The following is a 1,153,433-nucleotide window of genomic DNA, read 5'->3' on the forward strand; positions in this document are numbered from 1 at the left end:
GTCATCCTAGGAGCCAAGATGAGCATGGTCTCTGGGTGGATTTTATGTTCAGACATGTTCAGTTTCATGGTGGGGTTGATGAGGGGGCCATGATGAAGATGTGGTCCAGTTGTGAAGAGCTGAGTAGATGGGGGGGATAAGAGAGGGAGATATAAGAAAGAGATCAAGGAGATTGCCATTGTTGAGGGTGAGGTAGCTATTGGGGTGGGAGTGATTAGAAAGAAACTGGATGAAATTGATCCGGTGCTGGGGGTTTCTGAGGTCGAGGCCTCCAAGCATTCATATTAGGAGGGTATCAGAGAAGGGGTATAGGACAATGTCAACTTCCTCAATGACAGAACTATAAAACAAAGGCTTGAGTCCTGTCTCTATCTGGCCTGGAACACACTAGTAGCACAAACAAGTAAGTGACCAGATAAGTTCTTTCGAAATTACTCCAATGTGCCTAGACGATCAGTTCTAGGTATAAGTGATTTATTTCACATTCAATTGAACCATTTATCACATTTTATAAGAACAAACATTCCATCATGGCATGGAGGGATACACCCAATGTTTCCATGTGACCTTTATACATATAAAAAATAATAATAATAAAAAAAAATACATTACATACAAATCCCAAAACCATAATCGTGAAAAAAACTTGAATGTCAAAATATTTACAAAAGAAAACACCATTCATATTCTCATTGTCCTCTTATCATTTGGAGGGAACCAGTCCATATATACAAAACAGAGAACAGGCGGACTTTACTGCATTCGAATATCCTGCCTGTATGCTAGACTAAAGATGACTAAATAATCTGATGGGTCATATCACAACTGAAGATTAATGTCTTTGGTTGTTTCCCAAGTGTTGCCCAAACAAAGCCAATTGGCTTCAGCCGTAGTGCCAACGCGTTTCAAACCCTACGATATTCTCGGGTTATCCTCAGGGCGTGGACTGGAGATTTCTGAACTGATTATCAAGATGACTCACATACACTGAGTTAAAATGGATGGGGCGACCAGATGCAGAAGTGAATCAGGCTTAGAATGCTGGTTGTTTGCCAAGTCTGTTGGTCTGGGTCTCAATAATGTCATTGTGAAGGTGTAGAGATTGAATTAATCGAATCCTGGTGCATTTTTCACGTTTGCACCAGCTCCATGGGTCTGCGTTTCTTCTGTGAAGTAGGGACTATCGTAGGGTTTGTAACGCGTTGGCACTACAGCTGAAGTCCATTGGCTTTGTTTGGGCAACACATGGGAAACCACCATAGACATTAATCCCCAGTTGTGATATGACCCATCAGATTATTTAGTCATCTTCAGTTTAGCATACAGGCAGGATATTAGAATGCAGTAAGGTCCGCCTGTTCTCTGTTTTGTATATATGGACTGGTTCCCTCCAAATGATAAGAGGACAATGAGAATAGGAATGGTGTTTTCTTTTGTAAATATTTTGATATTCAAGTTTTTTGACGATTATAGTTTTGTGATTTGTATGTAATGTATGTTTTTATTTATTTATTTTTTATATGTATTAAGGTCACATGGAAACATTGGGTGTATCCCTCCAAGCCATGATGGAATGTTTGTTCTTATAAAATGTGATAAATGGTTCAATTGCATGTGAAATAAATCACTTGTACCTAGAACTGATCATCTAGGCACATTGGAGTAACTTCCTCAATGAAGCATTCGATGCCCCAAGCAGGTGGTTGAGTGCTCCGATAGGCGCAAGTGGAGCATAGTGTGATGTGTTAAAGAATGGAGGGATGAAGGTAACACTGGTCAAATGAAAACGGATGTAGCAAGAGGCCACTCCTATATGGGGAGAGGACGCGTGGTGGGAGGCACAGACATCACCGAGTGGGACATGGCGGGCTGTGGAGGAGAGAAAGCAGGAGAAGGCGATGAGTCCTGCTAGGTAGTGAAATACTAAGTAGGATGATAATTAAGGTTGTTGGGGATACATTTTAGATACGGCCTTTAGATATACCATGTATGCAGTTACTTTGTGCAAGTTTGTTGAATGCGCAAATAGGTACAGCCATAATCTCAAAACCAGTGATGCACCCACCACAAACCAACCCATGTCAGTCACAATATTTTGGCTGTTCAGTCAATATGCAATGCAAAGAGTTCCCTAAAATACTAAAGAACACAATGGTGTCTCAACTCAACTCTATTCAAACAATACTCAAATGTAGGGTTGATGCGAGGAATACACTTGACCTTAGTGGTCGGCCTGAGTCATGGCCAAACTAAAGGCTATGGTGATGATGAGAGAAGGGCATGAACATCCAATCAGAAACATATCCCCCTAAGCCAATAACCCACACAAATCCCCAAAAAGATGGATTCTGTGAGGTGCATGCCATCTTCTCCAAGTGGAAACCCAACTGAAGGGAATCCTAAGAGTGTCTCTGTCTGTCAAAATAAGCACCTTTCAGAAACACCAAATGGTAACCTACAGATGCCAGGAGACATACCCAAACAACGATAAACAAAGACAACAGATAAACCTCTCTCTGTCACATGGTTGGATAGGTTTATACGTAGGCGTTCTGCAAGAGGCCTGTAATGCATCGCGCGCCTGCCGCACTACGTCCCATGTGCCCTTTGAGTGCTTGGACCAATATACTCGCCATCTTTGCATTGCATACTTCATAAGTCATTGCATTGACTTCCTTTCACTGTTCCTTCTTTGGTCTACAGAGACCTTGGTCTTTTATCAATGTTCTTCAGAAAGATCAGCAGCCTCCCGCTCAGTCGATGACGCACCACGTGATGTGGTCCGCTCAGTAACTGACGCACCACGTGCTCTAAGGCTCTTATCGCGTGAACCCCTTGAGGTAGCATCCTTCGTAGAAGAGCAAATGTGACCTTGGAATAATAGGAGTACAAGAGAAGAATGTACTGCTGCGGCTTGTGTTCTAGTCTCATTATTGTCAACAGGAAGCGCTGAGGCGAGGCGCGCGCACTGATTTCCTGTTCGTGTTGTTCTTAATATGGGCTCACGTTGATGGTGTTAAGGGGTAGTGGAAGTGCTGAAATGACATTGATGGGGGCTGTGGTGAGCAGCTCTTTGAGATTTAGGGCCAGATGTAGGTAATCCCAATTTACCTACCTTAAATACCGAATTGTACCGATTCGGTATTTAAGAATAGGTAAATGGGATGTAGATAAATTTTAGGTAAAAATTACCGAATCGGTATTTACCTATTCGGTAATTGCCATTCATTCCTATGGGCCTGGAGGCCCATAGGAATGAATGGCAATTACCGAATCGGGAAATACTGATTCGGTAAAATGGGGGAAACATTTAAGGGAGCCAGGGTGTCACTTTGACACCCTGTTGCACCCCTGTATCATGTTTGTGTGCAGATGTGGCACAGATAAGGGCATGTATGTCTGGCACATGGCACAGTTGAAAATGCACAGATTTGCATTTTCAAAGGTATTCCTTATTTACCACCAACTTATAGTTGGTGGTAAATACCAAATCCTAAAATGGGAAAAGCAGTCATTTGAGTGCTCTTTACATTACACATTCGGTAATTTACTGATTCGGTATTTTAAGGAATCAGTAATTTACCGATTCCTTAAAATACTGAACCGGTAAATTACAGATTTTGCAATTTAGGCCACCTACATCCCAAAGGCCCAATACCGGTCGGTAACGGCCGAAATTCGGTAATTTCGGCCGTTACCGACCGGTATTGGGCCACCTACATCTGGCCCTTAGTCGGTTAGTAGTGTCTCTACTTGATGGTGACAAGGACACTGAGTGAGTTACCGGTGTTAATGGTAATTGCCATGGAGATGGTGAGAGTGACTGTAACTGAGAGTCAGCCATCAATGCTACAGACTTCACCATCATCACATACTATATACTATCATACCTTGTACACCATGCATCATACCTTGTACACCATGTACCATACCTTGTACAGCATACATCATACCCTGTACACCATGCATTAAACCTTGTACACCATGAATCATACCTTGTACACCATGAATCATACCTTGTGCACCATGAATCATACCTTGTACACCATGCATCATACCTTGTACACCATGCATCATACCTTGTGCACCATGAACCATACCTTGTACAGCATACATCATACCCTGTACACCATGCATTAAACCTTGTACACCATGAATCATACCTTGTACACCATGAATCATACCTTGTGCACCATGAATCATACCTTGTACACCATGCATCATACCTTGTACACCAAGAATCATACCTTGTACAGCATACATCATACCCTGTACACCATGCATTAAGCCTTGTACACCATGAATCATACCTTGTACACCATGAATCATACCTTGTGCACCATGAATCATACCTTGTACACCATGCATCATACCTTGTACACCATGCATCATACCTTGTACACCATGAACCATACCCTGTACAGCATACATCATACCTTGTGCACCATGAATCATACCTTGTACACCATGCATCATACCTTGTACACCATGCATCATACCTTGTACACCATGCATCATACCTTGTGCACCATGAATAATACCTTGTGCACCATGAATCATACCTTGTACACCATGCATCATACCTTGTACACCATGCATTAAACCTTGTACGCCATGAATCATACCTTGTACACCATGAATCATACCTTGTGCACCATGAATCATACCTTGTACACCATGCATCATACCTTGTACACCATGCATCATACCTTGTGCACCATGAATAATACCTTGTACACCATGCATCATACCTTGTACACCATGCATCATACCTTATACACCATGCATCATACTGTGTACACCATGCATCAAACCTTGTACACCATGCATCATACTGTGTACACCATGCATCATACCTTGTAACCCATGCATCATACCTTGTACACCATGCATCATACCCAGTATATAATGCATCATACCTTGTCCACCATACATCCCAATGTTGTCATCCACCCAGTGTTGGGTCCTGTTATTTTATAAATCTTCATAGATACAATTTTGTACCACTAGATGGCGTGTCCTATGGACATTCGAACCAGGAACCAGAAAGGTTGAAGATAGGATGGGAGTGCAATACGCCATCTAATGGTACAAAATTGTATCTATGAGGATTTATGAGATAACAGGAACCAACACTGGGTGGATGACAACATTGGGATATTGATCAAGCCCTGATGAAGTCCCACAGGGACGAAACCCATTGGCTGGGATGAATGGATTGCTTCTGTCAAATTGCCATTTTTTTAAATAAAATTGGAATCAAAGCAACTCACAAGACTCCTGAATTACTTTTATTTGTCACATCATGACTACTTGATCTATTGCTGGAGAACAGTTTAACCATCTGTTGATTTTGTAACAGATAATCCTGTATAGAATTAAACGCTCCTTTTCATTTGTTATTTCTTACCCTTGTGTTGGGTGGCCTCTTGGCAATGGGGTCACAAAAGTAGAGAGTTGAAGGAAACAGAATTGGTATTAGTTACACACCAGTGCGCCATTTGGAGCCCACATTGCCAATGTGCTTTTTTCTAGTATTTACAATGCATCATACCTTGTACGACACATAATACCAAATACGCCATGCATCATACATTGCACACTGTGTATGATACCTTACCTTGAACACCATGCATCATACCTTGTTTACAATGCATCATACCTTGTACACCATGCAATATACCTTGTACACCACAACCCTTGGCCCTGAATTGAGAGGCATATGTTACATATAAGTCACATATAAAATATTGGTAATATACTTACTAATCTATTGTGCTTTGTTTTTACTATTAGGAAAAGTGGCTCATCCAAGGCCACAAGAAGCCATGCTTTGGGTAATGGCTCTCAAAAAAAAGAAAAGGCAAAGAAGGAGACAGTACTTCGCAGAAAATAAGTGACCTGATCGTTTCAGTGGGGTCTATGTTGGGCGCCACTAATCTAGAATCTAATATGGATGTTCTATCTGCTCTCTCACTGCGGGTTTCCCACCATAATTGCCAAAAACCACACAGTACATTTTCTGGTTTCTTTGAAACCAACAAAATTATGCTTGGACAAATAACTTACATCCGAATAAAAACGTATTATAGGTACCCACTAACTAATGCAGTTGCCGATGGTGCCAACAGGCCACGGACACATGACAACAGAATTGTAAACAATGTGAAACGTAATAAGTAAGGAAATGCCGCAGTGTGCACCATTATACAGGATCAGGGTTATCTAGCTCCTTCAGGTGGTCGCCTAGCTCTTTCAGGGGTCACCTAGCTCCTTCAGGCGGTCAGCTAACTCCTTCAAGGACCGGCTAGCTTCTTTAGGGCATCAGTTAGCTCCTTTAAAGGGTCAGCTAGCTCTTTCAGGGGGTCCCCTGGCTCCTTCATGGGGTAGGCTAGCTCCTTCAGGGGGCCAGTTAGCTACTTCAAGGGGTCAGCTATCTCCTTCAAGGTGTCAGATGGATCCTTCAGGGGTCAGCTCCCTTCTTCAAAGGGTCAGCTAGCTCCTTAAGAATGTCAGCTAGCTCCTTCAAGGGTCAGCTAGCTCCATCGGGGAGTCAGCTAGATCCTTCAGGGGTCACCCATCTCCTTCAGGGGTCAGCTAGCTCTTTCAAGGGGTCAGCTAGCTCCTTTAGGGGGTCACCTGGCTCCTTCAAGGGTCAGCTCTCTCCTTCAGGGGGTTACCTAGCTCCTTCAGGGGTCAGCCATCTCCTTCAGGGGGTCAGCTAGCTCCTTAAGAAGGTCACCTAGCTAAAATCCTGCAGGGTATTATAAGGAGTTATCACAAACTGCCAGTTCATGTATCAAGAATCTAGCAGATGTAGACATGTTGTTTGGGAATGTTGTTCCACAGCCTTTATGGGGAAAGATTCGTCATGCAGATCATGATCAAGAATTAGGTGACACATGGGTTAATATTGCTGCTGCTGATGCTAGACAAGGTGGTGGCTCTAAGCCAGAGCCTTTAGTAGCAGAACTTCCTGGTAGAATTATTGCATACATGAAGACTTTAATGCCCGAATTGCGTGTGAATTGGGACAAGTTGTCTGCGTGCAAACAGAAAAAAGATGAGAATGTGTCTGACTTTTTCACGCGGTTTGAAGAAACATTCGTCGTACATAGTGGTCAGGATATGGCTACTGAGGGTGGCCAAAGATTGTTTGTAGACAAATTTGTACATAATTTGCTTACTGAGCTATGTAATAAGTTGAAGGATTCAGAGAGTGCTTGGGCTGTTTCCACGTCAGCGCAGATTCTAGCTGCGGCCCAGTACTATGAGAATAAATGTAAAGATGAGCTAGAGAAGGCAGACAAAAAGACTAAAGAATTGAAAACTAAAGTCCTTCTACAGCAAGCGTATCCACCTCGTACTGCTAGTCAGCACGATTATCAGCAACCACAGCAGTATTCGAGAAACTCGCAAAGAAACGAGTCTTCTCAACAGCGTTTACCGTATGGTCCGAATCAGTGTGCGTATTGCAAGGAAGAGGGTCATTTCAAGAATAGTTGTCCGGCTTTGTTACGGCGTTTGAATGGTGTTTCTGGTACAAGAGGTAGAGGTGTTCAGCAGGCCCCTAGAGGTAGGGGTCATGGAAATTTCCCCCAGAATGCTCATTCTTTCCCGCCTCAGAATTCCATGAACAGCTTTGACCAACAGAATAATGCGTCTTCTAGGACGGCACAGTACTATGCTGATGACTACTATGCAGAAAACGAGAATGAGGGTAATGATTGCTAGGACAGCCATGGACAAAGAGAGGGAGTTGTTTCAGTTCCAGTAGATCAGAATGGACCTTATGTTGAGGTGACTACATCAGGTGTATCAGAGCCTTTTCTGCTGGATACTGGTGCTACAAAGAGTTCTATCATGCACTCAAAACTTCCTGGCGCACCTTTGTCTGGCGAAATGAATGTCTCAGTAGGTTTTTCTGGTGCCCCTGTTAGGAACCCGATCTCTAGTCCTATGTCCCTTTCTGTTGGGCCATGTGAATTAGAAGCACCCCTCATTCTTACAACAGGTTGTGGTGAAAACTTGTTAGGATTGGATCTGTTAAAGAGACTATATGCGACTTTGTACTATTCTCCTTCAGGAGTACAACTTACCCTAGGTAAGAAAGTGGTTTCTCCAATGTATTTGTCAAGGGAAAAGCTTCCAACAGAATTATCTTGTCTTCCAGATATGCTTTGGGCTACTGGTTCTAATGATGTGGGTCTTTTAGAGATAGCGCCATATGTTGTAACATTGAAAGCCAATGTTAGGTTGCCACGTATTTCCCAATACAAGATCTCTAGCGAAGGTGAAAAGGCGTTGTTAGCAATCATTTACGATCTGATTGAGAAAGATGTCATTGAAGAGACAACAGGGAACATTTGTAACAGTCCTGTTCTGCCGGTTTTAAAGCGTACTGATCCTTCCCAACCGCCTGTCTATAGGTTCGTGATTGATCTTAGAGAAGTGAATAAGATTGTTGTGCCACAGTTTCCAGTTGTTCCCGATATCACTGCCCTATTGACTATGGTTCCAGCTTCATCCACTTGGTTCACAGTGATTGACTTGAAGAACGTTTTCTTCAGCATCCCTATTGCCGAGGAGAGCAGAGATATTTTTGGCTTCAATTTAGGAGGCCGAAGCTTCCGCTTCAGACGCGCTCCTCAGGGCTACTGTGAAAGTCCATCTATATTCAGTCAGGCTCTGAAATCACAACTTGACACGATTGTTCTACCTGATGGCGCGACTCTTATTCAGTACGTTGACGATTTGCTGGTCGCTGCAGATACTGAGGAGATTTGCATGCAAGCCACTTTGTCATTGTTGCGTCATTTATGTGATATGAAGCACAAAGTCTCTCTTTCAAAACTGCAATTTTGTCGACAAGAAGTGACCTACTTAGGTCACATCTTATCGAAGGAGGGAAGGAAGCTGACCCCAGAGAGAATACAGGCAATTGCAAAATTGAGTGTCCCACGGACACAGAGAGAAGTGCGTGCTTTCTTGGGTATTACATCATATTGCACGCAATGGATACCGAATTTCTCCTTATTGGCCAAACCTTTGGTGGCACTAACTTGCAAAGATACACCGAAACCCATTCCATGGTCTGAAGAGTGTCAGAAAAGTTTTCACGAATTGCGTGATGCATTGTGTTCGCTCCTGTGTTGGGTACCCCCGACTACAGTAAACCTTTTACGTTGTATGTCCACGAGAAGGAAGGTTGTGCATTATCAGTCCTGACACAGTCTTTTGGGTGCAAACAGCATCCATGCGCATACTTTTCAGCAACTCTAGATCCAGTAGCTAAGGCATGCCAAGTTGCCTGAGAGCCACTGCGGCAGCAGCTGTCTGTATTCGACAGTCTGCTGGGATAGTAATGAATAATGTACTGATTGTTATGGTCCCACATGCAGTAGACATTTTGCTGAACAGAACTAAGACACAGCACTTAACTAGTGCTCGATTGTCAAGTTATGAGCTGACCCTATTAGCGAGCCATGTCCACATAAAGAGGTGTGACACACTAAACCCAGCCACGTTACTGCCCATTCCAGTAGAGACAGATGAGAGCGAACAACATGACTGCTGCTTTAGGACAGAAGAAGAGACAAAAGGGAGAGTAGACTTGCAGGACACTCCTCTTCCTGAATGTAATGATACCTTATGGGTTGATGGTTCATGTTTCAAGTTGCCAAATGGTGATACGACTGCAGCATATGCTGTGACAACATTGCACGCGATTGTTGAAGCTGCACATATCCCACACAATTCTGCGCAAGCAGCAGAGTTGATTGCACTTACAAGAGCATGTGTGTTGGCAAAAGGAAAGTGAGTGAATGTGTACACAGACAGCCAATACGCCTTTGGCTTAGCTCACCGTTTTGGACGATTGTGGCGTGAACGTGGGTTCCTGACACCGCATGGTACAAAGATCCAGCATGGTCAGTTAGTAAATGAGCTTCTCGAGTCACTGACCTTGCCACTACAAGTTGCGATTGTGAAATGCTGTGCACACAAAAAGATTCAAGATGATGTTGGTCGTGGGAATGCGTTTGCGGATGAAGTCGCAAAAGAAACTGCAAGGAACGTGATGAGTCGAATGTATGTTGCAGGCCCTGCGAGATGGATTGGTGATGTTGGTATGTGCGAAGACACGACTGAGAGTGTGAAGTCTATCCAATCCGAAGCAACAGAGAAAGAGGTGAATGAATGGAGAGAAAGTAAGGGTAGATTGGATGCGAATGGTTGTTGGGTCGAGCTGTCAGAGCATCAGAGATGGCTGCTACCTGATGCGTATGTGCTTGCAGTGGTGACAATGGCTCATGGAATGGCTCACATCAGTGTGAAAGGGATCTGTAAGTTGTTGGCTCCGGTATGGCAGAATAGTGGAATCCCTAAATGTGCAGAGAATGTGGTCAAGAACTGTTTGGTGTGTCTGAAGTACAATCCTGGTAGGGGAACCCCAACCCCAGCTGGTCATTTTGCGCCTCCAACGTATCCGTTCGAGGTTTTGCAGCTAGATTTCATCCACATGGAAAGGTGCAACAATCTGAAATACGTACTCGTTGTTGTTTGTGCCTTTTCCAGGTGGGTGGAGGCGTATCCCCTTAAGGACAATACTGCCTTGTCCACAGCCAAAGCCCTTGTCAAAGAATTCTTCCCCAGATTTGGAATGCCTAGAATGGTCTGGAGCGATAATGGGAGTGAATTTATGGGACGAGTGATGAAGAGAGTGTGTGAGGGGCTAGGCATACAGCAGAAGTTCCACGCTGCAAATCACCCCCAATCAGCTGGACTAGTAGAGTGCTATAATGGCACTCTAAAATTGAAACTGGCCAAGATCCAAGCAAGCACCAGCCTTAAATGGCCTGATGCCCTGCCTTTGGCACTCTTATCGACAAGAATGACTGTCCACTCTAGAGTGGGACTTAGTCCATATGAAATTGTGTTCGGCCGCCCGGCCAACATATGGGGAGTGCCAAGGCCCACAAGGTTCAGTGAGATAGAGCATCCTGTACTGCTTGACTATTTGCACGAATTAACGACTAAATTGCGTGTTTTACACCAACAGGTCCACAGCTTTTCCCCGCCAGCGTCTGATGATCCAGGCCACGCAATTGAACCTGGCACCTGGGTCCTGGTGCGCAACTTCCAGCGAACCAAGAACGAGCAGCCTCGCTGGTCCGGACCATTCCAAGTTTTGCTGGCCACCCGCTCTGCAGTACGTGTCCACGGCAAGAAGAACTGGGTGCACGGCGCCCATTGTAAACGGGTCCCGCTGCCCCTTCCATTTGACCGGTGGGTCCAGGAAGGAATTGCTGACTCTGAGACTGAGACTGTGCCTCGCTTCTAACCCTTCAGTGATGCACGTTTGAAAGGAACTACTTCAGAAAAGGAAAGTGACAACATTCTGCAAGGATCTGTGCCACCGTCAATGCAGTTGGACACTACTGAGCCTGAACCCCTGTTTCTAGACCACACAGCACCTGGTCGGAACCGCTATAACCTGAGGCCAAGACCTATGACTATGGACAAATAAAAACGATTTTTCTTTTGATTGTGCAGCTCTCTCATCTAGGATACTTGCTCATTTTTGATTTTCGAACCGCCATCCGGTTCTGCTGCTAGGGTCGCAGTTGCCACAGTCTTTGGAGTGCAGCTGGAGATGGTTAGGTCGACAGTTCTGGTTGGTCTAAGGGAGTTACCCTGGACTGAACAGAAGCACTCCTTAGCAGAATCAATCTCCCACCGCGGGCAGCAACTTAGAGGATGGAGTTTCCCAAGATAGAGAGACCTGCCAAATCAGCGAACTTTGAAACAAGAATATGCACTGTGATGGCGAAAAAACAATTTTTACTAACATGCATTTTCATGTTGTGCAGTATAATGATGTTTTTGATTGGCTATGCTTTATACACCTTTCGAGTTTCATTTACACACACCACACAGCCCACACCTCCTCCTACTGTTTCCACACACTCCTTTCACCCTCTACCTGAACACGAGTCTGCCAGAAGGTTAGAATTTGTAAATAACTCATTCGTTCAACTCCTAAACCAGCACCAGTCTGTAATGAACACAACAAATTGTTGGGTGTGTGGACTTATGCCACACACGACAGATAAGGGTATCCCGTATTTTGTCCTGCCATTTAGCTACTATGGTTCTCTGTGGGCATTTCAAACCATGTTCCTATTAGCCATCAAACCATATCCCCCGCGTCCCACAGGAAGAGATTCAAGCAACAAGGCACTAGTGGCAGGAATCAGAAATATGAGCAGAGATATTGACACATATAGGACGATTCCCAGAGATGAATTGGAGCCTTACAGTAGATGGAATATCACGAAATATGGAATTTCCTTGAGTGAGAGCCAGCAAGCAAAGAAATCCTCCCCAATCTGGATAGTACCCCATCAAGGTCACCTATGTCTGCAGGGAAATGGCAACAACCCTGGAGCTCAGTTAGGGAAGAGTGTCTGTACTGAAACGTACGTTTTCCGCCTCAGACCTCCCCTTCGTTCCTTGCAGCTAAGGGTACCTACTTCGTCTGCCATGATAGAGCATATACATGGTTGCCCCCTGACTTTTCGGGCACATGTTTTATCTCGTTCCTGTTGCCACCCACCTACACGGCCGAGGCAGATTACCATCGGACAAGGACAGTTAGGGGTGTCGTGAGTAAAGACGACACCGCGGAACAGGAGTTTGGAGATTTCGCAAAAGGTTTTCTGCCGTTTTGGGGGCCTATGGTGAACAGCAGGAACATTCGCCAATTGATGAGCGTAGTTGAATCCGCCGTGATTGAAACGGCTGGTGCCCTTAGTAACTTGACTGCGGAGCTCCAGTCGGACCGCCTTATGACTCTTCAGAACAGGGTTGCCCTAGATGTCATACTTGCAGACCGTGGTGGGGTATGTAAAGTGATCCAATCCAGTTGCTGCATTTTCATCCCTGATAATGCTCCGACAGTATACCAGGCCACAGGGGTGCCGCTCATACTGAGGATTCCCTTGTCAGAACTTTGCTCGTTGCTACAGGAGTAGCCATCCAGTGTTCCAGCCATCCTTGACTCCGGTGTGTGGAGGTAACCACCAGCGAGGCCGCAGAGGAGGTGAGAGGCGCGGCCCCGGGACTGCGAGGACCAGCATTCAACACCAACAGCTGTGTCCTCTTCCCGCGTGAGCCGCGCCCCCTCCCAGTGCCAGGCCCCCACCAAAGCGCTCTTCACCTCTCGCGGCCCCCGCTTCGCGGGGGCCGCTCGTACTGAGGATTCCCTTGTCAGAACTTTGCTCGTTGCTACAGGAGTAGCCATCCAGTGTTCCAGCCATCCTTGACTCCGGTGTGTGGAGGTAACCACCAGCGAGGCCGCAGAGGAGGTGAGAGGCGCGGCCCCGGGACTGCGAGGACCAGCATTCAACACCAACAGCTGTGTCCTCTTCCCGCGTGAGCCGCGCCCCCTCCCAGTGCCACGCCCCCACCAAAGCGCTCTTCACCTCTCGCGGCCCCCGCTTCGCGGGGGCCGCTCATACTGAGGATTTCCTTGTCAGAACTTTGCTCGTTGCTACAGGAGTAGCCATCCAGTGTTCCAGCCATCCTTGACTCCGGTGTGTGGAGGTAACCACCAGCGAGGCCGCAGAGGAGGTGAGAGGCGCGGCCCCGGGACTACGAGGACCAGCATTCAACACCAACAGCTGTGTCCTCTTCCCGTGTGAGCCGCGCCCCCTCCCAGTGCCACGCCCCCTCTTACCCAACAGGAACTTAAGCAAGTTCACTAACGCGCATCGCGGGACGCGCGCGGGTCGCAGCCCGGGGCGAAGCCCGGGCAAAGGGCGGGCCCGTTTAAGCCTGTTCAAGCCTGAGCAACACTGGTCTGGGCCTACCCTTTACATTTTGCTCTTTGATATACCTTTTACACCCTGGTAGCTGTTTTTCAGTGAATTACTTCATCTCCGCCTGTTAATGTGCTACTACAGCGATATCATGTCCACAAGGGGTAGCAGGAGCAAGACGGCTCAGGGCTTGGGCCAGGTCACCGGTCCAATTGATCAATTCATCACCAAAGCTAATGACGCAATCAACCAGGGGATTGTACTTCTAGAAAGACGCGTTACGCGGGACCTTGCTGCGGCGCGAAGATCTTCAATAGGCCTCCTGGCTCTAGCTACAACACCTATTCAGTCAGGAACAAATCTCCCATTATTGCATGAAGCTCGTGTAGACATACATACCATTCCAATGAGTGTTGACTTATCTGCCACATGTCTCTCTCTGGGCGAAGTCACCATGGAAGACCTGGAGAAAACACCGATCATGGTGATAAGCCCCACTCAAATGGTCCCGCAAACCTTGGTAGATCCGCAAACCTTAGTAGATCCCCCGATTATAACAGATAAGGGGTCAAGGGAGGGAGCAATCCCTAAACAAAATGGCGCCAGGCCAAAAGATAAAAATAAACAAAACTGCCCTCCAAAGCATAAAAGATCTAGAAAATCTCCCGGTACCTCTCCAAATAATAATTCTACAAACTCCTTACCTGTAAATATGGACGAACTCCCTGCAGCAGCTGCATTTACGGACGCTGTGGAGAGGGGGTCCGCTGCTGGTCATAAAAACTACTTTGAACTAAACGCGCAAGTGTTAGCCACTATTAAGGATCTTATAAAGACCCAATTAATACCAATTGAACGATCCTTAATTAACATCGAGAAACAAATCGCTAGGCTTATTAACCTCTCAAGTCACCAAAAACCTATCAGCAGTACATTAGCTCCTCCAGCACCTACTAATGTAAACACCACCAAGGCAGCCACCGCACAGAAATCTGCACCCCCATCACTAACTTCTAAAACTTCTAAAATTCCCACAATCCCTACCAACCTGCAAGAGAATCCAAAAGAGACCAAGGGCACTACACAGCAAGTACAGGGGAAGACGGGAATACCCGCCGACCTTCAAAAACACCAAATCCAAGCCTTTCCCCCCCAAAACCCTAGATCTCCAGCAGGGTGGAGATACTACCAAAAAACCAGCAAGACCTAAGAGGCCTATCCACCTCCCCCCCAGAGGCAAGCCCCTATACTGTGATCCAGAATTAAAGGAAAACATGAGAGAATCTACCTGGTCTTTAACAAACAAAGTAATGCAATGGCTTAACATCAACAGACCCCTTCCTTCAAATTGTAACAGTAGATTCTCCATGGTACGTAGGGTATCTTGGATTGGGGACACAAGAAAAAGAACACAGGGGGACTGCATCATCATTAACTTTGATGATCCAGATACAGTAAGATATATATGTTCTTGGACAACTTTGGAGAAAAAGGGAGGTATAGACGCTAATCGTCTGTCCTTTTTTTACCCTCCGAGGTTTCCTTATGAACAAGATTCACCCTTTTAGCTGGAACCAATCCCCTGGGTGGAGCTGGTCCCGAGTAGATACACGCAGTAGAAGAAGGGAATGGGAACCTTACCCTTGGAATCCTAGAAGAGAGCAACCATATACAGAGGGTTGGAGAGGGGCACCGACCAGTAATCACTTTTCAGTTCTAGAAATGGTGGATTGACCATCACGTAATCAAACATCTTCTAAGAACGAGACAAAAATTCCTCTGCCATCTGTAAGCCCAGGGTTATCCCTAAGTCAAGCCAGTGAACCTTCTGCGGAATTTTCCACTGTGGGCCTTCCTAACATGTTCATTTCTGGGTGCTCGAACGTTTTATCTGATGGATTTTCAGCCCTCCCTCCGAACTCAGTCTCTGGTCAAACTCAGTCCAACTTCCCATCAAACAATCCTGATTCTAATCAAAACATGTCACTTTTAACTTGGAACATCGCTGGACTCTCAAAAAAAGCAAGCGACCCAATCTTCCTGAATTTTATAAACACTTTCGATATAATAGCGCTCCAGGAATGTTGGGATCTGTCACCTACCAATCTAGATGGCTTTAGTACACATTTTACTCCAGCCATTCAGCCCAGTAAAGGCAGACCTTCGGGAGGACTTTGTCTATATGTCTCAAATAGGTTCAATGTCTCTCTAGAAAGTGTAGACCTCCCCTCATCTGACCCCAGCACCAACAAAACTGGTCCCTCCCTACAGGCTTTTCGACTGACTGGGAAAGAGGTTGTTAGTTCCCTCATTATCAACTTATATAACAATGTATCGAGAGATGACCAACCCCAATTTATAGAGCATTTGTTTAAACTTTAAAAAAAGGGAACGGGAGGGGTCGGATCGGATAGTCGTATAGTGATTCTAGGAGACTTTAATTGCCATCTATGCCCATACAGCGGAACAAGGGTCTGTGATCTAAGAGCCCCTAATGGCGACTATATCACCCACTTCGAGCACACAACTGTTGGGAATCAATTGAACAACCTATTACACGAGTGGGATTTGGGCTTCTTCAATGATCTTACTGTGCCCTCGACTGACTTTTTACCTACATTTCACGGAAGGGGGTCGTTCACGACAATAGACTTCATCCTAATGTCCAATAGTCACCATGGCGACGCCCTAGAAGCTAGGAGAGAAGACTTAGTTATGAGCAACCACTATCCGATTAGTGCTAAAATATACACTCCATCCAGTGGGAACAAATCCGGGGGCATAACAGAAAATCTTTATTCCCATTCTATATATTTATCATCCAGAAACGGCTACACCATAAAATGGGCTAAAGTTGACACGATTAAGTTCCTGGAAAAACTGATAATGTCTGACCCTGATCTCTTTCAGACTTGTCTTGAACACCCTCCTAATCCACGAGCAATCATACTTGCCTTTGATCAAATTGCAATACAAATCAGGAATAATCTAACCAGAAAACACAAAGAAAATACTGTGACTAAGAGCCCAGGCTGGTTTGACCATGAATATTCAAAAACTCACAACATCTTAAAGGTCATACTTAAAAAATCTCCTAAAAACTTACCGGAAATAAGATCTGCACGTGCCGCTTACAGACAGGCAATCAAAAACAGGAAAAGGGAACTGAAAGATGCCGCCTGGGAGGCATTGATAAAAGCAAGCACCCTAAGGGACCATACGGCCTTTTGGAGGGAGGTCAACGCCCCCTTTTTTAAGGACAGGTCGTCTGACCTGATAGAAATCGCCATCACTGAGGAAGCCTGGACAAACTATTTCACTGAACTGTATAAACTAGATGAGTAGATTGAACCACTGTCAGTGGAGAGAAACGACTCGTACAGAAGCCAGACAGAGTCTTTTCCGCTTCTCACCCATTTTAACTATCCAGAGGTGGAATTGGCTATACTTGAAAGCTCCAATGCCAAAGCACCAGGTCCGGATGGAATTCCCATTGACTTATTCAAAGACAATATTCAACTCTGGGCACCAATTATCACAAACGTCCTTAATTCTTATGCTCTCGAAGGCTTCCCTGTAACATGGCAGGAAGCAATAATAATACCTATCTTTAAAAAAGGTGAAAGAATGGACCCAAAATGTTATAGACCGATCTCTTTACTGGACTCTATGATGAAGGTGGCTTGGAGAGTCTTGTTGAATCAACTACAAACATGGGCCCAGGAAAATGACGTTTTGTCCAAATTTCAATATGGTTTTGTTTCTGGCCTTGGGACAGTGGAGCAATGTCTTAATTTAGCCCTGATTACTGACAAATATTTAATGGCGAAGAAGAGCAATATATATATGACCTTTGTAGACTTAAGCTCTGCTTTTGACTGTCTTAATCACAGCATACTTTGGTCTACCCTCACAGACCTGGGAGTCGATCCAAATATACTTGCCTTCATCATGGAACTGTATCGAGGAGCCGGGGCCAAGGTCCGTTATGGAAAGGACGGAACCTGCACACAAAAATTTCCCATTAGAAAGGGGGTCAGGCAGGGTTGCATCCTCGCCCCTTTTCTTTTTAATCTTTATATTAATAGTGTTGCTGATTGTCTGGCGAAATTGGACGTCGACTATCCTAAAATAAATGGCCATGCAGTCCCAATCCTTTTATACGCGGACGACGCCGTCATTATGTCCAGGACTCAACTAGGATTACAAAAAGCGTTGTCAGCCTTTTCCACATTCATGGGCTCGAGAGGCCTTAAGATCAATGTGAGCAAAACCTTCACTATGTGCTGCAGTAACAAAAAGAACATTTCATGTAACACCTTTATAAATGCAACAAAGATAAGCCTCACGAAAACTTTTAGCTATTTGGGTGTATATTTTAATAATAAAGGGACATGGAACGCAGCCATTCACACTCGCAATCTGGCTTTCATCAGACAAATTGGAGCCCTAAAGACATTTACAACAAAACTAGGTGGGAAACCGGTTGGGATTTTGCTGAACATTTATGCAGCCAAATGCGTCTCCACAGCAATATACGGTGCTGGAATCTGGGGCGTGGCGGACTGCCGAGAGATACAAACCAGCGAGAACGCATTCCTGAGATATCTGCTGGCTGTCCCTCGTTCCATCTCTACCACAGTCTGCCACAACGAGCTTGCCCGGGCACACATTTCTGACATAATCAAGTCCACACCAATCCTGCTATGGCACAAAATATGGTCCTCGGAAAAGACAGTCCTCAATCGAGATGTAATCAAGGACTGCATGGCTTTAACAGACTCAAGGAAAATACCCTGGCTTGTCTACGTCAAGAAATTTTTAACTTCACTTGGTCTAGCTGATCTGTATGATAATCCTACTTCGTGCCTAACAATCTCGAAAAAGGACCTTAAGGCCCGTTGTCTAGGCCTGCTCGAGGATAGGCGTTCCTACCTTGAAGGAAACAAATCAACGATTGTCCACCATAATCTTTTACTCCATGATGCAGGCATTCCCCTTTATCTTTCCCCGACTCTTTCGACCTACACGAGAATGCTGTTAACAAGGATGAGGACGGACTGCTTATACCGTCTGTTAACATTTCCTACCATAAATGATTGGTCTGCCGACTTGGTGGTTTGTCCTTGCGACAACGTTTCTAAGCAGTCCAACATACACGTTGTTTTGTTCTGCAAATTTTATGACTGGGGAAGAAAGAAACATCTACTCCCACTCCTGAAGTTATGGGGCTTAAGACAATGCAGGCCAGCCTTACTCAAACTATACATGCTTGAGGATGAACTCACGATTACTGCAGCTGCCAGTTTCTTGAAATTTGTAGTAAGGTGCAGAGCGTCCATGAACTGATTTATTTTCTGTAAGCTACTCTCGATCAGTATAAACACTTTCGTAACTTATCCTTTTATGTTTTATACCTGAGTTTTTAATCTAATTTTATGTTGTATTAAATTGTGCTTTTATGATTTTCATGTGTAAAAATCGAATAAAGCTATTTTGATTTGATTTGATTTGAGTATACCAAGCCATCTCCAAACTGCATAAGATCTCTGAGTCCATTCATGTGGACAAAGGAGACTGGTCCTTGCTGGGGTGGTTCTGGGAACTGATATCTGCCTGGGGATGGAAAACTCTGATATTCATTGGTTGGTCTTAGCCATTCTGTTCATGTTCTGCTTGTGTGTACAGTGCGCTCCTGCAATATGTGGCCTCTGTGCTACATCATGTGTAAGGAAGCCTGTGTCAAGAGACGAACTAAGCAACAGGATGATGCTACAGCAGCATCTCCATGACTTCAGGAATACAGATTTGGTCTCAGATTAGCATGAGTTATTGCCTATATAAGGCCAAAAGGAGGGTCTGTGGTCCTGAATTTTGGACCCGACTATGGTATGGTACCGAAGCTCTACACTCGTGTCAAAAATATCATCATACCATGACGAATTTGGTATCGGCAGACCGGTAATGATGAGGACACTATACCTATGCATTTGCGTCATGATCGAGTGATGCAATCACCTTAAAATCGTAGTTTCTGTCTTGAACCCTCGGGTTCCATTTTGTGAGCTGCATCCATCTTGTGGTTGCCCTTACATAGTCAATTGTCCAAGGCCGAATTCGATCCAAAAGGACACGCACACCTTTCCTGACTCCTCTTTGACCTGGGCGAGCTGACTCCACTGCCTCAAGCCAAACCTGTTCGGGCAGTCCTCATCCCAATGGCCGAGCGAGATTAGCATCAAAGCACAACATGCCATAAACCGTTCATCGCATACAAGCCATGTTTTATCACACACACACCTGTCCCTGTTTCTTCTTTATGGTCTGTTTTACAATGAGGAGGTGCCCGATTTTATTGGGGGTTCGTCGATATCTGATGGAAGTTTGATACATTGGACAAAGTATGCGCATGATAAAACTCATTTCATTCATTCATTCAAGTTCTGGGCCTTGCTGGGTAATCTATTGCGAACTGGACAAACTGAAATGTGGGATTGTCATCATGACTTTGCTTTCTCTTTGTAATAGAAATATTTATATGACCAAACTGTAAAACTAGGAATTCTTGCCTGAAGCCGATATTTTTGTATAAAAGGCGAAGGCTGGTTCTGTAAAAACGAACAGTCTCCTGAGAATATACACACCGTGCTGTTGTACTTCTAGGACGCTTTTACTTGGTTGCAGCCAATAAAACTCGATCCTTGACATCACCTAGAAGACTCTGTGTTTCTGTGGTCCAAAACAGGAAGGACTCAAGAGGTCTCTGGGTGTTCCCCCTGGCACCGCCGGGTCCCTAAAAACCCGGTACCTCAGCTCCTTCAAGGGTCAGCTGTCTCCTTCAGGGAGTCAACTAGCTGCTTCAAGGGGCCAGCTAGCTCCTTTAGGGGTCACCTGGCTCCTTCAGGGGGTCAGCTAGTTCCTGCAGGGAGTCAGCTAGTGCCTTCAGGGGTCAGCTAGCTCCTTCAGGGTTCACCTGACTCCTTCAGGGGGCAGCTCCCTCGTTCAGGGGTCAGCTAGCTCTCTCAGGGGGTCAGCTAGCTCCTTCAGGGGTTCAGCTAGCTCCTGCAGGGAGTCAGCTAGCTCCTTCAGGGGGTCACCTGAATCCTTCAGGGGCCAGCTCCCTCCTTCAGGGGGCCAGCTAGCTCCTTTAGGGGATCACTTGGCTTCTTCAGGGGGTCAGCTAGCTCCTTCAGGGGTTCAGCTAGCTCCTGCGGGGAGTCAGCTAGCTCCTTCAGGGGGTCAGCTAGCTCCTTCAGGGGGTCACTTGAATCCTTCAGGGGGCAGCTCCCTCCTTCAGGGGGCCAGCTAGCTCCTTTGGGGGGTCACTTGGCTTCTTCAGGGGGTCAGCTAGCTCCTGCTGGGGGTCAGCTAGCTCCTTCAGGGGGTCACCTGACTCCTTCAGGGGCCAGCTCCCTCCTTCAGGGGGTCAGCTAGCTCATTCAGCGGTTCAGCTAGGCTCCTTCAGGGGGTCAGCTAGCTTCTTCCGCAAGTGGCATGTTTCCTGCCCCCAATGAGACTTCATAGTCATTCATATCCATAGGGGCACCAGACTTCAAAATCATCAATGGAAGCAGGACCTGCATTCAAAGTGTGATTCAAAGGGCTTCAGCACAGAATATGTAAACTATATACAGTAATAATACTACAAGCCCTCACTCCACTATTAGGAAAATGAATTGTGAAGCCGCCGATCAACAAAAGATTAGCCATACAACGTGTTTTATTCCTGCCAGCTGTCAGCTAATGATGATTTGCAGGCCTTTGATTTTACAGATCAGTGGAGGATGAAATCCAAGGATTCATGTTTAAAATCAGCAGACACATTCGGTAGACAGTCTGAAGTGCTACAAAAGTTATTTTGGGCGATATGTATCAAAATAGCATTTTGCGATTCTCAAGTAGCGATTTTTTGCTAATCGCTATTTGAGAATCGCAAAATGGTATGTATGTAGAAATCAGCATCTTTTTAGCGATTTCTTAAGATTCCTTAATTGCGATTAGCAAATTGCTAATCGCAATTAAGGAATCATTTCCCATTCATTTCTATGGGCCAGGAGGCCCATAGGAATGAAGGGGAAATTTGCGATTAGCAATTTGCTAATCGCAAATTGAGAATATTCGCAAGGGTGCAGGGGTGTCCAAAGGACACCCTGCGGCACCCCTGAAAATGACATGTGTGCGGATATGGCGCACATACATGCCCTAAGGGCATGTATGAGCGTCACATGGCACCTTTTGTTTTTAAAACAATTGCTTTTTGAAAGGAATTCGCAACTTACCACCAACTTGAAGTTGGTGGTAATTTGCGATTCCTTAGGTACAATTAGCAATATTTTTTTGCATGATACATTGCATTTAAGGAATCGCACATTGTGCGATTCCTTACATGCAATCACAAAATAAGGAATCGCAAATTGTGCGATTCCTTATTTTGAACCACATTTGCTTAATACATACCATATTGAGAATTCGCATTCGCAAAGGCCGAAATTCGGCGAATTTCGGCCTTTGCGAATGCGAATTTCAATGATACATATGCCCCTTTGTTTCTTATCCACGTCTTGTGCGAGCCGGTCTACAAGCGGATAGATGGCTTCTTGTTATGGGAGGCTTGAATACCCTCTTGGACCATGTCTTTGCTTTATTTAAGGACATGTTCGAAAGTGACACTATTATAAACGAAGCTGAATATGCAAGTATGCAGGGGAACCCATTTTTAGACTTACTGGTAAAACAAGGTCTGAGGACTGCTGCCTTCGGCCGGCAGATTCCCTTCGGATGCACCAGCACACGGTACTTTCCACCGAGGAGCAAAATCAATAGATGAGATTACACCAGGGTCCAGGAACGAAATTGTCTAAGATTATTAGATCTAAAAAAGGGCGGAAGTGATCACGATGAATAAGTATTAACTCTTCGTGCTGAATGCAACTTTGAGAACTGCTTGAAGGAGCCAGAAATATGTTAAATGTCTGCTATACAAGTGCTCGAATAACCAAAGCAAATAAAATGGGATGCAAAAACCATGGTTCTTCAAATACCCTTTAATTATGCATCATAATCCCTATTTCTTGAAGATTTAGAAGAACCTCTCTGGATACAGAGATTGCAGCCCCTTCCAGTGAATTCTTTCCAGTATGATACCCAAGTTAGGTTACGGGTTCTCTAAACATGTCAAAGTCTCGAAAAGAGAAGCTACAGGCTGGTTCGATGTTGTGTGTTGTGGGGCAAAGAGTAATCAGGCACATCTGCTAAGACTGAAAAATGATATTCCAGGCGAACATGGGGGCATATTAACAATGGCTTTATATCCGCTTTTTTGGCTTTAAAAGCCAAAGAAGCTGAGATAAAAATATTGCCCTATCAACAACAGGGTGCTAAATGCAAAATCGCATGTTAGCACCCTTTTTCACTACGCTTCCCTTTGCATCTCTAATGAGATGCAAAGTGGGCGTTCCAGAGCAAAATAATAGGAGAAATGTTGCTAAACGACATTTCTCCTATTATCAAGCTCCACGCTAACCCTGTTAGAGACAAAAAAAGCAGCGCTAACCACAGTTAACGCTGCTTTTTTATGTCTGCTAATTTTCAAACGTAGCCATGTAATCCAATGGGAGGTGGATAAAATGGCTAAGTCCACCATGGGCTATCAACAAGGATATCCCTATCCTTGTAGTTTTATTGCTGCATTACCAGCGATAACCTCCCAAAATGCCGCTATCGCTGGATTTTTTATCACCTAGGCGGTTAGCGTTGTTAATAACGCGATAACCAGGCGATATTATCCAGCGATAGCGGGCATTAAAAAAATTAAAGCTAAGCGCCCTTAGCATTAATTTTCCCTGTTCCTTGTTAATATGCCCCCTGGTTTCCTGGTTGCAGGGCTGCATACAAAATAGGGAGCAGAGAAATAAACTCCAGTTTGCCTCATCCAGGTAGTAAACTATTACGGTACACAGACAAAATATCGAGTTGGAAATATTGACCTACCATAAAATCGAGTCAGAAATATCGAAGGAGCATAATATCGAAGTCAAGAAAATCGTTGGACAGAATATCGACCCTAAGGTAAGTGATATCGAAATTCTTAATATCGATGTAAGTAATATCGAAGTTAGTAATATCGATAGCATATATATCGATGTTACTAATTTCGATGACACTAATATCGATATTTGTATTATTTTATAGTTTTTTATTATGTATGTGTTATATGTTTAACTTAAGTATTTAAAATAATTGCTATTATATGTGTATTAATTTTATATAATAATAAATTAATTTATAAGAAAATTGTATGTTTTAGTACCGGAGCGGGTTGTGGGTTTATAGGGGAATAGGGTGGGAAGTAATTTAATTATGGTAAATTGATTATTAATTAGTAGGATTTATTAATAAATTATAATTAATTGGTAATTATTTGAAAATAATAGGAAAATAATTTTAATTAATTTATTAATTGATATATATGTTCAGTAGCGGGTTGTGGGTTTATAGAGGAATAGGGTGTGAAGAAATGTAATTATGTTAAGTTGATTAATCATTAGTAGGATTTATTAATTAATTATAATTAATTGCTAATTATTATTAATTAATTGGAAAAAAAATTAAATTAATTGATTAATTGATATATATGTTGTGTAGCGGGATGTGGGTTTATAGGGGAATAGGGTGGGAAGTAATTTAATTATGGTTATTTATTTAATAATTAGTAGGAATTATAAAATAAATTTAATTAATTGGTAATTAATTTTAATTAATAGTTAATTAATTTTAATTATTTGCTAATTATTTTTCTTTACTTCATAAATGGATAAATGTGTTATGTTGTGGGTAGTGGTTTTATAGGGAAATATGGTGGGAAGAAATGTAAATTTAATTAATTAATAATGTATTAAAACTAATTGTATTGTTAATAATATAATTGTTAATTAATTATTAATTGGCAATTAAATATTAATAAATGGTATTATTTTTAATTTATTTTAGGTTAAATATACTTTGCTAAGCATGTATTTTATAATTATGTATAGGTATTGTATATGGTTTATATTTATTTATTTGTTTATTTTTTTATAATTACAAAAATCGTTTATTTATAAGTATGCTATTTTAACCCTTATACTATCCAACGCTTTCCCTACTGTTGCACTCTCTGGAGTGGGAATAGTAATTTTTACCCCTACGCTATCCAACGCTTTCCCTACTGTTGCACTCTCTGGAGTGGGAATAGTAATTTTTACCCCTACGCTATCCAACGCTTTCCCTACTGTTGCACTCTCTGGAGTGGGAATAGTAATTTTTACTCCTACGCTATCCAACGCTTTCCCTACTGTTGCACTCTCTGGAGTGGGAATAGTAATTTTTACCCCTACGCTATCCAACGCTTTCCCTACTGTTGCACTCTCTGGAGTGGGAATAGTAATTTTTACTCCTACGCTATCCAACGCTTTCCTTACTGTTGCACTCTCTGGAGTGGGAATAGTAATGTTTACCCCTACGCTATCCAATGCTTTCCCTACTGTTGCACTCTCTGGAGTGGGAATAGTAATTTTTACCCCTACGCTATCCAACGCTTTGCCTACTGTTGCACTCTCTGGAGTGGGAATAGTAATTTTTACCCCTATGCTATCCAACGTTTTCCCTACTCTTGCACTCTCTGGAGTGGGAATAGTAATTTTTACCCGTACGCTATCCAACGCTTTACCTACTGTTGCACTCTCTGGAGTTGGAATAGTAATTTTACCCGTACGCTATCAAACGCTTTCCCTACTGTTGCACTCTCTGGAGTGGGAATAGTAATTTTTACCCTTACGCTATCCAACGTTTTATATAATTAATTGTAAAAAAATTAAATGTTTATTTTATTTTTTATATTAGTTACATTTTATTTATGTAATTTTTTTATATTTGTAAATGTATTAGTAATTTAGAATATATTTTATTAATTTATAAATTATTAAAATAATTATTAATACTTATTGTTCAGTACATATATATTATATATTTACTGTATATAGTTAATTAATGTATTATTAATATATATGTATTATTTATTAATTTAAAACATTATTAGATACTTTTAAATATGTAGATTTAATTTATTAGTGTTATATACTTAATTTTACATTTATATATTAAAAGAAAAAAAAACGATATTTTTAACATCAATATTTTTTACATCTATATTATTTTTTCGATATTTTTGTACTTACCATGTTGTAGATAGGATGTCGATATTCTGGCCCTCGATATTGTTGACTCGATATTTGAGTAGGTCGATATTTATGAGGTCGAAATTCTGTCAGTGATCCCTGTAAAGATGCGACTAGCAGGAATAACCGTGCGCCACCACGGATGTGTTGCATTTACAATGCGGCGCACCGTGGCGCAAGGATAGCCAGATGCGTGTTGCATCTTCTGCCGTAAAGGATGCGCATTGCTGGAGTCTTGTTGCAAGCGCGACGTAACTCCAGCAATGCTAATTCAATAGATGATTGTTCCTCGGCACTCTAACAATTTAAGTACATATATTTTTTCCCAAGTCTTGGGCTTATGGCCTAAATACACTAGTAGAGTATCACCAACTACCAACTCACCGAAAATATAAATTAGAAAGCATAGATAGCACAGAAATCTGTGTTTAATGCAAGATGACATTATATGATGTGTTTCACTGCTAAATGACAATCGTAAATAAAAAATTCAGATCAAAGATACTTAACAATGTTCTTAAGCAACTGAAATGTAATTAATACAACAAAGGTACAGTCGCCATGTGGAGGGTCTGTTCCTAGAACCTCCCAAGTGATGACAATAGATGGCAGCCGACACGTGTTTCATTACTTGCTGTAACTTTCTCAAGGTTTGATCTGAAAAAATGCACTTGTTTCAGTCGCAGTGGATTCCTTATAATTGATGAATCTGTAGTTTACTGGACGAGGAGACAAATAAGGCCCTTGATATGGTGCCTGTCTGAGAGAGAATTGACTGAAGGGAATGAACCAGCCTGTGGCATTAGTTCCCAAGATCCTTAATATAACTTGGTGCTTGGACCACCACTAACTTGTTTAGTTATTGTAACTCCAGCAATGCTCAGGGGAACCCTATACCTAACATGCTGCATCACTCTTTATGCCTGCTTCAAGCAGGTTTTGACGCAGCATGGACGTAAAAGTGACTCAGTGAAATGTTGTAGATTTCACTGAGTCACTTTTACAGGGCTTCCTTGCAACGGAACGCCTACCCTGCATACATTATACCTGACGCAGGTGTAATGTAGCACAGGGCTTTACAACGTGATGCATCTCACTAGATGCGTCACCTTGTAAATCTGTCACTTAGTGGTGCATAGTTTCACAGAAGTGACGCAACAGTGTCATAAGCATGTTGCAAGGGGCTCGTAAATCTGCCCCAGAGTCTGGGGGGATTCTTGAGTTGAAGTAGAGACATAAATGTCTTAGAAGTAGGTACAACTTTGCACAAATGGCAAGACACTATATTATCCATGTGCCTGATTTTAAACAGTGTGAGAATCTACTACCCATATGCAAAATTTATTAATAGTGTGAAACATCCTACTAACTCAAGCACATGAGTTTACATCACATAGGGAAACTGCACAATCTCGTGCTAATCTGCATAAAACAAATATGACATTGAATGGAAACTACACTTACTACAGCTCTTTTACTTAACTAACCACTAACACTGGGCTTCCCTGGAGTCTTGTGCTATTTATTTATTTAATTTATTTATTGGTTTTGTAGAGTGCCTGAATCACCCCCGGAGGGGTATCTCTGTATTTTGGTTGGAGCTGCTGGCAGGCTGAGGAAGATGTTAAAACAAGGAGGCCTTGAGAAGTTTCCTGAAGCGCAGATAATCAGGCCATTGCCTCAGGTGTATGGGGAGCAGGGTCCAGTACAGGGGAGCGAGGTAGGAGAAAGATTTCCCACCTAGACCGGCTTTCCTAACTCTGGGGACATGAAGACGTGATTTGCTCCAAGACCTGAGAGTCCTAGAGGGGGTATAAGTGTTGATCTTACTAGAGATATAGGAAGAGACAATTTTGTACAAGGCTTTGTAGACTGTGCAACAAACCTTGAACTGGACACAACTGCAAATAGGGAGCCAGTGGAGTTTTTGTAGCAAGGGAAAGGAAGGGGTTTAGGACTGAGAGTTTGTGATGAGTCTCGCAGTAGTGTTCTGAATCACCTGTAACCTGCTTAGAGATGACTCATTCGTAGAGACCAGGAGAACATTACAATAGTCAAGAGGGCTCATGAACATGGTCTGAATGAGAGTTTTCCGAGTATAGTCTGGCAAAAGAAGGGAAAACTTGTTGTAGCAGGCCCAGCACATTGAAGCAAGTGCTAGCAGTGTGGGCAGCATGCTCCTTTAGTGTTAAGGCATGATCAAGGTGAATGCCTAGGTTTTTGACTAGGGCTTTGGGTTTAGGGGAAGGGCCAAGGGCTACCGGCCACCAATCCGGGGACGAGAGAAGAGAGGAATCTCCAAAAAGCATTATCTCAGTTTTTCCTGCGTTAAGTTGTATAAAATTGCTTTTCATCCAATCTGCAATAGTAGTCACTCCTTCAGAGAAAATGGAAAAAGCTGATGAGAAAGATTTATTGAAGGAGAAAAGAAGCTGGGTGTCATCAGCATAGGATATAGGCAGGAAACCACAGGGTCTTAGAAGGTTGTCCAAGGGTGCAATGTAGATGTTGAACAAAGTAGGGCTCAAACAAGAGCCCTGAGGGACACCCTTGGTCAGTTCCGTTGTCTTAGAACGGAAGGGTCCTAAATTGATGGTCTGAGTGCGGTCGGACAGGAAGCTGGTCATCCACTGTAATGCAATTCTGCTAAATCCAATCTCCTTCAATCTCCTAAGCATAATCTGGTGTGAAACCGTGTCGAATGCTGCAGAGAGGTCCACCAGAACAAGGATGGTCACTATCTACGGTCATTCTGATGTTATCCATGACCTCTAGTAGGGTCAGGTCCGTGCTGTAGTTGGGCCTAAAACCAGATTGAGAGAGGTCCAGACAGTTGTTGTTTTCAACATGGGTGGAAAGATGTTGATTAATATATTTTTCTGAGATTTTTGCTTAAATGGGGTAAGAGGGAGATAGACCGGAGATTGGAAAGTTCTTCCATGGAAGCCTTAGTATTTTTCCGAATGGGGATGACCTGTGCCGCCTTCCAATCATGTGGAAGATGGCCCTCTTTCATGGAAAGGTTGAGGATAGTACTTACAGAAGCTGAGAGTTCGCTGGAGATTGAGGGGCTACTTTTGCTGGGATAACATCCAGGGGAGAGATAGATTTAACCGAATGGAGTAAAGCTGCTGCCACCTCATTTGCCATAGGGGGAAAGCTTTCTAGCAATTGAGGAGAGGTATAAGCATAAGGGAAAGGATGGGGTGGGATCAGTAGTTGCCCTCCAGAGGGAGCGATCTTATCATAGATAAGGTCAATTTTATTTATTATTTAGTGTATTTATTGAGCGCAAACCTGTCACCCGAAGGGCATCCTGGCGCTTTGATCAAGAACCATAGACTTTAGCAACTCAGGGCAATTTTGGAAATAGGTGGGTTTTTAGCGCTTTTCGGAAAGGAAGGTAGTCCTTGTGGCTTCTCAGAGAGAGTGGCAGGGAGTTCCAGAATTTGGCCGCTGCGACACTAAAGGAGCGGCCACCCATCCTCACTAGGTGAAACCTCGTAACCACAAGAAGATGCGCGGAGGAGGAGCGGAGGGGACGCGATGCAGAGTACCATGCAAACATTTTTTGCAGAGGGATAGGGCCCTGTTGGTGAACAGCTTTAAACACAAGGCAAGCAGCCTTGTATTGTACCCGCAGATGAACCGGGAGCCAATGGAGGTCTCTTAAGGCAAGAGTGGAGGAACTGGACCTAGGGCGGGAGAGAGCCAGCTTGGCGGCCATGTTCTACACCCGCTGTAGCTTACCGGTCAGATTTTTTGGGGCCTCCAAAAGAAGCCCATTACAGTAGTCGAGGCGACTTAATATAGTTCCACAAACTACTTCCGGCCTTGCTTAGGCAGGGAGAAGGGGCAGAACCTTGCGCAACATGCGCAGCAGCATCATACAGGTAGAGGTGGTTTTATTAACATGTATGTCAAGCTGTAGGTTAGAGCCAAAAATCACCCCTAAATTACGGGCTGATTCCGCCGCCAGTACTGGCTCAAGAAAGGTACTGGGCCAAAAGTTGTCTGGGAGTGCCCGCGGAACCCTGTCGGTGGAGCAATGGAGTACCTCCGTCTTGGAGCTATTAAATTGCAGGGAATTAGCTCGTAGCCAGTCTGCTGTGGCTGCCATGCAACGATGGAAAGTGTCCAGCGAGACCGCATTGTGCCCCTCCAGTGAAAAGACCAACTGGGTGTCGTCGGCATAATTGAATGCCGAGACACCAAAAGATTTTATTAGCTGGACTAAGGGACGGAGGTACAAGTTAAAAAGTATAGGGCTGATGGCCGAGCCCTGTGGGGCCCCCTGTCCTACCCTCCTTGGCTCAGAGGTAAATGGTGGAAGTGAAACCAACTGCTGCCTGCCCTCAAGATAGGATGTCAGCCAGTCTCTTGCCCCCTCAGTGACCCCACACTCCTCCAGTCTCCTGACAAGGGTACGATGGCAGACCGTGTCGAACGCGGCCGACATGTCGAGCAGCACTAAAAAGGCTGCCCGACCACTGTCGACACGCGAACGAAGATTGTCCAGCACGGTCACCAGCGCGGACTCCGTCCCGTGACCGGGGCGGAAGCCAAACTGGTCCTCATCGAGCCAGCAGATGTTTTCCAGGAAACCTGAGAGAGAACGAGTCACCCACTTTTCCAGGATCTTGATAGGAAAAGGGAGCAAGGATATAGGCCTGTAGTTAGAGAGACAGGCAGGGTCCAAGGTGGGCTTTTTAAGCAGAGGGGACACTACTGCTAATTTCCAGCATTCTCGCACCGATGCCGATTCCAAGGATTGGAGACAGATCAAAAACAAAGGCCGGAAAAGGTCTGCGTGGAAAGCCTTCCAGAATTTAGGGGGCAGTGGATCAAGCGGGGACCCCGAGGACACCAAATGTGTCACCTTACAAAATTCCTCAAAGGAGGGGGCAGGAAAAAACCTTAGTTGGGGTCGACTGGGGGGGGTAACCGGAGCTCCCAAACTAAGGTCAGGGGCGTCGAGCTGGGGTCGACTGGAAGGGCTGCCCGGAGCTCCCAGACACAGGTCATCACCACCCGTCTGGGGTCGACTGGGCAGGCCCACCGGAGCTCCCACGCCCAGGGGTCCCAGGGTGCAAACAGAGCCAGTCGGCTGGGGTCAGCTGGGTGAGCTGCCCGGAGCTCCCAGATTCAAGCCGGAGGCATCATTCCGGGGTCGACTGGGCAGGTCAGACAGGGCTGCCAATTCCGACCCTCTTGGGGAAAGGGCACACGCCCGGGGTCGACTGGATGGCACGATCGGAGCTCCCAGACCAGTGCTAGAATGAATTGGCTGGGGTCGACTGAGCGAGCCAACCGGAGCTCCCGAGCCGCAGGTAGTGGGTGAAGGGTGCATAAGGCCCTTCAAGATCTTAGCAGTCTTCTCCTCAAAGGCCATAACCAGTGAGTCGCAGAGTGCCTGCGATGCGCGAACCGTATTGGCCGCACAGACAGGATGGGACAAGTCCCTGACAATTTTGAACAGGGCTTGGGATTTATTAGACGCCTGCGTCAAGGAAGCTTCGAAGAAGGTCGTTTTGGCCCTTTTGATCTGGGCCTTGTAGTCGCGCAAAGCGAGCCTATACAAGTTTTTTGCCGAGGCGGAGTACTGCTTCCTCCACACTCTCTCGGCGCGTTTACAATTCAACTTCAATTGTCGTAGCTCTTACGTGTACCACGGAAAAGCCCTGTTCACTCTCCCTCTGGATTTACGGAGGGGCACAACCTTGTCAAGCGTGTCAGTAATCGACCGGCAAAACGAGGAATAGCTTTCCTCCACCGAGTTACTCAGGCGGAAGTTAGCAGGTATTAGGGAGGGCCTAGGAGATGAGCTGAGCAGTCGGGACCAAGATCTGCCCCATTTCGCGAGTCCTACCCCAGCGCCGTCAGAGGAGTAGTCCCCGAGGCATAGAGAAAACGCCACAAGCGCGTGATCGGTCCAGCATTGGTCTAAGATATCATTGATCACTGCCGAATCGCCGTCAGCGAAGATCAAATCCAAAACGTGACCGCCCCTATGTGTCGCCGAGCAGACCAGTTTCTGTAGTTGGATATCAGCAAGAGTCTGGCAGAGAGACGAGAATGCTCCGTCTGCAGGACCCCCCTGCCATAGGTTGAAGTCACCCAGGACTAGCAACTTGGAGTGGGTGTTGGATAAGTCATATTTAAGACAGACATATTTGTGAAGTACTTGGCGATGTCGTCACAAAGGGCTTGAGAAGAGGTCTCAGGATTTTCACAGGCCCTAGGGCTGGTGAAAGATTTCAGTATCTGAAATAGGGTTTTTGGCTACCCATTTGCAAAGTGCTTCAGCACCTAATCAGGGATAGTAAGCGATATATAAACACTTATACCAAGTGATACCTTGATTATCCTGGCATATATGCGCTTTTACTGAGTGTATCAATGTCTTAAACCATTCACATTTACTGAACTCCCATCAGCGACTGTGCAAAGTTAATGAAAACCAAAAGCAGTAGTAAACACAATAACCAGAAACATTGATAGACATTTTTTAACACGAAAGAAGACACCGGCGGGTGCACATGCACATGAAAATGATGCTGCAAGGGTTTATTTTTCAAACATACTAAATCGAGATAGTGAGACCCCACTGTGCGGAGTACTGCACTTATTTCCTCATTTGCAGATAGTGTTTTTTTTAGCATTATTGTTTGAGACACTATATGTTCACCATATTCAATCCATCTAGAAAATAACTGATGTGCCAACATGAACCTGCCATTTATTGAACCCAAAAGATTATTATTGACGGTATTATTATGGTTCTTGCATGATGGCACACTAGCGCTGAAAGGTTCCTAGGCACTGAATAACAACCTACATGGACCTTAATAGGTTAAGAGGAGAACAGTAATGTTTGAAGATTTTTCCTAAACTTCAGGAAAGTAGGTTCACTTAGTAATTTCTGCAGGATTGAGTTTCACCAAGAAGCAGCTAGTACTGAGATGGGAAAAATGTGATAAGCATTAATCTACCAATACTGGGCCCGATTCACAAAGGTAAACTGAGATGAAAGTCTAACTTTACGACTTTCTGTATTCACAAATGGCATTTATAAGTAGTAAAGTTAGACTTTTGTCTCAGTTAAACTTAAGTTTTTTGTCTTAAGTTTTACTGAGACCTAAAATCTTGGGGCCCAATTTACAAAGGTAAACTGAGACAAAAGTCTAACTTTACGACTTTTAGTATACACAAAGGGCATTTACGAGTAGTAATGTTACACTTTTGTGTCAGTCCAACTTAAGTTTTGTTCTTAAGTTTAACGGAGCCCAAAAGTGTAGTGTCTTGACTTATACCGGGTGCTCCCTTGTTTCGGGACAAAGCTATACCTCCCTGATGAGCTCTAATGAGAGTGAAACACATGTGTCAGGGGTAGCTTTTATTCATTCCAGGTTGGTTTGGGTGGTATTTTGCCAATCCAAAGCTGTAATACTGTGCTCGGAGTGGTAAAAGGCTTTTGCACTTTTCAGCTTGGCATGGATAGCAGTAGCTAATCATATGCTTAAAGACTGAGCTGTAGAAATGACAAAAGACTTTGGCACTTTCTAGCTTGGCATGGATGGCACTGTGCTAATCCTATGCTTAAAAACTCTGCTAGAAAAATAGACATTTGTGGTGAGCTGATTCAGAGTGTTGATGTAGTTGTAGGGTGTTCCATATAAGTGAGCTGCTCTCCACCTGAACTTGGAAACTACCCATATTTCCCTGCTTCATTTTTTTTTTCACAACAAGTTTATTGATAAAGATGAGCACATGAAATAGAGTGGCAGCCCACAATCAGGACTATACCACCAGACATTTTGATACAATCGCAACATTCAACTGAGTGTCCAAGCAAGGAGGTAATGCAATCAAGGAAATCAGGAAACAGTTACTCCACCTTCATCTTATTCCGCTATCTACCTACCCAACTCCCCGATCCCACCCAGGAACCCACCCTAACCCCATGCATGTGCGTACTAACTGCATTGACGTAAACTTTTGACGTGGTTAACGTGTGTGTGGGTATTGGGTTTTGCCAGACCATACGGGGCTAAAGATCTTCCTCTTGCTCCGCTGGGGGGTCTAGTGTCAGACCTCTGTAGTCTGCCCACCTCTTCCATATTTTAAAGTGCTTGCGGGGGCATCCTCGCGCCTCAAATATAGGTCTCTCCAGGCCCATACAGAAGTCTATACCAGCCTTCCATGCATTCAGGGGGGGGGGCCTCACATTCTTCCATGCTCGGGCCAGGTCTCTTTTGGCTACCACTAGCCCCAGGAGGAGCAAGTGCCGCTTATAGATATTACCACCAACCCCTTCCAGGACATGCAACAGACCCAGACGGTGAGTACGGGGGAGGGTCCAGCCCAGCACCTCAGACAGACATCCCCAAACACCCCTCCAGAAGCCAACCAACCTAGGGCACGACCACATTGTGTGAAGTAACGTACCCACCTCAGCCCCACACCGCAGACACTCCGGGGACCCAATCAGGCCTGCCTTCCACAGACGCTCTAGGGTATAGTATGCTCTATGGAGAATCTTGAATTGTATGAGTCGAAATCGCATTGCGATAGCCGCTCCCCTCGGGGATTCTAAGGCCTCTCGCCAGTCATCCTCGTCCAAGGGGCCGATATCAGCCTCCCAGGTCGTCTTCAGCGGAAGAAGAGTGGAGGAGCAGTGGGTGACCATTGTTTGGTAAATGCGCGATACTTTTTTGTCCCCAAGATCACCCATGAAGACCTTCGCTTCGATCGGGCTAAAGTCAGGGAGTGAGTCAAGGTCAGCGAGACTGGGCATTAGCGCATGTCGGAATTGTAGGTATCGGAAAAACTGAGATTGGGGCATATCGAATTCGGTACTAAGGGTCTGAAAGGATTTGAGCGTCGTTCCAGACATCACCTGACCCAACTGCGAGATACCTATTGCATCCCAGCCATCGAAGCCCGATAATTTAGAGAGTTCAGGTAGCATACCGTTCCGCCATAAAGGCGTTTCTGCGGTCAATCTGCCCCACCAGCCCACGCGACGCAAGGCCTGTCGCCATATAGCAAATACAAGTTTAGTAACCCTCGGCAGCGAACTACGCAGTCGGGGTGAGTATAAGATGGTGTGGAGCGAGTTATCGCCCATCAAGGCACGCTCTAGGGCATAGGCCGGATCCCCACCGTCACCATACCACCATTCGTTCAGAATGAGGAGATGAGCAGCCTGGTAATACGACAGCAGATCTGAGGTGGCCAGGCCTCCACAGTAGGTGGACAAAAAACATGTGCGCAGCGCCACCCTGGCGGCACCTCCCGCCCAAAGAAAGCGACCCAGCACTGAGTTAACCTGTTTAAACCACCGAGGTGGGATAGGATACGGATGGTTCTGCAACTGGTAGAGTAGGCGCGGGAGCGCCACCATCTTAAAGATGGCAGAGCGGCCAAAGATTGTCAGGGGCATTCGAGACCAAGTTTTGACGTCTGTCTGAACTCGTTCCCAGACGGGCAGCAGGTTATGCTCCCAAGCAGTGTCAACCGAGTTCGAGAGAAACACCCCAAGGTATTTCAGCCCAATTGTGGCCACTCGTAGTCCCGAGGACCAGGGGTCTATCACCGGGTCTCCTGACAGCACCCACAGGGTGGACTTATGTAGGTTGAGATATAAGCCCGAGGCCTCCCCAAACAGGTGCATGATCTCCAAGACACGAGGGCCCGAGCGCTGCAAATCTGTAAGGAAAAAGAGGACATCATCCGCGTATAACGCAATCTTATCCGACAGAGTAGCATTCCATACAAAGCCTCGTACCTGTGCATCCCGGCGCACTCTCGCCGCCAGGGGCTCCATGGCCAGTGCAAATAGATAGGGGGAGAGAGGGCAGCCCTGCCTGGTCCCTCGGCCTATGCAGAATGACTCTGATACCGCCCCGGCGACCCGCACCGAGGCTGTGATATCAGTGTAGAGGAGCCTTATATAAGACAGGAAGACCGGGCCAAGGTTGAGCCAAGATAGTTATGTAAATAGGTACGACCAGCCAACCGAGTCAAAGGCCTTGTTGATATCTGCCAGCAACAACGCCGCCTGGTCCCCCAAGGCCCCAACCGCGTCGATCGCCGCCTGTGCGCGTCGGATATTATGTCGCGTTGCCCTGTGGGGCATAAAGCCTGCCTGAGTGGACTAAATCCGTAATATGCGGAGCCAGACGGTTCGCCAGAGCCTTGGCCAATATCTTAGCCTCAATATTAATTAAGGAGATGGGTCTTATACGAATCATGGCTATTTGGGGGTCTACCAGGCTTCTGAAAGACCACTATTTCCGCATGGCACCAGTCTGGGGGCAGCATACCCCGTGTGCGGGCCGCTTCCAGCACTCGGCGATAGTGTGGTCCCAACTGCACATGAAATTTCTTAAAAAATTCACACGGGTAGCCATTTGGTCCAGGGGCCTTACCGGCATTGAGTTGCCCCAATGCGTCTCCCAGTTCCTCCGCCGTGAGGGGTGCATCCAGGGCCTCCCTGGTCTCGTCCGACACTGGTACTGGCGGGAACTCCGCGAAGAAGCGGGCCAAGTCGCCCTCAGGCAATTGGTCGCACGGGGCATACTGATCTGCAAAGTATGTGGCGAAGCTCGCCGCCAACTCGTTCGGGTCGGTCATGACTTCCCCGTTGTCGTTCGTGAGACCCGGCAGCACGAGGGGCTGGAAGTTGTGCTGGCATAATCTATGGAGCATTGAGCACGACTTGTCCCCCCATTGATACACTCTACTCCTTGTGGCCAGCCACGCCTGTTTGGCCTCATCCAGCAACAGGGACGCGTACGATTGCTGTGCCTGCAGGAGCAGCCGCAGACCCACCTCATCACCTCCAGCGCTGTGTTCATGTTCCAGGGTCGCCACTCGGGCAGCCGCCTCTGTAGTATGTTCTCGACGCTGCCGGCGGGCCGCTGAGCACCATGTGATATCGACTCCCCGTATGGTAGGTTTCATGGCCTCCCACACCACACCTATGTCGGCACCCTCCACTAGGTTCTCCCGCCAGTAATGGTCTATGGTTTCTCGCAAATGCTTAGTATATGCCGGTTTCAGGAGATGCCACGCGGACATCCTCCATCTAAACGGCTGCCGTCTCTGAAGTAGATCTATTTTAACTGAAACTGGGGAGTGGTCGGACAGGCCCCTCGGCAAGATGTCTGCGCCCTTCACCCTGCACAAGTATTCTCTAGGTAGAAACATACAATCCAATCGCGAGAACGAGCCATGTACTGCTGAGACATACGTATATTCACGGGTCACAGGGTGTATATGTCGCCAAGCATCCACCCAGCCTAGCCCCTCACTCATTGCATGCAATCTGGTGGGTGGAAGGGAGGGGGGGGTGGTCTCGGTCACTTCTTGACGTCTCCGGCGATCCACACTCACGTCCATCACGTCATTCCAATCACCCCCAATCACTGCCAGTGATCCAGAGACATCTTCCCACACTGCAAACAGCCGCTCGGCCAGGGCCCACTGCAGGGGAGGGGGGGCGTATATACTCCCAAACACCACGGGCTCCGTGCCCACCATACCCTTAACAAACAAGTACCGGCCCTGAGGATCCACCCACTGCTTCTCGTGTACATATGCCATCCTGCGGTGTATCAATATGGCCACCCCCCTGGATCCCCTGGAGAACCCTGCATGGAAGATCTGCTGATAACCAAACCTCTGCAGACCCAGCGCCTTTGTGCCCATCATGTGCGTTTCTTGGAGCAATAATACATCTGCAGCTTCTCTTTTCCCCTATCGTAACACCGCCCCACGTTTAATCTTGTCTAGCAACCCCCTGACATTCCACGTAATCACCCGCATAGAGTCTACTGGGAGTCGATGAGTCGATTCAGCCATAGTCAATTGAAGTCCACCATGAAAGCCCCTTAGGTCCGCTCCACCCACCGCACACCACACAAAGCATCATCTCGGTACACACATGCATTTCACGAACTACCCCAAGAATAACTACCAACCCCTTCGTCCCACAATCTACAACAGTCCCCTTCCCCAACTCAGCAGTCACCCCCCCGTCTGCCCATCTCCCGCCACCCCCCACCCTATACCTCAATGAACCATGAAGTACCTGTCGCGGCATGGGTAGTCTCGAGACCAAAACAGAGGGCCCGGGCCTACCCATACCAATGGATCCCAACATCCCAAAAAGAGAAAACAGTAAACACACCCCCCTCCCCTTGACGTCCCACTCACAACTGGGAGAGTGGTAGCCCCTATCTCGTAGTCCCCAAGTCCCCCACTCCACCAAAACTCTTCCCACAATTAGGAAACCGAAGCAGTATTATCTCAGAGCTGCAATATAGTCAGCGAGTCAAAGGTCTCAAGCAACTCGGCGCACTCAGCCAGGAGTCACAGCATTGCTAGCAAGAAATGGAGCCAAGGCTCCGAAGACTTCAGTGATCCATTCCAGACTGCTCTGAATCTTCGGTTCTCCCAGTGTCATGTGCGCCATCCATCGAGGCCGCACGCCTGCGTGATTTGGAGCGTTTGGATCGCCCGTTCCTTGCCATTTGGTCTCTTTGCACCCGTGGTGAACCCTCTGGGGTGCCCGGATGTAGTCCTGGCTGAGAATTCGGTCTGACCTGCACCGTTTCATCCGTCCACTTAAAGAGGTCTTCCGGGGTATCAAAGAACAATGTCCGTGATTGGAATATCACTCTCAGGCGCGCTGGGTACAGCAGGGAGTATTGTAGCTTAAGACCTCTCAACTTAGCTTTAGCCGCCACGAAAGAATGGCGCTGTTGCTGCACGAGTCTAGTATAGTCAGGGAAAATCATGATTTTTTGGTTTTCATACAGGAGGGTTTCCTTAGTTCTGGCTTCCCTCAGTATAGCGTCCCTGTCGTGGTAATTCAACAGCCTAGCGATTACCGCCCTAGGCCGCTCGCCCTCAGGCGGCCTTTGCGTCAGGGCACGGTGCGCTCTTTCGACAATAAAACAGGCAGATAGCGACCCTGGGGGCATCCATGACTCCAGCCACCGTGTGAGAAATTGTTCCATATTGCCCTTGGCACAGCGCTCCGGAAAGCCAAGAAAACGGAGGTTATTACGCCGTGCCCGCCCTTCAGCATCCTCTACACGGAGCGCCGTGGTCCGCTGCGCGGTTTCCATCGCCGCCATTCTCTTCTTAAGGGCATTTACATCCTCTTCCACCACCGATACCCTGGACTCGGCTTCTGTGATCCGTGCCACTGCGTTTCTAAGATCCTGGCGCAACAGGGTCACATCTGCACCAACTGCCACTATCTTGGCGTCCAGCATGTCTCTGGACTGGGTTATGGCCGCCATTAGGGCTGCATTGTCCGGCCCTCCTCCAGATGGACCACTCCCCGACGATCCAGGGCCCCCACCGGGACCAGTAAATTTGTCGATGGTCACCTGCTTGGTGGAGCCGCTACCTCCCCTGGTCATGATTGTCTGGGTGTATCAGGGCCACTAGGGTCGCCGGCCCCCAGGAAAGGAGTCCCGAAGGAAATCTCTCCGGTAGGATCTAGCGGCAGATGAAAAAATAGGGACAGACTTCAGCCACTACCCCCAGGAACAGCCCCCCCAGCCTCCGCCGACCAGGGTCTCCTGTGAACCCGCGTTGCCCCTCTAGGAGGCGCGAGGACCCACAGCGTCCTGCGCCACCGCACCGGTATTGTCACTGATCAGCGGGCCCGGGGGGGGGGGGGGGGGGGGCGGGGAGGGCCACTACTCACAGTTGCTGCCAGCCCGGCCACGGGCGCCCTCCGTCCGTCTGCCTCCGATCAGGGTCGCCGGGGGGGTGCGAGTCCCCTGCTTCATTTTTCATACAATGTATGCAGCACTCTAAGCCTGAGAGGTTATTGTCTTGATCTATATCCCTTATAATAAGGCACATGGTGTATCTGTCACTTTTGTGACTAAGGGCCCGATTCACAGAATGAACTTAAGACTCAATCCTAAACTTACTACTATTTTGGTATTCACAGAATGCACTTACTACTTTTGGTATTCACAGAATGAACTTAGGGGCATATTACCAACAACTAGCGATAATTTTTGTCTCTAACTTGTTTAGAGACAAAACTTATCGCCGCAAATCGGCGATTTTTATCGCAGATAAACCTTGCTATTAGCAAGGTTTATCGCAAATGCGATAAAAAAAACGGCCGCAATGCATGAATATCGCTGAAAAGTCAGCGATATTCATGCATTATCGAGCAAATGCTCTTAGCCATGTTATCCACCTCCCATTGGATAACATGGCTAAGAACTGCTCAGGGCAGGTGTTAGCTTTTGGAGATATTCGCGCTTAGCGCGGATATCTCCAAAAGTTGGTAATAGGAGATAGCGATGTTAGGGACTGTTTCCAGTCGCTAACATCTTGGCACGCCCACTTTGCATGTCATTAGTGATAAATATCACTGACATGCAAAGCGGGGCCCAAGATGGTCGCTATCTTTTATTAGCTGTCACTAACTGGTGTTAGCGACAGCTTGGTAATAGGGAGATAATTTTATCTCCGCTTTCTTGGCTTTTAAAGCCAAAAAAGCGGAGATAAACCCCCTTGATAATATGCCCCTTACTACTTTTGGTATTCACAGAAGTTAGGATTTTGTCTCAAGTTTGTCTTAAGACAAACTTAAGACAGACTTAAGACAGACTTAAGACAGACTTAAGTTAGGAATTTGTCTTAAGTCTGTCTTAAGTCTGTTTTAAGTTTGTCTTAAGTCTGTCTTAAGTGTGTCTTAAGTTTGTCTTAAGACAAACTTTTTTTTTATATTTCTTTTTATTAACAAAAGGCATCATCAAATTACATCAGTGCATATGGTAGAGGAGGGTCATTCACAAGTACAGTACCAGTACCAACATTACGGTGATAGGGGGAAGGGGGGGAAAGAGCACGAGGTACAATTAAAAGGCAGTTTTCCACGTAGGGATCAGGGGGAAAGAGTAGAATCCAGCTCAACGATTGCAGGTGGTGTACAAATGTTTCCTCTATATTGGTTCCAAGGTCCCCAAATACTGTTCCATTTTCGAGGGCGGCCTCGATCCAGATAGACAGTTTTTTCACGGAACATACACCAGTCCATACTTTCTTTCCACTTGTCAATAGTAGGAGGCCTCGCAGACCCCCATAACTGAGCAATATTACGCTTTGCAAACATATTCCCAAGAGTAACCCATTGAGTTTGCGCAACGTTGAGGTCTGTGGGCTCCCAAACATTCAATAAACATCTCCTAGCTTCTGGTAAGAGCCGCACATTTGTTACCTCATGCATTGCATCATGTACCCCGTTCCAGTACTCCACCATATCTCGACATTCCCACAGTATATGGAAAAACGTTCCCACCCTGCCGCATCCGCGCTTACACAAGCCATCTTGCGAGAACCCCATTGCAACCATACGGGGACCGGTGACATAGATCCTATGCAAAATTTTCAATTGGACAAGTCTCAATCTGGCCGGAATAGCGACTTCCTTCGGGGAAGATATCGCCGACTGCCAGTCTTCATCGTCTAGTTCAATACCCTCCTGCATCCACTTATTCCTTAAATCTGTCAGGAGGTCAATTCTATGATTTACCATTTTTTTTATAAATGAGTGAGATGGTCCTATCTGGTAAGTACCCATCTTATATTCGATCTTCTAATGGGGATGACTCAGGTATAACCTCCCCTTCAGGGGATATTGATTTCAGGGAATGGTGCACCTGCACACAGCGGAAATATTCGGTTCCATTCAAATCATACTCGGTTTGTAGTTCCACAAATGACTTCATTTTACCCTTCGCCCAAACATCGCCCACAGTAGAGATCCCTATCAAGTCCCATTTGTCAAACCCTTTTGTGTTCCACAACAGACCTAGCATTTCCGAACCAAATAACGGAGTAGCCAACGTCAAACGATTCCTCCATCCCAAAGAACAGGTAACATGATGCTATATACGTACTGCTACTCTAGTTGGGCCCGTTAAACTTTTCTCCACAGATCTAGTATAAAGCGCTCTGTTGTAATCACCACCAGGGAGTAGCCATCTATCCATTGCATAGCCTGGATCCGTATTAGACCCATAAGTGCCATGATTTATAGCTCGCAATTGCGCCACCCAATAGTATCTTTTAATGTCAGGGAGAGCAATTCCCCCATCATACAATGGGAGAGTCAACTTAGCCAGTGCTATACGTGATCGACCGTTCCAAAGCAGACTACGCTGCAATCCCTCCACCTCCCGAAAGTATCTAGCCGGTACCACATCCATAGTATTTTGAAGAGCATAAATGAACCGTGGCAAATACATCATTTTAATTAGGGCAGCACGTCCTAATAGCGAAAGTGGGAGTTTCTTCCAGCTCGTAACATCACTTTTCAAGCGAGTCAGCGGAGGAAGAAGGTTCTTAGCATGTCGAACCTTGGGATCAAGAGTAATATAGTTTCCAAGATATTTAAATCTGTCTCTAGCTCTCTGTATAGGACAATTACACGGCAGGTCGAGAACCTCGCCGTATAACACGTAGAGATAGGATTTCGTCCAATTTATTATCAACCCAGAGTTTCTACCATAGGAGGCTAAAACATCACAGACAACGTTAAGGGATTTCCTGGGGGAAGTCAAATAAAGTAGTATGTCGTCGGCAGATAAAGAAATTTGATCCTCAAATTGCGGGGACCAACGGATACCCTTTATCGAGGGCTCCCAGCAGATCCAAGCCGCCTGGGGCTCTAATGCCAATGAGAACAGAAGGGGAGATAGCGGACATCCCTATCTAGTGCCCCGCCCAAGACAAAATAGCGCTGAGACCCGATTGTTTACGACAACCTGGGCAAGAGGATCTGTATACAGGAGTTTCACCCAGCCAATAAACTCAGGACCAAAGCCAAACTTACCCAAAACAGCCCACAAATATGGCCACTCCACCGTGTCAAAAGCCATTGTAGCGTCAAGTGACGCTAGTACTGCTGGTTCTCGTAAGGTGTGTGCCCTAGGAAGAACTCTGTGCAATCTATGCAGATTTAATGCAGTATTCCTATGGGGAATAAAGCCAGACTGATCGGGTTGTACCAGTTCACTAATAACCTTGATCAACCTATTGGACAACACTTTAGCCAATATCTTAGGCTCCGCATTTAGTAACGAAATCGGCCTGTATAAAACACAACAAGATCTAGGCTTCCCGTCCTTGGGTATAACCACTATCGAGGCCACACTCTGGTCTAGAGGCAGGACCCCGCATTCTCGAGCTTCCAAAAACATATCTCTCAGAAACGGGGCAATCCTGTCTGGTCGCAGCTTATATAACTCAATCAGAAGACCATTGGGACCCATTGCTTTCCCAGAGTTCAAAGAGCGCACCGCCAAAGCTATCTCATCCACGGTAAGCTTGCTAGCCATAAAATCGCGATCCTCTTCAGCCAGACAGGGAAGTTGAATATCCCTGAGCAACTAGCACGAATCTGCCTCTGACCTATCTGAGACGGAAGTATACACATCACGGAAATAATCTGCAAAGCCTACCACTATCCCTTGTGGATCAACTATACGATCACCCCCTGCATTTTCAATCTCAGGAACAACCCGATCTGCGCCATCTCTCTTTTCTAGCCAAGCAATCAGTTTACCCGCTTTATCACCTACATCATATAGACGTCCCTGTTGTTCTCGGCTTAGGGTCTTAGCACTTTCAGTAACCAACGCTCTGTACTCTAGCAGTTTAAGTTGCAGAGCATGTAGTGTAGCGCAAGTGACCTCCTGTTCCAGTTCCAATTCGATATTTGCTATGTCCTGAAGGACTGGGTTATTTAGGACCCAGCGGTGCCAGGGGACAACACCTGAAACCTTCGTGGGTTACCTGTTCCGGCGTACAAATGACAGAGACACGGGACACTTCCTTCGGCGTCAAAGATTCGGGGTTTATTTACTGCAGGGAACACAGAAATCACGTGAAGTACACAGTCGGTATGTTCGCGGGATCTGATTCCATTCGCTACTGTGGATCGCTCCTTTTTATACACATTTCTCTCATAGGTTAACATGGTACACAAAGGTTTACAACTTGGTTCCCATAATTATCCCCGAGAGGGGTCACTTTGATGTATTCGAGGTCCGGAACATAAGTACAGAAACATTTGGTGGTTCCCAACTGTAAAAACCCATCTTCCCACCATTAGTACATTCCAATCGGCAGTAAACAGATCGAAGAAGGAACAGAGACAGGTGCAGAGGAAGGCAGAAACAGCGGGGAAATCGGAAAGGGTGTAAAAGGGGTGGCATCGGGAAACACGAGCTACAGGCATCAAAGGGACGTGCCTAATGAGATGCTCAGCTGAGACAATAGTCCGGCACGGCAAGATGAGCCTCGAGCGGGGCCATCTGCCTTACAGTATCATCCCCCTCGTCATAAAGACACTTTCAAAAGAAATGTGTCTTCCGCAAGAGTCTTGGGAATCCCAGGGTCGCGAAGCGGACAGCGTCCGTTCGCTGGCTACTTGAGGGCAAGAGACGAAATGGATGCCGTATCTAAGATAGAACCCGTGGGTACAGATAGAAACCCACGAAACAAACAAACGGTTTAGGTTAGCACAGCGAAACTGCGCACACCCACTAAACTCGTCATTTGTGGTTCATAGATACCAGACTCGACCATATTCGTGCGAGTCGAAAACACCACTTACGATCGTCACGGAACCTCAGATGCTCCTTTTGCCCTCATGTAGGCAAGCACTAGTCAGAATCATACTTGATATTCATCAGACCATCTAGATGTTGCTGTAACATAGCTCTGTCCAACCGAGCTCCTTTGGTAACAGGCGGCTGTCCTATACACGTCGTAGCACAGAGGCCACATAAGGCAGGACCACACTGCACACAAAGGCAACACGTGAACAGGAACGCCACAACAACTCCGATGATCATCAGAATCTTCCAACCCCAAGTCGACATCAGGCCCCAAAACCACCCAAGCAGCGTCCAATCCCCTACGTCCACGTGTATGGACTCAGAGATTTTATGCAACTTTGAGATGGCTTGATAAACAGTCGGAGCGTTATCCGGAATGAAAATGCAGCAGCTCGAATGAATCACCTTACATACTCCACCTCGATCTGCTAAGACCACGTCTAAAACCATACGGTTTTGTAACGTCATAAGCCTATCCGCCTGAAGTTCTGTGGTGATATTACCAAGGGCACTGGCAGTGATATTAGCTGTCGATTCCACCACTCGAGTCAATTGTCCTAGGTTCCTACTATTGACCATAGGTCCCCAAAACGGGAGGAAACCCTTGAAAAAGTCTCCTGCCTCTTGACCGGCAGTGTCCTCTTCGCTAATCACGCCTCTCACAACTCTAGTCTTGTGATAGTCTGCATCTACAGTGAACGTCGGAGGCAACAGATTTGCGATGAAACATGAGCCCACAAAGTCGGAGGGCAACCATGTTTACGCACGATCATGGCAAACAAAGTATGTACCCTTGGCAGCCAGAAACACAGGGGACGAGACCATCGGCAGGATATAAGTCTCGGAGCAAGCACTCTCTCCAAGACGAACTTTCGCTCTTCGGCCACGACCCATTAGACAGAAATTACCAAGGTGGGGTACGACCCATATCGGAGGCGAGCTTCTAAGCTGCTTTTCACCCACAAGCGCACTATACTCAGCCTCACTCAGATCCCTATAGGCTCGCACCTCTTCCTCTGGGATGAGCGACGGCTCATAGATATCCCTATCTAAATCGGCAATCGCTATAGCCAAAGGCTTGTGGTACGGACCGGGACCAAAGTGCGGAGGACGTGGCCCTCGATTGGGGTAGGAATCTAGTGCGCTTCGAAACATTGTTTGGAATGCTCGAGCTGAACCCTGGGAACTATAAGGTAGGACCAGATATGGAATTCCCTTATCCGTGGTATGTGGCATTAATCCACACACCCAACAATTAGTAGTGTTAACCACCAACTGGTGCTGATGAAGGAGCTGGATAAAGGAATTATTTCTGAATTCTGCACGTCTAGCCTGTTCGTGTTCGGGTAAGATATGGAAAGAATGAGGGGATGCAGTGGAGGTAGGTTTAGGTTCAGAAGTAGGAGTAGGTATGGCAGAAGGTAAAAAGTACGGTATCATATAATACACCCCACCCGCCAATAGTGAAGAAACAGTCAAAAACAGTAGGAATACTTGAAACATAAAACATTTGGTACGAATAATTTGTTGCAGTTTGAATCTTTGCGCCTGAGCTTCTTCCAAGTCCATCAGCTTCGAAAACGCCATCCCCTGAGACCGTCCGCAACGTTTCTTGACGCACTCCGTTCTGTGTAGCAGTAGTCAATTCCTAGGAGTTCCCAGGAATCGACGGCCTTTAACCTAGTGTCAAGACCTACTAACCAGAAGGAAGTACACGCGCGGCCCTACGGTACACCTGGATGCAAGGTATCTTACTTACAAATATGTATATACAGAAAGTCTCTTAGCTGTGGAAGGAAAAACACATGTGGAACGAAACTCAATATTTACAAAAATAATCACAATGATACGAGTGTTCAGACTGATCGTGGCTAACGGGATAATGCAGTTGTCAAGGGACAGAACAGGAATTTTTATTAGTCTCTGGTGCTGGATCGCAAAAAGTATTGAGTTTTCCCAGGATGTGTCTGTTCATCAAACAAAGAATCCGATGAGGGAACAGAGTTCTGCTGATCAGTCGATTGTTCAGATCTTGAGTCTTGTGATGGCAAATGTTCAACAATGTCTTTCTGCTGCACTGAGGATTCTCCAGCAGGTTCAGCGTCGCTAAAAGGTACAAAGGTCTGTAGTCCTTCGGTTTCAGATGAAGCAATGCCCTTCCTCACCCACGAGTCTGTCGGTAAAGGTATAGGAACCTTCTTCGTATGGGTGGCGTGCACCCAATTTTTGCGCCCTTCCAAACGGACGGCAGTTCTCGTGGCAAGGAGGACCTGGAAGGGTCCAGTAAAGCGGGGTTCCAAATTCTTTTTTCGAGCAAAGTTGCGAGTAACCACCCAGTCTCCAGGTTGGAGCTGGTGGCCTGGACCCTCCGTCTGCGTCGGCAGTGCTTCGTAAACCTGTTGGTGAATTAACCTCAGTTTAGCAGTCAGATCATGAAGATAATCAATCAACATTGGATACTCAAGATTGGAAAATACACTCGGTCTAGGGACCCCCCAAACATTCGCAGGACGGCCGAACACTATTTCATAGGGACTGAGCCCTACTCGGGAGTGTACGGTCGCCCTTGTTGACAACAAAGCTAAGGGCAAAGCGTCAGGCCACGAAAAACCAGTCGTAGCCTGAATCTTAGCCAGTTTGAGTTTAAGGGTGCCATTATACCCCTCAACCAAACCTGCCGACTGGGGATGGTTGGCACTATGGAATTTTTGATTAATTCCAAGGCCCTTACACACACTCTTCATCACACTCCCTACAAACTCACTTCCGTTATCAGACCATACAATTCGGGGCATTCCAAACCGAGGAAAATATTCCTTCAGCAGGATTTTCGCAGTCGACAAGGCTGTATTGTCTTTAAGAGGATAGGCTTCAATCCATCGGGAGAATGCGCAAACCACAACTAAAACGTATTTCAGATTATTGCATCGCTCCATATGGATGAAGTCTAGCTGGATTACTTCAAAAGGATATGAAGGGGGAGCAAAATGGCCAGGAGGTGTAGGGGTCCCCTTACCAGGATTGTACAACATACATATCATGCAATTCTTCACCAATCTCTCAGCACATTTCGTAATACCGTCATTCTTCCACACAGGAGACAACAACTTACAAATACCTTTCGCACTAATATGTGCTAAACCGTGTGCCATTGTCACAACAGCCAGCACATACGCATCTGGTAACATCCATCTCTTGTGCTCCGACAAATCGACCCAACAACCATTCGCATCCAAATTTCCCGTACTCTCTTTCCACTTCGTCTTTTCAGTCTCAGTGGCCTCGTTCTGTATCATTCTCACACTCTCGATGGTATCCTCACACATACTAGTCTCTGTAGGCCACCTAACCGAACTCGTCACATACATTCTAGTGCTAAGGTTCCGGGCAGTCTCCTTAGCAGTCTCATCCGCAAACGCATTACCACGGCCAACATCATCCGTCACCTTACGATGCGCACTACATTTAACAATCGCTACCTGCTTAGGCAACGTAAGTGCCTCCAAAAGATCATTCACAAGCTGTCCATGCTGGATCTTAGTACCATGCGACGTCATAAAACCTCTCTCTCTCCACAACCGTCCAAAGCAATGAGCGACGCCAAAAGCATATTGGCTGTCGGTAAACACATTCACACGTTTCCCTTTCGCCAAAACACACGCTCTAGTTAAAGCGATCAGCTCTGCAGCCTGGGCAGAGTTCTGATTCAATCTCGCAGCTTCCACAACAGTATTCAACGTTACCACAGCATACGCAGTAGTCACATCACCATTTGGCAATTTAAAACATGAACCATCCACATACAAAGTTCCATCGGGATCTTCCAAAGGAGTGTTTTTAAGGTCCACTCGACCTTTTGTTTCCTCCTCAGTCCTTAAGTAACAGTCATGAGCTGCTACTTCATCTGACTCTGTACTAATTGGCAATAAAGTCGCCGGGTTCAGAACATTACAACGTTTTATCTGAATATGACTTGCCAAAAGCGTCAACTCGTACCCAGACAACCTCGCACTCGTCAAGTGCTGAGTCTTCGTACGATTCAAAAGAGTGTCAACTGCATGCGGAACCATCACCGTAAGCATATTATCCATGACCAATCCTGCTGATTGTCGGATGGACACCGCAGCTGCCGCTGTTGCTCTTAAACAACTCGGTAATGCTCTAGCTACTAGGTCCAAGGTCGAGGAAAAATATGCACATGGACGCTGCTTATCACCGAAGGGTTGCGTTAAGACACTCAACGCACAACCTTCCCTCTCGTGAACGTATAGTGTAAACGGCTTGCTGTAGTCAGGAGTACCTAACACAGGAGCCGAACACAATGCGTCACGCAGTTCAGAAAAACTTTTCTGACATTCTTCCGTCCATGGTAAAGGAGTTGGAACATCCTTGCACGTAAGAGCCACCAATGGTTTCGCTAACAGTGAAAAATTTGGAATCCACTGTCTGCAGTATGACGTGATACCTAGAAAGGCACGCACATCTCTTTGGGTTGTTGGCACAGTCATTCGCGCAATTGCTGCAATTCTTTCTGGGGTCAACCTTCTTCCCTCCTTTGACAATAAGTGACTTCTTGACAACAATATTGAAGCTTAGAAGGTGACACCTTGTGATGTAAGTCACAGAGATGTTGCAACAACGACACCGTAGCAAGTTTACAAATGTCCTGAGTATCTGCAGCCACCAATAAGTCATCAACGTATTGGATTAAGGCCGCACCAGCCGGCAACACAAACGCATCCAGTTGACCCTTCAAGGCTTGACTGTAAATAGATGGACTTTCACAGTAGCCCTGAGGAGCACGTTTAAACCGGAAGCTGCGACCACCAAGAGAGAAACCGAAAAGGTCTCTGCTTTCTTCGGCAATCGGAATGCTAAAGAAAGCATTCTTCAGATCGATCACCGAGAACCATGATGCAGAAGCTGGAATCAGAGTCAGTAGCGCCGTGATGTCAGGCACAACAGGGAACTGAGGAATCACAATTTTATTTACCTCCCGTAAATCGATAACAAAACGATAAACAGGTGGTTTAGATAGATCTGTGCGTTTCAAGATAGGCAATACAGGACTGTTGCACACGTTTCCCCGAGTCTCCTCGATAACATCTTTCTCGATTAAATCATAGATGATCGCTAACAGCGCTCGCTCACCATCAAGGGAGATTCAGTACTGGGGAATACGTGGCAATCGCACATTAGATTTCAAATGGACAACATAAGGGGAGATATGAATCAGGCCCACGTCATTGGGACCTGTTGCCCACAAAGATGCAGGAAGAGAACTCAATTCACCCAAAGTAAGCTTTACTCCCGCAGGAGAACAGTACAAAGTCGCATACAAACGTTTTAGCAAATCCAGGCCCAAAAGATTTTCACCACAACCAGTGGTCAAAAGCAACGGAGCTTTCAGCTCACGAGGCCCAATTGTAAGTGGCAAAGGGCGCGAAACCGGATTGCTAACAGGGGCGCCAGAGAATCCAACGGAAACATTTGTTAAGCCAGACAAAGGTGCGCCAGGGAGTTTCGAATGCATGATGGAACTTTTCGCTGCACCAGTGTCCAACAGAAAAGGCTCAACGACGCCCGATGTGGCAACTGCGACGTAAGGCCCTCTCTGATCAACCGGAACTGATACTACTCCCTCTCCTTGTCTACGGCTATCCTAGTAATTACTGTCGTCAGTTCCCTGATCGACGTAATAATCATCTACATTGTACTGCGCAGATCGTCCTTGCGATGATCCACGTTGATCAAAACAATTGTTGGAATTTGACGAATTGTCTGAATGATCATTGGGAGCACCACGACCTCTACCACGTGATGTCTGCTGAGAACCACCACGACCTCCCCTAGATGTGTTACCACTATTACGCTCATTGAGAACTGGACAATCGAATTTCAAATGACCCTCCTGTCTACAATAGGCACACTGATTGTACCCTAACGATGATCTCTGCGAAGAGGAGTCATTTCGAGATTGCGACCTATTAGATTGCGGCTGCGATCGATTACGTTGTTGCGAATCATTCTGATTCGAACGCGGAGGATATGCCTGCTGCAACAACACTTTAGTCTTAAGCTCCTTCGTCTTTTTATCAGCGCGGTCAGTCTCTTCTTTCTCCCTATTCTCATAATATAGCGCCGTAGCCAATATTTGAGCAGATGTAGAGACAGCCCATGCACTCTCAGAATTTTTTAATTTATTGCTCAAGTCGGGCAATAGGTTTGAGACAAATGTATCCACAAACAACCGCTGACCACCCTCGGTACTCATATCCTGACCACTGTGGTCGATAAATGCCTCCTCAAATCTCGTAAAGAAGTCGGAGACACTCTCGTCTTTCTTCTGTCTACAGGCTGACAATTTGTCCCAGTTCACCCTCATAGCTGGCATAAGCGGTTTCATGAGGGTAATAATTCTCTGAGGGAGAGCAGTAATAAGTTGGTCAGGCTTAGCCCCGCCAATTTGTCGTGTATCCGCCGCAGTAAGAGCAGCCCAATCACCGCCTAATTCGTTAGCATGATCTTCCTGACGAATCTTAGCCCACACCGGTTGCGGTACAACATTGCCAAACAGCATATCGATATCGGCAAGATTCATTATCGTAGCGTCTACGAGCTGCGACAATTCCTTATAGTACCCTGCAGGATTTTTGCGAGGGTCAGGCAAAGATTGCTTCACCTGCAAAACCTCTGAGCGTTTCCATGGGAGATGTATCCATACTCTCTGGAAATGTGGCAGAATCGGCGGAACTTGAGCGGCATCACCTGGCATCCACACTGGCGGAACTTCACGCATGGGAAACTGACCAGACGTATCTAACTGTCTCTCAACATCCTCAACGAACAATGCTTGAGGTATCGGAGAGGGACAAAGAGATAACAATTGCTCAACAGCGCGTCGAACATTAGTATCCACTATCATTCCGCTCGAGAACTGAAGCTGTAGATTAGTCAAAGCGGTCAATACATCTTCCGATGCATCAGCCGATATTTGGTCACGCAGAACTTTACACATTTCTTCGAAGACATATCTTTGTGTCGGTATATTGAATTGACAGAACGTATCAAGCACAGCACGTGGAGGATTTCTAAAAGGGTGTGTCATCCACCCCATCGCCTTATTATACAGCGCAGCACGTTCCCTATTACCGGGAAGTTGACTACGTCTTTTAGGACCGTCCGAACCAGCGGACTCAAGAATTGGTCCAAGAGAATTAAAGAAGTTAGCAGCAACAGAAGGGGTACGACGTCGAGTAGTTGGAGAAGTATACGATAGAGTAGAAACAAGAGAAGGAGTAGAAACAGAAGAAACAGTAGGAGTAAGTAGAACAGGAGCAGTAGCGGGAGCAGGAGTATGTGGAAGTACAAGCGAAGGAGCAGTAGGAACAGCAATAGGCAAGGGAGCAGGAACAGTCGGAAGAACGGGTACAGGTTGAGGAACAGGTTGGAGAATAGGCACAGGAGCAGGGGCAGGGGGAACCACAGGAGCTGCGGTACCCTGTGCATACGGAGGTGGTGACTTCATAAGATAGGACATTAAGGGATCCTCAACTAATTCTTCCTTCTTATCCGACTCCGTTGGCAAAGCAGGATAACATTTATCTATAGTCATACGCTGAAGCCTCTCAAAAACTTCCTTTTCCTTTTCCTCCTTTTCACGCTGAAACTGCTCTGCTTTCTTTACAATGGTAGCAACACCGTCTCTCTGATTTCGTTTTGTCTGTCTGATCTCTTTCTGTCTGGCTTCTTTGCGCCATAACCGAAAGGCATCAAACATGGCCGGCCTTGACTTTTTCTTGAACAATTTAGCCTCGAGGTTATCCAAAATCGGGGTCTCAAAACTACCATGAGGTGGCCAACTAAGGACACCATCTTTTTTGGTGTAACGAATCCAATATTCATTAAAGGTAATCGGACCTAACCCGTGCTTACTATAGAGCTCATAAGTGGGAGTTCCAACCGGAGGTATCGGACACGAGTCCTCCAGTCGGGAATCCGTACCACAACGGCTGAAACAACTGAACAAAGTACTACAACCAGGCATCTCGCACGCTAGTCGAGTTTCACAAACTTCAAGGGTTACGGGATTTACCAAGTCCCAGCAAAAGAGCAAAAACCCTCGGTTTTTGGTGGCTGCAGTCGTCAAATATCACAACAAAGAACCAAGTACGAAGAACCACAAATGCAATGGAACCATGCAACAACTAAGCAACCACAACCAAGGACTCTGGGAGCGACCCACAAATACTTAACTCAAAGATCGATGGCGTCACCAGGAAGGCCCGTCAATCGTCTCTCTGTACCAAGGTCTACGCCAGGCACCAAAACAGCAGTCCGTCGCAGCCGTCAGGAGGCGGGAATCTTCGCGGGAAAAGTCGTCGGGCCACTTATTTCGACAACAGGATCGATGAAGCGGGGTGCACCTTCCCTCGGAGATTTCACACGAAGTTCCTCACGATCGCCGGGCTTGGACCGGTACCACTGATGCAGCCCCACTTTGGGCGCCAACTGAAGGACTGGGTTATTTAGGACCCAGCGGTGCCAGGGGACAACACCTGAAACCTTCGTGGGTTACCTGTTCCGGCGTACAAATGACAGAGACACGGGACACTTCCTTCGGCGTCAAAGATTCGGGGTTTATTTACTGCAGGGAACACAGAAATCACGTGAAGTACACAGTCGGTATGTTCGCGGGATCTGATTCCATTCGCTACTGTGGATCGCTCCTTTTTATACACATTTCTCTCATAGGTTAACATGGTACACAAAGGTTTACAACTTGGTTCCCATAATTATCCCCGAGAGGGGTCACTTTGATGTATTCGAGGTCCGGAACATAAGTACAGAAACATTTGGTGGTTCCCAACTGTAAAAACCCATCTTCCCACCATTAGTACATTCCAATCGGCAGTAAACAGATCGAAGAAGGAACAGAGACAGGTGCAGAGGAAGGCAGAAACAGCGGGGAAATCGGAAAGGGTGTAAAAGGGGTGGCATCGGGAAACACGAGCTACAGGCATCAAAGGGACGTGCCTAATGAGATGCTCGGCTGAGACAATAGTCCGGCACGGCAAGATGAGCCTCGAGCGGGGCCATCTGCCTTACAGTATCATCCCCCTCGTCATAAAGACACTTTCAAAAGAAATGTGTCTTCCGCAAGAGTCTTGGGAATCCCAGGGTCGCGAAGCGGACAGCGTCCGTTCGCTGGCTACTTGAGGGCAAGAGACTAAATGGATGCCGTATCTAAGATGGAACCCGTGAGTACAGATAGAAACCCACGAAACAAACGAACGGTTTAGGTTAGCACAGCGAAACTGCGCACACCCACTAAACTCGTCATTTGCGGTTCATAGATACCAGACTCGACCATATTCGTGCGAGTCGAAAACACCACTTACGATCGTCACGGAACCTCAGTCCGATTCAATCCCCACTACCTCTTCCTCCTTCTGCTTTTTAACTCCCGAAATCAGGGACAAGGCTTGTCCTCGGATCACTGTTTTAAAGGCCTCCCACAACGAGACCGACGTAGGGACAGAACCCACATTTTCTTGGAAGTAGTGTTTCATCGCCTTCAAGAGTTCCCTGCGGACCTTCGGATTACGTAAATACCAGGGATTTATAGGGGCAATCCTCCCACTAGTGCCCGGGGGTCATTTCAAATCTTATCCAAAGCGGCAAGTGATTTGAAATTCCTCTAGCAAGATGTCTCACCTCAGCAACGTACGATGCCTGAGCAGCCGGTATCAAACCATAGTCAATACGCGAGAGACTACCATGAACGCCGGAGTGGAAAGTAAACTGTCGCTGATTTGGATGGAACAGTCTCCAGCTATCAATCAAGCCGAAAGCCTCTAGAAAATCAGGGAGCCATCTGTGTGTCCGTCCCATGTCACGGGGCGGGGATCTATCCATGATGCCAGAGACTACAACATTAAAGTCCCCACCCAAAATTAGTACACCTCTAGGGAGATCTAAAACAAGTTTCCCCAGCTCAACATAGGTAGTGTTTTGTAAACCCGGGGGGAAATAAATAGAAACGAGGGAGAGAGTGTATCCCTCCCAATGTCCTGATACTGCTACATATTGACCCCAATCATCTGTTATAACGGAGTCAACCACAAACGGAAATGATTTCCTGAGGAGGATCCCAACACCCCTAGATCCCGAGGTAAATCCGGCATGCGCCACCAAACGGTAGCCTTTTCTATGCATAGCATTACAAGTATTCCCCACCAAATGAGTTTCCTGAAGTAGAACTACATCCGGTGAGTGTCTCTTAAGGAATTGTAGAACCACACTGCGCTTGATTTTATCCCCCGGTCCATTCACGTTCCAACTCAATACTCTCAGCCCTCTACCCCCCATCATAAAGCTTGAAAGAGACCCAACCCTCCTCCAGTTCTAGCACCATAATGCAACAATTCTGGTTTAAAATGCCTTGGAAGAACACAAAAAACACAAATACAGAACCAAAAAACAACATTGCCCCCCATCCCCAAAACAAACTAACAGTTACTCCACCCCCCACCCTGCACCCCTGCTCACGACTTTCCAGCCACCCCAACTCGCAGTGTGCCTATCGCCCCAACATCTAAACTACACTACACAAAAGCTAAAGATGAGGAGGAATATGACCCACGGACAGCCCGGTAAGTCCCCCCAATTACTGTGGCAAAGCATAGTATTGTAAAAAGTAGAACCATAGTCCATTCCCCAAATTTCGGAGTTCTAATGGCAACAGTACTTATTCTTGATCCTGCGCGCCATCTTCTTCATCTCCACTCTGTCAGAGAGGATCTTCATGATTTACTAGCGTGTCCAACCAGTCTGCCGCAACTTCGGGCTTATCAAAAAAATAGACCTTCTCGCCATGCTCGACTCTCAGCTTGGCAGGGTACATCATCGCGTATTTAAGTCCCTTGTCACAAAGCTTTCGTTTGACCCCCATGAAACTCATTCTCTGCTTTTGGACTGCCTGTGTGAAGTCCGGAAAGAAACTAATCAGTGAGTTTTCATATTGCAAGGGGCCTTTCGATCTAGAGGCCTGGAGGATCGCATCTCTGTCCCTAAAATTGAAGATTCTCGCTATCAAGGGTCGAGGCGGTACACCAACACGAGGCCTACCGCCGGGAATCCTATGCGCTCTTTCAACAGTAAAAAAGTTCCCAAGACCCTTTGGCAGGAGATGCTTGTGTACCAAATCTTCAACAAAAAGGTCTACTGACTGCCCTTCTGCTTTTTCCGGTACACCAATAATACGTACATTGTTCCTTCGAGCTCGCCCTTCAAACTCCTCCAGTCTACGGAGCGCCAGGTCATTCGAAGCCGACAGATTCCGGACTTCTGTTTGCAAGTCTGTGACATCCGTTGTAAGACTGGCAGTTTTTATGTCCAGAGACTTCACCCTTTAACTAGTTTTCGTAAGGTCAGTCCGAATCAAATTCACTTCAATGGAAACAGTGTCCAATTTATGCGCAAGAGTCTCCATCTTTGATCCGAGAGTGGACTTGATCCCATCAATGGCGGCCATAATATCTTGCAGCGTCAGCTCCGGCTCCAGGACAGAGGTGTCCTTAAGTCCCTCCTGAGATTTACCCTGTCCACTCGGCGACCCCTTCGATTGGGCGTACCGGTCCATATTGTTAGATTGGGTATACCTTCCTCCTCTGACGGTTTTCGATTGTCGTTTCTCTCCCTCCGGTTTGGTCGCCATTGGAAGACAACTCAGTGCTCACCGTCTTGCTCAAGGGTAATAGTGACCAAAACTCCCAATCTCCAGAGCTGCAATACGTCCTTGCTATGTCAGGGTGCTGTAAGGTGTCGCCAGTAAGGGTTTGGAGCAATTGGAAGCGGACTCAGAAGCGTCTCAGGAGAAATCGAAAGTGAAACTCAGACGTGAAGTGGAGCCGGGCCAGTCATTTCCGGTGCCAGAGGCTGATGTTGTTGCATTGCCACTCGGGTACAGTGCCAACTAAATCACCGATCATCCGAGGGGAGCAGGCCTCAAACTTCGTGGTCTCGTAACTCCAGTTTCCGGGGAACGTTCGAGACGCGGTTTGCAGCTTCCGAGTCTCCTTCGGTTCCTCTCCAGAATACAATCCACAGTAGTCAGGATAAAGGACAGGATATATTCGAGGGGCTACGGGGGTCTCGGGAGCCCCAAGCTCACACGGCCATCTTGGATGCGCGCAAAGCTCCTCCTCTTAAGACAAACTTAAGACAAAATCCTAACTTCTGTGAATACCAAAAGTAGTAAGTTTATTCTGTAATTGCCAAAAGTAGGAAGTGCATTCTGTGAATACCAAAATAGTAGTAAGTTTAGGATTGAGTCTTAAGTTCATTCTGTGAATTGGTTCCTGAGTACCCATCTCCAAATCTGTAAATTCAGCATAATATCTGCTAATGTTCTAATGTAAAGCAAAGCTAACATTTACTAAGTATGCAACATTTATTTAACATTCTAAAACACTGTCATTGCAACAAAGTTGATGGATGGAACACTACGTCACAAATGTGACATAAGTTTTGGCCAGCATATTATAAGTGACATACACTTTAATGCACTTGCATGACTGCACTGCTATGTTTGTGAAAGAGTATCCCAGTGTTCAAACTCAAAACCAGGCACATATTGTAATCTTTATTTTTGTTTACATTTTTGACAACAATGGGGCATATTACCAAGGGCCCGTATCGCCGCTTTAGCGGGTCTTTTTGCCGCTAAAGCGGCGATAATTTGATCGCCCTATTACCAAGCTGTCGCTAACACCAGTTAGCGACAGCTAATAGGCGATAGCGAGCATCTAGGGGCCCGCTTTGCATGTCAGCGATATTTATCGCTAATGACATGCAAAGTGGGCGTGCCAAGATGTTAGTGACTGAAAACAGTTGCAAACATCGCTATCTCCTATTACCTACAAAAGCGTAGTTTTGGAAATATTCACGCTAAGCGAATATCTCCAAAAGCTAACACCTGCCCAGAGCAGTTCTTAGCCATGTTATCCAATGGGAGGTGGATAACATGGCTAAGAGCATTGTCACGATAATGTGTGAATATTGATGTATTTCCAGCGATATTCACGCATTTAGAATGATTTTTATCGTTTCTGAGATAAACCTTGATGATAGCAAGGTATCTCAGCGATAAAAATCGTCGTAGCGCGGCGATAAAATTATTCCCGCTAACCCTGCTTAGCGATAAATATTGCTATTTCTAGGTAATATGCCCCCGATGTTCCCTGCATAGTGTAGATAATGCCTGGCATTCACAATTGCGGCTACTTGCTATCTATGCTGTTCTATATAGACCTAACCTTAAACTACTATCACATGAGAGAGAGAGAGAGAGAGAGAGACTGTGTGTGTGTGCGTGTGCGTGTGTGTCACAGAGAGGAACCTACCTTTATGACAATAGTCTGTTCATACACTTGCCCAACCCCTGAGTGTCCACTACAAACTTCGCCTTTAAATAATGGCCAAGGAATACTGTACATGTAGAGTATTTTTTTATTAGCACAGTAGTACCAGCGGGTCATTTTTAATAGCGACCTGAGCATGGTCAACACTTTTTACCTGAACTATATGAGTGTGTGCTTCATCAGCCACTTGATGAAGGGCCTGGTTTAAATTTTATCGGGTTGTGCTCCATCAATACAGTGTCAGATAGATATTCCATCTGCAATGTTACAATTACGTCACTGTCGATGTTACTTGTAAGACAGAAGATGGGATGTCCTCTATGTTTGGAATGGAGGATCACAGCCTCAAAATATATGAAATCATTATTATTTTCTTTAAGTCATGCTTAGTTAGCCTACTCCTACATATGTTATTACCCGTATTTATGCACATAATTGTTAGAATACAGAGTTGCAGACACAAATTCAGTAAAGCGTTAGTAGTATTGACACTGACACCATTGTGGAGACACATAGGGCTTGACGTATAGGAGTTTTTGGGGGTTACTCAGTAACTCAGTCTCTTTTGTGTCATACTGTTACAACCTTCAAACTGTATAAAGGGTTAGGAGCAACATACATATTTTCTCCAGTCATTTAACTTACCCCTTGTCACTGCTGCATGGCCTTCAGCTCCCTATCCAAGTTGTGGTATGCCTCTCCCAGAGCGTGATGCGCTCTGGGGGTCAGCGACCACCACACTGACTTTTTCTACGCGGATCACCTTCCCAATTGATTTAAAACAATGAGGTGGTCTACTGCCAATGGTCCTCCCAATGTTTGCAGCCGTGGATTCTGTAGCACCTGAAGACTCCCTATGGTGCACTCTTCTTGCAATGGGCAGCAAGATCTTCTTTTGATGGGTCTGACTTACACATAGGGAGATAAGAAAACAAAATAAAATGCTATCAATGCCCATGAAATGGTAAACCTCACAATTAATTTGTAGGTATTAGGTAGATATGATCAGAATTTGACTTAACATACATTGGGCCTGATATATAGTTTGGCGGGTGTGCTACTCCATCACAAAGGTCACTGACCGTCAGGGTTATTACAAGTGCACTATATGCCGTGCCACTTGTAACATGGTGTACGGGATATCCATCACCTTATGACAGGATAAGATGTCCACAGAATCTAAATCCGGCCCATTGATTTGATTTAATATTGTTGATGAATGTTTCTTTAATTTTGAGATGAGCTTCACTCAGTGATGTGTGATGCCCTTAAGTACCATCCTCGGAGACGTGTTTTATAGTTTGGACAATTTATTCCATCACAGCATGACAGATAGCAAGTCCACCTTATTAGAGATGCATTAGCCTTAGATCCATGAATACGGGTCTCATCTGAATCTCTAAAATTCGCAGAGTCGGATGGGAAGGCAGGAGTCTATCACACTGTGCAGCCAAGCTATGGAACCAGCTGCCCATCACCATGAGGTTACTATCGAATAGGCAACTTTTCAGGAAATTGCTAAAGACATGGCTGTTCTCCGCGATCTAAGGTCCCGGATAGCCGTTGCAGTCCCGCTTTCTCACCTCTCAGCGCCAAGACGCCTTGGCATTTGTGCGCTTGAAAAAACTCTATCCTATCCTATTATGTAATATGGGACATGTAATTATGTGTATGGGAGATCTGTTGCAATGTTGGGAAGGAGTAACCCCTGTGCCAAACTGAAACTCTGGGCATTTGTATTTTATAGAGAGGGTACTCCATTCAACAAGTGATGATACAAAAGTGACTGTATCAATGTTATTTCTAGAGTCAAGCACACTGTGATATTTCCAATGCTGGTGTCCCCATTGGCTTGGCTGTCGGAAGACTTACTTCCACATCCAGCGCCACCCTTGGATAATATAGTGCCATGTTCTAAATCACTAATGCAATTCCTACATCATTCAAGGCAAAACATGACATACTTTGTGACAGGCATTGAGCAGTCTCTGACAGGTTACAGTTTTTTTTATCATACCTGGCAGGGAAATTACTGTAGGCCTGAATTGTAGTTTTGTGCCTGTTTTTCAATCAGTAATTGTTGGAGACTCCATTGAGTCACACATCCTGTCATACAACTGTCCAAACAATTCAACAACAGACCAGAGTACTGTCACAGGCAGGTCTGTATGAAATAAATAATTATCCGTGCATCTTTGGTCAGGTATAGCTTTTCACATGTGAAAGTTGGGCGTTCGCCCAGGGCACTGTGTTTTGAATATTTAAGGTAAACCTAAAATGAATGAAAGTGACCAAACTGCGGGGCCTGCTGAGTAACAGAAGCAGGGAGGAGGGTGGCCTGCCAGGGCAGTTCAAAGTGTGCGTGTCACTTTGGCCGGCCGTCTTGTTATGGTCAGCCAAACATGCGCACTTTGAATCTCTAACACAGCTGTCTTGAAACAGCTGGGTTAGACCAAGCCCAGCCTCCAATGCCATCAGGAGCGCCGAGAGAGGCTGCTCCCTCCAATCCTGGTGCGTCTCTCATGGTGATTAACAGCATGAGAGCAGGGCCAGGATTGATTAGAGGAGTTGTTGAGGGTCCCGCCCTGGAGGCAGAGACGAGAAGATGAAAACCGGACTGGAGCGCAGAGGCCCTTCGTGCAGGTAGGTATGCTTTTATGTATTTTATATATTTAACGTGTCCCGCACCCACCACCCATTTGCCCACCCACCACTCTCTAGTGCTGCCAGCCGTGACTGGAAACTATCATGGCTGTTAGGGCAGGTGATAGGTCTTTAGGGGACCTGTCTCCTGCACTTTCTGCCATGGGTGGACCCAGCAGAGGTTATTGAACAGCAACAGTAGAGGATGCCTCCTACAGATGATTGTTAGTAAGAATGGGACCGCATAGGCTTCAAAAAACATATCTACCAGCGTGACAGATATTCTGTCTATGGAAGCTTACACAACGAACAGTAACCCTGGGCAGGTAACTCCGCTCCGCCAGCGGAGTTTGCGGAGATTTGCCTACTCCACGCTCCGTGGTGAACGTGAAGTCAGCAGAAACTCCGCCTCCGTGGCCGAGCGGAGTTTGCCACTCCCTCCTCCTCTCAAATGCTTTAAAAAGATATAAAGAAGGCACTTATCTGTGTTTGTTCCGCCTCCATTGCCTGGCCGCTCTCCTTTCTGCTCCTCCTCTTGGGTCCTTGTCGTTCTTCATTAAAAAAAAACACTACATTGTACTTCTTGCGAGTGCGCATGCACTCGCGCAAGACTTACAATGTAGTGTTTTTTTTAAGAAGAAGGACGTCTAGGACGCGAGAGGAGCAGGAAGGAAAGCAGCCAGGCAGGGAAGGCGGCAGAAACATAGGTAAGGGCCTTCTTTATGTCTTTTTAAAGCATTTGGGAGTGGGGAGGTGGCGGGAGGGAGTGGAGGGGAGCTACGCGTAACTCCGCTGAGTTTTTTTCAAACTCCATGGAGCTTTGCGTAGAGGGGCTAGGCCAGCTCTGCCCAGGCCTAGCGAACAGCAGATTCCATCAATCATGGGTCATGTTTACCATATGGGACCATGGGTACTAGCAAAAGTATGTGCAGCTAGTCTGTTATCCATGACAAATTCTTCATGCCTCCGCCATGTTTGGTCCACCATCAAAAACAACCATTGTCATCACAGCGTATGACTGACAATATGGCGGACCAGTAATGCATTATTCACAGAAGCATCTGTCAACAGCCAATAACTACTAGAGTGTCCCCAATACAAACATTACATATACACCATACACGTTGGAATATCTGCCAAATATGATGGATTTCTCCCAAAAATGTAAATAAAAGAAAATAAAAAGCCTGAAATTGAATATTTGGCAATAGCTACGTATTTTTGTTGAGAAATTAATGTAATTGGTTAAATGTAATCTTTATTAATAAAAAAATAAAACCCAGTGAAGTGTTTTTGTGTGTGTATTTTGGTTGAGTTTTGAGATCATTTATTAGGTGAAATACATTTATGCAAGTGACTTTTTTGGATTTGATCTAAATTATTCACCTTGTTGCCATGTTATAGGTATCTGTCTTTACATATGTGGCGAATTTTAATTTTATTGAAATGTGTCCATTGAATATGTCTATACTGATATTACATTGTGCTCATAGTTTGCCAATATGTCTATTATCCGACCTTAGCAAGACGGAGAAACATATGTCAAGTTAATTAATGTTTTTACAAACTGCGGACGGATCTAGAGACAGTGCAAGAAATACACATCATTGAGAAGTACAGTCTGAACCTTAATATTAATTTCAATCTGACCTTTTGCGAGACATCAGATTTCAGACATCCTTCCCACTTATTCTGAATATGATGTCAGTGTTACATGTCTATGCTACTGGGTCCTTCCAGTACTCACTCACCGAATCCCATCAGCATTCCCCAGCCAGTAAATGAAAGCAGATCACTGCAAGCAACCCGAGCAGCACTCTGAATGAATGTATGAACTACTGAGGTTAATTAAAACCATTGTGTGCATAACTCATCTACCAATTGGCATTTAGTGAAACGGCCTGTCCTGGTCCCTATATATTAACCAAAACAGTTGTTAGTCAGTTGTTCTAACCTGTATTGTGAAACAATGTCCTCTGTGTAAGTCTCATAAAATGTACAAAACTTGGCAGGGAACTGGTACAAGATGGCAAAGCAAGGGCTTCAGACTGAAAGCAGTAGCATGATTGCAGCAACCATGACTCGTACCCTCTACAGTGTATCTTCAAGAGACTGCGGCTTGAGGCTGCTGTTTGCTTATGCTATTCCTTTGCAACGATCATTAGTTTCGGCTCTGTTGCCCTGCGGAGTTGCAAGAGGTCTTCTTCACGAACACCGGGGCATATTACCAATAACTAGCGATATTTTTCGCGAAATGGGCTTAGCGAATTTTTTTTATCGCCAAGCATTGCTGGATATTATTGCAGAGATAACGTGCTAATAGCAAAGTTTATCTCTAAAGCGATAAAATATCCGGTGATGGCGGCGTAATGAGTGAATATCGCTGAGAATACAGCGATATTCATCCATTAAAACCAATAGGGTCTTAGCCATAATATCCACCTCCCATTGGATATAATGGCTAAGAACTGGTCTGAGCAGGCGTTAGCTTTTGGAGATATTCGCGCTTAGCGCACATATTTCCATCGCTACGCCTACGTTGATAATAGGCGATAGCGATGTTAGCGACTGCTTTCAGTCGCTAACAGGTTGGGTACGCCCACTTTGTATGTCAATAGCGATAAATATCGCTGACATGAAAAGCGGGTCCCAAACCGCTTGTTATCACCTAAAAGCTGTCGCTAACTGATGTTAGCGACAGCTTGCTAATAGGGCGATGAAATTATCGCTGCTTAGCGGCCGAAAACGGCCGCTAAAGCGGCAATAATTTCATTTCGCCCGCCTTGATAGTATGCCCCACCATTTGTTGAATAACATCGGCTAGAAACCTCAATGTTAACTCTTTATGTATTTAGTGCGTAAACGCTATTTTCATGTTTGGGGTTTGCTATTCGGCTAGGAAGACGCTAGAAACATCAGTTTTTCTTTGCCTAGCAAACTTTTATGCTCAGTATACACCCCACTGGTATAATAAGTAAATTCCTCTTTAAAGTAAATCACTGGCTAGAAGTTAGCCTTATTGACTGGTATTACTGTGTTAAAGGCGCACAGCTTGAGTAAACCTTGGACTAGTTAACTATGTTATCTTGAGTGAGCCATATACTAAGTGGAGTACAGATGAATTTATGGTCATCAATACCGAGTTGTCACAACTGAGAACCTTTAAGCCTCTATTGGCCTGACACCCCAGAAAACGTTCTTACGTCCATTTACCGGGTCCTTGTTGGAGTATACACTAAACTTAATTCCAAACTTCTGGGGCTTGTTTCACTCAAGAAATCGGATCCCCAATGGTCCTCCATGAACCTAAAACTTTAGACTTCCTTCTAAGGGGTCAGCAAATGGGGCAGGAATTCTATCAGAGTGCAAAAATTGAACGATTGAACTAAAAATCCATTTCCAGGCCTACAAACTTCCACCTGTCCACCAGCCTTCAAGCCCATCAGAAGCAATGGCTCTGGCTTTAAGGTCCTGGATTAAGGCTTTGTGCTCATTAGCTCCATGATACCCTGTTAATGGTTTTACTCTGTTTTTTAGGGCTCGCCTGCTGTGCGCATGCGCATAGCTGGCGAAGCTCTATAGGGGCTTAAATAAGCTTTACCTAGACTGGCGATTGGATGCTGTGCCCGTGCGCTTTTAGGTCAATGCGCAAGCGCATTGACCTAAAATGCGCGTGCACATCATCAAATCGCCAGTCAATCGCCAGCAGCACTCCTCCCCTGCTGCTTCACACCCTCATGCCGCTCTCCCCGCTCCGCCCCCTCCCCTGCCCGCCGTGTCGCATTTCTCATCCCCCCACCCCACAGCAATGCCCTCAGCCGGCCGTACTTTCACTTTGACGGCCGCTGGCCGTCTCTCGTGTTTCTCCTTGTTTCGCTCTGTCCAATCAATCTCGCGCACTCTCTCACATTCACTAATTCTCACTCGTTTGCACTCTTGCTCATTCATATTCTGACTCACTCATACTTTCTCACTCACACGAATTCTTACTCATTCTCAATCACAGATAAACTCACTGTCATTTGTTCAGTCTCACTCACACTCCCCAGACTTGTTACTCATTCATTCTCCGACACCCACCTTCTTCACTTGCAGTCACTCTTTCATTCTGATTCACATAGACTCAGTCCCACTCATTTTCACAAACTACTTGCCAATTAATTTCACCCCCCTGCACTCACACGCATGCTCACACATCCACTCACAAGCACGCACATGACATACATTTAAAATTGAGCACTTTTTATTTTTCTTACTCCGCTGCCAGTGACGGTCTCATTCTAGTCCCTGGCGCTCAATTTTCTATTACAGTAACAGTTAATAATCGAACAATATTTAACTTGCTAGTGTAATAATCAACGGGTAGAAAACCAGGTGATAAGAGCCCATAGTTCTGCGTTCCTGGCACCGATTTTGCCACCTCGGAGGCCAGGAGTTGGAAACACAGCCGGTACCAGGAATTGCAAGGGGGAAGCCAGAGGTTGCAGCTGGGATGCGAAGGGTTGCAGCTGTGACCCCTAAATGATGTCTGTGTTGAAATTATTTTGCCCGCATATTAGGTCTTGCTATACAATAAGGTTGTCCACAGGACCTATTGTTACAATTTCCTAGAAATGTATGTCCAGTGGGTTTTAGCTCTATTCAGCGGTGTATTTCTCTCTCAACTCATACGATTAGATTCTTGAGGTATAATGTCACTGCCTAAGGACTACTCGTATTGCAAAGACAAGTTTAAATATCTAAAGGAGTACACTGAATCATTACATTCTTAATATCATACCTACACAGTATACTCAAAGCAATCCATTTTTGTTTTTTCACAGAGAAAGACTTTTTTAATGTTTAGTCAGGAACTGTGTTCGAGTTATGCCCACATGTACACATTTATGTTTACACGGACAGATGTACAAGCCCGCTGCTTGTAACAAACAAACATTAACAAAAACAATGGGTTTCGATTTAGTGTAATAATGCATTAAGGCATTTCACAATCAAAACTGCAGTCTGCATAGATTAGTACCTCGATGCCAAACCCATTAGCTTTATCAATGCTTGTTTTTATTTAAGAATACAATTTACTTCCAAAATGTAAAACATGTTAGAATTTAGTCTTCCGTAAAAAAGAAAAATTAAAAAAAAAAGCAAATGACTTTCAGGCAAGAAAGGTTAGGTCTCCATGTCACATGTGAATAGCAGCAGACCTCACATTTATGGGAACGTTTTTGTTGCACTTTGCATTTCGAGACAGCTTTAGCTTGTCCGATTTCCTCAGTGAGGGTTTTAACACTGTTTTTAGTTCTGGTCACCCCTGACCTTGGACATTTAATCCACTTTTGCGCACAATGTTCCCAACCAACCTTCTGTTGGCATGCTTCCAAGTAGAAGTGCTGATGCAGCGACCCATAAAAACGTCTCTTAGCCCCTTTTGAATAACCTTAGTTGCCTGCTGGGGTTCTCCATGCCCTTCTTTGAATCCGGCTGGGAGTCTGTCCGATCTTGCTCTGAGGCTTGCTATTAGCTCAGACGGCTATCAACTTCAAACAAAATATACAATCTAGGAATTCCAGCGTCTGAGCGGGAGAGGGACAGCACTGCATGATATTTTTGCTTATGAGGAAAAAGTAAGCAATTCAGGTGTGGGCCAAACGTGCTCAACAATAATTACAGGAGCCTGCGCGCTGTTTAACTATCGGCATTACACTTACCACAGTGAGAAGAGTCGGTGTCAGACAAGGTAATATTTTCATGTTGGAAATTGGCTTTTGAAATAATCGAAGTTCATATGTCTGTTGTTCTAAACCACAAGTACTAGCTGTGTGACGGGTTGGAACGCCGCATCCACCACCACCACCGCATCCACCATCACCACATCCACCGCATCCACCACCACCGCATCCACCATCACCACCACATCCACCACCACATCCACCACCACATCCACCATCACATCCACCTCCACATCCACCATCACATCCACAGCCACATCCACCACCACATCCACCACCACCACATCCACCACCACCGCATCCACCACCACCACCACCCCATCCACCACCACCGCCCCATCCACCACCACCACATCCACCACCACCGCATCCACCACCACCACCGCATCCACCACCACCACCACATCCACCATCACCACATCCACCGCATCCACCACCACCGCATCCACCACCACATCCACCATCAACACCACATCCACCACCACATCCACCACCACATCCACCACCACATCCACCATCACCACCACATCCACCATCACATCCACCATCAAATCCACCACCACATCCACCACCACATCCACCATCACATCCACCATGACATCCACCGCCACATCCACCACCACATCCACCACATCCACCACCACTTCACCACCGCATCCACCACCACATCCACCACCACCTCCACATCCACCGCATCCACCACCACATCCACCACTTCCACCACCACCACATCCACCACCACCACATCCACCACTGCATCCACCACCACCACATCCACCACCACATCCACCACCACATCCACCACCACATCCACCATCACCACCACATCCACCATCACATCCACCATCAAATCCACCACCACTACCACATCCACCACCACATCCACCACCACATCCACCATCACATCCACCATGACATCCACCACCACCAAATCCACCACCACATCCACCACCACTTCACCACCGCATCCACCACCACCACATCCACCACCACCACCACATCCACCGCATCCACCACCACATCCACCACCACATCCACCACTTCCACTGCATCCACCACATCCACCACCACCGCATCCACCACCACCTCATCCACCACCTCATCCACCACCTCATCCACCACCTCATCCACCAACGCATCCACCACAACCACCACATCCACAACCACCACATCCACAACCACCACATCCACCACCACCACATCCACCACAACACCACCACATGCACCATCACCACCACATTCACCATCACATCCACCACCACCACAACCACCACATCCACCATCACATCCATCACCTTCACATCCACCATGACATCCACCACCACATCCACCACCACATCCACCACTTCCACCGCATCCACCACCACCGCATCCACCACCACATCCACCACCACCACCACATCCACCACCACCACCACAACCACATCCACCACCACATCCACCACCACCACATCCACCACCACCACCACCACATCCATCACCGCATCCACCACCACCTCATCCACCACCTCATCCACCACCGCATCCACCACCAACACATCCACCACCGCATCCACCACCGCATCCGCCACACCCACCACCATCACTTCCACCACCACATCCACCACCACTTTCACCACATCCACAACCACCACCACCACATCCACCACATCAACACCACATCGACCACCTCCACCACCACCACCACATCCACCACCACCACCACCTCCACCACCACCACCACCTCCACCACCACCACCACATCCACCACCACCCCCACATCCACCCCCACATCCACCACCATCACCACCACATCCACCACCACATCCACCACCACCACCACCACATCCACCACCACCATATCCCCCAGATCCACCACCACCACATCTACATGTGTGTGGCTCTGTGTGTGTAGGTGCAAATGCAATGTTCTTGGATTGTCGTCACAATAAAATACACTGAACATAATCTTCACAAAAGTTATTTACAAACGTTTAAGCTATTGCCATTATAAATTACAATAACTTTTATTTAAGTATTAATTATTTACAAAATTAAAAGCCATTGTTATTTGTAATATCAATACATCTAAGTCACGTAAATACAACACACATTGCATTACAAATGCTATAGGTGTCACATTTGCAAAAGTTAAAACTATTGACATTGTAACTGACAAAGCTATTAATTTTGCTACTTTCAAAACCAACACGTAAATAAAAAAAAGTGTCATTTACAATACCAATAGCTCAAACTTTCCTAATGCGAGACCTATTGCATTTCCAATGCTTGTCATCCTTTGTCTCTTCCTGTTGATGGGCTCCACTGCACAACCAATGCTCTCCCCCAGAAATCCTTTCTTAAATCTCCTGTCTGCATTTTAAGCTGATTTGAATGTTCATTTACGAGATCTGAAGCCAGATGCACAAAACAATATTGATGGCACAAAGCGGGTTTCAGGGAATGTGCCTGTGTTTGTGAAGTGACATATTTAAGGGGTGACTGCGATTCATGATGCGTATGTGAACCGCGAGGCCAGATGTGTTACTGGCACTGTCGCGCTGCAGCACTGTTTGCAGCAGTGTCTGTGATGCCACATGGCCAATTCATGACGAAATTAGAAACCGCTGGTGTGCATTGCAGATGGGCACAGCACAAAGAAGCTGTCGCAAGGATTCACAGAAATGCAGCATCATCAATGTTCAAGAGGGAGGATTCCTTCTGTGAATCCTTGCGATCACATGCAAAGCACACATGTAGGGTATCAGGGGCTATTGCACCACAATTTCTACCTTCGTACTTGAAAAGTGCCATTACTCCAACCACTGTTCTATAAAAGTACATGTGTTGCAATGTCTAACAAGCATTGACAAAGCCAAGAGGTCTGGCCTATATTTGTGAAACTTTACAATTGGGTAGATTCTAGCCTCTTGTCAATAAATATGGGATAAGGTAACCCCTGACGTACATTATAAGGATATCGCAAGTCACTGAGGAGTTCCATGGCCATATAGAGGAACTAGGGCCAAGGGTCGAGTTTCTATATACGCTTATGGAACTCTGAGGTGACTTGCAATATCCTTATCATGTATGGCAAGGGGTACTTTATCCCTTGTAATACATGGTCCTACCATCACCTTTCACACAAATCAACTTGGTGCTTAGCTCTTTCATATACAAAAGAGAACATGTTTGCAAAAATAAAACTATAATCATTAGTGCAAAATTAAAAACATCAAAAAAGTTGTTAGCTAGTTATTGAAAAAAGATATTAGAAGCAGTTGAATAGAAGTCCGTTTTGTTTGCTTAAAACAAAAGGTGCAGCAGAAACGTGCAGAAAGATTCTAACGTTTTATAATTCCCCAAGGGGTGCAAAAAATAAACGTTGCCATAAATATCTCCTTTCTGCTTGGCACTGCAGAATTATCAAAAAAAGAGCAGAAGAAAGAAAAGCAACAATGTATTTTAATGCTTTAAACAGCTGCTTGAATTATGCTAGTGACCTTACCTGCCTTTCCCCTTGGAAATTGTTTTTTTGTGGTTTTTTTGCTTAAGAAGTTTTATTAAGTTTTAGGAATAACAAGAAAGAAAAAGAAATAACAAACAACAGCATACCCTGAATAATAAACATATTACAACTGATATAAGAACATAGAATATATAACTATGAGGAGAGAAAAAGCTATCAAGAGAGAAAAAGAAACAGAAAGAAAGAGAAGAAAAGAAAAGGAAAAGAGAACTTATAAGAACTTATAAGAAAAGAAAATTAGGAGAAAGGGGGCGGGCAGAGTGTCTCCTAGGGCGGGGCAGGGCGGGCAGGAAGCGGGCGCAAAAAAAAAAAAGATGTAGGTGCATGTGAAGTAAGATAAGATGTAAAAGGCAGCCGAAGAAGATCTGATTTAATTTTCTGAGATAAAGTGGAATAAAAGACTGCAGCAATTCTATGTTCATCACAAATAAAATTCCACCAAATAACAGAAGAAAGTTTAGAATTATCTTTCCAGTATGACATAATAACTTTAAAAGCTAATGCAATAAATAGGTCGAACAATAAAGATATAGGATTACCAACATCTAAATCGGGTGAGGATGAACCAAAAAACAATTTTTTTAGCGATAGTGTTAAATCACAATTAAAAACTTTCAGACATATAGACCAAATAGAGTGCCAAAAGGCCAAAACATTAGAACATTCATAAATTTGATGTATTAAAGTTCCAGTAACTTCAGAACAGGACCAGCAAAGGGGAGATGAGGAAGGGGAGAACTTTGGTATACAAACAGGAGTAATCACTGCTCTGTTATAAATAAAGAATAACAACTGAGTTATACGAGCAGCAGCTGAAGTTTTGAATGACTTAGAACATAATATATCCCAATCAGAAATAGATAGTGCAAGAGATAGATCAGTTTCCCATGCCAATTCTGTAGGGGATTTAGGCCTTTCAGTAACATGGAATGATAGTAATTTATAGATATGGGCTGCTTTAGGCTTATGTTCAAGAGAAATATTATTCAACGGTGTAGATAGTGTAAGTGAAGTAGAAATATTAGAAAAATCAAAAGTAGCTAAATGAGACTGTAATGCTGTTGAAATTAATGTATATTTGTGAAGGAATGTGTCGGGTAAATGATATTGGGATTGTAGGTGAGAAAAGGGAATAACAGAGTTTTGGTGAATGAATTGATTAACAAAGATAATTCCCTTCTCTTTCCAATGTTTGTAGTAAATAATAAAATGATTTACCTTTATATTTAATGTATTTACTGTATCAAATAGTAGAGGATATGAAACATTGAAAAGGGTCAAGGCCATCCACACATATGTTATGTAGTAGGTTTTGGGAGTATTTTAAAATGGGATGATTAGATATGAAGGTTCAATTAGACATGAAAATTACATTACGAAACGAAAAATCTTTTAATAGGGAGCGTTCAAAAGAAATCCATCTTGGTACAGGGGTGTCAACAACTTCATGAGATAGGGCAAAGAATTGTCTAATTAAGAAGGCAGAGTGATAGGTTTTGAAGTCAGAAAATCACACAGCTCCCTCATATTTAGGGCATTGAAGTTTTGAAAGGGATATACAAGGATGTTTTTTATTCCATAGGAATTTTATACAGATGGAATTAATTCGTGAAAAATAGGAAAGAGAAATTCGAAAGGGCAACATAGATAATGAATAAAGGATAGGAGGAACAATCATCATTTTGATGGTGTCAAGCCTACCCCACCATGACAAATGGAGAGGTGACCAGGAAAGTAATATAGATTGAATCTTAGTGAGTAATGCATGGAACGTGTGTTTAATTGTGACATGAAAGGTATCGGAGAGCCATATCCCAAGGTATTTGATTTTAGTGGGGCATCAAGTGAAGTTAGTATCCTTAAACATATATTGATAACATAAGGAGTTCAATGGCAGTACCTCTGTTTTTGAGAAGTTCAATTTATATCCAGAAATACTGGAATACAGGTGAACCTCATCCAAAAAGGGAGGGAGGGATGTAGGGGGATTAGACATATATATTAATATATCATCAGCATATGCTGACATCTTAGTTTCTAAATAGTTATATGTAAGACCAGAGATAAGCTTATTGACACGAATGCGTTCAAGGAAGGGTTCAAGGCATAAAACAAATAATAAGGGAGAATATGGACAACCCTGACGTGTACCTCTAGATAGGGAAAAAGAATTTGAGGAACGATTATTTACAAAAATACTAGCACAGGGCTGAGAGTATAATATTTTAATATAGGAAATGAAGGTTGGGCCAAATCCAAACATGAATTGCCAATTAATACGGTCAAAAGCCTCATCGGCATCTAGGGAGAGTGCTGCCAAAGGGGATTTAATTTTTTTGCCTAGGGAGATGACATTTGCAAACATTCGAGCATTGTCAGCAGACAGTCGACCTGTAATAAAACCTGATTGATCGGTTTTAACCAATAGTGGGATGATGGTTTCAAGACGAGTGGCAAGAATTTTAGCAAATACCTTACAATCATAATTAATTATTGATATTGGGCGGTAGTTCTTCATAGGGAATGATCCTTATCAGATCATTCCATAAAGGAGCCAGAAGCTTTAGAGTCAGCAATAAAATAATTAAAAAGAGCTAAGAGTTTGGGAGTAAAGATGGCAGAAAAGGCAGAATAAAATTCAACAGAGAGGCCGTCAGGCCCAGGAGCTTTTGACTTTTTGCAGAGACTTAATAGCATCAGTTATCTCCTGTAAAGTAACATCTCTCTCCAATAGACCAAATTCTTCAGATAGGTAGGAGGAGTGGGGAGACCAGAAAAGAAGGTATCTACATTTTGAGAAGGATGTGTATCATCGGAATATAAGGGGTGATAATATTCATGAAACACACTAGCAATATCATCATCCGATGAGGCAAGGACATTGGTAGATTAATTTAAAATAGGTCCAATATTTTTGCGTTCAGATTTAATTTTTAGGTAATTGGCCAACATCCTACCAGCTTTATTTTGACTCCCATGATATTTAAATTTAATTTTAAGAAGGACATTGCAAGCTTCAACAGTAGCCAATTTATTAAGTTCAGACTTGGCCTTAATCAATTCATGAAGGGCAGAAGGGGATTTAGAGGTAAAAAATGTATGTTCCAATAGTTTTAGGTGTTGTAATAATGCTCTGTACGTATTTCGATTAGTTTTCTTTTTTGTATGAAATAGTAAAAGCACGAAAAGAGGCCTTGAAGGCATCCCAATTATTGGAAATAGAGGTGTCAGATGGGTTATTAAGCATGGAAAATTCATTAATAAACTTTGTAGTCTCAGAAATGAAAAGGGTATCAGACAACAAATAATTGTTAAACTTCCAGCGACTAAATTTAGGGGAACTTAAGGAAAGATCTAAAACAGAGAGAACGGGTGCATGGTCAGAGATGAAAATAGATCTGATCGAGGAGGAGCTACGCGGGCATCCAAGATGGTCGCGTGAGCAGAGAGCTCCCGAGACCCTCGCCGCCCTTCTTGATCTATCCTTCTGCTATCCTGGTTACTTCGATGGGCTTTTGAAGTACAACTCATCCTGATGCGGCTACACTTTTCCGGGCCGAGATCGGACTTCCAGAACCCATTTTACGCCGTCCTAAGTTTTCAGGCCTAGCCCCGGACGGGACCGGGGACTCTGCTGCTTAGAATTGGGAGGGAGGGTTGGGGGGGGGGGGGGGGGGAAGGGGGGTGAGCAGACCACCAGACAAACTGAGAGTGTGAAAAAGGCCGCTTTATTGAAACAGGTGCATATTTACAACAATACAACCCTGGCCAACGCCTTACAAAACTAAACCTCACTAATTAATTAATTAACTGCAAACCCCAAACGTCAGGCCCTCCCCTAATACGTCACAGTCCCCGCCCCCACCCTGTACAACAAAATTACAATACAAACCAATACAAAACCTGCATAATCATTTAAACACCATCCCAACCCAAAAGCATAACATCACATTCCCCAATTGCCCACCAAGAGCTTACGTTAACCAAAACAGTGTAACCACCCCACGAAACATTTATTTCAACTTCTCCAACCATAGCCCCATTTTAACAAAAACCCAACAACCTTCATGTTCCTGCTGGCAAAAAAACCCCAAAATCCGCACGGCACCTGTTCCAAGCGACAATGTACAACGTAAAAACCCATATCCACCTGTTCCGACAAACGACCAAATAAATAATAAAATAAATATAAAACCCCAAATAGGAAATAAATAAATAAAGGCTAGAAAAAAGGGGATCGAAAGATAAAGGGGGGGGGGGGGGGGAGGAGGGAAAAATTTTATTAAGCTAATTGAGCTCCCGGCCACCAGGTCACCTAGCCTAAAATGGTGGCCGGGAGGAGGAGCCAACAGAATTTATAGTTGGGCTCCCTCAGTAGAAATTATAAGAGCCCAAAACCAGCCCAAAAGAAGCCCAAAGTGAGCCTGCTCTCAAACCCCCCCCACTTGCCCCTCCCAAACAGCCCGGGGGGGGGGACATCCCTCCGGTCGGCTGCCCCCCCCCAAACCCCCCTTGCCGGGCAGTAGTTCAACAACAACGGTCGCCTGGCATCTGCTCTGCCGATGGTGTCGCCACTTTCACTTTCGGTTTCTATTTCCCTGTCGAACTGACTGCCGAGGATCTACATTGCATTCCTGACTCCGATGGTCCGACCAGCTATAAGTCTGACCAAGCCTTGGGCCGGCAATCTGTGACTTTTCCACGAAAGTGTGACTTCGGAGTCCAGAGAGTCGCTGCCATCTTCTCGCGACCAGGAAGACCCGACGAGGTGACGATTCCAACATGGCGATGAAGCCAGAGCTAGAGAAGCGCAGGAAATTCACCAACCGTGGGGGATCGGTCCAGACTAACGTGATAGACCGTTATACTCAGCCAAGAGGCTCCCCCAGCGCTGCTAGCCGCGGTACTGAGGACATGAGGACGGACCCGGTGGCTGCCTCGGAGGTGTCCCTTCAAGATCTAATGACCGCCATTTCAGGACTCAAGGCGGATATGGGTCAACAATATGAGGCCATTGTGTCCAAGATAGACACGGTGGCGGTCGATGTCACCCTTATTCGAGCCGACCTGGCTAAAACTAATGAGAGGGTCAAGGAATTGGACCTTAAGGCTACCAGTCTGGTTACCGATATGGCGGAAGCACAATCAGAGATCGGGAATCTCCGGTCATCGCATGATCTCTTGACCAGACGAATGGAGGAGTACGATAACCGGGCCCGACGGAACAACATTCGCCTGGTCGGGGTGCCGGAGGACAGTGGTGCAGCCTCGATCGATTTACTGGTCGAGGAATTGATTGTTGCCAAACTTGCTCCCGCAGGCCTTAGTAAATTTTTTGCGGTGGAGCGTGCATACCGCTTCCCAGGTGGACAGGTCAAACCGGGGGCCCCCCGAGGCCTATTATTGCTAGGCTATTTCACTTTCGTGCCAGGGATGCCATTCTCCAGGCCTCTCGTAGGCACGGCCCGCTGAAATTTGAGAACAGCTCCATTTCCATCTACCCTGACTTTACCCCTCAGGTGCAGCGGCAGCGATCTGGATTCCTGGGAGTGAAACGCCGCCTGAGAGACATGGGACTCAAATATGCGATGTTGTTCCCCGCTCGTCTTCGTATTGAGTACAGAGAACGTGCTTATTTTTTTGATCAACCGGACAGTGTTAGTGACTGGCTGGATTCATTGCCGAAGGACGACGCCGAGAGCAGAGGCCCCGGAGGCGCGGACGGAGGTGCATCGGCGCAAGAATGACTTTGGGTCCTGAGGTCCGATTCTGGGTCGTAATTATCTGCAGATTATTTTTATGTGCTTTCACTCTTAGGCCCGAGGGTGAGGCGGGTTGGATAGTCTCTCCCTTCCTCCTCAGGGGTTCTGTGTGTAGATTTTTGGAAGGGGCGACAGGCACACTGCAGTTTGGGGTGGCTTATGAGTCAGCAGGGGTGCAGGGTGGGGGGTGTTGTAACGGGTTTTTGGTTGGGAGGTGGGGGGAGGGGTTTTGGTTGTTTTTGTGTTCTATGTTCTTTCTCACATGGTACTTTATTGCTTACACGTATCCTTGCTCTGAGGTTTTGGGTGGTGGTGGTGTGGGAGTCACATTGGAATGCGGGGGGGGTGACATGAAAGTGCTATCTTGGAACGTCAATGGTTTGGGAGAAAGGATTAAACGTGGTATCGTGCTTCAACTCATTAGATGCCATTCCCCAGATGTTGTTTTCCTCCAAGAGACCCACTTGATAGGGAATGCTTGCAAAGCCCTTGACCGCCGAGGCTATCGTCTTGTGGCTCACGCTGGCTTTACATCCGGTTCCCGGGGGTTGGCATAATGGTGAAATCCTCTTTGGCCCTTACAATTGATGATGTCACCCTCGACGATCGGGCCGATATGCCGCTGTTTCCGGAAGGTGGGAGGGGAGGGTGGTTGTACTTGTTGCTGTTTATATTCCCCCGGGATTGCAGGTCACCACTTATGCTGACCTTGGTAGGACTCTTCTAGGGCTTCCAGATGGTCTCCTGATTATGGGTGGGGATTTCAATTCTGTAGTATCTGGCGAGTGTGACCGGCTGCCCCCCCAGGGTTCTCCCATTGTCCCAGATGTGGCTGACTGACTTTCTTGAAACCTTTGGGCTGACGGATGTTTGGCGGATGTTGCACCCCACACAAACTCAGTACACATTTCACTCCGGTGCCCATGGTAGCCTCTCGAGAATTGATTACTTTTTGATGTTAACTGCCAATTCCTCCTTGGTTAGTGGGATCCGACATCTCCCTAGGGGTACTTCTGACCATTCCCCTCTGTTACTTGAGGTCTCGGTGGGCGGCTTTTCTGGCTGTAGGGTCCCTCCTATTCCTCCCTGGCATTTTAGGAATCCTCAGCTTCGTTCGAACTTGGATAAGTCGATTGATTGTTATTTTGATGAAAATGTGGGATCGGTCAGTTCCCCTATGACTCTGTGGGAGGCCTTCAAAACTGTCATACGGGGCTCCGCGTTGTCCCTTATCGCTGCCGATAGGAGGGCGAGGAGGGAAGCTGTGTTTGCTCTTGAGGCCGAAATAACAGAACTCGAAACTGAGTTGGGTAGAGATGATACACCTGCGCTCTTGCATTCCCTGGAGCTGAAACAGGCGGATTATAGAGCCCTGGTCACTGACGCTGCTAAGGTGATGCGTATGAATCAGTTGGGTCGTTTATATGACGTAGGTGATAAGGCTAGCAAGCTCCTAGCGTGGTTGGACAAAGCTGATAGACTGAATCGTGTGGTGCCAGAAATAATCCGTGAAACGGGTGAGAGTGTGACTGACCCGGGCGAGATTGTTGAATGTTTTGTGGACCATTTCCGAATAGTATACAGCTCTGTGAGTGATCGTGATGAGGCTGACTCCTGTTTGCTTTTGCGCGACATTGCACTGCCTTGTGTGTCTGAGGAGGATAGATTGGCTTTAGAGGCGCCGTTCACTGTGGATGAGATTGCCATTGCCATTAGGTCCTTGCGGTCGGGCAAAGCAATGGGGCCCAACGGTTTGCCTTTCGAACTTTACAAACTGCGACAGGACAAAATGGCCGCCCATCTGCGTACTATGTTTCTTGATGCGTTCGAAGAGGGCCTCCTTCCCCTCGAACAGCGCCTGGCTACCATAGTGGTCATTCACAAGGACGGCAAACCTCGTGATCGTTGTGCCTCGTATCGCCCCATTTCATTGCTTAACGCTGAGCCTAAGATCCTGGCCAAAGTTCTGGCTAATCGTTTATTATCAGTGATTTGTGACTTGATCCATCCAGGTCAGTCCGGTTTTATCCCCCACAGGAATACGGCTCTCAATCTCCGCAGGCTTCATAGTGTCCTCGCGAGAGCTGAGACTCTCTCTGAACCCGCAGTGGTGGCGTCCTTGGACGCCACGATGGCTTTTGACACCATTGAGTGGCCGTACTTATGGGCTGCACTTTCTAAGTTTGGTTTCGGTCCTGGTTTCATTTCATGGGTGCAGCTCCTGTATGAGCAGCCATTAGCCCAGGTTGTGGTAAACGGCAGAGCTTCTGCATCGTTTCCGCTGGGACGTGGCACCCATCAGGGGGGCCCACTCTCTCCACTTCTTTTCGCATTGGCGTTGGAATCCCTCGCAGCGTGGCTCCGTTGGGAGCCCTCGATAAAAGGGATCCAGTGGACACCGGATCTCGAGGATCGTGTCTCGTTATACGCAGACGACATTCTTCTTTATTTCACGTCACCTCAGAAGTCTCTCAACGTGCTGTTTGATGTTCTCACCTCCTTTGGGAAGAACTCCGGGCTTGTCATTAACTGGACCAAATCATGTGTCTATGTTATAGCGGAGGTGCTGCCTCCGCTGCCCCGTAGATTCCCGATTCAAGTGGCTGCGGATGGCTTTAAATATTTGGGGATTTTTATTACTATGGACTCCTCCGTTCGCTATGACCGCAATCTCTATGCTCCTCTTCGTCGCCTCAAGCAGGATGTTCGAAGGTGGCGTGAGTTGCCTTTATCCCCGCTGGGACGAGCGGCACTTTTTAAAATGATGTCCCTTCCCAGATTTTTATATGCCTTACAGAAATTTTTCGATCCTGTTCCCTCCCGTTATTTCCGTGAGGTGGAGGGCCTTCAGAGGCAGTTAATTTGGGACGGACGGGCCCGTATTTCCCTATCAAAACTCACGCTTCCATGGTATGATGGCGGTATAGCTTTGCCTGATATCAGGCGTTATTATTGGGCCTCACAATTGAGTGCGATCAACCATGTCACATATTCTCCAGGGCCCACTCCCGCTTTCGCCATGGATAAATTCCTGCTGCCGGGCGGCAACTTTAACAGAGCCTTATATTCGAAGCCACCACTCCGGCTTCTGACTGGCCCGACGAGGTGTGCCGTGCGTGCCTGGAAGGACGCAACTGGGTTGGAGTGACAGATTGACGCGCATGACCCCGCTATATGATTCTGAACGGCTGGGTAACCTGTGGCGTACGAAAGGGTTCGATAGATGGGATATGATTGGTATTAGCAAGGTGGAGGATCTTTGGGCCAAAGGCACAGTCAAGTCCTTTGAGGCCCTGAAGTTAGAATATCAACTGGATGACAAGGAATATTTTCGCTACCTCCAGGTACGGCACGCCCTGCTTTCAACCTTCCCCCCAGGGACGGACATTCCCCAGTCGTCCCCGCTGGAAGACCGTATTCTGGATGGCCATGTCCCGGAAAGTACGATTTCTTTAATCTACAAAAAGCTTATTAACACCAGGGCGGACCTTCTAGTGAAACTTCGGACCTCCAGGGTGGCGGATGGCCTCGAATTAGACGATGAAGACTGGCAAATGGCGATTTCCTCTCCCAAGGAGGTGGCCATTCCAGCTCGGCTGCGATTTATACAGCTGAAGATCCTCCACCGAGTGTATGTGACTGGTGTGCGTCTGGTACGGATGGGCCTCGCAACTGACGGACTGTGTAGGCGTGGCTGTGGAATGAATGGTACTTTTCTTCATATTTTGTGGGAATGTCCGGTTATTTCCGCTTTTTGGTCTAGGGTGCATGATGTGATGGGGCGAGTTACTGGTGTCCCCCTCCTTCCTGAGGCGAGACGCTGCCTGCTTAATGTGTGGGAACCCACAGATTGTACGACCGCCCAGGCCTTCTGGGTCACCCTAGGCAACATGATTGCTAAAAGAGACATTGCACAACTTTGGGGCTCCCACAGACCACCGGGAGTAAATGCATGGAAAGATAACATGGACTGGTGCATGTTTCGGGAAAAGACAGTCTATGAGGCTCAAGGTCGTCCTAAGAAATGGGGTAGAATCTGGGCACAGTGGAATGAATACCGGGGAGACATTTGTACCCCACCACTTGATTATACTGAGACTACTCCCTCATCCCCGTAATTGATGTTCCCTTTGATTAGCATCCATTTCCTCAACATTCCTTTCACTGTCTCCCCGCCCCCTACAGACTTGGTTCCATTCTCATATATTGATTTCCCCCGTCCCTAACCCCCCCATGAACTAGATATAGTTGCCACCATGTGAGTGTCTTTGTTGTTTGTTTGAATTTCAACAAAATTATAAAATTGAACCTTCCTTATCCTTTATATGATGTCTATACCATTGAACCGTAATGCATCGACTTTTGGCTTTTCCGCAATTTATTGTAGTTCATGATTCACTTTGATGTCATAGCGGCCGGCCCGTTCGGGTTGTAGGCAGACGCTGTGTACTGTGCATTCGTTAAATAAAGGTTTTCCAAAAAGAAAAAAAAAGAAAATAGATCTGATCTCTGAAGACAAAAGTGAAGGGAGAAGGGATTTGCCAACCAAAATATTGTCAATCCTGGTATTGGTTTGATGAAAATTTGAAAAAAAAGAAAATTCAAGAGAGTCAGGGTTACACGTTTTCCAAGTATCATATAATGAACTAGAGGCAATGGCAGATTGAAAGGCTTTGCGGGATTTTTCTGGATTCAATTTACACTTGGATAGTCTGTCAGAAAAAGGTTCTATCCATTGATTAAAGTCACCAGCAATAATAATGTTTGGCCAATTAACAGGAGAGAGTAAAATCTTAATAGAATTCCAAAAATCAGGGTCAGGTCTGCACGGTGTCAGAACCACAAATCTAAGTACAGGAATTTGTGGAGTATGTTCCTTGATAAAAGAGCAGGAGTTCCCTGGCAGCAGTGCATGGACCGGTCTGGTCCGCAGTTGGCGATATAAGATGGCACCTAAGATGGCCACCGATGCTAGAGCTGAGGTGAGCGTTCTAGTCTATGTGCCCACGGCTGCAGGAGAGTAGAGAAGCAGCGCGGGCGCCTCTGTGACGATGTACTTCACAGAAGATTTTCAGTCAGGAGGGTCGTCTTTTCAGCGCTACGCTTCCAGACCTTCTCAGTCCCGTTTATAGTAATTATTTTTTCCCCAGTTGTATCGGAATAGGAGAAGGTGTGAATTTCAGAATAACTTGGCATCTAGTGTCCGGTGTGAGTCACTTCAGGAGCGGAATTTCAGAGGAGTGTCGAAAGCGACTCAGTTTTCGTCAGCAGAAGGAGTCTTCAGTAAAACGTTTGAGCAGTTTAAAGAAGCCACATCTGAACACAGAGCTAAGTGCAACTCATCTCAGTTATGAATAGTTTGTAAACAAACTTACCAGGATTAAAGTCCAGTTGTTGTAGAATCTGAAAACGGAAAGGACATAATTAGTTCAAAGGCATTGAAACAATGAAAGGAATTAGACGTCACTTGTAATTATGTAAATACTTACCTGAATTGAACTCGGGGTCATTTGTTAAACCTGTGATAGGAAGAAAAGGAAGTAGTTCGTTTTCTTAGAGTCCTCCGAATTTAAATTAATGTAAACTGTAAATAATCACAGAACTGAAGTCGAGCACTTAAGAAGACCTGTGAGAGAAAGAACAGGTTTTCATGGGAAGACATGAAAAGACATCAGTTTAAGGAACAGAGAGAAAAAACACAGACACCCATTTAAAGAAGTACCCAACAGTTAGTGAAGTAACTGCACTTACAACAAAATTAATAAGACTAATAGGATAAAAGGAAGACAAGAGGAACTAATGTTTGTTTTCTTTATCAGTATAAGCTAAATGTCCAGGAAGGAATCATTCAGGAATCTATTTATCAATTTCTTAGTGTCACATCCGTGAACACTTAATTCAGTAAGGCGACCAGAGGGTTTCACAAGAAACACTAGCAGTTGTATCAAAAAAATATAATCTTTTTAATATTTTCTTTTGGTATATAAATAACCAATTATTGGACAATCAAAGTCTGGCAACAAAAGTACTACCAGTCTGTATAGCAAAGTAATTTTGTAGTACAGCAACACCTTCAGCAGAATAATGTGGATACAAACAAAAGACCACATATAAATCAAATATACACAGTACAATTCACACATTAAGTTTTAAATGAATTGAACGTTATATTGCGTGACAGGTGTTAGGCGTCGACGTTTCGGTCCTTGTCGGTCACAAAGATCCATAGGACCATCTTCAGGACAACAGAGTTGCACAGGAGAATCTAATAATAAAACATATATATACATGTATGTACATAAAAAACCCTAAGGTACAAGGAGTTGTATACTCAGCTCAAAAAAACAATAAAGTGACAAGACAAGTGCCACATCACTTAGCTACATGCACAAAACCAACATGACTAAATGCACACACCCAGAAGTATCCACGAAGCCAAAAGTGCAAAATTGCAGACCAAAACACGCGAAAATGACCAATCACCACACCACTAAGTAGTGAAAGTGAGAATAATCTGCCAATAGTAGGCCGAGCATAAGAACCAAACAAGCCCAGTGACGCCCTAAATATCATTAAAAATAGGTACAAAGTACAAGCACTGTATGATACTCACGTCGATCATACGCCAGATAGGTCGTTCTAAAAAGTAACATTATAATGCGGTGTGATTAATCTGACTGGTGCCTTCTTTTATAAGTTTGTAATAATCAACACCCGTACACCGAAACACCCAAACATAATGTAACAGCCAACTTACAAGTCTGCTAGGCCACCTGATGCCCTGTAGATATTAAAGAAAGGACATACTAGTCGCGATGCACATAAGGCCCGATGTTGGGAAAATCAATGTCATCACAATGGGGTAGAGTCTAGGGGCTTAAGGTACTTACTAGTACGAGTCTGCAGCTACGGCTAAACAGTCCGTGTCTCAGCAATCAGTCGGAGCAACAATCTGATCGAATGCCTTTTCCGACTAAAGACGCCAAGAACCAATGACGTCATACCGCTCCGAAACGTGGCGGCCATCTTAGAACGGTAAAATTATATATAGTAAAGCGTGTAAGTGACTGCTCAAACAATAAAATAAAAGACAAGACAAAGGAAACAGAATAGTATTCAGTGTTCCTAGAGCGATGTACGAAATTACGACTTGAAACTCGCTCGAAAGGAAATTCAGAAGAAAAATTCAGAAGAAAAATCCCTCAGGTCTGAACAAGACTGATACATAAGTGACACACAGCCGTGTGTACAAGTAAGGACTCAGCAAATCTACAGGGACTATAGTCACTACTGAGTAATCAGCGAAGAGTAGCCAGAGTATGCCATTCTATTAAAGAATTAAGGCCATTTTCCACAGTGTTACAGAGCCAAATCAATTTATTCTCTCTTTGAGCCAGTATTTTATCAACATTGGGTCTTCTCCTTGTACCTTTTACAACGTCGATCACATACCATTTCATATCCTCTGGTTTGTGTGACATGCTGGTGTAATGTTCTACTAAAGGAGCAGTACTGACATTGCACCTAATGCGCAACTGATGTTGTGAGATGCGTTTCCTAATCTCCTGTGTTGTCTTACCAATGTAATTCAATGAAATGGTATGTGATCGACGTTGTAAAAGGTACAAGGAGAAGACCCAATGTTGATAAAATACTGGCTCAAAGAGAGAATAAATTGATTTGGCTCTGTAACACTGTGGAAAATGGCCTTAATTCTTTAATAGAATGGCATACTCTGGCTACTCTTCGCTGATTACTCAGTAGTGACTATAGTCCCTGTAGATTTGCTGAGTCCTTACTTGTACACACGGCTGTGTGTCACTTATGTATCAGTCTTGTTCAGACCTGAGGGATTTTTCTTCTGAATTTTTCTTCTGAATTTCCTTTCGAGCGAGTTTCAAGTCGTAATTTCGTACATCGCTCTAGGAACACTGAATTCTATTCTGTTTCCTTTGTCTTGTCTTTTATTTTATTGTTTGAGCAGTCACTTACACGCTTTACTATATATAATTTTACCGTTCTAAGATGGCCGCCACGTTTCGGAGCGGTATGACGTCATTGGTTCTTGGCGTCTTTAGTCGGAAAAGGCATTCGATCAGATTGTTGCTCCGACTGATTGCTGAGACACGGACTGTTTAGCCGTAGCTGCAGACTCGTACTAGTAAGTACCTTAAGCCCCTAGACTCTACCCCATTGTGATGACATTGATTTTCCCGACATCGGGCCTTATGTGCATCGCGACTAGTATGTCCTTTCTTTAATATCTACAGGGCATCAGGTGGCCTAGCAGACTTGTAAGTTGGCTGTTACATTATGTTTGGGTGTTTCGGTGTACGGGTGTTGATTATTACAAACTTATAAAAGAAGGCACCAGTCAGATTAATCACACCGCATTATAATGTTACTTTTTAGAACGACCTATCTGGCGTATGATCGACGTGAGTATCATACAGTGCTTGTACTTTGTACCTATTTTTAATGATATTTAGGGCGTCACTGGGCTTGTTTGGTTCTTATGCTCGGCCTACTATTGGCAGATTATTCTCACTTTCACTACTTAGTGGTGTGGTGATTGGTCATTTTCGCGTGTTTTGGTCTGCAATTTTGCACTTTTGGCTTCGTGGATACTTCTGGGTGTGTGCATTTAGTCATGTTGGTTTTGTGCATGTAGCTAAGTGATGTGGCACTTGTCTTGTCACTTTATTGTTTTTTTGAGCTGAGTATACAACTCCTTGTACCTTAGGGTTTTTTATGTACATACATGTATATATATGTTTTATTATTAGATTCTCCTGTGCAACTCTGTTGTCCTGAAGATGGTCCTATGGATCTTTGTGACCGACAAGGACCGAAACGTCGACGCCTAACACCTGTCACGCAATATAACGTTCAATTCATTTAAAACTTAATGTGTGAATTGTACTGTGTATATTTGATTTATATGTGGTCTTTTGTTTGTATCCACATTATTCTGCTGAAGGTGTTGCTGTACTACAAAATTACTTTGCTATACAGACTGGTAGTACTTTTGTTGCCAGACTTTGATTGTCCAATAATTGGTTATTTATATACCAAAAGAAAATATTAAAAAGATTATATTTTTTTAATACAACTGCTAGTGTTTCTTGTGAAACCCTCTGGTCGCCTTACTGAATTAAGTGTTCACGGATGTGACACTAAGAAATTGATAAATAGATTCCTGAATGATTCCTTCCTGGACATTTAGCTTATACTGTTAACCTAACCCAGTCCCGGGGGGATTAGTGGGTGGCTCTGTTCTAATACTGTTTTCTTTATCAGTCACAACTAACTGGCGAGGAAGGCAGATTCACACAAATAACCAGAGGAGAAGCAAGGTCCAGGAGAACTAGGGTGAGTGAGATATACAGTAGAGTAATACTAGGATAGAGTAGAAACAAAGGTAGTAATGTTGCATTAATTTTCAGGTTCCACTGAAAGAAACAGAAGGTGTCTGCAGATAGCTGACTGAAGGAACCTTTCCGGACCAGTCTCTTCTTTGTTTATTATTTTATTCAATTCCCCCGTCCCCCAAGGTAATGGTTTGGAGGTTCTGAGTAAAGACCTGCTAACATTGCTGAGTGGGACTAGGGACCTAGCATCTCCGTTCCCGTGCAAGAACTGGTAAGACATTAAAGTGTATAAACTTGAGTTCTGACAGAGTGAAATGCCCACGATGCCTTCGCACCTGAACAGAGATGGCGGAGGGAATTGACATACAGTCCCTAGGAACAATTCTTGATGCGATACAAAAAGAATTAGGAGCAGTCAGAGAAGAAAATCGAAACCTTAGGCAAGAGGTAGTTAGTGCCAGGAAGAAAACTGCAGAATTAGCACAAAGACTTTGGACCTCCAGTTGTTAGAAAGGGAAGCTATGAATCCAGTATTAGAAGCCACCAATAGATCAACCACCCAGGTAATTCATTCCCTATCCCCTGTCATTCCACTAGCAGCTCCCGAAAGATTTAACGGGGATCCCCAGAAGGCGCAAATCTTTCTTTCACAATGCTCCTTGCACTTTATGTGCCGCCCTTAGATCTCCCCTGATGCGCAGTCCAAGGTAGCTTTCATACTCTCGTATTTAAGTGGAGACGCAGCTTCATGGTCAATGCCCTTAGTCTCCCGGGATGACCCTCTACTTAGGAACTTTGAAGAATTCAAACAGGAATTCCTTCGAATTTTTGACAGGCGGCGGATATCCCAGGAGGTGGATAACGAACTACTTGACTTGCGACAAGGAAATCGCGATCTAATAGCGTACCTGGCCCAGGTCAACAAGCTGGTGGTCGAGACTGATTGGCCAGAAAGCAAAGGAGCTGCAGGGTTTTATCGTGGGATGAGAGATGAATTAAAGGATACTTTGGCCCAAATTCCCAATCGACCCACAGAGATTTCGGCATTAATAGACTTAGTTTTGGAAATAGACTTTTGTCAGGGAGAAAGAAGAGGAGAAAAGAAGAAAGATTTTAGAACCATTACTCCAAGATTCGACAGAGCTCGATTTGATGGCACAAGAAGTACTGAGACCCAACAAGGAACCGAACCAATGCAGATTGGAACAATTAGAGGCCTTCTATCTAAGGAGGAGAAGGACAAAAGAAGAGTTGGTAATTTATGTATGTACTGTGGATCCGGAGGGCATTTAGTTAGAAATTGTCAGAAGAAGCCCAAGAACACCTACAAGCCGAAGGAAAACTAATGGCACCACCTGTGGGAGGAGTTGAACGGGTGGATACGAATCAAGAAATAACTCCGACAGAACACCGAGTTGCGAACACATTACAATCGACGGCTCCACATTTGAACCTGTCCATGGAAGCAAGATTCAGGGAGACCATTCTGACAGAGGTGTCGGTTATGATCGATTCCAGAGCTACAGGAAACTTTTGCGACTTAAGGTCTGCGGCTAAGGTGGGCATTCAAGCGATTAAGAAGAGTAAAAGTGAGCCCGTCCGAGCTGTGGATGGAACCAACATTTCGTCAGGACCAATCATAAGTCACACAGAGGCAATCCTATCCAATTGATTTCAGGTGATGGGCATAAGGAAAGGATTCAGTTTAATCTAATAGATGCGCCACAATTTCAATTGATTCTAGGTCTTCCGTGGCTTACCGAACAAAATCCTACGATCGATTGGAGTTCCAGAACAATTGAGATGAACTCGACGTATTGCCATGAGAATTGTTTTGGTGCTGAGGAGAAAACCTTGGAAAGTAATCCGGCATTATCACTGTGTTCCACTGGGCATTCCATGTGTGTGATAAATATTACTGAAGTCCCTGAAGAATACCAGGAGTTCCAAGACGTGTTTAATGAAGTGGAGGCCGAGCAGCTACCCCCACATCGAGTGTATGACTGCAAGATAGATCTGGAACCGGGTTTAAACTTGCCATGCAGTCGTGTCTACGCACTGACTGAAAAGGAAAACCAACATTTAAAAGAGTACTTGGATAAGTATCTTGCAAATGGATTTATTTGGCCTTCCCAGTCTCCCGTCTCGTCTCCATTATTTTTCGTGCCAAAGAAGGAAGGCGATTTAAGGATGTGTATTGACTACAGGGCAATCAACAAGATCACTAAAAAAAATAGATACCCCCTGCCATTGATCTCCGTACTCTCGGACCAAGTTAAAGGAGCCAAAATTTATACCAAATTAGACCTGAGGGGCGCCTATCATCTAGTCCGAATGCGCGAAGTTGACGAGTGGAAGACGGCATTTCGGACTAGGTTTGGGCTTTTGAATATCAGGTAATGCCCTATGGGTTGTGTAATGCCCCGGCTGCCTTTCAGCACTTCATTAATGAAATCTTGAAGGAATTCATAGACCAATGTGCAATTGTGTACATAGATGACATTTTAATATACTCATCTGATGTGTCAAGAAACCACGAGCAAGTAAGAGGGGTTTTGAGAAAACTACAAGAGCACAAATTATTTGTGAAATTGGAAAAATGCGCCTTTGATGTGTCACGAGTGGAGTTTTTGGGATTTGTCCTTTCGCCTTCCGGGATATTGATGGATCAGAGGAAGGTGGAAGCAGTAATGAGCTGGGAGTCTCCTACGAGCGTAAAAGAAGTCCAGAGTTTCATTGGCTTTGCCAATTTCTACCGGAGATTTATTAGTGAATTTCCCAGGAAGATTCTCCCCCTTACCAAATTACTGAGAAAAGTAATCAAGTTCGAATGGACAATGGAAGCCGAAGAAGCCTTTTAATCTTTGAAGACGGATTTCACCACAGCACCAGTCTTGTTGCATGCTGATCCTATGGAAACCTTCTATGTTGAGACGGATGTATCTGATCAAGCTGTAGGTGGAGTATTATCCCAACGACACAAAACCACAGGTCAGTTACACCCTGTCGCCTATCGCTCCAGAAAATTAACCTCGGCCGAGATTAATTACACCATCACAGAGAACGAGTTGTTAGCCATTAAGGATGCCTTTAAGGAGTGGCAACATTACCTGATGGGGGCCCAACATCTAGTGACTGTGTTTACAGACCATCGTAATCTAAAATTCTTAAATACTGCCAGAACCCTTACACCAAGACAGTTGAGATGGTCCCTATATTTTGCAGACTACGATTTCGTGATCACGTATCGTCCTGGGGCCCAAAATGGAAAGGCGGATGCGCTGTCCAGAATCGGCACAGAAGCACAGAAGACCCTTACAGGGAATCAACCAATCATTCTGAGTACAAAGATTATTGGGGCTATCACCTCAATCAGTTTAGAGAAAGATGTCGCCAAGGTCATGAGTCCAGAAGCTATGCAGGATTGGGCAAAAGAAGATCCAAATAGAGAGATCATCCAGCAACTTCCCTACCATCGGAAGACATTGTATATCCCCACTGTTGAATTGCAACAACAAATAATGCAAGAATGCCATGATGATAAATTAGCTGGTCACAAAGGAGAAGCCAAAACCAAAGAGTTGATAAGGAGACACTATTGGTGGCCGAAGATGGCTTCTGACATCGAGAGGTATGTTAAGTCCTGTGAGATCTGCGCTCAGGGAAAGTCGGAACGGCAGGCCCCAAGAGGTCTTTTGCAACCTCTGCCCACTCCTCCGTACCCATGGCATACAGTCACATTAGATCTTATTACAGACTTACAAAATAGTCAGGGATTTGATACAATCCTAGTAGTGGTGGACACTTTTTCCAAGATGGCCCATTTTACTGCCTTAAAGGGGGTTCCCTCTGCCAAACAGTTAGCCGCCCATTTCAGCTCTCAGATTGTAAGGATACATGGAGTACCGAAGATAGTGATTTCAGACAGAGGTTCTCAGTTTGTGTCTCACTTCTGGAGGGCCTTTATGGAAGGGTTAGAAATGGAAGTTAGATTTTCCACTAGTTATCATCCAGAAACTGATGGGCAGACAGATAGGTTGAACCAAGAATTAGAACAGTATCTGCGACTGTTCCTTTTAAAGGAGGAGGGAGATTGGTCAGATTATTTGTGGACAGCAGAATTTGCCCACAATAATGCAAAGAACAGCTCGACAGGTTACTCCCCCTTTTACCTAAATTATGGCAGGCATCCACATGCAACAATTTGGCAAACTGATATCTCAGTTCCAGCAGTTAAAGAAGCAGTATCGCATTTGCACCAAATACAGCTAAGGGCAGTAGACAATTTTACGAGGGCTAAGGAAAAATATAAGGGCTATGCTGATAGGAAAAGGAGAGAAGGGCCAACTCTGAATATAGGAGATCCAGTCTGGTTAAGCACTAGGAACTTGGGATTAAAAGGTAATCGGAAATTTCAGCCCCGATTCATTGGCCCCTATCTGGTGGAGAAAAAAATCAATCAGGTCATCTACCGAGTAAAATTACCACCTAAGCTAAAGATTCACCCAGTTTTCCATGTTTCATTGTTAAAGAAAGCTTACGCAGACCTTAGAGCCAAAACCCCTCCAAAACCAATTCAGTTAGAGACTGGAACTGAGTTCGAAGTGAAAGAAATTTTAGACTCCAAAAGGTCCAAGGGGAAACTGTACTACTTAATTGACTGGAAAGGTTATGGTCCAGAGGAGCTGACTTGGGAGCTGGAAGAGGATGTCCATGCCCCTAGGTTAATTAGATCTTTTCATCAACGATTCCCCACAAAACCGAGAAGGAAAGGAGCTACCTTGTTGGGGGGTACTGTCAGAACCGCAAATCGAAGTACAGGAATTTGTGGAGTATGTTCCTTGATAAAAGAGCAGGAGTTCCCTAGCAGCAGTGCATGGACCGGTCTGGTCCGCAGTTGGAGATATAAGATGGCACCTAAGATGGCCACCGATGCTAGAGCTGAGGTGAGCGGTCTAGTCTATGTGCCCACAGCTGCAGGAGAGTAGAGAAGCAGCGCGAGCGCCTCTGTGACGATGCACTTCACCGAAGATTTTCAGTCAGGAGGGTCATCTTTTCAGCGCTACATTTCCAGAGCTTCTCAGTCCCGTTTATAGTAAATATTTTTCCCCAGTTATATCGGAATAGGAGAAGGTGTGAATTTCAGAATAACTCGGCATCTAGTGTCCGGTGTGAGTCACTTCTTTTTTTTTTTTTTTTTTTTAAACTGTTTATTTGCAGGATAGTAAAATTGCACAATCATTACAGTACATGCAGTCACTTGTCTTACATCCCATTGAAATACATCAGTTGTACCGTACTCGCTCATGTTGCCTTTTCCTATTTTCAACCTGTTACACTATTCCCAACTCAACCCCCCAACCCCCCCTCCCAATATCCCTCCCCCGGCACTCCTATTCAGGCATAGTATGGGTTCAGACATGACGGTACAGTATGTACCCTATTCCTTGTTAATCCACCCCTTTGTCGCTATGCCATGCAGGTCCATATAAAGGGCATCACAGCCCAATTTGAGTTCTTCCTGTGCAGTGCACCTGTGTCCTTGTGTGGGTCACTGTCACATGACATTCGGGTACTCAGGGGAATGCAATGAAGCGGTGACCCCAAAGCAATCAGCTCATTTCAATCACTCAAGGACGACCCCACAGAGTTAGCATCCTCATCCAACAGTTCAAAAGATAACATAATAGTGTTCCATTCGAGGGATATAGGAATCCTTCTCAAGCCTTTACGCTCTTCGGTCTGTATTGCCATTCCCTCCGCCTTGCCCCACCTCACCACCTCCGCCTTCCACATCTCCGGGTCAGGGGGCCTGCTCGACTTCCACCTCATAGTAATGGTACGTTTTGCCAGTAGCATTGCTAGGTCAACAAACCTTGTGGCCACACTTTTCTTGCGTTCTGCAGGTCCCAGTCCCAGTAAGCTAGAGGATATAGTGTTGTGTTGTCTGTTGGGGGACACCCTGTGTAAGGCAGTGTGTACCGTTGCCCAAAAATAACCTAATTTCGGGCACTCCTATAACATGTGTATTATCCTCGCATCTTCCATGCCACACCGGGGGCATGAATCCAGTGTGTTGGGGAACATTACGTGCAATCGGTGGGGTGTGAGGTATGCGCGGTGTAGGATCATGAGTTGGATGAATTTAAATTTTGGGTTCTGCGAGACTTTCCTGGGGAATGCAAGGGCCCGCTCCCACTCTTTATCTCGAAACACTCGACCTGCATCCCTCTCCCACGCCTCGCGCAGTGGCTGCAACGACACCGCCCTCCCTTCACATATACCACTTGTAATCCATTTTGTTAAATGGCTCCCTGTACCCATCAGGTATTGCATCGTGTGTAGTGGATTTGTATTTGGTTCTATGCCGTCCGGTGCCCAGTGCCGTGTGATGTAGTCGCGCACCCCTGCATGTAGTAAGAACATTCCCCCAGGCGGATGGTGCACCGTGCAAAAGTCCTCACAGGACATCATATGTCCATCACTAAATAGGTCGCCCACCTGTGCTACCCCGGCATCAGTCCACGTAGCGAGTGCCCTGGTAGACAATATGCTTGTCCCCAGCGGGATCCCCAGCAGTGGTATCGTTGGGGCATAGGAAGAGGCCGGGGACGAGTATCGTACGGCCCGCCTCCAGCAGGTAATGGCCAACTTGAGCAGGGGGGGAGATTGCCCAGGGATCGCAGCGTTAGGCAGCAACAGGGTGTGTATGACTCCTCTTTCCCTATCTGCTTCGGACATGCCTATTTCGTGCAGGTTGCGACCCGCTAGCCAATAGGCCAGCCATTGTAATTGGCATGCGTAGTAATATGCCAGGAAGTCCGGGACTCCCATCCCGCCAGCCGTTGTAGGCAGCTGTAGTTTCACCAGGCTTATGCGCCGTCTGCCCCGTCCCCAGACCAGCTCCGTTAGCATGGTGTTCAAGGTTCGGAATACAGCAGCTGTCGCCAAGAAGGGCAAGTTCGTAAAGTAGTAAAGAAGTCTTGGGAGCACTACCATCTTAGAGATGGCCACCCTGCCCGCCACCGATAATGGCAGCGTGGTCCAGAATTGTACCTGCGACCTCAGAGCTGCCACAGCGCGGCCCAGATTACCGTCAAGCATATCTGCCGCCGTCCTATAGATCTGTATCCCCAGGTTGCGAAAGGTTGTTTCCGCCATTTCAAAACTGTGGGGCGGAAATGGTAGGGGGGCGCTCGTGTCGAGGGCATTAAAGCAGTACCCATACGACTTAGATTCGCTTATCGTGAGGCCGAAGAGTGCACTGAAGTCTTCAAAGAGCCCAGGGATGGGGTCCAGATCACCGTGCAGGTCTCTTAAATAAAGGATGATGTCGTCGGCGTAGGCCGACACCACATGAGTTACGCCTCCCCTCGTGATGCCCCTGTGTTGCGCTCGAAGCCGAAGCTTGCACAGCAGTGGCTCTAGCGCTAGTATAAACAATAGCGGGGATAGAGGGCAACCCTGCCTCGTACCCCTCGCTATGTCCAACTGTGGCGATATGCATCTGTTCGTGCGGACCCTAGCAGTGGGGTGAGTGTACAGTAATCGGATCCAATCAATAAAGCCAGCCGGGAGCCCAAACCGTGCCAGTGCTGCAAACATATAATCCCACCGGAGTGAGTCAAATGCCTGACGCAAGTCCAATGAAATACAGCCATCAGCTGACGTAGGTAAACGCTCGTGTAACATGAGCTGACTGAGCCTCCTCAGATTCATCGCAGTGCTTCGACCGGGCACGAAATCGCACTGGTCCGGGTGGATCAGGCCCGGAATATGTTGTGCCAGTCTCAGTGCCAACACCTTGCTCAGCACCTTGTGATCGGTGTTTAATAGGGATAGCGGTCTATAATTAGCTGGCCGTAAACAGTCCCTGCCCGGCTTAGGCAACGAGACAATCAGGGCCTGCAGCGCGGACTGCGGTAACCCTTTGGTTTTCTTTGCTTCGTTAAACACCTCATATAGCCGCGGGGCCAACAGGTCAATAAACGCCCCGTAAAATTCTGCCGGTAGGCCATCGGTACCCGGGGTTTTGTTTCTCGGGAGTGCCCGTATTGCCTGCCTGATTTCCGCAACCGTTATGGGCCGCGCTAAGTCCTCACTCTGGGCCTGTTCTAGTCGCGGTAGTTCCAGTCCCGTCATGAACTCTTCGAATGCCTCGTCCGACATGTGTCGATGTGGACCATACAGTGACTCGTAATAGTCACGAAAGGCGGTATTTATACCGATCTGTGTCACAGCCAGCCTCCCAGTTTGGTCCAGAACCTCCAGTATTGGAGTGGGGGCAGGGCTATCTCGCAGCAATCGGGCCAGCAAGGGCCCAGATTTGTCAGCGTGGGCATGTTGCCTACATGTATATTCCTTGTAGTCCAGGACACGCAGTTCCTCCAACAGCTCGGCGTGTTGAATGTGCGCCTCCTGCAAAGGTGTAAAAGGTAAGTTCGTGCCCGCAGCCTCCCTCTCCAGCATGGCCAGGCTGCCCTCCACTTTATTAAGCTTCTCTAAGACCAGGCGTCTCATGCCCGAGCGTGTGTTCATTGCATCCCCCCTTATGGTCACCTTAAAGGCATCCCATTCGATCTGACGCGTACTAGCCGTGCCGCCATTAAAATGGAAATGTTGCGTGATTGCCTCTGCTATAGTTGCCTTAAAAACAGTGTCTTCAAGCAGTTCCGGGGACATACGCCATGTCGGTATCGGTGTGGGTATCGTGCCCCATCTCAGCGTGACTTCCACTGGGTTGTGGTCCGAAAGGGTCTTGCCCATGTGTTCTGAGGCCACTACCCCCCCCCAGCAATGTTGTGCTACAGAACATATGATCTATTCTCATGTGTAGACCATGGGGAGGGGAGAAGTAGGTGTACTCTCTATCCGTCAAGTGCGTGCATTGCCAAGTATCCGCCAGCCCCCAGCCCATTGCCCACTGCGAGAGTGCTTCAGCCTGACTTCTACTTTCAGTAGCCTGCAGTGGTGGGTGAGATCTGTCCAGTGATACGTCTAGAACTGCATTAAAGTCCCCTCCAATAATCCACACACTCTCCGACCATTCAGTTAATACTCTGTTAAACGCGGTCAAGAAAACCGGCTGACCCGTATTTGGCGCATACACGCTACCAAGCACAACAGGGGAACCATCCAACAACCCCCTTATAAGCACATACCTTCCCTCTGGGTCGATCCTTTCTTCCAGTATCTTAAAAGGGACAGAGTTCCTGATCCATATCGCCGCCCCCCGGGAGAACACTGAGTAAGTAGTAGCAAACAGCTGCCCCTTCCATTTCTTTAGCAGTTTCATCTCTATTCAAATGCGTCTCCTGTAAGTATGCCACAGCAACACGCCTCCTATTGAGCTGTGCCAGCACCCTATGCCTTTTTTGGATTGAGCCCATGCCTCTTACATTCCAGGTGCACATTTTGTATTCACTAAGGGACCCCATGACTGTTAGCGACAATTATATTCAGCGTGTCCCACCCTATTCCAATTAGTCTTGCGAAGGTTTCCATGAGTGCCCTAATTACAAACAATCCCAAAACATCAAGGTCCCCATTCAAAGAACTGTGAGGTCCAAACACTTGCACCCAACTGGGGTGCCAATTGAACAGAACCATTGCTGCGCCCTGGGGGGTGTGGGCCCGCTCTCCCTTGTCTGGGCCCCGCCGGAATCCCTGCGGCGTGCCCTGACAGGTGTTCGTACCCCCAGCCCCAGTTGACCCGCCCAGAGTCTCACATGCAGTCTGTACATTACCAGTCGGAGTCTTCCGAAGTCTCTTTAAAGATCATTAGCTTCCTGTGCGGTTATTTTCGGAAACAGTTGCAGGCTGTCCGCAGAACCAGACACCTCTGTCCGGGAATCGGAGGCGCTATCCAGCACCGTCTCACCATCCGCGTTGTGTGCAGCCAAAGCGGCCTCTGTCAGCTGGGACCTCTCCTGTGATACCCGCATCCCAGCCAAGGGATCCGGACCGCTCGTGCCCACCTCCTCCTCGTGTGTGGCACTCGCTCCGGGCTGCCGCTCCTCGCCATTCGAGCGTCCTTCCCTCTGTCTACCCTCCTCAAATGGATCTTGCGAGTTGGGCGGCGTCAGCGTCACTTCCATCCATTCCGCCGCCTCCTCAGCCGTGTCAAAGAAGAGTGATTTGTTGTTATGAATTATTTTCAAGCGGGCTGGAAACAGCAGGGCATATTTAAGATTCCTGTCGCGCAGGCGTCTCTTCACACCCATAAACGTTGACCTGGCCTGGCCCTTTGCACCGTCGGGGTGAAGTCTGGGTAGATCAAGATAGTTTTGTCCTCAAAGCGTATCGGCGCTTTCTCTCGTGCCACTCTCAAGACTATGTCCCTGTCTTTGTAGTTAAGCAGGCAGGCTATTAAGGGGCGAGGTGGTGCTCCCGGCTTTGGTGGTCTAGACGGTATCCTATGCGCCCTCTCCACACTGTAGAGTGGCGTAAGTTCTTCAGCCAATCCTCAACAAACTGGGTTGGGTTCCTCCCCTTGCTGCGCTCCGGAATTCCTAGGATGCGCACGTTGTTGCGGCGAGCCCGCCCTTCCGCTTCGTCCATCCTCTCCCATACCAGCTTCATCTGCTTCTCCATGTTTTCCATTTTCGTGGATTGCTCCGTTTGCTGCGGTATCAGGTCGTCCAGAGCCAGTTTGTGTTCCGTGACCTTCTCCGCCAGCTTGTTATGGTCGGCGCGTAGTAGAGACATACCCGTCGCCATACTGTCCATGCGCGTTTCAAGCGCTTCTCTTGAAGCCCTTATCTCAGACAGAATAAGGTCCAGTTTGGCCTCCTGTGAAGTCTTGCCCGTCGGAGGCACCATCTCGATGTTTGAGGAGGCCAGTGGGTCTTTCGAGCCTGTAGACTGCAGAGTCTGGTCGGCGCCCCTCTCAGGCATCTTGGTCCTGTTCCTGCCCATGTTTCTGGACGACAGTGCGGCGGTGGTTCTGTCCCCAGGGGGTCCCCTTCCCTGCGTACAGTAGGTCAGCCTCAGGTATCCAACGTGCACTGGGCTCGACTCTTCAATCACCAGTGACTCCGTGCGGAAGCGAAGTGGCGTATTCCCTCCTTGTCGCACCTGCCCCCCCGAAGGTATCGCCTATCCCTGCTCGGGGGGGGTGCACTCCAGGCCACTGTGTTATTCAGCTGCTCGGCGTCCAGTGAGGTATGCTAAGCAAGGTCCGTTCCCTTATCAGGGTACTGCTCCGAAGAGGGTCGGCGGGCCCAGTGTGTCCTCGTTAGCGCTTCCTCAGGCGTGTCCGTGCAGACTGACTGCACCCCTGTGGTGTCCACCCCCTGCCAGAGTCTCTCCGTTAGGCGCTCAGGGGAACTTACGCCAGTGTGTGTGGGTCCTCCGCCCGCAGATCCTGCAGCTCCCCACAGCCGTATCGAGCGGCTCCCTTGTTCCAGTGACCCCTGCAATGTGCAGTACTCCCGGCGTCAGTGGTGTGAGCTGCGCTGCCGCCAGAGTCACCAGGGTAGTGCTCCAGGTGCTGCGTCGCAGTGAAGGTCCCCCGCCGGTAGGCAATATGGCCGCCTTACCGCCGGATGCCTCCGCAGTGGCTGGGCCCCCTTTCCGACAGTGTGACGTTCCCAGCAAGTTCGAGGCTCTGCTCGTCTGCGGCGGCTTCCCTATTCCTCCAGTGTGGGCCGTGCACAACACCGGGCCGTCTCCTGCACCTCGGGGCCCACAGCGTGTGACAGCGGTACTGCAGGATGCCCCAGCCTTCTTCGTCCAGGCCGCCGCAAGTCGGGTATGGCGCGGGCCTCAGTTGTGGCCGCTGGGCCTCAGTTGTGGCCGCCGGGCCTCTCCGCCTTCCCGCTGCACTTCGTCCCCGGCCAGGCCGCCTCTCTCCGCTGCGTGTCTGGCAGGTCCGCGGTTTCCCTTCCTCCAGTGGGCCCTAAGCGGCAGAGGAGCTCCCGGCGTCTCTCCGGCCAGTTGCACCAGGGGGGCTCATCAAGTGTGCCTCCGTACGGGCTCACTCTCCACTTGAGGCCGCGGCTCCCGTCTTCCCAGCAGGCCTCCCCCGCGTCGGATGTGTCGGCGACGTGCGAAGTGTCACCTCGGTCACCAGACTCCGACCGGTCCGCTCAGCAGTGCCTCCGCAGTTTTCTGACCCGGGCGGGTCGTCAGGGCCGTCAGGGTATCAGGATGTTATGCTTGTTTTACCGGGCAGAGGACGGAGCTAACTCAGCAAGCGTCCGCCATGCTCGGCTCTCGGCCACGCCCCCCGGTGTGAGTCACTTCAGGAGCGGAATTTCAGAGGAGTGTCAAGAGCGACTCAGTTTTCGTCAGCAGAAGGAGTCTTCAGTAAAACGTTCGAGCAGTTTAAAGAAGCCACATCTGAACACAGAGCTAAGTGCAACTCATCTCAGTTATGAATAGTTTGTAAACGAACTTACCAGGATTAATGTCCAGTTGTTGTAGAATCTGAAAACGGAAAGGACATAATCAGTTCAAAGGCATTGAAACAATGAAAGGAATTAGACGTCACTTGTAATTATGTAAATACTTACCTGAATTGAACTCGGGGTCATTTGTAAAACCTGTGATAGGAAGAAAAGGAAGTAGTTAGTTTTCTTAGAGTCCTCCGAATTTAAATTAATGTAAACTGTAAATAATCACAGAACTGAAGTCGAGCACTTGAGAAGACCTGTGAGAGAAAAAACAGGTTTTCATGGGAAGACATAAAAAGACATCAGTTTAAGGAACAGAGAGAAAAAACACTGAAACCCATTTAAAGAAGTACCCAACAGTTAGTGAAGTAAGTGCACTTACAACAAAATTAATAAGACTAATAGGATAAAAGGAAGACAAGAGGAACTAATGTTTGTTTTCTTTATCAGTCACAACTAACTGGTGAGGAAGGCAGAATCACACAAATAACCAGAGGAGAAGCATGGTCCAGGAGAACTAGGGTGGGTGAGATGTACAGTAGAGTAATACTAGGATAGAGTAGAAACAAAGGTAGTAATGTTGCATTAATTTTCAGGTTCCACTGAAAGAAACAGAAGGCGTCTGCAGATAGCTGACTGAAGGAACCTTTCCGGACCAGTCTCTTCTTTGTTTATTATTTTATCCATTTCCCCTGTCCCCCAAGGTAATGGTTTGGAGGTTCTGAGTAAAGACCTAAAAACATTGCTGAGTGGGACTCGGGACCTAGCATCTCTGTTCCCGTGCAAGAACTGGTAAGACATTCAAGTGTATAAACTTGAGTTCTGACACACGGCCATAAATATTCAAGAGAACTTACTCTTTATTTTGTATAATTTCTTTAGCCATTACCCATCGTCCATCAGTATCCTTTTGTGTAGACACAATATGCACATGTAATGATTTATGAAACAATATCGCTACACCCCCCTTACTTCCAGATGAAGGAGAAAACACAACCTGACCCACCTACTGACGTTTAAACTTAAGCGATTCTGTTTCATTAGAATGCGTTTCCTGAATAAAAGAAACCTGAGCATTCAATTTTGATAAATGAGAAAGTACCTTCTGTCTCTTGATGGGGTGTCCAAGACCACGAACATTCCATGTGACAAAATTGCACATAATGGAGAATTGGGAGGGTATTACACGGAAGGAGATGACACAATGCAAGGGAACAGCTGAAAGGAGATAAACACCATATATGATCGGAGAATAGAAAAAACATCAGCAAACTTAAAAAATATGGTATATTACAATATACAACACTTCTGGACACATGCAACAAATGGAATAACGTCAAAGATAGAGAACAAACAAAAAGAGAACAAAAAAGAAAAAGAAAAGGGAAGAAGAATAGAAGTAAAAGAAGGTAGATCAAGGAAAATAATCCAGATCTAAGAAGAAACAGCAAAGACTGAAGCATGAGATGCAGCTGTACCGACAAAAGATGAAACGAGAACGAAGGAGAGAAAAAGAACAGAGTTCTGAACAGTCATAATGGGAAAGGAAGAAAACAGATACAAGAAGCTTAGAAATATTGAGAAAAACCAGCGGCAGAGCACGAAGACAGATTATGCAGAAAAGACCTCAATTTAATAGGATCATCAAATGAATGCATGGAGCCTTCATGTGTAATTTTACAGAGGCAAGGGTGAAGAATCCCATAATGAATGTTTAATTGTCTCATCTGTCGGCGAAGACATAGAAATTCCTTTCTTCTTGCATTAGTAGCATTAGAGAGATCTTGTGACAAATAGATAGTATGACCAGACCATATGAGACAACGTTTTGCTTTAGCTGCTGAGAGGACACGCATAAGATCAGTAAATTCCAAAAATAACATAATGATTCCTCTAGGTCTAGAAGCATTAGGTTGAAGATGTCCAAGCCGATGCACGCACTGAATCTTTAAGGATGGTTCTGATAGGATCTCCAAAAGTTCTGACAAGAATTGTTTGAGGAAAAGGAGTATATACGGACCTTCAAGATTTTCTGGTAAGCCATAAAGACGTAGATTATTGTGTCTATTATGATTTTCAAGGTCCTCGGTATGGAGTTTGAGACGATGGATTTCCTGTTCCAAAACTGTGCTCTTAGTAGATACATCATGTAAGTCACTAATGCGTTGCTCCATATGAAGAACGTTAGCCTCCATGCTAATCCATCTATCCTCAATTTGCTGAAGTTTGTCATTTGTCGTGGACATAAAGGATTTTAAACCCCTCCCCTCATCCCAAAAGATGATGTCAAGAACAGGGTTTTGAGATGATAAAATGGGAGAGGGGGTGGGGTCATTTTTAGCTCTCGTGGGGTTAGTCCCAGATAATGAGGCTTTAACCGAGAGCGAAGATTCATTGGCCATCTTGAAATGTCGTGAAGAAGGAAATGGAACTTTTAGTGAAGATTTCCGTCTGCCCATAAGATTAATAAAAACACAGTTCAAGCAGAAAAAGGCCAGAAATATCAGAGATACCAAAAAAAGAGAGTTATGACAACCTCTGTCAGCACTCAAGCATATGCCAAAAAAAGGCAAAGAGGGAACCAGTCCTGATAAGCATTTAGTGAATCAAATGCCTTCAAAAAAGTAGGTGCTAGGAAGTATGACATGTAGACGAAAACCTCCGTAACCATTTGTATAGTTAAGAAGAGGCCAAAAATTCAAATATGAGGCAGATAATAAACATTGTGAGAAAGTTCCATTTAAAAGAGAAACTGGTACTTTTGCTTAGAAAATGCAGTAAAAGGAGCGTCTGCACAAGTAATGCATCATACTTGAGGAGAGCCTTGTATATTGGTAATGAAGCGATTGTTATATTATTGAAAAAAAGTGAAAGTCATGTTGCCAAGATAAACAGCAGGAGATGTTGAGAGATAAAGGCAGATATAACGTTGACGCGCGTTTAAATATCAAGAAACGCCAGTTTACCTGAGTAGAAATTATCGAACGCCTGCCTATTAAAAATGGCGGCTGCTTGCGGTAGAAATGAGGAGAAAGTGTTATCTTTGCCGCTGGCTCGACCAGGGTTCCAAAATGCGACCAGAAGGGCTCCATCAGCCGCTCCGATCCTTCATAAAGCCGAGCCCTGCATCCGTTTGCAGTGAAACCTGATTTGGACGGCTGTAATCGAAAGAAGAACTCCGCAGTCGAGCAGAGCTCAGGTCGGAGACCACGCCTCCCTCCCCTTGGAAATTGTGATGTGAGAACTCAACTGTAATAAGCTATTTCACTTGAGATCGGATGTAATTTCTTTATAATGCATGGGATTCTGTAATCCCTGTATAAATGCCGGTCTCTAGTTTCTTTATAATCTATGACTTGTGATGCACCCAGTCGCCAATTATAAAGAAAAGACATCAGAACTTGACTATTATAATAAGTTATTACAGTCAAGTTCTGAAGTTCCAATGCCTACAACCAGAGCCAGCAGCCAAGGTGAAAGGCAGGGCACGAAGCACAATTGAAGCAGCTGTTTAAAGCAACAAAAACTGAATGTTGCTTTTTTATCTTCTGTTCTATTTTCTAGCTTACACTGAAAAGCAGAGACAACATGTTTATTTTTTTGTACTCCTTAGATATATAGAGAAAAGCTAAAATCTTTCTGCATGTTTCTACACTGTCCGAGCTCTGCAGATTTATTTTATTTTTTTAACAACCTGACTTGTATTGATTTGATTTTATATATGTTTGCAACAAATATCCAACAGGTTTTTTATGTGTTTAATTTTGCACTTGAGGTTTTATTTTTATTCTGCATGTTTGCAAACATGCTCGCTCTTTCATTTGAAAGAGCTATGCAGCAAGGTTTTAAGGGCCCGATTCACAGAATGAACTTAAGACTCAATCCTAAACTTACTACTGTTTTGGTATTCACAGATTGCACTTACTACTTTTGGTATTCACAGAATGAACTTACTACTTTTGGCATTCACAGAATGCACTTACTACTTTTGGTATTCACAGAATGAACTTACTCATTTCGGTATTCACAGAAGTTAGGACTCCTAAATGCCTTCTGTGAATACCGAAAGCCTTAAAATTAGGATTTTTCTCAATTTAGTAGTAGTAAAGTTAGGACTCCTAACTTTAGGACTCCTAAATGCCTTCTGTGAATACCGAAAGTCCTAAAATTACGATTTTTCTCAATTTAGTAGTAGTAAAGTTAGGACTACTAACTTTAGGACTCCTAAATGCCTTCTGTGCATACCGAAAGTCTTAAAATTAGGATTTTTATCAATTTAGTAGTAGTAAAGTTAGGACTACTAACTTTAGGACTCCTAAATGCCTTCTGTGAATACCGAAAGTCTTAAAATTAGGATTTTTCTCAATTTAGTAGTAGTAAAGTTAGGAGTCCTAACTTTACTACTACTAAATTGAGAAAAATCCTAATTTTAAGACTTTCGGTATTCACAGAAGACATTTAGGAGTCCTAAAGTTAGGAGTCCTAACTTCTGTCAATACCGAAATGAGTAAGTTCATTCTGTGAATACCAAAAGTAGTAAGTGCATTCTGTGAATGCCAAAAGTAGTAAGTGCAATCTGTGAATACCAAAACAGTAGTAAGTTTAGGATTGAGTCTTAAATTCATTCTGTGAATCGGGCCCATAGTGAGTTAATGGGAATGTCTAGAAACATTCAGAAAGATTCTAGCTTTTCTCTATGTAAAGGGTGCAAAACATAAACATTTTCTCTGCTTGTTATTGTAAGCTATTAAAATAGAACATAAGAAAGAAAAGCAACATTCTGGGTAAAAATAGCTGCTTCAAACATGCTTCGTGACCTGACCTGCCTTTCACCTTGGCTGCTGGCTCTGGCATCAGGCATTGTGACTTCATAACACAACTGTAATAACTTATAAAAGTCGAGTTCTGACGTCCTTTTTTATAATCAGTGACTGAGTGCATCACCAGTTGCCAATTATACAGAATTTAGAGGCATGTATTTATACAGGTGATACAGGATCCCATGTATAAAAGAAAAATAACATTGGCTAAAGATAAAAATATTTTTAGTCACAATAAACACACATTACTACAGTAGTCCCTAGAACTGAAGGGAACTATTTATGAGCGATGGCCCTTGTGAAAAACAGAGAATACCTTTACTCACAGTGAGGTTAGCCAATGGCTGCAGTGGGGGGTCAGCTTGCCCCATGCTTTATTGTATAGTGGGAGGAAGAGATAAAATGATTAACAGAACAGTAAATAATGAATTAAGAGAAAGCCCATGCAGCTGTGCTCTCAGGGCAGCTCTTTCTGCCATTCAAAATTAAGACTTTTCAACCATTCCAAACATAGTTTGGGAATTTATAACTTTCCCCAAAAATATTCCAGGGCTGTAATAATAGGAGGAAAGCTGCTTTTCCCCCAAACTTTCTAGGACTGGAGTTAGAATAGTAATTTTGATCTTCCAGTGTCCGCTACGTCCACAGCTGCCCTGAGGGCTCAGTCAGGAGATACTGACTGAGACAGACCGTCCGTAACATTTCAAAGTTTTGTATATGCATGAGCAGCCACAAAGCATTGGGCGTTTCTATGTAAATAGCAAGAAACAGGAGAACGCTTCTTTACCACCTCCTTTGACAAACTCTTTTTACTACCATGATCTCCCTAGTCCATTTCTAATGACTCTTTCCTCTTCCATCTCTCCTTTACTCATCTCAAAACTCCACCTGCTTCTATGATCTCCCAATAAACACTTTCTAGACTCTTTCCTCTTCTATCCCTCCATTATCCTTTTCAATGAAACTAACAGCCACATGTCCACTGCTCAAATTAACTCCTATTTCTCTATACTAATTCACCAATAATCTATGAGGGTTCTGGAGCAGCGTACTACTCTCCAAAAAAGCATTTTGATGCCTTGTCAAGGGTAGTAAATGCTATATAAATACAATTACAATTGTGGCTTGCAATATCAGTTTAGTACATTGCGTCAAAGAGAGACGTAATACGGTCAAAATGTGTCTTTAAGTTAATAGGGACCCATTGTACCAGTCATGAGATTATATCTAACAAGCAAATGCATTCTGGGAGTTGTAGTACTCGTTCACATCAATGGAACTAGTTAGAATAAATAAAAAATAGTTTGGTATACGTAAAAACAGACTGGCATCCCTGATGGCATGAATTTATCTGGTAACTTGATATAGTAATCAGCTATTTCTTGGGCAGCTTACCACCACGGTACTTTTTAAGAATGCCACTTGTATTGAGACAAGCCATGTCCTTTTTACCTTTTTAGTAAGAGTACCAAAACTCTCAGTTCATCAGGGGCACCATTTTCACCATCCAGTAAATTCTGGTAGTTGTAGTCCTGTTTCATTTGAATTACACTTACACACATGAAAACAACGATTTGTAAAAGGAAAGTCCAGGAAGTTGTTAACATTACTTTTAAGGAGAGCAGAGCAATGTGGAGTAAGCAAAGACACAGACTGAAATGGACCCCATCATAAATCCAAAAGAGAAGGAAAAGAGACAGGCAATAACAACATTATGTGAGGGTCAGGATGGTAAATGGACAAACAAACGGTCCCTGGATGATTGTGATGGCAAAGAGCCAGTGGCGGCTGCTGACAATCTGACAAGGGGGTTGGGGGCAGCGCAGGAAAACATAATAAAATAATTAATGTATGCTTACCTTTTGCTGCCGGCCACTGCTTTAGTATTCTTACGGTTCCGCGCCACACCTCACTGCTTCTAAGCTCATGGCACTGCAATCCCCCTGAGCACAGGCACCCAGACTCCCCACGTAATCCCAATGCTGTTCTTATGCTATTACCCAACATGAGAGAAGAGCTGGGATTGGGCCAGTTTCACACTACAGCGAGACTGGGATCCTGTGCTCCTTGGCACCTACAAAGCAAAACCAAAGGGGATGATGGACGGAGTGTTGAACATTGCAAGCACTCAACCCCAGTCAACTGATCTGGGTTTAATCCGTCATCATTCTTTAGCTCATTCCGCCACCCCAGTTCAGACATGGCCATATGCAAATCAGTCTGACCCTGTGCCTCATGGGAACAGTCCAGCCCGAACTGCCAAGCCATGTCTTCCCTGTACCGGAAACAATCCTCCTGGGACCGGTTTCTGGCTAATCAGCCGTCATCAGCCAGGCTAGCTTGAATCCAGTGGCAAAGTGAGCAAGGGAACAACGTCTGGGCATACCCCGCCACCTTAGGGCGAGCAAAGCAAAACCAAAGGAGATGATGGACGGATTGTTGAACATTGCAAGCACTCACCCTCAGTCACAGATCTGGGTTGAATCCATCATTATTCCTTAGCTCCCTACGCCACCTCGTTTCAGTGGCTTGGCAGTTCTGGCTGGACTGTTCCCATGAGGCACAGGGTAAAGACTGATTTGCATATAGCTGGGTCTGAACTGAGGTGGTGAAGTGATCATAAGAATGATGACGGATTCAACCCAGATCTGTGACTGGCGGTGAGTGTCTGGAAAGTTTCAGCGCACCGTCCATCATCTCTTTATATTTAATTTAGAGATGACCACAACAACAGTTAATAATACATTTAATATACATTAAAAAGGACTATTACCTACCCCCCAAGATAATCTTATAGATATAGGGGTATGGAATAGTCTGAAATGTCACACTTGTAGGACTATGATGGTTAGTAGTTGTGTTGTTGTTTTCATTGCCAGTATGGCAAGGACAATGTGTGGTGCTAACTAAAGTGGCATCCTGACGAGTGCCCTGGCATGTATGTTTTTTTAACAAACTAAGCACTGCAGCACTTTGAGGCGCAAAATCACCCTAAGTGCATCATCAACATGAGTGCGGAAAACTTTTAGGAGCACAAATCAAGTTTATGTACAAAATCACATATAAGTGTGAAATCACCCTTGGTACAAAGTAAGCTTTATTCTGGAATCACAATTGAGAACAAATTCATATTTAGGTGCAAAATCAGTAGTGGTGTTTCCACAATTTAGGAGCACAAGTTACTTGTAGGAGAAATACACATTTAGGTGCAGACCCACATTTAGGCCATTATTATTAGGCACTGGGTGGCTATTAACCACACCCAGTAAATATCATTACCCCAGAGTGGGATACTTACCGGGTACAGTAAATACCTCCTATTCCCCGAACTTGTGGGGTCATTATGAAAAGCAGTACATTCAACTTGTCTTTCCTTTCCTTTTTCTAATAATTATCACACAACACAGAATTATGTCTTCTAAAGGCCTTATATGAAAATTCCATTTAGGTGAAGAATTGACAGGAGGGCGGAAACCCTGTTTGGAAATCAAATTACATGTAGGAGCAAAAACACAGTTAGGTGCAAAATCAGATTTAGGTGCAAAATCACCTTTGATGCAACATAAATAAGAATGTGGAAACACTTTTCAGCGCAAATACCCAGGGGCATATTAGCAAGGGCCATATCGCCGCTTTAGCGGCACTTTTTGCCGCTAAAGCGGGGATTAATTTTATCACCCTATCAGCAAGCTGTCGCTAACAGCAGTTAGCGACAGCTTTTAGGCGATAGCGACCGGTTGGGGACCGCTTTGCATGTCAGCGGTATTTATCGCTAATGACATGCAAAGTGGGCGTACCCAAACTGTTAGCGACTGAAAGTCGCTAACACAGCTATCGCCTATTAGCAAGGCAGGCAAAATTATTTAAAAAATCACGCTAAGTGCGATTATCTCTATAATCTAACCCCTGCTAAAAATATTTTACCTGTTTATCCAATGGGAGGTGGATTTTCAGGTTAAGTCCCCATTGTCGTTAATGCGTGAATATTGCTGGATTTCCAGCGATATTCACGCATTTCGCCGCTATCGCTGGATATTTTAGCACAATGGAGGAAAACGTTGCTGATAGCATGTTTTATCCGCTACAATATCCAGCGAAAGGCAGCGATATAAAAAAATGCGCTAAGGGCATTTTGCGATAAATATCGCTGTTCCTTGCTAATATGACCCCCAGTTGGATGCAAAATCTCCCTTGGTGCACCATCAGCAGAAGTTTAGGAACACTTGCAGGGTCAAAAAAAGAGACCTAACAAAACAAGGTCTGGGAAAATGCAATCGCAAGGGCCGATGGTGATACTGTGAAAGGCAGCGAGTGTTCTAAGACCCTCAATGCTGACCGGTGCAGGGTTCCACCTCTAATTCACTTTGGGTTCGCTATCAAAATAATGAGGCAAGCGCTGGAAACTGGAAGGCAAGAAAAAGGTTTATTTCTCATGAGGATACCACGTCAACTGCAGACACCGCGATGTCTGAGGGAGGTGTTTTGCCGATAACTCCTTTGGCTCTTCCTTTTATACAGGTTTGACACAATGCATTTATTTCAGACAATCTTATCTTGCAGCTAGACCTTGCTTCAGGGTCTAAAACATGCGAGACCGGCCAGATCTAAGAGTCCGTTCTGTTGATAAAAACAGGTCCCATTGTTGGTAACAACAAGTCTTGCTGTTTGCAGTGCAATAAATCATGTTGCAAGATTCTTTTTTGTGTATGGAACCTGTTTGTGTAACTAGGTGCAGTGAGGGGTAGAGTGTCCAAAGGTTTGCCTGTAAACAGAGACGAGAGGAAAAACAAGTTTGTGGCAGCAAGTGGCGCTGAGGTTTGTTGCGACAATAGAGTTTAAAGCCCCCAGCACACATACCAGGTTGGTCAGAGGGTCAGAGGGATGCTAGTAAGAGCAGGGTGAAACAAAGGTGACCAACAGAGTAAAAAATGGCTGTGATAGATTAAAATGACTGCAAGTTATGTGCACATAGAAATTTCCACCAGACAAGATGGCGCAGGAAATGTTCATGATTGTCGTTTTGCTTTCTACAGTACAGGAAAGAAAAATACTACAAAAGTTCCCCACATAGTAGGAGACAACTCCAGCGCATGGGATACATTAACTCTGTGATTCCTGAAGTTGTACCAACATTTTGCACGTCCATGTTCAAGAAACACAGTACTGATGACTTGGATTTTGCACCATTGATTATTTTCCACTGAGGGAGTTCCCTCCATGGACATGGGAGAAGTTTCAGGTGCAAAATGTCTGCCAGCACTACTGACAGGTTTAAATTAGATGGCCATGCCCCTGCTCCAATGGAAGAGGTGAGCTGCTTCCGCAAAATCAGGTGGACAGTGGTCTGGCCACCAAACTTTAAATGACCTCCTTAGCCTCATCTCTGCTTCACTATGAGTACAGAGTTTTCCCCATGGGATAGCATTTAGGGCCTAAATATGAGCTCCTTGTAAAATTTCGACCCATTTGTTAACTTCTGTTTATGCACGGGTCAAAATTACGAGTTTGACGGTATTTAACGCATTTGATAGTTATCAGATGCATTAAATGACTTAATATTCGCTATATTTCGACCGGTCAAGCCTGCCAAAATTTAACAGTGAAAAACATACGGTATTTACTGGATCATGCAGATTTTATACCAAAATAAACATGTTATGTCCCATGAACTCATAATAGGTGTTATCTGTCACACCCAATTAATAAGGTACACCTTGGTATTGTTATTTATATGGGGGAATGAATAATGTCTTAGCTTGTAATCAGGCCCCTTGTAAATCATGTCAAATCTTGTGTTACTGCACGGAGGACATTTTTGTGAGTTCCTTGTTCTCAACTCTCACCCCAGAGAGGTGTTTGTCTCTCACTGTGCTTTTTACTATCAGTGAAAACGTGTGTACGGTTCATCTACCTACCCCATGTAACCTATGGGAAGAAAATAATATACATTTGGTTTGCATATGTACATCAGTGATGGTTGAAAGAAAGAGGTATTTAAAAACCTGTTTTAATTAAAGAGGGATACGATCATGCAGACAAGCTCTGTTAGCTTGTTTTAAGCCAATGGATATAGTAATGATTGCAAACTACTAAATTTATGACTCTTGTAAAAAAGAAGTTGGATGTTAATGATTCGAGCATATTAGGAATGGAAGATGCTGAAAGTTAGAGCAACATTTGCACATGAGATATTGCACAAAAGTAAAGAACTTATACCTGTAAATGATTGTTATTTTAATATTTGTAATAATGGATCGTAATAATTATGAATTGAATTTGCGTATTTAATGTAATTTTATGAACTTTCTTGTGTAGATACGTTTTAATGATTGAGTATTTGTGGTTTTCGAATTGTAAGATTTTAATTAATCACGCAATAAATAAATATTATTTTATTTTTATTACCCCAAGTGCCTGAATTCCTGACAATCCCAGTCCATTGTGTGGACAGAATTCTTGGAGCCCGCCCTCCTGTCCAAGATCTGTCCATCCTGGCCTAAGCCCCAATTTGACATCTGTATTAACAAACTTGGATGTGTTGGAGGACTCCAGCCAACACAGAAGAAATGTTCTCTCTCTCTCTCTCCAAAGGCCTCTTGTGCACAAAAAGCCCAGTAGAAGCTGAACAGAACTGTTGGACAGGCCACATGACGGGCCGCTCTCCCCCGGCTCGACCAAGCCCGAGCCAGTCACACAAGCACCACACACCACCATTGCACGTCCTACGTCCCCTCAGGGACACCTGCCCTCGAGCATGATAACCTCGTGGGTCCGATCCACGGCCGACCCATGCGCCCAGCCAGGGCCGCCATCTTGGACACTTCGCCACGAGGCCGCCTGGCCCCCGATCGACCTCAACCCTGGGCCTAGCCCGGCCTCAGACATTCCGGCACCACCCTCCACCCAGGAGGTGAGCGAGCTACTTGGCCAGTCAATGGGAGAAAGAGGTGTCGATGGTTCTCCCCCGGCCAGTGCCGCTCGCCCATCGCCTCCCCGGGCGCTGGCTCCACCCCCCTGCTGGGTGTCTGGACTCCCTCATCCCGGACCTCCCGACCTCCAAGTGCGAGGGTCCGGACATCAAAGCACGCCAGCCCTATAACTGGGGCAGCTCCAGAACAGGAAGGCAGTTGTATCTTGGAGTCGAGAGACGAAAGAAGAACTCATCCTGGACGGACTACTGGCGCTGCCGTAGCTCTGTCCTGTGCACCATCATCCTGCCTGTTGGCGCTGCCACAGCCGTCGTAACCTTCATCCTTCACCGTCGTCCGGATCTGCTGGCGAGGCCGCGGACCGTTGTAACCGTCATCTGCATCGGGACCTGCTTGGCTTCTCCACGGCCCGTCGACCATCCTTCATCCATCTCGGGACCTGCTTGGCTCCTCCACGGCCCGATCAGCAAACACGCCGAGCTCGAGGATTGAGAGCTATTGAACTCATTGGTAACTAAGACTGTCCCGCTACCCTTTTCCTCATCCAGAGATCAGAACCGAGGGGACCCCTGAGTCCAGACCTCCTTGTAGTATATCAACGTAACCTAAGAATTGCATATAAAGTCTCGTTAACCTTCAATCTTGTGTGGTGTCCGTCTGTGGGGGGGAAGTTACTTATCTGTACAGTCGTTGGAGACGGCTCTCCCTGGAGACCTCTCCCCGTAAACTCGGCCGACCCTCCCGGTCCGTCTAACATTGGTGGCCAGCGGCGGGATCCGAATCACCGCATAACGTACAGAGAGTAGCTCACCCCACAACGAACAACAATGTCGACTAAAGAGAGCGGATCAACTGAGAAGTTCCAAATGGAAAAACTAGAGGAATACAGCCATCGTGAACTAAAGCAGTTCTGCATCGAACTAGGTATCGCTACCACCGGACTAAGTACCAAGGACGATTTTAAGCATGCCCTAAAATCTTGGGCAGAGACCGGGGATGTCGAAGCCCCTGAGCAAAGCACCGCGAAAAAAACCGTCACAGCCCCAGTGGTCGGCAGGGCCCTGATGGGGATCTTCTCCCGTGTGGGGTTCCCCCGAGAAGTCGTCAGTGACAGAGGCACGAACTTTATTTCCAAATATATGAAGTCCCTCTGGCAACAGTGTGGGGTCACCTACCGCTTCACGACCCCCTATCACCCCCAAGGAAACGGACTTGTTGAGCGGTTCAATCGCACACTAAAAGGGATGATCGGGGGATTGGAAGAACCCCTCCGTCGCCAGTGGGACGTGCTGCTGCCGTGCCTCCTCTTCGCCTACCGGGAGGTCCCACAGAAGTCCCTAGGCTTCAGCCCATTCGAGCTGCTCTATGGGCACCCAGTACGGGGGCCACTCAGCCTGATCAAAGAAGGCTGGGAGTTGCCTCCGGCCAAGAGTCCTCCAGATGTCTTCCGGTACCTCCTCACCCTCCGCAATCAGTCCCAGCGGTTCAGAGACCTAGCGAAAGCCAACCTAGAGGCCAGTCAAGAGGACATGAAGAAATGGTATGACCAGAACGCCTCATCTATTGAATTCGAGCCGGGGCAACAGGTCTGGGTAATGTCCCCCACAGAACCGTGCGCTCTCCAAGACAAATGGACGGGACCCTTCAAGGTGATCGAGCGCAAGGGACCTGCCACCTATCTGATCGATATGGAGTCCGCCCGGAATCCGCTCCGAGTCCTCCACACCAACAGACTGAAACCCCACTTTGCACGAACAGAACTCAGCCTCTTGATGGCCACAGACAACGGGGTTGAAGACGACTCCGAGCCTCTCCCTGACCTCTTGCGGACCCAGGAGCAAGACGGCTCCGTGGATGGGGTCCGACTCTCGGAGACCCTCACCCAGGAACAACGCCAAGAGTGCCAAGCCCTCCTATCACGATTTGCCAGCCTGTTCTCCCTCACCCCAGGTGTCACTTCCTGGTGTGTGCACGATGTGGACACCGGAGACAGCCCTCCTATCCGCCACCGGGCCTACCGCGTACCTGATCGGGTACGGGCCTGCATCCAGGCGGAAGTAACTAAGATGCTCACGCTCGGGGTCATCGAGCCCTCCGACAGTCCATGGGCCAGCCCGGTCGTACTGGTCCCCAAAGCAGCCGCCCCCGGAACCACACCCGAACTCCGGTTCTGTGTCGACTACCGGGGCCTGAATGAAGTCACCAGAACGGACGCACACCCCATCCCCCGGGCAGATGAACTGGTCGACCGAATGGGCGCTGCCCGCTACCTCAGCATCTTCGATCTAACGGCAGGCTATTGGCAGATCGGCCTCACACCCCGAGCACAAGAACGTTCTGCCTTCTCCACCCCCGATGGCCACTATCATTTCACGGTCATGCCCTTCGGCATGAAAAATGCCCCAGCGACTTTCCAACGGCTCGTCAATCAGGTCCTGGCGGGGCTCGAAGAGTTCAGCGCCGCCTACCTGGACGACATCGCTGTGTACAGCCACCACTGGACCGAGCACCTCCACCACCTCCAAGCAGTGTTGCAAGCCCTTCAGCGAGCTGGCCTCACGATCAAGGCCAGCAAATGTCAAATTGGACAAGGGTCAGTGACCTACCTCGGACACCAGGTGGGAAGCGGTCTAGTGGCCCCTCTACAACTGAAAATTGCCGCCATCCAGAACTGGCAACCCCCTATCACTCAAACTGAGGTGCGAGCCTTCCTGGGCCTCACGGGCTACTACCGAAGGTTCGTGAAAGACTATGGTACCATCGTGGGGCCTCTCACCGAACTCACGTCGAAAAATCAGCCCAAGAAGGTGAACTGGACCCCAGAGTGTCAAGCGGCCTTCGAACAGCTAAAGGCCGCCATGTGTTCCGCTCCTGTGCTCCAGGCCCCAGACTACAGCCGGGAGTTCGTCGTCCAGACGGACGCCTCCGACCAGGGCATTGGGGCGGTCCTGTCCCAGGTGAACACCGAAGGCCTTGATCAACCGGTGGCCTTCATCAGCCGGAGACTCCTACCACGGGAACAACGCTGGAGCACCATAGAGAGGGAAGCCTTCGCTGTGGTATGGGCCCTCAAGAAGCTCCGACCCTACCTTTTTGGCACCCACTTTCGGGTGCAGACTGACCACCGACCCCTGCAGTGGTTGATGCATATGCGGGGGGAAAACCCAAAACTGCTACGCTGGTCCATCTCCTTGCAAGGTATGGACTTTACCGTTGAACACCGGCCTGGGTCTGACCACGCCAACGCGGATGGCCTGTCCCGGTTTTTCCGCCTCGACGAAGAGAGTCCCCAAGAGGATGGGTAACTCTCCCCGCCTTCAGCTGGGGGGGACGCATGTTGGACAGGCCACATGACGGGCCGCTCTCCCCCGGCTCGACCAAGCCCGAGCCAGTCACACAAGCACCACACACCACCATTGCACGTCCTACGTCCCCTCAGGGACACCTGCCCTCGAGCATGATAACCTCGTGGGTCCGATCCACGGCCGACCCATGCGCCCAGCCAGGGCCGCCATCTTGGACACTTCGCCACGAGGCCGCCTGGCCCCCGATCGACCTCAACCCTGGGCCTAGCCCGGCCTCAGACATTCCGGCACCACCCTCCACCCAGGAGGTGAGCGAGCTACTTGGCCAGTCAATGGGAGAAAGAGGTGTCGATGGTTCTCCCCCGGCCAGTGCCGCTCGCCCATCGCCTCCCCGGGCGCTGGCTCCACCCCCCTGCTGGGTGTCTGGACTCCCTCATCCCGGACCTCCCGACCTCCAAGTGCGAGGGTCCGGACATCAAAGCACGCCAGCCCTATAACTGGGGCAGCTCCAGAACAGGAAGGCAGTTGTATCTTGGAGTCGAGAGACGAAAGAAGAACTCATCCTGGACGGACTACTGGCGCTGCCGTAGCTCTGTCCTGTGCACCATCATCCTGCCTGTTGGCGCTGCCACAGCCGTCGTAACCTTCATCCTTCACCGTCGTCCGGATCTGCTGGCGAGGCCGCGGACCGTTGTAACCGTCATCTGCATCGGGACCTGCTTGGCTTCTCCACGGCCCGTCGACCATCCTTCATCCATCTCGGGACCTGCTTGGCTCCTCCACGGCCCGATCAGCAAACACGCCGAGCTCGAGGATTGAGAGCTATTGAACTCATTGGTAACTAAGACTGTCCCGCTACCCTTTTCCTCATCCAGAGATCAGAACCGAGGGGACCCCTGAGTCCAGACCTCCTTGTAGTATATCAACGTAACCTAAGAATTGCATATAAAGTCTCGTTAACCTTCAATCTTGTGTGGTGTCCGTCTGTGGGGGGGAAGTTACTTATCTGTACAGTCGTTGGAGACGGCTCTCCCTGGAGACCTCTCCCCGTAAACTCGGCCGACCCTCCCGGTCCGTCTAACAAGAACTAACAATAAAAGCCACTACAGTGCCCATGGGTACCAGCTACTATAGACAACAGCAGGCAGAGCGATGGATTGTTTCTGGGCATGAACCTCTTGTTTGAGAACCTGGACAAAGGTGAACCCAACACAACATCTGGGGTAAAATGAATGAAGCCCTTTTGTGTTTACAAAGGGTCTGATTTCCAGAATTGGTCCGTTTGCAACAACAAAAAGGCCTTTTCTTATTACAAAAATTAATTTGTGTTTCGGTAACACGTTACCAAATCCCAGGAAACAGGCTTTACAACTCGGGCAGAGCCACGTGTGCCAATTCTCCGCAAGCGCAAACACGTTTGCCTTAACCATGCATATGCCTTAACCACGCATATGCGTGTTTAAGGCAGTACGCGGTCTAGCTGCGTGGATGGGTGGGCACAGGATGAGGAAGGATCGGGAGAGGACGCGGACTTTTAAGTGGGGCTGGGTTTTGGGAGGTGGGGGTAGTTTTTATGGGTGGGGGTAGTTTTTAGGGCTCGAGGTTGGGGTTGTTTACATGGCAGGGGGCTGGGTTTTTGGCCTCAGGGCGGGGGGTATGGGTCGTTTTAGGTTTTAGGGATGGGGTCGTTTTTAGGGCTCGTGGGGTCAGGTTGTTTATAGGGCAGAGGCCAGGGTTTTAGGGCTCAGGGTGGGGAGGCGAGGTAGTTTGGCATTTTAGGAATGGGGGGTCATTATTAGGACTCAAGGGGGTTGGGTTGCTAACGGGTTGCTTATAGGGCAGGGGGCAGGGTTATATGGCTCAGGGCAGGGGCAGGGTCGGGGTAATTTTAGGTTTTAGTGGTGGGGGTCTTTTTTAGGACTTGGGGGGGTTGGATTGTTTATAGGGCAGGGACCAGAGTTTTAGGGCTCAGGGTAGAGTGTTTGGGGTGTGATCTTTACCGCACATCGCTTTACCAATCATGCCTTTACCACAAAATTGCGTGGTAAAGGCATGTGGGGTACGGGGATGTGTTGTTCGAGCTGCTTTGTAGAGGTACGCATGGTTTAGCCATGTGTGCCTCTGTCATACAACTGTAATTTAGGCTTGCGACCACATACCAATTCAGTATTTGAAAGGGACGTGTTTTGGCAAACCTTCCAAAATGAATTGATATCCATTAATGTTAAGCGACCAAAACCCGGTCGCAAAATATTAGTACTTCACAGGCTACAAACAGAGCCGGACTGGAAACCCAAAGCAGCCATGGCAATTTTTACAGACCATTCCCTCAGGGGGAGAGTAAGGGGTGGGGGAGTTGAAAGTGGGAAGCACTGCTGCTTTTGTTACTGGAGGCCAATGTTGCAGCACCACTGCAAAACGGGCCCCCAGTAACAAAAACTGCCCCCACAGCTGCAAAACTGACGCCCCACCCTTCCAGCCTCCTTGGGAAACACCTGATGCTCTCGACGGCGAGTCCGGCCCGACTACAAACATGCAGTAGTAGGTCCTTCCCAAATAGGAAGGGGTTCCAAAGGGATCACTTCCCGTTTGAGAGGACTATTGCCTACGACCTAATTTTAGTGATATATTTATATCTTTTTTTAAACGGATCCTGTTTTCTTTTAAAGATAGCGGGCTGCATTTTTAAAATTGCTATATTTAAAAGCAATCACAGGCATGGTGATGTACTGACCTCAGCAGGCTACCATCCCTGTGATGGCAACGATTCCCAGTGGGTTGCAATTTAAGACCTACCTCATTAATATTCATGATGTAGGTTGATTTGCGAACCACTAGGAATCAGAATTTTGTGACCCGATTTTATTCGTACATAGGTCGGTTTGCAAAATATCACATGGTTGCAAAAATACTAGTTGCAGATTGCAACCAGGATTTTGCTGCCAGTTTTGAGTGTGACATACCGTATGAGCCTCATTTAACGATATGAGGCAATGGAGAATCGCGGGGCATATTACCAAGGGTGGCGATATTGAATTATCACCGGTTTAGCTGCCGTTTTCGAAGCAGCGATAATTCTATCAATTTATTACCAAGCTGTCGCTAACTGATGTTAGCGACAGTTTTAGGCGATAGCGAGCGGTTTGGGGCCCGCTTTGCATGTCAGCGATATTTATCGCTAATGACATGGAAAGTGGGCGTTCCCAACCTGTTAGCGACTGAAACAGTTGCTAACCTCACTATCTCCTATTACCAACACAGGCGTAGCGATGGAAATATTCCAGCTATCGCCAAAAACTAACACCCACGCTGACCAGTTCTTAGCCATGTTATCCAATGGGAGGTGGATAACATGGCTAAAAGCATTTGCTCGCTAATGCATGAATATCGCTGATTTTTCAGCGATATTCATGCATTTCGCATGATTTTTATCGCTTTTGAGATAAACCTTGTTAATAGCAAGGTATCTCAGCGATAAAAATCGCCGGAGCGCGGCGATAAAATTATTGCCGCGGGGCGTGGTCAAGATGGAGGCGGAGTAGGACGTGTTTCTAAGTCCCTCCGGCGTCGAATCATTCAAGCTTTGTTTAGCACCCTCCTGGACGGTTTGGACCCGAGTCCCTCTGTCGCCATGTTCCCCCCGGGGCCGAAAACGGGACCTTCCGGGGTGCCGACAGCAGTGTGGGACGGGTGGGAAGCGAGCCCGGAGCCGACGCAGCCCTCGCCTGGTGTTGGGGCTGGGCCGTCCGGTGCGGAGTCTGACGGAGCCTGAACCCTGCTTTCCTGCCCCGGGCCGGCTCGAAACAGACCCCAGACGCCATCGACTTACTACCTCCTGGCGTTGGCGCAGCGGAACCGCTGATTGAGGTGAGCGCGTTGGGCTGCAGGAAGCAAGGGGACTGTGCAGTGGCCCGGAGGCGCGAAAATCTAGCCCGGGGATCTCCGGCCTACTTTGCCGATCGATGGCGGCCCGGTCGGCCCTCCTGATGTGAACCCCGCTTCCCTGCCTGTAATCGGATTGGGGCGGTCTGTGGGGAATATCGGGACAGTGCATTCCCCCAGCGACGCTGCGGCGGCGCCTCTGGGCTTGTGGGAACCCTGAGTTGAGGAGCCGCTGGTGCAAAAATCGAGCCCGGGGATCGCGGGCCTACAACACCTAAGGGCCTTAGGGGTGGACCTCTGTCCCGGCTCCTGCGGCAGGCTCCCTGGGGCAAGCTTATAGATGCTTGGAATGCGGCTGTAGGAACACCTGGACCATAAGGGAGCAGTGAAGTGCCCAGTGGACAGCTGGGGCCTGGTGGTCAGCCTGGCTGGTGAAGCGACCGGGCTCGTCCGCAGCCCCCCATACATACAAGCAAGCTCCAGTTCGCACAGAAGGGCGCCAGCAACTTACGAAGCGAGCCACTTTAATGCACCCCCTCTTCCGGCTTGAATGACCAACCTGTGTCATGGGATGCGACTGAGTGGTGTTGAGTGACCGGGGCACTCAGGAGGGGGCCCAGCCAACCCTATCCCCCTGCGAAGAAGGGTGCGACGCTGCCCCAGCCACCAGTGGCGGAGTGGCCTCTGTGGACTAGAGCTGACCCTCAGAGCCAGACACGCTAGACGGGGCCCACCATAGGCTCAGGGGCGGGTGTCTGGCGGAGGGAGCGCTGAACCCAACGGGCAAAAAGCCTGAACCACAAACTGACCAACGTTGGATTGGCTGGATTCATCCCCTGCCCCTGGACCGGGAGCTTGCCTCAGAGTGATCCTAGGGACGCGGCCCAACAACCATGGCGTCTAACAGAACGAAAAAGGAAAAGCCTGGGAAGGAGGGGATCCTGAAAGGAACGGCGCCATCTCCCTCGCCCACCCTGGACAAAACCCCTCCCAAAAAATCTGAAACCGAGGAACCTGCCACCAAGAGAGAACTCTTTGCAGCAATTAAAGAAGACATAGCTGAGCTACGCTCGCAACTGGCTTCTGACCTTCGTGAAGTGCGAAGGGATGTGGACGAGGTGGGGGAGCGGGTAGCAACATTGGAAGAGCACGATATAAGTACAGCGGAAGACATCCACCAACTCCAGCAGGATGTGCTCCGCTTAACGAAACAAAACTTAGACCTGCAAGCGCACGCAGAAGACCTAGAAAATAGGTCCCGGCGCAATAATATCCGCATCCGCGCGGTCCCCTGGAAGGGTGAGGGAGCGGATTTGAGAGACTACGTTGAAATGCTCTTCAAACGCATCCTGGCGGAGGAGCACATCCAGACCATTCGCATGGACCGTGTGCACAGGGTGGAACTGCCATGCGGAGCTCAGGCACCACCCCCTGACATCCTAGTATGTGTCCATGACTTTCAACTGAAGGAACGGATCCTTTGCAAAGCACAGGATATGGCTCCCCTCCACTTTCCGAGACCATCGCCCCCAACTTTATCAGGACCTGGCAGCTTCCACCTTGCAGAAACGCAGGACCTTCAGACCTGTGACCACCTTTCTTCAAGAACAGAAAGTGCCCTATTCCTGGGGGCACCCGTTCCGCCTCATCTTCCGCTGGCAGAATAAGCTAATCCAAGTGCGTTCTCTGGAAGCGGCGATGACCCTTTTGGGCCTAGATCACTCTGAACCGGCGCCTGGGGGTGATGGCTCGTCCAGTAGACGGCGACGACGATCGACGGAGTGGCAGAGAGTGGGCAAGCAACAGCGAAATGGGGGTCCGGACCTCCCCGCAAGGCTACATGAACGAGGGGCAGCAGTTGCTTCGGTGGCCCAGGTCACCGATGCAGGAGTGGAGCAGAATGCAGAAGCTTCGTGAGTCCGAGGAGGCCAACAGCAGGTGCTGGGGGGGGCTTCCACCGTGAGGTAACTTTTGTGCGTTCTCTCCATGACCATGAGGGAGCCCTACGTCAAGTTCTGGAGGTTCGGGCCTGGCCCCATGTTCCCTTATTCCTCAGACTCTTTCTATCTTGTTTTTAGTATTTTGTTCTTTTTGGGGGTTTGTTAGGGAGGGATGGAATAGTGGTGGTAGCAGGGGTAGGTTTATAGCGTCTGACCTAGGAGCTCTTATGGTAGCACGGGCTGGGCAGGGAGGGAGGGAATGTTGGACCTGGACGATGCGTGTGGACTGGATTGCTTTGGACATGGGCGGGGAAATGAGTGCCGAATTGGGTCTAAGGGGCTGGGATGGGAGGGGGATGTTTGCCCCTTTGATTCCACACCAGGATACCCGGGGACTCCCGCCTTCTGTAATACTGATTGGTAGACCCTCCTAATGACACCCTTGACTTTAGGAACCTGGAACGTGAAGGGGCTTAACTCCCCACAGAAACGCCAGAAGGTCTGGAGGTATATCATGGACCACCGCCTCGATATAGTGGGACTCCAAGAGACTCACCTGCCCAAAAAAGAGGAATCTCACCTTAGACACAAGATGTTTCCATTAATCTATAGATCCTCCGCACCTACGAAACACAGAGGGGTGGCCCTTATGTTCCGCTCGGCCCTGCAATTTCAGCCTATGGGGGTACAGGGTGACAAGGAGGGTCGTTGGATCATGGTTAAAGGCCTTCTGAGGGGTAGGCTCTGCACTTTTTTAGTTTTATATGCACATAACACTGGGCAAAATACCTTTCTGCACACATTACTGAAAGCTGCGGTGGATTTCGTAGAGGGGCCTTTGATTGCTATGGGGGACTTCAAAATGGTCTGGCTACCAGAATTAGATTGCACACACTCCCACAGATCAGCGACAGGTGTGTTCTCCCCCGACACGCAACAGCAAATCTCTGACCTGGGCCTTATTGATGTCTGGCGCTCCCTCTACCCTCAGTCTAAAGATTTCACTTTCTACTCACACGTCCACCACACCTACTCTCGGATAGATCACTTCTTCGTGAGTCAGTCATTGAGGGGGATTTGAGAGAAGCCAAGATCTACCCGCTCTCTGTCTCAGATCACAGCCTGCTTGCGATGGGACTCCGGTGGGGAGCGCGACCTGTGGGCGGCTCTAAGTGGTACTTCTCTCCCCCCCTGGTTAGGGATAAACCCTCCTGCACCTCCTTACGGGAGCTTATCAATGAATACTTCTCACTTAATGCCCCCGAGGAGACCTCCATATACAACACCTGGGATGCCTTCAAGGCATATCTTCGTGGGCACTGCATTGCGTTAAACGCCACTCTTAACCGGCAGCGGGGTCGGGAACGGGAGAACCTGGAAGCGGAGCTCTCGACCTTAGAGCAGGCCCATAAGGAAAAGCCCTCCAAGATCGGGCTCCGGCAACTGACGGCCATCAAGGGTAAACTCAAAGCCCACTATGACAATAGAGCTGAATATACCCTACTAAAACTTTGACGGCTGTCCTACTCACAGGGCAATAAGGTGGGGCGTCACCTTGCCAGGCAACTACGGGATAAGAGGGAACGTGAATATATTGGGGGAATTCAGGATACTCGAGGTGAGGTGACATACCAGGATGGGGCGAAGGCAGAGCTCTGCGGAAACTTCTACAAGTCCCTTTATACAGGGGAATGCTTGGATGACACTTCCCAAGACGAGTATCTTCAGGGGCTAACACTACCCCAGGTATCGCCAGAATGGAATGAGACGTTATCCGCTCCCTTCACCAGAAAAGACGTGATGACGGCGATTAAGGCCCTGATGCCCCACAAGGCGCCGGGTGTGGATGGGTATACGGCCATCTTCTATAAAACCTTTGCGTCCGAACTTTGCCCACATCTGGTGCAACTATTTAATCAAATGGCTGAGGAGGGTGGGTCGTTGGGCGGAGGCACTTATCTCCGTCATCCCTAAACCCGGTAAGAATCCTAGTCAATGCGCATCCTACAGACCGATTGCCCTCCTGAACCTAGACGCAAAGCTTTATTCTTCTATCATCGCACACCGACTTAACGACCTCATGCCGGCTCTTATAGATCCGGATCAGTCGGGGTTCATCAAGGGCGCCAGGCTCACAATAATACCCGGAGGGTGATCCATCTTATCGAAAAAACTACCAAATTCCATATCCCCGCGGTCGTGGTGGGACTGGACACCGAAAAGGCGTTCGACAGGGTGGACTGGGGGTTCCTCTTTGAGACTCTGACTGCATTCGGCTTCTCCTCTAAATTCATAACGATGATTCGGGCGAGCTATCTCTCCCCCCCGATCCCGTGTAGCGGTGAATGGTCGATTCTCACAATTCTTTGATCACTCTAGGGGCACTAGACAGGGTTGCCCTCTTTTGCCGCTGCTCTTCGCCCTTAGCATTGAACCCCTGGCTGTTGCGATACGAGCCAACCCTGACATCCGCGGGATACCCTCACGGGGGAATCCCACAAAATCACACTCTTTGCGGATGATGTCCTGCTGTCCCTTTCGGAGCCGGCCCATTCTCTCCCGCAGGTACAGACAGCACTACAACGCTTAGAAGCAGTAGCAGGCTTCAAGGACAACTATGAAAAGTCCTACGTCCTCAACCTCACGATTCCACAAGCAGAGATTCCTAACCTCCAGTCGCTCACCCCCTTGCCATGGACGGACTCCTCCAGTCAATACCTCGGCGTCCACTTGACCCCCACACCAGAGAAATTATACGCTGCCAACTTCCCCCCGCTACTAACTAGGATCCAGTCAGAATTGGCCAGATGGAAACTCATGTTCATCTCCTGGCTAGGGAGGATACACGCAATCAAAATGACCCTCCTCCCCAAGCTCCTGTACCTCTTTCAAGCCCTTCCCATAGATCTAGATGCAGAATTTTTTCGGCGCATACGGTCGATGCTGCTGCGCTTTATTTGGCAGGGAGGACGTGCGCGGCTATCTTTTACCACCCTGCGCAGACCGAGGGGGGAGGGAGGAGTGGGACTGCCAGACATGCATCTGTATTACAAAGCTGCACAACTCCTCATTATAGTCGAATGGTCACAACAAGAGTCAGAAAAGCACTGGTTACATATGGATAGGAGCGGGGCGGGGAGGTCGATCTGGGATTTGGTGTGGAGGCCCAAGTGTGACCGACCAAAGAATGTCTACCTCAGCACCCCTACTAGCACAGTATTGAAGGTCTGGGACTCTGTCTCCGCTGACAATCGATGGACCACCTTTCCCTCCCCCTTCACGCCCATTCACTTCAACCCTGCCTTTCCGCCGGCATCCCACGAGGGGCCTTTCACGGCATGGAGGGACGGAGGTTGTCGAGCTTTAACCCACCTGTTCCACACTTATGATCCACTTACTTTTGAAAACTGCAAGAGGGACTATGGGATATTAGAGACTGAACGATACTACCATGCCCAGCTACTCCACTGGGCTCTTTCGCCACAAGTACGGGAGGCGGCTACCCGACCCCTCACACCATTCGAGAACTTTCTGACCAAGACAGTGTCTATGAAAGGGGCGATCACTTTCATCTATCGACACCTCCTAACTACGACCACTTCCCCTAGGCCCAGGTACATGCACACGTGGGAGGGGATCCTCCAACGTGACATTGCTGATAATGAATCGTCTCACCTATGGTCCGACATTGCTAAATTCAACCACTCGGTGGTGCTTACGGAGGCACATATGAAAACAGTGATGGACTGGTACTTATACCCAGCGAAATTGAAACTGATCTTCCCGGGTACTTCCAATAGGTGTTGGAGGGGTTGTGGGTTGCTAGGGGACTTCCAGCATATTTGGTGAGACTGCCCCATTATACGCCCATTCTGGGAGGAGATCCTGGCACAAATGAAAGATGTTCTGGGGTACCCCATCCCTACCACAATGGCTGCCACCCTACTGGGCCTTCGGGTCCCCAAGCTCGAACACCAGACGTGGGCAGATAAGAGAATACTGTTGCTCTGTATTGGGGCAGCTAAAATCACTTTAGCGGCAGCCTGGAAAAACAAAGAGGCCCCGGCCATCTCGCTCTGGCATTCGAGGTAGTGGGAGCTACTCAGTTTGGAAAGAATGGCCGATATCTTTCTAGATGACTTCAAAAATGTTGAATTTCGCTGGGGGGCGCTGGTGAGGTTCCTCTCCAAGGGCCTGCCATCTGCAGTCTGCCCGCCCAGCGTCCGTAAGCTCCACTTGTTCCAGGTTTAAACCCCTGTCACTACTTAACTAATTCTTTGCCTACGTTATATTGCTACCACCACTAAAGGAGGGAGGGGGGAGGGTGAGGGAGGGAAGGGGGTAGTTCTTTGTGTGGTCTTTGTTGACTATTTCATCCCACTAAGTGCACTGTTGCACTGAAAGCATAGAGCCCTAAATCCACAGCAAGATTCCTTGAATTCTCACATGCCAAGGGTCCCACCTTGATGGAGGGCTGATTACGGCGCCCTGTTGAAAGCTTCTGGCGCACTTTTGACTCTCAGTGTACCGCCTAGGGGGTCAATGACTTATATCTCATATGCTAGCAGCGTAGCACTACCCTGGGCGTCCAGTTGATGACACTGCCTTCTATGCGACAGCCAGACCTGACTCAGCTGGGTCGCTCCTGGACTCATGAACTGCATAACCCTGCATGGGTTGAGTTGCGGGATTGTCGCATGTTCTTTCCATGATTCCCCTTCCCCTTTATCTCATTGATCAATAAAAATACTTTTGACAAAAAAATGATTGCCGCTAACCCTTTCTTGGTAATATGCCTCTGCGTTTGTCGAGCGAGTGCTAAACCTATTGGAGAATCCTCATTAGGAATCCAGTCGGTGTATCTGTCTCCAGGTGCAGCCCTTCCTCCAGAAATTAGAACATTCTCCACCAGCACCATCTTTAAACCAGGCAGCCTGGCCGGAGGAGGGCGCTTCACACGGTCCATGGGGACCCGAGTGCCTGCAGGTGACTAATCTTCACGTATTAATGACATGTAGTGCTAACTCCGCTCAACTTAAGAGGAAATCAAAGCAATTTGCAAGAAAGGCATCTCATTAACATTTAAAGCAGTTATTAATCTTGCAGGCTAACCCAGCTCTCGGCTCTCGATGAGCCGACGGGACTGCTTTACATATCAATCACAGAGAGCAGCAAAGCTCGCCCGGCTTCAAAGCAACACAAAACGACGCAATTGGAACGGAAACTCATTAAAAAAAAAAAAAAAATAGACAAAGGCATTTTTAAAAGTCAGAAACAAGCCCTAAAAGGTTTAGGGAGACATAAGTCAGGAGGAGTGCTCGGGCTGCTGCACAATGTCACAAGAATGGCCGTGGACAGGAAGCCGGCAGTAAAAGTGGCCTCTATTCTATTGATGTGGGAGAAAAGAGTCCGCAGATTCATAGCCCCGCTCTGCCCCTGGTTATGTTATGTTGCATGTTTTATTTTTCACCATTTGCCAAATACTTGTATCTTTATTTGTTATGTATTTATTTACTATGGTGTTTTATATAGTGTCGCCCTTTGATTTGTCTCATTTGAATGCGTTAAAAATGCAACCAAATTGATTTCAGTTTATGGTCCTACTTATCTCCGATTTGAGAAGTTCTTAAAGCCTGGGTGGTTTGATTTTGCCCTTAATGCTGATTTCATGGAATTCTACAGTTTTGGGACATACCCCCTACCCCCTACCCCCCCCCCCCCCCCCCCCCAAAGCTTCTGGGCAATTTTCTTTACCCGTTTGCAGGATTGTTAATGGAGACAATGTGCTAAAGATAATGTGTTGGGTGGCTTTGTCCAGGTAGTTTAGTGCCGGTTTTGCAGCTATCAAGGACTTCTTAGCACAGATGCAGTGTTTTTAAACGCTGTCCTCAATTCCATCGCTAGGTGGTGCTAATCCTTCAGAGCTGATTCTTAACGTGATCCTGTTTCGACAGATCCAGGCCAGAAGTTGATGTCTGTTCAATCAATCTCTCTGAGTATTTCACTTTACAGTACTCGGGGTGCGCCAGCACCAAGGGGCATATTACCAAGCAATAGCGATAATTATCGCTATTGCTTGGTTAGAGACAAAAATTTACCGCAGCGCTGCGGCGATTTTTACCGCAAATAAACCTAGGTATTACCAAGGTTTAACGCAAATGCGGTAAAAATCGCCGCAAAGCATGAATATCGCTGAAAAGTCAGCGATATTCATGCATTAGCGAGCTAATGCTCTTAGCCATGTTATCCACCTCCCATTGGATAACATGGCTAAGAACTGCTCAGGGCAGGTGTTAGCTTTTGGAGATATTCCCGCTTAGCGTGAATATCTCCAAACGTTGGTAATAGGAGATAGCGATGTTAGCGACTGTTTCCAGTCGCTAACATCTTGGCACGCCCACTTTGCATGTCATTAGTGATAAATATCACTGACATACAAAGTGGGGCCCAAGATGGTCGCTATCTCCTACTAGCTGTCGCTAACTGGTGTTAGCGACAGCTAGGTAATAGGGAGATAATTTTATCTCCGCTTTCTTGGCTTTTAAAGCTAAAAAAGCGGAGATAAACCCCCTTGATAATATGCCCCCAACTTTGCTGGCAGCCCAGTTTGCCGTGAGGTCTGCGAGACCGGAATATGCTCTTAATCACAAACAGTGGCACTTCTGACGCCCAAGACCCGTGTTTATAGTACGAGTTTTCCATCGCAAACCATCCCCAGATGTTTCACCTTCTTTCAAACAGCCAGTGCTTGGAAGAGAGATGAATGAAAGTAAGGTAGAGGCTCCCCATTTTTGAAAAGAAAAATGTTAGCTTTTTTTATTTTTATAGAACATACAATAAAATAGCTGACAGTTCAGAAATATTTACATCAACCCAGGTGAGATATGCAGATAATGTGTCTAATATAAACTATCGGCAGTTCTTAGAAAATAATAAGGTCAGACCTGCCAACTCACACGGTACCACCGTGTGTCACACGATTTCGGCTCCCTTCACACGGTCACCCGGCGAGAAGCCGAAATCACACTATGGCAGGAAGAATGAGCTGAAAACCACTGTAAACAGTAGATTTCAGCTCGTTTCCGGAGGTAGTAATCAGCCAATGTCCTTTAAGAGGTGTTAAAACACATCAGGACAACGGAGACAGCCTCAATGTCCCTTTGTTTTAATAGTTTTTTGGGGAGGTGCGTGGGAGACTTGGTAGAGGGCAGAGTGCCTCTTAGGTATTATTATTTTTCTTATTGTAAAATTTATACAACGCACACAGCTAATTCCAACGGAGGTGTCCCGGCGCTGGGTTGCAGATTCACAGTGAGCAAAGTTAAAGAGGGAGGTACGGAAGGTTAAAAAGCTAGGGGGCATATTACCTAGAAATAGCTATATTTATCGCTAAGCAGGGTTAGGGGGAATAATTTTATCGCCGCGCTACAACGATTTTTATCGCTGAGATACCTTGCTATTATCAAGGTTTATCTCGGAAACAATAAAAATCATTCAAAATGCGTGAATATCGCTGTCAATACAGCGATATTCAGGCATTACAGTGACAATGCTCTTAGCCATGTTATCCACCTCTCATTGGATAACATGGCTAAGAACTGGTCAGGGCAGGCATTTGCTTTTGGAGATATTCGCGCTTAGCGTGAATATTTCCAAAACTAAGCCATTGTTGGTAATAGGAGATAGCGATATTAGCGACTGTTTCCAGTCGTTAACATCTTGGCACGCCCACTTTGCATGTCATTAGCAATAACTCGGGCCCCAAGATGATCGCTATCTCCTACTAGCTGTCGCTAACTGGTGTTAGCGACAGCTAGGTTATAGGGCGATAAAATTATCGCTGCTGTAGCGGGAAAAAGTCCTGATAAAGCGGCGATAATGGCCCTTGATAATATGCCCCTAGGTTTTCTATGTTCTTCTGAAGGCCGGTTCTGACTCAATCATGGGAGGTGGAGAGGGATAGCATTCCAGAGCGACGCTGCTCTCACTGAGAATTCTCTGCCTCCTATCCTAGCCCTAAGGAAGCGAGGAACCCTGATCAGTTTGAGGTGCTTAGGTTTTAGGTAGCTCTCGGCACGAGGCCCCGTCCCTCCTCACACAGTGGCATTAATTTGTAAGTTGGCAGGTATGCAGGGTCAAACTTCATGAAATGGATTCTTCCAAGACCACAATGGTTTCCAGCGTCTTTTGGGCATACTCTGGCCTCCTGTGTCACTCATTCCAGGTACAGCAATGGTCCATCCCTCTCAGTGCAGCGTCCCGTGGGCAGCCACGGACCGTGGAGGGAGTTTCGGTGGGGCGGAGAGGCGGGGCGGCGGAGGGGCAGGGTGGGGGGGTGCTAAAAACTGGATAATTGAAGGTAAGTAAACAATTTAATAAATAAAACGAATTTCATAGCGCACCGCATCGCATTTTGCGATGCAGGATCCATACTCCAGGTTTTAGCACCCCCCACCCTGCCCCTCCCCCGCCTCGCCTCTCCGCCTCACCAAAACTCCCTCCACGGGCCGTGGCTGCCTGTGGGATGCTACAGCTGAACGCCAATGTCTTACACGATCTCTCTTCGCAAAGCTGTACCCAATTCCAGCAGACAGCGTCATCCCCTTGCGCCCCCAGATCGTCCATGATCTGAAGAACTCCTGACTTTGGTTCCAGTACCACTGGCCACCCCAGCACCGCCAACGGGTCCTGATTAACCCCATCTCAACAAATACAGATTATATTGGGCATTCCCAGTGCATGTGGAAGAAGGTCGCTATTGTATCCAACTCCAGAACGATGCTACGATTACTAGTATGGTTGGGCTAAAATGTGCAATGTACAACACAGGGTAGCAAAATGGCAGTTATTTTAAAATATGTGAAAATGTGCAGTAATGCTAAGGCTCTAATGAGCATCAAACAGGTAAAAAATCGAAACCACAATTCATATAAACGGAATGATGTATAAACAGAGTATATATATATATGATTCCTATGTTCTCAAAGCGTCAGTCTGGATCCATAGTTTTGGTTGCCAGTGCGCAGCCGCTGCATCTGCCTGAACTGGTATAAGGACAGATTTGTCTCAATTGGTTACCGGTCCAAATGTCTCTCACAGCTATTCACTATGTCCATTTATCTCTAAAATAGGCCTTGGCAAAATGTAAATTACACTTGCGTAATTCACATAATTTCAGGATTTTCAAGTTACGATTGTTATGCAAAATTCTTGAAATTACGCCATTATATCACATCGCATAATTAAGTGCCATTCACTGTAAAAATGTACAGCAAATTGTGCAAATTGCGGTAATTTGAGGAAATAATTTACTGAGAACACTGTACCTCATGCCAAAAAATTACTCAAGGATGCGTCTCATGCTAAAATATAGTGCAAAATGACAGATTTGTATTTTTAGCATGATAATGAGTGATTTCACATATTTTAGCTGTAATTATAAAAAAGTTAATTACAGTAATTTCGTAGTCCTCTGCCTCTGATCTGTCCTCCGGGGTCTTAAAACATCTCATGCCTCTACCTGGCATAAAACTGTTATCATCTAAATAAACTAATGAGTGATCACCCGAATAAGCCTATTCACCAGTATTTTAGTAAGCAAATGTGACGTCATATTAATGAGGAAGATGGGATGGTAAGATTGACACTGGCCATGCATAGGTCACAAAAAGAAAACCGATGTGAGTGGCCGCATAAAACAAATTTTGAACATGGGCTACAAGAATGGAGATATATTTTTCGTAGAGTTACAATAGGAAATTCGGTTGGCAATAGTTTCACCCAACTGCAACCAGGGGATTGCCTCAGGCACTTCATCTAGAGTTTTGAGGTAGTCTAAACAAAATGATATTGAGGTTTCAAAGACCCAACCAATAGATCCCAGATCAGAGGGCCAAATTCCTGCAGGACAATTGGGCCTTGTATAAAAGTGTATCATAGTTTTTGTCTTTGTAAATCACTTTCAGTTTACCATGGGGCAGCAGCATATAAGTGCAGCCCAATGCCTTGAGTTTCTGCTTTAAATCTATGAACCATTTCCATTGCTGCTGCACCTGCTTTGTGTAATCTAGAACGTTGGACAAATTGAACAGTGCATCCTGTTTAAGAGTGGCGGAGGAGGATATCATATTGCCACTCTCTGCATAGTTAAGGACTCTCTCTGTTAGGGGTGTAGGTAAGTCTCCAGCCGAAGGTAGGACTTGAAGACACAGTGCGCCTGTGATATTACAAAACAAGCAGAGAGCACTTTTTTGGTACCCAGGAAAACAACCAGTTGAAGAGGAATTGGTCTGGTTTCAGGCCATCAGCAGCCTCTGTCATCACTGCAATGCACATGTTATTACATGGAGATCTGTCATCGTCATCCTCTGTCCTCTGCTCCACCCACCTCTGCAATGCTATAGGTTGGCTGGCTGTGCCTTGGAGAGCATAGATTATGTCATAAGAAGATGATAGTCAACCTTTGGCCACAGTGACCTGATCTCTCACATTGCGTAGGTCCTAGTAGAGCAAGGCTACTTTTCCAATCTTGCTTTCAAGTGAAGACCTTGTTTCCTGGATTGACTGAAGGATTTGAGTCAAGAAGGCAGCGCTGCTCTCAGTTGCATTCCCAGATGCTGCAGGAGCGTCTTAACACACTACACTTATAGATTTCGTATATTTGTTGAACTTGCCGTATTGCTTAGTCATGCATCTCCAATGCTTCACCAGCTGCCCACAACATCAATAAAGAGAGCAGTGAACAAAATATCCTCAGAACTCCTCCTGTCCTCCCCAGAAGCACCCCCGGAGCAGATCTGTATCCTAGATGCCCAGAAGACTGCTCTCCAATCAAACTATCTCCTGTGGTCTCAACTGAGCAGCCTCAATAACTGTGAGATGATGCAGTTGATCTCCCAGGGCAGAACACCCCAGTTGGGATAAGAATGTCCACTGCCCTGCGTGCCCGAACTGCCTACCTGTGATCCTATTTTTGTTCTTTTGGTCATGCCACACACTAATCCACTGTGCACGCATGGACCTAGGCACAGTCTTTTAACAATGATAGGTTCTCAAATGTCCCCTTAGCCCCTGAGTCCAGCTGATTTAGTTATACGCAATGTCCTGTCTCCTCCCTCCCTTCGATACCCAAGCATGTGACCTGTTCAAGTATCCTATTCCATATATAGGCCCATCCTGCCCTGAAGTAGGGCGATGCCATACTCATTTCCTTTGCCTTGCCTTTTGCACCGTTATAGGTGCTTTTTCCGTTGTTATACTGTTTCCTTTCTTTTCATATTATAAAATAAACCTCATGTGATTCTGTATTGTATTCTGTGTGCACCACTTTACACTGCATAAAGTCTTGCTGCCAAGCCTTCGGGATGTATGGCTGAATAGCTGTGTACTACTGTGTTGTAAATAAAGGTTTCCCAAAAAACAAAAAACAATGATAGGTTCTAGACCTAGTCCTGAACTAGGATGGGTGCACCAAGTGCACCTTCACAGTGACAGAGGACTATAGTTCCAGTCGCAGGTTTATGAGAAGAGCACGTGGTGGCAGTGTACCTTGGTAGGTAAATTACAGTGACAGGCTTTTACCTCCGCGACATGAATGCACTCTTAGAGGCCAATACATAAAAGGTTACACTACTCAAGATGGCCCCAGAATCCTGTATGCAACATCCACTGCATTGTATATGTGCATGTGTGCTAGCTGTGATAGTGTGACATGCACAAGTGATAAATGCCACCAGGTCCCATTGTGGAAGCCTATAGTCTGGACGAGAGAACGGGACAGAGGAGAGGTTGCTTTCTGCAGACAGCAGATGTGTATTCCTGGCATCTCCTAGATGGGAGGTGGAAGCACCTGATGCTTTGCTGAGGAAAGAGGAGTTAGACTTCCCTTAGAATCACCAGAGCCCTTTCTGAAACATTGGGCTGCAAATTATGACAGCTGCCATTTGGTAAATGGCCAGGGGGTATAGGGTGAGGACTGGCATGTTTTTTCATCTAGGAAGAGAGCCCTGTGAAGGAGCACAAACTCTTGTCTCTCTTCCTGATCTCTGTGAGGAGGGGTTGTAAACAGCTGGGTGCAGTCTGCTCTCACCTCTTTGTACTGCTGTGGTGGGCACTTTACCCTGAAGCAGTCTGCTGGGTAGAGCATCCCTGCAGACAGAGGCCAGGTGTGGAAAGTGGCCTGGCCATGACACAGGAGAGGGGAACTGACTCAAACCAATTTCAAGGAAGCAGACCTGGAATATGCATCCTTCGTCTGCGAAAAAGGTATAAAGATGGAAACTCAAGACCCATTGCTGTTCTTTGTTGTGGTCTCTTCTCCCAAGGATGAGGTGCTCTGCAGAATACGCAACGACTACTATGGAATCCAAGAGTAGATGTCACACTGATAGCTAAATCCCCAGACGCGAGTGAACATCGCCTGGAATTCGATCTGAAGGAGGAATTAGTCAACAGTCCTGAGTGGACATGTTCCCTTTTAGCAAGGGAAGGAAAGATGTGGAAGGGGTTGCTGTAATTGAACCTGGAATAGGGTCTGTCTGACAAAGACTAGCTAAGCAAGTGTGTCATGTCGCCTCGCCTGACCCTAGAATTGGTACAGGGCAGGCGGAGGCGGAAGGGGAGGAGTTGGAGGCGGTAGAGGGGAAGTCAGTATCGAGCATGTAGGGAGGAATAAAGAGCTTTGCAATCGAGCTCCGTGTGCGACTCTCTTTGGGGCCCAAAACTGTGAAATTGGCGACGAGGATGGGATCCTTGTGACCCCCCGCTTGGGCCTCCCCCCGATGCTGCGCCACCTGTCGAGCACGCAGCCGAAGACCGGCTTGCCCAGCGCTCCGATGCTGGGAAAGAGCGGGAGAAGCGACCTGAGTCGCTGAGAAGCCCGCGCGTCAACAGAGTGCCTCAGGAGGACTGGAGCCTAGGCTAGGGGTGAGTCTAGGGCAGTGACTACCCTTTCTAGAAGCAACAGAAAATATTAGAGCAAATACCATATGAAGACCCCGTCTTCTCGGCGGCCATCTTTGAGTCAGGCCCCGTGCATAGAGTAATATCACGGTGGCCATTTTGAAGTCAGACAATCACAGGAAACTTCACAAATCTGCCAATTTTTGCAAATAAAGCCGCGTACGGCCAGCTAAGCCTGCTTCCTTTCCCAAGATGTCAGTGGAAGCCGACTCCTCATGCCTATCCGCCACCGGATCCACCCAACAAGCCCCGCAACTGCGTCCAATGCTATTGGTAGTGTCATACCTGCGCCCTCCGGAGCCTCTAGAAATGACGTCAGGGAACAGCATGGGGCCTAAATGGAAGAGCTGGGCTGAAGACTTCAAGGACTTCATGACGGTGTCTCAAGTGCAAGACTCTAAGCAGAAGCTGATAGCTCTGAGAAACTTGATTGGAAAGGACATTGCGCAGATCATCAAAGAACTGCCCGCTGCCCACGCCACCTCATATGAAGACGTGAAAGGAGCCCTAGACTGGAAGTTTCTTCACAAACGAAACTTAGACTACGAGCGGTATACTTTCAACTTTGCTTCGCAAGGAAAGGGCGAGCCAATGTGTGAATTCATTGCTCTCATCCGGCGTCTAGCCCGACACTGTGAGTTCGGCACTTTCAATACTGAAGATGCGCTTCGACTGCGCATTATTGAAGGATGCCAGTCGGAATCACTACGCCGCCGATTGTTGAAGAAACACTATACGCTGGAAGAAATAGAGGAACTTACTCGCATCAATGATCAAGCAGAGGACCACGCCAAGAAGATGGAGGCCTGGTACACAAAGGAGTTAGGTCCTTGTCGGGACTTAGGGCGGGCAGGACCGTTATACTAGAAAGAACAAGAAAGGTGCCCAAACCCTCGTATCTTAATGGAACAACTATTTCATAAAGACCAAATGCGAATTCATTAGACCTGGTCCGGTACTTTTATTTATACCCATCACTCATATTTTGTAATACTTTTTGTGAAGAACTTATTCTTTTCAGGCAAAAAGAGATATACAGTTATAACATTACAAAACTAAACAATTTTGACAAAAAGACATAAATCAAGAATACATCCAATTAACACAGAACATTCAACATTAAAAATTCATTTCCTCAATGTTTACAAATCAATTTCTTATTAAACACAAACAAAGCGACGTTAAATCAAGAGTAAAATAGTGTATATTTGTTTTCAGTATATCACTCAATGATATAGTTAACTCTTGTAGAGTTTGTCTTTAATAAAGAAAGAAAGGACAAGACAACAAAGTACGCCTGTGTGTGGATATGCGTGCCCCGAATACAGCTATTGAAAGGGAACAACACCCCGGACCCCACATCAGTGACATGATTGCACGTCTCAATGGGGCAACCGTCTTTTCAAAGCTAGATCTCAACAAGGGATACCTCCAGCTGGAATTACATGAAAAATCCTGCTACATTACCACCTTTACAACTCATAAAAGCCTGTTCCGCTATAAGTGCTTAAACTTCAGAATATCTTCTGCGGCTGAGATCTTTCAAGAAGCTATCCGGCGGGTAATCCAGGGTATCCCAAACGCTTTCAACTATAGCGACGACATTCTGGTCTTTGGGGAAAATCTAGCGGAACACGACAAAGCCTTGGACCGAGTGTGCCACGCCCTACTCAACGCTAACCTCACACTCAACCCAGATAAATGTGAGTTCCACAAGTTCACGCTAAAATTCTATGGACATATCTTTTCCAAAGACGGCATGAAACCGGACCCTGAGAAAGTGTCGTCTCTTGCGGACACTCCACAGCCAAAGGACATCAGTGACCTACGCTCTTTCCTGGGGATGGCAAGTAACTGTGCCCGCTACATTAAGGACTATGCCACCATCAGCTACCCGCTCAGAGAGCTCACTCGCCAAGGTCAGCAGTTCCTGTGGTCACCCACGTGTGAACATGCGTTCAACAAAATCAAAAAGGCAATGAGCACTGCTATCAACTTAGCATCCTTCAACACTAAAAGAAAGACCGAAATCACCATGGAAGCCAGTCATGTAGGCCTGGGTGCCATCCTGGCCCAATATGACAATGAAGCAGACCAACGTCATGTCTTTGCTTATGCCAGTCGCAGTCTCACTGATACAGAGAAGGCTTACTCACAGCCTGAGAAAGATAGCCTCGTGGTTGTGTGGGCCTGTGAACATTTTCACCTGTTTGTATATGGGAAGCATTTCACACTCATCACGGACCACCAAGCGCTCATCACCATCTTCGGTAACCCGAGGGCGAAGATGCCCCCACGGATAGAAAGATGGGGTCTTCACTTGCAGGACAATGTCTACACTATTGTCCACAAACCCGGGAAAGCAGAAAACCCAGCGGACTACATGTCACGGCACCCACAATCTCAAACACTAGAGCGATGCTCTGTAGCAGAGGAATACATCCACTTCGTCATTGACAATCATGTCCCCCGGCAGTGCCACTAGAGGCCATTCGTGAAGCGTCTGCTCAAGACTCCACCACCCAAGCCATCATGGTCCGAATACGCACCAACTCATGGAGGCACCTGGGCAACAGTCACCAAGACGCAACCGTCGACACTTAAGAACTCGCTGCATTCAAACACGTCCAAGAAGAACTATCGATCAGTATGGACGGCTTGTTACTGAGAGGCAGGAGGATAGTCATTCCTCAGCGATTGTGACAGGGAGTCATCAACTTAGCCCATGAAGGGCACAGAGGAGTTGTAGCCACAAAATAAGCACTCCGGGAACGTGTCTGGTTCCCATCACTTGACCAGTTGGTGGAGGCCACACTCAGAGACTGTGCCTCATGCCAGTTAGTGGGTCGAGACGAACCGCCAGCCCCATTGCAAATGTCTGAGCTACCAGATGGAGTGTGGCAACAAGTTGCTATTGACTTTTTTGGTCCGTTAAAATCAGGCAAATATATCATTGTCATCATGGAGGAATACTCTCGATTCCCCATTGCGCATCAAGTATCCTCCACCAAGGCGACGGCTGTCATCCCTGTCATCGATGAAACATTTGCAGCCTGGGGAATTCTCATGGTGGCGAAAACAGATAACTTACCACCGTTCAACAGCCATGAATTTGCTGAGTTTGCAAAACATCTCAATTTCAAACATCGGAAGATCACCCCCTTATGGCCTCAAGCTAACAGGATGGTTGAACGGTTTATGGGGACCCTCAAGAAGACTGTTCAGCAAGCAGAACTCGCACACCGCGACATTCAGCAAGTGCTAAATGAAGTGCTCCGAGCATACCGGACCACGCCACACAGTACCACAAACCAATGCCCTGCCACCCTGATGCTTGGGCGAATTCCCCGCACTCGGCTACCTGCATCAGACACTGTCATACAATCTCAAGCCGTGACCACTTATCATGACACTCTGGTGAAACTTGATCATGAGAAGAAATCAAAGATGAAAGATTATGCTGACCAACGCAGACATGCGCGACTGACAGACATTTGTGTAGGAGACTGGGTACTGGTGAAATGCGACCGAAGAACAAAAGCAGACAGTCGCTACCTGACACACCCACTGCGAGTCTCCAATCGGAAAGGGACAATGATCACGGCTGATTCTGAAGGGAAACGGATAACACAGAATATATCTTATTTCAAAAGATGTAACCCCTCTGTCTACACTCGAGTTCAGGACCGAGACTCAGGTACGTACTCGTCAAGTCAAGGAAGAAACAGTGACGGAGCGTGTCCCAGCTCCATAATGCCTGAAAACACAAGGGACAGCCGTGCTACGGACAGGCGCGAACCAGCCGTCCACGAAGAACAAACAGACGACCTGTTCGACTCATTGAAGAGCTCTGAGAGACAGTACGCACTATTGTACAAAAGGGGGAGGTGTCATATCGCCTCGCCTGACCCTAGAATTGGTACAGGGCAGGCGGAAGGGGAGGAGTTGGAGGCGGTAGAGGGGAAGTCAGTATTGTGCATGTAGGGAGGAATAAAGAACTTTGCCATCGAACTCCGTGTGCGACTCTCTTTGGGGCCCAAAGCTGTGAAAGTGTGCAAAAGGAATCATGGTACTGCCAGATTGGGCAGTACAATCTTCGTCATTTAATACGGTCATAGCAACCAGGAACCGGGAGCAGTGTGCCTGTGGTCTAGGCCCATTTGAAGCCGGTATAAGTGCCTGATGGCAGCCCGTGTGCGCCTCAAGTGGACTGCATGAACACAGCACTGCCAAGTGTGTTGTTGGGTCAGAACCAGTCCAGAACATTAAGTGGCCCGAGAGGTGCCCTTGGGGTGTCTTCTGAAGAATTGAGGAAATTGCTTCAAGGCACTGGGTGCCAAAGATAGCACCTGGTGTCTGCTGCGCTGAAAGACCATAATCTGCGGGTGTGTGTAGTGGCGCACTAGTCGTTGCACGTCACGTCATTACGTGACGTGCGGGCGAGCATTTTGGGCGGTATGCGCGCGCATCTCATTAGGAGGCGCGAACGCATCCGTAGACCAGCGCCGGCTCGGCGCTCTTTAGGAAACCACAATATATTAATAAATAAGCGTTCATCAACAACCATAGTGCAGCGTTTCATTGGCTATTAGCTTCATTACAGTGGCGACGAGGTCGGGAAGCCACCACCAGGCACCCTAGAGGAAAAAAAAACGGACCCACCACGAGGGAACACTGAGGGAGACAGCAGCACACCAGTGAGCCCAGACCCTGACAGAGGTCTGTTCAGCACGGACAAGCGGCCAAGACGAGCACAAGGTGGAGAGAGCTCGCACAGAAGCCTCTATTTAAGGTACTGGACCCTAAAGAGCGCAGCAGAGCCCATAGACACCCTGAGAGGGAAAGCTGCAGGCTAGGAGGCATAAGGCCCAAGAGGAGTCAGGAAACAAAAGCGTGCCAAAACAAATCCGACCACACCAAAGCGAGAACTAGCGCTGGCTACCACAAAGGAGGGGGAGGGGGCTGACTCTGAGAGTCCCCAATTGCAACCAGGGAAAGAAGAAACGGACAGCACTCCAGGTAGCCCCAGTAACAAAGGGAGCACAACACCCACAGTTAAGGAGGAGAGAATGAGCACACCAGCAGGATACGCAATTGCGCCAGTCCAATTCCTGCCCAAGCCAGGGGAACCACTAATGAAGTGGGAAGACTGGAGAGAATATATAGACAATTTCATTGGGGTTCTGGAAGACGAGAGTGAGGAACAATTTAACCCTAAAAGGAAAAAGCGCATACTACTACTCAATCTGGGACCAGAAGGACTCAGAATATACAAAAGCCTGGTACCCAAACAAAGAGGAAGCACAGACGATGATGTATATCCCCATGCCATTGATGACCTGAACGAACACTACCGGCCCACGGTATGCATGTCAGTCGACAGATTCAACTTCCAGCAGAGGAGACAACGGCCGGGAGAGTCGGTAGAAGAGTATGTGGCGGCCCTGAAGAAGCTGGCGACCACGTGCAGGTACGGAGCATGGGAGGAGGAGTTCATTAAAGACCAGATAGTAATGCACACTACCAGCACGAACGTTCAGGACAAGCTGTGGGCAAGTGGGGACACCACACTCAAGGACGCAACCAAGAAAGAAACAACGCCTAATACCATGGTAAACAGGGTATACAACGAGGAACCGCGTAGAGACCATAAGTACAAGGGTTCCACCCCAAAGGGACCCAACAAATGGCAAGGCAACACCGGACCCCCAGGGAGACAAGCAAGCAACGACAACAAGAAAACGTGCTACAGATGTGGAAGTTGGTCCCATGAGGCACACAACAGGAAATGCCCAGCGTTCCGGGCCAAATGCCTGTACTGTGGTATCATCGGCCACTATGAGAAAGTGTGCCGGAAGAAATCGTCCAAGAGCGTGGTGAAATACATCGACCAGGGCGAGGAAGACCAGGAAGAAAACGCAGAAGAAGAGGTAGTCACAGTTCTGTGCATTTACGACCAGGTGCTGTGTGTGGATGGAAAAAGGACAACCAAACCTGTTCTGGAAATGGCGATTGACGGAATACCCATAAGTGTAGTAGCGGATACTGGCTCTCCCTACACCATCGTCCAGAGAGCAGTGTGGGACGAAACTTTCAGACCACACCTGGGGCCAGAACTAGAGAAACTGGACATCCGACCAGTCACATATAATGGCGACCGCATTCCAATGGCGGGATTCCGACCCTTGAAGTTCGAGTTCAGAGGCCGCTCAGCGTTCTGCAAGCTATATATCTCAGAGAAGGGACCGTCAGTCTTGGGATGGCTGGACCAGGGTGTCCTGGGAATCAAATTGGGCCCAGGAGGAAAGGAACAGATACTGCTCACGGAATCAGAAGCGTGGCCAAACCTGGCCAAGTGGAAAGAAGACTACCCAAAGGTGTTCGGAGGCACAGTGGGTAAACTGGAGAGATTCCTACACAAGATAATACTTAAGGACGGAGCAATTCCAATCGCCCACAAAGTAAGAAACGTGCCCATAGCGGTGAAAGATGCGGTTCAAATGGAACTACAAGACTTGGAGAAAAAAGGGATAATTGAACCCATCACGTGTGCAGAGTGGCTCGCGCCATTGGTGGTAGTCATGAAGCCAAATGGGAAGGTCAGGCTCTGTGTTGACCTGAGAGAACTAAATAGGAACATAGTAGTGGAGAAATTCTCTCTCCCAAGGATTGACGAAATGTTGGCGAAAACCCGGGGAGTCAAGTGGCACTCCACCATCGACTTAACCTCCGCCTACCACCAAATAGTCTTGCACCCGGACAGCAGAAAACTCACGTCATTCATCACCCCATTCGGATGCTATCAGTTCTGCCGAATGCCGTTTGGACTGGCCTTGGCAGCCGCAGTATTCCAGAAGCTAATGCACCAGCTGTTTAGGAACATGGAAGGCGTCCAATACTTCCAGGACGACATCATGGTAATGGGTCGTGACAAAATAGACCACGACTTGAAGCTTGGCAAAGTTCTGGAAACCCTGGAGGTCAAGGGCCTCACGGCAGAATGGACAAAGTGCAGACTGGGCCTGGAGTCGGTGACTTACCTAGGCCACGAGATAGGGGTGCAAGGAATCACACTCAAGGCAGAAAATGTGAAGGCAATATCTGAAGCTCCGCCCCCCACCAACAAGGAGGAGGTCAGGTCATTTTTGGGCATGGCGGAGTACTACAGCAAATTTGTGGTACACTTTGCCTCAAAAACACACCATATGAGGATGCTGACCAGGGAGAGCACCACCTTCCAGTGGACACCAGAGACTCAAAGTGAATTCGAGACAATCAAGAAAGATGTCGCAGGAGCGGTACCGCTCCAAGGATATGACCCACAGGGCACAACGGTGCTCACCACCGACGCCAGCGACAAGGGGCTAGGTGCGGTGCTCATGCAAGATCGGGGGCAAGGGAAGATGGAGACGATCAGTTTTGCCTCCCGTGCATTGAACGACACCAAAAGAAAATACAGTGTGATCAAAAAGGAAATGTTGGCTGTAGTGTGGGCCATGACCAGATTTCGACAATTTCTGTGGGGAACCCGATTCCAACTAAGGACAGATCACAAGCCCTTGGTGAAGGTGCTAACGTCCAGCGGACATGCCAACGCCACCCCCAGAATATCCAAAATGACTCTGAAGTTACTCGAGTTCAGGTACGACATAGAGTACATTCAAGGAAATCGGAACAGAGTAGCAGACTACCTGAGCAGAGCGGCAGCCATGGAGCCAGGAGAGGAAGACCCAACGGGTAAGGAGGAGATGGTAGCTCTCATGGAAGACCAAGAAAGAGCCATCAGCTACCAAGAGTGGACAGAGGCATACGAACAGGACAGCGTCATGCAGGAAGTGAAGATGCACATTGTCAAGGGTTGGCCAGACAAAAGACAACTGAGTGAAAACCTCAAGCCCTACTATGAGGTTAGGGAAGAATTATCGTTAGGTGACAAGGGAGTATTTACGTACAGAGGAGACAAAGTTGTCCCACCAAGAAGCATCATCCCCAAGCTACTAGACATCCTACAGGAGGGCCACCTGGGTATAGGAAAAATGAAGCTAAGAACGAAACAGAACTACTGGTGGCCAGGTATGGATATACGGGCAGAGAGACATGTCAGAGATTGTCCACAGCGCCAAGGAGCCGACAAGACACTCAAACCCTTGCGCCCGGCTCTGGGAAAATTTGACCCCCCGCGGAACCCGTGGGAAGAACTGTCAATAGGCATTCTGGGGCCAATCCTTGATGGCCAAGGTATCCAGAAGTACGTATGTGTCCTCATGGATAGATACTCCAAATGGCCGGAGGTAAAAGTAGATGAGGCCATGGACGCTGAAAACAAATTGAAATTTCTGTCGGACACATTCGTAAGAGAAGGCATCCCCAAGTCCATCCTGAGTGATAATGGACCCCAATTTACATCTGAAAGATGGAACAGATTCATGCAGAGGAATGGTATCACAGTCAAACATACGTCGGTCTACCATCCAGCTGGCAACGGCTTAGTGGAACGATTTAATACGGTTGTGATGGGAGCTGTACAAGCGGCGATCTCTAGCAACAAGGACTGGGAAAGGGCAATATGGAACATGGTATGAGCGTACAGAATTACCCCCACCGGAACCGGATACAGCCCATTCCAGATATTGAGAGGCCGTGAACCGTTCACGCACGACAACCGTGTTTGGAAAGAAAAAATCATTACTAGTGAATGGTCTCCCACAGTAGTACAAGCCAACTTGGAAAGGGCACAGTCCCTCTATGCCACCCACTACAACAAACGCAGGAACGTGAAAGGGACAGAGCTGGAAAAAGGCGAGTGGGTACGAGTAAAACTGGCCACACTACAGAAGAAAGGAGACAGTAAATATAGTAAACCCATGCAAGTTAAGGAAGTGTACGACCGAGCGGCCTTGCTGAGTGATGTGAACGTGTGGTCCCAAGATCGCATGGCCAGATGCAACAAAGTCTTGCGATGGCAGCAAGATGGAACTGAATGGGAGGACATGGAGGAACCCAATGTGGACTTGGAACATCCGGCAGGAGAGCTGCAAGAAGAGAGAAGCGAGAGAAGTGAACAATCGGAGGAGATAAGTGCAGACAGAGACCAAGGACCTGAAATGGACATGCGAAGGAGGAGCACTGATGAGAGCGCGGCTGCGCTGAGAGAGGGAAGAAGCACAGAGACACGGAGCAGGGGGGCCCCGGTGACCCCGACCAGGGTAACCCGGAGTGGAAGGACTGTGGTGAGACCCTCTAGGTTTCGAGATTACGATATGGACAGCGAACTGTAAGTGACTTATCCATTGTTTGGAAAAAAGGGAGATATGTAGTGGCCCACTAGTCGTTGCACGTCACGTCATTACGTGACGTGCGGGCGGCCATTTTGGGCGGTATGCACGCGCATCTCATTAGGAGGCGCGAACGCATCCGGAGACCAGCGCCGGCTCGGCGCTCTTTAGGAAACCACAATATATTAATAAATAAGCGTTCATCAACAACCATAGTGCAGCGTTTCATTGGCTATTAGCTTCATTACAGTGTGTAGCCGTCGCACTAAAGAATAAGTACCAAGTACTCTCCAAAGTATTTGAGTGAGTCACGTCGCAAATTAAGTACCCACCAGAGCTCCAGAGTGAGCTGCAATTTGCTGCTGCCATCCAGAAGAAGGCTCCCGTCAGAAGCCTCTGCCCCTGACGAGACCCGCTAAGCAATGCTTTGCATGGCTGGCTGCCACATGGCTCCTGAGACGACTCCTATGTGCCACCTGGAGTCTCTTTTTGCCAGTGAGATCCCACTGACGTGGGAGGGCTGAATGAAACCCGCGTTTCTACCAGGAAATTGGTGAGAGACCTAGGTCTGACAGACTGAGTGCCAAGGAGGAGCTCTTCATCTTTAGAGCACTTTTTCAAACAATTGAGAGGCACGAGAAAATCACATGCATTATCCAGTGTGCACTGTGTAGAGTAATATAAGGATATTGCAAGTGATATTCCATGACCGTATAAAGCAGGGTTCTCTGAAGTCAGTCCGGGAGGGCAAGATTTTTAAGATAACTACATTTATCTAAATGGGAATATGCTAAAAATCTGGTATGGATCCAGCCCTCCAGGACCGATTTTGGAGAATCTTGATATAGAGGAATGAGGTCAAATGCTGAGTTCCTATCAAAGGTTACGCATCTGTGAGGTGAGTTGTAATATTCTTATCATGTACTTCAGCGGGTAGTTTATTCCTTATAATACATGGTCACACCGTCACCTTCCGCAGAAACCACTTAAATCCTTGGTGCAAAGCTCTTCTCATACGAAAGAGGGCATGTTTGCAAACAAGAAGAATTAAAATAGACTCTCTGGTGCAAACTTAAACATTTTGAGAAATCTGATAAATATTTGTTCCAAAAAGCTACTGGACTCAGATCAAAATCTTTTTTTTTTTAAAAGTCGTAGTAACTCAGAATGTGTAGAAACTTTCAGAAATACTCTAACTTTTGAAGAATGACTTAAGGAATGCAAAAAATAAACATGTTGCCATAAATATTTCCTTTCTGCATTTCATTCTACAGCTAGAAAAACAGAGCAAAAGAGAGAAAAGAAATATGTAGTTTTCGTAATCGCTGATTTAATTATAATCCGGGTCTTGACCTGCCTTTACCCTCGGCTGCTGGACCTTGCAGAAGGCATTGTGACATCAGAACTCAACTATAATAAATTCAGACAGTTGAGGTCTGACGTCATTGTGACTAAGTGCGTCACAAGTCGCCGATTATAAAGAAATTAGAGACAAGTTATTACTACAGGGATTGCAAAATTGGATGTATTATAATTCAATAAAGAACTCGAGTGTTTGCTGTGATAAAACCTGCAGGAGCCGCAAGTCATCTTAAGCAAAGAAACCTCTCTGCATAAAAGGAAAGCAATGTGTTTCACATTCCCTTAATCTGTGCGCCATCTAGTGGACAACATGGGGGATAACTGAAGCGGAGAAAACCCAATTATATATACCTAATACACATCTATCACAGGATAAATACCACAAACTTTACAAACTTGATATTGGTTCAATACTTTGACTGGAGGGACCTCCATGCTTGGTAGTTTTATTTCACTTTAGCAAAAAGTCCAATAATGTCCTCTCCACTCAGTTTTTACAGTTTCCAAGATCACCAGAATCTCAGTGGGAAGAATGGGTCGATGCGTTTATTTATTTATTTATTTATAAAGTTTTATATAGCGCGGACTAGATCCCGAAGGATATCAGAGCGCTTTACAGTTGTAGGGAAGGTAACAATCTGATCATGAGTCAAAACATGGATAGTAAAATAAACATCAATATTCAATAGTTCACGCATAACAAATCAATTATAGTCCAGAGAGGATGAAGGGGGCTATATAGCGTAACAATCTATATACTTGCCTCAGGATGTGAAAAGCATGCTGATGCTAGGAAACAAGCAACCCTGTTACATTCGTTGGGTAAGGAAAGATGAATAATATATTGGAGTCTTCCTGATTTACAAAATCAAGAAGGGAATAATAACATGTCCATGTATGCTAAAGCATTAGAACTGTTGAAATTGTGCTTTGGGGAAAAGGCTAATGTAATATTAGAATGTTACAGATTCTTTCCAAGAGTTCAGTCTGAGAACGAATCTATTGATAATTTTGTTACAAGCCTTAAGGCCTTATTAGTGAGTTGTGCATTTACTGGTAACCAAGATGAATACATAGGTGATCAAATGGGGTTGTATGATGTTACAACGGGATCTTTTAGATCGCGGTACATCACAACACATCTTTTACAACGCAAGTCGTTACCACGACTTGCGCTGTAGGGTGCTGGACTTAGGAATAGTAAGATTTACAATTCCAACTCCAGCCTACGTACAGTAGGAAAGGTGTTGGAATAGTAAATCTACTATTCCTTAGTCTACAGCGCCAGTCGTGGTAACGACTTGCATTGTAAAAGACGCATGGTAATGGCAGCGTGGTGTTTTGCCCGCTTTGTTATGGATGTTCCTTCCTGAACGGTCGCTCCCCCACGCTCCCTTGCTCGAATTATTTGCAGCACCCACAGCCCGCAGCTGAAGCCCCTTGCACCCGCGACCTCCTGACAGCGTCTGGTATTGTAGCTTCACACAGAATTATCGCGCTTTGAAGCTCATTTTCGTGTACCGCTTTGGAAACTTAATTTTGCTCATTTGCATCGCGCTCTGTGTTTTATTCACTGTGCAATTAACAGCGTGTACCGTAGCTTCTCCTACTATAATAGCGCTTTGAAGCTCATTATCGTGTAGCGCTTTGGAAGCCTAATTCTGCTCATTTGCATTGCGCTCTGTGTTTCATTCATTGGGCAATTGACGGTATTTATCGAAGCTTCTCCTGGCATAATCGCTTTAACATCATTGTTGTGTAACGCTTTGAAGGTTGGCTGTTTATTTGAATAGCGCTTTAGGTGTAATTAATTTTTTTATTTTTATTTTTATTAAAAAGATCTTTATTGATAGCAAAGCCATTGACAACACCAAATGTAACACTTGAGCATAGTGCATCTCCACATAAAGTATGAGCATCACATGAGCAGCAAAGGATTATTACGAACACAGCCTTATTGCCGGCATCCCGGGGGCCCGGCGGCGAGGTAATGCATCGATTGTGTAACTGTGCCAGTAGAAGCGTTTTGTGGTAGGCCTCGTGTTGATTCGGTGTGACAACTGGCAATCTACTACTGCAATCGCGGTTAACAGATCTAATACTGAGACAAGGTCAAAAAACTACCCCAACTAAACTCCCACCCCGCCCTCTAGAGTGTGTCTGTGTGTCCGCCAGCCCTGCCCTAACTAACATGTCTCCCTGTGTACCTACGTGTACCTACTCTGTATCCAGTGTCTAACCTCCCTCAGTGAACAGTCCCCCCCCGGCAGCCCCCAGTCTCAACATCCCCCGCCTAACTCGGAGCCCTCTCAGCTTTCCCCCCTCCAGTATAGTGGAGAACACAGTCAGAGCCTACTCCTCCACCCCATCCTGGAGTTCAACCGCCTCGGATGTGTCAGAGCCTTCCTCCTCCCCCTTCTGCAGGTATTCTTTATAAAGATCCCAGAAATTTTTGGGCCTACTTCTGGGCGGTAACAGGTCGCTGTATAGTTCTGTCTGGGTGCAGCAATACTGTAGGTCTCGCATCCATCTTGTTTTGGTTGGCAGGGGCCCTCGCATTCAGCAAGCCGCCACCACTCTCCTCGCCAATAACAGTGCCATGTCCACCAGCCGACGCAGAGAAGGGGCCAGTGGCTTAGAATAACCAATAAGCGCCAGCGCCGGTGTGCGGGGCAGGGTCTCCCCCAGAATCTGGTCCAGTTCGGCAAAGACCTCCCCCCAGAATGCATGCACCCCAGGGCATAACCATGCCAAATGGAAAAAATCTGCCACCATTGTCCGGCAGCGCTCGCATTCAGCTGTGGGGCGAAGGCCATAACGGTGCAAACGCTCAGGTGTATAGTACACCCGCTGTAGATATTTAAAATGCACCAACCGGTGCCTGCCATTCAATGAGATCTTACGCGTGCTAGAGCAGCAGTATCGCCACATAAGATCATCTATTGGGGATTGGAAATCAGCCTGCCAGGCCTCCCTGGCCTTAGAGGGTTGCAATCGCTGATGCGCTACACCCAACTTGTTAACCTGCGAAACGAGCTTCGCCGGCGAGGTAGATTTGATAACATAGGTCAGTTCCGGGACCTCCTCCGGTTCCTCCAAGTCTGGGCCCAGTGTTTCACGGAACGCAGAGCGGAGTCTATGATATTGGAATTTCTGTAGCAGGGTGTGGCCTGGCTCCGTGGGAGTCAGCTGGTCCCAGGTTTTAAGCGTGCCATCCGCGAATAGGTCCTCCATTCTCTCCACGCCAAGGGTCCGCAGGGCTTTAATCACTCCTTTTTCACCCAACGGGTCGAGCCAAAGGGCCCACTCGACGGGCATCAGTGGGGAGTATAGCAATGTGCTGCCACGAGAACTCACCAAATGGTTCCAGGCATGGTTGGTCGCCTTAAGTGAGTCCATTTGTCCAACCATGCGGTCCGTGGGCAGGCAGACAGTGGCAGGCAGAGGGAGCGGATCCGCAAATAGCCGCTCCAGTATAAGGTGCGGAGTCCGAGCATCACCATGAATCCATGAGTGTAAATGCGATGCCTGTGCTACCCTATAATAGCGTTCTAGGTCCGGTGCTCCCAGTCCTCCCATCTCGCAAGGGAGTATCAGGGTCGTCCATCGAACTCTGGGCTGTTTGCCCCCCCAGGCCAGTCTTATCATGACTCTGGTAAGCTGTTTAAAGAAGACCTTCGACAATACCACAGGCAAATTCAGGAAGAGGAACAGGAATCGGGGTAGCACCACCATTTTCATTAAAGCGATTCTACCCGAAAGGGAGAGCGGAAGCCTGATCCAGGTATCGACGTCATCGACCAATTTGCTATATGCCACCCCGTAATTGTCCCGAATGAGAATCTCGGGATCTGTATGAAGGCGAATGCCCATTAGGTGTAATTAATTTGTAGGATTTAGAAGCCTTTGATTGCTTGCTGGCGAGCATTGTACTGTGCCCTCGCTGTTTTCACTTTCATTTCAGCCCTCCATTTTGCTGTTGTGCTATCCCCTGGCCCGCCTCCCCGCTCCCGCCTCCCAGCTGACCCTCCCACGCTCCGCCCCCTCCACTATCCATTTAAAGCAGATGTCCCAACGCGCAGCGTCCACGCGCTACGGCCGCGCCGGAGGTGCGCCAAAGGTAAGCCCGTCTATGCCCGTCCGTGCCTGGACCGCGCCCATCGCCAGACCCCCTGGCCCTCGTCCCACCCACCCCACCCGCATTACATATGCCGCCTCCACCCTCCTGACCCTTAACCCCGGCCGACTCTCCAACTGCGCCCAAGCCGCCCCTGGACACACCCATGGACCCTTCACATGCAACTCCTGCAAGTTTGACTGCACCAAGACCAACTCCTCATCCACTAACACCAAACAGAGACCTGACACCAACCACCTAAAATGCATCCTGCTCAACACCCGATCGGTCCACAGCCACGCCATCAACCTTTGGAATCTACTAGACACCATCTCTCCAGACGTCGCATTCCTAACAGAAACTTGGATGAACGCCTCCTCAGCCCCAGACATCACCATTGCCATCCCGGAAGGCTACAAGATCATCCGAAAAGACCGCAACAAGCAAACAGGAGGAGGCATCGCTATCGTCCACAAGAACTCCATCCGCAACTCAACCAGCTCAGACATCAACCTCGCTAGCGCCGAACACCTTCACTTCCAGATCCACACCGACCCCAAGACCACACTCAGAGGCACCCTCCTCTACAGGCCACCAGGACCCCGAGCACAATTCAGTGAAGACATCACTGACTTTATCACCCCACACGCCCTCCCCTCCAAGGACTACATTCTTTTGGGAGACCTCAATTTTCACCCCGAAAAAAGCAACGACAGCAACACCACCGCCCTTCTGGACAATCTCGCCAACCTCGGACTCAAACAACTTGTTAATACCCCCACTCACTACGCAGGTCACACACTAGACCCTATCTTCACCTCCAGCAAACATATCTCCTTCAGTCACACCACAGCTCTCCATTGGACGACCACAGCTGCGTTCACTTTATCTACAATAAGACCACAAACCACAACCTTCCTCAACCTACTCTGCGAAGAAACTGGAACAAAATCACCATCGACCAGATCTCCTCATCGCTCCTTCAAAACCCCCCTGCCCACTCTTCGAACCCCAACCAAGCAGCCATTAACCTCACTCAATGGCTAACCAACAGCGCCGATAACCTAGCACCCCTGAAAAAACGTCAAATCAAACAAGGCAACAAAAACGCCCCTGGTTCAACGATGATCTTAAGAAATCCAAGAAACTCTGTCGCTCCCTTGAGAAGGCCTAGAAAAAAGACCCAAACACCAGCACCAGAGACGCCTTCAAAACGCCACCCGCATGCACCACCAACTGATCCGAACTGCCAAGAAAGCCGCTTTCAAAGACCGACTTGACAACAACGCCCACAACAGCAAGGAATTATTCAACATCGTCAAAGAGTTCACCAACCCCACTGCCAACTCCAACGACATAACTCCCTCTCAAGACCTCTGCAACTCCCTAGCCTCGTTTTTCCACGACAAAATCGCAGACATCCACAACAGCTTCGACAACCAACCCGGAAACCAACCCACACAACCTTCTGCTGTACCTTCACCCCCCTTGAGCATCCTTAATGACTGGAACCCAATCTCCACTGATGACACCATCCGCCTGATGAACTCCATCCACTCAGGATCCCCCACAGACCCATGCCCTCACCACATCTTCAACAAAGCAGATTCCATCATCGCACCCCACCTCCGAGATGTCATCAACTGCTCCCTCAACACCGCCACATTCCCAGATAGCTGGAAACACGCCGAACTCAGCGCCCTTCTGAAAAAACCCACAGCTGACCCCACCGAACTCAAAAACTACCGCCCCATATCACTCCTTCCATTCCCGGCCAAAGTCATCGAGAAAGCTGTCAACAACCAGCTCGCCGCCTTCCTAGAAACCAACAAATCCTTCGACTCCTCACAGTCCGGCTTCCGAGCCAAACACAGCACTGAAACCGCACTCATCGCAGCAACAGACGACATTCGAACTCTACTGGACAATGGTGACACAGTCGCCCTCATCCTCCTCGACCTCTCCGCAGCCTTCGACACAGTCTGTCATATCACCCTATTACAACGCCTCAGAAACATCGGAATTCAAGGAAAAGCACTGGAGTGGATCACCTCGTTCCTTGCCGGAAGAACTCAGAGAGTCCGCCTCCCACCATTCAAATCAGAGGCCACTGAAGTCATTTGCGGCGTGCCACAAGGATCTTCACTCAGCCCCACCCTCTTCAACGTATACATGAGCCCCCTCGCGGCTATCGCACGTCAACACAACCTCAACATCATCTCCTACGCTGACGACACTCAACTGATCCTCTCACTCACCAAAGACCCAACACCGCCAAAACCAACCTACATAAAGAAATGAGAGAAGTAACCGAGTGGATGAAGCACAGCCGCCTGAAACTGAATTCCGACAAAACAGAAGTCCTTATCTTATGTACCTCCCCCTCCGCCTGGGACGACTCGTGGTGGCCAGAGTCCCTTGGACAAGCACCCATCCCAACAGACCACGCACGAAACCTGGGCGTCATTCTGGACTCCTCACTCTCGATGACCAGACAAGTCAACGCCGTTTCATCATCTTGCTTCAACATTCTTCGCATGCTCAAAAAAACATTTCGATGGATCCCCACTGAAACTAGAAAAACGGTCACCCACGCACTGGTTACAAGCCGCCTGGACTACGGAAACACCCTATACGCCGGTACCACCGCAAAACTTCAGAAAAAACTCCAACGCATCCAGAACACATCAGCCAGACTCATTCTAGACATTCCGCGTAAAGATCACATTTCGGGTCACCTGAAAAACCTCCACTGGCTCCCCATCAATAAGAGGATAACATTCCGCCTTCTAACCCACGCACACAAAGCACTTTACGAACTTGGACCCGAATGCCTCAACACACGACTTTCCTTCCACACCCCCTCCCGCCAGCTATGCTCCTCCCACCAAGCCCTAGCTGCTGTACCTCGCATCAACAAAACCACCATGGGAGGAAGATCCTTCTCCTACCTGGCGGCTAAAACCTGGAACTCACTCCCCATTCACCTTCACCTCACTCAGAACCACCTAGCATTCAGAAAGCAACTTAAAACCTGGATATTCGACAAGTAATTCCCCACCCTTCTCCAAGCGCCTTGAGACCCTCTGGGTATGTAGCGCACTATATAAATTACTGAATTGAATTGAATTGAATGCACACGTCAAATAACTATTCAAAAGAATTGTGGAGTGCCCGTAATCCTACATTACTGGAGGCTCTTGACATAGCGAGAGGAGAAGAGTTAACATCAAAGTGTGTGAAGATAGCGAATGAGAATAAGAAACCAGTGGAACATTGATAACGCGATTGTTATCTTCACAAAACGAGCCTAATCTAACAACATCAAACAGAAAATAATGATATAAGCAAGTTTACACTGTTAAATCTAAGTTGAATGTAGGAAAAGGTAACACTAGTAACCTTAATAAAGCTAACACTAAGGATAAGACTAAGTCCATGACATCATCTAAAAACTTTTGTATAAGATGTGACAGTGTGAATCATTGGGCTAATGATGATTCACGCCCAGCAAGAAGTGTAACTTGTATAAAATGCTTAAAACTCAGCCTTTATGCATGGATGTTTTCAACAACTGGCACGGGACAGTGGACCACTTATGCACCTTCAATGCACCAACCCATATATCACCAATAAGTAAATACGAATTTCTTGTAAGTAGCGTGCAATTTCAAATACTCCCTGTCCCAGGAGTATATCCCAGAGACACCCTAGGAAAAAAGACAATTTTCAAACAAGTTTTGAAATGCACCACCCAAATGAAGTAAATTGCCACTAGGCTTGATTGGTAAGGTTCATAAGCAAATAGTAGTTCCAGATGAAAAACGCTGAATCCGTGGTTGCAAAAGAGTTCTTTTAATATGCCAAGAAAAACCAGCCAACGCGTTTCGTTCTGTCAAGCAGAACTTCTTCAGGGCTGTAAATCATAAAGTGAAACATACAAAAACCCGTGTAAGTCATTTCTAGCCAACGGTTGTAAACCACAATAAAAGTGTGTGCACAGACATTACATTTAACAAAAGAAAAATACATACAAACCACAATTTCTAAAAACATGTCTCAATTTTAAAATAGCAGCATTCTCCTCACAGCAATACAGTTTATGTATATTTACCAAAGTACCTATGCTGCAAACGCATTGTCTAACACAGATTTCATTATGAACCCACCTACTGTTAGTTGTATACGGGTACATCATTCCTAGAGTATTGTATGTGCAATTACAAGCAGCAGAAACAGCGTAGTCCTTAATATTGGTCATAACACATTTTGAGATTTAAAATCATGCACATGATTCCGCACCAAAAACCTTTTCTGTTAAATACAAAAGCAAACATTCTACCCTCCATTGTCACAGCTTTTTGTGTGTGTCACCTCTTTTATCAAGATCGCAAATTCATGCCATACTATAGAACGACAGCAAACAATCTCCAGATTTGGATACAATAACATAACACGCAGCTACCCTTAGTAATGGATAAATAAATATAATTCCTACCGCAGTGGTGTAACAAGAAGACGGGGATATATTCCGATTCAAAGTATCTGTATTGAAACAAGGAGCCAAATCCTTCAATGTGGATATCTAATAGGCCGTGTTGAATTCCGACAGTATTTCAAACAAAATCTTCACCTAAGGTTGCCTGCAACAAGTGCATACATAAGAGAAACACAAATGCTGAGAATACCATAATATATTTATATACCGACTAAGTAGTTGCTTCTACACCTTAATTGGAAGAAAGTAATAAATATGTACCTTATATATTCAAGGGAAGTAATTCTAAAAGGGGACGCTCAATTTGCATCATATAAATTTTTCAGCGTATTACGCGCTCCACTGGGCCCAAGTATTGGCCTGCAACAATAGTGAAAATTGAAAAACAAACCATTAATCGTGGAGATACTTAAGATCTATATTGTTAAACTATTGTCACTCTTAGGGGGGAAAGTTAGGTCCATCGCTATATATAATGGCCTACCTTCAAGTGGTGTGACGTGCACTTTGTTTGCACCGTCAAGTTTTTCAATTCCTGCAGTCCATAGTTGGCTCCAAAATATGTAATCAAATGAAGGTAGTTGCCTGTAAATTAACGTGAAAATATATATATTTGTTTATACCGTGAGGGTTGCATGGTCCTTAGTGCTATACAAATGTCTTTAACCCTATTTCTACCCTTAAAGAGGTGGAATATCTGTTCCCCAAATATTGGCTTAAATGTCCCTTCGGCACATAATAATTAAGGCGGGAAATCGCATTGCACCACACTTCGGTAGCACCCGTTTCTGTTATTGTAGCCAGTTCTAATGGGCCCGATATGATGGTCACCTGGTCTTAGCGACATGGAATCATGACGCAAATACTTATTGCACTGTGTGTTAATCAATAATGACAATGCCTTGGCACTTGTCCCAAAGCGAACTATTTGGCTCCATAGTGAAAACGACCTCAACGCCGTTTTTAGTAAAAAATGCGTAAACAATGTTAAAGTACGGCTCTTTCGGAATATGGACCCCTATCGTACAGGGGTTCTATAATTTATACTGTAAGCCGAACGAAGAGGTCTGAAATTAATGAAAGAAAGAGTCTCCTGTATATCCTACCTTAAGGGGTCGTATTATTCCCCCAGTTGGCGTGTCCACGGTCCGCGCGCCAAACCCTTCCCGGCAAGTTGTGGGAAACGTCCACCTGCGCGCTGGCTGTGATATAACCACACCCTCCTCACGTGTGGACGGCGGAAATTCATGCACCTCGAACCACTACTTGCCGGTCCAAAGTAGCCGCCATATTAAGCTAGTCAAATATGAGCTTATCTCGATGTTAGATTCTGTCAGGTCAGGGCGTGAGACGGGAGTAAGCAAAACAGTAGTGGCTTGACATTTGTTTCGCTCAATTCCTGTACATACGAGGATTGTACTAATATATAATCCAAATCAATCATTAGTATATAGAAAAAACTATTATGTGCCATTACGTATGTAGACCAGTATTCAGACTTTTTAAGCATATGTATAAAGTTTGAGAGTATTATATAAAATACATTTATTAAAAAATGTTTTTCATTGTAGCATTAACAACAGTAGTTCATCTAATTCGGTAGGATACAGTGTATCAAATGAGAGGAGATTGTTACTGTCGCCCCACGTGCGGCTCGAAAATGACGTCAAGACAACAGGATACACATAACGTAATATGTTGTTATAATGTTGCTCACAACTCAATCGAGGGGGTAGGGGAGACAAAGTGTTTGTTTGCTGTTAAAAATTTGTTGTGAGACTAGGAGGATTGCATATGTATCAAGCAAAAAGAATAAATCAGTGGGATGTACAGTTCAACATAGTGATAGTTAATGAGGGGAGCACAGATCACACTTTTGGCAACACAAATAGGCAGTCAGGAGTAAATAAGGCGAAAAACCAATTTAATAGTGGTCCGTCCTAAATAAGCCAACACCAGTTTTTACAAAGTCCATTTTCAGAATGTCAATGATTTATAGATTCTTAGGAAACACACCAGCACTGTTATTTCAAACAAGGTGATAGTGCATTTCATCCTCGGTGTTGTGTCCCCATTCGACACACCTTAAGCGACATATCCAAGACGCTTCCCTTTTCCTGAGGGTGAGTTCGCGATTCCCCCCTCTGGGATGTGGCGGTATGTGATCAATACCATGAAACCATATTTTCCTGTCGTCTTTATGGTGTTCCTGCATGATAGGTCATGGGGTACTTCAGGTCATAGTTTTTCATGGCCCGAGTGTGTTCCTGAATCCTGATTTTTAAAGGACGCACAGTGCTCCCGACATATATCTTATTGCAACCACAGCCTATGACGTAAATCACATGGCTAGTGTTGCAATTGCAACACTAGCCATGTGATTTACGTCATAGGCTGTGGGCTGTGGTTGCAATAAGATATATGTCGGGAGCACTGTGCGTCCTTTAAAAATCAGGATTCAGGAACACACTCGGGCCATGAAAAACTATGACCTGAAGTACCCCATGACCTATCACATGCAGGAACACCATAAAGACGACAGGAAAATATGGTTTCATGGTATTGATCACATACCGCCACATCCCAGAGGGGGGAATCGCGAACTCACCCTCAGGAAAAGGGAAGCGTCTTGGATATGTCGCTTAAGGTGTGTCGAATGGGGACACAACACCGAGGATGAAAAGCACTATCACCTTGTTTGAAATAACAGTGCTGGTGTGTTTCCTAAGAATCTATAAATCATTGACATTCTGAAAATGGACTTTGTAAAAACTGGTGTTGGCTTATTTAGGACGGACCACTATTAAATTGGTTTTTCGCCTTATTTACTCCTGACTGCCTATTTGTGTTGCCAAAAGTGTGATCTGTGCTCCCCTCATTAACTATCACTATGTTGAACTGTACATCCCACTGATTTATTCTTTTTGCTTGATACATATGCAATCCTCCTAGTCTCACAACAAATTTTTAACAGCAAACAAACACTTTGTCTCCCCTACCCCCTCGATTGAGTTGTGAGCAACATTATAACAACATATTACGTTATGTGTATCCTGTTGTCTTGACGTCATTTTCGAGCCGCACGTGGGGCGACAGTAACAATCTCCTCTCATTTGATACACTGTATCCTACCGAATTAGATGAACTACTGTTGTTAATGCTACAATGAAAAACATTTTTTAATAAATGTATTTTATATAATACTCTCAAACTTTATACATATGCTTAAAAAGTCTGAATACTGGTCTACATACGTAATGGCACATAATAGTTTTTTCTATATACTAATGATTGATTTGGATTATATATTAGTACAATCCTCGTATGTACAGGAATTGAGCGAAACAAATGTCAAGCCACTACTGATTTGCTTACTCCCGTCTCACGCCCTGACCTGACAGAATCTAACATCGAGATAAGCTCATATTTGACTAGCTTAATATGGCGGCTACTTTGGACCGGCAAGTAGTGGTTCGAGGTGCATGAATTTCCGCCGTCCACACGTGAGGAGGGTGTGGTTATATCACAGCCAGCGCGCAGGTGGACGTTTCCCACAACTTGCCGGGAAGGGTTTGGCGCGCGGACCGTGGACACGCCAACTGGGGGAATAATACGACCCCTTAAGGTAGGATATACAGGAGACTGTTTCTTTCATTAACTTCAGACCTCTTCGTTCGGCTTACAGTATAAATTATAGAACCCCTGTACGATAGGGGTCCATATTCCGAAAGAGCCGTACTTTAACATTGTTTACGCATTTTTTACTAAAAACGGCGTTGAGGTCGTTTTCACTATGGAGCCAAATAGTTCGCTTTGGGACAAGTGCCAAGGCATTGTCATTATTGATTAACACACAGTGCAATAAGTATTTGCGTCATGATTCCATGTCGCTAAGACCAGGTGACCATCATATCGGGCCCATTAGAACTGGGTACAATAACAGAAACGGGTGCTACCGAAGTGTGGTGCAATGCGATTTCCCGCCTTAATTATTATGTGCCGAAGGGACATTTAAGCCAATATTTGGGGAACAGATATTCCGCCTCTTTAAGGGTAGAAATAGGGTTAAAGACATTTGTATAGCACTAAGGACCATGCAACCCTCACGGTATAAACAAATATATATATTTTCACGTTAATTTACAGGCAACTACCTTCATTTGATTACATATTTTGGAGCCAACTATGGACTGCAGGAATTGAAAAACTTGACGGTGCAAACAAAGTGCACGTCACACCACTTGAAGGTAGGCCATTATATATAGCGATGGACCTAACTTTCCCCCCTAAGAGTGACAATAGTTTAACAATATAGATCTTAAGTATCTCCACGATTAATGGTTTGTTTTTCAATTTTCACTATTGTTGCAGGCCAATACTTGGGCCCAGTGGAGCGCGTAATACGCTGAAAAATTTATATGATGCAAATTGAGCGTCCCCTTTTAGAATTACTTCCCTTGAATATATAAGGTACATATTTATTACTTTCTTCCAATTAAGGTGTAGAAGCAACTACTTAGTCGGTATATAAATATATTATGGTATTCTCAGCATTTGTGTTTCTCTTATGTATGCACTTGTTGCAGGCAACCTTAGGTGAAGATTTTGTTTGAAATACTGTCGGAATTCAACACGGCCTATTAGATATCCACATTGAAGGATTTGGCTCCTTGTTTCAATACAGATACTTTGAATCGGAATATATCCCCGTCTTCTTGTTACACCACTGCGGTAGGAATTATATTTATTTATCCATTACTAAGGGTAGCTGCGTGTTATGTTATTGTATCCAAATCTGGAGATTGTTTGCTGTCGTTCTATAGTATGGCATGAATTTGCGATCTTGATAAAAGAGGTGACACACACAAAAAGCTGTGACAATGGAGGGTAGAATGTTTGCTTTTGTATTTAACAGAAAAGGTTTTTGGTGCGGAATCATGTGCATGATTTTAAATCTCAAAATGTGTTATGACCAATATTAAGGACTACGCTGTTTCTGCTGCTTGTAATTGCACATACAATACTCTAGGAATGATGTACCCGTATACAACTAACAGTAGGTGGGTTCATAATGAAATCTGTGTTAGACAATGCGTTTGCAGCATAGGTACTTTGGTAAATATACATAAACTGTATTGCTGTGAGGAGAATGCTGCTATTTTAAAATTGAGACATGTTTTTAGAAATTGTGGTTTGTATGTATTTTTCTTTTGTTAAATGTAATGTCTGTGCACACACTTTTATTGTGGTTTACAACCGTTGGCTAGAAATGACTTACACGGGTTTTTGTATGTTTCACTTTATGATTTACAGCCCTGAAGAAGTTCTGCTTGACAGAACGAAACGCGTTGGCTGGTTTTTCTTGGCATATTAAAAGAACTCTTTTGCAACCACGGATTCAGCGTTTTTCATCTGGAACTACTATTTGCTTATGAACCTTACCAATCAAGCCTAGTGGCAATTTACTTCATTTGGGTGGTGCATTTCAAAACTTGTTTGGAAATTTATGCATGGATGTGTAAGATTCCAGTTCTAAGAATAGAGGTATCTGAAGGTAAAATACATTCAGAGGATTGTGATTATTCATATTTACTTAGGTTAGTTGATGAAGATATACAAGAAAAAAAATTAAGCTGAACATTTACACCATAATGGATTATGACATGGACAGATAGATGAAGATAAAGGACCCTAAAGGTCAAATTGATGGTAAAGGATTCCAGATGTTGGAAGATTTTAAAAGATTCTGGACATTAGAATCTAAGGGCCTCATTTGCTAGATTTTAATGCACAGCCGCACAGCCAGCCTGCCTGCTGCACTGCTGTGCGTCAAAATAAAAGGGCTGGAATGTGTTGTCGGCGCATTCCAGTATTTCTCCCCTGCTCCGGGAGCACAAACAGTATTGGCGCACAAACAGTAGCTGTGCGCCAATGCTGACACCCTTACGCCATGTAGCAAGGGTGCCTGCATTGCGCGGATGATTGTTTTTGTGCAAGAAGGGACACTTTCCTGCACAAAAACAACCATTAATGGCATTTTCCTCTTTCTGTGTGTGCTGCAGAATGCAGTACATATAGAAAGAGGCAAAAAGGAGGAGAATTAAAAGTATTTCTCCTCGTTGCACCACTCCCACGCCTCCTCTGGGGAGGCGCAGGACTCTGACGCATTCCCAGCTTTACAAAACGTTGTAAATCTGGGAATGTCTCAGGGTCCATGAATGTTCTGTGGGAACACTCACAGCAACCCCCATGGAACGCCCCTTTCACGCAGAGCAATGTGTGAAAGGGGCTGTATTTACAAAGCTGTAAATAGCCTTGGGGGGTGACTTTAGGTGGCCTTGTAAATATGGGCAAGCCCATTGCTCTGCTGGTGCGTCACAAAAAGGGAAGCACCGACGGAGTGATGGTCTTGTAAATGAGGCCCCATATGTTTAAATGAGCCAAATTAAGACATATGGGGGAGGTTATCTTTGATTTTTTTATTGCTGGTATTGCGTATATAAATAGAAAGATTATTAGTAGGGTGCATGAAGTGAAGAACGGTGCCCCTTTATTCGTTTTTATTCATCAAACTGCCATGGGCATCTGTCTCCTTATATGACATGCATATTCATTTGATCTTCTCAAACAAATGTTGAACCCCCTGCCAGCTTAATTTCCAGGTTTCATGCCCAATCTAGTATCAGGGTTAACATTGCAAGAAAGTGTATCTTTCCTCCACAACAGGAGGTAATTCCACGTCTGCTTGCACTGGTATCGGATCCCATTCAGTGGGCAACACCTCATTTGAATATCCAGGCATTAAAATCTTCAACACCCGAAACAAAATATTGGATTGTACTTAGGTACCGTGGCACGGGCGATCCGGGCCCAGGTCGACTTCTGGCGAGCCACTAAAGTTTTTGGGGAGTCAGGGCCGGACTGGCTATAGCGGGCACAGGGCAATCCCCCGGCGCGCTGCACGGGTGGGGGCCGGCTTTGGGCCCCTGGGGGCGTTTTCTGTTACAGGGCCGTTTTCGCAGCATCGGCCCGTACCAAAATCGGCTGAAAACGGGCCCCGGCAAAGAGCTCGGCGGCACCTCCAACCCCCGAGTGGGGAAGGGGAGGGGGGGCGAGCACTTTGCCAGGGCCGGTCGTGGTTCACAGTCCGGCCCTGTGGGGAGGGCACCCCGTTCTAAAACAGTGGTCCTGCCAAGCTTTTCCATTATTTTGTAAATCTTCCAATGACGATCCAAGGGGAGGTCTTTAGGGATCTCAACGTTACATTGCACAACATATATATGAGGCACTATGAAATGGCAGATCGTACTGACCAAACTCCACGCCACACTCGAAGTGTTCTATACTATTAGAGTTAGCGCGCACCTACCTGCACAGTGCCCTGAAATATACTAATATACACAACAAAAACAATGCCAATGCTGATAACTATTTGACTAATCACTTGCCTCAATCACACGTGCCACTCATAGTGATTGGAAAACAAATTGATTTTTAATTTGTAAATAGGAATTTTAGTTTCGAAATTTGGGCAGTTCATGGTATTAATTCAATGAACATAATCAATAATCATCGGACCACATGAAAAAATACAAACTTACAACAGATTAATTTTTTGATTACATTTCACATTTAAAGATAGTAGAGAAAGCTCAAGTTCCAAAGAAAAAATACAGAAAGAATATGAAGAAAGACTCGAAACAAAAAAAAGAGATGAAAAATAAGCCCAGGGTAGGGTTAAGAAATATTAGTGCTATTTTTATGAAATATACTAAGACTGCATCCATGTATTCAATTGGAAGGTAATCAAACTCGACTAGCACAGATTTCCTGGGGTGTCTTGTTGGGCTGGGAACCTGCAGTCCTGTGCACCATAGGAGACATATTCGAGGGTGGCTTCCTCCTCGATTTTGAGGCCCTGAACAGCCACAGGACGCTCCCAGCAGGGAACTTCCTTACAACAGAATTTGGCTTGCACTGCATTGGACATGGCAGGCGATTCGACAGGAACTGCCCACACACACAGCATTACAGCCATTATACACTATGGGGCACGGGCAGGTTGGTGTCTGGGCTGTAAAAGGGATTCAGACTCCCCCTACTCACACTCAGGTCAGCCGGGGAAGATGAGCTCCATATAGCCTTTAGTGATAAGGAATGGCAAGTCGTAATTCAATAACCCTCACATATTGCTCACAATGGGCCGGATTCACAGAACTTACTTAAGACAAAATCCTAAACTTACTACTTTAGTATTCACAGAAGTTAGGATTTTGTCTTAAGTTTGTCTTAAGACAGACTTAAGACAGAATCCTAACTTAAGTCTGTCTTAAGACAAAATCCTAACTTCTGTGAATACCAAAAGTAGTAAGTTTAGGATTTTGTCTTAAGTTAGTTCTGTGAATCGGGCCCAATATGCGTTTGAAATTTAGACAAACATATCCTCCACAGAACATATTTACCCTTCAAAAATTGTAGGTACACTTTCCCTCGACCTCCCCGAATTGTTCTCAATGTCAACAGGCGATAGCTCACTAGGGCCACATGTTGTGGGACTGTATTAAAGGACATCCATTTTGCTCCATGGTCCTCTCCTCTGTAACACAGCTCATGGACAGACCATTCCAACACTCTTCGATATCGACCCTCTAGAGGGGGCTAACTCCAGCCGGAGGGAGCTAAGCTTACCACCAGAATTCTGGATCTTGCTCTCCTTCTGGCACGCCGAGCCATTCCTCGGCGATGGAAAGCAACGATCCCTCCCACCTTGTCCTCCTGGCATCGGGACCTTTAACACCGGCCACAAGTGGAAGCCTTATCCTGATGTGTTTTATCTAGGACCCCGATCAATATTGTGACCTCATACCCCTATACGGCTATGATCAATACATATCCCTATAATGGAATAATAATCAGAGCCATATTTCAGTAACTCGCCTCTGCAGTCCATGACACAGCAGAAGCCACTTCCTTAGATTCCTAGATAGCACAACGAGTTCTTTCAACATACCAAACCCTCAGCAACGTAGGAAAGCCCCGCTTGCTTTGTTTTGATTAGTAATAGAACTCCTGCGAGCACTGTAAGAACGACCAGTTCTTAGTGACATCTTTATTGACGTCTTATGTCCAAAAACTTACGTCAAACTCGGCACCTTTCAGGTATAAATATACCAATGTTGCCTTAAGCAAGCACACAGTGATGGTGAATACAGGAGCAGAACAGTTGTCCCCTTGCAGAGAGCCCAGCAGATGCGAGAAGCCCACGGACGCTGCCCCTCCTCCTTGACGCGCTGAGAAAGACGCTGTCTTTTCTCCTGCCGAGAAAATCCAGCTCTGGCATTTCCAGCCTACCCTTGCGGGGGACTGGGATATTGGGTCCTGAGAGGGAGATACCAGACCTCCTACATTCTATTCCAGAGGTACGGTGCTGACTAAACCCTTAGAGAGAATTCTTGAATCAAACTCTTGGCAAAACCAACTTAACTTAAACTGCTACTTACTTACTCCCTCCCTCGTATTAGGCTTAGGTCAGGTACACCGGGGTAGGCGTAGTTAGAAGCACCAGTTGAGGTTGTTAGTCAATGTATACATGAATGTATATATTTTATTCATTTTAACTATCTTATGGCTAAGAAACCATATCAATGCTTTTACAGTATTATTTCGTAATACTCCTTTTACTGTTCGCACTTTTTATAATAACAAGTCTTGCAATTGTGGCAATTCATTTCTCTTGCATGAGAAAGAAGACTGCTCAATAAATAATATCTTTTATTGAAAACGCCCGTTTCTCTATTCTCTGCACCCTGGTGAAACTAAGAACGCACGTCTGACTGAGTGAAATAGCTGTCTACTGTTTCACACGACTCTAGAGATTGACTCTTATTCTGAGGAGCAAAGTTGTCATGTTTATGCGGTTGTCGGAAGCTGAATCCCTTCTTGTAGGAAAGACTCAGGGTCACAGGAAGCTTGTAGAAGGAAGAGTTTATTGAAGCACGTCTGGATTAAGTCCAGTCAAAGCAGTTATGATAACATCATTCTAAACCACATCTAACTCACACCTTCAAAAGATGCAGTGGCATGTGCACAGAACAATAAACGACTGACACGAGATAGACACGAGTCATACCTCATGCTATCTCGTGTTAGATACAGGATACAACACACCTCCCTTCCTGTAAAAAAAATTAAAAAAAATAAATAAAGTCAGATAGAGTGAAAAATAAAGAAAACAAATAATATAACAATATAACACATATGGGTGTTAATATCATGAACATTCTAACATGGAACAATCAAGCATGTAAAGTTCATAATGATGCTAATTCATGACAAAATCCTTGTACCTTCCAGGAAGGCGATGAATCCTAGAGCAATTTTTTGAAGACACAATAAGAGGAGTGGCATTCCTATGCGTGACGTTCTCACCCAGAGGACTCCCAGCAGAGAATCCTTCATTGCCAGAACCCTTATTGCCAGATTCAAAATCAAGAAATACATTGCTGTCATCATCTAACTTAACAGCATCCTTGCCTTTAAATATGGAAACCCTGTTCAAATTCCAAACACTGCCATCATCAATTCTAACAGCATGCTTGAAAACTTCAATGACTTCCTTGGGACGTGACCAGATCTGACCTCCTTTTAACACACCTTCCTTTCTCTTAATACGAACAAGATCACCAACAGAAATCACATGTTTACTCACTGACCCTTGTTTTTCCTCCATCCTTTTCTTCATCTCATCCTTATATGCACTAACTCTATTGCGGACCAAATCATAATCAACCTTTGAAAAACCACAATGGTCACTCAGATTTCTCTTCAACCACCACGGAGTCAATCGAGTACTGGGTTTCCGACCCCTTAGAAGTTCAAATGGGCTGACCAATGTAACAGAATTAGGTGATGTTCTGTAAGACAGTAACATAGACTGAAGAGCATTACGCCAGTTCAGGTTACCTTTAACAGAAAGTTGGATAGCCTCCTTGACAACTCTGTTGAATCTTTCAACCTGGCCATTGGCCTCGGGATGGAACACAGCAATTTTATTGTGTATTATTCCACATTTAGTGATAAAACATTCAAAATCCTTGCTAGTAAATTGTGGTCCATTGTCAGTCACTAACTCTTCTGGGATTCCTTCCCTACAAAAGGTCTCATCTAAAAACTCTATCACATTTTTAGTTGTTATATCTCTGACCATTTTGACTTCTGGCCATTTTGAGAAGTAGTCTATCAGAACCATGCCAAATCTTCCTTGCTCAGGTAAGACAGAAAATGGACCAATAAAATCAAGGCCTAACTTCCGCCAAGGACCAAAAGGATATTCCACAGGACAAGGTTCAGAACGCAAAGGAACAGCAGACTTGTCACTATTGGCACACTCTGAACATTTTTGGACATAGTGTTCCACACAACCATCTACACCTGGCCACCAAAAGAAATCTTTTATCCGTCTCCTAGTAAACGAAATTCCTAAATGTCCTTCATGAGCAATGCCAATAATAGTGTTCCTCAAGGAAAAAGGCGGAATAAATTTATCACCTCTCATGAGAACCCCATTTTCAATTGCTAATTCATCCTGAACCTTAGCATAACTCATCATCTCGCCTGAAAACTTCCTTTGTTCTGGCCACCCTTGTAAAATGTAATTCTTAACTTCAGTCAATTCAATGATCTTTTCCATTTCTCTCGCCCAAGATTCCTTACTTAAATCAAATTTCTCCCCATACACCAACATAACGTCTTGGGAAGTAAAAGCTACCTCACACTCATCATCATCACAAGGGACATCATACGAAGTGTGCAATCTGGACATGCAATCAGCATGAATATTAGTTTTCCCTTTTACATAAACCATTTCAAAATGGAATGATTGTAGTCTAGAGGCTAATCTGGCAAGACGAGCTGATAAGGTGCGACCTCCACCCGGTGCCATCATGTAAATAAGAGGCTTATGGTCAGTTTTAATGGTGAATTTTGTACCCCATAAGAAAGTTTTAAAATGTTCAGCTGCCCAAACCGAAGCTAATAACTCTCTTTCAATAACTGAATAATGTTTTTCAGCATCCCTTAATGCCTTTGAAGCATAAGCAATTATCCATTCCTTTCCACAATCATTTTGCATGAGGACAGCACCTAACCCCGTGCTACTTGCGTCAACCATGATGGTACACTTTTTCCCCACAACAAAAGGTTTCAAACAAGGTGCATTCACAACAAAAGCTTTGAGATTTTGAAATGCTTCCGTCATTACATCAGACCATAAGAACTTTGCATTTTTCTTTAAAAGTGGTCTAAAGTGATCTACTTTAGATGAAACATTTGGAATGAATTTGGCATAAAATTCCATTAGTCCTAAAAAAGCTACCAATTGTTCTTTTGAAACAGGTACAGGAGCCTTAATAATGCTTTCAATGTGTTTCTGCTTAGGTCTAATGCCGGCACCACTGATGGAGTGCCCTAGGTATTCCACTTCTTTTTCTCTAATCTGACACTTATCAAGGTGAAGGGTAAGACCCTTAGTAGACAATGCAGATATAACTTTTCTTAAATTATCATCATGCTCCTCAACATTTTTTCCAAATACTAGTATATCGTCTTGAAAAGCGATTGCCCCTGTCAACCCTTCAAGTGTCTCTTTCATTAGCCTTTGAAAGACGGAAGCGGCACTAGCCAATCCAAAAGGCATACGTTTATACCTGAAGAGACCTTCAGGCATAATGAAGGCTGTCAAATTTTTGGATTCATCATCTAAAACAACCTGAATAAGCACTTGCCAAATCAATGCACGAGAAGACCTCAGCACCTCCTAATGTCGAGACCATCTCATGAAGATTCGGCAAGGGATGAGCATCCACCCAGATTGAATTATTTAAGCTGCGAAGATCTACACAAAGCCTCAATTCGCCGTTGGATTTAACCGAAATCACAATCGGAGAAACCCAAGGCGATGACTCAATGGGCTCAATAATATCTTTGTCACACAAATCCTTGAGCAAAACTTTAAGCTTATCCCTATATGTAAGAGGAACATTCCTAACTCTATGCCGAACAGGAACAACACCATCATTGAGTTTAATAGTATGTTTAAAACCCTGGTACTGACCAAGTTTCCCGCTGAAAACATTTGAAAATTCAGATTTCAATTTACTAAGCATGAGATTTCCATCAGAATCATTTGTTTTTGCAATAGAATAGACTGGAGGATTGGCTCTAGGATCTATCTTAATGCCCAATTGATCTTGGTGTGGCCACCCTAACAACGATTGCCCAGATTTTGCAACATAGATCTTTCCATATGTAGATTCACTAGCAAATGTAATTTTCCCCCCAAAAAAACCTACCAATTCAATTTTATGTCCTGTGTAACCCCCTGGAGAGATATCAGATTCAAGTAAATTTTTGTTTGGCCAATTCTTTTCTACGACATCCAAACCTAGTAAAGTATACCATGCACAAGTGTCAACAAATACATTTATCGTCTTTCCATCTATAATCACATCGCAAGATGGAAATTTACTTACACCCTCACTACCACAAATATTGATAACAGTATTAATATCATTTTCATTTAGTGAATCATAATCATCAACATCTTGAACAATATTCACTTTCCTGGTAGTAGATTTGCAAAACTTAGTTAAATGCCCTTTCTTATTACATTTTAAACATATTTTATCAAGGGCAGGGCAAGCTTTAGAGTTTGCTAAGTGATTTGAACTTCCACATCTGAAGCAAATCCATTGAGTGTTGTTCTTCTTCTCATTTTTAGTATATTTAAATTTCGAATCACTCTTATTGTTAGAAAAATCATTTTTAAAAATAAAGGGTTTCTTAGATTTCTCTCCTTCTTTAGAAACACTAAAAACATCTCCTTTTTCACTTCCTCTTATTTCCTTCACAAACTTCTCAGAATGCTCAATTGACCTTGCAATATCAATAGCTGCATTTAAGGACATATCTGAAGGTGTCCAAAGTCTTTCCTGGACTTTTTTATTATTTGTTCTCATCAGTATTTGATCTCTTAATACTTGTTCATAAGTTATGTGTTCAAAATCACAAGTGACGGCAAGTGATCTGAGAGAAGATACAAAGTCATCAATTGGTTCATCTGCAGATTGTTTACGGGAATAAAAAATAAATCTCTCCATAACAATGTTCTTTTTTTTTCCAAATCTTATTTTTAATTGTTCCGCTGCACATTCATAAACATCCTTCTCACCGGGATTGGTTAAGGCTGGAAGGGTAAGGAATTCTTTTAATCCAATTCCGCCAAGACAATGTTTTAAAAGTGAAAATTTCCTCTCAGGTTCACATTCTGTACTTTCCATGACTTCAACATAAGCCAAGAAAACTGGTTCCCATATTTCCCAGTCCATGGGAGGATCACCTTTATTTGGCAAGAACGAAGGAGGAGGAACAATGCCACTCATTGTAGAATATAATAAGTTAGTATAGTTAGTTTTTTTTTTTTTTAACAATATGTTTTCTTTAACTAAAACAAAACAAGAATCCAAAATAGTACCTTAAGCCAGAGTTCAGTCGTGAAACGAATCATGTTCTGAGGATTCCACGATCATGAAATTGAAAAAAAAACTATGAAAATCACTAAGAAAATAAAGTTCAGCTATTTAAAATGGGCGCCGTAGAAATCACTTTCTTTCTGAAGGCATTGGACCTTGTAAATCACTGAGAAAACGAAGTTCACCTATTTAAAATAGCCGCCGTGGAAATTACTTTTCTTTCTGAAGGCATTGGACCTTGTTCCGAAAGCGTATGACGTCAAGCGTAGGCTGTGAGGAAACCTCGCGTTGCATTCATGTTCGCGCTGGAGCTCGCACTGGAGAAGACTCGCGCTGGTGAGGACTCGCGCTGAAGGCAACGCGCGCTAAGGAAATTTTCGAGGTAAAGCGATAATTTGAAATAAATACCTCAGAAGATGAAAGCAAGTCTCCTCTAGAGTCGAATCCACAAGAATACGCAGTCGAATCCGTTTCCAAACTCCGAATTCGGTATCTCTTTTTTTTTTATATTTCGATGAAATTAAAAATCGATGAAATCCTTTTTTATGGATAAAGTAGGAAATATGAAGTTCTTTTCCCCTCGTCGCCAGTGTAGGAAAGACTCAGGGTCACAGGAAGCTTGTAGAAGGAAGAGTTTATTGAAGCACGTCTGGATTAAGTCCAGTCAAAGCCGTTATGATAACATCATTCTAAACCACATCTAACTCACACCTTCAAAAGATGCAGTGGCATGTGCACAGAACAATAAACGACTGACACGAGATAGACACGAGTCATACCTCGTGCTATCTCGTGTTAGATACAGTATACAACACTTCTTATCTGAGCCAGGGAAGCTGATCACTTCCTATTCAGTCAAGAAAGTTTCCAGTGACCTCTGAGCTAGCTGGCGCAAACCTAAATTAAGTATAACATAGTCAGTAGAGACCTAGAAGACCACAGTCCTACGTCTACACTGCTGTTTATGTTATTCCAATGCGCAGGGCCTATAGGGAAAATAGGAACTACACTACATGGCGCCCAACGTTTGCTAAGGCGATAAAACATACGCAAGACGTTAGATTAACTCAGTCGTGCTTTTTCACACAGACCCTTTTGCGGTAAATACTCCAATAGACGTCTGGAGTGGGTGTAAGGTTAAAATCCGCCGGAACTTAGTAGGAAGAGATTCCTATGTAGAGTTTCTGGTTTAGTCAACGTTGAAGGATACAGTGTTCCAAAATATTGTGCACCTAATCTTTGTTTCCTTGAAAACCTTTCTGACAGTAAAATGCCAGATAATGATGAGGAAAGGGATGCTGCTATATTAGCAAATCAACTGCAGAATGACCAGAATGCAATCCTCATTCCGGCAAACATAAGAAAAACTATAACTTCAAAACTTATAGAAAACGGACTGACAGCACGAGGTGGTACAGTCATTTTCGTGATAGAGGCACACGAATATCGGCAGACAGAGGTATTCTATTCTTGGATAAACTTTCCAGCGGCAAACGCTACAACACACGAGTTTCACTATTACAAAATAGAGGAACCACCGGAAGAGTACGCTCCTTTCGAGGAGATTGAAATCCCATTAAAATACCAAGAGCACCTGCTCTGGTTTAAAGGCGCCCTAAAACATAATGATCACATTACCAAGCTCGGTCCACTAGGTAGACCAGGAGCAACGTGGCCGGTTCTAGCCAGCTACACACCACATCCAGACATTGAAAAAATGTCAAAAGAAGAACTTTTAGCACAGCTAAAACTATTAATTATAATACACAGACAGTTAGTCCAATATGTAATGTGGACTGCAACAGTCCAAACAGCTGTTAATATTCCACAGCTACCCCCTAATCAGGGGAACACAAATAAAATAACACCACAGAACATACAATCATGTCTTGGAAAAACTCCAGCAAAACGGGAACAAATCCCTTTCTGGTTAGCACAGAATATTACTCAAATAGAGGCAGTATTCCCGAATACTACCCCTATTGAGAAACACAGAATTCTGACTATCTGCCTTCCAATGGGGGTCGCACCACATGTGGAGGACTGTGACACTTGGGGTACAGTCTTTGCTTCCATTTACACAAAAACGCATGGTGGTCCATCCATGGCGGTAATACCAGATGTGCTAAAACAAATTCAGAATGAATACGGTCCAGAACCTGCTTTAACTCTTGGTATGAAATTACTGAAAGACTTCAAGCAGGTCTCGGCTATATTACCGGCCAACATAAAAGGAGAAGCAGCATCTGTGGTGATCCGCCAGAAATTGAAAGAAACAGATATAACAGATCAACCAATTGAGCTTGCCAGAATAATAGAAAAATGCTATGAAGAATTAGGTAGAGATAGTTTGGGTGGGAAACCAGTAAAACCCCAACTACTTGAAAATCCTGAAAAAATATTTATTAAAAATAATCTAAACACTCCTAAAAAGAGCTGGGATGGAAATAAACAATCCACTCCCAAAGAAAAAGTTTTCCAGTCCAGAGGAAGGTCTCCTCGGCGGAGAGAAAGAACTCCGAATCGAGAACACCAGTCTCCCCAGAGGGAGCACTCTGAGAAAAGATATAACCTATATCAGCGCTGGTTTACCGATCAACTGAAGGCTGGCAAACTCCTTCTTAGACAGGCTGAGCGCCGCTGGAGGCGTAACTATGATCCTCTATTAAAATCTATTTATATTGATTTACTAAAATCCTATAAAAAATCTATTATTTTGGCCAAATCTTCCCACTATTCTCAGAAAGTTATTAATTCTGCATCCAGAACAAAAGAAATTTTCTCAATTGTAGCTGAACTCTCCCTACCTGACCGTGTTACACCTCAGCCTCAACCCTCGCAAGCTCTGTGTGACTTCCTTAATGCTTTTTTTCTGATAAAATCTCCATGATTAAAAACAATATCCCGCCTACTACCATGTCTCAGGCCAGCGCCCTCCCTTCTCCGAATCCTCACTCCCTGCATGAATTCCCCCCTATCTCCCTGGATACTTTTCGCTCACTACTCCAGGCTGTTGGCTCCGGTTCCCCTAATGACTGTTGCCCTCCTCAAATCCTAAGAGATGCCTTTATGGCCTGTCCCGGCCCTCCCCTTGACCTTCTAAATCGCTCACTCTCCACAGGCTCTGTCCCCACCGCTTTCAAAAGCGCTGTGGTGGTACCTATTTTAAAAAAACCCGGTTCTGACCCTGCGGTCCTGGGCAACTACCGACCTATTTCCCTCCTCCCCTATTTGGGGAAGGTCTTGGAAACCTACGTCACCCGCTGCCTGAGTACTTTTATCGAGGAAACTCATTTCCTCGATGATCAACAGGCAGGTTTTAGACCGTTCCATTCTACGGAGGCAGTGGTGGTGGCGGTTATGGACACGCTGAGACAGGGGGCTGACAAGAACATGGCCCAGGCCCTAGTGTTACTTGATCTCTCGGCCGCTTTTGACACGGTCGACCATGACATCTTGGTCGACCGTGTCAGAAATGCTGGCATCTCCGGCCTGGCCCTGTCTTGGATTGTGTCCTTTCTCCAACTACGCTCCCAATCGGTACATCTGTCTTCCTTTTCTGCTCCCCGTATTTCACTTTCCTGTTGTGTTCCCCAGGGCTCTGCCTTGTCCCCTCTCTTGTTTAATCTTTATATGCAGCCCCTCCTTGTCTCTCTTCGTCATTCTTCTGTTACCACTTTTAACTATGCAGATGATCTGCAACTTATCTTTCCCATCGACCCCTCCCCTCTTTCCTGCTCTAATTTCCAAACCACAATGCTTACCATCTATGAGTGGATGAACTTCAGCCAGCTGAAGCTCAATCCGAGCAAGACAGAGCTGGTCCTGATTGGCGGGCACCCACATCCTTGGACTTCCAATTTTAGGCCCCCTGCTCTTGGTCCCCCTCCCTGCCCAGTTAACTCTGTGAAGAGCCTTGGTGTTACCATCTCTAGCGACCTTTCGATGCGGCCGCACATCAACGCTGTTACCTCGGCCTGCTTTTACCATCTCCGCAGAATCGGGAAGATCCGAAGGTTCCTATCATCAGAGGCTCTCACCCTTGTTATCATGGCCCTGGTCACCTCACGTTTAGACTATGCCAACTGTCTATACGTGGGGATTCCGGCATACCATCTCCAACGCCTCCAACTGGTGCAAAACCAGGCAGCCAGATTAATTTTTCAGCAGCCCAAACACCAACATGTCACCCCGTTGCTAAAAACCCTACACTGGCTCCCTGTTGCGCAACGTTGCATCTTCAAACTGGGATGTACTATTTTCAAATCTCTTTTTGCCTCTGCTCCTGTCTTTATCTCCCTCTGTTTGCACCCCTATGTTCCTTCTCGACACCTCAGATCCTCTGCTTACAATCTTTTGATCACTCCTAAGTTCAAACGCAAGAAGCACGGTGGTGCCTGTTTCTCTTTTCTTGCCCCGTCCACTTGGAATTCCCTCCCTCTCTCCATCCGGCTCAGCCCCGACTATTCTACCTTTCGCAAATCCCTGAAAACATATCTGTTCCCCCTTGCCCATGGCTAGCTGCAACCACCCCCTTGTGCCCTCATCCACTGGTCTTTGAGCGCCAAGAAACCAATTGGTGTATATGCGCGATACCAAATTTCTTTAACATAACATAACATAACATAACCTTAGAAATAGGGATAAAAAACCTGATAGATATCAAAGTATTGATACATGTCCCTCTTGATCTTTTTCGCAGAAATCAGAAAGAAGAGGACGGTCAGATCCAAGGGAAGAGCACACCAAGTCCAAAGACAAGGAACCTGCTCAAAGTAAAAAATTACAATTTCCAAAAAAGAAGGTAGCCAGTATTAGAGTAATCGAACATGCCGAGAATACTGAGGACACATCTGCAAAACGGAGAGTGGGCACAGACAATACTAGACAGTGCAGCAGAAATCAGCATAGCTCGCAAGCTTCTGATGAGTCATCTGGAGACAGTGGACACGAATGAATACATTCAAGTAGAAACTGCAGACACCAGAGTTAGCGAGCCTCATAAGATATACGAAATAACACTGCGTATAGATGGAGATAAGACTAGGAAAATAAGGGGTTTATTTTGGGATAACCTCTCAAAAGGCTATGACATCCTGTTAGCCGAGAAAGATTGGCCCCCAGAGTTTGTCAAGGAGTGCCCTCATGGCGAAGAAATGATTATGCCTGCCTTCTCAAATCACATTCCAATTCACACTAAATATATATATGCAAGGAAATGGGCAGTAGCCCAGGCACCTGCATTATATAAGAATCATGTAGGATGGGATGAGGACTCTCCTCCTCACAAAATCCAGTTAAAATGTCAACCAACTGCACAAAGGCAGTACCCAATTAAGCAAGAAGCTAAAAAACAGGTCAGGGAGATTTTAGATCAACTTGAATACCAAGGGGTAATTGAAACATGCACCTCTCAAATGAACAATCCTTTGTTTCCTGTCTCCAAACCGGACGATTCGTATCGTCTAGTCTTGGACTACAGACACCTTAACTCATGTTGCAAAACATTTGCGGTACAAAATTCGCACAGTGCGGCACTAATGAATAACATAGTTCGCAAAAAATACAAAACAACTTTAGACATATCTAATGGGTTCTTTTGCCAAAATATTGCACCAGAAAGCAGGCACTTGACCGCTTTCTCAATAATGGGGTCACAAAAAAAATTCTGTAGGCTCCCACAGGGATACAAGAACAGCCCAGGACTATTCTCAGCCAGAGTAACAGAGTTACTACAAATGTATGATGATGAGGCATTATCTTATGTCGATGACATCTATCTCACTGACGACGACTTGGATACTCACTTGAAAAGAGTGAACACCATAATACTTGGGTTCGCAGCAGAGGGTTACAAATTCAACTTTAAAAAGTCAAGAATTGCCCATCTAACAGTCTTATTCTTAGGATAACAATTATCAAGTGAAGGGAAAAGCCTAGCAGACAACTTCTTAGAGAAATGCGCTGTACTCCAAGCACCAAAAACGCTAAAGAACTTACAATCGATTCTAGGCTTCCTGAATTTCGGAAGAACTTACATTCTAAACTATGCAGAGAGGGTTAAACCTCTCTACGAATTAATAAAACCTGATTTTAAACCAATCAACTGGACTCAAAAACACACAGAAATTTTGAGATCACTACAAACAGACATGTTAGCTAAAACAAAATTAGAAACACGTGACAATACACGCAACCTTGTAATCCGGATCATCCCAGGATACCGTACCTGACCTCTAATGAGGGAGAAACTGTACCAATAGCTTACAAATCACATTTGTACACACAAGCAGAAAAAACATTCAGTCTCACAGAAAATACTGTAAAGGTAGTTCAAACTGCTATAGCAAGAGAACGAGCCCAAGCCCAAGGCAAAAGAACAACTGTTTACACAGCAGAATCAGCCTTCAAGGCGCTATTCAGCCCAGTAAATCTAAAAACAGTGGCACTAGATCCGAAATGGATACAGTGGGAAAATTCTCTTGCTGCAGAAGACGTGACATACTATTTTGTCCCGAACATGAAAAAATTGAATGATTTAAAATATGAAAAAGAATATCCTCTGCCAATCGAAATTCTGCCCCTTGAACAGTACTCTTGTATAATCTATACAGACAGATTTGTACAGCATTACAATGTAGATGATAAAACCTACAATGCAGCCTGCGCAATTGTTAAAGTTCGCTGGCTCTGAGGTAAATTCAGACCGAAAATAACAAAAACTGAATCACTGAGAAAATGTTCGGCTCAGCGAGCTGAAATCAGGTCTTTAAAGATGGCGCTTGAAAATGCCGAACGTGAATTCCCGACACTAATCGTGTGCGATTCGCATTTTTGCATCAATTCTTACAATAATGATTTGCAGAACTGGGTTCAAAATGATTACAAAGATGACACAGGTGCCACAATCAAGCATAAAATGCTTTGGAAACAAGTAGTTCTTTTACAGAAAGAACTACAAAAGACTCACGTGATACACACTCTGAGTCATCAACGTGATGGCGTTCACGTTGCAGGGAATTCATTGGCTAATTCAGCCACAGCGGAAGCAACTAAACCGGCTTTCGTAGCCACAAAAAAGCGTTCAGAAAAAAACATAGACAGGGAAACCATGCTGGCGGAAAAAAGTCTTCAAAAGACAACTGTGCAGCACTACCTGTGAACTATCCACTCAATTATACATACGTAATTGATGCAAGCTCCGTTCCTTTTGCTCGAATCCCTGGAGTAGGGGATAGGGTAATCCCAAACACGAACCGGAGAATCTTATTAATAGCAGACGCACACATGGGTGAAGGTCCGAGGCACAAACAGATGAAGGAATCTCTGACAGAATTACAATCAGAATATTGGTGGCCGGGGATGAGCCTGCACCTTTATAAATTTATAAAGAGCTGTCCAGACTGCGACAGAGACCGCAGTAACAAGTCAACCGGAGTAATGCCATGGCCATGAAATCCAGCGTCCTATTAATTTCTCTTTTAAGACTACATTCACTTAAAAATGTGGCCCCAGCGCTCGGCTGACGCCAGAACTGTTATAAAAGATTTGCGAGTCTTTATCGGCACATACGCAATTGCCATAATTCATTCTGACCAGGGTCCTGCTTTTAGCTCTCGAGCTTACAAGGAGGCCATGACCAGCATGGGCATTGGATTGCGGTTCTCTTGTCCCTTCCATCGTGAGGGAAACGGGGTAGTGGAAAGAAAAAACCGAGACATAAAGCAATCTATAATGGCAAAGGTATTAGGTTCGGGTGATGGGTGGGTCCAGCATTTAACAAGTGTCCAACGTAGTCTTAACAACTTGCCAAGAAATTCTTTAAAAGGTTTCAGCCCGTACGAACTATTGTTCGGAACTAGAATGTATGTTCAGGACTTAGATGGTCTTGCTTCAGTGGTAGAAGATAAGAAAAAAGACTTTGACATCAAAGATCGTTTGGCTGTTTTACAGGACTTAAATGAAACAAGAAAAGCCCTGAGCAACATAAAGTTAAAGCAACAGCCAAGCACCACTGAAGACACACCACCTGTCCCAGCAAGACCTGTCTGGATTCCAAAGATTGGGGATCTGGTTAGAGAGAAAATAGCGGTGAAGAAGGAATTTGGGCCTTCTTACAGAAAAGCAGTACCTGTCTTAGCAATCAACGGAACAAGATCAGTAGTACTACCGCCCCTTGCTGGTAAAAAGGAGAACAGAGTTCTATCCATCGACCTGGTAAAACCACAATCATGTGGCCTATAATAAATAGTAGGCCCAGTGGACTCCCAAGAAATAACAGAATACCCAAATTTGCTAGTATCCAAGAGGTTCAAACTGAAAGACTAATCACATTTGATAAACCTGCAGTGAATAAAAAAGGACTATGCAGAAATGCCATGGAACATGTGCCTCTTGAAACCCAAATTGAAACAGTTTGTCATGAAACACCAGTCTACAATGATGTAGCATCAGAATGTGCTAATGAAAGGCAAATTGAGAAAACAATTCCAACAATCAACAGAACTGCATCTGGCTACTTCATCAATTTCGGTAACTTTTCTGAAGATCAAAGCGAACCTGAAGTGATGCCAGCAACAAAGACTTTTAAAGAAAAAGCAACAGAACTCTTTCATCAACTCGAAGAAACCTATCTTATTTCTCCATGGTTAGAATTTTGGATTGGGCTAGGTGTATTTTTCCTCCTGCTTTGGCTCATCATGGTACTTTGCTTGGGAAAATTCATTGAGGGAAAATACAGTACAATGGACACAGCAAGTCAGATCATCAACTTAGTTCTGAAGCCTCACAAATCATCTCACATCGAGAAAAGAGAACTATCATCACTGAATGTCACAGCCATTCCAATACCCGGCGGGGTAGTTTGGGACAAAACTGACTACGAAATATATGGCCCGGTCGAGCTCTTGAAATATCCTCATCAGTTTAAGGTTTCATTAAGTGACTTTGTAAAACCAAGTACATTCTCTGATGATTGGGATTTTGAAAGTATAAATAATATGATGTCAGATTTAGTTTTGTCAGCAAAAATTTACAGAACATGATTATTTGCAAGGTTCATCTAATTATGAACAGATGTACTGTTTTACCCATTATGCAGACCACTATTTACATTAATCTGCTCAACCTAGAAATGTTTTAGATATAACCAATGGGAACATTGTGCTACTCCACCTAAAAGCAGTTCAAAAAAATGATATGAGAAATTCCAATACTTCTCAGGGTTTAACACAAGTAATGCAGAAACATTTTATTATAAACTGTTAGATAAAACAGGGACAAAAACCATGCTGACAAATACTACATTGATCTATTCAGAAGCATTTTATGAAAAAATGATTAAATTTGGCTTTGATTTCTGGAAGAATAACATTGAAACAAAAACCATCTGGGGTACAAAAGATTGGCAGGTACAAGGCCTAGAAGCATTATTTCGAGCCTGCATGATCCCAGAACAAATAATGTTCTTGAATGACACAATTCAACAAACAACCTGTCTTGGTCTAGCCAAGATTAAAGACCTTAACAAACCGTCTATTCCAAAGCCAATACCTGATAATGCAACCACAGATATTGAAGTAGACGTATCCCATATCTTAAAGGAAAACAGAACACATCCAGATTGGAAAAAGTGGTTAACCTGGCCTACAGACACGAATAACTGTCAAGACAGATTCCTGAACAAATTAAAGGGGTTAAAAATTACCAGACCAGACCCTAGATACTCCCAAAAACAACATCCAGGGATAGTAACATCATACAGTGTAGGGAAACTATGCCTTGAATGGCTACAAACATCCACACTGGCACAAATTAAGCAACACTTGTCTTTACTTAAAGATGGTGCTGACTTGCGAGATTTCATAATGGGACCACGCAAACAGCGTCAAAAACGTTTCATAGCGGCCAGTATATATGCTGCTTACAACGAGGCATGGAAAGAGACTCAAAATGAAACAGCAGAGAAAATACAAGAAATTGATCGTATTAATTTGGAAAAATCACTTTCTGTTGTGGACAATGGGTTAATGACTCTGTCCTCCAGAATATATTCACTGGACAGTATTGTATCATCTACTATTGATATAATAGACCAGGACATGCTAATGTTACAACATGGCCAGTCCCAATTACGTTATATTGTACAGCTAGGCTGGACGTTGCAAAACCTCCGTTCAGGCTATGTGCCATGGCGTTTAATCAACACAACGTCATTGTTCTCTATCTTTAACCTTACTGATAAACAAATCAGTTTGGCACAAAATGGAGCAGACTATACAATCCTGAGCATCGAAAAACTTGAGAGATTACCATTGACAATGTCAAAAAGACCTGTCATTGAATGGATAATACACGGGATTATCACAATTCCGATAACAACTTTCCAGTTTAAAAATTGCCTTGAGAATATACCGGCAGGCCAGTATGAAAGGTTGGGTAAAGGATACATTAAGTCATCATGGAAATTACCTTATACACATACATGTTATAGTGACAACAACAAAAATGTATTTCTTAGTGGTAATGAGTGTAAACAATCACTAAGCGGTATACTTTTGTGCCAAGGTATTAACTTGCATGGGGCCTGTGAGGGTACTTCGAATAACCTTTCATGCCACCAGCACGGCACACCTGCAACACAGATAGAGCCATTCTTTAGGCAACTTTCTAACGGGAGTTACGTTCTACTAACGGATCACAGCTGTTGTGGCTTGGTGCCAGGGAAAGCATATCTCTTAAGCGTCAGCTCCATGGTCACTTGCTGTATGCAGGCATTGTATCCAAATGGCCCTGGAGACTCAGTGGCTCCGATTTGGCCTCCTTTGAATATCTCTTCTATACGAATTGATACTTTAAGCAGAATGAAGTCTGTGCTTTTGCAGACAACAGTGCCCATCACGTCATCAAAAGAGACGTATGATCTCCAAGTTGCAAGGACTGCAGAGATACATACACTTTTATCAACAAATTGCCGGGTGCCTTTCACAGAAATGCTCAGCCAAATCCTAAATAGGTCGAATGCCAGTGGTATCTCGAATGTATTTAAGACAATTTTTTCAGGACTGTTAACACCATTCGAAGCAGTCCTGGGCATCTTTCCCAATTTTGTCCATTCGATCTTTGGCGGCCTACCACTACTTTTGGGACTCGTAGCAGGTATTTTATTTTTGACCCTCCTGCTCCGATATGGCAAACCAAAACGCAGACATAACTCCGGCAAGGATGGAAGAAACGATCCTAGCAATACGCTACCGGGACCGCATAACTAATGACCTTGGACTAGCCCGGCTAAGAGATCTGAATGTGACCTGGTTTCTTTCATTCAGACCTCTATGGCAGACCTGCATCTTACCTGTGCTTCGATGTATGCTATGTGGAGAGGAATGCGTGTTAGACACCTGTCTTGTACTACAATTAGCAGTACCAATGGATGTCGATACTTTGCTAAGTCCAGTAACGGCTCACGCATTGTGTTGTCCCCAGCGGTTACCAATCCTGATGACGGCATTCGTTGAGACTCCTGCACTACGATTAGGTGGTGGCAGTGAAGCAAGAAATGAAAGCAACATCACCCAGGTACGACCTTCTGTGAGCATTGCTGATCCTGAAATCGATGATAGCAATCATTCTCACAACTGCCAAGTTACAGCATTATTGAACTTGGTCGAACTGTCACCTGAATATGTAGACCAATTCTTTGCGAGCCTGTCTGAAATGATGTTCTCCCCTGAACAGAAACAATAACTTTTTGGCAAAAAATCCAGCACACAGCATTCTCATGAACTCTGAATTCGGCCTTCAGCTTTGATAAACAAAAGCTACTGAAAAGTGTTTGGAACTATTTTTGCCCCGCTCACCATGAATTTTTTTTTTCCAAAATATTTACCTTTTTTCTGGCACAGGTACTTTGCTTAAAGTAGAACTATTCATAAAGAACAGCGCTTCTATTTTTATTAGATCTAGAGACAAAATATTACCTCAGCCTCTAGCACATTTTACAGCAATTGTATTTATATGTGATGAAATAGTCTCGCCCTTCTTTTCTGTATTGAGAGACGTTTCATGTGTAATTTTTCGCAAAATCGTTCAACTGAATATATATGCAAAATGTTTTTTAATGATTACTCTGCTTAAAAACGTACAGTACCTATTATCATTTTCATGTATTTCATGTACACCATTTCAAATGCAAAATGTATTTTGGGGTGGGTAGGAATGCACGTGCATCTTATTGCTTAAGTTTTTAGTAATTGATGGACATAAATTCGTGGAGTGGGTGATGTGTTTTATCTAGGACCCCGATCAATATTGTGACCTCATGCCCCTATATGGCTATGATCAATACATATCCCTATAATGGCATAATAATCAGAGCCATATTTCAGTAACTCGCCTCTGCAGTCCATGACACAGCAGAAGCCACTTCCTTAGATTCCTAAATAGCACACCGAGTTCTTTCGACATACCAAACCCCCAGCAACCTGGGAAAGCCCCGCTTGCTTTGTTTTGATTGGTAATAGAACTCCTGCGAGCACTGTAAGAATGACCAGTTCTTAGTGACATCTTTATTGACGTTTTATGTCCAAAAACTTACGTCAAACTCGGCACCTTTCAGGTATAAATATACCAACGTTGCCTTAAGCAAGCACACGGTGGTCGTGAATACAGGAGCAGAACAGCTGTCCCCTTGCAGAGAGCCCAGCAGATGCGAGAAGCCCACGAACGGTGCCCCTCCTCCTTGACGCGCTGAGAAAGATGCTGTCTTTTCTCCTGCCGAGAAGATCCAGCTCCGGCGTTTCCAGCCTACCCTTGCGGGTGACTGAGATATTGGGTCCTGAGAGGGAGATACCAGACCTCCTACATTCTATTCCAGAGTACGGTGCTGACTAAACCCTTAAAGAGAATTCTTGAATCAAACTCTTGGCAAAACCAACTTAACTTAAACTGCTACTTACTTACTCGCTCCCACGTATTAGGCTTAGGTCAGGTACACCGGGGTAGGCGTAGTTAGAAGCACCAGTTGAGGTCGTTAGCCAATGTATATATGAATGTATATATTTTATTCATTTTAACTATCTTATGGCTAAGAAACCATATCAATGCTTTTACAGTATTATTTCGTAATACTCCTTTTACTGTACGCACTTTTTATAATAACAAGTCTTGCAATTGTGGCAATTCATTTCTCTTGCATGAGAAAGAAGACTGCTCAATAAATAATATCTTTTATTGAAAACGCCCGTCTCTCTATTCTCTGCACCCTGGTGAAACTAAGAACGCTTGTCTGACTGAGTGAAATAGCTGTCTATTGTTTCACACGACTCTAGAGATTGACTCTTATTCTGAGGAGCAAAGTTGTCATGTTTATGCGGTTGTCGGAAGCTGAATCCCTTCTTGTCTGAGCTAGGGAAGCTGATCACTTCCTATTCAGTCAAGAAAGTTTCCAGTGACCTCTGAGCTAGCTGGCGCAAACCTAAATTAAGTCTAACATCGTTAGTAGAGACCTAGAAGACCACAGTCCTACGTCTACACTACTGTTTATATTATTCCAATGCGCAGGGCCTATAGGGAAAATAGGAACTACACTACAATCCCTGATCAGAGAGGAAAAGCGAGGACTCTGTTGAATACCTAGCAGACCTTTGGGATGCCCTGGTCCATGCCCATGAAGCAAGGATCTCCAATGATGACCTACCACCGGCATTTTGCGAATTGACGCCCATGTGATTAAGTGTATAACTTCCATAGTGTATCACTCAATGAACCAAGCAGATTAGCAGAGTGCTGGTACTGGCAGGCGTCAGCAACAAGCCGCTGTTAAGAGAGATGTCCGGAGGGCGGTTTGGTGGACGGCAAAGCTGGAGCCTTAGTCTGAACTAAGCCTGGGCAGTGAACTCCACTTTGTTCACGTAGTTTGTGGAGTTTTAACTCCACAGAGTTCGCGGAGTTCCAAAAAACTCTGCTTCGCATAGCTGAGCGGGATTTTTTCCTCGCTTGCATTTGCCTACGGTAAGTTGGCAAGCGATGAAAATCCAACGCTAGACCACTAACCTGCGATATTTCTCAACACGGACGGTAGCGGATGGCAGCTACAGGTTGTGTTGAGAAATCTTCTGTACACGTTGAGGAAGCTACTGCTCGAGTATAACTTCTACTCGAGCACCAGAAAGAAGCAGCGACCTCTTGCACTGTGCGAGATGCAGTTCGCGCTGATTTTAAACCACAGGACAAACACCCGGCACCAAAATCAGTGTGAACAATGCAAGGTAACCCACTCCACCGCTCGCTGAACTCTGTGTAGCTTGGCGGGGTTTTTTGTCACTTTGCGGAGTTCCACATAACTCTGCGAACTCTGCCCAGGCTTCGTATGAACATGCCCCTATACTTTTGTTCCTGTCGGCACAACTTGCGGTTGCTTGGTTTGGCTTACTGCAGCAACGCTTAGCACCCAGCTCTTGCTATCTTGCAGAGGGCCGCAGGGGGATTGCGGCTGAGGAAGGCTGGGTAAGTCGCAGACACGAGAGGAGTACCACCAAGAGAAGCTCAAAGAGCAATCTGAGTGGGATGACTACAATATAAAAAGAAGAAAATCCTTCTTTTGAGTATAAACTCCTCACTCACCAACCTGGTTGGTGAGTGAGGGGTTTATAAACAAAAGAAGGATTTTCTTCTTTTTCTATTGTGGTCATCCCACTCAGATTGCTCTTTGAGCTTCTCTTGGTGGTACTCCTCTCATGTTTTTTGTAGATATTTAGTCCAGGGGACTAGGAGTACTCTCCATTCACTCTTGTGAATAGATTTCCTTACTCTCTCCTTTGTTTATACATAAGTTGCACACACCCCACGCCTCCTTGCTGCGATTTGGGACACCACATAACCACGTTGCTCCCTGCCATAGTAGCTCCCGAGAGGTAGAGACAGCGCAAACGTTCACTGACACCACCTTGAGGAAACCGACTGCCCATTACCCATTTGTACGGCAATGACAGCTGCTCTCTCACCCAGTTCCTCGAGTAATAGCTGACCTCGGGAGCAGATGGGGGTAGTAGGCTGCAATTAAGAGTCCAGATCGACCAGGGTGAAGGAGCAGAGGGGCGTGAACGAAGGCATGCCTCGGGGCTGCGGTCTGTCGGCAGGCATGGAGGCACGTGAGGGTGAGGGGAGAGCTGCGGATAGTGCTGCGGCATAGGTTGAGCCCAGAGAACCGCTGAAGCGGCACGACCTAAGATTGGGTGCAGCTTGCTGTCTCTGGTGGGCCCCCAACCCCTCCTTTCCACCTGGCTGAGACGGAAGTAAAGACAAAGCAAAGACAAATGAACTCAACTGTGTGTGACTTACCAGATACTGTGACTGGGAACAACTCTATAACAACTCTGTAAGTACCCCGCAGATTCCATAGGGGCTGCAAGTGATGCAAACCCAAGTGTCAGATTCGTGTTAGGCAGGTGGCAAGCAATGGCAGGTTGTGCTGTTGGCCTGAGTCTGATATAAGGTCGAGAAAGGCCTGGACCAGTCTACAATCTAGACACAAGACAAGAAAGCAGAGGGCTCCTGCTCTTGAGACGCCACAATCAAATAACATGAAGCGAAACATGCCAGCTAAGTCTCCGGGTGAGGTCAGTTTGCGGCAGAGGGTGAAGAATTGCGTGAGAATGCCTGGGGTAAGATGGGTGAAGAACTCTCTTGTCCAGCGACCTACACAGAGAAAGGGAGGTCATAGAAAGGCCATAAAAAACCAAAGTTATCAAGAAGTTCAGATCATTTTTTGCCTCTGAATGAGGAGGACGATCACAACCACCCCGTATCCCTGGTCGCGGGTTTGTCGTTTTAGAGGGTAGTGTCATAGATACGGGCCAGGAGCAATATACTCATCTATTGTCACCTCTACAGTCACCTACTCCAAGCCTGATCCCAGAGATTATAATTTCAAAACAGGTCAAACCTCACTCGAATTTAACTTCCAGACCCAATCCCAGTGCCAACTTCACCAGTTTGACATAGCACAAGTCCATTGCATGGGCTCTCGGTGACACAGCACATAGGGCTGGAGGACACTAACACAGATGTTACCCCTCAAACGTTTTAGAAAAAGAGATAGTGGGGGCTCTCAATCGAATTTATATTCAATTTTTAATCCATTCCCAGAGAGGTCATCAGCACTCCGCATGTTCCAGTGAAGGGGCTAGTAGAGAGGCAGTTTGAGGCCTTTCAGGCAAATTAGGGTGCTCATTTCAAGTGGAGTAGGCGAAGTAGAGCCGCCAGCTGATCCATGTGCAGCGGGTCCGAGAGCAGAGGGCACAGTGAGCCATGACTAGCCCGTTGGCGGACCGTGGCAGTCCCTGCGTTTGCGGCAGCCGCATTGAAGAGCGGGGTGAGGGGTTGCTGCCAGAGACAGCAGGTAAGAGTGGGAGGAGGCCGCCACCCCCCTTGTTACCCCACTGCAGAGAGCATAAAAGATACCTCAGAAGCCACTGACAGGTCTTGGGGGGCTGTATTAAATACAATGGCAAAAGCATTGAATGTCCATGCCAATAAGATGGACATACTAGTAGATTTGGTAAATACGCGTACAGTCTTTGTGTCAGGCATAGATGGAAAGTTAGATAATCTAAATGGCCTGATCAAAAGAGTCCAATCCAGGAAAGACGATGATTTTACAATGTGCTTGTGCAAGGAAGTAATCGCCAAACTGGTGCAACCACCTGCTCTCTTAGATGAAATGGTTGGAGAACTAAGGAATGTAGCAAACGCAGCAAAAATTAACAATGAGCAACCACCCAAGGAGGCGATTGGGGATACAAGGAAAGCATCCAGCATCTGGAAAGGAACATATATCCGAGATGGTGCAGAATTTGGCATCGACCATTCCAGCCGATCATGGGAAAATAAAAAATGAAAGGAGACTCTGTAGTTGAGGAATTTGGGTCCGGTGTTTTGGGGGGATTTGTAGTTACAGGGGCCGGTAGAGTTCAGGTAGGCCCACTGACGACCTCGCGGTTGGTGACACAACACTGGAATTACCAAGTGTCTTTACCTACCGGGAGTCGATGGTTTGAGTCACCAATCTAACTTGGGTTGGCCATCATACTCACAGGTACCACATTTAGGGTGTTGCTTGTAGTTTATCATGGTTATGTAACTAGAAAACCACAACTATTGCAGATAGACTGTTTTTAGGTCCTGATGAATTGTCATCAGATCTTAAGACACTAAGGCAAGATGCATGTCGACCACATTGTAGAGTGCCTGACCCATCTTATCAACAGTGCACCACATCTATATTTTTTAACCAGGTTGGAAGCCAGCAAAATTGTTTCGGTGGACTTCCATTTCCTGTTTTAACCCTTGCACGGTCCATTGACCCACACTTCACACATCTACACCTTTAGGTCCCTCACACCCGCGGCACCAAACGGCATGGAATAAAAGATCTCTGCCAAAGAGCCCCTCATAGGGTGCCCGTCAGATATTGCAGCGCCGACCTGACGAGGAGCAAGGCCTATGAGGAGGCATGACACCCAGCTGGCTGGGTGTGTGAGGGCCCTAATTCCGCAAGGAGGAATCCCCCTCTCCTCCTGCTGTTAAGTGAGGATATTTCCACACTTAGCTAACCTCATTCCCCTTGCCTTTCAGGAACTGCATACCTATTTTGTTTGAATACGTTTTATTCTTAACAACTGAGAATATGGAAGATGCCGCTTCAATGAATACTGCTGAAGTGTAACTAGTTGTTCTGATCCTTAGTTATATGTTGGTTTCCAAAATATGATCCTTCATGGTAACCTCCATGTCTAAGAATGTGATGTGGCTCTCACTGATCGTGTTATTATTATTATTATTATTATTATTGCATTTATTGAGCGCACAGCTACCCGGAGGTTTCCCGGCGCTTGCCTTGGGAACCCGTCCTGGCTTTTCCCTGTGAGATAGCCCCTACAGGGCATCCACAAGGTGAAAGCCAGGCATCCCGCCGCAGGGGGCCGTTGTGGAGATTAGGCAAGCTTAATGCCCAGAGTTGCAGAGTGTGAACCCATGATTAGAGCAGGCACTGAAGCGAGAATTATCGAGTCTGTGGACATTTGAGCTCAAGACCCTGCCGCGTCGGGAATTGAACCCTGGTCCCGGGTCTGACCTCAGCTTCCGGGTCTGCCTGCTCTACACCGTGAGCCACACTTCTCCACACACCGTGAGCCACACTTCTCCACTTCTCTGACACCTATTCAGCCTTCAATGGTGTTGAGCTTTTCTGTGACTGTGATGAATCCCAGTTTTGATCCCTTCCTTATTAAGAATATATTGTCTATATACCTCCCATATGTAAGTAAATTCTTCTGCCACTCCTCATCACTGAGGATGTTGTCAAGCTCAAATCTGTATATGGAAAGGTTAGCGTAACAAGGGGGGCACAATTCTCCATGAGTGTTCCTGCCTTTTGTAGGTAATATTGATTTTTCCAAGTAAAATAACTATGATACAGGATAGTGTAACAGAGCAAGTAAGAACATGTTAAGACCTTCATCCATGTGAGAGGTCAACAAAAATGACTCCACTGCCTATAACCCTAAGTTGTGCAGGATAGAAGTATAAAGAGATTTGACATCAATTGTGCATAGAATAGGGTTGCTGTTGATTTCAAGGTGGATGTTCTCAATCTTGTTCAGGAAGACAGTGGTATCTTTCAAATAGGTCCTCATATTTTGGGCCATTTGTTGAAAATGATGATCCATATAATTTCCAGCTGGCTCATGCGTGGAATTTCATGTGTATATGATAGGTCTGAATGCGGCTATGTGAGGTTCTTATGTATCTTAGGTAACATTCGTATGCTGGGAGTCCTCTGGTTACTTTGTGTGAGATATCTTCTATCTTCCTCTGTGATGGCACCAAGGGTGATGGCTCTGTTTCAGATGTTATATATAATTGTGGAAAACTCCTTGGTGGGATTGGACTCTAACTTCGTGTATGTGGAGTTGTCGAGAACGTGGTCATTGACATTTTTAATGTAAAATGAGGTATTCATGATGGCTAAAGGGCCACCTTTATATGCTTTGCAATATACTATTTTTGGCTTGTTGGCAATGTGTTAGATGATTTCTTTTTCTTTCATACTTACATTTGAAATCTTAGGATAGTGGTATCTTTCAAATAGGTCCTCATATTTTGGGCCATTTGTTGAAAATGATGATCCATATAATTTCCAGCTGGCTCATGCGTGGAATTTCATGTGTATATGATAGGTCTGAATGCGGCTATGTGAGGTTCTTATGTATCTTAGGTAACATTCGTATGCTGGGAGTCCTCTGGTTACTTTGTGTGAGATATCTTCTATCTTCCTCTGTGATGGCACCAAGGGTGATGGCTCTGTTTCAGATGTTATATATAATTGTGGAAAACTCCTTGGTGGGATTGGACTCTAACTTCGTGTATGTGGAGTTGTCGAGAACGTGGTCATTGACATTTTTAATGTAAAATGAGGTATTCATGATGGCTAAAGTGCCACCTTTATATGCTTTGCAATATACTATTTTTGGCTTGTTGGCAATGTGTTAGATGATTTCTTTTTCTTTCATACTTACATTTGAAATCTTAGGAGTCTTGGATTTAAAAGCATTCTTAAACGTTTATTTGAATAATCACTTCAAAAGAATCCAGTACTTTGTGACTAACAGGTGCTAGAAAGGTGCTTTTGTTTTTTAACCCATTAAAGTCCCCTCTTCTTTGCGATCTCATTCTTTAGCAACATTCTCAAAATAATTATGTAACCTTACATTTCTCATGAATTTAAAGAAGCTTATCTGTTGTTCAAATGTGGTAGAATGGTACGTAGGAACAAAAGATGTGCCCTTAAAAAATGAAATTGAGCCCCCTTCTAAAAAGCACTGCTGTTCTTCACCTCTTTTAACAAAGTCCATTGGTGCATGACAAATGAAATTTTTAATTGCATCAAGTGACCAGTTTTTCCATCTGTCATCTTTAATAGGCTCATAGCCCTATGGCCGTGCTCTTGGATCCCTTCATGTCACAAAACATTTCTCGTTTTGGAGCCTCTACAGCCCCTTTTTACAAATAATTAACACCAAAAACATTTTTGATATGCACTAATTTCTCTCTGACTGCAGGACTTGTTCTCCTTGAAGCGATTACTCTAAACCCTGCTGATAGCTTGGGGGTAGGTTACAAGGGTGAGGTGCTTGAAAACTGCAGATGGTAGGTGACCGAATATAGTGGGCCCCCACACAGTACATTGCAGGGGGCCCCCCAAAGGTTTTGTTACATCACTGTCACAAGGGTCGATTAATAAAATAAGTCCCTATAGGAGGCTGAGACTACCCGAAAAATCTCTGGCCTCGCTAGACTTCAGGCATCACCAGAAGCTCTCCAGTGGAATGTACAGCAGACAGGGGCACCTGGGCTCTGGAACTGACATTTATAGAACGTGTACTGAGCCCTCTAGCTGTCCTTAAGTAGTGTCCCTTGGGCCATGCAACTTACCTCTCTACAGTATCTGAGCGCTCTTGGGCTTCAAGCCACTGCTCTGCTGCCTACCTGCCTGCCGCTGCCTGGCGCCTGCTTACCGCTGTGACTGCTGAGTGACGCCACCTCCCTCCTCCACGACACTGCCTTCTGCCTACTGCCTGCTGCCTCGTAGGTACCGCCTGCCGCTCTTTGCCTGCCGCTGCTGCCCCTTCCTCGCCCGCTGACCGCCGCCGCTGTCCCGATCACTTCCCCCCCCCGTTCTCCCGCCGCCGCTGCCCCAGTCTCCTCCTTCCTGCTCCCGCCTCCGCCTGCAGTCCCGCCTCCCCCCCTGCCCATTGGCCACCCAGCTCCCGCCTCCCAGCTGACCCTCCCTCCCGGCTCCTTATTTATGACGCTGGGGGAGCGCCGTTTGTGCGCCGAAGGTGCGCCAAAGGTAAGCCCGTCTGCGCTCATCCGCGCCTGGACCGCGCCCAGCGCCAGACCCCCCGCAGGACCTACAACTTCGCCACGCTCATCGCACTCAACACCGCCCGAGCCCCCGGCTGCTACCGAGCATTCCCGCGACACACCCATGGACCCTTCGTCTGCCGATCCTGCAACTTCTCCTGCCTCCGAACCTGCAACGCACCTGCCAAGACTGGAAGCAACAACCACCTCATGTGCATCATGCTCAACACCCGCTCCATCCACCGCCACGTCATGGAACTCTGGAACCTCCTCGACACCGCATCTCCAGACGTCGCCTTCCTCACGGAAACCTGGATGAACGCCTCCTCAGCCCCCGACATCGCCATAGCCATCCCGGACGGCTACAAGATCATCAGGAGGGACCGCATCAACCAGACCGGAGGAGGCATCGCCATCGTACACAAGAGCACCATTCGCATCTCGACTGACTCCATCAACACATTCAGCGCCGCCGAATACCTCCACTTCCAGATCCACACCGACCCCAAGACGACCCTCAGAGGCACCCTCATCTACAGACCCCCGGGATCGTGTGCACAGTTCTGCGATGACATCACAGACTTCATCAGCCCACACTCCCTCCCCTCCACCGACTACATCCTCCTCGGGGACCTCAACTTCGACCCGGAGAACAACATCGACCGCAACACCACCACCCTGCTGGACAACCTCGCCAACCTCGGACTCAAGCAGCTGGTCAACACCCCCACCCACTACTCCGGCCACACGCTCGATCCTATCTTCTCCTCCAGCAAGCACGTCTCCTTCAGTCACTCCACCGGACTCAACTGGACCGACCACAGATGCGTCCATTTCAGCTTCGCAAAGAACACGGTCCACCACCACCCGAAGCAGGTTCCCCACAGGAACTGGAGCAAGATCACCGCCGACCAGCTCCCCACCTCCCTCAGCCAGAACCCACCCGTCAGGACAACGGACCCTAACACAGCAGCCAGCAACCTCACGCAGTGGCTGACCACAAGTGCTGACGACCTCGCCCCACTGAAGGACCCACTCACCAGGCCCAGAAGCAAGAAGGCTCCCTGGTTCAATGACGAACTCAAGGACTCCAAGAAGGCCTGCCGCACCCTCGAGAAGACCTGGCTCCTCGACAAGACCACCGACAACATGACCGCCCTCAAAATCGCCACCCGCAGACATCACCAGCTCATCCGCACCACAAAGAAAAAATCTCTGAAGGAACGACTGGACAAGAACGCCCATGACAGCAAGGAGCTCTTCAACATCGTCAAGGAATTCTCCAACCCCAGCACCGGCAACAACGACATCACCCCCTCACAGGACCTCTGCGACTCCCTCGCCTCGTACTTCCACCGCAAGATCTCCGACATCCACAACAGTTTCGGCGCTCAACCCCCGCACCCATCGATCGAACCTACGCACCCAGCCGCCATCCTCCAGACATGGACCGAGGTGACCCCCGAAGACACGACAAGCATGATGAACACCATCCACTCCAGATCGCCGACCGACCCGTGCCCCCACCACGTCTTCAACAAAGTGGCCCCCACCATCGCACCCTATCTCCGAGACATCATCAACACCTCCTTCAACACAGCCACCTTCCCTGAGAGCTGGAAGCACGCAGAGCTCAGCGCACTACTGAAGAAACCAACAGCGGACCCAACCAACCTCAAGAACTTCCGCCCCATCTCGCTCCTTCCCTTCCCGGCCAAAGTCATCGAAAAGGTCATCAACAAGCAACTGGCCGCCTTCCTCGAGACGAACGGATCCCTCGACCCATCGCAGTCCGGATTCAGAGCCAATCACAGCACCGAGACCGCCCTCATCGCAGCCACTGACGACATCCGAGCCCTGCTCGACAACTGTGAAACAGCGGCACTCATCCTCCTAGACCTCTCCGCTGCATTCGATACTGTTTGCCACCGCACCCTAGTCCAACGCCTCAACGACACCGGCATCCAGGGGAAGGCCCTGGACTGGATCACCTCATACCTCTCCGGAAGAACACAGAGAGTACGCCTCCCGCCGTTCCGCTCGGAGGGCACCGAAGTCATCTGCGGCGTCCCGCAAGGATCTTCGCTCAGCCCCACTCTCTTCAACATCTACATGAAACCACTAGCTGCCATCGCTCGCAATCACAACCTGAACATCATTTCCTACGCCGATGACACCCAGCTGATCCTCTCCCTCACCAAAGACCCCGACACCGCCAAAGCGAGCCTCCACGAAGGGATGAAAGACGTCGCCGAATGGATGAACAACAGCCGCCTAAAGTTGAACACGGACAAGACAGAAGTCCTCATCCTGGGACCATCGCCCTCCGCATTGGACGACTCCTGGTGGCCCCCAGCCCTAGGCGCCGCACCCAAGCCAACAGACCATGCACGCAACTTGGGCGTCATCCTGGACTCCTCCCTATCGATGACCAGACAAGTCAACGCCCTCTCCTCATCTTGCTTCCACACACTCCGCATGCTCCACAAGATCTTCCAATGGATTCCGACCGAGACAAGGAAGACGGTCACCCAGGCCCTCATCACCAGCAGACTGGACTATGGAAACACCCTTTACGCCGGAACAACAGCCAAGCTTCAGAAGAGACTCCAGCGCATCCAGAACGCCTCCGCCCGACTCATCCTGGACGTCCCCCGACGCAGCCACATCTCAGGCCACCTGAGAGACCTACACTGGCTCCCTGTCAACAAGAGGATCACGTTCAGACTCCTCACCCACGCACACAAATCCCTCCACGACCTGGGCCCTAGGTACCTCAACGACCGCCTGACCTTCTACACGCCCACCCGCCAGCTGCGATCGGCGAACCTCGCCCTCGCCGTCGTGCCTCGCATCCAGAGAGCCACCGCCGGAGGAAGATCCTTCTCCTACCTAGTGGCTAAGACATGGAACTCCCTTCCCGTCCACCTGCGGCTGACCCAGGACCACCTCGCCTTCAGGAAACAGCTCAAGACCTGGCTGTTCGAGCAGTAGCAGACCCCCCCTCCCCACGTGCCTTGAGACCCTTCCGGGTGAGTAGTGCGCGATATAAATGCCATGATTGATTGATTGATTGATTGAAAGAAAGGCAGGGTATGGGGCAATTGTGACAGCACCTATCATACAATTGGGTTGTAGTTAGTCTTGCTCTCAGGGTGCCAGGGATCTGAGGCTCAATACCCATAAGCCTCTTTGGAAACAACATCCTACAATTCTTAACAATACAATATGAACCAGCACTCCAATCAATGTCCATCAACTTAATATTAGATGAAACAAAATTTCATATCCATTCCAAATCACACACAACGAATGGACCACGCGTCGGGAGCACATGGACACCGATCACAAATTGCGATAGGTTAACACCTATAACCTCTCTACCCTGAATGACTATGCCCCCCCCCCCCCCCCCTTGTCCGCAGGTTTTATCACTATCTCATGGTTTGTGTTTAGGTTATGTAATGCCTGTCGTTCAGTTTTAGAGATGTTATATTTGACATACTTTCTGTCCGTAAGTAATTTAGTAATGTCTCCCATTACCATTTGTTCGTAAGCTAGAATCCTAGGTGGCATCATGTGTGTTGGAGGGGTGAAGGTCGAGGGTGGTCTTAGGCCTGTGTTACTGTTCAAGTTGGTGTTGGGTAACCTATTGAAATGGTATTTTAGGCGAACCTTGCGAAAGAACTGAAAAAGTTCTAATTTTAAGTTGAAGCTATTGGGTAAGCTAGTTGGAACAAAGGATAATCCTTTTTCCAACACTTGTTGTTCCTCGCATGTCAGATTGTAATTAGATAGATTGATCAAGGGGCTGTTTTGTTTGAGTACTGTGGTTGTGTCTACCATCTGTAGTGTTGCGAGCGTGTCCGTATGTCGCCATGGGATTCCTGTCTGAAGTGTACTTGTTTCCCGGGTTTGTCTCTCCCTTGATTCCAAGTCTGCTGTCCCCTGTTCTGTTTCCAAGACACTTGACCACGCCCCCTGGGTCATCCCCAGGGGCGTCCCCGCCCACGTTGGTCCACCCATGGGTCCTGTTCTAAAAAATTCTGGTCCCCTTCTTGTCCCGCAGTACTAGTGGACGGTTGGTCTGATTCTGAACCACTACTGACTGAGGAGTTGGAGAAAGTATTGTACCTACGGTATCCTCCCCTACCTCTGGTTGTGTATGTTCCTCTTGATTCTTGGTTATAGTATCCTTCAGCCAGATAGGGGTATACCTTCTTTTTATCAAAGCATTTTATGTCATTGGCTAGTTTGTCCAATTTGGAAGCTTGTGTGAAAATGTCAAATTCTTTTAATGTTTTCTCAAGTCTGTCTAAGGCTTCCTTAGCGTTCTTCAACGCTGCGTCATCTACAATCTCCCTTCTCAAATCTGCTATTTCTTTGGTTAAACAAGTGACTTCTTCCAAAGCTGTTTCAACCCCAAGCACCATCCAGTGCCTGGAGCAGTTGTTGGATATGAAGCTGAATTTGCCTTTGAATACTGGGTTATCTACAAATATGGCTGGTTCGTTGCGAACCTGCAGACCCACTGGGATCACGTTGGCTTGAAGATATTGAGCCACTGCGTGTCCGTGGAGTCTGGTTCTTATGAGCTTTTTTTCCAGTCGTTCTAACTTGTTGATTTTGTCACTTAGTGTGGGGTCTACTGTGCTGACTGTTCTTCCTAAAAAGCTGCCTCCTCCTTGTTCACCAATCAGGTTTTTAATATAGTCTTCACTATATGTTAAGATTTCATTGTCAACCATGTCTATGGATTTTGATGTGGGTTTATACACTCTCAAACACTCTATTACATATACTAGACATTAAAACATAAAACAATTAACAACAAACAATTACAACCCTCGCAGGAATCCCTGCGCAAGAGACCATTAAATCAATGGGGTTCACCCACAGAATCAAAGAACCTGGGTATGAATAGTATAAACAAGCATTGGAAATGCAATAGGTCTCGGATTTATTTGAGTTAGAGCTAATGGCATTGTAAATGGCAATGCCTTTTAGCCATGTGTTATGGAGTGTATGCATGTGGTGTGTAATGGAATTATGTGGTATGGATTGGAATTGTTCACCCTGCGCACTCACTGCTCTGGACTCACTGCTCTGGACTCACTGCTCTGCACTCACTGCTCTGCACTCACTGCTCTGCACTCACTGCTCTGCACTCACTACTCACTACTCTGCACTCACTACTCACTACTCTGCACTCACTACTCACTACTCTGCACTCACTACTCTATACTCACTACTGTGCACTCACTACTGTGCACTCACTACTCACTACTGTGCACTCACTACTCACTACTGTGCACTCACTACTCACTACTGTGCACTCACTACTGTGCACTCACTACTCACTACTGTGCACTCACTACTCACTGCACTCACTACTCTTCACTCACTACTCTGCACTCACTACTCTGCACTCACTACTCTGCACTCACTACTCTGCACTCACTACTCTGCACTCACTACTCTGCACTCACTACTCTGCACTCACTACTCTGCACTCACCACTCACTACTCTGCACTCACTACTCACTACTCTGTACTCACAACTCACTACTCTGCACTCACTACTCTGTACTCACAACTCACTACTCTGCACTCACTACTCTGCACTCACTACTCTGTACTCACTACTCTGCACTCACTACTCACTACTCTGCACTCACTACTCTGCACTCACTACTCTGCACTCACTACTCTGCACTCACTACTCTGCACTCACTACTGTGCACTCACTACTTTGCACTCACTAGTCTGCACTCACTACTCACTACTGTGCACTCACTACTCTGCACTCACTACTCACTACTCTGCACTCACTACTCTGCACTCACTACTCTGCACTCACTACTCTGCACTCACTACTCTGCACTCACTACTCTGCACTCACTACTCACTACTGTGCACTCGCTACTCTGCACTCACTAGTCTGCACTCACTACTCACTACTGTGCACTCACTACTCTGCACTCACTACTCACTACTCTGCACTCACTACTCTGCACTCACTACTCTGCACTCACTACTCTGCACTCACTACTGTGCACTCACTACTGTGCACTCACTAGTCTGCACTCACTAGTCTGCACTCACTACTCACTACTGTGCACTCACTACTCTGCACTCACTACTCACTACTCTGCACTCACTACTCTGCACTCACTACTCTGCACTCACTACTCTGCACTCACTACTCTGCACTCACTACTCTGCACTCACTACTCTGCACTCACTACTCTGCACTCACTACTCACTACTGTGCACTCACTACTCTGCACTCACTAGTCTGCACTCACTACTCACTACTGTGCACTCACTACTCTGCACTCACTACTCACTACTCTGCACTCACTACTCTGCACTCACTACTCTGCACTCACTACTCTGCACTCACTACTCTGCACTCACTACTCTGCACTCTGCACTCACTACTCTGCACTCACTACTCTGCACTCTGCACTCACTACTCTGCACTCACTACTCTGCACTCACTACTCTGCACTCACTACTCTGCACTCACTACTCACTACTCACTACTCTGCACTCACTACTCTGCACTCACTACTCACTACTCACTACTCTGCACTCACCACTCACTACTCTGCACTCACTACTCACTACTCTGCACTCACTACTCTGGACTCACTACTCACTACTCTGCACTCACTACTCTGCACTCACTACTCTGCACTCACTACTCTGGACTCACTACTCACTACTCTGCACTCACTACTCTGCACTCACTACTCTGCACTCACTACTCTGCACTCACTACTGTGCACTCACTACTCTGCACTCACTACTCTGCACTCACTACTCTGCACTCTGGAAACTCACTACTCACTACTGTGCACTCACTACTCTGCACTCACTACTCACTACTGTGCACTCACTACTGTGCACTCACTACTCACTACTCTGCACTCACTACTCACTAGTCTGCACTCACTACTCACTAGTCTGCACTCACTACTCACTACTGTGCACTCACTACTGTGCACTCACTACTCTGGACTCACTACTCTGGACTCACTACTCACTGCTCTGCACTCACTACTCACTGCTCTGCACTCACTACTCACTACTCTGCACTCACTACTCTACACTCACTACTCTGCACTCACTACTCTGCACTCACTACTCTGCACTCACTACTCTGCACTCACTACTCTGCACTCACTACTCTGCACTCACTACTCAGCACTCACTACTCACCACTCACTACTCTGCACTCACTACTCTGCACTCACTACTCTGCACTCATTACTCTGCACTCACTACTCACTACTCTGCACTCACTACTCTGCACTCACTACTCACTACTCTGTACTCACTACTCTGTACTCACTACTCTGCACTCACTACTCACTACTCTGTACTCACTACTCTGTACTCACTACTCTGCACTCACTACTCTGCACTCACTACTCACTACTCTGCACTCACTACTCACTACTCTGTACTCACTACTCTGCACTCACTACTCACTACTCTGTACTCACTACTCTGTACTCACTACTCTGTACTCACTACTCTGTACTCACTACTCTGCACTCACTACGCACTACTCTGCACTCACTACTCTGCACTCACTACTCTGCACTCACTACTCACTACTCTGCACTCACTACTCACTACTTTGCACTCACTACTCTATACTCACTACTGTGCACTCACTACTGTGCACTCACTACTGTGCACTCACTACTCACTACTGTGCACTCACTACTGTGCACTCACTACTCTGCACTCACTACTCTGCACTCACTACTCTGCACTCACTACTCACTAGTCTGCACTCACTACTCACTACTGTGCACTCACTACTCTGCACTCACTACTCACTACTCTGCACTCACTACTCTGCACTCACTACTCTGGACTCAGGACTCACTACTCACTACTCTGGACTCTGTACTCACTACTCTGTACTCACTACTCTGTACTCACTACTCTGCACTCACTACTCTGCACTCACTACTCACTACTCTGCACTCACTACTCTGCACTCACTACTCTGCACTCACTACTCTGCACTCACTACTCTGCACTCACTACTCACTACTCTGCACTCACTACTCTGCACTCACTACTCACTACTCTGCACTCACTACTCTGCACTCACTACTCTGCACTCACTACTCTGCACTCACTACTCTGCACTCACTACTCACTACTCTGCACTCACTACTCACTACTCTGCACTCACTACTCTGCACTCACTACTCTGCACTCACTACTCTGCACTCACCACTCACTACTCTGCACTCACTACTCACTACTCTGTACTCACAACTCACTACTCTGCACTCACTACTCTGCACTCACTACTCTGCACTCACTACTCACTACTCTGCACTCACTACTCTGCACTCACCACTCACTACTCTGCACTCACTACTCTGCACTCACTACTCTGCACTCTGCACTCACTACTCTGCACTCTGCACTCACTACTCTGCACTCACTACTGTGCACTCACTACTCTGCACTCACTACTCACTACTGTGCACTCACTACTGTGCACTCACTACTGTGCACTCACTACTCTGCACTCACTACTCACTACTGTGCACTCACTACTGTGCACTCACTACTCTGCACTCACTACTCTGCACTCACTACTCTGCACTCACTACTCTGCACTCACTACTCTGCACTCACCACTCACTACTCTGCACTCACCACTCACTACTCTGCACTCACCATTCACTACTCTGCACTCACCACTCACTACTCTGCACTCACTACTCTGCACTCACTACTCTGCACTCACTACTCTGCACTCACTACTCTGCACTCACCACTCACTACTCTGCACTCACCACTCACTACTCTGCACTCACTACTCACTACTCTGCACTCACTACTCTGCACTCACCACTCACTACTCTGCACTCACTACTCTGCACTCACCACTCACTACTCTGCACTCACTACTCTGCACTCACTACTCTGCACTCACTACTCTGCACTCACTACTCTGCACTCACTACTCACTACTCTGCACTCACTACTCTGGACTCACTACTCACTACTCTGCACTCACTACTCTGCACTCACTACTCACTACTCTGCACTCACTACTCTGCACTCACCACTCACTACTCTGCACTCACTACTCTGCACTCACTACTCTGCACTCACTACTCTGCACTCACTACTCTGCACTCACTACTCTGCACTCACTACTCTGCCCTCTGGAAACTCACTACTCACTACTGTGCACTCACTACTCTGCACTCACTACTCACTACTCTGCACTCACTACTCTGCACTCACTACTCACTACTCTGCACTCACTACTCACTACTCTGCACTCGCTACTCACTAGTCTGCACTCACTACTTACTAGTCTGCACTCACTACTCACTACTGTGCACTCACTACTGTGCACTCACTACTCTGGACTCACTACTCTGGACTCACTACTCACTACTCTGGACTCACTACTCACTACTCTGCACTCACTACTCTGCACTCACTACTCTGCACTCACTACTCTGCACTCACTACTCACCACTCACTACTCTGCACTCACCACTCTGCACTCACTACTCTGCACTCACCACTCTGCACTCACTACTCTGCACTCACTACTCACTACTCTGCACTCACTACTCTGCACTCACTACTCACTCCTCTGTACTCACTACTCTGCACTCACTACTCTGTACTCACTACTCTGTACTCACTACTCTGTACTCACTACGCACTACTCTGCACTCACTACTCTGCACTCACTACTCTGCACTCACTACTCTGCACTCACTACTCTGCACTCACTACTCTGCACTCACTACTCAGCACTCTGCACTCACCACTCTGCACTCACCACTCTGCACTCACTACTCTGCACTCACCACTCTGCACTCACTACTCTGCACTCACTACTCACTACTCTGCACTCACTACTGTGCACTCACTACTGTGCACTCACTACTCACTACTGTGCACTCACTACTCACTACTCTGCACCCACTACTCTGCACTCACTACTCACTACTGTGCACTCACTACTCTGCACTCACTACTGTGCACTCACTACTGTGCACTCACTACTGTGCACTCACTACTCACTACTCTGCACTCACTACTCTGCACTCACTACTGTGCACTCATTACTCACTACTCTGCACTCACTACTGTGCACTCACTACTCTGCACTCACTACTGTGCACTCACTAGTCACTACTCTGCACTCACTACTCACTACTCTGCACTCACTACTCTGCACTCACTACTCACTACTATGCACTCACTACTCTGCACTCACTACTCTGCACTCACTACTCTGCACTCACTACTGTGCACTCACTACTCACTACTTTGCACTCACTACTCACTACTCTGCACTCACTACTCTGCACTCACTACTCTGCACTCACTACTCTGCACTCACTACTCACTACTCTGCACTCACTACTGTGCACTCACTACTCTGCGCTCACTACTCTGCACTCACTACTCTGCACTCACTACTCACTACTCTGCACTCACTACTCTGCACTCACTACTCTGCACTCACTACTCTGCACTCACTACTCACTACTGTGCACTCACTACTCTGCACTCACTACTCTGCACTCACTACTCACTACTCTGCACTCACTACTCTGCACTCACTACTCTGCACTCTGCAAACTCACTACTCACTACTGTGCACTCACTACTCTGCACTCACTACTCTGCACTCACTACTCTGCACTCACTACTCTGCACTCTGGAAACTCACTACTCACTACTCAGCACTCTGCACTCAGCTGGTGGTGTCTGTGTGTGCATGGCAGTGGTGGTGTGCGTGTGTGCATGGCAGTGGTGGTGTGCGTGTGTGCATGGCAGTGGTGGTGTGCGTGTGTGCATGGCAGTGGTGGTGTCTGTGTGTGCATGGCAGTGGTGGTGTCCGTGTGTGCATGGCAGTTGTGGTGTGCGTGTGTGCATGGCAGTGGTGGTGTGCGTGTGTGCATGGCAGTGGTGGTGTGCGTGTGTGCATGGCAGTGGTGGTGTCTGTGTGTGCATGGCAGTGGTGGTGTCCGTGTGTGCATGGCAGTTGTGGTGTGCGTGTGTGCATGGCAGTGGTGGTGTGCGTGTGTGCATGGCAGTGGTGGTGTGCGTGTGTGCATGGCAGTGGTGGTGTCTGTGTGTGCATGGCAGTGGTGGTGTACGTGTGTGCATGGCAGTTGTGGTGTGCGTGTGTGCATGGCAGTGGTGGTGTCCGTGTGTGCATGGCAGTTGTGGTGTGCGTGTGTGCATGGCAGTGGTGGTGTGCGTGTGTGCATGGCAGTGGTGGTGTGCGTGTGTGCATGGCAGTGGTGGTGTCTGTGTGTGCATGGCAGTGGTGGTGTCCGTGTGTGCATGGCAGTTGTGGTGTGCGTGTGTGCATGGCAGTGGTGGTGTGCGTGTGTGCATGGCAGTGGTGGTGTCCGTGTGTGCATGGCAGTGGTGGTGTGCATGTGTGCATGGCAGTGGTGGTGTGCGTGTGTGCATGGCAGTGGTGGTGTGCGTGTGTGCATGGCAGTGGTGGTGTCTGTGTGTGCATGGCAGTGGTGGTGTCCGTGTGTGCATGGCAGTTGTGGTGTGCGTGTGTGCATGGCAGTGGTGGTGTGCGTGTGTGCATGGCAGTGGTGGTGTACGTGTGCATGGAACCTACTTGCAATCAGACGTGTTGGTTGTCACCAGAATGCTTCGTTACTGCTGCCGGTAATGCTGCTGGATGCTAGGACGTGAAGAGCACACCACTCACTTGAGTCGGGTCCAGCAACTTTTTGAATATCCGACCTCACTTCCTTCCAGAGGAGGATGCGAGGTCACAGCCACGACACACATAACCACTGCCCGGGTCTCCATACTATTGGGCAGAGAGTCAGTGTTCATCTTTCTTTTAAAGCTCGCCAGCAGTTAAGTCACCCGTGTTTCAGCTCAGTTTGATTCTGGTGGTTAAGTGACACCGCGGGAGCATTTCTTCATCGCTCCAGCGGTACTTAGTAATCGTCTCGGGCGGCATCAATGCTGTAGCGGCTGGGAGCCGACAGAGGGCGCACTAACAGCGACAGTCAGTGAGGTAATAAATAGCATGTGAATAAATGTGACATGCAGTAGACACGGCCCTGATAGGTAAGTGCCGGTGCTAAGCATCAGAAAGCACCGGCACAATTAGCAAAGCAACCCGCTTCTCCCTATGTACTGGCGACCTTAGGCCTGCTGCTTCAGCTGCGGCGGCTGCGCGCGAGCACTAGCACGCAATCTGAGAGGCAGGGACGGCACGCGACTGGGGCAAGCCGGTGTGTCCTGTTGAAAGAGGGTACCCCTCCTTAGGTGCTCGGTGACTTGTTGGGGGCCTGTTGACGACTGTGCACCTGCCCGTCCTTGTGCAAGACAGTCTGTCCAGTGCTCACCCTCATTTGGCGAACGTCACCATGGAGCGCAAAGACACGCCGAGACGAGGTAGGAAGGGGGGGGGGGGTGTCTCTGTGTGTGCTTGCGCATGCGCTGCGGCGAGTGGGGGATGTTCTGTATGTGTGTGTGTGAGTGTGTGTGGGTGAGTGTGTGTATGTGCGGCGAGGGGGGAGGGGGGATCTGTATGTGTGTGCGTGCGTGTGAGTCTGCTTCCAAGGAGCCATGGGAGACAGGAAGCGCGCGCGACCTGATCCCAGTTCCAAGGTAGCGCGTGCACCTCGCTTGTCTGTCTCCCTTGACTCCTCGAAAGCCAGAATGATTACAAAAGAGTCTCGGAACGACAGATTGCTTCGCAATCTGTTCGCAGTTCCGAGACCTAAAAAGGGGGGTGGTCCTTGACTATGAATTGGTACAAAACTTATATAGTTATCATTTGTTTCTTGGTGGTGCGATTAGATCTGCATATGTTGATTAAAGCAACATGGGGGAGATGTATTCAAGTGGTATTGGTTGTATGCACATTAACTGCAAGAATAGACAGTACCCAAAATATAGCAAAATCAATTTGTGAAAAGAAACATTGATTATAACCACACTCTAATTTCTCGTTATATCAAAATTCACGTATTTATTTACAATTTTATAAAACAATTTTAAACGGCGCAAAAGACTATCAATAAAATAAAATGCACAGGAATCCGACCTAGATCATTAGCATGGTGGCAATGACAACGCTGGTCTTCCCGGCAGAACTGACGTGAAAGCATGAAGCATTGTTGACAATCACCAATGCAACAGGAGACTGAGACATGCATACATTGGCGTGTGAATGCCCTTCGTGGTACGTGCGCATGCCCTGGTTCGATGCCCTCATGGTATGTACGCATGCAATGGCTCGTGAGTGCCCTCGTGGTACATGCGCATGCACAGGCTCGTGAAGAACACGGATGTATGACGTTACAAAGCATGCTTTTACCGCGCATGCTGTTACAACGCAGTTTTTACAACGCATGCTGTTACAACGCATAGCGCTTTGGGGTGCTGGATAGTGAATAGTTTAATTTACTATTCCAACTCCAGTCCCCGTGGATAGTAGGGAAGGTGTTGGATAGTAAATTAAAACTATTCCCTATCCTAGAGCGCCCCCCAGTGCAATGCGTTGTAATGGTTTTCGTTGTAAAACCTGCGTTGTAATAGCACTGCGTTGTAAAAGTTTCGTTGTAAAGGATGTTTCCCGAAGAACACTGCTAGTTTATGCCGGTGAAATGCACGCGAGGAGAGAAAAACCGTGAAAAGCAGCAAAAAATAAAGGAAACACACCCACCGGCAAGTTGAGACAGCTCAGGCTGGAACATGACTCACGCACATCTGAAAGTACAGAAGGCGGAGACAAGCCACTTGTCAGCGATGGCTCAGTGAGAAAGCAGCGATCACTTGAACAGCCCCCGCTTTGGAAACAAAGATGATTTTTGCAGCAGCGATCACCTTAACAACCTCCGCTTTACAAACGAAGATAATTTTTGGAGCAGAGCTGCTGGGAGAACAATTCTGACATGCTGGAGGCAACAGGTAATAAAGTATAAGTCTATAACAGCAAAAGTATTTACGTAGGTAGGCGAGTCGGTAGAAGGATGAGGATTGATAACTGCAGAAACTGTAGTTGTTGAGCGTCGAAAAGAAGATTTGGTTGAATTGAAACCTTGGTCGAAGTGCAGACAGATTACTTGATGAGCTGGATAGTTAGGATGAGAAGAAGCCGGGTTTAAAAGTTGAATACACTCAGTGGGTTCTGCTATGTAGTCATATCGTCGCCAGAAAATTGTAGAAATTCACTCCAAGGCAGTTTCTTTGAAGGATGAATTTATTGATGATGAAACTACACAGCTGAAGGTTGTCACCTGCCCACAGCGCACTGGGAGCAGCCAGAAAACAGTTACAGAAAGCAACCTTTGAATGACAACATTCTCAACATGCATCAGACACTATGACATCACTGCTTCAGCACAGCAGAGACCTAGAATACAACACCCATCCAGCCAGGATGTCAGGATCCATCATTGAGCCAGAATCTTTAACCTGGATCACCATTTCCATGATCTTGCAGAGGGGGCCTGTCAGGTCTAGAACTTTGTCTTGACAGGCATTCCATGATCTGTCTATCCCCTTTATTAGGTACTTTGTGGAGTGCTTGAGAAATCCAGATTTGATACCTGTATAATGAAATTGACAAATGTTTAACATGTAATAAGTGAGTTCCTTTGTATTAATTACAGACCTGAAGAGTCAGAGATCATTGTATCTCAGACGAAACACGTGTCGGCTGGCTGTTCTCTGTACCTACGCAATATTAAAGGAACAATAAAAGAAAAAGCAACACAAGATTTGTTTTGATAACAAATGTACATTGTTTATTATCTAGTGTATGTGTGCACTGGAGCTTTTTTCAATTGTTTCATGTGGTTGGCCTACAATCACATCTAAGGGGTTAGTAGGGTCACCCCTTTACTGTTAGCACCATCTATAAATAGAACGCTGTCCAACAGACCACCATAAATGTATGCAGAGCGCCTTAATCCTCTATACAAAAACCCTAGCATCTAGCAACAGTGTGGTGAGGTATTGGAGCTGGCCCAGGGCACGCGAGCCCGGCTCCTTTTATTGGCAAGCCCCTTTTATTGGCATGGTCACCTGACTGGTGACACCTGTGATGGGTGGGTGTGCAGTGTAGGTTAGCACTAGGCAAAACACTAGAACATGTCTAGCAGGACATTACAATGATGTCAAAACAAAGATTAATGGGAAATGTAGTTTATTTTATAAGTTTAATTTTAAGTATGAGCTTAAAATCCGTTCCGCTCGCGGATTTTGCGAATTTTCGGTAAATTCGCAATCCGCGAACTACCGCGAATTTACCGAGAATTCGCAAATCCGCGAGCGGCGGATCCGGGGGCAAAAGTTGAAGCCTGGCCTGTTGTAACTATTTTACGATGGCGCCGGCAAGCTGCCAGCGCCATCCTAAAATAGTTACTAAGTTAGCTTCAACAGGAAGCTCTAATAGATAAAATAAAGCAGGTGCTCGATTTTATCTATTAGAGCTTCCTGTTGAAGCTAATTTAGTAACTATTTTAGGATGGCGCTGGCAGCTTGCCGGCGCCATCGTAAAATAGTTACAACAGGCCAGGCTGGTGTGCTTTCTTTTCCCAAATGTACCGTGGAAAATCAGCTGTGATGCTGGATAGAGGCTTTTGCATCCTTGACTTTCACGAGCGCAATACCCGTGCTGTTCTTGTGACCAGGGGCTTCTTTCTCTTCATCTGCTGAACTGATCTTTCTCTGACCTTTTATGCACACAAGAGGCATGTGAACTCGCATGGAAGCCCCGCACGTTTGGCCCCGCCCACACACTCGCGGTTTGCACCGTCTTCCCGCCATTCACCCACTATGATGGACAGCTCACTCAAGGGACCCCTGCGCCCTTCGGGGCGATTGCATAGTAACACACACATGGTCGCTCGAACTAGTTGATACTCAAATTCAGTGACTCATTCATTAGCCCAAAAACAATCGTGAGCGTTGTCGAGGCTGGACAGGTGTGCCTTCTTCCCAACTCTACCGTGGAAAATCAGCTGTGATGCTGGATAGAGGCTTTTGCATCCTTGACTTTCACGAGCACAATACCCGTGCTGTTCTTGTGACCAGGGGCTTCTTTCTCTTCATCTGCTGAACTGATCTTTCTCTGACCTTTTATGCACACAAGAGGCATGTGAACTCGCATGGAAGCCCCGCACGTTTGGCCCCGCCCACACACTCGCGGTTTGCACCGTCTTCCCGCCATTCACCCACTATGATGGACAGCTCACTCAAGGGACCCCTGCGCCCTTCGGGGCGATTGCATAGTAACACACACATGGTCGCTCGAACTAGTTGATGCTCAAATTCAGTGACTCATTCATTAGCCCAAAAACAATCGTGAGCGTCGTCGAGGCTGGACAGGTGTGCCTTCTTCCCAACTCTACTGTGGAAAATCAGCTGTGATGCTGGATAGAGGCTTTTGCATCCTTGACTTTCACAAGCACAATACCCGTGCTGTTCCTGTGACCAGGGGCTTCTTTCTCTTCATATGCTGAACTGATCTTTCTCTGACCTTTTATGCACACAAGAGGCATGTGAACTTGCATGGAAGCCCCGCACGTTTGGCCCCGCCCACACACTCGCGGTTTGCACCGTCTTCCCGCCATTCACCCACTATGATGGACAGCTCACTCAAGGGACCCCTGCACCCTTCGGGCGATTGCATAGTAACACACACATGGTCGCTCGAACTAGTTGATGCTCAAATTCAGTGACTCATTCATTAGCCCAAAAACAATCGTGAGCGTCGTCGAGGCTGGACAGGTGTGCCTTCTTCCCAACTCTACCGTGGAAAATCAGCTGTGATGCTGTATAGAGGCCTTTGCATCCTTAACTTTCACGAGCACAATACCCGTGCTGTTCTTGTGACCAGGGGCTTCTTTCTCTTCATCTGCTGAACTGATCTTTCTCTGACCTTTTATGCACACAAGAGGCATGTGCACTCGCATGGAAGCCCCGCCCCAAATCCGCGGATCTGCAAATCCGCAAAATCCGCGGATCCACGATCCGCAAATCCGCAAAATCCGCGGATCGTGGATCCGCAAAATCCGCCCATGCTTATTTAATTTAATTTGATTGGCTGCTGTAAATATTTTCATGAAAACAAAGAAGAAAAGCATATTCCGAAGCCTCTGGTCCGGACCTAGACTCCAGGATTCTTTGCTTTGAACTTTGGGACTTGAAGTTTTTACAGTTAGATAACCAGGACTACCAATCCAAAGATACAAATAAAAAACCTAGCAGGGACCTAAGAAAATGCAAACCTCTGCTGCTCCATGTAATTATGGACACAGCTTCAGTCCTAAACGTTTCCCCTGCAATGCATTGCTATTAAGTGTGTTGGTATAAATAGTTCTACTGAATCAAACCAAGACAACAAAGTAAGGAATGCTTTACCCTGTCACAGTAAAGTCTGTCAAGTTTCTTTTTTCAATGTGTAATTAGCATCCACTCCAGATTTCTTTTCTTGGCATTCTGGGACTAGCAGTTGGGACTGTATATTGGACAGGACCGCATAATGGTAAGAAAAAGCCTGCACTGTGTGTCCTCGCACATGGAGGGATTCCCTCCATGTGAGAGAGCATTGAAATGTTTTACCTCCAGTAAGTAGAGTGATTGGTGTCAGGTGTTGTTATTACTACCCTTGAAAAAGGTTTGAGGTTCTTGTGACTTGTCCGCTTTAATTCTATGTCAGGAAGCGGAGGCGAGGATTATGCAGAATCCAACAAAACATCAGAGGAATTATCATCATCATCTTCAAAAACATCATCATCCTCTCCGCCATCGGGAAACCCTTCTTCAGGGTCAAAATCTGGGGTGGTATCGCCACCAGTATACCCGGGTAAGTCTTCCTCCCGGTAGGGTGCGCTTCTCAGCGTGCGCACACTCTTATGGAAGACTTCAGCTAGTTCACTGAAGCCCTCGAGGTGCCACGTGTCACACTTAACGGCCTTGCATGGCACCACAGAGTGAATGCCACTAGGCCCAGCCCCTCCGTCCCCCAGGATACCAGCACCAGTTTTAAAAACATGAGCAGACAATTTATTAACCCTATCCTGCAGAGGAGCAAGCGCCTGGGCAATTGCCGAAGAAAGGAGCTTGTCAACCTCTGCAGGAGAGCGTTTCTGGGAGGGCTGTTCCTCATTAGAGGGTAATGCCACATAGGCATGTTCATTACGTGACTGCATTGCCAAAGAGGGTCGGGCACCCATAAACTTCAAACACCCTAATGAAATATAAAGGGTACCCCCAACACCAGTGCCCTGTAAGAATAATATTCAGTAGGAAATACCGAAAAGTGTTGGCAGAAATTCTATAATTCCTGTAAAAATGGGCAAAGCCCATCAATCTTACCGCAAACGCGGTGTCCTGTGAAGGGCTAGAGGCCAAAACAGTGCTGAAGTGAAGCGCTAATGTCTCAGAGCGCTCCTGCCACACGGGCGCAAATGTCGCTGTGGAGGAGACAAGAAACGACTGCGACGTGAGCCAGCACTGCACAGCTCGCGCACGAAGCCTACCGCGCCACCACCAACGCGGGAGAGAGCCCACAAAAGCAAACACTCAATAACACTTTTTAAACAATATTGTCAACTAACTACCCCACGCAGAAAATCCCAAAGACAAAGATATGTGAAGGGACTTAACTGACGGGGCAGCAATGAAGAAAGAGGAAGGACTACGTCGAGGGAGTCTCTATATGGACTTGGCTGGACTATGATTGGTTGACCGGTTCCCATGGCTACCGCTGTGCCTCATGGGTTGTGTAGTTCATGGACTGTGTTTTTAGGTCTCCCCTGTCAATGCGCATGCGCATTGAGCTTGCGAGACTATGGGGGCTTAAACAGACTTTAACCAACTTGCGATTCCATGGCGATTCCTTGCAGTGCCCGTCAAATTGAAGCTCAATGCGCAAGCGCATTGACATTAAAAGCGCGTGCACATGAAAGCGACAAGGCTCCCTCCCACGGCAATCCCCACCCCCAGCCGCCAGCACCTCCCCTCTCTCTCCCCGCACACAGCCAGGCTCGCATTTCTCCTCCCCCTCCCCAGCCGCCAGCACCTCCCGTCTCTCTCCCAGCACACAGCCAGGCTCGCATTTCTCCACAGCCAGGCTGGCATTTCTCCTCCCCCTCCCCAGCCACCAGCTCCTCCCCTCTCTCTCCCTGCAGTTTCACGGCCGTGTCTCGTCTTAAACCCTTAAACATGCACAACTAATTTTTTACACACTGAAACAGACTATTTTTTAAACAAAATTCGGCAGCCTTCGACATCTGTTCCCCAGCCGCCAGCACCTCCCCTCTCTCTCCCGGGACACAGCCAGGCTCGCAATTCTCCTCCCCCTCCCCAGACGCCAGCACCTCCCCTCTCTCTCCCTGCAGGCTCGCATTTCTCCTCCCCCTCCCCATCCGCCAGCACCTCCCCTCTCTCTCCCTGCAGTATCACGGCCGTGTCTCGTCTTAAACCCGCATTTGACATCTTCGCATTGAATAATAAAACATGTTGGAAGCATCATGTTCTTAAAAGAATTTGTATTAACTAACACACATTAATTAGGCTTGTACCGAAAACAAAAAATACACTATCTAGATGTGTGGTAGTGAACGGCAGCGTTCAAATGCTGGTTGCAAGTTGCAGCCCGTTCCTTTCTGCTGCTACTCCGTTTGTATCGAGTGCCGAGGCTGCATACTTAAGACCAGGGCTTCAAACTGAGCCTGCAAAGGGAAGCCGCATTGAAAGCCCCCTCAGCCCCCACCCCATCAAGGCACACGAAACAGATAGAGGGCTGCCATTGTATTTTGATTTTATTGGGCTCACCAGCATTTGAACGCTGGCTATTGGCATTGTAATTATTTGTTAATTATCTAAATAGATATGTCACCCTCATCCCCTCACCCTCAATCACCCTCAGTCACCCTCACACACCCTAACTCTCATACTCACCCACTCACACACCCTCACACTCCCTAACTCACCTTCACAGACCCTCACCCTCACACCGTAACACACCCACACACACACACACTCCCTCACTCACCATCAAACACACTCACTCACGCTCACACACCCTCACACACCGTCACACACCCTCAGCTTCACACACCCTCACTCACCCTCACACACACACACACACACTCACACCCACTCACCCTCAAAACACCTCACACACCCTCGCTCCCCACACACCCTCACATCCCTGACAAGACTCTCACACGCAATATACCGCACACCCTCACCCTCACACACTCACCCCCCTCACCCTCTCTCACCATCAACACCGCTCAGCCTCACACACCCTTACCCTCATCCACTCACCCTCACACACCCACAGTCACCCTCACACACTCACCCTCAAACACTCTAACTCTCACCCTCACCCACTCACACGCCCTCACCCTCCCGCCCCCTCACCCTCACACACCCTCGCTCCACTCACACCCCTCACAACACTCTCACACTCACTACACCTCACACACTCTCAGCCGCACACCCCCTCACTCACCCTCACACACACTCACACATCATCACCCTCACACCCCTAACACTCACACACCCTCACTCCCCTCACACCCTCACAACACTCTAACACTCACTACACCTCACTCCCTCACCCTCAAACACCCTCAAACACACTCAGCCACACTCAGCCTCGCTACCTCTCACCATCAACACCCCTCACCCTCACACACCCTTAACCTCATCACCTCACCCTCATTCACCCTCACTCAGCCTCACACCCCCTAACTCTCAGACTCACCCACTCACACACCCTCACAATCCCTAACTCACCCTCACACATCCTCACCCTCACAACATCACACCCCCACACACTCACATGCCCTCACTCAACATCAAACACCCTCACTCACCCTCACACACCCTCACCATCACACACCATCACACACACTCAACTTCACAACACCTCACTCAACCTCACCATCACACACACTCAGACCCCATGACCCTCACATCCACTCACAATCACACCGTCCAACTCCACCCTCCAACTCCGCCCTCCAATATGACTGCGCATCACAACAACTCACACTCACACCCACTCACACCCTCACCCACCCTCACCCTCACACACCCTCACTCATCCTCACCCTCCCTCAAACACCATCACTCACCAACACACCCTCACCCACAACCTCAACACTCTCACCCTCACACACACTCAATCACCCTCATCCACTCACCATCACACACCATCACTCAACAACACCCCGTCACCCTCCCACTCCCTCACACACCCTCACCCTCACCCACAGTCACACACTCAACCTTCAAACTCGCACACCCTCACTCACCTTCACACCCTCACAACACTCACCCTCAAACTCTCACCTTCACTCACCCACACCTATCATCACACACTCTCACATCCCATTACCCTCACCCCCTCATCTTCACACACCCTCACACCATCACCCTCACACCCACACTCATACTCACACTGTCACCCTCACTCACCCTCACACACCATCACACACCCTGAACCTCACATCCAATCACCCTCACACCGTCCAAGTCCACCCTCACAACCCTCACTCACACTTACACCGACACCCTCACTCACCCTCACACACCATCACACACCCTCACACCCCCTGACCCTCACATCCACTCACCCTCACACTCACACCGTCCAAGTCCACCCTCCAAATCCACCCTACTACACCACCCTACAACTCCAACTCCACCCTCCAAAATGACTGCGCATCTATGTTAATGCAAGCAAAGCTTTTGCAGTGCGGCTTGATGTGGCTTGATGTGTACCTTACAAAAAAAATGAAAACATTTTACATGTATAATATAAAAAAAAAACTGATGTCTTTTGTAAGAAATGGGGGTTACCCAAATCTCCAAGGGGGTAGCATGGCATCAAGCGGGCAGGCCAAACTTCGAGGACATGTGAAGCATTCACGCAGCACCCACAGACGACACACCAGGCACACTACAAAAGAGACGCAACTCCACCTTTGGTTGGAAAAAGATTAAGTTTAGTTATGTCTCCAACCTGCAAGGTAAAAAGGAACAAAATAGTGGTAGTCACAACAAGGCGCCAACTGGCACCAGAGCCAAGTACTTCAGTGGGGGATTATTTACATGGGACAAAAAGGGTTGAGTCCAAAGTCCATGCTGAAAGGGAAAAGGATGGTTAATTAAACGCTAGACCTGGGCCAATCTGGCGGGGCCAACTCAGGCTCTCATCCTCGGGGGTAGGCTGTAATTGCAAACTCTAACATTATGCATAAATACACCTCATGCGTTATAACGCCAAACCCCACCCCTGTAAGGGAAGTACAACAGAGCATCACAGCACATATTAGACAGGAGCACCTGTAAGAAATCAGTACTGCAGCTCACACACTTGGGGCGTAGCCAGGGGCCTGGAATAACTCGTCAGGCCAGCATAGGGCACACCTGTAATAAAAGGGCACAACCCGGTTTACTCCATCATGCCTGTGGGTCTAACACATCAGCTTAACAGCATTTACCATTCGGCACACACCTTAACAGGGATCCGCAGGGCATTGAATGAGAATAAACATTTCAATACATGTAGATCACTTCCTTAAATGTAAGACATTTCATTAGCCGTTGGAACCTTTCCCTTAGGGGTAAACACTGCCTCAGCAACAAAAGATACTCCTAAGATTGATCAGGCCGATATCACCTTTAACCTGGGGCCTGAATATTTAGCAACCCAGCAGTAACCTCAGGGGGCAGAACACACCTGACTAGTCCCCTAGGCACAAAAGTTACGTCGCCCTCTAAGCCTCCATAGCTCCTAGGGTGACCCTATGGGCTAAATATGGGTCCCTCTACCACTGGCACAGTCTGTTGGGGCCCAACGTTGCAGGTGCCCACTGCCAGACGGGGCACCTGGAAAGTTAATCTGGTCCTTGGAGCGGGCACCGACCCTGTGCCCCGACTCCAGCCCCCCAACCACCACGCAGCCGAGGCCCCACTCACCGGGCTCCTTGGGAGCTCCAGGCTCTCACCCCACTGCAGTGCTTGCCCCTTTGAAAAAGGGGGGGGGGGGCGATCCAGAGGCTCCTCGCGGTCCAGTTCCGGGGGCTCTGACACACTTTTGCGGAGTCCTCGAGGATCTTCACGCTAGTTGGGGGGAGGGGCAGGCACCGACCCGTGCCTCGATGCCTCCTCCCTCTCAGTCCAAAGCGGTGGCACCGCAGGGCTTCCCTCTCCCTTGTGGGAGCCCGCCACAGCTTAGCTCCTCACTCTCTGGGGCACAGACCGGCGGGGTGGCCTCCCGCTCCGGTCGCTTCTCTCGGGGCTCCCTCCTTGTCACGGGGGCCCCGCAACGGAGCTTCACCCGGGTCCCCCCCTTCCTCACAGGGACCCGGGGCTTGGGAACAGCTCCTCTCCTCTGGCTCAGACCGGCGGGGTAGGCTCCCGCTCTGGTCGCTCTTGCTTCGGGGCTCCCTCTCGACCACGGGGGCCCCGCTCCAGTGATTCACCCGGGTCCCCCTCCTACCTCACGGGGACCCGGGGCTCCGATTCCGCTTCCTCTGGCCTTCCCGGCCGTCCACCAATCCCTGCGCGGCCTTCTCGGGGGCTCGGCCGCGCAGCCAATCCGTGCGCGGCGTGGCGGGGGCGTGGCCAATGACGCCACCAGGCGCCCCCGTCACATGACACGGGCCTGGACGGCTTCCAGGCCTAGCGCGGCCCTCACTCTACTTCGGCGGCCCCCTCCTGGCATCGGGGGCTGCCGCAACGATGCACACCCCAGCAGGGGGGTCTCCTCACGGCAGTGCCGGGCGGCGGCGGTAATTTTCGGCGCTGCCACACAGCGCGAGGACAGGACAAGGGGTAGGCTCCCTTTCTTGTTATAAAGTCCCTTCACAGTCTCCTCAGCACCTGGGCTGCGACGGTGATCTCCGGCTGTGATAAGGGGTAGGCTCCCTTTTATTATTTAATTATATGGCAGACAGCGTGCTGACACGAGGGTAGGCTCCTCCAGCGTGATTCTCCTCAGGAGAATGGCGCTATTCACAGCGCACTACTCCTCCCTCTGCCCACACAGTCCTCAGGGCCAACAGCACTTCGGGGGCCACACCAATCACAGGGCACAGTCCCTTGGGGGCACAATCCTCCCCAGGCAGCTCCACAGGCAGTATCAGTCTTTGGACTCCCAGCGCTTAGGGGGCGATACTGCAGTTTACACCAGTAAGCTGTCCACAGCCCTTCACCATAGGTACCTCACAGCCCAGAGCTTCCAAAGGGGCCACAGCTTCCTTGGGGGCATCAACCTCCCGAAAACAGCGCTATTGCAGCACAGCACCTGGCAGCACACCTCACAGGGGGGGGGGGGGGGAACAGTCCCACAGTCCTCCTCAGGGGCACACTCCTCACCTCCTGGGCGCTTCTTCACGCAGTGCTGGCGTGGTACCCGGTCCAAACAACGTCAGTGACCTGGGTAGGGGCCCTCCCTTGTCAGGGGCCCATGGGGACAGCAGCGGGGGGGTTTATAGGGGTGCAGGGCCCAGCTCACAGGCCCATGTGGCGGTAGCACCTCACAGCAGGTCCCCTCCCTTCTTTGTCCCAGCGCTGACTGACTTTCTGGTGACACTTCCCCCTTACTTATACCCTCCTCCCAGGCAGTGCCAGGACCTTCTAGAATGTTGGCAAATCTGGCCTAAACTGGCTCAAGGGGAGGGGGTGAGCACCCTGGGTGCCAGGCTTTCCCTCCAAAAGCTAGGGGTAGCTGGGTAATATTATCTAGACCGCTGACCTAACGCAGTCAGGTGGCACTACCCAGGGCCATGGCATCCATTTTAAGACTCAGTACATTTTAGTCAGGTACATTTTTAAAATGGGGGATATTTTCTGTACACCATTTAACAACATGTAATTTTACATTTTCAACAAAGTGTCTCACACCACTCATGGCCTATACAGGTTTAATCCCATGGGGGAGACATCCTAGGTAAGGGGGTCAAAAGCGAAAAATTTTGGGGGAAAAAGGCCAAGTCCAACACAACTCCCCCCCAGCCAAAAGCCAGGGTAGGCCAATCATTGCCTTGATGGACTTCCCTGCTTGGGGCGGAAAAAGGTGGACGCAGGCCTGCAACTACAGGAGCACCTGCAGTTTCTCCTCCACTCTGGAACCCAATGGTTCTCTCTCGCAACCCTCCCTTCACTAACAAAACCACCCCACTGGTGTTCCCTAGTGGGATGTTTCTCCTTCCTAGAGTGGGAGGCTCTAGCCTCAGGCTTGTAATACTCTTGAACCACTCTCCTCTCTCCAAATTTCCACTGGTCCACCCACCTGGGGTCTACACCCTCAAACTGACCAGCCCTTAGGGGCGAGGCTCCCCTCCCCCTACTTCTCCTCCTAGGGTTCCTCCATCTCCTACGCCTGGGGACACCCTCACACAACCACTCTCTCCCCAACCTGGAGTCGAAACCCTCAGGTTGACCTGGTGACAGGGGCGAGTCCTCCCTCCCCCTGCACCCCCTCCCAGAGTTCCGCACCCTCCTACCCGGAGAAGTACCCCTGGGAGTCACTTCCAGGGGGACTCTGGTTACAGAGGTCCCTCCCACCAGGGCAGGCAACTCCTGTCCCTGGCCACCCAACCCGGGGTCTGCGCCCTGTGGCTGAGCTGGTGACAGAGAGGAGACCTTCCTCCCTCTGCACCCCCTCCCAGAGTTCCGCACCCTCCCACTGGAAGTGGTACCCCTGGGAGTCAATTTGGTAGGAACCTGCTTTACAGGAACCCCACCCTCCAGGCCAGGCAACCCCTGAACCTGGAACCCCAGTCCAGGATCTAAACCCTGTGACTGGTCAGACCCCCGAACCACTGGAGCTCTGATTATTGATGCTCCGGGTTCTCCTGACATAAGGGGATCCCTCCCTCTGGATGACACATCGGGGTAGCCTAGCCTCCCAAGCTGGGGTTCTCTTAAAGAACACTCCAGGCCCGGTGGCCGCAGCTGGGGCACCTTGGGACACCTCCCCGTCTCACTCCCTTCAGGATCACTCCCCTCAGCCTTCCCAGACGCTCTGGCACTTACCCAGAGGTCTGCCTCCCGTGCAAGTTCCCTGGGGTCTGAGAACCCGCACTGCAACAGATGGTGACGCAGTCTTGGGAAACAACTCCTCAGCATGTGCTCCCGGATAACGGCATGGCACAGCCCTTCCCAATCCTCCACTGCTCGCCTCACCACCCAATCCTCCAGTACAGTCCAACACTCCTCCTCAAACTCTCCCCAGGACTGATGGGACAGCTTTCCCCTGCCCCTGAACACTAACCCGTCCTCCTCTTCCGGGGAATCAGGCACAGTCTCCTGGGCTTCGGGAGTGGGACTCCTTGCACTGGACCTACACTCGCTGCCACCACTGGATCCCACCCACCTCAGTGAATCCAGACTCCTAAAACCACTCTCAGGGGACAAACTACCCACCTGAGCTGATCTCTCCCTGGCGAAGGCCCTCTCCGCCTCCGCCATCCTCTCCAGCGCTAGGACTTTTTCAGTCTCTAGTCGCTGCTCTTCTACCCTCAGCTGCGCTAAGCCCTCGGCATGCCTGAGCTTTGCCAGCGCCAGCTGATACTCCCTCTCTTCTCTCCTATCTACCCACTCTTCTGGGGACAGGGAAAGGGATGGGGCAGTGCCCCCGGGACTGGACCCAGTGCGAGACTCCCTATCTTCGGTGTCCTCCACAGCTACTGGCATCTCCGCCCTCTCAAATTCTTCCTCCTCCTCATTGAAGTAATTACCTCCCAGGGTTCTGGATGGGGAGCCCTCTCTCTGGTCTCTAACCCACTGACCCTTTAAAACCTCGGGGGGGGGGGTAGTCAGACAAGTCCCCATCAATCTCTAAGGGCTCTCCCCTCTTGAGGGCCTCATAGAGAAACAAATTCCTCCTAATGTTCCCTACTGGGGGTATCCCTCTCTCCAGGAGGAAGTCTATCACCTCCTGTTCGGTGTACTCCATTAGTTCCACCTCCTCATAAACCAACCCCATCGTGGCGAGGACTCTCGGGACCCACCCACAGTGGACCAAGGGGACACAGTTGACAAACACTTTCAGGAGGAAGCAATTTAGCAAACAACAATAATCCCCACAACAAGGCTCGGATTACATCCAAACTCTATTTGCAGTGTAACCCGTGACCGCTGTGGTACTGCGCAAACACAAGTCCTATCCCACCACTTGCCACCAATGTAAGAAATGGGGGTTACCCAAATCTCCAAGGGGGTAGCATGGCATCAAGCGGGCCGGCCAAACTTCGAGGACATGTGAAGCATTCACGCAGCACCCACAGACGACACACCAGGCACACTACAAAAGAGACGCAACTCCACCTTTGGTTGGAAAAAGATTAAGTTTAGTTATGTCTCCAACCTGCAAGGTAAAAAGGAACAAAATAGTGGTAGTCACAACAAGGCGCCAACTGGCACCAGAGCCAAGTACTTCAGTGGGGGATTATTTACATGGGACAAAAAGGGTTGAGTCCAAAGTCCATGCTGAAAGGGAAAAGGATGGTTAATTAAACGCTAGACCTGGGGCCAATCTGGCGGGGCCAACTCAGGCTCTCATCCTCGGGGGTAGGCTGTAATTGCAAACTCTAACATTATGCATAAATACACCTCATGCGTTATAACGCCAAACCCCACCCCTGTAAGGGAAGTACAACAGAGCATCACAGCACACATTAGACAGGAGCACCTGTAAGAAATCAGTACTGCAGCTCACACACTTGGGGCGTAGCCAGGGGCCTGGAATAACTCGTCAGGCCAGCATAGGGCACACCTGTAATAAAAGGGCACAACCCGGTTTACTCCATCATGCCTGTGGGTCTAACACATCAGCTTAACAGTATTTACCATTCGGCACACACCTTAACAGGGATCCGCAGGGCATTGAATGAGAATAAACATTTCAATACATGTAGATCACTTCCTTAAATGTAAGACATTTCATTAGCTGTTGGAACCTTTCCCTTAGGGGTAAACACTGCCTCAGCAACAAAAGATACTCCTAAAATTGATCAGGCCGGTATCACCTTTAACCTGGGGCCTGAATATTTAGCAACCCAGCAGTAACCTCAGGGGGCAGAACACACCTGACTAGTCCCCTAGGCACAAAAGTTACGTCGCCCTCTAAGCCTCCATAGCTCATAGGGTGACCCTATGGGCTAAATATGGGTCCCTCTACCACTGGCACAGTCTGTTGGGCCCAACGTTGCAGGTGCCCACTGCCAGACGAGGCACCTGGAAAGTTAATCTGGTCCTTGGGGCGGGCACCGACCATGTGCCCCGACTCCAGCCCCCCAACCACCACGCAGCCGAGGCCCCACTCACCGGGCTCCTTGGGAGGTCCTGGCTCCAGGCTCTCACCCCACTGCAGTGCTTGCCCCTTTGAAAAAGGGGGGGCGATCCAGAGGCTCCTCGCAGTCCAGTTCCGGGGGCTCTGACACACTTTTGCGGAGTCCTCGAGGATCTTCACGCTAGTTGGGGGGAGGGGCAGGCACCGACCCGTGCCTCGATGCCTCCTCCCTCTCAGTCCAAAGCGGTGGCACCGCAGGGCTTCCCTCTCCCTTGTGGGAGCCCGCCACAGCTTAGCTCCTCACTCTCTGGGGCACAGACCTGCGGGGTGGCCTCCCGCTCCGGTCGCTTCTCTCGGGGCTCCCTCCTTGTCACGGGGGCCCCGCAACGGAGCTTCACCCGGGTCCCCCCCTTCCTCACAGGGACCCGGGGCATGGGAACGGCTCCTCTCCTCTGGCTCAGACCGGCGGGGTAGGCTCCCGCTCTGGTCGCTCTTGCTTCGGGGCTCCCTCTCGACCACGGGGGCCCCGCTCCAGTGATTCACCCGGGTCCCCCTCCTACCTCACGGGGACCCGGGGCTCCGATTCCGCTTCCTCTGGCCTTCCCGGCCGTCCACCAATCCCTGCGCGGCCTTCTCGGGGGCTCGGCCGCGCAGCCAATCCGTGCGCGGCGTGGCGGGGGCGTGGCTAATGACGCCACCAGGCGCCCCTGTCACATGACACGGGCCTGGACGGCTTCCAGGCCTAGCGCGGCCCTCACTCTACTTCGGCGGCCCCCTCCTGGCATCGGGGGCTGCCGCAACGATGCACACCCCAGCAGGGGGGTCTCCTCACGGCGGCGCCGGGCGGCGGCGGTGATTTTCGGCGCTGCCACACAGCGCGAGGACAGGACAAGGGGTAGGCTCCCTTTCTTGTTATAAAGTCCCTTCACAGTCTCCTCAGCACCCGGGCTGCGACGGTGATCTCCGGCTGTGATAAGGGGTAGGCTCCCTTTTATTATTTAATTATATGGCAGACAGCGCGCTGACACAAGGGTAGGCTCCTCCAGCGTGATTCTCCTCAGGAGAATGGCGCTATTCACAGCGCACTACTCCTCCCTCTGCCCACACAGTCCTCAGGGCCAACAGCACTTCGGGGGCCACACCAATCACAGGGCACAGTCCCTTGGGGGCACAATCCTCCCCAGGCAGCTCCACAGGCAGTATCAGTCTTTGGACTCCCAGCGCTTAGGGGGCGATACTGCAGTTTACGCCAGTCAGCTGTCCACAGCCCTTCACCATAGGTACCTCACAGCCCAGAGCTTCCAAAGGGGCCACAGCTTCCTTGGGGGCATCAACCTCCCCAAAACAGCGCTATTGCAGCACAGCACCTGGCAGCACACCTCACAGGGGGGGGGGGGTGAACAGTCCCACAGTCCTCCTCAGGGGCACACTCCTCACCTCCTGGGCGCTTCTTCACGCAGTGCTGGCGTGGTACCCGGTCCAAACAACGTCAGTGACCTGGGTAGGGGCCCTCCCTTGTCAGGGGCCCATGGGGACAGCAGCGGGGGGGTTTATAGGGGTGCAGGGCCCAGCTCACAGGCCCATGTGGCGGTAGCACCTCACAGCAGGTCCCCTCCCTTCTTTGTCCCAGCACTGACTGACTTTCTGGTGACACTTCCCCCTTACTTATACCCTCCTCCCAGGCAGTGCCAGGACTTTCTAGAATGTTGGCAAATCTGGCCTAAACTGGCTCAAGGGGAGGGGGTGAGCACCCTGGGTGCCAGGCTTTCCCTCCAAAAGCTAGGGGTAGCTGGGTAATATTATCTAGACCGCTGACCTAACGCAGTCAGGTGGCACTACCCAGGACCATGGCATCCATTTTAAGACTCAGTACATTTTAGTCAGGTACATTTTTAAAATGGGGGATATTTTCTGTACACCATTTAACAACATGTAATTTTACATTTTCAACAAAGTGTCTCACACCACTCATGGCCTATACAGGTTTAATCCCATGGGGGAGACATCCTAGGTAAGGGGGTCAAAAGCGAAAAAATTTTGGGGGAAAAAGGCCAAGTCCAACATCTTTGTTTTTGGATACAGCGCTAACAACAGCATCAATCAACATTACATAGGTCTCTTAGCTTCAGAAACAACGCTTCACAACATTAATACATTTGAAGTGTACAATATTCACGGAGAAAAAATAAACACTTATAGCCATCATCACAACAACTCTCACTCACACCCACTCATACTCTCACCCACCCTCACCCTCAGCCTCACACACCCTCACTCATCCTCAAACTCCCTCACACACAATCACTCACCAACACACCCTCACCCTCAACACCCTCACCCTCACACACCCTCACTCACCCTCACCCACTCACCCTCACACACCATCACTCAACATCACCCCCTCACCCTCACACCCCCTCACACACCCTCACCCACCCTCACCCACAGTCACACACTCAACCTTAAAACTCGCACACCCTCACTCACCTTCACACACTCACACCCTCACAACACTCGCCCTCACTCACCCACACCTAGCATCACACACACTCACACCCCATTACCCTCACCCCCTCATCTTCAGACACCCTCACCCCCTCACCCTCACAACCCTCACACCCTCACTCATACTCACACAGTCACCCTCACTCGCCCTTACACACCATCACACACCCACACCCCCCCTGACCCTCACATCCACTCACCCTCACACTCACACCGTCCAAGTCCACCCTCCAACTCAACCCTACAACACCACCCTACAACTCCACCCTACAACTACTACTCCACCCTCCAACTACTAATCCACCCTCCAACTACTAATCCGCCCTCCAACTCCAAACGTAAATAGCATTAGGCAACATTTAATTCAATAACAAAACATTGGATTACACACTTGTAGGTATTCAAAAATGAAAACTTAATGCATCGTGAGGACAGTGCACCAATTAATACATAAAAACGCAGAAAAGGATTGTTAAATATATTTTTTACGAAAAAAAATAAATCCAAAGAAAAAAGGGAAACATCTGAATACACAGCGAGTAATACACCAATTTAAAAGGGGACAAAGACATCTAAAGGACACAAATTCACAACATAAAGCAGTTACTAAAGTAAGGGGAAATAAATAAACCATTAAACAATGGTGGAAAGAATCCACAAAACAAAGAAAGTGCGTAATCACAAGAGCACGAGACCTCACATCCTAATTGCAATTCTTCCATAAGTACAATAAAGTATTCCACTCAAACTACACAACAAAAACAATACAATTTTTAAAGGTGGCTTCATACTTATACTTTGCCACAATTAATGCGCATCTGTAGTCGGAAATTTAAAAGGAGGTAAACATTGTCTCTAATGAGCAAACACAGACAAAATCAATGCGCATCTATGTTAATGCAAGCCAAGCTTTTGCAGTGCAAATTGATGTGTACCTTACAAAAAAATGATAACTTTTTACATGCATTATATAAAAAACGTTACTGATGTGTTTGTTTTTTGATTCAGCGTTAACAACAGCATCAATCAACATTACATAGGTCTTGATTAGCTTCTAAAACAACGCTTCACAACATTAATACATTTGATGTGTACAATATTCACGGAGAAAAAATGATCACTTATAGGCATCATCACAACCACTCACACCCTCACCCACCCTCACCCTCAGCCTCACACACCCTCACTCATCCTCACCCTACATCACACCCTCACACTCTCACAACCTCAATCACACTCATACCCTCACACACCATCACTCACCAACACACGCTCAGCCTCACTCACAACCTCAAACCCCTAGACACTCACATCCACTCCCCCTCACACTCACACCGTCCAAGTCCACCCTCCAACTACACCCTAAAACTACAATACCACACTACAACTCTACCCTCCAACTACAACTCCACCCTCCAACTCCACACATAAATAGAGTTAGGCAACATTTACCCTCACCCCCTCATCCTCACACACACACTCACAACACTCACACCCTCACTCATACTAAAACAGTCACCCTCAATCACTCTCACACACCATCACACACCCTCAAACACCCAAACACTCACATCCACTCACCCTCACACTCACACCGTCCAAGTCCACCCTCCAAGTACACCCTATAACTACTATACCACCCTACAACTCTACCCTCCAACTACAACTCCACCCTCCAACTCCACACATAAATAACGTTAGGCAACATTTATTTTAATAAGTAAAAATCGGATTACACACTTGTAGCTATTCAAAAATTAAAACTTAATGCAACGCAAGGACAGTGCAGCAATTAATACACAAAAAAGAATAAAGGGATTGTAAAATAAAACATTTCTTTCACAAAGATCATAAATGCACGCAAAATAGGCAAACATCTGAATACACAGCAAATAATACAACAATTTACAAGTGGACAAAGCGAGCTAAAGGAAACAAATTCACAACATAAAGCACTTACTAAAGTAAGGGAAAATAAACCATTAAACAATGCCAGAAAAAAATCAAAAACGCAAACAAAGTGCGTAATCACAAAAGCACGAGACTCTGGTGTTGCTCTGACTCATGCTGCTGTTGCACGAAGTGTTTTGGTGGTGCTAAGTGCACAACCACAGGAACACCGTACACCGAAACAGCATCAAACAGCATCAAAAGAGCACAACTCAACAACACAACAGCACTACTAACCACCACCCCAACACCACGAATCAACACAACATTATCACTCAGCAACAACACATTAACACAATGCACCAACACAACAACACTCAGCACATTAACATTGTCACACTGCAACACTACAACATCGCTCAGCAACACCAGAACAACACCCAATAACACCACAACATCACTCTCAAGGACCACATCATCACTGGCAAACACCACATTAACACTACACAGCACCACACCAACACTCCAAAATACAACAGTACTCAGCACCATCACAACACCACTCTGCATCACCACATGGACAAAACAACAACACCACAATGATACTATTGTTTAATAATTAATGCGGCTGTGTTGGTAAGTGTTGCTAGGCTGCTGGAAAGTGATGCTGCATGTGTTGTTAGCTATCGCCCTCAATATACCTATCTAACTATCTATATAGATCACAAATTAACAACAACATCTATACAATAGAGATTTCGTTCCCATATTCATGTATTGAGCATTAAAAAATAAACTTACCTGTCAAACGACGAGGCAACAAGACAAGGAGAACAATGCCCCTTGCCCACGCAGCTGTTCACAAACATCTAGGGAAGTACAGAAAATACAAAAACATCCAAAGACGTCTCCCCTTATGCCCATAAATTGGAAGCAACACCCTTATTCTCACTGTTGCATACATCAAAGATAGTTCACATACACATTCTGATCTAACACATAGAAAGCTAAAAAAACACAAAACATGTTTGGGAAAGAAAATAGACTGCATACACTACTACAAAGTCACACATACTGTGGCAAACTCCAAAACGCTCACATGCACTCACCCTCACACTCACACCGTCAAAGTCCAGCCTCCAACTACACCCTATAACTACAATACCACTCTACAACTCTACCCTCCAAATACAACTCCAGCCTCCAACTGTACACATAAATAGCGTTAAGCAACTATTTGATATATACGTAAAACGCGGATTACACACTTGCAGCTATTCCAAAATGCAAACTTAAAGCAACGCAAGGAGAGTGCAGCTATTAATACACAAATATGCAAACAGGGATTGGAAAATAAAACATTTCTTTCACAAAACGCATAAAATACACACATTACATCACTGTGCATCCTCTTAATACATTGATAGCGAAAATAAATTCAGCAAATACAAAAAGTTTCCTTTAATACATCGATTAGCTCAATAACATATAATCCGGCTACTTCAGCATCACAGGAAAAAAACAATGCAAACACAACATACATAAATATAATAGAAACTAAATAGCACTTCTTCAAAGTTCAAACAACAGCTCTTGTACGTCAAATAACAAACACCAGCTAAAAATACATTATATTACAGTTTTCGAAAACATATACCGTACATTACATATCGACGATTAAAAACAAGACTTTAATTTACATTACATAATAAACATTTACAAATAGTAGGAACGAAAACAAACAATGTCAACAGTTATAAAAATACACTCCTATTCATTCGTTAAGTTAAACATACTATAGATACTACATTACATTACATAAAAAAACACTTTGGAATAAATTCTTACCTGTCAAACGACGCAGCAACAGCACAGGAACAAGAACACGCCTTCCGCACACCAACATTCTCGATCTTCTGGGGAATTCCACCGTTGACGTAAGCAAATCGGAACGCAATGTCAAAAACGTCGCGCCCCGATTGGCTACAAATAAACGTCAAGGAAACGTAAACACTCACAACACAAAAAAAAACTAGAACGCTAACGTAGGGAACGTCAAGGTGACGCATTGCGTCTGCCATTTTAAAATTAATACAATTAATACGGGACTCCACAGACACCAAAAACACACATAACACCACACATTAATTAAAACACACACACAGTTACATTACATAAAAAAATACACATAAGGCAGGACAATTACAAAGGGAAGCTCTATCACGTTTTTTTTTACACGACACATATAATAAAAAAAAATAAAAAAAATTAACATACACACACTCATAACATCACCCTCACACCCCAAAACTCTCACACACCTTCACACACCCTCAATCACCCTCACACAACATCACCCTCACACACCATCACACACCTTCAGCCTCACACCCACTCACTCACCCTCACCCTCACACACACTCACACCCCCTCACACTCACACACCCTCACTCCCCTCAAAAACTCACACCCCTCACAACAATCTCACACTCACTAAACCGGACAGCCTCACCCTCACACACTCACCCCCTCACACTCTATCACCATCAACACCCCTCAGCCTCACACACCCTTACCCTCATCCCCTCACCCTCACACACCCTCAATCACCCTCACACCATCACCCTCACACACCCTAACTCTCACCCTCAACCACTCACACACACTCACACTCCCTCGCTCACCCTCACCCTCACACACACTCACACCCCCTCACCCTCACACCCCATCACCCTCACACACCCTTACTCCCCTCACAACCACACAACACTCTCACACTCACTACACCTCACACACTCACCCTCAAACACCCTCACACACACTCACCCACCCTCAGCCTTGCAAAATCTCAACATCAACACCCCTCGCCCTCACACACCCTTACCCTCATCCCCTCAACCACATTCACCCTCAGTCACCCTCAAACACCCTAACTCTCAAACTCACCCACACTCACACTCCGTAACTCACCCTCGCACACCCTCACCCTCACACACCCACACACTCACACTCAATCATTCACCATCAAACACACACACTCACCCTCACACACCGTCACACAACCTCATCCTCACACCACCTCACTCACCCTCACCCACACTCACACCCCCTCACCCTCACACCCCCTCACACCCCCTCGCTACACTCACAACCTCACACCCCTCACAACACTCTCACACTCACTACACCGCACACCCTCACCCTCACAGACTCACCCCACTCACCCTCTCTCAACATCAACCCCCTCAGACTCACACACCCTTACACTCATTCTCTCACCCTCACACACCCTCAGTCACCCTGACACCCTCACCCTCACACACCCTCACTCCCACCGTCACCCACTCACACAACCTCACACTCCCTCACTCACCCTCAGACACACTCACACGTCACACAACCACACCCTCTCACCCCCTCACTCACTCACAATGACTCACACTCACCCTCACACACCCTCACCCTCACACACCGTCACACACCCTCTGCCTAACAACACCTCTCTCACCCTCACTCACCCTCACAAACACTCACACACCGTCACACACCCGAAGCCTCACACCCCCTCACTCACCCTCACACACACACACCCTCACCCTCAAACACCTTACACTCACACACCCACGCTCCCCTCACACCCATCACAACACTCACTACACCTCACACACTCTCAGCCACAAACAACCTCACTCACCCTCACCCTCACACATACTCACACCCCCTCACCCTCACACCCCATCACCCTCACACACGCTCACTCCCCTCACACGCCTCACAACACTCTCACACTCAATACACCTCACACCCTCACCATCAAACACCCTCCCACACACTCACCCACCCTCAGCCTTGCAACTTGTCACAATCAACACGCCTCACCCTCACACACCCTTACCATCATCCCCTCACCCTCATTCACACTCAATCAACATCACAACACCTAACTCTCAGACTCACCCACAATCACACTCCCTAACTCACCCTCACACCGGCACACACCCACACACTCACACTCCCTCAATCAACATCAATCACCATCACTCACCCTCACACACCCTCACCAACACACACCGTCACACACACTCAGCCTCACAAACACTCACTCAACTTCACCATCACACACACTCACACCCCCTCACACTCACACTCCCTCACACTCACAACCCTCACGCTCACACCCCTCACCCTCACATCCCTCACTCTCACACCCCTCACCCTCACACCCCTCACCCTCACACCCCTCACCCTCACACCACTCAAGCCACAGATGGGTGTGCGATGGGAGGACGCTCAGCTTGCAGGGCTGTGCTTCTATCCCCTGCTGCACTCTCCTGCTCTCTAGAAATGTGGCATAACAACAAAAGCTGCCATCAAAGTCATGTCAATACAAAACATGTGGCATTCCAAATGCTATAGGTGTCACATTCACAAAAATGTAAACTATTGGCATTGTAAATGACAAATCTATCAATGTAGCTATTTGGAAAAACTACACACACAAAAAAAATTCATTTACAAGACCAATAGCTCCTACTTTTCTAATGCGAGACCTATTGCATTTCCAATGCTTGTTTCTGTTATCTTTTAACTTGCTGTCAATAAAATGAAGAAAGGATATGCATAATCCTCGCCTCTGCGTCCTTAATAGAATTAAAACTTTCCTTTGTGCTAACCAGGAAATTTCTCAGTAACACTGATAAATAATGTATGTACCTCAGTTGTAACTGTGTGAGTGAAACTTCATCCAAATAATAGAAAATTTACATTCAAGAAAAGTCACGATATTTGGGCTTGTTTCGAATTTTTTGTAGAGACTTGCAATGTCAACACAAATAATGAAGTGTGACTGGCTGTTTTTTCATATGTCACGCATACCCCAAAAAACAAAGCTCATTTCAGTGTAATTCCCTAGTTTTCTGGTACCAGCACAATCGAGCACACGTATTCATTTTATTTAGCAAGGGTTTTAAAAGTCTAAACTCAAAGGTTCCACATTGAAACGGTCTTACAGGTGCAACCGATTAACTCAGCTGTGAGTCAAAGAGTCAACGGAAGTTACGTATGATAGTCCTTCCGTTTTAAACGCACTATTCGGTTCCTGACTTCGTGTTTGTACACTCACGGTTTCAATATGGTGAAGTTTAAATCCAGGTAAATTTTCCGCGTTTAATTTCAGAAGGGAAGACTACGATGCTGTTATGGAAGCGACCATACTGGGCGTACGGAGAATTAAATAAGGGAACACGCTCGGGCTGTATATTCTCGTTTTACATAAACATAGAAGACATATTGGCGTGGGCATCGTGTGCCCATTTTGTCCGCCATGTTGGATTGGTAGCAATCTGGTGAAGTATAATGAGAAGTCGAGGAATCGCCGAGGAATGTTCGGGGAAAACAGCTTGGCGACTCCTATAATTTAAAGTCTATGTCAGGGAAACCCAAACTCAGATGGGATCTCTCGGCATCGAACCGTTTTCTGTGATAAAGTTCCGACTGGAAGCAGTTAATTTTAGATAAAACTGTTTTAAAATGTTTCGCATCGTCATCGTGCACGGGTCTTATTGAAATATATTATAATTTCACTGTTTATTAAACTTAGCATGTAGTGTTAAACAGTATTAATTTTGCATCTGCCACCGCAAATGATTTCTTTAGGAATACATATAAAATGGGACCCCCAGAAATGTTCTGACCAGTATTGCACATTATGTTTTAGATATGGCTTTATATATGGTCATTGGTCTGTTGAAGCGTGATTCACATTTTGCTACCACCCTCCTCCAGAGCATGATTCACTATGCCAGCCCTGTATATCCTTTGGCTGTTTTGCACTTACAATGGCAGAAATTGGTCTAATCGCATGTGCACATCCTGAAAAGGAGTGCACGTCACTGCCAGGGCTGGTGTGCACAGGCTGCGGAGACACTTCTTTATTTGTATTTCACATGTTTACAATAAAGTAAATATGAAAAACATTGCATGCTTGCCAAGAACAGACCTTTTGACTTTGCCAACGCTTGTTATTCAAAGAGGATACATCCGGTGCCTCTGGGCTCAAACAACTCCCTCCTTTCCGCGCTATTGCTGAATGAACAAAAGGCGGTTTAGCTGTAAGTAGAGCAAACGAGTGACTCACCTGGCCAAAGTGTTGTGGCTACCACCCTTTCCCAGTGGCTAACCTAAGCTCAGGTAATGGCAGGGGCGGAGCTTGACACAGGGCTGCCTCGTTTATTTAAATTATCAGCACCACACGTGAAATAGTGAGATGCCCACATATACAGGAGAATGCATCCAGCCATTTGTGCCAATTTTTACCCTGTAGCTGTTACAGTGGTCTTGCTTGTGAGCAGCATTGTGATGATATTATTACCCCACTCTACAGTACTTATTTCATCAAACGAAGAATGAAAAGCTGAGTTGGTGACAGCTATATTTTAGCCTGTGAACTTGGAAGTTGCCCTCACAGTTCCACAGGAGCATTAACCCACTGACTTTCCCTAAAGATTAGAACTGCTGGCCAAAAATATTTGCTGATCAGCAACATCAGCAGGGTAAAACAACCTCCGCAGAATTTTGTGTATACTGAGCAGGCCCTACCTTCCAATACTGATGAAATGTCTCTAGTGGTTAATATTCTGCCGACCACAGTTTTTGCAATCTGTAGGTCACATACACCGCTCGCTGTTATTGTATCAATCAATCACAGCATTTGTATAGCGCGCTACTCACCCGGAAGGGTCTCAAGGCGCTTGTGGAAAGGGGTCCGCTACTGCTCTAACAGCCAGGTCTTGAGTTGTCTCCTGAAGGCGAGGTGGTCCTGGGTCAGCCGGAGGTGGATGGGGAGGGAGTTCCATGTCTTGGCCGCCAGGTAGGAGAAGGATCTGCCTCCGGAGGTGGCTCTTCGGATGCGTGGTACGGTTGCGAGGGCGAGGCTGGTAGACCGTAGCTGGCGGGTGGGCGTGTAGAAGGTCAGGCGGTCGTTGAGGTACTTGGGGCCCAGGTCATGGAGAGACTTGTGTGCGTGGGTGAGGAGCCTGAACGTGATCCTCTTGTCAACGTGGAGCCAGTGCAGGTCCCTCAGGTGGCCGGAGATTTGTCTGCGTCGGGGGATGTCCAGAATGAGTCAGGCGGAGGTGTTCTGGATGCGTTGGAGTCTTTTCTGTAGCTTGGCTTTGGTTCCGGCGTAGAGGGTGTTTCCTTAGTCCAGTCGGCTGGTGACGAGGGCCTGGGTGACCGTCTTCCTGGTTTCGGTCGGAATCCATCGGAAGATCTTGCGAAGCATGCGAAGGGTGTGAAAGCATGATGAGGATATGGCGTTGACTTGTCTGGTCATCGAGAGGGAGGAGTCCAGGATGAAGCCCAGGTTGCATGCGTGGTCTGTTGGCTTGGGGGCGGTGCCCAGGGCTGGGGGCCACCAGGAGTCGTTCCAGGCGGAGGGTGATGGTCCCAGGATGAGAACTTCCGTCTTGTCTGAGTTCAGTTTTAGGCGGCTGTTCTTCATCCACTCAGCGACATCTTTCATCCCTTCGTGTAGGCTGGTTCTGGCGGTGTCGGGGTCTCTGGTGAGGGAGAGGATCAGCTGGGTGTCGTCGGCGTAGGAGATGATGTTGAGGTTGTGTTGGCGTGCGATGGCGGCTAGAGGTCTCATGTAGATGTTGAAGAGGGTGGGGCTGAGTGATGATCCTTGCGGGACGCCGCAGATGACTTCGGTGGCCTCGGATCGAAACGGGGGGAGGCGGACTCTCTGTGTTCTTCCGGCGAGGAATGAGATGATCCACTTCCGTGCCTTCTCTTGGATGCCGGTGTTGTCGAGTTGTTGGACTAGGGTGCGGTGGCAGACAGTGTCGATTGCTGCGGAGAGGTCCAGGAAGATGAGTGCCGCTGTTTCCCCGTTGTCGAGCAGGGCTCGGATGTCGTCGGTGGCTGCGATGAGGGCGGTCTCGGTGCTGTGGTTGGCTCTGAAACCGGACTGCGAGGGGTCGAGGGATCCGTTCGTCTCGAGGAAGGCGGCAAGCTGTTTGTTGACGATCTTCTCGATGACTTTGGCGGGAAAAGGGAGGAGCGAGATGGGTCGGAAGTTTTTGAGGTCTGTGGGGTCCGCTGTTGGTTTCTTTAGTAGGGCGCTGAGCTCGGCATGCTTCCAGCTCTCCGGGAAGGTGGCGGTGTTGAAGGAGGTGTTGATGATGTCCCGGAGTTGGGGTGCGATGGTGGAGTCGGGCCTGTTGAAGACGTGGTGGGGGCAGGGGTCGGTTGGGGAGCCGGAGTGGATGGTGTTCATCGTGCGGGCTGTGTCTTCGGTGGTCCAGGTGCGGAGTGGCGGTAACCTATAGGCCACACTTGACTCTCCTGCTTATAGTGATATGGGTGCATGTAGTGCTTGGGACACACATTTCAATGTGGCAGGCAGGATGGCACAGTGAGCTGATTGACACAGACAGTGGTCTTTAGTCTGTAAGTTCAAACCCCAGCAAGCAGCTGTCAGTCTTCGATCAGCTTGGAAATTAAAAATCATTAACTTGGATAATACCAACCCTGGTATTTACAGTGCTGCTGAAACGCAGCATTGAGCGCTATATCCAGATGAGATTGGTTGCCATTAACACCTTTTATAATAACCCAGAAAAAAATGTGTTATTTATATATTTAGTAGAAGCATCATTGACTTAAATGTTCAATACATGTGTATGTATGTGGGCACTCGAGAATCATTATTTTGTTTCTTTCCCTTGAGCATTGTTAGCTGTCTCTCATTGCTCTACACACATTTTGTTAACTTTAGTTGTTAAATAATTGGCGTTTTCAGACGACTTAAAAATGTCCTGTGCCTTCAAAACTGTCCATACAGTTATTCAGCTGTGAATTGGAGCAGCTTGTAATCTAGGACTGATGACAAAGGATATTAATGGACTGTTATGAAGTCAGCTGCTACAGAGGGGGACCGCTCTGTCTCTTTCTTTCACTGTTAACTCTCTGTGAAATCTAGACACCCTTACATGGAAGATAACGAGAACTTGATACTAATAGGATGAAGTGGAACTACACGCTCCAACATACTTTGGTGTTTGTTAAAAAAGCAGGACTGGCTGAAGTTGTTCCTTATGCTATGGTGCTAGTTATTATGTAGGTGATTTGAGCCAGGTGCAGGTCGATACTGCCTAGGTTTGCCCTTGCCTTGTAACCAGTCTTAGTAGCTGCCAGGATGAGCAGTGTGATTTGCTTTGAAACCACCAGTTGCTTAAGAGGGGTGGTCCAAAGAGTCTGCTTCAGATTTTTGCATTGACGTTGAGATCTTTATAGCTATCCAGTTAAATGAGCAAAATGTCAGCTTGGTAAGGTGTTGGTGTCTTTTTCATTGTTCTCACTCCTTCATTACAGGTATCTTCTTTGTGAGGTTGTTCTGGCAGATCCCTTGGAGCGGAAGAACATCACCCAGGAGCTGGTCCTGTACAACTTGAAAGACGCTTTAATTCGGCTGCATGGAGACTTTGGTTGGGCCGCTTGTACCATCTCTCTCTCAGGTACTGAGCCATGTCGTTAGAATAAGTGTTCTGTGGTAGCAAGAGTGGCTGTGATGAACAGTACTTGAGCGTTATTGGGGGAGGTGAAGATTAAGGAAGTGTCACATGAATTCCCTGTATGCTATCCTGCTATATGTTAGGGAAAATGAAAGTTTAGGCAAGTTGCCATTGTTATGTTAATATAACTTAAGAGCACGAATACCCAGTGGTGTCTTGGCGCTAAGTCTTAACGTCAGCCCGGGGATATGAAGGACCTAGTTTTGGAATACTAGATAAGCCAATGAGGGAAGGCAGCAGCTGACCCAAACCTCCTGGAACCTCAGAGACAGAGCTGGCTTCAGGTGTGTGTTTTCTTTTAAATTTATGTTTGGTGCATGCGTGTATGAATGTTTGGTAAAGAGTGTTGTGAATGGATGTGTTTGTGTGCGCAGAGGTGTGAATTCATGGCTGTGAGTGTTGTGTATGTGTGCCTGTGTCCCGTCCGTCTGCCCCCCTCCCCTCCCTCCAAAACTTACTGGCCGCCACTTCCAAGTCCAAAGGTAAGCAGAGACTGGGGCCCAATCCACCTTGTGTATTCAAACTATGCTCCATGGTGGTCGCCCATAACTTTTAACTTTGCCGTGGTTGATGCTTTGATCTTTTGATCTTTTAGGCACTATTTTTCACATAGAACTTTAAAAATGCATAACCACGGTTCTACTGATTGGGCATATTTCGTTTTGGTGTCCTTTATAACAATTTTCTCTATTTCTAAATTGGTGTGGGATTTTTCTCGTGCTGTATTTCCACTTTATTGCTATTCTTGTGCTGCATAAATACTTAACACTGTGCCTCTAAGTTAGGCCGTACTACTTTAGTATCCAAAAACAACAAAACCCCAGTGTCAATCACCCCAGTAGTCTTTCTAATAATCACATCTAACCAGAGCCTTAAGTGTGTAATCTTAAAGCAACACGGTATGGTGCCAGTGGGCCCTACATCAATGGATATGAATTAAAAAATATAGGAAGTGCCTCACGTAAGCGACCACCGTGAGCCTGATGGCTAATGTTGATCAACTGGCTCACTGCATCATCCCTTGCACTTTCCCATTTAGCAGGAGGAGAAAACACGGCGAGTGTTTCTACCTATGCTGGGTATATGTAAAGACTGATCAATTACTCAAAATTACGTTACACTACTTCATCCTTTTTTAGGTCTCGTAGCGAAAACACAGCGCGTCAGCGCTGTGTCTCGCCAGAGATCTTTTGTTGCTGACTGTGCTTCCCAGGAGACAGTGCCGGCCGCGCGCATCTCGCAAAAGGCGATCGGTGCAGGCCACGCGCGCGCGAACATGCTGGCCGTGGCTGTCTCCTGGGAAGCATACATACACAGGCACACCCCCCCTGCACGCATGCGCACACAGCACCACACACATACACAAGCGCACATACACGCACGGGGAGACGTCCCCCCCCCCACCCCTCCGCCGTCGCATACACACACGCACACATACAGGCATTCCCCCCTTCCCCTGAGGGGGTCACATAGCTCCCCACGCTGGAATAAATATGAAAAGTGCTCTGACGCCTGGCATGGTTCCTGCTTTACACAGTCATAAAATAAATACCTTAAATTATGGCCCCGCGCGCTGCCGCAGCTCACCCCGGCTGTCTCCCATCCCGGGGGGGAGGGGGGGGGGGGTCGCTCGCTGGTGCCGGGTGCCCCCCTCCCCGGTGTGAGCCGCTCCTTGCGGGCTACCGCCGGGTCCTCCGCAGTCCTTTCCACCTACTATCTCCCGGGCCCGCAGCCGCCCCCGCGATCCCAGCCTGCACCGCGCGCGGCCGGAGGGAGGACCTCCAGCGATCCCACCGACCAGCGTGCAGCGGGGACTCCGCCTATTACTTCCTGCTTTCCTCTATCATTCCCATACATAGCAGCCGGGCCGGCATGAACATAGAAAACGGAGCGGGGTTCTGCGTGTCCTGCGGAGGCAGCCGCCGTCTTTGAAAACTATGCGTTTGGTGTGTGCTCTGGTGGTATAAAAACTTCCAGTGGTGCAGCGAGTGCCCTCTCCGTGGGCACTCACAAGCCTGTATACTGTTTGGCAAAGTCAGGCGTCCCTCGGAAAATTGAGCCAGCAGACGTAGGCTCTCTCCCCTCAAGCCATGCTACCGGCTTGTCCCACCGTTCGGATGACCTCTCCTCAAAGATAAGGTATGTCACTCTTTCCCTTAAGGGCGAATTCGATCCTCTGGCTCCTGAACGGAGCCCAGCAAGGGTGCAACGTCTCAGGCAGACCCCTTCCCGATCCTGGTGGTTCAGTCAGGTGCCGCCAGCCCCTTCTGGCATATGGGGTTGATGCAATATTCTTTGCTGAAGCTCACACTTTTCTGTTGCAGTCGCCTTCAGCACGACAGCCGCTCCTGGCATATGGGGTAGCCTATTAAGGACATTACAAGTCTTGACACTCCTGGCAACAAATAACTCAGAGGTGGCACCGTCTGGTATACCGGGTGACGGCAACGCGGCGATGTGGACCTGGTGCTTCCCACATGGTACTCGCAATACAGTTCAAGTCACAACGGCCCTCTCGTTGCATATGGGGGAAGCCGTATTGCTTATGCACACCGGCAATGACCCAATCGGTACACAGCTGTTTCCTCACACGTTACTCAGGGAGTATCGGTAGGGCTCTCCACTAGACCTTGCTCCTTCCAACGCATTCCTCTTCCTCATAGGGTGGCACAGACTGAGTCTTTGGGCTCTGTGGTATCCTCAGCCTTATTAGGATTAGGTGCATCATCAGAGCTTTTTGTAAGTCTGTTAAAGGCGATTTGAAACGCGCACGCGATCACGTTTGCTGTACAGTACTTCGCGCCTCCTCCCCCAGGAAATGTTGGCGAGTACCCATGATTTAGTCCATGGTGTAATATTCCTTTTTTGTAAGTCTGTTAAACTCTCCAAACCCCTCTATCTGGCGTATTGTATGTAGACATTACTCCGCTTAGCATGCATTGCCCCTTTCTCGGCCCCTAGAGTTTTTGTTTCCCACACTTATGCTTGGTGTTGTCACGCACTTTCTGGAATCACTCGCTTCTCTCTCTCTCTCTGTGGCTGAAGTTGTGACCCCTCCCCCTGCAGTTGTTGTTACCCATGTTTCCTGCCTCCCAGAAGTTGTAGCACACTTCCCCTCCCCTCTCCCTCGTTCCCTCTCTCTCGGCACAGGATCCTCTGGGCTTTGCACATCCCATAGCAGGCGGGGCTGGCGCAGCAGCGCGGCCACCTGAAGAGAGCTGCTCTGCTGGGACTGTCACTCTTCGCGCCACTCTTGCAGAAGGGCCAGCCCGAGAGCGTCCCCTCTCCGCGTGACGAGAGCAGTGACCCCTCCGCGTCACTCTGTCATCAGGGCCCCCTCTGCCAGCACTGCCCCCCTCTTTCTCACTCCCTTGTCTGTGGCCCTCCTTCCCTCCTCAGCAGTGCCCCCCTCTCAGCCCCCCTCCACGGAGAGCTGCCGTTCATGGATCCGGACAATGCCCACATTTCTGGTGAACTTGTCTCTCCTGACTGAAGCTCTCGTCGCGGCAGGTAAGAGAGGACGTGTGTGGGCGTGGAATCGGAGAGGTGAAGGGGCCAGGAGCTGTGAAAAGATCTGAGGGGCTACCGGGGATGACGGAGTAGAGTTGAGGGAATGTGTGCAGGGCTTGAGCCGGGGTACCACGCGGGTGGACGGCGTCCCCCACTTATTTTACCAGGAGCTCGATTACTGGAGCAAAAGGAGCTACACATTCACTCTTGGCCTCTCTGGGGCGAGATCGAATCCCAGACAGAACGCTGCTCATGCACTGGCTTCTCTGAGGCAGTCGCATCTAAGGGGTGAGCGAGGGGAGGCAATGAGTCAGATGGTGCAAGCCACCTTTCATGAGGTCACGTCCTGTGACGTGTGCCATGGATGTGTGGATATTGTTGTAGGTCCAGCACTTTGATGGGCTGAGGGGTCCAGGGGATTTCCTACGTCAGCAGGAGGCTGGCGTGTCGAGGGGCTTCCAGAGGACAAGAGGGGGCGAGAAACTGCTGTGAATTCCCAAGTTCTGGGGCTGGTAGAATAGCGACAAATGAGTGTTAAAGAGCGTAGAGGCTTTGCAGGGATCCGCAAGAGTGTGGGTGCAGTTCGGGTCTTTAAGAGTCGAGGGTCTGTGGCCGCCATTTCTCAAGTGCTAGGAAAGATTTAGTCATTTTCCTTTCAAAGTCACACTGTGGACTGGCGGTACGAGAAGGGGGTTTGGAGGGGTGGGACATGTAGTGGTAAAAGAAGGACCCGGGAGGCGGGATGCTCTGCCTCCAGAGCCAGAGGTTTGTTGTCGGGTTTTGAAACACTGCAACAAGTGTTCCCTCAGCCCTTAATTTTCCTCACCGCGCCCCCTCCCCTTGCTGTGCAGCTCGGATCGATGTCTGCCAGCTTTGTCTGCTTCTCTCTCTGCTGCTACGAACCGGCCTGTGTTTCCAAGTGTTGGAAGTTGCCTTCGTCTTACTTTTCGATGAGTCTTAAGTTAGATATCATCGGCGAAAAGGATTTTTTTTACTCTGCCAAGGACAGCATGCCTGGCAGCATTGTAGATGAGTTAAGTGGGAGATTTGAAAAATAAAGAAAACATATTTGAGAGAAAGTATTTCCCCAATTTATTTCTACTGAAGAAGAGACAATTTCAGAAGGAAACAGCCAATCGACGTGTCTTCAGTTATGATAACATCTGTGAAAAGGAGAATTTTTAACTCTGCCAAGGAGACAGCAACATTTTTGAAGAGTAAAGTTGGAGATAAAAAAAATTGGGAGAATGTATTGCCCATATTGACTTCTACTGAAGAAGTGACAATTTCAATTTCAGGCATGAAACTGCCAAAATAAAGCCATTTTTGGCTTAAAAAAATCCGGAGTCTGCAGCCTGAATCGCGTCTATTAGCATGCATGGGACAGACTCAGGTTTTGGGATTGGTTATCGTCCACGAATACATATCTCTAAACTCACCCACATGTGGAGGTGTGTGTGGGTGGGAGGGTGTCACCTTCCTTGGACCCATCTAACCTGCAACCAATTGAAATGCATCCCATAGTCAGTGTTTAATTTGTAAAATAATGAGTGCCGGTGCTGAAGCACTGCTCAGAAGTCCGCGGTCAGTGCAATTCAGTGTTGGCGTGCCAGATACCAAGGCTTCATAGTCTTGAATTTACCACACGCCTCTTTGAGCCACTCTCTGCCCCTTTGTTTCACTCTTGCAGGTTCTTGCTTTCTTCCTTTTTTGCCGTTTTTTCAGTCTTTCCCATCCTTTTCTGTGTTTCCCCTCTCAGGCTCCTGGTCAGTACCTAATGAGGGAAGATAAGTTCTGGAGCCCATAAATGAGTGCTGGTGGGCTCCACTACCACTGGCTCAAATTAAGCACTGGGACTCCCAGACTTTAACACCATCATACCTTCCCAAAAAAAACCTGATCACCATTGATTTCAGTGGTCTCACCGGTCAAGCTACCTGACCTACATGCTGATGTGAATATAGTGACTATCCCTACCCTACCTTCTGACCCTACTGTTGACAATAGTATATATATACATTTGTGCAATACGCAGATAAAGACTAAAAGAATTTAATTATTTGGAGTGCTGTAATTAGAACCTCACCTATACAAAGCATTATTTTTGGCTGTACATTCTTGTACATCAATATAGCGCCTCTAGGTAGTAGGCGCCTTGAGTTTCTAGAGCACCCAGTATATACCATTTTAGAATTTGACTTTGTCTATTTATATAACGCGTTTCCATCTTTATGACTATCTAAAATATTCCAATGAATGTTGCGGACTTTTCCATTTTGGACACTACTACCTTTTCTTGTTTAACGGAAAAATTATTTAGGAGTACTACAATAGATTGTGAAAAACAATATCAAAAGCAATACCAAAAGCTCTAACTTACATACTGCGAGACCTATTGCATTGCAAATGCTTGTAATTAATATCCCTTAATGTAGGGTCCACTGGCACCACACCATGTTGCTTTAGGATTACACCCCGATATATGACGTGGCTTTTAGTTGCACCACTGTGTCCTAAAACGGACGTGTGTCTTAAGGATCATGTTAGAAGTAATTAACAGAAAGACTACTGAGGTGATTGACATTGGGGCATTGTTGTTTTTGATCCGGTTTTGAGTGGAGGGTGCCCTTTTGTCTGTCCCTCTCCAGCTCCTGTTTTTGTGTTTCTGACTGCTTTTGTGCCAACCTACCATAGGTTTAAGCACAGGTTAATTTAGTGACTTTTGTGGTTCACCCTTACAAGGATTGAGGATGTTTCTTAAGAAAGGTTTTCACCCCCCTCAATTTCTTAAAGTGTCTGTTAAATGAGAACGTACAAGTAACTCGATGTAATAACTATGGTACTTTCAGGCATTTAGCATTTGAAGTCATGTGCATGCGGTCCTAAAAGAAAATCATTGGCCTGTGTTTCAGCAAGTGCCTTAAACCTTAAAGAAAAAGTAGTAGTCACATACTCTCTTTGCCTCCTGCAAATTTGCCTTTTTGAAAACTATTTTACAAATAGTTCGAGTAGGTAAGAGAAAGATAAATGATTATTATGGCTGAAGAATGCGTGTAATATAGTTACTGTACAGTTATTACGTTTTTGTATAGAGTAGGCCTGCCCACAGGAGCAACAGTGCACTTCATAAGTAACAGAGAAAACATTAGTGCAGTAACAATATAGTTATGGGGAGAGAAGAACAATATTTACGTTTCTAGGCACATTAAGAACAATATTTACGTTTCTAGGCACATTTTGAAAAGGTGAGTTTGTAGTGGTACGAAAATGCCAGTAGATTTGGGTTGAGTCTGAGGCGACTTGGTTGTTGGTTCCTATTTCTCAGTACTTGGTGTACCTGACCTGTTTACATGTCTTGGTCATTTGGGAATCTGGAGTAAGAGGGTAGATTTGCCTATAGTGTCAATGTGTCTTTTTCTCTTCCTAGGATACACAGTATTTCTTCAAGGAGCTGGCAAAGCAACAATATATTGCACTGATGAATCCATCTGTTTACACTAGTGTTCCTGTCGTTTCAGCCCCATAGATAAAACTATCTCTAAAAATGCATTGTGGTGCACATGTCTAGTAGCAGTCTTGCTAAAGCTAGATTTTCAGCACAGTGTTCCCAAGTCACTTTCTATCCAGTACTGGCCCTGAATTTTCAGAATTTCCCCGCTAAGGTCAACACCCCAGTCAAGTCTTTTCTGCTCATTCGCACCCGAGTAGTTGGTGGGGACGAGAAGTCCTTCGTATTACGTTTTGGAGCTTTATAACACAGAAGGAGCCAGCAAATTATGCCAAATCTTTGAATGCATCTTGTGGAATTCAGAGCGTTTCAGTGCTTCATCCATTGACATCTCCCATATTTGGACAATACAGCTTATAATAAATAAATGTAAATTGCATTGCACTAGAACCAAGTTTTCCAAGAAAAATCAAGAAATTTACATGTTTTGGTCCCCAGACATAGCTGGATGGTTTAAGGTAGTTCCCCGCTTGCCACGCACAGCGATTGACATGTCAGGAGTGAGCTGGAAGACGGATAGATAAGTCCATACGACCTGTAAATATATTTTTTTAATCAAGGAACTGCAGGATTTAGTAAATTTCTTTTTTTAAATCATGGACATTGAAAAAATTCAAGTTAAACTATTTTCCTTACTTCTTTAATACTGAAGGAAAGAATGCTGTCCCTGATGGACACAATAGACGTTTGAGCAAGTAAGATTCTGTACTTGCAAACCCAGGCGCCACAGGCCTTTTCCAAGTTCATGCACTGGACTCCCTGGTAGGGCACAGGCCATTATTTGTCGACATTAGGCTAGGTACTGGTGTGTTGGGGCTGGTGCTGGAATCTGTGCTGTTGTCATGGTTAGAAAAAAAGCTACAAACATCTGTGTCATGGGTGAGAGTCCGGTATCAGTTATCTGGGATCCTGCAAGGTCTGAAGTGATGCAGTTTCAGAGGACTCGGAGATGTTGGGATTTCTGCAGACGTTTTCAGTGCTGGAAGTCCTGGAGTCAGTTCCAGTGCATGCCTCAGGATCCTGCTGTCTAAAACCTCTTGTGCTACAGTAGCTTGAACCTAAGATTGTTAAAGTGCAGCAAGAAAGGTCTCCCCTTCAGGGCTCCTGTTTAATGCGACTCGTCCCTACCTTTTCAGATTTTTACTGGTTGAAGAGGAACAAATCAAAGACCTAATTTTAATTTAACAATAATAAAATGTCTCAACATACACTTTCTCGCTTGACAGTTGTTTATATCAAACGCGGCCACTCATAATGATGAAGGCAGTCCAGCCCAAAATCCCCCTCATGGAAAGAAGGGCCCTAAGGTAGCCACTAAAAAACGGAGCTGTGTTGTCTATTTACAAATCACTCAAACAACACCCCTGTCTGACTGGGTGGCCTTGGCGACAAATGGGAAATGGATGTAGATCCACTCGAAGACCTAGATTGGGAAGTGGCATTGGTGCGCCCTAGCGAGGTGGCCATAAAACGTCGTCTGAGGTTTATCCTGTTGAAAATCCTGCAGATTACATTTTAAATATGTTGAATAGAAGAGTTTGTGGTCGACCCGAGTCTGAATGGGTGATAATGCTGAACGATTTTCAAATGGATTGTTGGGTGTCACCATGGAGTGTCTTTTAGGAGAGGCAGAGGGCCTTGTACCGCATTCTTTTCATTTTAACAGCACGTTATACAAGATGGTTGGCCGCTGTAGGAAACGTGGGAGGGGAACAAGCACTCTCATCCCCACCTTGTGGAACTGCAGTGCTGTGCATATATTCTGAGTGGAGGCCAGACACTCTGATGGCAGTGCTGGAAGTTGTGGTCTCTGCTTCAATTTATGGTGCTGGTCACTCCGAATGTGGTAAACGTGACGAAAAGTAAGTTGATCCTCTCCTCCATCGGATGAATGACCTAGCAGTGGTATGGGTGAGCGCTCACTGGCCCATTTGAGAAAGACATGCAAAGGAGTGGACCAACCCAGAGAGGAATACTTAAAAGCAAGGGTTGGCCCTGTAAATTCCAGAAAATATGCGGCTCACCGATGACATACTTTTAGCTTGAGTGAAGTGGACGATACACACCTGGTAACAGGTGCCAGCAGAGGAGGGACTACAGAGTTGGGGTGCAGATTAATGCAAGCATGAGTTTGACTAAATGATAAAATGTTGCTGCTCCTTTTCTCCCCCTCCCATTGATGAACTGACCAACAAACAAATACGTAAAACAATCTCGCTGAAATGTGCGGCGAAGGGAGCTAGAGACCCCGGCATGTTTTCTGCATGGTTTTATGGGACTGTAATTTTATCTCTGCTAAATTAATTTAATAAAAATAAATCCCTTATTAAACCTGTATCAATTTGATTTCACAGTGAAATACCTAAATGCCTACACAGGAGTTGTTCTAATTCGATGTCGGAAGGAGTTCTTTCAGTTGCTGTGGTCCACGTTACCCTTTATCACCTGCCTTGTAGGCAGAAACCGGCAGTACCCCTGTTTCTTCAATACCCTGCATGTCGGAGGTGAGTCGCTGCTTTTGATCTTCATTGACTCTAGGAAATGAGTGAGAGGCGGCCACTGAATTGATAACAAGGTTGTGTCATTGGTTCTGTAGATCTGATAGCAGGACAAGCTGCCATGACGCGGACATTTAAAACAAATAACGTTTCTTTGAAGCGCAGAGTTCTCACAGCCTGCTGGCAAGGCAGTGAATATTTCTGGAATTTTAGAACGTTGGCAGTATCCTCTTGTAAGGCGATTCTACTAAAGAACATTTTTTTGAAGGGGTGATCTTCTGATGACCGTATTACCCGAGGATAATTTCACTTGGCCGTTGTTCACAGGACAAGAGGCTTTATCTGTATGGTTAATGTGGTACTCTTCGTTCTTGGTCACCCTTCTTTCCAGCTAGTGAAGAATTAGTCAGGTATGTTTTGTGGACGGTTGTCAATCCAGGTGTGGGGGAAACCATATTTGGGTAGGACGTTGGGTCGTGGAGATTCTGCTAGAGGCACCCCACCTCTCCAACTCCCTCGGAGCAAGTCTTAGGGACCTAGTGACAAAATTGCATTTTGTAGTACATTTAGTAGTACAACAAAAAGTATTACTAATGAACGATAAAATGGCATTCGTAAACCTACATGGGGAGATCTATGCCTCTCCTATCTTTTGTGTATGAAGATCTCCGCATACATCAGCCTAAGTTTTAGTAGTGATGTGAGTGGTAGGCTTGAAAATGGGAAATACTTACCACTAAAGGGGAGGGGTTAAGTGAGAAGTAAGGAGGGGTTTAGGGATGGACATGCACCCACCTACAAAAGAGCAATCCCCATGCTATTCACAAACAGCACTTCTATAGTTACTGCAGCCAAAAAGAACCGAAAACAGTAGAAATGTACTCCAGCTCTGAACTGGAGTAAGTCCAGCACCGCGCCTGGCCCACCACTAGTATTGCGCCACCTTTAGAAAATAATAGAGGCCGGGACTCGAAATCAAATCCCATAGTAATGAATGTCAAATTACCTTATTTTAACTTTTAAAAATATGAATAATTTTTATTGAATAATTACATACACATAAAACAATTATACAATGCTAACACTTAATAAATATAAAAATAGAAGTAACTATTTTTTTTAAGTTATTTATGTTAAATTCATTCTAAACATAACTTAAATTTTTACAACATAATATGTATACTTTTTTACCTTGAGTGGAAATTTGTTTTTCATTTAATTCATAAGCGAAATAATTTTGCTTGAATGAATTCAAAATAATTACATATTTAAATCAAAAGTAAGTTAGCAATGTAGCATTTTGTGTAATCTACATTTATTTTAAATTTCATGTATATTTATCTTAAACGTATTTTCACTTAATTTTTATAAAACCTTAATAAACTTTTAAACCTTTATCCTATGCTTTGCCATAGGGAGATCTCTGCCCAGTGGCCGAGATCTCCACCTACAGGTGAGAAGTTACATAAATTACTTTATAATCTTAAATTAGGCTGCGCCCCCTGAATTACAGGGGGTGAGGTGAGGGGAGACATGTAAGACTACATTTTGTTAGAAATATTACACTCCTGAATGATGAATAACCTGAAGTAGTACACCAAGTGTAAGGTTGAAATGAAATGAAATGAAATGAAAAAGAAATTTCTAAAGCGCACTGCGGCCAAGCGGCTTCCTGGCGCTGAGGAACACAACAGATGCTACAGAGGGTCCCATGAGAGGTTAGTCGGGAAAAGCCTGAAGAAAAAGAAAAGTTTTAAGGGCTATGCGGAAGTGGGAAAAAATGGGGATAGAGCGGATGGAGAGAGGGAGATTGTTCCAGATCTGGGGGGCCAGGACAGAGAATCGGGTGCCCCCGGTTCGGGTTTTGCGGAAGCGGGGAACATGAAGAAGAGAAAGAGAAGAAGAACGGAGAGAGCGGCTGGGAGCATGGGAGGAGATAAGAGAGTTAATGAAAAGCGGGGCAGAACGAGCGTGCGCTCGGAAAGCCAGGCATGCTAATTTAAACCGGGACCTGAAAAGAACCGGGAGCCAATGAAGGGATTTGAGGGCTGGGGTGATGTGGGAGAATTTGGGAAGACAAAGGATAAGACGGGCCGCCTGGTTTTGGATGGCCTGGAGACGGTGAGTTTCGTAGGCAGGGATGCCTACGTACAGGCCGTTGCCATAATCCAGGCGGGATGTAATAAGGGCCGTGATGATGGTTTTGAGGGCATCAACAGAAAAAAACCGGGAAATCTTGCGAATGAGGCGGAGGGAAGAAAAACAGGAGGATACAACGGAACTGATTTGGGCGTGGATGGATAGATCATTGCTGATCTTGATGCCCAAAGTCCGGACTGAGGGGACAGGAGAGGGGGGGGACCAAAGGAAAGGGGCCAATGAGCAGAGGACCAGGGATTAGATGAACCGCCGGTAAGGACAAGCTCTGTTTTATCGGGATTGAGCTTCAAATGATTGAAGCTCATCCACTGGGAAATGAAAAGAAGAGTAGAACAGAACTTAGGAAGAGAGTCAGCTGGGGAAGAAAGATCGAAGACGAGCTGGAGGTCATCAGCGTAATTATACACAGAGACCCCCAGCTCGAGAAGAGAGGAGATGAGGGGACGGATGTAAAGATTGAAGAGGAGAGGGGAAAGGGAAGAACCTTGAGGGACCCCACAAGTGACCGGGAGTGGGGGAGCAGAGAAATCAGAAAGGTGGACTGCCTGTGACCTGCCTTGGAGGAAGGACGCGATCCAGGAGAAGGCGGTACCTTGGATGCCCGCTGCGCTGACACGGTCGAGAAGGATGGCATGATCGACAGTATCAAACGCAGCGGACAAGTCCAAAAGGACCAAGGCCTGGGGGAGGTTGCTATCGGCCTTGCCCTTAAGTTCATCGAGGACCGCGAGAACCACTCCCTCAGTGGAGTGGCCACGACGAAAACCCGCCTGGTGGGAGGCCAGAAGATGATTCTCCTCAATGTAGGCGGAAAGGCAGGATGTTACGTAGCTTTCAAGAATCTTCCCTAGGTAGGGGAGAAGAGAAATCGGCCTGAAGTTAGATGGAAGGGAGGGATCGAGGCCAGCCTTTTTCAAAATAGGAAAAACAATAGCAGATTTAAAGGAGGGGGGAACACAGCCCGAGACCAAAGAAGTGTTAAGAAAAGTGAGGGGGGGGCCGGACAGCTAGTGTAAAGAGTTCTAAGGATCCGTGCAGGGGCACAATCTGCAGGAGAACCCGACTTGACCTTGACAAGCAGGTCAAGGAAAAGCTCAGGAGAGATGGGTTCAAGATGATCCAAAACAGAAGAAGATAGATAAGAATGATCAGGCAGAGCAGGAGGGGACACGATGGGAATATTAGCTTTAATGGTGATAATTTTATTGATAAAATAATCGTTCAAAGAATGACAGAGGGATTGAGAAGGAGCAGGGGAGAGACAGGCACGATGGGAGGTAGCAAGACTGTGAACAAGTGAGAAAATCTCACGGGACTTGTTGGCTGACAGGGCCACGCGCTCATTAAAGTATTTGGATTTGGCCGCTAAAATGGCTTTTTTGTAGGTATTAAGGAGGGCTTTATATTTGAGACGGAGGGTAGGGCAGTAGTTGCGACGCCAATGACGCTCCGAGCGCCTGAGCTCTAATTTCAGGGATTTAAGGTCACTCGAAAACCACTTGTGAGCGTCATGGGGGCGGGCCGATTTAATTTTTTTGAGAGGAGCGACCTGGTCGCAAGCAGAAGAAAGCCAGGTGTTAATGGCGTGCGCCTGACTTTCCAGAGATAGGTGGGTCAGGGTGGGAGCGGATGAAGACAATAAAGATGAAAGATTATTAAGATCAGTCTTATTCCAGCTTCGGGCCAAGATGTTTTTAGGCAGGGGAGCTTTCTCCACATGACCTAGATGAATAGAAAAGGAGATCATGGAGTGGTCCGACCAAACACAAGGTAAAATAGAAGTGGGCGAGAGTTGACAGCGTAAGGACCAAATTTGGTCTAAAATGTGACCATGAATGTGGGTAGGGGCCAAAACATGAGGTAGGAAATTGAAGCACTGAAGTGTGGCAGAGAAATCTTTGGAAGAGGAATCTTCCCTCGGATCACCCGGCCAAAAATTGAAGTCACCGAGCAGGAGCAGCGAGGAATTATTTACCGCCAAAGTGGCCAGAAGATCCTGCAGGGTGGACACGAATGAAGGCATGCTTTGGGGTGGGCGGTACACGAGGACCACCGTGAGGGGTACCGGAAGATTGAGAGAACGTGCCACCAGGAAGTCAACACTGGATATGCGGGGTGCGGAAGCAGCTGAAACTTCATAGAAGAACGAATTATCATCGCCACACCCCCTCCAGTTTTTCCGTCAGGGCGGTCAGCACGAAGAGCATAGTGGGTACTAGGAAGAATAGCAAGAAGGTCGGGGAGTGAGTCGGAGGAAAACCAGGTTTCGGTGAGGAAAAGAAAATCCGGGGAATCAGTGTCCAAGAGATTGAAAAGGGCAGTTTGATTTTTGGTGGCGGAACGGGTATTAAGAAGGATAGCAGAGGCGGCTGGGGGACCAGAAATGATGCCAGTAGCAGAGGGCATAGAAGGGGTGAAGGGTGAGGAAATGGGAGAAGCCGGGGAAGGACAGGGAAAGTGGGGAGCATAAATACCATGCGAGGATAGGTGTTGAACTGCAGAAGGAGAGAGAGGAGCAGAGACAGAGAGGGACAGTAGCTGGGCAGAGGAGTACGACAAAGGAAGGGCAGGGTCTATGGCCCTTGGTCCCGGCCAGTCGCTGACGGGCGCAGACGGGCTTAACTTAGGCGCAACTTCGGCGCGCCTTCGTCGCGCCCGCTGCGCTCGTCCGCTGCGCTGCCGGGACTGGCCCGCCATTATGTAGGGACACATGAGAGGGAGTGGCTAGGGGGGAGGGGCCCAAACGCTGCAACGCTGACCCAGAGCCGCCCAAGATGGAAGCTCGCCCGTCTCAGGAGACGATCAGCGGGAGGCGCTCTGGGTGGCGTGCAGAAGGGAAAGAATGGAGGCTGCTAAGAAGGGTTTGCTGCCGTGCGCGGAAGTCCAGAGCGCAGCTGGTGGCAGAACAAGCGCTGACCAGGTCGGTAAGGGCTTTAAAAGAAACGTTGCTCCCGGCGAAGCCTCGGGAGTTCTGAAGGCTGATGTGTGTAAGGCGCGATGACCAGCGAGCGCCTGAAGTACTTGTCTTGGGGGGAGGGGCCCAAACGCTGCAACGCTGACCCAGAGCCGCCCAAGATGGAAGCTCGCCCGTCTCAGGAGACGATCAGCGGGAGGCGCTCTGGGTGGCGTGCAGAAGGGAAAGAATGGAGGCTGCTAAGAAGGGTTTGCTGCCGTGCGCGGAAGTCCAGAGCGCAGCTGGTGGCAGAACAAGCGCTGACCAGGTCGGTAAGGGCTTTAAAAGAAACGTTGCTCCCGGCGAAGCCTCGGGAGTTCTGAAGGCTGATGTGTGTAAGGCGCGATGACCAGCGAGCGCCTGAAGTACTTGTCTTGGGGGGAGGGGCCCAAACGCTGCAACGCTGACCCAGAGCCGCCCAAGATGGAAGCTCGCCCGTCTCAGGAGACGATCAGCGGGAGGCGCTCTGGGTGGCGTGCAGAAGGGAAAGAATGGAGGCTGCTAAGAAGGGTTTGCTGCCGTGCGCGGAAGTCCAGAGCGCAGCTGGTGGCAGAACAAGCGCTGACCAGGTCGGTAAGGGCTTTAAAAGAAACGTTGCTCCCGGCGAAGCCTCGGGAGTTCTGAAGGCTGATGTGTGTAAGGCGCGATGACCAGCGAGCGCCTGAAGTACTTGTCTTGGGGGGAGGGGCCCAAACGCTGCAACGCTGACCCAGAGCCGCCCAAGATGGAAGCTCGCCCGTCTCAGGAGACGATCAGCGGGAGGCGCTCTGGGTGGCGTGCAGAAGGGAAAGAATGGAGGCTGCTAAGAAGGGTTTGCTGCCGTGCGCGGAAGGCCAGAGCGCAGCTGGTGGCAGAACAAGCGCTGACCAGGTCGGTAAGGGCTTTAAAAGAAACGTTGCTCCCGGCGAAGCCTCGGGAGTTCTGAAGGCTGATGTGTGTAAGGCGCGATGACCAGCGAGCGCCTGAAGTACTTGTCTTGGGGGGAGGGGCCCAAACGCTGCAACGCTGACCCAGAGCCGCCCAAGATGGAAGCTCCCCGTCTCAGGAGATGATCAGCGGGAGGCGCTCTGGGTGGCGTGCAGAAGGGAAAGAATGGAGGCTGCTAAGAAGGGTTTGCTGCCGTGCGTGGAAGTCCAGAGCGCAGCTGGTGGCAGAACAAGCGCTGACCAGGTCGGTAAGGGCTTTAAAAGAAACGTTGCTCCCGGCGAAGCCTCGGGAGTTCTGAAGGCTGAAGGCTGATGTGTTAAGTTTACCTTTGTGACTATCCCTCCCTAGTATCTCCTTTCCTTATGCAACTAACTTACATCTCAAGCAAGCTGTAGTGAAACTCTACCAATGTGAATTGGAGGACCTAAGGAATCCCTTAAAATCTGATCAGCTGCAGGGATTGAGTAATTCGCTCCTCAGGTCAACTGCAGTGATGGTAAAGGCCCACAGATTTGCTCTTTTCTTATTACTACTGTGTGGCCTCTAGTGGTTGGGAATGCCTGACTTTGAGGCACTGTGTTATGCTCATGACAATCCTTAAAGAAATGGCTGATGGCCCCTGCCTTTGAGCTTGTTTAGGAGATGGCCTTTCTGTCCATCAAAATACCCTGTTGTGCGGCTAAAATCACTAACAAGGGACATAACCAGTGAAGGATGAAAGGAAACCCTATACAAGATCAAATTGAAAATATGCTTCGAACAGATACATTTCTCCCACACATTACTCCTCAATTGTAGACTGGCTATGGAGAACTTTGCATAGCCACCAGGGGCTATTCAAGTGGCTCCATATATATTTATTTCATTTTATTTTTAGCGCTGCATACACTACAAGTTGCATCAAAGCTGTTAATGTGGAAAGGGATGCTGGATGGAAATACAACTAAGGGAGCAGTGACTTTGACAATAATGAGGGTCCAGGTTTGCCACTGGAAGTAGGTAGAGTTACTTTGTATTGGCCTGAATCGCCAAAGTGGAGATCTGACCAGGTGGTCTGACTGGGCTAGGTAGAGTTCAGATTGAATCATCACGAGAACACCTGTAAAAGGGCAATATGATGGAAAAGTATTGGTGGAGAACATGGACAATTGAAGTGTTAGCATGATTCTGTCTTTGAGATGAATCTGTTAAGATGAGACTGCTGTGCCAGGAATCTGGATTCATCAGCACAGCATCGAGTCGACAAAAAAGGTAATCCAAGGAATCTATTTTGAGTCCCTTGGGGTATACCAGCACCTGCAGATAGCACCATGAAGATAGAGGCCCGCTGCATTTTAGGTTTAAAGTATTTTATTAAGGCATAAAAAAAAACACGGGGAGGGGAACAGGAGGTCAGGTAAGCATACAGTACAAGAAGCAAAACGTTGCAGCGAGGCAGGAGAAAAAGAGGGAGGCAGGATGCCCCAGAGGGTAACAAGGCAAAAACATAGGCAAGAAGGCACTGTGAACAACCCCCCTGTAGGCCCCCACTCCCTAGGCAAGGCCAAGCCGGAGTAGCACTCTGCGACACAGCAAAGGAGAAGCATACCGTTCCACCAGCCCCTCGACCCCAGAAAAGAAGGAGAAAGAAAAGCAAAGGAGGAAAGAAAAGGAAACAATACCCCAACATCCCCGTCCGAAAGTCAGCATTAGAAGCATATAACTCCACTTCCCACCCCCAACCCCCGGTCCCCAATCCGCACAATCATTCCGCCGCTGGCGCCGGCGGTGTCAGCCTAAGGAGGCGCAAGTACCGTGGACACATTAGCTCGCGAAATTCCGTGGACAGCAGTGCCAAAAAGGGATGCCAGAGCTCCTCAAACTGGTCACCATTCCCAGCCACCGTTAGCGATATCTTCTCCATGCCCAGTACCTGCCAGAGCCTATGCAACCAACCAGTGATAGAGGGGGCAGTGGGGGTGCGCCAAAGGACAAGTATGTTCTGAACGGCGGAGCCTAGCGCAATCGCAATCTGCCTGCCCCTGCGGGATTTCAGCGAGTACATCAAGTCATTGGGGAGGCCAAGCAAGACATACGCGGGGAAGCGCGGAAGCTCAATCTCAAAGTGCCTATCCACCTCATCTAAGACTTCCTTCCAGTAGGCCGACAGCACCGGGCACTCCCAGAGAATGTGCGTGAGGGTGCCCTCCTGTCCGCAGCCGCGCCAACAACCCTTATCGCCTAGTTTGCGCATCTCGTAGAGCCGCTCCGGGGTGTAGTACCAATAGGTGGACACTTTAGTGAAGGTTTCCGTCAGCCCAGTGTGGTACGCAGAGTGCCTCGCCCGATACGCAATTTTGTCCCATTCCTTGTGGCTCAGGGTCCTGCCCAGTTCCCTGTGCCAGCGCTCCCTCCCTGGGTTATGGTAGTGAAACGGCGGGGGTTGGAGAAATTTATACAAATCAGTGATGAGTTTGGCGTCCGAGGTCCGGGTCACCAACCATCGCTCATAGGGTGTGATCGTACGGGCGGCGACGTCACGCACTGGGGGTTGAAGAGCCCAGTGGCGGACTTGCATGTAGCGCAGTCTGTCCCCTTCCGTCAGGCCAAACTCCTGTCGGAGCTGCTGGAAGGGGAGCACGCCCTCCGGCCCGTAGATCTGAAAAAGCGCCCTGCATCCCGCACTCACCCAGTGGGAAAAGGTCCCCGGCTCCAGACCCGGAGTGAAATCCGGGTTGCCAGCAATGGGAGTGAACGGCGACGGAAAAGTGGTGAGCTCCCGAAGCTCACACACCGCGTCCCACACTCTTAGCGGGACCCGGGTGATAAAGGAGGCGTAGAGATTAGGCGGGCGATGAACGCGCCGTAGGAACGGGACCTCCTGGAGGGTACGGCCCGCAACTGCCTGGTCTTGAAAGAGCCAGTGTTTGTCCGATTCCCACCGGCTCCACTCCACCAGGTACCGGAGCTGAGCCGCCTGAAAGTACTTCCGGAGGTCCGGGACTCCGAGACCTCCCGCCTCCGGGGCAAGCATGGAGAGGACCCGCTTCATCCGAGGCTTACGGCCCTGCCACACAAAGCGGGAGATGTCTGCCTGTGTCTGCCGTATCCAACCCACGGGGGGCTGAAGAGGTAGAGCGCGAAAAAGATACAGGATCTGGGGCAGTATCGTCCTCTTCACCGCCGCAATACGGCCCAGCCACGAGAGTAGGCCCTTGTTCCATCGGCCAAGTTCCTCCTTTATCTTTTTGCCCAGTGAGGAATAGTTAGCCGCGACCATGGCAGGCAGGGTGGGAGCAAGTAAAATGCCCAGGTAAGGCACCGTGGAGGAGGACCACTGCAAAGGGAAGAGACTTTGAAGGTCCCGTCTGGTGTCGGCAGAGAGCGACACATCCAGTGCAGCCGACTTGGCCATGTTCATTTTGAAGCCCGCAACGCGAGCAAAAGCGTTCAGCTCCTGGACGCAGGCAGGGAGTGACCGCCTGGGGTCATCTAGGGTCAGCAAGACATCGTCAGCGTATAAGCTGACAGTGTGCGTGTATTGCCCCATCTTCACCCCAATAGCGTCCGGGTTGTCGCGGATCCTCTGCGCAAACGGCTCCATATAAAGGGCGAAGAGGAGCGGCGAGAGGGGGCAACCCTGTCTCGTGCCGCGCTCAATGGCGAAGTTGCTGGAGCTGTGTCCATTGACACGCACTGACGCCGACGGTCTCCTATAGCAGTTAAAGACCATAGTGCGGAACTTCTCGCCGATCCCCAGTTTCTCAAGGACCAGCTCGAGGTATGGCCAATGAACCCTATCAAAGGCCTTCTCCGCGTCGACCGATAGCAGCATCCGCTCCCCCGGGATGCGTGAGGCCTTTTCCAGCACGTGCGTCACCCTCTTCGTGTTGTCGATCGTCTGCCTACCGGGTACGAAACCGGCCTGATCCGCCTCCACCAAACCTGGTAAGTGTAGACCCAGTCTGGCCGCCAAGATCCCGGTGTAAAGCTTGAGGTCCACATTTAGGAGCGAAATGGGCCGGTACGAGCCGCACAAGGTCCGGTCCTTCCCCGGCTTGGGGATAACCGACACAGTCGCCGAGAGGAGGTCCGGTGGGATGGCACCCGGTTCGGAGAAGGAGTTGAACAAGCGAGCCAGGAGAGGGGCGACAGTGGGACAGAAGGTCTTGTAGAACAAGGCTGTGTAGCCATCCGGGCCCGGGGCTTTACCATGCTTCAGCCGTGCGATCGCGGAGATGACCTCCTCCACGTGAATGTCCCTCTCTAGGTGATCCGTCTGGGAGGGGTCCAAGGCCGGGAGGGTCACGGACTCCAGATAGGCCTCCGCCTCTCCCGGTGGGGAAGGTTCTGAAGCGTACAGTGCCTCATAAAAGGATCGAAAGGTATCTGCCACCTCCGCGTCACCGGAAACCGGGATCCCATCCACTCCCACCAGCTCCTTCACCACATTGCGTTGCTGCGCAGCCCTGAGCCTATGGGCCAGGAGCTTACCGCACCTGTCTCCGCCGGTGTAAAAGGCATGTTTCAGGCGCAGCGCTGCGTACTCCGCCCGATCTAGATCCAGCGCAGAGAGGAGTTTCCGTGCCGCCTTCAGTTGCTTCCAAACACGAGGAGCCCCCGTTCGGCGGTGGACCTGCTCAAGCTCCCTAACCTGCGCCGTCAGTTCCTCCCTCTTGCGCTGGCGTTCCTTGTTTTCCGCCGAGGAAATGGAGATAAATTCTCCCCTGACGACTGTTTTCAAAGCCGCCCACTGCGTAGCCAGGGACGTGTCAGAGTTGTTATTGTGGGACAGGTAGTCCTGGATGACCTCCTCCACTCGCTTCACTACCGATTTCTTATGGAGAAGCGTGTCCCGAAGCCGCCACATCCCTCTCGAGGGGGGGGCCGCCGGCCACGCAAAGACTCCGGAAACCGGCGCATGATCGGACAGGGACAGGACCCCGATGTCCGCCGCCGTGGCGGCTGAGCAAAGCGGGCCGCTCACCAAGAGGTAGTCCAACCGCGAATAAGTGCGGTGTGCGTGGGAAAAGTAGGAGTAGTCCCTATCGGTGGGATGCATGGTGCGCCAGAGGTCATGCAGGTCCATCTCCGCAATCTGGTCCTGTACTGCCTTAGAAAGCTCCCCTGTCTGCGGAAAGCGCTGGGCAGACCTGTCTAGAGTGGAGTCGAAGACCATATTCAGGTCTCCCCCCAGGATGATATGGCGATCGGGCGAGGCAGTAACGTCCACCAACACCGAGTCCAGGAAACGATCCTGGTGGTCGTTTGGGCTGTAAACCGAACCAACCGTAAAGGCAACACCTCCTAAGCGCATGCGATATACTAAGAGCCTCCCCTTCTGCTCAGCATGTTTATACAGCACCTCCCCCCTAAAGGAGCTAGCCAGAAGAATGGCCACCCCAGCGGTCTTAGTCGCAGCAGAGGAAAAGAGTTGCGTGGGGAACTTGGCAGAGCGCAACCTATGGCAATCTCTGGAAAGTAAATGGGTCTCCTGCAGGAGGCAGATATCCGCCTGCGACCCCTCTAACAGGGAGAGGATCGCCCTACGCTTCACGGGGTTATTCAGACCCTTGACATTAAGGGTCACTACTTTCAGGGGTGGCATCGCCTCCAGGGAAACAACGCGCTATGCAGCAGGCGGGGGATCAGCGGAGGGGGCGCGCGGGGCAGGGGCGCAGGGAAGGCCGAAAGCGGCATCGCACGTGTTCGGACAGCTTCGGACGGGACCCCCCCCACAACAAACCAACAATGAAACCCCCCCAAAACCCACTTATGGCAACCGGCCAAAATAAAAAGCAGAAAACAACACCCCATAGTCTCAGTCTAGCCCAAATGGGCGAGTCTGCAGAAAACAGTCAAGTGGACGTCCAGCCACACACCACCCCCCCGCCCCCCCAGCCCCTAGCCCAGCATCGTTAAAGCTAAGAGCCTCTCCCCCCGGAGAAAAGTTAGGCCGTCAAGGCCACACCAGTAGATTCAGGCAAGTTCCTGGCCGCAGTCCTCAGGGCCTCCGCCATTTCAGCTCTGATGGTGGGCGAGTCTGGGCGACTCGCTGGCGCTGACGATGGGCGCCTTCTCGAACTCCGTCGGCCCCGCCGCTCGGGGCGCCTCCATGCGGGTGTAGCGCCTTCCTCCTCCGCAGCAGTAAGACCCAGCACTCCGCAGACATCTTGCAAGGAGCGCAGCTGATGCAGTACCCCATTCCATCGAAAGATAAGACGGAAGGGGTGACCCCAGGAATGGGCTGTCTCGTGCTCTCGCAGAAAGTCCGTAGCGATGCGGAAAGACCTGCGCTTTTGCAGTGTGATGGCGGACAGGTCCTGATAGAGCGCCACAGGTCTTTCGCGGAAGGTCAGTGGTTGCTTCCTACGGGCCTCCGTCATGATGCGCTCCTTTAGGGGGAAATCCGGCAAGAACGCCAGGATATCAGGCGGCGGTGCCGATGACTGGCGCTGGCGGCCCACCCTGTGTGCTCTGTCAATGCGGATGGGGAAATCCGCTCCTTCCTCCAAGATATCGCGGAACAGGTCCTGCAGATAAGCCACTAGGTCCGCACCTTCATCGGCGGATGAAACACCCCGCACCCGGATGTTATTCCGCCTGGACCTGTTCTCGAGGTCCTCCGAGTGGGCCTGGAGCTCGACACATTGCTCCCGGAGGCGGAGGACGTCCTGTTGGAGATGGGTTATCTCCTCATCGCGACGTTGAGCCGCCGTCACCACAGTATCGACCCGTTCGCCCAGGCCCTCGACTTCCCTGCGCACCTCCCGGACCTCTCCAGCCACCTCGGTCTTAAGAGTCTGAAATTCTTCCTTGAGGGAGCTGAATAAGTCCTCCATAAAGGACCGCGTGACCGGCGGCTCGCCCACAGTTGCATCCGTCGATGCCCGGGAGGCCCCCGGGGACGGCTGCGTCCTGTCGCGTAGTTGCTGGGACCTGCCGAGCATTTCCGGCAAGGTGCGATCTCCCCGTGCCGGGCCACGTCTTCCAGTCATCTTGGGGCCCGGCAAAGCCCAGGGTCAGTTGCTGTAGGCGAGCGCCGCCGCTCGTGGGCACCAGATGTGAGGCCCTCGCCGAGGACAAGGGTAGTGCGTCACAGGCGACAAAATGGCGGTCCGGGCATGGGCAAGACGGCCCCCGGGCCAGTAGGGCAGGCAGCAATGTCCGAAGTGTAGGCCTCCCGCCTCGCGCTCCCAGGGAGGGCAGCAGATGAGTCGGTGCCAAAACGAGTCGAGGCCTCCGTGTGAGAAGGGCGCGGGCAGGGGTCACCGGGCTCAGCCACACAAAGACAAGATGGCGGGAGGGTGAAACCCAAGAAGGCAGCCCGGGCCAGCAAGTCCGTGGGCAACTCTCAAATGATAACGGGTCCGGAAAGCATGAAACCGGTGCCTCCCTCCATCACCAGTTGATTGCCCGGCTCGGGCACTGCTCGAACTCCGCCATCCAGCGCCTCCAGGCGCGGAGTTCGCAAGGCGTCACCCTTCGAGACCCCGGGTAGGGGGGGGATCGCCGGTGCAGGGCTAAGGTCCTTCGCCCAGCAATGGTGTCTGCCACCAGGGCACCGGCCAGGAAGCCACCTCACTCCGCGGAGTCTGTCTAGTCCGCTCCCTCGGGATCTCCGGCGTTCCGCTTTTCAGCACTCGGGCCAGCCAAGGCGCGCGGACAGCGCCGCACTACGCTCCGCCTCCAGGCTCTTCTCCTCGGGGCGACCCGGGCTCTACTCCTCGGAGCGATCTCCGAATAAACTTTTCGGGAACTTCCCCCGGGGCCCCAGAAGTCAAAGTGGCACCAAAATGTGCCCCAGGAACTCCGGCACAGTTCTCGCGCCCGCAGTGCAGCCGCGGGGGGAGAGAAGCGCAGGAATCGGGGCTCGAGCTGAGCCGGGCCGGAGGAGCTACGGGAGGAAGCGTCCGCTCACCCCGCCATCTTGGCCACGCCCCCCCCGCTGCATTTTAAATAGAATTGAATAGACAAGTTTGTTTTCTGTGGTCAACTTGAGTGTGGATGGCTTATGCAGCCGAAAGATTTTCAAAAGGGATATTTGGGTGCCACCATGGAGTGTCTTGTAGGTGAGGCAGAGGGCCTTGTACCGCATTCTTTTAATGATATCATAAGTTCACAGTGAATGTTCTTCTAGGCTGCTGTGATGTGGCCCAGTGTCTGACTAAAGATGAAACTAGATGCCTTTGTTTGCACTTTTTGAGCCTAGATGAACCTGTTTGTCAGGAGACTCGTATAATCAATCAATCAATCAATCAATAGCATTTGTAAAGCGCCCTACTCACCCGCCTGGGTCTCAAGGCGCTGGGGTGGTCGGGTGGCTGCTACTGCTCGAAAAGCCAGGTCTTGTATTGCTTCCTGAAGGAGAGATGGTCCTGGGTGAGTCGTAGGTGGGTGGGGAGGGTGTTCCAGGTCTTGGCCGCCAGGTAGGTGAAGGATCTTCCTCTGGTGGTGGTTCTGCGGATCCGTGGGACGGTGGCAAGGGCGAGGCTGGCGGAGCGGAGCTGGCGGGTAGGTGTGTAGAACGTGAGGCGGTTGTTGAGGTATTCGAGGCCTAAGTCGTGGAGAGACTTGTGTGCGTGGGTGAGGAGTCTGAACGTGATCCTCTTGCTGACGGGGAGCCAGTGCAGGTCCCTCAGGTGGGAGGAGATGTGGCTGTGTCGGGGGATGTCCAGGACGAGTCGTGCTGAGGCGTTCTGGATGCACTGGAGTCTTTTCTGTAGTTTGGCAGTGGTCCCAGCGTAGAGGGCGTTCTCGTAGTCCAGACGGCTGGTGACTAGGGCCTGGGTGACCGTCTTCCTGGTTGCAGTGGGGATCCAGCGGAAGATCTTACGGAGCATGCGGAGGGTGTTAAAGCAAGGAGTAAGTAACGGCGTTAACTTGCCTGGTCATCGTGAGGGAGGAGTCGAGGATGAAGCCCTGGTTGCGTGTGTGGGCTTGGGAGGGGAGCCCAGAGCAGGGGGCCACCAGGAGTCGTCCCAGGCGGAGATGGATGGGCTGAGGATGAGGACTTCTGTCTTGTCTGAGTTTAGTTTCAGGCGGCTGAGCTTCATCCAGTTCGCGATGTCTTTCATTCCGTCCTGGAAGATGGCTTTGGCGGAGGCGGGGTCGTTGGTGAGGGAGAGGATCAGTTGGGTGTCGTCGGCGTAGGAGATGATGTTGAGGTTGTGCTTGCGTGCGATGGCTGCGAGGGGGCTCATGTAGACATTGAAGAGGGTGGGGTTGAGTGAGGAGCCTTGAAGTACGCCGCAGATGATCTTGGTGGCTTCTGCGAGGAAGGGCGGGAGACTGACTCTTTGGGTTCTGTCGGAGAGGAAGGAGGTGATCCATTCCAGGGGCCTTTCCTTGGATCCCAATGTGATGGAGGCGGGTTGGCAGGGTGCGATGGCAGACCGTGTCGAACGCAGCCGAGAGGTTGAGCAGGATGAGGGAGGCGGTTTCTCCGTTGTCAAGCAGGGTCCTGATGTCGTCGGTGGCTGCGATGAGGGCGGTCTTGGTACTGTGGTTTGCTCGGAATCCGGACTGCGATGGGTCGAGGGAGCCGTTCGTCTCGAGAAAGGCTGTCAGCTGTTTGTTGACGGTTTTCTCGATGACTTTTGCGGGGAAGGGGAGGAGCGAGATGGGGGGGAAGTTCTTGAGGTCTGAGGGGTCTGCGGTGGGTTTCTTCAGGAGGGCGCTGATCTCTGCTTGCTTCCAGCTCTCCGGGAAGGTGGCGGATGTGAAGGAGTTGTTGATGTCCCGAAGTTTGGGTGCGATGATGGAGTTGGCTTTGTTGAAGATGTGGTGTGGGCAGGGATCCGCTGGGGAGCCCGAGTGGATGGTGTTCATCGTGTGGGTGGTGTCTTCCGTGCTGACAGGGGTCCAGGCGCACAGGGTGGTGATGGGGGGTGTGGGTTCGGCGGTGGGGTACGAGTTCTGAGCGCCGATGCTGTCGTGTATGTCGACGATCTTACGTTGAAAAAAGGTGGCGAGAGAGTTGCAGAGGATAGAGGTATAGCTAACATTGCAAAAATCAAGTCTGGAATTTGGAAGTGTGATTATCAATAGGGTTACTGTTTATATGACAAAAGCACTGACCGTTGTCAGAAGATGCTCTCATCATATTTGACGAGCTACATATGCATTGATGCTTTTGTACCACAGATGCCACTTGTTCAAACTTGTCACTCGTTAGCTTTATTCTCTTTCTTGGCTTCTACTTCCAAAGCCTTGTAAAGCTCTAAAAAGCCCATGATAGCGACTGATGCAAACTGGTGATGCCTGGGGCATAGAGTACACATTATCTTGTCCCTACGCTCAAAGGCCTTCTGAATGAGTGGCCAAGGTCTTTACTGCCTTCAATAAGCAGCACCAGGAGGCCACAATTCATCCTCAGACTTGTGGCAGTCCAACCCCCAAGTATGCTAGTCTTTCTGAACGTTTGATAGGCAATGCTGGTAATTTTCAAAGGCTTACCCTCCTATGCACTATGTTGGTCCTGTGTGGGGCGGTCTATCAGGGTCCTTCTAAATTAAGTTCCACTGTTGTCCTCCACTGGATTCCTAATGATCCAGTATGTGAGCCTCTACCTCCTGCAGTAGCGAAGCTGCTACCTTGACTAAATTCACATCTAGTCTATACTACTCCAATGACATACCATGGCTGTATTTACTAAAGGCTCAGGTTTGACACACCATACCTCCCTTCAAATTTGGCAGTATTGCCATAGCTGTGTGAAGGATCAAGAAAAGACAAATGTGATGTTATGGTGTTATTCCAGTGTAACTGCCCCTTCTTCACAACTGATACTATCCTTTTGCTACAGGCATGACCTGAAAAAGAATGATGGTGCTTGCATCAAGATAACACACAGCCACGGACTTTATCCTTCAACCATGTATTGGAGCCACACTGAGGTAGTCCAAAAGAGAACCGATCTCCGCCTTTAACAGGTTTCTTCTCCACTAGAAGACACAACTTAAAAGGAACTTGAGCTGTGACGACCGACCTCCACTCCACCCTGAAAAGAGGTTTGGCCTGCCGAAAACAAGTTCCAGTATCTTTGAAAATAGTATTGGCATTATTAAGAACTTACTAAGTAAATAGAAATCACATCCACAAAATAACAAGCTGACGGCATATCAGCCAGTCTTGACTAGAAAGGGCATCATACAAAGGAATATGCATACAAACCCTGAGACCAGCCACGTTGTGATGCTCTTTCCACATAGATTTCTATAGCGTCCTACTGAGCAGCAAGAGAAAAATGTCAACTTACATTTCAGGTAATTTCCCGTCCCTGAAAATCCCAAGACAGTGGTGACAGTTCTGCCTGCCACAGTTTCATTGCCTTTGGCACCACCTCCAACAGACTGAGGGGGTGAGGAAGAAGAAATATGAATAACGGATGGATGCTCGGAATATTTATCACATCGATTCCACAGATGAGAAGTGTTTGAATTCTTATATCATTAAAGTAACACCAGAGAGAGACTTCTTTTTACCATGCCATTAGAGGACTGTATCCACCATGTTACTGCCATGCAGGCAGAGAAGAAAAAATATTTGTATCTAGATTCCAGCAAGAACGGAGAAGACTAATCGATCTTCCAATGTTGGAGACTGCATTAAAATCAACTCCAGGAAATTTCTTTGGGAATGTGATCACTTTCTCCTTGTGTAGAGAGCAATGCATGGATGCTCAACAGGACCTAATCTATTAAGGAGTATGTGCAAGCTGACTGTATGATTTTCAATATACTTCAAAACAGGGCTTTTACTCCTTGTACTGCATTTGGTCCTCCACGCGAAATGGAGAGCAAGAGATTGGATAAAGCGGGCCGGAGGGTAGCATCAGGCGCTACAAACTCTTACACACTGTTTAGAAGCTATACCGAACATCAGGTGGAGGATGATTAGCGGTTATACCAAACGGGTAGCTGTCCCCTTAGTCAAGACAGTCAACTGGGGTGGACGTAGTTTCACCTGGGGAGCTGCAAAGGCATGGAACAATCTGCCATTTCAGCTCAGAAACTCCTCTGATCTCCTCACCTTCAGAAGAGGATTGAAAACTTTACTGTTCTTGGATTAGGTGGGTTGCAGTTTTAGGATGACAGTTGCTTCAGCGCCAAGACACCCAAGGGTAACCGTGCGCTCTACAAACTCTATTAACATAACATAACATTATCTATCTAAAAACAGGCGTAGCCTTCCAGGCAAGGAAAACTTTTTCCAGTGGAGGAATTTACTTTCTTTAAAGCAGGCACAGCTTAAAGTCCGATTACATTTGGGGTGTGGGGGGGTTTAAATAGCCTGAACTTGACCCTTTACCTGAAGGTATCCTAGCACTTTATATGAGCACCAGGTGAGTTACTGACAAACACATCACATTCATTTTTTTTGTTCGGCAGGGGGAGATTGGGATATGCCCAAAATCACAGGATGTTGAGCATCCCTGCAGAGACTCTAACTTCCAAAGCTTTGAGTTCGACTGATCTAGCCGTTCGGCAACATTCTCTCCGCTACCCAATCAACCCAGTCTACTCCTTAGACATTAGCCCTGCCTTGGATCTCAGGATTCAGGCCAAAAGCTCAGCAGTATCTCCTAAATATACTATTTGATGGAGAGTGTGAGAAGTTGGCCTGATATATGATGTTTCCAATTCTGGAACCACCTTGTATCAGTCCTAACAATCCCTTATGGTGTCTGGTTGTAAGTCAACCTTGTTAGACAAGCTATCCTAGGGGTAGCATGGACTAAGCAGCCTAAAGGCTTAACTTGAGAGGTCGTGTTAAGCGAGCTGTTTTACCACATACAATCCTGTAATATCAAATGAAAGGACACCACACAAGTATATATTATAAAAATGTGTGTTTATTTCTAAAATAATCCCCAGTACTCTTTATGAGCAAAGGGGCACAAGCGTTAAATCAAAAGCACAGTATAACATACAAAGTTGCACAATTATGGATGAGGGCGGGTGGCCACTCAAACCATATATTAAAAAAGTGGTATAAGAGATACCAATCGAACAGTGGTTAGGCGTAGGGCCTAGGGAATCGCTGGGAGCAGTCTGGACTAGCAATGCTGAAGTCGGGAAAAGCCCGCGGGATTCGTGTGCAGCACGTAAAGTGCGGCTTGCACCAATGCAATGTCAATGGTGCGTAAAAGTTACACAAATAGAGTTTAAAGATACTTCCGCTGAACCTAGAGGAATAAAACTTAAGACACAGACCCTAGAGGTGTGTACCAGTGTGGGAACACCGGCGTTGCAATGTTACCTCACCCACAGGAAGCGGGTGCATAGGGTCGAAGTGGCGTCGGGTTTTGACACACAGGCTCTTGGTGCTTGGAGCTGAAGATGCTGCAGGCGATGGGAAGCAGAAGTGTCCGGTGTGATCCAAGGGTGGATCGGAGTCGAGAAGTATCTGAAAGCAGAGGGGACAGTCTGGGTCACTCCGCAGTGACCAGGGTGGAACCAGGACGGAACCAGGCAATGTCGGGCGCAATCAGATGGTTGTCGAGGAGCTTCTCTCCGCTGTCACGTGGGCTCTGGGGCATCTGCGACGTCCAGGAGCAGGTCACGATCTGTCCCACGCAGGCTCTCGCCGTCAGCGCCGTTGGCTTCAAGATTGGAGCAAACAACACTTGGCAAAAGCAATCCACGCGGAACTGGGAGATTGCTTCTCACTCGGACCAGGAGGGTCAGAGCGGGGGCTCCTTTTCACAGGAGCTGGTGCAAATCTGGAGCAACCAGAAAAGCAAGTCGGTTTAAGGTTTTCGTCGGCACAGGGGCCACAAGCCAGCTTGCAAGTGACCGGGCCAACGCGTCGAGCCAACACAAGCAGAAGGGCCCAACGCAGCACTCGTCGAGTGTGGAGGGGTGAGCTTCGGTGCAAGAGTAGCTCAGGGTTGGTGCTTCTCAAACCCCGGTGTACAGCTTAGAGGGTCACTCGTGGGCTGCACGGTCAGCGTCTCGTGGCCTTTTCAAGATGGCGTGCCCCACGCTTCCGGTCGCCTCCACGGGTCTCAGCTCTGCAGGGACTGTGGATCGGGCTGGAGGAAGGCAGGCAAGCTTGATCTTGTCGATCTCTGTCGTTCGAGTTCCGGCGGGAACTGCAACAAAGCTAGGGTCGAGGTGCTGGATGGGGCCTGTTTGCACAGGGTGGTCACTCCTTGACCACAAGGGAGATTCTTCAGTCTTCTACGTTGAGTAGGATGTCGAAGGATCTAGAGTTTCGTTTCTTATGTTTCTTCAGGATAATCTGAGTTGCATTGGCACTGCTCCCACTCTTATTCGAATCTGGTGGGCTGGATTACCTGCTAGGTCCCCTCCTATGGGTGGGACCCAGGAAGGGGGTGGACACACCCCTTTCCTTTGATCCAGGCTGCGCTGGGACTGGGGCTGGTGTGCCCCAGAACCGGTTTGGCCGGATTATGCAAGGGGCAGCCTTGTGCTCCCCAGGCAGTGTCTGGTTTCTTTCAAACCTCCTTGCTACAATCCACTATCTCCTGTCTGGGGTGGTGTAACACCGCCCTGTGACAGGAAACCCTTTGTCCAGGCCCCCATCTGCTGGGTTTCGGTCAGCAGCAGGAAGTCAGACCCGTGTCTGTGGCAGAGGCATCCATTTTGTGGATCTGAGGCTCTTTTAAAATCAACCGCGTTTCAGCAAAGTAACATGTCTTCTCCCTCTAGAGGGGTGGAATGCTACCCCCGTCGCCAGAACGAACTGGCGAGGGGGTAGTATTCCAATTCGTATGACACCTTACACGACATGTTTTGATAAAGCCAAACCAAAGTTGCTATATAACCGCGAGGATTATAAGGCACTTATTAGTATATGGTATGGCATTATCCCGGAACAGCTCAGGGAGTTGTTCCCGACAGCTGCAGACAGGCTCAGCCACTCACACATGCAACGCCACGCAACTACGCAACGCCACGCAACTACGCAACGCCACGCAACTACGCAACGCCACTCAACTACGCAACGCCACTCAACTACGCAACGCCACTCAACTACGCAACGCCACTCAACTACGCAACGCCACGCAACGCCACTCAGCCACGCAACGCCACTTTCACACAAACTGTGCAGTGCACAATAGGTCTCGCAGTAGGAAAGTTGGAGATATTGGTTTTTTAAATGACAAAGCCCTTTATGTTTTTAACATGCAAAATAAAAGGCATTGTTATTTGCAATTGTAATAGCTCCAACTTTCCTACTGCGAGACCTATTGGCAACGCCAGTGCTTGTTTTAAATAAGAGTTAGTGATATATAAACACGCCACATGCTTGTATCTTTGTGCGCGTTCGGCTGTTTGATGTCTGTGATCTTGGAAGAAATGTTTTTTTTTACATTTCATTAATCACCTCCACCCTCTTTCGGAAAGGCCCTGCAGTGGGGCTGTTTGTGAGAGGGTGTTACACATAAAGTGATTTATGGCCTCACGAAGTTTTGTTTACATGAATTAACTCCTAATTGCAAGTGCTCTTTTTTACTTGGAAAACACGATAAAATACAAAGCTCTTCCTGGGGCACTGGTGTGTTTCTTTCTTTCTTTCTTTCTTTCTTTCTTTCTTTCAGTTCATCTGGGTTCATAGCCCATTATAAATTTTCACTATGCACCCATCTCCTTTGTCAGCCATGCTTTTTTAGTTCAAAGAAAATGCTGGTTCCTTTTTAAATACTGACAACGCTTTAAAAGTGCATCCTCAATGGAAGAGTGGGGTAGAGGGGTGGGTGGGGGTGCTGGGGGGAGAGTCAGAACCAAATGATGCGTCTATGCCCAAATGTTGGCTGCACACAGAATTGAAAACGGTACCTTCACAGGGCCACACTTGAGACTGAAGTCTGCCTTTTCATGCCTCCTGATTTGGTTTCGATGCATTGCTTTATGTTATGAGTGGCAAAGGTGAACCGCAGACGCATTTTGTTTCTCAGGTCCTGGAACCCCCGCTCCTATGTTTCACTGTCCTGATGAACTCTCCTATGGACTCCACTTGGGACATATTTGCCACCCAGCGGTTTAGCATCCAATAATGTTTTTCACCAGGGAAAAATAGGAGCTCAGCATTTAACGGTAAAGATTAATGGCTCTTTTGTAGATGTATATTTTCCAAACCGAAGAGATCTTCCTAGACATGACACAAAGTGTACATTTAAAAGTGGATTTACTGCAGCAAGCTGAGATTTCGGATCAGAACCGTGTGTCTCTCCAAGTCAGGGGATGGGGCAGCCCTTTAATGAGGTAGGAGAGATGAACTTTTCCAATCACCAAAATAGAGAAAACGATAATAGCGGTTTCGTTTTTACACACACAACACACACTTATTTGCTAGTGTATTTATTTCCGTCCCTTTAGCAATTCATACCAAATCTATTTGTGAGACCGTGTCATGGGAATTACTCCCATGTGACAATGCGTCTTTGGTTTGTGGAATGGCAAGGCTTTGACCAATTGCATCTCATTTCCTGAGGCGAACAGCTATATATATTGCAAGAGAGTCTAGCGGGATGCGTCTGGATGCTGCCTGCGGCCCTGTCTCCCAGAGTGGGTCCTCTCTCCTCTCTCTTTCTTTTCGAGCTGCCTCCGAACTGTGAAACCAAAGCCGGCCCCTGCCTGCAGAGGGACTGCCCTCCACAGCAGCCAGGGCTCGGCCTTCATCCAAAAGCCCTTCTGCAGGAGATTAGACGGTGGTCGGACACGGTCCTGGCCCTCGCAGGGCAGTGGGCTCCTGTTTTATGCTCGAGGTGGACCAGAGGCCGGCGGAACACAACAGGGTCTCTTTGCTTCCAGATGGCCCCCCAAAATAATGCTTGTGATTATGCAAACACGTGACCGACCGATGTCAGGGTTTCTCTGGTTCACAGTGGATCTGTTCATCAGGAACTTATTTGGCCTCCAGCCATCCTACTTCTGGCTACGAAGATAAACTCTCAGATTTGGCCAACTCAACCCAAAAGGGAAAGAAATCATCCGGCTCGCCGTTCGGGTGCCCTCCAATGAGAAGGAGAGCTGTGTTTTGGCGCTTCCAGGCGGCGGAGGAGCAGGTGGCTGCCCTTGGCACAGAGGCGAGGTCTGGAGACCCCAAGCTAGGGGCAGCTCACATGCTGTTGCAAGTCCAGGGAGGAGCTGGGAGAAGCAGCAAGGCCTGCGAGGACCGTCTCCCCTCTCTCTGGGGCCGATAACCTGAGCTTGCACTTTGCTGGCGAGGGCGGTGTTTCTCTTTTAGCCCCGTCCCTTACAGACTTGGTGGCCCAGACTTACTGCTGTGGTAAAAGGTTCCTTATCTTCTTTATGGGGCCATCTGGACCCATAAAGAGGATGAGGAACCTTTTACTTCAGCAGTAAGTAAAGGAACCCAATCTGAAAAGGACAGGGCTAAAAGAGAGAAGAAAGTTACTAGGACCTCTTCTCCAATGGCTGGCCACAGTTTACGATGCCAGGCAATGGAGAAGAGGGGCGGGCTTAACCCTCACTAGTGAAGTTCTCCCTAAAACATAAAATCTCACAAGCTCGACTGTGCATGTTCGCAGTACGCCACACAAGACCTAACAATTTAACAATGGAGTAGAAGCCCATGCGCAATATTACTGAGAGGACTTGTAAGTCTTCTTCGAAGAAAAACAACTTGCACAACTCCAGACCCAACACTAGATGGCAGGAGTAAGCAGAGCATGTGTATCTATAGCCCCACATACCATCGAACACCTGCTTTCTGCTAATCAGCCATTCTTGACACGCCTTTGTCTGGCCGCTTTCTAACTCTTCAGCATTCACTTACACCTGGGCAGTACAGACATAACTGTCCAATTTACAAAGTCTAAAGGCAGTCAGAGAGCCAGAAAACCTGTTCATTTCTTGAACTCTTCAGATGTTCGTTGCATTTTTATCACCAGATCCCTGGTGATAGTTTTATCACGTGTCCTTTGTTTCCCATGAATCTCCCTGCACAGCCCAGGCCATTAATGTACTCACAAAATTGACTGTTCCTTGTTCACAGAACTGATACTTGTTTTTCAAAAAGGGTTTCGAAAAGATATTACATGAAAATATTGAATTGTTTAATGTGGCATTTTTGGGGGGGGATTTGCACTATAGAGGTATTTCAATGAAAAGGAGTGGTTGGAGTTGAATAAAATAGACTTTCGAATAGGCTTAGCAGCTGGAGATGTGCATCATTCTTCATCCTTACTGTGAGTGACCAACATCAACCAGTTTCCTATTCAACATAAGCAACTGCATCCGCTTTAAACTGAATTCCTGATAGATAAATCTGCCAGTGGATTCCTCACCTTGTGAATATCCCCCTGCGTCAGCAGCATTCGGAAATTCTTTTTGTAGCTTCGCGCCGACATGGACCGACGTCACAGAGGCACGGCATCTTGCGCGACTCTGCTGACGTCACCGACACCATATGAGGCCCGCGCCGGCGTGATGACATCAGCTCCCTTTTTTCCGCGTCATCGACGCTAACGGTTTTCTGGGATCGTACAGTAGCTTTGTAGTAACTTTGTTACTCAGTGATTATTTTCACTGTATCTTAGTCTTCTGTTAAAATGTCTTCGAAGAAGACTGGTTTTAAGGCTTGCGGGGAATGTGGCAAGACTATGTCCATAACTGACCCGCATGAGTGCTGTGTCTGGTGTCTAAGCTCCGACCATGACGTCGAGGATTGCCCATCATGCAAGAAAATGACTCTAAAGGCCCTTCGGGAGAGGGAGACAAAGCTCCTCGTTGCGAAGCTTAAAAATAAGAAAGAAAAGAAGACTTCGAAGTCTCGGTATCGGCGTTTGAGGTAGAGGTCTCGATCGAGGTCGCGATCGGAGTCGTCATCTGCTCATGCTTCAAAGTCTTCTAGGAAGAAGCATAAGAAGAGGAGTCATGAGTCACGTCATCACTCAGGAAAGGACTCCAGTTCGCCACCGAAGTCGCAAGTGAGGCTTCTTCGTAAGGAAGTGGAGGTTTCGGCGTCGGAAGCTCAGGACACTGATGGTAAAGCTTCTCGTCCGAATTCGTCAGGATCACCGAAGCAGCAAGCGAACCCTTCTCCGGATCCGTCTAATCCTCTGGTCGGGAGGATGAAGGTGAGGTGGAGGAGGTTGGTGATGATGAGGTTCAAGTGCCTGCGGGTTCGTCGACCCCGGTGCTACAGGCAGAGGAGGAGGTCGACGTTGTGACGACTCCACCACCTCGAGAGCAACCAGGGGGCCCTTATCCAGCCTTTCTGGCTCCAGGTCAGGATCCATCCCAGTTCCTGAATGCAATGTTCGGAGTTTACTCCAGGGCGATGTACCCCTCTGGTGCACCTGTTCGTCCCGCGGGTCCTATGGCATTTAACTTTGGCGTTCCCCAGGCTTATGCTCCTGAGCCCTTCATGCTTTTCATGCCGGCTCTAACACCACAATGGCATTTTCCGACGCCGGTGAAGCCTTCGAAGCCGTCGCCCCAATCGACGCCGAATCCATCGACGCCGGTGCCCACGACTCAGAAGCAGGATTCTGTTCGACATCGGGTGAAACTACATCGCACGACTTCGGGTTCGACGCCGGCTCCGGCCTCGACAGAGTCGGTTCTGGATCCTTCGGCTTCGTTTACTAAGGAAAGGTTAAGGCGTGAAGCCCAGAGACTTCTGGAGGAAGAAAGGTATCAGTTTGCAGATGTTGAGGAAGGGGAGTTACAGGATTCTGATGATCCTTTTGATGACCTGAGAGGGGCCAGTGGGCTTGAACTGTCTCCTGAGTGGGATTTGGCTCCTATGTCAGATGTGCCTTCCAAAGATGTGATGCCATATCACTTTGTTATTAAAAAGGCAGCAAGCGTGTTGAATATCACTCTGCCCACTGCTGAGTATAAGTCTAATCTTCTCACAGAGGTCCTTCACTCACCTTCTTCAGTCATTGAGCCAATGCTGCCGTTTAATGATGCTTTGGCTGAACCCATCTATGAAGTCTGGAAGAAGCCTTTGACAGCTCCAGCTGTTTCAAGGTCTGTGGCGAGGAGGTATAGGGTTGTACCTAATGGCCCGGACTTTTTATCAACACACCCTCTGCCTGAGAGTCTGGTTGTGCAGGCTGCCTGCTCAAAGAAATCTGTGGGGGCTTTTCCGCAGGTTCCTGGTGAAAAGGAGTCCAGAAAGCAAGATCAGGCGGCCAAGAAGGTCTTCTCTTCAGCCAGTATGGCGTTAAAATCTACCAACGCAACTTGTCTAATGGGACGGTACATCCATGCCTTAATGGATTCCGTAAAGCAGTTAGTGCCGAAAATTCCTGAGGTGGACAGAAAGGATTTTCAGGAAGTAATTTCGGACACTCAGGCTGCTGCGAGACAAGTGATAGAGTGGGCTGGACACTGCTGATTCGGTGGCAAGAGTCATTGGCTCTTCGGTGGCCACTAGAAGAGCTGCGTGGCTAAAAACATCGGAGTTTTCAGCAAATGTTCAATCTGCTTTGATGGACTTGCCATTTGATGGCTCAGGATTGTTTGGCAAGAAGGCTGATGCTGCCTTGGACCGTTTCAAAGATAGTAGGGCCACAGCAAAATCTTTGGGACTTCAAACCAGGGGTACTACTGGAAGGCGCTTCAGAGGATTTGGCAGATCTTCCTTTCGTTCCTATAAAACATCGCAGCAGCAGGCACAACAACAGCAAAATACGCTGTATAAGTCCTATAGAGGAAGACAACGAGCTCGTCCTAGAGATCGTCAAGCCTCCTCCTCCTCCTCTTCCCCTTCCCAGCCCCCTGCCACCGAAGCAAAGCAGCCCTAGATCCGCCATTCCGGATCATGTGGGCCCAGTTGGGGGCCGTCTTACCCATTTTCTACGAGATTGGGAATTGATTACATCAAATCTTTGGGTTCTCAATCTCGTGGAGAATGGGTATGCTCTTCCCTTTCGGGAATTTCCCCCAAATTACCCTCCTTGCCAGGGTTATTGTTCGGAGGACCATCTGCTACTCCTGCAGGAAGAAGTCCTGGCTCTGTTCAGAAAGGGTGCGATAGAGGTGGTTTCAGAGCAGGAGAGGGGTCAGGGATGCTACTCCCGGTATTTTCTGATCCCCAAGAAGGATGGCAGACTTTTTCCAATCCTGGATCTCAGGATCTTGAACCTTTACCTGAAGCAGGAGAAGTTCAAGATGCTCACCCTTGCACAGGTTCTTCAAGCGCTGCTGGAAGAAGACTGGATGGTGTTGATCGACTTGCAGGATGCTTATTTTCATATCCCAATCCTGAAGTCGCACAGAAAGTATCTCCGTTTCACGGTGGTTCGCAACACTACCAGTTTGCGGTCCTTCCGTTTGGTCTTACTACTGCGCCTCGAGTCTTCACCAAGGTAATGGCAGTGGTGGCTGCGCATCTCAGAAGGTCGGGGATACCTGTATTCCCGTATCTGGACGATTGGCTGATCAAAGCAGAATCTCCAGAGATAGTGCTGCATCATCTGCAGGAGACAACTCAGTTGTTGCACAGGTTGGGTTTTTTGATAAATGTACTGGTGCCCTCCCAGCGCAACCTGTTCATAGGTGCGGTACTGGACACTACTGTCTGTCGTGCATGCCCTCCTCCTCAAAGGATTCGCGACATACAGGAAATGTAAATTGATACTTGTATTGCGCACTACTCACCCGCAAGGGTCTCAAGGCGCTTGTACGAATACCGCTGTGGAACCCATCCTGGCTATTCCTGTGAGGCGTCCACTCCTGGGCACCCCCAAGGTGGAGGCCAGGCATCCTTAGCGTTGTGGGGGCCGTTGTGGAGATTAAGCAAGCTATTGCCCAGAGTTGCAGAGTGGGACTCCATGATTGGAATAGGCACCGATGCGAGAATTATCAGGTCCGTGGAATTTTTTAGCCCAAGACCCGCCGAGGCAAGGAATTGAACCCTGGTCCCGGGCTAGACCTCTGCATCAGGGTCTGCCGCTCTAATCATTGAGCCACACTTCTCCACCAAGTCCATTTATTCTTATAGATGGTCTAGGTTTATTGCTTGGTGCGGGGAGAAGTCCGTTGACCCTTTAAGGTCTCGTTTGTCCAATATACTTGATTCCTTTGTTTTTCAATGGAGCGGTCGTTCCAGTCCTGAAGGTCCTTCGCTTGCTCGGTCTGATGGCTTCTTGCATTCTGTTGGTCAACCATGCACGCTGGCACATGAGGGCACTCCAGTGGTGCCTCCGCAGGCAGTGGTATCAACAGAACGGAGATCTCAGGGAGTCAGTGAAGATCTCCAGAGAAACTGCAGCGGATCGGACTTGGTGGAGCGTGGAAGGCAATCTGTCACAAGGAAAGCCTTTTCATCTACCTCCACCTGTGGCCACAGTGATAACGGATGCATCCACTCTAGGGTGGGGTGCTCATCTTGGGGACCTGGAGATAAAAGGTCTTTGGGCTCCAGAGGAAAGGTTGCTTCACATCAACCTTCTAGAGTTGCGGGAGATACGTCTGGCACTCAAGGCCTTCCTCCCTTCCCTTCGCGGTCAGTCAGTTCAAGTCCTGACGGACAACACGACCGCAATGTGGTATGTCAACAAGCAGGGAGGAGTGGAGTCGCGGTTTCTCTGCAGAGAGGCTCTGCGTCTCTGGTCCTGGGTTCAGGACCATCAGATTTGTCCGATGGCAAATCATCTGGCCGGAGTTCTGAACGTTCGTGCAGACAGTCTCAGTCGGCAGTTCTCCGCCGACCACGAGTGGAGGCACCATCCAGAGGTAGTTCATCAGGTCTTTCGGACTTGGGGGACTCCTCTGGTGGATCTGTTCGCCACTCACGAGAATGCTCACTGCCCTTCATTCTGCAGCCTCCAGTATCCAATGCAGGGAGCCTTGGGGGATGCGTTTCAGTTGAGTTGGGACTCGCAACTCCTTTACGCGTTTCCTCCCATACCCTTGATTCCTCAGGTTCTGAGGAAGATTCGCCAAGACCGGGCCCAAGTTATATTGATCGCCCCGGATTGGCCAAGAAGGGTGTGGTATACAGATCTTCTCCATCTCTCCTCGTGCCCTCCGCTCCGTCTCCCTCACAGGGCAGTTCTCCTCTCCCAGATGGAGGGGCAGGTTCTACACCCCCACCTCCAGACCTTACACCTTCCTGCCTGGAGATTGAACGGGGCAACCTGATTTCCTTTTCTGTTCCGCACGATGTGGTGGATGACATCATGTCAGCCAGGCGTGACTCCACTAAGTCCATTTATTCTTATAGATGGTCTAAGTTTGTTGCTTGGTGCGGGGAGAAGTCCGCTGACCCTTTAAGGGCTCCTTTGTCCAATATACTTCAATTCGCACTTTATTTGGCCCAGCAGGGTTTTGCGGTGGCAACTATCAAAGGGTATTTGTCGGCTTTCCTTTGCTTGCCAGACCAGCCCTCTTTGTTTAAATCTCCCATTGTTTTACGTTTCATTAAGGGCCTTACCAATAAATTTCCTCCTATACCTTTTATTGTACCTCAATGGGACTTGAACCTTGTTCTTACGTTTTTAATGGGTTCACCTTTTGAGCCTTTACACACATGTCCCTTAAGACTTTTGTCTTTCAAGACTGTTTTTCTGGTGGCAATTACCTCGGCAAGGAGGGTAAGTGAGCTTCAAGATCTTAGTTCTAAGCCCCCGTTTTTATCCATTCATGCTGAAAGAATGGTTCTAAGGACCAGGGCTGCTTTTCTGCCTAAGGTGGTTACTCCTTTCCATTTGGGGCAGTCCGTTACCCTCCCTACCTTTTATCCTCCCCCTCCCCTTCCAAGGAGGAGGAGAGACTTCACCGCTTGGACCCTAAGAGGGTGGTGAGCTTTTACCTGGACAGGACACAGGAGTTCAGGTTGGATGATCAGCTGTTCCTAGGCTTTGCTGGCTGCAAGACGGGGAAGGCGGTGCACAAGCGCACGCTCTCGAGGTGGATCATCCTCTGCATTAAGATTTGCTACGCCCTGGCGGGTAAGGACCCTCCAGAGGGTATAAGAGCTCACTCTACTAGAGCAAAGTCATCAACATCTGCTTTGTTTAGGGGTGTTCCAGTTGAGGACATTTGTAAAGCGGCGACTTGGGCCTCGCTCCATACTTTCGCGAAGCATTACTGCTTAGATGCCGAAGTGAGGAGGGAGGGCTACTTTGCGCGTGCTGTCCTCCAGGATTTTCTGATATAGGAGAGGGGACACCCTCCTCCGGGAGTGGGGACTGCTGTGGGACTCTTATTCACAAGGTGAGGAATCCAGATGTATCTATCAGAAGAACAAGTTACTTACCTTCGGTAACACATTTTCTGGTAGATACAGTATCTGCCTGTGGATTTCTCACTGACCCACTTGCCTCCCCGTTGTCCACTCTTCTATACCTGAGTAACTGTAATGTATTTACTTTATTGTCAAGAAATTGTTTATTTCAAATGTTTGATTGCATTTGTTTCACACTGTTTGTGTTACCTTAATATTTGTGTATATTTCTACTGTCATTGGTCAGTCCGTGTACCTCGAAGGCACGGAAAAAAGGGCGGAACTGATGTCATCACGCCGGCGTGGGCCTAATATGGTGTCAGTGGAGTCGCGTGCGATGCTGTGCCTCTGTGACGTCGGTCCACGTTGGCGCGAAGCTACAAAATGAATTTCCGAATGCTGCTGGCGAAGGGGGATATTCACAAGGTGAGGAATCCACAGGCAGATACTGTATCTACCAGAAAAAGCGTTACCGAAGGTAAGTAACTTGTTCTTTACTGACAATATGAGCTGCAGCTCGGGATCGAATTATATTTTTGAAGTATTATGCTATTTAAAAGATCCCCGAGTAGTCTTGTAAGTGGCATAACATGCCTCATGCAGTCTTCAACTGTATCGGTTTTTGTAAGTATTGTGCTGCATCAGAAGTAGTGCATGGAGCAAACACACCATTCTATGCTCACAATCCTATTTGTATCTTCTTAGGGTACAGTGTTTTAATGGCCTGCTCTGTAAAATCACAATGTAAAGGTGTTCAAAATACATAACGGGACTACAGCTTAATACAATTTCTAATTGCCTGATGGGAGGCCTGCATTAAAAGAGGAAAAACCACATGCCCTGGAACACTTTCCATCACAAGCCTGATTTACATTATTGCTGAAGCGGACTACATTAATCGCACATTAATACATGTTGTCTGCAACAGGTCGAACCATCAGAAGGTTAGGCACGTGATGGCGAAAACATATGAGGCTGCCACAGCTATTTAATCAGCCGTTTTACAAATAGCACAAGAGCAAAATAAAAATCCCACAATATGGTTGTAGGTCAATTTGGATAAGTACATCTAAGATGTATACTTTTTTGCCTTTTTGTGTCACGTATATACAACTCCTTTAAGAAATAAATAAATACTCCCATTTTAAATCAACTCTTATGAACACACATCGTTAGCATTCCTGTAACCCTGCCAAATGTGCTTAATTTTTTTTGGTTACGACATGTACGTTTTCTAAGACTGGGTATTACAAAATCTGGTTTATTTGTACTGCGTTTTTAAAAAATGAATTGCAGATGTGTTTTGTTGGCCCAAACAGACTTTCCCATTTTTGGGTCTGGCCTACATGTAAAGATATACAGAGTGGCTTTGGGGGCTGACCTCTGCTTTTTAAGTCGTCGGGTCCGTTTGCATTACTGCTGGTCAGGTGGTATAGAATAGTAGTGGAGTCTTGCGTGATCATTTAAAACTAGTCCTGGTTTTGTAAGCTTCAAGTGGTCAGATCTGCAGGGCGATAGTTTTCTTGATGTAGGATGCTAATCAGACAAGCTGCCTAATGAACTGTGAAGATTTTGATGGTTAGCAGCAGGAATGTCTTATTTTATTTTCAAAAGCAACATTGAAGCAGTGTAGTAGGCTCCATTCAGTTGGTATAGTTAGCAATTTACAAATCCTCATTTAACAGACACACTGGACAGGATCACGGTATGTGCACCTGACATGTAACAGTTCAGTTTAGGTGGTAATCGCAGGACTAACATGGTCAGGTGGTTACTACTCATTTATGATCCCACTCCATCATCATTCCTAAAAGCACCTCAAACGTCATGTTGGAGTTCCATGGATTTGACAAACAACCTGTCGAATTCCTCACGGATGCGTAATTCAGAACTCCCTACTCTGTACAATAAGCAAGTAAGTGATTTGCACACAGCAAACTGCACTGCTTTGCAGGGACTGTGTATAGGTTTTCACATCTGTTGGGGGTAATTTTCCCAGCTTTGACAATAAAATAAGTTTAGGCTTCTGATAGTTGACCCCTTTCTTACAAAATTCACCAGTGGAAGGAATTCCCACTGCAAATGCACACTTGGCTCACTAACTAGGGGATTTTTGTTTTTTAAATCCATCTGCTCCTTTTGGAGTTCAGTAAGCTTTGGAAAGATGAATGGCCTTCATCAGTTGGAGTTCCATATTTATGTATGCTTAACGGGTGTTTTTATGGGACATGTTTAAGGGCAAAAGTCCCATGCCCAATCACTTTGTGGCTTCCTGCTCTTCGTTACAACATGTCTGACTAACTGGATAGATTTTGATTTGCTGGAGGCATATCTGCTCTATATGATTTCTGGTACAAGTTGCTCCCTGAATGGCGTATTGGTCTCAGGTATGAATGGAGTCACCAACAGTGAATTACCTTTTATCATTAGTGGTAACTTAGTTTGTTAGTCATGGGGTACATGTTTGCCTTGCACTTTTGATTGAAAAGGATGCTTACCGGACATTTCTGGTAAAGTCTTTTATTCTTAGCAGGAGCCCTCTTTTTTTGGAGGAAAAGAGCTGTGTGGCATCTGCAGAGGCAGCAGAGGGAAAGGCACACAGGAGTCCTGTACTCCTCTCCAGCCAGAGTGAGTCTCCAAGAGATAGCCTTCTTGGGAACTCTAGCACACAAAAATTGACTCACTTCTCAGCGGTGGCCAATAAGTCTAGCCAACTGCTAACGTCAGTTGCTTTCTAGACTTTCTAAGCTTTCAGACATAGTGCCCATCAGCAGACTAGCAGGACCATTGTGCAAATCCCTAAATTGGCACTATATCAGAACAAGGAGGTGGGAGGATCAGTTAGGAATCTGCGGTTAGATAGTGCCAGTAGGTGGCTTTGTGGCTCGGCTCCATCATTTATCTCCGGATGTGACGAAAGGAACTGCATATACACACACCACCCATATATGCTGATGCCATTTGCTTTATAGACTTTTCGAGCCTTCACACTCCGTGGCAGCTGGCACAGAGTGGCAGAGGGGAGAGGGGGTTTAAAAAAAAGTCACTCCCGGCACGGGAACAAAGCACCCAGGCTCCCCTAAGGCAATCACAATGCTGCGTTGTGATTGGTCTGAGTGCTGTGATTCAGCACTCAGGCAGGGTGCAGCCTGGGTAGAGAACATACAAAGTGTGCATTACTGTTTGGCCCAAGAATGCTGGCCAAACATTCTTGCGCACTTACACAGTGCCTCCACTCCTCCTGCTGCTCTGAGAGCAGAGCAGCCTGCCCGCAAAGCTGCAGCAGCTGGAACAAATAGATTGATAAACCAGTTATTTTATTTTTCCTTTATTCACTCTGCTGCAAAGTAGTGGGGCGAAGCTCCCCTGCTTTAGTGGAGGAGCCATACTGCTCACATGGTGCTCATCAGCAGACTAGCAGAACCATTGTGCAGATCACTAAATTGGCACTTTCAAGTTCACAGAACAGGGAGGTTCAGTGAGGAATCTGCACTTAGATTATCCACCAGAAAGACAGTTACCAAAGGTAAGAGACTTGTTCTGTTGGATACTTCAAATCGCAGATTCCTCACCTTGGGCCCGATTCACAGAACTAACTTAAGACAAAATCCTAAACTTACTACCATTTTGGTATTCACAGAAGGCACTTACTCATTTCGGTATTCACAGAAGGCACTTACTCATTTCGGTATTCACAGAAGTTAGGAGTCCTAACTTTATGACTCCTAAATGCCTTCTGTGAATACCGAAAGTCTACAAATTGGATTTTTCTCAGTTTAGAAGTAGTAACGTTAGGACTCCTAACTTTAGGACTCCTAAACTGAGAAAAATACAATTTTTAAGACTTTCAGTATTCACAGAAGGCATTTAAGAATCCTAAGTTAGGAGTCCTAACTTTACTACTGCTAAACTGGGGAAAAATCAAATTTTTAAGACTTACCTTTGAGTCAAAGAGAGCCCCAAGACACCGCAGTAAGCGGCCTCTGACTCTGAAGCGGAGGTGCTCACTGACAATCCTCCCACCCTGGAATCTACATTGGTGGCTATGCAGCGCACATTACAGTCCATTGAGGGAGCGATGGCGGCGGTCAATCATCGACTCGATCACATGTCCTCTCAATTAGAGAAGCAGAATGCGCGTATCGGGAAGATGGAACAAAGGGTCTCTGCGACTGAAGATGGATTGACGAATGTATCAGACAGAACCGCAGGCATGGAGAAGGTCCTCTCAGTAATCCAAGCTAAAAATGAGGATTTAGAAGTGGTCCAGGCGCAATAATATACGCATTACCAGGCTGCCGGAGTCGACCAATGTGGGCCGAATGGAAACCTTTATTGAGCACCTGATCACAGATATTTTTGGAACAGAACACTTGTCCGGTTTATTAATCGTGGAGCGTGCCCATCGCTCCCTGGCTGCACAGCCGGTTCTGGGGCCCCACCCACGGCCCATCATTGCCAAAATTCTGTATTATAGGGACACTATCTTGCGCCTGGCTAGGGAGAAAGGCAGTATCATGCATCAGGGCAATGCTTTGGCCTTTTTTCCTGACTTTACGATTGCTGTACAAGCTGCGAGAAGGGAATTTGGTGCCGTGAAACAGTTCCTGAGGGCAGAGGGGGTCCCATATGCCATTATACCCAGCCCGGCTCAGAGTGGGCATGATGAATGGTGGCAAGGTTTTCAGCTCTCCTAAGGCCGCAATGGACCATGCTAAAGCACTGAAGCGTAGGAAGCGGGACTCTTTGGCAGGGTCTGAAGATGTTGAGTAGGGGGGACTCAGTTCTGTTATACCATTGTTGGCATTTTTACCCTCTCTTTTTTTGACTCCATACTTATAAAATGCTACCTGTAGGGTCACACTGTTAGTATGCTCTCTTAATGTTAGCATTATGATGCCCGAACTGAGGACATTAAATGTTCACCTGAGCACTTGTAGCCAAATCAGTTATGTAGCCTTTGAGGCTGTGGATTCTGCTCACTTTAAAGCACAGGGCTCGGTTCTCCTTCTGGATCTGAGTTTTACCTATCTTGCACTCCACTTAGTGCTATTGCCTATTCTTAAGGCAAGACAGCCACCATATTATTACTGTAAGTGGGACAATGGTTTTGCGATGTGTTGTTGTAAATAGTGCTTGGTCAACTCCTACTATGTGGGAGTGTCTTGGCTCTGCGCCCCCCACATATGGGTGTACCCCAAATATGTCTGGTTATGCTAGGGTGGGTGGGGGGGATGTTTGGATGGGTGTTGGGATGACTTTGGCATGGTTGGGGTGCTAAAGTGGGAGGGGCGGGATGGGGGTGTTTGAGGAGGGGAGGGGGACAGTTCTTGGGATTTGTTGAGGGGTACAATTGGACTGTCTGGCAGCAAAAAATGTCTGGTGCTACTCAGTATGCAACCTTTCGTGAGGTATTCTAGCATGTCCGGGTTGGGGGGAGGGGAGATCATGGAGGTCATTGGTAAGGTTGTGGGGAGGGGGTGGGAGAGGGGGGTATGTTGTGGTGGTGTTTTTATTTTACAGCAGTGTGAACTATGTTGGCATTACAAGGTTGCTTACATTTGACAGGAAAAATGTTGGTCAGCTGCATTGGGTGTTGCCTCAATCTGGCACATGATGGAGTGGGCAGGTAAACTTAAGTGTATCACATGGAACGTCAGGGGGTTAAATAACCCAAAGAAAAAAACTAGACAGGTGCTGGCGTACTTGGACTGCACAATGTTCAAGTTGCTGCCCTACAAGAGACGCATCTTATTGAACGTACTGCGTCAATCATAGCCAAAAAATTGGCTGGCATTCGCCTCATCCTATGTGAGGAGGGTGATGGTACTAATTAAAAAAGGTATCCCATTTGAGAGCACGCATGAAGAGGTTGATACAGACGGACGGTATATTATAGTGCAGGGAAGGCTCTGTGGTACCTTGATCATGGTGGTGAATGTCTATGGCCCGAACATAGATGATCCAGAGTTTTATAAACTGCTGTGGATAAAGTTTATAGGCTGCCAGTTTATGCTATAATCTGTGGAAGGGATTTCAACGTGGTGTTGGATCATGACAAGGACAGGCATTCGAACATGAGCCCTACAGTTGAAAGGCTGCACATGATGGAATGTCAGATTTGGGGCTTGATGATGTTTGGAGGCTACGACATCCTGGGTTGCGGGAGGGAACATGCTACTTGTACACACATAACACATGGTCATGGTTGGACTATTGGTTGGCGACGCACTATGTCAACGCTTGGGTGTCTCGGGTGTCATATCTTCCCCGCACGTTGTCAGATCATGCACCGGTACTGCTTGAGGTGCAACTGCCTACCTATACGCCAGCCCCGTTTACATGGAAGCTGCAGCCATCAGATTTATTGGACCCCGTTTTTAAGGAAGATCTAAGAGAGGCTATTTAAAATTATTTTGCGGACAATCTCGAATCGATGCAAAGTATGGGGACCATCTGGGAAGCATTTAAAGTGACTATTCGAAGGGCTTGTATTGGCCTCCAGGAAGGAGTGCTTAAATCTCTGCGCGACTCAATGGGAAAAATAGAGCGTGAATTGGTGCGGCTGGAATGGCAATATGAGGAAGCACCTGATGCGGCTACACTAGCTGCTATAAGAACACAGGTGACGGAGTAAAATGAGCTGGCAGATCAGGAAGTACAGCATCTGGTGCGTAGATGCAGGGCCTGATACTATGGTGAGGGTTAGAGGCCAGGGCGGGCGTTAGCTGAGAGAATTGCGGAACAGTAGGCTAAGTATTGTAATGTGCAGCACATTACGGAGGGGGGCAAGACTATTTCTGACACTGCTGGGATTCTGGAGCAATTTGTCAAGCATTATAAGGAGATGTATGGGAGTAGGCGGATGGCTAATGAGGAAGAAATAGCACAGTATTTGGATGATGTGGCCCTAGTGTGGTTGGCTAAGGGACAACAGGATTTTTTGATGCACTCGCTCACTGCTGAGATCAAGGATCCCATTGCTGCACTGCCTAACGGAAAAGCAGCGGGTTCAGACGGGCTTCCACCTGAATTTTATAAAGAATACGCTGATATGTTACTGCCTCATTTAACAGTCATGTATGTGGAGGCGTTTGAGCAGCAGCGTCTGCCTGACTCCCTTAGAGAAGTATTGATCGTCGCACTATTGTAACCGGGCAAGCCGCCGGATCGATGTGAATCGTATAGGCCGTTCTCAGTTATGAACACCGATGTTAAGATTTTGGCGCAAGTCATAGTGACACGATTACGCCTACTGTTAAATGTGATGGTACTCCCAGATCAATCGGGATTTATCCCTACTCGCTCCACGGCGCACAATCTGAGGACCTTGTTTGCAGTCCTGCATCTTTTAAAGCCAGAATTGCCAGCAGTTGCGGTTCTGTTAGACATCGCTAAGGCGTTCGATTCGATTGCATGGACTTATATGTTTACTGTACTCCATCGTATGGGGGTGCCGTTCTTTTTTTCACAAATTGGATCAAGTTGTTGTACACTGATCCGGTGGCTAGGGTGCGTGTGAATGGACACGTCTCACATCTGTTACCGATTAAGCAGGGTACACGACAAGGCGGTCCGCTGGAGCACCTGGCGTGTGTGCTGAGGCAGAGGCATGCTAGCTCAGCCTTGAGGTTCTATCAAAGGCCATTAGCAGTGTCCATATACGCCGATGACCTGGTCCTGTATGTGAGGGAACCAGTACAGTATCTAGAGCAGGTTATTCGGGAATACATCAGTTTCAAATGGTATTCGGGGTTAGCTATTAATTGGAGGAAATCTGTCATACTTACGCAGAACACAGAGCCATTTGAGTTAAACTACCCTTTGGAGTCGGCTACGGATCCTATAAAGTATCTTAGTATATGGATACATGGGGAACCGCAGGAGGTTATCAGGGCCAATTACGGAGTGGCAATCTTGAAGCTTGAAGACCAGGTGGCTTGGTGGATTCGGTTACCACTGACCTTTGCGGACAGGGTTGCGCTAATCAAAATGGTGGTGCTTCAGAAATTCTTGTATTTGCTTGTCAATGTGCCTGTCAAGCTGAGGCACAAGTTACTTACCTTCGGTAACGATATATCTGTAAGAAACAGTAGTTAGTGTTAGATTCCTTACCTTAGAATAGATACCTTAGAATATCCCCAGGCGTCAGACTTGATCCGGAAAGTTTTGCGTAGCAGTACCCCTGCACGTCGGTAGGCGTCGTCTGTGGCTCTGCGTCCGGCGTCGTGATCGCCGGGATGACGTTGTCGGAGTACTTAGACGCCGCCCTCGCGTGCTGACATCAGTTCTGGTACATAGCTTTCCACGCCAGGAACGCAGAGCCATGCCAGAGACCGACACTGGTGCCATAAAACTAGGGCCCTCAAAGGGAAATACCTTAACCCTAGATATCGGTTCACAGAACGGGAAGGATGGGTGGGGCGTAAGGAATATAACACTAACTACTGTTTCTTACAGATATATTGTTACCGAAGGTAAGTAACTAGTGCATCTGAAAGAAACAGGTTAGTGTTAGATTCTTTAACCTAGAATAGATACCCCAGCAATACCAACCCTGGTGGTGGGTCTGCGAACCAATATCACACCAGAAAGTTCGAGAAAATGTAAAGGCCGAAAAAGCCATCTCTCCGGGCTTGGCTTTCCAGGCAGTAGTGCCTTGCAAACTTGTGCAGCTAGGCCCACGTAGCTGCCTGACAGATGTCCTGCAAACGGGACTCCCCTGCTCAGGGCAGTAGTAGCCCGAGTAGAATGGGCTTTCAGCCCAACAAGAGGCTCCTTTCTAGCCAAAGAGTAGCAGACCTTAATGCACAACACGACCCACCGAGAGATGGTCCATTTGTGCACCGCCCGTCCCTTCTGAGCGCCCATGTAACCAACAAAGAGCTAGTCATCCACCCGGAACTGGCGTGTGCGGTCTAGATAGAAAGAGAGCGCACATTTTGGTCCAGACGGTGGAGCCTCTCTTCCTCTTTCGAGGGATGCAGAGGCGGAAAGAAGGTGGGCAAGGTGATGGACTGCCTTATATGAAAGGCTGTAACCACCTTGGGCAGGACAGAAGGACGAGTCCTCAAGACAACCTTGTCCGGATGGACAGAAAGGAAAGGAGGCTTAGAAGATAGAGCCTGGAGCTCACTCACTCTCCTGGCAGAGGTGATGGCAACCAGGAATGCAGTCTTAAGAGCCAGAAGACCAAGAGGGCAATTGTGAACTGCCTCGAAAGGAGCGCACATCAAATAGGTAAGAACAAGGTTCAAGTCCCACTGAGGCATCACGAAAGGAACAGGACGAAACATGTGAGTGATGCCTTTCAAGAATCTATTGACAACAGGGGATTTGAAAAGAGAAGGCTGATCAGGAAGCCTCAACAAGGCGGACATGAGAGGTAGCCTTTGAGAGTGCCCAGAGCAGAGCCCTGCTGGGCAAGAGAAAGAAGAAAGATGAGAACCTCTGAAAGGGGGGCAGAAAGCAGATCCACAGCCTTTGCTGTGCACCTTGCCCCAAATTTGTTCCACCAGCAGGCGTGTACCGATTTTTGTGGAGGGAAGCCTGGCTGCCAGAATCAAATTACAGATTTCAGGAGGCAAGTCAAATGGCCTCAACTGTCGCCACTCAATCTCCACGCATGGAGGTGGAGACTGGACAGGTTCGGGTGGAGTACTGTCCCCTGCTGCTGCGACAGAAGGTATCTTCGTGCCCAGTCCGGAGCCACAAGGATGACTTGGGCCGGGTCGCGTCTGATCTTCCTCAGCACTCTGGGCAGAAGTGGTATAGGCGGAAAGGCGTACAACAGACCGCAGCTCCACTTGCGGCGAAAAGCTTCTCCGAGCGAGTGTGCCTTGGAAATTCTAACGCGCAGAACTGATGACATTGCGCTTTCTCTTCTGTGGCGAATAGATCTAACCAAGGCTCTCCCCACTGCTGAAGAGGCCTTGCGCCACTTCCCGAGTTCAGACGCCATTCGTAATCCATCATGCACCAACGGCTGAGTTTGTCCGCCCTGGCGTTCAGTGAACATGCCAGGTGTTGAACCACCTGGTGTTCCAGCCATTGCCAGAGGCGCAGAGCCTCCTGACAAAGGGTCCACGACCCCACCCCGCCCCGCCCTGTTTGTTGCAGTACCACATGGCAGTGGTGTTGTCCGTGAACACCTGCACTACACTGCCCCGGACAGAGGGGAGGAATGCTTTCAGTGCAAGCCGGATCGCCCGCAGCTCCAGAAGGTTGATGTGGAGCCGGGACTCCGCCGGAGACCAGAGGCCTCTGATCTCCGCTTCTCCCATGTGGCCCCCCATCCCAGGAGGGACGCATCCGTCACTACATGCTCCGGTTGGGGTAGGGAGAGGGATCTGCCGCTGACCCAATCGTGGTCCGTGAGCCATCACTGCAACTGTCTCGCAGTGCCCTCTGAGATCAAGACGTGGTCAGACAGGTTGCCCTGATGCTGGGCCCACTGAAACTTCAGGTCCCACTGCAGAGCCCACATCCGCCATCTGGCGTGATGCACAAGAAAGATGCAGGAGGCCATCAGCCCCAGAAGCCGCAGCGTCAACCTGACCGAGACTCGGGATAAAGGCTGAAATATCGGAATCGGAGCCTGAATATCCAGAACCCGCTATAGGAGAGGATAAACCCGAAACTGTGCCGAGTCCAAAACTGCTCCGATGAAGAGGAGCTTCTGAGAGGGGCACAGGTGTGACTTCGGCACATTGATGGAGAACCCCAGCAGGTCGGCTGTAGTGTGGAGGTGGCGGACTACTGTCTGGGGTGAGCCCGCCTTCAACAACCAGTCGTCGAGATAGGGGAGGACTGACACCCCTGATCTGCGCAGATGAGCTGCGACGACCGTCCTCATTTTCGTGAACACCCGAGGAGTGCTGGTAAGGCCAATGGGGAGCACGGTAAACTAAAAGTGCTCGTGGTCTACCGTGAACCGCAGGTAACTCCGGTGGGTCGGCAGGACGGGGATATGGAAATATGCGTCCTGCAAGTCCAAGTCCAATGCTACCATCCAATCTCCAGGGTCCAGAGCAGCTAGGACCTAAGCTAAAGCATCTTGAACTTCTCCTTCCGGAGGAAGCCGTGGACCCTCCGGAGGTCCAAGATAGGGCGTAGGCCTCCTTTGCCCTTCTTGGGTACCAGAAAGTAGTGGGAGTAGCAACCATGTCCTACTTCTGGCCCAGGAACGTGCTATATGGCCCCCTTGGCCAAGAGGGCCGTAACTTCCTCCTGCAGAAGTTGCAAGTGATCCCCCGACATGCATTGGCACTGCAGTGGCAGGGCTGGCGGGGTTGCCTCGAAGGGGAGGGAGTAGCCACTTCGGACGATTTGCAGTACCCACCTGTCCGAAGTGATGGTACGCCAGTAGAGGAGGTGATTGCGAACCCTGCCCCCTACTGGCGTCGAATGGGCCTGAAAGCTCAGACTAGGAAGGCTTTGAGGCAGATGCTGCGGGGGCGGATGTGGACTGACCTTGCCGTTGTCCACCGGCACCGCCACGGCGGTTACCACGTCCGCATTGAGGTTGGTTCTGCGGCCAGCTGGACGTGTGGGGGCGCCCTTTCCTTGGCCACGAAAGGGGCGAAAAGCGGTAGTTTGCTGGTATTACCTGAGGCCCAAGGACTTGGCCGTAGCTCTGGAGTCCTTGAAACGCTCCAGCGCACTGTCCGCTTTGTCGCCAAAGAGGCGACGGCCATCAAAAGGCATGTCCATAAGGGTGGCCTGGACATCCCTAGAAAAGTTGGCGGACCTCAGCCAGGCATGGCGGCGAACCGCCACTGTCGTTGCAATCACACATACCCAGCGAGTCCGTGGTATCCAGTCCACACCGTAAGGAATAGCGTGCTGCATCCCGCCCTTCCGCTAGGGCTTGAGTAAGCTTTGCCTGGACCTCCACCGGGCACTGCTGCAGCACATCCGCAACCGTATCCCACAGAGTGGGTGTAACGGCCCAAAAGGCAGGCGGTGTTGACAGACCGCAGACCCACAATCCGTGAGAACAGTTTCTTTCCAAACTGATCGTACCTTTTGGATTCCCGATCCAGAGGAGCGGTCGGGAATGCGGCCTATGATGTAGAGCAGCGTTTCCCAAACTGTGGTCCGCGGACCCCCAGGGGTCCGTGACACATTCCCAGGGGGTCCGCAAGAGGCAGTTTTAAAAGCACTGCAAAGCTCCTCGTCTAATTACCAGTTTTAGAGCAACAATAAAAGTGTCAAAATAACGCCAGTGATTAATGCACCTGCTGGAGAGATGAGTTTTGTCCAGTTGCAGCTTTGAGATATCTAACGTAGCACAGAACAGAGGGTGCAAAGAACGTGTACCATGCATTTGAGAAAAAAAACAGTGTTTTATGTGCATTGGTCAGTGGGTTGCTGCTTTTGTCACAGATTTTTTTGTTAATCTACAGTTCATAAGTGACAATTGTAATCTAGCACACTGACCTATAAACTGTCATCAAAGAACTGCTTGCAAACTGCATGGTACAAGTTAGTAACTTATGTTTTTTCCAAGTCTTTCATTATCCTGATGCTGCTAAAAAGGTTTATATGGGCGGAAATATATATATTTTTTTTAAAGTCAATACTAACCACTAGCTGATGTTCTGAGTCCCAAGTTTGCGCTTCTCCGGATCAAGCACTCTTTAAAAATGCCTACTAGTATGAATGACATTTGAATCCTACACATTGTAGTACCCTTTGCCTTATGTAACATTTTCTATACACTGATTTACACATGTGATTCATTGTCTCTATATGTATGTGATGTAAAGTGCTCCGACTTCCTACAATGGTATGAGAGATACTATAAAACAAAGGAAATACATGTGACAGAGGCTATGGAGAGATGCAGCACACATTGAAAAAACAAAAACCAGGAGAAATAAAGGATTTCTCCTCGGTTTCCCAAGTTAAGACCTGATTTTCCCTGGCTTAATTTTGGCACTACCTCCTATTTATGCTGCCCTTGTAAATAGGGGGCAGCGTCAAAATGAATGGGTGTTGCGGTGGAACGCCCACCGCAACACCCACCCCCACCCCTTTCAGGCATTGTGTGATAGGGGACCTTATTAACAAGGCAGCGTTAAGTCATGTTAAGTGGCTTAACGCTGCCTTGTAAATAAGGCAAAGCCTCTATTGCCATGGGAACGTTGCAAAAAGTGATGTTCCCATGGAGATACGGGCTACTAAGTATGCCCCTAAAATCCTTAGTAATTTGAGTATTTGTTTTGTGTGCACGCGTGTTTATTTTTTCTGAATTACTGTTTTAATGTTTGAAATTTAAATCATAGAAATTGCTTGGGGGTCCCCGGCTTCCAGCAGTGACTCAGTGGGGGTCCTCACGAGTCAAAAGTTTGGGAACCACTGATGTAAGGCCTGGGTAACCAGACTCTCGGGGTGGGGTGGGTGGACAGAAAGCAGGGGTCGCCCGGAGCCGGGCGGTGGCGTCGGGCCACGTTCCGATCCACAGGAAGACCTGAGGAGGGCTTGGACCAGGTGCCCATCAGAACGTCATAGAGGGCTTCATTAAACGGCAGGAGAGGCTCAGAGGAGCTTGCCTGCGGTTTGAGCACCTCAGTGAGGAGGTTAGTTCTCTCGGCCACGACTGGGAGCTCAAGAGCCAAGGCCTTGGCTGCCCTAGTCAACACCACGCTGTAAGCAGCCCCCCGCTCCGTAGCCACGGTAGGAGGGGAGACAAATCCAGTGTTGGGCAAAGTGTCCAGACCACTGGCCTCCCCCAGCTCATCTGCCCAGTCCTGGCTCGACTGGCACTGCAGTGCCAGAGGGTCCTCAGACCCCTCCCAGTCGCCCTCGTCATCCATCTCCTGATAGGAAAAAATTATGGAGCCGAGTCGTTGGTGAAGGGTTCACCCATCGGCGTCGAAGCCGGTGCTGGTCAGATGCCGGATCCGGACCGGGGACAGCGTTGGGGGCGTCACCCTTTGGGACGGCGCCAGCTGAGGGGTCGTAAGGTCGACTGGCGACGGCCCAGACCCAAGCCTGGATCCTGTGGAACCCTGCGGCGTCGGGACCGAAGTAGTCGACGGCACCGGGGCCGAAGCACCAGACGGACCCGCGGTCCCAAGGCGCCTCGGCTGGGCCCGACTGAGGGAAGTGCGACCTCATGGCCGTGAGGAAAGCACTTTCATCTCCTCCGGCGTCACGTTCCACCCAGGGACCGGCGGGTATGGAGCTGGACGCGGCGCCTGCGGCACCGACGGAGCCGCAGGGGCAGTGTCGTGTGAACATCGGGAGGAGTCGGAAGAGCGATGACGCTTCTTCGACTTCTTCTTAGAGTGCCTCGACTTACCTGAGGACTTTGAGCCAGACGAGTGGTGGTGACTCGTCGAACGGCGATGACTGTGGCCGCACGACCGGTCCCTCGACCTCCTCCTCGACCGGGACCTCTAACAGCGCGGGCCGACTGCCGGAGCTCGAGGCGCTTACGGGACCGCTCCCGCCTAGGTTTTGAGGTCAAAGCCCGGCAGTCGGGGGGGCACGCTTGTCATAGTGGTCGGCTCAGAGACAGTAAAGACGCAGACTGTGCGGGTCGGTCACCGACATCAAGCGGTGACCGTCCTCACCGGGCTTAAACCCAGGCATCCCTTCCGGCACCGTGAGTTGAGTGGACTAGAGAAACTATCTAAAACAGATCAAAAAGTTAGTCAAAAATTGACTAGGAGTACTGCTCTTCCCGGATCTGCGCTTGCTGGCGTGGAAAAAAGAAGAACTGACGTCAGCGCGCGAGAGCGAGAGTACTCAGACTACGTCATCCCGGCGATCACGACGCAAATGACGGACGCGGAGCCGCAGACGACGCCTACCGACGCGCAGAGGTACTGCTACGCAAAACTCTCCGGATCCAGTCTGACGCCTGGGGATATTCTAAGGTATCTCTTCTAAGGTAAAGAATCTAAGATGCAGCACTTTTTTAATATGCTACGCTCCTTGTTAATCACACCTACTTGGGGGGAGGGCACGAAATACCTAATAGGTTGGGAGACTCTGACTAAGCCTTATGCGATGGGTGGATTTTCGTTACCCGACATGCACTTATACTATTTGTGCGCTCAGGCACCGTTTGCTTATTATTGGCAGAATGCGCCGGCGTTCACGCCACATGTGGCAGTTGAGGCTGGTGCATTTCACCCTTTGCCGCTGAAGGCGATGATTGTTAATCCATATTCGGTATACGAACGAGGAGAGGTAGATTCGGTCAGATGTAAGGCTCGAGCCTGGGAGGAACTGGGGAGGCGGGCGGGACGTCTCCACTGTATGCACCGGCCATGCTTTACTGCACCATACTGCGATATCTGTGACAAGGGAAACTGGGGCACTTAACGTTTTGCAGGCCGCTGGGGTCCACACAATGGGTGATGCTTATGTGGATGGGACATTTATCCCAGTGAAGGAGTTTGTGAAGGAGGGGTCGAACAGGGCGATGTCCACATTCATATTTACTAGACTCCGCTCGGCCATGCGCAGTTTGTTCTCGGTCTTTCCTGAGGATCCTCCCACATTGGGGGCTCTGCAGCTGCTATATACCGCACAGAATAAGGTCAAATTAGTTTTGCGACTGTATTATGCCTCACAACTGGATGAAGGTGCGGCGCCAAGCAGTTCTAGGGCCAAATGGGATGTATGTCTGATGCAACCACTCACAGACGAGGAGTGGGAGGAAAGCTGTTGCATGACTGGGAGCTTTGTGTTAAATGGCAATTTTAAACTTATTCATTATAAGTACATTCACCAAATGTATTATACCCCTGCCCAATTGCATAAATATGGCCTGCGGGACTCCCATTTTTGTAGGAGGTGTGGCGTCGACAACGCAGAGTTTATCCATTTGGCCTGGGCTTGTCCCAAAGTATCTGCCTTCCGGGCTGATGTGACTACAGCATTGACGGAAATGACAGATGTGCAAATCACGAGAGATTTAAGTATATGCATATTAAGTATTGTTTCTAAAGTTCCAGCTGGTGTTCGTAAACTGGTGGTGTTGGCTATGCAGTTGGCCAAACGCAGAGTCGCTTTATGTTTAGATGGCAGGCCAGCGCCATTTTTGAGGCAATGGCTACAAGATCTTGCTTACTGCAGGGATCAACTCACCGGTTACGCGGAGGAGTTACCGAGGGCATCTAGACCACAAGATATATGGGGCCCCTACACAGCATATATGTTAGCCCATTCAGTGGATGAATAAGCGCGTATTGATTGATCAAATTGTTAAGGAATTTTTGCTATGTTACCCGTAGCAATTTTCTTATGCACTGATATATGTATTGTGGCAATTTCACACTGGATGTATTATGTGGGATATTGATTGTATGCACCTATGACTGCTTTTCTTTGTTTCTGATTGCAAAATGATAAATAAAATAAATTTAAATACAACCTTGCCCTTCCTTGCTCTGGAAACCCCCCACAAAAAGCTGATAGTCCCCAAATTTTCTTTGGTGCAGTCAATATCAAAGTTTACTGCCCTCATGGGTGGCCAAACGATGGAGTCTATTCCTCCTTAGAGGAATGAGGTGGAGCAAGGAATGCTGCAAGGATATGAAAGAGTGACCCGTTTTAGTAGAAAGAAACCTTGGGTCCTCACCCCCAACTTTCCCTCAATGCGTCAATAAGGGCCTGCAGCTCGCTCACATGCATAACAGATGTTATGGCGATGAGAAAGATAATCTTCAACATCAGTCGTCTCAATGGACAACTGTGCTGCAATTCCAAAGGGGTGCACATTGAAAAAGTGAGGCCTAAGTATTGGTCTCACTGTGGCATCACAAATGGTTTTTGCAGAAATAATTTTGCAATCCAATTAACATTTTTTTTTTACAACAAGTGATTTAAGTAGCAAAGGCTGATCTGGCAACCACAAAAAACCTAAGAGGATAGGGACGTTATGGAGGCAGACCTATCAATGGAAGAAATAAGCAAGGCTCTGGGGCAACTTAAATCGGGGAAGGCGATGGGGCCCAATGGAGTCCCGGTGGAGTTTCTGAAGGTTACAGCCTCTTTGACTATGCCACATCTGAAAGCCATGTATGAGGAGAGCTTGGAAGAGGGTCGGCTACCCCTAGATCAGCGCAAAGCCACTATTGCAGTTAGCTATAAACAAGGTAAACCGAAGGACAATTGCAGCTCCTATAGGCAGATTTCACTGATAAATGGGGAGACTAAGATATTAGCAAAAGTCTTGGCGAATAGGTTGGCAACAGTTATTACCTCATTAGTCCACTAGGACAAGTCTGGCTTTATGCCAGGGCGAAACACTGCCCTTAACTTACGTCGTGTACACAACGTAATGGCTAGAAGGCAATACATAGAAGACGTGGCGATACTGTCCCTTGATGCCTCCATGGCGTTCGACTCCATAGAATGGCCATACCTATTCGAGGTCCTGCAAAGGGCAGGGCTAGGCCCCAAATATGTGGCCTGGGTGAGAGGGTTAACGGTTTTACCTCCCGGACGTTTGAACTCCGCAGGGATGCCTGCTGTCCCCGCTGATCTTTGCCCTTGTACTGGAGCCACTCGTGGCCTGGATACGAAGAGACGTGATGGTACGTGGCATGTGCTGGGCGAATGATTTAGAAGACCGCATATCGCTCTACGCAGATGATATCCTACTTTATTTGGCATCCCCATATAAATCGATTAGTGTTGTTTTAGACACTCACAAACTTTGGTAAATATTCAGGCTATGCAATTAATTGGCGCAAATCAGTCTTGTTCATGCTGAAAGGAGAGGTGCCACGTCTCCCGTCACAGTATGCGATAACGGTAGCAGCTGACTGTTTTCAATACTTGGGGATCTTTGTCACCTCGGACCCAGCCTGTTTTTTTACGACTCAAATTTGGCCCGCCTCTGGCCAGACTGCGTGCAGATGTGAAGCATTGGAGAGCCCTGCCCTTAACGCTGGTGGGAGGGCAGCGCTTTTCAAGATGCTGGCCCTTCCTTTCTTTCTCTATGTTCTGCATAACTGTCCCTTCAAAGTCCCAGATTCGTACTTCAGAGCGGTTGAGGGTGAGATTACAATGCTGCTATGGGACGGAAAGGGCCCTAGAATTGCTAGGCAGAAAGTGACAAAAAGTTGGTATGATGGAGGCATAGCCCTCCCAGACCTGCAACGATACTACTGGGCGGAGCAACTGTTAATCATTGGATATATTACCCTCCAGACGACCCAGCGTATACCCTCGATAGATACTGGACTGACTGCTCGGTTTATCTGGGGGCTCTATACACCACTGATAAGAAAAATAAGGGGAAGTTCTTCGGACCGACCAAACATACACTGGAGGGGAAGTTCTTGGGACCGACCAAACATACACTGGAAATTTGCCGTATAGTCACGTCTCGACTAGGTTGGACAGGCACTCTATCGCTGGACACACCATTGTGGTTCGCTCAGAAACTTGGAAGGCTAGGATATCAGCCTGGATTTGATAAATGGGACCGCATCGGGTTATCCATTGTGGGAGATCTGGTCAAAAAGGGGGAGATATTGACCTTTAGTGAGCTCAAAGAAAAATATCAGATGGCTCAGGGAGAAATATACAGATACTTACAAATCAGACACGCGTTACAGGCAGCTTTTCAGTCTCTTACAGACATACCGGGTCGTCACCTCTGGAAGATCGCCTGCTTTTTGGACCTCTCAGGTCAAAGGCGATATCCTTAACTTATAAGAAACTGAGCAACAACCTTCCAGATACCTTCCCGAAGCTCAGGGAGCGCTGGTAAAATGATATGGGCCGTATAGAGGACGAAGACTGGCAGTCGGCACTAATGTCCCCACGTGAAGCGGCTATCACTCAGAGGTTTCGCCTGATCCAACTTGGAATACTCCACCGCTCATCTCTAACAAAGACAGTTTGGGCCAAAATAGGGGCCAAATCTGATGTCAGGTGTGTAAGGGGGTGTGGCCAGTAGGCCACATTTTACCATACTTTACCATACTTTATGGACCTGCCCCAAGGTACGCCCCGCCCTCTCTGGGAGGGAGCCACAACTCACATGTCCACTGCCGTAGGAAAAGAAATAGCACTAACGCACAAGTTACTACTTGTGTAACGATATATCTGTAAGAGACATTAGTTAGTGATAGATTCCGTACCTTAGAATATCCCCAGGCGTCAGACTGGATCTGGAAAATTTTGCGTAGCAGTACCCTTGCGCGTCGGTAGGCGTCGTCTGCGGCTCCGCGTCCGTCGTGGGCGCCGTGATAACGTCATCGGAGTACTTAGACGCCGCCTCCGCGTGCTGACGTCAGTACTTAGCCACAGCTTTTCCGCGCCAGAAGCGCAGAGCCATGACAAAAACCGACACTGGTGCCAAGAAACTAGGGCCCTGAAAGGGGATGACCTTAACCCTAGATATCGGTTCGCAGAACGGGGAGGATGGGTGGGTCGGTAAGGAATCTATCACTAACTAATGTCTCTTACAGATATATCGTTACACAAGTAGTAACTTGTGCATCTGAAAGAGACACGTTAGTGATAGATCCCTTACCTTAGAATAGATACCCCAGCAATACCATCCCCGTGGTGGTGGGTCTGCGAACCAATATTCACACCAGAAAGTCCTGGAGAACGGAACGGCCGAAGTAACCATCCATCCGGACTTGACTGTCCAGGCAGTAGTGCCTCGCAAACGTGTGCAACGAAGCCCACGTAGCAGCCTGGCAAATGTCTTGCAAGGGCACACCTCGGCCCAAGGCAGTTGTAGTGGCCGTGGCTCGAGTGGAATGAGCCCGCAGCCCAACAGGTGGTTCCCTCTTAGCCAAGGAGTAACACGCCTGGATGCACATGATAATCCATCGAGAAATGGTCCTCTTGTGCACCGCTTTCCCTTTCTTAGCGCCCGCGTACCCAACAAAGAGTTGATCATCCACTCGGAACTGGCGTGTGCGATCCAGATAGAACGAGAGCACACGTTTTGGGTCCAGACGGTGGAGCCTCTCCTCCTCTCTCGAGGGGTGCGGAGGCGGAAAGAAGGTGGGCAATGTGATGGACTGCCCAATGTGGAAGGCCGTGACCACCTTTGGCAAGAAGGAGGGCCTAGTCCTCAAAACAACCTTGTCCGGATGGACTGAAAGGAAAGGAGGCTTACAAGAGAGGGCCTGGAGCTCACTCACTCTCCTGGCAGAGGTGATGGCTACCAGGAAGGCAGTCTTCAAAGAAAGAAGGCGAAGTGGACAGTTAAGAAGTGGCTCAAAGGGAGCGCACATCAGAAAGGTCAGAACCAGGTTCAAGTCCCACTGAGGCATCACGAAAGGAACAGGAGGAAAGGTATGAGTGATGCCCTTCAGAAATCTGTTAACTATAGGGGACTTGAACAAAGAAGATTGGTCAGGCAGCCTCAGAAAGGCTGAAAGAGCCGAAAGATAGCCCTTGATAGTGCCCAGAGCAGAGCCCTGCTGGCCAAGAGAAAGAAGGAAGAGAAGAATCTCAGAGAGAGGGGCATTGAGAGGATCCACAGCCTTTGCTGTGCACCATGCCACAAATCTGTTCCACCTGCAGGCGTATACCGTTTTTGTGGAGGGACGCCTGGCTGCCAGAATGATGTTGCAAACTTCAGGAGGCAAGTCAAATGGCCTCAACTGTCGCCGCTCAATCTCCATGCATGGAGGTGGAGACTGGACAGGTTCGGGTGGAGGACCGTCCCCTGCTGCTGCGACAGAAGGTCCTCCTGAAGAGGCAGACGAACCGGGGGATCGACTGACATACTGAGTAGCTCGGGATACCAGTACCTTCGTGCCCAGTCCGGAGCCACAAGGATGACTTGTGCTCGGTCGCGCTTGATCTTCTTCAGCACTCTGGGCAGAAGAGGTATAGGCGGAAAGGCGTACAACAGACCGCAGCTCCACTCGCGACGAAAAGCGTCTTCGAGCGAGTGCCGCCTTGGAAATTCCAACGCGCAGAACTGATGACATTGCGCGTTCTCTTCGGTGGCGAATAGATATAACCAAGGCTCTCCCCAACGTAGAAAGAGGCCTTGCGCCACGTCCGAGTTCAGACGCCATTCGTGATACATCGAGCACCGACGGCTGAGTTCGTCCGCCCTGGCGTTCAGAGAACCTGCCAGGTGTTGAACCACCAGAGTCACGCCCTGATGTTCCAGCCATTGCCAGAGGCGCAGAGCCTCCTGGCATAGGGTCCACGACCCCACCCCGCCCTGTTTGTTGCAGTACCACATGGCGGTGGTGTTGTCCGTGAACACCTGCACTGCACTCCCTCGGACAGACGGGAGGAATGCTTTCAGTGCCAGACGAATCGCCCGCAGCTCCAACAGATTGATATGGAGCCGGGACTCCGCCGGAGACCAGAGTCCTCTGATCTCCGCCTCTCCCAAGTGGCCACCCCAGCCCTGGAGGGACGCGTCCGTCACAACTACGTGCTCCGGGTGGGGAAGGGAGAGGGATCTGCCGTTGACCCAATCGCGGTCCGTGAGCCACCACTGCAGCTGTCTCGCAGTGCCCTCCGAGATCAGGACATGGTTGGAAAGGTTGCCCCTGTGCTGGGCCCACAAACTTCAGGTCCCACTGCAGAGCCCGCATCCGCCACCGTGCGTGATGCACCAGAAGGATGCAGGAGGCCATCAGCCCCAGAAGCCGCAGCGTCAGCCTGACCGAAACCCGGGATAACGGCCTGAAGATCGGAATCAGGGCCTGAATATCCCGGACTCGCTGTTCGGGCGGGTAAACCCGAAACTGCGCCGAGTCGAGAACCGCTCCGATGAAAAGGAGCTTCTGAGAGGGGCACAGGTGTGACTTCGGCACATTGATGGAAAATCCCAGCCTGTGCAGGAGATCCGCCGTAGTCTGGAGGTGGTTGACGACTGCCTGGGGCGAGCCCGCCTTCAACAACCAGTCGTCTAGGTAGGGAAGACTGAAACCCCTAACCTGCGCAGGTGAGCTGCGACCACCGCCATCACCTTCGTGAACACCCGTGGGGCGCTGGTAAGGCCGAAGGGGAGCACGGTAAAATGAAAGTGCTCGAGGCCTACCGTGAACCACAGGTAACGCCGGTGGGCCGGCAGGACGGGGATGTGGAAATACGCATCCTGCAAGTCCAACGCTACCATCCAGTCTCCTGGGTCTAGGGCAGCCAAGACCTGAGCCAGTGTCAGCATTTTGAACTTCTCCTTCCGGAGGAAGCCGTTGACGTTCCTCAGATCCAAGATAGGGCGTAGGCCCCCTTTGCCCTTCTTGGGTACCAGAAAGTAGTGGGAGTAGCAACCACAACCTACTTCTGGCCCAGGAACGCGCTCGATGGCCCCCTTGGCCAAGAGGGCCGAAACTTCCTCCTGCAGGAGCCGCAAATGATCCCCCGATACGCGGTGGTGTTGCGGTGGCATGGCTTGAGGGGTCGTCTCGAAGGGGAGGGAGTAGCCCCTTCGGACGATCTGCAGCACCCACCTGTCTGAAGTGATTGTGCGCCAGTGAGAGTGGTGATGGCGAACCCTGCCCCCCACTGGCGTCACATGGGCCGAAAAGCACGGACTAGGAGGGTTTAGAGGCGGATGCTGCGGGGGCAGGTGTGGACTGGCTCCGCTTGCCTCCCCGACCGCCTCCACGGCGGTTTCCACGGCCGCCGCCGCGCTGGACGACAGTTTGCGGCGAGTGGCTGGCGGCACGCGTGGGGACGCCCCTTCCTTGGCCACGAAAGGAGCGAAAGGCACCCACTTGCTGGCGCGGGGCCGAGAGGCCCAAGGACTTGGCCGTAGCCCTGGAGTCCTTAAAGCGCTCAAGCGCGTGGTCTGCCTTGTCGCCAAAGAGGCGACGGCCATCGAACGGCATGTCCATGAGGGTATTCTGGACATCAGCCGAGAAGTTGGCGGATCTGAGCCAGGCGTGGCGTCGAATCGCCACCGTCGTAGCCATCGCTCTGCCCAGCGAGTCAGTTGTATCCAGTCCGCACCTGATCGAGTACTTCGCTGCGTCCCGGCCCTCCACTAGGGCTTGGCCGAGTTTGGCCCGTACCTCCAACGGACACTCTGGCAGCACTTCCGCCACCGTTTCCCATATAGAATGGTTGTAACGGCCCAAGAGGCATGCGGTGTTGGAAGACCGCAGTCCTAAGCTAAGGGACGAGAATACCTTTTTGCCAAAGGCCTCGTACCTCTTGGATTCCCGGTCAGGGGGAGCCGACGGGAAGGCGGTCTGGGAGTTAGAGGCCTGGATAACCAGACTCTCGGGGGTGGGGTGGGTGGACAGGAAACATGGGTCGCCCGGAGCCGGGCCGTGGCGTCTGGCCACGTTCCTATCTACAGGCGAACCTGTAGCGGGCCTGGACCAAGTGCCCAAAAGAACGTCCGACAAGGCCTCATTAAACGGCAGCAGAGGCTCCATGGAGCATGACTGCGGCTTAAGGACCTCAGTGAGGAGGTTAGTCCTCACGGCCGCGACGGGGAGCTCAAGGCCCAATGCCTTAGCAGCCCTCATCAACACCACACTATATGTCGCGCCCTCCTCCGAAGCCACGGAAGGAGGAGAGACGAATCCAGTGTCTGGAGAGGTGTCCAGGCCACTGGCCTCCCCAAGGTCTCCTGACCAGTCCATTGTAGACTGACATTCCCTTGTCAGAGGGTCCTCGGACCCCTCCCAATCCTCCTCTTCCCCCATCTCCTGAGACTCAGGGTCGTAAGTGAATGAGGATGGTTCATAGGGATGGAAATCCCCGTACGGCGTCGAGATCGGCGCCAACAGGCGCCGTCCCGACGCCGGAACCCCTAGAGAGGAGGCATTGGGGACGGCCTCGGCCGACGCCGGAGGGGACACCACACGGACCGACCCCGGGGGGGGTCGTAAGGTCCACCGGGGACGTTCCAGCGCCCGACGAGGGCCGAACGGCACCCTGCGGCGCCGGGCCCGAAGGCACCGACGACGCTGGAACCGTCGAACCCTGCGGCGCCGAGCCCAAGGGCAGTGGCGGCGTCGGGATCGTGGAGCCCTGCGACGCCGGCGTCGGGGCCGAAGCACCCGACGGCGTCGGGGTCGCATCCCCCGACCCACTAGGGCCCCCAGACGGGTTCACTGGGCCCGAAGGCGCCGCGGAACCAGTCGGAGAAGACGGGGACCTCATGGCCATGAGGAAGCGCTCTATCTCCTCCGGCGTCGCGTTCAGCCCAGGGACCGGGGGGTATTGAGCCGGACGCGGCGCCCGCGACTCCTGAGGAGCCGCGTGGGCGGTGTCACCCGAACCCCCGGCCGCATCGCACGAGCGTCGGGGGGAGTCGGAAGAGCGATGATGTCTCTTCGACTTCTTATGCTTCTTACCTGACGACTTGGACCCGGAGGAGTGGCGCCGACTCCCGGAGCTGTGACGGTTCCGCCCCCGCGACCTGTCCCTTGACCTCCCGTGGGACCGGGACCTCACACGGCGCGGGGCCGACTGGCGGATCTCGAGTCGCCTGCGGGACCGCTCCTGCCTGGCCTTCCTCGAGAGGGCCCGACAGTCGGAGCAGGCCTCGTCGTCATGGTCGACGCCCAAACACGTCAGGCACAGGCGGTGCGGATCCGTAACCGACATGAGGCGTTCGCAACCGCCGCAGTGCTTGAAGCCAGGCATCCCTAATGGCACCGTCGGAGTCGTGAAGACTTCGAAATAGATCAAAAAGATCCAAAAAGTTAGTCAAAAAATGACTAGGGAACTGCTTCTTCCAGATCTGCGCTGGCTGGCGTGGAAAAAAGAAGAACTGACGTCAGCACGCGGAGGCGGCGTCTAAGTACTCCGACGTCATCACGGCGCCCACGACGCCGGACGCGGAGCCGCAGACGACGCCTACCGACGCGCAAGGGTACTGCTACGCAAAATTTTCCGGATCCAGTCTGACGCCTGGGGATATTCTAAGGTAAGGAATCTATCACTAACGTGTCTCTTTCAGATACCACAACTCGTACTATTGAACATTTGGGAGGCCAAAGACTTAACGAAAATCGAACAACAGTTCACAACACTGGTGAAAAGAGAAGTGGCTAGGGGTTGGGGGGGGTCAAAACGCACCTTGTGGGTCAAAGAAATGGACAGGTGTATGCTGGCAGAGACAGAGGTTTATAAGGCGAGAGGATGCCCTAAGAAATGGGACAAGAAGTGGTCACAGTGGAACAAACAGATGAGATCTAGGTGTATCGCCCACGATCGAAATGGAAATGCGCAGACAAGAGAGACTAGTAGGAGATCTGTCCTGAGTAATCTTGATTGATGTTGAACTGGAATATTTTGATGGTAACATGCAATATATCATTCAATCATGTAATGTACTACTGTGATTTCAATCAAACAAAGTTTTATAAAAACTAAGAGCCAAGATGTTGCCCTAAACACTGCCTAAAGCAAGTTCTTCCTGAGCCAGAAATCGAACAAAAATTCAGACAAGCTCATTTGAAATGGGTCAATTTCTCAAGTGCAAGCAAACATTGCAATTGACATGCACGGATTTTGTGGAAGGACACCTCGCTGCCACGATGATTCTAACAAACTGAGGGAAGGTAGTCGGAGATCAACTACGCTGCTCAATCTCCCAGCATGGAAATGCAAATTGTGCAGGCATGGGTGCAGTTCACTGATCTGCAACAGAAGATTCTTGCGAAACGGCAGCTTGAACGGAGGACAGATGCCCATGCCCAGGAGTTCCAGATAGTACACTCCTGGTGAATGTGATGCAACTGATATGACTAGGGCCTTTTGGTTCCTGATCTTCAGAACTTTGGGCAGAATAGGATGTGGCAGGAAGGTATACAGGAGCCCCAAGCTCCACTCTAGACAGAAAAAGGCATGAATGATGGGCAGGGAAGCAGGACAAATCAAACATTCACCCCCAGCCAAGAGATCTGAGTTAAAGTCATTGTCCTTTTGCGCACCAAGCCACCCCGGTTTAGACACAGCATTATGCAAATCTGTCTGGACTCTGCTCCTCATGGATCAGTCCAGCCCGAACTGCCAAGCCAGGTCCTCCCTAGGCGGGGAGTCCACAACCCATCTCCTCTTTAGCTATATGGTAGCCAGGCGCGGTACGTCCATTGGGGTGTGGGGGCGTAGCCCCCCCACCTGCCCGGCTCAGCGCTGGCGTCTTTGAACTTAAGTAAACTGAATCAGTTTACTTAAGTTCAAAGACGCCGGCCCGAGGGAGAACGAACTGACAATCATGTCAGTCAGCATGACGTCGGACCCCCACCGGTCCGACGTCATGTTGACTGACATGATGGTCACACCAGGAGTAACAGGCAGCAGCACAAGTGCGCATGAGTGGGGACGGAGGGCACCCTGCCCACTCATGCGCACTACTGTCTGCTCTGCTGGCGCATGCCCATTCGGAGAGCGAAGTTTGAGCAAAGGCTCAAACCTCGGTCTCCTAATGGGCAGGCGGGCGAGTAGTAACTGTGCCCGGCCCTCAGGTAGGTTTTGATTTGTGTTTGTTGTTTTATTTCCCCTCCCTCGAGCATGCAGGCCGCCGCTGGGAAGGAAAGCAGTGCTTCGAAAAGTAAGAATGTGTTCTGCATGAGTTTGTTTGAATTCTTGCCGTGCCTGCAGGTTGAGGAGGAAACTGTATAAATATATTTCTCCAAGCAGGGAATGCTTTCTGTTTGCAGAAAAAGGGTGCTTAGTAATGTTTAATGTAATAACTTCACTTTCACAATTGCTTTATTACCTTCTTGCTTTCTCAAATTTTCTTGAAAATGCACCCTTTGCCCACTCTTTTGTCAAAGTTTTCTCAGGGGGAAAGGTTGTTTGAGCTCGCTCGCTACGCTCGCTTGCCGCAGTCCACTCAGACACTAATTTCACGCCCCACCACTTTCAAATGTCACCAGCCACCACTGATGGTAGCTCCACCGGGAATCAGCCGAATCACTTGGTCTCTACAGTCTGGGGTAAGTTCAACAGTTTCCAAGTCCTGATGTGTAAGCAGGTTAGGGGATAGGTTCAAGGTCGGATCAATTTCCAATTGTTGTATATGGAATCACCATACGAGTGATAGAGGAACAACACGTATGAAGCACCCAAGAGCGAGTGGGGTGAGGACCGGAGACAGAATTTGGGACCAAGGTTCTTTCCAGGCACCAGCCCCAAACAGGGAAGATGCCATTGGAAGACTCCCTTAACCTCTCACTCTCTCTGCACAGGCTGGGCACCCATAGATTAACGGTTATAAAGAGTGAAGCCATGAAGAGGATGCACAACAAACGATGGTGCAGTGGAAGGAGGGAAGACAAGGGGTACATGGAGGGGAAGGAGAAGTAATGTTCAGATCACATATAGATGACAGATTGCTGTGGGAATTTAAACAGCGCCAAGCCTTCTGTTAAACTACAAACTGGCAAAAAACGCTCCAACATTACAAATACAGTCCATGGAGGGTCTTTAAGAAAAAAAAACAAAAGCCTGCCTGGAGCTTATAAGACAATGTCCACATTTCTTAAGGTGGCTTTATATGAGGCCAATATTAATCCGGATGGGTATGCACTGAAAAATTCAAACGTTGTTTTGAGTCCGAGACTGTATTCAATAGACAACGTTGCAAACAGTTAATATTCTTAGCAGATCGAGCCCAAAAGCAAGGTTTAAAGATTAGATTAGACGTAAACCATCCTAAACAGTTATTATGCACTATGAAACAAGAGGCGAGAGTCAATATCCAAAGATGTTGGTAATGTTAGTGGCATAAGATTGGGCTCAATGTGAACGCCCACACTAAGGTATGTAAGGTGCAAGGGTGTAGTGCTGCCATGATCAAATTCAAGAAAGAATTGGAATGTGTACGGACAGGATCATCGAGGGAACAGTCTTAAGAGAGGCTAATAGCAGTAGTTGTCAGGTAAACCCAATGACACCTTTAGAACATGTATGGACTTGAGGGACTTTAATACTAGCATGTGAGTGGATTGTCATGACACCCAGTATTCATGGATGTGTGCTGGGTTCAGCAAACGTGTTTACCACCATGGATGCATCATATCAGAGTGTATTGCATAACATGTACAATTAACATGTTTCACACAATAAGGAACATATGAATTCAGACAGATGCATTCTGGATTTTCATCAGCAGCGGCTGTCTTTCAAAGAGCAATGCACCAGCTGTTCAGTGGCAGTGCCAGACTGTTACTAGCAAAACACTATATAGATGTATAATGCAAGTGTGGAGAAGCATGTTCAACTGTTGCATGCTGCACTCACAATATTACAGAAAAGCATGTTGACCAAAAGTTTGACTATCAGAAGGGACAAGCGGCATACAAGTGGTGATTATATGTTATCACATATCTATGAAAGATGTGTTTTCTAAGGAGATTTTGGTAGAGGCTACAAGCATGGCTTCCAGTTCTAACAACAAAGAGCTACATTTGTTCTGGAGGATGGCACAGTACTATGCGAACTGTATTTCTGAGTTTGTTTTAAACAATGTGCAAAGAACATTGAGGGTATAACATGCGAAGACGCAAGAGCTTCAGGGATGAAATCATATGGTACATGAGACCGGTCCTTAACAGTAACAGTTGGCTTTAGTTATGTCCTAAAGTCGTACCAGAGCAACAAGGGGTTCTGTACATGTAATAAATGATGTGGGGGGGGGGGGGGGTCATACTAACCCATTCAGTAATTGGAAATAAAACTCTTGGATGTGGTGGATTGTGATGCAGTGTAGGTCACACACCAGATTTGTTTATTTCCCTTAATGTGGCACAGGATTTGATAGACGGCAACTGAGATTTGGGTGTGGATCCTTGGTGGTATATTAGGAAGCAACAGAACTCATTTCATGATTCACTCATGGGGACGTATTGTGTAAATAAGCGCAAAGAAAAAACGGTGGGTGGCCAAGACCCAATATACCAGAGGGGCATAGGGGGCGCAATGGTGTAGTGTGTTTCATATCAGTAACAGGTCCCAAAGAATGGCAAAATATGGTGTCTTGTCTATCGAGATGCCTGACAAACCCAGTGTGAAGGGGAGAGAAAGAATAAGTGGAACAGGACGAGGATGTACATAGAATGTAAGTAAGGCAAGGTGTGTATGGGGTAAGATCAGATAAATCTGGAAAAATAAAATGCAGCCTGACTTGGCTGTCATACTATGCACTATAATCAGCACTAAATGTTTGTTTTTATGGAAAAGGGTGAGAGTATGGAATTCTTGTTGTAGTGGGGAACTGTTATAAAGAGGGAGGATCTGGTGAGTTTCTAACCTTCTGGTCAGATAATATGGATATAGAAAGTGCACCCTGCATTGAGTAACCTGTTCTACTCAAACCGGTTTCTGTGATGTCTTCACTTAGCAATACTTTTCTAGATTGTCTGCCTCAGCTTGGTTAAAGAAGGATTATGTGCGTGCTTAGAATGACCATTTAGGCGCAAAGAAGGAGATCAGACCTATTCAGTAAACTCAAAACAAAATGATGGCGTCAAGGAAAAAGCAACTGGAGCTTAGCTGGACCAGTAAAAAGATTAGTACAGAACTGCAGGTGCGACCGATGCGCGCTGTAGGCTTTCTGGATTGTATATCATATGGCTGACCTTGGTTTCACATCAACGCTGGGAGTAGGTATGAAGACGTTGGTTGAATAGATAGGAGAGTATAGGGCCTCTGGGAAGCTTGTTTCCGGTCCAGGAAAGGCATGGCTTGGCAGTTCGGGCTGGACTGTTCCCATGAGGCACAGGGTCAGACTGATTTGCATCTGGCCATGTCTGAACTGGGGTGGCAGATTGGGATAACAAACTGTGATGGATTAAACCCAGATCTGTTGACTGGGTGCGAGTGTTTGATTGGTTCAGATGCTCCGTCAATCACCACCCCCTTTTGTACCGCATCCTGAACAGCAGCTGGCAGAACAAATCAAACATTCACCCTCGTTCAAAAAGAAATGGTGGATTTAGGCCCAGATCTCTGTACTGGGGTGAATGTTTGACATTGTTCAGCATTCTGTACATCAATTGTTCTTTTTCGCACCACTGCAGAGAGAAGGCATCTCATAGAGAACGGTTTCGGAAACTCCAATGCACAAGGGTGCTGAGATTGGGCATTCTCAGCAGTGCCAAAAAGACAGAACCAGGGTTTCCCCCCATTGCTGAAAGATGTCCTGACCCACCTCTGGGTACAAATGCCATGTGATTCACTAAGCATCAGTGGCTGCGTTACTCTGCCCTGGTTTTTAGAGATCCCACCAGTTTGTTTACCAACAGATTCCTTGGCTGTTTATGCACTTCCAGGGGTGCAGAGCATCCGGACAGGTCCCAACTTCTCGCTGTACTGCATAGATGTTGTTCATAAGCACCTGCACTAGCCTTCTACTGATAGTGTTGAAAGCCTTCCAGCCCACCAAGTGAATCTCCCTCGACTGCCATAACTGATGAAGTGGTCTCCACTGGAGAACAAAGGCCTCTGATCTCCACCACAGATAGCCTCCCTAACCCAGTAATGATGCATCCGTGTCAACTCTGGGCGAGGTAGTGAGAGAGGTCTGCCACAGATCAGTAACCATCACTGCAGATATTTTGCAGTCTGATCTGAAATCCGGATATAATCAAACTCCCCTGATGCTGAGCCTTCTGGATTTTAGGTCACCTGGTATGGTTGGCCAGCAGGATGCAGGAGGTTAGAAACACCAGGAGCCTCCGAGTCCTCACACTGAGATCAAGGACCAAGGCTGAAACATCAGGATCATAGCATAAATATTCTGAAATCTCCACTTAGGGGGAAGGCACAAAACTGTACCATATCCAGAATAGCTCAGATGAACGGTGGCATCTGCGGAGTCAGGCGAGATTCTGGCACATTAATCGTGAACCCCAAAGATGTTCTGAGGTTCGCTGTCTGGAGATGGACTTCTGCTTGGGGCAAGCCCACCTTCTACAGTCAGTTGTCAAGGTAAGGGAAGACTAGTGCAGCCTTGACATCAAAAGGTATGCTATAACCATCAGCACCATCTTCTTGAACACCAGAGGGACACTGGTGAGACCACAAGAAGGCACAGTAAACTGAAAATGCTCCTGGTCCACCCTGAACCGCAGGTAGCGCCTGCAGGACAGGGGATACAGAAGTAAGGGTCTTGCAGGCCAGTGCCAACATCCACAGGGTCCAGGGCCGATAGGACCAGGGCTAGTGTGAGAATCTTTAATTTGTCCTTTGACAGGAAAGCATTGAGAGGGCAAAGATCCAAAACAGGATGAAGGTCCCTGTCACAAGGAAGTAACCAGAGTAACAACCAATTCAGACTTCAAAGTCCAGAACCCTCTATGGCTGCTTTGGTCAAAAGAGCCTGCACTTCCTGCAAGATGGACATGTCCTCCATCGGCTACCCTTATGGTGGTGGAGGTGAGGTAGCAAAGAAAAGTGGGGGTGTAGCCTTGGTTGGCAATTTGGAGGACCCACTTATCTGAAGTGATGGCCTACCACCCCAGAGGAAATATCTTATCCTGCCTCCTACAGAATGCTGTGCCCGGCAGGGGCACACCAAAGTAGATTTACAGATACTGGGGATAAGCTGCACTTAGTCCCCACTGTCCCTGGTGTTATTCTTTGAACTGCAGCCTCGGCCAAGAAAGGGCTAAAAGACCTGCTGGGCAGGTCTGATGTTGGCAGAACTGAAAACCCCAACCTTGCTTTTTTACCAATCAGGCGAGAGCTGCCCAACGGCATGGCCATCAAAAGTGCTTAGACATCTCCAGAGAAGCCCATAGATCTCAACCAGGTGTGTTGCTGCAGTACCACACTGGTGCCTGTTGCTCAGCCCAAGGACTTGGTAATGTCCAAAATAGCACATGAATTTTGCAGCATTCCTACCATCCTGGAGGGCTCGAGTAAGGGTCACCCCTGAAGGTCATTCAGAAAAGCTGGTAAAATTGTGCCACTGTCTCCCAAAGGGCATGGGACTACCGGCTGAGAAACCGGCTCATATTTACTGACCTCAAAGCAAGGCTAATAGACACATTTGAAAAGCAGGTTCTATCATCAGTTTTGATTCACGATCAGGCGGAGTGGTAAGGAAGGCTTTACTTTGCTGGTGAACAACTGTTCAAAGGCATCTGATGTCTCTGACTTCAGATATCCGGGTGCGGGATGATGGCGACAAGCAACCTGCCTGTTAAAAAGTAAACCTGAACATTGTTTCGTGTTTATGAAGGAATTGTTAAGTGGTAGTAAGGGTTCTGTAATGGCCTGACACGGATGAAGTACCTCAGTTAAAACAGTCTTGACCTTCATAATGGGGAGTTGTGGATCTAAGACTTTTGCCACACACTGCATAGCCACAAAGGAGGTATTTTGCTTTGTAGCAGGACCAAGGAGGATACCAGGTTCTTCCATCAGTTTTGAATTCACGATCAGGTGGAGTGGTAAGGAAGGCTTTACTAAGTCTCACATCCAAAATGACACTTCTATTTCAGATTCCTCCCCCCTAGAAGACAGGGTCCTCGCTGAACCACTACCCAAAAAATGGTATCACTCATCTACAAAAAACAAACAACTCACCCAATACCCTCACCGCACTCAGGACTAAATGAGAGGGAGCTGTTGGAGACTGATAACAGGGAATGGGAAGAGGCGCTGAGAACTTTTCATGAAGTGGCCATACATACATGGTTTCAATTGCACTATGTACATATGCTGCACAACACTTTCTACTTATGCACTGCGATCCGAGCCATGTGCCGCTTTCAAACAGATCTTTGCTTCCTGGGCTGTGGGGAAAGAGGCACTTTCATTATATGGTCATGCCCAATTGTACAAACCTTTAGGACATAACTACAGAGAATCATGGGAGAAGTAAGTGCAAAACACGGCAAAAGGAAAATGCTACTTACCAGTATGCATCTGTTTTTGGCATGTAGAGCTGCAGATCCACACATGCATAGATCGCCATCTGGTGTTGGCCACGGATGTTTGCACTTGTTTTAGTCTTGGAAAATTCTTTGGAAGTCACAAGATAGGGGACTCCTCCATTGGATCATAGTGCACATGGCCATCAGCTCCATCTTCAGATGTTTTTTTGCCAGCAGGGAAATGGAGTTTTGTGAGGAACAAAAAAGATGCCCATGTATGCTGTATCTAAATAAGATAAGACTGGAACAGATGAACAAGTTACTTACCTTCGGTAACGATATATCTGTAAGAAACATTAGTTAGTGTTAGATTCCTTACCTTAGAATCTCCCCAGGCGTCAGTCTGGATCCAGAAACTTTTGCGTAGCAGTACCCCTGCGCGTCGGTAGGCGTCGTCTGCAGGCGTCCCCTGCGGCTCCGCGTCCGTCGTCGGCGTCGTGATGACGTCGCTGGAGTATATAGACGCCACCTCCGCGCGCTGACGTCAGTTCTTTGCACACAGCTTTTCCGCACCAGGAGACGCAGAGCCATGAGAGAACCAACACTGGTGCCATGTAAAACTAGGGCCCTGAAAGGGATAACCTTAACCCTAGGTATCAGTTCGCAGAACGGGGAGGATGGGTGGGTTCGGTAAGGAATCTAACACTAACTAATGTTTCTTACAGATATATCGTTACCGAAGGTAAGTAACTTGTTCATCTGAAAGAAACACGTTAGTGTTAGATTCCTTACCTTAGAATACATACCCCAGCAATACCAACCCCGGTGGTGGGTCTGCGAACCAATACAAAACTACACCAGAAAGTCCTGGAGGACAGAACGGCCAAAGAAGCCATCCCTCCGGACTTGACTGTCCAGGCAGTAGTGCCTCGCAAAGGTGTGCAGCGAGGCCCACGTAGCCGCTTGGCAAATGTCCTGCAAGGGGACTCCCCGGCCCAGGGCAGTAGTAGCCGCGGTGGCCCGAGTGGAATGGGCCCTCAGCCCAACAGGAGGCTCCTTCCGAGCCAAAGAGTAGCACGCTTTGATGCAGAGGACGACCCATCGAGAGATGGTTCGTTTACAAACCACCCGTCCCTTCTTCGCACCCACGTAGCCAACAAACAGTTGGTCATCCACCCGGAACTGGCGAGTGCGATCCATGTAAAATGAAAGCGCACGTTTTGGGTCCAGACGATGGAGCCGCTCTTCATCCTTTGAAGGATGCGGAGGCGGGAAGAAGGAAGGGAGGGTGATGGACTGCCCGATGTGAAAGGCCGAAACAACCTTGGGCAGGAAAGAAGGTCTAGTCCTCAGAACCACCTTGTCAGGATGAATGGACAGGAAAGGAGGTTGGACAGAAAGAGCCTGGAGCTCACTCACCCTCCTGGCAGAGGTGATGGCAACCAGGAAAGCCGTCTTTAAAGTCAGGAGACGGAGAGGGCAAGAATGAAGGGGCTCAAAGGGAGCACACATCAGGAAAGTTAGAACCAGGTTCAAATCCCACTGAGGCATCACAAACGGAACAGGTGGAAACATGTGAGTGATGCCTTTCAAGAATCGAGTTACAATCGGGGATTTGAACAAAGAAGGCTGATCAGGAAGCCTCAAAAAGGCTGAAAGGGCAGAAAGGTAGCCCTTGATAGTGCCCAGAGCAGAGCCCTGCTGGGCGAGAGAAAGAAGAAACAGAAGAACCTCGGAAAGAGGGGCAGAAAGAGGATCCACAGCCTTTGCTGTGCACCATGCCACAAATCTGTTCCACCGACAGGCGTATACCGACTTTGTGGAGGGACGCCTGGCTGCCAGAATAACATCACAGACTTCAGGAGGCAAGTCAAATGGCCTCAACTGCCGCCGCTCAATCTCCAAGCATGGAGGTGGAGACTGGACAGGTTCGGGTGGAGGACCGTCCCCTGTTGCTGCGACAGAAGGTCCTCCTGAAGGGGCAGGCGGATCGGGGGACCGACTGACATGCTGAGTAGCTCGGGATACCAGTATCTTCGAGCCCAGTCCGGAGCCACAAGGATAACTTGGGCCCGGTCGCGCCTGATCTTCTTCAGCACTCTGGGCAGAAGTGGTATAGGCGGAAAGGCGTATAACAGACCGCAACTCCACTCGCGCCGAAAGGCGTCGCCGTGCGAGTGCCGTCTTGGAAACTCCAACGCGCAGAACTGATGACATTGCGCGTTCTCTTCTGTGGCGAATAGATCTAACCAAGGCTCTCCCCATTGCAGAAAGATGCCTTGCGCCACGTCCAAATTCAGACGCCATTCGTGATCCATCGAGCACCGACGGCTGAGTTCGTCCGCCCTGGCGTTCAGGGAACCTGCCAGGTGTTGAACCGTCAGAGTCACGCCCTGACGTTCCAGCCATTGCCAGAGGCGCAGAGCCTCCTGGCAAAGGGTCCACGACCCCACTCCGCCCTGTTTGTTGCAGTACCACATGGCGGTGGTGTTGTCGGTGAACACCTGCCCTACACTCCCGTTGACAAAGGGGAGGAATGCCTTCAGTGCCAGACGAATCGCCCGCAGCTCCAACAGGTTGATATGGAGCCAGGACTCCGCCGGAGACCAGATGCCTCTGATCTCTGCCTCTCCCAAGTGGCCACCCCAGCCCTGGAGGGACGCGTCCGTCACGACAACGTGCTCCGGTTGGGGAAGGGAGAGGGACTTGCCCCTGACCCAATCGCGGTCCGTAAGCCACCACTGCAGTTGTCTCGCAGTGCCCTCCGAGATCAAGACGTGGTCGGACAAGTTGCCCTGATGCTGTGCCCACTGAAACTTCAGGTCCCACTGCAGAGCCCGCATCCGCCACCGGGCGTGATGCACCAGAAGGATGCAGGAAGCCATCAGTCCCAGCAGCCGCAGCGTCAACCTGACCGAAACTCGGGATAGCGGCTGAAAGATGGGAATCAAAGCCTGAATATCCCGAACCCGCCGTTCCGGAGGATAAACCCGAAACTGCGCCGAGTCCAGAACCGCTCCGATGAAAAGGAGCTTTTGAGAGGGACACAGGTGTGATTTCGGCACATTGATGGAGAACCCCAGGTCGTGCAAGAGGTCTGCCGTCATCTGAAGGTGGTGGACGACTGTCTGGGGCGAGCCCGCCTTCAACAACCAGTCGTCTAGGTAGGGGAAGACTGAAACCCCCAACCTGCGCAGATGGGCTGCGACCACCGCCATCACCTTTGTGAACACCCGTGGGGCGCTGGTAAGGCCGAAGGGGAGCACGATAAACTGAAAGTGCTCCAGGCCTACCGTGAACCGCAGGTAACGCCGGTGGGCCGGCAGGACGGGAATGTGAAAATAGGCGTCCTGCAAGTCCAACGCTACCATCCAGTCTTGTGGGTCTAGAGCAGCCAAGACCTGAGCTAACGTCAACATCTTGAACTTCTCCTTCCGGAGGAAGCCTTTGACGTTCCTTAGATCCAAGATAGGACGTAGGCCCCCCTTGTCCTTCTTGGGCACCAGAAAGTAGTGGGAATAGCAACCACGCCCTACTTCTGGCCCAGGAACGCGCTCGATGGCCCCCTTGGCCAAGAGGGCCGTAACTTCCTCCTGCAGAAGTGTCAAGTGGTCCCCCGACACACGGTGGTTCCGCGGTGGCATGGCTGGAGGAGAGGTCTCGAAGGGGAGGGAGTAGCCCCTTCGGACGATTTGCAGCACCCACCTGTCCGAAGTGATCGTGCGCCAGTGAGCGTGGTGATGGCGAACCCTGCCACCCACTGGCGTCACATGGGGCCGAAAGCAAGGACTAGGAGGATTTAGGGGTAGATGCTGCGGGGGGGAGGTGTGGTCTGACCCCGCCGTTGTCCCCGACCGCCACCACGGCGGTTTCCACGGCCGCCACCGCGTTGGAAGGATTGTTGCGGCGCGTGGCTGGCAGCACGTGTGGGGGCGCCCCTTCCTTGGCCACGAAAGGGACGAAACGAACCAGTTTGCTGACGCTGGGTCGAGAGACCCAAGGACTTGGCCGTGACCCTGGAGTCCTTGAAGCGTTCCAGCGCGTGGTCCGCCTTGTCACCGAACAGGTGACAGCCATCAAACGGCATGTCCATCAAAGTATTCTGGACATCAGCCGAAAAATTGGCGGATCTCAGCCAGGCGTGGCGACGAATCGCCACTGTCGTTGACATAGCCCTGCCCAGCGAGTCGGTCGTATCAAGACCACACCGTATCGAATATTTCGCTGCATCCCGGCCCTCAGCCACAGCTTGACCGAGTTTTGCCCGCACCTCCATGGGGCATTCTGGCAGCAGTTCCGCGACCGTATCCCACACAGAGTGGGTGTAGCGGCCCAAGAGGCAGGCGGTGTTGCAAGACCGCAGGCCCAAACTAATGGACGAGAAGACCTTCTTGCCAAATTGATCATACCTCTTGGATTCCCGGTCGGGCGGGGCCGACGGGAATGCGGACTGGGAGGTCGAGGCCTGGATCACCAGACTCTCAGGGGTGGGGTGGGTAGACAGGAACTTGGGGTCGTCCGGACAAGGACGGTGGCGCCTGGCCACGTTCCGATCAACAGGCGCACCTGAAGCGGGCCTGGACCACGTGCCCAACAGAACGTCTGACAAGGCTTCATTAAACGGCAGCAGTGGCTCCTGTGGGCATGACTGCGGTTTGAAGACCTCGGTGAGGATGTTAGGCCTCACGGCCGCGACGGGGAGCTCAAGGTGTAAGGCCTTGGCAGCCCTCATCAGCACCACAGAATAGGCAGCTCCCTCCACCGATGCCACGGAAGGAGGAGAGATCAAACCAGGGTTAGGAGAGTCGTCCAGACCACTGGCATCCCCCAAGTCACCTGTCCAGTCCGGGTCATACTGGCACTCGCGTGACAGAGGGTCCTCGGACCCCTCCCAACCTTCACCGAACTCTTCATCTTCTCCGTATTCGGAGTCAACGATGTAGACCGGCTCCTCGGGGTTCATGGGCCCCATCGGCGCCGGGACCGGCGTCGAGCGACGCCCGTCCGGCGCCGCGTCCGGCGTCGGTGAAGGTAAGGGGACGGCGCCGCCCGGAGCCGGCGCCGGAACCCTGCCGCCGGCCGGAGCCGGCACCGGAGAACCGGCGCCGCGCGGGGGCGGCGTCGGGGGTAACCCCGATGGCAACGGCGCCGGGGAGGCCGGAAGACCAGCCGGCGCCGATCCAGAAGGCCCTTGCGGCGCCGGGGTCGGAGCCGTCGGCGGCGCCGGGGCCGGAGCACCCGACGGCGCCGAGGCAGGGACACCCGAACCGCCAGGGCCCCCAGACGGTAGCACTGGGCCCGAAGGCGCCGTAGGCCCCGTCGGAGAAGCGAGCGCCCTCATGGCCATGAGGAACGCCTCGATCTCCTCAGGCGTCGCGCCATGCCCAGGGACCGGAGGGTATGAGGCAGGCCGCGCCGGCGACTCTCGCAGAGCCGCGGGGTTGGGGTCACCCGAGCCCCCGGCCGCATCGCGCGAGCGTCGGGGGGAGTCGGGGGTACGATGACGACGCCCCGACTTCTTGTGCTTCTTACCTGAGGAGCCTGACGAGTGGTGTCGACTTCCGGAACGCTCGGCGCGGCTCCGCGACCGCTCCCTCGAACGCTCTCTCGACCTCCGGCCGGACCGGGACCGCTCCCGGTCCCGACGTGGGGCCGACACCCGGAGCTCCAGCAGCTTGCGGGACCGCTCCCGCCTAGCCTTGTTGGTGAGGGCCCGGCAGTCGACACAGGAGTCCACGTCGTGGTCGGGGCCCAGACACCGGAGACAGAGGCGGTGATGGTCTGTGACCGACATTGTGCGCTCACAGTCATCACAGTGCTTGAACCAGGCATCCTATCAGGCACAATTAGAGATATAACAACGAAAAACTTGGTCAAAAGACCGGAGTACTGCTCTTCAGATCTGCGTCCACTGGCGCGGAAAAAAGAAGAACTGACGTCAGTGCGCGGAGGCGGCGTCTATATACTCCAGCGACGTCATCACGGCGCACGACGCCGACGACGGACGCGGAGCCGCAGGGGACGCCTGCAGACGACGCCTACCGACGCGCAGGGGTACTGCTACGCAAAAGTTTCCGGATCCAGACTGACGCCTGGGGAGATTCTAAGGTAAGGAATCTAACACTAACGTGTTTCTTTCAGATAAGGTAGCCGGGGAGGTGGGTTGGCGTGTGTGGATCTGCAGCTCTACATGCCAAGAACAGATGCATACTGGTAAGTAGCATTTTCCGTTTGAGGCATATGAGCTGCAGATCATACACTATATGCATGGATTGAATAGTAGTACCCCTCCTTAGCGGCAACCACCAGTATCTGTTGCAGTACTTTGAAATAGTGTTTGGAGTACAGCTTGGCCTACAGTAGCTTGTTTTGTTTGCACATCTACACAAAAGTGCTTTGTGAATGTGTGCGGTGTAGACCATGTAGCTGCTTTGCTGATGTCATCCAAGGGAATGTTCTCTAGAAATGCCATTGAAGCCCCTACCTTGCGGGTAGAGTGGGCTTTACGAGGAATAGATAGTGTACGTTTTGCTTTGTGATAGCAAATTTGTATGCATTTGACAATCCACCGTGCAATTCCAGATTTTGATATGAGGTTGCGTTTATGTGGTGTTAAGAAGGACACGAAAAGTTTTGTTTAGCGAAAAGGTTTTGTTCTTTCAATGGAATAAAGGAGTGCTCTTTTTAAGTCTAGCGTATGAAGAGCTCTTTCTGCGACTGTTTGTGGTTGCGAGAACACTGGCAACTCCACAGACTGATTGAGGTGAAACTGAGAAATAACCTTAGGGAGGAATTTTGGATTGGTTTTGAGATTCATTTTGTTATGATGGAGTTGTAAAAATGGTTCTTGAATAGTGAGTGTTTGTAGCTCACTGACTAAGGGAAGTAATGGACACAAGGAAAGAGACTTTGCATAATTGGTAGTTACAATTTCTTACATGGAGAGGTTCAAATGGAGGGCCCATTAGTCTTGTGAGAAGTGTTCAAATTCCACACAGGTGAGGGTGGTACCCTGGGAGAAATTATTCTTTTGAGACCTTCCATAAATGCTTTGATGACAGGTACTCTGAATAGTAATAAGTGTTGCCTTTTGTGTAAGTAGGCTGTTATGGCAGGGAGGTGTAACCTAATAGATGTGTATGCTAGATTACACCTTTGAAGATGTAGTAGATAACGTATAATGTGTTGAATAGACATCTAGAGGATTGATGTTGTTACAGTAAATCACAAATCTTTTCCACTTGGCTGCATAGCAGGCTCTAGTGGTGGGGCATCTAAGACTTCAGGATCCAGATCGCTAGGTAGAGTTGTTCTGGGTCCGGGTGTCTGATCTCGCCATGGTTCTGTGTGAAGAGTCGTGGGGAGAGGTGTCGTTTTTGGTGCGGGACAACGGATAGTTCCAGCAATGTTGTATACCATGGTTGTCTGGCCCATGTTGGAGCAACTAGGATGAGTGTCAGTGAGTGTTGCTGCAGTTTGCGCACCACCAGTGGAATGAATGGGAGAGGCGGAAAAGCGTACGCAAATCTGTCTGACTAATTCATGTATATCGCATTGCCTTTGGACAGTGGGTGTGGATATCTGGCGGCAAAGCTTGGGCATTTAGCGTTTTTGTGTGTGGCAAAGAGATCTCTCTGGTTGTCCCCAGATTTGGAAAAACGGTTAAAGAACTTGCGGATGAAGTTTCCACTTGTGAATCAGTTGCGTCTGACGATTTAACAGATCTGCTATGTTGTTCTGGACTCCTGGAACGTGTTGGGCTAGGAGAAAAATGTCCTGGGGAATAGCCCATCTCCATATGCTTTGTGCTAGTTGAGAGCTGTAGGGAGGGTGTCCCGCCTTGTTTCTACATGTAGCACATTGCTGTCATGTCAGTGCGGACTAGGACAGCTTTACATGATATTTGTTTCTGGAATGACTTTAACGCCAGAAATATGGCTAGTAACTCCAGGTGATTGATGGGGATTAACCTTTGTTGAGGCGTCCACTTGCCCTGTATGGGGTGATGTAATAGATGAGCTCCCCAGCCGGAGAGCAATGCGTGTGCTGTTCGTACATCGAGGCCGTTCCACAGATTGTGCTGTCGCCCCTTGGAAAGGTTTTGGGTGTTCCACCATTGCAGAGAACGATGTGTGCGGCCGTCCACCAACACCAGATCTGTAAAGCTGACCTTGAGCCAGGTCCCACTGATGTGCTAAGCATTCCTGTAGAGGACACATCTGGAGTCTTGCGTGAGGTACTATAAATATGCAAGAGGCCTATCAACTGCATGAATACTTGAGCTGGAAGAGTGTGTTGCGGTTGAAATTTTGTTATGAGGCTTTGTATGCTTGCTATCCTGGGAGGACTGGGCTATGCAAGTGCTTTTGAGGTGTTTATTGTGGCATCGATGTACTGCTGTATGTGGGACGGTTGTAGTTGGGACTTGACAAGGTTTATGGTAAACCCCAAGTCGTGGAGTAGTTAGATTGTAACGTATGTGTGATGTACACACTGGCTGTATGAGTTGGCTTTTATGAGCCAGTCGTCTAGGTATGGGAAGACGTGAATTTGCTGTCTTAGGTGAGTTGCAACCACGGCCAGACATTTGGTAAACACTCTGGGCGCTGAGGCAACTCTGAATGGGAGTACCTTGAATTGGTAATGCTGACCATCCACTACAAACCGGAGATATTTCCTGTGAGGTGTGAATGGGAATATGGAAGTAGGCGTCCTTGAGATCTAGAGTGGCAAGGAAATTGCCTTGTGTGAGAAGAGGAAGGACCTGTTGAAGTGTGACCATGTGAAAATGGTCTGATTGTATGTATAGGTTTAGGGGTCTGCGGCCCAAAATGGGTCTGAGAGAGCAGTTGTTTTTGGGGATGAGGAAGTACAGGGAGTAAACCCCTGTGTTTTGTTGCTGCAAGGGAACTGGTTCTATTGCATGTTTTTGTAGGGGGGAAAGTACCTCTTGCTTTAGCAACGTTAAATGTTCTGGTGACATTGGGCGCTGTTTGGGTGGTATGTTTGGTGGGGTAGAGGTGAGTTCTAGACAATAACCTGATTGAACGATTTGTCTCGCCCACCTGTCTGTAGTGATGTTGTTCCATACAGGTAGGAATTTTATCAATGTTCCCCCGACAGGAGTGGAATGGTCCGGGGGGGAGGGGAGGGAAGTCATTGGGTAGGGGTGGAGGCAGAGCGCGTATTGTTGGTTTTGACTACCTTTTATTATTGCCTCTGTAGCCTCCTCTTTGATAACCTTTGGTGCATGTGGTCTGGGTGGGATATTTATAGGACGTGGAGGGGTTGTCAGAGGAATAGCCTCTGGAGGTGCCCTTGTAGGTGGAGCGACGAAAAGAACACCTGGGAGCTTGCGATTGCAAGGTTCCATTGATTTAGCTGTGTCAGTGTCTTCATCTTTTCTAGAGATTAATCCACTGCAGGGCCAAATAGGTGTTGCTGATCAAATGGCAGGTTAAGTATTGTTTGCACTTTTGGTTTGAAACCAGAAATGCGCAGCCATGCATGTCTATGTAGAAGGACACTTGTGTTAATAGATCTGGGGAGAGTGTCTGCTACGTCTAGAGCGCAACGAATGGAGGTGTTTGTTATGAGTTTACCTTCATGTATGAGGTTTTTGGCCTTGGTTTTGTATTTGTCAGGAAGGTGTTGCAATAGGGTCTCTAGCTCGTCATAGTGGGCCCTATCATATCTAGCCAATAGCGCTTGTGTGTTGGAGATTCGCCATATATTGGCTGCTTTTGACGCTGTAAGTTTACCAGAAGCGTCCAAGAGCTTTGATTCTTTGTCGGGATGTAGAGCATCCCCCGACGTTTGTGAGTTGGCCCTCTTTCTGGCATTGGAGACTACTAAAGAATCCAATGGTATTTGTCCCTTAATGTAAACCGGGTGGGTCTCCTGGGGCAGATTTGTATTTCTTTTCCAATTCTAGGGATAATAACCCAAGCCCTAACATGATCTTTGAACACCTCAGGTGCACGTTTGATTACCCCTTTTTGAACATAGGGAGGACAGAAGTGGACCTTTGTGATGCATCAAATGTGTCCTTTAAGAAATCCTCCTCCACAGCGTCTGTATGTAAATCTACCCCGTGGTATCATGCAGCTCTATGAATGAGCTGGGTGAATCCCATGGTGTCCTCTGGAGGGGAAGGTCTAGAGGTATAGATGTCATCTTGTGGTATATTCGGGACATCTGGTGTATTATAATCATCCCATGGGTCTGGGGTGGAAGGCAGACTAGGATTCCCCTAGTGGTTCATGGTCTGTACCGTGGCCCCCGCCATTAGAGGTATTATCACCCATTGGTGGAGGGGAGATGGTGTGGGGGAGGTGGAGGAATTCTGAGAGGGGATATTGCAATGTCTCTTCTTTGGTAGAGGTGGAACCGGTACAGGCATGCCCATTGGTCTCTTTTTGGAGCAGAGTATCAGTTGACCTGTTTTGGGGTCTTTCACCAGAGTTTTTTGGGTTGGATCTGGTTTAAAAAGCTCTTCTGGTTGAGGCTGGCCTTTTGGCACCGATTGTTTTGGTTCCGAAGGCTTGTGTGGCACCGAATCTGGAGTGGTTTTATGCTCTTTTGTCTTGGTAGCGTGGGATTTATTAGTCTCTGAAGGAGCCTGCGGTACCGGGTGATTTTTAGGTTCCGAGGGTTTGCGGGTCAGACGGTTGAGCATCTTTTGGAAGTGGCTTTTTACTCTGTTCCGATGACTTTTTCTGAGTTGGTGCTAGTAGGGTTAGTGCCGAGTGTTGATGCGGAGGCAGTTCTCAGCACGGAAGAGGAGGATGGTTTCTTTTTTGGGTGACTGGGTTTGGCTCTCTGCACCGACGGCAGGCTGACTCGATCCAGAGTGGCCTGAAGGCTTGTTTGTGGACTTCTTTGCCGGGCCCGAAGGTGGGGCGTGAGAAGTTTCGTCTCAGTGTGTAACTAGGCCCGAAGGTGAAGGTGTTACTGAATTATAAATAAAAGGTGGAAGGCGCACCCAGTAAGGAATTACACAGATTCTTTTAGTCCGAGAGTTTTTTCTTCTTTATTTAGGTAATTTCACCCAAAACACACACAGCCAACTTGTTGTAACTTCGTCACGGCATGCGCTCTACTGTTTTGTTTCAAACTAAGAGCCAGTTATAGTTGAAAAACTGATGTGATATAAGAAATCGCAACCCCACAAATCTGGGAAATGCCTGTGCTCTCTTGCAGAAATTAATCCAGAGAACTGATCATCTAAGCGACATAGACCGATGGCTGAAAAAAACAATCTGAAGATGGAGCCGATGACCATGCGCAGTATGATCCAAAGGAGGAGTCCCCTATCACGTGACTGCCACAGACTTTTCCAAGACAAAAACAAGTGCAAACATCCGGGCCCAACACCAGATGGCGATCTGTGCATAGTGTGTGATCTGCAGCTCATATGCCTCGAACATATGTCTTTTACATTTTTGGGGAGATGACACCACCAAAATACACTAAGATATGGTTGTCATTGAGTCTTATGGTTGCCAAACAAAAAATTATACACCTATGGGGGGCTGTGGGGCCCTATAGTGGTGGAGTGGGAGCGGGACATTGGTGCACGAGGAATGAGAAATAGATATATTTGGGGCGAGGTTGTCCGTGCAAGTGGGAGAGAGTTTGAGCAGCATGGCTCTCATGTAGAGGTTTAAGCGCGGAATCAACTTTGATTCAGGAAGATCCAGAGCAGGGCTCCCCCCTGACTGAGAATTTTGCGAAGTGTGAACTACAACTTGTATAGCTATTTCTTATACTTGTATTACTTGGATGCCCCCCATTTTAAAAGGGGTGTACACAAATTACTATGATGCTCTGTTGCTAATTCTAAATGGTTTTCTTTGAAACAATCTTTATTTAGTTTCGAAAAGAACAAAGAAAAAAAGGCTGTACTTTGCTGGTGGGCAACTGTACTAAACTGGCATCTCTCTGGCGTCTGATGTCCCAGAGCAGGACTATGGCAACAAGCAACTTGCAAGGGTGGACCTGAACACTGTTTTGCCCAAAACAGTTTTTAAAGGCACTGTTAAGTGGTAGTAGGGGTTCTGTAGTGGCCCGGCATGGATGAAGTACCTCAGTTAAAACAGCCTTGACCTCCATAATGGGGAGATGTGGAACGAAGACTTCTGTCAGGCTCTGCATAACTTCAAAGGGGGCATTTTGCTTTGTAGCTGGACCAGGAGGATAACAAGCTAGTGTCTGGAGATGTATCCAGACCACTGACATCTTGAATTTCTTCATACCATTTATCCTCAGCTTATTGAAATAATCACCCCCATCACAACTGTCAGGGTGTGCCAAAAAGAGAGTGTAAAGTTTGATGCATACCTCATGGTAAGGTGTCAGAATCGGAGGGACTGCCTGTTGGCTGTGTGCCAGTTTGAAGAAGTCACACCTCAGTCGAGGTAGCGAAGTATTCTGCTCAGAGTTGTACAGCACAATAGGCTACGAATCGTCCTCTGCTATTAATAGGAAGGGACTGGGGCAGGGAGTGGCGTCTGAACCGAGGGCTACACCAGACCCAGTCCTAAAAAGGATTCAGGTTGAAGGGGCACCGAAAGTGCTTAGGGTGGACCCGCTGGTGGAAGTCTGACTGGACACCTGCAGCTCCTTGAAGCCTCAAGGCACACCACAGGGAGTAGCCCATAAAGCACCAAAAATATGCCGTATGTGCTCTCTTAAGGTGTCAACTTACAGTGAAGTAATCAACTGACCCAAAAACTCTGGGTGCACCAGAACTAAGTTCTGAATCAGCTCTCAAGGATATCAGAATCTAGTTCAGGAGACACATTGACACCTTTTCTCTCTCTCTGGAGTCCAAGAGTGGCAGGAGTAAACTCACATCTAATGCTTTTCTTGGACTTATCCAAGACTTAGACCTGTCATGAACTAAGATCTACCACAGGAATGACTTCCACGGTCATGTTGTGGAGTCTTGCATTTGGTGATTGAAAGCTTGACCCTAAAGTCCCATATGGCTTTCAGGTTCTTCTGGGAGCAGTTATCATAGGACCTGGAGTTGTGCTCCTACCCCAGGCTCTACGTGAGGGTCTATATTGTTCACGGTTTGAGACCGCCCAATACAGTTGGAACCCTTTTGTAAATAGCTGGTGACATTTTTCCTGGCACACTAGTAAATTCTGATGAAATGTGAGTTCTTGAAGACCAAGAGCAGCTCCAGAACTGCATCCAAGGGTGCCGAAAGAAAGGCACTCATCGCCCGAATGAGTGGCACTTATATGTGGCTCCATATGTCACTCCCAGAGCAGAATGTAGTCCGTGCTGAGCCACGCGACCCCACCCACAGGAATACTGTTTTGAAGTTTCCAGATTCAGACAGATGGCGGGGAATATTCACAGGGTGAGGAATCGGCAGTTTGTACTATCCATCGGAAGTTTCTCTTGATGAGTTTGTGCTCTATAGAACTAAAACAGCAGGACGAGGTCAAGTAATGCTTTGTCTTTTTAGGTCTCGCCTAGCGATGCAGCTCATGCGCTGCTCGCCTTGGCGAGACCTATTGTGGTCGGTTTCTAGGCCAAAAAGGTTCCAGACGTGTGCATGCGGCGAACAGGACAGGCCATGTGCACACGTTCGGCTCACACGTTCAGCACAAAGTGTCGGACAGGCCATGTGCATGCATGCGGCTCACGAGTTCAGAACAATCAAGACATTTGTATAGCGCGCTACTCACCTGGAAGGGTCTCAAGGCGCTTTCACTTTCCCTCCCTCGGCTCCAGATTCACAGGGCTCTCACATCCTCATTTGTACTAAGAGGGGAAATCTCATATTTCCCCTAACACGTGCTTGAGTGTGAGCGTTCTGGTGAACTTTCCACTGAAACCATATAGTCACTCAATCAATGAAGGCTGCATGATTAGATATCACGAGGACACCAGTTGCAATAAAGTTTAATGTTAAATGGAAGAGCCACCTTCACCTGGAACAATACCAGTACTCTGCAGGGGGGCATAACTAAGGGAGAATGAGAGTAGTGTTTGGCGCTAAAGTCCATACAAGCGGAGGGGAGAGGCAGCTTATCAGTGAATATGACAGCTTTCAAAGAAAGGTAGCCACGTCCAGCCTCTTCTTCATAACTGCTGTCACCCTGATCCAATCAGTTTCCTATGCTTATCACTAAAGACTATTCATGAGCGGCCATTGTGTTGCTGAGGGTGGAAGGGGTGCCAAAGCCTCTGTAACCCTGCTCTAAGCTACTTGGACGACTTTAGTCCTGGCTTTGGACTGGAGAGGACTGCAACGTTATCGGTCTTCGCAGTCAAGTTGGTACCAGCTAGACTGCGCTTTGCAGCAGTTGCCCAGACATAGCCATGGAGGAGGCAGACCTGAGCGCTGGCACTTCTGCATTCCACATGCCCGACTGGTTGGTGAGTGCTTGGGAAACACTTTCATGCAGCTTTGACTGCCATGGGGGATGCCTTATTGTTGGCTTGTGTGCTAAAAGCTCATGAATTAATCCCACAAACCATCCCTGGAGTTTACTGCAAACCCTCTCTGTGCTCTTATCAACTCTGATGATCTCACCTCTTCCTACTCTTACATGTCCACAAACTACATTTTGCAACTCGTCCCCCTCTGCACTTTTGGTTAAGCTGTTAAAAGCACTTCTGCATTTTAGGTGCCATTTTTACTCTATGAAATAAAAGGCTTGTATTGTAGTCTGCTCTTGCTCGTTCAGGTATAGTGTGCCAGGGTTAGTTCCCTTACAAGTTTACCTTTGTTGCATGAGGAGGTGCAAGTGATCATCCACTGAAATGGCACTGTGGTGGACGGTGTGTTCTAGAATTGCACATGTTTATTGCTGCTGGGTTAGTTCAGTATGTGCTTAAATTATGATTAGGGAAAGGCAGGTTGAGGTTCTCATGCTGCTGTAGAGGATGCGGGTCTTCAGTGACCTTCAAATACCAATCCCAAGAGACTAGAAGCGTTTCAAAATGTACTTCATTCTATATGAAATGCAAATGTAATTTGCACATTGTCTTTCTACCTTCATTATTATAAAGTGCATTGAATGAACTAGCTTGTGATGGCACAATATAAACAAGCATTTGCAATGCAATAGGTCTCGTATTTGCAGGAGTTTGAGCTATTGGCATTGTAAATGACTGTCTTTTATTTATGTGTTATGAAAACCTGCAAGTGGTGCGTAAATATGCATTTTGTACAGATAGTCCTTGCTTACGAGAAGCAAGGCTGGCAGTAAAAGAGGCGCAGTTATTGCCAGCCTTGCTTCTCATAAGCAAAGGCTATAAGTACAGAGTGCATGTTTACGCACCTCTTGCAAGTTTTCAAAACACAAATAAAAGGCAGTCATTTACAATGCGAATAGCTCAATCTCTCGCAGAAGCGAGACCTATTGCATTGCAAATGCTTGTTATATTTGCATTTGGACTTAAAGCAGGAGGTGGACTTTTTGCTGGAGCGACTTTGGAACAGAGACCAGGCCCACGAAAGAGCAGGACTTATGCTTCAACTGACTGTGTTCAGCGATGTAGAACTTTAACTCCTGGGCATTGATCACCTCCGGGTGAATAAGGATACACTTGTCACATAATAGTCTTGGCTGACACCCTGGCACCAGAGACCCCTTGTGTAAGTCCATGACTGACAACTGCTACCGGCAGTCGCAGCACAGTTTGAAGATCGTAGCTTTTTGTGGGGACATGGTCCCCTAGCACACTGAAGAATATTTACTGATCAGATAGTTTGGAGGGGAGCTTCAGATCCACAATGGAAGGTACGAAAAAAGATCTGACAGTGGGCAGGGGGTGGCACCTATATGCTGCCCAGCTTAGTCACTTCTACATGGATAAACCTGCTGGTGTGTGGGAGCTCTGCTGTGAAGTTTTTTGGACCAAATCTGGAAATTGGAGAATATTGAGAAGGTGAGGAATCTGTGGTAAAGGTAACCGTCAGAATACTTGTGCACTAAGCCATTGTTAATTTCTTACCATTCTATACTGTTGTCATCCTATAACATTTGTCAGGGTACAACATCTTTTCTTCACACCAGTAATCATTTTCCTGGGATGTGCATTGCAACTGACAAGGGTTTCTATGCCTGCTGTAAGTACAAACGTCCCCAAGGAAACACCTGTTCTGTTAAAATGTGTGTGCTGTCAACTGCTTTTAATTATTTTATCGCAAGCGTATGACCACCATGTTTAGATGCTAGCATGCTCTTTTTATATATTCCTTGTGAACCTTAACAATAAAATAAGGACAAATGTAAACATCGCAATAGCTTGCCAAGGTCTGACCCACTGACTTTGGAAATGCCTGTTGAAACAGGGGTACTGATCTGTTCGGTTATATAGTTTATTTTTTGAGGTGTTATTTTTGGGGCTAGGCATGGACAGATCCAGATTGCTCATTGCCGTAGTCTGCACTATGGCGAATGGACCCCAAGCACTAACGTTTCTGCCCTTTCGTATCTTACACCAGTATCAAAAAGCAGTGGGCACGGAGATCAGTGATTGGTGTTCTCTGCAGGAAGCAATGGTTCCTCAACTGCAAAGGTTTAGGGGCATTTGAACGATTCCCTACAGAGAGTCAACACTCAAAAACACGATCTTTGCTGACGAGAATTACGTTCCAAGCCCAATGTAGTGGGAATGAAGAGGGTGCACACCAAGTACTGATATCTTTGTACTCTCATAGCTGGAATGCCCGATGGAGCGGGCTTCACCAGAAGGAATGGTATCAGAGTGCTTGATTAATTAGCATGCCAAATATCGAAGCGTTAAGAACATCCAAGTAAAACACATTCATGACAAACATTACATTTTGGTCTACTTTACTATTTTCTTCTTTCTGGTCACCTTTCCTTATCCTCTACAGGTACAATACGGACCAGCCAGAAGTTCCTGATTCAGTATAACCAGCAGCAACTTTTGGTTCTACTACGAAATTGCACCAGTCAAGGTATTTTCCACATTGAAAAGATTGAAACAATGCCATATTAACCCCTTGCGTGCTTATGACGAGCCCAGCTAGTCATGAGGCACAGTGGAGCTGTGCTCATGACGAGCTGGGCTCGTCATAATGGTCGCGGTCCACCCACACAAAATTGATTCCCAGCCTGTGCTGGAGAATCAATGAGTGGGCGGAGTCATGACGAGCCCAGCTCGTCATGAGCACAGCTCCACTGTGCCTTATGACGAGCTGGGCTGGTCACGAGCACCGCGGGCCCCCCCACGGCGAAGGGGTTAACTTCTTCCCAGGGTAGTGTGCCTATTTTGGGGACAGGAAAAGGTCTTCATACAAAGTGACAGATGTGTTCTCATTTCAGAAGAAAGGGATGCTATTCAGAGATCAATCATGAGCTGTTCCCTCCTAGACGAAGAGGAGAAGGAATACCTGGAGAGTGAAGAGGAAGGTGTTGAAACAGAATAAAGATGAACCCATCACAGAGCTGGCCCTCTGGAAGTTGCTGCCCTAAAGACCCTCATGCATCTGGGACAATTCTCTTACTGTTCTTACTCAAAGTGGTCTAATAATTTGAAAAGTGCACAATGGTCAGTGAACACTTCTTGACATACCATGCTATACACAAAAGGTAATCTCTTCTGCAACAGTTTTTTTTATGTGAACTACAGCAGTTTGTAAGTGCAAAAATGTTTGTAAATATCTGACTGGTATCACAAGCGTATGATACTGGGAAAGTGAATAAAGCTTTTTATTTCTGTCACTCAACTTTATTAGGAACAAAATTCAGTGTTCAGTTTGACAAGAGTTCAGATGTTGCTTACTCTTTATTGCAACTCCAGTTACAACTACCTTTCATTTTCTTTCAACACATCAACTCTTCAAACTAGTAAGCATTACATATGTTTAAACAAAAGTTCAACTTGTATTTTGAAACTGATTCACCATCATAACATCAGTTTATTTAAAGCATTAAGCAACCCTATCTGGCCCCCAACGAAAGTTTCTGAAATCAGATGATCACAGGACTGGTTATCTATAGTGAAATTTGGTGTAGTTTATTGTAAGCCAACACATTCACCCGGAAACAGCTCATTGTACAGCGTACTCCCAAATGCCACTCAAACCTCAGTTTAAATGTGCACTATCTGGAAGAATCTCACCTATAATAATCATACCCTGAACAAACAAGCCAGCAATTCAAATTATTTCACCACATCCAATATACCATTTTCCTTGCTGGTCCATAACTGGAGGTTGCTGATATTCCTAATGTACCTTGAGTAGGTTCAGGAGGCCAATCAAATTCAGACTACACAGAGCTCTGTGGAGGACAACTAGAGTTCGTTGCTTGACAAAATTAACATTAGTCTGACAACCAAAAAGGAATCTAAATTGCTCAAACTGAATTAACAAGCTATAGCAGCAAAGAAAGCCATAAAAATAAAAGTAATTTGTGGAACATGAAGAGTAAATACTCTCTCCTTGCGATAGCTCAAAGTGGTTTCTCTTGTTATGGTGTTGCTCTCACTTAAGAACCATCCAAGTGGCTTCTGTTATAACAGGAATCTCAAAAGTCAGAGGTTTTTCTCATGGGATCGGGAAGTTCTTTCCTTGGCAAGTTGTAATGTGACTTCATTGGTAGTTAATGGGCGCATCAAAGTCAATGTTTTGTCATCACTTGGTGTGGACAATCGAAGTGCTGAAGAGAAGTTTCTTCTTTTGTTTCTTTTTCTTCCCTCCCTTTTCCTCTGTTAAGAAAAGAAACAATCTTGGATGAACCATTCTAGCAGGTTATAAAATGTTACTTCGCATTTGATGACTGCTCCAGCAGACTTTCTACAATATTCGTTACCACAGCCCAGTGTAAAGACGAGGCAAAGTTTTCATATTTCACTAAAAATAGATTTTCTGAAACGATAACGCATGTAAAATTAAACCTGCATATGTGATTTCAAGGTATACTAGACCAGCATAAGTGCATAATATTGGTGGTTAGAAACCAGAGTGGGCAAATCAGCCGCCATGAAGAATTTTGCCCCCAAACGAGCACACTTAGAAGTACCCTACAATTTAATTCAACTATTTGAAACTGAAAAGTTCCTAAAGACTAACTGGAGCAAAATTGCCTTGGAGGAACCCACATTCCGTGTAAAGTGTTAAGAAATAAATACCAAACATTACATTTAAAATCCTCCTCCAAGACCCAGTAACAACTCCTAAATGTTCACACTTTTTAATAGGATTACTTTTAACCGAAAACCTTAGGCATTCAATTTTCATCACTTGAACCATACAATCTTTGCACCCCTGAACTTTTCCAATCATTTTCCGTTGCAGTTCAAGTTTTTTTTTTATGTTGGCAAGAAACTCACCAGGAACTTGAACCCACAGAGTGGCAGTGTGGAACCACAGACCACCGACAGATGGGCCCACTCATATTGTAGTTCTATGTCAGAAATCTTTCATTCAACAAGTAGTTACTTACCCTTAACTACAGTTTGCGAACCTTGGTATCTTTGATAAACATGATAGAATCTTTTCATGTAGCGAAGCTGCACGATTTACACTACCAGTGCTTAACATAAATGACAAGCTAAATACAAGCATTTGCAATGCAATGGGTCTCGCATTTGCGAGAGCTTAAGCTATTGGCATTGTAAATGACTGCCTTTTATTTACCTGCTTTGATAATTAACACAAATAAAAGGCCGTCGTTTACAATTCCAATAGCTCAAACTCTTGAATGCGAGACCTAATTAATTTCAAAGAAGCGGCCGCCATTGTCATGGGCTGCTTGGAAAGTGAAAGCGTGCATGGCGCGCTGAATGTTGCAGGAAAACATGTTGTGCCTGCAGTAGGAGAAACTTGTTAAAGAAAATGGTGCTTACAGACTAAATAAGATAAGAGGTAAAAGGGCCAGTCCTCATGGAAGGTTACAAATGAAGGCAAGGCGGTACTAAGGAGGGATTAACAAACCTATTAACAAATCAGAAGACATCGTTTACAAAGGACAATGACAAGTCAATCACAAATATGGGAAGACAGTGGGCAGAGCTTCAAGTTCATACTCGAATACAGCAGGCACCAAGGACAGAGAAGGCGGACTTCCTGCAGGTGAATCATCAGCAATAAAGGGGAAGCTCTGAAGGGCAATCACAGGAACCCGGCTGCCGTTAAATAAGATCACTTGTTCTGACTGAAGAGACAGGGCCTTGGCATGAAATTCATCGTTACGCCTGAAGCTAGAAAGAGAACTATGCAGCCTCCTTGCTGAAACTCCACTACACAAAGTTTAGTTTGAATCTACATCACGAGACAAAGCTGGGTTGACAGCAGACAACTGGCTAAAAGTGACTTGACATGCATAGCACAAACTTTAATTTATAAGTAGAGATCGTTTCTTTCAATTCAACACTCTTGACAGACCGGCATACCATATATAGCGAGTACGCTCAGACAGTGGCAAGAGATACACAGTTAATAGAATGGGCTAAGGATACATATACCAGTATACACCCTCGTTTCAGGGAAGGAAGAGGTAGCCAGAGATAAGTGAGTTCGCCATGGCTTGAATGGGAAAGGACAACAGTAGAGGGTTGATTTCAAGACTATGTTCAGAGCTCAGGATGGCCAATTCTAGCCCAATTTAAATGAGATTCCTTGAAAATGAAGGTTGCACGGTCAGATTTCCAGACTACACCTAGTCAGTTCAGGCTTCTACGAACACATTCGTTGAAGGGAAGAGGACCTTGCATAGTAAGAAAATCTGAAACTCCATGGAGATTTAAGTGTAAAAAGGAAGTAACTTGATTATTGAATTAGACTGTAATAGAATTGCGCAATGTGAGACCAGAAAACCTGGATCAGCCCTGGCTTCCCTATTTGACCAAATTAGGTTTTCCTAGACAATTGTCTAATTTCACTTTGCCTCCTGTTTCTTCATTAGGACATGTAAGAGCACCTTGAAAACATAAGTTCAGAATGAGGGATCTATAAAACTCTCTGGTTTGATTGAATAAACTATAATGTTGTACATTTATAATACCAACCCAGGCTACCCAGAAGGTTCTGTGTGACAACTGACTTGCCTCTTAGTTCACTCTTGGCATCGTTGTCAGGGTGGGTGGTGGTATGAAGTTTTCTACATTCATTTTTGAAAACGTATCAGTTATAAAAGTACTTTGAATGTATGGATATAATCTGTTGTACTTGGGAGAAATTCATGTGCAGGTTAATGAGACATTTATTTTTTATTTTGAAGAGACAAATTTTTACATTTGTTGCAAATAACTTTATGAAAGCATTTTTTATTTTTAAGACAAGTGGTGCAGGACATCTTAGTTGTTTCTTCTCTTACTTCCGTTAGTGTAAATAAACGCTTGTCATTTATTTAACATCTTTCTGAATGTTACTGTTTCATCAAGTAAACAGCAGCCTAGTGCAATCGATCCGTTAGGGGCCGCATACCCCCAGCCCATACTTTCAGTATGACTGGTTCATGGTGTTTGGTAGGTTCCAAAAGAGGGTGATAAGACACTGATTGTAGTAGAGATACTAGTGAGGGTGGGAGTGACTGGATTTACACCGTTTACAGGTTAGATATTAAAGACAACCTGGGATCACAGACAGAATATCAGAAACAAATATCGTGTGGCCAGAATATTGTGTCAAAAATGTTGAGGACTAAAATATTGAGAAAGGTAAGTGCAAATAGGTAAGTACAGATTTACCATTCCGAACTCCACATCTATGTCCTTAGAAGATATATATACACTGTCATGGTACATATATGTGAAATTGTATATAATAAAAGGCAAATGCTACTTACCAGTATGCATCTGCTATTGGCATGTAGAGCGGTCGATTTGTATACTTGTGCATAGATCGCCATTGGGTGATCTATGCACAAGTATACGATCTACAACTCGTATGCCTCGAACGGAAAATGCTACTTACCGGTATGCATCTGTTCTTGGCATGTAGAGCTGTAGAATCGTATACTTGTGCATAGATAGCCCAACACCAGATGGTTTCTATGCATAAGTATACGATCCACAGCTCATATGCCTCTAACCTTTGCTTACCTATTGAAAATTACCTTCACAATATTTTTATTGTCTATATTCTTGACGCGATATTTTGTCCCACAATATTTTAGTTTCTAAACAATGACAACCTCACAGCTCAAAATACTCAAAAAAATGGAAAGGCTGGGCCAGTGCAGAATCTGCACACTGTAATGCATAATGTGAGCTTCAAGTGCTCATCAAAGCCAGGAAAGTGATCCCTTATTGAGAGATACAAAGGTGAATAGAGCTATGCTGCAGGAAAGTCACTTAAAGCAAGCATACCTGGAAAGAATGATGGCAGATACTCTACTCATTCATGAGGAGTGACAATAATGCATATCTCCGTTAACTATAGAATGGTGAAGGTGATTGTGTGTCCACTAGGCTGTTCTGTGATAGTACACAAGTATAGCAAATTATAAGGTCACAGTAATGACTACATGTTGTCCTTAACAGATGATGCATCCTCTGATGTGGCAGATAACTGGCGGTTATCAAATTTAAATTTAGCCCTTCAAACAACGGAGTATACTTTCCACCATCACCCTAGGGACTACCCATTGGAGGGCTGATATTGACCCACTGGTGGATCCAGATTTTGAGCACGTTTTATCAGGCCACCACATACCACGGAACGAGAGTAGAAGCTCTGTGTACCAGTGCCGACGTGTCCATGCAGGGGCTATCAGGATGATCTGACAGGGCTCTGCCTTGATCTTCCTTAGAATCTTCGGAAGGAGGGGAATTGGCAGAAAGGTGTAGGCAAATATGCTGTATCATGCAATTGAGAAGTCATTCCCCCACGACCCCTTATAGCATTGCCAACTTGCGTAGAACTGGAATTTGGTGTTGTTGGAAAGGGGGGCATTGAGATCCAGCTTTGGTCTGCCCAACTGGAGAAAGATTAAATCCAGAATGCGCTGGCCTATTTCTCACTTATGACAGGCAGTTTTGAGCCCGCTTAAGGTGTCTGCTGGTGGTGTTAAACGTCCCTGGTACATGCTCTGCTGTTAAAAGTACCTTGTGTTGGAAGCACCATAATTGCCAGATTAGATGTGCCTCTTGGGCCAGTAGATGAGATTTGGTGCTTTTTTGTGACTTTATGTAGTGCATAGTTGTTGTCTTGTCCATGCACACAAGCATTGGGGACTGCCGAATTCAGGGAAGGAAGGCTTGAAGAGCAATTTTCACTGCTCTTAGTTAGAGCACATTGATGTGCAGGCTGCAATGCGAAGGAGGCCACTTGCCACAGACCTGACAGTCATGGAGGTAAGCTCCCCACCTATCCAGAGAGGCATTTGTTGTAATTACCAGTGGAGATGGCTGGGGAAGAAAAGGGAGACCTGCAGAGATTTGCTGTATGGGTCCACCAGGGGAGCGACTTGATCATGATCGCATGACTTGAATGATGTCTTCGAATGCTCATGTGGTCTGGGAACATTGAGTGTCCAGTGCATCCTGAAGTGGTCGCATATGAAGACGGCAGTGCAGTACAAGGTAGATGCAAGAGGACATCATAACTAGGAGAGACTTTTAGAGGCAAACTGAAAGAGCCCTTTTCTATGGAGCGTGTCAGAGAGCAACTTTTGTTGCCTCATGACAGTTGGATATGTTTTCTTGAGATGTGTCCAATACCGCTCCTAGGAATATTATCCACTGTGAAGGTTGGAGGATTGAATTGTCTGGGTTGAGAGTGCTTCCGAGGTCGCTGAACAGGCGTAAGCAGGCTTTGGTGGATGCTTCTGCAGACTCGTGAGTGACTTGCCCAACCAGTCATCTAGATACGGGAAGACTTGATGGTGCTGTCTGAGGTAAGCTGCAATGGGTGACACGTGTTTTATGTAAAAATGCGGGGGCCGATTTGAGACCAAATGGTCAACACCTGGAATTGAAAGTGGCTGCCAGCTACTAGGAACCTGAGTAACTGTTTGGAACGGATGGGTACATGAAAGTAGGCATCTTGGCCTTCCAGGGAGGACATGTCATCTCTGTCGTGAAGGAGCTGTAGAGCGTCTTGGAGCGTGATCATATGAAAGGATTGCTTCTTGAGATGCTGGGTTAGCTCCCTTAAATCAAGAATTGGTCACCACTGCTTTGACTTCTTACGTATCAAGAAAAAACTGTAGTAGATGGGAGAAGGTGTGGGCACCATGGCGTGCCTATACGGGGACAGTAGGTGGCGGCGGCAAGTCCGGATGACCATAGTGCAGTGATCCCCTAATTTAAAAATGTTTCTTCTCCAACAGGGGCGGGCAATTAATCGGATGTGGTCTGGATATACCTCTGTACATAATGTCTCTTACCCTAGTTGATTCCATGTTCCTCAAAATCACAATGTGTGAATGTCATAATGAGTCAGATGTGCATGCTTTATACAAGAATTGTATTGTCAATAGAGCTTGTGTAATAAAAAAATATTTAAAAAAAGAAGAAACTGGAGTAGAATCCTTTTTCTTTCTGGGAGCGGGGAACTCTATTGCTTCTATAGCATCATTTTTACCTCTGATCTGAGAATGTGTAAATGCTTCTGAATGTGTAGTTGGGGTGGTGTTGGAGGAGGAATGTGAATAAATTCTAATAGGTGTCCAAATTGGATGAGGTCCAAGACCCATTGATCTGTAATACTTTGTTTCCAACGATGTATGTTTGGTAATTCCCGTTGGCACAGTGGGCGGGATGGAAAGGGAAGTAGCTGGCTGTTGGCAGAAGTCATTGCTTACAGTTAGTGTCTTTATTCTGTTGTCCTGATTTTCCTCGGAGGGGAGGGTGGTTATATGCCGCTGCTGATAGTCAGAGCGGAATTGCTGTGTGTTAGAGTATGCTGGATAATGGTATTGCCGATATCCAGTGCGAAAGGAAGGCTAACCTAGTCCTCTGGCACCCCGAAAGGGTACTTTTTTAAAACTCGAACATGCTTTAAGGATTTACACATGTCAATCAGTACTGATTGTTTTTAGGGCCTCATCAACATGGCTTCCGAACAAAGCCTCCCTGTTGTATGGTAGATCGAATATTTTTCTTTGGACTTTGGGGAGAAATTAGTGGCCTACAGCCATCCATGTTGGCATAGGCCTGCTGCACCTGCAAGAGGTCTAAAGCTTGTAGAGTCAATATCTATGGTGCATTTGATTATCTCGGAGGAGGAACATTGACCTTCTAGTAACACCTTTGCCTCTCCCCAAACCCTCTCTTGAAGTTGGTCGATAAAAGAGGTTATATCTGACCACATTTGGCGGTCATAGCGTCCAGGGACGGCCAAAATATTGGTAGCTCGTACTGCGAGGGCTGATGGAGGAAAAACATTTGCCGATGTTATCTAAATGCTCACCATCTTTGTCTGGAGATGTTGTAAGGAGTGTAGAAAGATTTGTGATCTTCGCTGTGCCATCTGGGCAATGACAGAGGCCAGATTGGGTTGACCAGTGAGACAATTGGGTGCCTCCACCAGAGGCTTATATTTCTTATCCATTTTGGGCAATACTGCTGGTACTGTTGCCGGATTGAGAATAATCTTAAGGCCCTGACTCCATACAAAGTCAATGATGGGTATGGCTAACGGTCTTGCAATAGGGCTCCATAAAACAGTACAGGAAACAATCCTATTGCGTGGTAGGCATGGGCATGTCAAAACAAGTGGTAGCCTGCTCTAGCAGGCAAAGGAAACCTATATCCTCAGGAGGAGAGTCAAAAACTTGACAACAGAGATGCTGGCGTCAACAAGACAGTCATCCCACTCATTGTGGCCGGGAAGCTATCACTCTTCTGTCAGAGTTGCGTCGTGGAATAGTAACAGATGGAGATCAGTGTACTGGGAGAAGGCAGAGTGATAGCTGGCTGTGGAGTGACAGGCTAAGAAGGTACAGATCGTACCATAACAGGAGCTTGTTGACTTGGCATAGAGACTGGAGGGAAGCGATCTTTATAATCGCTTAACATGACCTGTAAATCTGTCAGGAGAGTGGATGGCAACCATAACATATCTTGTTACTGCTGCTGATAGTCCTGCAAGTAGTCTTGCTCATATTCCCCCTCATCTGAATAATCTTTGCATTTAACATGGAGCTCAGAGGGACTCTGACCCTTCCTGATCGAGGAGGAGTGAAGAAAGCAATTAGGACACCTTACTGGGGGGAGGCAAGTGAAGGTGTAATTAGTTTAACTTTTTTATTCTGGGTCGTCAACGATGTAGATGAGAGCCAATGTAGACTTCTGGCGATCGCGGGCAGTGAGGTAGTTGACTGGTTAGGCTACGTTGACGAAAAGGGAGCTGTGATGGATGGGTCCGCCGACAGTGTCTCGTCGACAAGTGCTCCATTAATGGATGGACTGCCATAGACTATGGTGTCGAAGAAATCTGCAAGTTTATCGACAGCACTGGAGCGGAGGCCACCAAAAAAAAAAATATTTGTAATGCAATAGGTCTCACATTAGTAAAAGTTTGAGCTTTTGTCTTTGTAAATAATAATGCAACACCAAAAGCTGTCATTTTCAGTAATGCAAGACCTATTGCAAAGCAAGGCGGATGGTAGTCAGCACCTTAACAAACGCTAGTCACTGCAGCAGCCGGGCACCGAAGATTAGGTTTCCTTGCAGTGCACAGAAAAACTGTTTTGTTTGTCAAAGCTGTGGAAAGTTATCTATAATGTCCATAAAGCACGCTTTTTTCTATCGAAAACTCAGGACAGACATTTCTTTTGTGCTGCCAAAGCCTGGAGCAGCTGGTGAGATCGTTCGGTGGGTTAAGCACCAGCTGCAAATATCTGTGTGAACATGCAGGTCACTCACACGCTCAGTCTGTAGCAGGGCTGACTCAGCCCATCGTTTTCCTAAGTCGATGCAACGAGGAGCATTCAGCTGGTTAGTAAAAACTTACTGGTCAAGGATTTGGACAGCTTGTGATCCGCGATAGGAACACACGAGTGTAGATATGAGTTTGAAATTAGAGTGCCACTACTGTTTAATCAAGCCAGTACCCACTTAAAAGTTTTAAAGCCCTGCTCAGAATATCCACATTTACAACAAAGAATAGTAGATCCGCTGAAGAGTGCAGCAATTACATCAGGGCTTCCTGTTACAAAGTGCCAGTACCGTTCAATCAAAAGTATAATAACCCTGCAGCGAAGTGACCTCTATCTGTAGCCACTGATCCATTAAAATGAGAGCAGTCTTGTTGAAAAGTCATGGTACATGTAAGAACAGGGTCCCCGCAAGGGAAGCGTGTTGTATCCTACACACACTGACACTATTAGAAACTAACAAACAAGGATACAAAAGAATTCACAGGTGTTGTATTTTATTTTGCAACACCAGGTTTTAACCACAATTGGATTACTTCATATTCAATAAATAGCCCCAAACATGGAAAGGAAAAGAAGGAGGGGAAGGGGTAGTGCTCAGAGGAGTGTAACGTCAAAAAGAATAGACAGTCAAGAAATCATGTGATAAATGCAAGTATTCAAAAGAATTTTGTAACAGTTCAGATACACAAGCCAAAAATCAAGGCATCCATTAATAAACTATTAACTAATGACATTCAACGGTCACATGGTAAGATTAAAAGTGGTTGAGGGCATGTGCCGGAAGTCCAAAGAGAAAGCCGTCGACGTTTCGACCCCTATCTGTAGGCTACGTTAAGTCCTTTGGCGGGGTCTTCATCAGGACGGGAGGGAGGTGAAATGGGGCAGTCCTATCATGGAGTCATGGCCTAGCTAGGCTCTAGACGTAGGAATTGAGTCAACCACGCAGAAAGTCGTAGTCGGTCTCAGCGATTTTATTTCGCGAAAAGAAACTTCACCAATTCAGCCGAATGGTGAGTTTAGTGTTGCCCCCCAGGGGTCATTGGCCCTATAAAGTTGTCTGGACAAAGGTGCAACTAATGTTCATGGAATAACTTGGTGACCCGTGGGGTCTAAAGCACCAGGTCCTTAAATGCTGGCGATCGCTCAGAGTTAAAAGCGGGGAGGAGAACCGTCCTTCGTTATGGCAAGTCAGTGCTTAGTGGTGGAGGCAGGCTGAAGACGTCCGATACCCAATAGTCCCAGGGAACAATTAAAGCGAGACGAGCAGCCGCTCCGTTGAACTCAGTAAGAGTCAATCCGAAACCCTAGAGAAGCCGCTGTGATCGATGCCGGTCTACGAAAACTCCGCAGCCTCGCTACTGGAGTTTTCGCTTGTGTATCTGAACTGTTACAAAATTCTTTTGAATACTTGTATTTATCACATGATTTCTTGACTGTGTCCATTCTTTTTGACTTTACACTCCTGAGCACTACCCCTTCCCCTCCTTTTCCTTTCCCTGTTTGGGGCTATTTATTGAATATGAAGTAATCCAATTGTGGTTAAAACCTGGTGTTGCAAAATAAAATACAACACCTGTGAATTCTTTTGTATCCTTGTTTGTTTCTAATAGTGTCAGTGTGTGTAGGATACAACACGCTTCCCTTGCGGGGATCCTGTTCTTACATGTACCATATACCGCCAAGGTCCCCGCGACTGCATGGGTTCAACCCCCCCTTTCTGTAACATTATGAAAAGTCAAGCATTGGCACATTAGAGCACAAGTTACTACTTGTGTAACGATATATCTGTAAGAGACATTAGTTAGTGATAGATTCCTTACCTTAGAATATCCCCAGGCGTCAGACTGGATCCGGAAATTTTTGCGTAGCAATACCCCCGAGCGTCGGTAGGCGTCGTCTGCGGCTCCGCGTCAGTCGTCGGCGTCGTTAGCGCCGGAATGATAGGCCCAGAAGTAAAGAGAAAAGGATGTCCATGCGTGTGCATCTAAGTAAGATGAGTACTGGGACGGATACAAGTCCCGGGGAGGCGGGAGGGCATGTAGGATTCTGCAGCTCTACATGCCAAGAACAGATGCATACTGGTAAGTAGCATTTTCTGTTCGAGGCATATGAGCTGCAGATCCTACATTTAGCAACAATTGTGCAGCAGTGTCTCCCCTAGCGGTGGTCGCTTGTATCCGTTGCAGCATACTGAAAGAGTGGTGTAAGGACAGCTTGGCCTAATGCAGCTTGCTGCTTGGCTTGCACATCAACACAATAGTGTTTAGTGAAGGTGTGTATTGTAGACCATGTTGCTGCCTTGCATATATCCTCTAATGGTATGTTTCCTAAGAAAGCAATAGAGGCTCCTAGTTTGCGAGTGGAGTGTGCTCTAGGAGGAACTGTTAGTGTACGTTTAGCCTTGTGATAGCATATTTGAATACACTTAACAATCCATCTAGCAATACCTCCTTTAGAGATCGGATTGCCTTTGTGTGGGGGAGAGAAGGATACAAATAGTTTTGTTTTTCTGAATGATTTAGTCCTGTCTGTGTAATATAGTAGAGCTCTTCTAACATCTAGGTTGTGCAAAGCTCTTTCTGCAACAGAGTCCGTTTTTTGAAAAAACACTGGTAACTACTGATTGGTTTAGGTGAAAAGGAGTAATCACTTTTGGTAGGAACTTTGGATTGGGTCTTATAACCACTTTGTTGGATGTATTTGAAAAAATGGTTCTTCTGTTGTGAATGCTTGTATTTCACTAACTCTTCTGAGAGGTAATGGCAACAAGGAAAGCAGTTTTCCATGTTAGAAATTGTAGTTCACATTTATGTAACGGTTCAAAAAGGGGTCCCATGAGTCTTGTAAGGACCACATTTAGGTTCCATACTGGAGCAGGTGGTAACTTGGGTGGGATTATTCTTTGTAATCCCTCCATAAATGCTTTTATTGCAGGTACTCTAAATAGAGATAGATGATGTCCATTTTGTAAATACGCTGCAATAGCTGCTAGATGCAGGCGTATGGAAGAGTAAGCCAAATTGGACCTTTGTAAATGTAGAAGGTAGCAAATGATATTTTGGATGGAAACGTCCAAAGGATCAATGTGATTGTTGTTACAGTATATTGCAAATCGTTCCCACTTAGCAGCATAGCATGCTCTGGTAGTGGGTCTTCTAGCTTCTTTATTTATTTCCATACAGTCTGGTGGTAGGTTTAAGTAACCAAACTATAGGACTTCAGGAGCCAGATCGCCAAATTTAGTTGGCTTGATTCTGGGTGTCTTATTTCTCCATGGTTCTGTGTTAACAGGGATGGCGTGAGCTGTAATTTCTGATGTGGAACCATTGAGAGATCTAGTAGCGTGGTGAACCACGTTTGACGTGCCCATGTAGGGGCCACTAGTATCAGTTTGAGGGACTGTTGTCTGAGCTTACTACTAGTGGGAGAGGCGGAAAAGCGTACGCAAATCTGCCTGACCAATTCATACATATTGCATTCCCCTCTGACCGTGGGTGTGGAAACCTGGAGGCGAAGGTTGGGCATTTTAAGTTCTCGTGGGTAGCAAACAGGGCTATTTGTGGATGCCCCCACATTTGAAAGAATGGTTGAAGTACTTGTGGGTGCAACACCCATTTGTGAATCTGTTGTGATTGACGACTTAACAGATCTGCCATCTGGTTGTGGATCCCTGGAAGGTGTTCTGTCAGATGTATGTTTTGAGGAATGGCCCATCTCCAAATGTTCTGTGCAAGTTGGGACAGTTGCAGAGAGTGTGTGTGTTTCCCCCCCCCCCCTTGTTTTTGTATGTAGTACATGGCTGTCATATTGTCCGTTCGGACTAAGACAGCTTTGTTTTGGATTTGTACTTGAAAAGTTTTGAGTGCTAGGAAAATAGAAAAAGCCCCTATAGACTTAGCTGTATCTGAGTCTTTCTTCATCTTTTCTAATGTATTATCTACCTCCGGCCCAAAAAATTGATTCTGATTAAAGGGCTGATTCAGAATGGTAGTTTGTACCTCTGGTTTAAAACCTGAGATGTATAACCATGCGTGACGCCTGAGAATAACACTAGTGTTCACTGCTCTGGATGCTGTGTCAGCTACATCTAGTGCACATTTAATTGAGGCATTTGAAATTAATTTGCCTTCCTGTAAAAGTTCTGCTGCTAGATCCTTGTGTTGATCTGGTAGGTGTTCCATTAACTTTTCTAATTGATCGTAATGGGCCCTGTTGTAGCGTGAGAGTAAAGCCTGTGTGTTTGCTATGCGCCATATGTTTGTTGCTTGTGCAGTAATTCATTTACCTGACGCATCAATGATCTTGGACTCTGTCAGGCGGGGGTATGTCTCCAGAAGTTGGAGAATTGGCCCTTTTACGCGCATTAGACACTACCAAGGAGTCTAGTGGCAGATGACCCTTAATGTATACTGGATCAGCTGGTGCTGGCCTATACTTTTTCTCTATTCTAGGATTTAACACCCTACACCTTACTGGATCTTTAAAAATCTCTGGAGCATGTTTTATGACTCCCTTAATCATTGGTAATATTTGAGTAGACCTTTGTGACTGTTCGAAAGTGTCTAACAAGAAGTCCTCCTCAATGGCATCAGAGTGCATGGGAACCCCATGGTAAAGTGCAGCTCTGTTTAACAAATGATTAAAACCAATACTGTCCTCTGTAGGGGAAAGTTTTGTTGGGTAGTACTGAGGATCAGGGATGTCTGGTGCATTATTTGGTGAAAAATTATATGCATCCTCATCATCCTTAGGGTATTCTGTGTTAACATCCTCATCTAAAGGGTATGTATGTGTTTCTGGAACATCATCCCCCCCACCCAAATCATACTCGCCATCATTGTGGTGTGATGATGCAGGTGAGTGAATACGAGAAGTTATAGGTTCTACATATGGAGTAACAGGAGACGAAGAAGGTGAAGGAGAGGAAGGGTGCATTGGAGAAGTTGCAGTCCTTTTTGGCAAGGACCACAGGTGTAAGTGGTGTGTCTGCTGGTCTCTTCTTACAAGGGATTGCTTCCACATGTCCAGTTTTTGGATTAATATGGACTTTTTTTCTGTCTAGGATCTGGTTTAAACAGTTCTTCCTCTTCTATAACCTTCGGCGTTGATCTTTTCGGAGCCGATAAGAGGTTGTTTAGTACTTTTTGCCTTATGAGGAGTTGTTGAGTCTTTTGGCAATGTTTTCAGTGCCGAATGTTGTTTAGCCTTATCTGGGCTTCTGTGACTATTAGCACCCTCAGAAGCCTTTTTTGGTGGCTCTGTTGAGGTATAAGGAAATGTCTCATCTCCAGGTCTTTTAACCAGCGTTTTAGAAGATAACAGAGATGGTGTTGCTTTCTGTGGAGAGTTCTCTGGATTTGAGTTTTTGCAGCCCAAGTAGACGTCCTTCTGTATCCTTCAATGTTTTATTAGAAAACATTACAGATACCTTGCATTCTCTAGTTTTGTGCTCTGGTAGAAAAAGTAATTACAATCTTTGAGTGTCATCAATGTGGAGCCTTCTACAGGTGCCACAGGATCTGAAGAGCCTCTTCTTTGGTGTCTTTGGCATGGTGGCAGCCAGTCTGAAGCACCAGCAGAAGGAGAAAACCACTGAAGCAGAGTAGAAAACACTGAAAATCTCTTTAGAGAGTTGAGACTGAAGAAAACGAAGCAGAGCTCAGTGGAGACTACCTAGCATGAAGTGCGGTAGAACATCTGAAGCACTGCAGCTTCTCAGGATTGTTCCAAAGTGTGGTATCATCCGATTGGTTGACTTAGAGTTGGTCTTTTTAAGGTTGAGCCGGGGAAGCGCATTCGCGCTGCTCTGCAAGCCATGCTGTATTAGAGTATGTACTTAATGCCCCACCCACTCCACCCATATTGCTCATCGCCTTGTGTCATTATCCTTTGTAAATGCTGGTTTCCGATTAGTTATTATTTGGCTTGTTAGTACCACCTTGTCTTAATTTGTAACCTCCTAGGAGGACTGGCCTTTTTACTTTTGTTATTACACGGTAAGTCTTACTTAGTGTGTAAGCATAATTTATTTTATGAGTTATAGGAAGCACTCAACTAAACGCAAATTTAAACTATGGAAAGCAGCCGGTTTAAAGTGAATGTGTTACAGCACTGCTCAAAGGTCTTGTTAATTTGCACTTCTTATGGGTGGTTAAAGGCTGTGCGCTTTAACAGTGAGTTTGCAGTTTATTTTTGTTGCGTAACCTTTTAATAAACTGCATGAAAGTGAAAGATCCGGTAAACTACTGAACCAGTATTGAGTGACCTCCTTGGGCGATTAGGTTCCAGGTAGCCATTCATTTTCTTTTTACAAGCGTGTGTTGATTCAGGTCTTTCCCTGTTGCCAATGTGCCACATTGCTGTTCAACAGGCTACAAGCATCATGCTACCGGGAAGACAAGCTCGCAAGCAGTGGCATGCGCTGTGATTGCAAAACTCAAACACAGGCCACATACGGAAACGGACACAAACATACAGTCCGTCACTAGGTCACTTCTTATGCTACGACAGACGCGAGTCGCATTGGTACTAAGAATTCCATGAGAAACTATTTGGTTTTCTTGCCAAGAAACTGATTTACGTTTCTCAGTACCCCAGGCTTAAAATCACAATAGAGCTGTTTTTACAGCTAGCACATTCTGATAAAGACAGTAGCAGGAACATGCAGAAGTGTGCTTAGATAAAAGTGCTTTTAAGAAATAAAACTGCTAGTCTGTTACTAATTGGCACTTCTCAGGTCTAATGTAAAAAAAAAATATATAACTGCGCCAAGAAACACTTTCACCAGGACTAAGGGAGAACTCAAACCACCCACCAACAAACAAGAGGGTTACGAGCAAAGAGCCTTCCAGGCCGGACAGACACTGCCAGAATGTATTTTTTCTTCAGTGACTTATGATATGAGGAAAGCAACTAGGCTTTTAAGGCTAAGAAGGCTACAAGACAACCCTGTGCCACCAGTACACAACAGGACCCTCAATTTAACAAATAATTTAAGCCAATAATTAATCACTCAGATTGCATTGTGTCCTATCTAAATGATTGTGATCAGATTAGACACATTGTAAGAAGCTGGCTCTGTATATACTACACTATACCAAAATGTGAGGTATAGTGTGCAGGGAATCCAGTGGAACCCCCAATGGTAGGCAAAGGTAAAATTAGATAGCACCTTATTCTCTATTTGCGGTAGAATGGTCGAGCAGTAAGGCTTCATCAGAGGGTAGTGTTAAGCATTTGTTGTACACACTCAATCAGCAAATTATATCACACACTCACAGACTGAACTTCAGACCAATTGTTTTTTATTAAAAATATTCTATTGGTTATTTTATTTTCTAGAACCAAGCAATGCTGGCACAGGTAAGCAATAAATACTTTACAGTAGTAATGCAGTTTGTAAATAGTCCGAACTGCAATTGTATGTGCACTTTGATTTGACTACAGTAGAGTTACTGATAATGCAATAATTTCCAGAATACAGTACATATATTTTGTATAGGATTTTTAGTAGACTGTCAAGTAGATTACTTTACAGATTACTTTTCTTACACAGTGCAGTATACATGGATACTGCACTGGGACATTTCCTGTAAACAGGTAAGTAAAAGCCTTGTTATTTTATTTAGTTACAGTTTTAAAGGGTTTCATAGATTTTCCAACTCTACAATTGGAAACTTTTCATAGAAAAAGAGTCAATGTTATCCTGTGGAAGTAAATAGTGTTATCAGTTAACAGGTAAGTACTTTGTTGAGGGAGTTGGTATTTTGGGGTTAGACTCCGGGGTCCCCCAGGGTCAAGGATGCAGTCTTATTACACCCTCAGCAGCACTAGGGCGGCCGGGTGCAGATTGTTGAGGCCCAATTTTATCCAATGGGGGATAGGAGGCCTCCGGTTAGTGGCTGCTTAAGAGCGGCCACTGGGTTGTGGGATCAAAGCTCCTGGACTTAAGCTCAGGGGAAATGGGGGTTCAAGCCAGCACAAAAGGTGCACCCTCAGCGGCACTGAGGCAGCCGGGTGCAGAGTGCGGTTTTGGATTCGGGCGCCCTCTAGCTTTCAATGGGGGTTATCTGGTTTGCAAACGCGCTGCAGGCTAGGGGACGAAGGTGTTCTGGGTGCGACCACCACTTGGAGAGGTAAGTTGGGATTCTGGGGGTTTGTTAGGCACTGTCTGTTGGGCCACCCAAGGCTGTGGGGTGTCGGGTGCAGGGGTGGCTTTTACCGTTGGATCTTCTTACCAGTTCCTGGTCGCGGTTGGAGGGACATTACAGTTTGAGGCTGCAGGTGTCTGCTGGAGGCCTGAGGCAGGTCAGGGATCACCGATCTCGGGTCCCGATCGCCATGGAGATCTCTTGGTGTTTGGCCACTCAGGCCATGAGAGTCCGGTGCAGACTCAAGGATCCTTGCGGAGCTTGAGTCTATTGGTGAACAAATCTGGTGTTCACGGGAAACAGTCTTTGGGATGGAAGGCAGGCAGGTTGTCTGAGTTTCTCGAGGTTGCTGGCAGTGGGACACCAGGATTTAGCTGGAGCAGGTTCGAGGAGGGGACAGGCCGGTAGGGCTGGGGCCAAGTCAGTGGGATTCCTCCTGTTCGCTTCGGCAATGCTGATCGGTCCTTTTTTTTTCTTCTTCCAGTTTCTTGTCTTCGGAAGCAAGGTTCAGGGGTGCCCCTAAATACTAGATTTAGGGGTGGTACAGGTAGGTAAAAGGTTGGGACCAATCTGTTCCTTCCCTGGGGTGGGTACACCCCCTATTATGCCACCCTCCAGTGGGAGAGGGGCATATGCCTCTCACTGGTTGGCTGCCTCCCCCCCCCTATCTGCAAGATGGCAGGGACAGAGTTGTGCTTCACCTCACCTCCCTCACCTGAGGGGAGGAGTTGGCAGAGGTGGGCACACCTCTTCCTCACGTGTTTTTCCCGCCGGTTCTCCGTCCCAAAGTATGGTCAGAACCAGTTTTAAAAAAAAATTTTTTTTTTTTTGTCCTCATTTGCCACTTTGGTTTTGCTTTTATGATGAAATCCAATGGTATACAAGCGGAGTGTTTTCTCAGATTAAAATATCTGGCAGGGCTTAGCTTGTCCAACTGTTCTCTACCCTCAGCTCATCCAACTTGAACCATATGTAGGCATCAAACAAAAACCAGTGAAAGGTGGAGAATCTTGCTACAATCGTGTCAGGCCCCGGATTTAGTTTTAGTGGCTTAATCATAGGACCCGGGAAAAAAACAAAAAAAAACAAAACCCGGATGCTCAATGTGCCCAGACCAATAAGTGCCAAAACGCTCTTTTATTCGAAATGCCGGCCCTTTCCAGATCTAGCTTGGAGACAGCCAATATGGAAGTGAACCAATCTTCTATTGTAGGGGGTAGAGAGTCTTTCCATGTCTTACATATCTCCCTTCTGGCCAGCAAAATTAAATAGAAAACCAGCTTCTTCTCCAGACTCTGAACACCATCCAGAATACCAAAGACGACAAGTGGGAGATCAATACCAATGTTCAAGTTCAAGGACAATGACAGAGTTTTACTTATTGCTTCCCAGAATGCGGTCAGGGAGGAACACTCAAAAAACATATGGCAGTCCGAAGCGGCCGCTAAACCACACTTAGGGCATGCCACCACGCTACCCGAAGAGAACTTTGAGAGCCTTAGAGGGGAATAGTAGGCTCTATGCATGGAAAAGTTATGATTTCTTCGAAGCCAAGATGGTTTCACAACCTCCCACAACATTTCACAAGATGAGGTCCAGAGTTCTTATAAATTGCTGTCTCCCATAGAGGAAGACCAAAGCTCATCAGGAAGTGAAAAGACCGCCTCTCTTTCTTCTATGATCATGTATACCATGTTGAGATTTCTTTTTTGGCAGGAGATTTATCAACCAAAAGGGATATTAACTGGCTATGCCCACCTAGGGGAAGTTTGTTTCCACAGGTTGGCCTGGAGCTATGTGCATGGGACCAGCTAGATATTTGTATGAACTTAAACCTAGCAAAGTTAGGGCCTATAATGTTTCTCAGGTATTCCCATGAAAATAATTCACCCTCCAAAAATAAATCGCCCCATACAGCCAACCCAGCTTCCTTAATCGGGGCCACCAGACCATCATTCAACCAATCTGGGCTTTCTGGGAGATCCCAGAGCGGGGTCAGACTGCCGTAATACCCTATTTTAATGGCATTGGTTAGCTGGGCCCACATTTTAGCCATTCCCTGTAGGATCTTCAGCTTAATCTTTTTAAAAAATGTCGGGTCTCCGAATTTAAACATGAACCCCGATTGGCTGACAGCTTCTCCTGTAAGGAGGGCGGAATACAAAGACCCCACCCCATGCACAGATGTTTTTTTTTTAAGAGCATTCTGGCATGGGACAGTTGGAATGCCCAGGCATAGGTCTGAAAATCTGGGGCTGCGATTCCCCCCTTATCTCTGTGCCTCCTAAGCTTCTTCCAAGATATCCTTGCAAGACGCTTACTCTAAATAAAAGAATTAATGTCAGACTGCAATTTATTAATTAATACAGGATCAAAGTATATCGGGATAGTGTTAAAAAGAAAAGAAACCTTAGGTAAAATGGACATCTTAATTAAGTTGGACCTACCTAAAAAAGATAAAGGAAGATGTGCCCATGACTAAATTTACGGCACTCCTTCGCCACAGCATCAAAGTTTATCTTGGTGATCTGACTAATATCCTTGACGATGTTAACCCCCAGATACCTCATCTTATTGCTGGGGGATATTAAGGTATTTGTTGGAATCTGATCTACATTCCACATCATCATCTCCGTCTTTGACGCATTAATCTCATACCCGGAGATTTCTCCAAACTCAGAGGCTGCTTTAAGGACAGCTGGGAGTGCAGTTTGTACCTCTGATGTATATACCAAGATGTCATCGGCGTACAGGGCCACCTTCCTCTCCCACCCCTTATACTCCAATGATAAGATGTTCTTATTATCTCTTAAACTCTGGGCAAATGGTTCGATATAAAGATCGAACAAAAGCGGGGAGAGAGGGCAGCCCTGCCTTGTACCCCTCGAGATGTTTAATGGTTCAGTCAAGGCACCGTTTACCAGGACACGTGCGCTAGGATTCTGATATATAAGATCAATTGCCCGCCTCATTCCCCCTCCCACATTGAACTTGGCCAAGGCCTCCGACAGGTAGACCCAGTTCACCCTGTCAAAGGCCTTGGTTGCGTCCAATGTGAGGATCGCCAGAGGAAGGGATCCCAGCCATATCAATCGCCCCCACTAAATCATAAGTTAGTTCGTAAAGGTGACGCCCCTTCACAAAGCCCTTCTGATCGAAATGAAGGATTTCAGGGGCCACCAATGCTAATATTTTAGCTAGTATTATGGTAAAGATTTTATAATCCACATTCAGGATCGATATGGGTCTATATGAACCGCATGACGTAGGGGGTTTTCCGGGTTTTAGTATCAATGTTATAGACGCACTGTTCCAGGATGCCGGCGGGCTAATACCATCCAATAAGATTTGATTAAATAAAATTGTCAAAAAAGAAATCAATTCTTGTCTAGTGCTCTATAGATCTCGGCTGGTAGACCATCGGGCCCAGCCGCCTTTCCCTTTTTGGCAGTTTGGATGGCCATGTTGACTTCCCCCTCTGAGATCTTACTATCCAGGGATTCACTGTTCTCTTGATAGAGCTGGAAGGGTGATTTGATTCAGCCACTCCCTGATAAGACCAGGTTCTACCGTTTTATCCTTCTGATATATATCCTGGAAGAAATCTCTGAATGCATGCCTTATGTCCAAGTCTGAAGATATTGGAACATCATTGATCTTAATCAAGTCTATGTTGTTACGTGTTTGATCCGATTTGGCTTTCCATGCCAATAACTTCCCTGCGCCTTCACCATATTCAAAATGAGCCATCTTGCTGGCATCCCATCTTTTTTGAACCCGCTGATTTAAAACGGAGCTTAATTTAGCCTTTAAAGAGAGTAACTCATTGTTGAGGCATGTCAAAACGTCTGCCTGGGACGTTGGAGAAGCCAAGTTGGTATCGATTTCGCTCTGAGTTCTAACTATATCAGCCTCTATAGAGGCCACAGCTTCTCTGTACTCCTTCCGTCTGCAAGATACCTTTGATGTAATTAGGCCTCGTAAAAGGGAATCCCAGACCACACCATTATTGGCTGACCCAACATTCTCTCTAAGGAAGTGCTGAACTTCCGTTTTGAGAGCCTGAACATCATCTGTATGGGAGAGCAAGGTACGATCAAAAGTCCAGGTCCTAGATTAAATTTTAAGAGCCACTGAGAGCTCCAGTATTACAGCCGCATGGTCATACAAGTGTATTGGAAGATATTGAATATCCCTTACTCCTTCCACCAGAGTGTGACTAATCAAAACAAAATCTATCCGCGATTTGTGATGGTACTTGTAATTCCTAAATGAAACTCCCTGCGGCATTCCTGACCTATGTCTCCAGATGTCGACGTACCAGAATTGCTTCATGGCATTAAGTAAAAAGGACCTAGATTTTGAAGGGACACAGGAACGATTATGTGACTTGTCTAAGGCTGGGTCTAGAACTATATTAAAGTCTCCCGCAAATATAACGGGATCGGGAAAGGACAAAAGGTGATAGAAAATCGTTTCCAATACCGAGGGGTCATCTTGATTCGGGCCGTAATAACCTACAAATGTGAATTGGACCCCTGATATATTTACTAAGGCTATAACCCATCTGCCACCTGGGTCTACCATAGCAGTGATCAATCTTGCTTTTAATTGTTTTTTAACAATCAAAGAGACACCCCTAGTATTAGTAGGTTGATAGGAGGAGACTGCAAAGTCAATCCACCTATTCTTCACCATTGCCTCCATTTCAGACTGAGGTAGATGAGTTTCCTGAATCAAAATAACCTGCGCATCTACATCCCGAAGATACTGGAACAATTTTCTAGCCCTGGGTTTAGTGCGCAGGCCATTAATGTTCCATGAAAATATTTTTAAGTTAGCCATCGTCATATTCTAAACCACTTAGAAAGAAGTAGACCTGCCATAGAATAAGACAGAAACGCTCATAACAAGGAATACCGTCACACTGTTCTACCAAAGGTGAACTCAACGTCATAGAACACTAAGTACACATTATAATAATAAAAAAACCTGCTACGGTGACACTTGAGGATTTTTTTTATTTTTAGTCCCACCCCACCCCACCCACTCCCTACTCGCCCTCCCCCCCACCCATGGAGAACCCCTGGTGTGTCTAACCGGATGGAATCCAGTTAATGGCGCCCCACTACGGACTCCCATCAGCCCACCAGGACCCGACCCATACCAGAGACCTAATGTGACCTAAGAAGTGCCCCCCTGTGAATGTAAAATGTGCAACTTAAAATACAGCTAGATGCTAAAAGCTAAGTGCTGAAAGCTAATTTTTTATGATACATTTTTAGTGATTAGTTTTTATTTTTATATATATTTTTTTATACATTATCTTTTTTTTTCCGTGTAATTAATTTGATTCGGTGTTGAAAGCAGCAAGTGGCCTGGGCAAGCTCACAAAAACGGCAAGCCTTTGAAGCTTCCCCTTCTTGGAGCCTGCCCATCCTGGGGGAGGAAGCTGAGCACCTCGTCCCAGGGTGCACTTTGTTTCAGGCCCCCGGGAGCAGCAGACTCTTGACCCAGGGGTCTAGACACATGTCTGGTGGTGGCAGCTGAAAGCAGCCACTCAGCCTGGACATTAGTTGTAGGTCGTTTCAGGGCGCATCTCTAAGATGCCCTTGTGTGCATTTTGTTTAAAAACTTTTTTTATTTTCATTAAGAACTTCGGCAGAAAAGTCAGGTTGTACATAAGGAATATGCTACTTACCAGTATGCATCAGGAGAAGTGTGGCTCAGGGGTTAGAGGCGGCAGACCTGGAGCTTGAGTTCAGCCCGGGACCAGGGTTCAATTCCCCGCCTCGGCGGGTCTTGGGCTCAAAATTCCACGGACTCGTTAATTCTCGCTCCGGTGCCTCCTCGACTCACGGGTTCACACTCTGCGACTCTGGGCAATAGCTTGCTTAATCTCCACAACGGCCCCTCGCGGCGGGATGCCTGGCTTGCACCTTGTGGATACCCTGCCAGGGTTATCTCACAGGGGAATACCAGGACGGGTTCCCTAAGCAAGCGCTGAGATGCCCCAGGGTAAGTTGTGCGCTATATAAGTTACATTCATTTCATTCATTCATTTCATCTGTTCTTGGCATGTAGGGTTGCTGACATTCATATCTGTGCATAGATTGCCGCCTAGTGTTGGGTCCGGATGATTGCACTTTGTTGTCCTCGAAGAGTCTTCGAAGTATCACGAGATAGAAGACTCTTCCCTTGGACTACAGTGCGCATGGGCATCTTCTCCATCCTCAGATTGTTTTTCGCCATTGTGGCAGAGATGGAGATAGTAAAGTAAGAGATGGCCATGCAAAAGATAATGCTGCAGCTGCGACAGGCACCGGGGAGGTGGGCAGGCGATCTGAATGTCAGCAGCCCTACATGCCAAGAACAGATGCATACTGGTAAGTAGCATATTCCGTTCGAGGCATGTGGGCTGCTGAATTCATATCTGTGCATAGACTGTATAGCAGTATCTCCTCTAGCGGTAGTTACCTGTGCCAGCTGCAGCAGTTTGAAAAATAGTTTTGAGGACAGCCTGGCCTACAGCAGCTTGCTGCTTTGCTTGCACGTCTACACAGTAGTGTTTTGTGAAAGTGTGTATGGTAGACCATGTGGCTGCTTTACATATGTCTTCAAGAGGAATATTCCCTAGGATAGCCATGGATGCCCCCATTTTTCTTGTAGTGTGTGCTCTTGGGGGGACGGTTAAAGTGCGTTTTCCTTTTTGACAGCATATTTGAATGTATTTAACGATCCATCTGGCTATTCCTGACTTTGATATTGGATTTCCTTTATGTTGTGGTGAAAAAAGCAACAAATAATTGCTTTGTCTTTCTAAATGATTTCGTTCTGTCCACATAGTAAAGCAGAGCTCTCTTTACATCTAGTGTGTGTAGGGCTCTTTCAGCTACTGACTGGATTTTGAAAGAACACTGGCAGTTCTATCGATTGATTAATATGGAAATTGGATAAGACTTTTGGCATGAACTTAGGTTTGTTCTAAGAACCACCCTGTTAGCAAGTACTTGCATGAAAGGTTCTTGAATTGTTAGTGCTTGTAATTCGCTAACTCCCCTGAGTGAGGTAATGGCAATCAAGAAAACCACCTTCCACGTTAAGAATTGCAGTTCGCATGAGTGTAGAGGTTCGAAAGGAGGTCCCATAAGTCTGGTAAGTACTATATTTAGATTCCAGACTGGGGAAGGAGGGTGTCTTGGCGGGATCACCCTTTTAAGACCCTTCATAAAAGCCTTGATTGCTGGCACTGTAAACAGTGAAAGGTATTGCCTGTTTTGAAGGTATGCTGCTATAGCAGCGAGGTGTAGTCTTATCGAAGAGTATGCTAGGTTGCATCTTTGAAGATGCAGCAGGTAACATATAATGTTTTGTATGGAAGCATCTAATGGGTTGATTTGGTTATTGTTGCAGTTAATAACATCTTTTCCATTTAGCTACATAGCCTGCTCTAGTAGTTGGCCGTCTTGCCTCCTTGATAATGTTCATGCAATCAGGAGGCAAGTTAAGGTATCCAAACTCTAAGACTTCAGGAGCCAGATCGCTAGGTTCGTCTGATTGGGATCTGGGTGCCCGATTTCTCCATGGTCCTGAGTTAGAAGATGGGGTGCGAGGCACAGCCTTTGATGAGGAACTACTGAAAGCTCCAGGAACGTTGTGTACCATGGTTGTCTCTCCCATGTGGGAGCAACTAGGATCAGTGTGAGTGACTGTTGCCGCAGTTTGCCTGCCACCAGCGGAATTAGCGGTGCTGGGGGAAAAGCGTACGCAAATCTGCCTGACTAGTTCATCCAAATCGCATTGCCCTGAGACAACCGATGTGGGAACCTGGCGGCAAAGTACTGCAATTTCAAGTTTTCTTTTGTGGCAAACAGGTCTATCTGAGTGACACCACTATTTGAAGAATGGCTGGATGCCTGGCTTTCACCTTGGGGATGCCCTGTAGGGGCTATCTCACAGGGAAAAACCAGGACGGGTTCCCAAGGCAAGCGCGGAGATACCCCTTCGGGGGTCGATTCAGGCGCTATATAAGAATATAATAATAATAATAATAATAACTTGGGGATGAATCTCCCATTTGTGTAGTTGTTGGCTGTGCCTGCTGAGCAGGTCTGCTATCTGATTGTCTTTCCCTGGAAGGTGTTCTGCTAGGAGAAAGATGTCTTTTGGAATTGCCCACTTCCAAATGCTCTGTGCCAAGTGGGACAGCTGTGGCGAGTGTGTTCCTCCCTGTTTCTGGATATAGTACATTGCGGTTATGTTGTCCGTCCGGATCAACACAGTCTTGCTGTACAAGTATTATTGGAATGCTTTCAGGGCTAGGAATATCGCTAGCAACTCTAGTTGGTTGATATGCAGTTTCTTTTGTTTGCTTGTACTGTGTAGTGAAGGAGGTGGGCTCCCCGGCCTGTCAGTGATGCGTCCGCTGTTAATACTAGTTGTGGAACCGGCTCTTGGAACAGTCGCCCCTTGGAAAGGTTTTGTGGGTTCCACCACTGCAGAGAGTTGTGAGCGCGACTGCACCAACACTAGGTCTTTTAGTTGTTCTTGAGCCTGGTTCCATTGCCGTGCTAGGCATTCTTGCAATGGACGCATTTGAAGTCTGGCATGGGGGACAATGAATATGCATGGGGCCATCATGCCTATGAGCTGCATGAAGACTCGAGCTGGCAGAGAGTGTTGTGGCAGAAATTTGCGAATGAGCATCTGCATGCTTGCTAGCCTCGCTGAGTTTGGGTATGCCTTTGCCACGGAGGGGTCTATAGTGGCTCCCAGATATTTTTGTGTGTGGGACGGTTGCAGATGTGATTTTGGGTAGTTTATCAAAAAACCTAGGCTGTGTAGTAGCTGACGTGTTTGGGACGTGTCTTTGGCTAATACAAGCAAAATCGTACCAACAGTGTGCAAATCGTCTTGATACGGGAACACATGAATGTGTTGTCTCCTGAGATGTGCAGCTACTGTCGCTAAGCGTTTTGTAAACACTCTTGGAGCCGTGGTTACCCCAAAGGGCAGAACCTTGAATTGGTAGTGTTGACCTATTGTGAACCGGAGAAATTTTCTGTGAGATGGATGGATGGGTATGTGAAAATACACATCCTTGAGGTCCAATGTTGCTAGGAAGTCTCCTTGCTGTAGTAACAGGAGCACTTGCTGTAGGGTGATCATATGGAAGTGCTCCGACAGTATGTATTGATTTAGGGGTCTGAGGTCCAATATTGGTCTGAGGGAACAGTCCTTCTTGGGAATAAGAAAGTATAGAGAGTATACTCCTGTTCCTTGGTGTTGGAAAGGGACTGGCTCAGTTCCTTGGACATAGAACGGTGTCTGGGGGGTATGTTTGGTGGGGTAGAAGTGAGTTCCAGGCAATAACCATACTGGAAAATTTGTCTCACCCACCTGTCTGTGGTAATTGCGTTCCAGACAGGTAGGAATTGTTGGAGTCTGCCTCCGACCGGTGTTAGGTGGTCTGGAGGTAGCGTGATGAAGTCACTGTTTTGTGGCAGTGGAGGCTCTGGTGTTATTGTCTCCACGTCCTCTTCCCTTATTATTGTTGCCCCTATAACCTTCTCTGTTGGAGTTTTTGGTAAAGGAACCTTGTGTGTTGCCTTTGTATGAAGATGACGTTTGCGAGGTATTGCCTCGTGTAGCTGCCCTGTATGAGGAGAGTTGAAAGGAACTTCTATGTTGCTGAAACCGCAATGCACCCATTGACTGCGGTTTCTGTGTCCTTCATTTTATCTAAAATGGTGTCGACAGCAGGGCCAAAAAGGAAGTCTTGATTGACTGGCTGGTTAAGAATGGAGGACTGCACCTCGTTCTTAAAGCCCGAAATACGCAGCCATGCATGTCGCCGTAGTAAAACGCTAGTGTTAATAGACCTGGCTGCGGCATCAAGCGCACATTTGATGGAGGCGTTTGTAATGAATTTTCCCTCCTGTATGAGGTCATCGGCTTGTGCTTTAAAAGGCTCAGGTAGGTGTTGCATTAAGCTTTCAAGCTGGTCATAGTGTGCCCTGTCGTAACGAGCTAGCAGAGCTTGTGTATTCGCAATCCTCCATGAATTGGAGGCCTGTGCTGCTACCCTTTCACCTGCGGCTTCTAGTATCTTTGATTCCTTATCGGGGGGGGGGTGGGGAGGGGCTTTCTCCCGTTGTCTGTGAGTTGGCCCTTTTGCGTGCATTAGCCACCACCAGTGAGTAATGGTAACTGCCCTCTGATGTAGGTAGGGTCTGTAGGGGCTGCTCTACACTTCTTAATCCTGGAATTGATTACCCGTGCCCTGGCTGTATCTTTAAATATGTCAGGTGCGTGTTTTAACACTCCCTTTAGCATAGGAAGTGTTCTGACACTTTTTTCTGAAGTAGGGAAGGTGTCAAATAAGAAGTCTTCCTCTACAGTGTAATTATGCATGTCTACATTGTGGTACTGCACTGCCCCGTCTATTAGTTGGTTGAAGACAATGGTGTCATCAGTAGGTGAAGGCTTAGTTGGATACGAGGAGACATCAGGGATGGGATGGGTGTTATAAGGGTCAGTTGGCTCCTCCCATGGTTCATTTTGTGGGTCAGGATCCTGTGGATAATCATAATCAGGCTGTGGATCCTCCTCTGTGTTCCCCTCATTGTCCCCATAGTGAGAAGGAGAGTAAGGAGCAAAAGGAGTAGTAGGCATAATGGGATAGAAGGGAATTAAGGGTCTAGAGGGGGAAGTCCCAAAGTCGTCCTTTGGTGGAATAGGGGAATGAGAGTCACTGTCCAGTGGCCTCTTCTTCCTGTGCAGGATTGTGACTTTACCAGTCACAGGATTAATATATATTTTTGCCTGGTCGTCTGCTGGATCTGGATGGAAGATTTCTTCCTCTACTGTCCTTGGTTGTCTCTGACTTTTTTGGGTCGATAACACCTTCTGTTTCGACGACTTTTGGTTCCTTAGTGCTTTTCTTCGGCTCTGGCCCTTTCTTCGGGTCGACAAGTGTTTTTGGGTCAACCGGGTCTTTCGGTTCGACAGGCTTTTTTGATTGACTGTCCTTTGCAGAGTCTATGGTCTTTTTAGGATCGACTGGTGTTTTGGGAGCACTTGTCTTTGGGTCGATAGCCTTCTCCGGCCGGATTACAGGCTTCGATACTGCACCCTTTCCGTCGGCGACCTTCTTCAATTCGGCGACTTTTGGCACAGCCAGCTTTTTTGGTTTGACGTCTGTGTCGGCGCCCTTTGGCTTGGTATCCTTTGGCTCGACGGCCTCTTTGGGTCGGCGCCCTTCGGCTCGACAGCCTTTTTCGGGTCGACGGTTTTCTTTGGGTCGACGCCTTTAGGCTGTACGGTCTTCTTCGGGTCGCGCCCTTCCGGTCGACGACATTTTTGGGCTCTGGAACCTTCTTTGGGATCACGGTACTTGGCCCTGGGGTCTCTGAAAGCTTAGGTTTCGGAGCCGAGCCGGACGGCGGGGTTGGCGAATGTTTTTTTTGGATCTTGGCTAAGGCCTTTTGGCGCTGCTTCGACCGGAGCCTTCGGTAACGGGGTAATTTGTGTCGGGGCAGGGTACTCACGATTTGCCCCGGTGGGATCTCATCGGAGTCAGAGTAGTCCTCGACGGTGACGATCCCTAGGTCTGAATCTGGAGCTTCTGGAAGTTCTTGGTCATCATCGAAGTTGTTGTCCGGTTCCGGAGCCTGTCGCTGCATCTCTTGCCTAACGGCCCGTCAAATCCGTATGGTTTTCTTCGACTGAAACTGGGCTCAGGCTGGGCAGGTTTCTTCCTTATGGCCTGGAGAAAGGCACTTGTTGCATACTGAGTGCTTGTCAGTATGCGGGAACTTGGAGTGGCATTGTGGGCATCTTTTGAACGGGCTCCTTTCCATTGACAGCAGGCCCACGTGGCGTCGAAAAGGCCCAACGGCCCGCGTCGATGACCGCTTCGAGATGGAAAGCTTGATCGAGTCAAGAGGTACCGAGCGAGAACAATACCGTCTAAGTCCAAGGCCTTTAGAAAAGTTTTGTTTCGATTCCGAAGTTGGAGTATAGGAGTAACATCTGAACCCTATGGCGGAAAAAAACAATCTGAGGATGGAGAAGATGCCCATGCGCACTGTAGTCCAGGGGAGGAGTCACCTATCTCGTGATACTTCGAAGACTCTTCCAGGACAACAAAGTGCAATCATCCGGACCCAAGACTAGGCGGCGATCTATGCATAGATATGAATTCAGCAGCCCACATGCCTCAAACTTACATTTTACAGTTAGCATACATAACCACAATAGCAAATCACATTTAATGTCTGAACATCTGTCTGTCGGTGTGCATTTTTAATTAAATCCCACACTGGTATCAGTGTGGGTTTAATGTGCTGAGAAGTTTGATACCAAAAATCTGTTTTCAGTGTAGCCATTATGGTGCTGTGGAGTTCGTAATGACATACTCAAGCACCATTTATACTCTTAATGCCAGCACTGCACTTACGTAAGAATGGACTTATCCACTGTAAGGGGACAGGGCTCATGCACCTGTACCCTCACCACTGGCATACTGCACCCAGCTAGAGGGGTGACTTATCTATGCCAGGACAGTGGGTTGGAGGCATGGCACAGGGATGTGTGCCATGTCGACCCTTCACCTTGTTCTGCACCAAGACTCGCAGCCTGCAAAGGTAGTGTGCGAGTGTAAAGGTACAGGACCCCTGAGAGTGGCACAATAAGTGCTGCAGCCCTTCAAGGCCGTCCTGGGTCACAGTGCCAGGGTACCTGTGGTACCATTTACCAGGGGCTGACCTGTGGCCAGGGATGCCAATTGGGTTTTTGGTTTCAATGCAGTTTTACGGAAATAACCTGGGCACCTGATTAGCAGGAGCCGAGGGCACACTCAAAGCACACTAGCAGTTCAGAAAAAAGTGGGGGAAACCATACAGAAAGTGGGCACTCACACACATCGACCTAAATAGCATACATGTACATAAAAGTCAAAAAATAACCATTTCACATTTTAAGTTATTAAATATAAGTGATACAGTCAACTGTATTTTTGTGTCTCCTGATGGGCAGTTGAGCCTGGAGACAAGCTGTGACAAACAATTTTGATCCCCTTTGACTTCCGACACCTGTTCCCATCAAACCACAACTTAGGCAAAAGAAACTCTTGCAATGACCCGTGGAAGACTCACTCTGGCAGGGAGGCGGGAGTGGCCCCACCCTGCTTTGCAGGGCAGGCTGCAGCTTTCCATGATACAGCAATGCACTGAATGTGTGGTTCCTGCATTCGCTGGGTGTCTGCACCCTGTATTCTGAAAGTTCCAGAAGTACCCCTAGGAGGCTGCCACTGTCGGGAGTACGTACTCGCATGTGCATCCAATAAATCATACAAAAAATGTGAATATGTACATTTTGGCATGAGGATATGTCATGCTAATGTGGCTGTGCGTCTGCCAATATTTTTCCTGTTTCATTATGGTTAAACTAGTTCCCACTTGGAGAAACCCCATACCAACACAAATGTTGAGGACCCCCATGCCCCAAAACCCCAATATGTAACTCCATGTACTGCTTATCTTGACAACGGGAATGAGCTGGAAATTTTCACCATTCTGCAATGTCCAGAAAGCCACTCCAGAGGGCAGATCTTGAACAAATTCTGTTGTACGGTTAAATATTTAAGTGTGACAAATCCAATATGCCAGTGAAAAGCAACACTATTCTCGATTTTCTGACTCAGGAATGTTAATATGTACTTATTAATGAAGATATCTGCGTGCAATAGTTAGTTGCTCAAAAATGTTTGTGATTCGAGCCCTACATTACGTTCATACATTGATTTTTCCAGCACTTTTCTATGTCAGATGGGTGGAGAGATAATACTGCACCTATCTATAAAGTCTTGTGCACAGACAATTCACAAATGAATTTGTGAAAACATTCACAGCACGTGTGCAAAGGTCTTCCACCATTTCTTTGGCATGACCCTTTTAAGGTCGAGTCTAGGCAGCACATGCATTGCTCTGCGAGCCATGCTGTATTAGAGTATGTACTTGAAGCCCTGCCCACTCTCCGCCCATATATGGCATTGTCCTTCGTAAATGCTGGATTCTGATTCGTTTTTAGGCTTGTTAGTCCCTCCTCAGTACTGCCTTGTCTTTATTTGTAACTTCCCATGAGGATAGGCTCTTACTTCGGTTAAACGGTATGTCTTATTTAGTGTATAAGCACTATTTTCTTCAATGAGTTTCTCTTACTGCAGGAGTGCAGGAGGGTCTCTCGCCCAGTTGTGACCACCGGCTTGTTTAACTCGTAGCAAACTAGGAGCTCTTCAGGGGATATGGGAGACGGAAGGGGGCAACTCAAATGCCTTTAGGAGGTCAAAGGTGTGTGATGTAAATTTCACTAGATCGGGCGTGTATATTTTCTGAACGAACATCTATGTTAAACACTAGTATGCTCCGCCACTCACTTGCTAAAAACTAAAGAGCTCTTACCATCTTTCCTCAATTTGTTCCTCTGTTAAATGGATCTAAAAAAAATGTCTTTGGCTGCAAATGTCTCTTTGGACACTCTCCCGCAACTACAAACCCAACGGGAAGGTAGTGGACCGCCTTACTGAGAAGTTCTCCAGTTCCAAAGTGGCAGCTCGTTGCTCTTTGGTCCTCCGCTTAGATAGCCTGTGAAGGATGTACTTTCCCCCCCAGCTTAACACTGCGCTCACTCATTTGTCAGTCATAAGCTTTTATTCGATATGCAAGATATCTTGTAAGCACATTTAGAATACAAACATTATAGTTACAAAAAACCAATAATAAAAAAAAAAAAAAAAAAAAAAAATCATTTGCTTTTCCCCCCCTGCCCGCCACATTGCTCTATCGTTTGCTTCCCTATGCCCTCCTTGCCCCTTCACCCACAGTGCCATAACATTTTGCTTCCCAACACCCTCCCAGTCTGTTCCTTCTGCTACCTTCTGTTTGCAACCCCCAACCCTCCTCCCCCACACACACACTTTTAAACAAGCCTTTGGATTGCAAAAGATCTTGCATTTCTGAGAGTTTAAGCTATTGGCATTCTAAGTGACAATGCCTTTTATTTAGGTTTTAAAAACCAAAACATAAATAAAAAGCTCTGTCATTTACAATAACTCAAACTCGCTTAAATGTGAGACCTATTGCATTGCAGATGCTTGTTTATTAAAGATGCGGATATGCTGCTAAACAAAAAGGCCTCTGGGAGCCGAGAGCGCCCTGGGTTCAGTCTCCCGGCCTGCCTCTCCACCAAAGGCCCGGGGAGGCTCCTCCCAGTTTTGCTGGGCTTAGGCCTCTATGCTCTGTCTATTGTGACATTACTTTTATGAGGTCTGGAGGCTTAGTGGTCTAATGCTTCCACTGCCGGGGCCTGTGTTCAACCTCATGGTCACAGGTTCAAATCTTGGCGGGTCCACTCAGCCTTTCATCCATCTGTGGTCGATAAAATTAGTATCATTGAGCTGGGTAACAGTAAACATGTGTTATTCAGCGCCAAGATACCTACGGGTGAACGGGCGCTTTACAAATACTTATGTTATTTTATGTTAAGGTTCCGGGGACACCCATATAGGCAATGGGGAATAATTCAATCACATGAATTTATGAAAGTTCCAATGCTGGTGTAGCAGTGAGAACTCAAAGCACAAATGCTGTTACATCAAACAGGGGCGTCCCTATTACCCGAACCTGGGACCAATTAATATAACTACAGTGCTTCAAGAAAAAGTTACAAAAAAGGCAACAGTAAACTGTTGACGTTTTACATAAATAAAACAATTACATTTGATGACAAAACACATGGAAAAAAACAAAGATCATGAAAAAGTACCCAACATAATTTATCAGAAAAAAATGAATGCAAAATCATCATTTTACTTCAAAAAGCGAAACAGTTCTACAACAATACAAATATACAGTATACAAAAGTTGTTCATAGAATTACACAGTAAACGGGGAACCAATGGCAGAGGAAAGAAAGCAAGTCCAACAGATAACAGGAACAGAAAATGTGCCAAGGAAATTCTGCAACTGCGTTTTGACCTATTCAGTTTAGAAGGCCATAGGGAGGAGAATTTTCTGAGCAACCACTAAATGTAGTTTGTATGGTCTGAATCGGTCCACAGTGACGGAGAGAGAAGCGAGCGCTTTGATTCATTGGGCAGCGCTCATAATTCATGCATTGAATCTCGAGTGGGTCGTTTTAAAGTTGCACCGGTACCTATGACGGCACAGTGAATTGGCATGTGTGCACCACAATTTTCTTGGCAGGATTCCCAGTCTCACAATCATTCATACGGGATCCTTGGTTTGATTACGCCTGATTCAGACCATACAAACTACATCGATTGGTTGCTCTAAAGCAAAAGGTTAAAGACTTGGTGGGGGATAGAGGTCCTTGGGCAGCCCCAGAGTGCATGGAGTTCATAATGGCGATTGAGGCTTGGGTTGTGGGAGGGTCCCAGTGGGTTAGCTGGTGCTCCGGTTTGGTGTTTGTGGGAGCAGGCGGATTCGGTCGGTGTCAGGGGTACCAAGTTTTTGTAGATGACAGATCTCATCATGGAAGAAGTTTGCCAGGGTGTCAGTTCTTGGGAGGGGGTGATGTCGGTTTAGGCAGCTGCGGTGTTGGGAAACCCCTTCACGATGGTGAAGAGCTCTGTGGTGCGGTTTGTGCTGGCTTCTAGGAGGTCGGAGTGAGTTCTTGGTTTCTTCCGGTAAGCAGTACTACTGGTCGAGTGCTGTCTTGAAGGAGGTGAAGTCTATTTTCGCTGGTGCGCCACTTCCTTTCAAGTTGCCAGCAGTAGAGTTTGGTGGATTTCAATTCCACTGTGAACCAGCTGACTCTTCTGCTGAGTCCTTTAGATTTGGCTGGCTTAGCAGGGGCGACTCTGCATTCTGAGATCGACCTGGAGAAGTTCTTTGCAGCCTAATCTGGACCGAATGTTATGTCTCAGTGACGAGTTAACGTTGTTCCACTGGTCTTCTGTAACCCTTTTCAGTCTGTGCGTTGAGCTGGGGGGCACAGTTCCTGTCTTGGTAGGCCCTGAGATGAAGTGGGCATTGTAGTGGTTAGTCCAGGTGAGCCGTGTGACGTGGCTGGACTTGACTGTTTCTGGAAGTGAAAATGTGTTGAGCATGTGTCCTGTGATGCAGATGAGGTTGGTGACCAGTTGCTTTAGGCAGATGTTGTTCGCGCTTTCCAAGAGGTTGGTTGTGTGGTGTCGCTGTGGTCGTTGAGGTGGGAGCGGGGATCCTCTAGGAGGATGTAGTGCACGGAGTTGATTGCGATAAGGTCTGGGATGACGTTGCAAAAGCGGGGGCATGGTCCTGGTTGTCTCTACGTGAGGGCACCTCTGCTGGTGTTTATCTGTATCTTTACAATCCGCTAATAAAAGCACAGCCCTGACATAGTGCTGTACTAGATTTATAAATACATCTTCAAATATCAACTCCTGTTCAACTGCTATCCTACCTAGAAACTACAATGGACAATTTAAGATAAGGGTTTTCCTTTGAAGGAGTGTCATCAACTCAGGAGAAATGTCAAGGTCTCCCAAAGACTGCCAAAACTGCTAGTCAACTCTCCATGCATTTCCTTTGTCACAAATACAAGACTCCACATGAGGTTGCTCGAGCAATCTCTAGAGGATCAACGGTCTCAAAAGCTTAATAGTTTGGAGTGACAACCTTCAAATCACTATATCAGCAAGACAATCCATCTCATGATGCAGCAGACCAGGTTCAAGGGTTCCTGTTCCAGCAATATTCCCAAATGGAGGATAGTTGCAGACATCTCCATCAGGATAGGGAGCACATCTTGGAATGCACTCCGTATAAGGCCAATCTTCAGGAGAGCTTTTGTCACATCAACTGCTTAGAAGTGGGCGCAGCAACTCAAGGCCTTCGTACCTCCTCAGACAACAAAGAGGATTCTTATTCAAAAGTACCAAAAAACGAACCCGGGCTACTGGAACAAACGTGGGGACACAAACCTGAGATTGCTCCTGCAAGGAAATTTTAAGTGAACTGACTATACAGATTCTACAAAGAGAATCTTTATGGGTTCTGGACAGCCTTGTTCTATGCGTTCTAGATTATATCCTTGTAGTTTGTGGTTTTCCAAAGATAATGTGTCACTCTGCTGCATCAACTCCAGGGCAAAACAAAGCCAACACTGAGCCACAAGGTACCACCTAGCGCCGAACGGGAGCACTGCTGAGGACATTTCTTGATCCAATCTAGCAACTTGGGCTATTTTAGAGGTGAGGAACCTGTGGTTGGCAGTATCCATCAGAATGCAACAGTATGCCGGATACTCAGTTTTTGAAACACGGTCATTAATGTAGAGTACTGTATATGAAAAGTTTAAAGGGGCTATCTGGTGAATGATGTCCCAAATTATCTCAAAACCCCTGGTGGCAAAGCAACATTCTAGAATGTTCATTTGTGGTAATTGTTAGCAGATTTATCTACACAAGACTGCCCTTTAAAAATAATTTTACCAAGTATGAATGCGCCAAATATGAATTAGCAGGCCTTTGCTTCATCCAGATCATGACAGTTTGAAAAGGTACAAGAACTAAACACCTACAGGCTTCCCCATGGCACTGGGACAGTGCTTCTAGCATTGCAAAACCATCTTTTCAGAGGGCCAGGCACCGCCCACAGCACTACCAATGTCTGAAAGCAGCAGGACCAATGCTTTTCTGCAGGATCCCGGAATGAGATATGTAGGAATACATACTTGGTAGCAAAAAAGAGGAACTAAAGATTAATTGAGGAGCTAGACAAGAGGGTTGAAGTAGACTAAGAGGATGGATTAAATGGAAGCATGGAGTGCAATAGACTCCTGTCCCTGTGCTACATTCCAGTGGCACATTCACAGAACGGAAGATGGGAAGAAAACTATTGAAGCATATTTAAACTTATTTTCGATTCGTCTCCTACGCCTCCCAAATACAATTAGCACATTAATTCAGACCAGCTTTGTTCGTTTTGTCCACTTTACAGCGTATCTGGTATCACCCCACATCATGAAATACTCGTTTCTTTGCAGTCTTCATTATTGCCTGAAGTTCAAAACACTCATAGGCAAGAAGTTTTTCAAGCTATTAAGTATTAAATCATTTTGGCCAGCGCCATCAATATTTTAAGATCGTAAACAGCTGTATAGTTTTTTTGTTCCTCTTCATCTGGTTGCTCTTTGCAGCTCTGAATTGTGAGCGAACCATGTTCTCACCCTACATGCTCAAATTGCCAGCACAAACATCAAAACGACATTGCCATCCAGCCATATATCTTACCAGAGATGGATGAAGCTTTTGAGCAGGGTGGTGCATCCAGCTTTTCGAAGGCTGCCTCAATGGCTTGGCTGAAGGAGTTCTGAAAACTGGGAACAGGTACCCTGTCTGAACTGTCGCTTTCACCTTCACTGTCAGCAGGTGCAGGCGGTGCCAAGGTGTTCTCCTCTGGAAAGCAAGAGTCATTCCTTTTAACAAAAGTCTACCCTAAACATACACTGCCACATTGGGCAGCGGTGCTATGTTAAGACTTCAAAGTCTATTCATTTCAGCAATAAAATGTCACAGGTTTAAGTGCAGTGAAATGCTAAGAACATCTCTAGAAATAGGACCCAAGATGCCCACATTCCCATATGTGGCGTCAGTACTTACTCTACCTCACTTCAACCATGACTGACCAGACAACTGCAAAATGAAATTAAGTGACAGTCAAGCTGCATGCCACTTACAAAAACAGAAAGTATGCAACACTGGTGGGCCTCTTGTCAGGTCTCCGGAGCAACATTGTACATTAGCACACATTCTCATAAGACTTAACACAAGCACAACTAAAAGCTTGCCTATCAAGGAGATTGATGTATTAGTGAAGTTCAAATTCTAGAAAAATCTTGCAAAATATACATAAATATGAAAAGCTGCACTGGTAGATACCCGAGATGTGCCTACTGATCCACCAGTGAGGTGCATGGATTCTGGTGAAGACTTCTGTGAGAAAGTGAAATCTTTCTTGCATTGGTATGACTGCTGATGTGCTTTGACTGAGTGTGCTCTGGGCTCCTGCCAACCAGGTACCCGGGGCCTGTGTTCCTTCCCTAAAACTGTATTACAACTAAACCCCAATTGGCATCTCTGGCCACCTGTCCATTCCTAGTAAATGGTACCCTAGGTACCCAAGGCATGGTGACCAGGGAAGACTCCTAAGGGCTGCAGCACTTATTGTGCCACCCTCAGGGGCCCTGTACCCTGACACCCACACACTTCCTTTGCAGGCTGAGTGTCTAAGTCCACACCCAAACAAAGTCGACATGGCACACATCCCTGTGTGCCATGCCCACAGAACCCAGTGCCCTGGCATACTTTAGTCACCCCTCTAGCTAGGTGCCCTATGCCAGTGGTGTGGGCGCAGGTGTATGAGCCCTGTGCCCCTACAGTACCCAGGGCCATTCCTGGGCACTGTAAGTGCAGTGATGCCATTAAGAGTATATGGTGCTGGGGGCGTGGCTAGCCAGCCACGATGGCGGTCGGCTGCTGCTAGTGCTTCGGGTCCGACTGGGGGCTAATCCTGAAAAGAAGCGGCTGCAGGAACCCTGCCCAAAGTGGAAGTTGGCGGATCAACGTCTGAACCCTGCAGCGACACGTTGACCAGCCGGTGTGCAGAAATTAGCCCAGAATGTGAGCCGGAAGAGGATCGGGCCTGCCGCCACACAGACGGGAAGAAGCCGGGAGCTGCAGTAGAGGCGAGCCCGGAGCGACTGGGGAGAGCGGGACCGGAAGTGACCGGTCCAGCGCCCGGAGCGCTCTGTGACCGGACCGGACCCGGCCGCCAGGTGCCTCCCTGTGATACCGGAAGACCTCGAGGGGAGAGTGATCCGGACCCACGGGGCGGCGGCGGGCGCCGACCCCAGCTCTGAGTCTGCTGAGGCCTGCCGCATGACTGGGCCGGCCCGTGATCGCGGAGGTCCGGTGGCGGACTGACAAATCTGCGAAGGAGCGGGGTCGGGTGACTGAGGAGAGGCCCCCTCAAAACGCCCAGGCAACCGAAGGGGACAGCGCCGGTGAGGTGGCGCAGTAAAGAGAACGACGTTGGGTCAGCACTGATCCTGGAAACAACCCCCCCTCCCGCCACACAAGACTACCGGTGAGAGGGAGCTGCCCCATTCTCTTCTGGGCTGTGTCCTGAGGGGGAGACCTGCGGTGCGACGCCCGCTGAGGTGCGGGACTGCGGGCCTGGGAGACGCCGTGGGTGGGGAACGGGAGTTCGCTGGCACCCTACTAGACTTTGAAGTACTAATACTTGGAGACCCCTTCCTCACCTCCCCCGCCGTTGTGAATATTGGCACTGGAGACCCGGTGTGGAGCCCGAGGGAGGGGCGAATTGACCGGGACGAAGACACTCACAGAGGAACTGGTGAGGACGGAAGAGACAGCAGACTTACTCCACTGTAGAGGGGGGGCTCGCTCTCTTCCTACGGCGCATATCCCACAGAGTACGGCCTCGGCGCACTTAAGGCACATCATGGTGCGAAAGGGGGCAAAGTTGTCGGAGGGGCCCAGAGGTCAAGAACCCACGCACAACGCGGGGGCACGGGAGACTGAAGGATTCCACCGAGCGCCTCTGGGTCGGATCACGCCGGCGATCAGCAGGAGAACAAACTGGACCTAATCCTGAAAAGAAATTAGGGACTTCAAGTCGGCAATGGAACTTTAGTTGGGGGCCCTAACCACAAATCTATCGCTGTTAAAGGCAGACCATGGCAAATTGGTGGACAAAGTGAAAGACCAGGGACTTGCCCTTTCTGACCTCACGCCGACTGTGGCAGATCATTCCACCTCTATTCAAAAATTACAGCAGCAGGTCGCCTCCCTCATGGACCGCGTGGAGGATGCGGAAGGCCGAAATCACCGCAACATCCGCGTCATAGGCCTTCCGGAACGCTGTGAGGGGGCCAATGCAGAGAATTTCATGGAGCAGTGGTTTCGGGACAACATCACTATGGAGGGTCTATCTCCGCACTTGTGTAGAACTGGCACACAAGAACCCTACCGGTAGGCCCATACCGGGCCGCCCCTCCCGCGCTCTCATAGTGCGAATACTTACCTACCGAGATCGGGATGCTGCAGAAAGCCCATGAGAAGTCCATAATCCAATATGAAAACCGTAGGGTGTCCCTCTGCCCGGACTATACCAACATGGTCCAGAAACAACGCTCCTCGTATGTGGAAGTAAAGAAGAAACTACAAAGGGCCAAGTTGAAATATGGGCTGCTTTTCCCCGCACGACTAAAGATCATCCACGGCAGGAAAACACATTTCTTCGAGAGCCCATCCGATGTCAAGGAATGGCTAGAGGTGATGGGCATCGATGGGAGTGAGGAGGCTACTCAGGATACAGCTGCCGGTAGTTTGGGGAGAGACTCTGGTCGGGAAAGAGGTTCTTGGACTTATTTGTTTACTGTTCTTATGTTTGGCCCGGCAGTGTTGTATAGCTGCGCCTTGTTTGTTCAGTTTTGGGAGGGAAGTTTCGAATATGTAGTCTCCTGGTCGTTAGTTATATGGACTTGCGCTGTGAGCCCACTGATACTCTTCTGCTTGGCAATAGATTATTTTGGCTGATGTTGTAGGATCTTATCGATTCACTACATGGAATGTGTGGGGGCTTGGGGCAATACAGAAAAGACACCGGATCCACTCCTTCCTGCTTAGACATCACACACAGGTTGCCTTCCTCCAGGAGTCCTACCTTACGGTGTCAGCGGCCCAGAAACTGCGGAAAAAGTGGAGAGGTACTATTTACTCCACGACATATTCGGCCTTCTCCAGGGGGGCAACTATCTGGGTCAGACATGGGACGCCGTTTGAGGAGATAGAGAGTAAAGCAGATGAGCAGGGTAGATTTATCCTGGTGGGAAAAAAAAAAAAAGAGTATATGGTGCTGGGAGGTAGTCATTACGAACTCCGCAGCACCATAATGGCTACACTGAAGACTGACAAGTTTGGTACCAAACCTCTAAGCACATTAAACCCGCAATGATGCCAGTGTGGGATTGAGTGTAAAATGCACCTGAGGGCATGTTAGAGATGCCCCCTGAAAACCTAACCTACAATCCACATATGGGCTGAGTGGCTGCAGAAGCTGCCACATAACAGATATGTTGCTTGACCCCTGGGTAGGAGAGCCCCCACTCTCCTGGGCCTTCAACAATGCACATCCTGGGCGAGGTGCTAGGTCTACTCCCCCAGGATGGGCAGGGGGAAGCTTCAAAGACATGCTGCCTCTGTGAGCTTCCCCTGAACATTTGCTTCAACCAGCCCCCACCAGTCCTAACCCCCACTCTGGCGGGAAAAACTACGTCATGAAGGAGGTTGTGCCAGCCTGTGCCAACCCCACCCCTCAGGTGGGGGAGAAGAGGTGAAGCACAACCCCAGGCTCCGGCCATCTTTAAGATGGGGAGCCCTGCCCAATCACAGCACAACTCTACCATAAGATAAAAACCCATGCTGACATTATCCACCTCAACAACACCCTCATCAAAATTCAAGCCTGGTTCCACTCGAACCTTCTCAAACTTAACCCAAAAAAACCTGAAATTATTCTTTTCTCCCCAAAAAACCACCAGCTCCCTATCCAAAAGTGGATCACAGACCTCAACGCCCTCAACTGCTCTTTGTCCCTAGCCACCTCAGTCAAATCCTTGGGCATCTCCCTTGACAACCGCCTAACTCTCAACGTACACATCAACAACTCTGCCAAAGGAGCCCTCTTTACCCTCCGTAAACTTAAGAAAATTAAGCCCTTCATCCCAATTGATGACTTTAAACTGGCAGTCCAATCGCTTGTTCTTTCGCGCATTGATTACGGCAATGCCACCCTCACCGGAATTCCCAAAACCCACCTGGCACCTCTTAAATCTGTGCTCAACCATGCGGCTAGGCTCATCACAGACTGCAAACGATTTGAACACATCTCTCCCACCCTTAAATCCCTTAAATGGCTCCCCATTGAAGGTAGATCCACTTATAAAACAGCCTGCATTACACACAAAATCCTCCACCAAAACACACCGACATACCTCTCCAACAACTGACCAAAGCAGGCTGCACGCGATCGCTGAGAAGCTCCAACACCCTCCTACTTATCCCCCCCCTTCAGAAAAAGAATTCCACTCAGTCACGCTCCTTTTCAGGCAATGCCCCACTTATTTGGAATGCCCTCCCAAAAGACCTCCGCTGTAACCAGTCCTACCCCATCTTCAAAAAAAAACTCAAACTTCTTCTCCTCAATAAATACTGGGGTTTATAATCACTCCCTGGTAGCCTCGCCCTTCTGCATCACCCCGACTAGCTGCTCCGCATATGACTTGTGACCTCCCGCCTGGCCAACTCCCTTTCCTTCTATATGATCACCTACCTCCCCTCCTCCTCATGACCCTCAGTTCTCTTGCATGTTTTCTTTTGTATACTTAAGTGAGGCTTCCTGCCAAACTGTGACCGCTATTTTGTATTATTCAAAATGTCTAGCAATTTTGTTTTTACTCGCTTATCTGAATGTCATGTATCCTATGTGGACTTGCTCTTTTATTATTCCATTGTCTATGCTTATACACACTGTACCTGTATTGAAACACCTTGTAAAGCGCTCTGATACTCCTGGGTCCAGCCAGCACTATATAAAACTTCTTAAATAAATAAATAAAATACCCAATCCAGGACAGGGACCTATTGGTCCTTGTCCTTGCCCTACCTGTAACACCCCTAAATTCAGTATTTAGGGGCTCCCTGAACCTTCCTTCCTCAGATCCCAATCAGAAAAGAAAGAAAGAAGATCAAGAAGAAGAAGACGACGACCTGTCGCCTTTGTTCCCTTTTGACCTTTCCCATTGGATAACATTGAAACCCCAACGGCTCAAAAGCACTCAGCCACCCTAGTGCCGCTGGCTGCCCCACCTTGGTCCTATCCTACTTCCACCCTTTACCCTGAGCAAGTGACCAGGAGCCCAGCTCCCACAGCTGCGTGGCCTGCTAGCCAGCAGCCACCAACCGGAGGCCCCCTTTCCCTCATTGGATAACATTGGGCCTAACTACCTCTGCACCCGGCCGCCCCTGTGCCGCTGAGGGTGATCCAACTGTACTTACCGGACACTGGGGGACACTGGGGGACCCCTGAGTCTATACCTAGAACCCTGACTTCACTAGCCAAGTACTCACCTGGAAACCGGTAACTCACTTACCTGCCATTGGATAACATGGACTGGTTTAACTCGAAAAATCTTTTAAGTGTGAAGTTTTGGAAACTAAAAATATTCAAAATCACCCAAATTCCGAAGTACTCACCTGTGATCAGGGGAGAAGCCAGTACTGTACCTTGTAGCCCAGTACTGAACCGCAAAAGTAATCCTTACCGGGTCCATTGTCTGCTTTTCCATGAAATTTATTCTAAGTGCCTACTTTTGAAAACTTGAAATATTCTTTAAAAATCATGCGAAATACTGAAACGCAATTACTTACCTGTTTTAAGTTGAGACCCCAGTACTGGACCCAGGAGCCTAGTACTGAATTACCAAAGTAACGAGATCATACTTTACATGCAACCTGAATTTTCTCCCATTGGATAACATGGTCAGATTTCCATTGAAAAGTGGGAACTTTTAAAACTGCTTTATATTCCTGAAAATTCACTACAGTAACTAAAACTTTTTTACTAAATTGGTTTCAGCTTAGACACCTGGACTGAATTTAGGATCTAGTCCTGGAACTACTAAAGTAATCTACAAAGTAATCAACTGTACTTATAAGATGAAAACCCATTGAATTCAATGCTATTGTGTGTTTAGAATTGGGTTGCCTACTGCAACCCCTGTATCTATTGTGTTCACAAAGTTTATTGGCTCTTTGCAAAGTAATTACATGAGAGTACTCCTATTGAGAAAAATATATTTTGATAACTGTTGGTTCTAAAAATAAAACTATATCTTTTGATATAAAAACAATTGACCTGGAGTTCAGTCCTTGCGTGTGTGTGAAACCTTTTGCTGACTGATTGTGTACAACAAATGCTTTACACTGTCCTCTGGTACTGCCTTACTGCTCGACCAAGCTAATACTTTTGAGAGTAAGGTCAGTCCGGACTTTAACCTCTGTTATACCTCTGGGGTTGGTGGACTCTATACACACTGTACCAGATTCTGGTCTAGTATATATAGAGACACTTTCTCACAACTTCCCACCTATCAGATTTCCAATTTAGTGCGAGAATTCAATGGCTGGAGCATGGTTTGGTCAAGATGGCAGCGGTCTGAGATGACAGACACCAAAGAGACTGGCTACTGAAAATACTAAGTAAAATGGATGGGAAAATACAGCATGGTACTCTATCCCTTTAAGACCCCATGCTCATACACTTTCAGCTCACATTCGAGGTCAGAGGGACAGTATGTCCTCTACAAGGACCACTGAGAACACCCCACACAGCTGGTAGAAGCTCAGAGGGACAATGAAGAGATTGGGCTAGGAGCTTGCACTGTTCTGGTCATGGCTGACAGTTCTTCGCAGCAGGAAGCATGCAATGAAATCATGCTTGTTGGGAGAGGCAAGGTTGCCATGGTTTCCATGCAGAGGTAGAGTGGTAATGGATCTGTGTGCGTACATGAACAAAAACATAACCGGGTAGCTTGGGAAGTACATTTTTGGAGGCAATTCGGACAGCCTCATCTCCTGAGATAATTTCATAGGTGAGCTTATGTTTTTTCTGATTGCGTGACTAAGTGTGTAGAGCCTGTGCCACACTGTACAGTGTCAGGATCAATACAGATTGTTGTGCAAGAAAGAAGCAGAGGTAGGGACACCTTCAAGTGGTCTTCATAGGATGAGTTGAGATCTGAAAGATTTCTCTGGCAGAGGCCTTCCCGAAGTCAAGATGATTATTGTTGAATATTTTTGAGGTATTCTAGAAGACAATCAAAGGAAAACGTTCCCATCCTACTGTTCAGTCAACAGAATTGCTTTAACCATGAATAAACTCAAGTCCCATGTTCTTCGTGCAATATCTAAAGCACGCAGAAGGATTTAATGATAATTAACCTTACTATCCACATATAGTCCCCAGTGTCCTGGTCTCCCATCGGGTAACAACCCTAGCTCAGACAGTGCATGAAAAAGTATATATCTATACAAAAGGAGTATGCAATTCCTTAACCCCTCCCTTGCTGGTGACGGAACCACTCCGTCATCAGCCGCGGGCGCGCTGTGCTGATGACGGAGCGGTTCCGTCACGGCCCGCTCAGCACGCCTGTGTGGCGCGGATTTCGCGCCTGCGCTGAGCGTTCTATTGAGCGGGCGGGGCCGTGACGAAACCGCTCCGTCATAAGCACAGCGCAACCGGCACTGGTGACGGAGCGGTTCCGTCACCAGCATGCGCCCGCCGCTCGGCCGCCCTCCCCCTTAGCACTGTGGCGGAATAGCCGCCGCAGTGAAGGGGTTAAAGGAATGAGAGCAGATAAAGCAAAAAGTTGGGAGATGGCTAGGCATGCAAATCGAGGGATCTGATTGCTCAGAAGCAACAGCCCTCACACAACCAGTTGGGAGTCATACTTCTAGTGGTAATTAATGTACCTAGAATCTGACCCAACTTAAGTAAGGGTGGCAGAGAGGGGTACGATGCAGATTGCCTAGCATGCTGGGCACCTTTCACTCTGCAGCCAAGTGTGGTATCTGCCATCACCTAAGGGGCCCCTTACTCAAATTGGGTCGGATTAGAGGTATTTTAAGGTATACCCTACACACCTTGAGGGTGATTTCTTGAGATTGGGTATTACTGTTAATAACCACTACTATAACCCCAATCATTTGGTAGATTAGGTTACATGGTCTTGATGAATTGCCCAGATCTGCAGGGACTTTATATGGTAAGAAACAGGTTGATTGACTTGTACTGATAAGTGTGTATGATATAAGCAGAAAGTTAGAATGTAATACAGTACAAGTGGGTGTGCGGTGCGAAATTTTTAAGGGCAAGAAAACGTTAATTCACTTTCTTGTGAGCTGTGCCGGATCATTGTCTCCAAAACAGCCACCCCTTGTTTTTAATTATAACGAGATGCCACATATTAAACCCTTAAGGTCTCTAATTTTTACACCACACTCACACCAAACTAAACACATTGCACTTCCACTCATACTTCATAACAGCATCTCGATTAAAAAGAGCTCTGGCAAAAGGGTCCACTTGAGAAGCCTGTTTGGTATAGCAGCACCGGCCCAAAAGGAGTTGCCCGATGAAGCATGACACCCAACTGGGTGTGGACGGTCTCTTGCTTTTAAGCAACCAGATCCCATCTGCTTGCCCAGTCTTCTCCTGAGCTCCTGCTGTATCTGCGCTGATAACTTTAAGGAACTACTCACTCCTTCTGTATACACAATATGCAAGCATTTTTTTTTACTCCAAACTACAACACCCATATTTCCTAGGAAGAGAGGGTGGATCTAGAAATGATATTTTAATACTAATTACGCTAGATAATACATTACCCACACTCAAGCACTGAAGGGGGCACAAGTAGAAATACATAATCGACTGTAGAAATCGAAGCAGTAGCATCAGCACTGGGTAGATGCTGGCAGACGAACCACTCTGAAGGAGAGGACATTTCACTATGGTAACAGACAAATCACTTGTTCACTAAGTAACTAATAACTGGAGAAACTGAATGGTCTTTCCAAGACTCTTTCCAAGACTGCCTTGACAGACCATTGACCGGATGAAGAATTTGGCTGCATACACCAGAGCTAAACAATATCAATCATACTTAAACCATTAATTATGAAAGCAATGTGATCTTCAACTTGCTTGTAGCGGCTGACTTTTCCAAACACGGCCCACTCATAGCAGCCCCCTTCAAAAGACTGGCTTGTGTACCGGCTTAATAGTGCAAAATGTTGCACACACTTTAGTTCAACAGTACCATTCCTATGCATGCAATTAGTTAATGTGAGCGCAGGGGTCCTGAATGAGCCTTTAGAGGCTGACATAGCCAGCTACTCAGGTTCCTTGCTCAGTGCAATACGCTACCTAAAAGACCGGTTTGAGTATGAGCCTCCCACTGCAATTCATTTCTTGTGTATACTGTGCGAGCAGGAGGGTTCCACCAAATTGTTTCCTACCACAGAGAAACCGAATAAAGGGTGCGTATGTCAACTTATCCATGCACAATCTGACTACATGTATATTATGGCGTAAGGAAAATGCTACTTACCAGCATGCATCTGTTCTGGATATGTAGAGCTGTAGATTCTTATACTTCTGCATAGAACGCCATTTGGTGTTGGACTCGGATGTTTGCACTTTGTTTTTGTCTTGGAAGAAGTCTTTGTAGCACGGAGGTAGGTTTAAGTCGTCTTTGTAGTACTGAGGTAGGTGACTCCTCCTTAGGACGATAGTCCGCATTGACTCCATCTCCAGATTGTTTTGCCATGGAGGGTTATGATGGAGTTAGTAATAAATAGAAACTATGTTCATGTGTAATACATCTAACTAAGATAGTACTGGAACAGAGAGGTATCCAGGAAGGCGGGTGGGCGTAAACGAATTTATAGCTCTACATGCCAAGAACGAACAATAGTTACTTACCTGTAATCTGTGGTTCCCCAGTATTGGTGTCTTTCATAGATTCACATGCCTGAATCATTCCCCGTCGGAGTGCGAGTCCCACAGTACATAAAAAAGCAATAATTATGCACATAATAACCAAAAACCTTGGTAACAAAACCAGGACATACAGTAGCCCAAAGCTACAAGGAAAAAAGTTCCACATCTATTACTATCAGTCATTATACATAGTCCAAACTGCAGCCAATCAGGCTACAGCACCCACCAGAATGTTCTCCTCAGAGGCTCATGCTCTCAGATTTTCCTCGCACAAGAGTGTAACCAAGAAATAAGAGCATAAACCAGCCTCTGAGGGGAGGTGGGCGGGTTGCATGTGAATCTATGAAAGACACCAATACTGGAGAACCACAGATTACAGGTAAGTAACTATTGTTCTTCTCCAGTATTTGGGTGTCTTTCATAGATTCACATGCCTGAATCAGAGTAGATAGCGTCTTCCAAGCATTATTTGGGTACTACTATTTGTAACAAACAGGTGTATAGAAAACAGATGCAATAACATACTAAGAATGCTATAATTATGCATAAAGACATGTAAGCTTGCAACTACAGGACAATGATAATTATATAATATATAATATAGGCATGACAGTAAGCGTCTGAGAAGCAGTACAGAGGAGGAGAGAAGAAGAAAGGCTCACCTTAAGATTGCGGAGAACCGCTTGTCCCACTGACTTATCTGCATTACTGGCAGCCTCCAAACAGTAATGCTTGGTAAAAGTGCGTCTGCTGGACCAAGTCGCCGCTCTGCAGATTTGTTGAAGAGGAACACCAGCAAAGAGCAGTAGAGGATGAGACCGCTCTTGTAGAGTGTGCTCTTGAAGTCGTTTGCAAAGGTCTTCCTGCTTGGTGATGGCAGAAGCCAATAGCAGCAGAAATCCAACGAGCTATGGTCTGTTTTGATACTGAGTGTCCTTTCCGTATTCTTCCGTAGGCAACAAACAATTGGTCAGTTTTACGAATCGTAGAGGTCTGTTGTAAATAGAACTTGAGACATCTCCTGATGTCAAGGGTATGCAAAGTCCTTTCCGCAGGAGATTGCGGATTAGGAAAGAAAATCTTTAAAATCACTGGCTTGTTGAAAAGTCCGAAGGCACTTCTGGCATAAAGCTGGGATTAGTGCGTAGCACTACAGAGTTCGAAGTGAACTGAAGAAAAGGTGGATTTATGGTGAAATCTTGAATGTCACTGACTCTTCTAGCTGAAGTTAAAGCCAATAGTGGAGACCACCTTCCAGGATAGAAACTTCAAATCCACTCTATGAAAAGGCTCAAAGGGGCGTCGCATGAGTTGTGCTAGTACCACATTGAGGTGCCAGGATGGAGGTGGACGCCGGATAGGAGGAAACATTTGAAACAGCCCTTTAAAGAATATTTGTATGATCTTAGCTGAGTAGAGAGAATAGGAATAGTCTTGCCGAAACCTTGAAATGGCTGCTAAAAATACCTTCAAAGTAGAATGAGAAAGGCCCGACCTTGCCAAATGTGAATGAATGAATGAATGAAGGGTTATTTATAATGCACGAAATTAGCCCAGAGGGCATCAAGGCGCAGACTAAAAACATAAAGTATATATATACAATTACAAAAAACAAATCGCAAATTTAAAAATTCTGTGATATGCCTGGGAGAAGAGCCAAGTCTTCAAGAGCTTCCGAAACATGATCAGGGAAGGTTGGTTGGAAAGCTCGGGGGGGAGGTTATTCCACAATTTAGGGGCCCAGAGTGGAAAAGGCTCTTCCTCCCCATTTCGCCTTTTTGAATCTGGGGACCGCCAGCAGATTTCTTGAGGATGATCGGTGGGTTCTCTTGGTGGAGTAGGGGCTGACCAGAGCCTTTATGCCATCGGAGCCAGAGCCGAACACGGTTCTATGTGCCAGACATATAATTTTAAAGGAAATCCTGGCATGTATGGGCAGCCAGTGGAGATCCTTTCTGGCCTGAGTAGCGGATGATAGCTTTGGGAGGTTTAGGACCATCCTAGCAGCAGAGATTTGGACCATCTGAAGACTATGGAGGGCTTTCTTGTTTATGCCCCCATACAGCGCGTTGCAATAGTCAAGCCTGGAAGATACCAGGGCAACAGTTGACTGCTTGCAAGCGTCAGATGACAAATGGGGAGCAATCTTTTTCAGCATGCGGATGGTATTGCAGCAGGGGGATACAGTTCTGTTTACCAGAAGTTCAAAGGTGAGGGCCGAGTCAAAGAGAACACCAAGGTTCCTGGCCGAATTAGTGGGTTGGGGACAGTCTCCTAGAGAGGGAGGCCACCAGTCCTTGGACCAGATGTCGGGATTTCCTCCAAAGACTAGGACCTCCGCCTTCTCACTGTTGAGCTTCAGGTAATTGCGCACCATCCACTTGGAGACCGCTTCCATACAGGTTTGGAATTTGAAAGAGGCCTCAGTGGTCGGTGAGGTAGTAGAGATGATAATTTGGGTATCGTCTGCATAAGACAATATTTGGTACCCAAAAGATTGTATTACCTCGGCAAGTGGGGTTACATAGATGTTGAATAACAGAGGACTCAGGGCAGAGCCCTGAGGAACCCCACAATGCACATCTTGGGAGGAGGACAGAAAGCCACCAAGCTGGACCCTTTGCTGTCTCTGCAAGAGAAAAGAAGACAGAAGATTCAGGGCACTTCCCCTCACCCCTATCCCCTTCAACCGGTCGACCAGGAAAGGAGGGGATAGGGTATCAAAAGCTGCTGTGAGATCTAGGAGCACCAGCATAGTTGTCCAACCTCTGTCCACCTCAGTGCGGATGTTATTAGCCACGACCGTGAGGGCGGACTCGGTGCTGTGAGCAGCACGGAACCCATGCTGGGAGATGTCAAGATGACCTGTTTTTTCTAGATATGAGGTCAGATGAGAGTTAAGGTGTGCCTCAAGCATCTTTGCAGGGGCTGGGAGCAGAGATATTGGCCGGAAGTTTTTAGGACTTCTGAGTTGAGCGAAGGTTTCTTTAAAAGGGGCTTCACTACTGCCGCTTTCCAAGGAATTGGAAACGATCCCTCATCAATGGCCATATTCATAACTTTCAGGAGAGGAGGGAGGACAGACTCTTTACAGGCCTTCAAGATTTTTATGGGGCAGGGATCAAGAGGAGAGCAAGATTTGGTGGCATCGAGAAGGTGGTTTAGTTCCTCAAGTGATATGAGAAATTTTGAGAAATTAGGCATGGAATCAAAATCAGTGGTTTCCGTATATACGGAGGAGGGTGAGGGCAGAAGTGTATTGTTAACATCTAGTGAAGTATTAAAGTATTTGAGAGAGCTGTAAATGTCCGAGATTTTGGAATGGAAGAATCCTGCGATATTGTCGCATAGTTCTTGAGAATCGTTCACTGATTTAATTCTTGTGAGAGTGGCCAAAGTATCAATAATTTTAAAGCGTTCCCTGGAGGATTTCAATGAGGTAGTGATTTTGTTAAAGTAGTTTTTTTTTCTTAGTCAATAGCTTTTTTGTATTCTCTCAGGGCGGACTTATGTAGGTTTTTCCTCAAATGGTCCGGGTGGGCATACCAGGCTCTTTCTTTATGTCTGCATTTCTGCCGCAAAGATCTAAGTTGTTCCGAGAACTAGGGTGACGAGGGACTCTCCCTGGCTGTGTAGTTTTTAAGGGGTGCTAGTGAATTCAGGGCATACGTAAGAGCGGCAGACAGAGCCACAGCGGCCTCGTTAGCATCAGTCCGAGAGAGGGGATGAATATCAGTCAGGAAGGGAGCGAGTGTAATATTGGATATGTTATTATAGTTCCTCCTAGTCTCCCATCCTTTTTTATTAGTTAGATCGGAACCGGAAGGGGTAATGGTAAAGTGGAAGGGAATAGCAGAGTGGTCAGACCAAGACCGGGGAATCTGAGTACCGATCCCCAGTCTGGAATCGTTAGAGAAAATGCAGTCTAGAGTATGTCCAGCAGCGTGAGTAGGACCAACGACTAATTGGTTAAGTCCACAAGAAGTTAGAGCCTCTGTTAAAACTTTGGTGTTGTTGTCCTCTAATAGTTCCAGATGGAAATTAAAGTCACCTAGAAGGGTGAGCTTGGGCTTGCTAATAAAAAGGTTCTAGTAAGTTATGGCAAAAATTGGTCCTTGGGCAAGCGGGCCTATAGCAAAGGATACCAGTGAAGGAAACAGAGGGAGCTAATTGAATTGTGAAATGTAGCGCCTCATAGTTCTCCTTGGGAGATGAGAGGGGATCGATACGGCAGGTAAACTGGTCTTTACACAATATTCCAAGACCTTCACCCCTACGGTCAATACGGTCCATTCTAGTTAGGGCATAGCCATCAGGAATAGCCTCCACTAGATCAGGGCCGGCCGAGGTAGATCCCCAGGTCTCTGTAATAAAGACCCAGGAAGGTTTCCTTTGTACCACAAAATCATTGAAAGCGATTTTGTTTTTAATCAGAGATCTGGCATTGATAAGAAAGCCAGTTAGGTTTTCCAGATATTCAGAAGATTTAGCCTTGGCCCGACGTTTTCTAGATGGTTTAGGGCGAGCGCGTGAGGAGGAGTTGGTGAGAGAAATACCCTCTGGAAGTAGAGTGTGATGACATGGCAGTGGTGTCGGTCTTAATGAGAGCAGAGTGGTAAGAAAACCTAAGTTTTGAATGGTGGAGGAGGAAAGACCGTCCAGCCCATCCTGCAGTGCGTCCTCAGCGCAGACGGGCATGACTCTGGCACGAGTCCGGTACGAGTCCGGTACGAGTCCGGTACGAGTCCGGTACGAGTCCGGCTCGGCCGCTGATCGCGTCCGCGGAAGCATGGCCGGCCCTTTTTATGTGCAACTAGAGCGCGAGAAATCACAACCACACTCAATATGGCCGCCGTACGTCTGTACCCGGGACCAACTCCACAGCGTCAATACTCGGCTGAGAGTGGCCCTGGCCAGCAAAGGGGGGGGGGGGGGGGGGGGGTGCTCAGGTTTTGCGTGAATCGGATGAATATTGGCAGATTGACGCCACATGCAGAATCTTTTCCATTTAAGCCTGTATGTTTTTATAGTGGCAGGCGCTTGAGCGTTAGCTAAAACTTCCTTACAATCCGCAGGAATGTTTAAATGAGCAAATTTAATGTGTTCAGGTGCCAGGCTGCTAATCTCAGAGATGCAGGGTCTGGGTAGCAGGTCTGTCCGTTCTGGATAGACAGGAGGTTCGGTATTGGTCGAAACTGAATGGGATCGCATTCTCATAGGAGAAGTTTGGTGAACCAGAACTGGCGAGGCCATCTGGGAGCAATGGGAACCAGGAGACTAGGTTCTTTCTTTATTTTCCGGAGAACTCTGTGAAGCAACGGTATCGGAGGAAAGGCGTAAGCATATATTCGCGACCAATTCATCGAAAACGCGTTCTACTGCGACTCCTTGCGGGGAAGCAAACTTGCAAAGAATAGGCATTTACTGTTCTGATTGGTCGCAAATAGGTCTAGAACGGGGTGACCGCACTCCTGAAAGACTCGATCTACCATTGGTTGATGCAGTTTCCACTCGTGAGTGGATACTGTGGATCTGCTTAGGGAATCCGCTACGGCATTGGAAACTCCCGGTACATGTATCGCTGATAGGCTGATTCTGTGTTGTATCGTCCAGTCCCAGATTTCTTGGACTTATTGAGAGAGAGAGAGAGAGAGAGAGAGAGAGAAGGGCAGATCTTGTTCCTCCTTGTTTGTTCAAGTAGTGCATACTTGTTGTATTGTCTGTCCGAATTAGCACTGAAGCTCCTAGAATGACGTTTCGAAAGGCTTTTAGGGCCAAGAAGATGGCTCGCAATTCCAGAAGGTTGACATGCCAAGTCCGCTGTTGGATGTTCCATTTGCTGCTGACAGTCAGCCCTTGAAGATGTGCCCCCCATTCCTCGAGGGACGCATCTGTGGTGATGGTAAAATTTGACGCTTCTTCTAGGAATGCACATCTTTCCTCAACATTCTTTTTTCGAGTCCACCAGAGGAAAGTTTCTCGCATTAGATGAGTGATATGAATGAGATCGTCGAACGATCCCGAAACCTGCAACCATTGGTGGTTGAGTTCTTGCAGGGGCCTCATCCTGAGACAGCAGTGCAGGGGCCTCATCCTGAGACTGCAGTTGGGTATCAAGGGAATGCAAGAAGAGATCATCCCTAAAAAGGACTTGAACTGCCGGACTGAAATGCACCCTTTTGATCTTAATAGGCGGACCAGTTTGCAGATCTTTTGTTGTCTTTACGATTGGTATGATCTTTGATTGTTGTAGCCCCCTCGATTAGAGAATGAGCCACGTCCTTTAGCACCCTGAAAGGGTGATTTACGGAATTGCAGAGTACCAAGAGATATAGCGGTCTCTGTGTCTTTTTTGATGGTCTGTAGGGCCTCTTCCACGTGCTGGCCGAATGATTACTCCATTAAATGGCATGTCAATTATCTTTGCATGAACCTCCTGGCGAAAAGATGTGGACTTCAACCAGCCTTGCCTACGTAGAATTGTGGCACCCGCTAGCTGCCTAAATCCTGTGGATACGACATCCACGGCCGAATCTATGATCTGCGCAGAGATACGCTCCCCTTCTTGTAGGATCTTTAAAGCTTCAGCTTTTGATGGTTCCGGCAACATGTTGATATATGGCGAAATGTCCGACTACATTTGCCTGTCGTACTGACCTAAGACGGCTAGTGAAAAAGCAGCACGGACTGTCGTTGCTGCCATGGAGACCCTTTTGCCAAGTCTAATCGTCTGCCATCCCTGTCAGGAGGAGCTGTGATAGGAGAAGAAGGATTCCTAGCCCGTCTTTGTGCAAGCTGCACAATTACAGAGTCAGCTTTTGGTTGACCTATGAGGCATGCCGGTGAATTGTCTGGCGCTTTATATTTTGTCGAGCCGAGGCAAAACTGGAGGGATAGAAGCAGGAGTTGTCATGACCTTCAATTCTTCCTTCCAGATGAAATCAATAACGGGGATAGTCCTTACCGGTTTCCTTGGTTGATCCTTGAAATCGTATAAGGAAGCATACATCCTTCTTAGTTTCCATGGGTAGAAGGAACCTTTGCGTTGCCCTTTCCATGAGGAGGTGGAAGCCACCGATGTCCACTGGAGGAGAATAAATGGGAGCTGGAGTTGAAGGAGATGGAGTTTGAATTTGGTATTCGTCCCACTCAGACATAAGAGATCTATCATCCACTTCTCCTTCCTCCCTATCGTTATCAGATGAATTTGCATCAGGAGAATGATGCGAAGGCACCGGAGAAAGAGGTCTAGGAGACCTGAATGCAGAGGTGGAAGCTTGAGGTACAGGTGTCGATGGAACGGACTCTGCCGATTCAGATGGAGGAAACCGGCGATAATAGTCGTCTAACATATTGAAGATTGTTCAGCAGAGTTAGAGGCATCTGAGCTGTAGCTATGGTATCAGGAGGTGGGGCCACAGACTCTGCCGAAGGCTGTTCATCCTGGTCATCCTCCTGAAATTTAATTAACAATTCTGAAGGGCAGTGCGAAACCTGTCATCTACTTCAGAGTCCTCCTTACTCTCTTCCGAAACCAATAATTGCTCAGGAACCTGAATAGGTACCTTGGTTGGAGAAATATGCAATGGAGAAAGGGCCTCCAGTGAAGAACCACATCTCTGTAATGAAGATGCTGTCGTAAACTGTGTAGATGTTGCCGTAGACACTGACCAGACCTGCAATTCAGTGCAAGATGATAAATGCAGCGTTGACGGAGTAGTCGTCGGTTGCACTGCAGTCAAAGGTGAGACCGTCAACGAGGCAGTCTTCGTCAACGAGGCCGTCAACGAGGCCGTCTTCGTCAACGAGGCCGTCTTCGTCAACGAGGCCGTCTTCGTCAACGAGGCCGTCTTCGTCAACGAGGCAGTCTGGATTGTGTAAAATGGTATGTGTGTCATAATCTTCATCTGGATCTCCATCCCCACCTTCCTCACTATAATAATCTTCATCCTCCTGTGGTTGAGGTGAAAATGTATGTTGTGGGGAGTGTGCTGGAGACATTAGAAGATTTGGATCAGCTGGAGGAGAGCGAGGTGGAGTAGGATAAGTTACTTAGCTGTAATCCTAGTTCTCTTCCAGGGGTATACTCAAAGTCATAAGCACTGAATAATCCCCGCCCATGTGCGGGACCCCGGAGCATATACAACTATACATATATATGTATGTTTATAACCCCAAGTACACAGTACTTTCAGAAAAAACATACATGTATACATACACAGATATGCAGCCTATAACATGTCCAATAGACTGAACAGCCAAAATTACATGGATTTCTGGTGTAAGAAAATAATATCACATGTAAATCGTAAATAAATAAATCGTAAATCATGCGTTCTTATATAGCGCCTTTCACCGTAAGGTCTCAACGCGCTTGCTTTAAGAACCCGTCCTGGCTTTTCCCTGCGAGATAACCCCTACTGGGCATCCCCAAGGTGAAAGCCAGGCATCCCATCGCGGTGGGGCAGTAGTGGAGATTAAGCAAGCTATTGCCCAGAGTTGATGAGTGTGAACCCATGATTGTAGTAGGCACCGAGGCGAGAATTATCGAGTCTGTGGACATTTTGAGCTCAAGACCCTGCCGCGTCGGGGATTGAACCCTGGTCTGACCTCTGCGTCCGGGTCTGCCTCCTCTAACCGGTGAGCCACACTTCTCCACGTAAAGTAGCAACGAACATATACTGTAGTAGTGTTCAACAGCAACCCTTTCTTTTCATAAAGAAAAAACAGGTAATTGCAGGCAATTTGTTCTTAGGCTGCGTAGATGAATAATTATCCCTGTATTACAAAAACTTGGCACCTTGCCTTTAAGGCTCCAGAGAACCTGGACACCGTGCCTTTAAGACCTCCAGGAGCCCCCCTCTCCCATCCTGCACCACAAGTGACAGTTAGGTCAGTTCTTTTTGTAGGGCGTACTAACATGTAGGAACCAAGAAATCAGATGCAAATAACATTATCATACTGCTGATGCTCATCCGGGGAGGCGGGAGGGTTGCTTATGACTGATGAGTATATCCCTGGAAGAGATCTAAGATTACAGGTAAGTAACTTATCCTTCTCTTCCAGGGGATACTCATCAATAGTCATAAGCACTGAATAGAGTAGCAAGCCCATACCCACTTCCTCGCGGATGAGCAGACAGTTACAATAATTTAAAAAACATAGAATCTAAGTAATTATCCAAACAGATTTTTGAGTGAGGCTTGCCCGAATTGAGCATCCGCCTGTGTATCAGAGTCTAAATAGTACGTGTGAAAGTATGCACTGAGTGCCATGTGGCTGCTTTACAAATCTCTAGCATATGATTGTTTCTGAGGAGAGCTGTGATAGAAGCCTTCCCCCTGGTAGAATGGGCGTTAGGCTTGCCAGGAAGGACTCTATTGGCCAATTGGTAAGACAAAGAAATATAAGACAATGCACCTAGAAATAGACCTCTTCGAATCAGCAGAACCAGTATAAATGGACCCATAGTTTATAAAACAGACGGTCCGTCTTTCTCAAGCTTTTTGTTTTGTCCAAGTAAAACTTCAAACCCCTCTTAAGATCCAACGAGTGGAGGGACCTTTCCTGAGGGTTTGAAGAGTTCGGAAAGAAAGTGGGCTGAGTGATTGTTTGGTTAATATGAAAATCCGAAACTACCTTTGGTAGAAAACTCTGATGCTTTCTAAGAACCACTGTTTGCATGAAAAACAATAAAGGGTTCTTGGCAGCATAACGCCTGGATTTCACTTACTCTGCGAGCAGAGGCGATTGCCAATAAAAAAAAGCAGCTTTCCACGTCAAATGTTGCAAAGAAGCTCTATGAATAGGCTCAAAAGGACCACTCACAAGTCTTTCTAATACAATGTTGAGCTCCCAAGGTGGCGATGGAGCTCTAACTGGAGGATAAACCTTTTTTAATCCCTCGAGAAAGTCCTTGATCACAGGGATTTTAAAGAAAGAAATTTGATTTGGAGATTTTCTATACTCTGTAATAGTTGCAAGATGCACCTTAATTGAAGAAAATTTCAAACCAGATTTGGCTAAATACAGTAAATATGGTAAAAGCACCTGTTCCCGACCCTGGATGGGATCATGACCACTGTTCGTACACCATAAGTACAACCTCTTCCACTTAAAAGCATAGGATTGCCTTGTGGAGGGCTTCTTAGTTTCTTTTAAAATGTTCATACATACTAAGGCAATTAGACAAAAACAAGAGGGGGGGAGAATTAGCATTGCGACAAAAAATTATTATAAAGCAGAAATAAGTAGGTATTGTATTAGAAAGGGGGCAGCCTGCTATCAGACACATAAAAATGAAAGATAAGAATACGGCGAGACTATTGGTAAGATACTTGCTTTACGGACCAAGCAAAGAACAGCCAGAAACAACATCACTGATATAAGGTTCCAAGATGGCAAACGTTACACTAAATGAAAGGATATCATTAAGGTTTTCGAAAAATTCTATCAAGATCTGTATCAACAAGATAACCTTGACATCATGCTCTTTAATGAAACTGAGCTAATTTTAGGAAACCATAGTAGGCTCAGTGAAGTACACCGACAAGTGCTTGAAAAAGAAATTACGATGGAGGAGGTTCTAGTAGCTTTGAAATCAATGGCCTCGGTGAAAGCGGCAGGGCCCAATAGATTTCCACTCGAGTTATACAAATTAATTCAAGCGTAAATAACTCCGATACTCCTAGATTGGTTTCTTTGAATACAATATAGTGCCCCCCCCCCCCCATCTCCTCCCCCTGGAGTGTTGGCAGGGAGCAGATTTTTTTTTTTAAAAAGGGGAAACCAGCTGACAACCCCGCATCATAGAGGCCCATATCCCTTATGAATGTAGATGCCAAACTTTATTCAAAAATCCTTCTGTTGTGACTGGGGGGTGTGGGGGGGGGGGATCATAGCCAACCTGGTTTCACCGTGTCAGCACGGCTTCATACCAACAAGAAGCACTACGGACCATATTAGATGTGCTAGTGCCTTGTTTGACATAACTGGGACCACGATTGAAGGGATGGCTATGATCCTCCTGGATGCCGAGAAGACATTTGATTGCGTTTCATGGCAATATCTATGGGGAACCATGGTACAGAGAGGATTTGGGTCTGGCTTCATGACAGCAATTAAAGCAATGTACCACAGGCCATATGCCAGGTTAAACATAATGGGGCAGAAATCTAAATCTATAGACATCGCAAGAGGGGCAAGGCTGTCCCTGTTCCCCAATTTTATTTGCTCTTTATATTGACATTTTCATAGAGCAAATACTTAGCTGCAATCAATGCAATCAGCCGAATTCATAATCTAGCTTATGAATATGGCCGTAAATCTGGCTATCTACTAAACGCAGGGAAAACCCAGATTCTATGCAATTCTAATACCTTGTGTAATGACTGTCGAAGATTCGATGAGGTAATTTATCTGGGTATTAAAATTAGTAGTAAAATAGAAGCAATCTGGAACATAAACATGATCCCTATGATTGGTAAGATTGCGTAACCTAGATAGATTACACCTAACTCTTATAGGTAGATGTAACATACTCAAGATGGTTATGCTTCCTAAGGTTCTTTATATGTTTAGATCGATCCCATTAGCAATTGAAGATTCACTTTTAAAGAAAGACTTCATATTTAGTAATTTTGTATGGAAGTACTCAAAAATTCAGCGCTCCCTAAATTCCTAGCACTACCACAAGATCGAGGTGGATGTTCCTAATCTTAGATTTTATCATGCAACTTTTTAACAAAAAATGGCTCTAGTGATTTTACCTGGTGTGGGTATTAGCACATATGTTATAAACAGGGACCTCCCTTCGATCTATGAATTGGTAATAGAAAGAAACGCACAAGGAGTACTTCTACGCCAACTAGAGCCCAGCTACTATAAGAAAATTAAATGTATTATAATTGCAATCTGGAGTATATGTAAAAGAATGGTATATGCCACTGTGGCGATCCCCCCCGTTTTTCCTGCATTTATTTACGATAATCTGGCCAAGCAATGGGAAGAAAAAGGTATAATTAAGCCTCGAGATATGTATTTTAATGAACAGCTGTTGTTCTTTAAGGTGCAGCAAAGGTTTGGCATTGCGGCTGGAACATACTTTAAATATGGACAGATTACCTGCTTCTTGAATCAACTCAACGCAGAAAGAATTTCTCTAGGCAGGAATCTGCTAATAGAAGCTATGTTCCTACCGCAAGCAACAATCAAAAAATTCTATAAGATCTTGATAAATACCCTTTCAGACGACCGAAGCAGTAGAAACCAAATGGGCTACTAAAATAGGCGATCCTGACGTTGATGTGTATAACTCATTAGCCTTAGCCAAAGGGATGTTCCTCGCAGCTAATTTGAAAGCTCAACACTACTATAGGGTATATGACCTCTTTCACCCCTGCAAAATCACATCGGTGGGGGTAAAGAGAGGTCGATAAATGCCTGCGATGTGATCAAGGGCCAGTAGATATAGTGCATATGTTCTATGGCTGTGAGAAACCGGGTCTATTGATTAAGCAGATAGGGGAATTGTTGTCATCTGCAATCGATAAGAGTGCTAATATTTCTTTTTATTTTTTATAACTTTGACAGCTGCAAAACAGTTGGTACATTATAGCATAGGTTCTCAGCATTATTGCAGCCCTTTTTCCGTTTTTCTCCCCTATACATAACTTCCCACCTTAACAGGATAATCCCTAAGAGAAATCAGAGGTAAATCAAATCATACTTTAACGGCATGTAATGATTGCTAATTTCGAGTTTCCACTCGGCTACTCGCCTGCTTCCACAACCAACTGTTCTGTGGGATTAAACAAAAAACACATTTCCGCCTCCCTTCCCCTGCCCCCCTCCAGTATTCCAGTCCCTCCCTCCAGTCTCCTGGTGGGTATGGAGTCCCTTACGACCAAGCTAAAGCTGCACTGTCTCATATGGAACCTAGCTTGCGGGTACTCGGGAACTAACAGATTCCTACCGAGCAGCTCCTGCCTTGACCCTCTCAACCCTGTGGACCACTCTCGGCCGCCATGGCGACGTCCACGTCCTCCAGTGCCAGTAGCATGACCTCCCAGTCTTGGGATATGGGTAATTTCCGATGGCCCCACGCTTCTTCCCTCCTGAGAGCTGATCCCTTCGCTCTACCCCATTTCAACACCTCCGTCTGCCATAAATGTGAGATTTCCACCTCATCGTTATCGCCCTGATTGCCAAAAGGAATGCAAGATCGAGGAAACTCAACTGAGCCTTCAGCAACTTAGGTCGCCTGCGCAACCCCATCAGACAGGGCATTGCCTCTTCCGGTACTGGCAAGGTTGTAACAGTCTGCAACGTCCGGCACACATCCGACCAGTACTCTCGGAGTCGTGTGCAAGACCAGACCATATGGATAAATCCAGCCTCGTCCTCTCCACAGCGTGGGCAGCTGTGGGGGGTGGGGGGGGGAGTCCGGAAACATTTTATGCAATCGTTTGGGTGTTAGGTATGCCCTGTGAAGAACCATCACTTGAATAAAGCGAAACTTAACATTTCGTGAAACCCGTCGAGGGTGTTCCAGGATCAATTGCCATTCCTGCCCGTAACCTGAACCCAAGTGTGCATAAGTGTTGTAAGCGAGATCGCAGCATGCGTTCTGATACCGGAGTACAACCAAAGAACTAGATGTCCCCCTGCGCCCATGTAGTACAGTAAGTAAACTGGCTCGTGTTGTGGTGTTTGGAGTCGTTGTGGTGCCCAACTGTGTTTGATGTAATGTGTGACAGTGGCATGTAGCAAATACAGTCAGGGGGGGGGGGGGGGGGGGGGGGGGGGAGCGCCCGTAATCTGCAAGGTGTCATGGTCAAGTAGATTGTCATCACCGAAAAAGGCACCCACACCAGTTACCCCGGCCGCCTGCCAGGGCCGCAAAACTATCCGTGAGCCTACCTTGTGGTGATACGAGTGTTAATATAACCCCAACCCTAATGTTGTTGGGATGTGATGAAAAGGTGCAAAGTGATCACCACAAAGAGAAGATTTTCTGTCTGAATAGCGGTAATCCGGCTCCTTATTGCGACACATTGGAAAGATGCAGATCTCCCTCAATTTCAGGGTTGGCAGGGTCGCTTGCTGGCAATTTACTATCTGGGGGAAGTCCTATACAAGTGCAAAGGCTATAGCGCAAAAAGGCGGGGTAGGGCAATTTAGGCCCCTTTGAACAACTGGATTATAAAGCAAAATGTTTTTTAAAGAGAAAGGGCGAATTATGATGCATGTTTCTCCTGTGGTTAAATACCTTTGAAATGATTACCTATGCATCTACTCATTTCTTCTCAGTTCTTGGCTCTCTTCTTAGGATTCCTCTTTTCCTGTTCTGATTGATCTGTTGTGTTAATGTATATACATTTGCTCTTGTGCTACATGTTTTTAGCTAAATGTATTTTAAGGTTTATCAAGTGTAAATGATTTTTTTCTATTGAAATACTCTGCAAATAAAAATAAGCATTTGCAATGCAATAGGTCTCGCATTTGCAAATGTTTGAGCTATGGGCATTGTAAATGGCAATGCCTTTCGTATATGCATTTGAAAACCTGCAAGCTATGCATAAACAAGCACTTTGTACTTATAGTCCTTGCTAATGAGAAGCAAGGCTGGCAGTCTTTTACTGCAAGCTTTGCTTCTTGTAAGCAAGGGCTATACGTACAAAGTGCGTGTGCAAAGCATTTAGGTTTTCAAAACAAATTATTAAAAGGCATTGACATTTACAATGCCAATAGCACAAACGTAAATGCAAGACCTATTATTGCATTGCAAATGCTGGTTTTAAGTGCTTTACTCTTAGTGATCTGCCCCAATTATACGTCCACTTGATCTTGGGGCCTAGTACTTATTTTTCACCGTCGGGCTTTAACCTAGAGCACGAGAGATAGAAAGTTGGAAAAGGACAACCATCTATAAAGAACATAACCTGTTCAGAAGTGTTCTAGAAAAAAAACTTAGATCTTCAGCAGAAAGAGAATATGCAGGAAGAGAGCCAGCTGAACCCATGCAACACCTGGCCAGAGCCTTTTATAGTCTGAATAATGGTGATCAATTGTTTTTGTGTGAACAGTTAAACCCGGCTGAAGACCTCAAAATGTTTGTAGGTATGTCGAAAAGCTGCGGACCCCTGAACATGAAATAACCAGTACAAGCCTTTGTTGTCACAATGTTACCTCTATGAATTCAATGCAGATTTGAATTACGTTCGGGACACCTCCTGCATGTAGTAGTCTGAGTTGGCAACGTGACCAAGTGTGTAAAGTTCCAACTGATGGCATCATGTATCTCCTGCCGGCAATTCAATATCACATCATAGCAGAGCTGCGTCAGTCTTTCATCCTTCTGAGGATGATAAATGGAGTTCCGCAAAAACAAAGGTATAAAGTGCAAAAGATCTCAGATAAAAGATGCTTACAAATGGGTTCAAAAATAGGAAAAATATGGAGGACAGTAAATGAAGAGGGCTACTCGTATGGTAGATAAAAAAAGAGGGTGAACAGCCGCTGCGTTTATCACCATGGATGTAGGCATGAATAGTTTGCCAGATAATAGAAAAACAGTGTAATGACAGTTGAATTAATTGTCAGTAATGCGCCAATTGATAAAGAAAAGTGACGTCAGAAGGTACAATTTAATTGTCTTGCATGACAAAAGAGCAGAGGCCAGCATGTTAAAACAAGCATTTACAATGCAATGGTTTTGCCTTTGGAAAGGTTTTGCCTTTGGAAAGGTTAGAGCTATTGCCATTGTAAATGACAATTTGTATTTATGTGTTGGTTTTAAAAACAGATAAATAAATGGCATTGTCATTTACATTGCCATTAGCCTCTGCAGTCGCTCTGCCCTCCCTAGCCCCTCTGCCCTCCCTAGCCCCTCTGCACTCCCTAGCCCCTCTGCACTCCCTTGCACTCCCTAGCCCCTCTGCACTCCCTGGCACTCCCTTGCACTCCCTGGCACTCCCTGGCACTCCCTGGCACTCCCTGGCACTCCCTGGCACTCCCTGGCACTCTCTGCAGTCACTCTGCGCTCTCTGCAGTCACTCTGCGCTCTCTGCAGTCACTCTGCGCTCTCTGCAGTCACTCTGCGCTCTCTGCAGTCACTCTGCGCTCTCTGCAGTCACTCTGCGCTCTCTGCAGTCACTCTGCGCTCTCTGCAGTCACTCTGCGCTCTCTGCAGTCACTCTGCGCACTCTGCAGTCACTCTGCGCACTCTGCAGTCACTCTGCACTCTGCAGTCACTCTGCACTCTGCAGTCACTCTGCACTCTGCAGTCACTCTGCACTCTGCAGTCACTCTGCACTCTGCAGTCACTCTGCACTCTGCAGTCACTCTGCACTCTGCAGTCACTCTGCACTCTGCAGTCACTCTGCACTCTGCAGTCACTCTGCACTCTGCAGTCACTCTGCACTCTGCAGTCACTCTGCACTCTGCAGTCACTCTGCACTCTGCAGTCACTCTGCACTCTGCAGTCACTCTGCACTCTGCAGTCACTCTGCACTCTGCAGTCACTCTGCACTCTGCAGTCACTCTGCACTCTGCAGTCACTCTGCACTCTGCAGTCACTCTGCACTCTGCAGTCACTCTGCACTCTGCAGTCACTCTGCACTCTGCAGTCACTCTGCACTCTGCAGTCACTCTGCACTCTGCAGTCACTCTGCACTCTGCAGTCACTCTGCACTCTGCAGTCACTCTGCACTCTGCAGTCACTCTGCACTCTGCAGTCACTCTGCACTCTGCAGTCACTCTGCACTCTGCAGTCACTCTGCACTCTGCAGTCACTCTGCACTCTGCAGTCACTCTGCACTCTGCAGTCACTCTGCACTCTGCAGTCACTCTGCACTCTGCAGTCACTCTGCACTCTGCAGTCACTCTGCACTCTGCAGTCACTCTGCACTCTGCAGTCACTCTGCACTCTGCAGTCACTCTGCACTCTGCAGTCACTCTGCACTCTGCAGTCACTCTGCACTCTGCAGTCACTCTGCACTCTGCAGTCACTCTGCACTCTGCAGTCACTCTGCACTCTGCAGTCACTCTGCACTCTGCAGTCACTCTGCACTCTGCAGTCACTCTGCACTCTGCAGTCACTCTGCACTCTGCAGTCACTCTGCACTCTGCAGTCACTCTGCACTCTGCAGTCACTCTGCACTCTGCAGTCACTCTGCACTCTGCAGTCACTCTGCACTCTGCAGTCACTCTGCACTCTGCAGTCACTCTGCACTCTGCAGTCACTCTGCACTCTGCAGTCACTCTGCACTCTGCAGTCACTCTGCACTCTGCAGTCACTCTGCACTCTGCAGTCACTCTGCACTCTGCAGTCACTCTGCACTCTGCAGTCACTCTGCACTCTGCAGTCACTCTGCACTCTGCAGTCACTCTGCACTCTGCACTCTGCACTCTGCAGTCACTCTGCACTCTGCACTCTGCACTCTGCAGTCACTCTGCAGTCACTCTGCACTCTGCAGTCACTCTGCACTCTGCAGTCACTCTGCACTCTGCAGTCACTCTGCACTCTGCAGTCACTCTGCACTCTGCAGTCACTCTGCACTCTGCAGTCACTCTGCACTCTGCAGTCACTCTGCACTCTGCAGTCACTCTGCACTCTGCAGTCACTCTGCACTCTGCAGTCACTCTGCACTCTGCAGTCACTCTGCACTCTGCAGTCACTCTGCACTCTGCAGTCACTCTGCACTCTGCAGTCACTCTGCACTCTGCAGTCACTCTGCACTCTGCAGTCACTCTGCACTCTGCAGTCACTCTGCACTCTGCAGTCACTCTGCACTCTGCAGTCACTCTGCACTCTGCAGTCACTCTGCACTCTGCAGTCACTCTGCACTCTGCAGTCACTCTGCACTCTGCAGTCACTCTGCACTCTGCAGTCACTCTGCACTCTGCAGTCACTCTGCACTCTGCAGTCACTCTGCACTCTGCAGTCACTCTGCACTCTGCAGTCACTCTGCACTCCATAGCACTCTGCACTCACTCTGCACTCCCTAGCATTCTGCAGTCACTCTGAACTCCCTAGCAGTCACTCTGCACTCCCTAGCAGACCCTAGCAGACCCTAGCACTACCTAGTCACTCTGCAGTCCATAGCACTCCCTAGAACTCTGCAGTCACTCTACACTCCCTAGAACACCCTAGCACTCTGCACTCCCTAGTCACTCTGCACTCCCTAGCTCTCCCTAGCACTCTGCACTCCCTAGTCACTCTGCACTCCCTAGCACGGCCTAGTCACTCTGCACTCACTAGCACGGCCTAGTCACTCTGCACTCCCTAGTCACTCTGCACTCCCTAGCACTCCCTAGTCACTCTGCACTCCCTAGCACTCACTACTCTGCGGGTGACTGTTTTACTATGCTCAGGTTTGTAGAGAGAACACCTTAGTGTTCTGTTGCGATACTTTGAACCGCAAGAAGTTTCAGTGAACATTACGTTATGTTCCGCTACCATACCATGAAAATCTTTGGAAACATATGCCTCAATTAAGTACTTTTATGGATAGCTGGTTCAGTTAAATACCTCGATTGACTCCTTGTTCAGGTAAATTGTGGTGTGTCAATCTAGTACAGTTCCTTTGGTTTGCAGAGATCTGGCTCAGGTAAGAACCTGAATAGATGCATGGATCAAATAAATACCCCTATGTATACCTGACTTAAATGCATTCCTTTTGTACCTATTAAGTTACGTGTTGTATGGATACCAGGCTCAGGCAAATTCCCGTGTCAAAACTCTGTTCAGGTGAATCCCCACATGGACACCTGCCTCAGGTAAAATTGATCTGTGGGAAACTGGCTCATTTTAATCTGTTTCTACACATGTTTTCAGGAAAAACCTGTGGGCCTATCTAGGTAGGGTAACTGTGTGCATACTAGGAGTGGGCAGAACTAGCGGAGTAACATAAAAACGGTGAGATTCTACAGAGAAATATGCAGCTTGCGCTTCTCGCACTGCAATTTAGTACTGGTAGTGCGAGTAACGCGAAAATAAGCGTGAATGGCACCATGGATTGTGATAGAGATCGCTGCCATTTGAGTTGATTTTGCTGCAGCTCAAATAGAAAACCTACTCTAGTGGCAGCAAATCTACATGAATGGCAGCCCTTTGAACGCTTGCGACTGCCTGTGACCGCCCGCGTTAGAAAACCACGCTAGGGGATGCTCAAGCTTGCTTGTATCTTCTGGAGCCTCACTGGAGAAAAAATCTGCCACATGGCGAATGATAGAATTTGGCCAGAACTCCCCATTAAAGAGTAAGGCAGAGTGACCTGAATTCTGTTTACTCTGCGTGCGGTACAAAACATTCCCCCCCACCTCTACTGCATAACTGACTGACCTAAACCCATGTGTACAAGTCTGGCTCATTTAAATACTGTCAGGGGTATCTCATTCAGATAAATAATGCTCTGTACACTTGGGTCAGGTAAATACCTGCGTGTATACAGTGCCTGGGAATAAACATGTGGTAGTGTGGATCAATAGATAACTGATTACGTACTGCACACAATTAGATAGCTGTGTATGCATCTGCACTTAACTACACAGTACATTTTCAACTGGGGAGTATGTTTCACTTGTGTGGCCATGTGGCTCAATTAAACAGTTGGGTGCACACATGATTCATAAATACCTATGTCATCACCCAACTGGAAGAATGCGTGTGTGTGTGTGGTGTGAGCGCACACATAGGTGTGTTTACCTATACATTCTATATTGTAGTACTTTTCAAGTATAAGATTGAGTACATACTTGTTTGGACATAAAGCTCAGACAAATATATTTGCGGACACATCTGTAGTCACTTGTAACAATCTATTTTTTGTGTGGACTTCTATCTTAGATAAAAGCCTATGTCAACTCCTGGATCAGCTAAAAACGTGTGAACACCTGGTTCATGTAAATACATGTAAACACACGGCTTGTGTAAATGCTGCAGACAATTAGCTTCGTTAAATACCCCTATTAATATCTAGCTCGGTTAAATACATATGTGGACCTCTACTGCAACAGAATACTTGGCTGCACAGTTGGTTGATTTAGCTACCCAAGTGGATTCCTGTTATTGAGAACTTGTCGATTGCTTCTTTTGGTGTGGTACATAAGTGGACGCCTCGCTTATCTAAGTACTTATGTGAGACTCAAAGCTGGGTTAAGTCAATATGTGGACACTATACACTTGACTTAAGGCTATTTGGCTGACCGCAAGCTGCCATCCGCTTCTTCAAGTTCCCCTGAGTACCAGCTATGTCCATCCAATTTGTTTTAGGTTTGAACCAACATGGCAGCAACCAAGCCAGCACCACTGCTCATGTAATGAAGGCCATCCAATAATCTCCCTCCAACTTATGCCTGCTCAGGATCATATATGTATACAAAGCTTAGTGAACTATGATCCTGAGATATACCACAAAGAGACCCTCAGAGCTGACCAAAGATGGCAGCATACTAAAAACCATAAACTGTACTCCTGTCTCTCACACTTCTTAAGCCATCATACTGTAAGCACTGCTTCCCATAGCACAATAACAGCGCCTCAGTGGTCATCCTGTACGACCTGAAAACACTTTCCACATGAGATCGAAAAACAAACGTACCACCTTTCCTTCCAAACCCCGTACACGGTGTACTACCTATGTAGGCAAGCACATCAGTCCTCGACACAAGGTTAGTGATCACTATATAGATGCTACAATACAATGCAACAACACATTTCCCCTTCTGTGGTATAGGGAAACACCTTTGCCAAAGTCTCACCATTCAAGGAATTCGCGTGGACATTTTGCCAGTAGAGAAAGTACCCCCCTTTTGAAGTCGCACAAGCAAGTGAAGGAAGGTGGGACGGGCACACGGACAGCGGGAGGGGGGACGGGCACACAGACAGCGGGAGAGGGGACGGGCACACAGACAGCGGGAGGGGGGACGGGCACACAGACAGCGGGAGGGGGGACGGGCACACAGACAGCGGGAGGGGGGACGGGCACACAGACAGCGGGAGGGGGGACGGGCACACAGACAGCGGGAGGGGGGACGGGCACACAGACAGCGGGAGGGGGGACAGGCACACAGACAGCGGGAGGGGGGACAGGCACACGGACAGCGGGGGGGACGGGCACACGGACAGCGGGGGGGGACGGGCACACGGGCAGCGAGAGGGGGGGCGGGGACGGGCACACGGACAGCAGGAGGGGGGCGGGGACGGGCACACGGACAGCAGGAGGGGGGCGGGGACGGGCACACGGACATCGGGAGGGGGGGCGGGGACGGACACACGGACAGCGGGAGGGGGGCGGGGACGAGCACACGGACAGCGGGAGGGGGGGGAACGGACAGCGGGACATCGCGCAACCCAGCTCTGCCCTGTACGACCTGAAAACACTTTTCACATGAGATCGAAAAACAAACGTACCACCTTTCCTTCCAAACCCCGTACATGGTGTACTACCTATGTAGGCAAGCACATCAGCCCTCGACACAGGGTTAGTAATCACTATATAGATGCTACAATACAATGCAACACAACACATTTCCCCTTCTGTGGTGTAGGGAAACACCTCTGCCAAAGTCTCACCATTCAAGGAATTCACGTGGACATTTTGCCAGTAGAGAAAGTACCCCCCTTTTGAAGTCTCAAGCAAGTGAAGGGAGGGGGGGACGGGCACACGGACAGCTGGAGGGGGGACGGGCACATGGACAGCGGGAGAGGGGGGGCAGGAAAGGCACGGACAGCGAGAGGGGGGGCGGGAAAGGCACGGACAGCGGGAGGGGGGGCGGGAAAGGCACGGAAAGCGGGAGGGGGGGGCGGGAAAGGCACGGACAGCGGGAGGGGGGGCAGGAAAGGCACAGACATCACGAGGGGGGGCAGGAAAGGCACGGACAGCGGGAGGGGGGGCGGGAAAGGCACGGACAGCGGGAGGGGGGGCGGGAAAGGCACGGACAGCGGGAGGGGGGGGGAAAGGCACGGACAATGGATTTAACAGGTGGCCATTGGATGATGGTCATACCTTCAAAATACCAATCTGTGCTTAAAAGGTGGTAAAGTGCGTCCGCCAAAACAGTACCGGATAACTGTTTACATAAGCCCATCATGAGAGAGCAAGCAGGCAGTGCGTGTTCCAGACTCGGTGCCAACAACTGCAGCAACCGGGGGTATGGAGCGAACTGACGAATGCGTCTGACAGAAGACACATCGCATTATAGACTCACAGTCTTTGGAAACAACATACTGCGGTTCACACCGTGGGGATCAGGACGGCTGGTAGAAACGGCACTTCGGGCAGGTAGAGTCGGTGGATGAACGATACACTAATGAGTGTATCATTCTCTCTCTCTCTCTCAAGTGGAAGGATAGTGCTCGGCGCACAAGGGTGGATGGAACGGGTTCCGCTGCGGACTGGGAGGTGATGGGAATGTTGGTGCCTACAAACTAGTGCTACAACTTTATCTGTCAGCGCACAGTGTGGGGAGCTATGCTAGTTCGCAGTCACTCTCCCTAGACTCAGTAACATGTTGACTGCTTTACCTCCCTATGACAGCTCCACACACCCTCCCCCCCCCCTCACATACCATGGCAACCTCACGCGCAGAACACTGTTGCAGGGCAGTGTCCACATCGGGTACATCCACCTCCGCTTCAGACGCCATTTCTGCTGAGCAACAACTGATGCAGGAAGCGGAAACAGCGGCGACACCAGCTGGAAACTGAGACAGGTAGACCAGTACTAAACAGCGAAGAAGGACTGCCGAGGGACCCGACGACGTTCCCACAGAGATCTAATAAAGAAATAGAGTGCTAACTCGCTCCTTTCTCTCTGTATAAAGAGAAGGAGAACAACCCACAAGTTCAGGTAGAGTTAATATAAAGAATTGAAAGCTTGTTTAAACAGTCCAAGTTTTCAGATAGCACCTGAACAATGTGAGCGAACGTCCAAGTGAAGGGAGGGGGGTCGGGCACACGGACAATGGGAGGGGGGGCGGGAAAGGCATATACAGCTGGAGGGGGGGCAGGAAAGGCACGGACAGCGGGAGGGGGGGCAGGAACGATCAAAGCACTCACCTGGACCTGGACTTCCTCCGGCGGCGGACGCTAAAGTGCATGGGTTACTAAAATGGTTTCAGATGGTGTGCATGAGATTGTGGAAGGGCAGGGGGTAATAACTTAAGACAGGTTGCTTTCACGTGTATGAAAACAATTACCGTCCTATTACCAACATTCCCACTCTCGCCAAACTGTTGGAAAAATGCGTTCAACTACAATTGACAAAACACAGAGCAGTTTGATCTCCTCAACCCTCATTAATCAGGCTTCCGAGCAGGGCACAGTACCGAAACTGCTATGACTCACATAATTGACGACGCCCTCCAAATTTTAGATCAAAACGATACCTGCCTCCTCATCCTTCTTGATCTCTCTTCAGCATTCCACACCGTTAAACATGAGAACTTACTCGAACTTTTAAACACAAGAATGGGTCTATCTGGGACTGTTTTCCAGTGGTTCACTTCCTTTCTACACAACCGGTCTCTCAAATTCAATAGCAACAACATGATGTCCTCTCCAGTACCTGTATCGTTCGGTGTCCCCCAAGGATCCTCCCTATCCCCAACATTGTTCAACCTAGTTATGGAACCTCTCACCACCTTGCTACAAGCATCCAATGTACACTTTCACATGTACGCCGATGACACCGAACTATATCTCAAATTACAATCCCCCAAAGACATTATGCTTCTGAACTCAACGATCAGAAGCACCCAATCCTGGCTTGCCGATAACCACCTCAAACTCAATGCTCTGAAAACTGAGTTCCTTCTGATCTCACCTCCCGCAAAAATCTCTACCACTCAAACTTGGCTTAAGCACCTCACTGCACTCAATGTCCAACCGACCATCATGGATTCAGCAAAATCTTTAGGCATAACACTTGACGCAAATTGCAAATGCTACTTACCAGTATGCATCTGTTCTTGGCATGTAGGGCTGCTGACATTCATATCTGTGCATAGATCGCCGCCTAGTGTTGGGTCCGGATGATTGCACATTGTTGTCCTGGAAGAGTCTTTGAAGTATCACGAGATAGGTGGCTCCTCCCCTGGACTACAGTGCGCATGGGCATCGACTACATCCCCAGATTGTTTTTAGCCATTGTGGCCAAGATGGAGTGAAACTCCGTGAAAGATGACCATGCCATGAAATGTAATGTGAACACTGCAGCTGCTACAGGCGCCGGGGAGGAGGGCGGGCGATATGAATGTCAGCAGCCCTACATGCCAAGAACAGATGCATACTGGTAAGTAGCATTTACAGTTCGAGGCATGTGGGCTGCTGAATTCATATCTGTGCATAGAATACATAGCAGTCCCTCCCTTAGCGGCGGCCGCCCGTGCCAGCTGCAGCAGTTTCGAAAAGTGTTTTGAGAACAGCCTGCCCTACAGCTGCCTGCTGTTTGGAGTGCACGTCTACACAGTAATGTTTAGTAAATGTATGTGTGGTAGACCATGTGGCTGCTCTACACATGTCCTCTAAGGGAATGTTTCCAAGGAAAGCCATAGAGGCCCCCAACTTTCTGGTGGAGTGGGCTCTTGGTGGAATGCTAAGAGTGCGCTTTGCCTTTGCATAGCAGATTTGAATACATTTCACGATCCACCTAGCAATACCAGCCTTGGAAATAGGGTTACCTTTGTGGTGTGGCGCAAAGGCGACAAAGAGTTGCTTAGTCTTTCTAAAATCCTTGGTCCTATCAATGTAATACATTAGGGCCCGTTTAACGTCAAGGGTGTGGAGCATCCGCTCCGCCAGTGACTCTGGATTCTGAAAGAAAACCGGCAACTCAATGGTTTGGTTGATGTGGAACTGAGACACAACCTTGGGTAAAAATTTAGGGTTTGTGCGGAGCACCACCCTATTAGCATGAACTTGGAAGAAAGGCTCTTGGATTGTGAGGGCTTGCAGTTCACTAACCCTCCGTAGTGATGTAATTGCTACATGGAAAGTGGCTTTCCTTGTTAAGAATTGAACCTCGCAGGAATGTAGAGGCTCTAAGGGAGGACCCATCAGTCTTGTAAGAACCACATTGAGGTTCCATTCAGGAGCTGGTGGAGTCCGTGGCGGAATGACTCTTTTGAGGCCTTCCAGAAATGCTTTGATGGCAGGTACCTTGGAAAGGGAAAGGTGCTGTCTATTTTGGAGGTATGCGGCCATCGCAGACAGGTGAATGCGAATGGAAGTATATGCCAGATTACACTTGTATTGATGGAACAGGTAACAGATGTTCTGAATAGAAGCATCTAGTGGATCAATGTTGTGGTTTGTGCAGTAGATGACAAACCGCTTCCATTTCGCCGCATAACAGGCTCTAGTAGTGGGCTTCCTAGCCTCCCGAATGATGTCCATGCAATTGGGAGGAAGGTTGAGGTAGCCAAACTCTAGGACTTCAGGAGCCAGATCGCCAGGTTGAGCTGTTGCGGATCTGGGTGCTGAATGTCGCCATGGCTCTGCGTCAGAAGGCTGGGTGTGAGATGAAGCCTTTGATGCGGTACCACGGAAAGTTCCAGAAACGTGGTGTACCATGGTTGGCGAGCCCACGTTGGTGCAACTAGGATGAGAGTCATTGAGTGCTGCCTGAGCTTGCGTGCCACCAGCGGTATCAGGGGTGCTGGGGGAAAAGCGTACGCAAATCTGCCTGACCAGTTCATCCATATCGCATTGCCCTGCGATTGCGGGTGTGGGAACCTGGCGGCGAAGCTTTGGCATTTTGCGTTCTCCCTTGTGGCGAACAGGTCGATCTCTGGATGACCCCATCTTTGGAAGTACGGTTGGAGTACTGATGGATGTATCTCCCACTCGTGCATTTGATGGCTGTGCCTGCTGAGCAGGTCCGCCATCTGATTGTTCTTGCCTGGGAGATGTTCTGCCATGAGGAAAATGTTCCTCTGAATGGCCCACTTCCACATGCTCCGAGCCAGATGAGACAGCTGCGGAGAGTGTGTGCCCCCCTGTTTCTGAATGTAGTACATGGCTGTCATGTTGTCCGTTCGGATCAACACGACCTTGTTGCACAGATGTACTTTGAACGCCTTTAAGGGCATGAAGATTGCCATCAGTTCCAGTACATTGATGTGCATCTTCCTTTGCTGTAGTGTCCATAGTCCCTGCACCGTGTATTGGAGTACATGCGCGCCCCAACCCTGTAGAGAAGCGTCCATTGTCAGGATGATCTGCGGCACAGGCTCTTGAAACTGTCGGCCCTTGCAAAGGTTTTGTGGATTCCACCAATGCAGAGAGGTGTATGCCCGACCGCTCACCAACACTAGGTCTTTTAATTGCCCGTGAGCCTGAGTCCACTGACGTGCTAAGCACTCCTGAAGCGGACGCATATGTAGTCTCGCATGCGGGACTATGGAGATGCAGGAGGCCATCATGCCTATCAACTGCATGAACATTCTGGCTGGAAGCGAGTGTTGAGGTCTGAATCTTTGGATCAGCGACTGAATGCTGTTGACTCACTGAATTCGGCTGCGCAGTGGCCGCCAGAGTGTTTATAGTCGCACCCAGATACTGCCGTATGTGGGCGGGCTGGAGATGTGATTTTGGATAGTTCAGTGAGAAACCCAGATCGTGCAGAAGGTGAATGGTATGGGACACGTGGTCGGCGCACTGCTGGGCCGACTTCGCTTGAATGAGCCAGTCGTCCAGATAGGGGTAGACGTGGATGTTTTGACGTCTCAGATGCGCCGCCACCGTCGCTAGGCACTTTGTGAAGACCCTGGGCGCTGTGGTGACCCCAAAAGGCAAAACCTTGAACTGGTAGTGCTGGTTTTGAATGGTGAACCTGAGGTACTTTCTGTGTGAAGGATGCAGTGGAATGTGAAAGTACGCATCCTTGAGGTCCAGAGTTGCCAGGAAGTCCCCTTGCCGAAGCAGTGGGAGAACCTGCTGCAGCGTGAGCATATGGAAATGTTCCGACAATGTAAAAGTTTAGAGGTCTGAGGTCTAAGATGGGCCTGAGGGATCCGTCCTTTTTTGGAATTAGAAAGTACAGGGAGTAAACTCCCGTACCTTGTTCTTGCAGGGGCACGAGCTCTATTACTCCTTTTTGCAGCATGACGTTGACTTCCTGCTGCAACAAGTGCAAGTGCTCGCCGGACATAGGACGGCTTTTTGGGGGTATGTTGGGTGGAGTGGATGTGAGCTCCAGACAATAACCATACTGGATAAGAGATCTGACCCACCTGTCCGTGGTGATGGACCTCCACACGGGCAGGAACTGCTGGAGTCTCCCCCCGACCGGTGTTGCGTGGTCGGGGGGCAGTGACAAGGCGTCACTGTTTGTTGGCGGCGGAGGACCTGGAGCTGTTATTACCACGTCCTCTGCCTTTGACGTTGTTGCCACGGTATCCACCACAACCCTTGTTGGTATAAGAGGTTTGGGTGTTACTCTTATAGAACTGCGTTGACTGAGACGCTTGACCCCTTGAGGTGCCTCTGTTATTGGAGCGGCGAAAGGAACCACCCCGAAACTGCTGTGATTGCAAGGCACCCATAGACTAAGCAGTGTCGGTGTCCTTCATTTTTTCGAGGGTGGTATCGACTTCTGAGCCAAACAGGTGGTCTGGGTTGACAGTTTGGTTGAGGATGGTAGTCTGATTGTCTGGCTTAAAACCTGATATTCTGAGCCATGCATGCCTACGCAGTAGAACGCTAGTGTTTATTGCTCTTGAGGCGGTGTCAGCCACATCCAGAGCGCACTTAATTGAAGCATTGGTGATAAGCTTCCCCTCCTGTATCAGCCTCTCAGCTGCTTCCTTATACTGCTCTGGCAGGTGTTGTAGAAGGGTCTCTAGAGTGTCGTAGTGAGCCCTGTCGTAACGCGCAAGCAGCGCCTGTGTATTAGATATACGCCATATGTTTGCAGCCTGCGCAGCAACACGCTTCCCCGAAGCCTCAAAGACCTTTGATTCCTTGTCTGGGGGAGGAGCATCACCCGTAGTCTGTGAGTTGGCTCTTTTGCGAGCATTGGAGACGACCAAGGAATCCAGAGGCAACTGCCCTTTGATGTACGTTGGATCAGTGGGCGCTGCCTTGTACTTTTTGTCAATACGTTGGTTTACAACTCTCGCTCGGGTGGGCTCTTTGAAGACCTCCGGCGCATGTTTCAACACCCCTTTTAGCATTGGCAAAGTCTTTACAGTTTTTTCAGCGACTGAAAAGGTGTCAAAAAGAAAATCGACGTCTACTGGGTCCGCATGGAGATCGACGTCATGGTTGGCTGCCGCCCTTTCAATAAGAGCATTGAAAGCTGCAGAGTCCTCAGTTGGAGAAGTTTTTGCTGAAAAGAGCTGAGGCTCCTGTCCGGAATGCGAGTCCCCAGGGTCGCCCCCAGCAGACCAAGGCTCAGTCACATCCTCTGGGTCTGAGTAGACCGGGTAGGCATACTCATCCTCGTCGTCACCATCACCCTCCTCAACATTAGAATGAGTGGGTGAAAGTTCATGCCCTTGAGGTGATGCCGGCTCTAAAGGGGCAGAGGCACCAGCAGGGTTTGTCTTCTTTTTTAGTGGGATTTGGAAATGCTCCAAAGCTGGTTCAGGGGTGATCTTCCTTTTAAGGAGAGAGAGCTTGCCTGTGTTGGCGTCGATGATTACTTCTCGACGCTCTTCTTCTGCCAGTGGTTGGTGGCGCGGGCCTGGAACCACCAACGATGTCTTCGGCGTCGAGGATAACTTCGGCGTCGAGGATAACTTCGGCGTCGAGGATAACTTCGGCGTCGAGGATAACTTCGGCGTCGAGGATAACTTCGGCGTCGAGGATAACTTCGGCGTCGAGGATAACTTCGGCGTCGAGGATAACTTCGGCGTCGAGGATAACTTCGGGGGCGCCCCGGGCTTTGGTGCGAAAGCCTTCGGTGCAGTTTTCGGCGGTAACGTGAAGAGGATCGGCGTCGCCAATTTAGCCGGTTTTTGAAGAGGCTTGGGCACAGTGTCCTGCGGCTCGACTGCCGCGGTCCCCTCCCTAATACGCTGAAGGGACTCGTTGACCTTTTTTGTGAGCGAGGCGGAGGGATGAACCGACTCGAGAGAGTCTTCTGAAGTAGTTTTCGGCCCGGCGACCAAGGCCGCAGTCTTCGGAGCCGACGCAGCAGCCCCCTTGGCCTTCGAGTGGAAGCGGGCCAGCGATAGACTTGGGGTCGTCCTGCCGCTTCTTTGTGGTCTTATTATGTTCGTCGACCTTCTTGGCATCGATGCGACTTTTAAGTGCGTCGACCAACTTCGGCGCCGACGCCCCTGCGTCGCCCGTTTTCACCTTCGGCTTCGACACCGTAGTCTTCGGGCGTGCCCCTTGAGCTCGACGGCCATCTTGGATTTCTTCGGCGCCGAGGCCTCCGAAGCCTTCGATCCGACCAGTGCGACTTGCGCTTTCGGTTTCGAGACGTCTAGCGTCGAGACCGATGGTTTCACTTTCGGTTTTGGTACCGTAAGTGGCGTTGCATCCATGTCCGTGGCCGGGCCAGAAGGCGGAGCCGTGGGACGGGAATCAAGACTTTGGGTAAGGCCCGAAGGCGATCCCTCAGCCTGGGCCTTATAATGTTGGCCGGCCCCGGAGTCAGTGTGAGGAAGCTCCTCCTCCGAGCTATCCTCTACGGTGGCAATGGCCCTGTCGTCGTCCCCTACCTCCTCGACGACTTCATCGAAATCCTCGTCTTCCGCGTCGTAGTCTTCCTCGACCTCCGACGCTGGGTTAGATTCCGTGATATCTTGGATAGTGTCGTCGCCGACATCCTCCTCGTCGAAGATGTCCGTCGGAGGGGGCGCCGATCGCTGGGCCTGCAGTCTCGCAGCTCGGCGGAGCTTGAGCGTCTTCTTCGACCGGAACTTGGAGCAGGCCATACACTTGGCCTCGTCGTGGTCCGGCGACAAGCACTTATTGCACACCGGGTGCACATCGATATGTGGGTACTTCGAGGCACACACCGGGCACCTCTTAAATGGACTTCGTTCCATGATGAAGTAGAGTGGAGCGCCGTGTAGGCCTGTCCGCGCCGAAAGCACGCGGAAGGGCGGAGTCGGCTCGGAGTCGATGAAACAAACAAACCCGAACGATAGACAATACCGACGCGAGTCCTAAAGACCTTTTGGTCTCGAGTAAAAGAAATTAAACAACTATCGATTCCGACAGAGGGAACCGAAACACATCCGAACCCAATGGCGGAAAAAAACAAGCTGGGGATGGAGTCGATGCCCATGCGCACTGTAGTCCAGGGGAGGAGCCACCTATCTCGTGATACTTCAAAGACTCTTCAAGGACAACAATGTGCAATCATCCGGACCCAACACTAGGCGGCGATCTATGCACAGATATGAATTCAGCAGCCCACATGCCTCGAACCTCAACATGCAGCAGCATATCAGCAAGGCAACTAAGGGAGCGAACTTCCAAATAAATACCTTGAGTTAACAAACCCTTCCTCCCAACCAAAGACTTCCAAACTGCAGTACAAGCACTAGTCATCCCTCGCATAGACTACGGCAGTGTCGCCCTCTGCGGACTTCCCCTAACTACAACTGCACCCCTAAGAGCTTCGCTAAACGCATCAGCGAGACTCATCACTGGATCTAAAAAACTCACATATTTCCCCTGACTTTAAATCCCTGAACCGTCTGCCTTTTGAAGCCAGAATACATCTGAAAATTGCCTGCATGACGCACAAGGCTGTACACCTGAACTCACCCGGCTACCTCACTCAGAAGCTGACAATTTATGGCGGCTCCAGAACCACTAGAAGCACAAACAATCTTCTGCTGAAGCCTCGAAGATTCCGGAAGGAAAAAACTTACAAATGCTCCTTCTCAGGAATGGCGCCCAGGATCTGGAACTCACCCCCTCCTGAAACCAGGCTCATCTCCTCCACTCCTCTTTTTAATAAAGAAGTAAAAGCTATCCTCATGGCTAAATACACTTGAACTATTACTTTTGACTTTAAGACTCTGCGCCGATCTGTACTACTTGTTTGATCTCTTTGCTTATTTGATTTACTTGTATTATCGACTTACCCGATTGCCTATGCTGCCTCTTATTTGATGTACCTACCCTACCACTCACTTATACCTACAATTACGCTATGCCCAAATGCCTGTTCTTACCCCTTGTCTTTGTAAAGCGCTCTGATATCTGCAAAGATCTTGTTCGCGCTATATAAAACTTTCAAAATAAATAAATGGGAATGTGAATTACAGGTAAATTTCACGTCCAGTTAAACAGCTGTGCATAATAAAATCACCAAGGGCTGGAAATCGAACACTCTTCCTCCAGCTAAATCTTTATAAAGATTCAGTGGACTCGCCGTAGCGGGGCTAAAATTAGCAGGAGTACACACACCCATGGGCTCTGCCTGAGGAAACAATGGGAAGGAGCTCTCCTCAGACCAGTATCTCTTCCCTCTCACTGCCAGAGAGTGTTACCGAACTAATTTTAGTGTGGAACTTCAGCCCGATCACTGGAATCTGCTTTAAGGAGATAAGGTGCACCTTCAGCCAAGAAAGACTGCAACCCTGCGTGGGTAGAAAATGTTACCTAGAGACAGTGCACAGGAAATCACACTTTGAAACGTGCACCACGTCCATAAAAACACAAACCCTGCACCCTTACCACCTCTTCCAAGGGTACAACCTCTGCTCAATGCACCTTACTACGCAGTACCGCACATGTAACCACCCGAGACACACAAGGGCAGTCTCGGGATATCAAGCCCATCACGATTACAGTCCACCGCTCCTAGGTGCAACTTCGGAAAAGTGCAGACAAATACACCCAGGCAAGCCACTGTTGCAAAGTACAGGCGGCCGAAGTTAGACAGGCAGCATTCAGGTAGGAGAATGCAGAGGGTGGGTGTGTGCAGGACGGATGCACATCGCCAGCCAGTGGCTTTGTTGTGAGAAAAAGGGAAACAATTGGTCATTAACTGCAGGAATGTGGCCCGAGGCTCCAGCCTTGTGCCGCAGTATTACAATACATCCCGCCTTGTACATCTAAGAACACCAGAATACACTGCCCATCTCTCGGGAATCTAGCGAGGGACGGAGCTGAGAGCCGGGTGTGCATCCCACGAGCACTCGGAGTCAGACGCCTCACAGCCGCACGGGCTCATGACAACCAGCTACTCGCGGGCACCTCTTGCAACCCTAGAGCGGCCGGTGTACAAACCTCCCTCCCCCACGCCCCATCCTTCTCAGTACCTGGTACTTTAGTCTCAGCGCAAAAGTGCGCGTCATGGACAGTCTGCTGACAAGAGACCCGGGATGCCGTTCTCACTCACTTTTCTCTCTGGAAAGTAGACTGATTTTATCAAGTTCATCTGCTAGTTGCCGGTAATATATTTAAGTAATAACCCATTAATTACATTTTTTGTGGTAGTAGTTGTGTAGGCTTGCTTGGACAGCTGACAATGCAGAGGTGACGTTTTGCACCAGCTTTTCTGCACTTGAACACAATTTTTTTTTACAGTATTACCACCAGGGCACCAGTCCTGAACAAGCGCTCGCCAGACAGACTTCTCTTTTTGAGACGGCCCACTTGGAGGGACTCGTCTGACTTACTTTTTGCGTAAAAGGTTTATCTTTAAAAGGTAAGAAACCTTTTACACCAAAAGTAAGTCAGACGAGCCCATCCAAGTGGGCTGTCTCAAAAAGTGATAAAATCTCGCAAGCTCGACTGCGCTCCACACCACAAGACCTAAAAAAATAAAATTGAATGTTCATACACTCTGGGGGTAAGTCTAAATGTCCGTATTGAAGGACTTCAGGATACATGCCGTCAACCGCAGGGATGGTAGATTGGGGTGGAATACCTTCCCTTCGTTCTTGGTTAGTAGATCTGGCCTGCATGGCAACCTGTGTGGAACTTCTGATAGTTGTAGGAGAGCCGGATACCACCACTGACGCGGCCATTCCGAAGCTATCAAAATCATTCTGGAATTGGTCCTGTAAAATTTGTTGATTACTGTGAGAATGAACGGAATTGGTGGAAAGGAGTACTGTAATGTCTGATGCCAGTTTATCAAAAGGGCATTGCCCTGAGATCCTGGTTGGAGAAACCTGGATGGGAAGACTGGGCATTTTGCATTTACCGGGTCCGCAAACAGTTCTATGTCTGGTGTTCCCCATTTTTGGAAGATGCTTTGAATGACTTAGTCGTTGAGACCAGTTGTGCGCTTCGACGTATTCTCTGCTCAGAGCATCCGCTTGGAAGTTGAGTCCCCGGAAGATGCACTGCTAGAATGCTCAAACCTCTTGCGAGAAGCCACTTCCAGATGCTTTGTCACTTTAGGGAGAGAGGTCTTGATAGAGTACCCGTCTGCTTGTTTAAGTAATGCATTGTGGTTGTGTTGTCAGTTTGAATCAGCAGGTACGGAGACTGAAGTGATGGGTATAGGGATTTGAGAGCTAGATGTACTGCTCTTAACACCCCATGTGAGCACCCCATCCCTGGAGTGACGCATCTGTGACTCTTGTTTGTGTAGGAGGGTCCAGGTGAAAAGGAACTCCTTTCATGAGGATCGATCTCTTCATCCACCATTTGATGGAATCCTTGGCTGACAGAGAAGCACCTGATTGTCCCAGAGACCTGACACTTGCTTCCATTGATCTTCCAGAGATTGCTGCTACGGACGCATGTTCAGCCTGGCATTCGGAACAATGAAGATGCATGATGCCATCGATCCCAGCAGAGATGACACCTGCCTATCTGTGGGATTCTGAGTAAGAAGGAGGTTGCTGCATTTTATCTGAATGGAGGACAACCTCTCCTCCGAAGGATACACGCTTGCTTCTGCGGTATCCAGTAAGGCACCCAGATAATGGATCTTCTGAGATGGATTGAAGATGTTTTTTTTTTAGTTTACATGGAGGCCCAACCTGTTTAGCAATTGCAGACAGTACAAGAGAGGACTGAAGCAGAGCAGGTGACAAGCTCTTCAGAAGCTAGTTGTGCAGATAGGGGTATATGAATATCCTTTGTTTGCAAAGAAAAGCTGCCACCACTGCCATGCACTTGGAAAAAGTTCAGGGGGGCTGATTTGAGCCTGAACGAGAGAACTTTGAACTGAAAAGGCTGAGCAGACAATCTGAATCGTACACATTTGCGATGCTTTACGGATACTGGAATGTGAAAGTATGCATCCTGTAGGTCTATTACACACATCCAGTCTCCCTGTTGAAGCGGAGGGAATTTTGATGTAAAGCCAGCATGCCAAATTTCTCTTTGCAAATGTACATGTTCAGCAGCCTTAAATAGACTATTGGTCTGTATTCTCTGGTGGGACCTTTTGTTCTGAACCAGAAAATAACGCAAGTAGATCCCTTGATCTCGTTGTGGAATAGGGACTCTTTCTATGGCATGTTTTTGTGGAGGCACTCTTACTTCTGCTTGTAAAAGGTGGTGTCTTTGAAGAAGCTTTTGCTGTGGAGGAATTTATGGTGGTGGGGATTTGAACTTTTAGATATCCATTCTGCACAATATTCAAAACCCACTTGTTTGTTAATTCCTTCCACTCCTCCAGGTGTAACATAATACTTCCTCCCACCGGAGTGGTCAACAGCATGGAGGAATCCATCCCTCATTGCTTAGCTGATGGTTTAGGGGCGTTGGGCTGCTGCTTCGTAGATCCTCTGCCTCGTCCAGGTCTTCTCTGTTGATAATTGGTTCTGGTTTGACCTTGGCCCTGAATTTGTGTGTTCCAGTGAGGGGTTTGAACCCTCTGCTGAGAGGCTCGACGATCATAAGGACGGAATCTACGCCTAAATTCTTTTCTCTTCTCTAAGCCAACCGCTTTTAGAGTCCAATTCGCTCTTCATTTTGGACATTTCATCGTCCGCATGTGCACCGAACAGAGGATCCGTTAAATGGGAGGTTTGTGATCCTTTTTTGTGCATCAGATCTAAGCCCCGTGAGGCAAAGCCATGCCAATCTCCTTGAGCGGATGGCATGCAAATATCCATGAGCTGCCAAGTCCGATGCATCTGCCGCTGCACTTATAACGTGGTTAGCTACTAGTCCTCCTTCCTGCAATATTTCTTGGAAGTCTTGCTGATCTGAAGTTTGCTTGAAAATCTCGCCTAGGAATCCCAGAGGGATCTATCAGAACGACAAAGCAAGGTGGAAGCACTAGTCACCTTCTTCATTGATGCTGAAGTATTGCACATTCATATACCAAGAGAGTCCATGTTCTTATTGTCCTTCTCTGGTGGTGCCGTTGAAGTTGTAGAATGTGCTTTCCTGGCTGCGGCTACAATCACGGAGTCTGGAGGTCGTACAGAACGAAGAAACAAGGGGTCCTCGTTAGGGGCCTTGTATTTTTTGGCAATCCTGGTGGGCACTGAGCCCAAAGTGGCAGGTGTAAGGAAGGTCTGCATTGCAGGTTCCAACAGTCCTGGGATCAAAGGTAGAAGAGGCTTTGCAGAATATTTGTGATGTAAAGTTTCAAAAATCACTGATGTACAAACTGGCGGAGTGTACATAGTGATATTCAATTTGTGGGCACCCCTACAAAGAACTTCACTAAAAGTCCCAAGATCATCTATGGGGGAACACCCTTGATGGAGGTGTAGTGGACAGTGTGAGTAATCTTTATTCGAAGACCTCGTTGACGTAGTTGTTGGAGATCTAGGTCTTCCTTTAGGAGTAGGAGAGAGGCGATAACTTGAATGCCCTCTTGACCTCGAGCGCCTTCTCACAAGTGATCGAGACCTTGGAGACCTGTGTGGAAAGGATCTCCCTGAGGTTCTAGGTGGTGACAGATTGAGAATCCTGCTCCAGAAAGTCTAGTCGGCGCTTTCCAGTGCCAAATACTCTCCAGCCATCGTGGCGATAAGTTAGTAGGAGACTGTCTTGGAGCCGGCGATTTTTCAGGTGTAACTTGAAAAATGTGAAGCAAAGGAGAAGATGACACTTCTCTCAACGTCGACCGCTGTGTCCTCGACGTCGATCTTGGCTTTTCAGGTACGTCCCTATCAGTGGCAACAATCCTTTCTCTCAACGGCAACCTTCGACGGCGATCCTGATAACGCCACCACCGACGTCGAACGCTGTGGAGACACTGGAGGTGAGGATTCATGTCTCAGCATTGATGTTAGACATCAAATGCCTTTGACGGCAAAAGGCGATGGTATGCGATACCTTTGACCTAGATTATCTAGTCGCCGATCGTGCCCTCAACGTCGACCGTCTATGGATCGGAGAGGGAGTTGTCGAACGGTGTCTTGATTTAGACTGTTTCGACATCGACCTAGACCGGTCTTCGTTCACATGCTTCAAGCCCGAAGCATGCCTAGACGCCAACTTACTTTGTCGACGTCTGTTCTTGTCTTCGACGGCGATCTGTCCCTCGACATTCTAGAGTGACCTACCCGCTTTTCTGACGCAGATTTTGACGCCACGACGAGCACTCTGGAATCTGCTTTCTTCTGGAAGCAGGTGAAGGAGATCTGGTCTTCTGATGCTGTCCGTGAGAGGAGGGCCTCTTAGAATGAGAATCAAGGCCACTGCTGGTTCTTCCTCTCTCCATCGACAAGTGTAGTCTGATCTTTTCAGTCACGCAGAGTTCTTTTAGAAAGTTGCTGACAGTAGTAACACTTCTGTGGATTGTGCGAGGATGATAAACACACAATACACACAGAGTGTCGGACTTCGCCATCTTCTTCCCACAGGAAGGACATTTGTTAAACAAAGCTGGCATTTCTGACATAAAAAGATAGTAAAAATGTCAGAAAAGTTACTATTACCAGCTAAGAAAAATGTCGAATGAAGTAGTTTAGAATCACTTTCTGACTGAAAAAGTCTGAAAAAGACCGAGCTCAAGCTCCAGGATCCTCACAGAAGGAGCCGGAAAAAAGAACAGACCTGTTACCTGTGGTGCATGATGGGAGCAGGGGGCTCCTGGAGGTCTTAAAGGCACAGTGTCCAGGTTCACTGGAGCCTTAAAGGCAAGGTGCCACGTTTTTTGTAATACAGGGATAATTATGTGTGAGAAAGTGCCATCTTTCTTACATTGGTATGCTCCCACTTTTTTCTGAACTGCTGATATACTTTGAGTGTGCCCTGGGTCCCTGCCAACCAGGTACCCAGGGCCTGTGTTCCTTCCCTAAAGCTGTGTTGAAACTAAAACCCAATTGGCATCTCTGGCCACCTGGCAGCCCCTAGTAAATGGTACCCTAGGTACCCAGGGCATGGTGACCAGTGAAGACCCCTGAGGGCTGCAGCACTTATTGTGCCACCCTCAGGGGCCCTATACCCTGGCACCCACACACTGCCTTTGCAGGCTGAGTGCCTAAGTACAGAACTAAACGAAGTCGACATGGCACATCCCTGTGTGCCATGCACACAGAACCCCCTGGCATACTTTAGTCACCCCTCTAGCTGGGTGCCCTATGCCAGAGGTGTAGGCACAGGTGCATGAGCCCTGTGCCCCTACAGTACCCAGGGCCATTCCTGGGCACTAAGTACAGTGATGCCATTAAGAGTATATGGTGCTGGGAGGTTGTCATTACGAGCTCCACAGCACCATAATGGGTACACTGAAGACTGACAAGTTTGCTACCAAACTTCTCAGCACATTAAACCCGCACTGATGCCAGTGTGGGATTTAATGCAAAATGCACCAGAGGGCATCTTAGAGATGCCCCCTGAAAACCCTAACCTACAATCCACGTCTGGGCTGAGTGGCTGCAGAGGTTGCCACACAGCAGGCATGTTGCTGGACCCCTGGGTGGAGAGCCCCCCGCTCTCCTGGGCCTGTAACAATGCACATCCTCGGCGAGGTGCTAGGTCTCCTCCCCCAGGATGGGCTGGGGGAAGCTTCAAAGGCCTGCCGCCTCTGTGGGCTTCTCCAGACCATTTGCTGTACCCAGCAACTGGCCCCCACCAGTCCTAACCCCCCCCCCCCCCTCTGGCGGGAAGACTGGCGGGAAAAACTATGTCAGGAAGGGGGGTTTGCCAGGCTGTGCCAACCCCACCCCTCAGGTGGGGGAGACTAGGTTAAGCACGACCCCGAGCTGCGGCCATCTTGTAGATGGGGAACCCTACTTAATCACAGCTAGGCTCCTGCCCCCCTTCCACAGGAGAGGAGCAGGCTAGGGGGTGTACCCACCCCAGGACAGGGACCTATGGTCCCTGTCCTTGCCCTACCTGTAACACCCCTAAATTCAGTATTATGGGGCTCCCTGAACCTTCCTTCCTGAGATACCGAAAGAATCAAGAAGAAAGAAGATCAAGAGGAAGAAGACCCGCCGTGCAGCTGCTAACAGGACGACAACAACTGACTTGGCCCCAGCCCTACTGGCCTGTCGATCCTGGAATCTGCTCCTGCCTAAATTCCTGGTGACTCCTGCGGACAGCAACCTTGGGACACCCAGAGGACCTGCCTGCCTTGACCCTCCTAAAGACTGGGACTCTCATCAGCAGAGGCTCTGCTGCAACAACCCCCCTGGTGCCAGCCAGGAAGCTCCAGACCAGCCCACTCTGCACCCGCCGAGCCCGGGCCATGCTCAACCGAACCAAGACGACTAGGACGACCCCCCCCCGGCCACTGGGATCCGAATTCCAGTGCCCAAAGACCTTCCTCAACAAACCAGACGACACCTGCAGACTCCGAACCAAGGGGGCCACCCCAACCGCGACCAGCTGAGGGCAAGCTTTTCCAACACCCAAAGACACCCCTGCACCCGGCGCCCTACGGCCCCCTGTGCCTCCCTTTGGGGTGCCTACCTGTGCTCCAAGATCCCAACTTACCTCTCGAAGTGCTGGTCACCCCTGGAGAGTATCCGTTCCCAAGCCTGCAGCCTTTGTTCCTTTTTAACCTCCGTTATACCTTTGGGGTTGGTGGACTCTATACACACTACATTATAGTCCAGTATAAATAGAGCCACTTTCTCACATTATTCATCTTTGCCGCCTAAGAACATATTGCCTGCAGTTACCTGTTTTTTCTTTATGAAAATAAAGGGTTGCTTTTGAACACTATTACAGTATATGTTATTTGCTACTTTATTTACATGCAATATTTTCTTACACCAGACATCCATGTAATTTTGGCTGTTCAGTCTATTGGACATATTATAGGCTGCATATCTGTGTGTGTGTGTATATATATATATATATATATATATATATATATATATATATATATATATATATATATATATATATATATATATATATATATATATATATTTAAACTGTGTTAGTCCCCAGGACCTCCCGGGTCCAAAACAAAAGAAGCCGCCACTGCAGTCAGATGCGTTTTACAGAAACTCAGATTTATTTTTCGAACCTCTACAGCATGTAGTCACAGCGAAAACCAACGCGTTTCGTGAGCTCCCAACTCACTTGATCACGGTTGTTACAAACACTGTTTGCTGAGAATAATTTAAAAGGGAGTCCCTCCCCCCATCGGTCACATGATTTCGACCACGTGTCTCCTTGACACTATGGCCTTCTGGGATTCGTAGTTTTTGGCAAAGTGTTATTTCATGTTATTTTTACAGAGAAAACAGTTAAACACCCATTCCCATATTGATTGATATTTTTCAACACATGAATTCCTTTCATGATATTTGCATTAAAGATTTCTTGTGACCTGGGAAACTTTGAGATGAGAATTAACTTTTTAGTAAATAATAAAAGCCCTCAAGTGGGCTGACTCAGTCATCTAATAACTAATACATTCATTACTTGCTTCAGGTCTCTCATGCCTTACACATTTTGGTGTTTCCAGTCCTTGGAATTCAATAATTTTCAACTTCTGGTTATTCAAAATTAAACAAACAAACAATACGGTGTTTATGTTCAAGTCTTGATTCTTAGACTTATTTAGAGCCCTCTAGTGGGCTGACATTGAATGGGGTGTTCAATTGTGGCCCAAAATCACTCGGAGTTTGGTTCTCATATATCTTGTGCCGTGGTTTTGTGGAGGGAAAAAGTTAGTTATGGAGTTCGTTCAGAGAGGCGTTCCTTGTTTTTAAATATGTTCATAAAGTTCTTCGGACTGGTTCAGACCATAAGGGGTCATTGTTCGAAAGTTCAAGATGTGGCGTGATTCCTTTTGGCGCAATAATTTTTCTCGATGTCCCCCCCGGTCAGTTGGGGCCAAAGTTTCTAATCCTAGAAATTTCAAAAGTCGCCAATTGCCATCATGATTTGTCTCCATGTGTTTGGCCACTGCATTTCCTCTGTCTTTGTTAGTTGTGGCCCTGGTGTGTTCCAAGATACGCTTCTTAAGTTCACAGATAGTGCTTCCAATATAGCGCATCTTGCACGGACATTCAATTAAATAGACTGTATACTGACTTTTGCAGGTGATTAGTCCTTTGATCTTCCAAACTTTTCCATTAGCCATTTCAATTTGTTTCGTTGGTTTGGCTATCTCGCAAACCTTGCAATTGTGGCATTTGTTAAATCCAACTGTTTTCAGCCAAGATGTTTTTTTGCGGTTCATAAAATGGCTATGGATCAATTGGTCCTTCAAATTTTTGGTTCTGCGGTATGTGACCACAGGGTGATCGCCCATTTTTTTACCAATTGTCGGATCCAGTTTCAATAATTTCCAGTTTTTTCTTAGAATCTGGATTACTTCTTTTGCTTCTTTACTATAATCCAGTATTAGTCTTATGGGTTCTTCCAACTCTTTTTCTTTGATCTGGGATTTCAAACAGTCAGCCCTCGATTTTTCATTAGCTCTTTCCCAACATTTTTTCGTCAGGTTTTTTCCATATTTTCTCTTGCGGAATCTCTCCATCGTTGTTACACTGTGCTTCTCCCATTCTGTTTCTTCGCTACAGATTCGTTTCACACGGAGAAATTCACCATATGGTATGCTTGATATTAGGGCCGGTTGATGAAAGCTTGTGGCTTCCAATGTTGAGTTTGTGGCCGTTTCCTTCCTGTGTAAAGTTGTTTCCACTTTATTTTTTTGGATATATACTTCTGTATCCAGAAATGTTATCGATTGCCTGCTTTTCGTGTAGGTGAATTTCAAGCCTTTTGTGCTGTTCAAAAGTTCAAAATATTCTTCGAATTCACTCTCACTGCCCCCCCACACTATGAATAGGTCGTCAATGAATCTTTTCCATTGTACGATGTGTTGGGTATATTTGACATTTCTTTGATTCCAGGCTATCTCTTCCTCCCACCACCCCATTGCTATGCAAGCATAGCTTGGACTGAATGAGAACCCCATTGCCGCGCCATTTCGCTGACGATAGAGTTGTTCTCCAAAGAAGAAGATGTTGTTTGAGAGTAACATTTTGATCATTTCATACAACATATCATTATGTTCCTTATAATGTATGTTGCGTTTTTCCAGGAAGTATTTGCAAGCCATCAATCCCAAATCATTGTCAATATTTGTGTACAGTCCAATCACATCCAATAAAATTTCCCATTGGTTCCATTGGGAAATTTTATTGATTTCTTTCTAAGACCTTATGTGGAAAATTTAAAATCATACTTGAAAGACACCACAGACTTTGTGTGCTCAATATCTGATTTGGTCTGGCAGGATAACTATTTTCTAATATCCATGGATGTGACTACAAAGACTTCTTCCAAGACAAAAACAAAGTGCAAACATCCGAGCCCAACACCAGATGGCGATCTATGCACAAGTATACGATCTACAGCTCCAATGGCTCGAACACATAATTACAAACAATGGTGGAGTGTGATTGAAGATTTCCTTAACTCACAGTAGGGTATTTTACAAACATCACGCCTCACATCTAACCCAATTAGGCTATAGTTGGATTCCCTTTTAGGATGTACACAAATTATATATTAGAAGGATGATCGATTCCATGACATTACAACGCATAAACTAACATCTAGAACTGTGAAGCAGACCATGTACTGACAAAACACTTAACAAATTGATCTTGTTTCTGTCACAGATGACCCTTACTCGGTCCCACAAGCATAGCTCAAGATAGGACCCTGTGGGTAAGAAGGATATCAGTCACACTGTGTGATAACTCACCGCCACTGTTTTCACAATGCTTGTACAATTCACTTAAAGTGTAGTGATTTTGAATATTTGAATTGATTTTACTTTTCTTCACAGATTTATACGTTGGCAGGCAGCTATATGGTGCCAAATAAATTATATGGAAACGTATTAGGCCGCATCTTCATTTTTAACTCACAGCTAAGAAATGGCTTTTTATACAGAGAATAAAACCTTTAGGTCCTGAAGAAAGCCCGTAGTACCCCCTGTGAGGACCAGATTAGAGCCAAGATATGTCCACCAGTAAGAAACGTTGAAGTAGTCTCCTTTTATTTTTCAACCACATCTAAAAAGAGTGCAAATAAAGGTTTTTTCCTAAGATATCTTTAATAGCCTTTATTTGTATTGATAGATGGTACTAGAGGAACCCATTCTACACAAGTAAAAAACCCACCACTTCACCCCATACTCAATACCCCAGAAAAATATCAATACGTGCTCTGGTGTTTCAATGAGTTGCACCCAACGCTGCTAATATTTGTCGCCAGAATGTACCCTATGATGAAGCATGCCACCAGCAGGTGGGTGAAGGTTGCAGTCCTTAAAAGGAAGGATTCCACTGTAGATTAACACATCAACACAACTTTATGTTATATGTATTGTATAACACACAAGTCACCCTGGTGTGTATCCTGGCGCTGAATTCAATGCTTCTCCCAAACAGAGCCAATCACATGACCTGGGGCAAAACCGTTCTACTCAATCCAGTCCCGGCCAGTGTGCTCAATGACATGGTGTAATTCATGTATTGTCCACAGTCCTCTGGCACTGAAAATGCTTTCAGTGCACAGATCTTCACTAAGCACCAACATGCCTGAGACCAGAGGTGGAATAAAACAATCCATTGTAGAGTGTCTAGGTGCATTCCATTGTGTGTTCTAAGGGAGATATCTAGAGTCACATTGAAGGGAGGGGGGTGGAACAGGACCATAGGAATGTAAGGCCAGTTCAAACGAATTCCTCACCTTTTCAAAATGTTCTCAGGTGCCAGATTGGATCACGAAATTAACACTGCAGTAGCTCCCAAGAAATGCTAGTGGTGCCATACAGCTTCAGGACATGATTGCACATGCTCAACTAAGCCAAGCTTATATTACTTTCTCTAAACTTTCTGTAGTCTAGCAGGGAAGGAGGCAAGAACAAAACAGGCAGGGTACAAAGCCCCCAGCAACGAGAGTGTACCATGTAAACCATGTAAACCTTTTAAAAGCATATACTTATACTATACAGCTTTCGAATGAAGCCACAAAGAATGCCTGGGTCGGAGGAGTGAGTGTCAGCCTTACACCAAAAAAATACACTCGGAGGACCAACCTACCAAAATGACCATCCCTTCACTCATGGGCATCAAAGCATTAATACCTGGCAAATATTGGAGAAGACCGCATACCAGCACAAAGAAAAATCAGCCACTGGATCACCCCTGAAGAGTCGTGGATGCCTCCCTAGTGTAATGGCCCAATGCTTTCATACAATCCTTTGCTGGAACGTAGCAAGTTCCTATATAAAGAACAAACCTACATGTAAGTTCAGGTGTGGCAACTGCTCTGCCCTGGGTCTGTAAAATCCCACAAAAAGCTTGCTTTCCTGGATTCTGTTTAACCTTTGGAATATTTCCACTACTGTAGAGGGATGAGGAGTAAACAAACATGAAAGGCAGGCTAAAAAAAAATGGCCAATATTGGGCAGAAATTGCACTGAGTGAAACTCCTTGTCCAAAAAGAACACTGTAAAAGGAAGGTAAATAGAAAGGGCCTGAAGCTCGTTGAGCCTCCAAAGAGGTGTAGGCAATAAAAAAATCATCTTTAGGTTAAAAATTCATCAGGCAGCTAAACATTGGCTTAAACACTGATGACAACCAAAAAAGGCAACACAAGGTTGAGGACCCACTGCTACAATGCAACCATGAAAAGAGGACATATTCAAAAATATCAAGCCCACACCAGTGAACTTGATTGGAAGCATCCAACCATCTGGAAAAAAGTTGAATATGCTACTTACCAGTATGCATCTGTTCTTGGCATGTAGGGCTGCTAACATTCATATCTTAGCATTAGATCGCCACCTAGTGTTGGGTCCGGATGATCGCACATTGTTGTCCTGGAAGAGTCTTCGAAGTATCCTGAGATGGGTGGCTCCTCCCCTGGACTACAGTGCGCATGGGCATCGGCTCCATCCCCAGATTGTTTTTCGCCATTGTGGCAGAGGATGGAGTGAAAAGTGTAAAGGATGTCCATGCTAATGATTGAATACAATAGTATATCTGCAGCTGCGACAGGCACCGGGGAGGAGGGTGGGCGATATGAATGTTAGCAGCCCTACATGCCAAGAACAGATGCATACTGGTAAGTAGCATATTCAGTTCGAGGCATGTGGGCTGCTAAATTCATATCTTAGCATAGAATACATAGCAGTCCCTCCATCAGCGGCGGTTGCCCGTGCCAGCTGTAGAAACCTGAAAAAGTGTCTTGAGAACAGCCTGTCCTACAGCCGCTTGCTGTTTGGAATGTACATCAACACAGTAGTGTTTTGTAAAGGTATGTGGTGTAATCCACGTGGCTGCTCTGCAAATGTCCTCTAAAGGAATGTTTCCTAGGAAAGCCATGGATGCCCCCAATTTGCGTGTGGAGTGCGCCCTTGGGGGTATTGTTAAAGTGCGCTTTGCTTTTTGATAACAGATTTGAATGCACTTAACAATCCATCTGGCTATTCCTGCTTTGGAAATCGGGTTGCCTTTGTGTTGTGGTGAGAAGGCAACAAAAAGTTGTTTTGTTTTCCTAAAGTGTTGTGTCCTGTCTATGTAGTACATCAACGCCCTCCGTACGTCTAATGTATGGAGCATTCTTTCCGCCACTGTTTGTGGGTTCTGGAAGAATGCCGGCAAGTCGATAGTTTGGTTGAGATGAAAATGTGACACCACCTTTGGAAGGAATTTGGGGTTAGTACGTAGCACTACCCTATTTGGATGAATCTGAATGAATGGCTCTTGGATTGTGAGCGCTTGTAGCTCACTAACACGCCTCAGTGACGTAATAGCAATTAGGAAAGCTACTTTCCACGTCAGGAATTGCAGTTCACACGAGTGCAGTGGCTCAAATGGCGGTCCCATCAGTCTGGTGAGGACCACATTGAGGTTCCACACCGGAGCTGGCGGTGTTCTTGGGGGAATGACTCGTTTCAGACCTTCAAGAAACGCTTTAATGGCAGGCACCCTGAAGACTGAGAGGTGCTGCCTATTTTGAAGGTAAGCTGCGATGGCGGATAGATGTATCCGAATAGAAGTGAACGCTAGCTTGCACTTATAAAGGTGTAACAGATAGCAAATGATGTTAGGGATAGATGCATCTAGCGGGTTTATGTCATTGTCTGCACAGTAAATGACAAAACGTTTCCATTTTGCGGCATAGCATGCCCTCGTTGACGGCTTCCTCGCCTCCTTGATGATGTTCATGCATTCAGGAGGTAGGTTGAGGTATCCAAACTCTAAGACTTCAGGAGCCAGATCGCTAGGTTGAGCTGTTGCGGATCTGGATGCTGAATTTCTCCATGGTTCTGCGTCAGAAGTCTGGGCGTGAGGCGCAGTCTTTGATGCGGCACCACTGAGAGTTCGAGGAACGTGGTGTACCAGGCTTGGCGCGCCCACGTTGGAGCAACTAGGATGAGTGTCATCGAGTGTTGCCTTAGTTTTCTCGCCACCAGTGGTATCAGAGGTGTCGGGGGGAAAAGCGTAAGCAAATTTGCCTGACCAGTTCATCCATATCGCATTGCCCTGCGATTGGGGGTGTGGGAACCTGGCGGCGAAGCTTTGGCATTTTGCGTTCTCCCTTGTGGCGAACAGGTCTATGTCTGGACGACCCCACCTTTGGAAGTACGGCTGGAGTACCGATGGATGTATCTCCCACTCGTGCATTTGATGACTGTATCTGCTGAGCAGATCCGCCATCTGATTGTCCTTCCCTGGGAGGTGTTCTGCCATGAGGAAGATGTTCCTCTGAATGGCCCACTTCCACATGCTCTGAGCCAGGTGAGACAGCTGTGGTGAGTGGGTGCCTCCCTGCTTCTGGATGTAGTACATCGCGGTCATGTTGTCCGTCCGGACTAACACCACCTTGTTGCACAGATGTACAATGAAGGACTTGAGTGCCATGAAGATCGCCATCAGTTCTAGATAGTTGATGTGCATCTTCTGCTGCTGCGTCGTCCATAGTCCCTGCACCGTGTAAGTGAGCAGATGAGCTCCCCATCCCTGGAGAGATGCGTCCGTTGTCAGGATAACCTGTGGCACTGGCTCCTGGAACAGTCGGCCCTTGCAAAGGTTGTGTGGAGTCCACCAATGCAGAGAGTTGTATGCCCGACTGGTAACCAACACTAGGTCTGTTAATTGACCCTGAGCCTGTGTCCACTGATTTGCTAAGCACTCCTGGAGCGGGCGCATATGCAACCGTGCGTGAGGGACTATGAAGATGCAGGAGGCCATCATGCCTATCAACTGCATGAACACTCTTGCTGGAAGTGAGTGTCCCGGTCTGAACTTCTGGATTAAAGACTGTATGCCGTCTATCCTGACCTGGTTTGGTTGCGCCTTGGCCGTCAGGGTATTGATTGTCGCACCCAGAAACTGCCGGACATGTGCCGGCTGAAGGTGTGACTTTGGGTAATTCAACGAGAAACCCAGGTCGTGAAGGAGGTGAATGGTAGTCGACATGTCCGCGGCGCACTGCCGTTCCGACCTGGCTTGAATGAGCCAGTCGTCGAGGTAGGGGTAGACATGGATGTTCTGCCTCCTGAGGTGCGCTGCTACTGTCGCCAGACACTTGGTAAACACCCTTGGGGCAGTTGTGACTCCGAAGGGTAGGACTTTGAACTGATAATGCGTGCCCTGGATAGTGAACCTGAGGTACTTTCTGTGGGACGGATGTAGCGGAATGTGGAAGTAAGCATCCTTGAGATCTAAGGTTGCTAAGAAGTCTCCTTTGTTTAACATAGGAAGGATCTGTTGCAGTGTAAGCATGTGGAAATGCTCTGACAGTATGTACAGATTGAGGGGACGGAGATCCAGAATTGGTCTGAGAGATCCGTCCTTCTTTGGAATGAGGAAGTACAGGGAATAAACCCCTGTTCCTTCCTCCCCCACTGGCACGAGCTCTATTGCCCCTTTTTGCAGCATCACCAACACTTCCTGCTGCAATAAGTGCAAGTGCTCTGCGGACATAGGTCTTTGCCTTGGTGGAATGTTGGGTGGAGTGGACTTTAACTCTAGACAATAACCGTACTGGATAAGCTGTCGCACCCACCTGTCTGTGGTGATGTTGATCCAGACGGGCAGGAACTGCTGTATTCTCCCCCCGACAGGTGTTAAATGGTCGGGGGGCAGTGACAAAGAGTCACTGGTTGCTTGGGGCAGAGGAGCGTGAATTGTTGCCTCCTTTGCCACGTCCTTTGTTGCTGTTTCCCCTGTAGCCCCTCTTGTTTTGTTTGGGGTACGAGGACTGTGCTCCACCTCTAGGGAACTGTGATTGTTGACCCAACTGTCCTCTGGTGACTCCACGGGCACCTGAGCGACGAAAATTATTGCCACGAAACTGCTGTGATTGTAGGGCCCCCATAGATTTAGCAGTTTCAGTGTCCTTTGTAATTTTTTCCAGGGTGGTGTCAACATCTGGACCAAACAGTCTATCCGGATTGACTGGTTGATTAAGTATGGTTGTTTGAATGTCAGGTTTGAACCCCGATATGCGGAGCCAAGCCTGTCTTCTGAGCATGACACTGGTGTTAATGGCCCTAGCGGCTGTGTCCGCGGCATCAAGTGCACACTTTATGGCCGCGTTGGAGATCAGTTGTCCTTCTTGTATAATCATTTTGGTGCCCTCTTGAAACTGCGGAGGCAGGTGTTCCACAATCTGCTCTAGTGTGTCGTAATGTGATCTATCATAACGTGCCAGTAGTGCCTGTGTATTTGCAATACGCCAGAAATTGGCAGCCTGTGCAGCCACTCTCTTGCCTCCTGCCTCTAGCACTTTGGACTCCTTATCCGGGGGAGGAGCTTCACCCGTTGTTTGGGAGTTGGCCCTCTTGCGTGCGTTTGCTACCACCAGGGAGTCAAGCGGCAACTGTCCTCGAATGTATGCAGGGTCTGCAGGCGCTGGTCTGTACTTCTTTTCAATACGTGGGTTGACCACCCTCGCCCTGGTAGGCTCTTTAAAGATGTCCGCAGCATGCTTGAGGACCCCTTTGAGCATAGGCAGGGTCTTTACGGTTCTTTCCGAAACTGAAAAGGTGTCGAATAGAAAGTCTTCCTCAACTGGGTCAGCATGCATGTCCACATCATGATTAGCAGCTGCCCTCTCAATGAGTGCATGAAAACCTGCAGAATCCTCTGTAGGGGATGCACGTGTACTGAAAGTCTGTGGGTCTTGTCCCACATCTTGGGTGCCTTGGTCCCCCATGACATAATAAGAATCTGGCTGTGCATCAGGTTCATTTACTGGGAACGTGTATTGTTCATCATCACCATAGCCCTCACTGTCCGAGTGGCCTGGAGACGGTGTTGGGCTCCTTCCCAGAGGAGGATGGATAGGTTCCATGAGGCCTGAGGCGTCCTGTGGAAACTTCTTCTTCTTTAGGGGGATGACATAGGATTCCACCGGCTGCGAAGTTATTTTCCTTTTGTAAAGGGTTAACTTCCCCGTGTCCGCGTCTATGAAACACTCCGAATCCTCTTCTGGGTCGAGCACTTGACCCGAAGATGCCCCTGCCGTAGAAGATTCCGACTTCTTTGGCGTCGATTTTGATGAGAAGGCCTTCGGCGCCACTTTTGGCGGTAGAAGGAAGAGGAGTTTACTTGCGGGCTTGACCGGGACGTCTGCCGCCTTCTGCGTCGATGGCGTTGGCGTCGACGAAGAGAAAGCTTTCTCCCTAATTCTTTGCAGTGAAGCAGCCACGAGAGATGCGTCGGTGACCGATGTCCTTGGCACCGACGAGGTGGCCTTGCCTTCGGATGCGACGCTCCGTTGGTCTTTTGGAGGGATGGACGGCGCCGACCCCGAGTCCTTGGCGCGATGCGCAGATGCCCCCGTTGGAGCCGGGGCTGTGTCTGTTGGCTTGGCTGGCTTTGCTTGCGCCGGCGCGCTTGTCTTGTGCGTGCCGCCCTTCTTAGAGGATCTCTCCTCCGGCGCCGATTTCGACCCTGCGGAATCGCCGTGTTTCTTCGGCTTCTGCGGACCGGAGGTCGACGGAGTCGATGCGGCCGCCGGTTTATTCGTCTTTGCCGTTGCGACCGCCATCTTAGGGACGATTGAGTCCTTTACTTTCGGTTTCGGTTTCGGGTCGGCCATTTTAGGTGCAGTCGAGACCGTTGCTTTCAGTTTCGGTTTCGAAACCCTCGGCGCAGCAAGTATGTCCGTGGCCGGGCCAACAGGCGGGGCCGTGGCTTGCGCTGCAGGATCTTGGGTAAGGCCGACAGGCGATCCCGCGACCCTCTCCAGATGTCCGCCAACTTCGGGGCATAGCTCGTCCCCTGAGCTATCTTCCGCGGCCCCATAAACCATATCGTCGTCCCCTACCTCGTCGACGTATTCAAGGCCTTGACCCACGACTCCGTCGTCGTCATATTCCGGATCAGCCTCGACCTCCGTCTCAGGCGGGGAGATTTGAAGATGATGGCTCCGGTCCTCCTCTTCTTGGTCGTCGAATATGTTCTCTGGATCCGGGGCCGCCTGTTTGGCCACAAGGCGCACCGCGCGCCGAATCGTGAGAGTTTTCTTCGACCTGAAACTCGCACAGGCCCTGCAACTTCCTTCGTCATGGTCTGGCGAAAGGCATTTATTACAGACCGGGTGCACGTCTATATGTGGGTACTTGGACCCACAGAGCGGACAGAGTTTAAACGGGCTCCGCTCCATGTTGGGAACTTAGTGTCGAGTCGCGATGAGAAGGCCTCGATGTCCGAAGAGTAGTAAAAACTCCGCTGATTCCGGCTCCGAGAGACGGAAGAACTCGAGACCGTACGCAAACAATACCGACGTAAAGAACCCAAAGCCTTTTGGCCGTTAAATTAGATGTTTATTCGGTTCCGACGGAGAGACGTCGAGACCGCATCCGAACCCAATGGCGGAAAAAAACAATCTGGGGATGGAGCCGATGCCCATGCGCACTGTAGTCCAGGGGAGGAGCCACCCATCTCAGGATACTTCGAAGACTCTTCCAGGACAACAATGTGCGATCATCCGGACCCAACACTAGGTGGCGATCTAATGCTAAGATATGAATTTAGCAGCCCACATGCCTCGAACACTTATGTTATCAGATTGTGGCTGCATGTCTTGGACTATCAAAATGAAGAGTGGTGTCAAAACCTCAGAGATATTTCTTACCCTTTAGAGCCTGCTTCATAGATGAGATCTTTTGATTCTGTCGGACAGAAGGTTGATTACATTTTGGCGTTACCTCTGCTTGCTTAAGAGGTCAACTCAAATCTGCTGACAGATCTTGCAAGCTTGCCCTGAACTTGCACCACTGCCCTGGAAATGGAAAAACCTAAGGGGATTGGGAGCACACTGCCTCACATACCAGAACACAATTCACCCACATGCATGTGGTAAATGCAGTGCATAATATCACAACCATTAGTTGAAAATCTTTAAGTATTTATCATTGTTGGTGCAGCCAGGGCTGGGTATCTCTAGACACTTATTTCAGGATTTGTCCTTCAGGAGAGAATACCACATTTCATTTGGGGGTACTGGCAAGAATGCTGAAGCTGCTCAGGTTTCTGTACCACTCCTAGAGCATAAATGCACCTGAGAAGACTGAGCAGCAGACAAATCTTGAAACGCATATCCAAAGATGCACAGCAATGACTGTACCAACAATGGTGAACACCAACTAATGAGTGTTATTATGCACAACATTTACCACAATGCATCAGGTAGAACTGTGTACTTTAATGCCAAGCAGTGTGCTACTCCACCCTGTTACAAATGAGACACCTGAAAGTCATGGTCCATGAGATCCTGGCTTTCGGTTGCCCCTTAGACTGAACGCAACTTGCTTGCTACATGATCGCGCTTTGTGAAAGAATGCAAGAAGGGTATTAACAAGCATTTGAAATGCAATAGGTCTCGCTTTAGCGAGAGTTAGAGCTATTGACGTAGTAAATGTACATGTTTCTTGCTTGTTTTTTTGGATTGAAGTGGATGTGGGTGGTGTGCAGTAGAATTATGTGGTATGTGTGCAGTCGAATTATGTGGATAGTAATTAGTGTATAGGAATTGTGTGTAGTGGGATTGTGGGTTATGGGGAGTAATTATGTGGTATGGAATTTTGTGTTGTGTTTTGTAGTGGAATTTAATTATGTAGTGTGCGGTTGAATTTCTGTGGTATGAATAGTCAGTAGTGTGAATTTTTGGAGGGTGCATTTTCCACGGATGAATCAAATTTGTTATTTACTCCAGCAAGCGGTTTAAAAATCTTTTAGTTCGGACTAAAAACGCAAGACAGATTTATTGATTTTGCCAATTCTTGTTCAAAGTTAATTTGAACTTTCTGGATGCCCAAAAAATTAGTTTTTAACTGACCAGATAGGTAGTGGCAGCATGTGATGCCGGAACCCTGATAGAAAGGTAAATGTGATGGCAAGACCAATCTGAGTGCAACTTATATGTCATTCTCCGTTATGCCGCCCCGGTAATATATTACTAATCATCAATTGAGGATCTCAAGGAAAAGTAAATTGTCAGAGTGGTCCTAGTAGGAGCCAGCAGCTTTAGCCTTGAAATCGCTGTACTTATATACAATAGTGAGACTGTTCCCTCTGTCTTGGAAGAAATTAAAACTGGTGGTGAAGCTTAATCCCTTTCCACTATTCTTTAGGTGTAAATCTGGTGGTCCTGAAGGGGACTTCAAAGTGATAATGTGCCACTGAAATGTAGGTTGACTTGGATGTCTGATACCAAACTGACAACACAGCCATGGTCACTATTTTCGATCTGTCCTTACAGTGACTTTTTTGGTGTATGTGAGCAGGTTGGGTATTGAATATGCCTGGTGAGAGAATTAGAGTGCATGATAGTATGTTAGGTTAGTACGGAAGTGGGGTCACAAGTCAATGGATATGTGTTCATAATGAAATGGTTTGTGATGAGACAATGTATATGTGGATTTGTCACAACTGATTGTTGCAAATAAAAGTAATGTAAAAGTGTTTAACAACAAAACATGTTTATCTTTTGTATGTGAACAAATGAAAAAAATATGAAATAATTTAATTGAAAAATAACAAAAAGACCTAGAAATTGTAGTTTGTATTGTGGATAGCCCCATAAAGCTGTTAGCCTACACGAAAGTAATTCACGCTCTAGCGCCGGATGGGTCTTGGGAATCTAGACCTATACACAGATGTCAGAAGTGATCTTCCAAGAGGAAGGGGGGGGAAGGGGGGGGGGGGCTCGATACGTAGCATGATGTAGGAAAACAGGTAATCGTTGCAGGGCTCATCATTAACCCCTCTCATGCTTGTGACGGAACGGTTCCGTCACAAGCACAGCTCACCCCCGTGCCGTGACGGAGCGGTCCGTCACGAGCACGGGACCGCCGCTCGGCCCCGCCCCCCCCCTTAGCACTGCAGCTGAATAGCCGCCGCAGTGAAGGGGTTAACAGTTATTTTAGCGTGTCTGTGGAATGTAAATGATCAACCTCAAAAGGATGAATGGGTAAGTCTGCCACGCCAGGCATGAATGAATTATATTGTGCGTTAGCCAGGCACTCGCCCGCCTAATTAGCATATCACTAGGCTATCCTGTTTTAGGTTTGAACCTATATTAAATGATAAAACCCCACCGAAAGGGAAATAATTTTTACCAGAATAAATATATAAACACTGAAAAAACACGTGCACAACCACAAACTACATGTCATTCAAGGAAAGGAAGAGGAGAGTGAAAGGGTCGTTTTCATTTCTTCCTGAAGGGGCGAATACTATATACTCCTTGTAACACAAGGTAGCAGCAATAAACATTGAGCTAACATTCTGCTTGAGTTCTGTTTAGGGATGTCACAAAAATATAGTTTTTTCTTCCTTTTGCTTTTTTCAGGTTTGTGGTCTTTGGTCTAAAGATGCAGGGTTTGGAAGCATGTTTTAGGTCTTGTTTAATTATTTTAGAAACTGTAGAGAATATGGAGGTATCAAAATCATATCTGATACTTTGGCTAGGTTTGATTCTTCCACTGATAGGTAAAATGGCTGGTTTCATATGTACCATCACATTTACCCACAGAAAATGGGTAAAACCCCTTGATACATCAGCCCCCTTTTCTAGTGAGTCAGTATTGATAGTAGGTGAATTGCCAAACACCCCAGGTTTAAACATTCAATGCAAAGTGTAGTGACAGGTGTATGTGAAAATAGAGCTGTCACCAAGCATCATGGATAGCGGTGCAAACAAAACACCAGACTTTTGGAAAAAATGGAACGCAGTGTGACTTGAAATGCTGCTGCAAAAAGTACTTACCAAGTTCAAAAAAGATTGGAGTGATATGGTTTGTATTTGCAGTGATTCAGCTACGTATATGAAAAAGTTATGTGATGGCCTTTCAAAATCGATACTGGAGCTGAAGTACTTCACTGTAAAAGATCCTTGCCACTTGCTAGATGGTATGCTGAAAGCATCTTTACAATCTTTAGAGTTAATGAAGAAAGCTATTGACTTTTAAGTCCTTTCTGGTGGGCTGTTTGGTTATGCACGAGACTTAAATCGCAAATATTTTTCATTTTGTACTTTGTGTGGCATCAAAGAAAGTCACCCCAACTGTGCCATTTAGCTGGTGGTTCTTAGTCCTAGAGGCTGTGAATGATTTTGTATCCATGTGGCAACCGTTTACAGAATTTTTGCTGAGTGACGCTGCCAAGGGCATGAAATGTAAGGATCTTCGGTCGCATACCTGATAGTGATGTGAAAAAAGTACTCTACGGCATTCTTAGATTTTTAGGAAAAACGACTACTGTAGTTGACAAAAAAAACTAGTCTGAAAACACCCTTGTCTACCAAGTGTTCAGCATAATTTGTGTAGATGTGACTGGGTGACACTTTTAGTGACTTTGGCAAAGCAACATGTTCCATGTTAGAGTGCTTGTCACCTGGTAAGCAAAGAAATGTAGAGGTGCAATTCAGGAAATTATATTTTACAATGAATAAGAAATGGATTGCAATCATGCATACACATGTCCCTTCACCAACCATAGCATTTAAAGTCAATGAAGCATCACTGTGGTACTCTGTACAAGTTCTATATTCCTTCTTTAACCCTTTCGCTGCTGATGACGAGCTCAGCTCGTCATCACCCACGGGTGTCGTGTGCTGATGACGAGCTGAGCTCGTCATGAATAATGGTATTCAAGGATCTGCAGCACAGGGCAAAAATCCCTGCAGCAGCCATGTGGTTAGAGGGGAATTTTCTCCCGTCTTTCAAAGGTGCTGCTTCATTTCAACCACTTCATGTAACTGAGGGCATATGTGCCCAGTTCAATGCATTTGTTTTCAGAATCTCTCCTAGAGTGTCGCAATTTTCAGGTGCACCAGTATTGGCATGGAAAGCTATGTCAGTAGCCAGAGTTTCATAGATAAAAGGCTGCATTTGTAAGAAAGAGCAAGTGCACATGAACAAAGACTCACTGAAGTCATGTATGGTGTACTACAATAAGTTTGGTTTGACCTCTTATACACTGTACGTATGCTATCTCTATACCATGTGACAGAACTGATCCCAACGAAAAACGGTTTGTGGACCAGTTAAATAAAACAAACCTTTTCTTAAATTCAGCTAAACACAAAAGTAAATTGTATCAACCCACATCTGTAAGTACTACCATACATGAAATTGCTGCCATACCTTTTCTATTGGTAATTGCCTTTGGCCACACTTCAGACTTTGCCTTCCCAGCTCTCAGCATCTGAAAAGAAAATTAATAAAATCTCTTCTTCCAGCACAGTGTGATATGAACCCTTATCCAAAGTACAACACATTAAATGGACTCACTGTTTCACATGCACCATCAGCAAAATGACTATGCTGCTATCCCAATCAACTTCAGGTTCTACAAGTTTGATATATCTAATGCGAATAGACTGCTCAAATATATGTAGACAATAGGCAAAATGGTCTATAAATTCACCATTACCAATTTACGATTATCTTGACGTCTAAATTCATATAAACAAATCAGTGTTTATGAATTGGTGTCGGATTTCTTTGATTGTGGGGCTTGACTGACCGTGGGCCATAAATGCTTAAGACTATCCTCTGATAAGCCTTATCGGCTTGCCCACACAACCACAAAAAAGTATTTGGGATTATTATAGCACATGTAAAAAAGTAATGGTTACCTGGACTCTTCAGTGTACTTCATTGCAGTGCTCTATATAGAGTGCGTCTTCCTACACTGCCTTACAGACATTAGGCACCAAGGAAACTTAAGACAATCTCTGCCTAGCGAAACACGCTGATTGCCTAAAATGGTTTAAGTTCCAAGTATTCTCAACCAGGACATTCGGGGGGGGGGGGGGGGGGGGGGGGGGGGGGTGGAGCAGGGGGGGGGGGGGGGTTAGCAGCATATTTTCTCTATTCTTAATATCTAGACTCATTTTGAACTGTAAAATATTAATGCTTCTCGTCTGTTGTGATAATCAATCTTTCCCTCCGCAGTTTCCACCTATGGCCAGGTGGTAAAATACAGAATTAAAATGGTGAAGTACAGTAAATATCTGATTTTCTTAAATCAATTACTTGTATACTTGATCAAGTTAATGGATTTCTTTAACTTGTAAATAGAGGTCTACCAATCTAGGTATTTGCAAAATCAAAGGTAATCTGACATACATTGTAAAGAGTCTAGGGCTTCCCTCATGAGTGGACATGGGCCTGCTATGCTCGGTTAGGAAGCAGTGTGGTCAAGGAGCCTTAGGCTGAACACAGGAGTGCAAGACATTTGCAAATACAAACAATGATTAATAAGTGAAATAACTCAAGGAGATCAACACCAATTTATAAAAAATAGCAAGTATCGTTATATATGTTCAGACAGAGAAAATTCGTTCAGGTAAGTACATTTTTAAATATAAAAACGTTTTACTTTAAAAATAAACAGACAGTGCAGTTAGAGTTCTGCTGTGTTATCATATGGAAGGAAGAGGTATAGTACAGCAACTTACAAGACCAAGCTTCAGGAGTTAAGGTGAGCGGTAGGCAACATCCAAGGCAGCCCCAGCAGTACACCACCAACAGTATGAGGGTGGCCAGGTGCAGGGTGCAAAACCACCAGAAGGTCTGTAGGGCTGAACTAGTAAGAGGATTCAGGCCGTGTGATACTTGGGGACAGGGGGAGCAACACCATTGGTCCTCTTCTCCAATGACAAGGGGCGATGGGTGCAGAGGTGTCCTTAGTTGGGTTTTTCCTTACCGAAGCAGTCGCGGCTGAACAGGCCAGCGTGCAGAGGCTGCAGAAGTCAGGGAGTCCAGGAGGGGTGATACCATGATGGACTGGAGCTCTAGAGGGCTGGGGGACCTGGTTGACACCGTTGGCCCACTTCAACTTGGGCCAGAGGCAACAGATGCAGTGGTTGCTTCAGGCGTCTGGTTTTAGCGGTTCCGGGGGCCTCAGTCTTTGCTTTTGAAGTTCTAAGGATGCAGGGAACACTACCACTGTTATTCGCGAGTCTTGGTCTTTATTGAAGGCAGGCACTCCTCCCAGGTTTTGGAGGCACACAGCTGCAGGTTGAGTCTTTGGCACAGGCTCGACAGAGGGCGGCAAACATGACAGTAGTGCGGGGGCTAAGTAAAGTTCTCTTTCCAGTCCATGGCTCTTCGTGTCCTTCGTAGACAGTCAGGATCCGCTTCTCTGGTGCCAGGGCTCCCTAAATACTGACTTTAGGGGAGTTAATGGAATGTAGGGTAGTAGCGAATGGGCTGACCTCTGGGGTCACTACAGCCCCCTATATGACCACTTCCTGTGAAAAGTGGGCATAACCCTGTACCAGAATTACTAAGTATGCATCAAAAAGATGGCTGCTTCAGAAAAATCGTGTCCAGCTCACTTTAGCCCACCTTAGGGTTGGAACTAGCCTGGAGGTGGCACACCTATCCGACTAGCTAATTTGTTAGTCTATCATGGTGCCAAGGGGACTCTGGGCAGGGATGGGGGTGTCTTCCTCCCCTGTGAGGGAAGCCAGATTTGCCTTCCAAAGGCGGCAGCTCTTTGAAGCTTGACAGCCCAGGAAGGCTAATCAGCCGGTCATCCTGTGGGAGGGGGTGTTGCATCCTCTTCCCGGATAGGCTGTTCTGGATCTCTGATATTAAAGGCTCTCACCCTAGGGATCTGAAAAGTGTCTCAGGTGGCAGGCTGGCAGAAAACAGTCAAGCACACAAGAGGCTGGTAGTAGTAAGGGGGCACACCTAAGTGCCCTCTGCATACATGTATTGGTAAATCTAACACTGGCATCAGTGTGGGGTTACCAGTGCTAGATGTTTGATACCAAACATCCCTATTTTCAGTGAACTTTTTTCACCAGCGTCCAGCACGTCTAAAAATGGCTTAGTGGTCACTTGAACTGGCTGTAATAGGACTGACCAGCACAGGAGCATATCTGCTCATGCAGATATGGCCTCACATGAATTATTCAGCACCCTGCCTTAGGGCTGTCAGGTCAGCTGAAGGGGTGACTTACAAATATTACATGAAGTGTTAGGGACATGGCACACAAGGACTTGTGGCATGTCGTGTTTTCACTGTGGTCTCCACCAAGACAAAGCCTTCAATGAAGTATAGAGGGGAATGGCTTGGACAGACAGAGGGGGAGAGACAGACAGAGGGGGAGAGACAGACAGAGGGGGAGAGACAGACAGAGGGGGAGAGACAGACAGAGGGGGAGAGACAGACAGAGGGGGAGAGACAGACAGAGGGGGAGAGACAGACAGAGGGGGAGACAGACAGAGGGGGAGAGACAGACAGAGGGGGAGAGACAGACAGAGGGGGAGAGACAGACAGAGGGGGAGAGACAGGCAGAGGGGGAGAGACAGGCAGAGGGGGAGAGACAGGCAGAGGGGGAGAGACAGGCAGAGGGGGAGACCCAGGCAGAGGGGGAGACCCAGGCAGAGGGGGGGGCAGACCCAGGCAGAGGGGGGGGGGGGGGGGGGGGGAGAGAGACCCAGGCAGGGGGGGGGGGGGGGGGGGGGAGACCCAGGCAGAGGGGGGGGGGAGACCCAGGCAGAGGGGCGGGGAGACCCAGGCAGAGGGGCGGGGAGACCCAGGCAGAGGGGCGGGGAGACCCAGGCAGAGGGGGGGGGGGGGGGGGGGGGGGGGAGACCCAGGCAGAGGGGGGGGGAGACCCAGGCAGAGGGGGGGGGGGGAGACCCAGGCAGAGGGGGGGGGGGGGGGGGAGACCCAGACAGAGGGGGGGGGGGGGGAGACCCAGACAGAGGGGGGGGGGGGGGGGAGACCCAGACAGAGGGGGGGGGGGGGGGGAGACCCAGGCAGAGGGGGGGGACCCAGGCAGAGGGGGGGGGGGGGGGAGAGACCCAGACAGAGGGGGGGGGAGGAGACCCAGACAGAGGGGGGGGAGGAGACCCAAACAGAGGGGGGGGAGGAGACCCAGACAGAGGGGGGGGGAGACCCAGGCAGAGGGGGGGGGAGACCCAGGCAGAGGGGGGGGGGGGGAGACCCAGGCAGAGGGGGGGGGGGGGGAGACCCAGGCAGAGGGGGGGGGGGGGGGAGACCCAGGCAGAGGGGGGGAGACCCAGGCAGAGGGGGGGAGACCCAGGCAGAGGGGGGGGGGTAGACCCAGGCAGAGGGGGGGGGGAGACCCAGGCAGAGGGGGGAGACCCAGACAGAGGGGGGGAGACCCAGACAGAGGGGTGGGGGGGAGACCCAGACAGAGTGGGGGGGGGGGGGGGAGACCCAGACAGAGTGGGGGGGGGGGGGAGACCCAGACAGAGTGGGGGGGGGGGGGGAGACCCAGACAGAGTGGGGGGGGGGGGGAGACCCAGACAGAGGGGGGGGGAGACCCAGACAGAGGGGGGGGGAGACCCAGACAGAGAGAGGGGGGGGGGAGACCCAGACAGAGGGGGGGGGAGACCCAGGCAGAGGGGGGGGGACCCAGGCAGAGAGGGGGGGGGGAGAGACCCAGACAGAGGGGGGGGGGGAGACCCAGGCAGAGGGGGGGAGACCCAGGCAGAGGGGGGGGAGACCCAGGCAGAGGGGGGGGAGACCCAGGCAGAGGGGGGGGAGACCCAGGCAGAGGGGGGAGACCCAGACAGAGGGGGGAGACCCAGACAGAGTGGGGGGGGGGGGGGAGACCCAGACAGAGTGGGGGGGGGGGACCCAGACAGAGTGGGGGGGGGGAGACCCAGACAGAGTGGGGGGGGAGACCCAGACAGAGTGGGGGGGGGGGAGACCCAGACAGAGGGGGGGGGGGAGACCCAGACAGAGGGGGGGGAGACCCAGACAGAGGGGGGGGGGGAGAGACCCAGACAGAGGGGGGGGGGGAGAGACCCAGGCAGAGGGGGGGGGGGGGAGGAGACCCAGACAGAGGGGGGGGGGGGAGGAGACCCAGACAGAGGGGGGGGAGACCCAGACAGAGGGGGGGGGGAGACCCAGACAGAGGGGGGGGAGACCCAGACAGAGGGGGGGGGGGGGAGACCCAGACAGAGGGGGGGGGGGGGAGACCCAGACAGAGGGGGGGGGGGGGAGACCCAGACAGAGGGGGGGGGAGACCCAGATAGAGGGGGGGGGAGACCCAGACAGAGGGGGGGGGACCCAGGCAGAGGGGGGGGGAGAGACCCAGACAGAGGGGGGGGAGAGACCCAGACAGAGGGGGGGGGGGGGAGACCCAGACAGAGGGGGGGGGGAGGAGACCCAGACAGAGGGGGGGGGGGGAGACCCAGACAGAGGGGGGGGGGGAGACCCAGACAGAGGGGGGGGGGGAGACCCAGACAGAGGGGGGGGGGGGAGACCCAGACAGAGGGGGGGGGGAGACCCAGACAGAGGGGGGGGGGAGACCCAGGCAGAGGGGGGGGGGAGACCCAGACAGAGGGGGGGGGGGAGACCCAGGCAGAGGGGGGGGGGGGAGACCCAGGCAGAGGGGGGGGGGAGACCCAGGCAGAGGGGGGGGGGGGGAGACCCAGGCAGAGGGGGGGGGGGGAGACCCAGGCAGGGGGGGGGGGGGGAGACCCAGGCAGGGGGGGGGGGGGAGACCCAGACAGAGGGGTGGGGGGGAGACCCAGACAGAGGGGTGGGGGGGAGACCCAGACAGAGGGGTGGGGGGGAGACCCAGACAGAGGGGTGGGGGGGAGACCCAGACAGAGGGGGGGAGACCCAGACAGAGGGGGGGAGACCCAGACAGAGGGGTGGGGGGGAGACCCAGACAGAGTGGGGGGGGGGAGACCCAGACAGAGTGGGGGGGGGGGGAAGATCCAGACAGAGGGGGGGGGGGAAGATCCAGACAGAGGGGGGGGGGGAAGATCCAGACAGAGGGGGGGGGGGAGACCCAGACAGAGTGGGGGGGGGGGAGACCCAGACAGAGGGGGGGGGGGGGGGGGGAGACCCAGACAGAGGGGGGGGGGGGGAGACCCAGACAGAGGGGGGGAGACCCAGACAGAGAGAGGGGGGGGGGGGAGACCCAGACAGAGGGGGGGGGGAGACCCAGGCAGAGGGGGGGGCCCAGGCAGAGAGGGGGGGGGGGGAGGAGACCCAGACAGAGGGGGGGGGAGGAGACCCAGACAGAGGGGGGGGGAGAGGAGACCCAGACAGAGGGGGGGGGGGGGGGAGACCCAGACAGAGGGGGGGGAGACCCAGACAGAGGGGGGGTGTTAGACCCGGGACCCTGGCCGGCCAAGACTCGCGTCGAGGTCAGTCAGGGATCGCCAGTTCTAAGTGTCAGGGCAAGGGAGTTACACGCCAAGATAACCCCTCACTCGCCCTCTAGGTAACGTGGCGCGAGCAGACAAGGCTAAACTTGGAGGCGATGTAAGTTAAGTATTTGCGCACGCACCCCAGCAACAACACCCAAGGCCCACCACAAAGAAACACTCCACACAAGGTTATGTAAAAATAGCCTTTGTATTATAAAAATATACATCAGATAAAACACACATCTTATTACACGGTGCCAACAGGCACGGGCGCAATTTACAAGGGATATTTGTACAGGACAGGGCCACCTGGACCACTGTCAAGGGTATCAGCACTTTTTAGAAATAATTACTGTAGCACAAAAATATAATAGTAGAGCATACAACCAGTAATCACTGGTAACAGGACCTCTCTAGCACCACCTGTACTAGGGAGAAAACAACCACCTACATGTCACAATACCTATAGGGGTGCAAGGATAAAACACAGGATGTATCCACATTCAGAGGTGTAAGGGCACATGACGCATAAGCAATACATTCAGCGGTGCAGTATCAATAACAATTCCCCCATACTCACAAGTCACCACCTGTGACTGTCCCGGTGTCCCAATGTCCGGGCCTAAACGTGGCAGTTGTCCACTAAGTGCTGGACAACTGGAGCAGGGAAAGTTAACACAAAGTTGGAGCCTCTCTGGGCTCGAAGAACCACCACTGTGGCACTGGTGAGCCTCGCTTAGGCTCTTAAACAGGAAAGGGTGCTGCTGAGCCTCTCAGGGCTCCAGCAACACAAGGTGCAGCCTCGCTGGGCTGTGGGGTCCCTCTCTCTGGGGACCCAAGGCAAAGACAAGGCACTTGCGAGCCTCTCTGGCTCTCCAAAAGGGCGCCCTGAGCCTCTCTCAGGCTCTAGGCACAAGTGCGGCGCTTCTCTTTAGGGGAGTCCCCCCTCTGGGGACTCGCAGGGAAGGTGGGGCGCTCAGAGCCTCTCAGGGCTCGTGAAATAATTGCCCCCGATGAGCCTCTCGGGCTCCAACAACAAAATGCTGCCTCTGAGCCTCTCTGGGCTCCCAACGCGCGAGCGCGAGGTCGCGCTACAGAGAGGGGGCGGGGCGGACACCGGCAATGTGTCCCGACGCTCCCCCCCTCCTCTGCAGGCACCTGCACTCACCGGCTGGTCTTTCACGGAGGCGGGTCTTTCCCGCTGGTCCCGGGGCGCTCCTCGGCCGGTTGCTTCTCGTCCTGCCCCCGGCCTGCCTGACTTCCGGGTCGCGGCAGCGGGGCGGGACTTCCGGTCGGCCTCTCCGGGGCCGCACAGTGATTGGTCGGCCGCCTCACCACTTCCGGGTCGCCGCGGGCAGCGCGGCGGCTCGCTTTAGGCAGGCAGGCGGCTTCCCAGGATCCGAGGAGTGGGCTCCCTCGTGAATCCAATAAATCGGCACCTGGGCAAAACAATACGGCAATGAGCGGGGTGGCACCCGCGCCGTCGAATCCTCCTACAAAGCGGGCAGGATACAGCGCTCACAGCGCTCAAGCAAAAGTACAGCGTTTCCAGCGCTTAGGCAGGCGATCTCGGCGCTCCTAGCGCTGAAGGGCAGAGAGCAGCGCTCTCAGGCTGTAGGCAGGCGTCCTCAGTGCTCCCCAGCACTGGAGGACAGGACAGGGCTCCAGCAGGGCTGGAGGCAGGCAGGGGGGGCAAGGCTGGGCCAGAGCCAGCACACTGGGTCTCCAGGCAGGGAGACTCCCCAAGTGGCGGTCCTTCTGGCCCCAGCAGCAGCAGCAGCCCCCTCTGGCAGGATTCCAAAAGAAGAACAAATTCAGTGGGGACACAGCCCCTTCTTATACTGTAAATTCCTTTGTTACAATGTGCAGGGTGGGGGGAAAACCAGTCGCAGCTGGTTCTGGAGCACTCTTGATGGCCCAACCACCCATTCCTTTCACTGGGGAGGCTAGGGTCATTAGACACACCACAGGGGGGCGGAGCCAGCATTGTGTGGGGAAAACCCAGCCCATCCAGGACCCAGGTACACTCCTCCCACACATCACTCATGCTAATCTCCCACTCACCACCGGGCAGACCCATCCAGACTTCCTGGAGCCTGGCATGCCAGCCAGCTCCAGCCAATCACGCTCCAACACCCTCACTGCACACATATCTCAATGTCCAGAAGTAGCACTTCCCAACTAGACACATACATGCCGCAGACACCATCTTGCAGCATTCACTCTCACGAGTTCAGGCATACCAAACTCGAGCCTGCACTCCCCACGCATCAGGAACTACCAGGGACACACACATTCCCCATGCATTCCTATGGGAGGGCAGGCCAGCCATACTACACGCACGCACTTTCACTCTGGGACTCAGGGGAAAGTGCGCAGAGACCCAAAAATCACTAGCACAGGGTCACAAATAAGGCAAAAAGTCTAGGGGTGAACCTGCCCTGCGGGCCAAGTCCAACACAACCCCCTTCCAGCCAAAACGCAGGGGAGAACAATCACCACCGTGATGTACTTCCCTGCTTGGGGCGATAGAACACGGACGCAGGCCCGCCACTGCCGGGACACTCTCCTGTTCTATGCCACAGTGAACCCCTAGGGTTCCTTCTGAAACTACTGTAAGGATCAACTGGGCTACCCCACTGGTACTCCTCAGCTGTCCGCGGCCAGGACCCGGCCCTGGGCCACCCAGGTGCCACCGGTCCTTGCCAATTCGCAGAGCGGGGGGTAGTAACCCCTGGCACATAGTGTCCATTCTCCACTCTCCCTGTCTGCAAGACAGGACTAGACTGCCACTGGTTCACCAACCTTTGGCCTACAACCTCAGGCGGACCAGGAGTCTCAGAGAAGGCTTTCCTCCCCTTACCTCTTCTTCCAGGGTTCCTCCTCCTCCTGCGAGGGGGACACCCAGGACGCCATTCCAACCCAGGGTTTAACCCCTCAGGTTGCGCCGGGGTCAGAGGTGGGCTTTCCCACCCTCTGCACCCCCTTCCAGAGGTCTGCCCTCTCCCAACTGGAGAAGTTCCCCTGGAAGAACCGGTCAGGACACTACTTACAGTTGTCCTACCCTTCAGGTCAGGCCGAACCTGCACCTGGCCTCCCAACCTCCGGTCTAAAACCTTTGGTGGAATGATTGCCTGGCACTCCAGGACTTCTGGGGACTCACACGCAATCCCCCTGAGGCTGACACATGACCCATGTGTCGTGTGACGGTCTGTCTGGCGCAGATCTCCCGCCTCCTGTCCACCTGACAGTGCGCAAAGATCCCCCAGACCAGAAGTGGCGCCACCCGGGTCCACCCAAGACCTAGCCCAACTGGCTAGTCTCTGGTCCACTGGTGCATCCACTGGGAAACTCGTCCCCCAATCACTCCTCGCTTCGGACTTCTGTGCCCTCCCAACTGGAGCGACACTGCCGGACACTGGAACCCCTGGAGTTCTGGTTACAGACACTCCAGGTTCCCTAGACACTAGGAGATCCTCCTCAAGTGTACTAACAGGACAGCCTAGGTTCCCAACCTGGTGTTCCCTCAAGAAACCACCCAAGTTCTGAGACAGGGCTTCGGGCCTCTGGGTGCTCTCAGCCACCCCCTGACTCCTGCTCCACTGAGCCAGGCAGTCAGCCCCTTCACCCTTCCCACTATACTGGGACCTAGCTGGGCTACACTGAGCCTCTTCCACCACGCTGGGCTGGAAGCTCCCTGTACCACTGCTGTTGGACTCACTCTCTAGTGACTCTGCAGAACCTCTGGCCCTCTCCCAGCGGTCTGCTTCAACTGCAAGCTCACACGGGTCAGACAATCCACACCCCAACAGGTGTTGTCGCAACCCTGGGGGACAACAACTGAGCATCTGCTCTCTGAGAAACACATCGAACAATATGTCCCAATCACATTTCGTGGGCTCCTGTACCCAATCGCACAGGGCTTCACAACAACCCTCCTCAAAGTCTACCCAAGACTGGTGAGGCAGCCTCCTACTGCCCCTGAATTTCAACCTTAACTCCTCCTCTGGAGAAACAGGGACCATACTCTGGGAACTGGGAGTGGGACTGTCAATACCAACACTTAAAAAGCTGCCACCACTGGACTCCACCCTCCCTGGGGGATCCAGAAAATTCGGACTGCGGGCAGGGGATAACCTACTCTCTAGGGCTATCTTCTCCCTGGCCCAGGCCCTCTCAGCCTCTGCAATCCGCTCATTCACACCCAGCTGCGCCATCCTCCAGGCATACTCTAACCTGAGCTTCTCCATGGCCAGCTGGTGCTCCCTCTCTTCTCTCCTATCCACCCACTCTTCTGGGGACAGGGAAAGGGATGGGGGGCTACATCTGACACGGGACCCAGCAAGGGACTCCCTATCTAGGGGGTACTCGCTCTCTGCTGGCGCCCATCCACTGTCAAACTCACTCTCCACATCAGACTCTACAGGGTTCCCCTCAGACCCACCACCCTCATGGTGTGCGGTCCGGGCCCTCTCCCTCTCACTGTGCTCACGCTCCCAGTCACTCTTCTGCCACAGGATCATGTTATCCCTAAGCTTGGACTGGGTGTCTGACTCACTCACTGGGATGTCTCTCTCCTTACATAACCGTACCAACTCATGCACACTGTACTTAGACAGGCCACACAGGTTAAAAGGAGATTCCATCTTGACAGGATGCTCACAGACATGTGCAACACAAGGGAACTAGCAATCTGAAGTAGAAGTACACAATTCCAAAACTTCCACTCTCCTTAAAAAAAAAGAACTCACTCATGCGTCCAGGAAAACACACCATTCATCCACACACACCCTCCCCTCGGATCGGTAAGGCAGTTTCTACCACCCCTGACTTCTCAACCTGACCACATGTGACACAGGTACCAAACTCTGGAAGCAGGGCGGGGGACAAATGTACTGAACACAATTATCAAGTTACACTCTTCAGGAGAAGCAATAATGGAACTTTACCAAAACACAATAATCCCCAACAATGTGGTCATCTAAAATGCAGAGCTTTGTAGTGGCCAGTTGCTACTGTGGTACAACGCAAACCCAAATCCTTATCCTCACCGCTTGCCGCCAATGTTAGACCCGGGACCCTGGCCGGCCAAGACTCGCGTCGAGGTCAGTCAGGGATCGCCAGTTCTAAGTGTCAGGGCAAGGGAGTTACACGCCAAGATAACCCCTCACTCGCCCTCTAGGTAACGTGGCGCGAGCAGACAAGGCTAAACTTGGAGGCGATGTAAGTTAAGTATTTGCGCACGCACCCCAGCAACAACACCCAAGGCCCACCACAAAGAAACACTCCACACAAGGTTATGTAAAAATAGCCTTTGTATTATAAAAATATACATCAGATAAAACACACATCTTATTACACGGTGCCAACAGGCACGGGCGCAATTTACAAGGGATATTTGTACAGGACAGGGCCACCTGGACCACTGTCAAGGGTATCAGCACTTTTTAGAAATAATTACTGTAGCACAAAAATATAATAGTAGAGCATACAACCAGTAATCACTGGTAACAGGACCTCTCTAGCACCACCTGTACTAGGGAGAAAACAACCACCTACATGTCACAATACCTATAGGGGTGCAAGGATAAAACACAGGATGTATCCACATTCAGAGGTGTAAGGGCACATGACGCATAAGCAATACATTCAGCGGTGCAGTATCAATAACAATTCCCCCATACTCACAAGTCACCACCTGTGACTGTCCCGGTGTCCCAATGTCCGGGCCTAAACGTGGCAGTTGTCCACTAAGTGCTGGACAACTGGAGCAGGGAAAGTTAACACAAAGTTGGAGCCTCTCTGGGCTCGAAGAACCACCACTGTGGCACTGGTGAGCCTCGCTTAGGCTCTTAAACAGGAAAGGGTGCTGCTGAGCCTCTCAGGGCTCCAGCAACACAAGGTGCAGCCTCGCTGGGCTGTGGGGTCCCTCTCTCTGGGGACCCAAGGCAAAGACAAGGCACTTGCGAGCCTCTCTGGCTCTCCAAAAGGGCGCCCTGAGCCTCTCTCAGGCTCTAGGCACAAGTGCGGCGCTTCTCTTTAGGGGAGTCCCCCCTCTGGGGACTCGCAGGGAAGGTGGGGCGCTCAGAGCCTCTCAGGGCTCGTGAAATAATTGCCCCCGATGAGCCTCTCGGGCTCCAACAACAAAATGCTGCCTCTGAGCCTCTCTGGGCTCCCAACGCGCGAGCGCGAGGTCGCGCTACAGAGAGGGGGCGGGGCGGACACCGGCAATGTGTCCCGACGCTCCCCCCCTCCTCTGCAGGCACCTGCACTCACCGGCTGGTCTTTCACGGAGGCGGGTCTTTCCCGCTGGTCCCGGGGCGCTCCTCGGCCGGTTGCTTCTCGTCCTGCCCCCGGCCTGCCTGACTTCCGGGTCGCGGCAGCGGGGCGGGACTTCCGGTCGGCCTCTCCGGGGCCGCACAGTGATTGGTCGGCCGCCTCACCACTTCCGGGTCGCCGCGGGCAGCGCGGCGGCTCGCTTTAGGCAGGCAGGCGGCTTCCCAGGATCCGAGGAGTGGGCTCCCTCGTGAATCCAATAAATCGGCACCTGGGCAAAACAATACGGCAATGAGCGGGGTGGCACCCGCGCCGTCGAATCCTCCTACAAAGCGGGCAGGATACAGCGCTCACAGCGCTCGAGCAAAAGTACAGCGTTTCCAGCGCTTAGGCAGGCGATCTCGGCGCTCCTAGCGCTGAAGGGCAGAGAGCAGCGCTCTCAGGCTGTAGGCAGGCGTCCTCAGTGCTCCCCAGCACTGGAGGACAGGACAGGGCTCCAGCAGGGCTGGAGGCAGGCAGGGGGGGCAAGGCTGGGCCAGAGCCAGCACACTGGGTCTCCAGGCAGGGAGACTCCCCAAGTGGCGGTCCTTCTGGCCCCAGCAGCAGCAGCAGCCCCCTCTGGCAGGATTCCAAAAGAAGAACAAATTCAGTGGGGACACAGCCCCTTCTTATACTGTAAATTCCTTTGTTACAATGTGCAGGGTGGGGGGAAAACCAGTCGCAGCTGGTTCTGGAGCACTCTTGATGGCCCAACCACCCATTCCTTTCACTGGGGAGGCTAGGGTCATTAGACACACCACAGGGGGGCGGAGCCAGCATTGTGTGGGGAAAACCCAGCCCATCCAGGACCCAGGTACACTCCTCCCACACATCACTCATGCTAATCTCCCACTCACCACCGGGCAGACCCATCCAGACTTCCTGGAGCCTGGCATGCCAGCCAGCTCCAGCCAATCACGCTCCAACACCCTCACTGCACACATATCTCAATGTCCAGAAGTAGCACTTCCCAACTAGACACATACATGCCGCAGACACCATCTTGCAGCATTCACTCTCACGAGTTCAGGCATACCAAACTCGAGCCTGCACTCCCCACGCATCAGGAACTACCAGGGACACACACATTCCCCATGCATTCCTATGGGAGGGCAGGCCAGCCATACTACACGCACGCACTTTCACTCTGGGACTCAGGGGAAAGTGCGCAGAGACCCAAAAATCACTAGCACAGGGTCACAAATAAGGCAAAAAGTCTAGGGGTGAACCTGCCCTGCGGGCCAAGTCCAACAGGGGGGGAGACCCAGACAGAGGGGGGGGGGGGGGAGACCCAGACAGAGGGGGGGGGGAGACCCAGACAGAGGGGGGGGGGGGGAGACCCAGACAGAGGGGGGGGGGAGACCCAGACAGAGGGGGGGGGGAGACCCAGACAGAGGGGGGGGAGACCCAGACAGAGGGGGGGGACCCAGGCAGAGGGGGGGGGGGGAAGAGACCCAGACAGAGGGGGGGGGAGGAGACCCAGACAGAGGGGGGGGGGGGGAGGAGACCCAGACAGAGGGGGGGGGGGGAGACCCAGACAGAGGGGGGGGGAGACCCAGACAGAGGGGGGGGGGGAGACCCAGACAGAGGGGGGGGGGGGGAGACCCAGACAGAGGGGAGGGGGGGAGACCCAGACAGAGGGGGGGGGGGGGAGACCCAGACAGAGGGGGGGGGGGAGACCCAGACAGAGGGGGGGGGGGGGAGACCCAGACAGAGGGGGGGGGGGGAGACCCAGACAGAGGGGGGGGGAGACCCAGACAGAGGGGGGGGGGGAGACCCAGACAGAGGGGGGGGGGGAAGAGACCCAGACAGAGGGGGGGGGGGGAGAGACCCAGACAGAGGGGGGGGGGGGAGAGACCCAGACAGAGGGGAGGGGGGGAGACCCAGACAGAGGGGAGGGGGGGAGACCCAGACAGAGGGGAGGGGGGGAGACCCAGACAGAGGGGGGGGGGAGACCCAGACAGAGGGGGGAGGGGGAGACCCAGACAGAGGGGGGAGGGGGAGACATAGACAGAGGGGGGGGGGGACCCAGACAGAGGGGGGGGGGCCCAGGCAGAGGGGGGGGGGGGGGAGAGACCCAGACAGAGGGGGGGGGGGGGGGGAGGAGACCCAGGGGGGGGGGGGGAGGAGACCCAGACAGAGGGGGGGGGGGGGAGACCCAGACAGAGGGGGGGGGGAGACCCAGACAGAGGGGAGGGGGGGGGGCCCAGGCAGAGGGGAGGGGGGGGACCCAGGCAGAGGGGGGGGGGGGGAGAGACCCAGACAGAGGGGGGGGGGAGGAGACCCAGACAGAGGGGGGGGAGGAGACCCAGACAGAGGGGGGGGGGAGGAGACCCAGACAGAGGGGGGGGAGACCCAGACAGAGGGGGGGGAGACCCAGACAGAGGGGGGGGAGACCCAGACAGAGGGGGGGGGGGGAGACCCAGACAGAGGGGGGGGGGGGGAGACCCAGACAGAGGGGGGGGGGGGGGGAGACCCAGACAGAGGGGGGGGGGGACCCAGACAGAGGGGGGGGAGACCCAGACAGAGGGGGGGGGGGGGGAGACCCAGACAGAGGGGGGGGGAGACCCAGACAGAGGGGGGGGGAGACCCAGACAGAGGGGGGGGGGGAGACCCAGACAGAGGGGGGGGGGAGGAGACCCAGACAGAGGGGGGGGGAGAAGACCCAGACAGAGGGGGGGGGGAGGAGACCCAGACAGAGGGGGGGGGGAGGAGACCCAGACAGAGGGGGGGGAGACCCAGACAGAGGGGGGGGGGAGACCCAGACAGAGGGGGGGGGGAGACCCAGACAGAGGGGGGGGGGGGGGGAGACCCAGACAGAGGGGGGGGGGACCCAGACAGAGGGGGGGGGAGACCCAGACAGAGGGGGGGGGGGGGGAGACCCAGACAGAGGGGGGGGGAGACCCAGACAGAGGGGGGGGGAGACCCAGACAGAGGGGGGGGGGGAGACCCAGACAGAGGGGGGGGGAGACCCAGACAGAGGGGGGGGGAGACCCAGACAGAGGGGGGGGGGAGACCCAGACAGAGGGGGGGGGGAAGACCCAGACAGAGGGGGGGGGGAAGACCCAGACAAAGGGGGGGGGGAGACCCAGACAGAGAGGGGGGGGGGAGACCCAGACAGAGAGGGGGGGGAGACCCAGACAGAGAGGGGGGGGAGACCCAGACAGAGAGGGGGGGGAGACCCAGACAGAGAGGGGGGGGAGACCCAGACAGAGAGGGGGGGGAGACCCAGACAGAGGGGGGGGGGAGACCCAGACAGAGGGGGGGGGGAGACCCAGGCAGAGGGTGGGGGGGAGACCCAGACAGAGGGGGGGGGAGACCCAGGCAGAGGGGGGAGACCCAGGCAGAGGGGGGGGGACCCAGGCAGAGGGGGGGGGGGAGAGACCCAGACAGAGGGGGGGGGACCCAGACAGAGGGGGGGGGGAGGAGACCCAGACAGAGGGGGGGGGGAGGAGACCCAGACAGAGGGGGGGGGGGAGGAGACCCAGACAGAGGGGGGGAGACCCAGACAGAGGGGGGGGAGACCCAGACAGAGGGGGGGGGGGGGAGACCCAGACAGAGGGGGGGGGGGGAGACCCAGACAGAGGGGGGGGGAGACTTAGACAGAGGGGGGGGGAGACCCAGACAGAGGGGGGGGGGGGGGAGACCCAGACAGAGGGGGGGGGGGGGGGGAGACCCAGACAGAGGGGGGGGGGGGAGACCCAGACAGAGGGGGGGGGAGACCCAGACAGAGAGGGGGGGAGGGGGGAGACCCAGACAGAGGGGGGGGGGGGGGGAGACCCAGACAGAGAGGGGGGGGGGAGACCCAGACAGAGAGGGGGGGGGGGAGACCCAGACAGAGAGGGGGGGGGGAGACCCAGACAGAGGGGGGGGGGGAGACCCAGACAGAGGGGGGGGGGAGACCCAGACAGAGGGGGGGGGGAGACCCAGACAGAGGGGGGGGGGAGACCCAGACAGAGGGGGGGGGAGACCCAGACAGAGTGGGGGGGGGGAGACCCAGACAGAGGGGGGGGGGGAGACCCAGACAGAGGGGGGGGGGGGAGACCCAGACAGGGGGGGGGAGACCCAGACAGAGGGGGGTGGAGACCCAGACAGAGGGGGGTAGAGACCCAGACAGAGGGGGGTGGAGACCCAGACAGAGGGGGGGGAGACCCAGACAGAGGGGGGGGGGAGACCCAGACAGAGGGGGGGGGGGAGACCCAGACAGAGGGGGGGGAGACCCAGACAGAGGGGGGGGAGACCCAGACAGAGGGGGGGGGAGACCCAGACAGAGGGGGGGGGAGACCCAGACAGAGGGGGGGGGGGAGACCCAGACAGAGGGGGGGGGGAGACCCAGACAGAGGGGGGGGGGGACACCCAGGCAGAGGGGGGGGGGAGACCCAGACAGAGGGGGGGGGAGACCCAGGCAGAGGGGGGGGGGGAGACCCAGGCAGAGGGGGGGGGGGAGACCCAGGCAGAGGGGGGGGGGGGGAGACCCAGGCAGAGGGGGGGGTGGGGGGGAGACCCAGACAGAGGGGGGGGAGACCCAGACAGAGGGGGGGAGACCCAGACAGAGGGGGGGAGACCCAGACAGAGGGGGGGAGACCCAGACAGAGGGGGGGGGGGGGGGGAGACCCAGACAGAGGGGGGGGGGGGAGACCCAGACAGAGTGGGGGGAGGAGACCCAGACAGAGTGGGGGGGGGGGGGGAGACCCAGACAGAGTGGGGGGGGGGGAGACCCAGACAGGGAGGGGGGGGGGAGACCCAGACAGGGGGGGGGGGGAGACCCAGACAGAGGGGGGGGGGGAGACCCAGACAGAGGGGGGGGGGGGGGAGACCCAGACAGAGGGGGGGGGGGGAGACCCAGACAGAGGGGGGGGGGAGACCCAGACAGAGGGGGGGGGGAGACCCAGACAGAGGGGGGGGAGACCCAGACAGAGGGGGGGGGAGACCCAGACAGGGGGGGGGGGGGGAGACCCAGACAGGGGGGGGGGGGGGAGACCCAGACAGAGGGGGGGGAGACCCAGACAGAGGGGGGGGGGAGACCCAGACAGAGGGGGGGGGAGACCCAGACAGAGGGGGGGGAGACCCAGACAGAGGGGGGGGAGACCCAGACAGAGGGGGGGGGAGACCCAGACAGAGGGGGGGGGGAGACCCAGACAGAGAGAGGGGGGGAGACCCAGACAGAGAGAGGGGGGGGGAGACCCAGACAGAGGGGGGGGGGGGGAGACCCAGACAGAGGGGGGGGAGACCCAGACAGAGGGGGGGGGGGGGGAGACCCAGACAGAGGGGGGGGAGAGACCCAGACAGAGGGGGGGGGGGGAGAGACCCAGACAGAGGGGGGGGGGGAGAGACCCAGACAGAGGGGGGGGGGGGGGGAGACCCAGACAGAGGGGGGGGGGGGAAGAGACCCAGACAGAGGGGGGGGGGGAGAGACCCAGACAGAGGGGGGGGGGAGACCCAGACAGAGGGGGGGGAGACCCAGACAGGGGGGGGGGGGGGGAGACCCAGACAGGGGGGGGGGGAGACCCAGACAGAGGGGGGCGGAGACCCAGACAGAGGGGGGGGGAGACCCAGACAGAGGGGGGGGGGGGGGGAGACCCAGACAGAGGGGGGGGGGGGAGACCCAGACAGAGGAGGGGGGGGGGGAGACCCAGACCGAGGGGGGGGGGGGAGACCCAGACAGAGGGGGGGGGGGGGAGACCCAGACAGAGGGGGGGGGGGGGAGACCCAGACAGAGGGGGGGGGGGGGAGACCCAGACAGAGGGGGGGGGGGGGGAGACCCAGACAGAGGAGGGGGGAGACCCAGACAGAGGAGGGGGAGACCCAGACAGAGGAGGGGGAGACCCAGACAGAGGGGGAGACCCAGACAGAGGCCGCCTTCCTCGAAACCAACAAATCCCTCGACTCCTCACAGTCCGGCTTCCGAGCCAAACACAGCACTGAGACCGCACTCATCGCAGCAACAGACGACATTCGAACTCTACTGGACAATGGAGACCCAGTCGCCCTCATCCTCCTCGACCTCTCCGCAGCCTTCGACACAGTCTGTCATAGTACCCTATTACAACGCCTCAGAAACATCGGTATCCAAGGAATAGCACTGGATTGGATCACCTCGTTTCTTACAGGAAGAACTCAGAGAGTCCGCCTCCCACCATTCAAGTCAGAGGCCACTGAAGTCATTTGTGGCGTGCCACAAGGATCTTCACTCAGCCCCACCCTCTTCAACGTATACATGAGCCCCCTTGTGGCCATCGCTCGCCAACACAACCTCAACATCATCTCCTACGCTGATGACACCCAACTGATCCTCTCACTCACCTAAGACCCTAACATCGCCAAAACCAATCTACAGGAAGGAATGAAAGAAGTAGCCGAGTGGATGAAGCACAGCCGTCTGAAACTGAATTCAGACAAAATAGAAGTCCTTATCTTAGGTACCTCCCCCTCTGCCTGGGACGATTCTTGGTGGCCAGAGGCCCTTGGGAAAGCACCCATCCCGACGGACCACGCACGGAACCTGGGAGTCATCCTGGACTCCTCACTCTCGATGACCAGACAAGTCGACGCCGTCTCATCTTGCTTCAACATTCTTCGCATGCTCAAAAAAACATTTTGCTGGATCCCCACCGAAACTAGAAAAACGGTCACCCACGCACTGGTTACAAGCCGCCTGGACTACGGAAACACCCTTTACGCCGGTACCACCACAAAACTTCAGAAAAAACTCCAACGCATCCAGAACGCATCAGCCAGACTCATACTTGATATCCCGCGTAAAGACCACATTTCTGGTCACCTGAAAGACCTCCACTGGCTCCCCATCAATAAGAGGATAACATTCCGCCTCCTAACCCACGCACACAAAGCACTTTACGAACTTGGACCAGAATGCCTCAACACACGACTCTCCTTCTACACCCCCTCCCGCCAACTTCGCTCTTCCAACCAAGCCCTTGCTGCTGTACCTCGCATCAACAAAACCACCATGGGGGAAGATCCTTCTCCTACCTAGCGGCTAAAACCTGGAACACACTTCCCACTCACCTTCGCCTAACTCAGAACCACCTAGCATTCAGAAAGCAACTTAAAACCTGGATATTTGACAAGTAATTCCCCACCCTCTCCAAGCGCCTTGAGACCCTCTGGGTATGTAGCGCGCTATACAAATTATTTGACTTGACTTGACTACAAGGGGTAGAAAGGTGTGTGTAGGGAGGGAGAGGGAGGTAGAGAGGAGGGAGGTAGAGAGGAGGGAGGTAGAGAGGAGGGAGGTAGAGAGGAGGGAGGTAGAGACGAGGGAGGTAGAGACGAGGGAGGTAGAGACGAGGGAGAGGAAGAGATAGAGGTAGAGGAAGAGAGAGAGGTAGAGGAAGAGAGAGAGGTAGAGGAAGAGAGAGGTAGAGGAAGAGAGAGAGGTAGAGGAAGAGGTAGAGGTAGAGGTAGAGGAAGAGTTAGAGGAAGAGAGGTAGAGGAAGAGAGGTAGAGGAAGAGAGGTAGAGGAAGAGAGGTAGAGGAAGAGAGGTAGAGGAAGAGAGGTAGAGGAAGAGGTAGAGGAAGAGAGGTAGAGGAAGAGAGGTAGAGGAAGAGAGGTTGAGGAAGAGAGGTTGAGGAAGAGAGGTTGAGGAAGAGAGGTTGAGGAAGAGAGGTTGAGGAAGAGAGGTTGAGGAAGAGAGGTTGAGGAAGAGAGGTTGAGGAAGAGAGGTTGAGGAAGAGAGGTTGAGGAAGAGAGGTTGAGGAAGAGAGGTTGAGGAAGAGAGGTTGAGGAAGAGAGGTTGAGGAAGAGAGGTTGAGGAAGAGAGGTTGAGGAAGAGAGGTTGAGGAAGAGGTTGAGGAAGAGAGGTTGAGGAAGAGAGGTTGAGGAAGAGCGGTAGAGAGGTTGAGGAAGAGAGGTAGAGAGGTAGAGGTAGAGAGCGGTATCCCTGCCAAAATGCATTAACTGAAGTTCCGGTGACATTTCAGAAACAATGACGGTAATATCAGTTTTAAGCTTTTATTGTTTTGTCGGGAGTGGATTTTACACTTACAGATCACGTTCCCAAGCAAGGCAATTAGTTTAAGTAGATTTACGATTTTTGTTGTCATCCACTCCGTGCAGGATGACCAATTCTCTCACTAACCGAATTCCTGTTTTATGACAAGGTCGAGGGCCAGCGCTAATGTTTCCCACATGCTGCCAGGTTTTATTCTGTCAATAAAAAGTCTTTTAAGGTACTGTAGTTTATCGCAGATCATGCTTATAATTGTTTTTGAATCCACAACTACAGAGGAACATATGAAAAGTGATTTTTCTGAGTAAGGTAACACCAGATTTACTTAACCACATCCGTGCGGCAGGAATTTTAGCACTGTGCTGAACATTCCTTAACTGGGTGTGGTCGTGACGGAACCATTCCGTAATCAGCACAGCTCAACCGTGACTGATGACGGAATGGTTCCGTCACCCGCATCGAAAGGGTTAAAATTAAAGGCTTTGACTTGCCCTGTGGTACACTGAGAGGTTAACCCCGCTTCTCCTTAATTAGGGGCCTTTGCTGAGATTCCACAGCTGCAGAAGAACAGTAAATAGCTATTGCTTGCTGCCTTACTGCAAAATGCATATCCTGATTGCAGGGTGCAAAGCAGAGAATGTTCCAGAAATGATTCCGTGCTCAACCATCGTGCTTTGATGTAATAATTCCATTACGTCTTTCTGAAGGCTTGATTGTGCGGTGCTCTTTCAAGTTGTGAAGATAAAAAAAATTTTTAAAGACTGCCACACTCTTGGGATTACTCTGTAGTATTTTAAACACGAACTCAGAGAGAAAAGGGAATGTAACTGTCCCTTAATGGTAATGGGAATTTTTTTTTAGCTGTTCATCGATGTGCATACACAAAGCGAGGGCATGTTAAAAACTAGTGTTGCCCATGCCATCATAGGCCTGCGACATCTGTGTAAACGTGAGGGTCATAAGTTCAAAGTCTGGCAGCACTGAGGTAGCCTTTCATCCCTTTGGAGACGTTAAAATGGATTAGTTACTTACCTGTAATCCTAGTCCTCATCAAAGTCATAAGCATTACAATATTCCCGCCCATGCGCGGGACCCCGGAAACAATATATTATATGTGCCCCACATATATATAGACATATATATATATAAATATATATATATATATATATATATAAAAATAAGCAATTGCAGCCAAATAAAACAATAGAGCTGGAATATGCTGTGAAGAATTTCCACCATACAGTGTATTTTGCATTAGAAACATGAGAAACAACACCAATGCTTAGAAAACAGTAGAAATTCTTATAACACACTGTAAGCATATACAGCTCCCAGGCTGCATTGCAAATACCCAGTCTAAAAAGACTGAAAAGCTAACTTGTAGCTGAATGTACTAAAACTGACGCCGTGCCTTTAAGGCACCTCTGCCCCTAGCTTCCCATCATGCCTCAGGGGTTACAGTTAGGTCAGTTCTTTTCGGAGACTGAAAACCAAACCATGGTAATAACAGGTTAAACACATCTCCTATTTAATAAACAAAGTCCTTTGCCGCGGGAGGGTTGCTTATGACTTTGATGAGGATACCCCTGGAAGAGAACTAGGATTACAGGTAAGTAACTAATCCTTCTCTTCCAGGGGATCCTCATCAATAGTCATAAGCATTAGAATAGAGTAGCGAGCCTCACCTCATCCCTGCGGGCAAAGGAATCAACAGATAACATTCATAGTCGTAGGCCCAAAAGTAGGCCATATTCTACCCTAATAGGTTTCTCAAGGAGGCTTGCCCTACTTGAGAATCCGCTCTGGAATCAGACTCTAGGCAATAATGCCTTGTAAAGGTATGGACTGATTTCCATGTAGCAGCCTTGCATATTTCTGACATAGGAATGTCATGCAAAAACGCTATTGTGGCTGCTTTCCCTCTAGTGGATTGAGCTTTGGGTGCTTGTAACAAAGGTTTGCCAGCCAGCTGGTATGCTAGTTTGATACATGAGACAATCCATCTGGAGATGGATCTTTTGGCTGCTGCAAACCCGGTCCTCATTGAACCATAATTGACAAAGAGTTGGTCTGTCTTTCTGGTGTCCTTCGTTCTTTCTAGGTAAAACTTGAGCACCCGTTTAAGATCCAACGAGTGCAACGACCTCTCAGCTGGGGTCGATGGGTTAGGAAAGAACGAAGGAAGGGTAATCGTTTGATTTATATGAAAATCCGATACCACTTTTGGAAGGAAAGATGGGTGAGCCCTCATTACCACTCTGTTGTGGTGAAACACAGCGTAAGGTTCCTTGGTGCAGAGTGCTTGTATCTCGCTAACCCTGCGCGCAGATGTTATTGCCACCAAGAAGGCCGCCTTCCAAGTGAGATGCTGCAAGGAGGCCTTGTGTATAGGCTCAAACGGTGTAGACATCAGCCTGGAGAGAACCAGGTTCAACTCCCAGGGAGGAGAAGGATCTCTCACAGGGGGATAGACCTTCTTTAATCCCTGAAGGAAATCCTTAACCACTGGGACCTGAAAAAACGATGTTTGTGTAGGTGATTTTCTGTACGATACTATGGCGGATAGGTGAACCCTAATAGAAGCGTATTTCAACCCTGATGTAGCTAAGTAAAGGAGGTATGGGAGGACTACCTCTTCTTGTCCTTTGGTGGGATCAAAGCCATGGTCCTTACACCAAATGAAAAATCTTTTCCACTTGAACGCATAAGACGCCCTTGTGGTAGGTCTCTTTGCCTCTCTTAAAATATTCATACATTCTGGAGGCAGATTTAAGTGTCCATATTGCAAGACCTCAGGAGCCATGCAGTCAGGTTCAGCGACGGGAGGTTGGGATGCAGGATCCTCCCGTTCATTTTGCTCAACAGGTCTGGCCTGCACGGCAGGCGTCTGTGTGGACACAGCGACAGATGTAACAGGTCTGGATACCACCATTGTCGCGGCCAATCCGGAGCAATTAGGATCATGTCCATGCTCGATCTGATGAGCTTGGCCACCACCTTCGGAATCAGTGCCAGAGGAGGAAACGCATAGGCGAACATTCCTGTCCACTCCAGCAGGAGAGCGTTCCCTTGCGTCCCTGGCCGGTGGAACCTGGACGCGAAGGCGTGGCATTTGGCGTTTTCGTCGTCCGCAAATAAGTCTATGTCTGGACGACCCCAGCAACGGAAGAGTTCTTCGACTACTTCGTCGTTTAGCACCCAGTCTGGCTGATCTTCGAAGTGCCTGCTGAGTGCGTCCGCTTTTGTGTTTAGCTCGCCTGGAAGGTGTACTGCCACCACCGACAGTCCCCGAGCCAGAAGCCAGTGCCAGATTGTCTGGGCCTCCAGAGACAGAGGGCGAGATCGAGTTCCTCCCTGCTTGTTCAGATAGAACATAGTTGTAGTGTTGTCCGTCTGAACCAGGATTTTGTCCGTTGTTATTGCTGGAAGGAACGCTTTGAGCGCCAGATGAACTGCTCGAAGTTCCAGCATGTTGATGAGGTATGTCTGAAGGTTGGTCGACCAGCGACCCTGAATCTGAAGATGACCCATGTGAGCACCCCAGCCTTCTAGAGATGCGTCCGTTACCACAGACAGCGAAGGAAGAGGTTGCTGAAAAGGGACTCCCTGCAAGACATTCCGAGGGCGAGTCCACCACTGTATTGAGCTCAGTGCTGCTTGAGATAGGATGATTCGATCCTCCCAATCTCCAGTCGCTTGGTTCCACTGATCTTCCACAGACTCTTGTAGAGGTCGCATCCTCAACCTGGCGTTCGGTATTAGGAAGATGCAGGACGCCATGGAGCCCAATAGAGACGCTACTTCTCGCACCTTTGGACGAGGAAACTGAAGCAACTTTCTGCATTTCTGCCCCATGGAAGATTGTCTCTCCTGCGAAGGAAACGCTCTTCCTAACTTTGTGTCTAGAACTGCTCCCAGATAGTGGATAGCTTGCGTGGGCTGCAGGACCGATTTTTCTGTGTTCACGTGGAGGCCGAGCCTGTGTAGTTGTTGAAGACACAGGTGACAGTCTTTGGTGGCTTGACGAGGGGACGGACTCTTCAGGAGCCAGTCGTCTAGATATGGGTACACAGAGACCTTTTTTGTGCAGACATGCCGCTACCACTGCCATGCACTTGGTGAATACCCTTGGTGCGGATTTTAGTCCGAAGGGAAGCACTTTGTATTGGTAATGCTTGTTCCCTACCAGAAATCTCAAGTACTTCCGATGACCTGGTGTTATAGGAATGTGGAAGTACGCGTCCTGTAAATCCACCGAACACATCCAATCTCCAATTTGTAGATGAGGACATATCTGATGAAGTGCCAGCATGCGAAACTTCTCTTTGACCACCACCTTGTTGAGGGTTCGAAGATCCAAAATTAGTCTGAACTTGTCCTCTTGGTCTCTTTTGGGGACTAGAAAATACCTTGAGTACACTCCTCTCCCCCTTTGAGATGGGGGTACCTCTTAGATTGCGTTTTTCTTTAAGAGGACGCTCACCTCCCTTTTGAGGAGTTTTAGATGGTACGAGCGAGTCTTTTTTGGAGGAATCGGTTGTGGTCTCTTCCGGAAACGTAGCGCATATCCATTGCGCAGTATATTCAGCACCCATTGATCTTTTGTGATGCTGACCCACTCTGCCAGGTGTTGCGAAGCACTTCCTCCCACTGGAGTGGGTAACGGCGCCAGAGGAAGCCACTGCTCAGGCCTTGCCTCCTGTAGGCGTGGTAGAGGACTGATGATGTCCGCCTCTGCCCGATTTTCCTCCTCTGTATTGCGCCTTCCCTTGTGGCTTGTTTTGAGACCATTGAGGGGTTTGAACCCTCTGTTGGCCTCCCCGGTTCTTGTTGGTCTTGAAGCGTCGCTTGAACGGCTCTTTTTCTCCAGACCAACCGCCTTCACTGTGTCCAATTCTGTTTTCATGCGGGTCATTTCCTGATCGGCATGCTCCCCGAAGAGTGAAGATCCTGAGAAGGGCAGATTGAGGATGCGCTGCTGGGCATCTGGTTTGAGACCAGTTAAACGCAGCCAAGAAGATCTCCTCGCACATACCCCATGTGAGTAGGCATGTCCTGCTAGAAGGGCGTTATCTGCAGATGAACTAATCATTTGGTTCGCCACCAAACAGCCCTCCGTCACCGTTTCCTCAAAGTCCTTCTGGTCCTCCTTGGGCAATTTCTCTTTGAATCGTTCCATGGAGTCCCATAGAGCTCTATCGTACCTTCCGAGAAGTGCTGATGCACTAGAGACTTTCAGGGATGAAGCTGCTGTGCTGCATACCCTGCGTCCCCAAGAATCTTGCGTCTTGCTGTCTTTGTCAGGAGGAACTGAAGAAGGAGCGACTGTGATTCTTCTTAGCTGAGGCTACTATAACTGAGTCCGCCGCAGGTTCTCCCTTCACAAAGATAGGATCCGAGTCGGCCGGCCTATATTTCTTTTGGATACGTGCCGGTACCGCCCTGATCGTTGCTGGCGTGAGGAAAACTTCTTTGATTGGGTCCATTATCCCTGTAACCAATGGGAGCAAAGGCCGTGTATATGATTTGTGACGAAGGGTCTCAAAAATCACAGTAGTGGACACCTCTGGAACAGCCATCTCTATATTAAGTTTGTGAGCACCCCTTTGTAAGACGTCCAGATAGGTGTGGACGTCGTCAAGCGGGGAAGCTCTGGAGCGAGGGCTGTCTGCCAGCGTTGGAGAGTAATCCCCTTTAGAAGATCTAGAAGAAGATGAAGAGGAGGATGATGGAGTTCTCCTCCTCCTGTGATGAGATTTCTCCTCTCTCACAGGTGATCTTCTAGGTAGTTCTTCCCTTCGAGGAGAACGCGATTCCCTCTGATGCTCCCTTCGTGGAGATCTCGATCTCTCAGTCCGTACCTCCCTTCTCGGTGTTCGAGATCTGGGTTGCTCCCTCCTTGGTGATCGGGAGACCCTGGTGGTATGCGACCTGTCCGCTCTCCTCTCTCGTGAGCGTGATCTGTGACTGGTAGGACTCTGTCTGTCTGCCTCTTCTGCCAGCTGCTGAAGAGGGGACCTGTGTTCTGGACTCAAGTACCTTCGAAGTCTCTCCGTCGCTCCAGAATCCTTCCATTTACTCAACGGACCATACCATCTTGGCGAGAGTCTTGCCTGTGTGATATACCGCCGTTGGGGTGTCTTTTGCACCGGACTCCTACTCCTAGAAGAGGACCTCGATGAACCAGAGGTACTTAAGGAGGAATGGTGAGAAGCAGATTGTGTCACTAGGACTGTCGAAGGTACTGAACGAGATCTCCGTCTCACCGGTGTTGGAGGACGTCTCAAAAGTCTTTCCCTCGACGTCGAACGGCTCTGCGGCGTCAACGGAGTGATAACCTTCGACGTCGAATGCTTTGACGTTGACCTGTGGTCCCTCGACGTCGATCGGCGATGATGAGCCGACGACGGAGTCTTCTCCCTTGACGTCGAACGGAGCCGCCCTGCCTTCGACGGAGGTTTCGACGTCGAACGACCTTGGTCTGTCGGCGACGGAGATGCCCTCGACGTCGACCTGACATGTGGCGACGGCAGAGGATCGGACATCCTCGACGACGAGCGCCGACGCGCCGTCGATGAAGATCCCTTCCTCGACGGCGAGCGTTCGAGGGGGCTCTTGCTCCTCGACGCCGAGCGCCTCCGTGGAGACGTCGGCGGAGGTGTCACACTCTTAGAAGCCTGTCGACGTTGAGACGACGGCGGGTGTGATCTGTGCCTCGACGCCGATCGTCGCCTGGTTGACGACGGCGGAGCTTTCTTCGTCGTCGGTGAACTTCTTTTCGACGACGACTTCCTCATCGATGCCGGTCCCGACGTCGACGGAGTTTTTTCTCTCGAACTGTCCATCAGATGTTGTTTTTTCAGCGCCGAGCCCGGTGCTGAGGTTGATGGACGCTCTGACTTGCCTTTGGAGGGAGTTCTGGGTCTCTTTGAACTCTTCCTCTCTGTAGATCTTCCTCTCATGGATCTCTGAGCCAGGCCATAGAGCCTGTTCCTCTCTCTGTCTTTAAGAGTCCTGTCAGACAGATTTTTACAATGTGAACAGTCTTTAGGATCATGATCCTCTGGCAAGCATAAAATACAGACCTCATGAGTCTGTTTTTGCCTTCTTGTGGCCACAAGAAGGGCAATCATCAAATAATGAGGGCATCCTGACAGGAAAACCTCACAAAAAATCGACTGCTAAGCAGTTATTTACTTGACCCTGATGTTAAAAGTCAAAGTAAATCAAATAATTGTTCTTTAGAAGATTTTCTGACTGAAAAAGGCAGAAAAGTGTGGAGCTGTGAATCCAGGGTCCTTCCTGAAGGAGCCGGAAAGAACAACTGACCTAACTGTAACCCCTGAGGCATGATGGGAAGCTAGGGGCAGAGGTGCCTTAAAGGCACGGCGTCAGTTTTAGTACATTCAGCTACAAGTTAGCTTTTCAGTCTTTTTAGACTGGGTATTTGCAATGCAGCCTGGGAGCTGTATATGCTTACAGTGTGTTATAAGAATTTCTACTGTTTTCTAAGCATTAAAACAGTTTCTAAACAAGCATTGGTGTTATTTCTCATGTTTCTAATGCAAAATACACTGTATGGTGGAAATTCTTCACAGCATATTCCAGCTCTATTGTTTTTTTTGGCTGCAATTGCTTATTTATATATATATATATTTATATATATAGGTCTATATATATGTGGGGCACATATAATATATTGTTTCCGGGGTCCCGCGCATGGGCGGGAATATTCTAATGCTTATGACTATTGATGAGGATCCCCTGGAAGAGAACTGTATTCGTGCAAACAGGGCACTGTATTATCAAGCAGCCGAGCAATATGATGTCTTCAGGCACAAGACACTCAGAAAGAAGACTGGGAAAGCGGATGTAGTGTGGGCCGCATGTGGATTGATTTTAGTGATAGGATTGTCCTCATGACAGGGTTGTGCGAGTGATATCAAGTTACAAAAGGCCACCGTATTAAAGTGGGGAGGGCACACACAGGAGGCAACTGTTTTAGCTGGGTGGGCTTGTAGTAAACAAGTGGGAGGGGTAGGGGAGAGCATGCACGCGCTAAGCAGCAAACGGAAATTTGAAAAAAGCATGCGAGTGGTGCGCGTGCAGCAGCAGCAAAAGTGAAAGTGATCACGCTCCAGATGGCGCCTCGGGCACTGAAAGCTGGCATCTGCGCACGCGTAACCGCAAGCGCTAGGCCAGCAAAAGCGTGTGTTAGCACTTTTAAAAGCCCACTAAATGTCTTAGAGCATGTGCTGGCTCAGGCGAGGCCTAAAAAACGACACTACTAAGGAGAAAGATCAGCATGAAAAATTCCACTATTTCCTAGCAAATTTCATGGACACATTCTCACTTACCTGTGCAAACGAGGGAATATGTCCATCCTCCTCCACACTTCCAACAGAGGGCAGGGAACTGCCAGGGCTGGAAGTTACAGATGGGGGCAACAGCTCATAGTCTGAAAGAAATCCAAGTATTATTCACATGATAGTCATTGGGCATTACATAACCTGAAGGAATTACGGAGATTCTTTTTCAGTTTATATTTGGAAATTCTAGTGGGGTTACCATGTTTTCTAAAGTTTTCATAAACAAAATGAGTGCTTATCCGTGCTTTTATTTTTTGCTTCTTATTACATTATTTAAAAAAGGATTGTTTTTCCCCATTGGTTTTTTTTTTGTTTCCCTGCCTCATTCATTCCCTTTGTCAATTACTCCATTTTGTTTCCGCTCCTAACCTAATCCTTCAAATCCTTTCCTTGAATATTCTGTTTCATTAACTTATTATATTGTGGACCTAATTTCTCAGTTCTCAAATCACTTTCCAGCAGTCAAGTCTCACCCCTATGTGAAGAATGTGCATGGATTGTTGCTTCCATCTCGTTAGGATTTGATTGCAGCAGATACTAAAGGTTATTGGTGTGGAATTAACACATTTGCATTGCTCTACTCTTCAGGCTAATGGCAAAGGTCTGCTGAATGGGCTTCTACTGACTATTGAGCTATTGTGGTGTGCTCAGTTACTAAAAGCCAGTGTGTCTTATGCTTTGTCTCAAAAGAACACAGCTAATAAATAGACTTGCTATCTGGTCCTATTTCTGCTCTCCATAGTGAGGGGAAACGTCTGCTAAAGAAAAGTATAAATAGCCACACCAAGTGTCTGATGACAGCAAACTGCTACATGAACAAGCATTGGAAATGCAATAGGTCTCGCACCATTAGAGTTAGTGCTTTTAGAATTGTTTATGGGTTTTTTTTGTAAATGTTTAGCATTTTTGTTTCCTGTAGCCAATGCTAAAGAATTACAAATAAAAAAAGCCATAAACATTTCTTAAAGCTCTAACTGAAATGGTCTGAGACCTATTGCACTGTGTGAGGGTGAGGGGTTGAGGGTGGGTGAGGGTGGGTGAGGGTGAGTGAGGGTGAGGGGTTGAGGGTGAGTGAGGGTGAGTGAGGGTGAGGGGTTGAGGGTGAGAGAGTAGTTGAGGCTGAGTGAGGGTGAGTGAGAGTGAGGGTGAGTGAGGGGTTGAGGGTGAAGGTTTGAGGGTGAGGGTGAGGGGTTGAGGGTGAAGGTGAGGTGTTGAGGGTGAGTGAGGGTGAGGGTGAGTGAGGTGTTGAGGGTGAGTGAGGGTGAGGGTGAGTTAGGGTGAGGGGTTGAGGGTGAGGGGTTGAGGGTGAGTGAGGGTGAGTGAGGGTGAGGGGTTGAGGGTGAGAGAGTAGTTGAGGCTGAGTGAGGGTGAGTGAGAGTGAGGGTGAGTGAGGGGTTGAGGGTGAAGGTTTGAGGGTGAGGGTGAGGGGTTGAGGGTGAAGGTGAGGTGTTGAGGGTGAGTGAGGGTGAGGGTGAGTGAGGTGTTGAGGGTGAGTGAGGGTGAGGGTGAGTTAGGGTGAGGGGTTGAGGGTGAGAGAGTAGTTGAGGCTGAGTGAGGGTGAGAGAGTGAGGGTGAGTGAGGGGTTGAGGGTGAAGGTTTGAGGGTGAGTGAGGGGTTGAGGGTGAAGGTTTGGGGTTGAGGGTGAGGGGTTGAGGGTGAGTGAGGGTGAGGGGTTGAGGGTGAGTGTGGGTGAGGGTGAGGAGTTGAGGGTGGTTGAGGGTGGGTGAGGGTGAGTGAGTGTGAGGGGTTGAGGGTGAGTGAGGGTGAGGGTGAGTGAGGGTGAGGCTGAGGTGTTGAGGGTGAGTGAGGGTGAGTGAGGGTGAGTGAGGGTGAGTGAGGGTGAGTGAGGGTGAGTGAGGTTGAGGGCGAAGGGTTGAGGGTGTGAGGGTGAGGGGTTGAGGGTGAGTGAGGGTGGAGGGTGAGGGGGTGAGGGTGGAGGGCTGAGGGGGTGGGGGTGAGGGGGTGAGGGGTGAGGGGTGAGGGTGTGGGGTGTGGGGTGAGGGGGTGATTGTTAGGGGTGTGAGCGTTAGGGGGTGTGCGGGTTAGGGGGTGTGCGGGTTAGGGGGTGTGCGGGTTAGGGGGTGTGCGGGTTAGGGGGTGTGCGGGTTAGGGGGTGTGCGGGTGAGTGTGAGTGAGGGGGTGTGAGGCTTCGGGTGTGTGACGATGCGTGAGTGTGAGTGTGTGTGAGGGTGAGTGAGGGTGTGAGAGGTGTTGCTATGCAGAGGGTGTGTGACGGTGTGTGAGGGTGTGTGAGGGTGAGTGTGAGTCATTGTGAGGTGTTGAGGGTGAGTGAGGGGTTGAGGGTGAGTGAGGGTGGGTGAGTTTTATAGCATAGTAGCTCCTTTGTGACTCCTTGTCACCCGAACACTTTTTCCACTCTTGGGATTTGATACTAGTAAGCCGGTTGCACTAATACATCTGAACGTTAGTACTGGTAAAAAAAAGCCCATAACTGGGAAAACAGAGTCTTGATGACATGTTCAGCCTAAGATTTAAGTATGTGACCTAAGTCCTGCCAACACTGATTTTTGGCTGCACACAGCTAATGTTTTTCCTAATTGGAACGTGACTTTATTTTACCTTTCTGTCACATTTGTTTACAGGTAGTGGTGTATAATGTAAAATATCCTACCTATTGAGAGTAAAATGCCCGCCAGTATTAGGTCAATCATGCATTTTTTTTTACCATTCACTCACTATAACTAGAGTTTCTACCCCCATTAGGCAATAAATATGCAAATAGTGCGATTTGGGCAGGATTTGAAGTAGATTTTATATAATTTACAACTGAATTGGATTAATTAAAGGCGCATTAGTGTTGCAAACGTTTTAGATCCTAAAAAGGTGAAAGAACATGAGACTGCCCTCTTTGTGGCAATATAAAAAGTACACTTGCAATTAAATACAAGGCAGCCGTCAGTGGACAAAGTCCGTGAAACACTGAGGGAACAAAACCTGTTTATCTTCGGTGGAAAAAATGTTCCTGTATTCTTCGGAATGGAAGGGTGGTGGAATGGGGCAGTGAGATTATTCCTTCATTTTACACTTTTATTACCAAACAACATTATCAAAGGTGTCATAAGAGCATTTCTCTCAACAAGAAACAACAACAAATGTGTAGATCTTACACCAAGGTTTATTTAGCGACGGGAGAAGTTTAGTGACTTTGTCAACGCAAACTTCCACATTTTTTAAAAACTATCTGCTTCTTTCTTGTAGATTACAAACTTAGAAATGTTTAAGAAAAAAGCAAGATGAAAACATTGCCAACATGTGTTTCAGCATGACAATTCTCTTAGAACAATATTTTAGCAAGAAATCTGGGCCTAGGCAAAATTAGGTTTAAGGACACAACTTTGTTAATGTTTTGATTGGCAACAGCTGTGCACTTAGCTAATTTCCACCAACTGAATAACAACATCCCCCACTACTACGTTTGTTCCCAATATACAAAAATTGCAAATCAAAGGAACCTCTTTGATGACATGCATATTAACTAGAGCAGGTTAGACGTACCACACACAAGATGCACAGAGCCCTGTTTATTATCATTTGCACACTTTATGTCACAGACACTAAGCATGACATTTCACATGGCCTGGACACTACTTCAGATCTAGCCCCTAATTGTGTGATTCAGCAGAAATCTATCCAGAGTAAATACCTCTTCAGCAGAGCTCCAAGGAAGTTATTCCATAAAAAGAGGGTAAATGTATTTTCACACAAACTCGAGGACTTGTGTTTGTAGAAGAAAGCACTGCCTGCACTTCAATAGAACATAATTCCAGTTAACCTGGCACTACAGATCACACAATCACCCTGAGAGGTCAACCTAATCCTTCTTCAACTTATCGTGAAAGTGTATTCTGTAACCTTGGTTGCGTACACCAAGGAAGATATTCTATTCGGCAACAGAGTAAAGTTTCTTCAAAGAGTCTGGTCAAATCCAAGCACTTAACTTAAAGTGTAAAGCGCACGTTCACGCAGGCGTGTATTCTGGCACTGAATAACATATGTTTATTGATACCCAGTCCAATGGTACTCACTTTATCAACATCAGAAGGATGAAAGGCTGAGTGGCCCTGCTGGGATTTGAACCTGTGACCCCGAGGTCGAACCCAGGCCCCGGCTTACCCAAAAGGGAATACTGGGCACAGTGAATGTGCTGTGTATCCAAGTTCAGATCTTCAGTCCATTTAGTTAAAAGATCCTGTTAAAGGGGCAGCCCTGAAAGGGGATCACACAACTGATGGGCGCTGCCATTGCCGTGCTAAATACAAACCCCCAACACCAGCTGGATACTGGTCAATGCAAACTGAACCAAGGATATGCTCCGAAACCCCAAACCAGCCCATGTAAAAACGGACTGAGGTGGCATTGCCTCATTGACCCACATATTCAATCTGTGGGTACCGACCTGTATTTGGGCGAGTGTGTGTGGCTGAAAAGTTAAGTATAACTCTTGAAGCACGTCGGAGGAGGTGTAATCCACGAGTGCCTTGTGGAAAGAACGGGGCTTGGTCTGGGTGAATCCCTGATTCATGATTCTGGAGGTAAAGAAGGCAAGTACAAGCACAGCCTTTGCCTTGAAGCGAGAGACAACCAAACACAGGTCTGCGACAGACGGTGATGTCACAGCACATTCCACGACTTCAAAGAAATAATGGTCTGTTCCTTGATCCACAGCGCCAAGAAGCTGCTGCCCGTACGGATAAACACTGGTGTGAGCCGCAGGGAACTCCTTCTCTGTGCAGAAGGAGCGGCTCAGCACATCCACTCAGGTCTTGGCCTTGTGCTTCTAGGCACTACAATTCCGCACACTAAGTAAACAAGCAGCTTTACATGCACAATTGCATAAGTTGCCACAACTGTTGAGTGCCAGTGCGCCCTGAAGCCGTTTATCCGTCAGTAGCTCCACTAAAAGCAGTGAAGTCTGCATCAAAGCATCTGGTTTCATGATTGTCTCGAACAGACGGCGGGCAGGGGAGGGGGCGGAGCGGGGAGAGGGAACAGACGGAGGGAAGGCCAGATAAGGGGAGGGGGGAGGAGAGTAGGAGGAGAGTAGGGGAGGCACGGCCTAGCGGCCGTGCAATCAAGAAGTGAGGGGGCGGGAGAGTAGGCAAGGCAGGCGGCTGGGGGGAGGGGGGAGGAGAAATGCGACGCGACATGGCAGGCAGGGGAGGGGGCGGAGCGGGGGTGTGGGAGGAGTGCGGGAACAGACGGCGAGGGGAGGAGAGTAGGAGGAGGAGAGTAGGGGAGGCACGGCCTAGCGGCCGTGCAATCAAGAAGTGAGGGGGCGGGAGAGTAGGCAAGGCAGGCGGCTGGGGGCATGTGCGCGCGCTTTTAAGCTCAATGCGCATGCGCATTGAGCTTAAAAGTCACGGGCACTGCAAGGAATCGCCACGATTCCTTGCAAGTTGGACAAAGAGTGGATAAGCCCCCATAGTCTCGCTTGCTCGATGCGCATGCGCATCGACAGGCGAGACCTAAAAAGCAGCTACGGTAGTAAAGAAAATTCATGACCTGCAGAATGCCTTGTCATTTTCCTGTGCAGTACACACTTAACTAAGTTTATTTTACACAGTTAGGCCATGTATTTGGAATCTATTTAACTAAAAGCCAGCACAAGGTCATATGCATCCCTTATCAAGCATATAGATGGCCTTTGCATATTTTAAAGCAGTGCGGAGACTGACTTCCAGCAGGAATGGTGTAACAATTGCACAAGACCCTACCTTTGTGTTTTTGGGTGAGTGCACTGTTTTATGCATTTCACATCATGGAAGAACGAACGATCCGAGCTCAACACATTTCCATTAAATGTCACAGTGGTTTGAATGGCTTATTTCGGAAGTGTCAAGCCTTATTTCAGCACAGTAAGTTACAACTGTCATTCTGACATGGAGGCATTAGTAATGAAAGTTGATCTAGGTGATCCTGGGGCTGCATCATGAACACATCCCATGAAAGTGCACAGACTCCAAGTCAGTCTAAGCGCCTGTTTTTGCTGAAACTAAAAGCTGGCTTTAGCACATACTAAGAAACAGGCCAATGATTGTATAATTTCATTTCTGTGCTGTACCATGTAAACCTCATACACTAACTCATGCTCTTAAACAGCCCAGTTTCACCAAATCCAGTACACTGGCTCCTTCTGGGCCTGCACGTGGGTACTGAAGATGTTCATGATATGGCCTCTCACCATTTTTACGAGTGGATGCAGCTCCTATAGAAATTCTTTTCAGACAATTACGATGTAAACTTATTAGAAATATTTAGTAAACTGTTTTATGAGGGTATTAATTCTGAAGGCATCCATATGCACGGTGATAATTGTTGCCACAATCCTGATACTAGTTTATTCAAAAAGGAAAAGTGTCCTTCTCAAGGAATTAGGATGACCTTCTAAAAGGGACACTTGACTGACACGGCTCTGTTTAGCTACGGACGTACAGGCCACTACAAAGCAACACGCAGTAAACCATAAACTGAAGCAAATCAAGGTGAATCATGCTGCCAAAACTAGAGTGGATGTAGGTCTTGAGATCTTGTCAATCGTCCAAGAGCATGTTATGTGCTAAATCATTACCTTAGTGTGCCCATCACAAAAAACGGCGTACTGCTTGACAGATGGCACAATAGCAAAAAAAGTGAGAAAATCTAGTGGTTTCTATTGAAAACCCTTCCCCTGTGGTGGACTTGAACAAGTTACTTACCTTTCGAACACTGGTAGCAACTATCTAGCATCAGATTACTCACCTTTTGAATATTCTCCAGGCATCACACTGGATCCAGAAACTTTTAGGCAGTACCTCAGGACACCATCAGGTGGTATTGTGCCGACTCACACTGAAGCTGATCCACTCTCGAAAGGACATGTAGAGGCTATATAGGTGCACCCCCTGCGCATTGCAGTTGTTTGAAGCTGTCCACGTCCCCAGAAGCAGAGCCCAAGAGCAATTTGGTTGTGACCAGTGTGCAGATTCCTAGACTTGGGATTATTTTTTATGGATAAAGTCCAATCAGAGGACCGGGAGGATATGCGAGTTGAAAGAGTTGGATCTCTTCTGCACGGCTTTGCCTTTTCACTTCAGAGAAATTCGCAAAGAGTTGATGGTCTACCCGGTTGTGCTTAGTATGATCAATGTAAAAGCGTAGCTCTTTTGGAAGTCAAAAAATGGAGCCTCTCCTGGGAGGGTTCACATAGAACATAGAAAGCCGGCAAGGTGATAGTTTGACAGACTTTGAGCAGGTGTCACTTCTTTTAGTAGAAAGGATACTCATCTGCGGAACCAGCTTGTCCAGGAAGAAGGGAGTGTATGGTGGATTGAAGCTCACTCAAACACTCTGAAGAGGTGATGGCGACATGAAACCCAGACTTGATAGGAAGGAGCCATAAGGGACAGTTGTGAAACTGCTCAAACAGAGCATATCAAATATATGAAGATCACATTAAGGTCCCATTGGGGAATTACAAAGAGAAAAGGGGGGGAGGGAGGGGGGACATGGAGCCCTTTCAAAATCACATCACAACTGGTAACTTACACAATTAGGACTGATCTGGCAAAGGTAAGACAGCTGAAAGGGCCAAAAGAACTGGTGTGTGACACAAACGATAAATCTGTCCCAATTTCAGGCATGTACAGTTTTTTTCAAGGGAACCCAGGCTTCCTAGATTACATCAACCATCTCCAGAGGAAGGACAAAGGTATTCAGCTTTCACAAACTAAATCGCCAAGAATGAAGGTGGACATTGTGAAGGCCTGGGTGCTGAACTCTGCCCTATTGCTGAACCAGAAGCTTCTCTCAATAGGCCACGCTGTTTGAGGGACAGATGCTCAAGCCCCGGAGGTCTGGATACCATATGCTCTTTGCCCAATCAGAAGCCACTCAGATGACTTTGGCCTGGTCACTACAGATCTTGAGAAAACGGGGCAGGAGTGGTATTGGCAGAAAGGTATACAGGAGTCCCAAGTTCCACTCCAGGACGACCAAGAGATGGAGTAGAAACCAACACAAAAGTATTGACATTGCGCTTTGACAGTGGTGAAAAGACAGCCAAGGTTCTTCCCATGAGTTTAAGACGCCTTGTGCCTGCACCAGATGCATTTACTACTCGTGATCTGCTAGGCATCAACATGGAGTTCCTCTGCCCTGATATATGAAGATCCTGCAAAGTCGTTCACCACCAGAAAGATCCCTTAGCGATTCAGCCATGTCCAGAGGTACAATCAACCAGGAATCTTAAAGCGCAAACTACTCACCCGTATGAGTCTCAAGGCTCTGAGGTGGAAGGGTGTGCGGTATGTCGAAAGAACAAGGTCTTGAGGAACTTCCTGTATGTGCCAGTGATAGGTGATTGCCTAAGGTGCAGAGCGAGTTCCTTGGGTCTTCGCAGCGTGGTAGGAGAAAAATCTTCTACAAGCCGTGGTATGGTGGCCAGGGCCAGTTGGGCAGAGCGGGGATGTCTGGTGGGAGTGCAGAAGGAGAGGCTGGTGCAGGTGCAGAGTTGTGGAGGACTTTGAATTGTGTGCGAGAAGTTTGAATATGATTCTTTTATTGACAGGTAGCCAGTGAAGGTCTCATGTGGCGGATGTATGACGTTACAACGCATACCATTACAACTACCTACCATTACAACGCGACCATTACAACGCATACCATTACAACATATAGCGCTTAGAGGTGCTGGATAGTGGTAAGTATAATTTACTATTCCAACTCCAGTCCCCGTGGACACTAGGGAAGGTGTTGGATAGTAAATTAAACGTATTCCCTATCCTAGAGCCCCCCCCAGCGCAATGCGTTGTAATGGTATGTGTTGTAAAAGTTGCGTTGTAATAGTAGGTAGTTGTAAAAGTTGCGTTGTAACAGCTGTATACCCATGTGGCCAGTGATGTGGTTGCGTCAGGAGGAGGAGTCTGGCAGAGGCATGCTGGACGATCTGTAGTTTTTTTTGTGCGAGTTTCTGGGCGGTACCAGCGTAGAGTGCGTTGCCGTAGTAGAGTCAGATGCTGACGTGCGAATGGGTGACCATATTCCTGGATTTGGTGGAGATCCATTTAAAGATCTTACAAAGGAGGCAGAGCATGTGAAAGCAGGAAGACAAGGCTGCGTTGATTTGGCGGGTCATTGAGTGCGAGGAGTCCAGGATGGTGCAGAGGTTTCACGAGTAGTCTGTGGGAGGGTAGGCCAAGCACTGCAGGCCACCAAGAGTAGTCCCAGGCGCGAATCAGCTGAGTGTTGTCGTCGTAAGAGACCATGTTCAGTCCATGGTTTCTGATAATGGCTGCAAGCAGGGCCATGTAGTTGTTGAAGAAGGTGGAGCTCAGAGAATCCTTGTGGCACTCCACAGTTGATCTCTGGGTTCGGAGTAGAACAGTGGAAGTCTGACTCTCTGCGTTCAGCCGGTGAGGAAGGAACAGATCCACTCTAGGGCTTTGTGGATGCTGGCGTCATGGAGTCTTGCGCAAAAGGTGTGGTGGGAGACTGTCAAAGGGGGCTGAGAGGTCCAGGAGGATGGGGCTGAGAGGTCCAAGAGGATGAGGGCTGCGGTCTTACCTCTGTCGAGGAAAATGTAGATTTAGTCTGTGGCAGCGAAGAGAGCGGTCTATGTGCTGTAGTTGCTTTTGAATCCAGCTTGGGAGTGGTATAGGATGTTCGTTTCCATGAACTGAGTTGGGCGTTGATAGCATTCGATGACTTTAGCTGGGAGCAGAAATGGGTCTGTAGTTCTTGAGGTCAGCAGGGAGTTATCTTTGCATGCTTCCAGTCTCCAGGGAAGGTTGGGGACTCAATGGAGCATTTGATGGCGCGGCAGAGTTTGGGTGCGATGGTGATGCCGGCTCTGTTGAAGATGCAGTGAGGGCAGAGATACAAGGGGGCTCCGGAGTGGATGCTTTCCAGGAAGCGGAAGGTGTAGTCAAAGGTGAGGGTAGTCCAGTTGTTCAAGGTCTGCTGGGGGCTTGAGCTATTGGATGCAGTAGTTGCGAGTCGGATGGGTGAGTGTCTTGGGTTGCAAAGCGGTCGTAAACCTCCTTGATCTTGCGGTGGAAGAAGGTGGCGATGTCCGTAATGGGTTTAGCGCATTTTGACCACGGTGAAAAGTTCTTTGCTGTTGTGTGCATTAGCATTGATGTGTTCGATGGCTGCTTTCTTTGTTCTGATGAAGTGGTGGTGTGGGGTGACAGCGGACGTGAGGGCTGCCTGGTCTGCTGCAATCTTGCTGCTCCTCCATCTTTTCTTGAGCTGCCTGCAGGTGCGCCTGTACTCTTGGAGGGCAGGGGAGAATCAGCTGTATTTCTTGGAGGGTTGCTTGCCTGAGGGGGGCCACGGTTTTGGTGCAGTCAGAGATCCAGCGATGGAGGTTGTATGCAGAGGTGTTTGCGTCCATGGATGTCCGAGGTGGGATTTTGCTGAGGGAGGTGGTGAGCTGGTCTTTGTGACTTTGTTACAGCTTCTGTGAGGATTGCGGTGGTCGTGGAGGCATACGGTGGGTTTGGTGAAGGAGAAGTGGAAGCAGCGGTCGTCTGCCCAATGTGGCTCGGTAGTATGGCCGACAGGCGGAGTAGGGCCAGAAGGGGGGAGGGGGGGGGGGGAGAGAGAATGTATGGCTGAGTGAGTTGGTGTGACAAGTTGTCTGAGTACAATGGTGGCGAAGTTCTGCAGCAGGGATGAGGAGTTGTGGTCTTCGAGGTTGTCCAGGTGGAAATTGAGGTCGCAGAGGAGGATGTAGTCCGTTGAGGTGAGAACATGAGAGGTACGTTATGGCTGCACTGAAAGGTGGCGGGATCCGGGTGGTCTGTAGAAGAGGGTGCCGTGGAGGGTGGTGCTCGCATTGGTCTGGATTTTGAAGTGGAGGTGCTCATGTCGGGTGATTGGTCGTCTGAGCTGGTTGTTAGGCTAAGGGTGTCTGTGTATGATGGCAATGCCTCATCCTAGTCAGTTGACACGGTCCTTGTGGATGATTTTGGAGCCATCCGGGATGGCAATTACAATGTCCAGGCAGAGCTGGAGCTCATTCAGGTTTCTGTGAATGCGATGTCGGGGGAGATGGGCTCGCAGGTCCCAGATCTCCACGGCGTGTTTTTGAGAGAACAGGTGTTGAATACAATGCATCTGAGGTGCTCTGGTCCAGTTCTTGAGATCAGAGGTCTGGTGTGCAGAAGCTGGTTAAGGTGCGATTGCAGATGCAACACATGAAGGGGCCTTGGGTGTTCTTTGGTGATTCAAGGTGGCAGGCAGAGTGGTGTCCGGTGTTGAGGGCATGGAGAGTGCTGGCGTAGCGGTGAAAGGTCTGAGGACCAGGGTCCGTGGTGCTGGGCGGGGTCCAGGCGCAGACTGGTGTACCTTCGGTGCGGAGGCCATTAAGTAGTGAGAGGGGAGGGCTTGACAGCTGGGAGGCGGGAAAGCGGCGCTGGAGGGGGTGGGGCACGAGCAGCGTCGGAGACGTGGTGAGAAAAAGGCACAAAAGTAAAAACATGCAGAAAGTGAAGAGCAGAAAAGATGAAAGGAGGATCAAAGATTAGAGGAGAAAAGACAGACAGCAGAGGACAGGGCAGCAGCAGGATGGAGTAGCAGCAGGGCAGAGATGCTCCCCAATTAACCACCAGGGATGAAGCGCAGACAGATGCCTGCAGGTGGAGGAGGGCCTTTAACTTGCAGATCTGCAAGGGTCCGGGGCAGGAGCTACCAGACAGAGCAGTGTAGGAAGAGAAGCAGTTCACTGACAGTCAGTGAAATTGCCCTTGAGGAACAGATTCTTGGAAAATGAATGGTGACACCCCTTCTGACCTCCAAAGATATGCTGCCACCACTGCTATCACTTTTCTGAACACCAGAGGGAACTGGTGAGAGCGAATGCATGCACTGCAATTTGAAAAAGCTCCTGTCCCACCACTAATCGCAGGTAGCGCTGGTGGGCCAGCAGGATGGGTATATGGAAATCTGTCATTTGGGTCTAATGCCATTATCCAGCTGCCAGGATCAAGGGCAGATAAGACCTGGGCGAGGGTGAGCATTCTGAACTTCTTCCAGAGTAAGGACTTGAGGTACATGTCTAATCTTTGAGCACCAAAAAAGTAGTGGAATCTACTTCTATCGCAGGCACCCTCTTGATAGCCCTTTGGCCAAAATGACGTGCACTTTCGCCAGCATGATGTAGAGATAGTCCTGCAACAGTCACTGGGAGCGGTATAAGGTGCAGCGTGGAAGAAAGGAAGGGGAAGGCATAGAGCTTGCAAAAGATTTGCAAGACCGAACTGTCCGAAGTTATCTTTCAACTAGAGTAAGATGGTGGATTATGCCCCCCATCATTTGGCTGTGCTCCGGTAAGGGTACTCTTAGGAGGCTTTTGAGGAGGGGTGGGGATGTTGGGAAGCAGCATACTGGGTGGCTGACATGGTAACTGCTGGGTTCCTTGGGACTGGACATCGCCTAAGAACACAGTTGATCGAAGCCACGAATGGCAACACTAGTACCTAAAACCAGTCCTATGAAATCCGCAGTGTCCAAACCAGAACAAATTGTGAACTTGGCCGCATCACGACCACCTTAAATTGACAAAGTAGTGACAAGGCGAAGATCTTTGGGTACCCCAGGGAAGACTTGAGCCACCAAATCAGTATGGTAATAGCATCCCAACAAACTGCTCGCATCAACAGTTAGGAGGGTCAGCAGGGGTGGGGGCATTCGCCAAACATTTCAACCCACTTTTAGATTTTCTGTCAGGAGGAAGTGGTAAGAAACGTGTTGGGATTAGAGGGGCTTGTGAACACCTGTACCATTAGACTTAGGTAAAGGGTGTTACAAAAGAAAAGCGGAATTGCCTGGAGTAGAGAGATGCTGCCTAGGAATCTGCCAATCGACTGGGGGACCAGAACATAGTTTGGCCTACGCAGCCCAAAAAGGTTTCAGTCTGTTTTGTTAAACTGAAAAAGGTGCTCCGAAAAGATTAGCACCAGTTGAAGGAGCGCTGTCAAAATACTGGTTATACTTTGGCAATCCTACACATGATCCTGGCATAGGAAGCAGATTCCAGAGACAAAATGGGTTTGAAGGGCCCAATTGGTGCCAAAGGCTGGCTGTACTCCAAGAAGGAGGCCTCTTGGATCCGTGTAGCTCAGGATGTCAGAAGGGATCCTAAGAGCATGAGAATGGGAGCGCGAAATTCGTGTATGCTGTGGCATGGCTGTTGGTCCCAGAAAATGAATGTGCTTGAACCAGTTCCACGGTTGACTTAAATCTGCTAAATTCGGGAGTGAAATCGAGAAGTGTGGCACCACCCCAGCACCTGCTCCCCTGAAAGAGTGGGAGGATCGAGCAAAATCCCACTCAGATTTCTTGTTTTTTTTTTACTTCCATGATGATTTAATAGCGATGAGCAGCTCTGTGAATAAAGCTTGGATGCAGACAGTGACTTGGAACACTCCCAACGAGGAGTGGTCTTATGCTCGGCGATGTAAAGTTTCACCTCAGGGTCCCCAATGGCCTTCTGGTTCATGGATTTGCAGTTGCTGCAGGCCTTACTGTTATGGCTCAACCACAGCCATACCTTGTGAGGTCCTTCATAGACATCTGTGACAGCCCCTACAAGGCTTAACCGAGTCTTTGTGGTTGGCATCCCTTGCACACTGAAGAAAATGGAGGCAATTGTCTCAGAAAGACATGAAGGGAGCTCTGGAGGCACGTCTGGTGGTGTGGAAAAAAGGAGCAGACATTGCGCACATGTCATTTCCAGAGCATAATGAGTCTGTGCGAAGACACAGCGCCACCTGATGGCATAGTAAGTGTACTTATGAAAAGGTTTCTAGATCCAGTCTGACACCTGGGAAATACTCAAAAGGTTAGAATTCAGCAGCTAGAAGTCTATAAGTATTGGTTATAAAAGCCTCCAACTGAAAAACGAAAACCCTTGTTTGTGAGAAGACCTTGTCACCACCCTCTTCCATACCCCCGATCGCAATATGGACATCAGTCTCAAGCACACAAGTTCCAGTATGTCAGTGAATAGCTCACCTGTCTCAGTTGTGGGGCTGCAGCCAAGATATGAGCTACTGCCTTCCATAATGTTCGGGAGATTTGGTAAGAGAGCATCATCAGGGCCTTGCATGAATGCTGGAAACTGCTGCAGGTTCTCAAGCGCAATCCGTGCCTCTGGATCTAAAAAAAAACAGAGGTCAAACTAGTCACAAGACCCAGAAACAAAGAATGGAAAACAAATAAAACGCAAACCAACTAGACTCACAACCAAATGAAAACTCAAGCCTGAGGGACCCTGACAAATCCACCCATTTTAAGACTTCAAACAGTGTAAATGAAATCTATAACAAGCAATGAAATGTGAATTCTGCTACAGAGCGGATTCCCTCTGCTATGAGTAACATTAGCAGTCACGAACACACTACCCCTGAAAAGCAGAGTCTATTGTCAAACTCCGCTCTCTGATAAAGCAATTTAAAGTCAAGTTGCTGATCAACACTGAAACAAGGCTATCCCCTATCAAGTCACAGTACTTTTCAAAAACATTATTTTCACAACAAACTATCAGTTCATATGTCAAGAAAATATGATAGTAATGGTATGATATCTACTTAGTCCGATTGTATATCCCGGTGTTAAATAGATGCACTCAATGGGGAGGGAGAGGATGTAGCCTTACGGCTAGAGAGGTCGACCTCGGAGCTGGGGAACCGGGTTAGAGTCTCGGCAACGAAGCTCAACATCCTGTGATTCTGGGAAAATCACTTAATCTCCCCATGTCGAACAAAAATTAATGTGTCCTCGTGTAAAGAAACTAGTGCTCATGTAAAGCTCTGATACCGGATGTCCCGGGTCTAGTTCCGCTATATAAAACTATGGAAAAAAATGCAGCCACAATAAGCAAGAGTACATTGGTAAGTGATAAACTATTCTTACACAAATGCAGTGGCAGCTATGCTATACTGCTCAACTTTACAGATAGTGCTGTAAGCCCCAAATCAAGCTATTGCTATTCCTCGCTTTTACATCCAACAAGAGGCTACTAAGACCTTACTCCACATAGTAAAATCTACACAATACTGGCCCAGGACAGATACTGTCAAATGGCCCATTTGTACAATCAGTGCATCACTCAGAGAGGAGGAGGATTTCCAAATATGAAGAGAACATCCCTTCCAGTAATGACTGACAATATAACAGTTGATCTCCTTTACACAGACTACTGTTAGAAGTTGTTGGCCAACAAAAAACAGTTCTAGTACCATTTACATTGACATGGCAATGCATCAATCCTGGCTCTAAGAGCAGCTGGAAAGACTGTAGGAAATAGATCCTGGACAGATGGAAGAACCTGTCCACGTGGTGAGAAATAGTCAATACTACCCTACTGATCACAGACAAAATGTGGCTCAGGCGGGGAGGGTGGGGTTAGGGGGGGGTCTGACTAGTACAAGGCTCATAACTAGTTGGGAAAAAAAAATATTATACAAAGAGGTCTGTTTTATGAACCCCCAAATCAATGGATGTGTGGCATTACGAAGCCTTTATTCCTGCCCTTCAATGTCTCTGTGAAGGCAATTTCATATGGGAGTTCTTCCCCATCAGCAAAATGCAGACCAATTTGGCTATTGAAGACACCAAGTACATAAAAGCTGAATGCTCAACAGCAGGTTTCAATAAAGTAAAAACATTCTGACAAAGTTATCAATATAGATACAATCGATTTATGAGGGGGCTAGAAACAATAACAAATCGTTAGACGCACAGGAAAAGAAAGCAATATCATTTTAATAGACTAAAACAGCAAGTAAATCTTCTGGCAATTAATTATAGAATATCAAACTAGATTAAAAATTTTGGGTATCCACCTGACCCCACTTTTCCTAGGACATTTTCATGTGAAGGACACGTTTCAAATGGTGTTCTCCACTGTAGGCAACTGTGTCCTTCCAAATACAAAGAAAGGTCTTTCAGTGACCTTTAATGTTCATGATAAACAAAATGTTTTGAACCCAAGTTTTTACATCACCTGTGGAATGGCAAAGTGCCAGTTCAGATGAATATTGGACCCAAATGTTAAATTCGGATGTTCAAAAACCTAATTAGAAATCTGTTAACTTTTCCTTCTGCAAGACAACATAAGGTGAGAGAAACTGCCTACTGGATATTTGTAGGGCCAAAATTGTTTTCTGACAGCAGACCAAGACAAAACTCCTGAGTGGGCCTCAAATTTTACACAGCAAATATTGATCGTTAGACAATATTGAAGTGTTGGCTTATAATTAAAGTATATTTTTAGGCTATTTTATCTAACTACATCAATTTCTGGAAACTCATGACTAGGCTGCAAGGATCTTTGAATCTTAACGTTCATTAATTGTATGTAAAACTGATACAGATCACTGCTTACAATAACATGCCAAGAAATAAAAGGTAATTCTCAGTTGTGTTTTATCCATGAATACTACAACTTAGCACCTTTAAGTGAATATTGCAACCTTTCACCTGATGCAAATTTATATCTGCATTCTATGAAGCCAAAATTCCGTACCTCACCATTTGTCCACATGCAATTTAAATGATATTGTCAAAGGAGCACACTTTCAGACTCCTCCGGGGACTCAAATCATTCATCCCCTACCATTTAGAGGCATTCCACTTGACCACATTCATTTTGTAGAAAGATGCAGTGATGACTTGCTTCATCCAGACAAAATACTTTTTTCACAGTTAATGAAGCTCCAGTACTACAGTGCCACTTTACTGAATGTATGCGGATTGTAAACCTTAAGACCGCAGAGCACATTACTTACAGGTTGAAACATACTATAGCTTTTTTTCCACCCACAATTAGACTGTGTGCTCTAATGGACTTACAGTCCTTTCAAAGCTAGTGGAAGCACGGAGATTGAGGCGGAGGTTTAAACTTATTGCTTAACTTTGCATTAGTTCATCATGGTAAGGTTTCCTCAGGGTCTATACTTTTTCCTTACAAACATTTTCTGATTCAGACTGTTTCCCTTTCAGTCTCTTAAGAACCCATCCAAATTCTTAATTATTCAGCCATTCATATAGGGACAGCCTCTAATCAATTTATTGCTGGGTGGTTAGATCAGTCATCTTAAAATGCTAAAAAAAAAGGGCAATAAAACTTTATCAAGTAAATCAACAGCTTGCTTCACAAAGGGAAAGCAGTCACAGCTTCTCTTACAAAAATATCCATATTCCAGACAGTCGCAGAGATCAGTCCATGCCTCTAAGCACTACTACCCTAAAAGATAAACGTAATCATTCTTTATTCTTCAGTAATGTGCCCGAGGTTGGGCTTGTTACTAGGTTTATGAATGCTAGAGAAACCTGTGAGGCATAAGGGCACGTTACTTGTAATCCTTCTTGCCCATAAGTGTTTTCTTTGAATTCAAAACATGCTGGCCTCCCTATGGATTGGGGCCATAGAAGACAGGAAGGTCTTGAAAGACTCGGGCTTACATTGAGGTACAACTGAGTAGCTGTGCTGAATATGAGACAAGGCTGCTTGTGGACTTTAAATTGAAAGCTTAACACTGTGGTAACAGCCTAACCAGAGCGCAGGATTTCCTTCTTTATTGTACCACTTTAAGATACATTTACAAAGTGGTGTTTTCAGTGAAATGTACCTATGAAAAATGTGCATAAATAGGCTGCTTCCAGGTCACAATCAGTTTCCTTCAACTGGCTTTTTTTAGTTACATTTATGAAGGGGGGCACGTTTTCTCAAAGATGGAGTATTCTGCACCCTTGGACAACACTTAGGGGTGCAGGGAAAATGTGTGGCTGGCTCCCACTAAAGGTGGTGTACTGAATGAACGGAGTTTTGCAAAGGGCTGATTATGAGGCTGCAAAAACTACTTTAGACTTGAAGGGTGGCACTGCTGGAAGACTGAGCGCTGCACTTTGTTAGAGAAGTGGACTGCCCTGATGGTGGATCAAGGGTGGATGCTAGGAGAGGGTTTGGACGCAGTTGTGGCTTCTAAGCTGGTGTGGTTTTTGACTCTGATGATTTTGGAGGCCACAGGTCTCCCTCTGTACATGGACTGATGTGTTGATGTGTGTAAGAACTGGGACTACCAGTTCCCCGGGGGGGGGGGGGGGGGAGGGGGAGGAGGGGGGGGGGGGGTTGCTTGGCTCCAGCAGGAAGGCAACCAGGGGCTTACGTGTAAAGTAGCTACACAACACACTCATCCACTGAGACCATAAGTGGGCGCAATAATGGAGACCATACCAGCACTTTTGATTAAAATGAATAGCTTTTATATAGGATTCAGATCAGGGTAGTCAATTCATCAACATTTCCAAGAACACTTCAATAAAGCATTTTCATCATGTGAGCAACAGTAGCAAATCAATAAGTAACACAGCCTGTCGCAATAACCTTTTCAGCATTTGTCTAAGGCAGAGGTCTTCAAACTTTTGTAGGCTGAGCCCCCCCCAGCTGCTTTTATTTTAAATGTCGGACCCCCCCACCACCTGACAGAAATTTCTGGAATCTCGTACACCACATAACCAACGGCCACTTTCATATCCCGGCCTTATCTGGTAAATAATGTCCAACACAATAAGTGGGTTTACTTAACTGCAGGTTTGTGAGTGGGTGTAGTTAGATAACAGAGGCTTATTACACAGCTCAAAACTCAATCTTCCAGCAGGTACATTAGTCACCAGACCCTGGTGAACCACACCTGAATATAAGTAATGCCGCTTTTATTGTTGCCTACAAAATGCTGGATATACAAGGAACTTTGCAATGTCAGCCACAGTAACAAACCCGCCCCCACCTTTCCAGCCTCTCAGGATAACGCCTGATACTCGATGCGGCCAGTCAGCCTTGCTACCTGCAATCCTGAGGTCACTGTAAACAATTGCCTGAAAGTACTTAACTGCCATAAAAGTAGTCATGACACAGAGTATCCCTTTGGAAACACAGTGTCCCCTTGTTCCAGCCCTTCAACTACACCTGCTGAGTGAACCAGAACAAGGCAAAGGTGGAATGTATGCTGCACTTGGCCGTTTCAGCAGCAGCAGCGTCAGCTTCACTGCATCCCCACTACCCGAGGCAGGTTTATGTATTTCACTGTTCAGTTTTGCTGGCAGATGTGCTCATTCATTCATTGAGTGATTGTGCTTCAGGCCAAGATAGGGTGTCAGTCAGCCTGTATGGACACTTTCTTCTTTTGACCGCCACCTTAAGGGGCGAAATGAATAACCCACTCACCAAGCAGACATCAAAATGTCCTTCAGCAGACCTTTAGGCATTTCCTTCCTCATTTTCTTTCTAACTGTATCTTGCAAATCCTTTGACCAGCTCAGCTTTCATGAACGCACTTTGGAAGTTAGCTAAACTCCAATGCTTCCCATTCCTACCCAGCAAATGGAACAGTCCCTACCGCACAAGTTACTACTTGTGTAACGATATATCTGTAAGAGACATTAGTTAGTGATAGATTCCTTACCTTAGAATATCCACAGGCGTCAGACTGGATCCGGAAAGTTCTGCGTAGCAGTACCCTTGCGCGTTGGTAGGCGTCGTCTGCGGCTCCGCGTCCGTCGTCGGCCCCATGATGATGTCAACGGAGTACTTAGACGCCGCCTCCACGTGCTGACGTCAGTTCTTAGCCACAGCTTTTCCGCGCCAGAAGCGCAGGGCCATGACAAAAACCGACACTGGTGCCAAGAAACTAGGGCCCTGAAAGGGGATGACCTTAACCCTAGATATCGGTTGGCAAGATGGGTGGGTCGGTAAGGAATCTATCACTAACTAATGTCTCTTACAGATATATCGTTACACAAGTAGTAACTTGTGCATCTGAAAGAGACACGTTAGTGATAGATTCCTTACCTTAGAATAGATACCCCAGCAATACCATCCCCGTGGTGGTGGGTCTGCGAACCAATATTTACACCAGAAAGTCCTGGAGAACAGAACGGCCGAAGTAGCCATCCCTCCGGACTTGACTGTCCAGGCAGTAGTGCCGTGCAAAGAGGCCCACGTAGCTGCCTGGCAAATGTCCTGCAAGGGCACACCTCGGCCCAAGGCAGTTGTAGTGGCCGTGGCTCGAGTGGAATGAGCCCTCAGCCCAACAGGGGGTTCCTTCTTAGCCAAGGAGTAACACGCCTGGATGCACATGATAATCCATCGAGAAATGGTCCTCTTGTGCACCGCTTTCCCTTTCTTAGCGCCCGCGTACCCAACAAAGAGTTGATCATCCACCCGGAACTGGCGTGTGCGATCCAGATACAACGAGAGCGCACGTTTTGGGTCCAGACGGTGGAGCCTCTCCTCCTCTCTCGAGGGTTGCGGAGGCGGAAAGAAGGTGGGCAATGTGATGGACTGCCCTATGTGGAAGGCCGTGACCACCTTAGGCAAGAAGGAGGGCCTAGTCCTCAAAACAACCTTGTCCGGATGGACGGAAAGGAAAGGAGGCTTACAAGAGAGAGCCTGGAGCTCACTCACTCTCCTGGCAGAGGTGATGGCTACCAGGAAGGCAGTCTTCAAAGAAAGAAGGCGAAGAGGACAGTTGTGAAGTGGCTCAAAGGGAGCTCACATCAAAAATGTTAGAACCAGGTTCAAGTCCCACTGAGGCATCACGAAGGGAACAGGAGGAAAGGTATGAGTGATGCCCTTCAGGAATCTGTTTACGATAGGGGACTTGAACAAAGAAGGCTGGTCAGGCAGCCTCAGAAAGATTGAAAGAGCCGAAGATAGCCCTTGATAGTGCCCCGAGCAGAGCCCTGCTGGGCAAGAGAAAGAAGGAAGAGAAGAACCTCAGAGAGAGGGGCATTGAGGGGATCCACAGCGTTTGCTGTGCACCATGCCACAAATCTGTTCCACCTGCAGGCGTATACCGTCTTTGTGGAGGGACGCCTGGCTGCCAGAATGATGTTGCAATCCTCAGGAGGCAAGTCAAATGGCCTCAACTGTCGCCGCTCAATCTCCAAGCATGGAGGTGGAGACTGGACAGGTTCGGGTGGAGGACCATCCCCTGCTGCTGCGACAGAAGGTCCTCCTGATGAGGCAGACGAACCGGGGGATCGACTGACATACTGAGTAGCTCAGGATACCAGTACCTTCGTGCCAAGTCCGGAGCCACAAGGATGACTTGTGCCCGGTCGCGCTTGATCTTCAGCACTCTGGGCAGAAGAGGTGTAGGCGGAAAGGCGTACAACAGACCGCAGCTCCACTCGCGACGAAAAGCATCTCCGAGTGAGTGCCGCCTTGGAAATTCCAATGCGCAGAACTGATGACATTGCGCGTTCTCTTCGGTGGCGAATAGATCTAACCAAGGCTCTCCCCATCGCAGAAAGAGGCCTTGCGCCACGTCCGAGTTCAGACGCCATTCGTGATCCATCGAGCACCGACGGCTGAGTTTGTCCGCCCTGGCGTTCAGAGAACCTGCCAGGTGTTGAACCACCAGAGTCACGCCCTGATGTTCCAGCCAGTGCCAGAGACGCAGAGCCTCCTGGCAAAGGGTCCACGACCCCACTCCGCCCTGTTTGTTGTAGTACCACATGGCGGTGGTGTTGTCCGTGAACACCTGCACTGCACTCCCTCGGACAGACTGGAGGAATGCTTTCAGTGCCAGACGAATCGCCCGCAGCTCCAACAGATTGATATGGAGCCGGGACTCCGCCGGAGACCAGAGTCCTCTGATCTCCGCCTCTCCCAAGTGGCCTCCCCAGCCCTGGAGGGACGCGTCCGTCACAACTACGTGCTCCGGTTGGGGAAGGGAAGAGGGATCTGCCGTTGACCCAATCGCGGTCCGTGAGCCACCACTGCAGCTGTCTCGCAGTGCCCTCCGAGATCAGGACATGGTCGGACAGGTCGCCCCGGTGCTGGGCCCACTGAAACTTCAGGTCCCACTGCAGAGCCCGCATCCGCCACCGTGCGTGATGCACCAGAAGGATGCAGGAGGCCATCAGCCCCAGAAGCCGCAGCGTCAATTTGACCGAAACCCGGGATAACGGCCGGAAGATCGGAATCGGAGCCTGTATATCCCGGACCCGCTGTTCGGGCGGGTAAACCCGAAACTGCGCCGAGTCGAGAACCGCTCCGATGAAAAGGAGCTTCTGAGAGGGGCACAGGTGTGACTTCGGCACATTGATGGAAAATCCCAGCAGGTGCAGGAGATCCGCCGTAGTCTGTAGGTGGCTGACGACTGCCTGGGGCGAGCCCGCCTTCAACAACCAGTCGTCTAGGTAGGGGAAGACAGACCCCTAACCTGCGCAGGTGAGCTGCGACCACCGCCATCACCTTCGTGAACACCCGTGGGGCGCTGATAAGGCCAAAGGGGAGCACGGTAAACTGAAAGTGCTCGAGGCATACCGTGAACAGCAGGTAACGCCGGTGGGCCGGCAGGACGGGGATGTGGAAATACGCGTCCTGCAAGTCCAACGCTACCATCCAGTCTCCTGGGTCTAGGGCAGCCAAGACCTGAGCCAGTGTCAGCATTTTGAACTTCTCCTTCCGGAGGAAGCAGTTGACGTTCCTCAGATCCAAGATAGGGCGTAGGCCCCCTTTGCCCTTCTTGGGTACCAGGAAGTAGTGGGAGTAGCAACCACGACCTACTTCTGGCCCATGAACGCGCTCGATGGCCCCCTTGGCCAAGAGGGCCGAAACTTCCTCCTGCAGGAGCCGCAAGTGATCCCCCGATACGCGGTGGTGTTGGGGTGGCATGGCTTGAGGGGTCGTCTCGAAGGGGAGGGAGTAACCCCTTCGGACAATCTGCAGCACCCACCTGTCCGAAGTGACTGTGCGCCAGTGAGAGTGGTGATGGCGAACCCTGCCTCCCACTGGCGTCACATGGGCCGAAAAGCACGGACTAGGAGGGTTTAGAGGCGGATGCTGCGGGGGCAGGTGTGGACTGGCTCCGCTTGTTTCCCCGACCGCCTCCACGGCGGTTTCCACGGCCGCCGCCGCGCTGGACGACAGTTTGCGGCGAGTGGCTGGCGGCACGTGTGGGGGCGCCCCTTCCTTGCCACGAAAGGAGCGAAAGGCACCCATTTGCTGGCGCGGGGCCGAGAGGCCCAAGGACTTGGCCGTAGCCCTGGAGTCCTTAAAGCGCTCAAGCGCGTGGTCTGCCTTGTCGCCAAAGAGGCGACGGCCATCGAACGGCATGTCCATGAGTGTATTTTGGACGTCTGCCGAGAAGTTGGCGGATCTCAGCCAGGCGTGGCGTCGTATCGCCACCGTCGTAGCCATCGCTCTGCCCAGCGAGTCAGTAGTATCCAGTCCGCACCTGATTGTATACTTTGATGCGTCCCGGCCCTCCACTAGGGCTTGGTCGAGTTTGGCCCGTACCTCCAACGGACACTCTGGCAGCACTTCCGCCACCGTTTCCCACAGAGAGTGGGTGTAACGGCCCAAGAGGCATGCAGTGTTGGAAGACCGCAGTCCCAAGCTAAGGGACGAGAACACCTTCTTGCCATAGGCCTCGTACCTCTTGGATTCCCGATCGGGGGGAGCCGTCGGGAACGCGGTCTGGGAGTTAGAGGCCTGGATAACCAGACTCTCTGGGTGGGGGGGGTGGACAGGAAACATGGGTCGCCCGGGGCCGAGCGGTGTCTGGCCACGTTCCTATCTACAGGCGAACCTGTAGCGGGCCTGGACCAAGTGCCCAAAAGAACGTCCGTCAAGGCCTCATTAAACAGCAGCAGAGGCTCCATGGAGCATGACTGCGGCTTAAGGACCTCAGTGAGGTTAGTCCTCACGGCCGCGACGGGGAGCTCAAGGCCCAAGGCCTTAGCAGCCCTCATCCACACCACACTATAAGTAGCGCCCTCCTCCGAAGCCACAGTAGGAGGAGAGACAAATCCAGTGTCTGGAGAGGTGTCCAGGCCACTGGCCTCCCCAAGGTCTCCTGTCCAGTCCATGTTAGACTGACACTCCCTGGTCAGAGGGTCCTCAGACCCCTCCCAATTTTCCTCTTCCCCCATCTCCTGAAATTCAGGGTCATAAGTGAATGAGGTCGGTTCATAGAAAGTAAAATCTCCGAACGGCGTCGAGAGCAGCGCCGATAGGAGTCGTCCCGACGTCGGAACCGATTGAGAGGAGGCATCGGGGACGGCACCGCCCGAGGACGACGCCGGAGGGGACACCACACGGACCGACGCCGGGGGGGTCGTAAGGTTCACCGGTGACGATCCATCGCCCGAGGAGGGTCCAGCGGCGCTGGGCCCGAAGGCGCCGACGACGCCGGGGCCGCTGTACCCTGCGGCGCCGGGCCCGAGGGCACCGGCGGTGTCGGGATCGTGGAGCCCTGCGGCGCCGGGCCCGAAGGCGCCGGCAGCGTCGAGGCCGAAGCACCCGACGGCGTCTGGGTCGTAGCCCCCGACCCACTAGGGCCCCCAGACGGGTTCACTGGGCCCGAAGGCGCCGCGGAACCGGTCGGAGGAGAAAGGGACCTCATGGCCATGAGGAAACGCTCGATCTCCTCCGTCGTCGCATTCAGCCCAGGGACCGGGGGGTATGGGGCCGAACGCGGCGCCCGCGACTCTCGAGGAGCCGCGAGGGCGGTGTCACCCGAACCCCCGGTCTCATCGCGCGAGCGTCGGGGGGGGAGAGATTGGGGGGGGAGTCAGAAGAGCGACGATGTCTCTTCCACTTCTTATGTTTCTTACCTGACGACTTGGACCCGGAGGAGTGGCGCCGACTCCCGGAGCTGTGACGGCTCCGTCCCCGCGACCTGTCCCTCGACCTCCCGTGGGACCGGGACATCACACGGCGCGGGCCCGACTGGCGGATCTCGAGTCGCCTGCGGGATCGCTCCCGCCTGGCCTTCCTCGAAAGGGCCCGACAGTCGGAGCAGGCCTCGCCGGCATGGTCGACGCCCAAACACATCAGGCACAGGCGGTGGGGATCCGTGACCGACATGGTACGGTCGCACTCGTCGCAATGCTTGAATCCGGGCATCCCTAACGGCACCGTCGGAGTCGTAAAGACTTCGAAATGGATCAAAAGATCACAAAAGTTTAGTCAAAAAGTGACTAGGGAACTGCTCTTTCCAGATCTGCGCTGGCTGGCGTGGAAAAAAGAACTGACGTCAGCACGCGGAGGCGGCGTCTAAGTACTCCGACGACGTCATCACGGCGCCCACGACGCCGACGACTGACGCGGAGCCGCAGACGACGCCTACCGACGCGCAAGGGTACTGCTACGCAAAACTTTCTGGATCCAGTCTGACGCCTGGGGATATTCTAAGGTAAGGAATCTATCACTAACGTGTCTCTTTCAGATTACATTATACACCCAGGCTAAGCAGCGTAACTTTGTACTACATAGTACTATAGCAGCCTAACTTCACCAAGCCTGGGGCGCAAAACAGGTCCCTGTAACTCCTGCGGCGCAAGGGGCCCCTCATCCATTCAGGTGGCGTCCCATTCTGCCTAAGACCAATAGGTATATGTGAAACTCTGGGGCCTCCACACATTCTGCAGGGCGGGGAGGGCAACTTTTTGTGTTATGCCACATCACCAAGAACTTAGAAACTGGGACAGACAGTCATTTCAACTGCAGTGGGAGGCGGAGTCTTCTCTGCCATGAAACAACACACAAAGTAATAGTCCACTGTAGACTGCTCGTTTGCTCTCGGTTTCATAGCAGAGGAGACTCCCTGCCTCCCACTGCAGCTCTATCAATTAACCCATTACCGGTACGGTTCCCAGAAAGGAGGCAAAATTTCCCTTGAAATCAAAAAGCATGGGCTTGTCGTGACCCATACATTTCCCCTCCAACCCTCCGTGACCGCTGAACCCCCTCCATGTCGCCCCACTCCCCTTCCCCCACGGACTTCGAAAACTGGGCAGCACTAAATGGCCCAGCACTATATTAGTGCGAAATTCCATTACAAAAGCCCATTCCACGTACCTGTTGGAGATCTTCGAAGATGTCAAGAGACCAGCAAACTAAGTCACTGCACTGCGCTAAAATCAGGAAAGCCCCCACATCACACAAAGAAGAATCAAGGCAGAAAAGGCAGCAGGCACGAAACAAACAGCAGGAATGAAGAAACAATTTGATTTATGCAGCAGTTAATTGCAAGCAAATTTCGCGGCACTTCCTGGCATCTATGCTGCTGCCGCCTCATTGGTGGAACGTCAGTGGTGACGTTCCTATGTGTTGATTGGGCTGCTGTTCCGGAGCTGGCCAATCTAAAATCCCGATTTGAAATGGGTAAAGAAATACCAGAAAGAAAACGCCTTGCGATGTGGGAAACAATGGTATGAATAGAGGGTGGAGTGCGCGCCCCCCCTGGGATGGCGTTGTGCCCCCCCCTGGGGGGCGCGCCCCACAGATTGAAGAACACTGCGGTTTCAGTTAATACAAGCAACCAAACATTTCATTAAGTAGAAGTAAAGGTCATCAATCCCTTTGGCAAGAGCTAAACACTGATCATTTCATGAAGCTCTAATTAGCAAGTATTCACATTTCATTAAGGCTAACAAGTCCCTGGGGCAGGGCTTGTCACTTCAGGATGGACCAACAAGACATCAAGCATAAACAGTTGATTAGGTGTAAGCCTGAGACAGTTAATTCAGTATAAGCCTGTTCCCCAAGCATGCACAGTTACTTGGCTCATTGGGGCCAATGGGGCCCAGTCCAGTTTTACCCGGGGGAGGGGCGAACTCGGGGCCTAGACCGGCCTTCCGCCCTCCTCCCCTAGGGTTACCTGCTATCTTTGGCCAGCTCAGGGCCCTTACCTAGGTTCGCTGCAAGGGGGAGGGCTTCGTCACTCTGGCAGGCCTCACGCAGCCCTCCGGTCTGATTCATAGCTCTCCGGGGTGCCTGTGCAGGCAATGGGGCTCTCGCTGGCACAAGGGAGGGCTCCCACGATCCACGGAGCCCTCCGGCGGTGTTCCTTCCTGTTCCCGGGCCAACGAGGGCTTCAGGGGCCCAGGAAACAATCAGGGGGCAGGCGCAAGGTGGGTGCGGCCTCCGCGGCCATCACCGGACAGGCAATTCGGGCGGATGACTTGCCGCCAATGACAGCGCGGCTGAGGGCGGGGTGCGGCCTAGGAGTGCTGCGTCCCAGTCACGTGACACGGGTGAGTGTGGCTTCAGGCCCAGCTCGGGCCTTTCCTCACGACGGCGGCCCTCCCTTGGCTCCGGGGGCCGCCGAGGGGACGGCACACCACTGGCCCGGGCGCGGCGGCGACTCTCTCCTGGCACCGAGGGTCGCCGGAGCAAATGACAGCGCTTCCCTGGGCCGCGGCGGTGATCCTGCGCGCTGAGAGAAAGCACCTGAGGAGCAGACTCGGCTGTGATGAGGGGGGGGATTGCTGGCGCTTCCAGGCACAGCGCGACGGCGGCAGACAGCGCCTGGCAATCACAGCACCTCGGGGACACTGGGGCGCTCGGAAGCACCACACAGGACGTAGATGTCAGCGCTTCACAGGTGACAGCAGGTGAGCGCTTGGGGCAAACTGCAGCGCCTCGCAGGGCAGGATGGTGCTTGAGAAGAGCGCCTCAGGATTCCAGCGCTCCACAGGGGACTACAGCGCTTGAGTCACGGGTAGCACAGTTAGCTCAGGGGGCTAGCGCTGGGTAACCAGATCAGGTCAGGCAGGACAGCCAGCTTAGCAGTCCAGTCAGTTTTAACAGAGGAGATGAGGTAGGACAGCACAGGGGCCTCAGTGGATTGCAGAGGGGCGCAGAAGCAGCCCAGCCCGGTACCTGGTAGATCCCCAGTCATCTTTGTATGAAGGGCAAGTAGTCTTCTCGGCGCTTGAATGGTTCTGCGCCCTTATGAGGGTTTCTTGAAGAGGGGGGGGGGCCTTGAGTTGGAGGCTGGATAAGTTTCCTCAGGTCACTGAAAATGGGCCCTGGGGTCCTCTACCGCTGGGCCAGATCAGGGGGCTAGTCTAGGATACCTCACTCAACTTAAGAGACAGCACCTAAATCCTGTCCCTCCCAGTGGCATAAGTCCCCGACTAGGCCCTCCCGCCTAAATCTCCTGCGTGGGTCCCCCAGGTCAGTGATGCCACAACTGACTAGAAAAAGTTCCCTTCCTTGCTTATATATGCCCAGGTCAGGTGACCACTCTCTAAGGCGGCAAAAATAGGCTCCGCCTTTCTTCTGGAAGGTTCCAGGAGCTTCCCCACTCTACCTATGGGCAGGCGGGCAGGCTGGCATTGCAACAATGTATGGGGTCCCAGCCAGCTCCTGGCAACTAGGGTGCTACACTAAAAGACCACGCTGCAGTAGCAGGGGCCAGTGCACCTGCACCCTAACATGGATTAGCCATGAAAAGGTGCCCGAAGGGCCAACAAAAAGAAGGTGGGAAAAATGAGGCAAGGGTGAAAAAAATAGGGTAAGACCACCCTAGGGCTGACAGGTCTAACAATGTGTACATTAAAGAGGTGTGATCACAATGTGAACAGTGGCCAAAACGTTGAATCGTGGAGTTATTCCGGAGCTATGATGCACAGAAAGGAAAAAAGGGTAAAGTTTACCAGGGCCAAAAAGGTACTAACGAAGTTGCTTCAAGCACAACATGATGACAAGAAAACCACTTCGTTTAGATGACATATCCAGTATGGTGTTTGTTGGGTCCAGAAGGCCTAAGGATGGGGTGAAGTCAGGTTTGGAGGGGCAGGGAAAATTTAGGAACCCTAGTTCTACCATAAACCAGACAAGTTCAAGACTTCAAAGCCTAACTGGCTCCATCCTTCATTTGGAGAGTAGAGTTGAATCTCTATATAACTCAAGCTAGTGTTCTGGGAATTCCTTCCTTGCTGACAGTGACTCAGTTCGACTTTGCAATGGCTTCTCAGTGAGCAAGGGGAAGACAAAGTATGAGATACTCTGGTAAAAGCATATCCTCTTTCCACAAAAGGCCACAAAAAATGAGTGAACCTGGATAGGGCACCAGTGCTGAGGAAGCATGAGACTAGACTAATGCTGCAGACAGCTATGCAAAACATTAGTGAGGTGTGATGGCAGCAAACCTTTATGGACTAAAGCGCAGGAGGCAGCCAGAACCTTATTAAGACTAAACATTTCTTTCTAGTATCCTACGGGAAAAAGCACTGTTGGAGCTGTGGAATTTATTTTCAGAGGGAAGAGGATACAGCAGTGGCAGTCTCATATGGGAGATGTGTGGAATCTGTATGGCCTATGTATGAACACTGGATGTAGAGTTAAAGTGTTGTAAATGAAGAGATAAGATAAGTTACTTACCTGCAACTGCAGTTATACAGTATTGGCATCTTTCATAGATTTACATGCTTTAATCTTTCCTCTTTGAAGGGGGCGTCCCACGGAAATCTAAATCAAGCAATAGATAAAATATTCCATAGACCATCATGGTGAGAAGAAAGTTACTTAACTTTGGTAACGATGTATCTGGTAGAGATAGTCTAACCGCAGATTCCTAAACTTAAAATATCAGGCGTCAAACTGGATCCGGAAAACTCTTTCCCCAGCAGTACCTCTGCACGCCGGAGGGCGGCGTCGCCCGGCTCCGTCAGGACGTCGTCCACAGAAGTGACGTCAATGGAACCGGAACCACAAAGACCCCTCCAGGATGCTGATGTTAGAGAAACATTTCAGCACCACAACGTGGAGCCATGACAAAACGCTAGAATACAGGAACAGTGTGTCAAAAAAGAGCAAAAATCTTTGAAACAACAATGGTAAGAAACTATTAGAATGAGAAAGAATATGTTGAAAGAGTACCCAACACATGAAGGGACTTAAGGGAGAGAACAGAGCACCCACCCCCGCCAAAGTCCCATGAAAGCAAAAAACTGTTTGTAACCACAGGATGGCACTATAAAGGACCACAAGCCTAGAACAGACCAACAACAAGTGACCAGAAGTGAACCACCACATAGAGCGTTCACCACACCCCCCACAGTGACCCATGAACCATAGCATAGTCAAATAGAATCTCAACCCAGTCGACTGCAACATAGACCAGGAGACCCAAAAGAAATGGGGAGAAACAGACTAGGGCGGAGGGCGGGTAGGAAAACATGCTGGAGGAACCCAGGTGGAGCAGCATTGAAAAACTGCACCTAGCCTCTCAAAAAAAAATGAGAACGGGTGGAGGGCCAATGTGCCCAAAACAGAATGACACCCTGCCTCCAGGTGTAGCTGGCGAGAGCACCCCCTCAGGAAGACCAAGGCCACCTGTAAGGAGGCGAGGTGGTAGAACCCCACCTTGAAAGGTCCTTGCAGAGCGGGGAGGATGGGTGGGAGTTAAGGAATCTGCGGCTAGACACTCTACCAGATACATCATCACTGTAGGTAACTTGTTCATCTGATAGAGACAACTAGCCCCAGGTTCCTTAACTTAGAATAGATACCAAAGCCATACCCCATTGGAGGAGGGTCTGCGACTGAAACCCACCAAGTCCCAAGAGAACTTACCTGTCAACAACAGCGTGAATCACGGTGGGAACAGCAGTGCCAGCGAGGCGGACACCAGACCCATGAAGCCAGGTAAGGGAGCATAAACAAAGGGAGGCAAAGGCACCACATCAGGGGACGTTACGAGACCTTCCTCGTCCAGACAGGGACGAAAGGAGACCAGAACCAAAAAAGACAGTGCAGAATGGCAAAAAATGTTGAAACCCCCACAAAAAGACGATAAACTGAGCACCGAATCCCCCAGAGACAGAAGTACTAGAAAAAGGGACAAGATAGTATGCCATCGTCAGAGCATACCCACTGACATGCACCACAAGGGATGCCAACAAGTGAAACTTGATATACAGAGTCATGACTACCAGGAGATACAGGCATGTGGATGATAGGATACACACAAGGAGACAGTGTACAGTGAGAACCACACCACAGCTAAACAAAAGCTTTAGGAATGGGATTACCAACAGCACGCATGCGGAGGCAAAGATGCAGGTGCATCACCAGGTAGTCAACCAGCCAACTGTACCCAGAGGCACAAACGGGAAAGGGTAAAACGGCAAAGCCGGGGACACACAGAGTGCTCTTTTCCATATATGAATGCCTGGGATCGAAAACCCCATGTACTAGGGCAAGGAAAACCTAGCATGCATACTCTCACTGTGTATAAATCATGATATAAATACACACACAAGTCTTTGTCTTCGATATATATATATATATATATATATATATATATATATATGTATCACTGAAAAAAACATAGGTTTTAGGGGTGTTCTAGTTAGCTGGACATTTCACTCGTAAAAAACCATTGAAATTCCTCTGTTATAGTTGTACTAAGTATAACTCGCGTGCCCGCAATCCACTGCTGAGGTCACATTACATCATTCATGACATGGTCAGTGACATCACTGATGAAATCTCAAATAACATCACTGATATCACTAATGAGATCATCCAGTGAATGTAGTTTGGTTCGATATTTAAATATGTATTATATATATAGCAATCTGCATTGAAGAATGAGTGGCTGTATAAGCGTCTGGATGGAGGATTTAGGAGCACTGTGATTGACTGTCTAAGTGACTAATTTAAAGTGTCTCACTAAATATATGGGATAGTGATTAAACTGTGTGAATATCTATCACTTTCTCTTGTGTAAGCTACTACATAAGTTGGTTACTAGCTATGTGAAAGTCTATATTAGTTAGTTACGGGAGTATCTGTATTAGACAGTGAATGGGTGTGTGGTTGGGTGGGAGGTGTGTGACTGTTCAAAGATGTGTAAATAGTTGATTTAGCAGGCCTATGAGGTTAAGACTGTGTGGAAACAGTTGTTTGGGTGAGTGAATCTCTTTATGGGTGTGGTGATGAGTAAATATATTTCTCAATGATACATGTCCGACAAAGTAGAAATATAAAAGGCAGTGTATGTGACAGTTGCTGTATATAAATAAGTATACATAAGACTCAGTGATTGTATAAGCGACTATATCCAAAACTTAACTTGTAATAGTGATTTTATAACACTATGTATGACTAAATAAAGTGGTGATTGTATAAGTGTGTAGCTTAGTAAATGTAAGTATGATCAATTGTTTGCACAAGTGAGTGGGATGTGTGCTGGTGTGTAATGTTGATGTAGGTGTATAAGTATATTTAATAGTGAGCTATTGATCTTTGTTCGCATGTATGAGTGAATCTATAGGTAAGTGTTTAGATGTGTGTGTGTGTGTGTAGATGTAGGAATCACCAAGCGGGTTTTTTAGAAACTTCTATTGGTGGGTCAATGGTTTCAAATATGGTACTCCATAATGAGTTGAAAGGTTATACTAGTGTATGATGAGATGTATCAGATTGTCACGTGGATGATGTCATCAGTGATGTTATTTGAGATGTCATGAATGATGTAATATGTAACATCATCAGCAGTGGATTGCAGGCGCGCAAGTTATACTTATTACAACTAACTATAACGGAGGAATTTCAATGGATTTGTACGAGTGAAATGTCCAGCTAACTATAACGCCCCTAAAACCTATGGTTTTTTCAGTGAATTTCAAAGGTTTTTTTAAATGACAATTTTTAAATGAATTGTTATATTTATTTTTTATACTGATTTTCTACATTTTTTTAAAACTATTTTTAGATATTTTATTTTTTAAATTACATTATAATTACATTATACTTACAGTACAAAATATACTTTCTCAGAATGAATTTAGTTTAAATACTTTGGAAATAGGCAATAGACTTAAGTACAGTAGTTACAGTTGTTGCAATAGGCAACACAATTTCCAACAATGCAACATTGAGCTCAATAGGAATTTCTAGTTAAATGCAATTAGTTATTTTATGGATTACTTTTCTAACCACAGTACTGGATCCTACATTCAGTCCTGGGACATCTCATGTAAACAGTTGAGTAAAAGCTTTGGTTACAGTAGTGATTTTTAAGGAATATTATTGTATTTTAAAAGTTGACAAATGTTTTCACATAGAATCAACAAAGTTATCCTATGGGAGGAAATTCACTTAGCAGGGTAGTAGTGTTATCTTTACTTTTTCTTGCACCAGTACTGGATCCAGGATCCACCACTGAGTATCTCCTGTAAACAATTGAAAAAATGGGTTTAAGTCATACAGGCGATTTTTAAGGAATATTTGTAGTTTGTGAAAATAGACACTTGGAAACTTTTCTGGTGAAAACCAGACAATGGATTCCTATGGAAGGAAATACAAGTTACTGGTAAGTATGGTTAGAATTACTTTTTAGGGTTGGTGCTGGGCTAAAAGATGCAGCACTGGGTTCTCTCCTGATAACAGGTGAGTAAATCGCAAATCGTTGTTCGGATGATTTTAGGTGAATATTTTAAAGTTCCAAAACTCCACACTTAGAAGAATTTCCAAGTGAAACCAGTCTGTTAGCCTATGGAAGGAAATTCAAGTTACTGGTAAGTATGGTTAGAATTACTTTTCAGGATCAGTACTGAGCTCAAAGATGCAGCACTGAGGTCTCTTCTGATAACAGGTGAGTAAATCTGAATTCGTAGTTCGGCTGATTTTAGAGGAATATTTGTAAGTTTCAAAAAATCGACACTTAGAAACTTTTTCAGCAAAAAGCAAGCAATGATATCCAATGGAAGTAAATTCAAGCTACTGGTAAGTATGGTTAGAATTACTTTTCAGGATCATACTGTGCTCAAAGATACAGCACTATGGTCTCTCCTGATAACAGGTGAGTAAATTGGAATTCATACTTCATCTGATTTTACTTCGGTCCAGTATATATAGAGCCACTTTCCTACACCATCCCCTCCCTTCATCACTGTGCAAACACGCCCTGTGGCGCGTTTAAAGTTGGGGAAATAATTCCCCTTCAATCCTAAGGGTCCATAGAGTCCAATTAGTCCACTAGGTACATCCAGTAAGTGCCACAGAGCTGCATAGCAGAAAGATGTAAAAAGGGGCACGGCCTGCACCACCCCTCTGCAGCGCAGTGGCGCTTCCTGGAAGCACCTGGTGGGCTACTTGGCTCCCTGGGTCCCTCAGGATTGAAGAGGATTTTTTTCCCCCTCAACGTAAAACACGCCACAGGGCGTGTTTGCACATGTCACCTCAGGCCCTGTCCCTTCCCTTCACCAGTGTGTAAACGCGCCCCATGGCATGTTTTAAGTTGGGAGATTAAGCCTCCTTGAATCCTGAGGGTCCCTAGGGTCAAACTAGCCCACTAGGTACTTCCAGTAAGCGCCACAGATCTGCGTTGCAGACAGGTGTAAAAAGGGGCGTGGCCTCTGAACAACTCTCTGCAACGGCGCACACTGGAGGTACCTGGTGGGCTAGTTGGCCCCCAGGGACCCTCAAGATTGAATAGCAATTCATTCCTCAATTTAAAACTCACCACAGGGCATGTTTGCACAATGGTGAAGGAAGGGGGCAGGGCCTGAGGTGACATGTCTGCAAACACTCCCTGTGGCGCGTTTTATGTTGGGAAATTAATTCCTCTTCAATCCTGAGGTCCCCTGAGGGCCAACTAGCCCATCAGGTACCTCCAGTATGCGCCAGGGAGCAGCATTGCAGAGAGGTGTTCAGAGGCCACGCCCCTTTTTACAACACTCTGCAAAGCAGCTCTGTGACACTTACTGTAGGTACCTGGTGGGCTAGTTGCCCCCAGAAGGCCTCAGGATTGAAGAGGACTTAATTTCCCAACTTAAAACGCGCCACAGGGAGTGTTTGCATAGTGATGAAGGTAGTTGGGGGGGGGGCAAAGGTGATGTGTGCAAACGCTCCCTGTGGCGCGTTTTAAGTTGGGGGATTAAGTCCCCTTGAATCCTGAGGTTCCCTGGGGTCAAACTAGCCCACGAGGTACTCCAGTAAGCGCCACAAGGTTGCATTGCAGAGGTGTAAAAAGGGGCGTGGCCTGATCCACCTCTGCAACGCAGCCATGTGGCGCTTACTGGAGGTACCTAGTGGGCTAGTTGGCCCCCAGGGACCCCCAGTATTGAAGGGGAATTAATTCCCCAATTTAAAACGCGCCACAGGACGTGTGTGCAGAGTGTTTTTGTGGGGGGGCGGGGCCTAGGGATGATCGTGTGTTTTTCTATAAAGGGGGCTGTGTGGCCCCACTTCCTTTTACTTTTTTGGGTCCCTGGGGACCCCATCCCCCAGGGCCTGACCCGAAAATTTAAATATAAATATTTTCTTTACGGGAAGGGGGCCGCATGGCCCCTCTCGCGTGGCAAATTCCGGGCGCCTGGGACCTCATCCTAAGGGGCATGACCAATTTTTTAAATATTTCTATGGAGGAGGCTGCGTAGCCCCCCTAAGGCCACTTAAGGCCCCGGGGACCCGATCCCCCCCGGGGCCGGCCATTGTTTTATTTATTTATTTTTAATGGGGGAGGGGGGCCGCGTGGGACCCCCCCTCCCGGGTCACTTTTAGTTCCTGGGACCCGATCCCCCGGGGCCTGGCCTCTCGTTGGGGACCGTGGGAGGGTCCCCAATCCCCCCATGGTCCCAGCCAGTTCCCCGCCTCCTCCGGGAGCTGGCATTGCTTTTCCACATGGGGAGCAGCTAACATGCTGCTCGCCATATGGAAAAGCAATCAGCTTTTCTTCTTTGAAGCATGAGCAGGTTTCCCTGCTCTCGCTTCAAAGAAGCAAAGCAGTTTGCAATGACAGGGTGGGAGCCACGAGGCTCCCGCCCTGCCATTGCAAGCATCAGTGTCCCGGGGGTAGGCACCCCCGGACACTGCAGGAGCCGACCCTAAGTGGTGGTGTGCAGGGGGGGGCTCAATCCCCCCACACAGGTTTATTTATTTAAGACAGCCCGGGGGGGTGGCTGTCCACGGGGCTGTGGGGGGGTGAGCACCCCACGTATATCGAAAAGCCCTGGCGGTGGCGGTCCCCAGGGCTTGGGGGGCCTTTTAGCCCCTCACCCTCTTATTTTCAAAGCCCGGGGGGGGGGGTGGCGGTCCCCGGGGCTGGGGGGCTATGAGCCACCCCGCACAATTTATAATAAAGCCCCCGGGGATGACGGTCCCCGGGGCTGGGGGGCCCCTTTGGGCCCACGCCTATACTAAGTCATTGCCCACAGGATTTAAACCCCCCCTCCCCCCAGGGGCTAATATCTAATATTGCGCGGGAGCATGCTTTTCTTTTTTTTTTTTTTTATTGGCAAGATCCGCGCAGCAGATTTTTAAAAAAAATATATAAGTACATTTTGGGCCCCTGGGGTCCTTGTGGGACCACCTGAGCAGGCCTAGAGGGACAGGGTGTTTCTACCCTGCCCCCTTTTTGCGTTTTCTGCATTTTTTTAATAGGTTTCTTGTGCTTCAGTTCTAACAAGGCACAAAATGGCTGCCAACACTTACTGAATTGGAGTGTTGACAGCCAATTAGAATACAGCTAGTGCACGGCAGGGTGCGCGGATCCACTGCGACCATAGATATATATGTAGTTTTAAATGTCATTTTCTTAAGAACTACTGAACAGATTTACACCATTTAGGCAAAAGGCACGAGTCTGAACTGAGGACTACCTCTTTGCCAAATTTGGTGTAATTCGTTCAGCAGTTCGGGCTGTAGCTGCGGCTAAAGGTCCCTATGGAAAATTGCACTGGGAAAGCACGTTTTGGGACCCCCCCCCCTTTTTTTTTTCTCACCCCCCCTCTACACGAATCATCCCGAGACTTTCAGGTTAGAAGTGGACCGGAGCTGGCCATTAGTTTTGAAAATTTCCCGAAGATTCATCAATCGGCATCAATGTTATTCCAAGTATAATGTTGCGGATTTCGAATGGAAAATAGGTCCTAACTATAACTACCTACTGGCAACCGCCAGTAGGTGTTATATTACCTACTGGCAATAGCCAGTAGGTATATATAGTTAGGATTTTTTGTCTATGGGACTTTTGAAAATTCTATGTCTAATAACTTTGGCGTTTGTGGACGGAATCGGCTGAAATTTTCAGGAAAATGGCACATTTTGTTTCTGAGAAGCCCCTGAAAATTTGGGGGGGTTTCGTCAAGGGGGGGCCGAGAAAAAAGGGGGTCCCAAAACGCGTTTTTCCCATTCATTTTTACATAGGGCGTTTGGCCTCACTTTTAGCTCGAACGGCTGAATGGATTTGCACGAAACTTGGCAAAATTGTAGGGACTGTTAGCCCGATGTGCCTTTGCTGGGTCTCAATATATGTGCTCCAGTGGATTTTGAGAAATTAACGTTTTAAAAAACAGATATATCTGTGACAGCGTCCCGGGTAGCGCTCCGGTTCGCGTACTTTTCGCGTAACGGAACTTTGCGAAGCAAAGCTGATTGGCTCTCCGGCGTCTGTCAACATTCCAAACAGTCCGGAGCGGCCGCCATCTTGTCTCTCGGTAGGATCGAGAGACAAGAGGTGGTGAAAAACGAAGGGGGAAATGAAGGAAAGGGGGCAAGGTAGACCCCTCCTGACCCCCTAGGATTGATGAGGGGGCTATTAAAGTTCCCCGCGGGGCAAAAGAAAAAAAATTTGCAATTTTTCGCCGTAGAGGCGCGTTCCGGTACGCAAACCGGGCAGCTAACCGGCAGCGTAACGGGAGTCTGAGGAGAAGCTGATTGGCTGTCAACATTGTAAACAGTCCGGAGCGGCCGCCATCTTGTCTCTCGGTAGGATCGAAAGACAAGAGGTGGAAAAAAAAAAGGTGTAAATGAAGGAAAGGGGTAAGGTAGACCCCTCCTGACCCCCTAGGATTGATGAGGGGGCTATTAAAGTTCCCCGCGGGGCAAAAGAAAAAAAAATTGTGATTTTTCGCGGTAGAGGCGCTTCCCGGTCAGCTAACCGCCAGCGTAACGGGAGTCCGCCATCTTGTGTTTTTGGAGCGTCCGGTTTGCGTACCGGGTAGCGTTCCGGTAAGCGGAACAAGGGGAAAACCAAGAGAAACAGTAAAATAAAATTTAAAGGAATAGATTTCCATCAAACTTGGCAAAATTGTAGGGACTGTGTTTGATAAGATATGTGCACGTGTGGATTTTGTCTAATTAAGGTTAAAAAAAATATATATCTGTAAGCGTGCTCCGGCGCGCTTACGTTACGGGTTTTGTTTGCGCTGCAGAGCTGATACGTCACGGTTATGCGACGCGTCATGAGACGTGGCTACGTGATACGTCACGTAATAAAGAATATATTTTACAGCTATAGATTAGCTTTTAAAAAACCAATGAAATTCACTGAAAAAACCATAGGTTATAGACCATATATAGTTAGGAATTAGCATTTACAAAACCTTGAAAATTCACTGAAAAAACCATAGGTTATAGACCATATATAGTTAGGGATTAGCATTCACAAAACATTATTTTACTTGCACAAAACCATTGAAATTCGCATATATAGTTAGTTTCACTAACTATATATCGCCACCCCCAATCCACTGCTGATGATGTCACATATTACATCATTCATGACATGGTCAGTGACATCACTGATGACATCTCAAATGGTTTTGTAAATGCTAATTCCTAACTATATATGGTCTATAACCTATGGTTTTTTCAGTGAATTTATATATATATATATATATATACATATATATATACATATATATATACATACATATACACACACATACACTACATACATATATATAACAAATTAAGGTAAAATGAAGGAACAAGCATTTGCAATGCAATAGGTCTTGCATTAGGAAAGTTTGAGCTATTGGTCTTGTAAATGACATGTTTTATTTATGTGTTTTTGAAAATTGCGAATTTAATAGCTTTGTCATTTACAATGTCAATACTTATCTTTTGCAAATGTGACACCTATAGCATTTGTAATGCAACATGTTTTGTATTTACGTGACTTAGTTGTATTGATAATACAAACAATGGCTTTACATTTTTTAAATAATTACTTAAATAAAAGTTACTGTAATTTATAATGGAAATAGCTTAAACTTTTGTAAATAACTTTTGTGAAGATTATGTTCAGTGTATTTTATTGTGACGAAAATCCAAGAACAGAAGTTGAAATATTAACATTTTTTTGTGACATTTGTCATAAAGCTTGAATCATTGTGAGAACATATTTGAACCAGTTGTTGAATGGTGGCGACGAGTGATGTGGTGGTGGCGACGAGTGATGTGGTGGTGGCGACGAGTGATGTGGTGGTGGCGACGAGTGATGTGGTGGTGGCGACGAGTGATGTGGTGGTGGCGACGAGTGATGCTGTGGTGGCGCAGAGTGATGCTGTGGTGGCGCAGAGTGATGCTGTGGTGGCGCAGAGTGATGCTGTGGTGGCGCAGAGTGATGCTGTGGTGGCGCAGAGTGATGCTGTGGTGGCGCAGAGTGATGCTGTGGTGGCGCAGAGTGATGCTGTGGTGGCGCAGAGTGATGCTGTGGTGGCGCAGAGCGATGCTGTGGTGGCGCAGAGCGATGCTGTGGTGGCGCAGAGCGATGCTGTGGTGGCGCAGAGCGATGCTGTGGTAGCCCAGAGCGATGCGGCGGTGTCCCAGAGCGATGTGTGTGGTGGTGTCCCAGAGCGATGTGTGTGGTGGTGTCCCAGAGCGATGTGTGTGGTGGTGTCCCAGAGCGATGTGTGTGGTGGTGTCCCAGAGCGATGTGTGTGGTGGTGTCCCAGAGCGATGTGTGTGGTGGTGTCCCAGAGCGATGTGTGTGGTGGTGTCCCAGAGCGATGTGTGTGGTGGTGTCCCAGAGCGATGTGTGTGGTGGTGTCCCAGAGCGATGTGTGTGGTGGTGTCCCAGAGCGATGTGTGTGGTGGTGTCCCAGAGCGATGTGTGTGGTGGTGTCCCAGAGCGATGTGTGTGGTGGTGTCCCAGAGCGATGTGTGTGGTGGTGTCCCAGAGCGATGTGTGTGGTGGTGTCTCAGAGTGATATGGTGGTGTCCCAGAGTGATATGGTGGTGTCCCAGAGTGATATGGTGGTGTCCCCGAGTGCTGTATGGTGGTGTCCCCGAGTGCTGTATGGTGGTGTCCCCGAGTGCTGTATGGTGGTGTCCCCGAGTGCTGTATGGTGGTGTCCCCGAGTGCTGTGTGGTGGTGTCCCAGAGTGATATGGTGGTGTCCCAGAGTGATATGGTGGTGGCGCAGAGTGATATGGTGGTGGCGCAGAGTGATATGGTGGTGGCGCAGAGTGATATGGTGGTGGCGCAGAGTGATATGGTGGTGGCGCAGAGTGATATGGTGGTGGCGCAGAGTGATATGGTGGTGGCGCAGAGTGATATGGTGGTGGCGCAGAGTGATATGGTGGTGGCGCAGAGTGATATGGTGGTGGCGCAGAGTGATATGGTGGTGGCGCAGAGTGATATGGTGGTGGCGCAGAGTGATATGGTGGTGGCGCAGAGTGATATGGTGGTGGCGCAGAGTGATATGGTGGTGGCGCAGAGTGATATGGTGGTGGCGCAGAGTGATATGGTGGTGGCGCAGAGTGATATGGTGGTGGCGCAGAGTGATATGGTGGTGGCGCAGAGTGATAGGGTGGTGGCGCAGAGTGATATGGTGGTGGCGCAGAGTGATATGGTGGTGGCGCAGAGTGATATGGTGGTGGCGCAGAGTGATATGGTGGTGGCGCAGAGTGATATGGTGGTGGCGCAGAGTGATATGGTGGTGGCGCAGAGTGATGTTGTGGTGGCGCAGAGTGATGTGGCGGTGTCCCTGAGTGATGTGGCGGTGTCCCTGAGTGATGTGGTGGTGTCCCGGAGTGATGTGTGGTGAAGGTCCCCGAGTGCTGTGTGGATGTCCCTGAGTGCTGTGTGGATGTCCCTGAGTGCTGTGTGGATGTCCCTGAGTGCTGTGTGTGACCCTTCACCTGCCACTCCTGCAAGTTCAACTGCATCAGGACCCACACCAAATCCACAAACTCCAAACAGAGCTCCGACACTAACCACCTAAAGTGCATCCTGCTCAACACCCGCTCGGTCCACAGACATGCCATTGACCTTTGGAACCTACTCGACACCACATCGCCGGACGTCGCCTTTCTTACAGAAACCTGGATGAACGCCTCATCAGCACCCGACATCGCCATAGCCATCCCGGACGGCTATAAGATCATCCGAAAGGACCACATCAACCAAACTGGAGGAGGCATCGCCATCGACCATAACACCATCCGCATCACGACCAGTTCCGACGACAACCTCGCAGCCGCCAAACACCTTCACTTCCAGATCCACACCGACCCCAAGACCACACTCCGAGGCACTCTCATCTACAGGCCACCAGGACCCCGCCCACAATTCAGCGAAAACATCACTGACTTCATCAGCCCACACGCCCTCCCCTCCGAGGACTATATTCTACTGGGAGACCTTAACTTCCACCTGGAAAAGAACAACAACAGCAATACCACCACCCTTCTGGACAACCTCGCCAATCTTGGACTCAAACAACTTGTTAACACCCCCACCCACTATGCCGGACACACGCTCGATCCAATCTTCACCTCCAGCAAGCACATCTCCTTCAATCACACCACAGCTCTCCATTGGACAGACCACAGCTGCGTTCACTTCAACTACAAAAAGACTACGGCCCACAACCACCCACAACCAATTCCCCGCAGAAACTGGAACAAAATTACCACCGACCAACTCTTCACATCGCTTCACCAAAACCCTCCTGCAAAATCATTGGACCCAAACCTTGCAGCCACCAACCTCACACAATGGATCACCCACAACGCTGACAAATTAGCACCCCTCAAAAAACATCTAATCAAGCAAGGTAGCAAAAAAGCCCCCTGGTTCAACGATGACCTTAAGAAATCCAAGAAGTTCTGTTGCACCCTCGAGAAAGCCAGGAGAGAAAACCCATCCACTGACAACCTGGCCACCTTCAAGAACGCCCCCGCAAACACCACCAACTGATCCGATCCACCAAAACATCAGCATTCAAGGATTGACTCGACAACAACGCCCACAACAGCAAGGAACTATTCAACATAGTCAAAGAATTTACCAACCCCACCGCCGGCACCAACGACATCACTCCCTCCCAAGACCTCTGCGACTCCCTAGCCTCATTCTTCCACAACAAAATCGCTGAAATACACAACAGCTTTGAAAACCAGTCCGGAGACCATTCCACCCCACCCACCTTTGAACTTAAACCCCCTCCAACAACCTTTGCGCCTGGAACCCTATCACCACTGAAGACACCATAACCTAGGCTTCATCCTGGACTCCTCCCTCTCGATTACCAGACAAGCAAACGCCGTCTCATCATCATGCTTCAACATCCTACTTATGCTAAAAAAAAAATCTTCCGTTGGATCCCCACCGAAACAAGAAAGACGGTCACCCACGCACTGGTCATAAGCCGACTGGACTACGGAAACACCCTCTACGCCGGAACCACAGCCAAACTACAGAAAAAACTCCAACGCATCCAAAACACCTCAGCCAGACTCATACTAGACATCCCCCGCCAAACTCTTATTTCCGATCACCTGAAAGACCTCCACTGGCTCCCGTCAACAAGAGAATAACGTTCTGTCTCCTCACCCACGCACAAAAAGCCCTCTACGACCTAGGACCCGAATGCCTCAACTCGCGCCTATCCTTTTACACCCCCACCCGCCAACTACGATCGTCCAATCAAGCCTTCGCCGCAATTCCAAGCATCCATAGATCCACCATGGGGGGGGGATCCTTCTCCTTAGCGGCCAAAACCTGGAATTCTCTCCCCACCCACCTCCGCCTCACACAGAACCACCTCTCCTTCAGAAAGCAACTAAAAACTTGGATATTCAATAAATAAGTACCCCCCTCCCTCAAGCGCCTTGAGACCCTCTGGGTGAGTAGTGCGCTATACAAATTTTAAACTCGAACTTGATGTCCCAGAGTGCTGTGTGGGGATGTCCCCGTGTGCTGTGTGGGGATATACCCGAGTGATGTGTGTGGTTGTCCATGAGAGATGTGTTGGTGTCCCTGCGTGATGTGTTGGTGTCCCTCAGTGATGCGTGGGGGTGTCCCTAAGTAGTGTGCCGGTGTCCATGAGTAAGGTTAGGGTGTGCCTAAGTAATGTGGTGTTGGCCATGAGTGTTGCCCCAGAGTGATGTTAGTTGAGAAAGTGATTTGTAAAAGGTGACAATGTGAGCATGTTTACATAAAAAAGTAGAAACTATTCTTGTTGCGTAATTACAACTTTTTAAAAAACGTATTGTAAGTAAACAAATGGAAAGCACCTGCAAAATACTAGCATAGCAAAACATAAGAGACTATTTGTCCGTAAATTAAGGGCTATGGAAGTAAATGTAAAAGGCGGAATACGTGGTCAGATAGGAGCCAGTGAGAACGCCCAGCGAAGCTAAAAGTAAAGTCGAGCGACCATATGGACAGGGAGGGAGTGGGCTGCCTGCAACTCGAGCGAGCATAGGGAGGAGGGTGTGGTCTGCCTACTAAGTGTCATGCGTGTGGCAACAGAGCGTGTCGCGCGCCCCGCTGAAAGGATGCAGGATTAAAGGAGGAGTAATGTTTAGTTATTGCTCTCCTGGCTCCGCTGGTCTGTTTACTTGTAACACTTGTTAATTGGCCCATTGTAAGGGAACAGCGTGGAAGTGACACTCTCGGCATGCCTGCACCATAAAGCCCACTTTGTGTTTTGTTTACTTATAAGAAAAAACTAGACTTAAAAAGAAGCTAGATCTTCGGTTTGAGTCCCAGAAAATGTGAAATTACAAACTGGTTACACAGATTACTGAAACTGGAAGGATAAATATAGCTGATGTGTGAAATCTTCAGTCGGTCTTGGGCTTTAAACCAACTATGCTTGGCATGATAGATTTTTCGGCGTATAAGTAGTGTTAAAAACGAAACTACAAGTCCCAGAATGAAAAGTATTGGTCGCTAAAAACTAGGACTGGAGAAATGGATAACCCTAGCGGTTGTGTGCTTATGCTCCTCTGCTTCTCCCATCTCTATAGGGAGGGCTTATAGTGGCCTCTTGTGCCCATGTTCCTATGTGGCCAACCGACCCTCTGCTATTGATGGTGCACTCGCTTCTAGTGCTTAGCTTCGCTCATTCTGAATAGAAACCTACAAGTCCCAGCATGCTTCGCGTTGGTGAAAAATATAGCAGATATCACTGGAGGTGCCCCAGTGACATGGGGCTGTCAAAAGCTTGGCACACCGTCTTCATAGATTTCTATAGCGTTTACATATGAAACGCCCTCATGCACTGAAGTCCAACACGTGATTGTGAACGACACTGGGTTTTCATTTGATTTCTACACGAAAACCCCTCTAGCACAGGAAAGACCAGATCACTTGTGTGCACAAGAAATCACTTGGTTGTAAAAGGAGTTTGCGAGGCAAGAGTTGTGTAGAAGGGGGCTGAGGAGGAAGAAGGAATTAAGAGGGTGGACAGAAGAAAGATGAAAGGAGAGAAGATATAACGCCTACCGGAATGAAATGAGACTGGGAGTTAGGTTTAGGGAAGTGTGGATGTAAAGAGAAAAAAAATGAAAGGAAAAGATGCAAAACGAGGGGCGACTAGAGAAAAGGTCATGGAAATAAAACAGAGGAAAAGGAACAGAGAAGAGGGGAACCAAATGGAACGCAGATACACTAAAGAAAGGAATTAAAGAGAAGAGGCAATACGTGAAAGACTAATAGGAAGAACGCTTGATGAGGTGTGGTGAGAAGAGAAAACGTAAGAGAAAGAAACCAGCCCTCGGCATTGCTGTGATGGGGGGGCGGGGAGAGACAAGAAGGGAAGAATAGGGGAGAGTAAGGGTGTCGAGACGCACAGGGAGCAGTAGCCTTTGATGTGCCGGCCGTGGGCAGAGAATAATTAGGGGAGAAGAAATGCCAGAGCGCACGCTGGGGGAAGCTTGTGGGAAGGAGCCTGGTGGCTTTGATGCGTGCATGTGCTTTTCTCATGGGCACAGCATCAAATCGCCTGTTTGGTTAAGCTCTTGTTAAGCCCCAATTTGTCTTGACATCTGCAATGCGCAAGCGCATTGGCAGAGGTCGAGCCCTAAACATGAAAAACAGGGAGGGGGGTTTGGGGGGGGATTTGGAATCGAAGTGCACACCATTGATAAAAGAAAGTCGCACAATATATACCAACGGCCCGGTGTGAAACATAGCAGGACACAATTGTGTCAAAAACACCGAAAAGCAACATCCCCCTGACTGGGACGGAACAGTGACCCCTTCACGAGACAGGCAGGGACACAAGAGAAGGAGTGAGAAATACCTAGACAAAGGCCTGGCAGAAAAAGGGGTAGATACAGTCCCATACAGACACTGAATAATGACGAGTATCCTGAAGAAGAATACCTGCACCGGAACATACACAAAAGCAACAGTGCCTTTAGGTAGGATTGGTAATTCACAGCCAGTGAAACACCTGGAGCAGAACACAGAACCGTGGATTAAGAGGGACAGCCCTGAACTACTAGAGTAAACCAGAAAACCTCAGCGGAGGCCAGAAACGGAAGGATCTGAACCCCTGCACGCAATAAGCAAAGGGACTGATGTCCCTGCCAGGGAAGTGCATAGGTCACAAGGTAACAGCAGAAATGTAGCTAGTGGAAACACCACCGCCCATAGGCTAAAAGCCCCACAGGACCGGAGCCATGAGAAAAGACTTAAGCACTTCCCCCACACCAAGAAGTGAGAGTAGAACACAGTCAAGACAGGGGCCGAAGGTACACTACCGGCGCCCTGTGACAGCAAACATATCCTGTGTGTACAAACATAGCGTGTCTCCACAGACAGGAAAGAGCTACGGACCAACCATAGACTAGAACACAAAACACCCAGAAGAGAATCGCACCAGCCCCGTGGGTCTCACTAGCAAAGTTAGGGCCTATAATGTTTCTCAGGTATTCCCATGAAAATAATTCACCCTCCAAAAATAAATCGCCCCATACAGCCCCTCGTTACTAAGATAAGGAATCATAATAGTTACGATTTCCTTTTAGCCAAAATTACTTAGTAACATCCGAGCTGTTAAGTCAGACCAAGCCACCATTATTGGCTATTGGTAAGCATGAGCCCTTCATTGATGGGCTAAAAAATTATTTTGAACATCCACGGTACTGAATAGCGTATTTTCTAAATATTTTCTGGAAATGAGTGCAAGGGAAAACGAGTCCCAAATCCTAATGATATCCCGTTCTAATTCTTAAAGTGTGAGCCGGTTGTCTAATATTCATCCCGATAAGTTTACAAAGTATTGCATATAATTAACCTTTTTATCGGTCTTTAATCAACCATGATAATATTTAGAAAATACGCTATTCAGTATTCAGAAATCGTAACTATTATGATTCCTTATCTTAGTAACGAGGGGCTTATATGTGTAAACAGTCGATAAGGAGAGTTTTCTCATTTTCGTGGCAGATATCATTATGTATTTTAACGCTAAAAGGAAACTATACAAGCTACGATGACAAAGCCTCTCAACGAGGGGCTTACATATGTGATTAGCCAATAAGGAGTGTTGTTACTTAACCCCTTCACTGCTGGCCGGTTTCCGCCGCTGTGCGGTAAACAAAAGAACAGGGGCGGGCCATGACGCACCCCAGCCGTCATCAGCACACGAGCACCGTAGTGCATGACGGCTGGGGTTCGTCATCAGCATACAAGGGGTTAATACACAGGTCCCACCATGATAACGTACGCATAGCTGAACAAAAAGTAAACAAAGGATCACATGACCGGATATCTTTCAATGGTTGGACCGCAATGGAAACACCATTGCAAGTCGTGAATGGAAGCGGATGTTATAATACACGGAAACCGGATATAATAGGGATGTCGGACCAGAGAGGAAACAGTTTAAAATAAACACACAGGTGCATTGTATTGAATTTTTGCCCGGGATTTTGTTTGCGGGCGATGATTGGACAAAGGGCTCTTTAAATTTCACAAGCATTATGGGGAAACCTCTATCGGGATTTATCGTACCCGGCGGTCGTGGAGAAGCAAAGCTCCCATCAATTATCGGTGAGTTATTGAGGAAAATTGGAAGGGTTTTTTAATTAAAAAGAATTAGGATGTTAGATAACTAATACGGTGTTGTACGTGTCTCTTGTTTTAATCTCTTTAGATGGTGAATATGGCACGAATAATATGAGTTTTTACAACAGGCATTTTTCCATGATAAGAGATTTGGGGTGAGTAATGCCATTCGCGGAATGTAGATAAATAATTCAGTTATCAGTTAGAACACAATGGAACAAATTAGAGGCTTATATTTTGTACTCTTTATATCAGAAGTATTGGAGAAATTCGTCTGAAGATTAGAACAGTTAAAATAAGAGGTCGATACGAAGTGAAGTATAACAAGTTTAGTGTTCTACAGGTAAACCCCTTTATTTCTTCTTGTCCTGGAGGAAAGTTGTCAAAATTAGAATCGTTTAGGAATACAAGATATATATATGAAAATATGTAGGGGTTTGGCATACCCAGCACTTTTCAGGACTCTCCAAATTTGATGGTACTGTTAGCAAACAAATAGTAAAATTTATGAGACTCTAGAAATGCAGAGGAATGGAATAATAGATATTGGAATATACATGGTCCAGTCAGATTTGGTATTCCACTAACTAATATAATATGTGGCTGTAGATATCTTGAGCGAGGAATGGGTCACATGCCCCGCGATAATATTAAGTTATGGTATTACACCCTTTCAGATTAATGAAAACACATGATCAACATTCGGAGCAATTGATATTCGAAACGTTGAAGTACGCAGAGACTGGGAACATTACGTTAACAATAGTTGAAGGTGAGCCCATAATTTGATTTCGAAATAACTTCCTTATGGCGTCATATGTGCCATATTAATTGAATTTGGAACTGGTTGCCTATATCATCCCGATCTGTCCAACACTTGCAATTAAAGCAGGTTATTAACAATGTAGTATCTAACATTTACCGCCCAACCCATAGGTTTGCGAGAGAGAAAAAATCAGTAATAGTCAATATTGTTACCATATTGGCACCAAATGGTTGAATTTTGTAATTCACAAATGTATAAACATCCTTGTTTACTTTCAGTCCTAAGTATAGGAGAATGTTACTTACACATATTTATTTTATGTTCATGTTCACAGCCCTGATGGCTGTTGGAATCTTAAAGAACATATCAAGAACATACTTAATATTTTTTGTCCTTTCTTTGATTAATTATTGTTTGATAATAACCAAGCTTGTGGTGACAAAATTGTAATTAAAAATTACCACTGCTCTATCTAAATTTCTGTACTCCCAGCTGATTTTTTGATTATATGTTGGCTAGTATAGGGTTAGACGGTGCCCTAGTAGCTGGTTGTAGTACAACTAGACTAACTTAACTATCCCTTAGAGTGCTCCAAAGCATACCCTACGTCGTCCGTATCTTTTGAAAAAAGTAACTAGAAAGGTATACCTACAGGTACGATTGATCCTTTTTGGACGGTTTGTATGTGGCTGCGTGAATGAAAATGGCAGATGAACAAATAGTTGACGTGGGGAATGCTGTGCCACACTCGAGTGGTTCCTCCCTTAGAATACTTTCATGGAATGTGAGGGGACTAGGGGATAAGGTGAAACGCGGCCTGGTACTAAACGAGCTGAAAAGGCACAGACCCCAATTGGCGCTCTTGCAGGAGACACACTTGACAGGAGGGGCCACTAAGGCCTTAGATAAGAAAGGGTACAAGATGATGGTGCATTCGGAGTTTATCGGGCTCCCGGGGAACGGGTATTTTGATTAAAAAATCCTCACACTTCATTCCAATAAGCACAAAAACTGATAGTCAAGGCTGCTTCGCAGCATTGCAGGGGCAATGGGGTGGTCGCCCTCTAACAGTGGTTTCAGTATATATCCCGCCATCCCTCCACTCAATAATGCTTCCAGCCCTTGGTGATTTTTTGTTGTCTCTCCCCGAGAGTGATGTCATTTTGGGTGGGGATTTTAATGCAGCGGTAGATTTACAGCTTGATAGGTTCCCTGCGACAGCTTCACCCGGGGGACCCTCTCGGTTTCAGCGATTCCTAGCAGCAATGGGGTTAGTAGATATTTGGCGTCATGTCCATCCTCAGGACAAACAGTACACATTCCACTCCACAGTCCATAACAGTCTCTCCCGGATAGATTACTTTCTGGCATTAGGAGAAGGACTGCAGCGCGTGGATACTGCAGACATACACCCTCGAGGCATCTCAGACCACTCTGAGATAACTCTAACCATTTCCACCCAAGCAAAATCGCGTATCCGCATATACCCCATTCAAGCATCATATTTCAAAGTCCCAAACATCAGGAAAGCTCTCCAGAAGGCTACAACGCAATATTTTGATTAAAATGTTGCACTGTGGCCTCCTCCGAGGTGCTATGGGAGGCCTACAAGACAGTACTAAGGGGGCAAGCTATAAGCTCAATCGCGGTCCATAAAAAGGAACAGGCGGCTGAACAGTCTACACTTGAGCTAAAACTACGTGAAGTCACAACTTTACACAAGGCTAACCCTACAGATGACACGGCACATACCCTTGCACTCCATCAGCGATTATACACAGAACATGCTCGTCTCACGGTGCAGGGGCACATTACTGATACACAGAATCGGATATATGATGTAGGCGATAAGGCGGGAAAGATGTTGGCCTGGCTCGATAAAAGGGGGGGTAGCTCCAGAGGGATTCAACAGGTGAAAGATAGAAATGGCGTGACGCAAACCAACCCTTGAACAGATAGTAGAAGCACTGGCGGCACATTTCGAACAGGTGTATACTCCAGAGAGGGAGGTGACCGCGGTCATGGCCCACGATGCACAGAGTAGAATAGACATCCCAGTATTACAACCAGAAGCGATAGCCGACCTGGATGTGGCCATAACCAGCGATGAAATGCAGCTGGCCATACGAGCGCTCAAACCTGGAAAAGCTCTCGGTCCAAACGGCATTCCAATGGAATGGTACCAGTCCCAGTCTGAAGACCTTAGTCCGTACTTGCTCGATATGTATGAAGAATGCCGAGAGAAGGGTGCGCTTCCACTAGACCAGAGAACTGCCACTATAGTAGCAATACCCAAGCCCGGTAAACCACAGGAAGAGTGTTCCTCATACCGCCCCATCTCCTTATTAAACGCAGAAAGCAAAATCCTGGCTAAACTCCTGGCTAACCGGTTGATGACTCATCTGCCTGATCTTATCCATCCGGATCAATCGGGATTTATGCCTCATAGGAACATGGCACTAAATCTCCGCAGGGTTCAGGGGGTGCTGGCGAGGGCGGACCAGATTCACGACAACGCAGTTATACTGGCCCTGGATGCGAAAATGGCTTTTGACCTGGTGGAATGGAACTACCTTTTTGAGGTGTTGTCCTGCATGGGCTTCGGCCCGAACTTTATATCGTGGATTAGGCTGTTATATGCGGAACCGATGGCACACGTGGTGACGAATGGCCACATTTCCCGTACATTTTTGCTAGGGAGAGGCACCCGACAAGGCTGCCCCCTATCTCCTTTGCTTTTCGCGCTAGCCCTAGAACCACTGGCTAACCTAATAAGACAAACACCCTTGCTTAAAGGGATACAATGGAAGGAGGGGTGGGAAGACCGGCTGTCCCTCTATGCAGATGACATGCTGGTGTACTTAACAGATCCCGAACAAGGCGTGCCGGCTCTTTTGAATCTGTGTGACGAGCACAGCAGAATTTCGGGATACACAATTAATTGGAACAAATCTGAGTTATATGTACCGAGAGGCCAGGTCCCGACGCTCGGGCCGGACTGTCCCCTGAGATTAGCTGGTTCCTCTTTCAAGTATTTAGGGATCCATGTCACGCGGGATCCACTGGAATATATGAAATTAAATCTGGCGCCACCATTGGAACGCCTTAAGCAAGACGTCAAATTCTGGGCGGGGTTACCATTGACCATGCTGGGAAAAGCAGCATTCTATAAAATGATGTTGTTGCCCCGCTTTCTGTATATTCTAGACAACACGCCCTTTTCGGTGGCGCCGGGATACTTTAAAAAGGTAGCCTCAGTTGTTTCTGGGCTGCTGTGGGGCAATCGTCCGGCACGCATAGCGCAGGCCAAACTACACAGAGGCTGGTACGATGGAGGCATTGCATTGCCGAATCTGCACCTATATTACTGGGCAGCACAGCTTAAGCCCATTAATCAATGGATACATGCCTCGCAATCTGATCCAGCTTTACAAACAGATAGGGCGCAGCTGGGTACCAACAACATGCTCGCCCCACTCAATGACCGCCGTAAAATAAGACTCTTAACAGGGCCTACCAAACTCTCTGTGGAACTATGGCATGTGGCGACGGCCGCGTTGGGCTGGAAGGGGAAAATTACCAAACTCGCCCCGCTCTGGGACACACGTGCCTTGGGAAACCTGAGATACAGCAAAGGCTTCTCTCACTGGGATTCCATTGGAATATCCACAGTGGGCGACATGTGGGAGCGGGGCGAAGTCATTTCATTCTCCCGCCTGAGGGAATTGTATGACCTAGGGCCACACAAGTCATATCGCTACGTACAAATACGCCATGCTTTGCTTGCAGCCATCCCCTCCGGGTCGACTCTACCAGAGTCCTCCCCGCTGGAGGATCGCCTCCTAACTGACTTCATGATAGAAAGAGCGACATCACTGACTTATCGTAAACTCCTGAACAACTTGCCTGACCCGCTGGTTCAATAAATAGCGACATATACTGCCATATGAATCTTTCGTACAGCTAAACTGCACTATTTCTTTTATTTGACCGCATTGTGATTTCCTGATTGTTCTTTTTGTTATTTTCATAAAAAACAAAACAAAACCTTACTTAACTTGCAACGGGATATTGGCCAAATACCTTTCACTCGATTTCGTGATGTGCCTTTTTACAGTAACAGCGTGACCACTGTGTGGATTTTTTTTTTTATGCATGGCTATCAATGTTCTTTATTAGCGGCCGGCCCCTTGGGGTTGTAGGCGATCTGATGTTTCACTATGTGAAGGTAAAATAAAGGTTTAAAAAAAATATATAATAATAATAATAATATGGGAAATGTATGTAAATGTAAATGTGGGATACTTGTATAGCGCACAGTTACTCTACCCGAGTGTCCCGGCGCTGTAGACTGCTGGGGAACCCGTCCTGGCTTTCCCTGTGAGATGGTCCCTTTTTTTGGGTATCTCCAGGGTGAAACCAGGCATCCCTGGCGTCTGTGGGGGCCGTTGTAGAGATGAGGCAAGCTAATGCCCAGAGTTGCCGAGTGTGCTCCCCGGTCGGAGTGGGCACCGATGCGAGAATTATCAGTCCGCTGACCCTGGTCCAAGACCCTGCCGCGTCGGGAATCGAACCCTGGTCCCGGGCCGTTCTCTGCACTCGGGTCTGCCGCCTCTAACCAGTGAGCCACACCTCTCTATAAAGCGCTTGGTTACGCTCAGAAGTGTGTCCCCGCGCTGAAACTGAAAAACTCAGAAACAGAAGTAAGGCGTGAGCCCGGTTATCTTGAAAATAGATGTGTTTTTAGTTTCTTCCGGAAGCTAGATTCAGATGGATGCAGGCGGAGATTAGGAGGCAGAGCATTCCAGCTCTTCGCCACCAGGTAGCAATGGGAAAAGTGACTTGGGCCATTTTTCCAGCACCAGGGCTTATAAAAATATTTTATAAGTAGGCTACATATATCTACAAGATCCCTACCCCAGGTACACCTAGGTGAGACTTCAGGGGTCCTGAATTTGTAAAAATATTGCAGATCCTCCCTCCACAGTGCTCCTACCACCAAAGTCGATTTTGGGCTGCACTATCACACAATGTGGGGAGTGAAATGTGCAATTTCACTTTACCCAGGGAATATAAAACTCATTTCATAAGGGTCTACCTTACAGATACCCGACCCCCCACCCCTGGGACACCTAGGGGAGAGCCTGGGTGTACCTAATGTGTCGAAACATTGTAGGTTAACCATTTTAAATACCCCAAACACAAGTCGAGATTGGGCACAATTTGCTATTTATGGTATAAATCTTTAATTGAAACTTTTCAAAGATATATTCAGCAGTTCAAGGGCAATATCAAAGCTGTACATCACGACCAGGGGATGCCCTAGCCAGGAAATCTGTGCAATATCATACTTAAGGCAGGTCTGCTGGTCTCTAAACTCCCATGCCCTTTTAAATACATGGAGTTGATAGGTAGTTCAATCCCCCTACCCTAATATGTACTAGGGCCCTATGGGGTAGGTCATGCCAATCACAAGGGTACCCCAACCCTTAGTGTACCCTAGTGTATGTAGGTGTTTACACTGTATTCTAAGTGTTGTCAGCATAGCAAGGGTCCTGGGCCTGGTTAGGCAGAACCCAGGGTCAGTCAGAGTCGGTTACCACCAGTATCAGTCAGCAAAATGTTGGGGGATGCCCCGCGCACAGGATTACTTTGCAACACCTATGGAACTTATCAGAGCACTAAACTGTACTTGTAACTAGTAGCAAGATCTATTAAAATAAAGTCACTTCAAATAAATCGAGCTTAGTAGGTAGTGAGCTGGGCACTGCATCAGTCAATATAACAAGATGACTTCTGTGACAATATTTGTAACTAGAGCGGTAGATAGGTGTAAGTAACATAATGCAGATGCATTCACTGGGTAATTTTTATGACCTTGCACATGTACCATATTAAAATTAAAAGAAAGAAAACAGCTATGATAAAATGGAATACCAGGAGATTCATAAAAGATTTAGAAGACATCATGCATTCAAAATTATATTTGTTCAATTTTATATTTAAGGTAATGTTTCAGTGCACACCAAAAACAAGAGCAGATAGATAAGGTAGCTGGAATATAGGTTCCAGAACCATGATTGTTACTCATACCACGTCAACAAGCAACAAACTCCTTTCTGAGCAAAAAAACTGACCATCTTGGAAATGGTCTGTCAAGACAGACACTTACACTTCCCCTGCTTCCTGTTCTCTTCCATTTCAATCCTGCGCTCTCTGCGTCGTTCTTCTCTAGCTTTCTTCTGCCGCAGCCTTTTCCTCTTCTCAATGTCCTCTGCAAAAAATCAACACTTAGTAAACTGACAACCCAGGTGTTGATTCAATATTCTCTGATGCCTCTGCACAAAGTTTGAAGCTCAATTATCAACACACCATGAGTGTACTACCTGAACAAGGCATACAGTCCAAAGTAGAGCAGTTTTCAATCAAATGTTAAACTCGTTGAATGCCAAGAATGCTTTGACAACATACCCTGAAATAACTCTGGCATGGTGTTCCTAATTAAGGTGTTGCTCATCTCCAGCCAGAGGCGGAGAATGCACCCTACATGGGCAAATGTCAACAAAGTAACAAGACCAATTACATTCCCCTTCCATGGTAGGAAAAGTTACTTTACCAAAAAGGTCTGTACTGCTGCAAACCAGCAGTTTGTGCAAGCTCTTTCACCTTCTACTTACTTTTCAAATCCAGTTCAGGTCTTTAAAAGGTACAAATCAAAGCGAAACTGCCATTTTGCCTGTGTGCTTACAACGCAGCCTGTATACATAGAATCACAGTTACTGAAAGTCTCACTCACATAGAATTCATAATTCCTTATTTGTGACGAATAAGTTACATATCTTTGGTAACTCCTTATCTGATGGAGACAGGATTTAGCCGCAGATTCCTTACCTTTAAATTCTCCTAGGTGCCAGACTGGACATGGAAAATGTTCTACAGCAGGACCTCTGCACGTCAGTAAGGGGCGTCTATAGACTCCATAGTCCATCGGATGTGACGTTGACAGTCCAAATAAGCCCTCCGCTGACGTCAGTTTCTTCCGTGACTAATTCCCATGCTAAAAACATGGCACCACTTATAGAAACTGCTTTTGGAAACAGTGTGCCCCAAAAAAACTTTGTAAAACTTTTTTTTTTTTAAACTTAATGAAAGCAAGGGCGCAGCAAGGGATCTGGCATACAAAAGTTAAACCAGTTAGCAGAGCGGAAGTATGGGTGGGTTGGTAAGGAATCTGCAGCTTGAGCTGGTCTCTACCAGTTAAGTAAGGCGTTACTGAAGGGAAGTAACTTATTTATCAGACAGACATCTAGGCACATACCCCTTACCTTTGAATTAGATACCCAAACAATACCATCTCTGGAGGAGGGTCTAAATATCCTGAGTATTGACTAGCCCGCCTACTAGAAGAGTGGCTGGCGGTCAGGAAGGTAGGTGAGGAAAGATGTCTCATCAGAAATAGTGGAAAATCTGTATGGAACAGGTGTCAGGAGAAAAGAACAAGGAGGCATTGTTAAGTACACTTTATAATCATACTACATAGCTCCTCCAATGGTATCCAGACCATAGTGGACAAGACTGAAGGCCAAGGACAATAGCGAATACCACTGGATCAAAGCTCTGTGCTACAGAACCAAGTTATATAAATTGCACCAATAAATGCTTTAGGAAAAGCATTGGGAACAATATGATCATTCGAGGTGAGTAAATACTTTGAGAAAGAAGTGAGCCCTCTGGGTCTATTAAACACTGAAACCAGAGGATGAAGGCTTAGCAATTGCAAAGTAACGAAGTTTAAGTCTCTCCGGGACATGAGGAGAAACACAGCAACTAAAGCAAAAGGCACTACATCCTAAGAAAGGGAGCATAACCTGATCATGGGGGGGAGAGAAGGATATACATATATAGATACACAGTAGAATGAAAAATTCCCAGAAATGCATATAAACGTTTAGAACGGTCATGGGCCGAAGATGTGACAATGGCAAACTGGAAACAGCCACATGGTACTGTTTAAAAGAATAGAGGGAGCGGAGGATATCACACTCCCCCGAAAATCTAAAAGCAATTGGACATAAAACACTATTGACTGAATGGTTACAATCCAGCGGTTGAGAGAACTGAATGAAAACAGCAGGTGAAAAACAACCCAGCAGAATAGAGAAATGAAGACAACTATCAAAGATTGGAAAGATGAAGTTGAACAACTTAGGCTGAAGTTGGAGACAGGAGTCGCACTCCTTGGAGCCCTGGTGTTAAATATTAGGAGGGTCTGTGGTCGACCTCTGCGATCCACAGGATTCAAGGTTTGAACCCAGAGGACATGCAGAAAAAAGAACTGTCAACATAAAATGGAGATATATGCCAAAAACGGCCCAATCCGTATTGGAAGCAGAGAAAGGAAGAAACTGACAAGTTGTCTGGGGAGGGCTTATATGGACTGCCATCACATCCAGTGGACCACATCACTATGTAGTAGCTCAACACCCTCTACCGTTATGCGGAGGTACTGCTGTAGAACGTTTTCTGGATCAAGTCTGGCACCAGGAAATAACTCAAAGGTAAGGAATCTGCACCTACATGTCTATCAGATGTCTAGGACTTTTAGTACACTAGAGGAAGCTAACATCCCATGGTACATTGCAACAGGCAATCATGAAACACAAGAGGCTGGAAAGCAAGTTAATATGTCTTCGCAACTAGGTCTGATGAGTAAACTTGAATTCATGACTAGGATATTAGTGTAGCCTAGATGCATACTTTCAACATATTTAAGAAGGCTTCAAACATTTAAATTAGGAGCTTTGAGGCACACACCCTATAAATATTCAGATAATCTCATGTGGTTGGGGATGTGGAAGATGGCTCGAGGATTTCACCTAAGAGAAATGGTGAAATCATCCAGGTTGGACTAAGCCTACTGGCCACTCGAATCAATGACCTCTAAAGAAGTCCTATGAAGCACTACATTAGAAAATCTTGCGCAACTTAACTCACCCAAAATTGCTCCACCTGAGCTCTATCACGGTGCACATTTCTATCATCCATACAGGTCACATTTGATGGGGACTCACAGGTGAGGATCAGATTAACACATTCAACTGCAGAAATTCTTGCCACAACTTGGTGCGAAGACCACGTAGTGGCTCTCAGCCAGATGGTCTCCTGGCTCAGGCACAGAAGAGGCAGTCTACACCACCCCACCAGTAGGACATCCTAGGAAACTGGAAATGGCTGCATCCAGGACAAAGGAGGACTGCAGTATAAAGCATATGCTCACTTGCTCGACAGTCACGAGACCCGAGGACCAGTCCTTTCAAAGATGCCAACCCCCAACCCCCATGAAGCAGAGGAGACTATGCACCCCTGACTAGAGCATTTATGAGTCACTTTTTGATTCCCTGAAGAGCTCCAAGAGGTGAAACGTGAGCTATCGCAGGATCTGTGTGAGATGAAAGAAGACCTGGGGCAGTTGGGGACATTGCCTCTAACCTGGAAGACAACGAAACTGAAGGATAATGGCCTGGAACACCTACAAGTCTCGCCTCGAAGTACAGCAGTCTGTCCTACAGGCCAGGCATAGGATCTGGAGAATCGCTTGCGCAGAAATATCCGCGAGGGGCACAGGGAGGTGCAGAAGGGTTAGACATAGCGGACTTTGTGGCGGCCCTCTTCCACCACTTCATGGACCCCAACACAAAACACTGTTCAGCTGGACCGAGTGCATAGAGTGGGCCAACCAAAGACTAGCAGCGTGCACTCCCTGGACATTGAAGTGTACTACTTTCAACTTGTAGGAAGCTGGCTCTGTATATACTATACCAAAGTAAGGTATAGTGGGCACACAATCCAGTGGAAACCCAAAGGTAAGCAGAGGTAAAAGCATAATACCTTGCTCTACTTGTGGTAGTGTGGAAGGCTTTATCAGAGGGTAGTGTTAAGCATTTATTGTACACTGAGGCAAGAAATTGTGTCACATTCAGACTGAACTCAGACCAATTTGTTTGCATGCAAATATTGAGTTAATTTATTTCTAGAATCAAGCCACGCCTGGTGCAAGAACAGATGCATACTGGTAATTAGCATATTCCGTTCGAGGCATGTGGGCTGCTGAATTCATATCAGTGCATAGACTGTATAGCAGTATCTCCTCTAGCGGTGGCTACCTGTGCCAGCTGCAGCAGTTTGAAAAAGTTTTGGGGACAGCCTGGCCTACAGCAGCTTGCTGTTTTGCTTGCACGTCTACACAGTAGTGTTTTGTGAAAGTGTGTATGGTGGTCCATGTGGCTGCCTTACAAATGTCTTCAAGAGGAATATTTCCTAGGAAAGCCATTGATGCCCCCATTTTCCTTGTAGAGTGTGCTCTTGTGGGGACGGTTAAAGTGCATTTTGCCTTTTGATGACATATTTGAATGCATTTAACTATCCATCTGGCTATTCCTGACATTGAAATAGGATTTCCTTTGTGTTGTGGTGCAAAAGCAACAAATTGTTTTGTTTTCCTAAATGATTTAGTCCTGTCCACATAATAAAGTAGAGCTCTTTTTACATCTAATGTGTGTAGGGCTCTTTCAGCTACTGACTGTGGGTTTTGAAAGAAAACCAGCAGTTCTTTTGATTGATATGGAAATTGGATGGTTAGTTCTAAGAACCACCCTGTTGGCAGGTACCTGCATGAAAGGTTCTTGAATTGTTAGTGTTTGTAATTCGCTCACTCTTCTGAGTGAGGTAATGGCAACCAAGAATGCAACCTTCCAAGTTAAGAATTGTAGTTCGCATGAGTGTAGAGGTTCGAAAGGAGGGCCCATAAGTCTGGTTAGTACTATATTTAGATTCCAGACTGGGGAAGGGGGGTGTCTTGGAGGGATCATCCTTTTCAAACTCTCCATGAAGGCTTTGATTGCTGGTACCCTAAACAGTGAAAGGTGTTGCCTGTTTTGAAGATATGCTGCTAGGAGCGAGGTGTAGTCTTATAGAAGAGTATGCCAAGTTACATCTTTCTTGATGCAGCAGGTAACATAATGTTTTGTATGGAAGCGTCTAAAGGGTTGATTTGGTTGTTGTTGCAGTAAATAACAAATCTCTTCCATTTAGCTGCATAGCACGCTCGTGTGGTTGGTCGTCTTGCCTCCCTAATGATGTTCATGCAATCTGGGGGCAAGTTAAGGTATCCAAACTCTAAGTCCTCAGGAGCCAGATCGCTAGGTTCATCTGATTGGGATCTGGGTGTCCGATTTCTCCATGGTTCTGAGTTAGAAGATGGGGTGCAAGGCACAGTCTTTGATGAGGAACTACTGAAAGTTCTAGGAACGTGGTGTACCACGGTTGTCTCGCCCATGTGGGAGCAGCTAGGATCAGCGTGAGTGTTTCCGCAGTTTGCGTGCCACCAGCGGGATAAGCAGTGCTGGGGGAAAAGTGTACGCAAATTTGCCTGACCAGTTAATCCATATCGCATTGCCCTGTGACAACGGATGTGGGAATCTGGCGGCAAAGTACTGGCATTTGGAGTTTTCTTTTGTGGCAAACAGGTCTATTTCTGGGTGACCCCACTCTTTGAAGAATGGCTGGAGAACTTGGGGGTGAATCTCCCATTCGTGTAGTTGTTGGCTGTGCCTGCTGAGCAGGTCGGCAATCTGATTGTCCTTCCCTTGGAGGTGTTCTGCTAGGAGAAAAATGTTTTTGGGAATCGCCCACTTCCATATGCTTTGTGCCAGATGGGACAGCTGTGGAGAGTGTGTTCCTCCCTGTTTCTGGATATAGTACATTGCGGTCATTTTGTCCGTCCGGATCAACACCGTCTTGTTGTACAAGTATTTTGAAATGCTTTTAGGGCTAGAAATATCGCTAGCAATTCTAGTTGGTTGATATGCAGCTTTTTCTGTTTGGTTGTCCAGAGCCCTTGTACTGTGTAGTGAAGGAAGTGGGCTCCCCAGCCTGTCAGTGATGCGTCCGCTGTTAGTACTAGTTGTGGAACCGGCTCCTGGAACAGTCGCCCCTTGGAAAGGTTTTGTGGGTTCCACCACTGCAGAGAGTTTTAGTTGTCCTTGAGCCTGGTTCAATTGCCGTGCTAGGCATTCCTGTAATGGGCGCATTTGAAGTCTGGCATGAGGGACAATGAATATGCAGGATGCCATCATGCCTATGAGCTGCATAAAGACTCGAGCTGGCAGAGTGTGTTGCGGCAGGAATTTGCAAATGAGTATCTGCATACTGGCTATTCTTGCTGAGTTTGGATATGCCTTCGCCACTGAGGTGTTTATAGTGGCTCCCAGGTATTGCTGTACGTGGGATGGTTGCAGATGCGATTTTGTGTAGTTGATTGAAAAGCCTAGGCTGTGTAGCAACGGAATTGTTTGAGACGTGTGTGCTGCGCACTCTTGGTACGATTTTGCTTGTATTAGCCAATCGTCCAGGTAAGGGTACACATGGACGTGTTGCCTCCTGAGATGTGCTGCCACTGTCGCTAAGCATTTTGTAAACACTCTTTGAGCCGTGGTAACCCCGAAGAGCAAAACATTGAATTGGTAGTGTTGACGTTCTATTGTGAACCTGAGGTATTTTCTGTGGGCTGGATGGATGGGTATTGATTTTACCATCGCGGAACCAGTAACAGGTCTTATCAATGCATCCTTTGCGCAGGGGTTGGTTCCACCTAGTTGGAAAAAAGCGGTCGTAAAAGCCCTTTTGAAAAAGCCTGGTCTAGATCCATCAGACCTGGCTAATTTCAGACCGATCTCCTTGTTGCCTGGGTTCGGTAAGATTGCGGAGAAACTGGTGAACAGGCAACTGTCACTTCCTGGAGTCTAATGGCTTGTTGCGGAATTCCCAAACGGGATTCAGGCCGGGCCAAGGCACTGATACCGCCCTTCTGGCAGTCGTGGAAGAAGCCAGGAGCATTTTGGATTCAGGAGGATCAGTGGCAGTGATCCTCCTGGACCTTAGTGCGGCTTTTGACAACGTAAACCATCAGGTGCTACTCCAACGACTGTCAGAAGTGGGCCTGACTGGAATGGCCTTGAAGTGGCTCGCGTCGTTTCTTCACCAACGAACCTACCAAGTCTGGGAAGGTAGTGCTCAATCTGCCCCCATCCCCCTTCAATGTGGTGTGCCTCAGGGCTCCTCCCTGAGGCCCCACATTGTTTAATGTCTATATGGCACCATTAGAGGATGTGGTGGCACCACTGGGTATCAAAATAATCAGCTATGCTGATGATACCCAGTTGGTGGTGGCCCTCTCCCAATTGGGGGACCATCCTGACCTCTTGCACTCCTGCTTGTCCAAGGTGTATACTTGGATGGGCAACTCAGCATTAAAATTGAACGGCTCTAAAACAGAGCTGATGTTGTTGGGACATGCGGGGCCTTCGTTACCGCCAGGTAGCTGGCCGACTTGCCTTGGCGATTCTCCAACCCCCAAAAAAGAGATTAAAAGTTTGGGCGTGTGACTTGAACAAAATTTGTCTTTCAAGACCCATGCAAAGAAAACTGCCGGAGTCTGTTTTGCTTTGCTTCGATCGGCCCGCAAGATTCTACCCCTTCTCCCTCCGACCTCCAGGAAACTCCTTATCCAGGGGCTGATTGTCTCGAGGTTGGACTACAGCAATGCGCTTTTCTTGGGCGCTCCGGAGGCAACGCTCACTAAACTTCAACAAGTGCAAAACGCGGCAGCAAGGCTGCTGTTGAATATTCCTAGGAGACAATCAGCATAACCAGCATTAAGAGCACTGCATTGGCTCCCAGTACGGGAGAGGATAAAATTTAAATCTCTGTACGGCTCATAAAATCCTGAGAGGGAAAGGCCCTCCCATTGTAGTGTAGTTCCTAGTTTCCCACTAGGCCCTGCGCATTGGAATAACAAACAGTAGTATCGACGTGGAACTGCGGATATTCCAGGCCTCCACTGACTATGCTAAACTTAATTGGGTTGTGTTACCAACTAGCTCAGAGGTCACTGGAAACTTTCTTCTCTGCATAGGAAGTGATCAGCTTCCTTGGCACAGACAAGAAGGGATTCAGTTTTCCAACAACCGTGCAACATGACAACTTTGCTCCTCAGATCAAGAGTCGATCTCTAGGGTCGTGTGAAACAATAGACATAGATTTCACTCAGTCAGTCTAGTGCAGTTTACTTTCACAGTATGTAGAGAATAGAGAGACGGGCGTTTATCAATAAAGGGTTAACATTTATTGAACAGTCTTTCTTCTCGTACAAGAGAAATGTATTGCCACAATTGCAATAACTGTTATTATAAAAAGTACGTACAGTAAGATAAGTATTGCGAAATAGAACTGTAAAAGCATTGATATGGTTTCTTAGCCATACAATGGTTTAAAAGTAATAAAACATATATACAGTCATATATACATTAGGCTAACATACTCAACTGGTGCTTCTAACTAAGCCTACCCCAGTGTGCCTGACCTAAGCCTAACACGTGAGAAGGGGAGTAAGTAAGTAGCTTAAGTTAAGTTGGTTTTGCCAAGGTTTGTTTCAAGAATTCTCGTCTAAGGGTTTAGTCAACACCATACCTCTGAATAGAATGATGGAGGATTGGTATCTCCTTCAGGGGTCTCTCTCGATATCCCAGTCACCCGCGAGGGTAAACCGGAAGCGCCGGGACTGGATTTCTCTGCACGAGAAATGCAGCGGCTTCTCTCAGCGCGTCGGGAGGAAGGAGGGGTGACAGCGTCTGCGGGCAGCTGGGCTGGATGTCTTCGCAGAGGACGGCTGCACGGCTCCTCAAGCGTACTGAACCATAGTTCGCGCTGTAGCGGCGATAATGGTAATCAGCAGCTTCACCACCACAGGATAGCAGGCTGCAGCGACAGATTCGCTCACAGCTAACAGCTCACAGCTTCGCATTGCTTAAGGCAACGTTGGTAATATTTATACCTGACAGGTGCCGGGTTTGACGCAAGTTTGCTGGACATAAGACGTCAATTAAAGATGTCACTAGGAAGTGACAGTTATCAGTTGCTCATTAGAGTTCCATTACTAATCAAAACATAGCAAGCGGGGATTTCCAGGTTTGCTAAGTTTTTATCTTGTTGAAGAACTCGGAGTGTTATCTAGGAATATCAGATAGTGACTGCTGCTCTGTCATTGCACTAATTGGTCGCAAAGGAAGTAGCAGAGAGTCATGCTGGAATGTGGCTCTGTTCGTGTGAGGCCAGAGATGACGTTTCAGAAAATCGCACTTGAACGGTTATGCCAATATAGGGAATAAATGGATTTATAGCCGAATAGGGGCATAAGGTCACAGTATCGATCAGGAACCTAGATAAGCACGCAACACCATCCTGCATAATATGGTGCTCCCCTATAAGGCTACCAGAGCACTTAGCTCAGACCACAAATCCCTGGTACAAGTGGCCAGAGTCAAAAGAGCCCGGACGGGCGGGAGAAGATTCTCGGTGAATGTGACCAAGTTATGGAATGCGTTGCCCTTGAATTTACGAACAGAGACCGGTATTATTCGGTTCCGAAAGTTGCTTAAGACCCACCTATTTCCCGCTTAATGGTGTCTTCTCAGCCCCATTCCTCTGAGTTATGAACGAGCGCTGAGATGCCCGAGGGTAACCACGCGCTATATAAGATTCCAAATAATAATAATAATAAAATACACATCTTTGAGGTCCAGTGTTGCTAGGAAATCTCCTTGTTGTAGCAACGGGAGCACTTGTTGTAGTGTGATCATATGGAAGTGCTCCGATAGTATATATTGATTTAGGGGTCTGAGGGAACCGTCCTTTGGAATAAGGAAGTATAGGGAGTATACTCCTGTCCCTTGTTGGTGGAAAGGGACTTGCTCTATGGCCCCCTTTTCCAGCATGCATTTCACCTCTTGTTGGAACAGGGTGATGTGTTCCATGGACATAGGACGATGTCTGGGTGGTATGTTTGGTGGTGTAGAAGTCAGTTCAGGCAATAACCAGACTGGATAATTTCTCTCACCCACCTGTCCGTGGTAATTGCGTGCCAGACAGGGAGGAACTGTTGGAGTCTGCCTCCGACCGGTGTTAAGGGGTCTGGAGGTAGCGTAATGAAGTCACTGTTTAGTGGCAGTGGAGGCTCTGGTGTTATTTCCTCCACGTCCTCTTCCCTTGTTACCTCTGTAACCTCCTCTGGTTGTGTTCTTGTTGAAGGAACCTTGTGTGTTACTTTTGTATGAGGCAGATGTTTGCAAGATATCTCCTCGTGTATTTGCTCTGTATGAGGATTGTCAAAAGGAGCCCCTATGTTGCACAAATTGCAATGCACCCATTGATTTTGCGGTTTCTGTGCCTTTTTTCATTTTATCCAAAATGGTGTCGACAGCAGGGCCAAATAGAAAGTCCTGATTGACAAGTTGGTTAAGAATGGTGGACTGTACCTCATTCTTAAAACCGGAAATAAACAGCCATACATGTCTGCGTAGTAAGACGCTGGTGTTAATTGACCTAGCTGCGGTGTCTGCTGCGTCAAACGCACATTTGATGGAGGCGTTTGATATGAATTTTCCCTCCTGTATGAGATCATCAGCTTGTGCTTTAAAAGGCTCAGGTAGGTGTTGCATTAGGCTTTCGAGCTGATCATAGTGCGCCCTGTCGTAACGAGCCAGTAGGGCTTGTGTATTAGCAATCCTCCATGAGTTGGAGGCTTGTGCTGCTACCCTTTTGCCTGATGCCTCCAGTATTTTTGACTGTCAGGGGGCGGTACTTCCCCTGTTGTCTGGGAGTTGGCTCTTTTACGTGCATTAGCCACTACCAGCGAGTCTAGTGGCAACTGCCCTTTGATGTAAGTGGGGTCTGTAGGAGCTGCCACATACTTTTTTTCTATTCTGGGATTGATAACCCGTGCCCTTGCTGTATCCTTAAATATGTCAGGTGCGTGTTTTAGAACTCCCTTTAACATGGGAAGTGTTCTGACACTTTTTTCTGCAGTAGGGAATGTGTCAAATAAGAAGTCTTCCTCCACAGGGTCATTATGCATGTCCACATTGTGGAATTGTGCTGCCCTGTCTATGAGTTGATTGAAGAATACAGTGTCATCAGTAGGTGACTGTTTAGTAGTGTAAGTGGGTACATCAGGGATGGGATGGGTGTTGTAAGGGTCTGTTGGCTCCTCCCAAGGTTCCTCTTGTGGTTCAGGATCCTGTGGGAAATCATATAGAGGCTGTGGCTCATCCCCTGTGTTCCCTTCATTGTCCCGGTGGTGAGGAGGATAGTAAGGAGAGTAAGGAACAAAAGGTGTAGTAGGCATGATAGGTTGAAAAGGGATGAAGGGTCTAGAGGGAGAAGTCCCAAAGTCCTTTTTAGGTCGAGGTAATATCAGGTCTGCCGAAGGCAGACCGGAAGTCTGAGATTTAATGTTTCTTAGTGGAACTATTTGTCCCGCCTCAGTTTTTGCCTCTCCCATTGGCTGGCTTCCTAAACGGAGGCCAGCCATTGGAGGAGAGAGCCGTCCATCCGAATAGGCTTCGTCTTTTTCGGATTTGGGGGCGTAAGTTTTGCTGTTCTTTAGACAGTGACGTTGTCTGTCACTCAAAACAGCAAAACACGTCCCCAATCCGAAATTTTTCAGAATTGCCGGCCGCCATTTTATTTTTTGTTGTTGTCAGCTAGCCCGTCTAGGACCGTGCGTCCGCGTTACACACGGTCTGTCTTTCTTTTATTTTACCTCTCCCCTTTTGTCCTCCCCTCCCCAATGTGCCGTGTCTTTTTCCCGCCCCCTCCCGCTGCCTGCCCCGGGCGCCCCACTGCCACTGGAGACGGTGTCTGGAGCCTCTCCCGCCGCCGCTGAGCCCCCGCTCAAGCCGATCCTGGCTGTGAGTGACCCTCGCGCTGTCTGAGCCGCTCCCGCGCACCAGCCCCGCACCCCCGATCTCCCCCGCCGAGCCGTCGCCTGCTATGCTGCTGATGCCCCCGGGGAGCAAGGGCGCCCAGCCCCCGGCCTCTGCCCTGAAGAGGAGCGAGCACCCGCACCGGCCCCACCGGCAGTCCGAGGATACGAGGCTGAGCGCCGAGGGTGGCATCTCTGAGGCCCCGCGCACCATCAAGAAGGTGAGAGATGGCAGTGTAAGGATAACCCGTGCTGATCATAATGCTGTATATCTCAACTTTCACCAGAATATTTCGTCCCTGAAATTTTTTAGAACCTTCCACCCCCCCTCCCTCCTACCCCCATTGACACACACGCCCAGGTGGATGGACCGACTGGCGACACAAAAATAAAGCCGAAAAGGGACATGTATGTAGCATGCCTCAAAGATTCTAATCAAGGACGAGGCGTTCCACGTTCCGGTATTATACACCGACTCTACGATGTCTAACGAGATAGACAACCACTTTAGGAGGTCAATAAAAGCATTGACAAGAGTTCCAATTGCGTCACGGCTATGCCAAATCACATTGCGTGCCTCCTTGCGCATGTTTGCACGCATTCAACCGGTACTGGACTTTTGAGCCTTGTCGCATTTTCGATCGCCTCTTTGCATCGTTATTGCGTTTATGTGGCGAGTCGTGTTATAGTGAATGTCGTTAAAGTGTCCACTGTTGCACATATTGTTGAGCTGTTTTTCTGTTCAAAATGGTTGTTTTGATGAACTGTGATCCGGATTTCAGCACTTCAAATCCCAGTCCGGGCCTCAGTTTCCCCTTAAAGCCCCATTAACTAGCTTGGGCCTTGCCTGTTCGCTGTGGTGCCCTGGTCCTTCCTCACCTCCTGTTTGGGGTTTTGGGAATGTTTGGAGATCACTTTACAAAAGGCACTGCAGCCTCTGAGGGATCCCTTTAACCCAAAGCCTGCTCCCAAGTGACAGCAGGCTCTCTCGATAGACAGGCCAAAACGGGCCCTCCAACTCCCAGGGGTGTTCCCCTCCCGCTGTCCGTGTCTTTTTCCCGCCCACTCCCGCTGATGAGGTCGCCGCTCTCGTTTCTCTTGTGCCTGGAGAGTTTGGCGGTTTATCAGGAAACTGTTGTCTTTTATGCCAGGTCCATGATGGGCAGTGGAACGAGCGCTAATGAGCCTGGGATAGATTGTTCTTTCGGCATGAGAGGTAAGTGCCGGTCTTGGGGTGGGAGGTATTTGTAGCATGTTCGTTTGTTGCTTATTGTTAGCATGCATTCCACATCACTCTCAAACACTACCTCACAACTTTACTCTCTCTCTATCTCACTACCTCACTCTATCTATTTCTATCTCACTCCCTCACTATATCACGACTCACTCCCTCAAAAATTCACGACATCACTCACTACCTCACTCTCTCTTTCTATCTCACTAAGTCACTTTCACTCTTTCACTACCTCACAAACACTCACTGTTTCTATCTCACTACCTCAGAACATCCCTCTCCCTCACTACCTCACTCTCTCTTTCTATCTCACTAAGTCACTTTCACTCTTTCACTACCTCACTACCTCACAAACACTCACTGTTTCTATCTCACTACCTCAGAACATCCCTCTCCCTCACTACCTCACTCTCTCTTTCTATCTCACTAAGTCACTTTCACTCTTTCACTACCTCACAAACACTCACTGTTTCTATCTCACTACCTCAGAACATCCCTCTCCCTCACTACCTCACTCTTTCACTACCTCACTGTCTCTTACTACCTCACTCTCTATCTACCTCTCTCACTACATAACTCTCTCTACCTCACCATCTCAACTTCTCTCTCTCAAAACATCACTACCTCACTCTCTCACTTCCTCACTCTCTAGCTCACAACTTCTCTCTCTCTAACTCACTACCTCACTCTTTCTATCTCACTATCTCGCCATGAAACCCCTGGATGTCCGTGCGCTTAAAAAGTTTAGAATAACATAACTCACTTTCACTCTTTCACTACCTCTCTCTTTATCTCACTACCTCACAACATCCCTCTCCCTCACTACCTCACTTTCACTACCTCACTCTATCTACCTCACTCTCTCACTACCTCACTCTCTCTCTGCTATACAAAAAAAAGCTAATGCCAATAGAAATGACAATGCCATTTACTTAGGGATACAAAAAAGATAAAAAAATAATAAGCAATACCAATAGCTCTACCTATAATATTGCCGAGACCATTGCATTGTAAATGCTTGTTCTTCAATGGAATAGGGGAATGAGTTCAAAGTCCAAAGACCTCTTTTTCCTATGCAGGATGGTAACTTTACCAGTCTCTGGATTAATATATATCTTTGCCTGGTCGCCTGATGGATCTGGGTAGAATAGTTCTTCCTCTATAGTCCTGGGTTGAGTGTTAGACTTCTTTGGGTCGGTAACACCTGGTTTTTCGACGACTTTTGGTGTTTTGTTGGATTTTTTCGGGTCGACTAGTGTCTTCGGTTCGACCGGAACTTTCGGTTCAACGCGTTTTTTGTGCTCCGTAGGCTTCTTTGGATGAGTGTCCTTTTCCGAGTCGATGTTCTTTTTTGGATCAACTGGTGTCTTTGGAGCAGTTATCTTTGGGTCAACAGGTTTGTCTGGCCTTGCTACGGGCTTCAGTACGGCAACATTTGCCGGGTCGACGGATTTTGGAACAGTAGGCTTGTTCTGGTCAGCGACCTTTTTTGGTTCGGCGCCCTTCGGCTGTGTGCCTTTGTTCGGGTCTACTACTTTTTTGGGGTCGACAGTTTTTGGCTGTACGGCCTTTTTGGGGTCGACAGTCTTCTTTGGCTCGACGCTCTTTGGCTGTACGGCCTTTTTCGAATTGACGCACTTCGGGTCGACTACCTTCTTTGGCTCTGGAACCTTCTTCGGGATGATGGTACTGGGCCCTGGGGTCTCTGAAGGTTTCGGTTCCGAGCCGGATGGCAGGGCTGGCGAAACTTTATGATCTTGGCTAAGGCCTTTTGGCGATGCCTCGACCGGAGCCTTTGGTAACGGGCTAATTGGTGTCGGGGGCAGGGTACTCACGATTTGCCCCGGTGGGATCTCGTCATTGGAGTCAGAGTAGTCCTCGACGGTGACGATTTCTATGTCCGAGTCTGGAGCTTCCGGTAGATCCTGGTCATCATTGAAGATGTTGTCCGGTTCCGGTGCCTGTCGCTGCATTTCTTGCCTAGCGGCCCGTCTGTTTCTTATAGTTTTCTTAGATTGAAACTGGGTGCAGGCTGGGCAGGTTTCTTCCCTATGGTCTGGGGAAAGGCACTTGTTGCATACTGAGTGTTTATCAGTATGTGGGAACTTGGAGTGGCATTGTGGGCACCTTTTAAACTGGCTTCTTTCCATCGACAGTCTGCACACGTGGCGTCGAAAAGGCCCAACGGCCCGCGTCGACGACCGATTCGAGTTGGAAGGCTGGATCGAGTAGAGAGGTACCGAATGAGAACAATACCGTGGAAGTCGAAGGCCTTTTGGCTTTTAGAAAAGTTTTGTTTTCGAATCCGAAGTTGGAGTATAGGAGTTAGCATCCGAAACCAATGGCGGAAAAAAACAATCTGAGGATGGAGAAAATGCCCATGCGCACTGTAGTCCAGGGGAGAAGTCACCTATCTCGTGATACTTCGAAGACTCTTCCAAGACAACAAAGTGCAATCATCCGGACCCAACACTAGGCTGCGATCTATGCAGAGATATGAATTCAGCAGCCCACGTGCCTCGAACATGATGTTATCGATTTACTGGTAATCACTTGGTTGTGGGAGCTGGGTTTCTGGGGTTAGAATCAGGGTTTCACCAGGGTCAAGTATGCACTCTCAAAGCACCACAAGGGCGGCCAGGTGCTTCGGCCCAATGTTGGGGATAGGAGGCCTCCCGTTAGTGGCTGGTCACGACCAGGCCACAGGGTTGTGGGAGCAAAGCTCCTGGTGTTAAATTCAGGGCAAAGGGGGATCCGGTTCACACAAGGTGCACCCACAGCGGCGCAGGGTGCTGTTTTGGTGTCAGGTTTTCAATGGGAGTTGCCAGTTTCGGATTTTGGCTGCAGGCTCGGTCCAGATAGACTTCGGGGAAGAACCAACAGCTGGGCAGGGAAGTTGAAGGGCTCAGGGACGTAGGTTCACCTCGGGTTCTCTTCTCCAGGGCGCCTGGATGCAGGGGTGTCTTGAGGTGGGATTTCATCTTAACGGGCCACACACGGTTGGGGGGTCCCTGTGCAGAGGCTGCAGGTGACATTGTGGAGTCCTGGAGGAGTCAACCGACAGTGTACAGACTCTGGAGCACTAGGGGACCTCGCTGGGACTGGTGGGCCACCCAGATTCGGCCAGTAGGAGTCGGGTGCAGTGGGGGTTCCAGGCGTATGTTTTCTTTGTCCTCAGCAGGCTCAGAGTAGGTCTTGGGAGTTTCTTTTGAACAGAGCTGCGGTTCACAGGAGATCCGGAGATTTCCCGACGCCAAAAGACAACCCTGAATCCCGGTGCCCCCCGGACCCTTGTGCCCAACTCCAGGGTGCCTACCTACCCTCCAAGATCCCAACTTACTCCTTGAACTGTTGGTTGCTCCAGAAGATCCTCCGTCCCCGAGCCTGCAGCATTTGTCCCCTTTTCAAGATCTCCATTGAATAACATTGAGCGCCCGACGGCTCAAATGCAACCTGCACCCAGCCGCCGAGTGCCCCTGGCAGTGCAACCTTTGTCCTATCCTACTTCCCCATTTGCCCTGAGCAAGTGACCAGGAGCCCTGCTTCCCCCAGCCTTGTGGCCTGCTAGCCAGCAGCCACCAACCGAAGGCCCCCTGCCTCTCATTGGATAACATTGGGCCTAACTACCTCTGCACCCGGCTGCCCCTTTGCTGCTGAGGGTGTACTAACTGTACCTACCTGACACTGGGAGACCCCAGAGTCTATGCCCAGAACCTCAACTCTGCCAGTCGAGTACTTACCTAAAAGCCGATAACCCACTTTTCTTCCATAGGCTAACATGGACTAGTTTCACTCGGAAATTCTTCTAAGTGTGGAGTTTTGGAACTTTAAAATATTCACCTAAAATCAGCCGAACTACGAATTCCGATTTACTCACCTATCAGGAGAGACCTCAGTGATGCATCTTTGAGCCAAGTACTGACCCTGAAAAGTAATTCTAACCGTACTTACCAGTAACCCGAATTTCCTTCCATAGGATATCATTGCCTGCTTTTTGCTGAAAAAGTTTCTAACTGTCGATTTTTGAAACTTACAAATATTCTCTGAAAATCGTGCCAACGATAAAAATGTAATTACTTGCCTGTTTTAGATAAAGGTCCCAGTGCTGAACCTAGGAGTCTAGCACTGGATTACAAAAGTAACGTGAACATACTTTACCTGAAATTTGAATTTCCTTCCATAGGGTAACATTGGTAATTTCAACAAAAAAAAGGTTTGAAGTGTCAACTTTTAAAATAAAATATTCCTTACAAATCACTACTTTAACCAAAACGCTTTTATTTAACTGTTTACAGCTCATGTCCCGGGGCTGAATCTAGGATCCAGTCCTGTGGTTAGAAAAGTAATCTACAAAGTAACTAATTGCATTCAACTGAAAATTCCCATTGAGCTCAATGTTGCATTGTGTTTGAAATGGTGTTGCCTATTGCAACAAACTGCAACTATTGTATTCAAAGAGTCTACTGCCGATTTGAAAAGTATTTAACTAAAGTAATCCATTCTGAGAAAGTATATATTGATACCTTGTTGGTTCTAAAATAAAACCACTATATCGTGATAAAAAACAATTGGCCTAGAGTTCAGTTCTTGAGTGTGTGAGACCATTTGCTGACTAAGTGTACAACAAATGCTTTACACTGTCACCTGATACTGCCTTACTGCTCGTTCAAGCTTCCACTTTAGAGTGTAAGGTTATATCAAACGTTAGCCTCTGCCAAACCTCTGGGGACTGGGCACCCTATACACACTGTACCTTACTTTGGTCCTGTATATATATAGAGCCACTCTTACACCAGCAAATAACCACTACAAAGGGAAAAAAAGACAAAGTTGTTGGTATACATTTCTCCTATATAAAAATCAGACCGGCAGTGAGTGGATACCGAGTTCTGACTCTGAACTGCAGTGCGAACTGTCTACACATCCCCTGCCCCCTCCCATACGAGTCCTCAGCAGCTGACATCTCACCAAGCAGCTGGATCTTGGTAAATACGGTCAAAGGAATGCAAGCACTCCATGAACAGAAACCAGGAGCTGGAGCTCTTTTGGCTGGACGTAGACATGCCTTTGGCCTTCACACAAGCAATCCGATACCCTTTACCTGCATTTCGCTCGAACTGGTCGGCACAGCAACATACTTAAGACTTGGTAGCACACTGTCAACCATTTGCGTTTATCGACTGCTCCATGCACCATCATTACAAGGAAGTTTTCATTTAACTCTTCAACGTAATCAAAGCGCACAGCAGAGCTCTTGGAAGATGCGTGCTAAAACTTACCAGCTGGACCCACACACTACTTTGGAACAAAGCTTTTCGCGACTCTCAAGCAGCTAATCTAAAACCAGTGGGGTCTAGATTTAATACATATGAAGGGCACGCCGTATAAAAGAGCAATGTGATGTGCGAACAGTCGATAGTGAACAGCATTCAACATAAACTTCCTGAAACACTAACCGAAAGCAATGTGTACATTGGAAGTACTGTGAGACACACATTGTCCATAATCAATGTGTACTGCAACTGTCCAAAGTGGAATGTGAACAAATACTAGGGCAGGGGTATTCAATCTGTGGGGCGCGACCCCCAGGGGGGGCGTGGAGTCCTAGAAAGGGGGGTCGCACATTTCTATCGTACATTTGCCTGGAGCTGCCTGAAGCTGAAATCCAAAACGTTTGCTCTTAGTTTTAGATTCCTATTAGTGCCATCTTCAGGCACTAATAGGAATCAGGAAATCAGGATGAGGGTGTTCATCCATCTTTCCCTGCATCAGGCCAGGACCCGACCATCAGCGTTCCTGAACGCTATGTATGGCGTATTCACGAGGTCATGGTACCCCTCTGGTGCACCTTCGGGTCCCATGGGTCCACTGGCATTTAATTTGGGTGTTCCACACTCTTATGCCCCGGCTCCATTCATGCCGTTTATGACAGCCCCGACGTAGCCGTGGCAGTACCCGGCTCCGCCGAGGTCGACACTGGCACGGCCGAAGTAGACGACTCAGATACCGGCGTCGCCCGCTCCAAGACCTTTGAAGCATCCATCTGGGCCATCAGGTTCGGTACCGACGTCGGCTCCGTCTGAGTCGATGGTGGATCCGGCTGCGAGGCGTGTAAAAGAGGTACAGGAGGGAAGCACAACGGCTCTTGGAGGAACGAAGGTACATCAAGTCTCATCCAGACTTGGAGGAAGGTGAGCTGGATGAGGATTGCTTCGAAGAGCTGGCTGATGCTAGTGGCCTAGATTTTTCCCTAGAGCGGGAATTACCATCCGGTCAGGATGCACCTTCAAAGGATGTCCAGCAATATCATGTGGTAATGAGGAAGGCAGCAGGACTTTTAGATTTGACATTACCAACTGTTGAATTTAAGTCAAATCTGCTTACGGAAGTACTCCATTCACCAAGCTCATCAGTGGAGCCGTTACTCCCATTTAATGAGGCTTTAACTGAACCCATTATGGAGGTGTGGAAAAAGCCTCTTTCTGCACCTGCTGTTTCAAAAAGTGTGGCGAGGAGATATAGGGTGGCACCGGAAAACCCTGCCTTTTTAACATCTCACCCTTCTCCTGAAAGCCTGGTAATTCAGGCTGCGTGCTCTAAGAAGTCAGTTGGTGCTTTTCCCCAGGTGCCTGGTGACAAGGAGGCCAAGAAGCAAGATCAAGTGGCCAAGACATTCTCTTCCGCAAGTATGGCGTTAAAGTCAACAAATGCCACTTGTCTCATGGGAAGGTATGTTCACGCACTTATAGACTCAATGCGCACGTTGATTCCTAAGATTCCGGATGACAGCAGGGGTGACTTGGAGGAGGTGTTGTCTGATACTCAAGCAGCAGCACGTCCAGTTATCCAAAGCGGTGTAGATACTGCTGATTCTGCGGTAGCCACAAGAAGATCAGCTTGGCTAAAATCCTCGGATTTTTCAGCAGACTTTCAGGCAGCACTGTTGGATCTGCCATTTGATGGAGTTGGACTCTTTGGCAAGAAGGCAGATACAGCCTTAGAGAGTTTTAAAGACAGCAGAGCAACTGCTAAATCTCTTGGTCGTCAAGTAAGAGGTTCAACGACCAGAAAGTTCAGAGGTTTTGGACGCTCTTCATTTCGGACCTATAGACAAGGTCAGCAGCAGCAACAACAGCAGCAGCAGCAGCAAAATACCTTGTATAGGTCATACAGGGGAAAGCAAAGGTCTCGTCCTCGAGGACGTCAAGCCTCCTCCTCCCTCTCCTCCAACCCCCCAGCCAAAGAAAAGCAGCTCTAGATCCGCCATTCAGGATCATGTGGCTCCGGTGGGGGGTCGGCTTACCTACTTTCTACGGGATTGGGAATCGGTTACATCAGATCTTTGGGTTCTCAATCTCGTAGAAAATGGGTATGCCCTTCCCTTTGGGGAATTCCCTCCCAATTACCTTGCCAAGGTCATTGCACAGAGGAACATCTGTTACTTCTACAGGAGGAAGTAAAGACTCTGTTAAGAAAGGGTGCGATAGAGGTGGTCCCAGAGCAGGAAAGGGGTCAGGGATGCTACGCCCGGTATTTCCTGATCCCCAAGAAGGATGGCAGACTTTGTCCAATCCTGGATCTCAGGATCTTGAATCTCTATCTGAAACAGGAGAAATTCAAGATGCTCACCCTTGCACAGGTTCTTCAAGTGCTGCTGGAAGAAGACTGGATGGTGTCGCTTGACTTGCAGGATGCGTATTTTCACATACAATCCTGAAGTCGCACAGGAAGTATCTCCGTTTTACGGTGGGGTCGCAACACTACCAGTTTGCGGTCCTTCCTTTTGGGATTACTACTGCGCTTCGAGTTTTCACCAAGGTGATGGCGGTGGTGGCAGCACATCTCAGAAGTTCGGGGATCCCGGTATTCCCTTATTTGGACGACTGGCTGATCAAAGCAGTCGTCTAAGAAAGTGCTCCAACATCTGCAAGAGGCAACCCAGTTGTTGTACAGGTTGGGTTTTTCAATAAATGTACCCAAGTCTCACCTGGTGCCCTCCCAGCGCAACCTGTTCATAGGTGCGGTGCTGGATAAAACTGTGTCGTGCATTCCCTCCTCCTCAAAGGATTCGCGACATACAGGAAATGATTCCTTTATTTTACAGTGGAGCGGTTGTTCAAGTCCTGAAGGTCCTTCACCTGCTCTGTCTGATGGCTTCATGCATTCTGTTGGTCAACCATGCACGCTAGCACATGAGGGCGCTCCAGTGGTGTCTCCACAGGCAGTGGTATCAGCACAACGGAGATCTCAGGGAGTCAGTGAGGATCTCCAGAGAAGCTGCAGCGGATGTGTCTTGGGGGGGCGTGGAAGGCAACCTGTCTCAAGGGAAGCCTTTTCATCTGTCTCATCCGGTGGCCACAGTTATAACGGATGCATCCACTCTAGGGTGGGGTGCTCATCTATGGGATCTGGAGGTCAAGGGTCTTTGGTCTCCAGAGGAATGGTTGCTATCAACCTTCTGGAATTGCCGGCGATACGTTTGACACTCAAGGCCTTCCTTCCTTCCCTTCTTGGTCGGTCGGTTCAAGTCCTGACGGACAACACGACCGCAAAGTGGTACATCAACAAACAGGGAGGAGTGGGGTCGCAGTGTCTCAGCAGGGAGGCACTGTGGCTCTGGTCCTGGGTTCAGGACCATCAGATTTGTCTGATGGCAAATCATCTGGCCGGGGTTCTGAACGTTCGTGCAGACAATCTGTCGGCAGTTCTCAGCCGACCACGAGTGGAGGCTCCATCCAGAGGTAGTTCGCGACATCTTTCAGATGTGGGGGAACTCCTTGGGTGGACCTGTTTGCCACTCACGAGAATGCTCACTGCCTGTCATTCTGCAGTCTCCAATATCCCATGCAAGGAGCCTTGGGGGGACGCGTTTCAGTTGAGTTGGGGAAGTCAACTCCTTTACGCGTTTCCTCCCAAACCCTTGATTCCTCGGGTTCTGAGGAAGATTTGCCAAGACCGGGCCCAAGTTATATTGGTCGCCCCGGATTGGCCGAGAAGAGTGTGGTATTCAGATCTTCTCCACCTCTCCTCTCACCCGCCGCTCAGTCTCCCTCTCAGGGCAGACCTCTCTCAGATGGAGGGGCAGGTTCTACACCCCCACCTCCAGACATTACATCTTCATGCCTGGAGATTGAACGGGGCAACCTGAATTCCTTTTCTCTCCCGCCTGATGTGATGGATGTCATCTTATCAGCCAGGCGTGACTCCACTAAGTCCATATATTCTTACAGATGGTCAAGATTTGTCGCATGGTGCGGAGAGAAAACAATTGACCCTTTGAAAGCCAATTTATCTGATGTTCTCCAGTTTGCTCTTTCTGGCGCGGCAAGGGCTTGCTGTTGCCACAGTTAAGGGCTATCTTTCAGCGCTGTCTGCATTTCTCTGCTTGCCAGACCAGCCATCTCTTTTTAAGTCTCCTGTAGTGCTGAGGTTTTTGAAGGGCCTCACAAATAAGTTCCCTCCTATTCTTTTATTGTGCCTCAGTGGGACTTAAATCTTGTCTTGACCTTTTTGATGGGTGCTCCCTTTGAGCCCCTTCACAAATGTCCTATGAGGCTCTTAACTCTAAAGACAGTCTTCCTTGTTGCAATAACCTCAGCAAGGAGGGTAAGTGAGCTTCAAGCTTTTAGTTCCAAGCCCCCATTCTTGACCATTCATGCTGATCGAATGGTTCTTAGGACCAGGGCTGCTTTTCTCCCTAGGTGGTGACTCATTTCCACCTTGGTCAATCCATTACCCTTCCTACCTTTTATCCTCCCCCTCACCCTTCCAAGGAGGAGAAGAGACTGCATCGTCTAGACCCTAGGAGGGCTGTAAGCTTCTACATGGACAGAACAAAAGACTGTCGTATGGATGACCAGCTCTTCATTGGTTTTGCTGGTTGTAAAAAAGGAAGAGCGGTCCATAAAAGAACATTATCAAGATGGATCGTCCTCTGCATTAAGATCTGCTACTCTTTGGCCGGTAAAGAACCACCAGAGGGTATACGGGCTCATTCTACAAGGGCTAAGTCGTCAACCTCCGCATTGGCTAGAGGTGTGCCTGTAGAGGATATTTGCAGAGCCGCGAATTGGACCTCCCTCCACACATTCGCGAAGCATTACTGCTTAGATACCGAAGTGTGGAGGGAGGGTCACTTTGCGCGCTCAGTTCTCCAGGACTTCCTGGTTTAGAAGAGTGGACACCCTACTCCGGGAGTGGGGACTGCTGTGGGACTCTATTCACAAGGTGAGGAATCCACTGGCAGATGTATCTATCAGAAGAACAAGTTAATTACCTTCGGTAATGCTTTTTCTGGAAGATACAGTATCTGCCTGTGGATTCCTCACTGACCCGCCCGCCTCCCCGTTGTCCACTCTTCTACACCAGAATTACCGTAATGTTTTTACTTCATGGTCAAGAAAATGTTATTTCAAATGTTTTCTGCATTTGCTTCACACTGTGTTACCTTGACTATTGTGTACTGTGTATACTGTGTATATATCTACTGTCATTGGTCCGTCCGTGTGCCTCGAAGGCACGGAAAAAAGGGCGGAACAGATGTCATCACGCCGGCGTGGGCCTATTGTAGGCGTCGGTGACGTCAGCGGAGTCGCGAGCGATGCCGTGTCTCTATGACGTCCAAGTCCACGTCGGCGCGAAGCTACAAAAAGAATTTCCGAATGTTGCTGACCCAAGGGGGATATTCACAAGGTGAGGAATCCACTGGCAGATGCATCTATCAGAAAGAGAGACTGAAGGTGAGAGGAAACAGGGAGATCAATCAGGACCAAGAAAGACAAAACCAGGGATGGAGAGAGAATACAGGAGGCGTGATAAGGACATGGAAAGAGAGTGATAGCGGAAGAGAAAAGTGAGCAGTGGGAGAAGGTGCAGAGTGCCTGAGGTGGAGGATAGGTGGCAGTCAAGTTTTCAGAATGGCATGGAAGGACGCAGTGTGGGAGAGAATGTGGGAGAAGGCCAAGATCGAGAATAATGGGGTACATTTGGAGGGAAGATTGGGACAAAGAGGAGGAAATGGGCAGAAAAGTCAAATAAGGAATTGCAATTTTCCGGCACACACTGGAAGCTCTGAAAACCTATTCTCTTCTGTATTTGGTCCTGTACAAAATGTATTTCAAAGGCCACCCTCCAAGTGTAACAAAGAAAGCCATTATCTTCTCTTTCACAAAATTAATCCATGTGCTGATTCTCAAATAATGAAAAAGTGGAGAGTATGTAGATGATTTCACACAGGTATCCCTCAATTATTTATTTGAGTACCTCTAGAGCAGGAGTCTTCAATCTGTGGGGCGCGACCCCCAGGTGGGGGTGGAGTCCTAGATAGGGGGTCGCACATTCCCATAGCACTTTTGTCTGGAACTGCTTGAAGTTGCAATGTGGTGTCCTTTTCGTGTTTCTTCGTGGCTGCCTTTGAAATACAATCCCGTGGCGGTTTCCAGGTTTCAGCAGCAACTGGAACTTCGTGGAACTTGTAAGTAGGCTGCCTCTGCCTCACCTCCTCCATAATTCCCTGGCTTTTTAAATCTTTTGACCCCCACACAAGCATGCATGCGCGCGCGCGCACACACACACACACATTCTTAACTCCAAAAATTCACGTCCACCCTTTCCCAACTGCTGTCTTTGGGATTCCTCTGCTAAAGTAAGTCACACAACAATAACACAAGGTTGGAATAGTGAACGCAGGCTGGAGAGCATTTCTCATAGGTTCCGCCAGGCACCGGCCGACATGCCTTGGCTGGGCTTTCAGATCTTTTATACTTTGCTTGATATCACCAAAAACTCTGCACTGTGTTTTATGACTATTTAAACATTCTCTAAATAGGTTAGTACATGAGCAGATACTGTGTTGGTGTTAAAGTACAATTTTCACACATTCCCATTCTCTTCCACCGTCTGCTTGAAACCTCGTCTCTCCTTCCACACATCTGTCTTATTTCATTTCTTTCCCTTTTGTCCTGCTGCTGACGTCACCCATATAATGTTGTCAAATGTGCAGCTTCACCATAGAAAGCCCAGGTGGTCTTTTCACTGTATTTCTGTTTGGAAGATTGTCCATGGCTGCGGCGTGGGGGGTGTACTACCCCTTCACCACCTTGTCTAATTTCCTGTCTCTCTTCCTATCTCCTCTCCCTTAAAATCTTTCAGGTGGCTTCTTCACATCTGGTTTCGTTTTCTCTACACCGGTCCTCCCACTCCCCCCGCTGCCATCATGTCCAGGGCAAAAATATTTACAACAAGGGGTGGTGAGGGCCAGAGTCTCTGAATTAAGCAGAAAGCTCTCACCCAGTCAAGAGATCAGGGCTAGATCCAACACCGTTTTTTAGCTCACTGCACCATCCCAGTTTCAGAACCTGGCTGTATGCAAATTAGTCTGTTCCTGTCCCAGTGCATGATGGGAACAGGGCAAACCAAACTACAAAAGCCAATTCTTACACTGGGAAGGAAACAAGCTCCCGGGGACCGGTTTCTGGCATTACAGCCGTCTTCGGCCCGGTTTGCTTGAATCCTGATGGTGCAATGAGCAAGGGTCTCACATCTGAGAATACCCTTCCGCGCTTAGGGTGGACAAAAATATTTACAACAAGGGGTGGTGAGGGACAGAGTCTCTGAATCAAGCAAGCCGGGCCGAAGACGGCTGAAATGCCAGAAACCGGTCCCCGGTAGCTTGTCTCCTTTCTGGTGAAGAATTGGCTTGGTAGTTTAGTCTGCCCTGTTCCCATGATGCACTGGGCCAGGGACAGACTGATTTGCATATAGCCAGGTTCTGAGCTGGGATGGGGCAGTGAGATAAATAACGGTGATGGATCAAGCCCTGATCTTTGGACTGGGTAAGAGTGGTCTGCTTAATTCAGACACTCTGTTCATCACCACCCCCTTTTTTGAATCATCATGTCCAGGGCAGGCATGGCTCTGTTTCGCTATATAAGTGCATTTCCCACTATCAGGATCATGTGGGTCCTGTCCCCTCATAACTTCAGTGGTCAAGACCCAATTCGGTCTTAGACAAGGTCATTCCTTCTGTTCTGAGTAAGGAGTGTCTCTCCCACACTGGGGCTCTCAGGTGGGTCCTGTCCTCTCATCCCTCCAGTGGGTCTGCCAGGGCCTAACTATTCCACAAGGTCTCCATCTGGTGTCTTCCACAGTTGGGTCTCTCGGTGGGCCCTGACCTCTCACCCTCCATCTGGCATGGCAAGGCCTTGCGCTCAGTGCCACAAGGTCACCCTCTGTTGTGAATAAGGAGCGTCTCTCCCACACTGGGGCTCTCTTGGGTGAGTGCTGCCCTCTCACCCCTCCAGTGGGACTGCCATGCCCTGTTCTACAAGATCTCCCTTCCATTATTATCCAACATATTAACCAGGGAAACTATGTTTTGACATTAATGGTTTTCTGGAGAACAGGTGGAATGAACTCTTAATTTGCCTCAAACTTCCTGTATAACCTGGTCTCTCTGTAGAGAGGAATACTGTTTCATGTTCTGCCTGTTTATTTGAACAAAGTATTGCTTTCTGGCAATTTTAGTCCTTCAATGTTTAAGATCAGTTGGATTGCTGCACCTGAATCATTTGGTAAAAATGCAAACCTGAGCATAGATGCATGGACCCTCTTTTACTAATGTTTTGTAAGGGCGCTTGCACTCTGAAAGGCTACACAAAAGTTAGTGTCAATCTACTTACTTTTTAAAGGCCTGTATGCTTTATTGCATTGTGCTATGCACCCTCCAATATATACTTTAGTAAATAAATGCCACGGTGTTTGGCCTTCATTCTGAGATCTAGATCCATAGTGGCCAGGTAGCATAGTGTCATTTAAAGTCCCTATGCAAACCAGGGTTCTTTGCGGAGCTCTAAGACTGGCTTCAGAGCCTGGCCCCTCAGTAAGGAGGGATGCAATGTGGTTCCCTGAAAAAGGTAGGTAAGGTGTGACCCTTAAGAGGCAGGACTGGGTGGTCTGCTCCATAGCACCCCTGGTAATATGGAGATTGTCCATTAGGAGTAAGCAGGTGGTGGTTTGCACCCAATTTTTATTGATGGGGCAGAATGAAACCTGGGGGAGGGCAAGAAGCAGTGGCAGTTGGCATGGACCCTGAGAAACAGATGGGTAGGTGAGTCTATCCTAGATACTGCATTGTCTATGGTTGCCTTGTGGGCTGTGGCCCAGGTCCTGATCTCTGAGGGTAGCAACCCTGAGACAGAGAAAGTAAGGACTAGTAGGCAGGTTTCACCTGCAGCAGTGAGGCTAAAGGAGGGTAGGAGAGTGGGCCATGCTTAAAAAGAATTGCTGAGAAACGTTTTCTACTCAAACCAGTCTCTTGCTGTCTGTATTTATCCATATTTATCCAAATGTATTTTGCGAATAGATGTGATAACTCGTATATGTCCACATTTACTTAACAGATAGAGGTGCACTCATACTTTGATGCCGGTCGGGTTTTAGCAAATTACACTGCCAAAATATAATACGCACATCAAACAAATGGCATAATAGCACAAATACCTGTCGAGAAATGCAACAATTAATGTATGCAAATCTCAGTGAGCTTTATAACTCCCTATGATGGCAATATGTACAGCTACTGGCCTGAAAGTCAAACTCAGCATAGAGTCACCCAAAAGAAGCCAATTATCTGCATTTTTCCACTTTTAAAAGTAGATACAATGTTTTCTGTCTAATCTGTAAAAACGGAAAACAGGAGCACCAATTATGAGGAGTACTAAGTTCTAGAAATTTTTGTAAAGAGGGGGTCCTCATGCCTGAGATTTTGTGACAGGGGGGTCTCGGCATCCAAAAGTTTGAAGACCTCTGTACAAGGGGAACATCGGGAGACAATGTGCTAGCTGGTCCCTGGGCCAGCTCCCCACTGCGCTGCCAGCTTGAGCACCAGTGACAGAACCACCTATCCAGTTCATCCACAACACTATCCACATTGTGTTACATTGTATATTTTGCCTCTACTTCAGCATCTCGTTTCTCTCTCCACTCCCCTGCATTTTTCTCCCCCCTTAAACGGAGTTTCTTCCCACTCATTAATCCAGTTACGAACTCCACAGTTCCATACTGGATTTACTGAAATCTGGGAAGTTTGGTATCAAACTTCTCAGCACATTAAACCCACACCTATGCCAGTGGGAGATTTCATGAAAAATGCACTCAAGAGGGCATCTTAGAGATGCCCCCTGAAAAGCGACCCAACACTAGTGTCCAGACTCAGTGGCTGCTCACAAGCTGCCACCACCAGGTATGTTTCTGGACCCGTGGGTGGAGAGCCTGCTGCTCTTTGGTCTGAAACAATGCACATTCTGGGACGAGGTGCCAAGCGTCCTACCCCAGGATGGGCAGTGTCCACAAAGGGGAACCTTCAAAGGATTGACGCCTTGGTTAGCTTCCCTAGGCCCTTTGCTGCTTCCAGCAACTGCCTCCCACCAGTTCTGCCATCCACTTTGGGCAGGAGAATCAATGGGAAAACTAAGTGTGAAAGGGCGGTGTGAATGCTTCTTAAATAGTTTTTTTTTTTTTTTTTTAAAGGAGTTTTACATGGCGCGAACTTGACCAGGTGTCTGGTATCAGAGTTCTTTACATAACACGTTACGTTACATGAAGACGCATTCATTTTTGTTAGGCACAGGGAGAATAACCCCTTCGCTGCTGATGACGAGCTCAGCTCGTCATCAGCCACAGTGGTCGTGTGCGGATGACGAGCTGAGCTCGTCATGTAACGCAGCTTTTTAAAAATTGCCGCACACAGCGGGAAAAGCCGCCGCAGCGATGCGGTTAAGTGATTTGCCCAGAATCACAGGATATTCAGCATCATTGCCAAGACTTGAACCTGGTTCCCCAGATTAGAGGTTGACTGCCCTAGCCGTTAGGCCATCTCCTCTCCCCCTCACCCCTCAGGTGGGGGAAGCGAGGTGAAGCACAACTCAGTCCCCGCCTTCTTGCAGATGGGGGACCCAGCCAACCCAAGTGAGTCATATGTCACCCTCCCACTGGAGGGTAGCATAATAGGGGGTGCACCCATCCCGAGGAAGGGACCCATTGGTCCCAGACTTTACCTACCTGTAACACTCCTAAATCTAGACCAGAAACGACCAAGAAGACAAGAAGGACCGAACAGCCGTGCTCAAGCTAAGAAGGAGGACGCCCACTGACGTGGCCCCAGACCTACCGGCCTGTCCCCACCTCGAACTGCAGAAGCGAAACTCCTGTGTGTCCTGCAGCCAGTGTCACGTGGCAGACAGGGACATTGCTAAGTTAGAATGAACCACAGCCATGATGCAGCTTTTGCACACGTTACTACATGGCTTTCTTTTTGCAAGACTCAGTTTATGCCTTTCACATGAAAAACTTCTGCTTTGTTCGTTCTCTGCCTGTTCCTGGAGTTTAGTCTTAACACTAAGCAAGGTCGATAAACAATGCCCCTATTCTGTTCTGGTCAGACCCTAGCACCTAGACAGAACATGCTAATGCAGCTGTTGCTGGAAACTCTTACTTTGATATTCTAGGGAAGCATGTTTAGGTACAGGTTTAGGTTGGAGAGGAGGCATTCCAAGGAGAAGAGCAATGCTGTCCCTAAGATGTAGATATACCATCTAGGCACTAAGGTATGGGCTCTGCTGACAAAGCCCATTGATCTATTCTATAATAATTCTTCGTACCAAGGGGAGGGTGGTTAGGCTTTTTAGTCCTTTCTCATCTGTCTTCATAGGACAACATCTCCCTTTATAATATATATTGTCTAGCTGCAATGCTAACTGTAATCGTTTTATGCATTATTTTGCTGGTTGTGGATTGTATACTGCATTTTAAAGCACAAGTTAAAATAAATATTTTAAACTATATTCGTGTCAGTCAGTTCTTTTTGTGGACATGTACGAGTATTTGAGCAAAAAGGTGTCTTGTTACCACAAATTGAGAGATCCGGGAGCGTTGTGTTCTGGGGTGTCTAATAATTTCCTTCTTCATGAGTGGGTTAGAGAGAAAGTGAGATACTATAGTCGGTCCTGGGCATTAAGGTGTTAGGAAGGCTTAGCCCAGAGATCCCACATTCCTACGCATAGTTCTGTGTATGTGCAGAATCCCTGCAACACCAGCAATCTTCAGAACCCAGAGGACCTGCCCTGCCTTCCAACGAAAAGACTGTCTCCTGTGAACACGATTTGTTCACCCACAGACTCCGGCCACATCCACGAGTCTGCACCAGTCGCCCACGGCCTGAGTTCGAGTGGGCCAACACCACGAGGTGGTCTCCCCGGTGATCCTGACCTGAGATCTGGTGATCTCTGAGCTGCCTCGAATCTACCAGTGATACCTGCAGCCTCTTTCTGGAGACTCCCCTCAACCGCGACCAGAGCTGATAAGAGAAACCAAACGCCTAGACACACCCCTGCACCCGAAGCCCCACGGCTTTGGGTGGCCCAACTGACTGTCCCAGCATTCCCAGGCATCCCAACTTTCCTCTCCAACCGGTGGTCACCTCCAGAAGATCTTCATCCCAGAGCCTGCAGTCTTTGTTGAAACCGGAGAATCACCATTGAACCAGGGCACCAGAGGCCAAAACAGCACCCTACACCCAGCCGCCCCTGCAGGTGTACTTTGGGTGCTAAAGCACAAGTTACCACTTGTGTAACGATATATCTGTAAGAGACATTAGTTAGTGATAGATTCCTTACCTTAGAATATCCCCAGGCGTCAGACTGGATCCGGAATTTTTTTGCATAGCAATACCCCTGCGCGTCGGTAGGAGTCGTCCGCGGCTCCGCGTCCGTCGTCGGCATCGTTAGCGCCGGAATGACGTCGGAGAACTTAAACGCCGCCCATGCGCGCTAACGTCAGTTCTGATACACAGCTTTCCCGCCCCAGATACGCAGAGCCATGATAGAACCAACACTGGTGCCATGAAACTAGGGCCCTGAAAGGGGATGACCTTAACCCTAGATATCGGTTCGCAGAACGGGGAGGATGGGTGGGTCGGTAAGGAATCTATCACTAACTAATGTCTCTTACAGATATATCGTTGCACAAGTAGTAACTTGTGCATCTGAAAGAGACACGTTAGTGATAGATTCCTTACCTTAGAATAGATACCCCAGCAATACCAACCCCGGTGGTGGGTCTGCGAACCAATAATCACACCAGAAAGTCCTGGAGGACGAAACGGCCAAAGAAGCCATCCCTCCGGACTTGGCTGTCCAGGCAGTAGTGTCTTGCAAACGTGTGCAGCGAGGCCTACGTAGCTCCCTGGCAAATGTCCTGCAAGGGCACTCCTAGGCCCAAGGCAGTTGTAGTCGCCGTGGCCCTGGTAGAATGAGCCCGCAATCCAGCAGGGGGCTCCTTTTTGGCCATGGAGTAACATGCCTGGATACACAAGATGATCCACCGCAAGATGGTCCTCTTGTGCACCGCCTTTCCCTTCTTAGCGCCCACGTAACTAACAGAGTTGGTCATCCACCCGGAACTGGCGTGTGCGATCCAGATAGTAAGAGCGCACGTTTTGGGTCCAGACGGTGGAGCCTCTCTTCCTCTTTCGAGGGAGGCGAAAAGAAGGTGGGCTAGGTAATGGACTGCCCGATGTGGAAGGCCGTGACAACCTTGGGCAGGAAAGAGGGTCTCGTCCGCAACACAACCTTGTCCAGATGGACGGAAAGGAGGTGTAGAAGAAAGAGCCTGAAGCTCACTCACTCTCCTCGCAGAGGTGATGGCAACCAGGAAAGCAGTCTTCAAGGTAAGAAGACGGAGAGGACAGTTATGGAGCGGCTCAAAGAGAGCACACATTAGATAAGTACAAGATTCAAATCCCACTGGGGCATCACGAATGGAACAGGAGGGAACATATGTGTGATGCCCTTTAAGAATATGTTGACAGGGGGAGGAGCCAAGATGGCGACCGGGACGGAAGCGTAGGCTCCCGGCTCTACAAACCTCCGAGCCCCGCACGGATATCCTGCATATAATCCTGAACTGCGCTATAGTTTTATGCTGATGAATGCGAACTGATACCGATCGTGCGATCCCGAGGTCTCTGCCAGCCCCACAGCCGGAGAAACGTGCGCCGGTAATTTGTGGCCCTAGTGACCCTGGAACCGGGACCTCGAGTGAGCTACATAGCCGGGCGCTGAATCAACAACAGCGGCCATCTTTGCCTGGGTGGAGTCGGTCTGCCGGAGCGCAGTGGCTGACAGCCTGAATTTCGCTGCAAACGCTCTCCGCGCTAAATGATGCGGTCGGAGTGCGTCCCTGATGTGATGGCCCAAAGGCAAGCCTGAAAACAGTCGGCTTATCGAGGGTGAGCTGCTCCGACGCTCCCGAATTTCCCTTGAACGCCGAGTCGGAGCGAGGATGGCCATAACCAGAGATCGCTTCTTGGGTGACGGCCCCTACTGTCACCGTGCATCGGATGGTGGTCCGACCGGATTGCGATCCTCCATGGCTGACTCCCAATCTCCCCTCACGGTGGGAACGCCCGATGGCCGCCAGGAAGGGATGGAATGTGCCGTCCCGACTATCACGGTACAGCGAGGTGGGGAGTGTGCGATATCAAGCAGAGCGGTGGCACAGGAGACGGGGGCTACGCTATCGTATGGTGATATTCTCGCCGCTCTTGGTGACTTTCGGTCTGTCTGGGAGCATGGTTCCCTAGTGTTGGGGAGAAAGCTTGATGAGGTTGTGCTTACGCTGGAGACATCACGATCGGATGAGTCCCGGGTGCACGCAGACCTGCCCCACACTATCTTCGTGGGTAGTGTTGTGGCCGCTAATGTGTACAGAGGGGAGCTGATGTTCCCGGATTCTGCCGTGGCCCGTGGACAGACTTCCGTGTGTTTGGACTACTCTGACGGATCCCTTTCTCAGCAACTGACGGCGGCTTGGTCTCTTGCACTGTCACGGACTCCTCAGGCAGTGTTTAACCAACAGCTGGCTCATGTACCTGCCCTCTCCTTTCTCGTCCTTGCCTTCCTGATGTGGAGTACGAGTCCCGGGACTGTTTTTGGAAAGATGGTCGCAAGTGGTGATTACTCTGTTGGTGGCCGGCGACGTCCATTTTGTCTTTGTCTGCTGATCTGTTATTGCTTGGGCACGTTGCGTTACTACCTCAGGTGCTGAGCGAATAAATAGACTGGCATGCCCAGGGGGACTTGCAAGGACAGGTCAGGGATCATATGTTTCCCCAAATGTTGATACTAATATGGCTGGCGGAGGTGAGGGTTGCGCGTTCTTCTGCTATAGCTATTTGCGCGGTACGTGGAAGATTCTACCCAATTCTTACTGTATTGACTGACCTCAATTGTGCATTGTATTCTGGGGAGGGATCTGGGTTTGTTGCGGGTGGGGGTGGCCGGGAGCCAGTATGGATGGCCCTCCTTCAGTTTTATAAATGGTTTTTTCTTTTTCTTTTCTGTAACTATATTTCGGGTACTCTTTTTACGGGCGACAGGCACGCTGCCATGGGGGGGTAAGCCATAGCCTCTGCAGGGGTGCAGGGTGGGGGGTAGGGGGAGGGGTCCTCTTGTTTTCTTGTCCTTCCTTAGTTTCTATGGGTCCTTTTTTTCTCTCACTTATCTTCTTCTTTGTTTCCTTTATCCTTTGTTTCCTTTCTTGGGTCAGTATGGAGGTTAGGTATTGCGCCTCTTGTCGTATCTGTACTCTGGGATATTGCTAACTTTGTTAAGGTGGTCTTGCGTTCATGGGGTGGGCGATGACTGGTGCGAAATGTGATTAGAAATTCCTTCATCCTGATATGTGTAATGTAGCACCGGCACTCCGATAATGATTAGCAGCTCTGTGGCCATCCCGACGCGTGCATTGCCCACTCTGTGCCCTTAGGTTGATTGTATGACAACTGATCCTTCTTATTATATATTTTAAAATGAACCTTCTCTGATCCTTTACCTCAGTGGTCACGTCTATTCGAAGTGCTCTTTGTGATATATGCAGTTTGTTGTAATGGTGAACTACTGAGGTGCTTTCTGGTTGACGAACGTGCTACAAATTGATTTCGAGGCCGGCCAAGATGGTTGTAGGCCCGTAACTGTATTCATGTGATGCACAATAAAGGTTTTCAAAAATAAAAATAAATAAATAAATAAATAAAAAAAAAAAAGAATATGTTGACAATGGGGGACTTGAATAAAGAAGGCTGATCAGGTAGCCGTAAGAAGGCAGAAAGGGCAGAAAGGTAGCCCTTGAGAGTGCCCAGAGCAGAGCCCTGCCGGGCAAGAGAAAGAAGGAAGGGAAGAACCTCAGAGAGAGGGGCAGAGAGGATCCACAGCCTTTGCTGTGCACCATGCCACAAATCTGTTCCACCTGCAGGCGTACACCGACTTTGTGGAGGGACGCCTGGCTGCCAGAATGATATCACAGACTTCAGGAGGCAAGTCAAATGGCATCAACTGCCGCCGCTTAATCTCCAAGCTTGTAGGTGGATACTGGACAGGTTCGGGTGGAGGACCGTCACCTGCTGCTGCGACAGAAGGTCCTCCCGAAAAGGCAGACGAATCGGGGGATCGACTGACATGCTGAGTAGCTTGGGATACCAGTATCTTCGTGCCCAGTCCGGAGCCACCAGAATAACCTGGGCCCGGTCGCACCTGATCTTCAGCACTCTGGGCAAAAGTGGTATAGGCGGAAAGACGTACAACAGACCGCAACTCCACTCGCGACGAAAGGCGACTCCGAGCGAGTGCCGCCTTGGAAATTCCAACGCACAGAACTGATGACATTGCGCGTTCTCTTCTGTGGTGAATAGATCTAACCAAGGCTCTCCCCATTGCTGAAAGAGGCCTTGCGCCACGTCCGAGCTCATACGCCATTCGTTATCCATCATGCACCGACGACTGAGTTCGTCCGCCCTGGCATTCAGAGAGCCTGCCAGGTGTTGAATCACCAGGGTCACACCCTGATGTTCCAGCAACTGCCAGAGGCGCAGAGCCTCCTGGCACAGGGTCCACGACTCCACCCAGTTTGTTGCAGTACCACAAGACGGGGGTGTTGTCTGTGAACACCTGCACTACACTCCCCCGGACAGAGGGGAGGAATGCCTTCAGTGCAAGTCGGATCGCCCGCAGCTCCAGAAGGTTGATGTGGAGCCGGGACTCTGCCGGAGACCAGAGGCCTCTGATCTCCGCCTCTCCCATGTGGCCTCCCCAGCCCTGGAGGGACATGTCCGTCACAACCACGTGCTCCGGGTGGGGTAGGGAGAGGGATCTGCCCCTGACCCAATCGCGGTCTTGAGCCACCACTGCAGTTCTTTTGGAGTGCCCTCCGAGATCAAGACATGATCGGACAAGTTGCCCTGATGCTGGGTCCACTGAAACTTCAGGTCCCACTGCAGAGCCCGCATCCGCCACCGGCCGTGATGCACCAGAAGGATGCAGGAGGCCATCAGCCCCAGAAGCCGCAGCGTCAGCCTGACCGAAACTCGGGAAAAGGGCTGAAAGATCGGAATCAGAGCCCGAATATCCCGAACCCGCCGCTCGGGTGGATAAACCCGAAACTGTACCGAGTCTAGAACCGCTCCGATGAAGAGGAGCTTCTGAGAGGGACACAGGTGCGACTTCAGCATTTTGATGGAGAACCCCAGCAAGTGCAGGAGGTCTGCCGTAGTCTGGAGGTGGCTGACGACTGTCTAGGGCGAGCCCTCCTTCAACAACCGGTCGTCAAGGTAGGGGAAGACTGAAACCCCTAACCTGCGCAGATGAGCTGCGACCACCGCCATCACCTTCGTGAAACCCGTGGGGCGCTGGTAAAGCCGAAGGGGAGCACGGTACACTGAAAGTGCTCGTGGCCTACCGTGTACCGCAGGTAGCGCCGGTAGGACTGGGATGTGAAAATAAGCGTCCTGCAAGTCCAACGCTACCATCCAGTCTCCAGGGTCCAGGGCAGCTAAGACCTGAGCCAAAGTCAGCATCTTGAACTTCTCCTTCCGGAGGAAGCCGTTAACGTTCCGTAGGTCCCAATATAGGGCATAGGCCCCCTTTGCCCTTCTTGGGTACCAGAAAGAAGTGGGAGTAACAACCACACCCTACTTCTGGCCCAGGAACAAGCTTGATGGCCCCCTTGGCCAACAGGGCCGTGACTTCCTCTTGCAGAAGTTGCAAGTGGTCCCCCGACACGCGGTGGATTTGCGGTGGCATGGCTGGAGGGGTCGCCTCGAAGGGGAGGGAATAGCCCCTTCGGACGATCTGCACCACCCACCTGTCCGACGTGACAGTGCGCCAGTGGGAGAGGTGATGGCGAACCCTGCCTCCTACTGGCGTCGCATGGGCCTGAAAATTCGGACTAGGAAGGTTGAGGCAAGTGCTGCGGAGGGAGGTGTGGACTGGCCTCGCCGCTGTCCCCGACCGCCGCCACGGCGGTTTCCACTGCCACCACCGCGCTGTTGAATATTCTGTGGCGCGTGGCTGGCAGCACATGTGGGGGCGCCCCATCCGTGGCCACGAATGGAGCAAAAGGCACCCGATTGCTGGCGTGTGGCCGAGAGGCCCAAGGACTTGGCCGTAGCCCTGGAGTCCTTAAAACGCTCAAGCGCATGGTCTGCCTTGTCGCCAAAGAGGCGACGGCCATCAAACGGCATGTCCAGAAGTGTTGACTGGACATCGGCCGAAAAGTTGGCGGATCTCAACCAGGCGTGGCGTCGAACCGCCACCGTCGTTGCCATCGCTCTGCCCAGTGAGTCCGTGGTATCCAGCCCACACCGGATGGAATATCGCGCTGCATCTCGGCCCTCCACAAGGGTTTGGGCGACGTTTGCCCGGACCTCCTCCGGACATTGTGGCAGCACGTCCGCTACCACGTCCCACAGAGTGTGGGTATAGCGGCCCAAGAGACAGGCGGTATTGACAGACCGCAGCCCTAAGCTTAGGGACGAGAACACTTTCTTCCCAAACTGTTCATATCTCTTGGATTCCCGATCGGGCGGAGCCGACGGGAATGCGGTCTGGGAGGTGGAGGCCTGGATAACCAGGCTCTCTGGAGTGGGATGGGTGGACAAAAAGCAAGGGTCGCCCGGGGCCGGGCGGTAGCGTCTGGCCACGTTCCTATCCACAGGCAGACCTGTGGCGGGCTTGGACCAAGTGCCCACAAGACCGTCACACAAGGCCTCATTGAACAGCAGCAGAGGCTCGCTGGAGCTTGACTGCGGTTTGAGGACCTCAGTGAGGAGGTTAGTCCTCACGGCCGCAATGGGGAGCTCTAGGTTTAAGGCACTGGCTGCCCTCGTCAACACTACAGTAGAAGTAGACCCCTCCTCCGAAGCCACGGTCGGAGGAGACACAAATCCAGTGCCTGGCGAAGTGTCAATACCACTGGCCTCCCCAAGCTAATAGCTCTAGGTGATTGAGGTGGAACACTTTGTTGAGTGGTCCATCTGCCCTGAGTTGTATGTCCGAGGAGATGGGCCCCCCCATCCTGTGAGTGATGCGTCTGTTGCAAGTACTATCTGTGGAACAGGTTCGAGGAACGGCAACCCTTTGGATAAGTTTTTTGTGTTCCACTACTGCAGAGAGCGATGTGTGCGGCTGTCCACCAACACCAGATCTGTAAGTTGTCCTTGAGCCTGATTCCACTGTTGTGCTAGACATTCCTGTAATGGAAGCATTTGAAGTCTTGCATATGGTACAATAAAAATGCAAGATATCATCATGCCTATTAGTTTCATGAACACTCTGGCTGGGAGAGAGTGTTGGTCTTGAAATTTTGTGACTAAGGCTTGTATGCTCGCTATCCTGGCTGGACTGGGATATGCTAGAGCTGTAGGTGTTTATTGTGGCCCCCAGATATTGGTGTATGTGAGAGGGCTGGAGATGCGTCCTGGTCTAGTTGATCATGAACCCCAAGTTGTGTAATGTCTGAATGGTTTGAGGAGTGTGTTGAACACACTGATTGAATGACTTTGCTTTTATTAGCCAGTCGTCTAGATATGGGAAGACCTGGATTTGTCGTCATCTGAGATGTGCTGCTACTACTGCGAGGCACTTTGTGAACACTCTGGGTGCAGTTGTGACTCTGAATGGAAGGACTTTGAATTGATAGTGTTGTCCGTCCACTACAAACCTTAGATACCTTCTGTGAGAAGGATTTATGGGAATGTGGAAGTAGACGTCCTTGAGATCTAGTGTGGCAAGGAAGTCGCCTTGTTGCAGCAGCGGGAGCACTTGTAGAGTGATCATGTGAATAGGATCAGAGTGTATATATAGGTTGAAGGGCCTGAGATCGAGTATTGGTCTTCGAGTACTTCCTTTTTTGGGTATTAGGAAGTACAGCGAGTAAACCCCTGTATCTTGATGTTGTAAGGGAGCCATCTCTATTGCGTTCTTTTGAAGCAATGAGAGAACCTCTTGTTTTAGTAGCGCAAGATGTTCTGCGGACAAGGGACGCTGCCTGGGTGGTATATGTGGAAGGGTAGCTGTATGTTCAAGGCAGTAACCATACTGGATAATTTGTCTCACCCACCTGTCTGTTGTGATGGAGTTCCAGGCAGGTAGGAACTGTGATATTCTCCCCTGACTGGAGTGGAATGTTGTGGGGGGAGCAGAAGTCCGTCCCTGTTTTATGGTGGGGAAGGTACGATTGGTATTACCTCGACCTCTTCCTTTATTGCCGTTTCCTCTGTACCCGCCTCTAAAATACCCTATTGGGGGATGTTTGTGTAGTGGCTTTAAAGGAAGATGAGTTGTCTGCTCCCATCTGTTTGGAGGCTCCTCTATAGAAGGAGCAACAAAAGGAGCCCCGTGGTTGTGGGGACTGTAAAGCTCCCATGGACTTAGCAGTCTCAGAGTCTTTCTTCATTTTATCTAGTGCAGTGTCCACAGCCGGGCCAAAAAGAAGTTGTTGGTTGAATGGCTGGTTGAGGTTAGTAGTCTAGACTTCCTGCTTAAAGCCTGAGACGCGGAGCCAGGCAGGTTGCTTAAGGAGCACTCTGATATTTATGACCTAGAGGAAGTCTGCTGCATCAAGTGTACATTTTATTGACACATTTGAAATTAGCTTACCATCTTGGATGAGATCATTTGCTTGTGTTTTATATTGGTCAGGCAAATGCTGTAGTAGAGTTTCTAACTGGTCATGGTGAGCCCTATCATATCTTGTGAGCAGTGCCTGTGTGTTAGCTATGCGCCAGTGATTGGCTGCCTGGGCAGCTATTCTTTTGCCAAAAGCGTCTAGCAATTTGGATTCTTTATCATGGGGTGGCGCTTCCCCTGAGGTTTGGGAATTCACCGCTTCCTAGCGTTGGAAACTACTAGAGAATCCAAAGGCAACTGTCCCTTAATGTAAGCAGGATCTGCAGGGGCAGGTCTATACTTTTTTTTCTATTCTAGGGTTAAGATTCCTGACATACAGGATCTTTAAACACTTCGGGGGCATGTTTAAAATCATTGGTAATATTTGTACTGACTTTTGGGAATGTTCAAATGCATCTAACAGAAAGTCCTCTTATGCCTCGTCTGAGTGCATTGTGACATCATGATAGATGGCAGCCCTATTTATTAACTGTCCAAAACCAATGTTCTCGTCAGGGGGAGATGGTTTTGAGGGGTATATGTGTGGACTTGGGACGTCTGGTATGTCTGGTGTGATTTGGATACATGAAAGGGTCATCTGGGTCACCCCTAACCCCATATCCACATCATCATCTGAGGGTGTATGAGGTGGAGAAGTTTCAATTGGAGGTGTAACAGATTTAGGGAGAGGAAGTGGGTTAGGAGGAAGTATAGGAGAAGGATGCATAGGCGATGTGGCAGAGTCCTTTACAGGCATTGGTGTGGTGTCCAACTTCCTCTTCCTATATGGCCCAGTGGTGACATGTCCTGTTTCTGGATCAATATAAATCTTTCTGTTTAGGATCGACATGATCTGGATGAAAAAGTTCCTCTTCTTCAGGAACTGCTTTTGGCGCCGATTTTTTTGGTTCCGAGCTGGGTTGGTGTTGAATTTTGTCTTTGGCCTTAGGAGGCGTGATAAAGTCCTTCGGCTTAGATTTTGGTTCCGAGGCTTTTGGTTTCAGAGCCGAAACAGGATCTTTGGACTTGGAAACATTCGAAGCCGGTTTATCCACAGACTTGGAGTTTTTCTGGACCAATTTTTCCTTAGAGGTGGAAGGTGTCTGTACCGATTTCGGAGCCGGGACTTCTTTTGGTTTCGGTGCCAAAAGGTGGGGGTGGGATTGGTACGTGCAATTTGCTCGGTGCCGAACTACCGGAAGTCCTTTTGTTTTTCTTCGGAGCCGGGCTCGAAGGCAGGGCTTCTGAAGTGTTTTCGGTCACGACTGGGCCCAGCAGGCGGAGTCTTGACCAATGCAAAAAACACAGTTGATGGACAGAATGCAGAACAATGTCTTGCATTCACCCCAGTACAAAGATCTGGGCCTAAATCCATCGTTTTTTTGCATTCCACACCACCCTAGGTCAGACACTGGCTATATGCAAATCAGCCTTGAACCTGTGCCTCATGGGGAAAAGTCCAGCCCGAACTGCCAAGCCATGTCTTTCCTAGACCGGAATCGAGCATCCAAGGACCGGTTTCTGGCTATCAGCCTTCTTCAGCCTGGATAGCTTGAGTCCAGTGATGTGGAGAGCCTGGGACTCACGTCTGAGCATACCCAGCTCACTCGGGGTAAAAATTGCAAAAAACATAGTTGGACAGAATGCAGAACAATGTCTTACATTCACCCCAGTACAAAGATCTGGGCCTAAATCCATTGTTTTTTTGCACTCCACACCACCCTAGGTCAGACACTGGCTATATGCAAATCAGCCTTGACCCGGTGCCTCATGGGAACAGTCCAGCCCAAACTACTCTTGATCATTGCCTTCGATTTTGGTGGTGAGGTTGAGGTATGCCTCGAACATTACTTTTTAAGTTACTTTTCAGATTACTTTTGAAGTAAGTTTCTATTCAGTGCGATATGCCTAGATAGCACACTGGGGCATTTATTAGATAAAAGGTGAGTAAATCAGTTTTTGTACGCATACAGTTTAAGGTTTCATACAATTTTCCAACTCTACATTTTTCACAGAAAAGCAGTCCATGAAATCCTATGGGACGAAATTAACGCATCCGTTTACCATTAAGTACTTAGTTTTGGCAGTTGGTTTTCTGAGGTTAGAATAAGGGTTCCCCCAGGGTCAAGCATGCACTCTCAAAGCACCCTCAGTGGCACTAGGGCGGCTGGGTGCAGAGTGCTGACCCAATGTTTTCCAAGGAGGAATAGGGGATCTCGGGTTAGTGGCTGCTCATGAGCAGGCCACAAGGTTGTGGGAGAAAAGAAGCTCGAATTAAGCTCAGGGCGAAGGGGGTTCAAGTTAGCACCCAAAGTGAACCCACAGTGCAATAGGGGAAGCAGGGTGCTGTTTTGGCATTGAGTGCCCTGTTGCCTTCAATGGGGACTCTCCAGTTGCAACAAACACTGCAGGCTAGAGGACAAAGCATCTAGTGCAGGGGTGTTTTGGCGGATTCTTCTTACCGGCTTAGGTTGCGGTCGGGGGGGATACTTCAGAAAGGGGACTGCAGGTGTCGTCAAGAGACTACAGGCAGGTCAGGGATGACCAGATCCCAGGTCAGGATGACCAGGGAGACCTTGTGGTGTTGGCCCACTCAAACATGGGCCGTGGGCGTCGGGTGTAGAGTGGTGCAGACTCGCAGATTTAGACGAAGTCAGAGTGTTGGTGAGCAAATACAATGCTCATGGGAGACTATCTGGTTTGGGAAGGCAGGTCCTCCGGGTTCTGGTGGGCTGCTGGCTGCAGTACACACCAGGATTTTGCTGGAGCAGTCTGAGGTCGAGACAAGCTGGCAGGGCGGGGGCAAAGTCAGTTGGTGTCCATCTTCAGGACAGCTCTTCGCTCCTTCGGGTTTCTTGTAAAAGGCTAGGTTCAGGGTTGCCACTAAATCCTACAATTAGGGGTGTTTCAGGTAGATAAAGGGTGGGACCAATGGGTCTCTTCCTTGGGGTGGGTACACCCCCTATTATGCCACCCTCCAGTATGAGGGGGGCATAAGCCTCACTCTGGTTGGCCAGGTCCCCCCATCTTCAAGGGACTGAGTTGTGTCTCGCCTCCCCCACCTGAGGTGGGGTTGGCTAAGGTGGATACACCTATCCTATCTTGGTTTTCCCGCCGATTCTCCAGCCCAAAGTGGGGGTAAGAACCAGTGGGGGCTAGTTGCTGGGAGCATCAAATTTATTTATTTATTTGCGGGTTTGTATAGCGCTAGGATCATCTCCCGGAGGAGTATCTCCGCGCCTTTGAGAACCTTTTCAGCTTGTAACAATAGGTAGGCAGATGTCATTAATTAATTAGGAAATAAGAAGGTTTTTAACTGTTTCCTAAATGGGAGATACTCCTGACAAAGTCTCAAGGAGAGAGGAAGGCTGTTCCACAATCTTGGTCCGGCAATGGACAGAGCTCTTCCACCTTGTCTGGTCTTTCTAGCTCTTGGAACTTGTAAAAGACCTTGTTCACTGGATCTCAAGGATCGAGCAGGCCTATAGAGAGAGAATCTATTATTTAGATACTCTGGGCCTTTGTTCTGGAGACTTCTATGTATAGTGCACCCTATCTGGCTGGCTGGGGCAGCTCACAAAGGCAGCAAGCCTTTCAAGCTTCCCTTTCATGGATCCTGCCCATCCTGGGGAAGGAGGATAGACACCTCTTCCCAGGATGGGCTTTGTTTTAGGCCCCCCGAGAGCAAGAGGTTCTCGACCCAGGGGTCCAGAAACATGTCTGGTGGTGGCAGCTGGCGAGCAGGAAACTAGTCAGGTCGTTTTTCAGAGCTCATATCTAAGATGCCCTCTGGGTGGATTTTTCATTAAATCCCATACTGGCAGTGTGGGTTTAATGTGCTGAAAAGTTTGATAATCAAACTTCACAGTTTTCAGTAAAGCCTTTATGGAGCTGTGTAGATCATAATGCCAAACTCCTAGACCATATACTCTTTATGGCTGTACTGTACTTAGAATGCCAAAGAATAGACTTCGGCACTATAGGGGTCATGCCCCTGTACCCTCACCAACCATATAGTGCACCCTGCTAGAGGGGTGGCTTACCAATACCATAGGCAGTGTGTTGCAGGCATTGTATTGTATCAATATTTATAAAGCGCATTGTAACCCTAAGGGCATCCTGGCGCTTAGATACAGCAAAGTGCTAAGGGGAAAAAACTGACCCGTTAATTATGCTCTGGGAAAAAGCCAGGTCTTCACTTCCTTCCAAAACAATAGGTCCTGTATTTGCCTCAGTTCCAGAGGGAGACTATTCCATAGGCGGGCAGCGGGGACTCCAGTAGCAAGGCACTACAATAATCCAGGCGGCGAAGGATAACACTCCTAACCACTGCACCTCTGGCCTGAGAGGGTAGAAGCGGTAACACCTTCCGGAGGCCTCTAAGGGTGTAGCAGTTCCCAACCAGCTTATTAACATGCGATTCAAAGTTAAGCTGATCATTAAAGCACATCATGCAGGTATGTGCGCCATGTAGACCACTTTTCTCTGCACCAAATCACGCAGCCTGCAATGGCAGGGTGTGTGTTAGGGTACAGGGCCTCTAAGGGTGGCACAATATGTGCTGCAGCACCTAACCCTACTAAACTGTTGGTCTCTAACCAAACAAATAGGAGATCCACAACCTGCTTAGGGAACAGTCGCTGGATGCTCTCTTCCTGGCAGACGTGGCTTAACGAGAGCTCCACTCAAGATGTTCTGGATGCAATCCCTTATGAATATAAGCTAGTAAACAGGACCGTATTTGGAAAATAGGTGGCGGTATAGCCATAATCTACAAATCAACACTGAAGTGTGAGATAAAAGAAGCAGACCTTGAAAACTGCAAAGCGCTTCTATTCACACTAGCAGCAGCCGATAACACTATAGCAGGCTTACTAATATATCGCCCGCCAGGTCCATCATCGCAATTTATCAGAAGCCTAAAAGAGAAGATAATACACCCAGCTCTACGATAAACATTTTTTGGCACTAGGAGACCTTAATATCCATTTCGATAATAAACAGAACCCAGAAGCGAATACAATATGCAAGGACTTATTGACACTTAACCCAATACAAAAAGTAGAAATTCAAACCCACCAGGGAGGTCACACCCTGGACCCCATTTTTTTAAAAACATTACGGAGATAAAGGTAGCTACTCCATGGCCAATACCCTAGTCAGACCACTATCTAATCCAATTTACAGTACCTTATCACAGAAAGACCAGAACAGACCAAGGAATTCACGAGCAGGAAGTGGAACAATTTTAACCCCACCACCTTCACCAGAGCACTGATGGAAGAAGAACGTACGCTAGATAAGGACACTAAACTAGTAAATAGCAATCTTGAATCATAGATTACAGAGTCACTAGACAAGGTAGCACCGCTGAGCACCAGGATTCCTATGAGACAAAAGGAAACGGCACCTTGGTTCAACGATGAACTAAAGATGGCCAAAAAAAAAATGTAAGTGAATTGAGCGACTATGGAGGAAGGAGTACTGCAGTACATCTAAAGGGGAATTAAAACATTACCATGCGTTAATCAAGAAAACCAGGTGCACTTTCTACACAGAAATAATCGATAAGGCGAAAAACTCCTCCAAAGAAACGCTCAATATGCTTACAACCCTTAGAACACAGGAAACCAGAGGGGACTATCGCCTCTACTGAGAGTTGTAATAAGGTGGTAGAGTTCTTCGTGAATAAAGTCACTAACATATATGACACCTTTCCGAAGGAAGCACAACAAGTAATAGGCCTATCCTGCGATAGTCAGAATAAGTCTGCAGGGCAGACAATGGAGGAATTTAAGATCTTGGAAATAAAAGAACTTACAGCCATTGCAAAAGGAATTAAATCTGGTTCCCCGCTGGACCAAGAAAATAATGATGGAGGGAACTATGGTAATCATGCCATACGTCTCGAACTTCCTCCTACGCTCCTTCCAAACTGGTATTGTTCCCACCAAATTTAAACAGGCCATCGTCAAGCCACTCAAAAAAACTGTTATTAGATCAAACAGTATTAGAAAATGTACACCCTATCTCTCTGCTACCGTTTGTTTCGAAAATAGAGAAAGTAACAAACAGCAAGCAGACCATATAAGCAGGAATATTATACTGCATCCATCCCAATCAGGATTCAGGAGGAGCTCAATCCACGGAGTCAGCGCTACTTCTGGCCTCAGAAACCCTGAGAAAATATGCAGACGAAGGACAAACTGCAGCACTGATCCTATTGGACCTCAGTGTGGCGTTAGATACGGTCTCCCACAAATTACTGCTCCACAGGTTAGTAACGTGTGGCGTAAAAAAGTGGGCATTAAGCTGGCTGACCTCTTTCCTTTCAGCACAAAGCTTCCAAGTCGCACAAACTTTTGTATCTGAAAGCATTCCCTTGCCTCAGGGGGTTCCACAGGGCTCTATTCTGAGCCCTACCTTATTTAACATTTATGTGGGACCACTGGCAGAAAGAGTGGAGAAACACAATGTGTCAATTGTCTCCTATGCTGACACGCAGCTTATCGTGCTGCTCTTTCAGAATAATGACCAAGCAGCTTCACAATTCTCAGAGTGCCTAAAAGAATTAGGTGACTGGATGTCTAATCATTCCGTTAAAGTTAAATGGGACTAATACGGAGGTAATGATAGTAGGTAAAACACCTTCCATATGGTCTACCGCATGGTGGCCCTACACATTAGGCCTACTACCCATCCCGAAAACAGTAGGGAAAAACCTCAGAGTCTGGTTTGACTCATAGTTGACATTTGAGAATCAAATACAAAAGGTAGCGGGAAAATGTTTTGGGGCCATGAAAACACTGCGGAAAGTGCTAGATCTTTTACCACCTGCCAGGAAAACCATTGTACACTTGGTAACATCTCAATTGGACTACGGGAATTTTCTATAACTTGGAGCCACAAAAAAGGGTCTGTCCAAACTACGCGTCTGGTACTTGGCCTCACGAAAAGATCTAACATGAAGAAAGCCTTGAAAGCCCTCCACTGGCTTCCAGTGGAGAAGAGGGTCGTGTTTAAGGCAATGTGCCACTAGCACAAAATTTTACAAAAGAAAGGACCCACATACCTCAACCACTAAACACCAAATATTCTCCAGGACGGAGCTTAAGATCTTCAGAAAAGGCTCTGGTCACTGTACCAAGGATTTTCAGAGCGAGAATGGGGGAACTCTCATACCGCGCAGCAAGAATTTGGAACAGCCTTTCGATGAACCTAAGAATTGAATCATGTGAAAACAGTTTTCGTAGACCGCTAAAGATCTGGCTGTTTACACAACCGATTCAAGGATAGGACCTGATCGGGCCACACTTCTTTGCAGACCTGGCATGTTGTAACATATTCTCTCAGAGCTATCTCTTAGCGCGCGGACACACCGGTGGTGTAACCATGCACTCTATAAATGAAATAAATACCTTATACAAGGGACTTGCATGTACCCAGGGAGGTACCAATTTAGGAGTACAAAGTACAGTTTTAGTGAAACATAGGCTCTGGGTACCTGGTTAGCAGGAAGCCAGGGCACACTTGGCCAAAGAGCATCAACATCAGGTAAAAAGTGGGGGCAAAGATGCAAAAAAAAAAAAAACAGGCACTATCCTACAGCCATGTTTTACCTTTACAGACTCAGTGAGGCACAACTAGTGCTGTAGCCTTCCTTTTAGGGGGCACTAACTTGCCGGCCCTGGATAGCCCTGATATACTAGGGAGTTACAAGTTCAACTATGCCAATTGGGTATAAGTCAATCAACCACGTACCTTTTTAAGTGTCAGCACAGGAAGCGAATCCTGATAGGCAGGACTCAAGGAATTTAAGAGCCATTATACCAGTGCCTAGCAGTCAAAATGGAAAGTGGGGGGTGAAACCTGCAAAAGTCCTGATCCCTGGGCCCACAGATTTCAGAAGCTCCTGCAGAGCCAGATTGTGCCAAGTGGCCTGGTCCACCAGCAGGATGCAATAGACCAAGAAGTCTTAGAGCCACTCTCACTGAGACCCAAGGGCCTAGGGTTAAGTCTGGATAGGTCCTATGATCAGTCAAGGCCATTTTGGACAGGTTCACCGCCTCTGCTGCCACTGCCGCTCTCGCTCTCTCTCCTCTGTCATCTTACTCTCCTGGGACACCCCTCTCTCAATCTTTGCCTCATATCCTTTGGCATCTTTATGCCACTTGTTCTCCTTTGTCCTGCTTTTGAGCCACTTTCTCAAGTTTGATGCCTCTGTGCCGCATACTCCTTTGCCCCACTATTTTGTGCCTCTGTGCCTTTACTCCCCCATTTTGAGCCTCTTGTGTCTTTTTACTCCTTTATGACTGCTTTTCTCTTCCCAGTCTTTAACCTCCTTCTGCTGCTCTGCTTGTTGCCACTGCCACGTGCTTCCCTCACAACCCCCCCCCCCCGACCCCCCACTTCCCTCCTGTGCCTCTTCCGGCCTCCACCACTCCTCACCTGCAAGTAACATTCCAACACCTGCCAGCCCTGCGCTCCACCCCTCTCTCCCAGGACCTACTTGATGGCCACTGAGCGGCAGGCTAAAGGAAATCCCGTATGAGACCATCCCCGCCTGAACCGCGAACAGCACCACAGCCCTGGTCCAATCGGCCCACACTGATACACTGCTGCATTCCTTTGCTAACAACCTAGGTTGCCGATTCACACATTGCTGCATCACCCCACACTACACAAGGAGCCATCACATGCACCCATTGCCAACTCACCTGCAGCAGCACACACACCACAACCATGCTCCAACAACCTACACCCACCCGGACTGATGCCACACAACACACTAAACCAGTATCCCAACAACCACTCAAATGCACTCTTACAGCACTGCTCGTTCAGCAAACACACCGCCAAGATCTAGGCCCTACTCCACAACAACGTGCCGTACCTACTCTTCCTCAGGGTAATCGGCCTCAACCCCGCTTCAGGACCAGACATCGCAATGGCTATACCTTCGGGCTACAAGATAGTATGGTAGGATTGCCTTCACAAGCCAGAAAGAGGACTCTCAATCATCCACAAGGACACTGTCAAATGCACCACATGAACAGACATCAAAACTCCGTCATGAAATACACACTTCAAACATACAGCTTTAACCTGGAAGGCGCACTTGCATACTGACCGCGAACAAACTTAAACAACCTCATCACAGACTTCATCGTTCCCCTAACCATCAATTCCAAGGACTTTGTGCTACTCCGCGACCTCTACTTCCACCATGAGGACACAGACCCCCCCCCCCCGACCCACAGCCCTCTTTGAATACCTGGTCAACACTGAACTCAACCAGTTCCTCACTGACCCAACATACTCTGGAAGGAATCTTCGCCACCAGCGACAGGATCGCATACAACTTTACCTCACTGCTCACATGGACGACCACTCCAGCAAACTGGAAGTCAACACCAGCATCAACCTACCCAACCGGATCTGGAGCAAATGAACAGGCAAACTGGCTCAACGCCCTGAAACCAGACCAACCAAACACCACCAAGTAGCTTGAAAAGGCCATCAATTACTTCAACAAATGGATCAAGAACTGTGCAGACTCTCGTACCCATCAAAAACACAGAAATAACCAAAGAAACTACCAGGTATACAAATTACATCTGGGAAGCCAAACTACTGAAATCAGCTGCAAAGAAAGGAAAATGCTACTTACCAGTATGCATCTGTTCTTGGCATGTAGGGCTGTAGAGCCACACACTATTGCATAGATCACCATCTGGTGGTGGGCCCGGATGATTACACTTTGTCTTGGAAGAGTCTTTGTCTGTTGGATGACTCCTCCCATAGATCGTAGTGCGTATGGGCATCGACTCAATCTTCAGATTGTTTTCGCCATTGGAGAAATGGAGTGGTAGGAGTACATAAAAGGATGTCCATGTCTTGAGTATCTAATTAAGATATTACTGGAACAGATAGAAGTAGCCGGGGAGGCGGGTGGGCGTGTGTGGCTATGCAGCCCTACATGCTAAGAACAGAAGCATGCTGGTAAGTAGCATTTTCCGTTCAAGGCATATGGGTGCAGACCACACTATTGCATTGATTGCATAGCCGTTCTCTCCCTTAGCGGCGGCTACCCGCATCTGTTGCAGTAGTTTGTTGCAGTAGTTTGAAATAATGTTTTAAGTACAGCCTGGCGCACACTAGCTGCTTCTTTTGCCTGCACATCTACACAGTAGTGTTTTGTAAATGTGTGAGGTGTAGACCATGTCGCTGCTTTACAGCTATCTAGGGCAGTGGTTCCCAAACTTTTGACCCCTGAGGACCCCCACTGAATCACTACTAGAAGCAGGGGACCCCCCAAGCAATTTGTACAATGTAATTTTTTTTTAAACGCCTTTTGAAGCAGAGGCAATTTCAAGAGGGAGCCAGCTTGAATTGGGTCTATTGGCATGGACATGTATGCATACAGCAGTGTATTATTTAGTGGTACCCAAGGGCTTGTGGAAAGTGAGCAATCCGACAGCAGCACAAAAATACTACTGCTGATCCTGGCTGCATCTATTTTTACCTGCCTGCCAAGTAACGGTAACCTATACACATGTGCCTTTCAACATTTTATTCCTTTTATTGCATTCCCTGTATTCTCATTGTTGCGTGACTGCTGTTCTCGGTCTTCCCCCGCTGCCTGTACGGGGTCCGTGCCCCTTTTTCTTCCCTCTGTTCCCCTCGCTGTCCCCGTGCTCTCTACTCAGTCTTTCCTTCTGTACCCCTCGCTGCCCCATGTCTCTGCCCGGATTTCCCTTCCGTTCCCCTCGCTGCCCCCGTGCCTCTGCCCGTTCGGCCTTCTGTTCTTAGCTGCCCCTATATTTCTGTATTCTGTATTTTGCTTCTGTGCCATTCGTTTTTTGTGCCAGTCTGCCTTCTGTTCCACTCGTTTTCCCCTCGTTTTTTGTGCCCTTCTCCCCTCTGTTCCACTCGTTTTTTGTGCCCTTCTGCGCCACTCGTTTTTTCCTTGTTTTGTGCCCCTTTTGCTTTGTTCCGCTCGTTTTCCCAGCCGCTGTGCCCCCTGCAGCCCCACCCCCCTTACTGCCGACTGCCAATTGGCTGCCCCACCTCCCGATTGTATTGTGAACATTCACAGCTCTTGTGTGCTGTAAGGACGCATGGGCGGTTCATTTTTAACTACGACGACAGGCACTCTAGTCCTGCGAACCCCCTGGGAATGTCTGACCCCTGGGGGTCTGCGGACCACAGCTTGGGAAACGCTGATCTAGGGGTATATTTCCTAGGAATGCTATAGATGCCCCTAATTTACGGGTGGATTGAGCTTTAGGGAGAATGGATATAGTGTTTTGCTTTTTGGTAAAAGATTTGAATGCACTAAACAATCCACCTTGCAATGCCCGATTTTGAAATGAGATTACCTTTGCGAGTAGGAGAAAAGGACACAAAATTGTTTTGTTTTACGAAACGGTTTTGTCCTATCAATGTAGTAGAGGAGCGCTCTTTTTACATCTAATGTATGTAGAGCTCTTTCCGCAACTGTGGTTGAGAAAAGAATACTGGCAACTCAATGGATTGGTTGAGATGGAACAGTAAAATTACTTTTGGAAGGGTTTGTTTTAAGAACCACTTTGTTGTGATGGAGTTGTATATATGGTTCTTGAATTGTTAATGCCTGGATCTCACTTACTCTTCTGAGTGAGGTAATAGCAACTAAAAAAGCAACTTTCCATATAAGGAACTGTAACTCACACTTATGTAATGGTTCAAATGGAGGACCCATAAGTTGAGTGAGAATATTTAAATTCCATACCGGAGAGGGTGGTATTCTCGGAGGAATTGTTCTTTTGAGTCCTTCCATAAACGCTTTGATGGCAGGTACTCTAAATAAATGTTGTCTGTTTTGAAGGTAGGCTGCTATAGCAGCAAGATGTAACCTGATTGAGGAGTACGCTAAATTACATCTTTGTAGATGGAGCAGGTAACATGTTTTGTATGGAAACATCTAATGGGTTAATGTTATTTGTGCAATACACAAAAAAACTTTTCCACTTGGCTGCATAGCATGCTCTAGTGGTGGGGTGTCTCACTTCTTTTATGACATTCATGCAATCAGGCGGAAGATTAAGGTATCCAAATTCTAAGACCCCAGGAGCCAAATCGCTAGATTGAGCTACATTGGGTCTGGATGCATGATCTCTCCATGTTTCTGTGTCAGTAGATGTGGAGAGAGTTTTACTGTTTGATGTGGTACTAATGAGAGTTCTAGTAGTGTGGTGTACCACGGTAGTCTTGCCCACGTTGGTGCTATGAGAATCAATGTGAGGGAAGCTTGCGTACCACTAACGGAATTAGTGGGAGAGGTGGAAACGCGTACGCAAATTTGTTTGACCAACTCATCTATACCTCATTGCCTTTGGACAATGGGTGTGGGTATCTGGCAGCGAAGCTTGGGCATTTGGAGTTGCGGTGTGTGGTGAACAGAACTATCTCTTGTTGGCCCCTCTTGTGAAAGAAAGGTTGAAGAACTTTAGGACGAAGTTCCCACTCGTGTATCTGTTGTCTAACGACTTAACAGATCTGCAACTTGATTGTAAACTCCTGTTAGATGTCCTGCTAACAAAGATTTTTTGAGGAATGGCCACCCTTCATATGCTCTGCGCCAGCCAGGAGAGCTGTAAGGAGTGTGTCTCCCCCTGTTTCTGGATGTAATACATGGCTGCCCTTGTCGGTAAGGACTAGTACAGCCTTGCTTGATAGGTAATGTTGAAATGATTTTAGAGCTAGAAAAAGTAGCTTTTGTTGCGGTGTCCATGTACCCTGTACTGTGTGTTCTTCCTAATGCGCTCCCCAACCTGTGAGATGCATCTGTGGTTAGCACCACTTGTGGAACTGGCTCTATGAACAGCCGGCCCGTGGAAAGGTTTTTGGTGTTCCACCACTGCAGAGAGCGATATGTACGGTTGTCCACCATCACCAGATCGGTTATTTGTTGCTCAGCAGGATTCCACTGACTTGCTAAGCACTCTTGTATGGGGCGCATTTGTAGTCTTGCGTATGGTACTATGAAAATGCAAGATGACATTCCGATTAATTGAATGAACACTCGAGCTGGTAGTGAGTGCTGTGGCTGTACGTTTTGTATAAGAGTTTGCATACTTTGTATCCTTGTTGGATTGGGGTATGCAATTGCTTTGGAGGTATCTATTGTGGCGCCTAGATACTGTTTAGACAGGGATGGTTGGAGATGTGACTTCATTTGATTTACTGTGAATCCTAGCTTGTGTAACCGGCAGATGGTCTGATGCGTGTGCTGTACACATTGTTGGTGTGACTTAGATTTTATTAACCTGTCGCCTAGGTATGAAAAGACATGAATTTTGTCCCTTCTTAAGTGTGCTGCTTCTACTGCTAGACACTATACACTCGAGGAACTGTGGTTACTCCGAAAGGGAGTACTTTGAATTGGTAATGTTGACCCTCTAGTACAAATTGAAGGTACTTTCTGTGAGATTGGTGGATAGGAATGTGGAAGTAGGCGTCCTTGAGATCTAATGTGAATGTGGCAAGGAAGTCGCCTTGTTTTAACAGCGGCAGAACCTGTTGAAGTGTGACCATATGGAAATGGTCGGATTGTATGTAAAGGTTTAGGGGCCTTAGATCTAGTATAGGTCTGAGGGACCCATCCTTTTTGGGTATGAGAAAGTATAGGGAGTAAACCCCTGTGTTTTGATGGTGTTTTGGGACTGGTTCTATTGCATTCTTTTGCAGTAGAGATGCAACCTCCTGTTTTAGGAGTGCGAGATGCTCCTGTGACATGGGACGCTGTCTGGGTGGTATTGTTGGAGGAGTGGAAGTGAGCTCCAGGCAACAACCTAAAAACTATTTGTCTTATCCACCTGTCTGTGGTGATGGAGCTCCTGACAGGTAGGAACTGTTGTAATCTCCCGACAGGAGTGGAATGGTCTGGGGGATGGCAGGGAAGTCACTGTTTGGGAGTAGAGGCATTGCGCTTGTTGTTGCCTCTGCCTCTACCGTTATCTCTATATCCTCCTCTGTAATACCCTCTACTGGGCGAGGTTTGGGTGGGCGCTTTAAAGAGGAGGTGTCAGATTGAAAACCTTTAGAGGCGCCCCTGTGGGATGAGCGACGAAAGGACGCTCAATGGGTCTGAGTTTGTAAGGCTCCCATTGATTTTGCCGCATCTGTATCTTTTTTCATTTTCTCTAATGCATTATCAACTGTTGGACCAAAAAGATGTTGATGGTCAAAGGGTCGATTTAAGACACTGGCCTATACTTCTAGCTTGAACCCAGAGATGCGTAACAATGCATGTCTACCCAACAGTACTCCTGTATTTATTGCTCTAGAGGCTGTGTCAGCAGAGTCTAATGCACAGCGGATTGAGGTATTCGTAATAACCTTGCCTTCTTGTATTAAGTCAGAAGCCCTGGTCTTATATTGTTCTGGTAAATGTTGCAGGAGTGATTCTAACTCATTATGATGAGCCCGATTATATCTGGCTAACAAAGCTGGAGTGTTTGCAATTCTCTAGATATTGGCTGCTTGTGAGATGGTGCGTTTTCCTGAAGCATCTAAGAGCTTGGACTCTTTATCAGGGGGTGTTGTCTGCGAGTTAGCTTTTTTTCTCGCATTTGATACTACTAATGAGTCCAATGGCAGCTGGCCCTTGATGTATGCTGGGTCAGTTGGAGCCGCTTTATATTTTTTTTCTAGACTGGCGTTAATTAACCTGGCTCTGACTAGGTCTTTGAATATCTCTGGTGTATGTTTCACTACTCCACTAAGTATTGGTAATGTGGTTGTGGTTTTATGTGGCGAAAGTAGTGTATCCAGAAGGAAGTCCTCTTCCACTGGATGTAAGTCCACTCCATGAAAATTGGCTGCTCTATGAATGAGCTGTGTAAACCCAATAGTGTCATCTGGGGAAGATGGTCTAGAAGGGTATGCGTCATCTTGTGGCAGATCTGGTGCATCTGGCGCATTATAATCTTCCCAGGGATCATCTGATGGCCCAGGAATATTGTCTGGGTCATCTGTGTCATCTATGTGTTGCTCACTTTCTACCCCATGTGAATAATTATCTTCATCATCATCCTGGGGTATAGAGCTATGTGTGCTGGATGGTGAGTGTACCGGAGAAATATCTATTGGTATCTCTAGCAATGGTGAAGTGATTCTTATGGGGGGAAGTTTGACCATGCATTTTGAGAGGAACTGGAGGTGGGTTGGGAGAGTCCATTTTCCTCTTTTCAGGCACTAATGACATGTCCAGTCTTTGGATTAATAAGAGTCTTTTGCTTTGGATCTGGGTGGAAAAGCTCTTCTGCTGAAATATCCTTTCGGTGCTGATTTATCCTGCTTGGGACCGAAATGCTTAGGTTTTACAGTGTCTATGGTCTTGAGCGGATTTTGGCTTCGGTTTCGAAGGCTTGATATCATGTTTCTTTCTCGGATCTGAGCTTTTTGGATCCGTAATTGTTTTTCCTGAAGTACGTTTAGAATGATCGACCTTCGGAGCCAAAGTGTGTTTCGGGGCCGAAGCAGGCTTCGGGTCGACTTTTTACGGAACCGGAATGTTCTTCGGTTCGGTAGACTTGGGAACGTCTTTCGGTGCTGAGATTGATTTCGGAGCGACCGTTTTCGGTACTGAGGGCTGCTAGGTGGCAGAGTTAATTTTTGTTTGAGGACCTTCTGCTTGTCGGGACCGACAGACTGACTCGAGCCAGAGTCGACTGGAGGCTTTTTTGTATTCTTCGTTGCCGAGCCGGAAGGCGGGGCGTCGGAAGGTTTTGGTCGGTGTGCATCTGGACCCGGAGGTGAAGGTGGAACCGAAGCCTGTCCCGGTATGGGGGGTGAACAGGTTCGACGCTTGTACTCATGAGCTGTTGACCAGCTGGAAGAAGATAGTCTTCTGATTGATCCTCAGCTCCGGAAACTATGTCGCTTGCTGTTGTTCTTCGGACTCTACCTCGATGGGAGCCTGGTCTATGATGAGGTCTGGTGTCTAAGATTACTGCGCCATGACTCTTCGAGCTAGACGGTCCCGGATGGTCTTCTTGGACCGGAACGAAGCGCAGGCCTCACAATCTCGACTCTCGTGCTCTGGAGACAAGCACAGATTACAAGCCTCATGAAGATCAGTGTGAGGAAATCTGTGTCTACACTGAGGGCACTTCTTGAAGGGTGTTCTTTCCATGAGCCAAAGGCCCAATGGCGCAGTTCGGCCAGACGGCCCCGACGAACGCTGAAATCGAGAAGCGCAAGCCTTTCTTCGACGCGGGTAACTGGAATTGCTGTCGAAGAAGATACCGATGGTATGATGTAGGACTGGAAGTCGAAAAGAGATCAGTAACTGGGCCAAACGATAAACACACAGAGCCTGATGGCGGAAAAAAGATGATGCCCATGCGTACTACGATCTACGGGAGGAGTCATCCAACAGACAAAGACTCTTCCAAGACAACAAAGGGTAATCATACGGGCCCACCACCAGATGGTAATCTATGCAATAGTGTGTTGTCTTCAGCACATATGCCTCGAACATAGAGATACAACCACAATGCAGATGCCAGAACTACCTATACGGCTGCATTCCAACACTACCACCAACTCCTGTGAGACACCAAAAGGGCACTTATAAAACACAAAGAGGTGACCTCAAAAAGCTGAATGGAGATCTCAATAGTGAAAGAATTTACCCGCTCTGTTGCCTCAGCCAACACCTTCATCCCATCACAAGAATTCTGCAACAACGTTTCTATTTGGCAGTGGAAGTTAGATTAGATCTACAGCATCTTTGACCAAAAATCATAACCCAAAGTTCTCCTCGCCAACCTGGTCATGCCTACCAGGATGGAACCGGACAATGGAAAACTTACTGAAGACAAGGTAGCTATCATGAAAACAATACACTCCGGGGCCCCAAAGGACCCATGCCCTCCCACATCTTCAGCACGGGAGGACCACTAATAAGCAATACTCACCCACAATCAATTCCATCAAATCCAACACCTTCCCAGTTATCACAGCCTTAGTCTACTCAGAAGAGTCTTCCCTTTACCACTCTCCACACAGAAAATCTTGATTCAGGCATTGGTACTAAGCAGTCTGGATTATTGCAACACTTTGCTGATTTTAGCTAATGAAAGCTCCATAAGCAAATTGCAGGTAGACTAGAACACTGCGGCCCGACTGGTGACCATTGCCCATCCCCCCCAGAACCACATCTTTTCCTCTTCTTCAAAAGCTGCACTGGTTATCTGCACACTACTACGCCTATATGCTCGATGCTTAATGGTTATGCTGGTCATTATTATTTTGAGTGAATATGTGGAAGTGAACCATGCTCATTGTGCACTCTGTGTTGCAATGGGCAAATCTGTACTGTGGATCCAATTATTGCTTTATCCATTCTCCATTTAAGAAGTCTTTATTCGATTATTTCATCTTAAAAGACGTACATACATAATATACACAATGAAATAAGTTCATATAAAACAGTTGTAACTGACATACATATAATGGGTACAAAACATTATTTCATTATGGCATTAAAAAGATATTAAATCAGTTGATAAAGACATTCTTATAATGGGTACATAATAGATTAAAATACAATATAAAAACCAGGAAGATCAAGATCAGCAGTTAAAAGTTACTATTTAAATGTACAAAGGCAATCCTAGCACTGGTTGTTTTTTATATAACTAGTTCTAATCACCCACGCCCATCCGAGGAATTTAGCCACACCAGTAACAATAAGAGGGGTTAGATTGGTTCTTAAGAGTCTGCTAGCCTCAATAGCTGAGCAAGTACCCAGGGATCTACAGACTGGGCCGAGCCATTTGGACCTTGGAGCTGCATAAAGTGGGCAGACAAACAAGAAGTGATCAACACTTTCGCTCAAAACTTGACAAAGAGGACAACATTCTGACCCCCTTGAACACCATTTGTTGGTAAATACCCTTAAAGGCAGCGTACCACATCTTAGTTGATGGAACAGCTTACGGTCCATTGGTTTAGTAATTAAGTCCCAATATTTTTCAAACTTAGAGGCATCTTTGTATTCAATTAACTTACTAGAAAGGTTGTTAGCAGGCAATCTCTGATGACGGTTTGTGGTCACCCAGTCCCAATACAATGCTTTTAATGTTTTCTTTGTGGGAAAGACCGCCGAATCAGGGGCCACCCAAAGATTACTTAACCCTAGAGCAAAAAGTGACAATTTAAGATCTCTAAACCAACTTATATTCGATGAACCAGGGATGTTTCTAACATCAAGACAGGCCTTTGCATACATGTTAAGCTCCGGCGTCGTCCATAGGCGCCTCCAGAATGCCAGTGGGCGAAATCTAGCCTGCTCTTCAACCGGAAGACACCCTAGATCGTACATAAGTGGGATCCTTGGGGTGGACTGTGGCAACTCTGTGGCTACCCTGAGAAATTTGTTTTGGGCTAATCTCAGAGGGTCCAAGTTGCTATACCCCCAAAGTTCCGCCCCATAAAGAACAGAGGGAAGAACCTTGGATCCGTAGATTTTAATAAGTGGCTAGATGGGCCGAGTATAGGATCTTTTGTGCTCTTTAATCAGCGCACCTCCAATCTGGAGATGTTTCAAAGCCATAAGCTTAATCTGTGGGGTCCAGCTTAGGGAGTCGCTGAATGTAACTCCTAAATAAGTGAACAACTACAATTGTTCAAGGGGCAAACCCCCCATTGTGACCCTCGCGGAGGTTTGATTGTGGCATCTTAAGACCATAAATTTGGTCTTAGAAACGTTTACCTCTAACTCATGTTCGTGACAGAATAACTCAAACCTAGAGAGGGCCCGCTGGAGACCCTGTCTGGTTTTAGATATTAAAAGGGTATCGTCAGCGAACATGAGTAGAGGTATTTTCATCCCTGCTAATGAAGGAGCATCTGTGGGGTGATTAGTAAAGTAATTTACAACCCTATTAATATATAGGGAAAAAAGGGTAGGGGCTAAAACACAGCCTTGCCTAACGCCTTTTACCACGGAGAACCTGTCTGTCACTTCCCCGGGTTTGCCCCAACGCACCTGGGCATAGGTATTCCTATGTAAACTAATTAACAAATTGACAATAGGAGTTGGCATGCCCATATCTAAGAGGCTCTTCCATAAACCAGCCCTAGGTACGAGGTCAAAAGCAGACCTAAAGTCTACAAATGCAGCATAAAGGGTGCCTTTGCCTAAAAAGACCGTCTTCCAAAAGAGTAACATAAAACGATAGGCCTGGTCTAAAGTGCTAACATGAGACCTAAATCCAGCCTGTAATGGAGTCAGAATATTTTCAGAATCTATCCAATCTTGAATCCTAACAAGGACAAGGCGGGCTATAATTTTTTGTACTGCATCTATTAGGCTGATAGGCCGATGGTTAGAAGGAATCGACCTATCACCTTTCTTATATATAGGCAGTATTTCCGCCCCAGCCCAAGAATCAGGAACTCTGGCACCTGATGCCAGAGCGTTAACCAACTGTACCAGATATGGAACCCATAGATCTTGATCCTGGTGGAAAAGGTCGGCTGGGATGCAATCTGGTCCAGGAGCCTTCCCTCTCGGGATAGAGTTCAAGACAGATTTCATTTCTATAGAGGTAAACACTAGAGGGACTGCTGGTAATGGCCAGCAGATGTTACCCAGAGAACAATCCGGACCCTTGAATTGGTTCCCAAAATAACTAACCCACTGTTGTTCACCCACCGAAGAAGGGCTCGGCCGATCATCCTGAGACAAGCCCCATCTAAGTAGATGCCAAAACTGCTGGAAATTCTTGGAGCTACCTGCATCCGCCAGTGCGGACCACCTCTCTTCATCCCATTTCACCCTGGCTCTATGCTTCGCTGCTTTAAAAGCCTTCCTACAATCCCTTATACGGCTCAAATCCTTCAGTTTGAGAGCCTTAAACAATTCAGCATGGGTTCGACGACACTCATCATCGAACCAATTTAACCTTTTTGTATACCCCCTTCCCCCTCCTAGTGAGGGATTTAATGAAAAGTTTCTTTAGGGACCCAAACATAAGAGTATGTGTATCAGTGATCATAGTGTTTATAGCCTCCTGAGATTCACATTTGGAAATGTTATCCAGGGAATCGGAAACTACAGCTCTTATAGTTTTACAGGCTTCAGGATCCGCACTATTCTAGTGTCATTAGTGAGAGTAACGTTGTCCTGAACGACATTGGGAGCATGATTATCTTGGCCTGAGAAACTGGTGTCCCTTAATACTACCACTAGGGGATCGTGATCACTTTCAGGGCGAGATGTTACCTCCATGTCCACCAACATGTGCCACAATTTAACATCCAGTAAGACATAGTCTATTCTACTACTATGTCTACCATTACTAAAAGTATCCTTGCCTAACCTATCAGAGGTTGTTCTACCGTTGAGGGCACGCAGGACATGATCCAAACACATACCTTTAATAAAAATAGCCACCTGAGACCACCTTTTGATCGGGACTAGATCCAATTGTGGGATCCCCCAGGCCTGGTCTTCAGGCTCCACAAAAGAACAGTCATCCTGGCTCAGAAGTTCAAAGCATGAGTTAAGATCACCCATTACCACCTTTAGCCCTGAATCTGAGGCTGTACTTAAGTAATCGTCAAGGATGATGAGGGATGGAGAGCTTACCTCCCTGAATACCCCTGGCATAAATATTAACCACCAAAATATCCAAGCCACTTGTGGATTTGATGCTAACAAGTAGTATGTCCGGACTGTCAATATAGACTTCTTCAACTATGATGCCCGCTTTCTGCCTAACCCACACCGTCAGGCCCCCCATAGCACGACCTTTTTGTCCCTTAACAGCCAATTTGCTAAAGGACAAGTAGCCAGTGAGAAACAGTGGTTGAAGTGACCAGGTCTCTTGGAATGACCAAACATCCCCTTTGCGAATGAAGCTAACCCAATCCGGTATAGACAATCTAGACTCCAGACCTGCAATGTTCCAGCTACCTAGAATAGTACCATGGGCACTTGTTAGAGCATTAGATATCCCCTTATCGAGAGAACACTCAACATTTTCAATTGGGATAGCAACTGTCTGCATACTAGCAGCTCCCATTATAACAGCACTGTCACCTAGTTCGTCAGATATACCAGAGCCAGAAAGCTCACCCAAAGTGCCTACTGCTGGGGTTCCAAACTCTAAGTTTGCAGTTACTGGTTCTACGGGTTCTTGCACCACTGATGAATCCCTAGACCCATACAATTCGATAGAAGTTATAGTTACATTTTGAGCAGGATGGCCCCTGGGGTCTAAAGCTTTGCACAAATCATTCAGTTTAGATTTAGAATCTTCATTCCATGGGAATTCCAGACTGCCCACATCAGCCCTTGTAAAGGTAGTTTGTCAATCAATAAGATTCAGGTCTGAAAGGGGCTCGTACAAATTCCTCAGAGGGATGTTCCAAAACTCGTTCTGCTGAATGAATTTGCCAGGGTTGTTGAAATTTGAAGGGTGGCTAAACTGTTGCCGGGGGTTAGGAAAAACATGTGGTGCGGGATAACCCAAGAACTGGGGTATACATTATAGTTAGCCCTGGATGGTGTATAAGTAGAACTATTGTATGCTGACTGTGAATAAGCTTGATACATGGCTTCAGGGTTGATCTGGGGCCCATTAAATCTATGGTTGAAGTTGGTCCATTTGAGGGGGTATGGTTTACTTATCAGGCGTGAATGTCCTTGTGATTGACCTTGTGGATTAACCTGTGACTCAGGGTAGAAATAACTTAGATTCCTCGTGGAAATACCACCATCGTAGTTTCCCACAAACCAGTCGGTGAGATGGGACACTACCCTGTGATCCCTGAAGTTAATAATCACAATATCTCCCTCAATATCTTTTGGGCGGGGACCTACCCACTTACATCTACCAACAGAAATAATATCACCATTAAGATGGGCCGGAAGTGGTCTGTTAGTCTTCAACCAAAAGATGACCTTATTTTTTAGATTGTCATTGCTTTCCCTATTACCATTAAGAAGAGGAGGCACACCCGTCATAATGATAACAAAATTAGCTGAGTCAGGTGGAAGATCTACCGTGTTCCTACGATTTAGAATGGGTCTAGAGGTGGGATTGACCGACTTGGCTACTCCTGTGTTGTGGGTTGCCTTACTTCCCACAGCCGGTGGCTTGGAATTTGGTACGCTCGGCTTATCTTTAACAGTGTTGGAAGCCTTACTTCCCACAGCCTGTGACTTGGTACTTGGTACACTCGGCTTATCTTTAACAGTGTTGGAAGCACTTTTAGGAGCGGTTGGCCCTTGCTGTGTTTTAGGTTTACTAAGTGTCGTATTGTTACTGGAGACTCCAGGTTGTGTTTGAGGGAGCAGCAGTAACACTGGGCTTTGGTTGAGGGGCCGGCTGGCCTACCAAACTCGTTGGTAAAGGTGGAAACCCAGTGAGTAATAGTTGATCCATCTTTTCACCTAATAACCTTACACGTTCCAGGATGGGTAGCATGTAGGATTTCAGGAGTTTCTCAAAGATCAAAACACTCCTTGTTAAACCCAGTAGCGGTATCCACTGAGGGCGTAGGTGGATGGGGAGACCCAACGGGAACCTCAATTACAGGAAGTACCGAAAAATCTGTTAGCTGCGTGGTTTGGGTGGGGGGACAAGTTTGTTGAACTATACTTTTTCTTTTAAGCCCCCCTTTTTCCTTTGCTTCCTGGGTGGAGGGCAGACAGCTCGTACATTACTAGAGGATTTAGATTCAGAAACATGAGAATGGGTCAGTGAATTCCTTCCCTGAGATTCACTTAAACACGAGTGATTAGTAAGGGTTGAATGTAACTCTGGGGCTGCGATCTGCTCAACATGATCGGTAAAGTCAATATAGCTACTCTGAACAAGATTAGGGCTATTATGACGACCCTCGCTATTCGTAGGGGAGCAGACAGGAGAACTATTAGGAACACGAAAAATACTTGGAATTTGGTCAGTGCTTGTTACGTCCAAATCAATAATCATTTTCCCTTGTACTGCCAAATCTTGGGAATTGTTAAATGCAGGCTGAGAGGTCAACAAAGTTTGTTTTAGGAGTTCAATGGAACGACGACGATCAGCCCGTTTGTCAGCTAGAAGAAGTTCTTTGTCAATCTCCTTAGTGACCTTGTCGAAATATTTATCAAGGGGCCCCTGAAAAGAGGAACGCACACTAGGAGGGTTAGAACAAGACATTCACCATAGGACAAAAGATGGCCACAGGAGACTAGTCCCTCGGACAGCATGCACAAAGGATATGTAACAGAGGAAGGATAACACACTGTTACTGTATAAGAGTTAGAGACCAGGCCCAGCCCGGCCTCCTTCGGCCCCTGACGGCCACAGACGGTCCCGCCCTTGTCCCGGGCTTCTCCCGGCACGCTCCCGCAAAGCGGAGGCAGTGGACGCCTTTAAAGACAGATGCTACTAGCTAATAGGTTGATGGACAGGGGGGGGTGTGGCCAGCGGGGAGAGCAGCCCAGGTGTGGTGAAATGGGCACGCAGGGGCTCCTGGACACTGGAGTCCCTGCCTGTGTGCTCACAGCCCCGCCGACGCTCTCACCTGCCCGCGCCTCCTCTGAAACACTCCCAAACAACCAGCCGCCTCTAGCTGACAAAGCGCTGCGGGACCCGCGAAGCGGGTCCGGCGAGGTATTGCACGCTTTCCGCTGCGGCGTCCTCTGATGCAGGGAATCCACTTAGATGAGGTCTGAGCTCCAAGGGTAGTTCTGCTCGCTTAAAGTCCCAAAGAACAGTTGAAGAAGGCTACTCCGTTAGGCGGGGGCGTGGCAAGCGGGGAGAGCAGCCCAGGTGTGGTGAAATGGGCGCGCAGGGGCTCCTGGACACTGGAGTCCCTGCCTGTGTGCTCGCAGCCCCGCCGACGCTCTCACCTGCCCGCGCCTCCTCTGAAACACTCCCAAACAACCAGCCGCCTCTGGCTGACAAAGCGATGCGGGACCCGCGAAGCGGGTCCAGCGAGGTATTGCACGCTTTCCGCTGCGGCGTCCTCTGATGCAGGGAATCCACTTAGATGAGGTCTGAGCTCCAAGGGTAGTTCTGCTCGCAAAAAGTATTGCTTTATCATTGCCTTGTACCTTTTATTTTCTCAATAAAAATGGTTTACATTTTTTTTTTAATGCACTTGTTGCCAGTGTGGAAGAGTATCAAATTTAAGATCTGTTGTATTGCTTATAAATAGATTAACTTCGGCATCAGCTACCTAAACGACAAATTCAGTTATATGCCTTCTATGCCCCTTCATTCTGGAGCTGAAGCCCTGCTCCAAATCCCACGCTTCAAAAAAAAACCAAAAAAACATTTAGGCGGCAAAGCCTTTTACCATCTTGCTCCACGCTACTGGAATCAACTCCCCATCCACTTGCTTCAATGTATGGACTACCTGGCGTTCAGAAAGTTGCTGAAAACTACACTGTTTTGATTGACCCTCCTTGGTTGATTATGGCAGTCTTAGCGCGGAGATACCCTGATAGGGTGATTCGGGGAGCTTTATAAACTTAAAATATATAAAAAATATAAATATTCTACAGTCAACGCCCTCCTCAAAAAACAGATCCCAGTGAGCAGAGTAACTTCTGACCAATCTCTGCTCTCACAGCCTACCAAAGCAACCACCGCACAGAAACAGCACTCATTGCAGACAGACGACATCTGCACAATACTGGACAGTCGAGAAACTTTAGCTCTTATCCTTCCCGACCACTACCCTGAATACAGTCTCCAACCATACTCTTGTCAGTCGACTGCAAAACAGGCATCCAAGGTCAGGCCTCCTGCTTACAGGTAGAACACAGCTAGCCAGACTACCACCCTACACATCTGAATCCAAGGATCCAATCTGCAGCATCCCCCAGGGTGCACGCAGCCCAACCCTGTTTAAAATTTACATGACACTGCTCACCATCAGCAGATCCCATGGTATTATGGCATCTCACGCCGATGACACCCAACTCATACTTTCTCTGGCAGACAAGTTCACCACCACCATAACCAACTTCTGCAACTGCATGATAAAAGTAGCAGACTAGATGAGATCTGGCTGAAACTAAACTCAGACAAGACCGAATTGCTGATCTTCAGAAGCAAGAACTCTACATGGGTGGCCAGCAGAATTTGGACCCACATTAACCAACCATATCAGATATCTGGGACTCATCCTGGGTGTATAGTTAAACATAACAGTACAGGTCAACTCAGTCAGCTGCTCCAGTTTTCACATTCTCCATATGTGCAATATTTTCAAATAGCTACTCCTGGGCACCACACGCACCATCACACAAGCCTCATCACAAGCAGAAAAGAGTACAGCAATGCACTGTCAATATTTCAAACAGCAAACTCCGAATCAAAGTCAGAAGGTGTTGAAAGAAAGGAAGCAATGGCAAATCACAGAGGTGGTTATAAGAGGCCCTAAGAATTTCAGGGTTGGTAAAGTGCAGAACACGACCACCTACAGGCATGCAAGGGATTTGCTGAGAAAAATCTGAATCCAGTCTGGCACCTGGAGGATATTCACAATGTAAGGAATCAGCAGTTAGCAGTACCCATCAGAAATACATCAAGTTCGCACAAATACATACATTGTTATGAGGGGGGCCACAGCTAGAGGCCATTACTAATTATCTCATAGAAGCTTTTTTAAGTAATATTAGCTGTACCCGGCCACGTGTTGCTGTGGCTCAGTCTGGTTAAATGGAAGAGAAAGAAAAGAGTAAGCGCATTTTTCTAATAGGTTTAATTTCACAATGCTTGTGGGTATACAATGTTTTTGTGACTATTGTCTGTATGCATCCCTTGTAGTTGTTGCGCGGCAATCAAATAGTCTGTTCAGCCTTTCGTTTAAAAACATGCGCGTATTTGTACACGGGCTTATTCGAATTTAGCGCTGTGTATATATATATATAAACACGCGCTAATGTTGCAAAGTGAACCAACTCCTCCCCCCTCCCTCCACCCACTTCCCGGTCTGCCATCCTAACACTAACTTTCCATCCGAATATATGTAGACTATTACCTCTATGCGTCCATTGTAGTTGTTGCGCAGCAACCCAATCAATAGGGTCTGTTCGGCCTTTTGATTAAAAACATGCGCGTATTGGACATGCGCATATTCGAATCCAACGTTGTGTATACATAAACACGCGCTCAATCGAATACAACGTTGTGTCAAAATTTCAAAGCAATTGGTGAAGAACTTTCGGAGATTTAAGATTTTGAACAAACTAACACGGACATTTTTATGTCTGTTCGGGCTTTCGATTAAAAACACGTGCCTATTTGACGCGCGTATTCGAATCCAACGTTGCGTATATAAAAACACGCGCGTATGCGAATCCAACATTGTGTCAACGCAATCGGTGAAGAACTTTCGGAGATTTACGATTTTGAACAAACCAATATTTACATTTTTATTTATATAGATAAGTTAAACCATACTGTTGGATAAATATACATCCATGCAACTTTAAACATTTCAATGACCAATATATGATGAATTTGATTGGATGCAGAATAATGCCAGGCAAACATTACTGAATTTTAATAAAGTAAATACTAACCTGAGAAGAGTGCAAGAGTCTCTTTGGACACAGAGGGTGGCTTTAAGTCTAGCTCGCAGATGCTAAACTCGCATGTTAGAGGCAAGTGACAGAGGTACCTGTGACGCCGTCTTACTTCCTGTGGGAGAGTAGAAAAACACATTCCTGATTAATCTGGTTCCTACTGAAAGTGCTCACATTTCTTCAATTAAGGCATGCTGGAACCCAGCATCTAAACCCTACACCTTCCAAACCCAATTTGAAAGATTCTGTATTCAAGTATGAAATTATTGTAAAGCCCTTCATGCAGACCAAGTATTTTCCAGTGTTCAGCAAAGAAGGAAGTTACTTATAATCCTAGTTTCCCATTATGGGAACATTTACTACATTTAACATTGAAAAAATCGTTATCACAAGCAAAATCCTGTTACTCAAAAAACCTACCATACATGGAGGCCCAATCGAATGGCAGGAATGAAATAGAAATTTGAAAAAACCTTTGAACTTTAATTGACCAGCATGTAGCCATTTAGATGGAAAGCATGGCCAGGCATTTGGATTTATACACACAGAAACTGCTATTGTTCCAGGCCAGCCCGTGCTGTTCCAGAGGTTACACCTCAAACAGCTTTAGAACTTATATCAGCAATTTAATATAGTCTGAGAAACCATTCCTACTCAGCTTCAAGTGGACCACACTATATCCAGAACAGCTCTGATGAAAGGGATCATCTAGGAGGGACTCAGGTGTGACTTCAGCACATTGATCATGAACCCCAGTAAGTGCAGGTGGTTCGCTGAAGTCTGGAGGTGGGAGACAACTGCCAGGAACAAGCTGAGGCAGGAAGAGAATGGAACCCTTAAACTCTGCAAATGAGCTCCAACCACTCCCATCACTTTGTGAACGCCTGAGGGAATACTGGTAAGGCTAAAGGGGAGCACTGCACACTAAAAGTGTGCTTGCCCAAGGTGAGCAGGACAGTGATGTGAAAATGAGTATATTTCAATTCAAATAATTTCTTCGGCGCCCAGTGCAGACAGGACTTGTTTAAGCGTGAGCATTTTGAATTTCAGTGCATGACTGTCTGCTGATGGATCACATTGTAAAGATTTTTATCTTAGCAGCCTCAATGATATTTGCTAAGTAGCTGCTGCTGTTTGAATAATGCCCATCTTGCACAACATGAATGTGAAGGCAGTAACTCCCTGTAGGCTTCTCTTTGGTCAAAGCCCCATCTATCATCAAACGAAGCAGCTTTTAACTGTTCAGTCTGATGTACTGTTTTTACAAGATATCAGAGGTCTTAAGGCAGAAGGGACTCCTATGGCAATGGAATAAGACAAGCTAGCATGGAAGAGCCCCTGGAAAAAAGATGTATTGCTACTTAATGGAACTTCACAAAAGCTATTGTGGGTTAGACAAAAAAAAGAAATTAAAGTGCAATACAATTCAAACAATAGACAAAAGTTACACTCGACAAGTTTGAATGGTAGTTATTTGACAAAAGGGAGCTTTTTATAGAGGAATAGATGGGCAGAGAAGTGTTCACGAATCCAATCTAAGGTGGAGAAACAGACTGCCTAGCTGTGACCCCCGGGACTGCAGAGGTTAAAGTTTAATGCCTTAAAGTGTATAGAGCGTATCCGCCTATTCCCTTTCAAGCTTGCTTTTTCAAACTATGGAGCACTGTAAGAGGCTAATACCTTGTGAAAACTCAATATGGCCATCTTAAAGAATGGGTAAAGCTATTTTAAAGCCAAAAAAAACATTTCTAGCACAGTGTTCTAGGATCCCATTTGAGATTATAGATCATGATTAACAGTAAATGCACTATGAGAACATTTACCATCCCATCCATAAGGCTGCAATGAGCTAACTGCACAAAGCATACCTTTTGCCCTCCAACTACAAACCAATGTTTTTTTAAAGCATCAAACACTGTTGAATACATGACAAAGCATCAAATGGCAGAACAGAAAGCCCACTTATAAACAGTGGAATATTCAAGATTATTCTTGACATTACTAACCTCCGACATAGAAAATCCATCTATTTCCACCACTGCAGCAGTGATCTTCTCTGGACATTTTTCCAAGCTTCCATACTCACGGACCAAGCAACGAACATTTACTGGATGAAGGTACATGTGCTGCCCATCCTCCGCTGTAAAAATGTATTATGTAAACATCACAAGACCAAACTGAATTTGTCCATTCACAATACACCCAATGCAGAATCAAAACCCTCCATGTCATAATAGTGATAACACTTTCTCCTACCATACCTAAAAAAATTACATTAACCAGAGACCTTCAGCCTTAATCAAATGTGTTGGGTTTGGGAGCCGTTGCTTAAACTCATTGGAATATCAGGCAAACTTGAAAAACAAGACACTTTTCAGTAACACCTTATCTGGTAAAGACACTATCTAGCTGCAGATTCCTTACCTTTCAATTTCCCCAGGTGTCACTGGTTCTACAAGATTTTTCATGTGAAGTACCCCTGCATTCTGGTAGGTGGCGTTGACTGGCTCTGCATGGCAGCATCAGCCATGTCCGAACTGATGTCTGCTTCACCTGCATAGGCACCACCTTGGTGCGTTGACGCCAGTTACTTTACACGACTTTCCATGCCAGAAATGCAGAGCCATGACGTGCATCGACACTGGTGTGCCCAAACTAGAGCTTCAAAAGGGATCATCCTTGACCCTAGAAATCTGTCCAAAGAGCGGGGAGGGTGGGTGGGTTGGTGAGGAATCTGCAGCTAGATATTGTGCCCACCAGATAAGGTGTTACCAAAGGTAAGTAACCTTTATCTGGGAGACTTCTAGCCGCAGCTTCCTTACCTTTGAATAGACACCCAAAGATACTTTGGTGGGTCTCCGGACAAATTTAAACAACGTAGTCCTGTAGGACCTAAGAGGCAAAATGCCCATCCCAGCTGACCAGACTGTCCAGGCAGTAATGCTTGATATACCTATGCAGGGAAGCCCACATTGCTGCATGGCCGATGTCAAGGACTGGGACTCCACGAGCTAACGCAGTGGCTGCAGCTTTGGCTCTGGTGGAATGAGCCCGTAAGCCTTCAGGAAGCTTCTTTGCCAATAAATAGCAGATCTTGATGCAGAAAATGACCAAAGGTGGTCCATTTCTGCACACTGCCCCGACCTTTCTTTGCCCCAACCATACCACACGAAGAGATTTTAGCCCACCCGGAACGCTCGTGTGCAGGCAAGATAGAATGACAATGCTCTTTTAGGGTCCAGTAGAGTTGCTCCTTTTCCTTAGAGAGGTTGAAAAGTGTAGAAGGTGGGCAATTTGACAGATTATCCCACACAAAATAGTGTTACCACTTTAGTCAGGAAAGCGGCCCTAGTGTTGGGCAACAGTTTGCCGGGATACACTGAAAAGAATGGGGGCTTGGAAGATATAGCCTGCAGCTCACTCACCCTCGGGCAGATGTTATTGCCACGAGGAAGGCCTTTTTAATCATGAGCAGCCAGAGGGAGCAATTGTTAAGAGGCTCCAAAGGAGCACACATCAAGAATGTGAGGACCAAATTAAGGTCCCACTGAGGCATAATAAAATGGGGAAACAAATGTAGAAGGCCTTTCAAAAATCTATTTATGATAGTGTACTGCAGGAAGCTGGCTCTGTATATGCCAAATTTTAGAGTCCAGTGGAACCCCAAAGGTAGCAGAGGTAAAAATAGATAGCACCTTACTCTTTGTGGTAGTTTGGGCAAGCAGTAAGGCTTTACAGGGTAGAGTTAAGCATTTGCTGTACACACAGGCAAGAAATGATGTCACACTCAGACCAATTTGTTTCTAGAACTTTTTTCATTTCCAGAACCAAGCCAAGCCTGGTGCAGGCAAGTGAAATACTTTGCAAAATCGCATGCAGTGATTTACAGTTGAATGAAGGTTCTAATGCAGTTGGTTTAATTACAGTGAAGTTGACAGTTCGAAATTACTTTAGTTACTTTACAGATTACTGTGCATGTTATTTTAGATTACCTTTAAAGTTACTTTTGCTAATAAGTGTGATATGCCTAGACATCACACCAACATTTCCTACACAAAAGTTAATTCACTTCGTACATTTGCAGCTTTCAATGTTTCAAACAAACCAACTCCACACTTAAATATTTTAAGGAAAAGCAGTCAATGCAATCCTAGGGAAGGAAATTAAGTTAACGGTTTAGCAGGTAAGTACTTATTTGTGGGAGTTATTTTTCTCAGTTTTGAACCAAGGTTTCCCCAGGGTCGAGGTTGCAGTCTCCGAACATCCTCAGCGGCACTAAGGCAGAAGGGTGCAGAGTGCTGAGGCCCAAAGTTACCCAATTGGGAATAGGGGGCTCACGAGCAGGCCACAAGGTTGTGGGAGGAAAGCTCCTGGTGGGCGCAGAGCAAAGGGGGATCAGAGTTAGCACCCAAAGTACCCCCGCAGAGGCACCGGGGCAGCTGGGTGCAGGGTGCTGTTTCAGCGTTGGGTGCCCTTTTGATTTCTATCGAGAATCTCCAGTTGCAACATACACTGAAGGCTCAGGGACGAAAATATTCTGGAGGTGACCACCAGTTGAGGAGGTAATTTGGGATGCAGGGACACAGTCGGTTGGGCCACAATGGGACCCTAGCTTGGGGTGGGTAGGAAGGAATATGCCTCTGGTTGGGTGGGTTCCCCCATCTGCAAGATGGCGGAACAGAGTTGTGTTTCACCTCGCCTCCCCACTGGAGGGGTGGGGTAGGAAACGGTGGGCACACCTCCCTGCCTCACCTCACTGATTCTCCAGCCCAAAGTGTGGGTTAGAACCGGTGGAGGACAGTTACTGGAAGCAGCAAATGGCTGAGGTAGCACACAAAGGCGGCAAGCCTTTGAGGCTTGTCCTTCATGAACCCTGCCTGTGAGAAGTTGGCCTGATATATGATGTTCTGGAACCACCTTGTATCAGTCCAAACAACCCTTATGGTGTCTGGTTGTAAGTCAACCTTATTAGACAAGCTATCCTAATGGTAGCATGGACTAAGCAGCCTTAAAGGCTTAACTCAAGAGGTCGTGTTAAGCGAGCTGTTTTACCAATCACAATCCTGTAATATCAAATGAAAGTACCCCACACAAGTATATATTATAAAAACATATGTATTTATTACTCAAAATAATCCCCAGTACTCTTTATGAGCAAAGGGGCACAAGCGTTAAATCAAAAGCACAGTATAACATATGAATGTTGCACAATTATGGATGAGGGCGGGTGGCCACTCAAACCATATATTAAGAAAGTAGTATAAGAGATACCAATCGAACAGTGGTTAGGCCTAGGGCCTAGGGAATCGCTGGGAACAGTCGGGACTAGCAATGCTGAAGTCGGGAATAGCCCGCGGGATTCGGGTGCAGCGTTTAAAGCGTGGCTTGCACCAATGCAATGTCAATGGTGCGTAAAAGTTATAAAGTTAGTGTTTAAGGAACCTTCCGAGTGATCTAGAAAGATGAAACTTTAGACATACACTAGAGGTGTGTGCCAGTGTGGGAACACTGGCGTTGCTGAGTTACCTCACCCACAGAAAGCGGGTGCACAGGTGCGAAGTAGTGTTGGGTTTCGTCACGCAGGTCAATGGTGCTTGGAGCTGAAGATGCTGCAGGCAGCTCGATCAAGAGTTCCGGTGGATCCAAGGGTGGATCTGAAGTGGTGAAGACCTGAAAGCAGAGGGGACAATGTTCAAAGTCACTGACCAGTGACCACAGTGGAACCAGATTGGCACCAGGCAAAGTCGGGTGCAAACAGGTGATGAGGTGTTGCTTCTCTCTGCAGCCACGAGGACACGAAGAGGTCCAGGAGTCGATCACGAGCTGTCCCACGAAGGCTCTAGCTGATGGCGGTGTCGGCAACTTGATTGAAGCAAACAGGCCTTGGCTAATGCAAGCCACGCAGAAGGAGAAAAAGGGGAGAAAAAGAGAGGAAAAAGGGGAGAAAAAGAGGGGATAAAGAGGGGATAAAGAGGGGATAAAGAGGGGAAAAAGAGGGGAAAAAGAGGGGATAAAGAGGGGATAAAGAGGGGATAAAGAGGGGATAAAGAGGGGATAAAGAAGAGCCCGAAGCCCCACCAGGAACCTTTGGATGGCCAAGTCTGCCGGCGCGTGGAACAGAAGAGTGCCATCGAAGGGAAGATTCATCAGCCGTTCCCGAACATTCTACGGAAACACACTGTCTTGGAGCCAAGCATGGCAGCGAAGGGCAACCGAAGACGCCATGGCACGACCAAGCACCTCTGAGATGTCCAGGGTAGAACGAAGTATAAACGCCGCCAGCTCCCGGCCATCCCACGCATGGTGCCGTAAGTCCACACTAGCACCCTCCTGAGAAGCTGCAGATCCAAGGGACTCCGCCGAGTCCCACAAGCAAGAGGTGGCCCTTGCCAACACAAAGTGTTTAGGGCCCGCAGAGCCGCACTGGTCGAGGCAAACACATTGCGCCCCAAGAATCCAGCCAACGGGCCTCCCAAGATGGTGGAGACAAGAGCAATGGCAGGGAGGGAAAGGCGGTCCGCAAAAGTAGCCCACTGGCAGAGGGATGGAGGAAAAGGCACACTGTGTCATGCGGACCTGGTAGGTGCCGGTGCAGAAGGTGTTGGGGCACCGGATCCCCCGTGGCGGGGCACCCCCAAGCTCCCATCAGAGAAGAACAGAGCGAACCTTCAAAAGAAAACAGCAGCTCCTTCCCACCAGAGCCCTGGTGAAGAACCTCCAAAAGAGGATAGACTGAGAAATGAGCAGCCAGATCACGCATGAGCTGAATTCCCACAACCGTGGAAACAGCGCAAGCGAAGGCCGCACCTGCCTCCGTGGAGCCCAGTGGAGGAGCAAGCAGATCCTCTGTCGGCGACGGCTGCAAGCTAAGGCGGCCATCCCCTAAGCCAATCGGAGTGGGGAAAGGCCAGGTCCGGAAGGGGGAAAAAGGCACAGATAAATGAGGGATCTGTGGGTCCTCTGGCGAAAACCACAGCCGCAGTGAGGAGCTGGCCTAGGATGACACTGGTAAAAAGCCACGACACAGCAGCCCGTCTCTGGCAAGGATGACGGGGAAGAAGGAACATCTGAAGGCAAATCCAACACCTGGCACCTGTCCGGTGCCGTAGAATCCACAACCTGGAGCAGGGCGCAGTCACCGTCCAGCGGCACCGGAGACTCCGTACAGGCCTCCGCCACATCACACTGTGCCAGAGACTGGGGCAGAAACGGACCCGAGGCGGCTGAGGGGCGGCGCCAGAACAGCTCCGGCTCGACCTCTGAGGCAGCCGCCTGCGTGGAGGAACGAGGAGCACCCGGGGGGTGGACCCACCAGCCTTGACCCATAGGTGGGCGAGGAGGCTCCGCCGACCACCATGGCGGCGCCAGGGCAGACTACCTCCGGCGAGGCAGCCGCCTGCGGGAGGGATGAGAAGGGCCTGGGAAGTGACAGGGAGACCCTGCCAGCCTCGACCCATGACAGGACGCGGGGGGTCCACCAACCCCCGTGGCGCCGCCAGGGCCAGCAGCTGCCGGCGCGGCGTCGCCTTAGACAGGACCACCTTGTTAAAGTGCTGAGAGGGGCTCGGGGATGCAACCCGACCTACGACACCACAGGGACTCCCGTAGGAGTTTGCGGGGAAGCCAGGGCGCAGTGGTCCAAAGGAGGGACCCCCGAAGGGCCGCACCACATCCTCCAAACCTGGAGCCGAACCAGTCGGCGCCGGCGATGCTGCGGAAGACCCCGCACCGCGCAAGGGATCCACTGACGTCCCAGGATGGGAAGGAGGAGCCAGCGAGGCCTGCAAAGCCACCGCATATGCCTCCATCTGGGATTTCAACGCCCCATCACAGGGAAACAGTGGATAGGGGGATGACACGTGCCGCAAAACCCTCAGAGAGCCCACGCCCCCAACAGGCCGGAAACCAGCCCTCCGGGACAAATTGCAACACTTACCAACCGGGGAGCGACGCTCTTGCTGGACAGGAGAGGGATGAGGGCAACTGCGATGACTACCACTTCAAAAACCTTCTGCAGAAGCTGATCGAGGTGATGACGCCGATCTGGAGAGGCGGGCCGTGAGAAGCTTCATCTGGCGTTCCCGCTGCGACTTCGGCTTCAACTGTTGGCATGCCTCGCAGTCAGTGGAGCCGTGATCTTCCCCCAAACAGCACATGCAAATGAGGTGAGGGTCCGTCGCTGACATCAGGCGTGCACAAAACTAACACGTTTTAAAGCTCGAAGGCATCCGCACACTGGTCCTCAAGTCACTACGCAGTAGCGAAAGGAAAGGCTAAAACAGGCTGACGTCACGCCCGTGGATGACGTTAGGGCGGAGTCACGCCGTACCGCCCCCCTGGTGCGCAGAAATGCTGGGAAAAGAAAAGTTTTCCGGATCCAGTCTCGCGCCTGGGGATGATTCTACGTTAAGGAATCTGCAGCTAGTAGTCTATCAGATACTAGATATTGCAGGTGAATTGACCTTAATGGAGGTGTGAGCTAATCCAGATTTCACGATAAGGTTGTAAAAACTGTTTCATGAGGTGAGGAAGAGTAAGGATGCACGTTCGATATCTCTATATGTTTGTTAGTTCTCTGTGAACAGCATTGGAGGGAATCTCCTTGCATTTGGATGGGAGGTTTAGATGGTCAAACTCAAGGTGTTAAGGAGCCATGCTGCTAATCAAAGCAATATGGGATCCGGATGTAGTACTTGTCCCTGGGACATAGTCAAAAGAGATTGAATGGGATCCAAGAGGATGGGCTGTCTCTGAAAGTAGGATATCCATGTACCAATGCAGACGCGGCCATGATGGGGTTATGAGGATGATCCTGCATGGTTCAGTCTTCTATATCTGTAAACTTGGCAGGACGGGAATCAGCAGAAACGCGTAGGCAAGTGTGCCTGACCATGCAGTCAAAAACACAGATCACCCCCAAAGATCCCGGATGGTGATGCCAACTTCTGCAGTACCAGCATTTCTTGTTCTCTGGAGCCACAAACAGATCAAGGTTTTGTTTGCCACAATGGAGAAAGATGTTGGCTGGTATCCCCTGATGCAATTTTCATTTGTGGCATGATGTCTTAAGCCTGTGTGCAGTCATGTTATGATTTCCAGGAAGGTGCACTGCTCTTAAAGAGAATGTTCAGGATAGCCCATTCCAAGATGCACTGTGCCTCCTGAGAGACGGTGAGATCTGGTGCCTCCTTGCTTCTTGAGATAATGCATCATGGATATGTTCTGTTCACACAACTGCATACTTCATTTTCAGTAGGAATGCTTGCAAAGCTAAACATACCGCTCTGAGCTCCAGTAAATTGATGTAGAGATGCAGATGTTTCTGCTGCCAAAAGCCACTGACCTGGAGATCCGGCAGAAAAGCTCCCCATCCGTCTAGGGTGGCATCAGTAGTAATTGTGAGAGGAGAGGCGAGAAAAGAATTGAAATTCTTTTGCTCTGTCAACCAAGAGATGGCCTGGACAAATGCTGGTGTATTAGTAATCACATCCTCAAAAGTACCTTCCGCTTGACACCGTTGTAAATCTAGCTCTTCCTGAATAGGACGCATTCTTAGACAAAAATGGAATAAAAGGGATGCAAGATAACATTGCTCCCAGGAGAGACTTGTAATGGCAAACTGAAAGTTACTTTTTTCTAAGGATCTGCTGAGCTAGCGATATCAATTTTGTCTGTCTTTTAAGTGATGGAAATGCTTTGTTGAAAGATGGGCCCAAGATCGCCCCCAAAAAGGTGAGGTTCATTGAGGGGTCTTACACCGACGTTTCTTTGTTCACGGTAAGGCCTAAACTGGCAAACAGCCTAGTGCAAGTGTCAGTGGATGACAGCTTCTGATATTGATGGAGCTTTGATCAGCCAGTCGTCCAGGAAGGGACAGACTTAATGTTGCCTCCTCAGAGAGGCTGCAAAAGGAACCTAACACTTGGTGAAAATTCTTGGCGCGGACTTCAGACCGAATGGCAGGACCTTGAATTGATAGTGGATCCTGCCTATAGTAAATCGCAGATACTTGTAGGTAGAGAGTGGCCATGCAATCTTTTAAGTTCAGAGGTCCTGCAATATGACCATGCGATGGACTGTTTAAGGTAGGTGTTGCGTTCTAAAGTCCATCTTCTGAAATCTTTCCGTACAAAAACGATACTGGAGTAGAACCCTTTCCCCCTTTGGGTGCAGGAACTGGTTCTACTGCCCCTCTTTGGAGCATCAAAAGGACGTAAAAACATAAGAGATGTAGATATTTCACCGCTTGTAAGCGGAGTGAATGGCTGAATCTGAAGAAATGCCAGAGTATGGCCAAACCAAATTAGGTTGAGTACCCACTAGTCTGTTTTCCGCCATGTTGGAGTGGTCTGGAGATTTTTTCCCCCTAGGTTAACTTGTTTACGGGGACATATTGGGGAGGGGGTAGCCAGAATGAAAATTGTCATTAAGAGGAATCCTTCCCCTGTTGCCCTGCTCTTCCTCTAGGGGCAGATCTATGCTGCAGTGTGAGGTTAATGATGGGTCTACTGTGGTCAATAATACTGAGGAGGTGTAAGAGGGATACAGAAACTGTTGGTATCCACCTCTATACTATTGAAGACTTCTCCCTCACACTCTTGAAAGGTTACCTTACAGTACTAAAGCGTCCACAACAACCTGGCAGAGTCAACACCTGTTGTTAAGGGCCTCATATGGAAAATGCTACTTACCAGTATGCATCTGTTCTTGGCATGTAGAGCTGCAAAGTCTCACACTGTGCATTAGATCGCCACCTGGTGTTGGGCTTGGATGATTGTATGTTGTCTTGGAAGAAGTCTTTGTAGTCACGAGATAGGTGACTCCTCCCTTGGACGATAGTGCGCATGGGCATCGACTCCATCCTTAGATTGTTTTTCGCCATGATGGGAAATTATGGAGTTAGGAGAGAGAGAAAAAAGGATGTCCATGCGTGTATATCTAATTAAGATAGAACTGGAACAGAAACAGGTCCCAGGGAGGCAGGTGGGCGTCAGACTCTGCAGCTCTACACGTCAAGAACAGATGCATACTGGTAAGGATTAGTTACTTACCTGTAATCCTAGTTCTCTTCCAGGGGTATACTCATTAATAGTCATAAGCACTGAATTATCTCCGCCCATGAGCGGGAACCCGGAACACAAACAATATACATATATATGTGTAAATATATCCAAAAGTGCATAGTACTAACTAATACACATATACATGTATAATACCATAATATGCAGCCTAACATATATACATAGGCTAATAAAACCAAACCTTACACACGTTCTGAAGCATGAAAATATGCTGTATATAAATGCAATAAACAGGCATGAGCCTAAAATGCATTTCATAACCATGAAAAACCTTTTATTTTCATCAAAGAACCTGTTGTAAACAGTTATTAGCCTAAAAGGCTGCATATGAAAAAATGTCTGTACAGAAAATCAGACTGGCACCCTGCCTTTAAGGCCCCAGAGAATCTGCACACTTTGCCTTTAAGGCCTCCAGGAGAACTCTGTTCCCATCATGCACCACAGGTGACAGTTAGGTCAGTTCTTTTGAACGGTACAGTAAACTGTAGCAGGAATCTGCACTTAAAAACCTTTATAATACATATTGGAACGATAAACCTCAATGCTACTGCTCGCCCGGGGAGGCGGGAGGATGCTTATGACTTAATGAGTATACCCCTGGAAGAGAACTAGGATTACAGGTAAATGACTAATCCTTCTCTTCCAGGGGATACTCATTAATAGTCATAAGCACTGAATAGAGTAGCAAGCTCATACCCACCAGGAGCGGCCGAACAGATAAATGCATAGCCACACTTTATAACCACAGTGTTTAACTAGAAGTAGCAAACAAATTTGAGTGATGCTTGTCCCACTTGCGCATCAGTCTGCGCATCAGAATCCAAACAGTAATGGCGTGTAAACGTATGCACTGAACGCCAAGTAGCTGCTTTACATATCTCTGACATAGCCACATTCCTAAGGAGAGCTGTGGTAGAAGCTTTCCCCCTCGTAGAATGAGCCCTAGGTCTACCTGATAACGACTTGTGGGCTAGCTGATAAGCCAGTAAGATACATGACACTATCCATCTAGAAATGGATCTCTTGGATGCTGCCAAACAAGTATTCGTAGGACCATAGTTCACAAACAGACGGTCCGTGTGCCTCAAAGACTTTTATCTAAATAAAATTTCAAAACCCTTTTCAGATCTAATGAATGTAGAGCCCGTTCAGCCGGACTCGAAGGGTTTGGAAAGAAAGTAGGCAATGTTATGGATTGGTTGATATGAAAATCCGACACCACCTTAGGCAGGGAAGCAGGATGAGTCCTGAGTACCACTCTGTTTCCATGAAAAACTGTGTATGGTTCATTACAACACGGAGCCTGGATTTCGCTCACCCTACGAGCAGAAGAGATGGCCACCAGGAACGCTACTTTCCAAGATAAGTGTTGTAAAGACGCTTTATGTATGGGCTCAAAGGGGGGACCCATTAACTTAGTCAACACCACATTAAGCTCCCAAGGTGGCGAAGGAGACCTGACTGGAGGAAACACCTTCCGTAATCCTTCCAGAAAATCCTTCACCACAGGCATCTGAAAGAAAGATATCTGTTTTGGCGATTTCCTATAAGCAGTTATTGCAGCAAGATGGACTTTGATGGAACTAAACTGCAAACCAGATTCAGCAAGGTAAAGTAGATAAGGCAAGATCACCTGTTCTTGACCATGAATAGGATCAAGACCCTTACTCTGACACCAAAGGTAAAAGCGCTTCCACTTAAATCCGTAGGATTGTCTGGTAGAAGGCCGCTTTGCCTCCTTAAGGATGTTCATACACTCCGGATTCAGCTGTAAATGCCCGTACTGGATGACTTCAGGAGCCATGCTGCCAAGCGCAGGGAGGGTAGATTGGGATGGAACACTCGCCCCTCCTGTTTGGACAGAAGATCCGGGCGACAAGGTAATCTCCTGTGTGGCATTCTTGGCAACTGGAGGAGATCTGGGAACCACCACTGGCGTGGCCATTCTGGGCAAATCAGTATAATTCTGGAGTGGGTCTTGTACAGCCGATTGATCACTGCTGGTATCAACGGTGTCGGTGGAAAGGCGTACAGCAAGTTTTGACACCAGTCTATCAAAAAGGCATTCCCTTGAGACCCTTTCTGGTAGAACCTGGACGCGAAGACGGGGCATTTTGCGTTTGCTGCGTCTGCGAACAGATCGATGTCTGGTGTTCGCCAATCCTGAAAAATGCTGTGCGCGAAGTCTTCGTTGAGAACCCAGTCTCTGCTGAGGTCGTCCGCCTGCGAGTTGAGACTCCCTGGTAGGTGAACTGCTCTTATGGACAGGTCTCGTGCAAGTAACCAATGCCAGATGGTCTGGGCTTCTATGGACAGAGTCCTGGATCGGGTACCCCCCTGCTTGTTTAAGTAATACATTGTAGTTGTATTGTCTGTTTGCACCAGGAGGGACCGAGTCTGTAGCGACGGCGCCAGGGACTTGAGCAAGATGGACCGGTCTGAGTTCGAGTAGATTGATGTGATATCCTTTCTCGAAGTCTGACCATAGCCCTTGTACCTGCAGAGGGCCCATATGTGCCCCCCAACCTTGGAGAGAAGCATCTGTGATCAGAGTCTGCGTTGGTGGGTCCTGATGAAAAGGAACTCCCTTCATCAAGTGTGCCTTCTTCTTCCACCACCGGATGGAATCTCTTGCAGACTGTTGGAGATGAATTCGATCCTCCCAGCATCCCGTCCTCTGTTTCCACTGATCTTCCAGACACTGTTGTAGAGGACGCATCTGCAAACGTGCGTTTGGCACGATGAAAATGCACTATGCCATGGACCCAAGAAGAGAGGACACTCGCCGAACTGTTGGACGTGCAGACTGAAGGAGAAGCAAACACTTCGCCTTGATGGATGACCACATCTCCTCCGAAGGACACACGTTTTTTTCTTCCGTGTCCAATTGAGCACCCAGGTAGTGGATCTTCTGGGTGGGGTTCATTATGGACTTCTTGTAGTTGACTTGCAGACCCAACTTGAACATGAGTTGGAGGCATATCGACAGATGTTCTTCTAGTAGCGATGGGGATGAACTCTTCAGAAGCCAGTCGTCTAAGTACGGATATATGAAAATCCGTCTCTTTCGAAGACAAGCCGCCACTACCGCCATACATTTTGAAAATGTTCTGGGAGCTGATCTCAGGCCAAAAGGAAGCACTGCGTACTGATAATGATGAGCCGCTACTTGAAACCTGAGAAACTTGCGATGTTTTCTGGATACCGGAATATGAAAATAAGCATCTTTCAGATCGATGGAACACATCCAATCCCCCTGGTGTAATTGAGGGAAGATCTGGTTTAGAGCCAGCATTCGAAACCTCTCCTTCCGAATGAATTTGTTCAACCGTCTCAAATCCAGAATGGGTCTGAACTCCGTAACTGGACCTTTTTTCTTTACGAGAAAGAATCGAGAGTACAGGCCTTGACCTCTCTGCTGAGATGGAACTAGTTCTATGGCCTTCTTCAGAAGGACGTTCGCTTCCTGTTGTAAGCGCTTTATATTCCACTGTACCATCTTTAGAGGACGCATGACAGGGGGTGGCTTCTTGAATCTCAAAAGGTACCCGCTCTGAATGATACCCAGCACCCATCTGTCCTTTGTGATCTGTTTCCACTCGTCCAGATAACACACAATACTTCCTCCAACCGGAGTGGCACACGGTTGTAGAGGAAGCCTCCGTTCATTGTTTTTGAGGCTGCTTGGTAGCAAATGATTGCTGCCTATTTCCATTGCCTCTGCCTCGTCCAGGCCGTCGCTGTTGGAATTGCGACCTCTGTTGATTCTGGCCTTGATTTTGCGAAGACCAATTAGTCTGTTGGCTCCTCTGCTGAAAAGCTCTCTTGTCATAGGGACGAAAATTACCCCGACGTTTAAATTCTTTCTTCTTTTCAAGACCTACGGCCTTAAGAGTGTCCAACTCCACTTTCATTTTAGACATCTCGTCGTCAGCGTGAGATCCAAACAGAGTCGAACCATTAAACGGTAAATTTACCATTTTCCTCTGAGCCTCCGGCTTTAGCCCTGTAAGGCGAAGCCAAGCTGTATGTCTAGCACAAGCACCGTGTGCATAACCATGAGCCGACAGATCCGCCGCATCAGCAGCCACACTAATGCTCTGGTTAGCCACCAATCCTCCTCCTTCCACTATTTCCAGGAAGTCTTTCTGATCCTCCTTAGGGAGTTTATCTGCAAAACTAGCCACTGAGTCCCAAAGCAGACAGTCATAGCGGCCCAATAAGGCTGCTGCACTGGCCACTCGCATAATCGACCCTGAGGTGTTGCACATTCTTCGCCCCAAGGAATCCATACTCTTACTATCCTTTTCAGGTGGATCAGAAGAGGTAGATGCTGCAGAATGCGCTTTTCTGACTGCCGCCACAATAAGTGAGTCTGGAGGTGGGTCAAAACGCAAAAATATTGGATCTTCTGGAGCCTTGTACTTCTTTGCAATCCTACAAGGACCTGAACCCACCGTGGCAAGGAATTTTCTCATTGCTGATTCTATCAACCCGGGCACTAACGGCAGAAGAGGCCTGCCAGTCGTCTTGTGATGCAGGGTTTCAAAGATGACTGACGTTGCTACTTGGGGAACTGCCATCTTGATGTTGAACTTATTCGCTCCACGACATAACATCATTAAATGTGCTCAAATCATCCACGGGAGACACTCTGGAAGGAGGAGTAGATGATATAGTGGGAGAATAGTCTCTATAAGAAGATCTTGAAGAAGACGAAGATGACGTAGAAGATGGAGAAGCGGTTCTACACCGTCTGAGGAGTTGCCGATCGCCGCCTCCTACGCTCCCTTAAACGTGATTTCTCTCTCATTAAGGATTTCGAGCGTGATCTATGCAGCTCCATCCGAGGGACCGGAGCTCTCCCCCATCACCGGACGCATCTTCCAATGTCTAAGACTTTCCAGCCACCATGGTGACAAATTAACAGGCCGCTCTGTATGCTCAGGTGACACCTGCACAATGTTCAACCCTGCTGAAGACTTGGAAGCTCTGGAAGCTGCACTGTGCTCAGAGACCAATGAGCCAGAAGGAGTCCGTTGTCTGGGCACCAATTGTCTGTCATCTGACACCTGCCCTGAGGTTGAGTCCGAATGAGCCACCATAGAAGAGTCCTGGTGCACTGTCTCTTGCCCCACCGCACATCTGTCGTCCTGCTGATCATGCGGTGAAGACTCCACTATAGGTTCTGGACTTATTTCTGACCTCGACAAAGACCTAAGTGAGGTCCGAGAGGCTGGTCTTGATAGTCTCGACGCCGACCTGTGTTCAGGTGGGGGAGACCTAGACACTCCATGCTTCGAGCCCGAAGCAAGCTTCGACGTCGACCTACGTCGCGATGGAGACCATGACCTTCTCTTTTTAGGTCTCGACGTCGAATCCTTCGACGCCGTTCATCTTGACGTCGACCTTTTCCTCGACGACAACGTAAGTCTCTCTCTCGACCTCGGTCTATCCTTCGACGTCGATCGATGACTCCCTCTCGACGTCTACACTTTACCCTTCGACGTCGACATACGATCCTTCGACGTCTGACGTCTCTTCCCTCGACGTCGATCTCTCACAATCCTTCGACGTCGAACGTTGCGCTCCCGACGTCGTCCTTACTGCAATCGACACCTAATGTCTCGACGTCGAAAAGGATTTCGACGGCGACTGTCGAGACGCTGAACCTTGCCTCACCGGCAAAGTCCTCGACGTCGACGGAGCCCTCTTCGACGCAGACACTGCTGACGGCGATCTGGATCTCGACGTCGAGCGCACCTTTTTTGACGGCGACGCTCCCTGGAGTCGATGTTTTTTAGTTCTACCTTCTGGAGACGTTGATCTTCGACGTTTAGGCTGAGAAGATGGCTTAGGAGATGATAACAAGCCATTGGAACTCTTCTCACCACGGTTTTCTCTCTCCAGAAGGCCCAGCAACCTCATTTTCTCCCTTTCTCTTAAAGTCCTATTAGAAAGGTTGAGGCAGTGATAACAATCTTCCACCTTATGAGAAGCTGGAAGACACCACACAAACAGAGTCTGGGTCAGTTTTTGACATCTTCCCACAGGAAGGACATTTGTAAAATAAAGGTGGCATTCTGACTAAAATACACCAACAGTCTAGTCAGAAAAAGATAGTAAAACCACCACAAAGCAATATATTGCCAGAAAATGACAAGAAAAAACTACAAATGAGCAGAGCTCAAGTTCCAGGTTCCTCACAGAACAAGCCGGAAAAAAGAACTGACCTAACTGTCACCCGTGGTGCATGATGGGAACAGAGTTCTCCTGGAGGCCTTAAAGGCAAAGTGTGCAGATTCTCTGGGGCCTTAAAGGCAGGGTGCCAGTCTGATTTTCTGTACACAGACATTTTTTCATATTCAGCCTTTTAGGCTAATAACTGTTTACAACAGGTTCTTTGATGACAATAAAAGGTTTTTCATGGTTATGAAATGCATTTTAGGCTCATGCCTGTTTATTGCATTTATATCCAGCATATTTTCATGCTTCAGAACGTGTGTAAGGTTTGGTTTTATTAGCCTATGTATATATGTTAGGCTGCATATTATGGTATTATACATGTATATGTGTATTAGTTAGTACTATGCACTTTTGGATATATTTACACATATATGTATATTGTTTATGTGTTCCGGGTTCCCGCTCATGGGCGGAGATAATTCAGTGCTTATGACTATTAAGGAGTAACCCCCTGGAAGAGAAGTAGCATTTTCCATTTGAGGCATACGAGCTGCAGATCGCACACTGTGCATTGATTGTACAGCAGTGTCTCCCCTAGCGGTGGTCACCTGTATCTGTTGCAGTAGTTTGAAAAAGTTTTGAGGACAGCTTGGCCTACAGCAGCTTGCTGCTTGGCTTGCACATCAACACAATAGTGTTTAGTGAAGGTTTGTGTTGTAGACCATGTTTCTGCTTTGCATATGTCTTCTAGGGAAATGTTCCCTAAGAAAGCCATAGATGCTCCTAGTTTGCGTGTGGAGTGTGCCCTAGGAGGAATTGTTAATGTACGTTTAGCTTTTTTGATAGCCTATTTGTATGCATTTTACAATCCACCTTGCAATTCCAGCTTTAGAAATGGGGTTGCCTTTATGTGGTGGTGAGAAAGATACAAACAATTGTTTTGTTTTTCGAAAGGATTTGGTTCTGTCAATGTAATAGAGAATGGCTCTTTTTACGTCTAGGGTGTGTAGAGCTCTTTCTGCTACAGAGTCATGGTTTTGAAAAAAACACTGGCAATTTTGATTGGTTTAGATGAAATGGAGAAATGTCTTTAGGAAGGAATTTGGGATTTGTTCTTAGGACCACTGTTACGGTATAATTGTAAAAATGGTTCTTGTATAGTGAAAGCTTGAATCTCACACTCTCCTGAGAGGTAATCACAAGAAAAGCTGTTTTCCATGTGAGGCATTGTAGTTCACATGTGTAAAGGTTCAAAAAGGGGTCCCATGAACCTGGTAAGAACAATGTTTAGGTTCCACACCGGAGAGGGTGGTAACCTAGGAGGAATGATTCCTTTTAATCCTTCCATAAATGCTTCAATTGCAGGCACTCTAAATAATAACAGATGTTGTCTATTTTGTAAGTACGCAGCAATGGCTGCAAGATGTAGTCTTATGGATGAGTACGCTAGATGACATATTTGTAAGTGTAGAAGGTAGCAGGATATTCTGGATGGAAGCATCAAGGGGATCATTTTGATTATTGTTGCAGTAAATGGCAAATCTCTTCCATTTTGCTGCATAGCAAGCTCTAGTAGTAGGTCTTCTGGCTCCTTTAATGATATTCATACAGTCTGGTGTAGGTTAAGGTAACCAAACTAAGACTTCAGGAGCCAGATCGCTAGATTAAATTTACTTGGATCTGAATGCCTGGTTCTGCATTAGCATGGATGGTGTCAGACAATCTTTGGTGTGGAACTAGAGAGTTTTAGGAGCGTTGTGAACCACGGTTGGCGTGCCCATGTGGGAGCTACTAGTATCATTTTGAAAGACTGTTTTAGCTTGCGCACTACTAGTGGTATTAGTGGGAGTGGCGGAAAAGCGTACGCAAATCTGCTAGACATTCCAGCAGTGGGCGCATTTGCAGTATTGCATATGGTACAATACAAATACAAGATGCCATCATGCCTATTAGTTTCATGAACACCTGGCTGGGAGAGACTGTTGGTCCTGAAACCTTGTGAATAAGGCTTGAATGCTCTGTATCCTGGCTGGACTGGGATAAGCTAGAGCTGTAGAAGTGTTTGTGGCCCCTAGGTATTGATGTACGTGAGGGCTGGAGATGTGACTAGGTGTAGTTGATTGTAAACCCTAAGTTGTGCAATGTTTGAATTGTTTGAGATGTGAGTTGGACACTGGTTGAATTACTTGGCTTTTATGAGCCAATCGTCTAGGCAGACCCCCCAGGATATAGCGGCATGGATTAGCAAATTTAGCGGCACAAAAAAGGAAATTTAGCGGCACAAATATGGAAATTTAGCGGCAATTTTGCGGCATTTTTTTTGGCCATTTTTCCTACAACAAACAGATATCTTTGTTTTGGAGTTATTTAGCAACATGAATCTATTAGACTCTATTGCTGCTGCTTTCTGTCCCGAAGGGAGACAAGAGAAGGCACGAGCGTACAGGAGATGTGCACGCGTACGGACAGGAGATGTGCATACCATTATGCATGTACATCTCCTGTCCCCGGAGCCTGGCAGCGCCTTCAAACACATTTATGCAACAAGACTTCATTTTACTACACAAAATGAACCCCTTCTTCTCAGGTTGGATTTCAAGGCTATTTGTGAGTCCCAATTAAGGAATTTTAAGAAATGGCAAATTTTTTAGTGATTTCTTCATACATAGCATTTTGCTATTCCTTATTAGCGAATCCTTATTTTGCGCTAATAAGGAATAGCAAAATGGGTGTTTGATGCATCTGGGGCTTAGTTCTTCCTACCCTTAGATGTCCCTCAAATATGGTGGCAATAATGGATGGTTTTGTGATGCAACAAAGTTGTATTTAAAAGGCGTACAAACCCTCAGCCACATCAGGAGGCATGCTTTACCAATGGGTTTGCTGTTGTGTGAGAAAATGTATTGACCTTAGCCATCTCATACTTTTTTATTTATATAAAGTTTTATATAGCGCGGATATGACCGAGGCGGGTATCAAAGCGCTTTACAGATCATCATTAACAGCAACAGTGATCAGCAAGATACTGGAGAAAAAGAGGAACAAAGTATAGTGACATTGTGTAAGCAAGTTCCTTTCACAAACTTCACCTAACAATTAATCCTATTGGCTAAAGTTCTTTAAGGATGGGTAAAATACACTTTATTCAGAACCTTCCCTTCTCCGAATTAAAAAGGGTAGGGGGTCATGTATTAGCCCATTTTATGTCATGATGTCAGCGTATTTCTGCACCTTATATTGCAAGTGCCAATTGCATTCTTCAGAGAAAAACAAAAAAAAGAGTTATGGTGATTGTTATTCCATTAATCAATCGGGACAACATAACTTTAGTAACCAAAATATTTCTCCCATGACTACTCTTCCCTTGTGACTCAGATTGGGTCTGTAGCACCTGTGGAAGGTAGGAAAGAAGCCCAATCCTTTTGCTGCATGCCCTTAAACCTTAAAGTACACATTTCCTTTTTTTAGGTTTTGCCTGGCGAAAGCTGCGCTCTGCGCAGCTTTTTCGCGCAGGCGAAAACCTAATGAGAACTGTAGTGTGGTTTGGAACGGCCCTCGTCATTTATTGGCTAGCTCCATAAATGGAGCATAGCCATTGGACGATGGGCCTGTCCGTCAATGCCGGACCAGATTCGGGGGCGTTCCCGAGATTCTTTGGCTTTTGCCGACGTCACGCGACGTCAGCCAAAAGCCGGGAACGCCCCCGAATCTGGTCCGGCATTGAAGGCACCCGGAAGAAGTCCAGGTGAGTGCTTGCTTTAATTTTCCGCTGTTCCCACCCCCTCTCCTGCTCGCAGCGTCTCCGGCCCCCGTTCCCGCCCCCTCCCGCTCTCCGTGTCTCCGGCCCCCGTTCCCGCTCTACAATGCCCGTTCCCGTACCCCTCCCGCTCTCCGTGTCTCCGGCCCCCGTTCCCGCCCCCGCCCCCCCTCCCGCTGGTGTGTTTGTTGGTCTTGCCCAGCGGTTGTCTGCTCTGATGGAAGGTAGTCTTTACTTGTAAGTGGTGATGTGAGCCTCACGACTGGGAGGGAACGGGGGTGGGGGGCTCTGTACTGGGGAAAGCAACAGGAGGTGAGGACCGGCAGACGGTGCTGGGACACTGGGTTTTGCGAGCAGTAATTTAACACTGAAAGGGACACCAGGTACTGGATAGACAGTGGTGGCCGTCTGTGGTTTCTGTACGTGTGGTGGCACTGATGTGAAGGCAGGGAAATTCTCCTTAGTGTGGATAAGACTTTGGGGGCATCTTTATTGGGTGGGAGGGGAGGGAGCGGCTCTGAGAAGAAAAGACCTCGGAGAGTGAAAGACGGTTTCAAAGGCCAGCGGCAGCAGGGCTCTGGAGAGGGGCAGGAGGCGGGCTTACGGACTGCGCAGCTACTACTTGTTAAAAGCTGGAGGAGTCTCTGGAGAGAACAAGGACACCATTCAGAGCGTGGCAGGCAGGGACCCGAGCGAGGGAGGAGACCCGAGGGCGGAGCATCGCAGGAGCTGAGGGAGGGAGCGCAGGCACAGAGCAAGGTGCAGGATCCCGACCGGCGCTGACTGAACGACCCCCAGCCATGGCTGCCGCTAGCAGGGCGATGCTCTTCCACCTGACCCTGCACCTCCTGTCCCTGTGCGCCTGGGTGTGCGCTTTCAACCTGGACACGGACGACGCCATCCGCAAGACAGGCGACCCCGGCAGCTACTTCGGATTTTCTCTGGCCATGCACCGGCAGTTGAAGCCGCAGGACCGACGAATGTAAGTCCGCCGGCGTGGTCTATTATGCTGCTAAGTTGCTTGCATTTTTTGCTAAGTTTTAAGGACAGCTGGTGCTGAATATTCTTTTCCGGAGGCGCCGTGTGTGCCAACACGGGGCGAACCTTTCTGGTAGTTTGTGCTAGTTTTCAAAAGTCCCTTGCCCCGTTGCCCCCCTTGCAGGGCTCCCGCAGAGGGGCGAATGAGCGCAGATGTTGGTGATGCCAGCGCACAGGTTGTAAAAGAAATGGACCCTGATTTGAGTTTTGTATTCCTTCTTCTAGAGCGGGTTGAGTGAGGGTAGCGAGAAGTCAGCTGTCTGCTTCTTAAGTGCATTCCGATTAATACTTGGTTGCGGACGGTGTATCTGCGCCCCCCATAGTTGTAAGCGCTATATAAATGTTACAGTGCGCAGGCATGCCGGCTGCTGTAGATGGCACGGGTCCTCGTTGTACAGGTTGTTGTTGTGGGGGGTCGGATTGGGGTATGCGAAACCCTGCACAAGGCGGGGCGGGCGATGGCAGCCAACAGACCCCCACCAGGCGAGATATGCATGACAACAAAAGGCCGCGGGCTCCCTTCACCCCCGAGCAAGGCTGCATTGTCTTCGCACCAGGAAAGGCCCAGCCTTTCCGAAACCAAACTCCATGCAAGGCCCTTCCACAGGGAGTTCATCGTGAGCAAAAGAGAAGCGTCTGAGAGGCTCCGAGCATGTGCCACCGGTGAGCCCTGCTCACAGTGCGTGAAAGCATCCACGGCTTAAAGTGTCTCTTCCGGGTGAGGGCAAGTTTACTAGCACACCAAACCTCCAATCATCATGTGCAGGCTGTAGTACAAATGTCCTAACTGTTGGAGGCAGCGTGCACAACCCCAACCAGTGAAAAGCAAAATGATGTTGAGTCTTTTCCGAAATTCTTGTCAACAACTTAACCTTAAGCGTGCCAAAACCTCCTCTCGTACTGTTTAGTTGTCAGTCAGCAACTTCTGTCCAACTGCAGGCTCCTCTGTTCTGACGGAGTCGCTCACTCACCCCGGTTGCCTGCTTGTGCCTCCGTTTTCGTGCCCCTGTTGCCTGCTTGTGCCTCTGTTTTCGTGCCCCTGTTGCCTGCTTGTGCCTCTGTGTGCCCCTGTTGCCTGCTTGTGCCTCCGTGTGCCTCCGTGTGCCCCTGTTGCCTGCTTGTGCCTCCGTGTGCCTCCGTGTGCCCCTGTTGCCTGCTTGTGCCTCCGTGTGCCCCTGTTGCCTGCTTGTGCCTCCGTGTGCCCCTGTTGTACACATTTCCTTTTTTTAGGTTTTGCCTGGCGAAAGCTGCGCTCTGCGCAGCTTTTTCGCGCAGGCGAAAACCTAATGAGAACTGTAGTGTGGTTTGGAACGGCCCTCGTCATTTATTGGCTAGCTCCATAAATGGAGCATAGCCATTGGACGATGGGCCTGTCCGTCAATGCCGGACCAGATTCGGGGGCGTTCCCGAGATTCTTTGGCTTTTGCCGACGTCACGCGACGTCAGCCAAAAGCCGGGAACGCCCCCGAATCTGGTCCGGCATTGAAGGCACCCGGAAGAAGTCCAGGTGAGTGCTTGCTTTAATTTTCCGCTGTTCCCACCCCCTCTCCTGCTCGCAGCGTCTCCGGCCCCCGTTCCCGCCCCCTCCCGCTCTCCGTGTCTCCGGCCCCCGTTCCCGCTCTACAATGCCCGTTCCCGCACCCCTCCCGCTCTCCGTGTCTCCGGCCCCCGTTCCCGCCCCCGCCCCCCCTCCCGCTGGTGTGTTTGTTGGTCTTGCCCAGCGGTTGTCTGCTCTGATGGAAGGTAGTCTTTACTTGTAAGTGGTGATGTGAGCCTCACGACTGGGAGGGAACGGGGGTGGGGGGCTCTGTACTGGGGAAAGCAACAGGAGGTGAGGACCGGCAGACGGTGCTGGGACACTGGGTTTTGCGAGCAGTAATTTAACACTGAAAGGGACACCAGGTACTGGATAGACAGTGGTGGCCGTCTGTGGTTTCTGTACGTGTGGTGGCACTGATGTGAAGGCAGGGAAATTCTCCTTAGTGTGGATAAGACTTTGGGGGCATCTTTATTGGGTGGGAGGGGAGGGAGCGGCTCTGAGAAGAAAAGACCTCGGAGAGTGAAAGACGGTTTCAAAGGCCAGCGGCAGCAGGGCTCTGGAGAGGGGCAGGAGGCGGGCTTACGGACTGCGCAGCTACTACTTGTTAAAAGCTGGAGGAGTCTCTGGAGAGAACAAGGACACCATTCAGAGCGTGGCAGGCAGGGACCCGAGCGAGGGAGGAGACCCGAGGGCGGAGCATCGCGGGAGCTGAGGGAGGGAGCGCAGGCACAGAGCAAGGTGCAGGATCCCGACCGGCGCTGACTGAACGACCCCCAGCCATGGCTGCCGCTAGCAGGGCGATGCTCTTCCCCCTGACCCTGCACCTCCTGTCCCTGTGCGCCTGGGTGTGCGCTTTCAACCTGGACACGGACGACGCCATCCGCAAGACAGGCGACCCCGGCAGCTACTTCGGATTTTCTCTGGCCATGCACCGGCAGTTGAAGCCGCAGGACCGACGAATGTAAGTCCGCCGGCGTGGTCTATTATGCTGCTAAGTTGCTTGCATTTTTTGCTAAGTTTTGCTTTTGCTTGTGCCTCCGTGTGCCCCTGTTGCCTGCTTGTGCCTCCGTGTGCCTCCGTGTGCCCCTGTTGCCTGCTTGTGCCTCCGTGTGCCCCTGTTGCCCGCTTGTGCTGTGTGGGTGTGTGTGGAGGGCTCTGTGTGGCTGTGTGTGTAGGAAGCTTTGCGTGGCTGTGTGTGGGGGGCTTTGTGTGGCTGTGTGTGTGGGGGGCTTTGTGTGGCTGTGTGTGTGGGGGGCTCTGTGTGGCTGTGTGTGTGGGGGGCTCTGTGTGGCTGTGTGTGTGGGGGGCTCTGTGTGGGTGTGTGTGTGGGGGGGCTCTGTGTGTGTTTGTGTGTGTCATTTGCGAGAGAAAGCTAGTGGCATTGTAAATGACAATGCCATTTATTTATGTTAAAAAAAACAAATAAAAATAATGTCAAGAGCAATGCCAATAGCTCTAACTTTAACAAAGGCAAAACCATTGCATTGTAAATGCTTGTTTTCTATGTCATTGGACAATATCTTTTAAAAAAGCAGAGCATGTATGTCCCTTTTGCCTTTTTCCATCTACACTTTTCATCCGTCACGGGGAAGTAATGCTCGGTTTTACCTTTAGGAAATAGTACACGTTGCGGTATTATGCATTCTTCATTATCTCCTGTAGCATTGCACTTCTGCTTTGAAAGACTGGGAGTGACTATAATGTGTTGGTGTCCTCTGGTATAAGCAAAAAGGAAATAGAAAACACGGCAATATTGTGTGCATTCAGTTATTGTTGTTTTCATTTTTCTTCTATTTCAAGGTATATCCACACACTAAATTGCAAGGGAGAATGCTCGGGCTGGCATCTTGTCTTAAGGCAGGGGGGGGGGGGGGGGGGGGGGAAGAAAGTGAGAGGGAGGGAAGCTTGCCACTGTGGGTAAAACATGCATGCCTTCAGTGTTTTGGGCGCATTTTCTAAATTTCGGGGACAGTTTTGTAAAAAAATCGCTGCATTTTTACAAAACTGCCGATTTTGCGATTTTTTTGCAAATCGCGAAATCCTGGAGGGTCTGTCTAGGTATGGGAAGACATGGATGTGTGGTCTTCTGAGATGTGCTGCTACTACTGCTAGGCACTTTGCAAACACTCTTGGTGCGGTTGTGACCCCAAATGGAAGGACTTTGAACTGATAGTGTTGTCCTAGCACAAACCTTAGATACTTCCTGTGAGAAGGATGTATGGGAATGTGGAAGTAGGCGTCCTTGAGATCTAGTGCAGTAAGGAAATCGCCATGTTGCAGCAGTGGGAGCACTTGTTGTAAAGTGATCAAATGAAAATTATCTGAGTGTATATACAGATTGAGGGGCCTGAGATCGAGATTGGTCTTCATGTCCCGTCCTTGGGTATTAGAAAATACAGCGAGTATACCCCTGTCCCTTGGTGTTGTAATGAAACTATTTCTATTGCGTCTTTTTGAAGCAATGATAGAACCTCTTGCTTGAGCAGCGCAAGATGTTCTGTAGACATTGGACTCTGTCTGGGTGGTATATGTGGAGGGGTAGCTGTGAGTTCTAGGCAGTAGCCATATTGGATAATCGGTCTTACCCACTTGTCTGTTGTGATGGAATCCCAGACAGATAGGAAATGTGCTCTTCTCCCCCTTACAGGAGTGGAATGCTGTTGGAGGAGCAGAAGGAAGTCACTGCTTTGTGTTGGGAGAGGTGTGATTGCTGTTATTACCTCTCCCTTTGTTGTTATTGCCTCTATAGCCTCCTCTAAAATATCCTCTATTGGAGGATGATTGTGTATTGTTTTTAAAGGAAGCTGAATTGTCTGCTCCAGCTTGTTTTGAGCCTCCTCTATAAAAGGAGCAACGAAAGGAGCCTCTTGTTTGTGTGGACTGCAAAGCTCCCACAGATTTGGCAGTCTCAGTATCTTTTTTCATTTTTTCAAGGGCTGTCTACAGCTGGGCCAAAAAGCTGCTGTTGATTAAATGGTTGATTTAATATGGTAGTTTGCACCTCTTGCTTAAATCTGAGATGCATAGCCATGCATGTCGTCTGAGGAGGACGCAATTATTTATTGCTCTAGACGCAGTGTATGCTGCATCAAGTGCACACTTGATGGAAGCATTATAAATTAGCTTACCTAAGGTCATTAGCCTGTGCTTTATATGGGTCAGGTAGATGCTGTAGGAGTGTTTCTAGCGGATCATAATGAGCCCTGTCGTATCTTGCGAGGACGGCTTGTGTATTAGCCATGCGCCATGTGTTACCTGCTTGGCTCTATCAGGAGGTGGTGCATCACCTGATGTTTGGGAGTTTGCTCTTTTTCAAGCGTTGGAAACTACTAGTGAGTCTAAGGTAACTGTCCTTTAATGTATGCAGGATCCCCAGGAGCAGGCCTACGTTTCTTTTCTATTCTGGGGTTTATGATCCTAGCCCGTACAGGGTCTCTTAACACTTCTGGTGCGTGATTAATTACTCCTTTGATCATAGGTAGAATTTGCACTGACCTCTGGGCTTGCTCAAAAGTGTGAAGTACAAAATCCTCTTCTGCCTCATCTGAGTGCATTGTGACCCCATGATCGATGGCATCCCTGTTGAGTAAGTGTCCAAACCAAATATCTTCAGGAGGAGAAGGTTTGGATGGGTATGCATATGTATCAGGAATATCTGGTACATCCTGTGGAACATCTGGTGGGATTGGGTACTCCCAGTCAGGTGGATCTGTTGGGTAGTTAAAAGGGTCATTTGGGTAATTCCCTCTCCCTGTAATATCATCGTCATTCTGAGAAGGTGTATGTTGGGGTGAGAAATGAGTTGGAGAATTTTGAGATGGTGAAGGAAGAGGAGGCAGATAAATTGAGGTATAGGAGAAGAAGGGTGCATAGGTGATGTAGCAGAGTCCTTTACAGGCACTGGATGTGGAGGTGCAGTATCTAATTTACTGGGTGGCCCAGTAGACATGTCCTGTGTCTGGGTAAATATAGATCTTTCTGTCGAGGATTAGGGTGAAAAAGCTCCTCTTCTTCAGGAACTGCTTTCGGTGCAGATTCTTTCGGTTCCGAGAGTGGTTGTGTCCTTTGTGTGTCTTTAGCCTTAGGAGTTGTGGCAGAGTCCTTTGGCGTAGAACTTGGCACTGAAGATTTTGGCTTTGAAGCCGAAGCTGGTTTCGTCAGCATGGAAGAGTCATAAGCAGTCTTTTACATTCGGAGCTGATTTGTCTTTCGGAGTCGACGGTTTCGGAGTTATTTTCGGAACCGGGACTTCTTTCGGTGCATATAGAGCTGGTGGTAGCTTACGCTGGTGGTGGCTCGGGAATTCCGGGGACCTGAGGGACCCTGTGGCAGAGTGATCCCCAGTCACGTCTTTTGTTTCATAGTTCTCCGACAAAAAGATCGAACTTAGACAGCTCACTCTTGAGGAGCGCACTCTCCGCATGTGCTGGAATCGGAGTCAGAAACGAGTCGGTTGATCCTCCCTGTATGCCCCGGAGATACTGTTGGGTTTGTGAACGGCCCTCCCCAAGGGGGTAATTGGACTGCGTTGGCAGTTTGGGAGGAGCTGGGCCTCCATATGGTGGGAGATTTGTATAGAGATGGTGTATTGCTGTCCTTTCAGGATCTACAAGACATGTTTGGATTGCCACAAGAAGACTATTTATTGCATGCTGCGTTGGTGGTGGGACTGCAGCGCCGCTGGAAGACTGGGCTGCAGGAACCTCCGACCTCGCTGGGCTGCCAGTATGTCACCATGGCGGCGGGCACTTTTAAGGCCGTCACTTGCCTCTACAGACGCCTGTCGACTGAACACTTATCCCCACTAGATACCTTAAAAGGTAAGTGGGAGACTGACATCGGCAGACCCATACCGGAGGCGATATGCCCCACCTATTGCGGTGAGCCTGGAAGGGTACGCGCAATGCCCGGTTCCAGTTGGTACAGTTTCACGCTTCATAGGGCGTACCTGACTCCGGCCAAGATTCTGACGTACTTTGGGGTATCCCACTCAATGTGCCCAAGATGCGCAGCAGACAGTGCAGACTTCGGACACATGTTCTGGACCTGTGCAGGATTAGGGTCCTATTGGGAGGAGGTGGTGACGTGCCTGAATCGTGTGACGGGGCGGGCATTTGAGGCTGAGATGGCTACGTGTTTGCTGCCTTGGTTTCCACATACCTCCCGTACCAAGGTTACTGGCAAATTCTACGACTTGGGGCTGATCATGGCAAAACAGGAACTCACCATGCATTGGAAGTCTAGGACGGCCCACGCTATCCGAGATGGCGGACGAGCTTCTTGAACTGGGCGAACAGCGAGGGCACCCTCTGCCTGCAATTGACTAGGCGCTCGAATAATGAGAAGGCGTTCGATACAGCGAGAGCGTGGGAGGCACTGGTGACCGCACTGCAGACCCCATCTGCAGACTCCGAGGAGGAGGATGGAGGGGAGAATACAGAGGCTAATCGGGGGGCAATGCCGGCGCCGGACAGGCGGAGAGTGCGTTGAGTGAGACTGAGGGGTGCGGGTGAAATGGTGGGGTGCCCGACGACTATCCAGATTTGATTGAGTTTGCGATTTTGGATGGGGCTACAGGGCTCCGATTATCTTGTGAAGGCACTTGATCATGTTGGCACATTTAATTTTAGGTGGTTACATGGCTGTATAGATGGGTAGTTCGCTGCTATACTTATGATCGACCTAAATGGGGCACACTGGCCGGGGGGGGGGGGGGATAAGGGTGTTTGGGGGGAGGGATGAGTATTGGATGTTTGCTTTTATCCTGTGGCGGCACGAGCCATCTGCGGAATGGCGGCCTTTCATTGTGGCTTAAATGTTTTTTCTGCAAAACTAATAAACTGTTTAAAAAAAAATGGAGGGGGAGGAGCCAAGATGGCGACCGGGACGGACGTGTGAGCTACAGGCTCCGCGAACCGTTCGATCCTGCACTGAAATCCTGCCACACATCCTGACTATCCCGTGCCTAACTACAGACACGAGAACGCTGACGCCACCGGTGCTCTTTTGAGACCTCCGCCGTTCGCCTACGTGGCGAACTCATGCTGTTTCCCGGCCTCTGAAGCTGACCCGGGACCTGGAGCCGACCGCGGATTGAAATGGCCGGGCGCCGCCAGCCGATCACGCTCCCGGGACACCACCTGGGTCGAGAGTACTTCTGACCGCGGAGACGAGACATCGGCCCTTTCGAACTGGTAAGGCTCTCGGCCAGATCGCCCTGCTCACGCGATCCATGGGACTCCGACCCACACTACCTTCTCCCCGGTGAGCCTGGGGACTGCACGGAGTCCATCTTGGGGTGCCTGCCCTGATTCAACTCGTCCACGTCGCTAGCTATATGGACAGCGCCCGCTCCGCCTCGGCCCTGACCTGTGTGCTGCCTGTTTGTCGGGGACTCCCACTTTCCTATCTCCCGCCTGTGTGATCGCCCCCCTGTCGTTACCGTGGGCCTGCTGCGGAGGTGACCAAGACGTCCCCTCCCGTGTGGAGGGAAGATGGCGGACTCCTCGTCCTCCACTGGAAGGATCCTGTCTATGCCTAATCAGGTGCTCAACGGGGGGGAGCGCTTATCCTGCATGAGTCAGCCAGCAATGGGACGGGAACCGACTCGCGGTGATGTCCTGACTGCCTTGCTGGATGCGCAGGCGACATGGCGGAGGCAAACCTACATTTTGGAACAGCGGATAGTGGGAGCTGCGGAAGGTCTGATACAACTGCGATTGCTTTGCCCCCTGTTGCCGGTGATTAACCCTGATCAGGAGACAGTGTTACACTGTGGGGCTGTGAAGAGTCGATCGGACCTTGAAGATACAGTTGCTTGTTTCACTTCTGGCGAGGCTACTGTTGCGAAGCCGCCCCTCGATTCTTTGCCTGCTACTGTTGCCACCGGCTTAACACTGTTGCACCTCTCAGAGATTCTCCGGGCGATGACTTCCCTCCCTGCCCGCATCGTGACTTTTCCTCCGCGCCGGCAGTGTGTGAGTCATCTAACAAAGGGGGGGGCGTCCCATCATTTGTATACTGCTAGTGATGTCGACTGGGGGCGCTCGTACCTTCCTCCTCTTCGCCTTCTCTGCTGGAGGAGGCCATTTTGTTCCTTTGTCTGGCTGGTGAGGAGTGGACGACGGTGGACATGTTTGGAGATATTTCGGCGCTTTGGCCAGGGCTGAGGATGCTAACACGCTGGCTTGCTTACTGACTGGTGACGACTTGGCCTATCATGGTATTTGTTGTGCACTGCACACCGGGGAAGGGATGTTTTCTTTCTTTCACGACCGCAGTTCTAAAATCCTCTTGCTAGTCTTCGTGGTTAAGATCTTGGTCCTGGGCGACACGGGGGCCTGGAGGTGGGCTACTTGCTTATACCTGTTGTGAGGTCTTTTAATTTTGAAGCTCCGTTTGGGATATTAACCATTGCCTTGCTCGCGAGCCTAGAGAGCTTGATAATTGTTGGCTCCTCCCCACCATCTTCATTTTTGGGGGGTCATAGACTAGTTTGCACACTTGTCTTCCTCCCTATATGTCAAATGTGACGCTTTTTCTTTTATGCCTTTCTACCGATCTTGGACTTTACTTTCTCTTCCTTTTCTCTCCCCTTTTCTCTTTCTTGCTACATTTCGGGTTTATGGGGCGACAGACACTCTGCTGGGGGGGGGCAGGCCATAGCCTCTGCATGTGTGTAGGGTGGGGGGGTATGTTTAAGTTTCGTTACTTTCTATGGTACCTATTTATGATCTCTTTATAATTTTCTCTTTCCTTTTGTTCTGGGTCTGTAATGGGGGTTTGTAAGGAGTGGGTGGCGCTGTGAGTGGTATGCAAATGCGGACTGATGCTCCTGTTGTTTAGAACTGTACCGCCATATTGTTGGGTGTTATCACTACTGTAGGAGAGTAGGGTCTGCAATCCTATGATCACCCAGATTTTTTGCTTTTGTTTCACTGGTTTACGACTTTCTCTGGCTGTGGGCCTGCCAATCAGACCCACAGCCTGGCTGTTCTCTTTCTAAATTACCTCATGTACCCTAGGTGCATCTACCAATTGGTACTGGGCCACCTTATCAGACCCTGTAACTCAGGGCATAGGTGTACCCAGGGCTGCCAGGGGCTGCAGCATGTATTATGCCACCCCTGGCTGGCCTCCTAAATTTGACACAACTGGCTGCATGACAGCTGGGGCAAAGTCGTGTAATCACCCTTTGCTGTAGGTGTAGTATACCTATACCTAACCCTAAAATGGACACACAGATTCCTATCAGTCACTCCTATGGCAGGCCTTGACAACCCTGAAGGCAGAGTGCTTGGAATCGTGTGAGATGGTGCTCTGGCACGAGCTGAGCCTGTCTGCAGCTTGCGGAATCAAGTCCTAATAGCTGTTCCATGATATCGCATACCATATGCTCTTAAGTGCATTATAATCCTCGCGGTTAAATGCTATCTTTGGTATTGCTTTATCAAAACATGTCGAGTAAGGTGTCATACGAATTGGAATACTAACCCCTCGCCAATTCTGGCGACGGGGTTAGCATTCCACCCTTCTAGAGGGACACGACATGTATGTAACTGTGAACCCCGGTTAAAGTTAACTGAAGCCTCAGCTCCACAAAATGGATGCTGCCACCACAGACACGAGTCTGACCCCCTGCAGCTGGGAGTCCTTCCAGTGAGGGGAGCCTGGACAAAGGGTTTCCTGTCAGGGGCGGTGCTAGCACCGTCCCAGACATGGTTTTGTGTATCCTGGGTAGGCAGGGCTTTACAGGAAGGTGACTGCTGAGTGGCACCCCGGTGCTCACTACGCATAGGCCGGTCTGAACCAGTTCCAGGGGCACACCAGCCCCTGGCCTGGGGAAGTCCGGCATGGCTGAGGGGTGTAACCACCCCCCACCTAGTCCCACCCATAGGCAGGACCTAGTCACCGGGTCAGCCCCCTTTTTTAGTATAAAGATGGGAGCGGGCCCCCTGTTAAAATTAGATCATCTTTGGAATCAAGATACCACTTTCTTCGAAAGGACTTCACGATTTCTTCTTCAAGATTCTCCCTTGTGGCTAAGGAGTAGTCACCCTGCATCAAGCGGGCACCATCCTAAAGAACACTGCGGTCTGCTGCAAGTCCTTCATCACGAATCCGACGACCCAGCTCGACGAGACCCGGCTTCCCTGGCACCTCTGACCTCTACTCACCTCTACAGCCCAGCTGAGAACCGTGAGTGCGACGAGACCTCAAGGGACCGACGATCGCCAAGACTGCACGACATCTTTACTGCAAGCCCACCGTGTCCTCCACTGGTGAGTGCTTTGGGGTCCGAGAAGCCCCGACCCTGCGCAGCTCCAGCACCCAAGATCAGCCCCCCTGCATCTCCACGATCTGCGTGGGGCCCTTCTGCTGTTTGCTGTGCACCGCGTTGTGTGGCTACTAGCCGGCTGGCTTGTGGCCCTCTGAACGACGCCCAACGACTTCACGACTGCTGGTCTGGTTGCTCCAGGCTGGCCTTTGCTTCCTTCTTCAAGAGAGGCACCCCGGACCCTCCTGGTCCACTCCAGACGCCATTTTAGGTCCACCGCGTGGGCTTGAATTTGCCAAGGCTTTGTTGCCCAATCCTGGGTCCAGCGACGCCGACAGCTTCTATCTTCGTGGGACAGCTCGATCCTCCATCCTGGTCGCCGACAACGCCTCCTGGTCCGTGAGACCTTCGAGTCAAGCGTCACCCACTCACCTAGTCGAGGTGGCTACCATCCGGTGCCCTCCTGGTGCCCACTGACTACTGGCTAGTAGTCTCGAACTTGGTCCCCTCTGCTTTCAGGTGTCATCTATCTTCAAGATCCAGGCTTGGATCCGACTGAACTTTCTTCACTGGTCACCGGCCAGCATCTTTTCTTCCGGCTCCTGGTCCGTCTACGAGGATTCCCGACGTCTTTTCAGACCTATGCAGCTGCAGCCCCTGGGCTAGGTAACTTCGGCATTTCGGTGCCCCAGCATAGCCTCACTATCCAAGGGTCAGAATCTACTTTCGTTTTCTCCCTACCAGGTCGGGTTCGCCCGAGAACACTAACTTTCTAATTCCTAGCTACCATAGACTTTTGTCCCGCATCTCGCGTGAGAGTGCACACACTGCACCCGAGTCCCCTAGGCCTCCTAGAAGTAATCTAACGATTCCCTAGTCAAGTCCTAGCGATTCCAAAAGCTATTAGTACTGTACTTACCTGCTAGGAATTTCGCATTCCACTTTCAGAGTATATGGTTTTCCGTGCCCCTCGGGCATTTGTATATACTGTGCTAACTTAAGTATTTTTGTAAGAGTTTTGGTTTGTGCTTAGTACCCTGTCCTCATAAAGAGTACAGGGCTGTTGTGATCTTTAAATAAATAACTGTTTATTTTCATAACACTTGTGTGGTGTCCTTTCACTTGGTATTCAAGGGGTATATGTGTGGTAAACAGCTGGCTTAACGCGCCCTCTCGAGTCTTTAGCCTTAGACTGCTCGTATCCACGCTACTAGGATAGCTGGTCTATAAGGTTGACTTACAACCAATCATCAATAAGGGTTGCTGGACTGATACATAGTGTTCACTAGAATAGTGAGCACTGCATATCAGGCCACCTGCTCACATTGGTGAGCAGCGGTTGGGATTTGAGCTTGCTGTTGTTTTACCACACGTATCCTAAGAATATCTTGTTGAAAGATCACATAAGTACTGTTAGGTACACATAACTAAAGCTTAGAATACTCTGAGTTCTACTGAACCAGCTGTTGTAGCTCCTCAAGGCTTAGCACACCTTGGCTGCAACTCTTAGCAAGGGATCAGTAGGTAAACACATAGTGTAGGTAGGTGCATCACTTACACCACACTAGAAACAGTATGTCGGACAAAGGAGGAAACACTGAGGTTCCCCTTGTGTCAGTTGACCCTCCACAGGTCATCCCTTCAAGATATACTGCGCTTAGCTTCCATGAGTTACGACAAGTGTGTACCTCTAGGAAGATTAAGCAGGGGTCTAACCCCACAACTGCCTTTCTGATTGGTCTCTTAGAGACTCATGATGCAAGGAGGGCTGGTAACCCAGACCCTTCTAATTCAGATGGCAACATGCCCTCCTTACAGGGTCCCTTTGATGCCCAGGACCATCCTCTTCAGGAAGCAGATGATGCTGATGATGAGGATGATGATTTGGTATCAGGGGATGAGGCAGAAAAGGAACAGGTAGAAGTCAGCAGACTAACCAGGTCCAACTTAAGCAGACATGAGATGGGCACTAGGGGACCCTTGGGGCCACTCTCAGGTCAGCTTAACATTGGGAATGGACGAGATAGATCTCTATCAAGAGGCTCTATCAGATCCCTTCATACCAATGGCTCTCAACGTTCCTCTCAAAGGGGAATGACATCTCCCCAGAGGAGAATGTATGAAGCTAAGGAAAAGGCAGCCAATCTGAGGATTGAAAGGGAAGAACTTGCCCTGGCCAAAGAGAGGCTTGCCTTTGCTAGAGAGCAACAATTGAGTGGGACAGTCCCCACTGGTGGCAGCATTGTACCTAGCAATAGGGAAAGGAGTTTTGATACAAAACACCTTGGTAAGATAGTGCCCCCCTTTAAACAAGGGGATGACATCCACAAATGGATTACTGCTTTGGAGAGGGCCTGCACTGTGCAAGGTGTTCCCCCAAGTCAGTGGGCAGCTATCTTGTGGCTCTCCTTTGAGGGTAAAGGAAGAGACAAGCTCCTCACCACAAGGGTGGAGGATGCTAATGATTACCAAGTCTTGAAAAATGCACTGGTTGATGGGTTTGGCCTAACCACTGAGCAGTACAGGGTGCTGTTCAGGGATACCCAGAAAACTCAGTCTCAAGATTGGGCTGACTTTGTAGATTGTGCCACTAAGGCTTTTGAGGGCTGGTTGCTGGGCAGTAAGGTTACTGATTATAAAGGATTGTACAATTTGATGATGAGAGAGCAAATTTTAAACAATTGTCAGAACCAGTTGTTGCATCAGCATCTTGTTGACTCAGATCTGACCTCTCCCCAAGAATTGGGAAAGAAGGCAGACAGATGGGTTAGAACAAGAGTTAAACAGAACCAGGGCCAGAATCAAGGTGGTCAGAAGAAAGCAGACCAGAAGGGTAAAGATTCTAAGGGGGAACAAAATGACCAGAAGTCTTCGACAGGTCCCCAACAACCCAAAGAGGGTGGGGGTCAGGCTCCCCAAAAGAAGAAAGAAGGCCAATCTAAAAGGTGGTGCCAATACTGCAAAAGTAAAACTCACTGGTTTAGTGAGTGCACCAAGAAAGGAGGAGGGCAGACTCCTGCCACTGCAGCCCCTAAGGCACCTGTGCCCCCTAGTACAGCCAGCAGTGGTAGTGCACCTCCCAAGGGTTTAGTAGGGTTAACCCTGGGTTCTGAGGGGTGTGACAACTTAGTTGGTACACTCACTCAGGCTGTCCTTGTTTGTACAGGGGATGTGGATATGTCCCCTGACATAAGTCCCAATACTTTGGGCAAATACAGACAGACACCTTTTATTAATGGAAAAATGGCTCAGGCCTATAGGGACACTTGTGCCAGTGTCACAATGGTGACACCTAGCTTTGTGGACCCTGGACAGATCATGCCAGGTACAGAATTCCTGGTGACCAATGCAAGCAATGTCACTACCAATCATAGTATGGCAATTGTAGCTTTCTCCTGGGGAGGGGTAACTGGCCAAAAGAAGGTTGTAGTTAGTTCAGACCTCCCAGTGGATTGTTTGTTGGGCAATGATTTGGAGTCATCACAATGGTCAGAAGTGGAGCAGAGGACTCATCTGGAAATGTTAGGTTTGCCAGCACATGTGTTTGCTGTGACTAGGTCACAGGCCAGAAGATGCCCCACTGAACAGGTGCTGGATCCTGGAACAATGGACCAGACACCTTCCAAGAAAAAGAGCAGTAGGGTTAAGGCTGTGCCTTCCCCCTTGCCCCAGGTTGTGGATCAAGTCTCAGAGGAGGCTGACCTGCAGGAATTGAGGGAAACTGAGCCTAGAGAGTTTGAACTTGATCAAGTTGAATTCTTGGGTTCAGGGGGACCCTCAAGGGAAGACCTGGGGAAGGACCAGTTAGGCTGCCCTTCTCTTGAACCCCTCAGACAGCAGGCTGCTGCTGAGGCTGCTGGGAACGCCACAGGTACCCACAAGGTATACTGGGAAGATGGACTCCTGTACACTGAGTCAAGAGACCCCAAGCCTGGCATGACCAGGAGGCTGGTTGTACCCTTGTCTCAGAGAGGTTTCCTACTTACCTTGGCCCATGAGATTCCCTTAGCAGGACACTTAGGCCAGACAAAGACTTGGGACAGGCTTGTCTCACACTTTCACTGGCCTCACATGAATGAGGATACCAAGGAGTTTTGTCGCTCCTGTGTCACTTGCCAAGCCAGTGGTAAGTCAGGTGGCACAACAAAGGCCCCCCTTATACCAATGCCTGTGGTGGGGGTGCCCTTTGAAAGAGTGGGGATTGACATTGTTGGTCCAATGGAACCCCAGACAGCATCAGGGCACAAGTTTATACTGGTGGTAGTGGATCATGCCACCAGGTATCCTGAAGCTATTCCACTTAGGACCACCACAGCCCCTGTGGTGGCAAGGGCCCTAGTTGGAGTGTTCTCCAGAGTGGGCTTCCCTAAGGAGGTTGTCTCTGACAGAGGTGCAAACTTCATGTCAAGCTATTTAACTGCTATGTGGAAGGAGTGTGGTGTCAATTACAAATTCACTACACCCTATCACCCACAATGCAATGGGCTTGTTGAAAGGTTCAACAGGACCCTAAAAGGGATGATTCATGGACTACCTGAAACACTCAGGCGTAGATGGGATGTCCTGATGCCCTGCCTTCTGTTTGCTTACAGAGAGGTCCCACAAAAGGGGGTTGGCTACAGCCCTTTTGAACTTTTGTATGGGCATCCTGTGAGAGGCCCCTTGTGTTTGGTGAAGGAAGGATGGGAGAGACCTCTCAAAAAGCCTGCAACCAACATAATGGACTATGTACTTGGTCTCCGCTCCAGGATGGCTGAGTATATGGAGAAGGCATCAGAAAACCTTAAGGCCAGTCAAGAACTTCAAAAAGCTTGGCATGACCAAAAGGCTGTCCTGACTGTTTATCAGCCTGGACAGAAGGTGTGGGTGTTGGAGCCAGTGGCCCCAGCAGCACTCAAAGACAAATGGTCTGGGCCCCACACAATTCTTGAGCAAAAGGGAGAGGTCACCTACCTGGTGGACCTTGGAACTCCCAGGAGTCCCCACAGGGTACTCCATGTCAACAGGCTCAAAGCATATGTCGACAGGAAGGACATGAGCTTGCTCATGGCCATAGATGAGGGACAGGAGGAAGAGAGTGACCCTCTCCCAGACCTGCTCACTCAGAATCCTGATGATGGGTCAGTAGATGGTGTTGTCTTTTGTGGCAGCCTCTCTGAACATCAGCAGAAAGACTGTAAACAGGTTCTTCAGTCTTTCAGACATATGTTCTCTCTGACACCCAGTCAGACCAATTGGTGTACCCATGAGGTTGACACTGGTGACAGCCTGCCAGTCAAGAGTAAAATCTACAGGCAGCCTGATCATGTTAGAGACTGCATAAAAACTGAAGTGCAGAAAATGTTGGAATTGGGAGTCATTGAACCCTCAGATAGCCCTTGGGCTAGTCCAGTAGTTCTAGTGCCAAAGCCTCACACCCAAGATGGTAAGAGAGAGATGAGGTTTTGCGTAGACTACAGGGGTCTCAATGCAGTCACTAAGACTGATGCCCATCCAATACCAAGGGCAGATGAACTTATAGATAGATTGGCTTCTGCCAACTACTTAAGTACATTTGACTTAACAGCTGGGTATTGGCAAATCAGGTTAGCTGAGGATGCCAAACCCAAAACAGCATTTTCAACCCCTGGTGGGCATTATCAATTTGTGGTAATGCCCTTTGGTCTGAAAAATGCACCTGCCACCTTCCAAAGGTTGGTGAATCAAGTCCTTACTGGGCTGGATGACTACTGTGCAGCATATCTAGATGATATTGCTGTCTTTAGCTCCACCTGGGAGGATCACCTGGTCCACCTGAGGAAAGTGTTAGAGGCTCTGCAAGCAGCAGGCCTCACTATCAAGGCCACCAAGTGCCAGATAGGGCAGACACAGGTTGTATACCTGGGCCACCTTGTAGGTGGAGGCCAGGTTCAGCCACTGGAGAGCAAAATACAGTCAATCAGGGACTGGGCTCCTCCAACCACCCAGACTCAGGTTCGAGCTTTCTTGGGCCTGACTGGATACTACAGAAAATTTGTCAGGAACTATGGTTCCATTGTGACACCATTAAATGAACTGACAAGTAAAAAAATGCCAAAAAAGGTTCAGTGGACAGCAGGCTGTCAAAAAGCATTCGATGACCTAAAGCAGGCCATGTGCACAGCACCTATCCTTAAGAGTCCAGACTACTCCAAACCATTCATTGTCCAAACAGATGCTTCTGAGTTGGGTGTGGGAGCTGTTCTTTCTCAACTGAATTTTGATGGTCAGGATCAGCCCATTGCTTTTATAAGCAGAAGGCTGACCCCCAGAGAGAAGAATTGGTCAGCTATTGAGAGGGAGGCCTTTGCTGTGGTTTGGGCCCTGAAGAAGCTGAGGCCATACTTGTTTGGCACTCACTTCAAGATTCAGACCGACCATAAGCCCCTCTTGTGGCTAAATCAGATGAAGGGTGAAAACCCCAAACTGCTTAGGTGGTCCATTTCCCTACAGGGGATGGACTTTACAGTGGAACATAGACCTGGTACTGATCATGGCAATGCCGATGGGCTCTCCAGATATTTCCACTTAGAACAAGAAGACTCACCTGGTCAAGGTTAGCTTATTGTCCCAAAGTTTGGGGGGGGGTCATGTAGGAGAGTAGGGTCTGCAATCCTATGATCACCCAGATTTTTTGCTTTTGTTTCACTGGTTTACGACTTTCTCTGGCTGTGGGCCTGCCAATCAGACCCACAGCCTGGCTGTTCTCTTTCTAAATTACCTCATGTACCCTAGGTGCATCTACCAATTGGTACTGGGCCACCTTATCAGACCCTGTAACTCAGGGCATAGGTGTACCCAGGGCTGCCAGGGGCTGCAGCATGTATTATGCCACCCCTGGCTGGCCTCCTAAATTTGACACAACTGGCTGCATGACAGCTGGGGCAAAGTCGTGTAATCACCCTTTGCTGTAGGTGTAGTATACCTATACCTAACCCTAAAATGGACACACAGATTCCTATCAGTCACTCCTATGGCAGGCCTTGACAACCCTGAAGGCAGAGTGCTTGGAATCGTGTGAGATGGTGCTCTGGCACGAGCTGAGCCTGTCTGCAGCTTGCGGAATCAAGTCCTAATAGCTGTTCCATGATATCGCATACCATATGCTCTTAAGTGCATTATAATCCTCGCGGTTAAATGCTATCTTTGGTATTGCTTTATCAAAACATGTCGAGTAAGGTGTCATACGAATTGGAATACTAACCCCTCGCCAATTCTGGCGACGGGGTTAGCATTCCACCCTTCTAGAGGGACACGACATGTATGTAACTGTGAACCCCGGTTAAAGTTAACTGAAGCCTCAGCTCCACAAAATGGATGCTGCCACCACAGACACGAGTCTGACCCCCTGCAGCTGGGAGTCCTTCCAGTGAGGGGAGCCTGGACAAAGGGTTTCCTGTCAGGGGCGGTGCTAGCACCGTCCCAGACATGGTTTTGTGTATCCTGGGTAGGCAGGGCTTTACAGGAAGGTGACTGCTGAGTGGCACCCCGGTGCTCACTACGCATAGGCCGGTCTGAACCAGTTCCAGGGGCACACCAGCCCCTGGCCTGGGGAAGTCCGGCATGGCTGAGGGGTGTAACCACCCCCCACCTAGTCCCACCCATAGGCAGGACCTAGTCACCGGGTCAGCCCCCTTTTTTAGTATAAAGATGGGAGCGGGCCCCCTGTTAAAATTAGATCATCTTTGGAATCAAGATACCACTTTCTTCGAAAGGACTTCACGATTTCTTCTTCAAGATTCTCCCTTGTGGCTAAGGAGTAGTCACCCTGCATCAAGCGGGCACCATCCTAAAGAACACTGCGGTCTGCTGCAAGTCCTTCATCACGAATCCGACGACCCAGCTCGACGAGACCCGGCTTCCCTGGCACCTCTGACCTCTACTCACCTCTACAGCCCAGCTGAGAACCGTGAGTGCGACGAGACCTCAAGGGACCGACGATCGCCAAGACTGCACGACATCTTTACTGCAAGCCCACCGTGTCCTCCACTGGTGAGTGCTTTGGGGTCCGAGAAGCCCCGACCCTGCGCAGCTCCAGCACCCAAGATCAGCCCCCCTGCATCTCCACGATCTGCGTGGGGCCCTTCTGCTGTTTGCTGTGCACCGCGTTGTGTGGCTACTAGCCGGCTGGCTTGTGGCCCTCTGAACGACGCCCAACGACTTCACGACTGCTGGTCTGGTTGCTCCAGGCTGGCCTTTGCTTCCTTCTTCAAGAGAGGCACCCCGGACCCTCCTGGTCCACTCCAGACGCCATTTTAGGTCCACCGCGTGGGCTTGAATTTGCCAAGGCTTTGTTGCCCAATCCTGGGTCCAGCGACGCCGACAGCTTCTATCTTCGTGGGACAGCTCGATCCTCCATCCTGGTCGCCGACAACGCCTCCTGGTCCGTGAGACCTTCGAGTCAAGCGTCACCCACTCACCTAGTCGAGGTGGCTACCATCCGGTGCCCTCCTGGTGCCCACTGACTACTGGCTAGTAGTCTCGAACTTGGTCCCCTCTGCTTTCAGGTGTCATCTATCTTCAAGATCCAGGCTTGGATCCGACTGAACTTTCTTCACTGGTCACCGGCCAGCATCTTTTCTTCCGGCTCCTGGTCCGTCTACGAGGATTCCCGACGTCTTTTCAGACCTATGCAGCTGCAGCCCCTGGGCTAGGTAACTTCGGCATTTCGGTGCCCCAGCATAGCCTCACTATCCAAGGGTCAGAATCTACTTTCGTTTTCTCCCTACCAGGTCGGGTTCGCCCGAGAACACTAACTTTCTAATTCCTAGCTACCATAGACTTTTGTCCCGCATCTCGCGTGAGAGTGCACACACTGCACCCGAGTCCCCTAGGCCTCCTAGAAGTAATCTAACGATTCCCTAGTCAAGTCCTAGCGATTCCAAAAGCTATTAGTACTGTACTTACCTGCTAGGAATTTCGCATTCCACTTTCAGAGTATATGGTTTTCCGTGCCCCTCGGGCATTTGTATATACTGTGCTAACTTAAGTATTTTTGTAAGAGTTTTGGTTTGTGCTTAGTACCCTGTCCTCATAAAGAGTACAGGGCTGTTGTGATCTTTAAATAAATAACTGTTTATTTTCATAACACTTGTGTGGTGTCCTTTCACTTGGTATTCAAGGGGTATATGTGTGGTAAACAGCTGGCTTAACGCGCCCTCTCGAGTCTTTAGCCTTAGACTGCTCGTATCCACGCTACTAGGATAGCTGGTCTATAAGGTTGACTTACAACCAATCATCAATAAGGGTTGCTGGACTGATACATAGTGTTCACTAGAATAGTGAGCACTGCATATCAGGCCACCTTCTCACAACTACTGCCATGTTTATTGCTGCCTGCATGTGCTGTAAGCGGACTGTATGGACTCAGTTCTCCTTGACTTAATTTTTACCGATTTATGTTTCCAAGAAAAAAAATTTAAAATTAACCTTCACTGCTCCTTCTCCTTGGCGGCATGACTCAATTTTGTGTAACTGCTATTACTTGTTGCTATACTGCCTGATACCGCTGGGGGGTCTGAATTGTTTGCTCTCGTGCTCAACTGTTTCGTGGCCGGCCTGACGGTTGTAGGCCCGTATTTGTCCTCCTTTTTCATGCACAATAAAGGTTTTCAAAAATTTTAAAAATAAAAATAAAAATAAAATGGAGCTGGTGGTATCGGCACATACAGTTTGATCGATTCAGGGCTACCGGAAGGCTTTTGTATTTTCTTCGGAGCCAAGCTCGAAGGCTGGGATTCTGAAGTATTATTTCGGTCGCTACTGGGCCCTGGAGGCAGTGTTGACCTTTGCCTTCGATTGGGGGTTGGGGCAAGGGCAGTAGTACTCATGCGTTGACCCGAAGGCATCGGAGTTGTCTGCCCCAGATACGATTGAGATCTTCGAAATCTTCCTCGGGGACATCTGGACCTTTATCGAATATGTCTTCTGGTTCCAGAGTGGATCTCTGCATGATTTGTCGACGGGCCCTTCGATCTCGAATAGTCTTCTTAGATCGAAAGGATGTGCAGGCCAAACAGCTGGACTTGTCATGTTCTGGGGATAAGCACAGGTTACAGACCTTGTGATGGTCCCTGTACGGGAATTTTGCTCCTCACTGGGGGGCATTTCTTGAACGGCGTCCTTTCCATGAGCTGTAGGCCTCATGGCATGGATAGGCCCAACGGCCCGCGTCGACGACCGGAATGGAGCTGATTAGATCAAGTCGATGTTTCTTGATGTCGAAAGTCGTTTAGAAGAGTTTGAAGTAAGTTTTCTGACGCGTTGAACAACTTAGAAGTAGTTTCGAACCGGAGCGGAAAAGTTGCACCGAACCCAGTGGTGGAAAAAAAACAATCTAAGGATGGAGTCGATGCCCATGCGCACTATCGTCCAAGGGAGGAGTCAGCTATCTCGTGACTACAAAGACTTCTTACAAGACAACAAAATGCAATCATCCGAGCCCAACACCAGGTAGCGATCTAACCTCTCCATCAAAGTGAATAAGGAATATGCTACTTACCAGTATGCATCTGTTCTTGGTATGTAGGGCTGCTGACATTCATATCTGTGCATAGATCGCCGCCTAGTGTTGGGTCCGGATGATTGCACCTTGTTGTCCTGGAAGAGACTTCGAAGTATCACGAGATAGGGGACTACTCCCCTGGACTACAGTGCGCATGGGCATCTTCTCCATCCTCAGATTGTTTTTCGCCATTGTGGCAGAGATGGAGATAGTAAAGTAAGAGATGGCCATGCAAAAGAAAATGCTGCAGCTGCTACAGGCACCGGGGAGGAGGGTGGGTGATATGAATGTCAGCAGCCCTACATGCCAAGAACAGATGCATACTGGTAATTAGCATATTCCGTTCGAGGCATGTGGGGTGCTGAATTCATATCTGAATAGCCTGAATAGCAGTATCTCCTCTAGCGGTGGTTACCTGTGCCAGCTGCAGCAATTTGAAAAAGTTTTGAGGACAGCCTGGCCTACAGCAGCTTGCTGCTTTGCTTGCACGTCTACACAGTAGTGTTTTGTGAAGGTGTGTATGATAGTCCATGTGGCTGCTCTACATAGGTCTTCAAGAGGAATATTCCCTAGGAAAGCCATGGATGCCCCCATTTTTCGCGTAGTGTGCTCTCGGGGGGACAGTTAAAGTGAGTTTAGCTTTTTGATAGCATATTTGAATGCATTTAACGATCCATCTGGCTATTCCCGACTTTGATATTGGATTTCCTTTATGTTGAGGTGAAAAAGCAACAAATAATTGCTTTGTTTTCCTAAATGATTTCGTTCTGTACACATAATAAAGCAGAGCTCTCTTTACATCCAGTGTGTGTAGGGCTCTTTCAGCTACTGACTGGATTTTGGAAGAACACTGGCAGTTCTATTGATTGATTAATATGGAAGTTCGATATGACCTTTGGCATAAACTTAGGGTTTGTTCTAAGAACCACCCTGTTAGCATGTAGTTGCATGAAGGGTTCCTGAATGGTTAGTGCTTGTAACTCGTTAACTCGCCTGAGTGAGGTAATGGCAATTAAGAATGCCACCTTCCACGTTAAGAATTGCAGTTCGAATGAGTGTAGAGGTTCGAAAGGAGGTCCCATAAGTCTGGTAAGTACTATATTTAGATTCCAGACTGGGGAAGGTGGGTGTCTTGGAGGGATCACTCTTAAGACCCTCCATAAAAGCTTTTATTGCTGGTACTCTAAACAGTGAAAGGTGTTGCCTGTTTTGAGGGTATGCTGCTATAGCTGCTAGGTGTAGTCTTATGGAAGAATACGCTAGGTTGCATCTTTGAAGATGCAGCAGGTAACAATGTTCTGTATGGAAGGTTCTAAAGGGTTGATTTGGTTATTGTTGTAGTAAATAACATCTCTTCCATTTAGCTGCATAGCATGCTCTCGTAGTTGGTCGCCTTGCCTCTTTAATGATATTCATACAGTCTGGAGGCAAGTTAAGGTATCCAAATTCTAAGACTTCAGGAGCCAGATCACTAGGTTCATCTGATTGGGATCTGGGTGTCGGATTTCTCCATGGTTCTGAGTTAGAAAATGGGGTGCGAGGCGCAGCCTTTGATGAGGAACTACTAAAGGCTCCAGGAACGTTGTGTACCATGGCTGTCTCGCCCATGTGGGAGCAACTAGGATCAGTGTGAGTGGCTGTTGCCGCAGTTTGCGTGCCAACAGCGGAATCAGTGGTGCTGGGGGAAAAGCGTACGCAAATCTGCCTGACCAGTTCATCCATATCGCATTGCCTTGTGACAACGGATGAGGGAACCTGGCGGTAAAGTACTGGCATTTTGAGTTAGGTTTGTGGCAAACAGGTCTATCTCTGGCTGCCCCCACTGCCTGAAGAATGGTTGGAGAACGTGGGGGTGAATCTCCCATTTGTGTAGTTGCTGGCTGTGCCTGCTGAGCAGGTCTGTAATCTGATGGTCTTTCTCTGGGAGGTGTTCTGCCATGAGAAAGATCTCTTTTGGAATTTCCCACTTCCATATGCTCTGTGCTAAGAGGGACAGTTGTGGAGATTGTGTTCCTCCCTGTTTCTGGATATAGTACATTGCGGTCATGTTATCCGTCCGGATCAACACAGTCTTGCTGTACAAGTATTTTTGGAATGCTTTCAGGGATAGGAATATCGCTAGCAACTCTAGTTGGTTGATATGCAGTTTCTTTTGTTTGTCCAGAGCCCTTGTACTGTGTACTGAAGGAAGTGGGCTCCCCAGCCCGTCAGTGATGCGTCCGCTGTTAGTACTAATTGTGGAACCGGCTCTTGGAACAGTCGCCCCTTGGAAAGGTTTTGTGGGTTCCACCACTGCAGAGAATTGTGAGCGCGACGGTCTACCAACACTAGGTCTTTTAGTTGTCCTTGAGCCTGGTTCCACTGCCGTGCTAGGCATTCTTGCAATGGACACATTTGAAGTCTGGCATGGGGGACAATGAATATGCAGGAGGCCATCATGCATATGAGCTGCATGAAGACTCGAGCTGGAAGAGTGTTGTGGCAGAAATTTGCGAATGAGCATCTGCATGCTGGCTATCCTCGCTGAGTTTGGGTGTGCCTTTGCCACTGAGGTATCTATAGTCGCTCCCAGATATTGTATGTGGGATGGTTGTAGATGCGATTTTGGGTAGTTTATGGAAAACCCTAGGCTGTGTAGCAGCTGAAGTGTTTGAGATGTGTCTGTTGCACATTGTTGGTACAATTTTACTTGTTGCACATTGTTGGTACAATTTTACTTGTATTAGCCAATCGTCCAGGTACGGTAAGACATGGATGTGTTGCCTCTTGACATGTGCAGCTACTGTCGCTAAGCATTTTGTAAACACTCTTGGAGCCGTTGTAACCCCGAAGGGCAAAACCTTGAATTGGTAGTGTTGACCTATTGTGAACCCGAGGTATTTTCTGCTGGATGGATGGGTATGTGGAACTACGCATCTTTGAGGTCCAGTGTTGCTAGAAAAAAACCCTTGTTGTAGCAATGGGAGCACTTATTGTAATGTTATCATATGAAAGTGCTCCAACAGTATGTTTTGATTTAGGGGTCTGAGGTCCAATATGGGTCTGAGAGAGCCATCCTTCTTGGGAATAAGGAAATATAGGGAGTATACTCATGTCCGTTGCTGTTGGAAAGGGACTTGCTCTATGGCCCCCTTTTCTAGCATGCAGTTCACCTCTTGTTGTAACAGGGTGATGTGTTCTCTGGACATTAGACTATGTCTGGGTGGAATGTTTGGTGGTGTACAAGTCAGTTCTAGGCAGTAGCCAGACTGGATAATTTCTCTCACCCACCTGTCTGTGGTTATTGCGTTCCAGACAGGTAGGAACTGTTGGAGTCTGCCTCCGACCGGTGTTAAGTGGTCTGGAGGCCGTGTAATAGAGTCACTGTTTCGAGGCAGTGGAGGCTCTGGTGTTATTGCCTCCACGTCCTCTTCCCTTGGTATTGTTACCTCTGTAGCCTCCTCTGGTAGTGTTTTTGGTAAAGGAACTTTGTGTGTCACCTTTATCTGAGGCCGTTGTTTGTGAGGCATGTAATCGTGTATATGCCCTGTACGAGTAGCGACGACAGGAGCCCCTATGTTGCTGAAATTGCAATGCCCCCATTGATTTTGCCATCTGTGTCCTTTCATTTTATCTAAAATTGTGTTGACAGCAGGGCCAAATAGAAAATCCTGATTAACAGGTTGGTTAAGGATAGTGGACTGCACCTCATTTTTAAAGCCAGAAATGCGCAGCCATGCGTGTCTGCGGAGTAGAACGCTAGTGTTGATTGACCTAGCTGCAGTGTCTGCTGCGTCAAGTGCTCATTTTAGGGAGGAGTTTGTTATGAATTTTCCTTCCTGTATGAGATCTAGGGCTTGTGCTTTGAAAGGGTCAGGTAGGTGTTGCATGAGGGTCTCTAGCTGGTCGTAATGCGCCCTGTTCTAACGAGCCAGTAGGGCTTGTGTATTAGCGATCCTCCACGAGTTGGAGGCTTGTGCTGCTACTCTTTTCCCTGAAGCCTCTAGTATCTTTGACTCCTTGTCTGGGGAAGGTGCCTCCCCAGTGGTTTGGGAGTTGGCTCTTTTACGTGCGTTGGCCACTACCAGGGAATCAAGTGTTAACGGTCCTTTGATGTAAGAAGGGTCTGTAGGAGCTGCCCTATACTTTTTTTTATTCTGGGGTTGATTACCTGTGCCCTGGCTGTATCGTTAAATATGTCAGGTGCATGTTTCAGAACTCCCTTTAACATAGGGAGTGTTTTGACACTTTTCTGATGTAGGGAAGGTGTCAAACAAGAAGTCTTCCTCAATAGGGTCATTATGCATATCCACGTTGTGGAACTGTGCAGCCCCGTCTATAAGTTGATTAAAAAATACGGTGTCATCAGTAGGTGATGGCTTAGTAGGTAGGATAGGAGGACATATCGGGATGGGATGGGTGTTGTAAGGGTCAGTGGGCTCTTCCCATGGTTCCTCTTGTGGTTCAGGGTCCTTTGGGAAGTCATATTGAGGCTGTGGCTCATCCCCTGTGTTACCTTCATCGTCCCCGTGATAAGGAGAATAAGGAGTGTATGGATTAAAAGGAGTAGTAGGCATGATAGGTTAAAAAGGAATGAAGGGTCTAGAAGGAGAAATCCCAAAGTCCTTTTTCTTCAGGTGAATAGGGGACTGAGGTTCAAAGTCCAAAGGCCTCTTTTTCACATGCAGGATGGTAACTACCAGTCTCTGGGTTAATATAAATTTTTGCTTGGTCGTCAGAGGGATCTGGGTGGAAGAGTTCTTCAACAGTCCTGGGTTGAATGTTCGACCTTGGTTTTTCGACTACTTTTGGTTTAGTGGTCGATTTTTTTCAGCTCTGGGCCTTTTTCGGGTCGACCGTGACTTTCGGGTCGACACGTTTTTTTGTGCTCCGTAGGCTTCTTTGGAGGAGTGTCCTCTTCCGAGTCGATGTTCCTGTTCGGATCGACTGGAGTTGGTTTCTTTGGATGAGTTTCCTTTTCCGAGTCGGTTGTCTTTTTTGGATCGACTGGTGTTTTTGGAGCCGGTGTCTTCGGGCCGATAGGTCGTTCCGGCTTAGACGTGAGCTTAGGTATGGCGCCTTTTGCCGGGTCGACGGATTTTGGTGCCGAAGGCTTGTTCGGGTCGGCGACCTTTAGTTCAGCGCCCTTTGGTTGCGTGGCCTTGTTTGGCTCGACAAGTTTGGGCTGCACGGCCTTCTTGGGGTCGACAGTCTTTTTCGGCTCAACGCTCTTTGGCGGTGCGGCCGTTTTCGGATCGACACCCTTCGGGTCGACGACCTTCTTTGGTTCTGGAACCTTCTTTGGGACGATGTTACTGGGCCCTGGTGTTTCGGAAGGTTTCGGAGAGGAGCCGGATGGCGGGACAAGCGAAACTTTATGATCTTGGCTAAGGCCCTTTGGCGATGCCTTGACCGGAGCCGTTAACGGGGTAGATGGTGTCGGGGGCAGGGTACTCACGATTTGCCCCGGCGGGATGTCATCGGAGTCAGAGTAGTCCTCTACGTCTGGCGCTTCTTGTAGGTCTTGGTCATCATCGAAGATGTTGTCGTGGTGGGGTGCCTGTCGCTGCATTTCTTGCCTGGCGGCACGTCTGTTCCGAATTTCTTGGATCGAAACTGTGCGCAGGCCGGACAGCTTTCCTCCTTATGGACTGGGGAAAGGCACTTGTTGCATACTGAGTGTTTTTCAGTATGTGGGAACTTGGAGTGGCATTGTGGGCACCTTTTAAACGGGCTTCTTTCCATCGACGGTCGGCTCACGTGGCATTGAAAAAGCCCAACAGCCTGTGTGGACGACTGCTTGGAGATGGAAGGCTCGATCGAGTAGAGAGGTACCGAGCAAGAACAATACCGTTGAATCGAAGGCCTTTTGGCCTTTAGAAAAGTTTTGTTTTTGATTCCAAAGTTGGAGTATAGGAGTTTGCATCCGAACCCAATGGCGGAAAAAAACAATCTTAGGATGGAGAGGATGCCGATTCGCACTGTAGTCCAGGGGAGGAGTCACCTATCTAGTGATACTTCCAAGACTCTTCCAAGACAACAAGTGCAATCATCCGGACCCAACACTAGGCAGCGATCTATGCACAAGATATGAATTCAGCCGCCCACATACCTTGAACAGGAATTATATCCTGAATAAGATGGTACAATCCATACTAAATTAAAGAATAAAGAAACTGTTTATAAAAAAACCCTGATGTAGTATAATTGCAAGAAAAACTGAGCAGAACCCAGTGGAGACGACCTGGCACGATCTGCAGTAGAAAACTGAAGGTTTAAGGTTCTCTCCTGAGTGTTCTAGAGGGTATGGTATTCTGATTGGCTGAAGCCTATGTTTGGTCTCAATTGGGTTATGTTACAAAACTGAAATGGGCCCAGGCCTATTTTCTAGTTTGTTAACTTTGTATTGCTATTATGATATACCAGGGACTCCCATCTAGACTACGGAGAATGATTCAAGCATGTGACTATAAACGTTCCAATACTGGAGTAAAGACATTAGTATATGCTTTTAGTCGGTTTGTAATCTAAGAAGAGCACGCAACATAAGATATCAAGGTGAAAATCAGTTGTTGAAAAGGATGGCAAAAAAATGGTGAACCCAAGATAATTAGAAGTAGATTGTTTTATTCAATATTTTTAGACCATCTTAATACAATTTTAAGAAAATGTTATCACTCAGAGGTGAAATAAATCTGTTTAACCAGTAAACATGAGAAAAAACAACGAAGAGCTATTTTGACATTAAGTGAAACTACTTTGCACCAATAAAAACCACCGCTAGTAAAAAGGATGAAGAAAAACGGAAGAGAACTGACAATACAATGCATTTCGAAATTTATGAACTGGATATGTGATGTTGGGAGGTCTACAAAGATCTTCATAGCTGCAGGGAAAAAACACATGGGCTGCTCCTTCAGTCTTGTTAACTTAGCTCAGTTCTGGTATACCCTGCATTAAGGCAGCATGTGAAACATTATGGTATTCTTTGAACAGACACCAATGTTGTGTACACTAGCTATTACTTTAAATTGTGTAGTGACTGATGTGTATTGTATGCGTTGCTAGGGATAAACAGAAATACAAAACATGGTTCTGATTCCAAGATCTTTTCTGCAACAGCAAATTATATTCTACCAACTATGTGAATCTATAAAATGCTGTGCTAGAGACCTTATCAACAGAGCAGGTAGCCCCACAAACGTTTACTGCATACAGATTTCCCAATCAGATTTCTTCTGACGAGAATAGTAATTTGAAACTGGTAGTATTTCAGCTCATGTGGTACCCACCTTGGTAAAAGTAGTAAAAGGGAGAGTTACTCCATGGCCTAGCACTACTTGTTGCAACAGGCTGCTGGTGCCTGGAATCAGCACAGCTTGCTTCTCCAGTAAAATCAATTCCTGCTTCTCCAGTAAGATCTACTGCTGCTTCTACAGCAAGGTATTTTTCAGCAGCAAGGTCCGCTCCAGTCTCCTCCAAACTGACTGGGTTAAAAAGCTGGATTTTCTCAGCAAGAAGCTGGGGTGGCTCCATGGGATGAAGTTCTGCTGTCTCTTCAACAGCCTCTATAGTTTCTTCATCAAAGGCAGATAAATACTGTACAACAAGCTAAGAATGGAAAAGGAAACCAACTATTACACACAAAGCTAACCGTGATCAATGCTTCTAAGAAAGCCACAACGCACAAGTTACTACTTGTGTAACGATATATCTGTAAGAGACATTAGTGATAGATTCCTTACCTTAGAATATCCCCAGGCGTCAGACTGGATCCGGAAATTTTTGTGTAGCAATACCCCTGCGCGTCGGTAGGAGTGGTCCGCAGCTCCGCGTCCGTCGTCGGCGTTAGCGCCGGAATGACGTCGGAGTACTTAGACGCCGCCCATGCGCGCTGACGTCAGTTCTGATACACAGCTTTTCCGCGCCAGATACGCAGAGCCATGATAGAACCAACACTGGTGCCATGAAACTAGGGCCCTGAAAGGGGATGACCTTAACCCTAGATATCGGATCGCAGAACGGGGAGGATGGGTGGGTCGGTAAGGAATCTATCACTAACTAATGTCTCTTACAGATATATCGTTGCACAAGTAGTAACTTGTGCATCTGAAAGAGACACGTTAGTGATAGATTCCTTACCTTAGAAAAGATACCCCAGCAATACCAACCCCGGTGGTGGATCTGCGAACTAATAATCACACCAGAAAGTCCTGGAGGACGGAACGGCCAAAGAAACCATCCCTCGGACTTGGCTTTCCAGGCAGTAGTGTCTTGCAAACGTGTGCAGCGAGGCCCACGTAGCTGCCTGGCAAATGTCCTGCAAGGGCTTTCCTCGGCCCAGGGCAGTTGTAGTCGCTGTGGCCCAGGTAGAATGAGCCCGCAATCCAGCAGGGGGCTCCTTTTTGGCCATGGAGTAACATGCCTGGATACACAAGATGATCCACCTCGAGATGGTCCTCTTGTGCACCGCCTTTCCCTTCTTAGCGCCCACGTAACCAACAAAGAGTTTGTCATCCACCTGGAACTGGCGTGTGCGATTTAGATAAGAGTGCGCATGTTTTGGGTCCAGACGGTGGAGCCTCTCTTCCTCTTTCGAAGGATGCAGAGGCGGAAAGAAGGTGGGCAAGGTAATGGACTGCCCAATGTGGAAGGCCGTGACAACCTTGGGCAGGAAAGAGGGTCCCGTCCGCAACACAACCTTGTCCGGATGGACAGAGAGGAAAGGAGGTGTAGAAGAAAGAGCCTGGAGCTCACTCACTCTACTGGCAGAGGTGATGGCCACCAGGAAAGCAGTCTTCAAAGTAAGAAGATGGAGAGGACAGTTATGGACCAGCTCAAAGGGAGCACACACTAGGTAAGTGCAAGATTCAAGTCCCACTGGGGCATCACGAAGGGAACAGGAGGGAACATGTGTGTGATGCCCTTCAAAAACCTATTTACAATGGGGGACTTGAATAAGGAAGGCTGATCAGGTAGCCGTAAGAAGGCGGAAAGGGCAGAAAGGTACCCCTTGAGAGTGCCCAGAGCAGAGCCCTGCTGGGCAAGAGAAAGAAGAAAGAGGAGAACCTCGGAAAGGGGTGCAGAGAGTGGGTCCACAGCCTTTGCTGTGTACCATGCCACAAATCTGTTCCACCTGCAGGCGTATACCGACTGTGGAGGGACGCCTGGCTGCCAGAATGATATCACAGACTTCGGGAGGTAAGTCAAATGGCCTGACCTGCCGCCGCTCAATCTCAAATCTTGTAGGTGGAGACTGGACAGGTTCGGGTGCAGAACTGTCCCCTGCTGCTGCGACAGAAGGTCCTCCAGAAGAGACAGACGAATCGGGGGATCGACTGAGAGGCTGAGTAGCTTGGGATACCAGTATCTTTGTGCCCAGTGGGGACCCACAAGAATAACCTGGGCCCGGTCACGCCTGATCTTCAGCACACTGAGCAGAAGTGGTATTGGCGGAAAGGCGTACAATAGACCGCAACTCCACTCGCGACGAAAATCGTCTCCGAGCGAGTGGCGCCTTGGAAATTCCAACGCGCAGAACTGATGACATTGCGCGTTCTCTTCTGTGGCGAATAGATCTAACCAAGGCTCTCCCCATTGCTGAAAGAGGCCTTGCGCCACGTCCGAGCTCATACGCCATTCGTGATCCATCATGCACCGACGGCTGAGCTCGTCCGCCCTTGCATTCAGAGAGCCTGCCAGGTGTTGAACCTTTAGAGTCAGTGCCTGATGTTCCAGCCACTGCCAGAGGCGCAGAGCCTCCTGGCACAGGGTCCACGACCCCACCCCGCCCTGTTTGTTGCAGTACCACATGGCGGTGGTGTTGTCCGTGAACACCTGCACTACACTCCCCCGGACAGAGGGGAGGAATGCCTTCAGTGCTAGTCGGATTGCCCGCAGCTCCAAAAGGTTGATATGAAGCCGGGACTCCGCCGGAGACCATAGGCCTCTGATCTCCGCCTCTCCCATGTGGCCTCCCCAGCCCTGGAGGGACGCGTCCGTCACAACCACGTGCTCCGGGTAGGGATCTGCCATTGACCCATTCGCGGTCCGTGAGCCACCACTGCAGCTTTTTCGCAGTGCCCTCCTAGATCAGGACATGATCGGACAAGTTGCCCTGATGCTGGGCCCACTGAAACTTCAGGTCCCACTGCAGAGCCCGCATCCACCACCGGGCGTGATGCACCAGAAGGATGCAGGAGGACATCAACCCCAGAAGCCGCAGCGTCAACCTGACCGAGACTCTGGATAAAGGCTGAAAGATTGGAATCAGAGCCTGTATATCCCGAACCCGCTGTTGGGGGGGTAGACCCGAAACTGCACCTAGACGAGAACCGCTCCGATTAAGAGGAGCATCTGAGACTGACAGGTGCGACTTCGGCACGTTCATGGAAAACCCCAGCAAGTGCAGGAGGTCGGCCGTAGTCTGGAGGTGGCTGACGACTGTCTGGGGCGAGCCCGCCTTCAACAACCAGTCGTCGAGGTAGGGGAAGACCAACACCCCTAACCTGCGCAGATGAGCTGCGACCACTGCCATCCCCTTCGTGAACACTGTGGGGCGCTGGTAAGGCCGAAGGGGAGCACGGTAAACTGAAAGTGCACGTGGCCTACCGTGAACCGCAGGTAACGCCGGTGGGCCGGCAGGACGGGGATGTGAAAATAAGCGTCCTGCAAGTCCAACGCTACCAGCCAGTCTCCAGGGTCCAGGGCAGCTAAGACCTGAGCCAAAGTCAGCATCTTGAACTTCTCCTTCCGGAGGAAGCCGTTGACGTTCCGTAGGTCCAAGATAGGGCATAGGCCCCTTTTGCCCTTCTTGGGTAACAGAAAGTAGTGGGAGTAACAACCAGACCCTACTTCTGACCCAGAACGCGCTCGATGGCCCCCTTGGCCAAGAGGGCCGTGACTTCCTCTTGCAGAAGTTGCAAGTGATCCCCGACACGCGGTGGAATTGCGGTGGCATGGCTGGAGGGGTCGCCTCGAAGGGGAGAGAGTAGCCCCTTCGGACGATCTGCAGCACCCACCTGTCCGACATGACAGTGCGCTAGTGGGAGAGGTGATGGCGAACCCTGCCGCCCACTGGCGTCACATGGGCCTGAAAACTCGGAAGGTTTTGAGGCAGGTGCTGCGGAGTGGTGTGGACTGGCCTCGCCGTTGTCCCCGACCGCCGCCACGGCTGTTTCCAAGGCCGCCACCGCGCTGTTGAACATTCTGCAGTGCGTGGCTAGCAGCACATGTGGGGGCACCCCTTCTTTGGCCACGAAAGGCACGAAAGGCACCAGATTGCTGGCGTGTGGCCGAGAGGCCCAAGGACTTGGCCGTAGCCCTGGAGTCCTTAAAACGCTCAAGTGCATGGTCTGCCTGGTCTTCAAAGAGGCGACGGCCATCGAACGGCATGTCCAGAAGTGTGGCCTGGACATCGGCCGAAAAGTTGGCGGACCTCAACCAGGCGTGGCGTCAAACCGCCACTGTCGTTGCCATCACCCTGCCCAGTGAGTCTGTGGTATCGAGCCCACAACGGATGGAATATCGTGCTGCATCTCGGCCCTCCACAAGGGTTTGGGCGAGTTTAGCACGGACCTCCTCCGGACAATGTGGCAGCACATCTGCGACCGCGTCCCACAGGGTGTGGGTGTAGCGGCCCAAGAGACAGGCGGTATTGACAGACCGCACTCTTAAGCTTAGGGACGAGAACACTTTCTTCCCGAACTGTTCAGATCTCTTGGAGCGACGGGAATGCGGTCTGAGAAGTGGAGGCCTGGATAACAAGGCTCTCGGGGGTGGGATAGGTGGACAAAAAGCAAGGGTCGCCCGGGGCCGGGCGGTAGCGTCTGGCCACGTTCCTATCCACTGGCGGACCTGTGGCAGGCTTGGACCAATTGCCCACAAGAACGTCACACAAGGCCTCATTGAACGGCAGCAGAGGCTCGCTGGAGCTTGTCTGCGGTTTGAGGACTTCAGTGAGGTTAGTCCTCACGGCCGCGACGGGGAGCTCAAGGTTTAAGGCCTTGGCCGCCCTCGTCAACACTACACTGTAAGTAGACTCCTCCTCCGAAGCCACGGTTGGAGGGGAGACAAATCCAGTGGCTGGCAAAGTGTCAACACCACTGGCCTCCCCAAGCTCATATGTCCAGTCCTGTTGAGACTGGCACTCCAGTGCCAGAGGGTCCTCAGACCCCTCCCAATATCCCTCGTCACCCGTCTCCTGTAAACAGGATTAACAGACGGGGCCTCCTCATGGAAATAAAATTCTATAAAGGCCGTCGGAAGCGGCGCCGTTCCGGCGCCAGAGTCGGACCGAAAGGAACATTGGGGACGGCGTCCTCAGTGGGCGCCGGGGGATACACCGGTGGGGCCGGTGAGGTCGTGAGGTCGACAGGAGACGACCCGGATCCGGAAGCGGATCTGGTGAGGTCCTGCGGCGCCGGGACCGAAGTCGCCGGCGGCGTCGGGGCGGAAGCACCCGACCAGCTAGGGCCTCCAGCCGGGACCGTTGGGCCCGGAGGCGCCTCGTACCAGACTGAAGAGGGAGGTACCGCTCGATCTCCTCCGGCGTCGCGCCGTGCCCAGGGACCCGAAGGTGTGGGGCAGGCGGCGACGCTTGCGACTCCCTTGGAACCGCGTGGGCGGTATCGCCCGAACCCCCGGCCGCATCGTGCGAGCGTCGGGGTGGGTCGGAGGAATGATGACGTCTCTCCGACTTCTCATGCCTCTTACCTGAGGACTTGGATCCTGACGACCAATGTCCACTCCCGGAGCTGCGAAGACTCAGACCCTGCGACCGGTCCCTCGACCTCCCGTGGGGCCGGGACCTGGAACGGCGCGGGCCGACTGCCGGAGCTAGAGTTGCTTGCGGGACCGCTCCCGCCTAGCTTTAGACGTCAGGGCCCGGCAGTCGGAGCAGGTGCGGTCGTCGTGGTCGAGGCCTAAACACTTCAGGCACCAGCGATGGGGGTCCGTAACCGACATCAGTCGGTCGCACTTCGAACAGAGTTTGAACCCGGGCATCCCTACCGGCACCGACCGAGTCGAAGACTCGAGGAAAGAAATGATCAAAAAGATCAAAAAGTCTCGTCAAAAAATGACATGGGGTAGAGCTTCTCCGGATCTGCGCTAGCTGGCGCGGAAAAAAGAAGAACGGACGTCAGCGCGCATGGGCGGCGTCTAAGTACTCAGACGACGTCATTCCGGCGCTAACGACGCCGACGACGGACGCGGAGCCACAGACGCCTACCGACGCGCAGGGGTATTGCTACGCAAAAATTTCCGGATCCAGTCTGACGCCTGGGGATATTCTAAGGTAAGGAATCTATCACTAACGTGTCTCTTTCAGATAGTAAGATACCATAGCAATCTGCTCCAGAAGATGTACTGCACGGGACTGCAAAAATGATAAGCAAGCTACTGTAAGTAATAATACTTTTTGTATAGTTAATAAAAACCATTACAAAATATAGATATGACAATATACTAAAACACAGAAAATTAACACTGCTGTGTGAATGTTAAAAAAGTGATTAAAATGAGAATGTCTTTCAAGTTTAAAAATATACATGTTACTGATTCAAGTCTTTGCCAGTGTTCTTTGCTTTTTCTCAAAATTGTCAATGAAATTGACTGCCCTGCAGATGAGTTGTGGATCTACTGAGCATAAAATTTGTATGATCACAGACCGGCAGGTGCGTATTCCATGTTCCTTAAACTTGGTTTTTAACCGACTCAGACGTTCCTGGATCATAGCCCGGCAAATACAAATCAGATGGATGAAGTCTGGTCTTCCTGCAGCACATAGACCACATCCGTCACATTCTTGCAGTATTTAATTATTGAAGCTCACTTAAATACAAAGTTGATTAACAGTGATTTGGTTATTTCCAGAAAAGTGTTTTACTATTTGCTCTCCAACCTGTTTTGGCTCATGCCATCTCAACTTTGCCACCTCCTTAAATTCCACTATTTTCTTATGCTACCTGTGTCATGACTTGCCTTCTTTCTAGCTTGCTGTACTGAGCTGCCACCCCACACTTTCCCAAAGCACAACCTACATTGTCCCTCTATTCAAGGACTCTGAAGCACATGGACAGCATGTGACCATTCCATGCCCATTATCCTCCATGTTCTCCACTTTAAACATAGGTTGCCTACTTTTCACTATTGGTCTACTTGTCTTTCTTATTTAACTGGCACATGTAGCACTCTGGTCAAGATAAATGCAACACATTTAAAGTACTTTTGTTAATTGTGGTTTATTAGGTCATTTAAAGTTACTAGATGCATTTAAAGTTTGAACTGCCAAAACAATCTATTCACAGGCACTCAAATTCTATTTACCATTGGAGTGGCGTGAACACAAAAAACGTAGAATGTTTATTCACGGAGCAACACCCTCTATCCTTCTAACGAGAACTTAACTTTTTCGCTCTGAAAAGAAAACTGAGACTAAAAAAATAGATGACTAAAAAAATAGATTCCATTAAAAGTAGCAATCATTTAGTTAATCGCAGAGTAAAAATGTCTTATTTCAAACACTGAGCAGTTCACTGAACACTATCCTAGTGCCCTAATCATAGGAAACTAGTTACTTAACGTACAAGTTACTAACCTTCGGTAACGATGTATCTGGTAGAGACGATTCTAGCCGCAGATTCCTTAACGTAGAATTATCCCCAGGTAATAGTCTGGACCCGCAAAACGTTCTTTGCCCCCAGCATCTATGCGTGCCGGGGGGGCGGTACCACCTGACTCCGCCTTGACGTCGTCCGCAGGCGTGACGTCAGTGAGGCCACATAAGTCCCACCCTGGCATGCCGACGTCAGCTTTTTCCGGAGAACTTTTCTGCGCCAACGCGGAGCCATGATAAACAAAACTGTGGAGAGTATGAGAACAGTGTGCGAAAAATCAGTGAAACAGAAGAGAGAAACGAAAGGTGAGGAACAGCACTAGTTGGAAAAGTGCCCAGCACTGGGGTACCAAAAAACCATAGCAGTGAAGCCATAGCTTTGAAAGAGCAGAGCACCTCGCGGAGGAACAACCTTGCAAGCTAAGGCAACATCTTCCCTGGCATCAGAAAGCATGTGAACGCCATAACAGAAGAGAGAGAGTGTCTGCAATCACAATCCACAATTGTGAAGGGCAACAAGCCCGAAACAGGAGTAACAGCAATCTACCCCTACTACACCATCAAGGAGGGCCGTATCCCAGGAAAGGAGCGAAAAGGCAGAGGGACAGGCAAAAGAACCCTCAACGCAGAGGACTGCAAAGGGACCAGAAACCCCAAGGAAGTAAAAGAAGGAAGAGTAAGAGTAGGCCCCTACACTGGAGAGAAACCAACTGGAGAGCAACCAATTGGAGGGATGCAGAGGCACACAGAAACCAACCAACCCAGCATCAAAAAATGGAGGGGTGGAATAAACCAGTTTAACAAAGCATCCTGTCCGGGAGGAAGGGAAGAGGACACCCACAGAAGACACGCCACCCGGAGGGAGGAGAGTGCAGAAAACCACGCTGACGGTCCTCGCAGAAAAGGGAGGAAGGGCGGGGCGTGAAGGAATCTGCGGCTAGAATCGTCTACCAGATACATCATTACCGAAGGTAAGTAACTTGTACGTCTGATAGACTACTAGCTGCAGATTCCTGAACGTAGAATAGATACCCATGCCATACCAAGAAGGGAGGAGGGCCTGCGAGAGAGCCTCTCCAGTAGGGAGACACATCAGGTCCCTGCAGGGGACATGTCACAGGAACAAAAGGGAAGGCCAGGAGATCCCAAACCCAACCGAGGGAGAACTGCCCTAACACCGCGCCGATTCAGACCGCGCTCATAGTGTCACAGGGAACAAAGAACCACCTCCAACACCAGGGAGAAGGGGTAGAACCGGAGGCAGGGCCCGCCGTAAAAAAAAACTGCGGGATACTAACAGTTGAGCAGATAGCAGCCGCAAGGCAGCGGACAAGGCAGGACCTGCCCTACCGCCAATAGTGCAGGCGTAAGAAGACAGACAAGTGCATGAAGCCCCAGCAAGACAAGAGGCAGGGACACCAGGGAACCTACAAGGGCCACAACGGTGGACCACAGCAAGAAGGCATGCGCAGCCAGCAGGAGGCAGCACCAAGGAACAGGGCACCCAGACAAGCCAGGCGCAAGGCAGAGGCCAGTTAAGGCCAGGACACACCCCAAAGGGGGACCAGACCACAGACACTAACCCACAAGAATTGGGACAAGGTAGAAGAGAAAGCAAGAGAGACGGAGGAAGGCCAAGCCGTCAACCAGAACACAGAAGCCAAGAAAGCTAGTCCCCCTGGAACACCAGGCAGAGGACCAGGCCAAAACACTGGACAAAAAGGTGGAAGCGCTACAACACGATGCCGAAGACAGCATGCCAGGCTGGTCTAGCGGCAAAACTAACATGGAAAAGGACGATCTGCAAGATGAACCAAGACAATTGTTAAAGAGACCGCACCTGCAGTATACCGTGACACCATGGAAGGCACAAAACCCGAAAAAGGGGACCGCATCTTCCCAGTCCATAACAGAGCTATACAACAGCTACAAGTACCCCACATAGGGTAGGCTACATCCCAAGAAAACATGGGAATACCTCTTAGGAAAACATTTCCACAGCAGAGGACAAAAACAGAAAGACCTGCGGGTAGAACCGCAAACTGCTTACCAGTCAGCCAATAAAAAGACACAGAAGGCCCAAACACAGGATCGACACAGCTTTTACCAACAACCATAGCCACAAGTCAACAAGCATTTGCAATGCAATAGGTTTCGCATTATTAAAGTTGGAGCTATTGGTGTTGCATTATTTAGCAATGCCAATAGCTCAAACTTTAATAATGCGAGACCTATTGCATTGCAAATGCTTGTTTGCATTGGTCACCCCGAGTGGGACAGGTATGCCTAGACGTGGGTCCTGTGCTTACCATGCCAGTGGCGTCAAGCTAGCCTGGCTAATGAGGGGTGATACCCTGAATACAGTCCCAGGAGGCTTGCTTCCTGTCCCTGGAGGACCAGGCCTGGCATTTCAGGCTGGACTGCTCCCATGGGGAGCAGGGTCAAGACTTATTTGCATAAGTCTTGCTCCAAAGTGGAATGACGTGGTGAGCAACAAAAGAATGGATTTAAGCCCAGATCTCGGTACTGGGGGTGAATGTTTGACATTGTTAAGCATTCTGTCCATCTATTGTTCTTTTTGCAGTAATCTAGAGATGGTATTAAAAGTCAGTAGAAAGCTCTTAAAAGATATATAACCATTATAGTTTAATATTAGCCAGTTTCATTTCTATTCATATGCTGGGGTCACTAGTGTTCTAAAGTAGTAAGCTCAATGGGTCCTTATTTTAATGTGCATCGAGTAGCTACATAGAAGAAAAATAGGGTAAAATATCCACAGTTGCATCAAAGAGGTGGAGGTGTGTACATTATTACAAGTAAATGTTATTCTCTACAACAATAAATATGCATAGTCACAAACACAAATGCGGGGGGAGTTGAAGGTAGCGCTTCCTAATGTACGTGAGCTGTCATCACTGTGGCAGGCAATCGGCGGGAGGCGAGGGTGTCATCGCGCCGACTGGGGGCACGTGAGTCACCGTCTACTGCCGATGCGTCCCTAGAAACCAAACCCAAGCCCATGTCACTTTCTGTAATGAAAAACAAATAGAGACTGCACACACCTCATAGATTGAAATTATTTCGAAAAAAAGGGGACAAGTGTAGATGAATGACACATGTATAGGTACTTTTATTTATACCCACTACTCGCATTATTTTATATCTCTAAATATTTTAAGAACAAGAAAAAGATATACCGAAACAATCAACACAATAGTTGTACAATTATAGACAATTATAAAGAACAACAATTCATGAAAAACGTGGATACACAGGACAAAAAAATATTAGCACATTTAGTCATATGTAGTTACAAATGAATTCCGATTTTGAGACAACCAAAGCTAAGTGAAAGGCAAGAGCTCATACAACGTTCAATCATTAACATGGACACATTTAATGTTTTGATTGGCTCTTGCAGAATGCCGACGCGTTTCAGGTTCGAATCACACTTTTTCGAACCCTCATCAGGGCTTTGTGAGTTGTCTGTGTAAGGAAAAGAATAGAATATTGTAAGCCAAAACTCACATGAATTCGTCAAATCCATGAGGTTGTGAAAAAAGGGGTACCTGTAAGTATCAGGCTCCTAAGGACTGATGGGTGGACAGGGGGCCGCGCCTCAATGATTTGTTTCTAAAATGGATAAGGCATGTGTTGCTTAAGGAGGTTCAAAAATACATTCTTATGTTAAAAAGGGGGGAGGCAAATTGTCATTGAAAGCCTACCTCTCTCTGCACCGTCCGGCGCCTCTTAGAGGGAGGAGGTTGAGGTTGCAAATCTTTAAATCCTGTTTAAAAAAAGAGAAGCTAGTATTGTGTAATCATGTGTGCCTTTACAAAAAATCTGCATGATTTTGAAAAGGCCCCGTACCTTGCGTCTTGCTTTTGCAGAAGAGAAAGGGATCCCGTCTGTAGTAATTTGCGGAGAAAATCTCGGACCTATAAAGTTAAGGTAAGTGTCACAGAAGCTTTGAATTGCAGCGAATTATGTGAATAATTTAATTCAGACGGACAAGAGCCTACCTGGGTTGGCGGCGTGTGTCGTGGCAGCCCAGGTGTCGTTAAGGGAGTGCTTGAATTCGACTCTGTATGCGTGGCGCACTGTATTGAAGAACGGAAAGGCAGAATAAATGCCGGGACCGGGAACGGGTAGTTTTTAGTGCGTGCGGACAAAATAAAGGAGCTGCTTCTTACCTGTCAACAGACAGTTGATGTCCACAATGCAAGGCTTCTGGGCGAATGCCTGGCGTTACGTGGGGCCATCTTGGAAAGGTTTTTAAATCAAAGGAGATCGGCGTCCCAATGCATTATGGGATGCGTAGGTCCATGTCTAATGGTAGATGCGCCAAATTTTGATCCGGTGACTGCATACCTATTTCAATTGCAGTCAAGTATTCAGCTAAGACAGGTAAGAAGCAGCTCCTTTATTTTGTCCGCACGCACTAAAAACTACCCGTTCCCGGTCCCGGCATTTATTCTGCCTTTCCGTTCTTCAATACAGTGCGCCATGCATACGGAGTCGAATTCAAGCACTCCCTTAACGACGCCTGGGCTGCCACGACACACGCCGCCAACCCAGGTAGGCTCTTGTCCGCCTGAATTAAATTATTCACATAATTTGCTGCAATTCAAAGCTTCTGTGACACTTACCTTAACTTTATAGGTCCGAGATTTTCTCCGCAAATTACTACAGACGGGATCCCTTTCTCTTCTGCAAAAGCAAGACGCAAGGTACGGGGCCTTTTCAAAATCATGCAGATTTTTTGTAAAGGCACACATGATTACACAATACTAGCTTCTCTTTTTTTAAACAGGATTTAAAGATTTGCAACCTCAACCTCCTCCTTCTAAGAGGCGCCGGACGGTGCAGAGAGAGGTAGGCTTTCAATGACAATTTGCCTCCCCCTTTTTAACATAAGAATGTATTTTTGAACCTCCTTAAACACATGCCTTATCCATTTTAGAAACAAATCATTGAGGCGCGGCCCCCTGTCCACCCATCAGTCCTTGGGAGCCTGATACTTACAGGTACCCCTTTTTTCACAAACTCATGGATTTGACGAATTCATGTGAGTTTTGGCTTTCAATATTTTTCTATTCTTTTCCTTACACAGACAACTCTCAAAGCCCTGATGAGGGTTCGAAAAAGTGTGATTCGAACCTGAAACGCGTCGGCATTCTGCAAGAGCCAATCAAAACATTAAATGTGTCCATGTTAATGATTGAACGTTGTATGAGCTCTTGCCTTTCACTTAGCTTTGGTTGTCTCAAAATCGGAATTAATTTGTAACTACATATAACTAAATGTGCTAATATTTTTTTGTCCTGTGTATCCACGTTTTTCATGAATTGTTGTTCTTTATAATTGTCTATAATTGTACAACTATTGTGTTGATTGTTTCGGTATATCTTTTTCTTGTTCTTAAAATTCAGAGATATAAAATAATACGAGTAGTGGGTATAAATAAAAGTACCTATACATGTGTCATGGATTTACACTTGTCCCCTTTTTTCTAAATAATTTCAATCAATGAGGTGTGGGCAGTCTATTTGTTTTACATTATATTACGGTCCAGCCCCCCTCAGTCCCGCCCCGGACCTGACTCCTTCTGTTCTGTCACTTTCTGTAATGAGGCAACTCACTCATCACCTGCTCGTCCCAGAGGACTCTGCCCTGCACGCCCCCCGTCGTCTGCGCATGCCTTTTTAATTACCGGTTCCTTCGCGGAGAGGAAGTGCATAGAGGATGCAAAGCTGGCCCCAAAGCCTGGCATGGATCATCCTTCACAAATACATCTGAAAGACAGTTCCGTGGGTTATCCGCCTGCTGCTATCTACGACCGCTCTGCAATCAGACTTTCGTTAAATGTGTACCATAGGAATGAGGTATTAGAAAGGGTTTTTACAGTGCATCCGAGATAAGGTTTGTGGCTGTAAGCGCTATATAGATAGCGCAATATTATATATTCTCGTTGTCCACTTCCCAGGGTTTGTTTACGACAGAGTCATTTGGATCTGAGAACAAGTGCCGGTTGGCGGCAGTACAGCCAATGGCAACGTTATGCCGCAAAACCGAAACCACGGTTGTAGCTCAGGAGACGCCTTCGCCGTGCATGTGCACGTTGGCTGTCCCTGCGCAAGCTGTGATGAGAAGACACGCCGAGCCGAGGGAGGGGGTGTGTGTGTGTGTGTAAACGCCGGGGGTGTGTGTGTGTGTAACCGCCGGGGGTTCTGTATGTCTGTGTGTGTGTGTGTGTGTGTGTGTGTGTGTGTGTGTGTGTGTGTGTATGTGCGGGTGTGGGGGGGGTTCTCTGTGTGTGTGTGTGTATGCGCGGCGGCGGGGGAGGGGGTCTGTAGGTGTGTGTGTGCTTCCAAGGAGCCATGGGAAACAGGAAGCGCGTGACCTGATCAGTTTACGCGTGCGTGCACATCACTTGTCTCCTGTCTCCCTTGACTCCTTGAAAGCAGACACAATTGCAATAGAGTTTCGCAGCGACGATCGCTTCGCGATCGGTTCGTAGTGCAAAACCTAAAAAGGGGGGCTGGACCAGCAGCCAACATCACTGAAGGGCCAAACGAAGTACCCTGAAGGCACACCAACCACACAACCGGGGTCACAAAACACCAGGCCCCAGAAAGGCAGTGGGAGAACACCTCCCAGAATTCACCAGCTGACATCCAGGTTTACTGAGGGGGAGGTGGAGGAAGAGGACGAAGCCCCGCAAGAAACCACTGAATGTCAGAATCCGCAGGGGCGTGAAACAAAAGAGTGCCTTTGAAAGGGAGGTCAACCAGACGCTCCCTCACATTCTCAGGGAATACACTATCCCTCAACCAAGCATGGCGATGGAGAGCCACCGAACTAGCCATAGTGCGACCAAGAGCCTCACAGACATCAAAAGCTGAGCAAAGAATAACACGGCCAGCTCCCGGCCATCCAACACATGGTGCCGCAAATCAGTGCAGATCTGAGAAGCACAAGCCAGAAGGGACTTCGCGGAATCCCACAAGCTGGAAGTGGCTCTTGCCAACACACAAAGCGGGTTGAGCGCCCGCAAGGCAGCACTGGAAGTAGTAAAGATGTTACACCCCAGGAATCTAACCACTGGGCCTCCTATGACAGAGGAGAAAACACTGAATGCAGGGAAGGAAAGGCAGTCTGCAGAAGAGGGCCCCGGGTAGAAGGGTGGAAGGAAAGGCAGACATGATCATGCAGAGCAGGACGGTGGCGGTGCAAGAGTGACTGGGGCACCGGGTCCCCCGTGGCAAGACGCCCCCAGGTCCCCAAGAGAGAATTATGGAGTGAAGCTTCGAAGGGAAGAAGCAGCTCCCGTCCACCAGAGCCCTGATTGAGAACCTCAAGCAAATTGTCCATGGGGAAATGGACTGCTGGGTCGCACATGCGCAAAATCCCAGGGGCCGTGGAGACAGCCCGGGGAAAGGCAGCACTTGCCTCCGTAGGACAACGCAGCGGGGAGAGCAATTCCTCCATGGGTGACTGATGTAAACTAAGCCAGCCTTCCCCCAGCCCAAAAGGAGGAAGAAACGGCCAAGCTCAGAATGGTGGAGGGTTGACAGATGAGTGGGGAACCCGAGGCGTCTCTGGTAAAGAGTGTGGGCGTGGGGACGGCGAAGAGCCATCCTTGGAAGACACCGGGGAATAAGCCACGACGCGGCGTCCCGTGACCGAGGAAGGTTGGTCTGCAGTGTTAGTGAGGTTCCAGATTATTTCCATCAAGAGAAATTGAAGTTAGAAGCAGATCAAACTGGGTTAGGTTTGTTTCCTGTAAAATGAAAGTTTTTATTCATGTTTTCTGGTTTTGACCATTTAGAGTTACTACACATCAGAGAAGAGAAAGTAATAACTTAGTGGTGTTCATTGTGGGATAAGTTAATTTAAAAAAACCTTTTAGCAACAGGGTAAGAATGTTTTGCTGCAGTTTTAACAGCCTGTGTTTGTAAGCTCAAATTTTTCATAATCTACCGTGAATATCCCAGACTTAGTCAGTCACAAAAAAGTACAGGAGCATGAACAGCAGTGAGCTAAGGCCTATTTATGATTGTTAAAGTATTTGGACAGCATAAAGTTTGAAATCATGGAAGAATATAATTTAGTACAGGAAGAATAACCATCTTTTGTAAATGAAACAATTTTACAGAATGAAGACTGCAGAGTTCTGTACAGTGATTTTCTTTGTTATTCAGTACAGTTACATAGTATTACTTTAACTACTTCTGAATAACAATCATGGAACTTTTTTACCTTTGGTGCTAAAATGAGCTCTTTCAAAGCCATGTATCAGTTGTTTTCATGCCCTTTAGTTACTTACATTATTATCCCCTTAATATTACATCGATGGGTGCTTGGTGGCGTGTGTGCAATAGTCATCAGAATAAAGAAACAGATACTTTAATCAGGCTACAACATTTATCCATAAGCATTTGGGACCAACCATCACTTCGCCAGGCAGGCTCCTAATTAAATGACTTTTAAACTCCATGAAACTGAACAGGGATGGGGCATGGCTTAGGGCTGATTGAGTAAGACGCTGGGTGCAGAGCACTCCTGCCCAGTGACCCCCAATTACCTATTACCCTGACCATCTCTGTCTCCGCACGACATTATAGGGGGCGAGAACATTAATACACCTGGGGGGGGCGGGTTGTTGGGGGACGAGAACGAACTCAAGTCCAGCCCAGACACATTGCTGAGCGGAGAAACGGGAGGAGCAGCTCAGAATGCACAAAATGGCAGCTGCCAGAACCAGCGAGCAGCCCAGTCCTAGATAGGCCTACCTCAGTTCCACAAGCATAAAGGCTCTGCACTGCCCGGAGGAAAGGAATGCTGCCCTGAGGTGCTGGGGCCCGCTGGAGACCTGCTGCGAGCTGGGTGGCGAAGTTGCAGTGATAGAAGCCCAGTATGTAAAGATGGCGGCCTAAAATCCCCGGAGGATGCCTGGGCATTCGCCTGCATTGGCAGGGAGGCCATGCTTGGTCAAGAGAGGACGAGTGGCTTAGTGCGGTGGTGCCGTCCCCCACCCTATCCAGGCCAGTACAACCATGAGACCCCAAGTGGAGAGCAAGTGCTGCTGATGCCCAATCACAAGCCCCAAGAAACAACGGGGACGAGTGGACAGCGGTGAGTCCTGGATGGAATGTAGCTGCCACCTGACCCAGAGATCGGTGGCCTAACCCTGTTGGTAGCTGGGAGGAGCGCAGAGGGTCATTGGTAATATCCCCTGCCCTGTCCATCTAGTCCAGCAGAGAATCGGGGCAGCAGGGCTGCAGTGCTCTGTTATGTAGAGAGGAGCCCAATCAAAATCGAGGCAAGATGGCCTACGCCTTCTGCATAAAGCGCTGGGCAGCAAGAAGGTCTCCGGAGTCCATTTAAGACCCGGCCCTTGAGTTGACCCCAACTGGTGACCTCAAGATGGTCAGAGGGAAGAACTCTACCTAATAAGGCGGTATCGATTGGTGGATAAGCGGCCAGGCGGGTTGAGAACAATGTTCTGGTAAATGAGAACCAGAACGTTTCAGAGCACGGCCTACGGGGTTTTTCACCTAAATGCAGCGAGAATACAGTGAGTGCCCCAATTGAGAACAGCAACCCCCCCAGGGCCGATCGAATCCCCTCATTTATGAGACTGAGCTGGGTGTGAGTGGTGTCCTGCCTTTTGAGAGCTGCTCCCCGGCGAGGAGCACAAGTAGAAGGAATTGTAGGAGACGCATCCCAGAAGATATGGGGAAAACAGTCAAGAAATGAGGCCCTGAAAACCTTAATGTAGGGCCCATATCCAGCCAGGTAGAGGACACAGGAGTTATGGAGCCGACCTAGCAAGAAGAGCCTACAACTGACCCAACACTGGGCGACATAATGCAAGCAATAACTGCATCCCATGAAGCTCTCAAGACACAAATATACAATATAGTGACAGAGGTCACCTTGCAAAAGGACGATCACCAGAAGTTGGCTGACCGTCACTACTACAGAACAAACGTTAATGGATATAACACCGGAACTGGCCTCATTAAAGAAAACAGTATCGCTGATTGAGAGCAAAGTCAAGATTCTGGAAAGGCGTGCACAAGGTGGTGAAAATAGATCCCACAGGAATAACATAGGATTCCTGGGGGGGTCCCGGAATTGTCGGAAGGAACAGACATGCTGCCCTACATGGAGGAATGGCTCCACCAAGAAGTAGCACCAGAGGCCCTCTCCCAATTTTATGCCTGGGAGAGAGCACACAGGGTTCCTACCCGCCGCCCCCTCGTCCTAGAATAGCCATACTCCTTCACTAGAGAGACCGTGACCATATCCTGGAGAAAGCTAGAGCGTGAAGGGACCTCCAAATAAATAATAGCAAAGTGATGATATTCCCAGACTGCTCCAGATATGTGCAGAAGCCACGTGCAACCTTTCTAGGGGTGAAGAACAGTCTCCGGCAGTTGAAAGTACTTTACGCACTGTAATTACTGGCATGACTATGGGTGGTCACCCCCACCAGTACACACTTTTATGACCCAGCAAGATGCCTGGTACTGGATTGGAGACCAGATGCCAGACCGGATGGTAGCCTCGAGCACCCTCATGTAAAGAACATTTTTCCATGTTAGCGGGAATCCAAAGTGAATGAGGAAAGGTGATCCAGGGGCTCGCTGAACTCAGCAACACAGACAGGAGCCAACGATCATTGGTCAGTGACCATGGGGACCAGCATTCGGAGGTGTCCAGGGACAATAACTCTGCGGAAGCCTCAGATATAGAACTACCGAAGATTACACCAAGAAAGTCAGATGAGTATTTAGCGTTGATAGGGACTAGCTGAGGAAGCGCATCTGCCAGTGGCAAGAACCAGATGTCTATAAAGGTTGTAGCCTCCATGCACTTTATGGAGACAGTCACCTGAGGTTTGTGTTCTTTGTGACCTGCTCCGAGACGGATACCAGCCCACCCTATTTGGTGATATGCGGGTGCACCCCCAATTGGAAACTTATTGGTGTCTAGTTTGTATGGTGTTTGTTCTTATGCCTGTCCTGGGGTATGGGAGTTTATTTCTGTTGGGGTTTAGGGTTCACATTGGGGAGGGGGCATACATGGTGGGTCACATGGGATACAGCACTACCAGAGAGGATACAAATAGAACCATCCCTGGTGGGAAGGGGAGACTTCTCTAAGAACATGGCATCCCCAGTATAATGTAAAATACTTACCTGGAACGTGATAGGGATGCATTACATGTTCAAACATCACTACTCAGCGGGTAGGATTGCAGATAGACCTACTTACAGGAGACATCAATCCAATGGAAGAGGCAGCTCTTCAACGTAGGTGGCAGGAACAGGCCTATTACACAGATTACTCCGCATTTGATAGAGTAGTATTTGTATGGATTAAGCCAGGGGTACCATTCAAGTGTTCCGGGGGGGGGTATGGGGACGGGGACTAATAGACTGGGAGGAAAGGTATGCAGCCGCTGCAGGTAAGAGCAGTGGGCCCCTGGGGGGATGATTGAGAAACCACAAGAGAAAATTAAATAATTTCCCCTCCAGCCGGCCCCACCGCTCTTACTTGCGGCAGCCGCAACTGAAGGCATGTGGTGGTACATGGGAAGTCAGATAGGCAAGATCACTATAGAGAGTATATATGGCCCCAATACGGACCCGGCCATTTTTGTCGGACCTCTCCAGAACATTAGCCTCCTACCGAATAAGCTCAGGCATAATGGCGAGATTATAGCTGCAGGGACACCCCAATAGACAGATCAGCAAACGTGCTGAAGAAATGGCAAACCCAGCACGGAATGGTAGACTCCTGAAGGGTACATCACCCGGGGGAGAAGAACAATTGTTACTTACCTGTAAACAGGTGGTTCTCCAGTATTGGTGTCTTTCATAGATTCACATGCTTGAATATTCCCCGTCGTCGGAGTGGGAGTCCCACGGTAAATAAAATAGCAATAAATACTAAATATACAAAAATATATAATAAATATATATATATATACATAATAAGGAAAAACCCAAAAAATGCATACAAGAAGCATCTGGTACCCAACCAAAAATTTCCACATAGGAATGCATGGGGAAAAAGAAGTTCCAATGCAGCCTATCCTTGTCATTATGTTAGTCCAAACTGCAGCCAATCAGGCGTCAGCAGCCCTCTAGAACCTTCTCCTCAGAGCTCAAGCCCTCAGATTTTCGTAGCACAAGAGTGACCACAGAGTCTATGAGGAGAAGCGAGCCTCTGAGGGGAGGATGGGAGGGTCGCATGTGAATCTATGAAAGACACCAATACTGGAGAACCACCTGTTTACAGGTAAGTAACAATTGTTCTTCTCCAGTATTGGGGTGTCTTTCATAGATTCACATGCTTGAATATAGAATAGTAAGCAGTCCGTATCCGAACACAAAGTTTCCAGGATGCAATGTATACACAAAAGGTTGGAATCAACAGGTGTAAACCCATGCCATAGAAGTTATACAACTATATGTATACATAGAGAAGACATGCATAAGACTGGAAACCATAGGAGGAGGGTAGAACAGAGGCTCACCTTATTGAAAAAGATTACGGAGCACAGCTTGTCCCACTGCGGTATCTCCTTCAGCCATGGCACCCAGATTGTAGTGCTTTGTGAACGTGTGCCTGCTGGACCACGTGGCTGCTCTGCAAATCTGATGCAATGGAACTCCGGCAAAGAGTGCAGTCGAAGAGGCCACAGACCTGGTAGAGTGGGCTCTTACTGTAGACTGTAAAGGCTTTCCCGCTTTCTGATGGCAGAAAGCAAGCGCCGAAGCCACCCAGCGGGCTACTGTAGGTTTGGTGACTGGTCTCCCTTTTTGAAAACGGCCATAGGCCACGAAGAGTTGATCCGATTTTCGGAACTGGGCTGTTCTGCTGATGTAGAACTTTAAACATCTTTTAATGTCCAAAGAGTGCAAGCGTTGTTCCGCAGGTGATTGCGGGTTGGCAAAGAAAGACTTCAGTATGACAGGCTCATTAATATGGAAGTCTGACGGCACTTTTGGAAGGAAAGTAGGGTTAGTGCGTAAAAGCACAGAATCCGGTTTGAACTGCAGAAATGGTTGTTTAATCGTGAAAGCATGTATATCACTCACTCGACGTGAGGACGTCAAAGCAAGTAAAAGCGCAACCTTCCAGGTGACATACTTGAGGTCTGCTTTATGGATTGGTTCAAACGGAGCAGTCATTAATTGTGATAGGACAATGTTGAGGCGCCACTCTGGAGGAGGACGCCGAACTGGAGGAAAAGTCCGAAGAAGTCCTTTGAAGAATTGACGTATCAATCTGGATGAGCATAAGGAGGCGGAGCCATCATGGCGGAAGCGTGATATTGCCGCCAGAAAAACTCTTAAAGTAGCATGTGACAAACCCGACTGAGCCATTTGGAGAAAGAAAGGGAGGAGCTCAGCGGGCGTGGCACGCAAAGGATGTACTCCGGCGTCTGCACACCAGTGGCAAAAACGTTTCCATTTCAACTTATAAGTCTTTATAGTTGATGGAGCCCTGGCCTGAGCGAGGATGTTACGACACTCCTGAGGGATGCTTAGATGCGCAAATTCACAGTGCTCAGGTTCCAGGCTGACAAGCTCAGGGAAGAGGGGTCCGGATGGTAGATTTGACCCCTGTTCATGGAGAGAAGATCCATTCGAGGATGAAGAAGAATGGGTTTGCATTGAGACAGGAGTAGCAGCTCTGAGAACCACGCCTGTCGTGGCCACCTGGGAGCAATCAGAAGGATGTGGCAGGGTTCTCTCCGCATCTTCCAAAGTACTCGAGGCACTAGAGGGATCGGAGGAAAAGCGTAGGCGAAGAGATTCGACCAATCCATCAAAAGGGCATTGCCTTGGGATCCTTTGTGGGGATGCCAGCTTGCGTAAGCGGGGCATTTGCGGTTCTCTGGAGTCGCAAAGAGGTCGATTGCCTGGAATCCCCAACGGTGAAAGACCATATCGAGTGTTGGCTGGTGGAGTTCCCACTCGTGGTTGGATGATCGGGACCTGCTTAGGGAATCCGCCAGGAGGTTGGACAACCCCGGAAGATGAACTGCGGTGATTTGGATTTGATGATTGATGGACCAGTCCCAAATCGCCTCTGCCAGGCGGGATAACACCGGAGACTTCGTTCCGCCCTGCTTGTTTATATAATGCATGCAGGTCGTGTTGTCCGTCTGTATGAGAACTGACTCTCCCTGCAGCACTGGTTGAAATGATTTCAGGGCCAAAAAGATAGCCATAAGCTCCAACTTGTTGATGTGCCAGGTCTTTTGATGCAAAGTCCATTTCCCTTTCATGGACAGGTCTTGGAGGTGAGCTCCCCAGCCCTCCAGGGAGGCATCCGTCGTTAGTGTCAGATCTGGGGTGTTGGACAGAAAAGACGTGCCTGCCGCTAGCTGGTGTGGTTGTGCCCACCATTTGAGCGCCTTCTTCATGGGAATGGTGATGGAAACTTGATCGTTGAAGGAACCGGTGACTTGACGCCACTGCTTGTCCAGAGCCTGTTGGATAGGTCGTGCTCGTAGTCGGCAATGAGGGACAAGAGCGATGCACGACGAAGCCATCCCTAGAAAGGACTTCAACAAACGGACTGAAACGCACTTCTTTGCGAGAAGTAGCGAAACTAGTCGGAGAATCCTTTGCTGACGTTCCCGGGAGACAAATGCCTTGGCTAGCTTGGTATCCAGCGTTGCTCCTAGGAAATCCTTGCAAGTTGTTGGCTGCAATTGAGATTTCTCTAGATTGATGGACAGACCCAAGGAACGGAATACTGTTTGACAGACTGCAGTATGGTGTAGAAGTTGTGCGCGGGATAGTGATTTCAGAAGGCAGTCGTCGAGATATGGGAATATCTGTATGCCTTGGAGACGAAGAAAAGCCATGACCGGAGCCAACATTTTTGTAAAGACTCGGGGGGCCGAACGGAGGCCAAATGGAAGGACCCTGATTTGGAAATGAAGGTGTCCCACCTTGAAGCGCAGGAACTTGCGATGAGCCGCTAGAATCGGGACATGGAAGTAGGCGTCTCGGAGATCGATGGTAGTCATGAAATCTCCGACTGAAAGCAGACGCAAGATCTCTGCAAGCGTGAGCATACGGAAGGTCTGATCCTTGAGAAAATGATTGAGTGCTCTCAAGTCCAGTATTGGTCTCCATTCTCCGTTCTTTTTGATGACAAGGAAAAAACGGGAATAAAACCCCTTCCCTCTCTGCGACTTTGGCACAACTTCCACCGCACCTTTTTGAATGAGAAGGCGAACCTGATGAAATAGTTCTTTGAGGTGCGGAGGTGGCGGTCCGGAAGGTGGCGTTGGAGGAGGTACCTCGACAAATTCCAATGCATGGCCTCTCTTCACAATGTCGAGTGCCCAACGGTCCGTAGTAATGGAGGACCATTGAGAACCAAACAGAGATTTGACCTCCAATTCTCCGTTCGATAGACAAGTCATTGACGTTTGTTGGATTGTCCTCTGAAATTAGACTTCCCTCTGTAAGTTCTGGCAGGTTGCTGACGGGAAGACTGCTGGCGGTTTCCGGTGAAACGCTGGTTACCTTGGTTGAAGGACCGATATTGACTGCTTCCTCCACGAAAAGTGGATGTAGTGCCACGTCCTTGAGCACCCCGAAAGGGCTGCTTCTTAAACTGAAGGGTACCCAAAGCACGTGCAGTGTCCGTGTCCTTTTTAATGGATTGTAGCGCCTCATCAATATGCGCTCCAAATAATGACTCGCCGTCATATGGCATATCTAGGATTCTTGCCTGAACTTCCTGACGAAACGAAGTTGAGCGTAACCAACCCTGGCGACGCAGGACGGCCGCTCCAGCGAGCTGGCGAAAACCAGTGCAGGCTACATCCACTGCGCAATCTATTAGTTCTTCTGCCGTCCTTTCTCCTTCTTGCAGAATTTTCTGTGCTTCTGCCTTGGAAGCATCTGGGATTAACGCTACATAAGCGGACATGTCGGCCCAAGCCTGACAGTCATAACGACCTAATATGGCCATTGCGTTAGCTACTCGAACCGTTGTAGAGGACATGGAGGAAAATTTTCGCCCAATAGCATCTAGGCGACGGCCCTCACGGTCCGGAGGAGCAGTGATTGTAGACGCCGGATTCTTTGAACCTCGTTGAGCTGCCTGCGTGACGACAGAGTCGGGCTTAGGTTGACCTGTAAGGCATGCTGGAGATCCTACAGGAGCTTTGTATTTCTTCTCTAACCTCGGCAGTTGTGCTGGTAGAGAGTTTAACGTCTTCATTATTTTCTCCCCTTCAGACCAGATGAAGTCTATAATCGGGACTGTGTGGATCTGTTTCAAGGGCTGATTCTTGAAATCGTATAGGAAGCAATCTTCCTCACTGTGTGCTCGTGGCAATTTGAATCGCTGCGCCGCCCTGTCCATTAACTGGTGGAAGCCCGCGATGTCTACTGGAGGAGAATCCGCTGTTGGCACCTGAGAAGGAGATGGTGTTTGAGCACGATAGTCATCCCACTCCGCCAAATGTTCTTCACCATCCTCATCTACTTCAGAAACTTCACCATCCTCACGCTCTGGAGGATTCTCGTCATCATCATCCGCCGGATAAATGGTAGTGTGGACACGAACTGATGTAGTTCGGTGAACAGTTACAGGCGACGCCGGTTGAGGAGGAGCCAGAACCGGGTCAGAAACTGGATTTAGCACCGATGGAACAGTTGTAACTTGTGGCGTTGGTGGGAAACGCCGATTGTAATCTTCCAACATACTTTGGAGGTTCGATATCATTGATATAGGCAACATCGCAGTTGGAACTTGAGGGTGAGTTGTTTGATGTTGGCCATACTGATCTTCCTCGTCGTTACTGAATTCTTGGCATTTAATATTCAGATCTGAAAGACTGTGCGCTTGGTCATCAGACTCTTGATCAGAATCAGTAGCAAACAGCGGAGATGGAGGATTAATCATCTCTCGCTCTGTAAGAGTCTCAAACTGAGGTTTGCTGGACTGTAAAGGCAATAGAGGCATTGTAGCAAATGAAGAGGCCGGCGTCGAAATTGTGTCCTGCGTGCGCGTCGACGGCATGACATCAATTGACTTCTGCAATGGAATCGACTTGGATGCCATCGTCGACAAGGAGACCGTCGACGGAACATTCTTCGTTGGTATCGTCGGAGCCATCGTCGACGGAGCCTTCACTTTCAATGTCTTCGTCGACGGAGCGGTCGTCGACGGAGTCGTCGTCCACGGAGCGGTCGTCGACGGGGCAGATGGCACAGGCCCCCTCGTCGACGGGACAGACGTCGACGGTGCGCTCATCGACGAGGGCGTCGACGGAGTCAAAGTCTTCAAACTTCTAGTCGACGACGACCGGGTCGTCGACGAGTGAACTTTCTTTGTCGTCGAAGACGAAATAGGAATCACAGAAGACACGGTCTTAGAACTGAGAACCACTCTCATCGACGACGAAGACGTCGACGCTAAAGCTGACGACGATCCAGAGGCCAGCGTCGTCGTGACTGTCGTCGTCGATTTTGATCCAGAGACAGCCATTCTCGTTGACGGAGCTGAAACTACCGTCGTCGACGGAAAATCCGTTTTCTTCACAGAAAAACTGGACTTTGAAGCAGAAGGAGCCTGAGAGCTTTGTCTCGTGGGCCCAGACGTGGTAGGTAAAGGTGAAGACACCGCAGGGGTCAAAGCGAGGGAAACTTTCCTCTTTTTAAGAAATGGTGAAGGCACCTCCTGCACACTACCACGTTTAGAAGCTGCTTTAGAACGGCCTGACCTAAGACTTTCAGCGTCAGAAAGTACATTGTCTTTGTCCTTAAGCCTCTGAAGCCAGACAAGTAAGCGGCCTTCTCTGTCCTTTTGAGTTTTCTCTGAGAATTTTCTACAGAGTTTACAGGTGCCCACTTCATGGTCCGGGTAAAGGCAGTAAATACACTTACTGTGTGGGTCATCATGAAATAATCTCAGCTTTCCACAGGAGGAACAAGCTCTGAAGAGAGACTTCTTACTTGAAGAGGAAAAACTGAGCAGAGCTCAGGGAGACTCCCTTACACACGACGTGCGGTAGAAAATCTGAGGGCTTGAGCTCTGAGGAGAAGGTTCTAGAGGGCTGCTGACGCCTGATTGGCTGCAGTTTGGACTAACATAATGACAAGGATAGGCTGCATTGGAACTTCTTTTTCCCCATGCATTCCTATGTGGAAATTTTTGGTTAGGTACCAGATGCTTCTTGTATGCATTTTTTGGGTTTTTCCTTATTATGTATATATATATTTATTATATATTTTTGTATATTTAGTATTTATTGCTATTTTATTTACCGTGGGACTCCCACTCCGACGACGGGGAATATTCAAGCATGTGAATCTATGAAAGACACCCCAATACTGGAGAAAGATTATTCAGTTTTAACCCATCTACATGACATACCAGATAGCGTGGACAAGATACTATAATCAGACGTGCAGGATCTGGTAATAACCAGTGAATACCTGGCCAGGACAATCTCTGATCATAACCCTTTACTAGTGGGAATGAAACAGGGTGGACCCCGGACATGTATTCCTATGTGGAGGCTGAAACCGCAATCCCTTGAAGACCCTGTCTTCCAAGCAACTATTGAAAATGCCATTACCCAATATTTTGAGGAGAATGAGGGAAGGGGTACAAACCCCCTAATAGTGTGGGACGCTTTTAAGGCAGTTATCAGAGGTAGATGAATATCGGAGTGGTGGGGATAAGAGTAACCGTTTTACGTGAGACTGACTGGGGAACATCGACTAACTGGCCTGAGAACAGAGGTCCATGATCAGCTGCTTGAAGCTAAGGGGAGGGTTGGGGAGCAAGTTGAAAGATTGAGGTGCTTTGACTATAGAAACTATAGGCTAAGAGCACATGAAGAGAGGGATCGCTCCGGGACACTCTTAGCGTGGCTAGCTAAACCAGCAAAAAGGAGCTCAACAATTCTTAAACTAAGGGAACAGGCACCCCTATTTGCACTCAACTGGGCATAAACCGTGTATTCCAGACTTATTACATACTTATAACAGAGTAAGTCTGCGCAGGGGTTGACATCAACACATTTTTAAACCCGATGGAGCTCCCGACAGTTTCATGGAAGAGGCAGACACACTAGGAGGGGACATTGAGCTTGCAGAGATCAGGGCAGCAGTTAAGGCAATGGCCAGTAATAGGACCCTTGACATAGATGACTTGCCAGTAGAGTTTTGACGAACATCGAGCAATTGGGCCCTAAATTGGTGAGTCTTTACAAAGGAACACAAGAAGAGGGCAGACTCACTGCACCAACGCGAGAGGCCCTAGTGATACTGCTCTTGAAGCCAGGCAAATCCCTAGTCCATAAAACAGCTTATAGGCCACTGTCAATGCTCAACCTCAATTACAATGTCCTAAGCAAAATACTCGCCATGCGTCAACTCCGGCATATGAGTGCCCTTATAGAGACCAGGTGGGCACAACAATGCTACCAATATCCAGAGAACTTACAGAATACTTGAGGCACGCATATATGATAAGGAAGAGGCGGCTACTTTTGCGGTAGATATCGAAAAGGCATTTGATTACCTGAAATGGTACTATCTTTACCGAGTACTGGAAAAATGTGGCCACGGGCAGGGTTTTGTGGCATGGACCAAATTATACTATACTACATCAATGGCTCGGGTGAAGACGGGGAGAATATCAGACAGCTATCAGGGGACCAGGGGCACCAGACAGGGTTGCCTCTTGTCACCACTTCTTTTCGCCTTGGAGCCTTTAGCCTGCCAAGCCATATTTGGGAGACCCTACAGGGGTCTTGCGATACTAGGTCAGCAACATCATACAGCATTGTATGCCGATGACCTTTTGCTTTTCATCCAGAATATGAGGGAAGACCCGCTGGGTGCTAGGGAGCCTCTCACATCTGGGAAGGGTTTCAGGGCTCAGCGTAAAATGGAAGAAGTCATGCTTGTTCTCAACCACTGCGGGTAGAGGCAGACCAGATATAGGATATAGATATGGGAATCTCGTTGCTTATCATACCTAGGGACAAAAATAGATCATGATACCTCGGGTTCCCTGGAGGGCAACGTAGGGAAGGCCATGCAGGGACTAAGAACAGATATGGAATTCTGGGCCTCCCTGCCACTTTCTGTAATGGGCAGAATAGCCCTTCTAAAAATGGTGTATATTTTTGGGGCCCTTTCGCTATGGATCCTGGTGAGTGTCTTTCGAGACCTCAGGTCCTTGATCATAGGAAATGTATGGGGGACTGGAAGACGCAGGGAGACGCTCACAATAATGCAAAGGCCCACAGCAGAAGGGGGGTTCGCACTCCTAGATATTGAATATTACTATCTAGCAGCCCAGATCCAATGGTTCACACAGTGGCAGGCGGGCATGAACGCAGGCATAGAGCGTTTGGACTGCTATGTTCTGGACAGCCAACTGCTGTCTAGAGGTATTGAGGCTGGCGGTTTCAAAAATAAATTTCAACCCAAGTTCCAGGTGCTGTATAAGTGCTGGGGTCGCTGCTTGCAAAAGTCCAAAAGCTCCGGACATCCCATTGGAATGCCTCAGGGAACCTCCACATGGAAGGGGGTGGCATGGGCCAAGACTAGGTGGCAGCAGGAGTAAACACAGTAGGGGCCTTGTACAAAGACTGATCGTATTGCCATTTGAAGACTTCAGTGAATGATATGAGCTCCTGACGGAACCACTGCTGTCAGCAGGTTGCCAATATATTGTGCTATCCTCTGGAACATTCAAAGCAGTCTCATGCTTATACTGCCAACTCAGAGCTGAGGGTATGACTTCACTGGATAGCCTAAGGAAGCCTAAGGACGCGGTGGGAGGAAGATCTGGTGATACCCATAGAGGAGAAGGCATGGGAAGGACTGGAGAGCTGCTTCCCTAAGGTTGCCAAAAATGCACGATTCAAACTCATTAACTTATGTGCTACACAGAGAATACCTTAGTCTGGATCGAATAAAGCTGTACTTTGCGACGACATAATAAAAGCCTACGCTGTTTAGAGACAGGTGCAAAGTTCCTTCACATGTTTTGGAGTTGCCCATTCCTGTGGGAATTTTGGAAAGAAATCACTGACACGCTGACTAAGGTGATACAGAGGTTCATTATACACCACAACACTGCCTCCTCCACTGATTCCCACATACCTCCAAAACTAAAGTAACTAGTGGTTTTCAAGACTTGCCCCTTCTCCTGGCTAGGAGAGAAATAGCCCGGAATTGGAAGGGACAGAGGAGGGCCTAGTCTGGAAAGCTGGAAAAGGGAGGTGCTACGCTGGTCTGACTATGAAGGAGCAATCAGGACTAGGAATGCCAAGCGAGGGAAGGGCTCAGAGGAGGCGGACAGAGCTTGGACGACACTAGTGGAGAATTTGAAGAATAGTACTAGCCCCCAAACAGAAGACAGGCATCAATGGTTGATTAAGCTCAATATGAGGGGGTGCTAAGGTGAGGCTCATGCAAATGAGCTGAGACGGAATAACCCTCCTATAGCTGAAATTGGGATACTTAGCAATTTACTTTGAGCTAAGGGACTGAATGTATAAGATGTACTGTTGGTTTCAGACTATGAGGAGGGGAACCAAACCTTAGTTAGTTAATGATGGGACCAACCATGCATGGGAGGGGAAGCAGGGGAGAAGTTATTGATTACAATAGGTAGTATGGCAACTGTTGACTGAAAGCTATTTGCCTGAGCATAGATTTGATAGCTACAGGCTGTATTTCTTTACATCTTGCTTACTTTATTTTGAAAGGGTCCGACTGTTAGATTTTGCAGCAATAAGGGAATCTAATGAAGAATAACCTGAATACGGATACTGTCATTGCAGAAAAATTAGTAGAAAGTATAGTATAGATGTTTAGAAAAATCGATAAAAATGTGTTTAAGTGGCCAAGATGGCGACTGAGTAAGACGTGCCTGCGAGCTCCTCCGGCACCCCGAGCCATTCATAGCCTTGTGTAGCTGAATTGGGGCGATTTTGGCTCCGGAATTGACTTCCATGGGGCCACTAAGGTGCCCTGAATGTGTTTGAGCCTTCTCCCGTCGAGCTACGACCTGGAACGGCGGACTTAGCCGAGGTGTCGAGGTGGTGACGCACGAGCACTGGTGCGGCCTACAGACCCTCGCCTGGATTGCATCGGCTCTTAGCACGGGGGGACTCTGGACTCCAGCACGTTGTGTAGTGTAGCGCTTGCGCTACAGGACCCCCCCGACTGGGATCGTCGCGAGCCCACTCGGCGCCCCTGTGATCCATCTGGCTAACGTCGCCCGAGCGGAGGTGACGAGGAGGCGCCGACCTGTCTGGCGGCTGCTGGACAGCGCAACAGACTGTGAGAAGAGGTGCTGACTCGCCCCTAACCCCTTGTACCTTGGGGGCGATTCAACGGGCGTTGAGACACGGCGAGTGCTGCCTTCCGATTGCCCCGGCCCCCCAGTGCCGACGACGCTGAGAACGCAGAAGGTGTGAGGGAGAGCGGCTTGATCTCTCGGGACGCTCCGGGAGGTCACGAAGAGCCCAGATGCTGACTGAGGCGCATCATCATGGCTACGAGGAACCGCATGAATAGGCCTGGGAAGGACGGTCCTGAGAAAGGCCCATCTGGATCACCCCACGGCCCTAGCAAGTCCCCGGCCAAGGATGACGGGGAGGGCCCAGTCACGAAGGCCTTTTTGATTGAACTTTTTGCATCTATCAAGGACGACATCACGGAACTGAGGTCACAGCTGGCCTCCGATCTGCGTGAGGTCCGCCGAGATGTGGGCGGCATCGGAGAACGGGTGGCGACCCTGGAGGACCATGATCTGGGCCTCACTGGTGACGTCCATCAACTACAGCAGGACATGCTCTGGCTACGTGAGCAGAACTTAGATCTTCAGGCCCACTGCGAAGATTTGGAAAACCGGTCCCGCCGTAACATTTGGATCCGAGCGGTACCCTGGGAAGGAGAAGGTGAGAACTTGCGGGAGTACATGGAGGCCCTGTTTCTGCAAGTACTGGCGGAGGACGATCTTTCGGAGGTTCGCATGGACAGAGTACATCGGGTTGGGCTGCCGAGCGGCACGCGCTCGCAGCCACCGGACATTCTGGTTTGTGTCCACGATTTCCAACTGAAAGAAGATCCTACGGAAAAGCAAGGGACACCAACAACTTGCAATTTCGAGGGCACAACCCTCAGCTTTTTCAGGACCTGGCGGCCTCCACACTGCAGAAGCGGCGGGACTTCCGCCCGGTCACGGCTTTCCTGCGGGAGCACAGGGTGTCCTACTCTTGGGGTCACCCCTTTCGGCTCATCTTCAGATGGCAGAACAGACTAGTGCAAGTGCGATCTCTGGCAGCCGCCAAGGAACTTCTAGGCATGGAGGAAGCGGCCGCGTCGGCGAGAAGACGTCGCCGTTCCCGCTCCCCAGCGTGGCAGAGAGTGGCCGGCATGGTGTGGTGGAGGGTCCGGCTCCATCGGCGAGCCAAAGTGAGAGGGGAGATGTTTTGGCTTCAGTGGCCCTGGTGACTGAGTCGAGCCGGGTGGACAGCTCTTCTGCAGCCTAGGCTCCCCCAACAGCGGCCCGTGGGGCCGGGGGGGCTCTACCTTCTCAGGTACATTGGAGGACGGTGCTCCATTGGAGGGTTACCCCGACCCTGAACTCGAGTGGGGCATTACCCGGGTCTTCTATCCCCGACCCTTATGGTCATGTCCGACTTTCTTTGTTCTTTTTCTGGTTCTGAATATCTCTTTTTTGTATAATGTTTTGAGGCTCCCTTGGATTGGGGAAGGGTTGTTCTGGAATGGGCTCAGTGGTGGCGGCAGGGGGTTTGGTATGAATGAGAGGGTGTTTGGTTTGCTTTCAACACTACAGGGGGCACTAGGTGGAGCGGAGGGGGGGAGGGTACCGACTAAATGATGCCAGTTACGATAGGCTCATGGAATGTTAAAGGCCTTAATTCTCCTCAAAAGCGTCAGAAAGTGTGGAAATACATTATAGACCATAATTTGGATGTGGTGGGACTACAGGAAACCCATTTAGCTCGTAAAGACGAATCCACGCTTTAGCATAGGCAATACCCACTGATTTACAAATCCTCTGCCCCCACTAAGCACCGGGGGGTGGCACTCTTGTTCCGTTCTACACTTCAGTTTCAACCCATGGGGGTGCGGGGTGACAAGGAGGGAAGATGGCTGATGGTGAAGGGGATGCTCCTTGGTAAGCTTTGCACATGGGTGGTTCTCTATGCTCCGAACACGGGCAAGAATGGGTACCTTGAGGCCTTCATGAGGGAGGTGGGGGATTTTGGGGAGGGAGCTTTGATAGTGATGGGGGATTTCAATTTGGTCTGGGACAAAGGTCTTGATTGCTCACACCAACAAAGGACGGAGGCGGGCCTCTTCTCCCCTGAGTTGCGCGACGCCATGGACAGTCTGGGTCTTATTGATGGCTGGCGCGCCCTCCACCCCCACACTAGGGATTTCACGTTCTATTCCCATGTTCACCACACGTATTCACGTCTCGACCATATTTTTCTAAACCAGTCACTACAGGGGGACTTGCGGGACAGTAGAATATTTCCGCTCTCTGTATCAGATCACAGTCTTTTGGCAGCGTGTTTGACTTGGGCCCCGGAGACGTCCCCACACCGCAAATGGTACTTCCCTATCTCCCTTACACGTGATGAGGAATCTTGCAAAAAACTTAGGGCAGCCATTGGCGAATTTTTTGAGTTCAACAAAGCTGGGGACACCTCGGTTTTCACCCAATGGGACGCCTTCAAGGCGACGACACGGGGCACGTGCATTGCGTTGAACTCCGCCCTGAACAAGCTTAGGCGCGAGGAAAGGGAGGCGCTGGAGGCGGAGCTGGCGACACTTGAAACTGCGCATGAACAGAATCCTTCTCGAAAGACTCTTCGCCCTCTTGCTGCGGTGCGGGGTAAACTCAGGGCCCACTATAGTAACCGGGCGGAGTATACCCTCTTGCGCTTGCGGCGACTTTCCTATGCTCAAGGCAAAAAAGTAGGAAAACATCTGGCTCGGCAGCTCCGCGAAAAGCGTGAGAGGGAATACGTGGGTGGCATCTGGGCGCCCTGGAACATAGGGACGCGGCAAAGGCGGAGCTTTTCGGCGACTTTTATGCCGCCCTATATTCGGCAGATAACCTGGCGCCTGAAGAGCAGCAGGAATATTTAGGAGCTTATCCACTTCCGCAGGTTTCCAAGGAGTGGAATGACCTTCTGGAGGCCCCCTTCACTAGGGAGGAGGTGTTGACCGCCATTAAGTCCCTTAAACCGCTCAAGGCGCCTGGCCCAGACGGTTTTACGGCACCCTTCTATCAAACATTTGCCTCTGAGCTGGGGGATTTTTTGGTGGCACTCTTCAATGGCATGAGGGAGGCGGGCCAAACTACGGGCACCATGGCAGAAGCAATGATTTCGATTATCCCCAAAGCCGGGAAGGACCCCTCTAAATGTGAGTCGTACCGGCCCATAGCCCTGTTAAACGTAGATGCTAAACTGTACTCCTCTATCTTGGCAGCCCGGCTCCAGGACCTTATGCCTGCTCTTATTCATCCCGATCAATCGGGATTCATAAAAGGTCGCCAGACCCACGACAACACCAGAAGGCTGATTCACCTGATCGAGAAGGCCAGTCGCTTTAAGATCCCGGCTGTCTTGGTGGGCCTTGACGCTGAAAAGGCGTTCGACCGGGTGGACTGGAACTTCCTCTTTAGTACCTTGAAGTACTTTGGTTTTACACCCCAATTTAACGATATGCTTCGGGCCAACTACCATGGTCCTCGCTCGAGGGTTATGGTAAATGGCCATGTTTCACCCTTATTTGCACACTCCCGGGGTACGAGGCAGGGCTGCCCCCTATCTCCCCTACTCTTTGCGCTCAGCATCGAGCCTCTGGCCCTTAGGGTACGGGAGGACCCGGACATTGTTGGTCTCCCCTTTTCGGGGGAGCAGCATAAAATATCCCTCTTCGCTGACGTTCTATTGTCACTAGCGGATCCGGGAATCTCCCTCCCACGGGTGCAGGAAGTGCTCTCTCAGTTCGAAGCGGTGGCAGGTTTTCGGGTCAACCCCGGCAAGTCGTACATCCTCAATCTCACGCCGCCGCTCGCTGAGGTGAAACGCATCCGACTGCTCACGCCCCTGTCATGGTCCAGCTCCTCCATACAGTATCTTGGGGTCAGGTTGACCTCCTCTGTTGCTACCTTGTATGCGGCCAACTTCCCTCCCCTGCTGACTCCCATACAGTCCGAGCTTAATCGATGGAAGCCCATGTTCATCTCTTGGATGGGTTGCGTCCATGCCATTAAAATGACGCTGCTCCCCAAGCTCTTGTACTTGTTCCAAGCACTCCCTATCACCCTGGAGGGGGATTTTTTTAGGCGCATTAAATCTATGACTCTGCGCTATATCTGGCAGGGGGGCCGCGCTAGACTTTCCTTTCTTACGCTGCGTCGGCCCCTGAAGAGGGGTGGGGTCGGCCTCCCAGACATGCACCTCTATTATAAGGCGGCGCAACTCCGAGTGCTGGCCGAGTGGACCCAAATGGAGTCGGAGAAGCACTGGCTGCATATGGACAGGAGTGTGGCAGGAAGATCGATATGGGACCTAGTGTGGAAGGCAAAGGGTGATCGGCCTCGTAACGCCTACATTAGCACTCCTACGAGTACCACTCTGAAGGTCTGGGACTCGGTCTCCGGCGATGAGAGGTGGACCTCCTTCCCGTCCCCCTTCACACCTATCCACTTTAACCCAGCCTTTCCACCGGCTCTCGTTGAGGGCCCCTTTGATGGGTGGAGAGCGGGGGGTTGCCACGCACACACACTTCTTCCATGGTTATGAGCCGCTCACCTTCCATAATTGCATGCGTGACTACGCGGTGCTACCTTCCGAGCGTTACCGGCATGCCCAACTGCTTCATTGGGCGTGGTCACCAGAGGTGCGAGATGCAGCGACGAGGCCTCCCACAGATTTCGAATCATATATCACCCGCGCAACGTCTATGAAGGGGGTGATCTCATTCCTCTATGATCTTCTATTGACTACTGCTATCTCGCCTCGCCCTAGGTACATGAGTCTGTGGGAAGAGCACTTAGAGCGAGATATCTCCGACGAGGAGTGGACTCACCTCTGGCGCGATTTACACAAATTCAATCATTCTATTGATCTCAGGGAGGCCCATATGAAAACAATGCTGGATTGGTATCTTTACCCGACCAGATTGAACAAGATCTTTCCCGCAGCGTCGGATAGGTGTTGGCGAGGCTGTGGTCTCCTTGGGGATTTTCGCCATATCTGGTGGGACTGCCCTATCATACGCCCTTACTGGGAGGAGATACTGTCTCACATCAAGGATATGTTGGGTTATCCGATTCCGGACTCCATAGGCTTCGTGCTCCTGGGTCTTCGTGACCCGCTTCTGGAACATCAGAGCAAGGCAGATAAACAAATCCTTTGGCTCTGCATAGGTGCGGCCAAGTTGACCTTGGCTGCGGCTTGGAAGAAGGAGGCTCCTGCACTTTCCCTTTGGTTTGCTAAGTTGTGGAAGCTGTTGAGTATGGAACGTATGGCTGATGTTTTCAGAGGTGACTTTAAGAACTTCACCTTCAGGTGGGGCCCGCTGGTCCGCTTTCTTTCTCGCGGCTTGCCATCGGCAGTCTGTCCACCCACCCTACGTGCACTACATTTGTTTCAGGTGTGAAAGAATGTTTGAATGAATGCCTGCTGTTGGACTGCCACCACTGGGGGGAGGGGGGTTGGAGGGTGGCTGGAGTCTTTGGGGGGGTGATTTGGTTTGTTTGTTTCAAGGGGGGGTGGGATTTTACGTTATACCTCGCTGCTGCGTCTTTTCACGTGGCCAGGACACAAGGAGGCGCAACTTGAACTGGTCGAATACGCCTCTGACTCGGATAGCTTTTGCCTGGTGTCAATGTGGATTGACGCCCTTCCAAGATTTCCTCGTTGGGCACAACGCTGTTGACTGGCGGACTTTGAGAGTTATCCTGACTAGGGCTGCAGCGTTGTACAAATTTTCAACATTGATACTGCTTCTTGGCCATGTGGAGTTAGCTCCTGCGAGGGCTCTCATTGCATTTCGTATGTTTCTATCTTTTCTCTCCTATTCTTCCTTCCTTTCTGTATTCTCAATAAAAATATCTTTAAAAAAAAAAATGTGTTTAAAAAAATGACTTAAGAGGGACATTACACCTTTTCAAAATAATGCTGGCATACAACTAATTAGTAGGGGCTTTTATTGCTCTGAGCACAGTTTCAGGTTTTTGTTCATAAAACCAATTTTTACTGTAACACTTGTGGCCCAACCAAACAAAGCAGAATTACGGTCCATTCTTTTGGAAGAATGTAGAAATATATTCCCCTGCATCACTGTACTCCATGGACCTAAAACTATCAGTCACACTTTGGTTACAATGGTAATAAGCATTGGCCAAGTCCAGAGGTCCGGCCCTGGCAGACTGCAATGGTTTACATTTTTTTTAAAGCAAATGCAAGAACGGTCAATGTAATAAACATGGCACAATCGCCCAGGCCCTGGCTAAGAAATGTAGTCCTCGTCAGAAAGTTGTGTGCATGTGAGCAGGCCAAATGTAAGATAGAGTTGGTGGAACTACCCCAGGCAAAATGTGAAGGACAATTTAAAAGATCGATGGTTAGGGCTGATCAAAAGTCATATTACATACAGATGCATGCATGTTTGTATTGATAAGCATTACGAACAGATGTAGGTTTGTTTTGGTAAGCATAGCACTGGCATGCCAGCTGAAAGCTATCTTTCAGCCAAACAAAAATGACTGCTAATGGGAACTAGACCTAGTTCTCAAAGGCATGTAGGCCAGTGAACTTCAACATTAGGCAGCAGACAGGCCCACCATATCCAAACGGAAGGCTGGTACAGATGATGCAAATGCTAAAACATTTGCACAACACATTGTACAGTACACCATCTCATATCGCAGGTCTGAAAAGGCATGCAAGCTCTAGAACAAATGTTTTGGCTCCGTAAAGTTAAAAAATAAACTTGCAAAGCCTTCCAGAGGTGAGCACAGACTGTTCTCAAACAGCTGTCCGCACCTAGTGACCAATTAATAGGGAAGAGTTTAAAAAGAATTAATTGGGGCGGATGGTAGTCCACAACAAGTAATAAAGTCATTAACCTGTTCGGTCCAAGGAAAGTGTAGTGTAGTGTAGTTCCTATATTCCCAATATGCTCTGCGCATTGGAATAATATATCCTATAGATTTGACGTAGGACTTAGGTCGACTAGGTCTCTATCAAATATATTAGACTTAATTGTGAGTGCCAGCTCTCTCAGAAGTCACTAGAAACTTTCTCGGGATTAGTTTCTGACAACCGCATAAACATGACAACTTTGTTTCCCCAAGATATAACTGATCTTCAGAGTCGTGGAAACAATAGATAGAAATTTTACTCAGTCAATCGTGCATGCTTCGTTTCAGAGGTGAAGAGAAATAGATAGACTGGCGTTTTCAATAAAAAGTATTTATTGAACAGTCTTTTCTCTTTCAAGTAAAGTGAACTGCTACAATCGTAATACTAGTTGCAAAGTATAATGCGTACAGCAAGAAGAGTATTATAAAATAATACTGTAAAAGCATGGTATGGTTTCTAAGCCATAAAATACATACATTAACCCCTTCGCTGCTGATGACTAGCTCAGCTAGTCATCAGCCACAGGTGGCGTGTGCTGATGACGAGCTGAGCTCGTCATGTAACGCGGTATTTTTTAAAATGCCGCACAGCGCAAAAATCACTGCAGCAGCGATGCGGTTAATAAAGACTAAAAGTACTCAACTGGTGCTTCTAAAATACGCCTACCCCAATGTACCTAAACTAAGTCTAGTACGAGGGAAGAAGTAAGTGAGGTGTAGCATAGGTTTAGTATTCTTTGCCAAGAATCTTAGGGTCTAATCAGCTCCGTACCTTGGTTTAGAATGAAGGAGGTCTGGTATCTGTCTCAGGAATCTATTTCCCAACACCCTGCAAGGCGAGTTTGGAAATGCTGGATTTCTCGGCAAGAGAAAAGACAGTGCGTCTGCTGGAGGATCGGCTTCCTTCGTCAATTGCTGTAGCTAGATGCGTCGGGCAAATAGATAGTCTAACTGCTCCAAACCACTGTGTTTGCTAGGGCAAGTGTGGGCATATTTATACCTTGAAAGAGCAGAGTTTGACGTACAATTGGACATAACGTCAAAGAGTCTCAGTTCTTTGAAAACTCCATGAGTTCTTGGACAAATCAATATTCAAGCAAGGGGAAGTCCCCAACTGCTGAAGCAGAGTTTTCCAAGAAATCGTTGTGGATTTTAGGAACTAGTGGAAGTAGCCATGCCGTATTTGGCCTTCATGAGCTATGTCTAAATATGGTTATGTTTTCTATACCTATATAAGGATAAGGTGATTTATACCTATATAAGGGCATGAATCAGGAAAATTACACTAGGGTCCTAAAATGCTACACAACAAAAGGAATCAGCAATTTATACCAGAATTTAAGTTGGGCTACAGGATTGCATGGGGGAAATGCCAGCACTCTTAACAAAGAGTCTGCCTGATATTCAACAGGTAAGGCAGGGGGAGCAGTATCAAATAGACATGTACTATTGGGTGGTGTAGACCATATATTGTAATACAACAGCCACCCATTAAGCGAGTGTGCAATGTAACATAGTAGCCTGTGCTCATCTGAGGTTTTATTTCACGATTTATTTTTAAAAACTGCAAAACTAAAAGCTATAACAAGTGTACATGACCAACATGAATCCAATCTTCAAACGCCAGGACAAAAGCCTTACAGTGCCAATATTTCTTACCAACTGTTTGAGAAATAATTTTATATGGTAGGTTATTATTCACAATGAACTTTGCCCCGAGAAGGTCATTTCAAAGGTCAGATGTGGGTTTAAATGTCAAACAAAAGATTACAGATGAAATTCAGTGACTTCTTGAGGCAAAGCCATTTCATCCGTTTACCATTTCGACTTGGAGCAGCGGAAGAAAATAAAATCGTTTAGATGATGCCTCGGTGTGAAGGTGCATTCTATGCTAAAAGCAATTAATTTCCATCTTCAACACATGCAAGAATAAATACTGGAGAATTAGAATGGGCAGACATCATTCAGTGATATTGTACTTGAGCGGTCACTGAAGGGGGGCAACTCGCAAGTCATCGCGTTTTACAATGCACAGAGTCTCGCCTAGTGAGTACACCCTCAAACACTATAGCAAGCGTTTTAACTATAAAAATATGAACGTAACATTAACAGATGTAATTGCTGCTAAAGTTCAATTATGATTTTAGAAAATAACTTATTTATCAGAAAATGTAGGACTATAAATCGAATGAGAGTTATGGACATTGGTAAAAATAAGTTAAGTCTGCTCAACCAGAACAAGAAGTCAGAGACAATCTACTTACTAGCCCCCAGTTTAACCAGATAGCAAATGAAAAAGAAATAGATAACATGGGCATATGTGGGCTCATCCTAACTTCAATTCCAAGTACAGATGTCAGCCTGGGCATGCCAGTGCTTGGATACCTACAATTTCACGCTAGACTACAGTTTCAGCTTGACTTGCAAAAAGGAAACATTTTAACTAAATTTTAAATGTAAAAATCAGTGATTAGAACAAAGATCTACATGTGACTATTCCTAAAACAAAGATGGTAGTCCACTTGTCTGAAGTTTTGCCATTAAGCACAAGTTACTTACCTTCGGTAACGATAAATCTGTAAGAAACAGTAGTTAGTGTTAGATTCCTTACCTTAGAATATCCCCAGGAGTCAGACTGGATCCGGAAAGTTTTGCGTAGCAGTAACCCTGCGTGTCGGTAGGAGTCTGCGGCTACGCATCAGTCATCGGCGTAGTCGTGATCGCCGGGATGACGTCAGAGCACTTAAGACGCCATCCTAGCGCGCTGACGTCAGTTCTTGTACATAGCTTTCCGTGCCAGGAACGCAGAGCCATGCCAGAGACCGACACTGGTGCCATGAAACTAGGCCCCTCAAAGGGAGATACCTTAACCCTAGATATCGGTTCGCAGACTGGGGAGGATGGGTGGGGCGGTAAGGAATCTAACACTAACTACTATTTCTTACAGATATATTGTTACCGAAGGTAAGTAACTTGTGCATCTGAAAGAAACAGGTTAGTGTTCAATTCCTTACCTTAGAATAGTACCCCAGAAATACCAACCCCGGTGGTGGGTCTGCGAACCAAGATCACACCAGAAAGTCCTGGAGAACAGAACGGCCGAAAAAGCAATCTCTCCGGACTTGACTGTGTAGGCAGTAGTGTCTAGCAAACGCGTGCAGTGAAGCCCACGTAGCTGCCAGACAGATGTCCTGCAAGGGGAATACCCAACCCCGGGCAGTCGTAGCCGCTGTGGCCAGAGTGGAATGGGCACTCAGCCCAACAGGAGGCTCCTTTTTGGCCAAGGAGTAACAGACCTTGATTCCCAACACAACCCACCAAGAGTTGGTCCGCTTGTGCACCGCCCATCCCTTCTTAGCGCCCACGTAACCACCAAAGAGCTGGTCGTCCATCCGGAACTGGTGTGTGCGGTCTAGATGGAAGGAGAGCGCACGTTTTGGGTCCAGACTCTTTTGAGGGATGCGGAGGCGGAAAGAAGGTGGGCAAGGTGATGGACTGCCAGATATGAAAGGCTGTAACCACCTTGGGCAGGAGAGAAGGACGAGTTCTCAAGACAACTTTGTCCGGATGGACAGAGGAAAGAAGGTTTAGAAGAGAGCCTGGAGCTCACTCACTCTCCTGGCAGAGGTGACAGCAACCAGGAATGCAGTCTTAAGAGTCAGAAGACAAAGAGGGCAATTGTGGAGTGGCTCGAAAGGAGCGCACAAATAGGTTAGAACAAGATTTAAGTCCTACTGAGGCATCACGAAGGTAACAGGAGGAAACATGTGAGTGATGCCTTTCAAGAACCTATTTACAACAGGGGACTTGAAAAGAGAAGGTTGATCAGGAAGCCTCAAAAAGGCTGAAATGGCAGAGAGGTAGCCTTTGATAGTGTCCACAGCAGAGCCCTGCTGGGCAAGAGAAAGAAGAGAAGAACCTCTTAAAGGGGGACAGAAAGTGGATCCACAGCCTTTGTTGTGCACCATGCCACAAATTTGTTCCACCTGCAGGCATATACCGATTTTGTGGAGGGACACCTGGCTGCTAGAATCACATCACAGACTGCAGGAGTAAAGTCAAATGGCCTCAACTGTCGCCGCTTAATCTCCACGAATGTAGGTTGAGACTGGACAGGTTCGGGTGGAGGACCGTCCCCTGTTGCTGCGACATAAGGTCCTCCTGAAGAGGCAGACGAATCGGGGGATCGACTGACATGCTGAGTAGCTCGGGATACCAGTATCTTCGTGCCCAGTCCGGAGCCACAAGGATGACTTGGGCCCGGTCGCCCCGGATCTTCAGCACTCTGGGCAGACGTGGTATAGGCGGAAAGGCGTACAACAGACCGCAACTCCACTCTCGACAAAAAGCGTTTTTGAGCGAGTGCCGCCTTGGAAATTCCAACACGCAGAACTGACTACATTGCACGTTCTCTTCTGTGGCGAATAGATCTAACCAAGGCTCTCCCCACTGCTGAAAGAGGCCTTGCGCCACATCAGAGTTCAGACGCCATTCGTAATCCATCATGCAACGGCGGCCGAGTTCGTCCACCCTGGCGTTCAGGGAACCTGCCAGGTGTTGAACCACCAAAACCACCAGGGTGACACCCTGGTGTTCCAGCCATTGCCAGAGGCGCAGAGCCTCCTGACACAGGGTCCATGCCCCCACCCTGCCCTGTTTGTTGCAGTACCACATGGCGGTGGTGTTGTCCGTGAACACCTGCACTACACTTCCCTGGACAGAAGGAAGGAATGCCTTCAGTGCTAGCCGGATCGCCCGCAGCTCCAGAAGGTTGATGTGGAGCCGGGACTGCGCCGTAGACCAGAGGCCTCTGATCTCCACCTCTCCCATGTGGCACCCCATTCCAGGAGGGACACATCTGTCACTTCTACGTGCTCCGGTTGGGGTAGGGAGAGGGATCTGCCACTTACCCAATCGCGGTCTGTGAGCCACCACTGCAACTGTCTCTCAGTGCCCTCCGAGATCCGGACGTGGTCGGATAGGTTGCCCTGATGCCGTGCCCACTGAAATTCAGGTCCCACTGCAGAGCCCGCATCCACTACCTGGTGTAATGCACCAGAAGGATGCAGGAGGCCATCAGCCCCAGAAGCCGCAGCGTCAACCTGACCGACTCGGGATAAAGGCTGAAAGATCGGAATCAGAGCCTGAATATACCGAACCCGCTGTTCGGGAGGATAAACCCGAAACGTCACCAAGTCCAGAACTGCTCCGATGAAAAGGAGCTTCTGATAGGAGCACAGGTGTGACTTCGGCACATTGATGGAGAACCCCAGCAGGTGCAGGAGGTCTGCTGTAGTATGCAGGTGGCTGACGACTGTCTAGGGCGAGCCCGCCTTCAATAACCAGTCATCGAGATAGGGGAAGACTGAGACCCTTGATCTGCGCAGATGAGCTGCGACCACGGCCATCCTTTTTGTGAAAACACGAGGGGCGCTGGTAAGGCCAAAGGGGAGCATGGTAAACTGAAAGATCAAAAAAGTTAGTCAAAAAATGACTAAGCGTACTGCTCTTCCCGGATCTGCGCTTGCTGGGGCGGAAAAAAGAAGAACTGATATAGGGCGGCGTCTAAGTGCTCCGACGTCATCCCGGCGATCACGACGCCTACGACGGACAAGGAGCCGCAGACGATGCCGACCGACACACAGGTGTACTGCTACGCAAAACTTTCCGGATCCAGTCTGACGCCTGGGGATATTCTAAGGTAAGGAATATAACACTAATCTGTTTCTTTCAGATAAATATATTTCCTTCACCTACTTTATATCCCTTTAGTTGCCTACCATAACCAAGAAATGTGTCAGTTGTTCAAGCCAAGTGTTTGGGAGCTAAGATGACGCAGGATGGATTTTCCCAGCTACCAGACAGGTATACTTATGTTTGTCAAGCTAAATGGAGACAAATGAGAATCATGGTGCAAGCACATTCAGCTAACAGGATCATTGGCACTTGACTTGGAATAATTGCTATGATTTTCAGGGGAGTTAAATGTACAACACAGCCAGTATTCCTTAATGCTGGACAATTAAATATCTACCACTAAACGTAATGTGCTGTCTGAAGCTTTAGTCTGTATCATGCTATAAACTTATGAAAACCTACATAAAGTCAGATTTTTTGCTTTCAGGTCCCAATAGTTGCATCAAGAGTATAAACTACTTAAGATGTCAAGTAGGGGGTCAAAAGGCTTCTAACATTACTTAGTCCAAAACTCTAAGGAATACAATTGTAATGCTACTTTGGAAATGTATGGAAAACTTGGAGGGGGTTACCATGTTCAGAAGCGATTAGAGTTTATTATGATCTTCATACGCATGTGACTTCTATTCACAGACCAATTGTACTTCTTCAGCAACAATGCCAGTCCCACCTTCAAGCTCATTATCACATGGAACTAGTCTGCCTTACCTTGCTCTCTGGTGCAATATGGTGGTCCCTCATAACCTGGTGCTCCTCCAGTGCCAAATCCTCCAGAGCTGCAGCTGTGGTACACTGGTCACTATCCCGGAGTATGGACAAACCCTTCTCTCGATCCTAAACCAAGGAGTCAAGTAAAATACTCCAGTTCAACTGAATGTAATTTACAAGCATCAAACACAGAAACGACATTCCACAGGCATTACACCAAATATGATTTAAGGGGAGGGTCCAATCAGGGAAATCAGTTTAGTAGCTTGTAAGATCATACTCTACAAACATAACCTCCCCAAATCCATCCGATTATCACAATAAGCAATCCAAAGGGCCATTTACAATTATACCAAATTTAAACATTTCCCACCAAGACCAGCACACCTGAAGTTCTTCCATAGCAGCCTCGATAAAGCAGGATTCTGGGCAGCTTTTCTCTTCTTCATACCGTCTCTGTAATGCCTGCTTCTCTTCTAGGATCACCTGCTTCAGAATCTGTTCCTTGGATGCCACAAGTAATTTTGAGTATTGCATGTTCTGTTCATCTAATGGAAAAGAATTTGAACCACTGACGATGTAATTTACCCAAGAATTCATAATTATGCATAAAAATAGATTCCACAAAAGTAACCCAAAAGCAGTTTATCACACCAAAAAATCCATTTAAACCAGTTTGTAGATTATGGTATAATTTGTCCTTGCCTAGACTTAACTCCAAAATCAATCTTTCCAGGTTCACATCCTACCAAAACCATTCAAATTACTGGAGCAAGACTTGTCGCACACTTGTCAACACTTCACTTATGCAGGCATTTTTGTGTTATTCACGTAACCTTGTTATAGACCACTGCAGGATGCAATATCCTCACCTCCAAGGAGAATAGGATGCTCCACCTTCATCCATTTGGACTTCGGCAGAGCTAGGAGGACACCTTTCTCCCTTCTCATCAGCTGCATCGTGATGGTGTCCCCAACAGAATAAAGTGGAGTCTCTGTAGCAACAACACTAAAATAAAGCATATCAATAATGCAAGACTTGCATGAAAGAACTTCCATAGAGGGCTTACCATTTAAGAACATAATCGGGAGAAGGTAGAATTTATAACGCATGTTTGCACATACTAAATCAGGTGAGGCAGTGGTGTCAATTCACAAAGGTAAGCACAGAAAGGGTAAAATATGTCCTACATTACCTCTTTAGGTCTTTCTTTAGAACACTCCCATAGCATATAGGGCACTTGCTCCAATCCCTTTCACTTAGAGATAGGTAGTGCAGGATACACGGCCAACAGAAAATATGCCCACAGCGGGTGATCTTGGCTGCAGTTGGTGGATATAAGCAAATTGGACAGGACGGGACTTCATGGCTGCAAATGCGCTAGGAAGCAAAACATAAATGTTACTTCATGCACTTCAAATAAAGAACCTGAGTGTGCCATGACATTTAGAGCCCTTATCTCCATGACACCAGGGGATGACCAATAGGTGGAGAAAACAAATGATTATCAATGACCAATTAGGTTCTGTAGCAGCAAATTTGATGAAGTTGTATGGAAAAAGGGTTGTAAAGGATAACATCTCCCCATACTAGTCATCCTACCTCTCACCACCACATTCTAAATTTGTAATTTCAACTCTTCTCCAGAGTTTTAGTGGCTGATGCCAGTGCAGGAATTTCTCCTTTTGGCCATTGACTTTGTGCCAGGTCCACTCTATTTAAGGGATGAAGTAGAAAGTGGACTTAAGGGCTCTATTATGCACAGGTGGAAATGGCAGCACTCAAACATTAAAGTCACTTGTACGCACATCAGCAAGACCCCAACAGAGAAACTGCCAATTTATTTACTCTGCTGGTGTAGTACAGCCTAATATTCTATACTGCACCCAAAATGTTTTCGTAAACATTTTTTCTTTTGATACTTTGATTCCAGCAATTTTGTTAAAGACTAAGCAGTGCCATTTATTAGATGCAATAAAGCTCCATACTCTTTCTGCAAACGAATGAATTGGGATTTCTAAAATAGTTTTCTAACTCATAGAAAAGTATAAAATAAAAGTTAAGCTCCACCATTACATTATTTATAGCCACTGAAAAGCTAAGGTGCCATGAGCTAAGGCTGAGAACCTAACAGTAATCGGTTGAGTTTTCTTTCAAAGGGTTCTTGTTGACAGCCAGGAAAATGCATCCCAATAAAACTCACCTTCACACACAGGAAACTTAAGCCAGTCGTCCCCTTTCAAACACTACAGGTAAAAATTTACATTTGATAAGTTGTACCTGGAATCCCCTACACAAGTTAAAAATCCATGTTGGGAAAGTAAATATTTTTCCAAATGCATGCTTTGGAAATTTAAGTGGCAGCTTGTTCCATTTATAAACATTCCAATGCTTTATCATTCCTTTTGCTATCATAAAAGGGACAATGGTACATGGCTTTCAACAGGCTTTAGACTGTTCTGCTATGTAAAAACAGCGAGAAAACAATGCTAATGTTAATCAAAACAATCTGAGAGCAAAAGTTCTTCTGCCGTCTCACCACCATGCTGCTAAATGCATGTTAGCGCAGATGCACTGTACCACCAAAAGAAAGCTCATGTGGTACTATTACCTAAGATGTTCTATTACGATGAGTCACAGGGCGGCTCCATTAAACAAAAGGTACATCTAATCATCTAACAAAACCAAATACACATCATATTGCACACAAGACAAGTAACAGACTCCTATCCCTCAAGCCATTCAGCATACCCCAGTCTCATGAATTCCAAATATTTTATATTACCACTTGTTCGACAAAATCCCAGTTCACCAATGTATCAGGGTCAGTGAAATGCACAGTGTAATCTTGGTCTTCGGACACCACAAATTGGCAGCTAAAATGGAGATATAAACAAGAAATTACATAACAGCATTTTTCTTGGACTATTTATGAAATCACTTCTCAAAAACAATCCAAGCAGAAAATTCCATCTTTTCCAAACAGCAGCACCTAACACTTCAAAATTTTAACACCCCGCCCTTCGGATCAGGGACACTTCCAGATCATTTAAGTCAAAACCCAATTCTCTCCTTGTAATGCCAAGTTTTTTTTTATAAATGAGCTGTTTCTGCTACAGAGGGACCTGGTTGCAAATTTAGAGAAGCAAGGTAATACCCAAGATTTTATGGCAAACCAAGAGGAACAGAATTTTAGTGTGGAATAACGTTTCAACTTAAAAATATTCATGCATTCTTGTTGAAGTTTGAACTAAGCCTACAGTATAAACTCTGAAGGTAGGCAGTGAAGTTCAAGAATGGTAGGCTGTGGGAATACATCCAAACCATAGAGACTGAAGGAGACACAGTATTCTTGAAAGCATCTGGTGCAGTCTCCCAGACATGTGAATATCTTGAACCACACTGATATGGCCACTGACATTACAATTGTCCAGCTGCGTAGTATGCCAGTTTAATTACTGCTGCTTGTTAGCAACAGAATGCGACTGAAAGCAGAAATAGCATTCGTGACCAGTTGATCAAAACAAAAATTCCATTTCTATTGGTAAAACTGGAGGCAAAGCAAGAGTCCGTATCAGGTAAACGATTAAGCAACATTGTGGTGAAAAATCTAAGAAAAAGCAGCAAATCATGTCTGGGAAACTATAAGACAAAAGCATATTCACCAAAACATTTGAAATTACTGGATTCCAGCAACTTTACCCTCAAAAGATCCTAAATACATGAAGGAACTTTTAAGAGCTCCAATAACCACAAAGAGATCCTGGTTCTGCCATTTGAACTAAGGTTCATTTTCATGGAATAAATCATTTTATATTAAGGCAACTGAAAGACTTGCTTAAATGAAATCCGAGCAGAACTATTTAAAACGTCTACACTCCAGCACAGAAAGGAGACAAGTGAGAAAGTAACAGATTAATGAAACCTTTGTAAATTGATTTTGAAATGTATGGACTCTACAATAGTCTTTAATCAGAGGCTGTAAAGAATCTCAACGTGTCTCTGGATAGTGAAGTTTTCACAGTGAAAGATCTAAACCCTTAATATAGCCATTCCCCTACCAGCAAAGCAAGTGGCATTTGGACTACCGTGGCATTTAGAAAATACTACGTGGAGTACTGAGCTACCCATCCAGTGAATGTAACTGCTGCAATACCAGCATATACTCTGAATGTTTTGTATTAATCTACATTGGATTGTTTTTCATGTTTGAATGAGTTAAACTCTCAAATTCAGGTGATGAGGGTATCTTTCCTGTGCTATAGTTCATATTTGACACATCTGAAAACCCCCAGTCGCTTCTCAGAATTCCTAGCAGCAATGGGACTCTGGTGGACATATGGCAGGTCCACCACCCATAGGAGAAACAGGACACGTTCCACTCTGGTGACCATGACAGCCTCTCTAGGATAGATTATATCCTAACCCCGGCAGACCACGCAGTTTTTTTTAAAGAGACTCACCACCTGAAGAGGGGCATATCAGGCCAGTTTCCAGTGTGGGCCTTTTACGCACAAGGGACAAGGCAAGCTGGGAGGATACCACCCAATACACCTTGGTGTCTTAAAACCAGACGTATACAGAATGGAGTATAAGCCAGAGATCTCCATTTTCAAGAAAATGGAAACTCAGTGGGATCAGCCCTGACCCTCTGGGAGGAATTCAAGACTGTGGTTAGGGGACAGGCCCTTTCCCCGACTGCAGGAATTCGGAAAGACAAAGAGGGAGCATAGAAAAGACTAGAGGGTGAATTGACACAACTAGACGGGGAATTAAACAGGATCGAGTCAGATGGTGTCAAACAGCCGAAAGAGTATAAAGACTTGGAGACAGAGGCTACAAAGACAGCATATAGAGCTGCCCAGAAAATAATCTATGGGGGGGGGGGGGGGGGGGGGGGACAATGCTAGAATATTTCTGGCCTGGCTCGACAGGCAAGTAGGTTGATGATGGAATTGGTAACGGAGAGCAGTGAAATAATAAGACCTCTACAATGGATCTCGGCTGAGTTTGCCATATACTACGAGCTGCAGAGCTAAGAGTAAGCTCATCCCAGGAAATACCGGTTTGGGGATTACCTTATCTGTAGCTATCTCCTTGATAACAGTCGTCCTTACATTTGATAAGTCTACTCCAGTTCTACACTGCTCTAGGCTGGAACCTGATTTTTTTACGCCACTTACCTGCTGCGTCGTTCTCCTCTGGTCCGGCGAGCCTCACCACTTCTGCGTCAACGTTCTCAACAGGATTACTCTTCCCAGTACCAGCAAGCTTCGCCTCCACTTCTATGCTGAACTTGTGGGGACGATTTCACTTGCAACAGGAGGGCCTCGCCTCGTCCAGTGAACTGTATATCCTGCTTCGGATCATCCTGAAGCCGCTGCTGTGAGGAGGCTCTCAGCCGGGACTTACAGCCTTGATCCAGGCCCTGCTGTGAATTAGAGGTTGGCCCTCTAACCTGACTCTGTGGCTTCCAGCAGGGTTCTGCTCCCCTCCCAAGGGAGCCGGGCGGTGTGCCCTATATCCGCTCTTCCCAAAACCGTTGTTGCTCTGAGACTGCCTCCAGCCGGGTCTTACAGCCTCTTTCCGGGGCCTGTTGTGGGTGGAGCTTGCGCCCTCTAGCCTGGCTTGGTGGCTGCTGGACGGGCTCCCCTGTTGGTGAGCCCGCTGCCAGCTCCCCCGATTCTGTAGGGCTACTGAGGTCAACAGCGGCTCATGGACCCCCCAGTGACGAACCGGCTATGCTGGCTGGGAGCCCGCTGCCTTGATCGGTCTACCTGCGAGGACTGTGGACCACGGCCTCTCGCAACACTCCGGCTCTTGCTGAGCCCGCTGCCTCTATCTGCCCTCGCCTGCCCTGCCTGATCGGACTCAGCACAGTGCCCACAGGTGAGCACCTTAGCGGCCTTGTGCCTGGGATGCTCTCGCCCTGGATCTGGCCTAATTAAACCAGGCCTCCTTACCCATCCTGCCCAAGTGCCCACAGCTTCAACATTTCTGCTCGCCTCTCGACCAGAAATCACCCAATAGAGCTAGGAAAAGCGAGAGGGAATAATTCAGAGTTTTCTTCTCTGCCTAATCGCTGCATTGTTGATTGAGCCGGGGGGGTGAGAGGTTGGATAAAAAACCTTGTGAAGTGGTGTTGACACGATAAGGTCCCCATATACAACTGTGCACTCAGGGGGTGGGGAGTTGCCTGAATTGTGTGGGGAGTTTTATTGCACAGCAGCTAATTTTGATTGGCAAATTTTGCGCTAGTGTGTACTTCATCCTTAAACAAAGGCTTCCTCTACAAGATTGTGGCCAGAGCAGCTTAATGGAAACGACTTGCTCTCCTGCCCATGCACAGAAAGTAAAGTCCATTGCATGAACAGAAAGGTAAGACTATCTTCTGTACCCTAAGAGCGGCCATCATGCAATGGTGCATTTTCATCTCCACCGTATCTTTATCCCTAATAAAAGATTGCCTCTACAAGATAGCGGCCTGAGCAGCGCTTTGAAAACGGATATAGGACTTGCACGCTAACAACTGCACAGAAAGTAAAGTAGGGATCTGCACGATTTTTACCTTTACTTGAACAGAAAGGTAAGAACCATCCTCTGTGTATCCAAAAGGAGCGACCATCTTGCAACTGGTGCCTCTGCAATTATAGTCCCGGCTCTCAGGTGAACCGTCTTAATATCCTTGTTGCTTGAATCTAAAATTAGCCCAAAGCAAATATGACTGATATGTTTGAACAATAATCACAATACGAACCATGTTGAATAATTCCACAAAGCTCAGTCAAGGAACTCCAATAGCAATGTACCTACACAAGCCTTTGCTCTCTCCTCTGGCCAGATATGGCCCAAAGTCATGGAGCATCACATATTCCAAAAATATCTCCAAGTACGCAAAAAAAGAACCTACACAATAAGCTCCTAAAGCTGCACCCTGAAACACTAATAGCCAGTACCTACCATAGCATGCTCTACAGCTCCAAGAAAACTATTTTATTTTCAACTCCAAACGCCCAGCTGAATGGATAAACATCTTCCTCCTCCTACAAGTCACCAAAACAGTCAAAGTACCATATGGAATAAAATGGACTACGTCCATCTCCCCATCTTTTCAGGAGAAACTAACCTATCCATCTTCAGAACGTGGAATATACTCATTCAAGCCACTTACTCACCTTACCATCTTTGACACTTTCTTTCTTTTCTCAATGCACTCACAATAGGGCCAGATACCCTGAACAACTCCCTCCCCAGTTCCTCAATACTCTAACCCTGAACAAGCCGGCCTTCTCCCTTAACTTGACTAACACGTGCGTCCTCGCCCCCTGAAGCTACCCCCTGCCGGAAGACAGGGTCGACCGATAAAAGTCACTGGGACCTGGGTAAGTGAACGTTCTAGACAGTGGTCCCAGACTAGGAGAGGGGAAAAAGAAATTTACAACGAATACTGGCACACTTATAAGTACATACATGAGACGAAAAATGATGTACAAGGTTTTAATTCACCATGTACTGAAGACCATATTAAATGGTTATACATTAGGAAAAATACATTGTGAAAAAATTATCATAAATAAGTGCCCATATGTAAAGGAGGGGGAGGTAAGGCGGGGAAAGGGGGGTGATATATAAGTAAAGATATACACACAATCTTATATTCTTAGATGAAAAAAGGGAAAAACAATATATACAATTATTTTAAATTTCCCAACAAATATTTTCTTTCTAAATGATCTCCTGATCCCAGGGTCATACACAATGTATAAATCAGTACAATAGACTTTATGAACACCATACTCCTGAAACAGCTGTATGCATCATGCTAGTGGTAGAAGTTAATTGTATACATTGTTTTTCCCTTTTTTCAATGATTATAAGATTGTGTGTATATCTTCACTTATATATCCCCCCTTTGCCCGCCTTACCTCCCCTTCCTTTACATATGGGCACTTATTTGTATTTTTCCTAATGTATAACCATTTAATATGGTCTTCAGTACATGGTGAATTAAAACTTTGTGCATCATTTTTTGTCTCATGTATGTACTTATAAGTGTGCCAGTATTCGTTGTAAATTTTTTTCCCTCTACCAGTCTGGGACCACTACCTCCAACCATGGCAGTCCCTCGAACACTCATCCCGATCTATGTCCTCAATAATCACATCTGCAGTGCCCACCCAAACTAGCGAGTCTGCAATTACCCAGAAGAAGCGAACAACTCTAGGGTAGTGGGTAATTTCATTAGCCCGTCTTCCTCCAATCTGACTAAAGTTGACCCCCGTCCTCCTAAGCCATACCCGGACTTCACTGTCAATGCCAGTCCTAAGGACATTGTCCTCCCACATAGCCTAGAGATCTCCATCCTATACACAGGCCTGACACTTCCCTCACAGTACTCACATATCCAACACTGGATCAACCCCAGACTCAACTTCGAAGTCAGCCCGCCCCCCCCCAAACTCTCATAACGAATAGTTTCTTACCTGTCGATGTAGTTTTGCAGCTTGATCTTTCTGGATTCACTATGCTGTGCATATTCCGCGGTCTTGTGGTTGGGTCCGGGTTCGTAGTCTTTTCTTTGTTTTTTTTTTTTTCCGTCGCCCAGGTGGGCGTCAGCGTCACCCCTCCTTGGGTGTATTTCTGGTGACGTCGGCATGCTTCCTGCGGAAGCTCCCACCCTTGGGTGCCATCTTCGGATTCTTTTTTCCGTGTTTTACGTCTCCGAAGTGATGGCAATGTTCTATGTAAGTGAAACTTCTTTTAACCGCTTTGTATATAAAGTCATTTCTGTTTTTTTTTTTTTTTTGACTACCTCTTTTCTCTCCAGCCTCATCTTTCTGGCGGAGGTGGGTGGGTTCGCTAGTGAATCCAGAAAGATCAAGCTGCAAAACTACACCGACAGGTAAGAAACTATTCGTTTTGCAGCGTGATTCTTTCTGGATTCACTATGCTGTGCATAGATTTTGTAGCGGTTTCTCATTTCCGTGGCGGCTGGGTGGAAGATGAGCTTTGGTTTTTAAATATGTGCTGGAGCACCTTTTGTCCGACTTGTGCTTCTCTGTTCATCTGAATATCCACGCAGTAGTGCTTCGTGAATGTGTGCACCGAAGCCCATGTTGCCGCCAGGCATATGTCTTGTATGGGTGTATTAGCCAGGAAGGCTATTGTAGCACCTTTTTTCCTAGTGGAGTGGGCACGTGGCCCCTCTGCTAGTTCTTGCCCTGCCCGTTTGTGGCAGAGTTGGATTGTTTGCGCGATCCATCGTGCAATAGTGTTCTTGGTTACAGCCTTTCCCATGAAACTGTTGGCGAATGACACGAAGAACTGCTTTGTCTTCCTGTGTCCCTTTGTCCTCTCGATATAGTGCATGACCGCCCTTCTGGCGTCTAAGGTGTGTAGGGCTCGCTCTGCGCTATTTGTTGGTTTTTGGAAAAAACTCGGTATCTGTATGGACTGGTTCATGTGGAATTTGGACACCACCTTTGGCAAGAAGTGTGGGTTGGTCCTCATCACAACCCTGTCATTGTGTATTTGTATGTATGGTTCCTGCAGCGTTAGCGCTTGAAGTTTGCTTACTCTGCGTAAGGACGTTATTGCAACCAAGAAAGCCGTCTTCATGGTCAGCATTTCTAGTGAGGCCTTGTGGAGTGGTTCAAAGGGCTCCTTCATGAGTTCCGTCAGGACTATGTTCAAGTTCCATGCCGGTGGCGGGACACGCTTGGGTGGTGCGATCCTCTTCACTCCTTCCAAGAATATCTTCACAACCTGTGACGTGAAGAAACTTCCACCCCTTCTTACCCCTTTTGTAGGCGACTATCGCTGCCAAGTGGACTCTTAAGGAGGACGAGCTGAATTTTTTCTCCAGTAAGTGCGTGAGGTATTTTAGCACTGTGGAGTCCTTCATTTTATTGTGAAGTCTTTCCTTCCTGCACCATATTGTGAATCTCTTCCACTTTGCCACGTAGCACTTCCGTGTGCTGGGCCTTCGTGCCTCCCGAAGGACCCTGAGGGTGCTCTCTGGCAGCCTCAAGTGTGCGAATTCTATGTCCTCAGGAGCCACGCCACTAGGCTCAGGCTCTCTGGCTCTGGGTGCAGTACCTCTCCGTTGTGCATGGAGAGCAGGTCTTTTCTTCTGCCGAATCTGTGGGGTGCACTCTGTGCCATCTCCATGATCTGCGAGTACCATGTCTGTCTGGCCCACTGTGGTGCGACCAGTATCAGGGTCATGTTGCTCGCTCTGCACTTGCTCAGTACTCTGTATCAGTGGTATCGGGGGAAAATCGTAAGCAAATGTCCCGCACCAATCTATCCATAGGGCATTCCCAAGGGACCCCTCTTCGGGTTGTCTGGATGCGAAGCTTTAGCATTTGGCATTCTGGCGTGTTGCAAACAGGTCCACTGATGGTGTTCCCCACTTGTTGAACAACCACTTCGTCTCCTGAGCATTGAGCTCCCACTCGTGGGATGCCGATGTCTGTCTGCTGAGCCAGTCTGCCTGAATGTTCTCCTTCCCCGGTAGGTGTATGGCCAGTAGGTCTATCCTGAGGGGGATGGCCCATCTCCACATCTCCTGCGCCAGTGTCGGAAGCATTGTTGACTGTGTTCCACCCTACTTGTTGATGTAGAACATCACGGTGGTGTTGTCTGTCTGCAGCAACACCCTGTGCTTGTACAGTCTTGTTTGGAAGGCTTTCAGTGCAAGGAAGATGGTTTTCAATTCTAGGTAATTGATGAGCTTTGTCGCATCTGTTGGTGTCCACAGACCCCTCACTTTGAGCTCCTCCATGTGAGCGCCCCATCCCTTCAGGGATGCGTCTGTGGTGATGGTCACTGTTGGTGTTGGGGGTGTTAGAGGCTTTCCCTTTGTTATGTTCTCCGTGGTCCACCATGCCATTTCCTTCTGCACTGCGTGCGTCACAACCACTAGATCCTCCCAACTTCCTGAAGCTTGTGACCATTGTTCCTGGAGCCATTCTTGGATGGGTCTCATGTGAAGTCGTACATTTGGTACCAGGTGGATGCATGATGCCATCATCCCCAAGATCTTGCTCGCAGTCCTCACTGTCCGAGCTTGTCCCTTCCGGTAGAGGCGAGTTTCCCTCACCAGGGCCCTTGCTCTCTTGTCGCTGGGGAACACCCTGCCCTGTAAGGTGTTGATCTGTGCCCCCAGGAAGATCTTTACTTGTTCCGGCTCCATTGACTATTTTTTCCAATGGATGGAGAACCCTAGGTTTATCAGCGTGCTCGTCACTGTATGTGCGTCTTTCCTGCATTTCTGGTACGAGTTTGCTTTCACTAACCAGTCGTCCAGGTAAGGGTATACGTGTATTCCCTGCCTTCGTAGGTGCGCTGCGACTGCCGCGAGGCACTTTGTGAAGACCCTCGGTGCTGATTTTAGGCCGAAGGCTAGTGTTGTGAACTGGTAGTGGCTTTCTCAGACCGTGAACCTGAGCATATGTTTGTGCTTTACGTTCATTGGTATGTGCAGGTAGGCGTCCTTGAGGTCTATCGTGACCATGAAGTCTCCAATCTGCAATCGCGGTAGCACCTCCTGCAGGGAGGTCATTTTGAATTTTTGTGTTATGAATGTGTTCAGGAACCTAAGGTCCAGAATGGGTCTCATTGTCTCGAAGACCTTTGGCACGAGGAAATACGTTGAGTATATTCGCTTGTTTCTTTCTTTGAAGGGAACCCGTTCTATGGCCTTTTGTAGGAGCTCTTTTGCTTCTTCCTGAAGCCGCTGTAGCTGTTCGCTTGCTAGTGGCTTTCTCTGGTCTCCTGCTTGCTGGCCTCCCTTCCAATTCTATGCAGTACCCGAATTGGATGATGTTTAGTATCCATTTGTCTGATGTGATCTCTCTCCATTCCTGGAGGTAGAATCTTAATCTTCCACCCACTGGTGTTATGTGGTGGTAGTTGTCCATTTTGTCCTGAGCCCTTTGTACGTGCTGCCCCCGGGATCTTTTCTGTGGGCGGGCACACTGATGTCTTTGAAGTCATTTAGAGGCGGGCTGCTGGCCCCCTCTTTTATGCTGTCCTCGTCCATTTCCTCTCCCTCGAAAGGACTGGCCCCTTGACTGGTACTGCCAGGACTGCTTCTGCTGACTTGGTTGCGCCTGCGAGTCCGCCTGGTGCGTCTGTTGGAAAGCCTGGTGTGAAGTACCTGGCTGGTTTCCACCTCTTCCGCCGGGCCTCCGTGACTGGGTGCCCCTCTTATTGCCTCTGACCTGCAAAGCCCCCATGGATCGTGCAGTTTCATTGTCTTTCTTTAGTTGACTGAGTTTTTCGTCAACTGTTGACCCGAACAGCGTCTCGCCGTTGAACGGAGTGTTCAAGATGCTGTGTTGCACCTCTGGCTTGAAGCCCGAGATTCTGAGCCATGCGTGTCTTCTTTCCGTGACACCCATCATCATGAGCCTGCTGGAGGTGTCTGCTCCATCTAGGGCCGTCTTGAGGCAACAATTTGCCGCATTCTTCCAGTCTTCCACCAGTTTCTCGGCCTTCTGCCTGGCCTCCTGGGGCAGGTCTTTCACCAGTTTTCCTAGCTCCTCCATGATCTGGTACATGTGCCTGTTTATGAGGGCATTGGAATTAGCCATGCGCCATTGGGTCGCGGCATTCCGTTCGATCCTTCTGCCCACTAAGTCCATCCTTTTGCTCTCCTTATCAGGAGGTGGTCCAGAAGTAGTGGCCACGTTAGCCCTCTTCCTTGCTGTGGCCGTGATGGAGTCAGCCGAGACCACGCCTCAAAGGTAGGCTGGGTCCTTTGAAGAATGCTTGTACTTCTTTTCCGTTCTGGGAGTGACTGCCTTGCATGTTGCGGGCTCCCTGAATGCTTCCATCCCCTGCGCCAAGACGCTGTCGAGCATAGGTAGATACTGGCTCCTTGTTTGCGTGGGGAGTAATGTCTCGAGAAGAAAGTCCGCTTTCTGCTTCTCCTCGTCGAGCTTGAGTTTGAAAGCTGCTGCCGCAGACCTTATCACCGAGTTGTAGGCCCCGATGTCCTCCGGCGGCGATGGCCTCGAGGGGTATGTGTCGACCGCCTCTTCCGGGCTCTCGGTGTCGACATCCAGGTAATCCTCCTCCTGCGGGTCAGAGGTGGCCGACTCTGCGTTCAACCTGCTGTCCTCTTCCTCCTCATAGCTGTAAGTCTCGTAGGGATTCTCGTCCTCTTCCTGGTCGTCGACCATTTCGGCGCCAGGCTCATGTTCCTCGACGTGTTAGTCTTCCTCCTCGACCAGTTCTAGCACGGGTGGCTTGGTCTTGTGGGGAATCGTGAAGGATCTCATCTTGGCGTCGAAATCTTTTTTCCGTTGCAAGATGTTTTCCATTTCGGCTTCTGGTCGCCGTCTTTTCTTTTCCATCTCGGCCGCGTGGTCCGCGCCGGATTGTTCGGCCCCTCTTCGTCGCCTGGCTCGGCTGCGAGATTTTCGGTGTCGAGGACTTGGACGTCTAACTGGGTTTCGGGTCCCTGGACGGCGTCAGGGCTTTAGGGTCTTTCTCCCTCGACGTCGATCGGTCCTTTTCGGGGACGATCTTCGACGATTTCTGCTGTTCAACAGCTCTCGGTGCCAGGGACTCCTCAGAGGATCCGCTGGGTCTGTGGGTAGCCGCGGACGCCAGGTGTCTCTGCGTCTGCGCTTTCGGGGTCTTGCCCTCGTTTTTTCAAGACTCAGAGTCTCTCGTGTTCTTGGGGAACGACGAGTCTCCTACCTTATCAGATGTCTTCGTGTAATCGGTCTCTACGACCGTGTTGCTGTCGTCTTCGGCTGCAGTGTTGTCCTCTTCCTCCGAGGACATCCCCAGCTCGTAGAGCGATGGCGTTGGGGCTTTTCCTTGGAGGGTGGCGTGCGCTACCCTCTGGCTCTTCCTCACACGAAGGGTCTTCGGGGCGAAGGCGGAGCAGGCGTTGCAGTCCTCGCTTCTGTGGTCTACCGGTAGGCAAAGGTTGCAAACCGGGTGTTGGTCTTTCTGCGCGTACTTGTGGTGGCAGTTAGGGCAGAACTTGAACGGCGTGTTGTCCATCATAGAGTGTTCAGGCCTCCCTGGCCGCGTGGACGTCGACTATCGTGCAAGTTCTCGATGATTTCTCCTTCCTTTCGCTAGTCAGTGGTCGGCGAAGTCTTCTGTAGTCTTCTTCTTTCGATATCTTCTCCAATTTCAATCTTTTCCAACGGGAACGATCCAGACCCGACCGCGGAAAAAAGAATCTGAAGATGGCGCCCAAGGGTGGGAGCTTCCGCAGGAAGCATGCCGACGTCACCGGAAATACACCCAAGGAGGGGTGACGCCGACGCCCACCTGGGCGACGAAAAAAAAAAAAACAAAGAAAAGACTACGAATCCGGACCCAACCACAAGACCGCGGAATATGCACAGCATAGTGAATCCAGAAAGATTCACGCTGCAAAACAGTAATTTGCGCACCGTCAAGTCTTCCCCTCTGTCTACACCTACACACAACCACATTACGGCAGATCTGGGAATGCTTCACCCAACGGCATTCATCACACTAATTGTTTAACTACCTTGGCACCCACAGGCACAGAATTTGCCATATCTCCCCCCCCATCAACTACTTGGATCACATCAATCACTCACTCAGATTCACCAACTTATTGAACAAAAAATACTCTTGAGCAGCTGAACTAGCACACCTGAGACAGGACCTTGCAATTCAGACCTTCCCTACTTGCCCTCCCTCCAAAGAGTCGACAACGGCATCCTCACGTAGGCACACTGTCGGCCTTACAAGGCCCCCCCTGGCCCTCCACTCCACTGTGCAGACTGGCCCAAAGGCCCAGTCGTCCTCTCTGCCCTATATACGAGAAGCTGTGGATCTTAACAAATCCTACCCATCTAAATAACAGACCAATGTTCTAACCTCTTCCTCCTCAATTCCAGTAATAATGGGCATAAATACAACTCCTGTTATTTCTAACCCACCCAGACTCCCTGCCCAACTCATCACGATCAAGCCCTTACAATTTACAATAGACTATCCCTGCTACCTCGCATGTTTGCAAATTGCAGATAGGCAGCCACAGCACAGACCAGGTCACATAATCTCCCCCACACCATCCCTGTACTAGTAGGCATAAATAGATCCCATGTAACCTCTGACTCGCCCTTGACTCCTACGCAACTCACCACCATTCCGACTTCAACTTGCCAAAGACATTCCTGCCCCTTTACCCTGCATGCCTGTTAACTGCAGATCGGCAGCCCAACACGCTAGAGATATCGCTGAAACCGTACTCAGTGAGGGAATTGATACTGCATTCCTTACGGAGACCTGGCTCGATCACTCAAATGCCATACTTGATCTGCTAAGCCCTCCAGGCTACTCCATCATAAGACAAGACAGACTAGAAAGAACAGGTGGAGGCCTAGCCATTATCCACAAAGCGGACATCCCTCTAACCTTACTAAATAAGGCTGAGTACTCAACATTAGAGTACCTCTGCGTCTAAGTTAAAGGAAATGGTTCCCCACCTATCAAACTACACACCATCCATCACCCTCCTGGTAACTGCACCCTTTTCGCTGAAATGTCATTGGACCTTTTAATTCTGTTCTCCTTAACAGACAGAAGGATGTGTGTCTGGGAGATTTTAACTTCCACTGGAACAACCTCGTCAACCACACAATCAAGTGCCAAATGAACCTTCTAGAAATGGACCTAAAGCAACTCTGCAATAAACAAGCACATAGCAAAGGCGCTACGCTGGACGTGATTATCACAAACAGTGAATCAGTCTCCCTAACGCCATCCTACCCATAGACTATTCAGACCATCTCATACTGTTCAACATCTAGACCTCCATCAAACCACACTTAGACTCCATCAAACCCAAACACTGAACCAGAAACCTCAAACAAATCCCTCTCACAAACCTTGAATCCAAGATCTGCAAACTACAATGTCCCCCTTCCTCGCATAACGTTAATGACCTGACCACCCACTTCAACACTGCGATTACGGAAGCCCTCAACCTAATTGCACCTCTCAAACTAAAACAACAAAGATAGACTCAATCAAAATCTTGGTTTACCTCGGATCTTAACGACAGAAGACTTCTGAGGCAAGCTGAAAGAGCCTGGAGGCGAAACCCATCCTCAGTACAACTTAATCTACTCAAAATAGCAAGGTTGAAATACAAAGAAAAAGCCTCCTTCCGCAATCAACTGGACCATGCAAAGAATAGGCCCAGAGAACTCTTTAGCATAGTCAAACAAACCACTCTCCCCCCCCCTCCACACATGAAATCATAGCCTCTTATAAACGATGTGAAGAAATTGCCAGTTTCTTCACTGACAAATAAAAATTGATCAATCTTTCCTGAAAGTTTCAACGCCACCCTCCATAACACCTATCTGCTCCGACACACCGGACACTAACTCAATCACTCCTTTGGACCGCGTCAAAGACAAAATTGATCCTAGTGGAACAGCAACCATTTCTGCATCCAATTGAAAAACAACCCCAAATTGTCGATTTTCAAACCAATGACAGATCTTGAGGTTGTTTTCAATATTATTGCAAAACTAAAGCCCTCCTCCCACACCAAAGATCCCCCTCCCTACCAAAATGGTAACAACCTTAACCACATTATTGCTCCATATTGGACAAAAATCATCAACTCCTCTCTTGCCTCGGGTTGTGTTCCAGAGTCCCTTCAACTAGGATAAAATCACACCCATTCCCAAGAATCCCAAGGCTGGCCCAAATGATCTAAGCAACTTCAGACCCATCTCCAAGCTCCCGCTCCTATCCAAAGCTATGGAAAAATGTGTATTACTACAACTCAGACATATTGAGGACTCCAACTTACTTGCCTCCTTCCAATTAGTGTTCAGAAAAGGCTCTAGCACAGAAACGGCCATGCTTAATATCACAGATGACATCCATAGATCCTTAGATGATGGTGATGCATGCTTACTTATCCTACTTGACCTATCAGCAGCCTTCGACACTGTAAACCACACAGCATTGCTGGAATCCTTGAAGTTCCGTTCCAGTATAAATGCCACTGTTTTAAAATGGTTCACTTCTTACCTTCAACACCGAGCACAAGTCAAAATCAAGTCTTGCCTCTAAAAACCCACACTGGTCTCTTGGTGTACCACAGGGCTCAATCTCCTCCCAGTCACTGTTCAATCTCTTCATGGAACCCCTTTCTATCTTCTTGAAGCAAGCTGGAATCAAATTCCACCTCTATGCAGATGACCCAGAACTATACTACATAATTAAATCGCCTAGCGACATTCTACATCTCAATGTTACATTGTGTAATATTCAATCGTGGTTTCAACGCTAACCATCTAAAATTAAAGCCCACCAAAATTGAAATTATCTTGTTCACCCCCAAAAATAACCACCTCCCTATCAAAGACTGGATCACTGACCTGAAGGCTCTAAACTGTACTCTCAAATTCAGCTAAATCCCTAGGATTCACCCTGGATAATGACCTGTCAATGAAGGAGCAAATCAAAAACTCAGCCACAGGAACAATTTACACACAAACACTTTCAAATTTTTAAAAAAAAATTTTTTTAAACAAACCATTAATTTCCCCGTATGTTTTCCAAAGGGTCGTTCAATCTCTGGTCCTCTCCAAAGTGGACAACGGGAATGCCATCCTCAGAGACCCCGAAATCACACCTCACTCCCCTCAGATCAGTTCTAAACATGAGCCAGGCTCATTACAGATATCAACCAGTATGATCACCTCACGCCTACACTCTAGATCCTTCAACAGCTTCCTATAGAAGGAAGATGCAATTTCAAGACTGCCTGTATCACCCACAAAGCCATTCACACCCACACCATGGAATATTTAGATAAACTCAAGGCAGGAAGTACAAGATCACTGAGAAGCTCCAGCACACTTCTCGTCCCTCCTGAACTAAAAAAAAATCTATCCAGTCTTGCTCGTTCTCGTGTAACGCCACCAGCATATGGAACTCTCCAGAGAGACTTACAATGCAACTCATCCTTCACTTGCTGAAAAAGAGACTTAAAACGCCATCTCCTCAACAAATACTGGAACACCTGAACAATCTCTGGACCTCAGTCACATTGGTCTCCTTTTTAACCTGTTAATCTGCTGACTGTTTTTATTTCTGATGCTGCCTATCTACCTTGAAGGTATTCCTCTCCCTGGACCCAAACGAGTGACTTGCCCTTTAAACAGTTACCGCCCTCAGGCCCAAACTGCAGTCAGTATTAATATAGTATTCCATCTGCTTTGCCTAATATTTCCTTGTGTATTTACTGTTTGTTGGTACTTGATCCTAGTTTGCTGTGGGTCATTTACGAAGTAACTGGATTATACCCTGGCTCTTGACTCTGTAAAGCACTGATACCCCCGGGTCTAGCTAGCGCTATATAAAACGTACATATATTTATTTTTTAAATGGTACCCCAACGGAAGCAGACTCAAAAGAATTTCTACAAGAAATGTTTCTCCCATCCCTAACCACTGAAGACCAAGTCATTAGAGGGGGACATACACAGGAGGAGGTAGCACAGGCAATTCGAGGACTTAGGTCAGGTAAGGCAAATGGACCAAACGGCCTTCCCTTAGAAATTTAAGTTGGCAACTAATACGATAGCCGCACACTTAAGGGACATGTATGTGGAGAGTCGGATGAGGTAAACTTCCTATTGACCAGCTATTGGCCACGATTGTGGTCATCCATAAAGAAGGCAAACCACGAAGCAATTGTTCCTCATATCTCCTTATTAAAGGCGTAGGCAAAAATCCTTGCCACTGTACTTAACATGCATCTTTTGCAGGTCGTTACGAAGCTGGTGCATCCGAATTAATATGGCTCCATGCCATGGGACTTATCTTGCGCCGTTTCCGTACAGTTCTGAGGCAAAAACAAATGATGGGAAGACGTAGTAGTAATTTCCCTAGATGCCAAAATGGCATTCAACACCATTGAATGGCGGTATTTATTTGCAGTTCTGAAGAGATTGGGTTTTGGTCCCTGTGAGAAGTTGGCCTGGTATATGATGATCACTATTCTAGTGAGCACCTTGCACCAGTCCAAACTACTTATGGTGATTGGTTGTAAGTCAACCTTATAGACCAGCTATCCTAGGGGTAGCATGGACAAAAGCAGTCTGAGGATAAACTCAAGAGGGCATGTGAAGCCAGCTGTTTTACCATATGCAATCCTTTCAAATACCAAATGAAAGGACACTACAAAAGTTATAAATTACAAAATATATGTATTTATTTCTAGAATAATCCCCTATACTCTTTATGAGCACAGAAGCACAAGCGTTAAACAAAGAACACAGTATAACATACAATAAGCTGCACAATTATGGATAGGCCAGGTGGCCACTCAAACCATATATTAAGAAAGTGGTATAAGTACCACGTCACGAAAAATGAACAGGTCTAGGGCCTTGGGAATCGCTGGGCCTACACTGGGCTAACGAAGGTTAGGACATAGGAGGTCCACAGGATGTGGAGAAGTGTGGCTCACTGGTTAGAGCAGGCAGACCCTGAAGCAGAGGTCAGACCCAGGACCAGGGTTCAATTCCCGACGCGGCAGGGTCTTGAGCTCAAAATGTCCATGGACTCGATAATTCTCGCTTCGGTGCCTGACCTAATCATGGGTTCACACTCTGCAACTCTGGGCATTAAGCTTGCTTAATCTCCACAACGGCCCCCCCGCGGCGGGATGCCTGGCTTTCACATTGGGGATGCCCTGTAGGGGCTATCTCACAGGGAAAAACCAGGACGGGTTCCCGAGGCAAGCGCGGAGATACCCCTTCGGGGGTCGATTCTGGCGCTACATAAGAAATATAATAATAATAATAATGCGGGTGGAGTGTCTATAGGCAACCGCGTTTACCATACAAGTCAATGATGCGTAAAAATCTGAAAGTTATGTTTAGGAGACTTCAGACTGGACTAGAACTTAGCCACTTGAAACTAGGACAATAGGGATGTAAATCACTACAGGGGCACCGGAGTACCCTCGTTACCTCACCCACAGGAAGCGGGTGCATAGGTGCCAAAGTGAGTTTGGTTTCTTCGTGAAGTTCTATGGAGCCTGGAGGAAAAGATGCTGCAGGCGCCAGGAGAGAAGAGTCCGGTTGGATCCAAGGGTGGATCGAAGATGTAGAGTACCTGAAAGCAGAGGGGACAGAGTCTGGGTCACTAGCCAGTGACCAGGACGGAACCAAGTAATGTCGGGATGCGATCAGGAGCTGTCGAGTAGTTTGTCTCCGCTGCCACGTGGACCAGGAAGGATCGAGGATGACCAGCTGGTGAACACGAGCTGTCCCATGAAGGCTCTTTCTGTCGGCGGTGTCTGTTCTCGAATCGGAGTCACCAAGCCTTGGCAAATGCAACCCACGCAGGACTGTCTTCTGGATCGGGAAGGTCAGATCGGTGGCTCCTTTTCAGGGGAGCTGGGGCCAGTCTGGAGCAACCAGACCAGCAGTGTAGTTTCGATGGATCGTCGTCACAGAGGCCACTAGCCAACGGGCAAGTGACCGGACAACGCGTCGAGCAGGAAAAGTGCAAAAGGGCCCCACGCAGCACTCTGAGTGTGGAGGGGTTATCTTTGGAGCACAGGCTGCTCAGGGCTGGGGCTTCTCAAACCCCAAAGCACAGCGTCGAGGGAGCCTCGGGAGCTGCACAGGAAGCACTTCGCCGACTTTTCAAGGTGGCCGGTCCCATGTCTCACGTCGCCTCCACGGGTCTAAGCTTTGCTAGGACTGTGGATAAGGCTGTTGGAAGTCTGGGAGTACAGGTCTCGTCGGTCTGTCGTTCGAGATCCGGCGGGAGCAACCACAAAGGAAGTCTCGATGCGCTGATGGTGCCTGCTTGCACAGAGTGGCCACTCCTTGACCACAAGGGAGATTCTTCAGTCTTCTACGTTGAGTAGGATGTCGAAGGGTCCAGAGTTTAGTTTCAAAGTTTCAGTCAGGATGATCTTGTTTGCATTGGCACAGCTCCTACCTTTATTCCAAATCAAGGAGCTGGATCACCTGCTAGGTCCCTCCTATGGGTGGGACCCAGGAAGGGGGTGGTTACACCCCTTTCCCTTTGTCCAGTTTCGCGCCAGAGCAGGGGCTGGAGAGCCCCAGCACCGGTTTGAACTGGACTTTGCATGGGACACCTTGTGTGCCCCAGGCAGTGTCTAGTTTCATTCAGCCCACCCTGCCCCAATCCACTATCTCCTGTCTGGGGAGGTGTAGCACCTCCCTGTGACAGGATACAATTTGTCCAGGCCTTCCCTGCCGGAGTTTCGGTCAGCAGCAGGAGGCCAGACTTGTGTCTGTGGCAGCAGCATCCATTTTGGGATGCTCTGGTTAGATTTAACCGCGTTTAAGCAAAGTAACATGTCCTCCCCCTCTAGAAGGGTGGAATGCTACCCCCGCCGCCAGAACTGGCGAGGGGGTAGTATTCCAAAGCGTATGACACCTTACACGACATGTTTTGATAAAGCCAAACCAAAGTTAGCAAGTAACAGCGAGGATTATAATGCACTTAAGAGTATATGGTATGGCAATATCCCAGAACGGCTAAGGGACATGGTTCCGAAAGCTGCAGACAGGCTCAGCTCATGCTAGAGCACCATCTCACATAAAACCAAGCACTCTGCCTCCAGGATTGTTAAGGCCTGCCATAGGAGTGACTTATAGGTGTATATGTGTCCAGATATAGGTTTAGATGTAGGTATACTATATCTAAGAAAGGGGTGATTACACCACCTTGCCCCAGCTGAGTGATCAGCCAGTTGTGTCAGTTTGGATAGCCAGCCAGGGGTGGCAAAAGATGCTGCAGCCCCTGGTAGGCCTTGGATGCACCTATGCCCTGGGTACCTATAGTACACTGTACAGTGGCTAAGGTGACCCAATATCCAATTGGAGGTGTACCTAAGGTACATGGAGTCCATTTTACAGAGAGCAGATAGCCTGGGGCCCTGATTAGCAGGATCTCAGGCCAACAGTCGAAAACCAGCTAAACACTAGGCAAAAAATCTGGGGTAACCATAGTCAGGTATCCACCTTCCTACAGTCCCAACTTTGTTGCTTGGCTTAAACTCCTCTATAGTGAACCCCTAGCGCAGGTGTTGAACTGGAAATTCTCCTAATCCTTTCCCTTTCAAAGGGGAACGCGACAGGGTTGCCCCCTGTCACCTTTGATTTTTGCTTTAGTGTGGGAACCCCTTGCAACATGGATTCGCAGAGACCCCCTGATAAGGGGGCTTCAATGGACAGAAGATCGGGAAGACCGGATATCTCTCCATGCGGATGACATACTTCTGTACCTCGCCTCACCAAAATCCTCGATACAAAGAGTAATAAATATATTCAACAATTTTGGGAAGTACTCCAACTAGACAATTGAACCAAGTCCATAGTCTTTGTACTAAGAGGTGAAACACCCCTCTTCCTAGAGACTAAGGCGATAATTGCCACAGACTGATTCAGATACCAGGGAATCAGTATCACCACAGACTGCGCAATTTTACGGCCGAAATAGACTACCCCCATTTCAGCGCCTGAGAAGGGGTACAGCACTGGAAAACCCTCCTGCTAACCTTACTGGGGCGCACAGTTACTTAAAATTATTGGCGCTCCCACGTTTCCTTTATGTGTTACATAACACTCGATTCCCGATGCCAACCTATTTTATATCTATTGAAAGTGAACAGAGGGAGCTTCTATGGGTAGGGAAACCACCCCGAATTACTATGCAGAAATTGGTGAGGGGGTGGCACAACAAGGGGGGGGGGCTTGGACTTCAAAATGCGCAGATACTATACCCCCTCCTCTCCCCTAGAGACTTTTGGTCTCGAGATGTGGGAGGGTATGCACCTGTTACAACGCATTTTTTACAACGCACTACTATTACAACGCATCTATTACAACGCAGATACTGTTACAACTCATGTTTTTACAACGCATTTTTTTACAACGCAGGTACCTTTACAACGCATACCATTACAACGTAAGTATTGGTAAGTATATAGTTATATTTTAAATGTTATATGTTTGGGGTAAAGGGGTATTTTTAGGGTTTAGGGTCAGTTTTGGGTTTTAGGGTAAAGGGGTATTTTTAGTGTTCAGGGTCAGTTTTTAGTTTTTGGGAAAAGGGGTATTTTTAGGGTTTAGGGTCCGTTTTCAGTTTTTGGGTAAAGGGGTATTTTTAGGGTTCAGGGTCAGTTTTCAGTTTTTGGGTAAAGGGGTATTTTTAGGGTTCAGGGTCAGTTTTCAGTTTTTGGGTAAAGGGGTATTTTTAGGGTTCAGGGTCAGTTTTCAGTTTTTGGGTAAAGGGGTATTTTTAGGGTTCAGGGTCAGTTTTCAGTTTTTGGGTAAAGGGGTATTTTTAGGGTTCAGGGTCAGTTTTCAGTTTTTGGGTAAAGGGGTATTTTTAGGGTTCAGGGTCAGTTTTCAGTTTTTAGGTAAAGGGGTATTTTTAGGGTTCAGGGTCAGTTTTCAGTTTTTGGGTAAAGGGGTATTTTTAGGATTCAGGGTCAGTTTTCAGTTTTTGGGTAAAGGGGTATTTTTAGGGTTCAGGGTCAGTTTTCAGTTTTTGGGTAAAGGGGTATTTTTAGGGTTCAGGGTCAGTTTTCAGTTTTTGGGTAAAGGGGTATTTTTAGGGTTTAGGGTCAGTTTTCAGTTTTTGGGTAAAGGGGTATTTTTAGGGTTCAGGGTCAGTTTTCAGTTTTTGGGTAAAGGGGTATTTTTAGGGTTCAGGGTCAGTTTTCAGTTTTTGGGTAAAGGGGTATTTTTAGGGTTCACGGTCAGTTTTCAGTTTTTGGGGTACAGGGTAAAAATAAATTAAAATTAATTTTAAATTAAATTATTTAATAGAAAATAAATTAAATTACATTATTTTTGGGGTTGAGGGTCAGTTTTGAGTTTTTGGGGTACAGGGTAAAAATAAAGGTAAATTCTTTTTAATTTACAATAATTAATTTAAATTAAATTTAATAAAATTACTTTAATTTATTTTTGGGGTTGAGGGTCAGTGATGAGTTTCTGGGGTACAGGGGTACAGGGTAAAAATAAAGTAATATTAATTTTAATTTAAATTAATTAACTGAAATTAAATTAATTAAAATTACATTAAATTATATTTTTAAAAATTAATTTACTATTATAATATTAATATTAATATATACTTACCAATACTTACGTTGTAATGGTCTGCGTTGTAAAGGTACCTGCGTTGTAAAAAAATGCGTTGTAAATACATGCGTTGTTACAGTATCCGCGTTGTAAAATCCGCGTTGTAACGGTATGCGTTGTAACAGTCCGCGTTGTAACATCATATATCCTGTGGGAGAGTTGGATGAAGAGGACTGGCAAGAGGCGATGACATCCCCGCGGGAGGAGGCGAGCTCATCCAGGATTAGACTAATACAGCTTAAAATTTTACATTGAATGTATTCGTCAGATGCTGGCCAAAATGAACCTTAGGGAAGACTCATTTTTTCACACAATATGGGAATGTGTCTCCATTAAAAAATACTGGGAAAGGGTCAATTGCTTGGGGGAGGTACTGGAGAAAAGGTTTGAGCCGGATACAAAGTGCTGCCTCTTAAAAATATGAGGAGACGGGTTTAAAGAGTTAACAAAAGATATGGGTAGCACTTTGATTGGTGCATGCTGGCTGAAAATCGGGGCTGCCGTAGGAAGTGTGAGCATGTGTGAGGGAGGTGGAATTCGTAAAGGGGACACATGTACCACACTGCTAACTGATAGACCTTATATGAACAGGAAGCAATCAGTCAATGCAACAGAATAACTATGCATGTACGTGTTGTGCAAAAGTAACAATTGAGATGTCCACCTAATTTTTTCAGTGGTTTATATTACAATAATAGGATGTAGAGATGTAGGACTTGGTCATCAATAAAAATAGTTAAAAAATATATATTTGACAAATTAAATTTTGTAAAGCAAGAAGTAGAAGCTCTGTGGTAAAAGTGAGAGACGGGAGTGCAGGTGGCAGGGCCACTGAGCAGGAAGCCATACACCAGGCTATGGTTAATTATTTGCGGTTATTAAAAGTGGAATTGGGCTCCAAGATGTTGTGGTATAGCTGCAGGTCACATTAGATCTGAATTTAGAAACTAAGTTACTGGTGCACTAAAGACAGATTTGACTAGCCTAATAGGGTGTGTCTCTAGATTTTCCCAAAAACTCAGAAGTTTTGCCCTTTACCCAATAATGCCTTGTGGTCCACAGCAAGTCCAAAACAAGCCTTCACCATCCATATAGGTTTTTAGTAATCAAGACTTCTCTTGATGTAACCGATCCAACTTAGAGGTTTTTTTTGGGGGGGGGGAGAAAAAGTAAGACTACCAACCTAAAGTCATTTATACAACAAAGTTCCTCCTTTTAGGGAAAGCAAGATAGTTTACACTACCTGAACTCAACAGGTAAAAATAGAGGTAACCTCTAGCCTACTGTTCTAAGCTGCAGATGTCAATAGAACAGTTTTATGTACTGACTGCTATCAGGCACTGAGGCTCCCATTTGTACAGAAGGCTAGCACACAGACTCAGAATACAAACTGTGGCGAATGAGAAGAAAAAATGACACTGCATCAAACTAGCTAAGGGAACACCAATATCTGCATAGCACAATTTGAGTCCAGGAAAAGTCAACTGAAATGCTATTGTTTTGAGTTCAGTAAACTGAGTACCAACTAACAAGAACTAGTTAGTAGTAACCGTAGTTATTTACAGGAATTAGAAACACATGCTATATAAAAAACAAAGTATAAACAGATTTTTAAAATTAGCAAAGTGATTTGATATCTAGCAGCAAAGGAATCAATAGATCACAAAGAAAAGTCGACTTGTAGATAGTGTGATCCATTACAGAGTAATCACAGTTTGACAGATTGATACTTGAAGGGATGTAATCAAAATCGAGACTCTCCATAATCTTATGCTGTCTAAAGGCAGAGAGCTTTCGAAAGATTAATAATCTCAATAAAGCAATTACGGAACAGACAGCCCCTAGATCTGCCAAGTAACAGTGGAGTGAAAATTAGCATTGACATAAGGTGCTCCATATTAGGTCTGACCTTTCAAGTCAAGTCAAATTAATCTTTATTCGATTTCAAAATCATGAGACATTTATATTTAAAACAACCATAAAACATTAAATTCATCCTTAAAATTGCAAGATACAAGATCCCCATGATATGATTTAATGTTGCATATTCAGTACATAAATAGTACAATAAATTAATATAAAATCCATATTAAAACAATAACATCCATGATAAAACCACCGTGCAAATAACAGGTTCAATAAAACAATTGATATAATCACATCTCAAATTCATTAGTTATTCAAACCATAAGCACGAAGTATCCACATTCCATGTAATAATTGAGAGATAGCGATTATACTTAGATAGTTCCCATCCGTTTTTAAAATCCTTAAGGCTTCAGTACCTGAGGTGATTCCCAACAGTTGACAAGTTGGCTTTAGCCATTTATGCCTCAAATTCCTGTAGACTGGGCAGATAAAAAAAACATGGCCTATAGATTCCACCTGTGAAGGACAAAACGGGCATTCCATGCTTGAGCCAGTACCCCATTTACTTGTAAATGATTTCATAGGAAGTGTGCCTATCCTAAATTGGTGGTACCATTTCCTATCACAGGGAACTGTTATAAGGTCCCAATACTTTTCATAAACGGGTACAGGTTTAGTCTCTAAAAAGGCCCTGGACAGCGAGTTACTCGTCAGACGAAAATCGCTTAACCATATTCTAATATAGCCCCTTTAGTTCTTTGCGGGTCTGAAATGGGGCACTGGTTGGATTTTGCCAAACAGTTTCAGCCCCAGGTGACACAATATTGACCTAATCTGCTTCAACCACAGAATTTTCCCCGCACCATCTGCATCCCTGACCTCCAAAAGAGCATGGGCGTACTCTGTAAGCTCCTCGGTAACCCAAAGCCTCCTCCAGTACCCCACTGGTCTAAAACTGGCCACATCCTCCAAAAACTGGCTTTCCAGATCGTAATAAAGGGGTAATTGAGGAGTAGACTGGGGTTAGCTCATAATAGACCGCAAAAATTTATTTCGCGAGGACGAGAGTGCAGATAGATTGTTAAAAGCCACATAATTCCGCCCCGTAAAATACCGATGCTGAAATTTTAGCATTATATATTTTCAGTATAGGGGCAATCTGCTTGGTGTAAGAGCGCCGATGTTCTTTGAGCAGAGCCCCAGACAGTTGAGCGTGTCTGAGTACAGCATGTCCAAATGCGGGGTCCACTTGAGTTTAGAACTCCGTGTGATACCAAGGTACGTGAATGCATTTGCCTGTTCAAGTAAAGCATCATTCATACTAACTTTCCCTTTTACTATTTTCTGTTTATGGAGAACCTTTCTCTAAAGTTCGAATCAATTGCAACGTGTTTTGCTGCTCTTTTTTTTAATCCGTTTTCATACAATAGTCCCATATTTAAAGAACGGAAATTATATCTTAAACCGTGCCTCAAAAAACTGAACTTTGCACAGATTAAACCTGCACTCTATTATCTCTAACTGCTGAATTGTGATTGCACTTTATTTGTCTGTAACTTTCTAAAATCAGCTATCACCTTCAGGAAAAGTATGGATGGATAACTATGCTGCTAATGCCTTGGGCACTTTTATCTTTTATAATGAAATTATTTATGTATTTATTGTATTTTAAATAATGCTCATGCTCATGTTGCCCGCTGCTTTTTTTCTCTTATATTGTTTATTGGATCCCTTAATTGTCAAATTAATTATCCGGATTGTTTTTAACTGTTTGTTGATTAAATGTACTTTTATGATTGTAATGTCTACAATCGAATAAAGTTATTTGAATTGAATAAAGAACGTAGTAGTAATTTTTAAAGTTTTTTTACCAGGTGTATTTTTTTGTGTGAAACAAAGTACATAATGCAAGCCAGGGATGCTGGAGCAATAAGCATTCTATATTAGTGGCTTCTTGTACCTTGTCCGCACCCAACCACCAATAACTTCACTCCCCCAATTTTCATTACTGGCTGTATAAATACTCACTTGGCTTGCAAAAACAATTCCTTGTTAAAGGGTTTGTGACCCCACTTATTTCTTCTACCCCAGTTGCTGTGACCTCCATCGTAGTGGATTCCCATTTGACCACGGGGTTCAAATGTGAAATTCAGCAAGTGGTTCAGGTTAATCTTCTTTGGACCAGAGAACTGGGCAGGGCTGAACTCTGCCCGCTGAACCTCCGCTACCTGCAATAAAAAAGTGACATCTTTTGATAAGCCACACAAATATGAAATTGATGCTTCGAGGTAATGATCCATATTTCACTCCAGAAGAATCAAAATTAACCAAATTTAACGGATAGCCTAGTATAGAGCTCAAAACAGTGCTAATTCAGCTTGTCGCCATATACCAGCAGACCTTACCACTACAGAGCTGGATACAGTGCTATGCACAGTTGTGGTTTAGTAATGTTTATTTATTATTTGGAAAAGGAGTTAAGTGGCAGCACTGGTACAAGTGTAGAAAGATTGGGTTCTTGCCAATATCCAGTAAGCAGGTTTTAACTACCTGGGAATCAGATTGCAGTATATGAAGACATTGAAAGAAGTGTTGCGATGTGGTGGGTGTTCGTTTCAAGATCGGGGAGATCCATCTTCCATAAAGTGGTTAGATATTTCAGTCATCAGGAAATGTCACCAAGTAGTACACCAGACCGACAGAAAGCACTCGCCAACATGCAAAACCTATTTAAACATGCAGCCACTTTTGCAGATCTTAAATAAAAGCTGGACATTTTCCCAGAGCACATGCAGTCTAAAGACTAAATGACAGAATGAGAATTATCTCTGTAGTTCAAAACCAGAGTTTGGAATAGGTGCTTTATAACTTAATCAGCTTTACTCACTACATAATTAAAAACATGAACTGAAGGAAATAAAAACTGCTTTCTTCATGTTCAACAATTCTATGTCCGGACCGGAGGCGAGGATTATGCTCAATTCTCTCTTCGCTTTAATTTCAATTTCATGCACAGCCGCTTTTCATATAACCAATAAACTGCATTTCCCACAACACTAGGGAAAGGAAAAACTACAGTCTCTAAGTCCTTCAACAGTTTCCATGCAGGTCTTCCATAAAACGTCATGTAACTTCCTGCACTTCCTCTTTCTTCGCTGCTCAGCAGCTAGAGATAAGTGCTTTTTTTCTCTGTTCATTCTGTTAATGTTGATGGTTGGGGATCGTTTTGGGACAACCACTTTTACCTTTTCAGATTCCCTCAGCACCGCGGGAGCGCTCGTGCGCACCTTACACGGTGTCCCATTGTTACTGTTGTAGACCGCGGTGCGGTCCTCCGGCCGCTAGAGGCCGCTGTGGGGGTGTTGCGACCTGGGTCCCGGAGCGCGTTCTCAGGGCAGACTACTTTAGACGCGCTTCGGTCCCTGTGGAGTGTCCTCACCCGGCAGCCTAAAATCGCCCAGCGAATCTGGGTCTGTACAATACACTTCCCCTTACTCTTGTTCGCCCGCTCTGCGGGTAGGTAGCGGTGCGGTGCACGGAGGACTCTGGTCCAGTCACGCCCAGTTGTGATCGGGTAGGTACCATAGTGGGGGCATTTGGCAGGAAAGAGGCTGCAGGCCCCCCGAGGACACCTTGTCAGGCGGCAGATTTTTCCCCTGTGAAGTTGTGGGAGCGTGGTGTCCCAAGGCTGTGAAGCCGTAAATTGTGTGCCTCTGGGCACCCTTTCACTGCTGGGAGACCCTCAGCCCACAAAGTTTACCGCTTTAGCGTGAGAATCACAGTATATATTGGCTGAGGTTTTGTCGGCTTGGGCGCAGCGGGCGATTTGTTTTATCGGCAACGCCAACTGCGCTCTCTCGACGGAGAGACGGAGTTCTCTGCTGATAAAGGTTGAGACCAAACAAGGGGACTTGGCAGGCTCCGAAGCAGGGGCCTTGGTTCAAGGAGGGCTCTTCGGTGAGCCGTTTATAAAAGAATTGGGGAAGTTTGTGGCCACGTTCACGTCCCTCGACAAAGCTCAAGCAAACAAAAAGGGTTTTTACTCCACGGGTTTTCCACCGGGGTTTGAGCCGCCCGCCCGGCCGTGGCCAAAACCAGCAGCCCCAAGGTAGGGGGCAAGGCTCCGGGTGCGGACAATACCAATCCGACCAGCGCTTCACTAACTTTTACCCAACCAGAGGCCAGCGGTTCCGGGGACGCGGCTACAAAGGAAATGACGGCAATGCCGATGGTGTGCGTCTTGCCTGCTGCGCGACTGCAAGTTGGGGCACGCTGGCGCAGTTCTTCCCCGCTTGGGAAGCTCTGACAGGGGATGCTTGGGTGCTTCAGACAGTCAGAGGGTATTGGATAGAGTTTTATGGGTCCCCTCGACAGGCGCAACCCCCTCGGCCAATTGTGTTCAGTGCATCAGAAGCAGCGTTTATAGACTAGGTAGTACAGGAGTTGCTCTGCAAGGGAGCTGTGTGTCCCACAGATGTTCACCCGAACTGGTTCCTCAGCAATATTTTTCTGGTGGACAAGACCGTCAGAGGTCGGAGACCCGTGATCAACCTTCGGGAGTTCAACGAGTGGTTGGTGCACAGACATTTCAAAATGGAAGGCATTCATTTGCTAAGGGATGCTATCCAACCACTCGATTGGATGGTACGTTTGGATCTGAAGGACGCGTACTTGGTTGTGCCGATCATTCCTCCTCACAGGCGGTTCCTCCAGTTTCTCTGGAGGGGGCAGGCTTATGAGTTCCGTGGTCTTCCTTTCGGGCTCTCATCGGACCTGTGGTGTTTCACCAAGGTTCTCACACCAGTGGTGGAATACTTGAGGACTCGGAGGGGGGGGGGGGTCCGCTTGATCGTCTACTTGGACGACTTGCTTCTCCTAGGCCAGTGTCCCTTGCAGTTGCGAATCCATCTGCAGATGGCGGTGTCGCTGCTACAGTCGCTAGGGTTTGTTATCAACGACAAAAAGTCCCTACTGGTTCAGACTCCGAAAATCACCTTCCTGGGGTTCGTGGTGGACTCCATAGCCACCACCCTCAGTTGACCCTTCAGGAAAGTAGCCAAGATTCAACACGAGATCCGTCAGACCATGGCCAAGCAGAGGAAGTCTCTGCGGCAGATTGCTCGTTTAATAGGTCTCTTTTCGGCTTCTATTCAGGCAATCTTCCCGGGGCAGTTACATTATCGCGGCTTGCAAAGGCTGAAAGCTCATCACATTCGGAAAGGTCTCACGTACTCGCAAGGGGTTCCCCTGACAGAAGAGGTACGCGAGGAACTGGAGTGGTGGCTCTCACATGGAAGCATGGAACGGGAGAGCGATTTTCGGCTCAGCACCAGACTTGGGTCGGACGCCAGTCGAGCCGGTTGGGGTGCACGGTGTGGAGAATTTTCCACCGGCGGCACTTGGTCTTCACAAGAGCAGCTGCTTCACATCAATTGTCTGGAGCTCCTCTGCTGTTCAGTGTTGGACCAAAGATCGAGTCCAGGCTTCGGTACTCCTGAAGATGGACAATGTGTCAGCGGTCCGCTACATAAATCACCTGGGAGGTACTCGATCCAAAGCATTGGCGAACATGGCGAAGCAGTTTTGGGAGTTCTGTCTCGCACACGAAATCTCGGTGACTGCGAAATACCTTTCGGGGAAGGAGAACCTTGTGGCAGATTGGCACTTTCGTTACCTACGGGACGCCAGTGTTTGGAAACTGGACCCGGTGATCTTCCAATACCTTCAGGAGAGGTGGGGTCCGTTCTCCGCCGACCTCTTTGCATGTCGTCTGGACCGACAGCTTCCCCGGTTCTTCAGCTGGAGACCGGACCCCCTGGCGGTGGCATGCGATGCGTTCAGGCAGGATTGGACTCGGGAGAGGGGTTATGCCTTCCCTCAGTTTTCCATGATAACACAGGTGACTGCTCAGGTTCCCAGGCAGGGGGCTGCCGTGGTTTTGATAACCCCGTGTTGGAGGTCTCAAGTCTGGTTTCCGGTTCTTCTGGGACTTTCTTGGGATTTTCCAATCCGACTCCTCCCAACTCCACATCTCCTGCTGAGTCTGGAGTGGTATCCCCACCGTCTGGTGGAGGACGGATCCCTGCAGCTTGTAGCATGGCAGATTACAGGCAACGTTGGAGATTGCCAGGCCTTTCGGGTCACGCTGAGTTCTTGTTGTCCAAAGCCTGGGCAGACAGCACTTCGAAACGATATAAATCGGCTTGGACACGATGGGTATGCTGGTGTTTAAGACGGGAAGTGGATCCCGTGGTCGCAGATCTGACCCACGTTCTGAATTATTTGGCAGAGCTAGCTCAAAAGGCTTTAGCCTATAGGTCAGATAACGCTGTTCGGTCTGCGATTTCGGCAGGGCATGCGCCAGTGGATGGAACTCCCTTGGGGGAACATCCTTTGTGTGTAAGCTCCCGCGCAGCATTCGGTTATCCCTTCCACCAGGGCCCCGTTATTCAGTCCTCGGGGATGTCAACCTGGTTCTGAATCTTTTGTTGTCTTGGCAACCTAACAGGTTTCTTTCACGCAAGGAATTATCGGCCAAATTGGCCATGTTATTGTGTCTGGTGTCGTGTAGATGGGTATCTGATGTTCGTGCCTTAGATATCGCTGCTAGAGTTTTCTCCCCGGATGGGGTGACTTTTACGGTAAGTAGACGTACCAAGTCAAACACACGCACTATTTCTTATCCTGCCTTTGTTGAGTCTCCTAAGCTGTGTGTGGTGCAATGCTTGAAGGCTTATGAGGAGGCTACAGAGGAAGTTCGTTCCCCAGGCGAACGACAACTCCATATAGCTCTTAAGAAACCTTTTAAGGTGGTGTCCTATCCCACTATCGCCCGTTGGGTACGGTGGGTGATGCAAGAGGCAGGTATTAATACACAAGCTTTTGGTGCGCATTCCACTAGGGGTGCGATGGCTTCCAAGGCGTTCAACCTTGGCGTGCGTTTGAAAGATCTTATGAGAGCAGCGGATTGGTCATCGGATTCGACCTTTAAACGCTTTTATTTTAAACCGCTGCGGAGTGTGGCGCAGGTGGTGGTGAGTAAACTTTAAAGGAGCATAATCCTCGCCTCCGGTCCCGACATAGAATAGAAATTTGCCTAGCCTACGAGAAGGTGAGTTTCAATTCTACTAAGGACGCGGAGGCGAGGATTATCCCACCTAGCAAGCACATGGGTTGCTATCCCTCACCGTACTTGGTGTAAGTAATCTTCTTTCCTCTGGATTAGTGTTCAAAGTACTCTGGTTGATGTTCATGCTTGCGTTTGCACAATAATGCTTGTATTGCCATGTTGACTGTGCAGATAGTTACTGGCGTCATCATTAATTGGTGTGGTTTTTTTCAGGGACTGATCATACGAAACAGAGTGCCTAACCATGGGGGGATCTCCTCCAGCGAAGAAAGAGGAAGTGCAGGAAGTTACATGACGTTTTATGGAAGACCTGCATGGAAACTGTTGAAGGACTTAAGAGAGACTGTAGTTTTTCCTTTCCCTAGTGTTGTGGGAAATGCAGTTTATTGTTGGTTGTATGAAAAGCTGCTGTGCATGAAATTAAAGCGAAGAGAGAATTGAGCATAATCCTCGCCTCCGCGTCCTTAATAGAATTGAAACTTACCTTCTCGTAGGCTAGGCAAATTTCTATTAAATTCCAATCAAAATCAATTGTGTGTGATAGATGCCAATGCACACAAAAACTGGGCAACAGTCCTTCCTGTGAGTTGCACACAATAGTCTTAAAATGGAGACCCCGTAAAACTCCTAAGCAAGAGCGATAAGCAGGCTGCGATGCTCTTCAGTTTACATCTAAATGTTTCTGGTGCTCTCAAAAGCCATTTTAAGTGCTATAAGACATTATTTTGAGAAATTGCCACCATTTAGACATTTGCAAAATGGCATTTTTCTCTGCAGCCAAATTACACATTTCAAGCAAAAAAGATCCTCATATGAAAATGAAACTCAAAATTCAATGTTTTGACACCAGGTGCGACCGCTGCAGGTAAGAGCGGTGGTGCTGGCGGGGGAATATAGAGACTACCACAAGGTATAATTAATTTAATTTTACCTTATGGTCCTCTCTCAAAATCCCCCTCCAGCCAGCTCCACCGCCCACTGCTCTTACCTGCAGTTGTTTGACACCTCTTTTCCACAATTTCCGTTACTACAAAAACCTTCTGGATTTAAAGGTCGTGAACTTTGGGTAATGATTTTACCAGTAGTTCCCTTACCTCTTCTCGTCTACCATAGTTATTGAAAAACTTGAAGCTTCCATCAATGCCCCGCTGAGGGGGGACCTTGTTAATAGTTTTGCTTTTCTGTGTGTTGGGGCGGCGTGGCTGGCTGGAAATGCTTTCATTTTTAGGATAAGCGTTATCTCTCCTGCGATTGCAACGTTGTTTCGATCCAATTCCATTTTTTCCATCTAAAAAAAAAAAAAGCCCATGAGTCACTCAAATGTACGTCAGTCTGAAATTCTCAAAGCAGAGGACTGAGTACATATATCATTCTAGACAGTCAATCATGCACTTGCAACAATGTATTCAAGCCAAATATCTGGTGCCCATATAGAAACGACTGTTCGGACGAGAAGCTACCAGCTTGTAATAAGGCCTGCTGGAAAATAAGCACCACTTTCAGCAGAACTTTATTTTTTGTATTTCAACTCTATTGAGACAAATCAATAGTCAAATACCATCACAGAAACAAAGCACTGATTCTTTAAAGTATAAGTAGAACAATGAAAGAACAGAAGCAAACATTTTCCAAGTACTGCATGTACATATATAAAAGATAAGTCGTCCCAACAGTATATAGATGTATGCCAAAGAACAAGAGATTACGTAAACAAACCTTTCAATAGATATAAGCCAATCAATAACGAATGGATAATAAAAGATTGGATCATGTGCCTAAAAAAGGGTCTCAAATGTGATCAAAATGATGTAAGTTGTCATTTAACTTATAAATACTTTTCAAATCTAGGCACTTCCCTTCCCAACATCCTCAATGCTAAGAATGAGTTGTTTATACAACTTTTACCCTCCAAAAACGTAATATATTAACTTTAGCTAAACAGAGCTGTTGAAAGCCATTGAAAGAAGTGGACATAGGAGGCAATTCAGAGGTATTGTATAAAAGGCAAGAAACGCTTTGGGAAAAAGAAAGTAACAGGAATGTTCCTTCAAGTAATCTTCAATCTGGGGGGCGCCAGCAAGATCGCCGCAAAGAAGTGAGGCTCTAGCTGCCCGGACCAACCATTGAGTAACATTCCAGATTAATCGCTGGAATACAAGGAATTAAATTTATGGGTCCTGAAGGCGTTATCGCTGAAGAGCAGATGGAGGCTTGTTCGGGCTCAGCAGACCTCTGCTGCGGCAGAGTCAGACAGCGCCACAGGAACAGCTACAAATCGAGGCAGGCGATGCGCGCGAGGAATAGGCCACACACCCACGGGTTCGGGCCTGGGGGATACACCAGAGGGCACTGGCAGTCTGATACTGAACAACAGCAACTGAACACAACTGGCGACGGGGGTGAGGAACCACTACAGTGCCAGGAGGAATAACAGCCGGGTGAGCACCTATTCCCGTGACGGCTGAGTATTGGAAAGCAGGACCGGAGTGTGAAGCATAGCACTTGAGGACAGTCTGCAAGGAGAGAGATCAGTTCCTTGGAACCCTGCTACCGGTCATTGCACATACTACTGAGTAGTAGCGCTGCTATAGAAGCTAAAGAAAGTCACCCCCAGATTTTACACACTGCTGAGGGGATGAGCTATTGGGTCTGACTGCCTGTGTATGCAAGCACTGCCCACTGCGAGGCAAAGTTATTCCCTGCAAGGCCCCTTGGATGCAAAATAGTGCTTTAACTGAGGCTATAGAGCATACTTTTGGAAGATAGCAGGAGCGGCAACTTAAGGACTGAACTTTGGGGCCTTAACCGCATCGCTGCTGCGGTGATTTTTGCGCTGTGCTGCAAATTACCATTTTGCTGTTGTCATGACGAGCTCAGCTCGTCATCAGCACACGACACCCGTGGGTGATGACGAGCTGAGCTCGTCATCAGCATCGAAAGGGTTAAATAGGGCATAGACGCCCAGAATGAAGGAAAATTGTCCCTTACTCTATTCATAAAAGCTTGGGGCACCACAGATATTCCTACTAAAAAAAGACGATTCTGTGGTGATCATGAATCTCAGGGCCATCTCGCCACCGCCCCAGTGAATTATAAAGCTTTACAGGGATCCAAGCTAGCCACAAAAATAGCGACTGAGGAATGGTCTAGAAGATTAAGCACTAGCCCTTGTATCAGGACCCAAGCCTGGCTCCTGCTGCAAGACCCCTTGAATCTACACGCCTACAATAATCGCAAGACAAGTGCAAACAGACCACCACAGACTGAGGGTCTGGAACAGTTTCTCTTGGCAACTCCTGACAGAATGCTGTGCATCTACCTCGTGCTAGCCTGCTATCCTACAAAACAACAAGAGTGAGCACAATGGGTGGAACTGACCACAGGGCCGGATCAGACTGGATAAGATGGGAAGAACTTACTGAAAGCAGTCAAAACTACCATTTGAGGCGCGAAAAACAACCTGCATGCAGTTGGAACAAACTGGTGCTGAAGCCCCTTTGGACAGCGGGAAGACTATTGGAGATCCTTGCTTCTCACCATCAAAAACAGACTTGTGTCCATTGAGTCCAAAATGGACACCAGGTCTGCCTGTATGGACACCATTGTCCACAAGATTGAAAAACACTACCATAGTATGACAGAGTACTAAAATAGAATTTCTGATCTGGAAGATACCACAGTGAGTAATAAAGCACCCTCCCAGATGGATCGCCTGCTGAAGGTGATCACAGTAAAAAATGAAGACTTAGAAGCACGCTCGTGCCGAAATAATGCATGCATACTTGGACTACCTGAAACAACGAACACAGACTGCATGGAGGATTTCATTGAACGTCTGCTATGCGAGGTGTTCGGCACCGAAGCCTTTTCACAGCACTTGTTGATCGAAAGAGCACAAATCACAGGGAGTGCGACCCTCCCCCTGGGGCACCACCAAGAACAGTCAGAATTTTCAACTACCATGATAGTGACGTGGTGCTACGCCTAGCACAAGAGAAAAAAATAGAATATGAGAACACTACCCTCACCAATTATCCAGATTTCACACTGAGTGCAAGAAGAAAGTTCATTCTGATTAAAAGGAAACTTCAGCAAGCCCAAATAGACCATGCTATGTTGTACCCTGCGCAACATCGTGTGACCAACCAGGGGAAACCGCACTTCTTCCAGTACCCATCCCAGGTGGAGGATTTTTTTTTGTTTTTTTAAAGGAACCATTGTGCAGCATCCAAGGTAAACTCCAACAGGTCCAGATCCAGATGCTCCCCGCCGTTGTCAAAATTGGACTGAAAGCCCCAAAGAGAGCGCACTAGTGACTGGGCGAAACGAGAATGCTGAGAAGAATCCGCAACATTGCCCCTGTTCAAAAATGACTCAGAACTTTTGATGGCCAACAAGGTGCCCTTTCTTTTACTTGTGTATATACCTCTATATATGATGGCGAGCTAGAGATACAGGTCCGGGCACCCTCCCAATATCCCTCCTTTTGTTGGCAGTCCCCAGCTAACGGGACACAGTAGGGAGGAGGGACAGCATAGGCCTCCTAGTAGCACCTCCACGGGAGAACCCCCAATCTACTTTTCTTCTAAGCAATGATATCCAGGATGTTTACAAGCAAGAGATGCTATCTGCTGCATTTTCATTCAAAGTAAATGGTGGGAAGGAAATGAATACCCGACAACTTGGGGATGTCTGGGTGGGAAGGGGTATCAGTCAGCATCATTTTGTTTGAGCAGATTTGTAGATTAGTGCATATCAGCAGCTCTGAGCGTCGTTGCAATATTGGTAAACTTAAATCCATCAGGATCATTAGATAATGGCAGGCTCGAGGCCACTAGCTAAACTTCACTGTATGTCCTGGAATGTCAGAGGGTTAAATAACCCAAATTAAAGACTACATCTTGGAATATTGTGATAGACTTAACATTTAAATTGTTCTGTTACAGGAGACACACCTAGATCCTTCCGAATCACCGGGCTTCGCTGCTCGTTGGGCAATGCTATTTCTCGTCTTGCTCCATATACGCTAGGGGGTACCGATCATTATTAAAAAGAACATGCCATTTGTACCAGAGGCTCCCACCTCATCCCGCAAGGGCAATATTGCATTGTGTGGGGCCACCTGTGGTCCCATACGGTCACAATTGCCAACTGTAATGGCCACAACACGAATGATACCCACTTCTTTGCTACATGTGGTAGAAAACTCACTGTGGGGTCGACATTTGTCCTCTGGGAAGGAGGGGGGAATTTTAACAGTTGTGATGCCCTCACTAGACATCTCAACCATCAACACTACACCGCAGCACAAGGACAGCTGGCACAGATTAATGCAGATAAATATCTTCTAGATGCATGGTGACAATTGCACCCTACTACCAGAGAAGGCATGAACTATTCTGCAGTGCATTCAACATGGTCCAGGCTTGACTACTGGATAATCTCTAGGGGAATGGGACACTGGGTTGACCAGGCTGAACACCTAGCAAGGACATTTTGATTATTCCCTTGTGAAAATGGTTATCCATACAGGGATGCGAGTCGCCGTATAACAAATGGAAACTAAATCCAATAGCTCTGCTGGACGCTGTATTTAAGGCTGAACTAGAACAGGAAAAACAGGACTTCGAGTGTAACAGATTCAGTGCCAAAAGTCACCACTGTATGGGAAGCATTTATGGTCACCATGAGGGGATTATGCATTGTTAAAGGTGGGGGTATACTAAGGGATATTTGTGCGCAGCTTAGCAAAATGGATACCCTGATGATAGCCCTAGAACAGGAAATAAGTAAGCCAACTGCAGAGGGAATCACAAAAGTTACCCTATGGGACAAACTAACCGAGTACAAAGACACAGCGGAACGAGAATGCAAATTCAAAAGTAAATATCAAAGCACAGACTTATGGAGAGGGAGATAGCCCAGCGAAAGCCATAGCAGATTACATTAGACAACCCAGGTTCTCCAACTATGTAACCGAAATGTAAGACTGAAGGAGCTATCCACAGAAATACTACCAACCTTTTACATATTTTCATGACATTACTCAAGCCTATACACTTCAGAGGAGACCACCCCTAAACCTCCCATTATACTTAGACATCACTCTGGACTGCCTGGGGGATAGACTCCCAAAGAGTTTCTAGCAGCAGACCCTTGAAGAGGATGAAATCACTGCAGCCATCATGCAAATGAAATCTGGACAAGCTACGGGTTCTGATGGGCTGCCAGTGGAGTTTTATAAAACCTATGCAGAACAGTTAGTTCCCATTTAAAAAAAAATTGTTTGATGAGGCAAGCGAAGATGGTATACTCCCATTAACCAGGAGAGGCCATGATAACCTCATTGCTTAAGCCCGGGAAGCCGGCCAAGTACTACCAATCTTACAGACCACTTTCGTTTATTGGGACACTAAAATCCTTGTCAAGGCCCACTAATAGGCTAAATATATCGAGTAAATTGGCATTGCCCAGTCAGGCCAGGTTTATACCTGGACAAGCAACATCACAACCACTGAACACTGTTCTCGGTCCTTCAAGACATTGACCCAGACATAACTGGGGTGGCAGTGTTTCTTGATGCCACTAAGGTGTTTGATTCTGTAGAATGTAATCTCACCGGAATCCTTCGGCATATGGGAATGCCCCCAGGCTTTCTTAAATGGCTAGAACTCCTATATCGACAGCCTCTAGCTGCTGCCCTCCTTAATGGTTCCCGCGCCTCACCCTTTTGTATTCACAAAGGAAATGAGGCAAGGCTTCCCATTATTTGCTCTAGCAATAGAGCCGCTAGCAGCAAAACAGACAAGACCATTAAGAGCAGGCATTAGCGTATCCCACCAGACATCTCTTTTTTTTTTTTTTTAATTTTTTAAAACCTTTATTGTAATAAAGCACACAGCTATTCAGCCTAACATCCCGGAGGCAAGGCAGCATGGTAACAGAAGAAGTAGTGTGCAAAGCGATTCACAGCAGGACAATGCAGGTTTGTTTTTTATTTTATATACAAAGAAGAACCTAAACAGAGGCGCCCTAGGGCGCAAGAGAAAGGCAATGGAGAAAAAGGAAGGTCGATGAGTCAGTAGGAGGCGTCGGAGGTCAGGTAAGATTTAGAAAAGAACGTAAGTAGGATGTATGAAGGGGGAAGGAGGAAGGAACAGGAGAATTACAACACGAGTAGCGTAGCTGGTGTCATCGGCTATGGCGACAAGTGTTCGTCACGGGGAATCGGTTCCGGTGGCAGGCACAGATCACCTCTGTATGCATTCCATTCTCCCCACACCTTACCAGACATCTCTTTATATCAATATGAGGATGATATAACCCTATATCTTAAAGACCCACAAGACAATTTAAGTCCAATGCGACAGGAATTTACCAAGTTTGGGGAATATCCTGGAATAGATATTAACTGGAGTAAATCGAACATATTCCCTCAATGACAAGATTACACCTTACGCAATGGACTATCCCCTGGAGTGGAGATTAAATATAAAGGGATTAAGATTACTAGAGACAAAGGTGAATTTATGCGTACAAACTATGGTAGAACGCTAGATACCATAACAGATTCCATTACTCACTGTGCTGATGTCCATGGCAGAAAGGAAGTCGCTAATAAAAATGGTAATATTGCCCAGAATGCTCCATCTGTTCACGAATATCCTATATAACCCAAGGAAATCATACTTTAAGGCTTTGAGAACACAAATGATGGGGAGGTACACAGCTACGGCTAAAGTGGGAAGTATGGACTCATTTTCGCAAGGGGGATTTGAGGTGCCTGATTTTGAACTATATCACTGCGCACAAGCACACTATGCAACGTATTGGTTCCATCCACCCCGATTCATGCCACATCGATCAGTTGAAATGGGGTATATGGATAGTACCCCCTTATCAGGGCTCACTTCAATGCAACTGAAAAAGCGAGATGCTGATCCCACGACTATTATGCACCAACACCGCATGGAGGAAAATAGCCACCAGACTGGATAAGCAGATGCTGTATTCTCCCCGCTTGCCTCTGGTGTACCATCCAGACCTACAGGTCACTTATGAAGGATTATGTAGGCAAGTCTTCGATAGGGTCCAGATAAAGCCATGGGGTGCGGGGGGATCTATACTTTGATGGGCTGTTCCTGACAAAAGAACAGTTCTTTCCTGATCATATACCCACAGCAATGGAGTTATTCATGTTCATGAGACTCAGGCAAAGTGTTCAGGCTGCCACTCCAGAGTTCCCACACGAACCACAGGCTCTCCCACCATTACACAATACTGCAATCAGTACCAACTCAACATGTGACCTCGCTTATCTACCACAGTACACAAAAAGCAATCAAAATATCTCAGGCTTCATCGCACATAGACTGGGAGGAGGAACTGGGCACAACATTATCAGATAAGCAATCTGAATATTTCTCGGAACAGATAGGGAATATAACAGCCAACAGCAGGCTAAGAATGATTAATTATATGTTCTTACATCTCTTGTACTATACCCTGGTCAAACTATACAAGTTTCACCACTATCATTACAGATTTATGTGGTGTAGGCACGTCGGGCGAGTTTTCTACACCTGGCATGGGAGTGCCCAGCAATCCCGGAGTATTGGCAACATGTATTTGCAGCAATGTCACAAATGGTGGGTTCCCCACTCCAGATATCCCCGATCATTGCCCTACTGGGTTATACTGAAGTCTAAACTGTACACAAGAAATACATGGCGTGGGGATTTCTGATAGCAAAACGCAAAGTTGGTTGTAAATGTGGAAGAAGGGCCCCCCAAATTCAAAGATTGGCTTCAGGAACTCATATTATGGCAAGAACAATCACTCACATATGCAGAACTATTTCTGCCTACCTCTAGGCCAAGGGATATATGGGACCCCTAAAAACTTACCTCCTGTCCAAATCAGATGCTACATCAGCCATTACAGATGGGCAAGATGTTATGGGATGAGGGCACAGGGGTGAGGTTAGATATACAGATCAATTGGAAAGCTAAATGTGCCCCATAGGGAAGTATACACTGGCGAATGAGGTATTAATGTACTCAGTTAGCAATTGCCATGTATATAATCAACATGTCGTCACATACTCTAATAAGAACCAATGTATATGCAAACCAGGATAGAACTGTAATGCCTACCGCTAATACACAATGTCATATGAAGATGCATGCATGCGCTGACTGCACTATACAATATTGTGAATGACATGTTTTTGAAAAATGCTTAACAAAAACAACAAAGTAATCTTCAATTTGAAGCCAAAACGAGTGACTGTTTGGGCAATTCTACAATATGAATTATATCAGTCTGGTGCGCTACATCTCCAACAGAGTGAATCGGGACCATGATTTGTGGAGTATAACTTGGCAGTCGACCAGTGCCAGTGTGCAGTATCTTGAAATAACTAAGGCAGGAATCTCTTGGAAGGGAAGGGAAAGTCAAAAGAACAGTCTGCATAATAAGAGGCTTTGATTTCCCCAGCGAATTAGTCAATGCCCTTAATATCTGTGTTAGACCATATTGAAATGGCTAGTAGGTCTAATGCTAAGAAATAATATTGGTGAAAGCGGACAACCTTGCCTATTACCACGATAAATGTTGAAATATGGGGACGTGAATCCACCACAGGTAATCGCTACCATGGGTGAACGATACATGATGCTACTTAACAAAATCATTACCAAATCCCATTCCCTCCATAGTGCGGAACAAATAGCCCCATTCTACTCTAGCAAGCGTGTTTTCCTGCATCTAAGAGAAGGACTTTCGCTGCCTTATCGTTTTGCAATTGCTGCAGTAGGTGCCAAATAGCACGAAGATGATTAGTGGAGGATCGGCCTGGAACAAATCCAACTTGAGTCGGCTGTATTAAGGCGTTAATAACAGTTACGGTGAATGGCTAAAACCTTGGCTAAAAGTTTAACTTCTGAGTTTATTAATAAAACTGGTGAATAAACTAGAACATTCTAAAAGATCTTTGCTTTGGTTAGGAATAACAGTAGTACGGGCCCTTAAGTCAATCGGTAGAGGTCTCAAACGTAATGCCTCATGGACTAAGATCGGGACAGTATAATTTTGGGTAATTTTGTAAAAGTCAGGGGGAACCAGTCTTCCCCAGGGGCTTTACAAGTGGCCAAGCAGTCAATCGCTTTTATTATCTCATCACTTGTGATTTCTCCTTCAAGCTTTTATTTGTCTGTTAATTTAATAAAGTTAAGTTTGGAAAAGCAAGCATCTTCGGACTGATCTAAGCAATTTACAGATGTGTAGAGTATTACATAATAGTTTTGAAACTGATAAAATTTGAGGTATGTGCAAGTAATTCACCTTTAGGATTTCTAATAGTGGGATCTATTTTGGCAGTTTCCTGTTGACATAATTGGTAAGCTAATAGCTTCCCTGCTTTTTTCCCCAGCCTTCAGTGTCGTTGGCAGATATGAAATAGACATTTCTCTGCATGAGAAGTGTAAAGGTTATTTATTAAGGGCGAATTTTGCAGATAATTTCGTGAGTATATCCAGTGATTGTGTTTGAGTAAATGTGGCTGAAAAAGTTGAGATTTCCTTTTCAAGATTAATTTGAGCAATAGTTGCTTGTTTTTAGTGCTGTGTCCCTCATTATTAGACCTCTCAATATTGCTTGTTTGGCACCCCATAATGTTTGTGCTTTGGAGATAGAGTGTTCAGTATCCTTCAGAAATTGTTCTATATATGTGCACAACTGAATTGTTTTAGGGGTTTTGTGAGGAAAGATGAAGTCTCCAAGGAGGTTCTGAGGAACAGGAAAGCCCTTAATCTAAGCAGATGTTGAGATCATGATCTGATATACTGCAGGGAAGTATGTTTGCATGTTTTATTAGTTGCAAAATAGATGAAGCTATCGGGAAATACTCTTGTTCATATTGAGGGAGGATAGGTGGTAAAGGTATAGTCTCATTTGGTTGTAGCAGTCTCCAGGGTTTTTGTAAAGTACAATAGTTTATAAAATCCAGAGCATGTGTATCTCTTATGGTGGATGTCTGGTTGTAAAACCTTATATGTTAAGTGTTTATTAAAGAGAATGGCAACACCGCCTTTCTTTTGTGGTGTGGAGTAGCTAATATACTGCTTAGGAGTGATACTATCTTTTAAGACTTGGCCAACCCAATCTCGTTTTAATTTTACACTTACTGGAGAAGCAAGATGTTTCTTGTATTAATGGTATATCTGGTTCGTTGTGACCAAAATAAATAAGTAGTTTTTTTTTTAGAAAGTAATTCAATACACATTCAAAGAGACAATTTTTAACGGTTTCATGTGAATCAACTGCAGAGATCCGATTGATACTTCAAAAGTAGATGTTAATGTGGGTTGCAAATGTGTATAGAATGTTTAATACCATAATTCATCAATCGGTACTTTGAGGAACATTTGATTGGATAGATTACAAAAATACGAATACAGATTAGTAATGTGTCAAACAAATGTTCAGACAGCGAAGAACAAGGTTTAAAACTTGGGGAGGTGGGTAATAGACGACGTGGAGTAGAGGCAGGTCCGTACTGGCCGTACCGGGCAATCCTCCGGTGCGCCGCACGGGTGGGGGACAAATTTGGGCCCCTGGGGGCCGATTTTCTTACTGGGCCGTTTCTGCAGCATAGCTGCAAAATCGTCCCTGTAACAAAATCGGCCGAAACCCGGCTGGCAAAGAGCTCCGAGGCACCCCCAACCACCCCCACCTGGCCGAGCACTTTACCAGGGCCGGTTTTGATTCCCAGTCCAGCCCTGTGTAGAGGTAAGCAAGGCCAACAGCCGTATGAAGATCAAATCAATAACCCAGATTTAAACTGGGTTAAAGAAATATATCTGTTAGAAATAAAGTATAAGCAATACATGAAGTAGTCATTTCACAGTAAACAAAAAAGGTAAAGGTCCGTGAAACAGAACTACAAAGTATGACCTAGGGGTAACCGAACATATGATCTAAGATCAAAGAGAAAAATCATTTGAAAAGTGGAGAAAAAAGGGAAAGAACAATAAATTCCAAAAATACATTGTAGAGTTTTGGAAAAGAGCAATGAGAAAAATATAGAAGGTGACCATGTTGATGATTTCAGCAGTGATCTGGATTTGTCCCTCGGTTGGATACCCTTTTCTGACTTAACTTTACCACCATAAGACCATTAAGAGCAAGTTTACCCATCTGCCATGTTCATGAGAGTCTGAAGAGATTACTGGTGGGGTTTTATGTAGTTGAAGGTGTAGACTTGTGCTCCATCTCTGAATAGTTTTCTTCCACCTCGTTTGAGAATGATTCCAGGCCATGAGTGTCAAAGTACTTCAAAGTACACCTTAGTCTGTCCCCGATACGTTATGATCATAGTTCCCGGTTCAGAAAGACCATATTTGATATACCTTTTCCTTAACCTAGGACATAGTGCTAGGAATGGGTTCCTCTTGAGGTTAGGAGCGAAAAAGTCAACTGTGATTATAATCTGAGAAGCATTGTAGGTATATGGTCCATGTTTTCTTGCTTCTGTTATGATTTGTCAAGCCTGCTGAGGACAATGGCAACAGGCCAGAATATGACAGGGTGGAGATGTGAGTAGTTTTTGGAGTGAACTCGATGGGCACCTTAAAATTAAAGTTAGAGAAAAAGTTTGATTCGTTAGGGCTGGAATTAGTAAGAAATTGCAAAATATCCTCCTTCTCCAGCTCTGGAAGACCAATCATTCTGATGTCACTTCTACTGCAATCTTCCAGGTCAATTGGTTTTTGTTGACTGTACCATATGTCATGCCTGTGGTCAGGAAGTTTGTAAATTTGTGATTCAACCTCAGTGAGAGGAGTATCCACTAGTTGCATACTTTGAATTTGGATAACCTCCCACTATAAGACTATTTCTAGGGCATTTGCGGCTACCGCATTGTCAACTGAAGCAATTGATTTTAAAGTCCAGAAGTTCTTCGAGCAAAGTATCTATTACGGTTGCAGGAATGCACAGTTAGTGCCAAGTTAAGAGGAGAATTTCTATTGGTTGAGGTATTTGATAGAGCTTCAGTGTTTAATGTGCTTACATTTCAACATAGAAATAAAAATAGCCAGGAGAAAGAAAGTTCTCACTGATGTGAAGTAAAACCAGAAGGAAAGGAATATGCTACTTACCAGTATGCATCTGTTCTTGGCATAGAGAGCTGCAGAGTGGTGCATTATGAATAGATCGCCATCTGGTGTCGAGCTCGGATGATTGCACTTGTTTTTCTCTTGGAGAAGTCTTTTGTAGTCACGAGGCTGGTGACTTCTCCCTTGGGTGATAGTGCGCATGGGCATCGGCTCCATCCTTAGATTGTTTTGCCATAGTAGGGTTAGATGGAGTAGTATGATAGAATACAGAAAGAGATGCCCATGTAAGAGATGCCCATGTAAGTGTATCTAAATAAGATAATGTTGGAACAGACAGGTTTCCGGGGAGGCAGGGAGGGCATGTACCACTCTGCAGTCCTCTATGCCAAGAAATGATGCATACTGGTAAGTAGCATATTTCGTTCAAAGCATATGGGCTGCAGATGGTACATTATGAATAGATTACACAGCAGTTTCCTCCCTAGTGGTGGTCACTAGTGTCTGTTGCAACAGTTTGAAATAAAGCTTTTAATACAGCCTGGCCCACATTTGCTTGTCCTCTTGCCTGCACGTCAACACAGTAGTGCTTTGTGAAGGTATGCGGTGTAGACCAAGTTGCTGCTTTGCATATGTCATCTAGGGGAATGTTCCCTAAGAATGCCATAGATGCCCCTAGTTTGCGTGTAGAATGAGCTCTAGGGGGAACAGTTAGTGTTCTTTTTGCCTTTATGTAACATATCTGTATGCATTTTACAATCCACCTGGCAATACCTGCTTTAGAGATAGGGTTGCATTTATGTGTTTGGTTTTTCTGAAAGTTTGTGTTCTTTCTATGTAATATAATATTGCCCTTTTGAAATCTAGTGTATGTAGGACCCTCTCTGCTACTGTCGGTGGCTTTGGAGAACAAGCATTTGCAATGCAATAGGTCTCGCATTAGGAAAGTTTGAGCTATTGGTATGGTAAATGACAATTTTTTTTATCTATGTGTTGGTTTTGAAAATAGCGAAATGAATAGTTTGTCATTTACAATGCCAATAGTTTTAACTTTTGCAAATGTGACACCTATAACATTTGTACTGCAATATGTGTTGTATTTACGTGACTTAGATGTATTGATATTACAAATAACAATGGCTTAATTTTTTTAAATAATTAATTAATACTTAAATTAAAGTTATTGTAATTTATAATGGCAATAGCTTAAACTTTTGTAAATTACTTTTGTGAAGATTATGTTCAGTGTATTTTATTGTGACCAAAGTCCAAGACCAGAAGTGAAATATTAACATCTTTTTGTGACATTTGTAATAAAGCTTGAAACATTGAGAGCATATTTGAACCAGTTGTTGTTGAATGGTTGCACAGATTGAAGCTGTGGTGGTGCTGAGTGATGCTGTGGTGATGCGATGGCTAGATAGAGGGGGGCGATAGATAGAGTGAGTGCGATAGATAGATAGATATACAGACACAGACAAGACAGATAAGACTGATAGAGTGAGGGCGATAGATGGATAGAGTGAGGGCCATAGATAAGATAGATAGATGGTTGTGTGTGGGGGGGGGGCTGTGTGTGTGTGGGGGTTGTGGGTGTGTGTGAGGGTGTTGTGGGTGTGTGGGGGGAGGTGTGTGTGTGTGGTGTGTGTGTGGGGGGGGATTGTGTGTGTAGGGGGTTGTGTGTGTGGGGGGGGGGGGTATGTGTGCCAGATGAAAAAACAAACCTGCACTACCAGCGACTATGGGTGTTACAAGACAACCAGAGATCAGATGACCATACCAAACATCTACAGACATTGGGCAGAACACGGGTTTTGTCGTTTCAATGTGCTAGAAAAACTGCTATGATTATTACCCAATGTAATCGTCCCTAACACCTTAGCTGCTTCGCAAATATCCCTCCCCAGTGCTGCGCTGTCCATTGGAACTAGTGCTGAATGGACGTCAATGGTCGTGCGCAGCACTGGGGAGGTAGCGCTCGTGACGACCGTTGGCCGTCAGCAGCGCTTAAGAGGTTAAAGTGTCGACCTGGGAAGCAGAAAAGACTCAAGTGGCCCTATCGAGATTCGAACTTCTGACCTTTAGTTCACAAGCAGGTGTCAGCCCTCACTGCTTAAACTACTGATCCACCGTGCTAAAAAAAAACAACAAACAAAACCGAATGCTTTAAATGGTAAAACAAATAAAAAATAGCAAGCAAATAGGAGAGGTGCAGAGACAGAAGAAGACAAAAACCATAACACAAGAAACATCGGGAAAGGAGTAAAGAAACTTAAGGGAGAGCGGCTTAAGAAAAGAACGGAGAGACTAGAACAGACATTTGTTTTTCACAGTTTTATATTGCGTATTGGTGGACTTTAAAGGTGCACAAGTTACATTCAACACAGGGATATTGAGTCATTTGCCCAGAATCAAAGGATGCTGCGCCGTCGTCGGGACTTGGAGATGGTTTCCCCAGTTGCAAATTCGGCAGCTCTGTCTGTAACTCACACCCTCTACTCCCGGGATAACAAATGCCGATGTAAGTCAAGGGTGGTGGATGCATGCACAGAGCAGGCGAAAGGGGCTACGGTGGCGATAGAGAACATATGGGCAGAAAGGAGCTACAGAGGGGGTAAAACGAGGGAGAGGAAAGAGTTGCTATGGGTAACTGGGAGAGAAGAGGAGGTGATGCATAAGGAGCGAAAGGGAGATTTTAAATGAAGGGCTCGGTGGAGAGAAGAAAAAAGGAGGAAGAGAAAAATCTGGAGATTAGTAAAGAGTACAGAGAGGAGAGAGTAGTAGACCTGAAAAGAAGAGCGTTGTGGAAGGAAAGAGGACACAGAAGGTGGCGAGAGATGCAATTTAGAGAGAGAGGGAGAAGCAAGGAAAGAAAACAGGAGTCAGGAAGATGGACAACAGAACGTAGAGACGAAGAGAAGAAAAGAGCAGAGAAATGTGTATGAGTGCAAGGCACGATGGAGTGAGACGAAGAAAGAGCATGCCGGGCAGAAAATAGAAAGTTTACTAAAGCTGGAGACTGCGGAGCTGGGGAAGCCCCCCAACTACGTCATGCATTACCTGGCTATGCGGACAGAGGTCACAGCGCCCCCTATCCCACATCTGTATGCTGAGGAAGCCTCACTTGAGTCCACCACTCCTGCCTTCGTGAAACGTATACGGTGTCCATAGAAGACAGGCGTCTGATAGTGCTGATTAAGAGCAGAAACAGACTAAAGAAGAGAAAACAATCACGCAAAGCCGTAGCATAGAGGCGCTCCATAAACGAACAAGGAAACGTGACGAACCCAATTGCTTTCAACAGGCATTTCGAAAAAATCCTTGCTCGACCATGACATAAAAAAACAAGGCGGAAGAGACGCGAGACGCCAGCGGCCACTCGCGTGCACATCTCCTGTCCTAGTAGTGATCGGGAGGGTGCCGCCGCGCTGCCCGCTGCGACCCGGAAGCTCTTGGCCGGCCGGCCAATCCGCTCGCGGCCGACCGGAAGTCCCACCTCCTGAGGTCCGTGAGAAGAAGGCCTGCCGGCGCATGGAGCGCCCTGCCGGTCCTGGGTAGCCCGGGTCCCCAGGAGGGGGCCGGGGAGAAGGAGGAGTGTGGCGCCTGTTGCGGGGCTCCTCTGACCTGAGGGAGCCCCGATCCAGAAGAGACGCGCCGTGAGGAGCGGAGCGCGAGAGGAGCCCCGCCGGAAGAGCGCAGCCGGTGAGTGGGGCCCAGGGCTGATGTGAAGTTAGAGTCCGTGCCTGCCTGTGTGTATGCCGGGGGGGGGGGGGGGGGGTGTGGGGAGGACTTTGAACAACTTTGGGTTTGTTCTAAGAACCACTTTATTCTGGTGTAACTGTAGAAATGGTTCTTGTAATGTTAATGCCTGTAACTCACTCACTCTCCTGAGGGAGGGAATGGCTATAAGGAAGGCCACCTTCCATGTAAGAAATTGTATTTTACACCTATGCATAGGTTCAAAGGGTGGCCCCATTAGTCTGGTGAGTACTATGTTGAGGTTCCAGACTGGAGAAGGTGGTAGTCTTGGTGGAATTACTCTTTTAAGGCTTTCCATGAAAGCGTTAATTGCGGGTACCCTAAACAGGGATAGATGTTGCCTGTTTTGCAGGTATGCTGCTATAGCTGCAAGATGTACTCTAATGGAGGTGTAAGCAAGGTTACATTGCTGTAAGTGTACTAAGTAGCAAATAATATTTTGTGTAGATGCGTCCAGAGGGTTGATGTTACTGTTACAGTATACAGCAAACCTTTTCCACTTTGATGCATAGCAGGCTCTGGTGGTGGGACGACTTGCTTGCTTAATAATTTCCATACAGTTTGGAGGTAAATTTAAGTATCTAAATTCTAAGACCTCAAGAGCCAGATCGCTAGGTTCAGTTGTTTGGGATCGGGGTGCATTATTTCTCCATGGTTCTGTGTAAGGTGCATGGGTGAGATTCTTAGTTTTTGGTGTGGAACCTGTGAGAGTTGTAGGACCGTGGTGAACCACTACTGCCGTGCCCACGTGGGTGCTACCAGTATCATGGTCATTGAATGTTGGAGTTTTCAAACCACTAATGGAATTAGTGGGAGAGGGGGAAAAGCGTATGCAAATTTGTTGGACCAATTTATCCATAATGCATTGCCCTGCGACAGGTGGTGTGGGTACCTGGATGCGAAGCTTTGGCATTTTGCGTTCTGATGAGTGGCAAAGAGATCTATCTCCGGTTGTCCCCATCTTTGGAAGAATGGCTGCAGTATTTGGTTGTGCAGTTCCCATTCGTGTATTTGTTCTGACTCTCTGCTTAAGATGTCTGCTATCTGATTTTGAACTCCTGGAAGGTGTTCGGCTAACAGATAGATGTTTTAAGGAATGGCCCATCTCCAAATTTCCTGTGCTAGTCTGGATAGTTGGAGAGAGTGTGTGTCCCCCCCCCCTGTGTTTGAATATAATACATCGCTGTCATGTCTGTTCTGACCAGGACTGCTTTGTTGAGAATATGTGTTTGAAAAGCTTTTAATGCTAGAAACACTGCTAGTAGTTCTAGATGGTTTATGTGCAGTCGTTTGTGCTGTACACTCCATCTCCCTTGTACTGTGTATCTCTCCATATGAGCTCCCCATCCGGTGAGCGATGCACCCGTTGTTAGTACCACTTGTGGAATTGGTTCTAGGAACGACCGCCCTTTGGAAAGTTTGTTGTATTCCACCACTTCAGAGAGCGATGCGTGCGGTCGTCTACCAACACCAGATCTGTAATCTGACCGTGAGCCTGAATCCACTGTGTTGCTAGACATTCTTGAAGCGAACGCATTTGTAGTCTGGCATATGGGATTAAAAGTATGCAAGGACATCATCCCTAATAAGTGCATGAACACTCGAGCTGTTAATGAGTGTTGCGGTTGAAATCTTTGAATTAGAGTGAGCATTGTCTGAATCCGGACTGGATTTGGGTATACTGTGTCTTTTTCTGTATTTATAATAGCCCCTAGATATTGTTGAATCTTGTTTGGTTGCAGGTGGGATTTTGTGTAGTTCACCGTAAACCCTAGCTGGTGCAGCAGTTGAATTGTCTTAAGACATTCCTCTTGTGACATGGCGTTTATTAGCCAGTCGTCCAAGTAAGGGAAGACATGTATTTGCTGTCTTTTTAGGTGTGCTGCAACCACTGCTAGGCATTTTGTGAACACCCTTGGTGCTGTTGGGACTCCAAACGGAAGGACCTTGAACTGATGTCGTCCTATTACAAACCGGAGGTATTTTCTGTGAGCTTTGTGAATTGCGATATGATAGTAGGAGTCTTTTAGATCCAGTGTAGAAAGAAAGTCCCCTTTCTTCAGTAAAGGAAGTACCTGTTGGAGAGTGACCATGTGGAAATGTTCCGCATTTATGTATGCATTGAGAGGTCTGAGGTCTAGTATAGGCCTTCGAGATCAGTCTTTTTCGGGAATTAGAAAGTATAGAGAGTATACTCCTGTTCCTTGTTGATGTTCGGGAACCTCCTCCATCGCATGCTTTTGTAGCAGTGATAGTACTTTCGGTTTTAATAATGTCTGGTCTCATTGGAAACTGTCTGGGGGGCATGTTTGGTGGGGTAGCAGTGAGTTCTAGGCAATAACCATGTTGGATAATTTGTCTCACCCACCTGTCTGATGTGATGTTTTCCCAGACAGGTAGGAACTGTGATAGGCGTCCCCCGACTGGTGTTGCACGGTCTGGGGGGAGCTGTATGGAGTCACTGTTTTGGGGTAGGAGAGTTGCGGTTGTTTCCGCGACATCTACCCTTGTTGTTACCTCTGTAACTGCCTCTAGAATTACCTTTAGGTGATGGTGGTGTAAAAGAGGTTGATTGCTGGCTTGTGCCTGTATTCTTTAATCCGCCTCTATATGTGGACCTACGAAAGAAACCCCTCTTGAGATGGCTGTTGCAATGCTCCCATTGACTTAGCCTTTTGTGTCCTTTTTCATTTTCTCCAACGCCTCATCTGTGCTTGAGCCGAAGAGTGTTTTCCCATCAAAAGGCTGGTTCAATAAAGAAGTTTGTACCTCCTGTTTGAACCCCGAGATCCTGAGCCATGCATGTCTTCTTAACATGATACTGATGTTTATAGATCTTGCTGCAGTGTCTGCTGTGCCTAAAGCACTCTTAATGGAAGTGTTGGTTATTATCTTCCCTTCTTGTATCAGCTGACCTGCCCTTTGTTGATGTTCCTTAGGGAGATGTGTAATGAGTTTCTCTAACTCATCATAATGAGCTCCATCATAGAGTGCAAGTAGCGCTTGAGTATTTGCTATGCGCCAGCTGTTTGCTGGTTGGGATGCTACTCTCTTGCCAGAGGCATCTATTAACTTGGACTCCTTGTCAGGAGGACGAGCTTCTCCTGTTAGTGAGTTTGCCCTCTTACGAGCATTTAAGACTACTAACAAGTCCAGAGGTATTTGGCCCTTACTAAATACTGGGTCTTTTGGGCCTGCCTTATACTTTGTCAATTCTTGGGTTTAACACCCTCGCCCTCACAGATTCTTTAAATATGTCTGATGTGTGAGTGAGGAGACCCTTAAGCATTGGTAGGGTCCCTGAAGATTTTGGTGCAGCAGGTAGTGTTTCTAAAAGGAAATCTATCTGAGGTTCTGCATGTAAATCTACCTTGTGGTATTTTGCTGCCCTATTAATCAATTGTGCTAAACCCGAATTATCATCAGGGGTAGAGGGTTTTGAGGGATACAGGTCAGTGTCATTATCTGCACTGCATCATAATCTTCCCATGGGTCTGTGTCTTCTGGGATAGTATTGTTATCATCCCCAGGAAGGTCCCCATCCCATGTCACTTTCTACATCTGTTGGAGGTGTAGATGGGCGTGGTGTAAAAGGTCGAGGGATAGCTGGCAGAGTATGAGGAAGAGGAGAAGAGGGTGTGTCCATAGGCTGTGGATAAAGGGGAAGAGTTGTATTTGTCCCCATTGTCCTCTTCTTAGGAGTAGAAGCTTTCCCCTCCAACGGTCGAGTCTTCCTCTTTTTAGGTGGTTTTGTCCTCACCGTGCCAGTTTGTGGATCAATGAACAGTCTTGTTTTGGATCTGTCTCTTGCTCCTGTATCGGTACCGAAGCCTTTGGGACCGATAGGTGCTTTTGCTTCTGTGTCTCGGTGTTGTGTTTTCGGCACCGAGAGTTTGCTCGAGTCAGATTTTTTCGGTATCGAGGGAGTCTTCGACGTCGAAGCATGTTTTGGTTTCGACATGGAATGTTTCGACTTCAAGCTCTTTTTGGTATGGAGCTTCGGTGTCTATGTCGACCGTTTATGGGATCCCACATGGTGGGAGACCGAGTATTTTGGTTTCGTTGCCGAGCCAGAAGGCAGGGCGCCGGAAACTTTTTTCGGTTGTCTGACCGGGCTCGAAGGCGGGGTCGACACCAATCGGGGTTGGTTTTTTGGCAAAGGGACGTCGTCACTCACGGTTTGATGAACGTCGACTTAAGACATCTGACTCGTCCGCTTCGGACCCTGACCAGTCCTCATCTTCTTCCTCCTCGGAGTGTTCGACCTTGAACAGTTCTGGGATTGCATCTTACTCCATCCTCGACATCTCGTGTCTTCGGGCTCGACTGTTTCTAATAGTCGACTTGGAGGAGAAAGCCACGCAGGCTTCACAATCCCTGGATTCGTGGTCAGGTGACAAAGGTTGCACACCTCGTGTAGGTCCTTGTGTGGGAATTTAGCACCACACGTTGGACATTTCTTGAATGGAGTCCTTTCCATGGACTCCGGGCGGACTACGTCGAAATAGACCTCCCGGTCCCGTCGACGTAGAGTTGTAAATCTTCGGTGTTGACGTTGAAACGCTTCGAAATGGGAATGAACTCGCGTTCAATAAACAATACCGTCAAATTGGAAAGGGAATACGCGCCAGATAACTTTTTGTCGAAGTCGATCCGGAGCGCTTCGATCCTCATCCGAACCCGATGGCGGAAAAAAACAATCTAAGGATGGAGCCGATGCCCATGCACACTATCACCCAAGGGAGGAGTTCCAGCAACGTGACTACAAAAGACTTCTCCAAGAGAAAAACAAGTGCAATCATCCGAGCCAAACACCAGATGGCGATCTATTCATAATGTACCATCTGCAGCCCATATGCCTCGAACATATGTTTCCCCTATTTTTCCGCTTTACCTCCCTTTTCCTTTTTAAAAGGAATGATGTAGACAAATGCAGCGAGGAAGCTTACCACGGCAACAGAGCCATCGATGAGACCAACAGAAAGTGAAGCAAAGGTAGGATGAACACTCGCAGGGCCAGGCAATCTATGTGTGTGAGTTCTGAAGAGTTATAGCGTTTTCTCCAACCTTTCCGCTGTAATGCTCTATTCAGTTATTCTCCTTCACTTTAACTAGACAAAAGGCATTCTACTCATACCCCAAACCTCTCAAATGGCTCCTCTGCTACTCCATGCCTCCACTCAATCATTCCAAAGCAACAGTAATGCAGCATTCAGTGTTAAAAGGCATTGTAAATGTAGGAGGACAAAGGAGTTGCATTTAGCTGCTTTGTGAGTTAGGAGTAGGAGATTTGCACCAAGCTGGCTTCTTATAAGTCTGGACAAAGTAATTTAAGTGCCATAGAGGTGCAGTGAAAAGCAAAGTGGAAAGAAATACAAGCTCTGCTTCTAGTGCACTTTTATTTGCATGCCAGGATAAAGTAAGGAGGAGGGAGTGACAAAGAACAGTAACAATGGAGCAGGACTCTGGTGCGACTGGTCCAATAGGCTGAGCATTCACTTGTCAGTAATTCCCTTTAATTACTTCAGTAGTCCAGACTATCAATGTCTTCCTGCTGGCAGTCACGTGTGTGCCAATCACTCGGAGCCCTGCTCTTTAGCTCTCCAGAACGTGGCATACACAAGTAGTCCGGTGACAGAAAAAGTGCCCCCACTGAAGAAAAAAGGTTTGCTGTGGACGGGTCATTCGGTTGATTAATCCTGCACCATACAGTAACCGTAGGACGCTGGCTCTGTACATACTATACCAAAGTAAGATATAGTGTGCACAGAGTCCAGTAATACCCCAAAGGTAGGCAGATGTGAAAATAGATAATACCTTACTCTCTATTTGTGGTAGTGTGGGCGAGCAGTAAGGCTTTATCACAGGGTAGTGTTAAGCATTTATTGTACACACTCAGGCTAGGAATGATGTAGCGCTCAAGGCTGAACTCGGACCAATTTGTTTGTATAAAACTATTAATTTTATTTCTAGAACCAAGCCAGACCTGGTGCAGGTGAGTATAATAATTTGCAAGATATATGCAGTGAAATACAAGTTGAATGCAGTTTTGCATGCAGTGGGTTGGTTTACAGGCAAGTCAGTCAAAATTACTTTAGTTACTTTTGAGATTACTTTTTAAGTTACTTTTTCTACTCCGTGTGATACGCCTAGATATCACATTGGGATATTTCCTAGAGAAAAAGTAATTCAGTTTATGTACATTTGCAGTGTAAGGTTTCATACAAACCAACTCAACACTTGAAAGATTTTTCACAGAGAAGCAGTCAATGCACTCCTATGGAAGAAAACAGTCTGGTTGGTTTATCAGTAAGTACTTAGGTTTTGGAGTTGGTATTCTGGGGTTAGAACCAGGGTTCCCCAGAGTCTATGCACTTTCAAAGAACCCTCCGCACTAGTGCGACCGGGTGCTGAGGCCCAATGTCAACGAATGGGGGGTTAAGGGGACTCCGGTTGGTGGCTGCTCATGAGCAGGCCACAAGATTGTGGGAGCAAAGCTCCAGGACTTAAGCTCAGTGCAAAGGAAGGTCTGTGTTAGCATACAAGGTGTACGCACAGGGGGCGGCCAGTTGCAGGGTGTTAGTTGGTATCTGGTACCCTGTTGGTTTCAATGGGAGTTGTCAGTCTTGGATTTTGGCTGCAGGCTCTGTTCAGTAAGTCTTTTGGGGGGAACCAACAGCTGGGCAGGTAAGTTAGAGGGCTTGGGATGTAGGTGCACCTCTGGTTCTCTTCACAAGGGCGCAGAGCTGCTGGATGCAGAAGTGTCTTTTGGGGTCGGATTTCATCTTACCGGGTCACTCACAGTTGGGAGGGTGAGGGGGTCTCCGTGCAGGTGACACCAGGGAGTCAACCGATGGTGGACTCAGACTCTGGAGCGCTGGGGGACCTCGCTGGGCTAACCTGGATTCGGGCAGTAGACTGTGTGCAGTGGTGGGCACACCTTCTGGGCTGTGCTAATATTTCCCACCTGTCTTCCTGCTGAAAAGGAGGGGAGACCGGAAGGGGGCCTGCTCCTGATAGCAGAAGGCAGGGGGTCTTGTTACAAAGACATCAAGGCCTTTGGAAGCTCCCCTGCCCCAATGGCTCTTGGTCTGGGGAGGTGACCACCTCCACCCACAAAAGGCTTTGTTTCTGGGCTCTGGGAGCAAAGGCTCCTAACCCAGGGGGTCCAGAAACGTGTCCCGTGGTGGCAGCCTGGTGTTTACCAGTCAGGGCATCCACCAGAGGCTGGTCGTTTTCCGGTGGGCATCTCTAAGATGCCCTCTGAGTGCATTGTATAATTAATCCCACACTGGCATCAGTGTGGGAGTATTATGCTGAGAAATTTGATACCAAAATTCCCAATATTGAGTAAAGTCATTATGGTGCTGTGGAGATTGTAATGAAACACACAGACCATATACTTATATGGCTGTACTGCACTTACAATGTCTAAGAATGGACTTGAACACTAAGGGTACAGTGCTCATGCAACTGTACCCTCACCAGTGGTATATGCACCCAGCTAGAGGGCTGTCTTACCTATACCATAGGCAGTGGGTTGCAGGCATGGCACACAGGTATTTGTGCCATGTCCACTCTTAACTTTTCTCTGCACCACAATACGCAGCCTGCAATTGCAGTGTGTGTGTGTGTGTTAAGGTACAGGACCTCCAAGGGTGGCACAATATGTGCTGCAGCCCTTAGAGGCCTTACCTGGTCACAGTGCCCTTGCTACCCATTGTATCTTTTACCAGGGGCTTACATGTGGTCAGAGGTGCCAATTGGGGGTACAAGATACAGTTTTGGGAAAGTACACAGGCCCTGGGAACCAGATTGGCAGGGGCCCAGGGCACATCAAGTCAAAGTGCATCAGGAATCTGGCAAAATGTTTGGGGTGGTTACGGCAACAGAAATCCCGCTTCATACAGTACCCAGGTGTGCAGGGCAGTGCGAAGAATGGCTCAGGCCTCACTTCGCCAGTCAGACCCTCAGGTAGAAGCCACCATCACCAACTGCATCAAGCTCCGTCCCCTTCAGCAGAACAGTAAACTGAATCACGCCTGGCCAAGAATGCACAAACATTACAGAAGCTCGTCTTCATATCTGCTCATGCAAATGTAAAAATCATGTTTAATATGCTCAAACGTGAGACCTCACAATCTAGGTTTTAAACAGTACACTAAATAACCACCTTGTCTGCTGCTTGTTACTCATTCATGCATTACAAAGGAGAGGTGCAGTACTACAGAAGTAGTATTACCAGTGTACAGGTGTCGGGCCTTTTAGTTAGGAATTCTATGTCAGGAGGCTCCTATTATGCTTCTCTTTAATGCAACATCAAACAGTAGACAATCAGAACACTTTAAACATTCAAAAAAACACAATTCCCATGACCATTATCCAGATCATCCTAGTCCAACCACCAATCAGAGCCCCAGCCTCCTTAATGATACTGTATACTATGACCATTCCTCTTTGATGCTCAGCAGCCAAGACTAGTCCTCTAGTTTTATATGTATGTCACTATGTATGTGCACAGCAAGGATGTGCCTTAAGTGCAGTGCTCAATTTGAGCTGGTGCTTGGCACCGGCACTTATAACAGTCTGCCACATGGTGGTGCTGTTGGTCTAATTTAGTGTCGAGCACAACAGCTGTTTATTAGCTCATCCTACATTTAGAATGACTAATTCCTGCCTCCCATGCCATTCTTAAAGCTCTGGGGACCTCTATTAGTCTGCATTGTCATGCTTGGAGTTTGATGGTAAGTAGTGGTGTTGGTACGGCCACTGGCAGTGCTGGGAAGGGCAATTGGTAGTGCAAGCTGTAGTGGCCTCCTAACAGGACCCCTGGCACTTTATTTTTTTATTACAAATTAAGCACTACTTTAGGGTTGTGTTCGAGAGTCAATCACACGGTCTTAAACGCCATCCTAAGGAGAAGAATTCTCTCAATTGCCCTATGGTTAATGGCAGTTTGTTGAAGACACTTCTATTGACAGCCTATTTCACATTTGACAGCAGTTCATGAACAATCCTTTTCCCTGTGCAAAGCAGAGGGGGAGTTTGGAACAAGGACTGCACCCACCGGGCCCTTCCAACAGTGGCAGTTCTCTGTCTGTAGGCCCGCCCACCATCCACAAATGCTTCTTCTGAGCTCCATTTGGGTGACACCGCCCACAGTTTCAGCTACTTTTCCCTAGGCTTGACTTCACAAGTTTTTCACTCGACTCCCTCGAGTTTTTCACAGCTCCCTTCTGATGCCCTGAGAGCTTTGAGCTTGACCCGGGTTGTAAAATAGAAAAGGGCTGAGCTCTAGGACAAGCAGACTACTTACTCCACAATCAAACCATCCTTACACAGAACTGTCACTCTTTTGGAGCATGCTTGGAGCCCTCTTTCCCCATTACGATCCTCAGACCTTTCACTATACCACTAAAACAGTATGGAGACTGCCTTTGGGCCGAAGACCTGAATGCCTCCTTCCAGGTTGGGAGGTCTGAAGAGGACTTGCCTTCCAAGGCTAAAGCATCCAACTGGCCACATGCAGAGGCCTTCGAACTCCTTTAGACTGGATCAAGAATATGCTACTGAGGCCAGTTCAAAATCCCCATCTAAGGAAGTTATTAATGTCTATTCCAACGATTCCAAACATTGGGATTCATCCTAAGAAAAAGTCAAGCCAGTGTCAAAACCAACAGGAAACAGTAATGCAGCGGGCTCTGGGGTCCAGTTACCTGGTCATCCTTTTAGCTTTTCAATCAGACAAGATCATTCACCTTCACATCTCTGATAGGGTCCACTTCCCAAGGGTTGCAGATTATGTCCATGCTTGCTTCAGAGGGGGTTTGAGAAATGTGCGAGAAACCACCCGAGGGTTCTCCAGCACCTTTCTCCCAGGTAAGGTGGCAGACACCCAATAGGTGGACCCAAACATGGTCACTTTTACTGAAAGTTCTCCAAAGACCAAGAAAGGTATTGATCATGCATTCTAATCATACCAGAACAAATTGTTGAACAATGCTGTTACCCAGAACAATATCCTCGAATTAGCATATCAGGCCAAAGAGAAGTCCTCTATTTATCTAGAAGATCTAAAATAATTGACCCAGCGTGGCATTTACAAACAATAACTGCACAATCTTACAATATCACAGTTGAACCATTTTGTTGAACATGGATCCCAAACTCTCCGATCTAGCCTCAGCAGATATAAGACTAAAGAAAATGGGGTGCTATTCAGCACAAATGTAGTCAAAGATTGGGCAAATATGTCAACAGTTTCACAGCCCTAGACAAGGCGCAGTCATTCCCTACGAGTATCATACCCCTTTTGAGTGGGCTGGGTGATTCAGAGGCTACATGCCCACCTGTGGATTCAAACAAAGCCCTCATAGGGGGGTTAGAATCCAAGGCAGAGAATACTGTCAGACAGGACCAAAGTGAACACATTCTTCCCTTCAAGAGCATGAGTGAGCAGAGGGCATTTATATGCATGCAGGTGCATCTACCACTAGCTTTACAGGTGAGCCGTATTCCAATATCCAAAGTCAAGTTGAAGGAAGAATTCACTCATTCTTTCACAATCTGCGAGCCATTACCCAAAACCAGTGGATTTTAAATATGGTACAAGGTTAGAAGCTGAAGTTCTATGAGACTTTCGCACATTCATACTCCCTCTCAGTTACATTTTTCCCCAACAAGAACAACAGTTTATAAAGTATGGGGTTCATGAACTTTTAAACAAAGAAGCCATCTGTCTTTCATAGACAGATAACAGACGAACTGTCAGCCATATTTTCTTGTGAGCAAGGATGGTGAGTTTTACAGACTGGTGCTAAACCTTCGAGATTTCAATGCATGGATAGACTACAAACATTTCAAGATGGAGGGAATTCATCTTTTGAGAGATCTGCTCCAGGAGTAAGATTGGATGGTTGTCGAGTTGAGACTCCTTCCTTTCAAAGCCCATCTTTTCCCCTAACAGGTGATTTCTCCAATTGCAGTGGCATACCGACTGTTTTGAGTTTATAGTCCTTCCAGCTGGTCTAAGTTCAGCCCCCGTGGGCTTCACCAAACTGATGTGCCCTGGAGTAGAAACTAAGCACAAAATGAGGTTACCTGATAGTTTACTTAGATTTTTAAATTATGGCATAGGATCACGCCACTGTGACTCTGCACATTTCATACGCATCCCAGCTCCTCCAGGAGTTGGGGTTTATCAACAAGGCAATGTTAATTTTTATGCTGACCCAGTGTGTAGCATTTGAGCTTACAGGTGGAAGCAATACAAGTGCAGCTTTGCCTACTGGGACAGAAGGTGAGGTATCGCAACAAGGAATCAAGGTTAGTGTTACCCAGACAGACTGTCCGTGAGATCTCACCAGAACTGTTGATCTGTTAGCCTCCTGCATTCAAGCAATATTCCCAGGACCCTGTATTACAGGGTCCTTCAGAGATTGAGGAACTTGCATTACCAAATGGGAGTGTCTTATGCAAAGCAGATATGTCAATGGAAGCCAGTACAGAGATGAACTGGTGGTTGGATCATATGGAGGATTTTATTGACCAAGCTATTTTCAGTCACCTTATAGAGTCTGTGATCGAATCTGATGGCAAACGTGGGGTTAGGTTACACACAGCAAACTATCCACGATAGGTAGGTGGCCACAGCAAGAGCTTTGCCTCCCATACATTAACTGGAACTGTTGGCAGGATCACTATCACCAGAGGGCCAACTGTATTCTGTTGTGGGTGGACAATATTTCCTGGGTTCAGTATATTAACATGTTGGGAGGGGGGGAAAGTCTGGTTTGTTGGCAGAGATATCCAAGGACTTGGCATTACTGCCGCCAACAGTCTCCTTTTGTTTGCCTTGTTCGCCAACAGTCTCATCAATTGTAAAATACCCGCTAGGCCGGAAGGATATGCCAGTGATACGAACTCCAAAAACCTTACTAAGCAGCAATTGGATACTGTTCACTTTAATTTCGGATTCTCACTCACTTTGGGGCTGTGTTCCATGGATCGGTATGCACTCAGGCTGAAAAGCACAGCCATGGCTCAAAGCTCTTCTATAGATACCTTGAAATCCCAAAATGAGACTTCCAGTCTTCCTGAAATTGCTGTAGGACCTGGTGAAGAAGCCACATCCCTTCTCTGTGTTGTTTACTGTCCCAGATGCCAGGCAGGGTTTCAGGGAACGTGTGAATTGGTCGGGCCTTCTGCAGCAAGCTCATTTCTAGGTCAGTCTTGGTCTGCCAATACTCCTAAACTATATTTTTCGGCAAGGAGAGGAGTTAGTTGGTGCAATGTACGGGGTGGGGGTCCTGTGGAGGCTGAATTGCATTTAATTTTGAACATCTATCAGCGTGTATTAGCTTAGACGTCAGTAAACTATGTTAGATATGCTATTTCAGCTGGTCACAGCCCGCTGGAGGGGAACCAGTGGACAAATCTCCCTTTGTAAGGTATTGAGGGGTACTAGTATGTTTCACCCTCCTACACCCAGGTTTTGGGTGCTTTGGGATGTGAATATGGTTGTATAGTTCTTGGAACAATGGCCTGATAATGGCAATTTGTGTAGGAAACTGCTATCTGCCAAATTGACTTATGCCTTATTTCATTCAGGAGTGTCAGATATACAAACCCTGGACTTAACAGGTAGTGTTCTCTCTGCAGAGTGTCTCATTTCCATGACTGACAAAAACAAATTTGATTCAAGTTAGATAACTTATCCAGCTTTTCCTTCCAACCCGATGAGTCTAGAGCGTGGTTTGAAAGCATGCTTGAGATTTGTATAAGATATGTGAGACCGGAACCTATGGATCAATTACTGATTGCGCTTCAAAAGCCTTTCAATCCAGTGACAGCAACTACCTTGGCCTAATCGGCACAATAGCTGTTAGCTTAGGCTGGTGTGAATGTCAAGCAATTTGGTGCTCATTCTACTAGAAGGGCTATGGCATCAAACGTTTGGGTTCTAGAATAGAAGAATGAATGACTGGTCATCAGAATCTACATTTTGCTTGTTTTATCATAAACCAATTGTTGATGGTGCTTCTGTGGTAGTGGTAAGATAGAACAGGAGTCAAACCCATAGACCTGGTCGGGATCAGGGTAAGGAAGTAGAACAAGGAACAATATCCCTACAGGTAATATTCAATAGGCAGTTACATATGTATGTGAAAGCATTACACAAACAGAAAAGGAGACAAAAATTCAATTGGTCTTGTGTAGTTACTCAAATTGTAGTTTGAAAGGAAAAATATGCAGGGTCATATTCATACAGTTGGAGCAGCACTGTATTAGACAAATCATATGACAACCGGAAATATACTTGTTGCTCAAAAGGTGTACAAGTGAACAGTGGCAACTCAAGTGTTGAAAAGGACAGCGAAAGCGGCGCAGTGTAAGCAAGGTGGAGGTATCATACAGTGGGTGGCTGGGTGAAGGGAACTAATCAAGTGACTTAGGTGTTCAATTCACGATTAGGAAACAGCCACAGTAGAGAATGTGCCAGTTAATATGCTGTAGAGTCGACGGCGTTTCGATACTCGATTGTTTGGGATCGTCATCAGGACATGGTTGTCTTAAGTAGAAGTGCTGGCGGCAGGAGGGTGTGCAGCAATGGGTCCCTGGAGGGAGGCAAGCGAGCAAAGCGTCTTGCTGAACAATTTTGAGTGGGCCTTGAGAGAGGATCCGCGAGGTGGGGGTGAGTCTTCCTGTACAGGATTTACTCCGAATGTGACCCCGATTAATGCAGGTCTTTCCACGCGGACGATCATCACGATCGCCGAGACAATCTTGACGACAGATCCCGGCACTCACGTCTGCCCAAAACAATTTAATCTACCAAGGAAGACTCACCCCCACCTCGCGGATCCTCACAAGGTCCCCTACAAGTAGAAAATGAGCACGTCATGATCTTCCCCGACTACGCCAAAGTGGTGCAGAAGCTTCGAACATCCTTCCTAGAGGTGAAACGTTGCATGCGAGCTAAACGTACAGTATTTGTTGTTATTCCCAGCCCGCCTGAAAGTCATTCATGCCGGTACTACGCACTTCTCCACTGCCGCAGATGCGTGCAAATGGACGGACCACCACGACACAAGAGACCCCCCTATGGATGTACCACGAGGGCACACAGAGCACCGCGCAATAGGAAGCGCGCCCCACAACCGAAGCAAACGCAAGGACGACAGGGATGGAGGGAATCCACAGAGCGCCTTGTGATGGACTCCCCGGACTTGGAGCAAATTATACAAGAAGGTCGCAAGGCCCTCCAGGCTGTTACTGTGTTCGGGGCGCCGCCCTCTGAGGTGGACATTGAGGGAGTCCCCCATCTCTTCTCTTCGGGAGGTGAAGAAGACCGCAGGACCAGCTTCATAGTGGCAGTCTAAATGATTAGGCTTAAAACTTGGCTAAACAATGGTGTGGATAAAATTGTAACTTCTATAACAGCACAAATGCAACTGTCACGGCTTGAACAGAATATGCAAAGAGCCAATGCTCGCTGATTAAATAAACCATGGTAATTCTCCCAGAATTACATGACCCACAACACCTGGCACGAGGCATCTCCAATCATTCCCCAGTGTGTGTACATTATAACCTAGGTTCCACTAACCGCACTTACCAATGGAAACTAAACCTGTGGTTTCTTAAAATACCCCATATCCATGCTAAACTCCACAAAACCACTGATAATTACATAGTATAAAATTAGGGCACAGTAGACTGCCAATATCTTGTGGGAAGCCTATAAGAGTGATTAGAGGACAAGTATCTCCCTAATAGCAAGTCACAAATAGGAAAACAAGCATTTGCAATGCAATAGGTCTCGCATTATGAAAGTTTGAGCTATTGGTCTTGTAAATGACAATTTTTTTTTATATATGTGTGTGTTTTGAAAGAAGCTAAATTAATAGCTTTGTCATTTACAATGCCAATAGTTATAACTTTCGCAAATGTGACACCTAAAGCATTTGTAATGCACCATGTTTTGTATTTACGTGACTTAGATGTATTGATATTACAAATAACCACTGCTTTTAATTTTTTAAATAATTAATACTTAAATTAAAGTGATTGTAATTTATAATGGCAATAGCTTAAACTTTTGTAAATAACTTTAGTGAAGATTATGTTTAGTGTATTTTATTGTGACGAAAATCCAAGAACAGAAGTGAAATATTAAGATCTTTTTGTGACATTTGTAATAAAGCTTAAAACATTGAGAGAACATATTTGACCAAGTTGTTGTTGAATGGTGGCGTTCAGTGATGCTGTGGTGGCGTTCAGTGATGCGGTGGTGGCGTTCAGTGATGCGGTGGTGGCGTTCAGTGATGCGGTGGTGGCGTTCAGTGATGCGGTGGTGGCGTTCAGTGATGCGGTGGTGGCGTTCAGTGATGCGGTGGTGGCGTTCAGTGATGCGGTGGTGGCGTTCAGTGATGCGGTGGTGGCGTTCAGTGATGCGGTGGTGGCGTTCAGTGATGCGGTGGTGGCGTTCAGTGATGCGGTGGTGGCGTTCAGTGATGCGGTGGTGGCGTTCAGTGATGCGGTGGTGGCGTTCAGTGATGCGGTGGTGGCGTTCAGTGATGCTGTGGTGATGCTGTGGTGGCGTTCAGTGATGCTGTGGTGATGCTGTGGTGGCGTTCAGTGATGCTGTGGTGATGCTGTGGTGGCGTTCAGTGATGCTGTGGTGATGCTGTGGTGGCGTTCAGTGATGCTGTGATGCTGTGGTGGCGTTCAGTGATGCTGTGGTGGCGTTCAGTGATGCTGTGGTGGCGTTCAGTGATGCTGTGGTGGCGTTCAGTGATGCTGTGGTGGCGTTCAGTGATGCTGTGGTGGCGTTCAGTGATGCTGTGGTGGCGTTCAGTGATGCTGTGGTGGCGTTCAGTGATGCTGTGGTGGCGTTCAGTGATGCTGTGGTGGCGTTCAGTGATGCTGAATGATGCTGTGGCGTTCAGTGGTGCTGAGGGGTGGTGCTGAGGGGTGGTGCTGAGGGGTGGTGCTGAGGGGTGGTGCTGAGGGGTGGTGCTGAGGGGTGGTGCTGAGGGGTGGTGCTGAGTGATACTGGGGTGGTGCTGAGTGATACTGGGGTGGTGCTGAGTGATACTGGGGTGGTGCTGAGTGATACTGGGGTGGTGCTGAGTGATACTGGGGTGGTGCTGAGTGATACTGGGGTGGTGCTGAGTGATACTGGGGTGGTGCTGAGTGATACTGGGGTGGTGCTGAGTGATACTGGGGAGGTACTGAGTGATGAGGGTGAGGGGGGTGTGGGGGTGTGAGTGTGGGGGTGTGAGTGTGGGGGTGTGAGAGTGTGGGGGTGTGAGAGTGTGGGGGTGTGAGAGTGTGGGGGTGTGAGAGTGTGGGGGTGTGAGAGTGTGGGGTGTGAGAGTGTGGGGGTGTGAGAGTGTGGGGGTGTGAGAGTGTGGGGGTGTGAGAGTGTGGGGGTGTGAGAGTGTGGGGGTGTGAGAGTGTGGGGGTGTGAGAGTGTGGGGGTGTGAGAGTGTGGGGGTGTGAGAGTGTGGGGGTGTGAGGGTGAGGGGTGTGAGAGTGGGGGTGTGAGGGTGAGGGTGAGGGGTGTGAGGGTGAGGGGTGTGAGGAAGGGTGAGGGGATGTGATGATGAGGGTGTGAGGGTAAGGGGGGTGAGGGGGTGTGAGGGTGAAGATGAGGGGGTGAGGGTGAAGATGAGGGTGAGAGGGTGAAGATGAGGGTGAGAGGGTGAAGATGAGGGTGAGAGGGTGAAGATGAGGGTGAGAGGGTGAAGATGAGGGTGAGAGGGTGAAGATGAGGGTGAGAGGGTGAAGATGAGGGTGAGAGGGTGAAGATGAGGGTGAGAGGGTGAGAGGGTGAGAGGGTGAGAGGGTGAGAGGGTGAGAGGGTGAGAGGGTGAGAGGGTGAGAGGGTGGGGGTGTGTGAGGGTGTGTGAGGGTGTGTGAGAGGGTGTGTGAGAGGGTGTGAGAGGGTGTGAGAGGGTGTGAGAGGGTGTGAGAGGGTGTGAGAGGGTGTGAGAGGGTGTGAGAGGTTGGGTGAGGGTGAGAGGTTGGGTGAGGGTGAGAGGTTGGGTGAGGGTGAGAGGTTGGGTGAGGGTGAGAGGTTGGGTGAGGGTGAGAGGTTGGGTGAGGGTGAGAGGTTGGGTGAGGGTGAGAGGTTGGGTGAGGGTGAGAGGGAGGGTCAGAGGTTGGGTGAGGGTGAGAGGTTGGGTGAGAGGTTGGTGAGGGTGAGAGGTTGGGTGAGAGGTTGGTGAGGGTGAGAGGTTGGGTGAGGGTGAGAGGTTGGGTGAGGGTGAGAGGTTGGGTGAGGGTGAGAGGTTGGGTGAGGGTGAGAGGTTGGGTGAGGGTGAGAGGTTGGGTGAGGGTGAGAGGTTGGGTGAGGGTGAGAGGTTGGGTGAGGGTGAGAGGTTGGGTGAGGGTGAGAGGTTGGGTGAGGGTGAGAGGTTGGGTGAGGGTGAGAGGTAGGGTGAGGGTGAGAGGTTGGGTGAGGGTGAGAGGTTGGGTGAGGGTGAGAGGTTGGGTGAGGGTGAGAGGTTGGGTGAGGGTGAGAGGTTGGGTGAGGGTGAGAGGTTGGGTGAGGATGTGTGAGGGTGAGAGGTTGTGTGAGGGTGAGAGGTTGTGTGAGGATGAGGGCGTGTGTGAGGATGAGGGCGTGGGTGAGGGTGAGGGTGTGGGTGAGGGTGAGGGTGTGGGTGAAGGTGTGGGTGTGGGTGAAGGTGTGGGTGAGGGTGTGGGTGAAGGTGTGGGTGAGGGTGTGTGTGAGGGTGAGGGTGTGTGTGAGGGTGAGGGGGTATGAGGGTGAGGGGTTATGAGGGTGAGGGGGTATGAGGGTGAGGGGGTATGAGGGTGAGGGGGTATGAGGGTGAGGGGGTATGAGGGTGAGGGGGTATGAGGGTAAGGGGGTATGAGGGTGAGGGGGTATGAGGGTGAGGGGGTATGAGGGTGAGGGGGTGTGAGGGTGAGGGGGTGTGAGGGTGAGGGGGTGTGAGGGTGAGGGGGTGTGAGGGTGAGGGGGTGTGAGGGGGTATGAGGGTGAGGGGGTATGAGGGTGAGGGGGTATGAGGGTGAGGGGGTATGAGGGTGAGGGGGTTTGAGGGTGAGAGATGTAGGGGGTAAGGGTGATAGCGTTCTGAGGGTGTGGGTGTGAGGGTGGGGAGGTGTGTGAGGGTGAGGGGATGAGGTTGAGGGGGTGTGAGGGTGAGGGGGGTGAGGGTGTGTGAGGGGGCGAGAGTGAGAGGGTTGTGAGGGTGAGGGGGGAAGGTGAGGGTGTGAGGGTGAGTGAGTGTCTAGAGGCAAAGCATAGTGGATGTAGCATTGCAGCTAGCAAGTCAAGTGTTTTCAAGCTGAGTGCCCTGTGCAGGAGCATCGCTGGAGTACAATGTCTTGCAACTTAGTTAACATGGTACGTCCTGGGTACTAGGGGACTCCTTGAGCCATTTCTGTGTGAGGTTGGACCCCCCCTCTCTGTAATGCGTGCTGGGATTACCTGCAGGTTCTAACAATACAAGAATGACCTCGCCATCTGTAAGCCTAAACACTGAAGTCCCTACAGGAGTCACTCACCTCTGTGATCATACACACCGAGAGTCCCCATAGGACCTTGCAATGCAGGGGTCATTCCCACCTCTGTGATAATTCACACTGAGAGTCCCCATAGATAGGGTGGACAGAATTTTAAAGCAAAAAAAAACGGGACATTTTAAGGAAATAGAAGGAGGACTACAATTTTACTTCAGGGATGTCAGCGCTCCTCAGCAGAGAATTACAGATTAGGCAGTAAGAATATACATAAAGGCCATTTAAACCCAGTAGCGTGCCCGATAATTGAATTGTTTTCTTTAAATAACTGATAACATTCCCTGCTTTGTAAACATTAACCACGCAGCTTTTTAAGTCACAATCACAGTACACAAAATATCACATACGATATACCTACACAACGCGCGAGTAGTGACATGAAGGACAAGAAAGACAGCAGAACCTAAAACACAAACAACATCAAAGCCAAAACATAAAACCGCAGAACTCGACTCAAAACAAAAACCAGTATAAAACACAATATATAACTAATTATACAGATTGCAATCTATAAAACTATAACATTCTGAGCAATTACAGACTATGGTGAAATTGCGCAGGATTTCTCAAAATGCTTTTGAGTTGTAACAAATCGTAGAGGGCTGTCAAGGTGCACAAGCTAAACTCGCAGGGCCAAAGTGGGCTGTCATTGCCATCTTTAGAGCGAAGGATTCGGCGCACGGGGAAGGGGCAGAGAGCAGTGAGACATGCTCCTGGGTGAAAATGCCCTTTTAAGGACATGCATTTTAGCCGCGCTCTTACAAGGTGCTTTTGAATAACAAGTAGCCTTATAGTGTGAAATATCTGCTACTGCTCCTAAGTTTGTGGTTCAGACCCTGCTAATACAATGCCTACACCTTCCTTGGCTGCTTCACGGGCACGTGCATTATGCACGGTGCATCCTCAACTCTGCTTATGTATCGATATTCACGCGGCTCCAGTTCCTCCAAACCCACCTAATAAATACGGATATTGTTTCTCTACACTTTCTGCGTCGTTGGCTTCAAAAACAGTCGCAAATTGCAGTGTACGCGGCGGAGATAAGTGCGCGTGAACTGCACGCGATCGAATCCCAACGTGGCTCGGTCTGCTGTTTATCCTTCACCCTGGGTAAAATGTAGACCGTTTCTTAGGTGGCAGACTTGTAAAATTACAGCACTTGAATGTCGGATGGAGGCACTATCTGAGTGTTACATTAAAATACATGTCCCATCAGCAAGCATCACTCCAACCCCGCGCACACCTTATGCCACTAAAATTCAGTGTCAGGCAGACGCAGAGTTTCGTCCGTCCATCTTCGAATTGAGCACCCCTGAAATCCATAAGAACACGCATATTGTCAAGAATGCGCAGAACTGGATGTGTGTCTGCGGGCCTGGGTACTATCAGATGATCCGATGTCGTTTAACTCATCAGATGTCAATGAGCTCGTCCGATGGGACAGTAAATGTCAATATAATTTTCAAATGTAATACTGTCAGATATCAAGTTTTCTGAAGCCAAATTATCGAGTGCTATTGTTTGCGGTGACACTTTGTAACGTCAGGTTACACTCTGCGCCATCATTAGATGTCAAACAAGTTTAAATAGCAAAAGCTCAAGCAGCAATATCGAGAGGTGGTGGGGGCAGGGTTAAGTGGTAGGGAGAGACGGCTGGGCAGGCTGCGATGGGCTGGTGGGAGGAGAAATGCGAAGAAGTCACAGCCTGGCAGCCAAAGTGAAGTGAATAATTAGGGGAGGAGAAATACCAGAGGCCGGCCAAGTGCACGCTGGGGAAGCCTTTAATGTGGCCTGGCGGCCGTGGAGAAATGCTGCTGGCAGTGGGAGGGCTGGCATGCTCGACCACAATGAGTCACGTGACTCTCGTGCACTGTCCAAAATCCTCTAGAAAGGAATTTTTGGGGTTGACATTAGGTTCGAGTAAACTCGACCTAAAAAGGGCCAAATTATAAAATTTAGAACTTTAGTTACAAGACTTCGAAGCAAAGTTATTCCAGGAAAATAACGATTCACTGGAACATTGCCTTCGGCTTAACCTCTTAGCTGCTATGGAACGTCCAGCTCCAGTGCTGGACGTTCCATTGCGCAGGTGCAGTTCGAACATTCAACGGCTGACGGGAGCACTACAGAGGTAGTGGTGCCGTTGGCCAGCGAACGTGCACAGCACTTAAGGGGTTCAGCGGAAGGAATTTAGAGATACCGAAGCAGCAGCTAAGGCTAGACACTGTGCAATGCAATCTAATTTATACAATGGAGGTGATCAGGCTGGAAAATTGCTAGTCTGGTTAGATAGAGAAGAGAGATGGGTCTGCGAGGTTAAACGGGGAGATGGTACAATGGCAAAGCAAGGAAATCGCAGAGGAATTTGCATCGTACTATAGTCCTGACTATAATGCCTCACATTCGGTCACAATGGAGGAAACTCTTGAGCTATTAGTTCATTTACCCGTGCAAAAGCTTGTATAGGAAGACAGAAGCCCTAGAGGTAGAAATAATGTGAAATCACTCAAGCAATTAGGGTGCTGAAGTCAGGAAAAACGGGAGGCCCTAATGGTATATCGAATGAACGGTATAAACAGACTGCGCTAAAGATAGCCCCATTGCTCTTCCAAATGTTTCAGGAAAGATGTGGTCTGGGCACACCAGCCAGAGATCAGAGAATAGCCAATATTGTGGTTATATACAAAGCAGGTAAACCCAAGGTAGAGTGTTCCTCCTATTGACTGATATCACTTTTGAATAGAGAAATGAAAATACTGGCCACGTTATAGGCGACCCGTTTCACTAAGTTAATGCACACCCTCATTCATCCGGACCAGTTCAGTTTTCTGACAGGGAGAAACACTACATTGAATCTGAGAAAACTCCATGGAGTCCTCAGTAGAGCGGCCACCATAGAAGACGCAGTAGTGCTCTCATTAGACTCGTGAATAGCCTTTGATACCATTGGTTGTCCCTTCATGTATGCGGTGATAGAGAAACAAGTCTTTGGCCCGCAATTCCTGTCCTGGCTGCTGCTATTATACTCCTACCCACATGCCCAGGTGACCGTAAAAAATAATACATCAAGACTCTGAATTGCATCAGGGAACTAGACAGGGATGCCCCATTGTCCCCATCTATATTTGCTTTGGTGTTGGAACCTTTGGTGGTCTGGATTATGGGAGACACCGTAATCAGAGGGCAAAAATGGACACCAGATTGGGAAGACCAATATTGTTTCATGCAGATGATATCCGCCTATATATAGCAAATCCAATGACAACCCTTCATAGAATTAGACTTATATTTGAACTCTATGGAAAGTACTTTGGATATACGATTAATTAGGAAAAATCAGTACCATCTGTCCTCTCTGGAGTCCCATCGTCCAAACCTAGAGGATGCGAGATACCCACAAGCACTCTAGGGATTTAAATAACTGGGCATTTACGTTACTAGAGATCCAAGAGCCTTTTATGAACACAACCTAGAGCCCCCGCTGCGGAACCTACATTATGTACAGCACAGGAGGTCTCTTTCACCATCGTTTTTGGGTAGAGCCGCACTGTTTAATATAGCACTGCTACAATTCCTTTACGATCTGCATACCACCCCCTATATGATCCACCAACACATTTTCAGACATTTGAAATGTCAGAGCGACTGCATTTATGGGACAGCGGCTGCACAAGAATTTCTCTACAAAAGTTGATGAGATGATGGTCTGATGGAGGAGCGACAGTCCCAGCTCTGCGCAAGTACTACTGGGTGGCCCAACTAACGGGGGTCAATCAAGGGGTACACTACCCTCAGGAGGATCCTGCATATAAAATCGACACCATAATATGCAACCAGGTGGATACTTGAGGGATATTTACGGAGGCGATCGGGTAGAATCCTTTCATGAGCCAACCGCCACTACACTGAGGATTTGGAAAGAGGCACTTACAGCTCTTAGGTGGAAGGGTAGACTCAAGCGGATGACAACATTGTGGGATTCGGCATATCAGGTACTATTGGGAAAACTTAGGATTTAGGAAATGTGACTTGATTGGCCTCTAAAGGCTGGGTGACCTATGGGCTAAGGGGGATGTAAATCGTTCGCAACACTGCTGCAAGAATATCAGTTAGCACCATCAGAAATCTTTGGATACCTACTAGTGAGACATGGATTAAAGGCTAAACTCCCATGGGGAGAGGAACGTCTGGATTCCTCACCACTGGAAGATAAGGTGCTTGACAAACTTCTTGAGAAGGCGACATCTTTGATATATCGCAAAATTATTAATTCAACAGAACCCTTGCTGATCCTTCAGGCCTGCTGGGAAACTGATCTAGAGAAGATAGAAGAAAAGGACTAGATAGAAACTCTAGCCTCACCTGAGGTAGCCATTAGGTCAAGGTTTAGGCTGGTACAATTAAAAGTACTCCACAGATCATACATTGGGTAAACTCGATTTCCCAAGCTGTGTTAGGGGGTGTGGAGAGGAAGGCTCCTTTCACAGAATATGACTATACAGCTATACTGGGAAAAGATGATCTTTCATTCAACAGGTACACAGTGCAGTGATGCAGAAATCCATGCAGTGGTGTCTCCTAAATATCTGGAGATACACAGACCTTACCAGTAAGGAACGCATTTGGGTATCATTGGGCTGTATGGTGGCTAAACTGAATGTCCAAGATTATGGGGTGCCCAAGCGACCCCAGAGTTGACTGAATGGGAAAAGGATTGGTGCATGATAGCTGAAAAAACTCTATATGAAAGTTGGGGCTGCACAGATAAATGGACTTCAGTTTGGGAGAATTGGAATGAATACCGGGACATGGTTTGTACACCTAGGTCCTACCAATACCACCATCAAGGCAAAGAAACCAGATAAAGGACTGAGGTGTGCATGTGGGGGGGTGGGTATTGTGATCATTGATACCCTGGAAATGTACATTTCTGCAGATGAGACTTCCTCAGCTTAGTGCTGCCTTCATGACATGTAACAATACTGAAAGTATACTGACTCATTGATAGTGTTTTTATAAATAAAGACTCTTTAATAATTACCATGGTAAGAGTTCACCTCGGATATAATAGACTTCATGGAATGCCTAGTACATCCAGGAATTGACAAAAATAAGATCCCTTGCTTTGATGACTGGTGGAACATGTACACTTTGAAAAGGAAAGCCTAAACATGATACCATGCCAGCTGGTTCCATCACCAACTGGCCAATTGGACAAATTATCAAGATCAAGCTTCATTACTAGGTTAACTCTGCAACAAATCTTCCCCTAACTGGCATTTCCACACAAGCTCAGGCTACTATCCCTCTTGTACTGTCTACACTAGATTACGCCAGTGACCTCTACCATGGATCTTTATCAACTATGAAAAAAGACAACAGATTCAGAACTCTGCTACCAGATTATTCCAATATGTAAAGCCACAAGCCCACAGTTACTCTGCCTTGAGGGCCATACACTGGATACCAGTTGCCAGAGGATCCACATTCAAGTTGCTATTTTTCACCCACAAAGCAATACAATGGACAGAACCTCTTCATCAGGAATAAAATAACCAAATAAATTCAACAAAGGAACCTCCACTCCAGATTGGCACATCGCCTCAAATTCCCACTATTCAAGAAGGTGGAACATCCTTCTCTGTTCAAACAGCCAAACTATGGAACTCATTATCCCCAAACAAGATCCATGGATAACTCTTCTCTTCAGAAGACTACTCAAGAGTTGTCTCTTTCCTACATAACCACCATACTGAAAATGTCCAGCATTTCCCCATGTATATAAACATCTAGTTTGATTATATGCAAGTATCTATATGTTTATTTCTTAGTACAAATATGCATAATGTTGTCAAATATATATTCTTTAGGTCTGCTAAGCAAATGTACATATTACTTATGGTTAAATATACATATATTATATGCTTAATATGTGTATAGGTCACTGCATAGTTATTTAAGTTATTTATTAGATGCTTATGGTTCTCCAGCTATCATATTATGTCATAATAACTATCTATAATTGCTTCACTATTAAAATATTGAAAAAATATTTAATTAAATAAGTCAAAAAACAATCATTAGCTCAAACTACAGCAGCACTTGAAAGTGAGTATATTAAATACAACTTAAATCTGGATATATTACCTTCCTTATACATGTATACCTTTCATGTACTTATCTATACTACTATTATAAAGAGAGAACTGTGTCCTTTGAGCCAGGTAAACTCGAAAAGTACAATCGCAACACCCAATACAGCGTTGGAAAGGGCAGTTGCAGCAGAAGGACATTACATTTAAAAAGTAAAAGAACTGTGCCAGCAAAGTAGTCCCTTGTGGGCGTGTCTGTGTTGTGTTGTGGGCTTGTGCAGGGGGGGCGTGACAAATGCTGGGGGCGTGTGGTACGTTCCGCCCTTCGGGCGGGACTGTTCCCATGAGGCACAGGGTCAAGGCTGATTTGCATATGGCCATGTCTGAACTGGGGTGGTGTGGAGTGCAAAAAAACGATGGATTTAGGCCCAGATCTCTGTACTGGGGTGAATGTATGACATTGTTCTTCATTCTGTCCATCAATTGTTGTTTTTGCATGTGTCACCCCGAGTGGGATGGGTATGCTGAGACGTGAGTCCCATGCTCTCGACACCACTGGATTCAAGCTATCCTGGTTGAAGACGGCTGATAGCCAGAAATTGGTGAAAGATATGGCTTGGCAGTTTATGATGGATTAGGCCAAGATCTCTCTATTGGGGTGAATTTATGGCAGTGTTCTGCATTCTGTCCATCAACTGTTGATTTTACATTCTGCCCTTTATGCCATGTCTCATATTGTGTGCTGGGGTGTGGGCGTGTGCGGGGCGCACGCGGGGCGCACGCGGGGCGCGCGTTGTGTCAAATATTTCATTGTTTTTTCTTCCCAGGTTCTGTACATTCCAGCTCCGCATCTCCACCCTGCTCCCTTTAAATACCCCTGCACCCCATAATCAAAACCCACCCTTACTCCTTAAAATACCTTAACACCCTTAATTACTATCCCATCTTAACCCTATAAATATACCCTGTACCCCAAAACCCAAACCTATACCTAAATCCTAAAAATAGCCCAAAAACCAAACCTACCCCTGAACCCTAAAATACCCCTGTACCCCATAACCCAAACCTAGCCCTGAACCCTTAAAATACCCCTGAACCCTTAAAATACCCCTGTACCACAAAACCCAAACCTACCCCTGAACCCTAAAAATGCCCCTGCACCCCAAAACCCAAACCTAGCCCTGAACCATAAAAATAACCCTGTACCCCAAAACCCAAACCTACCCCTAAACCCTAAAATACCCCTGTACCCCAAAACCCAAACCTAGCCCTGAACCCTAAATATACCCCTGTACCCCAAAACCCAAACCTACCCCTGAACCCCTAAAATACTCTTGTACCCCAAAACCACCCCTGAACCCTAAAAATACCCCTATACCCCAAAACCCAAACCTAGCCCTAAACCCTAAAAATACGCTTGTACCCCCAAAACCCATACCTATCCATAAGCTAAAACTACCCCTGTACCCCATAACCCAAAACTATATCTGAACCCTTAAAATACCCAAACACCCCAAAACATATACCTCAGTACCCCAAAAACATACACCCCTATACCCATACTTACCTTATCCAAACATTAAAAATAAAACATGCTTTTACCATTCATGCATTTACAACGAATTTCGTTGTAAATGTATGCGTGGTTAAAGCATATAAAATGTAATGCCATGCGTTATAATGGCAGTGCGGAGTCATGGTACTTTCATAATGAAAGTATGCAGAGTGATGGTCTGCGAAAAGAAAGTTGCGGAATAATGGGTGTTTACCCTCCTCCGGTAAGTACATTGGTGGCACGGCGGCCCACATCTCCAGCAACATACTCATATTTTTTCACCACCGATTTGAAAAATGCACAGTTTCTGTCATTGATGGCCAGCACAGACATACACTTTTAGACACACCTTCCGCCACAAATTCTAGAATTGCGAACTTTAGAGCTGGGGAGCTACGTTCGAATCTCGGCATCAGGTCAACATCCTGTGATTCAAGGCAAATTGCTTTGTCTCCCGTGCCTACCACAAATTAATGTGTTCTTCTGTAATGTAAATTGTGCTCGTGCCATGTTGTCGAGTTCGCACTATAGAATATTGCAAGGAAAAATAAAGTAGGGAAACTCTAGTTCACACACTACTGAATGCGCACTCTTAAGTGCATCAGCAGTGCACTGTGAATCGGAGCGTTTCACAGGCCTGTCACAGATAAGAAATGCTATCAAAACGAAATCCTACAAAACAATATACACCTGGCCGGCAGCAATTCATACCCGGACAACGTCGGGACGGGCTGCTAGTGTATCTATATATTCATTACTTTACTCCTACAGCAAAATAAAGTTATATATTTATAAAATTAAGACTCTCCAATGCACTACCCTATGTTTCACGCTATACCTCAATATATCTTCTACCTCCATTCTGGCTCATCCCAAACCTCCTCCTTCTAGTACTGTGATTCCTGAATAAACACTTTCTAGACTCTTTACCGCTTCTATTCCTCGAATATCCTTTTCAATCCAACAGACTTGGATGTTCACCACTCAAATTAACTAATTTCCCTATACTAATTCACCACTAATACTTTCTGGGTTCTGGAGTAGTGTGCTACTTGCGGAAAAAAACATGCAAGGTAATGCTTGGAGATTTCATAACATACAGGGAAAGGGGGGTCGTAGAGACAAACATTATTTAAAGACCTCCCCTGGTTCAGGTCCCCAGCTACAACACAATACACACAAGAGAACACAGGGGGTCTAAACGCCAACTTGTATGGCTAGCTATCCTTAACTCCAAAAAAGTATGAGAGTTAGTGCCCTAGACACAAAAATGTGTATAACACAAATGTTTAAGGTTGGAACTAATAAAACCTGTGACATGCTAATCCTCCATATCAGTGGAGGCCTCCCCCCAAAGACTCCGGTTTGAGCTTTGGGGCACCGACAGAGCAGGGCCTCGAATACCCAAGCACGGTCCAGGTGAGGTGAAGTCCAGTCGCATGTCAAGCTGGATGTTCTTTTGCATCCACTGATATGGAGAATTAGCATGTCACAGGTTGTATTTGTTCCAACCTTAAACATTTGTGTTATACACATTTGTGTTATAATTTGTACATCACTTCTAAAGCAGTAGCAATATTTTGAGAGCAGAGGCCCTGACGAAAGCCGAGGGACTTGCAGCCCATTAGGCAGAAACATGTTGGCCTTTTTTCCGACAGATATTTGTTTCCACTGTAGTTTGCACTATTCTGGTTTTAATTAGGGGGTGTGCCCTTACATGAATAAAAAAAATCTAGGACGCATTACTCTATTTCAAATTCACCACTTTTTTGTTGCACTGTGTATTTACCACTTTCATAGCCATCAATGATTAGCTGTTATATGGTTGTCCATAAGTGCCCGTGGACTTGATCCTGCTCTGCCACTAAGTTGTTGAACTGTCTCGATCAAGGGACATACCACGTGATACTGGTGAACCATATGATATGACTGATCACAAAGTTCATTTGATGGTAATCCATATATGAGTGACTTGGATCTTGTCGATCGATACTGTATGTGCTTGATCCCACGCACGCAGGCCCATCACTACACTGTATCCCCTTTTTTAGGCTATCTAGGGTGACTAGGGCACTAACTCACATACTTTTTTGGAGTTAAGGATAGCTAGCCATACAAGTTGGCGTTTAGACCCCCTGTGTCCTCTTGTGTGTATAATGCTTGGAGATTCCCAGAAGTAATTGATAGCTGCTGCTTTGGTTTAACTTCATTTCTGCACAAGAATGTACTATGCATGGTAAAGTCTGATAGCCTTTTACGCACAAACATTAAGACCGCACCCATTTTAAACGATAAACACTGAAAAGAGTAGCTACCCATCAGCCAGTGTGGGTCGAAGATTAAATGCATTACATTATGACAAAAAATAATTGCATATGCATTAGGCGGCAAAGGTCTCTTTGCCCAAGCTTTTGCCACATACTGTACTAGTGTGCCGCTCTGCATTACTGTAAACGTAGTGGCTAATCTAGCATATTAGTATGAGTATATTCAGCGCAGTAAATACACCTTCAACGCCCGTCTTATCATGATCCTACAGCTCTCAAAATATAATCCTGCTCCGACCACAGCTCATCAGTAGTCTCAGATATTCAGCCCCATCAGCAGTCCCACAACATCCAATCAACGCAGCCCAACAGTAGTCGCAGAGATATCCAGCTCCAACAGCAGTCCCACGACATGCTACTGTTACTAGAAAACAGCTGTTTGTCACAAGTGGACCCTTGGCACTAGCAACACCATAACAACCAGAGACACTTTTTACCTAAGCAAAAAGTACAAAAAAGTATCCTTAGGCCAACCTCTGACCTCTACAAAAGCACTTAACTCCCCAAACGAACTGGCCACACGCACTCCCCTCCACGCCCTGGGCAACACTGATCTGGTGCAGTCTCTTTGGAGGCGGAAGGCTACAAGGAAGACTGGTTTCCAAAATGGCCCCTTTGTGTACACATGCCTAGTGTATATGTTCAGTGTGTGGAGAGGGCCAGGTTATGCTGGTCCTCCACCTGGTGTGTACCGTTTAGTGACAGATGGGATAATGTTACAGTGTTTACAGCGTAGGTTCAGGGAGTGTTCAACAGCTGTCGGTGTAAAAAGTGATGCTGTGGAGTTTGAGGTAACTTCATATAAGACTAAAATGGATGACTACCCCTCAAACCCTGGTACTACTTGAATCTTCTCCCTCCCTATTGCAATTTGAGACTACTACACCTGATCAGATCTCAAACTTAATCTATCATTAAGTCAGGCTCCGCCATCAACCCCTGCCCTCCAGCAGTACTTAAACCAGTTGCTGACCTGGTTGCACCGACCCTATCTAACATCTGTAATGCAATGTTTACCATCAGGCATATACCCCAGGATTTAGAAAAAAAAACATCAAACCTGTGTTAAAAAAAAAAACCTGGATCCGAATGAAAAACTATAGACCTATAGCTAGTTGCCTTTTTTCCGGCCAAAATTTTTGAAAAAGTGATAAAGATCCAGCTATCTAAGTATATTGAACACAAACTCTTGGATGACACTCAATTTGGCTTCCGTAAGGGCCATGGACCAGAAATGGCGTTTATTAAAGCATCGGAACACATCAGGATTATTCTGTACCAGGGAGGGACGGCTGTCCTCATACTGCTGGATCCTTCAGCAGCTTTTGACACGGTCGATCATGCCATCTTGATCGACCGCGTCTGAAAAATAGGTATTCAACACACAGCTAGAGCCTTGATGACTTCTCACCAACCGTACACAATCGATTAATCTCGGCACTTTTAACTCCCCCCAATTGGCCCTTCCGTGTGGTGTTCCGCAAGGATCATCCTTAAGTCCGACGCTAATATCTATGTGTCGGACTTGGGTAGAGTCATCAAAGCACACGGGATGGGCCTTACATCTTATGCCGATGATACACAACTGGTGCTCACTATACATAATGATGCTGATAAGGTAGCAGCCAACTTTCAGAAGGGCATGTTGGCCATCAGTAGCTGGATGGCCAACAATTGCCTTAAGTTGAACTCTGGCAAATTGTCACCCATCTGGTCCTCCTCCTGGTGGCCTTGCTTACTGGGTTCCCTACCACTCCCAGTCACCAAGGTCAGGAATCTGGGAGTCGTATTTAACAATAGGCTGTCCTTTGTACCCCACGCAAACGCTGGTCTCATCATTCCATAAGTTGGAAATGTAAAAAATATAGTGCCGTTTCTACCCCTGAATGCGGGAAAAACACTAGTAAGTACCCTAATCATGTCCACCATTGACTATTGTAATGGGCTTCTTATGAATGGCTAAATTAAGGTCATTCACAAACTTCAATTGGTCCAGAACTCAGCAGCCAGAATGCTATCAGGAACTCCTAAATACAAACCTATTTCCCATGTCATTCAACAGTACCACTGGCTCCCTGTGAGAAACCGCATAAAGTTTAAAGCCCTGAGCATTGCTTACAAAGCCTCTTGCAACTCTGGACCTTTGTTTCGCAATAAGGCTTTAGAAGCCTACACCCCTAACCTGTATGTATGTATGTGTGTTCTTATATATAACCTGGCCTTACACTCATCTACAGCAAATCTGCTTAAAGTCCCACTAAAACCGCATCATGGGGTGACAAGCACTTCATCGTTGCCACAGCTAAACTTTGGAATTCCCTCCCAATTGAGATTAGATTCAGCCAGTCCTTGCTAGTTATTAGAAAATTGAGGGGAAAAAAACCCAAAAAACCTGGTTGTTCAATCAATAAGTTCTTCTAGTGTCTGGTTTATGCCCGCTGTCCTCCGCACCGAGACACCCACAGGTATATGTGCGCTCTACAAATCTCAAATAAATAAATGTGCCAGGCCACTGCTGGCAGTGGATAGCTGAAGCAGAGAATGCACTGCAGCCAGCACCTGCTGAGACTCGTGTGCTGTGGTAGGACTGGTGAATACCTATATGTCCTTTGGTGCTCCCTGTGAAGGACAACTGTCCTTGGTAAGAAAGAAAGGCCTAGCTAAAGCATAGGACTGCGAGCAGCTACGTTTAGGACTTTGAGGAATACTAAAAGAATCCCTGCTGGGAATCCATTAATGCGGAATTTTACTATGGTAAAGGAGGGCATTGCGGCGTCAAGTAGGTTACAACTCTGCTACTATACAGTTTGTTTCCGTTTAACGGTACATAGTTTCTTTGTATTCAGTTGGGTGGCAGTGAAAAAAACAGCCCTACTATGAAAGTGCGTTGTTCCATACTTAATTGTTTAGACTATCTCATGCATGAGCTTGTATGCAATAAACACGATTGTTTACTCTATTATGTATCAAAACTGCAGAGCATTTTAAATAGAGTGTTTAAGTCATAGGACACTGAAAGAACTAGAAGGTGGGTGTGACACTTTCCTGTGTTCTCGGTTTAAGTTTTACATCTACAGGAGAGTAATGGGCATTTTTGTTTAGAGACGCTTTTAAATTATTTAATGTGATTAAAAGTGTAGTGAGGATTGATCTCTGAAGTGATTGGTAAACGTCATAGAAGGGTCAAAGTCTAACCTTTCGTTTACCTTTAGTTTAAGCTATTGGCATTGTAAATGGCTGCCTTATTTAGGTTTTAAAAAACAGGATATAAATAAAAGGCATTGTCATTTACAATGCCAATAGCTCAAACTCGCGTAAATGCGAGACCTATTACATTGCAGATGCTGGTTTCAAATGGAATGATTTATTTGTCAAACAGGGAGTGACCCCACAACCCAAGAGAAAGGGTACCACAATTGAATGAAAACATGTTACATTCAACTGCCCTGTGTTAAAGTGTATGAGAGGATAATGCTGTGGAGTGTGAAGGTTGTGTGCTCAACTGGTGTTGGTAATTGGTGAGTGGAGATGGGTGTAAAGTAAAGTCAGCATCAGATATGTCTGAATACTGAAAATTATTTTTATTTTAACATTTTTATTTTCGATTTAACAAACAACCATACAATGCATTTAATTTCTAAAACAGCAATAACTTCATAATATCTCAAACTATTTTAAAATGTAATTGTCAATATATATATGCAAAATTGGATTTCCCACAACACTTCCATAGTATTGTCCGAGTGGTCTAAAAATATATATTTTAATTTTCAAGTTAAATGAAAACAAATGTTTAAGGGACACAAATTGTGTCACATAATCCAGAAGTTAAAAGGCAAGCGCCCCATACTCCCACTGCCTCAAATACAGGGAAGAGGGTGAACCTTATCCGAAAAAATAGTTTACAACTTCAGCAGACATCTTGGTTTCAGGGTGTTTGGTGTGATCAATGCTCAGATAATTGTATGTATAACGTGTAGCTATAAAGTTACTGTGCATCCAGAGCCCTACACGCCTCATGCACCCTTCTTGATAGCGTTCAGCAGCCTAAACTACACCCGATCACTGCGGGGCTTCATACCCTATACTCTGCGGTGCACAGCCCCCATTATCTGCGATCCACTGACCCGCAGCCCCCATTATCTGCGATCCACTGACTCGCAGCCCCCATTATCTGCGATCCAAACACACCCACCAGTGCCTAGGTCCTGCGAGTGTCCCACGTGAAAGTTTATGCACTAATAATCCCATATCCCAGAGGAATTCTCCGATACCCCCCTCCCCCCTACACACACACACACGCACACAACACACCCGCCCAAGTATTTCCTTACCGCTCTTGGGTTTAGTTTCCCCCGCGGGCCCGGTCGAGCCGGCCCTGGGCTGGGCTTTGCTGATGGTGCTGCTGTCCATGTCGGCTGCGCCGGCTGGGCTCAGCGGCATGGACGGGGGCGCCGGAGGGGGGAGCGGAACACGGGAGGTGCTGGAGGACACCGAGGCTCATGGCGTTCGGGCACTGCGGGAGGGACCAAACCTCAGGCATCATGGAGACATCCTCGGGGGCTGCCGAAGCCAAAAAAGAGAAAAGGGTCCGAGCAGGCACTCGGGAGAAAGGAGCCGAGGTGGTGGGCTTGAAGCCCGGGTGAGGGCCGCCGGCCCGTGGGACGGACGCAGAGTCCGAGAGGGCCCCTTATGAGGTGTGCGCCGGTGACAGGTGAGGCCGACACAGGGGGTCAGAGGCAAGGAGAGGAGGCGAGGTGCCAGGTGGCTCTCGCCGAAGGCAGTGTAGACAGGCCCTTAGGGGCTTCGCTGGTCTTTGCAGAAGTCAGGAGGCTCTGTAGGTGCAGACCGGTCTCAGGACGGCTGGAGAAAATGGAGGGTAGAGCAGGGGACAGGCTAAAGCACAGTTCCTCGGTCCGTTGAAGGTGTCTGTCAGTGATCGGCCTGTAGCCGGTGGGTGTCTTGGACTGTCTGCCGGTGATAGGCGCTCAGAACCCGGGTGTCAGTCGGCCAGGCCTGGCGCTGTGTACGGTAGAGGAGGCCTGACTGCGCTGTCAGTGAGGGCTCGCCTGAGAGGCGCGCCGAGGTACACAGCTAGGGATACCGGACAGGTATCCCGCTCCGTGGTGCGGTGGAAGGCACTGACGGACGGCGCAGGCCGGGATCATGCGCTTGAGGCGGACCTCGAAGGCCGCTCGCTACAGTAATGGCGACAAGTCGCCAGAGCACCAGCGAGAGGCCCGGATGACGGGCTATATATAACTTCTTACTGACCGATAGCATTCTGGGGGTTGTGGTCCAGTTAGGCGATTGTTGTGATCGGCGAGTGACGTCATGTCTGCTCAGAAGGGCATGGAAATAGAAACAGGATAATCACTTGCAAGACTGAATGTCAACAAGGAAAGTTTGACCTCTCTATTTAGGATATACGGGTGATGCTTATGCATTAACTTTCTTCACTTTATTGAATAGCAGTTATTTCTACGTTTCTTACTTTTACCATTATTAAACTATCTTCCCTAGTTAACATCGAGAAAAAAGAAGAAACACATGATCAATAAATCTACCGATCACATAATTTATTTATTTATTTATTTATTTATGCATAAAGCGCGGAATTTACCCGTAGGGGTCAGAGCGCTGTACATTGGAACCAGTTGTTACATGAGAGAAATGTTACAAAATAGAACGTACAAAAATAGCAGGACACATAGTAAAACACAGCAGGCAAGAGGAGGTAGGGAAAAACATAGAAGACAAGAACACAATATCAAACCCAGCAAGCAAGGAATTTACAAAAAATAAATAAATAAAAGATTACAAATTTACAATGACTCACAAACTTCCTGGCGGGGTCTGAGAATTAAGGAATTAGTTCTGAAAGTGTCTTTGGAATAGAGATTTGAGGTCCGCTTTGAAGATCCGGATGGAGGTGGTGGCACCAATGGAGGAAGCGATTTCCAGATTCTCACCGCATTACCTGAGAACGAATGAGCCATCAACTTTTTCCCCTTTGAACGGAGGGGGGCACGAGCAGAAACTTTTCCGCATTCCGAGAAGGTCTCAAGCCTCCAGACAATTTCAGTTTATTCGCCAGATAGCGAGGGGAGGAAGAGTGCAAGGCTTTGGTGGGTGATGCAAACCTTTTTGTAAATAGCTCTAGCCTCGATGGAAAGCCATTGGACAGAAGACAGGATAGGAGCAAGCATGTGGGTGTACTTGTAAAGCGCACTGCGACTCCATGGAGTATCCTGGCGCTGTAGACCGCTGGGGAACCCGTCCTGGTTTTCCCTGTGAGATTGTCCCTTTCTGGGTATCTCCAAGGTGAAACCAGGCATCCCCGGCGTCTGTGGGGGGCCGTTGTAGAGATGAGGCAAGCTTAATGCCCAGAGTTGCCGAGTGTGTTCCCTGGTTAGAGTAGGCACCGAGGCGAGAATTATCAAGTCCGTTTTGACCCTGGTCCACGACCCTGCCGCGTCGGGAATTGAACCCTGGTCCCGGGCCGTTCTCTGCTTACGGGTCTGCCGCCTCTAACCAGTGAGCCACACCACTCCACGATTGGAGTGATGTGGTCACTTCGTTTGGACCCTGAAATGAAGCGAGCTGCTGTATGGAGGACGGATTTGAGGGGGGAGAGGTGAGATTTGTGAAGGCTAGTCAGAAGAGAATTAAAATAATACAGTCTAGAGAGAACTAGCGATTGGACCAAGGTTTTTAGGTCTTTCTCCAGGAAGAACTGACGAATCACCCACAGAAGGCGCAGCTGATAACGTTCGTTCTTGGCAATGGATTTGATGTGTGAGATTAGGTTGAGTCTTTTGTCAAGTATGACTCCTAGGGATTTAGCGCAGTCGACAATGATGGGTTTATTGTTGAGTAAATTCAGCTGATCCATCCAGGATTGAACAGAAGGCGGGGAGAGAGAGGTAGATAGGAGGAGGAATTCAGTTTTGGAGGGATTGAGAATGAGTTGGTGAACTAACATTCAGTTGTGAATAGAGTTGAGAGTAGAGTTGAGTAGTGAGAGATCTTGTGAGGAAGACACCTTGAAGTAGATTTGGTTGTCATCCGCATAGAGATGGTAGAGGATTCCAGATTAGCTTAGGAGGTTTGTTAATGGTTCCAGATAGAGATTAAACAGAGTGGGTGAAGGATAGAACCTTGAGGGACGCCTTGACACCAGTGGAGACGAGAGACTATTCACAATCTTGATCATTTGGGATCTGTCCGAGAGGAATGAGGCAAACCATTTAAGCACTGTGCCTTCTACGCCCATTCCTTCTTAACAGACTCCGCGAGCTGGGGATCTGTGATACCCCTCTAGCCTGGATCACTTCCTTTTTATCGGACCGTACACAACAGGTATGGTGCCGGCCTTTTTGGTCCAAAGACAAAAAACCACTGGGCTGTGGGGTACCCCAAGGATCCACTCTTAGTCCCCTCTTTTTTAACGTGTATATCGCACCCCTAGCAAAGGTGATTGAGACATCTGGGGTTAGAGTGATCTCATATGCTGATGATACTCAGCTCATCTTTTCCATCAGAGACCACTCACCCCTTGGTTTTATAAATCTTAAAACCTGTCTCTCGAACATTGTAGCGTGGATGACTTTGAACACGCTAAAACTCAACACGGATAAAACAGAGGTCCTGTTTTTTTTTTTTTTTTAATCAAGCAAACCCCATGCCACCCACCTCATGGTGGCCAGTAGAACTCAATCCACCACCCTCCCCAGTAAAGACAGCTCGCAATCTTGGAGTTCAATTCGACAATGAATTATCTTTCAAACCCAAATCCAGAAAGTCACCTCTTCATGCTTTGGTAAATTACACATGCTAAAAAAGATCTCCCCCTTTCTCCCCGCTGAGGCTATGAAGACAGTGACCCACGCCTTGATCACTTCACATCTGGACTATGCGAACAGTCTATATCTCGGACTCCCTGCCTACTTACTACACAGGCTGCAGATGGTGCAGAACGCCGCAGCTAGGCTGATCTGTAAAGTCCCTTACCGCCACTCCATTGCACCCCATCTTAGGAAGTTGCATTGGCTTCCAATCTCTGCTCGCGTCAGATTCAAGGCCCTCATACTAGTCTTTAGGGCCCTGAATGGCAAATGCCCTTTATATCTGAGACAGCGACTAAAACTGGTTCATTCGTCCCTCAACCTGAGATCAAACCATCTCCGGCTCCTACACCCCCCCAGATTCCGCCTTGCTAGGAGGGGTGGCAGAGCATTTACAGTAGTTGTATCAAAAATATGGAACTCCCTACCCATCAGTCTCCGTCTTGTTGACACTGAATCCCAATTCAGGGGCAAACTAAAGACCTTTCTATTCTCTGGCTGCTAATTCCTCCCTCCTGTTCATTCGCAATCCTTAGCGCGGGGACACCCCCGTTGGGGGTAGCCGTGCGCTCAACAAATGTCAATAATAATAATAATAATAATTCTCTGTTGAAGAGTGTTAAGGAGAGTGTTGTGATTAACAGTGTCAAAGGCTGCAGAGAGGTCAAGAATAATCAGAAGGCACAATTCCCCCGAATCGAGAATATGAAGCGCATCATCGATCATTTGCAGCAGGGCTGTTTCAGTGCTGCAATTTTGAATAAAGCCAGACTGGAACACGTCAAGGAGATTATTGTCCATAATGTGTTGGGAAAGTTGTTTTGCAACACATTTTTCTGTGATTTTTTAAGAAAAGGTAGATTGGTGATGGGGCGGAAGTTATTGAGGTTGTTCGCCTCTGCAGAGGTTTTTTTTAGAAGGGGGGTAACCTGTCCTCTTTTGAAGACAGCTGGGAGGGATCCTTGACTGTGGAAGAGATTAACTAGCCTGGTCCAATAAGATAGAGTATTGGTATAGAAATCAATGGCAATGACACTAGGTATGGGGTCAGAAGGATGGTTTGATGGTTTGGTTTCGAGGATGCATTTGAGGAGTCATCTTCTGAGATGGCGACAAAGTTCTGCCAAGTGACTAAGGATTATCGCTCCTCAATGGGGGTGGGGTGGGTGAGCTGATCCACCAGTGATTTTACCTTTTCATCAAAGAATATAGCGAATTCAGTTGCTTTCTTTGAAGAATCCTCAGGTTTGATGGTTTGGGAAGAACAGTTAGGGTTTTTGATGAGGTCAAAAAGTTTTTTGGGTCGGTTTTTAGCTGAGTCGAGGAGGGATCTGAAATGGAATGCTTTTTCATGGAAGATCTGCTTGTGGTATTTGGATCTTGCCGAACATAAAAGAGAGATTGGATGTGGATGGAGATTGTCTCCAATGTTTCTCCAAGATTCTAAGGTTTTTCCTTTCGTCATAGAGAGCTTTATTGAACCAAGGAGCTGAGGGGGTAGGTATTTTTTCTTTTCCTTTGGAGTGGAGCGACATTGTCGATTTTCAACTGCAAGGATTGAGAGGCAATGGGGGGTGAGATCGTTGACATCTGCATTAGGGTCTAGACTAGGAAGTGAACGCAGAGCAGAATACACAGAGTCTCAAGGTCAATGTTTTTAGTGTTGCGGAACCAGGTAGAAGCCCTTTTAGGTTGGCCGAGAGTTATAACGTGCGAAAGGTGAAAACGGAAGGGAATGAGGAAATGGTCTGACCAGTCTACATGGATAGGGGAAGCAAAGGTAAGCTGGTCTGATTTAGAAATAACAAGGTCCAGAATTGAGCCCGTGGCATGTGTAATTTCAGAGCAGTGTTGGACAAGATCGTTAGCTGAGAGAAAGGTTGCAAGCTTGTTGGGAGCCGAGTCTTCCACGGAGCCCCAATGGAGATTGAAGTCACCTAGGAAGATCTGCCTGTCGCTTTGAGAATATTGGTCACTAATGAAGTGGGTGAGTTCCTCCATGAAGGAAGAGCAATTGCCAGGCAGGTGGTAGATGGCATGGAACCTGAAGGGTGAGCCGTGATGAACTTGAAGTTCTAGGGATAGGTATTCGAATGTGCGGAAGAAGATGGTAGGAGAGGCTTTAATTTGAAGGGAGTGTCTGAAGATAATCGCAACACCTCCCCCGATCTTCGGTAGGTATCAGACGATCAAACAAAGTGTGAGAGGAGTCACTAAACCAGGTCTCAGTGAGAAAGAGCATGTCGAGATTGTGGTGGGTGATAGTGTCAGAGATTTCCAGTTGTGTTTGGTAGCAGATCTGCAGTTGTGGAGCATACGATGTAGCTCTGACGCAACTGTTTTAGTGATGGAAGTGTTTGGGCTGTTAAGGGAGATAGGGATTAGATTCTTGAATGAGGGTGCCCCTTGAGAAGGAGGCTGGTAAGTTCTGGTGGAAGAGATGGTCTGAATGGTGAATTGAGTAGAATTGGTAGGAGAGGAGAGTGGAGGGTGTGAGAAGTTGGCCCGATATGCAGCGTTCGCTATTCTAGCGACCACTATGTATCGTTCCAAACGACCCTTATGGTGATTGGTTGTAAGTCAACCTTAGACCAGCTATCCTAGTAGCGTGGATACGAGCAGTCTTCGGGCTAAACTATAGAGGGCGTGTTAAGCCAGCTGTAATACCATCACATACCCCTTGAACACCAAGTGAAAGGACACCACACAAGTGTTATGAAAATAAACAGTATATTTATTAGAATCACAACAGCCCTGTACTCTTTATGAGGACAGGATACTAAGCACAGAACAAAAGCTCTTAGAAAATACTTCAAGTGCACAATTCAAAACAAGTGCCCGAGGGCACGGAAAGTTTAGTGGTCTCGGGCGGACCCGATAAGGCAAGTCGGAAGCGAGGGACTCGGGACCCTAGAGTAAGGAGGCTATGCAGGCACCGAAATGCCGAAGTTACCTAGCCACGAGGGCTGCGGCTGCACAAGTCTTACAGGCGTCGAGGGTCTTTGCTGACGAGCCAGGAGCCGGAAGAAAAGGAGTTGCTGGCCGGCGACCAGTGATGAATAGTTCGTAGAGATCCAAGCCTGGATCAGTGATCGTTGATACCTGAAAGCAGAGGGGACCAAGTTCGTACTACTAGCCAGTAGTCAGAGGGTACCAGGAAGGCACCGGATGGCCGTCACCTCGACTAGGTGAGTGGGCGACGCTAGGCTCTGCAGTCTCACGGACCAGGAGGCGTTGTCGGCGACCAGGATGGAGGTGCGAGCTGTCCCACGAAGGTTGATGCTGTCGGCGTCGCTGGGCCCAGGATTGGGGCAACAAGCCTTGGCAGATTTCAGGGCCACGTGGTGGGCCTAAAATGGCGTCTTGAGTGGACCAGGTGGGTCCGGGGTGCTCCTCTCGAAAAAGGGAGCAGGGCCTGTAGGAAGGTACATCCTAACTATGGTTGCCCCCAACTTTTTGCCCTGTGTTTTAGCTGGTTTTGGACATAGTCGACCTGGGACCCTGCCAATCAGGACCCCAGGCCTACTGCTCTCTCTTTAAAATGGATTCCATGTACCCTAGGTACATTTCCAATTGGTACTGGGCCACCTTATCAGACCCTGTAACTCAGGGCATAGGTGTACCCAGGGCTGCCAGGGGCTGCAGCATGTATTATGCCACCCCTGGCTGGCCTCCTAAATTTGACACAACTGGCTGCATGACAGCTGGGGCAAAGTCGTGTAATCACCCTTTGCTGTAGGTGTAGTATACCTATACCTAACCCTAAAATGGACACACAGATTCCTATCAGTCACTCCTATGGCAGGCCTTAACAATCCTGAAGGCAGAGTGCTTGGAATCGTGTGAGATGGTGCTCTGGCATGAGCTGAGCCCGTCTGCAGCTTGCGGAACCAAGTCCCAATAGCTGTTCCATGATATCGCATACCATATACTCTTAAGTGCATTATAATCCTCGCGGTTAAATGCTAACTTTGGTATTGCTTTATCAAAACATGTCGAGTAAGGTGTCATACGAATTGGAATACTAACCCCTCGCCAATCCTGGCGACGGGGTTAGCATTCCACCCTTCTAGAGGGATACGACATGTATGTAACTGTGAACCCCGGTTAAAGTTAAACAAAGCCTCAGCTCCACAAAATGGATGCTGCCACCACAGACACGAGTCTGACCTCCTGCTGCTGGGAGTCCTTCCAGCGAGGGAGGCCTGGACAAAGGGTTTCCTGTCCGGGGCGGTGCTAGCACCGTCCCAGACATGGTTTTGTGTATCCTGGGTAGGCAGGGCTTTTCAGGAAGGTAACTGCTGAGTGGCACCCCGGTGCTCACTACGCATAGGCCGGTCTGAACCAGTTCCAGGGGCACACCAGCCCCTGGCCTGGGGAAGTCCGGCATGGCAGAGGGGTGTAACCACCCCCCTCCTAGTCCCACCCATAGGCAGGACCTAGTCACCGGGTCAGCCCCCCTTTTTTGTATAAAGATGGGAGCGGGCCCCCTGTTCAAATTAGATCATCTTTGGAATCAAGACACGACTTTCTGCGAAAGGACTTCAAGATTTCTTCCTCAAGATTCTCCCTTGTGGCTAAGGAGTAGTCACCCTGCATCCGCAGGCACCATCCTAAAGAACACTGCGGTCTGCTGCAAGTCCTTCATCACGAATCCGACGACCCAGCTCGACGAGACCCGGCTTCCCTGGCACCTCTGACCTCTACTCACCTCTACAGCCAAGCTGAGAACCGTGAGTGCGACGAGACCTCGAGGGACCGACGATCGCCAAGACTGCACGACATCTTTACTGCAAGCCCACCGTGTCCTCCACGGGTGAGTGCTTTGGGGTCCGAGAAGCCCCGACCCTGCGCAGCTCCAGCACCCAAGATCAGCCTCCCTGCATCTCCACGATCTGCGTGGGGCCCTTCTGCTGTTTGCTGTGCACCGCGTTGTTTGGCTACTAGCCGGCTGGCTTGTGGCCTTCTGAACGACGCCCGACGACATCACTGCTGCTGGTCTGGTTGCTCCAGACTGGCCCTTGCTTCCTTCTTGAAGAGAGGCACCCCGGACCCTCCTGGTCCACTCCAGACGCCATTTTAGGTCCACCGCGTGGGCTTGAATTTGCCAAGGCTTTGTTGCCCAATCCTGGGTCCAGCGACGCCGACAGCTTCTATCTTCGTGGGACAGCTCGATCCTCCTTCCTGGTCGCCGACAACGCCTCCTGGTCCGTGAGATCTTCGAGCACAGCGTCACCCACTCGCCTTGTCGAGGTGGCTACCATCCGGTGCCCTCCTGGTGCCCACTGACTACTGGCTAGTAGTCTCGAACTTGGTCCCCTCTGCTTTCAGGTGTCATCTTCCATCGATCCAGGCTTGGATCCACCGAACTTTCTTCACTGGTCGCCTGCCAGCAACTTCTTTCTTCCAGGCTCCTGGTCCGTCAACGAGGATTCCCGACGTCTTTTGAGTCCTATGCAGCTGCAGCCCCTGGGCTAGGTAACTTCGGCATTTCGGTGCCCCAGCATAGCCTCACTATCCAAGGGTCAGAATCTACTTTCGTTTTCTCCCTACCAGGTCGGGTTCGCCCGAGAACACTAACTTTGCAAATACTAGCTACCATAGACTTTGTCCCGCATCTCGCGTGAGAGTGCACACACTGCACCCGAGTCCCCTGGGTCTCCTAGAAGTAATCTAACGATTCTATAGTCAAGTCCTAGCGATTCCAAAGCCTATTAGTACTGTACTTACCTGCTAGTAATTTCGCATTCCACTTTTCAAGTATATGGTTTTCCGTGCCCCTCGGGCATTTGTATATACTGTGCTAACTTAAGTATTTTTGTAAGAGTTTTGGTTTGTGCTTAGTACCCTGTCCTCATAAAGAGTACAGGGCTGTTGTGATCTTTAATAAATAACTGTTTATTTTCATAACACTTGTGTGGTGTCCTTTCACTTGGTGTTCAAGGGGTATATGTGGTATAACAGCTGGCTTAACACGCCCTCTCGAGTCTTTAGCCTTAGACTGCTCGTATCCACGCTACTAGGATAGCTGGTCTATAAGGTTGACTTACAACCAATCATCAATAAGGGTTGCTGGACTGATACATAGTGTTCACTAGAATAGTGAGCACTGCATATCAGGCCACCTTCTCACATTGGTGAGCAGCGGTTGGGATTTGAGCTTGCTGTTGTTTTACCACACGTATCCTAAGAATATCTTGTTGAAAGATCACATAAGTACTGTTAGTACATATAACCAAGCTTAGAATACTCTGAGTTCTACTGAACCAGCTGTTGCAGCTCCTCAAGGCCTAGCACACCTTGGCTGCAACTCTTAGCAAGGGATCAGTAGGTAAACACATAGTGTAGGTAGGTGCATCACTTACACCACACTAGAATCAGCATGTCAGACAAAGGAGGAAACTCTGAGTATCCCCTTGTGTCAGTGGACCCTCCACAGGTCCTTACTTCAAAATATGCTGCTCTTAGCTTCCATGACATGAGACAAGTGTGTACTCTCAGGACGCTAAAACAGGGGTCTAACCCCACAACTTCCTTTCTGATTGGTCTCTTAGAGGCTTATGATTCCAGTAGGGCTGGTAACCCAGACCCTTCTAATCCAGATGGAAGTTTGCCCTCCTTACAGGGACCCTTTGATAGCCAGGAACATCCCCTCCAAGAAGCAGATGATGCTGAGGATGAGGATGAGGACCAGTTGTCAGGGGATGAGGCAGATAAGGGACAGGTAGAAGTCAGTAGACTAACCAGGTCCAACTTAAGCAGACATGAGATTGGTACTGGGGGACCCCTGGGCCCACTCTCAGGTCAGCTTAACATTGGGAATGGACGAGTTAGGTCTCTATCAAGAGGCTCTAACAGATCCCTTCGAACCAATGGCTCTCTCAGCTCTTCTCACAGAGGGATGTCTTCCCCTAAGAGGAGAGTGTATGAAGCTGAAGAAAGGGCAGTCAAACTGAGGATTGAAAGGGAAGTTCTTGCCCTGGCCAAAGAGAGACTTGCCCTTGCTAGAGAGCAAGAATTATGTGGGCTACAGCCCACTGGTGGCAGCAATAAACCTAGCAATAGGGAAAGGAGTTTTGATACAAAGCACCTGAATAAGATAGTGCCCCCCTTTAAAGAAGGGGATGACATCCACAAATGGATTACTGCTTTGGAGAGAGCCTGCACTGTGCAGGGTGTTCCCCAAAGTCAGTGGGCAGCTATCTTGTGGCTCTCCTTTGATGGTAAAGGTAGAGATAAGCTCCTCACTACTAGAGTTGAGGATGCTAACAATTATCAAATCTTGAAGAATACACTGGTTGATGGGTTTGGTTTAACCACTGAAAAATACAGGATGCTGTTCAGAGACACCCAGAAAACTCAGTCTCAAGATTGGACTGACTTTGTTGATTGTGCCACTAAGGCTTTTGAAGGCTGGCTACTGGGTAGTAAGGTTACTGATTTTAAAGGATTGTATAATCTAATTATGAGGGAGCAAATCTTAAATAATTGTCAGAACCAGCTATTGCATCAGCACCTGGTAGACTCTGATCTGACCTCTCCACAGGAATTGGGTAAGAGGGCAGACAAATGGGTCAGAACCAGGGTCAGGCCTAAAAACCAGGGTGGTGACCAGAAAAAGGAATCAACCAAGCCTCAAGAGAAGGGTGGGGATAAATCCACAGAGAAGACTTCCCAAGGGCCCCAAAACTCCAACAAGGGTGGTGGGTCCCAGAACACTCCTTCAGAACAGAAGAAACCTTATTGCCATACCTGTAAACAGGTGGGTCATTACAAAAGTGATGCCAGTTGCCCTAAAAATGGTAATAAGGGAAATATACCCCCAGGTAATACTCCTAAACCTCCTGTTACCACTAGTGGTAATCCCCCAGGTGGTGGGAGTGCTAGAGCGCGCAGTTTTCCCCAGGTCACCCGGGTTACCAATTCTCTAACACGCACTGGGCCCTTGGCGTGAAGAACACACTAATTTTGTTTGGGTGAAACTGGGTGAGGATTTCTCCTCCTGCACGCTGCTAAGAGTAATCAGGTTTGGTTTTACCTCTGCTTACCATGCACCCGACTTACCACGGGCGCAACTCCTTGACGGACCTGGAGCTATTTAAGGAAAAAGTAGACAGGCCTAACATTCAATATACTTAAAACCAGTAAAATACTTTCCACAGTTTTCGTGTAATGACCACAGACACCTGAGTAAGTTCAAAATTTTATATAAGAATTCAAAGTGAAGAAGCCAAGATAATAAGCGATACACAGAGTAATATATCAAACATCAAAATCAGTACCAATAGGTAACTTTGCACAAAAAATATGACCATTTAGAATATATGGGAAACTACAGGGAGAAGTTTTAGCACATACTACTCACTGCAACTTTATACTAGAACATAGGAATGGGATGGGACCTAGAACATGTACTTAACCTAAGTGATTGAGCTATTCTTGCTACTTACACTGCAATCCACTAAAGGAAAGGGAAAAACGGGAACATACTATTGAAATATGACAGTTGGCAATCTTCTAAAGGTGGGGAGAGAAGTGGAACAATCTAATAAACAATTGCATATAACTCGCTTTTCAAGGTGATAGAGCAATATCACAGGCAAGAGTGCTTTATTAAGGAAAAGGAAGAGAGAGAGAGAGAGAGAGAGATAGACGTAAACCCACAATCTATATTTACCTAGATCAGATTGAAGACCAACCCTGGCCACGGGTCAGTGGGAAGACGGGGACAGGGACCCTCAGAAAAGGAATGCCCGAATGCGAGCAGGTACAGCTCACGGACAGTATGGACAGGATACCCCTCAGGTTCAGGTCAAGGACTGGGCCTCCCAGGGTACGACCATCACCCACAGCTTCGGACAGCAACGCCTGCGTTACCCCTTCCTGCAAGTAATCCGCCAGAAACCCCGATTGGATTTTCGATTTCCCCAGCAAAGTGCTTCGCCAGCACTTAGGATTTTCCACCCCTTAGGGAATTGTGGAAAGTATGGACAAAGTGCTCCGCAGCACTTTCAGAATGAGCACCTATTGAGATCGTAGGGTCAGTGACAGGTCTGCTACTCGGACAAGTCGGACAATTTTCCTAAGCTAAACTAGGGTAATTATACAGTTTTGGGGACCCTTAGACCACCCATTAATGTTGCAAGTGACAGTTTCCCACATTGTGATTGGTCAGGAGAGGTGGTGCGGTCTTTACCACCTCCTAGAATTCAGTTTTCACATGTTTAATATTCAAATTTGAACACCCGCCCCCCAGGTTCACGTTCCCATGCATAGAATACAGCAGTACAGGATAGTTCACAATATGTAGCAACAGTATTGCTTTTTCCAAGGTAAGACTCCGTATTCCCAGCGAGGTTCCCAGGCGCTTTGTGCTTCAGGAGCCAGCTGGCTAGGTTTAGCTTCTGCGCAGTTGGAACTTTCTCCGGTCATGTGACGGTGCCCAGCAGAGCTTCAAGTATGGCTCCGCTCATGATTACCCCAGCCCACAAAGACGCGGTACATGAAAAGTAAGCGAAGACAAATTAGAATCATACATAAAATGATCGCACTGTATACCATGATAAGAGATAACCAACCCTTACTTTTATAATAACTATAGCATTAAGGATTAATGCGAAAGAATAGATAGGCTAAAAGCTGCTGCAGTAAGCAGAGAGCGTGGTGAGAGACAAGCGGCCATATTTAGCATCAATGCGCATGAGCACAGAATCCCTCCAGAATGCGAGTGCGTCACATCACATGGGTATGACCGACGCATGCGCAGACTGAATTGCGGCAAAGCAGCCATTTTCAGTGCAAGCTTCGTTAGTACGTGAAAAGACAAACAAGCAAGCATCCTAAGGACACCCGCGTGTAGGGGAAAACACTTTACAAATGACGAACAATGGTGTTAATATTATTATGCAATTTAGACAAGGGTTTTGCATACGAGCAAGGCGCTATACGTGCGAATCCTTGCTCCATCAATCCCCTCTTTGATGATATTTACTATCATCACTACATGAAGGAAACAGATGCCAACTTTTCTCATTCATTCATATCGTCCATTTCAATTTCAATAAACTTATTGTTTAGTTTTCTTTCAGCTTCCCTATGAGAGTGGTGATTTTTCGCCTTTTTATAAATTGCACTCTTCAGCTCCTCTAATTCTAATTCATCAATGTTTCTTTTCACCCCCCTCGGATTGACTGTATATTTCTTTTTACACTTTTGACATTTGCAGCAGATAAAAATGATCAATACAATCACACCTATTATGACTATTGGCATCAGTATTTTCCACAAAATATTTCTACCTAGATTAGTAAACCAACTACCTATAGAGGAGAGACCTCCCGTCAGTCTCGTCCAGGCACTGTCAACCTCCAATGGTTTGAGTTCCTTTTCCAAATTAGTTATGTTCCTCACATATTGTTTTAATTCGATACTCTTATCAGGAATGTAGGTGCAACAATGTTGCGCTCTCAGCATTCTACAGACCCCGCCCTCTTTTGCTAATAGGGTGTCAAGGGCAAGACGGTTTTGTAAAACCATTGATCTGATCGCAACCATTTCAGTATTGACCAGCAGGAAACCAGCAGCAGTGTCCGTTGATAACCGGTCCACTACTGTAGACAATTTGCAGATTCTATGGGTGTTCAGAACTACCCCCATTCCAGGTATCAGTGCACTAAAAATATCACCTACAATTTCGCCTACACTTTCGCGTCTACTACGCACTAAGCCATTAGTTTCGTCATCGCTTCCAGCTGCATTGTTCACATGGTATATTTTCGGGAAAACAATGCCAAAGTAGCAGCTTCCATACCAGTGATCCGGCAATTTGAAATAAGCCTTGTTCCCACATATATAATATATTCCGGGAAACACAGGTTCTGACCCATTTTTGAAACCCCAACCTCCAATTACCTTATAATTATGTTCACACTCGCTGGAACCGATGAATACATTGTTATAGTACTCTGTCCTTTCCCTATGGATACAAAGTTTCCCCTTTCCTTCAGAATCCAGCAACAAGGCAGGACTGGCTTCGCCTTCTGAGGTGTTATCCATGTGCTCAGCCCACCTAGGAACTCTTTCCTTCTCGTCATTTGCCTTCTTCTGAAACTTTTCTCTCCTTCTGTCTGCCATCTTTATAAACATCTTTTCCTGCTCTTGCAGTGAACAGGTCAGATTGTCTTCTTTTGCTTGATCTAAGTCTATGTTACCTATAGTCAGGAAATATTCTCCCATATAGCGGGTCACGTCACTTGTAGTATGTACACGGTTCAAATGTCTTCTAACAGGAAGTTCAGAAAATACTACGTCATCATTTGAATAATAGTACTGCAAGGTGCTTCTATAGAACAAGCTAGCTAATATACTACAGGATATTCCATAGGTCAAAGGTAGATGGTGGTATGTCACGCCTTCAGCCACTGAGGTTGGTAGCTTCATGCAGACATAACAGTCCTCTATTTCCATAGCCTCTACGTAATGCACTAACAAGTTAGCAAAAACATTTAAATGCGTCCTGTTCTTCATTTTGTGAAAATGTAGTCCATCCTCATCTGGTGCTTCTAAATCAGGTCGTGTGTGTGTCAGTCCTACTCTTTTGTCGCGTCTTTCTAGTCTTCGTGGTGTTTCTGCAGTCGGTACAACCCCTACATCTACTGCTTCGGGTTCAGTAGGGGACAAGTTAGGATTCTTACTTATCATAAAAGGTAGAAAAACTGTTAGTCCTATCCACATTACTATTAGCATAGCTACACTACACAAGCATATCTTACAACAGGTTTTGAGACACCCCCAGCGGGATCTCCCAGAGACACTCGGATCAGACATTTTTAGCTTACAGGTGGCTTTTGCTACCCCTCTTCGTTTCTTTGCACCAAAGGCTCACTTCAGGGCTCGCTTAAGGAGGGTCTTCGTCCGAACTCCGATCAGCAATGGACTCGTTGTCACTGTTGCCACTGTGGTGAGGCTCGTCAATCTCTTCCAACACAAAGTACGTCCACTCAGGGCTCCGATACAGTCGGTTCTGTTTCTTTATTCTGTCGCTCTTTCTCAGCGATTTGCCTTGGGCTGCATTCCTTTCACTTAAAGCCCTTTTTCGGTCTTTATCGTTTTCTTCGACTGTCTTTAGTCTGAGCCTTAGTCTCTTGACGTATCGAGGTGTACTTCTTCCTCCGTGCCTCCCAGTGGTTGAGGAGACTTCTCCTTCTTCGTGCACTCTTTTCACTTTTTGTTGTGGCACTTCTGATTCCCTGCCTGTCTGACTAGTTCCAGGTCTTTCGTCTATCTCTTCTGCCTGGTCGCTAATCTGTCCCTGCTCAGATTCAAATCGCACTTTCTTTTTACTTCTTGTTACTGTTGTTTCCGTTGTCTGAGCACTTTGATCTAGTTCTATCTGTTCCTGTTCATGCTCTTCGACCTCTTCGCTTTCTTCTGCATGAACGTCAGCCCTAATTTCTAACTGTCCCTCTCCACTCTCGGGAGTTTCAGGAAGAGTGTCGATGTCCTGATCTGACCCTACTTGGCCTATTTCCTGATCAGGTATGTTACGGCTTTCATTGACCTGACCTTCTTCTTCTACTCCTGACTCACCTGTACTATCCCACTCACTGTCTAAGTAGGAATATTTCCTTGTTCGTATTGGATCATGAACTGGTTCGTCGGCGGGATACCATTCAACGTCTCGACTTGTGCTCGGCAGTTCGATGTCAGCTAGCTCCGGACTCTCTTCCTCGGAGGTCTCTTCAGCTGTGCTGCCTTCAGCTCCAGTCGCGTTTTCTCCAGATACCCGCTTTGTGTGGCTGGCGTGGATCCACTTCGGTACACCAGCGCACTTCACAGCAGTGGTAGTGACGAGGATCACTTGTCGTCGCTTTCCCCACCTTGGCTTCAAGCAGCTGCTCCGGGTGTGTTTCTTTAACACCACCCAGTCTCCTGGCTGCAGGTTGTGTGCTGGAGTCTTTGGCCACTCGTCTTCAGTCTCTCCAATCTGCTGAGAGAGAGAACGCACTTGGTCACCCAGCTGCTTGCAGTATTCTAGCACCATATCATCAGAAATGCTTAGCAGTTTGTTTCCGGGTACCCATGCCTGGCGCATCACTCTTCCCATCAACACTTCATGGGGACTCAGGCCAGTCTTTCGATTCGGGATACTTCTCAAACTCATCAGCACCAGGGGTAAAGCTTCTATCCAGTTCATTTTTGTGGAATCACACATTTTTCCCAGTCTGGACTTCAGAGTGCCATTTATTTGTTCCACTACCCCAGAAGCTTCTGGGTGGTAGGCGCAGTGCAATCTTTGCTTCATTTTGAATGCTCTACAGAGTTCCAATAGGACATCGTTGGCAAAATGCCCACCTTGGTCCGTTTCGATTGTCTCTGGGATCCCATACCTAGGTATCAACTCCCTGAGCAATAGTTTGGCTGTGGTAATAGCGTCATTTTTCTTAGCTGGATATGCTTCCACCCACCTAGAGAATAGACAAACTATGACTAAAACATATCTATATCCGTTGCATCTGGGCATGGTTATGAAGTCTGCCTGGATTCTTACGAAGGGACCTACTGCCTTTCCAATAGTACTCTGTTTCACTACAGTCTTCTTTCCTGCATTGAATTGCTGACACACTAGGCACCTCTGGCAAAGCCTGTCCGCCTGGTCCCTGAACTTTGAATTGCAGAACACTTGTTCAAACACCCGACACATCGCATCTCTCCCCATATGTGTTGGCTCATGTATCATTCTGACCATGGGGTCGATCAAGCTATCAGGCAGTACAGGCACCCCATCCGGATTTACCACCACACCATCTTCTCGCAACTCGCATTCCTTTGCGGCCCACCTGCCTTTTTCTTGCCTGTCTGTGGCTTGTTGTATCTCTCTTAATTCTTCCCACGTTGACACATTATCAAACAACATAAGTTGGCAGCTGGTTCCATCCCACCGGGCAATTTGTAGGGACATCTGGTGTCGGGCACAAAACTGTGCAATTTGGTCAGCGTACCTATTACCGGCAGTCACATCATCATTTCCAGATCTGTGAGCCGCACACTTGACCACAGCCAATTCTTTGGGTAATTGGATGGCTTCCAGTAAGTTATGCACTACTTTCCCATTTCGGATAGGTGTGCCAGAGGAAGTCATGAATTCTCTTTGCAACCACAATTGGCCGAAGTCATGAACAACCCCGAAACAGTACTGACTGTCTGTGTAAACAGTAATTCTTTTGTTTTTTCCCCTCTTGCATGCTCGAGTTAACGCTATAAGCTCCGCCACTTGTGCAGATTTCACCTCGCGCATGTAAGATGCCTCGACGACTCCTGTCAGAGTAACCACAGCATAGGCAGCACTCAGACTCCCACTCTCATGTCTCAAACACGAGCCATCCACAAACATTGTTTTATCCCCGTCCCGTAGTGCTATTTCCCGAATGTCAGGACGGGGCTTGGTGCTATATTCAGTCAGATCGATGCAATTATGTTCCCCACCCTCATCCGATTCTGCATCCAGAGGGACAGGTAACAGTGTCGCAGGATTTAGGACATTGCACCGGGAGATAGTTACATTTTCAGCACCAATCAAAATTCTCTCATACTTAGTCAGCCGACTAGGTGTGAGGTACTGGGTCTTAGTTCTAGTCAGTAGGATGACAACAGAGTGAGGAACATAGACAGTGACGGGATGTCCCATGACAATGCTCTCACTCTGTTCTAGACTGACGCAAGTAGCAGCAACGGCTTTTAAGCAGCCAGGCAGTCCAGCCGCCACTGGATCTAGGGTGGCCGAAAAGTAGGCGACTGGTCTCCTGACTGATCCGTGCTCCTGGGTCAGGACTGAAAGAGCACAATTTTCTCTGGTGTCACAGAACAGTTCAAAGGGTTTATTGTACTCAGGCATACCCAATGCAGGTGCGGTACATAGACAGTTTCTCAGAGTTACCCAAGCATTCATGCTCTCACTGTCCCAGTGGATGGGATCTTCCACTCCTTTCTTTGTCATATTTATCAGGGGTCGGGCTAGAGCCGCAAATCCTGCAATCCATTGCCTGCAGTAACCCACAACTCCCAAGAACATTCTCACCTCTTTCTGGGTTGTGGGCAGTTCCATGGCTTTAATTATTTTGATCCTTTCGGTAGTGACCTTCCTGATTCCCTTTTCTATCTGGTGCCCCAGATATTTTACTGAGTTTTTACAGAATTGTAATTTGTCAGGCGACACTTTATGTCCTCCTTTTCCTAGGTGATTCAGCAAGGCAATCGTGTCAGTGACACAGTCAGACTGGGTTTTAGATGCCACTAACAGGTCATCTATGTACTGCACCAAAACAGACTCTCTCGGCAGCACTAGGGATTCAAGGCACTTTTTCAGTATCTGGTTGAAAATCGATGGACTTTCGGTGTACCCTTGAGGGACACGATTCCAGACATAGATATGGCTGTCGAATTCAAAACTGAAAAGGAATTTGCTTTCTGGGTGTAATGGGATGGAAAAGAATGCGTGGCACAGATCGATGACAGTGAACCATTCTGCATTCCAAGGAATCTGGTAGAGTATTACTGCAGGGTTGGGTACAATAGGACAGCAAGGCACAACAATTTGGTTTACCTTGCGCAAATCTTGCACCACCCGGTACTTCCCACTAGGCTTTTTGATCCCAATGATAGGCGAATTACAAGGGCTGCTCAACACTTCTTCTATTATTTCTGCTTCTAGCAGCCTCGTGATTTCAGTCGCTACTCCTGCCTTCACTTCTGCACTCATTTTGTACTGTCTGGTTTTGGGGTATACAGCATTTGCTTTTATTGCTATTTTAACCGGGTCCACATTTGCCATCAGGCCTACATCTTTTCCCGTGAAATCCCACACTTCAGGTACTACTCTTAGCTGGAGTTCCTCAGGTAAATCCTCAATTGTCAAAGGCTTGATATCAGCATCTTGTCTGACTAACATCAGTTTGTACAGGCCATCTTCATCGGGGGTCTGAATTTCAACGCCATTTGGTGTGCAGAAAATGGTACAACGCATCTTGCACAACAAATCACGTCCCAGTAGGTTTACAGGACTGGAATCACAGACCACAAATCTGTGCATTTCCTTGAAATTTCCTATGGAAATCTCCATTGGTTCAGTTACAGGGGTACTTATTATCTGATTTGAGACTCCCACTACTTGGATTGCTTCTCCCGAGAGGGGTAGGTTAGGAACATCCACTGTTCTTACAGTAGATCTGGTAGCGCCAGTGTCCAACAGAAAGGTGACATCTCTTCCTTCAACCTTTCCTTCAATGTATGGTCCAGTCTGGTCTACCGGCAAGGAGGCGCCAAGCACGCACTCCTCATCCTCCCCTCTCAGGCCCCGTCAATCTTGATCTTCACAAAGGAAGGTATCACTTAGCAAGTACTGTGGGATGACTGCATTTCTTTCACTCTCAACCTCCCATACTTCCGCCCTCTCATTCTGCTGACCCTGACTCTTAAAATTCTGTCTAGGAGCGCGAGGTACTGGAGGTAATTTTACCTGTTGCTGGGTTTTCCTTGTCCCCTCTTTCGGCACCTGTGGATTTAAACCATTTACAGGGGCATTACCAGCCTGTAGGTGTGGACACTCGTCTCTCCAATGCCCCATCTGGCCGCACCCATGGCACGGAAACTTTTTCATGGCCTCCTCACGACTCATTTTAGGTCTGGGCTTTCCTCCCCCCCCAGAATTGGTATTCGGAACATTATTATCAGAAGTCATTTTACTTAACTGTTTTTCTTGCTGTTCGGCTAATTTCACCTGTGCCCACATCACTTTCTCCTTGAGGGCTTTCTTTTTATTTTCAATTTCATCTTCGCAGTATTTCGCATATTTCAGGACATCATCTATGGGCTTTCCTTGCCAACTGATTTTGTTATCTCGAATCCATTGCGATATTTCAGGCCTTAATCCTAGCACAAATCTGTAACTGAAATGGGTCATGTCTTTCATGTCCACATTATCAATACCACTGTAAGTTTTGAATACCTGTAGTAATCTTTCGTAAAATGAATGCACTGTCTCATCACGTTCTTGGGTTGTTCTATCTATTCGGGTCCAATCTGTCTCTTTGGCTGGCACCTTTTTCTTAAGATACTGTATGACCTGGTCATATTTCCTCATTACATCCGGTGAAGGGGCTCCCGTTCTCTCATCTCTGGGATATTCATCATTAGGCCAATCAATCTCTATTTTACATTCCGTCCACAGATCTACAGGGACCACAATATCGAAAAACCCATCCAGGTCTTTCAGCAGGCATTTCTGAACTTTTATGAAACGCTCTACCTGTCGGTACCAGTCAACTGGTTTCTCGCGTAATTTCGGGAAGTCATTTGTAAATGACACAATGTCTTGCCTGGACCAAGGGACATGGACGTACTTTCCTCCCGGGACCTCTCTCATGGGACACAATTTTTCTGTTGGGGTTACTTCCTTTAATACGAATTCTGAAGTTATCGACCCAGCCCTACTGCCTTCCTTTTTCTTTGCCCACCTAGTTCTCCATTTCCCCACTTCGCCCCATTTCTGCAGGAGTTTCAATAATTCCTTTACTTGGATCTGCTTCCCCATCACATTCAGACTTTCTAAATCCTTGTCTGAAAAGTCCACTCTGTAGGGTTTCTGAAGAATTTTGGAGCGACTAACATCAACTCCCATTTCTGCGGCGGCATCCATTATCTTTTCGTGGAGCACCCTAGCATTCCGGGTAAGATTTTTACTGATGAATAGTAACTCTTCCTCATTATACGAGCTCAGGCGCTCAACTCCCACGTTCCCAGCCATCATTTCTTCTATTTCTATTCTTAATTTATATATTTCCAATGTTTTAGGTTGAGAAGTGGTCTCCTTCTCTATCTCCTTTGTCCATCTGTCTAATTCTTCAGGGGAAACTAAAGAGGCGTTCCTAATTCCAGATGCACTTTCAATCACCACTTCCTTTTGTCTAGGCTGACTTCTTGCCCCTACTATACTGGCCCTCGACTCCCTTATGGGCAAATCCATTAAACTTCCAGATTCACACTCACTTTCTTGATCCTCATCTACGAATACTTCTTTCCTCGGGGTCTGGAAGCTAGGAGTAGGCAGTATTGGGGTGATGACAGGAGGAAGGGGACTAATCAAGTCATTTTTATACATTGGGATAGCAGGACCAATAGTTACCGGAATGGTCAAGGCCTCAGGATGGGGATGCATCTGTGCAATGGTTCTGGCTAAGTCCTCTCGCTGTCTAGTCAGGACTTCTCTCTCTTTTTCCTGCAACCCCCTTTCAGCAGAATTGCCATGCAATACCTGGGGTACTAAGGATGGATAAATACTCGGGGCAGTCGGGGCAACCAATCGAGGGGGACTTTCCCCGAATGGTTGATAATTCGGGACTGTGGACTTAGGTCTGCAAAACTCATCCCTTCCACTATGTTTACTGCTTGTAGCTGTCCTGTCTGTATCACTTTCCCTCCCACTCCGGGGGTAATTGGTAACAGAACTTTGAGAATGCACCGAATCTGATTCCGCTACATAGGGAGGTGGATCCTTCATTAACAAGTCTTCCAGGTGTTCATCTTCTACATCCCCCATAGGTGCTAGGTGATGGGTTTTTGCTTTACATTTTCCTCTTTTCTCCTCTAATACTCCCATCATGGGGAATAGCCCTTCAGTTAACATAGACTGCCTCCACTGTTTCAATTTCTGCTCTTTGGTTGGCGTTGGAAGTCTGGGATACCACTTACTCACTCCTTTATCCATTTGGGGTTTATCTCGCTCTGCAGCCTCAATCTCCCACTCCTCCAAAGCTTCGTACTGGGTCAACCTAGGTCTGGGGTGTAATTCATTCATGCGGGTCCTTAAGTTAAACAGGATCCGACCATTAAATGTACCTTCAACAGGGAATGCCAGGACTCCGTCATCTACAGTATACTTTGCCCAATTTTCTAGCCAGATACAAGTGTGATACCCTTTATCAAACATCATAAAAGAGGCAGGGGTATTTGGCGGGGGAATGAGTACGCCTTCTCTCGTTCTAATGGGCTTGTCAGTTCTGAAAAAGTTCTTCACTCTATCCGAGAATGACAATTTTCTCTTTATTCCATACATCATGTGCGGTCTACCTCGTATAAGCTGATCCTTATGAAATCCTAGGTACTTTGGATTCGGTATGAAGTCTGGATACCACATACAACTCTCCAGACTCGCTTCTAACTCGGCTTGATTAATTTTGTTTACTTTCGTGCTTCCAATGCTAGCGCGACTTTTATTTCGCGCCACCCAATCCGGTCAGAGAATACAACTACGGTCAACCAATGGGTGCGCGGCCTTTTCGCAAGACAGAGTCTCCCGTTTCGGCACTCACCCCTCCTTCACAAATTCAGCTCCGCTACACGCCCGCTGTCCTGACCAATACCAGCGCGGCACGGAGTGACGTCAGAGCAGCTCTCCGACTGACTCCCGCCTTCACAAGGTAACGGAAACTTTTTACTCTCTCTAAAGTGCGAGTGCAAGTTTTAGTTAACAACACACAACGTTTGCCACTATGTCTGAGTGTTCTAAAGAGAGAAAAGACTTTTCTTTCGCTACTAGTAAACCACTTCTGTCTACTTTTCATTCACTCTGGATAGACTTCTTTGCCTGTCCCTACACACTAGTAATATAGAACCCGTTATTCTTCTGACTCATCCACCTTGATCGGGGATATGTACTGAGCCAGGATTTCACCAGCGAACTATTTTACTTACCAGACAAGCCTCGGAGACCCTATTACTCCTTCCGTATGCGACCCTTACTAGGTGATATCGCAATGAAAGTTTTATAATGGACTCGTAGCTATCATTCACTCCAGAAACAAAGGTCCTAATTAGTGCTTCCAGTTATCCTTAACCCTGCACTAATACCTCAAACCTAGTGACTTCAACAGCTAACCGGATTCTACTCACCGTTAGCTAAAATACTTCCCCGGGGATTCAGACTACACTGAACATTTACAAACAATTCTGGGTTAATTCAACATGCAGTATTTATAACAGCAATGCAAATTCATGAACATTTACATATAAAAACACATTTCAAAAATATTGTAAAAATATAATAACAATCAGCAGCACGTTTTTGTATTCACGGCTTGTTTTATGACTATCCTGTCTACCTAATCTAACTAGTCCAAACCATCCTCTGCTAGCCAGAAATTACTGCTAGAGCGCGCAGTTTTCCCCAGGTCACCCGGGTTACCAATTCTCTAACACGCACTGGGCCCTTGGCGTGAAGAACACACTAATTTTGTTTGGGTGAAACTGGGTGAGGATTTCTCCTCCTGCACGCTGCTAAGAGTAATCAGGTTTGGTTTTACCTCTGCTTACCATGCACCCGACTTACCACGGGCGCAACTCCTTGACGGACCTGGAGCTATTTAAGGAAAAAGTAGACAGGCCTAACATTCAATATACTTAAAACCAGTAAAATACTTTCCACAGTTTTCGTGTAATGACCACAGACACCTGAGTAAGTTCAAAATTTTATATAAGAATTCAAAGTGAAGAAGCCAAGATAATAAGCGATACACAGAGTAATATATCAAACATCAAAATCAGTACCAATAGGTAACTTTGCACAAAAAATATGACCATTTAGAATATATGGGAAACTACAGGGAGAAGTTTTAGCACATACTACTCACTGCAACTTTATACTAGAACATAGGAATGGGATGGGACCTAGAACATGTACTTAACCTAAGTGATTGAGCTATTCTTGCTACTTACACTGCAATCCACTAAAGGAAAGGGAAAAACGGGAACATACTATTGAAATATGACAGTTGGCAATCTTCTAAAGGTGGGGAGAGAAGTGGAACAATCTAATAAACAATTGCATATAACTCGCTTTTCAAGGTGATAGAGCAATATCACAGGCAAGAGTGCTTTATTAAGGAAAAGGAAGAGAGAGAGAGAGAGAGAGAGATAGACGTAAACCCACAATCTATATTTACCTAGATCAGATTGAAGACCAACCCTGGCCACGGGTCAGTGGGAAGACGGGGACAGGGACCCTCAGAAAAGGAATGCCCGAATGCGAGCAGGTACAGCTCACGGACAGTATGGACAGGATACCCCTCAGGTTCAGGTCAAGGACTGGGCCTCCCAGGGTACGACCAACACCCACAGCTTCGGACAGCAACGCCTGCGTTACCCCTTCCTGCAAGTAATCCGCCAGAAACCCCGATTGGATTTTCGATTTCCCCAGCAAAGTGCTTCGCCAGCACTTAGGATTTTCCACCCCTTAGGGAATTGTGGAAAGTATGGACAAAGTGCTCCGCAGCACTTTCAGAATGAGCACCTATTGAGATCGTAGGGTCAGTGACAGGTCTGCTACTCGGACAAGTCGGACAATTTTCCTAAGCTAAACTAGGGTAATTATACAGTTTTGGGGACCCTTAGACCACCCATTAATGTTGCAAGTGACAGTTTCCCACATTGTGATTGGTCAGGAGAGGTGGTGCGGTCTTTACCACCTCCTAGAATTCAGTTTTCACATGTTTAATATTCAAATTTGAACACCCGCCCCCCAGGTTCACGTTCCCATGCATAGAATACAGCAGTACAGGATAGTTCACAATATGTAGCAACAGTATTGCTTTTTCCAAGGTAAGACTCCGTATTCCCAGCGAGGTTCCCAGGCGCTTTGTGCTTCAGGAGCCAGCTGGCTAGGTTTAGCTTCTGCGCAGTTGGAACTTTCTCCGGTCATGTGACGGTGCCCAGCAGAGCTTCAAGTATGGCTCCGCTCATGATTACCCCAGCCCACAAAGACGCGGTACATGAAAAGTAAGCGAAGACAAATTAGAATCATACATAAAATGATCGCACTGTATACCATGATAAGAGATAACCAACCCTTACTTTTATAATAACTATAGCATTAAGGATTAATGCGAAAGAACAGATAGGCTAAAAGCTGCTGCAGTAAGCAGAGAGCGTGGTGAGAGACAAGCGGCCATATTTAGCATCAATGCGCATGAGCACAGAATCCCTCCAGAATGCGAGTGCGTCACATCACATGGGTATGACCGACGCATGCGCAGACTGAATTGCGGCAAAGCAGCCATTTTCAGTGCAAGCTTCGTTAGTACGTGAAAAGACAAACAAGCAAGCATCCTAAGGACACCCGCGTGTAGGGGAAAACACTTTACAAATGACGAACAATGGTGTTAATATTATTATGCAATTTAGACAAGGGTTTTGCATACGAGCAAGGCGCTATACGTGCGAATCCTTGCTCCATCAGGAGTGCCCCCAAGAACGTGGTGGGCATTACTTTGGGCAATCAGGAGGACTATGGCCTAGCCAGGTTCCCTGACCACACTCTTGTCTGTGAGACTGGCATGGGGTTTGCCAACTTCACTACTGGACCCCACATTTTGGGAAAGTATAGACAAGAAGTTTTAGTGAATGGTCAGAAAGTTGAGGCATTCAGAGACACAGGGGCCAGCCTCACCATGGTGAGTGACCATCTGGTCCCCTCTGCTCAACTGACCCCTGGTTTTACTTATCAGGTGACAGACATTCATGGAATGAAGAGAAGGCATCTCATGGCAGTAGTCAAGCTCAGCTGGGGTAATGTCACAGGGCCCATGAGAGTGGCAGTGACAGATAACCTACCTGTAGATTGCTTACTGGGGAATGACCTGGAACTCTCAGCATGGGCTGAGGTGGAACAAGAAACTCATTCCAGAATGATAGGCCTATCCAGACAGGTTAGTGGGGCAGTAATAGCTACAGCCCCAGTCCAAGCACCATTCCTCCCTGAAAAGGTTGGAAGGGCAGTGGTAGCCACTGCCCAGGCTCAGACAGACTTTTCAGAACAGGATAGGAGGGCTGTGACAGTCACAGCCCAAACACAAACTGAGTGCCCTCCTGAAAAGGTTGACAAGGTTGAAATGGTCTCAGCCTCTACTCAAACAGATAGTGAGGTTGTGAAGCCTGAAACAATGGATCACTCCACTCAAACAGAGAGCATTGAGGAGGAGGAAGAGTCTTCCCCCTCCCAGACACTAGGTGAGAGCCAGCCTCCTCAGGGAACTGACTCTACCCCTGTTGAAGGAACTGCCCCAGAGGTAGTCAGGCCTAGCCTGGCAGAGCCCCTGATTGCAGTGGACCCTTCCCAGGTGGGACCCAGTCTGGAGCAGGTAACCTGCACCTCTCTACCCTGCCTCAGTCAGCCCAGGGCTGAAGAGATCAGGGAGGCCAGTGGTGGACCCCAAAGGGCCCCCTGTCCAAAAGAACCCCTTAATCAGCAGATTAGGATCACTGAAGCTGGTAAACCTAGCCAAGTGAAAATAGAACAGACTCCTGAGGGATCCCCCTTAAAAGTAGTTAGGGAACTCCCCCAGCTGGACACTGTTGGGCACAGCCAAACATGGGGCCTAAAAACCCCAGACCTGACCTGTCCCTCCAGTAAGCCAAACAGAGGGACTCAGCCTCCAGCTTTAGGTAGCCAGAGGCTGACCCTGAGAGCTCAGTGCATCTCAGCTAAAGAAAGAAAGGCACACATGATGGATGGTGATTGGAGGAAGTTGAGCCCAAAGGTAGAGGAGCCTCACTTCAGTACTCCATCCCAGCATCAGCCTTCTTCTTTCCCAAGACACACCAAAGGCAGAGATTCCCTATGGTGGAGACCCTCAGATACCCTTAGGGTGAGGGGTTGCCTAGTGGACCATGACACAGGGGGAAACCAAGCCAGAGCTGGCCCTTCCTTATATGGCCACTTAGGTAATAGAGGCTTACCTGGACAAGGATAGCCTTATCTCCTTTCGTTTGGGGGGGGGGGGGGTTGTGTAGGAAGGTACATCCTAACTATGGTTGCCCCCAACTTTTGGCCCTGTGTTTTAGCTGGTTTTGGACATAGTCGACCTGGGACCCTGCCAATCAGGACCCCAGGCCTACTGCTCTCTCTTTAAAATGGATTTCATGTACCCTAGGTACATTTCCAATTGGTACTGGGCCACCTTATCAGACCCTGTAACTCAGGGCATAGGTGTACCCAGGGCTGCCAGGGGCTGCAGCATGTATTATGCCACCCCTGGCTGGCCTCCTAAATTTGACACAACTGGCTGCATGACAGCTGGGGCAAAGTCGTGTAATCACCCTTTGCTGTAGGTGTAGTATACCTATACCTAACCCTAAAATGGACACACAGATTCCTATCAGCCACTCCTATGGCAGGCCTTAACAATCCTGAAGGCAGAGTGCTTGGAATCGTGTGAGATGGTGCTCTGGCATGAGCTGAGCCCGTCTGCAGCTTGCGGAACCAAGTCCCAATAGCTGTTCCATGATATCGCATACCATATACTCTTAAGTGCATTATAATCCTCGCGGTTAAATGCTAACTTTGGTATTGCTTTATCAAAACATGTCGAGTAAGGTGTCGTACGAATTGGAATACTAACCCCTCGCCAATCCTGGCGACGGGGTTAGCATTTCACCCTTCTAGAGGGACACGACATGTATGTAACTGTGAACCCCGGTTAAAGTTAAACGAAGCCTCAGCTCCACAAAATGGATGCTGCCACCACAGACACGAGTCTGACCTCCTGCTGCTGGGAGTCCTTCCAGCGAGGGAGGCCTGGACAAAGGGTTTCCTGTCCGGGGCAGTGCTAGCACCGTCCCAGACATGGTTTTGTGTATCCTGGGTAGGCAGGGCTTTTCAGGAAGGTGACTGCTGAGTGGCACCCCGGTGCTCACTACGCATAGGCCGGTCTGAACCAGTTCCAGGGGCACACCAGCCCCTGGCCTGGGGAAGTCCGGCATGGCAGAGGGGTGTAACCACCCCCCTCCTAGTCCCACCCATAGGCAGGACCTAGTCACCGGGTCAGCCCCCTTTTTTAGTATAAAGATGGGAGCGGGCCCCCTGTTCAAATTAGATCATCTTTGGAATCAAGACACGACTTTCTGCGAAAGGACTTCAAGATTTCTTCCTCAAGATTCTCCCTTGTGGCTAAGGAGTAGTCACCCTGCATCCGCAGGCACCATCCTAAAGAACACTGCGGTCTGCTGCAAGTCCTTCATCACGAATCCGACGACCCAGCTCGACGAGACCCGGCTTCCCTGGCACCTCTGACCTCTACTCACCTCTACAGCCAAGCTGAGAACCGTGAGTGCGACGAGACCTCGAGGGACCGACGATCGCCAAGACTGCACGACATCTTTACTGCAAGCCCACCGTGTCCTCCACGGGTGAGTGCTTTGGGGTCCGAGAAGCCCCGACCCTGCGCAGCTCCAGCACCCAAGATCAGCCTCCCTGCATCTCCACGATCTGCGTGGGGCCCTTCTGCTGTTTGCTGTGCACCGCGTTGTTTGGCTACTAGCCGGCTGGCTTGTGGCCTTCTGAACGACGCCCGACGACATCACTGCTGCTGGTCTGGTTGCTCCAGACTGGCCCTTGCTTCCTTCTTGAAGAGAGGCACCCCGGACCCTCCTGGTCCACTCCAGACGCCATTTTAGGTCCACCGCGTGGGCTTGAATTTGCCAAGGCTTTGTTGCCCAATCCTGGGTCCAGCGACGCCGACAGCTTCTATCTTCGTGGGACAGCTCGATCCTCCTTCCTGGTCACCGACAACGCCTCCTGGTCCGTGAGATCTTCGAGCACAGCGTCACCCACTCGCCTTGTCGAGGTGGCTACCATCCGGTGCCCTCCTGGTGCCCACTGACTACTGGCTAGTAGTCTCGAACTTGGTCCCCTCTGCTTTCAGGTGTCATCTTCCATCGATCCAGGCTTGGATCCACCGAACTTTCTTCGAGGGTCGCCTGCCAGCAACTTCTTTCTTCCAGGCTCCTGGTCCGTCAACGAGGATTCCCGACGTCTTTTGAGTCCTATGCAGCTGCAGCCCCTGGGCTAGGTAACTTCGGCATTTCGGTGCCCCAGCATAGCGTCACTATCCAAGGGTCAGAATCTACTTTCGTTTTCTCCCTACCAGGTCGGGTTCGCCCGAGAACACTAACTTTGCAAATACTAGCTACCATAGACTTTGTCCCGCATCTCGCGTGAGAGTGCACACACTGCACCCGAGTCCCCTGGGTCTCCCAGAAGTAATCTGACGATTCTATAGTCAAGTCCTAGCGATTCCAATGCCTATTAGTACTGTACTTACCTGCTAGTAATTTCGCATTCCACTTTTCAAGTATATGGTTTTCCGTGCCCCTCGGGCATTTGTATATACTGTGCTAACTTAAGTATTTTTGTAAGAGTTTTGGTTTGTGCTTAGTACCCTGTCCTCATAAAGAGTACAGGGCTGTTGTGATCTTTAATAAATAACTGTTTATTTTCATAACACTTGTGTGGTGTCCTTTCACTTGGTGTTCAAGGGGTATATGTGGTATAACAGCTGGCTTAACACGCCCTCTCGAGTCTTTAGCCTTAGACTGCTCGTATCCATGCTACTAGGATAGCTGGTCTATAAGGTTGACTTACAACCAATCATCAATAAGGGTTGCTGGACTGATACATAGTGTTCACTAGAATAGTGAGCACTGCATATCAGGCCACCTTCTCACAGGGCCGATCTGGAGCAACCAGACCAGCAGCGTTGGTTGTCGGATGTCGTCAAAGAAGGGCACAAGCCAGCGGCTAGTGACCAGACAACGTGCTGAGCAGCGAGCAGAAGGGCCCCACGCAGATCGTGGAGATGCTGGGAGACTGCACTTCGGTGCTGGAGCTACTCAGGGTCGGGGCTTCTCGGACCCCAGAGCACTCACCAGAGAATTGCTTCGATGGTCGTGCTGATTAAGAAAGCGTGCAGGTTTTGATGATGGCCGGTCCCTCGAGGTCTCGTCACACCCACAGATCTCAGCTGAGCTGACGACGTGGGTAGAGGTCAGAGGTGCCAGGGAAGCCGGTTCTCGTCGAGCTGGGTCGTCGGATCCTTGAGGAAGGACTTGCAGCAAACCCCAGAGTACTTAGATGGTGCCTGCGGATGCAGGGTGACTACTCCTTAGCCACAAGGGAGAAATCTTGAGAAGAGTCTCGAAGTCCTTTCGTAGAAAGTATTCTTGATTCAAAGATGATCTAGTTTGGAAGGGTCCCCGCTCCGGCCTTTATCCTAAAGAAAGGGGTGGGTACATGACTAGGTCCTGCCCTAAGGGTGGGACCAGGAAGGGGGGTAGTTACACCCCTCTCCCCCTGCTGGACTTTCCCCAGGTCAGGGGCTGCGCGCCCCTGGAACTGGTTCTAGCCGGCAGATGCGTAGTGAGCACCGGGGTGCCACTCCGCAGTCACCTTCTTGCAAAGCCCTACCTACCCAGAATACACAAACCCTGTCTGGGACGGTGCGAACACCGCCCTTGACAGGAAACCCTTTGTCCAAGCTCTCTTCGCTTGAAGGACTCCCAGCAGCAGGAGGTCAGACTCGTGTCTGTGGTGGCAGCGTCCATTTTGTGGAGCTGAGGCTTCAGTTAACTTTAACCGGGGTTCACAGTTACGTACATGTCGTGTCCCTCTAGAAGGGCGGAATGCTAACCTCGTCGCCAGAATTGGTGAGGGGGCAGCATCCCGATTCGTATGACACCTTACTCGACATGTCTTGATAACGCGATACCGAAGTTACCGATATGATACGCGTTATCATGGAACAGCCATTGGGTCTTGGTTCCGCAAGCTGCAACCGGGCTTGGCTCGTGCCAGAGCCCAATTCACACGGTTCCATGCACTCTGCCTTCAGGACTGTCAAGGCCTGCCATAGGAGTGACTGAGAGGAACTCGGGTGTCCATTTTAAGGTTAGGTATAGGGATACTACACCTACAGCAACGGGCGAGTACGCCACGTGGCCCCAGCTGTCGTGCAGCCAGTTGTGTCAGATTTAGGTGGCCATCCAGGGGTGGCATAATACATGCTTCAGCCCCTGGTAGGCCCTGGGTACACCGATGCCCTGAGTTACAGGGTCTGACAGGGTGGCCCAGTTCCAATTGGGTAATGCACCTAAGGTACACATCAATTTAGCGAGAGAACAGCTAGGCTGTGGGTCTGATTGGCAGGCCCACAGCCCGAGAAAGTCGTAAACCAGTGAAACAAAAGCAAAAAGTCCGGGTGATCATAGGATTGCAGACCCTACTCTCCTACAGAGGGGGATTGAGGTTGGTAGTCTTGTAGCTAGCCAGTAAGTTGGTGATGTCTGTGGAGGACAAACTATGGTTGGCTTTATTGGGGCGCGGGAGCAAGGAACTCCTCTGGAGGATATTATGGGAGGGGGATATCTTAGCACTTAAAAGAGAAATGGACGCTTCAAGCTGGGAAATGGAAGAGATGAGAGAATCAAGTATATTTTCCAAGGAGAGGTGGGCTGAGCACAGAGTGATCAGTGGCTCAATGGTTATGGGAGGGAGGGAGTGGAGTAGGCGAAGGAGGACAGGGGCATGAGGGTGACCGGGGAGAGTGTTGAGGTGCAAGGGTCGAAGGTGGGGAAAGATAGTGGTAGAAAGGAGTGGGTGAAGTTACAGTGATATTTTTACTGGTGTTGAGCAGAGGTGAAGAATAGAGATCATAAGTAGGAGGAGAAAATTGAGAAGTAGAAAGGGAGGGCAAGAGGTGGAAGGGGGAGGAGGGGGTTCAAGGGAAGGCCAGGGATACAGTAAGATGAGGGGAGAAGGGGCTGTACAGGGAGGGGAGAGAGGTCAATGGAAGGCCAGATGAATGGGGAGAAGAGAGAGGGTGCAGGCCAGGTACCATAGGCTATGAAAGGTGAATGTAAGGGGACCTGCACCTGGCAGAGTGGGGGGGGGGGTGGTCTAAATGGTAGTTGTGGGAGGAGTGAGGGACTGTAAGGTCAAAGGGAGGGAAGAGTACGGAATTACCAAGAGGGGAGACTGGGTTGTGAAGCATAGGAGGAGCACTGGGCAAACAGCCTTGTATGTATGGCAACTGATTATTCCTTGGTTTAAGCAGCTCAACCTTATTTAAAGTGCGAGTGCGATTGGAAGGCCTTTTTACATGAATATTGGAATGGGTTAAGTCAAACAGGTGGAATCACATGAAATGTTTAATCAAATTGATTGCTTTTGAATATTCTGAGCCATATGCTATGGAGGGGATGACGTTTGCTCATTTGACCTGCATAAGATGATTTGTTAAACAACATCTTAACTTTTGTTGCAAGGTTTTGAATGCAAACAATTTGTTTGATTTTATTTGCCTGGATAGTGCTTGCTGTTTGTAATTCAAATCAAGTGTATTTTACTTTTTTTAATTGTATTTTAACTCGTATTTTAAATCATATTTTATTCTTATTTTTATGTATTCTTAGATCTGTATTTTTAAATGCTTGTAAATCTCAATGCTTTTATGAGTGAATCTCGAATAAAGCAAAATGACTTGACTTGTAATTCAAGTCACCGTCTAGATGCACTTCAAGATATTTATATGGTCTGACCTGTTCCATAACGTTAATATTTGCCCTCCAGGTAAATCTAGCTTGTCTGTTGTGCACGATCGAGAAACAAAAGACCTTTGTTTTGGTGTAATTCAGGTCTAAACACACATTTGTGATGTATAACTAGATCCTGTGCACACATACATAATAAAACAAGTAAATACAAGTGTCAGCGTAAGCAATATGTACAGATTTCTTGAGTATTGCTGAATATTCTTTATTGTGGAGATAAACGCAACCGGCCGACACGTGTTTCGTCAGGGAAAAATAGTCCCACGACTCTTCAGGGCTGTAGAGAGTTGCAAGAACTCGATGAAGTCCCAAGGCCGGTGACAATTCCAACCCGGCTGGGTACCCTTAAAATAAAGTAGGAATTGAAAGCAGCAAAAATTGAAGCGTCTGTGAGGATTCTTAGTGATGCATCATATTCGGAAAGCCGGCTATAATTCCAACCTGGCCGACCTCATGCGTCATCAGTGATGAAATGAGAGTAATGTGGTAATCTTTGTTAAAATGTCACAATCAAAGGTGCCGCGAGTAGGGGATATATCGGGGATTCATTTTCATCCAACGTGTGGAGTACGTGTCAGAATGAAGTTGTAGTTGGGACAGAACACGTGTGTGTGTCACCCATGTCCTTGGGTAGAAGACAATTTGCGCGTCCTGGCGGCATTGATTTCGTCGTTTGTGATGTAGACTAGTAGTTGGGTGATCAACCGTTGCTGGCCTAACTGAGTTTTAATGAGCAAGACAATGTTGTCTGCATATTGCAAGCTTCCTATCGGTTCATTGCCCAACCTGGGGGGGGGGTCACAGAGTACTTGGCGTAGATTATTCTCTAGGTCGGCTGTGTAGATGTTAAACAAGCAGGGTGCCAAGAAGCACCCCTACTTTAAACCATTATTTGTGGAGATTATTTTGGTTATGCTGCAGCTGTCTACTAGCTTTATTTGGACCCATGTATTTAAGTAGAGGTTTATGATTGCTTCCAATTGTTTCGTAAACACTCTCTTTTGAACTATCTTATAACATGGTCTTTGGGACCTTTTTGAAGGCTTCTTGGAGGTCAATGAAGCAAGCATAAAGTTTGCTGGTTTTGATGTTGGCTTGCTCAATCAAAAGAGTGAATGCTGATAGGTTGATCAAGGTGCTCATTCCTGTTCAGAAGCTTGTTTGCATTTTGGGAACAAGGTTTGTACTGGTCACCCAGTCCTCTAATTCGGTCAGCAGATTTGAGGCACATATCTTGGCCTCCACATCTATCTAGTTGCCTGAATGGCTTCTGAAGAGTCGGAATTGTTATACACTGCCTGCCTTTGTTCTGCCTGTGAGTGGTCAGCCTTGTGTGTTTTCTTAGGTGGGCTCTTTGCGGCTCTGCGTATTTTGATGATACACTGTCCTGTGCCGATTGGTTGTATACTGTGGTTATGTGGTTTGTCCAGTCGCCCTCTGTGATGTCTGAACTGGGATACCGGTTGCGGCCATTTTCTATGCTGTTTATTTCAGCCCAAAAGTGTTGCTGGCTTGCCTGTAGCAGTTTCATCCAGATTCCCTCATTGTGTTTCTTTTTTTGAAAACAAATGTTATTTGTCACAGGTCACATATACTGCATAGCTCCGCAACCCGGAGACTACTGCACTCATCAATAAATCAACAATAGTGCCATAGACTTTTTATAACACAAACTAACCCCCCACCCAACCACCCCCGATTTCAAATATGCCTCCACAGCCAAAGGATTACACTTCCAAATCAGCACACTGAGTCCATCCAGCACCCTGCAGATCCCCATCTCCCTCCCCCAATCAAACAGGCACGAGGGTGACCTCCTCCTGCGGCGGGTCAAGCTCCAGCCCCCGGTAGTCCACCCACCTTTTCCAAATCTTAAAATGTTTACAGGGGCATCCCCTGGCAATAAAAATCCGTAGCTCGAGCCCCATGCAAAAGTCCATTCCAGACCGCCATGCAGTCAGCGGCGGAGCCCGGGGCGCCTTCCGAGCCCTGGCTATATCCCTCTTTGCCAGCGTGAGACCTAGCAGCAACAAATGACGTTCATATCTATTGTCCCCGATACCCTCCATCACATGCAGCAAGGCCAATCTCGGCGTGCGCGGAAGCTCCAATGCCAACACCTCTAACAGACAGGAGAACACCACCCTTCAAAATCTATGCAGCGCAAGACAGCCCAGACTGTATGTATCAGTGTGCCCTCATTTGTCCCACATCGGAGACACTCGGGGGAGCCGATCATTCCTGCCCTCCACAGTCGCACTCTAGTGAAATATACACGATGTAGGTATTTGAATTGTACCAGCCGTAAGCGTGTGGATATAGCTGCCCCTCACGGGCTTATCAGAGCCTCTGCCCAGTCCTCTTCCTCCAGGTCACCCACGTCCCCTACCCATGCCGTCTGGAGCCGCTGGAGATCAGTGGAACAATGGTGAACTAGCATCTGGTATATGCGAGAGATCTTGCGATCTGGTAGTTCCCCCATAAACGCCTTCACCTCTATCGGGCTAAAATCGGCAAGGGACTCCAGACCCTCCAGATTAAGGGACAGAGCGTGTCTAAACTGCAAGTATTTGAAGAACTGGGACCACGGCATCCCATACTCATTTCGAAGATCTTCAAAGGATTTGAGTGTCAGGTCTGCCATCACGTCTCCTAGGGATGAGATTCCTATAGGGTCGCAACCATGGAAACCCTGTAGCGCCGCCAGCTGAGGCAACCGCCCGTTACCCTAAAGAGGAGTCTCCCGGGTCAGAACATTTCACCACCTCATCCTACTCTGGATCTGCCGCCAGACATGGAACACTACCTGAGTGGCCGAGGGAAGGCACCTTCGCAATGGCGCGGAGTACAGCAGCATGTGTAGGGACCTAGTGCCCATCAGGTGTCGCTCGACCGCATATGCCGGATCTCCTCTATCTCCGTACCACCACTCGTTAAGTACTAGCAAGCGTGCCGCTTGATAATAGGAAAGGACATCCGACGTAGCAAGCCTCCCAGTGTATGTGGATAAAAAATACGTGCGCAGGGCTACCCGGACTGCACCCCCCTCCCAAAGATACCCACCCAGTGACAAATTAACCCATTGTGTTTCTGATTTGCTTCACTGATCGCTTTTTTGTAAGTTTGTTTCATTTTTGCAATTTTAGCGATTAAATCTTGACTTGGTTGATGTCTGTGTGAGTGAGTATTTCTTTGTTAAGTTGTTTTTTCATGATCCTTAAGTTTGGGGTGGACCATTCTGTCCTGGTATTTCCTGTTGATTTTTTGGTGTGAGGCTTGATCGAGAATTTTGAGGTGAGTGTTTTGACAAATACCTCCCAGGCCTGTGTCAGAGTCAACTTGTCATCTGGGCTTATCGGATCTAATGAGAGGCAGATGATGCCGGGTGCTGGTCTCCATTATTTCATTTATCACTCTCTTCCCTCCATTTGAGATGCCTTAGATTGAATGGCTGTGCAATTGACACGAGGCCCATTACTTTTTGAGCCATGGAGGGAGTGTTATCTAGTACAAAGTTGTGGGCAAAATGGTCGCTGTCCGATCTTTCTTTAAAGGTAAATTTCGAGATGCTCTTGAATACATCCAGATCCACCAGAGTAAAGTCTATGCTTGAACAAGTCCTGTCGGTCACTCTAGTAAAGGCTGCTTGTTGATCCAATGGACAGCATCCATTGAGTGTGAACAAGCCCAGATCCTCAAGCGCAGGGATGCGTTTTTGGCCAGACGAATCACGTCTTGTTTGATTGCCCAGTGTTTCCTGTGTTTGGCCTGGTAATTTGCTTTCAGAGCCTTGTAATAATTTCCTATTGAAGTCTCCTGACAATATTATGCTTGCTTTTGGGTATGTGGACTTTGGGGCTATAAGCGTCCCTATCAAGGTCTACATTTTTTCCACTCTGTGTTTGAAAGCTGGGTGTCTGTATAAATTCTGAATTATTAGTGTGAGATAAGGTGCTGCTTCGAGCTTGATGCACTGCATCCATGTTATATCTAGATCCACCTCTTCGTGGGCCCAAAGAATGTCGGTGGAATGTAGATTGATAGGCCTCCCATTGTTCTACCAGACCTTGCTTCTTTGATGGCCGTGTTGTGGTATTCATTGAATCCCACTATTGGTGTGTTAGTAAACTTCCAGGTTTCCTATGGTCTAATTATTGCAATTCATGATTATATATCTACAATTAAGGATTTTGAGCATGATGACATAAGATTCCATCTCAGTGTAATAAGAATTGACATGCTGCCAGGTTGTATGCAAATGATTCAGTTTTGAGAATTGCTTTAAACAACTGCCATAAAACCTTTTATCTGAAAGACGGGCAGCTGTCTTCACTTTAATTCTAGGCATTCCTGGATAGCCAAAGGACAACTTAATTTTGTTAGGGCGTAAGTAGTGGCTTACCTCTATAGTAAATAGTGTCTGAGCTAAAAGCTCTACTTTCTACAACCATTGCACTAACTGCTTCTTGTGAGATCATATGCATATGTTTCAATCTAAACTGAAACACTGCCAATGATACAGTAACGTAATTAAAATCAGATATTAGATCAAACATCTCACGGTCCACTCCATGCACATAATTTCTACAGGTGTCAGTTTCTACTCCTTGGAAATCAGTCCAAATTCCAAACAGTAGCGTGACCAAAGCTGACCTACTCATCTTAGAAAATCCACCACAGCAGAGCTACTGAAGCAAAAACACATAAAAACCTAAGATTGTGCTCTAAATTTCAATTTGGATATTCAATCCTTTGTTAATAATACCCTCCAAGTCTTGGCTTCCAACAACTGGAGGAACATCAGGACCCATAGTTTAGATCCATAAGTCAGCATAAAAATGAACTTGGCCTCGTAGGCTTTTACCAAAATGGACAACTGCAGACCACCAAAATTACTGTTAACATTTGCCAAGGTATTTCTTTGAGGTGCCAAAGGTTCCCTCTGCCAGTCATATATTGCCCCTACTACATGTCTGAGTTAAATTGGGCCTCAATATATTTCGAAAATGTCACCTCTGTTAAATTCAGACTTCCCACCTTGTTTTTCCAATCCTCAAAAGATTTTTTTTTCTACATTGATTTTTAGACAATCGACCAAAGTCTGATGCCCCAAAGGCAGTAGAAATCCGTTACGTTCCAATTTGGGTGTTACAAAATATAGTCAGCAACATATAACAAAGCAAAGAATTTAGTTAGACCAAGTTTTGGGAGAAAGTAGCTAAAACTGAGATGATTTCACCTTCAAAGATTCTAACAAGCATTTACAATGCAATGGTTTTGCCTTTGTTAAAGTTAGAGCTATTGGCATTGCTCTTGACATTGTTTTTATTTATGTTTTTTTTAACATAAATGGCATTGTCATTTACAATAGCAAATTCAACCACTCATCTAACCCATCTGAACACCCAGCCACTGATCCACCCGCTCATCTATCTACGCATGCGCTTGCCAATCTCTTCATTCACCCACCCAGCTGCCCACTTGTCCGTTCCGGTACCCACTCATCTATCAAAGCAGGCGCCCGCCGACCTCATCATACATCCGCTCCCTCGTCCCTCCCTCCAGCTGCCCACCTACTCATCCATCCACTCATCCTTCCACCTATTCATCCATCCGCTCACATATCCATCCGCCCACTCATCAATCTGCTCATCCTTCCACCCGCTCATCCATCCTCTCACTCATCCTTCCACCCGCTCATCCATCCTCTCACTCATCCATCCACCCACCCATCCGCCCGCTCATCCTTCCACCTACTCATCCATCCACTCATCCTTCCACCTACTCATCCATCCACTCATCCTTCCACCTACTCATCCATCCTTCCACCTACTCATCCGCCCACTCATCCATCCGCCCACTCATCCATCCGCCCATTCATCCATCCGCCCACTCATCCATCCGACCACTCATCCATCCGCCCACTTCTAGGATGGTCAAACAGTTTGGAAAATGTTTGCAAAAACTCACACACTCCCGAGCTTGTATTTTCTCACTGCATGTTGCACGGACGGCCCTCGCAATGCTCCTTCCCTGCGGTGGTAAATGCGCCATTTTGGCAGATTTTCCACTATTGTAAGAGCAATTTATGATCGAGTTTTCTATTGCAATTGCATTTTTTGGGTGCCCACGGTCTGCTTGTTTGACTCTGGCCTTCTAGGTGCCTTCAAAACCTGGTCACAACAGCATCTCTGGGTCTCAGCAGCCCTTTAATACCCTGCCTCCCTTGCACCTCCTTGGCTGCGGCTCCCACGATCCTTTGTGCGGTTCAAGAGATGCACTTTGAGTAAACAGAACAGCTGCAAAGCAACACGTCCTATTTTAAAGCGCTCTGTGGGGAAAAGTGAAACGGAATATAAAACTGCGGTCTAAACATGACAAGCAAACGGGAATTATGCGGCAGACTCCGGACCCGTTGTACATGTCACACCCCTGCTTACCGCACACAAGTAAACCCTGCTGAACACACCCTGCCCCTGCTTACTCAGCAACAGTGAAACTGTAGGCTGCACCCCCACCCAGCTTTCTTTCACAGACCGCCTCTGCCCGCACCCCCTGCTCGCATCCTGCCTGGCTTCCTGTACAGGAATAACCCTGTAATGCACACGCCTTTTCCGTGCTTCCTCCGTGGAAGTAAGCCCATCCGCCCTGCCTCCCTTACACCTCCTTGGCTGCGGCTCCCACGATCCTTTGTGCGGTTCAAGAGATGCACTTTGAGTAAACAGAACAGCTGCAAAGCAACACGTCCTATTTTAAAGCGCTCTGTGGGGAAAAGTGAAACGGAATATAAAACTGTGGTCTAAACATGACAAGCAAACGGGAATTATGCGGCAGACTCCGGGCCCGTTCGGGTCGGCAGGGGAGGGTCGGCCCGGACACTTAGATCCTCACCAGTTGTGAGCGCAAACGGACAGTTAAAAACAATGAAAGACATAAGTGTCAGAGGAGCGCCCACAGCCTTGATTTCGGAAGGATTCTAGGCGCTAAAGTCTTCGTGCAGCGCTTCGGTTATCCATCCCACCCTCCACCCAGCGCTTCAACACAGCCCCGTCTTGCTTTCTTTATCTTTATTTTTGGCAGCTGCGAGGAATCCCCATATCAGCAGCACACAGACGCGCAGAGTGAGCGTCGTTTGCTCATTTTTGTGGTTATACAGCTGAGTGCGTGTTGTGTTACAGAACACGAGGGCATGCTGCACAACCACGCTGTGTGTGTGTGGGGGGGGAGGGGGGGAGACCACGGCAGGGAAAGTAATGGGGAAAAGTGAAACGGAATATAAAACTGCGGTCTAAACATGACAAGCAAACGGGAATTATGCGGCAGACTCCGGGCCCGTTGTACGTGTCACACCCCTGCTTACCGCACACAAGTAAATCCTGCTGAACACACCCTGCCCCTGCTTACTCAGCAACAGTGAAACTGTAGGCTGCACCCCCACCCAGCTTTCTTTCACAGACCGCCTCTGCCCGCACCCCCTGCTCGCATCCTGCCCGGCTTCCTGTACAGGAATAACCCTGTGATGCACACGCCTTTTCCGTGCTTCCTCCGTGGAAGTAAGCCCATCCGCCCTGCCTCCCTTACACCTCCTTGGCTGCGGCTCCCACGATCCTTTGTGCGGTTCAAGAGATGCACTTTGAGTAAACAGAACAGCTGCAAAGCAACACGTCCTATTTTAAAGCGCTCTGTGGGGAAAAGTGAAACGGAATATAAAACTGCGGTCTAAACATGACAAGCAAACGGGAATTATGCGGCAGACTCCGGGCCCGTTCGGGTCGGCAGGGGAGGGTCGGCCCGGACACTTAGATCCTCACCAGTTGTGAGCGCAAACGGACAGTTAAAAACAATGAAAGACATAAGTGTCAGAGGAGCGCCCACAGCCTTGATTTCGGAAGGATTCTAGGCGCTAAAGTCTTCGTGCAGCGCTTCGGTTATCCATCCCACCCTCCACCCAGCGCTTCAACACAGCCCCGTCTTGCTTTCTTTATCTTTATTTTTGGCAGCTGCGAGGAATCCTCATATCAGCAGCACACAGACGCGCCGAGTGAGCGTCGTTTGCTCATTTTTGTGGTTATACAGCTGAGTGCGTGTTGTGTTACAGAACACGAGGGCATGCTGCACAACCACGCTGTGTGGGAGGGGGGGGGGGGACCACGGCAGGGAAAGTAAACAACGGCCGACCTAATCAGCGGGAGGAGGGCGGGAACAAACACGGACAGTGGGAGGGGGGCGGGAAAAAGACCACTGCAGGGAAAGAAAACAACGACCGACCTAATCCTAACCAAATGACGTGGCGGAGGCTCGGCCGGCTGGGCCAATCCCAGCGCGGCCCTGGCTGGAGACACACGGCTGCTTCATTGGGGCCGGATCTCGCATGGAGCTGGGGGGCCAGGGTCGAGTCTCGGCGGCAAACTGCACCAATCTAAATTACTGCCCATAAGCCCCCCTTGGATAGTCCTCTGCCAAGCCCCCTATTTACATTGCTGGAATCAAAGTGCAAGCGGGAGGGGGGACGGCGGGAGGAGGGACACGGAGAACTTTAAAACTCACCGACTGCTTAGGCTTTCATTACCAGGCTCCGGGACCACACGGAGAGCGGGAGGGGGACGGCGGGAGGAGGGACACGGAGAACTTTAAAACTCGGGACTTCCGGCTTGCTTGCGGCCCGGCCGGACCAGATTCGGGGGCGTTCCCGGCTTTTGGCTGACGTCGCGTGACGTCGGCAAAAGCCAAAGAATCTCGGGAACGCCCCCGAATCTGGTCCGGCATTGACGGACAGGCCCCTCGTCCAATGGCTAGCCTCCATTTATGGAGCTAGCCAATCGGAGGAGGGGGCTTATCCCGACCCACACACACAACTCAAGAGGTTTTTTGGCACATGCGCAAAGCGCATGGCCAGTCAAAACCTAAAAAGGGTGGGTACCAATACACCCATGCCTCACTACGATCTAATGGGACTTTGGCTCTGTGATAGACAAGCTCCACGTCTTGACATCATGGCCCAGTCATTTATATGGAGGTTGTGTAGTTTAAAATTGAAAGAGACTGGACACTCACATTTTAACAATTTGTCCCACAGCAGAGATCTGTTGGTGGTATCCAATATCTGTGAAGTAACACTGCAGCCTGCTCAAAGATTTCCTAGCAAGTAGTTAAATTGATGCTGCACTGTTAAGCATAGTCATTCCATTTTCAAATTCCATCTACATTTGGTGCAGGATTGAGGTAAATTCAAGCCAGTTATCAAGAAATCTTAGCTGGTAGTCTCAGGATTGCCAGGATTGATAAGCATCAGGATTTACCAGCCTTCTTTTTTTAAATAAGGTTATGCGCAACCCTCTCATTTTAAATGGTAGTTTACCAGTAGGACAGACACGACAGAGCTTTAAGTACTGTTGCACTCTCTGATGAATGTGTTTTTAAGATGTCTGTTTTAATTCACCAGGAGCCTTTGCTTGTGATCTCTTACTTTTTCTGATAATTGAGCCCACATGTTCGATTGTTACAGGTCTAGATGATTCATCCTTCTCCACACTGGGAACAAGACTTCCTGTACACTAGGGCATGATTACAACTGGATCAGAAAATTCTGATCCCTGTGCAAACCCCAGTTTGTGCAGGGTTGAGGTTATGAGTTTACTACATCCAGTAATTACCTCCTTTAGGAAGCGTTCAGGTGAAGATGATCCAGAAGAATTCAATTTGTAGGCGTTTCTGCTCTGAGAGCCCAATTCGGTGGGTTTCGAAGCGTGGGACCCTGTTCTCCTTGTGATCTACCTTCATGTTTCATCCTTTTAAACAATCGAGGGGTTTGCTGTAGATGAGCATAGATTTCTGTATGATGTGCAGTGAGGCGCACGTTTTGGGTGGTGATCTTGTTCTGGCTCTTTGATCAAACAGGCCTGGTGAACTGGACAGAGAAAGTCCAGCATACTCCTTAAGTCCAATGAGAGCAAATGTAGACATTTTAATGCAGGTTCAATATGTTCATGATTTTGCAAGTATAGGAATAATATCTCTCCATGATTTTAGAGTTTTTTCAGCCTATCAATTAACCCCTTTCGTCGCCCAGTGTAGAGTATGTTGCAGTAATCCACTGAGAGAAACTGTAGAAATTTTAATTCAGGTTCAATATGTTCATGATTTTCCAAGTATAGGAATAATATCTATCACTGATTTTAAAGTTTTTGCAGGATATCAATAAACCCCTTTCGTTGCACAGTGAAGAAATGTTGCAGTAATCATGTGATGCCATCACTCGGGCTTTTCTTAACTCCACTCCATTGTTAGTTCTGAGTAATGGGATGATTAAAGTGTTATTAAAGAGATTAGAAGAGTGGGCATGTGAATATTCGATAATCTCCCCAGCACAGTACGGTTTTAGACAAGGTGTGGGGACAATAGAGAAATGCGTGAATCTAGATCTGCTAATAGGTAAATACACCTGTGCTAAAGGAGGTAGATTGTATCTTTGCTTTGCATATCTGAGCAGTGCTTTTGATCTAGTTAATCACTCAATTCTCTGGCCAACCTTGCTTACTCTTGGTGTACTTAAATCGACCATTTGTTTTCTCGCTAGGCTGTATGAGAAATGATCGAGCAAGGTTCGCTTTGGCTCCCAGGGTGAATCCACCATGAATTTTAACGTCAAGAAAGGCATTAGGCAAGGCTGTGTCCTTGCCCCCCTGTTGTTCTCCTTGTTTATTAAAGGGATGGAGAAGGCTCTACAAGTGGTTCAAGCAGATACCCCACGAGTTGCCGGGATTCCTATACCTGTGTTATCATATGCAGATGACTCTGCTTTACTGGTAAGGACCCCAGTGGGCTTACAGCGACTAATGAATACCTTTTGCAATTTTACTCCTGCAAGAAAATTGGTGGTTAATAAACCAAAACCTATACAATGATCTGTGAGGCTAAGTCAAAGAAATGTAGAACTTTTTATACTGATAATATCCCGGTAGCCACTGTTGACACCTTTTGTTACTTTGGTATTACTTTTGCAGGTAATTGGTCACGGTCCCTCAAAACCACAAATGTCAGACCCAAGATGAACAGGAATGCCCACGGGATTTTCAGGTTTTCAGCGAAGTTTGGCATCCGACCCATACAAGATATGTTAGCTATATACAAGGCTAGAGAAGTTGCTATTGCTCCCTATGGGGCCGGTGTGTGGGGTTTTTGTAATAGCAAGGTTCTGTAGATTGAGGAAAATTGTTTTCACAAGCACCTATTATGTTTATCTACCTCTGTTTCCACAGAGTAATGCATGTAATGCATAGGGAGGCAGGGATACAGTATTTAGCGGACCTAATTACACTACGCCCCCTGCCACCCTGGCACTCTATGTGGGTCAAAGATGAGACTAGTTTCACCAAGTCAATCGTCTTAGGCTGCTTGTCCTTGGATATAGCATTGTGTATTCCCTTGCTAAGCTATATTAATTCTATCTACAGAAGCCTGTTTTAGATGCCAATTCGGTCTAACCCCCCGCAGGCAACCACACTTACTAAACTGTCTAATAAAGATAATTTCATGAACTATAGAAAGGAAGGGTAGTTCGCATGAGATCCGAGTGGGAGAAACCAACTGTCACATTTTACCAATCACTTGTGTTGGAGGAGGGCTGCCACAGCTATTTAACCAGGGTCACAAACCCACTGCATCATTTTGTATTAATTAGATTTAGACTAGGTATTAGCCATCATTTAGTTGCTTTCCCCTCTTTGAACTCTTGTCCTCCAGATACGACCCCCTATCCTTGTGATGGTCAGAGCCAGCAAAGCACAATTCACTTCATGCTATTTTGTGATTTGTATTCCAACTTTAGGCGCCACTATGTAAAACCCCTCTTATTAGCGCAAAATATCAGTTCGCCCATTGCAGCCCTGAAATTTATGCTTGACCTAGATGATAGCGGGTCTGTATTAATGTTTCACTTTTTATTTTTAAAAGTAATTAAGGTACGCAGAAAGAAATGATGTTACAATGAAGCCCCTGTTGAGTAATAACAGTTTTTATGGAATATGGCGGAAAGCCTTTAGGTAATTTTAGGAGCACACTTTTTATATTATTATTATAGATTATAATTGTGTGCAATTGTCTTACTACCGTAATCGCGATTATGGTTGTTTATACAAACCGAATAAAGTCTTTTGAACTGAACTGAGTAATGGGATTAATATTCATAGGAAGGAGAGCTGTAGATAGATGCTCTTAATCTTGACTGCTAACAACTCTGAATTGCATATGATTCCCAGATTCTGTACCTTCAGTGTTCAGCATGGTGGTTGCTGCACCTAGACTGGCCGGCCATTCACAGCGCATTGAGGTAAATTCTGTTCAGCCCAGCAAATGAACTGATTTTGCTCCATTCGTGCTAAGGAAACTCTCACGTTGAGTGCAAAATATGATACAGAAGGAAATTATGCTAGTCTGGTTCAGAAACTTGTTTTGCAACTGGAAATTCATTTGGGAAAACATATGAAATATGTAGATACACTTGCCACAACTCAATTAACTGTGCTACGAAGTGCACATGGAATTCAAGAACAAGCATGGCAAAGGGGATCTCTCCAGTACTCCATACGCGATGGCATGTGATGATTCTGTTGACCCAATGCAGGTCAGTTGTTTTTAGTTTGAGACAAAGTATTAAATAACATTTTTTGCAGACCCATCCGCTCCAGCCCAGCCTGCAAGTCTGCTTAGAAGGAGCACATGGTCTCGTTTGTTATATGCTACTGAAAATTCAAGGAGTATGTAGGAAAGTAGGATCTGCTTTCATGGTCACCCGCACTTTTTGCTGGTGTCATTATGCCTTACTGACTAGCCTTTCTTGGATCCTGCTAATCAGGACCCCAGTCTCTGTGCTTCTTCCCTAAATTGAACATGGTGAGTACTTAGGTGCCCCCCGGAATGGCTACTGATGTACCCCTTGTAAGTCCCTAGTATATGGTACTAAGGTACCCAGGGCATAGGTGCACCAGGCGTCCCCCATGGGCTGAAGCATATGTTATGCCATCCATGAGAGACCACTCAGATTGTGACTACAGGCCTGTCATTGCAGCTTGTGTAAGCTGGTGCTTGCACTATTTATGTCAGATATAATTTCCTTATATCTGAGGTCACTGCACTTAAAACTTATAAGTCCCTCCAAAGGCAGGCCTTTCAATCCTGAAGGCAGGGTTCTCAGTAATAAGTGTGAAGGTGCCCCTGCATGAGCAGGGCACCCCTACAATCTAATGAGTCCATTCTCCCGGGTTGTAAGTGCATCAGTCATTACGATACATAGAGTAGCCATGCGTCATTACGCAATGGCTATCTCTAAAGTGGCTCGAACGAACCCTATCGTGTTTGGTATCAAACATGTTGGAATTCATACCTCAACACCGTAAACGGTGTTGGAGGTATGGTTCCATGCACTGTAAAGCTCCTCGAGGAGGCCCTCAGTCTTCTAGAACCGGACAGCAAATTATGGCCACTCCCAACCAGGGACACGATTCTGCCCTCCTGCTGCTGAGCTAAGATGGAGATGGGGAAGGCAGGACAATAGGTTTCCTGTCACAGGGAGGTGTGGCCACATCCCAGACAGGACTTAGTGTATTGGAACAGGGTGGGGGCGCTTGCAAGCACCACTAGACAGCTTTCAAGGGCACATTTGGGGCCCTCCTTGCATACTCCAGTTGAAACCAGTTCAGGAGCCATTGGCTCCTTGCTCTGGTATGAAACTGGACAAAGGACATGGGAGTATCCTCCCCACTGTCCAGTCCCTCCTCTGGGAGGAAATCCCTGAATAGTCCCAACTCTTTCCTTAGTGTACTTAAGGGCTTACCTGTGGGTGGGTCCCTATATTAGTCGTGAGACAAGATTCAGATCCGAAACCACTTCATCTTTATCCGTCTGGGTACTTTGGACTTCACTTTGGGAACCAATATTGCAACTGGGAAGACTGCTGCTGCTCCTGGTCTCATCGTCCTGCCAGTCTTCTGCGTCATCTGTGCCTATGCTCCATATAGGTTCTTCTACAGGCCTGTGGACATCCAAGACACTCGAAGGAATCTACCTTGAAGTGAAGGAATTACTTCCCTACATCTGCAGGCACCGCAACAAAGCTGACCGGTCTGTTATTCCTGAGCTCCTACGGACTCTGAAAGATTCAGCAACACAGGTGGTGGTTCTGCAACTCCGTCGAGGCCTGCACTGTCTTCACACCAAGTTTGAAGCCAGTATCCCTAGTTGGAACAGCCTGAGTAGTACCCCCGGGCACCACGTCAACTTGCCGTTGTAAAGGCTTGTTAACTGTCTTCACCAGAGATCTTCTTGCTCCAAGAAGCTCCAGCCTCAAGAATCTCCTGCAGCCAAGCTCTATGCCTGCACAGCATCCTCTGCACCATGGGCTTCATCTTTTGTTGAGCTGCTAGAGGTCCACTTGCGACTGCTGTGCCTTCAGCCTGTGGGTCCTCTTGAGGGTCTACTTTGGCTCCAGTGGGATCCCCTGCTTGCTCACAGCCTGCTCTGACTTACCTGCTCGTGGTGAGTCACTTGGACCTTGTTGGTCCTGACACTGTACCTTTTTGACAACTACGTTGGTTGCCGTTGCCACGGCTTGTTGGTGCCCCTGCTAGACACTGACCTCCTGGCTCTTGACATCTGATATGAGACAGCTCGTGAGCCGCTCCTGGTCTTCCACGGCATCGCTTGGTCTGCACAGCTACAATTTCAATGGCACCGTCAACTCTCCTGCATCCCAGACATCGGAGGGCATTAGTCTTCCGTGCCTCCTAGTCACTCCTAAGTGGCATAGACTCTGTCCCCTCTGCTTGCAGGTACCTCGTATCTTGAAACCACCTTTGGGTTCCACCGGACTCTTTCACCTTCTTCGCCAGCAGCATCTTCACTGAAGTCATCCATTGTGGTCTACAGTGGTTTCCGACATCACTTTGCACCTATGCACCCGGCTTCCCTGGTGTAGGTATCCTGGGGTATCCATGGGTGGGGTGGCTCTCCAAACTTCCATCAACCACTGGGAAGTGTCCTTCTTCTTTAAAACTGCAACCACAACTTACCCATTGACTTGTATTAAGCATGAGGTTGTGTTCCCACTCTGTACACAGCTTCTTTGGGGTTCCTGGGTACTTATCTTGGGTGGTTCCTGGGGTCCCCGACTCTTCTAGATCTTCTGGGTCCAGTCCTGACTTAAGTCATGGTTCGCATTCCACTATTTTAGTATATGGTTTGGTCTCTCCCTGGAGACCACTGTGTATTTGTGCTACTTACGTGTTCTATTATCAAAGTATTGTGTGTATTGTGATTATGTCTCCGGGTTGGAGGTATTGCAATGTGTTAGTGAGTGTTTATAATAAAGATATTTTTTTTATAACTATACTATGTGGTTCTTTTTCATTTAATCTAGACCATAAGATTAAGTACTGGTAAAACAAGCTGCTTTACACTCCTTCTGAGCTAAGCCTGAAGGCTGCTTTGCATAGCTACCACTTAGAGAGCTTTCTAAGGTTTGTCTAAGACCACTCGTATCACCACAAGGGTTGTCTGGATTACTGTAGGGTGCACCTTATACAAAGCCAGCCTCCTACAGAGTAGGAGGCTGGTTTTCTATTGCTATCTAAGGACAGCAGGACTTCTTCTTTGAGGTTGGCTAGGGCAGTTTTGCTATCCCCTGCTGGCCTGAACTCAGATTGGTGGTCGTGTAAGAGGTTTGGGCAGGGAATGGAATTCCAACGTTTTGTGGTAATTATCCACACACCTTCCAAAATGTAGCAAGAAAATGTCAGAAAAATGTCAAACATGCAAAATGTGGTGCATTAAGGACCTTTTCTGCATGGTAAACTCTATTTCCAAATCAAAGTGTGAAATATGGATAAGTACCACACCACGTAAATACTTCACTCCAAGGTACTGGTATTTACAGAGTATGGTAAATAGTTTACTTTTTCCAAACAGATGCCTTGATCATGAGTGCTGCGGAATTGGCTGAGGTATTTACTGCACCCCATAAACATCATTACCCCCGGTGAGGTATTTCCAAGGTGCCGTAAATACCTCCTATAAATGTGGGGGACAACATGAGGAATTAGTGATATTCGCTCCTAATTCCAAATGCATCAGAAATTACCAGGCATTTGAACTATGGTAAACTTAGGCAGGTTTGATCAGATGAAATGAACCTGAGCAAAAATACGGACTGTGGTAATGGCCATATTATTTCTAATTTCAATGTGTGCAGTAACAAAAATTACTGCACATATCATAATTAAATGATGCAGTAGTAATAGTGGAATTATTCGAAATTGGGGCCTCAGTAGGGTGAGGTCCCTTGACTGGTCTCGATTAAAAGTGCTCTGAGTTTTTACAATTCCCTCACCAACACATTTGCACAGGAATCACAATTAGAAGTATTGAGGGGTTTATCACACCTGTTACCTATGCACCGCTCTGTACATTTCGTCAGGTCAACTCTTCAGAACAGGACATAAGGTGTTTGGTGTGGAAAGCGACAAAATCCAAGTTATACCCCATTTTTAGGAAGAATCTCAGGATAGGTTGCTATTTTCATCCACTAAAGTTCAGCCCCGGTGTATCATATTTCACCTGGTGCAATAAATATCATAACTCTATTCAGGGCACTCATAATCATGTGCATTGCTGCCCTGATTACATCAGAGCTGGGGTGTTAGAAATGGGGGTCTCTAGTTGGCAATGGCTGGCCACTGTCCAAGTAGGGACCATTCTACCTAAGTCAGAGTAAGGGGGCTGCACCCTTTGATAACCCCGGCTCAACCCTGTGGTAACGTAGCACGAGCAGCTAGGCTTATCTCAGAGGCAGTGTGTAAAGCATTTATGATCATACACAGTAACACAATGAGGAACACTACAAAGGGACACCATACAAGTAGTTATAAAAAAGAAGTATCTTTATATATAGACTTAACACTAGACCAATAACGGTAAAAAGCCACAATACTGTAAAGTAGGATTATTCTTGAAATGCTGTAAAAATAGTTCAGAGTGTGCAAATAGGTGTTCAGTTCAAGGCAGTCGTCTCTGCGACCCTTTTACTTACAAAGTACCTGGATTTCGAAGCAAAACCAACAAAATGTCGCAAACGAGTTGTAGTGATGATTTTCCTCACGCGAGGCCGGCAATGCGTTGAATCCTTGCCGCAAGGGGGGATGATGCGCTGAGCCTGTTGAGTGTGCGATCTTGTTACGATGAAAGAAAATGGTGCACCGCGAGGGAGCGACGCTCCGGGCGTGATGCGAGGAAAATGGGGGACACACGGCGCCGCTCTGCGATGCGATGATCTCGATGCAATGATCCGGGGTTAGTGAGCACTCGAAAAGCCCGCAAACGTGCGATGCAATGATCTTCGGGTGTAGCAAGCACTTTGTGGCCCGCAAGTGTGCGGTGCGATGGTTTCAGGTTTGCGAGCGCTCAGCGGCAGCAGCGCAGTGAATTTTCTGACGCACTTCAACTGACGCACTCTCTTCTCTGGAGTAGAACTAGAGGCCCTGAAACTCACAGGGGCCTCGCCTTCAGATAGAAATCCTTGCAGGGAGGAATCAGGAGGCTGGTGGGGGAGTCAGATGTGCCTGTGACTCCAGCAGGAGGCTAGCTCTCTTCTAGCCCTTGGGTGATTGCTATAGCAAAATAAAAGTCTCTCAAAAGTCCTTTTCCTTCTTCTTCCAAGACCAGGGGGAACTACTGCAGGCCAATCCAAGAAATAGCACACAAGCACAAGGACAGTCCTCTCCTGCAGAGTCCTTCAGTGAAATGGACAGAGGTTCTTCTTGACACCCAGGAGCAATACAAAACTCAGGGGTTTGGGCACAGATATTTATACCCCAAAAGTCTTTGTTGTCAAAAGTCTCTAGTCACTGAACCCAGCCAGAACCAGTTCTGCTCAGACCTGGAGCACTTTGTTTACCAGGCTGCATCCTTCCTTTCAGAAAGAGGGGGTATGCCATCAGACGCGCAGTAGGAGGGGGAGCCTCCTACTTCAGGTCAAGGAGCTACCCCTCCTCAGTACTCAATGCAGATCTCTCTATTCAACCCAGGTCTGACTCAACCTACCTTGCCCCTCTAAACCCAGACAGTCAATACACATAACGGCAGAGCACACTGGAAGGCTTAGGCAAGAAAACCTACTTTCTAAAAGTGGTATTTTCAAACACAGAATATTAAAACCGACTTTGCTAAAAGATGTATTTTATTATTCTGAGCTCAGGCATACTAAACTCGAATTTCTACCATGTTCCCTGTGTCAGTTAGGACTATAGCCTAAGGAGAACGATTAGGCTTGCAGCAGTGAAAAACAAAATGGAGGGTAATTCACTACCAGTACATGCTACACATATCAAGCCATGTCCTACCTTAGACACACAATGCACCTACCATAGGGGTGACTGACATGATGCCAAGGGAAGGTTCAGGGGCTGGGAAAGTGTGGGCACTTCACAGCCAAGATGACAGTTCTGGACTGCACACAGACACTGCAGTGGCAGGTCTGAGGTACCATTTACAAGCTGCTTCTGTGGGTGGCGCAAACTAGCACTGCAGGCCCACCAGCAGCATTTGGGTTACCAGCCCTGGTCACACACAGGCCACACTACTAGGGACTAACAGGTAACTCAAATAAGCCAATCAGGGATATACCAATTCACAGTTACATTTACACAGGGAGCATTCGTGCTGTGGCACTGAATGGCAGTGGCACAGCACCCAGAGCATCTAATACCAGCAAAAACAGAGGAGACAACAGCGAAACATGGAAGGGAAACCCGCGCCAAAGGTGCCAAGTCTAACATGGGGAAGTTATGACCCCTGCACAAACACAGTTTCCGCAGGGGTCAGAATTGAATAGAGCTTACCATATTAAGTGCTTGATTACGAGTTTGGCGGGTGGGAGCGGGCCGTCATGTCACCGCCTCGCTCCCACACTGCCAAACTCGACCATCAACTGCCCGCCAGATTAGGAGTTTCTGCTGTTCTGGTGGGCGGTGCTCTGATGGCCCAGGTGGTGAGCCTTAGAAAGGCTCTGCAATGGGAACACCAAAGCCTGTTCCTGCACAGCATGGACTGGTGCAGGAACAGGGGTTAATGCACACAGAGGTGCACTTCATGTGCCCCCCTGCATGCACCTCCTGGCCCTGAGGCAACAGGGGGCCCTGCAGGACCCCTTAATTTTCTCAGTGCCACAGTTTTCATGGCAGGCTCACTGCCATGAACTCTGTGGCAGTGAGGAAACTCATATTATGCTTGGTGGTGCCGCAGCAGCACCCCCTGCATATTGCGGGACTCAGACTGCCTTGGATAATGGATCCCTGGCAGTAGCAGCGTTCCCATGGTGGAGCTGGATTACTCCAATGCTTTATATCTAGGCATTTCTAAAAAACTTACTGAATGATTGCAAATTGCTCAAAATGCTTCAGCCAGGTTGCCACTCAACATTCCTAGGCATAGTTCAGTTTTTCTGAAACTTAAGGACCTTCACTGGATACCAATCTCTAAACACATTCAGTTTGAAATGCAATCACATATTCATAGAGTGCTGAACAGGGTTGGCCCTTTAGGTCTACAGAACATTATCTCCTTCTACATTCCATCTAGACCTTTGAGGCCAATGAATGTGTTTATTTTGCAAACACCCAGATTCCGTTCTGTTAGAAGAGGGGTCAGTTCTGCTATCTCCCTTGGAGCTAGATTATGGAAGTGCCTACTGTTGGCCCTTTATTCGATCATGGGCCATTCTCTTTTTCATAAAAGGTTTAAAACCTGGCTCTTCCAGCAAGCTTTAAATTAATTGTTTTATTTTTCCTTCATCTTTCCCCATGAGGCTCTCTGTCTTTGACATTAAATGGATTTTTAATCAAGTAACAGCGCCTAGAAGCCTCTCTTATGATAATTATGGAGCTTTATTATTTTATTTTCATTTCAATAAATATCAAACATTTGTTAATTGCTAAGAGAGAGATTTATAGAAAATAATCAGGAAACTAAGAAGGAGATTTAGAAAAAAAATTCGGGGAACTTTTTATTTCCAATTGACTTACATATAAGTGAATAGAATTTTAAGAGGAGACATCTAAAATAACATAATGTTCTGCTAGAAAATTCAGGAGTCTTCTACCTAAATTGGGAACAATAACATGTATGAAAACACAGTGGCATCTGTTTTTTTTCAGCGGTGATAAAATTCACATCATAAGCACAACACTCATAACTAGGGCCTCTGTCTGGAAATTCAAGGTCAAAAGATTTCTAAATCACTCTAAAAGAGACAAAGATCATCACAAAAGTTTAAAAAGTAAGAGAGACCATGCAATGACAATTCTCTCTTCCCCCTATTTTACCTTTTGTGATGAATAGGTTTGCACATTTTAGATTACTTCAGGGATCTGTTGACCCTGAATCCTTGTTGTATGCATTGGTTAGTAGACATGTATGTCACTACTTTTGAGCATATGATCATATATTTTTGAAGTTCTATGATATGACGAAAAAATAATTATAGCCATTTAGGGAAACGTTTGGTCCCTTTTGTCAACTAATGTTTGGGTGAGTATGTGATTAGTTCTATATTTCACTAAATGTCAGTCATGTGAGGTTACATCCCACCCTAATGGCTCTTAGAACCATAGGAGCATTTTGGCATCTGAGCTGAACCTTTATGCGCTGGAAGGTGCCCCTCTTCCCCTTTAGAGACTTCTCTTTTGAAAGTTGCAAGGGCCCAATATAATTTAAGGGCTACATTTAACATACATATTTGGTGACTGGGGGCAGAGTTGATACTGATGATGCTGGTAGTATGCCAGAAAAAAATGTTGCAGGGTAACCATCTTCGATGCAAGTTGATCTCACTGTAGATAATAAAGCCAACTTTGTTCTGGGGTCGATAGGTTTGCCTTTGATCAAGCTATCCAAAACTATGTTCAAAAGCCAGATTTAGCTCTATTTGGCCCTGTAGTACAACAGATTAAAAACTCTGTTTTAATTCCTCCCTGAATCCCCACTTAATCACCCCATGGGATCAGAAGATGCTTCTTTTTATGGGAGACAAACCTCAACCCAAGATGGATGACTTGGAAAGGTTAGAAACAGCATGCTTAGATAACCTTTCTAAAGTCCCCCATGTAAAGAAAGAAGCTCTCACTGACACAGACCATGGTAGAGATGAGACGAGGGTGAAACAAAAGCCTCAGATGAGGACAATGAAAGATATTGATGCACCGTGCCCAAACAGAAAAGACATGAAGACTTTGGTGCTGGCAAAGGTCCATCTCATGACCCAGTCCCTTTATCCTCCCTTCGATGGGAAATCTTTGACCACAAGGAGATAGTCCATCCTCGTTCTTCTGAATGGACTCTGTCCTCCAATGTGGCTCTTTATGTTCAGAACAGCCTCACACAGCCCTTTACAAAAGAGGTCTTATCAGCTCCGGTTAGAATGTCCCAGACCATCTATGCAGGAAGACGGAGCTCATACACTGGACATTAATTCAAAACCAATGACATTACAGGGTAAATATATGAAGGGCCATAAGAAGAGAATTAACAGACTTCTCAAGGCATTCAGGTCAAGTTCATGGACTTGTCTAGTCCCCTCTCCAAGATTGTAGATCTGGCTTACACCGACCAAGATCAGGGACCCCCATTGATCCTGATGTGTTAGCCAGTTGGGCCCAGAAGGCAATTCACCATCTGTTCAATGTAATGGTGCAATACCTGTTGAGAGGTGTAGATCTAGCCTCCTCAGAATTTACCCCAAACTTTGTGATTTGGCTACAAATTGAGTAGGTCAATTAGCAGCAGGTTTCCTTTTCAGAGGCTTTCATCAAGGAGGCTTCAAAGTCTGTCAATACATTCACTTCCCTAGACAAAGTAAAGGTGGCGCTTGAAAAAGCTTTTCCGACCCACCTTTTTTTCCACAGCGGGCATAGAGAGGGGGTGCTCTGCTGACTGTCAACCCAAAGGAGCCTCCTCCTGAAAAAATCCTCTACAAGCAACTTCTTTTCAGGTAAGCTACCAACTTTCTTACCCTGTAGAGCTTGAGCTTGGAGACAGGAAACGACATTTGAAACTTAACTGGATTCAAAGTACACACAATGCATGGGCCCTGAAGATGGTCAGAGGATTTCTTCTAGAATTCCATGGAACCCCCTCAACAAATTTTCTTATACAGGTAGCTTATTTTCTCCCAACAAAATAAGGCTTCATAGATCAGGCAATATGTGCATTTAATCAAACATAAGAAATCAGCATAGGTTTCCCTCATCCCTTCATATCCTTATTGGACAAGAATGGTGGGGGCTATCATCTTTTAACCCAGTTCAAAGAAGTATTTTCTTGGATACTTTATCGACATTTCAAGATTGAGGATATTCTTCTGATAGACCTACCAAGAGAAAGAGTTCATGGTACTTCTCGATTTCAAAGACGCCTATCTATCAATCTTATTTATTCCACCAAATATGCTACTACCTCTATTTTCAGTGAAGGGACTTATGCGTTTTTAGCATTACCTTTTCATCTATCCTCTTCCTTCTTAGTGTTTCTCAAGGCTAATGAATCCATTAATCAAATTGCTGATATAATGGGGAGGGTATCTAATAATTTATCTAAACAACATTCTACTCATGGCCAAAGACCCAGACCTCCTAGCAAAACCGTTAGGGTTGACTTTTTGTCTTTTGCAAAATTTACGGTCATCAACTAGACAAAATCGTACCTGATTCCTTCCAATCAAATGGCATTCCTAGGCTTCGGAATAAACCTAATGTCGGCCTCTTTATCTCTGCCCTTTCGGAAGATCATATCTACAAACAAAGAGAATTACAAGATGCTCGCAGGGAAAAAGTGACCATCACTGGGTTGCTAGGTTAGTGGATCTATTAACGCCCTCCTTTTAGGTGCTCTTTACCAGACCTCTCCACTACAGTTCTTTCCAGTGCCTTTGTATCTCCTATGCCAAAATGTAAAATGGTAAGACAGGTAGGAAATGGTCCAAAGAAGAGCTGGCTTTACACATCACCTGTCTCAACCTTCGTGTTAGCGCTTTTGCGATTCGTGCCTTTAAACTACAACATCACATCTCTGTGATGCAGTACAGCAACTGCTTAGAAGGGAGGAGATCTCAATTGTTGGAAGAGAATGCCAAGAACTTTTGGCAGTACTGCCTGTTTAGCAGCATCGCAGTCTTAGCAGTACCTCTGGTGGGCAAAGAGAACAGGGCGACGGACTGGAATTACAGACTTTTGAGTGAACCCAGTGAATGCAAGCTGAATACATCTTTATTTTCCAGAATCATGGAGATGTGTGGTCTGTGCAAGAAAGATATTTTGGCATCCTTTCTGACCTTTCAGCTACCATTATTTAACAGTTGAAGACTGAACCTTATGGCTTTGGTGATGTATACCTTCCTTTCTCTCCTATTTCTATGATCCTGAAGATGACTCTGCAAGTTTGGAAAAAGAAAACAGACATAGTACTGATTACTCCCTTATGGAAAACTCCGAGCTGGTTTCCGGTGGTGTTGGAGTTGGTTTACCAACCTCCAATGAATCTTCGATTTTTTCCAACTATTCTCCAGGAACAAGCAGGAAAACAGCATAATCTGGTGTTCAGCCATCACCTTCAACTTTTAGTGCAGAGACTTTCTGGAAATGCTGGCAAGTGGCAAGACTTTCAGGTCAAGCCTTCAGCTTCATTGACAATGACCAGCCGGTCAGAGTCAACTCACAAACAATACTGTTGAGCTTCGGACAGATGGTCCTGCTAGTGCTTGGACAAGATTTGGATTCCATGACAGCAAATATCACCTTTGTGTTAAATATTATGCTTTCTTTGAAGCAGAGGGCCTTTTCTATAAAACAGTAAACTCTTATTGATCTGATATTTCAGAGGGTCATCTACCCATAGCAAATCACCAATTGGAGAGCACCCATTAGTATTTCCTTTGTGATATTCAGAAGGACAAAAGCTGCTTTCAGTCAAGTATCTTATCTGGATTTTTCAATAGAGCTCAAGTTATGCACAGGTAGTCGCTTGCACAAAACGAAGAGAGCTACTTCCGATCTGAGAACCTCTCATTCTGATCAAATCCTCATTTTAACTGTCTGCCCTTTTGGCCCTGTTTCATTTCCCATACTGGCCAGATGAATTAAACAGAGTCTCTCAGAAGCAGGAATAAATGTGTCTCTTTTTGGTGCTCATTCACTAAAAGACTCTATGTCGTCCAAATCTTACACCCTGCGAACACGTCTTGATGATATAATACACACAATAGGCTTGTCTTCAGTTGTCATGTTAAAGAAACTCTTTTTTAAACCAGGAAATATTTTTTTCCTTTGGCTGTGGAAAGCATTGAACTTGCATAATTGGAACCTGCGGACCTGGCATAGAATAGAAAAATCCATAACAACTGTTAACCAACATTTTTCAATTAAATAAATGACACAGAGATGAGGATAATCCCACCCTGTGCTCTTGTTTAATATTATGTCAAATGTGCAGCCCTGCCAAGTTTCACAAGTCCATGCATGACTAACTGCTCAGGGCCAGTCTTTTTTCTTTGAATTCTGGGACTTGTAGTCTTGTTTATGCCATTATAAACCCATAACTACAAGCAGGGAATTCAAAGAAAAACAACCTTGACTGAACCAGCTCAATATGCATAGACCTGGGAAACCTAGCTGCTATGAATGTTGTCATGTTTATTCTTTATTGATATTCCCACCCAAATTGAATTGATAGATTATGTATTATGTTTATTTTATTTGGTTTGAAATCTGAAGCAGTAGTAAATCATGGAGACATGATAGCTTATATGTTCCTTGCTGCAGGAAGAGGCAGTCTTATCGAAGTCCATACATGTCATCAAACCTGTTCCAGGCGAGAGACTGCTGATTTTTAAACCTAAAATTGTATTTAATTTAGCATTATTCCACCAGAAATTGTCCTCATTTCACATATATGCCATTAGACCTGATTCAGTTAGGAGGCTCCCATTTTTTAAGCCAAAAATGCTTTATTTTGGTTGTCTCCTGTCTGAAATTGCCTCTGCTTTATTAGAAGTTAATGGGGGAAATACATTACCCAGATTGTTTTTTTTTTAAATCTCCCACTTTCCTCTTCTAAAATGTTGGCGTGCATGATTTTAATAGAAATCAATGGGCAAAATAAATCCCCCTGATTCTTTTTTTTTAAACTCCCTGTTATTTTATGTTGATTTGTATAGCACACTAATCACCCAAGAGGGTATTGAGGCTCTTGGGTAGGTGTGTGGTCCCCAAGGTGCTTATATGAAGAGCGAGGTCTTAAAGTTCTTGCAGAACTCAAGAAGTGAGAAGGAGGCTCTGTTGTGTTGAGGGAGGTCGTTCCATGTCTGGAGTGCAATGTAGGAAAATGACGACCTCCAGTTTTGCTTTTGTAGGTGTCTGGTGGGTTCATGAAAGTGTATGCTGATGTTCAGGTATTTTGGTCCACTGTTGTATTTTGACTTTGTAAGTGTGTGTGAGAAGTTTGAATTGGCTGCGCTTGAGAATGGGGAGCCAGTGAAACTTCCTAAGGTGCAGTGTGATTTGGGTGCAGTGTGGGAGTCGAGTATGAGTCTTGCGCCAGTGTTCTGAATTGTCTGGAGACTGTTCAGGAGTTGTTTGGAAATTCTGTCATAGCGAGTTTTGCCATAGTCCAACTTGCTGGTAATCAGTGCTTATGTGACAGTCCGACTGGTGTACTGAGGCAACCACTTGAAGATCTTTTGCAGCATGCGTAATATATGGAAGCAGGAGGTGCACACTGCGTTGACTTGAGCCATCATGTTGAGCTCGTTGTGTACGATGATCCCTAGATTTCTTGCATGGTCTGTGACTGTTGGTCCTAGCTCTGGCAACCACCAGGAGGGGAGGTCTTGTTGCTGAAGACAGTACTTCCGTCTTGTTGGAGTTCAGCTTCAGGTAGTGGTTGGCATCCAGTCTGCTACCATGGTCATTCAGTTGGTGAAGTTGGTTCTAGAGGTGGTTGTCGTGTCTGTCAGGGAGAGGATGAGTTGGGTGCAAGCACCGTAGGATATGATTGTGATGTCTTGTGATTGGATGATGTTGGCAAGCAATGTCATGTATATGTTGAAATGGTTGGGGCTGAGGGACAATCCCTGTGGAGCTACGCATATCAGTTTCTTGGTCTTTGATGTGAAGGTTGGGCTCTTCCTGTGAGGAAGGAACAGATCCATTTAAAAGTGGATCCCCGTATGCCGATCTCGTGGAGTTTTCTAATAAGGGTGTTGTGAGAGACAGTGCCAAAGGCCACGGAGAGGTCGAGCAGAATGAGGGCCACTGTTTCTCCTCAGTCTCTCTTTTCTGTTTTCCAAATGTTGGCATATAGTATATACGGCTGTCATAGATGCTTACATGACCTACTGAATTGTAATTTGTTACTAGACTGTGAGGTGTTCTTGGGATTTGTAATGTTTTTACTTTGCATTATTTGAATGGTAGTCTTTCCTGTTCTATTTCAATATGTTGTTATAAGTTTATATATGAGTGCTGGAAATAGAGTTTAGCATAGCTGCAAACTTCTCAGTGTGTACATGCGTGGCATTTTTATGTTTGTGGAGTGCCTATGCATGACATTTGTATCTGTCAGGGGTGGCATATCGATTGGCACTCTATTACAAACATTTATTTTGTGCATTGCAGTAAATGAAGTGTGCATTTGTGGGCATGGTAAAACTAAAAGTACCTTGATTGAATGGGAAAAAACATCATTAGATTAACTATTCACAGGTGTTTTGAACGATACAGCTTCACATTTTTAAGTTGTCTTGCGTCAGATTGCAGCATACTGTCCTCGGCTGGGATGGAGGTTTTCTCTATGCCATTGTCTGCTGTAAGTGCACAGCTCTCCTCTGTCAGCTGTGTCTAGTTGGATGGGGCTGTAATGCACTTCGCCTGGTTGGCTGGCGGCCAGGAGTAGAGAGCTGGGAGAGCTGTCCCGATGACCGGTGGTAATTAACTTCGGCACCCACACTAAGCACTCCAACCTCCTTGCGGCTATTAAGAGGATGCAGGCAGGCCCAGACTGGCCGTAGTGGGCACCGGGTGTTTCCCAGGTGGGCCGCCAGGGTTGGGCCAGATTTGGACCCCTGGGGCGCCATTTTTGTTATGGGGGCAATTTTGCAGCATAGCTGCTATATCGGGCCCCCTGTAACAAAAGCAGCTGCAGTGTTTTCCACAAGCACACTCCCCTATCCCCCGCGGCCAGTCTGACACAATTGCCAGGGCTGGTTTGCATTCCAAATCGGCTCTGGATGCAGGCGTGCGTGGTGCATGGCACTACCACTAGTGGTCTGGGCGGGTGCCGTGGCAGTACAGGGGTCAGGATGGAAAAATTATCTGGTCCTGCCTGCTGCTGCCTGTAAGAAAGAATGGAATAAGACTCAACTTTCCTGCCCCGCCTGCGCCTGAACATCCTGCAGCCTGCTAAGTCCGGGTCGGGCTGCCTAAGAGACTAAAATGTATTTTTGCCGTGCAGCATGGTGACTGAGACAATATATCTCACAGCACCATAGCAATGAGTTAACTGGGGCTGCTTTTGGAGCCTCACTTGATCCCTGTGTGTCAGGAATCAGCATGCGTGTCTAATGCATTTTAGTGCAGTGGTGCATTAGTCTAACCCTGATGTGTGCTACTTGGCAGGGCTGTTTTAGCAAACAGAGAACATTCTTGTTCATTACTGCTGTGTAACTGGGCAAATCACTTAATCTCTCTGCGACTAAACAAATAAATAGTCTAATTAGGATCGATACTGCACCCTTTTACTTCAAAGGCGTTATTAATATAAACAAAATAACACGTTTTCTATCCATTTCAGGGCATATTCCGTTTATAAAGGTTTAAAAATTACAATAATTCTGAAAAAAAACACCTTAAACTGTGCAGCGACATGGGACAGTCGCCGTCATAAATATCAGTTGCAGATATGAAGTTTCTGCACACTATTAGTCTGACAAAATAAATAAATAATCACTCGTTCAAAAATTACCAATACTCGTTCAAGAATAGCACTGGTTCGCTAATGGTGGTTGTGTGTACTGACTGGAGAGTCAGTTGTGTAGAACAGTTAGCAGCGCGTGCAGTTTTTACAGTAGCCGTAACTGTGCGCGATCCAGATATGATCCCGTTCCAAAATGGCCGCCAACACTCATCTGTCACAGGCTTAAGAGTAAAGGGCAACGGAGAGCAACATGGCGACTTGCATGAATGGCACTCTCTGGAGGCGTCTAGCTTGTCTTTGCCGATTCCGGAGAGTGGTTCAGATCTCCGTGTGCGATGTCCACAGCAGCCAAGCGGAGGATGAAACCTATTTCGGCTTTGAGAAAGTGTCAGCGGCTGAAAAGAGTGAACAAGGTGAATGCTGTATTATAGAGTGCATGGGTGGCTTTTTAACACAATGGCAGTAATTTAGTGACAGCGTGTAGTAAGTATAAGTAGTGATGGAAATGGAAATTTCCCCTAAAATGGCGGTGAAACGGTGGCAGTAGAAAGGCGGAGGTCTAACGAGAGAAGGAATCAACGAATAAATTTGTTTTTAGTAAACTCTGCCCACCCAAGTACGGGCCTCAAGTACTCTTATTCCATTTTCGAAAAGTGCTGTTTCAAATTGCGTAGTATGTTTTGAGTGCATAGACTGGTATTTTGGCAATGTATAAATATAGGCCTCGTTCAATAAATACTATCTCACAAGGGGTCGCAGAATTACCTGCCTAAATATTATTCATAGGCATGTCACAGATTGCAAATGTGTGTGATTGGCCGCAATCCCAGGGAGGGTGGCCTGCAAGAGTCCGCAGATCTTCATGTCTGTGATAGTGTTTAAATAAAGAAAACTTTTTTTAATGCATGCCATTTTCCTTAAAGGAAACAAGACTGCATTTTTAAAACACTTTCTATGTTCTAAAAGTTTCAGTAACACTTGGCACCACTGTCATCTCTACTTGAAATGTTTTTCAAGATTAACAAAGGGTCCAAAGGGAACTCCCCTTATCTCTTTTGGATTATATAGTTGTTTACATTCTGCATTTTAAACCATGGGGTTAAGGTTTCTCCTGCAGAGATCTTTGTGTACCCAGCAAGTTCCAGGATATAGTCGCAGTAAGGTAACTGTAGTTGTTAATGAATTGCTGAAGAGGTCTGGTCTGCGTGCAGTTTAGTGACAGTTTTGATTAGCAGAAAACAGCTTATAAGATGTGTATTTGTATGTAAATAGTTCAGTAGATTACTGATCCAGTTGCAGAGATCCTTGTGTTGCCTCTCAGTAAGAAGTTATAATCAAAACTGTGATTCTTACAGTGCATGCATATCTCTTTCATACAGATAATTGTAGTGAAGAAGTAAAAAAAACAGGCATTTGCAATGCAATAGGTCTCGCATTAGGAAAGTGTGATCTATTGGTATTGTAAATGACACATTTGATTAATATGTGTTGGCTTTGAAAATATATAAATTAATAGCATTGTTATTCACAAAGCCAATAGCTTACACTTTCCTAATGCGAGTCCTATTGGCTATGGCAATACTTATTCGTAGCAAGCAAGAAGAGTGCTGTTGTGGTGCTGAGTGATGTGGTGCTGTATTAGAGTGATGTGGTGCTGTATTGGAGTGATCTGGTGGTGTATCAGAGTGATGTGGTGGTGTATCAGAGTGATGTGGTGGTGTCCCTGAGTGATGTGGTGGTGTCCCCGAGTGATGTTGTGGTGTCCCCGAGTGATGTGGTGGTGTCCCAGAGTGATGTGGTGGTGTCCCAGAGTGATGTGGTGGTGTCCCCGAGTGATGTGGTGGTGTCCCCGAGTGATGTGGTGGTGCCCCCGAGTGATGTGGTGGTGTCGCCGAGTGATGTGGTGGTGTCGCCGAGTGATGTGGTGGTGTCCCCGAGTGATGTGGTGGTGTCCCCGAGTGATGTGGTGGTGTCCCCGAGTGATGTGGTGGTGTCCCCGAGTGATGTGGTGGTGCCCCGAGTGATGTGGTGGTGCCCCTGAGTGATGTGGTGGTGCCCCTGGGTGATGTGGTCGTTCCTCTGAGTGATGATGTGGTGTGGTTCCTGAGTCATGTGGTGGTGTTCCTGAGTCTTGTGGTGGTGCCCGTGAGTGGTGCCCCTGAGTGATGTGGTGGTATCTCTGTGTGATGTGGTGGTATCTCTGTGTGATGTGGTGGTGTCCCTGAGTGATGTGGTGGTGTCCCTGAGTGATGTGGTGGTGTCCCTGAGTGATGTGGTGGTGTCCCTGAGTGATGTAGTGGTGTCCCTGAGTGATGTGGTGGTGTCCCTGGGTGATGTGGTCGTTCCTCTGAGTGATGTGGAGGTGTTCATGAGTGATGTGGTGTGGTTCCTGAGTCATGTGGTGGTGTTCCTGAGTCTTGTGGTGGTGCCCGTGAGTGGTGCCCCTGAGTGATGTGGTGGTGCCCCTGAGTAATGTGGTGGTGTTCCTGAGTGATGTGGTGCAGCAGCACAGAGACTGAAGCTAAGAACACCCAGGATTGAGTGCTACAAAGCGCGTTCAGTTTCAAAGCACAGAATGATGGAGACGGGAAAAAGCAAGGGGAAACAGGAAAACACAGGGAGAGTGTATAATGATAGAGGCAGCGGGGGTTGGTGCTTGGACAGCAATCAAGTACGGAGTCGAGAAGGCACTGAATGGGAGAACATGGAAAACACCCAGAGACAAGGAAAGAAGATGCAAGCACACAAGCAAAACAAGCTCTCGGCATTGCTGTGGCGGGGGGGAGTGGGAGCGCATTCCTGAATTCTGATGCAGGGGCCGGGGGAGCGGCAGCCTTTGAAGTCTGATTTGGGGGGAGCAGCAGCCTTTGAAGTCTGATGCGAGGCACAGACAAATGGTGGTGTGTGATGTGGCTGGTTTGTGCACACGCATAGGTCACATGAACTGTGTCTAATCTGCCGTTTTGGTAGACTGCTCTTTTCCCCTTACTATATTCTCGCCGAAGCAATGTGCAAGCGCATTGGCTCAGTCGAGACCAATAAAACGACCTCAGTATCGTAGTTTCTCTTAACAGACCCTTCAGGATTTTGCGGTTTGCTGCGAAATCGGCACTTTTGAAAAAATGCAGCGATTTGTACAAAAGTACCGGCGAAATCAGAACTTTTGTAAAAATGTCGCAATTTTAACAAAAGTGCCTGTGAAATCCAGACATGCCCAGTCAGACTGACTGATATTTGCAGGCTCTGCTCGAGATTCAGGCTCAGCCCGGCTCGTCGCACATTTCTCGGTGGACTATCATCACAAATGCGAGTTGTGCTCGGTTTCATGATCACTACGATAGGCCTGTTTCAGTGCAGTCACAAACCAGACCCCCCAGGATATAGCGGCATGGATTAGCAAATTTAGCGTCACAAAAATGGAAATTTAGCGGCACAAATATGGAAATTTAGCGGCAATTTAGCAGCATTTTATTTGGCGGTTTTTCCTACAACAAACACAGATATCTTCGTTTTTTTAGTTGTTTAACAACATGAAACTATGTATTTTTGGTTTATTTACAATGTAGACACTTTGTTTGGCTTCAAGGCTGCATATAGGACATAAACTAATGAATAAATGCCCCAAAGCAATCCCCCCAGGGCCCGCCGCTGAAAAGGGCCCTCTCTCAGTATAATTTTAGGTTTGTGAATAGGGGAAAAACCATCCATACATCCATCCTTTACCCATCCTCCCTTACTTCCATCCACCCATCATTCATCCACCCACCTTTTCACACATCCATCATTCATCCATGCAACCTTTTATCCATTCATCCATCCATCTACCCTTTCATCTTCCCATCCTTCATCCACCCACCCTTTCATCCTCCCAGCCATACATCCATCCTTCACCTATCCACCCTTTCATCCATCCATCCACCCACCCTTTCATCCATCCATCTACCCATCATTCATCCCCCCCACCTTTTCACACATTCATTCATCCATCCACCCTTTCATCCATCCATCCTTCATCTGTCCACCCTTTCATTCTTCCATCCATCCATCTATCCTTCACCAATCTATCCTTCATCCATCCACCCTTTCATCCTTCCATCCATCATTTATCCATCCACCCTTTCATCCATCCATCCATCCACCCTTTCATCCATCCATCCATTCACCCTTCATTCATTCACCCATCTTTTTACACATCCATCCATCATTCATCCACCCTTTCATCCACCCATTCTTCCGTCCACCCTTTCATTCTTCCACCCACACATCTATCCTTCACCAATCTATCCTTCATCCATCCACCCTTTCATCCTTCCATCCATACATCCATCCATCATTCATCCATCCACCCTTTCATTCATCCATCCACTCATCATTCATCCACCCACCTTTTCACACATCTATCCATCCTTCAGCCTTTCATCCATCCATCCACCCATCATTCATCCACCCACCTTTTCTGTGCCTCTCTCAATGGGGGGGGGGGGGAGGAATCAGTATCTCTCTGCGTCGTCTTCCTTCTTCTTTCCCACTCATGGGAGGGCATCTCTGTGCCTCCCTGCTGGGGGCGGGGGACGTGTCATGGGACCCACAGCTCCAGGTGTGCAACATCCATTGAGCTCAAAAGGCTACACTACAGCCACTCCCCCCCCCCCCCCCCCAGCTCCCCTCGGCTCGTGTATGTGAGATGCATTTCTAATTATACAAAAAGCAGACAAACAATACATATGAATGAAGAATATAACATAACTCTATTATCATAGCCATCTTTCTGATGCCCATGCTGTGAGGCAGCATTCTTGGAAAACGTAGCATCTCCCGTTGAAGATTTCTATCGTTTTCCGTTAGTCTTCTAAGACATGCATTTTGTCTCTAATCTTGTCTCAATAATGGAAATGCATATAATACAATTTTTTTTTGTTAAAGGCATTTTTTATACTGCGGAGAAGTTACCCGCGCACTTCGCCTTAAATGGCGACCGTGCGAACGCGCAGCGGTCACGCGCAGCGGGCGCGCCGATTGTGCGCCGAAGGCGCGCCAAAGGTAAGCCCGTCTACGCCCGTCCGCGCCTGGACCGCGCCCAGTGCCAGGACCCCTGGCCCACGAAGACCCCGACCGACCCGCCTGACGTACTCAGCCGCCACCCTCAGCACTCTCAACACCGGCCGACACCCAGAATGCCATCAAGCCACTCCTAGACGTACCAACGGACCTTTCAGCTGCCACGCCTGCAAGTTCTCATGCATCCGGTCCTGCCCCGCACCCACCAAGCCGAACACCAGCAGCACCCACCTCAAGTGCATCCTGCTCAACACCCGCTCCGTCCACAGACACGCCATCGAACTCTGGAACCTCCTAGACGCCACAGCCCCTGACGTTGCCTTCCTCACGGAGACCTGGATGAACGCCTCTTCAGCTCCCGACATCGCCATCGCTATCCCAGAGGGCTACAAGATCGTCCGGAGGGACCGCAACGCCAACCAGATGGGAGGAGGCATCGCCATCATCCACAAGAACACCATCCGTCTCACGACCAGCACCGACAACACCCTGACCAGCGCCGAACACCTGCATTTCCAGATCCACACCAACCCAAACACCACCCTCAGAGGCACCCTGATCTACCGACCCCCGGGACCACGCACACAATTCAGCGAGGACATCGCCGACTTCGTCAGCCCGCTTGCCCTCCCCTCCGCTGACTACATCCTCCTGGGAGACCTCAACTTCCACCTGGAGAACAACAACGACCACAACACCAGCACCCTGCTCGACAACCTCGCCAACCTGGGACTCAAGCAACTGGTGTCCACCCCCACCCACCTTGCCGGACACACACTCGACGCCGTCTTCTCATCCAGCACAGACATCGACTTCAGCCACGCCACAGAGCTTCAATGGACGGACCACAGCTGCGTCCACTTCACCTTCAAGAGAACGACGACCCACCATCACCAGCAACAGGCCGCCCGCAGAGGCTGGAACAAGATCACAGCAGACCAGCTCGCCACCTCCCTGAGCCAGCACCCTCCTGCCAGCTCAGCGAACCCCAGCCAGGCCGCCGACAACCTCACGAAGTGGATCAGCAACTGCGCGGACGAACTCGCCCCACTGAGGACCCCGCCCAGCAGACCCGGCAGCAAGAAGGCCCCATGGTTCAACGACGAACTCAAGAGCTCCAAGAAGAACTGCCGAGCCCTCGAGAAAGTCTGGAAAAGGGAACCGACACCGGACAACAGGACCTCCCTCAAGCTTGCCACCCGGAAGCACCACCAGCTGATCCGCGCCGCCAAGAAAACAGCATTCAAGGACCGGTTGGACAACAACGCACACAACTGCAAGGAACTCTTCAACATCGTGAAAGAGCTTTCCAACCCCAGCGCAGGAAACAACGACATCACCCCATCGCAAGACCTCTGCAACTCCCTCGCTTCATACTTCCACAACAAGATCACAGACATACACAGCAGCTTCGACAACCAACCAACGCACACCATGACCGAACAACCACCCCTCACCACCACCCTCCACGCCTGGACCCCGATCAGCACCGAAGACACCATCCGCACGATGAACTCCATCCACTCCGGATCACCGACCGACCCCTGCCCTCACCACGTCTTCAACAAGGCCGACGCTGTCATCGCACCCCACCTGCGAGACATCATCAACACATCCTTCAACACCGCCACCTTCCCGGAGAGCTGGAAGCACGCCGAACTCAGCGCTCTACTCAAGAAACCAACAGCGGACCCCACCGACCTCAAGAATTACCGCCCCATCTCGCTTCTCCCGTTTCCAGCCAAAGTCATCGAGAAGACGGTCAACAAGCAGATGGCCGCCTTCCTCGAGACGAACGGATCCCTCGACCCCTCACAGTCCGGCTTCCGAGCCAATCACAGCACCGAGACCGCCCTCATCGCCGCCACCGATGACATCCGGGCCCTGATGGACAATGGAGAAACAGCGGCCCTCATCCTCCTAGACCTCTCCGCGGCATTCGACACGGTCTGCCACCGCACCCTAGTACGGCGCCTCAGCAACGTCGGAATCCAGGACAAGGCGCTGGAATGGATCATCTCCTTCCTCGACGGAAGAACACAGAGAGTCCGCCTACCACCATACAAGTCAGAGGCCTCCGAAGTCATCTGCGGCGTCCCCCAAGGATCTTCTCTGAGCCCCACCCTCTTCAACGTCTACATGAGCCCCCTCGCGGCCATCGTACGCAAACACAACCTCAGCATAATCTCCTACGCCGACGACACCCAGCTGATCCTCTCCCTGACCAACGACCCCGCCGCCGCCAGAGCCAACCTACACGAAGGGATGAAAGAGGTAGCCGAGTGGATGACGACCAGCCACCTGAAGCTGAACTCGGACAAGACGGAGGTCCTCATCCTGGGCTCCTCACCCTCCGCCTGGGACGACTCCTGGTGGCCTCCCGCCCTGGGCACCGCACCCAAACCGACAGACCATGCACGCAACCTGGGCTTCATCCTGGACTCCTCCCTCTCCATGTCCAGGCAAGTCAACGCCGTCTCCTCGTCATGCTTCAACATCCTACGCATGCTACGGAAGATCTTCTGGTGGATCCCCACAGAGACCAGGAAGACCGTCACCCAGGCCCTCGTCACCAGCCGACTGGACTACGGCAACGCCCTCTACGCCGGCACCACCGCCAAGCTCCAGAAGAGACTCCAGCGGATCCAAAACGCCTCAGCCAGACTCATCCTCGACATCCCACGAACCAGCCACATCTCCGGACATCTGAGAGACCTCCACTGGCTCCCCGTCAGCAAGAGAGTCACCTTCCGCCTCCTCACCCACGCACACAAAGCCCTACACGACCAAGGCCCGAGCTACCTCAACAGCCGAGTCAACTTCTACGCTCCCAAACGCCACCTCCGATCAGCCAACCACGCCCTCGCCGCCGTCCCCCGCATCCGAAGAGCGACTACAGGAGGAAGGTCCCTCTCCTACCTGGCCGCCAAGACCTGGAACTCCCTCCCGACCGACCTGCGCCTGACCCAAGACCACCTCTCCTTCAGGAAGAAGCTGAAGACCTGGCTGTTCGAGCAGTAGCGGCACCCCCCCCCCCCCCCCCCCCAGCGCCTTGAGACCCTACGGGTAGGTAGCGCGCTCTATAAATGTCACTGATTGATTGATTGATTACTAATACCTTGTTCGCGCATTTGTTGTCTTGGCGAGGCTCGGTTGTAAAAAGAGACCTGGTGTCAACCCTCATTAACTGAGATCTGATTTTATTTGCATGGTTTGTTCGATAGAAGATTTCGTAAATTTAATCTGTATAGTTTGTGCTCTGTAGTGCAGTTGTAGTGTTGGTTAACAGTCCGTTTCCCTCTTTTCAGAGTCGGGGAAGATAAGGCTCCAAGAGTTGTGGCTTACATCGACTGTCCTGATCGCCCGAGGTTAATTATTCCAGCCCTAGGCAGAGAGGTCAAAGAAAGGGTGAAACACAAAGACTCATTAACAAGTGAAAGGTCTTTTAAAAGACCTATTAAGTACTCGGCTGCGGGTGGCAGCTAAAAAACAGACTGTCTCTGTGTCCCCGGGAAGCTGCTGACACACAGGAGTGGGGAGGGGCGCACAGCCAATTAAAGGCATTGTTTGTTTTGCAGTCTCCCGCCGGTAGAGACACTTTTTTCTAAATTTCGCGGCCAATATGGTTATTATCGCGGCCATCGCGGTAGTCTGCCGATTTCGCGATTTTTTCGTGAATCGCGAAATCGCGATAAACTGGAGGGTCTGACAAACAGTATATAAATTGGTTAACAAACTAAGGTCAATTTAAAGAGGAGACAGGGTGACGTAGGACACCTAGAGGACGAAGACTGGCTAACGGTGCTGATGTCCCCCAGGAAAACAGCGATAAATCATCGCTTCCGCCTTATACAGCTGAAAATGTTATACAGGACGTATATGTCTGGTCCTCTATTGGCTAAGATAGGCCGACGCCCGGATGACCTGTGTCTAAGAGGATGTGGCCTGACTGGCTCCTTTTATCATACCCTATGGGAGTGTCCTGTAATTCAACTGCCATGGAGGGGGGCGACCAAGAAACTGACGGAGGCTCGGGGGAAACCAATCCCATTGTCACCCAAGAGGGGGGATCCTCAATGTCTGGGGGGCAACAGATCTGACGGAGATAGAGCATCAATGGCTTGCCCTGGGATGTCTTCTCATTAAACACTCGATAGCAATGCACTGGGGCGCTCCTGAACGTCCGCTGATAGTGGGATGGGTTTATCCAAAGAACAGTGGTTCCTGTGGCATAATTACTTGTACAATTTACATTCAGTACAAAAGCTAAATAGCAATTTAGTTTATCAGAGAGGGGTTGGCAAAGAGAAAAACACACTCGTACCAATTTGTAGAAACTTCTTTTGTATTTCAAGTAAGACCGATAATACTATAGTTATATCAGCAACATATATACAACATAGAAAGTGCAATGTGTCCCCAATGATATTGTGAGCGAAAAACACAGAACATAAAACAATAAGTGGTCTATACAAATTTCAGCTATAGATATTTACAAGAAAGGAAAATGACCAAACGCGATGATAAAGACAATTTGTAATCAGTGACTATCTACAATCATAGACACTGTGTTTATAAGGTTCATTTCCTATGGCGTCAATGGCGTTTCGACCCGTTGGATGAGGGTCTTGTCAGGACTGGGCAGTGAGGGACATCTATAGGGAAAGAGTAATCAGTGGAGTGTGTGGGAATATATATGTGTGGTCGCATTAAATAGTGATTATACGTGGACTTAAATTAAGGAATGTACCTTATGGTGAGTTTCATTTCATTGCGCAACCCATGCGTGAAGAAGTAATTTAAATTGACTTACAGTGAACCCAGCCTCGTATTTTCAGGCGAGGAAGGCTTTATAGCTCAATACTGAAATTATATCACAGAGTTGACTTTATACACAAAATAGGATCCATCCCCAGCCTTTAATCCACAACATAAAATATTCAAACATACACAAAATGATGAAGAGGTGAATGAAGACAGGAAGGCTGTAATTGAGCAATTGAGCAAAGCTGCATAAGTGTTCCTTGCCTGGCTATCTGAAGAGCCAATAACTCTGTCATAAAATGATTCACTGTATTAATCTGAGGTTGCAATTGGTCCACGTCGTACAGAGAACAATGCAAGATGAAAGTCTTAGAAGCTTAGTTCTGATCAATGGGTGAGCGAAATAAAATGCCACAAAATTGCAGCTAAATTTCCATTTTTGTGCCGCTAAATTTGCTAATCCTTGCCGCTACATCCTGGGGGGGTCTGATTTTCTTTCTTGCATCAAGGTGTTAGGCTTCAGCTAGCTCCCAAGCAGGGTGAAAGTTGAACAAAAGGAATGCCTATGGTCCTTTACAGGAATTATTTCTGTTTGGCCCATCTGAAACTGAAAATAAGAGACCTCCTCATCCAGGTTGCTGCTCTGGATGTAAAGCAAACAAAGTGCAGGTCATGCTGAATGTGTCCCGGTGTTGGCAAATTGCTCTGGGATACATTCAGCAAGTTTCAGTAGGGCAGACCTGAATCTCTGATCCAGATCAATAATATCTGTCACATCCAGCTGGATCCTTTTTATTTTAGACAGGTTTTCAGTTTTCCTGTGTATGATGATCCATGTTTTTGTTGTGCTCAGGTGTTACATTCTAGTGCATTATGCATGACACTTTGTGTATTTTATTATAACATTTATATAAGTCTTACAACCCTTATGGTTGGACACTGTAGTGCTTGACTAAATGGGTAGACTGCAATATCATGTAGGGTGTGTGGTTTGAAGGGGGATGTCTTTTTTTTGTTCTTATGTGGTAAGTGTTTTTATGTCATTCATAATAACCACCAAGGCGGGACTATCACATTCTGGGAGGCAGTGCTTAGCAGCATGATGGATGAAGAAGTGTGAGACACAGGGGTACACTTAATGGTTTTCAGTAAGCTTATGATCAGAGTCCACTAAACGGGTTACCACACAGGGATGTCAATTCTGAGATTTTTTGTTTGTGTTTATGGTCCTGAGCAGGCACTGAGCAAGAGATCTGCTGATGGACTTTGTTACAGTCATCCCCTATATGATTATGAAATGTTAAACAAGCATTTGCAAGGCAATAGGTCTCGCATTTACTCATGTTTGAGCTATTGGTAGTGTAAATGACAATCCCTTTTATTTATGTTTTGGTTTTTAAAACATAAGTAAAATCTTTCTTAAACTCGCGTAAATGCAAGACCGATTGTTTTGCAAATGCTTGTTTAATATTCGTAGTCACGTAATCAGTCTGTACCTAGTGCAAACCTTTTTATATTGGGTTCCATTAAAAGGACGCATTCCAGAAATGGTAACACCCTTATGGGACCTCTAAAAAAGAATGTGTGTCTCCATGAAGCTTGAAAGGATTTTGTCAGATCAGCGCTGCACTGTCTCCAGGCGCCTACTACATTTACTGATTATCCAGTTGCCCGTGTTTACATTTCCCTCATGTGGGAGACATCCTGGAGAAAGACTTGTTTCTTCTTTACATGTCTGTCACTTTACACAACAGCAGACCCACCTCCTTCTCTCAGTTTGAGGCGATTCAAGGTCGGCGATAACTGCTGAGGGTAAGATTGTTTTTCACAAAAAGTATGGGAATTGTTTTGGTAAAATAAAAAAAATAAAAGCTTGAGAATATCCTTTCTAGTAGCTCACGCAAACTTTTACCTACTTATACAGTCTCATGGACGCTGACAAGGTGACACTGATACATTGACACAGTGACCGTGACATGGACTAGAAAACACTAACATTGTATTCAGAACATTTGCACAGAGATATTGACACTAGGACATGGTGATACTAACAAAGGTCCTGGGTCATCAAAACACTCCGCTCATCCTCTCGCTCACGAAGAATCCCGAATACACCAGACTCTGCTTCCAAGAAGGAATGAAGAATGTGGCAGCTTGGATGAAAGACAGCTGCTTGAAGCTCAACTCAGAGAAGACCGAGGTCCTCATCCTCAGGCCCTGCACCACTGCCTGGGACAACAACTGGTGGCCCTTCGCCATCGGGAGCCCACCCACCCCTACAGACCACGCCCGGAACCTCAGCATCATCCTCGACTCCTCCCTCTCCATGACCCGCCAGATCAACGCCGTGGACTCCACCAGTTTCAACTGCCTTCACATCCTCGATAAGATCTTCAAATGGATCCCCTCCGACTGCAGAAGGACCGTCACCCACTTACTCATAACCAGCAGAATTGACTAGGGCTACACCCTCTACGCCGGAATCAACAGAACTCTTCTACACAAACTCCAAACCATCCAGAAAGCCGCAGGTAGACTCTTCATCGGGACTCCGCGTCATGAGCACATGACTCAACACCTACGCGACCTCCACTGGCTCTCCATCGAGAAGAGGGTCACCTTCAAACTCCTCACCCATGCCTACAAAGCCCTCAACAACATCGGACCCAAATACCTCAACGAGAGAGTATCCTTCCACGTACCCGAGAGGATCCTTCGCTCCGCCGACCTCGCTCTGGCAGAGGTCCCCCGCATCCGCAGAAACAAAGCCGGAGGGAAAGCCTTCTCCGACATCGCAGCAAAGACCTGGAGCAAGCTCCCTGTGAACATCAGACGCTCCCTGACACTGCACACGTTCAGGAAGGACCTCAAGACCTGGCTTTTCGACTGATCAGGAGCCGCTCCCCTCCCACAGCGCCTTAAGACCCTCACGGATTGATTGAAATGTAGTGTTGTGGTCAGTTTTGTAGAACAGATCAGTTGTGAAGTTATATGGTGTCTAGATTATGAGGTCTCGTCTAGAATACTGTGCCCAATTCTAGAGCAACAATCTGGCAAGTTGTGGCCATTTTTGAAGGCTATATCAAAAGCATCGTGTCCTATTATGAACACTGCATCTGGGGTGATGTCATTTTGTTGAGGCCACGTCTGTTGTATTGTGTCCAGTGTGGAAGCCACATGTGGAGAACTGTGCTCGAAGCCACCTCCACAAAAGTGTGTCCAATTCTTGATGCCTGATCTGCAGTAATGCACCCAACTTTAGAAGCAACGTATTTCATATTCTGTTGAATACTGGGGCCACATCTGAAATGTTGCAGCATAGTTCACCCTGAAATGCGGCCAATGCCTTTCAGAAAAGAATGTGATTTGTGGTCTGTTGGATTTTTACCTACCAGATGTCACTCATCCTCAATGAGGTGGACCAACCAGGGAGTGGAGTCGGCCATGCAGAGTTCTAGAACCTCTTGTTTCAGCCGATGGCCCATCACTGGATTAAAGTCCCCCCGACAATTAACATTTCAGTGACGGCCACCAAAACAAGTTCAGTCAGGGCTTGTAGCATGCTCTTGGTTAGTGTAGGTGGGACATATATACTTGTAATTGCCCTGGGGCAGCCTACTTGTAGTCCGGAAACCATCCAGTGTATTCAAACCTCAGTCACAACCACAGGGAATTATCTTTTTATTGAAACGATGCTGCTCTAAAACCCCTTGTGAAACCAGAGTTATTTACTCTGGTACAATCATATCAGATCATATGATGCCAGCTTTGTGTGTGTGTGTTCCTGTCATGTCTATCATATCCCCGATGTGTTAAAGCAAAAACCAACCATCTCCAACTCCCCTTACCACCATGAAGCATCTGAAACCCCTTGAAAATCAACACGTTGACCTCCAACTTGGGTTAGCCGCCTACCCAGCTGCTTGGTTCCAGCAACGGCTCCTCCGCTAAGGCACTGCTTCAACTGCTAGCTCAACACAAAAATTACAAGGATAATAACGTTCTGTTATTATCATTTTATTTTTATTATTGAGCTTGCAGTTGAAGCCAGGTTAGGTTAGGTCTGGGCGGCGCCGAGCTCCCTGACTCTGAGTGAGGAGGAGTGATGGCTACCCCTTAAGTGCGCCTGACGGTTTTGCTGGCCGTTTTAGGCTGGCCAAACCATAATGCGCACTTTGCAAGTTCTCCACAGTCTGTATTGTACAGCCTGGGAGAACATGCAAGGCCTCCCAGTTTCTTTCTGAGCGCCGAACCACGGCACTCAGACCAATCACAACGCTGCTGTAAGGCAGCGTTGTGATTGGCTAGGGGATTCTGGGAGGCTGTGTGCTTCCTGCTGCAAAGGAGAGGTGGAAGCTCGCGGCACCTAGGTAAGCGCTCACTTGATTTCCACTTGATCTGTTTGTTCTTCCACCCAGTCCCACGCAAAGAAATATGACTTTCCTTGGTGCAGTACTGTGAGTTTACCTAGGTATAATACATATATTGAAGCCTGTAAATATTTAAAAATCCAATAAAATTATATCAAAAATATTAGTGCTTGCTTCTAGTGTGTGTGTGTGTGTGAGAGAGAAAGAGAGAGTTTGTAGCCAATTATCCACCTGTTATCCTCACTGTTTCATGCACCTGTTGCTGATCTCTAACTAATTTTCTGTGTGTTCCTTTCACCTTGTATTGATTGGTTTCATGATACGTACTGTCCTTTCACTTCTCTCTCCTATGTACTCACTCCACTGTCTTTCTCTCTTGCCCAAGCTATAGAGCACTCTTTGCCAAAGCTTGTATGGCCAATGGAATGCTGTTGAACTCAGTATAGTTCTTGTTCATTTTCCTTATACACATCACATATCTGTATTATATGTGCTTACCAGTTGTGCTATTCATTTTTTTGTTGAATTTTTAAAATTAACTTTTGCAGTAGAACATAATCCGTGGGTGCTTATCCCAGTTCTATAAATTACTGTAAAAGTTGTACATACACATTGCTACCACAGTCAATATATGGTTAACCTTCTGTTTATAAGTATGACTTTTAACCACACTTGGAAGCCTGGGTGGGTGGAGTTGTGCTATATAATAGGGCAGGGCTTAAATAAACATTTGAGGAAGATGGAGGTGTCCCAGAGGTCTGGATGAAGTGTTAAAGAGTGCTGCTGGTAACCAAAGTGTGGAATCTTTAATTCAGCAATGTATTTGGATCTTAGTTCCCACACCGGTTGACCTGGTTGATTCTTGGCTGGCCAATGCTCAGGATGGTTACATGGCATTAAGAAAGTCAGGATTATGGAGTGAATCACGTTGCAGCCAGCATTCCAGATAAGCTACAGATATTAGAGTGTTTAATTCCCTACTTTGGTAAGTTGAGAATAAATTTATGTTATAGAAGGTATAAATGCATTGCTCATTTCAGATTGAAAGTATTTTTTTCTGTCCTACATGTTTCTTTGTAGCTGTTAATTCATGTGAACAAAAAGGTGTTTTAAAAAAAATGGTTTTAATAATAGTTTTTCAATCACATTAAACAACATATGTTTAAGCTGCATAAACATTGAAAAACTGCAGTCCTAGACATTTCAATCATTAGCAATCTATAGAGGCATCTGCAGACCATACAGAGAGCTGCTGAACTTGGCCCTACCTCCGCCCGACAGACCACACGCGCAACCTCCGCATCATCTTGGAAAGCAAACTCTCAATGAAGAAACAGATAGACACACTCATCCGCCTGCTTCTTCACCCTACAAATGCTCCCCAAGATCTACAGGTGGGTCCCAGTCAACACCAGAAGGATTGCCATGCTGACCCTTATCACCAGCATGCTGGACTATGGGAACACACTCTATGTAGGAATCACAACACGTCTCCTGAAGAGACTACAGACAATACAAAATTGTGCTGCAAGACTCCTACTCAACCTTCCCAAATGGACCCATATCACAACCCTCCTCCGGAGGATGCACTGGCTTCCGATCCAGAGGAGGTGTCAGCTCAAGATACTGACCCAAGCATTCAAAGCCCTGCACAACGAAGGACCAGCATACATCAACAAATGCATGACCTTCCACCAACCAACTGGACGCCTTTGATCTGCCTCCCTCTTCCTCGCAAACACCCTCCGGATCTGCCGTGCCAACAGCAGAGGACGCTCCATCTCACACCTGGCGGCCAAAGCTTAGAACAACCTCCCGTCTACACCTCAGGACCTCCCCATCTCTCTCCAATTCAGGAATTGCCTCAAGAGCTGGCTGTTGGAATGAACAAATCACCATGAAGCGGCTAGCAACTTCAGAACCTTGAGACCCTCACGAGTGATTTGCCTCGCTTTATAAATCATTGATTGATTGCCAGAGAATCTTGAAATGGCATGTTGCTGCTGATGTCAATGATCTTGACAAATCAGAAAGCCAGTACGGTCAAAGTTTTATTTCTCTGTTATTCCTTATATTTTTGATTTTAGGGCTTATTGCCTGATGACTTGGGATAGAATGGGCAGGCCAGTAAGCTGCTTGTATGGTGGGCTGGCCACTCAGTACAGAAGAGGTGCAAGGTGCCCATACCTAGTGGTATGTTCCAAGGTGGTATTAAAAGGGCCATAAAGCAATTAAAGCTTATTATATCGAGAGATTTCATAGAGCACTGACATGGCAGGACTAAAGGGTTAATAAAAGCAAAATTACAGCACAGGAAACTGAGGTAGGACTTCCAAGAGGCCAGAGGGGACTGATGGAGTCTATGAGTTGAGGCGTAGGACACTGGGTGTGTTAAAAGTCACAAACCACTCAGATGTTTAAGTATGTGCTTTTATTCTGTGCTAAATCATCAATGATTTTGTTATTTTGTGAAAAGCAGCCTTTAGAATGGAATGATCATTTAAGAATTCTAGAGCAACGTTTGTTGTGATAGCCAAAAACAATAAAAAGATATTTAAAAAAAAGAATTCTAGAACAAACAGCTGGAGCCTAAGAGTCTGATTCATCTGGATTGTTACAGACTGACTGTTGGAGCCTAAGAGTCTCATTCTTCAGATTGTTACAGACTGACTCCTGAAGCCTGAGTCTCATTCATCCAGATTGTTACAGACTGACTGCTGGAGCCTAAGAGTCTCATTCATCCAGATATTTACAGACTGACTGCTGGAGCCTAAGAGTTTCATTCATCCAGATTGTTACAGACTGACTCCTGAAGCCTAAGAGTCTCATTCATCCAGATTTTTACAGACTGACTCCTGGAACCTGAGAGTCTTATTCATCAGATTTTTACAGACCGACTGCTGGAGCCTAAGAGTCTCATTTACCAGATTGTTAAAGACTGACTGCTGGAGCCTAAGAGTATTATTCACCAGATTGTTACAGACTGACTGCTGGAGCCTAAGATTATTATTCACCAGATTATTACAGACCGACTCCTGAAGCCTAAGAGTCTCATTCATCCAGATTTTTACAGACTGCCTCCTGGAACCTGAGAGTCTTATTCATCAGATTTTTACAGACCGACTGCTGGAGCCTAAGAGTCTCATTCATCCAGATATTTACAGACTGACTGCTGGAGCCTAAGAGTATTATTTACCAGATTGTTACAGACCGACTGCTGGAGCCTAAGAGTCTCATTTACCAGATTGTTACAGACCGACTGCTGGAGCCTAAGAGTCTCATTTACCAGATTGTTACAGACCGACTGCTGGAGCCTAAGAGTCTCATTTACCAGATTGTTAAAGACTGACTGCTGGAGCCTAAGACTATTATTCACCAGATTGTTACAGACTGACTGCTGGAGCCTAAGAGTATTATTCACCAGATTGTTACAGACTGACTGCTGGAGCCTAAGAGTCTCATTCACCAGATTGTTACAGACCGACTGCTGGAGCCTAAGAGTCTCATTCTCCAGATTGTTACAGACCGACTGCTGGAGCCTAAGAGTTTCATTCACCAGATTGTTACAGACTGACTGCTGAAGCCTAAGAGTTTCATTCACCAGATTGTTACAGACTGACTGCTGGAGCCTAAGAGTATTATTCACCAGATTGTTACTGACCGACTGCTGGAGCCTAAGAGTCTCATTCTCCAGATTGTTACAGACAGACAGATTTCGATGAATTGTTCTTTCCATAGTTGAAGGCCTTTCAGTGCAGATTGGTTGGGTCCTGAAGGTGATGCTGAAGTAGTGTGGTCTCTCGATCTTAGAGTGGATTAGGATGGGTTGTGTTATCATGGGGTCTTTGTGGCTCCCTCCTCCTGCCATCCCCCCCACTGGTGCAGTCTTTGTCCCGCAGCATCCTCTCACTGTTACACCTAGGCAGGATATTGACCATTGGTCATTCTATTCTTTTTCACCACTGGACCGCGTTGTCATTATGAAAATGCTCTCCCTCCCTAGCATGCTTTACTTCCTCCCAAACTTTTGTTATTTTGTGAAAAGCAGCCTTTAGAATGGAATGATCATTTAAGTATTCTAGAGCAACGTTTGTTGTGATAGCCAAAACCAATAAAAAGATATTTTGAAAAAAGAATTCTAGAACAACAAACTGCTGGAGCCTAATGGCCACATGCATCAAGTGATTTAGGAATCGCAAATGGTGCGAATCGCAAAATTCGGCCGTTTGCGATTCCTAAATCACTATTTGGGATGCATTAACAAAAACTACAAGAAATCGCTATATTTTGCGATTTCTAAAAATGCGATTGCATTTAAGGAATCGCAATTTGCGATTAAGGAATCCAGGACAAGGCGCTGGAATGGATCATCTCCTTCCTCGACGGAAGAACACAGAGAGTCCGCCTACCACCGTACAAGTCAGAGGCCTCCGAAGTCATCTGCGGCGTCCCCCAAGGATCATCCCTGAGCCCCACCCTCTTCAACGTCTACATGAGCCCCCTCGCGGCCATCGTACGCAAACACCACCTCCGCATAATCTCCTACGCCGACGACACCCAGCTGATCCTCTCCCTGACCAACGACCCCGCCGCCGCCAGAGCCAACCTGCACGAAGGGATGAAAGAGGTAGCCGAGTGGATGACGACCAGCCGCCTGAAACTGAACTCGGACAAGACGGAGGTCCTCATCCTGGGCTCCTCACCCTCCGCCTGGGACGACTCCTGGTGGCCTCCCGCCCTGGGCACCGCACCCAAACCGACAGACCATGCACGAAACCTGGGCTTCATCCTGGACTCCTCCCTCTCCATGACCAGGCAAGTCAACAGCGTCTCCTCGGCGTGCTTCAACATCCTACGCATGCTACGGAAGATCTTCTGGTGGATCCCCACAGAGACCAGGAAGACCGTCACCCAGGCCCTCGTCACCAGCCGACTGGACTACGGCAACGCCCTCTACGCCGGGACCACCGTCAAGCTCCAGAAGAGACTCCAGCGGATCCAAAACGCCTCAGCCAGACTCATCCTCGACATCCCACGATCCAGCCACATCTCCGGACATCTGAGAGACCTTCACTGGCTCCCCGTCAACAAGAGAATCACCTTCCGCCTCCTCACCCACGCACACAAAGCCCTACACGACCAAGGCCCGAGCTACCTCAACAGCCGAGTCAACTTCTACGCTCCCAAACGCCTCCTCCGATCAGCCAACCACGCCCTCGCCGCCGTCCCCCGCATCCGAAGAGCGACTACAGGAGGAAGGTCCTTCTCCTACCTGGCCGCCAAGACCTGGAACTCCCTCCCGTCCGACCTGCGCCTGACCCAAGACCACCTCTCCTTCAGGAAGAAGCTGAAGACCTGGCTGTTCGAGCAGTAGCGGCACCCCCCCCCCCCCCCAGCGCCTTGAGACCCTACGGGTATGTAGCGCGCTTTATAAGTGTCACTGATTGATTGATTGATTGATTTGCGATTCCTTAAATGCAATGCATGACTTAAAAAAATTGCGAATTCGCAAATAGGAGGGAAAAATTACCATGAGGTTGGACCTCCATGGTAATTTGCGAAAAATTAGAAAAATGCAATTTTATGCATTTTTCAAACTGTCATGTTGTGCACACACATGCCCTTAGGGCATGTGTGTGCACAACATATGTGCTTAGATTGATTTCAGGGGTGCAACAGTGTGTCCTTTGGACACACCTGCACCCTTGAAATCGCAATCTCAATTTGCGATTAGCTAATTGCGAATCGCAAATTGAGATTGTCTTCCCATTCATTCCTATGGGCCTTTTGGCCCATAGGAATCAATGGGAAGGGATTCCTTAATTGCGATTCGCAAATTGTGAATCGCAATTAAGGAAAATTAAGAAATCGCAAATGGACACTTTGATGCATGTAGCCGCAAGAGTCTGATTCATCTGGATTGTTACAGACTGACTGTTGGAGCCTAAGAGTCTCATTCTTCAGATTGTTACAGACTGACTGCTGGAGCCTAAGAGTCTGATTCATCTGGATTGTTACAGACTGACTCCTGAAGCCTAAGAGTCTCATTCTCCAGATTGTTACAGACCGACTGCTGGAGCCTAAGAGTCTCATTTACCAGATTGTTACAGACCGACTGCTGGAGCCTAAGAGTATTATTCACCAGATTATTACAGACTGACTGCTGGAGCCTAAGAGTCTCATTCACCAGATTGTTACAGACTGACTGCTGGAGCCTAAGAGTCTCATTCACCAGATTGTTACAGACCGACTGCTGGAGCCTAAGAGTCTCATTCACCAGATTGTTACAGACTGACTGCTGGAGCCTAAGAGTCTCATTCACCAGATTGTTACAGACCGACTGCTGGAGCCTAAGAGTCTCGTATTATTCACCAGATTGTTACAGACCGACTGCTGGAGCCTAAGAGTATTATTCACCAGATTATTACAGACCGACTGCTGGAGCCTAAGAGTCTCATTCACCAGATTGTTACAGACCGACTGCTGGAGCCTAAGAGTCTCATTTACCAGATTGTTACAGACCGACTGCTGGAGCCTAAGAGTCTCATTTACCAGATTGTTACAGACCGACTGCTGGAGCCTAAGAGTCTCATTCATTCAGATTGTTACAGACTGACTGCTGGAGCCTAAGAGTCTCATTCACCAGATTGTTACAGACCGACTGCTGGAGCCTAAGAGTCTCATTCATTCAGATTGTTACAGACTGACTGCTGGAGCCTAAGAGTCTCATTCACCAGATTGTTACAGACCGACTGCTGGAGCCTAAGAGTCTCATTTACCAGATTGTTACAGACTGACTGCTGGAGCCTAAGAGTCTCATTCACCAGATTGTTACAGACTGACTGCTGGAGCCTAAGAGTCTCATTTACCAGATTGTTACAGACTGACTGCTGGAGCCTAAGAGTCTCATTTACCAGATTGTTAAAGACTGACTACTGGAGCCTAAGAGTTTCATTCATTCAGATTGTTACAGACTGACTGCTGGAGCCTAAGAGTCTCATTCACCAGATTGTTACAGACCGACTGCTGGAGCCTAAGAGTCTCATTTACCAGATTGTTACAGACCGACTGCTGGAGCCTAAGAGTCTCATTTACCAGATTGTTACAGACTGACTGCTGGAGCCTAAGAGTCTCATTTACCAGATTATTACAGACCGACTGCTGGAGCCTAAGAGTCTCATTCACCAGATTGTTACAGACCGACTGCTGGAGCCTAAGAGTCTCATTCACCAGATTGTTACAGACTGACTGCTGGAGCCTAAGAGTCTCATTTACCAGATTGTTACAGACTGACTGCTGGAGCCTAAGAGTCTCATTTACCAGATTGTTAAAGACTGACTACTGGAGCCTAAAAGTTTCATTCATTCAGATTGTTACAGACTGACTGCTGGAGCCTAAGAGTCTCATTCACCAGATTGTTACAGACTGACTGCTGGAGCCTAAGAGTCTCATTCACCAGATTGTGACAGACCGACTGCTGGAGCCTAAGAGTCTCATTTACCAGATTGTTACAGACTGACTGCTGGAGCCTAAGAGTCTCATTCACCAGATTGTTACAGACTGACTGCTGGAGCCTAAGAGTCTCATTTACCAGATTGTTACAGACTGACTGCTGGAGCCTAAGAGTCTCATTTACCAGATTGTTAAAGACTGACTACTGGAGCCTAAGAGTTTCATTCATTCAGATTGTTACAGACTGACTGCTGGAGCCTAAGAGTCTCATTCACCAGATTGTTACAGACCGACTGCTGGAGCCTAAGAGTCTCATTTACCAGATTGTTACAGACCGACTGCTGGAGCCTAAGAGTCTCATTTACCAGATTGTTACAGACTGACTGCTGGAGCCTAAGAGTCTCATTTACCAGATTATTACAGACCGACTGCTGGAGCCTAAGAGTCTCATTCACCAGATTGTTACAGACCGACTGCTGGAGCCTAAGAGTCTCATTTACCAGATTGTTACAGACCGACTGCTGGAGCCTAAGAGTCTCATTTACCAGATTGTTACAGACCGACTGCTGGAGCCTAAGAGTCTCATTCACCAGATTGTTACAGACTGACTGCTGGAGCCTAAGAGTCTCATTTACCAGATTGTTACAGACCGACTGCTGGAGCCTAAGAGTCTCATTCTCCAGATTGTTACAGACCGACTGCTGGAGCCTAAGAGTCTCATTTACCAGATTGTTAAAGACTGACTGCTGGAACCTAAGAGTCTCATTCACCAGATTGTTACAGACCGACTGCTGGAGCCTAAGAGTCTCATTCTCCAGATTGTTACAGACCGACTGCTGGAGCCTAAGAGTCTCATTTACCAGATTGTTACAGACCGACTGCTGGAGCCTAAGAGTCTCATTTACCAGATTGATACAGACCGACTGCTGGAGCCTAAGAGTCTCATTTACCAGATTGTTACAGACCGACTGCTGGAGCCTAAGAGTCTCATTCACCAGATTGTTACAGACTGACTGCTGGAGCCTAAGAGTCTCATTCACCAGATTGTTACAGACCGACTGCTGGAGCCTAAGAGTCTCATTCTCCAGATTGTTACAGACCGACTGCTGGAGCCTAAGAGTCTCATTTACCAGATTGTTACAGACTGACTGCTGGAGCCTAAGAGTATTATTCACCAGATTGTTACAGACTGACTGCTGGAGCCTAAGAGTATTATTCACCAGATTGTTACAGACCGACTGCTGGAGCCTAAGATTCTCATTTACCAGATTGTTACAGACTGACTGCTGGAGCCTAAGAGTCTCATTCATTCAGATTGTTATAGACTGACTGCTGAAGCCTAAGAGTCTCATTCATCCAGATTGTTACAGACGGACAGATTTCGATTAATTGTTCTTTCCATAGTTGACGGCCTTTCAGTGCAGATTGGGTGGGTCCTAAAGGTGATGCTGAAGTAGTGTGGTCTCATGATCTTAGGGTAGAGTAGGATTGGTTGTTTTATCTTGGGGTCTTTGTGACTCCCTCCTCCTGCCATCCCCCCACCTGTGCAGTCTTTGTCCCGCAGTATCCTCTCACTGTTACACCTAGGCAGGATATTGACCAGTGGTCATTCTATTTTTTTCACCCTTGGACCGCCTTGTCATTATGAAATGTCTCCTGTCTTTAAAATGATTAACTTTTTACTCAGCTGCTCAGAAATAACTCCTCATGTTACCATAACCAAATGCTTAAAGTACCCCTATGACAGCAGCCGTGGCCTATCTGATGTTTCATACAACAGAGCCTCACACCACTTGGTCTTTAATGACAACTGAATAATTTTAAAATCGACTTTAGAATTCTCCTACTGAACGCTCCTACCCTCGTTTGGGCTGGGAATTCATTTCTCTCGGTCCCCGATCCCTGGGTGCTTGTTTAGACCAGGTCCCGGGCTCGATCCCGTTTTGGCGGCCATCTTAAGTGGGGTCACATTCGACGAGCGGTCTAGTCGCCCTATAAAAATAGTCCCTTATGGCTCCGCGCTGCGGACGCGAGCAGTGGACGCGCCGGACTTGCGCCGGAGTTTCGCCAGAGTCAAGCCCGTCTGTGCCCGTCCGGGCCCAGACGGGACCAGGGCCAGTGGTTATGCCCGACTCGAGCCCCGATCGAGCCACTTCGGTCAGGTACACGAAGGATGAGCTTCTATCCTATAGAACACCGAAGTATGCCACATGCTGCTATATCGCTAAAGGGGGAAAACGTTTTAGGGGATGCAGAATCTGCCAATCGGATTTAGGAGTAACTACCCCCACTACCCTGCGTCATCTCGCCCTGCTGAATTGCAGATCCCTTCCCTGCCAAGCTACGGAGATTAACTCCCTACTCCTGGACCACAAGGTTGATGCCTTGTTTCTCACTGAGATTTGGCTATCTGACGCCTCGGGTCTGGATGTGGTTACAGCGCTGGCGCCGAGATATTTGATCTACCATCTTGACAGAGGCGCAGGGAGGGGGGGGGGGGGGGCTTGGCCATTATCTATAGGGAATCACTGGGCTGCAAAGCATGGGAGGCAGGGGTGAAAGATTGTGAGAGCTGCCAATTCTCCCTTAAATTCTCCCCTACCTGCACGCTGACAGGCCTTCTAGTTTATCGTCCACCTGGGAGTGTGGGGGAGTTCACATCTTCGCTCATGGAAACCACCACTCTCCTGGCCTCGGCTTCGTCCAACTTTATTCTGTTGGGAGATCTCAACTGCCATTTCGATGAGGTAACTGACCCAGTGGCAACCAATTTGATGAGCGAGCTGACCGCCCTGGAGATGAATTTGATAAACACCGGGCCCACACATGTTAAAGGGCACCTTTTGTACCCCTTCTTCACGAACATGATGGGTTTATCAGCTATGCCCCCTCTCGTTCTTCCCTGGTCTGACCACTCACTGATCATGGCAAACTGGGAGGTAAAGGAAGATGATACCCTCCCACCCAGGAAATTTAGAATAGACAGGGCATGGTCAAGGCTCCCGGTAGAGGCCTGGAATGCCCGGTTGGAGGGCTCCCAGCCTGAGAAAGGTCAGGATCCAGTGACTGCAGACGCTATGATGAGGAACTGGCTGACCAACGCAGTGGACCATGTGCTTCCAATCAAGAAGATGCTTATTAGGGATAAGAGAGTAGGGTCCGCCCCATGGTATTCCCCAGAGCTGAGAACCCTGAGAAAGAACTGTAAACGGGCGGAGAGACTATGGAGGAAGAACCCGGAGACAGAGAGTAGGGAAAAATACCGTAGGGAATTAAGGACGTATAAACTTGCTATACGCGCTGCAAAGGCCTCCTTTTTTGGGGAGAGAGTGAGTCATGCTGCGTCCTCATCCAGGGAAGCCTTCCTAGTGATGAAGGAGCTTCTTAAACCACCGGATCCCATTCTTGTCCACGACAGACCACAGGAAAAATGTCTGGAATTGGCCACTTACTTCAAAGATAAAATTGACACCATTATTAGTTCTCTCCCCCCGGTGATGGGAACCCCGACCCCGTCTGAGGACTTAAGCATGTCGGAAAATCTATTGACGTCTTTTGGCCCCGTAACCTCAGGCGAAGTACTGAAGGTCCTCAGGAGCTTGAAGAGTGGCTCGCCTCGAGACCCAGTCCCAATGCGGTTTTTAAAGTAGGCTGCCCCATCGATAGGAGAGCCTTTGACCGATTTGGTCAATTTCTCCTTCGCTCATGGCACAGTACCGCCGGACTAAAAGAGCACAGTCGTTAAAGCGCTTCTGAAGAAGCCTGGCTTAGATCCACAGAACGTAGCCAATTTCAGGCCCATCTCCTTGCTACCAGGGATTAGTAAGGTTGCCGAGAAACTGGTTAATCGCCAACTGTCCAATTTTCTCGAGGAGGATGGTCGGTTGAGGGACTCCCAGACGGGATTCCGACCGGGTCATGGAACCGACACGGCTCTGCTAGCAGTGGTAGAGGAGGCCAGAAGCACTTTGGATACAGGGGGGTCAATGGCAGTGATCCTCCTGGACCTAAGTGCGGCCTTCGATACTGTCAACCATGGATTGTTGACACAACGCCTAGCAGAGTCTGGTGTCACAGGAGTGGCCCTGGAATGGCTGGCCTCTTTTCTGGAAGGGCGTACCTTCGAGGTTTGGGAAGGCAACGCGAAATCTCCTCCCCTTCCACTTCACTGTGGGGTGCCTCAGGGCTCATCCCTGAGCCCCACGGTATTTAACGTGTATATGGCACCCCTGGAGGGTGTGGTGTCTCCGTTTGGCTTTAAGACCATAAGCTATGCGGATGACACTCAGCTAGTGGTGGGTCTGACACAGCTGGAGAAACAGCCTGAAACGCTCCATTCATGCCTAAGAGAGGTGTTTGACTGGATGACCAGGTCATCGCTCAAATTGAATGGCTCAAAAACTGAGCTGATGATCTTGGGCCGCTCAAGTTTTGCCCTCTCGCCGAGCAGCTGGCCCAACTGTATGGGCACTCCGCCTGACCCAAAGAAGGAGATTAAGAGCCTGGGGTTCTGGCTGGAGCCTTATCTGTCCTTTAGGACACACGCCAAGAAGATCGCTGGCGTGTGTTATGGACTGCTCCGATCGGCCCGTAAGGTTCTCCCCCTATTACCTGAACTCTCCCGGAAGCGGTTAGTCCAAGGTTTAATCATCTCACGCCTGGACTACAGTAATGCACTCTTTCTCGGAGCACCGGAAGCAACGTTCAAAATCCTGCAACAAGTGCAGAAGGCGGCAGCCAGGCTGCTGCGGAACGTTCCGGCCAGGCAATCAGCCATGCCCGCTCTAAAGGCACTCCATTGGCTCCCGGTCAAAGAGAGAGTGACCTTCAAGGCCCTCTGTATTGCTCACAAGAGCATTCAGGGGAAAGGACCTGCTATTCTGAAGGACATGATTCGGCCCTATAAGCCCACTAGAGCCTTACGCTCCGATAATAAACACCTCCTTCAGATAAAGAGAATTAGGAGAGCCCGTTCAGGTGGCAGGAGCTTTTCTATCCATACTGCACACGCCTGGAACTCCCTCCCACTCTCACTACGCTCTGAACCAAACCTGCTCAGGTTCCGGAAACATCTGAAAACGTATCTATTTCCAGAATAATTCCAGATCTGTTCTGCTCCATACAGGCAGCTTGCTCTGATTCTCTATAAGCGCTGGGATGCCTCTTGGTAACCGTGCGCGGTACAAAATTCGTTAATAATAATAATAATAATAATAATAATGTCCAGCCATGCTGTGACCTAGCCTTCACCACGAGTTGGGTCATGGGGGGGAAACTCCCCCCTCCATTACGTTTATCGGGTGGTGATGCATCCTGTGGGAATTACCACTCTCCACCTAAATTATATCCTGCTCCTGTAAAGAAAGCCTGCACTCTATAAAATGGGACACAAACCCGCGGGAGAGACTATTCTGTGGGTCTACTCTGCACCCACTAGACACAGGTGTCCACTCTTAAGGGCTTCACCTGCTGGGATGTGATTGTCAGTCAGCTCAGGGATTTGACCTCACAGTTGCTGAGTGTGCCCTTTTCAGATTTGCAATACAAATTTGATTTATACAGATCCCAATGTTTTCGATACTTGCAGCTCCCGCATGTCATCATGCCATATTTGAGAGATGCAGGAGAAATAGCTCATTTAAGCCAATCTTAAGATGAAAATTGTTGGAAGCAATGGTTTCCAAACTTTGTGAGCCGCTTTTTAATAATACCCATGACGCTTCCCACCAGAGACTATCATTGGAAGAGGATTTTGGCAGTTTGGAGTGATGCCTTGATGGCTTATAGGGAGGTTGCCATCTCCACCCGATATTGCTTGTTTCAGTTTATATATTTACATAGTCTACTCCACCAGAGAATAATTATGGGGTATGGGCTGGAACTTTTCCCCCACCTGCCTCTGATATCATTGAGAGTATGCCACATTCTTGCACGTGACCTGGAGATATCCTGTGATCCAAAACTGCATTGAGGCGTTTGGCTCACTGTCCAGGATGTTTTGATGAGCACTAACACCTTCCGAAAACTGGCCTAGGACAGGCCATTGCTCAAAGTGACATTGCACAAAATTGGAGCCAGAAGATTCTCCGTCCATTCAAGTGTAGTGTAGTTCCTATATTCCCAATAGGCTCTGCGCATTGGAATAACATAAACGGCAGTTTAGACGTAGGACTGAGGTTGACTAGGTCTCTACTGAATATGTTAGACTTAATTAGGTATGCAAGCTAGCTCAGAGGTCACTAGAAACTTTCTCGAATGAACAGGTAGGAGTTAACTTCCCTGATTAGACAAGAAGGGATTAGTTTCTGACAACCGCCTAAACATGACAACTTTGCTCCCTCCAGAATAAAGAGTATATCTCCAGAGTCGTGTGAAAACAATAGATAGCTATTTCACCTAGTCAATCGTGCATACTTAGTTTCACCAGAGTGCAGAGAAATAGAGAGATGGGTGTTTTCAATAAAAGATGTTACTTATTGAGCAGTCTTCTTTCTCATGCAAGAGAAGTGAATTCCACAATTGCGATACTTATCATAAAGTAAAGTGCATGCAGTAAAAGGAGTATTATGAAATAATACTGTAAAATTATTGATATGGTTTCTGAGCCATATGATACTTAAAACGGATAAAATATATACAATACATACAAAGATAAAAGTTTGACTAAACGTACTCAACTGGTGCTTCTAAATTACGCCTACCCCAGTGTACCTAACCTAAGCCTAGTACGTGGGAAGGAGTAAGGGAGTTGCAGTTTAAGTTTAAGTTAGTTTTGCCAAGAATCTGAATCAAGAATTCTCTAAGGATCTAATCAGCTCCGTACCTTGGTTTTAGAATGAAGGAGGTCTTGTATCTCGTTCTCAGGACTCGATCTCCCAGTAACCCGCAAGGGTGACTGGAAACACTGGAGCTGGATTTTCTCGGCAGGAGAAAAGACAGCGTCTTTCTCAGTGCGTCAAATGGGAGGGACCGCTTCCTTCGGCACTCGCATCAGCTGGGCTTTGGGTAAGTAGATAGCTGTTCTGCTCCAAACCACTGTGTGTTGCTTAAGGCAAATGCTGGTATATTTATACCTGGAAGGTGCCGTGTTTGACGTAAGGTTGGACATAAGACGTCACTAAGAACTGTCACTAAGAACTGGCAGTTCTTTCAGGACTCTCAGGAGTTCTAGGACAAATCATAATAAAAGCAGGGGGAATTCCCGGGCTGCTGGAGGTTTGTTTTGTTTAAAGGACGTGTTGTACTTTCTAGGAGTCTAGGGAAGTAGCCTTGCCGTATTCGGACTGCATTGGCTATAACTAAATATGGATGTGATTCTTATGCCTTTATAAGGATATGATTTGTTATAACCACATAAGGGCATAAATCGGAAATATTTAATTAGGGTCCTAGATACGTTCACAACACCCACTCTTCGTATAATGTCCATCATTACTAAATACTAAGCAATATATAAACCCATAAGTATGCATGTTTTTTCCAGCCCACCCCAAAATACATCAAAGGCATTTGAAATGGTATAGATACACGAAAATGAGTATTATACTGTACGCTTTCAAGCAGTGGTATCATTCAGATAAAATTTTGTTCATTTAGAATGTTGACTGAATGAATCACGAAAATTACATTCATGAAATGGCTCTAAATACAGAAAAAAAAGTCGAGACCATTTCATCACATATTCATACAAGATTGTAAATGTACTAGAGGCTGATTTCAAAATATTGTCTCTAGAGTCTCTAATAACAGAAGTTCTGTTCTCTAAGAACAGTTCTACTTTAAGCAGAGTACCTTGTGCCCAAAAAAAGTAAATATTTTGGAAATTGGGAAAAAATAATTTCGCATTCATGGAAAAAAATTGTTCCAGATGTTTTCAGCAGTGCTGTTTATCAAAACTGAAGGCCGAATTCAGAGTTCAGGGAACGCTGTGTGCTCACTATTTCAAATATTATTCTCGTTGTTGGGGGAGAACATCCCTTCAGATAGGCCGGCAAAAAATGCGTCTACAACAGTAGGTGAAAGTTGGGCCAACTCCGAAAAAGTTGAAATAGTGTATATATGCGATGCATTGCCATCATCGGTGTTTAGATCAGCAATGGTCACGGAAGGTTGTACCTGTGTGGTGCCGCTTTTATCTCGTACTTCACCGCCACCTAATCGTAATGGTGAAGTCTCAACGATTATGGTGAAGTCTCAACGAATACCGTCATCAGAATAGGTAGCCGCGGGGACAACATGTAGCATGAGTCGTTATCGGACCGAGCAAACTATCGATATCCATTGGTACTGCTGATGGTAGTGTAAGACATTCTTCTCCACATAGCAGACATCGAAGCACAGGTAAGATGCAATTTTGCCAGATTGGTCTAAATGAAAGAAAGCAGGTAGTATTCAGATCTCTTAGCCTGGCCAATCCGAGGACTTTAGTGATACGTTCTCTGTATCGTATTGCTAGGATCGTTTCTTCCATCGTAGCTTGAGTTTTGTCTGTGACTTGGCTTGCCATATCGGAGCAGAAGGAACAAAAATAAAATTCCTGCTACGAGTCCCAAAATAAGAGGCAGGCCACCGAAAAAGGAATGCACAAAATTCGGGAAGATGCCCAGAACTGTTTCAAAGGGTGCTAACAGTTCCGAAAAAATTGTCTTAAATACATGTGTGATGCCACTGGTATCTGACATGTTTAAGATTTGGCTTAACATTTCTACGAAATGCACGGGGCAATTTGTCGATAATAGGGTATATATCTCTGCCGCTGTCCTTGCAACTTGCAGGTCATACGTCTCTTTGGACGAGGTTAAAGGCACACTTGTTTGTAAAAGAATAGACTTCATTCTGCTAAAGTATCAATTCGAATAGAAGAGATATTCACAGAAGGCCTTATTGCTGCCTCCATGTCTGGATTGCTATTTGGATACAATACTTGCATACAACAAATGACCCTGGAAGTAACGCTCCTGAGATAGGCTTTTCCTGGCATCATGCCACAACAGCTGCGGTCACTTATTATAACGTAACTACCGTTGGAAAGTTGTCTGAAAAAGGCTCTATCTGTGTAGCAGGGGTGCCGTGCAGATGACATGAAAGGTTGTTTGATGAACCTTCGCAGGCTCCATGCAAGTTAATACCTTGACACAGAAGTGTACCGCTTAGTGATTTTTTACAATTGTTACCACTAAGAAATACCTCTTTTTTCCCTTCACTATAACATCTATGTGTATAAGGTAAATTCCAGGTTGACTTGATGTATCCTTTACCCAACCTTTCATACAGGCCTGCTGGTATATACTTTTGGCAGTATTGAAACTGAAAAGTTGTTATCGGGATTGTAATGGTGCCATGTATTATCCATTCAATGACAGGTCTTTCCGGCATGGTCAATGGTAATCTCTCTAGTTTTTCAATGCTCAGCACCGTATAGTCTGCTCCTTTTTGTGCCAACAAGATTTGTCTATCAGTAAGGTTAAAGATAGAAAATAATGACGTTGTGTTGATTAGACGTCATGGCACGTAGCCTGAACGGAGGTTTTGTAACGTTCAGCCTAGCTGTACAATAGAACGTAATTGGGATTGACCATGTTGTAACATTAGCATATCCTGTTCTATTATATCAATAGCAGATGATACAATGCTGTCCAGTGAATAAATTCTGGGACAGGGATCGGTTAGAGTAAGTAATCTTTATTGCTTGATTAATTTGAAATCTTAGCAGTCAATACATCAATATAAAATATTTAAAGGAGTACATATATAGCAGAATTTCATATTTCTTAAAAACAAGGTGCTGTGTAATAAAAAATGAACAGTTGACTAGTTAAAATGCACAAAAAGTATTTACGATAAAAGTGTGTAGTTCGAGTGAAGGGTGTAGATGAGTCCCTGGCCACGGGGCAACGACTGTGGTCGTGGATCATATGATCTATTATTTGGTCATAGTCTGCTAAACTTAATGTCCAAGCGTGCTGGGAGTCGAGGAGAGTTACCGGACTGTAGGGCTTGGGCGTAAATAGTTATGCTCAGGCTGCCGCGAAAAGTTTTGTTTGTGCAGCTTTCATGAGGCGGACAAAGCTGCAGATTAATTTAGCATTGGCCCCTTTGAAGCACGCCTTCACTGCCTGCCTACCAGACCGGATATGCATTTAGTTTATATGCGATTTTAACAACTCTCTCCTCTCCCGGTCTAGGGACTTAACATATGCATAGAAGATGTAGCATGTCTTCTTTGGTTTTGCCACATAATCTGCATGATGTGGTTGCGAATGTGCGTTTCCAGGGGGGTATGTGGGGTTTGACCGGTAAAATCCCCATCCTCCGTGCCAAGAAGGCATCCTTTAATGATCCGGAAAACCTAGTGCTGAGCTACGAATGTGGCGTGCATTTTGAGTAGCTTTGTATCACGAACCAGCTGTGGGCCCTCTTGTTTAACCATTCTTACGAGGCATGGGGTGCCCTCAGAAACAGACTAGGATATGGAAGCCGTGCCAGGAACTATTTCCCCCGGATTACTGAGCTGAGCATGGGTGAGAGGCTGATTAGAGTGTGGTATAGTCCTATCTTTGAGGCTGGTGGCAGGGGTATAGTCTTCTCTCCACCGCTCCTACATACATCTTACTCCGTTTGTCTACCAATCGCTAGGTTATATCTGACCCGCTTAGAACTACATCCAGCATGTTGCTTGATGACTATTGTATGAACTTGTTGTTATTGTTCCTTAGAACTGAAAAATGCCTAAAATATATATATATATTTTTAAAGACATTCTCAAAATGGATTGTAGGATAAAAGCAGTGTGTTGCTTAAGCAGGATGATTCGATGCAGTGATGCCTGCAGGGAAAATGATGTCATGTATCTGGTGGCAAGATGACAAAGGCTTAAAGGGAACCTTAGAGGGGATGCAGTATGAGTAACAGTCCTGGGAGGTTGTTTCAGTAGTCAAGAATTGTCAGTTGGCATATACCTAACAGTACATCGATCTAAATAAGCAATGCGGTGGTGTCACTTTCTCTTCAGTTTACCAGGTCTTTGAAAGAGTGGCCAAGACATACGATCTAATGAATGATGCTATGACCCTGGGCGTGCACCGGCTCTGGAAAGACTACCTGCTCCACAGGATGAATCCTTATCCTGGAACCCAGCTCTTGGATGTGGCTGGAGGAACTGGTATGGTTAATTGTCTGTCACTTTTATTCTTTCTTTTGTCTTCGTTGCCTTTCTGCTCTCTTGAGTCTTGACCTCTTACCCTACTGGCTCTTTATTTGCACAAAATGTAATGCCTCTTAAACTTCATTTTATATCTTTGGTAACTTGCAATGATTATTACATCCATTTTTGTATCCACAAACCTTCGGTTTGTTTAGCTGCAAGTTATTGAGTTATTGACCTTTCACCTTATCTTGGGTCAGATCTACAGAACAGGGTATCTAAAGGAGCCTGCTGTCCTGTCCCTGCTGCCTGAAGAAGGGTATCTGAGAGACGTGGCCCCTCTGTGAACATCCTTGGATGTCCACTCTTATTTCCTTCTTTGTGAATGTCTTTGGTGTATCATTTTGTATTTCTTTCCCCAGGTGACATCGCCGTTCGCTTCATTAATTACGTGCGCTCCCAGCGGGACCGCCAGCTCCGACAGCTGCTTAAATCGAAGCAAGATTTGTCCTGGCAGGAAATTGCTGAACGCTACCAACAGGGTGACACATGCTCCTTGGGCGGCTCCCAAGCTGTGATCTGCGACATAAACAAAGAAATGTTGAAAGTCGGAAAGCGGAAAGCACTTGACCTCGGTACCTCTGAGGGTGAGCCATACTGTTCTATGTTTGCCATAAAATGCAACCAAACCTTCTTGTGGTGATAGGCCTTTTATTTCTCAACTCATGTTGAGTTAATATTTGTTAAGAAACAAGTTGGGATGTGGTGCTCAGTGTGTCATAGTCAGTGAATTTCAGGCAATCTGAAACATGTGGATACATTTGACTTTTTAGTCTTCTTACATAGGCGTGCTTGTTTAAGGCATTGGTCCAAAATTATTGTGTATAGCAATTTCTCCACAATTGTATGAAATGAACTTTAGCTTTTTGCTTTGAAAGGCATTTAGAACTTTTTAGTCATATGTTTAGTATCCAGATAGTTATCATGCTTTGTCGGTGTTATCCATCAATAATGTTTGCTATTGTTCTTGGCACCCAGTACATGTTTGACTAAGGTCAAAGGCTGTGAGCTTTACCAAGCTGTGAGATATTGAACAGAAGGCAAACAAAACAGGATGCCCTGATGTTAGGTGTTAGTCCTATTCCAAAGCTAGTTCCGTAGTGAATAATGCGACTATTGAAGGGTGGCCGTATGCTGTGAAGATGTAAGGTTATAGTTGTGCGTGGCGGGAGTTATGGTGTCGGTTCACAAAGACAAATAAGTGAATACAAAATATAAAGCACCATTGTAAGCAAGATTGAAGGACAGAGAGTGAGTGTGGGTGAAGAAAGGCATAGGCCCTTCGTTAGGTATTACTAAAAAAAGCTTGCATACCACACAAGGTATTTGATGAACATTTCAACAAAAAAGAGCAAAGGTATTAAGTTGTCACAGGTGAGGCTAAGGTGAAGTGAAGTTCGGATTCACAGGTCTTGGCTACAGAGGATGCTCAGTATCCGATTTCCAACACACAAAAAGCCAAGGATTGTTCATGGGGAGGTTGTGAACATGAGCCCTAGAACTCAAGTACTGGCTGCAGGCCAAGCCCCACATTCAGCCCTGCATATACCCCCGAAAACCGTGCACTACAGGGGCCGGATGGAAGCGACGGCCCTTCCTCCATCCGCTAATGTTCCTTTTAAAAAAGTGTAGTTGCTCTAATTGTATGGTTTAGGTAGTGCAACAACTGTAACATTTGTAAAAAAAAAACATGTGGGTTTGAAATAAAGAAATTCAATGAAAAACTAAATCTTCCTAAAGTTAAGTGTTTTCAAATCAAAAACTTAAAACCATAAGCCATGACTTACACCCTGTCAGGGAAACCATACCTGATATGGGCTTGTCATTAACTTACATAACCCTTAAAAAGGGCTGTACATTTGATGGTGTTACGTTTGATTTTCGACCTTGTGTTTCAATCAATCAATCAATCAATCAAAGACATTTATAGAGCGCACTACTTACCCGTAGGGTCTCAAGGCGCTGGGGGGAGGGGGGTGCCGCTACTGCTGTTTGAACAAAGCATTTTGATAGTGCCAAAGGTTGGTAGAGTAACAAATATATTATTTTTTTCCTTCAATGGGCAGGCTTGTCCTGGGTGGTAGGAAATGCAGAAGAACTTCCATTCATGGATGATAAATTTGACTTCTACACAGTTGCCTTCGGCATCCGGAACGTAACACACATTGAGCAGGTAGGGAGGCAATCTGGAGAAGTGTGCATTTTATCAGATATACATATAAAGTGCTTTATGAATTGATATAGAGTTTAAAAACCTTTATATATGATTAGTTATTTTCACCCACCTATAACCTACCCATCTAAATGTGTCCCTTGTGTCCTGGAAAATTATTTGCAGTTGGTTGTACCATTAAGAGGCCAAGGCCCTACTACACACAGCCTTCACACTATGCACAGCTCTGCATGGAGAGCTCACACCCTCCAGACAATCCAACCCCATTAGGTCGCCAAGCCCCTGCTGCTCACAGCCATCGCCCTGTGCACAACATTTCACTGAGAGCCACTACCTACACAGCCTTTGTCCAGAGATCAACTGCATGGAGAGCCCACACCCTCCACACACCAGCCCCTTAGAAGGCCAAGTATTGTGTAGAAGCTTATACTCATTAGCACTATCGAAGCTATGCTTTCCTCTAGTCGTAGCTCACTGAATACCTTTCAGAGTCAGAAGCGCATCACAAACTGTCACACTCATTGGATGACGTCATTAGGGATGTAATCAATCATGTCATTAGTGATGTACAAGGTGAGGTAATAAGCATTGCATGGCGAGGCGCAAGTTCTAGTTAGCTCAGTAAACTATAACTGGTGAACTTAAGTGTTATTTTTTTAGTTCAGAATGGTATATTAACTGACATTGTCACCTTACCTTTAACCCCACTTTATCCTTTGGTTTTTATATCTTGTCTAAGACAGCACGTCCATTGTTGCTTGCCGGAGCTTTTTTTAAGGGCTTAAAGCCCACCCAGTACTTACCATTGGATGGCTTTATCGCTTATTGGTCATTGCATCTCGTTTCATTTTACCTTCGTGTGTTTGTCCTTTCGATGAACCAAGTACTGATTGATTTCTTTATAGCGCTCCTTCCATTGGTCATACTCTGATAGGGAAGTTTTTTTCTCCCTCCAACTGCGTTGCTTGTTGCCCCCAACCCTCCCTCTTTCCCCCCTTTGCTTGTCCACGTTTCCAGCGCACTTGAAGTCTTGCCATTATCAGTCGATGACTGTGTTCCTGGAAATCCAGGCGTTCCACGCCAAGCAACAAGGACTGCCATGCAGAGATGTCTGGAGCCTACTAGTGCACTGCTCTGCAGCTGAAAGGATTCATTGCGTTATTGGTCTTGAGCGTGACCAAGCCGTAATGGCGAAACGCGTCGTGGAACTTTTGTCATCTGCCGAATAAACACTCTTTTGATATTGCAGCTCTGGGTGTCCTGTTCTCATCATCATTTTGATGTGTTGTGGAGCGGATTTATACAGCCAGCTGGTGGCTGCAACAGGACCTCTCGTGCCAGCGCTACTCCTGACCAGCGGTGGTGGGAAATATATATATATATATATTTTTCTTGCCTTGCCCAACACCGCCACCCCTCCTTTCAACTCCGTTTGACTTCATGCAGCCACGTTAAACAGGCAGGAATAGTGATACAGAGTCAAAGGGCCTGATTTTGATGTCGGTCAGACCACCACCGACAGGACATCGGTCCGACCACCGCATTACAATGTAGGCGGTAAGACCACAGCGGTTGAGGGGAAAGACCTCTGCCTCCGATAGGATCATCTGATCCTGACTGGGTGGCGGTTGGAATCTCAATCCCAAATTGAGGTGGTACCGAAGCAGGCACTGACGTTGGAATAAGATTCTCATTTCCGACAGCCTTTTCATGTCGGAAAGACTGGCATGGAAAGCCTGATGGAAACGGACTTTGGGGGCCCCAAATAGGGCCCGTCCATCGTGGGCCACTGTAAAGTGAACCAGGGGGCACTTTTAGTGCCTCCACACACCTCCATGCACCACATGGTGCAGAGTACACAGTGCATAGAAGTGCTGGAAGAGCCCCTTTGCACAGCGACTTTTTCTGGTCTGCAGGACAAGTTGCTGTGGAAAGGAGCACTTTCCGACTGCCAGCATGGCAGTCCTATTCAAATGTGGTGGTTGGACCACCACATGCTTGTCGGGTGGTCTCTTGACTGCCGCAGTAGCTGATGGTGGTCTGACAGACCGCCAAAGTGATAACCCCCAAAGTTTAGGGGGAGATGCAGACAGTTGGAACACAATGTTACTATACAGCTTTGGATTTGGGGTTAAAAAGAATTGCGGTCAAAGCGAGGCAGTAAGTTGGAGAGGTGGTAAGTGGGGCACAGTTGGGTAGGAGGAATGACCATCTATCCTTGGGTAGGGAAATATCACAGAAGTCACTACATAAAACACAATGAAGCCTCTAGATAAGAATGAAAAGAGAATGAACAACTAAAGGCGCACACTAAGTGTTATGTTCCCGGGTTAGGCCCAGGTAGCGAAGCATGCACGACAATGTTTGTTTTGCTTCTCTGAAACTACTTTGTTTACACATCTAGTTTCGCACAACATTATCACGATGCCTCAAACATCATGTACAGGGCCTCTTTAGGCACTACGTACAAATGTTTTTCAAACTTCATCCCCCGGGTGACAGAGCGATCTACATGTCCATAACATCGCTAATCTACAACGTATATCGCAAGGCTACTTTCTTTTATAAATAATGAGCATCCCAATCGATTAACAGATGAGGCACTTCAGCTGACCCGAGGGTCCCTGCAGGCTGAGACTTCACCGCAAAGTGGTCTGACATCTCTTATGGGGTGTCTAGTTTGTGACCAAGACGGGGTCTTCATTCTCTTCTGCCAGGTAATGGGGTTGGATTGTCCCATGGGGAGATTTTTGGCTCCACACTTACAGTCTAGGTGCACTTAGAGTAGGGTATGCATAGTGGGTGTGTGTCTGATTACTGCATTGTTTATATGCTTGCATATAATACAAACTGTTTTAGCACCATGGTAAAACTGTATCCACTATTTACACTTTTGGTGCTTGTAATCACTTTCATCTGCTTCTGTCTACTGATTACCGCAACACATTTATTCTATACAAGAATAACGTTGGTTCAAGAAATTTATTGAAAACGTCCCACTGTGTATTCTGTATATGAGCACTAGTGAGGACAAGTGAATGGGCGAAAAGTTCTGATCTGTTTCCACAATCCCTGAGGGGGTCAGGGTTGTCATGTTCGGTGTTTTCCGGAAACCATTTGCTCCCTGGTAAGGTTAGGGGGGCTTGCGGTGGCACTGTGAGCTAGCTGGTCTCTAGGCCGACATATCCTACGGCGGGTGCTCTAAATCAGTCTAGGCACCTCACCCAAAGTTTATGTTGTCAAAACAAATGCGCATGTCCTGCGGATTAGTTGGAACTACACAATATATGAAGCCTAAACCAGACACAGGAACTACTAACCGATAAGCACATAACTAATAATTTGGGGTCCTAAGTAACCACAACAAAGTTTCGCGATTTTACAAGAGATAAAAAGGGGAGACACGTATGCATAAGAAATCCATTTTCTAGTACAGGACCAAAAGAGGCTTCAATTGTGCTGATTCCTTATCTAGCACCTGGCCTCAGCCAGCAGGTGGATATTGTTGAATTGGCAGTAAGAACAGCTCTAGTTATCTCTTGCTTCAATCTGTACCAAATGTGGGGGAGGAAGAATTTCCAGGGTCAGCACTACCAATGATGGCAGAGAAAGCCTTGGATCCACTTGGTTAGCAGGGGATTTCAATGACGTCATGAACACGGAAATGGATAGGATCAAATAGATCCTACAGATGTTCAGGAGGGAAAGCGACTAATGCAGTACTTGGGCTTCATAGATAGCTAGAGACATAAGCACCCGTTTTTGTACGGCAACTCAAACTACTCACATTACTCCCATGTTAGTTGGCTACAGGAAGCAGAACGGGGACCAATTGCATTCTCTAATCACCGATGGCATCCCACACATCTCTGGGATGAACAGTGACATCCGGGCTAGAACCATGGTTTGGAAACCTAATGACTACTTACTCAAAGAACTGATAATAATGCTGAGAATTGAGGAAGACTTTAGTAAGTTGAACACCTTAAGGGAGTACAGGTGTCCACAACAATGAGGTGGGATGTACTTAAAGCAGTAATTAGGGGATTACTTATATCTGAAGCAAAGCTGACAAGATGCAAGTAATTCTATTTGTTGTCCGGAACACCCATTAAGTAAAACTCAATCACAGCTAACTTGGCGGAAGGTTATAGAAATCTGAGCCAAGATTAAAATTATATAAATGAAAAAGGTGGCGTGTGGTGGCAATTAAAATAAATTATGTGGGTTCAATAAATAGGAGCACTGGTCAGCAGAATTCGGGCTGCTAGGGTGCACAATATACCATAGAAATTCAAGGATAGGGAAGCTGTTGGGTTGCCTTGGAAGAAGAGAAGCAGGATGAGTTAAGGAATTCTGTCAAAAGCTGTGCAGAAAAAAGGAATCCAGGTCACAAAGAAGAAGACTAACTGGAAGCTGACCCCTACCTACAGCGGAAGATTTGAGGCTGCAAGTAGTAAAAGCGCAAGAAGCAAACAAGCCCATTGCTATGTTTTAGAAAACATTTGCTCTGAGGGCGTAGTCTGCTGTCAGACATGCATGGCGTCCTGGTTGGATTGGGATGCAATATAGTTTTGTGTAAGTGCTCAAACTAATTTTCATGTGCTGTGGGGGTGGAGGGGAGGTACCTCCTTCCTTTTGTCTTAGAACCTAACGAATAACTGTGGAATTTGTGGCGAAGACTGAATAAAAGCCTCTCTGTGAGGATTCATTTTGAGTTTGGTTGGTCATTAATAAAACTTGTTTGTCAACTGTTCTGTCAGGGACATTATGCTGCAATATTACTCTGGCAGAGACATTTCAAGATAACCTGAATAGTGATATTACTGAGTAGCCTTGATTAGGGGTCAGAAATGTCAATGAGGTTTGCAATATTGGATTAGTCAATCTGTCACAACCAACCTTTTGTGATGAGTATTGTTAGACCTGGCATCTTTTGGTGTAGTTTCCCCTGTCTTTTTGCTTCTGAGCTCCGGTTTTTGACTGTGTACTGAATTTCGTTTTTTCTGGCTTTAGGAATCTGGGCACTTCACCACTACTGACCAGTGCCAAAGTGCAAGTGCTGTGTACCCACAACCTGATGGTAATTGGTTTCTCCATGGTTGGCATATTTGATTTACTTGTAAGTCCCAAGTACAATGCACCGTGTGTGCCCAGGGACTGTAACTCGAATGCTACTAGTGGGCTTGCAGCACTGATTGCGCCACCCACATGAGTAGCCTCGCAAACCTGTCTCAGGCCTGCCACTGCAGCTCCTGTGTGTGCACCCACTTGCCAGGCCAAACCTTCCCTTTTATTACATGTAAGGCACCCCTAAGGTAGCCCTTGGTAGACCCATTGGTGAGTTTCACGTGTCCTAGTAGTGAAAAACTGCTAAATTTGGTTTTCACTACAGCAAAGTCTATCTCTCTCAGAGGTTTGCATTGGAGATGCCTGGTAACATCGTACCAGTGTCTTTTCTAATTGGGAGTAGATAAAAATGGGGGTTTGGTGTCTCTGGATTCACAATTTTCAAAACACATCTTTTAGTGAAGGTGGTTTTTAGATTGCAGGTCTGAAGAGGGCAATTTTAAAAAGTCTACGTTTTCGTACTTAACCATTCTGTGCCTCTGCCTGTCCCTGGAATACACGTCTGGGTTGGATGACAGTTGGGCTTTGTGAATTCTCTCTAGACAGTCGCACACAAAGGAAGCTGAAGTATGCCATGCATATCCTGATGGCCCATCACCAAGCTGATGAGCCTTCCTGAGCAAGAGTGGTGGGAGGGGCAGACACTTGCACCTGAATAGGGCTGTGTCTTTCCCCACACAAAGAAGTCTTCCCTCCCTGTAGTGTGTCTGGAGCCAGGCCCAAGAAAGAAAGGGTCTGGTGCCCTACATTTATTTATTTTATTTATTTTCAAAGTTTTATATAGCGCGAACAAGATCTTCGCAGATATCAGAGCGCTTTACATAGAGGGGTACATGAGGGAACATAGTCAAACAAGTCACTCAATAGATCACACAGTACAAATAGGTGGCTGCAAAGCCAATCATGTGAGTAATAAGACAACTCTTACAAATAAGTAAAGGGGTCAAACATGTAGTACAGATTGGTGCAGGGTGTTCACAGAGTTCGTTCGAGATAGTAGTTCAAGTGTATTTAGCCATGAGGATAGCTTTTACTTCTTTTTTAAAGAGTGTAGTGGAAGAGATAAGCCTGGTTTCGGGAGGGAGTGTGTTCCAAATCCTAGGCGCCATTCCTGAGAAGGAGCGCTTGTATGTTTTTTCCTTCCGGAATCTTCGAGGTTTCAGCAGAAGATTGTTTGTGCCTCTCGTGTTTCTAATTCCCCCAGAGATTGTCAATTTCTGAGCGAGGTAGCCGGGTGAGTTTAGGTGTACCGCCTTGTGTGTCATGCAGGCGATTTTCAGATGTATTCTGGCTTCAAAAGGCAGCCAATTCAGGGATTTCAAGTCAGGGGTAATGTGGGAGTGCTTTTTTGCCCCAGTGATGAGTCTCGCTGCAGCATTTAGAGAAGCTTTTAGTGGTGCGGTTGTAGTTAGGGGGAGTCCGCAGAGGGCGGTGCTGCCGTATTCAATTTGTGGGATGACGAGTGCTTGTACTGCGGTTTGGAAGTCTTTGGCTGGGAGGTAGGGTTTAAGTTTCCTCAGAGTATTGATCTGGAAGTTCGCTCCCTTTGTTGCCTTGCTGATATGTTGCTGCATGTTGAGATTGGTGTCGAGTGTTATGCCTAAAGATTTTGCTGAGTCCACGATGGTGGGTTGGACATTGAGTGCGGTTAGGGGTTTAAGCCAAATTTGAGTGGTGGATATCTTCGCTGGAGGTGAGATCAGAAGGAACTCTGTTTTCAGGGTATTGAGTTTGAGGTGATTATCGGCAAGCCAGGATTGGGTGCCGATACATACATAGACAGTGCTTTGAAGTCTCCCTACTTCAGAGGTTAGAAGGGGTATAATTACTGAACCTCTGACACCACATACTTAGAACACTTCTGGACTGAGGACATTCTGCCAGGAAGAAGAGCCTTGGGCGGCCAGGAGGGCCTGCCGCTTTGACAATTGATTTGCTGTGTTGGCCTCCTGCCTGCTGCTTCTCTTCCTGGGAGTGAGTGGACTGTACTTTGCTTTCTACATCCTGCATTTTAAAGTTTCTCCAAAGGCTTGAGTTGAGCTTGCCTCCTGTTGAAAGTCTCAGGGCCATTAAAGACTTCACCATAGCACCTGGGCTCATTTGCAGAGAGCCCTAATTGCTAAGTGGTGCCAACTCCAGATCCTGGGCCATTGGAAGTGAGTTTTCCTGCTACAAGAAGAAACAGATGCTGAGCGACTTCGGAACCTGAACCTTTCTGCAAATTTGACGCGGGCTACTAGCTGCACAGATTCTGTGGTCCTTGCTCTACACAACGACCGCGATTTACACTGCAGGCTCTAACTATGCCGCAGCGCCTCCGAAGAGCCACCAGTTTGGGAGTCCCGAACACCGCACCACCGAAGTCTGTGATGCACCACTCTGACTCACATGCCGCAACTGTGGCCCAGTGATTCGACTTCAGCACGAAACCGGGACCTCGTGGCTTGACCAACGACTTCATCATCGATACTGCACAGCAGTCAGGAACGTGGGTATCACACCTGTAACAGATGCCTCACCTCTCCTGCACCTTGCATCATCCCCGTACTTTAGCGGCTAAACGTAAGGAACTGACGCATCACCTACTTTCACCACACCTCATCTGCCCTGCTCCTCGCATCATCGTTGATTTTTTACACAGCCAAGATACTGTACTGGGGTCTGTGTGGCTCCTGTATCCGGCCGGCTCCCTCTCAGTGAGGCTGAACTTGTGGATTTGTCCCAGTCAAGCGTGACCCGATAGCCCCAGTTGGAACTATAGTTTTCTAAGAACTATAACTCTATTTAATATGTAAAACTCATAACTTGATTTGGCTATGTTGGATTTTTGCCATTTTGGTCTTGTTATACTCAGTTAAACATTGCCTGTTTTTCTAAACTGGTGTGGAGTACTTTTGTGGTGTGGGTGTGTGTGTGTGTGTACACAAATACTTTACACATTGCCTCTGAGGATGAGCCTAACTGCTTTTGGCCAAGCTACCAAGGGGGTGAGCATGGGTTATTTTGAGTGTGTTGCTTACTTACTCTGACTAGAGCGAGGGTTCCTTCTTGGACAGGGTGCAAATCACTGCCAATTAGAGACCCAGTTTCTAACAAGTACGTCTTCTCATCTCAACTGTTGCATGAGTGTGAGCAATTCAATGTACATGGTGGCATAAATAATGAGTTTACTATATTTACTATATTTACACAAAACAACCAATTCTCCAATATATATTGAGAATTCATGAGCCACATCTAACTAAAACCTAAATTGATGCTTTACACCGGTTCAGCATATGGGAGGGATTACAATTTGCTGTTGTGTAGTTAGGCTGGTTTCATTGGTATTCATTCAAGATCTAGTGTGTGGTTCCCTCAGACCAGAGTCCAGCATAATGTATTTCACCATTCCGTAACTGTGCACGACTGTAACACTCAACTAAGTAATGTTTTTAACGTTATTATTGAATTCCCTGATGATGCATCCATTCATTCATGGTGTTGTCACTGCAAAGTTAAAGCATAAGACATCACAGTTGATCTGTACCAAAGACCAGCAAATGAGAGCATTGTGATAACCATATGATTGCACCCGGGCAACATAAGCCAGAAGTCTCTCTCTTTCCCTCCCTCAGGCACTTCAAGAGGCATATCGTGTGCTAAAACCCGGAGGGCAATTTCTGTGTATGGAGTTCAGCAGTGTGACTAACCCTCTTACATCCAGGTTTGTAGGGCTTGATTGTGTTTTTCCCTAAAATTTTAAAATGGATGTGTATTTGTTTCTTGTAAATGCTGGTAGAAGTTTGTAAACCATTACAGTAACAGGAAGAAGAATGTTGGAAGAAATGTTTGCCTTTTCATTTCAGTGCTGGGGCGCCCTGTGAAAAGATCAACCTGTTATACTGAAAACTGAAAGGGCGATGTGTATGGTATTTGTCTTCTGTAAGCTTTGTCCTTTGTGTGCTGTTGTGTTACTCGTGTTGTTAACTATGGTATCATGCCTGATCTCACAGAGAATGTTAGCTGGGTTCTGGAAAGCTGAGGGGGTGAGTACTGAAGGCAAAATAGTGGATGAGTCCAGAGCTTTACACACCGACAGTGGGTAAAGTGGAGAAGTGTGGCTCAGGGGTTAGAGGCGGCAGACCCGGAAGCTGAGATCGGCCCTGGGCCAGGGCTCAATTCCCCGCCTCGGCGGGTCTTGGGCAAAAAATTCCACGGACTCGATAATTCTCACTCCGGTGCCTTCTCGACTCATGGGTTCACACTCTGCGACTCTGGGCAATAGCTTGCTTAATCTCCACAATGGCCCCTCGCGGCGGGATGCCTGGCTTTCACCTTGTGGATACCCTGCCGGGGTTATCTCACAGGGGAATACCAGGACGGGTTCCCTAAGCAAGCGCTTAGATACCGACCTCGGTCAGTGATTTGCGCTATATAAATACATGTACATTTACATTTACATTTACATTGCCAGCTGTTTAGAAGAATAAAGCTTTGACACTCTTTCCAGATTGGTGGTGGTTTTCTTGAAGGTGTTATTTGCATGCCCTACAGGGACTCGCAATAAATTATCAATTCAATTCAAAATCTTTATTTCGATACAGGGTATCATAAAAGATGCAATAAAAAAACTTTTCATACATTAAGACGCAGGAATAAAAAAGTATTAACATTTCATCATTATTACCATTATTACGACCTCCAAGGATATACAACCACTAGATTTCATCGACATGGATTAGGGCATCAATCATTACTAAAACCATATAAATAATTTAAAAGGCATGTCAATATAAAATAAAAATTGGGTTCCCATTGAACTAATATACATCATGGTCCACATAATACACGTTGAGCAGTACATTTTGTCTCTTCTTAACCTTGCTGTGTTGGATTTTACACCGTTTATACCCCTGACAGTTATAAACAACACATCAATTCTCTGTACAATCCTAAAGCTTCCCACCAGCCTTAAATTAAATATCTGGAAGAGAAGTTGCTGTCTGTGTTCTGTAAAGGAATTCACGCTCTAGGGTTGGATTCAGGCTCATTAGAGAAAAGAAAGGTGTTGACAACAATACACTTGTATGGGAAAGATGGGAGGGCTAAAGACTTCTTAAAAGTCTGAAGTACAAAAATAGTAGTACTCCTGGTGTGGTCGACCTGTGTGAAGGTGATGTAGGGACAGGTGTAAGTTGTTTATTTATTAGAAGTTTTATACATAGTGAACACGATCTAATGAGTGACCGAGTACTTTACTATGAATCTTTTAGAAAAAACAGTAGAGGCTATCCAATAATCTGTCATATATACTGCAGCAGGTGGCATACAGTGATTAACAGGCAGCAGCATCAAATATTTTCTGCAGCAAAAAGCAGAAGAAACTGGGCTGTTGGTTTGCAGGCACAGCTCAAGCTTTGTGTATATTGGTTGGTACAGAGCAGGGTAGACCAGGTCAAAGTGGTGGGGAAATTGAAGCAGAAATTCTAAAGATCAGAGCGTATCCCATAAGTTCACAACAGTGGCCTGTTGTTCTTGAAGAGTGGAGAATTTGGAGGTCATCAGAATCGGAGTAGAAAGTTGGCAAGGCTGAAGATACAGGTTGAAGAACGGAAACCTGCAGAATGAGGTAGTCAGTTTGGATATGTACGAGAGGAGGAAAACCCCTAGGGTCCTGGTCGGGAGTATTTCTCATGGATAGCATAAGAAGGGGTGAGGCTGGGGAGGTTCATTCAGGACCTGGTCTTCCATACTCTGGGTCCTAGGACGGGGTTAGGGTAGCAGAGTGTGGGAGGCGTAAGAGAGGATGATGTGTAAGGAGTTTGCTGACCTCTGCCTTGGGGATGAGTAGGGAGAAGGGGAGGGAGGTGGTTGTGAGGGGCGATTTTGTGGATGAATCCAACAAATTTCCCCCGGCACAATGTGAAGCAGAATTGCTGTCATCCAAGTAATCCCTCACAGTCCTTAGTCCTGCTACCCCTCTCCCTTCTTCCAAGCTGAGCCCTTTCACTCTAAGTTAATTGATGACATTGCTAGTAAATACCTTTCTGCTGCCCCAAACTTTCGGTGCGCCAGCTTTTTTTTCTCAAACCCTGTAGACTTGGAGAATACTGTACAATCTTCATTTTGTTTGCTAATGTCTTACTCCCTATGTTATGTAACTTTTGTACTTCTCCGCAAAGTTGGAACGAGAGATGGAAGTTAGTCTGATAATTGGGAGGATCAGTTCTGCACCGGCTACTCAAGGTTCTCCTAATAATCAGTTTTTTCCTTTGTCATTGCTGTTCCCAGGCTTTATGATTTGTACAGTTTTCAAGTGATACCGGTTATTGGCGAGGTGATCGCTGGGGACTGGAAGTCGTACCAGTACCTCGTGGAAAGCATCCGACGCTTCCCGGCCCAGGTATATTGTCTTGCTTTGATTGGGGAACTGGTGCCAAGGGGAATGCTGTAGACCCAAATTGTTTATTGTATCTTCTGCATTTAGTCCTACAACAATGTAGGATTCTGTGATTTAGACTGCAAGTACAGAAACAAATGTCGACATTTGTGAGACAATCTTTTTATTCCCTGGCGTGTTTTTTCTTTCACTAGGGTTTTAGCAAACTTGCAAGTGTCCATGCATCATTAGTGCCTTTTCTCTACCAGGAAAAAACATGCTAATAACAATAATACCGTTTTCACAATTTGGTTTTTGATAGGATCAGTGCTTCAATTGTAAATATGTAAGTGCTAGGGCCCTTGCCAGGGGGCCATTTATTGCACCTGTGTTTTGGAGGTGAAATGTTTGTCCTCCTGATGTCAGAACAGAGAATGTGAATTCTACATATCTGGGCATTTTATGCCACTAAAATAGCTGTAAGCATTTGTTTAGTTTTTTTACCCATTGATTATGATTTTTGCAGCGCATTGTAATAACAATGATGCTTCTTGCTTTCATTTTTCTGCATGTATTTGCATATTATACATGAGAATTACGGATATCCACATATTGTTAATTTTTGAAATATTGTACAATATTTATATTGGAACCACTGTCAGTAATGCTGTTGAGCTTACAGTTCACTGTATTTCCTTAGATCGCATACTCAATCAGTAAAGGCTTTGCATTAATGAACTTTATATAGTTTACCATTTTGAACATCTTTTACATATGGATGCCTGCTTTGCCTTCTCTGCAGGCACTTTTTTCCCCACAACCATCCTGTGGCATTGTAAGCTGACAGTTAAAGGGCTTTTGCTGCAAAGGGTTGTGCCTACTTTTCCTAGGAACAAATTACCAAAAAATGTGTCCTTGACCCCAAAATATTATGTCATAGACCTCGTACAGTAGTAATTCCACACCTCTGTTTGATGGATGCTGGAAGAAGTCTGTGCCCGCATAGAAGATGCATCCCGTCCTCCAACATCTGCCACTGTGATCATGCATTTTAAACCACATGGAGGCGTTTTCAAGTTGATATGAAGATCTCTGATGCTATTCAGTAAGGAAGACTAAGATGTTATCAGGAAGGTTGCATTGGCACCTAGAATTTTTTTTAAAAAATAATTTATAGAGCGCGCAAATACCCAAGGGTGCCTCGGCGCTATGGACTGTAAAGTATAGCGGGAAGGCTTTTATTGCTCGAGTAGCCAAGTTTTCACTTGTTTCCTAAAAGATAATAGTGTTAGGCTGGTCTTAATTTGAAGAGGAGCAGGTTCCAAAGTTTACTACAAATCTTCTGTCGCCCCAGTTAACTTTGTTTGTTCTGGGAACGATAAGAAGGTTGGCGGCCACGGAGCGTAAGGCTCTGCTGGGCGCATATGCTCAAAGCTTTTTTCAGATATTCAGGCCCTGTACCATGAACTGCTTTATAAGCAATGCATAGCGCCTTAAATTTAGTTCTGCTTTTTAAGGACAGCCAATGGAGTTGGCGCCTAACATTGGAAATTGGCTTAAACTTTATAGTGCCTGACAATATCCTAGCGGCTGCGTTCTGTATCCGTTGCAGCCTGTTCAGCACATTTTCTTGTGCATTAAATAACAGGCCGTTACAGTAATCAACTCTTGACATAACTAGAGCACTGATGAGAGTTTTTCCAGCACTCATCGGGAGATAGGGTAGCAATTTTGTTATCTTAGAACTTAAAAGGACGAAGAAGCCACCGCATTGACATGCTGTTTAAAAGTGAGGCTCTCGTTAAACATGACGCCTACGTTTCGTGCCTTCTTAACAGGAGTAGGGAGTAATCCCAATTCCTCTGGCCACCATGTCGGAGAACATCCTGGAGTTAGGTTGCCAAAAACCATTACCTCGGTCTTGTCCGAATTTAATTTAAACTAAGATGATAGGGCGTGGCGCACAGCGTAAGTTATCAACAGTGGGTAGAAAAAGTAAGCAAGGTGTCGGTTTTAAGGTGCTCCTACAGGTGACGTAACTGTTCACTGGTACGTCCTAAATGATTGAGGGGTTGAGTGCGCTACTGGGGTGTAGGCGCATCCCTGTGGTGGGCACACTTGTATGGAACTGTGTGTAACAAAACAACACAGTGATTTCCAAGCGGTTAATTCAAATAAAGTTCCATTGGTTGAAGGTTTCAAAAGTTTTAATTAAAGTCTTTCATTTGATGTGTTTCATATTAAATTCATATGAATTAGCAGACCATCAATTTAATCCATCAGAAACTGTGAGTGGCTCCGATGCATTTCGGACAAAAGTGTCCTTTCTCAAGGAGCACTGAAACAAAGAGGATATATAGAACCAAATCAATGCACATAGTGTAAAAATGAATAAGATACATCAATGTTTAGATGAGTGACTCAATGTGTGCACCACATGCATCCAGTAGCGGGATAACGAAAGAACGTGAAAGGAGTGATGTCTCACCATAAGGATAGGTGTGTTGTCTCACCAAGGTACAAGTGTGGGAGAGCATAGGTAAAGAAAATGACCGAAATGGTTTAAACAAGGGTTAGATGCGTAAGTGCTACGCGTGAGAACGTGGTGTGAACCAGGATTAAGAGCGTCAGAGTTAAACGTGAGGAAATGTGAGGCGTGACGGGATAAAACGGGGCGAATGGTTTAGAGAGCGTGGCGGTTAAATAGTGAAAGCAGCGGCTCAAAAGAGCATAAAACAGGGCTTACTTGACAGCTTGCAGTATGCTCAGTGATCCTAGAAGAAAGATAGGATCACCGTTTTTAATAAGATGGCGAGTAAAAAGCGGAGCTGAAGGTTGTGAGGACAGCGGAAGAACGGGAAACACTTACTAGGTCTGCCTGTGTAGCGGAGCCGTGTAATGGGTTCCGGGAAGGTGGAACTCCGCGTAGCGAATGCGGAGTTTTGGTGGGTGGTGGAAGGGTGAAAGAAACTAAAGAGGGACTAATGAGAAAAAGTACAAGTGAACCACAACGTTAGGTGAGGGAAGTGGCCATATTGGAAGGGAGGATGAGAACCCAAAGGTACCAAAGGAAGGTTATGTTAAACAGAACAACAAATGAATGCAAACGGCAAAACAATGTCATAATGCATCAATGAATGCCCAACGGCGGCATTACAAGTAACAGCTCAATTCAGTCCGGTCGTTAAGACCAAAAGGTTTCTGTGATTGCAGCCTGTACATCCAGGCAGTTTCTCTTTGCAACAACGCCTTGTTATTGTCTCTGCCTTTGGTTTTGGGGACAATCTCGAGGACCATATATTTAAGTTGAGCCACGTTGTGGTTGGCTTCATTGAAGTGGATGGCAATATTAGACTTGATGTTTTTGGTCCTTATGTTAGACTTGTGTTCGTTCAACCTTGTCTTTATCTTCCTGCTTGTTTTGCCCACGTAGGTTTTACCACATGGGCACTTTAGGAGGTAGATCAGATTCGAAGAGTCGCATGTGGCGTCTACATTCAGTTTAATGTTAAATCCTCTCATGGGATGACAGACAGTATTGCCCTTCATTACATTATTGCAGTTGCTGCAATGGTGACATGGTCGTGTGCCAGTGTGGGTAGTTGGGGTGGCCTCAATTGTTTGCTTGGATAAAATTTCTTTGAAGTTCATAGGCCTGGTGTAGGCAAAGATCGGGGGTTCTTGGAAGAGGTCACCGAAATCCGGTTCCGATGAGAGGATGCGCCAGTGTTTCGTTATGATCTGTTTGTACTTGTTACTTGAAGTAGAGTATCTCGAAACTAATACCATTCTCTGGCTGTCAGTTTTTGGCTTACTCATCAGAGCTTCTGTCCGAGACGTTGCGGATGTGCGATCTGTAGCTTCCTTAAGGATGGTCTCTGGGTAACCTCTGCAACGAAATCTGGATGCAATGCCTGCAATTTGATTCATCCTGATGTTTGGATCGGAAACAATACGGGTAACTCTCAGCATCTGACTGTAAGGCGAGTGTCTTTTTAAAGAGTTGCGGTGAAAACTGCTATAGAGTAAGGCGTTGTTGCGGTCTGTGGTTTTTCGGAAAAGATCTGTCTGTATACCTTGTGGGGTTATTTGAATGAGAACGTCCAGAAAAGCAATCTCTTGCTGATTGATGTTCCAAGTAAAGTCAATACGATCATCTTTGGTGTTGAGATCCGTTAAAGCAAGTTCTAAGCTCTCTTGAGAGCCTTTCCAAACGAAGAGTAGGTCGACGATGTAGCGTGCGTAAAGCTTAAGGTTATCCATCCAGGTTTTGTTCATGTAAATGTGGTTGAGTTCAAAATTGCCCATGTATAGATTCGCGTAGGTGGGAGCCGCACAATTGCCCATAGCCATTCCGGACATTTGTAAGTACCAGGTTTCGTCATGTTTGAAGTAGCTATGGTACACCGTATATACCATCAGTTCAAGAATAAATGGTTTCAAGGTGTCACTGATTTCAGATGAAAGCAAGGCCTGTTCCACCGCATTGATCCCTCCTTCATGAGGGATAGAGGTATACAAACTTCTCACATCGGCTGTACAAAGGATTAGTTTCTCGTTTTCAAGAAATTCCATTGCAGATAGTTTGTTCAACAGTTGTGTGGTATCTTTGATATAGCCGGGTAAGTTTTGGACCATGGGTTGTAGGTAACGGTCTATGAATTTGCCTGTGGGTTCGTGAATCGAACCTCTGGTCGAGACGATTGGGCGAAACGGTGGATCCATCAAATTTTTATGTATCTTGGGTAGCATGGTTATAGATGGGCTCCGGGGGTGTTCTGTGACCAGGTATCTCTTAGTTCTATCTTCAATGACTCCATCGCAATGTCTACCTGCCTCTTGAAGGTAATCCCACAAATGAGTATAAAATGGAACTATTGTCTTTTGTTAATAAAGCCACAACTGATGGAGTCATTGAAGATAGAACTAAGAGATACCTGGTCACAGAACACCCCCGGTGCCCATCTATAACCATGCTACCGAAGATACATAAAAATTTGATGGATCCACCGTTTCGCCCAATCGTCTCGACCAGAGGTTCGATTCACGAACCCACAGGCAAATTCATAGACCGTTACCTACAACCCATGGTCCAAAACTTACCCAGCTATATCAAAGATACCACACAACTGTTGAACAAACTATCTGCAATGGAATTTCTTGAAAACGAGAAACTAATCCTTTGTACAGCCGATGTGAGAAGTTTGTATACCTCTATCCCTCATGAAGGAGGGATCAATGCGGTGGAACAGGCCTTGCTTTCATCTGAAATCAGTGACACCTTGAAACCATTTATTCTTGAACTGATGGTATATACTCTGTACCATAGCTACTTCAAACATGACGAAACCTGGTACTTACAAATGTCCGGAATGGCTATGGGCAATTGTGCGTCTCCCACCTACGCGAATCTATACATGGGCAATTTTGAACTCAACCACATTTACATGAACAAAACCTGGATGGATAACCTTAAGCTTTACTCACGCTACATCGTCGACCTACTCTTCGTTTGGAAAGGCTCTCAAGAGAGCTTAGAACTTGCTTTAACGGATCTCAACACCAAAGATGATCGTATCGACTTTACTTGGAACATCAATCAGCAAGAGATTGCTTTTCTGGACCTTCTCATTCAAATAACCCCACAAGGTATACAGACAGATCTTTTCCGAAAAATCACAGACCGCAACAACGCCTTACTCTATAGCAGTTTTCACCGCAACTCTTTAAAAAGACACTTGCCTTACAGTCAGATGCTGAGAGTTACCCGTATTGTTTCCGATCCAAACATCAGGATGAATCAAATTGCAGGCATTGCATCCAGATTTCGTTGCAGAGGTTACCCAGAGACCATCCTTAAGGAAGCTACGGATCGCACATCCGCAACCTCTCGGACAGAAGCTCTGATGAGTAAGCCAAAAACTGACAGCCAGAGAATGGTATTAGTTTCGAGATACTCTACTTCAAGTAACAAGTACAAACAGATCATAATGAAACACTGGCGCATCCTCTCATCGGAACCGGATTTCGGTGACCTCTTCCAAGATCCCCCGATCTTTGCCTACACCAGGCCTATGAACTTCAAAGAAATTTTATCCAAGCAAACAATTGAGGGTACCCCAACTACCCACACTGGCACACGACCATGTCACCATTGCAGCAACTGCAATAATGTAATGAAGGGCAATACTGTCTGTCATCCCATGAGAGGATTTAACATTAAACTGAATGTAGACGCCACATGCGACTCTTCGAATCTGATCTACCTCCTAAAGTGCCCATGTGGTAAAACCTACGTGGGCAAAACAAGCAGGAAGATAAAGACAAGGTTGAACGAACACAAGTCTAACATAAGGACCAAAAACATCAAGTCTAATATTGCCATCCACTTCAATGAAGCCAACCACAACGTGGCTCAACTTAAATATATGGTCCTCGAGATTGTCCCCAAAACCGAAGGCAGAGACAATAACAAGGCGTTGTTGCAAAGAGAAACTGCCTGGATGTACAGGCTGCAATCACAGAAACCTTTTGGTCTTAACGACCGGACTGAATTGAGCTGTTACTTGTAATGCCGCCCTTGGGCATTCATTGATGCATTATGACATTGTTTTGCCGTTTGCATTCATTTGTTGTTCTGTTTAACATAACCTTCCTTTGGTACCTTTGGGTTCTCATCCTCCCTTCCAATATGGCCACTTCCCTCACCTAACGTTGTGGTTCACTTGTACTTTTTCTCATTAGTCCCTCTTTAGTTTCTTTCACCCTTCCACCACCCACCAAAACTCCGCATTCGCTACGCGGAGTTCCACCTTCCCGGAACCCATTACACGGCTCCGCTACACAGGCAGACCTAGTAAGTGTTTCCCGTTCTTCCGCTGTCCTTACAACCTTCAGCTCCGCTTTTCACTCGCCATCTTATTAAAAACGGTGATCCTATCTTTCTTCTAGGATCACTGAGCATACCGCAAGCTGTCAAGTAAGCCCTGTTTTATGCTCTTTTGAGCCGCTGCTTTCACTATTTAACCGCCACGCTCTCTAAACCATTCGCCCCGTTTTATCCCGTCACGCCTCACATTTCCTCACGTTTAACTCTGACGCTCTTAATCCTGGTTCACACCACGTTCTCACGCGTAGCACTTACGCATCTAACCCTTGTTTAAACCATTTCGGTCATTTTCTTTACCTATGCTCTCCCACACTTGTACCTTGGTGAGACAACACACCTATCCTTATGGTGAGACATCACTCCTTTCACGTTCTTTCGTTATCCCGCTACTGGATGCATGTGGTGCACACTTTGAGTCACTCATGTAAACATTGATGTATCTTATTCATTTTTACACTATGTGCATTGATTTGGTTCTATATATCCTCTTTGTTTCAGTGCTCCTTGAGAAAGGACACTTTTGTCCGAAATGCATCGGAGCCACTCACAGTTTCTGATGGATTAAATTGATGGTCTGCTAATTCATATGAATTTAATATGAAACACATCAAATGAAAGACTTTAATTAAAACTTTTGAAACCTTCAACCATTGGAACTTTATTTGAATTAACCGCTTGGAAATCACTGTGTTGTTTTGTTACACACAGTTCCATACAAGTGTGCCCACCACAGGGATGCACCTACACCCCAGTAGCGCACTCAACCCCTCGAATTTAATTTAAGGCAAATGTTTGCCATCCATGAGCTGATGGCCAGCATGCCATCATAAAAGGCTGCCGTTACTGCCTCCCCATCTTTATGCACCGCTAGCACAAGTTGTGTGTCGTCGGCATAGGACGTGAGGCCCATTCCAAAAGTCTTGATTACTCGTGCTAAGTCCGTCACGTATATATTAAACCGGGTCGGGCTCAGCGACGATCCCTGCGGGACACCACGGGGAAGAGCAAAGACTGATGGGTTATAGTCACCCATGATGACTGACTGAGTCCGTTCGGAGAGAAAAGAAGACAGAAGGGCCTTGGCCTTTCGTCCAACACCCAAAGTTGAGACCCGGTTGATCAAAGTGACATGATCAACCGTGTCAAAAGCTGCTGATAAATCCAGAAGCACCAGGACTGCGGCACCTTCTCTGTCTAGCACCATTCTGATTTCATCTGATGCTTTGATAAGAGCGGTCTCCATGCCATCTCCTTTCCTAAAGCCCAATTGGGTGTCATCTAACAGTTTGTTCCCTTCTATAAACTGCGTTAACTGGGTATTCATAACTTTTTCAAAGAGCTTCGCTGGAAAAGGTAAACGTGCGATTGGTCTGTAGTTTCTCCTGGGTCAAGATTACTTTTCTTTCGCAATAGTGGAATAATGGCCTTTTTCCATATTGACGGTAGGTGCCTGAGCAGAACATGGCATTGCAGATGCCCATTAAATTAGTGCCTATCAGGTCCAAAATCGTTTTTAAGACTGAGGGGGGGCATGGGTCAGAAGGGCATCCTGATTTGACTGTCTTAATCAAATCATTGACCAGTTCCACCGACACTGGTCTGAATTCCATGAAACTGGGGGACTCTCCAACCATGTTATTGTCATCTAACTGGTTCAAGTCCTCTATAGATGTGTTAAAATTTAATTAGATATGGCCCACCTTGTCTTGGAAAAAACTGGCTAATGAATCACAAAGTGATTGGGAGGCTTCTTTGATAGTAATGACCACTGGCTCTGACAATGTGGAAACTACTTGAAACAGTTGTTTAGTGGAGTTTTGTACTGTTTCTATTGTTCTGGTATAGTAGTTATTTTTTCTACAATTATAAGACGTTTATACTTTAACAGGGCTGCTTTATAGCATGTTTTCTCCAAGTCGTTGTATTCTTGACGCCAGCGTCTTTCCTGATTCCTGCAGTTTTGCTTCTCTAATCTAAGCTCCTCGGTAAACCATGGCGCTGAAGGAGGAGTCCTGTTTTTGGAGACTGTCTTATAGGGTACCAATTTGCTAAATGCATTTTGGAGCCATTCCGTATAATTAGTTGAGGCTAATTCCGGGTCTAACGTAACCTCTGGTTGAGAATCTACTAAATTGTGTCTAAGATGGATTTGATTAATGCTACTCCAGGCTCTGAATTGTTCAGAGGGAATGGGATTGGTCTGCATAGAGACAGGCTGTAATATCCTGATGTCAAATAGTAGGGCACAATGGTCCGACCATGTCAGAGGGAGAACCATTCTTATTGAAATGTGATCACTATTTGTGAACAGACCATCCAATGTGTGCCCCTAGGTGAGTGGGAGTTTTCACTTTTTCAGAAAATCCTAAGGCCTCTAAATTGGAGATGAGAGCTGCTGAGTCTCTGTCTAGGAGAGCTTCCAAATGGAAGTTGAAATCCCCCAAAATTGTGAAGTTGGATTTGGTTGCAACCGAATCCAATAAATTACTTATTACTGATGGGAAGTTTCTCCTGGGGCATGGTGGACGATATGATAGGATTCCTTTGAAAGACTGATGTTTAGAGAGTAATATATTAAAACTAAGTGCCTCACAGGCCTCAGTAGTGACCACCTCTGTCCTGGCTGAAAACTCATCTCGATGGATGATTGCCAATCCCCCTCCTTTCTTCAAAGTTGTATCACATCTATGCATAGAATAACCATCAGGAGTGGCAATACAGAAATCTGGGCCAGCAGAGGAATCAGCCCATGTTTCCGTAATGAATAGTAAATCAAGATCATAATTATCCAACACATCTGCAATCTCATATTTATGTTTAGGGAGAGATCGTGCATTGATCAGAGCAGTCTCTACTAAAAGAGATCTCCAGATTAAAATAAGGGCAGACCCACTTGTCATTCCTAACATTACTTTGAATGATCCTTAGTTGCTTGCTCGAGTATGAGCTAGCCTTCCTTTGTTCATCTACTTACTTTGATTGTCCTAGAACCGGGGTCCTGACCCTAGGCCGGTCCAGGCGCGGACGGGCGCAGATGGGCTTGCGTTTGGCATGTCCGCTGCGCGACTGCGCCATATTGGCAATAAATAGAATAAGAAGCCTGTCCAAAGGAGAGGCCAACCACTAGCGCCTACCTCTATACTGCCAGAAGGGAGGATGTCAAGGGAAATCCTCCGCTCCTTTCCTCCACTCAAACAGCTACAAGGTAGCTGTGTTCGACCGGGAGAGAGAGCTGGAGCACGAATGCAAGTGAGTGGCAATATCAGAATACAATTTTAAAACGGTAAAACCAGCATTTCAATCAGTTAAAAAAACGAGGTCGAAAATAGCAGCAATATTGGGTTTAATTCAAAATAGCAGCGATATTGGGATTCAGGACCTAACACAGGAAATTAGTTATAAGTAGCACAAGGCCAGCAGCTCTAACCTTGTAATGCCCACAAAAATAGGATGCTAGAATAGTTCTTTAGAAGTGACTAAATGTAAGCACAACTGTGATTATTTCATGATTATCATAATAATTTACTCTCAAGTTAGATGCTCCACGGGTTATATTATTTGATAATAGTCATGTACAGGACACAAAGAATGGTTTAATAGAGTATATTTTGTCTGTTCGGAAAAATAATCATTATCTAAAAGAATTGCAAAATATGCATGTTTATTCCTGCAACATTGATATTCTTTTGGAACTGATATTCTTGGATTTTGTACATAGAAATGTAAGGAAGCAAAGAGATTGATTAATAAAATGTTGAACAATGAATAAAGATAGGACTACGAAATTAGGCACAGTAGAAGTGAACCATGAAGGAAAAGGATCTCTTAAGAGCCACCACTTGCCAGTCAAATTGCACGAGTATGATAGTTATGTAAAATGCTAGCAATGTATTGTCAACCTCTGTTTATGTTGTGATGTGAATGTTAAGTGTGTTAGGATTTCAGACTGTAGAAAGTACATATGCTTTTGAATGGTGCCATCTAGGAAAACCCGGTGTTTGAAGTGCTGAGGGGTCTAGTGGTTAGAATGAGGCACTGTATAAAGAGTTAATAAACTTTTGGGTATTAATCAGCAATTGTGTTCTGGCTTTCAGTTTTCCTAAAGCCAATACTGAGTGTGTGTGCTCTGTCTATGACAAAGGCAGAGCTTGCCATCCCTCTTCTGACTCTCATGGCTTTTACAGTCCATAGGAAAAAATGCTTCTCCTGGAGCAATGAGTTGAGGTTTTTCGGTGGCATCCACTACAGCAGTTTTAAGTGAGAACAAGAGATTGTGTAGATGCTGCCATTGTCATAGGGTTTATTGACACAAAGTTAAAGTCTGTCCTGTTGTAACCTGTGTGTCATGAGGCCCGGCAATAGCTCTAGTTTTTTTGAGACACATATCTAAAATGGGAATTTTCATATAGAATAATTGCCTGTTTGGTGAGTTCAGCCACTGCTCCCATCTCCTGCTGTAACATGAGTGGCTCATGGATAACTGCCTCAAACCTTTACAACATAAGTCCTATTCCTCTAGAAACATGGGCAGGAGCCATTGGGTGCGGCCCTCTGAATCAAACTCAACGAGGTCTCAGCCTCCAAGAAGGGAGACAAAGCATATTGGAGAGTAAACTTCATAAACTCTAAAAGGGCTAAGGCACAAATTCTGTCTGAGATGACAGCTCAGTAACCAAATGCTAACCCTTTCCTGTCTTTTAGGTACAAGTGGCCTAGTATTTATCTCTTCAATTCATCTCTAACATTTTTTTGTTTCAGGAGGAGTTTAAGGAAATGATTGAAGATGCTGGATTCCTTAAAGTCACTTACTGCAATCTTACCTCCGGAGTGGTTGCCATTCACTCTGGCTTCAAACTTTAATTGGAACATTATGGCACAATTCTGCCCGTCTCTTTCCCAAGGATGTGTGTGAAAATCAGGAAGCTCTTAAAGTGCAGAGGTGCTCTTGCAGTGCATTCGACCTACTGAAGACAAACTGCCCAAGTTAAGTTCTATGACTGTGGTAAAGATTTCAGTTCTATATCTTGAAGAACTAGATTATTGAACTTTCAGCATCAGTGGAATTCTGAATGCAGAGCCAAGTGAAAAAGCACAAGTTGCCTTTCTAGTTCTGTAGACTTTTCTATAGTCGCCTTACTCTTCAGGTTTCACATTATGAGCTGGAACCTAATGGGACAAGAATCTTGGAAATAAAAGTGTCATCTAATTTAATGTCTGCAGTACATATATACAAAGGTTTGGCATAGCCATTGGAAGAGACATTGAAACTGAAAGGTCTATCCTGATGCCGGCCTACCCCGGGGTGCTTAAATAAAAGGTTACTGTGTCCATTATTGCAGTTCTAGGTTACAGACATTTTGCTATATGCTTAGAAGCAGAGTCCATAGCGTAAGGTGCCCTCATTGCTTTTATCTCCATGATCATGTGATACTTTAAACGCTACTCATGTGCTTTGGGACAGTAGCTTTGCACTGGTGTCTGGGAGAGGATGTTTGATCATGCTGTTCAGAGAGTTTGCCTTTTTTTAGGAGTACCATTTTGTGGAATGGTTAAACAGTTGAGCAACTTGACGTCAATTGAATTAGTTACTCGCATTGAATAGTTCCTGCAGCAGAACTTCATAACACTTTGGAGTATGAAATCACTCAGATCTCTAGAGCAAGACATATCAAGGTGAGTACTAGGCAGAGGTGCACTGCTACTCCTCTCTGATCCACTGAAGCGCTGGGATGCCCAAGGGTAACCACGCGCTATATAAGACTCAAATAAATAAAAATAAATAAATACACTCATGCACTACTTCATAGTAACTACTGTGTATGGGTTGCTGACTAGAAAAATACCAGGTGTATTCTGCCAAAAAAGGTACAGTATTGCCAAAGAGATCATTTTTGTACAGTGAGAGAAGCTCCGTCACTTTGTGGTGGGCACAAACTGATAAAGTACCATCTGAGATACATGCTCTGAAGTTGTGAATAAATGTAAAACTTGTCAAGGGACTTTCAAACCAGTTAATTTTGTGTAAACAGAGTTGCCGACCTTCACAAATTAAATGCACAAATCTGTATTCATGTTTATTTGACCTACTTGTGACCAAAAACAAAAAAGACACTTGTTTCCCAGCAAGTGAAGAAAGAGATAATAGGGGTAAGCAGTGACACGTCTGAACAAGCAAACCGAAGTACTATTTTTTTGGAATCTATGTAGAAAGCTCCGAGGATAAGGCACAAAACCCAGTAAAGTTTCTAAAAGCATGTAAAACCGGACAGCAATCAAACAAACCTATGGTGTATAGCATTTCCATCACTGATCCTGCATGCACATTGAAAGCACTGCAGACAATATTAGCCTTTGTGCCTGTAGTGAACAACAGTAGGTACATTTTAAAGCCAAAATCTCAAGTTATATATTTTGTTGTAAAATCCGCTGGGAAAAGTACTTCCTTGTTAAGGAAGAAGTAATAGATATGCGTTGAGGATTATCATTTACTTTAAATACAAAAAGAATTGTACATGTGAAACAGAAACACCGCAACAGTTGAAGAATGGGAGTTCAGTTGGTGCAGCAATTAGCAACAAACAAAACCTTTATTATAAAAAGAGCTGGTAGGTGAAGTTCAATTGTCCTCTACATTGTAAACTGTATGTAGAGCAAGCACACCTAATGAAGAAAAGCCATACATGCAATTTAACCATAGCCCTGTGCCAAAAATAAAGCAAATTGTGGGTGCTCTCAAAGGAAGTTTGAAACAACAAGCATTTCCCCCAACAATAAAAAAGGCAGATATGTTTTAAGTGAATGCCCATGAAAGCCTGATTTTGTTTGATACAGAAAATTTTGCAACGTATGCGGATTGATGCCGAAACAACTGTTAGTACACTTCCCGTCTCAAGATTTATTATGATTCAGTTCTGCAATGAGATCAACCTTAAACAATATAAGTACACATGTGCAATACATATTTAAAAAACTTTGGTTAAACTTGTCTTTTCATGCAGAATACAAGAAACATAAAACACAGCTGAACGGGGGCGTGGCCTGGGTGTCAAGATGGCGGTCGCACTCTAAGAGTGCTCTGGACCCCCTCCGTCATCCGCCTGGCTTCTGCCTTTCACAGCTACCATTGAAGCTCCCTACCACACTGCCGCGACTCACCTCCCTCCTGGCTGTGCACCGATTTCATTTGGGGGCTACCCGGTGCCTTCCCTGTCCCTGCTGGACTCTCTATCTCTGCGGCCCTGCTCACCCGTAAGATGGCGGGCCCCTGAGCGCTCCTGCCCGGGCACTGCTTCGCCCGTTTGGTGGCCTGGCGCGTGCCCTGCCTCGCTGCCTCGACCCACCCGGGAGTGCACTAGAGGCTGCTGTGGGCTCCGGGGACCGGCGGCGGAGACGAATGCGGAAGGTGCCGCGCTGGTTCCCCCGGGGCACCGGTGGCTGCGAGAGGATCCTCGGCTGCCCCCGGAGCGGTTGAGGGCCTGTCTAGACATTGGAGGCGCCACTACTTCCTAAATGACGGGGGGCAGCTGGGTTGGGCTGCCCAGACGATAAGACTGTCCCCAGGACGTGCTGTTTTGCCCATTGGTGAGTGGCGGTGAGGGCGATCAGCCCTCCTGCCGGCCTGGTGTTGGGGCTGTGTGTGGGCCTTGCCATCCCTACGGGAGAGCTGCGAGGGGAGGCCGGCCCGGAGCGGGCACCATCGTCCCCAATCGAGAGGGGCCTGAGCGGAGGAGAAGGTGGCCGGTTCCCCTGGGGGTCTGCGAGCCAGAGCTCCGGCTTCCCTGTCATTTGCTCCCCCCCATCCTGCCTAGCGGGGGGCTACACTGAGAGGCTTGGCTCTGTCTCTGCGACTGGAGATTTCCGCGCGCACCTCCATCTTGTGCGCGCGGGCTGGAGAGCGTGAGGCGGCCGGCCTGCAGGAGGCTTGAGACACAGGACCACTGGCCAACCCGATTCCTCCAGAAGCACATCTGAGGCCGCCCTGTCCAGCGCCCGGCCGCAGGTGACAATGCACCTCCGCCCCAGGACTGGCCCTCCGGCGGCGTACTGGTGAGTCGGGTCCATCTTCCCTGGAGCGGGCTGCGGTGTGGGCTGGGGTTCGGCCACCATATCGGGTGGCGAGCCAAGCTGTGCTGCTACGCCCCCCCTCCGTTCTGCGGTGTGCCTAGACTACCATACTGACCGGGCGGCGGTCTGTGGAGCTGCGAGCGTGCCCCCACTGCGCTGAGGTGTTCCCTGGCCCTCGGTCGAAAGGTTGCGGGCGGCTCAATTCGTGGGTTCGACTGGTGGTCTGGTTGGCCCGCGCCTACCCCTGAGGTGCCGCGGCGGCCTTCTCTGCATTTGGTGATCCGGTGCGAGCGGTGGTGCTCCGATCCCCGATAGTGCGACATCTTTGCTGCCCCCCACCTGCGAGACTCTGATACGGGTGAGCCCGGGGGCCTGAAGAAGATCCGCTCAGCGTACCGGGTGGCTGGGGCCGCCTGACCTACAACTTCTCCTCATCCCGTGTCGGGTGACTCCCTGCACCCATGGGCAAACCCCGCGCACTCCAAGCCCCTGGCCCCACATCTCAAACGACAATAGACCAGTTCGCTAAATCGGACCGGGGACCTGGTGGAGGAGTGGTGCCCGACTCTGGCCCAGCCGGGGGGGATCTATCGACCATTCTTCAAGCGATCTCTACATCCCAAACATCTGTCGAGAGCCAAATAGGGGAGGTGCGCGTTGACGTGGCTCTCATCCGCCAAGACCTTCGCAAGGCCATGGACCATTACAGAGGATGAGTCCCGGATCTCCATTCTGGAGGACGATGTCACTACCCTCAAGTCTCAGGTGGCCCGTCTCCAGTCGCAGACCTCTGAGCTTCATCGCCGGGCAGAGGACGCTGAAAATAGGGCACGCCGGAACAACCTGCGCCTCCTGGGCTTCCCGGAGGGTATTCACCTGTTACAACGCATTTTTTACTCCGCACTACCACTACAACGCAGGCATTACAACGCATACCGTTACAACACATTGCGCTGGGGGGCGCTCTAGGATAAGAGGTAAGTTTAATTTACTATCCAACACCTTCCCTAGGGTCCACGGGGACTGGAGTTAGAATAGTAAATTATACTTACCACTATCCAGCACCCCAAAGCGCTATGCGTTGTAGCGGTATGCGTTGTAAATACCGCGTTGTAATGGTACGCGGAGTAAAAGTATGCGTTGTAACGACATACATCCTTCCCGGAGGGAGTGGAGAAGACGGACGTGGCCACCTTTTTGGAGAACTGGATCTGCTCCTGGATGCCCAAGGAAAAACTATCTCCTTGGTTTGCGGTAGAGCGAGCTCACCGCTCCCTGGCCCCCAAGCCGCCACCGGGAGCCCCAGCCTGTCCTTTCATCCTCCGCGTCCTTAACTTCCACGACAGGGATGCCATCTTGGGGGCGGCCAGGGAGTTGGGGCTGCTGCACCACCAAGACTCCAAGATAATGGTGTTCCCGGACTACTCGAGGGAAGTTCAGTCCCAGCGTTGCTCTTACGACGAAGTTAAGCAGAAGCTTAGAGCAATGGGCCTTTGCTATGGGCTCCTCTTCCCGGCCCGGCTCAAAGTGATCCTTCAGGGCAAGACCCTCTTCTTCGACTCCCCGCAGGCGGTGTGGACCTGGCTCATGGAGGAGAGGCCCCTTCGGCTACAGACGACTCGTTCCCCGTCCCAGAGGGCCCCCGAGCGGGCGGACGGCACCGCGCTGAAGCCCAGACGCCGCAGGACTGGATCCCGGAGGAGGGCCGCCCGCCGAGGGGGGGGGGCCTCTCACTCGCCAGAGACACTGATCCAGCAACCCTCGCTCCGGACTCTCTGATTGACCTGGGCAGCGTCCCCGGACCTGCTGAAACCTTACGACGCGCCGTGTCAGACTCAGACCTGTCCGGGAGTCCGATGATTCGCGTCTCAGATGGGGATTCCGGACCATGACCAATGTTACCAACGAAGCCGACTGCTCCGGCCAGAGCCCACCGCCCATGGCCACGTCTCTGGCTCTGTGATCAGGCTCAATCGGAGCTTACCGACTTGAACTGTTGGGGTCACCACTGTAGGAAAGTGGCTATATGACTATGGTTGCCCCCAACTTTTTGCCTAGTGTTTTGCTGGTTTTTGACTTAGTTGGCCTGAGATCCTGCTATTCAGGACCCCAGGCTTCCTGCTCTCTCTGTTAAAATGGACTCCATGTACCTTGGGTACCTATCTAATTGGATACTGGGTCACCTTATCAGCCCCTGTACAGTGTACCTTAGGTACCCAGGGCATAGGTGCACCCAGGGCCTACCAGGGGCTGCAGCATGTATTATGCCACCCCTGGCTGGCGATCGAAATCTGACACAACTGGCTGATCAATTAGCTGGGGCAAGGTGGTGTAATCACCCTTTGCTTTAGATATAGTATACCTATAGCTAAACCTAAAATAGACACATATACTCCTATAAGTCACTCCTATGGCAAGCCTTAACAATCCCGGAGGCAGAGTGCTTGGAATTATGTGAGATAGTGCTCTGGCATGAGCTGAGCCTGTCTACAGCTTTTGGAACCAAGTCCTTTAGCTGTTTCCATGATAACGCTATACCATATACTCTTAAGTGCATTATAACCTCGCGGTTATTGCTAACTTTGGCATAGCATTATCAAAACATGCCGAGTAAGGTGTCATATGAATTGGAATACTACCCCCTCGCCAGTTCTGGCGACGGGGTAGCATTCCACCCTTCTAGAGGGACACAACATGTACCTAACTGTGAACCCCAGTTAAAGTTAACTCGAGCCTCAGCATCACAAAATGGATGCTGCCACCACAGACACAAGTCTGACCTCCTGCTGCTGGGAGTCCTTCCAGCGAGGGAGGCTTAGACAAAGGGTTTTCTGCCTTGGGAGGTGCTAGCACCACCCCAGACAGGATTTTGTGTATTAGGTAGGACAGGGCTGAAAGGAATGAGACATGCCTGGGGCACACAAGGTGTCCCTGTGCATACACCGGTTCAAACCAGTTGCTGGGGCACTCCAGCCCCAGCTCTGGCGCGACACCGGACAAAGGCTAGGGGGTGTAACCACCCCCCTTCCTGGTCCCACCCATAGGAGGGACCTTGTGATAGTGCAGCCCCCTTTAGCAGGATAAAGGTAGGAGCTGGTCCCATTCCAAATCAGATTAATCCTGAACTGAAATTCTACAAGAAGAAACTTTGGACTTCGACTTTCTACACAGAAGACTGAAGAAATCTCACTTGTGGGCAAGGAGTGTCCACCCTGCACAAGCAGGCACCATCAAGCGTCCAGCGGCTTCACTTTGTCGTCTTCCCTTGAGGATCCGGACTTCAGAGCCTGACAAGACCCGGATTCCCAAACCTCTCCGACCTCAACTCACATCTGCAGCACAGCTGAGATCCGTGGGTGCGACGAGACACGTGGGACCCGCCATCTTGGAGAAACTGCACTTTGTTTCCAGCACGACTTCTGAGGTAACATCGACAAAGTGCTTTGGGGATTGAGAAGCCCCAGCCCCGAGCAGCTCCTGCACCGAAGACCAGCCCTCCAGCATCCATGAGATCTGCGTGGGGCCCTTCTGCCTGGTTACTGCTCGACGCGTTGTCTGGTCACTTGCCGGCTGGCTAGTGGCCTCCTAGACGACGATCCACAACATCAACACTGCTGGTCTGGTTGCTCCAGACTGGCCCTTGCTTCCCTGTAAAAGAGAAGCACCCCGGACCCTCCTGGTCCGCACCAGACGCCTTTTCCACTCACCGCGTGGGTTGCCTTTGCCAAGGCCTGTTGACGCCGAATCCGGAACCAACACCGCCGACAGCGAGAGCCTGCGTGGGACAGCTCGTGCCTCCATCCTGGTCGAAGATACCTCCTGGTCCACGTGGCTGCAGAGTCAAGCGTCCACTCTTCACCTGATCGCGACAACAGCATCTGGTTCCTTCCTGGTTCCACTCCAGTCACTGGCTAGTGACTTTGAACATTGCTTTCAGGTCTTCAGCATTCCTGGTCCACCCTTGGATCACACCGGACATCTTCCTCCTGGTCGCCTGCAGCATCTTTTCTTTCAGGCTCCATAGGCTTCAACGCAGAAACCCGACACGACTTCGCACCTATGCACCCGCAGCCCGTGGGTGAGGTAACAAGAGCATTTCGGTGCTCAAGGGTAGATTGACTCTCCTAGTGTCCAGTTTCACAGTCATTTTAGTCCCCTAACTAGTCCGGATTGGCCGTACTCACCTTTTTCTTGAACTGTACTGTCCATAGACGTTGTTACGCATCTCGCGTGTGAGTTCACACTCTGCACACGCGTTCCGTGGGCCTCCTATTACTTACCTAAAGTTAGGATAGTGTAGTCCCAGCGATCCTACAGCCTCTGGACAGCTCCATTCCTTCTATCTACTTCCTTATACCACTTGTTTAGTATATGGTTTGTTGCGCCCCTAGGGCAACATTGTAACTTGTGCAACTTAACGTATTTTACTTAAGTGTCTTGTCATGTGCTTAGCCCTCTGATCTCATAAAGAATTCAGAGGTGTTTGTTAGTTAATAAATATCTTGTTTATTTTCATAACTAACTGTGTGGTGTCCTTTCATTTGGTATTCAAGGAGTTATATGTGGTAAAACAGCTGGCTTCACATGCCAAAAGAGTTTAGCCTAAGACTGCTTTGTTCATGCTACCATTAGGATAGCTGGTCTATAAGATTGACTTACAACCAATCACCATAAGGGTTGTTTGGACTGATACAAGGTGATCACTAGAATTAGTGAGCATCATATATCAGGCCAACTCTCACATTGGTGTGCAGCGGTTGGGATTTGAGCTTGCTGTTGTTTTTACCAAATATAATCTTGAGATATCATTTGAAAGATCACATAAGGTACCATAGGTACATATAACAAAGCTTAGAAATACTCTGAGTTCTGCTGAACCAGCTGTTGTAGTAGAAAGGGAGTAGCACACCCTGACTACAACTCTTAGCAACGGATCAGTAGGAACACCCATAGTGTAGGTAAGTGCACCACTTACACCTCACTAGAAAGCATGTCTATCACAGGAAAGAACACAGTGGCTCCCCTTGTGGTTATTGACACTCCACAGGTCATTTCAAGATATGCAGCCCTCAGCTTCCAGGAGATGAGACAATTGTGTACCTCCAGGCAACTGAAACAGGCTTCTAACCCTACCCTTCCTTTTCTGTTAGGTCTCTTAGAGACATATAATGCCAGAAGGGCTTCTAATACAGGCCCCTCTAATCCAGCAGGTAGAAGCATACCCCCAGTAGAAGATGGCTCTAATATCCCTGAGACTGAAGAAGTGGAGGAGGAGAATGGAGACTCATCTGATGGAGAGGTAGACAATGGTCTGTAGGGAGTCAGCAGACTTACCAGGGCCAACTTAAGCCTACATGAGAATGGAACTGGGGGTGCCCCAGGCCCATCCTCAAGCAGGCCTAACCTTGGGAATAGACAAGTTAGGTCTCACTCCAGAGGCTCTAACAGATCTATTCACACCCATGTCTCTCAGGCATCTTCTAAGAGAGGGATGACATCCCCTCAGAGAAGAGAGCATGAAGCTAAGATGAGGGAAGTGAATCTGAGGATTGAGAGGGAAGAACTTGCCCTTGCCAAAGAGAAACTTGCATTTGCCAGAGAACAGAAATTGAGTGGGTTAGAACCCACTGGTGGCAGCATTATCCCTAGAGATAAAGACAGGAGTTTTGATAACAGAAACCTGAGTAAAATAGTGCCCCCCTTTAAGGTAGGGGATGACATCCACAAATGGATGACTGCTTTGGAGAGTGCATGCAAAGTACAGCAGGTACCCCAGAGTCAGTGGGCAGCTATATTGTGGCTCTCCTTTGAAGGTAAAGGTAGAGATAAGCTCCTCACTGTTAGAGATGAGGATGCTAATGATTACCAAGTCCTGAAAAATGCACTGATTGATGGGTTTGGCTTAACAACTGAACAGTACAGGTTAATGTTCAGAGATACCCAGAAAACTCAGTCTCAGGATTGGACCAACTTTGTTGATTGTGCCTCTAAGGCTTTGGAAGGCTGGCTACTGGGAAGTAAGGTTACTGATTACACCGGATTGTATAATCTAATTATGAGAGAGAAAGTCTTAAATAATTGTCAGAACCAGTTATTACACCAGCCCCTGGTAGACTCTGATCTGACCTCTCCACAAGAATTGGGTAAGAGGTCAGACAAATGGGTCAGAACCAGGATTAGGCCTAAGAACCAAGGTGGTGACCAAAAGAAAGAATCAACCAAGCCTCAAGAGAAGGGTGGGAATAAATCTTCAGATCAAACCACATCAGGGCCCCAAAAATCCTCTGAAAAGAGTGGGTCCCAGAATCCTTCCAATACCCAAAAGAAACCTTCTTGCCATGCCTGCAAACAGGTAGGCCATTGGAAAACTGACAGCAGTTGCCCCAAGGCCAACAATAAGGAAAATATTCCTCCAGGTAATACTCCAACACCTCCTGTTACTACTAGTAGTAATCCCCCAGGTGGTGGCAGTGCCCCCAAGAATTTGGTTGGGTATACTTGGGGAACTCAGGTGGACTCTGGCCTAACTAGGTCCCCTACTACAGAAACTATTGTATGTGAGACTGGCATGGGGTTTGCCAATTTCACTGCTTGTCCCAACACTTTCGACAAGTACAGACAGGAGCCCCTCATCAATGGTCTAAACGTTGAGACCTATAGAGACACAGGGGTTAGTATCACCATGGTGACTGAGAGCCTAGTCCCCTCAAGGCAACTTATACCTGGAGCCACATACCAGGTAACCAACATTGATGGAGTACAGAGAGATCATCCCATGGCAGTGGTCAATCTCAGTTGGGGAGGTGTCACTGGTCCCAAGAGAGTGGCAGTGTCATCAAACTTGCCTGTAGATTGCCTACTGGGGAATGATATAGAGATCTCAGCCTGGGCTGAGGTAGAGCAAGAAATCCATTTTAAAATGGTAAACCTCCAAGGTAAGGTTAGTGGGGCAGTGATGGCCACAGCCCCAGTCCAAGATGTCCTCCCTGAACAGGTCAGGAGGGCTGTGCCAGTCTCAGCCCAATCTCAAGCAGATTCCTTCCCTGAAGAGGTTAGCAGGGCTGTGATGGTAACAGCCTATACCCAAACTGAGTCCCTTCCTGAAAAGGTTGGTGGGGTTGTGAGGGCCACAGCCCAAACTCAGACAGATAATAGTGTTGTGAAGCCTGAAACTATGGATCACTCCACTCAAACAGAGAGCATTGAGGAGGAAGAGAAATCTCCCTCCCACGAGACTTTAGGAAAGGATCAGCCTCCTCAGGGAACTGATCTTACCCCTTGTGAAGAAACTGCCCCAGAGGTAGTCAGGCCTAGCCTGGCAGAACCCCTGATGTCAGTGGACCCTTCCAAGGTGGGACCCAGTCTGGAGCAGGTAACCTACCCCTCTCTACCCTGCCTCTCTCTACCCTGCTTCAGTCAGCCCAGGGCTGTAGAGGTCAGGGAGGCCAGTGGTGGACCCCAAAGGGCCCCCTGTCCAAAAGAACTCCCCAATCAGCAGATTAAGGGCACTGAAGCTAGCAGACCTAGCCAAGTGAAAATAAAAGAAACTCCGGAGGGATCCCCCTTAAACTTAGTTAGGGACCTCCCACAGATGGACACTGTTGGGCACAGTCAAACCTGGGACCTAAGAGCCCCAAACCGGACCTGTCCTTCCAGTAAGCGAAACAGAGGGACCCAGCCTCCAGCTTTAGATAGCCAGAGGTTGACCCTGAGAGCACACTGCAACTCAGTCCTGGAAAGAAATGCATATATGGTGGATAGTGATTGGAGGAAGTTGATCCCAACATTAGTGGAGTCTCACTTCAATACTCCATCCCAGCACCAGCCTTTTACTTTGCCAAAACACACACAGGTAGAGATTCCCTATGGTGGAGACCCTCAGATACCCTTAGGGTGAGGGGTTGCTTAGTGGACCATGAGATAGGGGGTAACCATGCCAGAGCATGCACCTCCTCATATGGCCACTCAGGCAACATAGGCTTACCTGGTCAAGGATAGCCTCATCTCCGTTCGTTTGGGGGGGGGGGGGGTTATGCAGGAAGGTGGATATCTGACTATGGTTGCCCCCAACTTTTTGCCTAGTGTTTTGCTGGTTTTCGACTTAGTTGGCCTGGGATCCTGCTATTCAGGACCCCAGGCTTCCTGCTCTCTCTGTTAAAATGGACTCCATGTACCTTAGGTACCTATCTAATTTGATACTGGGTCACCTTATCAGCCCCTGTACAGTGTACCTTAGGTACCCAGGGCATAGGTGCACCCAGGGCCTACCAGGGGCTGCAGCATGTATTATGCCACCCCTGGCTGGCCATCCAAATGTGACACAACTGGCTGATCAATCAGCAGGGGCAAGGTGGTGTAATCACCCTTTGCTTTAGATATAGTATACCTATATCTAAACCTAAAATGGACACATATACTCCTATAAGTCACTCCTATGGAAGGCCTTAACAATCCTGGAGGCAGGGTGCTTGGAATTATGTGAGATAGTGCCCTGGCATGAGCTGAGCCTGTCTACAGCTTTCGGAACCAAGTCCTTTAGCTGTTTCCATGATAACGCTATACCATATACTTTTAAGTGCATTATAACCTCGCGGTTATTGCTAACTTTGGCATAGCATTATCAAAACATGTCGAGTAAGGTGTCATACGAATTGGAATACTACCCCCTCGCCAGTTCTGGCGACGGGGGTAGCATTCCACCCTTCTAGAGCAGAGGTCTTCAAACTTTAGTAGGTTGAGCCCCCCCCATCTGAATTTGTTTAGATGTCGGGCCCCCCCACAACTTGACAGAAATTTCTGGCATCTGGCACACTACATATTCGACCGCCACACGCATATCCCGGGCCATATCTGACAACCAATGTTCAACACAATAAGAGTGTCTAGTAAACTGCAGGTTTTTGAGTGGGTGTGGTTAAATGACTATTTTCCAAGATAAAATGTGCGCAAATTGTTTTTACAAGGATGCTTTATTTTACACAAGACCTAGATTGATAATAACACCACCAACATTAATGTGACAGGTGTGCCTATTTTTCGCCACAGAGACGGTCAATCAGTGGATGGATTTTTTCTATTGCCATTCTCAAGCTGTGCTCCACATCCACTGATTTTACAGTGAATAATATATGTGAAATACTCCAATTTCTCATTTGTGAGGGCCCGTTTTGATGTAAAAAGAAATTTTTTATGGTTGTTGCATGAAACAAACACATTTCTCTGTAAATATTATTATATTTATTGCAACAACTGCCCCACCATCATTAACAACCTTAAAAACTCCTTACTGCTCTCTTGTCCCCCCCCCCCCATTCCCCATCATTTAAATTCCTTCCCCGAGGCCACAAAATAAACCTACCAGAGACAGGGCAGACAACCAGAGCCTGAGAGGGGCAATAACAGGGAGTCACAGAAGGAAATAACACAACCTCAGCCAGGGCAATAACATCGGAGGGGGCAATAAGAAGGCATCAGAGGGAGCATTAATAGGGAGTAGAGCGGGCAATACCGCATCAAAGGGGACAATAATGAGACATCAGTGGAGGCATTAATTGTACAATAGACAGGGCAATAGTACCACCAGTGTTGGCAGCAATCAGGCATCACAGGGGGCATTAACACGGAGATAGAGTAGTAAAAACGGTATATGGCAGGACAATAATAGAACATGGAATGGGTTAATAACAAGGCAATACATAAGGAAATCATACTTCGAACAGGGCAATAATACTGCATCAGTGGGGGCTTTAAGAGGGCATCAGGGGGCTTAACTTGGCATCAGAAAGGACAATGATATGGCCTCAGAGGTGTCAATAACAGAGCATCAGTGGCAGGAATAACGACAATAAGACAATAACGGCGCCCAAGAGAATAAAAGTGGTGCTTCCGATTGGGTAGTAATAGCGCATCCGAGATGGCAGAGGAGCGAATCAGAGGGGCTATAATATCTTCAAACGGGCTAATAAAGCCTAAAAGAGAACAATGGAAAGATGTTTGCGAGGGTAAACCGGACACGACAATATGGAACCACCACCAGCGAGGGCGATAAACAGGCACTGGTCTTCACAGTGGGCAATAATGGAGCATCAGGGAATTTGGAGCACCAGGACCACAAATATCTACATGATACCTACTTGGGTCGCTGCTGGTCGCAGATGAGTCCTAATGTTTGTGTGTCCGGAGGCTGCAGATGGGTGTCATTTCTAGGCAGCACCTAACTCCGGCCTGCTAGGGCTTGCTGCAGCAATGCAGGCTGCAGCAGGCTGAGCTCAGATGAGAACGTGTTTACGTGACCATTTTCCGCCCGGACCGCGGCCTTCACACAGTTATTGGGCTTTACAGATAGAAAGAACACCCGAGCCTCTGCACTGACTGCAAGAAATAAAAGTGAAACCAAACTGAACACCATCAGGAGAGGGAAGCCTGACGTGCTGAACATGTGGGACCCTGGAATGAAGGAACTTTATGCACACGAATTTCGCGGCACTTCCTGCAATTTCTGCTGCTATCCCATCATTGGTGGAAAGTAAGTGGTAACGTTCCGATCTGCTGATTTGCTGCTGCTCCGGAATGCTACAACTTTCGATCGTAGTACTGCACAGGATTAACAAAGGTAGGATTTTACTGTGCAGAGTGCGCCCCCCCTGGGATGGTGTTGCGCCCCCCCAGGGGGGCACGCCCCACAGATTGAAGAACCCTGTTCTAGAGAGACACGACATGTACCTAACTGTGAACCCCGGTTAAAGTTAACTCGAGCCTCAGCATCACAAAAGAGATGCTGCCACCACAGACACAAGTCTGACCTCCTGCTGCTGGGTGGACAAAGGGTTTCCTGCCTTGGAAGGTGCTAGCACCACCCCAGACAGGATTTTGTGTATTCGATAGGACAGGGCTGAAAGGAATGAGGCATGCCTGGGACACACAAGGTGTCCCTTTGCATACACCGGTTCAAACTAGTTGCTGGGGCAGTCCAGCCCCAGCTCTGGCACGACACCGGACAAAGGATAGGGGGTGTAACAACCCCCCTTCCTGATCCCACCCATAGGGGGAACCTAGTGATAGTGCAGCCCCCTTTAGCAGGATAAAGGTAGGAGCTGGTCCCATTCCAAATCAGATTAATCCTGAACTGAAATTCTACAAGAAGAAACTTTGGACTTCGACTTTCTACACAGAAGAATGAAGACATCTCCCCTGTGGGCAAGGAGTGTCCACCCTGCACAAGCAGGCACCATCAAGCGTCCAGCGGCTTTACTTTGTCGTCTTCCCTCGAGGATCCAGACTTCAGAGCCCGACGAGACCCGGATTCCCAGACCTCTCCAACCTCAACTCACTTCTGCAGCACAGCTGAGATCCGTGGGTGCGACGAGACACGTGGGACCGGCCATCTTGGAGAAACTGCACTTCGCTTCCAGCGCGACTTCTGAGGTAACCTCGATGAAGTGCTTTGGGGATTGAGAAGCCCCAGCCCCGAGCAGCTCCTGCACCGAAGACCAGCCCTCCAGCATCCACGAGATCTGCGTGGGGCCCTTCTGCCTGGTTGCTGCTCGACGCGTTGTCTGGTCACTTGCCGGCTGGCTAGTGGCCTCCTAGACGACGATCCACGACATCAACACTGCTGGTCTGGTTGCTCCAGACTGGCCCTTGCTTCCCTGTAAAGGAGAAGCACCCCGGACCCTCCTGGTCCGCACCAGACGCCTTTTCCACTCACCGCGTGGGTTGCCTTTGCCAAGGCCTGTGACGCCGAATCCGGAACCAACACCGCCGACAGCGAGAGCCTGCGTGGGACAGCTCGTGCCTCCATCCTGGTCGTCAAAGACACCTCCTGGTCCACGTGGCTGCAGAGTCAAGCGTCCACCCTTCACCTGATTGCGACGACAGCATCTGGTTCCTTCCTGTTTCCACTCCAGTCACTGGCTAGTGACTTTAAACATTGCTTTCAGGTCTTCAGCATTCCTGATCCACCCTTGGATCACACCGGACATCTTCGTCCTGGTCGCCTGCAGCATCTTTTCTTTCAGGCTCCATAGGCTTCAACGCAGAAACCCGACACGACTTCGCACCTATGCACCCGCAGCCCGTGGGTGAGGTAACAAGAGCATTTCGGTGCTCAAGGGTAGATTGACTCTCCTAATGTCCAGTTTCACAGTCGTTTTAGTCCTAACTAGTCAGGATTGTCAGTACTCATCTTTTTCTCGAACTGTACTGTCCATAGACGTTGTTACGCATCTCGCTTGTGAGTTCACACTCTGCACACGCGTTCCGTGGGCCTCCTATTACTTACCTAAAGTTAGGATAGTGTAATCCCAGCGATCCTACAGCCTCTGGACAGCTCCATTCCTTCTATCGACTTCCTTATACCACTTGTTTAGTATATGGTTTGTTGCGCCCCTAGGGCAACATTGTAACTTGTGCAACTTAATGTATTTTTCTTAAGAGTCTTGTCATGTGCTTAGCCCTCTGATCTCATCAAGAGTTCAGAGGTGTTTGTTAGTTAATAAATATCTTGTTTATTTTCATAACTACCTGTGTGGTGCCTTTCATTTGGTATTCAAGGGGTTATATGTGGTAAAACAGCTGGCTTCACATGCCAAAAGAGTTTAGCCTAAGACTGCTTTGTCCATGCTACCATTAGGATAGCTGGTCTATAAGGTTGACTTACAACCAATCACCATAAGGGTTGTTTGGACTGATACAAGGTGATCACTTTAATTAGTGAGCATCATATATCAGGCCAACTCCTCACAACCACATTACTGTAACTCTGGGTTATGACCATTTTACCCTACAGATGCAGGCTTGATCCTATTTGTATTTTTTCCTTTACCCTCAATCAATCAATCAATCAAAGACATTTATAGAGCGCGCTACCTACCCGTAGGGTCTCGAGGCGCTTTGGGGGGGGGGGGGGGGCGCTACTGCTCGAACAGCCAGGTCTTGAGCTTCTTCCTGAAGGAGAGGTGGTCTTGGGTCAGGCGCAGGTCGGCCGGGAGGGAGTTCCAGGTCTTGGCGGCCAGGTAGGAGAAGGACCTTCCTCCTGTAGTGGCTCTGCGGATGCGTGGGACGGCGGCGAGGGCGTGGCTGGCGGATCGGAGGTGGCGTTTGGGAGCGTAGAAGTTGATTCGGTTGTTGAGGTAGCTCGGGCCGTGTCGTGGAGAGCTTTGTGTGCGTGGTTAAGGAGGCGGAAGGTGATTCTCTTGTTGACCGGGAGCCAGTGCAGGTCTCTTAGGTGTCCGGAGATGTGGCTGTGTCGTGGGATGTCGAGGATGAGTCTGGCCGAGGCGTTCTGGATGCGCTGGAGCCTCTTCTGGGTCTTGGCGGTGGTTCCGGCGTAGAGTGCATTGCCGTAGTCCAGTCGGCTGGTGACGAGGGCCTGGGTGACGGTCTTCCTGGTCTCTGTGGGGATCCACCAGAAGATCTTCCGCAGCATGCGCAGGATGTTGAAGCATGACGAGGAGACGGCGTTGACTTGCCTGGTCATGGAGAAGGAGGAGTCCAAGATGAAACCCAGGTTGCGTGCGTGGTCCGTCGGTTTGGGTGCGGTGCCCAGGGCGGGGGGCCACCAGGAGTCGTCCCAGGCGAGGAGCCCAGGATGAGGACCTCCGTCTTATCGAATTTGGCCTGAGAAACCAAGTAACAGAAAGAATGGGGGTCTATGCCAAAAGTTGGCACAAAATACGAGGAGCCGATGCCTCATCCATGGATTATCATCTCTGGAACGAGCTATCAGAGAGAAACACGAGCGCTGCCGCAAATTACCTAAAGCACTCCATAGAAACTTTGGAGCTACAAGAAGCCTGGAAGAGCAACATCTCTCATAATTTGTTCAAACAACTAGCAAATAAATCTGTAAGGACCAAGTCTCTAATAGAGGACAAAGCTGCACTAACGAAAAGGGCACACGGCTGGATCGTCATCCAAAACTACACCAGCAGCTCATGCCAAAGCTACTTAGGAGCCGGTTTCACACGGTCTACAAAGGAGAAATTCATACAACTAAGGCTGGGCATCCTCCCATCTCAAATCCATCTTCCCCCGTGGAAACGGCCACAAATGCCACCAAGTTGCCGATTATGTGGGGACACAAAAGAGGATATCCTTCACTTAATATGCATCTGTAAAGGTCTGGACAAAGAGCGCCGACAACATCTAAAGCCAACCCTAAAGAAACTGGGAATAAGGACATGCCGGCAGGCAGTCAAAGCATGCTTTGATGGAAAAAACATCCAATTAGCAAGTCATCTGGTAAAATTCCTGGAAAAAGCTGGTAAGAAGCAGAATGACAGAAGGGAGAGCCCGGAAGACACTAATCCACACAACATCTAACTCCGACTACCGTCCCATCAAGCCGCTACCACAAACTCAAGCCACAATTACCACGGATGGATTACGAACCCCAAAGAATCTGTAAAGGCTGCAGGGAGTCTGCGAGCTTGCCTTTTATTCTTTATTCTTTATTCTCTTCCAGTTCACAAAATGACTTAGTATTTAGATAACCGAAAGCCTAATCGTTTTCCAACATATATATTTTTTTTTTTTTTTTTTTGCTCAAGTAAGCTCTTAGAACATTTTTAAAATTAATCTAACTGAAATGTTTGATAGTCATATTTTACTAGACAAAAGTTTTATTTTAAGTTCATTCACATGTAAATATGCTGATTGCAATGGTTTTAATTAACTGAGCAATAAATTATTCTATTCTATTATCTGTGTTCAGCTTCAGGCGGCTCGTCGTCATCCACTCGGCTACCTCTCTCATCCCTTCGTGCAGGTTGGGTCTGGCGGTGGCGGGGTCGTTGGTCGGGGAGAGGATCAGCTGGGTGTCGTCGGCGTAGGAGATTATGTTGAGGTTGTGTTGGCGTGCGATGGCCGCGAGGGGGCTCATGTAGACGTTGAAGAGAGTCGGGCTCAGTGAGGATCCTTGAGGGACGCCGCAGATGACTTTGGTGGCCTCTGACTTGTACGGTGGTAGGCGGACTCATTGTGTTCTTCCGTCGAGAACGGAGATGATCCATTCCAGCGCCTTCTCCTGGATTCCGACGTTGCTGAGGCGCTGCACTAGGGTGCGGTGGCAGACCGTGTCGAAAGCCGCGGAGAGGTCTAGGAGGATGAGGGCCGCTGTTTCCCCGTTGTCCATCAGGGCTCGGATGTCGTCGGTGGCGGCGATGAGGGCGGTCTCGGTGCTGTGGTTGGCACGGAAACCGGACTGCGATGGGTCGAGGGATCCATTCGTCTCGAAGGCGGCCAGCTGTTTGTTGACGGTCTTCTCGATGACTTTGGCTGGAAACGGGAGGAGCGAAATGGGGCAGTAATTCTTGAGTTTGGTGGGGTCTGCTTTGCAACACTCGTCTTTGAAGCTCTTTTGTTTAACATTGTTGGCATTTATCCTATAATATGGAGGGGGTCCTCCTTAGCAAACTCTTGACTAGTGCTATTGCACCCTGCTAACCGTTTTAGTTGAGCACCTTCACCTAGCGGGGTCTTTGTTGGATTGGAATTAGGGGCGACAGATGTTTGCTGATTTGAAGTGTAGGGTGGGGGGATTTGGGGGGTACGGGTGAGTGGAGAGTCCGTTGACTCCCATTGGTTTGTTGTTTTAGGCCACCTATGGGCCCCCTTCTTATTTAGCTCTGTCCAGCCGCTCCTCGGCTATTGTTGGTCCTACCTACGGGTGACTGGTTGCAGCTCTCCTTCTTTGTGAAATGCAGTGGGTGGGTCCACGCCTGACACGCAGCTCCTTTGGTCCAACACTTTGGTATTTTCGGCCGCCTACGGGTCGCCATGGGGGGCGGCTGTGGGCGGTTGCCCCTCCCCCTTCTTTCCCCTCGGGCCTCCAAGGTTCCTGTTCTACTAACTGCCCCCGATTGGCTCCCCCTAACCCCACGCCGCGCTGCTGGCCCTCTCTCCCTGGGTGCGCTCCCCGGCGATCCTCCGTACCCCCACATCTTCTCCTCCCCTGATGGCGTACACGCTGATTAGATCCCTCCACATTCTCTCCTGGAACGTCAATGGTCTCCTGGACCGTATTAACGCGGCAGTTGTCCTTCTTCTCCAAGAGACTCATCTCTTAGGCATGCAATGCAAATTCCTGGCCCGGTATGTTTTTTTTTAATCAAATATATTTTTATTGAGTTCCACAAAGCAATACCATACTGCATCAAAAACAATGCGAGCAAAGCTACATTGCAGGTACTTTGATAAGAGGCGTGTCCTGTTAAAGTCCAGCCAGTAAGTAAACTCAGTGTCTGTGCAAGTTCGTATGGCGAGAATCGAACCCAACGCCAGGTGCAAGAACTCTTTTCTTCCCGCCTCCCCAAAACCGTGTCCCCCCCCACCCAAGTCCCGACCAACTCCCATCCCACAACAGCCCCCACGGTGTGTTCCTAACCAGGCCTGGTGGAGGCCGAGCGGGGACCAGGCTAGACCTTGTGTTCCGCTTTGGTCGTCTCACCGCGGAATTCCTCCGCCAACTTCAGAACCCTGAGATATTTCGGGCAAGTGAGCTCCGTGAATTCTTGAGAAAGTAGGGAGATGAGTGGTTGCCATGTTTCACTAAAGGTGTCTGATGTCTGTGTAAGCGAGGCCTGAATCCTTTCCATCCCCATGATGTACCATAACCGGTGTAGCCACCTTGTGTGTGTGGGTTTCCTCGGGGTGCCCCATAGTGATAAGATGTGGTGAGTCGCCGCCCCAATTGCCAGTCCCATCTGCCTCCCACGCAGTGATTTAAGAGGGAACATAAGCTTGTTAGGAAGCCCCAGGATCGCGTACGCCGGGAAGCGTGGGATATCAGTCTCAAAGTGGGTGTCCATGTCTTTAAGCACCGCCTCCCAGTACTCCTGAACTTCCGTACACTCCCAGAGTATGTGTAGCATGGTCCCAGTGTGTCCGCACCCTCTCCAGCAAGTGGGGTCCTTGCTCGGGTTCCCCTGATGTAGGCGCTCCGGGGTCAGGTGCCAGTAGTAGGCGATTTTCACTGCCGCCTCTCTGCTAGCCGTGTTCCTCGCCGTGTGGTGGGCCCTATAAAATATATCCTGCCACTCCTTATCCGATAGAGTGCGCCCCAACTCCCTCTCCCAACGTCTCTGGCCTGCGGATCTCTCTGTAGGAGGTGACGGGGACAGTAGGAGATACAGTTCCGTAATGGACCCGGAGTCCGACTTTTTAGTCATGAGCCATCTCTCATACGGGGTTAGTGGGCGACTGGCCAGAGGCGCCACTTCAGGGTGCGTCAACCAATGTCTAAGTTGAAAGTATTGGAAATGGTGTGGCTTGTCGAGGGCGTAGTCAGCCAACACTACGTCCCACGGCAGGAAGCCTCCTGTGTCGAACAAGTAGCCCGCAGAGCGGCACTCAGATGGTCGCCATTGGGGAAACGAGCCTGGCGGCATTCCCGGGGGGAAGGCCGGGTTGTCCAACAGGGGTGTCATAGGTGAGGGGAAGGTCGTGAGGCCCTTCGGGACAGCGGTGGCGTCCCAGACTTGCATGAGAGTCCTGGTGATAGGGGATTTCTTCAGGTAAGCCGGCCTGTCAGGTCGCGCCAGGAATGGGACCTTCCACAGAGACATGCCCGCCATGGCCCTATCCTGGAACAACCAATGTTTTTCGGAGGTGGGCCTGGACCACTCCAGCAGATACCTGAGTTGTGCCGCTTGGAAATAGCGCCGTAAGTCCGGGACCCCCAGGGCCCCTTCAGCTGTCACCCGCGTAACCAGGTCGCGCCGCACCCTGGGCCTCTTGCCCGCCCACGCGTAGTGGTTCAGGGTGTCTTGTAGCTTCTTAAGCATCCCCAGTGGGGGGGGTGACCGGGATGGTTTGGAAGAGGTAGAGGATCTTAGGTAGGAGAGACATTTTAATGGCTGCTACACGTCCCAACCACGAGAGTGGCTGTTGCTTCCATCTCGCGATGTCCCCATGAACCCGCGAGAGGAGTTTAGTGTAGTTGGGGTCGACCGTCTGAGCGGTCGCCGGTGTCAAATCTATCCCCAGGTACGGTAGTGTGGTGCTGACCTCTAGCCCTCCTATACGAAGCGACTCCCTGTTAGCCAGCTTGGTGTTGTTGCCCAGTGGGAGGACCACCGATTTCTGTACATTCATTTTAAAACCTGACACTTCTGCAAACGCGTCCATTTCTGACAAAAAGGCCGGTAGGGAAACCGTGGGGTTATCCACTGCGATCAGGATGTCATCCGCGTACAGACTCATCGTCTGCTCCATCCCCCGAATGTGACTCCGGTGATAGTCCTATTGTCACGAACCCGCTGAGCGAATGGCTCAATGTAGAGAGCGAACAAGAGCGGCGAGAGCGGGCAGCCCTGCCGCGTACCTCTTTGGATATCAAATGGCCTTGAACTGATCCCATTTACTTTGATTGTCGCCCGGGGTGTCGCGTAGCAACCTGCTACCCAGGAGCGGAAGCGTGAACCCACCCCAAATTTCGCCAGCGTGTTGTCCAAAAATCGCCAATTCACCCTGTCAAACGCCTTCTCAGCGTCAACTGAGAGCAGTGCGGCATCAGAGGCGTTAAAGTGAGCTTTGTCTATGACATGCATTATGCGTTTGGTGTTATCCGCGCACTGTCGGGTGGGGACAAAGCCTGCCTGGTCGGGTTCAATAATGCCCGGTAGGCACGGGCCCAGGCGCGAAGCCAGGATGCCCGTAAAGAGCTTTAGGTCTATATTGAGCAGCGATATCGGCCTGTATGCCGCACACCGCGTGGGGTCCTTGCCCGGCTTTGGCAGGACCACGACGTCCGCCTCTAGCATCTCCGCCGGGATTGAACCTGGGCCCCCGAAGGAGTTAAATAGCTTCGTAAGAATCGGTGCCAGGAGATGGCAGAAGGTCTTATAGAAGCCCGCAGAGAATCCGTCGGGGCCTGGGGCCTTCAGGGGTTTAAGTCGGGCAATGGTTGATATAACCTCCTCTAGACGGATGGGGGTATCGAGAGCGCTGGTGTTTGTTTCGTTGAGAGCAGTGACCTCCATGGTCTCAAGGTAGGCCCTCCCTGCCTCTTCCTCGATGGTCGGGTCCGCGGCGTAGAGTTGTGCGTAGAAGGCCCGAAAGGCCTCGGCTATGTGACTATCGTCCCGAATTTCTCCGCTGTCGTCCCCGTGTATAACGGGGATCTTAGAGCGGACTGTTTTAGCTTTAAGTTTGCTAGCCAGGAGGCGACCAGTCTTGTCGCCACCTACATAATATGTATGGCGGAGGCGGAGGGCAGCGTATTCCGCCCTGTCCAAGTCCAGGCTCGCCAGTTGGGCCCTGGCCGCTTTCAGTTTACGCCAGATACGGGGGGCGCCCGTTCGGCAGTGAACCCGCTCTAGCTCCAGTACCTGCTCCTCTAAGTCCCTCCTCCGTTCCTTGCGCTCCTTATTATCCGCCGCCGCGATCGCTATGATATCGCCCCTGATGACCGCCTTGAGCGCCCCCCACAACGTCGAGTGGGCCACCTCCCCCGTGTCGTTCGCCTCCAGGTAGTCAGTGATGGTCTGGGACAGCCGCTGTAGCGCCCCCTTCCGGGATAGTAAGCTTTCTCTAAACCGCCATCTACCCTTGTGTGGGGGTGTGCGTGGAACGGTTAACTGAAGGATCACCGCCTCGTGGTCCGACAGTGCCGCTGGTGTAGTGTCAATGTCATGAAGTAGAGGGATAAGGTCAGTGGAGCTCAGGAAATGGTCTATTCTGGCGTAGGTGCGGTGTACTGAGGAATAAAAAGTGTATCCTGGGGCAGTGTGGTGTAGTTCCCGCCAGGCATCAATCAACCCCCTGTCTGCCAGCCATTGTTTCCCCGCCGCGGAAAGCGCCCCGAGTCCCCAAACCTCTTCCCAGATCTATCCACCTCGTTGTCAATGACTAAATTCAAGTCTCCCCCTATCAAAACATGCCTCGGGTCACCCGACAGCGCCTCCGACAGTGCCCCATTAAGGAAGGCCTCCTGTCTAACGTTAGGCGTGTAAATCGAACCAAGTGTGAATGAGAATGTGCCCACGTGGATGGTGTGTGCTAAGAGTCTACCCTTGATTTCGGCCACCTTGCTCCCCACCCGCCCCTTGAAATGCCTAGCCACCAGTATGGCCACTCCTGCTTTTTTCCTCAGAGGTCGCTGAGAAAAATTGATGTGGAAAGGCCCTAGCTTTCATGCGGTGCCAATCCTTCGCTAGCAAATGCGTCTCCTGCAGCAAGCAGAGTTCCGCCCCAGAGTGCTCTAGAAATGAGAGAACTGCCCTCCGTTTGATCGGGTTGTTAAGTCCCTTCACATTAAGGGATAGAACACGGATGTCGTCAGCGGCCATGGGTGTGCGTGTATGTTGCCAGCTGTGGACCCGGCCTCGTACCACCCCCCCGTAGTTGTCTGTTGTCAATTCGTTTCGAACACACCGAGTACCCAACCCATCCCTCCCCTTTCCCCCCCCCTGAACCCCAACCAACAACCCCCAACAATGAAATATAGTCCGAGCCTATCCGGCAATTGTCCAGGCCCCTGGTGAAGTCTCTGAAAGCGGGAAGACGTGGCAATGGCGGGCCCGGAGCCCCCCGTCCCGCCGCCCCACGGAATGTGCTGAGTGTAAGTCCACCCCTGCGCTCATGTCTCTTCAAAGACCTGCCGTGGTGTCAGTGGAGACCTTCTGGATTGCTGCAGCATGCTCGTTCGCTACCTCCTCCGGGTCCGGCCTGAACCCCGTCTTAGGCGTGCGACGACTTCTCACTGTCTGCCAGCCGTCTGCTTGAGAACGGGGAGAGCGGGATTGGGAGGGTTTGAAGTCCGCGGTGTCTCCCTGGCCATCCTCCTCCATGGGAAGGCCCAGCACTGCGCAGGTGTCTCGCAGGGACCGCAGCTGGTGAAGTGTCCCATTCCATTTAAAGATCAGTCTGAAGGGATGACCCCAGGAGTAGGGGACACCCTTGTCTCGCAAGAAAGTGGTCGCCACCTTGAACACCCGCCGCTTTTGTAAAGTGATCGTGGATAAATCTTGGAAGAACTCGACGGTGTGCTCCCTGAAGTGGAGAGGTTGTTTCTGGCGTGCCGCCTTCAAGATGCGTTCTTTGAGGGGGTAGTCCGGCAAGAAAGCTAAGATGTGCGGGGGGGGCCGGCGCCCTGCGGGCTAGGCCCACCCTGTGGGCCCTGTCGATTCTGATGTCGAAGTCGTCGTTTTCACCCAAGACGTCGCAAAACAGATCCTGCAGGTATGCGGCGATGTCACCTCCTTCTGCCTTGAGAGGCACGTTCCGTACCCTGATGTTATTTCTCCTGGAGCGGTTTTCCAGGTCCTCAGAGTGGGCCTGGAGTTCCGTCTGCTGGTCGTGCAGCCGGAGGATTTCTTGCTGCTGCTGTTCCACCTCTGCACTATGAGCTTGGTCAGAGGCCTCAACGGCCGCCACCCGTTCACCGATATCGTCCACATCGCGGCGGAGCTCTTTATATTCCCCCGCCATATCTTGCCTGAGGGTTTGGATGTCCGCCTTGAGAGACGAGAACAGTGCCTCCATAAATGATTTGGTGGCCGGGGCGTCGCCTTCGTCGCGCTCCTTGTCCTTGGGTGGAGGCACCACCACCTGCTTATCTGGGCTCTTGTCCCCTTTGGAGGCCCCCTTCGCCAGCATGTCGGGGATGGTGCGCCCCCCTCTGCAATTGGTAGAGGACATGCCTCTACAGTCCTGGGGGCACCCGCGCCGCGCTCGTATCCGCCACTGGGCCCCCCGACGCCTCCAAGCTGGTCCTCAAGCCTTGTCCTACAGCAGGGGGTCCCACTGCACGGGTCCTCCGCAGCCCCTCCGTCGGCCGCCTCAATAGAGCTCGGTGTCCCCAGTGTGGTCGCTGCCCTGGGCGTACAGGACCCCACCACGTCTTGCACGTGGCTCGCTTCGGGAGGATGTAGCTCAGGCCGGGCGTGTGAGCATCGTGGAGGCCTCCTGATGCGCCGACTCCGGACCCGTTGTGCCCACCGGTGCTGCCCTGATCTCCGAAATATGGGGGACGGGGGCTCGCCGCTCTCCTCTGGGCCTCGTTGAAGATGGCCGCCCACCGGCTGACAAGCGGCCTCCCCAGTCTTGGTTCCCGCGTTGTGTTGTGCGCGGGCCGGCCTACCGTTCCCCCCGCTGTTGAAGCTATGTGCGGGGACACCGGGGGATCGATCGCCCGCCCCCCGAGTACTGGCATCTCTCGCCGACGCCGCCCCGCTCCTCACCTCTCTTCCAAGCGCCGGGGGGAAGGCCCAAGCCGGGGCCTCTCGTAGTCGGTCAGGCCGCTCCTGCACCCTCCCTCGCCAGGCGCCTCCCGGGGCCAACTCGGGGCCGCCGACACGGGTCACCGCAGCCGACGCTGCTCCGAAGATCGGTCCCCGCCACAGTCGGGAGCCTGGTGGTGCTCTGGTGGGCTCGGCCCACTGCCTCTCGCCTGGCCTCTCTGTCCTCGCCGGCGCTGTCGGGCCCGGGTCGGCTGCGCGCCAACGGCGGAGGGGTCCGCCTGAGTCCTCCGGCGCCAAAGCCGCGGGTAAATGGCACTGCCCTGGACTCCCCGGTCGTAGGGTGTTGTGGCCGCCGATTCCGGGGCGGTTGCTGCAGCGTGGCTATAGCGATGGGGGATTGGGACGAGGAGCTCCGTGGAATCGCGTCGTCTCAGGCCGCCATCTTAGCCACGCCCCCCCGCCCGGTATGGTTTTGCGATGGTTTGGCACTCTGGGTTCACACGCGGGTCCCGAGGGGTGGCAATCCTGCTCAGGAAAGGCCTTCCCTTTACCCTATTGGCCCAGAGGCTTAACCTCTCCTGCAGGATCTGGTTCATCCCGACCAGTGCGGGTTCATGCCGGCTAGGGGCACCCATCACTGCATTCGTCGCCTCCACCTGGCCTTGGCCCACCGTGCCCGCCTGTCGCCATACCTGGCCCTTCTCTTCCTCGACTTTGAGAAGGCCTTTGACCCGGTGAACTGGGATTACCTGTAGGACGTGCTGGAGGCGATGGGCTTTGGCCCTTTGTTTCGCCGCCTCATCAAGGTCCTCTATGCCAACCCTAGAGCCCGGGTGCTTGTCAATGGGGAGCTCTCTGAGGCCTTTCCGATCCGTAGAGGTACGCGCCAGGGATGCCCCCTCTCACCACTCCTGTTTGCGCTAGCAATGGAGCCCCTGGCGATGCTAATCCGGCAGGACTCCCTTGTCCAGGGGTGGGCCTGGAACGAGAGCCACGTAGATAAAATAGCCCTCTACGCTGATGACGTGCTTCTATATCTGGCGGACCCAGCGAGTTTGGGCCCCAGATGCTTGCAGATCCTCACGGCCTTCGAAAGGGTCTCTGGACTCCAACTCAATGCGGCCAAATCCACATTAGTCCCGCTGCATCCCTCCAGGGAGTGCTATGACTGGCAGTCGACCATTCCTCTCAGACACCATTCGGTTAAGTACCTTGGGATATGGGTGGCCCTCCTGCCGGAACTCGAGTGGGCGTTGAATATCACGCCCCTGGTTGTCCGGATGAAGGCTGATCTTAAAAAGTGGCAAACCCTTCCCCTCAACCCCCTAGAGAGAAGCGCACTTTTTAAAAGGATGGTCCTCCCCCACTTCCTTTACATTCTACAAAACACCTCCATCCCCCTCTCCCGCCCTTGGTTCCACGAACTTGATGGGTTCCTGTCCCGATTCCTCTGGGGAGGCGGACGCCCGCGTATATCCCTGGCGCACACCCGCATCCCCCCCTTCGATGGGGGCTTAGGGGTGACCCACCTCTACCTCTACTACCTTGCCACTAAGCTAATTGTCATCCACGACTGGTATGCGGGCGGCTGATCCGACCCAGCATACCGTGTGGAGCTCGAGGCTACTGACTCTCCACAGATCCAAGCGTTCCTATATAGTTTCGTCTGCTGGTCGTGCAGCCGGAGGATTTCTTGCTGCAGCTGTTCCACCTCTGCACTCCGAGCTTGGTCAGAGGCCTCAACGGCCGCCACCCGTTCACCGATATCGTCCACATCGCGGCGGAGCTCTTTATATTCCCCCGCCATATCTTGCCTAAGGGTTTGGATGTCAGCCTTGAGAGACGAGAAAAGTGCCTCCATAAATGATTTGGTGGCCGGGGCGTCGCCTTCGTCGCGCTCCTTGTCCTTGGGTGGAGGCACCACGACCTGCTTATCTGGGCTCTTGTCCCCTTTGGAGGCCCCCTTCGCCAGCATGTCGGGGCTGGTGCGCCCCCCTCTGCGATTGGTAGAGGACATGCCCCTACAGTCCTGGGGGCACCCGCGCTGCGCTCGTATCCGCCACTGGGCCACCCGATGCCTCCAAGCTGGTCCTCAAGCCTTGTCCTACAGCAGGGGGTCCCACTGCACGGGTCCTCCGCAGCCCCTCCGTCGGCCGCCTCAATAGAGCTCTGTGTCCCCAGTGTGGTCGCTGCCCTGGGCGTACAGGACCCCACCACGTCTTGCACGTGGCTCGCTTCGGGAGGATGTAGCTCAGACCGGGCGTGTGAGCAGCGTGGAGGCCTCCTGATGCGCCGACTCCGGACCTGTTGTGCCCACCGGTGCTGCCCTGATCTCCGAAATATGGGGGACGGGGGCTCGCCGCTCTCCTCTGGGCCTTGTTGAAGATGGCCGCCCACCGGCTGACAAGCGGCCTCCCCAGTCTTGGTTCCCGCGTTGTGTTGTGCGCGGGGCCGGCCTACCGTTCCCCCCCGCTGTTGCAGCTATGTGCGGGGACACCGGGGGCTCGATCGCCCGCCCCCGAGTACTGGCGTCTCTCGCCGACGCCGCCCCGCTCCTCACATCTCTTCCAAGCGCCGGGGGGAAGGCCCAAGCCGGGGCCTCTCGTAGTCCGTCAGGCCGCTCCTGCACCCTCCCTCGCCAGGCGCCTCCCGGGGCCAACTCGGGGCCGCCGACGCGGGTCACCGCAGCCGAAGCTGCTCCGAAGATCGGTCCCCGCCACAGTCGGGCGCCTGGTGGTGCTCTGGTGGGCTCGGCCCACTGCCTCTCGCCTGGCCTCTCTGTCCTCGCCGGCGCTGTCGGGCCCGGGGCGGCTGCGCGCCAACGGCGGAGGGGTTCGCCCGAGTCCTCCGGCGCCAAAGCCGCGGGTAAATGGCACTGCCCTGGACTCCCCGGTCGTAGGGTGTCGTGGCCGCCGATTCCGGGGCGGTTGCTGCAGCGTGGCTATAGCGATGGGGGATTGGGACGAGGAGCTCCGTGGAATCGCGTCCTCTCAGGCCGCCATCTTAGCCACGCCCCCCCGCCCGGTATGGTTTTGCGATGGTTTGGCACTCTGGGTTCACACGCGGGTCCCGAGGGGTGGCAATCCTGCTCAGGAAAGGCCTTCCCTTTACCCTATTGGCCCAGAGGCTTAACCTCTCCTGCAGGATCTGGTTCATCCCGACCAGTGCGGGTTCATACCGGCTAGGGGCACCCATCACTGCATTCGTCGCCTCCACCTGGCCTTGGCCCACCGTGCCCGCCTGTCGCCATACCTGGCCCTTCTCTTCCTCGACTTTGAGAAGGCCTTTGACACGGTGAACTGGGATTACCTGTAGGACGTGCTGGAGGCGATTGGCTTTGGCCCTTTGTTTCGCCGCCTCATCAAGGTCCTCTATGCCAACCCTAGATCCCGGGTGCTTGTCAATGGGGAGCTCTCTGAAGCCTTTCCGATCCGTAGAGGTACGCGCCAGGGATGCCCCCTCTCACCACTCCTGTTTGCGCTAGCAATGGAGCCCCTGGCGACGCTAATCCGGCAGGACCCCCTTGTCCAGGGGTGGGCCTGGAACGAGAGCCACGTAGATAAAATAGCCCTCTACGCTGATGACGTGCTTCTATATCTGGCGGACCCAGCGAGTTTGGGCCCCAGATGCTTGCAGATCCTCACGGCCTTCGAAAGGGTCTCTGGACTCCGACTCAATGCGGCCAAATCCACATTAGTCCCGCTGCATCCCTCCAGGGAGTGCTATGACTGGCAGTCGACCATTCCTCTCAGACACCATTCGGTTACGTACCTTGGGATATGGGTGGCCCTCCTGCCGGAACTCGAGTGGGCGTTGAATATCACGCCCCTGGTTGTCCGGATGAAGGCTGATCTTAAAAAGTGGCAAACCCTTCCCCTCAACCCCCTAGAGAGAAGCGCACTTTTTAAAATGATGGTCCTCCCCCGCTTCCTTTACATTCTACAAAACACCTCCATCCCCCTCTCCCGCCCTTGGTTCCATGAACTTGATGGGTTCCTGTCCCGATTCCTCTTGGGAGGCGGACGCCCGCGTATATCCCTGGCGCACACCCGCATCCCCCCCTTCGATGGGGGCTTAGGGGTGACCCACCTCTACCTCTACTACCTTGCCACTAAGCTAATTGTCATCCACGACTGGTATGCGGGCGGCTGATCCGACCCAGCATACCGTGTGGAGCTCGAGGCTACTGACTCTCCACAGATCCAAGCGTTCCTATATAGTTTCGTCTGCTGGTCGTGCAGCCGGAGGATTTCTTGCTGCAGCTGTTCCACCTCTGCACTCCGAGCTTGGTCAGAGGCCTCAACGGCCGCCACCCGTTCACCGATATCGTCCACATCGCGGCGGAGCTCTTTATATTCCCCCGCCATATCTTGCCTAAGGGTTTGGATGTCAGCCTTGAGAGACGAGAAAAGTGCCTCCATAAATGATTTGGTGGCCGGGGCGTCGCCTTCGTCGCGCTCCTTGTCCTTGGGTGGAGGCACCACGACCTGCTTATCTGGGCTCTTGTCCCCTTTGGAGGCCCCCTTCGCCAGCATGTCGGGGCTGGTGCGCCCCCCTCTGCGATTGGTAGAGGACATGCCCCTACAGTCCTGGGGGCACCCGCGCTGCGCTCGTATCCGCCACTGGGCCACCCGATGCCTCCAAGCTGGTCCTCAAGCCTTGTCCTACAGCAGGGGGTCCCACTGCACGGGTCCTCCGCAGCCCCTCCGTCGGCCGCCTCAATAGAGCTCTGTGTCCCCAGTGTGGTCGCTGCCCTGGGCGTACAGGACCCCACCACGTCTTGCACGTGGCTCGCTTCGGGAGGATGTAGCTCAGACCGGGCGTGTGAGCAGCGTGGAGGCCTCCTGATGCGCCGACTCCGGACCTGTTGTGCCCACCGGTGCTGCCCTGATCTCCGAAATATGGGGGACGGGGGCTCGCCGCTCTCCTCTGGGCCTTGTTGAAGATGGCCGCCCACCGGCTGACAAGCGGCCTCCCCAGTCTTGGTTCCCGCGTTGTGTTGTGCGCGGGGCCGGCCTACCGTTCCCCCCCGCTGTTGCAGCTATGTGCGGGGACACCGGGGGCTCGATCGCCCACCCCCGAGTACTGGCGTCTCTCGCCGACGCCGCCCCGCTCCTCACATCTCTTCCAAGCGCCGGGGGGAAGGCCCAAGCCGGGGCCTCTCGTAGTCCGTCAGGCCGCTCCTGCACCCTCCCTCGCCAGGCGCCTCCCGGGGCCAACTCGGGGCCGCCGACGCGGGTCACCGCAGCCGACGCTGCTCCGAAGATCGGTCCCCGCCACAGTCGGGCGCCTGGTGGTGCTCTGGTGGGCTCGGCCCACTGCCTCTCGCCTGGCCTCTCTGTCCTCGCCGGCGCTGTCGGGCCCGGGGCGGCTGCGCGCCAACGGCGGAGGGGTTCGCCCGAGTCCTCCGGCGCCAAAGCCGCGGGTAAATGGCACTGCCCTGGACTCCCCGGTCGTAGGGTGTCGTGGCCGCCGATTCCGGGGCGGTTGCTGCAGCGTGGCTATAGCGATGGGGGATTGGGACGAGGAGCTCCGTGGAATCGCGTCCTCTCAGGCCGCCATCTTAGCCACGCCCCCCCGCCCGGTATGGTTTTGCGATGGTTTGGCACTCTGGGTTCACACGCGGGTCCCGAGGGGTGGCAATCCTGCTCAGGAAAGGCCTTCCCTTTACCCTATTGGCCCAGAGGCTTAACCTCTCCTGCAGGATCTGGTTCATCCCGACCAGTGCGGGTTCATACCGGCTAGGGGCACCCATCACTGCATTCGTCGCCTCCACCTGGCCTTGGCCCACCGTGCCCGCCTGTCGCCATACCTGGCCCTTCTCTTCCTCGACTTTGAGAAGGCCTTTGACACGGTGAACTGGGATTACCTGTAGGACGTGCTGGAGGCGATTGGCTTTGGCCCTTTGTTTCGCCGCCTCATCAAGGTCCTCTATGCCAACCCTAGATCCCGGGTGCTTGTCAATGGGGAGCTCTCTGAAGCCTTTCCGATCCGTAGAGGTACGCGCCAGGGATGCCCCCTCTCACCACTCCTGTTTGCGCTAGCAATGGAGCCCCTGGCGACGCTAATCCGGCAGGACCCCCTTGTCCAGGGGTGGGCCTGGAACGAGAGCCACGTAGATAAAATAGCCCTCTACGCTGATGACGTGCTTCTATATCTGGCGGACCCAGCGAGTTTGGGCCCCAGATGCTTGCAGATCCTCACGGCCTTCGAAAGGGTCTCTGGACTCCGACTCAATGCGGCCAAATCCACATTAGTCCCGCTGCATCCCTCCAGGGAGTGCTATGACTGGCAGTCGACCATTCCTCTCAGACACCATTCGGTTACGTACCTTGGGATATGGGTGGCCCTCCTGCCGGAACTCGAGTGGGCGTTGAATATCACGCCCCTGGTTGTCCGGATGAAGGCTGATCTTAAAAAGTGGCAAACCCTTCCCCTCAACCCCCTAGAGAGAAGCGCACTTTTTAAAATGATGGTCCTCCCCCGCTTCCTTTACATTCTACAAAACACCTCCATCCCCCTCTCCCGCCCTTGGTTCCATGAACTTGATGGGTTCCTGTCCCGATTCCTCTTGGGAGGCGGACGCCCGCGTATATCCCTGGCGCACACCCGCATCCCCCCCTTCGATGGGGGCTTAGGGGTGACCCACCTCTACCTCTACTACCTTGCCACTAAGCTAATTGTCATCCACGACTGGTATGCGGGCGGCTGATCCGACCCAGCATACCGTGTGGAGCTCGAGGCTACTGACTTTCCACAGATCCAAGCGTTCCTATATAGTTCCGTCTTCTGGTCGTGCAGCCGGAGGATTTCTTGCTGCAGCTGTTCCACCTCTGCACTCCGAGCTTGGTCAGAGGCCTCAACGTCCGCCACCCGTTCACCGATATCGTCCACATCGCGGCGGAGCTCTTTATATTCCCCCGCCATATCTTGCCTGAGGGTTTGGATGTCCGCCTTGAGAGACGAGAACAGTGCCTCCATAAATGATTTGGTGGCCGGGGCGTCGCCTTCGTCGCGCTCCTTGTCTTTGGGTGGAGGCACCACCACCTGCTTATCTGGGCTCTTGTCCCCTTTGGAGGCCCCCTTCGCCAGCATATCGGGGATGGTGCGCCCCCCTCTGCGATTGGTAGAGGACATGCCCCTACAGTCCTGGGGGCACCCGCGCCACGCTCGTATCCGCCACTGGGCCCCCCGACGCCTCCAAGCTGGTCCTCAAGCCTTGTCCTACAGCAGGGGGTCCCACTGCACGGGTCCTCCGCAGCCCCTCCATCGGCCGCCTCAATAGAGCTCGGTGTCCCCAGTGTGGTCGCTGCCCTGGGCGTACAGGACCCCACCACGTCTTGCACGTGGCTCGCTTCGGGAGGATGTAGCTCAGGCCGGGCGTGTGAGCATCGTGGAGGCCTCCTGATGCGCCGACTCCGGACCCGTTGTGCCCACCGGTGCTGCCCTGATCTCCGAAATATGGGGGACGGGGGCTCGCCGCTCTCCTCTGGGCCTCGTTGAAGATGGCCGCCCACCGGCTGACAAGCGGCCTCCCCAGTCTTGGTTCCCGCGTTGTGTTGTGCGCGGGGCCGGCCTACCGTTCCCCCCCGCTGTTGAAGCTATGTGCGGGGACACCGGGGGCTCGATCGCCCTCCCCCGAGTACTGGGTCTCTCGCCGACGCCGCCCCGCTCCTCACCTCTCTTCCAAGCGCCGGGGGGAAGGCTCAAGCCGGGGCCTCTCGTAGTCCGTCAGGCCGCTCCTGCACTCTCCCTCGCCAGGCGCCTCCCGGGGCCAACTCGGGGACGCCGACGCGGGTCACTGCAGCCGACGCTGCTCCGAAGATCGGTCCCCGCCACAGTCGGGCGCCTGGTGGTGCTCTGGTGGGCTCGGCCCACTGCCTCTCGCCTGGCCTTTCTGTCCTCGCCGGCGCTGTCGGGCCCGGGGCGGCTGCGCGCCAACGGTGGAGGGGTCCGCCCGAGTCCTCCGGCGCCAAAGCCGCGGGTAAATGGCACTGCCCTGGACTCCCCGGTCGTAGGGTGTCGTGGCCGCCGATTCCGGGGCGGTTGCTGCAGCGTGGCTATAGCGATGGGGGATTGGGACGAGGAGCTCCGTGGAATCGCGTCCTCTCAGGCCGCCATCTTAGCCACGCCCCCCCGCCCGGTATGGTTTTGCGATGGTTTGGCACTCTGGGTTCACACGCGGGTCCCGAGGGGTGGCAATCCTGCTCAGGAAAGGCATTCCCTTTACCCTATTGGCCCAGAGGCTTAACCTCTCCTGCAGGATCTGGTTCATCCCGACCAGTGCGGGTTCATGCCGGCTAGGGGCACCCATCACTGCATTCGTCGCCTCCACCTGGCCTTGGCCCACCGTGCCCGCCTGTCGCCATACCTGGCCCTTCTCTTCCTTGACTTTGAGAAGGCCTTTGACACGGTGAACTGGGATTACCTGTAGGACGTGCTGGAGGCGATGGGCTTTGGCCCTTTGTTTCGCCGCCTCATCAAGGTCCTCTATGCCAACCCTAGAGCCCGGGTGCTTGTCAATGGGGAGCTCTCTGAGGCCTTTCCGATCGTAGAGGTACGCGCCAGGGATGCCCCCTCTCACCACTCCTGTTTGCGCTAGCAATGGAGCCCCTGGCGACGCTAATCCGGCAGGACCCCCTTGTCCAGGAGTGGGCCTGGAACGAGAGCCACGTAGATAAAATAGCCCTCTACGCTGATGACGTGCTTCTATATCTGGCGGACCCAGCGAGTTTGGGCCCCAGATGCTTGCAGATCCTCACGGCCTTCGAAAGGGTCTCTGGACTCCGACTCAATGCGGCCAAATCCACATTAGTCCCGCTGCATCCCTCCAGGGAGTGCTATGACTGGCAGTCGACCATTCCTCTCAGACACCATTCGGTTAAGTACCTTGGGATATGGGTGGCCCTCCTGCCCGAACTCGAGTGGGCGTTGAATATCACGCCCCTGGTTGTCCGGATGAAGGCTGATCTTAAAAAGTGGCAAACCCTTCCCCACAACCCCCTAGAGAGAAGCGCACTTTTTAAAATGATGGTCCTCCCCCGCTTCCTTTACATTCTACAAAACACCTCCATCCCCCTCTCCCGCCCTTGGTTCCACGAACTTGATGGGTTCCTGTCCCGATTCCTCTGGGGAGGCGGACACCCGCGTATATCCCTGGCGCACACCCGCATCCCCCCTTCGATGGGGGCTTAGGGGTGACCCACCTCTACCTCTACTACCTTGCCACTAAGCTAATTGTCATCCACGACTGGTATGCGGGCGGCTGATCCGACCCAGCATACCGTGTGGAGCTCGAGGCTACTGACTTTCCACAGATTCAAGCGTTCCTATATGGCAGACCATAGTGCCAATCACTAGAATGGTCCTCCTGACCTGGTGTGCCACTCTGCGCCACCTGGGGTGGGACCGTAAACTCACTCATCAAACACCGCTTTGGCACGGCACCTGGCTCCGGGAGGTTTCGTCCCTGAATGGATTCCGCCGCTGGGATCTGATTGGCATCTCTGTCCGCGGGGATGTCTGAGTGGGGAACCATATCTGTGCCTTCGCAGACCTACAGCAGCGCCATGCCCTTCCCCATGCCCAACACTTCCGATATCTGCAGCTGTGCCACCCCATTCATGCACATTTCCCCTGAGGTCCCCCTCCCGGAGTTCAGCCCACTGGAAGCCCAGGTGATGATGGGGAACCTGGGCAGAGGAGGAGTGTCCCACATCTATCGCTCCCTAGTGAACAATGGCCCCGCGTCTGTAGATAAATTGCACACTCGATGGGAGGACTGGGTGGGCCCCCTGGAGGAGGCGGACTGGAAAGATGCCCTTATGGCGCACAGAACCCTGACCACGTCCTCCAGGCTACGCCTGGTGCAGATATACTACCTACACGCGGTCTACCTCACCCCAGAGCGACTCTTCCGTGCCCGCTTGCTACCCTCCCCAGACTGCCCGAAATGCGGTTCAGCCCCCGCTGATTTTTACCACATGGTGTGGCTTTGCCCGGTGGTAGTGAGATTTTGAAAGGTGGTGGAGCGGGAACTCACACATGCCCTGGGATGGGAGATCCCCCATGACCCACTGCGGATGCTGCTGGGGGTCTTTGATGGCCTGGATGCTTCCAGGATGTCCTGGATGCTTCCAGGATTGACAGCGCCTGTTGGGGACAGCGGTGGCTGTGGCCAAAAGAGACATAGCAAGGTACTGGTCGCGTACTGCAGCACCCACTGTGAAGGGGTGGAGGAGGGGGGTTGATTGGTGCGGCACCCAGGAGGAGGCCCTGTTCAATGCCCGAGGCTCTCCAGAATTATTCCACAAAATATGGGGGAAATGGTTCAACATGATTCTGCCATGATTCTCGATGTGCCGATTGTTTTATGTTCCGCTGTTATTGTAATACAGGATGAGCTGCTGGACTGGAATGGACTGACCCTGCCTATATGTCTTATTGACTCAGATCCGATGTATGTGTTGATTCATGAGCTGCAACCAATGAATTTATTTTGCTGTTTCATATACTCAATAAAGTTGATTATAAAAAAAAAAAAATACAGCTGAACATTGCATCATTATCCGAGAAACACAAATATTTAGAACCACATTGTCTATGAGTGGAGTTGTCACCCATATATCTCCTTAATCTTCTACAGTTACAGTAGGTTTGTCCTGGACTCCCAGGCCCAATTTACGCCTATTCCACCTGTCACTACCCCACAAGGGGGAGGCAGGGGAAAAGTGGGGTGGGGTGGCACCCGCCACCTCTCAGTGTCTGCACTTCGTTCCCGCACCCACTCTCCATTTCCACCTCAGGCGCCAACCATAGTTTAAAAAACTTCTAATAATGTTAAAACATAATTTCATTTACAGGATTAAAAAATGAGACCCTCTTTTGTTTCACGTACCCCATATTTCAAAAACAAGGGTTTCAAATGAAGACATTGCTTAAAGTGCAAAGTAGGGCAAGTAAAAAGCACAAGGACATGGCTTTGCTACGATTTCTTGCATGACAAAATCTCTCCTCCGGAGGTAAGCCGACCCTTGCTCCATGCACCAATAACCATTTTTTCTGTAAAGTATTCATGCGGGAAAACATATAAAAACAGCAGACTCCATGATCTAAGCTCCAAGTTAAATAAGGTTGTGGCTGTTATGCAATGCATGAGGAATCTCCAACATTAATCTTCTTCCCTTCTTTACAGGACAGCATGTCTGAATTCATAGAACTACCCCGAATCCGGATATTTTTTAAGTTTTTAATTTGAAGACTGGACATCTCCATCGAACTAACCTTATTCAAATTAAAGTGCAGAAGCACTTGATTACATTTTTTAGAAAGTGTCCACTTTCTTGTGTTTGAAGACTTCTGTTTGTAAGAGGCCTTTTATGCAAGAGCAGAGGGCCCGAGTATAGAATTGCAGTCAGCCACATTGTACATGATTGAGAACACTCTTGGCAAATATTTTCCCAATGGAATTAAGCAATGTTATCTGCCTCTAATTGCTTGGTTGACCGATAAGGCCTTTCTTATGGAGTGGGAGGAGAATACTTACCATCCTCTAAGTGGGAACAGCTCCAGATAAGTAACAAAACTTAAGAAGTAACTTGACCATAAATCTTCTAACTTTATCATTGTGATGGGTATTTGGTCTAGACCCTTAGCACCTGACGCTCTGGCACAATGTATAATTGTAGGAAGCTGGCTCTGTATATTCTATACCAAAGTGAGGCATAGTGTGCACAAAGTCCAGTGGAACCCAAAAGGTAGGCAGAGGTAAATTAGATAGCACCTCACTATTTGTGGTAGTGTGGTCGAGCAGTAAGGCTTTATCAGAGGACAGCGTTAAGCATTTGTTGTACACACTGTCAGCAAATGAGTTCACACACTCAAAAATTGAACTTCAGAGCAATTGTTTTTGTATCAAAATATTCTTTTAGTTTTTTTATTTCCTGGAACCAAGCAAGCCTGGCACAGTAAATATACAGTTGTGAAATGAAATGAAAGGCATTTAGAAAGCGCATGGCTACGCGGGAGCGTCCCAGCGCTAAGAACCGACACGGAGGAGGCAGAAGAGCTAAGGAAACAGAAAAGTCTTCAGTTGTTTATGGAAAACCAGATGATTAGGAACTATGCGAAGATGTGGTGCCAGAGTTTATAGGAGAAGAGCCGTCCACTGCTTCTGGCCTTCTTGATCCTAGGGACCTCGGCCAGATGCAGTTCGTCTGACCGAAGTTTCCTATTTGCTTTGTAAAGACGGATCATGACTGTGATAGGCCTTGAATCTGATGCGTTCCTGCACTGGGAGCCAGTGAAGGGAGCGGAGAGCTGGTTTTGCCTATTGTCTGTATGTGGCTCCCGTCAGAAGTCTGATGGCTCTCTTTTGAACAGACTGTAATTTGGAGACTAGTGTAGTGGGGGCACCCAGATATAGTGCATTCCCGTAGTCCAGCCTGGAGAGTATACATGATTGGACCAGTACCTTTTTTGCTTGAGGGGAAAGGAGTGAGAGGACTTTGTGGGCCATTCTAAGCAGGCCATAGCAGATAGCTGCTGTCTTCCTGGCCTGTGTCCTAAAGTTCAAATCCTGATCCAACCAGATGCCCAGGTGTGATAAAGTGCCATCTTTCTTGCATTGGTATGCCCCCGCTTTTTTCTGAATGCTGATGTCCTTTGACTCAGTGTGTCCTGGGTTCCTGCCAACCAGGTACCCAGGGCCTTTGTTCCTTCCCTAAAACTGTGTTGAAACTAAAACCCAATTGGCATCTCTGGCCACCTGTCAGCCCCTAGTAAATGGTACCCTAGGTACCCAGGGCATGGTGACCAGAGAAGACCCCTAAGGGCTGCAGCACTTATTGTGCCACCCTTAGGGGCCCTGTACCCGGGCACCCACTTACTGCCTTTGCAGACTGAGTGCCTAAGTACAGACCTAAACAAAGAGTCGACATGGCACACATCCCTGTTAGCCATGCCCACAAACCCACTGCCCGGGCATACATCAGTCACCCCTCTAGCTGGGTGCCCTATGCCAGTGGTGTGGGCACAGGTGCATGAGCCCTGTGCCCCTACAGTACCCAGGGCCATTCCTGGGCACTGTAAGTGCAGTGATGACATTAAGAGTATATGGTGCTGGGAGGTCAACATTACGAACTCCACAACACCATAATGGCTACGCTGAAGACTGACAAGTTTGCTATCAAACTTCTCAGCACATTAAATCCACACTGCTGCCAGTGTGGGATTTAATGAAAAATGCACCACAGAGGGTATCTTAGAGATGCCCCCTGAAACCTAACTACAATCCATGTCAGGACTGAGAGGCTGCCTAGGCTGCCACACAGCAAACTTGTTGCTGGACCCCTGGGTGGAGAGCCCCCTGCTCTCTTGGGCCTGCAACAATGCACATCCTAGGCGAGGTGCCAGGTCTCCTACCCCAGGGTGGGCAGGGGGTAGCTTTGAAGGCCTGCCGCCTCTGTGAGCTTCTCCAGGCCATTTGCTGTACCCAGCAACTGGCCCCCACCAGTCGTGACCCCCACTCTGGCGGGAAGACTGGCGAGAAAAACTACGTCTGGAAGGGGTGGTGCCAGCCTGTGCCAACCCCACCCCTCAGGTGGGGGAGGCGAGGTGAAGCACGACCCCGGACTCTGGCCATCTTGAAGATGGGGAGCCCTGCCCAATCACAGCTAGGCTCCTGACCCCCTCCTACAGGAGAGGAGCAGGCTAAGGGGTGTACCCACGCCAGGACAGGGACCTATTGGTCCATGCCCTTGCCCTACCTGTAACTCCCCTAGATTCAGTATTTAGGGGCTCCCTGAACCTTTCTTCCTCAGATCCCAATACAAAAAGATGAAGGAAGATCAAGAGGAGGAAGACCCGCCGTGCAGCTGCTAACAACAGGACAACCACAACCGACTTGGCCCCAGCCCTACCGGCCTGTCGATCCTCGAACCTGCTCCTGCCCAAACTCCGGCGACTTCAGCGGACAGCAACCTTGGGACACCCAGAGGACCTGCCTGCCTAGACCCTCTCAAAGACGGGGAACCCCATCAGCAGAGGCTCTGCTGCAACAACACCCCTGGTGCCAGCCAGGAAACTCCAGACCAGCCCACTCTGCACCCGCAGAGCCCAGCCCATGCCCAAGTGATCCAAGACCACGAGGACGTCCCCCCGGCGACTGGGACCTGAAGTCCAGTGCCCAAAGACCCTCCTCGACTAACCAGACGACGCCTGCAGACTCAGAACCAGGGGCCCCTCCAACCGCGACCAGCCGAGCGTAAGCTTTCCCGACACCTAAAGACACCCCTGCACCCGGCGCCCATAGCCCCCTGTGCCTTCCTTTGGGGTACCTACCTGTGCTCCAAGATCCCAACTTACCTCTCGAAGTGGTGGTCGCCCCTGAAGAGTCTCCGTCCCTGAGCCTGCAGCCTGTGTTCGCTTGTGACCTTCCCCATTGAACAACATTGAGCGCCCGACGGCTCAAAAGCACCCTGCACCCAGACGCCCGAGTGCCGCTAGCCGTGCCACCTTTGCCCTATCCTACTTCCCCATTTGCCTTGAGCAAGTGACCAGGAACTCGGCTCCCACAACTGCGTGGCCTGCTAGCCAGCATCCACCAACCGGAGGCCCCCTAGCCCTCATTGGAAAACATTGGGCCTAACTACCTCTGCAGCCGGCAGCCCCTGTGCCGCTGAGGGTGAACCAACTGTACCTACCTGACCCTGGGGGACCCCTGAGTCTATGCCCAGAACCTTAACTTCACCAGGCGAGTACTCACCTGGAAACCGGTAACTCACTTACCTTCCATTGGATAACATTGACTGGTTTGACTCGAAAAATCTTCTAAGTGCCTACTTTTGAAAACTTTATATATTCCTATAAAATCAGCCATGTAACAAATTCCGAAGTACTCACCTGTGATCAGGAGAGAAGCCAATACTGTACCTTGTAGCCCAGTATTGAACCACAAAAGTAATCCGAACCGGGTTTACCCTTAATCTGAATTTTCTTCATAGGAATCCATTGTCTGCTTTTCTATGAAATTTCTTGAAAGGGCCTACTTTTGAAAACTTGAAATATTTTTTAAAAATCATACGAAATACTGAAACGTAATTACTAACCTGTTTTAAGTAGAGACCCCAGTGCTGGACCCAGGAGCCCAGTACTGCATTACAAAAGTAACGAGACCGTACTTTACCTGCAACCTGAATTTTCTCCCATTGGATAACATTGCCAGATTTCTGTTGAAAAGTTTCTAAGTGTGAACTTTTAAAATAGCTTTATATTCCTGAAAAATCACTGCAACCACTAAAACGTTTTTACTAAATTGTTTTCAGCTTAGACCCCAGGACTGAATCTAGGATCCAGTCCTGGAATTTCCAAAGTAATCTACAAAGTAATCAACTGTGTTTACATAGAATAACCCATTGAGCTCAATGCTAAATTGTGTGTAGAATTGTGTTTCTTACTGCAACCCCTGTACCTATTGTGTTTACAAAGTCTATTGCCTTTCTGCAAAGTACTCACCCTAGACCTCTCATATTGAAAACAGTATATTTTGATACCTGTTGGTTCTAAAAATAAAATCACTAAATCTTTTTTTTTTTTTTTGTGTAAGACCTTTATTAACACAAAGTAGGTTACACAGTATGAGCCTACAACCCGGGGGCCGGCTCGCCACGTTAGTATGAACTTCGTCAGAGCATAAGTGCTTTGTACATAAACATCTCTTCACTGTGAGGTGGAGCCACCCCGTGTACCTCCCGTATGGCTACTAGCTGACAAAAAAGATATGAGTCTTACATTTTCTCATTTTAGAATTAAGAATAGAAAATAACATACCCCAACTAAGACCGTACAGTACTATCCTTTACATGCTAAACTCCAACTGTGACGATAGTAAGTTCCCACCAATTGTCTGCTGCCACTGGGCTTGTCCTCGTGTGCCTAGCATCTCACATTCCTAACTTATTCAAACGAGGTGTTCATCCTCCTCACTGTCCTGTAGTGAGGTGAGGTAGTCTTCCAAATAACACCAAATATTCTTTGGCCTGGACTTTGCTGGTAACTGCTCCTCATAAGTTTGCAGTTTGTCACGGCAGGTGGACATGTCATGCAACCATGTTTTCTTCGTTGGCACCTTCCGACTGTGCCAGCATTGTGCCACCTGTCGTTTTGCTAATAATAAGGCTATTGCACAAAACCTGCGCTTCAACACCCTGAACTGTGGCACTATTCCCAACAAACAGACCTTGGGTGTGCATTGCACCTCTTCCTCCAATATGACAGATAATGTGGCAGTGACCTCCTCCCAGTACCTCGCTATTTTGGCGCAGTCCCAGGCTAGATGCGCAAAGCCCGCACCCTCTCTTTTACACCTTTTACACCTGTCTTCCTCTTGTAACCCGAATCTACGCAGTTTTGTCGGCGTGTAGTAAATTTGGTGAATAAATTTAAAGTGAATAATTCTCAAATTGCCGTTAGGTGTCAGTATTTGTGTCAGGGCGCATGTGCTGGTCCACTCTTCATCTGTCAATGGTGCTTCTAAGAGTGTATCCCACCGCCCCTTGGCTTTCAGAGCGTGTCCCGCCAGTTCCGCTTGTGCAGCTGAATAAAGCCTAGATACCAAGTGGGATAAGTCGTTAGTTGTGATCAATAATTGTAGTGGGGCAAGGCATTCCGGCTCTGACGGAAACGTCGGGAAATGTTCCCTTAATGCTCTGGTCAGCCTATAATATGTAAAGCGAAACATGGGGGTTGGGTTCTGGATATAACTCAGCTGGTCTATGTCTACGAATGTGCCCCCTCTAAATACATCCCCTAGCTTGTCAATCCCAGCCCTACTCAGCAATGTCATTCCGACACTCTCCCCGGTAACGGACAGTGCCTGATGATGGTGTAATGGCATGGCCGGCGCGTACAATGGGGTTTTATGAGCCAGCTGCCCAAGCCTGTGCCATGCCTTAATCGTGGTGTCCACCGTGTTTATATCCCTGGCATGTAGTGGGGGTCGTGTATGCGAGATTATGGCCGAGAGGGGAACAGGATGTGCATCACTCTCCTCTATAGCCGTATGTGTGAGGTATGGGACTGCATGGTACCAATATGCCGCATATTGCGCCTGTGCGCAGAGATAGTATAGTAGGAAATCCGGCACACTGAAGCCTCCTTGTGCAAAGGGGAGTGTCAGAGTCTGCAGATCAACCCGGGCCTGTTTGCCCGCCCATATCAGGGTCCTCACCAGGGAGTTTATACGACGGAATATTGCTTGAGGTGGAGTGATCGGAATGTTATTAAACATGTATAGCAATTTTGGCAACACGTTCATTTTAACAATAGCTATCCTGTCGGCCAGTGAAAGTGGCAGATGTATCCAGCGGTGAATGCTGTCCTCCAGCTTTGAGAGTACCACCCCGTAGTTTGCTCGCAGTACCTCCTCTGGATCTCTGTGATACATGACCCCCAGATATCTAATCGGGTCTTGTTGCCACTCCAACGGGAAATCCACAGCAAAGGGGGACGTGGTGTCAGTGAGGGGTATAATGGAGGATTTAGCCCAATTTATCGCCAGCCCCGAGTGTCCGCCGAATCTGATGTATTCCCTGAGCAATGGGTTTAGGTGAGTCTCTGGGTCACGGACATAGAGCAACATATCGTCCGCATACAGCGATATGTGAAGCGGTCTGGCTATAAAGTGCAAAGCAGATTCTTTGTAATTCTGTCGCACCAGACAGGCCAACGGCTCCAGTGCTAGTGCAAACAAGAGAGGCGAGAGCGGACAGCCCTGCCTCGTACCTCGTTCAATTGGAAATTGATCCGACACATAGCCATTGATTTTGATCCTGGCACACGGCTGTGTATAGAGCAAAGAAACCCATTGCACAAATTGTTTAGGAAACCCCATTCTATTCAGGACGGTAAGCATGTAGCGCCATTCAATGGAATCAAACGCTTTCGCGGCGTCAAGCATGACGGCCACCGCTTTAACCGAGGGTTGAAGGTAGTGTGAGAGTGCAAACAGTGACCTAGTGTTATGCGTGGTCGATCTGGTTGGCACAAAGCCAGATTGATCCGGAAGGACCAGACAGGTCATCAGGGGGGATAGTCGCCTCGCTATAAGTTTTGCAAGGATTTTTGAGTCTACATTGATCAGAGATAGTGGTCTGTATGAGTCACACTCCTCTGGGTCCTTGGACGGCTTCAGGAGAGCGATGATCATGGCCTCGCGCAGTGTGGGGGGGGGAGTAACGATTTTTCAAATGAGGTGCCGTACATGTCTACCAAATGCGGCGCAAGAATGTCCACATACTGTTTATAGAATTCCGAGGTGTACCCGTCGGGCCCGGTGCCTTACCATTCGGAAGAGACCCTATCACCTCGGTCACCTCTTCCACCGTGATGGGCCTAGCCAAGTACTCCCTGTGCGCATCTGATAGCCAGCCAATCGCCACATCGTGTAAGTAGTCATACGTTTCTTCCGCTGGAGCTGTGGGTTGTGACTGATATAGCGACCCAAAGGTGTCAACGAAGCATTTCAATATGTCCGTAGCGTGCGTGTGCAGTATGCCCTCTCTAGACTTCACTCTGAGTATTGCTGTCGGGCCCCGGCCTTCACAGATTTTACGGGCCAGTACAGCCCCTGGCCTGCCCCCCTCTTCAAAGGTTCTAGCTACATGTTTGCGATCCAGGTACTTTATTTCGGATTCTAGGAAGTCCGCGTGTTCAGTGTGCACTTCGCGCAACTTAGATAGTAGGGACACATCCTGAGTGGTCTCGTATAACGACTCCAAATCCCTCATATGTCGCTCGCAGCGGTGGATTTGGCCCCTAATATCCTTTAGGACCCCTATGGTGGTGCTAATGCAGACCCCTCTGATCGTGGCTTTAAATGCCTCCCAAAGGAGACACGGGTCATCAGTTGACTGCGCATTGATGTCAAAGTAGTCCCTGATCGCTTTTTTAATGGTGTCCGCATACACCGTGTCAGTGAGGGCACGTGAATTAAAGCGCCATTGGAAGGGAGGGGGCGTGTATCGCGGAATTTCCAGTTGTAGCAGGACCGGGTTGTGGTCCGATAGCGTGCGGGGGGGCAGTACCTGCAGTTGCCGAACCCATAGTGCCAGGTTCTTGGAGCCTAGCCAGAAATCCAACCTGGACCAGCTGTTATGTGATGCAGTTATGTGTGTGGCACCTGATTCTACAGTGTTTTTCAGTCTCCAGAGATCCTCCAAGGCCAGATCTTTCATCATGTGACCCACCATTAGGCGTGATTGTTTGTGTTGTTCCGAGGAATTAGATGAGCGGTCCAAGCCGTCCTGTAGTGTCACATTCCAGTCACCCCCGCATAGTATGTGTGTGTTATTATGTTTTTGCAGGTGGTCCCAGACTTCCCGAAAGAAGTCCGGAGCATCAGTGTTTGGACCATATACATTAAGCAACGTCACACGCTGGCCCCTCAGTGTACCCGACACCAACACAAACCTACCAGAGGGATCCTGTGTAACTTGGCGAGGTTCGAAGTCAACCCCACGCTTAATCAATATAATAACCCCTCTAGAGTAGGAGGAGTATGAGGCCCTGTAGACTGCCCCCGCCCACCTCGCCCCCAATTGTACATGTGTGTGTGGTGCTAGGTGTGATTCCTGTAGGAACGCTATGTCTACATTCCACCTTGCCAGGCTGGCAAAAATCTGCCTGATTTTACGAGGTTGGGAGAACCCTCTAATGTTCCAAGTAAGAATGTTCAAGCTTCTCCTACCCGCATCCCTAGAACCCATCAACAACGAGTAATACAATACATGACAGTTTTACCCATTTCAACACTTCGAAGATTGCTAGCTGATCCTTAGCAGTAAGCTCAAGCCTTACAATGGCAGTCCGTACCAATGGGGGATCAAAAAGGATAGACACATTGAACTCTGACGGTCTTTTCGTACATGTGAACAGCCCCTCATCCCTTATCCCACCCACTCCAGCAACCCCAACCTGCCGAAGCCTTACCCTTCCAGTGCACCATTCCCCGGAACTTTTAACCATAATACAGTGCCCAGATCAGAACTCTTAGTGGGTTTTACCCTCACGGAGGTCCGCCAGGAGCACAACTCTTCACCCGATAGATGGGTGCGGGCGATGCTGTAAAAACAGTACAGTTATGCAATTTAAGTGATCATCCAACGCCGCCCCCACCACCCTCCAATAGCCCCCCAACAGCATTGCAATAAGAATAACACGCTAGGGTCTGAACTATCACTCAGCAACTACAGGAAGCGGCGGTAATCTCCGCAGTCCTCATCATGCCCAGTATTCTGATCGCCCCATATAGTAAATGTGCGAACTTCAGTATTAGCAGTTATTGAGGTGTGTAGAAGCTGGTGCATAGTTGCCATCCTACATTTCACAAGGTCCATTAACCCATAGTGCATTGAGGTCACATGGCCACCCCATCTTAACGCTTACGAGAAGAAGCCACAGCAGTTAATGCGGAGGATGGGAACTGGTCCACCTGTTCCGAGTCAGTAAAATGGCGCCAGAACGACCCGCCACTATCAGCCAGCTTAGTGTGAGGGGGGGCATGGCAGCGTGGGGCAGCCATAAGCCATAGTCAATATTAACACTATACAGATGAGCCCCAGTCCCGGCTGCCCCACCATCCGCCTACCACCCAGTTATCCAGTCAGTGCGGCACCACCTCCATAGCACTGTACGCAGGAGGTCAGCGCCATGTTCGCCAACCAGTGCAGACACCAGCGGCCAAGGAATAACTGACACAAGCGAGCAGCACAACACAACTCACCGCTGGTCGGCTTGGAATCAGTCCAGTGGCTTCAGTCCGAGTCTCGACGTTGTTCATTTTGCGATCTGTCTTTCATCTCGCGTTGCACCTTTTTAATAAAGTCTTGTGCCGCCTTCGGTGTCGCCAGTACAATCGCTTTCTCCTGCCACACCACCCGGAGTCGTGCTGGATACAACATTGAGTACACAATGTTCAGGTCCCGCAGTTTGGCCTTCACGGTGGTGTAATCCTTCCGGGCCTGTTGGACCGCTACCGTGTGGTCTGGATAGAACTCCAAGGAGTTACCTTGATGTTGAATTTTCCCCTTTTCCCTCGCAAGTCGAAGGATCGTGTCCCTGTCACGGTAATTGAGGATCCGCGCCACTATTGGTCTCGGAGTGGCGCCTGGTGGCGGTTTCGGGGCCAGCGATCTATGTGCACGCTCCACGATGAAAAGTGGCGATAAGGCCTCCGCACCAAATAGATCTTTGCACAGATTTTCAACATAGTTCTCCATTCGCCCCGTGTTGGTAGTCTCCGGCAGGCCTGTAATACGTATGTTATTGCGCCTCGAGCGCGCTTCCAAATCCTCCTCCTTTGCTTTGATCACCTCCAGGAGACGTTCCATACCTGCGCACTTGGAAGTGGAGGCCCGTGCTTCATCCTCAACCGCGGATATTCTGGTTTCGGCCTCATCCAGACGCTCGCCATGCTTCTCCTGCCGAGCTGCCATGCCGTCCATTCTGCAAGTTAGATTGTCCAGCTTGCCATTTATATCCTGCAAGTTGGACTGTATCGCTAACAGAATCTTCTCTATGTTGTTGTTGGTCGCAGGCCCGGCATTATCGCTATCGTCCACCACTTCGTCCGTGGGTTTCGCCGGCTTTCTGTTCTCAAACGAAATTTTCGGCTGTTGCTTATCTGGCTTACCCATGGTGCCGGTTGGGGATGCTGTCTTCTTGCTTGCGGGCCCAGATGCCCTCGTGACTCTAGCTGCGGTCGCCGTGGTGTTTCTCACAGGGCGCATTGCAGTCGCACTCGGTACTGCCTCCAGATTGGGAAGGGGTCACCACCTCCAGCCACCCGACCACGTGTTTATGGGGGAGATCGCCTGTAGTCCTCCCGCGCGGCAGCGCAGTGTGGTCAGCGACCCGTTTTGCGCCAGGTCAGGTTCAGCGACAGACTGTGGAACGCTGGTGAGTAGGTTATTGCCCGGGCCTCACTGCCTCTGGGGTCATGGGCATTCGCTGTGTGTCCCCACCTCTTCGCGCTGACCAGCCGCCACAACACATCCTGTGCCGCATGTACCCCAATCGTGCCAGGTCAGCAGCGCTACAGGCCGCAGAGAGCGCTGTATCTATGCCGGTAAACCAGCAATCCTGGGATGGGTGCGTGTCGACCGGTGAGAAGGCGACAGTCCTTTCACGTCGGTGCCGGCCGCCGCCATCTTGTCAGGCATCTAGTCCGGTGCCGTCGCAGCAGCTCTTGGCCCTCCGCAGTGACAAGGGGCGAGATGCAGACACCGGAAGGGACAGGGAACAGGTCCTTACCCTTGAGGTGGTATCGCTGGTGTAGGAGGGTGATTCTGTGTTGTCGGCCCCTCACTAATCGTGCGTCTGTCCTCCGGCGGCGGCCATCTTATCAGGCAGTCGAACGCGCCAAAGCTCTGCACGGAGAAAAACCCCTCAAGGCTCGTTCTTTGGAGTGTGCTTTATATCTCGGACGAAGCAGCACATCTTCCCCCACCTGCCGATGAGCTTGGAGAGCGGGTAACGGGGGCGAGAACGGCAAAAGATCACATATTAGCCGATCGCCCGGCGGAGCTGCAGCTCAGGCAGCCATTACGCTGTGCGCCCCCTCAAATCACTAAATCTTTGATATAAAAACAATTGGCCTGGGGTTCAGTGTTTGAGTGTGTGAAACATTTTGCTGACTGAGTGTGGACAACAAATGCTTTACACTGTCCTCTGGTACTGCTTTACTGCTCGTCCAAGGTACCACTTTAGAGAGTAAGGTCACACCTGGCTTTAACCTCTGTTATACCTCTGGGGTTTTTGGACTCTATACACACTGTACCTTGTTCTGGTCCAGTATATATAGAGCCACTTTCTCACATTGGTGGATCAGCGGTGGTATACAAACTTGCATTTGTTGGACTACTTGGTTACCATCTGATCACACAACAGAACTCATAAATTGCCTTTAGAATTCTGAAATTGGTTTTTCCAAAATACTAAAAGTCTGGTAGGGCCTTGATTAAGTCCCATTAGAATTCCAGAAAAACAAAAGTCACTATAGTTAGGGTAGAGGGTTAGAACTGTCAGGTTAGAATGTCTCAACAGAACCCAGCTATTAGTGGAGAAAACATGTAGCTGGTTGAGGAGCTCGACCTCACACCTTACTTGCACTTGAATTTCAAGGAATTGAGGTCCCTGTGTAAACTTAAAAATATAGTCAAGGGCCTGCATCCAACCAAACAAGGGCTCCAGGAGCTCCTGGCTGAGTATGCAAAAGGCCACCCCTCTGAACAGGGTGACACCAGGTCAGAGGAAGAAGAGGAGGAGGAGGATAATACATACCAATCCCCCCCCCCATCTCTAGGGAAGTAAGGGTCTCTACACCCTTAACTGTAGGAGTCAGCTTCTGGGAGCCTGAGTACCACCCAGGTGGACTAGGCCCCAGAGAACACATTGGGGAGAGCCCCAATGAAGAGGATAACTTTTTAGCAACGTTGGCCAAGAGATTAGACTCCTGGCTCTAGAAAACGAAAGGAAAGAGATGGGCTTAGCCCCCATCTCTGGTGGCAGCAATACCAATAATAAGGATAAAAAGCAATCTTATGATCCTAAAATCCCCAAAGGGATTGTCCCTAAATTTGAGGAAGGTGATGATATTACAAAGTGGTTCACAGCCTTTGAGAGGGCTTATGATATCAAAAGAATTAAGAAACCTCTCTGTGGGGCACTCCTGTGGGAACTGTTCTCTGGTAACTGCAGAGACAGGCTTCTGACCCTCTCTGGGCCAGATGCAGGGTCTTATGACCTCATGAAGGAAACTGTGATTGAGGGATTTGGACTCACTACAGAGGAGTACAGATTTAGGTTCAGGGGGGCTCACAAAACTCAGACCCAATCCTGGATATATTTTGTAGACTACTCAGTAAAGACTTTTTTTTAAACTTATTTTATTAGTAGCTTGTTGACACAGTGCAAGATACAGTACAGGTCATTGCCATAATTCTTCAAATCAATTCCAAAAACTGTTCAGTTACATCTTTTTAAAAATGATCCATTATTGCACCAGTTCTCCAGCTCAACAGTGGCACGATAATCTACCCGTGCCCTTCACCCTTCTCTCTGTGCATGGCCAACCTACTTACTAATCTACTCCTAACCCCAACTACCTACCACCCTCCTCCGCCACTGGTGTGTAGCACATGAAGCACAAACATAAAACACCTCTCATGACCCAGCTGCAATTCAAGCATACCGATGACATCAGTGTACATGGTCTCCTGAGATAACAACGCTTCCTATTCATTCTCCCTCTGTTTGCTGATCAGTCAGCGATTGCACCAGCCTCTCCCATGCCGTTGATGTCTCCAATGCTTTCTCGTTGTTCGAGCGTCTTGCCTGTTGGAATCTGATAACACTCTCACTACTGGCCCATTTACTTAGCTCCGCCTTCCATCTCTTACTGTTGGGACCATCCTTCGACTTCCAGTGCACTGGTATTTCTCTTTTTGCTAGTAATAATCCCATGTCCACAAATTTACTGGTCACCTTCGTTTTTGGCGTGTGGGGGAACCAATGTAGCAAGCACGTAGCTATATCAAAATCTAATCGTCGATCAGTGACTGCATTTAACAGGCCTCCCACCTCCTTCCAATAACCTCCTAACTTTGGACACTCCCACAGCATGTGCTCCAACTCCACCCCCTCTATTGCACATCTAGGACTTGCTGCATCTTCTACCTGAAAGTATTTCCGAATCTTACCCGGTGTTAAGTATGCTCTGTGCAGTATGAAGAAATGCACTAGTTGGAACCGTGCATTCCTAGTGCCTTTCCAGGCCCTGCGAAGGATATATCCCCATGCGGGTTCCGGTATGAGCTTCCCGATGCCTGTCTCCCATTTTACTCGTAACGTATCCAGTGGTTTTAGTCCCTCATTTTGCATCCTGGACTAGAGGCATGTAACTGCCTTGAAGGTCCCTGTCGCCATCAACGCATACTGACAAGCCATAGTCGTTTTGGGTTCCACTGATCCCTCCCTCCAGTGTTTCCTAATTGCCGCTACCAGTGCAGCATGGATCAACCCCCCCCCCCCTGCCCCGGTAAATCATATCTCTCCTGCAGCACCTGGTAGGTCAGTAACTCGCCGTCCTCGTATATGTCACCCAATACCTGAATCCCTATCTGTTCCCACTCCGTCAGAGGAGTCCAATCTCCACCATGGGGTAACGCTGTTATCATCCCCAGTGGGATTTCAGGAGCATAGGGGTGCAGTACCCCAGCCCTACGCTGGCTACGGTTCCAACATAATCTCAGCGTTTTCTCTTCTAACGAGAGATCCCTAAGGTTAAGCTTTTGCTGCAGGTCTATAAATGACAGTACATATCTTTGGATTACCCTGCCTCTCAAGTGTTCCGGGCCTCTAAACTTCATTGCGATTTCTTGTGTCAAAAACTGGAGTTGCGATGCTAGATAATAGAGCTCAAAATCTGGAACCGCTAGCCCGCCTTCAGCTTTTGGTCTCACTAGTGTTGCTTTGGCCACCCTTCGTCTTCCAGAGCCCCAGAGAAACCCCACTATCATGGATTTCAGTAGTTTGAACACCGAGCCCGGGACCCAAATGGGGAATGTGCTAAAGAAATATAACAATCTAGGCAGAGCCACCATTTTCAATAAACGATTCAGAAAAGGGGGTGGTGATGAACAGAGTGTCTGAATTAAGCAGACCACTCTTACCCAGTCCAAAGATCAGGGCTTGCTCCATCGCCGTTATTTATCTCACTGCACCATCCCAGCTCAGAACCTGGCTATATGCAAATCAGTCTGTTCCTGGCCCAGTGCATCATGGGAACAGTGCAGACTAAACTACCAAGCCAATACATCACCAGAAAGGAGACAAGCTACTGGGGACCGGTTTCTGGCATTTCAGCCTTCTTCGGCCCGGCTTGCTTGAATCCTGATGGTGCAGTGAGAAAGGGACTCATGTCTGAGTATACCCTGCCACACCTATAGTGGCCAAAAACGATTCAGAAAAGGGGGTGGTGATGAACAGAGTGTCTGAATTAAGCAGACTACTCGTACCCAGTCCAAAGATCAGGGCTTGATCCATCACCGTTATTTATCTCACTGCACCATCCCAGCTCAGAACCTGGCTATATGCAAATCAGTCTGTCCCTGGCCCAGTGCATCATGGGAGCAGTGCAGACTAAACTACCAAGCCAATACATCACCAGAAAGGAGACAAGCTACTGGGGACCGGTTTCTGGCATTTCAGCCTTCTTCGGCCCGGCTTGCTTGAATCCTGATGGTGCAGTGAGAAAGGGACTCATGTCTGAGTATACCCTGCCACACCTATAGTGGCCAAAAACGATTCAGAAAAGGGGGTGGTGATGAACAGAGTGTCTGAATTAAGCAGACCACTCTTACCCAGTCCAAAGATCGGGGCTTGATCCATCACCGTTATTTATCTCACTGCACCATCCCAGCTCAGAACCTGGCTATCTGCAAATCAGTCTGTCCCTGGCCCAGTGCATCATGGGAACAGGGCAGACTAAACTACCAAGCCAATACATCGCCAGAAAGGAGACAAGCTACCGGGGACCGGTTTCTGGCATTTCAGCCTTCTTCGGCCCGGCTTGCTTGAATCCTGATGGTGCAGTGAGAAAGGGACTCATGTCTGAGTATACCCTGCCACACCTATAGTGGCCAAAAACGATTCAGAAAAGGGGGTGGTGATGAACAGAGTGTCTGAATTAAGCAGACCACTCTTACCCAGTCCAAAGATCAGGGCTTGATCCATCACCGTTATTTATCTCACTGCACCATCCCAGCTCAGAACCTGGCTATATGCAAATCAGTCTGTCCCTGGCCCAGTGCATCATGGGAACAGGGCAGACTAAACTACCAAGCCAATACATCACCAGAAAGGAGACAAGCTACCGGGGACCGGTTTCTGGCATTTCAGCCTTCTTCGGCCCGGCTTGCTTGAATCCTGATGGTGCAGTGAGAAAGGGACTCATGTCTGAGTATACCCTGCCACACCTATAGTGGCCAAAAACGATTCAGAAAAGGGGGTGGTGATGAACAGAGTGTCTGAATTAAGCAGACCACTCCTACCCTGTCAAAAGATCAGGGCTTTATCCATCACCGTTATTTATCTCACTGCACCCTCCCAGCTCAGAACCTGGCTATATGCAAATCAGTCTGTCCCTGGCCCAGTGCATCATGGGAACAGGGCAGACTAAACTACCAAGCCAATACATCACCAGAAAGGAGACAAGCTACCGGGGACCGGTTTCTGGCATTCCAGCCTTCTTCGGCCCGGCTTGCTTGAATCCTGATGGTGCAGTGAGAAAGGGACTCATGTCTGAGTATACCCTGCCACACCTATAGTGGCCAAAAACGATTCAGAAAAAGGGGGTGGTGATGAACAGAGTGTCTGAATTAAGCAGACCACTCTTACCCAGTTCAAAGATCAGGGCTTGATCCATCACCGTTATTTATCTCACTGCACCATCCCAGCTCAGAACCTGGCTATATGCAAATCAGTCTGTCCCTGGCCCAGTGCATCATGGGAACAGGGCAGACTAAACTACCAAGCCAATACATCACCAGAAAGGAGACAAGCTACCGGGGACCGGTTTCTGGCATTTCAGCCTTCTTCGGCCCGGCTTGCTTGAATCCTGATGGTGCAGTGAGAATGGGACTCATGTCTGAGTATACCCTGCCACACCTATAGTGGCCAAAAACGATTCAGAAAAGGGGGTGGTGATGAACAGAGTGTCTGAATTAAGCAGACCACTCTTACCCAGTCCAAAGATCAGGGCTTGATCCATCACCGTTATTTATCTCACTGCACTATCCCAGCTCAGAACCTGGCTATATGCAAATCAGTCTGTCCCTGGCCCAGTGCATCATGGGAACAGGGCAGACTAAACTACCAAGCCAATACATCACCAGAAAGGAGACAAGCTACCGGGGACCGGTTTCTGGCATTTCAGCCTTCTTCGGCCCGGCTTGCTTGAATCCTGATGGTGCAGTGAGAAAGGGACTCATGACTGAGTATACCCTGCCACACCTATAGTGGCCAAAAACGAATCAGAAAAGGGGGTGGTGATGAACAGAGTGTCTGAATTAAGCAGACCACTCTTACCCAGTCCAAAGATCAGGGCTTGATCCATCACCGTTATTTATCTCACTGCACCATCCCAGCTCAGAACCTGGCTATATGCAAATCAGTCTGTCCCTGGCCCAGTGCATCATGGGAACAGGGCAGACTAAACTACCAAGCCAATACATCACCAGAAAGGAGACAAGCTACCGGGGACCGGTTTCTGGCATTTCAGCCTTCTTCGGCCCGGCTTGCTTGAATCCTGATGGTGCAGTGAGAAAGGGACTCATGTCTGAGTATACCCTGCCACACCTATAGTGGCCAAAAACGATTCAGAAAAGGGGGTGGTGATGAACAGAGTGTCTGAATTAAGCAGACCACTCTTACCCAGTCCAAAGATCAGGGCTTGTCCATCACCGTTATTTATCTCACTGCACCATCCCAGCTCAGAACCTGGCTATATGCAAATCAGTCTGTCCCTGGCCCAGTGCATCATGGGAACAGGGCAGACTAAACTACCAAGCCAATACATCACCAGAAAGGAGACAAGCTACCGGGGACCGGTTTCTGGCATTTCAGCCTTCTTCGGCCCGGCTTGCTTGAATCCTTATGGTGCAGTGAGAAAGGGACTCATGTCTGAGTACACCCTGCCACACCTATAGTGGCCAAAAACGATTCAGAAAAGGGGTTGGTGATGAACAGAGTGTCTGAATTAAGCAGACCACTCTTACCCAGTCCAAAGATCAGGGCTTGATCCATCACCGTTATCCCATGATGCACTGGGCCAGGGTCAGACTAATTTGCATATAGCCAAGTTCTGAGCTGGGATGGTGCAGTGAGCTGAAAAACGGTGATGGATCAAGCCCTGATCTTTGGACTGGGTAAGAGTGGTCTGCTTAATTCAGACACTCTGTTCATCACCACCCCCTTTTCTGAATCATTTTTGTCCACCATAAGCGTGGAAGGGTATACTCAGATGTGAGTCCCTAGCTCATTGCACCATCAGGATTCAAGCAAGCCGGGCCGAAGACGGCTGAAATGCCAGAAACCGGTCCCCGGTAGCTTGTTTCCTTCCCAGTATAAGAATTGGCTTGGTAGTTTGGTCTGCCCTGTTCCCAAGATGCACTGGGCCAGGGTCAGACTAATTTGCATATAGCCAAGTTCTGAGCTGGGATGGTGCAGTGAGCTGAAAAACGGTGATGGATCAAGCCCTGATCTTTGGACTGGGTAAGAGTGGTCTGCTTAATTCAGACACTCTGTTCATCACCACCCCCTTTTCTGAATCACCATTTTCAATAAAGCTATCCGTCCCATCACAGACAATGGTAGCGTCGACCAAAATGCCCTATTCCCCTTCAAACCTCTCACACATCTCCCGATGTTCCCCTCCAACATATCAACAGTCTCATGGTAAATACGAACTCCTAAGTATGTCAGGCATATCGGCTCCCAACGGACATCAGAAGAGAGCCCAGGTTATAACCGCCAAAACTTCTCCGGGAACAGGCACGTCTTATTCCAATTCACCTTCAACCATGAAATGTCGTAAAATTTCTATAGCAAGTCTGCGGCTCCCTGCAGCACTCCCCCCTGTGTCCGCCAAAAACATCAGCAGGTCATCCGCATATAGCTAAATGTATTGCATTCACCCTCTAAATTGTAGACCCTCAAAACTCTGCCCAAACCTAGCTCTAGCCACCAAAGGCTTTATAGCCAGTGAAAACAAAAGCGAAGACAGCGAGCAGCCCTGCCTCGTTCCTCGTGCTACTCGGTATTGGAGCGAAATCAACGCCCCCCACTCTCACTCTTGCCACTGCCGAAGTATATAACACCCTAGTACAGCTTACGAACGCATCGCCCAATCCAAACCGCCCCAGTGTTTTATATAAGTATGGCCATTCTAAACAATCAAATGCCTTTTCTACGTCCACTGATAGGACCGTGGGCATATATGAGCCTCTTTGATCGTCGCCCATAATCCTCAGCAACCGTCACACAGTTGTGGCTGTGTTCCTATTTGGGATAAACCCTGCCTGGTCCTCATGTATCAAATCAGTTATATGCTGTAGGAGACGGGACGCCAATTTTCGACTCAGGATTTTATAATCCACGGTCAGCATTGACAATGGCCTGTACGCCGTCATATCTGTGCCTTCTCGCCCTGGTTTTAATAAGGGGATAATAAGTGCCTCCCTCATGGACATAGGAAGGTGACCCAGTTATCGCGCTTCGTTATAAACTGTTAACAACCGCGGGGCTAGTAGATCCACATAACGCGAGTAGAATTCTATGGGTAGTCCATCCACACCCGGAGTTTTATTCCGAGCCATGTGCTTAATCGCGCTCCGGACCTCCTCCAGTGTAATGTTCCGGCCTAACTCATCTGCCTGTTCCTCTTCTAATTGCGGAAGTGGTACGCTCTCTAAGTAGGCTTCAATTTCTATTCCTCCCGCCACCAATGAACTACCATATAATGCCTTATAGTAGTCCAGAAATCGCGCCAGAATCTCACGCTTAGTGTATAGGACTTTACCATCCTGTGCTTCCAACGCCATAATTGGAGAACCTCTAAAATTAGAATTAGCCAACCATGCCAACAATGTTCCCGCTTTATCACCCTGAGCATGAGCCTTCGTGACATAAGTCTTATAATCAAAGCTTCGTAGTCTTCCTATTTCCCCTGTAACTGCCTCCTTCGCCTCCACCACTTCTGCTTGCACTTCTGGATGCTCCGGTCTGGCCTGTTCCGCTGCTCTCAACTTACTTTCCGCCTTTTCGTACCACTACATGCTTGCTAATACAGAGCCCCCTTATCACCACCTTAAAGGCGTCCCACTCCACTGCTCTAGCAGAAGCTGTTCCTTCATTGTCTGTAAAATAGTGCTCTATACCCACCCCAATTTCCCTCTGGAAGGCCGGATCTTCTAACGTCTCAGGACGTAGTCACCAGGTGGGAATGTCAGATTTCAACGTCACCCAGTTCACGGTCATCAATACCAGCTTATGGTCTGACAGTGTCCTAGCCAGATATTTCGAGCGTACTACGGTGGGCACTATTGATGCTGAACATAAGATTGCATCTAACCTAACATGGAGTTCGTGCATCGCTGAAAAGAAGGAGTACTCCCGGTCTCGCGGGTGGTGGTTGCGCCTTACATCTACCAGGTTCCACCTGTTCTGCCAGTCCAACCTGCTTTTGGCCAATCTACAGGTGGGGGAATCTGCCAATGGGGGGTGCGATCTGTCCAGTGATACATCTACTATGGAGTTGAAATCCCCCCCAGTACCACTGGGCCCGTCAAATAATGTGCATATATACCGACATGCGGTCAAGGAAGTGTGCCTGTTCCATGTTTGGTGCATATATACTGCACAGCGCTATGTCCCTACCATGTAATCGCCCCTCCACTGCCACAAATCTGCCCTCCGGGTCTATTGTCAGTTTCATGGCCTGAAAAGGGACCCCTGCTCTCACCCAGACTAACGCCCCCCGTGCAAATGCCGAGTATGATGTACTAAAAACCTGACCTCTCCACCTGCGCTGCAGTGCCTGACCTTCTGTTTTGGTAAGATGAGTTTCCTGTAACAGCGCTATGTGTACTCTCCTCCTGACTAAATATGCATGAACTTTGTGGCGCCTCGTCATAGTATGCACACCTCTCACATTCCAAGTGATGCAACGCAATTCAGGTAACGTCCCCATTGCAGCAGAACAAATTCCACCCTTCGCTCCATACATGCCCACACATCCCAGTGGCCCCTACTCCCCAACCAGAACCCCAACAGCCCCACCCCGCACCCCCCCAAGAACAGGTTCTAGAACAAAACTGCCAGTCCCCATCCAAATCATATCAACAGTCAACACACATCTAAGCCCACCAGTAGTCACTGTGGGCATGCCTTATAGGCAGTTGGGGGTGCTCAGTGCCAAGAGGTGACCGCACAAACTCCTGCACCCATCCCGCTTGAATTCCCTAGTAAAACACCGAAACCTCTACCTTCCTGCTCACTTTTCCAGACCCCATGGAGCCCCCATCCATATCCAGGCCCTGCACCACAGAGCTTTGCCCGAATGCCCCCCCCCGGCAACCAATCTCCCGCATCCTGCAGCCGCAACAGTGTCCTCAATCTCACCAGATTCCCAACACTCCAACAGCGATCTCCCAAAGTACGTGCCACTACTCATCTAATAGTCCATCCGCTGTTGACGGTGTGACCTTCGGTCCTTGGAGGCTATCCGTTTCTGATATCTCAGTGTCCGACTGCGCCTTGTCCCCTTCGGAGTCCGTTCCTTCCAGCGAGTGGGTCCTCTGTTCTCCCAACAGAGCCGATACAGCTTCCAGCACCCCTCGGCACTCTTCCTCAGTCTGTGACGTTGATGGTTTCCGCAGCCCCTGTCGTCTTTGGCGTAGCCGATGTGATTTACGGATTTGATGGGCTCTCGGTGGATCTGATACCTGAAGTCCCGTACGATCTGTCCCAGCCCTGTAAGATTCCAACCATGTCCACGCCTCATCCGGGGTGTCAAAGAACTGGGTTTTGCCATCCAAGATTATTCTCAGTTTGGCGGGGAACAACAGGGAGTACTGGAGTCCCTCCGTTCTGAGCTCCTTTTTAACCGATAGGAAGGATGCGCGGCGGCGCTGTATCTCCAAAGTATAATCCGGGAATAGTGTTACCTTGCCATTACCAACTTGATATGGACAATCGGTGCACGCCTTCTGGAGCAAGAAATCTCTGTCTCTATAGTGGAGTAGACGAGCCACCACCGGGCGAGGCGGACGACCCGGGAGCTGTGGCTTCGCAGGCACCCTATGTGCACGCTCCAATGTGTAGAAGGAGGATAGTCCTTCAGGGGCCACTACCGTCTTCAGCCAGTTGTCTAGGTACTGTATCATATCCGCCCCCTCTTCTTTTTCAGGTAGGCCCACCACGCGGATGTTATTACGTTGATTCCTGCATTCAGCATCCTCAGCTCGTCTCTCCAGCGCCTGGATACGGTCCAATGGATCCGTCACTTTGCTCTCCAACGAGGTTTGGGCTGGCGCTACCTCCTTAAGTTTGTTCTCCACTTGCTTTACCCTATCAACAAGCTTAGAGTGATCCGCTCGCAAAAGGCCCAGGCCCGTCGCCACCTGCCCGATGTCTTGTTGTAAGGCTGTGCGAGAGTCCGCTATGGACGCTAAAATGCGGTCAAACTTTTGCTGCATCCCAGGGTCTTGAGGCGTCTCCAAGGCTCCCTGCTCTGTCTGGCTGGGAGTCTCTGTGTCTGATAGCTGGGGTGCACCATCCTTCTTACCCTTGGGTTTCACCATGGTCTGACCCTCCAGCCCGTGCCCCGGTGTGCACCAGGACACCACCTCGTCTTTATCACTGATAGAAAACCCAAGTATGGGTCAGCAAGGCCAGCTGCACCTCTCCCCAGGGACACCCGTATGCAGTAGTACGCTCAATTCAGCCCACAGTGCACCCTGTGTTCAGGAATTGCAATTCCGGTGCATTGAGGACACGGTCCCAGTTACGCCGCTATGTTGCCAGTCCCGGAGCCTCTCACTCACAATCGTGCCAGCTGCCAGCCATCACAACCCTGGGATACAGCCTCCAAATAACCCCAGGCCTGCTGCTCACACAGTCAATATGCCCGCTCTTGCCGAGACTCTCCTTCCTAGCCCACTCCAGTGCTGAGGGCGCGGCACCCCACTAGTTAATACCGGTCATGATTTCAGCTGTGCCCCCTTCTCCACCTTGAGCAATCTCCAGAGCCCCAGGTCCGATCCTAACGTCCTCCGCAGTCCGTGCGCCTCACAAGCCCCTAGCTATGCCACGATGCCAACTTTGCTCATCCAGCGGCGTGTGCACTTCTCCGCTCCCATCTCAGTCCGTGATCTGCTGTTTCTTATGAAGCTCTGCTGCCTCCGCCCCATGTCAGGGCTCCAGGCCATGCAATTCTCCACTCACTGCCCCTTTTCCACTGTATCCGCTCCCAATACAGACAGCCTCCAGGGCCACACTAAGTTGCTGCATCCCGGGGTCGGCTCTCTTCCCCACCATCCTCTTCCGTATCCTGCCTTGCCCCTTCACTTGCTGCTCTGCCTGCACAAGGACACCAGTTCCAGACGCTCACTGTCACCAATCTCGGGCTGCAAAAGGGCTCTTAGAAATGCCACAGCTGGCGCCACTTTGCCGTCCCCGCTGTCTCCCTGTGTGTCTCCCCACTCCCGCCCCAGCTCGCTTCCGAGGGGGTAAAGTCTCTGGGCCTGCTCTTCTCGTTGCCGCTCCACTCCCTCTGCTGGGAGCCCTCTGGACAGACCTACACCGGTAACCACTTAGCTGATCGCAGGCCTCCCTCGTGCACAACCCCGATCTGGGCTGCGAGAAGACCCTCACCGCGCCGGTCCTGCCGCTTCACCAGCGCCTGTGTTCTCCAGTCCGATGCGCCGATCTTCTTTGTCACCCGGGCTCAGGATTCAAAGCCGCTGTGCCGCCGCCATTTTGGAGCCCTCGTTCGCGGCCGTCCCGGTGCAGGAAATCGCCCACAGCTCCCGACTGGGATGTCAGAATAAATGCATGGACTTGCGCGGAGCTCAGAGCACACGCCGCCTCTCCCATCGGCCTCCAAGCCACGCCCCCTAGGCTACTCAGTAAAGACACTGGATGGTTGGTTAACTGGACACAATGTGCATGATTTTACTGGACTTTATAATTTGTTTATGAAGGAACACCTTTTAAGTAATTGCACAAATGAAATGTTGCATTAGCATTTGGTAGACCTGGGTCTAATTTCTCCCCAAGAATTGGGAAAGAAGGCAGACCATTGGGTCAAAACTAGGGTGGCAAGGACAGCCACTGGAAGAAGATGGTTACAAAACCTCCCCAGGGGAAAGGTGGTGAGAATCCCCAAGATAAAAAGTCCGAGTATTCCAAAGGGCCCCAAAAACCTGTACAGGTGTGTGGGTCCCAAACTACTCCATATGTGCCTCAGCACATATGGAGTAGACTTTGATCCTAACAAGGCCTATTGTAACAACTGTAAAAAGTTGGGACATTTAACTGTAGACAAAAACTGCTTCTACAATAAAGCCCCTAAGGCACCCAATACAGCTACTCCAGGGACAGTGAATCTACAGATGGGATCAGAGGAGTGCCCAGAGCAAATCTGGAAATACACTCAAGCTAGTCTAGTCTCCTTGGGGGAAATGGAGTTTGCCACTGTAGCTGGTTGGACACCCTACTGTAAAAAGTATTTGCAATACCCCTCCATTAATGGAACTAGAGTAGAAGCCCTGAGGGATACAGGTGCCAATATCACTATGGTAAAAGAAATGCTGGTTTCCCTAGAGCAATACTTGATTGGGAAAACATACCCAGTCACCAATGCTGACAACATTACCACCCAACGCCCTGTGGCTATGGTGACATTAGGTTGGGGGGAGGTTACTGGCCTGAAACTGGTAGTGGTCTCGCCACAATTGCCAGCTGACTGTCTGCTTGGAAATGACCTGAAAACCTCAGCCTGGGCTGAGATTGAGCAAGTAACCCATGCAGCCATGCTGGGTATCCCTAGACTGATGTGTGTGCAAACCAGAGCACAGAGCAAAAAGAAGGGTGAACAAGTAGGTTTGGAGCTTGAAAGTATGGCCCAACCAGTCAAGAGAAAAAGCAAGAAGACTGGGGGACCAGCTTCTGCACAGCAAGCATCTCAGGACCCCTCTCCTCAGGGAGAGGACTTGAAAACCATAGAGGAAACTGAGCCCATGGCGCTTGAGCCTTACCAGGTTGGACTCCTGGGCCCAGGGGGGCCCACTTGGGAAGAGCTGTGCCAGTGTCAGCAAGACTGCCCCACTCTTGAAAGCCTGAGGAAGCAAGCTGTTTCAGAAGCACAGGGAGATGTCAGTGGTACTCACCGAGTTTATTGGGAAGAGGGATTACTGTATGCTGAGGCAAGAACACCCAATCCTGGAGCTACCAGGAGGGTGGTAGTACCACAGAAGTACAGGGGGTTCCTCCTAACTTTAGCTCATGACACCCCACTAGCTGTACATCTGGGGCAGACCAAAACTTGGGAAAGGCTAGGTAGCCACTTCTACTGGCCCCAGATGAACCAAAAGGTGAAGGAGTTTGTGAGCTCCTGCGTTACCTGCCAGGCCAGTGGCAAGACAGGTGGCAAACCAAAGGCCCCTCTGATAGCACTACCAGTGGTGGGGGTACCATTTGAAAGGGTAGGTGTGGACATTGTGGGTCCACTTGAACCTCCCACAGCCTCAGGGAACAAATTAATTCTAGTAGTAGTGTATCATGCTACTAGGTACTCTGAAGCAATTCCCCTTAGGGTTACTACAGCTCCTGTAGTAGCCAAGACACTCCTGGGTGTCTTCACCAGGGTAGAGTTCCCTAAGGAGGTGGTTTCAGAGAGTGGTTCCAACTTCATGTCTGCTTACCTGAAACACATGTGGAAGGAGTGTGGGGTGCAGTACAAGTTTACTACCCCATACCACCCACAAACCAATGGCCTTGTTGAGAGATTTAACAACACATTGAAAGGTATGATCATGGGACTCCCTGAAAAACTCAAAAGGAGATTGGATGTTCTGTTGCCATGCCTGCTTTTCGCTTATAGGGAAGTGCCACAGAAAGGAGTGGGGTTTTCACCCTTTGAACTTCTGTTTGGTCATCTTGTAAGGGGACCGCTTTCTCTGGTGAAAGAGGGTTGGGAGAGGCCTCTCCAAGAACCCAAGCAAGACATTGTGGACTATGTGCTTGAACTAAAGTCCAGAATGGCTGAGTACATGGACAAGGCATCCAAGAATCTTGAGGCCAGCGCGGAGCTGCAGAAGCACTGGTATGACCAATAAGTTGCCATGGTTGAATTTCAACCTGGACAACAGGTGTGGGTTTTGGAGCCAGTGGCACGAAGGGCTCTCCAAGACAGATGGAGTGGCCCATACCCTATCCTGGAGAAAAAGAGTGAGGTCACTTACTAAGTGGACCTAGGCACCAGCAGGACACCCAAAGGGGTTATCCATGTGAACCGCCTTAAACTCTACAATGACAGGGCTGACCTCACCATGCTGATTGTGACTGATCAGGAACAGGAAGCAGAGAGTGAACCTCTCCCTGATCTCCTCTCTTCCAGCCCAAAAGATGGGTCAGTGGATGGAGTGGTCTTTTCAGACACCCTCTCTCCCCAACAGCAGACTGACTGCAAACAATTCTTGCAGCAGTTTGCTAGCATCTTTTCCTTGACCCCTGGTCTGACTATCTGGTGTACCCATGATGTGGACACTGGTGACAGTAACCCTGTCAAAAACAAAATCTATCGACAATCAGACCAAGTCAAGGAAAGCATTAAAGCTGAAGTCAGCAGGATGCTGGAGCTAGGGGTGATTGAACCTTCTGAGAGCCCCTGGGCTAGCCCAGTGACTCTGGTCCCCAAACCTCATCAACAGGGTGGAAAGAGAGAGATGAGGTTATGTGTGGATTATAGAGGGCTCAACTCTGTCACCAAGACAGATGCTCACCCCATTCCAAGATCAGATGAGTTGATATACAAGCTAGGGGCAGCCAAATTCCTCAGTACCTTTGACTTAACTGCAGGGTACTGGTAGATTGGCATGGCCCCAGGAGCCATAGAGAAAACAGCATTCTCCACCCCTGATGGGCACTATCAGTTTACTGTAATGCCTTTTGGGTTAAAGAATGCCCCTGCCACCTTCCAGGGATTGGCGAACCAAGTCCTGACTGGATTGGAGTCCTTTAGTGCAGCTTATCTTGATGATATTGCTGTCTTTAGCTCCACCTGGCAGAATCACCTGATCCACCTTGGGAAGGTTCTTTAAACCCTGCAATCTGCAGGACTGACTATCAAGGCATCCACATGCCAGATAGGGCAGGGCACTGTGGTGTACTTGGGCCACCTTGTTGGTGGAGGCCAGGTCCAACCCTTACAACCCAAGATCCAGAGTATCCTGGACTGGGCAGCTCCAACCACCCAGACCCAAGTCAGGGCATTCCTTGGCTTGACTGGATACTACAGGAAGTTTGTGAAGGGATATGGATCCATTGTGACTCCCCTCACAGAACTCACATCCAATAAAATGCCCAAGAAAGTAAACTGGACTGTTAGCTGCCAGAAGGCTTTTAACCCCTTCGCTGCTCATGACGAGCTCAGCTCGTCATGCAGCACACTGGTCGTGTGCTCATGACGAGCTGAGCTCGTCATGTATAATGGGAATGCTGGAGTAACAGCACAGGAGGGGAAAACCCATAGCAGCCAAGGTGTTAACACCCTGAAAGAAGCAATGTGCTCAGAACCCATTCTAAATCCACCAGTCTACTCCAAGCAGTTCATAGTGCAGACTGATGCCTCAGAGCTGGGGATAGGAGCAGTCCTCTCCCAGATCAATGAGGAAGGTCAAGACCAACCTGTGGCTTTTATAAGCAGGAGTCTACTCCCCAGAGAGCAGCGTTGGAGTGCCATTGAGAGGAAGGCCTTTGCTGTGGTTTGGTCTCTGAAGAAGTTGAGGCCCTACTTGTTTGGGACTCATTTCCTGGTTCAAACTGACCACAGACCTCTCAGATGGCTAATGCAGATGAAAGGGAAAAATCCAAAATTATTGAGATGGTCCATCTCCCTACAAGGTAGGGACTTTGAAGTGGAACACCGACCAGGGTCTACCCATGCCAATGCCGATGGACTTTCCAGGTTCTTCCACTTAGACAATAAAGACTCCCTAGGGCAAGGTTAATCTCATCACCTTTCATTTGTGGGGGGGGACGGTGGGGGGGGGGGGTTGTGTGAGAAAGTGCCATCTTTCTTGCATTAGTATGCCCCCACTTTTTTCTGACTGCAGAGGGGCTTTGACTGAGTGTGCCCTGGGCCAACCAGGTACCCAGGGCCTGTGTTCCTTCCCTAAAACTGTGTTGAAATTAAAACTCAATTGGCATCTCTGGCCACCTGTCAGCCCCTACTAAATGGTACCCAGGGCATGGTGACCAGAGAAGACCCCTAAGGGTTGCAGCACTTATTGTGCCACCCTTAGGGGCCCGGTACCCGGATCTCCTCCCCCAGGATGGGCAGGGGGAAGCTTCAAAGGCCTGCCGCCTCTGTGAGCTTCTCCAGACCATTTGCTGTACCCAACAACTGGCCCCACCAGGCCTGACCCCCACTCTGGTGGGAAGACTGGTGGGAAAAACTATGTCAGGAAGGGGGTGTGCCAGCCTGTGCCAATTCCACCCCTCGGGTGGGGAAGACAAGGTGAATCACGGCCACGGGTTCCATCCATCTTGAAGATGGGGAGCCTTGCCCAATCACAGCTAGGCTCCTGCCCCCCTCCCACAGGAGAGGAGCAGGCTAGGGGGTGTCCTCACCCCAGGACAGAGACCTATTGGTCCCTGCCCATGCCCTACCTTTAACACCCCTAAATTCAGTATTTAGGGGCTCCGCGAACCTTCCTCAGATCCCAATACCAAAAGAAGAAAGAAGATCAAGAGGAGGAAGACCCGCCTTGCAGCTGCTAACAACAGGACGACCACAACTGACTTGGCCCCAGCCCTACCGACCTGTCGATCCTAGAACCTGCTCTTGCCCAAACTCTGGCGACTTCAAAAGACAGCATCCTTGGGACACCCAGAGGACCTGCCTGCCTTGACACTCTTAAAGACTGAGACTCCCATTAGCAGAGGCTCTGCTGCAACAACACCCCTGGTGCCAGCCAGGAAGCTCCGGACCAGCCCACTCTGCACCAGCCGAGCCCAGGCCTGTGTCCAAGTGATCCAAGACCACTAGGACATCCCCCGGCGACTGGGACCTGAAGTCCAGTGCCCAAAGACCCTCCTCGACGAACCAGATGACGCCTGCAGACTCAGAACCAGGGGCCCCTCCAACCGCGACCAGCCGAGGGTAAGCTTTGCCGACACCTAAAGACACCCCTGCACCCGGTGCCTTACCGCCCCCTGTGCCTTCCTTTGGGGTAACTACCTGTGCTCCAAGATCCCAATTTACCTCTCGAAGTGGTGGTCGCCCCGGAAGAGTCTCCATCCCCGAGCCTGCAGCCTTTGTTTGCTAGTGACCTTCCACATTGAACAACATTGAGCGCCCGACGGCTCAAAAGCACCCTGCAACCAGCCGCCCGAGTGCCGCTGGCCGTGCCACCTTTGCCCTATCCTACTTCCTCATTTGCCCTGAGCCAGTGACCAGGAGCTCAGCTCCCATAGTCGCGTGGCCTGCTAGCCAGCAGCCACCAACCGGAAGCCCCCTGCTCCTCATTGGATAACAGTGGGCCTAACTACCTCTGCACCCGGCCGCCCCTGTGCGGCTGAGGGTGAACCAACTGTACCTACCTGACCCTGGGGGATGCCTGAGTCTATGCCCAGAACCTTAACTTCACCAGCCGAGTACTCACCTGGAAATCGGTAACTCACTTACCTGCCTATGGATAACATTGACTGGTTTGACTCGAAAAATCTTCAAAGTGCCTACTTTTGAAAACTTGAAATATTCTTTAAAAATCATACGAAATACTGAAATGTAATTACTAACCTGTTTTGAGTTGAGACCCAGTGCTGGACTCAGGAGCCCAGTACTGGATTACAAAAGTAACAAGACCATACTTTACCTGCAACCGGAATTTTCTCCCGTTGGATAACATTGCCAGATTTCTGTGGAAAAGTTTCTAAGTGTTAACTTTTAAAATAGCTTTATATTCCTGAAAAATCACTGCAACCACTAAAACGTTTTTACTAAATTGTTTTCAGTTTAGACCCCAGGACTGAATCTAGGATCTAGTCCTGGAATTACCAAAGTAATCTATAAAGTAATCAACTGTGTTTACATAGAATAACCCATTGAGCTCAATGCTATATTGTGTGTAGAATTGTGTTGCCTACTGCAACCCCTGTACCTATTGTGTTTACAAAGTCTATTGCCTTTCTGTAAAGTACTCACCTGAGACCTCTCATATTGAGAACAGTATATTTTGATACCTCTTGGTTCTAAAAATAAAATCACTAAATCTTTGATATAAAAACAATTGGCCTGGGGTTCAGTCTTTGAGTGTGTGAAACCTTTTGCTGACTGAGTGTGTACAAAAAATGCTTAACACTGTCCTCTGGTACTGCCTTACTGCTCGACCAAGCAACCACTTTAGAGAGTAAGGTCATACCTGGCTGAAACCTCTGTTATACCTCTGGGGTTTGTGGACTCTATACACACTGTACCTTGTTCTGGTCCAGTATATATAGAGCCACTTTCTCACACCAGGCTCTTGATTTCTGCCTTAGGGGCCAGGGGTGGACCCATGCCAGCTGGCCACATGGGACTGGACTTAAAACTAAGGTTGTTGCCCAATATCGTGATCTCAGTTTTTCCGCCATTAAGCTTGAGCTGAGACGTGTCCATCCAGTTCAAGATGTCCTCTAGACAAGTATGGAGGCCACCGTTTTTTTTTAATCTACTTGGTTAAGCGCTACCAACAATTGCGTATCATTGGCATAGGTCACCATGCGGATTCCAGAGGGGGCTACTATGGCTGCCAGAGGAGCTATATATACATTGAAAAGGGTCGGGCTAAGTGACGAGCCCTGGGGGACTCCGTTCATCAGAGGGGTCGGTTTGGATGCGATGTTCTCCTTACCTGAAAGGTACTACCCTCCAGAAAGGAGCACAGCCAGTAAAGCACTGTGCCTGTTTCTCCTATACTCCTGAGACGATAAGCCAGAATCTTATGGTTCACCGTGTCAAACGCTGTGTTCAGATCAAGCAGTATAATGGCTGATGACCCTCCTGAGTCTAAAATGTTCCTGCTTTCCTCCACCACTGCTAACAGGGCTGATTCGGTGCTCTGACGCGATCAGAATCCTGTTTCAGAGGAGTGAAGCAAGTTGTGGTTTTCGAGGAATCCTGAGAGGGTTTGATTAACATTTTTTTCTGCCATTTCACCTATTCCTTGCAGAAGGGAGATAGGGCGGTAATTGCCCAAATCTCCCGAGTCCAAATTAGGTTTCTTAAGTAGGGCTTTCACTGTGGCTCCTTACAAGTTGGTAGGAACTATTCCTGTGGACAGTGAGGCGTTAATCAGATCCATCATATTCGGGGCTATTGTCGAGGCTACCTGTGTTAGAATGTTAAGCGGTGCAGGATCCTTTGGTGATCCTCTCTTTACTGAAGACAACAAGGTAAGAAGAGTTTCCTCAGGGGGGAGACCTCTAGTGTGTATTCAGAGGGACGTGGGTTGGAATACGTCTGCTTGTACGGGGTCTCGCCCTCGTCTTCCTTATGCAGCAGGGATTCCAGAATATGCTGAACCTTAGTGGTGAAAAATGTTGCCAGTTTGTTGCAACGTAGGCCAGAGGTGTCCAGTGCTATTCGTGGGACGGGGGTTCAAGTAGTTTTTTAATAATAATGAAGGTTTCTCTAGAAGAGTTGGAGGCTGATAAAATCTTGCCCTTGTAATAGGAGGCCTGGGTTTTTTTATTTCTGTTTTATAGACACATATAGCTGTCCTGTATTCCAACTTTTTAATAGGTAAGAAGTCTTTCCTCCACTGTCTTTTTTTTTTTTTTTGGAAAACCTTTATTTAACAGTATGTGCAGACAAATACGGGCCTACAACCCTCAGGCCGGCCTCGACAATAAAGGGCACATCAGCAAGCAAGTAAACAGCTCAGCAGCATATCAGTGCAAGCACGAATAGACCAGGTTACATTATACACAATTGTGCCGCCAAGAGGCAGGATGATGAGGTTTAATTTTTAAAAGTTTTAAATAAGTCCATGGCAACAGGTCTAGAAGGATCCGAATCAAAGCAATGCAGTTAGGACTATAGCGGGCAACGATCATCAGGAAAGTCAGCAAGCATTATCCGCAAGGCAATCAATCGCACTCAATGAAATCAGGATAGAAAATAAACATACCACATGATGATCCCCAAGCACTACCCACAAGTTCCAATCCTCCCACCGACCCAAGGACTAAGAGAGGAAAGAACAATAGATAGAGGTAAAGAGAGGAAAGGGAGAAGAGAAAAAGAGAAAAAAAAGGAGGCCCATAGAAAAGAAACCAACAAGGAAATAAACCTCCCACCCTACATGCATGCAGAGGCTACGGCCTACCCCCCCCTAGCAGTGTGTCTGTCGCCCCAAAAGAGTACCCGAAATGTAGAAGAAGAAAAAGAGAAGAAAAAGAAAAAGAAAGTCACGGTTGATCGGAGGAGGGCCCAGGATATATTCAAAGCAAGCAAAATCGTTACCCGCGGCCACCCAACCCCAGGCCCCGACCTAGCACCCGTGCTACATGTACCTCCAACAGTTACAAGTCCCAGTCCCAGCCATATACGTATCAGTTTGCGACAAGAAAAACCCCTTCCTCAGCCTTGACCCCTTCGAATCCGCATTCCAACAGAGTCCAATTGCAGTACAGCCAACCAGGACAGGACGGGCCACCATGGAGTCCATTGCAGAAGCCGAGGTGGAAGAGACAAGTCAAACCGGAGTGAAGCTCGATAGCAAAGGACAAAAGAAAGCGCCACTGCCATTCCATGGAGAGCACAACAGGGAGCAGGACGATGCAAAAGTTCCAAAGTAGCGGCCGGCCGATGTGCAGACAGCAAGTCCAGGAGGACGCCCAGAAACGCGGCACCAAAGGACAAAGAAGATGGGCAACACGGTGTCTGAGACACAGGCTCCGGCCACGACAAAGGATCAGTATTGCCAGACTCCACCAGGGCAGAGCCGTAGAGTACCGCAGCGGGCACTGGGGCGCGTCCCCCCGTCGCTGCCACATACCCCAGCTCGGGTGATCCACCGACAGTCGACTGGAGATGTGGCTTAACATGCCGCACTGGAGAATCACCATGGCCAGCTGAAAAAGTCCCATCTATCCGGTCCCCCAGACCAGTAGCAGAGTCGCGAAAGGCCAACCGCAGGTCCTCCAGTGCAGCCAGGATGTCTCGAAGCCCCAGCGGTGGATCTGGAATGGAGGGTGCAGCTGCGTCCTCCATCTTGGGCAAGCAACCATCGAGCGCCCCGGGAAGCAAGTCCCCCTCACCAGCCATCGGTGTCCGGAAAATGATGAGCTCTCTGCGGGGCCCAGGTGAGCAGAAAACGTGGAAACAGCCGGTCGTGGAGAGGCTTCAGGACAGGGGAAGCTGCAGTGCAGGGAAACCCACCGGCAAGTCCAGGGCCGCCGATGCAGAAAATGGCGTCCGCTGCGGAAGGCTGCCACAAAGAAGCGATCCCGGCCCTCTCCCAGCTGGGCCGGGATACAATGTGTGGGAGCCGGAGACAATGTTGCGAGCGGGGCGCGCTGGGCAGCCGAGCGAGGAAAGGCTGCTGTGAAGATCCCAGCGCCACGCTCCAGGTCCGATGCACCGGCTCCTCACTCTCCGCAGCGGCCGCTGCTGTTGATGTCGCCGCCGGCCGTCCCCACAAGACAATGGCCCGGCTGCGGCCGCTCTGAAGGCCGGAAAGGAAGCAGGGGCTCAACTCCGCCGGGGCAGCTCCGTTCTCGACCGGAGTCACAGCAGCGCAGTCAGGAGCATGGCGCAGGTAAGCGTGGGGCTCGGAGGTACAGGATTCATGCCAGGATATCGTCGAAAGGTGCAAGGGTCGTCGGAGCCGAAGAGCTAGGCGGCCATCTCGGCTGCAGGCTAGGCTCCTCCCCCCTCCACTGTCTTTTTTAACCATAAAACGCTGTTTTAAGGTGCGCATTTCGGAGGAGAACCAGGGAAAGTTATGAGGCCAGCCGGTCTTTTTTTCCTAGCCTTCGGTTGTAGCATAGTTTGGATTGTAATTGTATATGTACTTTGTTTTGATTTACAGTACTGGGACTGAGAATGGGCTTTTTAGTAAAAGAACCAGTACATTACTTTCAGATTACTTTCTTTACACAGTGTAGTATACCTGAATACTACACTGGGACATTTCCGGTACACAGGTAAGTAAAAGCGTTCTTGTTATTTATTACAGTTGTAAAAGGTTTTCTTAGATTTTCCAACTCCACACTTAGAAACTTTTCATAGAAAAACAGTCAATGTAATCCTATTGAGGAAAATAGTATTATCGGTTCAACGGTAAGTACTTTGTTGTGGGAGTTGGTATTCCGGGGTTAGACTCAGGGGTCCCCAGGGTCTAGAATGCACTCTTGTTACACCCTCAACGTCACTAGGGTGGCCGGGTGCAGACGCCCAATGTTATCCAATGGGGCAGAGGGGGCCGCTGGTTGGTGTCTGCTGACGAGCAGGCCACTGGGTTGTGGGAGCAAAGCTCCAGGAATTAAGCTCAAGGCAAATGGGCGATTAGGCCAGTACAAAAGATGCACCCTTAGCGGCACTGGGGCATCTGGGTGCAGAGTGCTGTTTTGATGTTGGATGCCCTGTAGCTTTCAATGGGGAGTCACCGGTTTGCAAAAGCACTGCAGGCTCAGGGACAAACGTCTTTTGGGTGTGACCACCACTTGGAGAGGTAAGTTGGGGGTTGGTTAGGTACCATCGGTTGGGCCACCCACGGCTGTGGGGCATCTGGTATGGTGTGCCTTTTAGGGTCGGATCTTCTTACCAGCTCCTGGTCGCCGTTGGGGGATCTTTCGGTTTGAGGCTGCAGGCGTACGCTGGAGGCTTGATGCAGGTCATGGGTCACTGGATCTTGGGTCAGGATCGCCGGGGAAACCTCCTCTTGGTGTTCGGCTACTCAAACTTCGGCCGTGGGCGTTGGGTGCAGAGTGGTGCAAACTTGCAGATCCATGCGGAGCTGGAGTCTGTTGTTTAAACAAATCCGGTGTTCACAGGAGACAGTCTTTGGGATTGAAGGCAGGCAGGTCCTTCGGGTTTCTTGAGGTTGCTGGCTGTAGGACACAATGGGACTTGACTGGAGCAAGTTCGAGGTGGGGACAGGCCAGTAGGGCTGAGGCCAAGTCAGTGGGTGTCCTCTTCCTGTTAGTACGACTGCTCAGCCCTTTTTCTTTTCTTCTTCTGGTTTCTTGTCTGAGGAAGCAAGGTTCAGGGGTGCCTCTAAATACTAGATATGGGGCGTTACAGGTAGGTAAAGGGTTGGGACCAATGGGTCCTCCTATTATGCCACCCTCCAGTGGGAGGGGGGCATAAGCCTTTCCCTGGTTGGCTGGGTCCCCCCTCCCCCTCTGCAAGATGGTGGGGACTTAGTTGTGCTTCACCTCGCCCGCGAGGTGGAGTTGGCAGAGGTAGGCACACCTCTCTGCCTCACTTGTTTTTCATGCCCAAAGTGGGGGTCAGAACCAGTGGGGGACTAGTTGCTGAAAGCAGCAAGTGGCCTGGGGAAGCTCACAAAGGCAACGAGCCTTTGAAGCATTGTTTCAGCCCCCGAGAGCAGCAGGCTCTCGACCCAGGGTCCAGAATCATGTCTGGTGGTGGCAGCTGAAAGCAGCCACTCAGCCTGGACACTAGTGATAGGTCTTTTTTCAGGGGGCATCTCTAAGATGCCCTCTGTGTGCATTTTTCATCAAATCCACACTGGCATCAGTGTGGGTTTAATGTACTGAGAAGTTTGGTATCAAACTTCTCAGTTTTCAATGCAGCCATTATGGTGCTGTGGAGTTTGTAATGACAACCTCCCAGCACCATATACTCTTAATGGCAGCACTGCACTTATAATGTTTAAGAATAGACTTAGACACTATAGGGGTACATGGCTCATGTACCTGTACCCTCACCATTGGTATAGGGCACACAGCTAGAGGTGTGACTGGTATATGTCAGGGCAGTAGGCATGGCACACAGGGATGTGTGCCATGTTGACTCTTCACTTTGTTCTCCACAAGACACTCGGCCTGCAAAGGCAGTGTGTGAATGTAATGGTACAGGGCCTCTAATGTTGACACAATAAGTGCACCCCTTAGAGGTCTTCCCTGGTCACAGTGCCCTGGGTACCTGTGGTACCATTTACCAGGGGCTGATCTGTGGCCAGAGATGCTAATTTGTTTTTGTTTTTAATGGAGATTTATGGAAAGAACAAAGGCTGGACACCTGGTTGGCAGGAGCCCAGGGCACACTCAGTCAAAGCACATCAGCAAAAAGTGGGGCTACCATGCAGAAAGAGGGCACTTTCTCACAATAATGTTACTAATATGTGTTTTAGATAAGCAGCAAACTTCCCAGGAACTTCCTATTTTACGGAGGAAGTAGATTTATACTGTCTATCTAAAACACAAATTAGTAACATTATTGTGAGTAAGTACCCTCTTTCTGCATTTTTGTTTTCTATTTCAGTTACTTGCCCTTAAAGACAAAGATTTGGTAAGAGACCGGTTTTCCACACTAGGCAGGATACCGAAGTTAGTGAAGAGTGACAATAGCATGACAGAAACTTTTATATGACCAAGTGTAATCCGTACTCAACATTATGGCAATCCTTCCACTCGCACGACTCTTACTGGACTTTTTTTTCTGCTGGACAAGCACTAAATAATTATCACATTTCAAAGTACTTGTACACCAGGTGTCCTGTATGCACATAATATATGTGTTCAAAAAGCAAAGCTTTGAGGACTTGGAACAGCCAGACAAATTATAGGAACGTTTTTTAAAACCCTTGCAAAAGTTTGAGTGAATTTGTTTCTTTGGAATTATTTGCCTCTGCTAAGCAGTTCGATTTAGAAATATCTTCTGAGCTAGCCACAGGAGAGTAATTGTTTTGCCCTAGAAAAGTAACCGATCTTCCACCCAACCTCAATAACAGTTTTGTTCCATATTCGATTTCCTCCAAGGGAACATTACCAGGGCCGGCTCTAGGCTCATGGTGGCCCTGTGCAGGGAGCGTAGGTGGGGGCCCCGGAAGAGGGGGGTCCGGACGGGGCGGAGCTCAGGAAGGTGTTTTAATAATACGTCCAGAAAAGTGCCTGTCAAATAATATTCACAGATTGAATATATCTTTGTTTTGTCTATTAACACACCTGCAAGTCCGCTGTCCGCTTCAATGATGATAACAAAGAAAGGAAGCAACCTTTCCCGAGAGAGCTTAATAGGCACGCAGCAGCAGCTCATTAACAAGCATTGGAAATGCAATAGGTCTCGCATTAGGAAAGTTTGAGCAATTGGTATTGTAAAGGACACTTTTTTTATTTATGTGTTGGTTTTGAAAATAGCAAAAGTAATAGCTTTGTCAGTTACAATGTCAATAGTTTTAACTTTCGCAAATGTGACACCTATAGCATTTGTAATGCAATGTGTGTTGTCTTTACGTGACTTAGATGTATTGATATTGCAAATAACAATGGCTTTTAATTTTGTAAATAATTAATACTTAAATAAAATTTATTGTAATTTATAATGGCAATAGCTTAAACGTTTGTAAATTAATTTTGTGAAGATTATGTTCAGTGTATTTTATTGTGACGAAAATCCAAGAACATTGCATTTGCACCTGGTGGTGGATGTGGTGGTGGTGGGTGTGGTGGTGGTGGGTGTGGTGGATGTGGTGGTGGATGTGGTGGTGGATGCGGTGGATGTGGTGGTGGTGGATGTGGTGGTGGTGGATGTGGATGTTATGGTGGAGGTGGAGGTGATGGTGGATGTGGTGGATGTGGTGGTGGATGCGGTGGTGGTGGTGGATGCGGTGGATGTGGTGGTGGATGCGGTGGTGGTGGATGCGGTGGGTGAAACTGAAAGTAGGATACCTCTTTTCAGGTTTGTAATAGGACGTTTTACCATACAACACATGGGGCCAGTGTTTACATAGGAAAGGCAGAGTTAGCTGATTACATACTGATGTCAGAGAAACTGAAAATAATCACCTGGTGCTGAGTGACGTTACCTTTTTTTGGTAGTGTAACTTTAAATTCCATATTACAAGTCCAGGATTACAAGACCTAGCAGGCAAGGAAATAGAAATGGACTACTTACTTGTACTTGAAACTAAACAACCTAAGCTGTGTAAAATTGCATCTGAGTACTCCATGAATTGGATGCAAAATACAGAGTGCTCACATTTCCTAGACTCAACAAATGATAAGCAGTGGGTGGGCTGCAAGTCCTTTAATTAATAACTATGCCACTAGACCACATCTTCAATTGTAATGCCATATAAATAATTCCACTTAAACACCGCTTGTGCCGAAGACAGAATAAACAGACATCATAGTAACCACCTTGAACATCAAGCAAATCTAAAAGAGAGCATGCGTGTTTCTCCCAACGTGAAAAACTTGCCTCACTTTCCTTCGAGATTCGCTATTTTTAGCCTGAAATTACAAAAAATGCGCCGTCCGCATAAAACTCAAAAAGGCTGTGGTACCGTGATTTCATTGCTGCCCTGAATTCAATGCGGCTGAAATGAAAAACGTCAGGGCTCGAAGGGAGCGTGTTCCTATTTGCTCCCGAGTTTCTTTGGAGAGGGGCAGTTTGGTAATTTCGCAACAGGACAAACAGTTGGGAACTTCAACTAAATAATAAAACAGGTACCGAAATACATCAGTAAAGCAGATACTCCTTACTGGCACGAGACCTAGAAACAACACTTTGAAAATAAATAAATCTGGTGTCCTTGAGCGAAGTCCCTAACCGACCCAGCTGCTGAAGTAAGAGGTTGATGCTCTGTGGCAGCACGGCCCGGGATTGGCTGATATTTTCATTGCAATCTCCAAGTGGAGAGGAATCTAGCAGCTACAGACAGCGCGCGGGAGTGAGGCAAAGCGGTTCCACAATGAAGTCTGGCATGAACAGAATCATTCTACAAACCAGTAAGAACTCTGCTTTGCCGTGTTACCATAACAAAGAGCTCGCCGGGCTCTTAAAGAGGCAGAACTTTCATTTACGGTCTAGCGACTGAAAACAGCTCGACCAAAAAAACACAGTGGAGCCGTCACCCTAAAAGTAGTGTGTCGTCGAAAATTATTATTCGTGTCTATAAATTAGGATGGTGAACTCTAATCGTCTCTGCATCGAATAAGGCACGCAGAGTCTGTAAGAGAGAGAGTGGGGAGGAGAGGAGGAGGGGGGAGGAGAGTAGGAGGAGGAGGGGGGAGGAGAGTAGGGGAGGCACGGCCTAGCGGCCGTGCAACCAAGAAGTGAGGGGGCGGAGCTGGGGAGGCTGTGAGAGAGAGAGTGGGCAAGGCAGGCGGCTGGGGGCATGTGGGCTTTGCCGTGTTACCATAACAAAGAGCTCGCCGGGCTCTTAAAGAGGCAGAACTTTCATTTACGGTCTAGCGACTGAAAACAGCTCGACCAAAAAAACACAGTGGAGCCGTCGCCCTAAAAGTAGTGTGTCGTCGAAAATTATTATTCGTGTCTATAAATTTGGATGGTGAACTCTAATCGTCTCTGCATCGAATAAGGCACGCAGAGTCTGTAAGAGAGAGAGTGGGGAGGAGAGTAGGAGGAGGAGGGGGGAGGAGAGTAGGGGAGGCACGGCCTAGCGGCCGTGCAACCAAGAAGTGAGGGGCGGAGCTGGGGGAGGCTGTGAGAGAGAGAGTGGGCAAGGCAGGCGGCTGGGGGCATGTGCACGCGCTTTTAAGCTCAATGCGCATGCGCATTGAGCTTAAATTTCACGGGCACTGCAAGGAATCGCCACGATTCCTTGCAAGTTGGTTCCTTGCAAGTTGGTTAAAGAGTGTTTAAGCCCCCATAGTCTCGCAAGCTCGATGCGCATGCGCATCGACAGGCGAGACCTAAAAACCCATCCCTGCCTTTGAAAGGTTAGAAATCCTCGAAACCGGCTGCACGCTTTCTACTGGTATTTATAATGCAATGTTTGGCAAATTTGGACTGTTTGGCAATAAAGCAAGGCACTGGAAGTTGGGGATGGGCTGGGCTGCCTCAAAAAGGGCATGTGTGGGGCATAGGATTTAGGAAGAATTAAGCCAGCTTGACTCGAGCCTGGCTGGTGGTGCACCCGCCCGAAGAGGGCCCTCAGGGCCGTGTTTTCATTTGTGTGCCACTGCACTGCCAGTGCCACAATCACATTTTTAACTTAAAGTTAGTCAGTATATGCATAAGGGAGTAAATATGCAACAGTTTTTAAACAATTGGGCCACAACCACATACACTTGTTCAAGATTCTTTCACGAAATGACAACCAACGAAAGGCTTCAAGAGCTGACACAACATTGCCATATTAAGGAAGGCTATGGGATAGGTGGGCCACCACAATCATGAATAAAATGTAACCCGAGACTACTAGGGATTCTCCTGGTTTGGATTCTGACAGACACATGTAACTGATTGTTTTAATGACTATCTTGGGACGTAGATCAGAGAACTGTAAATATGATCTACACTTGTGTGTCATCAGTAATCTCTGTAGAGGTCACATCCTTACCATATACAGGAAGAACCGTCTGAGTGAAAGTACACAATCATATCATATCATATATACAGTATTTATATTATAAATTAAAATTATTCTATTTAATTAATTCTCAGACTCTCTAGCAGTCTCGTCTCAGAGTCAGACTCTCACTGTTCCAAATTGAAGGGTCGGGCCCGGGGAAGAGTCGAGATAGTGCCGGAGTCGGACAGGTGTTCTCTGATGATCGTCCGTCGGTGGCGTTGGTATAATAATTGTTCTTTATTCTGACGATGAGGACGCACAGTCACAGTGGTACCACCGCTAACTCACGGACTCTCCCTGGCGGGAGCGTTATCACCGTGACGTGTCAGAGTTGCGCACTGCGCACGGGGGCTGACTGTCCCAGGGCCGTCACGTTATTGGTAGTAGGGCTAAGATTGACGGCCCTGGGACCCAAACTGCTGGCTGGCTGGGCAAGTAAGTGAAAATGAAATTAAAACAACGCTGCCATTGCTTGGTGGTATGCATAACTGGGTCGTGCCGCCAGCTTCGGGAATTCAACCTGGCTGATTAGTGTGTGTGACCCATCCCGTGCAGATTGCGGACCGGGGTCGGAGCCGGAGGCCGCCAAATCCTGCCAGGGGGCCGCCAGTACCAGTGATCCTTCCGATCCTCGTCGTGGCGGCCCCTGGGGTTTGGCAGCCCTGTGCAGGTGCACACTTTGCACATGCCTAGGGCCGGCCCTGCGTTTGCTATTTGTCTGAGGTTGAAGAAGACTGTAAAGATATTTTTTTTACAAAAAGTAGGTTCGTGGGAAACAACTGCCACAAAGTCTCACATTTAGTGGAAAAAAGTTGCTTGCAAAAAAGCTTTTGTGGGAAAATTGTTCTGCAAAGAATGCTTGATGCAATGCTTTGTAACGCTGAAAAGCTTCAAAGTGTGCACTGTCTGTCGACCTCATAAAAGTGTGGGAAAACATTCAGTTTTACAATGCCATGATTTTAAAGGGGATATGCCCAATATAGTCCCAGGAGGGCCAGATCAATGGCAGATTTTCAGGATAACCGCAGACTATGTAAATGAGTTTGGTTTAGATTCACAGAATATAACCTATTTTTAAACAATGTCTTGGAATCTGGCATGGACCCAACCCTCCTTGAACTTCGTTTTATATGTGTGAGTTTTCCTGTTTTACATTGAAAAGATGTCTACTCTTTGCAGGTAGTTTTTTTAATTGATTTATTTATTTTGGGAAAACATGCGTCTAACCTTCTAACCTTTGCACCAAACCGAAGTGACTTGTGACATATGTTAAAATAACATCAACGTACTAATAAGCGGCTTTTAAAAAATGCAGACGTATTATTATAAGCAATGGACAGCCTAAGGGTGTGTGCATTAGGTATGCGCTGTTGTGTCCCAGAGATCAGAACTTTCACAGATCCGGTGGGTTTTGAAATGAAACTCTCCATGCCCGGAGTGTGAGCGCTCCCATTACAGGGAAGGGTTGACAGGTGGCAGGGGGCTGCCAGTGCCAGTGATCCTTCCGATCCTCGTCGTGGCGGCCCTGTGCAGGTGCACACTTTGCACATGCCTAGGGCCGGCCCTGACATTACAGAAAGATATGCCCCTACTAAAAAAGAAAGCATAGTTTTCTAATATCAAGTTGGCAATTTCAAAGTAGTTAAAAGTAACGATCAATCTTTCCACGTAACCGCCAATGAGCTATCACTATCATTGATTCTCATCATCCTTAATTGTTCTAAATTTGCTAAACTTTTTAAAAAGTGCACGATTCAAGCTGTCAATTTCATCCTCAAATAATACAATCAAGAGTTAACATTCATTTGCACTTTAGGATAGATTAATCCTGTGACAGAATGATCAATAAGTGGCCCATATTCCAAGCTAGGGTTATAACCTTGCGTATTTGGATTCAAGGTGAAAAGGAACATCAGGGAATTGCGTTTGTGAAACCAATCCTCTAATTTGTGGACAATGTTATGAACTGTTTTTAACCCCCTTTTGCCTTGATTAGGTGGGAAAATCAATTATATGAACTGTATGAAATGTGTTTTTAATAAGCTAAGTTTTATTGTGTCCTTGTATTGTATCTTTTATGGTCTAAACGACCGAAATAAAGAATTTTTGGATTGGATTGAAACCAATCTCTGCCTTAGCTGGCTGGGGCTTTATCCGGCAAAAATTGAGGATATTGTTAACCAGCTATTGAAACCTGCATGAAATCGAAATTGCAAGGATTTATACATGGTTTGATTTAATGTTAAAAACTTCTATGGCAGCATTTCGTACAATATGGAATTACAAGCCATGGAATCAGAACACGCATCCTAAAATGAAATCACAATCTGGTAAGCAGCTAAAACTCAGAAACTATGCAACTGCACACATGTAGTGTACGCAATTAAATATAAAGCAGGGCCCACAAGGAAAGCACAGAGTATACAGATCAGCCTCTCACAAGGGTCCTACGTTTACACAATCTACAGGAATCTAGGTCCCAAACTACTAACAGTTGGGGCAATATTTCTTCTTTCAGCATATGATAAAGTATTAGAACCATATTAACGTATGTTAACACACCCACGCTAAAGGCCTTACTTCTTCACCGGATTACTCCTGGTCCAGGACACGAGTTTCCAAAGAGCTGCCTATATTTATTTTGAAAGTTTTACATAGCGCGAACAGGATCTTTGCAGATATCAGAGCGCTTTACACGGCTGGGAATGCCAGCAAGAGAGTGGGGTTACACATAAGTAGTACAGCACATCAATAATACAAATATAACAGTTAAGTGTGTGCATAGATAGTCAGTAGCATCAATAATATAGGTGAGATACATAGTCATAGAGTTCGAACAGCGATTTAAATGTGTGCGTAGATAGTTAGTAGCAACAATAATTCAGGTGAAATACATAGTCATAGAGTTCGAACAAAGTAATACAGGTCGGAGCAGGGTCTTTCCAAATCCACGCTAATAGGTCAAGTGTATTTGGCCATAAAAATAGCTTTTACTTCTTTCTTAAAAAGTGTGAAGGAGGAGATGAGCCTGGTTTCAGGAGGGAGTGAGTTCCAGATCCTGGGTGCCATTCCTGAGAAAGAGCGTTTATAGGTTTTTACCTTCCGGAATCTTCGAGGTTTTAGCAGAAGATTGTCTGTGCCTCTAGTTTTTCTAGAGCCGCCAGAGATTGACAGCTTCTGAGTGAGGTATCCGGGAGAGCTCAGGTGTAGAGCCTTGTGTGTCATGCAGGCGATTTTCAAATGTATTCTGGCTTCAAAAGGTAGCCAGTCCAGTGTTTTCAGATCAGGGGTGATGTGCGAGTGTTTTTTTGATCCAGTGATGAGTCTGGCTGCAGCGTTTAGAGAGGCTCTTAGGGGTGCAGTGCTGGTTAACGGGAGACCGCAAAGGGCGGTGCTGCCGTATTCAATTCGCGGGATTACTAGAGCTTGTACTGCAGTTTGGAAGTCTTTGGCTGGTAGGAAGGGTTTAAGTTTCCTCAGTGTATTGATTTGGAAGTTCGCTCCCTTAGTAGCCTTGCTGATATGATGCTGCATGTTAAGGTTGGAGTCGAGGGTTATGCCTAAAGATTTCGCTGAGTCCACTATGATGGGTTGGACATTGAGTGCAGTTAACCGTTTAAGCCAGGTTTGCGTGATGGGGATCTTCGCGGGAGGTGTGATCAGCAGGAATTCTGTTTTCAGAGCATTGAGTTTGAGATGATTATCAGCAAGCCAGGATTGGGTGCTTCTGATCGTAGAGTTCAGTAGTAAAATGTCGTTGGGGGATTGTAATTTGAGATATAGTTGGGTGTCATCTGCGTACATGTGAAAAAGTACATTGGATGCTTGGAGCAAGGTGGTGAGAGGTTCCATAACTAGGTTGAACAGGGTTGGTGATAGGGAAGATCCTTGGGGGACGCCTAACGACACAGGTATTGGAGAGGACATCAGGTTGTTACTCTTGAATTTCTGCGACCTGTTGTGTAAAAAGGAGGTGAACCACTTGAGAACAGTCCCAGAAAGACCCATTCTTGTGCTCAAAAGATCGAGTAACTTCTCATGTTTGACAGTGTCGAATGCCGAAGAGAGATCAAGCAGGATGAGGAGGCAGGTATCACCTTGGTCTAGGATTTGAAGGGCGTCGTCAATTATGTGAGTCATAGCTGTTTCAGTGCTGTGTCCTGCTCGGAAGCCTGATTGATGCGGGTTGAGGAGATCAAACAGGTCGATATGTTTAGTCAGTTGTAGTTGAGCGCATTTTTCCAATAATTTGGCGAGAGTGGGAATATTGGTAATGGGACGGTAGTTGTTTAGGTCGGATGGGTCGGCAGTAGGTTTCTTTAGCAAAGGTGTGACTTGTCCAACTTTGAGGGAGTCCGGGATGGTTCCTTCTTGGAGCGAGCTGTTGATGATTTTAGTCCAGAGAGGAAGGAGCAGTGGGATGAAATCTTTGACAGCGTTAGCAGGGAGGGGATCCGAGAGGTGATTGGAAGGTTTCAAGGTGTTGAGCAGTTTGCCTATTTCTTCTACGGAGTAGGTTTCAAAGGTTGACCATGTTGCATTGTTTTTAGGTTCGGTGGGTGTTATGCAGTTGAGTGTGCTGTGGAGTCTTGCGTCAGCGCGGAGATCATTCTTTATGTTGTCAGTTTTTTGGGTAAAGAAAGTGGCAAAGTCTTCACAGGAGGGTGCTTCGTGCAAGGTACTGAGAGGTTGGGGTTGTTCCTTGGCTTGTGTTCTGATTAACTCAAACAGTTTTCTAGGGCGATTTTTTGCTTGGTCGAGCTGGAGGCTGAAGAAGTTTGCTTTTGAGCGCTTTATTTTCCTGAAGTAGGCGTTTCTCTTTCTTCAGTGTTTTCAGGTGTAGTGCAGAGGGAGCTGTCCTCCAGGTGCGCTCTGCCAATCTCATGGCTCGTCTATCTTCATTGAGACTCCCGTCGTACCATGGGTTGGAGATTTTAGCGGAGACTCTTTTTAGCTGCAAGGGAGCAGCCTCATTAATTATTGAGGTCACTGCGCTATGATAGTGGTCAGTCAGGGATTGGACATCTGTAACGCCAGTAGGGGGGAGTAGGAGGTCGCGACTGTTCGGGGGTAAGGATAATGGGTTGAGTCTTTTCAGGTCTCTTTTCCAGACTTTAGGTCTGGTGGGTTGAACAGAGTTGAGTTTGACTTTTTCATTGATGTGAAATGTAACAATATGATGGTCTGACCAGTCACAGGGTTGAATAGCCTCAAGTTGAGTAGCACCCTCTTTGGCGATGATAAGGTCGAGGATAGAGCCTTTCTCGTGGGTCGGGCTGTTGCATAATTGTGTGAGGTCCAGGGCGCTGAGGAAGCTTTTAAGACTATTTACCACTGCATCGTTAAGATCGTTCCAATGGAGGTTGAAGTCGCCCAGGTATATTTGGGTGAGCTGTCGTCCTGCGTTGGTTGAAATCAGGTCCATCATTTGCTGGGCGAATACGAGGTGGTCTCTGGGAGGGTGGTAAATGCCATGGAGAGAGCATATCGGTTTGCCATCACTGATGATATCGAGGCAGATGTATTCGTAGGAAGTTGGAGAGGGTAGGGACGGCACGGAAACTGTCAGAACAGAAAGGCTGTTCCTGTATATGCGTGCGATTCCGCCACCTATCTTGCCAGACCGGTCAAGCCTAATGATGTGGTAGTTAGGGGGGACCAGAATGTCCATTATAGGTGTAGAGGATTCGGTTAACCAGGTTTCAGTCAGGATGATTAGGTCAAGGTCCAATCTTAGGATGAGATCAGCGATGGCGGCAGAGTGTTTAGAAGCCGATCTGCAGTTTAGGAGAGTGCATTTGAAACGGGGTGTGTCTGGAGAGGAAGAGGGTACTAGAGAGAGGGGGACTTTTCTAAGGTTATTTGGGACGGATACTCTGTTAAGAGTGGAGGATCTGCGGGGGTTAGAGTGTATTGTGGGGATGGGGAGGTGCGAGTTGTGAGGTTTAGCGGAGCTTGGTCGTAGGAGCGGAGGAGGGAGAGAGTGTCGAGGTCCGATAGAGGGTTGCATGTACGAAGGGGGCGGTTGTTGCGATTGTGGGCGGGGATCGCGGTCCAGTGAGTGCGGCGGTTGTGCTTGTTGCGATTGTGGGCATGGATCGCGGTCCGGTGCGAGGGACATGGCTTAGGAGCGTCGTCGGGAGGGGAGCAGGTTGAGAGGGGGGGTGGTGGTGAGTGAGGCGAGTCTAGGGGGTGTGGTGAGCAGCTCTTTGATGGTGTGCATGTCTTCCTTGATGGTGTGAATTTCTTCTTTGAGTTGTAGGAGGAAGGACATAATCTTGTCTAGCGTGGGGTGAGTATTAGTGCTGGGGGGTGGAAGTCATGGTTGGGTGGCTGACCTGGGACTTAGCGTGCGGGTGGGGGGGAGGGTTAGTGTTCATGCAGGGCTCCGTGTTGTCGTTGTGCGGGTTGGTGTTAGGGAGAGAGGGTAAGGAGGCGATGGGAGTGGATGAAGTATGGAGGAGATTGGAGGCGTGGATTCATGGCAGGCGGAGAGAGCGGGGTGGAAGTGGAGTGTATGATGGTGGTGAAGGGGGAGCCTGAAGGGAAGTGAGGGCTGAGAGTGGGGGGGGGGGGGGGGGGGAGGGGGGGGGGGAAGTTGAGGTTGGAGATGGTCCTGTCGTGGGGCGGGGGAGTTAAGATAGTAGATGTGGTGTGCTCTGTATGGTTAGTTAGCGTGTGGAAGTGGGGGCTGAGAGAGGGGGTGGACAGGGTGTGGGATTTGTCGCTATGTGTGTCGATCTGGTGCTGAACTAGGTTAGAGGGGTTCTATGGTGTCAGGGGGGAGAGGATGGGTGGGAGTATTATGAGTGGGTGTCACCGGGGTGGGAGTGTGGGGTCGGCTGGTGTGTGATGGGAGGTTATTTAGGTCTGCGATTGCAGAGTGTGGGGTGGTTGCAGCAGGTGGGTGAGTGACTGTTGTGTTGGGGGAGGAGGTGAGGTGTAGGTAGGTAAGAAGAGTTGTCGGTGGGGGCTGTGAGGTCTAGGGTGATAATACTGGAGGGGATGCGAGTGGAGGTCCGATGGTTGGAGAGGTTCTCTTTGAAAGTGGGGAACAGGTTGTCTAGTAGTTCCAGGTTCCTGTCTGTGGATTGAATTAGGACAATCCCGTTATTGTAGACAGTAATAGTGGTTCTGCCTAGGAAGAGTTGGGAAGGTGTGATGGAGAGAGTTAAGCAGTGAGCGGATTTCCTGGTGGTGGAGACAGTGAGTAGTGTGAGGAACATTTTTCTCCATTGAGCTCTGCGAGAGGTGTGGAAGATGATATCGATGTTAAGGGATCCATTGACTGGTGAGAAGTAGGTGTCGACAAAGGGGATTTCAGGGTGAGACCTCAGGAAGTTGTGTTTAAAGCGTTTAGCTGCTTTTTTGGTGAGTGCGGATGGGTAGTTGATTTTATATGTGTGCTTGCCGATGGGCTCCATGCTGGGATGGCGGTATATGTGTAGGTGAGTGTGGCGGTAAAGGTGGGTGTGGGAGGGTAGATGATAGTGCGACACGTGCGCAAAGAACAAATGAGATAATCCTATGGGTAACTGTTCTATTGGAGTCGTAACAGGGTTATTGATTGAAATTGTGTTTCAGTAGGTGGTTTAACCCAATTACCCGCAATTTCCCCAGAAGTAAATATATTGGGCTAATAATGACACTGGTCACATTTAGATAGTCCTGTTTCTGCCTTCATATGTAAATATGTCTGGTAGGGGCTCCTTCAGTACTATGGCCCTTCCCACATTCCCTAATCTAACAACTTGTGTGTATAATGCATATAGATTATCCAAGAGAGCAACACTTGTAGTCACATATTTTGTAGCTGGAACACCAGAACAGTAAGTAACCTGTAACAATACAAGCCAGAGGTAGCAAGCATAGGTAATTAAAATCTAAAGCTAACGCCAGACCATGTGGCTTTACCAATGCTTGTTGGCATGACCCTGCTCACTGTTGCCCATCAAAATGTTTGTTTCAGTGGGCAGGCAGGAGAAGGCGACAAGTGAACAATGATATTCGCTATTTTAGAGAAAGGGGGATTATTAATCGCACCATGACTAGCCACAGCACCCTTTCAATGTTCATGGGTTGCACAAGTCACACCTGGAATCGTGTTGTCCTCGCTTTGCTTTATCAGGTGCGAGATTGAATAGTCACTGCAGCGGCTTGTGGCAAATTCACTTTTTGCAGCAGCTATGGTGGCCATAGAGAACTAGTGCAAACATATGGTCTCTTCTCAGTCTTCAGTCATTTTAGGCATTGTGTGACAAAGCTGTTAATGTCCGAAGTTTGTGCCAGTAGGTTGCTCAGGAAGACGTTAATTAGCCATTACCACAACAGAGGAAATGCAATAAAAAAAATGTTCAGTTTCTGCTTTATACTAATAAGTTTTGTCATCTTGAGTGACATTTAGTTTTGTTTATGTGACCCAATAACTTTTTGTAATGCTGCTGTCCCCCAAAAAAATTTAAAAAAACGTGCGAATTTACCGCCAGAAGCAGTTTCATCATTCCACACTAATGTGTATCCACTGCTGTTGCGTGAGCTTTATTTATCGACCTAAGATACTGGGTGCTACTTGGATCAGTAAAAAAATAACCGTTTTAGGCACACAAGTGCCAAAAAAATGGACAGCAGTGCATGAGGAGACATACAATGTAAGTGGGGGAGGGGAAAAGTACCGGGGTGGAAACAGGGGTGTGGTGGGGGGGTTTGCCATGTGAACTACTCGCCAAAGGGGGGGGGTCATTAGGGGCGGGTAGAGGCGAGGAACAGTTGGAAGGTACATGGAGTGCGTAACTTGGAGTGGGAGGGTAGATGCCCAAGTGATGGGTAAATTGATCCAGGGGGCGGACAAACTAGGACCAGATCAGTTAGACTGTAGCTGTGCCATGGCTTGCTAGCCGATACTCCGTTTCCCCGGCGATCGAAACTATAATCAGAAGCATCCATCTCGGCCCAGCATTTTAGGACTTTAAAGTACACACTGAGTCATCAACATGGCCATGCGACCATCACCAAGCTACTTGGATCTCCCATTGAAAGACACGTGCAGCTAGGAGGGGGGACACAAAATCGGTGACTTTTCCAATAGAGGGTTATCATCTCAGAGCCATGGGTGCTGCATGTTGTCAGCCATGGTTTAGCTCTTCCTCTTTAGACAGCTTAGTCCGTACCTCCTAATTTTGCTTAGACTTCAGAACATGAGCCCCATCTTAACCAAAGCAGAGGTGAGTGACAGGCTTCCTTAAAGACCCCCTACCTAAGGGTTCTGAGTGACAAATGCAGTAGGAATGCCGCAGTTGAATAACTGCGACATCTCATCCCCCTCCCCAAGCAGTCCTCAAAATCTCCATCAGCGCAGAGCCAGCACTGGCAGGTTCTCAAGCGAGCCCGGTCAAAACAGCCTGAAATTCCAGCAGGACAAAGCAACTGTGGACAAGTGTTACATCGGCAGGAAATAACCAGATTGGTGATCTTGCCAGTGGTTCCCAGTGACAGCAGTACGCTTTCCAACCTACATGCACAACCCATTTTGCTGACAGGAACTAGAAGTGTTTTCCTCCCCCAATAGTACATGTGCCATATCCAGTCTTTAAGATCTCATTTGAGGTACTGGACTTGTAAACCGGGGGTTCCAACTTTTAACACGATTGCCTAGAATATTAACCTAATCGAGTTGCCTACTCCTCGATAAGGACGTTATAGGCCACGTGTATCCCTTATTTATTACCACTTTCAGTTTTGAACTTGGGTCAATTAAAAATATAATGCAGCTAGCATAAGGAGTGGGTATTGAAAGGTTACAACAGACTTTTTCTACTCCGTAGAACGACTTTCCCCACAAGTAGAGCATCGTGACCACAGCAACAATTGTATGAAGATCAGACGTTGATTATAGAAAAGTAACACGGATACATTGAAATACAGCCCGATACCATAAAAGCCCATTGAAATAACGAGATATGAAAAAGGAACATTTATTGAAAGAACATTTTGAAAATAAATACAAATGTAAGCTTTCTTCAAGATCTTCACGGCTCGTGAAACAGTGTGCACACCAGGTTCCATAGTCCATCACAAAAGGACATACATCGAAAGGGAGCAAAAGACAGAGGGATTGTTCCCATGGCAAGGCTATGCCCCATCTCAGGCATTTGGAATCATTTCAAGTCTGTATTTGGGTTTTTGCTCATCAGTTCATACTCCACTCTAGCCAGATTTGAAGAGAAGGATAGCAACTTGGCCCAGGTAGAAATAGATGAAGTGTTTCGTCTCGTGCGTCACGTAGCTGCCGAAGTTTCTACCAACAATACAGTGCCATGTTGGGTTGTACTTCTTGTCAAACTCCTAAAAGAAGAAAAAATACTGCTTAGTTCGAAATTTAAGTTTGTAAAGACCTCACACGTTCGCACTAACCGAGTGAAGTAGCACTAGACTGGAGCACATTAGTGTCATTGAATAACTCCCAACGTGAGCCACTAAACTGCTTACACGCTGAACTTGCCATCGCGAATTGATTGGACTTCATTAGTACAGTAGGGCAGTAAGGATAATTCATGCACCCCCTAAATTATATTTCACCATACGTGACTTCATGCTGCCCAACATACTGTTTAACCCGCCCACTCTTTCCCTCCACCCTCAAATGAAATGTGCTTTTAGTGGCCAATATATTGAGTACTAGCCCCCAATACCTCGCAAATTTAACTGGAGATTGAACAATCCTCCGAGTTTGTTGAATTAGATATCGAACTATGGTCACCAGGCTTTTGTAGATTAATAGCCAGGCTCTGGTTGGTATATCTCATTATGTTCGTATGGTCTTGTAAAACAGATTTGACAGATACCCGAGAAATCTAATAATGACGTAGCATATAGTATAGATACAAATGAAAGGCCCATTCAAACAACGGGTCAACATTCTGTATCCAGGCAACAGATCCGGCGGCAAACGCAGAGGCTCCGCTGAAAGGGGCACTGACGTTAGAGCATTTATCACGTCAGGAGAAGCATAGTAAAACGCACGATGCTGCAGAGACTACAGAAGCGCTAGTTGGTTAAAAATAGCACATCTACTCTGTGGAACACCATTTTGGAATTCTAGCCATGGTTTATGATAAATATACCTTTTTTATGTGGGCTGCTATGTCTTTCTCAATGTTGTACTTCTCCAAGGCCTGCGTGGCACATTCCACTGAATCCTGCTGCATCTCCTCGGACATGTCAGCATTTTTGATGACTGCTTTTCTCTCAGACATGTTTGACACCTATAAGGGCAAAACAAAGGTACAGTTGAAACATGACGGCGTCACTACATAAACTATGCTGAAAACCAGGTCTACATTCGCTTTTCCAGTTACTGTACTTTAGATACATTCAAGTATTAACTATGAAAACAATACTGCGAAAAGTGTAACTTGGACCGTACCCCCTACACACTGATAAAGAACCCATGTAGAACTGCGAGGAATACTCAAGTTAACGCGGTGAATTATCACTTGGCAACAATTTCCGTGTGTGAGATTTCAATTATCAATGCTATGCATTCTGAATAGACTAAAACCCCAATAAAATGAACAATTCGCGTTTGTTTAAAAAATAAACTCAGAAACGGCTCGGATGTGCCAGAACTGCGCCACGCGGACAATAAAAATATTCCCATTTGGAGGCCGGTGTCTGGGCTCCGCTGTATCTCCGCCCCCGAGGCACGGCCATGCCTAATTAGGAGGGGTCTGTGTCAGCCAGCTTGTCAGCATGGCGTACTATCTGCTGCGCAGCTGGCGGCCCGGCTGCGCCTTTCGCCGCTCCGGCACGAGGCTGGCAGCAATCGGCATGGCCCGCACCGGTCGGCAGATCTGAACCCCGTGGTCAAGCCGATGAGCAGCCTGACCACCAGCCATCACCCCCACCCCCTTCTCCGTTTCAGCAAGTGGAGCATGGCTTTGTACCCACGTTACCCAGGGGTCACACTCTTCCCAGCTATTTTCCGTCTGCCCCAAGGTCTCGTACTAGAGGTCGTGTACACATTAAAATACAACTTATCATCGCCTATAGTCCGAGCGCCTAAGAGATGGAGTACGGGTCACGCAGAGTATCCCAGGATGACGCCTCCCGGTCCTGCCCCTCCCGGGTCTACCATCTGCCTACGGGGTTGCACCGCCTAGCGCTTTTTTTTGGCTTTAAATTCCCCCTCATGGCCCTCCCCCCTGTCACTTTCTCAAGCCCTCACTCTGCCCTCCCGCCCCGCTTTACCTATATGGGAGTCCCCCATGCACCTGGATTTTTGAGGACACCCTTTATCCCCACCCCACCAAGATTTTTAAGGACCCCCCCGCCCCGCCCGCTTATTTCTCACGCCTATGAATACGGCAAGGTCTCGCCCCATGCTCCGGAACCCTTAACTGCCTCATCTTTTACAGGCTTCACCCAGGTCCTTCATGCTCTTGGAAAAATCCCGCCCGAGTGTCACGCCCCCCATTACAGGAGTGTCGCACCAGACCGCTCGGTAGGACTCTCCTCTCGCGCCCCTGTAAGTTTAAACAGGGTGCGGATCCCCAACGGATTCGGAGGGACGCGCCCCTCTTATTTCCCCTCAATCACAGCTCTCCCTGGAGGTCTGGATCGTTGTACACGCGCCCTAACCGATCTCCGGCCCACATCTAACGCGGTCAGCCGCGGCCTCTCTGCCGCACATCTCTCGCCTGCGGCATCCCTCACCTGGCTCTTCTCCCAGCTGCAGCCCACTCGTCCTTTCTGTCGATCCCGCGCGGAGTGAGCGTGCCTCTACCCCCGCGCCTCTCCTAGTACTTTCCCTCCCCCGCTCGACCAACCTCTTGGGACCGTCCATTGGTTGGCGCCTTAGCTCGCGCTGCCTCTGATTGGCGGAGCTGCCGCTGTTCCCCCGGCTCTTACGCTCGCATTTTATTTCAGACCACAATGCACAGCGACAGTGGCGTCCTTCTCCATGGGGACGAGGAGAGGGTGTAACTGGACTTTGTTCCCTTGGCTACTCAAGGAAGGGTCAGGAGTGGTCAAGGCCTAGACGGTTTTGCGGCCCTTTATACTTAGAATGAAACTCAGTTAGAAATGTCACTCAGTTTGCACTTAGCACCATAATGTATGGAACAATACAACTATACATTATTTCATGTATGGTAATTATGATAATCTGCACGAATCATATATAGTGCCTTTTAGAGTTTGGCGGATGGTGTACTTGTCCCCTCAAGTGACGGACTACCCTGTCCACCAAACTGACGGTCCTGCCCACTGTACTTAGAGTCAGTTAGGTCCTCATGTTTTTGCCCACGTTGCCCCCCATTCGTTTCGCTGGCGGAAACATTACATAAACAGCCTGACGGATTCAGAACAAGTACGGCACAATGTCCGCACTATTTAAAGTGGTCAGTTTGATGTACTATTTTCCATTCGGGACAGTGAGTGAAGACATGGTGGTCCCAGACAGAGCAAGCATTGGCTTATACAATAGGTCTCGCCTTTGGGACCTTAAAATTTTTAAGTTATGCTTTACATTATCGTGGGCGAAAGCTAACATATTAGGCATATGATAGAACTGCATTGAGAAGTACGTATTTAATGTGTTATGTTGTATAACTAACCTGCGGATACAGATGACCAATATTAACAAGCATTTGCAATGCAATAGGTCTCGCATTAGGAAAGTTTGAGCTATTGGTATTGTAAATGACAAATTATTTATTTACTTGTTGGTTTTGAAAATAGCGAAATTAATAGCTTTGCTATTTACAATGCCAATAGTTTTAACTTTCGCAAATGTGAAACCTATAGCATTTGTAATGCAATATGTGTTGTATTTACGTGACTTAGATGTATTGATATTACAAATAAAAATGGCTTTTATTTTTTTAATACTTATCTAAATGTTATTGTAATTTATAATGGCAATAGCTTTTGTAAATGACTTTTCTGAAGATTATGTTCATTGTATTTTATTGTGACGAAAATCCAAGAACAGAAGTGAAATATTAACATTTTTTTGTGACATTTGTAATAAAGCTTGAAACATTGAGAGGACATATTTGAACCAGTTGTTGTTGAATAGTTGCACAGATTGATGCTGTGGTGGCGCAGAGTGATGTTGTGGTGGCGACGAGTGATGCTGTGGCGTTCAGTGATGCTGTGGTAGCGCATAGTGAGGTTGTGGTGCCCCTGAGTGATGCTGTGGTGGTGCTGAGTGATGCGCTAGATAGAGGGAGGGTGATAGATAGAGGGAGGGCGATCGATAGAGGGAGGGCATTAGATAGATAGACAGATAGATAGAGTGATGGCGATAGATAGACAGATAACGTTATTTATGTTGCATTGAGTAGAGTGTAAGTATGAGGTGTGAAATTATATGGCACTGAGTGGTATTATGTGGAGTGTATTTACGTTGCATTGAGAAGAGTGTAGTTATGTGGCGTGTAATTATGTGGCACTGAGTGGTAATCTGGGGAGTGTATGTTGTATTCAGTAGAGTGTAATTTTGTGCAGTGTAATTATGTGGCACTGAGTGGTATTTGGAGTGTATGTTGCATTGAGTGCAGTGTTAGTATGTAGCATATAATTATGTGGCACTGTGTGGTATTATACGGAGTGTATTTATGTTGCATTGAGTAGAGTGTAATTACGTTGCATGTAGTTATGTGGCACTGACTGGTATTATGAGGAGTGCATGTTGTATTTAGTAGAGTGTAATAGTGTGGCGTGTAATTATGTGGCACTGAGTGGTATTGTTCGGAGTGTATGTTGCATTGAGTGCAGTGTAATTATGTAGCATATAATTATGAGACACTGACTAATATTGTGTGGAGTGTGTGTTGCATTCAGTAGAGTGTAATTATGTAGTGTGTAATTATGTGGCACTGAGTGGTATTTGGAGTGTATGTGCATAGAGTGCAGTGTCATTATGTTGCATATAACTATGTGACACTGAGTGATATTTGGAGTGTATGCTGCATTGAGTGCAGTGTAATTATGTGGTGTGTAATTATGTGGCACTGAGTGGTATTTGGAGTGTGTGTTGAATTGCATGCTATGTAATTATGTGGCATGTAATTATGTGGCACTGAGTGGTATTTGGAGTGTAGGTTGCATTGAGTGCAGTGAAATTATGTGGCGTGTAATTATGTGGCACTGAGTGGTATTTGGAGTGTATGTTGCATTGAATGCAGTGTAATTATGTGGCGTGTATTTATGTGACACTGAGTGGTATTTGGAATGTATGTTGCATTGATTGCAGTGTAATGATATGGCGTGTAATTATGTGGCACAGAGTGGTATTTGGAGTCTATGTGGCATTGAGTGCAGTGTAATTATGTGGTGTGTAATTATGTGGCACTGAGTGGAATTTGGAATGTATGTTGCATTGAGTGCTGTGTAATTATGTGGCGTGTAATTATGTGGCACTGAGTGGGATTTGGAGTGTATGTTTCATTGAGTGCAGTGTAATTATGTGGAGTGTAATTATGTGGTACTGAGTTGTATTTGGAGAGAATGTTGCATTGAGTGCAGTTTAATTATGTGGTGTGTAATTATGTGGCACTGAGTGGTATTGTGTGGAGTGTGTGTTGTATTCGGTAGAGTGAAATTGTGTGGCGTGGCTGGCTGGCTGGATGGATGATGGATGGATGAATGGACAGTGTAAGAGAGAGTTCATACAGTGACTGAGAGCTTGGGAAGGACAGAGGAAGAGAAAACGTGTAATAAAGAGGGACGGAAAAACAGAAGATGAGTTAGAAACAGAAGAAAGCGAGAGAGAACAGAGAGAGAGAGAGAGGGAATGCTGAAGAGGGACAGAGAGGGTGAACACGTAAGATTGATTGATAGAGAATGAGGGGCAAAGAAAATGAGTGAAAAAGAAAGGATGAATGGAGAGAGGGGGAGATAACAAAGGCAAAGAATGAGAGAGACTTAGAAGGAAAAGAGGAGGAGTGAGAGAAAGAGAAAAATACTAGAGAATGGGAGAAACACAAGGCAAAGGGAGAGTATAATAGATACAGCGAGAGTCAGAGTACATCTTGTTAGGTCATAAAAGAAAGATTGTATAAGACAATGAAAAAGCGTAAAAGAGAGTGCGGGAAAGAGATAGGGCATGGAGAGAAAGTAAAAGATATAACTGAAAAGATTTACATCCAAGTATCTGTCGGCCCTGAGACCCTTCCTTTGAAGGAAACAAGTTACACGTCCTCACCCCCCCCCCCCTAAAACACGGAGAGACAGAGGTTTCCCGTGGAGTAGCCTTAGTGAGGTACTCCCCGAGTTTACTGAGAGGGAAGTTAAGCACGAGATTCACGAGGCTGGACATCAGCCCTGCTTTCATGAGTGCTTATGTTTTCACTCCTCTGTTTCCTGTTGCCACTGACCCATGTGCCCGATCCCAACCCCTGTCAAATTGCCTTCACATTCGAACATAGGCCAACTCTTAATACAAGGTTCATGATTAAAAAACTATTAATGTTAGGATGAGAAGTAAACAGTCGCAAATTGATCACTATGCATGGCTGACATTAGAGACACACAAACTTGAATACAAATTTATGTAGCCGCATATTTGCTCTCAACATATTACTTTTTTATCTATTCCTACATTCGAACAATTCTCCTTACCTATATGCAAAGAGCTGTGCGCGCCCTCTTTGGAGGTTTCAGATACCCTCCTATCGCCCGCCCCTTTCATTTGTGCTCCTTCGGGGATTCGGAAACGCTGCTTAACCTGGGTTTATACATGCAAGTCACACAGAAAAATCAATCATAAAGCAATAAAGAGGACTCCCGTTTTTCTCCCCTTGTAGGATCTTGTACAGCCTGACCGCTTCTCACTCAGGCAATCCACTTTGCTTTGTAATGAAATTGCAGCTAGTTTTTATTTTCCATTTAATTGCATGATTCTCTTTTTTAACACGGTGTGGTGCAAGCTTCTGGCGCACACACACACAGAAGATGGCACAGCACATGTATCCTTCCGTCAAATACAGTAACAGGTGGTGTCCAGGGTAGAGGCAGGGATCAGAGATCTGAAGCCATCACAGGTATCTTCCAGATGTCTGTGTCCGCTATAACAAGCAGCCAGGCTCCGCTTCCTCCACACATTTTCTGTTGCTTTCTGATAAGGGCTAAGGGCACCACTATAGGCAAGCACTGGGAAGTTCGACACAATCTGTCTCCGGCTGCAACATGGGGACTTCGCTCCCATCTGACATAAATCTTTCCAGGGGTTATGAAGTGAGCTGAGACACGATGTTACCACTGAGTGATGCCCAAGAAAAAGAGCTGTTTAATCTAGCAAATGTAAAAGAAATATAGACACTGCGAAACCAACTGACTTCATTTCTGCTATAACTTTACATGTCTTCTTTGTTGAATATCACAGTTTCTCGCATATATTAGTTTTGAAATACAAACAGAAACAAGCGCAGGGTAGTCACAAGACTATATTTTATTGGCTTGGCCCGCATTTTTATGTTAAAAGCAGTAAAAAAAAAAGATTCAATAACTTAATGAGCATTCGAAATCACCGCCGCAGCCCTGCTCCGTGTAAACCGGAAGTCAGGCACTTTTGGCCGAGACGGGGGCGGGGCCTGCAATCCAGCAGGAAGTTCCGCCCGCCGCCGCCGAGGAAGCAGTGAAGCCGGCCGACTCCGACCAGCGCTGCAGAGGAGACACGAAACACGCCGAAAGAGCCCGGTGAGTGGGAGGGGAGGGGGTCCAGGGCTAATGTGAAGGCCTGTGTGTATGCGTGTGTGCGTGCGTGTGTGTGTGTGCATGTGTGTGCGCATGCGTGACTGTGTGTGATTGAGAGAATGCGAGGCAGGGGATAGTGTGCCTGCGTGTGCATGCGCGCGCCTGTGTGTGTGTGTGCGTGCATGCAGAGGGGTGGGGGCTGCCTGTGTCTGTGTGTGAGCGAGGGCTTGCGCCTGTGTGTGTGCGTGCGTGCATGCAGAGGGGTGGGGGCTGCCTGTGTCTGTGTGAGAGCCAGGGCTTGCACTGCGCATGCGCAGGTATCAGACGCGCGCTCCCGCGAGGAAAAACGCAGCTCGTAACAGATTGGTGTCCTCATTCCCAACTCATTCCCCATACGGGCGGCAAAAGGTCTGAAGCAGACACTCTCAATGCTCACGCATTGAGAGTAAGGTCTGCTCGACCTAAAAACAGGGTAGCAAATTAAACTGCCAGTGAATTGAACACAATTGGTGCACATAGAGAGACATGCAACAAATACTCCATCACTGAAATACATGCTTAAAGAGTTACACATGACACACAACACAGTGCATTACACACAACTACATAGTTACAGACTGTTGTGTCCCTAGGCCGCAGGCGCATAGTGGCAAGGGCGCTACGGCGGGAATAATACACGCTGTTTGGTTCACCGCGTGGTCGGACTACCTTTGCCGGCCACGCCTTCTTTATTATATATGCGAGCGCGTTACCACTTGTCCTATGGCAGAGGGACCTGGCGCCGCTTTCGTGGTTCCGTGTGGTGTTAGTCGATACTCTCTCAGGAAGCTGTAGATTGCTCTTTCCAGGGGAGCTTCTTCAGCATGGGCTATCCTTATGACCTTGTTCAGCGTGCGCATGAACCTCTCTACCTCCCCATTGGCTTGAGGCCAGCGGGGGTCGCTTTCCGGTGATAGATTCCCCAGTTCTTGAGATATTCAGCGAACTCTTGTCCCTGGAAAGGTGGTCCATTGTCAGTTTTGACGCTCTCAAAAATGCCATGCGTGGCTATGGTCTTCTCAAATTTTGTAATGACCTCCTTGGCTGTGAGAGTTGCTACGACTTCAACTTCAGGGTATTTGGTGAAGTCGTCAATGATGATGAGTACGTATCTTCCATCTGGGAGGTGCCCGAAATCTGCACTGACACACTCCCACGGCCTCTGCGGGTTATCTTCTGTGAGTACTGGGGGCAGTTGCTCGGGTTGTCCTGCGGCTTGGCACCATCGGCACTTCCTGACTGCTTGTTCCACCATGGTGTCCATTTCCGGGAACCACACTTGGCTCGGAGCCTGCTCTTGGTCTTAACCATGCCTTGGTGTCCTCGGTGGGCTTGCTCCACCGCTTCCCGGGTCAGACTTTCGGGCATCACTATCCTGGGTCCTCTTAGTAGGCACCCCCGGTTGTCGAGCGATAGTTCTTCTTTCACTCCCAGAAGGGTTTCCAGGTAAGTCTTGGCTTGTGGTGTCCGCTTGCTCAATGAGGCTTGAACCGCCCTCCAATCGTTGGATTGTAGGGCACTCGCTACCAGCTGTAGTACTTCGCCATTTTGTGTGGCCTCAATAATCATCTCCAGGCTCATGGGTAGGGGTCTCGACCTTTCACAACTTTCACATACTCTTCGGTCTCCTCAGCATCTTCTTTTTCCACGTTGGTGGCAGCGCGGGGGTGCCTGGAGAGATAGTCTGCTGGGTTTGTCGCTCCCGGTCTGTACTCTACTTGGTAGTCGTACTCTTGCAGTTGGAGAATCCATTTTTCGATCCGGGGGGGGGGTGGCTTAGATACTGACCCTCGGAATAGTGGGATCAGAGGCTTGTGATCCGTTAACACAGTAACGGGTGCCCGTACACATAGACGTGGAAGTGTCTGCAGGCCCAGTGAATCGCAATTGCCTCCCGCTCTATTTGGGAGTATCTTTGTTCCGTGTTTGTTAAGGATCGACTGGCATAGGCGATGGGGGCCCATTCGTCCTCGCCTTGGCATTGGGTTAGCACGGCCCCCAGGCCGTAAGGGCTGGCATCAACTGCTATGTTGGTAGGCTTAGCCGGATCAAAGTACGATAGGGTCCTGTCTGCGGACAGCGCCGCTTTTGTGTCTTGGAACGCCATCTCCTGTTCTTCGCCCCACTGCCAGGGGGTGGTTGATTTGGTTAGTTCTCGGAGAGGCCGGATGTGGTTTGATAAGTCTGGTACGAACCTCCCGCAGAAGTTCACCATGCCCAGGAAGCTCCTCACTTCCAATATATTGGAGGGGGCAGGCGCATCCTGTACATCTTTTACTTTTTTCCGGGGCTATCTCTTGGTCGGAGAAGGTATAGCCGAAGAAACTGATTTTGTTCTGGAGGAATTGGCATTTCTCACGGTGCAGTGTCAGGCCTGAGTCCTTGATCCTCTGTAACACGCCTCTCAACCTCTGGTGGTGTTCTTCGAAAGAGTTGGCATAGATCAGCAGGTCGTCGCTGACGTTCAGGACTCCCGGGAGTCCACTCAGGTCCTCCCTGATGATGTTCTGGAAGACTTCTGCAGCACTTGATATGCTGAAGTTGAGACGCCGGTAGCGTCTGAGGCCTACGTGGGTGGAGAATGTGGTTATATAGCGGGAATCTGGGTGGAGGGGCAGTTGATGATAGCCCGAACGGAGGTCCATCTTTGAGAACCACGGTGCTCCGTTTAGTTCCCCTAGGATGTCATCGATTGTGGGAGTCAGGTGCCTCTCTCTCTTGACTGCCGCTTTGGGTAGACGCATGTCCACGCATATAAGGACTTGGCCAGGCTGCTTCGGTTTGCGCGCTACCACGATTGAGGATACCCACGGGGTAGGCCCGCTGACTTTTTCGATGATGCCCTGCCGTTCAAGGGCTTCCAGTTCTTCCTCGAATTTCTTCCTGAGGTGGAAGGCTATTCTTCTGTGCCTGAGTGCGACGGGTTGGATCGACTGAACGATGTGGAGGGACACCTCCTTTCCTTTTAGGCACCCGATACCTCGGAACGTATCCTCAAACTCCTCCTGCCCGCTGATGAGCATGCCGCTGCCCTCTTTGGTGACATAGATGGTCGTCGGGACTTTCAAGCCCTGATGCTGTAGTTCAGTCTGGAAGCATCCTATTAGTGGAATCGGTGTCTTCTGCCCATACACGAACACTCTGATCTTTGCTGCCTGCAATGGTGGATTGGCTCTTAGCTGAATATACACGTTCGCTGCCATGAGCTCTATGGAGGCTCCTGTGTCAATTGTAGCCCTCACTTCCTGTTGGTGTATCTTGATGCGACACTTCGGGAGACGCCACTTCTTTCGCTGTGGTTGGTCAATGGCGAATACGTAATGGACGGGATAGTCATTGGTGTCATCGTCCATGTCTTTGCTGTCCCGACTTTCCCTTATAGCGTGGGCAGCCTCTTTCTTGGACTTGGTCGACCTGCATACCGCTGCAAAATGGTTCATCCATCCACATGAGCTGCATCTTTTTCCTCGTGCCGGGCAGTCTTGAGCGCGGTGGGGCTGGCCCCCGCAGTATCCGCAGGCTCTGCGCTTGTCTTGCGGCTTCTTCCCGCCGTATTGGCGTGTTTTCGGTCTGACGACATTGACTTGTTCCGCCGTGTTAACCTGCTCCGCCTTGACCGGCCGGTGGAGAGCCGCCTCCATGTGTGAAGCTCTTGCTTGTGACAGTTCTTTGGAGCGCCCCAGCTTTAGGATGTCTGCTAGCGGCTTCCCATCTTCTTGCAAGATCGTTACTCTCAGCTTCCAGGAATAGCACCCCTGTATTATCTGTCACCGTATTTCCTCTTGCTCGTCGCGGAAACCACGCGTGCTGGCTAGTTCTTTAAGCCTGCCGTGGAAGGCGTCTAGCGATTCTTCTGCTTCCTGTTTCGCTTGACGGAAGATGAACCTTTCATATTCTTTGCTAGCCATGGGTTCGAAATGCGCGTTAAGAGCATTGAGGAGTGTGAGATAGGTCTTGGGTGTGGCTTCCACAATGGTTTTGTAAATCCTGTGGATGTCTTTCCCACCTAAATGCAAAAGCAGCGCCCTGCGGCGTTCCCTAGCTGTGCCTGCACCTTCAAAATAGATCTGTAAGCGATCTGTCCAGTCTTTCCAGCGAGGCGCCAGGGATGCTGGGGCACCGTCCACTACAAATGGTTAGATGGCGGGAATTGACGCCATATTGGCACGTGGAAGGGCCTAGCTCATAGCCTGGGCCACCCTTGATTGTGGCACTCTGGTTCCGGCCAGACTCGGCCTTGCACGGGCTGTTTCGCGTGATGGGGTGAAGTGGGCTGCACGTGTGCTGATTTATTGAATTGTCTGGGCTCCCCTCACGCTGGAACTGACCTTCCGCCTTCTCGGCGCACTGTCCAGTTGCCCTGACTCGGGCTGCGATGCTGGAGTAGGCTGCACTCACACTCCCTCTCTCCGGGCCTCACGTCGGGAGGCCGTTCTTCCGGGCCTGGGCACCAGCTCCGTCACTCGGAGCCACACAATGCCGTTTGGCGGCGCTGTACGCTGTGCAGGGATGTACCCGCTCAACCATGGGGAGGGGCGCACGTGGTTTTGTTCCACTCCTCCGGCACACGTCGCGGAATGCGCTCACAGCTCCGGGCCTGCCAATCGATGAATTCAGTGCCTCGCCGTGTGCTCCTGAATTCCAGAACACGGCAGAATGTTGGGTGCTCTGGGGCACTGCATGGGCTCTCAGACCCTCGTCGCCAGTGTTGTTTCCCTAGGCCGCAGGCGCATAGTGGCAAGAGCGCTGCAGCGGGAATAATACTCGGGACACGCTGTTTGGTTCACCGCGTTTTCCGGAATACCTTTGCTGGCCACGCCACCTTTATTATATATGCGAGCGCGTTACGTCACGCGCTCGCGTGCGCCCTCTTGGTGCGCGGCCAACAAGACCGCTAACCAGCGGCCGCAAACATTTCACAGACCAGGACTCAACAAAACAGCCTCTTTGATACAAACACACCTGCACACTCACTATATAGCTGACAATGACACACACTGCACACAGAGCAGAACCAAGGAAAACAAGCACACTTATATAAACCACAAGAGACACAGGCACAAAACACAAGCAGCATCACTGACAGTAATGCAATCGCCATTCATACGCCTTCACTAACAGCAACAGACACACCAAAGTATCACAGACTGCAACACTAACAAAAACACACACAGCATTCCCTATCATTAACACACACGCACAGTAACATACATACTAGCGCACATATATTGCTGCGAAGACACAGACTCACACAGACAGCAACAAGCCAAATGCTTTACTGCCAGCGCTAGGAACCCAGGCATAATTTAAATACCCATTCACAGCATCACTGAATAGCACAGACATCCATCAACACACACACACACAGCATCATTGGCAATAACAGCAACACACTCAGGCACGCTGCTGCAACTCAAGCCACAAAAAAGCACAAAGACCCCACAATACACCTTCTAACATACATCACTGCTAATTGCACAGGAGCATTCCTTCCAGTAACACACACATACAGTAGCAATGTTAGTAAATACGAATCAGTCCAACACCATTACGATTACTAGCCACACTTACATGTATATGTACATACCAACACTTGCACAGCATCATTGACAGTAACACGCACACCAACACTCAAACGCCTCAAATAGAGACACACATGGGCAGCAACCCATGTCCGCCGTAACATAAACTCATAATAAAACATGTAATAGCAGAAGAAGAAAACATGACTACACGTGCTGACACGCTTGAGTAGATAAGCAGGTAGGCACCGGAAGGCAAACGCGTCCCTTGTACTGCACTCACATGTCAACCACACACAGCCTCAGGCAGACATCGCAATAACTACACTGCGTGCAACTACAAAGAAATGCGCAGATTCAGGTGTACAATATGACAGGTGCACAGTGAGTGAAACCGTAATCCTCATTTCAGTCGTCGTTGAAAGTTAAAACCCCAAAATATCACTATTCCACTCAAATCAAAGAGAATTCCCCAGTGACGCGCAATCCGCTTCTAAACACAATCACATATTCAAGTCCATCCCTCACCCAGAGCCAGAATAAATCCCTTACTCTGCCAGAAAGGTAGGCCTCCCGTGGCCCCTACACCAATCATCCTCTTCGGAGATGCCCAGACGCGAAGAAAGTACGGAGGATGAATTACTCACACAGCGGTGTCGGCGAAAGTTACAAACTACCGCACCTCATGTGTTTGTGGGTGTCGATGAAAAAGGCAGCAACAGCGTTGTAGAAGCAGCCATAGGGCAAGAGACTGCACGCTGGTCAAAGAAAAAGGCTGTTTATAAGGAGAAATACAAAGCAGCTTGAGTCAATGAGGGAGATGCTGCAAGAGGGGGAGAGAAACTGCGTGGGAGACAAGCGCAGCTACGCTAATTATAAACAGATGGCCCCTGCGCTTGAAGTCCTGTGAAGTACCTCGGTGCGGTTTTAAACAAGTGCGGTCAGGCTAATGAGAAACAGATGGCCCCTGCGCGCCACTGCTCGCTCTGTGCAAGGTGGATGCCAGCACAAGCATGAGTGCTTGAAAAGGGCAGACCAATTCCAAAAGGTCATCTCCTAGAGCAGCGCATGCGTGCTGCCCAGGCGAGACCTAATAAAAGAAAAATTAACCCCACACCCTGGGAGACAGCTCCCAGAGTGTCAGGTTGATAGGTATTTAGTTTTATCAAAACAGACTCTGATGTTGTGAAAGTGTAATGCAACAGCATCTGTACCTGGCTTTTGGATTTTGTTTGAAAAACAAAAAAGTTTGCGGAGGATCCTTTCAAACATGACGGCTGCTCAATAAAATTTCAGTTTTTTCAGGGGAGCTACTTTACAGCGGCAACTATGAAGGCACAGTAATCTCTTGCATGGTGGTGGAGATCTCTACATATGGCGGAGGATAGTCTGCCAGAGTTCCAGACATAATGAGCTCTAAATGATGCTCATGTTTTCTTACTTCACCATATGGCCAAATTTTCACACAATACAATGGTGTTTTCCTGACTTTTTAACTTCCCACAGTATGCTTTATTTGGCTGTAGGTAGAACAACCTAATAATACCAGCTTTACATCCGTTCTCAATGAAAAATATTGCAATTGCAAGAGATCTTCCTTGAAGTGCATAGGAAGTAATCTAACATGTCAAACTCATACCTAATGATTTTAACCTACATATGGAATTGCTTGTCAACGTCTCAGTAGTACCTAGATGACATGCAATTTGTTTATGTGAGTGTCGATACAATCTGACTGTCGATACCATCTGTGGAGTTACCTTTCCTTAGTTGAAGTCTTAAACCCAATGAAATGAAGTGCTGATACTTTGTGTCTTTGTGTTTGCTTGAGTAATAGCAGGCTTCGAAGCCCACATTAAGGGGTCGTCCTTACACAATGATGGAAAGATATATCCTGTGATTTAGCACTGGAATGAATATCTCAAATGTGTATGTCTCTCTGTTGCTGCACCTTATGTGATCAACATAAAGAAAACTTTCATCACTACTACTGAGAGAGGAACTTGGGTTCGGCCCGCATGTTGGCTTTCGTGAGTACATCATACGAATGGGTAGAAGTTGTACACTTACGCTGAAAAAGAATGCTTACATTGTACTTTTTGCCTTGTGGGACAGCTTATGATCAATGCAGCAGGAAGAGTTGGTTAAGGTAGCAAGCCAATGACCAAATCTATAGGCGTGATCTGTTTATTAGTAAAAGTTACAATAAAGGCAGTAAGCCTGACATATTTATTGTGAAAACCATATAGCAAAGACAACAGTTGTTTAGTTTATGATTACTCTGTATTAAAGACTACTGCGAGACATTTTGTTACATGGAATCTGACAGATTACTATATAAGGCAATGAATTTGGTGTTTGTTACCCCCTGACAAACCTTTTTTTGGGTTGGAAGATTTGCACTGTGATAATCCCTTTTGAGCCCTCGTGGGAGAGAGAATATTTTGCTTTGCCAACTGCAATTTTGCAAACATTTTTAATGCTGTGACTGTATACCTGCAAGCTGAATTGAGATAAAGTTTACACACATTACAGTAGGCCTCAGTTTGTTATGCTGGAAAGCCACTGAAAGATTATAGACCTGATTAGTTCACTGGAAAAAGTTGTCCAATAGCAAACCTCTGACCTGTTCATTATGAAAAGGTATGACCAAAAAACATAGGCCTGGCTTCTTTATTGCGAAAATCATTCTTTAAAGTCAATAGGCCTTTAATGATGGATTGTTATCACACTATGTTACAGGCAATAGAGAGATTTCCATAGTAGGCAAGGCTTTTGGTGTTGAAGAGGTGTTGGTATGGAAGAGGTGTGGTGCTGCGGCTAGGGTGACTGACTCCGGAATCTGGGGATCACGGTTCGATCCCCGGCACCGGTGGCAGATTAGCCCAGCACCATGTGACTCTGGGCAATAGCTTGCTTAATCTTCCAGACGGCCCCCAGCGCTTAGAGACCCTTTACGGGTGATTGTGCGCTTTACAAATGTGGATTATTATTATTACCGCCTGTGACATACACTGGGGTTAGATGACTTTCACTATGATAATCCCTGATAGGCCCTTTCATTAATGGTTGTATATGGTTTGCCATATGTAAATTTGTACATCTTTATACTTTTATAACTGTATGCATGATGGTTGCCAGTTTATGTACACTTCAGTAGGCCTGTGTTGTTTATGGTGTCAAGCCAGTGGTAAATTCTATATGCCTTACTGGTTCATTGGAAAAACTTGTGACTGATTCCATAACTTTTCTTCTGTTTATTACGAAAAGTTATGACAACGCCAGTAGACCTGACTTATTTATTGTTAACAGCATGTGTTAAAGGCAATAGGCTTTTAAGGGCAGAATGTTATTACACAGTGCTAAAGCCTAAAGGCAAGTATTTTGTTTAGTGGAATTTCAGGGATTACCGTAGCAGTCAGGGGTTTTAGTGTTGGCGACCCACTTAAATCAAATAAGAGGATAGAAGTTATGCAATATCAGACCATGCCTGCATTAGCCTACAACTCACAGGAAGACACAACGAACACATAACACGCAGATGGCGACTTAACCCAACTACCATCACCAAACAAGAGGATAAGAGCAACATTCAGAACACCATTGACGAATATATCAAAACTAACGATACCCCAGAGGTAGACCCCAAAATACTGTGGGAAGCACTAAAAGCAACCATCAGAGGGGTACTAATAGAAATAAAGGCAAGAAGAGACAGAGTGGCGAAAGCCCAATTGTCCCAGCTGGAAAAAGAGATCAAAGGACTAGAATCACAACACATAGCAGACACCTCAAACCAACAAATACTGACAGAACTAACAAAGAAAAAGTATGAGTTTAACAGAATCTTAAGCGAACGAGCAGGCCTGTGGATAAAGAAGTACAAAGAAATAAAACTATGCGAAGCTAACAAGGCTGGAAAAACCCTTGCATCGTACCTCAAAAGCAAGCAAAGACAGCAATATATCACAACAATCACAGAAAACAAAGATAAGTCCCATACCCACCACAACGATATAATACAGACCTTCGCAGAGTTCTACAAACAAGTGTATAGCAAAGACAAAAACACAGACAATGCAGGAACAAAGAGCTACCTTGAAAACCTTAGATTTCCTAAGATATCGAAAGAAGAAGCAACAACATTAGGCCAAGACATCAAACCCCTCGAAGTTAGAACAGCCATTAAGAGCCTCAAAGATAACAAGGCACCAGGGCCAGACGGTTTCATAGCACCCTTCTACAAATCCTTTCAGGACCAGCTAACTCCAATCCTAACAAGAGTCTTCAACCACTGTGGTGATGTAGGGGAAGTGACAGAGACAATGACACAAGCAAACATCATAGTCATCCCCAAAGAAGGCAAAGATCTGCAATGGCCAAAAAAACAACTGGCCAATCTCTCTCATCAACCTAGATCGCAAACTTTACGCCAAAATACTAGCAACAAGACTTAACAGACTACTTCCACAGCTTATTGGTCATATGCAGGTAGGCTACATGAAAACAAGAATGTCTTGCGACAACACAAGACTCCTCTGCCAAATCACTGAGCACTGCTTGAACTCTTACAATCCGGCAGTTGGGATCATGTTTGATGCAGAAAAGGCCTTTGACAGAGTCTCCTGGCACTTCCTAGAACAATGCATGCAGGCATATAACCTGGGAGACAAATACGCAAAGAAGGTCATGGCCCTATACCAGAACCCCAAAGCACAAATCATCATCAATGGTATGACATCGACCTCCTTCGACCTACAAAGGGGGGCCAGACAAGGTTGCGCACTATCCCCACTGTTGTTTCTGCTAGCCCTAGAACCATTGATCAGAGACATCCTAGCTAATGAAGAAATAGCTGGCATAAAAATAAACAAGACCACAGCCAAATTAGCTGCCAACACAGACGACTTACTTATAGCAACAGAAGGATCCCGCCAAATCAATACCTGCGCTCATACACACCATAGACACTTCGCCTCACACTCCGGGTATAAACTCAACAGGGATAAATCAGAATGTATGCCTCTGAACATACATACAACTAAGGAAGTTCTAGGCAACTCCGGACTAGCTTGGCAAACAAGATCCATCAAATACCTGGGTATCACCTTCAGGAGGAGCCTTAAAAATACCCTAGAACAAAACGAGAAAATCACGCTCGATAAGATAAAAGGGCTGTTAGAGAAATGGTCACCCAAATACATCACTTGGTGGGGCAGAACAGAAACAGTCAAGCTTCGGTGTCCCGCAGGGGTCGGCGCTCAGCCCTACGTTGTTCAACGTGTACGTCCGCCCTCTGGCAGTGTTGGCCAGAGAACGTAAGATCCAATTAATATCATACGCGGACGACACGCAGCTTATCTTCTCCTTTTCGAAGGACACAGATACGGACCAAGCCAAATTTCAAGACGATATTCTGGCCATCTCTAGATGGATGACCAAGAATTGCCTGCAGTTAAATTCATCAAAAACTGAGGTACTCCTGATTGGCAAGGAAACAAACAAGTGGGATGATCACTGGTGGCCCTCTACGTTAGGTCCACCTTCCATCCCTAAGAAGGAAGTAAAAAACCTGGGCGTGCTTATGGACAACTCTCTTTCCCTAGAATCTCATGCAAAAAGAGTGGCGGGCATGTGTTATGGTCGCCTACGGTCGCTCAAACCAATCTTGGGCTTCTTTGAACCATCTGTACGCCAGACAATTGTCCAAGCCCTTGTTTTATCGCATATAGACTATTGCAATGTCTTAATGCTGGGCTCTAATCAAACAGCCATCAACAGACTCCAAAGAGCCCAAAATGCAGCTGCCCGCATTTTGTTTGCCCTACCAAAATACTGTCACACATCCCATATTCTACGGCGTCTACACTGGCTTCCAGTCACACAACGTATTCAATGTAAGTCCCTCTGCCTAATGCATAAAATCCTTCACGGCTCTGGCTCCCGAGTTTTACAAGGTCTGTGTTCGTCCTATGTCCCCTCACGTGCCCTCCGCTCGGCGGACCTTCATCTTGCCTGTACCATCAAAATCCGAAGGAGCAGAGCTGGCGGCCGCTCCTTCAGGTATTTGGCTCCAAAACTGTGGAACTCGATCCCCGCGGAGGCACGTGCTACAAATAACTACCTGTCATTTAGAAAACTCATTAAAACCTGGTTGTTCCCTTCTATCTAGTGCTCCTAGTGGCGCTACACGTCTCCCCCTTGGTTCAAAGTCTGTCTTACTTTCAAGTTGTCTGCAAGCGCTGGGACGCCCCGTCACTGGGATAGCCATGCGCTTTATAAGCATTTTTAACATTAACATTAACATAATGATCTCCCCTATTGTCAACTACCTAATCAGGATGCTGCCCCTAGCGTTGTCAAACGATTTCTACAAAAAAATAGATCAAATTATCAACAAATTCATCTGGAGGGACAAGACACCCAGAATAAGCCTCAAAATATTGAGACAAAAAAAGGAGCTAGGTGGCCTGAACGTGGCTGACCCTAGAACATTCCAGCTAGCCGCAGTGGCCAGACAGGGAATGCACTGAATACTACACAATCAACCTTACACCGACTTGGCTATCGCTAGAAAAAGCCATCCTCAACAACAGTGACGCTCTCACCCTTCTAACAGCCAACAAAAAAGAATTAAAAGGGAACCCTATATTCAAGATAATAAAACAGGCACTCTTAAAAGTACCATCGGTAGCGGGGCTCTACGTTTTCGATTTTGATTCAAAACACATCCTGAACCCTCTGAACCCATACGGCAATAACATCGCCGTATGGCGACGATACATAGACGACGTGTTCATGATTTGGCAAGGAGATGAGCCCACTCTGTTCGATTTCTTTGCTTGGATTAATACGTGCGATGACCACCTGAGGTTCACCCATGAACACTCCCGGGATGAACTCACGTTTTTGGATGTCACCATCAAGAGGGAAGGCAATCGACTAGAGACCAAAACCTTCCACAAGCCAACAGCGAAAAACAATTTGTTACATTTCGCCAGTTATCACCCCCGGGCCCTACGCAAAAATCTTCCGTATGGGCAGTATCTGAGAATACGGCGAAATTGTAGCACTCTGTCTACATATAAACAACAAGCAAGTGCGCTGACAATCAAATTAGAGAACAGGGGATACCCGAAGAGGATCCTAAACAAGAGCCAAAAGAGAGCACGGAACCAACAAAGGGAGGCCTTGTTGGAAGATAATCCCCCACCAGAAAGGAGCGAGATCCCTCTAACATGTGTTACAACATTCAACTCACTATCTAATGCAGTGAATAAATGCATATCAAGGAATTGGAGAATTATCACCAGCAACAAGGCTGTAACGGGGTCGGATCGGGAGGCCGGGAAGACTGGTGGACCCCTGATCATACCTCCCCTTCTACCCTACAGACTGGAACATCGAGGGATGATTGGGAACCACAGCAGGAACCGACTGAGGAAACGTACCCTGGTTCCTTTAAGTGGGCGTACGACGACTGCAGCGAGGCCCCGCCTACAAATGACGTAGACATTCCTGGATGGATGAAAGAGGGGGAAGCCCTATACGCGGCGTGTGACGTCATCGAAGGATCGAGGGACGGAGAACGCGAGGAGAACCGGACGGAGAAGCAAGGAGACGACGGAGGAGACGGAAGAACCGAGAGCAGAGGAGAGCCAGGAGGCCAACGACCCTGTGTTCCGCCGTGCGGCACTCCAGAGGGAGGAGTGTGGCTTACTCAGGTACGGCGGCGTTGGGCGGCCTGGGTGGGGAGAAAGAGTGCCCCATGTACATAGTGTAGAGATCCCTGTGTGTGCCTTTCCTGTGTATTTACCGATACCCGCTACCCGTTACCCGTTACCCCTACCTTCCGCTACCTCTATTCCTCACTTCACTCCTCCCCTTGCCTGAGCACAAAACACAAGTGTAACTGGATACAACACCGGTGCTCCCTCACAACCACTGGGTCCCTTTGGGTGGAGAACAGTATTAGACAAGCAACTAACGGCCTCCCTCTGTCCGTCTTCTTTTCCCCTTGGGTTCCGGAGACGCTGCACCTGGGAAGGCGACCCCTGAGGACTACCCGCGCACAGATCAACCCACGCACAGATCACCACCGCCACGGATAAGCTGGAGTTTGCCAGGGAGAGACTTACTTACAGAACAAGGCGTACTTTAAAAATAAAGCCAAGTCTAAAGAAGTATACTGGTCAGCCTGTTACTGTTGCGGCACCTGTTCCCAGCATAGAGAGTGTCCCCAGCCCCCCTCCCACGCCTACAAAGGCACATTGGCAAAAACCTCTCTTCTCCTACAAAAGGGCTACCAGTCTGAAAGACTCCCTAGTCCATAAGCGACCAAGAGAAGATAGAAATCCCAACCAAACACCGAGTGTTCTCAACGCAAGGGGGCTACCACCAGTAACGGGACACCACCCCTGCGGCAATTGTAGTATCTGTCATCTGACCTCACATACAAAATTCCTGAACTTGACAGACGGCACACGTTGGGTCCAACGCAGCCACACTAATTGTAACACCGCAAATGTGGTGTACTTGATTACCTGTAGATGTAGATTACAATAAGTAGGGATGACATCCAGACGTGTAAAAACCAGAATATGTGAGCATCGAAGCAACATACGTTGCAAAAAATCAACAACGAAACTTACAGCACACTTTTTGCAAACCAATCACACACCTAATGACCATGAGTGGACAATCCATGAGCACCTGGAGAGTAGTTCTGAGTCCTTACTATTCGAGAAGGAACAACGCTGGGTGTATCGCCTGGGTACTAATACAACGGGCCTCAATGATGAGATACCGTGGGTGTTAGACCTGTCTGCCTCTGGGGGTGTTCTAACCATTATTATTTATTTTTGTCACCCTTAGCCTCCTAGTGTTTCTATTTCTTTTTATGTTCATCAGGGTTTTTCAGTGTTGTCAGGGGGCTAGGTGTTCCTTGATTATGTCGCCATCTTTCCCTTCATTTTCTGTGAGGCCTAGTCAAGCTCCTGAAAATCTAGGGACACTTAGAAACCTAAAATGGTGTCCAGCAACTGCCATAACAGTCACTTCAGTGGAGCAGTCCCATTGGACTCAATGAAGAAGGTTCTGGAACCCACTAGCAGGTTCTAAGAGTCCGAGGTCAGCCTCTATAAGGCCAAGTCAAGGGTGGCCATTTTGTGAGTGTGTGGACCAAAACAGGAGAGAGGTGACTAGGAGTGACCTGAGAGCAGTTGGAGTTTAGGCTGTGGCGCTAGAGGGCTAGGACGCACAGAGGGTTGACTTCCTTTCAGAGGGTTTGCTGCCTTACTGTTGCCACCGACCCGCTAACCAGGGACCTGGCCCTACTGACTTGCACTCGTTTAAGTTGGACATAAGGTCCACGCGAGTTCCTAAAATCCACTCCCCAGCTCGAAGGTAATCTCACAAGCCTAATGGTGAAAACTGCCAGTACCCGATAGAGACAGGGAGCCCCGAGATCTGAGGAAGTTTTTCAACCCTCATCAAGAGTGAGAACCTCCCATTCCAAAACTCCCGTAGTGTCACTGACCTCTTGCTCATGCTGAGTGGTGCTGTCCCGTGAAGGTCTGCCCATGGTGTGAGCCTGAGTGCGGAGCGGGACTGTGTAGTAAGGGAGAGATTGGCAGCCCAGTCTTGCGCAGGACCTAGTGCGAGGGAGACACTACCTCCAGGAGGGAGGGGCAGAGCAACAGCGGAGTGTATCCTGCTAGCGGGCGGGTCCGGAGGAGCGCCTGTCAGCGTCCTGAGGAAGACGGCGCCGCTGCAGAGTAAACACTAATCTCCCGCACAGAGGCGGAAGTGCGGGACTACGGCGAGCCTCGCTGCGACACCGCTGAGAGGAGCTGAGGTGAGGTGCAGTCAGTGCGACGTCAGCGAGAGCGTCCTCCCCTTCCCCAAGGCCTTGTGAAGAAGCGGTTTGGCCTGAGAGGGGGGGTGGACGCGGTTCAGCAGTGCTGGTGTCAGCGACCAGTGAACTGGAGCTTTCAGTCTCTCTAACCACAAGTAAGCAGGGAACCGGGGCCGGCAAGGGACGGGAAGTCTGCGCCACGGTTCCTGGTGGGTAAACCAGGCAAGGGGGTTCTGTGCAGCAGGGAGTTCACCGGCGAGTGTTAAGCTGGACCAAGCGTAAGAGACCCTGTGACATTGAAAACTTGAACGAACAAGGGCAACTACTGGCTGGTCAATAACGTGATTCAGGGAAGCCATTGGGAGGGGGAAAACGGAAGAGTAAGGATTGGCATTTTTCTGGGTAACCAGATCGGTTAACTCAGCCGAGTAAGCTAGACAGAAGTCCCCAAGTAACCTGATGCCAGTTTAAGCTGCCCTGCCTATGTGGGAAATGTTATTGCTAGTGTACAGTATTTAAACACTCTGAGAATATCTGTGTGATAAACAACTGGTGTAAGTGACATCCCAGTGAAATTGGGGAACCATAAACTACTGAGTTAAGCTTAGGAATTTAAAACCTGAAAGAACTGGAGTCTTACTTTAGACTAGCTGGAATCCCATAAAGTGGTGTTGAAAAGTACTGTTTCACAAACTGTCAGTAATGTATTGAATAATTGATGCTGTACAAGAATTGTGCTTACGCTGTTAAACAAAGTCACTAAGTCAGAGCTGTTTAATGAACAGAAATTTGATACTGCTAAGATACATAGAAATTTTTATAAAGCAGTCCATATTTTTCTAAACTGGTGTGGCGTCTTTTACTTTTAATGGTAAGTCGCTGAGTTATTGTGAGTGGGATTGTAAGCACGACACAAAAGCCTTGGAGGTTAGCTGTTTCCCCTCTGTGCCAGGCTACCCTATGTAGACTAGGATTTCCCTAGGTCCAACAGTGGGGCAGTGTATTACATTGATGGGTTAGTGTACCTTTACAGCAATCCCCCTCTTCCTGTTTCTTTTGACGAGAGGTTACAACTTTTGAGTACCAGCTTGAGCATACAGTCACCTCAGATAGGGACACAGTCGATATCAGATGGACTGGTGTAGGTCCATAAACATGAACACCATCCTGTGTGTTTTTTTTTAAAAAAACCCTCCCACCCCCCCACCCCACCCCCCCCCCCCAGGATTGGACCACTCTCCTCTTTAACACTCCTCTTTTGAGTGTAATACTACACTATTTAAGCGAGGGACGACCACCGTCCCAGCAGTTGCTCCGTTTATCTAAATTTTTATTTGAAATTCCAAAATAATTAACAGCATACATAGTTCATGATAAGAACCTGGATTCGAACTCGCATTAGTGCTCACCTCCTGGGTTGCGAGTACTCTAAAACGCTTGTCATGTCTGAGTTCCCCTGACGTCATTATCCCACGAGGGACCGCCGAGCCAATCACGCTCGTTTGCTTATAATCCGAACTACTCTCAGGTTGCCTGCAACTTTTAGACGCGGGGCGTGCCCTTGAGCCAGCGACGTCATACACCCACGAGGGCCGGTCGAGCCAATCCTACTCTCTATGCATTTAAACCGGCCTGCCTACATCCCCCGCACTCCCGGAAGACAGCCGCCGACTGAGTAGGTGCACCGAGGGGAGCCGCGGTCATTTAAGTAAGTCTACCCTGCCAGCCACTTTCACGCATTTGTGATCCTTGAATTACCTTACCCTGTATTAATTTCTTACGGCCCCCACCATTATCTCTCGTATTTTCCTTCAGACTAACGCCGCGTGAAGGAATCCCACGCTGTCCTCTCCGAAGGGGCATTACCATGTCCCCTAGGAAGTGAGTCTTTCCAAACTTCCACAAGACCTACTATTGCTCTTAACTTCTCCCGCTCTGAGAGGGAACTTTCCTCTGTGTGTGTGTTCGTGTTTCTTTAAACACTTTGGGATAGACACTTGTAACACCTTTTAACACTGCGTGTTTATTTTAAAATTCGACCGCTCTTTGACTAAAAAGCGAGTAGCACATTGCTCGTTTGGAATTGGAAGCTGAGCAATCACCTGATGCCGACCTCACTATAGGGACGGTGTTTGTAGCTAATTTAGGTGCACCTAATCACGGAATCCGAGGCAGCACCTCACAGCTGGTGAAATACAAATCATGCATGACACCTATACCTGCTCATTTATGAGACAAATGTTGAAAACCACTTCTCATTGAAGAAAGTAATCCTTCCTCTTCATGTTTACGTGTTTGTGGTCTTGTCTGTCTCTTCTCCCCTACAGGTTTTTTACATATCCCTACCAAATTGTGTAGTGGGCAAATTACGGAAAGTATCCGGATAATTTTCGCTGTATATATTTTTCACTTTTAAAGCCTCTCGGGAGGGTACGCCTTAGTGCGCGCACACCTCCGGAGGACTTTTTGTAGGTCCTGAAGAATGCTGAGCTAAACGCAACCTAACAGCAGAAACATGTTGACCAACCTTTGTTTTTGATTAGGATTCCGGTTCCTTAACTAAGAACCTGAGGAGTCCGCTCACTTTGTTTTTGATCAATGCAGGCTGGCCATTATTAAAGATTTTTGTAAAGGCACAACCTTCGCATTTTTTAATATTGAACACATTTGCACATTTCACGTTTAGTCACCTCCTAATTTGGGCACTGTTGCACTCACCACATCCTGCTCCGTTGTTACCAGGCGTCGTAGCACGCTGGGGAGACATTCGGTCACCCCAGCGGGACCCAATGATGAAGCATGTCACCAACTAGTGGTGAGTGAGGGTCCTTCAAACAAGTAAGGTTCTTTTCCCTTCTCCTAACATCGGGTGACCAGCAAGCCCCCTGGCTCTCTTCTACTGAAGATAACCCATTGGGCTCATATAGGGAGTTTGAGATTGTCCCGCTATGTGTATGCACGTGTGTGAGTATTGATCACACGTGCATCACACAGCGGTGCTAACATTTAACTTTCACTAGTTTTATTTTTCATTGCATCACTGTCACTCCTTTGTTGTTTATATACTCTTAAAAGTAGACCAAAAACTAGAGACGAGCATCAAAAACTCCCTATGGGTATCAATCTGGTCAAACCCCAAAATCAAATACAGAGGCAGACCCCTAGACATAGCCACCTGGAAAGAAACAGGCCTCTCGCATCCTGCTCAGTTAGAAGAGAAGGGCTCACCACTAACCTTCAACAACATGAAAGAAAAGCACACCCTCCCTGACGTCGAACTATACAATTTTCTGGCAATCAAAGTGGCCATCTCAAATGCGAACTCACACAAGCTGACCCCCTCAATATTCCAATACATGGAAAACATAAACAAGACAGGCCATCAGATATCACAACTATATAAACTACTCCGCCCAACATCCACAAAACTCAACGCCAAAAGCACAGAATACTGGGAAAAACAGACCAACACAAAACTAACAGAACAAGAACTACAGTCTATATGGACGGCCCCCACACGCAACATAATATCGCCAGTATTAGCCCAAACAAAATTCTGGTTGCTGCACCAGGCATATTGGACTCCAAATAAACTAGCTAAACTAGGCCTTAGGGAGAACAACATATGCTGGAACTGTGATTGAGAATCAGGAGACCTAGCCCACCTTGTCTTCCACTGCAGTAAAGTGACCAAATTCTGGAAAAAGGTATTCGCCAATATCAATAAGGTTCTAGGATGCACCCTTAAAGAAGAATTTAGTACCATAATACCAGCACACCTCAACCCAGACGTGCGCTCACTACAAGACAGACACCTTTTAGATTTCCTCTTGACCAGTGCAACAAAAACAGTAATAGCCAAGTGGAAAGACACGTCAATGCCACCTTTAAAGGATGGCTGAACTGGGTGACGTTCCTAAGAGGGGCTGACTTAACGGCACTAAGACACACACCCTGGAGAAAGGCCAACAGAGAGATGTGGACATCTTTAGACAGCTTCCTTGACCCCTACAAACCACCATAGACAGTGCAGAGAAAAACACAAAGTGAACGACCCACAGCAGCGAGATGTACGCTTACACGTTATATGTTCATGTTATGTCAAGCACGAGCCTCACAAAATATATTATTGAAACACCCGTATGCCACAGTAAAAAGCGGAACGCCCCAAGGGCTATATGTATGTGTATATGAACTTTCTACCAAACGATATTCATGTAGCATGCTACTGCCAATGAGACAGCAAATCAGGCAGAGGCCGTGAAAGACATGTACCACCAAACACTTTTTTTGTATGTAACTCAAAGATACCAAAGTTAACAGCGAAATGTCATAAATGTTAAATGTATATGTGTATGTTGTTGAAAAATAATAAAAATATAAAAAAATAAAATAAGAATAAATAAGTGTGACCCAATTCTATGTCATTTAGAGCAACAGTACTAATGAACACACATTCATATGCTTATTACTGCAGTGTAAAGTGAAAATTTGCACAGGAATCAACTCTCCAATAATTGCAAGGTCTCTTCAAAGTCATTTTACCATAGTTCATACATTTAACTCCTTGCATCCTGCCTGGTTTAGGTTAAGTGCCTTTTGCTAAAATAAGTACACATGAAAAAATACCATGTCATAAGCCACATATGGAAATGTGCAGAGTATAATATATTATTTATTACCTTTGTTGAAGGGGGCATCATATCTCACTCAAGGCTTTTTAAAGGCAACAATGGCAATAAGTAGCATATTATACTCTGTGCATTTGCATATAAATAAATAAAATATATATGCACAAATGTATCACACTTACAATGAGGGGCTTTGGGTCAACCCTCATTTGTTGTTGGTCTGTATGTGTGTCATTTACACTCTGCTTCCATCCATGACAGCATTCTGCACAGGGAAATGGATCAGCCCACTTCAGAATTGTCTTTCTTGGCCTGCGAGTGGCTGCATTTGTCTGATCATATGTGCACATCTGCATGAAAATGAGTGCTCTTCAGTGCCACAGCTGCTGGACCAGTCCTTTACTTTGGCCATTTCCTCCTCTTATAGGTCGCCTTCCATTTCTTTCCATCTCCTTTTATTTTCATTTTTAGAGCATACTACTGCCCCCCAGATAGTGCCAATATTCCAATTCCTTACCTCTCATTTCATCTAGAGCACACAACCACTGCCTCTAAACCAGGCGATCACAATGGAATAGTTTTGTCTATAGTGTATCGTTATTTTACTATTCCAAGATAGCCAACATGTTGGTTCTAAACACAGTGATCATGCTGGAACTTTAAAGGAAAGATACTCTTTGTGCAATACCATTGCAAGGTGGCAACCCACTGCTATGTTTAATTGTATTTGTTATTGCAAGCATATGCCCACCATGCACGTGTTTTTGAGTTGTGTGTTTTATTATGGTTGTATGTAGAGTGGACACAAGGAGATGATTGACGGAGCGCTGAAACTTTTCAGACACTCACCCCCAGTCACGGATCTGGGTTGAATCCATCATCGTTCTTTAGCTCACTTCGCCACCCCACTTCAGGCCCAGCCATATGCAAATTAGTCTTGATCCTGTTCCTCAACAGTCCAGCCCAAACCACCAAGCCAGGTCTTTCCTGGACCGGAAACAAGCATCCTGGTACAATCTGGTTCGCCAAAATTAAATCTGTGATGCTAAGTTTTTTTTTTATTGGTGGAAGTATTTTGTTTTTCCCTCGGGCAGCTTAATGCCAAACAAATCATAACATAAATAGTTTTAGCATCCTTGATAAGTTCGCAGTACCTACTGAGAGCAGATGAATAAAGCAGCTTTCGCTCTGTTTTTCTTCTTGGAGTCCTGTTGGTGGCCTATCGGTTTCCTTCCGGGGTGCCCACCTCTGCTCTCAAGGTCCTGGGTAGTCATGGTGCTACCCTGGGCCATAACAGGACCGAGAGTTTGCAAGGTGGACCCACAGCTTCTTCCTCTTTCTTGCCTTTTTTGTCTCTGCTGGATCACTGGGTTGCTTCTCCTTTGGCAGGCATCAGACTCTGAAGGGTGGTAGCTTCCTCTATCTCTTTCAAAAGATTTTATAAAGAGTTTTATATAGCGCAAACTAGACCCGAGACTTCCGGTATCAGAGCGCTTTACATGGCACCAGTTTCATTACAGATGGACGCATTCATTTTTGGTAGGCATGGGGAGATTAAGTGATTTGCCCAGATTCACAGGATGTTGAGCGTCATTGCTGAGACTCGAACCCAGTTCCCCAGTTTCAACTGCTTCTGGCTCCGTGGCAGCATTCTCCTCAACTTCTTCTGGGTTCTCCGACTGTGCACGCTAAGAGAATTCCTATGTCAAGTTAATGTAGTCCGTCCTCTGCGTTTTGTAGTCTTTTCACTGTTTGTGCTCTGTTTGCACATTTATCTTCTATGTTTACTCCTCCGTTTTCTTTTCTCCATGTATGTGGCAGGATGATGCAGATGGGAGGCTGGCATTGTGGGACCTGTACCCCGACATCAGGTATGATCCTGTCATATAAGCCGGTGGACAGGGGCGGACTGGCCGTAGCGGGCACAAGGCATTTCCCCGGTGGGCCGCCAGGGTTAGGGGCCTGTTTTGTGCCCCTGGGGGCCGATTTTGTTACAGGGCCATTTTTGCAGCATAGCTGAAATATCGGCCGCTGTAACAAAATCGTCCAAAACCAGCTGTGGCAAACAGCTCGGCCGCAACCCCAAGCCCCCCGGGGTCCGCTCGAGCACTTTGCCAGGGCCGGTTTTGGTTCCCAGTCTGACCCTGCTGGTTGTTGCATGGTTGGCTGAGTGCAAGTATGAGTAAGAGAGTGCATGTATGATGACTTATTGAGTGCCAAAACCCATCGATGATGGAAGAGGCACTTTCATTTATTGGATTGTCAGTGCTTGTTAGGATGATGAGTGTACCCTGTTGGACCCTTGAAGTGGAAGTGCAGTGCTGACCTAGTGGCAACGGAATAGTTTTCTGTTTCCCCATAATAACGAAAGAGCGGTTTGACATCCTGCTGGACTGCTAGGGCAGAGTCAGATTGCCAATGTGCACAGAGTAAAGGTGTGGTTGGGCTGATGGAATGATGGGTGTGCCTGTAGTCTGTCTAGGTCTGAATGTACTAGAGGAGTGAGTAATTTGAAGAGAGTTAGTATCATAGAACCTGAGGGCAAGGAGCTCAGCATCCCCAGGGTGTGCCCTTGGGAATTCAGTGTCAGGGAGGGATCCCATTGAAGACACAAAGCATTGAGGTTGTTAAAAAAACTGGACATTTGGGTACTAAAACTAGTTGAGAGAGGTGGAGGGTGTTCCATACTTCCCAACATTATGCTTCGAGGATTGTTAGGCATAAAAAATGCAAATTAGCTTCATGAATTCACATGGAATTACACCATGTGGCTTGTGAACCGTGGTCTCGGCATCTTCCACACAGATCCTGGACAGTGAAATCATGGTTAGAATAGCCCTTGGACAAATGTGATGCAATTTCACCACCACACTGTTGCATCCCATTAGGATTCAGTCTTCCTTTCTGTACCTTTGCCGGGTCTGCTGAGGTGGACTTGAGGTTCACATGGGATGGCTGCCAGAGCATGCAAAATTACTGATAGGCATGGGGACATTTTCACCTCTCATCACTAAGCCGCCAAAAGATTCCTTCCCTGACTTTGTTAATGTAGCATGGCTAAGTGATCCCTCTCTTTTCTCCACAAATACCTACTTGGAATGGGAGCATGTCATGCTACTCCTGTTGTAGCCCCCTGGAGGATCACCCAGCTTTCTCTACCTGTTGTAGCCCTATGGAGATGTACACACCTTTCTCTACCTGTTGTAGCCCTATGGAGATTCACCCACCTTTCTCTACCTGTTGTAGCCCCCTGGAGGATCACCTACCTTTATCAACCTGTTGTCACCCCATTGAGATTCACCCACCTTTCTCTACCTGTTGTAGCCCCATGGAGGATCACCCCGTTTTCTACCTGTTGTAGCCCCATTAGAGGATCACCCATCTTGCTCTACCTGTTGTGGCCACATGGAGGATCATCTACCTTTCTCTACCTGTTGTAGCCCCAAGGAGAATCACCCAGAATTGAGAAGGCCGAGAACAACAGTAAAGAGATCTTCACAATTGTCCAAAACTTCCTATCTCCCTGTGCTGCCCAACCCCAGCTCCCTTCTTCCGCCGAATGGTGTGAAACACTGTCCTGCTATTTTACGGACAAAATAGCAAAAATACAATCGGACCTAGAAATGGCTCAAAAGACCGTTACGACTCCTCCTGCCTTATTCGGACCAGACAGATCATGTCAACGTGACCAACTTGTTACCTTCCTTCCGGCCTCGGAACCGGACATACGTCAAATCCTGACGGCTTTAAAATCTGGATCTCCTTCAGACCCTTGCCCTGCCAGGGTTCTGGGCGGGATAATGGACACCATCTCTCAAGAGGTGACTCACATCATCAACCTCTCCCTTGCCACAGCCAGGATTCCGAGAAGTTGGAAGGAGGCAAAGCTGCTCCCTTTATTAAAAAAGGCCGGTTTAGACCCAGCACTACCATCGAGCTATCGGCCCATTTCATTGTTGCCAGCTCTGGCGAAGGTGTGTGAAAAGGTGGCCTTTAAACAACTGGACAGCTTTATTGAATCTTCTCACGCTTTACATCCAGCTCAGTCTGGATTCAGAGCTGCCTACAGTACCGAGACTGCTTTAGTTGAGGTATCGGAGGCTGTCCGTGAGTGCCTGGACGGAGGTGGCAGAGCGGTCCTGATTTTATTGGACCTCTCTGCCGCCTTCGATACGGTTCCGCATGCCCTACTGTTGGACAGATTACGTGCTGTTGGAATATCTGGGCTGGCCCTTGACTGGCTGTCATCATTTTTAAATGACAGAACTCAACAGGTTTGGATGCCCCCCTACTGTTCGGCCCCAAAAAAATTGTCAACTGGTGTCCCGCAGGGTTCTACGTTAAGCCCGCTATTGTTTAACGTCTATATGACCCCGCTACTCTATCTGGCAGAACATCTGGGAGCCAAGATAATAGCATATGCTGATGACACTCAGCTGCTATTCACATGGCCGAAGGGTGTGTCCGACTCATCAACAGTCCAACGTTGTTTGTCGGAAGTCTTCAGGTGGCTTGCACAAGTCCAACTTAAGTGCAATGAAGACAAGTCCGAGATTCTATTCTTCGGCTCCTTCCCTGACAACTTTAAGGACCAGATCTGGCCTCTGGACCTGCCCTGTCCCAGCGTGACAGGCGGCCCAGCTAAGAACTTGGGGGTCTGGTTCGGTCAAGATCTTAAGTTTTCCGATCATATAAAAAAATTGACCGGCATTTGCTTTGGCACCCTGCGTGCCTTGAGGAAATTCTTTCCTCTTTTGCCTAGGGCAGCTAAGGAGTCTGTCCTTCGAGCTTTGATTTTATCTCGGCTCGACTATGCCAACGCTTTATTTAGTGGTCTACCCGCGTACATGGTTCACCGCCTGCAGGTGATACAAAACGCCGCTGTACGCTTGCTTTTTTCCCTCCCAAGGAGATCTAGCGTACGTAGCCATTTACGCAGCCTGCACTGGCTACCAGTCCCTCATCGAATTTTATTCAAAATTCTTGTGTTGGCTTTCAGAGCAGTCCACGGCCAGGGACCTACATACCTGCAGAAAAGGTTTTCATTTTACGCTCCAACCCGTGCCCTTCGATCGGCCAACCTGTGTTTTTTAACTACCCCCAAATTCAAATATGTTCGCATAGGAGGACAATCCATTTCAGTCAAAGCTGCCGCTGCCTGGAATGCTCTCCCTTTCTCTCTCAGAGCCTCGCCAACCATTGCTTTGTTTAAAAAAGATCTCAAAACCCATCTGTTTAATGCCCCTTACTAGTAGTTCCCCCAGACTCTGTTTTCAGCTCTTCCGCTTTTCAAATTTCACTCACCGCGCCAGGATACCCCGTGGTAACAGAGCGCGCTACAAAAGTTTTAATAAACATAAACATAAACACCTTTGCCTATCTGTTGTAGCCCCCTGGAGGATTACCCAACTTTCTCTAGTGCAGCGTGGAGGCAAGCAAAATCACATACGACAAAGGTGAATTTGACCGCCACACGTTTCCAGCTCAATACCATTCGGAGTGGAATGATGGTGAGAATAAGCAGATCTTAGAACTAATTCCTTGGACCCCCTGGGGTTCTGGTGGGGGACGCGTGGGGGAGGGGTGGGGGGAAGAAGAGCATCGAATTAGAATTCCTGGTACTGTAGATGCAGCATCCCCAGCCTATGCAAATGTTAGTCTTGGAGGTGGAATCCAATAGTTAATTTGTGATGATGGGCCCCACTGGTACTCTTTATTGAGGACCAGGTGTTTGCTTTGCCCCTCCTGTAGGTGGCGCTCTGCTAGAATACTGTGCCCATTGAAAAATCCAGTACTGAAAAATGTCCTGGGTGCCAAGACGTGGGCCACAGGGTGGCCTGTCTGTCGTTACCAGTTTGAAGCCTGCCTAGGCATTTTGTTTGTGTGGCACGAGGGTGACGTTCTCATGTGAGTGTATCATCCATGTGCCCACAGGTGCACATGTGTAGTGCATTCACAACCTGTAAATGTACATGTGCTCACGGGTATATGTCTCTTTCCTTTAGCAGGCATGTGCAGGCAGGCAGCAGCTGCCGGACTCTACACAAGGCAAGTTTCATCTCTGGATGAAGCGGGACAAGACCCCCGAGTCTGAAGGCGGCCAATGGAGTGCTTGAAGCACAGGAAAGGTGCACCACAAATAATAATAATGTGAACAAATTTCAGAATAGAATGCCAAGATATATACAATTCTTCTTTTTTATTCTTGTAAAAAAATGTATGTTGCCAATTTTACAGCAGAGACAGCCAACGCGTTTCATCCATGGCATTGGACTTCTTTAGGGCAAAAATGGACTCAAAGATAACATCATCAGGAGATTTTCATACACGCAACATCGGTCATGATCCAAGACGCATGTGCATATGGATCATCAAATCATCGACCCCAAATAAGACAATGTGGAACATGGTAACGTCCACAGGCATTCAATTAAAGTTATTTGGTCGCAACTCCAGATATCCAATAGTGATTCTGTGGTTGAATATCAATATAAGGGGTCCTTCCACCCCACTGTAGCACTAGAATTAGTCCTGTAGACCGCACACAAACACACATCCGGTACTCTCCTTGTACCAGACCCAGTGAAGTTGGGAAACGGAGTGCTGTTATCTTATGTTATTTTACATTACATTACATTCTGTTATGTTTTGTTACTCTTACTTGGAAGAGTGCATGTTCACCAGATTGTTTCTTGGTGCTTAGTGGGTACTTAAGGATAAGTGTAAACAACAAGGGTACCCCCGTAGTACGACCAGGGTTGGCATGAATATTTAAAAGGAACAGTGGTCTAAGGGAGACCTCCTGGGTCCTCTTGTAGCCTGGGCTACTATTATTAGGTGCCGCATTAATCTACACAAACACTTTTGAAGGGAGTTCAGACGGGAGTCAATACGCAATGTATGCAGGGACACAAGGTATGAGGTGACATCACATTTATTAGCAGCATAAACTGATTGTCATTCAAATTGCAACAATAATAGTTCTTGTGCTCACACGAAAAAGTGCAGTGCGTGAAGTGAAAGTGCTTGGTGACATTAAAAGCTGTACATCGCATTGAAAACACACTACAGAACTCCATGTCATTTAACTACAGTGAGGGGGTGCTGTTTGTGAGGTTGACGGCGTTTCGATCTTGTTTAATAAAGATCATCATCAGGACTGTAGTGTGAGCACGTAGAATGCGGCAAGAACCAGTTGTGCACCTAAATGGGGCGCCCTAGTAGGAGGGTTCGGTGGTGAACCTCACCATGGGGGTCCAGGAGTCGTTTCTATGAGCCTGGGGGCCAAGTAATTCGAGGGCGTCAGGCTCAGTAGAGTTCCAGAGAGCCGGGAAGGAAATCTTCTCCAGCGAAGGGTGGTTTGTTGGCAGTCCGGGGTGAATCCAGGCCCGTCTTGAGTGAAGCTTGACGGTACGTGGACAGCCGAAGTCAATGCGGTCAAAGGCCAATTTGGTGCACAACTGGTTCTTGCCGCATTCTACTTGCTCACACTACAGTCCTGATGATAATCTTTATTTAACGAGATCGAAACGCCGTCGACCTCACAAACAGCACCATCTCACTGTAATTAAATAACTTGGAGTTCTGTAGTGTGTTTTCAATGCGATGTAAAGCTTTTAATGTCACCAAGCACTTTCACTTCACGCACTTGCACTTTTTCGTGTGAGCACAAGAACTATTATTGTTGCAATTTGAATGACAATCCGTTTATGCTGCTAATAAATGTGATGCCACCTCATACCTTGCGTCCCTGCATACATTGCGTATTGAGTCCCGTCTGGACTCCCTTCAAAAGTGTTTGTGTAGATTATACGCGGCACCTAATAATAGAAGCTGAGGCTACAAGAGGACCCAGGAGGTCTCCCTTAGGCCACTGTTCCTTTTAAATAGTAGGTACTTAACCGCATCGCTGCTGCGGTCATTTTTGCGCTGTGCGGCTGTTTTCGCAAAACCGCGTTACATGACGAGCTCAGCTCGTCATCCGCACACGCCACCCGTGGCTGATGACGAGCTGAGCTCGTCATCAGCATCGAAGGGGTGAAGAGCAGTACTCCCAGCTCAGTGAATGAAGTTCATCAGCAGCCGTACTCCTGTCTGAATAGGCAGGATTCAGGTTTTGCCGAAACAGCTTAAAATCTATTTCATGGCGTAGGTGATCTAGAAGAGCGTTCTACAGCATTTAACGCTGCTGCAGTACTGTGCCTGTCTACCCATAGCAAGTTCATCCAGCGTCTTCGCCTTGCCTGCTCAGTTTGCAGCTGAACAACTGAACTGTTGTTTGCTGCTTAATTCCACCCCTACTCCACCCACCCCAGCTCTGCGTCCCAGCCTGCCCAGTAAAAAGAACTGACATGAGTGCAATTGAGAACAATAATGTATGTGAAATGCAATTTTCAAATATACTCGGGCTAAGGGCCTACTGTAACAATGGCCTCTTTTTGTTCCACGCTTACCTGCTCTAGGATGTGTTGATAATGGCAAAATTAGGCACAGCACAGTGATCAATGATTGTTGTTTGTTGAAGAAGTTTGCCAAGCCAGAAAGCTTAATCAGGAGATCTGAGCCAAGAGTCTAGCTTGGCTGTAAGAGACAAACAAACTGGGCCATCAACGTAACTGGCATATAAATCATGCAGCCAACATGATTTAAAAATATGATAAAAATTCTTTAGGGGTGAGGGGTCATTAGTTTTTCAATATCAAACTCCCACTTTGTTTTTCAAAAACAAGAAAATGATAGTGCTCAGCCATGACAGCGGTTCCTTTCAATGTACAGAGATGACCTCCTGTTCGGCGGCCATTTCTTTAAATTTGGCATACAGTAGTATGTCAGGGTGGTGGAGGTAATGTCCGCTGTCATACTGATGGACTATGCTCCATCTGCCAAAGCTTAAATCAGAGCCCTCATTTCTAACCATGAACATAGAAACACTCATGACCCCCACAGCCCATATGATGATGCCTTTAGTAAACCGAGATGCACTTCAGTTGTCGGGTGTACCCTGTATGTGGCCGAGGTTGTTATTGATGGAGAAACATTAGTCTAATTCACCCTGTACAAGAGAGATTTTGTCTACAGCACACATATCCTGAATTTATGTATTTTAAGGTGCTCTCAAATGTCTTGATGAAGGAAAAGGATTCACAATAACATGTCTAAAGTCCAAAAATATGTTTAAGCAGAAAAAACAGGATTGATGACAGGTTTCCTGGTTTAATATTGCGCAATTCAGCATCTGGGTGAGTATCTCTTTCTTTTAGTTTCGGTTTATTTTGTCACATAATGCACATGTGGGTTTAAATTAGTTTTGAACATGTGTAATTAAACCATCTCTTCACGTACCCCAGACCTTGTCCTCTCCCAAACCGATCCGAAGACCCCCAGTCAACTGATCTGGGTTTAATCCATCATCATTCTTTAACTCACTCCGCCATCCCAGTTCAGACATGGCCATATGCAAGTCAGTCTGACCCTGTGCCTCATGGGAACAGTCTAGCCCGAACTGCCAAGCAATGTCTTCCCTGGTCCGGAAACAAGCATCCTGGGACCGGTTTCGGGCTCACAGCCCTCATCAGCCAGGCTATCTTGAATCCAGTGGCAAAGTGAGCAAGGGACCCACGTCTGGGCATGCCCTGCCAACTTAGTGCGAACAAAGCAAAACCAGAGGGGATGATGGACGGAGTGTTGAACATTCCCATTGGGTACAGGGTCAAGACTGATTTGCATATGGCTGGGTCCAAACTGGAATGGCATGGTGAGCAAAAATCGATGGATTTAGGCCCATATCTCTGTACTGGGGTGAATGTATGACATTGTTCTACATTCTGTCCATCAATTGTTCTTTTTGCGTTTGTCACCCGAGTGGGACGGGTATGCCCAGACGTAGGTCCTGTGCTCTCCGTGCCACTGGAATCAAGCTATACTGGCTGATGAGGGCTGAAAGCCCGAAACCAGTCCTAGGATGCTTGTTTCCAGTCCAGGGAGGACGTGGCCTGGAAGTTCGGGCTGGACTGTTCCCATTGTGCGCAGGGTCAAGACTGATTTGCATATGGCTGGGTCCAAACTGGAATGGCATGGTGAGCAAAAAAATTATGGATTTAGGCATTCTGTCCATCAATTGTTCTTTTTACCTTTTTTAGAAGACAGGTGTTTGTGTCAAAAACCATAGAGGGTTGCGTGGGAAATACCATGTACCAACCATGGGGCACCCCCTTGAAGCAAAGTAGTGCAAAGCAAGGCATAGTGGTACGTTTTGTTACTTCAGAGCTACTTTCCAGTGCAAATCAAGATCTGCGTTAAAAAGTAAACAGTTAATCAAAACTTTGTGCCACTTTGCATCACTTTTAGCAACTTTGCAGCAGCTTTGATAAATCTGACCCCTCATTCCTAGCGGCCAGTAGGCCTTCTTTAGAAAAACACTGTGTAAGTATATGTTTACCATATATTAACCACTAGCAGAGGATTGATACCCTTCATTGTTCTTCTAGTTTTGGAGGTATCCCACAAGGCTCTATCGTTGTTTTTTTAAATGAGCCAAGCAAGCTTGGGCCATGTTTATTCCACTCAGACTTCTCTCCATTTGTAGTACCTAGCCCCCTGTCTCCACCCATTTTAGTGCCTCGTTTTTAGATTGAAGCCTACCAGACAGGTAAGCTATTTGTTTTGCTAAAGACATCTTGTGGACATTCAGAAAGATTCCCTGGGAATACATTCCCCCTGTTGCTTACACCTTTGTGGTTTGTAATTCACATTTTTTGGCTTTCTATTTGATGGCTTTATTTGTTTTAGGTTGTCTAGGATGAGTTTATTCCTCACAAGGAGCAACGTTTTTTCACAGTAACTCCCCTTGTATTCTTCCAGGAGTGCGCCTTTCTGTAGACAGGCCTCTAAATCTTGTTCTTGCCTTGTCACATTTGCTGTACATTCAAAGATCGAGGTCAAATATCGGGCTGTGTCTTCCGAGTGAGCTTGGTGTTTCTTTTTCTTTTTCTGACTTCCAAGTGAAAGGATTTATGTGACAATCTTGCTTATCATTTGTGCGCTGTATAGTTTTACTAGTAAAACTGTATGTCTGTGCAAATGTAATGGTCATTTCAATAGAAAATGTGCTATCACACCATGCATACGCCACTGTAGGCCACTCTACTCTGCACTATACTTTGTACCACTCCATGTCACTGCACTCTGCGCCACTGCACACTATTCCGCTCTGCACCACTACACGTCACTGCACTCTATGCTTCCTTACTCTACACCGTTACACTCTTCTTCACTGCACTCTACACCACGCCAGTCTAGGCCATTCCAATCAACTCTGCACAAATCCACTTTACGTTGCTCTGTGCCACTGCAATCTATGCCAATACACTCTACGCCAATGAACTTTACTCTGTAACTCTTAACTCTATGTCCCTGCATTCTACGCCAATCCTCCGTACGCCACGCTGAGGGCCTCACTTAACCCTGCAGCAAGGCAGGTATCAGGATCAAAAAGAAATAGCCACATTCCCCTGACATTGAAAACTCTGAATTGGCTGCCATATGAGGCAAGAATACAACTAAAGGTTGCTTGCATGACCCATAAATCACTGTATAACAACACATCCAGTTATCTAGCCCTGAAGCTTGAACGATCCGGAGCTAGCAGACAATTGAGGAGCGCTAGTTCTTTACTTCTGAAACCACAATCCTTTCATAACTAGAGAACTGGTTTCAGAGCCTTTTCAGGGTTCGCGCCTAAGATTTGGAACTCTTTACCTCCAGTGGTGTGGGGAATTTCTTCCTTTACCGCCTTCAAAAAGGAGGTATTAATACTCCTAATGAACAAATTTACATCCTATGACATTACGATCCTATCATAACTGGCTTCCTCGCATGGATTGTAAGAGATCATTATATGTTTATTTATTTCCTCAATATTGACCTAAGGTGTAATAATCGCTTAAACTGTAATATGCTGTTCCCCTTTATGATCATCACGTGTCGTCCACTGGTCATCTATGTTATCCTGTACCTATGTTATCTCATACTTCTTACCTCTTTTGTGAGTAATGATGAATATCAAATGCATGTACACTACCTCATTTCCTATGTCTTTAACTATATACTGTAAAGCGCTCTGATACCCTCATGGGTCACGTTCGCGCTATATAAAACCTTATGAAGAAGTACAATACTCTGTACCACAGTACTCTATGCCACTGTACTCTACACCACTTCACTCTATGCCATTCTACTCTACGCCATTCTAGTCTACACCACTGCACTCTATCCTGCATCACTCCACTATACTTCTCTTTACTCTACTCTAAAACAGTCTACTCTACGCACTGTACTCTACGCCACTCTACACCACTGCACTCTACGCCAATGCACTCTACAAAATTGCACTCCACATCCTGCACTCTACGCCACTGCACTATACTCTGCACCACTCTAATCTGTAACACAGCGATCTATACCACTCTACTCTGCATCACTGCACTCTGCGCCACTGCACTCTGCATCACTCCACTCTACGCCACTACACTCTATGCCAGTGCACTCTACTCCACACCACTCTATGCCACTGCATTCTCTGCCACTCTACTCTACACCACTGCACTTTTTGCCACTGCATTCCATTCCACTTTACTCTGCACAACTGCACTTTACTATGTACCACTCTAATAAATGTCACTGCATTCTACACAGCTGCATTGTATGCTGCTGAATTCTATGTTGCAGCACTCTAAGCCACTATACTCTGCAACACTCTACGCCAATGCAAGAGTCAACTCTACGTCACAGAACTCCATGCCACTGCACTCTACTCTATTCTCCAGCACTCCAGACCACTTCACTATACACGGCTGCACACAACACCACTGCACCATTGTACTTCATGCTACGGCATTCTATGCCACCCTACTCAACACCACTCTACGTGACTGCAGTCTGCGCCACTCTACACCACTGCACTATACAACACTCGGCTCTTCAACAGTGCACTCTTTGCCACTGAAACCTATGCCACTCTACTCTGCAATGCTGCATTGTATGCCAGTCCACACTACCGCACTGCACTCTACGGCAATATACTCCGCAATACTCCACTCTATGCCACTGCACTCTGCAGCACTCCACTATATGCCACTGCACTCTATGGCACTATATTCTACTCTGCACCACTCTATGCCACTGAACTCTGCAGCACTCCACTATACGCCACTGCACTCTATGGCACTATATTCTACTCTGCACCACTCTATGCCACTGAACTCTGACACTCTACTCTACAATGCACCATTGCACTCTACGCCACTATACTACTCTGCACTGCTCCACTCTGTAACGCAGCACTCAACACTGCACTCTACGCCACTGCATTCTATGCCAATGCACTCTACAACACTCTGCACCAATGAACTCTAAATAAGCACACTCTGCTTTATGCCACTCCACTGTACGCCACTCTACGCAACTCCACTCTATGGCACTCCAATACAGAACACTTTCTGCCATTCCACCCAACAACACACTACTCCACTCTTCACTATTCCACTCTATGACACTACTCCTCGCCAATCTCCTCTACGCCACTAACTTTTAGCCATGCTGAACAGCAGCCACGCTGGGGTACAACACGACTAAAAATACATTGGTAAATTCAAAAGCTCTTGCATAGGCGAAACCTATTGGCTTTGCAGTGCTTGTCTAACTTGTTTCAAACATTTTCCTTTTCTGGCTTTTTGATTCATTAGATTAATTGCATCCTGTGTTTTTTTGTTATTTACTTGAGTTCTTGTGTATGGGTCGGGTACATTGTTTATATCAATCTTTAATGCTTATCTGTGGTTTCTATAGATGGAAGTTAACACCACAACAACTAAGCACAGGGTAATACAAGAAACAACGTTTAAATCACGTTTTCTACGGTTTTATAGTGCTGTTTAAGTGTTGTAAAGCACTCACCGAGTCATTTCTCGGTAGGGATTGCGCTATATTAAACGTTGTTCATTTAAATAGTGCAAAGATTGAGACTAAAATCTATTTTGAATTGATGACATCAGCTAACGATCTGCTATCACGGGCTCCTATTTTCACCAAGAGTTGTCTGCTCTCCATTTTATGTTATGTTGAGTACTGGGGTAGCGCCCACGCCGCCCTTAGATGGCTTCAAAACACTATGGCCAGCAGAGAAGAGGGAAGGAAGGAACACGACGTGTTGTTCTGTGAGTTGTTTGTTGCGCATGCAGTGCAGGCGTCTCTAGGTGTGGCACTCAGCAGGAACGCCTGAGGGAGGCGGGCGAAGAAAGAAGAAGCTAGATCAAGGACTGACAGACAAAGGGCCCGGGAACGAAAGACATATGAAGAATATAGTGAAAACAAATGGTAAAATATCAGCAGTTTGGGTAAAGGCGAGGGAGACTTAAAGACAACTTAAAGGGCCCGCCATTGCTTGGGGAGTTTGTGTGTGTGACTGTGTGCAAGGAATTGTGGGCAAATGTGAGAATGAGTCTACATCTGAATGAATGAGGGAATACATGGATGGATTAACATGACACATGGAGACGTAATGGTGAGTACATCTATGAATGTGCATACAGAAAAAGGGTTTTTTAATATTTCAGATTTTATCCGGGCGCTCTACCAGATGTGGACGCTAAAGTAGTCGAGTGAATAAAGTGAGAGGCAGCGGAGAAGACCCCCTAACCGCTCAGCAGTGTGTTAGAAAGCTAACAAACAAAACAGTACTTTACAGTGTTGCCTATGCACACATAAAAAGTGGATCCATTCACAGTTGTGTACAGTTATGACACACAATTCACGGAAAAGCCAAAAAGTACAGAACAAAACGTCAGATTTTCCCGCACAGGTACTTTGAAAGGTTTAATAGTTCCACAACCAGCCGACACGTGTTTCGTCGCGTGGGAACAGTGTCTCTGCGACTCCTCAGGGCTGTATTAGCGGTCAACTTGCCATTAAGTCGCTCTACCAGTGATACTTCCGACCCGGCAGGGCCGTGACTATGTAGAAAATTGTCTTTTTTATCCCTATTCGCATAGAGAATGCTCTCTCAAAGTGTAGTAGGCTCCAATGTGGAAATTATGTATATGTTCTTGCGTCCGGGCGTATATCAGTTTCAAAAAAGCTCAGATTGGGTAAGGATGGATGCAAAACCGGGAGAGGATCCCAAACAGCTCCCACTACCGCGTGTGTGCAGAACGTGGTCCTGGTCTTATTTCTCAGGGAAACGCCCCTCTTGTGTTCCCGGGTCGCCGTGTTCCTGGTAACGGACATCTATGAATGGTTGGATAAAGTAGGGTAGAGTGAGTGCATGGTTGGACGCAGGCTAGTTCAAGAAACGTACAGGCTTGAGCCTCAGGAAGTAGTAAAGATAATGTTATGCAAATGGCAAAACCTAACAAATAGAATGCTAGTGCATGCTTTACGCAACAGCTGGGCCCCATTTTGCCAAGACTGCCATGATATGTAATGATTTACCACCATTATCCTGGTACAAGCATGGGCAGCTGTGGGTATCACCATGTGGTTTGCTCTATCACTTTGTAAAAGAAATTAGACACTCTGGAAAGCTAACAGAAGTCTTACACATGTTTAATGCAAAAATATAGCTAGTAAATATATGGTCTCCAGCGAGTAGCTCGTGAGCTACAGGTATCTCTCTACATACCTGTGAGTAGCTCTCCTGTGTGCAGCCCAGCTTACTAAATTAGACGTGATAGAATTCATATATGTTTACCAACATTGAAAGTGTGTATTTGAGATGAAAATGTGTGAATCTTTAGTACTCTTTAGCTGATGTTTTTTTGAAAAATGGCTCAATTTTCAAAACATATTCAAAGCTATATTTGAGGTATAAATAATGTGGCTTTGCAGACTTATTACCAATATCATAACCTTGGTGCCTGAGGCATTGCAGATATCGCTGCAATGTAATGCGTTGGTTGAAGCATTAAAAATTGATAAAGCCTTTCTACAATACTGCTGGCAATCCTGCCCGATGTACTGAGGTGATCACTGCTAGTAGTCTTGGATATTGAAGCCACTAATGTAATCTTGTCTGGTGTGTTCACTGATGCAACACTGATATTAGTAGCTCCGAATAATTTTCATTGTGCTGGTAGCCCAAACTCAGACCGCCAGTGAGTCAGTCGGACGGTGGAGTGGGTATATATATATATATATATATATATATATATATATATATATATATATATATATATATATAACAGGTGCTCACCAATTGAGGGCCTCACACTTCGTGTATTTAATACCTTTATTTCGGCGGCTTCAAAGGAAAAGGCAGGGTTCACCAAACAGCATAATATTGCCTTTCAGTCCATACGTGTTTCGGTAGAAACGTCTCCCTTGTTCACTAGAATCGGCTTCTGGGGAACTGGCAAGTTGATTTCTCAGCGCAGCTGTTTTTGAAATGTCCCGCCTCACTGGGCCTGTGCTTCAATTGCATCGTGGTACTTGGAGTTCAGTGGAGAGCAGTGCGGAGGCCTGAGCAGGCCTTCTTCAGCCCTAGAGCTGGGGTGAAAGAACTGGGGGTGCACGACTGGACGGCAGGCCCTGGCCTGTGGGTGCCCGTTATCTGTCTGGGAGTGGTCCAGGAGTGCAACTGCGGCCTTGGTGGTATGGGCCTGGACAGTGTCCTGTGGCTTAGCATGGGCGCTGGCCTTCTTCAATCCTAGAGCCTGGTGAAAGGAACCGGGGGCTCAAGACTGGACGGCAGGCCCTGGCCAGAGGGTGCCCTTTATCCGGCTGGGTGTGGCCCGGGAGTGTATTTGCGGTCTTGGTGTTGTTTGCGTGGGATTGTCTGTAGGTGTGCCAGCTGGGCTCCCCTTGGGCGGACTTTCACAATTGGCGGCCATGACGAGGGACAAGGGGGCGGCGGGACCACGAAACATGGGCCCATCGACAAGTTCACGGGACCAGGTGGGGGTGCAGGGGCCGCGGGCGGCCAACAGGACTCGGGACCGGATAACGCAGCGTTGATGGCAGCCACTTAGGGCCACCAAGGTTCGCCTCCGAGACCTTACGCTCCCCTACGCCTTGCTCTTCCCGGCCTGCCTGCGGGTGGTTTATCGGTCTCGCACTGAGGAGGTATTTAAATGGACTGACGAAACGGTGAAGGTGAGGGTGCACACACCGCCGGGATTGGAGTCAGATTTATCCTTGAGTGAGGCACGGTCGCAGACCTCTCGGGGGTTGTGGAGGAGGGGGAACTAGAGATCCAGGTTCAGGCAGCGGTCTGCGTCCAGCGGTGCCTCGGATAAGGGGTAGGAAGCTCCTGAGCATCAGACAGTAGACCCTTGACTTTTCTAACTGGCGGGGAAGAGGGAACTGGTTCACATTACAATTCTGCATAGTAATGTGTTACTGTGCGCTGTTGACACTACTGATTTGCGGGCTAGAGGGAGCTGGTGTGTTGCTATTTGCAAGGCTATGAGTGAATGTGGGCTGTGGCGGGCCGGAGGGAGCTGCATTGTCGGCGGACGTTTTTCCCCCTTAGCTTAGGGCTTGTTGGGGGTGGCTTAGGGTTCATGGGCTGTTGGGTGGGGATCCATTGGTGTGGACGGCCTCAGGTCCTGCGTTGGGGGCCGAGAGTCTTTTATGCCGCCAAAGGTACTTCAATGTTCTTGAGGTATGGGGTGGGGGGTTGGGGGTGGGGGAGGCGGGGTTTGTTGATTCTTGGGGGGGATTTGTTCTGGTTGGGTATGAGTCGCACAGTCACGTGAGGGTCTCACCGGTAGTTGTGTGTGCACCTACATGTCCCAGCAACTGGGCTTCTGCTCCAAATGTTCCCTGATGACGAATCATATGGGTAGGGCCTTGGGGCCCAGAGGCTCTCTTCGTGTCCTTAGCTGGAATGTGCGGGGAGTCCTGGATAAAATTAAGAGGGGGCAGTGTTACGGCAGGCAAAGCGGGCTGGAGCTGATGTGTTACTGATACAGGAAACTCACCTATTAGGTACTAAGACCCTGTGCCTTAAGCGGTATGGCTACCAACAGGTTAATCATGCAGGCTTTACTAGGGGATCCAGGGGGGTGGCCATTTTAGGACATCGCAGAATTCCTAATGTTCACTCTGCTCAATGGGTTGATATACAGGGACGATACTTATTTGTCAAGGGTATGATAGGGGAGGAGCCTCTGGTGTTGGGATGCGTGTATGCCCCGCCCCCTCTGCAATGGTCGATGGTTGAGAAGCTGTTTGCGGTGTGGACCGACATCCCTGACGCGTTAGCTGTGGTAGGAGGGGATTGGAACGACATTATGGATGGACTCAGGGATAGGTATAGGCCCGGGGGGGGGGGTCATTCCACCAAATTGAGAGACATGGTTGGGGGATTCAATTGGGTGGACACATGGCGGCACCTGCATGGTAATAGGCGGGAGTATACATATCTTTCAGCTGTTCACAAATACTTTTCCAGACTGGATTATATCTTTGTTCCCAGAGCAGTGGTTGGTAGGGTGGAATCGGCGGGCATACTGGGCTCTCGGACCATTCCCCCGTTACAGTGGACATTGTTTTAGACAGGGGGCGGCAGCCATTTAGATGGCACTTATCCGTGTGGCATCTGCAGCACGCCGACTACCAGAAACATATGGGCGAGGCCATAGCTGAATACTTAGTTGAGAACGTAGGGTCCGTCGCCAGCGCCGGGACTGTGTGGGAGGCCCTAAAACCCACGCTACGGGGGGTGAACATAGCTTGGTGTGCAGCTGCCCGGAGGTGGCGCAAGGCGGAATTGGCACAGGCGGAGGCCGAGATTGAGGCATAGGAGCGTCGGGGCAGTGCCGAGGGTGAGGGTCAAATAGTGGGGGAAAACATTGCTGTTATTTTCCTCCTGAGGCTGAGCCGGGAGGTTGAATTTTATTATTGTGTGCTGTACCTTATTTCTCTTCCCTTGTGTCCGTTCCCCCCTCGCACTGCTTTTAAAACTTAAAATCGGAACCTCTACTCCTGTAACTTTAGCGCCGCTCCCCTTACATAGCTAAGACTAAGCTCTTTAGTTTATTTGCACTCCTGCCTGTCCTGGGAAGCGGTCGACTGTTAGACCGGCTCCAGGTGGGACTACAGAGTGGCAAGGAAGTCAGGCAGCGGCCATCTTGGTGAGGGCTCGCGCTGCACGTCGCGCTTCGAGCGCTTAAAATCAGGAATTCTGTGCACAAACAGTGATTGCTGTTATTTTCCTCCTGAGGCTGAGCCGGGAGGTTGAATTTTAATATTGTGTGCTGTACCTTATTTCTCTTCCCTTGTGTCCGTTCCCCCCTCGCACTGCTTTTAAAACTTAAAATCGGAACCTCTACTCCTGTAACTTTAGCGCCGCTCCCCTTACATAGCTAAGACTAAGCTCTTTAGTTTATTTGCACTCCTGCCTGTCCTGGGAAGCGGTCGACTGTTAGACCGGCTCCAGGTGGGACTACAGAGTGGCAAGGAAGTCAGGCAGCGGCCATCTTGGTGAGGGCTCGCGCTGCACGTCGTGCTTCGAGCGCTTAAAATCAGGAATTCTGTGCACAAACAGTGATTGCTGTTATTTTCCTCCTGAGGCTGAGCCGGGAGGTTGAATTTTAATATTGTGTGCTGTACCTTATTTCTCTTCCCTTGTGTCCGTTCCCCCCTCGCACTGCTTTTAAAACTTAAAATCGGAACCTCTACTCCTGTAACTTTAGCGCCGCTCCCCTTACATAGCTAAGACTAAGCTCTTTAGTTTATTTGCACTCCTGCCTGTCCTGGGAAGCGGTCGACTGTTAGACCGGCTCCAGGTGGGACTACAGAGTGGCAAGGAAGTCAGGCAGCGGCCATCTTGGTGAGGGTTCGCGCTGCACGTCGCGCTTCGAACGCTTAAAACCACTCGTTCATGGCTCCGCGCAGCGGACGCGCATTGCGGGCGCGCCGATCGCGCGCCGGAGTCAAGCCAGAGTCCTGCCCGTCTGCGCCCGTCCGCGACCAGACGGGACGCGGGGCAGGATCCTCTGGCCACAATGTCAACACGCAGGCACCCGAGAGAGCGCTCTCTCACAAGCCATTCCGCTACACTCGCGAGATGCTACTTGAAATCGGTAAGACCCCCACAACACCATGCCATCACTCCATAGACCCTAGCGCACTGTCATCTCAATGCAACTCTTACTACACAATGACTTCGATGTAGTGTTTTTAACAGAAACCTGGCTTGAAGAATCTTCATCACCAGAAATACTCGAGGCTGTTCCTCTGAGCTACAGCTTACTGAGAATTGATAGGCCTATACAGCGCGGTGGTGGTCTTGCAATGATCTTTAAAAAAGAACTGGAGTGCACCCTCACTCACAAAGGCATCACTAACAGCGAATGTGGCATTTTCACCATTAAAGTGACCCCCCACATGACCATAACTGGGCTTCTCATTTATCGGCCCCCTGGCACTGCCACTCCTTTCTGTAATCAACTTATTGAAACGGCGACGCAACTAGCTATCAAATATAACAACTTCATGATACTTGGCGACCTTAATCTTCATTTTGAAGATTTACATGCCAAAGAAGCTCAACTTCTGAAGACAGCCTTGCATGCGTTGGGGATCACTCTGCTCTCCACTTCACCAACACATAAACAGGGCCACCTTCTCGACCCCATCTTCGCGACTTGGGAAGGCATTAACATACAACCTCCGGTCCCTATCATATGATCAGACCACCATATGATCATGTTCAATATACCCAAGACCAGAACTAAGAATAATGCCCATAAACCCGTATACGCCAAACGTCGCAATTGGAAAAACTATACTCCAGAACGCCTCTCTGACGTATTAAAAATTGACCCTCCCCCTCAAGGTCAATCCCTTCAAGACACCTGGAATTCTTACGAACTCTGGTTGAGCAAGGCACTTGATAAAATCGCCCCTTGGACTTGTAAGCCCCCAGCTAGGCGAACTAAATCTGAACCGTGGTTTTCAGAAAAACTAAAGGCAGCTAAAGCCCGATGCAAAGTGATTGAAAGAAAATGGAGAAAGAACTACTCCACGGAACTGAAGGAGAACTACAAACGTGAATTAAAGGCTTATCAGAGACTCATAAGAGAGGAAAAAAGTCTCTTCTACCAAAATAGAATTGAACAGGCTACAAATCCCTCTAAAGAACTGTTTCGGATTTATAAAGAACTTACAGACACATCGAGCCTGGACACGCAAGACACGTACTCTAATGAGTTATGTGAAGAAATTGCTGGTTTCTTTGTCAACAAAGTAGATAAGATTCACGCCTCATTCCCCGCTCCCCCCACTTCTGATACGATATCTCCCCCTCTTCATAAGACCACTCTTACCCACTTCCTCACTCCTGACAAAGCAAAACTGTCCAGCATAATTAACAGTATTCACTCTGGCTCCCCTAACGATGTATGTCCATTAGACAAATGCAAAGACATCATGGACAACACTCTCTTGGATCAAATAAGCCATCTCATCTCTCTCTCCTTCAAAGAATGTCACGTCCCGGAGGCTTGGAAAAACGCCCAAGTCATCCCTCTGAAAAAAAAACCTAACATTCCAATCACTCAATTTCAAAACCTCCGGCCAATCTCTCTATTGCCCCAATGCGCCAAAATAATAGAAAAAATTGTGAACATTCAACTCATGGCGTATTTAGAGGAAGAAAACATCCTCCACCCCACCCAATCCGGCTTTAGACCCAAATACTCCACGGAAACTGCTGTCTTGTACTCCACGGAATTTATCCGCAAGATGGTGGACGAGGGTGAAACCGCAGCGTTGGTCATGCTTGACTTAAGCGCCGCTTTTGATACGGTGCTACATGCCACGCTGTTGTCCCGGCTTTCTGACATTGGAGTAAAAGATGACGCGTTGGAGTGGATTAAATCCTTCCTCACCAATAGAACCTTCCAGCTCCATTGCCCGCCTTTCAAATCATCCTCTCGGATCGTGAGCTATGGGGTTCCACAGGGCTCTAGCCTGAGCCCTACTTTGTTCAACATCTATATGGAACCCCTGGCCCAAATCATAGAGAACTTCGGCGTGGGCATAGTTAGCTACGCCGATGATACGCAGCTCATGTTCAAGCTTACTCCGGATACTGACAAGTATGCTTCAAACTTCTCGGAGTGCATGACTGCTGTCGCCGGGTGGATGGACAGCAATTGCCTCCGGCTAAATGGTGACAAAACAGAGGTGCTAGTGATAGGGAATAAAACCTCCCTTTGGTCCCAAGCGTGGTGGCCTACATCGCTTGGTGAATGCCCTCAACCGGTCGAGAAAGTCAAGAACCTCGGGATCATGATCGACTCTGATCTTTCAGGTAAATCCCAAGTTCACAAGATCATTGGCAAATGCATCGGAACACTAAGAATCCTTAGAAAAATCATCGACCTAATTCCTATTACAGCCAGGAAAACCATCGTACATGCTCTTATCACACCGCACCTGGACTACGGGAATGCCCTTCTTCTAGGCATTAACCAAAAACTCCTACACCAGCTGCAATGTGTACAAAATGCAGCCGCCCGATTGGTACTAGGCCTTCCGAAAAGAACCTCGGCCAAGACAGCACTGTCCAAACTGCACTGGCTCCCCGTAAGGGAAAGAATAAAATTCAAGAGCCTCTGCTATGTCCACAGGATAGCCCACAACAAGGGCCCCTCATATCTAAGAAGCCTCATGACCATTCATCGCCCTACTCGCCATCTAAGGTCTTCAGGAATGTCCCTCTTCAAACTACCCCGCGTTCAAAAAGCAAAAATCGGTGGCCGATCCTTTTGTTATCTAGGAGTGAAACTCTGGAACGCTCTTCCGATTCATTTAAGAATGGAACCCTCTGAAACTCTTTTCAGAGCGAACTTGAAAACTCACCTTTTTCCTCAATAACTCTGGCCCCTCTTTCCCACCGTCCTGATCCTCGGATGAGAGTCTTCAGCATTTAGCGCGGGGATACACAGTTGTGCAGCCATGCGCTTAATAAATGTTTTATTATTATTATTATTATTATTACTCCTGGCGCAGCAGTCCTATGCCTCTCTGCTGATAGATGAGGTGCGGCAGATTTGGCTCACGACGCGCAGTAGGATATACCAGTGGAGGGACAAATCGGGAACGATGTGTCAGGGCGCGTTTCAGGTGCAGTCCTTGCCAGTGATATTGGACGGAGCTGTTGCCTTGGGTACGGACCCGAAAGAGTTAGCGGAGGGCTTCGCTGCATATTATGCAGACTACTATGCCCCGAACGAATGCCTCCGTGAAGATGTGGTGGACAAATTTATTGCTGACTTGCCGCCTCGTGCAGTATCGGATGAGGTGCGGGAGTGCCTTGAGCTCCCGCTGACGGAGGAGGAGATGGGCATGGCCCTGGGCGACCTTAACACGTGAAAGGCTCCCGGACCTAACGGGTTCCCTAGTGAATTTGTTAAGAAATATCATCTACAGCTGGGTGCAGATTATAGGGCGGCCTTGGAGGAGGCCAGGGAACGAGGTAGCCTCCCCCCAGATTGGAGACACGCTGAAGTGGTGGTGTTCCATAAGCCGGGCCGGCCCTTGGAGCATCACGCATCCTACCGCCCCATCTCTTTGCTAAATGTGGAGGCAAATTTTTTGGCCAAAGCATTAGCTAACCGGCTTTTGCCTCACATCGCAGTGCCGGTTCATCCAGGCCAGGCTGGTTTTATGCCCCGGAGGCCGACCAGACACAACATTCGGCGAGCGTATGTGGCAGTGGCAGCGGTTCAGAAGACGGGGGAACAGGCGGCACTTTTATTAGCAGATATGGACAGGGCATTTGATTTGCTGAGCTGGGTCTATCTGTTTGCACTCCTGCCGCAGCTCAACCTAGGGCCCCACTTCCTCTCGTATCTGTGACTTCTATATACGGATTTCACAGCCTCGGTTCGAGTAGCGGGGGCCATTTCCTCCAGGTTCTCCATCGGGCGTGGTACCCTGAAGGGCTGTCTCCTTTCGCCGTACCTATTTGCCCTAGCTATGGAGCCGCTGGCAGCATGGGTGCGCATCGATGCGTAACTGCGAGTGTTCGAGTGGGCGCGGAGACTGTCCGATAGGATTGCGCTCTATGCGGAAAGACCTTAATAGGTCGGGCCGCGCATACTGCAAATCATGCAAATCTTCGGGGAAACATCAGGGCTATATATGAACCCTCGCAAGTCAACCCTATGGGTGTTGGGGAAGCGCTCAGAAGAAGTGGGGGACTGGGCATCCACACTCCAGGTAGGGGTGGGCGGCATTAAGTACCTGGGGGTGTTTATTTCCGAGGTCCCCACAGTCTCCTGGGAGCGGAATATAGCGCCTGTGTGGGAACGGGTTTGGGCGGATATCAAGGTGTAGTCCCGCATGCCACTGGCGATTTATGGTAGGTCGGCCATTTTTAAAATGGTAGCCCTTCCCTGGCTGCTATAACAATTACAGAACCACCCATTCCCCATTCCGCCTCAATGGTTCCGACAGGAAAACTCCATGCTGGGGCAGTTCCTGTGGGCGGGGTGCACTGTACGGGTAGCGCTGCGCACCTGTTTTTTTATCTACCTTTTGTGGTGACTTGGCGACTTCTGATATCCTTTCTTACTATCAGGCCTCACACCTCCTAGTCCTGAATGAGTGGTGGTATGGCGACAGGGGAGACCCGGCATATGCCCTGGAGCGCTGCCTTATGGGGTCTCACATGCTACAAACCATTCTATATGCGGCGCAATTGCGGAAGACACTACCGCCGGCCACGCGGTTTGTGTTTCAGATATGGAGACAGGCTCTGCGTCACATGGGATGGTGGAACACCCTGACGGGTGAAACCCCCCTGTGGCACAACGGGCGGCTACCTGGACTCGCGACATTACAGGGCTTCCGGGGATGGGACAGCATTGGAATTTCGCCGCTGGGAGATGTGCTGTCTGGTACGACGCTTAAGTCCTTTCAGGATCTGTGTAGGGAATTTAGTATGCCTCGTTCTCAGTTTTTTCGGTATCTTCAGTTCCTGTGGCTTTTCTCTGTTGGTACTACCTGAACTGTGGAAATTAAACGGCTTTGCACAGCCGAGAAGGAAAGCCCACTACAGCCTTGTGGGCCCATTCTGGCCCTATTTAGGAGCTAGAAACATTGGGAGGAAGTCGTGCATGTTCCAGTTACAGGGCTGCAGCCTGCACAAGTGTGTCTCGACTTCAACAAAGCAGGACAGTCCCAGTGCCAAGAAATGAGTGCATCAACCCACATGGGCTTTATTGTGTTTTTAATACGGAGAATGAAAGCGCACCCACTTGGGATTATTTAATACGGACTACAAACACCACCAGACAGTGCGAGTGCCACGCCCACAAGGGCAGGTGTTTGGAATTCAAAATGTGCGTTTGCATCGCGCTTTTCATCTCTCTTATCTCGCCACTGAAGAAAGGTACAAGACTCCTGAAACGCGTCTGGCTAAATAGATGGGATGCCTGTTTTCTGGCAAGTTGACTGTTGGCAAGTTGTCGAGAATAAAGAATACTATTTGAATGGCACTTCCTGTGGCTTTTCTCTGTTGGTGCTACCTGAACTGTGGAAATATATATATATATATATATATATATATATATATATATATTTTTTTTTACTTTCTGCAGATAGAAGGGAAATAATCAACTACAAACATTTGATCCATGTATTATCACGGCTAATTACTATATATTGTTTGTTTTTCCCGTCAGATACATTTGATTTATCCTTGCCACTCAATGAACTGCTTTTGCAGATTATGCATTGTCTGCAAGATATAATTTACCCCGCTATATGTTTATATGATATACAGAATTTGATCGAATCTTTGTTTACATTCTCACGCCAGTGAAATTGCCTGATGCAAAAATGGCGCCTTAGTGAGACAATTCCCGCAAGAATTAGCGAGGCATTATGTATATATGTATGCAGTGTAATGGCGGCCGCCTGTAACTGACGAAGGCGTACCGCTGAAACGCGTCTGAATCTTTAAATTTGTGTGCAATAAAATCCGCCTGGATTTGACCCCCCGTGAGTGCAGTTTTTCCGTTTGTGCTGAACTATATATTACGCGTCTCTACCGGCGCGTGACTGTCACCCGCTGCCGAGTGCTATCGGCGTCCACGGTAGAAACCTGGAGCGTCGCAAGTGAAATAAGAGTGCCGGAGCACCGCCCGAAGCCAAAAGACGCCACAACGGCATACTTGTTTATCGCTGGGATTCCGATGAAGTCTCTGTAGCAGCCATCGAACACCGCGTGAGAAATACGGTAAGGACCGACGATTTACTTTTCCCAACGTGTATTTGGCCGAATATTGACTTTTGTGGCATTGGAGGGCACAGCGAGGGGGGAAAGCACAACCGAGAATTCTATTCTTTAATGAATTCAATGTACAGTGAGGCAGACCGCCGCGACGCTGCTTCTAACATATTCAAGACGAGAACTGACGCTCGTCCGACAGTAGACCCGGGGACTTCAAGCCAGCCCCTTCAAGGACTCAAAGCCAAGTATCTTACATTGGAAAGGCTGTACGAACATGAAACGAGGAAGTGGTGGGAGGCTACATCGCTTCAACATTATATCGATGTAAATCGGGTGCCCAGAGGACTGAGAATATACACTATCCCGGCATACGAGAACCCGAATCCTAAGCTGTTGGATGAATGGGCGGAATATACCGCGGCTTCTTCCAAAGGTCTATTGGTCATCCTGGTAAAATTTGCGTGGATTGACCGACAAGAGACCTTGGACCAGATTAGTGATTTCGAAGCCAAAATTGCTGAAGAAGGGGAGAAGGATGAACACGATGCATTGAGAGCCGCAATGAAGAAGAGACTGGAATCCTATGAGGGCAAAATCAAACAACGAAAACAACAAAAGTTCGAAAGAGACGGCCAAGATTACGAGCAAGGGAGAATTCTCATGTTTGCTCGTAAATATGATGCTCCAAGGAGGGATCTGAGAAAGAATCGTTTGAAACAACAACCTACTACCACACCGGCTACCTCGGAATCAGAGGTATCAGGTGCTGAACCTTCAGACAACGAGGCACCAGGAGCATCAGGATCAAGCACACCAACGACCTTCCATTTTCGTGAGGAAATCGAACTTGTCAGGCTAGCGTGGCTGAGGGGAGGGAAGGGAAGACCACCCGAACCAGCCACTGGCGCACAAGGAGAGGTGGGGGGCACCTGTCCAAAAAGAGGTGCAAACAATTACAACATAAAGAAGAAGAACCCAACCCAGTAACTTCTATGCCACCGACAACATCAAGTGAAACAGAGAACTTGACAATTATCAACCTGACTTCAAAATCGTTGACACCTGCAGAGACAACAGTCCTACAATTAGGATTAACTTTTTGCCCCACCAGTAACTTTGAATTTGTGCAAACACGAATAGATATTTTTAAACTGGTTAGGAAAATCAAACTACATAAATTCTTCAAACTCAAGAATCTCAATGGAATGGAGAATATGACAAGTTCCAACCTGACTAGCATCAATGAAAAGGAGCTGGAACTTCTGGCCATTATGGAAGACCTGAATGTGGAAGGTTCAACAACAAGCCAAGAAGACTGCATTCAGCCTACACCTTCCAGCAACATTGTTCAAAAACGCCAACCAAGCCCTTTCAAACCTACTTCTAAATTTGTTCCACCGACCACCATGGATATGATTGACTTGTTTCATGAAAGAGTTATATGTGACCTCAAAAAAATTAGGGAGGACCGACTGGAGAGTTTCAGACCACAATGGAATTTGACATTTGCACAAAGGTGTGCATTAAAGAACTTGGAAGCGGATCGGAATACAATAATTAAACCCTCCGACAAGGGTGGCAACGTGGTGCTGCAGACAAGAAAAAACTATTGCAAGGAAGCTCTGTCTCAACTGAGCAATCGTGACAATTACACTCCAATCACTATGAAAGACTATTTGCAGAGCATCATGCAATATGAAGCACTGACACGAAAATGGCCTCAAAAAGGATGTTATCGACTGAGGAATTTTACTTTCTGCAGGTTCCTGAACCTAGGTTACCTACCTTCTATCACCTTCCGAAGGTTCATAAAGACCAGTTGAAACCTCCAGGACGTCCTATAATTTCTTCAATCAGAGGATTGTTAGAAAACATGTCTAAATTTATAGACTTTTATCTGTTCCCTTTTGTGGAAGAACTCACAAGCTATACTAGAGACACTAAAGACTTCCTGCGCTACATTGAGGGAAGCACTTGGGATCCGGATTTTTTGATGGTGACTCTAGATATAGCTAGTCTATACACCAGCATTTCCCATGAACAAGGCATAGATGCTATCACTCAGACTTTGCTACAGAGACCGTATGAACTCAGAGAACACAGTGAGATGCTTATCGAATTTTTACACTTCTATCTGTTTAACAACATTTTTACCTTTTAGGAGCAACTATATCGCCAACGACGCGGGACTGCCATGGAAGCCTGCTTCGCCGCCAGCTACGCAAATTTATTTGTTGGCTGGTGGGAGAAGCGGGCGGCATGGTCTGACTCCTGCGACCATTGGGTCGACAAGACCATAAAATGGAGGCGTTATATTGACGACCTCTTTTTGGTCTGGAAAGGGGACAGAAAGTCAATTGAAGAGTATATCAGACATCTCAACAATAATGATTTAAATCTAAGATTCTCTGGGGAAATCAGCGACACCGAAGTAACCTACCTTGATGTAAAAGTGTTTGTCAGTGATGAGAAATGCACACATCACTTTTTAGAAAACCCACTGCGGGAAACTCAGTGCTTCATGCACGCAGTAGCCATCCCACAAGCCTCAAGAACAGTATCCCCTATGGGGAACTCTTACGCATTAAGCGTAACAGTTCCAGACCAGATGACTTTAACCAAGCGAGCGCAGAAAGCCTCAATAGATTCAAACAGCGAGGTTATAAAACGAGGATCCTAAGAGAGGCTTGGAAAAAAGCGCAGAGTAGAGACAGAACAGATCTTATCACGGATACACCTAAGAATAGAACTGTCACTAACACCAATCTCAGGCTTATCACTAATTTTTCAAACGCTGCAAAGAGCCTCAAGAAAATTATTTTTTCAAATTGGAAAATTCTAAAATCTGACCCGATCATAGGCCGAGACATACCTGCGCAACCATCCATAACCTTTCGCAAGACAAGATCAATTAAAGATCTGCTAGTAGAAAGCCATCTAGCACCAGTCAGTAGTTGGATTCAGGGTCTCAAGCGCTTCTATCCCTGCAATAAATGCAAGGCTTGTGCCGACAGTAAGAAAGTCACCAACTATCAGGTACCTGGCAAAAGTGATCCAGTCATGATCAAAAAATTTGTGAACTGTCTGACACCCTATGTTGTATACTGTCTGAGCTGCCCATGTGGCCTCAGATACATAGGCAGTACAAAACATCAAGCTAAGATCCGCATTTTAGAACACCAAAGAGCGATTCAAAACAATGATAGCAGTTACCCGGTGGCTCGTCATTTTCACACATACCATAATAGCAACCGCAAACTTCTGAGCTATTTTTGTCTAGATCATGTTGCTGTAGACTCTAGGGGAGGGGATCGGGAAAAACGACTCAGGAGACTAGAGTCTCGCTACATAATCGATTTAGCAACCAAGACTCCCTTGGGTCTGAATATGGGGGAGGAGTTGAAGGTACACATGTGAATACTGTATAGAATTGTATATAATTGCTGATATATTTTTTCACATAAGCCTCACTTTGGGATTTTGGAGCTCATAAGATATACTGAGAGATGATCTCTGGTTACATTTATATATAGTTCTGTATATATTGTGTATATTCATTTGTATATATCACCTTTTTAGTTGGGTTAAGGGAGTACTAGTTAGATTTAAAAGAGATTGTATTGTGTATTATACCTTTGCTTTGGATACATCTATGAATTTGCCCATTCAGGGCTTTATTTTACTTTCTGCAGATAGAAGGGAAATAATCAACTACAAACATTTGATCCATGTATTATCACGGCTAATTACTATATATTGTTTGTTTTTCCCATCAGATACATTTGATTTATCCTTGCCACACAATGAACTGCTTTTGCCGATTATGCATTTAACTATGTCTGCAAGATATAATTTACCCCGCTATATGTTTATATGGTATACAGAATTTGATCGAATCTTTGTTTACATTCTCACGCCAGTGAAATTGCCTGATGCAAAAATGGCGCCTTAGTGAGACAATTCCCGCAAGAATTAACAAGGCATTATGTATATATGTATGCAGCGTAATGGCGGCCGCCTGTAACTGACGAAGGGGTACTGCCGAAACGCGTCTGAATCTTTAAATTTGTGTGCAATAAAATCCGCCTGGATTTGACCCCCCGTGAGTGCAGTTTTTGTTTGTGCTGAACTATATATATATATATATATATATATATAAATATGTCCCACAAAAGATACCAGTATCTAGTACGCTCTCAGGAACCACACGACAATCCAGGAGTCTTAAATCTTCAGTTTATTCACACAACGCGTTTCGGCGACTTGCCTTGATCACGTGTGATAAATTAGTGTGAGTGGGTGTGCTATTTTGAATAAAGTTACAGATATCAAAATCAAGGTAGGACTTGAACATAGTATGGCAAAACGTGTCGGCCATCTTGTAACAATACTTTGTACATATTGCAGTAAAAGTTTTCACACACATTTCGAATATGGTCACCAGTATGTGCAGAATAACACAAACCCAGCAAAAGTCCTGACATTATGAAATCAAAATACAGGAAACAAAATATCTACATGTATCAGTACTGCAATATCATGTCTGCTGGTCGTAAATCAACATGACGTTAATCGATATCAGACAACCAAAAATATAAGCAAAGGTCCTTCTGAGTGAGCCGTGAAGTATATAAGTTCATTGGCCCCCACGCTCTTCACATCAATAGGGAGAACATGCGCATAAATCCGCAGTGATGCATGTGCACGCGGAACGCTCAAGATAATTGACAAGTGTCTGTAAAAACAATAATGAAAAATCAACCATTGATCTACATGATCTCCTAGCAAGGTATGATGTACATTCGGTATGATAAAATTTTCATATATGCACACTGTGTAGGACAATTATTGACAAGTGTCAAAAGTTCAAATCGTACTGAAAACACAAGGGTGACCACTGGAAGGCTCCAAAACAATATGTATTTGTTTGCCTTGCCGACAGTTCTAAAGGCTCTACCTTTCTAATCAAGTAACTTCTTTTGTGCCGTAAAGTGAGAATGGAAATAATAACTGACCGTGACCCTATGTGCCTACGAAAGAATGAAAACAGGATGAAGTGCCCATGATGGTGAACGGAAGAAACAAGAAGGGGTGCCCATATAGGTGGATCAATTCATGCTGGGAAAACCCTGCCTGTTCACCTGTAAAAGAAAATACACAAAAGACCAAATTTCAATGTAAATGATTAAAAAATAATTCTAGCACAAATTTAAACATGTACGTAGAGGCAAGCTGATCAATATTACTATTTTCATCTTGAGCAATCATTGAATACTACTGTAGGTGTCAATACATAATAACAACAGTAACAAGAGTGCTATAGATGTCAATTATCTTGAGCGTTCCGCGTGCACATGCATCACTGCGGATTTATGGGCATGTTTTCCCTATTAATGTGAAGAGCGTGGGGGCCAATAAACTTATATACTTCACGGCTCACTCAGAAGGACCTTTGCTTATATTTTTGGTTGTCTGATACATTTACAGGCCTCCATGTACCCGCACTCAATTCAGCGATGACATCACGGACTTCGTCAGCCCACATGCCCTCGCCTCCGAGAACTACATTCTATTAGGAGACCTCAACTACCATCTTGAAAACAAACACGACAGCAACACCTCCACCCTTCTGGACAACCTGGCCGATCTCGGACTCAGACAACTTGTTGACACCCCCACCCATGTAGCTGGACACACGCTCGACCCTATCTTCACCTCCAGCAAGCACATCTCCTTCGACCGCACCTCAGCTCTCCACTGGACGGACCACAGCTGTGTTCACTTCAGCTACAAAACCACCCTGACCCACAACCGCCCACAACCTATTCCTCAGAGAAACTGGAACAAAATCACCTCCGACCAACTCCTCACATCACTCAACCAAAACCCTCCCACCCTCTCATTGGACCCAAACCAAGCGGCCACCAAACTCAAGCAATGGATCACCCACCATGCTGACGAATTAGCACCCCTGAAAAAGCACCAGATCAAATCAGCCAGCAAAAAGGCTCCCTGGTTCAATGATGACCTTAAAAAATCCAAGAAGCGGGGAGGAGCCTGGCTCGCGACCATGATGGCCGCCTGACTCCTCGGCTCCGCTTACCTTCTCGCCAGTCTCCCGGTTTCCGCGTTATCCTGATTCCTATCCTCGGATTGAATGGCGTCGGCGGAACCGGGAGGAGAGCCCGATCCTACCGATTTATTGACCGATCCCGGCAGTGGAAGCGCTGCGACGCCCTCGCCTCCTCCTGACGCCGCGAGGCTGGAGCTGGGTCTTTGTCCTTTGTGTGTGATCGGCCCCGTGCAGAACGACGGCTGCCAGCGAGGGTTTATCTGAACTGGCCGGCACGGCGCGGCAGCTGTACTCCGACCTAGGCGTCCTATCATGCCGCTTCACCTGATCTGGATACCGTAGCTGAAGGGGACACATTGTTTCATCTCTCCGGACCCAGGACGGCTCTGCCGCTACTTTGTTTCCCTCAGTGCCGAGGTGGGCGCCATCTTCTTGCCTGCATTCACCTCCTGCTGGTCTGGGTTCAGGGCTGCGCCCCCGCCACTACAACGTCGCGGGTGATGGAGACTACTGCCCCTGTGCCCCCCGCCTGGATTTGTAGTGCTGAACAACGGCAAGGTGTTCCAGGGCATGCGAAGAGTGAAGGCGACCGACTATCAGGGCGGCTCCGCATATGTTTATCCCGAGTGCAGGGCACTGCTGCGCCCTCTTGCCCTGAGGAACCACTGCGGATTGGTGACATCCTGAGCGCCCTAGGCACCCTGAGAGCTGCCCTGCGTACTGCTGCTGGTGAACTGGGGGATCGGATAGACGCGGTTCTGTCTGTGACCCCCCTACCTGCCCACGGAAGCCCTCGAGAACTGGCCGCTACGCCACACCCTGTGTCCTATCCCTGTGGCTCTTCCGCCCCGGCCGCCATTGAAGCGATGGGGGCGCGAAACTTCAATCCTGTCAGGGAATCGGCGGGAGCACCCTTAGGGAGACCCGGAGTTTATGGAGCAGTTTCACGGCCGGGGAGACATCACTGGGCGCCATTTATGGATGCTTCTTCACTGACTGCTTGCGGGACACACTCCCTTCTCCTGGAACGGTTGCGGTTGTCTAGACTGACTGCTTTTGGTGGACCATTGCCCTGCGATGCCTCTTCTTGTATTATCGACGATTCGATGGCTGCGTGCTGGATGACCTTTGCGACTGTCCTCCCATCCTGACGAGGCCCCCTCATCCACTCACTTCGTCCAAGACGTCTCCTATCCAGTTGGACTGCGTCGCTGCACCTTACCGTAAGGGGCAAGGTTGAGGGTGTCCCTTCTCAATTCGGAACTGTCTTCCTTGTACTGCCGGGACACTGATGGACTGTCGGGGATTTTGCACATTGGTACTGTATTGGTAATGGGATCGGGGTAAGGGCGGCCGGAATAATGTATGCTGGGGATTTTAGATGTGCTCGTATGGCCCTCCCCCGGTCTTATGCGATTTATATCCCTTCTTTTCTTTTTTCTTTCTTTATGGAACTCTTCTTCTCTTCTCTCTTTACCTTTTTCTACATTTCGGGTTCTCTTTTTGGAGCGACAGACACACTGCTAGGGGGGGGGGTAGGCCATAGCCTCTGCATGCGTGTTGGGTGGGGGGTCTTCTTAGGTTCGTTTTTTTTTTGTTTCTATGGGCCTTATTTATCTCTTTTGGTTTCTCCTTTTCTTTTTGCTTCTTCCTGGGTCAGTGGGCTGGTTTGGTGTTAGATGGGTAGCGGCTGGCGTGCACTATTCTTTGTGCTTCATCATCCTGCTGTGTTATCTCTGTGCCGCCATTTTGGCTATGTTTATTGCTCGTTGGATTTGACTTAAAGACGTTGCCCGCTTATTTCCTAGCTGGACTTTCTGTGCACTGATCCTTTCTAGCTTCTGTATCTCCTTATACATAAAATTATTTGAAATTTAACCTTAACTTCTCCTGACACTTGGTGGCACGTGGAATTTAGTGTCACGTATGTTGTATGCTTATATGTACTGACGTGCTATTGAGTTGACGTATAGTTTGAATAAAGCTTGCGAAGTTTCGAGGCCGGCCAGTTGGTTGTAGGCCCGTATTTGTTCTCTGAAAATGCATCAATAAAGGTTTTCCCCAAAAAAAAAAAAAAAAAAATTCAAGAAGCTATGCCGCACCCTGGAGAAAACATGGAGAAAAAACCCAACCACCGACAACATGGCCACCCTTAAGGCAGCCACCCGCATACACCACCAACTGATCCGATCCGCCAAGAAATCAGCATTCAAGGATCGTCTCGACAACAACACTCACAACAGCAAGGAACTTTTCACCATCGTCAAAGAATTCACCAACCCCGCCGCAGCATCTAACGACATCACTCCCTCCCAAGACCTCTGCGATGCGTTATCCTCCTTCTACAACAAAATTGCCGACATCCACAACAGCTTCGAGAACTCTCCCAGCGATCAACCCTCCCCACCTCCCTCAGATCCTACTCCGCCAACTAACAACCTTAGCGCCTGGAACCCAATCACCACTGAAGACACCATCCGCCTTATGAACTCAATCCACTCTGGCTCGCCAACCTACCCCTGCCCCCACCACATCTTCAACAAAGCTGACTCCATCATTGCACCCCATCTCCGTGATGTCATCAACTGCTCGTTCAACTCTGCCACCTTCCCAGAAAGCTGGAAACACGCCGAACTCAGCGCCCCTTTGAAGAAACCCACAGCAGACCCCTCTGAACTTAAAAACTATCGACCCATATCCCTCCTCCCATTCCCGGCCAAAGTCATTGAGAAAGCCGTCAACACCCAGCTCGCCACCTTCCTTGAATCCAACAACTCCCTCGATCCCTCTCAGTCCGGATTTCGAGCCAAACACAGCACCAAAACCACCCTCATTGCAGCAACAGACGACCTCCGAGCACTACTGGATTACGGAGAAACAGAGGCCCTCATTCTACTCGACCTCTCCGCCGCTTTCGACACAGTCTGCCACAGCACCCTCATACAACGCCTCAGCAACATCGGCATACAAGGAAAAGCCTTGGACTGGATCACCTCGTTCCTAGCTGGAAGAACTCAGAGAGTCCGACTTCCCCCATTCAACTCAGAGGCCACTGAAGTCATCTGTGGAGTACCACAAGGATCTTCACTCAGTCCCACCCTCTTCAACGTTTACATGAGCCCACTCGCATCCATCGCGCGCCAACCCAACCTCAACATCATCTCTTACGCCGACGACACCCAATTAATCCTTTCCCTCACAAAAGACCCCAACACCGCCAAAACCAATCTTCACGAAGGCATGAAAGAAGTAGCCGAATGGATGAAACATAGCCGCCTAAAACTCAACTCAGACAAAACGGAGGTGCTCATCCTAGGATCTTCCCCCTCTGCCTGGGACGACTCTTGGTGGCTTTCCGCCCTGGGCACTGCACCCACACCCACAGACCATGCATGTAACCTTGGCTTCATCCTAGACTCCTCTCTCTCGATGTCCAGACAAGTCAACGCAGTCTCATCCTCCTGCTTCAACGTACTTCGTATTCTCAAAAAGATCTTCAGCTGGATCCCCCTCGAGACAAGAAAGACTGTCACCCACGCACTGGTCACGAGTCGACTGGATTATGGTAACACACTATACGCCGGAATCACAGCAAAATTACAGAAAAAACTCCAACGCATCCAAAACGCATCAGCGAGGCTCATATTGGACATCCCTCGCCAAGATCACATCACCGGACACCTAAAAGACCTCCACTGACTTCCTGTCAACAAAAGAATTACATTCCGTCTTCTCACCCACGCACACAAGGCCCTCTACAATCTAGGTCCCGAATGCCTCAACACTCGACTGTCCTTCTACAAACCCACCCGCCAACTAAGATCTTCCAATCAAGCCTTCGCCGCAGTCTCGCGAATCCGAAAATCCACCATGGGAGGAAGATCCTTCTCCTTCCTGGCGGCCAAGACCTGGAACTCACTCCCCACTCGCCTCCGCCTTACTCATAACCACATCTCCTTCAGGAAAGAACTTAAAACTTGGCTATTCGACAAATAATGTACCCCTTCCCAAGCGCCTTGAGACCCTCTGGGTGAGTAGTGCGCTATATAAATGACCGAACTTGAACTTGAACTTATATCATGTAGATCAATGGCTGATTTTTCATTATTGTTTTTACGGACACTTGTCAATCCGGGGAGGAGGGAACCATTTTCCACACCATATGGCGGTGCCCTGGGGTAGCGGCATATTCGGCCAGGGTTATGAGAACTGTGTCACAGGTGGTGAAGGAATCGGTGGTGCCCGAACCAAGATGCTGTCTGCTGAACATATGGGAACCAAACAACCTTACCCACCCAGCTCAGGATTGGGTGACACTGGGGGTAATGTACGCCAAACGCAACATAGCCAAATACTGGGGATCTGTGGAGGTACCTGTGATTAATGATTGGTGTAGGGATCTTGATGCAGCGATGCTGGCGGAGAAAGTGGTGTACCTGAACCGGGGGTATCCCCAGAAGTGGGGCAAAATCTGGGGGTCCTGGAACGAGTATAGGGGTTTTTTGTGTGATCCTCCTTTGACTGATGGAGAGGGAGACTCTGATTAGGGTGGGGGGGTTCCGGGGCTTTGAGTTATGTGCCGTTGTTCAAGCATGCCTGATGTTTTTTGGTGCTTTCTTTTCTACTTTCTTAAAGTATGCAACAACACTGTTGATTACAATGCACATTCGTAACCATCGTATGTACTGTATGTCTTTCATATGCCCTGTTGTTGTTCTTAATACAAATAATAAAAATAAAAAAAATGTGACCCCAGGAGATCTTACAATATTTTTTAAAGCGTTACTAGCTGGAGCTCTGTGCTCTTCAGCTATAGTGGAAGGCCCTTTTGTGGTTGTTTTTATGACTGGATTTTGTGAGTTACAATTAGTTAAAAGAAAGACCCAGAGTCATGCCACTTTTAATAAAAAAAATTTTTTTAACAATTCTTAGTCTTTCTTTATACATTTTTCCGCTCCAAATAACACTATGTTAACAGAAATGCTCACAGAAAAGCTCATTTGTAATTTTTTTTTATTTTAATCCATAATCGGTAAAAAATTAATTGAAGAGGGGTATCAAAGTACATAGGATATTAAAAGAAGCAATTCATCCACAACATAAAAGCAGGGTAAATACATAAAGTGAGATGAGTGTATAAAACCTTAAACAGGAGGTGTATATTGAATCTTTCATGTGTTCAATCATTGGGCCCCAGATCTGTATGCCCAATTTCCATCTACATGGCCCTTTAAGAGAGTAGAGGCTATGTTCAAGATTAAACATAGGGTACAATCTAGCTCTCGACATCTCAAAAGTAGGAACTTCCTTCTGTAGCCACATGGAAGCTATACATAGCCGAGCCACAGCCGTGGCTAAAAAGATAAAATAACTGCACTTGTGGGCCAACCCCCCCGCACTCAGACTATCCCCAATTCCCAACAGCATTATAGACGCCGTAATCTTTATTCCAACCCCTGTTATCTCAAGGAGAAATTTCTCAATATACCCCACAAGTTGAGTCAAATGCCCGCAAGTATAAAAAATATGTAGGATTTCTGCCAACTCTGCTCCACAGCGGAAACCCTTCCCATCATTAGCCCCACCCCATTTAAGCATTATAGCAGGGGTATGATAGAGGTTAAAAAAGGTCTTATAGTGCTTTGCCTTTAAATTTGAAGACATCAAATCCTCCCCGCAATGTCAATCGATTGCTCCAAACAGAGACCTGGACACCCCAGTCTATTATCCCATTTAAGGTTATAGGCGACTAAATCATCTCTCTGTGTGTCCATCAGGATATTATGTAAAACACCAATCCGAGCTTTGTGTCTGATAGCCTCAACAAGCGGGTTCAGCACTATCACTGTGAGAAAGTGCCATCCTTCTAGCCTTGGTATGCCCCCACTTTTTTTCTGCACTGCTGAGGTGCTTTGACTGAGTGTGCCCCTCGGTCCCTGCCAATCAGGTACCCAGGGCCTGTGTTCCTTCCCTAAAAAGAAAAGCTATGCTGAAACAAAATACCCAATTGGCATCTCTGGCCACCTGTCAGCTCCTAGTAAATGGTACCCTAGGTACCCGGGCATGGTGACCAGAGAAGACCCCTGGGGCTGCAGCACTTATTGTGCCACACTCAGGGGCCCTGTACCCTGGCACCCACACACTGCCTTTGAAGGCTGAGTGCCTAAGTGCAGAACTAAAACAAGAGTCGACATGGCACACATCCCTGTGTGCCATGCCCACAGACCACACTGCCCTGGCATACCTCAGTCACCCCTCTAGCTGGGTGCCCTATGCCAGAGGTGAGGACTCAGGTGCATGAGCCCTGTGTCCCTACAGTACCCAGGGCCACTCTTGGGCACTGTAAGTGCAGGGATGCCATTTAAAAGTATATGGTGCTGGGAGGTTGTCATTACCAACTCCACAGCACCATAATGGATACACTGAAGACTGACAAGTTTGGTACCAAACTTCTCAGCACATTAAACCTGCACTGATGCCAGTGTGGGATTTAATGTAAGATGCACGAGAGGACATCTTAGAGATGCCCTCCAAAACCCGAACCTACAATCCACGTCTGGGCTGAGTGGCTGCAGAGGCTGCCACACAGAAGACATGTTGCTGGACCCCTGGTTGGAGAATCCCCGCTCTCCTGGGCCTGCAACAATGCACATCCTGGGCGAGATGCTATGTCTCCTCCCCCAGGATGGACAGGGGGAAGCTGCAAAGGCATACTGCCTCTGAGAGCTTCTCCAGACCATTTGCTGTACCCAGCAACTGGCCCCCCACCCGTTCTACCCCCACTCTGGCGGGAAGACTGGCGGGAAAAACTACGCCAGGAAGGAGGGTGTGCCAACCTATGCCAACTCCACCCCTCAGGTGGAGGAGGCGAGGTGAAGCACGACCCCGGGCTCTGGCCATCTTGTAGATGGGGAGCCCTGCCCAATCCCAGCTAAGCTCCTGGCCCCCTCCCACAGGAGAGGAGCAGGCTAGGGGGTGTCCTCACCCCAGGACAGGGACCCATTGGTCCCTGCCCTTGCCCTACCTGTAACACCCCTAAATTTAGTATTTAGGGGCTCCCTGAACCTTCCTTCCTCAGATCCCGGTCAAAAAATAATAAAGAAGATCCAGAAGAAGAAGACCCGCCACGCAGCTGCTAACAACAGGACAGCAACAACTGACTTGGCCCCAGCCCTACCGGCCTGTTGATCCTGGAACCTGCTCCCGCCTAATCCCGGTGACCTCCGCGGACAGCAACCTTGGGACACCCAGAGGACCTGCCTGCCTTGACCCTCGCGAAGATTGGGACTCCCATCAGCAGATGCTCTGCTGCAACAACTTATCTGGTGCTCACCAGGAAGCTCCGGACCAGCCCACTCTGCACCAGCCGAACCCGGGCAGGGCCAACCCGAACCAAGACCACGAGGACGTCCCCCCGGCGACTGGGACCCGAAGTCCAGTGCCCAAAGACCCTCCTCGACGAACCAGCCGACGCCTGCAGACTCAGAACCAGGGCCCCCCCCCCCCCCAACCGCGACCAGCTGAGGGTAAGCTTTTCCGACACCCAAAGACACCCCTGCACCTGGCACCCTACAGCCCCCTGTTCCTCCCTTTGGGGTACCTACCTGTGCTCCAAGATCCCAATTTCCAATCCTTATTGGATAACATTGAGTGCCCGACGGCTCAAAAGCACCCTGCACCCAGCCGCCCGAGTGCCGCTGGCTGTGACCTCTTTATCCTATCCTACTTCCTCCCTTGCCCTGAGCAAGTGACCAGGAGCCCAGCTCCCATAGCCGCGTGGCCTGCTAGCCAGCAGCCACCAACCGAGGGTCCCCTTTCCCTCATTGGATAATATTGGGCCTAACTACCTCTGCACCCGGCCGCCCCTGTGCCGCTGGGATTGAACTAACTGTACTCACCTGACCCTGGGGGACCCCTGAGTCTATACCCAAAGCCATACCTTCACCAACAAAGTACTCACCTGGAAACTGGTAATTCACTTACCTGCCATTGGATAACATTGACCCATTTTGACTCGAAAATGTTCTAAGTGTGAAGATTTGAAAACTGAAAATATTCCTATAAAATCAGCCAAAGTCCAAATTCGAAAGTAGTCACCTGTGAACAGGGGAGAAGCCAGTACTGTACCTTTCATCCCAGTACTGAACCGCAAAAGTAATCCCTAGCGGGTTTACTAGTAATCTGAATTTTCTCCATAGGAATCCATTGTCTGCTTTTCTATGAAATTTCTTCTAAGTGTCTATTTTTGAAAACTGTAAATATTCTTTAAAAATCGTGCGAACTACTGAAACGCAATTACCTACCTGTTTTGAGTTAAGCCCCCAGTGCTGGCCCTAGGAGACTAGCGCTGGGTTACAAAAGTAACGCGATCGTACTTTACCTGCAACCCGAATTTCCTCCCATTGAGTAACGTTTTCAGATTTACCTTGTAAAGTTTCTAAGTGTGAACTTTTAAAACAGCTTTATATTCCTGAAAATTCCTCACAGTAACTAAAACGTTTTTACTAATCTGGTTTCAGCTTAGACCCCAGGACTGACTCTTAGACCTAGTCCTGGAACTACCAAAGTAATCCATAGAGTAATCAACTGTACTTATCAATGAAAAACCCATTGAACTCAATGCTAGACTGTGTTTCAGAACTGTGTTGCTTACTGTTTATACTGTAACTATGGTGTGCAAAACCGTAATTGCTTCCTTGCAAAGTAACTACATAAGGATACTTATATCGAGAAAAGGATATTTTTATAACTGTTGGTTCTAAAAATAAAACAACTATATCTTTGGATATTCAAGCAATTGGCCTGGGGTTCAGTCCTTGAGTGTGTGAAACCTTTTGCTGACTGAGTGTGTACAACAAATGCTTTACCCTATCCTCTGGTACTGCCTTACTGCTCGACCAAGCTACCACTTTGGAGAGTAAGGTCAGTTTTGACTTTGACCTCTGGGGTTGGTGGACTCTATACACACTGTACTTCCTTTTAGTCCAGTAAATATAGAGCCACTTTCTCACACTCCCCCTCTGCCTTCTACATAAAAAATTACGGATTTGTAAAAAACTTTAAAAATTCAGTTTTAGGCAGATGATGCTTATCAGCCAATATTGCATAGGATAAAAGGCCCCCATCATTATAAAAATCACCTATTTGACAGCGGGTAAAAAAGTCGATGCGGATGTGGGTGTGATAGGGAGACCCCTTCAATCTGGAAACACCTGAAAGGCAGTGACTAAAACCTTAAACTGGGTCTTATTTATAATAACTAAATTTCAGTATCTTAAATAAACAATTCTTGGCCTCGGCACCCAACAGCATTTGATAGATGGATAGGGTTTCAGCATTATTGCCGACCTCCTCTCCTATTAACAAAATCCGCATATTTTGCTGTATAAAGGCATAATCGTAGTCTTTCCCTTTCTCCTCTTTTTAATCTACTGGTGTATTAAAAAAATAAAAGGAAATATTTTTGTAATGTATTCAAAGTATGTCTTTTTTTAATGTATTGTTGTATTCTTGTGGACCTCTGTTGGAGTTCCATAACAAATAAAAAATTGAATTGAATAATAGTATAGTGTAAAGTAAGAGACTGCCCAGCCGCCTTTCTCCCGAGGTAGCGTCATTAAACGCATTGCTCTACGCGGTTTCCCTTTGGTCCATAAAAATCTGGCACACATTGATTGGAGCTGTTGTAGCTGGCCCCGGGTAGGCTCTAGTGGAACAGATCTAAAATAATGTAATATTTTAGGCAAAATGTTCATTTTAAGAACGTTACACCTTCCCACCATCGACAAGTGCAAACACTCAAGTTTCTCTAATTGTTGTTTAACACTGGTGAGAATAGAGCCCCAATTAACCTCCACCAATTCCTTTAAGCAAGTCCTAATTCTAATACCCATATATGTCACCTCCTTGTTCACCCTAGGATCGCCGCTTCAGGCTTGATTTAAGCAGATGATCTGAGTTTTAGATACATTGAGTTTATAGCCTGATACAGACCCAAACCTGTGCGCAAGTTGCTCTATCTCGAGCATGGCTAGAGCAAGATCAGATATTACAAGTGCTATGTCATCTGCGTAGGGAAATACTCAAAATTGTTCTTCTCTACAAATGACAGGCTTGATCCTAGTGCTCTGTTCCAACATAGTTAAAAATGGATTGATATTTAACGCGAATAACAATGGGGAGCATAGAAATCCCTGCATCCCTGCCTTGTACCTCTAGAGATGCGTACTGGTTCAGACTCATTATACAAATTCTAGCAGTGTGGGTCTGATACAAAACCTAAACAGCCTTGATAATGCTGTGGCCAAACACCAACTGTCATAGGGCTGCCCATAAAAAAATCCCATACAACACGGTTGAACGCTTTTTCGGCATCCAATAATCCCAGACCAAACATGTTGCCTTGAGCGTTGGCTGCGTCCAACAGGGTTAAAACCCTATTGATATGGTTGACCGTGCCGCTAGCGGGTATAAACCCATGTTGTCGTATTGACACTAATGAAGAAATAACTTTGGCCAAATGGGACGCCAAGATTTTTTCATAGATTTTCCCGTCATAGTTTAACAGGGATATAGGTCGATAAGATCCCGGGATATCTGGCGGCTCATCCTTTTTTTTAAAGACAATAATATTTACCTCATCCCATGATGACGGTGCAGCCCCTAGTTGTGCCTCTTGGAAGGTGGCCAACAAATCTTTCTTTAATTCCTGAAAAAAGGTTTAATATACCTCCAGTGGCAATTTATCGGGCCCAGCCGCCTTACCACTAGCTAACATATTTTGGGCTTCCTCAAGTTTCTCCATGGTGATAGGAGTGTCCAGGATAGCTGCCTCATCCTGGCCCAACCTTTCACTGCTTAGACTCTGCAGCAAGGTTCCGCTTTCATGCCTAACAGGGTTATTTTCAGTATATAATCCCTCAAAAAAGGTGTGAAAAACACTCAAGATCTCGAAAGGAGTGGTGTACAGACAAAATATCCACTCCAAAATATCGACTGGACATAATATCGAGTTTTAAATATAGACTGGACAAAATATCGACTGGACATAATATCGACTACAAAAATATCGTTTTTCAGGTAAGTGAAGTAATATCGACTGTATAAAATATAGATAGCAAAAATATCGAATTTTTAATAATATATAATATTTTATAGTGTATTTTTATGTAATAATATGTGTGAAAAGTGTGTCTTAATGTTATAAAATATTTTATTAAATGAATTTTGTTTTTATAATAATTGCGTAATGTAATTCTGTAGCGGGTTGTGGGTTTATAGGGGAATAGGGTGGGAAGTAATTTAATAATAATTAATTAATTAATATATGTTTGTTAATATTTTTAATCAATAATTAATTGATAATTAATTAATATTAATTAGTTAATTAATTAATATAATTTTGAACATATTTTGTATTAGTAATTAATTGGTAATTAATTAATTGTAATTAGTTAATTACATTAATTAGAGTACATTTTTAATATATATAATTTTGTGTTATTTTTAAGTAATTAATTTGGAAAAAATAATATTAATTATTAAAATAATTACAGCTAATGTGCTAATATATTTACTTTATTGTTATTGTTAATTAATAATTAATTGGTAATTAAATAATATTGATACATTTTGGGTAAAGGAGCATTTTTAGGGTTCAGGGTCAGTTTTCAGTTTTAGGGTAAAGGGGTATTTTTGGGGTTCAGGGTCAGTTTTCAGTTTTTGGGTAAAGGGGCATTTTTAGGGTTCAGGGTCAGTTTTCAGTTTTAGGGTAAAGGGGTATTTTTAGGGTTCAGGGTCAGTTTTCAGTTCATGGGTAAAGGGGTATTTTTAGGGTTCAGGGTCAGTTTTCAGTTCATGGGTAAAGGGCTATTTTTAGGGTTCAGGGTCAGTTTTCAGTTCTTGGGTAAAGAGGTATTTTTAGGGTTCAGGGTCAGTTTTCAGTTTTTGGGTAAAGGGGCATTTTTAAGGTTCAGGGTCAGTTTTCAGTTTTTGGGTAAAGGGGTATTTTTAGGGTTCAGGGTCAGTTTTTGGTTTTTGGGTAAAGGGGTATTTTTAGGGTTCAGGGTCAACAAATAAGATTGTAAAAATGTATTTTTATTATTTTCATTTATTATTTAATTATTATAATTTAATTTAAGTATTTTTAAGTATATTTTAGTCATTAAAATTTAATATTAATTTAATTTAACACTGTTTTTAATAAAGTCGATATTTTTTACATCTATATTATTGTTAACGATATTTTGTACTCGATATTTTTGTACTTACCTGGTTGTAGATACAAACTCGATATTTTGACTGTCGATATTTTGTCCACGATATTTTGGCAAGTCGATATTTTGTCCCTCGATATTATTTCAGTGATCCGAAAGGAGTGTCTACTTGATTAATCTGTGTATCTGTCATGACCTTAATTCTTTGTGCCACTTCCTTAGAGCGAAATCTTTGTGCAAGGTACCACCCAATAGCCTCACCATACTTATAGCTCTCTTCTTTATTAAGATTATATTTAAGGGCAATTTCCCTACTCCAATGTAAGTTAATTTAGCCTTGCATCGGGGAACCTAAGTTTGCAGTGAGGTGGTATCAGCACCTGCTTGTATTCCCCACATAAGATTCTCTCCAGCTGTTTTGAGCTTTGCATATAAGTCTTGATTCACAAATTTTAGTTGCCTCTGTTTATGTAGTCCAAAACTGAGAGCCTCCCCCTAAACCTTTTGCGGGATTCTGCACATATACAGAACCATGCACAGGAAAACAGGACCTCAGTGTATAGGTGGTGTACCAACCTACCACATCCGTACCCAAAATCCCAAACCCACTAGCTATAGTGTCTCATTCGTTCTCTGTCTATAGCGAAGCTACCAATGATTAGACAACCCCGAACACGTCACTCTATCTTGGAAATCGCGGGAACCAGACACTCTTTCACTTATCCACTCATACTTGTCCACAATGCGAGTAATTAGAGAAGCAGTATGGTTTAAAATGTTTATTTCAACTAACATGCTCTATGGAGCAGTACACGAGCCAATACTAGCAGCAGAATCCATAAAAACAATATAGTCAGCATTGTTACAATACCATAGAATACAAAGGGGATGTCATGTTATGAAAAACAGTGGAAAAGGACTAAACGTCCTAACCAGCCTCCCCGTGACAAGAGATAGTGTATTATAAAACAGAAGACCTCTGGGCTTTGTCAGCAGACCCCCATACCTTAAGGCCTAGGTGCAATGTTCACATCGCAGGACAAGCACAGCTCTTCTCTCTGGAGAGGTGTCGCTCAGAGTGTGTCAGAAACAGGTTGCAATTGCAATATTAAAGTACACGATTTCCAGGAGTGCAGCTGTGTGTAGCATGTTATGTCTAGATGCGAGGGACTGATCAGAACAGAATAACAAGGAGCATTGTTGTTTAGCCTTGAACATCGTGTGCAGACTAAACCTCAGAGCACAGCAAAGAACTTGCAAGGTAGACAGTTCTCATGTGAAAGGGGCACAAACAGAGTCTTGTGAAATATATGCATGCAGTGTTGTGTGCAAAAGCATCCTCAGGGCAGCGAAGCTCATGCTAACTTAGCAAATGTCGACAATTGGCCTATAAGCCTTACTACACCCTCCCCCTGATATGGCCATCGTATGTAGACTTAAAAAGAAAACAAAGTACAAAAAGAGTGAGCAGATATCAATAGGCATGTCCCCAAAATTGGAAAAAGCAAAAACGAAAGTCTGTGCAAAAAAACCTAGTCCAGTAAGAAGTCAAAAGACGAGAAAGAGAGGAGGAAGTGAAAAAAAAAATTGAAAACAAGGCATCCAGAAACCCAGCTGATGTCTACTGGCAAATGTACCTGATTAATCCATCAAGGTGTAAATGCAAAATAATGCAATACCCTCCAGAAGGACATCATTTTGGTCGGTGGAAAAGTGAGATGCCATCCAATTTAGCAAGGTGATGGAACAAGAGTGTTCTTCATAGTCGGGTGCCTCCATTAACATTGCTGGATAACTTGCATGATATTCAATGTAGCTCTGTAATAAGAGATTCTGTGAAGCCTCACAGATATCCTATTGTGGTAAAATTCTAAGTGCAGCTGCACGCGCCATCAAGCCAATCCCAGAACACTCCTGCTCATGAGTACCTAAGGGACCCAATAGCCAATCGAAATCCGGGACTGGACATGACGTCTTTGTGAGACATAATTCAAATGCCCACATAAAGTCACAGCGGAGGCAAGAAAACACAAGTTGCACGCAAGTGAAATACGCAAAACAGAAAGATAATCCATAGGACACACTGAGTGTTGCAAGAGGCAGTGTACCGCAGCATTTATGCATCCGGTCACAAAGAAGTTGCAGCCGGCCTGGCCTGAGCAGTACCACAAGAGGAGCAGCCATTGCGTAGCAGTCACAACAGAAGCAGGATTCCCGCTGCCAATGCCAATAGTAACGGAAAACCACCAAATACGCTGGAAAAGATAGAATGAATGAATGCAGGTATCACACCAAATATAGTCTGAAAAGAAGACACGAGGCCAGAACACATATGTTTAAAAAAATTAGCCAGGCCTTGCGTATTTGACGCATTGAATATGCGATGAACCAACTCCCCAAAATGCAGTGGGAGGTTAGTATTTAAAAGTGTTTGAATTTCAGTGGCCGCACTAGCCACCTGGAGGGTGAAGGTTTCACGTGCCAAAGTCAATGCAACTTCTTGTTGCGTTAAAAGCACCTTTAATCTGCTCAGCTTGTTGAAATCTACTTTCAAAGTTGGTATTGAAGGCCAAACTGAACTATCCAGCGGCCCATGTGGGGGTGGAAAAAGCTCATTATTGCAACAAATTACTATCTGGGAAACCGTTACAATGTAAGGTATGCTAGCAAGCAAGCCGCAGCATTCTTGGTTATTTAAAATAAGATAGCTACTGTTAGTAAGCAGTGTGAACGTGGGAAATATGGTGGGCACTGGTTTACCTTTTAAAACACACACGAGATTCGGAGCTGAGAGATTACACGCTCCGTGCAGCTGTATGTTTTTACATACCAGCAAATGTTCAAGAGTGGAATCACAATCCTCCCTGGTAAGCTAAACCTTGCTGTTGTCCCTCAAACATCGATAAGTGAAAGGTAAGAGCCACAGTTCATGTAAAAAAGCACTTCCAAGGGGTTCAAAGTGGCCCACAGGGTAATGCTTCATACAGGAGCTAAACTGAAGCAGAGAGAAAGATAAACTTATAACCCCCTGGATTAACCAATCGGCAGAGTCAGATTCTGTTACAGAAAAGGGCAAAGGGTCCATTTTTTTAATGTGCAAAAGAGTGTAAGTTGCATCTTTCATGGACATAATTTGCTGCTTGTATGTCAAGTTAAACGGAGAAAACAAAGCAGTTGCATTCAAAAAATCCCTTGGCACTTTTCCCATTTTCAATGTTTGCAAAGTCCATGCAAATTGCATCACTGAACGCAATTGATTCTGACCATGATATAACAGAGTTACAGCAAACAAATTATGGACGGAATGCTGACAATGCAAATATTCTCCCCCAGTCAAAAGATCTGGGTTAAATCCAATGTTCTTTTGCCCACTACGCTACCCCAGTTTGGACCGAGCCATATACAAATCAGTCCTGACCCTGTGCCTCATTACTGTTTGAGTACCCTTCAGGCCAAGCACTGGAACTGGTGCATGATAAGAGGGACCAAATTATTTTTTGTTCTCCACCTTTTCTCAGACCAGATCTCCAACTTCAGGAAGCCAGCCGACCACCGGATTTTGGAGTGCTGTGTCAGTTCCTGAGGACAAATGTTCAGTAGCAAGGCTGGCACGGGTCTCTTGTAGGTTCTGTAACATAGCAGAATTATTATCTACGTCAAAGGTTGTGGCCGCCGCTGCAAATTCTAGACCATCGAGGACTGGCACAAACATTTTGATGCTAAAGAGCCTCTCGTATGGGGTACGCCTACCCAGATGTCTTCTAGGGAGATTATTTAATGCACATTCGACTCCATACAAATGAGCTAACCAGTTCCTGCCAGTAACTAAGACTCTAGCTGTCAAGGATTGCTTTAAGTCATGGTTCATTCGCTCCACAATTGAGTTGCCCTCAGGCCTGTATGGAGACGAAATTTGCACCAGCACCCCGAAAGACCTCATAGCATCCTTGTACGCCTTAGGTCCTTGGTCGAAATGAAAGGTGCCACAGGCAAAAATACCTACAAAGACACGTCTATCCCTGATGACAGTTTGAGCATCAGCACTGCCTTGTGGCCACACCCAAAGGAATCTAGTGAAGGAATCCACTGCAACTAAAATATATTTATATGCAGTATGTGAAGAAAAAGGATCACAGTGATCAAGATACACACAAGCAAAAGGCCGATTAGCAATGCTAAGCGGTGTTTGTGGTGGACGTGTTACCACAGAAGGCTTGATTTGCTGACAGATGTCACAAGAAAGCCCATAATAGGGGGACTGTTTATATAAACCACGCCACCAATAACCTTGCTGCAAAATAGAAACTGTAGCAGATACTCCAGCATGTGCCGAAGCATGCCGTTGTGTGCGGTTTTGAATAAAGTGTGTCTGCGGTCCGCGTTGGAAATCAGCTGATCTCCAACGTCTGGTATTCTAGCAAAAGAAACATGTTTGGGAGTTAACTGATAAGCATATTTCGAAGGCAAACCCTGCGGGTAATTGATGCCCTCCTTTGTTACAGCTATCGCTGCCAAAATGTCATTATCAATCTTCGTCATGGATCTAGTAATGGCTGCTACGGAACACTTGGCTACTGCAGGTTGGGCTGTTTCATCAGCGAAACTATTCCCAACAGCGTGTGCTCCCACTCGCTGGTGGCCAAGAGTATGTATAACATGTTTGAGTGGCAAACATTGTTTAAGATCTGCCACTCGAGCCCAAAGCGTTTTATGCTTAATGTTGCTGCTTTAGAATCTCAATAATCATTTTGAGACCAGAAGAATAAGTTGTCATTGAAAGACTGAACAAAGTAATAAGAGTAACTTTTGGATCAGCAAACTTGAGAGCAAGAACTAAGGCACACAGCTCAGCCAATTGTGCAGTACAGTCTCCCAGTGCCTGAGTGTACACTATGGAAGATTTGAATTCTCCATTCACCATTGTACAGGCAACAATAGCACAAGCTGCTGAGTAAGCATGTTTAGAAGCCGAGGCCGGTTGCGCCGAACCATTGGTGTAAATAATACAATCATAGTCTTCCAAAGAAAGTAAAAACAAAGGAGGTGGATGAACATTTTCATACTGCAAGAACTCCTGTGTCTGAAGAGAGGGGTCAAAGATAAAAGTGACATCCGGGGACGTCAAAGAAGTTGCCCATTGTATCCAACCGGGATGTAAAGCTTTTGAGTTTGGCACACTTGCCTTCATTACTGCTTCTAAGGCAGGGTAAGGTGTAACCACCAAAATGCATTTTTCCAGTGCTAGGGTGCGTTGCTTCAGAACCACCACTTGCATAGCTGTCAAAACTTTCTCGACAGTCGAAAACTTAATTTCGGCCAAAGTGTACAAATGTGATTTGTATGCAATTGGTACTGTGTCTCCTTCATTATATGTCAAGTAAGTGAACCCACTCCACCTGGTACGATTCGGATCACCAGGTTAGTGTGGTTATCACGCGTCAAAAAGTATTTAGATTCAAGCAAGTCAGATTGGCTTTTGAAAATGTAGGTTGTATCAAGGCATAAAGCGGCTTGATAGGCTTGATATACCTCGGAGCACAGCAAAGAACTTGCAAGGTAGACAGTACTCATGTGAAAGGGGCACAAAGAGAGTCTTGTCAAATATATGCATGCAGTGTTGTGTGCAAAAGCAGCCTCATGGCAGCAAAGTTCATGCTAACTTAGCAAATGTCGACAATGGACCTATAAGCCTTACTACAAACCCAGCCTTTAAGGCATCCCATACATAGCCACATGAGGTCGAATTACGATAGAATTTCCAAAATTGCTTAATCCAGTTACTCATATGGTCAACAAAGGCTACATCCAGCAAAGGTTTCCTGTCAAACGAAAAAGATCTCAAGATAGGAAATTTACTAATTGCTTGGATATCGATCACCAATGGGCCATGATCTGCCGTGTCCTAGGAAAAACCTGAGTTTTAACTCCTACAAGTAGTGATGTTGAAATAAAAAAATTATCTAACCTCACTAACTTATTATGTGGATAGGGAATACAATGCAAATCCAGGGTCAGGGTCCCGTAGGGCAGCCCATGCATCGTTCAAGCCATGATTAACCAGAAGGTGCTGTACCGCCTTAAACACGTTGGGTTTCCTACCCTTCTAATTCTTTATGCCTGACTGCAAATTCCGACAATCCAGATATATATTAAAATCGCCACATAAGATCAGAGGGGTAGGCCATTATGCTAGTTCCAAATTAAGCCCCTCCAGTGCTGATACTTCATCAAAATTAGACCCATACTCTGAGCAGAAGGCAAACTTGACAGCCCCAATACGCACTCAATCATAACCTAACGACCTTGCTAGTCCACCAGTGTTCTTCCAGATCCCTGGATCCCATGTTTAGCTAACACAGCAACCCTGGGATGTTGTGTACTTCTGTGTACATGTCAATACTGAGTAGCACAGTTCAGACAAGATATTCCGTTTACCCCACAGAATGTGAGTTACCTGTAGGCAAACAAAGTCGGGTTGCATCACACGTAACTCAGCGGCCACCCGTTGTCTTTTACCATTATTATTCAGCCAACACACATTAAAAGAGCAGATATGCAATCCTGAGTTAGACATCCTACCCCCAGCATACTAACTCTACTGTATAGCGTCACATGCCTATAATCTTCTACCTTCAACATGTTATGGATTGTTTTTGCTTTTTCCCCCTCCCCTTGTCCGTACTCCACCCACACCTCGTGCTTCCCCACCCCAGTGCCCCTTGCCCACACCTTCTCCCCTGCCCCCCTTCACAAGGCTTCCAGTGAAGCCCCACTCCATCTCCCACACCCTACACTGAGGCTTTAGTACCAATGGTTCCTACGATGATAAGCTCTTGCTACCCGGACTGTCTCCCCGCATGTTTTCATAAATATAGTCCAACACAGCAAACCCCATCACCTACACTAAAAAAGAAGAATAAAGAAAGTACAAGTGAGAAAGCATAGAGACCCTAAACAGACAGATATTCTTTGGCCTGCAGTTCTGAGGTGAACAACTGAGTATGCTCACAGTGTATAACCTTCAATTTGGCTGTGTTAAGCAAGAAGGCTTGGGCCCCCTTGCCTTGGAATAAGGAAATGAGCTGACGCAACTGCCATCTTTTCTCCACCTGCAAAAGAAACAATTGATGGACGGAATGCTGGAAAATGCGAACATTCACCCCAGTCACAAGGATCTGGGTTTAATCCATCATTCTTTTGCTCACCACACCACCCTAGTTTGGATCCAGCCATATGCAAATCAGTCTTGACCCTGTTCCTTGTGGGAACAGCCCAGTCCGAACTGTCAAGCCAGGTCCTCCCTGGATCGGAAACAACATCCTGGGACCGGTTTCAGGGCATCACCCTTCATCAGCCAGGTTAGCTTGAATCCAGTGGTGTAGTGAGCACGGGACCCATGTTTGGGCATATGATTCCCACTTAGGGCGACACATGCAAAATAAACAATTGCTGGACAATGCAAACATTCACCCCCAGTCACAAGGATCTGGGTTTAATCCATCATTCTTTTGCTCACCACACCACCCCAGTTTGGACCCAGCCATATGCAAATCAGTCTTGACTCTCTTCCTTGTGGGAACAGTCCAGTCCGACCTGCCAAGCCAGGTCCTCCCTGGAAACAAGCATCCTGGGACCGGTTTCAGGACATCACCCTTCATCAGCCAGCTAACTTGAATCCAGTAGTGAGGTGAGCACGGGACCCACGTCTGGGCATACTCTTCCCACTTAGGGTGACACATGCATAAGAAACAGTTGATGGATGGAATGCTGGACTGTTCCCATTGGGCGCAGGGTCAAGACTGATTTGCTGATCTAAACTGGAATTCATGGTGAGAAAATAAACGATGGATTTAGGCCCAGATCACTGTACTGGGGTGAATGTACGACATTGTTCTGCATTCTGCACATCAATTAATGTTTTTGCATTTGTCACCCCTAGTGAGATGGGTAGACCCTGACGTGGGTCCCGTGCTCTCCATACACCTGGAGTCAAGGTACCGAAATCGGTCCTAGGATGCTTGTTTCCAGTCTAGGGAGGAGCTGGCCCGGCAGTTCGGGCTGGACTGTTCCCATTGGGCGCAGGGTCAAGACTGATTTGCATATGGCTGGGTCTAAACTGGAATTGCATGGTGAGCAAAAAAAACAATGGATTTAGGCCCAGAACTCTGAACCGGGGTGAATGTATGACACTCTTCTGCATTCCTGCCATCAATTGTTGTTTTTACATCTTTCTCCACCGTCTGTTGGCAAAAATCAGGTCTGATAAAAAATTCTAACCCCTTTCCAGCCCTATTTCAGTCTGGACGTGCAAGTTCATACACTGCCTGGCGAGCCAAGAAGTTGTTAATTAATATTATGATTGCTCTGCGTCTGAGAGTATTTTATCCTGGTCTCGTGCTTTTGCGTGAACGGGGATCGATGCGCTCTTTGAATCTCCTGATTCCAGTCCCATTGCGAGAGTTCAGTGAAGGCCTCAGAGAAGAGATTAACAATGAATCTGCAACCATCCTGTCCGTCTGCTCCCTCTGGGATCTCCAAAACTCTTAGATTGTTTTGCTGAAGGTGATTTGCAAGGTCCGTCAACTTCCACTGTGTGTCCTATTTCAATGAACGCATTGACTCTGTTACCGCCTTCTGGGCTGCCAGCTCATCTTCCAGACAAGAAATCCGGGCTTCTGCCTCATTGAATCTTTCTGCGAATTCAGAACAAGATTTCACAATTGTTTGAACAGAATTGTGGAGTTTACGACAGGCTCCTTGGGTCCGTTGATTCTCCGTGCGTGTCTTCTCTCTCTGGACCATTATACTCTGGTAAATGACAGACAGTGATATATCCTCCGATTTCTCTACCGTGTTTTTCCTTGAATGCTTAGATGAAAAAGAATAGTCCCATAACATGGCATTGCTGCCCCCAGCCTGCAGAGTGCTCTCTCCAGGTTCATCCCTACTACGTACTCTCCGCGGGCTGGTTTCTGATGTATCGGTACCCGGGTCCTCGGGGTGAGTGCTGCTTGTCTCACTGTGACCCCTACCTGGGGATCCTTCCCTACAGCAAGGCCATAAAATTGACTCTGTCTTGTCTTCTGATGAATCAGAAAGACCAGACAGAGAGAAGAAATTGTCCCCTTAGCCATGATCTGGGTGCTGCTGTCATCTTTTAACCCCAGGTTATCCATGTTAGAGGAGTTATCTCTCTGTCCTTCCCTTATGGTAGTTTTACCCTGAGCCCCTTTACCAATGTCATTGAGTCCTGTATGATTTTTAGGGGGGGGGTCCACCATAGCAGTGGTGGCAGTGCTGTGGCCTTCTCCTCCATAATACCAGCATTAGATAGACCTTCACTTCCTACTTTACTCGGGGAGTTGGGTTTACCAGGCAAGTTCATATCCTGGTATTAGTACAAAATATGTTTTTATTTTTAGAGGGTTAGTATTATTTTTAAATTGACTATATTAAATAATTATAAAGTATTAAATATTTTAGAGTTAATTTACATTTTAATTAACTGTTAATAAGTAAATATTTTGTTTTAACTGTGACTAAATTATTTAACATTTTCTGAAAAGCAATTAGCATTTATTCTTTTTTTTAATGAATGTTAAAGGGGTTAATTAATGTTTCTAAGGGTTGGTTTGTATGCATTTTTTAAGTGTTTTATTATTTTTGTAATTTTATTTTGTGCCCATTTATTTAGTGGATTATGTAATAATGTAAAATATTTTGATAATGTTAAATGTTGTTTTAGTTTTGTTTTTGGACATTTATTCATATTGGTTATACTATTATTAATTAGGTAGTGAAATATGCATTTTTAATAGAAAGTTTATCCTGCATCATTGATCACTTTGTAATGTCTTTAAGTTTGTAGTTAGAATTATACTTTGAATTCACCTCCCTTCTCCCCCACAGCCCAATATTTTGTGCCTAAATGTGGAGATGGAATACAAATTTTAAACACTCCTCCAATATTGAACACTTTTCCCAGTGTGGATTTCCCCAGTGTGGAGTGGGAATGGTATTACTGATTAGTGCCTAATTTGTACCGATTAGTACCGGTGGCCAAATCTCTGCTGAGAAGCCTGCTGCCTGTGCAATTACATGTCGGTACACAGAATACCAAGGTTGTGTACTCTGAAATCTATTGCATGCCTCTTTAATTGACTACCAGACACTCCCTGTCATTTATCTCACTCCTGTAGGTTTCTGCTTTCTCCCTTTGTGATGATTTTTCCATTGTTCCCTTGCACTTTCTTTCACTCAGTGTGTTTTTCCCTCTCTTCTTCTCTGGGAATGTCCAATGAGGAAAAATAAGTGACAGTCCTCAAAAATAAGTGCCGGCAACCACTAGCCCTAAATCAGCACTGCTGACACTACACAAAGTCCAAAATGTGCTCACTGGGGCTAAGTCTGATGTGAGAATATTAAATTGCTCCGACCTCTCTAGAGTTCAAACACTTTCCCCCATGTAGCAACGTTTGAAGTCGGAAAAGAATATTTGTGTCCCTCAGAATCCAACACTTCCCTAATGAAAATAAGTTTGGAGTGGGAATATTATATCTAACACCCTATAAGACCAACACTTACCCCCAGCAGTCTATGTTTATAGCAGGATTACTAAATGTACCCAACCCCCAAAAGTCCAACACTTACATCATTGTGCTTAAAGTTGGTGGGGAAATAATAAATGTACCCCCTAATAGTCAAATAGTTTACCCAATGTGTCTATGGTTGGAGTCAGATTGGTGAATTTAACACCCGAGTCTAACAATTTCTCCAATATGGCTATGTTTTGCGTAACTCCTCCCTGTCCAAGAATACAACTTTTTCCCCTCTGTGGCTAAGAGAGGTGGCCAGTACGGATAGGAGGTAAGGGGTAGGGGTGGGATGGGGGTACGAAGGGGAAGCGGGTATTAAAAAAATAAAATTAAATATGTACATTCTCGCCGCTTCCTTGCCCTATCTCTCCTTTGTAATTGTCCCTAACTGGCCTGAACTGAACCCAGGCTCCCAGTCACCCAATCACAACGCTGCCCTAGCGTTCCGGCTATTGTTTCAAGGTAGGAGAGACCTTGATTGTCTATATATAAAAATGAAAGTAAGCCTGTTTGTCCTTTATGCATTACTACACCATTCATTCGATCGCCATGAAACTTTGGGAAGTTGTTGAGTACACTCCCGTGAAGGTTTCTGGCAAAAAAAAAAAAAAATTAAATATCCGCCCCCGGCCCCCAAGGGCCCTCATAATCTTTCCAATACTGACCGTTTACAGTTTACGGTGCGACTCGCTTTTGCAATGATCATCAACAAAGCACAAGGACAATCGCTGCAAGTGTGTGGACTAGATTTGGAGAATCCGTGCTTCTCACATGGACAACTGAATGTGGCCAGCTCACGCGTCGGAAAACCTACTGATTTATTTGTGTGCGAACCAATCGGAAAAACAAAAAATACCGTGGATCCACAAGCACTCGAATAAATAAACAGAATTAAAACAACACTTTAAAATGTTTTCCATATTAAAATGAATAAGTTTCAATAAAAATGCCACAATGTAAATTGAATGTTATCATAACAAGTTTCCTTAAATTTTCTTTCTTCTGAGATCCCAGCAACTCGCGACGGGTAAGCTAGTTTTGAAATAAAAGCACCTCTGGGTGCTAGTATTTCTTCCATTTATTTAGTCTGTCCTTTTTTTTAAAAATGTTCCAAGGTATTGGCTACTTCTAAATGTTACTTCGAAGTAAATTTGCCACCCTTCCACTGCATTGTTGTTTTTTGCTTCTTTTGAGATTGTACTGTCATATACATTCCACCATGTAATTTTAAGCTTGAGTTGGCATCTGCCTCCAGATCAGTGCAGGCGACCAACCTAAATAGCCAATAGTGAAGACAGTTTTTGCTTGTGTCTTTGCTAGAATGGTGATTCTACTAGCATGCCATTATGCTTTGGAACCTCTATGATAGGCCCCCATGCTAAGGCAGTTACCTTTTTCAATTTCATAAGCAAATTCATGGTTTGTGGCATCATCTATGCTTAGTGTTGGATTTTGTAGGTAAGTAAATGCTTTATTGTACAGTTAATAAAAACCATTACAAACAGCTTTTAACGGTAAATGAAAATGGTCAATTAAAACAACACAAAAAAAAACAACAAAAAAAAACGGTTAAAAAGGTCTGTCTAAAACCATAAAAAGTGGGACAATGTTCATCCAGCGTTAAGTACAAGTAAGTTTCTATTTTAGATAAAAATGTATGTGTCTATCCACGCGCTTGCTTCTGACAAGTGGGTTGTTCTTTCCCCTCCAAGGACAGTCCGGCTATCTCCCAGAGTGTTCGTGCCTCTTGGTAGAGTACTTTAATGTTCTCAGTCAGTATGGGTCTCTTGCCCGGTCTGAGGACTGGCGGCGGATGAAGTTGTATAGGTAATGTTGGAGTCCACTTGTTCTCTCGTTATTTTGAGCCTGGATTCTGCCACTCCGAGGTATTTTACCAGTCGGCAGGCCATTTGCACGTCGTCTCCTCTAAAGCAGCTCAAAGCTGCTTCTCTGCAGGACCTGATTCCTTTCTTTAAAAACAAGGGTCTCAATACGTTCTTCCGGTCTTGCTGCAGCTCTTTGCAAATAGTTATGAGGTGTATGATGTTTTCCTCGTGCATTCCACACAGGCGGCATTTTGCTGGTTTTGATGGTCGCAGCCACGGGGCCATGTGGTCCGCTGCTGGTAGCACTCCAAGTCGTAGTTTTAAAAACGATTCTTTTGTTGTTTTGGAGAAACTATTCACCAGATACGCCTGTGGAGTAAGTTTGTTGTATGTTTGCACAGTCAGCCAGCCATGTGCTCTCTTGGCTAATGAAGCTTTGTCCTGCAGGAGGGATTCTTTCTTGACTATTTTGTTTATGGTTTTTTTAAAGCCTAATGGACTCCCTTGGAGATCCCATAGCTGCCTTGCTCCAAGGTGATTGATTGCACCCTCCAGGAAATATCTTGATGGGCAGTCTCTTTTACTTTGTAGTTCTTTCCAGAGGAGTGCATTAAGGGTGTTTTCCTCACTTCTGCTTATTTTGTACCAGGTCTTAAGGTAAGTTCCCTTTCTTGCAAGTTCTTCTTTGGCAAACCCGAATTCTAGGCGGATCTGCGCCGGTGAGGTGTATTTCGGAAGACCGAACATGATTCGCATTGGTTTTGAAACTACTATGTTCAGAGTTCCCGTGTCCCTTCCTCTCATTGCTTCACTTCCATATGTGATGGATGGGATCAGCTTGGCTTGAATCACTTGTAGGAGGGGAGCGAGGTTTGGGCCAACAATTTTGTTTTTGAGGTTCCTGAGTGATGCTGCTATCATTAGGCCTCTCCTCTTGATCTCCTCCAGTTGTGGTTTAAAGCTACCCCTTTCGTCTATAATCACTCCCAGGTAACAATACTTGTTTATGATTTCCAATTTGTTCGAGTCCAGGTTCCATCTGAGTAGTGATTTTTTCTTGCGATAATTAAGGGGCATGATTTTTGTTTTACTGTAGTTGATACAGAGTTTGTTAGCTTTTGAGTATTCCGCGGTGATATCGAGGAGCCGTTGTAGCCCAATCTGGGTCCGACTGATCAACACCAGGTCATCGGCGTAAAATAGGCTAGAGAGCTGTTTGCCCCCTAGTTTTGGAGCATGTGAGTTGTTTGCATTTAGTTTTGTGGAAAGTTCGGCCATAAAGATGTTGAATAGGGTTGGCGCTAACACACAGCCTTGTTTTACTCCTGTGCGGGTTTGAATTTTCTTGGTTAAGAACTCTCCAGGGCCTAGTTTGATCTGGACCCACGTGTCGCTGTGCAAGAGAATTATCTGGTTCAATAGATCGTCTGGGATATTCATTCTTTTCAATTTTTTCCACAGCAGATTTCTGTCTACCCGGTCGAATGCAGCGCTATAGTCTATGAAACACAGGTACAAGGGATAGTTTCCCTCTTGCGCTGAGTCGATCATTAGTGAAAGGGCTAGGATGTTGGTAGATGTCCCCATGTTTTTCCTGAAGCCGGTTTGGTTAAACGGGATTATTGAAGTTTCTCCTACCCATAAAGTTAGTTCCTGAAGTAGGAGGCCTGCATAGTACTTGGCCTCGTTGTCTAAAAGGGCTATTAGCCGATAACTTTTGGGGTCTTTTCTATCTCCTTTTTTATAGATTGGGGATATTATTGCCCCTCTCCATGATTGTGGGATTGTGAATGATTGCCAGATTTTTTCGAACATTGGTTTAAGGTTAGTTGCCCAGTATTTTGGGTCCTGCTTAAATACTATTGGTGGAATTCCATTTGGACCCGGGGCTCCGTCTCTTATACCTTTCGTGATCCTTTTAATTATTTGTTCCATCGTGATTATTACAGCTTCATTCGTTCTCAGATGTTCTTGGTGTAGGGACGGGTGTTCGTCCATCTTTCCAGTGTCAGTGCCTGTTTCTTTCCCCCATTCTTTAGTCTCCCTGAAGTGAGTGCTGAAGTGGATTATCCAGTCATCTTCTGTCACCTGGGAGTCAAACCCTCGTTTTTTCCCATTGATCTGAGCGTTGATCTTTTGCCAGAATTGAGCACTGCGATTTGTTTTGGCGTCATATAGGAGTTTTCCCAAAAATGCCTCTTCCTCTTCCCTTTTTTGCTGCCATATTAATTTCTTGCGCTCTCCTTTTAGCTGTCTGTGCTCTAGGAGGAGGGACGGATCTGTTTTTACTCTTCGTAGAGTCCGGTTAATCGTTGTCTTCAGTGTTTTGAGCCTACTGGTGTTTCGGAAGTTGTTGCATCTGTTCGTGTTACAGCTGTTTCTTGTTCGTGTTGCAAGCTCTTTTCTCTGCGCGTTGTCTCTCATTTGTTTTACAAACGCTTCCCAGCTTGTTATCGGGTTATGCGTAAGGCTTTGAGCTGCGTTGAGAGAGCGTCTCGCTTGCTCTAGTATTTTTTCTGGGTTGGAGACTTTGCATTGTACCGGTCTTTCATTTGATGTAAAGTCTGTGCCTGAGTTGTTCGTGCTGGGAGGCTTTAGTGTCGCTGATATGTTCATTACTGTTTCCTAAGGTAGGTGATCACTACAGTCAGTGAGACGAATTCTAAAGTCTACAACTCTAAGGTATAGACTGCGAGATACAAAGGTAAAGTCAACAGTGGAACTTGCCTGGGTGCTATAGAAAGTTGCAGACTGCGGTTGATCCCCTGGAAATCTTCCGTTAAGAGCCCTAAGTCCGAGCTCCTCTAGAGTAGCCAGCATGGTCCTTGTGATTTTTGTGCTTCTGCCCCCGAGGTGCGGTCTTGATAATTAGGTTCCCAGGCGAATGGGTCCTCGTCGTATTTGGTGCCCGTGGCTGCTTCGCTCAGCAAATGTAAGTTAAAATCCCCTGAGATAATGATGTTATTCGTGAGCTCGGCCTTCACCAGTTTCAAAAGTTCTTCCTTCAATTGTCGAACTCCCTTCTTTTTCTCCCTGGGGTGAAGATAGAGATTTATAAAGATATGTCCTCATTTGGGTCTTGCACACGAGGTGAGAGTCGTAGAGCTAGCATTGCGTTTGGGGCAGATAAGTTGTAGTCAAGCTGGTCTACTTTTAGTATCTCTGTTAATGCGCTATAAATGGCAAGGCCACCTTTCTTGTGGCCGAAAAGCGAGCTCTGGGTAGGCGGTAAGTAGTTCAGTGTATATCCTGACAAAATTGGAGGTGATTCAGTCCAAGTTTCTTGTATCGCCATGATGTCGAATTTTGTCAGGTAATTGCCTAGGTCAGGGTCTGAAAACTTATCGCCGGTGCCATTAATGTTCCATGAACATATACTTAAGGTATTAAGTTTATTGACTGTTTTTGTTTTTGTTTGTCATTGGCGTGTCTCTTTCGCATTTAGGGACTTTGTAGGTGTCTCCATATTGTTTGGTGAAAATGATAGTAACACCGTTGTATGGCTGTTTGAGGATAGACTTTTGAAATAGTGGAAATACCCAGTGCCAAGGTTTTTCACAACGCCACTCTTTTTGACGTCTTTTTTTTTAACTGGGTCCTCCAATGCTCGAACTGCACAAATTTGAAAAAAACCATGCTAAAGTCATCCCCCTTTTGAAAATACCATCTCTGGATGCTCCAAAGCCAGAACATGTATGCCCCATTTCCCTCTTACCGTTCTTAGCTAAAGTTACAGAGAAATACGTCAATAGCATCCTGACAAAATTCCTGGAAGGAAATCGTATCTTGTACGTATCCCAAAATGGCTTCAGGCCTGAGCACATCACGAAATATGCACTCCACCTCATGGCTCACAATTTCACGCACTACATCACAGTGTCCCTCCAGGCACTTCATTGAGCCCTACCTTATTTAATATTTACATTCAACCATTGGCTCAGGGCTTGCACTGGTATCATATGCCGGTGAGCCTATCTCATTCTCTCATTCTCTGAAAACTCAATGCAAGACAGGGCCAATTTTTTAAAAATGGATGTTTGTTGTTGCAGAATGGATGAATAACAACTGTCTACATCTGACTGCGAATAAAGCAGAAATACTTCTAACAGGCAAACATGTTCACTCCTAAGGAGACCTCTGGTGGCCAAACCCAAGTCATCTATCAAAAACGTAGGAGTCTGGATGGACAACACCCTGGCCTTTGAGGCTCAAGCTAAATCGGTTGGTGGCACTTGCTTGGGCTCCTGAGAACCCGTACACTTATTCTGGGCCTCTTTGAACCATGCACTCAACAAGCCATCATTCAGGTAGTAACTCTGTCTCAATTAGATAACTGTAATATTCTATGCCTGGGAGTCAATAATCTGTTACAAGAAGACTCCAGCTGGCCCAAAGCACAGCAGCCAGGTTGCTTTTCTCTCTCCCCAAATTCTGCTCTGCCTCCGGTCTTCTTCATAAGTTGCATTGGCTCCCTGTGGATAAGTAAATTCACTTCAATGCCGTGGGCATCACCCGAAAGACCTTGCACTCCTGGGGGCCCCTATCTTTTCCAACCTCATATCACTATACCTACCCTCGCGTACCCTGCGCTCAGCTGCTCTAAACTTGGCTGTTGTTCCCTGAGTTAGTAAAGCAGGAGTAGAAGGCCGTTCTATCCATGCTCTGGCCAATTCTCTCTGGAGCTCACTCCATCCCCTCCTCGGGAATATACAGAATCATCTGCTTTTCAGAAAATATCTTAAGACTTGGCTCTTCTCCATCTAGCCCTTTGGGCCAGTAGTCACAGCTCGTATGCCCCCTGAGTCAGGCACTGGAAAGCCCCGTTGCCAGGGCAGCTATGCGCTTTATAAACCCTTCAACATAAGCTTAATGTGCCTAATTTCATGCATGTGATGCTAAAGTTATAAACCAACCAAAACGTAATTTTTAACTGTCAAGATATACAAAAGTGTAATCCGTGATTTTAAGCCCACTTAGCATCTTATCCAAACGCTAATATCTCCAAAACTACTGAAAAGACACCCAATCAAAACAAGCATTGGAAATGCAATAGGTCTCGCATTAGGAAAGTTTGAGCTATTTGTCTTGTAAATGACAATTTTTTTTATTTGTGTTGGTTTTGAAAATAGCTAAATTAATAGCTTTGTCATTTACAATGCCAATAGTTATAACTTTCGCGAATGTGACACCGATAGCATTTGTAATGCAATGTGTTGTATTGACGTGACTTACATGTATTGATATTACAAATAACAATGTCTTTTAATGTTTTTAATTAATTAATACTTAAATAAAAGATATTGTAATTTCTAATGGCAATAGCTTAAACTTTTGTAAATAACTTTTGTTAAGATTATGTTCAGTGTATTTTATTGTGACGAAAATCCAAGAACAGAAGTGAAATATTAACATCTTTTTGTTACATTTGTAATAAAGCTTGAAACATTGAGAGAACATATTTGAACCAGTTGTTGAATGGTTGCACAGATTGATGCTATGGTGGCGCTGAGTGATGTTGTGATGGTGAACGAGTGATGCTGTGGCGTTCAGTGATGCTGTGGTAGCGCATAGTGATGTTGTGGTGCCACTGAGTGATGCTGTGGTGGTGCTGAGTGATGCTGTATGCTATGCTATGTTTTGTTTTGCTTTGCTATGTTTTGTTTTGGTATGCTATGCTATGTTTTGCTATCCTATGCTTTTGATTTGTTATGCTATGCTATGCTGTGTTTTGTTATGCTATGCTATGTTTTGTTATGCTATGCTATGTTTTGCTATTCTATGCTTTTCTATGCTATGTTGTGTTTTATTATGCTATGCTTTGTTTTGCTATGTTATGTTTTGTTATGCTATGCTATGGTTTGTTGTGTTTGGTATGATATGCTTTGCTATGCTAGTATATATTTTGCTATGCTATGTTTTGTTGTGTTTTGTTAAGCTATGTTTTGTTGTGTTTTGCTATGTTTTGTTATGCTGTGTTGTGTTTTGTTATGCTATGTTTTGTTATGTTATGCTATGTTTTGTTATGCTATGCTATGTTTTGTTATGCTATGCTATGTTTTGTTATGCTATGCTATGTTTTGTTTTGCTATCCTATGCTTTGTTTTATTATGATATGCTATGTTACGTTTTGCTATCCTATGCTTTGTTTTGTTATGCTACGCTATGTTTTGTTGTGTTTTGTTATGCTATGTTTTGTTATGTTATGTTTTGTAATGTTATGCTATGTTTTGTTATGTTATGCTATGTTTCGTTCTGCTATGTTTTGTTGTGTTTTGTTATGCTATGCTTTGTTGTGTTTTGCTATGCTATGTTTTGTTTTGTTATGCTATGTTTTGTTTTGCTATCCTATGCTTTGTTTTGTTATCCGATGCTTTGTTTTGTTATGCTATGTTTTGCTATCCTATGCTTTTTTATTGTTATGCTATGCTGTGTATTGTTAATCTATGCTTTGTTTTGTTATGCTATGCTGGTGAGGGTGAGTGAGAGTGAGGGTGAGTGAGAGTGAGGGTGAGTGAGAGTGAGGGTGTGTGAGGGTGTATGAGGGTGTATGAGGGCTGTGAGGGGGTGTGAGGGTGAGTGAGGGTGTGTGTGGGTGTGTGAGGGTGAGAAGGGTGTGAGGGCGAGGGCGGTTGAGGGCATGTGAGGGTGTGTGAGGATGAGAGGGGGTGTGAGGATGAGAGGGGGTGTGAGGGTGAGGCGGGTGAGGGTGAGGGTATGTGAGGGTGAGGGGGTGAAGGTGAGGGGGTGTTAGGGTGACGGGGTGTGAGGGTGAGGGGGTGTGAGGGTGAGGGTGTGTGAGGGTGAAGGTGTGAGAGGTTGAGAGGGTGAGAGTGAGGGTGTGTGAGGGTGAGGGGGTGTGAGGGTGTGTGTGAGAGGGAGGGGGTGTGAGGGGAAGTGAGGATGAGGGTGTGTGAGGGTGAGGGGGGTGAGGGTGTGAGGGTGAGGGGGTGTGAGGGTGAAGGGGGGTTGAGGGTGACGATGTACCGTTATCTATGAGCAAGGAAAAAAGGAAACAAAGGTCAGATTGGTTGCACATTGAAAGACAGCATCAATAACTTTTATATAGTGCTCTGACCTACACACTGATCACCTTGAAGCAATATAAATAACTGGCGTTACTATTACCCAATCGAATATTTCATTTGGACGGATGGGTTATCTGACCAAATAAAGACGCAAACTTAAGACGTGTAGGCTGCAGCAGATGTCAGCAGCGAGCGTCTAACCCACCAAGCTATCTTGCACTTTCTACCTAAGGCAACAACTGGGTTTGTGGTGTGTGCTATACACTCAATATTTTGAGTTGAAATAACAGCAAAAATGTAATAAACGGGTTAGCCGAACACTGCAGAAATACATTACGCTGGTTTCATTTGAAAACGTACCCAAATAGTGTAAACTGTTGTGAACATAAAATGCAATAGGTAACCAACACAAAAATTCACACGACAACGACGCGTCTCAATGAGGCTCCAGAGCCCAAAAGGCCGAGATTAGATTTAATTTTTTAACTAGTCAGACCTAGAGCAGTAAATTAATTCACTATTGAGTGTACATGCAAGAATTCAGGTAATTTAATAATAAACGAAGACATGGAACATAAGACATAGAAAAACATAAACACACAGCCATTGTTATAACAAAGCCTTTTCGCAGGATAATAAAACATAACCTAAACTAGGCGTCCATGGTAAGCTGCTAGGAAGGGGTTAAACTGCTCATACCTGCACTTCCAGGAGCAGTCACGCAACGTAGGGGGTGCAGATGAACAGTGGAAATGACAAAGGAGCTTTACCCGTGGCACATCCCATTAGCATTGTGAAGTCTGACAAAGGGAAAGACAATCGCCCTAAAAGTGACCCCAAAAATGAGTTTCGGTGAGCAGTGCAATTAAACGTATTACTAATTGTGCAGCTCTTTAGAAAGAGGGGGCTCCAGTTCGCAGCTTTATGGATGGGCGTACACAAACAGGAGGGGGGGGGGGTTTACTTTTCGGCTCAGGCGTTGGGCTCGGGTTGCCACAGCAATCACACTTGTGGGCGAATTTTTCAGGAAATAAAATGCCTGAGGGAGTAGATTTATGGTTCACAGGGGGCCCTGCGTCGAGACCTCTGCCCCAATCGATACTGCGTACACCACCTTCCTCACTGCAAGCAAAGCGCCTGGGAATTCCAAATGTTAGGAAAGTAGGACATATTCATCTAATTTTATATTTAGCAAGGGAAGATTAATAAGAGATTGCCCAAAAGCACAGGCTGTTGAGCTGATGCCGAAACTAGGTTCCGCAGCGCCAAATTCGGAAGCTTTGGTTGTTATGCCACATTTTCTAGAAACAGCTTTACTCTCCGATGCCTGGGTATGTAAAATCTGCATGATCTAATAGTTTTATATGTAGTTTTGGAACATGTAAATATAAAAAAGAAAAATAGGTTTTTGTTTTCTTATGTTCTCTGTAATAAAGTAGGCGAATAAAGGTGTCTGTTTATGCAAATAAAAGATGGACAATTGCCACTAGTTTTCATTGCTAGTTTTTTTTTTGAAAACCTTTATTTTAGCATTCAATAAAATACAAGCATGGGCCTACAACCACGGGGGCCGGCCGCTAGACAAATTAATACCACCGATATTACAGTACTACACAGCTCATCAGCAGACAACCCAGAGGTTCGGCAGCGATTCAGGACAAAACTGGTATAAGAAAGCACAACAGTGTTCCAGGATGAGTCAGAGGTTTCATTTTATATTATATAAGAGAGGATCAGGTGCCATACAATCAAACAGGAGAATGCGGGGGACAGGGTAAGAAACAGAATATACATATAATAACCACTATGATGGAGAATCGGCACCAAAGCATACAGATCGATGCAAATGAACACATAATATACATTCCATGTTGTGTCAATTCTCGGAACCTGCCCACCGGAAATCGGATATCATAAAAGCATAAGCACTAACTACAAGCATACGATAAGAATACGAATGATTCGTAGCTATACTGATCCTTAAGAAAGAAAGAGAAGGAAAAAAAAGGCCATAGAAAATAAAAAAGGCAAAATAAAAAAAACGCGTCCAGCCCCCCACCCTGCACCCCTGCAGATGGCTACAGCCTAACCCCACTAGCAGCGTGCCTGTCGCATCTAATAACTAAAACCCTAAAGGTAGGAAAAAGAATGGAGGAGGGCATATACATTTGGGCTCCCAGCCCCTTTAGACCCCCCGCCAGAAACAGCCACCCCCTATCACTAAAAGAACACTTATGACAACACTATAGAAGAAAGTAGAGGGTACCGTAAGACACCGCCCAGCCTCTTAGAGCAAACAGTTACAGGTCAAACACTTGTGAAAGCCACTCCAACCATTCCCGACCTAGTCGATCTTAACCTTGGCCTTTCCGAACAAGAACAGGAACCCCCCCCCCATCGAGACCCAAAGGCACACAAAGAGGTAATAAAGGAGAAAAGAGTCATCAAAAATCAATCCATGGCGACTCGCAGGCAGTGGGTCCACGGGAACTTCAGACGCTGAAGAACTCTCCCTCCCGGATGAACAGTCCCAATGTATCCTGCACAGGAGTCGTAGAGTCACTAAGAAAGGAGAAGACGACCACAAAGTGAAAGGAAAGTCACGAACAGAAGTCTCCGGGAGGGGAGCGCCCTTTGATATCTCCAGAGTCGATAGTGGTGGAAGGCTCGGTGATACCATGACATCCTCGGTAGCACCGTCTCCCAGGGCACCATCCGATGGTTCCAATGCTTGTTTCCTCACGGGGCTCTCGCACGGAATCAAAATGGCCACGGTTTGAATGGCTGCAGATTCCTGTTCCAACCGTAAGGCCGGGACCGGTTCTACCAGGAGCATCTCAGATAGGCGTGAGTCCAATTTGCTCAACAACAATCCACATGTGAGCGAAACGCCCAAATTTCCACCAGTACTGGCCTCAGCGATGGCTCATGCATCATTCGATCCATAGTCTCATGCCCGACATCAATCCCAATCACCTCCCCAGGTGAATCCAGCATCCTCGGGGGTGACAAACAGGATCGCGAACGTGCAGATGCGGAGGGTGACCGGTCTTTATTCGCAGCCACGGTCTACACTGTTAAGGTCGCAGGCCACAGGCCCCGAACCACGAACCCCGGCTGCCCCAATACCGGATTCGCGGGACGGGGAACCCCACTCACAGCCAGCAATAAGCAGATTCACTCCTCCATCGATAATGAGCAATAGAAACGATCGCCGCCAAATTCGGGCATAAACAAAGCCTCCACTCCGATTGACCGGACCCAGCCTGGTTCTTCTGGCTGATGTTGTTGCACTGCAGCCTGGCTGTGAGAGTACTCGAGGCCCCGGCTTCACCGCTGGAGCAGGCCGCAAACTTCAACACAACAGAACTTCGTCCAACAAGCCGATAAAAGTTTCCGGATTTCACCATCGGAGTGCGGAACAGTTCATGCACACAGAGACCAGGCGTAAAGTCAGGATAATGTACAGGATATCGTGGCGGGTTACGGAGTTCGGCGGAGCCGGGAGCCTAAGCAGCCATCATGTTTGCTGACGTAGCTCCTCCCCATTGCTAGTTTTAAAACAATTACGAAAAGTAATGTAGCTTTATGTGGAATGCTAACAACTAAAATCTTACATAAGTTATTGAGCAAAAATGTACTTTTAGGTCATCTTTAAATATATTAACCTGTTTAAGCTAAATTAAGAACTTAGTTGCAAAATAAATACATAATCAAAGTAATATGACAGTAAATCATCACAATAATAAAAAAACCGGACTGTAAAGTGACTACACTTTATTACGTGAAATTTATAATAAATATGCACGGATTAAATAATACAATAGTGTATTCCAAGATCGCCGCTAGATGATACTATACCACTCGGTTTAATGGCCACGCCCTCTACATCTCCTCCATGTCTGTGCGATTGAGCCAACAACCTTTGCTTCCGGAGTGAGCGATCAACACAACCTGGTCCTTGGGTCGCTTGGGCTTTACTGCCTTAAGCAGTCACTAGCCAGGAGAGAGCAGGAGCGGAGGCGCCATGTTGAGGCAGGTGAACCGCGGCACTGAGAACAAAAAATGGTAATTCTATAGGGTGGCAGGGGGCTATAATTCCAGTATCTTATGAAAAGCAAAGCATGAGAAAGCACCACTCTCGGGGGATGCTAAAATAAAATGCATTTGATGTCTTATTAATAGGGAGAGAGTGTGTCCGTGGATATCGGTAAGGAAGTGGTCATTGAGAAGTAACAGGGAAGCAGAGATACTAACAAGCGTGAAAGGGCTATACCGGAGTAATGGTGTAAAGGAGGCATAATGCCTGTGCACGAAAGGTAAAGTAACACTGAGTAGGAGGTAATCTAGTAACATGAGGGCAGGAATAACGTTAATGAAAAAGTGGAGGAATGGAATACAGCAAAGTAGATAAGAAGACCGAGTAGTGCTCGAATAGGGGAGAGACAGTGCTTTAAGTGGGTCGGATCCTGTTGGATCGCAGACCCAACAGTAAATAAAATAAAACGAGACACGACCTGCCGGCCGTGAAAGTGAAAGTGAAAGCACGGCCGGCCGGCCGTGAATGATTAGGGGAGGAGCAGCCAGGAGAGAGCAGGAGCAGAGGCGCCAAGCTGGGGAACAGATGGCTAGCGATGTGATGCTGTGCACGTGCATTTTAGCTCAATGCGCTTGCGCATTGACCTAAAAGCGGAAGAGCACAGCATCAAATCGCCAGTCTAGTTAAACTCTGTTTAAGCCCCTATAGTCTCGAAAGCTCAAAGCGCATGCGCATTGACAGGCGAGACCTAAAAATCACACTTTCTGAGTAAAGTTCTAAATTCATGCCCTGTGGGCGTAAAACCGTTTTCTCTAGTGAGAAAATGCTTGTGGTACATGTGATATAGTCTCCACCTAAAGAGTCCATTGCCCGTCCCTGGCACCATAATCTACTTCTGCTGCTGAAATGCCTTTTGGAACTATTGAATACATGTGAGCAAGGCATTTGACATGAAATCTTGCCTTCTTCATGACAATAATATATGATCCAGTGTATTACTTTGCCTACCTTTTTCTCCACTTCCCGAATCTAAAAGAAAAAGAGAATGCCAGATAAATAGGCTAAAGTGCTATTTAATTGTACTTTTGTCATTTAGCCATAATTCAATTACATGGTGTGGGAGTTGCAACAAGCCTAATGGCTTATTCCATTTAGGGCATTTGCCAGTTCAGTGATTGTTCTGTTAGCTTCAAGTTTGAAGTAGCTGACCCTGCAGGCTCCAAATATGGACATTGGATCAGTCCAGCTGGTTCTCCCGGAAGTCTGTTTGGTAATATCCTTGTAAGACACACACATGCCTTACTAAATATTTAAATTTTCCCACCAAACCACTTTCAAGCTATTTGCTCTGGTGCCAAACAACTTGCTTGTTCCCAGACCACTGATCTTGGCCCTGCATCTGTTTAAATTGCAAAGAACAGTGATTGTGTACACACATAGCCTCATGTATATACTCTTTACTACAATTCCAATTTCACGTATACAGGTCAACATTTCAAAACAGGCAAAAGGGAAATTTTAAGTTGGACAGGAAATGTTGTCAGTGTTAGATGCACACTGAAGACAATCTCTTACTAAGGGCATAATTTTGATGCCGGTGAGTCGGGCCGCTGGCCGCTATTGTTATGTTATGTTATGTCATAGTAAACTTGTAACGCGCACTAATACTCCAGAGTGTCCTATTGCAGTGGTCAGGAGACCGTCGACAAGCATGCGGGTGATCCGATCGCCCTATTTGGATGTGACCACCGGGTCGGCGGTCAGAAGCACTGCGGGGGCTTGCTGCGGCCATAGGAAAGGGCTGCAGCATATGCCAATGCTGTGCATACACATCCTGCACATCCGGGCACCGGATGCCATGCACTGTGTCGTGCATGCCACATGGCGCACAGAGGTGATTGGGGGCCCTGTTTGGGGCCCCCAATATCCCTGTCTGACAAGCTTTTCATGGCGGTGTTTCCACCATGAAAAGGCTGTCAAAAAGGGAAACTTTATTATATTCTAATCCTGATACCATGCTGGGACGATGCTCTGACCACCGCCCCATTGGGATTTCTGATGCTAGAGGAGGTGGCAGTCTTTTGTCGGACAGCTGCGGGTCTGGCCACCAGCATGGTAATACGGCGGTCAGACAGAAGGGATGTCGGCGGTCGGACCACTACTTATGGCCTGTCGGTGACCCGACAGTCCGACATCAAAATCAGACCCTTAGGGTGTAAAAGACTACATAAATGTCACAGGTTTGCATTGACAAAAATGCACGCTGACATATAGCCTTGCAGACTGCACTAAAGCCTCACTGGTGTATAGCCCAACCCTCCCTCAAGATCCCACCCACGTGAGCCTTTGGCTCTTAATCCCTTTCACCCTAAATGTCTTTCAGCATTAAGAGGCCTGTCCTTCTTTCTCTCCTGAGCTCTTTTGTCAAGACCTGAGGGGTGAGGAAGGACCCTACCCAACTGGAGGACCATCGTTGGGTGCTGGTGGGTCACGCCGTCAGTTTACTCCCGCCGCCGGTGCCACCATCAAGCCCGGCCGCTGTGGGGAGGAACTACGGTTCCCAGCGACCCCTGCGCCGGATCCCCGACGCCCACTTCCTGCCTTGCGTGCCCGGAGGCGCATAAACTCTCGTGGCTCCCACTGAGGAGCGGGGCATTCTGTCAAGACCTGAGGGGTGAGGAAGGACCCTACCCGACTGGAGGACCATCGTTGGGTGCTGGGGGGGTCACGCCGTCAGTTTACTCCCGCCGCCGGTGCCACCATCAAGCCCGGCCGCTGTGGGGAGGAACTACGGTTCCCAGTGACCCCTGCGCCGGATCCCCGTCGCCCACTTCCTGCCTTGCGCGCCCGGAGGCGCATAAACTTTCATGGCTTCCTCCGCATCGTGGACGCGCGCGGACGGAGCCGGGCGGAGCCCGGGCAGAGGGCGGGCCGTCTGTGGCCGTCAGGGGACGACAGAGGACAGGACAGGCCATACCCCTTGGTCGTTAACATGGGGAAACGCAAGCTATTGAGACAGGAGAATGACTGTGAAGGTAAGAAAGCAAAGGTGGCTAAGAAACAGGATACGATAATCTCTTACCTAACCTCTGCCGTGGGGGCTCTAAATGAGGAAATTGCTATTGCTGAAAAGGAATTAGGCTTGGGTGCTATAGACACATCTCCCATCGTGTTAGACCAGGCTCTACCACCAGTTTGTGTCCTCCCTATCCCTCTTAAGCCTGCTGTTGTCATCATACACCCTCCTCAGGCTCCCATACCCCCTCAAGAAACACCGTCTATGGATCAAGATAATTCTGGACAAGCACCAGTTCAAGAGCCTAGAGATCGCAAGGAGATGAAGGGAAAACGCAGGCATGTAAAAAAGGGCAGCAGGAATAATAAATCTACCCTGGATCCGGACCTACCTGACAGAGTTGAACTGAATACAAACGATAAAAGGTCCTTGGCTGATATAGTGGAGGGGATGTTTGAGTCTCGTTTGGAGCCGGCCCTCGTAGCCATTGCCAAGGATATTGTGGACACCCTAAACTCCTGTGTACATAAACTATTGGACAAAAGTAAACACATTGATAACTTTATAAAGGAGTATAAAGCAGATCCCTGTAGGCCAATGATATTGAAGGATGAAGGGCAAAACCTAAAACACTTTCTAGGCCGTGTGTAGTAAATGAAATACCTGGGGGGCAAATTTGTGAGGACAGAATTGGGCCCAGAGATTCACAGGTAATTATAGGTGGGAAGTCTGGTCCTCCTGTAACTGCACAACCTTACATAGGGGACCAGAAGACCAGTTTCCCACTGACTACTTTCAGCAAACCTACCGTGAATAGGAGCCATATTTTGAATCTTCCACCAGATGGGGCACCCTTAGTAGCTGTCCTAACTGGAATTCCTCCCCTGAAACCCGGAATGGAAGAAACTGATTATGATCTGTTGACTAGGGCACAAACATGGTGTTCCCAATTTTGTAGTGGCGGAGATGATATTTCTAAGAACATCATCTCAGCAAGGCGGGCAGAGTGGGTAGGCAGGCGGCGAAAATTCTTACCAGGGGACTGCGTGGTTATTAATTTTAATTACCCCAATGTTGCGAATAGAATGTTCTGGGATGGGTCTGAACTCACGGGTACATGCATCAGGCCTTTACCACTGGGTTACTTTTATCTACCCCAAACTGATATTCAGAACAATAGGCCGGCCCCCCGTCCCACCAGTGGTTGTACCATAGGGAGGTCTCATATAAACAATTGTTCCTACCAGGATAGACAAGCTAACCTAAGAAAGGGGGGGGATGGAATACAGTTCCCCTCAGTAGAAAATCATCCCCTGTCAATGACAGCAGCACACATATACCCTTAGAAAATAGATTTATTCCACTGACAAATATGGAAACAAATTATTGACTAGTTAATCATGACTCAATTAATGAGGATAGAAGATCGAGGTCAGGTAGCAGATGCTCACGAAAGATTTTAAGTTGGAACATTGCAGGTCTAAAAAATAAATGTAATGATGCATCATGTATTAATTTCATTCAAGGCCATGACATAATAGCCTTTCAAGAAACCTGGGACTTAGAAAATAGCTTTTGCTTAGATGGCTTCTCCTCCTTTTTTGTGAAGGCTGTCCCAGGCTTGGGAGGTCGACCCAAGGGAGGATTGCACTTGCTGACCTCATTAGACCTGGTAGGATCATTTAAAAAGCTTGATTTTGCCTCTGATAATCTATTAATTGTGGAATGGGGTGGCCCCAACCATACCACTATTTTGTTAATTAATTTTTACAATGTTTTAGAGAGAGAAACACGTAACTTTCATCTCAGCGCTGTAGAGCGTTTCTTAGACGAATATAAAAGTCTGCATAGCACTTCATTCGAAACCTTGTTATTGGGAGATTTTAATATTCACCCTTGCAGATGGGATTGTCTGGCGGAACAGCAGATGGGCCCCTTTGGGTCCCCCGCCGTACATTTTGAACACACTCAACAGGGGGAAGCCCTGGAGGCACTACTAGCCAGTTTTAACCTTTTTGAGGTAGATGGGTTTAGGGGTGAAGAGAGGATAGCGACATTCAAAGGGAGAGAGTCTGGTACCATCATTGACTATATATTTGTTTCAGTAGGCCTGATTCCTGTAGTTACCACATACAAAGTTGAGGACTCGGCATATAGTGATCATAACCCCCTTATCCTGGAGTTGGATTTAAGGGATGTAATAATCAGACGAGATACCACTGGTATGACTACAAACACCATGAAACTAAAAGATCAGTTCAGGAGGCTTAACTGGGCAAAGATAGTTCCTGACTCGTTTATGTCAGATCTACTTATCGAGGCAGATGCAGATTTTGCGGTCTGTCTTGATATTATGGCTTGTGGAACCAACATCATAGAAGCCTTTATTTCCATCTGTAATAGGGTCAATCAGGACTTAAAAATCAAATCCAAAGTTCTAGCATCCAACCACCCAGGTTGGTTTGATGGTAACTGCTCCAATGCACATAAAGTACTACTATATGCCCTGAAACAGAAACCAAGGAACAGGGAGGTTGTAATTAGGCTGAGGAGCGCTTATAAGCAAGCTGTAGCTGCGAGGAAGAAGGCCATTAAAATTGCAGCATGGAATGATCTTAGTTCAATAGATACCCAGAAGGATAGCGGTAAATTCTGGGACATAATTAACCATCCGTACTTCTCCAGTACAGAGAATGCTGCCCTGGACTGTGTGATTGCAGATGATTTATGGGTAGCTCATTTTAGTAAGATTTATGACAACGAGTATGTTGCTACAATTGCACCACCCGATCCCATACTCACACATCAGTTCCCGACCGTTACAATTCGAATTGGCTGATGTTGAAAGGGCAATTGTGGACACATCAAAAAATAAAGCCCCGGGCCCTGATGGGGTCCCAGCAGACTTATACAGGACTCAACCTACTTTATGGGCCAGGGTCCTTACAAATGTTTTCAATTCAGTTAGCACTAAAGGTTTCCCCCCATCCTGGTCTACATCAACTATAATACCGGTGTTCAAAAAAGGCCTGAGATGTGACCCCTCCTGTTACAGACCAATTTCCTTATTCGACTCTGCCGTTAAGATCTTGGGCAGAGTGATTCTTTCAAAACTGGAGGATTGTCTGAAAGATGGAGGGGTCCTCTCTAACCTTCAGTATGGGTTTCGTGCAAAAAGAGGCACATTAGACCAATGCCTCAATTTGCAGATGCTCATCAGTAAGTATACTCAGGCGAAGGATGGCATGCTCCATATGGGGTTCATGGACCTGTCATCGGCCTTCGACCTGGTAAATCGGGGGAAACTTGGGGAAATCTTGAAGAATCTGGGAATTGATATATCCTTGGTGAATTTTCTAGATACCCTTCACCGAGGATTGAAGGCGAACATCCGTGTTAACAGGGAAGGGGGTGTACCCGCCACTTTACCTCTAAGCGGGGGGTAAGGCAGGGGTGTATCCTGGCCCCTCTGCTTTTTACCCTCTACATAAATTCCATAGATAAACATGTAGTAACGGCCACCCAGGATACCCCCCATGTGGGTAACTCTGCAGTTCCGGTCCTCCTCTATGCAGACGATGCAGTACTGCTGGCCCGCACAGGACTGGGGCTGCAGAGACTTTTAGATTCTTTTGGTGGCTTTATGGAATCATTAGATCTGAGGGTGAATAGTAAGAAATCCCATGTCATGGTGGTTGGAAAATGGCTAAAAACACACAAAACACTGCCCTTTTCCTACAATGGTGTAGTTCTATCTATTGTCCCAGTATTTAGGTATCTTGGTGTCATTTTTGACTTAAAGGGAAGCTGGGCCCCTCAAATAAATGCGAAATGCTTAGCGGTCGCAAGATCGTCCTCTGCCCTAATGGACTTTGCAAGGCGGTTGGGATCTAGGCCTATGGAGGCACTTTTATCTATTTATAAATCCAAATGCCTTTCTATAGCGCTGTACGGGGCCTCACTATGGGGCTATCTGCAATAGGAGAAATTACAAAAAATTGAGAACAAGTTTTTAAGGATCCTGTTAGCTGTCCCTCAATCCACGCCTGTGTTTACATTACATACTGAGTTGGGACTGAGCTACATCTCCGATCTCATACGCTTAGCCCCAATAATGTGTTGGGCTAAAACTTGGATAAACAAGGAGATTTCACTGAATCATGCTATTTTAAAAGATGTAATGGCACTTGAAAAAGCACATAAAATACCCTGGTTATCTTATATTAGAGATGTCTTTGCTAAACTGGGGCGGCCAGAGCTTTATTATTCCCCGCATCTGTTGCAAAAAAGTGATCTGAAGTGGATAAAGATGAATTTTATGAGGATGGTTGAGCAAGAGCGGGAAAACTTGGAAATGAATAAACCTCTCGTCAGATCCAATTATGTTTTAAAGACTACTCCACATCTAGAACCATACCTCAGAATTGTATCAATACCACATCACCGACATCTCTTAATTAGATTTAGACTAAATATCGTTCAGTATACTCTGGGTATTTCATATGTGTGGGGGAAACCAGGCCTTACACCCCCCTGTAGTTGTGATAACGTCTCTCCCCAAACCCTTTTGCATTTCATTATGTTTTGTCAGCACTATTCTGATATCAGGAAGCAACAGCTAGTGCCACTGTTAAGAGAAGCAGGGTTTACCCAAGTTAAACCAGCACTGATGTTTTTACAACTGTTAAGCACTCCGAAAGTGATGTTTGGGGTTGCTAGCTTCCTGGTGGCTGCTGTACGTAATAAGAACAAGAGAGTGGCATTTAGAGACTTGGAGAAGTGATCATATCCCTCTGTTAATGAATTTTGGTATTTTTAACTTTTAGATATGCCCATTAACACCAATTGCTTCTGTGTAACCTTTATACGTTATATGCATAATACTGTATATTAATCATGATAATATTTTAATGTTTTTAATATTTTTGTATAATGTACTTCTGGGACTGCTTTTATGATTTTTATTAATCAGAATAAAGTGCTATTGACTTGACTTGGCTCTTTGCCCATCTACCGATTGTTCAATACTTAACAGTAGAGGTGTCGCGTAATCAGTGGGATGTTAAAGGGTGTGAATCTTAAATTTTCCAACTAAAAAGTTGTGAGTTGGTAGGTGGAGGGATGCACTCCTGTTTAGAGTACCACAGTGGGCGAAAAACGATGGGTTGGAATGCTACCCCAAGTGATTGTCACTGTTTAAACTATTTGCAGGCATTCATCCCATCACCTTTTGGCTGTTTGATTGCCTCAAACTCTGAGAATGGCACAGCTTGCCAAGCCAACTATTGTCAATGTTTGTGACTTCCAAAAACAAGTAACTTTGCACCCATTCAAGGAGTATGTCTGTAGGGGCTGATTTACTGCTTTTTTTTGGTAAACCAGTCAATATATATATTTAAGCTCCTGTTAAAAAAAGAATACATGAAAGCCTCTTATTGAAATGAGAATGACAAGAAAAACCGACACAGACTCAGCAAACCTGGCTCAAGGACCCCAGATCCAACTACCAAAGCAAGAATGCATTTAGTGTGTGTCTCACCCCAAATACATCTGTTAAAGCTACACCCCTGTCAATTCCACCTGGGACTGGTAGTTCTCCCTGAGAACACATGACTATGATCACATACAACACAATTGTCTAGAGTCCAAGTCCTGGGATCATTGATTTTAAATGTATTTTCACTGCACACACTCTTCTTCGTCTCTGCTACAAGATGCTTTGATTGTAAAGCTGTCAAATTGGTGCAGGGATCCATGTTTCTAGTCCTTGCCTTTTACAAATCATTTTATCAAGTGACTGACTCCCCATGTAGTAAGCCTGAAGTGCAAATAGAGAAGGGTGTTCAGGCAAATTAATAAGGCTAGCCGAGAAGAGCCGAGTCATGGGTCTGGATTGGCATTAAGAGTCTGTGCACAAGTCAAGCCATGAAAACGTTTGGCATGTCTATTGTGCAACTAACATACTGTACAAATCTGATAAATCTCTTCAAAATCTAAAAAGTGTATTTCTTCAATATGCATTTCACCATAGTACATCGAATTATATCACTGCATAGACAATTACAAGTGAGAGAAACAGTTCTAGAAAAATTAATGGCCCTCCTCCCAATAACAGTGCCATTAGTCAACTAAGAATCAAGTCAGGGGTCGTGTAAACCCTAAACATGGCCTAGATTCCTAATATAGATGGAGCAACATTATAATCTATCAAATCAAAATTAAGAGGTGTTGGTACAGTGCACATCCTGAACTCAAATATTTAAAAGTGCGCTCATATCTGATAATAATGAAAACAAGTCTATGTGAAATAAAATATGTGCCTAGCATCTAGGTTTATACAATTTGGACAAGCAGAGAAGCTGGTATTGATTCCAGGTTATCTGCTTTCACATTTTGAAATTCAGCCACCAGATGGGTACATCAAAGGTCACTGTTTTGTCTTTCATTCTTGGTTCACAATGAGGACAAGCATTAGCAATGCAATAGGTCTCGCATTAGGAAAGTTTGAGCTATTGGTATTGTAACTGACAAATGTTTTATTTATGTGTTGGTTTTGAAAATAGCGAAATTAATAGCTTTGTCATTTACAATGCGAATAGTTATACCTTTCGCAAATGTGACACCTATAGCATTTGCAATGCAATATGTGTTGTATTTACGTGACTTAGATGTATTGATATTACAAATAACAATGGTTTTTATTTTTTTTAAATAATTAATACTTAAATTAAAGTTATTGTAATTTATAATGGCAATAGCTTAAACTTTTGTAAATAACTTTTGTGGAGATTATGTTCAGTGTATTTTATTGTGACAAAAATCCAAGAACAGAAGTGAAATATTAACATTCTTTTGTGACATTTGTAATAAAGCTTGAAACATTGAGAGAACATATTTGAACCAGTTGTTGTTGAATAGTTGCACAGATTGATGCTGTGTTGGCGCTGAGTGATGTTGTTGTGGTGACGAGTGGGGGATAATGTGTGAGGGGCCCGTGTGTGAGGGTGCAGTCTGTGAGGGTGCGGGGTGTGATTGTGCTGTGTGTGTGCCCTAAAGTAGTGTGAGTGAGCAATGTGTGAGGGGGCAGTGTGTGAGGGGTGTGATTGTGCAGTGTGTGTGCCCTAAAGTAGTGTGAGTGAGTAATGTGTGAGGGCGCAGTGTGTGAGGGGTCAGTGTGTGAGGGGGCAGTGTCTCAGGGTTTAGTGTGTGGGGGCTGTGTGTGAGTGGTATGTGTGCGAGTGGTCTGTGTGAGTGGGCAGTGTGCGAGGGGCAGTGTGTGAGGGGGCAGTGTGTGAGGGGGCAGTGTGTGAGGGGGCAGTGTGTGAGGGGCTGTGTGTGAGGGCACAGTGTAATGAGAGTGTGTGAGGTGTGCGAGGGTGCGGGGTGTGAGGGTGCAGTGTGTGTGGCCAAAAGTAGTGTGAGTGTGCAATGTGTGAGGGGGCAGTGTGTGTGAGGGTGCAGTATGTGTGGGCTACTTTACTGTGAGTGAGCAATGTGTGAGTGCGCAGTGAGTGAGTGGGCAGAGTGTGAGTGGGCAGAGTGTGAGTGGGAAGAGTGTGAGGGGGCAGTTTGGAGTGGGCAGTGTGTGAGGGGGCAGTGTGTGAGGGGGCAGTGTGTGAGGGGGCAGTGTGTGAGGGGCTGTGTGTGAGGGCACAGTGTAATGAGAGTGTGTGAGGTGTGCGAGGGTGCGGGGTGTGAGGGTGCAGTGTGTGTGGCCAAAAGTAGTGTGAGTGTGCAATGTGTGAGGGGGCAGTGTGTGTGAGGGTGCAGTATGTGTGGGCTACTTTACTGTGAGTGAGCAATGTGTGAGTGCGCAGTGAGTGAGTGGGCAGAGTGTGAGTGGGCAGAGTGTGAGTGGGAAGAGTGTGAGGGGGCAGTTTGGAGTGGGCAGTGTGTAAGGGGGCAGCCCTATAATACTGAGGCCTAAATTAACTATTGTTTAGATGTACTACAGTTTATTTATAGTAGTAATTATTAGTTATTTATATTATCAAATACTTAACATTATGTTAGGACTGTCCAAAATAATACTTCAGCCCAATACTTTTCTATAGCGAGTTTTATTGGAGCCTCTTTACAACGTTGGCACGTTTAGCTATCAACAGTGCCCGACCCCTTCTCTTGTGCAGTGATCTCACCAGCATGCCAATTATTGAAAAGGAAGCCTCGTCACCACCGCAAACATCTGACAATTTCTATGCCAACTACCATCCAAAAGACATGTGACGCATCACAGACTTGCAGTACAGGCTAGCATTCAGCTACTCCAGAAGAGGGAACCCCTGTATCTGATTAACGTGACAGCTGGACCTTGGGACACTTAATGACAGCTGTGGAATCTTACATCCAATTACAAAAGAGGAAGTAGTTGTGGTGCTTTAAACACACTTCAGTTACATTTGTTCTTATTAAGGACCCAATGCATGTGTAACAACGTAAGCCAGGTCTGCCATGCATTGCATTTTGAGTCGTTTAAAACCATCCCACATTTTACAATAGACGTACAAATACTTTATATAATGTGCATTGCTCGTCCATTAAAAAAGCCAGAACTGCCACTGAAGATATTGGGTAGAAAGAGGTCGTTCTTGCCCATTCAGCACCTTACCCGCCTCAGACACGCCTCTAGCAAACCCGCAAGTCTGTTATGGAACGACTGGGTCAGAGGCACATGCGGATTCCACAACGAATCAGCACGTGGACATTTTGTGCGGCGTACTACGATTGTCTAACATGCTGCATTCCACGTTACCTTATACGTCAGACTTTATCGCCTGTTCAAGGACGTCTCGGAGAATATGATGAGCGGTGCGGTGGGCTGGTCCCGAAAGAGTCCTGGAAGGGCTGAATTTTATAGACACTGACACTCGTAAACTAGATGATGCAGAGATGCGCAGCGACAACAGCCCGGTGAGGTAAGAGGGGGGGTGTGTGCGTGTGTGTGGGTGTAGCTGTGTGTGTGCGCGTGTGCAGCTGTGCGTGTGGATGTATGTGTATGTGTGACTGTGTGTCTGTTAGCTGTGCGTGTGTATATGTGGGTCTGTGTGCGTGCGCCCTGATGCATTGTGCCTGCGTGGGTGTATGTGTGTGTGTGTGCGCATGCGTTAGTGTGGCTATGTGTGCGCGCGATTGAGAGCGGCGTGAGGCTAGCAGGCTGCGAATCTGACACAGGAGATGTGCACGGCGCCGGCCTGGGCGTGCGCGCCCACGAAGTGAAATCGCCGCGTGCACATCCCCTGTCTCAGATTCCCAGGAGACGGGCAACATTAGATACTTCACTGGACAGCAATGCTTCACATTGCTTTTTCTAGCTCGACCTAAAATCCAACACAGAGATAAAAGACCCAACTACCAAGCCAGGAATCCATTTATTTGACACTCCTCCTGAAACCATGCCCCTTATTAACATCTAAATGCTCCCCATTCCACCTCCCCTGCGCTAAGCCCGTTCCATCCAGGAACAAAGGCCAACCCACCTGAAACATCTTAACCTAAGTTCTCTGAAGGAAATCCCTAACCTGAGAAGTTTTCTTACATCAATCAGTATCTCAAAAGCGTACCTCCCCTCAGCTAATTCTCTAACCCCCACACATTTGCAGATACAATAGCCATAAATTCCTGTTGGAACTGCATTTCTTCCATCCCCAGCAACCTTGAAGATTCGCCGTCAGTTCTGATAGCCCTGTAATGGTAAGCGAATGCCAATGGCCATGAATATTTATTATTCTTTCTTTTTTAATGTCACCGTGTTTAATCCTGTGAAACTCTTCCTCCTCACAAAGTCCTCATCTCCCTTTTAATATGCCTTCCCACTTCATCAATTTCTTCTGGTTTCAGTGACGCTTTCAAATCCTCCATAACACTAAGGTCCTTATTTAGAGTTTGCCAGACGGTAGACTCCTCACAAAGGTAGAATTATCCTGCACATTATAGAACATTGCACTTGCAAGACAGCGGACGGCGGTGTCCATCACTTTTTGACAGATATCTCATCCTTCAAACATCAAATAAGGCTCAAAGACTGGTCACCCAAAGCACTTACTCACACACACACACACACACACACACACACACACACACACACACACCACTTAATCACTCTGCAATTGAAATCCTTATTCATGTCTTTTAACAATGCCTCTCCCAGTAAGTGCACCAAGTCATTTTCCCCCCAGATGTTTCCCTACACCTTCCAGACCCTTGCACATTTCCATGTGTTTTCTCCTCCTGCAGGTCCCTGGAATAGTTTCAATAAGGAGAGCAGAGCATGGATATGTTAGAATGGAAACAGGAGTAGGTTCAAATACTATGCCTCTTGAATGATACTTTTAGGGTGAAGATAACCCTTAAAACACCGAAACCTCTTGGTAACCATGAACTGTTCTTCTAAAAATATAACTGCTACCTTTGGTAACACCTCCAGTACTAAAAGAATGCATGCCATCCTCCAGTGCAGATAGGGCCAGTCTGCCCAGCCATCCCATCATCAGCTGCAATGCCTGGTTGGTTGCCAAGTTTTTCAATGTATGGTTTATAAACAATACTCCTTCTGTTATTCCATTAAAACTCCCTAAAAGTCCTACCTGGAAAAAATTGAAAAACAATCTAGCATCATCTGCAGCTTTACTTCCCTCTCTGTATCAATTGGTCCGCCTTCGATCTCTATAACATAATAACCTGCACCTTATATATCACTGGTAGCTCTCCCTTTGGTACCCCTGGACTACCAATTTTCCCAAGAAAGTTCAACACCCTTAAAGTCCCCAAAAACATCCATGTCATTCACAATTTGAATACCGCTACATTCCAGGCTGAAATGCAGAGCTCAACCAGTTTCTCCGCTATTATCCGCATAGCTAATAATATTAATAATAATAACTAGCTTTAATGTAGTGTATCATACAAATCTTCTGCCAGGCCTATGCACTGTAAATAACACATATTATAGCGGGGAAGTTCTGCTTTTGACAGAGGATGCCAGTCAGTCAGGATTAGGAGTGGTTTTTCTCAGTGGGTCAATGGTAGAAAGAATACCGTCGCTCTTTGCTTCACATTCACTTAGCCAACCTGAATCTAATAATAGCACAATAGAACGTGAAGCATTGGCATGTTGTTGGCCAGATGTTAAATGTAAAACATTGTTATGGGGATCAGAATTTGACATATTCACAAATCACAAGCCCTTAATCTACAGGCTCAATGGGATGGTACAGGGACGGCTTCTGCAAGATTGGTTCGCCTGTTATCCAAACTTCAGGACTGTAGTTTCACCATGAAGTATATTCCTGGGGCAAGAACGTGAGGGCGGATTGTCTCTCAGGAATGCCTTTTGAGATAGATTGATTCTGATGACAAACAAAAAGATGATATTGAATGTGTGGTGGCTTTGATTAATGATTTGCAAGATGAACTCGGTGTAATTTCCAGCCAAGATTGGTTAAAAGTGTTAAGTGGTGAAGCCTTATTACAATTTGGGAAGAATGACTGGCCCAAGGAAAGAAATTTAGAGGATAGGTTAAAGCCCTATGCTCAGGTTGCGGATGAACTGTCTTTAATTGATGATTTCTTGTTGCATTATCATGTTCTTTTTCCACCCACGTCTTTAAGAGATTATTCGATTAAGGTTGCTCCCAAGGGTAATGTTGGTGTTACTGCAACCAATCAGAACCTCAAACAAACTTACTGGCGGCTGTCTTTACATACTTGAATCAACAGCTGGGTGTCTTCCTGCAGCACTTGTCTTGTGTCAGACAAACACTGGAAGACTCCCTTTCATTTGGTTTCTTTGGCAGAGTCCATGGGTGAAAGTGGAAATTGATTTTGCACGACCTTTTGATTTATTGCTTGTAGATAAAAGTTACATGTTGGGTCTCGTGAATTATTTTCCAAGGTGGGTCTTTTTTGAAGTTGTTGCCTAACCTAATCCCTCATCAGTGCTTGTTTTTTTGCAAAATGTTTTCGAAATTGAGGGGGCCCCCAGGGAACTCATCACGCATAATAGCATTCATTTTAAATCTTGGCAAATGGAAACATTTAGTGATTGATTTCATATTAAACACTTGCAAGTTGCCTTGCACTCTCCCACCTCCAATAGTTTGGGGGAAGGGATAAATAGGTTTCCAAAGGAAGGTGCCCAGTCAGCTCTGTCTTCAGGAACTTTGGTGGAGGAAATTTAAGGAAGAAGGTGTGGAATTCTTTTGTGACTTCTCATAGTACTACAGGCGAATCTCCCTTCAGAATGTTGCCTAATAGAGTACCTAGGTGCATGTATATCCAGATTGGATTAAAGATTTGAAAGGTAGTTCTACTAGCTCTGGTGTAGGTCTTGATGTTACAGCTATAAAGTCTAATTTTGGAAAATAAACATTTCATGATGAACCTTAATTTAGAAATTTGTAATTGGGATTCTGATTAGAACACCTAACAGGATTAAAAAGGGAGAGTCAAAATGTATGTTACCTGTTAAAGTAGCCAACGTTTTTAAACGGTTGGTGGTGTTGGTTGGTAAATGTTGGTGGAGTAGAAGGAGTCTTGTCAAAGTCTCTCCTTACCAAGCAAAGAAAATTCAGCATGTTAAAAAAGAAGGGAATAATGATGACCTTCATCTTGATAGCTCTTGGTTGGTTAAGAGTAACATTGATTGTCAATGTGCTAGTTCTTCATCTCTGATTAATGATTTGTCACAGAGACCTCTCTCTTCTGGTGGGTTAAGTTCTTGCTCAAATGGTTCTGAGGAAGTAGTTTCTGACTTTTTCTAGACATTGTCTAATGCCAGCAATGACTATTCTGTTACAGACTTAATGTCTTCTGCTTCAAAATCAAGTGGAGTTTCCCCTTTAGCAGACTATTCTGCTGGTTCACAGGAAATCTGGATCCGTACGAGGGCAGCAGGCACATCTTCTTGCATTGTTTCAATTAATTTTAGATTTAAGGACTATCACATGCATTGACATTGATGTATTTTTCAATAATGGTATGTTTTTACAAATGTATTTTTTTTGTTTGCTGTTTCTTGGTGATGTAATATGAGGTGATTGTGTTCACAAGTTTGTTGATTTGTAATGTTGTTTTCACTGAATGTTTGTTTCAATTCTGAATTCCACATTCTACTACCTGCTCTGCTAGGGTTGTTTAGGTGTAATAACTAGAAACATCTTTAACTCCATCATGTTTCTGTTACATTTCTGTACTGTACGCATTTGACAGGTGCCCCTACACCCGTAGGTGGTGTGTAGTACTAGACCATGTTCCAACTCATCACAACTTTATCCTCTTTCAATGTGTAATTGTCTCTACAGTCCAAGCTCTTTGTGAACATTCCCAATACCACAACCACACAAATCACCCCCCGCCATTTTTCATCCCCTCTTTCTGCTTTACCATTGCCTAAGGAATCAAACCACCCACCTCATCCACAGACTTAGGGGCCGATTATGATAGCAGTTTTCCCGCATCCTCCGGGCCGGCGGAAGCCACCGCCAGCCCGGAGGATGCGGGAAAACCGCTACGGAGCCTCGAAAGACCCACCGCCATATTAGGATGGCGGTGGGTCTTGAAATCCGTCCGCAGCCTTTCCGCCGCGGTCGCCTTCCGACCGCGGCGGAAAAGCTTTAACATGGCTGGCGGTGTCTATCAGACACCGCCAGCCATATTAGGATGGTCTAAAATGTATGCTTTTCCGCTGCGGCTTTTCCGCTGTGGAAAAGCATACGGACCTTCACTTCGGGGGCCCGTTGCGGGCCCCCTGGGTGAAGGGGCGATGGGGGGTGCACATGGGGGTTCCCTATGGTATCCCCATACATTTGCGTGAACAAAGCAGCAGGCACCGCATGGTGCCTGCCGCTTTGTGCACGTAACTGCGGTGCATGCATTTTTAACATTGCAGCGGGTGCAGCTTGAAGCTGCACCTGCCGCAATGTTAAAGATAGAGGATGTGACCGCCACCCTGGCGGTCACATCCTAATCTGCACGGAGGGAATGCCGCAGCCCATGCGGACGTTCCCTCCTACTCTGGGGTCGCAAACGGACTTTAGTCCGTCTGCGATCCTAATGACCCCCTAAATGTGCAACAAACCCTTGACTACAAAGGACACAACCTGGATGTTTCCCCTATCTCATTCAAGCTATGGAATCCTTGCTCAGTCTGCGACAGGACAACCTATATCACCAAAAGTTTGGATCTTGTCTTCCCACTATATTTCACAGCCATCACTGATCTGTTGTTTTCAACATGGTTATCACAACATTAGCTTACATTGTGCACACTTTCTGAGATACATTTCACACATCCCGCCAGTTGCTTAACTGGGACCAGGACACATCATAGGGGTCAATAAAGACACTCTTTGTAATGTTAGGACTGTTTATTGTCAGCTGGCAAAGGTAGGAGTTGCTTTGCTGGCCGTTACCGCTCAAGGGTTAAATTCCTCCATAGAGGCTCCTTCAATCAAGGCTCCCAGCAAGAATATTATCAAGACTACAAACCCAATTTCCACCCCTGCCATTTCAGAGGATTCCGAAACAGGAGATACAGATCCAAAGGAGATCAGTACTCAGGTAAGAATTTTCAGTTTTGTCCTTCCTCCCGTAGGAGGCAGATTGGCCCTGTGTCTAAATGCTTTGTTGTCTCTCACTTTGGATCCTTGGATTATTCAGACTGTTCAAGATTATTGCATAGATCTATATCAGATTCCAGTGCAGCGTTGTCTGCTCAACCCTCTTCGTTTTTCACAGGAACAGTTTCTTCTAGTTCAAGAAGTGAAATCACTTTTTCCAAATCAAGCTATAGAACAGACTTTGTTCAATCTTTCAGATTTCCTCAGCACCATTTTCTTAGTTCTCAAAAAGAACAGAACATGTTGCCTCCGTGTCCCTAGCATTTCTGACACCAAGGCTAGGACAATCTCGATTTACAAACATCTTCTGGGGCGCTGAGCGTGTAGTGTGAGCCTGAGTGTTCTACCAGACAGCCCCTGCATGTTCATTGAGTCACTGCCTGTTTTTTTGTTATACAAACTGAAATGTTTAGTATTGATTATTGGTTCTTTCACTGGATGATCCCTTGTCTTGGTTCGGGGCACCCACTGTGGTGATAGTTATTGGTTCTGAGAGGCATCCTGCAGGAAGCTATTGGGAAACACAAGGAGTAAAGACACATTACATGGCACATGGTTTGATGTGACACAGACTTACAATGCACAAGTGAAAGGAAGGGTGGCAAGACTTGTACAGACAATGATGCTGCCATCGCACTGCACAGTGGTGACCTGGAGTACACACATGCAGTGAGTTTTAATATTCAGGATATGAAATGTAGAAGACAGAGCCTGTCTTTAGACATGTAGGTGGACACTGACTCACAAATGCCACGTATGTGCTGCCATTGCAGGTGACCCACCAGCACAGCAAAGCTGGTGGTTTGGCTAGTTGGAACTGGTGATTGAGAACAGGAGATGAAGATTCAATAGATTGGCACAAGTCTTTTTTGGCTAGAACACAGAGATAGTGGGGTGGGTAGTTTATTGGTTGATTAACAGTTGTACAACAGTATAAATTATGCTGCAGTAGCAGGGGCATCTCCTCCATCTGACTACAGGGCAATGGGCAGTCTGTCACAGGCCACATGGCTCTCAGGCTTCCATTGAATTTTTTCTGATGATGAAAGACAGGGTCTGATAACATTAGTTTTGACTCCCACACTTGATATTACACTGCGCACACCCATAATTCCATGACCACATCATTGCTGGTTTTCCCCTTTTTCAGGCCTTCGATTTCCCTTCTCCCACTTCCTTGTACTGATCCATGTATGTTTTTTTGGACAGATCTCAGTATTTTGAATTGGCTGCTGTTTTTTGACTTTGCTCCAGATGTCTTCCTGTAATTTGGCTTAGTGAAATAGAAACCTTTTTTTGATCTGACTTCGTATTTCCTCTTATAGTTAGGTAAATATGATTCAGCTTTTCGAAGGAGTAAACCCATACTCGTCCTTGGTTCCCTGGCAAGTTTCTGGGTGTGTCTTGGGGTCTGTTACAGTGACTTTTCACCTCACACCGGGTATGCCGCCTCAAGTATGTTCATAGTATGTACCTGTTATAAAACCTTTATTTCATTTTCTGATACTCACTGTCTTCTGTTTTCTCTCTTGACAGTGAGTCGTATTGTGCCTCTGTGATGCTGTGCCATCCTCTATGTCAGAAAGTCCAGCCCAGGTTTTTTACTAACCAACCCTCCTGGAAACAAGTGTTTTGTCTCTTCCTAATACCACACCCCTTCTTACCCTATTTTAGAATTGGGTGTTAGCTACTTTCCTGGAGTGCGACATAGGAAGTAGGACCACCTAGGAAGGGTGAATAGGGATTAACCTCCCTGTCCTTCTGCCTGAGTTGTAAGGGTTGCGACATAGGGGAACTGAAGTCATGCTAATATAATTTCCATACTACTGGAAATAAGTGTGTTGTCTCACTCTAATACCACATCCCCACGTACCCTTTTTTAGAATCAGGTATTTGCTACTTTCCTGGGTGCAATTCAGGAAGTACGACCACCTAGAAGAGAAGATGGCAGGATTGAACTCCCTGTCCTTTCTACTCAAGTTGCAAGGGTCGTGACACCGGTGGACTGAGGTTATGCTCATATAAACTAGAATAGAAAAGATATCCCTGATTATGACAAAACTGTCAATTCACTGTATGGAAAGTTTGATTTCTTGCATTGTCCATCTATAAATCCATTAATGATGTATCACCTTTAGTCAACTGATAACAATGGAAACAGGGAGCAGAAAGAAGGTTTTTAAAGTCAATAGTGCAGCAGTTCTAACTCTTTATTCAAGCCATGTTTAAATGTATCTAGTTTCAAGATCCAAAATCTCTCCCTCTGTCTGAGGGCTAGAACCTGATTTTCTCCAAGGTTTTTACTGAGGATGTGGTCAATGGTGAAGAATTAAAAAACTCTTTGATGTTTATATGTAGTGTAATTCTCAATAATTGAAAATATGCTATCATTCCTGTTAATGTTGTACTAAGGTTCTTGTATTTGAGTGGCTATATGGTGCTGCTAATGAACCCTAGTTGGCAGAGACAGATGATCCTGCAAATCACATATGTACTGTTACACATGAGTCAATGTTTTACCTTGTACGTTCTTCCTACTTTGCATGAGAATCCTGTTTTTCTGTTTATTGCATTAAAATATGGAACAGAATTGGCATTTATATAAACCCACAAGATTGATGAATTGAGAATTTGTCTTCTTTCATCTTTAAGTTCAGAGCTGCATAGAAGTGGTTTAAGGTTGGCTGTAGTGTCTTTCATTAACCATTTCAGTGAATCGTATTTTTGAATTATTTGAGTTTTGGTCTTTTTTCGACCCAAAAAAAAAAAGTACCTTGTTCTTTGTCTGCTTGCTGTAAAGGTCTTCAATACATGGCTAGATTCATAGTCCCTCTCTCGGCAATGTTCCATTACTTCTAAAAAAAAACGTTTTATCCTTACAGTTCAGTTTAATTCTTAGTGTTTCTCTATATTTATGATTGGATCAGATGGCTGCTTTGGCCATGTAATATGGAATTGACATAGGTATCCTTTCTTTGTAGTTGGTCTTTAATATATTGTTCTTGACCTAAATTACCAAATATAGTAATTTCACTTGGATCATGGAAAAATAATGTGTAATTTGATTTTAAATTCCTGTATATTCATTTTGTTTATGTACTCTTAGTGGTGTTTTTCCATTTATACCTGCCACATGATTAATATATCATTCATATATCTGCTCCATTATATTACATGGGGGTGTGTATTCAAAGAATTTCTTATTCAAGAACCAATGCCCATGAAAAGGCAAGTGTATAGGGGTAAGGTAAGGTAAAAACTTTATTTGCATAGTTACTTAAAACCATTGCAATGCATACAAATAATACAACCATATTAAAATGTTCCATATTTAAAAGTGCATGCTCCCTCATGAGCGTCGCAACATGAGCTGCAAAAGACGTTTCTATGTCAATACAGTTTTAATGTCCCAGGTGTTTTTGTCTTTACTGCCTGTGAAAAGATGCAGTCCGCTGTGAGATTTATCCAGTCACTTAGTGAAATTTCCCCCATAGAGCAATTGTCTACAAAGTGACGATCAGTTTGGCATTTTTAAGCGAGCTGCTTCGAGAAATTTAACTAGCCTAGTGTTCAGTTGTGGTGATGAGGGATCAAAGCATGCCAGGACAGCTTGTCTCCTTGTCCTGATACCTCTTTGATTGAGGGGAATTTTTAGCAGCTGTCTCCTTTCTTGACACAGCTCCGTGCAGATGCAGATTGTGTGAGTGATGTCGCCCAGATCCTTGTTGCACAGACTACAAGTGTATAGTGGGACATATTATGTTGAACTATAACTCCAGTGCAGATGAAAAAGTTATAATGGAGGCTTACTCCTAGCATCTCGTTCATCATTGTATTGCTTGCCATGTAATACATACAGTGCTTGTGGATTTATAAAGACTGACAACATCTATTGTGGCAATAATATAAACTGATTAACAGTCAAGTCAAGGAACCTTTATTCGATTTGAACAATTCAAATCATAAAAGTGCAAGTGCATACATACACACGCATGACATGAAAAAATCAACAAGATAAAACAACAGACAAAAAGAATAATTGCATCCCAATACTTCGATCTTAAATAGCCTGATAAAAACCATGTTAAATAAAACATACAATGGGAGTAGATAACAGCTCTAAGAACAATAAAGCTGGTCGCACTTGTCTGAAGTTCAACTTAACAGTCAATATTCTGAATTTTGATATGGGCATCTTTTGTGTCGCAAATGCAAGATGGTAAATACTTCATGAACAGTTAGAGTTGTAGATCCATATACTTACCTCGTCTTGAGCAGATTGAGTTGATTCCTGATGTGAATGGATGGCCTGTGAGCGGAGAACCCCCAATTGTGAATTTTGGGGAGTAAATATAATGTTGCATGCATTGGGTGATCCCAAATAATGGCGTAACGAAACTCGAGAGTCCCCCTTTGCAAAGTACATGGAGGGGGGCCCTACGCTCTGGACCCAAACAAGAGCTCTCAGGCCAGGGGCCTGCCACCAATGCACAGTGCCAAGGGAGACCCTGGAGCTTGAAGGGCCCCGCTGCACCGCAGGGGCTGTGGGGGCTATTGTTACGCCACTGCTTACATAGATCATTGTTGTCCTCCAGTGTTAGCAGTCCATCCACATACACTTTGTCCAATGTTTGATTCTTAAGAGTTTGTGTAGCAGAAGTTGAGTTCTGGTTGACATTTATTAAAACAGGTTTCTATCACTGCACCTCCTTAATGTAGTCATAGACATAGAGGATGATTATATAACTACATCTGTCTTATCCATCTAAGGACAAGTGTGTACTATTGCAGCCAGAGCTGTACCTGTCCTGTGTGTGAGGGAAGCTTGCACTGCTGCTCTACCTGTGCAATGTGCAAGGAAGGCATGCACTGCTTCAGTCTAGGCTGGGTCTATCTCATCTGTATAAGAAAGTGTGTTCTACTGCTGCTGCCAGTACTGTACCAGTACCATGTGTGAGAGAAGCATGTACTGCTACTGCTGCCATACCTGTGCTGTATGGAGTGGAAGCCGGCACAACCGCAGGCTAGGCTGCACTTGGCTATGTAAGCAAGTTTATAATGCTTCTGCTTTGGCTGTGTCTATTCCGTCTATGAGGGTAACTTAACTTATTAATATAGGACTATTGTACTTGTGCTTTTCTGACTCACTAAATAGTCACTAATATTTTTTTATAATTTATCAGTGCTAGATTGTATTACTCTTAACCTTGAGTTTTATCAAATCATAATTTTTGATCGAGAAGATAATTTCCCTAAATCCGGTCCAGTCTCACTCTGAAAATAATTTTCTAAGCAGTTCAGTGAACATCAAGTATCAATCCATATTTCTTCAAATTGTTTTGTATTTTTTCAAGTGGCTTAATACATTCCCAGTGTTCACTGGGGCTACTAGTTCTAATCATATCAGCTCATGCATGTCTAGTTTCCTTTTAATCCCCTGAAGAAGGAAACAGGGGGCCTATCTATCACTGGGCAGATAGTATCCCAGTATGTGGAAATTACACAGCGGCTGGTTGCGACATGCCCAGCATTTTGTAATGCGACTGAGCTACCAATCAGTTGCATGGCAAATTGAGTATGGAGGTCACAAAATCTCTGAGTCCTGCTTCGTGAATATTAATGAAGTAGGAGGCCTTTTGCAACCCTCGTGAATGCCTACAAATGCAGGGAAGAAGAGTGGGAAGAAACAGCAGACCTCCATCCCCTCCTCCGTTGTTACATTTTTTTTAATAAGGCAATGTATGGCATCTTTGAAAAGGAAAGTTAACATGAAAGGAAAGGCACTGGGGTAACGTGCAGTGGTACCTGCTCTCCCCAAGGAAGAATCACTGGAACCAAACCAAACATGACTGATGAGCCTTACCTAGGCTGAAACTGGTCCTGGATTGCTTGTATTCCCGTACATGGAGGACCTGACCTGGCAGTTTGGGCTGAGATTTTCCCATTGGAGCAGGGTCAAGACTCATTTGCATATGACTGGGTCCAAACTGAGGTGGCATTGTGTGCAAAATAACAATGGACTGGGATGTGGCCTGAGTAATTACCATTGGATGAGATTGGCTCAAGCACTCCATCCATCCATCATGTTTTATGTACTTTAGTGTGTATCCCCAAGGATGAGGGCACAATTCCTAACAGGGAAGTTGTCCCACTTAATTGCTTGTCTTTTGTGAATCAGTTCCCAACCCAGCTCAGTTGTTGGTAAAGATCAATCGCTTGTGACCATGAATGTAGTAATGATGGAGAACAAGCAAACTGAAAGGAAAAGTGTTGCATTTAAAAACAGATTAGACAGATAACATGAATCAAAACTAGACAGAGCAAGAGGTAATTTTACAAAGGTGTTTGACGCATCTCCACAAAGAAAATTCAAGATAATCTGAGCAAATCAGTGCTTTTCAAATCACACTGGCTCTGTAACATAGGCTAAAGATGGGCAAAAAATTGAGAAACGGCTTTCAATATTACCTTATGCACTCATTTGACCAGGTTTGTAATTCTAGTTCTGGCATATGAGCAAAAATTGCAGACATGAGCAGTGTAAAAATAAAGAATAATATATAGTGTGCTGTGTGGTATTGACTCAATAACACGTTGCTCTCCTTCAACTACACAGAACATTCAGTTTTTTTCTGATTTGGTTTCAGGCAGACGTGACACACAAAAATAAGTTTCTCTGTAAAGCACTCCACTGTACTTGTACAATGGGTGCATTAGCCATTAGTGCATTAGCCAACTAAACTATTATTGCTATTGAAACCTACATGTTACATCCACATTTCACTTCAGTAGACATTCATCTTTCTAGTTTGTCTCTTTGGGACTGGGGTTCCTAACGGACAGGTGAACAAGTTCAATAACACTACTCAAGACACTACATAGTATTTCAATAACACTAGTCAATAACACTACTCAAGACACTACATAGTATTTTTCAAGCTGTACCTATCCACCACAGAAGCCTCAATGATTCCTTACCCTTAGTATAGTCCTCATCATCGTAGTACTAACATCTGAGGCTGCCCCACCTCTGACAGGGATCGCTATACAACTTACTTGAAACAAAATCAAGCAGTTCCCAGGAACTTTGGACAAGCTCAGCTCCTACCTCCATCTGAAGATCAAGGTCCGCTGCGACAACTTCAACGAACAGTCGCTGGACACCACCACCCCCCTCCACACCGCCACCGGTAAGCCATACATCATGAACTGGGATCCCGCCACCGTCAAACACATCGCCACGACCGAGAAAAAACCCACTCAGGAGCCCCAACGGACCCCTGCCCACCGCACATTTTCCACAGGGCCGTCATCGCACCCGAACTAGGTTGGAAGATCAACACCTACTTCAGATCCGGCATCTTCCCAGATGACTGGAAGCGGGCAGAGATTAAACCCCTCCTCAAAAAACCAACGGCTGACCCAACTGACCTGAAAAACTACCAGCCCATCTCTCTCCTCCCCTTTGCAGCCAAAGTCACAGAGAGACTCGTAAACACCCAGCTGACCGCCTTCATTGAAGAGAACTCCATCCTAGACGCCTCCCAGTCTGGATTCCGCAGCAACCATAGCACGAGACCGCCCTCCTCGCCGCCACTGATGACATCCACATGCTAATTGACCAGGGACACACTGCAGCCCTCTCCACAGCGTTCAACACGCTTTCACATCGCACGCTCGCAGCCAGACTTCACGACGCCGGGATTCAAGGAGCCGCCCATGACTGGATCCAATCCTTTCTCTACGGCATAACCCATAGGATCCGACTCCCACCCTTCCTCTCCGAACCCACAGATATCAACTGCAAAGTACCCCAAGGATCATCGCTCAGCTCCATGCTCTTCAATATCTACATGGCCCCCCTCGCCGCCATTGTCAGACAGCATGTGCTCAGCATTGTATCCTACACCGACGACATCCAGCTCATCCTCTCACTCACGAAGAGACCCGAAGACACCAGACTCTGCTTACAGGAAGGAATGGAGAACGTGGCGGCCTTGAAGAAGAACAGCTGCTTGAAGCTCAACTCAGAGAAGACCATGGTCCTCATCCTCGGACCCTGCACCTCCGCCTGGGACAACACATGGTGGCCCTCTGTCCTCGGGAATCCACCCACCCTTACAGAGCACGCATGAAACCTCTTCATCATCCTCGACTTCTCCCTCTCCGTGAACTGCCAAATCAACGTTGTCGCTTCCACTAGCTTCAACTGCCTGCGCATCCTTCGTAAGACCTTCAAATGGATCCCCCCCCCGGCTGCAGAAGGACCGTCACCCATGTGCTCATAACCAGCAGACTGAACTACGGCAACGCCCTATATGCCGGAATCAACAGAACTCTTCTACACAAACTCCAAACCATCCAGAACGCCGCAGCCAGACTCATCCTCGGGACTCCGCACCACAAACACATGACCCAACAACTACGAGACCTCCACTGGCTCCCCGTTGAGGAGAGGGTCACCTTCAAACTTCTCACCTACGCCTACAAATCCCTCCACAACATCGGACCCAAATACCTCAACGAGAGAGTATCCTTCCACATACCCAAGAGGAACCTCAGCTCCGCCAACCTCACCCTGGCAGAGGTCCCCCGCATCCGCAGAAACAGAACAGGCAGGAGAGCCTACTCCTACGTCGCAGCCAAGACCTGGAACAAGCTCCCTGTGAACATCAGATGCTCTCCGACCCTGCACACCTTCAGGAAGGACCTCAAGACCTGGCTCTTCGATTGATCCCCAGCGCCATGAGACCTTCACTGGTGAGTAGAGAGCGTTATAAACTCCTGATTGATTGATTGATTGGTTGGTGCCTAGGAGTACATCCCTCCACACCCACTTCCAGTTAGTAACCAAGCCGTCATAACTGTGTCACAGGAAACTGGTATGGCAGGCAGGAACTTACTATGACGAGGAGGAATATCCTATGGGTAACGAAGAGTACGGTAATTGGTTCATTATCCCTATGCCTCATCTTCCTCAACACAGTACTAGCATTTGAGGATGTAAAAAAGCCAGTAAAGAGACAGACACAAATATATGTTCCTCAAAATATTATTTTCAACAATTACTAAATTGCTCACTTCATTACAGAAGTGTCAAAATTACCAATCAATCAGTAGATTTGTAGAGCGCTTCTTGTCACCCGTGAGGGTATGCAGTCACTGGCAGGGTCCAGTCGATTAGCTGAGTAGCCAGGTCTTATGGGACCTTTGGAACACTTGAAGAGATGGGGAGGTCCAGAGATGAAAGGGTAGCTCGTTCCATGTCTACACTGCAAGTTAGGAGAAGGAGCGATGCGGGGATGAGGTTTAAAGAAAGTGAAGCAGAGTAGAGGTGTCTGTGGGCTGATGGAAGTACAGGCAGTGGTTCAAGTAGGCAGGACTGCAGTTGTGTTGGGTCTTGTATGCGTGGGTCAGGAGCTTGAACTGACATCTTTTATGCATAGGGCGTCAGTGGAGTGGGGTGATGTGAGTTTGTGTAGGGAGATCTAGGACAAATCTGGCTGCGCTGTTCTGTATGGTCTGCAGTCGTCATCGGAGGTGAGTTATGATCCCTACATAGAGAGCATTGTTCTAGTCCAGTTGGCTTTAGATGAGGTCCTGGGTGATGGTGTGTCTTGAGCTTTGGGTAGCCATTTGAAGATCTTATGAAGCATATGGTGGATGAAGAAGCAGGAGGAAGAGATGGAGTTGACCTGAATTATCATGGTTAGCTTGTTATCCAGAATGATGCCTATGTTTCAAGTATGGTCAGTGGGAGTAGCAGCGGGTCCCAGTTCTGCAGGCAGCAGCGTAGCTTGGGGGTGGGGGTTGGGGGGTGGTCCGCCCCAGGCGGCACCTTTTTTGAGGTGGCCGCGGCGGCGCAGGCCGGCACTGACTGTCTGGACTGGAGGCCGAGGCCCGTTGCGGCGGCCTCTGTGACTGTAGGGCCCTTTACACATCATCACTTTTCGTTACCCAGCCATCTGAAGATAGCACTAAGCATAGACAATTTCTTAATTCTAGGGATTGCATTGCATGGCATAAAGTTATAAATAAATACTGGAAACTTGCTGTCGGTTCAAAAATCAACTCATCACCAATCTGTGATGACCGTTGTTGGCCCCCCCACCCCTCCCAGCCTCGCTCACACTAGTCCTCCAGGGCCATCAATCCAGTGGTAGGGCGCGCGGCCAATGACGGCCCTGTAAGGACATTTTTGGCCAGCCCTCGCCGCACCGTAGCAGTGTGATGCATTACGCGCTCACCGCCCCTAGTCGTGTCGAGGAGTTGGAGTGCGTGGAGACCATTCTTCTTGCCTGCAGCCTGCTGCTTTACTGTCTGTGGCTACGGGAGCGGCACACAAGTATAAAATAATTCAAGGTGAGCTGGTGAGAGAGAGAAAGAATAAAGAACCGTCCGTCCAATTACAATCAGTGCACCGTGCACGACGGCACCAAGTCTTACTTACCTGTTCCAACAAGTACCCAGACTCGTTTTGCACTCTGCCGTTAGTTAGATTTTGGATCCATGCACTTCCAAAACTCATGTTACTGCAGAATTCCCCTTGGACAACCTGCAAGGAAAAACGACATTAAAATTATAGTGACACTATTGCATGCGTGTGCAAGCCATGTTGCCTTGAGTACCAGCCACTGCTTGGTTTTGCCAAGTCCGGTTGAGGTGGGACGTCGCTTTGGCAGCAGCAAGACCGGGTTTGCTGGTTGTAGTGGTGGCGTTGTAAGGGTGAGGGATGCCTTAATGTTGTGCTAGCTTAGTTGTGCTGTGTTGGACCGTTACTTCACGGGTGGCAGTGTGATGCTGGGGCTCAGTGGTGGACTTTCCTGGAAGTTAGTGGAGTGGTGGGGTAGGTGTGTGGTACTCTGAGCTGGGAGTCAGGTGGCAGTGTAACAGGGATAGTGTAGTTGTCAGAGGTGAAGTGGTTGTAATGTGAGGGGGTGCTGCTGCCTGTGATATGACAAGGTAATAGAAAGGAATTATGTAGTGGAGTGATGGGGAATCGTAGTTTGGTAGTGACAGATGGTAATGTGGGTCTCTCAGGTGGTATTGCTATGGTATTGGTGATAGCGCTGTGGTGGAATAGAGGAAGGTGGTATTGTTAGACCAGTTTTACTGCAGTCAGGGTTAGCAGCCTAGCAGGGCATTTATTTTGCGACTGTGCCATGCTGTAATGTGGTTGGATTATATTGTTGGAGAAATGTAGTGCTTGGCTTACTTGTGATCTGCATTGGGTGGTAGTGAATAGTGTTGTGGTGCTGGAAGGTGCTAACGGGGTAGTGCTGAGGTGGTTGTGTGTTGATTGGGGAGTGCCTAGGGCTGAGGTGAGGTTGCCAGCGTGGTGGTGTGGGAGAGTATTGAGATGATATAGTGGTAAAGTGATGCAGAGATATTTTAAAGCGGTCCAATGGGGCTTTAGGGTGTTGTTGGTGGGTAGCAGAGTGGTGATGGTTGGTGGTAGTCTTTTGCTGTGAAGTAGTATTATGCGAGTGAGGATTATGGAATGATGGTGACTGAGGATGTGCGGTAGTGTTATGTGGCAGTGCAGTGGTCAACATAGTTATGGAAATCTATGGGTTGGTAGCATGGTTCGGAGGACGAAGCGTTGTCCTGTTGGTGGCAGAGAATTTCTGGGACTGGGAGATTACCTCTTGGAGACTCGGGTGCTGCTAAACCTTAGGGGTAATAAAAAATATCTCTATATGTATAGAAAGCAGACTGTCGAAGTAGCTCTATATAGCGATACATAACAACTAATGATAAAAATACATCAGGGCACAAATTACTGGATTTACCAGAATCAGATGAAGTAATTAATAGAAAGAAATAGTAGAAAGAATATTGAACATGAATACCTACACAGCATACCTGCGAGCCAGACAGACCACTTGGAGATTGTTATCTTTTATTTGGTGCTTTGTCAGAAGCTTGGGGTTAATACAAGAAGAATCGTAGAGCCCTGCTGTCCTGAATCCACGGTTTTAGACGACAGTGGATGCTATGGCTGTTAACATAGTACGAAGATCACCTGACTGGAAGAGCACCAATACAAGGCAGTCTCTGGCACTCATTCAAAAGTCTGATGGAAGGCACTGCTCAAGTTGATTGTGTGAATGGGTGTTCTTAGGCTCTGATTGACAGTGTGAAACGTGTCAGACTGAACGTGGCGTATCTGGCTGCTCTAAGAACAAAATAGATTGATGCATATGCCCTTTTATATATCACACTATTTGTCAACAATATCTGATGGCAACAAATCTTCAGTCGCCAAAGAGAAAGACATATTTTGCGCACCTCTTTCTCTGGCTCTTTAGTGACTCTGATGTTGTTGGATGCTGTCTTTTTTGGAAGTCTGCGGTGGGATGGGTGGGTTTCGGTTCATGTGCCATCGTTATCGCCCTTGGCTCTTTTGTCCATTTGCTCTGATGCCCGGTATGGATGTTAAATGTCCGTGGCTGAGCCACTGACACATGACCTCAGGAAATACGAATTTCCAAGAACAATGACAATGACGTTACTAAGGGTTTAACATATAGATGCACTGAGCAGGCAGCTTAGTTTTAGTTTTTTATTTATTTACAAAGAGGCTAGCCTAGAGCTGCAGTGCCAGGTGCGTTAAGTTGTATGAGAGAGGAGCGAGCGCGGCGCGCAGCATTGATGACATTGATTAATTACACACACTGTAGAGACATTTTAGATTCAATGTATGCAGCGGGTCGCATAGTGCGCTCAGGGGCTCCAGAAGTTAGTTACAAAGATGGACAGCCCTACAAATGTTTTACTGTTGTTTCTAGAGCATTATATTGCACAAAAGATCGCCACAATTTAAAAAGGACATCCAGTTTCCATGATGTAAATGCTTGTTCTACTCTCAATGAAGTCACTCAAAGTGCGACGAATTGTACATTAGAATGCCACGCATAACACACTCATGGACAAGTCACTCACAGATGATGCACAGTAGGAAGCGTTCTACTGTGTACATTGTTGTTTTGAGAAGTTCCAACGTCAGTTGGTAAAGAGCAGCCTCAAAGTGCACAGCTTCCAAGCTTTCAGATTGCTAGGTGTGATATTTTCATAATTTTATTGTAATCATGAGTCCTCTGCCACAGACATTTGCACCAGTTTTAGTCCTTTTAGAGTGTCTCATTGTTGATTGCTCAAATGGGTGTAATTACACACACATTGTTTTTATTAGGTATATCATGAGTGCATGTAAGCCCATTATGAGATTTTACAAACTAGATTTTGCTTTGGGGTTGTGCTAAAAACAGTGGCGCAATCCCAATGCAAAATCTGGGCCTCAACTAATTAAAAAAAAAATTAAAAACCCTGCCACAAAGAAATTGACAACAAGGAGAAGCATGTTAGTAGATCTTTTATGCTTAATTGGTTACAAAGTCTGCATTTCCTAATATTTTTATAGGGTTAAGGCATCTGCTTCAGAGGTGTCCAGTAACTATCAGGGAATATTAATTAGTGAGATAACCCTGGAGGTTAAAGTATTTCTTGGAGAAATTTCTGTTTTGTGTAGTCTCAGATCTGACTCGTCGTATAGAAGGTTAATGTGCCTGCAAAGCACATCATGTAATATGCAGGTGACAGATTTTGTTTTAATGTAGCTAGGTAAGGTTACTGTTTTGAACACAGTCAGATCCTTTTGTTACTTGCAGTTTATAACTAGAAAGCCTTTTAATATAGCACAGTGAGCTATGTAGGATATGTGACTGCTACTACTTTTAACCCTCACTGACTCAAACAACACATGATTTACACGCTTGCATGATTTATTTTCAATCTGTATGTTATTGAAATCGCTCTGACACTCTGCATTGGGATGTGTAGCGTTATAAAAGAAAGTAAAATAGTACTATTTAAGTTGTGTCTAAATACTGGGACATACCAACACATCTGAGATACTTTCAGTACATGCACTTACATAAAGGGGCCTAACAAAGTCAAAAGCATGCCTCTCTTAAGGACCTGTGAAGAGATAACCAGCTGTGTACTTTTGTCTCCGTTGTATTTACATTTAAGTGTGAGGTTCCAGGCCACTCGATCAAAAGGAGGCCTAATGGCCCCTTAACTGAGCCGCGCTCTGACAGCTGGGACGTGATGTGACGCCCCCCTCTGTATGGTACTCAAAGTACAGGATGTGTCAGATAACAAGACAGTGAGGGCTACAAGGTGTAGGAGTCGCATGCCCTTCTTGTCTCACTTTATTTTATTGCAATTGAAATGGAGCAGACTACAAGCTAACATTTTGAAATTGGATGTATTTATCCGTTATTCTTTTTATTATGAATATCTTTTTCTTATTTTTTCAAGCTTAAAGATGAAGCGAATGAAAGAAAGCGGTGCAGCCTTTAGAAAAAAGAAAAAGGCTAGAGAGATAGAATTTAAAAAGTATGAAGGTTCACTACTTAAATACCTCAGTCACGAAACAGAAAGTACTAGTACTACTACTGTTACTGAAGCAGAAACTACTAGTACTACTACTGTTACTGAATCAGTTTCTGATTTTGAATTCAATCCATCATCAAAGTCAAGTGATCCTTCAACTTCAACAAGTGATAAGGGGTCTGATGGACAACAAATTCCAACTGTTGACTTAAAAGATGTTGGTCTTTGGCCAAGTAAGATTAAAGATGACACACGTATCTTGCTGGTACAACAAGGGGCGTCTGTGGTTCAACATCTAGATTCTGATTTTGGTGAAGTCATTCGTGAGGGTGCTTTGATCAAAGGACGAAACAGAAAACTTACACGCTAGTGTTTTTTTTCAAACTCTGCCAAATAATGAAAAAATGTTGAGGTCATGGTTGGTGAATTCTCCTACCAAGAAAGCTCTTTACTGCTTTTGTTGTAGACTATTTGCTGACAGAAGTCGTTCGAATTTTGATTCTGCAGATGGATTCAACACGTGGTGGAAACTAAATCGTATAATTTTCGATCATGAATCTAGTGTTGCCCATGTTCGATGTTTCATACAATGGAAGGAGTTGGAAATTAGAATCTGATGTGGAGCAACAATTGATAAAAAGGCACAAGAACAAGTTGAAAACGAAGTAAAAAAGTGGAGGGAGATACTTTAAAGATTGTTGGATATCATTAGATTCCTACCGAAACATAATTTGGCTTTACGGGGTCACCGAGAAGGAATTCATTGCAAGACTGATGATGAACCTGAATCAACAGGAAATAGAGGAAATTTTCTAGAATTAATTCATTTGTTGGCAAAATACGATCCAGTGCTACGTGAGCGTACTGTAAGAATTAAGCTGGGAAAAAAGTATGCTAAATCCTATATGTCACCTACTATTCAGAATGAGTTTATAGACGTTTTGGGAGAAAAAGTAAGAAGAAAAGTTATCGAGCAAGTGATAGAAGCAAAGTATTTTTCTATGATGTTCGACAGCACCCCTGATATTTCTCATAAGGATCAGACAAGCCAAGTTTTACGCTACGTTATGATCAATGGAAATAAAGTGATGGTTGTGGACTCATTTGTCGATTTCATTGAAACAAAAGGTAAAACCGCTGAGAATATTTCAACTATGATTTTGCAGAATTTAGAAAGCAACGGAATTGATATTCAAAATTGTAGAGGACAGGCATATGATAATGCTGCTGTGATGGCTGGTCAACATACTGGCGTTCAAAGACGCATCATAGAAATTAATGGAAAAGCAGAATTTGTCGCATGTACAAATCACTCGCTGAATTTGGCTGGTTTACATGCAGCTTCTGTTGCTGTGAATTCTGTTACCTTTTTTGGAACTGTGGAGCGTTTGTTCACGTTTTTTTCTTCCTCGACCCATCGCTGGGATATTATGACTTCAGTCACTGGTCAGAGTGTCAAGCGTTTAATAGAAACTCGGTGGAGTGCACGTGGAGATGCTGTGAGTGTTGTAAAAAAGAATTACTCAAAAATCTTAAGTGCTGTAGAACGTTTAACTGGTGGAGAAGAAAATAGAGTTACCAGGTCAGATGCTGGTGTGCTGCTTGTTGCTTTACAATCTTTTTCCTTCCTGTGCTTTCTTGGACTGTGGGAATCTGTCCTTGTAGAAATTAACGACACTCAGGTCTACCTCCAAACCAAAGGATTGAATATACAACAATGTGACATAAAGCTCAATGCTTTAAAATCATTTCTAACTGAAAATAGGTGTGAATTAGTTAACAAATCAGTAGCTTACGCCAAAGAAATTTGTGATGATCTTGGGATAGTCATGGATCATCGGTGTAGAAAGAAGAAACTAATGGCAGGTGAAGAATCACGAGGTGCCGAATTGTCATGCGAAACTGAGTTGAGGAGAGAAATGTTTTCTTCACTGGGCAGAGTGATCCTAGAAATCACCACAAGATTTCAACAACTTCATGTTCTTGCCGAAAAATATGCTTACCTCACTTCATCAAATCTTTTGGATGATAAATACGAATGTCAACTAAATCATTATCATGATGACATTAATGAGGAAGAGTTTCTGGTTGAGAGAAAAAGACTTCAGAGTTTCATTTCTGTTGCTGCTACGCAACACGAAACAGAGACATGGAAGGACAGTCCCCTTGAACTTTTGCAGTTTATTCTAACATACAGCCTTAAGAACTCCGTTCCAAATATTGTAATACTACTGCAAATTTTCCTTAAAATTGCTGTAAGTGTTGCTGGTTGTGAAACGAGTTTTTCTAAATTGAAATTGATTAACAATTACCTAAGATCTACAATGAGTGCCTTACGTTTAAGAAATCTTGCCATACTGTCTATAGAACAGCAACTGAGTAATGAAGTAGACTTTGATGATGTCATTGATGATTTTGCTAATAGAAAAGCAAGAAAAATAACAGTTTAGACTGTTGGATTTAAGTTTTACTTGAAAAATCAACATAGTGTTTTCATTTACTTTCCTATACATTATTTTGAATTTTTGTTGTAATTTTGGTGTGTATTAAGAGGGGCTGCAAACTAAAACAATATTTTTTATATTATTACAAGACCTAACAATAAAGTCATATTAACCTTAGTGTTCTTTGTGCTGGGCTGCTCTGAAGGAGAGATGCACTATTACAAGCTGGTTTTGTGTCCCAAGAGCACACGTCTTTTCATTCCCAGGGAGTTGGTTGCTGCTGCTTAGAGGCGCGACCCCTGGTTGTTGCCTTTGGGCCACCAGAGTGGGCTGTGTATCCAGTCTGTGTTGGCAAGGTGGAGCTGACTGACCCCTTTGTGTTGTGTTTAGTTCTAAGGGCACACAGTGAGTCATTCCCTGTGATAATAATTAATTTGCTGTTTTTGAAAGGTAAAGAATCACAGGCTTCGACACTGTTAAGTTGGTTTTGGGTCCCCAGAGCACATCACGTTTGTGCAGTTCCCCACTGCTTTAAAGGGGGGACTATGATGTATGGTCATTTAATGTCAGCTGTAGATGATAGATCCCTAAACAGTGTCATTTATGTGCATGTTTGCATTGTGCTGAGGGCAGCTCTCTGATAGATGTCACGTGTGGTTTTTCTGAGTCCCCAGATAGATCATGCAGTGTGTGTGTTCTCTTTTGTACTGCCAGTCACCGGTGTATTCAACTGTCTAGCCTTTGACCATGTCATGTATGTGCATGTAACTTGCATGATCGAGGTAACTATTAGCAGCAATACTACGTGTCTCTCCTCGGAGACTCGGACATCTTTCAAGTGCTCACCATCCTTTTCCTGAGCACCCCCCCTGTCCCCCAGGGGCGGCAATCTGAAGGGTAGCCCCGGGTGCCACAAGCTCTAGCTACGCCCCTGTCTGCTGGCAACAAGGAAGTATCCTATGGGGAGCTTTTGTTTCTGAAGATCAGTACCTCTGTTTTGTCTGTGTTGACCTTCAGGCTGTTGTCTTTCATCCAGTTGGAGACGTCTGTCATTCAGTTTTGGAAGTTGGTCTTGGTGTTGGTGGTGTCTTCGGGGAAGAAGAGGATGAGTTGTGTGCTGTCTGCGTTGGATATGATGTTGAGTCCTGTGGGTTTTGACGATTCAGGCCAGAGGTGTCAGATGAGTGTTGAAGAGGGTGGGGTTGAGCAACAATCATTGGGGTACTCCATAGATGAGAAAACACTGTCTGAGAGATCCAAAGGACGTACATCATCTCTTACAAGATATTAAACAAAGTAGCATAGTAAGTTTGGTCGACAGCTGCTTGTGAGAAAGGTATTTATTCTCCAGCCAGCTCTCAAAAAACCTTAAGACCACATTAACATCCCACAACAAAGAGTATTTGGCTTGAGGTGGATTACAGAAGTGGATGCCTCTCATGAGCTAACACACCACTAGGTGTTTACCAACAGGTTTCCCCACAATGTGGAGATTACTCACAGATATGGCAGACCTAGAATTGTTAATAGATCATCAGTCAGGCCAAAAGCCGCCAAAGAAGATAAGAATGTAATTACTATGCTGACATCTGCTCTAGTGGGATTGGAATTCCGCTTGTCACACAAATGAACCCATTGTCGCCATGCCACAACATAAATCTTGTGGGTACCTGAAGCCCATGCCTGGATGATGTAGAAGGAAGCCTGTAAAGAAATGCCTGGCACTTGCCATCTACCCCAGAAACCCTCGGGCAATCAATAGGTTGCCTTGATAATTCTATTAGGGGCGCAGAGAGGACTTTCCCACCCTGATGTTTTTTGGTTTATTATGCATATACGTATGGTCTAAGTATATTTCTTCTGTTCTAACATTGTTGATTTTGAGTTTCCCGCCCAGTATATGATGTTTATCCTTATGTGCTTTCTGATGTTCCAACGCCTGTAAGTTCCTTCTGTGATATAGATACTATGGCTTCATTTCCTTGAGTTGGACTGATGCACATGAGACATAGCTTGAACAGGAGTTCTGGTCACTGGGAAGACTACCTCGTTACTCCGCCCAGTTTTCGGAGACTCCCTTTGTGGTGCCGTTTCCATGTCCCTCCAGCTCAGAGGTTTGGAGGGTTTTCCCTCCTGGTTTGGACATAATTTTAGTTCCAGGATGTTTGTTTCGATTGCAAAGAAAGATGATTCTAAAATGGAGGTGCCTGCTCTTTAAGGACTGGAATATTGAGCACTGGAGCATGAGACTACTTATGGAGAAAAGGTTCATGGGATATGTAGTTCTTTTCATGTGTATTGTTTTAATTGGCTGCCTTTAATTTTATGTAGTAAAGAGAGAGAATCATCATTGAAGCCTCCGGTCCTGACATAGAATTGAATACAACACCAGTCGTTCTGGGGAGCTGGACCTAAAACTAATGCTGCTTTCCTTAAAAGGGCTGGAATTCCTTGAGTCATGGTTTGTTCCTCCGAGACAACACTAGGGAATGGTGTTTGTAGAAAATGAGGTTCCGTGGAGGTAGTTTAACCTCTGTTGCACAATCCATTGTTGCTTAAAGTTAGTCTCTGACTCAGCTCCATAAGGCTTTTTTTTTTTACCTACGAGTGTACCTAGTTCAATGCACCAAAGCTTAAATGTGAAAGTCAGGTTTTTGTAGCCCCACAGAACCCCACCTAGTACACAGATAAAGTTGTGACAATGCTGTTGGGCAGGGCCGGACTGGGAACACAAACTTGCCCTGGCAATTCAGCTGGACTGGCCCCGGGGAGGGGGGGGGGGTGGATGGAGGTGGCGGATGCTTTTGATAAGCAGTGCTGCTGCTTTAGCACTGCTGCCAGCTGTTTTAGCACCACTGCTGCTGCTTTTGTTACAGGGGGGGATATTGCAGCACTGCTGCAAAACCAGCCTCCAGTAACAAAACTGACCCCTACCACTCGAAAACCGGCCCGCTCTTCCGGCCCACTGGGAAAACACCTGTTGCCCACTACAGCCAGTCCGGCCCTGTTGCTGGGTTACTATCAGTCCCTAAACAGGGATACAAGGACACTTGGTGATTGGAAACAAACCTTTTGTTCTTCTCAATACCACACACACAAACTGCACTGCAGAAAAGACACTTTAACTAAAAAACGTGTTTATTTCAACAGGTGCTCCCTGTTGCTTAGCACATCGAAAACAACCCCACAGAATATAATCAAAACAGCACAAAGGCATGTTGCGAACAACTAGAATAAGATGGACATTTCTACTGTGATTAGAAATTTCATCTAAAAACCTAACACCGTAAAAACCTGCTCCTGTGATGTTATATGGGCAGAGAGATATATGGGGATTTACATAATTGATACAGAAATGTATATTCTCAGAACATGAAGACACAAAATTCTAGATTCAAACTCATCTCATAATATCTATTATATACATATGAAGTATAATATGAATATGCCTAAATATAACTTCATGATTACATAACAATATCAAGAATAAATACAATAAGCTGTGCATGAATTAATTTCTTTAAAACTTCCATGTTTATTATCTCAAAAGCATTTGTCTTGAATGAAAGAGATCTTGGGCATGAAACAGATCAGGTATGATAGTGAATCTGTCAATTGGAAATAGTCTGTTTAACCCCTTCCATGCTCGTGACGGAACCGTTCCGTCACGAGCCTCGGGTGGGCGTTGCTGATGACGGAACGGTTCCATCACGGCCCGCTCGCCACGCCTGCGCGGCACGAATTCCGCGCCTGCGCTGATGTTCTAAAGAGCGGGCGGGGCCGTGACGGAACCGTTCCGTCACAAGCACAGCTCACCCGCTGGCCGTGATGGAGCGGTTCCGTCACGAGCACAGGAGCGCCGCGCGGCCCCCCCTCCCCCTTTGCGCTGCAGCAGAATAACCGCCGCAGCGAAGGGGTTAAAGATCGTCAGCTTCACAATACAGACTTTGTGGTAGGTTAGAATCCTTATATTCCTGTGTATGTTTCTGATTGAATCCAAGTTGTTTTTCAATTCTCATCTGAGGACATATCAAAGGCATCAGGTTTATACGCAGTATATGTGAGGTAATTGTCTAAGCCAATCAACGTGTACTTGTTGAAGTTAGCTTGAATAACAGATGGACCAGCAACAATTGCGATTCCAAATTACTTAATGATGGTGACAGTACAGCATTTGAGGTGCAAACCTTAATAGTGAGTCAAGTCAGTCATCAAGCAGCTCACTAAAGAGTGTCACTGGTGTAGTTGATTTAGCATGGTTAGCATTTTGCAGTAGGGACAGACGCACTGCTCTCCGTTGTGTCTGGTGTGATTGCAAAGGTTACAGGAACATTTCCACACACAGGAATATCACTGGAGGTTACTCTAGATGTAAATCTTTCATTTTTATTGATTTTTACAATGAACAGTACTAAATACTGGAATCCGAAATTGAAATATTGTAACAAATACACAGCTGCGTCGATCACCTATGCAACTTTATTCTAGGTTTGCATTGTTAACATCTCACACATGCCCACCCTTTTAAACACACAATATTGACAGGTCACACAAGAATAACCCCGACTCTGTCCATCAATTGCTCAGATCCCGGTCCAACTCTTCGGGGGGTGGGGTACATATATTCCCTCTAAAGGCATTCCACTTCTCCTATATTCGAGTTACTCTAGATGTAAAGCCAAGATGATTTGAACTGGACAGTTTATACACCAGAACACAGGTTTCACTTGTGCATTGTTTATTTTGTGACAAGACAGTATCCAGTTCTCGGTCTAAAAGCCAAGCATGTCCCAAATATCATGCTAAGGTGTCTCTACATCTTTGTTCAGCTGGATAAGTGAACTACATGTCTTTGATTTCCTTGTCGGAACAGGAGAAAGATTACACTACCACAATCAATCAGCAGTAGAATGGTTGGAAGTCCTCCAAAGATACCGAGAACAAAGAGTGAAAAAATAATGGAATCAGTCTAAATACTGCTTTAAATCCAGTCATCGACCAAATCCAATATTTTTCAAAAGATGCTGTATCCCAGTTGTTGTTGACAAATTACAAACCTATGCATGATATTTGCAAAGTGAGTAGGGTATTGCGTTTGTAACAGCCTCTGAATCTACGGTGCACTTCTGGCTGGCTGTAGGTTGTAGGTTTCTGCTGCAAAAGACAAAAGGATTTATTTTTGTAGCTACACAGTGACTAATTTGCTGATTTCATCAAAACTCATGCCTCTCATATTAATGCGAGGTCAAGGGACATTTTTGATTAAGGGTCCTTCTACAACACTGTATTATTTTAGAAAATGTAATCAGATATAGTTGGCCTGGCTTCAAGCCGCAACAATTAGCATTAGTTAGCATTAAATAGGAACCACTGTGCAGTAGTTCATGGTGTATGCGGAGATGGATGTAGTAGGAGTAACTGATAAAACATAGCTTAACCCTAGCATCAAAGCTCTACATATTCCATGCAGCTAAATGGTTTCACACAGAAGGGAGTGACATAACAGATTTCTACAGCTGGTGGTGCTAATAAACACACAGTCATCTTCATTCAAGCAAGGAAAAGGGAAACTCCCATGAGTGGAACAGATGTGAATTGTACATTGTTTCATTTCATATCAGCCTAATGATTTGTACTTCTGTCAAACATGAAAAAGAAAAATTGTTATTGGCAAAGAAATAATGCCTTGTATTCGGCAGCTGATAGGTGGATGGTCACTAAGTGAAAATGATGTTTCTTCCACTTGTTTGATACTAAGCAAAATAGATGTGGATTCTTTTTTGCCATTGTTTTCTGTGTCAGGGGCAAATTATAAAGCTCAAGAATAGCTGTTTCGTTTACAAGCTGTCAAGGCACGAAACCTAATCTGAGGGTTTTAAAAGCCCAATTATATAATAGCTCATAAATGAGCCTGGCTATGTTGGAACAGACCTAAGTCTCCTTTAAGGAGGTTTAAGACTGAGGACAGAATTGTGGTTTAATGGGTACACTCTCTTAGAGAGTGTATGCATACCATTTTCGATAACTTTAAAGACTTTGCAGAATGTTTTCTATTAATTATAAATGGTATATATTTCTGTTGCTATGAATTGTTTATTTCTAACGGAAAGTGGTCCCAGATGGAAGTCAGAAAAATCCATGTTTTCTTCGATTATGGATAAATGTTCTATCACAGCCGTAAGAGAGGAATGTGCTAACTAGCATTGGCACAGTTTGCCCACACTGTATCTGGCGATTATTACAGGCAATTATGTTTCATGCCATGGATCAGGGCACTTAAATTTAGGTCTTGGAGGGTTGGAAAGAAAATGTAGCATGTAGGTATATTCAGATGGCAACTGATGTTACATTCAGGATCATATCATTTACATCAGAATCTGAAACATTCATTTGTGATTGCCAATTGTTAAACAGAGTCAATACCTTTCGGTATAAAAGGCTTTTAAGGTCTTTCATAGTACGAAATCTCAGACAAGTGGTTCTCCTAGATGGTTTTGTTTAGGATAAACATTTCATTAGGTATATTGCAAGCCTGAAATGAGGCTTCTTTGCCTTGAATCTACCAGATCTTTGTTCCCCAAATGCTTTTCTCATCAACATTTTAATTCCAATATTCAAATCCTGGAAAGCCAGGTTCTGAATTAATTGATTTGAATGAATCAGTTTCTTAGTGGTGATTAAATTCTTCTGAAGTTATTGTGGACTTTGGGCCCGATGTAGGTAATCTAATTTTACCGATTCCTAAATACCGAATGTTACCGATTTGGTATTTAGGAATCGTAAATATGATGTAGGTTAAAAAAAATCGGTAAAATTTACTGATTCAGTAATATTTCTTATTACCGATTCGGAAATAAGGAATACCTTCCCATTCATTCCTATGGGCCTGGAGGCCCATAGGAATGAATGGGAAGCCATTCACTATTACCGATTCAGTATTTACCGAATCGGTAATAGCGGGAGCATATTCAAGGGTGGCAGGGTGTCACATTGACATCCTGTTGCACCCCTGAATCGTGCATGTGTGCACAAGTGGCGCACATACATGCCCTAAGGCATGTATGTCTGCCACATGGCACCTTGAAAAAAGCAAATGATTGCTTTTTTAAAGGTATTCAGTATTTACCACCAACTTGTAGTTGGTGGTAAATAACGAATCCTTAAAGCAAAAATGCACTCACTTAAGTGCTACCTACATAGGTTTTAAGGATTCAGTATTTTACCGATTCCTTAAAATAAGAAATCGGTAAATTACAGATTCCTTAAAATAAGTAATCGGTAAATTACAGAATCCTTATTTCCAGTCTCCTACATTAGAAAGGGCTAAATACCGGTCGGTAACGGGAAAATCACCGATTTTCGGTCGTTGTTGACCGGTATTTAGCTACCTACATCTGGCCCCTAGTGCAAAATAGAAAACTGAGGAATGTAATCTGTCCACGCCCTGGAAGTAAGGAAATTTCTTTTTAAGAAATATGGATGACTATTAGTAAGCGGAGCTTCACAATGCTCCCATTGGATGTAATTGTTTATTTCCTTCAGAACAGCTGCTTCTATGTTTGTAATAGTGTGCATACTAATGATAACAATATGTTTCTTTGTAGCTGACTGAATACAAATAAGGATGTCATTGTTCAAAGTGGCACATGCCTGTAATCAGACATCATTCGCTTTACTTTCTCTGTGTCTCAGTTACCTAAAATACCAATATCGTTCTTTGAAACTTTCAAAACATATAGTAATTGCAATGTCTCAGTAGGTCCCATAATTTGATAAGGAACCTTCTCCCAAACTCTGCCCTGGGGCACAGGATACGTGTGATGTTTGCAACGTAGAAATTCCTTTTAGCTCTGTGGGATGAATAATGTGGTTTTAGGTCACGAACCACAATTTGTGCACTTGTTTTTTAGGGGAGCAGTGCCCACTCAGTAGCAGTAGAACTGTGATCATTGTTGGCAGTCATATGATGAGGAAAACACTCCTAGAGTGGTCCAGACATAGGATCAAGGTGGAGTCGAATATCTGTCATGAAACCAGTGGTAAGCAAAAACCAGTTTATGGCGTAGTGTCACTTTGGAGCATGATGAAAAGTCCTCTGTGCAAAGTTCAGACCATTCTTCTAAATAGTTGCTTCTCGAAAAGGAATTATTTTGATTGATGTGGACTCAGGTCGTACTTCATAATAAATCATGGATTAGCGAGGAGTTGCGTGAAACACTGGCAACTGTAGTGATGGCAGCATCAGATTTGTTGGTGAAGTTCATTGTTATGTGTAAAATTGGAGAGGGAGTGTGCTCAAATTTCCATGGCTATGAACTCAAGCTAGCGATGTTGCTCCTCTCATTAAGGGGCATTTTGTTCAGAGCAGGGTCATACCGAGATATTCTACTCTGAATCCTTCTTGGTATCTGTGATGGCCTATTGTAAAAAATCAGTCACATAGTGCTTTTTCATGTGGTTGATAGGCACCTGTCTGTTTTTCCTTACACCAGACAAAGGAGGCAGGATGACCATTCTTTTGCCTTTTACCCAAAGGACTGTAACAAGTGGTTTGTAAAATGGTTCAAAATCTTATTTGGTGTGGATTTTTTCATGAACTATATCCCCTATTCTAGGGATTTACCCGTTAGCAATGGTTACAACCTTCTCTTCGCTGGTGGCGGCTTAAGAATGGTTCACATTAGACAGCTTGTCTCTGACATCTTTAATACTTTGTAAGACATTCATACATTTTTCCAGGTCAAATGTTTCTTCATCCACCACCTTCCCAAGATTATCTAAGCAAGGCACAAACTTAGGAACTATGAAGAGAACCTAGTAGGTATGGAGTGTGGCCTCTCAATACTTGCCTAGGCAAGTTATTTAATGCTCTCTTGACTCCATACAGATTATGGTACCAACTAAGACCTGAACTTAGTACCCTAGCAGTCAAGGCTTATTTAATCATGCCGTTAGCACGCTCAACTGGCCCGTTGGACATGGCTCTAAATGGGTTGCTGAAATGACAACAAACTCCCAGTACATGCATGGTATTCCTGTAAGCTTTGAAGGCGAACACAGGGCCATTACTGGAGTGAAATGAATGTACTGCTCCCATCACTACCAGACACTGCAAATCCTTTATGACCGCTGAAGCACTTGCATTTCTTTATGGTCACATATAAAGAACATGAATCGTTGGCTAACAGTATAAATGTATATCCGTTGATAGAATTTATTAGGCTGACATGGTCCAAATAAATTACCCAGAACGGGATATTGGAGTCTGTGAGGGGAGTTGGTAAGGGTCTCTTAACAGGCAGGAGCCTGACCCAGTTCTCCCTCAATCATTGCTGCATCGCCCTAGCTTCTGCAAGTTCTGTTTGCTTGTTCCCCTGTCCTTCCTTCGTTTTTTTCGGCTCTTGCCTTTATTTTTCCTCCTTTTCTTAATTGCTTGTCCTGTTTCTTCACTGCAAATCCTTTATGACTGCTGAAGCACACCCATAGGAATAAAGAACGTAAATCAATATCTTTTCCACCCTTTCTTAATTGCTTGTTCCTTCTGCTTTTCCCTTTATTTTCCTCCATTCTTAATTGCTTTTCCCCCTGTTTTTACCTCATTTTCTGCTTTTGTTGTTATTCTTCCTCCATTACCGCCGCCTTCTGCCTATTTTCCCGCCACCTGCCTAGCCCCACCCACCGACTCACAGCGCCCTCCCCTCCTCTCTGGGCCTACTTAATGGAAGGTGCAGCGTTTTACCACCGGGGATTCACGTATTAATCCATGAGATATTGGCAGTGAACAAAAGGAGAAGACATCGCCAAATTCAATCTATTTGAGTGCGAAAGTAACTGAGAGATCCCAAGTTCATTGATTATATGGTGGCATAGCCCCATAACCCTTGGAGGACTAAGTAATATTGTCCTACTTCAAAGGGGTGCAAAGAAAATGGGTAAAGAGCTCACTTCCAAACAGGAACAAAGTCAATTGAAAATGTTCGATTATTGATAAGGATTGTCAATCATCCTGGTGGTGAACCCCTAGCAGATACAGAATGTATCATCAAGAATAGACCTAACCACAGATTAAAAATTGTACATTCAAATTTACACAAAAAAGTTCAAAAACCAACAATACTGTTTTTAATTAATAAGACTGTCTGGAAGAAGTGGTGTCAACCAATCTACCACCGAAACGCTGCGTCGACTACTGTTCTTCTTTATTATAATATTGATTTGTCAATATTGTTTCTTGGTCTTGGACCAAGGACTTTTGGTCTCAGTTAAACTTAATTCCAAAACTTAAGTTTAACTGAGACAAAAGACTAACTTTATTTCTCGTAAATGCCCTTTGTGAATACCGAAAGTCGTAAAGTTAGACATTCGTCTTAGTTTACCTTTGTGAATCAGTCCCTACATCTTCCGCAGTGACCACTAATGTCCACATCGATGACCCCAATAATAACAAAATGTACACCTCATTGACAGCATGAGTAGCCTCGGACTGACACAAATCGTCCACGACCCCACGCACATTTCAGGGCACACCTGGAGCCCATCTCAACCTCATCAGTTACAGCCACATCACAGAACTCACATGGGCCAATCATTCCATTGCCTATTTCAGCCTCTCCAGCCCCTACATCAACCCCAAGGTGACCAGTGCCCCCCACTGCAGTTGGAACAAAATTTCAGAGACCAGCTGGATGGGCACCCTCAGCCCCCTCTACCGCCAACAACCTCTAACAGGGAATTAAGCAGTGCTTAATTTGTGCCGGGGCTTTCCGGCGCTTAGCACCGGCACTTAATTAGCAGGGCCGGGTCTACACGCATTTAGTGCACTTAACGTAATTCATAATTTACTTCACTACGGCACTTGGTAGTGGCACATTATTGCAGGGGCATTGTCTGGCGGTAGCAGCCGAGCGGCCGTGTCTCTGTGTTGCCGGCCGCCCAGTGGGTGTGGGGCGCGCGGAGCACTGGGCAGGGCTGGATTTGGGCTTCTGCAGGGGTTGGGGCATGCACGGCAGCAGGCGCACGTTTATTCAGAATGCGCGCGCATTCGTTGCATTGCCACGCCCATCATAACCCGCAGGCCGCACCTCACCCACCACCGAGTGCCGAGTCCTAGTGGTTAAACGGCCGCTAGCAGCAAGTTCGGACCACCGAGGTTGTTGAGGCCTGGAGTAGCCGCTGCCACCAGCGGAGGGCAGTTGGCCTGTATATCGCATTGCAGTGCCAAGTCTCACAAGTAAGTGCAGTGACAGTGTCACTGTGAGTCTCAGCAGCCGAGTGGTAATCCACAAATTAGCTTCTTAGCGGCAGAGTGCGATTAGCTGCCTGTGGGTCGGTGCCTGAACTGGAGTCTCATATATTTTGTGTATAGTTCATGTAAAAGAGAAAATGACACTCCAGTCCAGACACCGACCCGCAGGCAGCTGATCGCACTCTGCCGCTAAGAAGCTAACTGAAACTCGCTGTAGGTCAGATTAACCCCCTCAGTGTGATCGGGCTCTTGGTGGTGTCAGTGCGGGGTCGGGGGACACAGGAAGCCCAGTCAGTTGCCGGGAGGACGGACGTGACATCCTAGTCTATTCCCAAGGTCTCTCTTTTCAGGCCATGGCGTGGCAACCAGCTGAGCCCCTCTTCTAGAATCAATAACAATATCCTGTGGACTGGTATATATCGAATGCGATAAATATCGCCAGTTACAAGTCCCTCTGTTAAAATGTGGCATAACATGCAGATTTTCGTGCTTTCTGTTTGTTTCAAAATCCTCATGTCCTGATATTAACTGAACCTTTGCCACATGATTAATTTATCCGGTGTGACCTGACAAACTTCACCGGGTAATGCAGATTTTGTTGCTCCCAGGAAGTTCAAAATGCAACAAGGATTCACATGTGTTGTAGTTTAACGACGGACTCTTCCTCGACGCCCATAGAATACAGTGTTTTTATGTTATGCCACCTTTCAGTCACTTTTGAGTGCCAGGCAGTACCATAAGTATATTCGTGGTATATGTATTGTTCTGTCCCCCCCTCATAAACCCTCTTGCGATCTGAGCTCAGGGGGCTAATGGTTCACAGGTCATCCCATGCACTCCCCTCTGGAGGCTTGGCCTATTTCAGATCGTAGACTTAACTCCCAAGGCCCACCTCACCAACTCTGTTGGGCCACTTCAGCAATACACATTGTTTGGGTGCGGCCACTGGCCACATACTGAGGGCACAAGGTCGTCATTTAGGGAGCCACTGGATTCTTAGTTAGCGGCTAAGTGCCAATTATCAGATCATGCAGATTCAATCTGCGCTCCCCTTCTCAGCCCCACCGAGTTGCATGAACAATGTAAAACAGGAAATGAGACCCGAATCCAGGCACAGACCCACAGGCAGCTGATCCCTCAGCCACTAACATACTAATTTGTGAATTAACACTCGGCTGCCCGGAGTCTCACAGTTTATTTAAAACAGTCAGAAAATCAGACTTCAGTCCAGACAGTTTCTGTGACATTCCGTATTGTCTTTTTGGAATGTTTTCCCGTTCATGCTTTGCAGCTTCACACAAGCATTCATGCATATCCAATTAAAAAGCCAACTTGTTATTTCACCTTCTCTATTCTCAACTTATGTAAACATAAAAAAACTATTAAAGTTTGTGATTGAATCAGAAAACAAAGAAAATGGCACCTTTTCAGGATGAAAAGCAAGGTAAATTGATACTTGATACTTGGTAAATGCAACTGACCACACGCCAATACATATTTAGAGTTATTGTTTTTAACTACTTGTTTAAAAAATGCGAGATGTTCGGTTAATATAAATATTTAAAAGCATTATTTCAATTAAATGTCTTTTGGTCTTAATGCTTTTGATTTGTAATTTTCAATAGTTGTATTTTAGTTTGGCTCCTTGCGAATGCACTCTGTTTCCCCTTGCAGAGGTACAGGAAAGGCCAGTCTATCTCTGCTGTAATTACAAATGCACAGTAAACAAACTCTCCTAATGAGGTGACATTTGTGTCGAAGGTGGCTTTGAGTGTTGCATGGTATGGGAGGGGGATGCACTGCTTGTGATGGTTTGTGCTGGGGCTTCTCAGCAGAGTTTGATCCGTTCATACAGAGGGTGAGGCTCGTGGCTCTGCTTATGTCCACCCATGGGAGATCTATCCTGTTTTTGTGGGGTGCGGGAGAGGGGGGGCGGTGGTTATGGATGATGAGGCTCATTTGCAGGCAGTATGGTCTCTCGCATCCTGTTTGGTACAGCCAGGTCCCCACAGTGCCCTTGCATTTCTGGTGCTTTGCTGCAGTTTTAAGATATTCTTGAAGTTTCTCGTTCCACAAATGGGTGTAATTTGTGATATTCATATGTTTCCCTCATTTTCATTGCTTGATTTTGCTTGTGCGAAAGTGTCACTAAGTCATTGAAATGTCACTCATCCACAAGAAAGAGTGTCAATATTATTTTGATCTTTCGGTGCATCGCTGATGCTTCTTTTTCCTAGGTTGTAATTTGTTTGTTTGTTTGTTTTTGTCTCAAAAGTATGCAATGCTTGCCATTCAAAGATGTTTTTTGATGGCTAATGTGGTGCTTTTATTTGAGTGTGGTTAGATTTTTGTGATATATTCTTTTACATGGGAGTTGACATCAGTGATGTGTTCGATGTTTTCCAGTGCCTGGCTGAGTTGGGCCCCTGGAACTTTTTGGCTTATTTGTTAGGAGTTTTTTTCAGGATCTTCTTTGGACATTTTTGGATAGTGTTATATGGGTTCACTTGTTTTATATTGAAAGGGTAGAGGCGATGATAGGTCTGTTGACCTTGATAGTCTGTGCAAAAGTTAGATGAAAGGGACAAAGATGACTCTAGTGTTTTTCTGGCTTTGTGGGAGGTGGGTGTTAGTGGGTCAATGAAAGTTGAATTTCTTCACATGAATATTGATGTTCCAGGAACACTTCTTGTTTTTCTTTTCCCTTTTAGTGCTGAAGTCACCATGGATGTTATTTTCTGTAGAGAACATTTGGCTGTCCATGAAATATTAAATGTAGTGCTTTGAGAAATCAACTCTGTTTTCTAGGAGAATGTTAGATGATTTTGACATACGTTTTTTTGGGTGGCAAAGTTCTGAGGCTGATTTTAAGTCCTTTGAGGAAAAATTCAAGGTTGCAGACTTTTTGATGATGTGGTGTGAGTAAGTGGGTGGAGCCAGTAGAGGAAGTGGGTGGAGCCAGCGAACAGTAGGTGTGGCCTCCGACAAACATTTCAGCACCTGCACTTCATATTTTACAAATTAAGCACTGGAATTAAGAACTTCAATGCCTGGATCACCAACTGCACCAACAGTATCACCCCCATCAAGAGCATCAACTGGACAAAATCCTTCAAAAGGGCCAGCTGGTATTCCCAAGAACTGAGAAATGAGACAGCAAACAGATGGACGGAAAATGGAACTCCAGCAAGGACACCTCCATCAGGGCATCTTTTTAAGACCTTTGTCAACCTCTAGCACCACCTGCTGAGGGCCACAAAGAAGACAGCATTAGCCGCTTACATCGAAACCTGCACCAACACCAAGGAACTTTTCAACATCATGAAACAATTTTCCAACCCGGCTGCCTGCAAAAACACATTCACACCCTTACAAGAGCTGTGCAACAACCTCGCCAACTTCTTACATGACAAGATCGCAACTATATACAGAAACTTCCAACCACAACCTAGACCTACGGACTCCCTCAACACTCGCGACCGCCACAACTGACATGAATCACTGACTGACCCCTTGGAACCTCCTCTCCACTGAGGACACCACTACCATCATGAAATCCATCCACTCAGGAGCTCCCACAGACTCATCTCCGCACCACATTTTCAATCTCGGAAACCAAAGAATTGGCCAGGAAGTTACCACCCTGCTCAACACCTCAATCACCACAGCAACATTTCCCGACATTGGGAAACATGCTGAAGTCAAACCACTACTCAAAAAACCCTGTGCCGACCCCTGCAAACTAAAAATTACCAGCCAATCTCGCTGCCAATCTCCCTGCTCCCATTCCCAGCCAAGGTAATGGAAAAGATCATCAACAAGCCACTCATGACACACCTGGAACAGAACCAGCTACTCAATGCCTCCCAATCCAGTTTCTTCAGCAATCACAGCGCCTAGACCATCCTGACATCTGAATCCTCCTCGACCGAGGAGAAACAGCAGGTCTGATACTCCTCAACCTCTTGGCAGCCTTCGACACCATATCCCACCACACGATGATCAAAGGACTCCACCAAATGGGGATCCAAGAGAACACGCTCAGATGGATCACCTCCTTCCTCACCAGTAGAACACGTCTCCCACCTTTTACCTCTGAACTCTAGGATATCGCCTGCGGTGTCCCTCAGGGCTCATACCTAAGCCCCACGCTCTTCAACACATATATGACCCCGCTGGCATCATCGTCAAATCCGATGGCCTCAACATAATCTCCTACAATGATGACATCCAACTCATCCTCTCACTCACGGACGACCCCACCACCACCAGAAACAACTTTCATAGTTGCACGACAAGCGTCACTGACAGGATGAAGAACAATTGCCTGCTGCTGAACACCGACAAGACACAAGTACTGATCTTCGGCAACAATGGCAACCCATGGAATGACTCCTGGTTGTCAGGATTCCCCGGCCGCTGGTAAATCACTGCCTGCAGCTCGAATCTGTACTGAGCATGAAAAACTACAATTCCCATGATTCCTAGCGCGGCGCGTAGGAATGACGATATGCGACCAGGAAATGGGTTATTACGGCGGTAGGAGAAGACGCCTTGCCGATTATTCCTTCCTGGCGAGCAAGTAGGACGGCTCATGTGACTTGTTCTTCGGTTGGTGCTATCTTCAGTAGGCTGAGGTAAGCTCACGCCGGATTGTACTTCGGACCCGTTGGAATATCAGGTGGGGCTTAGGAAGCGCCCGTTTCGGTTGCTGAATATCCGATTCTTGGAACTCTGTTTTCACCACCTTGTGGATTACTGGGGAGGGGCTTAGGAAGCGCCCACATCGCGTTTGGCGAGCTTCATATTCAGGTTTCCCCGATCAAGGGGGGTGCTTGTATTTTGCTGAATTATAAACTACTGTTTCCGTTATCTCCAACTTGGTTGGGTTCTACTTCCTGGTTGGATACTGAGGCTAAGTATCCTTGTACTTGTGGAGAAGTGTGGTTCATGCTTTTCCTTGCAGAGACGTATCTGCAGGGGAGCTAAGTCCTTAACAACCTTTCATTTTTGCTGGGCTGTTTTCTTTTGGTTCTTTGTTCTTGGATTAGTACCCTAAAAGACTCCCATTCTGTGGAAGTGTGGCTCAGGGGTTAGAGGCAGCAGACCTGGAGCTTGAGTTTCGGCCCTGGACCAGGGTTCAATTCCCCGCCTCGGCGGGTCTTAGGCTCAATAATCCCATGGACTCGATAATTCTCGCTCCGGTGCCTTCTCGACTCACGGGTTCACACTCTGCGACTCTGGGCAATAGCTTGCTTAATCTCCACATTGGCCCTTCGCGGCGGGATGCCTGGCTTTCACCTTGTGGATACCCTTCCAGGGTTATCTCACAGGGGAATACCAGGACGGGTTCCCTAAGCAAGCGCGGAGATGCCCCAGGGTAAGTCCTGCGCTATATAAGTTTCATACATTTACATTTACATTCTAGGTGGTTGAGATACGTTTAGGGTGCTTTGTGCACTTACCTGTACAATATATTGAACTCCACATCGGAGGGGATGTTGTTTTCTTTTCACTGGACTGAGTGACAGGTTATGTGAATTCTTGTTGGCCTTCAAGTCCTCTTCCATTTCTCAGTAGGGTAGGTGTTTAAACGTTCTTCCTCATATACTGTGCTTTTGAACCCTATCCATAGAGGCGGGCAGGAAGGGGCGTATTTATGGTCTTCTTTATGTATTTAAGCAGAACTGTCTGGGAATTGAGAAGACGCCTGTTCTGTCACTCTTCGTTCCAACATACCTGTATAATCTTTCAGGTGGGTGACAAACATAATATATTTGGTAGAGAGAATTTAGGTCTAGAGTAACTCTCCCATTGATCCCCTGCTTTATATATTCACAGGTTTCCAGCTCCAGCCGCCCAGCTGTTCCCCTCCGGACTTCCCTACTTTTTCCCCCGCTTGATCTCCTTAATAGTCTGTGTTACTAATAGCCAGACTTGGGATGATCTAGAGGTGGGCCCCTTTACAGCATCAATCCAATCCTGAGGAGCAACGACGACAGGCCTGACAGAATAATCGGCCCACGAGTTCTTCTCCTCCTAGTTGCATTGAATAAAGGGATGGCCACCTTAGATGATGTCCTGGCAGTGTTAGCTTTTGTGCAAACGGAATTAGCCACCTCACGTCAAGAGACCGCAGCACTGCAGGCTCGGTTTGATGCCGCACAGCGTAACCCTTTTGATGCAGGGGCCCCTGCCCCTCAACCTGCCTCAGTAGTGGTAGAAATGCCTTCCCCTGTTCCATTGGCCCCCCCTGAACGCTTTCTGGGTGATAGAAAAAAGGTACAAGTATTTATGACCCAGGTTTTATTACACTTCACTTGTAAACCTAAGTGTTTCTTAACTAACCAAGCCAGGGTTTCTTTTCTGATTTCCTATCTGGGTGGAGAAGCAGCCCAGTGGGCGGTCCCCATAGTGAAGAGTAACGACGCTATTCTTTATGACTGGGATCTATTTAGAATAGAGTTCGAAAAGACCTTTGATCGGCGGGCCGAAACTTTTTCCGCTGATAAAGAATTACTTGTTCTTAAACAGGGCTCTTCTGACCTAGTAACATATCTGAACCATTTTCGGAGATTGATAGCGGAAACTGATTGGCCTGAGGCAAAGCAAATGGTTCTGTTCTACCAGGGACTCACAGAAAACCTAAAAGATGTCATCGCTCAAGTTGAACCCCAACCTACGACATGTGCTGCCTTCATTGATTTGGCCTTACGTCTAGACCACAGACTACGAGAACGAAAAGGAGAACAAGGAAGAAAGGACAGACCAGTACTTTTGGGTGAAAAGTCAGCCACTGGGGAGAGGCCTGAAGGAAACGCAGAACCAATGGAAATCGGAGTGGTACGGGCATCCTTAACCCCGAGTGAAAGAGAACATCGCCGTAAATTTGGGCTCTGCCTTTATTGTGGAAAGAAAGGACACTTCTTAAGGGAATGCCCTGTGAAACCTAAGGGGGGTCGTTACCGTGCTGGACAGGTGGCAGTGTCCACAGTTGAAAAGGGGTCAGAAAACTCCAACGCTTGAGTTTACCAGAAGGGAGAAACTCAAGCACTCACTTCATCCCTTCAGTGACGGAAGAAGACTACGTGGGAAATCACCTGTTCTTTCTAGATATGGAGTTGTGGATAAACCACAACCCCAAGAACATTCGAGCTATGATAGACTCCGGAGCCACTGGCTGTTTTATGGATCTAGCGGAAGCCCGGCGTTTGGGGGTAATTCCTGTTACCAAGTCTGTTCCTGAGGCTGTCTTTGCGGTGGACGGACATGAGCTGGAATCTGGCCCTATCAACCAACATACGCCTGAATACGAGATGTGGTATGGGAACTATCATAAAGAAAATATATCCTTCAACCTCATTCATGCCCCTACATACTGGGTAATATTGGGACTTCCTTGGTTGAAAAAACATGAACCCACCATCCGTTGGACGGATCAGACCTTGCAGTTCCGCTCCGCTTATTGTCAAGAACACTGCCTTCAAGAGGATTCGTGACCTTCCATGGCTCTGGCAGCTACTCATCACATTTCCACGGCTGCAGAGAAAGATGTAGCACTACCTCGTTGCTATCAAAAATATGAAGAGGTGTTCAGTAAAACGAAGGCTGAAGGGCTCCCTCCGCATCGTGAATACGACTGCCGTATTGATTTGACACCGGGGTCTGTGATTCCCTGTGGTAGGATCTACGCTCTATCACAACCCGAAACTGAACATCTCCGGGAATACTTGGATGACCTCCTTAAGTTGGGATTCATTAGGCCCTACAGATCTCCAGCGGCTTCCCCGCTTTTTTTTATCCCTAAAGCAAATGGGGAGTTACGTTGCTGCATTGATTACAGGGCATTAAATGCCATAACAATAAAGAATCAGTACCCGCTCCCATTGATACCAGTGTTGTTGGAGCAAGTGAGATCCGCCACCATATACACCAAATTGGACCTGAGAGGAGCCTATCATTTAGTGAGGATGCGAAGTGGCGATGAGTGGAAGACCGCTTTTAAAACACGGTACGGGCTTTTTGAGTACCTGGTGATGCCCTTTGGGCTCTGTAATGCCCCAGCCTCATTTCAATTTTTTTTGAATGAGGTGTTAAGAGACTTTTTAGACATCTTCGTAGTCGTCTACATTGATGACATCCTGATTTATTCTAACGGAGAAATGGAACATCAACAACATGTCTGTCAAGTCCTTCACGCCTTACACCAGAATCATCTATATTGCAAGTTAACGAAGTGTGAGTTCCATGTCACCACTGTTGAATTCTTAGGAGTTATGCTCACTCCTTCAGGTCAAGTGATGGCGGAACGAAAGATACGTGCAGTCGTGGAGTGGCCGAGACCTCACAACATCAAAGACATTCAACGACTTCTTGGTTTCGCAAACTTCTATAGGAGGTTCATCGCTCACTTCTCTGACATGGTAACTCCACTTACTAAGCTAACCAGGAAGAACACTCCCTTTGAATGGGGTTTAGCAGAACAAACAGCATTCGAACGATTGAAAATTGCTTTCACTACTGCACCGGTGCTAACCCATGCTGACCCGAAACTCCCTTTTGTGGTGGAAGCGGATGCTTCCGAACTGGCTGTTGGAGCAGTGCTCTCCCAAAGGAATGAGAGTACCGGTCATCTCCATCCCATTGCCTTCATGTCTCGAAAATTGAACATCGCGGAGCGCAACTACACCATTGCGGAAAAAGAACTGCTAGCAATCAAAGACGCCTTCGCAGAATGGAGGCATTGGTTGATGGGAGCCTCTCAACAAATTACGGTGTACACCGACCACCGTAACTTACAGTTTATGCGAGCTGCTCGTCACCTTACTCCTAGACAATTACGCTGGATGCTGTTTTTTGCCGAATTTCATTTCATGGTTACATTTTGTCCAGGTTGTGACAACCGGAAGGCTGATGCACTCTCGCGTCAAGAAAACTGCCCAGCGACGACCGTAACACCTGAGAAAACCATCATTGATCCCAGAAAAGTGGTGGGAGTAATACACACAGAGGAGTTTCTTCACAAGGTCAAAAAAGGTATTCAAACCTTTGTCTGGAAATCATGGATCCGCCTACATCCGGAGTGGAAAATTCGACAAGGGTTGCCAAGAAAGGGCACACAGCTGCTCCTTCCTACGTTAGCCTTAAGACAACAGGCTTTTCAATGGTGTCACGAGCTGCCGTGTGCAGGACACACAGGAGGAAAGAAAACATTGGAGAAAATGCTACGCATGTACTGGTGGCCAACCATTCGTCCTGATGTATTTGCATGGGTACAGCGATGTGACACTTGTTCTCAGGCCAAGAGTGATCATCGTCCGACACAGGGACTTCTGCAAAGTATGCCCACTCCTGTGAGTCCTTGGGAGAGCTTTTCTGTGGACTTTGTGGTTGGTCTCCCTAAAGATCAGGGGATGACAGCTATAGTGGTAATTGTGGACTACTTGACTAAATTGGGTCATTTCGTTGCATGTAAAGGAGTCCCAACTGCCAGCCAGCTTGCCCATTTATTGCTCCTTCATGTAGTCCGGTTACATGGACTACCAAAGGTTATTGTTTCGGACAGGGGGGCCCAGTTCACCGCTAAGTTTTGGAAAGTCTGGTGTAATAGGTTAGGCATAGCTTCTTCCTTGTCCACCAGCTTTCATCCCCAAACAGACGGTCAAACCGAAAGGCTAAATCAAACGCTCAAGCAATACCTGAGATGTTTTGTTGATACTACTACTGAGGCATGGGTTGACTGGTTATGGACTGCTGAAGTGTCATATAATGATGCTATGCATTCTTCCACTTCCTACACACCGTTTTTCTGCACCTACGGGTTTCACCCTAGATTCGCCCCTTTGAGTGTCCCATCCTCAGAAGTTCCAATCCCTCAATTGCAGGCACAGTTAGTGCAGTTGCGGGAAACTGTGCTACTAGCGAGGAAGAATCTTGTAAAGGCTAAACTGAAATATAAGGCACAGGCTGATAAACGTCGGAGGTCTTGCCCTCTTTACAGCAAGGGAGACTGGGTATGGTTGTCCACTAGACATATCCGCTTCCGCAAGTATAGTGTCTTCAATCCTAGGTTTATTGGCCCTTATCAGGTGATTCGCCACATCAACCCGGTGGCTGTGAAACTGAGCCTTCCGGCACATTTCAGGATTCATCCGGTGTTCCATGTGTCGCTACTCAAACCAGCGAAGGGTCCCCGTTCTAAAGCCCCTGCGCCTGTGAAAGTCCAACAGGATGTTGAGTACGAAGTGAGGAGTATCTTGGACGCACGTAGGGTGCGGGGCAAGCTCCAGTATTTGGTGTCATGGAAAGGTTATGGGCCGGAGGAAGACTCCTGGGAACCTGTTGGTGCTATTCATGCCCCTAGACTGGTTAAGAAGTTCCATTTGTCTCATCCGGGCAAGCCTGGTGGCAGTCAGTGAATGTTGCAGGGGGGGGTGCTCTGTCAGGATTCCCCGGCCGCTGGTAAATCACTGCCTGCAGCTCGAATCTGTACCGAGCATGAAAAACTACAATTTCCATGATTCCTAGCGCGGCGCGTAGGAATGACGATATGCGACCAGGAAATGGGATATTACGGCGGTAGGAGAAGACGCCTTGCCGATTATTCCTTCCTGGCGAACAAGTAGGACGGCTCGTGTGACTTGTTCTTCGGTTGGTGCTATCTTCAGTAGGCTGAGGTAAGCTCACGCCGGATTGTACTTCGGACCCGTTGGAATATCAGGTGGGGCTTAGGAAGCGCCCGTTTCGGTTGCTGAATTTCCGATTCTTGGAACTCTGTTTTCACCACCTTGTGGATTACTGGGGAGGGGCTTAGGAAGCGCCCACATCGCGTTTGGCGAGCTTCATATTAAGGTTTCCCCGATCAAGGGGGGTGCTTGTATTTTGCTGAATTATAAACTACTGTTTCCGTTATCTCCAACTTGGTTGGGTTCTACTTCCTGGTAGGATACTGAGGCTAAGTATCCTTGTACTTGTGGAGAAGTGTGGTTCATGCTTTTCCTTGCAGAGACGTATCTGCAGGGGAGCTAAGTCCTTAACAACCTTTCATTTTTGCTGGGCTGTTTTCTTTTGGTTCTTTGTTCTTGGATTAGTACCCTAAAAGACTCCCATTCTAGGTGGTTGAGATACGTTTAGGGTGCTTTGTGCACTTACCTGTACAATATATTGAACTCCACATCGGAGGGGATGTTGTTTTCTTTTCACTGGACTGAGTGACAGGTTATGTGAATTCTTGTTGGCCTTCAAGTCCTCTTCCATTTCTCAGTAGGGTAGGTGTTTAAACGTTCTTCCTCATATACTGTGCTTTTGAACCCTATCCATAGAGGCGGGCAGGAAGGGGCGTATTTATGGTCTTCTTTATGTATTTAAGCAGAACTGTCTGGGAATTGAGAAGACGCCTGTTCTGTCACTCTTCGTTCCAACATACCTGTATAATCTTTCAGGTGGGTGACAAACATAATATATTTGGTAGAGAGAATTTAGGTCTAGAGTAACTCTCCCATTGATCCCCTGCTTTATATATTCACAGGTTTCCAGCTCCAGCCGCCCAGCTGTTCCCCTCCGGACTTCCCTACTTTTTCCCCCGCTTGATCTCCTTAATAGTCTGTGTTACTAATAGCCAGACTTGGGATGATCTAGAGGTGGGCCCCTTTACAGCATCAATCCAATCCTGAGGAGCAACGACGACAGGCCTGACACTGGTAGCCATCAAACCTAGAACCCACATCCACACCATCTAACCATGCCAGAAACCTCGGAATCACTTTTGACACCAAACTCACAATAAAATCACAGATCAACGCCATCTCGACGGCCTGCTTCCTCACTCTGCGCATGCTATGTACGTTCTTCAAATCGCTACCCCTGGACATTAGGTGCACTGTGACACAGGCCCTCATCACCAGCTAAATGGTCTACGGCAACGCTCTCTACATTGGAATCTCTGCACACCTCTTACAGAGACTTCAGACCATTCAGAATGCCGCAACCAGACTAATCCTCGACCTCCCCCAACGAACCCACATGACCATGACACCTCAGGCAACTCCACTGACTCCTTGTACAAAAGAGATGCAAATTCTAGTTGCTGACCCACGCACACAAGGATCTACACAGCCAAGGACCCGCCTACATTAACCACCACCTAAACTGCCACCAACTGTCAAGACTACGCTTCACCTCCCTGTCTTTTGCCCATACTCCCAGCATCTACTGAGGCAGAAGTGGAGGATGCTACTTCTCCCACGTCGTAGCAAATACCTGGAACAGCCTTCCCATGCAAATCTGGACCATCACCTTACTTCCAAATTTCTGAACGGCCCTCAAGACCTGGCTGTTTGAATGAGCTGCTGGTGATTCGCCGCGCTCTATAAATCTTGATTGACTGTTTGAGTAGATGGTTTTATCTGTTGACTTATGTCATGTTTTCTAACATAGTCCTTAGTCTGTTTATAAAAGCAAGCCAACCAATAGTATTGCCTTAGCATTGCCACAGCTGTATTGACCACTGCATGGGCAGAGGCCAATCTATCATCAGCTTCCCTGATTAAATCTAATCTGAACATCTTATTAGAATTGTCCTGTCTCCGAGTCCTGGTAGTGCGACTACAGGAGTGTGGTCTGAACTAAGGGTGTAGGAATACTCAGGAGGAAAGGCTGCAGGAGGCTTTCTGTCTTGTTTAGTTGCATGTATGGCTGTTAAAATATCTGTGTGTATCTTTGTCTGAGATCTGGTTACGGTTGCTACTCTGATAGTCTGAATTGCAACTTTTGCATCTAAATCAGCCACACAGTTCCTTTTGCCTTGAAATCCATCATGCTGATGGCCCAAAGTGTGCCTCACATTGACCAATGGAAGCCTATCTTGTAAGATAGCTACCTGTCACGAAAGCTGCTTCTTAATGATAAATGTTCCCTTTGAATCCTTGTTGCATTTCACCATTGTACCGTTGCACACAGAACAATAAATCCAACATTATCAGTGTGGGAACTGATGGATTAGCCCTCTGAAATGTAATTACAGCCTAAGATTTTAGTGTGATTGCGCCGTGGGCAGCCGCTGTCAGTGCATGTAACAGCGGTGGGCCCATGTAAGGGGGAATTTTGAGGGACGATGCAGAGGGAAAATTAAATAAATATGAAAAATTCCCTCAGCATTGTTCCTTGAAATCCTCACCGCCCCACCTCCGTTACCTGCAAGGATCGTGGCTGGCTGTGGGCTCCACCCAGCTCTGCCACGCAGTTGTTTTTCACCCTGGATGATCACAGCCATCTGTGTAGAATACGATCTGATAAGACTCAATGCATAAGGCATTTAGAGTTAGATGAACATATTGCTCATATCGGAGATAAGCCTGTGTATGAAGAGTGGGATCAAACTGAAACTGTTCATCAACTGCACTTAAAGAAGAGCCACACTGCACCCACCTTGGGTGTAGGGCACAAGCATTAGGAATGCTTGCTTTGGTGGCAAGATTTTTTTCAATAGAAGCAAAACATGCTTCAGACGGAGAATAAAATTGAGACTTGTATGCTATAGGAATGGTCTGTCCTCCGTTGTAGGTCACATAGGCATAACCAGAATGGCTAGGTATGACTCTGGGATCTTGGCTGGTCTTACTGTCCCTAGTTTGTACATATTTTATCTCTAGCATGTTTGCTTGCACAGCATGCAAGATATCGGTCTGTCTGTCTACTGTTTTGCTGAATATGTGGGAGAGATCAAGTCACTGAAGGGCTTCAATCACTCATCATAGTGCGGCAAGTAAATTCATCCAAAGTTAAGAAATTCCGGCAGGAATTTCTACTTCATTCGCGCATTAGGAGACTGCAAAGTAGAACACTTTTGAAGGAACTCAGAAGTCAAACCCTTGCCCTCATGGCATAACTCGTATTGAGGAAGGTCACCGAAAGGTAGAAAATCTTTTATTTTTCTATATTAATTATGTACCATGTGATGTTCACAGTATTAAAAGCTTTCCCATCCTATCTAGGTTTACATCTAAGTTGTCATCAGTCAGAAAGATATCGTCAGTATATGACAATACCTCGGGTCTGTTTGTAAGATCTCCATAATGCGTACTGAAAATAAGCCAGTACTGTTCTTATAGTCCATAGGCAAGTTTTGGAATGAGAACTGCACCAGGATTTTTTTCGCATGATGTTCATAATCAAACCTGTACAATGCGCATTTTTTTTTAACAACAAATTGTATTGGTTTTCAATGGTGCCAAAAGAGCAAAGCCAGAAAGCATTATACATGTATCAGGCATATTGTAGCAATTCTCAGCACCCAATATCAACCCCAACGAGGGTCTGCAAAACATCAGACCAGAGCCCCCCACCCCGCACCTCGTACCATGCAGTCATTATAAAGTATTATTATGTAGTCATGCTCCATGCACACGCGCCACCCCGTTGCTTTAAACAGGTGAGTTGTTCACGACTACTCTGTCAATCGGGTCCTGGGAAACCAACCAGAGGCCCCAAGAGCAACAGGTCAAGGCCTCTGTACGCGGCCCAGCCCGCCCAAATTTTTCCATGCTTTTGCGGGCATCCCGTGCCTGAAACACCACCACTTCAGCCGACAAGCATCTATCCATTGCTTACTTCCAATTACCTATACCAGGCGGGGACACCACCCTCCAGTGTTATGCAATGTGCCGCTTGGCAAGTGTGAGACCCAAGAATAGTAGGTGTCTTTTGTATCTGTTCCCCCGATGTTCTCTGTGCCGTGGAGGAAAATTAGTTGCGGATCAGCAGGGATGTTCCACGCAAGGACCCACCCTAAGCAAGACATAATACCAGACCAGAAATGTTGCAGCGCGCCGCAGCTCCATACCGTGTGTAAGAACGACCTCTCCTCGGAGCCACAGTTAAGGCACATGAAAGATTGGATAGCCCCCATCTTGTAAAGGCATAAGCGTGTATAGTAGGCCCTGTGGAGGTACTTAAATTGGATCAACCGGTACCGGTGGATACAGCAGAGTACTGAGGGCTAGCCAATGCCTCGGCTCAGTCATCATCGGTCAGGATGGGCACATCCGCCTCCCACGCTGCCTGAGTCCTGTGAATAGTTGTTGTGGAGAGTGTAGTGATTGTTTGATATACTTGCCTAATTTTATGGCCCCACAGATGCCCCATAAGCAACCAGCTCTCGAGCGGGTGAAGTAGAATGCGCATTTTGCACTGCATATGCTCATGTATGTGTGTTTAAACTATCCTATAAGATCCATTTGGTTTGGAAACAGGAAAAAGGGATGTGTTCATTGAAGAAAGACAAGGCATTAATATGCCATGATATTGCAATTGATATAATATCGCTTTTATACTATACTTTGCTTCTGGCTTTAAAGGGTATTGACCCTGCACTTGAGGTTCAACGTGTAAGGGAATGAAATGTGGAATAGAATGTTTAGTCCACCAAGTTTAATTTCTGTATAAGGATGGAACCTGTCTTCACTGGTGTAAATTTCCCTGATGCCTTACGGTACTATGGAAGAAAAAGCTACTCTTATTACTCCCCTTCCCAACCCGGGGTGCCTCCCTAATAAAGACTGGAGGCTAGTCTTCCTCAGCTAGTATGATGTCATAATCTTCAGATAAATGTAACCAGGAGACAGCTTTAATAGTGTGTGGCGTATCCCCTTCAAGTTGTATTTCTAAATTATTAACCCTATTGGGAGGATTTAAATGCGTATTTGGAGTATCAACTTGCATGTACTCATCAGTTGGACTCACCACCAGAAACCACTGAAGGGTCTGATGTACTCAGGGCTTTAAGTGGGGGGGTGGGGGTCTGAGTCCCCCAGTTTTTTTGGGGCGCCTCAAAAGGGGGCTCTATTTTCTGGCCTCAAAGGTCAAAGGTAGGGTGACCAGACGTCCTGGTTTTTAGGATTCGCCTGGCGATCCGCTGCGCAGCAGTGTACGCGCAGGCGAAATCTTTTGAGAACAGTATGCGGCTTTGTCCCGCCTCTCTTTTCCATTGGCTAGCTCCATAAATGGAGGCTAGCCATTGGAAAAGAGAGGCGTCCGTCATTGTCCGAGGCGATTCGTGGGCGTTCCGGCAATTTTTTCCCTCTCCGCCCCTTTTAAAACGTCATGCGGCGGTGGGCGGATGTTTTTTTTTTGTCAAGGTTTGTTTTGGTCATTTTGCCGAAGATTGCGCCCGGGCAGTAGCTTCGTATTCGAACAGCTACCGACTGATTCCGCAACTGGGGTTCTGCACTTTCATCGCTTATGTCCATTTACCCCCTCCCGCTGTCCGGGTGCCCGTTACCGCCCCCGCCCCCGCCGCCCCTCCCGCTGTCCGTGTATATATTAGAAAACAATAAAGGTACCCTTGCAGGTTATACTGCATGTGTTGCACGTCATGGAGACATCGCAATCTGGCTTGGGGACAACTTCCTAGAAGAGCGCCGCAGCCTTGGGGGTGCTTGGAATACGGAATTGAGCCCTGGAAGAAGCGACCTCGAGAGAATGCGGAAGCCACGCGCAGCCGGGGAGACGGATGAGCACGAGCCTGTCCTGTCACCAGGCGTGCTCAGGGGTCAGGTCATGCACGCTTTAGGCCCATGGGCCTTTCACCGGGGCAGGGCTTCCTGCTGTGATTCTCTTTCGATCATTTTTCGAGGTGCTTTGGATATCGAGCGAAGCAAAGGGTTGCAGCTAAACTATGCAGTCCAGGGAAGTGCAGGCTGGACTGTTCCTCGTAACGCCGGCTGGATCCCAGCTTATGTTTATTCAGTGAGCGTCGCCTCCATGTTAATGACCACATTATGCAGATCACCCCTCTCTAAACCTTTCCAGGTAGATGTTCTTCTACAGTGCCGCGGGGGCTCTCTCTGCAACCTACACAACATTTAAACCGGAAATAAAGAATGGGTGTATGTGAAGGTGGGCGAGGGGTGATAGTTTTCTTTGTGCGCTGAAGTGCCTTGTTGATAAGTGTGTCATGAAGGTGTTAAATGCGCAATATAGCACATACATGATAGTCACGCTTCTAGCAGAAAAAGCACATCTCTGTTTTCATCCCAGACTTCTAATCCCTGCAGAACTAGAGGCCTTGTTCAACGACCAGTGCATCCCGTTTTAGAGACAGGGACGTGAAAAAATACTTCCTCGTCCCATCACGACTACCGTATTTCCACACTTCCAGCACAAATAGCTTTGCCTTTTTTTCTATCACCTTAGAAGGGTCCCGGAGGTTGAGGTTACTTAGAACGAAGCATTATAAGCAAGAGACTTCCAATCACAGTTCATGTTTTTGGGCAGTGCACGAGGTGTTACCATGGATCACCTGGTTCATGAAAGTCACCGAGAAGCCTGGGAGAAGGTGTTTCAACTGAAGAGCTGCAGGGCAGGATCCGTCCCCGGGCCCTGATGAAAGGCAGAGCGGGTCCGTGGGTGAAAGGAGGAGCCCCGCCGCCCCCGGGGGTTGACAGAGCCGCACAGGGCACCTCACCTCCGCAGGGTCCGTCCACGCCATGACGGTCAGTTGTCTCCGGTGACTGGGCTGAGGTCTGGTGGATGAAAGGAGGAGCCGGGGAGAGATGCGAGACAATGAAAGAGCCTTCAAGGGGCAGTGGCAGCCGGCACTGCGCATGCGCACAGTGCAGGATCCGACCGGGGGGCAAAACCAGTGCAGCGCGGGGGACAGACTCTGATCCCCACACCACATACAGCTCACCCCACACAGCTCACAACACACTGATGGATCACGAGACACAGCTCATCACACACAGCTCACCACACACTGCTCATGAGACACACTCACCACACACAGCTGTTGCAATAATTATTAGAAACCCCTTGAAGTGCCATACTTTTAGCCTTACTCATCTTAAAGGCGCGGAAAGCATGGGCTTTTCGATCAAGATCGATGCCTCTCTATCCTTTACAGGAGGCTTAATAGATCGTCCACCAGGCAGTCCTACTGGCTTTCTCGATTCTCTGGGTGAAGCCTTAGGACAGCTGCTTGTGAGTTACACTCACTTTACACTTCTTGGAGATTTTAATTTACAATTAGAAGTGAAGGAAAATCCACAGGTTTCTAACTTTCTCCAGACGCTTGAAATATTTGGTTTGTCTCAAAAAGTAATTATTAATACCCATCAGGCTGGTCACACGCTCGATGGGATCAGTTCCAATTTTTTGCACTTAGTTTCCTATCCACCAATCCCTCAAATTTGGAGCAATCACTGTTTTATTCCATTTGAGGTGAATACGGGGCATACGCAGAAAAGAGTAAAAACTATTCCCTTTTCAGCCGCTAGCTAAAACTGGGCTTTGATTGCAAAAAATAGCCAGCTCAAAGCCTCTGCTCAGTCACGGGCCCCCAGCCTTTCCGGTGACGTAGCGCAGGATTCCAAAATGTTCCACACCTGGATGCAACTTGCAACTAATAATCTTGCCCCACCAAAAATCCATGGAAAAAATAAGGATAAATCTAAAAAGTTAAGTGCCTCGTGGTATACGAAGTCCCTAGCATAAGCGCACCTCCAGTGCAGAAAAGGGGAAAGAAACTGGAGGAAGAATTATGACCCTCTAGCAAAAAGTCTGTATATAAAATATAGGAATCTTTATTTTGCAAATATTAAAACTGCCAAAAGGGCCTATTACACAAAACTTATCCGGGAAGCCCAGCAAAAACAGAAAACCATCTTTGATATAGTAAAATCTTTTACCCACCCGGCAGTCGTGAAACAAGAAATCCCTCCTTCACAAAATCTTTGTGACCAGATCGCTGACTATTTTGACGACAAAATAAAACAATTACAGGATGGTTTCGTACCCACTGTGTGCCCCAGTAGAGTGAGTACTAGTGGCCTCGTGCCTTCACGGCCGCACACTTTTACAGTGTTTAAGCCTGTAACCCTTGTACAAACCCGTGAGGCCATTATGTCCTGTAAATCGGGATCATCGTCTGATGCCTGCCCTCCTTTCATCCTTCATCAAATAGTTGAGGTGGTTAATCCTATAATTAACCAAATAGTGAATGAATCACTTAGCTCCAGGGTTGTTCCCCGGGATTAGAAAAAGGCCAAAGTTGGACCCCTGATGAAAAAGCAAAATAAAAATCCTTCAGACCTCTCTAATCCCCGCCCTATCTCCTTGCTTCCAGTCCTTGGTAAAATTACCGAGCACATGGTTCATCAAGAGCTATCGAATTTTGTGGAGACACATAATATTCTGCACCCTCATCAATCTGGTTTCTTTCCAAAACATTCCACGGAGATGGCTCTCATGGAATTAACGGATACCATCAGAAATGTACAGGATGAAGGGAAGAACGCCGTCTTGATTCTCCTTGATTTATCGGTGGCGTTCAATACCATCTCCCATAAAATTCTCCTTGACAGGCTGAAACTAAATGGTATAACAGACGGGGCTGTAAATACGATAAAATCTTTCCTATCAGAAAGAACCCAGACCATTGCCTTAGGACCTTTTCACTCAAAGGAGAAGAGTATCACCACAGGAGTCCCTCAGGGCTCTATTTTGAGCCCATTACTCTTCAACATTTATATGGTGCCCCTTATTTATTTAATTGAATCCCATGGGATAATGGTAACATCATACGCTGATGATACACAATTGATTGTATCTTTTGATTAAGATTCCTGTTCGGCTGAACAAAATATTCGGAATTGTCTTGTGGACGTTTTTCAATGGATGAATAATAACTGTTTAAAATGCAATTCCGGGAAAACAGAAATACTGCCCATTGGGAAAAATGTCAACTTTAGTCCTAATAACTGGTGGCCAGAGGGAGCCACTTCACCTCCGAGCTCAGTAGAAACAGCCAGGAATTTGGGCATCCTTTTTGATGCACAAAACACTAAACGTGAGAAAGGGTCAAAGGGGAACCCTTTAAAGACCTACTTGCATCCTATCCCCCAATTAACTAGTCAAAAAACACAAGGGATGCCAAGGGTCTCAGAAAACTCTAACTGTTTAAACACTCAATAAGTAGTGTGAAGAGAGAAGTATATATATATATATGTGTATGTGTTGCAAGGAGAGAAAGTATATAAACCCATCAGCCCACCCATTGGCGGAGTCTCGTCATCTGGGTTCTTTTGTATAGATTGGTACCATCCAGATATCCCACTGTATGGTATTGTGGGTTACTGGTATGGAGTCAACCAGTGAGAGAAAAAGATGTCACAGCTGAAGTTGCAGTGCATAAAGAGTGTGATAACATAATGAAATGGTGATTAAAATTGCCTGTTGTGATGCCAAAAGTGAAATTTTAATAGAAGGGTCATCATAACGGCAAGGTTAAAAACAGAGTGGTGATAGTATAACAACAACTATTACTATCAAAATCGTTTTTGATGCGTCATTATCTTTTGACCACCATGTAAGGAGTCTGGCCGGTAGTTATTTCAATATCATCAAATCTCTGAAGAAATTCTTTGACTTTCTCCCCATTGATGTAAGAAAATCAGTGGCGGTGGCCCTTATACTCTCCCTCCTCGACTATTGTAATGGTCGTATGGCAGGAGTAAAAAAAATGACATAAAAAAACTACAAAGTGTCCAACATGCAGCGGCTCGCCTGGTACTGAAACTCCCCAGAAAATCATCACCCTCTGCGGCGCTTCGGAAACTTCATTGGCTCCCCCTACATAAAAGGATTCTCTTCAAAATTTTGTTGACCTCCTTTAGAGCTTTAAACAACATCAGCCCCAAATATCTTATCAAAAGATATTCCCACTATTGTCCCACAAGAATTCTGAGATCAACAGGCTGTAACTTAGCCAATATCCCCTCCTTTCACCTCAAAACTAAAGGAGGATAAACCCTCAGTGTCCTGGCCTCTAGGGCATGGAATGGGATGCCAAAGGAGCTAAGGCTACTTGATCAGGAAGCGCCTTTTCGCAACCAACTCAAAACCTGGCTTTTTAATCTGTCAGATGCTTATGTACTCGCTGCCATATAGATCTCACTTCTGTTGACCTCCCCTCTCTATAGAGCCAGGATGCACCTTTCGAAGCGATAGTTTGAGCTTTATAAATACCAAAATAACATTAACATTAACACACATCTCACTACCATAGATGCCAACATTTCAGAAGAGCAAAGTGGGTGTGTGTGGCTCTGGGTGGGTGGGTGTGGCTCTGTATGTGTGTGGCTCTGGGTGTATGTGTGTGGCTCTGGGTGTTTGTGTGGCTCTGGGTGTGTGTGTGGCTCTGGGTGGTGTGTGACCTAGGGTGTGTGCGTGGCTCTGGGTGTGTGTGTGTGTGTCTCTGGGTGTGTGTGTGGCTCTGGGTGTGTGTGTGTGGCTCTGGGTGTGTGTGTGTGTGGCTCTGTGTATGTGTGTGGCTCTGGGTGTGTGGGTGTGTGTGGCTCAGGGTGTGTGTGTGTGTGTGTCTCTGTGTGTGTGTGTGGCTCTGTGTGTGTGTGTGTGTTTGTGTGTGGCTCTGGGTGTGTGTGTGTGGCTCTGGGTGTGTGTGTGTGTGTGGCTCTGGGTGTGTGTGTGTGTGCGTGTGTGGCTCTGGGTGTGTGTGTGTGTGTGGGGGGGGGGGGTGGGGGTGGGTGTGTGGGTGTGTGTGGCTCTGGGTGTGTGTGTGTGTGTGGCTCTGGGTGTGTGTGGCTGGCTCTGGGTGTGTGTGTGTGTGTGGCTCTGGGTGTGCGTGTGTGGCTCTGGGTGTGTGTGTGTGGTAGTAATTGCTGCCTGCTGAGCTCGTCCATAGGGTACAATAGGTCTCACATTTGCGAGAGAATGGCAATGTAAATGACAATGCCATTTATTTATCTGTTTTCAAAACCAACACATAAATACAAAATTTGTCATTTACAATGCCAATAGCTCTAACTTTTCCAAAGGCGAAACCATTGCATTGTAAATGCTTGTTGTTTGGTGTTGCTAGTGTGGGTAACATGTCTTGATAATGAAATACTGCCAATTTCGTTTTTCACTATTGGAAGGCTATCTTGCCCATAGGATAACATAGGGAATGCTGTGTAACATGTTTACCTGCATATCTTCCCATGACGGCAAGCTAGACATATGGAATCTGGTATCCCTGAACTCAGAATTTAATAACACATCCTTTAGTGAAGATGGTTTTTAAAGTCTATGTTTGGAAACGGCACTTTTAGAAAGTGTCTATTTTCCTGTTCATCCTTTCTGTGTGCCTCTGCCTGGTTGTGTATTGACTGTCTGGTTTGTGAGTGACAGGGGCTGGGGGCGGCTCCAGGAGGCTGGCTGAGTCAGCACAAGGCTGAATAGACCCATCTGCATGTACTCTACATGCAGATGGGTGCACTCTGCCAGTGCACCTCTTCTTCCTTTGTGAGTGTGGGCCATGACCATCAGACGCACCACAGGAGGTAGAGCCAGCATTGTGGCAGGCAGGCACAGCCCTATTGAGACCCAGTCGCTACTCCTCTCACCATTCTGGTAAAGTGTTTGGTATTTTATGGCTTATACTTAATAAATATACCTTTTTGCCTATTTTATTATCCTTTGCTGGATGAGACTGCATGATTTTCTTAAGCACACAATGCTAGTTATCTTGATTTAGACCATGCCCCTACTCGGATAGGCCACACCCCTTTAAGAAATGTGCCACGCCCCTTTTAGAGCACCACCAGTTTTTTCCCACTTAAAGCCCTGGATGTACTATTGTGACTTCTGCTGCTATATCTGGAAGTGCTCTCTTAGAAAATCGTGCTACTTTCCTTCTGAAAGGGAGTCTTAGGCACAGATTTACTAAAACCTCATGCAACGCAGCTCAGCACCCAAAAATGCTGTGCTGTGTTGTGTGACAAAAGAGAGAGCAGAAGAGCACCATATTTACAAGAATATGGCACTCTTCTCCACTCTGCCTAGCGCTGGTGCTGAAATGTTGTGCTGTGCACGTCGCACACACCTTTACACCATAGTGCAAGTGTGTCTGTGTGAATCTAGCATAGGTTTTGTACTGAAAGGATACCTATCCAGTACAAAATACTATGCTTAGACTGTTAAAACTTTTCCCACTTTGTATGTGTACTGTGCCGTGCAGCACCCATCCAAAGTGGGAATAAAAGGAGAAATAAAAGCATTTCTCTGTGACAGCGCCTATTTGAAATGGGCGCTGTTATTTGCGGCAAAACCCTGGTCTACTTTTTTTCCTAAGTTGGGTTTTGCGTCAAAAACCTTGGGTGGTTGCATGGTAATGCACATGCACCACCCATGGAACACCCCCTTGGCGCTAAGTAATGCAAAGCAGTGCTATGCTGCTTTGTGTTACTTTCAAGTGATTTTCCAGTGCAAAACATGTTTTGCCCTGGAAAGTAAATTGATAAAGAAAGATCTGTGTCGATTTGCATCAGTTTTGAGACACAACCACAAAACAAAATCTTAGTAAATATACCCTTTTGACTTCAATCCTTTCTTTTTTCTCTTCAATCAATCAATCAATCAATCAAGGCATTTATATAGCGCGCTACTCACCCGGAGGGTCTCAAGGCGCTTGGGGGAGGGGGTTCTGCTACTGCTCGAACAGCCAGTGCTCGAACAGCCAGGTCTTGAGTTGCTTCCTGAAGGAGAGGTGATCTTGGGTCAGGCGGAGGTGGATGGGGAGGGAGTTCCAAGTCTTGGCTGCCAGGTAGGAGAAGGATCTTCCTCCCATGGTGGCTCTACGGATGCATGGAACGGCGGCGAGGGCGTGGCTGGTCGATCGTAGCTGACGGGTGGGAGTGTAGAAGGTCAGGTAGTTGTTGAGGTACCTGGGGCCCAGGTCGTGGAGGGCCTTGTGTGCGTGGGTGAGGAGTCGGAACGTGATTCTCATGCTGACGGGGAGCCAGTGCAGGTCTCTCATGTGTCCGGAGATGTGGCTGTGTCGGGGGATGTCCAGGATGAGTCGCGCGGAGGCGTTCTGGATGCGTTGGAGTCTTTTCTGTAGTTTTGCTGTGGTTCCGGTGTAGAGGGTGTTTCCGTAGTCCAGTCGGCTGGTGACGAGAGCCTGGGTTACCGTCTTCCTGGTTTCGGTGGAGATCCATCGGAAGATCTTTTGGAGCACGCGTAGGATGCTGAAACATGAAGATGAGACGGCGTTGACTTGTCTGGTCATCGAGAGGGAGGAGTCCAGGATGAAGCCCAGGTTGCGTGCGTGGTCCGTTGGTTTGGGTGCGCTGCCCAGGGCAGGGGGCCACCAGGAGTCGTCCCAGGCAGAGGGGGATGGTCCAAGGATGAGGACTTCCGTCTTGTCTGAGTTCAGTTTCAGGCGGCTGTTCATCATCCACTCGGCTACATCTTTCATCCCTTCGTGTAGGTTAGTTCTGGCGGTGGCTGGGTCGTTGGTGAGGGAGAGGATCAGCTGGGTGTCGTCGGCATAGGAGATGATGTTGAGGTTGTGTTGGCGTGCGATGGCTGCGAGGGGGCTCATGTAGACGTTGAAGAGGGTGGGGCTGAGTGATGATCCTTGTGGTATGCCGCAGATGACTTCGGTGGCCTCGGATCTGAACAGGGGGAGGTGGACTCTCTGGGTTCTTCCAGCGAGGAACGAGATGATCCACTCTAGTGCCTTCTCTTGGATTCTGATGTTGCTGAGGCGTTGTACTAGGGTGCGGTGGCAGACAGTATCGAACGCTGCGGAGAGGTTCAGGAGGATGAGGGCCGCTGTTTCCCCGTTGTCGAGCAGGGCTCGGATGTCGTCAGTGGCTGCGATGAGGGCGGTCTCGGTGCTGTGGTTGGCTCGGAAGCCGGACTGCGAGTGATCGAGGGATCCGTTCGTCTCGATGAAGGCGGCAAGCTGACTGTTGACGGTCTTCTCGATGACTTTGGCAGGAAAAGGGAGGAGCGAGATGGGGCGATAGTTCTTGAGGTCGGTGGGGTCTGCTGATGGTTTCTTCAGGAGGGCGCTGAGTTCGGCATGCTTCCAGCTCTCCGGGAAGGTGGCAGTGTTGAAGGAGCAGTTGATGATGTTCTGGAGTTGGGGTGCGATGACGGAGTCGGCCTTGTTGAAGATGTGGTGGGGGCATGGGTCGGTTGGTGATCCGGAGTGAATGGTGTTCATCGTGTGGATGGTGTCTTCGGTGCTGACCGGGGTCCAGGCGCGGAGGGTGCTGGTGGGGCGCGTCGGTTTGGTGGTTGGGTGCGTGGTCTGTGCTCCGAAGCTGTTGTGTATGTCGGCGATCTTGCTGTGGAAGAACGAGGCGAGAGAGTCGCAGAGGTCTTGTGAGGCAGTGATGTCGTTATTTCCTGCGCTGGGGTTGGAGAGCTCTTTGACGATGCTGAAGAGTTCCTTGCTGTTGTGTGCATTGTGGTCTAGTCGTTCCTTGAATGCTGTCTTCTTGGTGGGGTGGATCAGCTGGTGGTGTTTGCGGGAGGCGTGCTTGAGGGCGGTCATGTTGTCTGTGGTCGGGTCTTTGCGCCAGGCTTTCTGGAGGGTGCGGCAGTTCTTCTTGGATTTCTTGAGGTCGTCGTTGAACCAGGAGGCTTTCTTGCTGCCGGGCCTGCTGGGATGGTTTTTCAGGGGTGCGAGGTCGTCAGCGCAGTTGGTGATCCAAGCGAGGTTGTTGGCTGCTTGGTTGGGGTCCGTTGAGCTGGCGGAGGGTTCCGGTTCAGAGATGTGGTGAGCTGGTCGGTGGTGATCTTGTTCCAGTTCCTGCGGGGAACCTGTTGCGGGTGGTCGTGAGTCGTGGTTCTTCTGAAGCTGAAGTGGATACTGACTTCAGCCTCTCATCCTGTTTCACCTTTTCTGCTATACTCCTCCTTTATTTGGAAGTCTGATTGACTTCCTCTCTCTGCTCATTTACTGTTAGAGTCCTGAAAAAACATGGAGAACTGATAGCAGAATATACCGTTCCATTTTTTAAATTTTTTTCATGGTCCTGTTAAATTATATTCTTCAAACAGGAGGAACCGGGAGCTTATAAAGGTCCGGCACAATTGCTCCTAAACTGAATTATAAATGAGGGTGTGCAGTTCCTATTAGAAAACAGGGAAAATAGAAAGCCAGGTCCAGGAAAAAGAGCTCCATATAGGAGCAAATGCCCTCATACACTCCCGAGATGTGTCATGCTTCATCATTTGGGCATGCTCCTTGTCGGTCCGGCACTGCAATGCCCGACAGGCAACCACTATGGGGCTCTTTGCCAGAGATATTTTTTTGGATGCCATATGGTGAAGTGAGGGCGTGTGGGTTGTGTAGTGTATTGTGGTGATTGAAAGTGTTTTAAAATAGGTATAGTGATGCTAAATGTCAATTTATTTAATGAAAATTAGCACACTACCCCAACTAAAAACGTTGTGCTCAATTCAGAAATAATGGTCTTTACTCAACTCAACACATAGTAGTATATAGTCGTCAACATGTTTCTTGCCTCTGGTATCCAGAAGGGTCAATTGGCAGTTCTTCAGGACTTAGTGATGCAAACCTACACTACTTAGTGACCAGAATCTAAGTGTAGAACTCACTGAGAATTAGTAGACAGTCACACAACAGGCCGCAAGACAATTTACCTGGACCTGATCAGAAGTGCCCCTTAAAAAGGATAGACTCGTAACAAGCCGGTTCGAAATACGAACACAGCTCTGCATCAAAGATGCGACTAAGCGCACTGCTCCGCATTTGCCTTCTGGGGCAAGTCTACCTTTATTAAGGGTCACTTCTCCCCAGGGCTAGAAAAGACTGCTTCTGAGGAGTAGTGAGTGCCTACCGAGGGGAGAAAAGACTGCTTCTGATGAGTAGTAAGTGCCTACCGAGGGGGCAAAAAGACTGCTTCTGAGGAGTACTGAGTGCCCCCCAGGAATGAAAAAGACTGCTGCTGAGTAGTAAGTGCCCCCCAGGGATGAAAAAGACTGTGTAGTGAGTGCCTCCTAAGGGGGAGAAGACTGCTGCTGAGAAGTAGTGGGTGCCCCTCAGGGTTGGAAAATACTGCCTCTGATGAGTAGTGAGTGCCCCCCCAGGGATAGAAAAGTCGGATTCTGACGAGTAGTGAGTGCCCCTCCAGGGATAGAAAAGACGGCTTCTGATGAGTAGTGAGTGCCCCCCCCTAGGAATAGAAAAGACAGCTTCTGATGAGTAGTGAGTGTGAGGAAATATAAATTTTATGGTCAAGAAATGTTCCCTAACGTGTACCCCACCGTCTCCATGTACGAACTTAAAGTGCATGTAACTTCCCTCCTGTGCCAGCTATGAAGACGCAAACACATTTGCGTCCAATGTTAACATGTCCTCTTTCAGACCCACCCTGAACGGGTTGAATATTCAGTTTCTAAGTATGCCTTGCCAACGTCTTTTGTGGTGTACTTTACACGTTTTCCAGTCCAGGCGAAGTAGGCCCTGAATTCTGCCATCGAGCCTTTTTCCTGCCTTCAGGGTCTGAAATGCCTCAGCCTGGGCCGGCTCCTGTACCCGTGACCTCTGCCTTACTCCCTGCGCGGCTCACGGCGCTTAGCTCAGCCTGTTGTCTGCCAAGACCGTATTCAACCTTCGAGTTATCTGTTCCGCTCCTCGAAAATACATTCCTGCCTACTAGTTTAAGTAAACATCCTTCCAGCTGCAGAGCAAAGGGCCCGGCCTCACTGTCTCCGTCCGAGAAATTCATAGTCTCTGTTACCATGGTAGGCCCATGCCCCCTCGCATCTCATGCAGACACCTAGACGCTTATACACGCACTCACAGTCAGTATAGAATAGCCTCTGTCCGAGAGACCTTTTCCTTCTAGATAATATGGTTCCCAAACATCAGATACCAGATATGATATAGGAACGAGTTGATCTGACATGCCAGACTTCTGTCTCTTTCCTCTAGTGTAAATGTCAAGTCCCCTGCACCCTCCAACTTTACGTCAAATCACACGTCATGCAGCTGCGCGCGCATCCTAGCTACCGATTCCTGCTGACTCTGCACTATTCTGTCATAGAGCCACCCACTTCTGACACTTACATGTGACGTTTCTAGAACACACCTCTGTGCACGCCTTAGTGCACGCCTTCTGATTACGTATTGCTAACACGTGTGTATCCTTATCTTGTTTCTCTCAGCTGTTACGCCTTCTGCATTGACTTCTACTGTGTATATTAAGTATAAATGTAATGTAATGTCAATAAAGTATGCTCTATCCCTTCCTGCACCCCTGTGGTGGCAGGAATCCGATATCCGGTACCTGACCCATTCCTTTTTAAGGAATAAAACCCCTAAGAACTCTAACACCACGGACTCTGCCTCTTTCTTTCCGATTGAGTTATTTTTGTTTAAGTACTTACCTGCATAGAAATTAAGACGGTAAATCAAATATTTACCACATTATTCTGGCGCCCGAATAGGGACCCCTCCCCCACCCCACGCGCCGGTTGGTGCGTTGCAGCCTTGGTCCCCTGCCACAGTCGTGACGGACACTACGCGTACCCGCAGGATTTCCTGTATCTCCCTCAGGCCTACGGAGGTGACGGAGACTGCGATCAGCACCCAGACGAGGCGGTGAGGAGTGCGGAGGATCCCGACCAGAGCCTAGCCGAAAGAAGCAAGGTCCGAGGTCTCAAGAGGCCCACCTGTTCCGAAGTTCCGAAGTATTCACGTATCGAGTCGAGTCCAGTCCAGTCCAGTCGAGTTTTCCGAGGCCTTCTGTTCCGTGCTTCCCGGTGAGTACCATTGCTGGGGACGCATCTAGACGGGTGCATTATCATGTATCCGGTAAAGACGGGTTTGGGTACACAAACACGGTCTGCACTGTTTTAGACAGTGTATCTGTGCTGTTTAGCAGTACATCTAGCATCCAAGTTCTTGCACTGTTCTCAACAGTGTATCTGTGCTGTTTAGCAGTACATCTAGTATAAAGGGTAGTCATATGTGTTCAAAATGTTTTCATGTGATTAATGTCGTGGTATGAGTGACTGTTTTGTGTACATTACCGTGTTTTTGTGTAACTAGCTGTGTTCAGAAGTAAGTGACAAGTATCGAGTATCCAGTACTAAGTAACAAGATGCCGCTTTTCAATAAGTTAAGACAGATAGGAACTAGGAAAGGGATGCTAGAGGAAGAAATTCCTATCCCCCCTAGGGACACTCCTGGAAATTTTATGTACCACAAGCATGGCTTAGATGCCATACTGTACCTAGATTTATGGGCCGATTATACTAAGCACCTGGAAGAAAGACACAGATGGCCCGTTACAGGAACCTGGGATGCCGAGTGCATCCTGAAAGTAGAAGAAGCGCTATGGAAAAAGAAAGCCAGACAATCTCAGAAAGACGCCATAGAATTTTGGCGTAAAGAATCACATAAACGTGCCGAAAAAGCACTCCGAAGAGAAGACAGACATAGAGAAGAGTCGGATAAAGTCCGAGAAAACGAATTAGTTAATGAGGGGATCCGAGTAAAGGCAGAACAAGTAGACCGCATGCGAAATAACCTTGTAAATGGCATGTACTTAGTGACCGAGGGTTCGCCTGAAGCCACTTCAGAAATACCGAACGATCTGCCACCGCCATTGGTTCCAACTAAAGTAAATCACAGGACTACAAAGGACATATTCCTTGCTTCCTATCTAGATGATGTAGCTCTCGCTTACACCAATCCACCTGCCCAGGTACCACCTGCTGACGGTGACGGAGGTGGCAACCCGCTCCAAGACAATGTCCCGCTCTTACCACAACAAAGTTCACCCGTCCGGAATCCTGTTCCACCTGTTCCTCCACCACTTCCTACACCTAAGATAAATACCCTGAATCCGTTTGGGCCTGACCCTGGAAAGACACCAGTTCAGTTACTTACACAGTCCCCACAGACAAGTCATGCTCAAGCCTCCGCCTCTGGAGGTGCGACAGGGGGTCACCAGACCCCACCACAACAACATAGGTTAAACATAAGGGACATATTAAAGAACCGTACACCCCGAACCTCAAATTTTGACATGCTTAAAGAACCCCTTCCAGTTTGCAGATACGATCCAGTACCCGGTAAAGACGATAGGATGTTATTAGCATCTCTACGCTTACGAAAAGTTACAGATTACTTAATGTTGTTCCCAGGAATGACTGATCACCTAGATAGAATATACCATTTTATCCAGACTGGGGAAGATCCTGACTGTATTAAAGAGGCCCTGGCTCACCAGAAAACTGACACTCAAGGTTGTATACTACGTTTCTTCATAAACTGTCTAATAAGATGTAGATGTAGAGTCCATTTATAACGCGCTAGCAATCGCTCCAAGGAGCATCTCGGCGCCAATATGAGGACAACCAGATGAAAAGGTTGCCTTACTGCTAAGGAGACCATAACCGGGATCACACTAGCGCTCTGGCCATTGAGTCTGGAAGATTGTAAATCCAGGTTTTCAATTGCTTGCGGAACTCAGACTCCTTGTCCAGTGCTCTTAATAGAGGGGGTAGGGCGTTCCATGCTTTGGCACCCAACACCGCTAGGGATTTGCCCCCGCAGGTTTTGAGTCTGAATCTAGGGATGGTCAAAAGATTGGCATTGGAGGATCTTAGTGCGCGGTTTGGACAGTATTTTACAAATTTATTTCTTAGGTAAGTGGGGCCTGAATTATGCACAGCGCGAAAAGTGATAGTTAAAACTTTGTGGAGGACCCTTTTAGTTATAGGCAGCCAGTGTAGTGCATTGAGGGCTTTGGTTGCTGAGGATCTTCTTGGCCATTTCAGAACCAGCCTTGCAGCTGCATGCTGCACCATCTGGAGTTTATGGGTAACCATCTTATTGGTGCCAGCGTACAGGCTATTGCAGTAGTCAATACGGGAGGTGACTAATGCAATCGTAACAGTTTTCCTTGCTTCGAGGGGCAGCAGGTCGAAGAACTTTCTAAGCATTTTTATTACCCCGAAACAGGTGCCTGCCACTTTTGACGCTTGATGTTTGAAGGATAGATCGGCGTCAAACTGTACCCCAAGGTTGCGAGCCGAGGAGGTAGTGTGAGGTGGAATTTCTGCCTTCTCAGGCCACCACAGTCTGGGGATGAAATCATTATTTGAGCCTATGGGCATGATCTCGGTCTTTCCTGTGTTGCATTTTAGGTGGTTTTTCCGCATCCACTCAAAGGTGGCCGTTAGGCAGCACTTAAGCTTTTCCTCCCAGGCCTGGTTGTCTTTGTCCATGACCAGGATCAGTTGGGTATCGTCGGCATATGCTATTACATCTATGCCGTAGGACGATATCAGCTGAAACAGGGGTGCGGTGTAAACATTAAACAATGTCGGACTCAGACTGGAGCCCTGAGGTACTCCCGTTGACAGTGGCTTCTCGCTGGAACGGAATTCTCCCAGAGTCACCACTTGTCTCCTGTCACTAAGGAAGTTTTTTATCCACTCTAAGGCAATACCTTTAATGCCAGATGTTATTAGCCGGTCTATTAAGATGGCATGTGAGACCGTGTCGAAGGCCGCCGACAGGTCTAATAGTATCAGGACGGCCTTCTTGCCTTGGTCTAGAGCTGAGCGGATAGTTTCCGTAGTGAACAGGAGAGCCGATTCGGTGGAATGCTGGGTTCTAAAGCCAGCCTGATTGGGGTGCCATACTTCATTATTTTCCAAGAAAAGTGTCAGCTGTTTGTTCACTGTAGACTCAGTGATTTTACACAAAGCTGGAAGTAATGAAATCGGACGTAGATTGGATAGTGTGGAGGGGTCGGGAAGTTGTTTTTTTTGTAAGGGTTTTACAGCTGCCAGTTTCCACTCGGGGGGGACATAGGCGGTGGACAGAGAGTTGTTAACGATAACATTTATGTCCGGGTTGACAATATCCGCAATAAGATGTAAGAGTCCTATAGGACATGGATCAAATGGTGATCCTGATTTGGTTGCCAGGATGGCCTTTTTTGTCTCTTCCAGGCTGATTGTGCGGAAAGCTGTAAGCTGGGTGACTTCCTGCCTAGTTTCGTCCTCACATATTTGATCAAAGCTGGGAGCCTCAAAGTCTTTCGTTAGACCCTTAACCTTTTCCTCAAAAAAGTCTGCGATGGAGTTGCATAGCATTTGAGAGGGGGGGGATGTCCTGTGTTAGACATTTGGGTTTACTAAAATCTTTTACAATATTAAAAATCGCCTTCTGTTTACAATTGGCTGTTGCTATGGCTGACGTGAAATACTTTGTTTTAGCCTGTTTGATTAAGGCATGATACGCTTTCTTGGTCTTTTTATATTTGCTGCGTTCTGCGCAGAGGTAGTTCTTACGCCATCTACGTTCAGCCCGTCTTAGTTCCCCCTGTTTATTTTTGAGCTCTAGGTCAAACCAAGGGGCAGATCTTTTCTTATTCCCGGGTTTGAGCTTGCGTCTTCCCTGTCCGGTCATATTTTTTAGTTCTGTCATCCATTCCCTAAAGGTGTTTAGGTTTGGGGGTCCGGGTAACTTAGTTCTACACTCTCTGGCTATTGGTATTAATTCTGGATGCTTCATGGTGGCCTTCCAATCCTCGTGTCTGGCCTGGTTGCTTTTGCAAGTATTGTTTTTGTTGGCATTAGTCTCTGGTGTAATCGAAAAAGGCATTAATACATGATCAGTCCATATTTGGGGTTTCAGCTGGTCTATTGTTAAGGTGTCTAAGTTGGTAGCAATACAATCAATCGTGTGTCCCGCCTCGTGAGTGGCTGGAGTATCACGTATTTTAAGACCCAATACTTCCATGGTTTCTCTGAAGGAGGCAGTAGGTGCCTCAATTATAGACTCAAGATGAATATTTACATCCCCCAACAAGGTGAAGTTTGAATATCTGAGTATCAGTGGGCTTAGCGCTTCTCCCACACTTCCTAAAAAGTCAGTGCTAGTACCGGGTGGGCGGTAAATTAATGCCCCAGAGAAAGAGAAGTTGTCATGAATTTTAATACTAAAGGCCATCCCTTCCGCCCCTTTTAAATCATGGAGTTCCGTCATGACACACCCAAAGATATCTCTGTGTATGATAGCCACTCCCCCTCCCCGTTGCTCGTTGCCTCTGTCAACCCTCTGGATACCATACCCTAAAGGTAGGGCATGTACCAGATCAGGAGTGCACCAGGGTTTGAGCCAAGTCTCTGTAATAAAGAGACAATCTAGGTTGTCGTCTATGAGGAGGTCATATATGTGCTGGGCGTGTCTTGGTAAAGATCTAGCATTTATTAAGCCCGCTTTTAAGGTATGGGTGGGGGGGTATGTATTGTAAGGGCGGATACCTGAGACCATGATAATGCGACATGGCATTTATGGCAGCTCACCGGACCTATCCAGTCCGAAGGGTCTAGGTTGTGGTAGTCACAATCGTGGACTGGTTGTAGGGCTAATAGTTGTTGCCTGCTGTAAGTGTCTTTACTGATCCCAGCAGAGTCCTTAGCCCTATGCCCGGCCCGTGCGCGGACGGGCGCAGACGGGCAGGACTCTGGCTTGACTCCGGCGCGAGTCCGGCGCGTCCGCTGATCGCGTCCGCTGCGCGAAGTCATGGCTGTCTATTTTTATAGCGGTGACTCTCGCCCCTAAGGAAGGCTCGCCCTACCTAAGATGGCCGCCGCAATAGTTCTACCCTTGCCAGCCGGTAAAACAGCCCTGAAATCGGCTGTACTGTCTGGGGGAGGCAGCGCTCTGCAGGAAGAGTGCACCCAGTCAATTTAAAAGGTCAGTTTTTTAAAATAATGTTTCTGCCCGAAAATCGGCCGAAACACCACAGCGTCGCGCTAATTCAGCGCGCTGGTGCAGGGGGGAGAGGACACAAAGGGCAAGTGAAAAGCAATGAACAAATGTATTTTAAAAAGATAGCAGGAGAGAAAGAATGACCGCCCGGCTCAAGCCTCAGGCGAAATTAGCAGTAATGGTAAGCCAAAGTCCTTCTTTCCTCTTTATAGCGGTGACTCTCGCCCCTAAGGAAGGCTCGCCCTACCTAAGATGGCCGCCGCAATAGTTCTACCCTTGCCAGCCGGTAAAACAGCCCTGAAATCGGCTGTACTGTCTGGGGGAGGCAGCGCTCTGCAGGAAGAGTGCACCCAGTCAATTTAAAAGGTCAGTTTTTTAAAATAATGTTTCTGCCCGAAAATCGGCCGAAACACCACAGCGTCGCGCTAATTCAGCGCGCTGGTGCAGGGGGGAGAGGACACAAAGGGCAAGTGAAAAGCAATGAACAAATGTATTTTAAAAAGATAGCAGGAGAGAAAGAATGACCGCCCGGCTCAAGCCTCAGGCGAAATTAGCAGTAATCAGAACGATACAGGCCTGGGGTAGACCAGGACGAAATGCATGCACTAAACAAATGGGGCCAGAACATAGCCGAGGGAAAACACGATAAACAGAATTGTATAGCAAGTATGTACAAAAAGATCAGGAAAGAAGTAGTAGAGATACACGAAAGAAAGAAACAAGAAAGTGAAGCAGATAACGATCGGCTTGATTCCTCCGAGGAGGACGACCGAGAGGAACCGGAACAACAATCTAAAGAAATGATAGCGTACGTAGGTAAGGGAAATTACCTTAGAAAAGGTATTCGCCCAGAAAGCAAGAGAGTTTTTCTGTCTGGTATATCAAAACCGAATTCTTCTGAATATCTGTTTCAAGATACCGATAAAATGCTTCAAGAACGAATGGGGTACCACGTACTAAATTCTATGGATGAACAAGAACTAGCCCGGTCAGCAGTACTGTGGGCTGACAATCCTAGCATATACAATGATGATACTGTAGCACAGACATTTCTGAACCTTTCCCCAGACGAGCAGAAATTAGCGAGTGTATACATGATTCAGCATCTTCTCACGTTATACAGAAACGAACATTCGGACCCAGGTCCCTTACCTGATACATTAGAAGCACTACTTATGAATAGATGGAGAGGCCTAAGTACCAAGTTGATTCAAATAATTCTAGAGCAACGACACAGATATAACGCTTTCTTAGGCCCACAACATGTTTCAGCTCCGCCCCCAGAGAGAAAAATGTTTCATTTGGAGCATTTGGACAGACAGAATCCTTTACGAGAAGTACACCCAGTTATGGGTGCCGATAATACCCTGAAACGCGTGTATGTGTACACACCTTTGACAAAGTTAGAATTGTTAGAAATGAAGAAACTAGTACCCTGTCACGATAAAGACCCTGCAGGTTTTCACCGAGAACTAAAGGATATGTTACTCATGGGAGACTACACATATACGGATATTATGAAATTGTTGAAAGTACTGTTGCCTACTGGCATCTATGAGAAACTCAAAGAAAAAGAATGGGAGGTGGGAGATAAAAAGATTATATGGGCTGAAATAGAAGACGAGGAAAAAATTCGTACTCCAGGGCTAGGCCTTGGGGAGAAAGCTAAAGCATTACCAGGATTGATAGTACAGGTTTTGCCAAGATTATTGACAACTAAAAAGGAAGACTGGGACGCGATCTCAGCCTGTAAACAGAAACACGATGAAGATACTAGTGACTTCTATTCAAGATTCGAGAAATGTTTCATTATTAATAGTGGCCTGAAACCAAGTAGCGAGTCATACCCACACCTTTTTGTAAGTAAATTAGTAGAAAATTCCCTAACACAGGTTAAGAATCGTGTATATAAAGTCGAAAGTACATGGCAAGCAAATACGCCATCCCAGATGTTACAAATGTTACAATATCATCAGAACAGAATTAGAGAAGAACAAGAACATGAACAAAGACGTATGAAAGACACGAAAATGAAAATACTAGTTGCCCAGTCAGTCCCAGCTGACGGTCAGAAAAAGGGTGGGACGCAGACAAATAATTCAGCAGCTCCTGTTAAGGGACATGCAACTATTGCAAGCAGCCAGGCCACTACGTAAATGAATGTCCAGTCCTGAAACACAATATAGCGACAGGTAAAACTAAAGAAAGACCGCGTCAGCCTAGACAAGACCAGGTCCAGCCACAGACTTCACAGAACACACAGCCCATACATGCTTCATCACACACCGCCCAGACCGTAGCGGTATCACAGCCACAGCCCATTGCCGCGACTCAGCAAGTTTCACAGCAAATGTACCAGTATGCCCAATCTGATTATCCCGATTATCAGCGATACACATGAAACAGCCTAGAGAGGGAGGTTGGCTTGCCCCTTATCGAGATTCCTGTAGATCAAGAGGGTCCTTACGTACATAGTCAGGTATTGGGAAAAGACAGAAAGTTTTTAATTGACACAGGGGCAAGCCGCACAACAATCAGCCATGATGAAGTCCCAGGGGCACCCCTCTCAGGCTCACAGAATGTTTCCCTTGGTTTTTCAGGACAGCCTATTGTAAATGAAGTATCAGAACCCGTCCCCTTAGCAGTAGGTCCATTATCACGTGTTACAGACTTGTTACTCACGAAATCATGTCCAGAAAACTTGTTAGGAATAAAGACACTGAAGGCTCTAGGAGCTGTGATATGTTGTTCTCCGGAAGGAGTTAGACTTTTTCTGCGTGACTTTAAGGGTCACTATGTATTACGAGACTTTGATGTCAGATTGAAAAATGTACCGGAACACCTGTGGGCACAAGGCCCAACCGATGTAGGTTGTATGCACATTACACCATACCGTGTTACACTCAAACCAGGAGTTGTTTTACCCCGAATCAGACAATACAAGTTACCACCCGATGCTGTAGTGGCTTTACTGGAAATCATTGAAGAGCTTATTGCCCAAGGAGTGGTCGTAGAAACCGACTCCAATATCTGTAATTCCCCTATTATTCCGATTCTCAAACGTACTGATCCCAATGCACCGCCAGTATATCGGCTGGTGATTGATTTACGAGAACTGAATAAATGCATTGTTCCACAGTACCCTGTGGTTCCCGACATCTCATCTTTATTGACTGCTATTGATTCAGAAGCGACGTTCTTTACTGTAATTGACCTCAAGAACGCCTTCTTCAGTGTGCCCATCGATCCAGAGAGCCAATATCTCTTCGGATTCAGTTTAAATGGACGCAGTTTCAAATTTTCACGCGCACCTCAAGGATTCACAGAAAGCCCCAGCATCTATAGCCAAGCACTGAAAAGACAACTTGATTGTATCCAAATGCCAGTTAACACTGCCTTATTGCAGTACGTCGATGATCTGCTGATCACCGCACGAAGTGAACCTGAATGTGAACAAGCATCATTGACAGTTTTACATTTTTTGGCCGACAAGGGACACAAGGTGTCTCCTTCGAAGCTACAATTCTGTGTTCAGCAAGTTGTGTACTTGGGTCACTTGCTGTCCAAAGTGGGGAGACAGCTCACTCCTGACCGCATCCAGTTAATTGTAAATATGCCACAACCTCAGACACAAAAGGAAGTGCGGGCCTTTATAGGCCTCACCTCGTACTGCAGACAATGGATTCCCCAGTATGCATTTCTAGCTAAACCACTCATTCAGTTGACAACACAGGAGGCAGCGACTTCGACTGCCCTTCCTTGGACTCAGGAACATACACAGGCTTTTGAGGAATTAAAGAAAGCTTTATGTCAAGCACCAGTTCTAGCGACACCATGTTACAGCAAACCCTTTACACTTTTTGTTACAGAACGTGATGGTACAGCATTGTCTGTCCTCACTCAAGACCAAGCAGGTTCACATAAGCCTTGCGCTTATTTTTCGAGTACATTGGATTCAGTAGCCCAGGCACTCCCTGCGTGCTTAAAGTCAGTTGCAGCGACAGCCTTAGCAATCAGACAGAGCGACTCAATTGTATTAGGACATCCATTGACAGTACAAGTTCCACATTCTGTAGAGGTCCTTCTAAACCGAACCCAGACTCAACACTTGACTATAGCACGATTGACAGGTTATGAATTGACACTATTCCAGCCCCACATAGAAATCAGACGCTGTAACATTCTAAATCCTGCTACATTGTTACCCTCCATTATAATAGATTCAGCCCCGCATGATTGTATGGAGATAATTAATGCAGTAACAAAGCCCCGACGAGACTTAGCAGATGTTCCACTGACCAACCCAGACCTGACACTTTATGTGGACGGTTCATGCATGAGAACAAGTACAGGAGAGTTAGTGGCCGCGTACGCAGTAACCACTGAAACCGAAGTCAAAGAAACACATCGTATTGACACACTGTCCGCTCAAGCAGCAGAGCTCATCGCTCTGACCCGAGCCTGTATACTAGCCAAGAACAGAAATGTTAACATATACACTGATTCTCGTTATGCTTTCGGAGTCGTACACGACTTCGGAATGTTATGGCAAGAACGAGGTTTCTTGACTTCCCACGGAGCCAAGATTCAACACGGTCTCCTCATTCAAGCACTGTTAGAAGCAATACATCTGCCTTCGGGCATATCCATCATGAAGTGTAAAGCACATACTAAAGTTACAGACTCTGTTTCCCAGGGTAATGACCTGGCAGATCAAACAGCAAAACATACAGCATTGACTCACACCCAGACAACTGATGTAACAAAGATTATAGTGCCGACACATTGTATGACTGTTAAGGATCCCACACTAGATGTAATCGATATTCAGACACATGCCACTTCAGATGAAATCAAGAAATGGACTGAACTAGGAGGGATCCAGACAGATCAGGGATGGATGACGAAGGGAAAATCTACATGGTTTCTCCCCGACTCTATGGTCCAAGTCATAATAAATACCGCACATAGTCCAGCCCATCTGGGAGAAAAAGCCATGTTAGACAGTTTACAGAATCTCTGGTACAACAAACATTTACGAGCAGCAGCAAAACAGAAAGTGCGTACTTGCATGATCTGTTGTCAGTTCAATCCAGGAAAAAGCGTCCCTGTAGAGCAAGGTGGATTTCATCCTCCCGATCACCCTTTTGAAGTCCTCCAGATGGATTATATCCAGATGGACCGATGTTGAGGATTCAAGTATGTCCTCGTAGTTGTTTGTGCACTTTCCCGTTGGACCGAAGCATATCCAGTCCCAGACTACACTGCTCCGACCACTGCCAGGCAGCTGGTTCGAGAATTCTTCCCACGGTACGGCTTGCCTCGCATCGTGTACTCAGATAACGGACAGCCCTTCTCGTCCGAGCTCATGAAGCAGGTTTCACTCCTGCTAGGATACCAGTGGAAATTCCATTGTGTCCGACATCCCGAGGCAGCTGGCCTTGTAGAAAGGCATAATCAGACACTGAAAACGCGTCTTGCTAAAGTTTGTAAAGAGAAAGGGGTCGACTGGATAGTCGCCCTGCCAGTTGCATTATTCTACATGAGGATGGTTCCTCATTCGAGATCAGGGCTATCCCCGTATGAGGTGGTCTTTGTCAGGCCACCAAATATGTGGGGGACGCCCATGCCTAAGAAAATAACTGATGTTGATTGCAATATGCTGACAGATTACCTTGCCTCCTTGATGTCTGCACTCCAATCATGTCGTTCACAGGTTGCCGCAGCCTTTCCGACAACACTGATGTAAAGCCACACGATGTCCGCCCTGGCGATATTGTGCTGATTCGCAACTTCGATAGGAGGAGTCCGCTGGAGCCCCGCAGGCAGGAGCCGAAGCTCGTCCTTCTGACCACGAGGACCGCTATCAAGGTTGAAGGCCGAAAGGGGTGGATCCACACGAGTCATATAAAAAAATGCAATGAACTTTTACCAGAAACTGACTCCTCCACCCTCTCAAAGGACTGCCCAGAATCTAGTGACTTTAAAGTTCCCAAAAGAGAGAAAACTCCGCAAGAGGAGTACAAAACAAAACTACAATCTAGTAAGTCAGACAGTTTAATTGTTTAAGTCCTCCCCTAGGTGAATCGGTTAAATTAGTTTCTGACATGTATCCCCTAGATCGAGATAGAGAGAGAGAGAGACAACTCAAGAAACGTGCACATTGTAAATCACTCCGTAGTCACTGTATAGTGACATTATTGATTTTGTTTTTTCTAAGCCTTCTGATTATTGCTGCTAGTATATTGCTGCCTGTATATTACCCTATCTTCAAGCATACACAATCTGCTTACAATGTCTCTGCCGAACATTCTTTTAGTGAATTACCCTTACATGAGTTATCTTACAGACTTGCGCTGCGCAACAATACATTCATTAGTATGTTACATCACTCCCATCAGACTAACAATGCTACCAACTGTTGGATATGTGGTCGACTCCCGCCCTACCAGAAATACAAGGGAGTTCTGCCTCTTTTTCCATACCCGTTCACTCACAATGGCTCCTGTGGTGCATGGTTCAGATTAATTAATTCTTTAGATTCTGATATTGCTATTTTCGAAGGAAATTGGGTTTGGGGAAATCTGAACTTAGTTCTACTTAACGCCTGCTACCCTGACAAGAAGGGACTTCCCACTAGGACAGGAACCGATCTAGAAAATGAAGTATATGGATTAGGCAATTACACAATTAACCTCATGATTCTTACTGTTGAATCCGAAGCTGCACCAGTTCTCCCTGCTATGTCAGTATTACCAGTCACTGGTGATTTATGTCTCAGAAAGAAGGGTTCAGTACACTTAGGTCATAGTAAATGTACCACTGTGATCGAATTCAGTGATCAGGGCAGGTCTACATTTAGAGCTACTCGTCATTCCTACTTTGTTTGTGGCCATACCGCATACATACGCTTACCTCTAGATTGGGATGGTACCTGTTACATTGCCTTCCTTCTGCCCCCTGTTTTCCTAGCTCCTCCTGATTATCACAGAAATACAAATCTAGTAAACAGTAGACTCAGAAGAGATCTCCCGATTGTCGACTATACTGAAACGGCATGGGAGCAATATACAGACTTTAATAAAGGTTTCTTCCCCTACTTAGGTGCTGTTTTTAATAGTAAACTGATACGTAAATTAACTAGAACCCTCGAAGCAGTAGTGAATGAAACTACCTCCGCCCTAGGCAACTTAACAGAAGAGCAGTCCGCTATGCGGGTTGTTGTTCTTCAGAATCGTCTTGTTATTGACGTCATCTTGGCAGATAGAGGCGGAGCTTGTAAGGTCATCGGGTCAAGTTGCTGTGTTTTCATTCCAGAAAACGCGCCAACTGTATATAAAGCTATCACACGTCTTCATAAAATTGCAAGTTTGATACATCAGAATCCAGGCACCTGGACTTGGTCCGGTTGGTTCTGGACAACGTTGACTGCTTGGGGATGGAAGATTCTATCCTTCCTAGGCGTTGGTCTTCTCATAGTATTCAGTTGTTGCCTATGTCTACAATGTGGGCCAGCGATTTGCGGTCTGTGCGCCACGTCATGTATTCCGCATTCCAGTTTTCATGCAAAACGCGAAAAGAAGAAAGAAGAGCAAATGATGTTACGTGAACAGACTGATCGGTTCATGAGGATCGATATATCATGAAGGGCCCGTAGGGAACAAGGAGGGAATGAGGAAATATAAATTTTATGGTCAAGAAATGTTCCCTAACGTGTACCCCACCGTCTCCATGTACGAACTTAAAGTGCATGTAACTTCCCTCCTGTGCCAGCTATGAAGACGCAAACACATTTGCGTCCAACGTTAACATGTCCTCTTTCAGACCCACCCTGAATGGGTTGAATATTCCGTTTCTAAGTATGCCTTGCCAACGTCTTTTGTGGTGTACTTTACACGTTTTCCAGTCCAGGCGAAGTAGGCCCTGAATTCTGCCATCGAGCCTTTTTCCTGCCTTCAGACTCTGAAATGCCTCAGCCTGGGCCGGCTCCTGTACCCGTGACCTCTGCCTTACTCCCTGCGCGGCTCACGGCGCTTAGCTCAGCCTGTTGTCTGCCAAGACCGTATTCAACCTTCGAGTTATCTGTTCCGCTCCTCGAAAATACATTCCTGCCTACTAGTTTAAGTAAACATCCTTCCAGCTGCAGAGCAAAGGGCCCGGCCTCACTGTCTCCGTCCGAGAAATTCATAGTCTCTGTTACCATGGTAGGCCCATGCCCCCTCGCATCTCATGCAGACACCTAGACGCTTATACACGCACTCACAGTCAGTATAGAATAGCCTCTGTCCGAGAGACCTTTTCCTTCTAGATAATATGGTTCCCAAACATCAGATACCAGATATGATATAGGAACGAGTTGATCTGACATGCCAGACTTCTGTCTCTTTCCTCTAGTGTAAATGTCAAGTCCCCTGCACCCTCCAACTTTACGTCAAATCACACGTCATGCAGCTGCGCGCGCATCCTAGCTACCGATTCCTGCTGACTCTGCACTATTCTGTCATAGAGCCACCCACTTCTGACACTTACATGTGACGTTTCTAGAACACACCTCTGTGCACGCCTTAGTGCACGCCTTCTGATTACGTATTGCTAACACGTGTGTATCCTTATCTTGTTTCTCTCAGCTGTTACGCCTTCTGCATTGACTTCTACTGTGTATATTAAGTATAAAAGTAATGTAATGTCAATAAAGTATGCTCTATCCCTTCCTGCACCCCTGTGGTGGCAGGAATCCGATATCCGGTACCTGACCCATTCCTTTTTAAGGAATAAAACCCCTAAGAACTCTAACACCACGGACTCTGCCTTTTTCTTTCCGATTGAGTTATTTTTGTTTAAGTACTTACCTGCATAGAAATTAGGACGGTAAATCAAATATTTACCACAAGTGCCCCCCTAGGGATAGAAAAGACAGCTTCTGATGAGTAGTGAGTGCCCCCCTCAGCCTCTAGAGATGGAAAAGACTACTTCTGAAGAGTGGTGAGTACCCTTCCCCACCAGACAAGAAAAGACTGCTGCTGAGGGGTAGTGAGTGCCACCCTCCGGATGGAAAAGACTGCTGCTGAGGAGTAGTGAGTGCGCCCCTCCGGATGGAAAAGACTGTTGCTGAGGAATAGTGGGTGTCTTCTAGCGTTGGAAAGACTACTGCTGGGGAGTAATGGGTGCCCCCCGACAACCGGGGGGGGGACTGCTGCTGAGCAGTAGTGAGTGCCTACCAGGGATGGAAAACATTGCTGCTAAGAAGTAGAGAGTGCCCCCCAGGGATGGAAAACACTGTTGCTATGGAGTAGTGAGTGCCCCCCCAGGGATGGAAAAGACTGCTGCTGAGGAGTCGTGAGTCCCCCCTAAGGATGAAAATACTACTGCTGGGGATTAGTGAGTGCCCTCCAGGGATGAAAAGGACTGCATAGTGAGTAGTAGTGAGTGCTCCCTCACCCCCCGGAATGGAAAAGACTGCTGCTGAGTAGTAGTTAGTGCCCCCAGGGATGGAAAACACTGCTGCTAAGGAGTAGCGAGTGCCCCCAGGGATCGAAAACACTGCTGCTGAAGAGTAGTGAGTGCCCCCCATGGATGGAAAATACTGTTGCCGAGGAGCAGTGGGTGCCCCCAGGGATGGAAAAGATTGCTGCTGAGGAGTAGTGTGCCCCAAGCCCCCCCCCCCCCTGGGATGGAAAAAACTGCTGCTGGAGAGTAGTGTGTGCCCCCTCCCTCGGGAATGGGAAAGACTGCTGCAGAGTAGTGAGTGCCCCCCCTGGGATGGATACGATTGCTGCTGAGGAGTCATGAGTGCCCCCCAGGGATGAAAAAGACTGCGTAGTGAGTAGTAGTAAGTGCCCCCCAGGGATGGAAAAGACTGCTGCCGAGGTGTAGTTAGTGTAGTCAGTGCCCCCAGGGATGGAAAATACTGCTGGCGAGGAGCAGTGGCTCCCCCCCAGGGGTGGAAAAGACTGCTGCTTAGGAATAGTGGGTGCCCCCAGGGATGGAAAAGATTGCTGCTGATGAGTAGTGGGTTACCCCTCCCCCCAGGGATGGAAAATACTGCTGAACAATAGTGAGTGCTCCCTAGGGATGGAAAAGTGGAAAAGACTGCTGCTGAAGAGTAGCGAGTGCCACCCTCCCTCCACCCCAACCCCCACCCAGGGATGGAAAAGACTGCGTCTGAGGAGGAGTGGGCGGTCCGACAGAAACAGAGAAGCGGCTGCCGATCGGGAGTGGGTGGGGGCGCACTAGTGTGGTCGCTGTGCTTCTCATATACAAACAATGCGTCGGTACTGAGCAGGATGCACTTAGAGGGGGCCTAAACAGAAATAGCTGGAGTGTGCTTTGGCTCAGGGGAGTGTGGGTAAACTCACTGTGTGGGGTGCCTCGTGCCTCCACAGGAATAGAAAGTGCTCGGTGTTAGGATAAGAAAACATTGCATGCTGAGATCGAGTAGAAACGGGTGCTTTAAAACTGAAATGCAGCCTGCAGTGCCTAAGCAGGCCTAGAAGGGCTTCGGGTCAGGGGCGGGGCGCTCTGTGTCGTCTGTGATTCAGGAGGGCCCTGAACTATGGGAGTGGTGCATACGGTGGGGCGATCCCAGGACCCAACCAGCTTTTGAGATGCACAGGGTGTGTCAGTCACCATGTAGGGTACCAACCAGATACAGAAGGGGTGCTTCGAGTCAGGAAGCCTCTGCGCGGATACCTTTTTTCATCAATGTGTTAAAATGCCAAACCAGTTAGTGATAAAGCTACAGTGTATGCCACATAATGCCTTTAATCCAATAAAACTCAATGCAATACGCGTTTTCTTGCCACATTATACGGATGCCAATTGCCACTTAACTTAGACTATCCTGCGGAATAATGTGGTCCACTAATGCCATATAAATCCACTCCAGTAGCCCTGTAAATATACACGCGTGCGTGCGAGCACACACACACACAGATAAAGCACATCCGTATTTTATGTATAGTGAGTGCATGCATTATTAGCAACACTTATATAAACATATACATGCACTATAGGCAGAGAAACATGTTTGCACATACAAATATGCGCACACTTCTACAAGTAAACTAGCCCACATACATATACTACCAACCTCTTACATAATACATACATATAGCATATAAAGGACCTACATTCACATATGTATAAATGCAGCACTTACATAAACACACATATACACATACAGTACATGCTTTCCCTTATACACTTACATATGCCCACGTGCAATTACAACCAACCTCTGGCATAATACTTCCCAAACATAATGTCCTACATTCACATATATACATACATACGTCAGTTACAGCAACACGTAAATACCCAATCATGCAGTAGACGCACACTACCACGCACGCACATCAAAATGAAGACTACATTTGCACAAACACGCACATAGGACACGCACACCGACACTCTCTAACGCCGCGCCTTCCTCCTTCCCCCTCAGTGGGTGGGCGAAGGCCCGGATCACTCCGCCTTGCCTCCTCAGGTGCAGTAACGAGCGCCTGTCACGGCCCCGGGGGCGCTGGCGGAGGGCTCGCGGCAGCTGAGGGGGCGGCTCTGGCGCAGCGGCGCCTACGCAGATTCTGTCTTTGTTGGCGGCTCTGCGTCAGACGTCCGCGACGCTCCTCGTGAGGCGGCTCGAGGGCGTCCTTCCTCACCGAGCAGGCGGGAGGAACAACTTCAAAGAAGAGATATCCTTGGTGCTGAAACATGTCAGCTCTGGCGCTGAGGGACACTACAGCCGCCACGTAATGAAGATGTATTTTTAGGGACCCAAGACGTGAGGAGATACTACCCTGCACGGTTTCCAATACAAACAGGGGCGTTACTCAACGCAAGGCCAAGCAGCCCCTGCGATGAAAGGGGGTTAGGTTATTCTTCAGGGTGGGGGTGAAGGGGGGATGTTCTACCCAAAGCCAATGCGTATCTGTAGGATAAAGAAGTCTCGGGTGCCCCTCTTCATATTCTGCAGCTGGGCCGCATCATTTTGCGTCACGCTACTTTGGCGCACTGGTCTGCTGCACAGGCCAGAGTGTCCGAATAAGCACTTCGGGGCAGATTTACAATAACTGGCGCATCCCCAGGGATGCCCCAGTTATTGTGCGCCGCAGCTCCGCCACCCATGGTGCGCCGCATTTACAATGCGGCGCACCATGGGGCAAAAACGGCACAGATGCGTGACGCGTGTGCAGGGCTTTACAACGTGACGCATCTGCCTAGATGTGTCACGTTGTAAATGGGTCGCAGGGATGCGCCACGTTTACGCCGCCGTTGTGTGACGCAACGGCGGCGCAAGTCCGACATAAATCTGCCCCAGTGTATGGCACTTTACACTTACCCTGGTTCTTTACGCCTACCCTCAGTACACCACGAGGCTGGTGGCATGCCGCACAATATCGGTTTCCACCATAGAGCGGGCTTTCTGATGACACGTCTAGGTAAAAGTACCCCAGGCAGTGTCCGCCTGATAACCAGCATTTTCGCCGTTTCTGATTCTACCTCTCCGGGTTTGGAAAAAGGGAGGAATTTAGGCGGAATTCCCTGCACATCATACTTTTCTTGGTAAGGGCATTAAGAAATGCAATGAATAAGGAATTCACATACTGTCTGCCACTGTCAGGGCCTGTCATTGGATATGGTAATTACGTTACCTTATTACAATGGCCTGCCATTGTTTATGGAAACTTTCTCAGTAGGGAAACTTGAGCCTGGAACCTGACTGCCTGCTAGGGGGGCATCCTGACAGGCGCTATAGACAAACTTCTGGCTTGGGAAGTTGTTTTGTAATGCACTGTCAGGCAGTGGGGCTGGAACCATTTTCAAAGTGGGGCGCAGGTGCTTTCGTTGATATTATCGGTACAAAAGGGGGTGGTGATGGACGGAGCATCTGAATCAATCAAACACTCACACCCAGTCAAACGATCTGGGTTTAATCCATCACTGTTCTTTAGCCCACTCTGCCACCCCACTTCAGACATGGCTATATGCAAATCAGTCTGACCCTGTGCCTCATGGGAACAGTCCAACCCGAACTGCCAAGCCATGTCTTCCCTGGACTGGAAACAAGCTTCCGAGGACCGGTTTCTGGAATTCCAGCCGTCTTCAGCCCGTCTTGCTTGAATCCAGTGGCAAAGTGAGCAAGGGACTCACGTCTGAGCATACCCTGCCACACTTATGGCGGCCAAAAGCGGTACAAAAGGGGGTGGTGATGGACGGAGCATCTGAATCAATCAAACACTCACACCCAGTCAAAAGATCTGGGTTTAATCCATCACCGTTCTTTAGCCCACTCTGCCACCCGAGTTCAGACATGGCTATATGCAAATCAGTCTAACCCTGTGCCTCATGGGAACAGTCCAGCCCGAACTGCCAAGCCATGTCTTCCCTGGACCGGAAACAAGCTTCCGAGGACCGGTTTCTGGCATTCCAGCCGCCTTCAGCGCTGTTTCGCTTTGTTCGCCCTAAGTTGGCAGGGTATGCTCGGACGTGAGTCCCTTGCTCACTTGGCCACTGGATTCAAGATAGTCTGGCTGATGAGTATTATGAATCCGAAACCGGTCCCAGGATGCTTGTTTCCGGTCCAGGGAAGACATGGCTTGGTAGTTCGGGCTGGACTGTTCCCATGAGGCACAGGTTCAGACTGATTTGAATATGGCCATGTATGAACTGGGGTGGCTGAGTGAGCTAAAGAATGGTGATAGATTAAACCCAGATCAGTTGACTGGGGGTGAGTGTTTGATTTGCTCAAGCGCTCCGTCCATCATCCCCTTTTGTTTCGCTTTGTTCGCCCTAAGTTGGCAGGGTATGCTCAGACGTGAGTGCCTTGCTCACTTGGCCACTGGATTCAAGATAGCCTGGCTGATGAGGATTATGAATCCGAAACCGGTCCCAGGATGCTTGTTTCCGGTCCAGGGAAGACATGGCATGGTAGTTCGGGCTGGACTGTTCCCATGAGGCACAGGGTCAGACTGATTTGCATATGGCCATGTCTGAACTGGGGTGGCTGAGTGAGCTAAAGAATGGTGATGGATTAAACCCAGATCAGTTGACTGGGGGGTGAGTGTTTGATTTGCTCAAGTGCTCCGTCCATCATTCCCTTTTGTTTCGCTTTGTTTGCCCTAAGTTGGCAGGGTATGCTCAGACGTGAGTCCCTTGCTCACTTGGCCACTGGATTCAAGATAGCCTGGCTGATGAGGATTATGAATCCAAAACCGGTCCCAGGATGCTTCTTTCCGGTCCAGGGAAGACATGGCTTGGTAGTTCGGGCTGGACTGTTCCCATGAGGCACAGGGTCAGACTGATTTGCATATGGCCATGTCTGAACTGGGGTGGCTGAGTGAGCTAAAGAATGGTGATGGATTAAACCCAGATCAGTTGACTGGGGGTTAGTGTTTGATTTGCTCAAGCGCTCCGTCCATCATCCCCTTTTGTTTCGCTTATTTGATATTCTATCACTGAAGTGCAAGGGATTATGAAAATCCAAGCGTTACCTAAAAACAGGAGTGGCAAATGTGCCTTGCCCATTCAGCAGGAGAGAGGTAAGGGTGTAGTTAGCTGGTGGTGCATTTTGGTTAACTGGCGAGGTAGCACACTGTCATTTACATAAAGCACATTTTCTATTGAAATAGCCAGGGCTTTAAGTTGCCCGGGTCCCATCGGTTCCGGGCACTGGCAGTTCTAAAAGGCAGGTGCTGAAACAGGTTCCTATCGGGCTCTCAATTTTTGCCCTCACCCTCCGGATGAAAAAAATGCATCTTAATTCTGCGGCAGTACTACCCTTCCCTGCCTCTGATGTAACTTCAGTGAGAATCCTTAAAGTTCGTTCACATTCTCCTCATTTCAGAACTGAAGCATTTTCAGTATTCTATACAATTGTGCTTATTTTTGGGGTTGCTGCAGCACCCGCACCCCTACTTCTAGTGTCTATGCTGTCTGGAGTCCGGGGTTAGAATTAAGTCAAGTGGATTGCCTAGCCACTCACAGCGCTTCAAAAACAATTGTGTTTTTTAGTTTATTTTCCACTCTCGGAGCAGTGGCTCAGGTCCAGTTCTGCACCATGGACAGGAAATATAACGGGAAATTCTATCATTTTCCTTTCCACTGAGGAATTTCTCCCATCTCTAATTTTAACATTCTTGGGTTTGCCAGATCTGGTATGTTTTCTGGTGCCAGCAACACGTCACAAGTCTCCTGACCAATGGTCTGCATAGTTATGACGTATTGCTCCCCAACAGAGTGCTAAAGCCAGATGTGGTTTTGGGGTCCACTGAGAATGGTACTCCTTTTAGCACGGGAGGCTCCTGAGCTCAGGCCCAGGCTATTATGGTTGGCGTCAGCTGATTCTAGAAGTGGGGAACAGACCCCTTTACTTGAACCACATAGGGGGAATTACCTACTGGCTCTGCCTGGTAAATCCAGGTAGTAGTCGCTACTGGAACTCTTCCCTTCCCCTAAGCATAGGTGAGTGAGCCGGAGGCTTCATGTGAGGTGGGGATTCCAGCTTGGGGTTCCCCCTGTTAGTAAGAAGTCCCTAAAGTTTTAGGTTAGTGCAGCATAGATAGCCATTTCTCCTGGCCAGCATGCCCCTCTGAACTGCAACTTTAGATTCCCACCTCCCCACAAGGACTGCCTGGCTGTCAATACCCACTCCCAGGGGTATGGTCTGAGATAGTAACACTTGGACAGTCTTTGGCCTGCTGAGTTGGGTAATGGGTTAGGACAGTGGTCTTTAAACTTTTTAATGCTGCACACACCCTACCACCCCCAGTGGAAAAAAAAATCATCACACCCCCACCCTCAAAAAGCTTAACAATTCTATTAAACTGGCAATGTTTAAATACGTCTAACGTTATTTAAACATTGCTGTTAAGTTCTGTTACAGTTTTACAATTGCAATCAAATACATGATTGCCAAACATACTATTCTGGTGAAGCAGACCTTACTAACATGTAAAAGTATTTACAGTGTGATTATTAGCAATGGGGGTTGGGATTCTGAAGAATACTTGGAGTCCCTTCCCTTTTGACACCTTCTCCAAGCTGGCATATAAATGAAAAAAGATGTTAGTGATGGCCCATTACAGAGTGGCTTACTGCTGTTCATTTTTAGGTCTCGCCTGGCGTTGCAGCACGAAAGCGCTGTCGCCAGCGAGACTTATTGTCAGCGTCATGCCTCTCAAGGGAGACAGACAGGGGCACTCGTGGCGATTGGGGTCTGTGGACGCGCACCTACAGCCACGTGCACATTGCCTGTAACGTTTTTGCAGGGAAGCCAGCATACAGTTTCACTTTCGCGTTCAGCCACTACAGTGTAACTTTCGGGCCATCGGCTCACCCGGTCTGGGGGGGGGGGGGTGCTCCTAAACGGTGGCTGGCTGCAGCCGGAGCACTCCAGCTCTTCTACAGTTCTGGCTGCACAATGCGGGGCTCTCTCCATAGGCATGGGAGCCCCCACTGCTATGTCCTGCTCTTCAACTGAGTCCCAGGACTTCAGCCCCGCACTTCCTCTTTGGCGCCGGGGCACGCAAAAGTTGCAGGTCAGCTCATGCGCGGGCAGCCCTCGCCGTCCCAGGTCTCCTCCCCAGGCCTGATGTCAAGCTGCTTTCTGTTTTGCTTGTTAACTTCAGAGGCTGTATCATCAGCTAGCCTCCCGGGGACACAGCGACCTTTAAGGATTGCAGTGTAAAATGTAACCCTGGACTTCTCGAGACAGGACCTGGCCATTGTAGTGAGGCGGCTCCGACTCGAAAGATGACAGGAGCTGTCTCTGCCAGGAAGAGGTGCATCAGCCCAAGGGCTGTCAACCGCCCCAGGGAGGAGTAAAACATGCACAGAACTGGTGTTCCTGAACGCGACTCTCATTCTTCCTGTAGGTGGGTCCACTATATGATGACAAGATGTCCAGGTGCATGCATCCCTCCTCTCATGGCTCTGCTATTCGGGCTCAATCTCCCCGATGTCAGTCTCTCCGTATCTCCTCCTCTTGCCCCGGACGCCCTCATCAGCTCGCTGGTGCTGAACAGGGCGTTACTGCGGAAGGCTTAGCCGGGTCCCACCTGAGCCCGCAGCAGATAGGCCAGGTAGAGGTTAAGCTCACGAACCTAGTGGAGAAAAACGTGTCTAATTGCCATTTGCACCGAAATCTGCACTTGTTGACAAGTTACAATAAACATTTGCATCTATCTTTTCAAATATCGGCGCCAATTAAGCAACCTGCAAACTAAGCAATCCGAGAATGTTCGTTCTTCCTTATGCTGGTTATCCAGCCTTTACTATTTTTACCTCCTGTGTGCACCTATGTAATACGGCACTTATGTAAAATAGCGGCCCAGTAAAAATAAGTACCACCCAGGGAGTGCATGTAATTCGGGCCCATAAAATCAAAGAAAGCGTTTATGCATTGGGACAAAAAAGTCTACGTTTGAGTTCTGTTTTTTTTTAGCCACTTGTGTCCTGTTGCTGTAATGTGTTATCATGGCTCTGGCTCTTCCGCCCCGTGGGTACGTTGTGACTTGCAGTAGAGAAGTGCTCTGCACACTGATAAAAGGGGTCACGAGGAATGCAAAACCCAAAGCGGGGTCGCATGGGTGCTAACTGTGTAAGGCAGCTACCGTGTAGCCGTAAGAGAGGAGGGCATCCAAAAAGGAGAAAGGCTGGCCAGTACCCTCGGAGGGATTTCATCAACAAGCATTTGCAATGCAATAGTTCTCGCATTTGCAAGAGTTTAACCTATTGGCATTGTAAATGACAATGCCTTTTATTTACGTTTTAAAAACCAACACATAAATAAAATGCCTTGCCATTTACAATGCCAATGGCTCAAACTCTAACAACTGCGAGACCTATTGCATTGCAAATGGTTGTTTTCTGCTGCAAACAAAGCACTGTTTTCAGCATAATGCTTCTTTTGGACAGACAATGGCGCCTCTGCTGGACTAACTTGAGCCCCCCTAGGGGGGCTTGCCCCCAGTTTGAAACCTTAGGGATAGGGTGACCAGATGCCTCGGATCTGCTCAGGCGGTACTGTTTTACAGTGCCTGTTACAGTGTCCCGCCTGTTTTCATTAACAAAAATTCATGACCCCTTTTTGAAGAGAGGCGCATGTGTGTGAGCACATTAGTAAAATAAAAATATCATGCTCTCTCTTGTTTCCATGGGTTTTCCCCTAAACATCAGACCTTGCACAGAGACTAATTGCTTCACGAAGCACAGCAGAATTTAAAGAGGTGTCACTCAGCACGACAAAGATGTCCTCAGGCAATGTCAATGGTACCTGACCTTCCTCTAAGGTTCATCACAATGTAGGAAGGAACAAGGGGGGGTTCTTTTATAAAAGCTTTATTCTGAAGTCTTTACCTCTGATCTTTTTAAAAGAAATGTACACCATATTATTACTATATAACGTTTTAAAGCTGTGACCTGAATTTTTGCATTCTGTTCCATGTGTGGCAGATGCAAATAATTCCTTTTACGTATCCATGCCCTTAGATGATGCCAAATGTTAGTCCTAATTCTGTTTTTATGGTCTGTCGTTTGTTTTCGGTTTATATATTTGGTCACCCTACAAAGGTTACACCAACCATAAAAAAGACTAGAATATCTTCCCAACATCTACATATCTGCTTTGTGTTTGAGGTAAGAATTGTCTACATGCAATAAAATAAATAGCTGTTAATAATGTCACCTCTAAATGGTTGTTTTGGAGCTATGGCTACCTGGAAGAGAAGTGCACACCTTGGTTCCACTGCAAAGTTTGTGGCTAACTTTGAATGTGGTTGGACATTTGGTAATGCCAACTCTCCCTGGGACTGGATATAAGCAGTTCTGTCTTCCATATTCAGTGTTCAATATTGATTTGAAGACGCTCTGTGCACCTACATGGTGAAGCGAGAAGGCAAAAGACAGAATCCATCTTTGTTTGCCTTTAATGGATTAGGGCTAAGAAAGCCACTTAGAAGTTTGCACAGACGGATCTCAGCATAACTTGGCAGAGCGGGAGGTCCCCTATATATTGGAGGTCCTCTTGCCCAGCCAAATAAGATCCGGAGAAATCAATGTGTCTCTGCTGGTTCAATCAATCAGTAGATTTGTAGCGTGCTACTTGTCACCTATGAGGGTATCTAGGTACTGGCAGGGTCTAGTTGATTAGCAAAATAGCCAGGTCTTCAGGGACTTTCAGAACTCTGGAAGTGAAAGGGAGGTCTGTAGGTGAAAGGGTAGCTTGTTCCATGCCTTGGCTGCTAGGTAGGGTAAGGAACGACCTCCGCATCTGCTATGTCGGATGCAGGTGCTGAGGGTTAGAGAAAGGAATGTGGAAGGGAAGGTTCCTGTGGGTTGATGGAAGTTCAGGCGGTGGTGGATCAAGTAGGCAGGTCCGCAGTTGTGTAGGGTCTTGAATGCGTGGGTCAGGAGCTTGAACTGCCATCTTTTCTGTTCTGCTATTGGAAACTCTTTAGTCAACAGTACAATCACCACATATTGCTGAGTCACTCTGGCAGTCACTACAGTCTGTTCAGGGCATCAGGACTGCCACTGATTCTCCCATCTGGGTTTGGGATGGGTAGGGAAGGCAAACAATAGCATTGATATGCATTTAGAAAACTCCATGTGCCAAGGCCATTACCCACATGGAAGTCCTCCTTGTCACAGCCATAACCCATGAAGCTGCGTCGCCTCTCAACAGGGAAACGCTACCTAAGCTTTCTTTTATTTCTATTGAATATGAACCCAACAATAGGGTGGAAGGTGCTTCCCCCTATTCACTTCCTCTGTGTAAGCAAGCTGCTTACAATTATGTCCCAGGAAGGGTGGGAAGCGGGTGCTGCTATGATGAAGTGGACTATTCTAAGGGTAATGAAAATCACTGGTAAGTAATCTATTCATTACCATTTTGCCTTCCAGAAACAAACCTCCTGTTTGGGAGTTGCTTCCGAGCGAAACATGACATACTAAGCAGGCTGAAAAAAACATGGTGCTCACCCCGAATTTCAGCTGTGCCTACCACACAGCATCCACACCAACAGATATACTCTTAAGCACAGAGATTCTCAAGTGGTAGATGGGGATCTCTAAATATAATGGGCAGTCCTCTTGCAGTGCTGCAGAGGCCGCATCCTTCATCGATATGACAGACTGAAGGACCCTCTTAATAAATTCCATGGGCAGCAGAGGATATATATGCCGTTGAGCACTGCTGAGATGGAGGTAGACTGCCATGCTTGCTGAGAACCTGCCTTTCAGCTCCAGAACTTAAGCACCCATTTTGCCATAAGGCACTATGGACAAGATTTATCAAATTGTTTTAACCATTGTGTGTCTATGGGAAAATGTGTTTGTACATATGGCCTCGTGTTCAGCTAGGAGTGAACTTTTCGAAGATGGCGGCGAAGCAACATCGAGCCTGAGGAGCTCCGCTCGCCGTGGCCGAAGAACAGTGCTTCCCGCAGCATGTGGGGCCATCGAAGGCTGGTCGCGAGGTGCTGGAGCCCCGGTGCCTGACCTCTCTTGGGACGTCGACTACCCGCCACAGGTCTGAGTTAGCTGGTCCGGCGTTGCGACCTGATCGGGCTGGCCCCCGCAAGGTACCTGCAGACGACTTGAGAGGACGCCAGGTGACACGGAGGCCTGGACCAGATTGAAGACACGCCCTCATGGCTGAGAGTGGCTCCGGTCACGCAGAGGCAGCCTGAGGGGGCAAAGTGAGTAAGAGGCCTGGTGCAGAGGCGCCTGAGAAGTACCCCCCCCCGGCCGCTCGTCCCTCATTAAAGCGGTGCTACTCCCCGGGATGGCCCAATGAGTTTTGTGGCACAGCGAAGGAGGTGACAGGTCCTTTCAGACTCTGGACTGGGTCGGATTTCCGGAGGGGGCACCTGAGGCAGCACACAAGGCCGAAGTGGCGCAGATCAGGACTGGGCATGGGGCTCACCTGGCAGAGGAGTGGAGGATCGTCAGGCCTGCCCAGACACCCGGGACAAGGTAAAGGCTTGTGAGCCCTACCGACATTTACCTTCTTCTACCCGGGGGGGCAGGAGGGGGGCTCGCAGGAGCAGTAGCCAGCTGCTGCGGTGAGCCAACAACACAGCTGGGGTGGGACTTGGTCCCTCAGCAGGTCCCAGTGAGCACTCGGCGCGGGATGTGACGTCACCCTCCCTGCGCCCTTGCAGCGCCCGGATCCGTCCGAGCCCGTCAGAGGCCGGGCTGGGATAGGCTAATTACATTCACAGGACAGGTTTGGTTGCGGTCAAAGGACATTTGGTGAACTTGATTTGAACTGTGCTTGCAAGGTATCGGGTCTGAATTACGTCATAGGCAGAAAGGCCGGGCTGGGCTATACTTTCTTACTGTCTGAATGTGATTGTTAGGTACTCATCCCTGAACCCTGAAGGTTTTACCTGATAATATTTCTTATTTGACTGTTGCTATCTTGTGTTGTAAGATAGGGCTTTAATTAAACATGACAAAACCTATGACTGGTCAAGGGGTAGTAGGTACACTAGATGCCTTCTTATCAAGAGCCGAATCTACTCTCATGCACAAAATTGAATTAACGGAGCGCAAATTATCCCTGGATCCTCAAATACTACCTAGTTGTCATACCCGCAGCACTTTAAGCTCACGAACGAACCCGGTTGATGGAGCACCACGAACTAGCAGGTCACACTCCCCAAGCCCTGAGCTTGCTAATGTTCAGGAGATAACCGACTTCCAGGTTACTCCAGTTATGCCAAATGTAGTTGTGAGAGCCCAGAAATCTAAACCAAAAGGCGGAGGTAGCTCTGCACCCCCGCCAAAGAAAAAAAAGGGCAGGTAATAACTAAGTTAAACAAACCAAGCCACCTCCCATCTAAACTACTAGATGGTAGGAGCAACCAAGTGGACAGGGAGCCTACACCTGAAGCCAATCAAGTCTTAGCTCCCGTTGAGGGGGTTCCCGAGCCGACTTTAATTCACAACTTGGAGGAGGGTTTTTGGGCTAAATTGGAAACTGTAAATACAGCGCACTTAAATCCCATCCTTCAAAAATTAATGGATATTGAGAACAGGTTATCATGTTTAGAAAAACAATCACATAGCATTCCCACATTGCCCACATTGCCTATAGAGCACAGACCTAAGCTAAATAAGACCATGGGTGGAGCCAATAGAGGGGGTGTTTACAACCAGGAACCTTCTTGGAGAACTATGATACAGGAAGGGTCTCGCCAAGGGAGACCGGAAAGTAACTGCCCATAAGTCACTGTTTATTCATTTCAGACAGAAGGATTCTCCCAAAGTGATTGTCAGTTTGTAAATTACCCGAACACAGATCAAGTGAAAAAGGCATGTAACAATGTAGATGAAAGGCCCCAAATCTCACATACCCCTGTATATCATCATTTAGATCACTCACCTATCAGTGGCACTGATTTGAACTTACATCTCCGTCCAGAAACTACACCCTATATTGTTGTTTTAGCTAATATTCCCCCATTGCTGCCTGGTGACAGGGAAGACTGGCCATCTCTGAGGAATACATCTTTGCATTGTGTAAATGCCAAGACAGGTGTAAATAATAATCTACTATTCTCTGAGCTTAAGATGGCACGCAGGGTTAGATGGGTAGTTCCAACCAATAAGTCACTGGCAGGGGATTGCATTGTATTGACCTTCAGGCCACGAGGCCTGGTAAGATCCATATTAGATAGGATGGTTGACCAACCTATGAATGAGTTAAGGATCTCTATATTACCATTGGGTTTTTTTTATCGACCACCTAGATTGCGACCATACTTAGTGGAAGAAGAGAGCTCATTAAGGATAAAACAGTATCCACAGTTTCCACCTTGGTATCAAGAAAATCGCTTTGAGCCACTAAGCGGTCTTGCTGATATAGACTGACTAAAGCTAAAAACTAGTGCTTCAGAGGACAATGCCCATGTATCTGATATTATTCCCAATACACGTGGGAGTGATAAAGAGTATAACCCTCCGGTCTACCCTAAACACAGTTATTGCCCCCTGCAGCTGTACCATAATAGAGGCCTGTGAACAGCTGGGACTATTGGGATAGATTTGAATGCCACTCAAGCTGAACGACCATCGAATAGTGGGGATGGCAACTTTTTACATGCTTAAAATTGCCAACCTAATAGCCGCAGCCTGCGTCTAATTTTTTGGAATGTCGCAGGCATTTCTCGAAGGTCATTAGACAAAACATGGTTCCAGTATGTCAAAACGTTTGACATTATTTGCACTCAAGAAACGTGGAGCAGGGATGATGTCTCTGGACGGATACAACGCATTAACTGTCCAAGCTGAACCATCTTTGGCAGGGAGGGCAAAGGGAGGCCTTGCGACTCTAATTTTGGTACAGTATGATTCGCTAAGAATAGAAAAAGTAATTGAATCTCCTTGGTATCAGCTGATCCTGTGTTTTCATTTGATCAATGTACCCATATTATCAGTCAGTTGGTACTACAATATCTTTGATACACAGAATGTTTTGATTATCAATTTGCTTGACATGGAGATTGTTAAGATAGCAGTGAAGGTTTCCCCTTTATGTATTATTTGGGTAGGAGATTTCAACTGCACCTTATGTCAGCATAGCGGGAGCAAGGTTTGTGGGTTAGTAGATACTGATGATCAACCTTTGACCCACTTTAAACATACCATACAGGGCAACGCCTTAAACTCCATTATTGTGAATGACCTACGTATGATTGACACTTTGGTTAGCACTCCAGTGGTGCAATATCCGACAGTTTGGGGCGGGGGGTCGTTTAAGCACTATTGATTTCTAGTAGGTACTCACACCTTGTTGATAACTTTGCGGTCAAACCCAACCCTGCCAGTGATCATAACCCCCTTACTGTTTCCCTCCATATTGAGGCACGAAAGGGCAAGGCCTCTGATTGCCTAATAAAATATACTCGCAACCAAGGGATAAGGCTAAAATGAAACACAATAAATTATAAGGATTTTGAGGAGACTATTATTAAAACAAATCTAACTCAAGTAATGACCTGCTTAACCGATACTTCACAGCTAGATGCAATAATGCAAAGTTTTGAAATTATTTGTGATGACGTGGCTAAGAATTTGCTCAGACCGGTGAGAAAAGGCAGTCTCCCCGAAATAAGATGGTTCAATGCAGATTGTTCTGCGGCGCAAAATAAATTGAAAAAGGCATTACTTAGTGTCCCCCGAGATAGGGATATGATAAAAGCCAGGCAGACCTATAAAAAAGGTAATTGAGCAGAGAAAGGATGAATTGAGAAGGTAGGCCTGGGATGATCATGAAAGAGCAAGTGCTCTGAAGGATTCTAGGAGCTATTGGAAGGTGCTAAATCGCCCCCTTTTCACTAATAAAAAAAGGAGCATGGATACTAATATAACCAATATATTTAACCCAGAGAGCGTTTCACCAAGTGAGTGCGAGGATGAAATATGTATCAACATACAAACTGCACAACAGCTTAGTGCATCACTTTCTTTAAGCGAAGTGAAAGAGGCCCTGAGAAAGGGTATTCCCATAAAAGCTCCAAGGCCAGACAGTGTGCCCCTGGATTTATTTAAAAGCAACCCACAAATATGGACCCCATTGTTACTTAAGGCTTTTAAGCAGCAATTTTGGGCCGTATTCCTTCTTCATGGAAAAGAGAAGTGGTGGCGCTGATTTTTAAAAAGGGAAATAGAAATGACCCTACATGCTACAGGCTGATTTCTCGGATCAATGCTTTATGCAAGTTGCTGGGGAGGGTAATTCTTGCACGCCTGGAGTCATGGGCCAATACTTCTGCCCTTATAGTGAACACTCAATTTGGGTTTAGGAAGGGAAGGGGAAAGACTGAGCAGTGCCTCAACTTATCTAAGATTATGGGCAAGTACATGAAGGACAGGGGTGTTTTAATCCATCTGGCCTTCATGGACTTGTTCAGTGCCTTCAACACGGTTTGTCGGGGAAAGCTGTGGTCACTTATGGACACTATGGGATTTGAGGAGCCGCTTGTCACCCTGTTGCGCAGATTAAACGCATCTACTACTTTTTCGATTTGCCAGCAAACTTGGTCATAAGCCCAATTGAAAACATTATATAAAACAAAATGTCTGTCAGTGGCCACCTATGGGGCATCATAAAAGTACACAGATTCAAATATTAGAGACAACATTAAAAAAAAACTTTTACTTATCCCCAGTAGTTCCCACACTCATTTCTGTCATTCTGAGGTGGGTATTGACTACGTGACTGACAGAATTCATATTGCCCCCTTGTGTCTTTGGGGACAAATTTGGACCTTAGAGTACCTATTATTTTCAAGAGATATCCTAAGAGACTGTATGAACCTAGACAATGCAATGGCGGTCCCCTGGTTATGTTATGTTAAAGAAACGTTTATGAGATAGGTCTTGAAGATTTTTATGATAACCCGAGTCTATTCAACCCAATATGAAAATGGGCATTAAAAACGCATATCATAATGTTTTAAGCTTGTCTAACCAGGTCAGTGACACAGTGGATTGTGCACTTTCGAATCAGCAACAATTTTCTTTTTCTTTTACCACCCACGTTTCTAATGACTAGATTTTGTTTAAGCACACTGCACTTTCTAGTGGCTTTTCCAAAACGGGGGGTCGGTGTGAGAGACTTCCCCCCTGTCCATGTAACAACGCAGCCCAACAGAGCACAATGCACCTTATGCTTTTTTGCACACTCTACAAGAGCCCGTTTTATTAAGCCTATTTTAAGGGACATTCGTCCTTGTTCTTACAAAGAGGGTGTTAACTATTTAAGGTTGCGATCAACTGTAACTATCTGCAGCTCTGTGCTTAGTTTTATCAAAATTGTTTTTTTAATTAGGAAACGTCACAAATTGTAAATTGCTTTTAGTGAATTTACCTAACCTGGTTTTTATTTTGTGCATTGTTTTTTAAATTATGTGTAGAAATTTTATTTTAAATGAATGTATGATTTTATTTATTTATTTATTTATTATGCAATTTGTATCGTGCAAACTAAACCCGAAGGTGTCAAGGCGCCTATCAAAATAGATCAAAATTGCAAAGCACCACTACAGGTATGCGCGTACAAAGAGGTGGGTCTTTAGGGCAGATCTAAAAGCTTGTAGAGTGGGGAGAGACCTTACTTCAAGAGGGAGAGCATTCCACCATTTAGGGGCCAGATTGGAAAAAGCTTTACCCCCCTATCTGGTCTTCCGGATGCGAGGAACAGAAAGAAGAAGCCTGTTTGAGGAACGAAGGTTCCTGCCAGGATTATAATGGGGCAAAATGTATCCAATGCCAGTAGGGCTGGTTTTAGCTAAGGCCTTATAGACCATACACATGGTCTTAAAAAGGATACGGTCCACAACAGGAAGCCAATGAAGCTGCTTCCGGGCAGAGGTGGCAGAGGCACGTTGGGGTAGATCGAGAACAAATCTGGCTGCTGCGTTCTGGACCACCTGCAAGCGCTGCAGCTGACTTTTATTCAGTCCAGCATACAGCGCATTGCAATAGTCCAGACGAGAGCCCAGGAGGGCAACGGCAAGTTGCTTTCTTGCCTGCAAAGAAAGGTAGTGCCTGATTTTCCTTAGTATATGGATGATACCCCAACAGGTCGATACAGTCCTGTTGACCTGTTGGCACATGCTAAGGATAGGATCGATCATAACCCCCAGGTTTTTGGCTGAAGAGGTAGGATCAGGGCAGGCACCCAGTGAGTCCGGCCACCACTCAGCTGACCAAATCTCTTCCTTTCCTCCAAACACCATCACCTCAGTCTTCTCCCCGTTCAGTTTCAATGAATTGTGAATCATCCATTGGCCGACTGCCTCCATGCAAGATCTAAAGTTGGCGGCAGTCGACGTAACTGACTGGGAGAGAGAGACGAGGATCTGGGTGTCATCCGCATAGGAGACTACCTCCATTCCAAAAGATCTAATAAGTCTGGCAAGGGGGGTCACATAAATGTTAAAAAGGGTAGGACTAAGCGCTGACCCTTGAGGGACCCCACATTGCACAGACAGGGATGGAGATAGAAACTGACCCAGCATCACCCTTTGCTCTCTATGATCAAGAAAAGAGGAAAGGATCCCCAGGGCCGCCCCCGAACCCCAATCTCCTTCAGTCGAGATGTTAATACCGAGGGAGAAAGGGTATCGAAGGCAGCCGTGAGGTCTAAAAGGATCAGGAGTGAGGTCTGTCCCCCATCTACCCGCGTGCGGATGTTATCAAGCACTATGGTGAGGGCAGACTTGGTGCTATGTTCCCTCCTGAATCCATGCTGGGATAGATCCAAACAACCCGAACTCTCCACGAAGGCAGCAAGATGTTTATTTAAATGGGCTTCTAACATCTTCGCGGGAGCCGGGAGCAGTGAGATGGGGCAAAAGTATTTTAATACCCCAGGGTCAAGAGAGGGCTTCTTGAGCAGTGGTTTTACCACCGCATTTTTCCACTGCTGGGGAAAAATGCCCTCCTTCATCGCCCTATTCATGATGGGATTCTCTACACTGCTTGAGGATCTTTAG

General features: G+C 47.6%; 4 protein-coding genes and 1 long non-coding RNA gene across 6 annotated transcripts; 2 read left to right on the top strand and 3 right to left on the bottom strand.

Moving 5' to 3' along the window:
• Window positions 1-81,149: 81,149 nt before the first annotated feature.
• On the bottom strand, window positions 81,150-220,783 carry LOC147679089 (uncharacterized). The gene is made up of 6 exons (XR_015300993.1): window positions 220,656-220,783; window positions 98,638-98,753; window positions 97,656-97,685; window positions 97,542-97,569; window positions 81,259-81,288; window positions 81,150-81,172 (listed from the first exon to the last, which is right to left on the bottom strand). It is a non-coding gene; the product is annotated as an uncharacterized LOC147679089 (long non-coding RNA).
• A 3,077-nt stretch (window positions 220,784-223,860) lies between these two features.
• On the top strand, window positions 223,861-318,576 carry POP5 (POP5 ribonuclease P/MRP subunit). 2 transcript variants are annotated; one of them, XM_086942863.1, is made up of 5 exons: window positions 223,861-223,958; window positions 228,183-228,325; window positions 237,755-237,904; window positions 317,727-317,810; window positions 318,178-318,576. In XM_086942863.1, the coding sequence occupies exons 1-5, from the start codon at window positions 223,939-223,941 to the stop codon at window positions 318,279-318,281; spliced, it is 501 nt and encodes a 166-aa protein (XP_086798989.1). In that variant the 5' UTR covers window positions 223,861-223,938; the 3' UTR covers window positions 318,282-318,576. The 2 variants fall into 2 exon arrangements, with proteins under 2 accessions (XP_086798989.1, XP_086798990.1); XM_086942864.1 differs by having other exon boundaries at window positions 318,181-318,576.
• RNF10 (ring finger protein 10) lies at window positions 318,562-745,852 on the bottom strand. Its single transcript, XM_086942862.1, has 17 exons — window positions 744,901-745,852; window positions 696,255-696,448; window positions 690,060-690,259; window positions 664,773-664,863; window positions 663,183-663,367; window positions 662,859-662,995; window positions 662,374-662,534; window positions 661,987-662,112; window positions 619,031-619,349; window positions 570,365-570,498; window positions 568,356-568,473; window positions 502,889-502,990; window positions 463,112-463,255; window positions 449,084-449,184; window positions 420,427-420,487; window positions 355,132-355,296; window positions 318,562-319,564 (listed from the first exon to the last, which is right to left on the bottom strand). The coding sequence occupies exons 1-17, from the start codon at window positions 745,007-745,009 to the stop codon at window positions 319,491-319,493; spliced, it is 2,421 nt and encodes an 806-aa protein (XP_086798988.1). The 5' UTR covers window positions 745,010-745,852; the 3' UTR covers window positions 318,562-319,490.
• A 60,188-nt stretch (window positions 745,853-806,040) lies between these two features.
• COQ5 (coenzyme Q5, methyltransferase) lies at window positions 806,041-864,579 on the top strand. Its single transcript, XM_086942853.1, has 7 exons — window positions 806,041-806,264; window positions 838,507-838,656; window positions 839,061-839,285; window positions 840,765-840,871; window positions 849,619-849,707; window positions 852,275-852,386; window positions 864,010-864,579. The coding sequence occupies exons 1-7, from the start codon at window positions 806,102-806,104 to the stop codon at window positions 864,109-864,111; spliced, it is 948 nt and encodes a 315-aa protein (XP_086798979.1). The 5' UTR covers window positions 806,041-806,101; the 3' UTR covers window positions 864,112-864,579.
• Window positions 864,580-950,835: 86,256 nt separating this feature from the next.
• Window positions 950,836-953,727, bottom strand: DYNLL1 (dynein light chain LC8-type 1). The gene is made up of 3 exons (XM_086942854.1): window positions 953,600-953,727; window positions 952,009-952,149; window positions 950,836-951,229 (listed from the first exon to the last, which is right to left on the bottom strand). The coding sequence occupies exons 2-3, from the start codon at window positions 952,138-952,140 to the stop codon at window positions 951,092-951,094; spliced, it is 270 nt and encodes an 89-aa protein (XP_086798980.1). The 5' UTR covers window positions 952,141-952,149; window positions 953,600-953,727; the 3' UTR covers window positions 950,836-951,091.
• Window positions 953,728-1,153,433: the final 199,706 nt, after the last annotated feature.

Source organism: Lissotriton vulgaris, chromosome 11 (assembly GCF_964263255.1).
Source record: "Lissotriton vulgaris chromosome 11, aLisVul1.2, whole genome shotgun sequence".
Classification (NCBI taxonomy): Eukaryota; Metazoa; Chordata; class Amphibia; order Caudata; family Salamandridae; genus Lissotriton; species Lissotriton vulgaris.

Coding starts and splice junctions, on each gene's coding strand:
- DYNLL1 (XM_086942854.1), bottom strand. CDS start 952,140: ATGTCTGAGAGAAAAGCAGTCATCAAAAATGCTGACATGTCCGAGGAG. Junction 951,230..952,008: donor TAGCAGCCCACATAAAAAAG/GTATATTTATCA, acceptor TTCTTCTTTTAG/GAGTTTGACAAGAAGTACAA.
- RNF10 (XM_086942862.1), bottom strand. CDS start 745,009: ATGCCGCTGAGCCCAGCCGGCGCAGCCGACATGGACAGCAGCACCATC. Junction 690,260..696,254: donor ACTATGGTAGACGAGAAGAG/GTAAGGGAACTA, acceptor TTTTTATTGCAG/GTAGCGGAGGTTCAGCGGGC. Junction 568,474..570,364: donor ATGGATTTTCTATGTCGGAG/GTTAGTAATGTC, acceptor ACTCTCCCACAG/GAAGTAAGACGGCGTCACAG.
- COQ5 (XM_086942853.1), top strand. CDS start 806,102: ATGGCGACTTGCATGAATGGCACTCTCTGGAGGCGTCTAGCTTGTCTT. Junction 806,265..838,506: donor GGCTGAAAAGAGTGAACAAG/GTGAATGCTGTA, acceptor CTTTCTCTTCAG/TTTACCAGGTCTTTGAAAGA. Junction 849,708..852,274: donor ACTAACCCTCTTACATCCAG/GTTTGTAGGGCT, acceptor TGCTGTTCCCAG/GCTTTATGATTTGTACAGTT.
- POP5 (XM_086942863.1), top strand. CDS start 223,939: ATGGTGAAGTTTAAATCCAG. Junction 223,959..228,182: donor ATGGTGAAGTTTAAATCCAG/GTAAATTTTCCG, acceptor CCTTCATTACAG/GTATCTTCTTTGTGAGGTTG. Junction 237,905..317,726: donor CAATACCCTGCATGTCGGAG/GTGAGTCGCTGC, acceptor TATCCTCTACAG/GTACAATACGGACCAGCCAG.